We start from the raw sequence: 1,153,433 nt of genomic DNA, 5'->3' as shown, positions 1-1,153,433 counted from the left end.
TTACCGCCGCCCATTGAGATGGCAGTACGGGCTCCTACAGTAACCCAGCAGTAGCCAGGTTATTACTGGGTTACCGCTAGGGGGAAAAAAATCCTGGAGCGCCGGAAATGGTGTCTGCTCCAACCGGAACTACCGCCGGTGGCCGTGTTGTGCAGTCAGTAGTTCCATTTTAGCGTGTGGTAAGCCCACATTGAGCTTACCGCCGCTTTGTAAAAGACCTCCTAAGTTAAATCTATCAAAAACCATAATATCTTGGTCTTATCAGCATTCAGACCAGTCTTTTATCCTTTTTTATACAACCACTGATTTTAGAGGGTGCAGAATCTACAACTTGACCAACAGGGAACAAAAAAAAATTGTCTGCATAGCAGGGGCGTAGCCAGACCTCGGCGGGAGGGGGGCCAGAGCCCGAGGTGGGGGGGCACTGTTTAGCTGCCTCCCCCCCCCGCCACTGCCCCCCCTCACTGCCGCTGCCCCCCCCCCCCCCCCCCCCCCCGCCACTTTGGACCCCCTGCTGCCATAACCGCAACCCCCCCGCCCGCCACTTTGGACCACAACCGCAACCCACCCCCCCACCCCCGCCGCCACATCAGGTACCTTGTTTGCTGGCAGGGGTCCCCAATCCCCGCCAGCTGAAGAGTCTTCTTCAGCGCCGGTCGACTCCGGTGCCTTTGTTGTGGGATCATCTGTTTCTGCCGCCTTACGTCCTGCACGGGGCTACATGCAAATCACATCTTACCTCAGATGTTAAAGACAGTAACAATATTTCTGCACTGTGAAATGATCAAAAACCATGCTGGGAACTGTGAAAAAGATTGTGTTTATCAATATAATTTGATAACTGAGAACCAACACAAACTCAATCAGCTTTGCAAGAAATGGAATATTTGCTATACGCCTAAAGTTAGAGACTGAAGTTAAATCCCCACCAGGCTGATTGACAATAGGAATAAGAGTTATATTTCAAATATCTCAAGAACTCCAACCATGCTTTTTAGTGCAGTGTTGACAAACACTGTAAACCACGTTAACAATTCATTTAATTAATTAATTATTTATTTATTTATTTTTGTTAAAAGCGGTCTTGTGCAAAGGCAAGCAGTGTTCCCCTCTAAGCTCTAAGCTGTGCTATACATCCGCTTAGTAAAATTCAGGGTAGCTGTAAACACAGTTAAACTACAGGTGAACAAGGAGGGAAACATTGTTTCATCTTCTCTTTCTCCTTCTCTTCATCTTCCTCGTCCCTTCAATGAGTTTAATACCTTACCTCCCTCCCCTCCTCCAGGGTGGCGATACTGCAACCAGTACAGCACCAAAAGCACTGAGGCTGACAGGTGCAGGGCCTTGAGCATAAAATAGAAAGTTTGGAGGGAGAGACAGCAGGCAGGCCTTGAGCATGCACAGATGCTCAAGCCCCACACCCGCTGGCCTCTATGCTTTTGGTGCTGTGCCGGTTGGAGTATAGCCACCCCAGGGAAGGGAGGTAAGGTAAAGCACTAAACATGTTGCAAGGGGGGGGGGGGAGTTGGAGAGAAGTGCTGGACTATGGGGGAGGGAAGGAGAGAAATGCTGCTGGGCACCATGGTGGAGGGTTCGAAGGTAAGGAAGGATGCTGGATGCCGTGGGAAGGGGGTGACTATGGGATGGTAGATAAGGTGAGATGCTGGAGCAGAGGGCGGAGCATAGGTGCAGCTGTGGGCAGAGAATACGTGGGGTTGGGGGCAGAGCTTGCCCCCCCTCCCCCCTCAAACAAAAAGGCATTCCGCTGCCCCTGTGTGAGAAGACACCATAATGATATTCTTTGGCCAAACTGTCAGCCACTAAGTATGTCCCTGATGGAGGTCATTTGAAAAGTGGTACTCTGTGGACAGCAAACAAGTGGTTCAGATAAGTAATTCTTTGCATTCTGGTTTACACAGCTATGCACAGCTAATGCCAAACTTGGCATTTTTTTTTTTTTTTTTTGCAAATGTGTGATTCTCAGTGATTATTATACATTTAGTAGACATTTTGTGAACACAAAGGGTAAACTGCATAGTTTTATTAAAAGCACTGTTCATGACTAAAAGGGATAGGACAAATGATGGATGAGAGCTGTTATGATTAGCCAGAAAGAGTGGTACTTTCATATTTCTTAGCTCTTGGCCACAGGTGTGCTCTTTAATACCAAATGCCATCCCCCTTCACAATTCAAATTTAAATATAATATCCACATCCCTTGTGATCAGTATTTTCTTTTTAGATATGGTTTTTGTAAATACTGCATACTTTTATTCATTTAAAACAATATTTCCCTTGTCTTCTCAACTTCTACATAACTGGTTTATTTGCAGTATTGTTATATTTCAGCCTTCCCTTCACTGTTTATTTATTTTAGTTATATTTGTACCCCATGCTTTCCCACTCATGGCAGGCTCAATGTGGCTTACATGGGGCAATGGAGGGTTAAGTGACTTGCCCAGAGTCACAAGGAGCTGCCTGTGGTGGGAATTGAACTCAGTTCCTCAGGATTAAAGTCCACCACCCTAACCAGTAGGCCACTCCTCCACTGTTGTTGATCTATTTAATTATTAAAGGTCAATATTCAAAGACAGTTAACTGGGAAGGAGAGACTCTTGCCCAGTTTAATCACCTGTGTGGGGCTATCCACTGATACTTTAACTGGAGAGTGCTGCTGCTATCAACACTAACAACCCAAGCTGAAGCTATTTAGTGGGTGGTCTGAGGGGCAGAGTAGGCGCTTAACTGGTCAAGTTAGCTGGCCAAATAGGACCTCATAAATAGCACTGCTATCTTTAGCTGGTTTACTTTACCATTTAAGACTGATTTTCGGCAGTTAACTGTTTAAGTGCTGGCCTCTGCATACACCTGGATATTCAATGCCACTGCCTGGGCATGGCCAGGCATTAAATATCTGGCCATAAAGCCAGGGGGTGGTGAAAAAATTACTGACCGCTGTCAGCTGAATATTACCTCTAAATTTTATAAACCATGCAATTTCTGTGGATCAGGGTGGGTTAATCAAACGTGTGCAATAAAACTCAGAATACAAGAGTGCATAATGTATACATTATTCCGTTAATATGATTGCCATGGTATTCTTATGCATATTATCTGTAGCAATATTCTGAAATTCTTATTCCATTAATGTGATTGTCGTTGTAATATAATGTAAGCCACATTGAGCCTGCAAATAGGTGGAAAATGTGGGATACAAATGCAGTAAATAAATAAAAAAATACAACAGAAACAAAGCATATGCAAAATAATATCAAAAAGAGCAGATTGTCAAAGCCTAATAGAAATATACTTCTATAAATAAATGTCTTCAGTGACATACAAAATTCTTGACTATCTCATCCACTACACAACATATATGACAACGAATTCCACAAAAAACAGTGTATAACATGAAAAGCTTGCGCATGAGTCAAAGATAATCTGCCATTTAATAATAAGGATAACGCAAAGGTAAACTGAAAGCACAGACGTGCTAGATGAATATCCATGTCTGGTAACAGAAGTGAGTGCACTCATTACACAGAGTTTGGTGAGACTTAAATATCAACATAAGAATTTTATACAACATATGTTGATGTACAGGCAGCCAATGTACATGAATCAATGCAGGGGTAACGTGGTCTGATCTACCAATGCCTGATATGAGTCATGTAAGACTAGCTGCAGGGATCAAAGGATAGAACCAGGCAGAGCATAGAGGATTATATTGCCAAAATCAACAGAAGGCATAATAAGCGCCTGTACTACGGAACAAAATTCTGAAGCATCCAAAACAGGATGCAGACACCAGAGCAATTTAAATTTATAAAAAGTACTCTGAATTATAGCAGCGACATGGGAATGAAAATTTAGACAAGTATCCAAAAGTACCCCATGGTACCGGATTTTAATGTACTCAGTAATATTTTCTGGATCACGGGGGGGGGGGGGGGGGGGGGGTAAAAGTCCTATCCTGAGTAACTTGATAGCCATCAGGCACTAGCCAGCCTTCAACTATGACTTTCAGAATGGATGGAATCTGCCCTCCAGGAAGAAATATTCTACCTCTTGAGGGGTTTGTTAGCCAGCCCATGCCTAGCTGTGTCTTGTATTTCTGGTTATCTGATTTCCTGTTTCCTGATTGGCTCCTTGCGTTCAGAAGTACTTGTGTACTCTTTTGTGCTGGATGCACTACTTGCAGGTGCACTGATATTAAGACTTATCATAAGCAATCCTAGTTCTTGTCTTGTTCTAGTCTAGTATTCAATCTTCTAGGGAGTCTGGCCACTGTTTTGACAATCGCAGCAAAATATGGCATCCCCTGGAACTGGCATTTACTTATTTCAAGGTCTGAAGAGTCAGGGAGTGAGATTAAGGTACCCAGGGAAAGTGAGAGCATAGAAAAGTTATAGTGTTTGGCAAAATGTATTAAAAAGGAAAATTCCAAATAAAAATAAAGATTTTTAAAATGGGGCCTGATATTCAAAATGATTTAAACAACCAGGAGAAGTTCCTAGCTGTTTAAATTATCTGTCTGGGACTAACTGGGAATTCCAGCGGCACTTAACCAGAGAGTGCCACTGAAAATGCCTGGTTAGTGCCAAGCCAAAACTGGCCATTTTGTGGGCATTCTGGAGGACAGCATAAAATGCAGTCTTATCTTTATGCAGTTCACCATAGCCAGTTAAGTCATGAGTATCACAGTTAACCAGCTATATTTTCACCGCCTCTGTATACCTGTAAATTCAGTGGCAGACCCAGACATAGCCAGGCTTTGATTTTCCAGGAATAATGCAGGTGGTGGTGGTCAGCAAAATGGTGATCACCACTGGCTGAATATCGGGCCCATGGTTTCTCTCTCTTCCTTCTGCAAGTAGCAATCACAAGGAAGGATCTCGGAAATGGTTGCACTTCTCATTTTGTTTCTTCTTTCTGCTTGAACCCCTTGTCCAGTTGTAACCTCTTTCCTTTGAGTCCCTAACCGCAGCTATCTTTCTTCCTTTTGACAGGGCCTTGGTTTATTTTGTTATTTTTTATTCTCCAGCTTAAGTTATAAGGAAAGGAAGGGACATAAACTGCTGGGGGGAGGGGGGGGGGGAGAGAGAGAAAGAGTGAGAGAGACTTATGGGAAGAGGTGGAGAGATAGCTACAAATGAGCTGGAACACGTTAAGAGACTGCTACAGAATGAAAGGTGCTGTGGCAGACTGATGACAAAGGCAATAGTCAATTATTTTGACTTTGTACAAATTTAAGGTGTTTTATTTGCATTTTACAATAAATTTGAATGTTTTAGGTACAATAACTTACCCACTTTATCAAAAATTACCATATATAAACCCATCCGCATATAAACCAAGATAATATTTTTCCCCTAAAAAGGAGGGGGGGGGGGGTGAGGTGTCTTTAACTGATGGTTTATATTCAAGTACTGGTAATCTTCTTTCTCCTTCCTTCCTTCCCTCTCTCTTATGTGGCATCCGGCATTCTGCTGTAGCCGGCTCTGCCCCCAGCCCCGCCCCCCAACTGGAAACTCCCACTTGCTCACTCCCTCCGTTCTAAAGAGCACACCCCCCCTTCCCAGGGCCTACCTTACAGCCCTGGTGGTCCAGTGGTGAGCTGGGGCAGGAGCGATCCTCCTATGCTCCTGCCCATGCAGTTTCCATAGTGAAAATGCTGCCGCAAGTTTCAGCCTTCAGATTTTGTCTACCTGGTTAGGTTTCGCTGATCTGGCCATGCCTGGATTTTCAGTGGCACTATGGGGTGAAATTCTATAACTGGGAACCTCCAGTTAGGTGCATTCATGCTGTGGTGCTGAGCACCAATACAATAATGGCATCTCTGTGTCAAGATATCATTATAAAATGCTAGAAGGTCTATAGCAGGTGTAAATGTTAGCACCTAAACATGGCAGGTACACCCGTAATATACAGTATTCTGTAAGTTATGCACAGAAGTCTGAGCTCTGCCTGTGGCCCACCCATACCTTGTCCATGTGACCTCTCCTCCAACAAGTACGCTCTTTAGCACATATTTACAGAATTGAAGCTAAGCATACACACATGCCATCTATGTGCATGTGTGTACACTTGTCCATGTAAATGCTACCATTCTATACATTTAAGCACATGACACACATGTAAGCTTAGGTGCCTTGTTATAGAATGAGCGGGTGTCCGCTTAAGGTCAGGGTGATCTGGGGGCAGAGTTGGGGCAGACCAGGAAGTTATCCGGACTTTGCTGATAGTCAATGCCAGTACATAGATCAGGGGTATCCAATCTCGGCCCTCACCAGGTCAGGTTTTCAGGATTTCCACAATGAATATGTATGAGATCTGTTTGCATACATTGGAGGCAGCGCAAGCAAAAGGATCTCATGTATTTTTAAAGATGTAAACCGTTCTGATTTGCTATGCAAGAAGTAACGGTATAGTAAATAAATAAACAATAAATGATGAACGATTCATTTGGGAAATCCTGAAAACTCAACCTGGTGAGGGCGAGGGCTGAAGTTTGACACCCCTGGCCTACATAATGAACCGGGCAAGTAGAACCACATATAATGCTGTCTCAGTTATGCCCAGTTAGTTATCCAGTGTGGCACCGAATATTGGCCATATCCAGATAACTTCTAGGTGCCACCAAAGATCCAGATTCAGTGCCAATACCTGAATATGGGCCAGCACTGACTATTCAAATCTAAGTCAGCCCACAGCAGCCAGCATTAAAAAAAAAAAAAAAAACGCTGACAGTCTTGGGCTCAATATTGACCCTGTAGTTCTTTTATCTTACTTTAAAACAAAGGATACTTTGCTCTGTAGGCAGAAGGCACTGCTGTTCCCAGATGTGCTTTGCTCCACACATTTAGATCATAAAGTATTTCTTCAGTTAAAGGCTCAGAGTGTTAGTGATTGGGGTTACCTTTTCCTGAAGTTTCCCTGGAAATGCCTGATGACTTTAGCAGGAAATAGGTATGTCTGTCTGGAACCCTCATATTTGACATTTTTCTTTTTGGAAAAGGGAACTTTGAGGCAATGGGTGGTGAAAGGCAGGGTTTCCTTATGAACCTCACTGAAGCTGGAACTGAGCTGCCAAGGCAGGGAATAGCTTAGTTAACCTGCTGAGTCAGGAGGGTGTTATGATTGGGGTCTGAACCCCTCTCAAACTTACCTCTTTCCTGGGGGTCAGCTTCTTAGCTGGTTTCTGTTTCTTTTCTCTGTCCTTTCTGAGCTGGCTCTGTCTCTCTGTGCTGGCAGCTTCCAGCAGCATGGCTCTAATTGTTTCACTATACTGCACCTGTGTGTGTGTTGCCTGAGTTGCTCTACCTCTCTTTGGGTGTACTGGCTTCAAGTGCTTCACAGTGTTGCATTGGTGTGGGTTGGGCCTCTCTGGGTCAGTGTGCTTTTGCCTAGGTCTAGGGAGTGTGACATCATCAGGGAGAGCCTTGATAAGGAAGTGGTGTTGTTTCCTTCAGAGCCTTTTGCAACAGTGGTGTTTGCTTTAGGTAGGGTGGTGCAGTGTGCACTTCTGACTTTGTGTCTAGTTTCCCTGCTTGCTTTTGTTAAGGGCCAGGTTAGTGTTAGTGCAGTGTGCACTGGTGACTGTGTGTTTAGCTTTCTTGCTTTTCCCTCTTGGTTTTGGAAGCATTGCTGTGTGTAGGGCTTTGGAAGCTCTGTTGCTGATAGAAGTACTTCAGGGTTTGGTGTTGTTAGGAACACTGCAGAGTTTGCTGTTAGAAGTACTTCTGGTGTTTGTGCTATTGGGAGCATTGCAGTCTTTGCTGTTGGTGTTTGGTGCTTTAGAAGCACTTTTGGCTTATGTGTTAGCTTCCCTCCTTGTGGCTCCCCTGTCTTCCCTTTTAGTGCTAGGAGCTCTTCTGGTTGCTTGCCAGAGTAGTGCTTAGGAAGCACCTTGTTAGTTGTATCTAGCTTGCTGGAGCAGTGCTTAGGTAGCTTGTTAGTTTTGTGTTTAGCTTATTAGGGTAGAGCTCTGCTTGTAGCTTGGTGCTTAGTAGCACCTGTGTTAGCTTTGTGTTTAGTTCCCTGCTCTGTTAGTTTAGGGCTTAGGAAGTCCCTTTCTTGAGCAGGGCTTAGGAGCTCCTGTTTAGTATAGGGCTTAGGAAGTCCTTTTGTCAGTTTACTGTTAGGAACACTCCTGCTGGTTTAGGGCTTGGGAGCACGTAGATCAGTTTAGGTTTAGGAGCACTTCTGTTTCCAGTCCTGGTCCCTGTGTCATCCGGTATCCAGTAAGTCCTGCCGGCTACTCGAACCCAGGAGCTCAACTTCTGGGGGGCTTAGTAGCTAAGCGCAGGTGAAGCTGTGCGGACCAGTCCAATGTGCTTCAGTCCGGTGTGTCCTCCAGTCCGGGGGATTCCAGTCCAGTGTTCCAGTCTGGGGAATTCCAGTCCAGTGTTCCAGTCCATGTGTTCCGGCTCGCTGGGCGGTGCCTGCAGTCCCTGCCGGTGTCGGTGTGCTTGCCCAGCGTTGGTTGGTGGGTTTTGCCTGCTGCTGTCGCTCCTCGTCAGCAGCCCAAGGGCTCGCGTTTGATCCAGAGCCCAGCCCCGCGGGCTCTGAACCTGAGAACCTGACAGAGGGTGGGGCTCAAGCAGAAAGGAAGTTGAAAGACCTTGGGCCCCATGTTCAAAGCAAACTGGACTTGCAACATCTCATTTAGACTGGTTTCAGTGAGTCTAAATGGTACGTTTTTCTGCGTCTAATGCACAGGGGCTTTTGGCTAGGGTTACCATATGGCTCCAGAAAAAGGAGGACGGATTGAGCCAGCCGGGTTTTACTTCCATTGCTTTCAGCAAATGGAAGTAAAACCCGGCTGGCTCAATTGCTTATTGCTTTCCATTGAAAGCAATGGAAGTAAAACCCGGCTGGCTCAATCCGTCCTCCTTTTTCTGGAGCCATATGGTAACCCTACTTTTGGCCACTGCTTTAACATGCACAGAAGCAGTGACCAAAAGTCCCATGTTAATGAGCTTGCTAGTATTAAAACAAGCTCATTAGCAATTCCATGAAATGTACAGAGAAACAGCACACGGAATATCTCTGCCCTAACTGCTAAAAACTACCAACAGCTCTTTCCTGTCCTTGCTTTCCACCCAAATCCACCAAACAGGAATATGCTCATTTTCCCTATTTCTCCCTCCCCCCTCCTCTTCCTATCTCCTACCCTCTCACCCTTCCTATTCCTATTTCTCCCTGCCAAGGCCCTCCATCCTTCCCTATCCCTCCTACCAATGTCCTTTTCCTCCTTCTCTACCCCCCCCCCCCCCCATAATCCATCTCCACTGGGAAACCATCTTCCTCCTTTCAGCATCACGTCCTGAGAATACAGCGAGACAGTACAGTCCCAACCTCCCTTCTGAATTATCATTCCTCCCTCCCACATTCCTGTTTTCTCCCCTTTCTTCACCCGCCCACTCTCTCATCATTTAATGTTTGTCCCTCCACCCACGTCTCTCCTTTCACTTATAAAATTCTAAAATTATATAACTGGGAAACCATAGAACAATACAATTCTTCACATTAAACCATTCCATAGCATTTGCTGCACAAACTCCCCTCCCAACCATACACCACCCCTCCAGAGTCCCACTTAGGTGTCCACAGTCCCCTCCTTGCTCTGCTTCTCGCCTGCCAAGCATGTGGACTGTCCATGCCCTCCTCCACCTCTTGCCACTGACATTTCAGTGAAACCTATGATGGTATGCTCTTGGGCCTGCAGGTGACTTGTCTCTCCTGCAACACACTCTACAGTTCCTGAATCACTGTTACCTTCATGTGAACCACACCAATGGTGATTAGGAGGCCAAATGGGAACAACTGTACACCGCCTCAGGTGAATCGCTTCATAAAGACGGTTAATAAATCCCAATAAATAAATAAACTACTTATAGCATATAGCGCCTCCTTAAACTGTCAATGCATTTGCAGGGTAATTGCAGAAAGGTCATTAAATATTTCCATTTGTGGCTGTCCCACAGAATGGCTCCCTTTCCTTTTGCTTTTTGCAGCAATGTTTCTTTGTCCCGCAAAATATACAGGCACACCACTAGCTCCTTTGGGGTATCACTTTTCTCTGGGCCCAGGTCCCTAAGTGCTCTGTCCACCTTTCCCACCTCAGTCTGATCTCCCAGGTTCACCAGCTCATGACAGATCTTTTACACCACCACCACCACATCTCAATACATCTCTGTATCAGAGACCTCTCTGATTCTAACATTGTTTCGTCTTGATCTATTCTCCAGGTCCTCCACTCAGCTAACTCCTGAGTCACCATTTGCAAAGCCATATTACGCTCCTCCTACTCTTCTCTCCACTTTGTCCATGCAGCCTGTCATCTTCACTGCTGCTCACTTACTTGCGCAGCCTGCAGTGTGCAGTTCCTTCACTCTCTTCCTGTGTGCCATTTTCCATCCCGGGCAGCCCCAAACAACTCAGCACTGTTGATGCAAGTGTGTGGGCAGGCTTCGTACTCCTTGTTCGGGGAAAATTTGCATGTTTTGCTCTGGAGCTCCTGTCTGATGCAGCCACGTGTCTACTGACATCATAGGATGTCCTTTCTTTCTTTGTGTATTGCTTATACATTGTGCCAGAATGTACATTTTTGAAATCCTTAATTAAAAAAAAAAAAAATCAAAACTGATACTACAAGAGACACATTGCTTTACTTATGCTTTTACCATAGTCTGCTGCATTTGGGAAATACTGGAATAAACGTATACGGCTGAAGTAAGCAGGTAGGTGATTATTTTATAACTTATATGCACACTTCATGACTTCACCCATGCTATGTTCAAACTCTTCCCCCTGAACACACCTGCCTTAGGTGTCATGTAAAAGTGTGTGCCTTCTTGTCAGTGGGCACATTTCCACACAAAGGGTCATTTTAAGTAAATACAACAGGGCTTACATGTGAAAAATCCTTTATAAAATTACCCTATTATCTCAACGTATTCACTTAGTGCCAGATATTCTTGTTCTCCAGTTGTATTTTTAAACTTCTGGCATTTAAAGTATGGTGACCCCAGCAGAGGTAATATTACCTCCTTTTTTTCTTGCTAATACTATCTCCGGTTGTGCAGGCAAGCATAGTGTTGGTTTTCTCAGTTTTCGTACTACATTGACTGGCTTCTTTGAGGTCATCTGAGATGATTACTCCCAGATCCCTTCCTGGTTGGACGTTTGCCAATTCTTGTCCTAAATGATGCATGGCTAATGAATTTTTGTGTCCCAAATGCATGAGTGTACATTTTCTCATACAGAAGCTCTTTTTCAAAACGCTTGGACAATTCTCAGTCTTTTCAAGTTCCCTCTCAGTTTTCCCAGCCTTTCTGATGTGCCTGAAGATTTTAAGTACCATCTTCAGGCAAGCATGTTTTGCCCCAGCAATATTACTAATAAAGATATTGAAAAGAATTGATCCCAGTACCAAAGCCTGGGGGATAACCATCACTCTCTGAAACCTGCTGCTCAATTAGGTCTTCACCCAATTTATAGTCCTTTGGCCTGTACTCATATGTTCGAGCTTGCATGTTGAACAGTGACAAAAACCTTGAGGAAGTCCAGATGGGCAGTATCTACAGTACAGCCCTGAAGTACCACTTTTGTCACCCCATTAAAGAACTCAATCTTGTCTGAAAAGGTAAAGTCTGTGTCACACCTTTTAGTCCAGAGCGGAGGAATGGCCTAGTGGTTAGAGCAGTAGTCTTGATATCCTGAGATGGCTGGTTCATTTTCCACTGCTGCTCCTTGTGATCTTGGGCAAGTCACTTAGACCTCCATTGGCTTGGCTACAAACTTAAATTATGAACCCTCCTGGGACAGGGAAACACCCAGTGTACCTGAATGTAACTCACCTTGAGCTACTACTGAAAAAGGTGTGAACAAAATCCAAATAAATAAAAATGAGGTAACTAAATGCCTTTTGTGGTAAAGTATGGCAAGTATGAAATCCTTTATAAACACTTATCTCCCAAATTCACCTGTACAGCTTCCACTCCAACTTTGAATAGCAATAATTTTTATTTGCCAGAATTCCTGTGTAACTATTTGCCAAAACCTTCTTTCTTTCCCCAAATGGTTTGAATTGAACCACAATGAAATGTTGGGCCTCATCCATCACGGTCTTTATAATGAACACGGAATGACAGAAAAGCCTTAACTGGGCCCAGTAAGTTCAGATATATGCAACAATCCACATTATTTTATATCAGGACAATCAGGGCTTTGATTTCATATAAGCCGTTTCCGATTATCTTGATACATTTACCCATAATTCTTATATAATCAAAGAAAATGTGTGTAACTATAGAATACAAGTATGCACAATTTCAACAGAGACTAAAGGTGGCATAAATGCTGTCCACCATAAGCTGAATAATGGGGGAGAATTCAAAAGTAGTTGTGGACTTTCAATGCATTTCAGCAATAATATTCTAATTCAAGAGTTATGAATTTAGAAAATATCTTTGCAGTCATAAGAATGGTCATCAATTCCCCAAATCCTTTTTTAATCTAATTTCAAAAATGCACTCTTTGGTAGGGTGCTTTACTATGTAGATACAATGTTTTTACATAGCAAGCCTAGGGTGAAGCCTTCATTTGCATGGTCGGGAACCAATAAAATACAGTAAATAGAGTAAATGTACATGGGTTACATTTTCTGAGGCTAGACCAAATTAGGATTTCCGGAAAGGAGACATCTCTCTCCCTCCCAAACCACTACCATCCAAGTTTTCCTAAACCCCATTGAACTGAAGCATATAGTACATATGAAATGGTAATATCTTTCAGTAATAATATTCCAGTTTAGAGTGTATAGAGGGATGAAAGGGAGAAGATTATGGCTAATAAAACTTTTCAGGGTGAAAAACTGTCTTCAGTTCCTGAAGCCCTCCCTAAGGAGGTTTATAGAACACTGCCCCTCACCCTTACGAATAGTCCCTCAGATAGCCTGAGCCACCTTAAGATCACTGGTCCCACCCTGGGAGGAAGTGAGCCGAGAGGGGTGGAGTCATAACCAGGAAGTATAAAAGGCAGGGCTAGACTGAGGTTAAGAAAGCCCAGGGAAGGAAGAATGGGAGCACCAGCATATGATGATACAGCTTATGTCTAATGATCATGACCTGGCTGAGGTAAGACACTTTTGTTTCCTGATTTGAGAATAGAGAAAGCCTTGCTCTGAGGTCTGGCTGGAGCCAGATCTGGAACTTGGAGAAGAACTGAGAAGAACTTACAGGCTGTGTTTGGGGCGTGGCAGCCCCCACCAGTCACACTGTGTTTTGGGCCTGCCAGCCAGAAGCCTAAAGACTGTATTTACTGAACTTTAGAGGTGTTTCACCTTGAGAGGCATAATCGAATGGGGCACCCAAGTATTCATGAGGGCGTCCTCGCAGGATGGCCCCGTAAAGGGGTGGGGCAACCTGTATTATGAAACAAGATGGGCGTCCATCTTTCGTTTCGATAATACGGTCGGGGATGCCCAAATCATGAAATTTAGGTCGACCTTAGAGATGGTTGTCCTTAGGTCGTTTTTGAGTTGGTTGTCCCCGGTTTTCGGCAATAATGGAAACTAAGGACGCCCATCTCAAAAGTGACCAAATCCAGGCCATTTGGTCATGGGAGGATGCAGCATTCGTAGTGCACTGGCCCCCCTCACATGCCAGGACACCAACCGGGCACCCTAGGGGGCACTGCATTGGACTTCAGAAAAAGGTCCCAGGTGCATAGCTCCCTTACCTTCGGTGCTGAGCCCCCCAACCCCCCCCCCCCCCAAACCCAAAACCCACAACTGTACACTACCATAGCCCTTAGGGATGAAGGGGGGCACCTACATGTGGGTACAGTGAGTTTGTAGTGGGTTTTGGAGGGCTCACATTTACCACCACAAGTGTAACAGGTGGGGGGGGGGGCTGGGTCCACCTGCCTGAAGTACACAGCACCCACTACAATTGCTCCAGGTACCTGCATACTGCTGCGATGGACCTGAGTATGGCATTTGAGGCTAGCATAGAGGCTGGCAAAAAAGTATTTTAAAACTTTTTTTCTTATGGTGGGAGGGGGTTAGTGATCACTGGAGGAGTAAGGGGAGGTGATCCCCGATTCCCTCCGGTGGTCATCTGGTCAGTTTGGGCACCTTTTTGATGCTTGGTCGTGAAAAAAAATGGACCAAGTAAAGTCACCCAAGTGTTCGTCAGGGGCACCCTTCTTTTTTCCATTATCGGCCAAGGACGCCCATCTCCTAAGCACGCCTCAGTCCTGCCTTCGCTACACTGCTGACACGCCCCTGTTATCTTTGGTCATCCCCGCGACGGAAAGCAGTTGAGGGCACCCAAAATTGGCTTTCGATTATGCCGATTTGGGTGACCTTGCGAGAAAGACGCCCATCTCCCGATTTGTGTCGGAAGATGGGCGCCCTTCTCTTTCGAAAATTCACCTGCTTGTGTCCCTGGCCCTGTGATGTAACAGGCCTTAGGATTTTGTTAATAAAAACACTTGTTTTTGTTTGTATACCTTTGTCCAGTTGTGTTATTTCACAGGCCCACCCCCAACTCTCGAGGTATCAAATCCTCATTTTGACTAGCTTCAAGAAATCTAACATAGCAGAATGCCTAATGCAGACACTGTTTCCATGAAGAATAAAATGGCTAGGTCTTCAGCCATTTCTAAGTGATTGTGAGAGGCCACTGCTCATGACCTACCCTGGATATCTTCCAGATTGCCAAAAACAGCTGCACAGTCAAACACTCTTCAGCTTCCCTATAACAGCTGCATAGTTTTATTCCCACTAATGCCAGGGCCTCCCATACAGTTCAATTGGGTGTCTCATATGTGAGCTGGCTTAAGCCCTACACAGCAACCAAACACCTTGCTATTGGGCTCTGTCTAGCCTGCTAAACTCAGGAGCAGAGTCGCTCAGCCTGTTTCCATTCACATCCCAGCTTTTTGCTTAACTGTGTCCTGTGCAATTTGGATATTGCCTCTTCTATAAGCTTCCTGGTTCCCTGGTATCAGTTGTCATCTCCAGCTTTCCTGCAGTATTTTACTTTCTCTTTAAACCATGTTCTAGTTGGCTACATAGTTTATTAAAACTTGCTATACTGCCTAACCTAACTGGCAGATCTAAGCAGTTTAACAAAATACAAACAAAATTTCAAGGTAGGAAAAGAACTACGATAACCACCCCCCCCCCCCCCCCCCCCCCCCAGGAATGAATAGTGCACACATACTACAAAACTCATACTTATCTGAGCTACACCAAGCAGAAAAAAAAAGTGGGGGGGAGGGGAGGAAAGGGAAGAGGGAGAGAAAGGGTCACTATAGAAAAGGTAGAAGAAAGGCAGCAGACTCAGCTGTAATGCTACCTTGTTTATGCTTATGTGAGGGTGAATACCTGGGCAAAAAGCCAGGCTTTTATGGCAGACTTGAAGTTTTTCAACAAGAACTCGGCACGGATATTAAGAGGAAGGGAATTCCAAAAGAAGGGAGTGTTAAAGAAGAAGGCATGGCATCTGGTAGATTCAAGCTGAGCAGGGCTGGTGCTAGGATTTCTGCCCCCCCCTCGGGGTCCAGCCCTCGCGTCAAACATTATGACGTTGAGGGCGGAGGCGGAGCAATTCACTCAAATCGACGACGGCCAGGGCGCCGCAATGGGCCACCCACTGACGACGAAGGTGCGTTGGGTGGGGGGGGGGGCACAGTCACACATCGACGGCAGCCACGGCGGTGCAATGCCCTCACTAACAACCAAGGTGTGTTCGGTGGGGGGGGGGGGGGCCACAGGAAAGCCTTGTTAGCGCCTGTTTCATTGGCTCCAGAAATGGGCCTTTTTTTACTAGTGTAGATATATTTATCATGAAATAAAAATGAATATCATTAAAACTGCTTAAAAAATTATTGTAGCTGGTGGAAACAGCACTAATAAAGGCTGTATTTTTTGCTCCTTTTTCTATACTGTTTATACAATACAGTAATATATGGCCAAATTTCAGTGAGGATATCCTGTTTACTGATGGGTTCATCTTAACTGTTGTTGTAATCTGCCTTGGGAAGCCTGGTGCTATAAAGATTGGAAAAAAAAATAAATTATCCTTTCATTGGAGCACGTGGAATCACATCTTCACCTCATCTCTTTTGTACAAATGGATTATTCTGTTTTGAGCATGTTTCAGGGACAAGTAGTTTTCACAAACTTACCTAAATCTCCACTATCCAAGCTGCAAAGGACTCAAATACAAATCAACTTATGGATCCAATTTCTCCTACATAAGCACACAACTGTGGAACGCACTACCAAAAGCCATGAAAACAACGTACGACCACCTAAATTCTGGAAATCACTAAAAACCAACCTGCTCAAAAAGGCATACCCCATCAACCCAACTTAAGTGCCTAAACTCCGCAACACAACGAAACCAAAGCTTGTAATAGACCCTACATAACTCTTCCTCTCTACAATTCCCCACTGTGTCTATAACACATGAACCTTATCCGACCACATCAACTCCTTGTATTTGTTTCTCTACCGGAGACGGCAAACGCCTCTACGGTAAAATGTCAGCCACATTGAGCCTGCAAATAGGTGGGAAAATGTGGGATACAAATGTAAAAAATAAAATAAATAAAAATAGAGACAAATTAAGTCTGAATGGGCATGTACATTAAGAGGCAGAACTTCAGTTTTGGCTTGATTTATTTTTTGAATCCTGAAAATTGTGAGAAGGATTAAATCAGAGAGAAGAGAGTCGGCATTGAGATGTGTGGATTAGACACATAAAGTAAAATATCATCCACATATGTCGATATATAGTCAATATGTTTGTATTTAATTCCAGTGACTTGCATATGAGACTGAATTGCTAATATTAGTGGCTCAAGAGCTATATTGAAAAAGTAAGGAGAGCGAGAGGACATCCTTGTCGAATGCCTCTCTTTAAGGAAAAAGAATCAGACAAGTGATTGTTCGCTAAAATTTGAGCTGAGGGATTGGTGTAGAGCAGTTTAACTTTATCAATAAAAGAAGGGTGAATACCAAATGAATGCACGGAATGAAAAAGATAGGCCCATTTTACCCTGTCAAAGGTTTTCTATGCATCAGAGAAAGCGCAATGACAGGGTCTGAATATTGTTTCACGATATCTGATAGATGAAAGAAAAATCTAGAATTATCTGTTATCAATCTTTGTGGCAATTTTGTTTAATGTCTTTTTACGATCTTTAAGTTTATTATTAACTAGACATGATTTTCTTCATTATATTTACGCAGATGATATTACCGCCTTGATTCCTTTTCAATCTATTTTTGATTTAAATACTGTTAAGAGTTCAAAGCTGAATAAAACTATTAGAAACTTCATTCAGAGAAAACAAAATTTTTATGCTTTTATTCAAGATCTGAACAAATTCTCACTTATGTTTCACATCTCTTAACAGAGTTCAGAGGCATTCGGCTGACAATTTTTTTTTTTAATACTTCCATATGTTTATTTATTTAGACTTTGCTCACACCTTTTCAGTAGTAGCTCAAGGTGAGTTAAATTTAGGTACACTGAGTGTTTCCCTGTCCCTGGAGGGCTCGCAATCTAAGTTTGTACTTGAGGTAGTGGAGGGTTAAGGACCTCTTTTACAAAGTGGTGGTAATCCCAATGCAGGCTCGCTAAAAAGGAAGTACCACTGGGATACCACAGCAGCCCTGTGGTACTTCCCACCCCCAGTGTGACGTCATATCTGGCGCTACAAACATATATTTATTTTGTAGTGCCGGTGTGTACCTGACTGTAATCGGGCAGTGCCACTATTGTGGGTCTGTAGATCAAAAGTAATTGTGGATACTAGAGGCAATTAGCACTGTACTAGTGCCCGCATTTACCAGCGCAGAATGATCAGAGGGGTCTAGCACAGAAAACAGTGAGCGCGTCAGGCCTTAGCTCAGATAGCATGCAAATGTAGTCAAGCTCATTTAAATGAGGTCATTTTGTATTTCTCCCCAATGATCAGAAAAGAGCAACTGAAACAAAGGTGCCTTACTGATGTAAAAAAACTTAACGCCAGATTCAAACAGGCATTAGAGGGTTTGAAGAGAGGATTTCCCATGATTCCCATGCTTCTCTCATGATTCTTTCTGCAAAATCTACCAGCTTTGACTGCTTTTGGAAGCAGGAGGAAGCCTGTGGAAGCCCCTGAGTGCTGGTTGTGAGAAACAGCAGACCCAAATATAAAACGCACATTGGTGTTCTTGTCCTGCGTCTAAATTTAAAGGGGCCATGCTTAAAAAAAAAAAAAACTCCAAAGCACACTTTGGCTCTGTTACTTGCATCTAAATATAAGCATCCAGAAAAACATTTTTAATGCCTATATTTGGCTGCAGAAAATAGATGCCAGTGTGTACTTCATGTTTGGGTTTTACCAGGCACATTCGCACAGGATCTGAGCTTACTGCTGAACTCTTTTGTGCATTCGCCAAGCACAGTCCTCCCATTGAACTCCCTTATGTTCAAAGCTATGAGCACATCTATATTTGCATCTCATTAGCTTTGAGCATTAGGGCATAGCTCTTCTGCACTGTTCTCAGAGCTGGCGTTTGGGGGGGGGGGGGGGGCAAACAGGGCAGCTGCCCTGGGCCTCACAGCTCCAGGAGGCCCCCTTGGGACAGCATGTCCTACCCTTCTCTCTACCCATGTCCGGCATTTCCCTCACCCTCCCGGTCTAACTTAAAAATGTTTTTATCTAAGCAGAGGGTTTCCAGCGTGGGAGCGATTGAAACATGCTGCCTTCAGCGAAATTCGGCCTCCTCAGCACTCTTCCTCTGCCGCCGTAGTCTGCCCAAGCGGAAACAGGAAGTTCTGTCAGAGGTGGGATGGACTGCAGTGGCAGGCAGAGGAAGAGTGCCAAGAAGTCCATATTTTGGAAAAGGCGGCATGTTTCAATTGCTCTCGCGCCGGAAACCCTCTGCTTGGAAAAAACCAGTAAGAGGAGTGTTTCTCCATCAGTGTTTAAGAGATTCACTGGAGGTTTAAGGGGGAAAGGGAAATGGGACTTGATATACCGCCTTTCTCAGGTTTTTGCAACTACATTTATAGCGGTATACATATATTCAGGTACTTATTTTGTACCGGGGCAATGGAGGGTTAAGTAACTTGCCCAGAGTCACAAGGAGCTGCAGTGGGAATTGAACTCAATTCCCCAGGATCAAAGTCCATTGCACTAACCACTAGGCTACTCTCAAGATCTATTTCTCAAGATCTTTTTAAAGACCATCCAACATCGATTATTTGAAGTTGTTGTTTTTTTTGAGGGGGACATATTTTTGAAAGACTCTTGAGGCAGGCCTTTCTGGGCCAAAACCCGGCGCTATGTTGAGTCATTTTATGCAACAGCAGAGTGTTTTATGTTACAATTTTAGGGGTCCTTACTAAGGTGTGCTGAAAAATGGCCTGCAGTAGTGTAGACGCGTGTTTTGGGCGCGCACAGAATTATTTTTTAGCACACCTACAAAAAATGCCTTTTTACAATTATTGCCGAAAATGGACGTGTGGCAAAATGAAAATTGCCGCCCGTCCATTTTGGGTCTGAGACCTTACTGCAAGCCATTGACCTAGTGGTAAGGTCTCATGCGGTAACCGGGTGGTAATGGTCTACTCATGTCAAATTCCACTTGATGTGCGTAGCTGCTGCACGTCAGAAAATAAAAAATATTTTTCAGACGTGTGTAGCGGATGCGCGCCAAAATTGAAATTACCGCAAGGGTAACCGGGCAGTAACTCCAATTTGGCACGCATTGGGCACGCTTAGGCGCCTACGCGGCTTAGTAAAAGGCCCCTTTAAGTGGACCTTTTTATGTGCTATATGCATTAAAATTTAAGACATTTTTATTACCTTTGTCTGATTTGAGCCTTTTTCTATTTCACACTTTTTATTTTCTTGTTGCTTCTTTAGTGGGATTTGAATGTTCAGTCATTACATGGTCCCAGGGTGTAGCTGATGGGTGTTACTGTACCAAGCAGAAGAGACTATAGAATGTCTGGGTCCAAACAATAGAGCTTAATTTAATTTAAACATTTATAGTCCACTTAACCATCAAGCTCTAAGTGGAATACAGTCAAATAAAAAATTTTGATTATCTATAAAATCCAAGTACACTAAATTCAAAATATAAAACACAGAATCCAATAATATAATGTAATTAAAAACCTCATAGTACAAAACTCATTATCCAAAATATTTTTGAAAAAGTCAGGTTTTTACTAGGCATCAAAACCTCATATAATCCATTGTCAGTCTGATTTTGAGAGGTAGAGAATTCCAAAGTTCTACTCCTAAGCATAATTGTATTAAAAGTTTTAATCCAACGATATACCACGTGGGCAGGAATCGCCACTCTAATATCATTTAACGATCTAACCCCCTGTTTACTAAAGCTTAGCTCCAGTTATCTGCAGCAGGGCCCAGGGACATGTAGTCCATGACTGACACACATGTGGCAGCACATGGGGGGTTTTGGGTGATGTTGACAGCTGCATGACAGACTCCCCTCAAGCAAGCTGTTATCACCTCTCATAACACTGTCACTGGTTGGGTCGGGGAGGATGAATATGGAAGTGTAGCTAGGTGGCCTGTATAGCGGGGGTAGGCTGGCCAGAGATGGATAGTACACATGGCAGCTGCACAGTGTTACATGTGTGCATTGTGAATGTGTACTGGTCACTCTGCCACTGTGCTGTGACCTCATAGGTCTGCAGCTGTGTACATTTGTTGTCAGCATCTTGCTAGCAGTTTGGCTTGGCACAGTATCACAAAGGTGGGAGGGATGTGGGGGCTTGTTGGCAGTGTAGTTCCTTAGCTTGCCAGCAACATCTAGATCTTCTCCCAGATCCTTCTTGCTGCCGTTTGAGGGACTCTGCACCTAACCTCTCTGAAAAGATCCTCATTCTGGATGACAAGGAGTGCCAGGAGGTCACGTTTCTTGTCACAGAAATTGTGCTCCCTTTTGGTCTTCATCTTGCACATGCATGTGGCAGATCCTAATAGTAGGTGTTGTATATATTGTGAGGCCTGGACTTCATGCTCATATGGCTGCCTTAGGCATTGCCAGGAATAGCCATGTACTTGCTGCCCACTTTGATGGGGGATCTCTATTGCTTATCTCTGCTACTGGAGGCTGGATGGAAGGTGCTGTATGGTTAGTAGTGCGTGTGTATGGCCGCCAGCGAACCCAGATACATATTTTCCCTTGCAAGTGCTATAAGGCCATCTTCTACAGCCAGGTGGCATCATGGCTGCTTGTATAGGCAGATCATGCACGTGTTTCCGTTTTTGGACCTACCTTCGATGTGTTTTCACTAACGTTTTCACTAACTTGTCGAGATTCATACATCCACGACTTATCTAAATAGTACTGTAAATGTACAGGTGATATTTTTGTATGGAAAACCGAGGGTAGATCCCATATCATGTTATATTTACATATGCATTGTGCAAGTGAAAACAGGAACTGAACAATGAAAGAAATTATAACAAGTTATATTTTCTGAAGCTAGATGAAATGGCATAGAAAGAGATGTAGGGCACAAAGCTTTGCATCTGAAACAAATGTATTATTTGTATGCTCCCTTAAGTTCTCCTTCAATGTCATGGCCTCACAATCTTGCTACTTTGGCATCAGCTACTCTGAATCCCCATCAGTCATGCCATAATACAGGAGGCTCTATTTCATAAATCCCATTCCTCTAAACATGCCACAGTCTACAATACAGTGATCATTGATATTGGCAAGTAGAGTTCCCAGATGCCCTGCTATCACTGCTCTGAAAATATTGATGGCTGTCATGGAGGTAACCATGCCACATGCACACATTTGATGCCAAACAGTGACTTTTGTCAGTCAATCCACTTGCTTTTCTCTGAAAGCTGCCGTGCATAATTAGGAGAGATCACAAGATGCCTGTCAGCTTTGCCTAGGGGGCAGGTATTTACCTTTATGTTCTACCCTAGTGGTGGCACTGGACACATTATGAATGTGCAGCCTTCACATGCTTGTTTTAATTCCCTGAGAGCCAAACACAGCAGTCAGCACTTCCACTAATCCCAGCTGCTATACACTGGCCTCTGTTCAACTGGTCATCTGGGACCAGTACTGGAACTAGGAAATTATATCTGCCGGGTCCTCCTGTTGAATCTGGTACTTAAGAACTTAAGACCATAAGTTGTAGTGCCGGGTCAAACCAAGTGTCCATGCCCAGTATCCTGATTCCAACAGTGAGTACTCCAGGTCACAAGCATCTGGAAGGATCCCCAAAAGTAGCAAGACTGCATGTTACTTAATCTCAGGGATAAGCAGTGGTTTTATTCCAGATCTAACTTAATAACATTTTATAGACTTTTCCTTTTTTAATTTGTATTTATCATTTAAATATATTACATCAAGCATGATTACACAACACACTTCAAGAATAAACCACTCAGCAATTTAAACTAAACATAATCAGTTATGCTAGATCGCACTTAAGGAGGAGAATCCAACCCAAGAAATACAAGAGGAAGTTGGTCAAAAGAAAAAGATAAGAAGCAAAAAAAGAAACATGCACTGTGTCCATTCCATATTAACTATACCTTTGGTTCTTTAGTAGGTGAAAGAAGAAATTAAAAGGCTGGCAACAAAACTCCTCTACCTTTCAAGAAAAATTGCAACTGAGAAGTTTCATAAAACACATAAGTATGTTGATCCAGGAAAAGTAAACACTTAGACGGAAACCTAAGTTGAAATCTAGCTCCTCAAAAAAATAACATGTGGCTTAAGTGCTAGAAACTTCTTCCTATGTGATTGAGTCCATTTAAATATGTCAGGAAATATAGACATTTTTCCTCCAATAAATGTGGAATCCAAGAGTCTAAAAAAAAAAAAAAAAAAGACGCAAAAGAGACCCTTTATCTTGAAAGAAAACAAGTCACCAAAAGTGTAGATGTAGAGACCACTTTTTTGATGCAAGTTTCTAAACTTTGAGTAATATTTAAACTATCAGATGATACATCTACAACAGAGTTAACATCAGGAGAACTTGAACGTTGTCTAGGAGCTAGAAGATAATATATCCTATGAAGAGGTGGACAAGCTGAATCCAAATATTTAAATTTATCCTTCAAGAATCTGTAAAACAGATCCTTTGGGGATATTGTCATAAGTCTAGGAAAATTAAGCACACACAACTTTAAATGTCTCACATAATTATCAAAGTTTTCCAATCTTCGGTGAACTAACATTTTGCCCTGAGTCATACTAGCTTGTGTGGCATTAAACTGCTGAAACTGAGACTCTAAAGCAAAAATATTTTCAGAATTAGATTTCAAGACTTCCTCACATTTGTCAATCCTGGCTAGATGTTGAATAAATAAGGTTGACGTTCTAGCACATACCATGTATAGAGATTCCAATGCTGTCCATATAGTCTCCAGTGTCACCTCCGCAGGATTTGAAAGGGGGGGAGAATAGATGGAACAGAGAGAAATACTCCTCCAACCCCACTCCCTTGCAAAGACTCTCCAAAAGATGGTCTCCGAGTCATATCTTCCAAACCTGGCTCTGCCTGCGATGAATTTGGCAGCAGAGGCATGCCCATGAGTCCTCCCTACGACGCTACTTCCATTGATGAGAGTCTGTCACTACCTCCATGCCTGATGTTCCAGGTACGAGGCTAGCATACACTTCTCTCTTCAGTTTCGGTTTGACGCGCCTACACTTTGGACGCGCCTACTCTGACATCAGACGCCTTCACTTTAAAACTAGGAGTTTCCCTCCTCTCTTTGTATCACTACTTCTTCCTGGTATCTGGTGCATTCCTGATGTGATTATTCCTGTTTTGCCTGGTTTTGACTCTGTGCTTAAACTGGACCTTTGCTGAATTGCTGCCTGCCCTGACTCTGTGCCTGGACCTGACCTCTGCTGATTATTGTCTGTCTCTGTCATCTCCTGAGTCCTGCTATTGTCCCACTTTCCAAGTCCTGCTGGCCATCTGAACCCAGGGGCTCAACCGCTGGGGAGCGGTGGTCGCCATAGGTAAAGCATGGGGATTTCTGACTGCTGGTCTTAGGGATAATCAGCTATATGCCAAGCTGGAAAAGTGTTGTTTTCATCAGACATCTATTCCCTTTTTGGGGTACATCATTTCCACTACAGGTCTGCAGATGGATCCTGACAAGCTACAGGCTATCCAGAAGTGGCCATAGCCACAAACTCTGTGGACCCTATAATGCTTTTTGGGCTTCACCAACTATTATAGACAGTTTATCAACCAGTATTCCCTCATCGCTGCACCCCTTACTGTGCATACCATGAAGGGGGCAGATGTTAAAAATTGGTCCTCCGAAGCCCTTCAAGCTTTTGATCAACTGAAACAGGCATGTCTCATCTCTAAGGGCTAGAGCCATCTTGTCTCAAGCATCTGCAACCAGAAAACTCTATCTGTGCTTCTTTTTCTCCAAGAAATTTACTCCAACTGAATGTAATTATACTATTGGAGATCGGGAGCTTCTAGCCTTAAAACTCGCCTTTCAGGAATGGTGTTACTTCCTTGAAGGAGCCAAACACCCATTCATAATCATCACAGAACATAAGAATCTGCTATATCTCTAAGATGCTAAGCGCCTAAATCCTAGGCAAGCCCGCTGGTCCTTATTCTTTGCCCATTTTAATTTCTGCTTGACCTTCCAGCCAGCAGAGAAGAACACTCGGGCGGATGTCTTATCTAGAGCCTTTGAACCTCCGGAGGATGCTGAGGAACCCTGGCCTATATTAGATCCTGCATGTATCGTCGCCTCTGCTAGCCTCCCCATTCCTCCCGGACTCACTCCAGTTCCTGCCAGGCTTCGCTGTGCTGTTATGCAATGGTGGCATTCGTCACGGTTGGCTGGGCATCATGGATTCATAAGACTCTACATCTTATTCAACACTATTATTGATGGCCACGGATGATTCAGGACATCCGACTTTTGTCACTACCTGCCCCATATGTGCTGAAAACAAGATATCTCAGACCAAACCTTGGGGTCTGCTGTAGCCCTTGTCCATTCCTGATGCTCCTTGGCAGGAAATCGCCATGGATTTCATCACAGACTTGCCTGTTTCCGATAGTAACACTATGATTTGGGTTGTGGTAGATCGTCTCTCCAAAATGGCTCATTTTGTGCCCATGTCCTCCTCTCTTCCTTCTGCGACCAGATTGGCTCAAGCCTTTATTCTTCACATCTTCCATTCCTATGGTTTTCCTAAACAGATCATAAGCAACCTAGGGGTCCCAATTTACTTCCCGATTCTGGAGGGCCTTTGCTCCACCTTTTGAATCACCACACATTACTCTTCTGTATATCATCTCCAGACCAATGGACTTGTTGAACGAACTAATCAAACCCTTAAACGTTTCCTGCTTATGCATGTTAACAGTAAACAAGACAATTGGTCCACCCTTCTTCCCTGGGCTGAATTTGCATATAATAGCCTACACGAGTCTTCTAGAATGTCTCCTTTCCATGTGGTCTATGGACGCCATCCAGCTTTTAATTGAAAAAGAAAAATGCCTATATTACGACCCAAATCGGGAGATAGACGTTTATCTCACAAAAACAAATAAAGCGGTATAATCGAAAGCCGAATTTGGACGTTTTCAACTGCACTCCGTCGCGGATGCGGACAAAGTTGATGGGGGCGTGTCAAAGGCGTGGTGAAGGCGGAACTGGGGCGTGGTTATTGGCCGATCAGAGATAGGCGCCTTTCGCCGATAATGGAAAAAAAATATGCGTTTTTAGCGAGAATTTAGGGCACTTTTCCTGGACCCTGTTTTTCCACGAATAGGGCCCCAAAAAGTGCCCTAAATGACCAGATGACCACTGGAGGGAGTCGGGGATGACCTCCCCTGACTCCCCCAGTGGTCACAAACCCCCTCCCACCACAAAAATATGCCGTTTCACAACTTTTTATGTTCACCCTCAAATGTCATACCCACCTCCCTGGCAGCAGTATGCAGGTCACTGGAGCAGTTATTAGGGGGTGCAGTGGACGTCAGGCAGGTAGACCCAGGCCCATCCCCCCCCCACCTGTTACACTTGTGCTAGTAAATGGGAGCCCTCCACACCGCCCCCCAAACCCACTGTACCCACATGTAGGTGCCCCCCTTCACTCCTTAGGGCTATAGTAATGGTGTAGACTTGTGGGTGGTGGGTTTTGAGGGTGATTTGGGGGGCTCAACACCCAACGGAAGGGTGCTATGCACCTGGAAGCTCTTTTTGTTTTTTTTTGTAAAAGTGCCCCCTAGGGTGCCCGGTTGGTGTCCTGGCATGTGAGGGGGATCAGTGCACTACGACTCCTGGCCCCTCTCACGAACAAATGCCTTGGATTTATTCGTTTTTGAGCTGGGCGCTTTCATTTTCCATTATCACTGAAAAACAAAAACGCCCAGCTCACAAATTGTCGAATAAAACATGGACGTCTATTTTTTCCCAAAATACGGTTCGGTCCGCCCCTTCACGGACCCGTTCTCGGAGATAAACGCCCATGGAGATAGACGTTTTCGTTCGATTATGCCCCTCCATATGTACATGCCTATGCTCATTTCTGGAACCCCGCAGCTTCCTGCCATCCATCAAACCATTCAAGAAATCAAGAATACCTGGAGACAAGTTCAGACGCATCTTTGTCAATTGTCAGCTCGTCATAAGAAATTTGCTGACCAACACCATGACCAGCTCCCATCATCCAACCTGGACAAAAGGTTTGGTTGAATACCAAATACCTTTGCCTTCAGCTTCCCTTCTATAAATTTGTCCCTAAATTTATTGGACCTTTCACTGTCCATTCTCAGATCAGCACCCTTACTTATCGCTTGCATCTGCCTCGCAGATCCAGGATACATAATGCATTCCATGTATCACTCTTAAAACCCTTTCTACCTTCTAAATGGCATCCTGAACCTGTAAGACCTGCTACCCTTGAGTCCAATCCTGACCCTGAATTTGAAGTAGCAGAAATCCTGGATTCCAAGCGTTGGGCTGGCAGATTGTATTATCTGATATCCTGGAAACATTATGGACCTGAGGACAATTCCTGGGAACCAGATGCCAATGTTAATGCCCCTGATTTGCTCCAGGACTCCCATTCTCAGTACCCTGCTAAGCCTGGCCCGGGCCGGAGAGGGACCCATGAAGGGGGGTCTACTGTCACATACCTGGATCATCAGGCGTGGAGGCAGAGGTTAGCATACACTTCTCTCTTCAGGTCCGGTTTGATGCACTTACACTTTGGGCGCGCCTACTCTGACATCAGGCGCCTTCACTTTAAAACTAGGAGTTTCCCTCCTCTCTTTGCCTCAGCTACTTCTTCCTGGTATCTGGTGCATTCCTGCTGTGATTATTCCTGTTTTACATGGTTTTGACTCTGTGCTTAAACTGGACCTTTGCTGGATTGCTGCCTGCCCTGACTCTGTGCCTGGACCTGACTTCGCTGGATTGCTGCCTGCCCTGACCCTGTGCCTGAACCTGACCTCTGCTGATTATTGTCTGTCTCTGTCATCTCCTGAGTCCTGCTCTTGTCCCACTTTCCAAGTCCTGCTGGCCATCTGAACCCAGGGGCTCAACCGCTGGGGAACGGTGGTCGCCACAGGTGAAGCGTGGGGATTTCTGACTGCTGGTCTTTGGATCGGCACAAGGGCTCACTCCATTCCTGGACATTGTGATACCCATCCGCTCACTATCACCTCATTCCTGTTCCACAGAGGATTAGGCCACTGAGTTTGTCACTCTTCTTCCCTGCTGGTAGACTTCTGCGATTGAAAAAGTGGATAGAACTTGAATTTTGCCTCAATTTTTTCTGTAGGGTCGAGGATGCTGTTATATTGTTAGCTGCTGCAATTGTAGCCATAGGTGTGGAGGAGGAGACGCCAAATGTCAGGGCATCTATGTACATCCTACTAGTGTTCTAAATTGTGGCCCACCCAAGTCCTTAAAATGCATGGTCTGGGGGGCTAATTAAATATTCTTAATAAATACACTAGAATCCAAGAACTAAGTCAGACTTTTTCACCACAATCCAGTGGGTTACTAGCTCAATGCCCCAAGCTTTGGCAATTTATAGTATATAATGAAAAGCATTAATAGCTGTCAGTGAAATGGATAGTTTTCTTCATCACTCTGTCCTCTGATGCCATCTTTCCTTTATCTGTTCAAACCCACTTGTTTCTTGTTATCTTCTTCCTTCAGATTTTCATATTTTCTATTTCATGTCTTATTCAGATTTCATTTCATTTTTTTTCTGTCTCCAGTAAAAGCCCCATTATCTGGCATGCATGGGGGATGGAGTGACGATTAATCAAATATGCCAGATACCTGAGATCCCTCTGTTTCATGCTCCAGCATGAATGCAGGTAAGAAGACAGATAATGCTGGAGCACAGAGCGAAGCAGGGAGAGCGACTCTACTCCCTAATCCGGCCTTTCTTTTCCCACTATTTTCCCTTTCCTCCCCTCCTGTATTTCCAGAGCAGTGCTACTCAAAGTGGTGGCCTGCAGACCGGTGCTGGGCTATAGCACATATTTCTTAGTTAAGACATCCCTACTGCACTTACTCAGGTTATACACCTTGAGCAATGAAATTTATAGACCCAATATTCATAAGGGTTAAGCATAAGGAGAGGCCCCTGTCTGATTAAACCCTGCTGAGTTGGCTTTCCAGCAATATTCAGCAGCAGTTAAGCGGTTAGTGCCGCTGAATATTGCGTGTGACTGCCCAGGTGGTGGAGTCTGGCCAGAACTGGAACTTAAGCGGCAGTATTCAGTCCGCTAACCGGCTAAGTAAGTGAACAGCAAAATCTGCTGATCTAACTGAGAACTGGTCTGAATGTCGGCCAGTGCCTGGTTAACTTCCATGTGACTGTACTTACTCAGATATTCAGTCCTGGAGCCCAGACTTAGCCCAGCATTGAATATCTGGGGTTAATTTAGCCCGCAATTGTATGCGGCTTAAAAACCCCTGACCCCCTACGAGCTGAATATCTACCCCACTGGTGTGCTGTCAGAGCCTTCAAAAGATTGTCAGAACCCAATCTCCCCCTCCTTTTTTATTTTTTGAACAGCATAGTAGACTGAATAATGGGGTAGCTGCCAGTAGGAGGAGCTATTTCACCCCTTCCACACCTCTTCTCATGCTCTGCACTGAGCTGCTGCAGTGTGCTATGATCAAACCAGCAGGAGTTCAGAACTGACCGCAATGCTGCTTTCTTCCTCGCCTCTGCCTAACTGGCAAGTCAGGGGATGCCCAAAGCAATGCAATGCTGTGTATGCTGTGATCCACCACTATTTCTCCCCTACTCTACCTCAAACCTAAAGTGCCAGAGCCACTGCCTGCTAGAATCCTGCATCAGTCCTTGGAGCAGGCTGGAGACTCATACATAGTAACATAGTAAATGACGGCAGATAAAGACCTGAACGGTCCATCCAGTCTGCCCAACAAGATAAACTCATTTTACATGGTATGTAATACTTTATATGTATACCCGAGTTTGATTTGTCCCTGCCTTTCTCAGGGCACAGACCATAAAAGTCTGCCCAGCACTGTTCCTGTACTAAAAGTTCTGAAGCTAATGTCAAAGCCCCTTAAAATTTCCAGTCCAGCCCATCCATATCTATTCAGTCACGATCAGGGCACAGACCGTAGAGGTCCGCCCTGCACCGGTTTTACTCCAAATACCAGTGTCGCCCCCAATCTCCACTAAGATTCCCTAGATCCATTCCTTCTAAACAGGATTCCTTTGTGTTAATCCCACGCACGTTTGAATTCCATTACTGTTTTCATCTCCACCACCTCCCGCAGGAGAGCATTCCACATATCGATCACCCTCTCTGTGAAAAAATACTTCCTGACATTACTCCTGAGTTTGCCCCCCTTCAACCTCAATTCATGTACTCTAGTTCTACCAACTTCCCGTCTCCGGAAAGTGTTCATTTGTGGATTAATACCTTTCAAATATTTCAAAGTCCAGCCTCTGGAGCCCTGGACTTACCAGAGCTCCTCCCCTATCTCCTTGCTACTGCCTGCCAGAATAAAGAGACAAAGGCTCGTCACAGATGGTGGGAAGAAAAGGAATTAAGATGATGAAATTGTTTTTTGATTTGTTCTTGTTGTTGCATTGCAGAAGGCAGAGAGACAGGCATTTAGGGAGCACAAGGGGAAAGACTGAGAGAAGGGATGCGGCAGAGGTGGCTGAGAATGAAGTATGAGGTGGTTGGGTTAGTGAGAGAGAATGGAGTAGATGGCAAAATGGTGGAGGGAGAGGAAATGTGGGTCAGAAAAGGGAGTACAGAGAGGAGCAAGAGGGGAAGAAAGCAGGTGTTGGGACATGAAAGCAAAAGAGAGGAGTGGGGGTAAAAGGAAGGAAAAGGGAGGATGATGGGCAGAAGGAGGGAGTGGGGAAAAACATATCCACTGAATCCAAGTTATTCCACCTTGGGCAGACAGGATGGGCCGTACAGGTCTTTATCTGCTATCATCTACTATGTTACAATGTTTAAATTTAAATAAGTTGCAGGGATCCTCAGGAGTTAGATTTTATCCATTTATAATGTGAGAGGTACTCCACCTGTAAAGTAGTAAAGAGGCAGCTGTGTCCGGCAGATAACAAAAGAGGAAAAAGTAGCTCCAATAAATGGATCCAGAAATTCTCCAGATTTCCACAGGATCTTCTGGATCCAGTTTATATCATCTTCTGCAGCAAGATTCTCCACCTGTAATGGAGGGAAGAGAGGCAGTTGTGCCCAGCAGAAGGAAAAAAGAAAGAGTGAAGGCAGAGTAATGGAAGTTTGGGACACAAGAAAGGCAGATAGAAGGAACAGGGACAGAGAGAGAGGGGAGTGTGGAGTAGGGGCTCAGGCTAGGAAGAGAAAAGGTGGAGCAAAATAGGGGAAGAGAAGGGATGAGAGGGTGGGGGAAAGAGAGAGGTAATGACAGAATAAGGGAGAGAGTAGTATGGGGAGAAGCAAAAGGGGGGAGAGGAGAAACTTGTTGGGTATACTATGCAAGGAAAAAGAAGATTGAGAAGGGATATTGATGGTGTTATATTGGGACTCCTCCAAATCTGTGATGTCAGAGTTAATTTTCTTCTCTAGTAATTATTCCTAAAAATCCTAAACATATCTTGTGAAGGAGGAAAAGACTTCAGATGCTAAAAATTACTGCAGATTACTTGCAGGATCACTAGTCAGTAAAGGGAAGGGAAATGGGACTTGATATATCGCCTTTCTGAGGTTTTTGCAACTACATTCAAAGTGGTTTACATATATTCAGGTACTTATTTTGTACCAGGGGCAATGGAGGGTTAAGTTACTTGCCCAGAGTCACAAGGGAATTGAGCTCAGTTCCCCAGGATCAAAGTCCACTGCACTAACCACTAGGCTACTCCTCCACCCTTTTATACTATCTCTATATTTTTAATATTTAAATTTTTCTTGTGATATAATTAAAATAATTTTTAAATGCCAGCACCCACATAGCTAAGTGGGCGAATTTAGGACAGCTCAAAAGTATCCTAATTCAGCCCACTTAGCTCTGTGGGTGCTGGCACTGAATATCAGCCACCACTTGCAAAACTTGTTTTCAACTTCTAAGAACTCCGATTCCCATCCCAGCCTCCCAAAAATTTCCCCTCAGCATGCCAGAATAAAAGCCCTCCTACCCCCCCAAATGAGTCCCCCCTCAACCCTCCCCCCCCCCCCCCCCGAGATCTAGTTAGACTCTCCTGGCCTACCTGTATCCCTGGTGGTCCCACTGGGAACAGAAGTAAAGCTCCCTCACTCCTGTCTGTTGTGGCTGCTGTCTGCAAATGTCTGATGCAACCTCTCGGAAGGGGAAGGAGCGAAGGAGCTTCAGTCCTGCCCCAACGCCCACACTAGGACCACCAAGAATACAGGTAAGCCTAAGGGGCCCACCTAGGCCTCAAGGGAGTTGCGGGTGGGGGGACTGGTTTGAGGAGGGAGGAAGTCTGAGTCTGACGGGCTGGGGAGAGGGTGTAGGAGGGGGCTTTTTTAGGGGGCTATGAAGGGGAATCAGAATACTTGCAAGTTAAAATCTAGCTATGTGGGTGAATGTCTGTCGGGACCCACATAGCCTCCAGTGGCATCCCTACCAAATTTAGCCCCCAATATTCAGTGCTGGTGGCCGGACATGGCTCGGCACTGAATAGGTGGGGCTAATCTAGCCCGCAGCATCAGGGTTTAAAAAAATACTGACCGCTGCCGGCTGAATATTGGCTAGCATGCTTTATTCATGGTGCTATGTTAACTAATGATACAATGAAAACATCAAAACTCAAAAGGCATTGAAATACAAAACACAAAATAATTAGTTCAAAACAAAAAGATTTTTTTGAAAGAAAGAATGTTGATTTAAATGGCCATCAAAAACATATCTTTGAATTTTCACATATAAATACTTGTGCTTTGTGAGCTTCTAAAAGAGTAGTGCTTTGAGTTCCCAAGGCTAAAAATCCATATACAGTTGGTGAAACACTAGTAGCTTGGTGGCTGAATTAAAGATGCCTACATGGAAATGCTGGGAGAACTGGCAGTAAAGAAGGTGGCTCGGGTCACTTTCAAATTACACTATAGCTCAAGGAGAGGAGTGTGGTAGCCGTGTTAGTCCACTCTTAAGGTTATCAATAGAAATCAAACAAAATAAAACATGGAAAAGAAAATAAGATGATACCTTTTTTATTGGACATAACTTAATACATTTCTTGATTAGCTTTCGAAGGTTGCCCTTCTTCGTCAGATCGGAAATAAGCAAATGTGCTAGCTGACAGTGTACATAAGTGAAAACATTCAAGCATTACTATGACAGTCTGACAGGGTGGGAGGATGGGGGTGGGTAGCAGGTATGCATGGGGACATCAAAGCATATCATTGATATTCTAACAGGATGGGTGTGGATAGGTGAGGGGTGGGGTGATCAACAGAGAAATACAGCTTTATGGTTTACTAGTAAAAGAAGCCCATTTCAGAGCAAATGAAACGGGCGCTAGCAAGGTTTTCGTCGCCAACACCCCCCTCCCTCTCTGGCCAAACCCTTCTCGAACCATCAATTATCACAGCATGAGGTCTCTGTGCTATCCAAAGGGCTCTCATTTTGCCCACCCAGTAAACTAGATGAAATCCAACTATATTCAGACCTAGAAGAATTCTTTAGAAAAATGTGCCTTAAAACACATTTCTATAATAAAGGGACACCAAACAGACCGGAATACAGTCTTAAACAAAAGAACACTTATTTCACCCCACAGGAGGGACAAAACTACAAGCTGGATAATTACATAGAAAGTTTCAGACAAAGGGTGAAATCCCAACTTTCCAACAAACAAAAGAGAATCCTGTACAATCTTACCCCACCAGAAAGAGCGGCCATAAGAACCCTACAAACTAATGAACGCATTATCATCAAACCCGCAGACAAAGGAGGCACAGTGGTAATTATGGACATACAAAAATACATTGAAGAGGGGCACAGACAGCTCTCAGACAATAAATACTACAGGAAACTAACTGAGGACCCCACACAGGATTACACAAAACAGCTGAAAGACCTTATCAAAACATTTCCTACACAAGCGCAACCTCACCTGAAGAAACTCATACCAAACCAGCCTTCTGTGGGCACATTCTATATGCTACCCAAGATCCACAAACAGGGAAACCCTGGCAGACCAATCATATCAGATATTGGCACACTCACGGAAGAAATATCTGGATTCATAGAGGGAATTCTGAAACCTCTTGTACACAAAACTAACAGCTTCATACAAGATACCACAGACTTTCTGAATAAATTGAAAAATATCAAGCAACTACCACCTAACACCCTTCTGGTCACGATGGATGTAGAACCACTATACAGCAACATTCCACATGCAGATGGCATAGCTGCATGTGGAAGACTCCTAAAAAAAAATCCACACTGGACCATCAATACTCACCAGAAACTATTACAAAATTAATCAAATTCATTTTAACTCACAACTACTTCTGCTTTAACAATGATATCTATCTACAAATAATGGGCACTGCGATGGGCACCAGGACAGCACCCCAATATGCCAACCTTTTTATGGCTGAGCTGGAAGAGACATTTCTGAATACACACCAGACCAAACCTCTAAAATACTACCGGTACATCAATGACATTTTTATGATTTGGACGGAGGGTGAAGAAACTCTGAAACAATTTTATTCTGCCTTCAATACATACCATCCTACAATCAGATTCAAAATTGACTACTCCCCAGAAAAAGTCAATTTTTTGGACACTAAGGTCTCAATCAGTGATGGCTGTATACAAACATCTATATACAAGAAACCCACAGACAGATGCAGCTACCTCCACAACTCCAGCTTCCATCCTTCACATATAAAAAGATCCATCATTTACAGCCAAGCCACAAGATACCACCGTATCTGCTCTGACCCAGGGGACAGAGACAGACACCTTAAAAGCCTGACTGAATCCTTCAAACAGAAAGGCTACAACCCCAAAATAATCTCCAAGAATATTGCCTCCACCCTCAAAACACCCAGGGAGAATCTGCTACAGTACAAGGAGAAAAAATCCACAGACAAAATCCCTCTTGTAGTGACATACAATCCAGAGCTGGAAAAACTGAGGAAAATCATAAGAGATCTACAACCTATACTCCAGGAGGATGAATTACTGAAAGAGATATTCCAATCCTCACCAGTACTGGCCTTCTGACAGCCACCCAACTTAAAACACAAGCTAATCAGAAGTAAACTTCCATCACAGACTGAAAAGGAACAGAAGGGCACACTTCCCTGTAATTTATCCAGTTGCAAACTATGCCAAAATATTTCACAGGACCCCACAGTCATCCACAAAGGAAAGATATTCAACATAAAGGAATCTTTCACGTGCTCATCTTCCAATGTGGTATATATCATTCAGTGTAAAAAATGTAACGAAGGATGTTATATTGGAGAAACAGGCCAGATGCTTAAGACAAGATTCAATTTACATAGACATCACATGAACAATACTGGTGCCAGTAGGGTTCCCACCCCTGTTGGTCAGCATTTTACAGGACCAGGACACTGTACCAGTGACTTCACAGTGAGAATCCTGAAAGGTAACTTTAAAGCCATACAAGAACGTAAGACCTTTGAAATCAGAATGATTGAATATTTTAACACCCAACAGAAAGGACTTAACAAGGATCTGTGGTTCCTAGCCCATTATAAACCATAAAGCTGTATTTCTCTGTTGATCACCCCACCCCTCACCTATCCACACCCATCCTGTTAGAATATCAATGATATGCTTTGATGTCCCCATGCATACCTCCTACCCACCCCCATCCTCCCACCCTGTCAGACTGTCATAGTAATGCTTGAATGTTTTCACTTATATACACTGTCAGCTAGCACATTTGCTTATTTCCGATCTGACGAAGAAGGGCAACCTTCGAAAGCTAATCAAGAAATGTATTAAGTTATGTCCAATAAAAAAGGTATCATCTTATTTTCTTTTCCATGTTTTATTTTGTTTGATTTCTATTGATAACCTTTTTGTGATACACAAATCCTTTCCTTTTTGCCATATCATTATCTTATTTATATAGGCTTCATTCCTTTATGAATAAGATAATAGTATCAATGCTGTTTCTCCCACTAAGATTTAACCGAAACACTGAAAAAAAATCTGTGGTGCACCTTGCCAATGATTTTACACTGTTGCAAGGATTTCTTGCACCCACCTCGTCAGTGGTTCTCAAGTGTTTTAATACGAAGTGAATATAAACTTCCCACCACTTTCCTGCTGTTTATACAGCTATCTTTTATGTTCTATGTTTGAATTCTTAGATTAGCTATAGATCGATTAAACTTATCTTCAAGCAGAAAATTGACAGATGGGGGCATGATGTCTGGCACGGTCATGTTTCCCCCCTCCCCCAGGACTGTCTCAAGGACCGTCCCCTCAAATTATCAGTAGCGCCAGCTCAGCTCATATATTTGAAGTATCCCTACTGGTGCTACTGTGGTGTAACCTAAAACCAGATTGTTTCGGATGAAGGGCCAGTGATTTTGCCGAGAACTGAGACAACTGAGAAAAAAACTATGCGCTCCAAAATTTTAGAAAGATAACGTAAGTTGGAGACTGGTCGATAGTTAGCAAGAGTTTGAGGGCCAAGAAAAGGTTTTTTGAGTATAGGTTTCACAAGAACATTTTTCCATAATTGAGGTATGAACCAGAAGAAAGGCAAGTTAATTAGAGGTAAGATTCACAGTAATAAATTAAGCTCTGGAATCTGCAGCCAGGCAGACGGAAAGGATCCAAGGTACATTATGTAGATTTCGTTTGTGTCATGGCAATTCAAAGAGAATGAAGAATCTGGGGCTGAAATGAATACCATATAGATAAGACACTCATAGAAGATGATGGCTGTGAAAGTGGAGAGAATGAAGAAAATGTCAGTAGAGAATCGACCAAATTTTGTACTCAGGTGAAGAAAAACTGGGATAAAGAATTTGCACTAGGCTTGATAGAAGGTCCTCTGTTAGCAGCTGAGGAAGTAGTCAGATTGTAGAAAATAGGTAATACTTATCTAGTTAAGTTTGGGGCCTTTTTATTTGATCTGCAAAATACTGAAATTTAGACTTAAGTAGCTGGTAATTGTAGTCTCAGTTTCACTCTGTACGCCAGAAGATCTGCTGCTGACTTTGATTTTCTTCAGTTAAGGGGCCCTTTTACTGAGCCGCGGCAGGGCTATCGCATGGGTAGAGCAGGAGCCCAGCGGTAGTTCCAAAGTTGGCACATTCAGTTTTCTGTGGTAGAAAATAATTGTCTTATTTTCCATGACAGAGGGCGTTCCCGTCAGCAGTCGGCACTGTGGTCACATTGCTGCACGGTGGCCGATTACCACATGAGTAGCGTGTGATCCCTTACTGCTACTAAACAGGTGGCGGTAAGGGCTCAGGTGGTAAATAGCTGAGCACTAAGTTTAATATTAGCGCACGGCCATTTATTGCCCCATTTTTAAAAAGGCCTTTATCCCACCGCAGTAAAACATAGCCCAGTGCACACCAATTTCACACACCAAAACTAGCACAGGCCGCTTCTTACCATGGCTTAGTAAAAGGGCCCCTAAGTCCTGAATACCGGCACTTAGGTCGTCTTTTACAAAACCGTGCTCCCAATTCCCAGTGTGGCAAATGAGAGGAAGCCCATTCAATTCCTAAGGGCTTCCTCTCATTTGCAGCACGGGAATCAGTAGCGTAGCTTTGTAAAAGCCAAATGCCAAAGGCCAACTCCACCCCCAGAATGCCTACAAAATAGCCAGTTTTGGCTTAAAGGCACTAACTGGGCATTTTCTATGGCACTATCTGATTAAGTGTCACTGAATATGTGCAGTTAAATCCAAATGAGCGATTTAAATGACCAGCTGAATATCAACCCCATAAAATGTAAAAAGAAAAGAATGCCACTTTATCAGAATAGAATAGGATAGGACAGGGCAGTGGTGTGGAGGAGTGGCCTAGTGGTTAGAGCACCACTCTTGCAATCCAGAGGTGGCTGGTTCAAATCTCATTGCTGCTCCTTGTGATCTTGGGCAAGTCACTTAACCCTCCATTGTCTCAAGTACAAACTTAGATTGTGAGCCCTCCTGGGACAGAGAAATATCCAGAGTACCTACATGTAACTCACCTTGAGCTACTACTGAAAAAGGTGTGAGCAAAATCTAAATAAATAAAGCATCATTAATATTTCTGCAGTCAAAAGCACCACAATCCAGGCACTGCTGCCACCTCACAAATTAATATAGTATAAGGCCTTAATTGCCAAATGGTTTTACAATAAAATAGGTTTTGAATCCTGCTTTAAATTTTTGATAGGAAGCCTCATGTTTTGTTTTGGGGTTTTTTGTTATTGTTACGATTTATTTGGCTTTTCTGTAGAAGTGTTTTTGCTTGATTTGTTATTTTTTTTAAATAACTGCATAAATATTTTTTAAAGGGAAACTTAAAGCACAAATGATGGGGTAAATTGTTCCAAAGCATACTACTGCTACTAATAGCATTTATATAGCGCTACCAGACGCACGCAGCGCTGAACACTTGACATAGAGAGACAGTCCCTGCTCAAAGACCTTACAATCTAGGTAAAACGGACAGACAAGACATTATGGGCAAGGGAAATTACAGGGTAAAGAGGAACAGGGAGGAGGAGGTCTAATAATTCTAAATATTGAGGAATGAATATCAGCAAATTGAATTTGATGAAATGATGGAATCACTAATAGATTGCAGCATAGCGTGGCCCAATGTTGAGGGAAATGTACTGCACTGTTACCATATCTTTTGTAGAATCTTCTCTATTGTGGAGGATGGTAAATGGAGGATGGCAAAAAGTATGATTTCAACACTTCTACAAAATAACATTATTAATGTCAGAATCAATGAATTCCTCCACCCCCAAAACCAGACATAAATCCCAAAATAGGTGAGTATCCACTGGACACATTTGGCAGCTTTTCAACCTTGGAAGTTTGGGCACTCTGCCAGTAATGAAGATGTATTAATGCTTAATGCAGCTGTATGTAATAGCTGTCATATTCCTAATTTACAGAAGCTCTTTCTAAAGCATTAAATTCATTAGTATTTCTTAAAAGCTACTCAATCCCAGAGAAGTTAGTTCTGTAGAGTTTCTTTTTTTAGGATTAAATGATATATAAATTGTTAGCATATCTAAACTGATCCATTAGTGCATGTGAAAGCAATAAATGTGCCAAAGTAGCAATAACATAATCGAGGAAAGTCATTGTGGTCATTAGGGTTGAATGGGTTTCATTTAAGGCCCAAGCAGAAAGAGTGAAGGCTATAAAATAAATCTCTGCGAGTCCATAAAACTTGCCTTATTATATTAAAATAAAACATTTTTTTTTTTAGTTTTAGAAATGATTGTAGATCACATTCTCCATTTTACTGTGGTTGTTGTGGTCTAGGTCTAGGAGTGGCCTAGTGGTTAGGGTGGTGGACTTTGGTCCTGAGGAACTGAGTTTGATTCCTGGCACAGGTAGCTCCTTGTGACTCTGGGCAAGTCACTTAACCCTCCATTGCCTGCCACATTGAACCTGCAATGAGTGGGAAAGCACAGGGTACAAATGTAACAAAAATAAATAAAAAATTATTGCCACAAATATATTTCAGAGATTATACAGGGAAGGAAAGATAAATTAAATAATTTTGAGGGTAATTTTCCAGAAGGAACCTAGGGGCTCCTAAGCCACGTAGGCACCTACGCGTGTCCTATGCACTTCAATTTTGAACTACCGCATGGTCTGGGTGGTAATTTCATTTTTGATGCATGGCGCTAACCAGGCGGTAATTGGCATTGTATGCGCACTGGTGATTACTGCCCAGTTAATGCATGAGACCTTACCACTAAGTCAATGGGTGGTGGTAAGGTCTCAGGCCCAAAAATGGCCGTGCGCCAATTTTTATTTTGCCGCACGTGGTAAAGACGGTTAGCTTAACGGGGTTTAAAAAAGGTTTAGACAGCTTCCTAAAGGAAAAGTCCATAGACCATTATTAAAATGCACTTGGGGGAACTCCACTGCTTATTTCTGTGATAAGCAGCATAAAATGTTTTGTACCTTTTTGGGATCTTGCCAGGTATTTGTGACCTGGACTGGCCACTGTTGGAAACAGGATGCTAGGCTTGATGGACCTTTGGTCTGTCCCAGTATGGCAATACTTACTGTATGTACTTAGGTACATTTTCGGTCCCTCCAAAAAGGCCTTTTTTGCAGGTACACTGAAAAATGGACCTGCGTGCGCCCAATACACACGTCTACACCAGTGCAGGCTATTTTTCAGTGCACCTTAGTAAAAGGACCCCCTAGTCACCTATGAGTAGTTATTTAATGGGGTGTAAGCAAGAAGGAGAGGTTCTGGCCCATTTAGACCCACCATCGCTGAATTTTTAGCAGCACTTAATTGCACAGTGCCACTGAATATCCCTTCTGACAGTCCATGGCCTGCAGTTATATGGACACCAATCATATTCAAAGCAGGTGCCCACATAACTAACTGGGCAGATAGAAGTCCGCAAAAGGCAGTCCTAACTTTGCCCGCTTAGCTAGGTGGCTAACTGGCGTCTGCATAATTTCCACATCAGCATCTGACCTGGATATTCAATGTTAGTGATCAGACATGGCTTCAGTGATGAATAACCAGTTTAGATTGAGCAGGGTCTGTCTCTTTATGTCCAGTGTACAGCGCTACGTACGTCTAGTAGCGCTATAGAAATGAGAAGTAGTAGCAGTAGTAGCATAAGCACACACTAAGGCCACATTTTACAACAGTTTTCTAAAAGGGACCCTTAATGGGGAAACATCTTAGGGTAGCTTGTTTCAGGACAGATAATTTAAAAGAAAAATTATTCCATCCCTTCTGCCTCTTAGAAATAAAAGCAGAGATGTAGATCTTGTAGGGAATTGAGTGACAGCTCACTTTAAATGTGGCCACTGCTCTATTTATAAATTCACAATGGAAGTAAAAGAAAGTACTAAGCCAGTGGATGGATGTTTATATCATCTGTGTTGGTTTTCTACATGCATTAGTACGTTTGTGGTATAAGTGATTAAGGGGCCATTTTACTAAAGTACATCAGATTTTGTAGTTGCTCTGGCATAGCACTGATAAGAGAGGGTAAAACATCATACAATAACAAGAAAAAGCACAGCTGGGCCTTCAGGATTGAGATAAGTAGAGTCCTTTAATTCTGAAAAAAGACCCGACTGTTTTTATTAATTATTTGCTATTATTTTTATATGTTTTGTTGCTAGACCCCTGAGGCAGGCAATTTTACACCGAAACACGGCCTGTGTCGGGTCTTTCTTTCAGAATGAAAGGACTCTACTTATCTGAATCTCGAAGGCCCGACTGTGCTTTTTCTTCTTATTGTGGCATAACACTGGAAATTGATGTGCAGTGGATGAAAAACTAATGGGACAAGTACTGGGGGCATTCCCGGCATTTTCCTATATACAGGGTGAGGCAACAAAAAATAACCCCCTAGAGTTTGTTGCTGTTTTCTCAGCAAACATTTGGAATTTCAATATGAAATTTTACAGCTTTATTTGTTGTTACTATCTACATTTATGTGCTAAATGGAATGAGATTATCTTTAAACATGGCAAAATTACAGACTTTTAAGCTTGACCACCTAGCAATTTTCGTGTGTTCACAATCGTTTGCACTGTAAAACTACCATTATTTCAAAAAATAAATAAATAAATGGGATACCAGCTTACTGTTGAGATGTCACAATGATGTAGACTTTTGTAAACAATAATTCAAATTTGAATAATTTGTATTTGATATGACAATTTACAGATAATTTCTTTACAAGCAAATAATCATCAAACTCAAGGAAGCGCTGCAGATTATCTGGGACAGCCTGCCACAGGGGACGATTGACAAGGCTGTTAAGAACTTTCCAAAATGACTGAAGGCCTGTGTTAAAGCTGGGGGTGGACACTTGGAGCACTGACTGCAAACTTTTGATATTTGTTAATTGTATCGTTTGAATGATGTTACTTTACTGTGTTTTAGCTTGGTAATAACGCTAAAAAGTCAGTAACATCAACATAGATAATTAAATGTTGTTTAATAGTAATGCATAAGTATGATGACTAAATAAGCACATAAAATTTCATGGTACAAAATACTGTAAAGTGCCTCCTATTTAGGAAGAGATAAGGGATCCCAGGTTAACAGCACGTTAGTCAGTTAATATGCGGTAAGTACAACGGCACTACACTCTCCACACCCTTTCTCCATCCATGTCCTGACTAGTATGCCCATTAACACAAAATGCCAGTAACATGAAACTTAGTATGTAGTAATCACAAAATTACCACAAAAGCAGATGTTAACACAAAGCCATGTGCTAACAGCTTTATACACTTTGGTAAAAGAACACCTAAATGTTCTTACTCTGAATTCTAAGTTAATACTACTATACCCCCCCTTCAGGACTAGAATGTTAGAAAATACTGTCACGCCCAAGGGAGTATGCAAGAAGGTCAGGCAAGATGCACAAGAGACAGCAGAAAGTAGCGGAGAAACTCAGACAAAACACAGGAAGGAACTCAGCAGGTAGGTTAACACTGCAAGGTCCAAGAAGAAATAACTTTAATCCTTCAAGTCATTTGGCTTAGCCCAGGACAAATAACAGGAGCCTTTAGTTCATAACATTCACCCTTATTCAAAGGGTGGCAGAAGAAGAAATAACTTTAATCCTTCAAGCATTTGGCCTAACCCAGAACAAATAACAGGAGCCTTAAGTTCATAATATTCACCCTTATTCAAAGAGTCACAGGCTTCTCAAAATAAGCACAATCCATAAAAGAAAAAACCCCCCATTTATGTCTATAACAGGCCAGAGCTTAAGCTAGGTGTAAAACAAGCAGAGGCCCAAAGTGAGAAGCACAGTGTTTCCAAAACAATCAGCTTATATTTTGGTTCAGCAGGGTCCCCAAGAATAAGGTTCACAAAACAAATAAACAAAAAATAAACCCAGGAGCAATTGTCCAGACAGGAGTGAAGGAGGCCTGTCAGTCAGTGCTTTTGGGCAATAGCTAAAGAAAAGAAGCCCAGTCCAGCCAAGAGGCAAAACAATTACAAATGTTCAAACCCTCTGTTTTTAGATGTTTCACAGCTTTAGTAAGCTTCAGTATCAGACAAATAGTCAGAGCAATACAAGTCTTCGCCCTGCCCTCATGGAGTTTAGCAAACAGACCCCATCGGGATAGTTTAGGGTTACCATATGTCCTCTTTTTGGACTTCTTCAGATATGTCCTCCAGGATTTTTAATTGTTAGAGAAATGTCCTCTTTTTCTTTTATGTGCCTATGACCAACACATCTACCAACATGATGAGAGAAACCGTCTCTGGCCTATTAGTCAATGCGGGTGGTAAAGAGAGAGAAAGTCATTGCTGATCCCCTCTCTGTTCCCCTGCTGGTTGAATCTGTCAAAGGAATTTTGATCGTGCAGGCATAACTTTAAGCATATGTCAAGCAAAGACATTCACAGGTATCTCAGAAGCCAACCAGAATTGTTGAGAGATATGCGTTCTTCTGATAAGTAGGCTTGGATGCTCATTTTCAAAACACTTAGACTTACAACCTTCCATAGGTTCCTATCCGCCTTATTTTCGAAAGAGAAAGACACCCATATTTCAACCCAAATCGGGACATGGGCGTCTTTCTACCGTGGGCGCCCAAAATCGGTATAATGGAAAGCCGATTTTGGGCGTCTTCAACTGCAATCTGTTGCGGAAACGGACAAAGTTGACGGGGTCGTGTCGGAGGCGTGGTGAAGGCGGGACTGGGGCGTGTTTATCGGCCGAGGAGAGATGGGCACCCTCGGCCGATAATCGAAAAAAGAAAGGCGTTTGTAGCACAAATTTGGGTCACTTTTTTTGTACCCTTTTTTTTCCACGAACAAATCCCCAAAAAGTACCCTAAATGACCAGATGACCACCAGAGGGAATCGGGGATGACCACCCCTGACTCCCCCAGTGGTCACTAACCCCCTCCCACCCAAAAAAAACAACTTTAACAACTTTTTTTTCCAGCCTGTATGCCAGCCTCAAATGCCATACCCAGCTCCATCATAGCAGTATTCAGGTCCCTGGAGCAGTTGTTAGTGGGTGCAGTGGACGTCAGCCAGGTGGACCCAGGCCCATCCCCCCCTACCTGTTACACTTGTGGTGGTAAATGGGAGTGCTCCAAACCGCCCCCAAAACCCACTGTACCCACATCTAGGTGCCCCCCTTCAGCCATAAGCGCTATGGTAATGGTGTAGAGTTGTGGGCAGTGGATTTTGGGGGGGGGGGATTTGGGGGGGCTCAGCAACCAAGGGAAGGGAGCTATGGACTTGGGAGGTATTTTAATTATTTTTTTTAATTGTTACAAGTGCCCCCTAGGGTGCCCGGTTGGTGTCCTGGCATGTGAGGGGGACCAGTGCACTATGAATCCTGGCCCCTCCCATGACCCAATGCCTTGGATTTGTTCGTTTTTGAGCTGGGCACCTTTGGTTTCCATTATCGCTGAAAAACGAAACCGCCCAGCTCAAATCTGCACAAATCCAATGCATTTGCCCGGCACAAACCGTATTATCGGGAAAAAAGATGGACGCCCATTTTTTTCGAAAATACGGTCTGTCCTGCCCCTTCACATACCCGTTCTCGGAGATAGACGCCCATGGAGATGGGCGTTCGCGTTCGATTATGCCCCTCCACTTAACCTTGTAAGTCTACGTGCTTTGAAAATATACCTCTTGGGCTCAGACTTGGTCAGACTCAATCTGGAAGTTCTTGAAAAGTTGGTTGTCTACTGCTGTACGTCACTGTTTGATGTGTGTTCATTAACTAAAGGCTACGATTTAGCATAGGAAGCAACTATTTTTATTTTTTCTGTCGTCTTTTTTGTCGCCGCAAATATGGTAACCCTAGGATAGTTGTACTCCACACCACCCACCTCTGGATCTCTTTCTCTTAGGTACAAACAGAAGTCCAGAAATCTGCCCCACCCGAGTGCATAAAGTCCAATAGTTCCAGACTCAATTTAAAACGCAATAGCAGGAAGGAAAATACCTTCTCAAGAGGTGTCTGTCCATTTACTCTATAGTGTTCTCTCCTGGATCAGCAACTGGCTGGGCCTCCAGGCCCCCATGTCTCCTCCTCTGTCAAGGGCTCTGCCATTATACAGGATTCCAGCTCACTGCTGGGTGGAACCCGGAAGCAGTCAGAAGCTCTGAGGTAGAGTGTATATTGGTTGAGCCCCCAGGGAAACTGACTGGGACTTCCTCTTCCCAGCAGATCCTGGAAGTTCAATCCAGACTTTTGGTGGCCTGAATTTCCTCCTTCCCCTCCCCCTGGGTAAGCAAAGTTCTTGCCTTGTTCATAGAAATAATAGGGAACTTTTTTTCGGAGGGTGTTTTCTACTGTAAGTAAAGCAAATACAAGGGGTGGCCCGAGATTTCCCAGGGTCCTCCCCCCCCCCCCCCCCCCCCCCACCTTCCTGGTAACAATTCGAGCTTATTATGAATTAGCTATAAAGAAACACCTGTATTCTCTCATTGCTTTTTATATCATCACACTTATGATGAATTATTTAGTTATTGATCAATTATTTTGTTTTCATTTTGTGCCTAAAAACATAAGGGGAGATGATCAGGCTACACTTATTTTACAAGTGAAACAGCAATGGATTTTCTGGTTAAATTCTTTGGAACCTAGCAATTAAATGCTATCATTGAGTGGAAAGGCAGCAATTGAAACAGGCTGCCTCTACCAGGTCTCTCCTGGGCCTTTGCTGTGCCACATCCCTGCCTCCATGATGTAACTTCCGGTCGGCGGGATGCAGCACAGGAAAAACCCAGGTGGGGCCTGGCAGAGCCAGCCTATTTCAATCGCTGCATCTGCCGGCAACCTGTGTACGTTTTGAGGACTTTGAGAGATGCCAGCCCAGTGTGGGGAGGAAGGTAGACAGATGCCAGACCTGCGTAGGGAGAGAGGGAGGGGGTTAGAAAGATACCAGACCTGCAGTAGGAGATGGTGGGGAGATGCGGGACCTACGGGGGGGGGGGGGAGCAGAGTTAAGGGAGAATAAGAAAGACCTGGAGCAAAGGGCAGAGAGAGAGAGAGAGAGAGAGAGAGAGAGAGAGACCTGGAGCAAAGGAGAGGGGAAGAAATGCTAGTCTTAGGAGGATGGTGAAGGGAAGAGAGAGGCTGAACCAGGGGTGGAGATGCAGGAGGAAGGAAAGAGAGAGAGAGAGGGGAGAGATGATGGACAGGATGGATAGGGACATAGAAGAAAAATGGATAGTGGACATAGAGAAGAAATGTCAAACGGACAGAAGACCCTGGAAAGTGAGTTAAGGAAAAAGAAAAGAAAAGAAAAGTGGAAAAGAGACACTGAGACTAAAGCAATGATCAGACAACAAAGGTAGAAAAAATATGTTTTTTTTCTCTGATTTTAATTGTAAATATGCAAGCTTTGGAACATGTGCATCTCTGATACCTTGCATTTCAGTTTGTATAGTATTTCTATTAGTGTGACAGGTTTTCTATATATAAGTCTGGAACGTGTTTGCTTTTTGCAGGATTTGCTTACTGGAACTCTTAAGGGGTTCTTCCTCCTTCTCCTCTCCCTCTCTACCCTTAGCACATAAGCACCGCCATACTGGGAAAAGACCAAGGGAGAGATGGCATTATAGGAGGGCCCATCTGAATTTTTCTACACGGGGCCCATTCAGTCCTGGCTATGTTACTGGTAATAACTGAACTCTAGATAAGCATTTTTTTTTTAGACACTCTAGAATCATAAGGAAAATTTGGATGAGGTATTGAAGGACATACCTGTGAGCACAGGTGGGCATGGAATGGATCTTAGCAGGTGCAGGTAGGTTTAGGTTAGATTCCAGCACGGATGAGTGAAATTTCTGTCTCCATGCAACTTCCTACTATGAAGAAATCTTTCTTTACTGAAAAGACAGAGGACTGATATTGAATCTGATGGATTGAGAGTATACATCTTGATGAAATCAGTGTAAAGATAAGTATACATTGCTTGAACGTGTTTACCCATGGAAGAGCTTTTTTGAGCATGGCGATAAAGTGAAAACTGTTACAGTTTGAAAAGATTGGGACTCTTGATAATTGTTACATTGATGAACCTTGATGTTTTTCAGCTTGATCCATATTTTCTGTAGGAATGTAAAATTGCCGGAAATGCACCAGAAATGGGAGCAGTACACACCAGCACGATCGCTGGGCTCCTGTGGTAGCCCAGTGGTAGGACTGATTTGCTGCACCCCATTGCTGTGGTACCCCTACCGCATCTTTGTAAAAGGGCCCCTAAATCTGTTATTTAGGAGTTTTGCTTGATTCTACCTTATCTCTCAGAGCTCATTTGAAATATATAATGACTAGTAAAAAAGGCCCGTTTCGTACAGAAATGAAACGAGCGCTAGCAAAGTTTTCCTCGGAGTGTGTATGTTTGAGAGAGTGAGTGTGTGAGAGAGAGTGAATGTGCGCGCGTGTGTGTGTGTGTGACAGAGGGAGAGTGAGACTGGGTGCGAGTGTGTGTGTGAGAATGAGAGTATGTGCCAGGGTCTCCCCCCCCCCCCCCCCGGTCTGTCTCCCAGTTGCAGTTGCAGGGGGGATTCCCCCCTCCCTCCCAGTTCCAGGGGGGTTCCCCCCATCCCTTTTTCCCAGTTGCAGGGTCCCCCCTCCCAGTTGCAGGGTCTGTCTGTGTCCCCTCTCCTTTTGTCCTCAATTTAAAAACGACAATGTGAAGCAGCAGCTCCTAGGTTTGCTTGTTTGTGAGTGTATAGCAATGACGGCTGCGTGGGGGAGTTGAAACAGAGATTAACCAATGGGCTTCCTTGCTGACCCCGAGCCCTCACCCGCCTCCTCCACATTGGACACTCGCCGCAGCCATTTGCTCGCCGTTGCCGCCCTCCCTCTTCGTCCTGTGCGAGAGTGTGAACCTGGCCTCTCTCCTGCTTTCGGCTACTGATTGGCTCCTTGAATGTGCTCCGCCCTCAACATCATTACGTTTGACGCGAGGGCGGGGCCCACATCTGCTGCTACAGAGCTTCGAACAAACGAACTGGCTTCATTGACGTCAGTGGTCAATGGAACGTTGAGAGTGCTTTTTATGTCCAGATGGGGCGTGGCCTAGGGCGCAGATGGGCGTGGCTGAGTGCGGGAGTCCAAATAGCCTAGGTCAGGAGCCACAGTTGGAGAGAGGTGAGCTTCAGAACGTCTGAGGGGGATTCAGAATGTCTGAGGGGGATTTTATTTATATAGATGAGTTGTTTTTTTTAATTATGATTATTACAAGATTTGTTAACATCAGAAAATTTGGGGTTAGTTCTTCAAAGTTCTGTTTTTCTCCACTTTGACTACTGTAATGCTTTGTTTATTGGTTTACTGTCTTATGTCCTTTATGCCTTACAGGTTGCACAAAATTCAGTGACATGTTTGGTTATTTATCTTTCTAAATTTGAGCACATAATACCAGTTTTGTCCTCTTTACATTGGCTTCCCATCCACTGGAGGATTCAGTTTAATGTTTTGACACTAATTTTCAATGCCTTACAAAACGAAGCTCCTTCTATGATAGTATCTACCCTTAAAATCAATAGAGCAGCTTGAAGACAGATGACAGAAACCTTCAAGTACCATCCTATAGTATGATTAGTCTCCATGGACTCACTCTACAACCTTTCAAATGATAGGTTCAATCTTATGGAATGCATTGCCTTTGGAGTTAGTAAAGTTGAATCAAGACATTTAGCAACCAATTAAAATCTTGTTTGTTTAAAAAACGTTCTTATGAAATTCTTGTTTATATGATAGCTCCATATGGGAGGAGTAGCTCTATATGTGAAAAACAATATTAAAGCAACTGAAATGCAGGGGGCCTGGAAAAGGAAGAAGCGATGTGGATCACCTTGAAAAGAGAAGATGGAATCTCCAATCACATGGGTGTTGTCTACCGACCTCCAGATGAAAGCACTGAAGAACAGACACTTGCAAGTCTTGAAGAGAACAAGAACACAGCAAAGTTAGCAAACCCACAACAGACGACACTGTGTGTCTTAATGTGTTGTATAGGTAAAATAAAAATCACACCTCCTAATCGCCAGCAAAAACACTTATCTAGCAGTAATGAATTGGTAGCAGCATCAAATACTTTGCATACAACTAACTGCATAAATCCTCGCCTTAGCAAGAGTTACGCAGGAGTTACACAGTTAGCTGTATATGAGAGAGTGTTATCGATGGTGACATCCAGGAGTTTTGCAGATGTGGAATAATGAATAATGTATAGGGTTCCCTTTACTACTACTACTACTACTACTACTTAACATTTCTAGAGCGCTACTAGGGTTACGCAGCGCTGTACAGTTTAACAAAGAAGGACAGTCCCTGCTCGAAGGAGCTTACAATCTAAAGGATGAAATGTCAAGTTGGGGCAGTCAAGATTTCCTGAATAGAGGTGTAGTGGTTAGGTGCCGAAGGCGACATTGAAGAGGTGGCCTTTGAGCAAGGATTTGAAGATGGGCAGGGAGGGGGCCTGGCGTATGGGCTCAGGGAGTTTATTCCAAGCATGTGAATTTGGGAAAAACATCCCAACCTTCTGGGCACTGAAAATCATGACAACAGTTTTAGTTAGATTTGAGCCTTAAACGAATCTGCAACTGGTATCCAGTTTATGAGAAATCAAAGGATAGCTGGAAAAAGAGTGAGAGTCAAATGGGAGAAGTAGCTGAGTATCATCAGCATAAATAAAAATGGTGAAGTCTAATGTTGGAGAGTTACCAGGAATACATTAAAGAGTATTGGACCCAAAATTGATTCCTGCTGTACCTCAGATGTTAGAGGAGAGCAGGAGAAGTTGGAGTAATGAACTATGTAAGAGTGTTTAGACAGGAATGAAACCACTGTAAAGCTGGATCAGTAATGTGTAGATCTTGAAGATGGCTAAGAAGAATGGAATGATCCACCAGGTCGAAGGCAGCTGACATAGCCAAGGAAACTAGGACAACATCCTTCCCATCATCTAAGATCACCTTGATATAGTTAATGAGCCAAAAATCTTATAAAAGGAGCAAAAATGTATTAAACATAAACCTTATCTAGAGCAATATGTATATACAATCACACACATGATCTAGGGATCAACAAACAATTCTTTTTACTATTCAAACATTTTTAATTTTCATCATATTATTTATTTATTTATTTGTTTGTTAGTTTGTAGCATTTGTATTCCACATTTTCCCACTAATTTGCAGGCTCAAAGTGGCTTACATTTGCCGTAATGGCAGTTGCCATTTCCGGGTAACAGAATTACAAATGGTATTGCGTTAAGGTGCATACATACATGGTAACATATATGGAACATAATATATATGGAATAGATCATGGTATATATATATATATACCATGTGCATACATACATGGTAAAGAAGAATACATTATGGTAATGCATGAAGGTTCCTGATTAATAAATTGGATTATAACATACATTAGGTCATTGACTATAGAAAGACCCTGTTCAACATAGGATAAAAGTGGTAATGCTTGATCATTGATAGTAGAGTGTTTAAGCAGTCCTGCGATAAAGTTCGGTTTTGTACAGATCTTGTATAATGTTATTATTTAGTATTTAAGATGGGTGTTTATGGTATGCCTTCTTGAAAAGATCTGTTTTCAGTAGCCTTCGGAAGATGGTTAGGTCTTGCGTTGTTTTTATGGCCTTCGGTAGTGCGTTCCATAGTTGCGTGCAGATGTATGAGAAGCTGGTCGCGTACATGGATTTATATTTTAGCCCCTTACAGTTAGGATAGTGGAGATTGAGGAATGTGCGTGGTGATCCTTTTGCGTTTCTAATAGGCAAGTCTATAAGGTCTGACATGTAGGTCGGGGTTTCCCCGTAGAAGATTTTGTGGACCAGGGTGCATAAAATAAATCTTAATAAATTCTGTGCTCAGAAATCAAACTTGTTCAATGTGCCTAAACAAAGACTAAGGGCACCCCGTTTTCCATCATGGCACACCAATGTCATCAGTGACAGCACTTTCTTTGCTATTGATATATTAATAGTTCACTTATCTGAGCTGTTATCTTTTCCAAAACTCCAGAACAAAAGTTTTTTCTCCTTCAATACTGCAAAATATCACTGAAAGCTGGGCTAACATAGGATTGGATTACGTGCTTTATTTATGTGATTTAAATAGATCTATGGGGTGCAGAGCTCCAGATGAAAAAGAGGCTGAGCGTCTTATTTATTTATTTATTAGGATTTATTTACCACCTTTTTGAAGGAGTTCACTGAAGGCGGTGTACAGTGAGAATAGATCAAACATGAGCAATAGACAATTACAGTAGTAAAAATATTAAAAAATAATACAAAGTATGGCATGGTATACTATTTACAATGTCAACACAATACGTAATAGAACATTATAGGTGATAGCGAAGGGTGAAGCAAAGATGTAACATACAGAAGGGTAAGAAAGTAGGAAGAGTTAGAAAGTAAGGTGATTGATTTAAAGAAAGTTGCACATGAGGTCAGAGAAATGGTTAAATGTTATCTCAGCTAGAGTAGGAATGGTGATGAAAGAATGTAGAAGTCCAGACCAGTGAGTCATGAAAGTATATTTTGATAATATCATAAGAGCATAATTGTGATACAGTGTGATATTAATATATTTTTTGTTTATGTGCAGAATTATGGATAGATTTCCCTGATGAAGCTGGGCACAGCAAAACTGGGACCCCAGCTGGAACAGAAGATGGATGTGTATATTTTGGCTATATCCGCAATCCATTGAAGAGAGATTAACACACAAATTGGTTACAGCTTTCAGGGACATTTTGCAGTACTGAAGCAGAACAAATTTTTGTTCTGGAATTTTGGACCCGCCCCAAATGTGCGCCATTTCTGGGGGGAAAAGAAAGCCCCTGGAAATAGCTAGCACAGCGGTAACGTGGCAGTAATTGACCATCACCGTGTGCTGCCTGGTTACTGCTGGGTTACTGCCAGAGTCTTTATCGCCACCTCAGTGGGTGGCAGTAAGGGCTCCCCACCCAGGGTTACCATTCATCCAGATTTCCCCAGATATGTCCTCTTTTTGAGGGCATGTCTGGGGCGTCCGGCGGATTTTGCCCGCACGCACGTTTGTCCGGATTTCTGGACAAATGTGCGTGCGGTTGCGCGATCCATCGGCGCCATGGCTCTCCCCTCCCCTTCCTTACCATCTTCCCTGGTGGTCTAGTGATGTCTTCGGGGTAGGAAAGAGCACCCTCTTTCCTGCCCGGAGCGCTGCCTTGCCCATCCTCCTTCTCGGTCTCGGCTGGGGATTCAAAATGGCCACCGAGAGTTGAAGTCTCGCGAGGCCGCTTCAACTCTCGGTGGCCATTTTGAATCCCCAGCCGAGACCGAGAAGGATGTAGGCAAGGGCAGGCAGCACTCTGGGCAGGAAAGAGGGGGCTCTTTCCTGCCCTGAAGACGTCACTAGACCACCAGGGAAGATGGTAAGGAAGGGGAGAGGAGAGCCATGGCGCCGATGGATCGCGCAACCGCACGCACTCCTGCACGCACGTTTGTCCAGAAATCCGGACAAACGTGCGTGCGGGCAAAACCTGCCGGACGCCCCAGACATGCCCTCAAAAAGAAGACATATCTGGGGAAATCTGGATGAATGGTAACCCTGGGTGGGGAGCCCTTACTGCCACCCACTGAGGTGGCGATAAAGACTCTGGCAGTAACCCAGCAGTAACCAGGCAGCACACGGTGATGGTCAATTACTGCCACGTTACCGCTGTGCTAGCTATTTCCAGGGGCTTTCTTTTCCCCCCAGAAATGGCGCACATTCGGGGTGGGTCCAAAATTCCAGAACAAAAATTTGTTCTGCTTCAGTACTGCAAAATGTCCCTGAAAGCTGTAACCAATTTGTGTGTTAATCTCTCTTCAATGGATTGCGGATATGGCCGAAATATACACATCCATCTTCTGTTCCAGCTGGGGTCCCAGTTTTTCTGTGCCCAGCTTCATCAGGGAAATCTATCCATAATTCTGCACATAAACAAAAAATATATTAATATCACACTGTATCACAATTATGCTCTTATGATATTATCAAAATATACTTTCATGACTCACTGGTCTGGACTTCTACATTCTTTCATCACCATTCCTACTCTAGCTGAGATAACATTTAACCATTTCTCTGACCTCATGTGCAACTTTCTTTAAATCAATCACCTTACTTTCTAACTCTTCCTACTTTCTTACCCTTCTGTATGTTACATCTTTGCTTCACCCTTTGCTATCACCTATGAGCATGTGATGGGGGCGCGGGGGAGGGGACTATGTGACGAGGGAGGGGAAAGGGGGCGGAATGAGGATCTGAAAGGGGCGTGACAGTGGGCGTGGTGGGGCGGACGGGGGCGTGACATGTGCCCTCTCTTTCAGAGGACACAAAATGGTAGCCCTATCCCCACCGCATGGCCATGCAGTAAGAGCTTTCTCACAGCATGACCATTTTTTTTTTAGGTTTTACTTCCTATGGGAAAAGGGCCCCCGCTGCCTGCACTGGGCCCTTTTTCCCACAGCTTATTAAAAGGACCCCATAGTGAGGTTAGTCCTCTCCTGAATCATTTGCATTGGTTGAAAGTGGAATCTCATAACCATTTTAAAGTTGCCTGTTTAACTTACAAATCTTTTTCTGGGTTAAATTCAGAAATGATGTTGGATGGGAAGCCCCGGGGAAATACTTATTTGTTAGGGTGTTAACTCAAAGCTGTTATATTGACAAGAGTTCGCTACTGTGTATGCATTTATGTGTTATTAATTGAGTTGTATCCTGACAATATTTCTAATAAAAATGATTTTCAAAAAAACAATTTCAGAAATGATAGGTGATTTAATTTTATTTCCAAATAATAGGGCTCACTTGAGAAACTCAAAGACTTTATCGCTTGACTTTCCCTCAGTTAAGGGAAAGAATTTGGAAGTAATATGGGAATGTTCTTTTTCATTCCATGGAGCATGAATCTGGAATAACTTACCAGCTGAGATTCGCTTAATTACACCTTATATTTTATATCAGAAAGCTCTTAAAACATACTTATTTTAATAAGTAATACCTTAATAGTGACTTTAAGTAATTTTTATATGATAGCATGTACTGAATGAAGCCTGTTGGCCTACTTTTTTTGATTTGTAACTCCTTCCGATTGGGATTGTCTTTCCATTCTGTAATCCGCTTTGCATTGCCTTGATAAAAGCGGAATATAAATCATGAAACATAATCGATTTTATACTCATGGGAGGTTAAAGATGGATTTGAAATATTTTAATGCAGAAATGTAATGTGATGCCAATCTTTATCTAAACAACGACTGTGTTAAAAGGACAAAAAGTTCAGAACAACAAAAAAACTACCGTATAACAAATTGTCGAACAGCAAGGTCAGGTTAGTATAGGTCAGGTGTGTATGTGCCTGGGTATAACTATCACAGCTGTAGCAGAAATCCAGCTCTTACACCATGAGATCAGAGACCAAGTGTGTCTAACAACCTGTAATTAAGTCATGTCATGTAGCCAGATTCGACTTTGGAGAAAGAAATGCCTGCAGTAATTGCATTTAGTTCATCTTGTAGCATGCTCCCAATCATAACCGCTAATTCAATTGTACAGTCATTCTGCCAGCTCGTTCCCATTAAGCGCACATTTAATTACTTCCATAAAGGATTAATATGCAGCACACAAAGAGAAAGGCCATTGCACCATGCCAAAGCACACAGCTGCCCCACCGTTTAGTGCCCAGATAAAGGAAGAATATCGCCAGGCAGCATAATCCTGTTACAAATATATCAGTATTAGATGAACATTTCAGGCTTTTATATTCATGCTTGTTAGTCGCCATTCAGCGGGTGTATATTTCCTGGGCAGCAGAAAGAGCTGTAATGTGCCTCTGACAGCTCAGCCATTGTTCTGTCTCCCTTATTGCTCCCTTCCATGCTTGTAAGGCTCTTCTTATCTCATCTCCAAGCCAGGGCTCAGAGCAGCCACATTACAACATCCTGAGATAAGGGCCCTGGCTGCTCATCATTCCTGCCTGTGCTGTGAACCACTGACAAGCACGGCAGCTATAAAACCGGTAACAATAAAGCAAAGGGCCCCCTCCCCTGCCTCCCCCCCCCCCTGCCTCTGTAGACAGCCCATCAATTCTCCAGGATGTGCACAATCATTATTGTTGGGGAAACAAAGGCCAGTGTCAATTGTGCAGTGTTATAAAGCAGTCTCTCAAATTAAAACCATGTAGCTAACTGCATCTGATGGCAGAAGCTATTTAGCCCTGATATTTTACGGAAAGGCAATGAAAAGCAATAACTGCTTTATTTAATGTATCTGTTCCATGCAGCTGCCCTGGATGGGCCTTAATAGAAGCTGTCGATCAATGTCAGGCACTCTGAAATAACTACAGCAGACTGCAATAAACATGAAGGAAAGATAACTAAAACTACTGATCAGCCTCTTCTTACCTTCCTGTGCCTGGAGATTTGTCATGCTGTTTGTACAGCTCATAATAGCTGGGGAAGATGATTATCATGTGAGTAGGACATGGCAGGAGTGAGCCAGACAAAGTGAACAAGAAGCCCAAGAGAGGGATGTATTGAAGAAAGTTCAATCACTGCAAGGAATCTCACAAATCATATCTCTATGCAATGTGTATCTTTTTATTCTCGTATTAGATAGATAATGCAGCTATGCTGTATCGTTTGCCTAAAGAAGAAAGAATTATTACTTTAATCATTGAGATTAGTCTCATAGACCTATGTGTAGCAAACGTAGAAAGACATTTGAAATAACTTGTTTTTCCCTCCTTGTGGTTTCCTTGTCATCTCTAATAGGAGCCTACTGTGTTTATGTAAAACTTCCTAATTAGCTTTAAACCCCAATCTGGATGGCCTAGTGGCTGCTTCTGCACCACAAGTGTGTGGTTAGATTTATTTGTAAAGAATCCAGATGTGGGATGAAGCTGTGTTCCATAGTTAAAATTCTCCCTGAGCCTGCACTCAAGACAAAACCTTCTCTTGAGAGATCTCTGTGTCAATGGTTGTGGATTATACCAGGGCTCGACAAACCTCAGGCTCCTAAAAAATCAGACCTGGTACTTAGGATTTGCATCCTGAAGGTCTCTGTCCACAGAGACCTTCTCTTCCACATACACCCCCTCCCCGGCCTGGGTCCAGCCAGAGTTTATCTTCCTTTCTCACCACCCATGCTCCCTTCTCCCAGATCCTCTAACTAACCTGTCTTGGTGGCTGGCAGCAGTGGCAGCCATTAAGGCACGCTGCTTTGGCCAGCATCAGGACCTTCCCTTTGCTAAGTCCCGCCCTCGGTGAGGTAACTTCCTGCTTCTGTGAAAGTAGGACCCGCTGCTGCCGGCCATTGAGACAGGTTAGTTAGAGGACCTGGGAGGAGGAGACATGAGTGCTGAGGGAGAGTCACTGCACTTGAAGGGGTGGGAATGAGGGAGATGGATATGTGCTGGACCCAGGTAGAGAAAGGGAAAGAGGGGCTGGAGGGAGATGTGCTAGACCATGGGGAGGGGAAGGGAGCTGGAAGGAGATGTGCTAGATCCTAAGGCAGGGGGGGCTGGAAGGAGATGTGCTGGACCCTGGAGAGAGGAAGGGAGGACTAGAGGGAGATGGGCTAGACCCTGCAGAGGAGAAGGGGAATGGGACTTTGGAGAGGGGAATGGGAGCTGGAAGGAGATAGGCTGGATCCTTGGGAGGAAAGGGAGAAGAGGGGGCTGAAGGGAGATGAGCTGGACCCTGGGGATAGGAAGGGAGGCTGAAGGGAGATGGGCTGGGCTGAAGGGTTATGCGCTAGACCCTGGGGAGGAAGGGGAGGGGGCTGCAGGAAATGTGTTGGACCCTGGGGTGGGGGGGGGGCTGGAGGGAGTTATACCAAACTATGAGTGGGAGCAGGGGAGGGACAGGGCACAGACAAGAGATGTTGGGCATGGAGTAAAAATAGAGACAGGGACACAGAGCTATGTTGGAAAAGGAGTGGGATAGGAACACAGAGGGGCTTGTTGATCATAGTGGGAAGGATAGGGACACAGAGGCAATGTTGAATATAAGGGGAGGTAGACAGGAATGGGGATACAGAAGAGAGGTGCTGGACAGGACAAATAGGGACACAGAGAAGATGGAGAAAGAAAAAATGCTAAATAGACAGGAGACCTAGGAAAGGCAGGAAAATATGGAGAAAAGCAGAAGATATGGAAAAAATTAGATGGAAAAATAAAATGCTCAGACTACAAAGTTTGATTCCCACTTCAGGCACAGCTCCTTGTGACTCTGGGCAAGTCACTTAACCCTCCATTACCCCATGTAAGCCGCATTGAGCCTGCCATGAGTGGGAAAGCGCGGGGTACAAATGTAACTAAAAATAAATAAATAAATAAATAAAATATTTATCAATTGGACCATGTCAGCTTTGGAAAATGTGCATCTCTCACATCTTTCATTTCCATTTCTGTTTCTACTAGTATTGCTGAGGGTGGAGGGAGCACAAACTGGGTATCTGTGCTACTGGCGAGAGGGGGAGGGGGAGCGTGAACTGGGTGTCAGTGTGCTGGGGTGCAGGAGCTGGGGAGGTATGTGCAGGTACAGAAGATAAAAAGCTGGAGTGTAGTAGTAAGAATTCAGTTGGGGGGGGGGGGGGGGAGTTATCATTGGGAGACACCTACCAGTGGGTGGAAGTATGTATGCCACAGTAGGGTATATGGGGTGGTGACTGATAGATTTATGGGTGTGTACGTGCTGGGAGAAGGCAGAGATAGAGCTATGGATGTATGTATGTACACACGTGTGTGTGTGCTGGTTCATTACAAGCCTGGCTCCTTGATTTTTGGACTGGCTCCTAGAGCCTTTGTCATGCCCTGGATTTGATGGACCTTTGATATTGTATCCACAGTATTCAGCTATAAGTCTAGCAATTAATCTAGAGAGCTACATGCAAATAGGAAATATGTATTTCTTCAGAACAGCACCAGAGTTTTGAGCATCTGCCTATCAGTGCCAAAGCCCGGACATGGCCCGCAATGAATTTATAACCCATTCCATCCACAGTACTGGGTGGGGAACAACCAAATCCAGATAAATAAAATTACATATGTAATGCTAAAAACATAAATCACATATCATAAACAGAAACTGAACAATGCATTTCTTATACTACCCAAAAAGAAAAATAAACAACTTTCTAGTCTGGGCTCACTCTCCTGCACAACTGCTCGCTCTCAGTACAGCCTGCTGTAAAAAGTCATGCTTTCAGTTTTTTCCTAAAATTCACAACATTCTCAATATTCCTCAATTTCTGTGGCAATCAGTGGTGTAGGCACAGGTGGGCCGAGGCCCACCTAGTTAGGGCTCAGGCCCACCCAACAGTAGCACATGTTCGGTAGCTGTTGGGGATCTCAAGCTCCGCAAGCTGAAAACTTCCCCAATGGTAACAAAAACGCTGCTGTCCACAATACTGGCACCTGCACATGCTCCGTTTTCAGTGCATTCCTGCTGCAGACTGCTAAGGTGGAGGGAAGCATTTTCCTGCCAGCTGAGATATTTGTTTTGGTGTGTGTGGGGGAGGGAGAACACTTGGTGCCCACCCACTTCTTGCCTAGGCCCACCCAAAATCTGCTGTCTGGCTACGCCCCTGGTGGCAATAAGTTCCATTTGGCTTGGCCCACCACGAAAAAGGCACAGGCATGTGGCTCAGCCAGATGATGTTTGTTGGATAGAAGGATGTACGGTTAGCGAGAACCCTTCTATAAATTTGCAGTACTGTATTTGTATACTGCAAGGCATCGCCATGAATTAGGGTTAAAATCTTTTATTTCACACTTCAGACAACTGGATGCTAATGTAATGCAGCCAAATGAGGGAAATATATTGAAAAAGGTATATTCCCAATTCTATCTACCAAAACATATGCCTGACTACTGCAACTAAAGAGACATCACAAACCTCATATTCTTCAGGACAACAGAAGGGAAAACTCCTAGGAAAAGCACACTGAAACATACAATATCAGACCTTCAACTGATTATCAGTCCATGAGCAGAAACAGGAAACTGAAAACTCCCAGCACAATACAACAACCTACTCACTTGAGAAAACAGAGAATTTAGCAAACAGCAAAAGCAACTTGCCACAAATATTGTCTACACCCTTCCCAAGGTTTTGTAGTCTCAGTAGATTGGTAGGTCTAACTGATCTTTTATTTGGATGGAATATTTACTCGTTCTATGTATACTAGTTGTCAAATATGTTTTTATCATACTATATTGTTCATTTTATTGATGTTGGGTGTATGTTATATGCTTTTGTAATCCACCTCAGGGATTTTGTGAAGTCTAGGGACCTAGTGTAAAAATATTATAAATAAACAGATGTTTAAGATATTCTAAAGCGTCCTCCAGAATCATTACCTCCAATTACCACAGCCCAGTATATTCCGGAAGGCAGGAGATCCGATACTCCTGAGGCATGGACCCAGGATGGAGGTGATATGAATTTAACATCTTTTTTAGACTGTCTTTGGAAGTCATAACATAGAGAACTATGTTGGTAGTAACCTTTGCCTTGGAACCTGACCGCAACAATGTTTTGAGATTTTCCTTTAGATAGTTGGAGTCATTGTTTATGGAATCTAAAATAAGAACCTTTCCTGACCTGATTAGAGAAACACACATGAGGCACAAGATTTTCATGGCCTTGCGGCCTAGACTGCTGGCCACTTTTGTGCTATATTTTCCTTGTTCCTGTAATATAGTTTTTGAAGATAAGCTATTTCAATGTTTTGATTCAAAACAATTAATTGGAGGATTTTCTAAAATCCAAAGAGGATATTAATGTTGTTGTGTGATTCCATATGCTCACTGCTTTGGGTGGCTGAAGAAATGGTGTTGGGTGGTATATCTTTCTAAGGGGTTTTAATTTTTATTTAATTTTATTTAGATTTCCTTATTGTTGAATCTATATTCCTTTTATTGTGGACAATAAAGTTCAATGCTTTTGTGTTGCTGATTATGATAGTGTGTAATGTTTGTTTCTTGATTTCTATTTACATAACATAGTAATACTTTATATGTATACCCGAGTTTGAGTATTTATGTTTATCAACAAACCAAAAGAGTACAAGGAGCCTTCAAGGGTGGGGGTGTCAACTCAGTACTTATGTTTATACAAGTGAAAAGTAAAAGTTGCTTACCCATTATGCCAATAGGTGTTTACTTGACTTATGTAATTCATAAAATTATACATAAATAATGAGGAAAAAGGTAGAGCCCCCATGTTAGCTCTGTTACAGTCCCCAAACCTGTGCTGCTGGACCTCCTCCTCACACTAGATGCCATGTATCTAGAACATTCTTGGGATAGCAACAGCTGCATCAGCGGCAGCCCCACCAGCATTAAGAGACAGGGCTCATGGGTCTTTGAACAATGGCTGCTGATGGCTCTATCTGCTTTTCTGTAGTGAGGAGAGCAGGGCTGGTGATGGCTGCCATAGAAACATATCTGGAGAATGCCTCTAAAGGCAGCAAGGGAGAGATGCCAGGGGAATAGCGAACTTAAAAAAAGAAGGTAAGAAACTGTTTGATAAATTTCTCCTGTAACACTGTATACAAGAAATTAAAAGAAAAGCAACCAAGTACAGAATGGGTGCAATTCTATAAAGGGGCGCCTAGAGGTAGATGCCATTAAATTGAGAATGAGGTGCCCATGGGGCTCATTTTCAAAGCATTTAGGCTTAAGTTACCGAGTTCGATAGGAACTTTGGAAGGCTAAGTGCTTTGAAAATATGCCTCTATGGGTCTCATTTTTAAAAGAGAAAAACGTCCAAAAAGTGGCATAAATCTGCATTTGGATGTTTTTCTCACAAAAAATGTTTAGATGTTTTTCTATGAAGTCCATCAGAAGCGCATTCAAATCACAAAACTGTCCAGGACTAAAAGTAAAACATTTTGAGCTAGACCTGTTTTTATAAGGAATAAGGCACAAAAAAGTGCCTTAAATGACCAGATGTCCACTGGAGGGAATCAGGGATGACCTCCGCTTACTTCCTCAATGGTCACTAACCCCCTCCCCCCCTTCCCGAAATGTGATTAAAAACATTACTTCCCAACCTCTGTGCCAGCTTCAGATGTTATACTCAGGTCCATTAGAACAGCATGCAGGTCCTTTGAGAAATCTAGTGGTAGGTGCAGTGCACTGCAGACAGGTGGACCCAGGCCCATAACTCCCCCCTATCTGTTATACTTGTGGTGGAAACTGTGAGCCCTCCAAAACTTACCAGAAACCCACTGTACCCACATATAAGTGCCCCCTTCACCCATAAGGGCTATTGTAGTGGTGTACAGTTGGGGATAGTGCATTTTTGGGGGCTCAGCAGACACGATAAGGGAGCAACGGTGAGATGTGTACCTGAGAGCATTTATATGAAGTCTACAGCTGTGCCCCTAGGGTGCCCCATTGCTCTCCTGGGATGTCTGTGTGGCCAGTCTACTAAGAATGCTGGCCCCTCCTACATCTCAATGATTTTGTGCATTTTTCACTTGGACGTGTTTTTTGTTTTTCAAAAATGGACCAAAGTGATCAACACACAGAGTACAAAAACATCATATCTTGACAAAGACGTGATGCTGGAGTACAGGTCAGCATATGAGTACATAGTACAATGAGCCAAAAGGAGGAAAACAGCTCTGAGTATGGAAATAAAAAGCAAAAAGGTGCCAAATTTGGAGAGGATGGACTGGGTGTACATATAGAAAACGTGAGGATGAGGGCTGCAGGGAAATGAAAAAAAAAGATCACCCATTAAGTGACAGGGAAGGTGAGGACAGACTAATGATGAGGAAAAAATAGGGATCAACCAAGGAGAAGTCAAAACAAAAAGTTATATATAAATAAAAAAGAAAAATATAAAAAATCAAAAAAAATATATGAGAGCCCTAGGGGAAAACTATGAGGAAGTCAAGTGTATGTATGTGAAGGAAGAAAAAAACGAAAACAAAAAGCATAAGAAGTGCCATGGAATATGTGCGTACAACGTGCTGCGACATCAGACTCCGAACTGGATTCAATGAATCAGCACTGCAGCGTTACTTCCTTGCAGCATGGCCACGGAGGAGTCGGAGGAAGACGAAATATGAAGACTTCGGGTCGGACCTCGGCTGGCGGGGGTTGGGGCCCCCCGCCAGCAAAGGTAAGCAGCGGGGAGGGTTGACGGTGGGGGGGGGGGGTGTGGAGAGAGGCGGCGGGGCAGGGAGGCAAAAATGTGCCCCCTCTCTCTGGCTCTGGCCCCCCCTACCACCGGATTCCAGATACGCCCCTGCGAGACATAAAATGATCTGACCAAGTCCTATAATGGGGTGCCGGTGTATTAAAATGTGACTAATGGAAGGATGTATGTGCATCAAATAGATAAAAAATGACAGGTATATATATTTAAAAAAAGGGGGATGAAAAAAGGGAAATATATAAAAAATGGACATAAAAAATTAAGAAGAAAGGAATGGAAAAGAAGGAATTAATGAAAAGGATGGGGAAAGAACAAAGGGTGTATATAAATGGATAAGGGAGAGATAAGAAAAAGCGTGGATTATGTGGGGAGTAAGGAATACAGCAGAACAACTCAAATCCTTATATCGTTGTATATAACAGGAAAAGTAGAGGTAATTATTGAAGCAATGCTAAAAAAAAAAAAAGGCCTATTTCTGAGCGAATGAACTCAAAACATGATTGTGTATCATGCTTCATAAAAAGGAGGTATAGTCAATTTCCAGGTTTAGACCCAGAGGAGATACAGTTTGAAAATTGAATATCAAGCGTTGTTCTTCCTGAAGTAGAACTTTATCTATATCAGTTCTTCTCCAATTTGTCTTGACTGTTTTGAAGACAAGAAACGAGATCCTCAGATGTATGACCTGCTTCGAGCCAATGTGATACAAGTGGGGCTGACTCACGGTTGCAGTTGATGTTGCTGCAATGTTCTATTATCCTAGTTTTAATTTTCCTTTGAGTCTTTCCAATATACAATAATTTGCATGGACAAATAACAATGTAAATAATATGAGTGCTATCACAGTTGGAGGTATGCGAGTGCCAGAAAGTCTGGTTGGTTCGTGGATGTGTGAAGGAAGTGATTTCCATTGCATGTTTACATACACTACACTTGCTGAAAGAATTCATATTGGATTCTGAATCTTGTAAAGCAGGGAGAGTTGAAGGAACTAATTTCTCGCATAGATTTTTATTTCTTGAATAGGCCACAATAAGCTTTTTCCCTTTGAAGCTTTCGTGATTTTCGAGAATATGCCAGTGTCGTCAGATGCTCTTCTGGATGTAAATGGATAAATGTGAAAACCTCAAAGTGCAGGCAAAATCTGGTGCCAGTTTGTCTTCTTTGTGGTTTAAAAGGTCCACTCAGTCTTGGGAGCTGGCTACATTGTATCCTGATAGAATTTGTTTGGCTGGGTAACCTCTCCTTGTGAATCTCGATCCCATGAGTCTAGCTTGCCGGTTGAATTCTTTTTCTTCTGTACAAATTCTTCTAATCCTCAGAGATTGGCATAAAGGAAGGTTTGATTTAAGAGCTTTCTGGTGATAACTACTGTAATGTAGAAGAGAATTGCGGCTTCCTGTATAAAGTGGTGTTGAAGGTATTAGAATCTCTGATGATCATTAAATCCAGGAAAAGAATCTGTTCATTATAGTAGTTCATCTTGAATCTAAGATTTGCATCTCTCTGGTTCAACCATTCAAAGAATTTTTCTAATGTGGAAGCTTCTCCTTTCCATATGCTGACCAGGTCACACCTGACTTGGTTTCACCCACCTGCTCACCATCTCTGTGTTGCAAGACAGGAAGTATCTGATCCTTTCCCATGGGGAGAAAGGGGAGGCAGGGACATTTATACATCAAGACACTACAGGTAAGAAATGGGAAATGGCACTTCAATTGTCCTTGAATCATTCACAGTGACACAAGTTGATTCCCTCCCACCCCCAAACTGTTCACATTCATCCATTAGAACTGTTGAATAATGAGTAGAATAGTTTTACAGCCTCATTATACTCCATCCAATGAGATAGCAGATGGGTAATTGAAGTTCATTATCCCAAGTCTTGTTACAGTTGCCCCCCACCCCACCAGAATAATTATAAGCAAAGCCTGCTTCAGTCACTGACATCTTCACACTCCACGAAACTGAAGCCTTTTCCTAGACAATGAGCAGCTATTGCTGTGCTCCTTTCCATTCAGGTGAGTCTGTGAGATAATTGTTATCCATCTAGAGATCTCACTAGAACTTTTTCTCCTGTAATTGCTGTAAGTGTATATTTCACATCCCTATACTAACCCGAAGAAGGCAGCCTTTGATTTAGCTTTAGCTTTCATAAGCCCAAAAGTCATTACTTGTTTTTACATCACAGTATTACAATATCAAGTTGTCTTTTACTTGATAGTCTCTTTTGTTGTAATGTTTAGTTTTTTAAAATTTACCTCAGCATATTTTACATTCTATTTTAGCCTTCTTTATTTCAAAATCATTTCCATTGTGCTCACATGCCTTTGCTTAAAAAATATTTTCCTACCCCATATGCATTTATCAGCTGTTTTGATGACAGTATGGGGTTCTGATGATCATCATCAGACAGCTTTCCAAAATGAATAGCTCCTGAGCAATGAAATGCAAATCAGAAGTGAAAGGAGGAAGTTGAGGATTTTGTTTCCGAGTTGCCTGAGCTGTTCTGCTAGTAATGCTGCTTTCAAAAGAAAATGGGATGCCACAGGATGCCAGGACAAAAGTACCACAAAATGATGCTGTACGAAATATTGAAGAGTACTTAACATCTATTTTGCAGGTAATGGCTTTGCCTCCCAGATAGAAATTGAAATGCTCTTTGTAGGTGCCGAGCTTCAGCTGCACTTCTAGCCCTGGGCCATTGAGTGCCTCCGGCCAGTGCACTAAAGTATCTGTGCCATTAGTGAAAGAGAAGGCAAGGTCGTCCTCCTGTGCCTCCCATCCTCTGGTTTCCTAAGAAGGGCAGCCCGCTGCTCCTCCACTTTTACCCTCATTAAAGAAAATAAAAATCAAATTGAAAAGGGCAGAAAATGATCAGTTTAACAAAGCTCCAGCCACTTTTCCAGTCAGGGTAGCTCTTTACTCACAGGATCTAATGAAGCACTTGGGAGATACACAAATAAAACCTCTGAAAAGAACAAATTGCTGGTGGGTTTAAAGAAAAAAGGAAGAGAAACACTAGTTCATGGATCAGAGAGCCTGGAAACCATAAAACAGACAGATTATAGTTTAGGAAAACTTTCAGAAGGGCAGGCCGTATTAGTCTGGAGTAGCAAAGGCTGGTGGTTCTTTATAGACTAACCAATTTATTGAGGCACCAGCTATCAAGGACAAAATTCTGGTTCATCAGTTGCATCTGATGAAGTAGACAATTGCCCTCTAGAGCTCATGTTTGAATAAACTGATTTCGATATAAGGTGCCACCAAATTCTGTCATCAGGCTCATTTATGGAAAAACAAGATTTGAAAGCGCAAAACCCCTTTGCGAAACACTGCACTGGCTACCTGCCTTCAAGATTTGTACCTTGGTTCACAAAATAATCCGTGGCTTAGCTCAGGGCTACATGACTGAACTAATCGACTTTCCAATTAGAAATGCAATTGAATCAGCAAGAACGTACCTAAACCTTCACTTCCCAAGGTGCAAGGGTTCGAAGTATAAATCAATATATGCGTCCAGCTTTTCCTACATATGCACACAGCTCTGGAATACATTACCAAAAGACCTGAAAACCACGAATAACCATCTAAACTTCTGAAAAAAAAAACCTAAAGACACACTTTTTCAAAAAGACATACCCCACAGAACAGACATAAACACCGAAGAAAGAAAAACAAAAATTAAACTAGGAAACGGACAATACTTAATCCCTTGCCGCAGATCCCACCCTTGCAGTCTGCATGGGACGAACCACCCCAGATCTAATTAATTGTATTAACCACTCTGTATTGTTCACACCGGAGTCTGTAACCACCTCTCCGAACTATGTAAGCCACATTGAGCCTACAAATAGATGGGGAAAATGTGGGATACAAATAAATAAATAAAATCTTTACTGTAGCTTAGGCGAATGGACCATTTAAAATTGACTCCGTTTTGAACAGCACTTCAGCTTCACACGTCTTCTACTTTCCTGTTTCCTTTTGAACTTAACACGTTTTTTTTCAGCTTCAAAATGAAATTCTACATGTCTCCTCTAACAGTCATAGTTATCTGGCATCCATCATCTTGTAATGGGAAAGAGTAAAATAGCTTATTGTCAGTATCATTTCCAGAAGAAATGCTTAAGTGAAGTAGTGGCCCACATAAATATGCAGAATGGCTATGAGGTTTCAAAGATCTGTTTATTTAGTATTATGTCTGCTATGGAGTGTCTGCTTCCTGGTGTGTCCTTCATCTACAGATTATCTGGTCTCAACATGCAAGTCAATCATTCATTGGATTACAACAGCAGTATTTGTTTGAAAACTTGTGAACAGAACCAGGGCTCAATTTATTCAAAATCAATTTGGCCTCTAGAGGAAGAATGCTGGCAAATAACCGGCAAAGGTGTTCAGAATACCAAATATCACAGAAGCAAATCTTCACCAGACATTTGGACAAAATGGGTTATTTATTTATTTATTACACTTGTATCCCGCACTTTCCCACTAAAAGCAGGTTCAATGCGGCTTACACAGTAGTAGGTAATACAGAATTTTTAGATATGGTAAGAAACTAAGTATAGCATAGTGATAGTATGAATGGGTAGGTAGAGATAGATGATGGAGAGGGGGTTAGGTGGGAGATAAGCATGGTCAGTTATTCCAAAAGGCTTGAAAAAAAGATATTCAGAACATGTTAGGGGAAGAGCCACCTCAGACACTCCATTAATGTCCTCCCCTGCTCCCCTAGATCTGCCCAAAAACTCCTATCGAGATAAATACTGTATGTATGTGGTTTTTATTTGCAGACTCAGATCGATTTGTTCCTGCTGAGAGCTGCTGTAAGTCTGGGCTGAAGTATTAGTTGCAGGTGTGCAGCTCCCACTACTGATACTTTTTAAAGTTTTCTGTACTATGGGAAAAACAGAAAAGCAAGATTGAACATACCCTCTATCTGATCTCTAGCAGATAACACGAAACAAGTTCAAGAATCTCTTCCTAGACTTCATGGAAATTTGCTGTGCAGCCCGGCAGGAATCTGAGATGGGCCTGAGAGATTTTTCCATGAAGAAGAAGGACGTTTTTCAAGACCCTGCTTATGAACAATGTCGCAGTCTGGACCTATGCTGTGTAAAAATCAGTCCTTGCGCATCCTTCGGCTTCCCACATCCAAATTAAAACAAAGGTTCATGACTTCAGACAGAGAACAAAGAGTCTCACCACGTCCATCTTGCTCACCGAACAAATAAAGTTAAATGCTGGTGCAGTCACTTAACGATGGGGTAAATTTATAAAGGCTTTTCCATACACATAAACTGCCGGATTCTATATATTGCGCCTAGCGTTCTGTGCCGAAATCCAATACACGTAACGTAATTGGCTTAACAAACCAATCAGCACTGTTAACAGCACTTAAGCAATAATGAGCACTAATTAGCGATAATTAGAAATCTTGTTCATATCTCGCTAAGCATATTTTGTAATGCACAGCGCCTAAATTCTAATACACGGAGCCAAAAAGGGGTGTGGTTATAGGTGGAGAAATGGGGGTTTTGTAGGTGTTCCAAAATTTACACACACTGTTATGGAATATGCCCCTCTGCACCTAAATCTATACACCGGTATTTACACCAAGTTTCCGTTGGCGTAAATGGATGCGCATAGTTGTAGGCACTGGGATAGCAACTAAGCGTATTCTATATAGCGCACCTAAATCTAGACACCACTTCTAGAATACATTTAGGCAGAAATTTATTCCACACGGATTTTTCAGGCGCCATACATGGAATCTAACCCAAAATGACTTTTATAAAATTACCTCACACCCACAAGTACATGCAATGACAAGAACACATTCAGACATGTTCAAGGGGCAGATTTTAGATGAGACAATTCGCACATGTTCTGGTTGTGCATGTTGTATGTGCATACATTTACACAGATTCATTATAGCCGTGATTTCTGATGGATTTTGTGCTAGTACTTTATAAAGACACACAGGTGCCTTTACAAAGTAGGATCAAAATAGATGCCCACTTGGCTTCTCCTCCTAGATGGCGTGCTATTAAATTATTGCACTTGTGTGTATATATTCAGTGGCACTGACCATTAAAATGGCACTGCTGAATATACATATGAGCAGTGAATGTATTAGCACTCATATGTATAAGTCAAACCATAAGTTATGCATTAACACTCATATGCATAACTTTTATGCCAGACTCCAGCCTGCTCAATCATTTATCCTTATAACAGCTGCAGGTCAGGGTCATGTGGTGACCTACTAGTGAGTGTAGTCAGGGGTGGCCCAAGAGGCAAGATGTCGCTTGAGGCAGAGCTGAGATGCTGCTGCCCCCCCCCCCCCCCCCTCCAGACTGTGGTCTGGCATCTCCCCCCTTCCTTCCTCCACCCCCTTCCCCGAGTTTACCTTCTTTTCCCATTTTCCAAAAGGTGGCAGCGGCAGCGATTCCCATGCGCTGCCCTGCTGCCAACACCGGCCTTTTCTCTGTTGCGGCCCACCTCTGAGGAAACAGGAAATGACATCAGAGAGGTGGGCCACAGTAAAGAGCAGAGGCCGGTGCCAGCGACAGGGCAGCGTATGGGAATCGCTGCTGCCCCGCCCCCATGTTTTGGAAAATGGACAAAGAAGGTAAACTCGGGGAAGGGGGTGGAAGAAGGAAGAGGGAGATGCCACTCCTGGATGCGTGCCACCTGGTAGGGCTACCACTGAGAATAGCTCTATTGGAAATCCCTCATGTTATCATGGAACTCTTTTCAAGTATACCTTATACCTTTGTTAACATGCCTTCTTGCCCTGTAGAGACCCCTAAGGTTCTGCCTTGCTTAGACAGCAGAGAACTCTAGCGACTCTACCAGAGCATTAAATTGTGATCTTTTTGTATCACTTATAATTTCCAGAACAGGAGAGGGCACTCTGTGCCAGTGAAGAATGGTGGGATGTAACCTCATTTGGAGAGAAATTTGAACTGGTATAAATAGTTGGGCCCCGATGCACAAAAGTCGCCATTAAACACCGCGCATTTTTCTAACCCCCGGTGAACGTAGCGGTTTTGAAACAGCGACCGATGCACAAAGAAAACTTCATGCAAATGAGATGCACAGAAAATCTGTAAGCGGGCTAGTAGGGAAAGCACCTAGCACATGCGCAGAACAGTCTCTCAGTAAGTGTTGATGTTCTGCGTATGTGTTAGGTGCTTTCCCTGCTCAGCTTTCCACTCCTATGGTGCACCTGTGTTTGTGTGTTTAAGCTTATTTCATTTGAAAAGGCTACAACAAAACAGCTGCAGTAACGTAAGAATTTGTGAGAAGGGTGTGGGAGGTAAGTTTACAGAGAAATGCTTTGCTCAGTTGAAGTGGGAGGAAGGGGGTTGCTTTATCTACATTTGCCAGGCCTTGTCTGCCCAGGGCTGACCAATTTAATACAAGTACTCTGCATCCAGCAAACTGTAGTGCAAGCAGACTGCTCCACCAGCTCATCCCCATACACCAGGGGCGTAGTTACGGGTGGGCCTCTGCCACGCTGATATAACTTCCTGTTTACGGAAGCGGGACGCGGAAGGCCCTGGAGCAGGACGTCGGCACCGCATCTGTAGAGTTGCTGTCAGGCAGCGCCATAGCAAAATGTAAGCGCTGCCATGGGGGGTGGGAGATTGTGAGGTGCAACAGCAGCGCCGACAGCATTAAATGCAAGCGCTGCGGCAGGGGTGGGAGAGGGCAAGGAAGTCAGTGGGGTGCTGGCCCTGCAAGGGGAGGGGGCTGAAGGGAAGGAAGAGGTGCTGGACTTGGGGAGGGTAAGGAAGACAGTGGGGTGCTGGCCCTTCAAGGGGAGTGGGCTGAAGGGAGAGGTGCTAGGTGCTGGACTTGTTGGGGAGGGTAAGGAAGATTTGAAGGTGCTGGCCCTGGGAGGGGAGGGGCCTGAAGGGAACAGAAAGGTGCTGGGCTTGCCAGGGGCAGAGGGTTGGAGGACAGGGAGAGAGGTATTGGACTTGCAGAGGGGAGGTTGGAGGGAAGGGGAGAGGTTTTGGATTTGCAGGGGGAGGTGGAGGGAAAGGGGAGATATGCTGGATATGCAGAGGGTTGAAGTGCAGGGGAGAGGTGCTGGACATGTAGGGGGGCTGGATGAAAGGGAAAGAGGTGCTGAACATGTAGGGGGGGCTGGATAAAAGGGAGAGAGGTGCTGAACATCTAGTGGGGGCTGGATGAAAGGGAGAGAGATGCTGGACATGTTGGGGGGGGGGGGGCTGAAGGAGAGGTGCTGGATATGCAGATGATGGCTGAAGAGAAAGGAGACAGATGTGGACCTGCAAGGAGGGCTGGAGCAAAGGGAGAAAGGTGCTGGACCTATGGGAGGGGTTAGAGAGAAGGAAGAGAGATGCTGGGAGAAAGAGCCAGATGCATAAGGGGAAGGAAAGAGAGGAAGAGAAGCTGGATGGTGGGTGGGATCAGAGAGGAGAGGGACACATTGGTGTGGAGGACGGAGAAAGGGGACATAGGGAAGTATACAGATACAGAAGGGAGATGATGGGCATTAGGTGGGAGCATGGGGACAGGGACACAAATGTGAGATGCTATATGGGCACAAAGGGTAATGCCTGACAAGGGGGGGGGGGGGATATGGAATAGAGATAAAATGCTGGACACTGGATAGGGGGTATATGAACACAGAGGGGGGGAGATACCAGACAAGGGGGAGAATAGGACCACAGAAGGGATGTGCTGGGCATGGGGTGCATAGGTGCACAGAAGAATGATGATGGATGAGGGGATATGAACATAGGGGAGATACTTGACAAGGAAATATAGGAAAACAGAGATGGGAGATGGATGATGGACATGGAGAAAGAAGAAATGACAGGAGACCCTGGCAAGTGAGTTAAGAGAAAACAGAGGGAAGCAGAAACCAGAGACTGGGACCAATATGATTTGAGAAATAAAATGACCAGACAACAAAAAGGTATAAAAAATTATTTTATTTTCAATGTTGTGAATATAATGTGTTGGATTTGGAATGTGGGGTTTCCATTTAATTTATATTTCTAGAGTTTGTGGTCACTTATTCTGTATTTGGCATTTGTCTTGTGTGTGTGACTGAGGTATTCTGTTAGCATTAAGTTTCCATGTAGCATTCTGTAGTAATTTGGCTTGTTCAGCTTTCCTGATAAATGTATTTGTATTTTAGGGCCCTACTATAATATTTAAGGCACTTCTTTTTCATAGTTAGGATCTTTGTTTTTGGAAGTTAGTGTTGGCATGGTAGATTTGCTCTAGGTTCTGAGTGATTTTTGTTTTATAGATTTTTTAAAATTAATTTATAATATGTCTGTAATTGAGATTACACTAGAAACCAAAATTTCTTTGTTTGATGAGTTTTATGGAGAACTGTCCTTGCTGTGCTCTGAATCCATTGTTGGTGGAGGGCCAGGAGGTTCTCTGGATGCAGAATGTGTTTGGCTTCAATACCATATATGTGTTGGAGGACCATGGCTCAATGGGGCTGAATAGTGCAGTTTATTGTACTTCCCTTAGCTCTCAATTGGCCTGCAACCACTGAAGCCTGCGCTGCAACCCTCATTGAAGTTATGGGGAGTGGGGTAGGGACAGAGCATGGGTGCATCAGGTTGCTGTTTTTTCTCTTTCAAAAAAGTTGGCAACTCTAGTGCCCATCCATCCAACCTGTTGGCCCACCCAAAAATTGCCTTCTGGCTACGTCACTGGTGCATTTATATAGGGTCCTTCCCTGAGAGAACAGAATCTTCTGATAGGCCTCGGACCTCTCAGTCTAACACAACCAGTTAGAGGTGGTTTCCAAAAGCTGAAATAACTTTATTGTTAATTTAAAAAAACAGGAGTAGTAACTATAGTCCAGAAACGTAAAGTCACATTAGATGAACAAAGTAGAACAGATATAGTTTCATATATACCCTCTTCCATTCCTTAAAAAATAATTATCTGATATGAGCATAGAGATGTAAGTGGTATAGATAACAGTGGTCAGTATCCTCTTCTTGAGGAAACCAGATAATTCATGACTTAAGTTTATTTGGAGAGTGGTTGAATTTCACTGTTCACTGCATAACATTTTGGATAGCTACCAGTCTACCACTAAACCCTCCCAAGCATACTGATTATTTTTAGTCATATAACTCACTGCAACGTAAATGGATAAAAATTATCTATTTAAACTGTGGACACTTACAAAATAAATACTTAAGTGGTCAGTATCTGTACTGATCACATAAATCTTAGTGCACGGGGACCTTTGTTTGTATTCAGCCGAAACTCTGACTAAATTATTTTTCATTGGGGTGAGTGAAGACTGATTGTTTGAGGCGAGAGTGTCCATAGAAAAAGTGGGGCCTCCTGTCCCACACAAACCCTGAAGAACAGGAGAAAGTCTCCTGTGGCCTCTGAATACAGGTATCAGAGAAGCTTACAAGCTACTCAAACAAATGTAAATCCTTAAGATTAGGTCTCCCACATCCCCTTAAACAGGAGATGTGGGAGACCTAATCTGCCAGCCTTTACTTTCCCTTCCACATTCGAGAGACTCTGCAGTCCCCTTTTATATGTATGGTGCACTGCCATCTGCAGGCAGAACAAAAGTATTACTCCTCATATATTGCTTGTAACAAATCAACAATATGCCTTTTGAGCAGGGACACAAATGAGGGGCATAATTGAACAGGGCGCCCAAGTTTTCAGGAGGGTGTCCTCGCAGGACGGCCCTGCGAAGGGGCGGGGAAACCCGTATTATCGAAACAAGATGGGCATCCATCTTTTGTTTCGATAATACATAGTAACATAGTAGCATAGTAGATGACGGCAGAAAAAGACCTGCATGGTCCATCCAGTCTGCCCAACAAGATAAACTCATATGTGCTACTTTTTGTGTAAACCTTACCTTGCTTTGTATCTGTCATTTTCAGGGCACAGACCGTATAAGTCTGCCCAGCACTATCCCTGCCTACCAACCACCGGCTCTGGGACAGACCGTATAAGTCTGCCCAGCAATATCCTCGCCTCCCACCACCGGCTCTGCCACCTAATCTCAGCTATGGTCGGGGACGCCTAAATCTCAACATTTAGGTCGACCTTAGAGATGGTCGACCTAAATGTTGAGATGGTCGACCTTAGAGATGGTCGTCCCCGTTTTCAGCCATAATGGAAACCGAGGACGCCCATCTCAAAAACAACCAAATGCAAGTCATTTGGTCGTGGAAGGAGCCAGAATTTGTAGTGCACTGGTCCCCCTCACATGCCAGGACACCAACCTGGCACCCTAGGGGTCACTGCAGTGGACTTCACAAATTGCTCCTAGGTGCATAGCTCCCTTACCTTGTGTGCTGAGCACCCCAAAACCCACTCCCCACAACTGTACACCATTACCATAGCCCTAAGGGGTGAAGGGGGCACCTACATGTGGGTACAGTGGGTTTCGGGTGGGTTTTGGAGGGCTCACACTTACCACCACAAGTGTAACAGGTAGGGGGGGATGGGCCTGGGTCCGCCTGCCTGAAGTGCACTGCACCCACTAAAACTGCTCCAGGGACCTGCATACTGCTGTGATGGAGCTGGGTATGACATCTGAGGCTGGCATAGAGGCTGGCAAAATTTTTTAAGTTTTTATTTAGGGTGGGAGGTGGTTGGTGACCACTGGAGTAGGGGGAGGTCATCCCCGATACCCTCTGGTGGTCATCTGGTCAATTCGGGTACCTTTTCACGGCTTGGTCGCAAGAAAAAATGGACTAGGTAAAGTCGGCCAAGTGCTCATCAGGGACACCCTTCTTTTTTCCATTATCGGCCGAGGACGCCCATCTCTTAATCACGCCCCAGTCCCGCCTTCGCTACGGTGCCGACACGCCCCTGTGAACTTTGGTCGTCCCCACTATGGGAAGCAGTTGAGGACGCCCAAATCGGCTTTCGATTATGCCAATTTGGGCAAACCTGAAAGAAGGACGCCCATCTCCCGATTTGTGTCGAAAGATGGGTGCCCTTCTCTTTCGAAAATAAGCCTGAATTGTCCTACATATCCTTAAGGCAGGGACACAAACCTCTGTCACCACAGTTGCATTCCAAGTATATTTGGCACATTTCCTACTTGTATAACACATAAAATGAGATGTATACTTTTCCTGTGTAGGATTTGGCAAATGTTCAACTAGAAACCTCATGGAATTTAGAGGTTCACATTCGCACCTTAGGATGCTGAAATTTTCTTGGTTATTTTACCCACATACAAACATATTTTCAAAAGTCTGCACATAAAAGCAAGCCCTTCCCCCACCCCACCCCTGGAAATGCCTCCACTCAATCTGAGTAAAAGTTAAATGTGTACATACGCAACTTCACCTGCATATTGAGCAGACACATTTATAAAAGCCTATTTCTATACGTCATGCACTCCTCTGCTCGCAGAATCGCTTTTAAAAAATGATCCTCCCTATGTGTTGGCTTTGAATAAAATGCTAATCGAGAGAACCCTAGAAATATCCTTGTAGTAAAAGCAGTACATTTCAGAACTATCCATATCGGGGGAAGTTTTAAATAGTCTGTGGCATTGTCAGTATACACAGGCACTTTCAGCATGTGCACGTTATAGGCAACCCTTGAAGAGAAACTTCCTAAGCAAGTCTCCCTTTGAGAATTGCTCCCAATGTGTGCATGCAAAAATTAATCTCATACACATGCACATTGTATTTGTGTGAGCAGCTGATCAGAGTCAAACAGCCTTGCACATTTGAACATTAAGGGCCCTGTTTATAAAGGAGCGCTAGTGTTTTTAGCATGTGCTAAAAATTAGCAACCGTGTAGACGCCCATAGGAATATTATGGGTATCTACACAGTTAGCGTGTGCTAATTTTTAACACACACTAAAAACACTAGCGCTCCTTTGTAAACAGGACCCTTTATTAAATTACTAGTAAAAAAGGCCCGTTTCTGACACAAATGAAACGGGCGCTAGCAAGGTTTTCCTCGGAGTGTGCATGTTTGAGAGAGTGTATGTGAGAGTGACTGTGTGAGAGAGAGAGAGAGTGAATGTGCAAGTGTGTGTGTTTGTGAGAGAGAGAGAGAGAGAGTGAGTCTGGGTGCGAGTGTGTCTGTGAGAGAGAGAGTGTGAATGTGCAAGTGTGTGTGTGTGTGTGTGTGTGTGTGTGTGTTTGTGTGTGAGAGAGAGAGAGAGAGTGAGTCTGGGTGCGAGTGTGTCTGTGAGAGAGAGAGTGTGTGTGTGAGAAAGAGTGTGTGCAAGTGCGTATGTGAGACAGTGTGAGAGAGAGTGTGTGTTTTACACAGATACAGTGTGTGAGAGAGAGAGAGAGTGTGTGTGAGACACAGACTGTCTGTGAGACTGAGTGTATGAGTGTGTGAGTGACAGAGATACCTCCCCCCTCCCTCCCTCCCTCCCTCTCTCTGGTGTCAGGCCCCCCTCTCTCTCTCTCTGGTGTCTGAGCGTTACTGTGCAGGACGCTGAGCTCTGGCTGTGCTTCAAGGAACTGACCAATCCTATTTAATAGATTGCGCCTCCAACATTCTGAAGCCGAGAAACCTTGTGTGGTTGGTCACTTCTGCTTGTGACGAACCTGGAAGTATGTGATGTCAATTCAGGAGATGGATACAGAGAGCAGGAATGCCTCAGCCATGCAGTCAGCTTCAGAATGTTGGAGGTGCGTTTTATTATATAGGATATTTTGGATACTTATTATCTGCTTTACCTAATTAGTTCAAGAAGGAGAGCAAAAAATAACATAGTAAGAAAGAAAATAAGATACATGCAAGTAATAAAATGTTCCACCTCAAAATAAGCAAAATGCACTACATAGGAATAATTAAACATATGAACACACTAACAATGAATTCCTAATTATTCTACCCTTAACATATCAGAAAGCAACCGCACATCCCTCAAAATTAACAAGTAACCCTGCTAAAGGTCATGTAACTATAATAGTATATACAGTGGTGGAAATAAGTATTTGATCCCTTGCTGATTTTGTAAGTTTGCCCACTGACAAAGACATGAGCAGCCCATAATTGAAGGGTAGGTTATTGGTAACAGTGAGAGATAGCACATCACAAATTAAATCCGGAAAATCACATTGTGGAAAGTATATGAATTTATTTGCATTCTGCAGAGGGAAATAAGTATTTGATCCCCCACCAACCAGTAAGAGATCTGGCCCCTACAGACCAGGTAGATGCTCCAAATCAACTCGTTACCTGCATGACAGACAGCTGTCGGCAATGGTCACCTGTATGAAAGACACCTGTCCACAGACTCAGTGAATCAGTCAGACTCTAACCTCTACAAAATGGCCAAGAGCAAGGAGCTGTCTAAGGATGTCAGGGACAAGATCATACACCTGCACAAGGCTGGAATGGGCTACAAAACCATCAGTAAGACGCTGGGCGAGAAGGAGACAACTGTTGGTGCCATAGTAAGAAAATGGAAGAAGTACAAAATGACTGTCAATCGACAAAGATCTGGGGCTCCACGCAAAATCTCACCTCGTGGGGTATCCTTGATCATGAGGAAGGTTAGAAATCAGCCTACAACTACAAGGGGGGAACTTGTCAATGATCTCAAGGCAGCTGGGACCACTGTCACCACGAAAACCATTGGTAACACATTACGACATAACGGATTGCAATCCTGCAGTGCCCGCAAGGTCCCCCTGCTCCGGAAGGCACATGTGACGGCCCGTCTGAAGTTTGCCAGTGAACACCTGGATGATGCCGAGAGTGATTGGGAGAAGGTGCTGTGGTCAGATGAGACAAAATTGAGCTCTTTGGCATGAACTCAACTCGCCGTGTTTGGAGGAAGAGAAATGCTGCCTATGACCCAAAGAACACCGTCCCCACTGTCAAGCATGGAGGTGGAAATGTTATGTTTTGGGGGTGTTTCTCTGCTAAGGGCACAGGACTACTTCACCGCATCAATGGGAGAATGGATGGGGCCATGTACCGTACAATTCTGAGTGACAACCTCCTTCCCTCCGCCAGGGCCTTAAAAATGGGTCGTGGCTGGGTCTTCCAGCACGACAATGACCCAAAACATACAGCCAAGGCAACAAAGGAGTGGCTCAGGAAGAAGCACATTAGGGTCATGGAGTGGCCTAGCCAGTCACCAGACCTTAATCCCATTGAAAACTTATGGAGGGAGCTGAAGCTGCGAGTTGCCAAGCGACAGCCCAGAACTCTTAATGATTTAGAGATGATCTGCAAAGAGGAGTGGACCAAAATTCCTCCTGACATGTGTGCAAACCTCATCATCAACTACAGAAGACGTCTGACCGCTGTGCTTGCCAACAAGGGTTTTGCCACCAAGTATTAGGTCTTGTTTGCCAGAGGGATTAAATACTTATTTCCCTCTGCAGAATGCAAATAAATTCATATACTTTCCACAATGTGATTTTCCGGATTTAATTTGTGATGTGCTATCTCTCACTGTTACCAATAACCTACCCTTCAATTATGGGCTGCTCATGTCTTTGTCAGTGGGCAAACTTACAAAATCAGCAAGGGATCAAATACTTATTTCCACCACTGTATCTTCTGGAAGTTCATTCCAGTAATACAGTGCTCTACAATTAAAAATGTTATAACTGTTTTTACAATGAGTGTCTTTAGGGGAAGGAGGCTTTGACCCATTTTAGCCTGGTGAATGCAAAGATCTTGAAGTTATATTAATATCCAACACAGCTGCCATATAAGAAGGAGCTCACTGGTGTACAATTTTTAAATCAAAGCCAAGTATCTTGAATAGAACCCCTATTTGTTGTTCTTTTTAAAATGGGGCTCTTCTAGCCCATATATGACTCCCCTAATATCAACTTTGCAGCCAAATTTTGAAGAATTTGATACCTAGATATCAATCTACCTATGATTATAATAATCCAGCTGGTATAAAACCATAGCTTGAAATATGAGTGTACTGTCTTACTCCTCTGACCTAAATACACCTCTAGAAACGTTTTACCAGTTTTGTCTAAAGTACTAGGTCAAAGTACTTAAGTAAAAGTAAAAATAAAAGTATATTTTAATTCTTAAGTAATGCCTAGGTTTACTAAGGTGTGCTATGGGTGCGTTAACATTTTTAACGTGCATAAATGGTTTACATGCGTTAAATGCTAACGCACCCATAGAAATTTAAATTTAAAGGTGCATTAGAAGCATAAGGCACCTTAAACATACCCCTAATAGTACAGTGAAGACCACATTTAAAAAATGTACATAAGTGAAAGTAAAAAAAGTTATTGTCTAATATAATACTTTTTGAGTAAAAAGTAAAAGTACTGCAACCACGATGAATGCTACTATTGTTAACATTTTTATCCCAACAACTTTATTGCTCTACAATTCAATCAACTTTGCTTTTCATAAAACTCAATTTTGAAAATGACTGTCACTCATGCAAGTGTGCTTGTGAGTTATTAATCCATAGGGATCTATAAAAAATATCAAGACTCGACATAGTCCAGCATTTTGGCAACAAAAACCAAAAAACCACAGAACTGTCCACAGTTTTGTTGGCAAAACAAATTGTATCAACAATAATAAAGAATAGATTATTACTAATCAAAATATTTACTACAAAAATACCACACAAGTTTATATAAAAAATGTCTATTCCACACCCCTCTCTCAGATCTTATCAAAACTGAATCTAAACCCAATCTTCTCAACTTAATATTATCAGTCTACTTGATTTTTCTCCATTAGTAAACAACAGTCTATAATAGGCTACTGCAGCACTTGTAGAGTGAGTTGTAATCTGAAGAGTGGTGGATAAATCTCAAATGTTCTGTATTGGATAATCAGCAAAAGTCACCCACGGAAAACCATGGGTATTTAAAGGTCCTTTAATTAATCAAAGTCCATGCAGTTGTAGTCCAAATAATTCTTATATAGTCCATCAATGTCATTGGAATAAAAAATCCACATATATCCCAAGGTTGATCTTTTTTATTCAAGTAAACTCATTTCACTTTCACTGTTCTTTGACAAATTAACAGATCTACATAAGACTGTGTTCGCAAAGAAGGCGTCTTCAGGAGCCGTTCATAAGCCACTTTAAACGTATGGCCTCACTGTAAACCACAATACATGAACATAAATTAAATTAATATATTACAATTCACTATATCTTCAGTTTAAATTTCACAAAAGTATACATTTCACTTGCATTTGCTCTCAACATCACATTTCCAGCGCATCTGTATGGACGGGAACCTTGGGATACACCTTGGGACATATTTGGATTTTTTTATGATGGCCACCTTATGTAAATTTGGGGTCTTTGGGAACTTTTTACAGCGGCTTTCCGTGATTTATGATAATCTGGTTGCCTGTTTAAATGTCAGTGGGAGCTCTACAGACCTTTTTCCCCTGTAGCAGGGTACCAAGCAGTTTGTGAGTCACGGAATATCTGCGGGATTCGGGTGGGGGATCAGGATTATAAGATTCTTTTGTATGCTGATGATATTATTTTTACTGATTCTACAGATTCGCTGGCTCATATTTTGTCATTGTTGGTAGAGTACGGTTGGGTATTGAGCTTACTTACCTGGCCATCCATATCCCCTCGTGAGTTGAGCACCTGTTTGTTGTCAACTACCCTGACTTGTTGACTTTAGTTTTCCATGATTTAGATTGCTGGGAGAAGCAATCTCAGCTTTGGTTGAGTCAATGCGGTGAAAATGGTTATCCTCCCACAGTTTCTTCATTTGTTTGCTTGCCTGCCTCTTCCTACCCCTCGCTCATTTCTTCTTTGGTTGCAGCAATGAGTCTTTTCTTATATCTTGCAGCCGTAGGAAGCATATGTATTTGGATCATGTTCATGGGGATATGGGAGTTCCGAATTTTAGTGTGTATTATCAGGCAGCACAGCTGCAGGCAGTTTTTGAGTGGGCCACCTTCCAGACTAAGTGATGGGTACAATTAAAGCAGACAACGATGGGTTTGCATTCTCTCTGTGCGTTGTCTTGGCTTTCTCTGAAAGATCTTAAGCTTTTGGCTTGCTCCACTCCACACAGGGTGGTTTGTACTTTGTTGATTTCACAGAAGCTGCACTCTAAGTACTTTCCTGGTCAGCAATGTTTTAAAAACATGCCTAATCAGCAGGATCCAGGTTTTTCCCTGTGCCTCACGACTCTAGTCTTCCGTCATTGGGAGTTCCAGGGCCTCCGGGTACTAGGGTAGCTGGTGCTTCGGGGAACTATTGTTCCTTTTAAGGCTTTGAGAGATGAATATGGGTTGACTATTTCTGACTGCTTTTCTACTGCCAAGTTCAGGATATTTTATATCATAGGGTCCTTCAGGAGTGGGCACTGGAGGACTTTGCGTCTTTGCGAGTGTTTCAGATGGGGGTGGGGACGGGCTTGTTTCTCGTCTTTTCAAGGCCTTGCTTTATAATATGTCTATTCTTATGAATGTAAATGGGAATTGCTGCTGGGATGTAAGTTGGATAATAAGCAGTGGGGTGTAGTGTATTCTAATCTTTTGCATATTTCTATTTGCAGTAAATCTTATTGAACATGGTTATAAAATGCTTTTCATGTGGTATTATACACTGGCCCATCTTCAGCGTATCTATGGGACGGATTCTGGGGCATGTTGGAGGATATTGTGGGCAACCAGGGACCTCTCTGCATATATGGTGGGAGTACCCTCGTTCCCACACCTATTAGACTGCTATTGCTCTGCTACTGAGAGATATCCTGCACTGCACTGCAACGGTGGACATTGGACCTTTTCTCAACAGGGGTCTCTCATGGATGGACTTGGATGCCCAATGCTTGGTAGCCCTTGTGGCCACTGCAGCGAAGCTATGTCTCCCCTCTTTTTGGAAGTGAACTTTAATGCCCCCTATGGACCTGGTACAAGATGCTGCCCCTACAGTCACTGGCGGTGGAGGGCTCTTTAGTTTGCTCCTGGTAGCTTTGTTTGAGCTTTGCGTTGGGCTTCCAGTACCTCCTTTTCTGGCCTGTTTATGCAGGGGAAGGAGGGGGTTGGGGGGAGGGGGTAGTTTCTTGTCTACTATTTTTTGTGGGGTGGGACTTTGCTTTACTTTGTTTTGTTGGAATGTAATTGTATTTTACATGCATTGCCTGTCACCTATTATTTCTCTGTGATTACTCTGTGACCTCTGATGTGAATTACTTAGAGAGGTCACATAGCTATGCAACTTCCTGTGGGGGTTAGACACAGTAGATGCAGCACATGCAGCACATGGAGCACATGGAGCTCATGATCTCTCCTAACCTGAGAGGATCTATGGTGGTGTGAGCATCCATTACCATCTAAGCACATGGAAGGAGCTGATAATACAAATGTATAGTAATATGTATATATAAGCCTGTCTGATTATAATCTAACTACAAACTGTGAGTAAACAGATGTTTTGTTACTTCAACTTTAAAGTGACTCAGCAGTGAATTATTCAGGGGTGAATGAGAGAGAGATGAAGAAAGAAATTAACATTTCTAAAGCTGAAGCTGTGTGTACTAAAATCTGCTAATTATTTACTACAAATAATCCAACAAAAGGGTTATGGGCCCAGGGGCCAGGAATTGAAAAAGAAGAGAAATATTACCAGGCAGAAAAAAAGGCCACATTTTTCTCTTAAGTTTTAAAGGAAAGATTCAGTCTGTCTCTCTCTCCCCCCACACAGCAGACAGAAGGCTAAGAAAATGGCTGAGGGAGGAAATTCACCATTTTTCTATTCTCTCAAGGTGCCAAAATTAACTGAGTTTAATTATCAGCAGTGGGAATTAAGATTCATATGTCTCCTTCGAGCAAAAGGATTAAATATATGCTTAGACCAAGACAGAACAGCTGAAAATATGGCTGAATGGGACAATGCAAACTATTATGTGAAGTGCATGCTTTTGGAAGCTCTCTCAGAGAAACAAGCCATATTAGTGGAGGGAAAAGATACACCAAAGGACATTTTATATAAACTGAGAACTATGTATGCAACTACATATGCAAAGCAGCAACCAATTTGGCTGGCAGAGTTGAATGAAACCAAATTAAGGGATAAAAGTAAATGTAATGATCACATTATGCATCTTATGTCTTCATTTCAAAAGCTAGAACTTTCTGGAATTCCCATGTGTGATGCATTGAAAAGAGCATTTCTTTTTACCTCACTATCAAAGAAGTTTGATGTTTTTAGGTCTGTAAATGAGGCCATTGAAGGGCAATCTTTTGAACAGGCAACATCAAAACTAAGGCAGGAATGCATAATAAATGATTCTGAGGAGATGTGTTCTCAAAGTCAGTCAGAGAGAAATGAAACAAATTTCTTGGCAAAGAACAGAGGAAGGCGGAGCTATGGGAAAACTCCACCCAAGGGCAAGCTGATTTGCTACTCATGTGGAAAGGAGGGACATGTATCTAAATGGTGTAAGGAAACACAAAACACTCCCTCTAGCTCACCTAAGCCAATGGAACTAAAGAATTTTCAAACCAGGAAATGTATGAAGGACAAAGATAAACACCAGGGCTTTCTAATGGCAGAAAAATCTTTGACTATGGTAAATAATAATTCAAATGAAAGTACTTGGATTTTGGATTCAGGGAGCACATGCCATTTAACCAATTGTAAGAATTTCTTTCAGGAAATGTGTCCAGAAGAAGGTATTCTTAAAACTGCAAACGCAGGGACTGCTAAGATCCAAGCAAAAGGTATTGGATTCTTAAAATGCAAAGTGTCTAATGAAGTTAAAGAAATTCCTGTAAGTGATGTCTTGTATATTCCCCAAGCAGTTTGCAATATGCTTAGTGTATCTACATTAGATAAGAAGGGATTTGTGATTCATTTTGAAAACAGTAAGTGCACAATCTCTAAAAATGATGAAGTGTATGCTGAAGCTTTTATGCATAATGATGTTTATAAGCTGAACATTTCAGGTGAAGCCTCACATATGGCGCAAGTAAGGAAGAATGATGGTAAATGTAGTCTGGAAATCTGGCACAGCCGCCTGGGACATCGTGATTCTAAGGTGATCCAGGATCTTTACAGTAAGCAACTGGCCACCGGCATTCAGATAAGTGCAGATGCTGGTAAAATGGAGAAATGCATAGACTGTGTTACTCAAAAAGGTGTGAGACCCTCATTTCCTGCATACACAGGAAATAGGAGTAATAAAGTACTGGACTTAATACACAGTGACTTATGTGGACCGTTTAATATCCCATCATTGGGAAATAACAGATTTGTGCTAATATTCTTGGATGATTTTTCTAGATATTGTGTGGCCTATTTGCTGAAAGAAAAAAAGTCAAGTCACAGACATGCTGAAGAAATACGTAGCCATGGTGAGCAATAAATTTGAAAGAAAACCAAAGGTTCTTCAGACCGACAATGGTGGTGAGTTCACTTCACAAAGCATGCGCACATTTCTAGAACAAGAAGGCATTCAGCATATCACAACAGTAGCTTATACACCAGAGCAAAATTCTGTTGCAGAGAGAAAATTTAGGTCACTTGTGGAAATGACCAGATGTATGCTGTCAGATAGCAATCTCCCTAAAAGACTATGGGGGGAAGCCATTCTCACAGCAGTGTACCTACAAAACAGAATGCCAACTAAAGGCGCTGAGCGCACACCACATGAGACATGGCATGGTAGGAAGCCAAACCTGTCACACATAAGAACATTTGGAAGTACAGCATATGCTCATGAACCAAAGCAAAGAAGGCATAAGCTGGATTCCACAACAGAAAGGGGCATTTTAGTTGGCTATGCTCCAGGACACAAAGGATATAGAATTTTGAATCTGAAAACTGGCATTGTTGGCATAAGACATGTTACATATTTTGATGAAAACAAAAGGGTTGATAAAGGCTGGATTATCCCAGATGAGCCTTATCATCCAGAATATGAAACTAGAACCATAATAGACATGCCAGTGTATATAAATGCCATACCAAGGCAGATGTCTGAAAGCAACTCACCTGTATCTAACGAGGAACAGGCAGAGGAAACAGACACAGAAAGGATCATTGAAGAAGACAGTACAGTTGGAGAAGGGGAATCAATTGGAGAAGAACTCTCAGATTTAGAGGATGCAGAAAGGTCAGACCAACCTGTTGTCAGACGCTCATCCAGGGAAAACAAAGGTGTTCCACCCCCAAGACTGTCTTACCTAACAAAGTCAGCAGAAGCTCAAGAGCCCTTAACATGGGATGAGATTGAGAAAATGCCAGCAGAAGAAGCTGCTGAATGGCATAAAGCTGCACAAGAAGAAATTGATGCATTGGATAAAAATAATACTTGGATTCTTACAAAATTACCTCCTGGCAAGAAAGCTATAGGATGCAAATGGGTATTCAAGTTAAAAAGGAATGCACAAGGAAAAGTGGAAAGGTATAAAGCCAGATTAGTGGCAAAGGGATATCTTCAAAAATATGGAGAAGATTTTGATGAAGTGTTTGCACCTGTAGTGAAACACACGACAATTAGAACACTTCTGAGCATTGCAGTCTCAAAAGGCATGCAAGTCAACCACATTGATGTGAAAACAGCGTTTCTTCACGGAGATATAACTGAAGACTTGTACATGGAACAACCAACAGGTTTCATAAATACAAAACAAAGACAGCTAGTGTGTAAATTAAACAAAGGTCTTTATGGATTAAAGCAAAGTGCAAAATGTTGGAATGATAAATTGCATGAAATATTGACAAATTTAGGATTTAAGCAAGGTGAAGCAGATAAATGCTTGTACACTAGGTGCACAAATGGACAATATGCATACATTTTAGCTTTTGTTGATGATCTGCTCATTGCAAGCAAAAGTGAGCAAGAGTACAAGGACATTGTAAAGTGTTTAAACCACAATGTTGAGATAAAAGAACTTGGAAATGTGTCATACTATCTTGGTATAGAAATTGAGAAACAAAATGATGGTTCTTATCTTCTAAGCCAGAAGCAGAAAATAAATGAGCTTATTGAAAGTTTAGGTATGCAAGATGCCCAAGTTGTAAGCACTCCCATGATCACTGATTTTCTGAAGGATGAAACAGTAAGAGAACCTTTACCAGATAACATCCAATATAGATCAGCCATAGGTAAGCTTTTATATCTAGCTACCACATACAGGGCTGATATAGCAAATGCAGTAGGAATTTTGAGCAGAAGGGTCAGCTCACCTACCAAATCAGATTGGACTGCAGTTAAAAGGATGGTAAGGTATTTAAAGGGTACCATTGATTGTAAATTAAAGATTTCAGCCAATAGTAATCCAAAACTAATATGTTACTGTGATTCAGATTGGGCAGGGGATCATTCTGATTATAAATCCACAAGTGGATATGTGTTTATGTATGGAAATGTACAAATTTCATGGGCCAGTCATAAACAAAGTATTGTGAGTCTGTCTTCTACAGAAGCTGAATACGTGGCCGTATCGGAAGCGTGCAGAGAACTGATGTGGATTGAAAAACTTTTGCTGGATTTCGGAATAGCTGAACAGAGACCAATCCAGATAATGGAAGATAATCAGAGCTGCATCCGACTGTCACAGAATGACAAGGTTCAGTCACGCACCAAGCACATCGCAACGAAATACCACAACGTGCAAGAGTTGGTGAAAGAAGGGGTCATCAGTCTACACTATTGTCACACCAGTGAGATGACAGCTGACATCATGACCAAACCGTTACCCAGAGAACATTTTGTGAATCTGCGTATAAAGCTTGGACTTTGTATGAATAAATAATTGCATGACAGTTATGCATGAGAAGGGGTTTGTTGGAATGTAATTGTATTTTACATGCATTGCCTGTCACCTATTATTTCTCTGTGATTACTCTGTGACCTCTGATGTGAATTACTTAGAGAGGTCACATAGCTATGCAACTTCCTGTGGGGGTTAGACACAGTAGATGCAGCACATGCAGCACATGGAGCACATGGAGCTCATGATCTCTCCTAACCTGAGAGGATCTATGGTGGTGTGAGCATCCATTACCATCTAAGCACATGGAAGGAGCTGATAATACAAATGTATAGTAATATGTATATATAAGCCTGTCTGATTATAATCTAACTACAAACTGTGAGTAAACAGATGTTTTGTTACTTCAACTTTAAAGTGACTCAGCAGTGAATTATTCAGGGGTGAATGAGAGAGAGATGAAGAAAGAAATTAACATTTCTAAAGCTGAAGCTGTGTGTACTAAAATCTGCTAATTATTTACTACAAATAATCCAACATGTTTGGGGGTGTTTGTGATGTGCTTTGTACTCTGTTTTTGCAGTGCATTATTAATAAAGAAAGCTTTAATTTAAAAATGTTCCTTCAAAACAAACCTGGCTGCAATATTACTGATGCTTTTCGACTGGGTCTGCAGGAATTGATCAAGTAAATCTCTGTCTGAATCATTTGACTTTGTTATAGCAAAGAATGCTTTATCATCATCATTGTCATTATTATCTGCATTAGAAGTCGTGCAGTCTAATTCATCACTTGCATCTTCATCTTTGTTATCACTGTCATGCTGTCCAGTTACGGAGAAAGCTTTCACAAAGTTGGAATCATTGTCTGCTGCTGTTCTAACATTTTTCGTCTGATGGCAAACTGTGTTTGAATATATTTGAGAACTGATGCAAGAACGTCAAGTGTGTGGGAACCCTTCAGTCTTCAAAGCCAGACAAGCAGACTTCCTCTCTAAAGACTCCATCAATCCAGTGGACAGTCACACCAATGTAAAATTTTACATGGGATGTCCAGCAGTCTGTTGGGGAAAAGACATATATCTGTTCACCAGGAATTGCAAGCACCTTCAGCTTCATCTCCGCTTCAAAGTGACTGAACTCATCACAGTTAGTGTTTGGCTGGAGACTAGTAACCAGTTCAACAAGCACAGGCAACTCCACTGTTCTCATAGGCTGTATTCCCTGAACACCAAAATTTAAGATGAGATGATCCACTGTTTGTGTGACGAGGTTTGCAATAGCAAAATTCTGTTCCAGGTTTTGCTGTTTCATTTGGTTTACTGAGGAATCATCATTTAGGTCTCTCTGCCAATTTTATTTTTTTTCTTTTAACTGCAAGCATCAGAAGTAACTAGGTAAAAGTAGTAAAACTTGGTAAAAATTATTACTTCAGTAAAAGTAACAAATTTTTCCTGTACTTCTTTAGTACTGAAGTTATTTATTTATTTGTAACATTTATACCCTGTACTTTCCCCACTCATTAGCAGGTTCAATGTGGCTTACATAGTAAGTACTTAAGTTACATTTACTTACCCTCCATTGCCTCAGGTACAAACTTAGATTGTGAGCCCTCCTGGGACAGAGAAATATCCAGAGTACCTGAATGTAACTCACCTTGAGCTACTACTGAAAAAAGGTGTGAGAAAAATCTAAATAAATAAATAAATACAACACTGCCTGTCTCACTCTTTTCCTGGCCTCCTATTCCCTACTCTTTAATCCACTCCCCATTACTACACTTCTGCCCTATGTAATTACCATCCTTCTCTCACTCATCTGCTTGAGAACCTCCATGGTCTCTCCATGATTCCACCACGCCAAGTTTCTCCCCTCCCTCTCCCTTATTACACACTTGTAGCCCAGCATCTCCCTGTCCTTCTCCCACCCCTCTCTCTCCTCCACCACTATGGCCCAGCATTTCCCTGACCCCTCTCCCTTTTGTTCTACCTCTATAGCCCAGCAACTCTTTGTCCTTTCTCTCCCCCATTTCCCCTTATGGTCCAGCAACTCCCTGTCCCCTCCCCCCTTCCCCCTTATGGTCCAGCAACTCCTTGTCTCCTCCCCTTTACCTTCCATCCCCATGGTCCAGTTGCTCCCTGTCCCTACTCTCCCCTCCCACTCCCACAAAATTGCAGCTTCAATGTTCAGCTGGGCAGCGGCTTGGAGAGGAAAGGCTTCTCAGGAAATCCAGCCTGGTGCCAGGAGACATAGCTACAGAAATCCCAATTCTGTATGCCTTCCCAGGTTGTGTAGGCTGCAAATTGCACACCAGAAGTGTAAGCCTCCTAAGTGTGGTTTACTGTCTAGACAACCTGGGAAGGAGCACAGCATCAAGGAGGGTGTATCTACATCTCCTGTGGGTCCAGCATCTCTCCCCTTCTTTTACTTACTCCCCCAGCTCCTCCATGGACCATGATCTCCCCCTCTGCCCAGCACCCTCACCCAATGATCTGCCTTCTTCCTCCTCTCTCCCCAAACCCCTCACCCATAGTCCCCCTCCCACTGCAGGTCTAGCATCTCTTCCCCTGTGGGTCCAGCATATCCTCCTCTCCCTCCCATGAGTCCAGGACCTCTCCTTCTTTCCTAAGCCCCTATCCAGTCCAAAAACTATTTCTCTTCTTCCCTCAGCCCCCCTGTGAGTCCAGCAACACTCTTCTTCCCTCAGCCTTCCCATGTATCCATTACCACTCCCTTTTTTTCTCTCAGCCCGTCCGTGAGTCTAGCATCACTCCCTCTTCTTCCCTCAAACCCCCATCCAATGCTGCTCCCTCTCCTTCCCTCAACCCCCTCCCCACAACACTGCTCCTTTTTCTTCCCTCAAATCCCCCCCTACTCAGACATACACACAAGTTCAACACTTCTCCCTTTCCTTCCTTCACCCCTCCCCCCAGTCCAGCACTGCTTTCTTTTCTCCCTCCCCCTCCTTTCTTTGGTCCATTAAACCTACGTTGAACACCGGCCCCTGCAGCATTAACAGGCTGCCTGTGCCAGCACCAGATCCTTCCCTTTGTCATGTGATGACCTTCTGACACAACTTCCTGTTTATGCATGGTTGGGATTCGGCAGAGGGAAAGATCTGGCGCCTGCCCAGGCTGCCTGTTAATGCTGCAGGGGCTGGCAGAAAAAGCAGGTTTGATGGACTGGGGGAGTTTGAAAGAGGGAGAAAAGGAAATGGGTAGTGGTGTTGGACTCCAGGGATTTGAGGGAAGAAGAGAGAGCAGTGCTGTGCAGCAGGAAAGGAGGGGAGAAAGAGACACGCCATACACTTAAAAATAAAAAATCCCAGATACTGTGTGCTGGCCCTGCGACACACCTCCCGGGTGCTCACAACACACTAGTGTGTCGCAACACACTGGTTGAGAACCGCTGCAGTAGATGAACATATGATTTCAAGTGAAAACGATATTCAGTCTAGTGCTTTATCAATAGCCAGGACCCTCTCATGTGTCCCTATGATTATACTATAGTATCTATCCCACTTACATCATCTTGGACTTCAAATCTCTTCTGTCTTTGAATTTCTTTATTAAGATTGAAAAGGAGTAAAACAAACACCAGATAATCCACATAGCAAGTTATATTTTCACCGTTAATCATAGAAGAACTGGAAGAAATACACAAAGAGTGATATCAAACTGAACATTTCTAATAATTTAGATTAGCACACTGTCAAAACCTCTATCCCTCCCTCTCCCTACCTAGCCCCATTTCCACCCTTACTCAGTTCCAAGGGCAAAAAAAGAAACAGAACACAATTGATCATCTCTCCCAAGCTCATATAGTAAGGCTTTTACTAAATGCCATATATGTTAAGGTTCTCTCAAGTGAATTTGTCACCCAGTCCCCAGTCCTTCAATCGCTAATAAGGAAAGCAACCATGATCCCCACAGAATGATGGAAAGGGCTTCTGCTGATACCCAGTTTAATAGCACTTCTATTACAGTCCACTTCTATGCACTGTCAGCGTATTATGCTCTGGTGCATAACCTTCCAGCATCACAATTGCATATCAATGTTCATTTCATGAAAAGTCTGCTTCATGTAAAGCATCCTTTATGAAAACACCCTGTTCTGTGGAACCTAAATTTGATGTTCACTTTGCTTATGAAATTAGCTTTTGAACATCTAAAAACTGTATCTCTGAAATTCCTAACTTGGAAAGGACTAGTAGTACTAGTATCCCTAGTAGAAATTACTTCAGCTAGGAGAGCAGGTGAATTTCACATGTTGTGATCATTTGTTCTTAAAATATTTCCCAAGTGATGGCATCTTTTCACCTAAATGAGGAAACAGTGCTTCCTACCTTCTTTTAAAAACCCCATTCTAATCCTTGTAAGAAAGCACTCCATACCCTGGACTGGTACTTGAAAAGAACTGATGCCTATTGATCAGAAGCCCCATGCTTTTCCACTATGCAAATTTAAGCACGCTATTATCTCTGATCATAGGGGTACTGTGCAGGAGGATTGTGCCTGAGCACAATCCTCCTATACTTGTTTGACAGGTCTGGGCTGTCAAACACAAGACCCTGGTGGCCTAGTGCCCCCCCAACAGCCAAAAAACATCCCTGGTGGCGCAAGTGGGCTGCCAACCTAACCCCCCACCCACCCTGGTGGTCTGACAGCCAACCCACCCCCCCATATACCTCCATGTTGGAGGAAGGAATAGCACCCTTATATGGCAGGGAAGCCCCGCCCTGTACATCGTCATTTTGAAGGTGGCGCTGAAGAGGAGGGAGTGTGCTACTCACTTGAAACCCTTGAAAGAACACAAAGAACTGTTGAAAAAGTACAGAATTTGCTAGTAATGTTGCTTTTCATACAGTCAAATGGCTAAAGATTGCATGGCAACCATCAAGTGTGACAGTGACCAACATGTCAGTACTGTACACCCTGACAAGGTTAAATCTACTTCTCTAGAAACCTTAGCCTCTGAGTCAAGCTATGGTGGGGAGAAAAAGGCACAGCAAACACAATCATCTAATATCACTCCAAAATCTACACAGGTGTGTGGAGAGGGCAGCAGTGGGAGGTCCTATGCTTAGACCAAGTATATCCTAAAGAGCAACCTGAGGGGCTGATGAACAGAAGCATACACAGGTGCTAGAGGCTATTAGCGCCATACTAGTGCCTGTGTTTGCTTCCGCCCTATGATCAGAGCTCATGAGCACATGAAACAACACGCTCACGGGCTCTAGCCGCAAGTAGCATACAAATGCATGCTAAATGGGACATTTACTGTTCCTCCTCAATGCTCAGCAAGCAGTGTGCTAAATATTGGTGCTGCTCCTGTGGCAAACCCTACGCCAGCTCGGAGCTGACATTAGGTTTTGCACAGCCTTGTGGAGGAATGGGGATCCCTATCTTGCATGCTTGCAGGTCGATGGCTCAATGGGTAACTCTCCACCTCCTCCTTCCAGCACCGCCTCCAAAATGGCGGCACCCTGTCCTGCCCAGTGCATCCTGGGATGTACTGAGCAGGGCTTCCCAACCATATAAGGGAGAATCTCCACTGGGCCACAAGGGAGTTTTTTTGGTGTCAGGGATTATGGGGGGCCAGAGGTCCACCAGATCTCCAGCCCCCTGTGCCCCCGCGTCTGGGGTTGTGGAGGGGAGACCATTGGGCAACCAGGGAAACTTGTTCAGGGTGTAGGGGGACTGGAGGTCCTTGCATGCAGGGAGGGAGGAACTTCCTGTTTGTCAAGTTTGGGGAAAGAGGAACTTCCTGTTTGTCAAGTTTGGGGAAGGAGGAACCTCCTGTTTGTCAAGTTTGGGCCTTTTTTTTTTTGACAGTCCAGACCTATCAAACAACATCTGTGGGAGGATTGTGCACTAGGTGCATGCCCAAGCACAATCCTCCCACAGAGGTCCCCTGATGATCAAAACTAATAGCACACATAAATTTGCATGCTATTAGTTTTGATCATGAGGGCTTTAATCTCCTGTGCTGTTACGGCACTAATTTTCCAGCGCTCTTCAGAACAGAACGGGGGATTTGATCATCCAGGCCTGAGAAAGCAGTCAACATGTATATCATCATAGATGAGCAAAGTAACCAGTCTCTGGCAAGGTCAGAATTCTTTGACTTGTTCGACATTTAGGGAGATCACTATGGTAAAGGTGATGGGGAGAAGAGCAATTGGATATGATATAGAATCACTGGATGGCAGTAATAAGATACATCTACTTACTCTCATTGAATACAATCAGATACCTGATAACAGGGATGAAATTCCCACACCAGAGGTTGCACAGCACCATGCTCACCTGAGGCCTATACCAAAGCACCTGCAGTCTTTGGCCACAAATGCTGAAGTCTTTTGTTGGGAAGAGATGTGCCAGCAGTTATTAGAGTTTCTGAGTCACATGCTGGTCCACCTGATGCTCCATGTGTCTACCGACTTGCCTTCGGATGGGTGATGGTAGGTGACATCTGCCTTGAGAAGTCCAAGTATCAATGTATATGTCAAGAACATCTTAGAAAATGGGCACACTGCATTCTTTAAGCCATGTTCCAACTCTCCACCAGAACTGGGAGAACAAAACTATTCTCTCCATAGAAAATAGAGAGTTCTTGAGAATCATGGATAAAGAATTCTCTAAAGATGGGTCAAGCAGCTGGGTGGCTCCTTTACCATTCAGAATGCCCAAACCTCAACTCTTTAACAACAGAGAGCAAGCTCTTTCTTGACTTGTTTCGCTGCAGAGGACTTTAAGGAAAAAAAAAACAGAGACAAAACAGCTATTTATAATTTGCATATAAGAAATGTTGCTAATGGCCATGCAGAGCCAGCTCCATCCTGAAAGGAACTTGAATAGTGCTGGTACATATCTATATTTGGTGTGTATCGCCCACAGGACCCAGGCCAGATCAGAGCTGTGATTGATTCCAGTGCTGTTCCAAGGAATCTCACTCAATAATGTATTTCTCACTGGGCCTGACGTGATCAACAGCTTATTGAGGGTTTTGATCCACTTCAGAAAAGAAGCAATCAGCATAAGAGCTGATTATTTGAGATGGCGATCAACAAAGAAATTGTGGATTATAGAATAAGAGTCCATGTCTTTGGTATCAGTCCATCACCTGCAGTGGCTACATATGGACTCAGAAGGCGAGCCCAAGAAGGAGAAAATGAGTATGGCACAAATACCAGACGTTTCGTAGGAAAAGACTTTTTCGTGGATGATGGTTTGAGGTCCTTACCTACTGCTGAAGAGGCCATTGACTTGTTAAAGAGAACACAAGCAATGCTAGCAGAAGCCAACCTGAGACTTCACAAGATTGCCTCTAACACTACAGAGTTAATGAGAGCTTTTCCCACAGAGGATCATGCCAAAGATATGAAGGATCTATTTATTTTATTTATTGGGATTTATTGGCCGCCTTTATGAAGGGATTCACCCCAAGTGGATTTAAGAGTCGATACACCTCCACTTCAGCTTAAGTTGGGACCTAAAGAGAGATGAAGTCTGTCAAGTCTCAACCCAAGAGAAACTATATACCCATCGAAGTGTCTTGTCCACAGTCAACAGTTTGTAAGATCCACTGGGGTTTGTGGCTACTGTCACCATCCAAAGAAGATCTTTGTTAAGTGAACTTTCCCAAAGTACTAATAGGTGGGACGCCCCACTACCATAAGAGAAGAGACAAGAGTGAGGAAAAATGGAAGGATTCTTCAAAGATTCTTGACCGGCTCCATATTCCACACACATACATTCCTGTGCCACTCAGTATTGCTAGCTGCAAGGAGAATTGCTTCTTCTCAGATGCATCTGTAAAGGCCATAGCTGTAGTGGCCTACTTGAAAGTTACAGATGCAGAAGGAATGTTTCAGGTAGGCTTCATCTTCGGCAAGGCCAACTTAGCACCACAGCTCAACCACACCATTCCACACCTAGAATTGTGTGGAGCAGTATTGGCAGTAGAGATAGCAGAGATGTTAATAAGTGAAATGAGCATTCAAGGAGATCCAGTCAACTTCTACACTGACAGTAAAGTAGTCCTGGGCAACATCTGCAACCAAACCAGGAGATTATGTGTGTGTGTCTCATCCATTTTGTGTCTTCATGTCATCAACCAGCTGATGAAAATGTAGACACCTGTCATCAAAGTGCCATCAACGATTCAGAACTGCAGATCATGAATAACAACTTGGCACCACCTGGGAACTTTGACACCAGAGCCCTATAGAAGGAAACAAGCTTCAACAGAGTCATCTTTGTACTCTATGAAGAGAAGGGAACTCCATGAACTGCTGTCCACCTCAGAGATTCTCTCTCTCTCTCTCTCTCTCTCTCTTTATGTTGTCTTGTTTTGTTTTGTCTGTCTCTCAATTCATCTCCTGCAAGACAGCTAGGAAGATGTTGTCTGGACAACAGAGAGCCTGAGACAAACAAGAAGTTCTTCAAACAACAAAGATCCAGCATATACATGGGCTTTGCATGCTTATTATGTTTATTTAGAAAGTTAGAATAGTGATATCTACTGATACCAGGCAGGGAGTGTCCTACCCCCATTTGAAATGTGTGCAGAGTATATTGTCTGTATATATAGTAAATGCTGCTGGTGCAGTGGACTACATGTTTTTCTGTCATTGGCCCTTTTTGAGCACAAGTACTCTGCTCCCAGTGTCTCATGAGCCTTCCCTATTGGTTTTCCCTGCTTCCATGCATGCTGGGTAAGAAGCCTGTTCCTCTCTCTCTCTCCTCGTGTCTGAAATAAGCAGCATGTTTTTCTGAGCACAAGCTGCTTATTCTGTGATCTGACTGCTCAGTGTTTCCAAGTCCTTGTGAAGTTATTGAGTTTCACCACTACATAAATATGAAAACATTAGCAGTTAGCATGTAGCCGATTCCCTAACCCTCTCTTGCCTGGAGAGAGCTGATTAAGAATAGACTCTTAGTTTGCAGAAGATAGAAACTCTTATTCCAGTACATCTCAATAATAAATCTTGTTTTTCCTTGTTTTGATTAACTGTATTAAAGAAAATTTAGATCAAGGGTTTGAGTCTGAGTCTATCTGATGATGTTAAATTCAAGGTTTAGCTGTATGTCAGAATATTATAAGAAACTCTGTTGGTTGACAGAATATGGCTGATTTGGTTGTCAGCAGTGTAGAATAAAATTTAAGGACCCTGTTTAATAAGGTGCACTAGCGTTTTTAGTACATGCTAAAAATTAGTGTGTGCTAACCATATAGATGCCCATAGGAATATATATTATTATTGTCTTTTAACAAAGACTTAAATTTCACTAAGCTGGCTTCTACACAAAGATAAAGAGAAAGTTGGTTCTAAAGACAGAGCGCTAAAGAAAAAAGAAAGCTGATTCCTGTGTATTTTATTTATTTAGATTTTGATCACACCTTTTTCAGTAGCAACTCAAGGTGAGTTACATTCAGATACACTGGATATTTCTCTGTCCCAGGAGGGCTCATAGCTGAGGCAACTGAGAGTTAAGTGACTTGCCCAAGATCACAAGGAGCAGCAGTGGGATTTGAACTGGTCACCTCTGGATTACAAGACCGGTGTTCTAACCACTAGGCCACTCCTCAAAAGCCTGTAGCAGCCCACCAGGCTTTGGAGGCATGGGGAATCACCATTCGGAAATCCGATAGGGACCTATGTGATCTATTAGGGACATAGAGTAATGCCAAAGAAGTTAAATAGCTTGGAGCATGCTCAACGTAAACTCTGTGAGCCAAAACAAAACTTTAAAAGATATACAAGATTTAATAGGCAACCAATGAAAACAAATAAAAAAGGGGTAATACGATCATGGTGGCGCACACTCCCAAGCAGCTGAATTGCAGTATTATGAAGTGTTTGTAATCATTTTAAGGACTTATTGGAAAACCCAGGTAAACAATGTTACCATAGTCAATTCTAGAAATAAGCAGAGCATGAATTAATTAAAAAATGCAGTGCATTTTCTTCCAGCAAGTCTCTTAGAGAGCGTATTTGATGTAAAGTAAAAAAAAAACCTTTATTAATTACAGTAGAAATTTGCTACAGAAAAGACACACAATAATCAATAATTGCCCCCAAATATTTGAACAAGTCTACCACCATACATGAGGTCCCCAGTAAAACTGGTACTAAAACAGGGTACTTGACTCTCCCCATAATCCAATAAATCAAGGTTTTAACAATATTTAAAAACAACAACTAGAAATCAAATAAAAGCAATGTTGTAAAGGATTAAGGTCTAACGTAATCAGATACACTTTGCTAGTGAGAGAATGTTGTCTGCATATGTGGAAGCACTAAGGCCTAGGTCCTGTATTAAAGTAGCTAGAGGGCTTAACACTACATTAAAAAGGACAGGTGATAAGGCTGATCCTTGAGGAACTCTGCAATCCGAGAGAACTTCTTAGAGACAGAGCTTCCCTTTAAGACTGCAAAAGTATGACCTTATAAGAACAACTGGAACCATTTCAGAACCTGAAATGCCTATATCGTCTAGATGTGTGAGACACACACTATATGATCTATTAGATCATGGTCAAAGCCAAATCTAATGAAATGGAAAGAATTATATGACCATTGTCTAACACCAACCAGCTCATTTTCGAAAGTGATCGCCGGCGATCTTCCGACACAAATCGGGAGATCGCCGGCGATCTCCTGATCCCGGCCAAATCGGTATTATCGAAAGCCGATTTTGGCCGGCCCCAACTGCTTTTTCATCACAGCACCAGTCAACCTTCAAGGGGACGTGTTGATAGGGTAGTGAAGGCGGAACAGGGGGCAGGGCGGGGGCATGGGTACGAGATGGCCGGCTTTGCCTTATAATGGAAAAAAAGTGGCCAGTTTAAACGAGCATTTCGTCGGCTGGACTTGGTCCATTTATTTTTAGGACCAAGACTCAAAAAAGTGCCCCAATTGACCAGATGACCACCGGAGGGAAGCAGGGATCACCTCCCCTTACTCCCCCCAGTGGTCGCCAACCCCCTCCCACCCAAAACAAATAAAATAAAACATTTTTTTGCCAGCCTGTATGCCAGCCTGAAATGTCATACCCAGCTCCTTGACAGTAGTATGCAGGTCCCTGGAGCAGTATTTAGTGGGTGCAGTGCACTTCAGGCAGGTGGACCCAGGCCCATCCCCCCCTACCTGTTACAGTTATGGTGATAAATATTGAGCCCTCCAAAAAAAACCCAAAACCCACTGTACTCACATCTAGGTGCCCCCTTTCACCCCTTAGGGCTATGGTAATGGTGTAGAGTTGTGGCAAGTGGGTTTTGGGGGGGAATTGGGGGGCTCAGCACACAAGGTAAGGGAGCTATATTACTGGCACCTATTTTTTTTTTAATATTTAGAAGTGCCCCCTAGGGTGCCGGTTGGTGTCCTGGCATGTCAGGGGGACCAGTGCACTAGAAATGCTGGCTCCTCCCACGACCAAATGGCTTGCATTTTGCCGGGTTTGAGATGGCCAGGCCTGGTTTCCATTATGGCTGGAAAACGAAGCACATTTGTTTTATTCAAAAAAGTATTGAGTTGGTTCAGGACTACATGTTTCCAGATGGGATAGTTCCTAATTCTAAACTATTACTGACCATAACCAACAATAATTGCATAAGTCCATGGGAAGAAATGGAAATCCACTGAGAAGGAACTGGGTCTAATTGAGAAAAAGTCTTAGACATAGAAGAAAAAGTTTTAAATACATAAATTAAAGAAATTGTTTGAAAAGAACTCGAAGACTTGTTGAGTATTTGCAACAATGCCAGCCTGATAATGGTTAAGTCTGCAATAAGCTGAGAAAGGTAGCCAAAGGTTTGTAATTCTCCTATAAAAGAAATCAGCTAACAAGTCAGCTGAAAGAGAAAAGTTAAGACTTACAGAAGAAAACCTATAAAGAAGTTCAGAAATAATGGAATATAACTTACGAGCAGAATTGTCAGCATTTTCAAGAGCAGAAGAGACTCCTGAGAAAATAAAACAGTCGTAGGTTATGAGGCAATGTTCTGTTGTGGATTAGGTATTGGTTATTGGACAGAAAGCAGAAGGTAGGGTTTAAATGGTCATTTTTCTTAATGGAGGAGGGTGAATAGTGGAGTACCACTGGGACTGATACTATTTAACGTATTTATAAATGATCTGGAAATCGGAACAAGTGAGATGATTAAATCTGTAGATGACACAAAACTAATCAATGTTATTAAAACACATGCGGACTGTGAAAAATTTCAGGAAGACCTTAGAAAATTGGAAGACCGGGCATTAATATGGCAGATGAAATTTAATGTAGACAAATGCAAGGTGATGCACTCTGGGAAGAATAATCCGAATCATAGTTACTTGATACTAGGGTCCACCTTAGGAGTCAGCACCCAAGTGTCAGTGATTGAAGCACCTACTGCCCACCGGCTCCTTGTCTTCTCTCCACCAAGTCCTACCTGGGTGGGAACAGGAAATTGCATCATAGGAGGTAGGATGCGGTAGAGAGAAGACTTGAGCCAGCTGGAAGTGGGTGCCTCAATCACTGACATTGCCAGCAACATATCCGAGGATTGGAGGACTGCCAGAGGAGGAGGAAGGGACCAGAGAGGAGGTTCCAGTCTGTCAGGAGGGGAGGAGAGGAAGAAGAGGAGAGCGACACACATGCCAGGCTTCGGGGCGTGAGGGGAAGGCTGGTTGGATTATTTATCCTGACTCTGAGCCCAAAAGGACTGGGCCTGTCTGTGGCTATGCCACTGTTGGAAACAACAGGTTTTTAAAACACGGACAGTCACAAACCTTCTCCCCCCAATTTAGGAAAACCACCCAGGCACCTGGACAGTCACCTAAAAAGAGGACATGTCTGGGAAAACTCGGACATACGGTAACCCTATCCCTCCCGCCTCCTACTTGAAGTTGTGGTGATCATTTTGCAAAAGAAGCCAGACAAGCAGGAGCAAGTGGGCATTGCTTCTGCCTGTAGGACCCCCCACCCCCACCCCCAACATCACTAGTGATAGAAAAGATAGGCCTAAGGAGTCTACATGGGGAGTGGGCAGATGGACTCAGTTGGGTCTTCATATTGTCAGGGGTGGAAGGGAGGAGGATTGGGGAAATCAAAGGTTATGAGGGCATCTGCATCCCTTACTCAGGTCCTGGCTAAATATCAGCTGGGACACCATAAGCTCCAGCAGCTAGAACATCTGGAATAAGGTCTGTATATTCAATGCTGGTGCCCAGACATGGCCTATCATCGAATATCTAGGGCTAATTCTGACCACCACAGACTGAATAGTGACCAGAGTTATTTCAAACACTTATCAACACTAAACCACATACACATCTATAGATACAATTCAATTGTATTGTAAAGATCCCCCAAGAAGCAGTGTCTCATAATTTAATCCTAATCAGACACAAGTCATCAGATCTGGAAAATGTCCTCTCTGTGTCCCTATCTCATCCCTTTTTCAGCACTGCCCCTCTGTGTCCCTATCTCACCCTTTTCCAGCATTCTCCTCTGAGTCCCTATCTCACTTTTCCAGCAGTGCCCCTCTGCGACCTTATCCCATCACCATCCAGCACTACCCCTCTATGTCCTACTGTCCTTATGCTCCCTCCCTGCCCAGGATCTCTTCTCTGTGTCCCTGCCCCTTCCCTTCCTCCTGATCACCACCCCAGAGCCAGCATCTCTTCCTTCTCTCTTCTGCCCCCTCCTTCATGGTCTGGCATATCTCCCTTCTTCCCTCAATGTTTCTATTGGCTCTTCCTCTCTCTTCCTCACCCCCCCCCCCTCCCAATCCAGTCTCTCTCTCTCTCTCTCTCTCTCTCGCTCTCTCTCTCTCTCTCTCTGTTCTCCATGGGTCTGGACACCACTCCAGCAACATCTCTCCCTTCCCTCCAGCTGTAAAAATCAATTTATGTTTACACTCCCCTTCAACCTCCCCCCTTCCTATGGTCTTCTAAATTTGCATTTGGTCAGTAGCTGACAGCAATTAAGGCAGTCAGCCTCCAACCAACCATGGGGCCTTCCTTCTGCCACATCCTGCCTATGTGGAAACAGGAAGTTGCAACACAGGAGGTGGGATACAGCAAAGGGAAGGCGGCTGGAGGCAGCCTATCTTAATCTCTGCTGGCCACAAGAAGGGTAGGGAGACACACTGGACCTGTGTGGGAGGGAGGGGTCTCACCTTGACCAACTGGCTGGCTGTTGTGGGCTGGTGTCTTTTTAATCACCTGGACTTCTGGGCTGGGTCACATCATCAGTGACAAAAGAAAAAAAATGGTTTTTCTATTGCCAGTTTTAAGGGTCTGTCCACAGCTAGCCTGGCAACTGAAAAATTGGCCAGGCTGACTGAAAATTGGCCAGTTGGCAACCCTAAGTGAAAAATAGCCCATGTTTACCTGCATTTTGCCCTGTTTTTCATGCAAAGTGTACTTTGCCTAAGATACTGTGGACTTTAGTATATAAGGCCCTTAGCTATTTGTGTGATCCTACTACATATATATCTTTTGTCTCTGCTTCCTCTGGCAAAAAATTTTGTGTTGGCGTCCTCTACATTTTAAAAAAAATATATGTAATTAATTCTTATGTTGATCAAATAAATCTGTTTGAATATTGACCTCTACAGTTTGATCTGATACCCAGCCACAAAATTATTTGGGTGATTAAGAGTGCCAAATCATATTTTCCTCCATTTAACAAATGCAATAGAACAGTTCAAGGCCCTGCTTTCCGATAAGAGGAATGCTGATTAAATTATCTCTGGAAACAATTCTCATTGAGGCTTTTTGCAAACTCAGTTGATAGGTTTATGGCCTTGGTGTTTTTAGTATTAGTGTCTTAGGAGCCTTTGTACTAAAGTGTGGTACGTTTTTGCCCTTACTACACTTTAACAGCTAAAATTAATACAGGGTAACTAAGGAGCATGAAAAGTTCTTAACCACGTGTTAATGATTATTTGCAATTAGCACAGATGCACGAACTGCACAGTATGTGAGCTTTTGGCATTGCAGTTTTGGCGCTAGCATTTCTGCATTGGCATGGTGCAGAACTTTAGACTGCAATAATTTTGACTGTGCTGGAATTTTGGGCATGGCTAAAATTATTGCTTCTCTCACCGTGAGATCCCAGTGCCACCCACTGCCTCTCACCACTGATCTCTGGTTTTCAGGAGCAGGGCCCATGCCAGCTGGGGCAGTTCTCAGGAGCTGCCGGGGGTCTTTGGGCAGAAAGGAAATATGGGCTGCGCCAGGCAGTGCCTGTGAGGGAGGACGGTTCTTCAGGAAGCCTGTTATGCCCTCCCTCACGGGCGCCGCCTGGGGCAGCCCACATTTCATTTCTGTTCAAGGACCCCAGCTGCTCCTGAGAATTGCCCCAGCTGCTCAACAGAGAGCAGGCATGGGCCTTGCTCCTAAGAACCGGATGTCAGTGGTGAGAGGCATCGGAGGGGAAGGGAGGGGAGTGTAGGGGAAGACAGCCAGGGGCACACTGACCCTAAGAGAACACAAATCAGGAGCATGTAAGAGGTGCGAGAGAACAGGTGCACATGCGGTGGGCGGGGGGAAGGGTAACACCCCTGCTGGCAGTAGTATAGGGGCATGCTGTGTGAGATGAACAATCATTTTGGCCAAGTCCAAAATTCCAGTATAGCCAAAATTATTGCGGCCAACAGTTCTGTGCCGTGACAGTGGCACAGAAATACTGTTGCCAAAACAGCAAAAGCCAAAAGTCCTGCTTCATGAACTGCGACAATAAGTGTGCTAACTTCAATATGCAGCCCACTCCCACTGTCCACCTATAACCCACCCAGTTAACCCATGAATTAGCACATGCTGTCATGCCTTCATGGTAGCAGTTACTGTGCTCATGCACTGACAGTGCGAGCTAATTCTTGCATTAAGTTAACATACTTTAATAATAGAAAAGAAGAGAATATTTTTTGTGTTGAAAAAAGATGGAGAAAAGAGAATCATTTCTTTAGCACCATACATACTTCTCAAAAGCTTGTCACAAATATATTAAGATAGTCCAAATGGAAAGATGTCACCTACATCTTGTTTGGTGACCCAGCACTGCAGACGAGATCTTGTTCCAACTGCACTAGACTACCTCTAATATACACGATAAAAATGTTGGAGAAGGGTACTAGGACTTACTCCAAGTGATGGCGCAATTTTCCACTTACTTCCAATCCAAACCATAAAACTGCATCATCTCTTTCAATACAGAAATGGCAATGCTGTTAAATTAAGTATGTCTCAGGGAAAGACTTATTAAATTAGCTGACTACAGTATTGCATGATCAATAACAATGTATTTATTTCCTACTATAGCTGGAGTGACTTTTCATTATGAATTTAAATGACCTTAAATGTCTACTGTGTATTAATTTAAAGTACTTTCAAGAGATAACTTTGTAACTGAAGACAAATGAAAATGTTTCTCCGCTTCAAAGAGAGAGAGAGAGAACACTGTGCCCAGGCATATTTGAAGTGATTATATTAAGGCATTAAGCAATGTACTTTAAACCAAAGAATAGCTGAAAACAGTATATATTTCGATTTATATTTGCAAATTTTTGGCAAACTATCTTTATTTTTCTTTTACTTTTGTATGGCAGTAATACCTCAATTGAGTAGCACATGTAAATTGGCTGTGTGCGCTATTTAGCACGCAGTAATCGCTGTACGCTTATATACAATCCCGCCCAAAATGCTTCAATTTTTACTGAATTAATAATTTGACATAGAAAGTTCTGGTAAATGTGTGAATAGTAGATAAACTAGGAACTTCATTAGGATGAAAGAAATGGAATGGATGTTCCATAGGTATTAGGATAAACCAAGTCATTGTTAAAATGCTATCAGCAGTCCTGTACTAAATTTTCCATAGAAAACTATGAGTGGTCTTTAACATTTAGGGAAGTATATTGTATTTTTTTTGTGTTATGTAATAGTGTTAAACAATAGGTTAGGTTCCAGATATCTCCTATTTTCTCCAAATGAAGACGAGTACTAAGATTGCTCCCCTAAGACGTATTGGGAGCTTTCGGCAACAAACACAGAAGAAAACAAACCTTCACGCTGGTAAAGCCAAAGCACAAAGTAACAGTGAAGGAGACAAGATGGATGATGTGAAGAAACTTCCACCGGACTTGAAAAAGTTCCCAACAAAATGTTATTAATAAAACCTGGACTCGACATGAGTCGTGTTTCGGCCACTCTGGCCTGCCTCAGGAGTCCCTAAAAAACAGTACATAACACATATAGAGTAAAACAATTAAAATGTTAGCAAAAGATTAAAATTAAACAAATGACATTAAAAATTAAACTTGTTGCAATCAAAAAACTCACTTAATGCAAAGCCAAGACACAGACTGGTTGCTTTTAGGTGAATAGAAAGAATAAGTGTATATATAAATGATCTGATCTGATCTTATGAAGAAGGGCAAACTTTGAAAGCTAATCAAGAAATGTATTAAGTTATGTCCAATAAAAAAGGTATCATCTTATTTTCTTTTCCATGTTTTAATTTTGTTTGATTTCTATTGATTATATAAATGATAAAACAGTAATAAAGTAAAATAATAATAATAATATAAATATAATTATAATAATATAAATATAATATTTCAGAATGTAGAAACTATAGAAACTACAAAACCGAAAAAGAGTTTTCATAATTTGATCAAGCTTGAGCACGAGGAAATGCTAGCCCTCTCTAGGAACACCGATATTGTGATAAAACCAGCTGACAAAGGAGGAGGAGTTGTCATACAAAATAAAAGTGACTATCAGGCTTATTTTCGAAAGAGAAGGGCACCCATCTTTTGACACAAATTGAGAGATCTATTTATTTATTTATTTGCAGCATTTGTATCCCCCATTTTCCCACACATTAGCAGGCTCGATGTGGCTTACAAGTCTCCGTATTTGGGAGCTCCAATACGGTCAATGTTAAAAAATACAAATAGAATCAGGGTAAGGGAAGGTAGGGGTAAATGGGAACAATAAATGGCAAAGATATAAGAAATAACATTGTCTTTTAAATCAGTGCAGTGTTGAGGCTGCTAATCAGAAACAGCAGGGTAGGCCTTACAAAACAGATAGGTCTTCAAAGTTCGCCTGAATTGTAGATGGTCAAGATTATACTCACCTATCCAGGTCACATTCCTTGCAGTCCCGTATAGATTATCTATTAATATCTCGTGACCTATTTGGGAAAGTGGAGATAGGACCGTATGAAATATCGGATCATGTAATGATCTGGATGAAGTTACATGCGGGAGAGGGGGAGGACATGGTTCGGTCTGGAACGCTGTGGAAATCCCTGTTGGAACTGTACCATGACACTTTGTTCCAGGAATTTTTGTTAACCAAGTGGAGTGACTATCAGACCTGTAATCAAATTCATGTATTGGGAGGCTGCCAAGGCAGTACCGCGGGGGTTGGGGAGGTTGGGGGGAGGTTATTAGCTACTGTAACCACAAGTGTAAGACCAGGGATAGGGAGATTTTAAGACAGGTACATTCTGAGAGGAGGCGTTTTGGATCCCATCCTACACAAGAAAATAAGATCCAGTTAATTAGATGGGCGTTCTTCTCCCAGGGTCGCCCAAATTGGCATAATCGAAAGCCGATTTTGGGCGTCCCCAACTGCTTTCCATCACGGGGACGACCAAAGTTCCCAGGGACATGTCGGAGGTGTCATGAAGGTGGAACTTGGGCGTGCCTAATAATACATGGGCGTCCTCGACCCATAATCGAAAAAAAAGGGCATCCCTGATGAGCACTTCGACAACTTTACTTGGTCCTTTTTTGTTACAACCAAGTCATGAAAAGGTGCCCGAACTGACCAGATGACCACCAGAGGGAATTGGGGATGACCTCCCCTTACTCTCCCAGTGGTCACTACCCCCCTGCCACCCTCAAAAAATAGTTAAAAAAAAATTTTGTGCCCAGCCTCTATGCTAGCCTCAAATGTCATACTCAGGTCCATCACAGCAGTATGCAGGTCCCTGGAGCAGTTTTAGTGGGTGCAGTGCACTTCAGGCAGGTGGACCCAGGCCCATCCCCCCCACCTGTTACACTTGTGGTGGTAAATGTGAGCCCTCCAAAACCCACCAAAAACCCACTGTACCCACATCTAGGTGCCCCCCCTTCACCCGTAAGGGCTATGGTAGTGGTGTAAAGTTGTGGGTAGTGGGTTTGGGGGGGCTCAGCATACAAGGTAAGGGAGCTATGTACCTGGGAGCAATTTGTGAAGTCCACTGCAGTGCCCCCTAGGGTGCCCGGTTGGTGTCCTGGCATGTGAGGGTGACCAGTGCACTACGAATGCTGGCTCCTCCCATGACCAAAGGGCTTGGATTTGGTCGTTTCTGAGATGGGCGTCCTTAGTTTCCATTATCGATGAAAATCAGAAACGACCAAGTCTAGGGACGACCTAAATGTCAAGATTTGGGCGTCCCCGACCGTATTATCGAAACAAAAGATGGATGCCCATCTTGTTTCGATAATTCGGGGTTTCCCGCCCCTTCACCGGGACGTCCTGCAAGGACGCCCTCAGGAAAACTTGGGCGCCCCTTTTGATTATGCCCCTTTATATATAATATGCTTTGTCAGCCACAGGCCTATGTAAAAGATTGCCTCTGAATCTCAAAAGACTTTATTCCTCATTTTCTGTGCCTATGAAATAATAGGCATCCACCTTTGTGTTAATAAAGAGTTTTGTTTTAACTTTGTAACCTTGTCTAGCTGTATAATCCAAAGGCCCAAGGTGGGGGGGGGGGGCACAGTTTAGCCCACCACTGACCCCCCCCCCCCGCCACTTTCAACCCCCCCTCCTGCCGCCGACCCTCCCCCTTCACCACCGCCGCCAGGTACCATTGCTGGTGGGGGTCTCCATCCCCTGCCAGCTGGAGTAAAGGGCTGAGGACGAGGTTGCCTTCTACTCTACCTCTTCTTTCTCTCCTTGCTTCCCACCTACACATAGTGGCTCTCAGTTCCCTTGGAGTAACCTATGAATAGGCAATACATATTATACTAAGCCCTAAAACACCAACATATCTACTTAATGAATAACAGAACGTTATTGATGCCACATGCTATTGTAAGATAGCTTACATTTAAGAGGCCAAGATCTCCATGTGCTTGTGGCATCTGTATAATAGTCATGGCTTAATTAATAGACAAAAAAGGAAGTGGAACTGGGGGTGGGGTGGGATGGGGTCAGGACCAGAAGTGAACTTACTCCTACACATACAATACTTCATTTGTGGATAAAAAGGAAGCTGGTATGTACATATACTTGGAAGATTCATATATTTAATTTTTAAAATGTTGTTAAAGAATATCACCTATAGTCAGGGCTTTTATTGAGGGGGTACTTGGGGGTACTGAGTACCAGCACCCCATTGTCTCCTAAAATTGTCCCATGGTCTCCAAGTTTTAATGAAAGAGCTCAGGCTCTACACACCAGTTCTACATTGTCATAGATTCTGTGACTGTTTGCAGGGGGCCTGGCTATTGTGGGGTGGGTCCCTCAGTGATCACCCCACCCCTGAAATGAGTACTGGCACCTTTTTCACTAGAAAAAATGCACTGCCTATAGTAGTACATTATCAACAAAATCAGTGTTTTTCTCAACATGTACACATTTGATAGCATAGTGTTCTCGTCAGAAACGTTTGGCAGCCAGGTGGCATGAAGGAGTACTGCCCTACAATGGCAAAAGAAACCAGTGTCTATTTATACTGAAGCACTTACTTCCTTTTGCTATTGCAAGGCAGAGTAGCTGGGCTGAGGCAGAGGAATGCTTAAATTTTCAAAGACCTTTGGTCTGACACAGTATAACAGTTCTTATGAATTAAATGTAGACATGCTCTGTAGCCACAAAAATCCAACCTCCTTCCAACAACAGGTAGGACATTCTCCTTGGAAGTTACCATACAAAAAAATATTGAATTCTCATGTCATCTGAGCAACAGCAGCATAATTCTCTTCACTACCAGGCACACTATGAAATACAAAAGCTGAAAAAATTCCATATGTGTAGCAAAACTGACATACAAAAGTAGCGCTAATTTCTAAGATTCAAATAACAAGAACTCTACTTATGAATAGGTAATACTACAAATATTACACTAGGTCATAGATCATCAATACACCTATTACTCTGGAATTCATTGCCAGAGAATGTGGTAAAGGCGGTTAGCAGAGTTTAAAAAAGATTTGGACAGCTTCCTAAAGGAAAAGTCCATAGACCATTATTAAATTGGACTTGGGGAAAATCCACTATTTCTGGGACAAGCAGTATAAAATGTTTTGTACTTTTTGGGGATCTTGCCAGGTATTTGTGACCTGGATTGGCCACTGTTGAAAACAGGATGCTGGGCTTGATGGACCTTTGGTCTGTCCCAGTATGGCAATACTTATGTACTTGTCAAACAGAACAAGTGGGATTTCTATAGATATTTATACAAACTACAAGCAAATAACATACCGCACCTTGGTCACAGGCAAAACACTGACAGACAGACCCTCATCAAACAGAGATTACAAATTAGAAATAGAAATATGAAACCAAAAATTGAACCGGTAACCCCAAGAAGTAAAAACTCAGCACTCAAAACTGGAAAAATTAAAAACAAATTAATTTCCACTTCTATTGAACATAATACAAAGATATTCACAATGCATATTTCCCAAAACTAACATATTCCAGTTCATAAATTCAGAATAAAAACACTTTTTTTCCTACCTTTGTAGTTTGGACATTTTATTTTTCCAATCATGTTGGTCCCAGTGAGTTTCTCTTTTCTGTTTTCCTGTCTGTCTTCTGACAATTTTCTCTATTTGTCCTTTTGCCTCACTCCATCTGTCTTCTTCTATTCCCTCACATATTCTCTGACATATTATCTTTCCATTTTAGTACTTTCATCCCTTTCTTTTCTGCCTTTCTATCCACTCAAATGTCATCCTCTCTCTCACCCTCCAGTTCTCCAACTCTTTCTTTTTACTTTTCACATACCTATCAACTTTCCCTTTCCTTCTCTCAGTCCCTAGGTCTTCCATTTCCAATCTCACTTCTTCCCCATTCTCCTATTCCCTTCTGTCACTGCCCCCCTTTTACACATTTTTACCCTCTGTGCTCACACCACTCTCCTCTCACTCATCTCCTTGACACCACCTCATGGCCTCTCCCACATGTTGTTCAGCATTTCCTGCCCTCCACCTTTGTAGCTCAACATCTTGTCTCTCTCTCTCTCTCTCCTTCTTTTCACCCCTATACTGTTGTAGCCCAACATCTTCCTTCTCTCACCCCCCCCCCATGTATATCATCTCCGTGCCCCTCTTCATTCCCTACCCCAACACTACAGCTTCTCTCCTTTCTTGCCAGCAATGTAGCTTCTCCTTTTTTCTTCCTCTTTCCTCCCATAGCATCCCCTGCTCTATCCCTTTCTTCTCCTTTCTCATAGTCAGCATCTCCCCCTCTCTCTCCACTCCATCTCCTCCCCCCTCTCTCCCATTCTTCTCCTCTCCCCAATAGTCAGCATCCCCCCCACTCTTTCCCATTTCATATCTAGAATTCCACTGTTTCTTCCCTCCCCTTGTCCCCATTATACTCTCTCCTCCCTGTCCAGCATTTCTCATTCACAGGCTCAGTTACAGATGGAGTCTTAGGGCCTGCAGCCCAGAGGTGGAGGATTTACAAGAAAGGAGCTCAAAGAAGCTCCTGAAAGGATCTTTGCATAGATGATAACATTTGAACACCAGACATACCTGATAAAGCCTGAAGGTCATAGGCGGTCGGTGGCCCAACTGTTTGGGGAGGCTAAGGGGGTGGGGTTAGGGGTGGGGCCAGGGGTGGGGCCAGGGGTGGAGCTTAAATCCATAATTGTCTGATAACACACAGAAAAAAATAAATAAATAAAAATAAAAGTCACAATTAATACCTTTTATTAAATTTAGATATTAGATATGTATCATATGTCAAAGAATAAAGTGGTTGCTCAAAGCATATTCTAAGCACAATCGCTCAACTGCAAAACACTATGCACAACTTTGTGCAAAAACACACTCAGAACCTTACTGTACCATAAATATTACACTGGGCAGAACTTAATACACCAATATACCACCCATACGGAAAATGCAGACCGTCAACAATATGAAACAAGGGATCATATCATCACAATTCTCATGTAGAGCCACAAAACACCCTAATTCATGTTTAATGTGGGATAAAATGCCATAAATAAGTAAATAAATATAAACTTTTAATGTTGAGCACCTGATTTTCAAAGTGGACATATTCCAAACACTATAATGAAAATAAAATGATCTTTTCTACCTTTGTTGTCTGGTTGTCCGATTCTGCTGCTATCTGTTCTCAGTGCAGGTCAGGAAGTCATCCTCGTTAAATATCTCCCTGGCAACCCAGCCAACCCCCCCCCCCCCCCCCCCCTGCTCTCCCAGCAGTAAGGTAAACAAACCATAAACCAATTTCTACAATTGGTTACACAAGGCTAGAGGGCTTTCACTGCAGCTCCTGCTGTGAGGATGGAGGTAAATCAACAATTTAAACCTCTCAGAGCACAGCAGAGGAGGCTTAGCCTGTCCAAGCCTCTTATACCGGGCGCCTATGCTGAAGGTGTCTATCTATTGGTCTGGAAACTGCCATAGGAACCTCACTCTTGGGTTTGATTTTCCTTGTACCTATCTTGAATCATCATAACTCAAAAAATAATCTGAAAAGCACCTCGGCATTGAAGGGGCACTAAATAGGCCTGCCTCTTTGGTTACACCTTCTTCAGCCATATGCCATGAAGGATCATAGCTCTTATTCTAATTGCTGAGGCACCTAATGGTTTCACCAAAAATGAACTCCTCAATACCAAGGACCTAGATCTTCATTTTCCGTTGATCCTCTGGGCAACCTGGGCACACCAGGGCCTGTAGTCCTCTCAAGTGTTCTCTTCTCCCTCTCAGCATGCTATGGAGGATTAGTTCTTACTGTATACTAAATGCTGAAGCGCCTAATGATATCACCAAAGAGTGACTTCAATCCCAAAAACCCGAAATACTCAACTCCTCCTTCGTTGGTCTCAGGGCAGGCTGGTCATATACAGTGGTGGAAATAAGTATTTGATCCCTTGCTGATTTTGTAAGTTTGCCCACTGACAAAGACATGAGCAGCCCATAATTGAAGGGTAGGTTATTGGTAACAGTGAGAGATAGCACATCACAAATTAAATCCGGAAAATCACATTGTGGAAAGTATATGAATTTATTTGCATTCTGCAGAGGGAAATAAGTATTTGATCCCCCACCAACCAGTAAGAGATCTGGCCCCTACAGACCAGGTAGATGCTCCAAATCAACTCGTTACCTGCATGACAGACAGCTGTCGGCAATGGTCACCTGTATGAAAGACACCTGTCCACAGACTCAGTGAATCAGTCAGACTCTAACCTCTACAAAATGGCCGAGAGCAAGGAGCTGTCTAAGGATGTCAGGGACAAGATCATACACCTGCACAAGGCTGGAATGGGCTACAAAACCATCAGTAAGACGCTGGGCGAGAAGGAGACAACTGTTGGTGCCATAGTAAGAAAATGGAAGAAGTACAAAATGACTGTCAATCGACAAAGATCTGGGGCTCCACGCAAAATCTCACCTCGTGGGGTATCCTTGATCATGAGGAAGGTTAGAAATCAGCCTACAACTACAAGGGGGGAACTTGTCAATGATCTCAAGGCAGCTGGGACCACTGTCACCACGAAAACCATTGGTAACACATTACGACATAACGGATTGCAATCCTGCAGTGCCCGCAAGGTCCCCCTGCTCCGGAAGGCACATGTGACGGCCCGTCTGAAGTTTGCCAGTGAACACCTGGATGATGCCGAGAGTGATTGGGAGAAGGTGCTGTGGTCAGATGAGACAAAAATTGAGCTCTTTGGCATGAACTCAACTCGCCGTGTTTGGAGGAAGAGAAATGCTGCCTATGACCCAAAGAACACTGTCCCCACTGTCAAGCATGGAGGTGGAAATGTTATGTTTTGGGGGTGTTTCTCTGCTAAGGGCACAGGACTACTTCACCGCATCAATGGGAGAATGGATGGGGCCATGTACCGTACAATTCTGAGTGACAACCTCCTTCCCTCCGCCAGGGCCTTAAAAATGGGTCGTGGCTGGGTCTTCCAGCACGACAATGACCCAAAACATACAGCCAAGGCAACAAAGGAGTGGCTCAGGAAGAAGCACATTAGGGTCATGGAGTGGCCTAGCCAGTCACCAGACCTTAATCCCATTGAAAACTTATGGAGGGAGCTGAAGCTGCGAGTTGCCAAGCGACAGCCCAGAACTCTTAATGATTTAGAGATGATCTGCAAAGAGGAGTGGACCAAAATTCCTCCTGACATGTGTGCAAACCTCATCATCAACTACAGAAGACGTCTGACCGCTGTGCTTGCCAACAAGGGTTTTGCCACCAAGTATTAGGTCTTGTTTGCCAGAGGGATTAAATACTTATTTCCCTCTGCAGAATGCAAATAAATTCATATACTTTCCACAATGTGATTTTCCGGATTTAATTTGTGATGTGCTATCTCTCACTGTTACCAATAACCTACCCTTCAATTATGGGCTGCTCATGTCTTTGTCAGTGGGCAAACTTACAAAATCAGCAAGGGATCAAATACTTATTTCCACCACTGTAAATACATACAGTCCTCTCAGGTATGCTTTCTTCTCTCTCTCTCTCTCTCTCTCTCTCTCTCTCTCTCTCTCTGTCTCCGATACCTCTTTATCTCCTTGATTGTGGGATTGTTCAGTGAAGAAAGTGGTGACATACTACAGCTGTTCCACCACCACCATATTTCTGCCATCATTCTTATTTGTTTGGTTTACTCAGAGAAAGTGGATCTGGTGTACTGTCCTGATGCCTAAAATTGCAAAAGCAATCTAAATTTTGTTAGTTGCATGATACATGAAGATTTAAGGAGGTACTCTGCACTAGAGGTGGTTGAAAATGTTAAAATGTCTAGCATGCCTCAGAGCTCCTCTCCAAAACACTCCCCGATGAATATAAATGTTTAAGATAGTTGCTATTTGGCAAAAGCAAAACATTTCTCACTCTTCCCCCTACAGAGAGACCAAAATGATCTTAGTGGATGAAGCCAATGAACTAGTAATTTTGAGTTATAATTGACTAAAGATTATGATTAAAATATATTTTCTCTCTTTTTCTATTAGGTTTGGCTGGAATTATTCTGTCACCTTTAACATAGGGATAATGGTGTTGAATTGATCATCAGCTAAGCTTTCTTCTTTGTAGGTAACATCTGGGAGTATATCTTTCATACAGTTTTGCTTTATTCAACAGTTTTCACTATGACCTTATCCTGCAAACGCTAAGCGGAATTAATTAAAACAGATATTTTTTTCCTTACAGCAGTACATTTTTCTTAACAAAATAATCTATTGCTGTGCATAATTTTTCATGACTAAAATTATTATCTTTTTGGGGGCTGTCATTGTTTCATATATTTTTTATGAGACACTACTTTTTCGTAAATATAAATTTTAACTTGCTTCCCAGCTGTTGTCCTGTTAGATTATGCACTGAGCCTTTAACCAAATTGTCATGACTGTAATTATAAATGCATTTTGTGTTGTCTACTGCAGTCAAATCAAATTTCACAAGAACTGGATCCAGACTAAAGGGTTAAACCTATCAACAATCAAGTACCTCAGGCTAGCCTAGTGGCTCAGGGCCACTGCTGTGCAGGAGACATGGGTTCAGCTCCTGAATGTGCCCTACACTTCCTGGACCAGGCAGGATTCAAGATGCTGCAGAAACAGTATCCATGGGCTCTAGGAGAAGGAGTCTCAGGTGTCCTTTTACTAAGCCGCGTAAGCGTCTACGCTTGCCCAACGTGAGCCAAAATGGAGTTACCGCTCGGCTACCGCGTGGCTCTTGCAGTCAGCGCCGTAGCGAGGGCTAATGACACCCGGGGCGGGTCGCCGCTGCGCACCCCCCCCCCGGGTGCAGCATGGCGCGACCCCCCCCCCCCCTCTGCAGCGCACCCCCCCTCCGGAGCAACCCCCCGGAGTGCAACCCCCCCCCCCGGACCGCATTCTTACCTGCGAGAGGGCCGATCCGCCCCGAGTGCACATCACTCGGAGCTGCGTTGGCCCTGCTGGTTCCCTGCTCTCTCTGCCCCGGAACAGGAAGTAACCTGTTCCAGGGCAGAGGGAGCAGGGAACCAGCGGGGCCGGCACCCCCCGAGCGCGTGCACCCGGGGCGGACCACCCCTCCCGCCCCCCTTCCTACGCCACTGCTTGCAGTAATTTCATTTTTTGTGTGCGTTCGATACATACATCAAAAAAATAATTTTTATTTTCGGATGAGCATATTGGGTGCGCGCCAAGTGGCATTTGATGTGCAGTCATTACCGCCCGGTTACCGCATGAGACTTTACCACTGGGTCAATGGCTGGCGGTAAGGTCTCAGACCCAAAATGGACACACGGCAATTTTCATTTTGCCACACATCCATTTTCAGCAAAAATTTTTAAAAAGCATTTTTTACAGGTGAACTGAAAAATTGTTTTGCCCATGCCCAAAACATGCATCTACACTACCGCAGGCCATTTTTCAGCGCACCTTTGTAAAAGGGCCCCTCAGTTATCACACCACAGTGACACCTAGTGGCCTGATTCATGTTCCATTTCTGTCAGGTTCTGAAAGGGAGGCTGGAAAATGAGGAAAAGCAGTAGGTTGTTTTGAAGGCTCATCACATCATAGCTCACCAGAGGCTAATTCTGAAAGAATTGAAAGATCAAAGGAAACTGCTGACCTCTCCCCCCAAAAATGTCTAAGTCAAATGACGGAAAACTCTGGAATGAGGGGGCATACAATGAAGTTAAGAGGAAATAGGCTTAGAAGGATTCATGGCAAGGATGGTGGGAGCATGGAATGGCCTCCTGGTGGAAGTCGTGGAGACAAGGATTGTGCCAGAATTTAAGAAAGTATGGGACAAGCACGTGAGGAAAAGGAAGAGTTAGTGGTTACGGAGGATGGGCAGACTGGATGGGCCATTTGGCCTGTATCTGCCATCATGTTTCTCTGTTTCTAAGTCCAATCTTTGTGCCATTCCCCAGTTTGTTTCACAATCCAATACAACTATCTCAATGTACTTTCAGAAAATGTTGTTGTATCTGTGTCTAAGTTGATTATTTTAAAATGTTTTTCTTTACGTGTGTTTTAAGGAATTGAGCATTAAGCTTTCTCACATGGTCCTAATTCAAGGTTTACTGCATTGGCCCCAGAGCACATCTGTGTTCTTTTAGATTATGGGCAACAGAGGTCTGAACTTCTTCCCTGCCCTCTGGGAAACTGGAGCATTGTTTTACAAACCAGGTATAGTATAAATCCCCTGGCCTGATATTTCCCATACTTCCCTGAGATTCTGCAGCAGGTAACTGAAAGAAAAATAGGGATGTGAACAGAAAAAAAAAATCATTTGCAGATTTCTGAATTGTATTTGATTCTAGGGTAGTTTGGGTTTTTTTTTTAAGGTAATTTCACATATTCATTTTTAATGCTCACATTGTATTTGTGCTAGAAGTTTTTTACATGCACATATTGTTTGTACATAAATGCATGCAATGGATTTGCATGCACTAAAATATTCGTGGTGCCAAAATGAACTGACTAGATTCCTAAAGAAAATTGTCTCCGCTTCTTCCACCTGCAACACTTTCCTTTCTATCTCGAGTATGGCAAGAGTTAGCAAAACCTCACAGGTCAATTTATAGCAGCATTCTACAGTGTGCCCCTCCTAAACATATGTATCCTGATATTTATTTATTTATTTGCTGCATTTGTATCCCACATTTTCCCACCTCTTTGCAGACTCAATGTGGCTTACATTATGCCACAATGGCGATCACCGTTAACGGAATGAGAAGTACAGAGTGTTAATACAATTAAGGTACATAAAATAGCAAGTAAATTAGAAGAAAATAAATAAATGATTCATATCAGGTATATGAGATCAAGGATATGACAGAGACACGCAAATGCCTCCTAGACCCAGGTATCAATCATGCACAAGAACTAAGCTTTTCAATATAAAGAAAGGTCACGGCAGGAAGGTTGTGGTAGGAGAATGAGAAGTAAACTTAGGAGTTATTTGTTCGCTGAAAGCATGAGGTGGCTGTGCAGTGGCTGCCAAGTGAAAATAGTGGAACAAAAATGTTAATAGAATTTAAGAAAGTCTAGATTAAGCAGAAAGGATCCTTAGCTGCAGGGAAGTGGTGATCGAGTTAGATCTCAAATGGGTCCATGGTATTATCTTCCTTACCTGGCCTCATATTCTTTGTCAAGTTTTTCTGAGTGAACTGAGAAGCTGCTGTGCTAATCCTTATTAAAACCTTATGCAGATGCAAGTAAAGTATGAGAATAACATGAATCAGAAAGCAGTGGCCTCAGAAAAAAAAAAAGAAAACAGGAGAATGAGCCATGATAAAATAATAAGAATGTACTGTGGTAGGATGAAAAAGGAAAGAGACCTTGGGATAAGACCAAAAGAGGAACCATAAGATCCAAGGAAAAAACAAACAAAAATCCAGGCAAGATGGGAATGGAAGTGCTAATATATATGATTAAAAATAAGCATCTAGCTCTTTATTTAATATTTAGTAAACATTCAAAACAATTTCTAAAATCATATAAGACTTACAATGGTTTGTTCCCAGGAAAGAGGAATAATGATCCAAATATAAAGATCAAAGAAAATGTATCAAGAATATAAAAACAAATGCCACTTCCAATTAAAAGAACATCATTCCCGGAGGTCATGCATAATCTAGCTCTTTTAAAATATCATCACAGTTCATAGACAATTAGTGGATTTTGTTCCATGTACCAAAAAAGAAAAAAACCCAACAATAAAACTGTTGTATTTTTACCATCTCTGCCCCTGCCTATTGTCTGAACTCTATAAGCTGGAAATAGACCATTTCATGGATGCAAGGGGAATAAACAGGTTTTGTGAAACTCTAGAAAAATAATGATTTTTTTTGAGGAGGGGGCTGGAAAATAATTGCATTATTTGCTTACATATTTTTTCTAGTTGTGACCTTCAGGAACTTTTTCCTCCTATCCTCGCCAGCTGTCATTCTGTGTGCTTGAAGCCTGATCTGTCTCTCTGTGCAGGTGTAGGTGTTGTGTTTATTTCGAGAATATAAGCTTTGCAGGCAGAAAAGAAGCAGTTAAAGCAGCAAAAGGCATGTTTACTAAAGCCATTTTAAACTGATAGCCCACAGCCCCCCCCCCCCCCGCGCTTTTTCTCTACCTCCGTAAACCACAGTGAATTGATGGAATGACCTGGTCTTGATCTTCAGGGCACCGTGTCTGATGGCACCGCTGAATTGATAAATTGATTCTAAACTATTACCATGGTGGGGAGGGGGAAAAAAAAAAAGCAATAAGGTCATAAAAATTGCATCAGCCCTAGCTAAGTAAATCCTGGCATTTCATGACAAGTAACGCAGAAGAATCGCAAGAGGATCTGGGCATGAGGTTGAATGAGTGAGCGAGAAATGACTTTGAAGAGCTCATCCTCTCCGATCTATTCTTCCTGCCAGGGCTTCATGCCTTCGCATAGTGCCACTTCATTACGGGGAAATAACTGTATACTTCTAGCATATTCCTGGCGGCCCCTGGAGGACCCTTAGCTGCTTAATACCTCATCATGGGCTTCATTGAACACTTTAATCTGCACTCCTGTGATCAATAGAATCCTGGTGTAAATTAAAAGGGCAATTTCATGTAATCAAGCCGGTTAATGCTCATTTCAAAAACCATTATTTGTGGAAAGCATTTAAGAGAAAATCACAAAGTCACAAGCTGATGCACTCAAAGATTGTTTGAAATGGGGGGGGGGTGTTCCTCTTTTTTGGGGCCATTTATGCTGCTTTGGAGGGAGAGGTCCATTTGTAAAAGAATTGTGAGGGGGGGGGGGAGGAAGGGAGGAGAGGAAGATGATGATGATGAAGGACAGTCCAGCAGGAATATATGTCTGCCCCGGCTGTCTCTTTGCTTTCATGTAGAGAAGAAAATGAAATTTTCCAGTGTTCTATTTCTGTGGCAAATTCAATTACTGTGGGGACTTGTTCAAAGCGATGTAACTTCCAAGAGGCAGAAATTGAAAACCTGGCAGCTAATGAAACAGCAGATGACTAGTAAGTCCAGACAGGGGCCGTGAGGGAGGCAGATCCCACACCTGAAGGAAAACAGCAGCTTTCCCCATGCCATTCAGAAATCACTCCCCATTCTGCCTCCTTCTCCTCTGCTGGCTATTCATTTACATATAGTCCTTGTCGCCATTCCAAAGTGGATTAGAAAAGTACAGTAGGGCACTTTTTATCTGGCGAACAATTACGCAAGGATTATATCTGAGAAAATAATCCACAATACTTGGGCTGTATTCCATGAACTAGAAAGCCATCTAAATGATCTGGAATTTGGCACTGCCTAAATGTTATTGCCCATCACCCCAGCCTTATTCTGCCTTGCTCACAAGCCATGGCAGGCCAGCATCCTTGTGCCTCTCATGTTCCCTGTGTTTTTGACAGTGGTGGCAATTGCGAACCCAGCCAAAAAGGAGCCAAGAGACCTTTAAGGTGATGCCAATCTGGCAGTAAGTGTTGAAAAGTGGAAAATATTAGAAAACCTAGTCGAGGAGTGACTCCACTATCTAAGAATCAGCTTTTTTTTTTTCAGAGAAAGGTGTTGGAGTGAAAAAGAAGAGGGTTATGTCTGCTCATTCAGCAAAAAGCTGAGCTACTTAAAAAAAACTGGATCATGGGGTCAGTGTTGTTAAACACCAGTAAGGTTATGATGTTGGGTAAATAGCAATCTCTGGTATGGAGGAAATTCAAATTATCTGGAAACATCTATCTGTTATGGATGTATTTTCCAAAGAAGTTTCTGCGCCAGCAAGTTGGTGTTTAAATAAAGGGGGGGGGGGGGAAACTTTGAAAATTGCAACTTAATTCTTTTGCAAGCACAGAGGGTGGCCGCAAGGGGTAGGGTTAGAATGGGCCTGCTAAATTTTGCCTGGAGGAGGAGGAGGGTTAATGAAAATTTTAAAAAAACATTCACACTGTACCCTATGTACGTAACATCATGTGGCACCAGCCATCCACCAGGTTGTCAAAAGGAAACTTCTGAGTAGAGTTTCTCTTTGAAACAATGGTTTGCGAGCAGCATGTGGGGTTCCAAAGTTGCTGTCCCATTGGTACAGCCTTAGTCCCAATCACTTTAGATAGAATGTCCTTTACTGTAGTGCAAATAAATGCATAGGGGGTAATATTAAACCTTGGTAGTCAGTATTTTTGTAAATGCTTGTCACCATGGGTTTTTCTATTCCAGATATTCATTGCTGGGCAGTACCTAGATGCCAATGCTGAATCTGGGTATTGCAAAGTTTCAGCACCAGTATCCAGATATCTATTCAGACAAGTTAGAACAGCTACTGGCACCAAATATCGCTGGGACCCAAGTAACATAGTAACATAGTAGATGACGGCAGAAAAAGACCTGCACGGTCCATCCAGTCTGCCCAACAAGATAAACTCACATGTGCTACTTTTTGTGTATACCTTACCTTGATTTGTACCTGTCCTTTTCAGGGCACAGACCGTATAAGTCTGCCCAGCACTATCCCCGTCCCCCAACCACCCGTCCCGCCTCCCACCACCTGCTCTGGCACAAACCGTATAAGTCTGCCTAGCACTATCCCCGCCTCCCAACCACCAGCCCCGCCTCCCACCACCGGTTCTGGCACAGACCGTATAAGTATCTTCTGACTCTGCATTAGCTCTGTCCCTGGACCGCCCCAGAAGTACCCAGCTAGTGCTATGTCAGTCAGGGACCATATTTTCAGCATCCCCAGGAGTCCTTTTACTAAAGTGCAATGAAAAGTGGCCTGCACTGGTGTAGACACGTGTATTGGACGCACACAGGTTCAGTTTTCAGTGCATTCTGCAAACTTGCACTACAGGACCCTGTTCACAACAAAGATATGCTATTGACACATACAGATCTTTTCTACACGTTAAGCTGCATATTATCATTTCTAGCCAGAGCTTTGATTAGGGGCATTTTCTGGTCAGGCCTTGACTCTGCATTGAAATGCATTGGACTAGATTAACTTTTCACCTGATTGCTCTGCAAATATTTCAATCATTTTTATTCAAAATGTTTTCCAACCTGCCTCCTCCATCCCCACAAGGAGCCAGCTGGGGTCTTTGCGTATGCTGTGTGCACCATGCAAACGAGCAGCCAATGTGTTGGGCATACTCTGTGTATATGCTTAGAAAAGTGTTACAATGTAAGGAGTGAGAAATGGTGATACCCATCAGCATTTTGTATGGTAGCTGGTTTTGATAATCACCACGATTTATGCCTAGAGTTTTCAGTTTTATACTCTAGTCTTCATGCTTTTCCAGCTGTGTTTTCCAGATTTATTTATTTATTAGGATTTATTTACTGCCTTTTTGCAGGAATTCACTTCAGGCACAGGCAGCTCCTTGTGACTCTGGGCAAGTCACTTAACCCTCCATTGCCCCAGGTACAAATAAGTACCTGTATATGTAAGCATTGAGCCTGCCATGAGTGGGAAAAGCGCGGGGTACAAATGTAACAACAACAACAACAAAATTCTAATTAATGCTCTGTTGCTCAGGTAGTCTGGCTCTGGTTGGGGATCTGTTGTTTGCTGAATCTCTTGATCCACCATGTCCTGTCCTTGGAAGAGAGGTGCTGGAGCAGAACATACCTGTTGCTCTGGTGTCTGAAAAAAATGGTGGAACTGCATCCAGGCTATTCCCCCAGAAATTAAGCCCTGCATTTACATGTGGTTTTCTCACCTAAATCTAGGCAACTCCTTCTACATTTAATCCTGAGTGGTTAAAATGGCAGTTAACATGTACTGTTAATGTGGCATCTTTTGAGCTCTGTATTAACAATTAACACACATTAAACCCACATTAAAAGCCTAGCATGGTTTAGTTAATAGGCCACATATTTTAAACAATGCAATAGTATGCAGTATGCACATAGTTCCAAAAGCCACCCCAAGCAACACCTCCCCCAACAGCTGAACCTTTGGAAAATGTTTTTATAATGAACACCAAAAATGCTTTTATAATGAACACCAAAAATACCATTCCTTGTTGTTTGACTGCACCATTATAATGTAACCCAATGGAGGAGAGGCTGAAGACATTGAAGAGGGAAGGTGTGTGTGTGTGTGTGTGTGTGTGTGTGTGTGTGTGTGTGTGTGTGTGTGTGTGTGTGTGTGTGTGTGTGTGTGTGTGTGTGTGTGTGTGTGTGTGTGTGTGTGTGTGTGTGTGACCAAGTGCATGATTGTGTAAAATGTTTTGTGCAAGTGGATTAATCCAAGTTAAGCCACTAGGAAACTGGTCTCTAAAGCCTTAGGTTGGGCTGACAGCATGTGTGTTCTGCATGGTAACTGGTCTCTAAAGCCTTAGGTTGGGCTGACAGCATGTGTGTTCTGCATGGTAACTGGTCTCTAAAGCCTTAGGTTGGGCTGACAGCATGTGTGTTCTGCATGGTCTGATGTTGTGCTAGTGTGGAAGATTGCATGATTTTTGGAGAGACCAAGTTGCTGTGGGTTGTGTGATTACAGGATCCAATGAAGAGTGCCCTTCCTTAGTTAGGGAACTCAGTAAAAGAATATAAAAACTATTTAAGGTTACATAATTATTATTTATTTTGTTAGTTAGAAAGCCACAGTTGTCCCTCAATCCCAGCTAGGGCTGTTCCTGCTGTTAATCTGGAAGGAAGTCTCTTTTGTTGATTTTATTTCAAGTGTGAGGCAGTTGGTTCCTGTACTGGAAGAAAAGAACCTGAGCGCCAACGTACAAGCAAGGAGAAGAAAGAAGCTCCAAGAAAGACCAAAGATAAATCTTCACTCCCATGCACAGCTAAAGAAAGGACACTGAAAGGTCACTGAGTTCAATCTGACTTACCTGTTCTAGAGACTGAATTTGGGTGTTCACACCTGAAAGACATAAATTAGTTCAAAAAGAATCAATTTCTGAGACATACACTATAAAGGAAAGTCATAACTATAGAGTAGGAGAAATACTTATCTGATGGTTTCACTGTTGTTCTTAAGCTATACTATTGCACCTGTTCAAGAAATTTCTATTGTTTATGTTTAAATGTATGTTTATGCAACAAAAGAACCTAATGTGTTAACAATACCACATTTTCTATACCCCAAACTGGGTTTAAATAAACAACCAGTAATTTGTACTTACCATCTGTCTGGTTACTGGGTCTTAAAATGCTTTTAGTTTTCTTTACTCTCCATAGTCTAGGACTTTGGAGGCGAGGTTAGTTTAGTCTAGGACTTTGGAGGCGAGGTTAGTTTAACTGTCTCTGAGCTCAGAGGTGAACTGCAAGCTTGAGGTATTCGGCCATGGGTAATAGGAGAGCTTTAGGGCCTTCTGAGACTTGGAAGCTACAATAAAACACAGTAACACAGTACATGATGGCAGATAAAGACCCACACAGTCCATCCAGTCTGCCCAGCAAAGCAGCCAGAGCCATGCCTGCCACTCTGTATAGGCCCCTGTCACCCATGCTTAAACACTGGTTGTCAAGTGTCCAGCATGCCAAACATATAGGCAGTCAAACATGATGGGAGTCTTGGTTATAACCACACATTATCCCCCAAGTATTGCTAACAGTATTCAACTTACCAGTCAAAATGTCTTCCCCTCCTGAGCTGCACATCACTCTCTCTCGCAGCACGTCACACCAGTCAAAATGTCTTCCCCTCCTGAGCTGCACATCACCCTCACTCGCAGCATGTCACAATAAAGTGATCTACAACACTGGAGTTCCCGAAGCATCACCTGTCTTTTGTCATTTGCGGGACACAGACCGTAGAAATCTGTCCAGCTTCTGCATTATTTCCCTCTAATCTAATAGAAAACAGAGAATAGGGTTAAATGGTCAGTATTCTCATTGGAGAAGGGTAGATAGCGGGGTTCCCCAGGATTCTGTGCTGGGACTGCTGCTTTTTAACATATTTATAAATGATCTAGAGATGAGAGTAACTAGTGAGGTAATTACATTTGCTGACAACACAACTGTCTCATTAGTACCAAGGAAGTGCCCAGGTGGAGCTTGGCAGAGCTGTCACTTAATGGTTAGCAATGATTTTCAGTCCATTAACCGGTTAAGTAAGTAAATAACGTTCAGACAGCAAAACGGCTGTCCTAACTTTATCCACTGAACTAACTAAGCACCAGTCTGAATATTGGCCAGTGATCAGTTAACGTCTATGACCCCATTGACTCAGCACCGGTGCCTAATCACTACATCTCTTCTCAGGAAATCTCATCTACCCCAACTTGACATTTCGTCCTTTAGATTGTAAGCTCTTCTGAGCAGGGACCGTCCTTATTCGTTAATTTGTACAGCGCTGCGTAACCCTAGTAGCGCTCTAGAAATGTTAAGTAGTAGTAGTAGTAATAGTGTTATCCATTTACCTATAGTGGAATTAGAAAAGGTACAGAGAAGGGCAATGAAAATGATAAAGGGGCTGGGACGACTTCTCTATGAGGAAAGGCTGAAGCGGCTAGGGCTTTTCAGCTTGGAGAAGAAACAGATGAGGGGAGATATCATTGAGGTTTATAAAATAATGAGTGGAATGGAATGGGTGTATAAGTCATTGGTGAGGCCCCACCTGGAGTATTGTGTTCAGTTTTGGAGGCCGTATCTTGTTAAGGATGTAAAGAATTGAAGCGGTGCAAAGAAAAGCTACGAGAATGGTATGGGATTTGCGTTACAAGACATATGAGGAGAGACTTGCTGAACTAAACATGTATACTCTGGAGGAAAGGAGAAACAGGGATGATATGATACAGACGTTCAAATATTTGAAAGGTATTAATCCGCAAATGAACCTTTTCCGGAGATGGGAAGGCGGTAGAACGAGAGGACATGAAATGAGATTGAAGGGGGGCAGACTCAAGAAAAATGTCAGGAAGTATTTTTTCACGGAGAGAGTAGTGGATGCTTGGAATGCCCTCCCGCGGGAAGTGGTGGAAATGAAAATGGTAACGGAATTCAAACATGCGCGGGATAAGCATAAAGGAATCCTGTGCAGAAGAAATGGATCCTCAGGAGCTTAGTCAAGATCGGGAGGTGGGGATAGTGCTGGGCAGACTTATGCGGTCTGTGCCAGAGCCGGTGGTGGGAAGCGGGACTGGTGGTTGGGAGGCAGGGATAGTGCTGGGCAGACTTATACGGTCTGTGCCAGAGCCGGTGGTGGGAGGCAGGGATAGTGCTGGGCAGACTTATATGGTCTGTGCTAGAGCCGGTGGTTGGGAGGCGGGGCTGGTGGTTGGGAGGCGGGGATAGTGCTGGGCAGACTTATACGGTCTGTGCCCTGAAGAGCACAGGTACAAATCAAAGTAGGGTATACACAAAAAGTAGCACATATGAGTTATCTTGTTGGGCAGACTGGATGGACCGTGCAGGTCTTTTTCTGCCGTCATCTACTATGTTACTATGTTACTATATGGATGTGAATTGCTTGTTTACGCTTAACAAAAATACTAGGAATAGGGGCACGCAATGAAGCTATTAAGTAGTAAATTTAAAACAAATTGGAGAAAATATTTCTTCACTCAATGTGTAATTAAACTCTGGAGTTCATTGTCAGAGAATGTGGTAAAAGCAGCCAGCTCAGCAGGGTTTAAAAAACATTTGGCTAACTTCCTAAAAGAAAGTCCATAAGCCATTATTAAGATGGACTTGGAGAAAATCCACTGCTTATTTCTAGGATAAGCAACATAAAATCTATTTTACTGTTTTGAGATCTTGCCATGTACTTGCCGCTTCTCAAAATATTCTAGGCCCCACCTCTTCTACATTATTTTCAGCCATGTAATCCATCCAGGTCTGGTGGAGATACACCCAAAAATCTTTATTCTGGTATAGTGGAGGGTTCGTGCACCACTGAGGCAACCTCGAAGTGCTCCCCCATCTGAATACTACCTCTACTGGTGAGTGATCCAATAAATCCAGCTCCCCTAAACTGGTGGTGTCCACAGTTCGGAACAATGAGTGGGATAGTAGGATATAATCTAATCATGCATAGTCCCCATATGAATGTGAGAAAAAAAGTGTAATCCTGTTCCTCTATGTGAAACAATCACCAAACATCCACAAGGTCCAATTCCCGCATTAGCAAAATAACTCCCTTCCCCTCATGATTCCTCGCCAGCTTCTTAGGCGGCCAGCAGTCTATTATGGGCTCACTGGTAATATTGATATCTCTTGCCAACATTAAGGGGTAGGAACGTGCAAGACGTCAGGACGACTCAGAACAGAATCCTTCCAGATCAGCTGCAGCAACGCGCTGGCCCAGAGACCGGCACTGAAGAGGACTTTGGCTGGCGGGGGTTGGGGACCCGTGCCAGCACAGGTACCTGACGGCGGCGGGGGAGGGTTGTCAATCTACCAGCTTCTTTTAGCTTTTCCAGATATTGTTACCTGTCTTCCTCTTTCTGTGATCTTTTGTCATTTATAAAGGCTAACCTCTTTTTTCCTTGGGATAATCCCCCATCCAGTGGTGTGCTGGAGCCAGTTGTAAATTTTTCTTGAATTTTATTTTATAGACCTCTATCATATTTCCCCTCAGCCGTCTCTTCTCCAAGCATATAGATGGCAAGGACAATATCCAGGTGGACTTTCTCTGCCACTCTCAGGTGGATCCTAGGGAGTGGGAGCAGGGGCAGAAGGTCAGTACTGAATGAATGTTTGACAAAGTGTAAACAGACAGTCCCATCCAAATAAGGAAAATTATTTTCACCCATCTTTCAGACCCTGATTTTGAGCATGCGGTGCTATAAGCTGCTGGCATTGTCAGTCAGCCAACTAGTTGCAGGTCCACTAACATCTGTAGAATGGAAAACCGAGGAAGGGAGAAGGAATGACTGTACAGTTCTACCGAGGCCTCAAGCTCAGGGGATGGCCCAAAATAACAAAAATGTACTTTATAAAAAGGGCTAAAATAATAATTGCAAAAAATGTCTGAGACAGTAAATGAGGCTATTAGATTATCTCCAAAAATTGATTTCATATTTTAATTAACATGAGTAATGAATACAAGTCTAATAAATGTCAACTAAATATTAACCAAGAGAACACTTTTGGACTGTGACAAAAATTCAGAACTGATGAAACTAGGAAATGAAAAATGAGTATTCATATGATTTGCATGAAGATTTAAAACTGAAGAGGCAGCAACATTAGATTTATCCCCAAGTTTTATAAAAATGCTAAGGCCAGAATCGTAATCATAGCATAATGAGGTCCATTTGTTTAAATTATTTTGAACAGGATTGAGGCCCCAGCAGACACAGGAGCTCTTTTACTATAAACCATGTTAAGCACTTAGTATGCAGTTTACCATACAATAACTACTGTACAGAACTGCAATAAGGGGCCCTTTTAGAAAGGTGCGGCAAGCCTACCGCAGGCTTGTTGTGTGCCAATTTCGGCACTACCAGCGGGCAACTTCAGGAACCCGGCAGTAGTTCCTGCCTCCACCGCCCTCCATTTCCGGAGCTTGAAAAATATTTTTAGAACAGGGGGCTTACCAGGTGGTAATCGGGCAGCACGGTTAGCACGGGAGCCCTGTTCTGTCCTCTGACAGCTTCACACTAGTTTATAACGTGATCCTAAAATGTGTGTACTGCTTTTACTGTTGTTCTCAGTTCTAAGGACTATCATTGCTGCAGTTTCTCACTCTGCAAAGGTACGTGAGCAAGGCATTGTGTCTAATGTAGTTCACAAGCAATGCAACCACACTTGCTTGGCTGTGTAAGAACTGTTACCACTGGTTGTGAGGCTGCCCAGACCTCCTCTCTCTCTCTCTCTCTCTCTCTCTCTCTCTCTCTCTCTCTCTCTCTCTCTCTGCCAAGCTTGGCTCTTTTGTCTTCCTGCTATCATTTCCTGGTCATTCTCACTATCTCTGTCCTGGGAGGTCAGCCAGGCATGACCTTTCCCTCCAATCGAGGGCTGTCCTCTAGCACCTCCCTGTCCCCATTGGTCTCTATCTGCTCCTTCCTGAGCCTGTGTGAAGCCTCAACACCCCTTTGTCCCTTCAGTCATGAAGCATTCACCATCTTGGCCCAGACAGTCCTGCTGGAACTCCCTGCAACAAACTTGGGTTTTTACCTAGAAAATATCTCCTCCTTTAAGAGATATCGCACATTCCAGTCACCCAGCTTTGAACCACTTCTATCTACTCAACTATTTCTCAACTGCAATAAGCTACCTCTCTTCAGATCTCACCTCCAACCACTGAAACAGCTCCCAGAACTGCGGAGTCTCTGTGCCCTGGGGCAGCACTTCTAAACATCTGACTGTGAGTAAATTATCTGTGATTTATTCAATAAAAGAGACTTCATAAAAATAATAGAGACTTCAGGCGATTGGTGTGTCAAGGTTATACTCCAAGATATTGAGGCCTCAAGTTAACAAGCCTTAAGAGTCTTGATAAGCCCTTACCACCTCCTAAATATATGGCAGTAAAGGCTCCCCCAGGAAATGGTCGCGCAGCAAGTGTTTACCTTACTGCACGGCCATTTCCCTTTAAAAAAAAAGCCATTTACCCACTGCACTAAAAGGGGGCCTCAGCACGCTGCAAATCCACATGCTGACACCACCGCAGCAGGACCCCTTTTGCCGCAGCTTGGTAAAAGGGGCCCCAAGAGGCTTTGTGGTATTTTTGCAAATACTTTTTTCAAATACCTTTTGGTGATGTCAGAGCTTTGGGATGGAGGCAGCGGTAGCATTGCAATGAATGTCATCTTGTGTGCTGTGGATAGACTAGATTCTTTTTCTTAGTGTGATTGTGTCTTTCCTGTTTTTACTGGCATTCTTAGTCCAAATTTTAATTTTAACTATGTACATCGCCCCGATATGGTCTGGGCCAAGAGTGGTGACCCATTAAGTTTTAAATAAATTTAAACATATACAGGTGAAGAGAATGAGGGGTGTGCTGAGGGCTTTCAAAAGAATTATATGCAGAGCAGCAAAATTCAGATGCTCTCTAAATAATCTCTACTTGTTAGTTAGGCCACAGAAACAGCAATCTTAAGTTATGCATATTTGTGATTGCAGTAGGAATGGTCTGTTGTTTACAATGACATTGGAAATGTCAATGTCAAAAGAAAGCCCCAAGAGCCTTCAAAATCAGGACAAAAGTTCCTTTAATTACACAGCTTAGACAACAATCTTCCAACAGAGACCCGACATATAACATATAAAAAGATATACATTATAAAATGGGCAAGCATGTATAGTGTCAATTAGGTAATAAAACAAACCGTGAGTGTTTTATCTTTACATATATAATCTTTCTTATTATATTTTATTATTGGTTCCTGAATTAATACTTTATTTGTTATGATTATGTGTTGTTTGTGTTTGATGCGGACCCCTGATGCAGGCGCTGTGTGCCGAAACATGGACCGTGTCAGGTCTCTTTTGGAAAATTGTTGTCTAAGCTATGTGATTAAAGGAACTTTTGTCCTGATTTTGAAAGTTCTTGGTACCTTTGGATGCCCCAAAAATAATGTAGTTAAAGTTCTGTATATACAGTTTATGTGGTTTTAGCTTTTGTTTTTCTGAACTTATGAGCATAATGATTGAACTAGTGTTACTTTGCAAAATTTATGGATACTATCCACCTTATAATCGAAAGAGAAAAACGCCTAGATTTCGACCCAAATTGGGAGATAGACGTTTATCTCACAAAAACGAATAAATCGGTATAATCGAAAGCCGATTTTGGACGTTTTCAACTGCACTCCGTCGCGGATGCGGACAAAGTTGATGGAGCGTGTCAGAGGTGTGGCAAAGGTGGAACTGGGGCGTGGTTATCGGCCAAGGAGAGATGTACGCGTTAGGGCGATAATCGAAAAAATAAAGGCGTTTTTAGCGAACATTTAGGACACTTTTGTTGGACCCATTTTTTACACGAACAGGTCCCAAAAAAGTGCTCTAAATGACCAGATGACCATCGGAGGGAATCGGGGATGACCTCCCCTGACTCCCCCAGTGGTCACTAACCCCCTCCCACCACAAAAAAAATGATGTTTCACAACTTTTTATTTTCACCATCAAATGTCATACCCACCTCCCTGGCAGCAGTATGCAGGTCCCTGGAGCAGTTGTTAGGGGTTGCAGTGGACTTCAGGCAGGTGGACCCAGGCCCATCCCCCCCTACCTGTTACAATTGTGCTGCTTAATGCTTATTAGTCGTCCAATCCCCCCAAACCCACTGTACCCACATGTAGGTGCCCCCCTTCACCCCTTAGGGCTATAATAATGGTGTAGACTTGTGGGCAGTGGGTTTTGAGGGGGATTTGGGGGGCTCAACACACAAGGGAAGGGTGCTATGCACCTGGGAGCTCTTTTACCTTTTTTTTTTTGTTTTTGTAAAAGTGCCCCCTAGGGTACCCGGTTGATGTCCTGGCATGTGAGGGGGACCAGTGCACTACGAATCCTGGCCCCTCCCACGAACAAATGCCTTGGATTTATTCGTTTTTGAGCTGGGCGCTTTCATTTTCCATTATCGCTGAAAAACAAAAACGCCCAGCTCACAAATTGTCAAATAAAACATGGACGTCTATTTTTTGCGAAAATACGGTTCGGTCCACCCCTTCACGGACCCGTTCTTGGAGATAAACGCCCATGGAGATAGACGTTTTCGTTCGATTATGCCCCTCCACGTTCCTTATCTCTTGTCCTTCTTCATGTGTTTCTCGCCTATTATTTATAGAGAGGGTTTTTTTTAATAATCTTTATTTGGACTTTGATGATTTATATATAAGCTAAATCTTTAGTCTCTTTTATCCTAAGAGCATGAATGTTTCTTATTGGATAGTTCCTCGCATGTGCTTAATGGCTACATTTGTTTGTTTCCATTTTTATAATTTTATTGATATTGTCTAATATCTTTTTTACTCTTTTTTATGTTTTTGAGATATAGTTTTATATATTTATAATTTTTGATGTTTTTGTATGTGTTAGTCTATTATATCGTGCATTGTGCTTTTAATTCATTATGTATGTGTATTTCCTAGACTCCTGAGGCACATGCTTATGTGCCAAACCACAGTGCTGGGTCAAGTTTGTTGGTATTATTTCAATAAACTCTACACATTAAGATCTTCTTGTCTTCCATGTGGTTTTTGGAAGTGTCACTCCCCTACCCTACTCCTTTGTTCTGTTTGGCTGTTTTTGCAAACATGTTCTGGGGTTTTATTCTGCCTGGTAGAAATGGGGAGTTGGACGGGGAGTTGGCAGTTGGAGAGGTACTTTGTGGTGTAAGTGATGAGAGAATGGATCATGTGCCTTTGGGAGTTTGTATGGTGGTTTTGTTGAATGCCTAAGAAGCTGGCGAGGGATCATGAGGGGAAGGGAGTTATTTTGCTTATGTGGGAATTGGACCTTGTGGATGTTTGGTGATTGTTTCACATAGAGGAGCAGGATTACTTTTATTTTCTCACATTCACATGGGGTCTATGCATGATTAGATTATATCCTACTATCCCACTCATTGCTCCGAACTGTGGACACCACCAGTTTAAGGGAGCTGGATTTATCGGATCACTCACCAGTAGAGGTAGTGTTCAAGGTTGCCTCAGTGGTGCACGAAACCTCCAATATACCAGAATAAAGATTTCCGGGTGTATCTCCATCAGGCCTGGCTGGATTACATGGCTGAAAATAATGTAGAAGAGGTGGGGCCTAGAATATTTTGAGAAGCAGCAAGTACATGGCAAGATCTCAAAACAGTAAAATAGATTTTATGTTGCTTATCCTAGAAATAAGCAGTGGATTTTCTCCAAGTCCATCTTAATAATGGCTTATGGACTTCCTTTTAAGAAGTTAGCCAAATGTTTTTTAAACCCTGCTGAGCTAACTGCTTTTACCACATTCTCTGGCAAGGAACTCCAGAGTTTAATTATACATTGAGTGAAGAAATGTTTTCTCCAATTTGTTTTACATTTACTACTTAATAGCTTCATTGCGTGCCCCTAGTCTTAGTATTTTTGTTAAGAGTAAACAAGCGATTCACGTCCACCCATTCCATTCCACAATTTTGTTTTGCAAAGACAATTATACAATCAGCACTATTACTGTCCTTTGTGTTAGTAATTCTTATCTCAGTTCTGAGGAGAGACCCAATGAGATAGATTTGAATTCAGTACCTCTATCATATAGGTTGGTCCCGTGTTGAGAACCCTGTAGGGCAAACTCACTATTGCTTTGTAACCTATAGTATAATGATGGTGATTTTTTTTAATTTTTCATATGTAAAACTGTAAGTGCTATATGTGTCAATCATTTTGCTTGATGTACCTGGGAGTCATTTGTGACTTGCCAAGAACTTAGAGTGTCCTTTTTTGTAATAGCTGAGTATGCGTATTCATTTAATATGCAAATAAAGACTTTATTTATTGACTTCTATTGAACCCATGTACATGCTATATGGTATTACGAGCAAAAATGATATCCAGTGCAATTTATTTTTAATGTGACTACTCTACTGCACTGGAGAAGGTAGAAGTAGAATAATTCAACATTCTGGACATCTATCATGCTGTGAAAATGTTGCACTTCATGTACCTCCCACGGCACTAGATAAAACTAAAGACCTTAGTGACCCTAGAGGTAGAATTAACCCAGCATGGTAACACACAGAAGAGATAGAGTGTCCCATTGCCATTCTAAAATGACCATAATAATGTTCTCTTAAAAGGCCAAAGGCATTCTATTTTATGTGGATTAATGTAGCTTTCTTCCAAATAATTTATTATAAAAATTTGGGCTTTTTTAATTTTATTTTCATGCTACAATCATTTCATTTCTTTTCAGATAAAATCTCGTTGTTTAGTTGATTCCTAGAAGTCAGCCTCTAAAACTTTTAAAGGCTAAAGGGTGCTTTGTCATGAATGCATTTTTTTTTTTATTTATTAGGATTTATTTACTGCCTTTTGAAACAAAATCACCAAAGTCGGTTTTCTTTGCTCCTGTGCAATTGAAGTCTCGTTTTTGGACATGAAAAAGGTCACAATTGCTACCATTTGACTTAGATATTGCATATTAATATTAGTTGGAATGTTAGATCATGCTAAACCTTTGCCTTATTTTGAATGTCTTTGTTTTTCTCCATGTTAATTGTTTCTCCGTCTCCACTGTTTATTGTGGTCTGATTTAAGAGAATAGAAATTGTTTTACCTTTTGGAAGATTTATTCAATTTTTAGATCATGTTGTCTGCTCTGTGTTACTTTAAACAAGTGATGTCTTGTGTAACTTCGGTTTCTAAAATTATGAATAAAAATTTGAAAAATAAAACAACAACAGTAGACACTAGCCCCCTCCCCCCTCCCGGTTTACAAAGCTACGTTAGCGGCTGCCAATGCAGTAAAGTTGACACAGCCCATTCACTTTCAGTGGGCTATGTCAGCATTGCTGCGCGACTTTGTAAACAGGAGGGTATAATATTATCCATTGCTTTCAATATGGAGGAGTGGCCTAGTGGTTAGAGCATGGTCTTGTAATCCAAAGGTGGCTGGTTCAAATCCCACTGCTGCTCCTTGTGGTCTTGGGCAAGTCACTTAACCCTCCATTGCCTCAGGTACAAACTTAGATTGTGAGCCCTCCTGGGACAGAGAAATATCCAGTGTACCTGAATGTAACTCACCTTGAGCTACTACTGAAAAAGGTGTGAGCAAAATAAACATCAACACACATTGAAAAATCTTTTTAATGGACAGCACAGGGGATAAGTAAAGGTGGAACATATAGAGATAAGACAAAGTAATAGGAGTTTGATAAGCATGGCTATCTTAAGGAAAAAAGAATTGCACATGGAGTCATAAAAGGTTCATGAGTCACAAGCAAGTTCTGCTGTAATAAGTGCAGGCCAATATTAGTACTTAACCCCCCTCTCCCATTGTTTACAAAGACATGCAGCAATGCCAACACAGCCCATTCATTTTGAATGGGCTGTGTCGGCATTACTGCACAGCTTTGTAAGAGTGGGAATTAATTAGTTGCTTCTTCCATCAAAAGCTTGGGAGAAAAGCCAGGCTTTAATCTGCTTCCTGAAGTACAGTCTTACATTAGGCAAATTCTTTCTGGAAGTGCATTTTAGAGTATGGGGGCTACTCCGGAGAAGGCTCATTGGCAGGTGTAACATTGTGTGATTTCCTTTGGAGAGGGCATGAATACTCCTTGGCAGGACTTTAGCAACCTTGGAGTTCAATTGCAGACAGAACATTCTGGCCCCTGCTCCATAAAATAGAAGACAGTCAGAGGTAGAGCCTGGTCGTCAAGTACTCAAGAGATAGAGTTTTAAATTTAGCCCTGAATTATACTGGTAGCCACTGGAGGAGTGGCCTAGTGGTTAGGGTGGGGGACTTTGGATCTGAGGAACTGAGTTCAATTCCCACTTCAGGCCCAGGCAGCTCCTTTTGATTCTGGGCAAGTCACTTAACCCTCCATTGCCCCATGTAAGCCGCATTGAGCCTACCATGAGTGGGAAAGCATGGGGTACAAATGTAACAAAAAAAAGTGATATCACATCACTTACATGCTGCAGGATTCTGAATCAGTTGGAGCTGGTGCAAGCCCTTTGAAGTCACACCAATGTAGGGTGCATTATAGTAATCTAGCCTTGACGTTATCATGACACAAACCACTGAGACCAAGATTTTTCTTCTTGATGTATGGCAATAGAGACCATAGTTGTCACTGATAACAGAGGCAGCTCCTAAAGGTTGCTTGGGTTTGGGGGATCACTGTAATTGCTAAGTCCAGGTGTACACCAAGGTTCCTGACTTGTGATCTAAGGAGAAGTCTGTGGCTCCAAAAAAGGATTTTGATATTGGGTACATGTCCCATTGTTAAATTGCTTTGAGAAAAGCAGTCACAGGTAATCAGTTTACAAAGGGCTGCAGGTAAGTCTGGTTCAAGGGATATAAGAAGCTGCACATCATCTGCATAGATGTAGAACTAGTGTCTGTCGACCAAATCAGCTCAGCTAGTTGCTTAAGGTAGATATTAAAACAAATAAGTGATAGTATAGAGCCATGCCCTGCAGGTAAGTAGCTAAGGTGGCAATGAGGTGCTGCCGAACATTATGAACCATTGTCTAGCTGATAGATAGGATCTAAATCAGGCAAGTACTGTATCACTGATATGTGTTTCTGTCAGTTGAGCTAGTGTGATATTGTGGTCCACAGTGTCAAAAGCTGCTCAGATATCCAGCAATACTAACATCGAGGTTAATACCCTGTCATGGTTTCTATGACGATCACCTAACAGGAATCAGAGAACCATGTCCATTCCATAACCGGGCCTGAATCCAGATTGACACAGATATAGCAAGTTTCTCTCTTCTAGCCAATCACTGAGCTGAATGCAGACTGGGCAGAATGGGCTGTTAGATACTGGCCAGTAACTTTTGAGCTTGTCCTATTCAAGGTTGCTGTTCTTCAGCAGAAAACACAGTAGTACCCATTTTAATGCTGTTGGTAGTTGCCCATTAGAAAGGGAAGCGTTTGTGACTTTTGTGGCCCTTCTATGAAACCCCTGCTTACTTGCTCCACTATCTTTGATGGGCAGAAGTCGAAGGAACAGGTGTTAGTCGAAGGTCTCTCTGGATTTTAAGCCCTACCTCTGTTATCAGGTTTAAAAAGTCCCATATGCTTATGTAAGGAGAGGGCAACATTTACTGGCTTACCAATAGGGGACTGGGTGAGATGACTTAGGTCCTGTGAAGACTTTAAATTTTGTTGGCAAAGTATGCATCAAAATCATTGCAGTTCATTTTTAGTTGGGCAGGCTGGTTTTGTTGTGGGAGTTGCAGTAGTCCTTTTACTGTGCTGATTAGGTGCAGCCTGAGAAAAATAGTTGTTTTTTTTGGCTGCTGTCAAAGCTTAACTAAATCAAAGCAATGGGTTGACGAAGTACTCTAATCATCAACTACAAATATTACTTTCCCCATAGAAGTCAAACAGCATATAATGGAACAATTCTTGAGGTGGGAGGAAAAGAGCTCCAGGCAAAAATGCCCTCTATTCTGCCCAGAGACATAGCTAGGTTTTAAGGTCAGGGGAAGCAGACATTTATACAATAGGCACCAACAGCGATCACACAAGTGCATTAGTGGAAGTCAAGTTGGAAACCACAGGAAACAGTACGAGCAAGTGTATACTTCCTGGTAGTGGAGAAAGGCATTACACATTAGAAAAATGTATATGTTATTTTTTTTTCACTGTTAGTTAGCTAATAATCACAGTGGTAGATTCCATCTAAGTATATAGGCTCAGTAACACAATGTTATGAATTGCCATAACATTTTTCACTAAATCTTTCCTGGACTATGAAGCACATTATTTGCAGTCAATTACCATTCACACTCTTTAGCTTAGAGCCTCCTCACCCCACGTTAGCTCTTTAGCACATAGCTGCAATTCATACTCTTTCAATTCATACTGTGCTTCTGCTTCTAGTCTTGTCAGGATCATGACTAAAGAGTGCAGCACTGATACCACTGGAGCTGGCCCTTCTGCTGTGCTTCAGCAGTTCCAGCACTCCAGCCACAATTCTGGCGAAACCAGTAGCAGGACCTAAGAATAACTACTGGGTCAGACCAATGGTCCATCTAGCCCAGTATCCTGCTTCCAACAGTGGCCAATCCAGGTCACTAGTGCCTGGCAGAAATCCAATTAGTAGCCACATTCCAGGAATGCTCCTGTACTCCGCCAAGGCACAGAGAACAAGGTATGTAGTTCCAAGCATATTGTGAAGTACAGTAGAGTCTCAATTATCCAATGTAAACAGACCAACCCATTGTCAGATAAGTGAAAAGTCAGATTACATGGACTATATTGGAAATGCATAGAAAATATGCATTTCAAATACTGCAGTGAAAGCAGAGTCTCAGTAGCAAAGCCAAACAGAAATAGGTGCTACATTTCCATAGAAAGAGACACCGGGAAAGTGGGGGGAAAAGCACAATGACATCATCGTGGTTCTGTTGGATAAGCCAGATGGTCAGATTATTGAGACTCCACTGTAACCTGTAATACAAAGCTTACAAAAGTCTACATTACCATAGCTCCATTAATTTACAGAAGTAACACAACAAAGGCCTTATCTAGAAAATGCAACACAGGAAATACTGCAGTGGGAACTAGAACATCAATATGCCTATTGGGAAGCCCTCCCCTAGCACAACTCTTCATTTATAGTCAGTTGTTCTAATTAGGAGAACAAGGGAGGAGTGCTCTTATAGAGTTTTAATTACATTTCATTACTTTTTAAGAAGAAAACACTAAATAAATCACACAATATACCATATAAGCTAAAGATTTTTATTCATATTGCACTAATATCCTTAATACCTTAGCAAGTTTTAAATTATTGAAAAGCTCAAATAAAAAGATGGAGACAGCAGTCCAGCAGTGAGGGGGTACTATCCAGTGCTTTGCATTAAGTGTCACATATATGATTATATGTGTGTGCCTGATGCAAAGAGCTCCTAGCTCTCAGAGAACGGGTCCGTTCTCTTGAGGCTAGAGTAACAAACTTGAAGGAGCTGAGGGAAACAGAGGGGTACATACCTACAGGAATATTGTAGAGAAGTCCCACCTCCAGTCTGGCAGTCCTGTGCTGCCTTGGAGGAGGGAGGTCTCCTAGAAGGAGAGCATCACCCTGCTGAAATAGGAAGTCCTCCTGTAGCTAGGACCTGCTCACCATGGGATGCACAATCCTCTCACAGTGAGGATATGTCTCCAAGAACTTCTGCGCAGGCGGGAAGGGTTAGAACAGCTGTTGTAGTTGGTGATTCGGTCATTAGGCCTGTACATAGCTAGGTGGCTGGTGGATGTAAGGATCACCTGGTCACTTGCCTGCCTGGTGCAACGGTGATGAACCTCACGTGTTACCTAGACAGGATCTTAGATAGTGCTTGGGAGAAGGATGGAGGTTCTGGAAGCCAAATTTAGGCTCTTAGGTAGAAAAGTTAAGTCCAGGTCCTCCAGGGTAGCATTTTCAGAAATGCTACCCATTCCATGTACAGGACCCAAAAGGCAGGCAGAGCTCCAAAGTCACAATACGTGATTGAAACAATGATACAAGGATGAGGGATTTAGATTTGTTAGGAACTGGGCATCATTCTGGGAAAGGGGGCGATTGTTCTGAAAGGATGGGCTCCACCTTAACCGGGATGGAACCAGACTGCTGGTGCTAACATTTAAAAAGGAGAAAGAGCAGCTTTTAAACTAGAATGGGGGGGGGGGGGGGGGGGAGCTAACAGTCACCCAGAAGTGCATGGTTCAGTATGGAGTATAGTAATGAAAGAGGACATTTAAGAAATCCCAGTAGAGAGGTTTCAACATTGCTGAAAGTAAGCAAGAAGTGCTTAATGAGAGAGCAGGATAAAGGATGCACTTTATGCTCTTCACCTTCTAAGCATCTTGTAGATCCAAGGGAAAAACACAATTTGAAGCGCCTGTATACAAATGCTAATAGCCTAACAAGTAAGATGGGAGAGTTAAAGTACATAGCACTAAATGATGAGGTAGATATAATAGGTATCTTAGAGACTTAGTGGAAAGAGGAAAATTAATAGGACACTATCAGGCTTATTTTTGAAAGAGAAGGTCGCCCATCTTCGGACACAAATCGGGAGATGGGTGTCCTTCTCTCAGGGTCGCCCAAATCGGCATAATCGAAAGCCGATTTTGGGCGTCCTCAACTGCTTCCCGTCGTGGGGATGACCAAAGTTCACGGGGGGGGGGGTGTCGGCACCGTAGCAAAGGCGGAACTGGGGCGTGTTTAAGGGATGGGCGTCCTCGGCTGATAATGGAAAAAAGAAGGGCGTCCCTGACGAGCACTTGGCCGATGTTACTTGGTCCATATTTTCTTGCGACCAAGCCTCAAAAAGGTGCCCGAACTGACCAGATGACCAAAGGAGGGCATCGGGGATGACCTCCCCTTACTCCCCCAGTGGCCACCAACCCCCTCCCACCCTAAAAAAATACTTAAAATTTTTTTTTTGCCAGCCTCTATGCTAGCCGCAAATGTCATACCCAGCTCCATCACAGCAGTATGCAGGTCCCTGGAGCAGTTTTAGTGGGTGCAGTGCACTTCAGGCAGGCGGACCCAGGCCCATCCCCCCTACCTGTTACACTTGTGGTGGTAAATGTGAGCCCTCCAAAACCCACCAGAAACCCACTGTACTGACATCTAGGTGCCCCCTTCACCCCTTAGGGCTATGGCAGTGGTGTACAATTGTGGGGAATGGGTTTGGGGGGGGGTGGGGGGCTCAGCACCCAAGGTAAGGGAGCTATGCACCTGGGAGCAATTTCTGAAGTCCATTGCAGTGCCCCCTAGGGTGCCCGGTTGGTGTCCTGGCATGTGAGGGGGACCAGTGCACTACGAAATCTGGCTCCTCCCATGACCAAAGAGCTTGGATTTGGTCGTTTTTGAAATGGGCGTCCTCGGTTTCCATTATGGCCGAAAACCGGGGACGACCATCTCTAAGGTAGACCATCTCAACATTTAGGTCGACCATCTCTAAGGGCGACCTAAATTTCGCGATTTGGGTTTCCCCGACTGTATTATCGAAACGAAAGATGAATGCCCATCTTGTTTCGATAATACGGGTTTCCCTGCCCCTTCGCAGGGCCGTCCTACGAGGACGCCCTCATGAAAACTTGGGCGCCCCGTTCGATTATGCCTCTCCACGTTAACAGGGTACAAATTGATAGAAATGATCAAATTGGAGGAGGGGGTTGCGCTATATGTTAAAGAGGGAATTGAGTCAAAGAAAATAAACGTTCCACATGAAACAGATAGCAGCATGGAATCGTTATGGATAGAGTGGCCTAGTGGTTAGGGTGGTGGACTTTGGTCCTGGGGAACTGAGGAACTGAGTTCAATTCCCACTTCAGGCACAGGCAGCTCCTTGTGACTCTGGGCAAGTCACTTAACCCTCCATTGCCCCATGTAAGCCGCATTGAGCCTGCCATGAGTGGGAAAGCGCGAGGTACAAATGTAACAAAAACAATGCCATGAGTGAAGAGAAGGAGTATTCTTGTAGAGCTGTACTATCGTCCGCTGGGACAGAACGAACAGATAGATGAAGAAATGTTTACAGAGATTAGGAAAGCTGGCAAATTCGGCAACACTAAAATAATGGGTGATTTCAATTACCGATTATTCCCACAGGGATAGTAGAATAATATCAATATTTAACCAAAAAATTCCACTACAATGTACCTGGGTATTGGAGGTGTATAATCGCTAGCATATATGAAATGTGGAGAAAAAAAGACTTCAGAAATCCTAGAGAATACTCCTTGTGTGGAAACCACCATATACATATGGAGCACCCCGCTTCTTCAATCACTAGTCTTCACAAAAAAAACTCCACTCTTCTTATTCATATAATACATGCACGTACACCTATCACAATACTCAAAGGTGAAGGCAACTAATCAAAACATTCGGTGAATGAAAAACTACTTAACTTAAATGTTCTTAGAACTGTCCATTCTTCAACTGTATACAATGTTCACAAAGCCCAACAGGAGACCCTGTTTCGCCCCAAATAGGCTGTTTCAAGGGCCAGAACTTTAATCCAGACAGCTGATTTCCATCTTTCAACTTCACCGCATTCAACTGCCTCTGGTCGGCGTCTTAAACACGAATCCCACTTCCTTCTTCTATATATACGTCATTTCCTTACTTTCAAACGTAATGAATTCACAGCAACAACTTTATTGGCAGAAACCCCATTCACAAAAAGGCTTTCCATTCAATTGAAATATTCAATCCTTTAGGGATTACGGTCTGCAGCATATATATCCATCTCTGTTCTTTCTGTCTTAACTTCTTTCTTATGTCCCCTCTGCGTTCTGAAACCTGAATTTGCTCCAGAACCACACATTGTAAATCGCCAAACTCATGTTGTTTCAAAAGGCAATGAGAAACCAGAGGTTCATATGTCTTCTTAGCCTGTATACAGTGTCTATGTTCAATCAATCGCGTTTTTAACATTCTAGAGGTTTGTCCCACATAATACAAATTGCAAGTGCATTTTAATAAATAAATCACATTCATGGATTGACAATCCGTGCAGGACTTTAAATGATACGATTTGCCCGTGCGAGGATCCACAAATTCATCCACATCCAACATAATGTGACACACAGAACACTGCCCACATGCTTTATGATGTCCTATTCTGGCAGCCAAGTTTGTCTCACGATTCCATGTGTCCGCCACACATAGCAAGTCGTTCAAATTGCTCTGTCTTTGATAAGCAAACAAAATCCTTAAGTCCCGGAAACAAGGGTAAATATGCAACATTGCCATATGTTTTTTAATAATCTTCACCATCCTATTTGTGTGAGTGTTGTATTTTGTTACAAAAGTCACCACCTCTTGTTGTTCCACTATATTAGTATCAGGATTGAGCAACCACTCTCTATGATTGTAATAAGCCCGTTTCCTCGCTCGAGATACCAAGGACTTCGGATAACCTCTATCTTGTAATTTCTGTTGTAAATGAGATGTCTGTTGAAAATATCTCTCAGTAGAGGAACAAATTTTGCGATATCGTAAAAATTGTGCAAAGGGAATATTTGTCTTGCAATGATTTCAATTACCCCAATATTGACTGGATAAATGTTACCTCATGGAGTGCCAGGGAGATACATTTTCTAGATGCAATAAATGACTGCTTCTTGGAGCAACTGGTCCAGGCACTGATGAGAGGGTGAGCCATTTTGGATCTGGTCCTTGGTGCTGTGCAGGGCATAGTGTGAAAGGTGGCAGTGTTAGGTACCCTGGAAAACAGTAATCATAACAATTCCAGGAATAACATGTATAGAATGTTTGTACGTTTGGGAAGCTCGTCAGGTGCCCTTGGCCTGGATTGGCCGCTGTCGTGGACAGGATGCTGGGCTCGATGGTCCCTTGGTCTTTTCCCAGTGTGGCATTACTTATGTACTTATGTACTTATGAGCTACTATCTAGGATGAACCAGCAAAGGAAATCTACTGTAGCTGCATTTAATTTTCAAAAGGGCGACTATAATAAAATGAGGAAAATGGCTAAAAAGAAGCTAAAAGGATCAGCTGCTAGGATTAGGACACTAATTCAGGCATGGTCGTTATTCAAAAATGCCATCTTGGAAGTCCAGACCAGATGCATTCCACGTATTTGCAAAGGTAGAAAGAAGAGAAAACAACAGCCAGTATGGTTAAATAGTGAAGTATAAGAGGCTATTATAGCCAAAAGATTGTCCTTCAAGGACTGGGAAAAGGACCCAAATGAAGAAAATAAGAAGCAACATAAGCTCTGGCAAGTCAGATGCAACCAATAATGAAGGCTAAAAGAGAATATGAAGATAAACTTGCCATAGAGGCTAAAACTCATAGTAAAAACTTTTTCAGATACATCAGAATCAAAAAGCCCGTGAGGGAATCCGTGGGACCGTTAGATCATGATGGAGCAAAAGGGGTGCTCTGGGAGGACAAAGTCATAGCAGAGGAACTGAATTAATTCTTTGCTTTGGTCTTTACGGAAGAAGATGTAAAAGATCTGCCTGTACCGGAAACAGTTTTCAAGGGTGATGATGTGGAGGAACTGAAAGAAATCTTGGTGAACCTGGAAGATGTCCTGAGCCAAACTGACAAATTAAAAAGTAGTAAATCACCTGGACCGAATGGCATACATCCATGGCTACTCAAAGAGCTCAAGCATGAAATTGTGAAATTGCTGATCTGCTGTTAGCAAATGTAACCTATCGTTAAAATCGTCCATAGTACCTGAAGATTGGATGGTGGCCGATGTGACACCGATTTTTAAAAAGAGATCCAGGGGTGATCCGGGAAATTACAAATCAGTAAGCCTGATGTCAATGCCAGGCAAAATAGTGGAAACTGTTATAAAGAATAAAATTATGAAACACATAGACAAACATGGCTTAATGGGACAGAGTCGGCATGTTTTCAGCCAAGGGAAATCTTGCCTCACCAATTTGCTTCATTTCTTTGAAGACGTGAATAATCATGTGAATAAAGGTGAGCTGGTTGATGTAGTGTATCTAGATTTTCAGAAAGCTTTTGATAAAGTTCCTCATGAGAGACTCCTTAGAAAATTAAAGAGTCATGGGATAGGAGGCAGAGTTTTGGCTTTGCGAGGTGCCTGAGGTCTTTTCCTCCTTTGATAGAAAGTAAACAGCTTTGTTTGCGCCTGGCTTTCTATGTGTCTGAGTAGGAGAAATCCTCAGTCCTTCCTGCTCCTGCAGTTGCCTAATCAAAAATGGTTCCTTTCAGGCCCTAGCAATAATCTTACATTGCAAGGGGAGGTTTAGAATTACTGCTAGAGATTAGCAGACAAAGAAGGGAATGCCTTATATTCTCATCTGAAGCAATACAAACATAATTTAACCATAAGATTCACCAAATCATGGTACCAAGGCAATGTGGGTTAATGTGGCAGTACATTGTGTTGTCGTATAGTAGCACATAAACATGCTATTTTACTACAGGTTACTAAATATACAACTTAGATGTGTAATTACTAACATGTACTAAAGGAATAACATGTGTCGGCTAAATCATGCATTTTGCTCTTAATTCACATTTTTTTAGCGTACTGCAAGTAAAATAAAAAAGAGATGCAAAAGATGCAAATGCATGCAAAGCACCCCGTTAATAAACCAAATGAATAATAGAGCTTATGTTTGACTTTGCAGGCTGTGTTATTTATGGAAACATAATGCCAGCTTTGAGTTGACAATATTTTGCCTTTCTAGCATGGCCTAATGCTCCTAAGGAGCCTTATAAAGGGACTGGGGCTGCTAAATGTGCACCACCCAAAATCAAAGCTCCAACCTGACCCCAATCAAAGCACTCTACCCATCAAGCCAACCTTCCCACCCCCTGGATCTAATCTCCCCACCTCAGGATTTGAGCCCCCCACCCCTGAATCCAAGTCCCATCATGGTCCCCAACATATACCTTCCCACCACTTGATCCACACCCCTGACACATATCAGGAGTTTCCCCAGTGGCTAGTAGGAGGAGGGTAGGAGCAATCCCAGGATGCTCCTGCCCCATTAGCACCTGGATTCAAAATGGCACTGCTCAGCTTCTAGTGGTAATCTTATTGCAGTACTACCACTAAGTGTCAAACTCACCTTGAGCTCAGATTTGGAAAGGCAAGTAAATCAGATCCAAATATCATTTTATTTTGTCTCTCCCTTTATTTTTATTGTGTTTATTTTATTGTGAATGCTGTCATTTACTTGTATCTCTGCCACCATTTAGGCATCTGTACTTATGCCAGTTCTACGATTGGTGTAACTTTTTTAAGCACGCCAATCCCAGGTTATAGTAATACTAGCCGTTAAGCCCATTAAAACGGGCGAGATTTCCAGCTACCCTCCTCGCCGCTGCTCCCTCCCCCCTCCGTTCCGGGCCCCCTGCACTGACCTGACAGCGCCCCTCACCTCCGTGTGAAAGCGGTGCAGGCAGCAGCAGATCGCTCTGCTGCTGCCTGCAGCACTTCCACACGGAGGTGAGAGGTGCTGTCAGGTCAGTGCAGGGGGCCCGATACGGAGGGGGGCGGGAGTGGCGTCGGGGATGGGGGGAGGGTGGAGGTTGGTGCGCGCAATGTTCGTTTCCAGGGTCCAGCGGCAGCGTCCGACAGTCCAACTCCATTTCCCTCTCTGTTCCGCCCTCTGATGTCATCATGTCTTGGCGTGAGGGCGGGACAGAGAGGGAAGTCTCTACTGCGCATTTGCAGGTGAGTCGGTCACTTGCCATTTATATGTTTGATTCTGTAATTGAACCTGGGAGCTCAGGTTCCATTCTAGAATTAGCTCCTACTGCGCATCCTTGGGGCTGACTAAGTGGAGGCACTTGAGGTTCAATTGTCCCCACTGCTAAAATCTAAGAGTGACGCATCTGAATGAGAGAGGGAAGCATCCTTTTCTTTATCATTCTACTCTTCTTTTACTACATTGTTCTGTATAGTGCAGTTCTAATATGTCAGGGAATCCTACACAAGGAGAGGTTTACTGGAGATTAAAGTTTCAATCTATTAAAAGGAAATATGCTATTCATATTTATTCATGTACATTGATGAAATACAGTGAGTGCAAGGCAATCTATGCAAAGGGAGTTACAATAGTTTATTAAACTTTCCTTCAATATTCAGCCAGCAGCAGTCAGCGTTTTTTTAAACGCTGACTCTTGTCAGCTGAATTTGACCCTGATAGTCCATGCTGGGCCATGTCCAGGGGTGTGCTGGTAAATTTTTAACAACAGGCTCTTTCTCTGGAGGTAGCCAGCTCTGCAGTTGGAAGGGCCGGGGGGGGGGGGGGAGCAACACTTGCCTCTCTCTCCTCCCTCCCTTCGTGCGGGCACGCTAGGCATACCTTTGCTGGCAGCCAATAAATGGACTGCCACCACTCCCGTCTTGCTCTGAGCAACATGCTGGAACTTCTTTCACATGCTCGAGAAGTCCCAGCCTGCTGCCCAGAGCTGGAAACAAGGAGCGGGGAGCAGCAGTAGTCTATTTACTTGGCTGGCAGGACTCAGCATCCCCACCAGCAAAGTAAAAGAGAATTCAGCAGGGGGCCCAAGCCCACATTTTGGGAGCCAGTTGTTAAAGTAGCCATGGAGGGCCCTACTTTAACAACCAGCTCCCAAAATTCTTGAAAACTTAACAACCGGCTCTTGTGAGCCTGTGAGAGCCTGCTCCAGCACACCACTGGCCATGTCCCAGTACATACATTGAATATCTGGGGCTAAACAGGCATGTGCTGGCTGCCAGATCTTATGCAGGTTCCAGCCGATATGTTGACTGGGATTTGCATAAGGGGACTCCCTTTCCGATCCAGATCCTCTCCCCTATTCCAATCCCCCCACCCCCACCCCAGACAATGGCGTCTCTTAATTCCCCTCCAATACCAGCAGCACCCTGACAAGTGTCCATCCGCCCTCCCACCCACAAGAGCTGCCCTACTCACCCCTAGGACTCCCAAGTCTACCTTTGTATTCCACAGTGGCGTAGCCACAGGTGGGCTGGGGTGGGCTGGGGCCCACCCACTTAGGGTTCAGGCCCACCCAACAGTAGCACACGTTCAGCAGTAGCTGGTGGGGATCCCAAGCTCTGCCAGCTGAAGACTTCCTCCTGATGGTAACGAAAACGCTACTCTCCACAATACTGGCACCTGCACATGCTCAGTTTTCAGCACACGCCTGCTGCAGACTGCCAAGGTGGAAAGAAGCGTTTTCCCACTAGCTGAGATTTTTTTTTGGTGCTGGCGGGGGGAGAAGTAGGATCTTTTGCTAAGGTGCGCTCACATTTTTGGTGCACGCTAAAATTGTGGGCGCACTAAACGTTACAGACGCCAATACACTCCTATGGATGTCTCTAACATTTAGCATGCCCACAATTTTAACGTAGTAAAAGATGCCCTTGGTGCCCACCCACTTCTTGCCTAGCCCACCCAAAATCTGTTGTCTGGCTACGCCCCTGATTCCATATGATCTAAAGGGGTTGTTGTGGCAGGAACACACCCCACTCACTTCTGCCCATGCCGGTTCCAGTCACAAAATGAGGAATGTCAGACACCACGGGGGAGGGAGGAAGAGGAGGGATGCTGGATACCATGGGGGAAGGCTCGAGTATAAACAGAGATTTAATTTTTGGTCTTTTTTCAGCCAAAAAAATCTTGGTTTATATTTGAGTATATACTGCTGCTTCTGTGATACTGTTGTATAAAGATACATAGATGCCATGTTGTTTTATAACCTCAAAATAGGTGCATACTTGAAGGCTTATTTTCGAAAGAGAAGGACACCCATCTTTTGACACAAATCGGAAGATGGGCGTCCTTCTCACAGGGTCGCCCAAAACAGCATAATCGAAAGCCGATTTTGGGAATCCCCAACTGCTTTTCGTCGGGGGCATAGGCGCCCCGTATAAGAGGCTTGGGGAGGCTAAGCCTCCCCAGCCCAATCGTCGACTTCCGCTTGTGGTGCAGCCCACCCTCCCGCCCCGTGTATTTTCATCTTTTATTTCCGTGGCAGCGACGTCAATGAAGAAAAAGACTACAGGCTCGCCGCCAGCTTCTCCCTTCTCTCTGCTCTCGCGGAAACAGGAAATGCATCACGGGACACTGTGTGCAGAGAGAAGGGAGAAGCTGGCGGCGAGCCTGTAGTCTTTTTCTTCATTGACGTTGCTGCCACGGAGCGTATGGAGGTAAGCTCCGCCCCCTTTAGCCTCCCCAAACAGTTGGGCTACCGACCGTCTATGGTCGGGGGGATGACCAAAGTTCACAGGGGCGTGTCAGAGGCATAGCGAAGGCGGGACTTGGGCGGGCCTAACACATGGGCATCCTCGACCCATAATGGGAAAAAAAAGGGTGTCCCTGATGAGCACTTGGACAACTTTACCTGGTCCTGTTTTTCTTATGACCAAGGCACAAAAAGGTGCCCGAACTGACCAGATGACCACCGGAGAGAATCGGGGATCACCTCCCCTTACTCCCCCAGTGGTCACTAACCCCCTCCCACCCTCAAAAAAACATCTTTAAAAATCTTTTGTGCCAGCCTCAAATGTCATACTCAGGTCCATCACAGCAGTATGCAGGTCCCTGGAGCAGTTTTAGTGGGTGCAGTGCACTTCAGGCAGGCGGACCCAGGCCCATCCCCCCCTACCTGTTACACTTGTGGTGGTAAATGTGAGCCCTCCAAAACCCACCACAAACCCACTGTACCCACATCTAGGTGCCCCCCTTCACCCGTAAGGGCTATGGTAGTGGTGTACAGTGGTGGGTAGTGGTGGGTAGTGGGTTTTGGGGGGCTCAGCACCCAAGGTAAGGGAGCTATGTACCTGGGAGCAATTTGTGAAGTCCACTGCAGTGCCCCCTAGGGTGCCCAGATGGTGTCCTGGCATGTCAAGGGGACCAATGCACTATGAATGCTGGCTCCTCCCACGACCAAAGGGCTTGCATTTGGTCATTTCTAAGATGGGCGTCCTTAGTTGCCATTATCGCCAAAAATCAGAAATGACCAAGTCTAGGGAAGATCATCTCTAAGGATGACCTAAATGTCAAGATTTGGGAGTCCCCAACCGTATTATCGAAACGAGGACGTCCATCTTGTTTCGATAATACAGGTTTCCCCGTCCTCCACCAGGACGTTTTGCGAGGAGGTCCTCAGCAAAATTTGGGCGTCCCCATCCTAGGTGACCTGTTATAAAATTACCTTTTTTTTTCTGTGTTGAATGTATATTGTAATGGTTAACTCAGTTACTCGGTTTTGCAGGGGGGGAGGGTTCTCTTCTTGTTTGTTTTTCTATAATATCCTCTTTCTTTTTGCATTTAAAATTAAATTAAAAAAAAAAGCTGAACTCGGAATTTTTATACCTACCTAAGGTACAGTAACAAAGCTTTAAGGAACTCACCTAGCTGTGTAAGAGCTCTTGGGTCCTTTTACTAAGGTGCGCCAAAAAAATGGCCTGCGCTGTTGTAGACACATGCATTGGACGCACGCAGGTCCATTTTTTAGCGCTCCTGCAAAAAAGGCCTTTTTGGGGGGCTGAAAATGGATGTGTGGCAAAATGAAAATTGGCACCTGTACATTTTGGGTCTGAGACCTTACCGCCACCCATTCACTTAGCGGTAAGGTCTCATGCATTAACCAGGTGCTAATCATCAGCGCACGTACAATGTCGATTACCACCTGGTTAGCGCTGCACACCGGAAAGTAAAATATATTTTCCAGAGCGCCTATTGGACGAGCATTAAAAAAATTACTGCCCGGGCCACGCGGTAGCTGGGTGGTAGTTCCGAACTGGCGCACATTGAGCGTGCGTAGACACCTACGTAGCTTAGTAAAAGGGCCCCTCTATACCACAGATCAGCTATGGCTTTCTTGTAGCTAATTTTTCTGGGGACCAAAGTCAGTAGGGATAAGCATTCATTGAAACAACAAGGGAAATGGAAACAAATGTGCTTTGATATCATTTGTAACCTAAAACAACAGGACACCCCCCCCCCCCCCTCCAAAAAATCGGCTTTTTCAAGTGTTGTTAAATTTCTGTTTTCCCCCCTAATGTTAATAACTGTCAGGCATGAACCAGCCTTGAATCAATGACTGTTGGGTGGGAGAGCACCTGTATCCAGAAGGAGCTATTCGGCACCTTGGGACACTAGCTGTAGCAGCCCATTCCTAGCTATGTCTTGTACTTCTGATAGTCTTAGTTCCTGTTTCCGGAATGGCGCAGCAGGAACCAGACTTCAGTATTTCTGCCCTGTCTCAGGACTTGTCCTTGCTGTTTCAGTCTTATTTTCTTATTCAGTCTGTCAATTGGTTCCTGTTTTGTCTTGCTTCCTGATGCCTCAGGATTCCATCTTCTTGCCAAATATTTTCCCCTCGATATTCAGCACTATTTAACTGGCCAGGAGCAGCTCCTGGCCAGTTAGCGCTTAACAGGCTATTGACAAATATTCAGTGGGAGATAGCCAGTTATTTGCTGCTGAATATTCCTGGTCAGCGCTTAGTGGCTAACCGGTTATATTGTGTGATATAACCAGCTATCTGCTAAAATTCAGCGCATCGCTTCTAAATTTGGCAGCAGGCCTATCTTTGACCAGTTTAAACTTAACCGGCCAGCGCTAAATATTGGCTTCCTGGTTAAGTTTAAACTGGCCATAAATAAACCGGATATTCAATGTCAGTCACTGGAAATGGCCCAGCATTGGTCTTGCTGCCAACCGCAGGAGTTAGCCGGGCTGCCTCTTGTGGTCTGAATGTCAGCCCCTTTGTTTCTAGTAATCCTTGTTTGCCCTTTTGTATTGGATGCACTTTTTGAGGTTCAGTAACATTAAGACTTTTCTTGAGCAATCCTAGATCTCACCTTGACCTCATCTAGAATATAAACCTTAAGAATTCCTGTCTAGTAGCTGTTCATACCCTAGCTAGGGACTCTGTGACAGAACGAACCTGCCCAAAATGAAAAATACCTGAAAACATCACAAGAATCTAAACAAAATGAACTTTCTTGCCCCTAATATTTAGTAGGCTGGCAACTTTAGTTGGATATTAAGCAAATTTAACTAGATATGTCCAATTACTTAACATAACTTTATGACTGCAATTTGTTTGGTCAGAATTGTCCAGTGAAGTTCAACCAACAGTAATGTCAGTTAAAACTGCTACCCTGAAATTATGCTGCAAGAATACTTCATGCACAACCTTCTGATAACTTCATAAATTTTGTCCAGTCAAATTCTGAAGGAGGAGGGGGAGTTCAAAATCAAAGCTTTTACAGGTGACTTTTGAAGTTAACCAAATAAAATCTTCTGAGTGCTGACCTCTCTGTATCCTCAGGATTAGTATACATCTAGAATTTTAATCCTTGAAACCCCATCAATATTATATTGTACACCTTCTGAAGTTTACCTATTTTCATGCTTAGGATAAAATAAGTGTAGAGCCTGTGGGATTTGCATCGTATTTCTACTGAGAGCTTCTTTCACAAAATGGCGCTACTGATTAGTGGTGCACTGAATGGCAAGAAGCCCATTCAATTCCAAGGGCTTCATCGCGTACAGCGCACGTTAATCGGTCACACTGCTGTGTGTCAGAAAATTCCCACAGCTTCAACCAATAGGAATCTGAATTGTGAATTCAATGACATCACTGGTCACTGGGTAAAGCAGTGCTCTGATGATCTCTTTGGTCTCTGTTTTTCCCCATGAAGTAGGAGTGCCCAGTTTTTACCAGTGTTTAAATTACGAAAGGAGTTTTTCTTAGAGGGAATTTTGCAGGGCTATAAAGGCTGGAACAAAATTCAAACCTTTTTTCTGTTGGTTTTCCCTCCTGCCAGGACCCTTGCAGTTAGGGAGGTCCTCAGATCTAATGACAAGAGCCAGCAGCAGCACAACAGCGGGTTCTACTTCACAGTGAATCCTTGCTGACAATTAAAATAAGGCTGTCAGGTTTCAGTCACCACACAGATACTGTCCTACAGTCTGGATAAACCAGGGGCATCAAGGAGCCCCTTACACACATAATAGAATTAGAGAAAAGGAAAGCTGCTTTATTTTTACCATTTTTACTGCTAGGCACCCAGCTGAATATTCCAAGAGACTGAGGAAAGGAATCCTCAGACACTACCTAGCATACCCTGGGAGATACCAGAGGACATCAGCTTATCTCCAGCCATGAGGTGACTCACCAGCTACAGAGTCCCATGTACAAGAGAGATCATCAAAATTACACGAGTGTGGTTCCCATATTATAAATAGTACTGCTACTAGATGTAAAGATCACCGTGGAAGTAAACTATGGAGAACGGTAAAGGAGGTTCTTGTGCTTGACAAGCTGGAGCTTTTGCATTTTTGTAAATATCTTTGATGTCTGTTTGTTTGTTTATTTATTTATGTATGTATTTATTTATTTATTTATGTATTTATTTATTTGTTGCATTTGTATCGCACATTTTCCCACCTATTTGCAGGCTCAATGTGGCTTACATTATGCCGTAATGGCGATCGCCATTTCCGGAATGAGAAATACAAAGTGGTACTGCGTTAAAGTTCATTAGTGACAAAGTAAATGAAGCAGTCAAGTATAGAGAGTTTGGTTTTGTCCAGTTCTGGTATAAGTTTCGTTGTCTGGTATTTAGGATGGATCATTGTGGTATGCCTTTTTGAACAGGTTGGTTTTTAGTGTTCAAGAGCAGGTGTAAATATCAGTGCCTGCTAAGTAAGCACAAATGCTGCTGCTTAGGCTAGCATTTTATAAAGATACATGGGTGCCTATTGTCCTTATTTTAGAAGCTCTGTTCATGTTTTAGATGTCTGAAAATTGGCATTTAGACATCCATATTGCATGGACATCCAAATCTCGATTTTATAAAGCCAGGACATCTAAAATTGCAGTATGTCTTTATGGCAATGGGGTGTGGTCTAAGCATGTTTTGGGAGGGTCCAAGTATAGCTATTGAAATCTGATTTCAGAAGGGGGGAAGGAACATTTAGGTTCCAAAGGATCGTGGACAGGTTGCTAGGCTCGATGGACCCTTGGTCCTTTCCCAGTGTGGCATTACTTATGTACTTACTTATGGAATTTAGACCTGGTACCCAGCAGGTCCAGCTTACAGAAAGGTGCTCCGATTGAGCAACTCTCTGCTGAAGGAATTAAAGCAAGTCACATCCCAAATGTGTGAAACTGGCAAGGGATACCTGACTCTGTGACAGTTTCAGGAGCTATGGACTTTCATGTTACTAAAATGGTTGTTTGTTTTTTTTAATTAACTTTTTAATAGACCTTCATGTGGAGTGCAGGCATAACCTAATGTTTAGAACAGCAGCCTGAGAACCAGTGGACTCTGGTTGAAATCCCAATGCAGCTCTGAGACAGAAAAATACCTACTGTACCTCAATGCATACAGTTTCAATAGTCTATGGGCTTACAGGTTCCTTATATACCACTTCCAAGCCAGAAAGCTATTGAAGCAGAGTACATTCAGGTGCTGTATTTTTCTGTCTCTAGAAGGCGCACAATTTAAAATAAATATGTATCTCAAAGATATGCAGTCTATAGCTTAGGGAGGAATTTCTCCAAGGGAAGGCAAAGTAATTTTTTGCATTACCCAAGAGAGCTTTCTGTGGAGCTGGTAGTAATGGGAAGGGTGGTAGCCACCCAGTGGCTAACAAGCTGTGTGGGGGGGGGGGGGGGGGGGGGGGGGGGGGGGGGGGGGGGGGGAGGGGGGGAGGGGGGAGTCCCCATCTTGCTTCCCCTCCCCCACCACCACACCAGTGGGATTTCAACTGGGGTTCCTTGGTTCTCAGCCCACTGCTCTAACTATCGGGCTACTCCCTCACTCCACATGGACATCTCTGTGGTCATTTTATAAAATGGAGGTTCCTCTGCTACCACAATGTTGTTCATGTCCCTTGTTTTGCCTATAATTTAGACTTTTCAGTTTGTATAATAGATGTTCATGCTGGACATTACCTTCACAGGGACATCCATTTTGCATGTTTTTTTAGAATATGCTGTACGTTGGCAGATCCTGTTCTAAAATACTAGGATTAGCAGCGATGTACCGACCTGGACATATTTATTCTGAGATGGACATCCTTTCTAAAATTCCATTCCACGTGTCTTTATAGAATAGTATCTAAGAAAGCACCTACTTGCCCTCTTAAAACAGGCACCCTGTTAAAAATGTACTGTCTACACAATTAGCTTAGATAGCTGTATGTTGCTGGCCCTTCTACAATAATAAAAATACACAAAAATAGATTTTTTTTTTTTTTAATTGGAAATGCAGCCCCACCTGTGCGCAATCATTCTTTCAGTTGTTGTGTACTGGAACTTTCTTGCTCTAGGGACATTATTATTGCACTAGTGCTTTGTGCAGGGAGCCAGAAGCTCTCAACTGATTAAGTCTAATGAGAAACCTGCAGAGCCTTCGGGTTCCACATTTTTTTTATTTGACAGAAATAGAAATAGCATTTTGCTTATCTAATAGAAGAAACACATTATATTAAAACAAAGTATTTATCATTGAAAAGATACTTTTTAAATTAAGAACAGACAAAGTATGTTGAAGGGGAACAGTTGCATAATTAGGACACTTCTTTAACGCATCTACCATGTAGATGGTCCCCAGGTCAACTGAGCTAGGTATGTTATGTGAGCACAATTTAAGGCTCCATGATCTTGCTTAAGAGTGACCCCTAGTGGCAGGATTCATAATCCTTGCAGGGTTCTGGAAGGAGCCCTGCTTTATGGCTGTGGCCTAGTGCCATCAATGTAAAGGAGGGCTGGGAAGGAGAAGAATATTGGTATTAAAAAGAAATAAAGTAAAAAATAATACAGAGGCATGTTTTCTCACAAATATTTTAGGAATTCAGGCAAAAATATTAAGAGTTTTGGAAATGTAAAAAAAGGTAAATAGAAAAAGGAAGCATATTATTTGTGTGCAATGGTTTTAGTCAACGTTCTTCAAAATGCCATTACTCCGAAGGTTCATAATATCCTAAAAGTTTATGACTTTTGACTGTTTTAATCCAGATGACTGTGCCTGGGCTAAACGCTTTTTGGCACTTATATACTTGACTGGCAGGCCTGGATCTTCCCTGTCAAAACAGCCAAGTAACTAAATAATGACTGGAACTACCTGAGTGAAAAATTCAGGGAACTGTCAACACCGTGGGTGTCAGAAGCACATTGTTACTCATCCTAATCAGAGTAATTGTTCGCTGGGGCAGCAGGGGGAAGAAAAGGAAATGAATGCCTATCTGCTGGCAACAATGCAACTTCATTTAACCTCAACAGGCCAGGCACTGATATCATTTCTCCCTGGCACTCTCACGCATTCAGGTGTCAAAACAGCTTCTCATTTGCAATGTATGACAATTTCCTCACATCGAAAAAGACACTGCCACAAGTCAATAGACTATAAATTGCACTTGGAAATAGCATCGTCTTAACTAAAGCCTGCCTGTGCCTCCCGGGAGGCCAATGGCTAGCAGCTACCACCCCATCCTCCACCCCGCTTCCTTTTAATAATTGGTATGTTTAGGTGTTCAGTCAATTTACTCCATAGTTGTAATGTCTTACAGCCCAGGACCATCAATCATATTCGGTGTGACAAAAATATCCTGCTACAATATTACAGGTTATTAAAAAGGGTGATGGGAAATCGCTGCATGCATTTACTGGGCCTCTTTTCTCATTTCAAGCGAGCTGCCGTGGACCTAATCTGATGATTCATCTTCTCCTTTCTATCAACAGGTGGAGACTTAGAGAAGACTCTGATGAGCTGCTCTCATGCATTTCATTTTTCTGCTCTTTCATCTTGTTTGCAAACTGCACTACCAAACTCATTGGAAAGAGAGAAGGGGTAATAGGATTATTAGCGAAGATGCACAATAAGCTCCTATAGTTTCCCTGGAGAGGGAGAGTAACAGATTTCACATTTCATTAAAGCCACCTTCACCTTAATGAATGGCACAAGAGAGAAGTAGGTTCAGACTATCCAGTCTTTGCCACAGGATTATGACAAAATACAGGTGACACTGGCTCACCGACGCTACGGAAGACTCCATGGGCCATAAAACAGAATGTTTTAACTTTCCTGAGCATTTTGCTTGCCCCTCCTTCCACCACTTATGGGACATCAAATTTTAGGAATGCTAAACAAAGCAGTGATAGTGGTTGGATTGTTCCATTATGCTCAGATGGGGACAATTTCCCTGTTGTCAGATTTTAAGATTAAAAGATCATGAATATCTCTACAATGGAAGCTGGAAGCTACTTTATAATAGAATGGGATGGGAAGGAGAGATACTATATGGGTTGGGGGAGGCAGAGAATTGTTGGAGGTGGGGTAGGAGGAAGAGAAGCTGCACAGGCAAGAATGGGGTGAGAGAGGGAGAAATGTTGGATATGGGGAGAGAGGGGAGGGAGAGATGCATGGGGAAAGAAAGGGAAAAATGTTGTGTGTAGAGGTGGTAGAGAGGGAGAGATGCAGAGAGAGAGAGAGAAAAATGTTGGGCATGGAAGTGAGAGGGAGGGAGAGATGCTGTATGGGGAAAGCTCCGCTCATTCTGCCTTGCCTCACCCTATGCCTGGAACAATCTTCATCAACCCCTACGCCAAGCCCCCTCCCTACCCATCTTCAAATCTCTGCTTAAAACTCACCTCTTCAATGCTGCATTCGGCACCTAACCTTTCAAGAAATATAGTATGCCCACCAATCTATCTGCCCTATCAGATTGACTCTACACTTGTCTCTTAGATTGTACACTTGTCTTTAGAATGTACACCTGTCTTTTAAATTATAAGCTCCTTGAGCAGGGACTGTCCTTCCATGTTAAATTGTACAGCGCTGCGTAACCCTAGTAGCGCTTTAGAAATGTTAAGTAGTAGTAGTAAAGCAGAGGAAGAAAGACAGAGAGAGAGATGTTAGACACAGGGCACAAGGAAGGGAAAGAGGGAGAGAGAGAGAGAGAGAGAAAGAAAGAAAGAAAGAAAGAAAGAAAGAAAGAAAGAAAGAAAGAAAGAAAGAAAGAAAGAAAGAAAGAAAGAAAGAAAGAAAGAAAGAAAGAAAGAAAGAAAGAAAGAAAGAAAGAAAGAAAGAAAGGGAGTGATGTGGACAATGGGAGAGAGGAGGAGGGAAGAGAGGAGAGGGAGAAATATGCAAAGAAGGGGTAAGGGAAAAAAAGGGATATGTTGGGTTCAGGGACAGAAGGGAGTGAGGAAGAGATGCTGGACAACTGGAGGAAGGGAAGAAGAATGCTGGGCCACAGGGAAGGGGGTCAGGAAGATGCTGGGTGGGAAGGGAAGAAAGAGGAAGCAGATGCTGGGCTAGAAGGTTAGAGGGAAGAAGACACTGCAAATGGTGAATTATTTAAGAGAGGGCGAAGAAGGGTGGCAAGGAAACAAATGAGTGAGATGAGAAATGGGACAGCTAGTGAGTGAGAAAAAGAGATGGAGTTTGATGGTGGCTGAAAGTAAAAAGAAGATGAATGAGAAAGAGGATGAAATTTGAGTGAGCAGAGAGGCAGTAAAGAAAAAAAAAAGAGAGGAAAGAGCTAAAAAGTAAATATCAATATGTCAAAGGTAGGTGTAGTGAGAGAATGGAACAAGACAGAAGAGAGGAGGAAAGACAAATGGACAGTAGTCACTTAAAGGAGAATTAGCAGAGGACAGACAGGAAAGCAGAAAAGAGAAACTGGAACTAACATGATGGAAAAGTAAAATGTACAGACAACAAAGGTAGAAAAAAGGCATTTCATTTTGAATGTATTAAATGAAATATGTTCGTTTTGAGAAATGTGCATAGCAGATGTATTTGTATTGTGTTCAGTAGTAAGGGAAATGCATATCTGTTTTTATTTCTCCATTGCTGTAGTACATGCCAAGTTTAACTTTTGAGGTTCCCAGTTCAATTCTTATGGTCCCCTGTTCTGTATTTGGTGAGGGTCTGTTGGTATGATAGTAATGGCAGGTGGGGAGATTGAAGGGGAGGCAGGGATTTGGAGGGCCCTCTCCTTTATTATTTGACCTGGGCCCCAGCATGTCTAACACCAGCTCTTACCCTTGCTGCAGCTAGTGGGGATATTCAAGTATGGCCAGCTGAGTACCTCCTCCAAAGGCAGCCAGAACTCCCTTCTACCAAGTTCTGCAGTGTACAGCACCATCCTTGAGTCACTGACAACTACACATGTGTAGGGCACTGACATCGTCGGCTCAGGGATGTTGCTGCTGCCCGCTAAACTTGGTAAAATGGAGTTCTGGCTACCTCCAGAGGAAGTTTTCCACTGACAGAGCTTGAGATCATCATGAGCTCAAATATTTATGTTTTGAGTTGTGAGGTGCTTGGGGAGGGGTGAAGAGTGGGAGTAGGGCAGTGACAAAAGATATGTTGTGCCCACCTAAGTTGGGCTCAGGCCTACCCAAAATTGGCTGTCTGGCTATGTCACTGTCCTATGCCCTCTCATTCTGAAGTTTTCTTTCAATTGAAATAAACTTGACTCCTGTACATTAATGCTATGGAGATATTTATATTTCTCTATCATATCCCCTTTTTCCCACCTTTCTTCTGGAAAGTCAGAGGGGGCAGCACTTGGCAGAGGGAAGGCTTTGGGCTGCCTGCAGGCAGTCTGTTAGTTGCTGCGGTTGCTGTCAAAACCAGGTTTGAAGGACTGCAGGCAGGGGGAGGGGAAAGGAGGAAGGAAAAGGGAGAAAGGCTGACGAGAGAAACAGTGGACCTGTGGGAGAGGGGGGTGGTGGAGGAGGAGAAGAGACACTGAAGGGAGAAGTGCTGGACCCACAGGGGAAGGAGGGAGAAACAAGAGAGCTGTCAGACCATTAGGGGAGTACCAGGGATAGAGGAGGGTGATTCCAGAACATGGGGGAGAGTAAGAAGAGATGATGGACTGCAAAGGATGAAGGGAAGAAATACTGAACACATAGAGGGAGGGAAAGATGCTGGATAGGGTGGTGGAGAATAGAGAGCTGGAGAGATGCTGAGCCATTTGTGGGAGGATAAGAAATATACTGTCCACAGAGAAATAATGCTGGACACAAAGGATGGGGATATGGACCCAGGGAAGATGCTGAACATGGGGGGAATCATAGGATCAGCATCACAGAGGAGTGATGCTGGACATTTAGGGGTATGGGGACAAGGGGGATGATGCTGGACACCAGGGGTGGATAGGGGCACAGAGGAGCAATGCTGAACACGGGTGAAGGATAGGGACACAGAGGGGTAATACTTGACAAAGGAGGATAGGTAACCAGAGGAAAACCTGGACAAGGGAGGGATAGGAGATAGATTATGCTGGACACATGAGGAAGGCTATCAACACAAAAGGAAGATGTTAAATAGGGGAAGATAGGGACATAGAAAGGGGAAATGCTGAACATGTGAAAACAAATCTAAAGCACCATAAAGAGCAGACAGGGATATGCAAAAAATATAAAATGAAACTTCAGCTATATTCAATATCCACAAATAATTTATGTATGTATTTTTAATTAGAGGAAAAGCCTCAAAATCTAGAGGAACAGTCTATCGTTGATAATATCAACATAAGGAGGTCCTCTAAATCATCATAGGCAAAAACCTCTTTTAAATATGGCTGATATGCTCAAAATACTTTTCAAAAAAAAATATATATACCGTGTGAAATTCACTAATCGGTTACTTATCTTTTTATGACAGTCAACAGACACCATCCACGGCCCAACTCTGGCCACAGTTTCGAAATACTGCCTCAGGGTCCGTGGTGTTAGACTGAAAAGATCTGAAAAGAAAAAAACATACATCAGTGTAGTCCTCCCGAACTTACAGAGCTCAAAAGCACTTTTTCAGCTCTTACAAGGTGCAACCTCTATCTGAACTTGTTTGCCAAATGATCACAAAATGGCTGCAGTCATTTATAAGCTGATGTCAGACGCCTTCGCTAAAAACTCCATCCCTAAAAAACATTCAGATGTAAAATATTCTTTATAGAGAATGAATAAACTTGTTTGTTAATAAGGGTAAATAATCAGAAAAATTGATTCCACTCTATCTTAGAATTTAAACCAAATGGGTGCAAAGTATGTAAACGGAAGATCCAACGTTGTTCCAGTCTAAGTAGGAGGAGCTTCTTATCTCCTCCTCCTGGATACCATTTCAATTGTTGGAGTGCAATGCATTTCAAGCTTTCAAAAGCGTGTCCTTCTTTACTACAATGCACAGCAAGAGGGGCTGTAGTTTTTCTTGTAGTAATATTGCTTTTATGTTCACCCAATCTGGTAGATAATTTGCGGGATGTCTGACCAACATATAATTTATTGCAGCTACATTGGATACAGTAAACCACCCAATCAGATATAAAAAGAAGTATTCTGATGTAAAATATATTTTCTTCTTGTTTGGGGGTCAATAAATTCTGTAGCTTCCAGCATAATGGAACACATTGCACACTGTCCACATTTTGTATGACCCATAGCATTGCTCTGTAATGATATAGATTGTCGTAAAGCAGACGGTGCCAAAATTTCTTTCAAATTGCGTCCTCTGCTGAATGCCAGTCTCAGCTTACTGTTTTCAAAACCTGGTAATGTTTGTATCACATGCCAATTCGATCTAATAATATTGGCAAACCTTTGAGCTGTACTTGAGTACCGTAACACACAGGTTAGAATATCTTCATGTTCATTAACATTGATTTGTTTGGGTAAAAAAAGGTAATCCCGATTGTTATATTTAGCACGTTTATAAGCTTGCTGTATAATTTCTTTGGGATAACCTCTGTCCTTTAATCGAGAACTTAAGTCTTTAGCTTTCTTCTTATATTCAGATAAATCAGAACAGATACATCTAAATCGTAGAAATTGAGAAAATGGTAAGCTGTTCTTTAATTTTTTAGGATGACAGCTGTCATAATACAAAAGAGTATTTCTATCTGTTTCTTTTCGATGAACAGTAGTATTAAACCTTCTATCCTGCTTCGTAATAGAGACATCCAGAAAAGAGATGATGTGTGTACTATAGTGCATGGTAAATTTTAAAGATGCATGGCAGCTATTCAAAAACAAAGCCAAAGAGAACTGAGATGCTGAACTTGGGGGGGGGGGGGGGGGGGGGGGGGCAAGATAGGGATGCAAAGGGGAGATGGACAGGAGACACTGGCAAGAAAGTTAAGAGAAGACAGAGGAAAACAGAAACCAGAGACTGGGACCAACACAACAAGTAAAACAAAATGACCAGACAACAAATATAGAAAAAGTAATTTTATTTTCTGTTTAGGTGCCTTTTTACAAAGCTGTGTTAAAAAGTGGACTGTGCTATTTTTAGCACGTGGGTTTCCCGCACTCTGAGACCACTTTTAGCGTGGCTGTAAAATAGCCACAATTTCTTTTTTTTCATTAATGGCCACTCGCCAATTTCTGAATTAGTGCGTGGCCATTACCACGTGAGCCTGTACTACCACCTATTTTCTAGGCAGTAAGGGCTCTTTCGCTAAGTGATAATGGGGCATCACGTGGTGATTTACCAGTGCTACCTGATTAGCGCAGGGCATGCCTACTCTCTACCTCCAAATGCCCCCTGTATTATATTTTTAGTGCAGGACTGAGCGTGTCCCATGGTAGTGCATTTTTAGCGTGCAGTAAGTACACGTTAGTGCTTACCACCACTTTGTAAAAGGGTCCCTTAGCGACTAAAACTTGTCAGTGATGGCCCAAGGCAAGATGTCGCCCCTCCTGCAGGCTGAGATGCCTTCCACCCGGGCCAAGATGCCAATCCCCACCCCATGCCGAGATGCCTCCCCCTCCCGAGCCGAGATGCTGCCCCCCTTCCTACCTCCAGCCCATTTGCGGTGTTTACCTGTTTCATCACGTTCCAAACCAGCAGCAGCGATTCCCATATGCTTCCCTGCCGCTGGCAGCCATCTCTTCCCTTTACTGCAGCTGCCTGAGCCTCTGATGAAACAGGAAGTTACATTAGAGAGGCAGACGCAGTAAAGAGCGGGTGCTGGTGGCAGGGAAGCATATGGGAATCGCTGCTGCTGCCAGGTTTGGAACGTGATGAAACAGGTAAACACTACGAGCGGGGTGGAGGACGGAAGGAGGAGATGCTGCTCCCCAAAGAGTGGGGAGATTCTGTTTCCTGAAGAGTGCTGCCCAAGGCCCCTGCCTCAGGTGGTCTATTGGTCGGGCCTCCCCTGCTACCACTGCTAGTGTTAGATACTACTACTACTAATCATTTCTAAAGCGCTACTAGATGTATGCAGCGCTGAACACATTATATGCAGGTACTTTCTCTGTCCCTAGAGGCTCACAATCTTTTTTTTTTTTTGTGGCTGGGGCCCAGGGCAGAAATTTGGGAGGGAATCTTAAAGCCCACAACTAGGCTTCAGTTGTGGACTAACAGGGGAGGCGGGAGAGTGTGTTGGGGGTAGAGATTTCCTGTGTAAAGATGTACTTACAGTTCTCCTAAATTGTACAAGAGGTGTTCTTGGTACTGTATATGTGAAATGTATAAATAAAGAAATTAAAAAAAAAAAAGCCCACAACTAGGCTATGCCTTCTTCAGATTCAGGCAGGTATGGAGCCTTCTCTGGCCTGGAGGTCAAGGTCAAATTCTGTGTCTGCACCCCCGATACCATCCCTGACATTTGCTATCTTTGGGGTCCTTTTACTAAGCTGTGGTAAACACTAATGTGTACTTACCATAGCAAAAAAAGGCTTACTGCGAGGCACACTGAGGCATCCCGTGGTAATTTGTGGATGAACACACTACCCACATGCTAAAAAAATAACATTTATTTTTTAGTGCCGGGATGGGTCTGGGGGTGGAGGGTGGGCATGTTCTGTGCTAATCGACTAGCACGGCTACATTGCTGCAAACTATTAGAACATGCTTAGCATGTGAGCCCTTGCCGCCTACAAAATGAATGGCACTAGGGGCTCACGTACTAATGGAAAAATTAGCATGTGGCCATTAATACAGAAAATACAAAAATTAGCCATTTTACCCCAAAGGTAAAAGTACAAAGTACAAGGAGAAACGCTTCTAGGGGTTTCAGTTTACTTTATGTCTGCATATTTCTATTTCTAGTTTGCAGTCACTTATTTTGTACTTAGATCTGTGTTCTGTGTATGTGGCTGATATTCAGCCCACGGGAGAGGTAGGTCAGCTAAGTGCAATATCCGGGAGGGGGGAGGGGGGGGGGTTGGCCGGCTTAAATGTAACCAGCCAAGTCAATATTCAGTGCTGGCTGGTTAAGTTTATAGCAGCCTAAGATATAGTAGGCCAGCTTTTTAGGTGGCCCGATGTTGCCGCCAAACAGCCGACCAAGCACTGAAGATTTGCTGCTAGCCGGTTACATCGCACGATATAGCCAGTTAACTGCATGCACTGCCTCCACTGCATGCAAATCTGTCTCATGAATATTCATTGTAGATATCCTGAAAACCTGACTGGCTGGGTTGCCTCCAGGACCAGATTTGGGAACCACTGCACTAAGCTCTAATATTCAGCGGAGATAACCGGCTATCTCACACTGAATATTAGCGCTTAATCGGTTTGGCAATATTTAACCAGCCAGGAACCATTCCTGGCCACTTAAATAGCTCTATATCAGCCAGATTGTGTTTGTTTTATGAATATGAATGTTTTTATTGCACTCCACTTAGGTTGCAAGTGAATAATAAATAAATAAGTCAAATAGAAATTCAAGAACTTTGCTTCCTTTTAATTGAACCTGTAATATTTACGAGGGGGAAAGCAATGTGCATACAGGTAGGGGGAAGACAGGGACTCTGGACATGAAATCACAAGAGACAGCAACTGCACAGAAAGTCCTCTTCAGTATTATCCCCCTTAAGGGGAGATGGGACAGCCAGGCTTTAATGCTCTCACATGGCCATGGAAGACTTGAAAAGCTCTTCAACCAGAACCTGAGCAATTTTAATGCCATCTGCCACCTGAGGCACAGAAATCGCACACAAATTTCTAGTCATGAGAGGAAGTTTGGTGTCTGAGGAACTACAGGTGAAGAAGAGTACATCTTCTGGTGAAGTGCCTTGTCTCCTGGTGTCTTGCTGCTCTCATCTGCGTAAACGGCTTGCTTTGTCTGCTTGCCGGCCTCCATTTTTCAATCAGCTGTTTTTGTCGACGATGTTGTACATGTGAGCTGGAGTGGTCGGTTAAAGGAGCGGATTTCAACTCCATTTTCACCATGCACGGTCAACGGATTGTTCAGCCGGTTTTCATCTCTTCCAGCCAAGCGATCCAGCCTACTTCAAGGATCCCATATACAACCTGAAACCCTTCCCAACAACATTTCCTGAGACCATTTTGGGCTCTCTTACCCTCTCCCTATTTCTTCTTCCCTGTTTCTTCTATTCTTTCTTATCTAACTTAATTGTAATTGTTTCACCACTGGTCTAGCGATAGCCTAATCGGTACATTGTAAGCTACTTTGAGCCTGCTCACACGTGGGAAAAATGTGCTTAAATAAATAAATAAAGTATGCTGTAGAAATAGAAAAGATTTTACAGTTTAATCACAAGGTGTGACTGCCCCACAGCCAGAACCAGACACTCGTCCAATATTTAAACTCTGAGGTTGGTGTTTCTTTTAGTAGCTGTGACACAGGAGTGGAGGAGTGGCCTAGTGGTTAGAGCACTGGTCTTGCAATCCAGAGGTGGCTGGTTCAAATCCTGCTGCTGCTCCTTGTGATCTTGGGCAAATCACTTAACCCTCCATTGCCTCAGGTACAAACTTAGATTGTGAGCCCTCCAGGGACAGAGGCATACCCAGTGTACCTGACTGTAACTCACCTTGAGCTACTACTGAAAAAGGTGTGAGCAAAATCTAAATAAAATAAATTTAAAGATAGACCTGGATTTTCAGCACCAGCTACTATCAAGTTAGATGACACTAAAACAATTCAATTAGTTTATACATCACAAAAAGTAATTCAAGCAGGGGAGGGGGGCAGAGGAGAGAAGGGTGTCGCTGGGCATGGGTGGCTGGAGGAGAGGGACAGGGGAGAGAGGACAGTCACTGGGTATGGGTGGCTGGAGGGGGGCAGGGGAGCAAAGAGAATTGCTGGGTATGGGTGGCTGGAGGGAAGGGGAGGGTTGCTGGACATGGATAGATGGAAGGGAGGGTTGCTGGACATGGATGGATGGAGGAGAGGGAAGGGAGAGAAGAAATGCAGGACATGAATGGAGGGGAGGGAAGAGTGAGGAAGGAGATGAGATGAGGGAAAAGGAAGAGAGGAGAAAAACTGCACATGGATGAAGAAAATAGGCAGAAGCTGGATCCACTGGACAGTCAAGTCTGCGGAGGACCCAGCTTTTACTTACGGATATAGAGCAAGAAATGAAGAAGAAAGGCAGAAAATAAAGAAATAAATGGAAAGGAAGCCCTGAAACGGAGTTAAGAGGACAGATAGCAGCAGAATCAGATACTGGGCCAGCATGATCAGAAAAACAAAGTCACCAGACAACAAAGGTAGAAAAAATCATTTTATTTTCATTATAGTGTTTGGAATATGTCCACTTTGAGAATCAGGTGCTCAACATTAAAAGTTTATATTTATTTACTTATTTATGGCATTTTATCCCACATTAAACATGAATTAGATTGGAACTTGGGATCATTTAATTTTTTTTTTTTCCTGGAGAGAGTAAAGCATTGCCTCCCCCCCCCCCCCCCCCCCCAGGCTCTCTCCTCGGCTATAGCCAGCTCTGCAATTTTGAGGGGAGGTGCACAGGTGGACAGGGGGGGGGGGGCGCAGAGGTGGACCGGGGAGACAGCCTGTTGTTAAACATTTACCAGCACACCAATGTCTAGTGCCCACCCATCCAACCTGTTGGCCCACCCAAAAATTGACTTCTGGCTATGCCACTGAATTCAAGGATCTTGCATCCTTTTAATTCAACTTGGAATGCCTTTCTCATAAAGAAGCTTCACTTGTACATGACAGGGTCCTTCATCTGGCTCACCCCCTTCCTTCTTGTGACCAGAGCTGGATCTTACCTACAATCTACTGCTAGCGACACTGGAAACAGGCTCACTCATGTGGGGTAGAAGGAGGATTGGAAAGGTACAGGTAGAGGTTTTAACTCTGAAAAATGGCCAGGTGTTAATACAAAAATCCATAAAGTCCTGAAAGAAGCTCACAATTGGTAATCCTAACCTTCTGAGTCCCAAGCAGTGGCGTATCTGCATGGGGCCACAGGGGCCTGGGCCCCCGCAGATTTTGCCCTGGACCCCCCTACCGCCGTCAACCCTCCCCCATGCTGCGACGTCAGACTCCGTCCGAAACTGGAAGGGAAGGGATGCAGCTTTTAACAGCACAGCACGAGGAAGAAAACTTAAACAAGACCTCGGCTGGGCTGGCGGGGGTTGGGTCCCCCGCCAGCTGAAGTAAAAGGCACTGGCAGGCAGGAGGAAGTAGACCTCGGCGGGGATAGGTGACGGCGGGGGAGGGTTGGCGGCGGGGGGGGGGGGTCATTGTCATCGGCCGGGGGGGGCTATAATGTGCCCCCTCACTCTAGCCCCTGCCCCCCTACCGCTAAACCTCAGATACGCCCCTGGTCCCAAGTACATTGAACTGGGCTTCCATAAATATTTGGGACCTAGGCAAGTGCCTATTTTGCCTATGATTTTCCCTGGCACTGCCCAGAGTTGGTTGCCCTGCAGAACCATAGATCAGTTAGCACTGGGCTGGAGCTGAAGAAGCTGCATTAGATAAGGACTGGGAAGATGTGCTGTGGGACATAGGCTGTAGCCCTGCCTAAGACGCACTGCCCCTTAAAAGATGGAAAGAAGCACTGGACTCCTCTTTGCCTCTGCTGCTGCAGGAAAAGCAGTACAACATAGAGCCCCAGGAGTGCTTGGGGCTAAAGTGATAGGTACTCCCTTGGTGGCCATCTTCAGGTTTCAGCCCAGGGCAGAATAGATTCCATGTGAGCCTGCAACACAGAGTAATTATTCATTTGGAGTATTTGTTATTCTCCTGTCTAAGTGGACTTAATTTGTACCTGAGCCAATGGAAGGTGAAATGGTTTGGCAAAGGTCACAGGTAGGGCTGTACCAAATATTTGTATTTGATTTGATTCGCCCCGAATACATTAGTCATATTCAGCCAAATAGTGATTTAAATTTGAATGTGAATAGTCCACTAGAGAATGACACAGGGATGGGGAACCGCAGTAACCACGGGGATGGGGACAGGGACAGAGCTCATGGGGACGTGGTGGGGACGGGGACAGATCCTACGGGGATGGGGCGGGGATGAGGACAGAGCCCACAGGGATGGGGACAGGGGACAAACTTTGTCCCCGTGTCATTTTCTACCTTGAAGCCTGTTAATGAACTGGACTGTTATTTATGTTTAAGTGATGCCTGCAAAGATATTTTGATTTTTTGGAAAAACAATCAAACATACTGGCCACAACTAGCAAAATTTGCATGGGAGATCCTGTACATCCTGCTACCAGCACATCTTCTAAGAAGACAACTTCTATTCCAGGAAGGACTGTGGAAGACAGGAGAGCTAGATTGAATCCTGATTGTTGATGATTTCTTATTTATCCACAGATTAAAAAAACATAACAGTGCTTTATAAGGCAGATTTTTCCCCTCTAGGGCATATAGAACGGGTTGTATTGTATACCCCTGGATATTTTAACAGTGTGAATTAGGATTCCTTGGTGTAGTAGAAATCACCTGTTGTTGGGGTTGGAAGGGTAGAGGGTGGTGGTGGGAAGGAGGGTTGTTATAGCTGCTCATTGTTATTATTGTTCTCTATTTGTAATTTATACACAACAGTTGCACAGCATATTGTTCCTTTCTATATTTTAATAAAAAGATTTAAACATAAAATCATAAGTGTTCGAGGCTTCTGCTGGTGAGGACAGAGCCCATGGGGACGGGGCGGGGATGGGGACAGAACCTGCAGGGACGGGGCGGGGACGGAGACAGGGCCTGCGGGGACGGAGACAGAACCTGCGGGGATGGGGCGGGGATGGAGACAAACTTTGTCCCCATGTCATTCTCTAGTGCTAATGCCTACTGAAATAAACACTCGATCTCTGATTTCACATTGCTTCTTTTATTATAGGTTATGTTAAAGCTCAATGCCCATTATTCGTTTTCGGTATTCATATTCAGGCGAATAGTAAAATATGCTATTCTGTACAGCTAGTCACTGGGACATCAGTAGGAGAAATGGTGAACCCTGGTTTTCCTGGCTCTCGGTCCACCACTCCAAGCACTAGGCTACTCTACTCTGCTTCTCCACATTTGTCATTCCATTAGAACTAGAGATGGCTCTGCAAAAAACACCTGTTAATTTTCAGAATTAATGGAATTTCACTTGAATTTTGAGGGTTTTTTTGTTTGTTTCAAGTTGACGTTAATGTGAGTTAGTTCATAGGGTTGATGTGCATTAAATCAATTTTGTGCACACTAAGGGAGTCTTCTTCTAGGCAGCATTAAGCAGGAATTTGCATGCTCTGTTAGTGCACACCCATGTCAACAGTTAATGGTTTGACACTTTAATGGCAGTTCTATAATCGAAGTGCCCACATTTACATGCTGCTTATATGCATAAACATCTAGAATACAACACTTGTGCCTGAAAGGCCAGGCAGGGCACCTAAATGCTATTCAGCAAATACCCACTTAACTTACATCAGGGCCCTTTTACTAAGCTGCGTAAGCGCTACTTGCGCCCAACGAGCACCAAAATGGGGTTACCACCTAGCTACCGTGTGGCTCTTGCGGTAATTTCATTTTTTGGCATGCGTCCAATACGCGCATCTGAAAAATAATTTTTATTTTTGGACACATGAATTGGGCGCGCCAAGTGGCATTTGACGCCTAGGTCATTACCGCCCGGTTACCACATGAGTCTTCACCACTAGGTCAATGGCTGGCGATAAGGACTCAGACCCAAAATGGACGCGCAGCGATTTTCATTTTGCTGCACGTCCATTTTCTGCAAAGATTTTAAAAAGGCATTTTTTACAGGTGCACTAAAAAATTATTCTGCGCATACCCAAAACACGTGTCCACACTACCGCAGGCCATTTTTCAGCATGCCTTTGTAAAAGAGCCCCATTGTGCATATCTGTAAGGGGACACCCACATGGCCAGAATTACCTGTGTCACTCACACTTACACCAGCTCTATAACCGATATAAGTACGGGTGACTAAATGTTACTATCATAACCTGACATAAGAACATAATAGCTATACTGGATCAGACCAATGGTCCATCCAGTCTAGTATCCTTTTTTCCATGCTACCAATTCCAGGGCAAGCAGTTGCTTCTCCCATGTCTATCGCAATAGCAGACTATGGACTTTTCCTCTAGGAACTTGTCCAAACCTTTATAAACCCAGATACGCTAACTGCCATTACCACATCCTCCGGCAGCAAGTTCCAGAGCTTAACTAGTTATTGAATGATAAAATATTTCCTCCTATTTTGTTTTTAAAGTATTTCCATGTAACTTCATTGAGTGTCCCCTAGTCTTTGTACTTTTTGAAAGAGTAAAAAATCGATTCACTTTTACCCGTTCTACATCACTCAGGATTTTGTAGACCTCAATCATATCCCCCCTCAGCCATCTCTATTCCAAGCTGAAGAAACCTAACCTCTTTAGCCTTTCCTCATATGACAGGACTTCCATCCCCTTTATCATTTTGGTTGCTCTTCTTTGGACCTTTTCTAATTCCGCTATATCTTTTTTTGAGATACGGTAACCAGACCTAAACACACACTCATCCAACACCACCACAGTACAAAGCGCAGACTAATCCAGCACCAGCACATAACCAGTCAGCATCTGGACACTTGCACTCTTACACACAGGGCTGCACAAACACACAGGAGAGACAAATACAACAGCCAGAACTCAATATGTGGGGTTCAAACGGTTCATACTGGGGCACACAGAGAAAGCAAGCAAACCACAATCCACCTTTCCACTCTGCTATCACAGAACTTGGGCACCCAAGTTCCATTATAGAATAGGTTTCTTCCTGCACAGCCTCAGAGAATGTAAATGGAGGTGCCCATTTGTAGAATTGCCTCCTTTGAAGGTAATTTTATAACAGAGAATCTTATTAAAGAAAGCAACTGGGCACCTGGTTAAGCACTATATTTTATAAAGATGGGTAAGTGGCTATGGCACTCATTTCAAAGCGTACAGACGTCTCAAAAAGCCGAAATGGACAGCTATATGCTTGGAATGTCCAAATTCCAATTTTTCAACACCCACAGAGGGAACGTCCAAGTGAGCTCCCAAAATGGACATTCCCAAAATGGGTGTTCTAGGGAATGTTGAGGGCAGCGTCAGGATCTGGATGTCTGAATCCAATAACATATAGCAGGCCAACATCCAGGGCCAGAAATGAGAACATCCATCCCTAGACCTGATATAAAAATGAACAAGTGAATCCGCGACTTGTCTTTTGTGACTCATCTGTGTTATTGCTGAGTAAAGGAGAGTGGAGAGGTGGATTGTGGTTTGCTTGTTGTCTCTATATGCCCCAATATGAACCATTTGAAATCTATATATTGGGTTCTAGATGAGTTCCCAACTGGACAGCTCCCACCGGACAGTTCCCACCCACCAATTCCCATCTGGACAATTCCCACCTAGGACAATTCCCACTGAACCAATTCCCACCACACCAGGGAGGACAATTCCCACCCATAACCCCAAAAATACAAAACACACAAGGCAAGTAATCTCCCTCCCTTCCAGATTATTTTTTTTTTGGGGGGGGCAGTATCTCCTCATTCCCTGCCCACAACATTATCTTTTACACATCCCTTTCCCCTTCCAAACATGCTGTTCATGTGTGGGGGCAATGCCCCCCCACCTCCCAAACTAGGTTTCAACCTAATTCATATTTAATCCGGGATCTAAATGTCATAAATAAGTAAATAAATAAAAACTGCAGTTCATTTGGGGGGGGAGCAATGCCCCCACACACCCCCAAACTAGGTTTGAACCTAATTCAGTCCCTCAAAATGATGCATTGATTATGATTTATAACAAATTAGTACTCTACCTATGGAAAGTTATTTTGTTATTATACATCCTCTGTATACATCCGTACGCTGCTCTAACCTTGTTCCAGATGCTGTTTAAAAAAACACAAATATTTCCTCAAATTATTACTTTAAAAGGAGTGAAGCCTGTGAAAACTGGGATTCGAATTAGAGACTTAAGTATATGTATTGTTAAATAACTTCTGGTTTTTAAAAGAGAAAGAATGTAATCAGATGTATTATTTCTAACTAATAATGGACAATAAGTATGTTTTTCAATGAAATGATTTGACTATACACCGTATTGGCCTTGAAGAAGCCAACCAGATGATCAATGTGGAATAATGAATTAGACGAGTAATATCTGGGGATAATCAGGTTAATACCACTTTTTTTCCTGTTTACTGTTTAATTGATCTCCTTGTCTTGTTTCACTCTCCCTATTTAGTGGTCTAAGGAAGAGAATAGAATTACCTGACTGAAATAATTCCTATATATTACTTTCTCTTTATTTCCGGCAAGTTGTTTTATCGCTTGTAAAAATTTAAATGGTTATAAATAAAAAAAAATTTTTAAAAACACACACACAGCCAGGACTTATGAGACCTGATACAAGAAAGAAGCTATGGTTGGTCAAAAAATAAAAAAAGGCTAGGGAGGGTGGGAAATGACTGGTGGGAGTCCTTGGCGGGATTGTCCCCCTTAAATGGGAATTGTCCTGGGGGGAATTGTCCTAGGTGGGAATTGTCTCTGGGGGAATTGGTGGGTGGGAACTGTCCAGGTGGGAACTCGCCTGATATCATATATTGAATCCTGCCTGTTGTATTTGTCTCTCCTTGAACCTGCTTTCTCCCCCATTCACACTTATCTCCTGCTGTATAATAGGCCCTATCCTCCTTTGGTGTGTCCTTACCCTACCAGCCCCTCATTGACCCAGCACACCTCTCATTGTGGCTCCTGACCTGCTTGTATTTGTGTGCAGTTCCTGTGTTTTTATGCAGCCCTGTGTGTTAGTGTGGAAGTGTGCTGGTGCTGAGTGAGTCTGTGCTTTGTACTGTGTTGGTGTTAACTTGGGTAAGTGTGTGCTGCTGCAGGGTATTTCACTAAGTGATGTTTGGTCCTGCAGTGGGTGATGGTGCACACAGTGCTGACAGTATTTTGTATCTGTGGTGGTGGGACAACTGCACTATGGGCATGAATGAGTTGAATATGTCATACATGCATTGGTGGATGTGGCTGAGAAAGCAATGTTTTAATCGCATGATTAATCACGATTAACATTTTTAATCTACATGCAGCCCTACATGCAATAAAACTGGAGAATTTGACAATACTTTAGCAAAAGAGCTCCTAAATTTCTAAGGAATGCTCACTAAGAAATGTGCATCTCTGAAAGTTAAATGGGATTTTAAACTGAAATACTCTCATGACGCATTTTCAGAAATGTGCATTCCTATTTCTAGTGGGAAGAATGTTAGCACAACATCTGACTCAAGCAGATACAGTAACCACTTCAGACTGAGTTCAACCAACTTGTCATTTTTCTCAGAATATATAAATAACAGCCTTATTTCTACGTATAGTTACCAAAAATACAGACATTCTTCAGGGACCATGAAAGATGTGTGATTTTACTTTACTTTTCTAAACAGGGCCGTCAGAGATAAGTGTGCCAAGAGATGTGTAACCTGTAAGGGATTCCTGGAGATTTTCACAATCAGTCCCACATAAAGGGGACATAGAATTATTTTCCCAAACATTCATTCTCTCCCTTTCTTCCTTTGAAAATTATTTTAAATGGCATATGGCTTCCCTACATGACACGATTAAAATCTGGATCTTGAATTGCAGAAGCAGAAAAAAAGGAAGAGATGGACAATGTGCAAAGTGAGAGGAAGGGAAACACTGTAAACTTAGAAAGTATCCCAAGTAGGGTAAATTCTGCCAGCTATGCCTCTTGTATCACCACAATATAAAATAAATGGGGGTCAATATTCAACCAATGGTGCTCAGTGTTTTGCTGACTGCAGCAGGTGTTATGCCTGGAAATCCAATGCTGTGCTACGTTCAAGCTCCTTACAATTACAAAAGGGAATCAATCCACCCAAACCAGACTATAAATCTAAACCGATGTGGATCTCTAATACACCATACAAATATTAATTCACTCTAATAAGAAAGGAAAAAGGCCTCAGAAGTCTGCGGTTCGCAATAAGCATACAGTACCCTGCAGACAGTCTTCTGTCATTGGCCAAAAAACCTCTTCCTCCCTACCTATATTATTAATACATGTTTTATTATTATTTTTTTCTTTTTCCTTTATTCAAAGCACACATCTTAAAATTGTCATTTCCCTGCATTTCAGTTTAGATCTATGTTCAAACTCCAGCGTTGAATTTCCAGATTTCCGGAGCCGAAACTATAGCCAGTTAAGTGCACTATTCAGCACTTAACCAGCTATGGGGCACTGCATAAAGATAGGGCTGACTTTTATGTGGTCCTGCTTATGCAGTGACCTTGGCTTTTAACTGGCCATATGCCAACTCTGCCAGTGGAATGTCCCCAAAATAGCCAACTTTGCTTTGGACCCTAACCAGTCTTTTTCACGGACACTTACTGGTTAACAAGTGATTCAACTGACCAGAAATGGCTCCTGGCCAGTTGAATCACTGAATATCGACCCCAATATATTTATTTTACACTTTAGCCATTGTGGCCTTGACTATTATGCAGGGGCGTAGCCAGATCTTTCATTTGGGGGGGGGGGGGCAAAATTCTTCTCCTTTGTCCTGTATCTTTCTTGCTCTACTCTGCCCCCAGATCCAGCATTCCCCCTCACCAAAGCCCAGCATCTCCCCCCTCTCTGAAAGTACCCCCATGCCTCAGTACTTTTGACAGCATCGATGTACAGTATACCAACTGCCTGGCCAGCCCCTCAGGCTCCATGATAGGCGCCTGGGCCTGGCTAGAGAGGCATCGAAAGGCATTATAATGAAGGAGATTTTATGCAACTGATTTAAATGCCATTCTGCAGTGACCTCTTGACATTGATCCAACCTCCAGCACCCATTATTCTCGTTATGATCATGTGACTCCTATCTTGAAGTCTCTTTATTGGCTTTCTGTAAAATTTTGAATTGAGTTTAAAGTTCTGTTGTTATTTTTTTAAATATTGAATGGTTGTATTTCCCTGACACTTAACGCCACTCTAAGACACGCGTGCTGAGTTTTTCTCAAAAACAATTACTTGAGGTTCCTTCTTTGAAGCAGATTCATTTAGAAGAATATAGGTTTTCCATATTTTATGTCATAGGCCCTAAATTGTGGATTGTGTTGCCCATGGAGCTTCGTTCTGTGCAGGAAATCACTCAGTTTAAGAGAGACCTAAAGACTTACTTGTTTACTCATGCTTATGAACCATTAAATGAATGATAGTGTTTTGTTTTATAGTACTGTATAAGTCTGTATTAGTTTGTAGTTATGTATGACTCTGTTTTATTATTATTCATTGTTTGTTGAACTGGATTTTATTATGTATGTTCTTTTGTTCCCCGCTCAGATTGTTGTAGATATAGTGGGTTAGAAATAAAGTTTTATTATTATTTTTATTATTATTACTGTAAAGATTTGCTTTGCCCCTTAAAGGGCAAGTCTATAATGCAGGTGCTCACATTTATATGCAGGTTAGACATGTACAGGTCGATATTCAAAATGATTTAACCGGCCAGAAACTGCCAGCACCTGCCTCTTCCCTTTACTGCGGCCACCTCTCTGATGTAACTTCCTGTTTTGTTAGAGGCTCAGACAGCCGCAGTAAAGGGAAGAGGCAGGTGCCGGCGGCAGGGCAGTGTATGGGAATCACTGCTGCTGTCGGGTTTGGAACATGATGAGTTAAACACCATGAACGGGCTGAAGGTAGGAAGGGGAGCAGCATCTCGGCACAAGGGGGTGTCATCTCAGCTTGGGGAGGTGGCATCTTAGCTCCGACTCAGGCGGCATCTTGCCTTGGGCCGGCTCCGTAACCAGTTATCACCACTAAAATTTAGCAGTTTGCGACCAAGTTGAAACCATTCTGGGGCAGAGTCAGCAGTTGCCCGGTTAAGTGCCAGAGTAACTGTACAAATGGGACTCCATAAAACACAGTCCTATCTTTTTGCAGCAACCCATCGCTAGTTAAGTTCTGAATATCGATTTAACCAACTATGTGTTCGCTAGCTCCGCATAAACCAGATATTCAATGCTGAAGCCTGGATACAGCCTGGCACTGAATATCCAGGAATAATAGCAAAGTGCTCACTGCAGCTGACTGAATACTGACCCCGTAAATCTTTAGAAAATGGCTTATACAAACATATATGTCCACATATACACTTAACCCTAGAAAGCATGACGTTAAAAATATACATATTAACGTCATGGGGGCCTTTTAGGCCCCCATGCACATAATGTAGAAAAACACACTTAAATAACTTTCACAAGTTTATTTCAAAATTGCTCAATAAAATATGAATAGTGGACAACATTTTAATTATAATTTTTCACAGAAAACACCAAAAAATCTTTTTTTTCCTAAATTTCACGCAAAGACATGAAAACACACAAAAATGCATAGAAATCTATAGCAAACTAGCTGCAGCTACATTTTTATTCTAACTTTCTTTTCTATTATATTAGTCTTCCAAACAATTCTGACATGTTATTTTTTCAGAAGAGTGTTCTTTGCAAACAGTTTCCTTACAAGTGGAACAATATCGCTCAGTTTTCCTCTCTATGTTTCTTGGACACATGAAACAACGCTTTCGTTTTCTTTCTCCTGGCTCTGGAGTAATCTGAAACTGTACGCCACACCGTTTCATTGCTTCTTTAGTTTTCTTTGGCAAGCATTTCAAGTCGCTTCGCTCTATCATGTAAGGTATTACAAGTTCATGACAAAGGTCCTTCAAGAATAAGCGTCTCCTGTCCTTCCTCTGTGCATGAAATTCAGGATGAGTTTCTGTATAAATAATGAATGAATTTAGGGCTGCTACATCAAGCATATTTGAAAATAGTACTACAGGCCATTGTTTTGTTTGCCTCTTACACGAATATTCTCCCACCATCTCATCCATTTTATCTACACCTCCTTTTGTTGCATTGTAATGCAGGATGATTTCTGGTTTCAATTTTTGGTTATTGCTGTCAACACTGCAATCGTGATGCATGGTACTGAGTAAAATTACAGATTTCTCCTTCTTTGCCTTGTAAGATACCAAAGTCGCTTTGTTATTGAATCCAAAGACACTCTCATAAAGTGCTCGCTGACGATTGTGTTTGAGTGCTGCTGGAATTTCTCGTCTGTTTTGCTTTATAGTACCAACAAGTATAATAGCTTTTGCAAGCAGAAAATTGCCTAGTTCAACATTGGTGAAATAATTGTCCATGGTGATGTTTCTACCTGAATTGAATATTGGAACAGCAAGAGTTTTGACTATTTCAGACCCCAGATCCTTCTGTACTGGTGCACCAACCTCTTTGCCACAGTAGATTACGCCATTTATGCCATAATAATTTGCAGAATCACACATCCAGAAGATTTTTATACCGTACTTGGCTGGCTTGCTGGGCATGTATTGTATGAATTTGCAGCGTCCTCTGAACGGTACAAGTTGCTCATCTACAGTAGCATTAGTACTAGGATTGTAAAGTTTTGTGCAATTTTTGATAAATATGTTCCAGATATAACTGATAGGGGCTAATTTGTCTGTTTCAAACCTCGCTGCATGAGTTCGCTTATCATCAAAGCGAATGATCCTTCTAATTTCCTCATATCTGCCCACTGACATTGTCGCCTTATAGTGTGGATCAGAAAGTGGGTCCAGAAATAATTCTCGTATTGGGACATCATACGATTTTTGACTCCCTGCCAGCAGGAAAAGTCCAATATATGCATAAAGTTCCTCTTTTGAGATATTTTTCCAGGACTTATTTTTTGCTGAAGCGATACGTCTTCCTTCTAGGTTTGAACATAATAGGACCTCTTCTGCAATATTGTCAGAAAAATAAGTACAGAATACATCTTTAGGGGTAAAGTAACTGGGACTTCCCACAGCTCCTTGAGCCTGTCTCACAATATTGTGTATTGGAGTACGTCCGACTAATGTAGGATTACTGTCCCAAAAAACATTCGTTTTGGATGTTCTACTTATCACTTCTTGAGGATCCACTAGATTCACTTCTTCATCATCAGAAGAATCACTGGATGAGGATGTTTGATTAGCTGGTGGCAGATATTCTTCATCAGACAAAGATAGTTCACTTTCATCATCGCTTTGAAACATAATCGCTTCAATCTCTTGGTCAGTCAGACACTTGGAGGAAGACTGTGCCATTGCTGACTAGATGTTAGAAAATGAAACAGATTTCCTCTCAACAGCTTATCTTATCACAGGTCCTTCAGCAATTAGCTCACAGTGTATACTGTCCTCAGTGTTCAGAGGACCTGAGGTGATGTCATGGCCTTATCACTCCCTCCAAAAATCACATGACATCCTCACATGTTATTATCCACACCCTGGCCCCTCCACCAGCATTACTGAGTACGAATAAAGTAACTTGAGACACAAACACTTCTGAGAACATGATAAAAACAGTGGGGGCCTAAAAGGCCCCCAATTCGTACAGATGTAGTTTTCACCAAACAAGCATTGTTACACCATAATGCCTATGAAAAAAAATTATATGAACAACTGGATATTATCAACAATGACATACTTGAGTAATACCTTGAGTTTCAAAATTCTAACTAAAGTAATTTTGCAGATAATAGCAAAAATGTAAGCATGGGGGCCTAAAAGGCCCCCAATATGCGTTCTAGGGTTAAATGAAAATATTTTGCCTAAATGCTACTCTGCAAATACCGGCTGAACTTACGTAGCATATATTTGCAAGGGTTTGTGCACAGGGCTGGATCATAGGTGGGGTTCGTATTACTATATTCTATAAGCCAGAGATATCACTGCCCTCCAGTGGGGGAGCCTAGGGGTGGACTGGGGGGCAATGCATGCCCTCCTCCCCCCTCACACATTAAAAATACCCAAGCTGGCAAGGATGCCAAAACCCTGCCAGACAAAGAAATTTGGTGCCCAAGTCGCTCCCTTCCACCTTGTTCTGCTGCTATAATGTGGAAGCACTGCCAAGCCCGGGACTCCCTAAGCATGCTCAGTTCTTGCGCAAACTAAGCATGTGCGAGGAGAAATCCCGGCATCGGTACCTGGAGGCATACCATTGACTTCCAAATTCCAGCAGCAGCACAAGGTGGAGGGGAGCAGATTGAGCACTGAATTTATTTGGCTGGTGGGGCTTCGGTATCCCTGGCAGCCATTTAATGGAGTGCTGCAGGTTTGGAGGGGGTTTGAGTCCGAAGTGAGGGGACCCAGGCTCTCAAGCCCCCCCATGGCTACACTACTGCTGTAAGCTACACGTATAAGTGATGCACGTCCCTGCCGCACTTAGACTGTATGGCTGGCGTAAGGGTGGATGTCTTAATATTAGGCACATCAGTACCTGGTGACACTTGTATTCTATAATGAAACCTAGGCACCTTGGTTCCATTATAGGCTTCTACTGTGCGGCCTTGGGGCACCTAAATGGAAGCGTCCAGTTATGGAATTGCTCCTTTACTATGCAGGGTTTCTAAATTGTTTCCATCCTGTCTGTAAAAGCATGGAAAGAAATTCTACAGTGCTATCAAGTGTCCATGACTAATGTGATCACCTTCAACCCCAGCAGCTTCCTTCCAGAGATGTTTAATCCTACAAGTAAATACCTCTTCCCTATTCTGTGCCAGAAGAATACAGGTTGGGAACTGTCTGCTTTGGAGTAGATGCCAACTAAATCAATTGCATTGTTCAGGATTTACAGCAGGGGTCACCTGTTCTTCTTTCTTATTTCTTTTCAATATCGAATGAAGGACCGGCCAGCAAGGTCAAACTTTCCTTATTAATGAGGCAGCGCGGGAGCTTTGTCTCATTAGGGCACTCCAGAACTGTGCATTTACTGCGATTTGCAGCACTTACTAGAGAAAGGTCAGAGCGGGTCACTTTCAATTTCCACTTGGCAGGGGGAGGAAAAATGGAAGCAATTCATTTGCACAAATTTGAATAATTCTTCCCAGTCTCTTTTTCTTTATACATGTATCTATAATTCTGCATCTTCCCTCACTCGCAATCATTCCAGACTGCCAACAGTAGCTTTCTATGAAGGCTGTAATGGAGCTGACAGATTCTATGAATCCAGGTGTCAAAATAAAGCCTCCTCACCCCTCCTCCCTCACAACAGGGAATAGAAGCTGCCTCTAGTGCGCTCTTAAACTTATCATAAATGTATCAAGATTGCTGTGGGCCATGAAACAGCTGTAGACAATTAATCTCTCCACAATTCTTAGGCATAAGAATTGCTTTCCTCCCCGGTAACATCTGCCGCATGTAGGTGATTATTCATGGTCAATGGGCACCATCATAGTCTTGTGCACAGAAGCCATCAGCAGCAATGAAGCAAAATTTATAGTTTTTCCTGGTTCAGTAAAAATAACATTTCGGCTGCATTAAAACATCATCCATCAGTATTGTCCCAGAGCTCTCGGCCCATCTCATCCGAAGAAATTAAAAAAGTATTCATTTTGATGTTAACCTGTGAAGCTTGCAGTGGCAGCTTTTTGTGTTGGTTTTTTAACTTTTTATTTTTGGGGCAATGTTGGGGGTGGACGGTGGAGGGAATAAGGAAAAGGTTATGTAATGCACTGAAGCTAAGGAATAAATGTGCTCTGGTGGCAGTGATGATATCCCAATTATATTTCTGTAGGTATTTATTTATCATTACCCTCCACACACATACACACAAATGCATGCACGCATCACTGCCACTGAATGCTTCATAAAAGCATTATTGAATCAAGCTGAACAACTAAAGAGGGAACTTTATTTCAGTTGTAAGTCTTCCGATTCAAATACCCTTCTTTGCAAAAATGATGCTGGAGTCATCTCTGGCTATATCTGTGTTTTCTGTAATATCCCTTAAAATGTAGTACCCCGTGCATCTCCAGAACAAAACTGTGCCACAACTCTGACTCATTTCCACTTTAAACTTTTTTTTTTATTATTATTATTAGTCTGGGATTTTCACCAAGCAGTTGAAATAAAAGGCGACTCTGAATGGCTTGCATTCTTTGCAGTGGTTGCAGGCTCTTTTAACCTGCTTAAGGTTGTGCAGCTCAATTTTCACAGAGAACGCATTCAAATTGTTTCCAATTGATAATTAGCCGTCACAAACTGGACAAATTGAAATGCACCTGCTTGTTTTGCACTTGCCATTTCTACTAGCAGCTGAAGGGGTGCTAAATTCAACATACACTATCTTCCCAAGACACAGTAAAGGAATTTGTTTAATGTTGGGGGTGCTGAGTTTCCCATTGCACCCACAGACTTTTCAGACTGTGAAATGACATCTGAGGTGATTCAGGGAACTCTCTCACAAGTCGTTCCTTCTTTGGAGGTGGTAGATAAAAGGCATGCACTAATGAAGGATAAGATTTTGCCAGATTTGTAAAATCTCCCTAAAATATTTTTAAAACATCTCCTTAGCAAATGTTTTATCCAATTCTCAGTTTTTCAATTGTCTATGAAGAAGAATGTTATCTTTAACCAGCAGTTTCATCTCAAATCACCTCTTTTGTCTCACCTTCATTCTAATTTGCAGAAATTCTGCATCATAAACCATGATAGAAGCAGAAATACTTCCTATTTACTGCTCATGGCTTGCAATTACATGTGCTGAAAGTGTTCGCTCTATACCTAGGAGAAATACAATTTACATAAGGTTGATTGTGGTCTTGGAAATACCTTTTGCAATTGCACAACCCAGGGGTCCAGAGCCCAAAGTGGGGGTGGGGGCACATTTTAGTCCGCTTCCCCAAGCCACTGTCCCTCCCCCGCCACTTCCAACCCCCCCACCGCCGCTGGTGCCGCCACAAGGTACCTTTGCTGGTGGGGGTCTCCAACCCCTGCCACCCAAAACCTTCTTCAGCGCTGATCTCCAGCGCGCCACTTTCGCTGATCTGTGCTTTCTTGAGTCGACGTCCTGCACGTTCCTTTAAGTGAAACTGCTCAGTTTCACTTAAAGGAATGTACAGGACGTCAGGACTCAAGAAAGCACAGATCAGCGAAAGTGGCGCGCTGGAGATCAGCGCTGAAGAAGGTTTTGGGTGGCAGGGGTTGGGGACCCCCACCGGCAAAACCAGGGGCCCGGACTATATCTGTGGGGGCCCAGGCCCCCGTGGCCCCACCTAGCTACGCCCCTGGCATAACCTATACCATAAGACTCCTGAGGCAGGCGCCTTTGCGCCAAAACACTGCAGCTGTGTTGAGTCGTTTGATGATTTTCAAATAAAGATTCTTTTGAGCAAGCGTCTCCTTTGGTGTTTTTTGGAAGAGCCAATCAACCCTACTCTTTGGACTTCTTCTGCCGACGCTCGTAGGGACTGAGTGTTCCTCCACTTTGAGTGGTTGTTTTCTGTTTTTGGTACCATGTAAGCTTGCAACATGCAATAATTATTTATTTGTTTTACTTATACTTGCTGTGCTCCCTTTAAGAGCCAGGCTACAGAAGAGAGGTAACACTAGCAGAGCTTGTGGCCATGCTTTGAGATGTTGAAAGTTTCTCCCACCACTACAAGAGAGTGGGGAGTCTAAGCCAGGCCAAAGCATTAGGTAGCACTTGGCAGGGCAGCAGAGGTAGGATGAGGGCCTCAGGACCTTAACAACAGCTTGGTCAGAAGGCAGTTTTTGGCAGCAGTTTCAGGACATATTTCTCATATATCTCTACTATTCATGATGTATTGTAAGCCACATTGAGCCTGCAAGAGGTGGGAAAATGTGGGATACAAATGCAATAAATAAATAAATAAATCAGCCCTGCTGCCACAAGCAGAGCACAGCACTATGGGAATAATACTTGGGACTGAATAGTTAAGCTCTGCCTCATTGACAGTCTCTAGTCTTCACTGATAATGGCTGACCAGGCTGCTACTACTTATGTTTTCAGTTTGTGTACCCACTCTGATAGTCCCTCCACTTGTAATATGACGTCAGAGATGACTGATGGACAAACCAAAACTATAAATGCATTTTCATTCATAAAACATTTTTTAAAACCCTGCTGACCAGGAAAGCCAGATTAGGATACACTGACCTATCTCCACAGGGCCATTTTAAAAGAAATAAATGAAATGACTGGCTTTTCTATCTTTGATACTCAGAATTTTGTACATGGGTTTCTTTAGGCTCCAGATCATACTGTCAGCTAAAAAGAGGCCTGAGCACCAGAGCTGGTCAGATTTTGCCAGTTAAATTAAACATATTTACTGCTAAATCTAGGAACCCTAAATCTTCATCTGTAAATGACCTTTAAAGATTTAGACCTTTCAATCTCAGGCATGTATACTTAGCTGATAATGCTGAAAATCAGTGCTAATCACCTAAATCCTGTCAAAGAACCCTATCCAAATTGATGGTCTCTCTCCCACCTGCTTCATGTAAAAATAAATAAATAAATAAACAAACACATAAAGAAAAACCCTGTGAACAGCAGCTTTAAGCCCCCTCCCTCCCACCCATCTATCAAATCCTTAAATCAAATAGTCAGTCCCCACTTCTGATATCCCTTAGCTTCTGCCTGACCAAAAAATAGACATGCCCCCAACCCCTAATCTTTATCCCCTCTAGAAACCGTCCCCCACCCCTCTCCTCATCCCAAAAGCTTGCAGTGCTAAGTTTGTTTACATAACATAAGAACATACCTCCACCCGTATTCAAAGAATATTTACTGCTAAATATTTACCCCTCTCCCCTGTTTACTAAGTGAATGAGCTGTGTCAGCATTAGGACACCCTCAGCCACTAGCGCAACTTAGTAAATGGTGGAGGGAGGTAATGTATTCCTAGTCAACCTAGGATGCCCTCTATTTCCCCAGCTTTACATATGAACCATAACATGTACAGATTTTGTGCAAGATCAGCACTTCAGCCTTACAAGCATACCCTTTCATGTACTTTTCTCTAGTTCCCCCAATTAATATTTGTTCCCTAATTTGTATTTGATCCAATTATGTAACTAGTTATTGTTTATATTTATATATCTGTTCTATGTAAGCAAACCATTTTAAAGCTGTATAAGTTAACTGTACTCCACCTTGAACTTAATAGTTAAGCGGACTATAAATACTCAAATTAAATTAAACATAAGAATAACCACACTGGGTCAGACCAATGGTCCGTCTAGCCCAGTATCCTGTTTTCAACATTGGCCAATCCAGATCACAAGTACCTGGCAGAAACCTAAATAGTAGCAACATTCCTTGCTACCAATCCTGGGGCAAGCAGTTGCTTCCCTATATTTGTCTTAATAACAGGCTATGACTTTTCTTCCAGAAACTTGTCAAAACCTTTTTTTAAACCCAGATACGCTAACCACTGTTACCACATCCTCTGCCAACGAGTTCCAGAGATTAACTGTTTGATGAGTGAAAAAATATTTCCCCCTATTTGTTTTAAAAATAATTTCTTTTTTTTTAATTTGTTTATTTCTCATTATTACAATAATTAAACAAGCATATCACTTGCAAAGGAAGGTACACTATACAAATAAATCCTGAAACCAATTCAGTTGTCGAAATTAAATAAACCACCATTATATTCATATTACAGTCCACTAAGGGAGTCCAATATCCGAATATATGGAGAAATAAAATACAGAAGGAAAGAAAATAAATTTTCAAATTATCTCAATTAAGCTACAGACATGTTTGAAGTTGAATCATTCTTAAACAGGTACTCTTTTTTTTGTTAAAAATAAGGACAATTGGTCAGGATCAAAATATACATATTTCACAGCTTGATATGTGATTAAACATTTACAAGGAAATTTGAGATAAAACATTGCACCTAATTGCAAAACATCTTTTTTCATTTGCAAAAACTTTTGTTGTCTTTTTTGAGTTTCCCTTGATAGGTCCGGAAAGATACATGTTTGTAAACCACAAAAAACTTTTTCTTTCCTCTGAAAAAATTTCTTTAAAATCCAGACCTGTCGCTATTAAGGTGGTAGCTGTAGTTTGATCTATATCAGGCATTTCCAATAAAGCAGATACATCAAGTGGTTGATCTTGTAGATTATTATTTCTTTGTTGGGTATCTAGTCCTTTCACAGGAATATAGAAGACTTGTGCAAAAGGTGGAAAATCTTTCTCTTCTATCCCAAGAATTTCTTTAAAATAAGCCTTCAGCATTTCTCTCGGGGAGACAAACGGTTGTTTTGGGAAGTTAATAAAGCGTAAATTATTATTTCTTAAACCATTTTCCAACATTTCTGATTTTCTCCTCAAGTTAATCAGGTCTTTAAGCATTGTGGTTTGTAATGTTTGTGTTTGTAGGAGATCTTTTTCTTGTTTGGCCAAATCTACTTTAAGTAATTTCACTTCTGTATCAATTGCTTTAACCTTCCCATCTAATAACGCTACCTCTTTAGTCACTTTTTGCATTTGAGGGCACAAAGTCTTTCCCATTTCAGCAATTAGTTGCCATATGTTATCCAAAGTAACTTCCTTTGGCTTCTGAAAGATCTTTGCAAAATCAGTATTCTCAACTGACTCTTGTGAAATACGTTTCTCACCTTCCAATGTTCCTGATATCCCCTCTATTCCAGCTGTAGCACCCTGGGAGAAAGTTATAAGTTCTCCTCGTTCCTCCGCCATCATTGGTAATGCTTCCCGTCGTAGACCGTCCCGTAGCATTTCCGCATTAAGGGTGTCTGACGCTGCTAGTGGGGAACTGCTTCTTACTGGCTGGGGAGGAGGAGCCCTTGCATCGGGGCTCAGAGAAACTTCCAGTTCAGGGATCGGTACTGGGTCTCCACTCCCATGCCAATCCAGCAAACCGCTCACCGACGCCGAGTTCGAACCCTGTGCCCTCCGCGAATATGTTTCAATCAAAGCTGAAGCAGGAGGTCTCGGCTGTTGGGATGCGGCAGCAGCAGCTTTCCCCCGCCGTTTCGGCATATTAAGGTAATTTCAAGCTGAAAATCGGAGGAGCAGTGGAACACATCTGGCTTAGTCGGCGGCCATCTTGGACCTTTAAAAAATAATTTCATGTAACTTCATTGAGTGTCCCCTAGTCTTTGTACTTTTTGAAAGAGTAAAAAAATTGATTCACTTCTATTTGTTGTACACCACTTAAGATTTTGTAGACCTCAATCATACCTGCACTTAGCCATCTTTTTCCCCAAGCTGAAGCGCCCTAAACTCTTTATCTTTCCTCATATGAGAGGAGTTCCTTCCGCTTTATTATTCTGGTCGCTCTTCTTTGATATTATTTATTAGACATACTTAATATGCCACAGTTTCTGACAAGCAGATCAAAGTGATTTACATACTAAATTTCAGAACATATCAAGAAAAGAACTCCATTTTAAAAATAGGACAGCATACATTCATACCAAATAGTAGAGATCAACAATCCAGAGACTTATTCAGACAGGATAATAAAAAGAGATAGAAAAAGAAACGGAGACTATTCTGTCGACCAAGCAGTTGGGCACCTCCTTCACTGATGTTTTAAGGTAGGTTTTTAATTTGAAGAATGACCCCTCTAACTGAATATAGGCCGGAAGGGCATTCCATAGCTTTGGGGCCAAAAAGAAGAACACAGAACGTCTAGTATATTTGTATTGGGCCCTTCTAGGTGGTGGCAAAACTAAACAATGAGCGTCAAGAGATCGTAGTGTTTGATTAGGAGTACACAGAATAACCAAATTTGCTAAACTTGCAGGGATACCCAAATGATATGTCTTGAATGTAAGACAGATAATTGTAAATTTGAACTGGTAACCAATGTAGGGTATGCAGCAGATCTGATGTGATCAGGCCTCCTTGTTCAGCAAAGCAGGCGAGTGGCAGTGTTTTGAAGGGTTTGGAGACAACGCAATTGAGCTTTAGTGATACCAGCATATATGGGATTACAGTAGTCTAATCTTGAAATAAGGAGAGCCTGTACAAGAATACAGAGTGTTTGATGCAGACAGTAAGTTATGAAGCGTTCAAAGTTTACTAAGAGTGAAAAAGCCTAACTTTAACAGATGAGATCTTTGGTTTTGAAAAGATAGATCCGAGTCAAAAATAATTCCCAGGTAGCGGAATGAATCTGTACTACTACTAAATACTACTACTACTACTAATAATAATTTCTAGAGAGCTACTAGATGTTCACAGCACTGTATACATTATATACAGGTACTTTTTCTGTCCCTAGGGGGCTCACAATCTAAGTTTTTTTGTACCTGGGGTAATGGAGGGTTAAATGACTTGCCCAAAGTCACAAGGAGGCTAAATGGGGAGATCAAAAAGAGTTGGAACTAAGCTGGGTTTAGGTTACTTTTTTTTCAGAATTCAGAAATAGCTTGTGGGATAATAGCCAAGGTTAAGGACAAGCCAAAGGCCGAGATGTGGGAAGTCCTTCACTATGGTACACAGGTTTTTTCTCTTCACACCACTCACAAGTTTCAGATGCCCAACCCCTCCTCTGCAGCATCCCTCAAGATTCAATCTTATTTCCACTTTTATTCAATATTTTTCTTAATCCCCTGGCAACTGTGGTTCAGGATTATAATATTAGACCATTCTACTATGCAGATGATATTCTGTTAGTATACCCCACGATATCTATTCCTCTTGAACTTCAACTGTTGCAATCATGTCTATCTGGTCCTAGGAGCCTGGTGCATCAGTACCATGGAGAGGGAGCCGACACTTCTCATGTACTAGCGATGCCAGTGTCCTGGAACTCCTGGCACCATGCTTCGAAGTGGTTCGATGTTGGTGCTTCTTCACCTCCACTCAGTGCATGTCAACAGGATCCCTGGGTGCCATTGAGGATGACATTGAATCCTTATATATCCTTGTTGTCACATCCAAAAGTGCCCGGCCCAGTGGGTCCCTATTGATGCCTGATGCCAAAGCAGGTGGAGACCCAATGCCAATGTTGATGAACCAGACTTAGACTCACCAAAAAGTATCTTGTGTGTGACCTCTCAACTCTTTAGGGCCCTTTTCTGCATTTTAAGACAGAGTTTACAATTAGAAGTATTATGGTCTGGTCCAAGGCATGGCAAGCACCAATTGTGAGGGCCACTCACAGGCATGACCTTGTCACTGAGAACATTTCTTAAAACCACTGACAATTTTAAGAGACATCAGAGCAAAAATAGCCACGCCGTGGCAAAATCAAACAGCTCAATTTTGTTTTCTACACAAAAGCAAAGTCCTGACCAGGAGCTCAGGCCTAAGAGGGCTGGTGGAGCTGTGCCAACAAGAAATAAAACATAAAAGGGCCTACAAAATAGGAAACAACTAAAAAAAAAAAGGTAGGAGAAGAAGAAAATAGGTCCCACATACCTATGAGAAAACCCACAAAAACACAAGGGAAGGCACAAGAGAAAAAGTAGGCCGCACTGCCATAAAAAAGCATGACTGCTCTGCTCCACAGAAAACAAAGGACTGCTGGTTCCATGGAGTGAGTCAGGCAAGAAGGCACATGTGAATGCATGGTACGGAGCTGCCAAAAGCTTCTGTTTTTTCTAGAACGCTAGATAGCATCTGTGCTGGGCTCTGTCGGGGGACGTCACCCACATATGGTAAGTGATGAGTCCTGCTTGTCCTCATTGAATAAAGAGTTACAATAATCTATTTATCAAAAATGCGTGTAGCAGTATCTTAGTGGTTTTTAGGTTTAAAAACCTCTTCATAGAAATAATTTTCTTCAGATTAAAAAAGAAAAATTACCACCTTTGAGGTATACAGGGACAAGCTAGCTTAGTATCACAAATCACTCATAAAGAGGTAATCGAATTCCTTAGCAAAGTTTTTTAAAGGTTTGAATAATTTCCTTAAAAAGTCCATAAGCCATTATTCACATGGACTTGGGAAAATCAACTGCCTATTTCTAGGATGAACAGCATAAAATCTGTTTTACTTGTTTGGGATCTTGCCAGGTATTTGTGACCTGGATTGGCCACTGTTAGAAACAGGATACTAGGCTTGATGGACCTTCGGTCTGTCCCAGTATGGCAATGCTTATGTTCTGATGATGTTGAATCGTAGAGACAAATGAAGGGGCCTGTGAATCAGAGACCCACATAGCCTCACATTTGGATGGTTTTAAAATTTAATTATAATCTTCTAACCACTTTTTGGTACAATCAGCTTCTGAGTTAAATATTCTTGATATAACGGGTCCCAGGATTCATGCGCTATCAACAGCTGAATATCATCAGAATAAAAGTGCAAATGAATGCTGAGATTTTGACTCAATAGTGTCAAAGGTGATAGAAAGATATGAAGCAAAATTAGCACCAAAACTGACCCCTGAGGCACCCCAAAGAAAAGTGAAAATACAGTTGAAAGTTGCTCATTAATAGAAACCTGAAAATTATGTCTTGAGAAGTATGATCGAAACCGTTCAAAAATCACATCATATAAACCTGTTTGTTCAGGCCTTCTCAGTAGCAATGAATGATCTATCACATGAAATACAGATGTTAGATTGAATAATTAGTACATTTTTATGATTTTTCCTGTGTATTATAATTTCATCCAGTATCTTCAACAGTAAGGTTTTAGTACTGTGGCCTTCGTGAAATCCTGACTGTAGATGATGAAAAACATTGGTAGCTTCCCAGAACTGAACAATCTGTTGAACCGTTGCTTTCGCCAAACTTTTTTTGACAAACAAGATTTGAGACAGGCCTGTAATTTGCTGGGCTTGTTTTAGGCAAGCTACCTGAAAGGCCATACCATAGGAGTAGAGGAGTGGCCTAGTGGTTAGAGCACTGGCCTTGCAATCCAGAGGTGGCTCGTTCAAATACCACTGCTGCTCCTTGTGATCTTGGGCAAGTCACTTAACCCTCCATTGCCTCAGGTACAAACTTAGATTGTGAGCCCTTCTGGGACAGAGAAATACCCAGTGTACCTGAATGTAACTCACCTTGAGCTACTACTGAAAAAGGTGTGAGCAAAATCTAAATAAATAAAGTAGAGTGTTTCTAAAAGGAAATTGACCTACATTCAGGCTTGAATTCAATATATCCAGAAAAATAAGGCCAGTAATTCTTCAAGGTCTTTTGATTCACATGGTTAATATTTCTTATATAGTGTTAGAATATTTTCTGTCCCATTGCAGTGGTACATTTTAATCATGATCCCATTACCATCTCCTTTATAACTAAAATGGTCAGTTCAACTAGGTGAAAATAATATTTTCCATTTGTAATGTTTTGTCTCAGTTAACACACAATATGACACAAGACTAGTGTAACTCATTTCTAACTATATGCTTCCAGGTCAGCTCACTAGGGCTTTAAGCTGATGCACACAATTATTTTTCTCTTATAAGCTATGCAAGTGAAGCAAGATGCATTTACAGCACAACTCAGAAGGGGATTTAACCTAATAGCAAAGAGAAGCATATTGTATGGGGGAGGGGGGTTGCCAGGTAGTGGAGGAATTAGTAAGATGACCATATAGCACTGTATTAAAAAGGGCAAGTAATATTTCATCACCTCAATGAACTTTCAGCTACATTTTATTTTAAGAGTTATATGGAGAGATGTGGTCATTCCATTACCCTGGCATGCAAGAAATTGTCCTACACAAGAATATTCATACCAAACTTTTAGCTTTCAACATTTTTATTGATGGCATTTCAAATTAACACCAACAACTATAAGAGTGTACAAAAAGTTCCATTATAATATCTCAACAATAAGACTCAAAAAATAAGAAAGAATTCTGTCATCAAGCTTTTAACAAATTTAACTTTCCCTTAACCCAACCCCTAACCCTATTCATCCAAAACTCCTCAACCACAATCCCCCCCCCCCCCATAATATATCCCCCTCATCCATCCCTCCTTACTAGTTCCTCAGTGGCCTTCTGGACGTAGGCTCTGATAGCCTCCTGTGCCAATATTATGCCTATAATAGGAAGTTCAATGTCCTTTTTCAAAAAAAAATCTTATTGTGATATATATCAAAATTCTGCACAAAACACTTTAAAGAAAGAAGATGAAGAAAATGATCTGATCCTTGCTTGATTCTCGCATTTGCATTTGTGAAGATGGGAAGAGTTTTTCACGTTCTATCTAATTTATAACTAAATCGTCAATCTTGCATTTTTTCCTTGCTAGCTTTGTACGTTATCAGCACATTCATAGCCATTAGTTTAAACAGCAGATGAGCATCTTTTAGGCTAACCAAGGCAGATAAGTAAAGTATACTGCATATTGGAGAAAATGTATATAATAGATTCATAATTATAAAGGAAGAGACAGATATTGGCCCAGAAGAGCCCAGTTAACAGAGAGCTAAATCGAAAGCTATTTCTCTCTTTGATTCTCAACACAGCTGCATCATCCACTTGCTTCTGTCTGGAGTAATACAGTGAGATTTGTCAATAAATCTAAAAAGAATTATTGTACAAGCAAAGCATTTAGAGAAATGGGAAGACTTTCCATGTTATCAAAATCAATAGCATCAAAGAGTTCTGGCTTTGGTTTCTAGGAGGGTAATTTTAAAACAAGCCACCTATGTGTGAAGGAAAAGTAAGCATCTATTTTATAAAGACATGCAGGCACCTTTGTATCTTTATAAAATGCAGCATAAGTAGAGAGGTGTGGTAGCCGTGTTAGTCCACTCTTAAAGGTTATCAATAGAAATCAAACAAAATAAAACACGGAAAAGAAAATAAGATGATACCTTTTTTATTGGACATAACTTAATACATTTCTTGATTAGCTTTCGAAGGTTGCCCTTCTTCGTCAGATCGGAAATAAGCAAATGTGGTAGCAGATAGTATATATGGGAAACATCAAAGCATTACTTTGACAGTCTGACAGAGTGGGAGGGTGGGGGTATGCATGGGGACATCAAAGCATTTCATTGATATTCTAACAGGATGGGTGTTGGTAGGTGAGAGGAGGGTCTAACAAGATGTTTATTTCTCTGTTTATTACCCTCCTCTCACCTACCAACACCCATCCTGTTAGAATATCGATTTAAAGCTTCGATGTCCCAATGCATACCCCCACCTTCCCACTCAGTCAGACTGTCAAAGTAATGCTTTGATGTTTCTCTTATATATACTATCTGCTACCACATTTGCTTATTTCCGATCTGACGAAGAAGAGCAACCTTCGAAAGCTAATCAAGAAATGTATTAAGTTATGTCCAATAATAAAGGTATCATCTTATTTTCTTTTCCATGTTTTATTTTGTTTTATTTCTATTGATAACCTAAAATGCAGCAGAAATCTATCTAACACTCCCCCCCCCCCCCCCAAAAACAAAAACCCCAAACAGGTATTTTTTCTCAAGATCATTAATATTCACTCTAAAAAGTGTTATAGCAGCGATTGCACAATGTGAGCACCCATGTAATACAAAGGGAAGGAAAAAGCCTCAGAACCACACCTCGGCACAGCAAATAAAAGGAAGCCCAGTCAATTCCTATCAGCTTACTTTCATTTGACGCACAGGAATCGCTAGTGCAGTTTAGTAAAAGAGGCCCATAGTTTAATAATAATGTATAATAGATTACTTTTTAGGAATTGTAATTGATATTCTGTAGCTGATTAATTTAGTGAAGAAGTAATCCTTAGCTGATTTTTACTTTCATCAATTTTTATTGACGACTCAATCATAACCAATACAAATACAATTGTTTCATAACAGAGAATATTTGACCATTCAATATATAGTACAGAAACATGAAACCATTAAAACAGGCCGCCAACAATATTTCTCGTTTATCTCCCTTCACCCATGTCCCACCCCTATGCTGTATAGTTACAAACCAGCAATATGCATAGTAACAAACCCCTCCTCCCTTAACACCCCCTAACCCTCCCTTCCGCACCTATCCCCAAATGCTAAAACAATACAAAGCCCCCATCCAGGTCCCAAAAGGTCTGGTTTCTTATGTCCCCTCGAGACACTGGAACAGGGAAAGAAATAACTTCACACTTCCTTACCCTCTACCCTCCCAGGTACCTACGATTAATTAAAGGTCCCATATGAAGTCTAAGCACAGGTAGCAATCCAATCAGCCAGCCAACCCCTTCACATCACATTAATCACCAAACTTCTACCTCTGGGAGACAGAGAAGACAGATAGGGTCCCCAAAGCTTCAGAAAGCAAATTTTACATTTATGTGAACCTCTTGTCTCCCTCGCCTCCCATGTTACCAATTGATGCAGCTGATTGTGCCAGTGCCAATACTCAGGGGGTGCATCTGAAACCCAAGTTTGCAAAATACATTTATGTGCCAGCAAGTAGGCTTTCCTAAGCATCATCCTCAAGTCTCGAAAGCTCCCTCCCCTGACCCAGAGCAGTCCAGCAGCAAAAGGGACGGGGACTGCGTCACCCGACGCCGAATGATCGACGATAGGTACACAGTAACCCAATCCCAAAAGCGGCAGACTTTTTCACAAGTCCAAAAGGCATGGCAAAAAATTATTATCTGACTTCTTGCATTTGGGACACACTAAAGAGAACAAACCCCCCACATGGACCACCTGAACCCTAGTGAAATAGGCCCTCAGAAGGACCTGAAAATAACACTCTCTATATGAAGCACTCCCTGTGAGCCTAGGAATACTCCATATAGCAGAGAGTATATCCCACGATCTCAAATTCAATCCCATGTCAGAATCCCAGCGATGTCTGATATCTTCCAGCTCCTTATAAGTACCCAAGTTCCACAAGGCTTTATGGATTCCCAAAATTGAAGTAGAAGACTCAGAGATCTGGTCAAAAAAATTATGCACTTGAGCTCCAGTACCTTTGCCCAAGGACTCCACCCGCAATGCTCAAATGTAATGCTTTAACTGACAGTGTGCATAGACATCCCCCCCATTGTATATTCCCATGTCCTTTCAATAGCTCTAATGACTTGAGCCCACCCGCGATATCCCAGACATGTTCCAGTCTTCTAATTCCCAACTTTTAAAAGCTTTATTATCAGACCTGGGGGTAAACTATGGGTTACCCCGTATAAAGAGGAGCTTGGTAATCTGCGGGTCCCCACCGATACTCTTTACCAAATATCTCCAAGCCAATATAGTAATGTTTTGATGGTCACATTGGACGTGTGTTCATTATACACGTCCATACCTCAAGATGAGGCTCTAGACACGATTCAATCAGTTCTTAACAAGAGACCCAGGCCACACACAATACCTACAGAATTTTTGTTAACGTTAGCAAGGATAGCCATGAAAGAAAACCATTTCAAGTTTCTTGACAAACTTTACTTGCAAACAAGTGGGGTGGCGATGGGAGCAACTTTCGCTCCATCGATAGCAAATCTCTATATGTCAAGTTTTGAATCTTCTTGGATTACAAAGTCCCCCTTCCAAGAAGTTATTTTACATTGGTGGAGATTCATTGACGACATTTTCATGCTTTGGGGGGGGTTCATTAACTAATCTCCAACAATTCATGACATGGCTTAACAGTTGTAATCATGATATACAATTCACTGAACAACATTCATCAGATTGTATACATTTTCTTGATGTTGAGGTTAGCATCATTTCAAAGAAATTTATCACCAAAGTATACAAGAAAAATACTGATAGAAATACATTTTTACACAGTTCCAGTTGCCATCCTATGCATCTTAAAAACAGTCTTCCTTTCTCTCAGTTGCTGAGACTTAGACGAATTTGCACAGATACTTCTACATTCAAAATTCAAGCCAAACAATTGATGAGTGATTTATCAAAGAGAGGCTATACCGTCTGTTTTAAAAAAAGCATATCGCAGAGCCAAATTCAATGATAGGAGTCTACTTATGTCCAGCAAGTCAGTACACCAAACGGATTATAATGTATTCACGATGGTTATGCAGTACAATGAACATAGTCCCCTTCTTACAAATTTGATTAAAAATAGATGGGACATTATGAAATCTACCACAGCATTTGAAAAAGTTGATTTACGTATCGCGTATGCAAGGACAAATAACATCAAAGAAATTATTAGTCCAGCTGATGTGAGATCCCTTACCACCAGTGGAAGGAAAACACAGGGGCATTACAGATGTGGACATTGCCAAATATGCAAAATCACCAAACAGACTAAACAAGTCATCAATCCTAAAACGAAAAGAATTCACAAATTATCATACTTCACGAATTGTTCATCTGATCATGTGGTATACATCTTGTGCTGCCCTTGCAAAAAATTCTATATAGGTATGACAACAAGACCTCTACGAGTCAGAATTTTAGAACACAGATCCAACATCCGTAGATGTGTCGTTAAAGAACCGATTGTGGAACATTGCATTTCCCATCAGCATAAGTTCGAAGAGCTTCAATGTTTTGCAATAGACCATGTTGAGGCTCACCACAGAGGAGGGAATCGCAAACTTACTGTACCTTGTTGAGAAGGGAAACCAAATGGATTTTTGACTTTGACACTTTGGAGCCAAATGGACTTAACAGTTCCATTGATTGGCACAACTTTTACTGACGTTATCACGCGACGCATGCGCATAACAGTTCTATTGATTAGCATAACTTCCACTGATGTCATCACGTAACGTATGCGCAAGTATTTCAGACAATTGAATGTACGAGAACGCTGAGGCGCCATTTTTTGAAATGCTGCACGCTTTCATTAAAGTATGTTTGACCGTGAGGTGAGATTTAATGTGCTAATGTTATATTCTTTTCTGTGATAACAACTTTCTGTATCATTTTGTTTTCAGCACATTCAAAGCACTCCGTTCCCGATGAAGCCAGGTTTTGGGCGAAACGGGTTCCCGTAGAACAGATATTGGAGAGTGCCCGGCTTAAAAGCTAAGTGCATTAGTTCACGTTGGATTGTTGAATAATAGTTGAAAAAAGGAAAAGAAGCGAAAAAATATATTTATAAAAAGAATTAAAAAGATATATTTCATAAGCCGCATTAAAGGCTATTAATTGCAAACTTACCCGAAATGAAGTTTTTTTCCCAATGATAGAACTGTGGCGTGTGTTATAAGAACGATATAACCACGCACTAAACCCTGGGTATTTTACCCACGGTTTCTGAGGGCTTTTTCTTCATTTTCGTAAGCACGTATTTTGTTATTAGGGCTGTAGTTTTTGTATTAGGTTACTTTTTTTGCTCTAAAGTTACTGCTTTCATTCTGCTGCTTGGTCCTGTAAACTATGGGTTACCCCGTATAAAGAGGAGCTTGGTAATCTGCGGGTCCCCACCGATACTCTTTACCAAATATCTCCAAGCCACCCGCAAATGGATTAAAAGCACCGAAACCTTCAAACGACCAGGTAGCAAATGGCAATCTGTATGTAGCAGGGAGATCAAGTCATAAGAAGCAAAGTAACCTTGTTCAAAAGAGAGTGACCATAGGCGCCCGGTATAAGAGGATTGGAGAGGCTAAGCCTCCCCCCTGCTGCAGCAGAATGGATCAGCTGTGGAGTCCAGCTGCTCTGTGGGGATTAAATTGTTGATTTACCTCCATCCTCACAGCAGGAGCTGCAGTGAAAGCCCTCTAGCAGTTGTAGAAATTGGTTTATGGTTTGTTTACCTTACTGCTGGGAAAGCAGGGGGGGTTGGCTGGAGGTGTCCTGGGTTGCCAGGGAGATATTTAAGGAGGATGACTTCCTGACCTGCACTGAGGACAGATAGCAGCAGAAGGGATACTGGGCCAGCATGATCAGAAAAAGTCACCAGACAACAAAGGTAGAAAAGATCGTTTTATTTTCATTATAATGTTTGGAATATGTCCACTTTGAGAATCAGGTGCTCAGTATTAAAAGTTTATATTTATTTACTTATTTATTGCATTTTATCCCACATTAAACATGAATTAGGGTGTTTTGTGGCTCTACATGAGAATTGTGATGATATGATCCCTTGTTTCATATTGTTGACGTCTGCATTTTCCGTATGGATGGTGTATTAGGTCTGCCCAGTGTAATATTTATGGTACAGTAAGGTTCTGAGTGTGTTTTTGGATAAAGTTGTGCATAGTGTTTTGCAGTTGAGCGATTGTGGTTAGAATATGGCGTGGAGTGGAGGAGTGGCCTAGTGGTTAGGGTGGTGGACTTTGGTCCTGAGGAACTGAATTCAATTCCCACTTCAGGCACAGGCAACTCCTTGTGACTCTGGGCAAGTCACTTAACCCTCCATTGCCCCATGTAAGCTGCATTGAGCCTGCCATGAGTGGGAAAGCACAGGGTACAAATGTAACAAAAAAAAAAATATGCTTTGAGCAACCACTTTATTCTTTGACATATGATACATATCTAATATCTAAATTTAATAAAAGGTATTAATTGTGACTTTTATTTTTATTTATTTATTTTTTCTGCGTGTTATCAGACAATTATGGATTTAAGTTCCACCCCTGGCCCCACCCCTAACCCCGCCCCCTTTAGCCTCCCCAAACAGTTGGGCCACCAACCGCCTATGAGAGTGACGTAAAACAACTTTCTGAGTAAAGCCAGTCCCGTACAATGCGCAAAAGGCACGCATAGTTATATAACTGTAAATTGGGCAACCCCATCCTCCCTTGCGCCCATTACCCAATAACAACTGGTAACGCGCTTTGGACTTCTGCCTGGCCCAACAAAATCTACTAACCAGCCGATTAAAAGGTTTACATCTTTTTTTAACATCCGTAGGGGCAAGATTTGAAAAAGATACAGCCACCGGGGCAGTAACACTATGTGGATAAGGCTAATCCTCCCCGCAAGGGAGAGAGGCAGACCCTGCCACTTATCCAACTGCTCTTCCATCCCACGAAACATCCAATGCATATTGAGATTATAAAGATTGTTTACCTGAGGTGAAAGAAGGACTCCCAAATATATAAAGGAACCATGAGCCCATTTCAGCGGGAAGGTACCCCTCCATAACAGTGGTATATCTGCTGAGGTCGCCAAGGCCACCGACTTATCAAAATTGAGACGAAAGCCTGCAAAATCTCCATATTCCGAAAAGGACTCCAGTAATGCATTCAATGAAATTTGAGAATCTGTCAAGAGCACCAAAAGATCATCAACAAAGGCTGCTAATTTGAATTGTTCATCCCCAATTACCACTCCCCTTATATCAAGATTAGAATGGATATCTCGAATCAGTGGATCTAGGGATAATGCAAATAAAAGAGGTGACATTGGGCATCCCTGCCGGGTCCCCTGACAGATCTCAAACTCAGTAGATATCATCCCATTCACCATAACCCGCGCCCTGGGGTGGGTATAGAGCGTTCTAATTGCAGACACAAACCAGCCATCGAACCCATAGCAGCCAAGATTGAAAAGAGAAAGTCCCAAGACACACGATTGAATGCTTTTTCAGCATCAAAGCTAATCAGTATCGCTGGCAGTGCAAACTCAGCCACAACCTCCAAGGATGTCAAAATTCGTCTAATATTTTTAGTCACCGATCGTCCTTGCACAAACCCTACCTATGACTCATGGATGAGCGAGGGTAATATCCTTCCCAGTCGATTGGCTAAAATTTTGGCGAATATCTTCACTTCATGGTTCATAAGTGATATGGGCAGTGCTTTTTTTGTGCCGGTACGCAACGGTACGGCGTACCGGCACCTTTTTCTCCTCCTCCCCTCCCCTCCAATTATTTCCAGCGATTCTCTGCCTCTCCCCTGCCCTCCCATCGACGTGCAGCGATTTTTCCGTCCCTCCCCTGCCCTCACCTCTCCCATATCCAGCGATTCTTCGTCCCCCAGCGTCCTCCTTCACTGCCTGCCAGCCAGCGTCGGAGTCAGAAGCGAACGGTGCAGGCAGCGATTGGCTGGCAGCGTCGTAGCTTCCCTCTGCAAGTCCCGCCTATGCGTAAACAGAAAGTTGTAGGCGGGACTTGCAGAGGGAAGCTACGACGCTGCCAGCCAATCGCTGCCTGCACCGTTCGCTTCTGACTCCGACGCTGGCTGGCAGGCAGTGAAGGAGGACGCTGGGGGACGAAGAATCGCTGGATATGAGAGAGGTGAGGGCAGGGGAGGGACGGAAAAATCGCATGTCGATGGGAGGGCAGGGGAGAGGCAGAGAATCGCTGGAAATAATGGGAGGGAAGGGCAGGGGAGAGAGAATTGCTGGACATGGGATGAGAGGGAAGGGCAAGGGAGAGAGAATTGCTGGACATGGGAAGGGCAGGGGAGAGAGAATTGCTGGACATGGGATGGGAGGGAAGGGCAAGGGAGAGAGAATTGCTGGACATGGGATGGGAGGGAAGGGCAGGGGAGAGAGAATTGCTGGACATGGGATGGGATGGGAGGGAAGGGCAAGGGAGAGAGAATTGCTGGACATGGGAAGGGCAGGGGAGAGAGAATTGCTGGACATGGGAGGGAAGGGCAGGGGAGAGAGAATTGCTGGACATGGGAAGGGCAGGGGAGAGAGAATTGCTGGACATGGGATGAGAGGGAAGGGCAAGGGAGAGAGAATTGCTGGACATGGGAAGGGCAGGGGAGAGAGAATTGCTGGACATGGGAGGGAAGGGCAGGGGAGAGAGAATTGCTGGACATGGGAAGGGCAGGGGAGAGAGAATTGCTGGACATGGGATGGGAGGGAAGGGCAAGGGAGAGAGAATTGCTGGACATGGGATGGGAGGGAAGGGCAGGGGAGAGAGAATTGCTGGACATGGGATGGGATGGGAGGGAAGGGCAAGGGAGAGAGAATTGCTGGACATGGGAAGGGCAGGGGAGAGAGAATTGCTGGACATGGGAGGGAAGGGCAGGGGAGAGAGAATTGCTGGACATGGGAAGGGCAGGGGAGATTGCTGGACATGGGATGAGAGGGAAGGGCAAGGGAGAGAGAATTGCTGGACATGGGAGGGAAGGGCAGGGGAGAGAGAATTGCTGGACATGGGAAGGACAGGGGAGAGAGAATTGCTGGACATGGGAGGGAAGGGCAGGGGAGAGAGAATTGCTGGACATGGGAAGGACAGGGGAGAGAGAATTGCTGGACATGGGAGGGAAGGGCAGGGGAGAGAGAATTGCTGGACATGGGAAGGGCAGGGGAGAGAGAATTGCTGGACATGGGATGAGAGGGAAGGGCAAGAGAGAGAATTGCTGGACATGGGAAGGGCAGGGGAGAGAGAATTGCTGGACATGGGAGGGAAGGGCAGGGGAGAGAGAATTGCTGGACATGGGAAGGGCAGGGGAGAGAGAATTGCTGGACATGGGATGAGAGGGAAGGGCAAGGGAGAGAGAATTGCTGGACATGGGAAGGGCAGGGGAGAGAGAATTGCTGGACATGGGATGGGAGGGAAGGGCAGGGGAGAGAGAATTGATGGGAGGGAAGGGCAAGAGAGAGAGAATTGCTGGACATGGGAGGGAAGGGCAGGGGAGAGAGAATTGCTGGACATGGGAAGGGCAGGGGAGAGAGAATTGCTGGACATGGGATGGGAGGGAAGGGCAAGGGAGAGAGAATTGCTGGACATGGGATGGGAGGGAAGGGCAGGGGAGAGAGAATTGCTGGACATGGGATAGGATGGGAGGGAAGGGCAAGGGAGAGAGAATTGCTGGACATGGGAAGGGCAGGGGAGAGAGAATTGCTGGACATGGGAGGGAAGGGCAGGGGAGAGAGAATTGCTGGACATGGGAAGGGCAGGGGAGAGAGAATTGCTGGACATGGGATGAGAGGGAAGGGCAAGGGAGAGAGAATTGCTGGACATGGGAAGGGCAGGGGAGAGAGAATTGCTGGACATGGGAAGGGCAGGGGAGAGAGAATTGCTGGACATGGGATGGGAGGGAAGGGCAAGGGAGAGAGAATTGCTGGACATGGGATGGGAGGGAAGGGCAGGGGAGAGAGAATTGCTGGACATGGGATGGGATGGGAGGAAAGGGCAAGGGAGAGAGAATTGCTGGACATGGGAAGGGCAGGGGAGAGAGAATTGCTGGACATGGGATGGGAGGGAAGGGCAGGGGAGAGAGAATTGATGGGAGGGAAGGGCAAGAGAGAGAGAATTGCTGGACATGGGAGGGAAGGGCAGGGGAGAGAGAATTGCTGGACATGGGAAGGGCAGGGGAGAGAGAATTGCTGGACATGGGAGGGAAGGTCAAGGGAGAGAGAATTGCTGGACATGGGATGGGAGGGAAGGGCAGGGGAGAAAGAATTGCTGGACATGGGATGGGAGGGCAGGGAAGAGAGAATTGCTGGACATGGAGGGGAGAGAGGAGAATCGCTGGATGGGGAGGGGAGGACAGGGAAGAGAGAATTGCTGGACATGGAGGGGAGAGAGGAGAATCGCTGGACAGGGAGGGGAGGACAGGGAAGAGAGATTTGCTGGACATGGATGAGAGGGGAGAGAGGAGAAATGCTAGAAATGGATGGAGAGGAGAGCAGGAGATAGAGGAGAATTGCTGGACATGGATGGATGGAGGAGTTGGCTAGGAGAGAGGAGAAATGCTGACTTGGATGGAGGAGAGGGGAGAGAGAATTATTGCTTTATATGGATACAGAGGAGGGAAGAGAGATGAGAAATGCTGGACATGGATAGAGGGGAGGAGAGAGGAGAAGTGCTGGACATGAATGGAGGGGAGGAAAGAAAAAAGAAGATGCACATGGATGGAGATGAGGGAAAGGGAAGAGGAGAAAAACTGCACATGGATGGAGAAAATAGGCAAAAGCTGGATCCATGTTATACCTCCTCCAGTCAATTCCATGGAGGAGGACCCAGCTTTTACTTATGGATGCAGGGCAACAAAAGAAGAAGAAAGGAAGAAAGTAAAGAAATAAATGGAAAGGAAGCCCTGGAAATGGAGTTAAGAGAACAGATAGCAGCAGAATCAGAGACTGGGACCAATATGGATAGAAAAACAAAGTCACCAGACAACAAAGGTAGAAAAAATCATTTTATGTTCATGTTAGTGTTTGGAATTTGTCTTATTTTGCATTGGGTATACTGGAGCTGTAACAGCTTACAGAAATTATTTATAATGAAAAGAAATCACATTATTTTTTCTCCTATACTAGTTTAATATTTTCAATGATGTCTGTTTATATGCGCCATGGCTGGTATAAGGGGTGTGACTAATGTGGGTGTGGCTATAATAGGGGCGGTGCCATGTGTGGTGACCCCGCCCACAATGAGTACCGGCACCTTTTTTTCTACAAAAAAAGCACTGGATATGGGTCTATAGGATCCAGGCAACGTAGGGTCCCTGTCCGGTTTCGGCAAGACAACAATTTATGCCACATTTAAATGTTCAAACATTTTACCCGCCTCTACCCATGAATTAAATAAGGCAGTCAGCAGGGCAACAATAGCCTTCCCTAGCAATTTGTAGAACTCGGCCCATAGATCATTCGGGCCGGGAGACTTGCCCAACATACTCTTAATAATCACCCACGAAACTTCATCCGCTTGAATAGGAGCATTTAGGAATGCACGGTCAGACTGTGACAGGCATGGGAGATCCAAACCTTCCAAGTAGAGGTGACCTGGCAAATCAACAGACTCTGGGGGGGTATATAAAGTTCAATAAAAGGTTCGAAAGACTTCACAAATGGCTTTATCAGTATGGATCGCCCTTCCTTGAGCATTTTTGATAGTAATTATAGACTTTGAGGCCTGCTTTTGAGCGATTAGCTTCACTAACAGCTTTCCACACTTATTCCCATGTCTATACAATTGAAATTTATAGTAAATTTATGATTTAACTGAACGTTCATGAAGGAGCAAATTAATCGCCGTTTGCACCAACAAAAGCTCTTGTTTCAATGCAGCAGTGGGCAATATGCCATGTTTACGGCACAGGACCACAGCAGCCTCCGCTCCAGACGGAGAAGCTCCCTATCCCTCTCTTTTTTAAAATGACTTACATAACTAATAATTTCACCCCTCAAGACAGCTTTTGCAGCCTCCCAAAATGTGGTCATATTGTGAACACTATCTCGATTAAACTGTGTGTATTCAATCCAGCCGTGCAGTAAACGCTCCCTAAATTCCACATTATGATACAAGTAAGCCGGGAAGGTCCAGGATCGGGGGCTGGCTGTTCAGCCCCAACAGTCAGCCACTCCAACCAAACAATCACATGATCCGAAATAACACATGGTCCTATCTGGGAGTCTTTTACAGAATTCAAAAGGGAACGGGAGATCAGCAAATAATCGATCCGTGATTGTGTACCATGTGCCAGCAGGCATGTGTAATCTTTATCAAGCGGATGCAAAACACGCCAAATGTCTAAAAGATCCAGCAGCTCACACGGACCAGGCAACCCCCTCGTTGACCAGGCCTTTGGATTTGGAGACGGGCGAGATTTGTCCAATTCAGGGTCCCAGGCCATATTAAAGTCACCCCCCAATATCATGGGCATAGAGGAAGTTTCAAAAAGTGTGTTTGTAAGGTGTTTTGACAGTCCACCTTCTATACTATCCTTCCTAAAACCTTCCTTATCTTTTCACTTACTTAACCCTGACTTACCTATAATGAATATGCCATAACAAAACTCTGTACACTACCAATCTGACATCTTGTAATGACTATGACATAACAAAACTCTGTAAGCCACATTGAGCCTGCAAATAGGTGGGAAAATGTGGGATACAAATGCAATAAATAAATAAAAATAAAGGTACTGTCCCATTGGTTGGGGGCATAAATACTGCCCAGCACAACCAGTTGTCGGGCTATCAGGGCCTGGCAAAAACAAAGCGCCCCCCAGAGTCTTTAACAACCTTTTGGACCTGAGCGCCCAATCCTGCCCTAAAGAGAATGGCAACACCCCTCTTTCTTCCCATCAGCTGGTGACGACACACAATCACTCACCCACCAGAGAGCCAATTTAGCATGTTCCTTTTCAGATAAATGAGTTTCCTGAAGAAAAACCACATCAGCCTTGATACGCTTCAGATATTGCAACATTTTTGAACGCTTAATAAGAGAGTAAATGCCCCCAACATTCCAAGTTACCACTTTAACCATAATAGCAGAAAAAGTAAAGATAAGTTCACAGATAAGCATTTTAGTATGAAGTAGAGAGACCGCCCCAGCATATGACCTCCCTCCACATAGAATGCACCATGTTCATTAAAGAAGACTACAGTATTATAGTTGGTAAAGATAAAATTTGGAACCACCCGAGCTCCAACTCCACTGCAAGACAAAAGTGGTATCTATCTGTTCCCCCCCTCCCCAACCCATATACCCCACCCTCCTTACCCCACTGTCACGGTTGTGCCCATGTTCCTTGCTCTCAGTCACCTCGCCCCCCCCCCCCCCCCCCCCCGGTAGTTAGACCTGGTGGCTGCTATGGACTGATTGCTTGCTGTTTCCCATGTTCCAGAAGATATTCTGGTCCAGTCCGGATCTTCCAGCCTTCCAGATTGTTTTGGGAGTTTTTTGGAACTAAGCAGTATCCATACTTGGTGAACTCTCTTGTATGTTGCCTTTATTAATCACCTGGGAAGCTTTCTAGTTTGCCTTGCAACAGAGGTCCTCAGAGGAGTTTCCTTTGGTGAGAGTTAGTTGCAGTGCTTCTGTGCTATTCCCGGTTGCGGCTTTGACCCTGCTTGTTTCCTGGGTTATTCTACTGTCTGCTGCCTGCCTAGACCCGGCTTGTCTCCTGGTTTTTTCTACTGTGTGCTGCCTGCCTAGACCCGGCTTGTCTCCTGGTTTATTCTATGGCTTGCTGCCTGCCTTTGACCCTGTCTCATTCCTGGAATCTTTCTCTGTTTGCTGCTGTCTGGGACCCCGGGGTGGTTTCTGAAGTGATCTGCTCTTTGCTGGCCGGCTGCTGATCCCTGTAGTTCTGACTTCCTGCCCTGTCTGGTAAGTCCTGCCGGCCACCTGCACCCAGGGGCTCAACTCCTGAGGAACGGCAGTCAAGTGCAGGTGAAGTTTGGCTGATTTCCGGTCCTGCTTGCTCCGGCTTGCGTTGCCTCGGCTGCAGTTTCCATCTGGTAGTTCCAGTCCTGGGTTTGCCAGTAAGTCTTTTCTGCCTTGTCTTGTGTTTGGGTGATTCTCCTGCCGCTGCCGCTCCTCAGCAGTGGCCCAAGGGCTCACTAACCCAGTGGTTCCACGAAAAACCTGACACCCACTACCCCCTTCCATACTGTTCCCTTAGGAACTGGTCACTGTTAAATGCCCCTCCCCATTCAACCCCCTTAACAGTCAGATAGTCCTAAACCGAACCTTATAGCTTACATTCATAGTGATCAGTTTGTGTTCTTTCACTGCATCAACTTGTAAAAAAATAAAAAGACATTCATACTCCATCCACGCACTCCCCAATCCATCCCCTTAGCCATGAATTTATCCATTCTTATGCTCAACTAATCCCACGCTCCAAATCACGTTCTTATCAGCATCACATACCGTGATATACAGTTGAAATAAGTGCAATAAGCACTATGCTAATAGATACAACAGTAAAAAAAAAAAAACCCTTGATACAATGCATAATACCCAAGCCTTTGCAGTTTGTCCTACCTGTGCAGGGCATAAAATAACTGGAAAGCATAATAGGCTAATGAAAACAATAAACCATTCAAACCTCCTCTACCCAAACTCCCGCCCTAGGCACGTTAACCGTTGCACATATAACCATTTGACATGTCAACAAATAAAAATAAAAAAATAAAAAGTAAAAACGAAGTTAGAAATTATATTCCACTAGTAAAAAAGGCCCGTTTCTTTATGAAAGGAAATGGGCGCTAGCAAGGTTTTCCTCCCCCCCCCCTCGCTCTCTCCCTCTGTCTCCTCCAAGTCCCATGGCCCCCTTTCCTCCCCTCCGATTTCCATGGCTTCCTTCCTCTCTGTCCCTGTCCTTCACTCTGTCCTCCCTACGAGTTCCAGTCCCCCCTCCCTCCCTCCCTCTGTCCTCCCTCTGAGTTCCAGTTCCCCCTCCCTCCCCCATCCCCCAACGTGCACGTCGCCCCCCTCCAAAATCGCCAACCCCCCTCTCTCCCTCTTTCTTACCGAAACATTGAAGAGTGAGCAGGCTCAGCGAGTCTGCTGCCTTCCCTTCTCTTCTCTCTGAGCTCTGACTCTGGTCCCGCCCTCATTTCCTGTTTCCGCAAGGGCAGGACCAGAGTCAGAGCTCGGAGCGAAAAGAAGGGAAGGCAGCAGACTTGCTGAGCCTGCTCGCTCTTCAATGCTTCTGGGACCCCGGTAAGAGGAGGAGGGGGTAGGGAGCCTCCTGCACGCAGGGGCGCCGCTTCCAACAGTCTTTTTTTCGCTTCTGTTTCAGCTGTTCCTGTGGTCCCGCCCTGAACAGCTGAAACAGAAGCGGAAGAAAAGGCTGTCGGTAGCAGCGTCCCTGCGTGCAGGATTTAAGAACTTTTAAGCAGGTGGCTGTTACGAAGGGGAGGGTGAGAGAAGGGTGGAGTGGGAGTAGGGTCTTGAAATGTCAGAAGGGGGTTTGGGGGGGGGGGCTGTTTGCGGCGCCATTACCATTGTCGGAGCTCCAGCAGCACTACAAGTAGTTTTCACCTCTAACGTTCTGTTTTGCCTGTGTCCGTAGTTGGTCTGCTGGGATCACATCATAATGCGGCCAGTGATGTCAGTCTGTTCTAATGTGCCTAGCAGACCAACTCCGAGGGAGCCACGGTCCCAGGCAGGTTAGAACGTTGGAGGTGAGAATTATTATATAGGATGAGTCAGAAGACAAACTCTGATTCCAATTACACCACCAGTCTTATTGGAAATGTTCAAAGTATCCTAAGGCCCAGCACTGGATCTATAGCGCCATGATAGATGGTAACCAGGCCCAAATCAGCAGTGTAACAGTCAGCGACAGCAGTCCTCAGCTCCATGGTCGGACAGGTTAACTGCTTAAAACTGGCAGACAGCTATAAGCCCTAGCTACAACAACACAAGCATTAAGATTCCAAAAGTCTGGTTTTCCCAGCAAAGCCCCGGCCAGCACATCCTCAGTAGATATATCACCATTTTAGGACTTCCACCATTCTGCTCTGGGGAGTCCAGCAGTTGGAGAAAACTCTGTGCCTCTGCCACCGAAAGACAAAGTTTTGTTTCACCTTGATATGAGATACGTAGTTTGGCAGGATATAAGACAGCGAATTTGATGTTCTGATGATATAACTGCGAGCAGATTGGCGAAAAATTCAGCTGAGCAATAATCTTGAAAACACAATATTTTTTGGCTCTCATAGCGTAACTCTTTACCACTTTGCATCGCTTGTAAAATTGCAGTTTTATGAGCAAAATTAAGAAGACGGCATATCACTACTCTGGGCCTGGAGGACCCCTCTTGTCTTAGGCCTATCCGATGGTCTTGTTCTACCACCAGTGGGCCCGCCAAATCTGATAGAGATAATTGCTGCGGTAGCCAGTGTTCCAAAAAGCCCCTAAGATCTCTCTCATCCACTGATTCTGCCAATCCCACAAACCACAAGTTATTTCTGCGAGATCTATTTTCCAAGTCCTCCAGCTTATCTTCGTAAGCATCCAACACCTTTTGCATATGAGTCTGGGCTTCCTCCACCTTCATCATCTTGTCTTCCAGCTCCGCAGTGCGTTGTCGGTAGGTTGCTAATTATGCAGCAATACGATCAAGATTACTTTGAAGTTGTCCAGCCAAGTGTCCAAAACATGCTCCATTGCTCCAATTACTTCTGTTGTTACTTCTGCTACCCATGCGGAGCTGACAGTAGAGTTGGTGGGCTAGCAGGCGCCGCCATCTTGTCCCCATGTAATTTCTGTTTGTCTTTCTCTTTCTGGAGATTTTTAGTCGCCATTAGTTGTTAATCACCAATTCCTTAGATCTCGCCCCTCAGAGACTCTTATAGAGCAGGGACAGCCTAAAATCCGAGGTTTGCTATGTGAAAATTAGAGATTTTATGGAGAGGTGGCAGGAGCAGAAAAACTAGCTGCTGCTCCTGAGCATAGCGTCACATGACCCCCTCCTTAGCTGATTTTTAAAGGAATCTTCCCTAACTACTGTATGCTATCCTTTAATTTCCTTCTAAAAGTAGCAGCATTTATCATTTCTATTTTTTCTTCTTCTTTTGTATCCATTTATTTCTATGAGTTGGGTTCCATAAGTATTTTTAATATTCTTAAAGAAAGCAGTGTGGTTATTGAAATATGAGCAAGAGCAATTGACTACTTGCCCTTGGTCAAACTGACATCATAGTTGAAGCATGCTCAGTATGCTTCTTTCACCCAGTTTGGGGTTGTGACGTTAAGAGAGCGACTCTGTACATCAGGAATGGAATGATGAGCGTCAAGGATTTTGTAATGAAGCCAATAATGTGGAGAGGAATTTTATAATAGGTGGCCTACATTAGGAGACACAGTAGGTGCTTATTTTAAATCTATTTTAGAAACAAAGTTTAGCACATAGGTGTTTTTATAAAATTCTCCGCTAAAACTGTAGAAATTGTGGTTATAATGAAGCCACATACATTTATACCAGCTTGGGAGGTGAGGTAAATGTAGGCATGTATAGTATACATAAACATGAATATCTTATAAAGACCACATATAAATAGTGACTCTGCCCATGCTCTGCCCATTTTATATTTTTATATGATATGTTGTTTTATATTTTATGTCTTTTTATGTTTTTGAGTTAATTTGTATTTTTATTATAGATGTTAACGTGTTCGCCACCAAGTACTATGGGATTGTACAGCTAATAAATATTTTAAATAAATAAGTACACCTGCATAGTGTACATGTACACATGTTCTTGTCACTGTGGGTGCTTGTACACAGGAACTAACTTTACAACTGGTATTTTATTCATGTAAACCGGCACATATATATATGAAAAAGCCTTATGCACGATTCCAAGTGAAGGTTGACCTAAAATGACCAGCAAAGGGAATTTGTTCACTTTTCCTGAGATAACTAACGCAGAATGGGATTATTTGTATTACCTGAAACCAACCCAGTCAAGATTTAGCCCATGGCAGTCAGCACCAGCACTGAATTTCCAGGGCTAATTCAAACTGAGCTGGCCACCAGAGCTTAGGAGGGCTGCAATTGAATATCAACCAGGACCAGCATAACAGGAAATAAATGCCTCGGCCCCTCTGATACCTTCCCTCCTTCTGCCCCAGCCCCTACCCTATCAGAAGCTATGCCCACTTGTTCTTGTCTGTTGTGAATCTGGCCTAAAAATGACCACCATGATGACCCCAACAGCAGTCTCACTGCTGCCATTCTGAGGCCAGATCCATGAAGGACAGGAGTGAGTGAGAATCACTTCTGCCCATATGACCCCCTAGACTGCCAGGGAGATTCCAGGTAGCCTGAGAAAACTTATGGGAGTGGGGGTGGTGGAAGCTCAGGCCAGGCTTATTGTTTGCTTCTAGAGGGAGGGAGGTTCAGGATGGGTGGCAGAAGTTAAACAGGCACCTGCCAATATTCAGAACGGTGCCCAGTTAGCTCCACGGCTAAAATAAGGACAGCCTTTTATGCTCCTTTCAGGCTCCACCCAAGCTCTGTCCACAGAACAGGTTTGGTTAGTGGTGATTTTCAGCAGCACTCTCTGGTTAAGTTCTGCTGAATATCAGCACTTAGGCAGCCAAAAGCAATTTAACTGGGTTAAATTGCTTTGAATATCGGGCAAAATATCTTTTATCAGAAATGCTTCTAATTCTCAAATATGGGTGTGTCAATCTCGAATCGCAAAATTAATGTGAAATTTAAATCTCTATTGTCCCCATTTCCCCCCGTTTACTTACCTTTTTTTATTCAGCTGGACTTCTTACTTGGAAGACAGATCTTCCAATTGTCAACTAATTAATTATAAAAATATATTTTTAAAACAGTGGTATTCTCAGTGGCATTCACAGTCATTCTGGGGCCGATTCTCAAAGCCACGTGCAGATGGGCCAACATTAACACACAGGAAAAAAATAGCAAATCGATGCTCAAAGCAAATGATATGCAAATTTTATGCACAGTTAAATCATGCTATTACCCGAAAGTGGGGAGAGGAATGGGCCTTGTGCTAGCGCACAGAGGTCTTGCGGTAAATGTGGCTTTTGTGTCAGCACATGTTGGCTCTTTTTCTTCAGCGTCTAAATATGAGCCTCACAAATGTTACTAGCACATGGAAGTTTTGTAAGGCTCATAGTTAGGTGCAGAGAAATAAGTGCAGATATGTGTTTTTACTTTCAGTTTTGCTCGACATGCGCACCTTTGCTTCTTCCCATCTGCCTTTAAAAATGGCAGGAGCCTCCTTCCGCTTGTGAAAGAAAAGAAAACTGGCAGCTCAATCTGAAAAACTGACAAGAAATCCTCTCCTGAAAAACTTTAACACTATCCCTGATCTGGTAAAAACTTTTTTGGCATTGTAGGCCATTCATTTCCTTCTGTGCATTCCAGTGCTTCTATCTACGCACTGCGAAGGAATACTTATTGACCTCATTAACATCCATTTAAATAAATTTCAATGCAATTTAAAACCTTCTTTACCACGCACATTAACACCCACACTTGAGCCCACTGGGCATTTGGCGCACAAAAACACGCACGCAAACCTGATGTTAACTGCATGTTTACGCTTGCAGTAGTTTTGATCATCAGCCTCTCTGTGTCTTCATCACCTGCTAATTCATTTTCTAACTACAAAAATTATGTCAAGTATACACAGATTAGAGAAAGTTCTAATTAAATATTCTCCCATACACTAGCAATTAACAAGGACACATTTTAATAAAATTATTTATTGTAACTTTAATTCATTAGTACAAAGGACATTTTGTATTTCATTTTAAATGAAGCAGTCCATTAAACAAGCGGATTAGAGGAGAAAATTGCATGACCGCATTTTCAGATACATAACATCTTTATTTAATATTTTAAAAACTGAAAAGCACAAATTATCCAGGTTTTCACCCTCTGAGTCTGTTCCCAGGTCTGTAAAATCAACAGTTATAGTGCTAAAATTTAATCAGCCCCATAAAATGTTACTCAGAAAGTGACCCTAGTGTTGCAGTTGAAGTACATCTCCTGTATTAAAAAGCACTTTCAATGCAGTCAAGATACTGTTATTGGAAGAGAAAACTAACTGGTACCTGGCCGAGGATGGGATGAGAGAAAAGGAGTCAAATAAAAGGGAAAAAAAATCCCATTTTAAAAGAGGTTCCCCAAGGAGCTCTCTTTTGGCATAGATGAATGCTCAGATCTAATAGAAAGGTCTTCTCAAAGATTTCAAGCTAAAGGTTCCATGTTTTTCAAAGTGAAGTCATCACAATCCTTCCTTATTGCTCCCTAACCCTGGTTTATTCTATACAATAAAGTCATGATTGCATCAAGCATAATGTGAAGGCCACAAAACAGGGCCGAAGGTAATAAATGTAAAATTAAAAGCACTGCCCATCATTTCTAATGAGTAAGAACAGCAGTCTCTCATAAGTTTAATTCAAACTTGATATACAGTGGGGGAAATAAGTATTTGATCCCTTGCTGATTTTGTAAGTTTGCCCACTGACAAAGACATGAGCAGCCCATAATTGAAGGGTAGGTTATTGGTAACAGTGAGAGATAGCACATCACAAATTAAATCCGGAAAATCACATTGTGGAAAGTATATGAATTTATTTGCATTCTGCAGAGGGAAATAAGTATTTAATCCCTCTGGCAAACAAGACCTAATACTTGGTGGCAAAACCCTTGTTGGCAAGCACAGCGGTCAGACGTCTTCTGTAGTTGATGATGAGGTTTGCACACATGTCAGGAGGAATTTTGGTCCACTCCTCTTTGCAGATCATCTCTAAATCATTAAGAGTTCTGGGCTGTCGCTTGGCAACTCGCAGCTTCAGCTCCCTCCATAAGTTTTCAATGGGATTAAGGTCTGGTGACTGGCTAGGCCACTCCATGACCCTAATGTGCTTCTTCCTGAGCCACTCCTTTGTTGCCTTGGCTGTATGTTTTGGGTCATTGTCGTGCTGGAAGACCCAGCCACGACCCATTTTTAAGGCCCTGGCGGAGGGAAGGAGGTTGTCACTCAGAATTGTACGGTACATGGCCCCATCCATTCTCCCATTGATGCGGTGAAGTAGTCCTGTGCCCTTAGCAGAGAAACACCCCCAAAACATAACATTTCCACCTCCATGCTTGACAGTGGGGACGGTGTTCTTTGGGTCATAGGCAGCATTTCTCTTCCTCCAAACACGGCGAGTTGAGTTCATGCCAAAGAGCTCAATTTTTGTCTCATCTGACCACAGCACCTTCTCCCAATCACTCTCGGCATCATCCAGGTGTTCACTGGCAAACTTCAGACGGGCCGTCACATGTGCCTTCCGGAGCAGGGGGACCTTGCGGGCACTGCAGGATTGCAATCCGTTATGTCGTAATGTGTTACCAATGGTTTTCGTGGTGACAGTGGTCCCAGCTGCCTTGAGATCATTGACAAGTTCCCCCCTTGTAGTTGTAGGCTGATTTCTAACCTTTCTCATGATCAAGGATACCCCACGAGGTGAGATTTTGCGTGGAGCCCCAGATCTTTGTCGATTGACAGTCATTTTGTACTTCTTCCATTTTCTTACTATGGCACCAACAGTTGTCTCCTTCTCGCCCAGCGTCTTACTGATGGTTTTGTAGCCCATTTCAGCCTTGTGCAGGTGTATGATCTTGTCCCTGACATCCTTAGACAGCTCCTTGCTCTTGGCCATTTTGTAGAGGTTAGAGTCTGACTGATTCACTGAGTCTGTGGACAGGTGTCTTTCATACAGGTGACCATTGCCGACAGCTGTCTGTCATGCAGGTAACGAGTTGATTTGGAGCATCTACCTGGTCTGTAGGGGCCAGATCTCTTACTGGTTGGTGGGGGATCAAATACTTATTTCCCTCTGCAGAATGCAAATAAATTCATATACTTTCCACAATGTGATTTTCCGGATTTAATTTGTGATGTGCTATCTCTCACTGTTACCAATAACCTACCCTTCAATTATGGGCTGCTCATGTCTTTGTCAGTGGGCAAACTTACAAAATCAGCAAGGGATCAAATACTTATTTCCCCCACTGTACCACCTTTTCTTTGTTGAAGGTCAAGGCTTAGTACAAATCTAAAATAAAAAAAATAACATGGATAAAAACTAGAATGGAATTTCATGTGGATAAGAAAGAACACATTCACACACAAAGATACTTTTCCTAACTAGTAGACAACAGACTAAGAGGGGTATTTTCAATATGACATCTAAAGCCGACTTTGGACATTTTGCACATGCTCAATTTCACAAAAACCAAGCATGCGCACCGGGGTGGGAAAGTAGGGCAGGCAGCATGATTCTGAGTATCACCACAGGAAAGCTTCTGCTGGCAGGGCTTGAGGACCCCACCGGCCCAGGCATATGTGGTGTGGCAGGGGTGGAGAACGATGGGTAGGCAGGGCAAAATGTGCCCCCCACTTTGGGTCACCCCCCCCCCCCCCCCCCCCAATATCGAGGTCTGGCTATGCCTCTGGTGATGACTAGCAGAACATCCCTCTTACTCTCTTCTTTTACCAAATATCCCCTTCTTTCTCCTCTATTCTCTGCCCAGGACCATTATCCCCCCTCTATCCCTGGCTCACATGATGTGGAAGGATATGGGGTGGCACATCACTATAGCAGCACTCCCTTATTCATGGTGTCCTGCACAGTCACACAGATCACAAACCCCAAAAGTTAGCCTGTAACAGAGCTGTGTTGGGTGTGAGAATAGAAAGCCAGGGCTTACTAAAACCAAACCAAGAACCCTTTATCCCCTCTCAAACTCCAACCATCTCTCTTATTACCTCTTCCTGCTGCTGCCGTGCTATTTCTTTGGGATGATACAGCATGATGAGCCCACTTAGTCCAACACCAGTGTCTCCCATAAGATGTAACAAGGGAATGACTTTTATTTTTGTGAAAAAAGGGGAGGTGGTGTTACTCTCTCTCTCTCTTCCCCTTTCAATTTGAGTTCTAGGTGAAGAAAGAGTTGGAATTCTGCTTGTGAACAGAGCCTTACAAGTTCCAGGTATTGGAGCACGCCAAGGAGATATTACCAAACGAGGATGGCAATCTGCTTAAACAGAAATGCAACTGTTTCAGCCAGAGTCAGGAAGTCTAGAACTTCAAACAAGAAGAGAAGACAAAAGCTTCAAGAGAGAAAGTGACACTGAGGTTCTAGAGGAATTCTTCAACATGTGTTACTTTGAATCATGTGAAGTGAACAATACTTTTGTCCATTTTTGAGTTATTGATTAGTAAACATTTTACTTTTTAATTCAGTCAAAACCTTTTGTTCCCCCATCCTACATGGGCTTAATGATAAGAAGAGAGTCTCTCCATCTATAGATTTTGGGCTTGCAGGGGATATATACGAAATCAATTAAATACATAAATCAACAGCCTTCTGAGTACAAAAGTAAAGGAAGGTACCAGGGAGGCCTAACACTTATTAAAAAAAAAAAAAAAACATCTCAAGCATCTTACCTACCGCGTCCACAGTAAAAAATTGAAAACTAATAATTTTGAGAGGACAAAACTGAAATGAATACAAACATATCATATATTCCAAGTGATCACAAAGTCCCTATGCAGCAATGCAAAGCCAAAATATATTGTAGAAAGCAGCCCCATTCTTGGGGACATGGATTATGTGATTTTGGACATGCACAATCAATGACCGTTTCAGTTTAACCTCCCCCCCCCCTCCCCACAACACACTATTTTAATTTGATGCATGCCAATAATTCTTTAGAAGAGAGTGAATTAGGGTGCCCTAAGAGCACATAGACTTTTCTATTCTTCTGTATATGGAAAGTCAAAATACCTTTCTTTCTATCCCCAGTCACCTTTATGAGACTAGTATTCATTTTTTTTCCCAGGTGCTTGTCTGTATGAAATATTTTCATAGATTCCTTCCATTTGCTTTATGGAGGAGATTTTGTTTGGATGATGTAGGGATAGGCAGTGGATTGAGATTTCACAAAACAAAAGAGCAGATCTCTTGAACAGATCTATCTGACACAAAGCATTACATTAAAGAACCCGAGACTGTGCTTAAAACCAGACATGTATTGTTAAATGTGACATGCTCAATTTATCATTAGTTATGAAGTGAAAACGGATGAATACACATTCAATTTAGTTTTAGGTGCTTTCTTCATTTATCACACTCTTTCATCATCCATCATTCTCTCTCCACCCTTTAGGTTTGAACAAATAACACCCACTCATAAGTTTAATCTAATGAATCATAATTGTAAGGTAATGTTCCCTTAATGAACCATGCATTGGGATTTATAAAGTTTTGTTGTAATTTTAATAAAAATTGGCTCTAGATAGAATCTACAAACGTGTTGTCAGCTGAGCCCACCCAGTATCCCATTTTTACCCCATCATTAAGGTTCATATATCAATATAATTGCAAGAATATATTGTTCATCTTTATCTAACAACTGTTCCCAGGAATTGGAAGGCATCCATCATTTTATCAGACAAGATCAGTAGTTAAGGAAAATTTTAATGAAATAGAACAAAACTGTAGAAAACACAGATGTTTTTACACTGTTTTTTGATTATGAGTATTGTGTAGTCCAGTCCAGGGATTCTCCACCCAGTCCTCAGGACACACTTAGCCACTCAGATTTTTATGATGCCCACAATGAATATGCACGAGATAACTTTGCATGTATGCAAAGTTATCTAATGCATATTTATTCTGGGTATCCTAAAAAACCTGAGTGGCATGTTTGTCTCAAGGACTGTGCTGAAAATCCCTTGTGTAATCTAATGATCACGCCTGATGATTTAGTACCAAGAACTTCTAAGTGTACTCAAATGTAACAGTATTATTACTACAGAGAGTGTATCTAAGGCCCTTTCACCTTAACACAAATGAAATCATTACTCTAACATAGGGAATGGACCGACCTTTTCCACCACTTGTTGCGATGAGAAATGTTCTGATCCAATAGGAGGTTTCCAGTTCAATAGTCTAGGTTTTTCTTTTGAGTGAGCCTAAGAGATAGAAAAAAAATGACAGTTTGTGACATTCCAGGGATCTATGTGCTACTAAGCCCCAGAATGCCAGAGATGCAAGGAGAGAGTTTTAGGTTCTAGAAGCTGCCTTCAGAAGCAGGACCAGCACTGTTTTACCTAATACCTGCACTACCAAATTGCATGGGAACGGTGAGTAGAAATAACACAGGATTAGGCACTCCTGAAGCTCCCTTAGCTGCATCACTTTGGGAGGAGTTCAGTAGCTGTACAGTACTGACATGGTGGCCATCCAGTAAAACACTGATTTATTTATTTGTTACATTTGTATCCCACATTTTCCCACGATTTAAATATGAAGTTAGCACCCACAAGTGAAATTCTGTGAACTGGCATTTATTAATCATTAATAAGTATATTCAGCACTGCAGTATGAATAGAGTAATTTTATAACTCCATGCCCATGTAAGAAGGCCATAAGGATACAACAATGGGATCGATACTCAAAGCGATTTAACCAGCCAGAAAAAGCTCCTGGCAGGATAAATTGCTTGGTCAGGGCTAACCAATCATATTCAGTGGCATTTAACTGGATAGTGCTGCTGAAAATGCCCAGTTAGCGCCAGGGCCACCGAGAGACTGAGCCGGGCCCACTCCCCCAGGATTGCCGCTGCCCCCTGGATCACCATCGCTGCCAGCTCTCCCCCTCCCCAAGATCGCTGCCACCCCCTCCCCAGGATCGCTGCCGCCCAGCACACCTGGAAATACCTTGGCTGGAGGGCGGGCCCAGGAAGAAAGAAGGGACGTCTGAGGAGGCCTTCTGACTCGCCGATCAGCTGTTCTTGCCCGTCCAGCATCCTGTCCACGACAGCGGCCAATCCAGGCTAAGGGCACGCTTCATATCCACCTGTTCCACTCCACTCATTATTTTATATACCTCTATCATGTCTCCCCTCAGCCGTCTCTTCTCCAAGCTGAAAAGCCCTAGCCTCCTTAGCCTTTCTTCATAGGGAAGTCGTCTCATCCCCGCTATCATTTTAGTCGCCCTTCGCGGCACCTTTTCCAATTCCACTATATCTTTCTTGAGATGCGGCAACCAGAATTGAACACAATACTCAAGGTGTGGTCGCACCATGGAGCGATATAACGGCATTATAACATCCTCACACCTGTTTTCCATACCTTTCCTAATAATGCCCAACATTCTATTCGCTTTCCGAGCCACAGCAGCACACTGAGCAGAAGGTTTCAGCGTATTATCGACGATGACACCCAGATCCCTTTTTTGGTCCGTAACTCCTAAAGTGGAACCTAGCATGACGTAGCTATAATTTGGGTTCTTTTTTCCCACATGCATCACCTTGCATTTGCTCACATTAAACGTCATCTGCCATTTAGCTGCCCAGTCTCCCAGTCTCGTAAGGTCCTTCTATAATTGTTCACAATCCTGTCGCGAGTTAACGACTTTGAATAACTTTGTGTCATCAGCAAATTTAATTACCTCGCTAGTTACTCCCATCTCTAAATCATTTATAAATATATTAAAAAGCAGAGGTCCTAGCACAGACCCCTGAGGAACTCCACTAACCACCCTTCTCCATTGTGAATACTGCCCATTTAACCCCACTCGCTGTTTCCTATCCTTCAACCAGTTTTTAATCCACAATAGGACTTTTCCTCCTATCCCATGACCCTCCAATTTCCTCTGTAGCCCCCCTTCAACCGTAAGGGCTATGGTAGTGGTGTACAGTTTTGGGTAGTGGGTTTTGGGGTGGGGGGGTTGGGGGTTTGGGGGTTTGGGGGACTCAGCATACAAGGTAAGGGAGCTATGTTCCTGGGAGCATTTTATGAAGTCCACTGCAGTGCCCCCTAGGGTGCCCGGTTGGTGTCCTGGCATGTCAGGGGGACCAGTGCACTACAAATGCTGGCTCCTCGCATCCCCAAATGGCTTGCATTTGGACATTTTTAACATGGACATCTTTGGTTTTGAAAATCGCCAAAATACTTATTACGGCATTACCTTTAGTACTTTGAATGAACTGACTACAGAGTTCCTCAATTAGGGTTTGTAGGGACTTCCTTTAAAGTTTTCCACACTCTTTCTGATTTATTTTGATATTTACATATTTTATTGCTAATTTTTTCATAATAAAATTGGAAGGGCTTCTGAAATAAGGAGTACTGATGATGTATAGAGCATGATAGTGAGCTGTTGTTACAGCTAGACTCACTAATAAACAGGCTTGGCTGAAAGATCAGCCTATACTGAATTCTCCTTGTGTTTTCCTTCTTTAATATATTTAGTTTTTGAAAACACATTGGGGAATGTGGAATCCTTTATTGGCTACCCTATAGTTCCACATCAGGATTGACTTAGAAAAGCAGTCCTGGTGGGATGAAACATTGATGCCCCTATTTGCTCATTCTAATGATAAGGCTGCTCCAGGAAAATTAAATACAAGAACCACATCATTCTCAGTTGTTTCGCCCACCCTATGGAACGATATCCCGATCCACTTATTTATTTATTGGGATTTATTAACCGCCTTTATGAACAGATTCACCCAAGGAAATGTACAGCAGGTCAAATTTAATATAAAACCTACAATTTTGTTAACATCGTAACAATAGTAAAATGACCAATGAGAAACATAAATACAATAAATGAGGTAATCTTGGAAATATCATGTCAGTACAATACAAACAATACCATAATAGACAGCATGTGTTATAGAATATTCAAATAACATTAAAGGCCTCAATTCCAATTACTAATAAATATCCATAGTTTCATAATGGGCATTTTCTCTTATGGTGGCAAGTTCACAGAGCCGAGCATCATTGGTGAAAGATCTGTGATCCTGAATCCCTGCATGCTTTTAGAACTTCTTCCAAATATTATAACTCTGAACTAAAAGGATTATTACCTCAAATTAATTAAAGACTGAAGATGTCGGCATAATACCAATAGAACGCCTAGGGGGTCACGTGATGGCAGCGCTTTGATCCGACGTCTTAAAGCTCGGCTCTGTCCCCCGTGTATGAAAAGCCTCGAATATTAACGCTCCGTGGGGCAAAAAGATATGGACAGTTAGATCTCACTGGTAGTACGGCAGACGGAGGCAAAATTGGTGAACAGGAAGCACGCTGGGAGAGTTGGGCATGCCGATTCAGTCGACGTGTGTGGGTAAAGAGCAGGTCGTGAGCAGTGCGCGCAAGATAGCGGCCTCACAACGAGACTTCCCAGTGGCACATGTGTTGGCGGAAGACACTATTCATATATCAATGCGGCATATATCTAACCTGCTGGATGAGAAGCTTGCTAAAGTGCATGCCGCTTTAGATGAGTTAAAAGATTCGGTGGCGGGACAGGCGGCTCGCTTACAACAGACGGAGGATCGCATATCCGCACAGGAGGATCGAGTTCAGTCAATAGAGAGCAGGCTGGGAGCACTCGAAGCGGAGTGCCGGCAATTATCAGAGAGAGTTGAAGACCACGAAAACAGGGGGAGAAGGAATAACATCCGCATGATTGGCTTGCTGGAAAATATCAAAGACACAGACTTACTGGAAATTGCAGAGAGATGGCTGCCGGATGCAGTTGGCCTGCCCAAAGATGCGGGTCTAATACACGTGGAGCAAGTGCATCATGTGGGGAGCAGGATGGAGCATGGCTGCGCCCTGTCATTGCTCGTTTTCTTAACTATACAGTTAAAGCTAAGATCTTGGAACTGTCTAAAAAGAAACACGATCTGGATTACAAGGGCTCCAGGTTATTATTGTTCCAGGATTACTCCCTCAAAGTATCCAAGCAGCGGAGGGTGTTGGCGCCCTTTTGCTCCCAGCTTTTTGATAAGGGAGTAAAATTTGCTTTTCAGTATCCGGCAAAAGTACGAGTAGTGCATAATAACCGCACATTGGTCTTTATGACTGCTGAGGGATTGCGGGCCTTCGTGGACCAGCTGCCATCAACCTGAAAACTGGGACTATGCCGGTGGTATTGGGGCAATGGGCGCGCTGCTGAAAATTGCCTGCCACGTGCCTGTTGCGCATTCTAATTTTTGCAAAGAGATGGACAGAGTTTGACTTAAGATCTCAGTTTCATGATCAGGGCCTCAGATATCGGCGTTCACCTTGCAGTTCCAACTTGCGTAGGCCATGATCCAATATATCTGAATGTCCTGGTAATCATGCCACTGTGTATTACATGTTACTATTTGATTGATGAGACGAGAAGGGGTTTACAATTTATTATGTGAATACTTGTCTGCTAAGGGTTAAGGGGGAGCGGAAGGGAGTTAGAGAGAGATATTAAATGATTGGGCTTAGGGGAAGGGGGAGAGGAGGGTTAGCGGAGGGAGAGGTGGATTCGCATGTGTGTGGTTGGTGTGCCTGGTGTGGGGTTGGGGTATAAACTCATGAGAAGGACCTACGGAGAGGAAGGTGTGTGAGACGTGTAAATGGGGGGTGAATGGGACTGCATGGTTAGTATCTCAGATTTGGGGTTTAATGGGGAGGGAGGGAAACTTTCCATGCTCCTGGGGAGACAAGTACACAATGTTTGCAAGATGAGCTGGTTTAATCGTGACAGCTTGGCTGGGAGGCCGTCCTCGACTGGATATTGTTTGGATATTTTGTGTGCTAGTAGTGCCCTGTCTGAATGGGATAATGGGTGATTTGCGTATTGCCACCTTAAATGTAGACGGGATTAATTCCCCTGAGAAACGCACAAAGATATTAAACTATACCAAACGCCAAAGGGTAGATATTTTACTCCTTCAGGAGACTCACCTAACTAATGCTCAGCATGGCAAGCTGAAGAGGGACTGGGTTGGGGAGCTTGCGTTTGCATCCTATAATGGAAGACAGAGGGGAGTGGCAGTTCTCATGCAGAAAAAGCTAGACTGTACTTGCCATAAGACCATAACAGACCCGGAGGGCAGATATGTGGTGGATGGAAGACATTCAAGGGACAGAACTGGCTATTTGCTCTGTATATGCCCCAAATGTTTATTCCCATAAATTATTTTCCAGCCTTTTGGCAACCTTAGTGGCTTTGATTGGGTACCAGTTAGTGGTGGGGGGGAGGGAATGAATCCTTCCCTCTACCTGGATGCTGAATTCAGGCAGTTCCTGGTGAGGGAATGGGAGCTGTAGCTTGGGGACAACGACCCAATGGGGATGGACCCGGTAACATACTGGGAAGCAGGGAAGGCAGTGATATGCAGGAAAATAATTGAATATAGTGCCAGAGTGAGGAAAAAGCAAGACCAGGAGCTGGTTGGCTTGGCCCACCAGCTTCACTCTACAAGAGCACAACTGGGGAGGGGGGGGGGCATGAGGAGATTAGACAGGAACATTCCCTCAAACAAAAGATTAACTCCATTTTAAACCAAAGAGCACTGAGAGACATTCAGCTATATAAATATCAATTACATAAATGGGGCAATAAGGCTGGAAATCTTTTAGCAAATTTGGTTTGAAATAGATCCTCAAAGCAAGTGATCATTAGGATAAGGGATAAGCTGGGAGTTCTGCACTCTAAAGAAGAATCTATCCAGAGAGCCTTTGTTGATTTTTATAAAGCTCTCTACGACAAAAGCCAGTGCAATGCAGAGATTAGAGAAAACTTCTTTAAGGGTCTGAATCTCCCTACTGTGACCCAAGACCAGCTGGACGGTCTCAATGCCCCGGTTACTGGCCCAGAGATTCAGCTGGCGCTGAAGCACCTTAAACTGGCAAAAGCCCCAGGACCGGATGGCTTAGGCCCAGAATGTTATAAGAGTTTGGGACATCACGTGGTGGGCCCCTTACAAGCATTGTGCTAGGCCTTGCTGGTACAAAGGCAGGGAGTCGGCAGACTTGCTCATGCCAGGATTGTGGTGCTACCCAAACCGGGCAGAGATCAAGGGTTTCTAGGCTCATATCACCCAATATCCCTGCTTAACTAAGATTTAAAGCTCTTTGCAAGTATTTTGGCGGCCAGGCTGGGGAAAGTGCTCCCTACATTAGTACATCCAGACCAAACTGGGTTTATGCTGGGAAGGTTCGCATCCACCAACTTTCTCAGGGTGATGAGTGCGATATCAGCTAGACAGGGAAAGCCTGGAGACGCTATCATAACTAGCCTGGACACTGAAAAAGCATTCAATAAAATCTTGTGGGACTATTTATTTTGGGTTCTACCCCAATATGGGATCTTGGGGGAATTTCTCACGGGGGTCCGGGCACTCTATTCTTATCCAACTGCACAGATCTTGGCTAATGGTCAAATCACTGCTTCTTTTGGTCTGGAGAAGGGAACGATACAGGGTTGTCCACTGTCCCCCATGTTATTTGTTTTATTCCTTGAGCCTCTAGTGTGTAAAATTCGCCAGTCTGCGGCATTAAGCGGCATTCCAGTGGGTCCCCTGGAATTTAAAATAAATCTGTTCGCTGACGATATGCTGGTCTTTTTGGAGCATGCCTCTCATGATATAGGGGTTCTGGTGGATCTTATACAGCAGTTTGGTGCTTTTTCGGACTGCAAATTAACTTCGATAAGTTGGAAGCGATAGCTCTGTCCTCTGAGTGTCCCTGTAAAAATGTACCAAATTTTCAACTAACTTGGTCCTCAGGGCCATTAAAGTATTTGGGGGTGTATTTACATGTCGATTTTGGGATTGTGTACACAAAAAACGTGCAAGACCGGATAGCTCACATCCGAATGTTGTACAATAGATGGAGGGACCTCCCTCTTTCTCTTTTGGGTAGGGTAGCCCTGGTAAAAGTGGTGTTATTACCTAAAATACTTTATCCGCTGCAGATGATGCCCCTTTGGATCACTAGGAAAAAGGAGGCATTATATAAAGGGGTGGTGACCTCTTTCATATGGTCATACCGTAGGGCACAGATAGGACACACTAAACTTGTTGGCTCCAGGGAACGGGGGGGACTAAATCTACCGGACCTACGCCTCTATAATGTAGCAGCACTGCTACAATGGTTACATGAGTTGCACACGGGGGAGAATCGGTATACCCCACCACATTTCTGGTCACATGAGGCTTACCCTTATACAGTCTTTAACACTCTTCAGGCCAGGGGTGCAGGGGCACCATATCACCACTGCTACAACCTTTGCGAAAAGCGTGGGAATGGTGGCGGTCAAGGGTGGAGAGTGCTGTGGGGATATCGCCATTCATAGAGCTTGTGAAAAACCCAAACTTTCCCACGGGGATAGGTTCCAGCATCTGGGAATTTTGGAAGAGAGAGGGCTGCAGATATGTGGGGCAGCTTGTGGAGTTGGGGGAAGGCAATATACCATCTTTTCAAGTATGTCAGAATAGGTGGCGCCTACCCCCTAATTTTATTTTCTCATATTTCCAACTAAGATACTATGTTATGTTCTCTTTGAAGAGTGGAGGAGGTCAATACCCAGCCTTCGCCAAATTAGATGTTATGTTCATGCAGATGCCACCCTCCTTAAATAAACTCTCGGTGTGGTACAGAATGGTAAGGGAATTCCAGGTTTCAGGGCTAATGAAGCAATATGCACTGAGGTGGAGCTCTAAACTGGGGGAACCACTGTCTGATAAAGATCTATCTTGTTTCGAGCTGGCCTTTCAAATCACTCCTAACGCAGGCCTGCATGAAATGCTATTTAAGATTTTACATGATGTTTATATTTCTAAATGTAAGAGGAAATATATGAAACTCTGGGACACAGAGATGTGTGATAAATGTGAAATGAGTAAGGGCACTATGGTACATCATTTCTTGGAGTGCACTAAACTGCAGCCTTTTTGGTTTGGAGTATTGAATACCATGGAGGTTGTACTGGGTATATCATGTGAATGGACATATGCAATCCTCCTCCTGGGATTGGGATCTACACTTGGTGCAATGGGCCTATCAGACTACCAGCAAAGATTTATTCTACTGGCACTAATGATAGCCCGCAAGGCAGTGCTACATCATTGGGTGGGGAAGGATCCCCCCACATTCGCGGAATGGAGGGCCAGAATGTTGCAGATGGCCTCCTGGTGTGGGTAAGCCCTCAGGAGCACCTCTTAAACGGTATTTGGACATTTGGAAAGCACCTCAAGACTGCTTAATGAAGCAATCTATGCTGGACTCAGAGAGCAAGGACTGAGGGGTGCAGGAAGGGGCAGGGAGGGATAAAATGAAAAAAAGTGAGTGGCATACGAAGGTGTTCAGTTTTTTGTATTGTGTTTACTCTGTTGTTGTATTTACCAGCTGTTGGGTGTGTCATTCTTCAATAAAGATACATAAAAAAAACAATAGAACACCTACTAAGCATGCAATGGAACATTCAAATAATATATTTATTTATTTGGATTTATTTACCGCCTTTTTGAAGGAATTCACTCAAGGCAGTGTACAGTAAGAATAGATCAAACATGAACAATAGACAATTACAACAGTAAAAATATTCAAAAAAATACAAAGTATGGCAAGTATACTACTTACAATGTCAACACAATACGTAATAGAACATTTTAATTGATAGTGAAGGGTAAAGCAAAGATGTAACATATAGATAGGGAAGAGAGTAAGAAGAGTTTGAAAGTATGGTGACTGATTTAAAGAAAATTGCACAAGAGGTCAAAGAGATGGTTAAATGTTATCTCAGCTAGGGTAGGAGTGGATAAACATATCCTGCTGCAGTATGTGCAACTCGAGTCACTCCTTTTGTGTGAGTGAGATTAACAAATTAGTTACTTCTTCCATTAATGGCCTGGTTGAAGAGCCAAGCTTTCACCTGCTTCCTGAAGTAGAAATAGTCTTGTGTTAAGTGCAGTCTTTCAGACAGTGCATTCCAGAGTGTGAGGGCTACTCAGAGAAGGCTCGCTTGCGGGTATCACATCGTGTAATGCCTTTGGAGAGGGTGTGGTTAGTGATAGTCCTTGAGAGGACCTTAGTGTCCTTGGCGGTGTGTAGAGGATCATCCTAATTTCCAGGTGCTCGGGGCCATTTCCTTTAAGGGCCTTGAAGATCAGACATAAATTTAGAACCTGTACTGTACTGGTAGCCAATTAAGTTTTTGCAAAAATGGTGTGATGTGGTCACGTTGCATGTGGGTAAAGAGCAGGCCGTGAGCAGTGCGCGCAAGATGGCGGCCTCACAATGAGACTCCCCAGTGGCGCATGTGCTGGTGGAAGACACTATTCATATATCAATGTGGCATATGTCTAACCTGCTGAATGAGAAGCTTGCTAAACTACATGCCGCTTTAGATGAGTTAAAAGATTCGGTGGCGAAACAGGTCTAGATAAAAACATCTTTCTTTTTTGACTTAGACATTTCTTCCCATTCCAGTATCACTGAAAGATGTCCTAATTTTAGGCCCACTCTAGTCCTGCCCAAAACATACCTCCAACATGCCCTCTTGCCATTTAGACAAACTGCAGTGTAAAACATCCAAATTCTGCCTTTTGAAAATTAGAATTTAGATGTTTTGGGCAGATGAATGTCTCAAAATGGCCACAAAAAGTCCATCTGCTTCAAAAATTTAGCCATGGGCACTTACATGTCTTCATAAAACAGGCTGCAAATAGGTGCCTTTTGTCTTCTCAATTTAAATGAAGAGTTGTAAAATTACCCCATGATATGATGGTTGCTGTTCTTACTCCTCAATTTTCAGATTACCTACTGCCCTGGAAGCCAAGATGGGAAAGTAGATGAACTTTCCTGAAAAGGGAAATATAACAGTGCTGTGTAGATGAAAAGCAGTCTTCCAAGGGCATTGTAAGTCTGAACAGGATTCATTGAGCGTTACCTTCCCTCTCAACCTGCTATCAGTGATCAATGCTATCAGAATGCAAGATCCCTCCATACAACTTAAGTTAGAAAAGTACAAGATTTTCAATGACTCATTCCAACTTCAAGAAAATAGGGCTGGTTCTATATTGTCTGGGACTGCCAGATTGGAAAAATTTCACATCTGTCATGCTTCAATGTTGCCACACCACTTTGGGTATCCCAAAGCCCTTTCTCTATTATTCCAGTGCTTCTAGTGACCCAAAATGAGTACTGATGTACACAAGTGCCTTTGCTCTTACAATATCTGCACACATACTAAAGTTCCATGAATAAAAAACGTATGTCTTCCATATGTAGTCCAGTTAGCAGAAACCTCATTTAGACCATGGACCATTATAAATATGGATTACATCACAACCTTCCACAGTCAGATGCATCACCATTATGCTGGTCGCAGTCAAAGAGGTTCACCAAAACCACTCACTTTATAGCCTGCCCAAAAGCCTTCTCTAGACAGTTAATCCAGCTTCATGGACTCTCAGATCATATCTTATCATTTGTTTTGCAAAAAGATGCTCCAGTCATTGGATATCATGCCTTGTTTTTCAAGTGCTTAAAGTAAAAGGTAAGCAGGCCTCAGGCTGCAATGTATAGGTTGCTTGCCTACTGCACCCATGACCTGAGTTTGAATCCCACATTAGGATTTCTGTCAGGTAACCAGCCTCTGGCCAACTCATCCATCCATCAGTTGGTAATGAGTACCTGGCCTCAGTCAGGAGGTAAAGATGACTGGGGAAGACAATGGAAAACAATCCTACTAATAGTTTGCCAAGAACCATCATGCAAGTGGCAGCCCCCATAAGTCTTTTATAACTTGCATACAGGGGACTACCCTCCAGAAACTCCAGGTGATTCATACCCCATTGCTGAAATCCCATTCCCGGACACCCACCTCCATCACTGTCCAGATCCAGGATCATAAAGAATACTAGAAAAAAACTATTTTGGATTTCATCACAATTAGAGAAGGTATTTCTGCTTGTAAAATGAAACAGATATTTTGCTGTCCTTTGCCTTTAACTCATTCTTAATGCCTAGACAAATGGCTCCTTATTAATGTAAGGATCTTACCATGTTTAGTGCAGAGAAGAGGTGTATACCATGCTGATGCTGAATCCTCCTCTGGGATGACTAAAATGGTTCTCACCTAGCCATGTATAAGTCAGAGACCACTAATGAGTGTGTGGTAGGCAAAGAGGTTGTTTGTGGTTTGCGGTGGTGGAGTTATCACGATTGTGTTTGTGGCTCAGCCTTTGGGCTTAGTGAATATCCAGTGTGGTGTCTCCCTTAAGTCTTGAGTTAGCTGTCCTCATGTGAAATCTGTGTATACGTAGATCAGAAGTTTTACTGCCCCTCTTCCTGACTGCAGAAATCCAAAGAACAAACTGAAAAGCTTGAATCACAAGCTGAGAGAGAAAAGTGAGAATAGTACCAACCTGGAGTTTAACTATGAGCAGTGCTTTTTTTGTAGGAAAAAAGGTGCCGGTACTCATTATGGGCGGGGCCACAACCCCTCATCTCCATCCATGTGCATCTTCTTCTTTTTTCTTTCCTACCCTCCATCCATGTCCAGCACTTCTCTTCTCTCCTCCCCTCCATCTAAGTCCAGCATTTCTCCTCTCTCCCTGCCAACCCCTCCATCCATCCATGTCCAGCAATTCTCCTCTATCTCCTGCTCTCCCTTTCCATCCATTTCCAGCATTTCTCCTCTCTTCCATGCCCTCCCATCCATGTGCAACTCCTTCCTCTTTTCCCTCCCCTCCATCCATGTCCAGCATGTCTCCTCTCTCCCCTGCCCTCCCATGTCCAGCGATTCTCCTCTGTCCCATCCTCCCCTGCCATCCATGTCCAGCGATTCTTCTCTTCCTCCTGCCATCCATGTCCAGCGATTCTCTCATCCCTGCCCTCCCCTCCCATCCATGTCCAGAAAGTCTCTCTTCTTAGCCCTGCCCTTCCTTCCCATCGATATCCAGCAGTTCTCTCTTCTCTTCCCTGCCCTCCCCTCCCATGTCCAGCAATTCTCTTATCCCTTCCCTCCCATGTCCAGCAATTCTCTGTTCCCTTCCCTGCCCTCCCCTCCCATGTCCAGCAATTCTGTTCCCATCCCTGCCCTCCCATGCCCGGCAATTCTCTGTTCCCTGCCCTCCCCTCCCAGCAATGTCCAGCAATTCTCTGTTCCCTCTCCTCCCAGCGATGTCCAGCAATTCTCCATTCCCTGCCCTCCCCTGTCCTCCCCTGCCCTCCCCTCCCAGTGATGTCCAGCAATTCTCTGTTCCCTCCCCTCCCAGCGATGTCCAGCAATTTTAGAAAATATGTGTGTTATTATGTATCTGAGAGGCTACATTTTTCCACAATTTTTAATTAGAAAAAGTGTGCTGTATAATAGGAAAGTAGTGTTCTTCAAAAAAGTTCATGCATTCAATGGAAACAGTATTCCAACTTTCTTGTAAATTCAATAAAATTACAGGAACTCACAAACACACAAAAAAGCACATTGCATTCATCTCATAAAAGACATTTAAAGCTAGGAACTATGAGGTCTTGAAAGCTTATATGCTCCAAACTCTTTCAGTGTTACTCAGCAGAAAATTGCTGATGCCAGTGTCTTCTTGAGAACTAGCACATCCAAATATGTCTGCATGTGTAGACTGGCAGACATATTTGTATCGCAGCAGTATTCAGCTCATTTTTTAATGTAATCCACTTTTTGATGAATGATTGTGGAATATTAAAACATTTCGGGCTTTTTTTACAAAGCTGCGCTAGCAATTCCCGCAAGGAAAATGAGAGGAAGCCCATAGGAATTGAACGGGCTTCCTCTTTACTGTGCAGGAATCGCTAGCACGGCTTTGTAAAAGAAGCCCTTAATGAACAACTATTTTTTGTTGACTACTGATCTTCTAGACTCCTGATGCAAGCCATATAGGCCGAAACACGATTTGTGTCAAGTTGTCACGGCTGTGGCCGTGACCACCCTCAGACTTACCCTGTTTCTGGGAGTCAGTGGCTGTGCTGGCTTCTGCTTGTCTCTGTCTTAGTTTCTCTCTGGCTCTATGTACTGATTGCCCTACTGAACCTCACCTGTGTGGGCTATGCCTCTTCCAAGATGGCTGCCGCCGACTCCTCTATGCCAGTATCCAAGATGGCTCCCGCTGGGCTGACTTCTCTGTGTGTCAAGCCTCTGTTTGGATGCAAGGTGATTGCTGCAGCTGTGCCTCTGGTGTGGAAGGGCTTTATTAATCACTTAGAGACTACAGCCCTTGCCTTTGCATTTCGTCTAAGGGCCCTGGTATGTGGAGTGCTCTGTTCACTGTTACATTGTTTGCTCTGTGTGAGTTTCTATGTTGGTCTAGCTAGCTTGGGCACAGCTTTGCTTGTTAGCCTGTGTGTAGCTTTGCTAGTTCTCTGTGTTTGTTCATAGTGTATGACTAGCTAGCTTGGGCACAGCTTTGCTTGTTAGCCTGTGTGTAGCTTTGCTAGTTCTCTGTGTTTGTTCCTAGTGTATGACTAGCTAACTTGGGCACAGCTTTGTTTGTTAGCTTGGGTATAGCTTACTAGTTCTCCTGAGTTTGCTCTGTGTATGTTTTCAGTGTATGACTTGTTAGCTTGGGCACAGCTTTGGTTGTTAGCTGGTGTATAGCTTTACTAAGTCTCCTGAGTTTGCTCTGTGTATGTTTCCAGGGTATGACTTGTTAGCTTGGGCATAGCTTTAGTTGTTAGCTGGTGTATAGCTTTACTAAGTCTCCTGAGTTTGCTCTGTGTATGTTTCCAGTGTATGACTTGTTAGCTTGGGCACAGCTTTGTTTGTTAGCTGGTGTATAGCTTCACTAAGTCTCCTGAGTTTGCTCTGTGTATGTCTCCAGTGTATGACTTGTTAGCTTGGGCACAGCTTTGTTTGTTAGCTTGTGTATAGCTTTACTAGTTCTCCTGAGTTGCTTAGAGTATGTTTCTTGTGTATGACTGGTTTGCTTGGGCATAGCTTTCCTATTAGCTTGGGTACAGTTTACTAGTCATTGTGTTTAGCCTGCTGGTTACCCGTGTGTGTTTCTTTTGCTTCTGGAGCTTCAGCCCTTGTTCAGTCTGTTGCCAGTACTCCGTTATACTGAAGCTCCAGCCTTAGTCTTGTTCCTTGACCTGACCATTGCTTTAAACCTGCCTACTGCCGGAACCCGGACATTCCCAGCCTGTCTGCCTTGCCTTCGCCTAGGTGCCAGGGGGCACTCCTGGATCCTCATTCCTGCTGTTCCTGCTTGCAAGTTCCAGTGCCGGTTTTTCCTGTAAGCCCTGCCGGCCGCCCGAACCTGAGGGCTCAACCCTCGGGGAAAGGTGGTTAAGCTTAGGTGAAGCCTAGGTCCAGTGTGCTCCAGTTCACCGGGTTCCGGTCCCGTGGGTTCCGCTCCAGTGTGTTCCAGTCCAGCGGGTTTCACTCCTTTATGTTCCAGTCCAGTGGGGCCACTCCAGTGTGTTCCAGTCCAGCGGCTCCACTCCAGTGCGCACCCGTCCGGTGCGTTCCAGTTCCGTGTATTCCTGTGTAGAACTCCAGTCCGGGGTTCCGGTCCAGTCTTGTCTCATCTCTACCTTGAAGGTGATCTTGCCTGCCACTGCCGCTCCACGGTAGTGGCCCAAGGACTCACGAACCCAGTGCTCCCAGGGAAGAAGCCTGACCGTCTGCCAAGGTCCTCGAGCACGCGACAGGATGCAAAGGCCATGAGTCCGGCAAGATCATCCATCCAGCGGGGATTACCGTCCATGTCTGAGTTCCTCAAGAACCATCCGGAGGTAGTTCTTAATTTGTGGTCAGATCCCTATATCAACCCAATTTTTTCTGTGAATCGTTTTTTGACCCTCCTCGACTACCGGAAGAAACTTTTGTCTGATCCAACCCTGAGAGATACTTTGGAAGCGGCAGCTGAGAGAAAGCCGCTCCACGGTAGTGGCCCAAGGACTCACGAACCCAGTGCTCCCGGGGAAGAAGCCTGACCGTCTGCCAAGGTCCTCGAGCACGCGACACAAGTCTTGGTGAAGATCCAATAAATTGTTTGTTGACACCCTTGACGTTAGACTTCTGTTTTTTGGTCACCTGTTCGTTCTGTGAGACATATTTGTATTCAACGTAAATAAAGTTGGTCAGTATTTCAGTCTTTGAACAAATTGGCTCCCCCTTTCTCTGCACCCCTTCTTATATTATCCCTTTCGTATATTATTCCTTTCAAGTCATTGCCCATAAAAAAAATCTTTAAGGTGATGGATAAGCAAAACTGCAGCTAGTGTTTTGTTGGTTTATTGCTTGTGTGCATTGCCCTTGTCGCATCAGAGAAGACTGCTGTCTCAACTCTTACAATAGAAAAACTCAGTTCACCATACTATGCTGAGCATTGGAAATAAGCTTGGACTGATGATTACTAAATAAGAACATAATTAATTATTTCTTCAACTGAATAGTTCTGAATCACACTGCAAATCAATCAGCGTTCCCAGCCTAAGAAGTTCTGACTCTATTTTAGCTCAATGAAAACACAATCAATGAAGGCCAATTATAGCCCATCTCATTAAAGTATGCAAATAGTGCACCATACCAGTGAGCAGTTACCGCCCTGGGGACTGCAGAAGAAAGCACTCGTGATTCAGATGAGCAGCATAAACCTGCGCTTCTGCAGACCTCTAGCTGTATGCTCGGTCCAGATTCATTAGCCTCTTTGCCCATGATTAGGTGACCTCCTTATTGTGAGGACTGACATTATTATTATTGTTCTTATTGTTGTTAATAAGCCCCAGAAATTTATTAATGGGAAAAAATCTCCTAAAACTACTGGCTGGGCTGCAGTTATTAAATTATAATTGTATTTGAGGAAAAAGAATACATCATAAATCTTTGAGCTAGATTGTAAAATGGCGAAAAAGTGGCATATCATTTGGCATCAGTTCTATTGCAAAGCACAGCCAATACTCAAACAGCAGTAATAGTTCATAAGTAGGGTTTCTATTGTTAGGTGTTTATAAAGATAAATTTAGGTGTTTATTTTCAGCTAATTAGGTGCTCTCTGATAGTACATTGGTGTTTTGCATCACAGGTACTACTGCTGCATACCTTCTCCAATGGCATAAAATACGTATGTTTGAGTCATTTAGGAATTGCCAGTGCTGAAAAGATATAAAAACTATTTGAAGGATACAAGACAAGCCAGGGGAGGGAGTGGCATAATACTAGAAGTGGTGTTATTCCACTGTTTATCCCAATAAGCACATATTTTAGGGCCAGGGACTTAGCTACCAATGAGCAAGCCCAGAAAAATGCCCAGGTCCACCCAATGATAGGGGCCACCTGCTGCTGTTGCTCCACCCCCCCCCCCCCCCACCACACATTTTGGAATTTCTCCCCCTTTCTCTCTCCCCCTCCCCTTGCAGATCTGATATCCATTTGCTACCCTCAAAACCCATGGTGGGTAGCTGGCAGATGCAGCGAGATAGCACCGCTAGCGTGTTCCCACCTCTCTGATGTCACTTCCTGTGGCTTCTGCTAGCCTTTAGTAGAAGGGCCCATTTAAGAGTTATAAAGTGAAAAATCCAATTCCTAACTTATTTTCGGAAAAATAAATAGCTCTGCCACTTGAAATAATCCCAATTTTTTTATTTTCAATGAATGAGAGTTTTGCAGTAGCAATTAGCCTATTAGAGGTCGATATTCAAAGCAATTTAACCAGCCATAAACATCGCCTGGCCAGTTAACTTGGCTGTTCGGGGCTAACCGCTAATTTTCTGTGGCACTTAACCAGTTAATGATGCTGAAAATGACCAGTTAATGCCAGACTGAAAACCAGCTATCAAAATTTGCTCCTTTGAGCAGGGACTGTCCTTCCTTGTTAAACTGTACAGCGCTGCGTAACCCTAGTAGCGCTCTAGAAATGTTTAAGTAGTAGTAGTAATATATGCCATCTGGGAGGCTTACAGTCTAAAAGCTGAGGAAGACAAGACAATCAAAGACTCGACAATGCACAATAGGGAAAGAGGGTGGAACTACAATTTTATATAGAAGGGGGGCACAGAGGGCTAGCGTTCCCGCATTCCAAAACTCTGCAGCCAGCTCTGTCCTGTCATCAGCGAGTGAAGTTAATGGTAGTGCATGGACATGGCCTGGCATTGAATTTCTGGGTTTAATATCGGTGATGGTCAGCAAAACGCTGATCACTGCTGGCTGAATATTGGGCCCTCAATTTTTAGCAATTTCGGGCCAGTCATTTAACCAATGACAATTTTCTATTCAACAAAAGTACCAGTTTGGGGAGAGTGAGTACAGTGGCCAGCTGGCCATACAAGATGTGGACTATAGAGATGATATCTGAAGAATTATGGACTTTTCTTCTTAAAAACAATGTCAGAGAGCTAACTGAAATGCATTTCAGTCACAGGCAGAAACCAGGACTGTGGAGAAGGGTAAATCCAGCACCCCTTAGAGACAAGAAAAGATCTGTTGACAGTAGAATTGATCAGGCACTCTGGTGGGTGACAGTGGCGTAGCCAGAAGGCAATTTTGGAGTGGGCTAGCAGGTTGGATGGGTGGGCACTAGGGTTGCCAACTTTTTGAAAGAGAAAAACCCTCCACCTGATGCACCCATGCCCTGCCTCACCCCTTGCTCCACTCCTACCCTGATCCCAATAACTTCATTGAGGGTAGAAGTGCAGGCCACACTGAGTCTAGGGGAAGACCAAGAGACTGCAGTCTTTAGTCCCCATTGAGCCATGGTCCCCCAACACACATATGCTTCCCCTATATCAGGGCTTGTCAATTCTTTTGTGGCCACAATCCCATAATAGTGGCCAAGTAAAATTGTGTGACCCCCCAGAGGTACAGAATAATTATGCAAATAGGTGGGAAAATATGGGATACAAATGCAATAAATAAATAATAAATAAAATAATAAATAATGTGCCTATGGAGAGCCCACTTAAGTCGTGACCCCAAATGTGGGCTTTGTGACCCCCATTCGGTGTCCTGACACACAGTTTGGGAAACTCTGTCTTACATAGTATTGAAGCCAAATACATTCTGCATCCACAGAACACTCTGGCCCTTTCCCAACAGTGGATGCAGAGCAGAGTTAGGACACTTCCCCATAAAACTCACCAAACAAATAAATAAATATTTGTCTTTACTGTAATCTCAATAACAGACATATTGTAAAGTAATACAAGTTACTCAGAACCTAGATCAAATCTATCATTCCAAAACTAACGCCCAAAACAAGGATTCTACCTATGATATTTTAGGGCCTTAAATATTATAGTGATGCCCTAAAATATCGATACATCTATTAGGAAAACTGAACAAGGCAAATTACTACAGAATGCTACACAGAAAATTCATACTAACAGAATACCTTGTTCACACACATAGAACACAAATGCCAAATACAGAATAGGTGACCACAAATATAAGCACAAATTAAACCAAAATCCCAAGAAACCAGACCTTTCATATAGTACAACACCACAGAAATAGAAAGAGATGCACTTCCTCCTATACTGTGCAAAAAAGAAAGATGGCACATGCCAAGGATGGTGTCAGAGGAGTGCAGCTAGGGCAGCTGCCCTTGGACCCCTGGCCAGAGAGAGCCCCAAGCATGCTGGAACCTGAAGAAGGTGTAGCCTGATAATGGGCTGTGGGGTCCCTCCTAGATTTCTGCCCTGGGCCCCAGTCATCTCTAAAACCACTTCTGGCAGGGTGTACATTTCAAATCTGACATATTCTAATCACAAGATAGAAAAAAAAATTTAACTTTTGTTGTTTGGTCATTTTTTTTTTTTCAAATAATGTTCATCCCAGGCTCTGGTTTCTGCTTTCCTCTGTCTTCTCTTAACTTTCTCGCTATGGTCTTCTGTCCATTTGACATTTCTTCTCTCTCCATGCTCACCATCCATCTTCCATCTCTGTGCCCCTATCTTTACCCATTCTCTCACCTCCCTCTTTCCCCCTGCCCGCCCATATCTGGCTTGCCTGCCCTCCCTCCTTTTCACACTTGTGCTCTAGGTTTTGTATTTGAATCCCTGTTCTTTCATCCCTTGGTTTTAGAAACTCTTTCCTTTCCCTTCCCTTCCCTCCCCTCCTTCCTTACCCCTCCCCTTCCACAGGTTAAGCACCTTTCTCCCTTCTAGCCAGCAACTGCCGCCTTCCATGAGTCCAATACCTCTCTCCCTTTCCTCTAGCCCCCCCCCAAAAGGGTCCAGCACCTTTCTCCCTTCCCATCAGCCTCCACCCCCCCCCCCCCCCCACGGGTCCAATGCCTCTCTCCCCTCCAGCCCCCCCCCCTCCTGAGTCCAGCACCTCTCTCTCTTCTCTCCAGCCTACCCTCAAGGGCCCAGCACCTCTTTCCCTTCCCCCCAGCCCCTTCCCCCCCAGCTCCAGTACCTCTCTCCCTCCAGTCTCGCCATGGGTCAACACTCAGCCCACCCCCCATAGGGCAGCACAGATCACTAATAGAGATATGAAAGCAAAAAATTGAAATGAAAACCTGAAGAAGTTAGACTCTGCAAGTACAGCAATACTACAAATACAGAAGTTGAAATACAAGATATCAGAGATGCGCACCTCCCACAGCTGATATATTCCAAATTAATAAATTGTGAATAAAATACTTTCCTACCTTTGTGGTCGGAGCATTTTGTCTTTCACATTAAGCTCAGTGTCTCTTTTCTGCTTTTCTCTGTTTTTTCACTCTTTCTAGGGTCGCCTGTCCATTTGACTTTTCTTCTCTCTTCTTGTCCACCGTCCATCTTCCCTCTGCTTCCCTATCTATCCTGTTCAGCCTCTCCTCTCTGTGTCCCTGTCCCTATATCTCCACCACTCATGTCTAGCATCTCTCCTCTGTGTCCCTGTCCCTTTCCTTCCCCTATATTCAGCATCTTCCATCTGTGTCCCTATCCTGCCCTGTCCAGCATCTGCTCCTCTATCCCTATTCCTCTCCCTGATATCAGCATTGCCACTTTGTGCCCCATTTCACCCCAATGTCCAGCATTGTTCCTCTGTTCCTATCCCTCTTTGTCCAGCACTGCCCCTTTCTGTCCCTAAGCTCCCTTTGTGCCAAGCCTCTCTTCTCTGTCTCCTTTATCACTCCCCTCTTCATTCCATCTCACACCCTGCACCCCCAACCCTGGAGCCAGTATCTCTTCCTGCAACCCCCCTTATAGCCCAGCATCTTCTCCCCTGATCCAGTCTCTCTCCCCCTCCTCCCCATTCATCCAGTATCTCTCTCTCCCCTGTGGCTTTTCTCCATCTCCCTCGCCCTGGGTTCAACACTTCTCCTTGTGCATTCGTTCCTCCTCCTCCCCCACTGAGTCCAGAAGCACCTCTCCCTGTTTGTCCCATCACTCCCCCTCCTTTGGGACAAAAAACACCTCTTCCTGTCCAACCCTTCCTCCTCCCCCCCTTAACATCAGTATCCAGCAGCACCTCTCTCTGTCTATCCCTTCCACCTCTTTCCCCCCTCCCTAAATCCAGAGTACCTTTTCCTTTCCTTCCCTTCCACCTCCTTCCCCCCTCCCTGAGTCCAGCAGCACCTCTCCCTTTCTGAGCCTTCCATCCTCCCTCTCCACAGGTACAGCAGCACCTCTCCATGACCGTGCCTTCCTCTTCCCTCCCCTCCCAACTGGGTCAACCAGCACATCTCATTCACCCCCACCCCTGGATCTGACTGTCTATCCCTCTTCATTCCCCCTCCCCATGGTCCATGCCTCGATTGCCACTGGTAGCAATACCAGAAACAATTAAAACAGGCTGCTTTGGGGCCAGATAGCAAAACTTTTCCCAGCCCAATCCACACCCAAAAGAAGCCCAAAATAGCCCAAGCTGTCTGAAGAACTGGGGGGGTTTGGGGGTTCCCTTTGGTCACTGCTGCTACAAGCTGTGTGGCATGTCCCATGTGCTCACTGCTCACCGGACTAATGATGACCTCATCACTCACCTCACCCCCCCCCCCCCCCCCACACTGATCAAATTTGGAGCCAGAATGAGGCTTGAGATGCACCAAGCCTCATTCCAGCAGCAAATTTAACCAATAGGACACAGAACCAGAAACAGCCCAAAATGTCACAACCCACAACCGTTCAAAAGTGTCCGCAGGCAACTTATTAAAGCCACCCAATTCCACAGGAAAACCACAAAGTTGGCAATCCTACTTCCCTATGATGTCACTTCCTGTTTCCGCACAGGTGGGACACACCAGAGGGAATGCCCTGAAGTTCTGGAGCAGCCTGTTTGAATCGCTGCCGGTATTGCTACCAGAAGCAATTGAAGCATGGATCTCAGGGAGGAAGAATGAAGGGGAGAGGGAAAAATGCCAGCACCTGGACCGGCCTGTGTGCTATCGTTTTTAATTTGAGATTGGACTTGGGGCTAAGCATCTTATATGGGGCATTTATGCCAACCCCTCAGTTGAAGTAATACTAGAAGGGGGGTGGGGAAGAGATAAAGGAGTTGGTGTTAAGTTTCCCAAGTAAATTCCTAAGCGTTAGGAATTCTGGGACTGGGAAAAGTGACCTCAAGGGGCAGAGCCCATATGAAAGAAGGTTACAAGTAGGGAAAGGTCTGGACTCATGTTAAAGAAATGGCAGGGAAAAATAAAGCCCATGGCAAGAGGAGTTTGGGGGAACTGCTACTAAAGAGGCACAAAGAACTCAGAAAAGGTCAGAAGCCAGAAGGTGCCAGCAGCAGGGAGAGGCACAGGGTGTCCACTGTGGGAGGAGCATCAGGGGTCCCAGTTGATGGTATCACAGTTACAGGAATCCCAAGACAGGGAAATGGCCCTAGAAAGGAAGTGCCAGGAAGCTAAAGAATCCTTGGGCTGGGAGTTAGATGTAAAACAGGCCAAGGCAAGCAAAGAGCACTCCAGGCCAGTTTGGCAGAGGGACAAAAGCTTCAGATGGAGAAAGAAGTGGAAGTTACCCAGCTGTAGGAGGTCTTTAAAATAGAAAGGCAGCAGTGGGAGAAACAGGCCCAACAAGAGAAGGCACTAGTAGTGGCAAAGCTAGCAGAGTAGCTGAACATGCCAAGGGTTTAGCAGAGAGCTTGAGGCAGGCTAACCATAGGCTAGAAGCTCAAGGACAGGAAGCAATCCTAAGCTTAAAAAATTGTCTCAAGAAAAGAAAAAGAAAGGTTTGAAACTTGAGCTGGAAAGGTCTGAGAGAGCTTGGAGAGCCCTGTGTCAGTAGATAGCTCAGGAGCAGGATCTCTGCAAGAGCCTAGAGGAGGCTCATGCAGTTTTGGAAGGTCACTGTAGTAAGTTGACCCATAAGGTTAAAGATTTCTCTCAGAATAAAGCAGCTCTGGAATGTGAGTTGGAAATAGCCAAGGAAGCATTAGAACCTGGGAGGTATGAATTGGCCCATGAGCAGGAGCTCAGGCAGCACCAAGAGAGGGAATTAAGCCAGGTGATGGAGGTGTTGGAGAAGACCAGGAATGGGCATGAAACGCAACTCCAAGAATTAGAGTATGCCCAAGTAAGGAAGGTGCTTGAAGCTCAGTTGAATCAAAGCAGATTTGTAGAAAAAGTTCTGGGTGAGGACAAACTAGCCCTAGAAAGAATGTAAAGTTTTAATTCAGAAAATAGAGGTGCTCTCACAAGAGAGAGAAAGTCTAGAGAAAGCAGAGGCTGAGGCTAGTAACACAGAGCACCAGTGCAGAATTAGGAAGGCAGAGAGTCTATAGACTGAGCTGTTGGGGCAAATAAAAGTTTACAACTCAAACTGGAGCACCCAAGTGGGGCATAATCAAATGGGGCCGCCCATCTATAAGGGCAGCCATCTGTAATGACGGCCCCGTAAAGCGGCGTACCTGACCATATTGTGGAAACAAGATGGGCGACCATCTTTCATTTCGATAATACGGTCGGGGGCCGGCCAAATCTCAACATTTGGGCTGCCCTTAGAGATCGCCGCCCTTAGAGATAGCCACCATTGGTTTTTGCCGATAATGGAAACTAATGGCGGCCATCTCAAACCCGGCCAAATCCAAGCCATTTGGTCATGGGAGGAGCCAACATTTGTAGTGCACTGGTCCCCCTCACATGCCAGGACACCAATCGGGCACCCTAGGGGTCACTGCAGTTGATTTCACAAATTGATCGCAGGTGCATAGCACCCTTACCTTGTGTGCTGAGCCCCCCCCCAAAACCACAACTGTACAACACTACCATAGCCTTTAAAGGGTAACGGGGGGCACCTACATGTGGGTACAGTGGGTTTCAGGTGGGTTTTGGAGGGCTCCCATTTACCACCACAAGTGTAACAGGTAGAGGGGGATGGACCTGGGTCCGGCTGCCTGAAGTGCACTGCAGTACCCACTAAAAACTGCTCAAGGGACCTGCATAGTGCTGTGATGGAGCTGAGTATGACATTTGAGGCTGGCATAGAAGCTGGCAAAAAAGTTTTTTTTTTTTTTTTTTTGGGTGGGAGGGGGTTGGTGACCACTGGGGGAGTAAGGGGAAGTGATCCCCGATTCCCTCCGGTGGTCATCTGGTCAGTTCTGGCACCTTTTCAAGGCTTGATCATGAACAAAAAGGGACCAAGTAAAGTCGGCCAAATGCTCATCAGGGCCGGCCTTCTTTTTTCCATTATCGGCTGAGGACGGCCATCTCTTAACCACGCCCCCATCCTGCCTTCAGTACACTGCCGACAAGCCCCCTTGAGGTTTGGCTGGCCCTGCAATGGAAAGCAGTTGAGGCCGGCCAAAATCGGCTTTCGATTATGCCGATTTGGTCGCCATTAGGAGAAGGGCGCCCATCTCCCAATTTGTGTCGGAAGATGGCCACCCTTCTCCTTCGAAAATAAGCAGGCAAGTGGCCCAAGTTGAAGGGCAGGTTAAGGAGTTAAGGCTTTAGCTACTTCAGATACAGGCACACCTGTAGGAAGAAACACAGTTGAAGAATGCCCTGTACAAAACCCTCAGGGAGGTCAAGGAGGAGATGGTCCTACTGAGAAAGCAGCTTTGAAAGGTCAAAGAACAGCTTCAGGAAACCTCTGAACTTAATGTTAGGCTGAGGAATGACATAAAAGCCCTGAAAAGGGGGAACATAGCCCTAGGGCAGCAGCTAAATGAGGCTCAGAGCAAGGTAAAAGAATTGGGACTCAAAAGTGGAGAAAAAGAGATGTCTGCAGTCCCCACAATATGCCCTAATGGGAGAAAACTCCCTGGTTAAAAAAAAAAGAACTGGTTGGAGTGAAAAGTATACCCTTAAAGAAGGTGACCAAGAAGGGATAGGATCCAAATGGTTTCAAGGGATCCTGCATCAGATAAGGCATGAAAAGAGAGAACCACAAAGCGGGAGATGCAGGAATAGCACCACGGAAGAGAGCCTCAAGTGAAAAAAGAACTATAAGAAGATGATCCTGAGAGGTAGGAACAGGGTACCGTGAGCCAAGGTTGTAAAGAGGATGGTTACAGGGAAAACCTTAGAAAGGAAAGGGTGCAATGGACTCCCCAAACTAGGGAAAGAGGCTAAATGCTATAGGGACAAAAGGTACAAGTATGGTCTACCCTAAGATACAAGTCCCATGTGAATAAGGGCGGGAATCCCCAAAAGGTGAAACCCAGAGAGGAAATTAGGAGAAGGGGTTTGGGAAAGGTTAAAAAGAAACCAACCCCAGGGTTTTATAGGAAATTCCAAGTCCGAAAGCCCAGGGAGGATATTAAAAGACTATGCCTGGGAAAGGTCAAGATCTCTGGTTATGGAAGGATAGGCCTGGAGTTTAGAACTGTGGCCATAAGAAAGGCGGTGACTATGGACCTGAGCCCTAAACCTTAGAAGCCGGGTGATCAAATTAAGCTAAGAGGTCTTGGTAAGGTTAAAAAAAAAAAAAGAAAGGAAATATGATGTTGTTAGGATGAATTGCTAGCGCTCTAAAGTAAAGAATAGCAAGATTTTAAAAGAGGGAGGGGCGGTATGTGATGCTTAAGTTGCAGTCTGGGCATATTAAGGGCCTTCTTCCCTTTTGAAGTAGCATAAAGCCTCAGGAGGGAATTAGAGCTCAGACAGTGAAGAATGGAATCCCAAGGGCTGGAAGAAGTTGTAGTGTCTCCTAGGAACAGGGAAGACACCAAAAAGGGAGAAGATTCCAATTACTCATCAAAGAAGGGAGTGGCCCAGGGGAGGGAGAAGGAACATGAAGGGTAGGGACAAGAAGAGAAAGAGGTAAAGCCCCAGCCCATGGAGAGCTGAGCTACAAAGAGAGGAGAAGGAGGAAAAAGGAGCTCCCTCACAGAGAGAAACAGCCAGCAGGAGTAAACGGGCTACCCAACCTGGAGGCAAGGAGGACCCCAAAGTAAACGCTGAGCCAGGAAACTGTGGAAAGATTTAAAACCCGTAGAAGTCAGAGAGGCCTAAGGACATGGATGTAGCCAAAGTTGGTGAATCGAGAGTGGAGAGCTAATGAAGAAGAGGACATGGAAATAGAGCTAAGCTCTTGAATACTAATGATTATTTTTTGTTGCAAAGCTCAGGACAGTGTGCTGTATTTTCCTGAGACAACTGTGTGTGGGTCAGTGTGCAAGTAACACTATGAGGCTGGAGGCTATGGATTAAAAGCCCAGGGCTGTATTTTTCTATTGTTAGTTGGCTGGAAAAATGTTGGGAGAAAAATATGGACATTATAGATTACTAAAGAGAATGACAACTTAAAGGAGAGAACGGGAAAAACCCCACAATCCATTGGGTCCCAGTGAAGGAGGAGACCCAAAGACAGTGATTGTATGACCAACGTGAGGAGAGTCATGGCTGGAGTACTGCAAGAATAATCTGTCTCCTGAAAAGACTGTGTTTTCAAGTGGGGGAGAATATTACTGAACTTTGGTATTTGTGGAAAGAGGCTGTCTCTCCAGAACTGTCTTGTTGGAATTTACAGCCAAGAAGAAAGGATGCTGATTCATGCCAGAGGTAACACACATACAAACACATCAGGACTGGAAATATTCTCAATCAAGAAAATTAGGCATGATCAAACTAGCCAGGAGAACCATATTGACACCTGTTGATGGAGGACAGATGTTCATTTTATAAAGAAGTCTTAGAAACTGAACCACCTACTTTATCACACACAGTTTTGCTCCTTTGAGATCATCAGACAATATCACCCTCCTAGTCAGTGCACATTGCTCTTCACCTCCCAAGATGGTGCACTCCCAAGATGGTGCACATTTCTGCATTGAATTTTAATATCCAGGCATTTAACTGCTCCTCAATCTTCTTGAATCCCTTCTCATTCCCTCTGCTGTCTATCACTCTCAACCATTGTTTAATTCATTTCACAACACTGGAACCAACTCCCAGCCTGCTCAGTATGAGCTTCCTATGCAAGACAGTGTCAAAACTGTACTGAAATACAAGTAAATGGTATCTAGCACATACCCTTGGTTTAATCCTTTGGTCACCCTGATAAAAAGAATCAATCAGATTCATTTGACAGATCTTCTGGTAAAAATCATACTACCTTGGAACCTGGAACCCACAGGCTTGTAAGTATTTTACTGTGTTTTCCTTCAACAGTCTCCACTAATTTTAGTGACAATTATGCAATAATAAGTATCTATTCCCAGCACCCTACCAAAGGCTGTGTGAGCTGTGGTGTTGCAAAGGGCTCAAATATGGAGGGAGTGCAAAAAATTGCCCCCAGCACATCATGTCTTCTCATTGGCAGTAGTAAAGCAGGTGAGGTGTGGGGCACTGGTGGAGCACAGTACAATTGTGATAATAATTATGCTACTATAAGGGGGGAAGTTATCAAGCTGCATTAGGGCACTAACCCATGTTATTTTCCCCTTAAAGTGAGTACCGTGAGGCTGCTATGAGAGGTCATGGCAGCCATTTTGTGGAAGCCTCTGCTAGGGGCAGGAACAAGTGGGGTTATCTCCTGCCATCATCGCCCTCCACTACATCACCAAGGATTGAAGACAGGCTCAGCCTGCCTACTGAAATGGGGGGGTTGTGGGGTCAAAGCCAGGGGTTGAGAGGGGGTACTTAAAGTCATAGGCTGGGGGACAGGGGAAGGAAGGAGGAACCATTCTGTGGGGCCAGAGGGGGCTCAAAGAGCTGCTGAAAGACTTTTAAAAGTTATGCCCGTCTCAGCTGATATTCAGTGCAGGGCCCGCCTGCCTGTGACCAATATTAGAACAACTTTTGAGCTGTCCTATTTTCAACCACTTAACTATGCAGGTTCTGAAACTGAATATTGCCAGCACCAGTGGTGTGCTGGTAAATTTTTAACAACAGGCTCTCTCCCCGGTCCACCTCGGCGCCCCCCCATCCACCTCTGCGACCCCCCAAAATTGCAGAGCTGGCTATAGCCGGGGGGGGGGGGGGGGGGGGCAATGCATTACTCTCTTCAGGAAAAAAATATTAAATGATCCCAGGTTCCAATCTAATTCATGTTTAATATGGGATAAAATGGCATAAATAAGTAAATAAATATAAACTTTTTAACGTTCAGCACCTGATTCTCAAAGTGGACATATTCCAAACACTATAATGAAAATAAAATTATTTTTTTCTACCTTTGTTGTCTGGTGACTTTGTTTCTCTGATCATGCTGGTCCAGTATCTGATTCTGCTGCTCTCTACCTGTTCCCTTGACTCCGTTTCCAGGGCTTCCTTTCCATTTATTTCTTTTCTTTCCTCCTTTCTTCTTCATTTCTGGTCCTCCGCAGACTTGACTGTACAGTGGATCCAGCTTGTCTATTTTCTCCATCCATGTGCAGTTTCTCTCCTCACTTCCTTTTCCCTCATCTAATCTCCTTCCTCTATCTTCCCTCCATGTCTAGCATTTCTTCTCTCTCTCTTCCCTTCCCTCCATCCATGTCCAGAATTTCTCTTGCCCTCCCCTCCATCCATGTCCTGAAACTCTCTTCTCTCCCCTGCCCTCCTCTGCCCATCCATGCCCAGCAATTCTCTCCCCTGCCTCCCTCTGCCCATCCATGCCCAACAATTCTCTCCCCTGCCCCCCTCTGCCAATCCATGCCCAGCAATTCTCACCCCTGCCCTCCTCTGCCCATCCATGCCCAACACTTCTCTCCCCTGCCCATCCATGCCCAACAATTCTCTCCCCTGCCCCCCTCTGCCCATCCATGTCCAGCAATTCTCTCCCCTGCCTCCCTCTGCCCATCCATGCCCAGCAGTTTTCTCCCCTGCCTCCCTCTGCCCATCCATGCCCAGCAATTCTCTCCCTTGCCCTCCTCTGCCCATCCATGCCCAGCACTTCTCTCCCCTGCCACCCTCTGCCCATTCATGTCCAGCAATTCTCGCCCCTGCCTCCCTCTGCCCATCCATGCCCAGCAATTCTCTTCCCTGCCTCCCTCTGCCCATCCATGCCCAGCAATTCTTCTCCCTCCCCTCCCCTCCCGCTCCCATCCATGTCTAGCGATGTCCTTCGCCCCCACCCTCCCCTGCCACTCCCATCGTCAGTTTCAATTACCTCCCTCGAAGCTCTGCATTATTTAAGGCCCTGCTGCCCGTCTCCAGCTGCCTTCCCTGCCTGCTTCTGAAGCGTTCGCGCCCTTAGTCCTGCCACGGAAAAAGGAAATGACATCAGAATGACATCAGAAGGCGGGACTAAGGGTGCGAACGCCTCAGAAGCAGGCAGGGAAGGCAGCTGGAGACGGGCAGCAGGGCTTTAAATAAGGCTGCACTTCGAGGAAGGTAATTGAAAGTGACAGATGGGAGCGGCAGGGGAGGGTGGGGGCGAAGGACATCGCTAGACATGGATGGGAGCGGGAGGGGAGGTAAGCATGGCGCCCTCCTGCCATGCTTACCTCATGCAATGGAGCCGGCTCACCCCGAACAACAACCGGCTCGCAAGAGCTGTCAAAATTTAACAAGTGGCTCTTGCGAGCCGGTGCGAGCCGGCTCCAGCACACCACTGGCCAGCACCCTCATAACTGTCAGCTCCTCCCCAATTCTGCCCCCTGTACCACCCCTGACCTGCCTACTTTTTGAGGGGGGGGGGTGCTAGTCAGAGTCAATATTCAGCAGCACTGCTTCATTAAGTGCCGCTGAATATCAGTGGTTGTGCAACCCCAGGCGATTTAAGCTCAAAAAAACTGCTTGGCATTACCTGCAAATCTTAGTTTCAATGGCAGAAACTTTGGAGTTAGTTCCTTGGGCCAGAATGCACATGAGATCTTTACAGAACTCCCTTCTCTCTCACTGGTCTCCCCAAATTTTCAGGAGCTAGATATGATGCTTCCTTTCCCTCATCAAGTGCAAAAGAGTCTGGAATGGTGGTTGCAAATGGACAGCCTGCTCAAAGGAAAAAGCTTGGATCCTTCAGACTGGATTGTGGTAACAATGGATGCAAGTATGACTGACTGGGGTACTCACTGCTTAGGCAGTTGGACATGGGGCCAGTGGACATCACTGGAAGCCCGGTTGTCACTCATTTGATTGGAGGCATAAGCTTTCATTGTTTTGATCTAGTCTAAACTTACCTTGATTGCACACTGGATATTAGAAAGATTTACCATTTATTTGGGGATCTTGTAAAGGTGAAACTGCCTCCAAAGTGACCATAGCTCATTGGATTAAAGAGGCAATTGTGTCTGCCTACATTCTGAAAGGACATCTGGCTCCAGAGGTTTTGAAGGCTCATTCTAAAAAGTCAGTCTTCATCTTGGGCAGAGAAACTTCCACCTGAGGAAATTTGTAAAGTGGCGATTTGGGTGGCATATCATTCCTGTGCTAAACATTATTGCCTGGATGTTCAAGTTAAGGAGGATGAGGACTTGGAAGCCAGTGTGTTGGCAGTGGGACTCCCATTGCTGCACCCTACTTAGTTACTGCTAAAACCTTTATTAAATCATGAGTAAGGTTTAGCACGCAAAAATGTGTGCTAAAACCAAAGTGAAAAGGTATGTTATGCTTGGTGCATCTTACTGCACTGAACCTAAGAAAGTTGTAAAGTCAGATAAAATAATGTTCAATGATGAAACAGTGGCTACTCTGGGAGTCAACAATTTGTAAAAATCACAGAATACTTCCTTGTAGGACTGGGCAATTTTGACCCTTATTTGCTAGACCGTTAAGTCACCGTATCCATTCCTAATCCATTTATCAGTTGTCTGTGGAGAAATCATGCCATCATGTGGCCTATACATATTTCATTTCTCTCTTTCCTATGGATTCAGTATTCTTGAGATTAAATAAAACAGGCCAGTACAGAAAGGTCCAAAATGACCTGTCCTGTCTACCTCATATTCACAGAAAGAGACATGCAGACCGGTAAGAAGACCCTTCTAGATAGGAAAATAAGGGAAGGAACAATGGATAATGACTGAAACTTATCTGCAGCTACTAAAACTCCATATCCATCCAGCTACTGTTTGCTCCAGTTCATTGTTCATTGTGGGTGGAATATTTGTATTATAATTGGGGTCAATATTCAAAACCAGCTGCCTGGGTATGAGAGCCTCTTACTTGATTAACAGCTGCTGAGCGGGTTCTGATGGAATATTCAGGGGCACTTATCCTGATAATGCTGCTGAGTATCCCCTCTAATAACTAAGAGGCCCTTTTACTAACCCGCGGTAGGCACTAGCGTGTGCTTACCGTGTGCTAAAGTGCACTGTTGCAGGTCGTGCTGAGACGTCCCACTGTAGTGTGCCCATCAGCGCATGCTAATCCCGTGCTAAAAAAAATAGATTTTATTCTTTGCCGTGGGAGGTGTGTCTATGGGCAGACAGTATACATGCCCTGCGCTAATCAGATAACATAAGTACATTACCACTTGCTGCCCAGTTAGCACAGGAGCCTTTAGCACCTCCTAAATAAGTAGAGGTAAGGGCTCCTGCAGTAATGGCCACACACTAATTGGGAAATGAGCACGTGGCCCTTAATGGACCACATTGAAAAGCAGCCATTTTACCACCATGCTAAAAGATGCCTCAGAACGTGGCTTAGTGAAAGGACTCCTAAAGTTAAAACCAACTATTTTATGAACAGTCCAGGGGTGAAACTGGCAATATTCAACCCTTAACTGGTTAACAGGCTCTTTTACAAAGTTGCGCTAGCGTCTTTAGCTCGTGGTAAAAATCACTTTTTACCGTGAGCTAAAAGTGCTAGCGTGGCTTCAAAAAAGCTATATCTCCATTCACCCCTCCCCCATCCCAGCCAGGTCCAGCATATTTCCATCTCCTCCTCCTTCCCACTCCCCCCAAACCAGGTCCAGCACATCAAGTTACAATCCCCCATCCAGCATAGCTGCCTCTCCCTCTCTCCCCCTGCCCTCACCAGATCAGCAAATCTCCAGTTCCCTCTCTCTCTCCTGCCCCTCACGATCCAGAATTTCTCCCTCATTCCCCACTGGATCCTCCAAACTTGCATGCATCAGTGGCAGTGATTAAGACACTCTGCTTCTGGCCAGGCTCGGGCCTCTTCCTGTTCCTCTATAATGTTCTGCCCTCGCAGAAACAGAAAACTGCATCAGAGGAGGCAGGACATTGTAGAGGAAGGGGCCTGAGCCCTGATGGAGGCAGAGTGACTTAATCACTGCCACTGATGCACGCGGAGCGGATGGGAATGGAGGTCAATGATTTTTTTTTTAACCCTGACTTTTCTAGTGCTGGTTTTGGGGATCTGCCGGCAGCTGGCCTGGCCATTGAAAAATCGGCCAGGCTGGCTCATAACTGGCCAGTTGGCAACCCTAGCTGTTATATACATCCACCATTTTTTCTCTGAGGTATTTACATGATTCATATCATAACCCCTTCCTTCAACTGTAAGTGACGATTAACTGATTATATGGAAAGTATGTAAATTCTGAGAAATAAAATACATTGTACTACAAGAGATCAGTAAAACTGGTCTTTTATTAGAGCTGCATAAGGTATCTTATTCACAAGGAGGGAAGACTAGGAGAGAAATCTCTCTGCTTCTCCCTGAAGTTCGGCAGTCCAAATGCCCACATTTATACCCTCAACCACATATGAGATAATTGATCCATCTACACAGAATCCCATAGCATCAGCAAGACATCTTTTTTAGAATGCTGAACTTAATCTAAACATATACACTAAAAATCTAAAGTATAAGGTCATAGTAAAATGGAAAAAGCCTATTACATAGCAGTTCTTAATTATATTTATTTATTTGTTTGTTGCATTTGTATCCCACATTTTCCCACCTATTTGCAGGCGCAATGTGGCTTACATTATGCCGTAGTGGCGATTGCCATTATTGGAATGAGAAATACAGAGTGGTATTGCATTAAAGTTCATAAGTGACAGAGTATGTTAAGCAGTCAGGTATAGAGAGTTCATTTCCGGACTGAGAAATAAAGTGGTATTGCGTTAAAGTTCAATGGTGACAGAGTAAATTAAGCAATCAAGTATTGAGGGTTCAGTTTTGTCCATTTTTGCTATAAGTTTCGTTATCTGGAATTCAGGATCGGTCATTGTGGTATGCCTTTTTGAACAGGTTGGTTTTAGTGATCAGATGGTTATGACTGTTGGAAGGGCTTGGGGGAACGGGCAGGGGATAGGGAAGCCTTGTGGGGCCCTTCTCCAGGTATGGGCAGCTCCTTGAAGTCACCTAGGTGCGCCAAAATTCAGCGGCAGTATCCAAATAAGTAAGCATAGTTATAACCACATTTTATGTGGTCCTTCTTGGCCAGCTGGTTATCTGGGTACCAGCATTAAAAATTGGCAGCACCCAGAAGCAAAGGTCATGAAAGACTTTGAATATACTTGCTATAGCTTGAAGTTCTGTTTGCTACATAATAAATGTTGTTGCCACTTTCGAAAATTATGAGTGACTTTAAAATATATTAAGTAAATCCTGGTTCAGAACATCTTCTTTGGAATCGATTGAGTTATTGAGTGTGAAGTTATAAAAGTCTAAACTACTTATTTGACCTTCTGGCATAAGGTAGCCTCATCCACGGTCCCACTCAATCAATAAAAGTGTTTATATATCTGGTTCTCAATCCACAGGGGAAGCATTAGGCAGCTGCCTATGCCGGACACTTGAACCCGGGATTACATAATAAAGCAAGTAGTTGAGACAGTTTATCTGGCCTGAGAGTGTCTAATGATGTTATGTGCTACTACTACTACTATTTAGCACTTCTATAGCGCTACAAGGCGTACGCAGCGCTGCACAAACATAGAAGAAAGACAGTCCCTGCTCAAAGAGCTTACAATCTAATAGACAAAAAATAAATAAAGTAAGCAAATCAAATCAATTAATGTGAACGGGAAGGAAGAGAGGAGGGTAGGTGGAGGCGAGTGGTTACAAGTGGTTACGAGTCAAAAGCAATGTTAAAGAGGTGGGCTTTCAGTCTAGATTTAAAGGTGGCCAAGGATGGAGCAAGACGTAGGGGCTCAGGAAGTTTATTCCAGGCATAGGGTGCAGCGAGACAGAAGGCGCGAAGTCTGGAGTTGGCAGTAGTGGAGAAGGGAACAGATAAGAAGGATTTATCCATGGAGCAGAGTGCACGGGAAGGGGTGTAGGGAAGGACGAGTGTGGAGAGATACTGGGGAGCAGCAGAGTGAATACATTTATAGGTTAGTAGAAGAAGTTTGAACAGGGCTGTTTTGTTTGTGGGGGGGGGGGGGGGTAGGGGGGGGGGTACTTAGGGGTACTGAGTACCGGCACCTTTTCCATTGTCTGCTAAAATTGATCCATGGACCCCAAGTTTTAATGAAAGAGCTCAGGCTCTACACACCAATTCTGCCTTGTCATAGATTCTGTGACTGGTTACAGGGGGCCTGGCTATTATGGGGTGGGTCCCTCAGTGATTACCCCACTCCTGAAGGGTGGCCTAGCATTTGAGTACCAGCACCTTTTTTGCTAGAAAAGAATGCTCTGGTGGTATCAGAAGTAAATTAGCCATGGAAAGTCACACATCAGTTCTGCTTCCGATACCACTGAGTTTGGCAGGGGACTGTGCTACAAACTTTAAGCACGTCAAAAACCAGTGGCATAATTATGAAATTGCAACTGACCTGAAGGAACATCAATGAACATGTTGCCATCCTTTTGGCAAACAGAGGCACAGAAGCCTATGAGCTGTGTGAGACCCAGACCTTCTAGGGCAAGGCAATTACAACTGATATAAATAAAAGCCTGGATGCTTTTAAAAATTACTGCATCAGAAGATCAAATGCGACTTATGAAAGATTTGTCCTGAATAACAATCTGCAGGAAACCAATGAATCTTTTGACGCATATCTTGGAGAAATTAAGTATCTAATAAAGTCATGCAAGTATGGAGATTTAGAGGACTCGGTCATACATGATAGTATTGTTATCAGCATCAGGGATGACACTACACAGCAGAAACTCCTCCAGATAAAAAAGGCTAACCCTGAATGATGCCATTACGATGTGCCATGTGAATAAGGTTGCCTCAAAGTCAGGGTTTCCCAACCCAGTCCTTGGGACACACCTAGCCAATCAGGTTTTCAGGATATCCACTATAAATATGCATAATATAAATTTGAATGCAATACCTCCTTCATATGCAAATCTATTTCATGCATATTCATTGTGGATAAACTACACATCTGACCTGTTAGGGGTGTCCTGAGGACTAGGCTGAGAACCCCTGCTCTAGACACATGAAAGACAAGATTGGTGAGGAAAATGTTCAGTGGCTGTCCCAGCACAAGTCAGAGCACAGACAGCTGCAAACACACTGGGATCTCAGGTGGCTAGAAGGCAGCCAGAATGTTCATAAAATCATCTACTGCGAAGCCCCGGGATACATGACAGACCTCATAGACCTAACAACCAGAAACACATCAAGATCAACACAAACATACCTAAATCTCCACCACACAAGCTTCTTTCTGGTTCTGCCATTAAGCCATTTCAAGACCTTCAGAGAGAATATAAGCTGCCTGGGACACAGTATTTTCACTGACTCCAATTAATCTCTGCAGTATGTCATTTGGCTATCCCAACACTTATGCCAATAGACCTTGTTACAAAGTGAAAGAAAACTAATATGCATCTTTGTGAACAGTTTAAAACTTCAATTCATCTACAAAATGTCTAGAATGGTATAATGCAGGGGTGAGCAACCTGCAGCTCACCACTGAATTTTATGCGGCCTCCGAGATCATGGGACGTATACACAGAAAATGTCATTAGCCAGAATATTGGCAATTTTAGATACTATATTTCACAAATATTTTCAGAATAGCCACTCCAGCAGTTTGTTGCCATCATTTTTAGTTACATTTTTACCTATTTATTTATCCATCACAAAAGGCCTATAGAGCTCTGTGCATTTCCGGTTCTGACATTATCTAATCTTATGGCCTGCAATGGATAGTATTGACATTCTTGCAGCCCTCTGTGTATAAAGGTTGCCCTCCTCTGGTACAATGTGTAAACTAAGAGTATGTTTCCATAAGTGCTGTTAAATACTTAAGGGGTAGCCATGAAAGGAAGAATGAAGAGCCAACATTCTGACTGATCAAATTCTTCCATCCGCACTTTGAAATCAATCCATTATCCTGCTAGCAGGGACTGGAAAGGTTAGGAGCCAGATGAGCTAGAGTTAAAGATTTCAAAGGTGCAACCCATGCATATTCACTCCATTGTGAGAAATACTTTATTGCCGTAGGCTTATAAATGGTAAGTTAATTATTTTCAAAAAATGATAGGATTTTGGGTCACAAAACGCATAATCGATCCTCGGCAGATTGTATTTGCCTTCTTTTGTTAGGCACATAATTTCATGCTTTCACTGTTGTGACAGAATAAAAAAGAGGGTCAGTCCTAGGTCTTTCATACTTCAGATCCATGAGAAGGGATCAGCACTGGGTGTCTCATACTGTTAAAATTGACTGAAGCAATGTTAATGAAATATAATCCAATAGTGTGAATTTAACAGAAAATGACACCTGAAGAGTGACACTCCCCTTCACCTCATCCCCTCAGCAGCAGTTCGTACTTCATTCCTTCCCCAAGTAAATTCAGCTGCTTGTTCAGAAATTAAATCTCTCCAAATGATCCAGCAATGGTCAAACACCCCTTGTGCAGGTACACCTAATGCTGAATACTATGTGCAATTCTGGTTACTGCATATGAAAAAAAGATATAGCAGAATTAGAAAAGGTACAGAGAAGGGAGACAAAAATGATAAAGGGGATGGGACAACTTCTCTATGAGGAAAGGCTAAAGAGGCTAGGACTCTTCAGCTTGGAGAAAAGATGGCTGAGGGAAGATAAAGGTTTATAAAATACTGAATAGAGTGGAACAGGTAGACATGAATCGCATGCTTACTCTCTTCAAAAACACTAGGACTAGGGGGTATGCAATGAAGCTACTAAGTAGTAAATTCAATACAAGCCAGATAAAATATTTTTTATTCAATGTGTAATTAAACTCTGAAATTCGTTGCCAGAGAATAGCAGGGTTTAAAAAAGGTTTGAATAATTTCCTAAAAGAAAGATCCATAAGCCATTATTAAAATGGATTTGGGAAAATCCACTGCTTATTTCTAGGATACTCAATACATAACTAGTAGAGATAAACTAGGGAGTTAAATGCAACATGCGTTGTTGGGGAAAGTCTCATACAGTCACAGGGATGATTCTTAACACCAATGCAGGTGAACCCTCGTTGAGTGACACTTATAATCATAGATTGACCCCCTCCTTCCAGTGTTTGTGAGTGTTTAAGAGTTAATCTGATTTTGCTTAATTTGCTTGTTTTCTGCACATTAATAAACTGGAGGCGTGATCTAATTGTTCTTAATGTTTGCACGTTTATAAATACTCCCAGTTGAGTCTAGGTATTAAATTGCTGAACCACACTTATCTATAATGACGCTGGTCTCCAATTCACAAGACTTCCAATGTAGTCTGTAGTCCCGCAGGGGTAATCCCGACAGGTGCCTGTTTCGCTCCACATCGCTTTTTCAAGGGATACTAGTGCTCAGGATCATATGTCGGCTTCTCTCCGGACAGTCTAACAACTTCGGTGTGAACAATAGCAGACTTGTGAGGTTTATATTGTTTTATTAAACCTCCTAGGTTTTGCATTCTTTCTGTTAGGAGGGGATTGGGGGCGGTGTAAGGGGGGGAGTTTTCGAGGGGTCTGTGAAGGGGGGAGGGTTATATTCAAAATATATTTGTCAGTGCTCCAGAGCTTGCTATGTTATTTGCAATGCTGTATTGTGGATTTTAGTGCTGCACTATAAGCCTTTATTTTTGTTTATGATGACAATATATTTCTATATAAAAACAATAGCAAATGCTTATGACTGCCTATTGGGCTCATTTTTGAAAGAGAAGGACGCCCATCTTTCAACATAAATCGGAAGATGGGCGTCCTTCTCACAGGGTCGTCCTAATCGGTATAATCGAAAGTCGATTTTGGACGTCCCCAACTGCTTTCCATCGCGGGGACGGCCAAACAAGGGGGCATATCGGAGGCGTAGCGAAGGCAGGACTTGGTCATGCCTAACACTAGGATGTCCTCGACCCATAATCGAAAGAAACAAGGATGTCCCTGATGAACACTTGGACGACTTTACCTGGTCGTGTTTTTCTTATGACCAAGGCACAAAAAGATGCCCAAAATGACCAGATGACCACCGGACAGAATCGGGGATGACCTCCCGTTACTCCCCCAGTGGTCACTAACCCCCACTCACTGTCAAAAACCATCTTTAAAAATATGTCGTGCCAGCCTCTATGCCAGCCTCAGATGTCATACTCAGGTCCATGACAGCGCATGCAGGTCCCAGGAGCAGTTTTAGTGGGTACTGCAGTGCAGACAGGCGGACCCAGGTCCATACCCTCCCTACCTGTTACATTTGTGGAGGAAACAGCGAGCCCTCCAAAACCCACCACAAACCCACTGTACCCACATCTAGGTGCCCCCCTTCACCCATAAGCTATGGTAGTGGTATACAGTTGTGGGGAGTGGGTTTTGGGGGGATTTGGAGGGGCTCAGCACACAAGGTAAGGGAGCTATGTACCTGGAAGCAATTTATGAAGTCCACTGCAGTGCCCCCTAGGGTGCCCGGTTGGTGTCCTGGCATGTGAGGGAAACCAGTGCACTACAAATGCTGGCTCCTCCCATGACCAAATGGCTTGCATTAGGACGTTTTGACATGGATGTTTTTGGTTTCGAAAATCGCCGAATGTCAGAAACGTCCATGTCTAGGGACGTCCAAATCTAGGGATGTCTAAATTTAAGGATTTGGACATCCCTGACGGTATTTTTGAAACAAAAGATGGACGTCCATCTTGTTTCAAAAATATGGGTTTCCCCACCCCTGGATTTCGCCATTTTGCAAGGACGTGCAAATCGCAACTTGGACGTCCCTTTCGAAAATGCCCCTCCACGTTTCTTTCTGTGCATCCCTCACCCTTCTGCCTCATGTAGCTACTACTATTCCTTCTTCCACTTTCAGTCTCATTCCTTTGCAACTCTGTTGGCTATGCATGGAAGCTCTGCTGGGGCTTTCTAGGGGATAAGCAAGCAAAAACATAATAATAAAAACACATACATAAAAACTAAAATACATTAACATAAAAATATTCAAAACAACTCACATCTGTTTTTTTTTTTCCTGGGGTGAAGAGAGGGACATTTAATCTACCAGCACCCTACTTCCCCAGGTGGAGGTACCAGGCACCACTATTCAGGGACTGACCTAGCCTGTTTAAGGGGACCTCCTGCCAGGTTGGTCCCGGGCCCAGGGACACCCCAGATAGGTGATTTGACACAGGAGAAATACATCTTCTTTTAGAAAACCCAAATATTTCCTGCTATTTGACCTACAAAAGCACAAAGTGAGCCCAAACTTCTAGGGGTCAATATTCAAAGGAGTTTAACCAGGCAGGAGAGGCTCCCATCCAGTTAAAACTTGCTGAGCTGGCTTGCCCTAGATATGGGTTCTAACTGGCCATTGTGAAACCGTCGGGACAGTCCAGGATATGGAATTTGGGCACAGCCACTACTTAAACAAACAAATTATGAGAAACCTGCTAAACAAATACAAATATTCTTTTTAATCAACCCTCTTTATAATAAATACATACCAAAATTCAAGACTACAAATCATATTATAACCCTTCAGCCCCTTCAGGAGATCTCTTTTCCACCTTAAATAGTCTTTATAATGTTCATGTCTCAAATATTCTCTAAATATACTTATTCCTTGCCAAAAGAGTCAAAATATAGCTTTGAAGTTGTGAGATGAGATAAGTCTGTTAATCTCTGGATAATAAAGTGGAAATAAATCCAACATCAAACAGCTCTCAATAAGCTGCCTGAAGGACCTCCTCACAATCCCAATTTGCGCTGAAGAATAAAATCAGCAATCTCTTCTTAGACTAGAGCCTCAATGGCTTCATCGCTGCCAACAATTGTAGCTTCATAATTCTCAAACCAGCTGAAAACCAGTTTAGCAGTTCAACAGTCCGGCAATTCAAAATCCATTTCAAACAGCTTGACACAGTTCTGGTTTCGTCTGATGATTTCTTCAGGAGCCGTTAACCTGCACAAGATAAAATTACAATTACATACCCCAGTAAAACAATACCCAAACATTTAAAAACATAATATATAATACATTCATAATTACCTAAATGCCATGGGCCCTGTTTACTATCGTTTTTAGCGCTTGCTAAAAATTAGTGTGCACTAACCATGTAGATGCCCATAGGCATCTTATAGGCATCTACACGCTAGCACACGCTAAAAATGCTGACATGCCTCTAGCACAGCTTAGTAAACGGGGGCCCCATTCAGTGGTGTGCTGGAGCAGGCTCTCACAGGCTCGCAAGAGCCGGTTGTTAAGTTTTTAAGAATTTTGGGAGCCGGTTGTTAAAGTAGGGCCCTCCATGGCTACTTTAACAACTGGCTCCCAAAATGTGGGCTTGGGCCCCCTGCTGAATTATCTTTTACTTTGCTGGTGGGGATGCTGAGCCCTGCCAGCCAAGTAAATAGACTACTGCTGCTCCCCGCTCCATGTTTCCAGCTCTGGGCAGCAGGCTGGGACTTCTGGAGCATGTGAGAGAAGTTCCAGCATGCTGCTCAGAGCAAGACGTTGGGAGTGGTGGCAGTCCATTTATTGGCTGCCAGCAAAGGTATGCCTAGTGTGCCCACACGAAGGGAGGGAGGAGAGAGAGGCAAGTGTTGCTCCCCCCCCACCCCCTGGCCCTTCCAACTGCAGAGCTGGCTATGTCCGGAGAAAGAGCCTGTTGTTAAAAATTTACCAGCACACCCCTGGCCCCATCTATTAAATCCTAGTAATATCAGAACATGGCAGAACCATCACCAAGAACTGTCTCTGCTCGTTGACAGAAAAATGCCCGCATATGCATTGTTTAAATACACTTTACAGACACATGTGCAGCCACTACCTAGCCAGTTAACAGCAATATTCAGTCCACTAACCATATAAGTAAATGCAGTAGCGTACCAAGGGGGGGGGGGGGTGGAGGCAGTCCGCCCCGGATGCAGGCAGCAAGGGGGTGTGTGGAGCACGTGCAGAGCTGTCAGCTTTGCTGGTCCCCTGCCTCCTTTAAAGTTACTTCCTGTTCCAGGGCAGGGGACCGGCAGAGCTGACAGCTCTGCGCCTGCTCCACACACCTTCCTGTTAGGAGGAAAGGTCTGGTGATGTTCTTCTGGGGGGGGGGGGGGGGATGCGCTTTGTGGGGGCACAGTGGTGACCCACCCCAGGTGGCGAAAATGCTAGGAATGCCACTGAGTAAACGGATAAAGTTAGAACAGGAAAAAGGCTGCCCTAACTTTATCCACTGAGTTAACTAGGCACTGGTCTGAACATCCAGAGTTAATTCAGCCTTTGGCTGTGACAGCTTACAAGCTGCCGGCTGTATTTTGGGTCCCTAGCTTTTAGCAATTTCTTTTAGTCATAATCCACCTGCAAAGCAGCCAGGTTCTAAGAGGGAGGTCTTTTGACAAGTCAATGCATGGTCATATTTGTAGTCCCTGATTCTGCCCATTGAAATCAGCAGTGTAGCAACCAGATAATACACCATGATGGGGTTGTCAGAAATGGTTATGTTTATTATATCCTTGATATACCACTACTTCAAACGTAGTATATATCATTCAATGCAAAAAGTGTGAAGAGGGATGCTATATTAGAGAAACAAGCCAGATTCTAAAGATGAGGCTCAATTTACATAGACACAATATTAAGCATTCCAGTGTGGGACAGCACTTTACAAAACCAGAACACTGCATCAATGACCTTATGGTAAGAATACTAAAAGGAAATTTTAAGGCAATCCAGGAACGTAAGACCTTTGAAGTCAAAATGATGAAATATTTTGACACGCACCAGACAGGACTCCACAAAGATCTGGGTTTTATATCCCACTACAAACCATAACATTCTACTTCTTTGTCACTCTCTTATCAGCCATCCGTCTCTCCCGGTCTCTCACCCATCCAGCTCTCCCTGTTGCTCACATAACCCACCCCACCTTCTTCCGGTGAAACTGTCATTGGTACGCTTTTGTGCTCCACTTATATATACTGACATTTATCAACATTTGCTTATTTCTGATCTGAAGAAGAAAGGTTCCCTAAAATGTGTATTAAGTTAGTCCAATAAAAAAAGGTATCACCTTTTTTTCTTGTCTATGTTTTGATTTATTTCTATTTATTACCTTTACGGTTAGGTCTGAAATTTCTTTCCTGGAACTGGGTAACTTGGCAGCTCTGCACCTGTAGTTGCAGCATTTAGCATTCTTTGCTAACACCTTGTTCTATAAGATCTTGTTCTGAAAGTACCTGACTGCTTAAATAGGGCTTCAAGTTGACTCAGTATTTCATACTAGGTAGAAAGCATTTCCCTGCACTAAGCAGATTTTTAACCCTTTGGGCTTTCAGCTTTCAGTTTGGAGAAGAGACGGCTGAGGGGAGACGTGATAGAGGTATATAAAATAATGAGTGGAGTGGAACAGGTGGATGTGAAGCGTCTGTTCACGCTTTCCAAAAATACTAGGACTATGGGGGCATGCGATGAAGCTATAGTGTAGTAAATTTAGAACAAATCGGAGAACATTTTTGTTCACCCAACGCATAATTAAACTCTGGAATTCGTTGCCGGAGAACGTGGTGAAGGCGGTTAGCTTGGCAGAGTTTAAAAGGGGGTTCGACGGTTTCCTAAATGACAAGTCCATAAACCGCTACTAAATGGACTTGGGAAAAATCCACAATTCCGGGAATAACATGTATAGAATGTTTGTACGTTTGGGAAGCTTGCCAGGTGCCCTTGGCCTGGATTGGCCGCTGTCGTGGACAGGATGCTGGGCTCGATGGACCCTTGGTCTTTTCCCAGTGTGGCATTACTTATGTACTTACCGTTTTTTTCGGACTAAGACCCACTTTTTTCCCCCCAAATTTGGGAGGAAAATGGGGGGTGCGTCTTATAGTCCGAAGGTAGAGGTTTGGCTGGCTGGCTGGCTGGCAGGCCGACCGCCCTCCCTCCCTCCCTCCGAGTTCGGGATCGCCCTCCCCCCAGGCCCTGTCACCACTTCTCCCCTTACTCACGCGATCTTCCCTGGTGGTCTAGTGACGTCGGAGCAGGAAAGAGCCCCCTCTTTCCTGCCCAGCGCGCTGCTCTCCATCCTCCTGTATGCAGCCTGACGGTCTCGGCGAGATTCAAAATGGCTGCCGAGACTTCAATTCTCGGCAGCCATTTTGAATCTCGCCGAGACCGTCAGGCAGCAATGCATACAGGAGGATGGAGAGCAGTGCGCTGGGCAGGAAAGAGGGGGCTCTTTCCTGCCCCGACGTCACTAGACCACCAGGGAAGATTGCATGAGTAAGGGGAGAGGTGATGACAGGGCCAGGAGGGCGATCCCGAACTTGGAGGGAGGGATTCGGACAAGACGCACCGGAGCACCTAGGTTTTAGAGGAGGGAAAAAGCAAAAATTTTTTTTTCCTATTTCCCTCCTCTAAAACCTAGGTGCGTCTTATGGTCCGGTGCGTCTTATAGTCCGAAAAATACGGTATGTACATTTAATGTGTGGGGTCCATGCACCCTATCAATCACTTCAATCAGGAAAAAAAATGTATTTCCCCCCTTTGTTATTCTAAGATTGACCATCTTAAGAAAAGGTCAACTGCATAGCATAATACTTTATAAAAGCACTGGGTTAAATAGCCTGATTAGTTTTGGGAGACTGTAAAAGCCATGTGATCATCTCCAGAAAAACCATACTAGACAATATCTCATATTGCTCTAGCTTCTCCATAAAAATTAATTTACTTTTTCATTATTATTTACTGCATGCTGCTCTATTGCATTTGTATGGATTTTATCCAGCAAAGAGGCAAGAGGGAAAAAAAAGGAATAAATGAAAATCTAATAAAAAGATGGAGACAGTGAGCAATGATTGGAGTCTCTATTCTACTATTTGGGGGTCACATTCTGCCTTTTTTATGATGTTCTTTTTGAAAACATTTAAAAAAAAGTCTAAATGGCATGAAATCCAATTTTGTGATGTGTAGACACATATCTCAGAAATGACAGTGCAGAAGAGCAAAGGACAGTGGGGGAGGGAGGGAAATGTTTCCAGTCCAACAATCAGGTTATCAAAATCAGTTTACCATTTGATTAATAATTCACAATCCCGTTAGACTGGTACAAACATTTTGTTCAAACAATTTAAGGCTGAGAGCAGATGTGCTGTGTAACGAGGAGAGGGTGTGTGTGTATGTATGTGCACGTGACATCTGGTGCCGATCCCAGTGAAAGGCGTTAATCCATTGGAGTAATGATGGGCATTTTTAAATTCGGCTTGGGCCTGAAACTAAAGGAGGAGCTGGCTGCATCTTTTTCAAGATGGTTTCAAAAGCTTGCTGTCATGAGCACAGTTTTTACTGTAGACCTCCTGCGAGAATGGGTGCTATCCAAATTCCAGCATTTGTTATTTTTTGGCTTGCATTAACATTTGTTTTCATGTACTATAAAATCAATAGCTCTAAAATCAAACTGTGTAGAAGTTGGAGCCCTAAAGATAAATATCATCTATATATATAAAAGGCAACCCCAACGTTCTGAAGCCTCCACGGAAGTTGAGGCGCCCGAGATATCCGGTGTGCCCTGGAGTGTCTGCACCGCCCTCGCGTCAAAACGTCATGACGCGTCAAAACGTCATGACGTCGAGGGCGGAGCTATTGACACTCGAGGGCCGAAACGGCCCACAGCGAACAAGGCAAGTAGCTTCGAGGGACGGAGGGAGGGGGCCCCTTGCTAGCGCCCGTTTCATTCCGCTCAGAAACGGGCATTTTTTCCTAGTAGAATTATAAGCACCCAAGAAAAAAAAATAATAAAACCAAGAACGGAAAAGACTTGAGAGGAGCTCTGATCTGGTTCAGATTGGTAGTGGCTAAAAGCCCCTGAGTAAGCTGCTAGTTCAGTTTACATTTTTTCAGCATGTATAGACTGCTCTATTAAAGAGCACCTCACTGTAGGGGCTGACTCACCATTGAGACAATAGGGCAGTGCCTGAGGTGGCACAACAGGAGGGAGCCCACTCTCCCCTATCTTCCATCTATTTTGATCATTTTTGATAGGTAGTTAGGGGCACATGATCCTTAGTGCCCGAGAGCCCAGATCATTGTCAGTCCACCCCCGCCTCACTGTACAGGTATTGTAATTATTATGACCATTTGTATAGCACAGCGTTTCCCAAACTATGCGCCGTGGCACAGCAGCAAACTCACAGGGGTGCTGCGGCGGGAGAGAGAGATGCATAATAATCACACGCTAATTGGTCTCCTGCTCCTGTGTGCTGGAACCTGGGTTATCGTGTGTTAACGCGTTATCTCTGCTCCGTCACCAGCCATGGGTTGGGTCCTTCTTCCTGTGACTAGCGGCAGAGCAGAGTTAACGCGTTAACACACGATAACCCGGGTGCCGGCACACAGGAGAAGGAGCACTCCTGGAGTCCATGAAACTGCCGGCGTATTTCTGCTATACCTGCCGATCTTCCTAAAGGCACTTTGACCATCTGCTCACTCTCTGCTTGCCTCCAGGGGTACAACTTCATGACCATCTCTGTCCCCCCCCTCAGTAACATCACTAAGGTGCATGGTTTGAAGATCAGGGGGCTTACACTGAAGGATTTCTGCTGTGCCTGCTGTTCTTTCTAAATACAGCAGGACTATCTTCAAGGCATCCGACCATCTGCACACCATCTGCTTGCCTCTAGGAAACATCTCAACAGGGCCTGCTCTGGACCATCTCTAGCTCAGCCCCCAGTGACATCTTCTGGGGTGCGGGGATTGAAGTTGAGGGGGGCTGTGCTGGAGGCATGAGCACCAAAAAAAGGAACACGACTAAAGGGTAGCAGCAGCTGAACAAGCTGGCAACAGACAGCAGTAAGTACAAGGCAACTATTTCTATGCACAGGGGCTTAAAGACGCACCCTCCCCCCCCCCTCCCCATGAAAACATAAATTCATTTTCCTATAATGAACAGTCAGTGTCTTTGAATCTTTGTTCCCTCCCCCACCCCCTAGCATTGGAGCCGACTCCGTGGGTGCTGTGGGTGCTGTGGGTGCTTGAGCACCCCCAATATTGAGAAAATTCCTTGTATGTGTCCAGGGAGGGGTAATTTCCATTGGGTTTAGCACCCCCAATAATTTTGAAAAGTTGGCTCCTATGTTAATTTTGAAAAGTTGGCTCCTATGCCCCCTAGTATATGGACAGTTGGTTGTAGAGGAGCAGAGTTGGGGAAGGGTCCGGCTTTGTCTCTTGGCAACCCAAGGGTGAGGAAGCAGTCCAAGTACAGGCAGAATAAATATACTGTCCCAGGACCTAGACAAGCTGTGTAGAAGGTGACTATTAAGTAATGCCGAAAAGAAGCCATATTGCTACTTGTAAATTATGAGAGAATTTGGTCTTATTTAATAAGCAGAACTTTAGGTGTTTCTTTTGACTTAGGGGTATGTGAAAAAAATTACTGATACTCTAAGGGTGCCTTGAACCGAGAAAGTTTGGGAACCACTGGTATAGCACATATCTGATATACAGTAAAAGTCCAAAAATCCAGATGCTGGAAATCCAGACCACCCAAGAACGTGGACTTCCAACAATTGTGAGTTCCAGACTACATGAGAATCCAGACTTCCTCCTGCCCCACCCCCCCAGGGCCACCGAGAGACTGAGCCGGGCCAGGGGCAAGGCTGCCCCTGAGGCCGTCACCACCCCCCCCCCAATCGCTACTCAGGCCGCCAGCGCTGCAGTCCCCAGTCTCCACCTGCCCACCCCCAGCCCTGTCAACAGCCCCCCTCAGTCCGCCACCGGGCCCCCTGCATTCAAATCAGCAGCGCCTCACCTCCGTGTGAAAGCGCAGCGGCAGATCACCTCCCTTCGGGCCTTCCCTCCCTGTGTCCGCCATCAGACGAGGGTGGGAAGGCCCGAAGGCTCTACGCGTGTGCAGTGTGTGCCCAAATGAGACTAGTGCCAGGCCAGCACGCCCTCATAATGCGTGGATAAATTATTTATTTATTTCCTCCTATGTGCGGTAATCGGCACTTGGTGCACGCCGACCAGTCACTGCGCATGTAGCACGTGAGCCTTTACTGCTAGATCAATGGGTGGCGTTAAGGGCTCAGGCCGGTCTTGGCCGTGCGCTGGTTTCATTTGTACCGGAAACCCTTTTCCCGTCCCATTATAAAAAACCCATTTTTTGTAGATGCGGTAAAAACTGGCCTGGCGTATGTCCCCTACCGCAGGCCACTTTTTACCATGGCTTAGTAAAAGGACCCCAATATTTGTTGATGCCTTTTGGCACTTGAAGAATGATCCACCCATGTGCTCTTCCAGACATACCTTGAGAGTTCGATAAGAACTCATTCTTTCTTGTTTTAAAAAACTGACTGAAAGGAACTTTAGCTGTGTAAAAACAAAAAGGACGAGTCAATCACATCTGTTGTGCTGTACTTCTATTGATTTGTGGATTTACCTAGCCTTTAGTGACACAGAATTTTAACTCTGTGAATAGTCTGCATTGATGCAAACGTGTATGATCCTTTAGGTCTGTAAATAATGTAACTAGTATTTAGTGAAAAGGACTTCTTGGTTTTATTGTGTCACTGGAAAGCACAGAGATAACTTGTTAATAGACTTCTATGAGTTAAGTTTTGCTGCTTTTACCTTGCTGACAATTCTACCCTAGGAGTTTGGATGATAACTTTATCGAGTACACTCAAACTGATTTCTGAGAATAATACCATTGCAAAGGGTGTGTGTCTGTGTGTGTCTGTGTCCCCATTCTTTAGTGTTGCCGAGTAGATGCTGTTTCCAGATGCCTTGCTTCCCTTAGTTGAATTGTTAGGCATATTTTTCTGTTTTTGAAAATAGATTTTTATCATCCACATGTTATAGATTAGTATATTGTTTAGTGCACTATTGGGCTCATTTTCAAAAGAGAAAAACATCCAAAAAGTGGCACAAAACTGCATTTGGACGTTTTTCTTACAAAAATGTGCAAATTGGTATTTTCAAAACCAATTTTTAGATGTTTTTCTATGAAGTCGTCAGAAGTGAGTTCAAATCACAAGGGGGTGTGTCGGGCATGTGAAGGGTGGGATTTGGGCGTTCCTAATGCTTAGACGTTCTTCAGCCATAATGGAACAGAACAAAACCATCCAAGACTAACACTAAGACGTTTTGAGCTAGTCCTGTTTTTATAACGAATAAGGCACAAAAAGATGCCCTAAATGACCAGGTGACCACTGGAAGGAATCAGGTGTGATTTCTCCTTACTCCCCCAGTGGTCACTAACTCCTTTCCACCCCCAAAAAATGTGGTTAAAAACATTACTTGCCAGCCTCTATGCTGACCTCAGATGTTATACTTGGGTCCATTAGAACAGCATGCAGGTCCCTGGAATAGTCTAGTGGTGGGTGCAGTGCACTGCAGACAGGTGGACCCAGGCCCATACCTCTCCCTACCTTTTACACTTGTGGAGGAAACTGTGAGCCCTCAAAAACTCACCAGGAACCCACTGTGCCCACATATAGGTGCCCCCTTCACCCGTAAAGGCTATGGTAGTGGTGTACAGTTGGGGGTAGTGAGTTTTGGGGGGGCTCAGCAGACAAAATAAGGGAGCAATGGTGAAATGTGTACCTGGGTGCATTTTATGAAGTCCACTGCAGTGCCCCCTAGGGTGACCTATTGCTTTCCTGGGATGTCATTGGGACTAGGCTACTAAAAATGCTGGCTCCTCCTACACCCCAATGGCTTGATTTTGTGCATTTTGCACTTGGGCATTTTTTGTTTGAAAATGGGCCAAAAAGCAAAACGTCCAAAACACAAAACCTTGTATTTCCGAAAACAAAAGATAGGCTTTTTTCTTTTTTGAAAATGACCTTCTTTCCTATTCATATTTTGGACGTTTTTTGCAAAACGTCCAAAGTCGGACTTAGACGTCATATTGAAAATGCCCCTCTATATCTCTTCGTGGGGAGTCATAATAGAGCTCTCAAATGATAAGGGCATTCCTTTTTATAGTTAAAAAAGTAGTGACAATTTTTGGTATAAAGCATCAGTTTCATGTCTTGTATTTATCTGTTAGATTCAGAGAAATTAGAAATAACAAATAGAACACTAACGATTGACAGATTACATGAAACTACATTAAAATCATAGGCGGTTGGTGGCCTGTTTGGGGAGGCTAAAGGGGCAGGGTTAGGGGTGGTGCCAGGGGTGGGGCTTACATCCATAATTGCCTGACAACACACAGAAAAAAAAATAAGTAAAAGTAAAATAGTCACAATTAATACCTTTTATTAAATTTAGATATTAGATATGTATCATATGTCAAAGAAAAAAAGTGGTTGCTCAAAGCATATATTAACCAATGTATACTATTCAAAAATGTTATCAATTATTAAACACTGCTATTTCCATCCATGGAAAATCCCAAAATGAAATGGTCACATTAGTGAAGTAACATCCGGCGACTAGACTTCGCATCATAGGTGTCAATGATCTGCTCAGGGTTAATATCTCCAACAAGATCACTTTCAATGTTCAGTAAACATAAAGCTGTCAGTCTTTCTTGACCCACTGTGGATCTCAGCCAGTTTCATACACATCTCATATGAAGGCAAAATACTGAACTGGAAAGTTGCCTCAAGAAGTCAGACTTAGCATGCAGCAATACTAGAAAAATTGAAACTTACATGCAAAATATCACAGATGCACATTTCCAAAAGCTGACAAATTCTGAATAAAATACTTTTTTCTACCTTTGTTGTCTGAGCGTTTAGTTTTTCTATTCACTTTGGTCCCAGTGTCTTCTGTTTTATGCAGTGTCTTCTTTCCATTTGATATTTTTTTCTCTCACCATGTCCACCATCCTCCTGTGTCCTTATGCATTCTGTCTACCATCTGTAGCCCTTTCCCTATCCTTCAGTATTCCGATCCAGCTCTTAAATTCAGCAGTTTCCCCTTCATCCATATCCAGCACTTCTCCTAACTCCATGTGCATCTACTTCCCTCCTCTCTATCCATGTCCAGCATTTCTCCTCTCTCCCTTCCCCTCCATCCGTGTGCATCTCCTTCCTTTGTCTTTCCTTCCCTCCATCCCTGTCCAACATTTCTCCTCTCTCCCTTCTCCTCCATCTGTGTGCATCTCCTTCCTTTGTCTTTCCTTCCCGCCATCCCTGTCCAACCTTTCTCCTCTCTTCCCTCCCCTCCACGCCATCCATGTCCAGATTTCTCCTCACTTCCCTCCCCTCCATCCATGTGCATCTCCTTCCAGTCTTCCCTCCCCTCCATCCATCCATGTCCAGCAACTCTCCTATCTCCCCTGCCCCCTCCAGCCATCCATAACCAGCAATTCTCCTCTCCCCTGCCCTCCCCTCCATGTCCAGCTATTTCTCTTCTCTCCCCTGTCCTCCCCTCCATGTCCAGTGATTTCTTCCCTGCCCCTGTCCTCCCCTTCATGTCCAGTGATGTCTTCTCTCTCCTCTGCCCTCCCCTCCCATCCATGTCCAGCAATTCTCCTCTGCCCTCCGCTCCCATCCTGTTGTCCTCCCCTCTCATCCATGTCCAATGACTTGCCCCAGCCCCCAAGTCTGAGGTGCTACCCAGCCCCACCTGCCCGCCCTCAGCTCCCCGACAGTCCTCCTCTCCATTCCTGCAGTGGCCGCCCAGCATTTAAACCTTTTTATTTTAAGTCGCAGCGATGGCTCACCTCCAGCCTTTCCCTTCTCGCGGAGTGTCCCGCCCTTGCGGAAACAGGAAATACTTCATCAGAGGAAGGTGTTTCCACAGTGAGGGAAGAGAACCAAGGGTGAGAATGGAATGCAGAAGGAGAAGAAGAAGTTGTTAAAGGGAAGGAAAGACTTCCCATGTACTAAAAAAATGATTTTATTTTTTAGCGTGGGAGGGCGTGTTTGGAGGTGGACAGTAGGTGTGCCCTGCACTAATTGGTTAGCGTGTGGACATTTGAAAGTGCAGCTTGATTAGCACAGGATTAGCATGGGATCCCCTACTGCCTACAAAATAGGTGCTGGTAAGGGCTCCCACGCTGATGGAAAAAAGAAATTGAGGCCATTTTACAGCTATGCTAAAAGTGGCCTCAGCATGTGGGAAACCCATGCTCTTAAAATAATGCAGGCCACTTTTAGCATAGCTTAACAAAACGGCTCTTAAGAAACTTCTAAAATCATCAATTTCTCACACTGTTATAATCAGTCAAGACAAAGAAAAACAGCTTGAGAAAAATGTTTTTGAAGGTCTTAAAACTCCTGTTAGTTATAGAACCTCATCAGATTGTTAAAAATATGACCACCATAACCCTGACTGTGAACTAAACCCAGCTTCTGTAGCTTGTCTTTGCTAAAAACACTGAAACAAACAGAGATCAGGAGGGAAAATCAAATTAACTAAGGAAACAAAGAATAACTTTCTCCTCTGGTTTTAAAAGCTTAATTTAGTACAGCAAATGTTGGAAGGGTACTGGAAGGAGAATAAAGTTGCCCAGTTAAAGACTGTGGTAACTGACAGTTAAAATAGAAAAGTATATCTCTGAATTCTGGTCTAAAGATTTAAAAGGTATCAGTGTAAGTAGTTAAAGCAGTCTCTGTGAGCATGATACCTAACAAATTAATATTCCTAGACAGCACAGAAGTAAAAACTCTTTAGAAAGATACCATACAACAGGTGTTTCAGAAAAAGAGAAACTGCTTTGAAATGGATGTGTATATTTTAGTGGGCCACTTTGGGTCTAATAGGGCTGAAGGAGAGTTGACAAATATCTTCCCATATGGGGCCACAACACCGACCAATACTTGCAAACATCCATCTGTACAGAACACCTAGTGTTGGTCATACATACAGAACAATTCAGGATAAGTGACCACAAACTAACTGTACCAATGCAGACAAAAATTAAGCTGAAACTCTAAGATGCCAAACTCTGTGTACAGTGCAACAGTAAAGAAATAGAAAGAGATTAATTTAGCGAAGATACTCAGAGGACAGCAGGCTGATTATTCTCACATGTGGGTTGACGTCCGCATCGGCCTGAGAATCGGCATTTTGCAACTAGCAAAAATAAAAACCTTTTGCCAGTCTTCTGGCACGCATGTTCGAACTGACTTCCCACCCGCCCCGCGAGCACGTACCTCAGTTAAATCAAACAGTATAAGAAATAACAAATGACAACTCCAAAGGGGAGGTGGGAGGGTTTGTGAGAATAATCAGCCTGCTGTCCTTGGAGAATACCTGCTACAGGTAAGTATCTTCGCTTTCTCTGAAGACAAGCAGGCTGCTTATTCTCACGTGTGGGGTATCCCTAGCATTCAGGCTCACTCAAAACAATAAACATTGGTCAATTGGGCCTTGCAACGGCGAGGACATAATGAAGATTTACCTGAAACTATATACAGCTAGCTGAGAGTGCAGCCTGGAACAGAACAAAAATGGGCGTAGGTAGGTGGAGCTGGTTTCTAAACCCCAAACAAATTCTGCAGCACTGACTGCCCAAACCGACTGTCGCATCAGGTATCCTGCTGAAGGCAGTAGTGAGATGTGAATGTGTGGACTGATGACCACGTTGCAGCCTTGCAAATCTCTTCAATGGAGGCTGACTTTAAGCGAGCCACCGACGCAGCCATGGCTCTAACATTATGAGCCATGACATGACCCTCCAGAGTCAGCCCAGCTTGGGCATAAGTGAAGGATATGCAAAATGCTAGCCAATTGGAGATTGTGCGTTTTCCGATGGCAACTCCCCTCCTGTTGGGATCAAAAGAAACAAACAACTGGGCGGACTGTCTGAAGGGTTTCGTCCACTCCACGTATAAGGCCAATGCTCTCTTGCAGTCCAAGGTGTGCAGGCTGCTCTTGCCAGGGTGGGCACGAGATCAGGGAAAAATTGTTGGCAAGACAACTGACTGGTTTAGATAGAACTCCGACACCACCTTCGGCAGGAACTTAGGGTGCGTGCGAAGGTCTACTCTGTTGTGATGAAACTTAGTATAAGGTGCATCCACTACTAAGGCCAGGTCAAGTACTTAAGATGGCAGGAATTCAGTTGCTCAAAAGGAGCTTTCATCAGCTAGGTGAGAAAGATATTGAGATCCCATGACACTGGTGGAGGTTTGACAGGGGGCTTTGACAAAAGCAAACCTTTCATGAAGTGAACAACTAAAGGCTATCCAGAGATAGGCTTACCTTCTACCGGTTGATGATAAGAACTAATTGCACTAAGATGAACTCTTACGGAGTTGGTCTTTAGACCAGACTCTGACAAGTGTAGAAGGTATTCAAGCAGGGTCTGTGTAGGACAAGAGAGAGGATCTAGGGCCTTGCTATCACCCCAGATGGCAAACCTGCTCCATTTGAAAGAGTAACACCTCTTTGTGGAATCTTTCCTGGAAGCAAGCAAGACTCGGGAGACACCCTCTGAAAGACCCAAGGAGGCAAATTCTAAGCTCTCAACATCCAGGCCGTGAGAGCCAGAGACTGGAGGTTGGGATGTAGAAGCGACCCTTCGTTCTGAGTGATGAGAGTTGGAAAACACTCCAATCTCCACGGTTCTTTGGAGGACAACTCAGAAGAAGAGGGAATCAAATCTGACACAGCCAGAAGGGTGCAATCAGGATCATGGTTCCGCAGTCTTGCTTGAGTTTCAGCAGTCTTCCCTACTAGAGGTATGGGAAGATACGCATACAGAAGGCCTGTTCCCCAATGTAGGAGAAAGGCATCTGACACTAGTCTGTCGTGGGCCTGTTGCCTGGAGCAGAACTGAGGGACCTTGTGATTGATCTAAGTGGCAAAAAGATCCACCGAGGGGGTGCCCCACACTCGGAAGATCTTGTGGCTACACCTATGATCAGTGACCACTCGTGAGGTTGCATTACCCTGCTCAGCCTGTTGGCCAGACTGTTGTTTACACCTGCCAGTTAAGAGTCCTGAAGAAACATGCCATGACAGTGTGCCCAAAGCCACATCTGAACAGCTTCCTGACACAGAGGGCAAGATCCGGTGCTCCCCCCCGCCTTGTTGGTGTAATACATCGCAACCTGATTGTCTGTTGAATCAAGATGGTTTGGTTGGATAGCCAATCTCTGAAAGCCTTTAGAGCATTCCAGATCGCTCGTAATTCCAGGAGGTTGATCTGAAGACCTGTTTCTCAGAAGGACCAGGTTCCTTGAATGTGAAGTCCATCTACATGAGCTCCCCACCCTAGGAGGGATGCATCTGTTGTCAGCACTTTTTGTGGCTGAGGAATTTGGAATGATTTTCACATGGTCAAATTGGACCAGATTGTCCACCGCAAGAGAATTTCAAAATTCGGTGAACAGTTGGATCACATCCTCTAGATGTCCCGCAGCTTGATACCACTGGGAAGCTAGGGTCCACTGATCTGATCTCATATGTAGATGTGCCACGGGAGTGACGTGAACTGTAGAGGCCATGTGGCCCAGAAGCCTCAACATCTGCCCAGCTGTTATCTGCTGAGATGCTCAAACTGTGGACACCAGGGACAGGAGGTTTTCTGCTCTTGTCTCTGGAAGATACGCCCGAGCTGTCTTCATGTCTAGCAGTGCTCCAATGAATTCCAATTTTTGGACAGGAGTGAGATGGAACTTGGAGTAATTTATTACAAACCCCAGTAGCTCTAGCACCTGAATAGTCATTCGCATGGATTTCAGAGCACCTTCCTCCGAGGTGCTCTTCACCAGCCAATCGTCGAGATAAGGAAATACATGCACTCCCAGTCTGTGTAGTGACGCTGCAACTACATCTAGACACTTTGTAAACACTCTAGGTGCAGACACCAGGCCAAAGGGCAGTACACAATACTGAAAGTGCTGTGTTCCCAGCCAAAACCGGATACTTTCTGTGAGCTGGAAGTATCGGGATGTGAGTGTAAGCATCCTTTAAGTCCAGAGAGCATAGCCAATCGTTCTCTTGAATCATGGGAAGAAGGGTGCCCAGGGAAACCATCCTGAGCTTTTCTCAAACTAGGAATTTGTTCAGGGCCCTTAGGTTTAGGATGGGACGCATCCCCCTGTTTTCTTTTGTACAAGGAGTACCTAGAATAGAATCCCAGCCCTTCTTCCCCTGGTGGAACGGGTTTGACCGAATGGGCCTTTAGAAGGGCGGAGAGTTCCTCTACAAGTATCTGCTTGTGCTGGGAGCTGTACGAATGAGCTTCCAGTGGGCAATTTGGAGGTTTGGATTCCACACTGAGGGTGTATCCTAACCGGACTATTTGAAGAACCCACTGGTCGGAGGTTATAAGAGGCCACCTTTGGTGAAAAAACATTAACCTCCCCCCAACTGGTAAGTCGCCCGGTACAGACACTTTTACAGTGGCTATGCTGAACTGGAGTCAGTCAAAAGTCCGTCCCTTGCTTTTGCTGGGGAGCAGCAGGGGCCTTAGGCGCACACTGTTGACAAGAACGAGCTGGTTGGGGCTGAGCCTGACTAGGCTGCCGAGAAGCCAGAGTGTATCTACGCCTAGCATAGGAATAGGGAGCACTCCTCTTCCCCCAAAATACCTCCTAGATGAGGAGGTTGTAGCAGAAGGCACCTGGTGGGAGAGAGAGTCCATAGCATCATTATGCTTCTTGATCTGGTCAACAAGATCCTCTACTTTTTCATCAAAAAGGCTGTCCCCCCGGAAGGTACATCTGCCATCCGCTGCTAGACCGAATGATCCAGGTCAGAGACACGCAGCCATGAGAGTCTATGCATCACTATACCTTGAGCAGCAATTCTGGATGCCACATCAAAAGAGTTGTAAGCGCCCCTCGCCAGGAATTTACGACACGCCTTCTGCTGCCTGACCACCTGGCGAAAAGGCTTGGCCTGTTCCGGAGGGAGAGCATCGACCAAGCTAGACAGCTGCCTCACCAAGTTCCGCAAATGGATGCTCGTGAAGAGTTGGTAAGACTGGATTCGGGCGGCGAGTATAGCGGCCTGATACGTCTTCCTCCCAAAAGAATCCAAGATTCTAGCTTCTCTGCCTGGTGGTGCCGAGGCATAGTCTCTAGTATTCTTGGCTCTTTTGAGGGCGGAGTCCACCACCATGGAATTGTGGGGTAACTGAGACCTCATCAATCCAGGTTCACCGTGAATGACCAGTTCCGCATAAGGACTTCCTTCAGTACCTTATGTAGAGGAGCTGTCACAGCCTCCTTAGGTGGAGAAGGATAGTCCAGGACCTTGAGCATCTCAGCCCTGGCTCATCCTCAACCTCCATAGGGAATGGAATAGCCGTAGCCATTTCCCGGACAAAAGTTGTAAAGGAAAGACTCTCAGGAGGAGACAATTCTCCTCAGATGGAGGGAAAGTTCAGAGGGAATCCCATACGACTCATCAGAAGAAAAGTATCTGGGATCTCCCTCTGACTCCCACAAACCAGGGGCAAAGCCAGACAACAGATTTTAGATGGGCCTGGGCAAGAAGTGGGTGGGTACCAAGTGTTCTCCCTCCCCCACCATCATGAAAAAAATATCTCAGCTGGTGGGAAAACACTTCTTTCCACCTTGGCCATCTGCAGCAGGCATACACTGAAAACTGAGCATGTGCAGGTGCCAGTAAAAACTGAGCATGTGCAGGTGCCAATATCATGGAGAGTAGCGTTTTCACTACCATCAGGGGGAAGTCTTCAGCTGGCGGAGCTTGGGATCCCCACCAGCTACTACTAAACATGTGCTACTGATGGGTGGGCCTGAGCCCTAAATGGGTGGGCCCCGGCCCATCCAGGCCCACCTGTGGCTACGCCACTGCCACGAACGCTCCTCTTCAGTATTGGATAATACCTCAGGGAACTCCGAGACTCAGCCTGCCTCGACGCCGAGGATCGATGTCCTCGATGGCGATGTTGAGAGGCCGACGCCCGCATGGACTGCGGCGAAGCTTAATCCACCGATGTCGAAGGGGAGTCGATCTGGGTGGCAGCCGACACCGGTGCCACAAGCAGCACCGAGGACGGGGACCTCACCGAAGCAGACAGTACGGAAGGCGCAAGCACCTCCGACACCACAGCAGACCGGTGCAGCAGTCCTTCCAGAAGCTCTGGAAGCAGGGCACGGATATGCTCATCGAGAGCCGCCATCAGAGAAGGCTGTGGGGTCGGTGGTACAGCCAGTGGCAGAATCTGCTGAGGTTCAGGAGCAGGTACCAAGCTGCTAGGAGACTGGCTCATCGGCACCTCCTGTATAGAGGGGGAGCAGTCCTCTCAGCGCCGACACTTCTCGGGTGCCGAATCCTTCAACGCCCTGGAGCTCCCGGCACCGCATGTAGGAGATCAATGACGGTGGTTCTTCACCTTCGCTCGATGCCCGTCATCGAGACTTCTCGGTACCAATGAGGACGACGTGGAATCCTCACGTATCCTCGGGGACGGATCTGATGATGGTCGGTCCTGGGGGGCCTGCATAGCAGGAGGCCTCGAGTCAGGTGGAGACCCACTCGATGCCTCACTGCTCCCAGCGTGACTTGGTCTCTCAGCAGCCATTATCTCTGCTCCTGATGTCGATGCCTCCCTCGATGTCGACACCGCCGCCACCCTCAGTACCGATGTTGATGCCAACGTCGAAGGACCGGACTGAGGCCCAAAAAGTTTCTTTCGCTGGACTTCTTGAGCCACTTGGGTCCGTTTCTTCATATGAAGATGCAGACTACAAGCAGCTGGGTTGTGGTTGGGCCCAAAGCACTGGATACACCAGGAATGGGTTTCGGTACCTGAGATGGTCCGGTTGCACCGAGTACAACTGAAGCCGCTGGGTGTCTTCGATGACATGGAAGGAAAAAAGGCCTCAGCGAAATCAAAAGACGCAATTATGCCAAAAAGGAAGGGCCCACAAAAAAGGGGAAAAAACCCGACCACGTCGAAAGAACAAAGAAAACTTAAAATCAGGAAGAAAAGGGAACTAAGAATAAAACTAAGGTTAAAACTTATTTTTTTTTTAACAAAGCAAGGAAAAAAGCAAAAAAAACTCGCGAAAAAAAGAAGGCTCTTTTTCTGGGCCTCAACGAGGAGCACAGGAGGAACCTGCCGCACCTCGTCACGGAGAAAGAAAAACTGAGGTATGCGCATGCGTGGTGCACGCTGCACGCACGCCAGAAGACTCTGGATGCTTCGGGGCAGGCAGAAAAGATCCCCAGTCTTGCCTGCCCGCTGCTGGCGATGACCCTCCCCCGCTGCCGGATCACTCTTTAAAAATGGCCGCCGAGACGACTTCCGGTGACGTCACTGTCCTCGATGGAAGCCTGATTTTGTGGCTCCCGAGTAATCCAGCTAAAATAGCGAACTATAGCAGTAAATACGACGCATTTTGACTCATTCCCGCTGATCGAACCTCGTTTGAAAGGTTGGAAGGTAGAATGGCACAAAAGTTAAAGAACTCAGAGGCGAAAAGCGCGATGCGCAGTAGCCAGCGTACATCTAAAACGCCCTCGCGCCATGTCTCACCACACCTCGAAGAGGCCTCAGATTTTGAGTCGGAAAGATCGGAAGAAGACACAGGCAGTGTGAGGAACTCACATTCTGCTCGTTTGCTTATGGATTTGAAAAAAGATTTAGCGCATATGAAAGCGGACATAGTAGAGCGCATTGATAATTTACGAGGTGAACTTAAAGAAGTAGGTACCCGTATAGAAGATCTAGAAGTGCGGATGGATGAGCACGTGGAAGTAGTACAACAAATGCACCTACGTGAGGAAGGAACTACAACGCAGATATCTGACCTACAATATAAGATAGATGACATTGAAAATCGCAGTAGACGTAAAAATCTGCGATTTCGTGGGGTGCCAGAAGGAGGGAGCCAGGAAGAGGTCTTGAAAATAGTGCAAGAGGTTTGTGGACAGCTTCTAGCGGCACAGCCAGATACGCCTTTACCAGAGGTCGAGAGGGCCCATAGAGTGCTGGGTAATTCGCAAAATAACAGACCAAGAGACATTATTGTTCGGTTTTGGAAATTCACTGAAAAAGAGCAATTACTTGCTTTGGCACGCCAGAAGAAAGAACTGATGTATAATGAGACTTTGATAACAGTATATCAAGACCTGTCAGCAAATACATTGCAATGGCGTAGAGAGATGAAACCAATACTGGACACTTTGAATAAACATAATATCAAATATCGATGGGCCTTCCCATTTGCCCTCTGCTTTGTTATAGCAGGCAAATCATATCGAGCACGCACTGTAGCAGATGCGAAACAACTTCTTCAAGTAGCAGGCCTAATGGAACTGGAAGCGGAGGAGACAACAGCGGCCAGCAAGGCGCGGGATAAAGTTCATCAATGGAAACAAGTCTTCAATAAAGCAAAGAAGCTGCGTAAGACGACAACACGATCTGTGACTTGAACTGGGACAACACTAAGATTTTGTTATTCATGATAAGAGAGCACCCAGAGAAGTGAAAAGAAAGGTGCACTTGTATTGAACTGAAGAGTCGTATTTCAGGGATGAAGGGAGGTTAGGGAATCGGGCGGTGTGAGAGGCTGTTGACCTTGTTGGGAGCTTCATGTGGGTGAGTGTGGGAAGAGTTTTTTCTGTTTTCTACACTTCACACATGGAATACATTGTTGGGGCTGGGGTTGGGGAGGGTGGGTGGGAGGGGTTCTTAATCTTCTTCTATGTCTGTAAATGGGAAAGATTCTACTATAGGTGCTGGTATATGCAGTCTCTAATTAAGGAAGTTAGATGCTACCAGATCTAAAAGTAATAACCTGGAATGTTAAGGGTTTAAACTCTCCGAGAAAAAGACAGTTGATATATCAAGAATTAGCCAGATTGCATCCACAGGTGGTAATGTTACAAGAAACACATTTGAAACGAGCACATGAACATTTGTTTCACCCTACCTCATATTCAAAAATCTATTTTGCCTCTGATATTACCAATAGTAAGAAGCGAGGAGTGGCTTTACTTTTTCATGATAGTATACCAATACAAGTTCAGCAAATTAAGAGAGACCCAGCAGGGCGGTACCTTCTTATTAGGGGAATGCTGGAAGCTAAGGAATATACTTGGGGATCTATATATGGGCCGAATGCAAACCAAACCTCCTTTTTAAAAACGTTAAAGAGGAATATTAGACCTATGGTAGGAGGCCAACTCATATTGGGAGGTGATTTTAATGTTACCATGGACCCGAACTTAGATCGATCGGGACCTGTCTCCCGAACGGATAGAACACTGGCGGGTCAGATGGTTACATGGGTGGAAGAAATGGGTCTCTTTGATACATGGAGGGATGGGCATCCATTGGATAGGGATTACTCATTCTACTCTTCAGTACATGCCTCATATTCCCGTATAGATTTTCTTTTTCTAGATAAATTACTGGGGGGACAAGTGAAAGATACACAGATTGGAAATATTACTATTTCAGATCATGCACCCTGTGAGGTATTATTGTCCCTCTCTGGGATAGCTGATGGACATAAAAGGTGGACCTTTAACAACACTATGCTAAAAGATGAACACATCTGTGCAGATTATGTGAAGATGCTTAAAGAATATTTACATTTTAATCTGGATTCAGGCCCTTCCATTGCTATTGTCTGGGACGCTTTGAAAGCGGTATCCCGTGGCCACTTTATGAAAGTGGCGGGTCGCCTTAAGAGGCAACGGGAATCGCTAAAGAGATACTGGAGGGGTAAGATTGAAGAATTTGAGATTATTCATAAGCAAACAGGTTCACCTAGGATATATAGATCTCTTCAGGAAGCGAGGCTCCAATTAGATGAGCTGCTTTTTAGAGACCTTGAGTTTATTAATGAGAAGCTCCGTCTCCATGCGTACAATGGAAGAAATAAAATTAACCGTCAACTGGCCCTACGTTTACGTAAACTTAGGATGGACAGGAACATATTCCGAGTTAAAGATAAAAGGGGCACAACTCTTTCCACATCTCAGGCTATTGGAGAGCGATTTAGGGAATTTTATGCTGAATTATATACTAAAGATTCCTCTATACAAAATACTGCTATCCAAGCATATCTAGAGGAATTAAATCTTCCAGTCCTGCTCCCGGAGCACTGGAGCACATTGGAAGCTCCGATAGAGGTTAAGGAGGTCCTTAAAGCTATCAAGACACTGCAGACAGGCAAATCTCCGGGGGTGGATGGATATACTGGAGAATATTACAAGACATTTGCCCCATATCTTGCGCCTATATTGACAGAGGTTTTGAATTTTGTTAGGGAAGGAGGGAATTTGCCTCCAACCATGAAGGATGCTTGGATAGCAGTTATTCCCAAACCCAATAAGGAGATAACTGAATGTGCTTCGTACCGCCCGATTTCTATACTAAATGTTGATGTACGAATCCTGGCCAAAGTAATGGCCACTAGGTTGGTGGGTATTTTACCGACCCTAATACACTCTGATCAGGTAGGCTTTATAATGGGCAGACAAGCATCTGATAATATTAGAAGGACGATGGACGTCATGTACTTGGCGCAGCAGCAAAAGTCCCCGTGCTGTTTGCTAAGTATAGACGCTGAGAAGGCCTTTGACCGGGTGCATTGGTCCTTTCTGCACTCGGTCTTACAAAAGTTTGGGTTTGGACCTATGTTTAGAGGGTTGGTGCAAGAATTATACACTGCACCTAGGGCCTGTGTTAAGATTAATGGTAACTCTTCCCCTTTTTTTGAGTTATCTCGAGGTACTCGTCAGGGTTGCCCACTCTCCCCCTTATTATTTGCTCTAGTACTGGAACCTTTAGCTCATAATATCAGATCCAACCCGGGTGTCCAAGGGCTGAAGGCGGGGAGATGGGAGTCAAAAATTGCTCTTTTTGCAGATGACATTTTGTTGACCTTAATCTCACCCTTAACATCTCTACCAGCAGTATTTACGGAGATTGAGGCATATAGTCAAGTATCAGGATTTAAAATTAATTATACAAAGACTGAAGCCATGGCAGTGGGGATGGAGGAGAGAGACTATCAGACCTGCTGTCAGACATATCCGTTGACTTGGGTCAAGCAGGGATTACGGTATTTGGGGGTGATACTTACCAGTAAATTGAATGACATGAGTACAGCCAACTATTTGCCCTTAATTAAGGAAATTAGGAGAGATCTAGATAGATGGGATCCCTTGCATCTCTCGTGGTTTGGGAGAGTGGCAACTGTGAAGATGAATATTCTCCCACGTCTGCTATATCTATTTCAGTCTATACCGCTTCCAATTAATAATCGTATGCTTCATTTGCTCCAAACCAGAATAGAACACTTTATATGGCAGGGTCATAGGGCTCGTCTCCCTAGGTCCCGTTTATATGCAGCTAGGAAAAGTAAGGGTGGACTGGGGGTACCACATTTGGGGCTATATCACAGAGCTGCCCAAGCGAAAGCTGCAATAGAATGGTTCCATGAATCAGAACATAAGCTTTGGATTCAGATAGAGCAGTATATGATACAGAGCCCACTAAGGTTGGGACAATTGCTTTGGCTGGCACCTAGATATCGATATTTACCTCAACCCTTAAATCCAATCATTCAATACACCTTTTCTTGTTGGGACAAATTAGAGAGAATGAAAGGATTCTATGAATCACGACTAACACCTATAGCTTACAATGCAGCATTCCCTCCTGGATGCACACTGTCTCCTTTTATTAAATGGCGGAAAACTAGATTGATTTGGTGGGGGCAGTTAATGAAAGATGAGCGCTTCATTACATTTGGGGAGTTGGCTAGTGAATATGACTTACCTCAGCAAGACCAATATGCATATAATCAGATTATTCATTTCCTTCAGACAGCAGGTTTGAAGCGTAAGTTATGTGGGGAAGTTACTTTTTTAGAGCAACTATGTGTGGAAACTGAAAAATCCAAGGGTTTGATCTCTAAGTTATACAGCCATTTGAGGGACTCCCTAGGGGTTAGTTGTAGACACCGGGATAAGTGGGAAAGCGAATTGGGAGTGACATATACCCCTGAAATGTGGCAACAGATGGAGCGGGCCTCAGTTCACAGCTCTCGAGCAGTCAATATCCAAGAAAATTGTACAAAAGTAATATATCGCTGGTATCTCACCCCGGCAAGGCTACATCATATGTACCCTGGGGCATCGAAATTATGCTGGAGAGGCTGTGGACAGATTGGCACAATGGGACACATTTGGTGGTCCTGTAGAAAAGTACAAGCATTTTGGAAATCGGTACGAGGCAGGTTGAATAGATGGGTGGAGGGTAACATACCATGGGACCCTGCAGTGTTTTTATTTAATAGACCAATCATGGGGCTCACTAGCCAGGGGAGCCAGCTGGCAAAACACTGCATCAATGCAGCTAGATTGCTGATAGCACGGATGTGGAAACAGAATGGATGTCCCTCAATACGGCGATGGTACAATTTGGTGTGGTATATAAGTAATATGGAAAAACTAATGGCTAAGGAGCGTAAAACCCTAGCAAAATGGGAACAGATTTGGGCACCAGTAAACACATCGTTATCATAGATATGGATCTTGGAGTCATCTCTTGGGATGAGACATGGAGAAGTGAAGGGAGGGGGGGGGGGGTTCTTTGGGGTTACTGGGGGGTTATAAAAGGTTTAAATGTGACAAGAAATGTTTTTGCTTTTTATGGAAATTACACTAGGAGTCTTTATGTATTATGGAAATTAATGTGAGAGGAACCTGTATGATAAGTGACTGTACAGTTTTGAATTGTACTTTGTGGTTTCACCCAATAAAGCTTCTTGTTAAAAATTAAAAAAAAAAAAAAAAAATGGCCGCCGAGACTTCCAGCGGCGGCCTCGTGAGACTTCTGCTGAAGTCTTGGAGGCCGCCCTTGTAAGTCTCGGTGGCCATTTTGAAGAGCGATACGGCAGCAGTAGAAAAACATTATAGTGTTTGGAATATGTCTACTTTGAGAATCAGGTGCTCAACATTAAAAGTTTATATTTATTTATTTACTTATTTATGGCATTTTATCCCACATTACACATGAATTAGATTGGAACCTGGGATCATTTAATTTTTTTTCCTGGAATAATGCATTGCCCCCCCCCCCCCCCCAGGCTCTCTCCCCAGCTATAGCCAGCTCTGCAATTGGAGGGGGGGGGGGGGGCGCAGAGGTGGACGGGGGCGCAGAGATGGACCGGGGAGTGAGCCTGTTGTTAAACATTTACCAGCACATCACTGGATACAAATGTAATAAATGAATAAAATAAATAAATAAATAAATAAATATTAACCCCATTGTGACCATCCAGATATGATCACTGTCTTCAGCTACTAGAAAAACAGCCCTGCACTGAGATCTGCTCTGAATTATTGCAGCCTACGGAAGAAAAACTTCACAAAGTAAAATAATTCTACCTTTTTATGAAGGGTTGCCTTTGAAAGCTAAAATGTATTTAGTCCAATAAAAAAGGTATCATCTTATTTTCTTTTCTATGTTTTGCTTTATTTCTATTTATTACCTTTTTATGTTTAAACAATTTTTATTGAACAAACAATAAAATAACAATCCAAATATCACTCGTGAGTTGTTCATCATTTTCAATGCATATCATCTCCCCCCCCCCCCATCTACCCCCCTATGAATAGTCATAATCGTGTATGTTCCAATGGAAACATTAAAGAAAAAACAGTCACTAGGACAACAATATAGCAATTACATAGAAGAAGGGGAGGACTGGACTCTGATGGCCTTCCCCCATCTAGCCCTAATGTTCAATTATTATGTGTTTCAACAATTGTAATGATGACAAAACATAAGAAACAACCAGTCAGCTGCAAAAACCACAGCTTTGATTTCCCATAAGGAAATACAAACAAATTATTGGGTAGTCATCAAAGACATTTACAGAAGTTCTTCCCACCCACCTCCAACTCTCCCCCTCCCCTCCCTTCCCTCCCACAATAAAACAACACTCATAAATCATTCTAAGAGAAGAAAAAAAAGGGGGGGGGGAAGAAGTGTGTGCTGATCACCCTACTCACTACATACAACCCGAGTCCTCGAAATCAGCCCACCTTTTCTGAAAAGAGTCTCCTCGCACCACCACCAAGGCCCAAAAATCAATCTGGGTTAAGAATCAGACTTCTGGCTCTTTGTGGCAAAGACCAAATGTACACATCCCACACTGCAAGAAACACCCTCAGGTGTTTAGGAGAGCACCTGGCGTACTGACGCTCCAAAAGTATTAATGCGTGCATACGATTCCTCCAAGCCCAGAAAGAAGGAGCCTCCTCCCCCACTCAGACCCCCAGGATTATTCTTTTACCTATAGCTCCTGCCTTGTGAACAAACAAAACCTGAGAGCGATTTGAAATATGGAGAGCTTCATATTTATCCAACAAGAATCCCTTTTTAATAAACACTGCTTAGGAATACTCTCAGTGCAATGTACTACCCAGTTGCTGAATACAAGAGTGAAGTAAGAACAAAACAATTATATTTAATTTTAAAGGGCTTTAATGTTAGCTTCAGAACTTAGTACAAGAAGAGTACTTTGCAGACTTCTACCGTCTGTGCCCTGAGAAAGGCAAGGACAAATCAAACTTACTCGGGTATACATATAAAGTATCGCATACTATGTAAAATGAGTTTATCTTGTTGGGCAGACTGGATGGACCGTACAGGTCTTTATCTGCCGTCATTTACTATGTCATTTACTATATATATTTATTATTTTTGGAGTTAATTATCTTGATTTAGTAGCGTCTCATTCTTTTAGGGGCCCTTTTACAAAGGCACATTAGTGTTTTTAGCGCACTAAAGCTAAACACTAGATATGCCCATATATATCTATGGGTGTCTCTAGTGTTTAGCATATGCTAATCATTAGCATGCGCTAAAAACGCTATCGTGCCTTTGTAAAAGACCCCCTTATTTTTTTCTTTTTTGGAGACGGATATTATAGATATTTTTCCCTATTTAGTGGTTTATCAGATGAGAAGGTCAGTTTGAGGTTTTTTTTGTTTTCACAATTATTTCTGTCTGTGTGAGAGATGTCAGTTTCCTTTAATTATGTGTATATTTGTCCTTCCTGTTACTCTGTCATTTTGTGGTTAATGGTTCTTAATTCTAATTCAACACTGCCATCTAGTGGCTACATTGAAAACTTGCAATCAGATTAACATTTTATATAGACCTTTTGGTTTAAGCTATTGTATTGTATTGTATTGGTTTAGATATTGTAAGAACTGCTGATGATAGTAATAAAAGAAAAAAGATCCAGAGGTGGAATAAATACAATCTTTGTTATCAAAAAGTTTTGAGATAAACAAGTCCTAAAAAAATTATTGATTGGGAATGTGTTAATTGAACCTTGACAGTGAATGCTCAGATTGCTTAGGGCAAGAGAAGTCCAGGCATGCCTAGATGATGTTCTAGACCTATCTAGAGAGAATCTAGACTACTGGTGGAGAGGATCTGACAGAGTTAGCAAAAAGAGGCTCATTCTGAGTGATTCGGGAGGGGGGGGGGGGTAAGAATCAGATTGAACCCCAAGAGAAGGGGTCAAGAACATTTCCCTTGGAGAAGGAAACAAGGTGCACAAGCTGTCTAGACTTTTCCAATGACAGGATCAAATATGGGGAGTCAGAAAAGTAATCCTGAGACTCCACTCCTGGGACCCACAGCTTACATGACTGCAAATTATAGTTTCAAGAATTGCAAATATTTTGCAGTATGGTATTATTATATTCTTACCTGACAAATCACCCAAGATTGATGTAAAAACACATTTAAGGGAAGAATTCATGCCAGTGTCTAGATGCAGGAAGCTTTTAAAGTTAGTGTAAGGGCTTAGAAAATTAAGGTATAAGTGATCAATACTGAGACTGATGAGAGAGTACAGTTCTAGTAAAAGACATCACCAACTAGTTACTAACAACAGAAAAAGAAAATCTAATATAATAAAACACACCGTGAACGTTCTGAAGACAACGTTCTGAAGTCACTCAAACACTCCCTGAAGGGTTCGTGGATTCATGGTGTAAAGCCAGCCAGCCGTCTCTGCCCCGCCCTCGCGTCAAACGTCATGACGTCGAAGGCGGAAAAAAAACCAAACAAACGGATTTACCTCCGTGGTGGCGGTTCCGGCAGCGCAGCGTCAGGGAAGGAGGCGGCGCTCCCGACGTCTCTAGCCTTCCCTTCGCTGTGTTCCGCCTTCTTCTGACGTCAAGGATGACGTCAGAAGAAGGCGGAACACAGCGAAGGGAAGGCTAGACGTCGGGAGCGCCACCTCCTTCCCTGACGCTGCGCTGCCGGAACCGCCACAGAGGTAAATTTAAAAAGAAAAAAAAAAGAAAAGGGATGTTGGGGGGAGAGAAGAGGGTGGGCAGTAAAGTTGAACAATGGGAGCGGGAGGGCAGGGGAGAAACGACAGCATGGATGCGAAGGGGGGGGCATGGATGCGAAGGGGGGGGAGAAGAGGGCGGGCCAGGCTGGGACATGGGAGAGAGAGGAGCATGGATGCGAGGGGGGGGGTCATGGAAGGGAGAGAGGGGAATTGCTGGAAAAGGATGAATGGAGGGGGCAGGGGACAGAGGAGCATGGATGGGCATGGATTGGGAGGGCAGGGCTCAGGGAGAGAGGGAAATTGCTGGAAAGGGATGAATGGAGGGGGCAGGGGACAGAGGAGCATGGATGGGCATGGATTGGGAGGGCAGGGCTCAGGGAGAGAGGGGAATTGCTGGATAGGGATGAATGGAGGGGACAGATGGGCATGGATGGATATGGATTGCAGGGCAGGGCTCAGGGAGAGAGGGGAATTGCTGGATAGGGATGAATGGAGGGGGCAGGTGACAGAGGAGCATGGATGGGCATGGATTGGGAGGGCAGGGCTCAGGGAGAGAGGGGAATTGCTGGAAAAGGATGAATGGAGGGGGCAGGGGACAGATGGGCATGGATTGGGAGGGCACGGCTCACACTCTCTCTCTCATATACAATGTCTTTCTGACTCTCACTCTCACACACTCTGTCTCACACTGTATCACATTCACTCTCTATGTGCCACACAGTCACTCACACACTCGCTTGGTCTCATACACTCACTCTCACAAAGAATCTGTGTCTCACACACACTCTCTCTCTCGCACACACACACACACTCTCTCTCACACTGTGTCTCACATACACACTTGCACACACTCTCATTCTCACACACACACACTCTCTCACAAACACACTCACACCCAGACTCACTCTCTCTCACACACACACATACACTCACACTTTCACTCTGTCTCTCACACAGTCACTCTCACATACACTCTCCCAAACATACACACTCCGAGGAAAACCTTGCTAGCGCCCGTTTCATTTGTGTCAGAAACGGGCCTTTTTTACTAGTATAAAGATAATTGTACACAAGATTTTATTTTACAGAACAAAAGAAAGTTTCCTGTCAATATTCAAAATGATTTGAACAGGCAGGACAGGTGCCCACTTAAGTTGTCTGTGGCTAACCACCAATATTTAGTGGCATTTAACCAGTTAGCGCAGCTGAATATTTGCAGTTAGTGCTTACACCAAAAGTGGCTAACTTGTGGCCGTTCCAGGGGCAAATTTTTACTCATGCGCTTAAATGCCAATATTCACCCTTTGGCCGCATAAGATACCGGCTTAAATTGGACCACATAAACAGCAGCCCTATCTTTTAAGCGGTTCAGCTTGCACAGGCAAGGGCTGAATATTGCACTTAATCGCATATGTTTTAGCGGCCAACCGAAGGGGTCCTTTTACTAAGTCACAGTAAGTTACTGCGGTAGTGTAGGCATGTGTGCTGGGCCAGTTTTTACCGTGACTGCAAGAAAGGGCTTTTTTTTTAATGGGACAGGAAAAGGGCATGTGGTAAAACTGAAACCAGCGCACCCAAAACCGGCCTGAGCCCTTAATGCCACCCACTGATCTAGTGATAACGACACGAACGGTGACTGGTCGGCGCATGCCAAGTGCCAATTACCGCTGGAAACACCACACATTGAAGGAAATAAATAAATCAAGGTGGTATGGGTGTGCATCAAATCTGAAATTACCACCGGGGGGGGGGGGGGGGGGCATATTAGCCTGGCGGTAGTCTCATTTGGCATGCGCTGCACGCATGTAGTGCTTTTATAAAAGGGCCCCTAAAACTGGATATTCAATGCTGGTACCCGGACATGGCCGACATTGAATATCCGGGATTATAGCCGGTGGTAGACATGAATATGCTGGCTACCACTGGCTGAATAACAGCCAGTTTATTTCTAGGAACAGATTTTTGTATATTAAAAGTTTAACTTCTGAGTTCGTCCTTACTCTTTATGTATGGGAGGAATGACTAGTTAATTTAACTGGGGAGGGAAGAGTCATTTCCCTTTTTCTTTAGAGCCATTTTTAAAGAAATTTCCATAATTTATTAGGAGATTCCAGCCAGGTAATGGGGAAAGGTGAATTGGTTATAGTAATTGACAGCTGCCCTAAATAATGTGAAAAAGAACAGAATAATGAAAATGACCCCACTAGTACAGGTAAATACAGTTCTAAGAAAAGTCCATGGAGCAGTTACTGAAGCATTCCTTTGAGGCCTATTCACAGTTATAAGACGTAGATAAAACAGCTGAATCACTATGGGCCCTATTTACTAAGGTGTGTTAGTGTTTTTAGCGCTTACAATTAGCATGTGCGCTAACCATGTAGGCGCCTATAGGGATATTGTAGGCATGTACATGGTTAATGTGCATTAAAAATGTTAATACGTCAATAACACAGCTTAGTAAACAGGGCCCTACATGTGAAATTGCTTGTAAATGGACTATAAGCTGAACTTCAAAACTTACTGAAAGAAAAAAAAAAGGGTAGATATTCAGCCTGCAATGATGGGCTTTTTTAAAGTTGGCGGTGGGATTATTCCAAGATATTCAATGCTGGGCCATGTCCGGGCACTGGCACTGAATATCCAGGATTATACAGCAGGCTATCTCTTATGCTGTTAAGTGTAATATCTGGAATTGGTTCAGTATTAGAACCATTATCGGACATTTCCGAACAATGTTTGAAATCACGTGTCTCTAATGCTTGATCTTATGTGAAGGACACTACAGATAAGATTAACGTTTTGGATTTACAGAATAATATATGGGCGGAGCTTTGTTATCAGCACTGGATATCTCATCATTGTACGCAAATGTACCACAAACACAGGCTATCAATTTAATTTGTCATCATCTGAACCTTCAATCTATTTCACATGCTCGTGTAGAATTTCTTCTCACTTTAGCTCAGATCACTTATGTCACAATTACTTTACTTTTTTTTGCTTTTTTACAATAAACTTTATTAAGATTATAATTGGCATTACAACAAAATTAACCAGAAATAACCATTGATTAAGTAAAGAGAAAGATAAAACAAAAGGAGCCATGCCTAATGATTCTCAATTAATATGAGGCAACAGTACAGTATTGTCACAGTTGTGACTGTATCCCATGCCTGCACTCACCTCGCCTCCTGGTGACCAGGCCCTATGGCTGCTGTTGACTGTCTTCTTTCTGTTTCCCAAATATGTTCCAGAGTTCATTCCAGTCCTGTTCTGATGTTCCAGTACTCCAGACTTGCTTTGGGGTTCCTGCAGCCAAGCCTCACTTATGACCTCATCTGTAATTGCCTTTATTAAGCACCTGGGAACTTTCAGGCTTGCCTTTGCAACAGAGGTCTTCAGATGAGTTTTCGTCTGTGTGCGTGTGTTGCTGTTCCAGCCCTGCAAGCCTTCAGCTTCAGTTCTAATCCTGCTTGTGTCTGCCCTGTTTGTCTTCAGATCCAGTTCTAATTCTGCTTGTGTCTGCCCTGTTTGTCTTCAGCTTCAGTTCTAATCCTGCTTGTGTCTGCCCTGTTTGTCTTCAGATCCAGTTCTAATTCTGCTTGTGTCTGCCCTGTTTGTCTTCAGCTTCAGTTCTAATCATGCTTGTGTCTGCCCTGTTTGCCTTCAGCTTCAGTTCCTCCAGTTTGTTCCAACCCCGTCTGCTTTCAGCTTCCATTCCAGCTAAGCCTGTTTGAGAATCCTGAATCCTGTTCCAGAATCCTGAATCCTGTTCCAGCCAAGCCTGTTTGAGAATCCTGAACCCTGTTCCAGGATCCTGAATATGGTTCCAGTCAAGCCAAGCCAAGCCCGTTCCAGAATCCGGTTGTTCCAGTCCTGCAGTCTACAGCTTCAGTTCCCATCCTGCTAGTTCCGGTCCTGCTTGTACCAGCCTGTCTGTGTTCAGCCTCGCTTCCTGTTGGGTGGTTCACCTGCTGCTGCCGGTCACTGGCAGTGGCCCAAGGGCTCACTACTCCAGACTCCGTGACAGACTGTGACAAGTATATAATGAATAATTCTATAAAAATAAAAAAAAATGAGTTATAACATCAAAATGGAACAATAATATTGAGATTAAGAAACATTAAGAATGAAGTATTTATAACTCTCTGAACAGGAAAGTATAATAATAAGAAGAAGATATGTCATTAAGATAGAAATTCAAAGCTAAAAGAAAATGAAAGAAAAAAAAAGGCAACAAAGCAACATTAGTCCTCTGAACAGGGACATACATAAAAAATAGTTAAGAAGATCATCCGACAGGTAATCATTAAAATATAAATACAACTTAAGATTTAAGAGGAGGAGTGACACCATAGATCTCAAATCTGACTATATTTCCTCAGTCTGTGTTTCATAAGCCAGGTAAGCTGTTCCATGCCAGCGATATATTTTCTCTTAACCATAAATTTCTGTTTCCATTTTTGAACCACACAAACCTATGCTGTTAAGAATAACAATTGGGTCAACTCTAAATGATATATAGGGGGAATAGAGGAGGGAGGGTATGACGAATATAATAAATTAAATATCTAATGAGATTTTCTGTTCCAATAAGACTTTAATATGGTTGATTATCATAAGCCAAAATGAGTATATATAGAGACAATCCCACCACATCTATAAAAATGTACCAGTAGAATTGTAGCCTCTCCAGCAAAGTGGCAAAATCTAAAGAAAGGAAAATGCAATATTTAAAGGAGAGCCAAAAATGTTCTATGAGTCTTTTCCCTAAAAACTGTTCCCATTTAATCATATAATTTAAGTGATGTTTAGGAAGGGTATATTAAAGCTGCAAAAAGGGCATGAGATTAAACCTTTAAGAAAAAGTCTTAAATAGGACTAAAAGGTGTATAACACAGTCCATGGATACAGATGTAGAAATATGTTGACAGATTTGAAAGTATTGATAAAGGGATAGCTTTAACTGGAAACAGTAGCATAAATCCTCCATTGTACATAAATAACCGGAAAAGTCAATAGGGAAATTAGTAAGGTGGGAGAGCTAAATTTCTTAAAAGTTGATTAGATAGATGTGGCATGATAGGGGCATTACAACAAAATTAACCAGAAATAACCATTGATTAAGCAAAGAGAAAAAGAAAACAAAAGGAGCCATGCTTAATGATTCTCAATTAATATAAGAGGGAACATATATAATGAATAATTCTGTAAAGATAAAAAGAACGAGTTATAACATCAAAGTGGAACAATAACATTGAGATTAAGAAACATTAAGAAAGTATAGTCAATAAACCTAGTGATATCTGTAGGTTTTCTGAAAACATTTGTTGAGATCTTACCTTTGTCACAAATTACATATATACAGTGCAATCCGCTTAAGTGCAAGGGTCTGGGACCAAAGAAATACATGCAGTTAATCGGAGCATGCACTTAACCGTTGTGACCCAAAGAAGCTTGACATCTGTGTACAGTACTGTTTATTATACGTACAGTATATAGTCTCCGTTAACTGACGTTATACAGTTTCCATTAACTGACGTTATACAGTTTCCATTAACTGACGTTAGGCTTTCTTGATGTAATCAGTCATAGTCCTCTGTACGCTCTTGTGTCTGTGAGTTCCATAGACTACGTCTGCCAGACAGTAAAAACTGTCATAGCACTGGCATCCAGTGGCCTGAAGATAGGCCCGTACGGTGTTGAGACTCTCCAGCGCTCTTGCAAAAGTGACAGGAGGTTGTTGAATTTCGTCAGCATGTGCCTCGCTGCTCATTTCATCATCTTTCATCATCAGCCGTTGCCTGCGTGTAGGCGCATATCTCGACATCAGTGCTGTCATCAGCTGATGACCAGAATCATCAATTCTGGTCGCCGCATCTCAAGAAAGATATAGCAGAATTGGAAAAGGTGCAGCGAAGGGCGACTAAAATGATAGCAGGGATGGGAAGACTTCCCTATGAAGAAAGACTAAGGAGGCTAGGGCTTTTCAGCTTGGAGAAGAGACGGCTGAGGAGAGACAAGATAGAGATATATAAAATAATGAGTGGAGTGGAACAGGTGGATGTGAAGCTTTCCAAAAATACTAGGACTAGGGGGCATGCGATAAAACTACAGTGTAGTAAATTTAAAACAAATTGGAGAAAATATTTCTTCACCCAATGCATAATTAAACTCTGGAATTCGTTTCCGGAGAACGTGGTGAAGGCGGTTAGCTTGACAGAGTTTAAAAAGGGGTTAGACGGTTTCCTAAAGGACAAGTCCATAAACCACTACTAAATGGAGTTGGGAAAAATCCACAATTCTAGGAATAACATGTATAGAATGTTTGTACGTTTGGGAAGCTTGCCAGGTGCCCTTTGCCTGGATTGGCCGCTGTCGTGGACAGGATGCTGGGCTCAATGGACCCTTGGACTTTTCCCAGTGTGGCATTACTTATATACTTATGTACTTAGATCGTAATCAACAGCTATGTAGTGATGAAACTCCTCTTCAGTAACACCGGCTGGGATGTCAATAACCTGTTCATCTGACGCGTTTGCAACAGCTGTATCTGTTTCGTCCCTCTCCACATCCTTAACAAAGCTTGTCCGCTTGTAGCAGTTCACAATGGTTGCCTTTATAACATGATTCCAGGCTTCTTTCTGCATATGTAGGGAATCCAACAGTGATAGATTACGAGCCAGTTCAACAGCACGTTTATCCTTGCCAGTCTGGTCATCCATAATGCTCATCAGACGACGTAGCACAACCCAAAAATGTTGTTTGAAATTGGCTATTATGCCCTGATCCATAGGTTGGATCAGATAGGTAGTGTTTGGTGGCAGGAAGACCACCTTGACGTTAGACAGCCTGACATAACTCACTGTGTGCAGCACAATTATCACAAAGCAACACAATCTGACACTTTTGTGCCCGCATTCTAGTGTCTAACTTCTTTAACTACTGCTTCCAAATTTCCCCAGTCATCCATGAATTTGCATTAGCCTCGTAAGACATAGGAAGTCGCTTAACATTCTTGAAGCAACGGGGCTCTTTGCTCTTTCCATTGACGAGGGGTTCCAACTTCTCACTCTCATCCATATTGCAGCAAAGGAGGATCGTCAGTCGGTCCTTTGACATTTTACTTCCTGTAGTTTCGGCTTGTTTGAATGCAAGTGTTCCATCAGGAATCGCTCATCAGTAAAGGCTGTTTTCATCAGCATTGAAAATGTGACAATGTGCAAACTCATTCAAGATGGTAGGAAGAACTGAAACAACCCAATTTTCAGCACCAAAGTCATCAGCGTCTTGTTTTTCACCATGCTGTTTCTTGAATTTTATGTTGTTCCTCTCCTTCCATCTTTCCAACCATCCAACAGTGGCTTTGAATTCAGTTGGTTCAAGACTTTCAACTAGCTGATTAGCTTTCTCCATAAGCAGTGGACCACTGACAGGAAACTGTCTGCTCCTGACTTGAGAAAACCACCGAAGATGAGCATCTTCTACATCCTCAGCTTTTCCCGCACGTTTTTGTTTCCTGTGTGGATTTGTATTGTTTTGCCAGTCTTCCAGAAGCTGATCTTTCTGCTTCAAGATACGTGAAATTTGACTGGGATTGACACCATATTCTTTAACAATAGATGCTTGACTGTTTGTTTTCTAATTTTTTAAGAACTTCTATTCGTTCAGCCAGTGTTAAAGTCTTTCAGTTGCGCGATGACGGCAACTCCAGTGTACACTCTAACATCATTCTTTCACTTATTTTGCCTGTGGCAGTTAACCAATGAGATTTCAAATTTACTGCCCCTTTATCACATGCCAATCGGCTTCATTATTCCATGCTTGCGCTTATGTGGAGTCTTTTCTGCAGAGGAGCGGTCTTAAACCATGCATATAAGCGAATCTTGCACTTATCAGTGGTGCGCTAAACCAAAGTTTGTCCCTATAGAAACTGATGGTGCCAAAAATGGGACTGAAGTACGGAATGCAGTTAAACAGAGCATGCGCTTATCCGACGTGCACTTAAATGGAGTGCACTGTATATCCAAAAAAGGTATACAGCTCTTATCAAATTGTATCTTAAAATTTAGATTGCTATCTAAAGTATTGAGCCATGTATAAAAACAACATAAATCATTTTCAGTATATTGCCAAATCATTAAAATATCATCAATATACTGTTTCCATAGAACAACCTGTTCCTTAAGAGCATGTTCTGTGAGAAATTGTTTCTCAAATTTTGCCACATACAGTTAGCAATAGAGGGTGCCATGGTGGCACCCATAGGTATCCCTTTTATCTGTTGATAATATGTGTGTAATAGTGGGAGCTCTATCACAAAGTGTGTTGGAATTCTCAGTAAAAATGTGTCCAAATGACCAGATGACCACTGGAGGAAAAATGGAATTACCCCCCTTTTACTCCCCCAGTGGTCAGTGATCCTTTCCCCCCCCCCCAAAGATGTGAAAGAGACTATAAATACCAGCCTCTATGACTGCCTCAGATGTTATGGCCAGTCCTATTAGAGCAGCAAACAGGTCCCTGGAGTCACCTAATGGTCGGTGCAGTGCATTATGGAGAAGGAGACCCAGGCCTATAGTCTACTCTATTACACTTGTGGTGGAATGTATCAGCCCTCCCCCCCAAAAAACTCTACTGTACCCACAAATAAGTGATACTTGCAGGCATAAGGGCTACTGTAGTGGTGTATAGTTGGGTACACTAGGTATTTGGTGGGCACTGGAAGGCTCACCATACTATATAAGGGAGAAGGGTGAGATGTGTTCCTGGGAGGTTTTATGTGACGTCCACAGCAGTGCTCTATAGGGTGCCCCACTGCTCTGCTGGGATGTCTGTGTGGCCAGTCTACTAAGAATATTGACTCCTCCTACATCTCAATGGCTTGATTTTGTGAGTTTTTCACTTGGATGTTTTTTTCTGAAAATGGACCAAAAAGATAAACACGCAGAACACAAGAGGCCATTTTCGGAAAAAAAAGTTAGTTATTTTGCTGTTTCGAAAATCACTATATGCCCTACTTGGATTCTAGACATTTTGAGCAAAACATCCAAAGTCGAACTTAGAAGTAAATATTGAAAATGCCCCTCCAGGTTCAGATTCTACAACCTTTAAAATGAAATCATTAGAGATGCGCAATCATTTTCTTTACAAAGGATACCCAGGAGACAAAGGATACTTGACTATGCGGTACCATTAGCTATGGTCAGAAAGGAAGATTCTAGACTGCCACGAGGACATTTCAAATATGGAACTTGCTCTGTATGGTCAGTAAACTTACAATGTAAGGAGTTTGCAGACAGTAACTACAGAATAAGGTTGCCAGAGAATGTGGTAAAAGCATTTAGCTTACTGGGGTTTAAAAAAGGTTTGGATAGCTTACTAAAAGAAAAGTCCATAAACATTTATTAAGATGGATTTGGGTTAAATCCACTGCTTATTTGTAGGATAAATAGCATAAAATGTATTGCACTGTTTTGGGATCTTGCCAGGTACTTGTAACCTGGATTGGCCACTGTTGGAAATAGAATGCTGGGCTTGATGGACCTTTGATCTGTCCCAGTATGGCAACACTTATGTACTAACTGTAAAAGTAAAGGTCTGGTTTATGTTGGCATTTGCCCTACAATTTGGTATATTGGTAAAATAGAAAGCGCATTTAACAAAAGACTTATTGAGCAGAGCATGATCAATATGATTACTACAAACTTTGGTATCACATTCCATTGAAAAAGGATACCCTTTTGAAAATTACAATTTTCCGGTGTTAACAAAACCTGAAAAGACTTGAAGAGGTGATGGCCTCTGTTTTCTTATGAGTAAGTTTTTAGTGATCAATATTGTTCACTAAATGGTCAGCTATTTTTTTGGTTATTTATTTATTTAGTTATTTAATACGTGGTTTGGGTCCCCCCCCCCCCCCCCCACACACACACACACAAGGGATTTGAGTGTTTTTATGCAGGTAGCCATCTTGTTTTTGGTGTTTATTACATTTTTCTAAATGTGTGGGGTTGTTTTGTTTTTGGTTTTTTTTTGCTATGTGCAAGTCGGGAATGTTTTGCCCTTCATGACTGTGCCCTTCTTTTTTCAAAACTATGCATTTATTTTAGGATTTTATTAACTTTTATTGTGACGGCAACAATTTGGCTGTATTTCAACACCATTGTAAAATCATCACTTTTAGGAGAGAGGTGAGAACTGAGATTTTCGTTGCTAGTAATAACATTCATCCAGAAGACATGATCCTGAGGTTAAGTTATCTATTGTCTTTGGCCCTGCAATTCAAATGAGAGCACAAAAGGGAATCTCCAGTTATATTTAATGCCCTTACTTCTCAGGAGTTATGTGAGAGATTGAAAGTTCTTACGGAGTTGTAAAGTATACCGCAACAAATCTGAAAAAAATTTGATATCTGCAGCTTGAAAGAGAATAGATTCATGGTTGCAAAACTGTTCCATTAAAATATCTTAGTAATAACGAAGCAATGATTGCATTAGGATGTATAGATTTCTTGCTAACAGGCGCAGGGAAACAGTGTACTCTTTTAATCTTCAGTGAGGTATCTTTAGCCCCAGGGACATAATATCCCCGAAATTCTATAAATGACGCTTAAAATAGTGGGCAAAAATGTTTAGGCACACACAATTTAATTGATGAGCCAATTAACTTCAATAATTGGGTGCTAATAATCAATTACTGGCACTACTTGGCTTAACTGAAATTTGCGCAGACATTTTTAGTTGTGTGGCTCCAAAGAGGGGGTATGGACCTGGGAAGGTCATGAGCGGATCAGGGGCGTTCTTACAATTTATGCATGCTATTATGGAATAAAGGGGATCTATCCCTAATTTAGGCGAGGATTTACACCAGGGTTTACTTGGTGTAAATCCTTGACCTAAAGTTAGGTGCTAAGCGTATTCTATAAACAGTGCCAAATTTTCAGCACCGTTTATAGAACAGTGCTTAGCACATTATTTTTTCAGCACCAATTCTTCAGCACTATTTATAGAATTTGGTCCTATATATATAGATCTTGAATAATCCAAAAAAATCTTCATTGTCTTGTTCAGAGATACCTAATAGACGTATGTTACAGCGTCTCTGATGGTTTTCCATGTCATCCTGTTTCTTAAGAGATGAGTTTGTTTATTTATTTATTTATTTACAAAACATATACCACCTATAACTAGGTGGTTTCCATAAAAACATTCATATTCAACCACAAATACAAAAACATTACTCAGCATCAAACAGCAGACTCATGTATAATTACCAAAATGCAGAAAGTTTTGTTTTCAAAATTTTTTAAAACTGCTTAAGGTGAGAGCATTGGCAAAGCTGGCCAGATAGTTCATTCCACAGGAAATTCCAGCTGATACAAAAGCCGAAGATCTTGTATCAGCATATCGCAATTGCATTACTGCATCAACAGAAATATGCAGTCGATTATGATCTTAACATACGTCTGGGATGGTACACCTGCAGTGCTTGCTTCAGGTTAAGATGAGGCAGAAGCAAACAAGCACCTTAAAGTGAATCCTTTGTGCCACTGGAAGCCAGTGTAGTTGCTAAAGAACAGGTGTCATGTGAAAAACAAGATAAACCCGCAATTGTTCTCATAGCAGCATTCTGGACTGTCTTCAATGCCTTAACTCCTGAAGCAGCCATACCAACGTACAAGGCATTGCAGTAGTCCAGTCACATCAAAATCATACTTTGAATCACACAACGGCAATCATACAAAGTAAGCATAGATTTTAATCTAAAAATCATATGTAATTGTTTAAAGGCACAAAACAACAAGGACAGCGGAAGAGAACCAAGATAGACCAGGCAACAACCACAAAGGGTAAGAGCACCAGAAAAGTTTTATTAGGACCCAACATTGTTTAAAGGCAGTCAGAACAACATTAGCAAACTGGGATTTCATTGTGAGCCTATGATCCAGCATCAACCCCAACAGTTTCATCTCTTTCTTAACCAAAACACTCATATCTCCCAAGCAAACAGTCTTAGCACACTCCTTCAATTCTTCCCATCCCACAATCATTACCTCTGTTTTCTGCCATATTTAAAACTAAACCATTCTCTTCCATCCACTGTTTCACTCCTACATTATATCTACTCAGCTGCAAATTTAAACTTTCTCCCGACTTCAATATCGGAAAACAAATTGCAGATCATTTGCATACACTCGATAATTAACCCCTAGTAACCGAACCATTTTACCCAAAGGAGCTAAATATATATTGAATAACAGTGCTGACAGGGCTGACCCCTATGGAACTCCACATTCAACATGTACAGATGTTGAAACCTGCAGTCCACTCCTCACTATCATTGACCTTCCCATCAAATATGAAGCAAACCACTGCAATACTCATCCTGCAACCTCTAAACCTTGAATCAAACGCATCAGAAACATCCAGGGATACTAGACAATAACATATATTATTATCATCCATATTTCACTTTAAATAATCTACAGTGGAAATCAACAATGTCTCAACACTATGAGTGCGCCTAAATCCATACTGAAAACATGGATGGGAGGGGAGGGCATGGAAGAGAGAATTGCTGAACATCCGTGGGAGGGCAGGGCGGGGGGACAGAGAATCGCTGGACATGGATGGGAAGGGAGGGCAGGGAAGAGAGAATTGCTGGACATGGATGGCAGGGGAGGACAGGGGGCAAAGAAGAATCGCTGGACATGGATGGGAGGGCAGGGGAAGGAGGAGACATACTAGACATGGATGGGAGGGGAGGTCAGGGAAGAGAGATTTGCTGGACATGGATGGGAGGGGAGGGCAGGGGAGAGAGGATAATCACTGGACATGGATGGCAGGGAAGGACAGGGGGCAGAGAAGAATTGCTGGTCATGGATGGCAGGGGAAGACAGGGGGCAGAGAAGAATCGCTGGACATGGATTGGAGGGGAGGGCAGGGCAGGGGAAGGAGGAGACATACTGGACATGGATGGGAGGTCAGGGAAGAGAGATTTGCTGGACATGGATGGAAGGGGAGGGCAGGGGAGGGAGGAGAATCAGACATGGATGAGAGGGGAGGGCAGGGGAGAGAGAATTGCTGGACATGGATGGCAGGGGAGGACAGGGGACAGAGAAGAATCGCTGGACATGGGAGGGGAGGGCAGGGGAGAGAAGAGACATGCTGGACATGGATGGAGGGGAGGGAAGACAGGAAGGAGATGCACATGGATGGGAGGGCAGGGAAGAGAGGAGAAATGCTGGAATTGGATGGAGAGGAGAGCAGGAGATAGAGGAGAACTGCTGGACATGGATAGATGGAGGAGTTGGCAGGGCGAGAGGAGAAATGCTGGACTTGGATGGAGGAGAGGGGAGAGAGAATTATTGTTTTATATAGATACAGAGGAGGGAAGAGAGGAGAAATGCTGGGCATGGATGGAGGGGAAGAGAGAGGAGAAGTGCTGGACATGGATGGAGGGAAGGAAAGAAAAAAAAAAAAGAAGATGCCCATGGATGGAGATGAGGGAAAGGGAAGAGAGGAGAAAAACTGCACATGGATGGAGAAAATAGGTAAAAGGTGGATCCATGTTATACCTCCTCCGGTCAATTCCACGGAGGAGGACCCAGCTTTTACTTATGGATGTATGGCAAGAAATGAAGAAGAAAGGAGGAAAGTAAAGAAATAAATGGAAAGGAAGCCCTGGAAACGGAGTTAAGGGAACAGATAGAGAGCAGCAGAATCAGAGACTGGGACCAATATGGATAGAAAAACAAAGTCACCAGACAACAAAGGTAGAAAAAAATCATTTTATTTTCATTTTAGTGCTTGGAATATGTCTAATTTGAGAATTTACATCAGCTGTGTTATTTTGCACTGAGTATACTGGAGCTGTAACAGCTTACATAAATTATTTATAATGAAAAAAAATCACATTTTTTTCTCCTATACTAGTATAATATTTTCAATGATGATGTCTGTTTATATGCGCCATGGCTGGTATAAGAGGTGTGGCTAACATAAGGGTGGAGCTATATGTGGTGACCCCAGCACCTTTTTTTCTACAAAAAAAAAAAGCACTGTTAATAGCTCTTCTCTATTCTGCACACTCCACTCCATCCTTCAGTTGCCGTTCACCAAGAGTGGAGGGAATGAAGGAGAAGGCTGTTATCTACTAAGTGAAAGCAGGGAGATCGTGCCCAACCGTGCCTAGCAATGTCTCACGCACGCACACCGAGGGGCTCTCGGGTCGGACCCGGTCCCTCTTCGATGGGGTTAGGGTTACCATTCGTCCGGATTTCCCCGGACATGTCCTCTTTTTGAGGGCATGTCCGGCGGATTTTGCCCGCACGCACGTTTGTCCGGATTTCTGGACAAACGTGGGCACGGGCGTGCGTGTGTGCATGCGTGCGGGCGTTCGGCGCTGTGGGTCTGATCTCGTATCCCCTCCCCTTCCCTACCATTTTCCCTGGTGGTCATGTTCCCTGCCTCCCTTGTCTATCATCCTTCTCGGTCGGCTGGGGATTCAAAATGGCTGCCGAGAGTTGTAGTCTCACGAGGTCGTTTCAACTCTCGGTGGCCATTTTGAATCCCCAGCCAAGAGCGAGGAGGATGCAGGCAAGGGCAGGCAGCGCTCCGGGCAGGAAAGAGGGGGCTCTTTCCTGCCCCGAAGACATCACTAGACCATCAGGGCTAGATAGTAAGTGAGGGGGGAGGAGGGTATGTGACGGGGGGGGGGGGGGGGGGGGGGGGGGGGGGGAATAGGGGGTGGCACGAGGACCTGAAAGGGGCGTGGCGGGGGCGGGGTATGGGAGTGATGGGGGCGGGGGGCGTGACGTGTCCTCTTTTTCAGAGGACACAAAATGGTAACCCTAAATGGGGTGAAACTGGCAAGGCAACTCATGCTCAAATCATAACAAGTACGGTCATTAGTCGCAAAGCGGACGCCGACGCTCGCTCTTCTGTCTTATTTTCTTTTTTGAAACATCTGGTCAGCACAGCAGTGGTCAGCGATTGGTGAAAAGAGGGAAGGGGCGGGGCTTTCAGTAGTTTTCTGGCTTCCTCGTGCCTCGCTCCTCCTCCTTCCCCAACCTCGGTTGCTAGGAACGCGGCGCGGCGGGTTCCTCATAACAACCCAAGATGGAGGAGGAAGAGGCCGGGTCAGCCGTGGACAGCCTCATCAGCCAGTTCAACACGTACGAGGATTTCCTGGACTCGCAAATCACCTCCTTGGATCTCTATTACTTGGAGGTACGCGCGAGAGCGCCTCCGTGGTAGTAGGCCACGCTTCCTTCTCTTTCCAGTTGCAGATTGCCAGGGAGGGGGTGGGGCTGGCAGTGATGACATCCGAGCACGAGGGCTGCGCTGCGTGTGCTGTGGGGTACGTAACGTACGTTGTTGTGTGTGCGCACGGATGCCTGGGAGTGGTTTAAACGGAGGTTGTGTGTCCATAGCGAGAAAATACATAGATTATATTTAAGTAAATGGAAAATTCCGAAGAAATCTGTGGTACATTGCTGAAAAGAGACCCAAATGGACTTCGAAACAGTTCGTGTTTGAGCAATGGCTTTCCTTATGCCAAGAACTTTTTGAGAAATATTTCAAGTAATGTGCTCTGTGTACCACATGAATCCCTCTTTCCCGCCGAATAACAAAACCGCATTAAGGGGGCCTTTTGCTAAAGATTTACTCGAGTTATCTGCAGGAGGGCTCATAGGAATAAAATGGTTCTTGCTGCCGATAACTCAAGCTAATGTTTAGTAAAAGACCCCTTTAAAAAACTTGAATGAAATCGAGTTGGCTTTGCTGGCTAACAGTTGATTTGGCTGCTGTAATTCAAGGTTTAAAATTTAGTTGTAAGAAAAATTATTTTTAAAGTCTTTTAAAACCTAAGGGCTGAAGTCGAGCACACATGGCCTATTAGAGCAGTAGGCTGGAAATGGGTGCAAGTCGAACTTCCCCCACTGACCCTCCAGTCACTCATATTCTCGATGCCTAGGTGCCTGTATATATCGATCTGCTATCTCTCCCAACTTTTGTTTTTGTGCCTCCATGCCTCGCCACCCTCTTCCCCGCCTGTCCCATTAGGCTGTTGACTTAAACCCTTAAAATCTTAGAAAGGTATTTGAAGGCAACAGTGTATGCCACAATAGTAGAATATTGAAGAAATTCAAGCAATTCAAAAGGACCTAACCACAAAATTTGGTCTTTTCTCAATTCAATTTAAGCTGGTAAGTCACAGTCCAATCTTCAATCAACTGCACACAATTTAAAATTTCATTGAAAGTAGTAGGCCTTTCAACAGCCTGCCCCAAGCCCAGCTCTTTCTAAAAACCTTCCCATTCAACAATAACTTCTGCAATTCCACATTCTGTTCCATCCCTTCTTCCTCCCCCAGGGACTGATAAGACTAGACCCCTTACCTGCTCCGGAAAACTGTTCTTCAGGGCGGCAGTGGGCCAGCAGGCAGCAGAGTTGGTCGGACGTCTAGCACAGGCATGCAGATAGTCAATTCTTTCAGGAGTCAGCGGGCAGGCCCAAAAAAGAATGTGGTAAACTTTGGTCATCCAGTCCCATCATGCCTTGCTAGTTGCAACTAGCCATGTCTTCCAGGAGGGGTGAGGGGTTTGGAGAGGGCTCTTCCAAGGTGCTATCGGCTGCTGCAAGGGGAGAGGGAGCTTCAGTGTCCAGCTGTGGGAGGAGGAAGGAACAGACAAGAAAAGCACTGAGGCAAGCCACCCAGCGCCAGCACCTCTTCTGTTAATGCAGGACCAATGCTAGTAAGAAGTGAAGCTTAACTGTAATGTTCTGTGGGCCGGGTGGTGTAATGGGCTCGGGCATTTGGCATCCTTTAGCACTGGCGCCCTGGACCAGAGTCTCACCTGGTCCATACGCTGAGCCAGCTGTGTTGGTAACCTTAAAAGTACAAAATGTGCACTATTGATGTTACAGTACCAAACGTTTAGGGGTGTAGCCAGCCCTCAAATTGTGGGGGTGGACTGGGGGGGGCAACACATTCATCCCTCCTCCTGCCCTTCCACACATTAAACATACCTTTGCTGGTGGGGATGTTGAGGCCCCACCAGCCAAATAAATACAGGTGCCTGAGCTTCTTAATGTAGAGATTGACTGCGTGCCTTCAGCCAGCTGATGCCGGGACTTCATGCACAAGAAGTCCCAGCATCAGCAGCTGAAGGCCGCTGACTTCTGCGTTAAGGAAGAAGCGCGAGGAGGAGGGGAGCAACTCAGGCACCTGTATTTGGCTGGAGGGGCTTCGGCATCCCTGCCTGCAAAGGTAAAGGGGTGCTGCAGTTCTGGAGGAGGCCTGAGCCCAAAGTGGGAAGGACAACCCCCCCCCCAGGGCCCCCTGTGGTTACTGCTGAACATCAACTCGGAATGCGGGGTTGTGCAGAGAGACTTATTGCAGGGCTTCATTTGCATAAGTTAGTAGTAGCTGAAAGGAGGGCTTAAAGTAGGACCGTGTGCAAAACAAAACTCAGTTTAACTACTAATGCAATAGATGCAACTGGGCGGTAGTTGGCAAGTTCGGATGTTTTTTTTCTTGGTATCTTTTGGGATTGGGGTGAGCAGGATATTGCCATATTCCTCAGGGAAGAGGCCTTATTGGAGCATGTAATTTATATGGGATGTGAGGTCTGTAATGAAGCGATCAGGGGCGGAGTTTAGTAGGTAGCTGGGGCAGGTATCCAGTTTGCAGTGGGTGCTGGAGAACCTTTTAATCGCCTGGGTGACTGTTTCGATGTTGAGGAGCGTGAAGTTTGACCAAGTTCGGTCTGCTGGGTATTCTCCCGGGTTAGAATCCAAGCTATTAATGAAGTTTTCGGTATCAGTGTTGTTCTGAGGTAGAGTTTTGCGTAAATTTGTGATCTTTTCATAGAAGTAATTAGCGAGTTTGTCGGCAGAAATATGGTACCGGAAGATTGGAGGGTGGCCAATGTAACGCGGATTTCCTTAGCGTATGCAGCAGATGAATCCAGGAACTGTTGGGTTGTGTTCATCTACCAGCAGGTGGAGATGGAGATTACTCTTCTCTCTCCTTCTCTGCTCATATCCAGCAGATCGCCAAGACCTGTCGTTTCTTTCTTTACAACATCCGTAAAATCCGCCCCTTTCTTTCCGAGCACTCTACCAAAACCTTCATCCACACCCTTGTCACCTCTCGTTTAGACTACTGCAATCTGCTTCTTGCTGGCCTCCCACTTAGTCACCTCTCCCCTCTCCAATTGGTTCAAAACTCTGCTGCCCGTCTCGTCTTCCGCCAGGGTCACTTTACTCATACTACCCCTCTCCTCAAGTTGCTTCACTGGCTCCCTATCCGTTTTCGCATCCTGTTCAAACTTCTTCTACTAACCTATAAATGTACTCACTCTGCTGCTCCCCAGTATCTCTCCACACTCGTCCTTCCCTACACCCCTTCCCGTGCACTCCGCTCCATGGATAAATCCTTCTTATCTGTTCCTTTCTCTACTACTGCCAACTCCAAACTTCGTGCCTTCTGTCTCGCTGCACCCTACGCCTGGAATAAACTTCCTGAGCCCCTACGTCTTGCCCCATCCTTGGCCACCTTTAAATCTAGACTGAAAGCCCACCTCTTTAACATTGCTTTTGACTCTAACCACTTGTAACCACTCGCCTCCACCTACCCTCCTCTCCTCCTTCCTGTACACATTAATTGATTTGATTTGCTTACTTTATTTTTTGTCTATTAGATTGTAAGCTCTTTGAGCAGGGACTGTCTTCTATGTTTGTGCAGCGCTGTGTACGCCTTGTAGCAGAAATGCTAAATAGTATTAGTAGTAGTAGTGAAGGCAGTGATACCAGACGGTCAGCTCCTCCTTCACTTCATTATATCTCTATCTCTAGCAGGTGGTAGACGGTGTCTCTGCAACTCCCGGATTCGTCTCTTGGGCTTTCTCCTGGGCCTTTTGGCCAGTTGAGCTTAGGGGGTATTTGGGCTGTGTTCCAACTTTAGGGGCATACCTGGTGGACTGGATCCCTGCCTCACCCTGTGGTCCTTTTCTTCCCAGAGTTTGGACTGTTGTTTGGACTGTAACCATCCTCACTAAATAAAACAAAACAAAAAAACCTCTAGTCCACAACAGACCTCTGTTTGCTGCTGTTATCAGCTGTTTAAAATAAAAAAAAGAGCAGTTTGGGACACAGGCTCTGTAACTGCAACAGGGAAGCAGGTTGCTAAGGGGACCTTGGGGGCAGTGTCTTTAGAGTCGCTGTGTGTGTGTGTAGCCTGCTGAGCAGGTTTGGTGGCAGTCTTGCCTGGGAGGTCCCGCTGTCGGCGGGAAGTCTGGCTGCGCGTCTCCAGTGAGTGCATTTTTTTCTGGCATTGGGGGACACGCGGTATTGGCAGCGGAGGCCACCATAGGAGGTCCGTATTCTGAGCAAGCATTGGCAGCAGTGGGGAAGTGTGTTATCGGGTGCACAGAGGCACAGGCAGGCACCAGGGATTTCTTTCTCTCAAAACGGAATTCCCGCTCTGAGGTGTCTGGTGCACGCGCCATTTTCTTTTGGCGCCAACTGATGTGGCTCCTGCTTTTCGGCTGTTGGCTGCGATGGCGGCTTCGCCTCTGCTATGGGGGACCCCTTCAGGCTTTGTACCATCCTCTCCTGATTTGGAGGAATTGTTTTGTGCTCAGATTTCTTCCTCCTTTTTCTCTACGTACACTGGTTGAAGTGGCTTTTGCTCCTTCGGCATTTGTCTGTAGCTCCCCCCTTTTGAGGGTTTCTTCAGGTACAGTAATAGTTGCGGCATTCTTGCGGGCCAGGTGGGTGCAAGCACACCCATATCTCGAAGACTGGCTTATCCGTGCTCCTTCACAGCTAAGAGTGTTCCCGAGCTACGGATACGGTCCTTGGTCTACTGCGTTCTTTAGGTTGGGTGGTCAACCTTCAGAAGTGTCATCTGGTGCCAACCCAGACTCTGGTGTACCTGGGAGTGCTGTTCGATACCCGGAAGGGCAGAGTCTTTCTTCCATAGGCGCGCCGGCTGAAGCTTCACCGGCAGCTTTCCTCTCTCCTCCAGGTCCCGGCGCTAAAGGCCTGGGATTATGTTCAAGTCCTGGGGTCTATGGCAGCGACATTGGATGTGGTACCGTGAGCCAGAGGTCATATGAGGCCGTTACAGTGGTCCCTGCTCGGCTGTTGGTCTCCCCTGTTGGAGGACTATGCGATTCGGATTCCTTGGATGGCACGCGCTCGCTTTGCCATGTGCTGGTGGCTCATGTCAGAGAATCTTGAACGTGGTATGCCTCTCGCAATTCCGGATTGGCGAGTAGTGATGATGGATGCCAGCCTTTCAGGCTGGGGGGGGGGGGGCTCACTGCCTCGGCCGCACGGCACAGGGCGTCTGGTCTCCGCTGGAATCCCATTTGCCAATCAATCTCTTGGAGTTACGGCCGATTCGCCTTGCACTACAAGCTTTTGAGGGGTTGGTTCGGAACCAGGCGATACGAGTGGTGGCATATGTCAATCGTTGGGGGGGGGGGGGGGGGGGACCAGAAGTGCTCATTTCACAACGGAAGCCTCTGTCCTCTGCCTTTGAATGTACAGGCAGATTTCCTCAGCCGGAATCGGCTGGATGTGGGGGAGTGGGAACTCTCCCAAGCAACTTTAAAGGACATCACGTCCCTTTGGGGAGTTCCGGTGATCGATCTGATGGTACGCTTCTTGAATGCCAAAGTGCCCTGTTTTTTCAGCAGGGGCAGGGAGTTCAGGTCCGAGGGCATAGACGCTCTACTTCAGACGTGGCCGCAGGAACTTCTTTACATGTTTCCTCCGTGGCCCATGATTGGCTGGGTGGTCAGCAGGATTGCGCGGCATTCGAGAGCAGTGATTCTAGTAGCCCCGGATTGGCCCAGACAGCCTTGGTACACGGATCTCATTCGTCTGCTGATAGACGATCCGTTGCCCTTGTCGAAACACCCCGATCTCTTGGTTCAGGGTCCGATTGTCATGGAAGATCCTGCTCCCTTTGGGCTTACGGCTTGGCTATTGAAAGGGTGCGCCTCAGACGTAAAGACTATCCCGAGTCTGTGATTGGTACCATGTTGCAGGCGTGCAAATGTTCCACTTCTTCCGCCTATGCGAGAGTCTGGCGAACATTTGTCTCTTGGTGTTCGTTGTCAGGGATATCAGCGGAATCAGCTCCGCTCATGTCTGTCTTGGCCTTCTTGCAAGAGGGTCTCGATAAGGCGCTGTCCTTGAGCTCTCTGATGGTCCAGGTTGCGGCCTTGGTAGTTTTCGAAGCCGTCTCGGCGGTTGCTCGTTAGCTTCTCATCCAGATGTGGTTCGTTTTCTTTACGGCGTCAACCATATTAGACTGCCTCAGGCTCCCGTGTTGCTGGAATGGAACTTGAACTTGGTCCTGCGGGCAATGCAGCGTCCTCCTTTTGAACCTCTGAGTAGTGTGCTTGAAGGATCTTAGTCTGAAGGCAGTCTTTCTGGTGGCGATGGCTTCCTCTAGAAGAGTGTCGGAGCTCCAGGCTCTGTCGTGCAGGGATCCATTTCTTCGTTTTTCGGAAGCAGGGGTGTCTATTCGGATGGTTCCTTCCTTCCTACCAAAGGTGGTGACTCTCTTTCATGTTAACAAGGAGGTGGTTTTACCAGCTTTCACGCAAATGGACTATCCTAGTGATTATCAGGTGTTACGGTGTTTGGATGTGAGGCGAGTTCTGATTCACTATTTGGAAGCGACTAATTCCTTTCGTCAGTCGGACCATCTTTTTGTGCTGTTTGCTGGTCATTAGAAGGGTGAAATGGCCTCCAAGGCCACGATCGCCAGGTGGCTTCGGGAGGCGATTGTGTCGGCTTATCTGTCCATGGGGAAGTCTCCTCCTCTGCAGGTATGTGCGCATTCTACGAGGGCTCAAGCCACTTCCTTTGCAGAGTATAGGCTGGTTCCATTGGAAGACATTTATAGAGCAGCTACTTGGGCGTCTGTACACATGTTTTCCAAGCATTACCGTCTAGATGTTGCGGTGTGTCAGGACGTGGCCTTTGGTTCTTCTATGTTAGAGTCCAGAGGAGTTTGGTCCCGCCCTACTTGAGGACATCCCACAAGTCTCTGGATTGACCTGGAAGGTCAATGGAAGGTAAAATCAGTTCCATATCATCATGCTGATCAATCCATAGACTGGTGGGTTGTGTCCATCTACCAGCAGGTGGAGATAGAGAGCAATCCTTTTGCCTCCCTATATGTGGTCATGTGCTGCCGGAAACTCCTCAGTATGTTCTCTATCTCAGCAGGTGGTGGTCACACACAGCAGCAGCTCTGGCTAGGCCTCCAAGCCTAATTTTTAGGTTTTGTTGAGTGCCTGGGGTTGAGGGCTCTTCCTGAGCAAGTGCAAACCTGGTGGTGCCAGGTCCCTCCTTTTCTCCCCCCTCCCGCTGGCTCCGTTTAAAAAAAAAAAAATTTTTTTTGACGTCCTTAAGGGCGTTTATTTCGACGTTTATTGCAGCTACTCACTGGGACACCAGGTCGTTACAGCTCGGAGCGGAAAGCAGGTAATTTTTACCTTTTTGTAGCGGGCAGGGGGTTCCCCGATTGATCTCCACGTGGCTGATGGCGTCGGAGGGCGAGGGCACAAAGAATCACTCCCCGGACCGCGTGTGCGCGTCTAGCGGGGATGCGGGGGTTTTAAAGTCGTCTTCGCCCTTGTTGGGTGTCAGTTTGGAGGCCGGTCAGTGTCCCGGTTCTTCCTCGGGTGCGGCGGTTTTTCCCGCCATAAACGCCCATCCCCCGCTGCTCGCCTCCGCCATCTTGGCCGGCCACGCTGCTCGGACGGCTTCTTCTTGGGCCGCCCTTGAGGTGGGAGACGTTAATGCCATGGCCGCCCTTCATTTGGGCGACGGCAGAAAAGCGGCTAAAGTTAAGCGCCGTTCTTCCCGCGCGGCTCCTTCACGGAGTGTCGCGCCGGACGCCATCTTGGATGCGCAGCATGTTTCTCCCCCGCTCTTGCGAGCGCCGGTTGAGGGTGCGTCCAGGGCTGTGGCCCAGGCTGCTGAAGTGCACAGTCTGGGGGGTTTCTCCCCCGAGTTTATTTTGCTGCTGCATCAGGCCTTTCTTATGCAAAACGCTGCCCCTTCTCCCTTGTCCGATAAAGGGGTTGAGGCCCCCGGAAGTAAACACCCTCGGGTGGATTCCCAGGCCTTAGAGGACTCTGTTTCCTCTGATGTAGATGAGGGCAGCGTATCTGAGTTCTCCCAACGGTCCTTTGGGGATTCCTTGGAGGAGACGGATTCCCGCTCGGATGGAGCGGATGACCCCTCTGCAGCACGGATCTTTCGCTCAGAGGATTTGCCCAACCTGTTAGTGCAGGCCATGAGCAATTTGAAGATTTCCTCGCCAGAGGACGTCTCTCCCTCAGCCCCTGTTGGCTCTGCCATTATGCTGGGGACGAAGCGCCCGCCTAGAACCTTCCACGTGCATGATGCCATGCACACCTTAGTTTCGGCTCAATGGGATGTCCCGGAAGCGAGCCTCAAAGTGGCTAGGGCTATGTCCCGCCTCTATCCTTTGCCTGAAAGTGAACGTGAGGCCTTTATTTGGCCTACCGTGGATTCTTTAATCACTGCGGTGACTAAGAAAACGGCGTTGCCGGTGGAAGGTGGCACGGCCCTAAAGGACGCCCAAGACAGAAGATTGGAAGCGGCTTTAAGGTCGTCCTTCGAGGCGGCTGCCTTAAGTTTGCAGGCCTGAGTTTGCGGCTCCTATGTGGCCAGGGTGTGCCTGACGATGGTGCAGCGGGCTTCCCCCTCGGATCCTTCCTTGAGGGCTGATTGGCCGGCCCTGGAATCGGGCTTGGCTTATTTGGCAGACTTACTGTATGATGTCTTGAGAGCCTCGGCTAAAGGTATGGCTCAGACAGTCTCTGCGCGGCGCTGGCTTTGGCTGAAACATTGGTCTGCGGACCACGCCTCTAAGTCCCGCCTGGCTAAGTTGCCTTTTAAAGGCAAGCTGCTCTTTGGGGTCGAGCTGGACAAAATCGTGACCGATCTCGGCACGTCTAAGGGCAAGAGGTTACCAGAGGTCAGGGCTCGGGCCAGTGCTCGCCCCGGTATCTCCAGAGGACGGTTTCAGGAAGCCCGTCGGTACCGCCCGGGCAAGTCGGGCTCCTCTGCCCCCTCTTCCTTCAAAAGGAACTTCTCCCCCAAGCAGCATTCCTTTCGCAGAGACCGCCGTCCCGGAGGTGCGCCCTCTGGCCCTCCCCCAGGGTCTCGTACCCAATGACGGGGCCCTGGTCCATGGCCCAGTGCAGATTGGAGGACGCCTGTCCTCGTTTCTGGGCGAGTGGACCAGGGTAACTTCAGACGCTTGGGTGCTGGAAGTCATCAGAGACGGCTACAAGTTAGAGTTCTGCCGACCCTTAAGAGACGGGTTTGTACTCTCTCCCTACAAGTCTCCGGTCAAAGCTGTGGCAGTGCAGCAGACCTTGGACAACCTGATACGCCTGGGTGCGGTCGTTCCGGTGCCAGAAAATCAAATTGGCAAGGGACGTTACTCCATTTACTTTGTGGTACCAAAGAAAGGAGATTCTGTCCGGCCTATCCTCGACCTCAAGGGGTCAATCGGGCCTTGAAAGTGCGGCACTTTCGCATGGAGACTCTCCGCTCTGTTATAGCGGCAGTGAAGGCAGGGGAGTTCTTGGCTTCCTTGGACTTCAAGGAAGCGTACCTGCGTATTCCCATCTGGCCTCCTCATCAACGCTTTCTGCGTTTTGCAGTCCTGGGCCGACACTTCCAGTTCAGAGCCCTCCCTTTCGGGTTGGCTACTGCTCCGCGGACCTTCTCCAAAGTAATGGTGGTCATCACAGCCTTCCTGCGAAAGGAAGGAGTACAAGTCCATCCTTATCTGGACGACTGGTTGATCCGAGCCCCCTCTTATGCAGAGTGCGGCAAAGCTGTGGACCGGGTGATTGCTCTTTTGAGCTCCCTGGGGTGGATCATCAACTGGGAGAAGAGCCAGTTGCGCCCGACTCAGTCCCTGGAGTATCTGGGAGTTCGATTCGACACCCAAGTGGGCAGAGTGTTCCTGCCGGACAATCGGATTGTCAAACTTCAGGTTCAGGTGGACCAGTTCCTAGTAGCCTCTCCTCTTCGGGCTTGGGACTATATGCAGCTGTTGGGCTCTATGACGGCCACGATGGAAGTAGTGCCCTGGGCCAGGGCTCGTATGAGACCACTACAACACTCTCTGCTGCAGCGCTGGACTCCGGTGTCGGAGGATTATGCTGTGCGCCTTCCCTTGGACCCAGCAGTGCGCAAGGCGCTGAGCTGGTGGCTGCAGACAGACAAGTTGTCTGCAGGAATGCCTCTGGTGACCCCGGAGTGGATTGTCGTCACGACGGACGCCTCTTTGTCGGGCTGGGGAGCCCTCTGCTTGGGAAGGACAGCGCAGGGGCTCTGGTCTCCTGCAGAGGCAAAGTGGTCTATCAACCTCCTGGAACTCAGAGCCATTCGGTTGGCGCTTTTGGAGTTCATCCCGGTACTGGCGTTGAAGCCAGTACGGGTCCTGTCGGACAATGCCATGGCTGTGGCCTATGTCAACCACCAGGGAGGTACCAAGAGCGCCCCTCTAGCCAAGGAGGCCATGAATCTATGCCAGTGGGCGGAAGCTCCCGGAGAGTGGCAGCTATCTGCTAAGGCGTTCTTGGACATCACGAAGCGCTGGGGCCAGCCGAGCCTAGATCTGATGGCGTCATCGGCCAATTGCCAAGTGCCGCGCTTTTTCAGCAGAGGACGGGACCCTCGATCCCTGGGAGTAGATGCTCTTCTCCAACAGTGGTCGACACAGGAGCTTCTCTATGTGTTCCCGCCCTGGCCCATGTTGGGCAGGGTGCTAGACCGGGTGGCAAAGCATCCGGGCCGGATAATCCTGGTGGGTCCGGACTGGCCCAGACGTCCCTGGTATGCGGACTTGATCAGGCTCTCAGTGGACGATCCTCTGCGGCTGCCAGTGGAGCAGGGCCTGTTGCATCAGGGTCCCGTGGTGATGGAGGATCCCTCCCCCTTTGGTCTTACGGCCTGGCTATTGAGCGGCAGCGTCTGAGAAAGAAGGGCTTCTCAGACAAGGTCATCGCCACTATGCTGAGAGCGAGGAAGCGCTCTACTTCTACTGCTTACGCCAGGGTTTGGCGTACCTTTCCAGCGTGGTGTGAAGCAGGCTCACTTTCTCCCTTCACTGCTCCAATTTCTTCAGTGTTGGCGTTCCTGCAAGAAGGTCTGGAGAAAGTCCTGTCGCTCAGTTCCCTTAAAGTCCAGGTAGCGGCTCTGGCTTGCTTCAGGGGCCGCCTGAAGGGTGCTTCCCTGGCTTCGCAGCCAGATGTGGTGTGCTTTCTCAAGGGAGTTAATCACCTGCGCCCTCCTCTGCACTCAGTAGTGCCTGCGTGGAATCTCAACCTGGTGCTAAGAGCCTTGCAGAAGCCGCCTTTTGAACCCTTGTCAAGGGCATCTCTGAAAGACCTGACGTTGAAAGCAGTCTTTTTGGTGGCTATCACTTCAGCCAGAAGAGTTTCCGAGCTCCAGGCACTCTCATGTCGAGAGCCCTTTCTGCAGTTCACTGAGGCAGGAGTGCCTATTCGCACAGTGCCTTCTTTCCTGCCCAAGATTGTTTCTCGCTTCCATGTGAATCAGCAGCTCTGTCTCTCTTCCTTTCGTAGGGAGGACTACCCAGAGGAATACTCTGCTCTCAAATATCTGGATGTGAGACGAGTCATCATCGGATACTTGGAAGTGACCAATGATTTCCGGAAGTCGGATCATCTGTTTGTCCTGTTTGCAGGTCCTCGTAAGGGTCTGCAGGCTGCTAAGCCTACAGTGGCAAGATGGGTCAAGGAAGCCATCGCAGCAGCTTATGTGGCCGCAGGGAAGGTGCCGCCTATCCAGCTGAAGGCTCACTCCACTAGAGCTCAGGCGGCCTCGACGGCAGAGGCCGGGTCCGTCTCCTTGGAAGAGATTTGCAAGGCGGCAACTTGGGCATCGGCCCATACCTTCTCCAGGCATTAGCGCTTGACTGTGGCTGCTCGGGCGGAGGCCCGGTTTGGAGCTTCAGTGTTGCGGTCAGGGATTTCTATGTCCCGCCCTGGGTGAGTACTGCTTCGGTACATCCCACCAGTCTATGGATTGATCAGCATGATGATATGGAAGGTAAAATTATGTATCATACCTGATAATTTTCTTTCCATTAATCATAGCTGATCAATCCATAGCCCCTCCCAGATATCTGTATTGTTTATATTCTGGTTGCATTTCAGGTTCAAGTTTAGTCTTCAGTTCCTGTTCAGGAGGACTTCGTGTTCAAGTTTTTCAATGGATTCTTCAAGAGTTGAGACGAATTTGTGTTACAGTGAGCTGCTGCATTCCTCTTCCCTCCGTTTTACGGGGCTGGATTGAGACTTAAATTCTGCCGGCGCTCCCTCCCGCTTCGTGCGGCAGTAGGGCAGCTTTGTACCCCTCCCGCTTCGGCGGTGTTAGGGTCAGTCAGCTCCTCCCGCGGTTGCAGGATAAGCCAGATCCCCCCGCATCGGCGGGTGTGGTGTCCCTCCCCCGCTCTGCGGGGATGAGCTGGACGGATTCCCCTCCCCCACTTGTGTGGGGATGAGCTGGGTTAATTCCCCTCCCCCGTTTCGGCGGTGGTGAGCTGGGCAGAGTGTCCCTTTGTGGGTGTAATTCTCTAAGTGCTGAGTCCTGCGGATGGAGCTTGGATATCGACATACTGAGGAGTTTCCGGCAGCACATGACCACATATAGGGAGGCAAAAGGATTGCTCTCTATCTCCACCTGCTGGTAGATGGACACAACCCACCAGTCTATGGATTGATCAGCTATGATTAATGGAAAGAAAATTATCAGGTATGATACATAATTTTACCTTCTTACCTGATAATTTTCTTTCCATTAGTCCATCAGATCAATGCAGAGGCCCTCTCTGGGGTCCGTACGCTTTTCTGTGGTCGTTTCGTGTTTGGTTAATTGGTTCTGTTCACGTTCCTCTGTTAGTCTGGGAGATTTGGGGGGGGGGGGGGGGGGAGATCTTTCTTAAATCAGCAGCTTTGGAGGGTTTTCCCTCAGACACAGGTTTTCTGTCTTGGTCTCGTCAGGTTGCTCTCAGAGAGGCAGGAGAGTTTAGTGTTTTTCCAGGATGCGTTTCTGTTACTGCTTTGGTATCATTCATACTGAAGTTAAGCTGGCTGCACATGCCCAGATATAGCAAACTGCTCTTTGAGCAGGGACTGTCTTTCTTCTATGTTTGTACAGCGCTGCGTATGCCTTGTAGCGCTATAGAAATGCTAAATAGTAGTAGTAGTAGTAGTCGTTCTCTCTATCTCCACCTGCTGGTTGAGGGACATAACCCACAAGTCTCTGGATTGATCTGATCGGACTAATGAAAAGAAAATTATCAGGTAAGAACTAATTTTACCATACCCATCCTAAGTTCCTTCCTAAGGTGTTGTTTTGTATTTCCACCTTAACCAATCAATTGTTCTGCCAACATTTTTCCGAAAACCTCTTACACTGGTATCGTCATGTGGGATCATCAATGATTGTCTCTTTATACACAGTGTCTGAGTATATGTTTTTCCTTGCTTAAAATTGAACTTTTCACATCAGGATCACCTTGGTTTCATCCTTTTTTTCATCTTAGAAAAGGCCATAGCTTTTTTTGTTATCTTTTTCTATTTTCTTAATTTTTTGGCTTGGCCATAGTCTTCACTAGCACTAGAGATTGACACGGGACCCACAGTAACTGTGGGGATGGGGACAGAGCCCGTGAGGACATCCCCGTGTCACTTTCTACTTTGATGCCTGTTAATAAACTGGACTGTTATTTATGTTTGATGCACATGGCAATATTTTTATTTTTTGGAAAAACAAGCAAGCATGCTGGCCACAGCTAGAAAAATTTGCATGGTGGATCGTGTACACCATAAGAAGACATCTTCTATTGCAGGAGGGACTGTGGAAGACAGGAGAGCTAGATTGAATCCTGAGATTGTTGATGACTTCTTATTTATCCACAGATTAAAAAATCATAACAGTGCTTCATAGAGCTTATTTCTTCTCTCTGGGGCATACAGAACAGGATGTATTTTGTACCCCTGGACATTTTGACATGGTGGATTAGGATTCCTTGGGGTAATAGAATCAGCTATTGTTGGGGTTGGAAGGGTAGAGGGTAATGGTGGTGAGAAGGTTTATTATAGCTTCTCGTTGTTTTTCTATTTGTAATTTATATACAACAGTTGCACAGCATATTGTTCCTTTTTATACTTTAATAAAAAGATTTAAATATAAAATCATAAGTGTTCGAGGCTTCTGCAGATGAGGACAAAGCCCACAGGACGGGGATGGAGATAGGGCCTGCAGGGACGGGATGGGGGACAGAAACAGAACCCATGGGGACGGGGACACTTTTTATCCTTGTGTCATTCTCTAACTAGCACTATTAGGTGCATTTTTAAATGTGAGTTGTTCAGTTTTTGCTGCAGCTATTTTTTCAAACAGTGTCCCAGAAATTGAAGAAACCCCAGTGCCTTTGGAAAATAAGGGAAGAGTGGCAAGACACTATCGCCTATTTTTACTAAGTGGCGCTATGGGTTCGTTAGTGTTTTTAACACACGTAACTCGTTTACACACGTTAAACGCTAATGCGCCATAGAAATGTATACTTAATACCAAACACAGGGTAAATTCACAATAATTAGTCACATATGTTAAATATCACTACCACTTGACCAATACATTATTTTTTTTCTTTTAAACACACTACAAACACATTATTGTGTGCATTAAATTTTACAGTCTTTATTATGAAAACTTCACTATCTAACAATAAAACATTCCCTGCCAGACAGTATCTTCTCCATATAGTACATTCTACAAAATTCTCATCCTCAGTACCAATAATAAAAAAAACAGCTGTAACTCTTTTCCCAGTGTTCCAAATGTTCCAAGCTGGTGACCTGTTTCACCTTACAATTCTCGCTCTTCTCCTAAATCGGAGACATCACATGTTGTAAAATGTAATGCACACAATGTGTTTGTAGTGTGTTTAAAGTAATGTATTAGTCAAGTGGTAGTGATAATTAACATAGAAATTTATAGGCGTGTTAGCGTTTAACGCGCCTTAAATTTAGAGGCACGTTAAAAATGCTATCGCACCTTAGTAAACATACCCCTATGAGTTATCTTTGTGTGTCAGGACTGATCACAACATCCCTGGCTGTGCCACATAACAAAAGATGATGCCTAGGGGTCTTCATGGATGTCCAAAAGCAGAAGGAGAAGCTTTTTGATTCAGTCAACTTTGGCTCAATGGCCTCGGCATTGGAAACATTGTTTTCCAAAGAACATAGAGGATGCTTAGTCATCAGTACCTCTGGAGATCAAAAATCAGTAGAAATAATCAAGACCGACTATCACCGGTCCCATCCAAAGAAAGTGAAAGATTCCTTTGGTTTGGCTGTGGCATTCAAGGATTCTGATGCTGAGAATTCAGCAAAGGTGAAGAAACAGAAAAGAAATAGATTTTGGTATCTGCCATTCCATTTCCCAATCATCCCCACAGAGAAGACCACTTATTCTTGACATTTGGGTGACTCCAGCAATTTCCAAGGATCAGGGTTCAAGTCATCAGTGTTGCTCAAAGTACTAGGTCAAAGTGCTTAAGTAAAAGTAAAAATAAATGTATATATTAATACTTAAGTAAAAGTAAAAAGTACAGTGAAGAATGCATTAAAACATGTACTTAAGTGAATGTAAAAAAAGTATTGCCTAATATTATACTTTTTGAGTAAAAAGTAAAAGTACCGCAACTACAATGAATGCAACTATTGGTAATGTTTTTATGCCAATGACTTTATTGCTCTACAACTCAATCCACTTTGCTTTTAGTAAAACTAGGGGCCCTATTTACAAAAGCATGCTAGCATTTTGAGCATGCATTAACAATGTAGACACCCATAGGAATATGATAGGCATTCACATGGTTAGTGCGTGTGATGGGCATCTACATGGTTAGTGCATATTAAAAATGCTAGCACGCCTTTGTAAACAGGGCCTTAAATTTCTGTCACTCATGCGAGTGTGCTTCTGAATCATTATTAAAAACAGCACAGCTAAAAAGTGTTCAACAACTGTACTATCAGGAAGTGGATTGCTCAGTCTGATAAAAAGTTCCTTCAAATCAGACCAGACTGCAGTAATACTGATGACTTATGACTGGGTGTGTAAGTCAAGGGAAACTCTGTCTGAAATATTTGACATCCGTATAGCAAAGAATACTTTATCTTCATCATTCCTACCAATATATGAGATTCCCCATAAATATATTGAAGGGTTTTTTTGGATCATCAGAAGGTGGGTAAATTCCAATTGTGTTTCATAAAGAACACCATATTCCATCAGCAGTAATACTCATCAGTCCTTTTATCAATTTTATAAGTTTTTTTTCCTAAATTTATTCACACAGTCCGGTTTAACTAGCATCTCTTCACTTTTAAATAGTCAAATTATTTCCTTCACTTTAGACAGTTCAACATTAACTTTTATGTAAGCAACCACTTATATTCAGATATGCAGATTCTTTATTTGGGGAAAATCCACTATTTTCTTGACAAAGGATACCCAGGAGGCAAGGATACTTGACTATGGGGCTCATTTTCAAAGCACTTAGCCTTCCAAAGTTCCATAGGTTTCTATGGAACTTTGGAAGGCTAAGTGCTTTGAAAATATGCCTCTATGAGGCATATTTTCAAAGCACTTAGCCTTCCAATGTTCCATAGGTTTCTATGGAACTTTGGAAGGCTAAGTGCTTTGAAAATATACCTCTATGCGGTACCATTAGCTGTGGTCAGAAAGGAAGATTCTAGACTGCCACGAGGGCATTTCAAATATGGAACTTGCTCTGTATGGTCAGTAAACTTACAATGTAAGGAGTTTGCAGACAGTAACTATAGAATAAGGTTGCCAGAGAATATGGTAAAAGCATTTAGCTTAGTGGGGTTTAAAAAAGGTTTGGATAGCTTACTAAAAGAAAAGTCAATAAGCTTTTATTAAGATGGATTTGGGTTAAATCCACTGCTTATTTGTAGGATAAATAGCATAAAATGTATTGCACTGTTTTGGGATCTTGCCGGGTATTTGTGACCTGGATTGACCACTGTTGGAACAGGATGCTGGGCTCGATGGACCTTTGGTCTTTCCCAGTATGGCAATACTTATGTACTTATGTAAGAAAACAAGTTCAAGTGACCAGCCAAAACACAAGAGTAAGACCTCCAAACAAAGTTTTATTGGGACCCTACGCGGTTCATGTTTCGGCAGAAAAGCCGCCTTCAGGGGTCGATAAATCATCTGTTGAACATCAAACTAACTTTGAGTGCTAGGAAAGCATGAGTATAAGGATGCTGAGTCCGCGAAAAGGAGACGCAGCTAAACCAAACAAGTAAAAAAAAAGTGGCTGGTCACTTGGACTTATTTTCTTCCACCCTGTGTTTGGTTTGCTTGCTTTACTGTGGAAGGAGTGGACTCCCTACTACTACTATTACTATTTAGCATTTCTATAGCGCTACAAGGCGTATGCAGTGCTGCACAAACATAGAAGAAAGTCAGTCCCTGCTCAAAGAGCTTACAATCTAATAGACAAAAAATAAAGTAATCAAATCAATTAATGTGTACAGGAAGGAGGAGAGGAGGGTAGGTGGAGACGAGTGGTTACAAGTGGTTACGAGTCAAAAGAAATGTTAAAGAGGTGGGCTTTCAGTCTAGATTTAAAGGTGGCCAAGGATGGGGCAAGACATGGGGGCTCAGGAAGTTTATTCCAGGCGTAGGGTGCAGCAAGACAGAAGGCGTGAAGTCTGGAGTTGGCAGTAGTGGAGAAGGGAACAGATAAGAAGGATTTATCCATGGAGCGGAGTGCACGGGAAGGGGTGTAGGGAAGGACGAGTGTGAAGAGATACTGGGGAGCAGCAGAGTGAGTACATTTATAGGTTAGTAGAAGAAGTTTGAACAGGATGCGAAAACGGATAGGGAGCCAGTGAAGCGACTTGAGGAGAAGGGGTAGTATGAGTAAAGCGACCCTGGCAGAAGACGAGACGGGCAGCATAGTTTTGAACCGATTGGAGAGGGGAGAGGTGACTAAGTGGGAGGCCAGCAAGAAGCAGATTGCAGTAGTCTAAACGAGAGGTGACAAGGGTGTGGATGAGGGTTTTGGTAGAGTGCTTGGAAAGAAAGGGGCGGATTTTATGGATGTTGTAAAGAAAGAAACGACAGGTCTTAGCGATCTACTGGATATGAGCAGAGAAGGAGAGAGAAGAGTCAAAGATGACCCCAAGGTTTCGAGCTGAGGAGACAGGGAGAATGAGAAAGCCATCAACAGAAATAGAAAACAGGGGGAGTGGGGAGGTGGGTTTGGGGGGGAAAATGAGAAGCTCGGTTTTGGTCATGTTTAATTTCAGGTGGCGTTGAGACATCCAGACAGCAATGTCAGACAAGCACGCTGAAACTTTGGTTTGGATGCAAGGTGAGATATCGGGGGTAGAAAGGTAGATTTGGGAGTCATCAGCATAGAGATGGTAGGAAAAGCCATGGGATGAGATTAATGAACCAAGGGAAGAAGTGTAGATAGAAAAGAGGAGGGGACCAAGAACAGAACCCTGAGGTACGCCGACAGGCAGAGGGATAGAAGTAGAAGAGGATCCACCAGAGTGAACACTAAAGGTGTGGAGGGAGAGGTAGGAAGAGAACCAGGAAAGAACAGAGCCCTGGAATCCAAGTGAGGACAGGGTATCGAGAAGTATGTTGTGATCGACAGTGTCAAAAGCAGCGGAAAGATCAAGAAGAATGAGGATGGAATATTGACCTCTGGATTTAGCCAGTAATAGGTCATTGGAGACTTTAGTAAGCGCAGTTTCGGTTGAGTGGAGAGGGCGAAAACCAGATTGTAGTGGGTCAAGAATAGCATGTGAGGAGAGAAAACCACCCTCGTCTCCTTATGTTAGTCCGTGCCAGGCGCAGTGCTTTCTCGGTGTCGTTGCTCAGTTATGAGTTTCTCCGATTGATTGGATTGGACAGTCTTGTTTATTTGGTCCCTTGTCACTTCCTCCATGGTGTCGCAGGCTGGTTGATTGTCTCAGCCGCTGCTTTTTGCACTGGGTATTGTCGGGTCTCAAAGCAGCAACTAGGTTTGTGAGCCCTTGGGCCGCTGCCAAGGAGCGGCAGTGGAAGGCAAAACCACCCCAACCAGCACTGGGCTAACACACACACACAAAACAGGGACTGCAGACAGGGATAAGCAAAGCAGGAACACACTGGACAAGAACACTTGGACTGGAACACAGGACTGGAGAAAGGCTTCACCTGCACTTGCCCACCCTTCCCCAGGAGTTGAGCCCCCAGGTGCAGGCGGCCGGCAGGACTTAACGGACTGGGCAGGATCTGGATACCAGCAGGAAACACACAACAGAGTCAAGACTACAAGCTGCCAGGCAGCCACTAAGACAGAAACACAGACAGGAGGGAGTCAGGACTAAAAGCTGCCAAGCAGCCACTAATAAAGAACACAGACACAAGACAAGGAAATGCAGACCAGAAACAAGACTAGGAACTAAACAATAAAACCAAAGCTAACTACACACAAACAAGCAAGAACTCAGAATAAAACTGGAGTAGGCAGAAGTGCACAGAGCACACCCACATACCAGGGACCTTAGACGATGCAAAGGCAAACACAGAAGTTTCTAGGTGATTAATAAAGCCCATCAGCTGCTAAAGCTCAGCTGCAGCAATCACAAGGCAACTACGGATGCTGTTCAGGTACAAACAAGGAAAGCAATTCTGGCAGCCCGGAAGATCTGGACTGAACTGGGCTGAAGTCTGGAACGGGTGACAGTAAACAGACAGTCCATTGCAGCCACCAGGTCTGGCCACCAGAGGGCGAGGTGAGCACAGACAAGGAAATGGTCACAAACGCGACAGGTATTTAGCTCGATTCAGCGTTTGTTTGACTCCTTTTTATTATTAGTTTTTAAATCAATTTTCAAAGTATACATTTACACATAATGTAGGAAATTCAGGAAATATATAGGACAAATCCTTATCCATTGAGGAAAAAAAAAAACCCCAATAAGAAATAGCATTGTTACTTAGTCCACATTATATTGATCAAGATACAAGGAAAATTTATAAAGCAAATTTAAGAGTTTACTCTTTCTAAACAAAGATTTTGTGAGGGTAGATCCCATTCCCTGCCAGTGGTTTCAGCTCCCTACTTGGGCAACCACAGCCAATTCGCCTCCACTTTCTTTAGCAATTATAAATTGCCTCAATTTTTCTGGTTCAAAAAATACATAGTATGCATTATTCAAGGAGATTATACATCTACAGGCAAATTTCAACTTGTAAGTACCACCCAGGGAGAGAACCCGGGACCCGAAGTCCCAGAAATTCTCTTTTCCTCCTTTGAGTAGATTACTGAGATCGGGAAAAAATTTGTATCTTTGATCCCAGAAATTGAGTTGAAATAAATCTGAAGTATAGTCTGAAAACAAGATTTCTATCGGATTCAAATGCAAAGGAAGCAAGAAGAGTCGTGCGTTCCGTGATTGTTTGTTTCTAGAGATAATTCCAAAATTGTGTCAAGTTCAACTCTGGAGCTTCCACTCGAGCAGTGTTAGCTCCTGTAATATAGTAAGTTTTTGTAATTGGAGGCAAAGCTTCTTAGGAATTTGAAGTACGTCAAGGAATATTTTTCAGCATCTTCATAGGTGATATCAAGGGAGTCTTAGAAAAAATTAAAATCTCAGGTTGTTATGCCTGAGTTGATTATCAAAAAATTCAATTTCCTTTGTGTCAATTCTTTCTCCATTACTACAGTGGTGGAAATAAGTATTTGATCCCTTGCTGATTTTGTAAGTTTGCCCACTGACAAAGACATGAGCAGCCCATAATTGAAGGGTAGGTTATTGGTAACAGTGAGAGATAGCACATCACAAATTAAATCCGGAAAATCACATTGTGGAAAGTATATGAATTTATTTGCATTCTGCAGAGGGAAATAAGTATTTGATCCCCCACCAACCAGTAAGAGATCTGGCCCCTACAGACCAGGTAGATGCTCCAAATCAACTCGTTACCTGCATGACAGACAGCTGTCGGCAATGGTCACCTGTATGAAAGACACCTGTCTACAGACTCAGTGAATCAGTCAGACTCTAACCTCTACAAAATGGCCAAGAGCAAGGAGCTGTCTAAGGATGTCAGGGACAAGATCATACACCTGCACAAGGCTGGAATGGGCTACAAAACCATCAGTAAGACGCTGGGCGAGAAGGAGACAACTGTTGGTGCCATAGTAAGAAAATGGAAGAAGTACAAATGACTGCAATCGACAAAGATCTGGGGCTCCACGCAAAAATCTCACCTCGTGGGGTATCCTTGATCATGAGGAAGGTTAGAAATCAGCTACAACTACAAGGGGGGAACTTGTCAATGATCTCAAGGCAGCTGGGACCACTGTCACCACGAAAACCATTGGTAACACATTACGACATAACGGATTGCAATCCTGCAGTGCCCGCAAGGTCCCCCTGCTCCGGAAGGCACATGTGACGGCCCGTCTGAAGTTTGCCAGTGAACACCTGGATGATGCCGAGAGTGATTGGGAGAAGGTGCTGTGGTCAGATGAGACAAAAATTGAGCTCTTTGGCATGAACTCAACTCGCCGTGTTTGGAGGAAGAGAAATGCTGCCTATGACCCAAAGAACACCGTCCCCCACTGTCAAGCATGGAGGTGGAAATGTTATGTTTTGGGGGTGTTTCTCTGCTAAGGGCACAGGACTACTTCACCGCATCAATGGGAGAATGGATGGGGCCATGTACCATACAATTCTGAGTGACAACCTCCTTCCCTCCGCCAGGGCCTTAAAAATGGGTCGTGGCTGGGTCTTCCAGTACGACAATGACCCAAACATACAGCCAAGGCAACAAAGGAGTGGCTCAGGAAGAAGCACATTAGGGTCATGGAGTGGCCTAGCCAGTCACCAGACCTTAATCCCATTGAAAACTTATGGAGGGAGCTGAAGCTGCGAGTTGCCAAGCGACAGCCCAGAACTCTTAATGATTTAGAGATGATCTGCAAAGAGGAGTGGACCAAAATTCCTCCTGACATGTGTGCAAAACCTCATCATCAACTACAGAAGAACGTCTGACCGCTGTGCTTGCCAACAAGGGTTTTGCCACCAAGTATTAGGTCTTGTTTGCCAGAGGGATTAAATACTTATTTCCCTCTGCAGAATGCAAATAAATTCATATACTTTCCACAATGTGATTTTCCGGATTTAATTTGTGATGTGCTATCTCTCACTGTTACCAATAACCTACCCTTCAATTATGGGCTGCTCATGTCTTTGTCAGTGGGCAAACTTACAAAATCAGCAAGGGATCAAATACTTATTTCCACCACTGTATATTACCAGCAGCAGACTGTACTTTTAATTTCAAGCAAGTTTAACTCACATTTTCCTTCCTGATCCTTGACTTTCGATTCCATAGTTTGATAAGATAGTTTTAAGTCCTTTACTTCAGTGTTAAAGGAATTAGTTATTTGAAGTGCGACGAGTTGAGAATCTGGATTGCATCCCAGAGGGCCTCAAGGGTAACGACTGCCGGTCTAGGCCTCACGTCGAGTCCAATATGCGGAGCCTTCTGGATGGGGGGAGGGCGAGGGATTGATAAGTCCTGCCCTACAACCTGATGTCATTCCTTCCGGGGTCGAGTACCCGACAGGGCCGCCGCTAACCTCCAAGATCTCCGCTTGAGGTTCTCCCATCGCTCCCGCTTCTCCGCTCGGTCTCGGCGGGGCAGTCTGGTATGGTGGGCTCAAAGACGCCGCCTCCGTGCTAAGATCCCCTTGCTGGTCCCGGGATCCAACCAAGGCAGGGACCTGGGATCCTAGTGCTTGGAGATCCGAAGGTTTCCATGGTCGGCTGCCGAAGCATCGAAACAGCGCCAAGGCTAGCAGCGGCTTTTGCCCTGACTTTGCCCTTTCTTTTCACCATATTTCAGGTGCAAGAAAGCAAATCGCTACTGGAGCAGAGCCTGGGGTTCGGGAGCCTGCAAGCAACACTCCCTCACACGGACGCCATCTTGATCAAATGTCTTGACTGTATCTGTTTGACCCCTAACTTGTGGGGGGGGGGGGGGGGGACTCAGTTTTTCCTGCTTCCTGGGATCTTCCTTTGCGAGGCATTGGGCGCTGTTCTACACAGCCGTTCCGGCTGGAGTTCTGCGAGCCTTTGCTGGTTTTCTTTTTGGGTTGCTTCTACTTCTTGGTGTGTCTCTATATTAGGGTTCAGCCCACTCTCCTCTGTTGGTATGGAACGTGGGCAGTTCGGCATACGGGACATTAGCGGTCTGCTAGGTGACCCTTGGTTTAGTGGGACTCCTTGGCTTTCGGATCAGGTTTTTGGCACCAGGGTGCCAGAGAGGGTTCATCTGGGAGGGGTAGTTACGCTATGTTCCTTCACGGGTTTGTGCCCCGGATGCGTTGTCTTGGCGGTGCCACTAGTTGGCAGGGGATTCCAGCCCTTCTGGGACTTCTCTACCCCTATTAAGCACGGTTGCCCTTAGAGCTCATCCCTTTCTGGGGGGGGGGGGTCTCTTCCTTTGTGTGGTCGGGGCTTCATGTCTGCCCTCTGCATTGCCTTTGTCTGGCTCAGGCCATCCTGGGTTGGTGGCCAGCGCCCAGCCTTCTCAAGATGCGGGTGGTAGATTTTGGTGTGCTCGTTTGGTGGGCTACCTGTTCTCCCTGTGGTTGGACTTTGCGCCTCTCCAGAGCCTCTCTTACTTAGAGTTCAGCTGTGGTTTGGGCCTCCTTTGGTTCAATGCCACCTTCAGTTTACAATATGCTAGCCAGGGAGATACGACATCATCCTCCTGGGAGGTCAGGCAGTGGCTGGTCTCTGCTTTCTGGGTTGGCTAGTTGTCGAGACTAGTTTTGGCTCTGGCGGGCGAGCTGGGCTCCTTTCAGGGTGCTTGGCTTTCTACTGGTGCTGACTGGTCAGTTCAGCAGCTTTAGTCACGATGCCTGGCCTTGGGGTGTAGTTACTCAGTTTTTTTTTTTGTTTTTTTTTCAATTTCATTTGCCTATACCTCTTGGGCCTTGACGGAATTCGCTTGTCGCTGGTGAGGGAAAGTTCCTTCTGGTGGACTGGGGCAGTTTTGTCAGCCACCGGATACCAGGCTTCTTCCACCAGTGGCATACCTAGGGTATTTGACACCCGGGGCCGGTCATTTTAACGCCCCCCCCCCCTTCCAAACTCCTGTACTAGGCATACCGAGAATACAAAACACTCGGGACCTGTGGAGCAATTCTACCATACCATAAGCAGTAATTTCTAAGAGTCACACAAGGAAAAGGAAAGCACCGTAAACACTACTGTGAGCGCTATAACATCAAGTCACCTATTGTAAAATGAAACCAGACAGAATAGTACAGATCGTCAATCCTGCACAGTCAATACAAACTAAAGCCCTGTCTTTTTCCACAGACACACCCTAATCCACTATAGAATAAGTAATCATAAACTTACTATTTAATCAAAAATTAAACTGAACCCCCAAGATGCCAGATTCTGCATACAATGCAACACAGAAACAGAAAATGTCCCCTAGTACTGTGGCAAAATATAAAGATAGCAAATGTAGATTTGGAAAAAACTAACAAATACCAATCACTACTTTACAAATTAACAAATTAGAAATAAAACAAATATAGAAAATAATACCATTTTATTGGATTAATACATTTAGCTTTCAGAGGCCAAACATCCTTCCTCAGGTCAATACAGTATACTGCTGTTACAGTATCCTATCCTGACCTGAGAAAGGGGGTTTTGTTCTCACAAAAGTTAGTCAAAATATATTAAATTAGTCCAATAAAAAGATTACCTTATTTGCATGTTCTGTTTATAAACATTTATTAACAAAGCTACAATACTACTTTATCTTAAAGAAAAAAAGTATATTTTATTTGCAGTTTGTTGTCTCTGGTTTCTGCTTTCCTCATCTTCTTTTCGCTGTCTCCATACCATTCAGTCTGGTCTTCTCTCTCTCCCTGCCTCTGCCATCCACAGTCTGCCCTCTCTCTCCCTCGGCCCCTTCCAACCATGGTCTTGGTTCTTTTCTTCACAGAACCTAATTCCCCAATGCAGTTGTACTAGCAAACCTAGCGATATGGCGGGCTGGGTTCCTGTGGAGTTCATAAATTTCAAATAGAAAATATTCATATATGAAGGTAAGTGTTTGCTTACATGAAAGTTAATGTTGAATTATGTAAAGTGAAGGAAATATTGGACTGTTTATAGTGAAGAGATGCAAGTTAAACTGGACTTTGTGAATAATACTTCATTTAGTAAAACTTATAAAACTCTTTGAAAAAATTGAATAAAGAACAGATGATTATTGGTGATGGTATATAGTGTTCTTTATGAAACAATTGGAATTTACCCACCTTCTGATGGTACAAAAGAATCCTTCAAAATATTTATAGGGAATCTTATATATTGATGTGTTTATTTATATTGTATTTGTTATCAACCGACTTGGCGAACGCCTTTTGACGGTACTATCCAACTTATTTTCGAAAAAGAAAGACGTCCATATTCGACCCAAATCGGGGAGATGGGCGCCTTTCTCTCATGGGCGCCCAAATCGGTATAATCGAAAGATGATTTTGGGCGCCTCCAACTGCAGTCTGTCATGGGAACGAACAAAGTTGACGGGGCGTGTTGGAGGCGTGGTGAAGGCGGGACTGGGGCGTGTTTATCGGCCGAGGAGAGATGGGTGCGCTCGGCCAATATGGAAAAAAAGAAGGGCGGCAGAAGCAAGAATTTGGGCCGCTTTTTTTGGAACCCTTTTTCAATGAACAAGTCCCCCAAAAAGTGCCCAAACTGCCCAGATGACCACCGGAGGGAATCGGGGATGACCTCCCCTGACTCCCCCAGTGGTCACTAATTCCCTCCCACCAAAAAAAAAGAACTTTAAAAACTTTTTTTTCCAGTCTGTATGCCAGTCTCAAATGTCACACCCAGCTCCATCACAGCAGTATGCAGGTCCCTGGAGCAGTTGTTAGTGGGTGCAGTGGACTTCAGGCAGGTGGACCCAGGCCCATCCCCCCTACCTGTTACACTTGTGGTGGTAAATGGGAACCCTCCAAACCGCCCCACAAAAATCACTGCACCCCCATCTAGGTGCCCCCCTTCACCCATAATTGCTATGGTAGTGGTGTAGAGTTGTGGGGAGTGGGGTTTGGGGGGCTCAGCACCCAAGGTAAGGGAGCTATGGACTTGGGAGATATTTTAATTTTTTATTTTACTTTTTACAAGTGCCCCCAAGGGTGCCCGGTTGGTAGCCTGGCATGTGAGGGGGACCACTGCACTACGAATCCTGGCCCTCCCACGACCAAATGCCTTGGATGTGTTCGTTTTTGAGCTGGGCGCCTTCGGTTTCCATTATCGCTGAAAACCGATTCCGCCCAGCTCAAATCCGCCCAAATCTGATGCATTTGCCCGGCACTAACTGTATTATCGAAACAAAAGATGGACGCCCATCTTTTTTGAAAATACGGTCTGTCCCGCCACTTCGCGGACCCGTCCTCGGGAGATAGGTGCCCATGGAGATGGGCGTTCGATTATGCCCCTCCACGTAAGCCACATTGAGCCTGCAAATAGGTGGGAAAATGTAGGGTACAAATGTAACAAATAAATATATTGAGTTTCCTGAGTAAAATTTATTGACCACTTTTTAAAACTGATGGAAGACCATTAAATTTGTGGGAACCTCTCAGTCTTCAGGCCAGATAAGCAGACTTTCTCTGTAAAGACTCGTTCAATCCATTGGACAGTCAGCCCAATGTAAAATTTTCCATGGGATCACCAGCAGTCATTTTTTGGTAGCGACATGTCTGTTCATCAAGAATTGCAACCAACTACAGCTTCATCTCCGCTGCAAAGTGACCAAACTTATCACTGTTCAGTTTGGCTGGAGACCAGTAACCAATTAAACAAACAGAGGCAACACCACTTTTCGCATAGGCTGTATTCACTGAATAGCAAAATTTAAGGTGAGATGATCCACTGTTTGCATAATGAAGTTTGCAATAGAATTGGTTTATGAAGGAATTATATTTTACATCTTGCTTGCTTCCACTTTTACTTTTTACTTTTAACTGCAAGCATTAGATGTAACTGAGTAAAGGTAGTAAAAATTGCTGAAATTATTAGTTTAGTAAAAGTAACAAATGTTCCCTATACGTCTTTACAAATAAAAGTGACACTTTTATTTAAGTACAATAACTAATTACATTTATTTAGTTACTGTACAACACTGCTGACCATCAATTCATCTGTAGAGACCAAGAAGGATATTACTTCTCCTACACCTCATCCAGTAATGGCATTGGCAGTCTTAACGGAGGAGTTGGACAGGAGGGTCCAGAAGATTCTAAACTGCAATTTTGTAAGGTCACTAAGCACTACCAACAGCATTAATACCAATGCTGAGGGAGGTTCAGCCAGCCCTGAAAACAGAATAGCTATTCTAAAGGTAGTGCTGGTAACAAGTTGCAAAAATTAAATAAAGAATGTATATTGGGGGAGGAGAATGGGAGAGCTACACCTAGAGTTGATGGAAGCTGCTATTGGCTCCCTTCCCTGCATTGAAGAGTGCAGGTATATTATACCCTGAATGTATGAAAGTGTACACAGTTTAATTTCATTCCAGTGGGTGGCAGCATTAGTTCATAAATTGAATTATAAAGTAACTAAATAAGTGAATTTGTAATAGCTCTCAAAAGAAAGATTTGTTTTTTCTCTCATTCAGTAAGAGTATTCATTCAGAATGTTCTAGAGTGAAAATATGTGCCTGTGTTCAATTTTACTATGGGAATTAGATAATATATATTGTTGTAGAGTGATTTCCTCACATAGCTAAGGTTTTTATGTCTCTGTAAAATCTAACAAAAATGTTTGCAGGTATTTTCATGCATTATAGAAAGCATTTATCATCATTCTGCTAGGCCATCCTACTAGCAAATGGAGGCAGAGAACGGAACTTTCCAGTCACATCCCCAGTATAAGAACTAGTGCAGCCTGGAACATTACAGTATTTCTCTGCCTCTAGCGGATGGTGCTGGTGAGCCAGTGAAACAGGATCCTTTTCCTGGGGCACAGTTCTTGGCTGAGGGAGGCTTTCAGGGATTGACCTATGGACCTTTGACCTGATGGGTCCCTGGGAGGAACTGCCAGTGGGGGATAAGTACTCTCTTCCCTCTCCACCTACCCTCTCTTCAGCAGCTGTCCTTCCCTTACCATGTTTCCCTCTTTAGGAGCATTTGGGGATTAAAATTTACTGAGAAAAAAGAGATGCTGACAATGTCAGGGAAGTCCAGTTCCCATGAAGGATGTGCAGAGAAAGGAAATCCCCAGGTAAGCCGCTGTCAGAAAGCCAGGGGCAGGGTGGAGGCAACAGCTGTTGTCTAACGCTGGAGATAGGCTGGTGGTGTCGAATCTGCAGGAGCCAGTGCGTCGGTAGTGCAACCGGCTTCTTATGCCCTGAATGTGACGGTGAGCTGTCAGGTTTGTGTGTATGGGGTGGGAGGGCACCAGTATTAGTGGCTTTGGTTCAGGATTCTGAGGCAGCCAGGGTGCCTGAGATGTCACAAGCTCTCATGGCTGAGGAACTGCCATCAGAACCAATGGCCATTTTGGGATTCTGGCTGCATTGCTCCTCAGATGGAAAGTTTGGCACCACAACCCCAGATGAGCTGCAGAAAGCCTCCTTCTGAGCTGTTTATGCAAAGCACCTTGGTGATTTTAGGCAATCAGTTTTTCCAAGCCCTTACCACTTGTGTCCAGAGTGCACTGGAAAAATTCCTATAGAAGGCCCATGGCACCCTTCTCTTTGTAATGTTCAGGCCTCCAAAGGTCTCTGGTGGCTGGAAACAGTTGGAAGAGAATTGGGTTCCAGTCCCAGCTGCATACCTATTGGAGGATTAGGGTGTTGAGGAAGAGGAAGAGATACTACTACTACTATTTGACATTTCTAAAGCGCTACTAGGGTTACACAGCGCTGTACAATTTAACATAAAAGGACAGTCCCTGCTCAAAGAGCTTACAATCTAAAGGATAAAATTACAGTCAGACAAGTAGGGGTCATCAAAATGAGCAGTCTAGATTTCCTGAAAGGTATAAAGATTAGGTGCTGAAAGCAATATTGAAGAGGTGGGCTTGATGTAAGGATTTGAAAATGGGTGAGGGAGGGGGCTTGGTGTAAGGGCTCAGGAGGTTTATTCCAAGCATGGGTGAGGCGAGGCAGAATGGGCTAACCTGTCTCCAGAGCTGGGAGAATTTTTCCTGGAGGAGGGGGAAGACTTCTCAGTCAGTTGTCTGTTTAGGTGTGGTGAGTCGCCTAACTTGATTGCTCAGGTTACCACTTTAGCAGAGGCAGCCCTGGAGAAGCCAACAGAGGATGGAGATCAATCTTCAGGTGATTCAAGTAGTGCACAAAACTTGAACAGAGAATGTGAAAACAGATTTTTGTCATCCGGAATGTGGACCTGCTGGAAGTCTAGAAATCTACTTCACTGGCATATGTTGGAGTTGGGCAGACCTTTGAGTCCTTCTGTAGAGCCTGGGGTTTCTCAGTCTGGTGAGTAGATGTTCAGCCATGTTAGCCTTCCCACAGGCAGAGTGTTACTAAGGGTGGACCATGAGCTCCCTCAGTGCGGCAACCTTGTCCTGTGTTAGGGGGTATATGAGGGGCATTGCCATTGGCAGCACATTTGGATATTTCCCATTTTTTGCATGGCGTGTGGTATCTCCGACTGCCTGTTTTGGTCCGGTTGTGCCCCAGAAAGATGTAAACTTAAGTGTTTTGGTACTTGGCAAGGCCCCTTGTGAACCTTTTAGGAGGGCAATACAGAAAGATTTGACCTTGAAGGTGGTCTTTCTGGTAGCAGACTGCTCCGCCAGGTGCTCATCTGAGTTTTATGCGTAGAGATCCACATCTCTCATTTGCAGTAGATTCCTTGTCTCTTCCTTCTTGCTTAAGATCATTTCACCCTTTCACGTTAATCAAACCATCTCTCTGTCAGCCTTCGGCAGGGATAAAGATGATAGCCATCTATAGAACTTTGCATAAGTTAGATGTTTGCCATGTTCTAATCTGGTACCTGGAGGTTATAATTGTTTTTTTTTTTCTGTTATTCAGCAGTCAACATAAGGGAGAGACAATGGTGATAACTTCCTTGGCACAATGACTTAAGTAGACAAATCCACCTATATCCTGAATCATAGAGTGATTTGGAGGGCCTTTGAGCTCATTCTGACATCTCAGTTAACTTCTTGAGCAAAGGTGCAGGCAGTCACCCTTTGTGTGGCGACTTAGTCTCAATCCGTTCCTTCATGAGGCATTACAGAGTTGATTTTGAGCCAGGGTATATGCTGTCTTTGTTGTGGGAGCGTGGGAAGGAGCCTTGTCGTCCTCCCACCTGGGGAATTGAAGCTTGTGTACATCCCATTCACTCTGGCACTGGTCTAGAAGAATAAGAAGGTGAAATTTACTACTACTTACTACTTATCATTCTGTAGTGCTACTAGACGTACGCAATGCTGCACACTTGAACATGAAGAGACAGTCCCAGCTCAAACAGAGCTTACAGTCTAATTAGGACAGACAAACAGGACAAACAAGAGATAAGGAAATATTAAAGTAAGGATGATAAAATAAGGGTTCTGAACAAGTGAATAAGGGTTAGGAGTTAAAAGCAGCATCAAAAGGTAAAATTTGTACTTATCTACTAACTTTCTTTCCTTGATCCCTGCTAGGCCAGTCCGTGTCCCATCCAGCAAGACTGCAGCATATGGAGGTTCTTCTTTCTTGGCCATCGCCTCATCTGAGTCATCTTGATTGTTGCTTAGGTTGCAGAGGGATCTTGTTGGTTACAGTTGCATTTTTTCCAATTTTTATCTGTTTGTTGCACATTAGTTTTCTCAGTAGAATACTGGACTGTTCTAAGCTGCACCCATATTTATACTGGTGATGTCACTGTAAAGTTCAGTTTTCTTCCTCCATCTGCAGGTAAGATGGTGTAATCTGTCAGTCTGGACTTGACTGGCAGGAATCAAGTAATGAAATCAGCAGGTAAGAACAAATTTCACATTTTATGATCACCCTAATATACAGTTTATTTCTAAGGGGCTATTGCTAAAATGGCTGAGCTAAGCAAGTTGAAGTAAAAAATAAGTCCTAGATTTCTGAGTTGAGTGAACAATGATAGCCCAGAGAAATGGAAGCTAATGTACCTCTTGAAACATCTTTTGGAGTCTTCTGATTTTAAGGGTCATGATATGGACTTTTGTTCTCTTAGGAGTTAACTCTTGTAAATCAGTGTTATTTAGGCTACTTGAATACACTAAGATGCATTTCGACAAAATGTGGCACATGGATTGTATACAATACAATAATACCTCTATATTATGACAAAGCTAGCACTCGGGGCCCCACAGAGAAGCAGCTAATCCTTGAACTACGGTTCCCAGAAGCCCTTGGAAGCAGGAAAGAGGAGGGTAGCCCCAAAAGGATGGAATGGATTTCCAACACCAGCAGGGGGAGCAGTGGCTCAGTGCTAGGGGAGCCAGTTACTCCCTTCCCCACTAGAGGGAGAAGGGGAGGTGAAGCTCAGTCCCTTAGCTGCATCGCTGGTATATGATTCCCTCTAGCTGTGAGAGGGGGAGATTTCTGGGTGGCTCCCAGTCACCAGGAGAGAGAGGAAACTGATTGAGAGAGAAGCTTGCCATGGAGTAGGTGGAGGAAGAAAGGGCCTGCCACTGGAGCTTCCCTGGGGGGGAAGAGTAAGCTTCCATGGAGTGTGAGAATGTAAATGTAGCCCTGTCCAGCACATGAAGGCAGTGTGAGAGGCCATAGGGGTGTGGTGCTGTGAGGTAAGAGGAAAGCTGCCAGCCCTGTTTGGTACAGGGTCCTCCTGGGTGCTGTGAAGAGGACAGGGGCATTAAGTAGTGGTTTCCTTTGAAGAGACTGTTGTGAAAGGGTTGAATTATTGGGATGTATAGAACAGCAGGCTGAATTTTGACTGAGCCATTCTGAGGGGAGATGGGAAGGTAGTGCAAAGGAAGTGGGCCTGAACTGTTAAGGAACTGAATGTTGGCTGGGAGTTTGGAACCTGGCTTGAACCATGTTTGTGAACTGCATTTCAATTTTGAGAGTGGAACTGATTGAGAATAAAGCACTTTGGTCTTAAGAACGTATGGCAGTCTGGTTCTTGCTGGAAACCTGTGAGCCTAACAGGGCTGCCGGCCCCAACCCAGAGTGGAGGAAGCGTACCCCTTTACAATATTCCATAAATACCTGGACAGTTCAATGTGGAGCACAAGCTAGGTGACGCTATCTTTTGAGGTGACCGCTCTCCTCCAACACAGCAAAGAGGCTGCCAGACTGGAGGTGGGACCTTCTCTACTATGTCCCTGTTGGTCTCCTTTATATACCGATTAGAGGCTGACTGAAACTGAGTTGTTTTTTTTTTCAGTTTTGGCCAAAACCGAAACAGAATACATGCTTTTGACTGAAACTCATCACCTGTTTCGGCCAAAGCTGAAACTGAAAACTCGAATTTGGTTTTGTGAATATAAACCAGTGAGGGCTACTGGTGATGTGCTTGCAGTCTGCATCCCTCTGCTAAACCCACAGTATCCAAGACAATATAATTTGGATAATGAAAGACCGTATTTTACCTCCAAGCAAAATAGCCTCCACACATGGACCGCTGCTAATGAAAACTGAAGCTAAAAGCCATTATGCTTTTACAGTGGCTGACTTTGCGACACACTTGAGTAACAACTAATGTTATAACTCCACAGAGAGGCTAATTTCCTATCATCCTAAATTTGCAGACTTAAATTACTGCTAAAATTTTGAATCAAATGCATTTATTTGGAAACATTGTTTACCATATAACTATTGTACAAGATCTAACTGCAGTACTTGCAATCACAGTACAAAAAACCACAAAAAACAAAGATTAGCTCTTCCTCCCATGACTATCTTACAGTTCCTGGTGATACAATGATGTATGTAGTCAGGGTAGGAGTGATGCCTCGGTCACGGTAGCCATTTTTGAGAGCAGAGCTGGAATGGGCAGGAATAACTGAGGATTGCTACTAACAGGGATTACAAGCTAGGCCCAGAAAGTGGGGGAAGGGAAATAAATGAGACAAAGCACAAAAATTCAGTGTCCAATGAAAACGCATGGTCATTTTCATCTGAAACTGAAAAACATGACTGAAAATTAAAATAACCTTTTTATGCCGAAAAAGGATTGGAGCTGGTTTCGGTGCCATAACTGAAACTAAAATTTGATCAGCCTCTATATACTATATTTTTATACATATACCATGCAAAATTGCGTGCCTCTATTTAAAAAAAAATTTTAAACTTGCGTACATATTACACATGTGAAATACAGATACTGCCAGCACTGGGGCACTCGCTGCACTCCTCTGGGATGTCTTGCATCTCTCCCTTTCCCTTCCTCTCCTTGCTTTCCCCCTGCATTCCTCTGCAAATCTGGTATCTTTCCCTTTCCTTCCTCTCCCACTCCCCCAGTCCTCCTTACTTTGCTTACAAATCAGATCCTTCAGCGATTCTTGCAGGTAGCCTTGAGCAGCATCGGGGGGGGGGGGGGGGGGGGGGGGGGGGTGACCTTTCCCCTTGTGTGTCTTGCCTCCTCTGACATAAATTACTATGTCTAAGCCAGAGGAAAGGCTTCTAATGCTGCTCAAGGCTGCCTGTGTGAATCTCTGCTGAATTCAGATTAAAAGGGTGAAGTAAAGGACTGCCAGGGAGGTGGGGTATAGGAGAGGAAGGAAAAGGGAGAGATACTGGATTTGTGTTGGGAGATGTGGGGAGGAGAGGAAGAGAAAAGGAGAGATGCCTGTTTTGTGGAGGGCTGTGGCAAGGGGGAAGGAGAGGAAGGGAAAGAGAGATGCTGAATTTGTGGAGGACGACCCGCCGCGGGAATTTTGCCCGCGGCGGGTTGCGGTTTTTTGGGCTGGTTTTTGTGCTTCGGGCGGTTTTTTTCGGCCGCGGGGGGCGGGGTTAGTGACGTTTTTGGGTGGGTTAATGACGTTTGGGCGGGGTTAGTGACGTGGGAGGCGGGGCCGATGACGTGGGAGCGGGGCCGATGACGGGGAGGCGGGGCCGAGACGGGGAGGCGGGGCCGATGACGGGGAGCGGGGCCGGTGACGTGGGAGGCGGGCCGGTGACGGCGGGGCGGGGTTTATGACGGCGGGGGCGGGGGTGATGACGCGGGGGTGGGGTGTCAGGGGCGGGGTTTGTGTTGGGCGGTTTTTGGGCTGTTTTTTGGGCTCCAGTGGGCTGGAAAAAAAATTTCCACCTGGCAACCCTGTGGAGGACTGAGAGGAGAGTAGGAAGGAGAAGAAGCAAAAGGGAGAGATACTAGATTCGGTCAGATGTATATAAAAAAAAATAATTGGTATAGCATGCTCATGCATATAGTGTGCAGGGGGGCCTCCCAGTTTGCAAAATGCAATATAGCTTTGCGTCATGCATGAAAATATGATCAGTTTGTCATTTGTTTTAGTTTCAATATTGATGTGTATATTTTATGTATGTTAGAGTGTAACCTGCCTAGAATTTGTCAGGACAAAGCAGGATAGAACATTTTTTTTAATAAATAAAATTAAAATACAGTACTTTTGTGTCTGCCCCAGCTTCTCTCTCAAGCTGTTTCTCAAAACCTACTGCCAGTGGTAAGGCCAATTAGTGTAGTAATTGCATGCATAGAAATCTGTGTGGAATGCTTATAGAGCTTTAGCATGGAACAATGGGGCTGATATTGAAACTCCTGTGGTCATCGCGTAAACCCAGATATTCAATGCCGGGCAGTTTCCAGTGACCATCATTGCATCATCCAGTTTATTTTGAATGGTTAGAAGATAATCTGACTGTTAATATTCAGACGTAGCTAGTTATCTTCTAACCGGCCAAAGATATCCCACATATTCACACAGCCAAATATATTATTATTAGTAGTATTTGTATAGCGCTACCCAGACGTACGCAGCGCTGAACACCTGACACAAAGAGACAGTCCCTGCTCAAAAGAGCTTACAATCTAAATAATACAGATAGCTAAAGTGGGGCTGAAACTCAGCAGATAGCCAGTTCTATCGACAGACATAACCGGATATCTGCTAGTCACTAACGGGCTCGTTTTCAAAGAGAAGGACGTCCATCTTTCAACACAAATTGGGAAGATGGTTGTCCTTCTCCCAGAGACGTCCAAATCGGTATAATTGAAACCCGGTTTTGGACGTCTCCAACTGCAGTCTGTCACAAGGACGTGCAAATTTCAAGGGGGCGTGTCGGAGGCGTAGTGAAGGCGGGACTTGGGCGTGCCTAACACTTGGACGTTTTTGACCCATAATCGAAAAAGCAAGGATGTCCCTGACGAACACTTTGTCCTTTGCGGTACATTTCATCTAGGTAAAAATTTTTTGATTGTTCCTGTGTGGCCCGGAGGCTGTGGTACATGGACCTCATACGTCTCCTCTTAGAACCAACCCCTACGCTTTTACTTCACAAAGGTCTTCTCTCGCAGGGTCCAGTACTGATGCGAGATCCATCTCCTTTTGGTTTTATGGCCTGGGCTTTTAAGGAGTCAAAGCTGAGAAATAAAGTTACACTGATGATGTTATTTCAGCATGTTGCTATGATACTGGTTTAAAAACAATATATGCTTTGCATAGACCATTGCCCTGGTTTATCTTGCTAGCGTTCAAATTACTGTATATAAGCCAAGATTTGGGGGCCTCCTCAAAAGCCCAAAATCTAGTTGTTGAGGACGAGGGGGCAGGGAAGAGAGAAATAGAGGAAGAATATTTGAATATAAACCCTCGACTTGTATTTGAATTTACATTTCCTCCCCTCATTGTTCTCCTCAACACATGGTGCCGGGAGCTCCGGGGCGTCAAAGGAATCGGCACCCAAGAAGTGTCTGCGCCGAGAGGATCACTCCCCCTTTATACAAGAGGTGTTCGATGGTGTCAGTCTCTGGCAGCCGGTGCCTGCTCCCCGAGCCTCGACAGATTCTGCAACCAGCTCCTTTACCGACCCCGCAGCTTGTTCCGACCGGCGGCGGCTCTCGACTGAGCGCATCAGGGCCCTGCTTCCAGAGCTTCTGGAAGGATTGCTGCACCATCTGCTTCAGTGTGGGGATGCTTGCGCCTTCCGTACCATCTGCTGCAGCAGCATTTGGGCCCTTTGCCTATGGTGAGGTCAACGACCTTGGTGCTGCCTGCGGCATCGGCGTCGGCTTCCACCCAGGACAATCTCCCCTTCGACATCGGTGGAGGAAGCTTCACCGCAGTCCAGGCGGGCGTCGACTTCTCGGAACTGGCCAGCGGAGGACGTCATTCTTCAGCTCAAGGCAGGCTCAGTTTCGGAGTACTCTGAGGGATGTCTTGTTCGATACTGAAGATAAGCCTTCGTGGAGGAAGAGAAGATCCCAGGTACTTTTCTTCTGACGTGTCCTATGGATTCCCTCGAACCTTCCCCTCCACCAGAAAGGAGACTTTCTCCACCGGAGAGTCTATCCTTTACCTCCTTTGTCAGGGAAATGGCTGCGGCTATTCCCTTCCCTATGGAGGTTGAGGATGTAGCCCAGGGCTGAGATGCTCGAGGTCCTGGATTATCCTTCTCCGCCTAGAGAAGCTGCAACGGCTCCTTTGCATAACGTACTGAAGGAAGTCCTTATGCGAACTGGTCATTCCCTCTGTCTAATCCCGTTATCCCAAAAAAAGCTGAATCCCAATATCGGATCCATGGTGAACCTGGATTGATGAAGTCTCAGCTACCTCACAATTCCATGGTGGTGGACTCACCCTCAAAAAGAGCCAAGAGCACTAGGGACTATGCCTCGGTGCCTCCAGGCATAGAATCTAGAACCTTGGACTCTTTTGGGAGGAAGATGTATCAGGGCCGCTATGCTTGCCGCCAAGATCCAGACATACCAGCTCTTCACGAGCATCCACTTGCGGAACTCGGTGAGTCAACTGTCTAGCTTGGTTGATGCACTCCCTCCGGAGCAGGCCGAGCCTTTTCGCCAGGTGGTCAGGCAGCAGAAGGCGTGTCGGAAATTCCTGGCCAGGGGTACATACGACACTTTTGATGTAGCATCCAGGATCGCTGCTTAAGGTGTAGTGATGCACAGACTCTCATGGTTGTGTGTCTCTGACCTGGATCATTCGGTCCAGCAGCGAATGGCGGATGTTCTTGCTAGGGGGATAAACTTTTTGGTGAGAAAGTAGAGGATGTAGTTGGCCAGATCAAGAGCAAAATGAGCTATGGATTCTCTCTCCCGAGGGTGTCTTCTGCTACTACCTCCTCATCTAGGATGGTTTTTGGGGGAAGAGGAGTGCTCCCTATTCCTATGCTAGGCGTCGGTACACTCCGGTTTCTCGGCAGCCTGCCCAGGCTCAGCCCCAGCACGCTCGTTCTCGTCAACAGCGTGCGCCTAAGGCCCTGTTGCTCCCCAGCAAAGCAAGGGATGGGCTTTTGACTGGCTTCAGTTCAGCATAGCCTCAGTAAAAGTGTCCGTACCGGACGACTTGCCAGTAGGGGGGAGGTTGATGTTTTTCACCAAAGGTGGCCTCTCATAACCTCCGACCGGTGGGTTCTTCAAATAGTGCTGTTAGGATACACCCTCAATCTGGAATCCAAACCTCCAAACTGCCCACCGGGAGCTCATTCTTACAGCTCCCAGCACAAGCAGATACTTGCAGAGGAACTCTCCGCCCTTCTAAAGGCCAGTGTGGTCAAACCCGTTCCACCAGGGGAAGAAGGGCTGGGATTCTATTCCAGGTACTTCCTTGTGCAAAATAAAACAGGGGGGATGCGTCCCATCCTAGACCTAAGGCCCTGAACATATTTCTAGTCTGAGAAATATTCAGAATGGTTTCCCTGGGCGCCCTTCTTCCCATGATTCAAGAGAACAATTGGCTATGATCTCTGGACTTGAAGAGATGCTTACACATACTGCCCTTTGGTCTGGCGTCTGCGCCCAGAGTGTTGACAAAGTGCCTGGCGGTAGTCGCAGCATCGCTACGCAGACTGGGAGTGCATGTGTTCCCTTATCGCGACGATTGGCTGATAAAGAGCACCTCGGAGGCAGGTGCTCTACAGTCCATGCTTGCTTCCAGAAAAGATTCCACAAAGAGGTGTTACTCTTTTAAATGGAGGAGGTTTGCCGTCTAGTATGACAGCAAGGCCCTAGATTTATTTATTATTTATTTGCTGCATTTACATCCCACATTTTCCCACCTATTTGCAGGCTCAATGTGGCTTACAATATAATACAACAATAATCACATTGATGGAATAAGAAAATCAGCATATAGATAACAGATAAGGTGCATAAGAATATCATGGCAATCATATTAACGGAGTAAGAATTTCAGAATTGTTGCAATTCAGTTGCATAAGAAAATTAAGATCCTCTTTCTTGTCCAACACAGACCCTGCTGGAATACCTTCTACACTTATCAGAGTCTGGCCTCAAAACCAACTCAGTAAGGGTTCATCTTAGTGCGATTAGTGCCTATCATCGCCGTGTAGCGGGTAAGCCTATCTCTGGATAGCCTTTAGTTGTTCGCTTCATGAGAGGTTTGCTTTTGCCAAAGTCCCCTGTCAAACCTCCACCAGTGTCATGGTATCTCAATGTCGTTCTCACCCAGTTGATGAAAGCTCCTTTTGAGCCACTGAATTCCTGCCATCTGAAGTACTTGACCTGGAAGGTCACTTTCTTGGTGGCTGTTACTTCAGCCCGTAGGGTCAGTGAGCTTCAGGCCTTGGTAGTACATGCACCTTATATCAAGTTTCATCACAACAGAGTAGTCCTCCGCATGCACCCTAAGTTTCTGCCGAAGGTGGTGTCGGAGTTCCATCTGAACCAGTCAGTTGTCTTGCTAACATTCTTTCCCCGTCCTCATACCCGCCCTGGCGAAAGCAGTTTGCATACCTTGGAATGCAAGAGAGCATTGGCCTTTTACGTTGAACGGACAAAGCCCTTCAGACAGTCTGCCCAGTTGTTTGTTTCTTTCGATCCCAACAGGATGGGAGTTGCCATCGGAAAACGCACAATCTCCAATTGGCTGGCAGATTGCATTTCCTTCACTTATGCCCAAGCTGGGCTGACTGTAGAGGGCTATGTCACGGCTCATTATGTTAGAGCCATGGCTGCGTCAGTGGCACACTTAAAGTCAGCCTCTATTGAAGAGATTTGCAAGGCTGCAACGTGGTCATCAGTCCACACATTCACATCTCACTAGTGCCTTCAGCAGGATACCCAACGCAACAGTCGGTTTGGGCAGTCAGTGCTGCAGAATCTGTTCAGGGTTTAGAATCCAACTCCACCCCCCCCCCAGACCCATTTTTCTTCTGTTCCAGACTGCACTCTCAGTTAGTTGTTTATGGTTTCAGGTCAAGCTAAGTTATGTCCTCGCCATTGTAAGGCCCAATTGACCAATGCTCATTGTTTTGAGTCAGCCTGGTTGCTAGGGATACCCCACATGTGAGAACAAGCAGCCTGCTTGTCCTCTGAGAAAGCGAGGATACTTACCTGTAGCAGGTATTCTCCGAGGAGAGCAGGCTGATTGTTCTCACAAACCCGCCCACCTCCCGTTTGGAGTTGTTATTTATTCTTTATATACTTTTTGATTTAACTAAGGAGACGTGCTCATGCGACGGGCGGGAAATCAGTCCACGAATGCGCGGTGCACGTGATCCAGAAGACTCTGGCAAAACTTTGTTTATATTTTGCTTGCAAAATACCGATTCCTGGGCCGACGCGGACGTCGACTCACATGTGAGAACAATCAGCCTGCTGTCCTTGGAGAATACCTGCTACAAGTAAGTATCTTCGCTTCACTGACAGGAGCCAGTAATCAATTCTAGATTGAGTTCCATGTGCTTGAGACAAATGCGTATAGTCTTGTTCCGTGGGATGCAGCTTTCTCCAAACATCTAAAAGGTCTAAACTCAAGCAAAGTAACGGGATGCCTTTGGAAGAATTCTCCTCCTGTACAAGTCCTCGAGATTTATCTAAAGCTGGGTTGTGTACCATATTAAGATCACCCCCCCATCAAAATGGGTAAATCAATCATCCCCGCCACTTTCTGAATAATGGCTCTTATCCACCCATGGTCATACACATTAGTTCCTTATTAACAAGACCTTTAATCAATAGAAACCTCCCCTTGGGATCCCTCCGGGACTGCGGAATCACTACATATAACCCCCTACGCACAAGGACCAGAAGCCCTTACGGTGAACTGCCGGAGAATCAATTACTTGCCTCACCCACCATTGCCCGAACTTCAAATGTTCTGTCACTAATAAGTGGGTCTCTTGTAAAAAGGCAATATCTGCCTTCTGACGATGCAGAATATGTAAAATTTTTTGTCGTTTAATAGGTGAAGTTACATTAACATTCCAGGAAACTAGTTTTACCCTCCGGTCTTGTTATAAGAATTATGATCTCTTATGCAGATATATAGTATAACCGACTAAAAGGCTGTCCAAGCCAGCAGCCCTCTGATCCCAACCTTCCAAAAAATCGGTATTGCATACACCCTGCCCCAGGAGAAAAAAAAATCCCATACTAAAACCCGTACACAAAAATAAACAAAACGAGCTTCAAAACCTCCCTCCCCTTCCTCCCCACCCCAGACCCCCATCCCTGAAACCAACTTCTTTTAAACCCCTCTCCGTCCAACAACATGTGGACTGAGGTCAGTTTGGAAATCCTCCCTCCTCCCACTCCCCCAACTTCTCCATAATGAAATGCAAAAATGTTTTCAACCCTCACTTTTGAACTAACTTGTTTCCACTTAATGAAAATGAGAAAAAAAAGTGTGTCTCCCGCTGCAGCTATGTAAACATAGCTAACATAAACACTGGTGCATCTTCATTAGCATATGCCATATATATCCCCTCCATCTACCTCTCCCCCTTTAAATCCTCCCACAGACCCATTCTTCTGAAAAACAATATACCCCCTCCAACATATCAGTGTTAATGTTGTGCCAAACACAAGGGGAAATCATGAGGAGATTGCAACTTCTGTAGCATTAAACCCCCCCTTTTGGAAAGAAAAAAAACGCAACCCCCCCCAACAATACCCAAGATCTATATGTCTCACTTACTTACATCTTAATCCCTGTGCTTAATCCCGGTTCTCCTGTGGTTTGTGTGTGTTGGCTTCGGTTCTCTTGTGGTGAGATAACCTTCTGTTGGTGTCAGCTTATTCAGCACAAACACACAACCAACACACACTCCTGCATTAACACATTTATCCAACACCCCCCCCTAACCTGCACACTGTGACTGCAGTGGCCACAGTACCCCACCAATCTCACATGTTACAGTACCTTATCAATACCATCCCAATCTCAAACAAACTAAATGGCTCCCACATCGGTGAAGAGCAAGTAACCAAAAAAATAACAGCTTCATACTTTCTGGAGACATCCGTCCCTACCCCACAGCCAACTCCCTGCCCCCCCCCCCCCCCCGCAATGCCCCCTCCCCAAAATAAAATAAAATAGTTGAATTTTCTATTATGTTCAATGTTTTTCAAGCGACTTTAAAAGAAAACCAGGAGTCCTGTAGACAAGCAACATATCCCAACTCTTCAGCAGCAAACCACCACAAGTGCATGGATAACAACAATTCTCCTCTTGTCGCCTCGGCTGCCGTTCTCACGATCCAGCCTCCGCTCTACGTTTCAGCTCACCCCCCAGCTAAAATGCTTGCATCTTCTGGTGAATCAAAAAGTTGTGATGTACCATTTGTAAAAACTTTTAACCTCGCCGGTTACAACAAAGCAAACTGGACCTTGTGCTTATGTAGCTCTGCACAAACAGGAGCAAAAGCACATCTCATGTTCGAGACTCTAGCAGAGAAGTCATGGAAGCACAGGATTGACTTGTTCTCGTATTTTAGTGGGCTCATAGCTCTGTTGGCCTTCAGAATCTCTGCTTTATGTGCGTAATTCAGAATTTTAAGAATGACTACACGAGGCCTGAGCTCTGCTGACCTCCTGGTTTCCAGTCTATGGGCCCGTTCCACCCGCAAAGGCCCCGCTGCTGATTGCAAGTGCAGCTCAGATTCCAGCCAGGATTCCAGAAATTTTCTCAAATCTGATTCAGGGATAGATTCTGGTAAGCCGACCAACCGCAAATTCCCTCGCCTCGATTGGTTCTCAATATCATCAATCTTTTCTTCCAGCAATTTGAGTTTAGACTGAAAGTTTAGATTTGATGCAGTGAGCTGCTGAACTTGATCTTCCAGATCCAATACGCGCTGACAATATGCTGAGAACTCCCCACGCATCACCTCCAACTTCCCGTCCACACTGTCTAGTTTGTCGGTAATCACCTGTAGATTTTTATCCAGCGACACCTCAATGGCTTGTTTCACTTCAGACACGATCTCCGCCACCCATGCGGAGCTAACGCTAGAAGTTCCAGAGTCTCCTCCGGCCGCCATCTTGGATTCGCCTTACTGCATTTTGTCCCTCTCTTGGCGTTGCGCTTTAGCTGCCATTACCTTCTCCAAATACCTTGCTGCAGATCGAACTTTGACTCTCTGCTTCTTTACCTTCACTGTCACATTCAAGGGTTTAGTGAAAAAATCTTTTGGAGGTCAGTTTTAGGGGCGAGTCTTGGGAGCTCTTTCCACCGGCATCCGCTCTCTCAGTATGGCATCACTTGACCTCTCATTTATTTCACTTTTTGCAAGTGGGTCACTATCTTTTTTTTTTTTCCACTAACTGTGATTTACTTCAATAGATCAGATCTTTTTGTCACAGTGGATATCAGTTGGCTAGAGATAGCAGAAATCTCAACTATTTGGATCCACTGGCACAGTGGTGGGAGTCGGATCTCGTTGAAGATTTTTCAAGTAAACAATTACAGTTTGTTCTACAGGAGCTTTCTAGTGTCACCCCAAATGCTGCCCTGCAGGACATGCAATATAAAATTCTGCATAGAGTGTACATAACACGGCGGAGGGGGAGGGGGATGGGTCTTTGGGAGAATGACATATGCACTAAGTGTAAAGCATTTCAGGGTACCTATTTACATTCTTTCATGGAGTGTCCAGCTTTATCCCAATTGCGGTCCCACGCCTTGCATACAATTGAGCAGACATTGCAATGTTCTTTTAATTGGACATATCGAGGGCTGCTCCTGGGAGATGGGTTTCCTCTAAGACTGGGGGGTTTCAATGATGCACAATGTAGATTTGTGTTACTGTTCTCGTTAGTTAAAAAAATGTATTTTGCAATCCTGGGCAGATGAAATGGGACCATCTATTAAGGTCTGGCATACCGCTATGAGTGGCGGATTGGGCCCTTCGTCAGATTAAGACAGTGAGATCCTTACAAAAACAACAGTATTGTGACCTTTGGCAACGATATGTCAATCTACCTGCCCCTGGGGGGAGAACAGGAGAAGAGGGGATGTCCACTCTAATTTAGGACAGAAAAAAAGGGTTAGGTATAATCTGCTGGTTGTATAAAATTTTCTTTGTTTTTTGGCTTTATTTTATTTTATCATATCTTTGTTTTGTTTTATATAATTTTATTTTATTTTTCTGATTTGGGGAATATTGTAAAATCACTCAGGATGGAGTAGGTATATTACTGCCTGCCAGAACGCTTTGGGTATAGTTGAACTTGTATTTTTATGACTATGTTACTGATATGGTGTTGTATTTGGATGCCATATGTCCAGCTGTTTCTTTTTCTTCAGTTATTTCCTCTGTTCTGAGTTAAGAAAGATATATTTAAAAAAAAAAAAAGAAGCATGAACTACCTGATTTTTTGTAAATATCTTAAAACATGTTTCTTCAAAAAACTTTTCTACGAAGACCCAAACAGTAACTCCAAATCACTCATATAAATCTGAAAGTACTTATCAAATTACGCTTCACACTAGCCTTCAACCAATCCTTCTTATCACAGACAAGTGACTAGTCACCAATGGAACTAACCCACCTCACTGTAAATCTCAAGAAACACCCTACTCGCATCATTAGGAGCATGCAAAGAACTATCAACCCTCCTACACCCACAACAATAAATTTATTACAGATAGGGGCTCATTTTTAAAGCACTTACACTTACAAAGTTACATAGAGGCATATTTCAAAGCACTTTGGGAGGCTAAGTTCCATAGGTTTCTATGGAACTTTGGGAGGCTAAGTGCTTTGAAAATGAGCCTGAGAGGCTACTATCAGGCTCATTTTAAAGAGATAAACGTCCCAAAAGTGACATAAGTCTGCATTTAGACATTTATCTCACAAAAACGTCCAAATCAGTATTTTCAAAACCTCTTTTTAGACGTTTTTCTCTGACCTTTCTTGTTCTGATTTTGGATGTTTGACAAAAAATTTCCAAATTCAGACTTAGATATATCCAAAAATGCCCCTTGTGCATTTGACTTGCCCAAAGTCTCAAGGAGCAGCAGTGGGAATTGAACCCATGTTGCCAGGATCAAAGCCCGCTGCACTAACCATTAAGCCACTCCTCCTCTGTTTTGGATGTCTTGCATTTGGATGTCTTTTGTTCAAAAGTAGATCAGAAAAAAGGATGTCCAAATCACAAGACGTCCATAGCATTTTGGAACACAAAAGATAGACGTCTATCTTTTTCAAAAATGACCTTCTTTCCTGTTCAGAATTAAATTCTGATTTAGACGTTCTATCGAAAATGCCCCTCTATGTAACTTTGTAAGCCTAAGTGCTTTGAAAATACACCTCCACATGTAACAAATCTAATCAATGTAACTAATCATACATATTGTAAGCCACATTTAAACAATGTATATTGGAAAATGTGGGATATAAATGCCAAAATAAATAAAATAAAACATTTGGCCAGCCAATGTTCCTTTCCTCTCTATCTGGTGCCCAGGGGCTTTGGCCCCGTCTCACTCCCCCCTCAGTATACCACTAACTATAATGTTTTCCATCTTGTTTCTTTTATTTTGCTTTTGAAATAATCTGCTCAAGGTTATGTATTTGGCATAGCTATGCATCACTGGAGAAAAGAAGAAAATACTTCTTATTTTTGATTTGTAATCTAAAGTCTTTAATAAATGGCAGTATTTGTTTTGCTAAAAGTTCTTTCCTACAAACGGATTAAATGCAGTTGAGTAGACCCTCTCATTGTTCCTTTAGGATGAAGAACTTGCCCGCCAGCTGGTAGAGCTAGGCTACAGGGGAACTGGAGAGGTGCTTAAAAGAGAGGAATTTGAAGCAAGAAAAGCTGCTGCAGAGGCTTCAAGACTGTCACAGGGAACTCAACAAAAGTAGGTCCTGCTTCCTGTAGGGAACTGAATGGGTTGAGTAGATGTAATACTTCCTCACACATCACTGAGTTGAAGGATCTGTAATAAATGTGCTGTATTATATGTCCTGCAGCAGAAATATAACTTGCATACCAGTATTTTTTAACAAGGCTAGCCTAGCAAGATGTTGTTGACTTTTTGTCTATTCTGGATACACACTCATTAACAATTTGTGAATTGCACACCACTCACAAGAAATGTCATGTTTTACATTGGTTGTCAGTTTTCACTGGACCACTCAGAAGAGAAATTGATTGGACTCACATTCCTTGGTTGGATCATTTCTTCACTGAATTTACCCTTTCTGTGTCTTTGTCCACTCCCTCTTCTGTGTTAACTACTACACTTACTAGACCTAAAGTAAAACCAACTAATTTTTGTAATAAGGTTCTCTCCCAATTAGATCTTACCAATGTGTCAGATCATTTAGAAATTTGGAATAATGTCCTTTCCTTTGACAGTTGATACTCTTGAGGGACATTTTTGATCGTGCATCTAAGTTGGACTTTGGACATTTTGCACTAAACTTACCAAATCTGAATAGGAAATTATACCCATTTTCAAAAAGTAAAAAGTGCCTATTTTTCAAAAATAACGTTTCAAACAAGATTTGTGCTTTGTGCGTTTTTGTTTTTAGGCCATTTTTGGAAAAAACAAAAAACCCCACACATGTTAAAAACGCACAAAATCAAGCAATTGGGATGTAGGAGGGTCCAGCATTTTTAGTAGACTGGGCCCCCAGACATCCCTGGAGAGCAGTGGGACACCCTAGTGGCCATTGCTGTGGACTTCATATAAATGATCCCAGGTACACATCTCACCATTGTTCCCTTATCTTGTCTACTGAATCCTCCAAAACCCACTACCCCCAACTGTACACTATTTTAGTAGCCCTCATGGATGAAGAGGGCACCTATTTGTGGGTATAGTGGGTTTCTGGTGAGTTTTGGAGGGCTCATAGTTTCCACCACAAGTGTAATAGGTAGAGGGAGGTCCACCTATCTACAGTGCACTGCACCCACCACTACACTACTCCAGGGACGTGCATGCTACCCTAGTGGACCTGGCTACAACATCTGAGGTTGTCATAGAGTCTGCGGAGTACAATTTTTATTCACATTTTTTGGTGATTGGGGGGGGGGGGGGTCCACTGACCATTGGATGAGTAAGGAGGGGTCATTCCTGAATCTCTCCAGTGACCATTCTGGTTACTTAGAGCACCTTCTTGTGTTCTTATTCATTAGAAAAACAGATCTAGACCAAACGTTGAAGTTTTCAGCCTAGATGTTTTGGTTTTGTTCCATTTTGGCTGTAAAACGTTCAAGTGTTAGGCACGCCCTAATCCTGCCTTCAAAACATGCCTGACATTCCCCCTTGTGATTTGGATGCACTGCAGATGAAATACATAGATAGATGCCTGCAAAACAGGTTTTGAAAACTCCGATTTGGATGAGATGAAATCCATCCAAATGGTGCGTTATGACACTGTTTAGACGCTTTTCTCTTTTGAAATGAGCCCCTCTGTCTTCTTTAATTTTTAGGACGTCCAGTTAAGCATCAGGTCCCTTGGTATACTTAAATCTGTCGGAATTCAAGAAGTCATGGACGATTGGAACATCTATGGAGAAGAACCAAGAATTGTAGCTCTGAAACAGAATTGGGAAGGGTCTTTTAAGCGGTATAAGACCGCATTACAATTGGTGAAAAGTGTACATTATACTGCCCAGATAGAAGGCAGTATTTTAGATCAAAAGAAGCGGTTTTAGACGTTCCATCAGTTGTTAGGCACCAGTGTGAATAACGATAGTTTCCTTAGCGTCCCTCCGGACTGGCCCAGAATGTGACTGATGGGTTGTGCACGCTTTCCAGCAGGTGGAGACTGAGAAAAAAACTGTAACTCTAGCGAGCCAATAAGAGCCCTTGCCAGCTAGAAAGAGATCCAGTAATCTCAGGGTGGTGAGCCCTTCAGTCTCTGTATTTTTCTCTTCTGTACTTTATTTCTCTTTCTTGTAAAGGATTCTTCCTATAGCTGAATTAGTTCTGTGATCTTTAAAATAAACATAAAAAAAACTTTTTGAGTGAGGCAGAGGCCTGTGGGGGTCTCTTGGTGCTTGGGGGTGTTACACTCATTCCCTCCCCCCATATCCTCCCTGTTTTATTTGGTGCTGGGCTTTTTAATTATCTTACAGCTCACATTAAAAAAAAAGAGCAGTTTCCTCCAGCTCTTCAGGGGAAGAGCTTTGGAGGCAGGGAAAGGGAAATGGGACTTGATGTACCGCCTTTCTGAGGTTTTTGCAACTACATTCAAAGTGGTTTTACATATATTCAGGTATTTATTTTGTACCAGGGCAATGGAAGGTTAAGTGACTTGCCCAGAGGCACAAGGAGCTGCAGCGGGAGAGGCAGCTACTTGAAGAAAAAAAAAAAGGAAACGGAGCCGAGTTTTGTTTCGTTTAAAGAGCAGGGCAGCTCCTACGTTGTGTTTCCCGAGTTCTTTTGGCCTTTCATCGGGGTTTGAACAGCTGACAGCTATGTCAGAAAAGCTTCGCTGTTGCACCGTCTGTCAGCGGCGGGGGCTTGGCACGAGCGGGGATTGTAAATTCTGCATGACTGCAGAGGTTTTTGTAGAGCAGGGTGCAGGGGCAGTGAAATCATCTGCGCCATTGGCGGGGGAGGGGGCGAGTTCTGATTCGGCGTTTTACCTGCGGTTGCCTCTCCCTCACTCCCGGTTCCAGTTTTGGTGGAAGCGCCACCATTTTGAATGCCTCGCTGAGTGCTGTGCCCCGGGCTTCGCTGAGTACTGCGCCTCTGCTCCTTCTCAGACTCCGTTTCTTCAGAGGATGCGTCTGATTTCCGCCTGAATTTGTGGTACAGATGTGCCAAGCATTCCTGCTACATAAAGCTGCTCCTGTGGACCCTCCATGGAAAAGAGCTCTGGAGGGCTCTTCTTGGCTGTTAAGCGGGTCAGGCACTCTGTGGAGGCAGATGAGGATTTTTCTCTTGCCCATGATCAGGAAATGCCATCTTTGGAAGAGGAGGCATGAATTCCTGAGGAGCAATTTTCTGAGGACCTTGAGCAGCCAGAAGATGGAGCACAGTCTCTTCCTGTGGGGGAGGATTCTTCAGTGGTAAGGATTTTTCATAAAGATGACCTTCAGGAGCTTATTTCTCAGGTTTCTTCTACTTTGCGTTTTGATGATCAGGATGTCCTAGTGGCGGAGCCCAGAAAGGTAGATTTGCTGGTTAAAGGTATTTGCAAGGCAGGTAGATCTTTCCCTATGCATCAGGATATAGGGATATTATTCAGGCTCAGTGGGAGGTTCTTGATCTGCTTTTCGACTCGCTAGATCTATGGTCAGGCTTTATCCGGTCCCTGACTCGGGTAAAGAGCTTTTGCGTCTCCCAGTAGTAGATGCGGTAGTGTCCGCGGTTACCAAGCGGAACGCTGTGCCCGTGGACGGTGGAACGGTTTTGCAAGATACCCAGGATCGCCGGTATTGAATCCTTGCTGAAGAATTCTTTTATGTTTCTGCTCTGGCAGTACAAGCTGCGATTTGTGGGTCCTTATTAGCAGGGCTTGTTTTCGCTGGTCAGAAGAGTTTTGGACTGTGCTTCGGATGATCTTTCAGCCATGGATGCTGAAGTGGCAAAGATAGAAATGGGCTTGGCTTTTCTGGCAGATGTTCTTTATGATTTCCGTCATGGCCCGTTGGTCTCTTTGGCTGCGTGGCTGGTCGGCGGATGCGGCTTCTAAGTCCAAGCTTAGTAAATTTCCCTTTAAAGGTTCCTTTCTGTTTGGTGAGGAATTAGACAAGCTGGTGCATAGCCTGGGTGAGGCTAAGGTTCCTAGATTGCCTGAGGATCGTCCCAGAGGGTCTGGGCATGCAATGTTTCCGGTCATGGTAGAAGCCATGATTTTTGTCGTTATAGGCCGGGCAGAGTTTTTACAATTCAACGCTCCAGGTTTTTCCAAAGGACTCAGTCCTTTCGGGGAGGTTGTAGAGGAAGTCGAGAGGCAGGGAATTCCTTTCCGTCCTCCTCCCCGTCCTCAACAATGAAGGTTTGCGGGCCCAGCCTCTAGTCCAGATAGGTGCTCGGTTGGCACAATTTCAGGGGAGGTGGGCCCAGCTTACTTCAGACCGGTGGGTACTAGAGGTTATTCGAGACGGGTACTTAGAATTTGCTCATCCTTTATCAGACATTTTCCTACATCAAGATCGGAGCCATCAGGGATACTCTTCGCAGACTTCTGGATCTGCGAGCAATTTGTTAGTACTATTTAAGTTATCTTTAAAATCCAGCATGGTGCTGAAAGATTGGAGGGTGGCCAATGTAACGCCAGTTTTTAAAAAGGGTTCCAGAGGTGATCTGGAAAATTATAGACCGGTGAGCCTGACGTCTGTGCCGGGCAAAATAGTGAGGACTATTATTTATAAAGAACAAAATTATAGATCACATACATAAGCATGAATTAATAAGACAAAGCCAACATGGATTTAGTCAAGAGAAATCTTGCTTCACCAATCTACTATATTTCTTGATAAGGTGAATAAACACATGGATAAAGGTGAGCCGGCTGACGTATATCTGGATTTTCAAAAGGCATTTGAGAAAGTACCTCATGAAAGAGTTCAGAGGAAATAAAGTCATGGGATAGGAGGTAATGTCCTATTATGGAATAAGAACTGGTTAAAAGATAGAAAACAAAGAGTGGGATTAAATGGTTAATATTCTCAATGGAGACGGGTAGATAGTGGGGTTCCCCAGAGGTGTGTTGGGACCGCTGCTTTTTTACATATTTATAAATGATCTAGAGATGGGAATAACTAGTGAGGTAATTAAATTTGCTGATGACACAAATTATTCAAAGTTGTTAAATTGCAAGAGTATTACAAAAACTTGCAAGAGGACCTTATGAAACTGGGCAAGTGCAAAGTGGGAAAGAGGAACCCAAACTATAGCTATGTGATGCAAGGTTCCACATTAGGAGTCACCGCCCAAGAAAAGGATCTAGGTGTCCTCATTGATGGTACGTTGAAACCCTCTGCTCAGTGTGCAGCGGTGGCTAAGAAAGCAAATAGAATATTAGGAATTATTAGGAATGGAAAAAATTGTAACAGTCTCCCCCCCTTGCTCAACCTTGGACTGATCACTCTTTTATTAGTTTTCATCTTACTCTCCCTAGAGTTGCTTCCCCCACCCCCCACCAAGATATACTCATGATCTCAGTAATCACACCAAAGATAAATTCAGTGATAATTTTTCTTATGATTCTGAACTTTTCTGCCCTGCCCTTACACTAACATACCTCTGCATGGGATACTGAATTAAAATTTCTATATAATAACTAGTTCCTTTAAGGCCTATCTTTGCATATACATTTAGAAAATAAAAGTTGTATGGTTCAATTTTGATCTTTTATTAAAAAGACAAGTACATCACTGTGAAAGATTCTGGTGTAGATCTCTTTCAACCTTACATAAGGTACATAAGTATTACCATACTGGAAAGACCAAAGGGGTCCATCAAGCCCAGCATCCTGTTTCCAGCAGTGGCCAATCCAGGTCACAAATACCTGGCAATATCCCAAAAAGTACAAAACATTCTATACTGCTTATCTGAGGAACAGTGGATTTTCCCCAAGTCCATTTAATAATGGTCTACGGACTTTTTCTTTAGGAAGCCATCCAAACCTGTTTAAACTAAACTAAGCTAACCGCATTTACCACATTCTCTGGCAACGAATTCCAGAGTTTAATTACACGTTGAGTGAAGAAAAAGTTTCTTTAATTCGTTTTAAATTTACTACACTGTAGCTTCATCGCATGCCCCCTAGTTGTAGTATTTTTGGAAAAGCGTAAACGACGCTTCACATCTACCCGTTCCACTCCACCATTATTTATAGACCTCTATCATATCTCCCCTCAGCCACCTTTTCTCCAAGCTGAAGAGCCCTAGCCGCTTTAGCCTTTCCTCATAGGGAAGTCGTCCCATCCCCTTTATCATTTTCGTCGCCCTTCTCTGCACCTTTTCTATTCCACTATATCTTTTTTTTGAGACATGGCGACCAGAATTGAACACAATATTCGAGGTGGTGGTCGCACATGGTGCGATACAAAGACATTATAATATCCTCAGTTTTGTTTTCCATTCCTTCCTAATAATACCTACATTCTATTTGCTTTCTTAGCCGCAGCAGCACACTGAGCAGAAGGTTTGAAACGTATCACCAACGACGACACCTCTTTCCCACATGCATCACTTGCACTTGCTCACATTAAATGTCATCTGCCATTTAGACTTCCCATTTTCCCAGTCTCGTAAGGTCCACTTGTAATTTTTCAGAATCCTCCTGTGATTTAACGATTTTGAATAACTGTGTGTTCAGCAAATTTAATTACCTCACTAGTTCTCCCATCTCTAGGTCATTTATAAATATGGTAAAAAGCAGCGGTCCCAGCAGACCCCTGGGGAACCCACTAACTAACCTTCTCCATTGAGAATACTGACTATTTAACCCTACTCTCTGTTTTTTAACTTTTAACCAGTTTTTATCCACAATTGAACACTACTTCCTATCCCATGACTCTCCAATTTCCTCTGGAGTCTTTCATGGAGTACTTTGTCAAACGCCTTCTAAAAATCCAGATACACAATCAAGCTCATTTTCCAAAGCACTTAGCCTCCCAAAGTTCCATAGAAACCTATGGAACTTAGCCTCCCAAAGTGCTTTGAAAAATATGCCTCAATATCAACTGGCTCACCTTTATCCACATGTTTGTTCAATCCCTTCAAAGAAATGTAGTAGATTGGTGAGGCAAGATTTCTCTCTTCACTAAATCCATGTTGATTTTGTCAAATTAATCCATGCTTTTGAATATGCTCTGTAATTTTGTTCTTTATAATAGCTCTACCATTTTGCCCGACATCAACGTCAGACTCACTGGTCTATAATTCCCGGATCTTCTCTGGAACCTTTAAAAAAATCGGTGTTACATTGGCCACCCTCCGATCTTCCGGTACCACGCTCGATTTTAAGGATAAATTACATATTACTAACAATAACCCCACAGTTCATTTTCAGTTCTATCAGTACTCTGGGATGAATACCATCTGGTCCAGGAGATTTGCTACTCTTCAGTTTGTAGAACTGCCCCATTACATCCTTCGGGTTTACAGAGAATTCATTAAGTTTCTCCGACTTGTCAGCTTCGATACCATTTCTGGCACCGGTATCCCACCCAAATCTTCCTCGGTGAAGACCGAAGCAAAGAATTCATTTAATCTCTCCGCTACGACTTTGTCTTCCCTGATCACCCCATTTTACTCCTTGGTCATGTAGTTATCCAACCGATTCTTTTGCCGGCTTCCTGCTTTAATATACCTAAAAAAAATTTTACTGTGTGTTTTTGCCTCCAATGCAATCTTTTTTTTTAAGTCCCTCTTAGCCTTCCTTATCAGTGCTTTGCATTGATTTGACATTCCTTATGCTGTGTCTTATTATTTTCAGTCAGTTCCTTCTTCCATTTTCTGAAGGATTTTTCTTTTAGCTCTAATAACTTCCTTCACCTCACTATTTAACCACGCCGGCTGTCGTTTGGTCTTCCGTCCTCCTTTTTTAATACGCGGAATATATTTGGCCTGGGCTTCCAGGATGGTGTTTTTGAACAGCATCCACGCCTGATGTAAATTTTTGGACCCTCGCAGCCACTCCTCTAATTTGTTTTTTTTCCCCCCACCGTTCTTCTGATTTATCATAGTCTCCTTTTTTAAAGTTAAACGCTAACGTATTTGATTTCCTATATATACTTCAAAGCTAACATAAAACCCAATGATATTATAATCACTGTTATCAAGCGGCGCCCCAGCACCATTACCTCCCGCACCAGATCATGCGCTCCACTAAGGACTAGGTCTAGAATTTTTCCTTCTCTCGTCGGCTCCTCTACCTTCTACAGCTGATATCAGATCAACACTTACTGCCATCTTAACAACTGACGCTTCACCACTTGACCATTTCCATTCACAGTATGTGAAAAAATTTGACATACTCATCACCTCCTCTACACTCTGTTCTTTCCAGTAGTTTAAAGCTTGGTTTAGTTCCCGTGGAATGGAAATCAGCTTGCATTTTACCCAAACAGAAAAAACAAAGACTTCATCCTTCTGTTATTTATAATTATGGAACTATCTCACAACTGCCTTTTGTCTTGAAAATTGCAGAAAATCTAGTCCTACAGCAATTATTGAACTTCTTAAAGAAATCTAATTCATTACACCCTCACCAGACCAGTATCAGGAAGGCACATAGCACCGAAACACCTCTGCTAGGTCTCACCACTACAGTACATCATTACTTAGACAAAGATAAAACAATTCTTCTTCTCACTCTAGGTTTATCTGTGGTGTTTGATTTCGTTGATCATTCTATCTTACTATACTGTCTTTTGGACTTGGGCATCTCTGGTATAGTCCTTTTTTAATTTAATAATTTAAAAAGTAAAGTACAATAATAACTTATAAGAAACCAAAATAGCCGTCGTCAAGGGAGAAGGAGTGAAAAGGAAAGTATAATAAGAAACGTATATCACCAATTATACATTATTCTTGGAATATTCTACAAGACGATCTAACAAACATCATTCACCTATGATAACATAATTTAGCTTCCTTATCTGTCAAGAGCTTCTCTAGCTGATTTGGTTCATAAAAACGTAACTAATATTAAAAAAGGTAATTAAACACTTTAAAGGAAATTCTTTTAAAAGTAGCTCCTAGGGCCACACCCTACCATTAATTTGCAAAAACTGCCTACATGTAAGTTTTGTAGTCCTAGAAACATCTGGAAATACTTGCAACTTCCTTCCACAAAATACGTAATCTTCTTCTTGAAGTAGTTTTTCAAAACTAAAATTGTTTCAAGCTCAGAGGTAAATGATACAAGTAGAGTAAAACACTCACAAAAGTTGTTGAGTTGTTTCTAAAAAAGCTGTTAAATCTGAAATCACATTTCAATTAACAGACAACTCCTGCACCCCTTCAACTTGATTTACCTTAAGAACCTTCTTTGGCAGGTGAAAAAGATAACTTATTATCAATCAATGCACCCAGATATTTGAACTATTCCACCACTGGCAAAGATCATCCAAACAGCATCACAGAAGAACTCGGTTCTCCATGACCACCATATATCCAACAAACCATAGTCTTCTCCACACTTAAGACCAACTTATTCATAACCAACCACATTTCTACTGCTTCTAAACCATTCTGCAAGCCCACTAAATTAGGGCTCAATTTCTTAACCCCCCATATCAACAGGAGGTCATCCACATACCATCCACACCTAACCTACTTAACCGTTGTAATAATAACTCATGATCCACCATTCGAAGGAGGAGGCAAGAGCCAAAGAGGTCATTAAAGCCTGATCACCCAAGTCCAATCTACCTCTCAATTCATTGATCAATTCCACCAATGTAATCTTTGTACTGTACCCCACACAGTACACAGTTTGCCTCGGATTCAAGTCAAAAACAGAAATAAAATCAGCCGAATGTTCTAGCCACCACCCGCTCTGTTATTTTCACCGATCAAGTAAAGTTGGATATCAGCCCGTAATGCTCAGGTTTTAATAGATCCAATTGTATTACTTTCAATACTGGTCAAACAGTAGCATGCTTCCAGTCTCTGTGCATGATACCCATTGATGAACTCTGATTCACCATTGCTAATACTAATGGCAAAAGACCATAAATCGGCAATAATAACCACTTAGGAGGGATAACATCCAGTGCTGACATTGATTTCCTCACCTTCCTCATAACCTTCTCCAACTTCTTCATTGGCACCAACTGAAATTCCTGCCAGGGAGTATGAGTACTCTCATCTCACCACTCTCTATCATCAAAACCATTTAAAATCATTTACTAATCCACCTCCATCCAAGGTCAGGAGTCGCAAATTTTCCACCTTGGAGCTAAAATTCTCTGCCACACATTCCACCACATTTGGCAATATCACTTGACCCACAGACTGAGTATCCGTCAGAGTAGCCATAACTGAAAGCATCCACCTTGATGGACAATCATCCTCCTTAATCAACTTTGAAAAATACTGTTGCTTAGCCTGACAAACCACCTTTCTATAATACCACTGTGCCTGACGACACTGCTTTTTTAACTCTGGTGTTCTATGCTTTACCCAAAGCTGTTCGAATTTCCCCATCTGTCTCTTCAAAAGACTCAAACCCACATGGTACAGAGAAGGGTGACCATAATGATTTAGGAGATGAAATGTCCCAAGTGAGAAAAGGCAAAGAGGTTAGGGCTGTTTAGCTTGGAGAATTAAACCAAGACAAGGCTGAGGGGTGATATGATAGAGATCAATAAAATCCCGTGTGGAGTGGAATTGGGTAGGCATGAATTGATCTATTTACACTTTCAGAATTACATAGTAGTACATATAAAACAAATTAGAGAAAATAGTTTTTCATTCAACGCATAGCTAAGCCTGGAACTCATTGCCAAAGGATGCGGTAAAAGCAGTTAGTGTAGCTGGATTTAAAAATGGTTTGAACAAATTTCTTGAATCGAAATCTATAAACTATTATTAAAATAGACCTGGGGAAAGCCTTCTTATCCCTGAAGGTACATAGCATGCAATGTTGCTAAATTTTAGGATTCTGCCAAGTACTTGTGACCTAGATTGGCCACAGTTGCTAGAAGGGCACTTGGTCTGATGCAGTATAGCAAGTTTTATATTGTTATGTAATTTTGAGTTAGATGTTTTATTTAGTGCCAGTGTTTGACAGAAGGGAGAGGCCATATTTGTTGTTTCTTAAGACCAGTTTCTGGTACAATAAAGATAAATGACAGCCTTTAGTTCAATATATATATAAAAAAAAACATGCTAAGGAGTCAATGTACTACTGCGAATGGATGGGCCATTCATCTCTTTATCTGCCGTCATCTATTGTGTTACTACATTAGCCTTTAATGTCAGCCATGGCATTTAAATCATTCATGGTGGCAGCTGAGCAGGGCAATAAAATGAGAGAGCAAGGGGGTGTAGAGATATGCAGCTGCTCTCTGCATAGCTAAATGGTTTAATTTCTGGCCTAGAGACCTAGATTAAATTGCTTAGCTGTACAGATAATAGCTGACTATCACTGGCTATATATATAGTTGGGTGGAATGCCCATGCTTTGCCCTCTGCACTATGTAGATAGTGCTGGGGCAGTAATTTCAGTGAAATATAAAGGGCAATTCTATAACATGGTGCCTGGTAGGATCCTATTCTATAAAGGAAAATAGCGCCTACTCTTCTTTATAGAATACTGCACTGACTGGATATATACACACCTAGAAGTTATGCATGAGTACTTATGCTAGCCATAAAGCTGGTGTAACTGCAGCTGCCTAAATAGTGAAGATAAGCATATATTTTATAGTATTCTATATTATATAAGTTTGTATATACAGAATAGTTTGTAGGTGAAATATAGACGTGTATGCTTATGTGTGTATATTCTAAACATTTATATATGTAATGCACGCATAAATGATAATGCCTATTTTATAGAAATGTCCCCTATTCTCCTCATTCTGTAACACGTTAAATGTGTGTGCCATTTGTGTGCACAGATTATAGAATACTAGCACTTATGCATGAATCTGTAACATTCAATCACATAAGTGCTAGTTGGGCATTAAGGGTATCCTATGATCTTAACACACAACTTGCATAGCACACAAATGCAAAGGGGCATTCATGTGGGAGAGGCATGGGTATGGCGTCCCCCACAATTATGTACATATGTTAGATAATAGTGCCATTTATGCACATGGTACAACTGAGTATGCCTAAATATTGGCACATAAATGCCAACTTAACAATGTCGCTAGTATTCTATAATGAGATCTGGGTGCCCAGATCTCATTATAGAATTCATGCTCAGTACTGAAGATTCATAGAGTAATTATACATATGTTATTTTAAATATTGGCATGTGCATTTCTTCATTGATATCTGTGAAAAAAACTTTCATTCCTGTTCACATAACAGTACATGAAGTTCCTTTATGTAATATGAATTAAAAATCCCACTCAAATACTATCATTACTTTCCTTAATATGTTTGTATTTAATATTTTCTTTTGTTGTAAATGGTTTACATTTTTAAAAAATCTGAAAGAACAAAGCCTACTAGTTTCTAAGAGAGCCTTTTCAGAAAGAGAATAGTATGAAGTTTCCAATTACTAATAGAGCCAGCTTGATTCTAAGGTCTACATTTATTTTCTAATATGTTACTAGCATTTTTCGTTTTCAAGCCGTATAAATGATTTTGGCCAGTGAGCTACTTAAAATATTTCATGCTTAAGTGCACAGATATGAAATGTTGATAGAGTGAAATTAGGTTAACATTTATTTGCATGATCAAATTTTGTGCCAATTATTAAACAAGTGAAACTTCTACAAATGAACCATGCGTACTGTATCAAAGGTACCATCATGCAGGACAAATAGGATTCCGTTGTTGCTTTGGAAGTGATTTCATTATATATCATCAAAATAGTTTGTTTTTCAATAAAGTTAAGTTGCTTCATAAAGCATACTCAGCTTTTCTGCTTGCCCCCCCCTCCAGTGCCAGGAAATCTGTTCTGTACTGCATAAAGAGGTAGGAATAATGTTTAGAATCAAATGTTAAGCCACCCTTTTATTGCACTACAAAAAAAATACAGGCTTTTATTTCCTTTTTTCTATATGATATGCTTGGAAAATTGTAATCTGGTGGCAATATTGAAAACCCAGCTTACTCCTTTTTTTTCTCATATGCAGGTTTTTTTTTTCTTTATACAGTTTATAATCCTGGGGAAATGCTTTGTCAAAAAAGATTTAAATTCTGCACAAAAATTTGGAAGTTCTGCAAAATTAAATATGTTTTCAGAATTGTTTTGTTCAGAATTCCAATATCACAAGGCTTGGCTCCTCCTTACCCCAGACTTAACACCCCTCAACTTTCTCTTCTATCAGACTTGACCTTTCCCAGTGATCTCACGCTTCAGGTTTCAACCACCCCAACTGTCTCCCTGATTTGAACTGCATGGTACATTCTTAATTCTGGGCAACAGAGGAGGTGCTGCTCTCCTCCTCCTCTTTGGGAAAGAAAGCCAGCAAATCAATATCACAACAAAAAGATTTTATTGAAGATACCGTGTATGAACAAATTGCCCGACACAGGTCGTGTTTCGCCCACCTAGGGCTGCGTCAGGGGCTAATTTGAAACCTTCGTAAAGGGGCAAATATGGTGCATAAAAGTCAAGAAAAAAACCAGCTCAAACGGGAATCCTGTGGTCTCTAGCGTACACAAATGGACACACCATTATTGAAGCTGGTTTTTCCAGCTTAACCCCTGACGCAGCCCTAGGTGGGCGAAACACGGCCTGTGTTGGGCGATTTGTTCATACACGGTATCTTCAATAAAATCTTTTTGTTGTGATATTGATCTGCTGGCTTTCTTTCCCATATTGGATTTTGCAGATCGTTTGCCTTGTTGTTTTTTGGGCTCCTCCTCCTCTTGCCATTTGATTGGGAGGGCACAGTGAGTACAGAAACATACAAGCTACCACTGATTCTGATTCATTGCCACTGATTCTGATTCATTGTCCAAAGAAGATACCCCTAATTGGTGCTTCCCCGGGCCCAGTCATGACCCTTCTTGATAAAAGAGGAGGCTTTGTAGCTGTGAAGGACAACAAAACATTCTTTGTTATTTTTAATCACATCCTGTCCGTATCTGTATTGGTAGCATCAGGAGCTGTATGCTGATGGTGTTCCCTGTGTGGGAGTTCTCACCCATATTCCTGCCAGTGGGAATGCTGTTTCAATATCACATTTTTCAGTAGCAAGAGACAGGCAAATTCTGCAGGACTCCAGAGGACCTGCCTGTCCCTGGCAAATAAAACATAATATTGGAGCACTACTTCCACTGGCAGCAACGCGATTGAAGGACTCTCACACAGCTGAGAGGGAACATTGGATGCTGGGAATATATTGGCACTGAGATTGTATAACTCTTGATATTGAGCATCCTTCATTGCACATACCAATTCCGGCCCAAAGAAGAGGTAACATTTGTCCTTTTTCAATCAACGCCAAGGGCCAAGCATTGTGCCTCATTGGAGTGCAGTGTCAAGAGCACTGAGGTGCCATATTTTCTAGTACTTTTGAAGTGATTTCTTATCAAGGACTACTCACCAGTGACTTGGAGTAGCAACAGCCTCCAAGGCCCCAAGGTCAGGCCACCAAAACTCCACAGATGATATAGAAGAGTATGACCACCCCTACTTTTCTTCCCATGCCTTTATTGTTGTCAGTCTTTGAGGAAGGGTTCAATAAGAAATCAATGAGTGCCTGGAATGTCTCCTTGCTTGATGTGATACCTTGGCTTTGGTAACATCAATGTCAATGGAAAGACTGGTCCAGATGGTACTCGAGATTCATACACTGCTTGAAGAAAATTCATCAATGTTGAGACATTGAAAGCCATAGATTCAATGTTTGCTGTACTGGTATGGATCTCAGTGTGTCAGAGAAGGAAACTAGCATCGAAGATCATTGATGTATGGATATTCTCAATTGAGGCTTGCTTTCACTAAAGTTCGGAAGTCTAACCTGGTACAGATCCAGACTCCTCTACAGGAGTTCCTCTGAGTTTGATTTTCAGCATTCCTTGGAAGCTCTTCTACTGAGGAATTCTTCCTTCATTGATTTTTTTGGGGGGAAATGGCAGAATCCATTCCATTTAAGTTAGAGATGGAAAAGGAATTCGGAGCAGAAACGTTGGATAGCCTCCAATTCCTTGACCCTCCCAAGGAAGCTGTGATAGTGCTTCTTCACAGAATCCTCAAAGATGTTTAGACTTCACTGTGGGAGTGTCGCGTTCTCGAGGGCCCTTTGCATTCTGTCAGGTCCTTGAGGCAGAACCGGGAATCGTGAGCCCTTGGACCCCTGCCGAGGAGCGGCAGAGGCAGGCAAGACCACCCTGGAACTGGACATACGGAAGGACAGGACTGGAACTCTGGATTGGAAGCAGGCAACAGGAACCGCTTCACCTGCACTTAGCCACCATTCCGCTGAGCTCCAGCGTGCGGGTGGCGGCAGGGCTTGCAGGACAAGGCCGGAACTGGAGATCCAGAGGACCCACCCTGGGTCTAGGAAACACGAGGAAGCAATACTAAATACTAGACTGCACTGAGTGCTGCACACAGCCGCTAAGCCAGAAACACAAGACAGACTATGAAGACAAGACGTACAAAGGCTTAGCAGGAGCAAGGACTAGGGCATACATGCAAGCTAGGCAGAACGGGGATCAGGGAATACTCACAGGGTAAACCCACTAGCTAGGTAGAGGCAGGATTCAGGATAAACACCCAGGAAATACACACTAGCTAGACAGAGACAGGATTCAGGATATACAAGCAGGATTCAGGATATACACTCAGGATATACGTTAGCTAGGCAGAGCGGGAAACCGGGTAAACACTAGCTAAGCAGAAACAGGATTCAGGATAGACACTCAGGACATACTCTAGCTAGGCAGAGCGGGAAACCAGATAACACTAGCTAGGCAGAAACAGGATTCAGGATAGACACTCAGGATATACGCTAGCTAGGCAGAGCGGGAAATCGGATAACACTAGCTAAGCAGCAACAGGCTTAAGGGCATAGGCATAGTTTGTTTCATTTGGGGGGGCAAAGGATGGGGCGGAGCATATTAGCATATTCATTTGCATATATGCAAATGAATATGCTAATATGGAGGAAGGAAGGGAAAAAGAGCTGGCTTTTTTGGGGAATAACCATAATGAATATGTATGAGATATCAAGCCAGCTCTTTCTCCCTTCCTTCCTTCCTTCTTTCCTCCTTACCCAGCACTCCCTCTTCATCTCCAGTAGTATTTCCCCACCCCCTTTCCCATACCATACCAGTGTTGACCTTAGAAATGCATAGGCTCTATATGTAGATCCTTCAAGAGGTAGTGTGTCATGATTTAGGCTCTACACCCTTTCTGATGTTTTGGTGCCACCTCAGTAAGGCCAACACACAATCTCTCCACTGCAAAACGCTATACACAAACTTGTGCAAAAACACACTCATATCCTTACTAAACCATAACAGCACTAATTCCAAGGACAGGACGAGCTACAACCTTATGCGTGAAAAGGCAGAACTGTAATTACACCAGGCTCTAAAACACCAATACACTACCTCGTGAAAAAAAGCAAAACAAAAAGGGCTGCAAATACTACACGCTAGCAGAATACTGCACCTTGATCACACATGAAAAGCACATGACACAACAGACATGACACAAGGAACTAGAAATCAAAAAATATGAAGGCAAAATACTGAACTGGAAAGTTAACTCAAGAAGTCAGACTCAGCATGCAGCAATACCAGAAAAATTGAAACTTACATGCTGTAAGTTTGCTCCTCCTTCTCTCGTCTGGTACAGCTCCAAAAACCAAAAAAAAACCCCAACCTCAGGGGCCGGTCACTTTAACAAAAGAAAATCCACAGGACAGCTTTTTATTGCATAGGAGGTTAATCCCTCCGCCTTTCAGCCTTTATTTCCTCTTACGGCATACCCTACCCTTCCCCTCTTTTCAAGCCGATCAGTTACACAGTCCATGCTTCAGCAGCTACTTCCCCTCTCCCTCTTTGCAAGCCGATCAGTTACACAGTCCAGGCTTCAGCAGCTACTTCCCCTCTCCCTCTTTTTCTCCTGGAGCATTGCCAAAACAAAAAAAAAAAACCACAGCAACCAACTTCTTGCTTTTTTCAGCTTCCCAAAGGTAAGTAGCTCTGGGATCACCCAAAACAAAAAAAAGTCCGAGGTTCGGAACAACAAAAAAAAACAATGAGAGTCATGGCCTGCTCCTGGCTCCCTGGTTAGTTCCCGACCCGTGACGCCCTACGAGTTATAGTCACTCCCCTGGGCTCCTCTTAGTCCCAGTAGTTGGTGCAAAAAAAAAACACAGTATAAATGTCCACAGTGCAGTCTTTTCTTTAGCTTGAGAAAAATAAGCAACAGTCTTTTTTCTCTTTCTAACTCTCTCGCTCTCTACGAACAATGGCTCTGCGCGGGCTCAAAGCCTAGGGTCCCACCCTCTTGGTCAGTCACAGTCTCTCCTGACCTCCTCCCGCTGACCCGGTTTGGCCCTGCGGTTACTCTGGCCTTCGCTGAGCCAGAGCTGCACAGTCCATCGGCTCTTCCAAGGCGTTCTCAGGTTCAGTCAGCTCCATCGGGCAAGGCTCCTCTCTGTCTCCTCCCTCCTCAGGAGCCCAATCCATATTCTCTGCACCCCGCCCTCTCTCCAGCTGCTGCCCCTTTTCCTCATTAAGATTCTTTGGTGTCTTTTCTTTCTCCAGCCACTTGTTCCACCATCCCCCCCCCCAGGTTGGAGAATTGGCTTTACTCACTCCCCTGCGGCCCTCTTCTGGTGACTCCCCGGAATGCACGTACTCTCTCCTATCCCCGGGTTCCCTTTGGGCCTGCTGGGAGTCGTAGTTTCTCATGTCGAGGTCTTTCTTGGGAAAAGCCTGCCGGTAACGGGGGTACTCTTGCCTATGCCAGGGTTCCTTTGGGGCATGTTGGGAGTTGTAGTTCCTTCCTCTCCTTTTCCCTTTTAGTTCCCTAGCCCTTTCTACATACTCTTTACATACCCCCCCCCCTTAAGCTTCCCTCTCCCCATTCTTCCTCCTTCTCCCCCTTCTCCTCCTCCACCCGGGACAGGGCATCCACATTTTCTAAACATCGACCCGGGCGATGCTCCACAGAATATTGGAACGGCTGCAAAGCTAAGTACCATCGCATTAATCTCCCATTATTATTCTTAATCATATTTAGCCATTTCAATGGAGCATGATCAGTAACCAGCTTAAATTTCCTCCCTTCTAAATAGACATTACACTCTTGCACTGCCCATCGTATGGCCAAACACTCCTTCTCTATGGTGGAGTAATGCTCCTCATGAGGCAGGAGCTTCCGGCTTAAATAGAGCACCGGATGTTCTTCCCCTTCATGCTCTTGGGACAGAACTGCCCCTAACCCCCTCCCCGAAGCATCTGTTTGAAGGACAAAGGGTTTCTCGAAATCTACTGCCTTCAACACCGTTCCTGCACAGGGCCCTCTGCATCCGTTCAAATGCCCTCAACTCCTCCCCTCCCCACCTCAATCGGTCCGGTTTTTTCCCTTTCAACATGTCAGTAAGGGCCGTGGCCATTGAGGAAAACTGCGGGATGAACCTGCGGTAATACCCTACCATACCCAGGAATCTACGTAATTGTTTCTTTGTGTTTGGTCGGGGAAACTCCTGGATGCCCTTGACCTTATTTAATAATGGTCGCACCTCTCCCCGGCCCACATTATATCCCAATACTTCACCCGGTACTGAGCAAAATAACACTTTTTGGGGTTCAAGGTAAGTCCTGCATCCCTAAAAGCCTGCAGAACCGCCTCCACCTGTTTTAAATGGGTATTCCAATCCCCACTATGTATTACAACATCATCCATATACGCTGCGGCGTATGTCTGATGAGGTCGGAGAACCCTGTCTAGCAACCTCTGACAGCTCGCAGCCGCTGAATTAAGGCCAAAGGGTAATCTTTTAAACTGGTACAAGCCCATGGGCGTACTAAAAGCCGTCTTAGCTTGAGCCCCTGGGGTAAGTGGAATCTGCCAGTACCCTTTTGTCAAGTCCAGGGTAGTAAGATATTGTGCGGATCCTAGCCTATCCACCAGCTCCTCAATGTAGGACATGGGATAGGCATCTGCTTGAGAAATGGTATTGAGCTGGCGGAAATCTATGCAGAATCTCCACTCCCCCTCGGGCTTTGGCACTAATACCACGGGGCTTGACCAGGGGCTATTTGACTCCTCAATCACCCCGAAATCTAACATTTCCTGCACCTGTTTAATAACCTCTCTCTTTTTCAAGGGGGATAGCCTATATGGCCTTTGCCGAACTACTTTACCCCTTTCTGTTCTAATGTCATGCTCCACCAGGTGAGTATTCCCCGGACACGCCGTTAACACATCGTCAAACCCTTTTAGGAGCCTTTCGATCTCCTTTTTTGTGCCTGGGGCAACTAGGGATTAATCCCTGGCTCCCCGGGCTTGAAAATATCTCTTATTTGCGGTCCCAACTCCTCTCCCTCCTTTTCTTCCACCCGGGTCTGAAGTCTACCCTTGCTACCCAGGGTTTCATAAGGTTCACATGGAAGGTTTGGACACGACCCTTCTCGTTCGCCACTTCATACGTAAGCGGCCCTAGTCTCTTCTTCACAACCCATGGACCCTTCCACCTAGAGGCAAACTTATGAGGATCTTCAGAGACCAGGATAAGGACCCTATCTCCTGCTACAAACTCCCGTTCCCGCGTACCTTTATCATAATATTCCTTTTGATGAGACTGGCTCTGTTCCAGCCTCTCCTGGGAATATTCCTGTAACTTATCCAATCGGGCTCTCAGATCCTGTAGATATTCTACCACTGACTGATCTGACGTTTCCGGAGGTACCCAATGTTCCTGTATGATATCTAAAATTCCCCTGGGCCTCTGGCCAAACATTAGCTCGAAAGGGGAAACTCCCAAGGAGTCCTGCACCTTCTCCCTATATGCATATAGCACGAAGGGTAACAGTTGGTCCCAACCCGTCCTATCTTCGCCTAGCGCTTTTTTTAACATCCCCTTTTACCATGAACCCCGAGCCTCAATGCCCCCCCCTGGTGTGCCCTCTCCCAGGCATATTCTAAAGTGGGGTCAGCGGCCTGCTCCCTATGAAACTGGGGAAACTGTTCCTTCAATTCTTTCGGGGCTACCGGCAGGTAACTTTCTCTTTGTACCTGCTCCCATGCCTCCCGTCTACCCCTCTGCTCCTTTTTCCTTAAAGCTTTCCCCTTTCTCCCTTTTCCCGGCTCCCCTAAGACCTCTCCCTGAAAAGGGAAAATACCTCCTATTCCCTCTTCCTCCGCCTCCTCAGGGTCCTGTCGTGCCTGTGCGCGGGTAGTTACCAACCCTTCTTTTTTACTAATACAGTCTGTAAACGGCAGCCAATCCCTTCCTAAAATCATCTCCTGTGGCAACCTGGGTAGAACAGCCATGGCTATCTCTATCTCTCCTGTGGGCCCCTTCAAATTAACTCTATGGAGGGTATACCGCGTACTGGCGCCATGTATACACTGAATGGCCACTGCTCCTTCATAGGTATCCTTGCCCCGTGTCCTCCTCTTTCTTAGTTGCTCCCATAACCGCCTAGAGATCATGGACTGGTCGGCCCCCGAGTCTAACATGGCTAGAATAGGCAAACCCTCCACCTTGGTTGTATAACGTGGCCTGAACCCCTGAGCAACCTGCGAGATCCACCCCTCCCGACCTAGGCAATCCCTCTTGAAGTGCCCGGGTTTTCCACACTGATAACATAGTTTTCTCTCATAAGAGGTAGCCTTCCTACCATGGCCTTCAGGCCCTACTGGCTTTTTACCCACCCCACTTGAACCGGTCTGCCCTCCCTGGGGATCATTCTTGCGGAAGGAAACTTTGGGACCCCAGCCTTCCTGAGGCCGGGACTTTCCGCCCTCCAGGTCGTGTCCCCCCCAATGTTGGGCTTCCAGGTACCATTCCAACCCCGCTACCACGCCCTCTACCGTCCTACAGCCCCTTTGGACCAGCCCTGCCCTAATCTCCCTGGGTAGGCCCTGCAGGAATTGCTCCACTACCAGTTCTTGCAGAATCTCGGCAGTGGTGTGGTGATCGGGTTCCAACCATTTTTTTACTAAGTCCATCAGTCTATTGGCCACCGCTTTAGGTGTTTCCCCCTTTTCCCATTTCGTGGACCTAAACTTTCGCCTATAAGCCTGGGTACTTAGTCCATATCGGTCCTTGATGGCCTCTCTTAACCTCCCATAGTTGGCAGCGTCCCCAGGGGGCAAGTCTCTAAAGGCGGCCAGAGCCTCCCCTGATAGTGAAGGCACTAATCGCATGGCCCACTGCTCTTGTGGCCATCCGGCGGCCGCCGCCACCCTCTCAAATGCGGTCAGGAAATCATCCACATTATCCTGCTCAGATAACTTCCCCCAGTTAAGTGAATTCATGGATATAGGTCCTACCGCACCGTTTCCTCCGGTCCCCTGTCCGGCCGTTCCAGATCCAAACTCCCTAGGGGTACTGCTCCCCCTCTGAAAAAAGTCCTGGAGCAGATTCAACACTGGTTGTTGTTGATCTCGGGCGGCAGTCAAGGACTCCTCCACCATCTTCGCAGCCAGTTCTTGCTGCTTCTGGAACTGCATCGTCATCCAGGCGAAGATCTCCTTGGGATCCATACTTGCGCCGGAACCGCTACTCCTGAGGAAAGAAAAGCAGAGGACAAACTCCAAGTGCGATTTCACCACTTAGGTTTTCCCTCTATTCTCCCCCCCCCCCCCCCCCCCCCCAATCTTGGCCCTGCTTACCAGAACCCAAGACGGGTCTGCGCTGTGGCTCCGCGTTGGTCCCTCCGTCGGGATTTTCTTTCTTGCTTGTCTTGGCCCCCTCGAGCGACAGGTCCGCACCTCGAATCCCACTCCTGACACCAATTGTAAGTTTGCTCCTCCTTCTCTCGTCTGGTACAGCTCCAAAAACCAAAAAAAAACCCCAACCTCAGGGGCCGGTCACTTTAACAAAAGAAAATCCACAGGACAGCTTTTTATTGCATAGGAGGTTAATCCCTCCGCCTTTCAGCCTTTATTTCCTCTTACGGCATACCCTACCCTTCCCCTCTTTTCAAGCCGATCAGTTACACAGTCCATGCTTCAGCAGCTACTTCCCCTCTCCCTCTTTGCAAGCCGATCAGTTACACAGTCCAGGCTTCAGCAGCTACTTCCCCTCTCCCTCTTTGCAAGCTGATCAGTTACACAGTCCAGGCTTCAGCAGCTACTTCCCCTCTCCCTCTTTATCTCCTGGAGCATTGCCAAAACAAAAAAAAAAAAAAACACAGCAACCAACTTCTTGCCTTTTTCAGCTTCCCAAAGGTAAGTAGCTCTGGGATCACCCAAAACAAAAAAAAGTCCGAGGTTCGGAACAACAAAAAAAAACAATGAGAGTCATGGCCTGCTCCTGGCTCCCTGGTTAGTTCCCGACCCGTGACGCCCTACGAGTTATAGTAACTCCCCTGGGCTCCTCTTAGTCCCAGTAGTTGGTGCAAAAAAAAAAACACAGTATAAATGTCCACAGTGCAGTCTTTTCTTTAGCTTGAGAAAAATAAGCAACAGTCTTTTCTCTCTTTCTAACTCTCTCGCTCTCTACGAACAATGGCTCAGCGCGGGCTCAAAGCCTAGGGTCCCACCCTCTTGGTCAGTCACAGTCTCTCCTGACCTCCTCCCGCTGACCCGGTTTGGCCCCGCGGTTACTCTGGCCTTCGCTGAGCCAGAGCTGCACAGTCCATCGGCTCTTCCAAGGCGTTCTCAGGTTCAGTCAGCTCCATCGGGCAAGGCTCCTCTCTGTCTCCTCCCTCCTCAGGAGCCCAATCCATATTCTCTGCACCCCGCCCTCTCTCCAGCTGCTGCCCCTTTTCCTCATTAAGATTCTTTGGTGTCTTTTCTTTCTCCAGCCACTTGTTCCACCATCCCCCCCCCCCCGGTTGGAGAATTGGCTTTACTCACTCCCCTGCGGCCCTCTTCTGGTGACTCCCCGGAATGCACGTACTCTCTCCTATCCCCGGGTTCCCTTTGGGCCTGCTGGGAGTCGTAGTTTCTCATGTCGAGGTCTTTCTTGGGAAAAGCCTGCCGGTAACGGGGGTACTCTTGCCTATGCCAGGGTTCCTTTGGGGCATGTTGGGAGTTGTAGTTCCTTCCTCTCCTTTTCCCTTTTAGTTCCCTAGCCCTTTCTACATACTCTTTACAATGCAAAATATCACAGATGCACATTTCCAAAAGCTGACATATTCCAATTAATAAATTCTGAATAAAATACTTTTTTCTACCTTGTTGTCTGATCATTTAGTTTTTCTATTCGCTTTGGTCCCAGTGTCTTCTTTCCATTTGATATTTTTTCTCTCACCATGTCCACCATCCTCCTGTGTCCTTATGCGTCCTGTCTACCATCTATAGCCCTGTCCCTATCCTTCCTCGAGTTTCAATATCTGCCCTCAACGTGTTCCAAACCAGCCCTTAAACTCAGCAGTTTCTCCTCCATCCATATCCAGCATTTCTCCTCACTCCCCTCCATCCATGTGCATCTACTTCCTCTGTCTTCCCTCCCCTCCATCCATGTCCAGCATTTCTCCTCTCTCCCTTCCCCTCCATCCATGTGCATCTCCTTCCTTTGTCTTTCCTTCCCTCCATCCTTGTCCAACATTTCTCCTCTCTTCCCTGCCCTCCACTCCATCCATGTCCAGCATTTCTCCTCTCTTCCCTCCATCCATGTGCATCTCCTTCCTGACTTCTATCCCCGCCCTCCATCCATCCGTCCAGCAACTCTCCATTCTCTCCTGCCCTCTCCTCCATCCATCCATATCCAGCAAATTTCCTCTCTCCCCTTCCCCTCCATCCATCCATGCCCAGCAATTCTCCTCCTTCCCCTGCCCTCCGCTCCATGTCCAGCGATATCTATTCTCTCCCCTGTCCTCCTCTCCATCCATCCATCCATGTCCAGCAACTTTCCATTCTCCCCTTCCTTCTCCTCCATCCATCTCCAGCAAATTTCCTCTCTCCCCTGTCCCCTCCATCAATCCCTGTTGTCCAGCAATTCTCCTCTTTCCCCTGCCCATCCTGTTTCTGCTTCCTTAACTTTCTTTACAAGATCTCCAGTCCATCTCCTATTTTTTCTCTTCCTTCCTGTCTTCTTCACCCATTTCCAGCATCTCCCCTGTCTTCTTACTCACCCTATGGCCAGCATCTTCCAATATCCCTTTTTCCCTTCCAGCATTGTCCCTATGTGTCCTTATCCCCTCTCTGTCTAGCATTGTCCCTTTGTGTCCCTGTCTCTATGCTCCCTCGCTGACCAGAATCTCGCTTCTCTGTCTCCCTGACACTCTCTTTTCTCTTCCCTTCCTCTTACCATCCATTCACGGTCCAGTGTCTCCTCCTTTCCTCAAGTCCAGTCTCCCTTCTTTCCTCCTACCAGCTAATCCACATCCACAGCAGTGACTCTTGGGATTTGCTCACACCGACCGGCTCCGTTCTATCCAGGCTCAGCCTCCTTCCTGCACAACAGCCGAACACCCCGCGACTTTTCTGCCTGCCTTGTTTGTATTTCGGTGGTGACACGTGGCCAGGTGAACTGCAGTGCAACTTTCCTAGAGAACGCAGGGGACTTCGCACTATGTCTGAGAGTTTGCTGGTGGATGAGGGTCCTTCGCTTCTACCAGGGGCCTCTACCAGTGCAAGCAGTGAGGGCAATGTTGTTGGCGGTAGTGGCGCCTCCGGGAACCCGCTCTCCCGGAAGCTGCACAAGATCCAGCAGCAGGCTCGCTCAGGCAGGCTGCTCGTGACGTCACTCACGTCGTCAAACGACTTCTCTCTCCCAGTTTCCGGCGGGGGCGGGGTGCGGCTGCTGCAGGCATTTAAGAGAAGCCTGCAGCCCGCCTCTGCGGGGATTCCATTGGTCCAAATTGCCAGCAAATTGCAAATTGGCAGCAAATTGGACCAATAGAAGCCCCGCGGAGGCGGGCTGCAGGCTGAAGAGAGGAGGGGAATGCTGGGCTTGTCGTCGGACCTGCTTAGTGCTTGCTGCTTTTACTATTGGAGTGGCGCCCCGCCCGCCAGTTTGCCACTGCGGATCGTCGTCGTTTGCTTAAGGGTTGACACACAAGCTGGGCAAAGCAGGGCTCAGGGTAAACATAGAAGCTGGGCAAAGAGGGCTCAGGGTTAACATAAAAGCTGGGCAAAGCAGGGCTCAGGGTTAACACAGAAGCTGGGCAAAGCAGGGCTCAGGGTAAAGAGAGAAAACCAGGAATAACAGGCCAAGGGTCTTAGGCTGAAGCTACAGCAGCTCCACACACAGCCAGAGAAATAAACCCAGGCAGTAGCTGAGTATCTCCAAATCCAGGCTGAGAACAAACAAAGACTGAGGCTACAAACACAGAGGAAAGCACTAGAAAGACTAGCAGTCCCCAGACACTCAGAGAGGCAGAGCCCACCCGGAAGGACTAGCAGTCCACAGGTACAGAAAGCAGATGGGTAGGAACCCAGAGACAGGCTTAGTAGCAGCGCAACAGTACACTCACTAAGCTGCTGACCTTTAGGCATGACACCATGCAAAGGCCCTGAATGCAAGCACAGCACTTCCTTATGAAGGCTCTCACTGATGAGTCACCAGCAGCAGGACAGAAGCAGGAAGTACACTGACCCCAAAAAGAGGCTTGACATGCATAGGAAGCGAGCCCACAGGAAAGAAAAGCAGGAGCCATCTTGGAAGCTGGCATAGAGCTGGTGGCAGCCATCTTAGATGCTGGCTCCCTAGAGCGGCAGAGCCCACACAAGTGAGGTCTAGTGGAGTAATCAGCACACAAAGCCAAAGCCAAAACTAACACAAAGACAGACAGAAGCCAGCAGAGCTGCTTACCCCCAGAAAGAAGGTAAGACTGAGGGTGGTCATGGCCACAGACATGACAGGGAGACTTCTGTATATCCTATAAATAAGAAAGGCTGCTGGATTTCAGAAGCAGCGGCCTCCTCACTATTATTTAATGGTTGAATGAGCACAAAAGAGGCAGAGGCTCAGTCTCAGTTTTTGGTGTCCCCAAAGGCTGGGCGTTGGACACTTGTGGAAATTTTTTTCAGAAAGCTGTGCTCACTTCCCACATAGCTTCTTACCAGCTCTTTATGAGGCAATATGTATAACCCACTGGGAGCAGTTCTATAACTTGGCAACTGGTAGGACCCTACTCTATAAAAGAAGGTAGATTTGCAGAATACTAGTGTAACAGTGAAAATATTCCTTTAGAGCTGGTGTAAATGTGTGTGCCCAAGTGCCAGTGTAACTTTATGCTCTGTCCATGTTCTGCCTACACTCTGCCTATACATATGTTTGTCTGTAAAATAAAAGTAAGAGGTGAAGAACGCTGCTAGGGTTCCCTAGTGAGAACTTCCTCCCTTTTGAGACAGATGGATTGGTTTGTACCTTCTGAGCTTCATAAAACAGTTCTGCTACTCTGGTGGCCTCTTCCACTGAGCAAGCCCCTTGTTTAATCAGCCATTCACAAATAGGATCAGGGACAGCAAATAAAAATTGCTCTGATATTATATCCTCAATTACTTGTTCTGCAGTTTTCCCTTCGGGCTTTAGCCATTTGTAGGCTAGATCCTTAAGTCTCTGGGCCAAAGTCCGACGTCTTTATTCTAGTCCTGTAACAGTTTCCCGGAAGAGTCTCCTATAATAGTCTTTATTCAAGCAGAGTCTGTCCTTAATAGCACTTTTAACCATGTCATATTTCATGGCTTTGGCTGGGGACAAAGCCCTATAGGTAGCTAAGGCTTCCCCATCAAACATCCTGCCAATCTCACTGCCCATTGCTCCCTGGGCCACGCTACCGTAGTGTCAGTGCATTCAAATGTTAATAAAAAAAATCTTCAACATCGTCTTTCCCCCCATTTTCCCCAATGAAAAGGGTCCAAAATTAGTAGAGGTCCTACCAACATGGAGGATAGCTCTGGGTTGGAGGGAACAGCAACCCTCCACAGTTCACTCCCTGAAAAAATTGCAGCAGCAGCCCCTGCTGCTCCTTCGAGGTCTCCACGATCTCCTGCAGTGCCTTCTGGGAGCCCTCTTGCTGTTTTTGAAATTAAGAAGCCATCCAATGAATCACTTCTTTTGGCTCCATCTTCCTTCTCGAACCTGCAATCACAAACAAACAAAAAAAAGTGTGGCTTGCGTTAATGCTCCGCCCTGGGTTCTAACTACAGTCTGGGTCCTGGAAGGCCCTTCTCCTGTCCTCCCTTTAGCTTCTTCTCATGTCCAGGCGTGCCCACACTTGGTATGCATTACCGTCTGTGACCACTGGCCATCGCTGTGCTAGGGGTGGTAAGGATCCTCTTTACTACAGCTCTTCCTCATGGTTGTTCAGCAGTGCCATATGGGTTGCCAAATCTGTAATAATCCAAGGTTTGGAGCTCCTCACAGCCCTCTGGGCAGCCACTTCACACCCTCCTGCTTGTATTGTAGCACAGTTCAGGTCAAGGTAGTAAAACAAGCAGATCCGGGTGTTTTTTTTTTTTTTCACCACAAGATTCCATTTCATTTTTAGTATTTATAGGGGATGGGATGACTTCCCTATGAGGAAAGGCTAAAGGTTCACGCTTTCCAAAAATACTAGGACTAGGGGGCATGCGATGAAACTACAGTGTAGTAAATTTAAAACAAATCTGAGAAATGTTTTCTTCACCCAATGCATAATTAAACTCTGGAATTCGTTGCTGGAGAACGTGGTGAAGGCGGTTAGCTTAGCAGAGTTTAAAAAGGGGTTAGACGGTTTCCTAAAGGACAAGTCCATAAACCACTACTAAATGGACTTGGGAAAAATCCACAATTCCAGGAATAACATGTATAGAATGTTTGTACTTTTGGGAAGCTCGCCAGGTGCCCTTGGCCTGGATTGGCCACTGTCGTGGACAGGATGCTGGGCTCGATGGACCCCTTGGTCTTGGTCTTTTTCCAGTGTGGCATTACTTATGTACTTATGTAGTATGAGAAAAGTTCAGGATGGTTTTCCTGGGCACCCTTCTTCCCATGATTCAGGAAAATGATTGGCTATGCTCTATGGACTTAAAGGATACCTACACGCACATTCCGATACTCCCAACTCACAGGAAGTATCTTCGGTTTTAGCTGGGAATGCAGCACTTTCAGTACCGCTACTGCGTACTGCCCTTTGGCCTGGTGTCTGCGCCCAGAATATTTACAAAATGCGTAGCGGTAGTCGCAATGTCGCAACGCAGGCTGGGAGTGCATGTGTCCCCTTATCTCGACGATTAGTTGATGAAGAGCACCTTGGAGGACGGTGCTTGGGAGTCCATGCGGATGACTATTCAGGTGCTGGAACTGCTAGGGTTTGTAATAAATTACACCGTCCCATCTCACTCCTATTCAGAAATTGGAGTTCATAGGAGCATTGCTGGACATGAAGACAACTCAGTCTTAACTCCCCGAGACACGTGGAATCCCTGGAATCCACAGTACGAGTGTCTCAGCAAGTCACAGCTTGGCAGATGTTGAGACTCTTGGGGCACATGGCCTCTACAGTTCATGTAACACCCATGGCACGTCTACATATGAGATCCGCTCAATGGACACTAGCTTCCCAGTGGTATCAAGCTGCGGGGAATCTAGAAGAGGTCATTCTATCGACTTTCAGAACTCCCTTCGTGGTGGACAATTCGAACCAATTTGATCATGGGACGCCCATTCCAAATTCCTCAGCCGCAGAAAGTGCTGACAACGGATGCATCTCTCCTGGGGTGGGGAGCTCATGTATATGGATTTCACACTCAAGGAGCTAGGTCCACCTAGGAAACAGTTCAGATCAACCTCCTGGAGCTTCGAGCGATCTGGAACGCGCTAAAGGCCTTCAGAGATCGGCTGTCCAACCAAATCATCTTAATTCAAACAGACAATCAGGTTGCAATGTACTATACCAACAAGCAGGGGGGGCACCGGATATCACCCTCTGTGTCAGGAAACCATCCAGATGTGGCTTTGAGTGTCCTGTCATGGCATGTTTCTCCAAGCCACTTATCTGGCAGGCGTAACAACAGTCTGGATGACAGGCTGAGCAGGGTAATGCAATCTCACGAGTGGTCGTTAAATGTGGGGTGTAGCCCGCAAGATCTTCCGAGTGTGGGCACCCCCTCGGTGGATCTTTATGCAACTCAAACCATAACAAGGTCCCTCAGTTCTGTTCCAGGCTTCAGGCCCATGACAGGCCAGCATCAGAGTCCTTTCTCCTCCATTGGGGAATAGGCCTTCTGTATGCATATTCTCCCATACTTAAAGTAGGGAAGACTTTGCTGAAACTCAAGCAGACCGCGGGAACTTATCAAATACCAGTGAATGACACTGATGAAGACATAGAAGAGAACTGGGTTCAAATATTACACAGGATTTGCCATGAAAATTCTTTCTATGTAACAATGAAGATTTTATCTAACCCCAATTAACTACTGAGAATTGGTTTTGATTTCTCATGTATTCAGGAGGGTGTGTGATGGACTCTTGTACTAAGGAATGTTGCCACGATTTGGGTTTCTGCCAGATACTTGTGACTGGCTTGGCCACTGTTTGGAAAACAGGATACTGGGCTAGATGGACCATTGGTCTGACCCAGTATGGCTACTCTTATGTTCTTAACCATGATCCTGATTGTGCCCTACTGGCTGCGTCATATTTGGTTCCCTCTTCTTCTGGAGTTGTCCTCCAAGAAACCGTGGATTGGATTGGAGTGTTTTCCAACGCTCATCACTCAGAACGAGGGGTCATGTCTACATCCCATCCTCCAGTCTCTGGCTCTCACAGCCTGGATGTTGAGAGCTTAGAATTTGCCTCCTTGGGTCTTCCGAAGGGTGTCTCCCGGGTCTTGCTTGCTTCCAGGAAAGATTCCACTAAGAGGTGTTACTCTTTTAAATGGAGGAGGTATGCTGTCTGGTGTGACATCATGCCCTAGATCCTCTTTCTTGTCCTACACAGACCCTGCTTGAATACCTTCTACACTTGTCAGAGTCTGGTCTAATCCTTTCCAGAATACATCCCTAGGAAGATCTCAAATTAGCTAAAAGTATGCACAGTATGAAATTCTGTGCATACTTTTAGCCAGACTGAATAAGGACAATTTTCAGACAGCTCTCTACTCAGATTGTCTTGAAAATTGTCCTCTAAAAATTAAATTAAATTGAAAAATTCTCATTGATCTGAAGGGCTTTGGATAAAGGCACTGTTTATATACAGGGGAAATGGGACTGGTTTCAGTTGAATAGCGAATCAAGTTTAAAATATTGTTACTGGTTTTCAAAGTTTTAACTAATTGTGTGTCTGTTGCAGTTTCTTTTAATCTTAAACTTCACCAGCTGTTGAGATTATTGTGGTCAGCACAAAAACGCTTGTTAGATGTTCGTTTTTTTCAGATGCTCAGATTGGAGGAGTATAGATCATCAGTTTTTGATATGATTGGTCTTAGACTATGGAATTCTCTGCCCATGGACATTAGAGAGAGAGACTGTGGGACAATTTAAAAGAGATTTGAAAACTCTTTTGTTTCATCATGTAGTAAGATGAAGCATATTAATGAAATTGTGGAGCTGGACCTGATTTTGAAGATCTGTAGAGATTAATATAGTATTGTGACCTTGGTATGTCTTTGCTGCATTAGCTGTTGTGAATGTGTTTATTGTGTATATGTATTGTTTTCTGCTTAGAATGTAATGATTATGCGGAATACAAATATTTTAATAAAACAATGTTCTCAGTTTAAAAAAAAAAACTTGTTATAAAGTACTAGAATACTTGAAAGTGGCTTCACGGTTTTATTACTCTTTGTAGAATGCACTCATTTTGGATTGCGAAGGCAAAGTATTTGAAAAGGATTTGGAAATCTATAGGAAGATAATGCAACAGTCTATATTTTAGAGAAGGCCGTTGCCAATTTCGCCTCCCTTGATATGCATATGGTAGTCTGGACACTAGTAAAACCTCCTTAACATAGCATACAGGAAGACAATAAGGATATAATTTAAAATAAGCTACACAGTATTTGCACATGTAAACGGCTGCTTTATATGAGTAAATGGTCCAACATGTGTAAGTAATGATTTTAGAAATATGTTTGTGGCATGAACAATTTTCAAAGTGGTGGTGTGTCTGAGAAGTATGTACTAAATGTATGTATTATTTTACAAAGGAAATGGATACCTGCTTCATAAATGTAGACCTGGGCATTTACACATGCTCAAAGGCATGGTAAATGTCAGATCTAAGTATTTCAACCTGGTAATAAAGAAGTGATTGGGGAGAATTGTACTAACATCTTTATCTTTGCCATTAAAAAACCATCTCATAATCCTAAAATAGAATTTTGTTTGGCTCTCCTTAATTGGCTCACCTTGCATGTCTAGCTTTGTAAACTCTGCACTTTACATGGATAAGTTGCAAATCAACACTTACAGGTGTAAGTGCCATTATTTATCTATCAAAGTCCAAAGTGGTGGTGTGTCTTTTGTAAAATAACTGTTTCCTCTATACATACTGTCAAACTTCACATGTATTCCTGTGGCCCTTATGAATCAAACATATAAACGGCGAGTGACTGTACTCACTCGCAAATGCGCAGTAGAGACTTCCATCTCTGCCCGCCACCCACGTCCAATACGTGATGACGGAGGCGGGACAGAGAGGGAAGTCTGTACTGGCATGCTGCAGACGCGGAAATGCTCCCCCTCCCCCTTCCCCCGGAGTCGCCGCAACCGCATCCCTCCATCTGGCCGAGCACTGTGAACTTACATCACCACGCAGCAGCAGGCACATCAGCAAAGCTGCCCGTCGGGCTTCCTCTCCTGCCTTTGTCCCGCCCTCGCGGACGTTACGTCACACGAGGGCGGGACACAGGCCAGAGAAGGAGCCCGCCCTGACGGCCAGCTTTGCTGATGTGCCTGCTGCTGTGTGCTGATGTAGTTTCCAGGCTGCTCAGGCCGGGTGGCTGGAGGGCGATGGCGGCGACTCCGGGGGAGGCGGGGCGGCGCCGACCTGTGGGGGGGGGGCTCGGAACACCCCCCCCATTTCCAAAAGTAGCTCGTTTTCACGGGCTCAAACGGCTAGTATTTATAAAAGGCTCTGTGTTCTGCAAGCCTTTGTAGAATAGCTTTCTAATTTTGAATGTCTTGCCTTGGATGTCTCTTGTTTTTATATAGAAAACCTGTGCTAAAATCAGCCTTCATAACTAGATTTTTGTAACTTTTAAAGACAAATTGACAAAGGTATGGAAAATGATTATGGAGACTGTTCTGCCCCATTGCATGGGGGCAGCTTGTGCTGTCTTTGTGTGACAGATTATGTGCTCATTTTCAAAATGGAAGAACATCCAAAAAATGGCACAAAGCCACAGATGGATGTTTTTTTTCACAAAAAATGACCAATCACTATGTTCAAAACTCATTTTAAAGCATGTTTTTCTATGCAGTTCATCTAAATCTCAAGGGGGCATGTTAGAGGCATGCTTTGGCAAGACTAGGATAGCCTCCTACGATTTTGGACGATTTTCTGCAATAATGGAACATTGCAACATCCATGGCAAAAAATAGAATATTTTTAGCTACCACCTGTTTCAACAATGACCTAAGTACCAAAAAGGTGCCCAAACTGACCAGATAAACACTGGAGAAACAAAAGCTGATCTCCTCCCTTAATCTTCCCTGTGGTCACTAACCCCCTCCCCCCCCCCCCCCCCCCCCCCAATAGGTGAAAGTAACTGTACATACCAGGCTGTATGACAGCTTGCAGTTCCTTGTCACTTGCAGCAGATGAATCCAGGAACAGTGGGTTAAGTCCGCCTACCAGCAGGTGGAGATAGAGATAAACAACTAAAGGCAGTGACATTAAGGGCCGTTATTGCTGTTGTTCAACCAGGCTAGTTTTTGACGGCTCTCGATTTCAGGGAAGCTTACCTGCACATTCCCATTTGGCAGCCCCATCAGAGATTTCTCAGATTTATCAGTGCTGGGTTAGCACTTCCAGTTTCGGGCCCTTCCTTTCGGAATGGCCACTGCCCCACGCATTTTTTCTAAGGTCATGGTGGTGGTGGTGGTGGTGGCAGTGGCATTCCTGCGGAAGGAGGGGAATTCGAGTGCTTCCATATCTCGACAACTGGCTGATTCGGGCGACCACAGCAAGAGGAGAGTCGAGTGGTCACCGACTGATTGCGGTGTTTGCAATCCTTAGGTTGGGTGGTCAATATGGACAAGAGTCATCTGGTTCCTACTCAGAGTCTGGAGTATCTTGGAGTGCAGTTCGATACAAAGTGGGTGAAGGTGTTTCTCCCCGAGGGGCAAAAGGATCAAATTGCCTTTCTCAGGTACGGACCTTTTGAAGTCGTCGCGCTCCCCGAGTGTGGGACTGTTGTTCAGCTCCTCGGTTCCATGACGGCGACCTGGAGGGTTATTCCATGGGCAAGGGCTCACATGCGGCCTCTTCAGAATTTCCTTTTGAGCAGATGGTCCGCCGACGTTGCTGGATTATCAACGACGCCTTCCTTGGTCGAGGCCGGCCAGGGACCGTCTTGCGTGGTGCCTCTGGTCGCCCAATTTGCAGAAGGGTGTTTCTCTGGCGTCTCCCAATTGGGTGGTAGTTGTGATGGAGTGCCAGCCTTGCGGGCTGGGGAGCCCATTGTCTTCATCAGTAGCCCAGGGATCATGGACCCCTCTCGAAGCGACTTGGCAGGGGGGCACTCGCAGTCTTCTCTTGGCAGTGGAAGTGTCTCGTCTTCTAGTATGGGCGGAAGCGCATGTTCAGAGTCTGTCGGCAGTGGATATTGTGGGTCAAGACAATGTTCAAGTGGATTTTCTCAGCCGGACTCTTTTGGATGCAGCGGGCATGGATGCTGTCGGATTCGGGCTTTTTGGCTGATCTGTCAACGTTGGGGAAGATTAGTAATGGATCTCATGGCCATGGCTTGCAATGCCAAAGTTCCGCAGTTCTTCAGCCGCAAATGGCAGCCAGGATCCGCCAGGATTGGACGTTCTTCTCCAGACATGGCCTGTGATAGGGAGAATTCTTGCCGCATAGGGCTGGCATTGGGGGCCGTCGTTCTAGTGGCCCCAGACTGGTCCCGACGGCTGTGGTATGCGGATCTCATTCGAGCACTCTCAGAGCTACCATTGTGACTTGCGTGACTCCCGATCTGCTGCATCAAGGGCCAGTTTCAGATGGAAAATCCCTCCCGCCTTTGTCTTACAGCCTGGCTATTGAGAAGTTGCAGCTGAGGAAGAAGGGATTTTCAGGACCAGTCATTGCCACTCTTTTGGGGACACAGAAGCAGTCTACTTCAGCAGTGTATGTGTGAGTGTGGAAAGCTTTCTCGGCGTGGTGTGCTTTACGTGCTGAATCGCCTTTGCGGGCGGACATTCCAGTTATTCTGGAGTTCCTTCAGGATGGTCTTCAAAAGGGATTGGCATATAATTCCCTTCAAGTGCAGGTGGCTGCGCTAGCTTGTTTTAGGGGCAAACTGGACGGTTCCTCTTTAGCAGCTCACTCTGATGTGGTCCGTTTACTACGCGGGGCTCTTCGGCTTCGGCCTCCTCTGTGGCAGCTGTGCCCGGCGTGGCATTTGAATGTGGTACTGCAAGCCCTCCAGACCCCACCGTTTGAGCCGTTGAATAAGGTTTCTGAGAAGGATCTAACACTTAAAACAGTGTTTTTGGGTGGCATTGCTTCAGTTAGGAGGATTTCTGAAATTCAGGCTTTGTCTTCCAGAGATCCTTTTTTTGCAGTTTTCTGAAGCACGGGTGTCGATCCGGATGGTGCCGTCATTTCTACCTAAAGTGATTTCGGCTTTCCATGTCAATCAGGCGGTTTATCTTCCGTCTTTTCGAAGAGAGGATTATCCAGGGGAGTTAGCCTCGCTACGTTTCCTGGACGTGCGGAGAGCCTTGTTTCGGTACTTGCAGATCTCTAACGAGTTTCGACGCTCGGATCATCTCTTTGTGCTCTTGTTGGGATCGAAAAGAGGTGAGGCGGCTTCTAAGGCTTCCATTGCTCGCTGGATTAGGGAAGCCATTGGAGCGGCGTATCTGCTACAAGGGTGGGCGTCTCCAGTGGCCCTGAAGGCACATTCTACTCGGGCACAGGCGGCTTCTTGGGCAGAGGCGTTGGCCTTATCTCTGGAAGAGATTTGTCGGGCGGCTACTTGGGCGTCCCGTCATACTTTTGCGAAGCATTACAGGCAAGACGTGTCTGCTCGGGAGGATGCGAGTTTTGGGGCAGGAGTGTTGGCGCAGGGAGCGTCGGCTTCCTACCCTACTTAAGGAATGCTTTGGTACATCCCACTAATTCCTGGATTCATCTGCTGCAAGTGACAAGGAAGGTAAAATTATGCATGGGATATGCATAAAGGAATCCTGTGCAGAAGAAATGGATCCTCAGAAGCTTAGCCGAAATTGGGTGGCGGAGCAGGTGGGGGGAAGAGGGGTTGGTGGTTGGGAGGCAAGGATAGTGGAGGGCAGACATACGGTCTGTGCCAGAGCCGGTGATGGGAGGCGGGACTGGTGGTTTGGAGGTGGGAAGCACTGCTGCGCAGACTTGTACGGTCTGTGCCCTGAATAAGGCAGGTACAAATCAAGGTAAGGTTTACACATATGTTTGTCTTGTTGGGCAGACTGGATGGACCATGCAGGTCTTTTTCTGCCATAATCTACTATGTTACTATGTCTTACCTGATAATTTTCTTTCCTTTAACGCAGCAGATGAATCCAGGATCCCTCCCTAGTTCAGCCGACGTTTTTTTCATTTTCCGTGCAGTGTGGCTATTTTTTCCTTCCAGGTTCTCTTTTGCAGAGTTCAGACAGATATGGGAACACAGAAAGGATTCCGATTTCTCGGTCAAGTTGTAGTTATTTCGAAGTTCTTATTTGGTTCTCTGTTTTTCATAGTGAGGATGGTTTCTGGTTGTTATTGGTTTCATATTTTTGGCCTTGGCAAATGCTTATGAATGACATACTAACTGAGGAAGGAGCTGGCCGTCTGGCATCACTGCCTTTAGTTTGTTTATCTCTATCGCCACCTGCTGGTAGGGACTTAACCCACTAGTTCCTAGGTCTCTAGAGTAGCTTAGTGGTTTGTGCAATTGATTGTGGAGAAGAGAACCCTGGCCCATATCTCACTCTAACTGGTATATTTGTGGTGGAAGGTGTGAGCACTCCAAAAACTACAAAATATGAACTCACATATAAGTGATATTGCAGGCATAAGGACTACTGCAACTATTGCAGTTAGAGACCTCAAATTTTGGAAAACTTCGTTTAACACCTGACTCGCGCAACAGATAAAATTTGAACAAAATTGGAGACATGATGGTGGGAAGGTTTAGACCACTTGGCATGGAATGACCCGGATGTGATTTGATATACTGCCTTTCTGTGGTTACAATTAAAGTGGTTTACGTATTATATAAAGGTATTTTGTACCTGGGGCAATGGAGGGTTAAGTGAGTTACCCAGAGTCACAAGGAGCTGCAATGTGAATCAAACCCAGTTCCCTTGGTTCTCAGTCCACTGCATTAACCATTAGGCTACTCCTCCACGCCTCCTTGGACGTTTTTTGTTTGAAAATGGCCCTTAAAGATAGATGCACTGAGCACATCTAAAATAGGGTGAATTTTGAAACAAAAATATAGATGTTTTGTGGTTCAAAAATGACCATGTTTTGGCATTGAATTTTTGGACATTTTTTGCAAGACAACCAAAATCAGATTTGGACATCATATCGAAAATGCCCCTTCACATGTTTGTATATTTATTAAGTTATGTATATGAATCAGACTTCTGCATTTCTGTGGTCCTCTGTGATTAACCCTTATGAGCACCTACGTTTTGCTCTCAATGCCTTTTGGAGCTTTGTAGTTACTGATTGCCTCAGGGTATGCTGGGAGGAGCAGAATTCCTCCATCCCTCCAATTGGTCTCTGAAGAAAATATTGAGAGAGATGGAAGCTGTGCCCAGGTCATAGATCCAGCATGTAGAGGGCATGAACTCTCCATGCTGAGGCGGTAAACTGCTGCTTGCTTTTTCATCTCAGGATAGAAAGCTATAGTGATTTTTTACCTTTGTGGCTGCTGCTGCTGCTGTACTGCCATGGCTGTTCGCTATTGCTGTGGTCACTGTTAGTGCTGTGTTCCAGTGTTTCAGTTTTTCTAGCCACTGACAGTTCTTCCTTCTCTCTGGGAGAGGAGCTAATCACAGACATGGGCTTACTCTGTATGTTCAGAATCCCTAATCCGGCTCAGCATAACTGTAAGTGAATTATTTATTCCATATTGTCATGAACTGGATTAAATAAAGAATTGGATTAAGAATTGTCATTTCCTCTTGTCAGTAGCAGCTCCAGGTTTAAGTCTATGAATTGATTCAGTATTTAACAATGAGTTGAGGTTATAAGAGAGATCTTTTACTAAGGTGTGTTAAAGGTGTGTTAATAAATTGGCTTAGCACACCTTAATGCAGGTCTTTCCCAAACGCTAAGCCCATTTCTAATGCATCCACAAAATAGGTTATTTTCTGTTATTTGAATATCTGGTTATGTGTTAATGTTAGCATTTGCGCGTGACCATTTAAGAACAATTAATGTGGGAGTACTTACGGTCTCCTGTTTATGGACATGCTAGCCAGTTAGTGCACACTAATGTCACCATGCTAGCTGAACAGCATGTCCACACCCATTCTCTGCCCCGACACGTGCCCCCCAACCCCCAATTTAAATAAATACCGCACGCTTAGTGTGTGCAAATGGTAAAACTTACACAGAATGTTTTAATGCTACCTGGGTTAAGCCATTTTTCCTGCATTAAGCATGCATTAGCACTTAACGCGGCTTAGTAAAAGATCTCGCCTTAAGCATTTGCAGGCCATAAATAAGTTCATCTTGGTGGCGAATAAACATTCCGCTTCTAAGAGTGAATTCAGTTCCTTAGACTCTACACCTTCTGCTCCGGAACTACCTATTCCTGAGCCACCACCACTCTACTTCACGCCTGAAGGCCCTGCTGCCCTTACCATTATGGCTTGTGAAACTGCTGTAGGATACACTCCTTTGCCTAATCCCATCACCATCGACCTTCCAGTCGACACTCCTGCTATACCAAGCCCGCCTGTTGCTTCTGTGCAACCTGTTACTACCCTGACTCACCCTACTGCTGTGCAGATTTCTGGCAATGTTAATCTCATTCCTCTTTCGCCTACTACCTTACCCGTTGTCACTGGCCCTTGTCACCCTGCTTTACCATGGTGACAAGACTACTAATGCTTCATGTAAGTCTTTGGCACTAATGTTTCCTGAAATACCAAAGAACCAGATACAAACCAGATACGAGTGCCTCCTGTTTTTCACCTACCCGATAAGAAGATGAAATTTGAACTGTGTATATGAAGAAAGAATGTGACTATTTCTGGACAGTTGATTTCCTGCAACACCAGTTTAACTGCTAGTGGTGACTTGAACTTTTCTGATTTCACTACTGCACGTGCTGATGTTTGGTGGTATTGTGGTACCAAAACTTTGTACTCTATTTTACCCCGCAATTGGGATGGACAATGTGCTCCTGCTCAACTTGTGATACCTTTTACTGTTGCAGCGTTACAATCTCACCAACAACTATCAAGAGCCAAGAGAGACATTCCACATGGCTCTTTTGATCACCATGTTTACCTTGATGCTATTGGTGTCCCAAGGGGGGTACCTGATGAATTTAAAGCTCGAAATCAAATTGCAGCTGGTTTTGAATCACTGTTTCCTCAAATTGGCATTAATAAAAACGTAGACTGGATCAACTATATTTACTACAACCAGCAAAGGTTCATTAACTACACTAGAGATGCAGTTAAAGGTATTGCTGAACAGCTTGACGCCACCAGCCGGATGGCTTGGGAAAATCGGTTAGCCTTGGACATGATTTTGGCTAAAGAAGGCGGAGTTTGTGTTATGATTGGACAAGGAGACTGTTGTACATATATTCCCAACAACACAGCCCCTGATGGAAGCATCACTAAAGCCTTACAAAGACTTACTTCTCTTGCTGATGAATTAGCTACTAATTCTCGTATTGATACTTCATGGACTGGGTGGTTTGAATCTACTTTTGGGAAATGGAAAAGTGTTGTTATGTCCATTTTAGCCGCAATTATGGTTATGATTTGTATCTTTATACTCTGTGGTTGTTGTATTATACCTTGTGCTAGAAGATTAGTTGAACGTGTTGTTGAATCAGCCATAAGTAAGAGAGACCCTCAAGGACAATATGTAATGTATAACGAATGGTTGCTATTAAGTCTCCTATTTCTTCTGAATCTGATAAACCACAGGGTTCGGAGACACCACCAAATGAGGCGACTGAACTGTGTTCCACTAATGTTGTCACAGAAAACACAGCCTCCATTGAGGTCAATGCTCTCCTTGACCCCAATAACAATGTTATCACTCAGGAAAGTACAGTGTAATATCCAGTACTCTCCTTCAACATATATCTAACCTTTACGCTTTATATAACCATTACACTTTAACTTTATTAACCTAATAAATATGTTGAACTATTTTTAATGACACTTGCTATGCTATAGATATATTGATCATGCCTAACTTTTACCATTTATTCCTCCGGCTTTGTAAGTTGCCTTGGCTGGTTCTTATAGCGACATGCACACCCCTGTGCTCAGGAACAGACGCAATGCACCTCATTGTAGTCTCACCTGATTCTTTACATGTGAAGGCCCGGCTCTCGCCTGCCTTCAAGGGGGGACTGTTAATATAAGGGCTCCAGGTTTAATGCTGGCCATGACCTGAAACCTTATATGAAAGATGAAACAGCTTGCATGTCTGTGTAACTAGGCCTTAGCACTGCAAAATATAAGGGAATAATGCTTGCACGGTGCTCAGCATTGTGTAATACATAAAAGCAGAAGTTTGAAATTAGACTCTGCTTAACAACAGCAAAATGCTGGGTACTTTCATTAGACAAGAGCATGATTGATGTAGCTACTGAGCATGCTTGGTAAAATCCAAGATAGGTAACTAGGGTACAATAGAATATTTCATGAAGAATAAATGGACATTTAATCAGATAGCAGTAAAAAGAATGCAGAAGTGGCATGGTAAACGAAACGTGGTTAAGTCATGTAAATGTTACTGATCTTGATTACACAGAAAAGTGATGATTTATAGCAAATACTCATAAATCAGCACTAATGAAAGGAAGCCAGATGATAAAAGAGAGAACCTGAAAGACAGGCCGAAACAAAGAAAACAGGAACCTTAAAGAGGTGGTCTTAGTGAGGTAAAATGATGCGGCCTTCATAGACTTCAATAGGATGGAAAACATATATAAGATCCTGTCAGATTGATTAGATTTAGAGATGTTCTACTGTGTGTTCATTGTTAGAAGACCTGTGTCATCTCTCTGAGAAAAAGACTGCGGCCTACACTGATTGACTTGCCTTGATTAGCTGTATTACACATATTGGTAATCTTATAATAAAATATACTTTTTCTCATAATTAGAAAATAGCCTTCTGTCTCTGTCCTTCTTTGTGGGATGTAAGGGGAATTCTACATACTAATGTGGTGGACACTTAGATGTAATGAATTTGTTTTCATTCTGATATATGAAGGAGGGCAGACAGCTTGGAGTCCAGGGTTCGTAGAGGTCGCCCCGTTATTCAGCCTCTAAGGATATATGGAGCAATAATCAATGTTGCGCAGGTCTTGTCAATCCCTCGGAAAACAGCCCTGGCTATGTATATGAAAGCTTATAGAACAGATGCCAGCCCTGGTTCTGAATGACCGGAAAGCCCACAGAGTAGGAGGATACTTCTGGGTTTAAAAAATAAGCTGACATATTCAGACTGTCATATTCACATAATAGCATTAAATCACTATATATAGAACTACTTTGCAGCCTAGTCCCATGTTGATGAATGTTTCATTCTCTTACATTAACCACTTTTGACAAGCAGTCTCAAAAATGTGAACAAAACCAGCTGTTTCCTTCAGGTGTCTGATGATTTTATCCCTACATATTTCTGGCACAAAGTGCAGAATTTCTAGGATGCTCCCTAAGATATCATTGTAGCAACAGGTCAGCTCCAAGCCACAGGGGCTTTAAAAATACTTAAACAGAAACCTGTTCCTTCACCTTTATAATACTGTGTGCTAATGATAGTTGGAAAGCAGCACGGAGCATATAAAGTGGTTGAGTCCTAAACCAGAGAGATTGTGAGATATGCTTTAAGTAGTAGACTGGTAAGTAAATGCAGGTTTGATATTTAAAGAATGTATAAATATCTAATTTGTGAAAACATACTTGCTCTGAATACATGTGGACCCATTTTAAAGAAAATTAAACTTACCAATTACCAAGATGTCCTATATATCTACATTTTCTTTTTCACTTTTTCAACTGGCAGATTATAAGATACCTGCTTCCCATAAGTAAAGCTGGAAGGGAAAAAGTTTCTAATCCAAGCTGCTGTCTAATATGCTTCTCTCCATTTCTTAGTCCCATTGTAAACATGTAAGATTGACCATAGTAACTGATACCAACACTCATTTCACCTAATATTTATAACTAATGGGGGAGTTGAGGTAGGTGCCCATTTACTGAGAGCTCATGGGCCAGTGCTGAGAGCAGGGAGAGTATTTGGGGTCATTCCAAAGCAGACGGAGAAAGAGAGACACAGATCTTCCAAGCAGTGAGCCTTTCTGTTGATGTCGTCAATGCGCTGATACTAGAATTTAAAAGCTTCTCTCCATGTGGCAGAAATGGGAAGTGGAGGCTACCTGTTGATTGAGAGCCTGATAAAGTTGGTGCTGAGATCAGGAAGCCCATTTAGGGCAATTCCAGGGCCAATGGAGATACTGGACCTTCTTTCTATTGAGATCCAATGTGCCAGTGCTAGAATTTAAAACCAGTATGCGGCCATGGGCATGTGATCGAAGGGGCATGATCAAAGGGGTGTTTATTGGTACCTCTTGGATGCCATTTCACTGCTTTGACATTGTTTGTTCTTTACTATACAGAAGAGAAATTTTCAAGTTAAGTTAGGCCCTCCTGGACAAGTTGCTGTGATCAGTGGGCCTATAGATACGGATGTTCAGAAACTGTTGTTCAGGAGTTTATTGTTTTTGAACATTAACAGGTCTTTCCAGCTAACAGGGGCCTCTGAACCCCATTAGACGAATCTCTTCATCTCCTCTTGGAGATAAGGATGGTCCTCTTGTCCTTGATTCTTTTCTAGAGCACAAACTGTATCACCTGTGAGTTCCTCTAATGATCTTCATTTGTGGAAATATTCCTCTCTTAAAGCTGATTTTTCTGTCATGAGGGATTGGAATTTAAAGATGTCATTGTTTGGATTTGAGTAACTACAAGGGATGCACATGTGAGAGAGGCATGGGCTTGTCTCTAACTTACGCACACACCAATTTATATTCAAAGTAATTTAACAGAGCAGGAGAGCCTCCTGCCCAGTTAAATCACTTGTGCCTGCCTAACCACTGATATTCAGTGGCACTTAACCAGACAGTGTCACTGAATATCAGTACTAATCTCCCCTGCACTGTCCTCCTAGTTCCAGGGTGGTCCGTGAGCAGAGCCTTGAAGGAGCTAGTACTTAACCAGTTAGAGGCGATATTCAGGCTGCTAATTGGCTAGGCAACTTGCTAAAGTTAGAGCAGTGAAAAGGCTGCCCTAACGTTAGTTGCTGAGCTAACTGGGCATCAGTCTGATTATTGGCTGGTCTCTGGCTAACTTCTGGGTACAGACATCTGGGGTTTTTGGTGCCTATCCCTGTCCCCCCTGTAGGCCCCCCTAGGCCTACCTTTTCCATCTGTGGTGGTCTTGGGGGCCCTACGAATAGGAATGAGTATGGTGAGACTGTTGCTATGGGTCGCTGTGTCCATTTTGAGACTGGAGCCATGACAGGCAAGAGTAAGTGGGCATCGCTTCTGCCCATTGGACACCCTAGACCACCACAAATGGAAAAGGTATGCTGGGGTGGGGGCTTTCATTGTCTGAGGGAGGAGGGGATTGGAGGGCACCTACTTCAACTTATGCAGGTCCTAGCCAATATTAAGCTAGGGCCTGCATAACTGTCACATGGGTCCTGGCCAAATATTGGCCGGGACCCGAATAAGCTCTGGCAGCCAGCAAATGTCAGCATGGCACCTGATATTTAATACTGGTGTCTGCACATGGTCCAGCATTGAATATCTGCCAGTGGCAGTCAACGTTGCCCACTGACCACCATGAGCTGAAATTGACCAGACAATATATAGAATACTATAAGTTATGCATTGCATGGTGCACTCATTTATGCCTGCCATAGACTTTGCATAAAGGGTTGTGCCTAAATTTAGGCATGCCAATGCAGGTTTATGATAGTATTCTATGACAGAATCATGGGGACCCAGATGCTGTCATAGAGTAGGTGCTCCCCATACACATTGGAGTGCCTAAATGGACGTGCCCTGTTATAGAATTGCCACTTAACTTTGTACCTGATTTAATGGAGGGTTAAGTGACTTGTACAAGATCACAAGGAGCAAGTAGCAGGATTTGAATTGGACTTCCCTGGTTGTGAGGCCAGTGCTTTAGAACACAGCAACAAAAATGAGAAGAAGGGGGCAGACCAGTGTGGTTCCAAAACAGGTTACTGAAGAAAAACAACAAAGTGCCTTGACACAGTCCTGCGTTTCAGCACCACATGCGCCTGCTTCAGGAGTCAAATAAATTATTCCAGCCGCAAATGACAAAATTCAAACGTGAGAGCAAAAACCTCCAAAGATACAGCATCTGAATTACTAACAAATGAAGTGCCAAAGTAGAGAAGCACTCTAACCACTAAACAAATCCTCCACCCCTCTTCTGTTCAATTCTGGTCGCCGCACCTCAAAAAAGATATAATGGAAAAGGTGCAGAGATGGGCTACAAAGATGATACAGGGGATGGGATGACTTCCCTATGAAGAAAGGCTGAAGAGGCTGGGGCTCTTCAGCTTCGAGAAAAGGCAGCTGAGGGAGGGATATGATAGAGGTCTATAAGATAATGAGTGGAATGGAACGAGTCGATGTGGAGCTTCTGTTTACGCTTTCCAAAAATACTAGGACAAGGGGGCATGCGATGAAGCTGCAATGTAGTAAATTTAAAACAAATCGGAGGAAATTTTTCTTCACTCAACGCGTAGTTAGACTCTGGAATTCGTTGCCGGAAAAAGTGGTTAAGGCGGTTGACTAGCAGGCTTATTTTCAAAGCACTTTGGGAGGCTAAGTTCCATAGGTTTCTATGGAACTTTGGGAGGCTAAGTGCTTTGAAAATATGCCTCTTAGCGGACTTTAAAAAAGGTTTGGATGGCTTCCTGGAGGAAAAGGCCATAGAATGTTATTGAATGGAAGTGGGAATAATCCACTATTTCTGGGATGGGCGGGACAAATTATTTGTTCTTTTGGCCGCTGTTGGAGACAGGGTGCTGGGCTCGATGGACCCTTGGTCTGTCTCAGCATGGCGATGCTTATGTACTTACGTACTTATAACATTTGGAAGACGGTGTCATATATTGGTTTCATTACTAAAAAGCTTTGTGGAGCAGATTACTTCATTTTCTAAGAAGACAGTTTCTAAGCTCCAAGAGCATGATAAATGATTGAAATGAGCAGAAGCTCAGCTACGCAATGAAGTAGTACATTTAAATCAAATAGAAGAAATTGTTTTTTCCCCCAAATGCATAATTAAGCTCTTCATTGCTAGAGGATGCAGTTAAAGCTTCTAAAAATGGTTTGAAAAAGTTTCTGGAGGAGAAATCCATAATCCATTGTTAATCTATCTATCTTTTGAGATCATGCCAGGTATTTGTGACCTGGATTAGTCATTGTTGGAAACAGTTGAACTTAATGGATCTTTAGTCTGACTCAGTATGACAAATCTTATGTTCTGATGTCCTTATGGCTAAACGATAGTTGTACTTCGTCAGGTGAGTGCATTGAAGAAAAACATTTCAAATTTACGATTCAAACATCCTGTCACTCCAGTTTCTTTATATGTTTTCCATCCATCATCTGCTTTCTTTTCCCCTTCCATCCAGCATGTGCCCTTTCTCTTGTCCCCTTCCATCCAGCATCTCCCCCCTCTCTCCCCCTCTTCCATCCAACATCTGACCCCTTCTCTCCCTTCTCTTCCATCCAGTGTCTGTCCTCTCTCTGCCCCCCTTTCATCCAGCATCTATCCTCTCTCTGTCTTCCCCCTTGCGACACCCTCACTGTTGCTGCTGCCATTTTTCCAGACCATCAGCAGCATTGGCAAAACAAGTTAAAGCCATTGTGGGCCTGACTCTACGTATGCATAGCTGCCGGCTCTTCCTTGGAACAGGAAGGTTACATCGGAGGGGGCAAGACTGGCAACCACACATATGCAAAGTCGGCCCCACAATGGCTTTAACTTGCTTTTCTGCTGCTGCTGCTTGTTTTTACCTAAGCCTGATAGGGACCCCTTAAATCCTTCGTCATATCGACCTATTTCTCTAAATTATGAAACCAAATTATTGGTCAAAATCTTGGCAAATTGCCTTGCTAGGGTCCTGCCAATGCTGGCTAATGATTACCAGATTGGCTTTGTGCGAGGCCACACTGCAGCTAAAAATATTAGAGTAATCCGAGCTTCATTGGAACAGGTTCAGAAACAGAGAATGCCTTCTCTTCTTATCAGTTTTGATTTAGAGAAGGCATTTGATTGAGTCTCCTGGGATTTTTATTTACAGTTTTGGATACTTATGGTTTCCACTTTCTTTTTCTGGGTACGATAAATGTCTTATACTCTAATCCTCAAGCTACTCTCAGTGTTAATGGTATTTGCTCCCCTGCCTTTTTAATTTGTAGGGGTCCTAGTCAGGGTTTGTCCCCTAGCTTCTCTTTTATTTGTGCTCAACTCTTTAATTAGAGATATAAAAACACACCTGGAGATACGAGGGGTTCCAATTGATGGTGTTCACTTTAAGATTTCAGTTTTCTCTGATGATTTATTGGTACATATAATCCCTACCAATCTCTGCCTGCCTTAATGGGGACTACTCGGGTTTCAAGATGAACTTTACCAAGTCACAGGTGTTGGACTGTCAGGATCAACTCAGAACCTTGTGGCCTGGTTCTTTTCCACTGAAATGGGCTAATGGAGCTTTCTGATATCTTGGCATACAATTGACTGTTCAGACTTCACAGATTTATCGTTTAAATGTGGATAAACTACTTCAGACCATATCTGACTTGCTGTTAGGCTGGAGTCACCTTCCTCTTAGTCTTCATGGCAGGATCCAGTTATTCTGAATAACGGCATTTCCGAACATGTGGGGCATGAGGGGAAAAGCAGCCACTTAGCAGACAATGGGCAGAGTGAAGAGCAGCACTGGAGGAAGACCTCTTCTGCTGGCGGAGCCTCGGAATTCCTGCCAGCCAAGGTATTTTGTGCATTGCAGTTGCAACGGCGGCAGCAATGTGATTTGGGGGGGGCAGGCAGCAGTACCGATCCCGGGGGTATAGGGGGGCGGCGGCCCTGCCCTGGGCCCAGCTCAGTCTCTCAGTGGCCCTGGGTGAGAAGTCCTGGCATGCTGCTCAGAGCCAGAAACAAACAGCAGGGAGCAGCGGCAGTCCATTTATTTGGCTGATGGGGCTCAGTTTCCCTGCCAGCAAAGATAAAGGAGTTCATAGATGCCAAGTGTGGCCATCTCAAAGCTGGAGATTTACCACTGCTATTCTGGAGATTGAAGGCCAATGAGTGAGGTTTTTCTTGTGGGCTCCAACCATGTCTAAAACCAGTTCAGTCAGATGCACATTCAAAAACTAACATACATAATACATCCAAAACTTAATTATCTTCTTCTCATTTCCATCTTCCAAATTCCTGACAGCAGCTGTACAAAACAGCAGGACCCAAAGCAGTCCAATACAGTAAAGTCAGAAACACAATTTACACCTAATTATTCAACCACCCTTAGGATTCACCTTTGGGTTTAAAAAGTAAAACTATGTGCATTTAAGGACTAGATAAACGAATTAAAACAAAGTTTAAAGCAAATGCCCTTAATATGTAATTATGGGTAGTAATAATGAAACAGTGATAGAATATTCACATAGCAAGCAGCCTGAGCCAACAGATTTATTTCGCATTGAACATAATTAACTTTGTATGAACCTGGCGTGTGCTGAACTGGACAATGTTGGCACATTTAGACTGACTGGACTTCTGCATGAAGGTAGCTCTGCCCTCATTGTTCAGTATCTTACTTATAATAGTACAGTACACTCCATTTAAGTGCATATCGGATAAGCATATGCTCTGTTTAATTGCATGCCGTACTTCGGTCCCTTTTTTGGCACCATCAATTTCTATAGGGACAAACTTTGGTTTAGCGCACCACTGATAAGTGCAAGATTTACTTATATGCATGGTTTATTTATTTATTTATTTATTATTACATTTGTATCACGCGCTTTCCCACTCAAAGCAGGTTCAATGCGGCTTACATAGTAATAGGGAATACAGAACATTGTTAGAGAAAGTAAAAATTAAGTATAACAGAATAGTAGAATAGATAAGTAGGTAGAGATAGGCAATGGAGAAGGGGGTAAGGTGGGAGATATAGTCTGGGTCAATGTCGTTGTCTCCTGGGTATGTGTTGGGTAGATGGGTTCATAAGATTAGTCTGGGTCATTTGGATAGGCTTGCTTGACTAAATGGGTTTTTAGTGCTTTCCGGAAGGGTAGATGGTCACAGATTGATTGGATAGGTCTGTGGAGGGCATTCCAGAGTTGGCTGCCTAGGAAGGAGAAGTTGGATCCATAATAAGTTTTGTACTTGAGTCCTTTACAGTTGGGGTAATGCAGGTTGAGGTAATTTCGCGAAGATTCAGGCATGTTTCTTGTTGGAAGGTCAATCAGGTCTAGCATATAGTCTGGAGATTCACCGTGGATAATCTTATGGATTAATGTGTGGCCCTTGAAGTTGATTCACTCTTTGATAGGGAGCCAGTGAAGTTTTACACGGAGAGGAGTTGTGCACTCAAAAACGTGATTTGCCAAAGATGAGTCTCGCTGCTGTATTTTGGGCACACTGAAATTTTTTCAGAATATGGGCCTTGCAGCCTAAGAAAATACTATTACAGTAATCGACATGGGTAATTACCGTGCTCACCAAATTCTGGAATGTTTTCAGGAGGAGATATGGTTTTACGCGTTTCTGTATCCACATCATATTGAACATTTTCTTTGTGGTGGATTTAGCGTGATTCTCGAGCAAAAGGTGGTTGTCTAGTGTCACTCCAAGGATTTTCAGGTTGTCGGAAATGGGGATTGTGATGTTGGAGGTGTTAAGAGTAGATGGGAGGAGCGCGGAGTGTTGAGATGAGAGGATTAGGCATTGTGTTTTATCTTTATTCAATTTCATCATAAAGGCGTTGGCCCAAGAGGTTAAGATGTTCATGCCCATGGATATTTTGTCGGAGATTTCTGTTAGATTTGAAGGGAATGAATATGGTGACGTCATCAGCGTAAATGAAAGGGTTGAGACCATGTCTGAATAGAGCTTTGGCTAGTGGGATCATCATAAGATTGAAGAGTATCGGTGATAAAGGGGATCCTTGAAATACACCGCAATTTGGTGACCGGGGAGTTGAGATAGTTGAGGATGATTTAATTTAGTAAGATCTTGAGGTGATGAAGCCTTTTATCCATTAATGATATTTCCCACCGATTCCAAGTTTGTCCAGTAGTTTGGTTAGAATGTTTATGATTTACCATGTCAAATGCATTGGATAAATCGAATTGTAGAAGGAGGATGATGTTTCCAAATGAGATTTCTTGTTTGTATTTGGATATTAGGATGAGTAGGACGGTTTCTGTACTGTGAGCTGGGCGGAAACCCGATTGCGACTCATGTAGAATGGAGAATTTTAGTATATAATCGTTGATTTGAGAGGTCACCCTGTTTTCCATCAATTTAATTAGTAGAGGAATGGAGGCGACAGGGCGGTAGTTGGTGACATCACTCGCAGGCTTCTTGGGATTTTAGGTATTGGTGTAAGTAGTATGTTGCCATGTTCAGTAGGGAATGAACCTTGATGTAGTAGGAAGTTTAGGTGGGAGGTAAGATCTGTGATAAAGCGTTCTGGGGCATCTTTCATTAGGTAGCTGGGACATGGGTCAAGATGGCAGTGAGATTTGGAAGGTTTGGTGATTGCCATAGAGACTTCTTTGGTGGTGAGGAGGGTGAAATTTATCCATGAACGGTCGGCTAGAATTTCGTCTCTGCAGGGGTCCAGTTCATCAAGAAAGGAATCGATATTTGTACAGTCCTGGAGAATCGTACTGCAAAGATTGGTAATTTTGTCATTGAAGTGTTTGGCCAGCTGGTTAGCAGATGGGCAGTTTGAGAATGATGATGTGACTGGGTTGGTGTTAAGAATATTCTTTATGAATTGATATTGTTTTTTTAAGTCTGTGCCGCTGGTTACAATTGTTTGTGTGTAGTAGGATCTTTTGGCTCGTTTAATGGCATTTTTGTAGTTCCTGTGTGAATGTTTCCATGCGTTGTAGGTGAGGTTATCTTTTGATTTATTCCATGCCTTTTCTAGTTTCCTGGTTTGTGATATTAGGGTTTTTAGTAGGTCGTTAAACCATGGTGATGGGTTGCGTCTGCATAGAGTTTTTGTGCGTAATGGGGCTATATCGTCTAGTATAATTTTCGTCTAGTATAAAGTTTAAGACCGCTCCTCTGCAGGAAAGACTCTGCAAAAGCGCACGCACGGAATATGGAAGCCAATTGGCGTGTGACAAAGGGACGGTAAATTTTAAATCTCGGTTAACTGCCACAGGCAGAAGAAGCGAAAGAGAGTTGTTAGAGAGTACACTGGAGTCGTCGTCATCGCGCAACTGTAAGACTTTAACACTGGCTGAACGAATAGAAGTTCTTAAAAAATTAGAAAACAAAGTCAAGCATCTATTGCTAAAGAATATGGTGTCAATCCCAGTTAAATTTCACATATCTTGAAGCAGAAAGACCAGCTTCTGGAAGACTGGCAAAACAATACAAATCCATACCAGAAACGTAAACAGGCAGGAAAAGCTGAGGATGTAGAAGATGCTCTTTTCGGTGGTTTTCTCATGTCAGGAGCAGACAGTTTCCTGTCAGTGGTCCACTTCTTATGGAGAAAGCTAATCAGCTAGCTGAAAGTCTTGGACTAACTGAATTCAAAGCCACTGTTGGATGGTTGGAAAGATGGAAGGAGAAGAACAACATAAAATTCAAGAAACAGCATGGTGAAAAACAAGACGCTGATGACTTTGGTGCTGAACATTGGGTTGTTTCAGTTCTTCCTACCATCTTGAACGAGTTTGCACCTTGTGACATTTTCAATGGTGACGAAAACGGTCTCTACTGGTGAGCGATTCCTGATGGAACACTTGCATTCAAACAAGCCGAAACTACTAAGTAGAGCGTCGAAGGACCGACTGACGATCCTTCTTTGTGCAATATGGATGGGAGTGAGAAGTTGGAACCACTCGTCACTGGAAAGAGCAAACAGCCCCGTTGCTTCAAGAATGTTAAGCAACTTCCTGTTTCATACGAGGCTAACCCAAATTCATGGATGACTGGGGAAATTTGGAAGCAGTGGCTAAAGAAGTTAGACACTAGAATGCGGGCACAAAAGCATCAGATTTTGTTGCTTTGTGATAATTGTGCTGCACACAGTGATGTCAGGCTTACTTATGTCAAGGTGGTCTTCCTGCCACCAAACACTACTGCTCTGATCCAACCTATGGATCAGGGCATAATAGCCAATTTCAAACAACATTATCGAGCTCTTGTGCTATGTCGTCTGATGACCAGACTGGCAAGGATAAACGTGCTGTTGAACTGGCTCGTAATCTATCACTGTTGGATTGCCTACATATGCAGAAAGAAGCCTGGAATCATGTTACACAGGCAACCATTGTGAACTGCTACAAGCGGGAATGCTTTGTTAGGGATGTGGAGAGGGACGAAACAGATGCAGCTGTTGCAAACACGTCAGATGATCAGGCTATTGACATCCCAGCCAGTGTTACTGAAGAGGAGTTTCATCACTACGTAGTTGTTGATTACGATCTACAAACAGCTGACGACAGCACTAATGTCGAGATATGCACCTACACGCAGGCAACGGCTGAAGATGAAACAGATGATGAAATGAGCAGCGAGGCACATGCTGAGGAAATTCAACAACTTCCTGTCACTTTTGCAAGAGTGCTGGAGAGTCTCAACACTGTGCGGACCTATCTGGAGGCCACTGGATGTCAGTGCTATGACAGTTTTTACTGTCTGGCAGACGTATTCTATGGAACTCACAGACACAAGAGTGTACAGAGGACTATGACTGATTACTTCAAGTAAGCCTAACGTCAGTTAACGGAGACTGTATACTGTACATATAATAAACAGTACTGTACATATGTTTATCAGATGTGAAACTTCTTTGGGTCACAACGGTTAAGTGCACGCTCTGGTTAACTGAATGTATTTCTTTGGTCCCTGACCCTTGCACTTAAGCGGATTGCACTGTAGTAATAAACAATATTAAGTGCATTTTAACATTATACCACTGCATTCCACAAAACAAAAGAAGCAAGTTCCCACAATCCATCTTTCTCTTTTGATCTAAGCACAGGAAAAGATTTTAAATGTTGCCAGGTTTCAATCTAATTCATATTTAATGTGGGATATAAATGTCATAAGTAATATACATAAATAGATAGAAACTCTGAGTGTTGAGCAGCTGATTATCATGTCTGTTTTAGTGGCCCTTTACCAGGAGAAAAAAAAATCTCTGCACAAATACAACACGTGCTAGGGTATCCCTATAACCAGTCCCTCCAAATGATACACTGATTACAATTGATAGCAAATTACTACTCTACCTATGAAAAGTTATTCTGTTATTATACTTCCTCTGTGTGTATATCCGTATGCTGCACAAGTCGGCAAGTTTGAAAATACAAGTGGGATCAAATAAAAATGGTACCAACATAAAGAACGAGAATGTGTAAGAAGTAGTTCACAGGTTTGGTTGCTTTGTTTTGAGGCTCCCTGCTCCCTATCCCTGCAATCAGATATCTGAGCTCTCCCTCCTTTCCTTCGGGTCTGGTCAGCTATCTCTCCTGTTTCCAGCAGTGAGCCACTGTGCGGGCAGCGCTGAAGACAGCTGTTTCCAGCTGCCCTGGTCCGTCTCGCTGTTTCTCAACTGCCTGACTGCGGAGACAGGGAGTAGGGAGCACAGGGAGCCTGAGGAAGCAAAAAATGCCTGACTGGGCACTATTGATGGGGGGGGCCTGGGCTCCTGAGGCCCCCCTGTAGCTACGCCACTGGAACAAGCCACAGTGGAGGAGGAGGACAACGATGCCAAGAAGGGACCCTAGCCTAAATTTTGGAAGCTAGTTGTTAAAGTTTAACAACCGGCTCCCTAAATTCTTTAAAAATTAACAAACGACTCATGCAAGCCAGCTCCAGCACACCACTGCCAATATGTTTCTTGAGTAATTAGCATGGTAATTAGCATGGCAGCATCTATAACTTATAGAAGATTTTGGGTGTGAAGGAGTGAGTGATATACCCTCACTGAGGTTGAAGTTTATTTATTTATATTTATTTATAGCATTTACATCCCACAATATTCCCACCCATGGGCAGGCCCAATGTGGCGTACAACAGTCTACAAAAGCATGCAACAATTCAGCAAAGAATCATACAATGTCATAAGAGCATGAGGGTAATAGCTAAGGAGGGAAAAGGGGAAAGAGTAGCGATGAGCAGTATGTCACTACGACAGTTGTAATTCAGAAGTAAGAGATGCCAGGCGGGTTTGGAGCGTAAGCTTTCCCAAAAAGAAAGGTCTTGAGGCGCTTCTTGAAGGTCAGGTGATCAGGAGTAAGTTTGACCAAGTGAGGCAGCCCATTCCACAATTGAGCGCTAATATAGGAGAAGGTGGATGCGTAGATGGTCTTATACTTGAGGCCACAAAATACTGGATAATGGAGATTTAAGTACGAACGAGCTGATTTGTGGGAGTTCCTAGGCGGCAGGTTGATTAGGGTGTCCATATAAGCAGGGGCGTCACCGTAGATGATTTTGTGCACCAGAGTGCAAATTTTAAAAGTGATTCGGTCCTTTACAGGGAGCCAGTGCAGCTTCTTACGCAGTGGTCTTGAACTGTTGAATTTCGATTTACCAAGAATGAGCCAAGTTGCAGTATTCTGGGCAGTTTGCAGTTTTTTTTAGGAGCATATCTGTGCACCCTGCATAAATTCTATTGCAGTAATCAAGGCGGCTTATGACTAGTGATTGAACCAAGTTGCGGAATACTGCTCTAGGGAAATAAGGTTGTATACGTTTTAGTTTCCAAAGAGAGAAGAAGATTTGTCGGGTTGTAGAGTTCGCTTGTTTCTATCAACAATGACGCCTAATATTTTTAGGGACTCCGAGATTGGCAAGACAATCTCAGGAGTGATTAATGTTGGGGGCATGAATTTGTTACAGGGAGAGGAGAGAATTAGACAATGAGTTTTCTCAGTATTGAGTTTGAATTTAAATGAGTTGGCCCAGTCAAGCATGGTTTGTAATCTTAGCCGTATTTCATTGGTAATTTCGCTTAGGTCTTGTTTAAAAGGAATAAAGATTGTGATGTCATCGGCATAAATAAACGGGTTGAGTCCAAGTTTGGAAAGGGCTGTGGCCAATGGAATCAACATTATGTTGAAGAGAGTTGGCGAAAGTGGGGAACCCTGCGGCACACCACAGTCTGCTTTCCAAAGAGGTGATAAGCTAGAGCTGGAGTTAACTTGGTAGGTTCTTGAAGTTAAAAAGCCTTTCAATCAGGCTAATACATTTCCACTGGCTCCAAAGTAATCGATGAGCCGCAGCAAGATGTTATGGTTCACCATATCAAAGGCACTAGACATGTCGAACTGTAAAAGCAAAATACTCTTTCCAACAGCTATTTCCCTCTTAAAGTTGGTCAGGAGAGTGACGAGCACGGACTCAGTACTATGGAGCGGACGGAAACCAGACTGTGAGTCATGCAAAATATTGACCTTGTCCAAATACTCATTGAGTTGTTTATTCACCATGCTCTCCATTAGTTTCACAAAAAGTGGAATAGATGCAATAGGCTGATAGTTGGACAGGTCATTGCTTGTTTTCCTTGGCATCCTTGAGTACTGGGGGTAAGTAAGATGTTTCCATGGCTGACAGGGAACTTAAAATTACCAAGCATGAAGTTTAAATGTAGCGTCAGGTCAGTTAGAAAGCAGGAAGGGGCACATTGGAGTAAGTAGTTTGGGCAAACATCCAGGTTGCAAAATTTCCTGGAAAATCTGTGGAACTCCCGCTTAACAGAATCTACAGAAAGAGGTGAGAAGGTTGAAAACGAACGGTCAGCCGGATGCTCACTTGATCCCAGGTCTAGGCCACTAATAAAATCAGTAAGACTGGAATTGTTCTGAGGAAGGGAACTCTGTAATTTTATGAGTTTTTCTTGGAAAAACGTGGCCAGATCTGCAGCAGCTGGGATTTCATTGCTTGTAGATGTAAGCACAGTAATATCCATTAAGTTGTTAACAAAGAAGTAGAGCTTTTTCGTATCATTATAATTCGGGCCTATCTTGGCTCTAAAGTAGCGTTTTTTAGTCTGTCCAATTGCTTATTTGTATGTTCTCTGAGATTGCTTCCATGCATTAAGATGCTGAGTGTCCTGGTGCTTTCTCCAGGCCCTTTCGAGTCTTTTGCAATTGGTTTTGAGTTTTCTGAGGTCATCATTAAACCATGGGGCAACCACTTTCCTTTTTGTTGACCGTGTTCTGAGGGGCACTAAGGTATCCAAAATTCTTCTGCATTGATTGTCCCAGATGAAGAAGAAGCTATCTGAATCCACCGGGTCAGGCCAATCTGTCTCATAGATGGACTGCCAGAATACCTTTGGGTCAATATGACCTCTTGTATTGTATGACGTTTGGGCTTAGGCGCGCTGAGGATCTTTAACCTGCCATAAAATGGAACAGTTGAGCTTTAAATGATCTGACCAAGGGATAGCTGACCACTGGACTTTGGTTATTTGCAAATTATGCTGATCGGCCGATTTGAGGGAGAGGAGGTCAAGAGTGTGACCTTTTGAGTGGGTAGCTTGAGAATTCCAGCAGGAGAAATTCCAGGAACGAAGTAAGTCTAAGCAGTCATGAGTGTTGGTAGAGGAATAGTTTTCAAGATGCAAATTGACGTCTCCCAGGACGAGTACATTTGGACTTGACAAACACGTATTAGAAATAAAATCTGCAAAAATAGGCTGTGCTTCGTTCCAGTTGCTAGGCAGTCAGTATAACAAGATACAGGTCAAGTGACCTAATAAGGTATTGTTAAGGATTCTCACAGAAGCGATTTCAAGATGCGGTGCAATGGACTCTGCAATGGGTTCTATAATGAAGTTGGAGCGATAAATAAGTGCAATACCTCCACCTCTCTTTCCAGACCGTGGCCAGTGGACTATTTTATAACCTAAGGGGCATAAATCAAGCAAAATAGGATCTGTTTGATTTTGGACCCAAGTTTCTGTGATAAAGACCAGGTCAAGGTTATCTAACGTGATCCAATCAGTAAAAATTGAAGCTTTATTGACCACAGATCTGGCATTAGCATAGCCCACAAGGATAGTACAATAGGAGGGCTCCAGGGTCTGCGATGAAGAAATGCGTACAAGTTGACGGTCAATGGCTGTTGTATTCTTAAAATGGCAATACTCACCATGCAACAGACGTTTGACATAAGGACTGGATGGTCTGCTTGGTAATCTATATGGATTATGTAGGATGGGGATGTAATTGTTTTCAATGGGAGAAACGGAAAGAGAGAAGGAAAATAACGAAAGAAAATAACAGGCAAAGAAAGACGTAAACATGTCCATATTGAAGGCAGTTAGTGAAAGTTGACTCTTGAAACGGCACCGGCCGCTGCAGAGGTTGAAGAGTTGGATGCAACTTGCAAGTGCAGACAGTAGGCAACCATTCAGTGTATCCGTGGAGGGGCAGCAATCGCAGTTAGCAGGCTCAATCCAGAAGCCGAGCACCAATCAGAGGATGAGGTGAACAGAAGCTAGATTTAATTCCAAAAACTGTTGTGAAATATAATTCAAGGCAATACTGCTAGATGGAGGTAAGAATTAAATAAGTTGAAAAACAGCAGGGAGAAGAAGCACAAATGTAGAAATTCAAACTGGCACTGGCCGTTGCAAATAAATAAATGGCTGATGAACTTGCAGGCACGGAGCACAGATATCCAACTTGTGTAACTGCGGAGGGGTGACCATATGATCTGACACCAATATCAGCTGAATTCCCAAAAGTTGCAAGGAGAGTACAATGATGCTTTTCCTTAAGCATCTAAGCCAATAGTTTGCTCAAGCCAGAATAGTTCAAGCCGATCAGGTGATCAAACGGCTAGGTAGAAACGAGAATGGGTGATAATACTGGGAACACCGGAGCTGACGGTTAGCGCTTCCTTCTACTGGGCGGCCATCTTGTTATCTAACCATGTAAGGGCTGAGTCAGAAGGGTGGGGCTCAGGTTCATTGGTGGTTAAATCCATTGGTGGATCAGAAAGAATCCTCTCAGAGTTCTGGCTTGGTTGCAGTACCTGAAAGGAGTTTTAGGGAAGAGGAGTGCCCTAGCTCAGACCCTTGTATTCCTTTGTGATAAGAAGTCTTAAGTCTATGCCTCCAGGGATTCCAGGGTTGTTTGATTATAAGTGAGGTAACTGAAGACCGCCAAGGAAGGGTGATAATCCCTTGGCTATTGTAGTTATGATAAAAGAAGATATTGCATATTGAAGTGTAGCCAAGCCAGGAGCAGGCTACTGGAATTGGGACTATGTTTGAGAAACTTTAATTGGAAGTACCAATCCTGTGAGGAAACAGGGCTGAGATTCTTCTCCATGTATGTGCATAAAAGTATTTTGACTTTCTAATTGCAACCTGTGTGTGTGTGTGTGCCACATTTGTGTGAGGTCTTGCAGCAACACTGCTACATTAGGTTCTGGCAGTATGATAAATGCTTCTCTATACAAGAGGACAATCCACATTTCTAGAGCTTGGGGCCTCAGCACACTTAGTGGAGGGTTTTTGTATGAGGCTAAGGATATTAGCCTCGCCCTGAGAGAGGGACCTGAAGAAGTTTATTTAGTGCTGGACAAGGAGGAGGTTTTTTTTCTGTTTGGCAGTTGCAGGTCAAGAAGTGCTGCCAGAGCAACAGAGAAAATCTGGCCTGGAGTTGTCACAGGAAAAGAAGAGTGTGTACTTTGGGCTTTAGGGCAGTGATTCCCAAACGTTTTTGGTTCACAACACCCTTAGTGTCTGAGCAATTTTATGTCCAACATTTCTCCCTCTCCATGCAGCATCGCCTTCTCCTCTTGACCCCTTTGTACAAGATTTCACCCCTTTGATTTATCTCTCCCTTCCCCCCCTCCAACCCATGCCCCTCATTCCTCCTGCAGCATCTCTCCTTCCCTCCCCCACCACAACTACAATTCTCTCTCTGCTTCAATGGGTCCATATGCTTTAACTTTTAATTTAATTTTAACTTTTTAATTGTGCTTTCCTTGGCTTACTATCTCTTTCTCTCTGTCAGCTGCTATGTACAAAATCTCACTTTCCGACAGAGGACCTCTGTTTTCTTGCCACACATGGCTGGGGCAAGTTACTGACAGCTCAGCTGTGATTGGGAAGCAGGGAGTGAGGCTTTTTGCTTCCCAATCAGGATCACCCTCTTGGGAGCCAGACAAGCTCCGTGACCAATCACAGCTGAGCTGTAATTGGTAGCTTGCCCCAGCAAGGTTGCCAGGTCTGCGGGTTTCCCGCCCAATTGGGCGGCTTTCCGTGACCTGTTGCGGGCAATTTTTGCGGGCTGCGGGAAATTGGCCGGCTTTTAAAAAGCCGCGTTGCGGTGATTGGGCGGTTTTCTGGGGCTTCTATTGGTCCAATTTGGTCCAATAGAAGCCCCGCAGGGTCTGGGTTAACGATGTCAGGGGCGGGGTTAGTGACAGCAGCTACGTTGGGGGCGGGGTTAGTGACGTCGGCGGCTACGTCGGGGGCGGGGTTGATGACGGGGGTACGTCAGGGGCGGGGTTTAACTTTGTGTGGGTTTTGGGCAGGTTTTGGTCTCGTTTGGGTGGGGAAAATTTTTTCAACCCGGCAACCCTGTGCCCCAGCCATGTGTAGCTCACATTAGCAATATAAACTCGTAGACGGATTGTTGCGGGGGGTGTGCGCCCCTGCTTCTTGAAACTTGTTTGGTGCTTGGTGTGTGAACTCCCATCTGTCTCGCGGCACCCCTGTGAGTTTGTCATGGTGCACACTTTGGGAAATGTTGCTTTAGGGTAAGCCACAAGCAGCCAGAGGAGCTGGTAAAGTTAAAAGTGAGAAAAACAGTTAAACCCCAGAGGCTGTTCCTTAATTGAAGGCAGAAGAGTGTGAGTTTGGGGTTTCAGAGTAAGCTATAGACTGCAGAGTGCTGACAAGCTGAGAGCTTGATTAAAACAGTGCACTGTGGTTAAGACAGAGCAGTGCCTGTGGAAGCAGTGTAATTAACTGAGAGCTTCTAAAGCAGGAGGTGCTCCCTAAGAGTGAAAGGTGAAACTACAAACTATTGGCACTGAGCTAGTTGAACAGAAAGAGAAAAAAAGCTGGTCTGTACAGTACCAAGTGGAGCTGGAGCTGCTGTTTGTGGAGATTTGCAGAGCAGAGAGAGTACAAGACTCCAAGCTGGAGCCAGAGATAGAAACTGCTGCACTTCCAAGCTGCAACAGGAGATGAGGACAACCTGGAGCAGAGTAGCTGTTTGTGCCAAGTCTCTGCATACACAGCTGGGAGGTCAGTGCTGTGCTTACAAAGGACTGGAGTAAGGAAACAAGACTCCAGGACAGAAGTTTGAGACCAGGAGTGACAGCAGGCTTTAATAGTCCTACAGCAGTGCTCTGGGGACAGGACTAATTATTGTTCCTGGGAAAAGCCAGGCTAAAAAGGAAAGTTAAAAGAATCCACAAAGGTGGTTGGCAAAGAGACTAACGGGGTAGCCAAGGAGGCCCCAGGAGAAAGTCTGCCAGCTGAGCTGCATAAGCTGAAAAGGATTCAGAAGAGGGAGTATATGGTTAAGTTGCAGTCCATCCACACTGCTGTGGAAGCAGAACAGAAGGGATTATGGAAAGCCATTGAACAGAAGCCTGAGGATGTGAGGCAACTGAGTGACAAGTCCTAGAAGCTTGACCCTGCAGAGGCAGAACTAGAGTCTTAAGTTAGAGGAGCTACAGTTCTGGGAAATCTTGCTGGTCTACCGGGAGGAGCAGTTGGACCAAGATAGAAGACTGGTCACAGGCCCAGAATGCCTGGTTAAGTGCCTAGTTGAAAGTTGAAATGCAGGAACTCTGGTACCTGGCAAGGGAAAAGGAACAGGAGGTCACAGCATTTTAAAGGAGCCTGGAGAGCAGGACAACAGAGGTCAGCTGCATGAGGAGTAAATGACCCTGATGGAATCTTCCATGGAGAGGCTGCAGAGACAGGCAGATAACCTACTCTGTGACTTACAAGAGGCAAGAGAGCATGCATGGATTGCAGAGGGGCAGCGTGAGAGTGATTTGGCTGAGTTTGGTCAGTCATGTGACCAGCTCAAGCAGCAGTACTTCCTCAAAAAGAGCTGCAGATGGAAAAGGGACTGCTCATAAGGAGCTATGAGGCACTCACTGAGGAGAAAACAGGTTGGAAAAGAGAGATAAGAGAATTGACTCGGCGACTAGAGTGCCAGACGGAAGAGATGGCTCAAGTTTCTGAACAAGTAAGTGTTCTGAAGGCTTCAAATGAAACTCTTCATGAACAGGCAGCCAAGCTCCATGAGGTATGGAGAGAGGCAACCTTGTTAGTAGAGAAGCTGTCTGAGGAAAAGGCAGAAGCAACTCACACGCTTCAGAAACTGCTGAAAGAGAGCAACCCAGCAGAGCAGGTTGAGCACATGTATGCTACTGCTTTCTTTGTGGATCTACATGTTAAGTTTAAGTTGTGCTGTCTGGCTTTTGAGACTTTGCATAGGGATGTACCTGACAATTTACCTAAGTGGGGCGAGTGAGTGAGGCTTGGGGCAAGAGCGTGAAAGAATGACAGCGCACCGTGGAGCACCTGAGTGCTGTGTGTTTGAAAGCTAAGTATCTCTTTCAAACCTTATACACATATTCACAGTGTTTTTGCTGTGGAATGTTTTCATAAGTTTTTGATCAGTTTTGACCAGTGTGTGAAGAACGTTATAGTTATCGCAATACACTTTAGGTTTTTGGCCAATGATGAACAGAGGATCTTTTTCAAGACCCGTTTTAGCTCTGTTAGATGTGTATCATCTAGGAGCTCTGTGAGGCCTTTTTTCCTATGAAAAAATTATTATTACACTCACAGCTGTAACACTACTGGATACTTGTTTTATTTTCATTCAGTGAAGATATCTCTTAGTTTTTTAGCTACAATCAAACACTACACGTCAGAATTTTTTTCCCCTAAAACCTGGAAAGATAAGCTAAATCACTGAATATCCTAATAATAGGCAAGGAAGTACACTGAACTACACCACAGAGAATTCTAAACAGGTTCTTGGATATCACAATAAAACTACCTGCTTCCTGTAACTCACAGAAGACATGAAGAAAACAAATAGAGTTGGTAGTCCTTTTTCAGCTCCTTTTATCCACAGGTACAAAAAGCTCCTACACTTGAAGTATGGCAAAGAAAAATTGTGCTCCTAAAGCTGCAGCTCTCATTACAACTTCTGCCTCTGTCCAGACTGAATGCTTGGACCAAAACAAGATTCCTGTTTCATGTGATAAATGCATGCACATTGAATCCCCCATGAAAGAAGTACAAGAGCTAAGAAAGGAGGATGCAAGATTAAGAAGCATCTGTGACAACCAGAAATTCATGTTGGGGACCTCCAGCAAAGGGAGAGAAGATCTTGTGCAGAAAGAGAACAGCTGAACACAGGTCACCAGATCCTGTAAAATCAACCCCCCAATTCCATCTTGTTGAACTAAAAAATTGATTCGCAGTCCTGGAGGCAGAAGAGCGGAAAACTGATCAAAGTCCCAAAGCCACTGGAGCGATGGCCATTAAGAAGCACAAGGTAGTTGTGGTTGGTGATTCTTTTCTGAGGAGAACCAAGGCGCCCATCTGCTGACTGGACATAATGTCCAGGGAGGTGTGTTGTCTGCCTGCTGCAAAGATTTGAGATGTAGTGGAAAGACTGCCTAGACTCATCAAGCCTACTGACAACTATCCTATGCTGCTCATCTATGTTGGCACAAATGATGCTGCTAGGTATCCTACTGAACATATCAAATGTGACTTCAAGGCTCTAGGTCAGAGGGTGAAGCAACTAGGTGTGTAGGCAGTGTTCTCATTGATCCTTCCTGTTGAACGTAAAGTCCGAATGAGGGAAGCTAATGTACTGGAGCTAAATGTGTGGCTGAATGATGGGTGCCAATGAGAGCACTGTGGATTCCTAGACCATGGGATGATTTTCCAAGAACTACTTTCTTTGACGAAGTGTCTTCAGTAACAGACTATCGAAAGCACTAAAGAGGGCTGTAAACTAAATTTGCTAGGGATGGGAGAGAAAAGCCCCAAATTCATTAATAATCGTCAGGAAGGTAAGACATTAAATATAGAAAGCGGAAAAAAGAGTAACATCTGGAGAGCCTTGTATACCATTGCCTGTAGTATGGGAAATAAAGTTCTAGGTCTAGAGGCTGCAATGATAGAAGCCAACTTGGATTCAGTGGTGGTAATGGAGATGTGGTTCACAGAGAACAATGCTTGGGATATAGTTATACCTGGCTATTATCTATTCGGGAAGGACCGGTGTAAACAAGGCTCCTACTGGCTAAGTCCGTGAAGCCCCCTCACCACCAGCACCGAGCTCTCTGTTTTCCTCTTTATGTGTTTCTTCTTCTTTCTTGGGCCTGTTTTTGGGATTTGCAACCCAGCCCTCTTTTCTTCACCAGCTCCTCGGCTGTTTTAAACCCAGTCCAATTACAGCCAGGCTTCTCTCAGCACAGTTCAATGGAGCTAGGCTGTTTCAAACACAGTCCAAGTACAGCCAGGCTTCTCTCAGCACAGCTCAATAAAGTCAGGCTGTTTTTAACACAGTCCAATTACAGCCAGGCTTCTCTTAGCACAGTTCAATGGAGCTAGGCTGTTTCAAACACAGTCCAAGTACAGCCAGGCTTCTCTCAGCACAGCTCAATAAAGTCAGGCTGTTTTTAACACAGTCCAATTACAGCCAGGCTTCTCTCAGCACAGTTCAATGGAGCTAGGCTGTTTCAAACACAGTCCAAGTACAGCCAGGCTTCTCTCAGCACAGCTCAATAAAGTCAGGCTGTTTTTAACACAGTCCAATTACAGCCAGGCTTCTCTCAGCCAAGTTCAATGGAGCTAGGCTGTTTCAAACACAGTCCAAGTACAGCCAGGCTTCTCTCAGCCCAGTTCAATGGAGCTAGGCTGTTTCAAACACAGTCCAAGTACAGCCAGGCTTCTCTCAGCACAGCTCAATAAAGTCAGGCTGTTTTTAACACAGTCCAATTACAGCCAGGCTTCTCTCAGCACAGTTCAATGGAGCTAGGCCGTTTCAAACACAGTCCAAGTACAGCCAGGCTTCTCTCAGCACAGCTCAATACAGTCAGGCTGTTTTTAACACAGTCCAATTACAGCCAGGCTTCTCTCAGCACAGTTCAATGGAGCTAGGCCGTTTCAAACACAGTCCAAGTACAGCCAGGCTTCTCTCAGCACAGCTCAATAAAGTCAGGCTGTTTTTAACACAGTCCAATTACAGCCTGGCTTCTCTCAGCACAGTTCAATAGAGCTAGGCTTTGCGCGGGCTCAAAGCCTTGGGTCCCACCCTCTGGGTCAGTCTCTATTCTCCTGACCTCCTCCCGCTTTGACCCAGGCCTCTCCCCTATACCTCCAGTGCTGGCTGAGCCATAGCCAAGAGCTCCATGGGTTCGTCTAAGACCAGCTCAGCCTCCTCTTGCTCCATCGCCTCTGGTTCATTCTCTCCCCCTCCTTCAGTAGCCCAGTCCATTTTCTCCTCCCCCCACCCCTTTTCCAGCTGATTACACTTTTCTTCATTAACTCTGCTAGGCTGCTTTTCCTTCTCCTGCCACCGGTTCCACCACCTCCTCCACCAGGTGGGAGAATCAGCTTTTCCTTTTCCCTGGCGGCCCTCTTCTGGAGCTCCTTGGTTCTGCACCCTACTTCCCCTCCCCCGGAGCTCTCCTGTGGCCTTCTGGGAGTTGTAGTTTCCCATCTTTATGTCCCTTTTGGGCAAAACCTGAGCATCCCTAGGGTCTTCCCTCCTACCCTCCGGCTCTCTTTTCTCCGGTGGGTAGCTGGGGTCCCTCTTCCTTTCGGCATATTCCTTACATACCCCCTCCCTTAAGCTTTTACTCCCCAATTCTTCCCCCTTTTCTTCCTTATCCTCGCCTACCCTGGATAGGGCATCCACATTTTCCAAACATCTCCCCGGACGATGCTCCACTGTGTATTGGAAGGGTTGTAGTGCTAAATACCACCGCATTAGCCTCCCATTGTTATTTTTCATTAAATTTAGCCACTTCAGTGGGGCATGGTCCGTTACTAGCTTAAATTGCCTCCCTTCAAGATAGACCGTACACTCTTGTATTGCCCACCTAATAGCTAAACACTCCTTCTCTATGGTGGAGTAATGGTTCTCATGAGGTAGGAGTTTACGGCTTAGATATAGCACGGGATGTTCTGCCCCTTCATGTTCCTGAGACAGCACTGCCCCTAGCCCCCTCCCCGACGCATCCATTTGTAGGATAAAGGGTTTTTCGAAATCTACGGCCTTCAACACCGGTTCATGGCACAGGGCCTGCTGCATCTGCTCTAACGCTCGCAACTCCGCCTCCCCCCACCTCAGCTGGTCCGGGCTCTTACCCCTCAACATGTCCGTTAAGGGAGTAGCCATTACAGAAAAGTGCGGGATGAATCTCCTGTAATACCCCACCATACCCAGGAACCTACGCAATTGTTTTTTTCGATTGGGTCGGGGAAAGTCTTGGATGCTTTTAACTTTATTCAGTAAGGGTCGCACCTCCCCCCGGCCTACATTGTACCCCAAATACTTCACCCTATACTGGGCAAAGTAACATTTCTTCGGGTTAAGGGTAAGTCCAGCCTCCCTAAACGATTGCAACACTGCCCCTACCTGTTTCAAATGATTGTTCCAGTCCTCACTGTGTACTACCACATCATCCATATAGGCCGCGGCATATGTCTGATGTGGTCTGAGGACTTGGTCCAGCAATCGTTGGCAGCTCGCCGCCGCCGAATTTAGGCCAAAGGGCAGCCTTTTGAATTGGTACAAGCCTATAGGGGTACTAAAAGCTGTCTTTGCTTGGGCTCCGGGGGAAAGGGGAATCTGCCAGTACCCTTTTGTTAAATCTAAAGTGGTAAGATACTGGGCTGACCCCAACCTGTCTACCAACTCTTCAATATAAGGCATAGGATAGGCATCAGCTTGAGAGATAGTATTAAGCTGCCGGAAATCAATACAAAATCTCCACTCCCCTTCAGGTTTTGGTACTAACACCACTGGGCTGGACCAGGGACTATGGGATTCCTCAATTACCCCAAAGTCCAACATTTCCTGCACTTGTTTAATGACTTCCCTCCTTTTCATTGGTGAGAGTCTATAGGGCCTTTGCCTTACTATCTTACCCTGTTCAGTTACAATGTCATGCTCTACTAGGTGGGTACTCCCCGGGCATGCTGTCAAAACATCTTTAAAGCGCTCTAAGAGCCTTCCTATCTCTTTTTGCTGCCCCTGGGGTAACCGGGGGTTAACTCCGGGCTCGCAGGGTTTGAAAATCTCTCTTATTTGAGGCCCTAACTCCTCTCCTTCCTTTTCGTCCCCCCGCGTTTGAAACCCTACCCTCGCTACCCAAGGTTTCATAAGATTAACGTGAAACGTCTGGACCCGACCCCTCTCATTCGCCACCTCATACGTGAGGGGACCGAGTCTCCTCTTCACCACCCAGGGTCCTTTCCATCTAGAGGCGAACCTATGGGGATCTTCCGAGATTAAGATGAGGACCCTATCCCCGGCGGCAAACTCCCTGTTCCGAGTCCCTCTATCGTAATATCCCTTTTGTTGTTCTTGGCTCTGTTCTAGCCGGTCCTGGGCATACTCCTGCATCCTACCCAATCGGCCCCTTAGATCCTGCAAATATTCGCCCACGGACTGCTCGCTGGTTTCCGGAGGTACCCAGTGTTCCTGTACGATATCTAATATACCCCTGGGTCTTCTGCCAAACATTAACTCATACGGTGAAACTCCTAAGGAGTCTTGCACCTTCTCCCGGTATGCATAGAGCACAAAGGGTAAAAGTTGGTCCCACCCGGTCCTATCCTCCCCCAAGGCTTTTTTTAGCATCCCCTTTAAGGTCCTGTTAAAGCGTTCCACCATCCCATTGGTTTGGGGATGGTAAGCCGCCGTACGTACATGTTTTATCCCAAAGGCCTCCCATACTTGTGTTAAGGTATGGGACATAAAGTTGGAACCCCGATCTGTCAAAACTTCTTGGGGAAAACCTACCTCACAAAAAATTTTTATGAGTTCCCAGGCAATCCCCTTGGCCGAAATGTTCCTTAAGGGTAGGGCCCATGGATACCTGGTGGCCATGTCCATAACTACTAACACATAGAGATACCCTCTCTGTGACCTTGTTACTGGCCCCACAATATCCATGGCTATTCTCCTCACTGGTTGCTCTACCCGTGGCAGCGGCTTTAATGGGGCTTTAGGAGGGAATCTGTCTGATACCTTCTGACATCTGGGGCAGGACTTGCAGTATTTTTCCACCTCCCCATATATGCCCGGCCAATAAAACCTCGCCAATATTTGGGTCAGGGTGGCCTGGGAGCCCTTATGTCCGCTCAGAGGATGGTCGTGGGCCAGCCTTACCACCAGCGGACGAAAAGCTCGGGGTACCACCAGCTGTTTCCCTCCGCCCGAGTGCTCCCAATTTGGCACCCTTCTATATAGGATGTTCCCTTCTATCAGGAACCCCGGAGCTACCTGGCCTTCTCCCTGGCGCGCCCTTTCCCAGGCATACTCTAAGGTAGGGTCCGTGGCCTGCTCCCTATGAAATTGGGGAAACTGCTCCCTCAATTCTTCCGGGGCCACTGGCAGGTAACTCTCCCTCTGTGCCCGCTGAAGAGCTTCCCTTCTACCCTTCTTCTCCTTTTTTTTCACGGCTTTCCTTTTTTTTTTCCCGGCCCGGTTCGCCCAATACCTCCCCCTGAAAAGGAAAAACCCCCCCTATTCCCTCTGTTTCTTCGTCTACCTCGCGGTGAGCCTGGGCCCTGGTAGTGACTAACACTTTTCTCTCCCCCATACACTCTATAAATGGAGGCCAATCCCTCCCTAAAATCATCTCATGCGGCAATCTAGGTAGAACGGCCATGGCCAGCTCTAGCTCTCCGGTGGGCCCCTGTAAGTTGACCCGCTGGAGTGCATAACGGGTCCTGGCCCCATGAATACATTGGATAGACACCCCTCCATCATAGGTCTCCCTGCCCGGGGCCCTCCTCTTTCTTACCTGTTGCCACAGCCTCCGGGAGATCATGGATTGGTCGGCCCCAGAGTCTAACATGGCGGTGATGGGTACTCCCTCCACCTTAACTTGAGTTAGGTACCTGGGCCTAACTCCTTTTTCTACCTGAGAGATCCACCCCTCCCGCCACTGGCAATCCTTTTTGAAATGGCCTACCTTACCACACTTAAAACACCCCTTGCTCCCAAAAGGAATAGCCTTTCTACTCGGGCCGGCGTCTAACTCGGTCCTTTTACTCCCTGCGGGGGTCTCCGGCTTAATTAGGGAAACTTTCGGGCCCCCTTTTTCTAACGCCCGAGTCCTGCCTCCCTCCCGCTCTGGTCCCCCCCACTGCTGGGCTTCCAGGTAACATTCCAAACCCGATGTCACCCCCTCTACCGTCTTACATCCCCTCTTTATTAATTCAGCCCTAATTTCGTCGGGCAGACCCTGGAGGAATTGCTCCACTACTAATTCTTGCAGTACCTCGTGCAGGTTGTGTCGCTCGGGCTCCAACCATTTTTTCACTAAATCCATTAGCTTATTTGCTACCGCTTTAGGGGGGGTCCCCTTTGCCCATTTGGTGGCTCTAAACTTACGTCTGTAAGCTTGTGTACTGAGTCCATATCTGTCCTTGATAGCTTCTTTCAACCTTCCATAGTTGGCAGCCTCTTCCGGAGACAAATCCCTAAAGGCTGCCAAAGCCTCCCCGGATAGAGAAGGCACCAATCTCATGGCCCACTGCTCTTGTGGCCACCCAGCCGCCCCAGCCACCCTCTCAAATGCTGTCAAAAAATCGTCCACATTATCCTGCTCGGACAACTTCCCCCAGTTAAGTGCATTCATGGAGACATGTCCTACCGCACCGCTTCCTCCGGGCCCGTGTCCATTTGCTCCGGTTTCCCCCTCACGGGGAACATTAGCCCCTCTCTGGAAAAAGTCTTGTAGCATGTTGAGTACTGGTTGCTGCTGATCCCGGGCCGCCATCAGAGAGTCCTCGACTATCTTGGCCGTCAGCTCCTGCTGTTTTTGGAACTGGAGAGTCATCCACCCGAAGATCTCCTTGGGGTCCATCACGGCACTGGCACTGCCACCTGGGGGAGGGACAAAACAACAGAGAACCACCTCCAAGTGCGATTACCTCACTTAAGTTGGACTCTTTCTCTAATCCCTCTAACACCTCCCCCCCTCCCCCAGTTAGGCCCGCTTACCGGAACCCAAGATGGGTCTGCGCCTTTCTCAGCGTTGGCCCTCTCGTGGGGCTTCTCGTCCAGTCGGGTCACGGCCTCCTCTAGCGACAGGTCCCGCAGTCAGATCCCACTCCTGACACCACTTGTAAACAAGGCTCCTACTGGCTAAGTCCGTGAAGCCCCCTCACCACCAGCACCGAGCTCTCTGTTTTCCTCTTTATGTGTTTCTTCTTCTTTCTTGGGCCTGTTTTTGGGATTTGCAACCCAGCCCTCTTTTCTTCACCAGCTCCTCGGCTGTTTTAAACCCAGTCCAATTACAGCCAGGGTTCTCTCAGCACAGCTCAATAAAGTCAGGCTGTTTCTAACACAGCTGTGTTTCGGCCCAACTGGCCTGCGTCAGGAGTCTGTTATACCATGCAAGTGTTATCTGTTGATCTCCGTTTTTTGGACGGTATTATGTTGGACACACCTTTCTTTAGAAACACTCTGCCTTTAAAAAGGCTGTGTGTACGGTTTGTAATTGATCGTTATCGGGAAACTGTGGTCCAAGTAATATATATTTCGCTCGAATAGCTGTATAGCAGCGTTAGCCTTCTCTAGGACGCTAGGCTGTTTCAAACACAGTCCAAGTACAGCCAGGCTTCTCTCAGCTCAGCTCAATAAAGTCAGGCTGTTTTTAACACAGTCCAATTACAGCCAGGCTTCTCTCAGCACAGTTCAATGGAGCTAGGCTGTTTCAAACACAGTCCAAGTACAGCCAGGCTTCTCTCAGCACAGCTCAATAAAGTCAGGCTGTTTTTAACACAGTCCAATTACAGCCAGGCTTCTCTCAGCACAGTTCAATGGAGCTAGGCTGTTTCAAACACAGTCCAAGTACAGCCAGGCTTCTCTCAGCACAGCTCAATACAGTCAGGCTGTTTTTAACACAGTCCAATTACAGCCAGGCTTCTCTCAGCACAGTTCAATGGAGCTAGGCCGTTTCAAACACAGTCCAAGTACAGCCAGGCTTCTCTCAGCACAGCTCAATAAAGTCAGGTTGTTTTTAACACAGTCCAATTACAGCCTGGCTTCTCTCAGCACAGTTCAATAGAGCTAGGCTTTGCGCGGGCTCAAAGCCTTGGGTCCCACCCTCTGGGTCAGTCTCTATTCTCCTGACCTCCTCCCGCTTTGACCCAGGCCTCTCCCCTATACCTCCAGTGCTGGCTGAGCCATAGCCAAGAGCTCCATGGGTTCGTCTAAGACCAGCTCAGCCTCCTCTTGCTCTATCGCCTCTGGTTCATTCTCTCCCCCTCCTTCAGTAGCCCAGTCCATTTTCTCCTCCCCCCACCCCTTTTCCAACTGATTACACTTTTCTTCATTAACTCTGCTAGGCTGCTTTTCCTTCTCCTGCCACCGGTTCCACCACCTCCTCCACCAGGTGGGAGAATCAGCTTTTCCTTTTCCCTGGCGGCCCTCTTCTGGAGCTCCTTGGTTCTGCACCCTACTTCCCCTCCCCCGGAGCTCTCCTGTGGCCTTCTGGGAGTTGTAGTTTCCCATCTTTATGTCCCTTTTGAGCAAAACCTGAGCATCCCTAGGGTCTTCCCTCCTACCCTCCGGCTCTCTTTTCTCCGGTGGGTAGCTGGGGTCCCTCTTCCTTTCGGCATATTCCTTACACCGGGTAGGAAAAAAGAATGGAGTTGTGGCATTATATATTAAGAATAATATTAAAGTGACAGAACTGCAGGACATATGGGGGAAGGAAGAAGTGCAGTTGGTCAAACTGGTAAGAGGAAAAGGAAAATGTATTTATATTGGTGTAATATACAGGTCATCTTCACAATCAGAAGAAATGGACAGAGACTTAATTGAAGACATCCACAAGATGGCTAGGTGATTCTAATATGCCGGACATCGATTAGGGTGTCTCTGCTGTGGATTTTCTACAGGAAGAATTGTTTCCACAGCAGCTAACGGAATCAACGAGGGATGAAGCTATTCTAGATCTGGTTCTTACAAATGGGGAAAATGTTTCTGATGTTATGGTGGGAGATCATTTGGCATCTAGTGATCACCGAATGGTGTGGTTCAATATTAAAACAAAGGAGGAGAGGCTTATTCAAGATTGAAGGCCCTAGATTTTTTTTAAAAACTAACTTTGCCGAGATGGGGGAATTTCTCAAGGAAGAGTTGGTTGGATGGGAGTAGCTGAAGGAAGTAGAACAGCAGTGGGCAAAACTGAAAGGAGCTATTATAAAGGTGACAAACCTTTATGTTAGAAAATTACATAAAAGAGAAAAAGAAGGCCGCTCTTGTTCTCAAACATAGTAGCTGAAAAGGTAAGGGAAATAAAGGTTAGCCTTCTCACATTACAAGATGACTGAGAAAGAGGGAGACAGGCAAATGTACCTGGAAAAGCTAAGGGAAGCTGGAAAAGTTGTTAGGAAAGTATGGAGGCAAATGGAAGAAAAGATAGCCGATACTGTAAAATTGGGGGACAAGACTTAAGATATGTAAGTGACAGGAGGAAGTACCATAATAATATTATGAGACTCAAAGCTGAGGGGGAAAATATGTAGAAGCTGATAAGGATAAAGCTGAACTGCTCAACAATTATTTATATTCTGTGTTTACGGATGTAAGGCCATGGGAAATACAACAGAAAACAAATGCAAATGGGATGGATGTATGGTAGACCTGGACTGATTCACAGAAGAATGTGTTCATGAGGAACTAGCTAAACTAAAAGAAAACAAAGTGATGGGGACTGATGGGATACATCCGAGGGTATGACCTTTTCAATGCTTCCTCAGAGGCTGGAGTGGTCCCGGAGAAAGGTGGCTGTGGTCCTCCTGCACAAGAGTGGAAGTAAAGAGGAGGTTGAGAATTATAGACCTGTCAATCTGAACTTCATGGTGAGTAAACTAATGGAAACGCTTGTAAAGCAGAGGATTGTGAGGTTTCTCAACTCAAATAGACTGCAGGATCCGAGGCAGCATGGCTTCACTACAAGCAGGTTGTGTCAGACAAATCTGATTGATTTCTTTGACTGGGTGACCAGACAGTTGAATGTGGGAGGTGTGCTAGATGTGGTGTAGTTCGATTTTAGCAAAACCTTTGATGTGGTCCCGTACAGGCGACTGTTAAATAAATTGAGTGTCCTTGGTATGGGACCTAAAGTGACTGAGTCAAAAGTTGGTTAAGTGGGAGGAGACAGAGGGTAATGGTAAATGGAGCTTACTCTGAGGAAAGGGATATTATCAGTGGTGTTCCGCAGGGGTCGGTCCTCGGGCCGGCTCTCTTTAACCTCTTTGTGAGCGATATTGCGGAAGGGCTGTCTGGTAAGGTCTGTCTGTTTGCGAATGATAAACTCTGTAATAGGGTTGACACCCTGGAGGCTGGATGACATGAGAAAGGAACTGGCGAAGCTTGAAGAATGGTCCAAAAATTGGCAACTAAGATTTAATGCTAAGAAATTCAGGGTCCATACACTTGGGTTACAAGAATCCAAGAAAACAGTGCAGTATAGGGGGTGAAGAGCTTCTGTGTACAGAAGAAGAACGAGACTTGGGGGTGATTGTGTCTGACAATCTTAAAGTGGCCAAACAGGTAGAAAAGGAGATGGTCAAAGCCAGAAGGATGCTTGGGTGCATAAGGAGAGTGTTGCTCAGTAGGAAAAAGGAGGTGATAATGCCCTTGTATAAGTCTCTGGTAAGGCCCCATTTGGAGTACTACGTGCAATTCTGGAGACCGCACCTACAGAAAGATATAAACAGATGGAGTTGGTCCAGAGTGCAGCTACTAAATTGGTAAGCAGTCTTCATCATAAAACGTAAGAACAGGCTTATGAACCTCAACATGTGTATGCTGGAACAGAGGCGGGAGAGAAGAGATATGATAGACACATTTAAATACTTAAGTGACATTAATATACAGGAGGAGAGCCTTTTTCAAATGAAGGAAAACTCTGGAATGAAAGGGCATAGGATGAAGTTGAGAGGAATTAGGCTTAGTAGGAATCTAAGAAAATACTCTTTCACGGAAAGGGTGGTAGATGCATGGAATGGCTTCCCAATGGAGGTCGTGGAGATGAAGACTGTGTCAGAATTTTAAAAGTGTGTGACAGGCACGTGGGATCCCTTAGAAAAAGGAGAAGATAGTGGTTACTGAGAATAGGCAGACTGGATGGGCCATTTGGCCTTTATCTGCTGTCATGTTTCTATGTTTCTATGGCCAGTGGTGGGTTGGGTTCTCAGGAGGTTTGCCTGGTATGCCGGTCGAGTCATTCTAGTACACCCAGATTTGCTGAGAAGACCGTTGTTCGCAGACTTGATTCGTCTTTTGGACAGCCAGCCACTTTGGCTTCCTCAGGGTCAGGGGTACCACGGCAAGGTCCATTGTTGGTGGAATAGCCATCCCCCTTTGGTCTTATAGCGTAGCTATTGAAAGGGCATGCCTAAGGAGAAAGGGCTTTTCTAATTCGATTAGTGTGACCTAACTGGTGAGGAAATGTTTTATATTTTTGGCTTATGCCAGAGTCTGAAGAATATTTGAAAGCTGGTGTGAGCAGTCCGGAATTTCTCCCTTCTCATATCTTGGCATTCCTCCAGCCGAGCTTGGGAAAAGCTTAGCCCTGGCAACTTTTAGAATGCAAGTGGCAGCTCTGATTTGTTTCAGGAACCATTTGAAATGTTCTTTCCTAGCCACACGTCTGGATGTCATTCGGTTCTTGAAAGGTGTAGGTTGTCTGCAACCTACCCTTTATCCTGTTTGTCTGGAAGGGAATTGTTCTGTACTCCCTATAGAAGTTGCCATTTGAGCTTCTAAAGAAGGCCTCTGTGAAGGATCTCACTTTGAAAGCTGTCTTCTTGGTAGCAGTGGCTTCGGCACACCATGTGTCTGAACTTCAAACCCTTTCATGTCTGGATCTCTTCTTTGCTTTACAAAGCAGGGGTCTCTCTGATGGCAGTTCCATCCTTTTTTCCAAAAGTGGTTTCATCATTCCATGTTAACCAGTCAGTGGAGCTCCCTTCATTTCGTAAGGAGGATTGTGCATCTCGGCATTCTGTTTTGAAACTTTTGTATATGCAGCATGTTCTCATCAGATATCTGGAAGTCACAAATGAATTTTGTAGATCGGACAAACTCTTGTCTTCTTCAGCACACAGTAGCAGGGATTGGCTGCTTCTAAACCCATGATTGCAAGATGGTTGAGAGTTTTATTTCTTCAGCCTACGTTCTTGCAGGCAAACATCTGCCCTCTTCCTTATGAGCTTACTCCCGCTTCCCTTTCCTATCCATGCTACTTGAATGTGCTATTCACTACCATTGTCTTGACTCTATTTTATCGCAAGCTATTCTTGATCCACTTCAATCTGGCTTTCGCCCCCTTCATTCAACTGAAACAGCCTTTGCTAAAGTCTCCAATGACCTGTTCCTGGCAAGATCCAAAGGTCTTTATTCTATCCTCATCCTTCTCGATCTATCTACTGCTTTTGACACTGTTGATCCCCGCCTAGTTCTAGATACGTGGATTTCAGGACTCTTTTCTTTCCTGGTTTCCTTCTTATCTCTTCCATTGCACTTTTAGTGTATACTCTGGTGGATTCTTCTCCACTTCTATCCCACTATCAGTTGGTGTACCTCAGGGCTCTGTCTTGGGACCTCTTCTTTTCTACATATGTACTTCTTCTGTTGGTGCTCTGATCTTATCCCATGGTTTTCAATATCATCTTTATTCTGATGACTCCCAGATCTACCTCTTCATACTAGAAATCCAGGCCCAAGTCTCAGCTTTCCTGTCTGACATTGCTGCCTGGATGTCTCACCGCCATTTTTTTTTTGTTACATTTGTACCCTGCGCTTTCCCACTCATGGCAGGCTCAATGCGGCTTACATGGGGCAATGGAGGGTTAAGTGACTTGCCCAGAGTCACAAGGAACTGCCTGTGCCTGAAGTGGGAATCAAACTCAGTTCCTCAGTTCCCCAGGACCAAAGTCCACCACCCTAACCACTAGGCCACTCCTCCACTGAAATTAAACATGGCCAAGACTGAGCTTCTTATCTTTCCCCTGTTCCTCCATTCTCTCTCTCTGTGGATTACACTGTCATCCTCCCTGACTCATTAGCTCATAGCCTTTCATCATCTTTGGGTCACATAAGCACATAAGTACTGCCATACTGGGAAAAGACCAAGGGTCCATCAAGCCCAGCATCCTGTCTCTAACAGCAGCCAATCCAGGCTTCAAGAACCTGGCACCCTCCCCCCCCAAAAAAAAAATTAATAATGTTCAATGGACTTTTCCTTAAGGAATCTGTCCAAACCCCCCCTTAAACTCCGTAACGCCAGCCGCTGCCACCACATTCTCCGGCAATGAGTTCCAGAGTCCAACTACACACTGAGTAAAGAAAAACTTTCTCCTATTTGTTTTAAATCTACCATATTCTAGCTTCATCTTGTGTCCCCTGGTTCTAGTATTGTTTGAAAGTGTAAACAAATGCTTCACATCTGTCCGCTCTACTCCGCTCATTATTTTGTAGACTTCTATCATATCACCCCTCAGCAGCCTTTTCTCCAAGCTGAAGAGCCCTAACCTTCTCAGCCTTTCCTCATAGGGAAGTCATTCCATCCCTTTTATCATTTTCATTGCCCTTCTCTGCACGTTCTCCAATTCCTTTATATCTTTTTTGAGATGCGGCGACAAGACTTCACAATATTCAAGGTGCGGTCGCACCATGAAGCGATACAATGGCATTATAATATCCTCGTGTTTGTTTTCCAACCCTTTCCTAATTATACTCAACATTCTGTGCGCTTTCTTGGCCACCGCAGCACACTGAGCAGAAGGTTTCAACGTCTTGTCAACAATGACTCCCAGATCCCTTTCTAGGTCTATGACTCCTAACGCGGAACCTTGCATGACATAGCTGTAATTTGGGTTCCTCTTACCCACATGCATCACTTTGCACTTGCCAACATTGAACTTCATCTGCCACTTGGACGCCCAATCCCCCAGTCTCATGAGGTCCTCCTGTAATCTTTCACACTCCTCCTGCAACTTGACAACCCTGAATAACTTTGTGTTATCTGCAAATTTAATTACCTCACTAGTTACTCCCATCTCTAGGTCATTTATAAATATGTTAAAAAGCAGCGGTCCCAGCACAGACCCCTGAGGGACCCCACTAACTACCATTATCCATTGAGAATACTGACCATTCAATCCTACTCTCTGCTTCCTATCTGCTTCTATCTTTCTCTGCATATATCCAACAGACTGATAAAACCTGTCATTTCTTTCTTTATAATATCAACAAAGTTTGTCCCTTCCTTTCTGAGCACACTACCAAAGTCCTTATCCACACTCTTATCACCTTTCGCTTAGAGTATTTCAACTTGCTACTCACAGGTCTCCCACTATGCCATCTTTCTTCCCTTCAATCTGTTCAAAATTCTGCACGACTTAAGCGCGGGGTACAAATGTAACAAAAATAAAAAATTATATTCCTCCAGTGTCACGATGCTCTTCTCAAGTCACTTCATTGGCTCCCTATCCGTTTCCACACACAGTTCAAACTCGTCTTATTGACATACAAGTGCATTCATTGCAGCTCCTCTGTACCTCTGCACTCTTATTTCTCCCTGCACTTCTCCCCAGGAACCTCATTCATTTGGTAAATCTCTCTTATCTGTACCTTCTCCACTGCAGACTCTGTTACTTTTATCTTGCCGCACCATATGCCTGGAATACAGTTCCTGAGTCAGTACGTCAAGCTCCATCTCTGGCCATCTTCAAATCTAGGCTAAAAGCCCACCTTTTTGAAGCTGCTTTTAACTCCTAACCCCTACTCACTTGTTCAGTACCCTTGTCTGTTTTATCATTCCCATCTTAAGTTATCCCCTTATCCCTTATTTGTCCTGTTTGTCTGTCCTGATTAGATTGTAAGCTCTGTCAAGCAGGGACTGTCTCTTACATGTTCAAGTGTATAGTGCTTTGTACATCTAGTAGCATTATAGAAATGATACGTTGTAGTAGTCGTAGTATTGTGGCATCTTGTGTGGAAGGGAAGTGCGTTTCACCTGTTAAGATTTGTAGGGCTACTACTTGGTCGACCCTGCATGTCTTTACCATGTATTATCGAGTGGATGTGGTGGCACACGCTGAAGCAGTTTTGGAACTGAAGTTCTGTGGGCAGTGGTGCCGAGAATCCACTCTCTTTAGGAATTGTTTTTGAACATCCCACAAGTTCTGGAATAGTGTGAAGTGACACCATTGAAGGACACATGTCTTACCTGATAATTTTCTTTCCATTAGTAAATTCACACTATTCCAGAAGCCCGTCCATGCTTTCAGCTTTGATATGTGATAAGAAGGGGAAAGTGGCAGTAGACCTGCTCTAAGTTGCTCATCTCCTTCACCTCTAGTGATGAAGAATTTACAGGGGACTTCAACCCTCTTGAAGTTTGGCATGACATTCTTTGACCTTTCCCACTAGCTCTGGAATTTAACTTATATTTTTAGCAATGACTTTCTAGATGCTTTCCGGAGTCAGTCATTCTGTTACCCATCTGTACTCTCCCTTCGGATACTTACTATAGTTTGAAATTGTAATCTTTCCTACCCTTGTTTGCCTTATGTTTATTATGTTGCATTGATTTTATTTTATATTTGTTATTCCCCCCTCCCCTACCAATAGTTTCAACAACATGCACACCTCCACCACACCTACCCAATTCGACCTAGCCTTACACTATAAAGTTAAATGTGGCAAAACAAAAACATTTGCAGTCTCTCCACTTCTGATTGAGAAAACTGAAACAGTGAGTAGAAAGAATAAACCGATGGGGAAGAAGGGCATAATAAGGAGTGACCGGATTGGCCTCGAAGTCGCCCCTGGAATATGCACAGGAATTGGGTAGGAGTCCAGCGGCATTGAGATGCCGATTGAGAAAGCGGAAACAGTGAGTAGAAAGAGTAAACCGATAGGGAAGAAGGGCATAATGAGGAGAGACTGGATTGACCTTGAAGTCGCCCCTGGAATAGCCTCAAGAAGCACGATGTGTTTGGGAAATGAGTATGAGACGAAGAAAAGAAAGAGACTATTGTGGAGAATAAATGAGGGAAGAAATATGTGCAACTCAATGCTGGAGAATCGGAGAAAATAGTGAGTGGGTAAGAGTGGGGTGGAAGAGAAACAATGATTGGGAAGTAGGTATAAAATGTCATTTATAGAATCTATGCCCACATTTGTATGGTATGTCCTCTATTTGGGGAAGTAGGCAGTATAAAAGTCTAAAACAGAAAAAGAAATATCATACTCTTGTCACAATCAGAGTGATACCCATAATGTGCTATTGCCTGTTTATGAAGAGATTTTTTTGGACTCCTGATAGATTTTCTGAATAATAAATGATATGAAAAGTTTAAGAGGCTAGTTACTAAGCCACAGCAAAATATCACATTTTATGCAGTTTAGTTTATTGCGGGAGTCACTAACCAGTACCATAGGTTAGTAACTGTCAATTAATGGTGCCTTTGACACATATAAGTGGTGCACACCTCTAAGTTCCAGTTTATAGAATTGCCCCAATACTGATTTGCTGTGCTACAGCCTGATCCACTGCATTTATCCATGCCCAAGTTTTTTTTATCTTAACTACTTTATCTGCCAAGTATTATTCAGAAGTTATAAATTAGTTGAGAAGTCTATACATATAAGAATAATTAATCTGTTAGGTTAGTGGAATTAAGTTTGTGTTGGAATTTGTAGTTAAAATAGTTAAACAATACATCTATGGGGAACATGATCAAATCTAAAACCACACTTGTTTTTCTGCCATGTAGGGTAAGCGGAATCTTTAGCTGTTATTATTGTTGATTGCTTCTTTGTTCTCTAATCTTTAATTTCCTTCCTAAATGGATTGCTTGGAGGGAAGGTTTGGAGAAGGATGTGATGGGAGTGAAACAGCTTGAGATGCATCTGATGTCCAAAGGAAAGGAAGTGTGAATGGACTGTCATGTGTGTGCACCATATGTATCTGAGGGTCACTAGGGCATGTGGGCTTTGATGGATAAGAAGAAATGTCTTTGAAGATAAGCATCTTTTTTGCATTTCATGGTTGCATCAAAGAAAAAGTGATTATAAGTTCTATTTAGAGCAACCACAGCACGGGATGAGAGGTTGCAGGATTTCAAGCTTATCATAGATGTGGGAACAATTATGTTCCTAAAACCCAGCACTCACCATTTAATGTTAGAATAATGTTTTTATAACCCACATATTCCTTTTTATTTTTAAAATATGCATGTTTATTAAAATACATAGACAAGTACAACTCATAAAGAATTTTCTTTAGTCTGGCATAGTTCAGTTTTTAGTTTCTGCTTCTGCTTTCTGTAATTCATATAAGGCTACACTGCTGTCTGGCATTGTAAATGAAAAATGCTGACCAGGCAAAAAGCTCTGTTTCAAAGTAAGTGTTTCTGACTGTTCGTTACTAGTAATCATAGCAGGGATAATTTTATGAAAGAGTTTTTCCATGTATCCTTTTCACACATGTAAAAGGCCTGTTATAAAATTGTCCTATGGGATGGAGACAGTTCAATAACATACGTGCTAGTGTTTATATTTATAAATGTTTAAAATAATGGCATTTCTGTATGTATGTGTGCACTTAACATGCATAGCTGACAGAAGTCTGCCTAAGCGCTATTCTGCAAATATCCACTTAATTTATGTAGCTCGTATTTGCAAGATGATGTTCATGTAGGCAGAGCTCAAACTTACACGTGTAACTTACAGAATACTGTAAGTTATGCACATCTCAATGACATGGGTGTGGGGGGGGGGGGGAACATGGGCTACTGTTAAGACAGGTTATTTTACCACAAACCCATGCTATTTTAGAACATCCCGTTGTATGCCGTGAGACCTAGTTACTAATTACCCAGGTTAACAGTGAAATAGCCCATTAAGCTCACATTGATAACTTCCCTTCTTAGGCATGAGCAATTATTTCTTTTTAACATTGCTCAACAATTTGAGAACCAATCATTGCCGTCTGAGTTAAACTACCCTTTGGTTCATGATGATCAATGGTCCTTTTTTCAGTCTATATTGACCAAATGTTACAGGCTTTCTTGAGAGTGAAGTTGTCTTACCGCCCTTTAGATGTATGTCATCCTTCAATTCTTAAGTCTTTGAAGTATTAGGAATGAAGTTTATATGAAAAACTTCTTTGCATAACATGTGAAACTTAGGCTAAGACAGGATTTAAAAATGGAAGACAGGGGAACTATTTTCTCTGAGATGATAGTACAGCAACAGGCCCAGGGTGATGCAAGGTTCTCTGCAATGGCTGGTTCTCTGCAATTCACCTTTGGATGTTATTCTCAACTCATAATGTTTGAATTGGACCCAAAATGAGCCCACCTGTACATTAAGAACCAGGACATGTTTGCATACGTTTTGGGCCAGGCTGACCTCAATCCTTATTCAGCCTTGGGTGCCCTTGATAAGCTAATAATATTGGTAAACTGGACCAATGAAAGGTTCTGAAAAGGGGGTAGAGAAGTGAGGATACTGAAAGTACCAATGGCAGAATGGCAAGATGTTTGAATAACCTCCCAATCTTGGACTTTTCCTTCCACCTCAGCAAGGGTTCTAGGACCTATGGAACATGGGTGGAGCTGCGTTTGGGGTGCATATATGGATTTGTTATAAAAAAAACCTTGAACCTGAAGCAATGGAGTAGGAAGGTTGGGGGAAGGAAGTCTAATTTAATGAATTCCCCTGTAATCAGGACAAGCAGGGAGGCCTGTACTTGTTTCATGAGGGCCTGAGCTGAACCTTATCTCAGAGAATAACTATGGTGAGTGTAACTATTGTCAGCTAAGCAAACATGTTTGAGGGACCTTTGTGCTCTCTAGCTCTATTAAAATCTACCCTGCTAGAAAGAAAACTGTAATCATGTGTTTTATTGACCTGGAATGTCTTCTCTTAGCCTTCCAAAGTTCAATGCCTGTATCACTAATTTTGTTTTGTGATTCTCTCAATTTGATGCTCAGAAATAAAGCTTTTAATTATTTTTTCAGAGTGAGATTCTCTTTACTGTCATGACCTCTGGGTTAAAAGCATAGACTTGGGGAAGGGTTAAAACATAACTTTGCACACAGTACCCTTAACAGAAGCATCAGATTAGTGAGGTAATTAGGGATATTATCAATTTGTCATTTTCTGAGGGTTTTATGCCTGATGCTTTGAAGAGGTCTGTTGTTAGGCTTTTGTTAAAATATGTCATAGTGATGTGGTCCTTAATTATCGGCCTGTCTCATTGCTTCCTTTCCTGGGGAAACTTATTGAAAAGCTGGTTTATAACCAACTCCTTGACTTTGTGGAGAGGTACAATGTTTTGGATATGAACCAGTTCGGTTTTAGGCTGTTGCACGATACTGAAACATTGCTACTTTCTATTTTAGATACTGTCAAAGAGGGTTTTGATAAAGATAAATGCTATCTGTTGGTAAGCTTGGACATATTGGCAGCCTTCAATACAGTTGATCATACCCTTTTGATCAACAGACTTCAATCTATTGGGCTGAATGGCTTAGTCTTAGTTTAAATCTATTTTAGCTGGCAGGAAATATCATGTTTCTGTCAATTCTAAATGCTCAACCAAGCTAGATTCAGCTCTTTCTGCTATGCTGTTTAACATATTTTTGTTACCTCTGTGTCGACTCTTGAATAGTTTTCAACTTACTTATAAACTGTATGCAGAAAGTGGAGGTTAGCAGTTCCTTTGATGATACTCTAAGTTACTTACTTACTATATGAATGCTGTTAATCAATGGTTGCAGGGTAATTATCTTCAACTGACTATGACAAAAACTCAGATTTTGATTCTTTCTGGGTCTTCAATCGATAGATTTTCTTCTGATTTTATCATTGGCAATGTGTCTGTTCCAATTGTTAATTCTATGAGAAATCTAGGTGCCATGTTAGATTCTAACCTAACAATGAAATTGCATGTTAAGAAAGTGATTAAGCAAATATTTTACAGGCTATGGTTGACTAGGCAGCTGCATGATCTTCTTACCTTCTTGAACTTCCATTTAATTGTTCAGGGTATAGCTATTCCATACTTTGATTACTGTAATGGTCTATTTCTGGGCTTGCGCGGGAATATTTTAAGAACCTTGCAGGTTACTCAAAATGCTGCAGCCAGAGTCCTTTTTGGATATTCCCGATATATACATGTAACTCCAATTTTTAAAACTTTGCATTGACTCTCTATTAAACAAAGGATTGCTTTTAAAACTTTATTATTAGTTTTCAAAGTGAGAAATAATCTGGTTTCTCTAGTTATTTCTTCTACTTTGCGTATGTACCAATCTACAAGAGCTTTGTGATCTTCCAGCTCAGACCTTTTAGAGGTGCCATCTTTTCAGGTTACTAAGCTTGATGAATATCGCAAGTCATCTTTTAAAGTTTGGGGGCCTAAATTATGGAATGAATTTCCTACATATATAAGGTCTTTGAAGGCCTTTGATCAATTTAGGCGGGAGCTAAAAGCATTATTCCTAGAGGCATTTGGTGACCTATCGGCTCAGGTAAATGTGTGTGTGTTTAATATGCAGTTAATGTTAGTTTGCTTCTGTGTGAGGATTCCTTGATGTGGTGTTTTATGTGATGGTCTCTGTTTTTATAATGTCATATCATTTCATCTGTGAATGTACTTATTGTAAACCACCTAGAGCTCTACGGATTGAGTGGGTTATAAATGTTCTGAATAATTACATTTTTATTTTAAAAAATTCTTATCCTGCACTATCATACCATTCTGGCAGGTAACTCCGACTGGTCCCAGGGCTGGACCTGGGGAGCTTTTGGCTGAGAAACCCAGTCTGCTCCAACCCCCCCTGACCCAGCCTGTCCCAGTTTATCCATCCTGTCTGCTCCAACTTCTTCAGTCCAGCATAGCCCTGTCCGCCTGACCCAGCTCGCTCCAGCCTGCCCGCTACTCTGCTCCAGTCCATCTGTTCCAGCTTATCCCGGTCCTGCCGTTCGGCTCTTCTCTGCTCCAGCTTATTCCACTCCATCCAGCGTGTCCAGTCCGCCTGATCCTACTTGTTCCAGTATGTTCCAGTCCACCTGATCCAGCTTGTGCCACTGTGTTCCAGTCCGCCTGATCCAGCTTGTTCCACCTGGAGGAAAGCGGCCATCGGGGGAGCTGTCGGGCGAGATCTGCGGCGGTTTCCTTGGTCCCTGACGCGGGCGTGTGGCCTGGGGTTGACTGCGGCTATCTGCAGCCTATCTGCGGCCTTTCCCCACTGTCGTCCAGCTCCCGCGGCCTCTCTGCCTTGCCCCGTGCACCCCGGGGAGCCCGGGCTCGGGGTCTCTGCGCGGAGGAGCCGGGCGGCCCATAGTCTGCCGCACTGGTCGCACCCGTGGTCCTGTGCGCTGCCGCCGCACTCCCCGGCTTTAACGGCCTGGGCGCGAATCGCAGTTGCTGACCACGCGGTGGCTTCGGGACGCGACCGGGAACAGAGGGCGGCAGAGTCCATCAGCCCCGGCCTGCAACAGAGGCAGTGTCCACCGGCCCCAGCTTGTTCCAGTCTGCAGACCCAGCTTGTCCTATCGGCCCCAGCTTGTTCCAGCCTGCAGACCCAGCATTCCCTGCCTGCTCTGATCCATCGGCCTGTTCCAGCCCGCCTGCTACCTGCTCCAGCTTGCCACAGTCCGTCGGATCCAGCTTCTCCCTGCTTGTTCCAGCTGCAGTCTGTCGGATCCAGCTTCTCCCTGTTTATTCCAGCCATCTACTCCAGCTTGTTCCAGCCCGCCTACTACCTGCGCCACCTTGCCGCAGTCCGTCGGATCCAGCTTCTCCCTGCTTGTTCCTGCCGCAGTCCGTCAGAACCAGCTTCTCCCTGTTTGTTCCAGCCATCTGCTCCAACTTGTTCCAGCCCGCCTAATCCAGCTCATCCCAGTCCATCTGCACCAGCTTGTTCCAGTCCGCCTGACCCAGCTTCTCCCTGTTTGTGCCAGACATCTGCTCCAGCTTCTTCCAGCCTGCCTGATCCAGCTTATTCCAACCCACCTGCTCAGCTTCTCCCTGTTTGCTCCAGTCCTTCTGCTTCAGCGGTGCCAGCCAACCTGATCCAGCTTGTTCCTGTCCACCTGATCCAGCCTCTCCCTGCTTGTTCCAGCTACCTGCTCCAGCTTGTCCCAGTCCGTCGGATCCAGCTTGTTCCAGCTACCTGCTCCAGCTTGTCCCAGTCCGTCTGATCCAGCTTATCCCTGCCTGTCCCAGTCATCTGCTCCAGCTTGTTCCAGCCCACCTGATCCAGCTCGTTCAGCCTCTCCCTGCCTGTTCCAGCCACCTGCTCCAGTTGTTACCTCGACTTCTGATGCATATTGAAAACCTACCTTAACTGTTGACTGAATTCCTTTACTCTATCTTAACTGCTGATTGAATTCCTCTAGACACTATCATTCCCTATGCCTTAGCTGTTGCCTGCTGTCCCAGTCCTAGCCTTCCCACCTTCCTCCTCTACTCCTATCACCTTAGCCACTTCACATCTATCCGCATCCAACTTAGCCCTATATATGGCCCCTATACACATTCTCTTCATCGCCCTGTCCCTTCCTAACCTCTTCCCCCTCCCCTTCCACTGTCTACCTCAGGAACTCATTGCCCACCCTTGTCCCCTCCCGTCCTGCTCATTACTCCCCTACCCTACCTCCCCCCACCCCCCACCACCTCCCCAGCTCTCCTGCCCCCCTCATCATCCCTAGCTCTCAACCTTCTACACTTCCTGCCCACCATTAACCCATCCCCTTTCCTCCTTAACACATCCCGTCTTCATCATCTTCGTCGACCCTCCTCCGCACTCTCTTATTCCTTCTCCTACTTTCCGCAGGTGATGTCAATCCCAATCCAGGTCCCCCTCACCTCTCCTCTCCATATCCACGTAACCGATCCCAGAATGCCTCCAATCTCATCTCTATTCCCCTTCCCCCCCCCCCCCCCCCCCGCTTCCCTTCCCTTCTCGTGTGCCCTATGGAATGCCCACTCAGTATGCAACAAACTCTCCTTCACCCACGATTTATTCATCTCCTGTTCCCTTCAACTGCTTGCTTTAACTGAAACTTGGATAACCCCTAATGACACTGCCTCAATCGCAGCCCTATGCCATGGAGGATATCTTTTCTCCCACACTCCCCGCCCAGATGCACGCGGTGGAGGCATTGGGTTTCTTCTCTCACCCTCTTGTAGTTTCCAGCCCCTCCTCCTGCCACAGTCTCACTGCTTCTCATCCTTCGAAACTCATGCCATCCGGCTATTCTACCCGATACCACTCAGAGTTGCAGTCATCTACCGCCCCCCTGATAAGCCCCTCTCTTCATTCCTTACTGACTTCGACACTTGGCTCACCGTCTTTCTTGATCCCTCATCTCCATCCCTCATTCTTGGTGATTTTAATATTCACGTTGACAACCCATCCAACTCCTACGCTTCTAAATTCCTCACTCTGACATCCTCCTTTAACCTCCGACTATGCTCTACCACCCCTACTCACCGTAACGGCCATTGTCTCGACCTCATTCTCTTCTCTTCCTGCTCACCTTCCAATTTCTGCACCTCAGTCCTTCCTATCTCAGATCATCACCTAATCACCCTCACACTTCATCACCCTCCCCCTCAACCTCGCCCAACTATAACCACTGCCTTCAGGAATCTCCAAGCCGTCGACCCCCCTACCCTATCCTCTCACATCTCCAATCTCTTCCCTTCCATCTCGTCTTCTGAATCTGTTGACACGGCTGTCTATACCTACAGTGAAATTCTCTCCACTGCTCTGGATACCCTAGCACCATCTGTCTCTCGCCCCACTAAGCGCATTAATCCTCAGCCCTGGTTAACCCCTTGCATCCGTTACCTTCGCTCCTGCACCCGATCTGCTGAACGACTCTGGAGGAAATCTCGCACCCTGTCAGACTTCTCCCATTACAAATTCATGCTGTCCTCCTTCCAGTCCTTCCTATTCCTTGCCAAACAGGAATATTATTCTCAATTAACCAATTCTCTTGGCTCCAACCCTCGTCGCCTCTTCGCCACCCTACTTAAAGTGCCCTCCGCTCCCACCCACCCCTCACTCTCTCCTCAAACACTAGCTGACTACTTCCGCGATAAAGTGCAGAAGATAAACCTTGAATTCACTTCCAAGCCTTCTCCTCCCTGTGACTTCTTAACCCACTCCCTCAACCAACCTAACCTGGCCTCCTTCTCCTCCTTCCCTGAGATCACCGAAGAGGAAACTGCTCGCCTTCTTTCTTCCTCTAAGTGCACCACCTGTTCCTCTGATCCCATTCCCACCAATCTGCTTAACAACATCTCTCCTACATCTCTCCTCAATCTGTCACATCCTCAACCTCTCTCTCTCCACTGCTACTGTCCCTGACACCTTCAAGCACGCTGTAGTCACACCACTTCTCAAAAAACCATCACTTGACCCCACCTGTCCCTCCAACTACCGCCCCATCTCTCTTCTACCCTTCCTCTCCAAATTACTTGAACGCGCTGTCCACAGCTGCTGCCTTGATTTCCTCTCCTCTCAGGCCGTCCTCGATCCACTTCAATCCGGCTTTCGCCCACTACACTCGACAGAAACAGCACTCTCTAAAGTCTGCAATGACCTGTTCCTTGCCAAATCCAAAGGTCACTATTCCATCCTCATCCTCCTCGACCTATCTGCCGCCTTTGACACCGTCAATCATAATTTACTTCTTGACACACTGTCCTCATTCGGGTTCCAGGGCTCCGTCCTCTCCTGGTTCTCTTCGTATCTTTCCCAACGCACCTTCAGAGTATTTTCTAATGGCTCTTCTTCCACCCCCGTCCCGCTCTCTGTTGGGGTTCCTCAAGGATCTGTCCTTGGACCGCTTCTTTTCTCGATCTACACCTCTTCCCTGGGCTCGCTGATCTCATCACATGGTTTCCAGTACCATCTCTATGCTGATGACACCCAGCTTTACCTCTCCACTCCCGACATCACAGTCGAAAACCAGGTCAAAGTTTCGGCCTGCCTTTCAGACATCGCTGCCTGGATGTCCAACCGGCATCTGAAACTGAACATGGCAAAGACTGAGCTCCTTGTCTTTCCACCCAAACCCTCTTCTCTTCCCCCACTTTCCGTCTCTGTTGACAACGCCCTCATCCTCCCCGTCTCTTCAGCCCGCAATCTCGGAGTCATTTTCGACTCCTCCCTCTCCTTCTCTGCCCATATCCAGCAGACAGCTAAGACCTGTCGCTTCTTCCTCTATAATATTAGCAAAATTCGCCCATTCCTCTCTGAACAGACCACCCGAACCCTCGTCCACTCGCTTGTTACCTCTCGTCTTGACTATTGCAACCTTCTTCTCGCTGGCCTCCCGCTTAGCCATCTATCCCCCCTTCAATCTGTCCAAAATTCCACCGCACGTCTTATCTACCGCGTGAACCGATACTCTCATATCACCCCTCTCCTCAAGTCGCTTCACTGGCTCCCGATCCGTTACCGTATACAGTTCAAGCTTCTCCTATTGACCTTCAAGTGCACTCAATCTGCAGCCCCCCATTACCTCTCTACCCTCCTCTCCCCGTATGTTCCCACCCGTAACCTCCGCTCTCAGGACAAATCACTCCTATCTGTACCCTTCTCCACCACCGCTAACTCCAGACTCCGTCCCTTCTGCCTTGCATCACCTTATGCCTGGAACAGACTTCCCGAGCCCATACGCCATGCGCCTTCCCTGCCCATTTTCAAGTCCTTACTCAAAGGCCATCTCTTCTCCCTTGCTTTTGGCGCCTAACCACCTTCCCCATTCATGATACCTACACTGACTACATAGTTTGTAACCTTTAGATTGTAAGCTCTCTTGAGCAGGAACTGTCCTTCCCCATGTTTAAACTTGTACAGCGCTGCATAACCCAGGCAGCGCTATAGAAATGCTAAGTAGTAGTAATAGTAACAATAGAAACATACATAATAAAATCACACCTCTAGCTTGCTTAAATGCTTGTGCCTAACTATTAAGTACATGGTTAACCTAGTACTCTATAATGAAACGTAGGCAAGGCTCCTACCAAGCACCCTGTTATCAAGTTGCTGTTTATGTCCACGGTGATAAGGCATGTACTGTTACATGAACCATGTCTAGGAAGTTACTGGGAACAGAGTTTGGACATAGTTTGAGTAGGTGTGCAAAATATGTGCGTTTATAAAATACATGTATACATAAGTATGTGACATATACAGTCAATCCGCTTAAGTGCAAGGGACTGGGATCAAAGAAATACATGCAGTTAACCGGCGCGTGCACTTAACCATTGTGACCCAAAGAAGTTTGACATCTGATAAACATGTGTACAGTACTGTTTATTATACATACAGTACACAGTCTCCATTAACTGACGTTAGGCTTACTTGAAGTAATCAGTCATAGTCCTCTGTACAATCTTGTGTCTGTGAGTTCCCTAGACAGCGTCTGCCAGTCGGTAAACACTGTCATAGCACTGACATCCAGTGGCCTCCAGATAGGGCCCGCACAGTGTTGAGACTCTCCAGCACTCTTGCAAAAGTGACAGGAGGTTGTTGAATTTCCTCAGCATGTGCCTTGCTGCTCATTTCATCATCTGTTTCATTATCAGCCGTTGCCTGCATGTAGGCACATATCTGGACATCAGTGCTGTCGTCAGCTGTTTGTAGATCGTAATCAACAGCTACGTAGTGATGAAACTCCTCTTCAGTAACACCGGCTGGGATGTCAATAGCCTGTTCATCTGACGCATTTGCAACAGCTGCATCTGTTTTGTCCCTCTCCACATCCCTAACAAAGCATTCCCGCTTGTAGTAGTTCACAATGGTTGCCTGTGTAACATGATTCCAGGCTTCTTTCTGCATATGTAGGGAATCCAACAGTGATAGATTACGAGCCAGTTCAACAGCACGTTTATCCTTGCCAGTCTGGTCATCAGATGACGTAGCACAAGAGCTTGTTAATGTTGTTTGAAATTGGCTGTTATGCCCTGATCCATAGGTTGGATCTGAGAGGTAGTGTTTGGTGGCAGGAAGACCACCTTGACATAAGTAAGCCTGACATCACTGTGTGCAGCACAATTATCACAAAGCAACAAAATCTGACGCTTTTGTGCCCGATTTCTAGTGTCTAACTTCTTTAGCCACTGCTTCCAAATTTCCCCAGTCATCCATGAATTTGGGTTAGCCTCGTATGAAACAGGAAGTCGCTTAACATTCTTGAAGCAATGGGGCTGTTTGCAGTTTCCAATGACAAGTGGTTCCAACTTCTCACTCCCATCCATATTGCAGCAAAGGAGGATCGTCAGTCGGTCCTTCAACGTTTTACTTCCTGTTGTTTCGGCTTGTTTGAATGCAAGTGTTCCATCAGGAATCATTCACCAGTAGAGACCGTTTTCGTCAGCATTGAAAATGTCACAAGGTGCAAACTCGTTCAAGATGGTAGGAAGAACTAAAACAACCTAATGTTCAGCACCACAGTCATCAGCGTTTTGTTTTTCACCATGCTGTTTCTTGAATTTTATGTTGTTCCTCTCCTTCCATCTTTCCAACCATCCAACAGTGGCTTTGAATTCAGTTAGTCCAAGACTTTCAGCTAGCTGATTAGCTTTCTCCATAAGCAGTGGACCACTGACAGGAAACTGCTCCTGACGTGAGAAAACCACTGAAGAAGAGCATCTTCTACCTCCTCAGCTTTTCCCTCCCGTTTTCGTTTCTGTTGTGGATTTGTATTGTTTTTCCAGTCTTCCAGAAGCTGGTCTTTCTGCTTCAAGATACATGAAATTTGATTGGGATTGACACCATATACTTTAGCAATAGAAGCTTGACTTTGTTTTCTAATTTTTTAAGAACTTCTATTCGTTCAGCCAGTGTTAAAGTCTTACAGTTGTGTGATGACGACGACCCCAGTGTACACTCTAACATTCTTTCGCTTATTCTGCCTGTGGCAGTTAAAGGGGCGGTAAATTTGAAATCTCATTGTTTGTCACGCACCAATCGGCTTCCATATTCCATGCGTGCGTTTATGCGGAGTCTTTCCTGCAGAGGAGCGGTCTTAAACCATGCATATAAGCGAATCTTGCACTTATCAGTGGTGCGCTAAACCGAAGTTTGTCCCCATAGAAGTTGATGGCGCCAAAAACGGAGTTAAACAGAACATGCGCTTATCCGATGTGCACTTAAATGGAGTGTACTGTATACATTTACACACAAGTTTATTTTAGTTGTGGTTTTTCTAGGTTTCATGAGGCTATTTTTTAAAGAAGAAACGGATCATGTTTTAAAGACCCATAGGTGCCTATCAGGCTTATTTTCGAAAGTGATCGCCGGCGATCTTCCAACATAAATCGGGAGATGGCCGGTGATCTCTCAAAAGCGGCAAAATCGGTATAATCGAAAGCGACATTTTTGACAGCATTGCCGCTTTCCTGTCACCTCGCTGGTGAAAGTTCAAGGGGGCATGTCGACGGTGTAGCGAAAGCGGGATATGGGCGTGGCTACCAGATGGCTGGCTTTCGCAGATAATGGAAAAAAAAAGCGGCGTTAAGTAGTATTTCGCTGGGTTTACTTGGTCCTTTTATTTTCACGACCAAGCCTCAAAAAGATTTCCCAACTGACCAGATGACCACCGGAGGGAATGGGGGATGACCTTCCCGTACTCCCCCAGTGGTCACCAACCCCCTCCCACACTAAAAAAATAAAAACCCTTTTTTGCCAGCCTGTATGCCTGCCTCAAATGTCATATCCAGCTCCCTGACAGCAGTATGCAAGTCCATGGAGCAGTTTTTAATGGGTGCAGTGCACTTCAGGCAGGCAGACCCAGGTCCGTCCCCCCCTAACTGTTACACTTGTGGTGCTAAGTGTTGAACCCTCCAAACCCCCCCAAAAAACCCACTGTACCCACATGTAGGTGCCCCCTTCACCCATAAGGGCTATGGTAATGGTGTAGAGTTGTGGGGAGTGGGTTTGGGGGGGATTTGGGGGGCTCAGCACCCAGGGTAAGGGAGCTATGCACCTGGGAGCTATTTGTATATTTTTTAAACATTTGAAGTGCCCCCTAGGGTGCCCGGTTGCTGTCCTGGCATGTCAGGGGGACCAGTGCACTACAAATGCTGGCTCCTCCCATGACCAAATGCCTTGGGTTTGAGATGGCCAGCATTTTTTCCCATTATCGCTGAAAAACAAAACCGGCGATCTCAAACCCGGCAAACTCTGGCATTTGGCCGGGCTAAACTATATTATCGAAAAAAAGATGGCTGGCCATAAGTACATAAGTAATGCCAGACTGGGTCCATCGAGCCCAGCATCCTGTCCACGACAGCGGCCAATCCAGACCAAGGGCACCTGGCAAGCTTCCCAAAAGTACAAACATTCTATACATGTTATTCCCGGAATTGTGGATTTTTTCCCAAGTCCATTTAGTAGCGGTTTATGGACTTGTCCTTTAGGAAACCGTCTAACCCTTTTTTAAACTCTGCCAAGCTAACCGCCTTCACCACGTTCTCCGGGAACGAATTCCAGAGTTTAATTACGCGTTGGGTGAAGAAACATTTTCTCCGATTTGTTTTAAATTTACTACACTGTAGTTTCATCGCATGCCCCCTAGTCCTAGTATTTTTGGAAAGCGTGAACAGACGCTTCACATCCACCTGTTCCACTCCACTCATTATTTTATATACCTCTATCATGTCTCCCCTCAGCCGTCTCTTCTCCAAGCTGAAAAGCCCTAGCCTCCTTAGTCTTTCTTCATAGGGAAGTCATCCCATCCCCGCTATCATTTTAGTCGCCCTTCGCTGCACCTTTTCCAGTTCCACTATATCTTTCTTGAGATGCGGCGACCAGAACTGACTGAACACAATACTCAAGGTGCGGTCGCACCATGGAGCGATATAATGGCATTATAACATCCTCACACCTGTTTTCCATACCTTTCCTAATAATACCCAACATTCTATTCGCTTTCCGAGCCGCAGCAGTACACTGGGCAGAAGGTTTCAGTGTATTATCGACGACGATACCCAGATTCCTTTCTTGGTCCGTAACTCCTAACGTGGAGCCTTGCATGACGTAGCTATAATTCGGGTTCTTTTTTCCCACATGCATCACCTTGCACTTGCTCACATTAAACGTCATCTGCCATTTAGCCACCCAATCTCCCAATCTCCCAGTCTCGTAAGGCCATCTTTTTAGATAATACGGTTCCGGCTAGCTGTTGTGCTGCCGCCAAAATAGATCGCCGGCGATCTATTTCACCGGCGATGTTCGATTATGCCCCTCCACATTATCCAAGTCTGTTTCTTCAAACTCTCAGCCATGGCTAGCTATATTCTTGTGGTTACTTTGCTAAGTGCCTTTGGCTGAAACTCCACGCCCATGCTCACTTGATACATTTCAAATTCCTGCTGACTCCCTTCCAGTCTGCTCTTATACTTTCCAAGCAAGTCTACTGCATCCATTTGACAAACTCTCTTGCTCCAACCCTCACCGTTTCTTTTCAACACTGAACTCCCTCTTCAAAGTGCCTTTACCTCCAACCCCCCTCCCCATTCACTTTTTATGGCTGATACAGCAAAAAGCACCAAAAGCCTTCAAAAATGGGACACAGTTCCTTTAATGGTCAAAATAATTCCAGTAGAGACCCGGCATGGGCCGTGTTTCGGCACTCAGCGCCTGAGTCAGGGGTCAAGTAGTGATCTATTAGAAAGTGAATATTTTGATCAAACTTCTTCTTTATGATATAGAAAGAGTTCAATATGCAGTACAAAACAAAGTCACAAAAAAAGTCACTCTGTGTATTAGGAACCGTGGTTCCCATTGTTTCTTAATCAAGGAATACACTGAGTGACTTTTTAGTAGAGCATATTGAGCTCCTTCTATATCATAAAGAAGTTTGATCAAAATATTCACTTTATAATAGATCACTACTTGACCCCTGACGCAGGCACTGTGCACTGAAACAAGGCCTGTGTCGGGTCTATAATGGAATACTGATTTTGACCATTAAAGGAACTGTGTCCTGTTTTTGAAGGCTCTTGGTGTTTTTGCTGTATTTTGGACTCTGTTTTATACTTTGTACCCTCTCTGTACTGTTGCAATGAATACTTCCATGACAAGATTCACAACATAAACCTTGATTCCTTCACTGGGTCACCTCCATCTCCCCTTCCCTCACTTCATTCTCAACAACCTTCCATTAACCCTGCCACCCTTTCATCCTTTTCTAAAATCACTGAAGAGGAAACTGCACATCTTCTTTCCTCCTCCAAACTCACTACCTATTCATCTGATCCCATTCCCACCTATCTATTCAGCTCTATCTCCCCTACTGATGTCTCTTCTATCTGTCATATCCTCAATCACTTTCTACTGCAGCTGTTTCTGATGCTATAGTTACACCACTCTTCAAGAAACCTTCACTGGATGATACCTGCCCTTCTAACTATTGGCCCATCTCCCTACTTCCTTTCTTATCCAAACTACTACTACTACTACTACTATTTAGCATTTCTATAGCGCTACAAGGCGTACGCAGCACTGCACAAACATAGAAGAAAGACAGTCCCTGCTCAAAGAGCTTACAATCTAATAGACAAGAAATAAAGTAAGCAAATCAAATCAATTAATGTGTAAAGGAAGGAGGAGAGGAGGGTAGGTGGAGGCGAGTGGTTACAAGTGATTATGAGTCAAAAGCTATGTTAAAGAGGTGGGCTTTCAGTCTAGATTTAAAGGTGGCCAAGGATGGGGCAAGACGTAGGGGCTCAGGAAGTTTATTCCAGGCATAGGGTGCGAGACAGAAGGCGCGAAGTCTGGAGTTGGCAGTAGTGGAGAAGGGAACAGATAAGAAGGATTTATCCATGGAGCGGAGTACATGGGAAGGGGTGTAGGGAAGAACGAATGTGGAGAGATACTGGGGAGCAGCAGAGTGAGTACATTTATAGGTTAGTAGAAGAAGTTTGAACAGGATGCGAAAACGGATATGGAGCCAGTGAAGCGACTTGAGGAGAGGGGTAGTATGAGTAAAGCGACCCTGGTGGAAGATGAGACGGGCAGCATAGTTTTGAACCGATTGGAGAGGGGAGAGGTGACTAAGTGGGAGGCCAGCAAGAAGCAGATTGCAGTAGTCTAAACGAGAGGTGACAAGGGTGTGGATGAGGGTTTTGGTAGAGTGCTTGGAAAGAAAGGGGTGGATTTTACGGATGTTGTAAAGAAAGAAACGACAGGTATTGGCGATCTGCTGGATATGAGCAGAGAAGGAGAGAGAAGAGTCAAAGATGACCCCAAGGTTTCGAGCTGAGGAGACAGGGAGAATGAGAGAGCCATCAACAGAAATAGAAAACGGGGGGAGTGGGGAGGTGGGTTTTGGGGGAAAAATGAGAAGCTCGGTTTTGGTCATGTTTAATTTCAGGTGGCGTTGAGACATCCAGATAGCAATGTCAGAAAAGCACGCTGAAACTTTGGTTTGGATGCAAGGTGAGATATCAGGGGTAGAAAGGTAGATTTGGGAGTCATCAGCATAGAGATGGTAGGAAAAGCCATGGGATGAGATTAATGAACCAAGGGAAGAAGTGTAGATAGAAAAGAGGAGGGGACCAAGAACAGAATCCTGAGGTACGCCGACAGGCAGAGGGATAGAAGTAGAAGAGGATCCACCAGAGTGAACACTAAAGGTGCGGAGGGAGAGGTAGGAAGAAAACCAGGAAAGGACAGAGCCCTGGAATCCAAGTGAGGACAGGGTATCAAGAAGTATGCTGTGACTGACAGTGTCAAAAGCAGCGGAAAGATCAAGAAGAATGAGGATGGAATATTGACCTCTGGATTTAGCCAGTAATAGGTCATTGGAGACTTTAGTAAGCGCAGTTTCGGTTGAGTGGAGAGGGCGAAAACCAGATTGTAGTGGGTCAAGAATAGCATGTGAGGAGAGAAAATCAAGGCAGCGGTGGTGAACAGCACGCTCAAGTAATTTGGAGAGAAAATGGAGGAGGGAGATGGTTCGGTAATTAGAGGGACAAGTAGGGTCGAGTGAAGGCTTCTTAAGGAGAGGTGTGACCACAGCATGTTTAAAGGCAGTAGGGACAGTTGCAGTGGAAAGTGAGAGGTTGAGAATGTGACAGATAAAAGGAATAAGAGCAGGTGAGATGGCATTAAGAAGGTGGATGGGAATGGGATCAGAGGAACAGGTGGTACATTTTGAGGAAGAAAGGAGAAGTGTAGTTTCCTCTATAGTAACTTCAGGAAAGGAGGAAAAGGAATGAGGGAAAGGAGAGAGAGGGGAACGGACTAGTGGAGGGAAAGGTGGCGAGGTAGAGAATTCAAGGTTTAACTTTTGAACCTTGTCGTGAAAGAATTCAGCAAGGGTCTGAGGAGATAATGAAGGGGGAGTTGGGGAGGGGGCACCTTGAGGAGAGAGTTCAATGTGGTGAAGAGAAGTCGAGGGTTAGAGCCAAGAGAGTTGGTCACTTGGATATAATAATCCTGTTTGGCGCGTAAAAGAGCAGATTGGAAGGAGGTCAGCATGAACTTAAAGTGTAAGAAATCAGCAAGGGCCTGAGATTTCCGCCAGAGGCGTTCGGCGGAGCAGGTACAGGAACGTAGGTAGCGGATATTAGAAGTCAGCCAAGGTTGGGGTTTTGTACGCCTTATAGGGTGGGTCATCAAAGGTGCAAGTGTGTCTAAGGCAGAGGATAGAGTATTGTTGTAAGAAGAAACAGCCTCGTTGACAGACGTGGATGGTGCCACAGTAGAGAGGAGGTTTGAAACATGGGAGGATAGAGATGAAGGGTCAATATCGTGAAGATTCCTAGATAAATTAGATAAGATAGGACGGGACTGGAAGGGAGGAGATTTAAGTGTGAAAGTTATAAGATGGTGATCACAGAGGGGAAGATCAGAGGCAAGGAAACTAGAGGGTGAACAGTTGGAGGAGAAGATGAGATCAAGACAGTGACCATTTTGATGAGTGGGGGAGGTGGAGCATAGTTGGAGATTAAAGGAGGATGTTAAAGCGAGTAACTTGGAAATATAAGAGTTGGAAGGATAATTAGCAGGAATATTAAAGTCACCAAGGATGAGAGAGGGGGAGGAAGGATCATGGAAGAAGACAAGACAGGCATCAAAGTCACTGAGAAAGGATTAAAGGGACTTATCAGGGGGACAATAAATTACCGCTATTCGAAGAGGCAGAGGAGAGAAAAGGCGGATAGAGTGGACTTCAAAGGAGGAAAAACAGTGAGATTGAGGTGAAAGAAGGGGTTGAAATCTTGAGGAGAGAGAGAGAAGTAGTCCAACACCGCCCCCGTGACCTGCAGGGCGAGGAGTATGTGAGAAAAGATAACCGCCATGGCAGAGGGCTGCGACTGAAGCAGAGTCATCAGGGCAGAGCCAGGTTTTTTGTTATGGCGAGCAGATGGAGGTGACGCGAGATAAAGAGGTCCTGGATATAGGGGAGTTTGTTACAGATAGAGCGGGCATTCCATAGGGCGCAAGAGAAGGGCAGAGAAGAGGAGGGGAGTAGAGGAATAGAGATGAGGTTAGAGAGGTCGCGGTGAGATCTGTAGAGTTGGGATAATAGTTGGTGAGGAGGGCCAGGATTGGGATTGTTGTCACCGGCTGAGAGTAAGAGAAGGAGTAAAAGAGAGTGGAGGAGAGTAGGAGAGGTGTGGCCATGAAGGCAATGAAGGCGAGAGGTATTTAGGTGGAATGGGGAAGGCAAAATGGAGGGAAGAAAGAGACGGAGATTAAAAGCCAAGAGGGAGGAAGAGGGTAGGAAAGAAGGTGAGGTGATGAAGTTGATGGATGGGCAGTGAGTTCCTGTAGCGGAGAGAGGTAGGGGGTGAGGGAAAAGATTAGGAAGGGACAGGGCTAGGAATAGAATGTGAATACAGGCCATAAACGACTGAGGTACTTTAGCAACTGGGAAGAAGATTAGATGCAAAGAGAAAAAACGGCACGCGGCACCTAGAGCGGAGGCCCTGAGTGGATCGGAGTGGACCTGGGTGTCACCCCGGAGAAGGCTGTAAGGATATGCAGATGAGCTGCAAGTCCTCCACAGCACCTGAAAGGCAGCCGGTGGTAGAGCTGGGCACCTCTCAGCTGAGGAAAGGCTTACCAGGGGTTAGGCCGAAGCCAGCATTCCTCCCTGTGCTGTTCATTGCCATTGTCTTGACTTCCTTTCATCTCAAGTTATTTTCGATCCACTACAATCTGCTTTTTGCCCTCTACATTCAATAGAAAAAGCCCATGCCAAAGTTTCCAGTGACGTATTCCTAGCCATATCTAAGGGCTTTCATGCGATCCTCATCCTTCCTGACCTATCTGCTGATTTTGACACTGTTGATCATCAACTACTTCTTGATACTTTGCCCTCACTTGGATTTCAAAGCTCTGTTCTGTCTTGGTTTTTTTAATCTCTCCCATCCCATTAGTGTTTGGTCCTCCTTCAATGATATCCCTCTGTCAGTTGTTGTACCTCAGGGCTCTGTCTTGGGACCTCTTTTCTTCTCCTTCTATACTTTATTCTTTTGGTGCTCTGATCTCCTTCCATGATTTTCAGTATCATCTTTATGCTGATAACTACCAGATCTACCCCTTCCACACCAGAAATTTCACCAGGAATCCAGGCCTAGGGGCCAGCCTGCTTGTGTGACATTGCTGCCTGGATGTCTCACTGCCATCTGAAACTGAGCTTCTTATCTTTCTCCCTAAACCCACCTCTCCTTCTCTATTTGATGTTTCTGTGGATAACACTTATCCTCCCTGTCTCATCAGCTTGTAACCTTGGGGTTATCTTTGACTCTGTCTCTGAACATATCCAACAGAATGCTGAAACCTGTTTTTTATTTCTTTTTAACATCACCAAAATTTGTTCCTTCCTTTCTGACCATACTACCAAAACCCACGCCACCTCACAGATTACTGCAGCTTGCTTTTCACAGGTCTCCCATTAAACCATCTCTCTCCTTCATTCTGTTCAGAATTTTGCTGCACAATTTGTCTTCCACCAGTGTTGCTATGCTCACATAATCCTTCTCTTCAAATCACTTCATTGATTCCCTATCCATTTCTTTATACCGTTCAAATTCCTCTTACTGACTGACTTACAATTGCATCCATTCTGCAGCTCCTCAGTATCTCTCTTCTTTTATCTCTTCCTTACTTTGTCCCCAGGAACTTCATTCATCTGTTTGTACCTTCTCTTACACCACCACCTCCAGACTCGCCTTTTATCTTGCTGCACCGTATGCCTGGAATAGACTTCCTCAGATGGTACATCATGCTCTGTCTGTGGCCCTATTCAAATCTAGGCTAAAAGCCCATCTTTTTGAGGCTGCTTTTAACTTTTAATCCATTATTCACTTGTTCAGTACCTGTTTGTTTTAATTATTCCTGTAATAAATAACTCTGTAAGTCCTTATTCGTCCTGTTTGTCTTGAATGGATTGTAAGTTCTATCGAGCAGGGACTATCTCTTATGTGTTTATATCTAGTAGCGCTATAGAAATGATTAGTAGTAGTAGTATTCAGCTTTTTCTTTGACTCCAGTAGGATGAAGGCTGCCACTGGTAAACACGCTCTTTTGAATTGGCTTCAAGACTGCATCTCCTTCACTTATGCCCAAACTGGGCTTACTGTAGTGGATCATGCCATGGCTCACATTGTCAGCTATGGCTGTGTTGATAGCTCACTTGAGGTAAACCTCTCTACAGGAGATTTGCAATACTGCAATGTGGTCTATCCACACATTCATATCTCACTACAGATGCAACAGCTGGTTTGGTCATAGTGTCCTTCAGAATTTATTTGGGGTCTAGAACCCAATTCGACCCCTCTTAGGCACATTTGTTTCAGTTACAGGCTGATCCTTAAAAAAAAAAAGTTATAATTGCACAGGAGGGGAGTCTCTTTCAATTCAAAGGAAGCCCTAGAATGAGGAGCCTTAGGATGAAGGTGAAAGGGGATAGACTCAGAAGTAACCTGAAGAAATACTTCTTCACGGAAATGGTGGCGAATTCATGGAATGGCCTCCAGGTGGAAATGATAGAGACAAAAACAGTATCAGAATTAAAGAGTTTGGAGATCTTGGGGACAAGTACATAGGATCTCTAAGGGAGTAATAGAGAGAATAGATGGCATTCTCCCTGGGGGAGTGGTGGGGTTTTTTTTAATTATTATTATTATTTTTTTTACATGTGTGATTATTGGTGTCTCTAAGGTAAAGATGTGATCAGTTGTTCTGTGCTTTGGATAGAACCCAATCTTAATTCTAAGAAGACTTTTGCTAATCATTAGAAATTTTAGTATTCATTTGTTGAACATATTACAGAGCAGTTTGCCAATGTTACTGTTGACACATATGGAATGGAATGGATCCTCAGGAGCTTAGTCAAGATCTGGAGGCGGGGCTGGTGGTTGGGAGGCGGGGATAGTGCTGGGCAGACTTATACGGTCTGTGCCAGAGCCGGTGGTGGGAAGCGGGACTGGTGGTTGGGAGGCGGGGATAGTGCTGGGCAGACTTGTACGGTCCTTGCCAGAGCCGGTGGTTGGGAGGCAGGGCTGGTGGTTGGGAGACGAGGATAGTGCTGGGCAAACTTATACGGTCTGTGCCAGAGCCGGTGGTTGGGAGGTGGGGCTGGTGGTTGGGAGGCGGGGATAGTGCTGGGCAGACTTATACAGTCTGTGCCCTGAAGAGCACAGGTACAAATCAAAGTAGGGTATACACAAAAAGTAGCAAATATGAGTTATCTTGTTGGGCAGACTGGATGGACCATGCAGGTCTTTTTCTGCCGTCATCTACTATGTTACATATCACTCTGTAATTGTTTGGGGTATTGGTATTCTCTGTTTATAGATTTGTGTAATTGGTCCCTCTGACCATGTCTTTGTGATCAGAGAATAAACTCAGGTTAAACAGTTTTATTAGTGCTTCATGGATTTGTAAATTACTCTTTTTGAGTCTATTAGGGCCACATGCTTTTCTGGGTTTGTGTCTGTAGGTGTATTATTTGCATGCTGTATATTTGTTTTTATTTTACTTTGCTGAGAATATGTAGACTGGTGGAATATAACTGATTTTAAATAAAATAAATTTATTGGTGGCTGCCATATCTTGAAAGTATCCTTGAAGAGACAACTGTTTCAAATGGTAGGGACCAGGCCACCATATATACCTCATGCGATCTAATAGGATTCCTACTGAGCTCCCTTCTGTTTAGATGCATTGGTAGATTGGGCAGACTGACCCTATTGCACTATGTGCAGGGTCAGGAGCTGCAATTTAAAGATGGCAGCACAGAGGCAACAGTGACTAGGAATTGCTGCTGCCTCGTCTTGAAAGTATATCAGAGGGAGGTTCTGGGGGGGGGGGGGGGGGGGGAGTCCAAGGAGGTTTTGGGTGCCACTAGTATTCTATACTGCACCTAACGTTTAAGCTTGGCTTATAGAATAGTGTTTTTTTTCAGTGCCAATTTTTTCAGTAATATACAGAATTTAGTCCTAAATTAGTTGTTACACCAGCACACTCTCAATACTTTACAGAGGGGGCACCATCATTTTTTCCCAATATGGTAACAAAATGGGGACTTGTTTGGCTACTTTAGTGTACAAGTTCTCAAGCCCTTGCTTTGTTCCCATCTTGTGAGTGCACAGGGCGGTTTTCTTGAACATAATATTGACATCTGTCATATGTTCCATAATTATTATAAAACATTGCATACAGATTCTACCTTGGAAATGGCAGACTATTCTTCCTTTTTTGTGGGACTTGGGTTGCCCACCTTGAAGAAGATAGACTTGGAGGTTCTTAAAGCTCCTCTCACTCTAGGAGATTTACAATATGCTATGAAAACCTTGGCATAAAATAAGACTTTTGGCCCTGTGGGCTACCCTTGGCGTTCTGCACGATCTTAGGACCCAATGTGCTCCCCACTCTGTTGGCAGTGTTTGAAGTGCAAGGTGATGCATGTGGGAAAAAAGAACCCGAATTATAGCTACGTCATGCAAGGTTCCACGTTAGGAGTTACGGACCAAGAAAGGGATCTGGGTGTCGTCATCGATAACACACTGAAACCTTCTGCTCAGTGTGCTGCTGTGGCTAGGAAAGCGAATAGAATGTTGGGTATTATTAGGAAAGGTATGGAAAACAGGTGTGAGGATGTTATAATGCCGTTGTATCGCTCCATGGTGTGACCGCACCTTGAGTATTGTGTTCAATTCTGGTCGCCGCATCTCAAGAAAGATATAGTAGAATTGGAAAAGGTACAGCGAAGGGCGACTAAAATGATAGCGAGGATGGGACGACTTCCCTATGAAGAAAGACTAAGGACGCTAGGGCTATTCAGCTTGGAGAAGAGACGGCTGAGGGAAGACATGATAGAGGTATATAAAATAATGAGTGGAGTGGAACAGGTGGATGTGAAGCGTCTGTTCACGCTTTCCAAAAATACTAGGACTAGGGGGCATGCGATTAAACTACAGTGTAGTAAATTTAAAATAAATTGGAGAAAATGTTTCTTCACCCAACGTGTAATTAAACTCTGGAATTCATTGCCGGAAAATGTGGTGAAGGCGGTTAGCTTAGCAGAGTTTTAAAAGGGGTTGGACGGTTTCCTAAAGGACAAGTCCATAAACCGCTACTAAACGGACTTGGAAAAATCCAAAATCCCAGGAATAACATGTATAGAATGTTTGTACGTTTGGGAAGCTTGCCAGGTGCCCTTGGCCTGGATTGGCCGCTGTCGTGGATAAGATGCTGGGCTCGATGGACCCTTGGCCTTTTCCCAGTATGGCATTACTTATGTACTTATGTACTTATGAAGAAGCTTTTCAAAAGAGCTGATTCCCTTCTACTGTGCATACATCAACTATTGTCCCTATCTCTAAGCCAGAATGAGACCCCCAGCATACTAGCTCTTATAGGCCAATTTCACCGCTACCTGATTTGATAAATTTTTGTGAGGTTGGGTTTGTAAAAGGACGTAATGCTGTTGCTAATTTGCATTGTTTGTTATCTGTAATTGAAACTAAGATCTTAGAGGCTGTGTTGGTGAGCTTTGAAATTGAAAAGGCTTTCAACACAGTTTCTTGGCCTTTGGGAGGTTTTGCAGCGCTTTGATTTGGTGGAGATATATTTAATAGAATACAATTACTATATAGACAGCCTTTAGCATGGGTTCTGGTTAATGGGAGTCTATCTTCTTCTTTCCCAGTGGATCAGAGATGTCCCCTATCCCCTTTACTCTGTGTATTATGTATTGAGCCTTTGTTTCAGAAGATACTGCAAAATGCTGCTATCTCTGACATTTCAGTGGGTAAACATGAATTGATATTAGCTTTGTTTGCGGATGACTTGTTGGCTGTGTACATGGACCCTCAGAGATCTCTGCCATTGGCTTTGGATTTATTAGATGAATTTGGCTATCTCTCAGGTCTGTGGATTAATGTTGACAAGCCGGAGACCCAGAGTGAGAATAACACAGGGACAAAGTTTGTCCACATCGCTGAGGGCTCTGTCCTCATCTGCACAAGCCTCGAACACTTATAAAAAGGAACAATATTCTGTACAACTGTTGCTTATAAATTGCAAATAAAAAAACAATAATAATGAGCAATTGAAATGACCCCACTCCCTGCCACCCTCTACCTTTTCAGCCCCAACAATGTGTGGCTTCTAGTACCCCAAGGAACCCTAATTCACCCTGTTATAGTGTCCAGGGGGACAAAATACAACCACTCTGTATGTCCTAGCGGGGGGAAATATGTCCTATGAAGCACCATTCTTCTGTCTTCCACAATTCTTCCTGCAATAGAAAATGTCCTCTGGAAAGACATTTTTTTTAATTGCAGAGTTAACTGCTATTAAAGTGTAGCCCTAATCAGAATATATGAATGAAACATAAAATCATTACAATGACAGTCTCACAGGGAAAGGTAGGGGTGGGGGATAAGAAACAGGGAGAAATGGGTGATAAGAGGGTGACAAAGCAGTGTGATTTTATGGTTTTTAATGTGTTAGGAAACCCAGATCTTTGTTAAATCCTGGTGGTTGTCAAAATATTTCATCATTTTAACTTCAAAGGTTTTATGTTCCTAAAAGAAAAGTCCACAAGCTATTATTTAGATGGACTTGGGAAAATCCACTGCTTATTTCTAGGATAACTCAAAAAATAGTTAAGACCGTCACTCTGTCTCATATGTTAAAATAACAAACAAAATACACAGAGTGTATAAATGACAATGCGGTAGTCTTAAATCCTGTTTGGACTAAGGTGAAAGGGAGTCTCATACAGAATTTATCTGTTGATAGTAATAATGTTTTCACTCAATAGGTGAATATATTACATATATTCATGTCATAATCATTGACTCCACCTCCACCAACCCTTTGATAATAACAAAAAGTAACTTGCTCTGTTCTCTTTGTAGCTCTGTTCTCTTTGTATTAAATCTCAGTGGATATGTATTTGTCAAAAAGCAACACACTGCACTTATCTTAGGCGAAAAGGTGCCCTCTTGAATCCCCGACAGGTCTTTACCAAGAGTACTGACCGCAATACATTTTTGGAATTTGGCAGTTGTCATCCCAGAGCATTGAGGCAAAGTCTCCCCTTCTCTCAGTTTTTGAGATTTAAGCGTATCTGCACGATGGAGGATGATTATAAAGCACAATCCGAGGAATTTGGCACCAATTTGCTACAAAGAAATTATCCACGTAAAGTCATCAAACGCGCATACACCAGAGCAAAATTTAACAACCGAGATTTATTACTACGGGGATCACAACGATACCAGCAAGACGACCGTGTCATGACATTTGTCACCAGATATACCCCTGGCGGGGAATCTACAGCAGGGATAATCAGGAAGCATTGGGACATTATTAGATCTCATCCAGTATTTGCAGATTATAACATTAGAACTGCATTCTCACGATCCAAAAATCTCAAAGAGATCCTAAGTCCAGCTGCTTTGCCGATTTTACCAAAGGACAAAGAACAGTTGCGACCCACAGGACATTACAAATGTATGAAACCACGATGCAAAACATGTCCGGCTACTATTGAAGGGACCCATTTTACCTTCAAAGACAGAACAATTACATTGAAAAGCCATACTTCTTGCCGTTCAACAGGCATCATTTACTATATAGTTTGTCCGTGTGGCAAATACTATATCGGCAAATCAACCAGATCTCTTCATGAAAGATTGATAGAACATCGCTCACGCATTAATGCTCAAAATTTTGGAGCGCCTCTTGTTCAACATTGGGTGTCTCTTAAACACACTTTAGAAGACTTAAAATGTATGGTAATAGAGCAGATACTCCCCTCTAGAAGAGGAGGCGATCTCAATAGAAGAATTCTTCAACGTGAGACTTACTGGATTTTCACTCTTGATACAATAGAACCAGCAGGATTAAACACATACATCCAATGGGGAAGTTTTTTCTAAATCTAAAATGACTTTTCACAGACGGTTTGAATGGTTATTTAGCCCCAATACTACCCATTGGTTCTTTTGTTTTGTTTTATTACAGTTCCTTTAAAGTACTCTTTGACTCAATTTCCTAACATATTATATAAAATATGTATATGTTTCCTCATATAAGCCATAAACACTGGATTTAAACTTTTTTGAGAGCATCCGACGATCCTCACGTATGTACGTTCGACGTAACGTCATCAGCTGTTCAGTTCAGATTAGATAAAACGCTATCGCCATTTTGTTCATTTTAAAGGATTGTAACCAGCACATACTGAAGCCTGGGGCATGAATCGGGTAAGCCTTGAACCGCTTTTAAGAAAGACCTTGCGATCACACAGTTTAGTTTAATAGTAGGTCAATATACAAATATAAGAGACTTGACGTCTGTTTTCTTTATTTTTTCTTTTTCTTCGACAGAATTATAGTCACTCCCCCTTGACAAAGTTTGTACGAAACGGGTACCTGTCGGGGATTCAAGAGGGCACCTTTTCGCCTAAGATAAGTGCAGTGTGTTGCTTTTTGACAAGTACATATCCACTGAGATTTAATACAAAGAGAACAGAGCTACAAAGAGAACAGAGCAAGTTACTTTTTGTTATTATCAAAGGGTTGGTGGAGGTGGAGTCAATGATTATGACATGAATATATGTAATATATTCACCTATTGAGTGAAAACATTATTACTATCAACAGATAAATTCTGTATGAGACTCCCTTTCACCTTAGTCCAAACAGGATTTAAGACTACCGCATTGTCATTTATACACTCTGTGTATTTTGTTTGTTATTTCTAGGATAAGCAGCATAAAATGTTTTACTCTTTTGGAATCTTGACAGGTGCCTATGATTTGATGATGCCTAGTGACGGATTGTCCACTATTGGAAACATGATACTAGGTTTGATGAACCTTCAGTCTGTACCAGTATGGCAACACATGTTATGTTCCTGGATTTTTAATTACAGTTAACACTGCAATTAATCTATTAAATCACTAATCGTGTTTAAAAAAAAATTGTCACATTGTAGTGTCTCCTGTCTTCTCCAAACATCTCTTCTGCTCTTTTCCATTCCTAACCCCTGTCCTCAGTGCAATCTGACATCTTTCCTCCCATCCGCGATTAAACATCACCCCCCTCCCAATACCATTTTATCTTGAAGGTGGTCTTCTATTGATCCTTGCCAGCAGTGGCATTGCACATATGCTGCCTGCTACCTGGTCAAGGCTTTTCCTCTGACCTGTCCTGCCTAGGCAGAAACAGGAAGTGATGTCAGAGGACGTGGGAATGGCCAGAGGAAGTGGTTTGGAGTAGGGCACAGGCAGGATGTGTACAATGGTGCCATTCCCAGGGCCAGCAGAGGACCACCTTTAAGGTATACCAGCGGGGGTGTTGAGAAGTGGGGGAGGGGGGTAGCTGCTGAACTCTGGGGGAAGAAGTGTGAACTGCTGACCCGCAAGCAGAACTGGAGGGGTCAGCGATGGAAGTTATGACCAGGCAATGAGCTCTAGAAGCCATGAGAAGTTGTGTTGCTGCTCTTGGGGGTGGAGGGGAAGGAGGGAAAGGTGCTGGACAATGGGAAGGAGGAAAGGGAGAGAGAGAGAAAGAGAGATAATGGACCTGGGGGAAGAGAAAAGGGAGGGAAAGTTGAGAAAGAAACCAATGTTGGATGTGGGGGTGAGAAAGAGGAAGATTATCAGTCTGTTAGAGAAAGGAGGAGGGATAGGATTTGATATACTGCCTTTTGGTGGTTACAGTCATATAGTAACTTAGTAATATACATAGTAAATGATGGCAGATAAAGTCCTGAATGGTCCATCCAGTCTGCCCAACAAGATAAACTTATTTGTCCTAGCCTTTCTCAGGGCACAGACCTTGAAAGACTGCCCAGCACTGTTCCTGTACTAAAAGTTCTGAAGCTAATGTCGAAGCCCCTTAAAATTTACAATCCAGCCCATCCATATCTATTCGGCCACGATCAGGGTGCAGACCGTGGAAGGCCACCCAGCATTAGTTTTATTCTCCAGTTACCAGCGTCACCACCCAATCTCCACTAAGATTCCGTAGATATTCCTTCTAAATAGGATTCCTTTGTGTTTATCCCACGCATGTTTGAATTCCATTACCGTTTTCATCACCACCGCCCACGGGAGGGCATCCCACGTACAGTATCTACCACCCTTTTCGTGAAAAAATACTTCCTGACATTACTCCTGAGTCTGCCTCCCTTCAACCTCAATTCATGTCCTCTAGTTCTACCACCTTACCATTTCTGGAAAAGGTTCTTTTGGGGATTAATACCTTTGAAATATTTGAACGTCTGTATCAAGTCACCCCTGTTTCTCCTTTCCTCCATGGTATACATATTCAGGTCTGCAAGTCTCTCCTCGTACAGTTTGCAACGCAAATCTCAAACCATTTTTGTAGCTTTTCTTTGCACTGCTTCCAGTCTTTTTACATTTTTAGCAAGATACGGCCTCCAAAACTGAACACAATACTCCAAGTGGGGTCTCACCAACGACTTGTAGAGGGGCATCAACACCTCCTTTCTTCTGCTGGTTATACCCCTCTCTGTACAGCCTAGCATCTTTCTATCCACGGCCATCGCCTTGTCACATTGTTTCTTCACCTTCAGATCCTTGGACACCAGCACCCCAAGGTCTCTCTCCTGAGTCGAGCTTACTAATCTCTCCCCTCCTAAAATGCATCTCTGTACTTCTTGGCATTCAATTTTAACTACTATACTCTTGGGAATTAATGCCTTTCCCGGTTTCCCAATTAATAACCTTAACTATATGGAAACCTGATCAACTTAATATAATCAAAAAATCTATTTTTATAGTTGTGAAAGTGCTCAGTACTGGGTGCAAATTATCGAGCTAGAAAATAACTCTTTTAACAGCACCAACGTCCACCATCATAGCACTCTATATCCCTACCTCCCTACCAATGTTTTTTTAATGGCAGATCTTTTGGACTTAACTGCATATATCTATCCGCTCTCCTATGCAGGGTTATTATGTCCAGCAGTGCTGTTCTCCAGTTGTCATACTTTATCAGCAGAAGATTATAAACAGTCCACTTATCTTATCTTATGGAGGTGTGATATCTCATTACAGTGCCATGAACCGGTTTGCAGTTCCAATCTCGTAATTCTTTTTTCTTTTGCTTGTGACGTGCTACCCATTTTCCCTCTGTGATGTGCAACGTGTTCCCTGTCTCAGTAGCTCACTCCTGTTCCCAACATGCTCACATGTTTCGCATTACGCGTCATCAGGGGAACAACAAACTAAAAAATTTTAAAGTTAATTTAGACCTCACTTTCTGTTACACAATGTATGTCATTTAGCTTCTTAATCAAAAAACTTTCCACTTACATTTTTCGGCAGTTCTGTGGTGTGGACCGTGTGGCAGTCCGCTCCAGGTTGGAAAAATGCCGGTACATACGCAGTCTCGCTATGTCTTCCCGCCCACTGTTTAAATACCCTAGAGATGTGTTACCGCCCACCAGTCAGTCTCTTTATTTAACCCTTTAGGGACTGTGGTCTGCCAGCGAAAAATGAACTCTGCTTCTTTGCGTAAGAGAGTTGTAGATATATTGCCTCCCCGTGGTAGATAACACTGCGCTAAGACTATGAATAAAAGGTCTTTTTCTTGGTGTCTCAGTTGTTCCCAATGGCTAACCAAAGGCGCTTCCTTTTTACGTGTCCGTAGGTTACTGAGGTGTTCCCCTATTCGCTGCTTTATCTTTCGTCTAGTCTAGTCTGGCCAATATACCATTTGTCACAAGGGCATTTTATACCGTAAATCACTTGTGTGGATTCACAGTCGGTCTTCCCCTTCCACTCAAATCTGCGTCCTGTGACTGGGTGTGTAATAGCTGAAGTAACCCATGCATATTGGCAGTATGAACATGTCTTGTGCTCCCCCCTTTTTCCCTTGGTTTAATACCTCATCATGTCTGGCAAGTGCTTCTCCTAAATTCTGAGACCTAGTGTATACTGTAGCTGGGTCGCCCTTCCAGGACCCATCCAGGCTCAACCCTGCTTAGCTGCCTTCTCCTTCACACGGCTGCTGCCTCGCTCCACAGCAATCTGGCTGCTCTGAGCCTCAGCTCCAGGCCCTGAGAACTTCCAGGACTCCTTCCTCCCTCCGTTCCTTTCACAGAGGCACATTCAAAGCACAACGTTTATAAGTAAGAGCTTTTATTTTCTTGCTTCAGGTCAACATAAACGCCCAGGCACACCTTAACTCCAGGTTGTTTAGGGCTGGCTGCCCAAGGCACAAGTCAGGTTCAAAACAGTCCATATAACTTCACTTCACTTGACCTAAGATTACTTCTCTTAGGGAACAGTACATTATCAGAAAGAAAACACAGTAGCTTGGTAGGTTGCAGGTCAGACCTTTTCAGTATGAAACAGTTTACACAGTTTTTCTTGCACCTCCTTACAGCACAGTTACACAGCTTCATTCCCACCTGGTTCAGGCTGGGGTTTCAATTGTGCCCAGCCCTCTTTCTCTCCCAGGGCCGCACCTGTTTCCTCTTTAGTAGAGATCTCCCCCAGCGCTTCAGCCTCTCTCCTCCGGTCTTCCACCAGTCTCTCCAAGGCACAGCTAGCTACCCTCTTACAGCAGCTTTTTGGGTTTGAGCCAGAGCTCCAATCTCCTTCTGTGCCTCCCCTAGCCCTTCAGTAATCTCTATTTTATCCTCCTCTTCAACTTCCCCCACCCCCAACCTCTCCAGCTGGCCCTCATCACCTTCCTCAGAGACCATTTCCCAATCTTCTATCTCCTCCCCTACCTCTTGCACAGCCGGGTGGGGAAGAGAAGGATTCTGGGACTGGTAGTTCCTCCCCTTCTTCCTTAACCCGGCCAACCTCTCTGCCTCCGGTAGCCCAGCTTTCTGAATGTGGGTGTTGTGCACATGAAATCTGCCCATTGGGATTTCCCGGCTCCCTGCACCCCTTTCTTCATGCCTTCCCGGATCCCCTTTCACCTGCACTCTCATAATGCAAATCGGGGCTCTGTTTTTATCTCATGCAATTGCAGCATTGCCCGATGTTTCAGTATGAATTGCTTAATTTGGGTTACTTGTGAGGAGAAAGGTAGTACACAGGTAACTAATGTGTCCTGTATAGATGTTGATCGCAGGGGTTGCAAAAGCCATTGCCTATGGGAATTGGCTGCTCTTTTGAGTACTCTTTTGATGATTTTCTTGGGGTATCCCCTTTGTAAAAACCTACTCCATAAGTCATTAGCATGTTGATAGAAGTTTCCTTTTGAATGACATAACTTCCTCACTCTTAGGAATTGTCCAATGGGGATGCCTTCTTTCTGTGTTCGTGGATGAAAGCTATTGTAGTGTAAAATTGAGTTTGTATCCGTAGGTTTATGGTACAATTAGGTTTGAAAGGTTCCTTGATGTATGGCAACCTGTATATCGAGAAAATTGACCTGGTGTATGCCCATGTTGACCTCAAACTTAATGCCTGGATCACAGGTGTTGAGATGTTGGAAAAATTGGTTTAAGGATTTGACATCGCCGTCCCATACCAGAAAAATGTCATCAATAAATCTTTTCCAGCATATTATACGGGCATTATGCGAAGAGCTATATACATGGTTCCTCTCAAACTGCGCCATATACAAACATGCCACGGTGGATGCTACCGTGGCACCCATCACTACACCCCATATCTGTAGATAATAAGACTCTTTGTATTGGAAATAATTCTGCTGGATTACCATTCGGGCCATCTGGTTCAATAGTGCTATTTTGTGGTGGGAAATCTCCATTTCTTGTAGATGTTCATCAATTAATTCTAAAGCTTTCTGCTGGGGTATCATAGTATATAATGATACCACATCCATAGTAGCTAGAATTACAGGGGTGTCCCCAATTGGTAACTCCTCCAGCATTGTGATCAGATGCGCCGAATCCCTAACATATGACGGAATGTTTTTGACTATGGGTTGTAGATGAAAATCTAAAAATTGGGATAAAGGTTCATTCAGCGAACCATTACTCGCCACTATAGGTCTTCCTGGCGGGTTTTGTAACGTTTTATGGATCTTGGGCACAAACCTAATGCATGGTGTTATCGGGTGTTGAATCATTAAATACTGGGATTCCCTCACTGAGATGGTGCCCTCCGTTGTAGCCTGTTGTAAAAATTTTTATGTCTTCCTGATACTGGTGCACTGGGTTCATGTCTAATTTAATGTAGAAATTCGTGTCCCCCAGTTGTCTGTATGCTGCTTCTTTGTAGGCAGTGGTGTCTTGAACCACTACCGCTCCTCCCTTGTCTGCCCTCTGGATAATTATAGAGGTATCCTGTTGTAATTCCTTTATTGCTTGTACCTGTTTTTTAGTTAGATTATTGTATGTGTATTTGGAGACAATTTCCATATTTTCAATATCCTTTAGCACCAGACGTTGAAAGGTCTCTATCACTACATCAGGAGGGCAGGGGGGCATCCATGTGGAGGGGATCCGGTATTTCATTAGAAATGATGGTGTAGTTGATTCTATGATGGGTGTATCCAATGGTTCTTCCCTGAAGTATGCTTTCAATTTAAGCCTTCTGAAAAACTGATTTAGAAATTGACGATTAGTGAATTGATCATATGTGGTGAATGGGATGTATGATAGTCCTAACTGTAAGACCTCCATCTGGGGGGCGGTCATATCTTTTGATGATAGATTATATATCAGTCTTTCAGCGTCTGCTGCTGTCAGTGGTATTTGCCCGATCTGGTTTGAGCCTGCATTGATTCTTCCTGTGTCGTCGATGCCTCTAAAAAAGGTGGTGCTGTTGTAGGGGTTATATCGGTCATTCCACTCTGTTTAGACTTGGCTTTGCCCTGTTCTCTTGTACCCTCTTCTGATGATTCACTCGAGTTATTGGTGAATACCACACGTTTCATACGTTTATATCTTTTGGATCGTCTATTTGTATCCATCCATGGATATATATAGCCCTTTGTGTAGTCCATCTCGTCTCTCTTGTACTTGGCTATTTTTTGTGCTGTAATTTCCTATTGGTATTTTTCTTTGATGTTATTGTGCTGTTGAAATTGAGCTTCAAATACAGTTTGTTCCAAAGAAGCTCTCATTTTTTCTATTTGATCTTGTAATTCTTTTTTCTGTTCAATCAGTTTTTCTAATTTATCTGTTAGAAGCATCAAGTCCAACGAGCAGTGTGATATTATACCATTCCATTGCATGACAAACTCTTTATCATCAAGGAACCGTGGTTCTTTATTCCATCTTAGCCCCCGAGGTACTCGCTGCTTATGAAAGTACTCAATTAGCGTTCTAATGTGGAATTCTGTCCGTATGATTAGTTTATTCAACCGTAGAATGTCATTCCAGTCTATTCCCATCTCTGTTTCGGTAGAAAATAATCATTCCCCCATCATAAATTCCTGAATCCTTTCTACAGGAAGTCCCGATTTGCTGTCCCACCCAGTCACTGGTGACGCCTTCTCATTGTTTCTACTCCCTCCAGGGTATCCACTCTATTGGCTATTTTCGTGTCATCCGCAAAAAGGCAAACTTTTCCTTCCAACCCTTCGGCAATATCTCTCACAAATATATTATTTATTTATTTATTTATTGCATTTGTATCCCACATTTTCCCAGCACCGACCCCTGAGGAACTCTACTGCTCACCTTCCTATCCTCCGAGCGGATTCCATTTACCACCACCCTCTGCTACCTGTCGGTCAACCAGTTTCTTATCCAGTTCACCACTTTCGGACCTAAGTTCAGCCCTTTCAGCTTATTTACGAGTCTTCTGTGGGGGACCGTATCAAAGGCTTTGCCGAAATCCAAGTAGATTACATCTAGTGCACGTCCTTCATCCAGTTCTTTGGTCACCCAGTCAAAGAAGTCAATGAGATTCGTTTAGCAGGATTTTTCTTTGGTAAAGTCATGTTGCCTTGTGTTCTGTAACCTGTTGGCTTCTAGAAAGTTAACTATCCTTTCTTTCAGCAGCAACTCCATTATTTTTCCTACCACTGATGTGAGACTTACCAGTTTATAGTTTCCCACGTCTTCCCTGTCTCCACTTTTGTGAAGAGGGACCACATCCGCTCATCTCCAATCTCGCGGAACCTCTCCCGTCTCTAAAGGTCTATTAAATAAATCTTTAGGAGGTCCTGCCAGGACCTCCCTGAGCTCCCTCAGTATCCTGGGATGTATCCCATCCGACCCCATACCTTTGTCCACCTTCAGATTCGGCATCTGTTTATAAATTCTTTCTTCTGTAAACAGTGCAGTATCCACTCCATTCCCAGATATTCTCTCGGCAGCCAACCGCAGTCCTTCTCCAGGATTTTCCTCCATGAATACTGAAGAGAAGTAATTGGTTAGCACGTTTGCTTTATCCTTCTCACTCTCCACATAACCATTCTCATTATCTTTCAGTCTTGCAATTCTATTCCTATCTTTTCTCCTTTCTCCATTATATCTGAAAGAGGTTTTGTCACCTCTCTTTACATCTTTAGCTATTTTTTCTTCCGCTCGTGCTTTAGCTAGCCATTTCCCTTGAGTTTAATCCGATAATCTTTTCCGTGATCCTCTCGTTGCGTTCTTTTGTATTTCTTGAACAAAGCCTCTTTTGCTCTTATTTTTTCAGCTACTTGTTTGGAGAACCATATAGGCTTCCTGTTTTGTTTACTTTCCTTGCATAAAGATCAGTTGCCATATTTATAGCAGCCTTTAGCTTTGACCACTGATTTTCCACTTCTCCTACGCCTTTCCACTCCAACAGCTCCTTCTTCAGGTATTCCCCCATTTTATCAAAATAAGTACATCTGAAATCCAGTACTGAGTTTTGTGTGTCCACACTCCGCCTTTGACCTTATATCAAACCATATGGTATGATGATCACTATTAGATAGGTGGGCACCCACCCAGATATTGGAAACACTTCCTCCATTTTTGAGCACTAGATCCAGCATCGACCCTTCCCTCGTGGGTTCTGTCACCATTTGTCTGAGCAAGGCACTTTGACAGGCATCCACAATATCCCTACTTCTTTCCGATTCCGCATACGGGACATTCCAATCCACATCAGACAAGTTGAAATCTCCCAACGGTTTCACCTCCCCTTTTATTCCAATCTTTTATCAGATCCTTGTCTGGATTCTCCGTTTGTGCCGGAGGTCTGTAGATAACCCCCTTGTGGATACAGGTTCCATCTTCTCTTTCTAGGTCGATCTATAAAGCATCTTCCTCTCCCCAGGTCCCCCCCATTTCAGCCGCTCTGATATTGTTTCTCACATATAGCACCACTTCTCCACCCCTTCGACCCTCTCTATCCTTCCTAAAAAGATTATAGCCCGGTATAGTCACATCCCATTCATGGGAATCATTGAACCACGTCTCTGTAATAGCAACAATATCCAAGTTTTTTTCAAGCATCAGAGTCCATAAACCACTACTAAATGGACTTGGGAAAAATCCACAATTCCAGGAATAACATGTATAGAATATTTGTATGTTTGGGAAGCTTGCCAGGTGCCCTTGGCCTGGATTGGCCGCTGTCGTGGACAGGATGCTGGGCTCGATGGACCCTTGGTCTTTTCCCAGTATGGCATCACTTATATACTTACAGTGGGGGAAATAAGTATTTGATCCCTTGCTGATTTTGTAAGTTTGCCCACTGACAAAGACATGAGCAGCCCATAATTGAAGGGTAGGTTATTGGTAACAGTGAGAGATAGCACATCACAAATTAAATCCGGAAAATCACATTGTGGAAAGTATATGAATTTATTTGCATTCTGCAGAGGGAAATAAGTATTTGATCCCCCACCAACCAGTAAGAGATCTGGCCCCTACAGACCAGGTAGATGCTCCAAATCAACTCGTTACCTGCATGACAGACAGCTGTCGGCAATGGTCACCTGTATGAAAGACACCTGTCCACAGACTCAGTGAATCAGTCAGACTCTAACCTCTACAAAATGGCCAAGAGCAAGGAGCTGTCTAAGGATGTCAGGGACAAGATCATACACCTGCACAAGGCTGGAATGGGCTACAAAACCATCAGTAAGACGCTGGGCGAGAAGGAGACAACTGTTGGTGCCATAGTAAGAAAATGGAAGAAGTACAAAATGACTGTCAATCGACAAAGATCTGGGGCTCCACGCAAAATCTCACCTCGTGGGGTATCCTTGATCATGAGGAAGGTTAGAAATCAGCCTACAACTACAAGGGGGGAACTTGTCAATGATCTCAAGGCAGCTGGGACCACTGTCACCACGAAAACCATTGGTAACACATTACGACATAACGGATTGCAATCCTGCAGTGCCCGCAAGGTCCCCCTGCTCCGGAAGGCACATGTGACGGCCCGTCTGAAGTTTGCCAGTGAACACCTGGATGATGCCGAGAGTGATTGGGAGAAGGTGCTGTGGTCAGATGAGACAAAAATTGAGCTCTTTGGCATGAACTCAACTCGCCGTGTTTGGAGGAAGAGAAATGCTGCCTATGACCCAAAGAACACCGTCCCCACTGTCAAGCATGGAGGTGGAAATGTTATGTTTTGGGGGTGTTTCTCTGCTAAGGGCACAGGACTACTTCACCGCATCAATGGGAGAATGGATGGGGCCATGTACCGTACAATTCTGAGTGACAACCTCCTTCCCTCCGCCAGGGCCTTAAAAATGGGTCGTGGCTGGGTCTTCCAGCACGACAATGACCCAAAACATACAGCCAAGGCAACAAAGGAGTGGCTCAGGAAGAAGCACATTAGGGTCATGGAGTGGCCTAGCCAGTCACCAGACCTTAATCCCATTGAAAACTTATGGAGGGAGCTGAAGCTGCGAGTTGCCAAGCGACAGCCCAGAACTCTTAATGATTTAGAGATGATCTGCAAAGAGGAGTGGACCAAAATTCCTCCTGACATGTGTGCAAACCTCATCATCAACTACAGAAGACATCTGACCGCTGTGCTTGCCAACAAGGGTTTTGCCACCAAGTATTAGGTCTTGTTTGCCAGAGGGATTAAATACTTATTTCCCTCTGCAGAATGCAAATAAATTCATATACTTTCCACAATGTGATTTTCCGGATTTAATTTGTGATGTGCTATCTCTCACTGTTACCAATAACCTACCCTTCAATTATGGGCTGCTCATGTCTTTGTCAGTGGGCAAACTTACAAAATCAGCAAGGGATCAAATACTTATTTCCCCCACTGTATATTCATTTTATTATTCAAAATTTCTGGTCTATTATCATTTTCAAAATCATAACCACTTCTTGCTCATGTAGAATCATTTGTTATATCAATTTTTTACTCTCAAAGGGTTCAGTTGAATTGTCCATGTAACTCTCTAATAAAATTATATCTGAAACAAAATTATTTACTGCCACCGTTAGGTCCCAAAGCGCCTTCCAGATGGTATTCAATGTAACCTCCATGGGAGCCAAAAACTCCAAGTTGATTTCTCATAGGTGTTTAGGAGTGGTTCCGCCGATTCGGGTTCTGCTGTCAACGTCCTCTGTTTCAGCATATACCTCTAACTCACTCCTCCACTCCTTTGGGCATGGTGGTTGAATAATTGAGGAGCGATGGAGTTGTTTTTTCCAGGTCCAAGAGCGTCGACGCTCCTTCACCGATGCTAATCAAAGGACTCGCCAACCCTTTCATCTGTGGGCAGTTCGTCGCGCAGCGGTCCCGCACTTGCTGCTCAGGGGATAAAACGCTGGCCATCGGCGGCTGACCGCCGGTTGTCCCCTTCCTCTCAGTTAAGGTAACTGCAATTGCAGAGAGGAAATTTACGTAAAGAAGACGAAACTTCAGAGGGCAGCTGGGCCGTTGGGCATACGAACTTCAGGTCACCATCTTACCACTCTCCCAGTTTGGGACACTCTTTGTGTGGTTTCTCCTCAGAGGCCTGTCTGATATGGGTAACCCTTCAGCATAGCCCTCTAAGTCATTGAAACACACAAGCCCCTCCACCCCTACAAGGTGGTGTCCCTTCGGAGAGGAGGATTATGTTCTTTTAAGGAAACTGGAATCAAAGTTATTGGTTTAGGATCAATAAAAAATGTAAACAACTATGTGTACATGCTACATTTATTTCAACTCTTTCACACTTGGATCATGTGATTAATCACGCTTTAAAACATTTTTATCACACTTATTTGTGTGATTAAAACATTTTATTAATGAACAGCCCTAGTCATTTTATCTTTCAAATCATATTGGGCCCAGTCTCTGGTTTCTGCTTCCCTCTTTCCTCCCTTAACTCATGCACCAGGGTCTAAAGTCCAGTTGGCATTTCTTCTCTCTCTATGTCAACCATCCATCTTCCATCTATGTCCCTATATTTCCTTGTCCAACATCTCCCTTGTTCATATCCTCACATCTATCATCACCCCTGTGTGTCCCTACACCCTCCCCCACGTCCATCATCTCTCTTCTGTGTTCCTGTTCTTCTCCATGTCTAGTATCTCCTCTCTGTAGCCATATAACCCCCCCCCCCCCCCCAGTGTTCAGCATTGTCTCTCTTTTCCAATATCCCCCCTCATATCAGGTATTGTCCCTCTGCGTCCATATGCCATACCCATGCAGCATCTCCCCTTTGTGTCTCAGTCCCTATTCTCCCACCCAGTGCCCATCATCTCCTCTGTATCTGATTCTGTATACCATCCTCTGTCCAGCATCTCCCCTATCTCTTTCCCCCACAACAGTGTGTCCCTCTCTTCTCACACCATCCTAGCTTCTCTCCCTTTCTATTCCCTCTCCCTTCTAGCATCTGGTTCTTTCTCCCACTGTGAGTTCAGCATTTGACCCCCTCTTCCTTCATCCTCTTAGTCTGGCACCTCTCTCCCTTCAGCCCACCACTTCTGCAGGTCCAGCACCACTCCAACCTTTACCCCCCCCCCTACAGGTCCAGCACCTCTCCCCTTTCCCTCCAGTGCCCCCCTTTGCAGGTCCAGCACCTCTCACCCCTTCCCCCCCACCCCACAGGTCCAGCACTTCTCCAGTTCCTACTGGAAGTCCAGCTTCTCTCTCCAACCACCACCCCCCCTGCAGATCCAGTACCTGTCTTCTCCCCGCAGGACCTGCATCTCAAATCTCTCTCCTCCCCATCCCCTGTAGGTTTAGCACCTCTCTCTAACCTCTTGTCCCCTCCCCTGCAGATCCAGCAGTGGTGCTCTTGCTCTTCCTTTCCCCCACCACAACGCTTTCAATTTTACAATACCGGTGCTACTCGGCACTAATTCAGACAGGCCTGCTCTGGGGCCTTCCCTCTGCCACATCCCGCCCACTGTGATATAACTTCCTGTTTATAGAGGATGGGACGCAGCAGAAGGAAGGCCCTGGAGCAGGCGTGTTTGAACCGCTGCCAGGCATCACTGGTATTGTAAAATTGTAAGGCCATGGTGGGAGTTGAGGGAGGGAAATAAAGAGCACTGCTGCTGGACCTGTAGGGAGGATGGGACAGGAGCAATCGAGAGATGCTGGATCATGCATCACTGGGTGGGTCTTGAGTGAAAGTGGGTGGGCCTGGGCCCACCCGTGGCTACGCCCCTAGCGAGTTACCTATCTAAATCTTTTTGAAACCATACTCTGCTTAAACCAATGCATTGGGCCTGGTATGTGCTGAGAAAATGATTTGAATTGCATTCTCATTATTCTAAATACTTACCAATTGTGGGCAATGGAGATTTTCCACAAGGTATGTCCAGTAGTGTTTATAAACGATAAAGCAAACATGGCTTGTCCCTTGTGTCCCATTTACTGGAGGAAGCAACTCTTCTGCCCAATGATACAATATATGCAACTTATAATTTGCACAATCAGGATTGGTTTTCTTATTTATAGTTGTGTCATTATGTTCATGCTGTAATAACTGCACATAGTGTGGATTTCTGGGAATCTGCCTTTGATGAGCATTGGCCTCTCCTAGCAATCACTAAAGGTTTGATGGGCAGATAGTACAAAGGCCTAAAAAAAGTTGAGTGATCCCCCAGCCCTTTCAAGAGATTGTGACTAAGTGGATACAAGATCTTGGTGACTACTCTAGACCGGTTAAAGGTTGGCTTGCGGGCTGGTCCCATACTTATTTATTTATTTGGTTCACTTGTATCCTACATTTTCCCACCATGTGCGAGCTCAATGTGGCTAAAAAAGATACAATAAAATTACATAGTACAACAGGATATAATAGTAAAATAGAAAGTAGCAAATACAAAACTTAAGCAGCTAAATAAGAGAATACGGATGGGAAAGCGGGAGCAACGAAAGGAAAGCAGACAAAGGCAAAAAAGCAGGAAATCTGATGTTATGTCTGGGAATGTGAGCCCTTGTGCCCCGACTGAGCACGGCGAAGATGGAGTGACACCGCACTTGGTCAGGCAGCCAGACAACCCCTAGCTTCACTTGGGAAGCGACCGCCGTTCCCCGGAAGTTGAGCCCCCAGGTGCAGGCGGCAACCAGGACTTCCGGGCTGATGTATGAAAAGGATGAAGCATAGATTGACTTGTACTTTAGATTCCTGCAGGAAGGATAGTGCAGAATAAGATAAGTACGAGATGACACCGATGAATTTCTGGGAGGTAAATCTATCAAATCACACATGTAAACTGGTGCTTCTCCGTAAATAATTTTATGTGTTAAGGCGCAGATTTTGAATTCAATATGGTCTTTAATGGACAGCCAGTGAAGACTCTCACAGAGAGGCTGCGCACTGTTGAAGCGAGTTTTTCCAAAAATTAGCCTGGCCACGGTGTTTTGAACCATCTGGAGCTTCCTCAGAATACAGAGTGTACAGCCAGCGAATAATCCACTACAGTAATCGATGTGGCTTAGGACCAATGAATGTATCAGGGTTCGAAAAATATCTCTTGGCAGGAGTTGTTTGATGCGTTTAAGCTTCCACAATGATAAGAACATTTTTTCGTAATCAGCTTAACATGACTATCAAGTGACAGATGGCTGTCCAACGTGACCCCAAGAATTTTCAAACTGCTCGAGATTGGGAGGGTATAAGCAGGAGTAACCAATGCCTTGGGAATTGATTTGTTATGTTGTGAAAAAAAAACCCAATACATTGTGTTTTATCCTTGTTGAGTTTAAATTGAAATGCATTAGCCCAGGATTCCATAATTGAAAAACTGGTTTGGATTATGCCAGAAATTTCAGTCAATGAGGTCTTAAAAGGGATTGATATGGATACTTCTGAATAGTGCATAATTGTGAGAAATTCATTACAAATTTTTGATGCATATGTATATTTATCTGGTTTGTGCTTGGAAAATGGACATTCCAAAGGATGGTAAATGTCCTAAGTGTGCTTCTCCAAATGTTACATATATAAACATTGTTTCCATATCATCAAGCTGATCAATCCATAGACTGGTGGGTTGTGTCCATCTACCAGCAGGTGGAGATAGAGAGCAAACTTTTGCCTCCCTATATGTGGTCATGTGCTGCCGGAAACTCCCCAGTATGTTCTCTATCTCAGCAGGTGGTGGTCACACACAGCAGCAGCTCTGGCTAGGCCTCCAAGCCTAATCCTTAGGTTTTGTTGAGGCCTGGGGTTGAGGGCTCTTTTGAGCAAGTGCAAACCTGGTGGTGCCAGGTCCCTCCTTTTCTCCCCCCCTCCCGCTGGCTCCGTTTAAAAAAAAAAAAAAAAATTTTTTAAACGTCTTTAAAGGCGTTTAATTCGACGTTTCTTTAAACGTTCATTGCAGCTACTCACTGGGACACCAGTTCGTTACAGCTCGGAGCGGCAAGCAGGTAATTTTACCTTTTTATAGCGGGCAGGGGGTTCCCCGATTCTTCTCCTCGTGGCAATGGCGTCGGAGGGCGAGGGCGCAAAGGGTCGCTCCCCGGATCGCTGGAGCGCTTCTAGAGGGGATGCGGGGGTTTTACAACCTGATTCGCCCTTGATGGGTGACAGTTTAGTGACCGATGAATGTCCCGGTCGTTCCTCCGGCGTGGCGGTTTTTCCCGCCATAAACGCCCATCCCCTGCTCCTCGCCTCCGCCATCTTGGCCGGCCACGCGGCTCGGACGGCTTCTTCGTGGGCCGCCCTTGAGGTTGGAGACATTAATGCCATGAACGCCCTTAATTTGGGCGACGGCACAAAAGCGGCTAAAGTTAAGCGCCGTTCTTCCCGCGCGGCTCCTTCGCGGAGTTTCGCGCCGGACGCCATTTTGGATGCGCAGCATGTCTCTCCCCCGCTATTGCGAGCGCCGGTTGAGAGTGCGTCTAGGGCTGTTGCCCAGGCTGCGGAAGTGCACAGTCTGGGGGGTTTCTCCCCCGAGTTTGTTTTGCTGCTGCATCAGGCTTTCCTCATGCAAAACGCTGCCCCTGCTCCCTCTTCTGATAAGAGGTTGAGGTTCCCAGAGGTAAACGCCCTCGGGTTGATTTCCAGGCCTTGGAGGACTTTGTCTCCTCCGATGTAGATGAGGGCAGCGTGTCTGAGGTCTCCCAACGATCCTTTGCGGATTCCTTGGAGGAGATAGATCCCCGCTCGGATGGAGCGGATGACCCCTCTGCAGCGCGGCTTTTTAGCCCAGAGGATTTGCCCAACCTGTTGTTACAGGCCATGGACACTTTGAAGATTTCCTCTCCGGAGGACGTCTCTCCCTCAGCCCCTGTTGGCTCTGCCATTATGCTGGGGACGAAGCGCCCGCCTAGAACCTTCCACGTGCATGATGCCATGCACACCTTAATTGCGGCTCAATGGGATGTCCCGGAAACAAGCCTTAAAGTGGCTAGGGCTATGTCCCGCCTCTATCCTTTGGCTGTGAGTGAACGTGAGGCCTTTCTGTGGCCTACCGTGGATTCTTTAATCACTGCGGTGACTAAGAAAACGGCGTTGCCGGTGGAAGGTGGCACGGCCCTAAAGGACGCCCAAGACAGAAGATTGGAGGCGGCCTTAAGGTCGTCCTTTGAGGCAGCTGCTTTAAGTTTGCAGGCCTCAGTTTGCGGCTCCTATGTGGCCAGGGCGTGCCGGTCTATGGTGCAGCGGGCTTCCCCCTCAGATCATGCCTTGAGGGCTGATTGGCCGGCCCTGGAATCGGGCTTAGCCTATTTGGCAGACTTGCTGTATGATGTCTGGAGAGCCTCAGCTAAAGGCATGGCTCAGACAGTCTCTGCGCGGCGGTGGCTTTGGCTGAAACATTGGTCTGCTGACCACGCCTCTAAATCCCGCCTGGCTAGATTGCCTTTTAAAGGCAAGCTGCTCTTTGGGGTCGAGCTGGACAAAATCGTGACCGATCTCGGCACGTCTAAGGGCAAGAAATTACCAGAGGTCAGGGCTCGGGTTAGTACTCGTCCCGGTACCTCCAGAGGACGGTTGCAGGAAGCCCGTCGGTACCGCCCGGGCAAGTCGGGTTCCTCTGCCCCCTCTTCCTTCAAGAGGAATTTCTCCCCCAAGCAGCATTCCTTTCGCAGAGACCGCCGTCCCGGAGGTGCTCCCTCCGGTCCTCCCCCAGGGTCTCGTACCCAATGACGGGGCCTTGGTCCACGCCCCAGTGCAGATTGGAGGACGGCTGTCCTCGTTTCTGGGCGAGTGGACCACTATAACTTCAGACGCGTGGGTGCTGGAAGTCATCAGAGACGGCTACAAGCTAGAGTTCTGCCAACCCTTAAGAGACGGGTTTGTACTCTCTCCCTGCAAGTCTCCGGTCAAGCTGTGGTAGTGCAGCAGACCTTGGACAACCTGATCCGCCTGGGTGCGGTCGTTCCGGTGCCAAAAAAAAAAAAAAAAAAAATCAGATTGGCAAGGGACGTTACTCCATTTACTTTGTGGTTCCAAAGAAAGGAGGTTCTGTCCGGCCTATCCTCGACCTCAAAGGGGTCAATCGGGCCTGGAAAGTGAGGCACTTTCGCATGGAGACTCTCCGCTCTGTTATAGCGGCAGTGAAGGCAGGAGAGTTCTTGGCTTCCTTGGACATCAAGGAAGCGTACCTGCATATTCCCATCTGGCCTCCTCTCCAACGCTTTCTGCGTTTTACAGTCCTGAGACGACACTTCCAGTTCAGAGCCCTCCCTTTCGGGTTGGCTACTGCTCCGCGGACCTTTTCCAAAGTAATGGGGGTCATAGCGGCCTTCCTGCTAAAGGAAGGAGTACAAGTCCATCCTTATCTGGACGACTGGTTGATCCGAGCCCCCTCTTATGCAGAGTGCGGCAAAGCTATGGACCGGGTAGTTGCTCTTTTGAGCTCCCTGGGATGGATCATCAACTGGAAGAAGAGCCAGCTGCGCCCGACTCAGTCCCTGGAGTATCTGGGAGTTCGATTCGACACCCAAGTGGGCAGAGTGTTCCTGCCAGACAATCGGATTGTCAAGCTTCAGGCTCAGGTGGACTAGTTCCTAGTAGCCTCTCCTATTCGGGCTTGGGACTGACAAGTGCAAAGTAATGCATGTGGGTAAGAGGAACCCGAATTATAGCTACGTCTTGCAAGGTTCCGCGTTAGGAGTTACGGATCAAGAAAGGGATCTGGGTGTCGTCATCGATGATACGCTGAAACCTTCTGCTCAGTGTGCTGCTGCGGCTAGGAAAGCGAATAGAATGTTGGGTGTTATTAAGAAGGGTATGGAGTCCAGGTGTGCGGATGTTATAATGCCGTTGTATCGCTCCATGGTGCGACCGCACCTGGAGTATTGTGTTCAGTACTGGTCTCCGTATCTCAAAAAAGATATAGTAGAATTGGAAAAGGTACAGCGAAGGGCGACGAAAATGATAGTGGGGATGGGACGACTTTCCTATGAAGAGAGGCTGAGAAGGCTAGGGCTTTTCAGCTTGGAGAAGAGACGGCTGAGGGGAGATATGATAGAAGTGTATAAAATAATGAGTGGAATGGATCGGGTGGATGTGAAGCGACTGTTCACGCTATCCAAAAATACTAGGACTAGAGGGCATGAGTTGAAGCTACAGTGTGGTAAATTTAAAACGAATCGGAGAAAATTTTTCTTCACCCAACGTGTAATTAGACTCTGGAATTCATTGCCGGAGAACGTGGTACGGGCGGTTAGCTTGATGGAGTTTAAAAAGGGGTTAGATAGATTCCTAAAGGACAAGTCCATAGACCGCTATTAAATGGACTGGAAAAATTCCTCATTTTTAGGTATAACTTGTCTGGAATGTTTTTACGTTTGGGGAGCGTGCCAGGTGCCCTTGACCTGGATTGGCCACTGTCGGTGACAGGATGCTGGGCTAGATGGACCTTTGGTCTTTCCCAGTATGGCACTACTTATGTACTTATGTACTTATGATTGCCTCTGGTGACCCCGGAGTGGATTGTCGTCACGACAGACGCCTCTTTGATGGGCTGGGGAGCCCACTGCTTGGGAAGGACAGCGCAGGGGCTCTAGTCTCCTGCAGAGGCAAGTGGTCTATCAACCTCCTGGAACTCAGAGCCATTCGGTTGGTGTTATTGGAGTTCATCCCGGTACTGGTGTTGAAGCCTGTACGGGTCCTGTCGGACAATGCCACGGCTGTGGCCTATATCAACCGCCAGGGAGGTACCAAGAGTGCCCCTCTAGCCAAGGAGGCTATGAGTCTTTGCCAGTGGGCGGAAGCGAACCTGGAGCAGCTTTCAGCGGCCCACATTGCCGGAGTCATGAATGTCAAGGCGGACTTTCTCAGTCGCCATACCTTGGAGCCCGGAGAGTGGCAACTATCTGCTCAGGCGTTCTTGGACATCACGAAGCGCTGGGGCCAGCCGAGCCTAGATCTGATGGCGTCATCGCCCAATTGCCAAGTGCCGCGCTTTTTCAGCAGAGGACGGGACCCTCGATCCCTGGGAGTAGATGCTCTTCTCCAACAGTGGCCGACACAAGAGCTCCTCTATGTGTTCCCGCCCTGGCCCATGTTGGGCAGGGTGCTAGACCGGGTGGCAAAGCATCCCGGCAGGGTAATCCTGGTGGGTCCGGATTGGCCCAGACGTCCCTGGTATGCGGACTTGATCAGGCTCTCAGTCGACGATCCTCTGCGGCTGTCAGTGGAGCAGGGCCTGTTACATCAGGGTCCCGTGGTGATGGAGGATCCCTCTCCCTTTGGTCTTACGGCCTGGCTATTGAGCGGCAGCGTCTGAGGAAGAAGGGCTTCTCAGACAAGGTCATCGCCACTATGCTGAGAGCGAGGAAGCGCTCTACTTCTACTGATTACGCCAGGGTTTGGCGTATCTTTGCAGCATGGTGTGAAGCAGGCTCACTTTCTCCCTTCACTGCTCCAATTTCTTCAGTGTTGGCGTTCCTGCAAGAAGGTCTGGAGAAAGGCCTGTCGCTCAGTTCCCTTAAAGTCCAGGTAGCGGCTCTGGCTTGCTTCAGGGGCCGCCTGAAGGGTGCTTCCCTGGCTTCGCAGCCAGATGTGGTGCGCTTTCTCAAGGGAGTTAATCACCTGCGCCCTCCTCTGCACTCAGTGGTGCCTGCGTGGAATCTCAACCTGGTGCTAAGAGCATTGCAGAAGCCGCCTTTGGAACCCTTGTTGAGGGCATCTCTGAAAGACCTGACGTTGAAAGCAGTCTTTTTGGTGGCTATCACTTCAGCCAGAAGAGTTTCCGAGCTCCAGGCGCTCTCATGTCGAGAGCCTTTTCTGCAGTTCACTGAGGCAGGAGTGACTATTCGCACAGTGCCTTCCTTCCTGCCCAAGATTGTTTCTCGCTTCCATGTGAATCAGCAGCTCTGTCTCCCTTCCTTTCGTAGGGAGGACTACCCAGAGGAGTACTCCGCTCTTGAATATCTGGATGTGAGACGAGTCATCATCAGATACTTGGAAGTGACCAATGATTTCCGGAAATCAGATCATCTGTTTGTCCTGTTTGCAGGTCCTCGTAAGGGTCTGCAGGCTGCTAAGCCTACAGTGGCAAGATGGGTCAAGGAAGCCATTGCAGCGGCTTATGTGGCCGCGGGGAAGGTGCCGCCTATCCAGCTGAAGGCTCACTCCACGAGAGCTCAGGCGGCCTCGATGGCAGAGGCCGGATCCGTCTCCTTGGAAGAGATATGCAAGGCGGCAACGTGGGCTTCGGCTCATACATTCTCCAAGCATTACCGTTTGACTGTGGCTGCACGGGCGGAGGCCCGGTTTGGAGCTTCAGTGTTGAGGTCAGGGATTTCTATGTCCCGCCCTGGGTGAGTACTGCTTCGGTACATCCCACCAGTCTATGGATTGATCAGCTTGATGATATGGAAGGTAAAATTATGTATAATCATACCTGATAATTTTCTTTCCATTAATCATAGCTGATCAATCCATAGCCCCTCCCAGATATCTGTACTGTTTATATTCTGGTTGAATTTTAGGTTCAAGTTTAGCCTTCAGTTACTTCAGGAGGACTTCGTGTTCAAGTTCTTCTTTCACTTGGATTCTTCAAGAGTTGAGACGAGTTTGTGTTACAGTGAGCTGCTGCATTCCTCTCCCCTCCGTTTTACGGGGCTGGATTGAGACATAAATTCTGCCGGCACTCCCTCCCGCTTTGTGCGGCTGTAGGGCAGCTTTGTACCCCTCCCGCTTCGGCGGTGTTAGGGTCAGTCAGCTCCTCCCGCGGTTGCGGTTGCAGGATAAGCCAGATCCCCCCGCATCGGCGGGTGTGGTGTCCCTCCCCCGCTCCGCGGGGATGAGCTGGACGGATTCCCCTCCCCCACTTGTGTGGGGATGAGCTGGGTTAATTCCCCTCCCCCGTTTCGGCGGTGGTGAGCTGGGCAGAGTGTCCCTTCGTGGGTGTAATTCTCTAAGTGCTGAGTCCTGCGGATGGAGCTTTGATATCGACATACTGAGGAGTTTCCGGCAGCACATGACCACATATAGGGAGGCAAAAGTTTGCTCTCTATCTCCACCTGCTGGTAGATGGACACAACCCACCAGTCTATGGATTGATCAGCTATGATTAATGGAAAGAAAATTATCAGGTATGATTATACATAATTTTACCATTTGGGACTGCCCACTGATCTTACATTTTTAGGCCACTTTACAGAATCATCTGATCTCTATATACAGTGGGGGAAATAAGTATTTGATCCCTTGCTGATTTTGTAAGTTTGCCCACTGACAAAGACATGAGCAGCCCATAATTGAAGGGTAGGTTATTGGTAACAGTGAGAGATAGCACATCACAAATTAAATCCGGAAAATCACATTGTGGAAAGTATATGAATTTATTTGCATTCTGCAGAGGGAAATAAGTATTTAATCCCTCTGGCAAACAAGACCTAATACTTGGTGGCAAAACCCTTGTTGGCAAGCACAGCGGTCAGATGTCTTCTGTAGTTGATGATGAGGTTTGCACACATGTCAGGAGGAATTTTGGTCCACTCCTCTTTGCAGATCATCTCTAAATCATTAAGAGTTCTGGGCTGTCGCTTGGCAACTCGCAGCTTCAGCTCCCTCCATAAGTTTTCAATGGGATTAAGGTCTGGTGACTGGCTAGGCCACTCCATGACCCTAATGTGCTTCTTCCTGAGCCACTCCTTTGTTGCCTTGGCTGTATGTTTTGGGTCATTGTCGTGCTGGCAGACCCAGCCACGACCCATTTTTAAGGCCCTGGCGGAGGGAAGGAGGTTGTCACTCAGAATTGTACGGTACATGGCCCCATCCATTCTCCCATTGATGCGGTGAAGTAGTCCTGTGCCCTTAGCAGAGAAACACCCCCAAAACATAACATTTCCACCTCCATGCTTGACAGTGGGGACGGTGTTCTTTGGGTCATAGGCAGCATTTCTCTTCCTCCAAACACGGCGAGTTGAGTTCATGCCAAAGAGCTCAATTTTTGTCTCATCTGACCACAGCACCTTCTCCCAATCACTCTCGGCATCATCCAGGTGTTCACTGGCAAACTTCAGACGGGCCGTCACATGTGCCTTCCGGAGCAGGGGGACCTTGCGGGCACTGCAGGATTGCAATCCGTTATGTCGTAATGTGTTACCAATGGTTTTCGTGGTGACAGTGGTCCCAGCTGCCTTGAGATCATTGACAAGTTCCCCCCTTGTAGTTGTAGGCTGATTTCTAACCTTCCTCATGATCAAGGATACCCCACGAGGTGAGATTTTGCGTGGAGCCCCAGATCTTTGTCGATTGACAGTCATTTTGTACTTCTTCCATTTTCTTACTATGGCACCAACAGTTGTCTCCTTCTCGCCCAGCGTCTTACTGATGGTTTTGTAGCCCATTCCAGCCTTGTGCAGGTGTATGATCTTGTCCCTGACATCCTTAGACAGCTCCTTGCTCTTGGCCATTTTGTAGAGGTTAGAGTCTGACTGATTCACTGAGTCTGTGGACAGGTGTCTTTCATACAGGTGACCATTGCCGACAGCTGTCTGTCATGCAGGTAACGAGTTGATTTGGAGCATCTACCTGGTCTGTAGGGGCCAGATCTCTTACTGGTTGGTGGGGGATCAAATACTTATTTCCCTCTGCAGAATGCAAATAAATTCATATACTTTCCACAATGTGATTTTCCGGATTTAATTTGTGATGTGCTATCTCTCACTGTTACCAATAACCTACCCTTCAATTATGGGCTGCTCATGTCTTTGTCAGTGGGCAAACTTACAAAATCAGCAAGGGATCAAATACTTATTTCCCCCACTGTACAGTCAAATTTGAGTAGCACAGCCTCACAGATGTCTTTTAGACTTCCTAGACTACATTGTGGAAGGAACCCCAGTATTCACTCTTTTCTAACAGAAAGCATGTTTGATAGCAAAGTGTTGCAATAGATAGCTTCCACCCTGCCTACTCTTATTCTTTGGTGTAATGATATGCATGAACTGCTATGAATGGAAAAGATGATTGCTGTAATGTGTGGTCCCAAATCAAAAAAGTGATGTTTGAAAGTATGGGACTCTTTTTTGACTACTCTGATGAGAGTACGATCTGCCTTACTAAATGATTTGAAGATATAGAGGGGCATTTTCTATATGATTTTGTACGTTTGTGAAAAATGAAAATGGTCTATCTCTAATGCAAATCAATGATGTTCTTTGTGTCAATATCTCTAAAAAAGATTCTAAAAATCCTGTAAGGTGAAAGCCAGCTGACTCATCTGTTGATTAACTTCTGCAGTCTCTGTTCCCTTCAACATTAAATAATAAGCTCGTAAAATTGATGGTAGGGATTCTGATGGAATTTTAAGAATCTCCATGCAGTATTTCTTGACCATATCTACAGGCATCACCAACAGTGATGTAGGAAAATTCAAAAAGCACAGATTGTTTCGTCTAACCAAGTTTTCCATATATTCAACTTTCCTATGTAAGTAAAGATGGTCTCTGACTAGAGCTTGTGTTGTCTGATGTAATTCTTCAAATCTTCCTTCCATGGAGTCAACCTGAGTACTGAAAGTAGATAGCTCTTGAGAATATTCTACCACAGTTTGAGAAAATACTTCTGCATCCTCATGCTCTTTAACTAACATTTTTTTTAATGGAAGAGTTCAAATCATGCATAATATCCCACAGTACCTCTCTTCCAATCTATCCTCCAGTGTTTCAAACTTCTTCTCAACCATTCTGTTATCCAAGTCAGTCAAATTAGGCTGTCTCTTCCTATAATACTATTCTCTCCTCTGCTCTGGATACTCTTGCTCCTCCCATTCCCTGTTCTATAAGGCGTATTGAATCCCAGCCTCGGCTGACCTCTAGAATCCGCTACCTGCATTCCTGTACGTAGTCTGCCGAGCACCTTTGGCTGAAATCCCTTGCCCATGCTGATTTCATACTTTTCAAATTCTTGCTGACCTCCTTACAGTCTTCTCTTTTATTTGCAAAACAGGACTACTATATCCAGTTGATAAACTCTCTTGGCTCAATCCCTTGATGTCTGTTTGCCACACTGAACTCTCTCCTCAAAGTGTCTTCACCTCCAACCTCCACTTCAGTTCCCAGACCCTGGCTGAGTACTTTCATGATAAGGTTCACAAGATTAACCTTCAGTTCTCAACCAAGTCTCCTCCACCTCACCTTCCACCAGTCCATTCTCTCAACCCTCCTTTAACCCCTGCCTTCTTTTCTTCTTTTTCTGAAACTGCACATTTTCTTTCCTCTCCAAACTGACTACCTGTTCCTCTGATCCTATTCCCACCCATCTACTTAGCATTATTTCTCTTACTGTCAACCCTTCTATCTGTCATATCCTCAATTTTTCACTTTCCACTGCAACTGTTCCTGATGTCTTCAGACATGCCGTAGTTGCACCATTCCTCAAAAAGAACTTTCATTAGACCCTACCTGTCCTTCTAACTATCGCCCCATCTCCCTCCTCTCTTTCCTGTCCAAGATACTTCAACGTGCTGTTCATCGCCATTGTCTTGACTTTCTTTCATCTCAAGCTGTTCTTGATCAGCTTCAATCTGGCTTTCACCCACTTCGTTCAACTGAAACAGCTCTTGCTAAAGTCTCCAATGACCTGTTCCTGGCCATATCCAAAGGTCTTTATTCTATCCTCATCCTTCTCAATCTATCTGCTGCTTTTACCACTGTTGATTACCGCTTACTCCTTGATTCGCTGTCCTTACTTGGATTTCAGGGCTTTGTTTTTTCCTGGTTTTCTTATTATCTCTCCCATCACACTTTTAGTGTATACTCTGGTGGATCTTCCTCCACTTCTATCCCACTATTAATTGGTGTACCTCAGGGATCTGTCTTGGGGCCTCTTGTTTTCTCCATCTATACTTCTTCCCTTGATCTCATCCCATGGTTTTCAGTATCACCTTTATGCTGATGACTCCCAGATCTATCTCACCTCAGCAGGAATCCAGGCACAAGTATCAGCTTGCCTGTCTGACATTGCTGCCTGGATGTTTCATCGCCACCTGAAACTAACATGACCAAGAAAAAAAACAGGCTCATTTTCGAAAGAGAAGGACGCCCATCTTTCGACACAAATCGGAAGATGGGCGTCCTTCTCACAGGGTCGTCCAAATCGGTATAATTGAAAGCTGATTTTGGACATCACCAACTGCTTTCCGTCACGGGGACAGCCAAACAAGGGGGCATATCGGAGGCGTAGCGAAGGCAGGACTTGGGCATGCCTAACACTAGGATCTCCTCGACCCATAATCGAAAGAAACAAGGACGACCCTGATGAACACATGGACAACTTTACCTGGCCGTGTTTTTCTTAAGACTAAGGCGCAAAAAGGTGCCCGAAGTGACCCCCTTACTCCCCCAGTGGTCACTAACCTCTCTCCCACCCTCAAAAAATATCTTTCAAAATATTGTTTGCCAGCCTCAGATGTCATGCTCAGGTCCATGACAGTAGTATGCAGGTCCTTGGAGCAGTTTTAGTGGGTGCAGTGCACTTCAGACTGGCGGACCCAGGCCCATCCCCCCCTACCTGTTACGTTTGTGCAGGAAACAGCGAGCTCTCCAAAACCCACCACAAACCCACTGTACCCACAACTAGGTGCCCCCCTTCACCTGTAAGGGTTATGGTAGTGGTGTACAGTTGTGGGTAGTGGGGTTTGGGGGGGGTGTTTGGGGGGCTCAGCACACAAGGTAAGGGAGCTATGTACCTAGGAGCAATTTATGAAGTCCACTGCAGTGCTCCCTAGGGTGCCCAGTTGGTGTCCTGGCATGTCAGGGGGACCAGTGCACTACAAATGCTGGCTCCTCCCATGACCAAAGGGCTTGCATTCAGTTGTTTCTGATATGGACATCCTTGGTTTCCATTATCGCCGAAAATCAGAAACAACCAAGTCTAGGGATGACCTAAATTTCAAGATTTGGACGTCCCTTCTGCACTGGTACATCAATTGCACCCACATGAAGAATCTGAGGCCAACATTCATCCTCCATTTTCCCTATCACAAGAATTTCAGTTTTATCCACATTTAAGTTAAGTTTATTAGTTGTCATTCACTTACAAATTACATTCATACAAGATGTCAAACATGAGGACAGCTGTTCTCCCCATGATACTGTTGGAAAAAAAATTGTATATCATTGGCGTAAAGCCGGTACTCAACATCTGATGTTTCAAAAACTTCATACAAAGGGGCCATATAAATGTTAAACAAAAGCAAAGATAAAACAGACCCCTGTGGGACCCCTCTCAAAATGGGAATAGATTTAGAAACCCCTCCTCCGCTCTGAACTAACAAAACACAGTCAGACAAATAGGATGCAAACCAATCATACACTTTACCCACTATACCAAGCTTCTGTAGCATAGCTATTTAAATTGCCACTTAACTAGACAGTGCCATTGCATATTGATTCTGACCACCACAACATCACTGGTTAGTACTGAAGCATTTTGGGGCTGGAGCTAGGAGTTATATGGACATTGGTGATATTCAGTAGCGGTCTGTGCCCTGAAAAAGACAGGTACAAATCAAGGTAAGGTATACACAAAAAATGGCACATGTGAGTTTATCTTGTTGGGCAGACTGGGTGGATCGTGCAGGTCTTTTTCTGCCGTCATCTACTATGTTACTATGTTATTTATAAATATGTTAAAAAGCAGCTGTCCCAGCATAGACCCCTGGCAAACCCCACTAACTACCCTTCTCCATTGAATAATGACCATTCTCCGAGGACAAGCAGGCTGCTTGTTCTCACTGATGGGTGACGTCCACGACAGCCCCTCCAATCGGAATCTTCACTAGCAAAGTCCTTTGCTAGTCCTCGCGCGCCCGCGCGCACCGCGCATGCGCGGCCGTCTTCCCGCTCGAAACCGGCTCGAGCCGGCCAGTCTTCTTTTGTCCGCACTCGGTACGGTCGTGTTTTCGCCGTGTCGAGCCCCGGAAAGTCGACCTCGCGCGTCCTTTTTTTCGTTGACATGTGTTTTCTTCGGAAAATCTTTTAAAAATTGTTGGGAAGTGCTCCGGAAGCCCCCCGGGCTTCGTTTGTCCCTTCCCGTATTTTTCAGTCTTTGTCCCGGTAAGTTTTCTTTCGTCGTCGGGGTAGGCCTCTTTCGGCCTCGGTCGAGATTTTCTCCCTAAAACTTTTTGGTGCTTCAATTCGCCATTTCGGATTTTGATTTCGCCGGCGTGATTTTTCCGCCCATGACATCGAAGCCTTCCAGCGGCTTCAAGAAGTGCACCCAGTGCGCCCGGGTAATCTCGCTCACTGATAGGCACTCGTCGTGTCTTCAGTGTCTGGGGGCCGAGCACCGTCCTCAGAACTGTAGTCTGTGTTCCCTGTTACAAAGGCGGACTCAGGTAGCGAGATTGGCCCAGTGGAACGTTTTGTTCTCGGGCTCTTCGTCGGCATCGACACCAAGGCCATCGAGTGCATCGACGTCGTCAGCGTCCAGACCTTCATCCTCGGCCGCCAGTGCATCGAGTGCATCGAGGCATCGGCCCTCTGCATCGGCGCCGAGACATCGGATAGCTGCATCGACGTCGGTGGTACCGGGGACCTCGTCTGCTGATGTCGTCGGACGGTGGTGCATCGTCAGGAGTGCAGGTGAGGGCTGTCCATTCCCCTGCTGGTGGCGGTGAGCCTTCGGGTGGGTCTCCCCCTACCCTGAGGGCTCCTGCGGTACAGTCCCCCCGAGATCGACCTCCTTCGACCTCGGCCCCGAGGAAGCGACGGCTGGATTCTACGTCCTCCTCGTCGGTGCCGGGGAGCTCCGGTCACATGCTTCGGAAGAAGTCGAAGAAGCATCGACACCGGTCTCCTCCCCGCGTCGGCACCGAGAGCTCTGGGTCGCCGAGGGAGTCGGCACCCAGCAGGCATCGGCACCGAGAGGACCGCTCACCCTCTGTTCAGGAGGTGTCGATGCGCTCCATTCTGGACAGCCCGGAACAGCCTCCACGCCCGGAACAGGTTCTGACGTCGACGCCTGCATCGACCTCCATGCCTTTCTCTGCAGCCGCTCTGAACGAGAGCCTCCGGGCCGTTCTCCCAGAGATTCTGGGAGAGCTGTTGCGCCCTACCCCTCCGGTACCGGCGGTGCTTGCGCCTCCGGTACCGTCGAGCGTGGCGCCGGCTGGCCCATCGCCCGGGGTGAGGTCCCCGACGTCGGTACCGCGTGCGGTGCCGACTGCGGCCACCTCCCAGGAAGGCTCCCCGACTACGTCGGCGGAGGGAGCTTCGCCGATGCGGGCGAGGGGAGTCTACCTCTCGACGCCCCCATCGTGGACGTGGCTCCACTGAGTCGAGCCGGGCGAGGTTGCAGACACAGGTTCGTGAACTTGTGTCTGACACCGAGGGTGAGGCCTCGTGGGAAGAGGAAGAAGACCCCAGATATTTCTCTGACGAGGAGTCTGAGGGTCTTCCTTCCGATTCCACTCCCTCTCCTGAAAGACAGCTTTCTCCTCCTGAGAGTCTGTCTTTCGCTTCCTTTGTCCGGGAGATGTCTACGGCCATCCCCTTCCCGGTGGTTGTGGAGGACGAGCCCAGGGCTGAAATGTTTGAGCTCCTGGACTATCCTTCTCCACCTAAGGAAGCGTCCACTGTTCCCTTGCACCATGTCCTGAAAAAGACATTGCTTGCGAACTGGACCAAGCCATTAAGTAATCCCCACATTCCCAAGAAGATCGAGTCCCAGTACCGGATCCATGGGGACCCAGAGCTGATGCGCACCCAGTTGCCTCACGACTCTGGAGTTGTGGATCTGGCCCTAAAGAAGGCTAAGAGTTCTAGGGAGCATGCTTCGGCGCCCCCGGGCAAAGACTCTAGAACCTTAGACTCCTTTGGGAGGAAGGCCTACCATTCCTCTATGCTCGTGGCCAAAATCCAGTCTTACCAGCTCTACACGAGCATACACATGCGGAACAATGTGCGGCAGTTGGCGGGCTTGGTTGATGCTCTCCCCCCCGAGCAAGCCAAGCCTTTTCAGGAGGTGGTCAGGCAGCTGAAGGCGTGCAGAAAATTCCTGGCCAGAGGGGTGTATGACACCTTTGATGTTGCGTCCAGGGCCGCTGCTCAAGGTGTGGTGATGCGCAGGCTCTCATGGCTGCGTGCCTCCGACCTGGAGAATAGACTCCAGCAGCGGATTGCGGACTCGCCTTGCTGTGCGGACAATATTTTTGGAGAGAAGGTCGAGCAGGTGGTAGAGCATCTCCACCAGCAGGACACCGCATTCAACAAGTTCTCCCGCCGGCAGCCTTCAGCCTCTACCTCTACAGGTAGAAGATTTTTTGGGGGAAGGAGGACTGTTCCCTACTCTTCTGGCAAGCGTAGGTACAATCCCCCTTCTCGACAGCCTGTGGCCCAGGCTAAGCCCCAGCACGCTCGCTCTCATCAGCAGCGTGCGCCTCAGCAAGGCCCCGCGGCTCCCCAGCAAAAGCAAGGGGCGAGCTTTTGACTGGCTCCAGCAGAGCATAGCCGACATCCAAGTGTCCGTGCCGGGCGACCTGCCGGTCGGGGGGAGGTTGAAAGCTTTTCACCAAAGGTGGCCTCTCATAACCTCCGATCAGTGGGTTCTGCAAATAGTCCGGCAAGGATACACCCTCAATTTGGCCTCAAAACCTCCAAATTGTCCACCGGGAGCTCAGTCTTACAGCTTCCAGCACAAGCAGGTACTTGCAGAGGAACTCTCCGCCCTTCTCAGCGCCAATGCGGTCGAGCCCGTGCCATCCGGGCAAGAAGGGCTGGGATTCTATTCCAGGTACTTCCTTGTAGAAAAGAAAACAGGGGGGATGCGTCCCATCCTAGACCTAAGGGCCCTGAACAAATATCTCGTAAAAGAAAAGTTCAGGTTGCTTTCCCTGGGCACCCTACTTCCCATGATTCAGGAAAACGATTGGCTATGCTCTCTGGACTTGAAGGATGCCTACACACACATCCCGATACTGCCAGCTCACAGACAGTATCTGCGATTTCAGCTGGGCACACGTCACTTCCAGTACTGTGTGCTACCCTTTGGGCTCGCCTCTGCGCCCAGGGTGTTCACAAAGTGCTTGGCTGTAGTAGCAGCAGCACTTCGCAGGCTGGGGGTGCACGTCTTCCCATATCTCGACGATTGGCTGGTGAAGAACACGTCCGAGGCAGGAGCCCTGCAGTCCATGCAGATGACTATTCGCCTCCTGGAGCTACTGGGTTTTGTGATAAATTACCCAAAGTCCCATCTTCTCCCAGCACAGAGACTCGAATTCATAGGAGCTCTGCTGGATTCTCGGACGGCTCGCGCCTATCTCCCAGAGACGAGGGCCAACAACTTGTTGTCCCTCGTCTCGCGGGTGCGAACGTCCCAGCAGATCACAGCTCGGCAGATGTTGAGATTGCTGGGCCACATGGAGGCATATTTTCAAAGCACTTTGGGAGGCTAAGTTCCATAGGTTTCTATGGAACTTTGGGAGGCTAAGTGCTTTGAAAATATGCCTCATGGCCTCCACAGTTCATGTGACTCCCATGGCCCGCCTTCACATGAGATCTGCTCAATGGACCCTAGCTTCTCAGTGGTTTCAGGCTGCTGGGGATCTAGAAGACGTGATCCACCTGTCCACGAGTTTTCTCGAATCCCTGTATTGGTGGACGATTTGGTCCAATTTGACTCTGGGACGTCCTTTCCAAATTCCTCAGCCACAAAAAGTGCTGACCACGGATGCGTCTCTCCTGGGATGGGGAGCTCATGTCGATGGGCTTCACACCCAAGGAAGCTGGTCCCTCCAGGAACGCGGTCTACAGATCAATCTCCTGGAGTTGCGAGCGATCTGGAACGCTCTGAAGGCTTTCAGAGATCGGCTGTCCCACCAAATTATCCAAATTCAGACAGACAACCAGGTTGCCATGTACTATGTCAACAAGCAGGGGGGCACCGGATCTCGCCCCCTGTGTCAGGAAGCCGTCAGCATGTGGCTCTGGGCTCGCCGTCACGGCATGGTGCTCCAAGCCACATATCTGGCAGGCGTAAACAACAGTCTGGCCGACAGACTGAGCAGGATTATGCAACCTCACGAGTGGTCGCTCAATTCCCGAGTGGTGCGCCAGATCTTCCAAGCGTGGGGCACCCCCTTGGTGGATCTCTTCGCATCTCGAGCGAACCACAAAGTCCCTCAGTTCTGTTCCAGGCTTCAGGCCCCCGGCAGACTGGCATCGGATGCCTTCCTCCTGGATTGGGGGGAGGGCCTGCTGTATGCTTATCCTCCCATTCCTCTGGTAGGGAAGACTTTGTTGAAACTCAAGCAAGACCGAGGCACCATGATTCTGATTGCTCCTTTTTGGCCGCGTCAGATCTGGTTCCCTCTTCTTCTGGAGTTATCCTCCGAAGAACCGTGGAGATTGGAGTGTTTTCCGACCCTCATCACGCAGGACGAAGGGGCTCTTCTGCATCCCAGCCTCCGGTCCCTGGCTCTCACGGCCTGGATGTTGAGAGCGTAGACTTTGCCTCTTTGGGTCTGTCAGAGGGTGTCTCCCGCATCTTGCTTGCTTCCAGGAAAGAGTCCACTAAGAGGAGTTACTTCTTTTTATGGAGGAGGTTTGCCGTCTGGTGTGACAGCAAGGCCCTAGATCCTCGCTCTTGTCCTACACAGACCCTGCTTGAATACCTTCTGCACTTGTCTGAGTCTGGTCTCAAGACCAACTCTGTAAGGGTTCACCTTAGTGCAATCAGTGCATACCATTACCGTGTGGAAGGTAAGCCGATCTCAGGACAGCCTTTAGTTGTTCGCTTCATGAGAGGTTTGCTTTTGTCAAAGCCCCCTGTCAAGCCTCCTACAGTGTCATGGGATCTCAATGTCGTTCTCACCCAGCTGATGAAACCTCCTTTTGAGCCACTGAATTCCTGCCATCTGAAGTACTTGACCTGGAAGGTCATTTTCTTGGTGGCAGTTACTTCAGCTCGTAGAGTCAGTGAGCTTCAGGCCCTGGTAGCCCAGGCCCCTTACACCAAATTTCATCATAACAGAGTAGTCCTCCGCACTCACCCTAAGTTCTTGCCAAAGGTCGTGTCGGAGTTCCATCTGAACCAGTCAATTGTCTTGCCAACATTCTTTCCCCGTCCTCATTCCTGCCCTGCTGAACGTCAGCTGCACACATTGGACTGCAAGAGAGCATTGGCCTTCTATTTGGAGCGGACACAGCCCAACAGACAGTCCGCCCAATTGTTTGTTTCTTTTGATCCCAATAGGAGGGGAGTGGCTGTGGGGAAACGCACCATATCCAATTGGCTAGCAGATTGCATTTCCTTCACTTACGCCCAGGCGGGGATGGCTCTTGAGGGTCATGTCACGGCTCATAATGTTAGAGCCATGGCTGCGTCGGTAGCCCACTTGAAGTCAGCCTCTATTGAAGAAATTTGCAAAGCTGCGACGTGGTCATCTGTCCACACATTCACATCTCATTACTGCCTGCAGCAGGATACCCGACGCGACAGTCGGTTCGGGCAGTCAGTTCTTCAGAACCTGTTTGGGCTTTAGGATCCAACTCCACCCCCCGAGGGCCCTGTTTGTTCTGTTCCAGGCTACACTCTCAGTTAGTTGGTAAATTTTTTAGGTCAATCTCAGTTATGTCCTCGCCGTTGCGAGGCCCAATTGACCATGGTTGTTGTTTTGAGTGAGCCTGGGGGCTAGGGATACCCCATCAGTGAGAACAAGCAGCCTGCTTGTCCTCGGAGAAAGCGAATGCTACATACCTGTAGAAGGTATTCTCCGAGGACAGCAGGCTGATTGTTCTCACAAACCCGCCCGCCTCCCCTTTGGAGTTGTGTCTTCCCTTGTATTGTCTTGCTACATACTGGACTGGCCGGCTCGAGCCGGTTTCGGGCGGGAAGACGGCCGCGCATGCGCGGTGCGCGCGGGCGCGCGAGGACTAGCAAAGGACTTTGCTAGTGAAGATTCCGATTGGAGGGGCTGCCGTGGACGTCACCCATCAGTGAGAACAATCAGCCTGCTGTCCTCGGAGAATACCTTCTACAGGTATGTAGCATTCGCTTTTAACCCTACTCTCTGTTTTCTATCTTTTAGCCAGTTTTTAATCCACAATAGAACCCTACCTCCTACTATCCCATGACTCTCCAATTTCCTCTGGAGTCTTTCATGGGGTACTTTGTCAAACGCCTTCTGAAAATCCAGATACACAATATCAACCAGCTCACCTTTGTCCACATGTTTGTTCACCCCTTCAAAGAAATGTATTAGATTGGTGAGGCAAGATTTCCCTTCACTAAATCCATGTTGGCTTTGTCTCATTAATCCATGCTTTTGAATATGCTCTGTAATGTTATTCTTTATAATAGTCTGTACTATTTTTTCCGGCACCGACGTCAGACTCACCGGTCTATAATTTCCTGGATCTCCCCTGGAACCTTTTTAAAAAATCAGCGTTATATTGGCCACCATCCAATCTTCCAGTACCACACTCAATTTTAAGGATAAATTTCATATTACTAACAATAGATCCACAAGTTCATTTTTCACTTCTAGCAGTACTCTGGGATGAATACCATCCGGTCCAGGAGATTTGCTGCTCTTCAGTTTGTAGAACTGCCCCATTACATCCTCCAAGTTTATAGAGAATTCATTCAGTTTCTCTGACTCGTCAGCTTCAAACCATTTCTGGCATTGGTATCTCACCCAAATCTTCCTCTGTGAAGACCGAAGCAAAGAATTCATTTAATCTCTCCTCTACGGCTTTGTCTTCCCTGATCGCCCCTTTTACTCCTCGGTCATCTAGCGGTCCAACCGATTCTTTTGCCGGCTTCCTGCTTTTAATATGCCTAAAAAAAATTTTACCATGTGTTTTTACCTCCAACGCAATCTTTTTTCGAAGTCCCTCTTAGCCTTCCTTATCAGCGCTTTGCATTTGACTTGACATTCCTTATGCTGTTTCTTATTATTTTCAGTTGGTTCATTCCTCCATTTTCTGAAGGATTTTCTTTTAGCTCTAATAGCTTCCTTCACCTCACTTTTTAACCATGCCAGCTGTTGTTTGGTATTCCGTCCTCCTTTTTTAATACGCGAAATATATTTGGCCTGGGCTTCCAGGATGGTGTTTTTGAACAGCATCCACGCCTGATGTAAATTTTTGACCCTCGCAGCTGCGCCTCTTTTTTTCACCAGCTGACTATAAATCGGAAATTTCTTACTTTTAACAGTAGTTCTCTGAGAATAGGAGGATGGTAGTCCTCAGAAACCCATCTGCCTCACTAAGGAGTTGGCTTCTTTTTATATCTTTGTGTCACATTTTCAAAGCAGTAACTAGGTTAGTGAGCCCTTGGGCCACTGCCGAGGAGCGGCAGTGGCAGGCAAAACCACCCCACACCAGGAACCAGACAGAACTCAGATAGGAACAGCAAGACTTCACCTGCACTAGCCGCCCTTCCCGAGGAGTTGAGCCCCTGGCTGCAGGCGGCCGATAGGACTTACAGGACAGGGTAGGAACTGGAAGCTGCAAGCAGCCACTAAAACAGGGAACAAACACTGACAAACACGAGACAGCACTGAAAGCTGCCTGAACAAGAAACACAGACAAACAGAAACTAAACACAAAAAGACAAACAAGGAACAAGTCTAGGAAACAAGCAATAACCCTAAGCTAAACTACACACAGATTAACTAGCATCAGACAAGGACCTAGAATAAAAACCAAGCTAGGCAGAAGTGCAACAAGCACCAACAAACCAGGGCCTTAGGCGATGCAAAGGGAAAGCAGAGAGTTTCCAAATGGCTAATAAGCCCAGCAGCTGCTGAGATTCAGCTGCAGCAATCACCAGGCAGCTACGGGTGCTGTGCAGGCTCAAACAATACAAGCAAGTTTGGCAGGCCGGAAGATCCGGACTGGACTTGGCTGAAGTCTGGAACGGGAAACAGCACACAGACAATCCAATGCAGCCACCAGGCCTGGCCACCAGGGGGCGAGATGACTGAGAGCCTGAAACCAGGGCACGACCATGACACTTTGCACTAAATTAAGGTGCATTCAGTAGAACATTCTGGAAATCCCTTGAGCTTTGTTTATACTACTTCAGCATCAAGCTTCTGAAGATGAAATCTCCCACTTGTAAGGACTGGTTTTGCACTCTCTTAGAGAGTTTTGCTTTCTCACTTTGTGTTATGCATGTTTTTCAATTATCTGTTTACACAGCTGAAGAGAATAAATGATAGCTGAATGTAATCTTGTTTTCATGGAATTTAGCCTTGCATATAGATCACAGTTGTTAGCTCCTGCTTAGAGGGATCTGTTTATTTTGAAACTCAACCAAACCCTTCAGAATTCCAAAAAGCTATTTCCACACTTAGCCACAGAACATTACTCAGCTATTTGAGCTGCCACAGTAGTTTTTTTTTAAATGGTATTTCAGTTGTCTGTGGAATTTCACACAATTTTGATGCAACATCAGAGAACTGCTCATTGTTCCAGTTATCTATATACTAGTAAAAAAAGGCCCGTTTCTGACACAAATGAAACGGGCGCTAGCAAGGTGTTCCTCGGAGTGTGTATGTTTGAGAGAGAGTGTGTGTGAGAGATGGAGTGTGTGTGTCAGAGAGAAAATGAGAGAGAGACAGAGACTGTGTGTGTGTGTGTTTGTGTGAGAGTGAGAGTGTGTGAGAGACAGTGTCTGTGTGTGTGATAGAGAGATGAGTGTGATAGGGAGTGTGTCAGAGTGTATGTGAGTGAGTATGAGCCCCACCCCCCTCTCGTAGGGCCCCCCTCCCCACCCCCACCTCTCTGGTCTCAGGACTCCCTCCCCACCTCCCTCTCCCCTGACCCCCTCCAGCCATCCATGTCCAGCGACCCTCCTCTCCCCCTGCCCCCCTGCAGCCACCCATGTCCATTGACCCTCCCCTCCCCCTGGCGCATCAAACCCCCTCGCCACCCGCAGCTGCCAATGATCTTACTCCAGGGGCAGTGACGTGGAGGCGAGAGGAGAAGCGGCTGCAGAGACTGCGTTTTAAGACTCGGGCATTTGCAAATGATTTGGGCTGGGTTTAAAAACATTTATGTTTTTTTTTCTTTTTGTAGCGGCCGCTGCTGCTCAACAGGAGAAGCAGCAGGGCCGGACAGCGTTACCAGTGGCAGCTGCGGGTGGCGAGGGGGTTGATGTGCCCGAGGGGGGGGGGGTGTTGATGTGCTTCAGGTGGGGGAGGGGGTGTTTGATGTGCCGGGGGGGGGGGGGCTTGGGTGATGCGCCGAGGGGGGTTAATGTGGTGCCGCACTTGTAGTTTTTTGATGCACCGCTCCCTCCCACTTGCTCCGAAGTGGCAGGGAGCGGCGCACTGACAGCTGATTCCCAGGCAGGGGGAGGAGTAGGGAAGCACGTTCCGCTTGTTTCCCTACTCCTCCCCCTGCCTGGGAATCAGTTGGAGTGATGTCATCCTTGCTACGGAGCCTAGCTCAGCAACTCCAGGAGCCACGGACACAGGCAGTCCCACATTAGAACATTGGTGGTGAGAATTATTATATAGGAAGAGAGCCTTTTGGAATATAGCCAATATTTGAGACTATCAGGTTTAGTTTCAAAAGAGAAGGGCACCCATATTTCAACACAAATCGGAAGATGGGCGTCCTTCTCACAGGGTCGCCCAAATTGGCATAATCGAAAGCTGATTTTGGGTGTTCTCACCTGCTTTCCATTGGACACAAGGTAAGGGAGCTATGCACCTGGGAGCTTTTTCTGAAGTCCACTGCAGTGCCCCCCTAGGGTGCCCGGTTGGTATTCTGGCATGTCAGGGGGCCAGTGCACTACGAATGCTGGCTCCTCCCACGACCAAATGGCTTGGATTTGGTCGTTTCTGAGATGGGTGTCCTCGGTTTCCATCGTCGCCGAAAATCGGGGATGACCATCTCTAAGGTCGACCTAAATGTTGAGATTTGGACGTCCCCGACCGTATTATCGAAACGAAAGATGGACGCCCATCTTGTTTTGATATTACGGGTTTTCCCCACCCCTTCGCTGGGACGTCCTGTGAGGACATCCTCAGGAAAACTTGGGCGCCCCGTTCGATTATGCCCCTCCACGTTTTTTAACGTATTTATTCATTTACATAGCATTTTTATTTCACAGATCTGGCACTGCTAATCTGTGTGGATTCTGCATTTATGACAAATACTTAGGCACAAAACAGACAAAAACGCTAATTAGGTTCCAGTGATGAGCTGAGCAGAAAAGATGTGTGAGCAGTTTCAGCAGCTTTCGGATTACTATCCTGATTTTTTTAAAACCCATGCCATCTCTATTGCTATTACTACTGTTTCTTATTTCTATAGTGCCACTAGACATATGCAGTGCTGTTCACTGAACACATATGAGACAGTCCCTACATAACAGAGCTTACAATCTATTCAAGACAGACAAACAGGACAAATAAGGGATTAGGGAATTACTTATTGTGGGAATGATAAAAACAGACATGGGTACTGAACAGTGTATAGGAATTAGGACTTTAAAACAGCCTTAAAAAGGTGGGCTTTTAGCCTAGATTTGAATACAACCCAAGTTGGAGCATGATGTACTAACTCAGCAAGTCTATTCCAGGCATACCGTATAGCAAGATAAAAGGAACAGAGGGCCAGATGCATCAACCAAACGTAAAAAAATCTAAAACGTAAAAGTCCCTAACGAATTTGAAAAAAAACAAAGAATGCACCCAAAAAAACAAGTCGCACATGTTCGGTGCGGTATTGTAAAGTACAATGCATTAAACTGGTGTAATCCCCGTCGGTAATCGGCCCCTAAAGCATGCGCAGAGCAGCCAAGCGTTATGCTGGCTGCTCTGCGCATGCCACAAACGTCAAAACAACAACAAAAAAACACAAAACACAAACACGTGTGTTTCGGGAGGGGGCAAAGGCGCTCGTCAGGAGCGTCCTGTATGGACGGCCTTGCCCCCCCCCCCGCCCGAGGTCAAAGCTGCTCCCCGCTTCCCCCTGCAGCATAGAAATCCAAACTTTAGCAGCCCCGGCCCCCCTCCCTTCCTCTCTTCCTTTCTTTCGCCCACAGCTCCGCCTCCTGCCATCCTCTGCCCCTGCCGCCCCCCCTGAGGTCGGCGCCGCCGCTCCCGCCCTCCACCGGGCCCCCCCTCCGCCTTACCGGGCCCGCGCAGCGCCTCTCACCTCTGTGTGAAGGCGCTGCACAGGCAAGAAGAACATCTGATAACCGCGAGTCTTCAGGACGTCTCTCCTTCCCTGAGCTGGGCCCGCCCCCATCTGACATAAGTTTTTGCCCCCTCCCTCCCGATTTTTTTTTTACATTACAGTTTGGAAGCTGGGCAGCCCTAACGAGAGGTACAGACCTCTCGTTAGCTTTCCGGTGGTTTTCCTGCGTTAGGGCAAGCGGTAAACTTTGATGCATCTCATTCTAATAGGGTTTCTAAACAATTTGCTCATCTGCGTTCCATTTTCGTTAGCTGCTGTCGTCTTCGGAAAAAGGCCTTTAATGCATGTCACGGTTTAAAACTTGTTCGTTAAAGAGTTGTAAAAGGGTCGTTAAAGTTTAGTGCATCTGGCCCAGAGTCTGAAGTTGACAGTAGAAGAGAAGGATACAGATAAGAGAGACTTGTTTTATGAATGGAGTTCCCGGGGAGGGGTGGAGAGATAAGAGTGGAGAAATACTGAGGAGATGCATAATGAATGTACTTGTAGGAGAGGCATTTGAATTGTATGTGGAGATGGATAGGGAGCTAATGAAGTGACGAGGAGAGGGCTAATGTGAGCATAGCGACACGGGTAGAAAATGCAGCAGAATTTTGAACAGCCTGAAGGGGAGAGATGATTTAATGGGAGACCTGTGAGAAGCAAGTTGCAGTAAACTAAAGCGTGAGGTGATGATTATGGATAAGGGTTTTGGTAGCATGGTCAGAAAGGAAGGGGCAAATTTTGGTGATGTTATACAGATGGAAACAAAAACAGGTTTTAGCAGTCTGTTGGATATGCGCAAAGAAAGAGAGAGAGGAGTCAAAGATGACCCTTAAGATTATGAGCTGACAAGACAGCAACTTGATCAAGCCATGGGCAAACAGCATAGCAAATGTGGGGAGACCAGTCCTCAAACTCCCAATGACACTGGTAAGAAGGCAATGGATGCGAAGGTGGCTTTGGTTGAGGAAGTAGTGTAGGGAGATGAGGAATGGGTGAGGGCACTAGTGTCACTCTGCACCACCGAGACCATTCATGCTGAAATGGTAGGATTGGCCACCAAGATTTCTAACAGTTTGGATTCTAAACTGAAAACTTCGGTTGAAAAGGTCACTCGACTGGTGTTGACCATCACAGTGAGCAGCTAGATGAGGCTGAATCCCCTGTTGGCATGCTGGGGCACTTAGCAGTATTTGATTGTGGAAAGCTGGAGGGGCTTAAAAGAAGACTCAAAAAGCTGAAGGAGCACTATGATGATTCGGAAAACAGGAGCTGGTGTATAATTTACTTTTGAACCTGGAGGGTTGAACCAGGCCAACCTCTTGCCATTACTGCCTTCACGTTTGGGCTTGGATTACAAAAATGGCAGCCTGAAGATTGATCAAGAGAATAGGGCTCTGGCACCCACTCCACATCAGGGAGGTTGACTGTGGGCTTTGCTTCTCTGACTGCACAACTTTGGTGACAATGCATAAATTCTGAGGGCAGCTTGGGAGAAACAGAGAAACATGAAGGCAGATAAGGACCAAGTGGCCCATCCAGTCTGCCCATCCTCAGTAACCACTAACTCTTCCTTTCCTAAGGGATCCCACATGCCTGTCCCACGCTTTCTTAAATTCTGACACTGTTCTTGATTCTACAACCTCCACTGGGAGGCCATCCCACGCATCCACCTCCCCTTCTGTGAAAGAGTTTTTTCTTAGATTTCCTCTAAGCCTGTTTCCTCTTAACTCCATCGTATTCCCCCTCATTCCAGAGTTTTCTTTCATTTGAAAAAAGCTCATCTCCTATGTATTAACACTACTGAGATATTTAAACGTCTCTATCATATCCCCTCTCTTCCCGCCTCTCTTCCAGCATATACATGTTGAGGTTCCTAAGCCTGTCCTTATATGTTTTATGTCCGAGACCACTTACCAATTTTGTAGCCACCCTCTGGACCAACTTCATGCTGTTTATATCCTTCTGTAGATGCAGTCTCCAGAATTACACACAGTACTCTAAATGGGGCCTTACCAGAGACTTACATAAGGGCACTATCACCTCTTTTTTCCTGCTGGTCATCTTTCTCCTTATGCAGCCAAGCATCCTTCTGGCTTTGACCGTCGCTTTTTCTACCTGTTTGGAGACATTAAGGTCATCAGACACAATCACCCCCAAGTTCTGCTCTTCTTTCATACACAGAAGCACTTCACCCCCTCTATTGTACCGGTCCCCTGGATTCTTGTAACCCAAGTGCATGACCCTGCATTTCTTAGCATTCAATCTTAGTTGCCAATTGTTGAACCATTCTTCAAACTTTGCTAGATCCTTCCTCGTGCTATCCACACCCTCTGGGATGTCCATCCTATTACAGAGGTTGGTATCATCCACAAAGAGACAAACCTTACCAGATAGCCCTTCTGCAATATCACTCACAAAGATATTAAAAAGAGCCGGTCCGAGGACTGACCCATGCGGTACACTACTGATAATATCCCTTTCCTCAGAGCAAGCTTCATTTACCACTACCCTCTGTTTCGTTCCATTTAACCAGTTTTTAACCCAGTTAGTCACTTTAGTGCCCATACCAAGGGCATTCAGTTTATTTATCAGTCGCTGTGCGGAACTGTGTCAAAGGCTTTGCTAAAATCCAAGTACACCACATCTAGCGCACCTCCCAAGTCCAAGTGTTTGGTCACCCAGTCAAAGAAATCAGGTTTGTCTGACATGACCTGCCTGTAGTGAAGCCATGCTGCTTCGAATCCTGCAGTCCATTCAATTCGAGAAACCTCACAATCTTCCGCTTTAAAAGCATTTCCATTAGTTTGCTCACAACCGAGGTCCGAATGACAGGTCTGTAATTTCTAACCTCCTCCTTACTTCCACTCTTGTGCAGAGGGACCACATCTGCCCTTATTCAGTCTTCCAGCACCACTCCAGACTCTAAGAAAGCATTGAAGATATCAGACAACGGAGCCGCCAGAACCTTTCTCAGTTCCTTAAGCATCCTCAGATGTATTTATTTATTTGAAAAACTTATATACCACCTATAACTAGGTGGTTTCCATAAAAACATTCATAATCAATTACAAAAGCATTATTCAGCATCAAACAGCAGACTTACACTGCCTTGAGTGAATTCCTTCAAAAAGGTGGTAAATAAAAATTTACAACTATCAAAACACAGAAACAAACAGTTTTGTGTACAAAAGTTTTTTAAACTGCCTAAGGTCAGAGCATCACCACAGCTGGCCAGATAGTTTATTCCACAAGGAGATTCCAGCTGACACAAAAGCCGAAGCTCTTGTATCAGCATATTACAATTGTATTACTGCATCAACAGAAATACGTATAGTAGATTCTGATCTTAACATACATGTGGGATGGTATACCTGCACTGCTTGCTTCAGATAAAATGGAGGAGAAGCAAACAATTCCTGATGAACAATTGTCAGCACCTTAAAATGAATCCTTTGTGCCACTGGAAGCCAGTGTAGATGCTTAAGAGCAGGTGTCACATGTGAAAATCTAGATAAACCCACAATTGTTCTCACGGCAGCATTCTGGACTATCTGCAATGCCTTAACTCCTGAAGCAGCCATACCAGAGTACAAGGCAGTACAGTAGTCCAGTCATATCAAAATCATACTTTGAACCACACAATGGTAATCATACAAAGTTATTATAGATTTTCATCTGAAAATCATATGTAATTGGGTAAAGGCTGCCTGAGCATAATTAGCAACTTATCCAGCATCACCCCCAACAATTTCATCTCTTTCTTAACCAAAACACTTATATCTCCTAAGCAAATAGTCTCAGGCCACTCCTTCAATTCTTCCTGTCCCACAATCATTACCTCTGTTTTCACCGTATTTAAAACTATACCATTCTCTTCCATCCACTGTTTCTTTCCTACCATATATCAACTCAACCGCAAATTTAAACTTTCTTCTCATTTCAATATCGGGAAACAAATTACACATCATCTGCATGCACTCGATAATTAATCCCTAGTGACTGAAACATGTTACCGAAAGGTGCTAAATATATATTGAATAACAGTTCTGACAAGGTTGATCTCTGTGGAACTCCACATTCAACCTGTACAGATGTTGAAACCTGCAATCCATTCCTCACTATCATTGACCTTCCCATCAAATACGAAGACAAACCACTGCAATACTCATCCTGTAACCCCTAAACTTTGTAACTTATCAAGCATCAATTTCAAATTAACAGATTCAAATTCACTAGAAACATCCAGGGATACTAGACAATAACACATTATTATCCATGTTTCGCTTTAAATAATCTACTATCGAAATCAACAATGTCTCAACACTATGAGCACATTTAAATCCATATTGGAAAGGATCTAATCCATCAACTATCTCCACAAATTCATCCAATTGTTTCAAACCTGTTTTCCCAGAAATGGTATAGTTGAAATTGGGCCTCATCAGGCTCCATCACTTTGTCTACTTTTAGTTTAGCTAGCTCCTCACGAACACAGTCTTCTGAGAATCAGTCCCGGTCTATCATCCATCCACCCCCATTTGCATTTGTTTTCTACCGTCCTACCCCTGGCCTTTCATCCGTGAACACAGAGCAGAAATAATTGTTAAGTAGTTCAGCTTTATCCTTATCAGCTTCTATATATTCCTCCCCCTCAGCTTTGAGCCTCATGATGCTATTATAGCACTTTCTCTTGTCATTTATATATATGAAAAATATCTTGTTCCCCAATTTTACCGTATTGGTTATCTTGTCTTCCATTTGCCTGTTCGCATTCCTGACAGCTTTTCCAGCTTCTGTTAGCTTTTCCTGGTATTTTTGCCTGTCCTCCTCTGTTTGAGTCATCATGTAATGTATGATGGCTAACCTTCTTTTCCTTACCTTTTCAGCTACTATGTTTAAGAACTAGAGCAGGCTTCTTTTCCTCTTTTATGTAATTTTCTGTATTACCAAGTGCATCTGTTACCGATTTCCCGCTGGACTGCAGCAGAATGTCAGAGCTATTTGGAGGTGAAGCAATATTAGACATGAATTATTAATGCAGTCTGTGTTAGCAACAACAGTTCTCAGTGCTGTGTAGAATCTGTATGTCAGGGTAATGCAAGTCACAGTTCACAGAGAGGGGCATAATTGAACAAAAACGTCTATCTCCATGGGCGTTTATCTCCGAGAACGGGTCCGTTAAGGGGCGGACAGAACCGTATTTTCGAAAAAAATAGACGTCCATGTTTTATTCGACAATTTGTGAGCTGGGCGTTTTTGTTTTTCAGTGATAATGGAAAATGAAAGCGCCCAGGTCAAAAACGAATAAATCCAAGGCATTTGTTCGTGGGAGGGGCCAGGAGTCATAGTGCACTGGTCCCCCTCACATGCCAGGACACCAACCGGGCACCCTAGGGGGCACTTTTACAAAAACAAAAAAAAAAGGTAAAAGAGCTCCCAGGTGCATAGCACCCTTCCCTTGGGTGTTGAGCCCCCCAAATCCCCCTCAAAACCCACCGCCCACAAGTCTACACCATTACTATAGCCCTAAGGGGTGAAGGGGGGCACCTACATGTGGGTACAGTGGGTTTGGGGGGCAGAATATGGCAGCCATGGACAATGCTTCAGAACAGTTCAAAGTACCACATCTCACATACCCAGTGCTTTTTTTGTAGAAAAAAAGGTGCCGGTACTCATTGTGGGCGGGGTCACCACATATGGCTCCACCCCTATGATAGCCACACACCCTATACCAGCCATGGCGCATATAAACAGACATCATTGAAAATATTACAGTTACTGTAGGAGAAAAAAATAATGTGATTTTTTTTCATTATAAATAATCTCTGTAAGCTCTTACAGCTCCAGTATACCCAGTGCAAAATAAGACAGCCAATGTAAATTCTCAAATTGGACATATTACAAACACTAAAATGAAAATAAAATGATTTTTTTTCTACCTTTGTTGTCTGGTGACTGTTTTTCTTTCCATATTGGTCCCAGTCTGTGATTCTGCTTTCCTTTGTTTTCGCTTAACTCTTCTGTGCCATTTGTCATTTTTGCCTCCTTTTTCTTTGCTTTCTTCAATATTTTCAGACTCGCTCTCTGTCCAGATTTAATTCATTCTTACTATCCATTCTTTAATTTCCTTCATCTACCTGTGGCTTTTCATCTTTTCCTCACCCTTGTTCTCCCCATGCCCCTTCCTCTTATTCTCCAGTCTTTCTCTATCCCCCTTGTCCATCCAGCAGCTCTGCTTTCTCTCCCAATCCTTCCATCTGTGTTTTTCCCTCTCTCTCCCCATCCTTCCATCTGTTTTTCCCCTCTCTCCCCAATCCTTCCCTCTGTTGTTTTCCCTCTCTCTCCCCATCCTTCCATCTGTTTTTTCCCTCTCTCTCCCCATCCTTCCATCTGTTTTCCCCTCTCTCTCCCCAATCCTTCCCTCTGTTGTTTTCCCTTTCTCTCTCTCCCCAATCCTTCCCTGTTGTTTTCCCTCTCTCTCTCCAAGCTTTCCATTTGTTTTTCCCTCTCTCTCCCCATCCTTCCATCTGTTTTACCCTCTCTCTCCCCAATCCTTCCCTCTGTTGTTTTCCCTCTTTCTCTCTCTCCCCAATCCTTCCCTCTGTTGTTTACCCTCTTTCTCTCTCCCCAATCCTTCCCTCTGTTGTTTTCCCTCTTTCTCTCTCTCCCCAATCCTTCCCTCTGTTATTTTCCCTCTTTCTCTCTCCCCAATCCTTCCCTCTGTTGTTTTCCCTTTCTCTCTCTCCCCAATCCTTCCCTCTGTTGGTTTCCCTCTTTCTCTCTCTCCCCAATACTTCCCTCTGTTGTTTTCCCTCTCTCTCTCCCCAATCCTTCCCTCTGTTGTTTTCCCTCTTTCTCTCTCTCCCCCATCCTTCCATCTGTTGTTTTCCCTCTCTCTTTCCGCATCCTTCCATCTGTTTTTCCCTCTCTCCCCAATCCTTCCATCTGTGTTTTTCCCTCTGTCTCTCCCCATCCTTCCATCTGTTTTTCCCCTCTCTCCCCAATCCTTCCCATCTGTTTTTCCCTCTCTCTCCCCATCCTTCCATCTGTTTTCCCCTCTCTCCCCAATCCTTCCCTCTGTTGTTTTCCCCTCTTTCTCTCTCCCTATCCTTCCCTCTGTTGTTTTCCCTCTTTCTCTCTCCCCAATCCTTCCCTCTGTTGTTTTCCCTCTTTCTCTCTCTCCCCAATACTTCCCTCTGTTGTTTTCCCTCTCTCTCTCCCCAATCCTTCCCTCTGTTGTTTTCCCTCTTTCTCTCTCTCCCCATCCTTCCATCTGTTGTTTTCCCTCTTTCTCTCTCCCCAATCCTTCCCTCTGTTGTTTTCCCTCTTTCTCTCTCTCCCCAATCCTTCCCTCTGTTGTTTTCCCTCTCTCTCCCCCATCCTTCCATCTGTTTTTCCCTCTCTCTCCCCATCCTTCCATCTGTTTTCCCCTCTCTCCCCAATCCTTCCCTCTGTTGTTTTCCCTCTTTCTCCCTCCCCAATCCTTCCCTCTGTTTTCCCTCTTTCTCTCTCTCCCCATCCTTCCATCTGTTTTTCCCCTCTCTCCCCAATCCTTCCATCTGTTTTTCCCCTCTCTCCCCAAGCTTTCCATTTGTTTTTCCCTCTCTCTCCCCATCCTTCCATCTGTTTTACCCTCTCTCTCCCCAATCCTTCCCTCTGTTGTTTTCCCTCTCTCTCTCTCTCTCCCCAATCCTTCCCTCTGTTGTTTTCCCTCTCTCCCTCCCAATCCTTCCCTCTGTTGTTTTCCCTCTCTCTCTCTCTCCCCAATCCTTCCCTCTGTTGTTTTCCCTCTCTCTCTCCCCAATCCTTCCCTCTGTTGTTTTCCCTCTTTCTTTCTCTCTCTCCCCATCCTTCCATCTGTTTTTCCCCTCTCTCCCCAATCCTTCCATCTGTTTTTTCCCTCTCTTTCCCCATCCTTCCATCTGTTTTTCCCTCTCTCCCCAATCCTTCCATCTGTGTTTTTCCCTCTCTCTTTCCCATCCTTCCATCTGTTTTTCCCTCTCTCCCCAATCCTTCCATCTGTGTTTTTTCCCTCTCTCTCCCCATCCTTCCATCTGTTTTTCCCCTCTCTCCCCAATCCTTCCATCTGTTTTTCCTTCTCTCTCCCCATCCTTCCATCTGTTTTTTCCCTCTCTCTCCCCATCCTTCCATCTGTTTTCCCCTCTCTCCCCAATCCTTCCCTCTGTTGTTTTCCCTCTTTCTCTCTCTCCCCAATCCTTCCCTCTGTTGTTTTCCCTCTTTCTTTCTCTCTCTCCCATCCTTCCATCTGTTTTTCCCCTCTCTTTCCCCATCCTTCCATCTGTTTTTCCCTCTCTCTTTCCCCATCCTTCCATCTGTTTTTCCCTCTCTCCCCAATCCTTCCATCTGTGTTTTTCCCTCTCTCTTTCCCCATCCTTCCATCTGTTTTTCCCTCTCTCCCCAATCCTTCCATCTGTGTTTTTTCCCTCTCTCTCCCCATCCTTCCATCTGTTTTTCCCCTCTCTCCCCAATCCTTCCATCTGTTTTTCCTTCTCTCTCCCCATCCTTCCATCTGTTTTTCCCTCTCTCTCCCCATCCTTCCATCTGTTTTCCCCTCTCTCTCCCCAATCCTTCCCTCTGTTGTTTTCCCTCTTTCTCTCTCTCCCCAATCCTTCCCTCTGTTGTTTTCCCTCTCTTCCCAATCCTTCCCTCTGTTGGTTTCCCTCTCTCCCCAATCCTTCCCTCTGTTGGTTTCCCTCTCCCTGCCAAGTTTCCCCGCGAACGGCGCGAAGTCGCGACGCACGCGGCACCAGCCCCCATTTCCGGCCGCTGCTGTCTCCTGTTGAGCAGCAGCGGCCGCTACACACAAAGAAAAAGAAGATTTAAAAAAAAAAACTTCAAACCTGGCTGAAACGCGGCACCCCGGCACTGTAGACAGCCATTAGTCATTGGCTGTTGCCCCGCAGCCGCTCCTCCTCTTGCCTCTACGTCACTGCCCCTGGAGGAAGACCCCGGAGGAGCGTAGTGACGTAAGGCAAGAGGAGGAGCGGCTGCGGGGCAACAGCCAATGCCTAATGGCTGTCTACAGTGCCGGGGTGCCGCGTTTCAGCCAGGTTTGAAGTTTTTTTTTTTTTTTTAAATCTTTTTCTTTGTGTAGCGGCCGCTGCTGCTCAACAGGAGAAGCAGCAGCCGCTACACAAAGAAAAAGATTTAAAAAAAAAAAAAAACTTCAAACCTGGCTGAAACGCGGCCGCTGCTGCTCAACAGGAGAAGCAGCAGCGGCCGGAAATGGGGGCTGGCACTGCGTGCGGGACATAGACTCACGGGGCGGGGGGGAGCCAAAAAAAAAGGTGCCGGTACGCCGTACCGTTGCGTACCGGCACAAAAAAAGCACTGCACATACCAGAATTATCAGATAACCATTACACAGCAACTATGCCATATACAAAACTTTATTATGTAAACTCAATTTTTACAAACTCTTACTAAAATATATCTTCACAATCACAACCTTTGTTCACCTCATGCAATCCCATTTCATTCCTTCATACATACACAACCCCCTTACATTCCCCTACATCCAGTCCATTATTAAATGATTACTCATCATCAAATCAATGATGGACTGTATGTGCCCAAGCTTCAAGGTAATCTGCTATCCGTGAGAAAACTCACTAACCAGGGACATGTAGTGACATTTCAAACTGATAAATGTCTTATCACAAATGGACATCATACAGTGGCAGACGGTAAACTTGCAGGTGAGCTTTATCAATTGAATTGTACTGAATCTGTGAATATTGCTACACCATGTTAGATCATGTTAATTGCATTCACGCATGACATTGCCGACTAGGGCACAGGAATCCAGACTCTATTAAGAAATTATCCCTAAATCAACAGGCCTGAGGTATCAATATTGAACCATGCAGTGAAGAAATAAATTGTATTGTGCAACCTGTTTGAAAGCTAAAATTACAAGGAAACCTTTTCCAAAGGCTAGTAACAGCAGAGCTGACAAATGTTTGGACTTCATTCACACGAATGCATATGGGCCTATAAGACGTGAGACCCCAGTAAAGAAAAAAAGTATTTTCTTACATTCATAGATGATTGCTCAAGATATACAATGGTGTACCTTCTGCACACTAAGGATGAAGTTTCTGAAAAACTAGAGGAATATTTTGCCGATGTAAGCAACAAATTTTGCACATTTCCCAAAGAATTACATGCAGATAATGGCACAGAATATGCAGGTACCAAGACACAAGCTATTTTGAAAAAAAAAAAACCATGGGATTGCATTCCGGACTACAGTTCCTTATAACTCAAAGCAAAATGGTGCAGCTGAAAGGATGAACAGGACACTTTGAAAGCGGACAGAGCATGCTGTTTGATTTAGACATGCCAGCCACTTACTGGGGAGAAGCCATCATAACAGTGTGCTATATGCAGAATTGTTTATGTGGAAAGGAGACTGAAAGAACTCCATATGAATTATGTCATGGAAAGAAATCTGACCTGTGGCATGTTAAAATCTTTGGATTCAGAGTGTTTGTACATATTCCAAAGGAAAAATGCACGAAGTGTGAACCATGTGCAGAAGAAGGAGAGCTTGTAGGCTACAGTGAATCTCAAAAAGGGTACAGGATTCTGCACACAGACACCAACAGGGTAACAATGAGCAGGAGAATGGTGATTGATGAAACTTCAGTATCTCTAAAGGGTCAAGAGACAACTTGAAACAACTCAGCCTAAGCAAGAGGTTCAGGTAAAGGCCTCTGAAGATGAGCAAAATGAAACTGAGGTCACAAGTTCTCTCATTAGTGCTGAAGAGGAAGTGGAGCAGCAGCTTTTACCTTCAGACAGGAGTTCTGCAAGATGTAACAAGGGTATTCCACCCAAGCGCTGATCTTACATTGCTTGTGTATAACCAGAGCCTGAGCCAGAGTCTTGGAAAAACATGCAGAAATTGCCTGCCTATGAAAGACAAAAAAGCTTCATACCTGAGAGCTTACAGAGCTGCCGCCAGGAAAATATACTATTGGATGTAAGTGGAGTTTTAAGACCAAGTGTGACGCTGAAGGAAAAATACACAGGCATAAAGCAAGATTGGTAGCAAAGGATTTTTCTCAAAAATATGGAGAAAATTATGATGCCACGTTTGCACCAGTTGCTAAGCAAAGCACCTTCAGAACTGTCCTTGCTCTACCTGCTTTAAGAAACATGGAAGTAAGACATTTTGACATTAAAACTGCTTTTCTCAATGGTAGTATTGAAGAGGAGCTGTACATGGGACAACCTGAAGGTTACATTACAAAAGGCAAGGGGCATCTTGTCTGCAAACTGCAGAAATCTCTCTCAAGCATTTGGCCAGAGTTTGGAAATGCAAATAAATAAAATCTTGCTGGAGCAAGAGTTCACGCCAAGCAAGGCTGACCCATGCCTGTATTTCAAGTTTAAGAATGGAAAGTGGATATATCTGTTAATATATGTGGATGATGTGATCATTATCCATGAAGAAAGTGCAGAAATTTCAAGGCTATGTGAAATTTTTAATCGGCACTTTACTACTAAGGACTATCTAGGAAACCACATTCAGTAGCAAGAAGGTGGGAGCTTTCTCCGGAATCAATCTGCAAAGATCAGTGCAATACTCAGACAATTTGTTATATCAGAGACGAAAGGTGCTTCAACACCAATAGATATATCATATCTGAAATTGGAAGGAGAGAATGATGAACAATACAGACGAGCAGTGGGGGCACTTTTATATGTGAAAACCACTACTTAGACAGATATTACAGTGGCAATGTCTTAACTTTGTAAACGTGTCAGTAAACTTTGTCAAAGAGATTGGAATACCATTTAAAACAGTCATGCAGGAGATCCAAGATGGCCGCCTGAATCGGTTGTGAGTTCCTACGCTCTGCCAGATTTCCGCAGTGGCGAAGCGTCAAGGGAAAGCGGCGGCCATAGCTTCCACAGACCGGCGTACCTCAACGATAAGTGGTCCCATTGATACTTTTTTGCGGGGACTCCAGGTTCCAATTGGGTCGGTGAGCGGCGGATTGGTGGCGCCCGGGACGATTGAAGCGCCTGAGATGCTGCCCCTGCTCGATGTGACACTCAGCCCCGACCGACGAACTCCGCCCCCGCAACCCCAGAGCGATCCCTCCCCAGTGATGGCGTCGTCCCCGCAGCTTCTAGACAGTGCTACGAGTGAGTCGACGGGAGCTGGTAATCTGATCCTGGAGAGTGGAGGAGCACAGGGTGGAAGTTCCTCTCTGCTCGCTCTGGAGCGTCCAACTCAGTTTGCGGGAGGAACAATGGCTGTTGTGAACTTGGGAGTGGAGGAAATCCAACCCGACCGCACACGAGGTCAAGGTACTTTGAATTTTCTTGAAGAGAAACCCACAGATATTACCTTAGAAAGCCTTTGGGCATTAATTGTGAATTTGGGAAAAGTGTTGTGTCCACAGATACAGTCTATTGAAACTCGGGTTAAACAACTAGAAGAAACTGTTGTGGTAGCAGAGTCAGAAAGGAAGGATATGACTCTTAAGACTAAATCTTTATCTGAGAAATTTGAGAAAGTTCAAGACTTGCAAAGAGTTACTATTAAAGATGTAACTAATATGAGGAGAAAAATTGAAAACTTGGAGAATACTCAAAGATCAAATAATTTTAGATTTTTAAACTTCCCGAGAACAGTAACAACTGCTCCAAGAGAAATGTTAAACAGATATTTAAAAGAAATATTAGGATTCTTAGATAATACTCTTCCTCCTATTGTACAATCCTATTACCTACCAATTAAAATATTGGATACTGCAGCACAGCAACCTGACCAATCCCTTGATGTCTCTGCACTATTAGAAACCCCAACAGAGGACTTAGTGACTGCTTCAACCATGTTAGTTACTTTAGCTTTATCTTTGGATAAAGTCTTAATTATGAAAAATTTTTTTAGAAACAGAGATAATGATTTCCTGGGTTTCAAACTATGTATATTTTCGGATGTGTCTAAAGATACCCAAAAAAGACGCAGACAGTTTCTTCTGTTAAAACCAGGGGTTCTCCAAATGGGAGCTACTTTTCTTTTACGTTATCCTTGCAAGTGTATTGTTTGTTATCAGTCGGTTAAGTATGCCTTTTTTGATTCTGTGCAGCTCTCTGAATTTATATCAGCCAGAAGTTCTCATCGGTAATAGCCTTGAATGTAAATAAGAACCATGAAAACCGGTTTATATTTCCTTTGAGGAATTTCTTAGTTAATTCTCCATAAATGTTAATCTTGGATCTTAAATGTGGACTGGAAGTACTAGTCAAGTAACATTAATATTAATATGTTTATATTTCCTTATTAGTAATTTCTGATGAATGTACTTTTTCTGTTTCAAGTGTAATACTTGTTGATATTTGAAACAAATAAATATATAAATGATAAAACAGTCATGCAGTACCTTAAACGCACATAGGACTTGAGTCTAAAAATGTCAGCAAAAGGGGATTTTGAGCTTGAAGGATATGTCGACTCTGATTGGGCCGACAATGCCATTGATCGTAAATCAACAAGTGTCTACTCGTTTAACCTTGGTGACAGTCTGATCTCATGGTCCAGTAAAAGGCAATTGACAGTTGTACTGTCAGCAACAGAAGTGGAATACATTTCAGTGGCTTACACAAGCCAAGAAGTTGTTTGTCTGCATCAGCTACTTCAGGATCTTGGGGAGTCAATTGCTCAGCCAACTATTTTATTTGAGGACAATCAAAGATGTATAAAACTGGCAAACAGTGAAAAAATAAATTCCAGAACCAAGCATATTGATGTCAAGCATCACTATCTCCATGACCTAGTGGAACAATGCCAGAACCATACATATTGATGCCAAGCATCACTATCTCCGTGTCCTAGTGGAACAAGAGGTGATTGTGTTTGAATATTGTGAGACTGATAATATTTTGGCAGATGTTATGACTAAGCCAATAGCCAAAAACAGTGAAGATGACACAAAAAAACGATAAGTAATAAAAATATAAAAATAAAAAAAATGTAAAATAAAAACCCAAAATACCAAAATTAAAAATAGGAAAATTAAAAAATAAAATTCAAAAAATAAGAATCTAAAAAAGTGCAAAACAAATCAAGACGACACAAAAATTATATATATTGAAACTCAAGATTTTATTGAAAGGTGATATGACTCGACACAGCCATGTTTCGGCCAAACTGGCCTGCATCAGGAGTCTTTACACCATATGTGTATTCTCTTGTCGTTTGAATATTTATATTGAGAATGTTCTGTCAATCGGAACCTTGTTAGAGAAGCAAAACCTTTATAGAAAGACTGTATAAATAGTCTTTCAATGGTCGCTATAAAAATCTTCAAAACTCAAAACATTGAACGCTGTCTGTGTCGGCTGGAGAAGCTGAAATAAACGTCTCGCTCACTGGAAATGGATAATGACTAAGCCAATACCAAGGTCAAGGTTTGAAAGTATTAAGATTCATGTTGGGACTTATTTGAGAAGATGTTGAGTAGGGGTGTTAGGTATGTATTGTTAATGCAGTCTGTGTTAGCAACAATAGCTCTCAGTGCTGTGTTGAATCTACTGGGCCGCAGGGTAGGGCTGCTGTTGCTTGGCCCCCCCTGGACCGTTGCTGCCACCCCTGCCCCCCCTGCCCCTCCAACCGCCGCGTAGCAAGACTTAAATAATTAGGGGGTGGGCGGAGCCCAAAGTGTGTGTGTGTGTGGGGGGGGGGGCATGTTTTGCCCCACCTCCCTGCCCTTCACTGCAACTCCACATACCTTGGTTGGTGGGGGTCCCCACGCCCTGCCAGCAGAAGCCTTTCTCCAGTGATCTTCTCCACCGTATTGCCTGACCTGTGGCTGCTTTTCCCCTCACGTCAAACATGCACACCGTGAGGGGAAAAGCAGCCTCAGGGCAGGCAATGCGGCAGAGAACAGCGCTGGAGGAATGCTTCTGCTGGCGGGGCTTGGGGACTCCTGCTAGCCAAACCAGAGGCCTCGAAGCCCTGTGTCTACTCCTCCCCAGCCTCTATGGGGGGAGGGCTGGTGCTGGAGTTTTCTCTCTCCTGCACCTGTCGGGACTTGATCACCAAGGTCCTATCAGGAGCAGGAGAGAGACAGATCCCAGTGCTGGCCACCCCCTTGGAGGCTGGACCCGGATGGAATTTCCCCCCTCCCCCCATCAGCAGCCCTGAGAATCTGTGTATGTCAGTGTAATGCTAGTCACAGTTCACAGGATGTGCTTCTTGTCTTTGGATAGCATGAAAATGCAGGAAGTGCTCCCTCTCAGTTATGAATGAGTCTGTTAGAGAGAGCAGCCTGGAAGGAAAACATGTGCTCTGAAATCTCCATTTTGTTATGTTCACTTGTTTTGCATTAAAACTGTCTGTCTTGTTGATAACGCTGCAAAAGTGATTCTGATAACAAGCAAGAGCATAGGACTCGTTCATTCTTCTACTCACTGTATACCTAGCCAGGCTGAGAGTTGTTTATGTGAGCCAGTGGCGTACCAAGGCGGGGGGGGCGGTCCGCCCGGGTGCACGCAGCTGGGGGGGGGGGGGGGTGCCGCGCGCCTGTTGGCTGAGTCAGCTCGGTCCCTCCCTGCTGCTCCCTCTGCGCGGAACAGGTTACTTCCTGTTCCGGGGCAGAGGGAGCAGCAGGGAGGGAAGGAGCGGACTCGGCCAACAGGCGTGCGGCACCCCCCCCCTCCCCAGCAGGTAAAAATGCGCCCGGGGAGGGGGAGGGTGTAATTTTGCCAGTGATGGGGGGATGTAATTTCGCCGGGGGGGGGGGGGGCACATTGGCGATCCGCCCTGGGTGTCAGGCAGCCTAGGAACGCCACTGATGTGACCAAATCTATCTTCTTTGAAACTACTTCAGCTGCTGTTAAAGATTTCCTGTGGATCCTTCAGAAGGTGTAGTCTCAGACTGGGTTAGCTTGCAGCTGAAGGAGCCAGGGACATAGGAACTACTAGATGTTTAGATACAAGTGCATGGCTCTGGAAGCTGTGGAAAGCACAGCCCTGTAAAATTGTGTGTGTGTGTAGTCTCAGACTGGGTTAGCTTGCAGCTGAAGGAGCCAGGGACATAGGAACTACTAGATGTTTAGATACAAGTGCATGGCTCTGGAAGCTGTGGAAAGCACAGCCCTGTAAAATTGTGTGTGTGTGTGTGTGTGTGTGTGTGTGTGTGTGTGTGTGTGTGTGTGTGTGTGTGTGTGTGTGTGTGTGTGTGTGTGTGTGTGTGTGTGTGTGTGTAAGTGTGTGTGTGTAAGTGTGTGTGTGTAAGTGTGTGTAATAAATGCTGTGGGATGGATAAAGCTGCTTTGTTTATGGGGTGTGCTTTTGGCCATAGTTGATAGGTTGTTGGGTTCCTTGTTCTTGCTTGGTTGTGGGTACTGTGTGTATGTACGGGTGGGGATAGAAAGGGAGTTTTGGAATTTAGGGGTAGATGTTGATATGTAGTTGTAACATCCCAGGACTACGTTTGGTAGACCATTCTGGAGTAGTTGCAGTGGACTGAAGGGTAAATGGGCTAAATATTTGTTGGGATTAGTATGGAATAGATGTGCATCAAGGGACATGATGGTTGTAGGGAGTTTGCTTGGTGGGTAGATGTATTAGTTGTAATGTTTGTGTATGGTCTTTGTGAGGGGGAGGGGATGTGTTTGGTGAAGGTGAGGTTTAGGGTAGGAAGGAGTCCAGTCGGATGTGTTCCTCCAGGACTGTGATTGTTTGCTTTTCTTAGAGAGCTTGTATGGTATGGAGGGTTGTTAAGCATTGGTATGATTGGGGCTGGAGGTGGGGTGGGGTACAGGCATCGGGGGTGTTTCTTCCTGTCAATGAGTTATTCTTCAGCAGTGTTTCTAGCATTCCTGTGCTTTGGAGGGGGCTGTTTGGTAGCAGAGGCCACCTGCATGGGGTTTGTTAGTTGGGTTGGTTTTAAATTCTTCCAATTCATTGAAAACTGGTTTCAAAGTTTTTAAAAAATGGTTCTGGCAATAAAACTGCTAAGGCCAGGGATATGATCTCATAGATCATGTATAGAAAGGGTACTTGACTTCACATAGAAACATGCCAGCTGATATTCAGCTGCGGGAGGCAGACTGCAAAGTCCTATGATCAGCACTGAACCCGAATATTAAATGCTGGGCCATTTCTGGTGACCATCATTGAATAGCCAGGGTTTTTTTGGGCTGGCTTAAACTTAACTGGCCAAGTTAATATTCAGCACTGGCCGGTTAAGTTTATAGCGGCCAAAGATAGAACTTCTATTTAGGCGGTCCTATTTGGCCGCTAAACTTAGTTGGTGAAATGCTGAATATTCACAGCTAGCAGGTTGTATCGCATGATATAGCCGGTTAGCCACTTAAGTTCTAATATTCAGCGGAGATAACTGGCTATCCCGTGCTGAATATTAGTGTTAGCTGGTTAAATACTATTTAACCGGCCAGGAGCCATTCCTGGCGCGTTAAATAGCACTGAATATCGTCTGGATAGAAAAACATAGGCCGATAAAGACTATCCGCCTTATTTTTGAAAGAGAAAGACGCCCATATTTCGACCCAAATCGGGAGAGGGGCGTCTTTCTCCCGTGGGCGGCCAAATCGGTATAATCGAAAGTCGATTTTGGGCGTCTTCAAGTGCAATCTGTCGCGAAAACGGCCAAAGTTGACGGGGGGTGTCGGAGGCGTGGTGAAGGCGGGGCTGGGGCGTGTTTATCGGCCGAGGAGAGATGGGCGTCCTCGGCCGATAATCAAAAAAAGAAAGGCATTTTTAGCGTGAATTTGGGTCACTTTTTTAAAATCCTTTTTTTAACGAACTAGTCCCAAAAAAGTGCCCTAAATGACCAGATGACCACCGGAGGGAATCGGGGATGACCAGCCCTGACTCCCCCAGTGGTCACTAACCCCCTCCCACCCAAAAAAAAAACAACTTTAAAAACGTTTTTTTTCCAGCCTGTATGCTAGCCTCAAATGTCATACCCAGCTCCATCACAGCAGTATGCAGGTCCCTGGAGCAGTTGTTAGTGGGTGCAATGGACATCAGCCAGGTGGACCCAGGCCCATCCCCCCCTACCTGTTACACTTGTGGTGGTAAATGGGATCCTTCCAAACCTCCCCCAAAACCCACTGTACCCACATCTAGGTGCCCCCCTTCAGCCATACTATGGTAATGGTGTAGAGTTGTGGGGAGTGGGTTTTGGGGGATTTGGGGGGCTCAGCACCCAAGGGAAGGGAGCTATGGACTTCAGAGGTAGTTTGCTTTGTTTTTTTAATTGTTACAAGTGCCCCCTAGGGTGCCCGGTTGGTGTCCTGGCATGTCAGGGGGACCAGTGCACTATGAATCCTGGCCCCTCCCACAACCCAATGCCTTGGATTTGGTCGTTTTGGAGCTGGGCGCCTTTGGTTTCCATTATCGCTGAAAAACAATACCGCCCAGCTCAAATCCGCACAAATCCGATGCATTTGCCAGGCACAAACAGTATTATCGGAAAAAAGATGGCCGCCCATTTTTTTCGAAAATACGGTTTGTCCCACCCCTTCACATACCCGTTCTCGGACATAGACGCCCATGGAGATAGGCGTTCACGTTTGATTATGCCCCTCCACATGGCCTATCCAGTCTACCCATCCATGCCATCTACTCTCCCTATCACTCCCTTAGAGATCCTATGTACTTGTCCCAATCTCAGATACTGTTTTCATCTTCATCACTTTCACCGGGAGGCTGTTCCACGAATTCGCCACCCCTGAAGAAGTATTTCCTCCAGTTACTTCTGAGTCTATCCCTTTCGCCTTCATCCTATGCCCTCTTGTTCCAGAGCTTCCTTTCAATTGAAAAAGGTTCGCCTCCTGTGCATTTATGTTTACGTAATAAAATGTCTCTATCATATCTCCGTTTCCCACCTTTCTTCTATGGTATACATATTGAGATATTTAAGTCTGTCCCCATACACTTTATGACAAAGACCACTGACCATTTTAGTAGCCATCCTCTGGAATGACTCCATCCTGTTTATGTCTTTTTGAAGGTGTGGTCTCCAGAATTGTACACAATATTCTAAATGAGGTCTCACCAGAGTCTTATAGAGGGGCATCATCACCTCTCTTTTCCTACTGGCTATTCCTCTCTCTGTGAACCTAATCATCCTTCTACCTTTCGCCATTGCCTTTTCTACTTGTTTGACCACCTTAAGATCATCACATACAATCACATCCAAGTCTCGCTCCTCATTAGTACACAAATGTTCTTCACCCCCTAAACTATACCATCCCCTTGGGTTTTTTCAGCCTAGATGCATGACCCTGCATTTTTTAGCATTAAATCTTAGCTGCCAAATTTCAGACTGTTGCTCTAGCTTTGCTAAGTCCTTCTTTGTGTTATCCACACCATCAGAGATGTCTACCCTATTGCAGATGTTGGTATTATCCGTAAAGAGGCAAACTTTACCAGACTGCTCTTCAGCAATATTGCTTCTAAAAATGTAAAAAATAACTGGCCCAAGAATTGAACCTTGTGGCACTCCACTGGTAACATCTTTTTCCTCAGAATGAACTCCATTTACCACTACCCTCTGTCATTTTCAACCAGTTTCTAACCCATTCAGTCACTTAGGGCACATACCGAGGGCACTCAGTTTATTTATTAGTCTATGTGGAATTGTGTCAAAGGCTTTGCTAAAATCTAAATACACTACATCTAGTGCTCTCCCTTGATCCAACTCTCCAGTCACCCAGTCAAACAAATTAATCAGATTTGTCTGACAACACCTGCCTCTAGTGAAACCACATAGCCTTGCACTAACCATTAGTCTACTCCTCACATATGTGGGGGAATGTATAAGAGCAACTACTGTGGGTATGTTTTTGATTGTTATCTTGAAGATAGTGTCTCTGAATGTGAGGGGTGTGTCTTCTCCTGTTAAGTAATCTCAAATCTTGAAAAGGCCCAGGCTGTGTTCCTGTAGGAAATCCACTTAATGAAAACTGAGTACTCTGAGTTGGGAAAGCGATTTCATTTGATTTATTAACTTTTATACCACTTAACACAGCCAAGGTTCTAAAGCAGTTTACAATAATAAAGGTATACAATACTGCATAAAAAAGCAGCAATTCATGTTCATGCAATTCCAGTTCTGATGCTATGATTCTGCTAAGATTGGCAGGGGAATGACTGGGACTTGCTTCTGATTGGCCTGTTAAGGATTGAGCTGATGTCTGAGGCAGCAGACGTCAAATCTATTTAAACCTACCTCTCCGTACAGCCTATGCATTAACGTTGATTCCTGTCAGCTGAGCCTCTTTCCCACTCTCTGTCTGTGCTAATTGTCTAATAGATATAGGTGATGTAGTCCACATTTTTGTTGCCTGGTAAAAAAATGACAGAACATTCTCTTTTATTTTATACCCTTACATGTCGGAAATACTAATTTTGGTTGATCACGTGTCTCGTACCTTTTGATAGAATTAGAGAAATTGATTAATCTATACATATAAGGCGGAACAATTCCCTGAACAATTTTAAATATTAGACCGTACAGTTTACAATAAATTCTGGCTTCTATAGGTAACCAGTGTAGTTGAATATACCATGCTGTCACTCAATCAAATTTGTTCAGGGAACAGATCAAATGAATAGAGGTATTTTGTAGACTTTCAGGCTCGTTTTCAAAAGAGATGGATGTCCATCTTCTGACATAACTCGGCACTTGGACGTCCATCTCTCAGAGACGTCCAAATCGGTATAATCAAAACCCGATTTTGGACGTCTCTAGTGAGAGTCCGTCGCAACGATGTCCAAATCTGAGGGAGGCGTACTGGAGGCGTGGTTAAGGCGGGACTTGGGCGTTCCTAAGATTTGGACGTTTTTGAACCATAATGGAAAAAAGCAGAGATGTCCAAGACTAAATCTTGGATGTTTTCACCTGGACCTGTTTTTATTGCGAATAATGCACAAAAAGGTGCCTGAAATGACCAGATGACCACCGGAGGGAATTGGGGATGACCTCCCCTTACTCCCCCAGTGGTCACTAACACCCTCCCATCCTAAAAAAACATCATTAAAAATATTGATTGCCAGCCTTGTTGCCATCCTCAGATGTCAAACTCGGGTCCGTAACAGTGCATGCAGGTCCCTGAAGCAGATTTAGTGGGTGCAGTGCACTTCAGACAGGTGGACCCAGGTCCATACCCCCCTACCTGTTACATTTGTGGAGGAAACAGTGAGCCCTCCAAAACCCATCAGAAACCTTCTGTACCCACATATAGGTGCTCCCTTCACCCGTAAGAGGGTAGTGGTGTACAGTTGGGGTAGTGGGTTTGGGGGGTTTGGGAGGCTCAGCACACAAGGTAAGGGAGCTATATGCCTGGGAGCATTTTATGAAGTCCACTGCAGTGCCCCCTAGGGTGCCCCATTGCTGTCCTGGCATGTCAGGGGGACCAGTGCACTACAAATGCTGGCTCCTCCCACGTCCAAATGACTTGCATTTGGACGTTTTAGACTTGGACGTCTTTGGTTTCGAAAATCGACGAAAATCAAACACATCCAAATCTAAGGATGCCCAAATCTTAAGGACATCATTGGTATTTTTGAAACGAAAGATGGACATCCAAATTACTTTCTCCCTGCCTCTGAATTTGGATGTCTTTGTAAAACGTCCAAATTCCGACTTAGATGTTCCTTTTGAAAATGCCCCTCTTTGTCATCTCCGTAGTAGATATTTTGAGTGACCCAAATAAACCACATTAGAATAATCTAATTTGGATAGCAACAAGGCCTGTACAACCAATCCAAACTTTTCCCGGTGTAGATATTTCTGAATCTTTCTTAAATTTAGTAAAATTCAAGAACAACTCTTGACTAGAGAATTCACTTGACGTTCCATTGTTACATTTTGATCCTAGGTATCTACTTGAGCTTTTCAAAGAAGTACCAGGAGTTACTGACCTCTATGCTAGTGGCAAAAACAACCATTCCTTGTCATCTACACCAGACCAGTCTAGACTAATGGGTTATGTCCATCTACCAGCGGAAGGAGACAGAGAAAATAGTTCCAAGTAAACCACCCCTTAAGGGTATCGTCCAGCTTGGAATGTTCAGTATTTTCTCTGTCTCCCAGCGGATGGTGGATGGATCGTGCAGCTGCTCTGGATTGCTGGCTGGTAGCTCCTGTCCCGGATTCTTCTGGTGGCAGTGGAGCCAGGGGTGTGCTGGTAGCCGTGTTGAGACTAGTTTTAGATGATACTCAGTGGTGCTGAGTTCCTCATCTGCCAGCTAGGGTGATATCCAGTGACCCTGGTTCCCTCCCCTTCCCTACCTCCCCTGGCTGTCTTTCTAGCAGGGTGATGGTTGATTGTAGCAGGGTGATGGTTGATTGTGGCATGGAGTAACTTGTGGGGTTCTTCTCTTCTGTGGTGGTAGGTATATCTGAATTTCTGCCTCTGAGGTAAGCCTTTATTTATTCCTGTCACTAGTGAAGAAGATTGTTTATAAAAAAAAAAAAAAGGAAACTGTTTTTCCGTCCTTTTCTGCCTCTGAGGTAAACCTTTTTTAATTCCTGTCACTAGTAAGGAAGGTTGTTTTAAAAAAAAAAAAAAAAAGAAGAAGCTTTGTTTTTCCTTCTTTCTCTTGCCTGTTACCTGATTTATTTCCCCGCCTTTGGCAATATATTCAAGGGGGCCGCTTGCGAAGTTTCTTTGAATTTCGTTGGCTGGCATCTGATTCTGATCTTGGACCCTTCTGAGCTGGTACCAGTTGCTTTGATTTTTTTTGTGGGACACGGCTTGTGTCTGGATCACAAAACTCAGTTGTTTTTTTCCTCTTCACGGTCCTAGATGGCGGCTGGTTCAGAGGGCGGCCCAGTTTATGGAACTTGTACCTTTGCGGTTCGGAGGTCTTAGTCTGCCATTTCCAAAGAGTGGGAAGTCTCTCGCTGGCTACGTTTGGCTGCAGGCTCAGTCTTTTTAGTCCAGGGCTATTTTTTCATTTCTGTCAGCCTTATGCGGCTATTGGTCAGTTCTTTTTCAGACCGTCTGGTCTCTGCTGCTTCTGGCATCTTTCTTGAGACACCCCTGCTATTTGATTCTTGTTTTGGCAGCAGTTTTTCCTCCCTTCCGTAGGGAGGTTCTGGTTCTCTCTGCCCTGTGGATCCCTCCTGTCTGCTCTGGTTTGTCTGCAGGGTACTTTCCTTCTGGTAGGGGTCTGAGTTGCCCTTGGTGTGCAACTGCTAGCTCAAATCCCTCTTCTGAGTACCCTCGGGAGTGCCATTCTTGCCAGTCTTTTGCTTGGACTTAGTTCAATGTCTCTTTATGGGTATGTGCCTTTTTAGGACTAGTTTGCCACAGCTTTTCCTTGCTTCCCTTGCTTTTGAGCGGGAGTTTTAGCCTGGCACAGGCGGATTTTGCCTTTTCTAGTTTCAGGTGCCTCTCTCTTGGCACATTTGGCTCTCCTTCCATTTTCTGTAAGGGACACAGTCCTTTCCTGCTTAGTAGATCTATTGCTGTGCATCTGGATTATCGCCTCTTAGCTGTGCGCTTTTCTCTACTTTTCTGCAGGGAAGTGGATCTGTTCTAGGTCTGGAGTTTGACTCTCCCTTATCTGGTTTTTCCTCAGTTTGGTGTTAGTGGCCAGCTTCCTCTTTGTTCCTGACCTGGCAAGAGTTGTTTCTTCCTCACTGCCTTATGGCTGCATTTTGCTCCCTATGGTCTGAGGATTCCAGCTCCGTGATGCTTACCTCCCTCTTGGCGGGAGTTTTTTCTCTACGTTGGCTGCTGCTCCATATCGGTTGCCTAGGAGGGTGGTCATTGTGGTTCAGAGACCACTTCAGGGCCGAGGGTGTCTCTTTGGTCATGGGGCTTTCTCTTCATGTAGTTTTAGTCCCTCTGGGCCAGGGGAGTGCAGCACCAGGTCTGCATTTCCACAAGTTGTGCTCCTTTCCTGTTGGCCTCCTTGCAGTACCTTCTCTGGCTGTTCCCTGGGACTCCATCTATGCATTTTGCTTGTTGAGCACAGCTCCATCGCTGCATGTTGAGCACAGCTCTATCACTACATTTGAGCACAGCTCCATCGCTGCATGTTGAGCGCGGTTCCATCGCTGCATTTGAGCACAGCTCCATCGCTGCATGTTGAGCACAGCTTCATCGCTGCATGTTGAGCACAGCTTCATTGCTGCATGTTGAACACTGCTCCATCGCTGCATGTTGAACGCTGCTTCATTATTCCATGCAGTTCCACCATTCCATGTTAGGCATGGCTCCATCGCTGCACTCTGGGCACAGTTCCAGGTTGGCTTTAGCTCCATCACTGTATGTTGAGGACAGCTCTATCATGGCATGTTGAGTGAAGTTCCTTTGCTGCTTATTCTGCAACCTTTCATCTCTGCATGTTGAACGCAGCTCCATTGTCACATGTTGAGTGTAGTTCTTTCTCTGCAGGTCTCAGCGTGGGGCACAGTCCTGTGTCTGCATGTAGAACACAGCTCTGTGTCTGCCTGTGGAACGCAGCTCCTTGACTGTGTGTGGCATGCAGCTCTCTCTTTGCATATGGAACGCAGCTCCCTGTCTGCGTGCAGAGCGCAGCTCCACCACCTGGAGTGTAGCTCCATCTCTGTGTTTAGCACAACTCTTATCTGCAAATTGGGTAAAGTGGAGCACAGCTCTGTGACTGGTGCTACACAGCTTCATGTCTGTGTAGGAAGCATAGCTCCTTGTCAGCGTGTGGAGCACTGCTCCTTGCTGACGTCTGGAGCGCAGTTCCTTGCCGGTGTCAGGAGCGCAGCTCCGTGCTGGCATCCGGATCGCAGCTCCTTGTTTGCTTGTGGAAAGCAGCTCCTTGTCTGCGTTATATACACAGTTCCATCGCTACCGCAGCTTCAGTTCTGCAGGTACCTCTAACATCCAGCTCTCAGTGGGGCACTGCTCATCCTCTGTCTGTTACTCTGCTTGTTCAGTGCATTTCTATATTTCTCAGAGGTGTGCAACTCTTTCTCTGCCCGTGGTGTGTGGCTCAGTTTGTGTGCTTTGAGGGCAAATCCGTTTGTTCTCGTTGAGCACGGATCCTACTCTGCCTGATGAGTGCAGCTTCTTTTCTGTCCCTTGAGCACAGTTCAGTCTCTGACTGTGGAGCATATTTTCACCTTTGCCTGTTGGGCACTGTTTCACCTTGTTGGTCAACCCCAGATTTTTTCTGCGGGTTGGATACAGTAACTTCTCAGAAGCTGTGGCATACCGCAGTTTAGACTGCTAGACAAGGCTGTCTTGTCTCCTGTTAGCTACCATTCCTGTGGCACCTTTTCTTGCCGTAGCCTCTTGGTGGCTGGTGAGAAGCTTCTCCATTGCTGGAGTTTGAATTAGGCTCTGCTCCTTTTGTGACCTCTTGGCACTTTGGGGGTCTTTTCTCCACAGTGTGGCTCTCGACGTTCTTTTTTTGTCTCCTTTTGTTCTCTTGGCTCTGTTCTTTCATCCCTAGTCCAGAGCGAGCTGGTTGAGGAGTACTCTTCCCACGGTTGTACCCTGGTGTGCTGCTGCCCGTTTTCTTCATGGTTCTGGAAAGACTAGCGCTGCAGTTAGTTGGTTCTCTCGACTCTGGAGTCTCTTCTTGTTCTGTGGAGTTTGATTCTCTCACTAGGTGAGGGTCTAGTGCGGGGCAGACTTATACGGTCTGTGCCAGAGCCAGTGGTGGGAGGCGGGACTGGAGGTTGGGAGGCAGGGATAGTGCTGGGCAGACTTATACTGTCTGTGCCAGAGCCGGTGGTGGGAGGCGGGGATAGTGCTGGGCAGACTTATACGGTCTGTGTCAGAGCCGGTGGTGGGAGACAGGGATAGTGCTGGGCAGACTTATACGGTCTGTGCCAGAGCCGGTGGTGGGAGGCGGGGATAGTGCTGGGCAGACTTACACGGTCTGTGCCAGAGCTGGTGGTTGGGAGGCGGGGCTGGTGGTTGGGAGGTGGGGATAGTGCTGGGCAGACTTATATGGTCTGTGCCCTGAAGTGTCCTGAAGAGCATAGGTACAAATCAAAGTAGGGTATACACAAAAAGTAGCACACATGAGTTGTCTTGTTGGGCAGACTGGATGGACCGTGCAGGTCTTTTTCTGCCGTCATCTACTATGTTACTATGGGAGGGCCAGTGTTCTTAGTAGACTGGCCACACAGACAACCCAGCAGATCAGTGGGGCACCCTAGAGGGCACTGCAGTGGACTTCACATAAAAGGTTACTGGTACACATTTCACCGTTATTCCCTTATATTGTATGGGGAGCCTCCAAAACTCAGCAAAAACCTTCTGTACCCAACTATACACCACTACAATAGCCCTTATGCTTCAAGTGTCACCTATTTGTAGGCACAGTAGGTTTTTGGTGGGTTTTGGCAGACTCACACATTCCACCTCAAGTGTACCAGTTAGAATGGGATGTGGGCCTGAGTCCCCTTCTCTTCAGTCTACTGCACCAACCACTAGGCTACTCCAGGGACCTTCTTGCTGCTCTAACAGGACTGGCCATAACATCCGAAGCTCTCATAGAGGCTGGTATTTATTGTTTCTTTCACATCTTTGGGGGTGGGAGTGGGTCAGTGACCACTGGGTGAGTAAGGAGGAAGTCATGCCTTAATCCGTCCAGGGTCATTTAGGGTACCTTTTTGTGCTTATTTGTTATTGAAATAGGTCTAGACCAAAATGTATAACTTTTAGCCCGTTCAAGTTTTGAGAATGCCCAAATCCCGCCCCTACACAACCCTTGTGATTTGCATGCGCTAGAGAAAAAAAAACATCTGAAATCCAAGTTTCAAAAATTGAGATATGGAGGTTTTTCAGAGAAAAATGTCCAAATGCCTCTTTATGGCATTTTGAGATGTTTTTCTCTTTTGAAAATGATCCCCATAATTTCAATGAATAAAAATCTTATAAAGAATAAATGTATTGGTGCAAACAATAACATTATTAACAGGTAATAATAATTTCTAAGCAATTCATAGTTTTGATAATATAACAATATGACAAAATCAAAAATGTTCCTATTCTCCAATCTTGAAAAGCAATGCTTATATATTCTGTGAACTGGTGCCCTCCTGTGAATGTGCCCAATTCTTTCCGTATGTCTCCCAGACTTTGGTCTGGACAACTTCTCTGACTGAGAGGGAGAATGCTTTGAGGGTTTTGGCTACAGGCTGTGGGTTCCTAATTCTTTGCAAGCTTTTCTTCCCAGTCTATCTAGTCCCTGGGACCCCACTCTTTATGCCTCCAAAGACTGCCAGGCTCTAGAGTGTTCCATAAAATGCTCTTTATTCAATATCTAATCTAATATGGAACTTATTTACCATGCATATCCCAAGTGATTTCTGGGTTACTGGTGCAACATTCCCAGTGGTCCCACAGTTCCCAGAAAGCACTCACAGACCCAACACACAAACCACCAGCATTCTTTATCAGTCCAGGCAGAGTCAACAGACTAAACAGGTTTATTGTCACACTTGAACAATGAACAAAAATAAATGTGCAATCAGCAAACAATAACAGGTAACTGAAATATGGATCAATTATAACACTAACTAAACATTTGGTTACTTCCTAAAAAGTACTTGGGGAGATCAGTACCTGGGGAGATAGCTGTTCACCTGTTATCAAATATAACTGTTTTTACAGGGCTTCAGCAAAGATCTCTCTCTCTCTCTCTCTCTCTCTCTCTCTCTCTCTCTCTTTTCTCCTGGGCCAATCAGAGCCCAGTCAACAACAACATTTGAAAAAGGCTGCACTCATGCATTTTCTTATCTGTGTTAACTATTGGCCAAACTAGAGAAATGCACTTTAAGATTTAATAAAGGCAATTTTACAGGCTTAAAGCACACTGTTCTGTCACATTAATTTTTATTTTCTAATTTCCATCTTCCAAAATTTCAGACAACAGATGTTCAGATCAGCAGGACCCAAAGCACTCCAAAACAAGTAAAACCAGAAACAACACAATTTATACCTAATTGTTCAACCACCCTTATAATTCACCAATGGGTTTAAAAAACAAAACCATGTGCATATAAGCCTGGATAAACAACACAATCGAAGTTTAACGCAAATACCCAAAATATGTAATACATGGTGTAGCAATAATGAAACAGTGATGCAATATTCATATAGCAGATAGCCTGAGATGATTTATTTTATACTAAACATAATTAACTTTGTGCTTGGCGGGTAATAGTGTGCTGAACTGGAGAATGTTGGCACATGTAGACTCACATTGTTCAGAACTTCTGCATGATGGAATCCCTTCCCTCATTATTCAGTACCTCTCTGAAATAGTAGTAATAAAAAAAGAGAAAGTGCATTGTTATAATTTACCACTGCAATCCACAAAACAAAAGGAGTAAGTTCCCACATGCCACCTTTTTCTTTTGATATAGGCACAGGAAAAACAAGATTTTAAATGCTCCCAGGTTTCAACCTAATTCATTTTTAATGTGGGATATAAAAATGTCATAAATAAGTAAATAAATAGGTAGAAACTCTGAATGTTGAGCACCTGATTTTCATAACTTGATGTCTATTTTAGTGGCCCTTTTACCAGGAGAAAAAAAAATATCTGCACAAATATAACAGTGCTAGGCCTTCCTAATGGCACACTGATTACGATTTATAACAAATTACTACTCTACTTATAAAAAGTTATTCCATTATTATACCTCCTCTGTACATCTGTATGCTCCACAAGTTGGCATGTTTGAAAATATAAGTAAGATTAAAGAAAAATGGCACCAACAATAAAGAACGACAACATGGGTGCAGCAGCTCATAGGTTCTTTGCTTTGAGTGTACCAGAACGATGGCTACGTGGGGAAGGGGAAACAGAGACTTACCTAATTGGTTTTAACATTTTAACAGCACTCCGTCTTCCTGTTTTTATCCAACATCTGTAGTGGCAAAAATTAAAGTTTGTGACCACCCTTCCTCTCTCCCCCCGCACCCAACACACCAATTTCAGAGTGACCAAAACTCAAAACATTCCAGTAATCATTGTAAAAATAAGATTTGCAGTGTTACTAGTGATTTTTCAATATGTACTTTATGCAGTGCATTTGAATTTTGTGTATAGATAAAAATCTGGCACACGCATGTAATAATTTCAGTAAGCACACTTCTTAAAGCCATTATGCCATTTGAAAAAAACTGTGTGGGTCCAATAAAAATCTGGAACTTCATCTGCTGCTGTAATTTGGATATATGTCTGTGCAATACTTGTTACATCTTTAAGAAATCAGAAAAAACAGCTATAATGGTTCTTTTCTCTTTGCGAAATTACCCTCGGCCATGGACACTTAGTATAGAGATGTCAAGGGTGGCCCATCCCAAAGCTGGAGATTTACCACTGCTATGGTGGAGATTGAAGGCCAATGCGTGAGGTTTTTCTTGTGGGCCCCAGCTGTGTCTATAACTAGTTCTGGCAGAAGTACATTCCAAAAACTGACATATTCTAATCAATACCTTTGTCATCTGGTCATTATTATTCTAATGGAATTGGTTTCGGTCTCTGGTTTCTGCTTTCCTCTGTCTTCTCTTAACTATCTTGCCAGAGTCTCCTTGTCCATTTGGCACTTCTGTTCTCTCCAAGTCCACCATCTGTCTTCTTTCTGCGTCTCAATCTATCCAAACCAGCATCAACCCTGTGTCCTTGGCCCTATCTTCCCACTATATTGAGCATCTCCCATCTCTGTTTCCCTATTCTTACCCTATCCAATATAACTCTTCTGTGCCCCTACGCCCCCCCCCCCATGTGCTGACATCTCTCTTCCTTCCCCCTCCCAAGTCAGCATCTCTCCCTGTCTCTTTCCTCCTTCTACCCAGGGGTCCAGCAAGGGCTCCTGTCTCTTTCCTCGCTCCTGTTCTGTCTCCACTTTGCAGGTCCAGCATCTCTCCTTCTTTCCCCACACATCCTGGCATCTCTTCCTCCTCCTCACCCCCCCCCCCCCCATCTTGGCATCTCTTCTTCTTTCTCTCCCACTATCTTGGCATCTCTTCTTTTCTCCCTTCCTCTCCCCACCAACTTGGGATCCTTTCCTTTCTTCTTATCCCTCTCCATCCATGTGCAGCATCCATCCTCCCTTCCCATCATGTACATTTTCCCCACTCCCTACACCTTTCATCCATGTGCAGCATTTCCCCCTCTCCCTTCCCTTCCAGTGCAGCATTCCACCAATTCCCACCTCTTCCATTCAAATATAGCATTTTCACCCCCTTCCTCCTGTGTGTCTGGCATCTTCCCTCTCCCTAGTCCCCGCCCCTATGCTTCCTCTACAAACTTGCAGGTTCACCAGGACTGTTTATATCAAGCTTGCTCCAGCCGCTCTGAGGCTTCTTTATCTCTGCCACATCCTACCAACGTAGCTGCAGGAAGCTGCAACAGAGGGAAGGACCCCAGCGCTGGCAAGAGATGGCCTGATGTAAGAGTGCCAGAAAACAGGCACGTTTGTAGGACCCATATGGTGTGTGTGTGTGTGGGGGACATAGGAAAGGGAAGAAGAGATGCCAGACCTGCCGGAGAGAATGGGGGAGGGGAAAGAGAGGTGATGCAATGCCAGAGTCGCATGGGAGACCGCAAGGCAGTAGGGAGGAAGCCAGTGTGTGAGATCGGGCCCCTTAAGCATGTGAACTGGATCAGGAAACCGAATGTGTGTGACTTGGCATGACTGGTTAATAGAATTTATTGATAAGAGGTGAGAAATGAATATCAGGTTTTAATTATGATTTTAGGATAATCCTGGTCGTTAGGGGTCTCTTTACTAAGCTGCAGATAAAAGGGCCCTGCGGTAGCAGTGGGGGCTGTTTTTCCCATGCACAAGGGCCCTTTTTACTGCAGTGGGTAAAATGCTCCCCAATAAATGACCAATGTGGCAAGATAAATGCGGCAGGGAGCATTTACCACCACCCACTGAGGTGGCGGTAAGGGCTCCCTCGCCCTCGGTAACCTAGGAGCCTGACGCTTACCGAGGCTTACCGACACTTTGTAAAAGGGCCCATTAGTGAGTTAAGGCCACTCAACAAATGCAAAGTATTGAAATCAGCTTCCACAGAGGTCCTCAGAGTTCAGACGTTCCCAAGAAAAATGAAACTAGGAGGGAGCACAGGAAAGCCAAATGGCTATGGTATTTAGCTTTAAATTAATCATTTTTGATTAAGAGATTTAGGCTTGATAAATTTCTGAAGAACATAAGTGTTTACAAACTTGTTTTTTTTTTAAGTGCAGCATTCAGATTCAAAACACTGAGTGCCTCTTGTTTCTTTAGTTGCTAGATGGGATAGCCCTTTACATTGCTTTGTGCAACACCTGTGTTTACATTTAGGCCTTGGCAGTGCATGACCTTATAGTAATCTGTCAAACACAGTCTTCAGTTTGCTTTCAGCTGTGACAAGAAACGCTGTCCCTGAACTTTCACTGTCATGCACTGTTAGGTTGTTGATTTAGGAGTCCTGAACTTGGAATTTAATATAAATCAGTTTGTTGGAACCTCATCCCCATTTTACAAGGTTGCATAAACATCTCTTGAAGTTAGAAACTGATTACGTCTTCTTTTGAAGTGATTTTTTTTCTATAAAAGTAATTGTTTCTTTGCAGTCTCCATTGACAGGTGTAGTGATTTAGATTAATAAGTGCTAATCATTTAGTAAGATCCTTCTGAAACATTAAATGTTTATTTTCTAATATTTCCACCATTCATGTATTGTAAGCCACATTGACCTGCAAAGAGGTGGGAAAATGTGGGATACAAATGCAATAAATAAATAAATAAATAAAGCTGTGACAAACTCATAATGAAATAAATACAAGTAACAATATAAAGAACAGAAGCAATACTAAAACTACAGGTATTTCAAAATTAGAAAATTATTATGAGCTATTTAAGTTGTTTTTTTCTGTCATTAACCAAGATTAATCAGCCACACAAGTGAGTGATGTCATCTGATGGCAAGAAAGCAGACTAGCTTTTTCAAAGCTAGTGAACCTAGGCTTTTCGGAATATGTATGGGAGTCTCTGCCAGCTGCTTCATTGTAAATCCCCTCAGTTTTTCTCTTTCTACACTACTGCCCAAAGCATTAGCACTTTCTTCTGTCTTTATTGAAGTGAAGATTATCTGCCAAGAGAATTGTGTCCCTTCGGTACTCCACTCCCTCACCAATTTAAACTTAAAAACGTTTAAAGAGTTTGATGGGATTCAATGGCATTGCATGCAGGTATGTGAGAGGTGTCTTGTTAAGATTCTTAGCATGCTTACTTGTATTGCTTCAGAGATGGGGAAATGGAAGGTTAAATGCTTTCAGCTTCTTGTGTACCCTTGCTGACAGCGTGAGGACTGATGGATCAACATTTGATCCACAGCACACCTGCCATTGGGAGCAGGAAATTTAGCTGAGCTCTGGTGACAGCTCTATCCCGCCCCAACCTGGAGAGTCCCTGGATGTTGACGTTAGAAGAGAGGAAGAGACACCAAGTGCAGGCCAGGCTTGCCGAGAGATTGGGGGGGGCAAGATTCCCTGAGCTCAAGCCTTGAAGGGGGGGCCTGACTAACCAGTGGCAATGGGGGGGGCCTTGGCCCCTTCACTTTGGGCTTGGGCCTGCCCAACTGCAGTACCTTGAATGACTGGCGGGGATAAACCCAAGCCCTGCCGGCCAAATAGCTCTGAAGCCCGAACCTTCCAGCAGCATGTTTTCTAGCCGCCATTGCCAGCACTCCGAGCTTGCTTAGTTTGCACACATGAAACTGAGCATGTGCAAGGGGTGCTGGTGTTGATGGTTAGAAAGCATCCTTACACCAGAGGAGGTTCGAGCCACAGAGCTTTTGGCTGTGGCAGGGCTTGGGCATCCCTGCTAGAAAAGGTAACAATTTTAATGGGGGAATGGAGTTGGGGAGAAAGCAAAAAGGAATGGGTGGCCCTAGAGTCCCCCCCCCCCCATGGTTGCTGGCTACGCCCCTGCGTTTGGTGGGGTGGGAGGCTCCCTAAGAATGTTTGCCCTGGGCCTGCTTTTGTTTCTTAGTGGTCCTTGTACAGGCAGCTGAGGTGGAGTTGCCGGAGCTTGTGGATTCTCTTGTTGGTCTTCCAATTGAGTTGGAGTTTTTTTCCTTGTGTTGATTTTAATTTTATTGTACACCGCTGTGATCCTTTTGGAAAGTGGTATATCAGATCTCAAATAAACTAAACTGCAAGTGAACAAGGTGACCCTAAATCAAGCAGGCAGGTAAGTGGGGGATCTTTGATTGGTACTACTTCTTCTAAAAGGGCTTCAGTTTCCACCTGAATGTGGTTTGGGGTCTGGGTCACCAGAAACTTGAGCTCCTTAGAGGAAGGAAAGTGACTCTGGAAAACAATTACTATTAGTACTATTTATCACATCTATAACACTACTAGACATACGCAGTGCTGTACTGAATCATGTAAGAGACAGTCACTGCTGAACAGAGCTTACAGTCAATCAACAACAGATTGAAATTGGTGCAAAAAAAACCATTTAAAGTTAGGCACTGTAGCACTGGGAACTGCGACTATATTTAGGTGTGACCAATTAAAATAATGAAACATTGGTGTAAATTCCAGTGCCTAAATTAGGCGCAGATCCCCTTTATTCTATAACAACGTGCATAAATTAAAGGAACACCCCTGATCCGCCCATGACCCTCCCATGGCTGTGCCCCCTTTTTTGGGCCTGCATGTAAATATTAATTCCAATTAGCACCGATAATTGCTTGTTAAGATCTCAATTATTGGCGCTAATTGGCTCATTCAATTAAATATGTGCAAATTGGGCGCCCGCCCATATTTGTACACACATTTTTTAGCGCTTTGTATAGAATTCAGGAGTAAATGTTTATATGTCTGATGGTGTATCATATTAGTCCTATTACCAGGCTTCAATTTGCCATCTACAAGTTTACCGCATTGTTTGTATTTATGCTTATATTCAGTCATTTTACTGGCCGCTGTGTCGAGGCATACTGGTGTGTTCCTTTGGTGGACTTCACAAATGGGAATCTCTGCATTTTTTGGATGAGGCTGCCTACTCTGCTCTTTGTGTTGCCTGTTCTGCCTTATTGTGCCACATGATATATACAGCACATGCTTTACAGGGTGATGATTTCACTACTGAGACAAAACAGTTTGTTATAGTGGATGTTTCCTGGCCTGCTTAAGCTTGTTCCACCGAGGTGTCCCACCACACAGATATAATGACCACTTTGTTGCCTAGTTCTGTTTGAGAGATGGAGCCTGCTCATTCCATTTGCATATAAGAGAGAACCCTTACCTTTGACATATACAGATGGCCTAGTTAACCATCCCCAGGTGATCAGCACTAAGTATCATCAAGTATTGAAATGCTCCCTAGCCAACTGCTCCCTGGATCAATGCCCAAAACACCTACTCAAATCCATCACTATGGAAGCAGTAAACTGGTTACTCGATGATCTCAATGAGCTGGTAAAAACTGTCTCTCTTCCTCCTGATATGGGCAAAATTGTTCTCGCTCCACTACTGAAGGGATCTGGGCTAGGCGTAACATCACCTGCAAACTACCATCTAGTGGCAAGCATACTCCTTTGTACTAAAGCATTAGAAACCTACATTAGTAAACAACTCTCTTTTTATCTGGAAAATGTTTCTATTTTACACTGGTCACAATTTGGCTTCAGATCATCACATAGTACAGAAACATTACTGTTTGTTCTAACTATATATGTCAAACAACACCTATGAAAAGGCGACCAAGTAATTCTCCAATTCGATATATTGACGGCGTTTGATGCGGTTGATCACACATTGCTATTTGAATGCCTGGATCAGATAGGAATAACAGGGACTGTGCTCAAATGGTTCTGTGAATTCATTTCAAAACAAAGCTGTTCTGTAAAGCAAAACAACCAACTTTCCAATTAGTCTACTAACTATGGGGTCCGTCAGGGCTCTCCCCTCTTACCGATCCTTTTCAACTTCTTTATGTTATTCCTTGCTTGAATACACCTGCGACCTAATGCACTACTATTATCCTGTGCAGACGGCATCCTGCTTCTTTTACCAGTAAGAGCATCAAACAAAGGTCCAACTCAGTCTGTAGCGAATGGTATGACTGCTGTTAGCTCCAGGGCCCTAAGCAATAAACTGAAACTGAATGCACAAAAAAACAAGGTCCTGTGGTTCCGAAATCAGGTAGTTGAGGTCCCATCATCAATATCTTTGTCCAGTGGTCAAAGCTTTACAGTCGAATTTGAAACCAGAGTATTAGAGGTCTTGCTTGATTCTTCACTCACCTTCTCTTCCCATATTTATCAGCTATTGAAGAAAACACTATTCAAAACGAGACAGCTGTGTCTAGTCAGACCATTCTTTGACCAAAAAGCCTTCACACTATTAGTCCAAATGTTAGTCCTACCTCACTTGGATTACTGTAACATTCTATTTCTTTGTATTAAGTGCCAATATCAGAAAAAAACTACAAATCATACAGAATACAGCTGCAAGACTAATATACAGATTGACTAGATATACCAGTGTTTCAGCTCATCTAAACAAACTGCACTGACTTTCCATAGCACAAAGACTCAGGTTCAAAGTTGCTTGTTTAGTTTTTCAAATCTTACAGGGCTTCACCTCTGAACTGCTGACTAAGACCGCTTCCTTCCTGCCTGAAGGAAGCTCACAGATAAGACTTGTTATCAGGGCCGGTCAAACCCGGTAAGCAGGATAAGCACTGCAGGAGGGCGCCTGCCTTCAAGGGCGTCACTTTGCAAGCAATCAAGCTCTGCTGAGTATCTAATGTCTGCTGCTCATCTCAGTCTGGTTCCAAAGCTGTCAGCTCTCTGTCCCGTCCCCTCCCCCCTCCCAAGCAGAGAAATATCCTCCTTGTGTTTGTCAGAGGACGTCACTGCTCCAACTGAATCTGGCTCTGAAATAACTTATGGGAGCTCAGCTAACCTCTGTCCTCTGCCCAGAGAGGGCTCAGACAGAGACAGCACAGCAGAGCCTGAACCCTTGTTTTGTCAGAGACTGCTGTTTAGTGCTGCACCTGACCCACCCTTTTCCACTGCAGCGTTACTTCCTTGAAGCACATGGCCACGGAGGAAGACGAAATATGGAGATTGCGGGTCGGACCTCGGCTGGCGGGGGTTGGGGCCCCCCGCCAGCAAAAGTAAGCAACGGGGGAGGGTTGACGGCGGGGAGGGGTGCCAGGGTGAAATCTGCGGGGGCCCAGGCCCCTGTGGCCCCAAGCAGATACGCCCCTGGTGCTAAGTTATTTTTCTTCTATACTGGTGTAATATTTTCAATGATGCCATGGCTGGTAAAAGGGGTGTGTCTTCTGTGGGGGCGGAGCCATAGTGATCCCGCCTCTGGATGGGTAGGGGTGCCAACTAATAGACTGCAGGAGGGCGCTAGAAACCTTAGGGCCGGCCCTGCTTGTTATAGCATTATTTCTGGTTATCCCTACCTTAGAGCTGTGGTTTTGGGCATCTCTCCCCGCAATCCATGTCTGTCCTTGTCACTGCATTTATATCTATCCAAAAAAACAAACAAACCTGTTTTTATCTGCTCTGCTAATATTATGATCTGCTTGCTGTGTTTTCTAATTTGCTTATTGATATCTGTTAATCTGAGTACTAGATTTAAAAACTCCTATAACTCTGAATGAGATCTCTTTTCTTTTTCCTTAAAGTGTGCTGAGCCCTCCCTCTCTCCCACCTGTTTTTATGTAGACAATTTGTAAAGCTTAGGTGTGGCTAAAGCTTCTGCTTTGAGAGAGCTGAAGGCAACCACGAGGTCCCTTTCTGACTCCTGCCTGAAGGAAGCTCACAGATAAGACTTGTTCCGGTATTATTTCTGGTTATCCCTACCTTAGAGCTGTGGTTATGGGCATTTCTGGTGCATTTCTTAACCTTGTCTTCCCCTAATCCCAACCAGCTGTGTAGATAAGTGGCTTAATACAGTTCTAGAGAGAAGTTTTACAGCAAACACATTCCACAGGTTTTAAGTTTAAGCCCACCCACCCTGCCCCTCAAGCCACCCACCCCAAGACTGACACTTCCTAAATAGCTTTCCTAAATACACTACTTATCACAAATTAACTCCACCCAAATTACAACTGTTTCTGAAAAGTAAGCCATTCATTATCACAGTATATCCCCAACCTTCTGCTCAGTATCAAGGGCTTCCTGCTCTAGATAAGAAGGACAAATCCTGCTGCTGCTCCTCCTTGTGATCTTGGGCAAGTCACTTAACCCTCCATTGCCTCAGGTACAAGCTTAGATTGTGAGCCTTCCTGGGGCAGAGAAATAACCAGTGTACCTGAGTGTAACTCACCTTGAGCTACTACTGAAAAGGTGTGAGCAAAATCTAAAAAAAAAATATATATATATATATATATATATATATCCCCATTGGTTGCTATTCTCATTATATATCACATAGGATACCAATCTTCCTTCTCTTCCTTAAACTTGTTCATCAAGCTTCTCTCACTGTTGGCAGTACCGTATTGGCAGTATAATCAAAAAATCATTGTTAATCAGTTATACCCATAGATCAGGATCAGATTTATTCTAGGTCTTACTTTGCAAGATTAATCTATTGAATTAGGTCTACAACCAACCGGTCCATCAGGGAACAAAAAAAACAAATACCCAATCACTGAATTTCAATAGTCATATACATACATTGAATTCCACCCACTCAGTAAATCTTAACAGGTTCTCAGTTCTTACCCTAAAGCTACACATTAACTACCTACCCCCTATATCCCATAGAACAGGAGTAGGAGAAATAACAGGTAGTTGTGTGACAGGCTACATATTTTATTATTCTCCGAGGACAAGCAGGCTGCTTGTTCTCACTGATGGGGTGACGTCCACGGCAGCCCCTCCAATCGGAAACTTCTCTAGCAAAGTCCTTTGCTAGTCCTCGCGCGCCCGCACGCACCGCGCATGCGCGGCCGTCTTCCCGCCCGAAACCGGCTCGAGCCGGCCAGTCTTCTTTTGTCCGCACTCGGTACGGTCGTGTTTCGCCGGGTCGAGCCCCGGAAAGTCGACCTCGCGCGTCCAAATTTATTTTTGACGTGTTTTTTTCTTCGGAAAAAGTCTTTAAAGTGTCGGGAAGTGCTTCGAAAACCCACTCCGGGTTTCAGACCACCCCTTCCCGTACTTCCAGCTTTTTGCCCCCGTTAAGTTTTCTTTCGTCGTCGGGGTAGGCCTCTTTTCGGCCTCGGTCGAGATTTTCTCCCTTCTAAATTTTTTGGTGCTCTTTTTCCGTCATTTCGGATTTTGATTTCGCCGGCGTGATTTTTCCGCCCATGACATCGAAGCCTTCCAGCGGCTTCAAGAAGTGCACCCAGTGCGCCCGGGTAATCTCGCTCACTGATAGACACTCGTCATGTCTTCAGTGTCTGGGGGCCGAGCACCACCCTCAGAACTGTAGTCTGTGTTCCCTGCTTCAAAGGCGGACTCAGGTAGCGAGATTAGCCCAGTGGAACGTGTTGTTCTCGGGCTCTTCGTCGGCATCGGCACCGGGATCTTCGAGTGCATCGACGTCGTCAGCGTCCAGACCATCTTCCTCGGCCGCCACTGTATCGAGTGCATCGAGGCATCGGGCCTCTGCATCGGCGCCAAGGTATCGGGCGACTGCATCGACGTCGGTGGTACCGGGACCTCGTCTGCTGATGTCGTCGGACGGTGGTGCATCGTCAGGAGTGCAGGTGAGGGCTGTCCATTCCCCTGCTGGTGGCGGTGAGCCTTCGGGTGGGTCTCCTCCTACCCTGAGGGCTCCTGCGGTACAGCCCCCCCGAGACCGACCTCCTTCGGCCTCGGCCCCGAGGAAGCGACGGCTGGATTCTACGTCCTCCTCGTCGGTGCCGGGGAGCTCCGGTGACATGCTTCGGAAGAAGTCGAAGAAGCATCGACACCGGTCGCCTCCCCGCGTCGGCACCGAGAGCTCTGGGTCGCCGAGGGAGTCGGCACCCAGCAGGCATCGGCACCGAGAGGATCGCTCACCCTCTGTTCAGGAGGTGTCGATGCGCTCCACTCTGGACAGCCCGGAACAGCCTCCTCGCCCGGAACAGGTTCTGACGTCGACGCCTGCATCGACCTCTTTGCCTTTCTCTGCAGCCGCTCTGAACGAGAGCCTCCGGGCCGTTCTCCCAGAGATTCTGGGAGAGCTGTTGCGCCCTTCCCCTCCGGTACCGGCGGTGCTTGCGCCTCCGGTACCGTCGAGCGTGGCGCCGGCTGGCCCATCGCCCGGGGTGAGGTCCCCGACGTCGGTACCGCGTGCGGTGCTGACTGCGGCCACCTCCCAGGAGGGCTCCCCGACTACGTCGGCGGAGGGAGCTTCGCCGATGCGGGCGAGGGAGTCTACCTCTCGACGCCCCCATCGTGACGTGGCTCCACGGAGTCGAGCCGGGCGAGGTTGCAGACACAGGTTCGTGAACTTGTGTCTGACACCGAGGGTGAGGCCTCGTGGGAGGAAGAGGAAGACCCCAGATATTTCTCGGACGAGGAGTCTGAGAGTCTTCCTTCTGATCCTACTCCCTCTCCTGAAAGGCAGCTTTCTCCTCCTGAGAGTCTGTCTTTCGCTTCCTTTGTCCGGGAGATGTCTACGGCCATCCCCTTCCCGGTGGTTGTGGAGGACGAGCCCAGGGCTGAAATGTTTGAGCTCCTGGACTATCCTTCTCCACCTAAGGAAGCGTCCACTGTTCCCTTGCACCATGTCCTAAAGAAGACATTGCTTGCGAACTGGACCAAGCCACTAAGTAATCCCCACATTCCCAAGAAGATCGAGTCCCAGTACCGGATCCATGGGGACCCAGAGCTGATGCGCACCCAGTTGCCTCATGACTCTGGAGTTGTGGATTTGGCCCTAAAGAAGGCTAAGAGTTCTAGGGAGCATGCTTCGGCGCCCCCGGGCAAAGACCCTAGAACCTTAGACTCCTTTGGGAGGAAGGCCTACCATTCTTCTATGCTCGTGGCCAAAATTCAGTCGTACCAGCTCTACACGAGCATACATATGCGGAACAATGTGCGGCAGTTGGCGGGCTTGGTTGATGCTCTTCCCCCTGAGCAGGCCAAGCCTTTTCAGGAGGTGGTCAGGCAGCTGAAGGCGTGCAGAAAATTCCTGGCCAGAGGGGTGTATGACACCTTTGATGTTGCGTCCAGGGCCGCTGCTCAAGGTGTGGTGATGCGCAGGCTCTCATGGCTGCGTGCCGCCGACCTGGAGAATAGACTCCAGCAGCGGATTGCGGACTCGCCTTGCCGTGCGGATAACATTTTTGGAGAGAAGGTCGAACAGGTGGTAGAGCATCTCCACCAGCGGGACACCGCATTCGACAAATTCTCCCGCCGGCAGCCTTCAGCATCTACCTCTACAGGTAGAAGATTTTTTGGGGGAAGGAAGACTGTTCCCTATGCTTCTAGTAAGCGTAGGTACAATCCTCCTTCTCGACAGCCTGCGGCCCAGGCTAAGCCCCAGCGCGCTCGCTCTCGTCAGCAGCGTGCGCCTCAGCAAGGCCCCGCGGCTCCCCAGCAAAAGCAAGGGACGAGCTTTTGACTGGCTCCAGCAGAGCATAGCCGACATCCAAGTGTCAGTGCCGGGCGACCTGCCGGTCGGGGGGAGGTTGAAGCTTTTCACCAAAGGTGGCCTCTCATTACCTCCGACCAGTGGGTTCTTCAAATAGTCCGGCAAGGATACACCCTCAATTTGGCCTCAAAACCTCCAAATTGTCCACCGGGAGCTCAGTCTTACAGCTTCCAGCACAAGCAGGTACTTGCAGAAGAACTCTCCGCCCTTCTCAGCGCCAATGCGGTCGAGCCCGTGCCATCCGGGCAAGAAGGGCTGGGATTCTATTCCAGGTACTTCCTTGTGGAAAAGAAAACAGGGGGGATGCGTCCCATCCTAGACCTAAGGGCCCTGAACAAATATCTCATAAAAGAAAAGTTCAGGATGCTTTCCCTGGGCACCCTTCTCCCCATGATTCAGCAAAAAGATTGGCTATGCTCTCTGGACTTGAAGGATGCCTACACACACATCCCGATACTGCCAGCTCACAGACAGTATCTGCGATTTCAGTTGGGCACACGCCACTTCCAGTACTGTGTGCTACCCTTTGGGCTCGCCTCTGCGCCCAGGGTGTTCACAAAGTGCCTAGCTGTGGTAGCAGCGGCACTTCGCAGGCTGGGGGTGCACGTGTTCCCATATCTCGACGATTGGCTGGTGAAGAACACATCCGAGGCAGGAGCCCTGCAGTCCATGCAGATGACTATTCGCCTCCTGGAGCTACTCGGGTTTGTGATAAATTATCCAAAGTCCCCCCATCTCCCAGTGCAGAAACTCGAATTCATAGGAGCTCTGCTGGATTCTCGGACGGCTCGCGCCTATCTCCCAGAGACGAGGGCCAACAACTTGTTGTCCCTCGTCTCGCGGGTGCGAGCGTCCCAGCAGATCACAGCTCGGCAGATGTTGAGATTGCTGGGCCACATGGCCTCCACAGTTCATGTGACTCCCATGGCCCGTCTTCACATGAGATCTGCTCAATGGACCCTAGCCTCCCAGTGGTATCAGGCTGCTGGGGGTCTAGAAGACGTGATCCACCTGTCCACGAGTTTTCTCGAATCCCTGTATTGGTGGACAATCTGGTCCAATTTGACTCTGGGACGTCCTTTCCAAATTCCTCAGCCACAAAAAGTGCTGACAACGGATGCGTCTCTCCTGGGATGGGGAGCTCATGTCGATGGGCTTCACACCCAAGGAAGCTGGTCCCTCCAGGAACGTGGTCTACAGATCAATCTCCTGGAGTTGCGAGCGATCTGGAACGCTCTGAAGGCTTTCAGAGATCGGCTGTCCCATCAAATTATCCAAATTCAGACAGACAACCAGGTTGCCATGTACTATGTCAACAAGCAGGGGGGGCACCGGATCTCGCCCCCTGTGTCAGGAAGCCGTCAGCATGTGGCTCTGGGCTCGCCGACTCGGCATGGTGCTCCAAGCCACATATCTGGCAGGCGTAAACAACAGTCTGGCCGACAGACTGAGCAGGATTATGCAACCTCACGAGTGGTCGCTCAACTCGAGTGGTGCGCCAGATCTTCCAAGCGTGGGGCACCCCCTTGGTGGATCTCTTCGCATCTCGAGTGAACCACAAAGTCCCTCAGTTCTGTTCCAGGCTTCAGGCCCCCGGCAGACTGGCATCGGATGCCTTCCTCCTGCATTGGGGGGAGGGCCTGCTGTATGCTTATCCTCCCATTCCTCTGGTGGGGAAGACTTTGTTGAAACTCAAGCAAGACCGAGGCACCATGATTCTGATTGCTCCTTTTTGGCCGCGTCAGATCTGGTTCCCTCTTCTTCTGGAGTTATCCTCCGAAGAACCGTGGAGATTGGAGTGTTTTCCGACCCTCATCACGCAGGACGAAGGGGCTCTTCTGCATCCCAGCCTCCGGTCCCTGGCTCTCACGGCCTGGATGTTGAGAGCGTAGACTTTGCCTCTTTCGGTCTGTCAGAGGGTGTCTCCCGCGTCTTGCTTGCTTCCAGGAAAGATTCCACTAAGAGGAGTTACTTCTTTCTGTGGAGGAGGTTTGCCGTCTGGTGTGACAGCAAGGCCCTAGCTCCTCGCTCTTGTCCTACACAGACCCTGCTTGAATACCTTCTGCACTTGTCTGAGTCTGGTCTCAAGACCAACTCTGTAAGAGTTCACCTTAGCGCAATCAGTGCATACCATTACCATGTGGAAGGTAAGCCGATCTCAGGACAGCCTTTAGTTGTTCGCTTCATGAGAGGTTTGCTTTTGTCAAAGCCCCCTGTCAAGCCTCCTACAGTGTCATGGGATCTCAATGTCGTTCTCACCCAGCTGATGAAACCTCCTTTGAGCCACTGAATTCCTGCCATCTGAAGTACTTGACCTGGAAGGTCATTTTCTTGGTGGCAGTTACTTCAGCTCGTAGAGTCAGTGAGCTTCAGGCCCTGGTAGCCCAGGCCCCTTACACCAAATTTCATCATAACAGAGTAGTCCTCCGCACTCACCCTAAGTTCTTGCCAAAGGTCGTGTCGGAGTTCCATCTGAACCAGTCAATTGTCTTGCCAACATTCTTTCCCCGTCCTCATTCCTGCCCTGCTGAACGTCAGCTGCACACATTGGACTGCAAGAGAGCATTGGCCTTCTACCTGGAGCGGACACAGCCCCACAGACAGTCCGCCCAATTGTTTGTTTCTTTGATCCCAATAGGAGGGGAGTGGCTGTAGGGAAACGCACCATATCCAATTGGCTAGCAGATTGCATTTCCTTCACTTACGCCCAGGCAGGGCTGGCTCTTGAGGGTCATGTCACGGCTCATAATGTTAGAGCCATGGCTGCGTCGGTAGCCCACTTGAAGTCAGCCTCCATTGAAGAAATTTGCAAAGCTGCGACGTGGTCATCTGTCCACACATTCACATCTCATTACTGCCTGCAGCAGGATACCCGACGCGACAGTCGGTTCGGGCAGTCAGTTCTTCAGAACCTGTTTGGGCTTTAGGATCCAACTCCACCCCCCGAGGGCCCTGTTTGTTCTGTTCCAGGCTGCACTCTCAGTTAGTTGGTAAATTTTTTTAGGTCAATCTCAGTATGTCCTCGCCGTTGCGAGGCCCAATTGACCATGGTTGTTGTTTTGAGTGAGCCTGGGGGCTAGGGATACCCCATCAGTGAGAACAAGCAGCCTGCTTGTCCTCGGAGAAAGCGAATGCTACATACCTGTAGAAGGTATTCTCCGAGGACAGCAGGCTGATTGTTCTCACAACCCCGCCCGCCTCCCCGTTGGAGTTGTGTCTTCCCTTGAAGTGTATTGTCTTGCTACATACTGGACTGGCCGGCTCGAGCCGGTTTCGGGCGGGAAGACGGCCGCGCATGCGCGGTGCGCGTGGGCGCGCGAGGACTAGCAAAGGACTTTGCTAGAGAAGTTTCCGATTGGAGGGGCTGCCGTGGACGTCACCCCATCAGTGAGAACAATCAGCCTGCTGTCCTCGGAGAATACCTTCTACAGGTATGTAGCATTCGCTTTACAACAGCCCCTACATTTGGAACTATGGTTTAGAAACAAAGAACCCCTAAAGCTACTACTTTCAGTACAGCTTCTACCACTGTCAAGACCAAACCCTTGGACCAAGACAAGATTCTGGTTTCATGTGATAAATGTACAGTATATACATTGAGTCCCTTGTGAAAGAAGTACAAGAACTAAGAGAAGAAGTGGTAAGACTAAGAAACATCTGGGACAACCTGAAATTTGACCCAGAGACGCAGGTCAAAACATTGAGAACTTCCAGCAAAGAGAGAGAAGATCTTGGGCAGACAGAGCACAGCTGGAAGCAGGTCACCAAGTCCCACAAGATCAATCCTCCAACTCCACCTTCTATTCAGCTAAAGAATCGGTTTATAGCCATGGAGGTAGAAGAGCTAGAAACATCTAAAATACAGGAGGAAACAATGACCAAAAATGCCATCACAGCCAGACAATTGGCCCAAAGAAAGTGAAAGGTAGTGGTGGTTGGAGATTCACTTCTCAGGGGTACCGAAGCGCCCATCTGCCAGCCAGATATGTTGTCCAGAGAGGTGTGCTGTCTGCCTGGTGCCCAGATTCACGATATTGTGGAAAGATTGCCTAGACTCATCAAGCCTACAGACCACGCTCCTATGCTACTCATCCATGTTGGCACAAATGATACAGCTAAATATAGTACTGAACGTATCATACAAGACTTTGTGGCTTTGGGTCAGAGGGTGAATTATCTAGGTGCAAGGCCGCCGAGAGCCAGAGCCGGGCCCGGAACAAGGCCACCCCCGGGCCCCCACCACCACCCTAGGTCGTCGTCGTCGCCGCCGGGCCCCCCTCCCGAGGTCGCCGGCCCCCCCTCCACCAGCTACCGGGCCGGGCCCTGCACTAACCTTAAACGCCTCATTTCAGCACGTTTGCAGCAGGCAGCAGCAGGGCAGACCTCTCCTTCCTTCCGTGCCCCATCCTCGCGGACGTTACGTCGGACGAGGGCAGGACACGGAAGGAAGGAGTGGCCTGCCCTGCTGCTGCTTGCTGCGAACGTGGTGAAAGGAGGCATTTAAGGTTAGTGCTGGGAGCGACGGAGGGAGGACAGGTCGGACTGCGGTGTCGCCGGGCCCCCTCCGGAGGCCCGGGCCTGGGGACTTTTGTCCCCCCTGTCCCCCCCTCTTGGCAGCCCTGTCTAGGTGTACAGATGGTGTTCTCATTGATCCTCCCTGTCGACGGTAAAGGTCGAATGAGAGAAGCTCGCATCTTGGAGATAAATACGTGGTTGGTGCCGACAAGAGCGCTTTGGTTTTGTAGACCATGGGATGATTTTCCAAGAGGTACTGAGTGGTGATGGTGTCCATCTGTCAAGGAAGGGAAGGAGTGTCTTCAGCAACAGGCTGGCTAAAGAGGGCTTTAAACTAAAATTGATGGGGATGGGTATAAAAGGCCACAAAACCATAATTAACCCCAAGGAAGGTAGGACATCAAATGCCTCTATAGAAGTGAATAAAAAGAGTAAAATCTGGAGAACCTTGTATACCAATGCCTGTAGTATGGGAAACAAACTTCTAGATCTTGAGGCTACAATGATAGAAGCGGATTTGGATTTAGTGGCGGTCATGACAACGTGGTTCACGGAGAACCATGACTGGGATGTTGCTATACTTGGCTATAGTCTATTCAGGAAGTACAGAGTAGGAAAAAAGGGTGGAGGTGTGGCATTATATGCTAAGAATGATATCCAAGTGACAGAACTGCAGGACACGTGGGGTATGGAAGAGGTGCTGTGGGTTAAACTGGAAAGAGGGAAAGGAAAATGTATCTATATCGGAGTGATATACAGACCTCCCTCACAGTCGGAGGAAATGGACAGGGACTTAATTTAAGACATCCGCAAGATAGCTAGGAAAGGGGAAGTACTACTGATAGGTGACTTCAGTATGCCGAATGATGATTGGGGTGTCCCGGCTGCGGGGTCGTCTAGAAGCAAAGAGATCTTAGATTCTCTACAGGAAGAATTGTTCCAGCAGTGGGTGATGGAACCGACACGGGATGGAGCTGTTCTGGACCTGGTGCTTACAAATGGAGAGTACGTTTCTGATGTTAAGGTGGCGGGCCATTTGGCATCTAGTGATCATCGTATGGTATGGTTCAATATTAAAACAGAAGAGAGGGCTCACTCAAGATTGAAGGTCCTGGATTTCAAAGGTACTAACTTGCTGAGATGGGGGAATTTCTCAAGGAACAGTTAGCGGGATGGGAACAGCTGAAGGATGTAGAACAGCAATGGACAAGACTGAAAGGAGGCAACTAACCTTTATGTTAGAAAATTACATAAAAGTAAGAAGAAAAGAAGGCCTCTCTGGTACTCAAATGTAGCAGCTGAAAAGATAAGGGAAAGGAGGCTAGCCTTTGTACATTATAAGATGACTCAGAAAGATGAAGACAGGAGAGAATACCTAAATAAGCGAAGAGAAGCTGGAAAAGCTATCAGGAAAGCGAAGCGGCAAATGGAGGAAAAGATGGCTAATTCTGTAAAATTGGGGGACAAGACCTTTTTCAGATATGTAAGTGACAAGAGGAAGTGCCATAATAGCATTGTGAGGCTCAAAGCTGAGGGAGAGAAATATGTGGAAGATGATAAGGATAAAGCTGAACTGCTTAATAATTATTTTAGCTCTGTGTTCATGAATGAAAAACTGGGGAGGTAGGGCTGCAGAAAACAAAGGCTAAAGGGGATGGCTGTATGGTAGACCGTTTACGGAGGACTGTGTTTGTGAGGAGCTTGCCAAACTAAAAGTAGACAGAGCGATGGGGCCTGATGGGATACACCCGAGGGTGCTTAAGGAACTCGGAGAAGTTCTGTCAGCTCCACTGACGTACCTCTCTTCAATGCTTCCTTAGAAACTGGAGTGGTCCTGGTGGACTGGAGAATGGTGGATGTGGTTCCTTTGCACAAGAGTGGAAGTAAGGAGGAGGGTAGGGAATTACAGACCTGTCAGTCTGACCTCGGTGGTGAGTAAGCTAATGGAAATGCTTCTAAAGAGGAGGATTGTGACATTTCTTGAACTACATCGAATGCGGGACCCGAGGCAGCATGGCTTCACTAGTGGCAGGTCGTGTCAGACGAATCTGACTGTCTTCTTCGACTGGGTGACCAAACAGTTGGATGTGGGAGGGGCGCTTGATGTGGTATACTTGGATTTCAGTAAAGCTTTTGACACAGTTCCGCACAGGCGACTGATAAATAAATTGAGTGCCCTCGGTGTGGGACCTAGAGTAGCTGATTGGGTAAAAAAGTGGTTGAATGGTAGGAGACAGAGGGTGATGGTAAATGGAGCTTGCTCTGAAGAAAAGGATGTCGTCAGTGGAGTACCGCAGGGATCGGTCCTAGGGCCAGCTCTTTTTAAACGTCTTTGTGAACGATATTGCGGAAGGTTTGTCTAGTAAGGTTTGTCTCTTTGCAGATGATACTAAACTCTGCACAGGGTGGACACCCTGGAGGTGTGAATGACATGAGGAAGGACCTAGCGAAGCTAGAGGAATGGACCGATATTTGGCAACTAAGGTTTAATCCCCAAAAATGCATGGTCATGCACTTGGGTCGCAAAAATCTGAGGGAACAGTACAATATAGGGGGTGTGGTGCTTCAGTGTGCGAAGGAAGAGTGGGACTTGGGGGTGATTGTGTCTGACGGCCTTAAAGCTTTCAAACAGGTAGAAAAAGCGACGGCCAAAGCCAGAAGGATGCTTGGGTGCATAAAGAGAGGCATGACCAGCAGGAAAAAGGAGATGATAGTGCCATTGTATAAGTCTCTGGTGAGGCCCCATTGGAGTACTGCGTGCAGTTCTGGAGACCGCACCTACGGAAAGATATAAACAGGATGGAGTCGGTCCAGAGGGCGGCTACGAAATTAGTAAGCGGTCTTGAATGCAAAAATTATAGGGACAGGCTTATGAACCTTAACATGTATACGCTGGGAGAGAGGAGACAGGATAGAAATGTTTAAATATCCCAAGGGCATTTATGTACAGGAAGAGAGCCTTTTCAAATGAAGGAGAGCTGTGGAATGAGGGGGAATACGACCAAGTTAAGAGGGAATAGGCTTAGGAGTAACCTAAGGAAGTATTATTTCACAGAAAGGGTGGTGGAGGTGTGGAATGGCCTTCCCTTGGAGGTGGTGGAGTCGAGGACTGTTCCAGAATTTAAAAGGCATGGGATAAGCATGTGGGATCACTTAGGAACAGGAAGAATTAGGGGTTACAGAGGATGGGCAGACTGGATGGGTCATGTTTCTTTCTATATCTGGTCCAGTCTAACAGACTGAAACAACAACGAATGCTAGCATCACCATTTCAGAAGACAATTCAAAATCAGAAGATTTTCAGCTCTCTATTCCCCGTACTTAGAGTCAAAATATGGAACTCTCTACCTATTCCCACCAGAACAGAAAACAGCTACCTCAACTTCAGGAAGAGGCTACAAACCTTTCTCTTCCCAAAGACTGCTTCATAATAGGCCATCATGAATTCTACTTCCCAGTATCATCCATTATCCTTTCCTTTAATGATTTTAGTCTCATGCATTACACCAGTGGTCTCTAATGTTTCTCATACCTTACGCTAACACTATCTGCTTTTGTCTCACCTAGAGTATAAACCGCACTGAACCCTGGAAAGGGGATATTAGCAGTATACAAGAATTGAATTGACTTCTTATGCTATTAACATTATTATAAATTTTATGTCAAGCTATACCTGCTCTACACCGCCATGGGTGAAACTTTTAACAAAGGTGGTTAATAAATCTCAATAATTAAGTAAGTAAATAAATAAATAGGACAGATAAGAAATTATGGAATTTTGTTTATTATGGAAATGATTAAAACAACATTGGTATTTAAAATGTGAATAAATGGTTAGGAGTTAAAAGCAGCCTCAAAAAGGTGGGCTTTTAGCTTGGATTTGAATAGGGCCAGAGAAGAAGCATGATGTACTGGCTCAGGAAGTCTATTCCAGGATTAAGACACAGCAAAATGGAAGGAACTGAGACTGGGTTTGGCAGTGGAGAAGGGTACAAATAAAGAGTTAACTTATCTGATGAATGGAGTTCCTGGGAGAAGTATAGCTGACACAGAGGGAGAGATAAGAAAGGAGAGATACATATTTGAGATACAATAAATACATTTGCAAGTCATAAGTACATAGGTATTGCCATACTGGGACAGACCAAACGTCCATCAAGCCCAGCATCCTGCTTCCAACAGTGGCCAATCCAGGTCAGAAATACCTGGCAAGATCCCAAAAAAGTACAAAACATTTTATACTGCTTATCCCAGAAATAGTGGATTTTCCCCAATCTATGTACTTTTCCTTTAGGAGACCATCCAAACCTTTTTTAAACTCTGCTAAGCTAACCGCCTTTACCACATTCTTTGGCAACGAATTCCAGAGTTGAATTACACGTTGAGTGAAGAAACATTTTCTCTGATTCATGTTAAATTTACTACTTTGTAGCTTCATCGCATGCCCCCTAGTCCTAGTATTTTTGGAAAGCGTACACAGATGTTTCACATCTACCCGTTCAACTCCACTGATTATTTTATAGACCTCAGCCGCCTTTTCTCCAAACTGAAGAGTCCTAGCCGCTTTAGCCTTTCCTCATAGGGAAGTCATCCCATCCCCTTTATCATTATCGTCGCCCTTCTCTTCACCTTTTCTAATTCCACTATATCTTTTTTGAGATGCAGCGACCTAAAAACGTATTCAACAACTGCACTATCAGGAAGTTGATTGTTCAGTCTGATAAAAAGTTCCTTCAAATCAGGCCAGGCCACGATATTACTGATGCCTTTTAACTGGGTCTGCAGGTATTGATCAAAGGAATCTCTGTCTGAAACCCTTGATGTACTTATAGCAAAGAATGCTTTATCATCATCATTATCATTATCATCTGTATTAGTAGTAGTGCTAATTCATCACTTGCATTTTCATCTTTTTTATCATTGTCATGCTGTCCAATTACAGAGAAGGCTTTCACAAAGTTGAAATCATTGTTTGTTGTTGTTCTAACTATTTTTCACCTGATGGCACACTCTGAATATCTTCAAGAACTGATGCAAGAATGTCAAATGTATGGAAGCTCTTTAGTCTTAAGGCCAGACAAGCAATCTATCAATCTAGTTGACAGTCACGCCAATGTAAAATTTTTCATGGGATGTCCAGCAGTCTGTTGTGATAGAGCAGGGCCGCCGAGAGACTGAGCCGGGCCTGAGGCAGGGCCACCACCACTAATCCGCCCCCCCCCCCCCCCCGGATTGTTGCACCACCACCCTCCCAGGGATCGTCGCTGCCGCTAACGCCCCCCCCCCCCAGGATCACTCCCCCCCCCTCGCAACTGTAAATACCTTGGCTGGTGGGTTCCCAAGGCCCCGCCAGCAGAACAGTCTTCCTTAAGAGAAGTTTGAACTGTTTACAGAAATGGATAGGGAGCCATGGAGTAACTTGAGAATAGGAGTTATGTAAGTTTAGTGATATTGTTGAAAGGTCTGTCATGGAGCAAAATTTTGAACAGATAGAGGGAGGAGAGATGGTTTAGTAGGAGACCTATAATTGATGAGGTTATAGTAGTCTAAATGGGAGGTGATTGGAGCATGGCTTATTTTCCAGATAGACACACTAGAAATATAGAATATATTTAAATACCATAGCTAGTGTTTAATGGAGGAACAGGACATTCTTTTTAGATATGTTAGTGATAGGAAAAAGTGCAAAAGTGGTATTGAGAGAATCAAGGGTGAAGGGGAGGAATATGTAGAAGCTGATAAGGAGAAGGCAGAATTTCTGAACAGATATTTATGTTCTGTGTTCACAGATGAAGGGCCAGGGAGCAGAATGACAAACATAAATGGGAATGTGAATGTGATAGACCTTGAATAATTTTCAGAGGACTGTGTATATGAGGAGCTAGCTAAACTAAAGGTGGACAATTAAGAGAATTGTTGTATTTTGTACACATTGTATTTTGCAGTCTTATGTTGCTCTTATACCTTTTGCCTCTTTCTAATAAACTAAACTAAAGATGGACAAAGCGATGGGGCCAGATGGCCTACATCCAAGGGTACTGAAGGAACTTGAAGAAGTTTTGGAGTCTCTGCTTGGCTTCACTGTCTGACCCTTTCAATGGGTCAATAGAGTTGGGAATGAACCTAGAGGACTGGAGAAGGGCAGATGTTATGTTATGCATTGCTTCTAGCCTGCATATACCTGAATAGTTCAATGTGGGTTATAATACCAAGACGCTGACAAAGATAGGTCATGAATTACATATTGCACAATAATTAAAATTACTTAATTAGGTCAAATGCTTTTTTCAAATAACCAAGTTTTTAGAATTTTTCTAAATATCAAATGGTTAGAATTTGTGCAAATTCCCAAGGATAGAGAATTCCAAGATACCACTGATTGATAGTAAAGGGAAGAATTAAATATGGACCTATATTTTAATTGTCTAACAGATGGAAAATACCAAAGCATTAATTTACAAATACTATAAAAGGAATTAATATGAAGTACACTAGCCCAATCACAAGGATAAAAGGGTGCTAAGCCATTTAGAATCTTATGAATAAGAGTACACAGCTTAAACTGGGCTCTGGCCTCCATAGGAAGCCAGTGCAACTTCATCAAGAGCGGAACAGTGGGTGGCTGCTAAAATTGTTGGTGGTCTTTGTCATAAAGTGTATGGGGACAGACAAAGATCTCAATATGTACTTTGGAAGAAAGGCAGGAGAAGGGAGATATGTGAGACATTTAAATACCTTCGTGGCATAAATGCACAGGAGGTAAGCCTCAATAGAAAGGAAGCTGTGGAATAAGGACCCATAGGCAGGGAAGAGAGGTGAAAAGCTGGACATGGATGGATGGGAGGGGAGAGATGAGAAATGCTGGACATGGATGGAAAGGAGAGGAGAAGTAGGAAGGAGATGCACATGGATGAAAGGGAGGAGAGAGAGAGAGAGAGAGGGGAGAAATGATGGACATGGATGGAGGGCGAAGAGAAGAAATGCCAGACATGGATGGAAGGGAGGGAAGAGAGAGGAAGGAGATGCACATGGATGGGGGGAGGGGTAAAATGCTGGACATGGATGCAAGGCATGAGAGATAGAGGAGAAATGCTGGACATGGATGGAGGGAAGGGAAGAGAATAGAAGATGCACATGGATGAAGATGAGGGAAAGGGAAGAGAGTAAAAAATCTGCAAATGGATGGAGAAAGTAAGTAAATGCTGGATCCACTCTATACCTCCTCTTCTCCGAGGACAAGCAGGCTGCTTGTTCTCACTGATGGGTGACGTCCACGGCAGCCCCTCCAATCGGAATCTTCACTAGCAAAAGCCTTTGCTAGCCCTCGCGCGCCGATGCGCACCGCGCATGCGCGGCCGTCTTCCCGCCCGAAACCGGCTTGTGCCGGCCAGTCTTCTTTGAACGCACTCGGTACGGTCGTGTTTACGCCGTTCGCACCCCGAAAGTCGACCTCGCGCGTCTTTTTTTGGACTTCACTACGAAAAAAAAAAAACATTAGGAAGGAGACCTTTTTGGTCTGTTCCCCTTCCTATATTTCTAGTTTTGCCCCGTTAAGTTTTCTTTCGTCGTCGGGGTAGGCCCCTTGGAGGCCTCGGTTCGAAGTTTTTCTTCCCCTTTTTTGTGGTGCCATCTTCGCCATTACGAGTTTTGACCTCGCTGGCGCGATTTTTCCGCCCATGACATCGAAGTTTCCCACCGGCTTCAAGAAGTGCACCCAGTGCGCCCGGGTAATCTCACTCACTGATAGGCACGCGTCGTGTCTTCAGTGTCTGGGGGCTGGGCACCGCCCGCAGGCCTTTAGTCTGTGCTCTCTTTTACAAAAGCGGACTCAGGTAGCGAGATTGGCCCAGTGGAACGTTTTGTTCTCGAGCTCTTCGTCGGCATCGGCACCGGGAGAATCGAGTGCATCGACATCGCCAGCGTCCAGACCTTCATCCTCGGCCGCGATTGCATCGAGTGCATCGAGGCATCGACCCTCTGCATCGGGGCTGAGACATCGGAAGGCTGCGTCGGCGTCGGTGGTACCGGGACCTCCTCGTCTGCTGATGTCGTCGGACGGTGGTGCTTCGTCTGGAGTGCAGGTGAGGGCTGTCCATTCCCCTGCTGGTGGCGGTGAGCCTTCGAGTGGGTCTCCCCCTACCCTGAGGGCTCCTGCGGTACAGCCCCCCCGAGACCGACCTTCTTCGGCCTCGGCCCCGAGGAAGCGACGGTTGGATTCTACGTCCTCCTCGTCGGTGCCAGGAAGCTCCGGTGACATGCTTCGTCCCAAGAAGTCGAAGAAGCATCGACACTGGTCCCCTTCCCGTGTCGGCACCGAGAGATCTGGGTCGACGAGGGAGTCGGCACCCAGTAGGCATCGGCACCGAGAGGACCGCTCACCCTCTGTTCAAGAGGTGTCGATGCGCTCCACTATGGACAGCCCGGAACAGCCTCCACGCCCGGAACAGACTCTGACATCGACGCCTGCATCGGCTTCCATGTCTTTCTCCACAGCCGCTCTGCACGAGAGTCTCCGGGCCGTTCTCCCAGAGATCCTGGGAGAGCTGTTGCGCCCTTCCCCTCCGGTACCGGGGGTGCTTGCGCCACCGGTACCGTCGAGTGAGGCGCCGGCTGGCCCCTTGCCCGGGGTGAGGTCTCCGACATCGATACCGCTTGCGGTACCGACTGCGGTAGCCTCCCAGGAAGGCTCTCTGACGACGTCGGCGGAGGGAGCTTCGCAGGTGCGGGCGAGGGAGTCTACCTCTCGACGCTCCCACCGTGGCTGTGGTTCCACGGAGTCGAGCTGGGCACGGCTTCAGACACAGGTCCGCGAACTTGTGTCTGATACCGACGGTGAGGCCTCGTGGGAGGAGGAGGAGGACATCAGATATTTCTCTGACAAGGAGTCTGATGGCCTACCTTCTGATCCCACTCCCTCTCCTGAAAGGCAGCTTTCTCCTCCCGAGAGTCTGTCTTTCGCTTCCTTTGTCCGGGAGATGTCTACGGCCATCCCCTTCCCGGTGGTTGTGGAGGACGAGCCCAGGGCTGAAATGTTTGAGCTCCTGGACTATCCTTCTCCACCTAAGGAAGCGTCCACAGTACCTATGCATCATGTCCTAAAAAAGACATTGCTGGCGAACTGGACCAAGCCACTAAGTAATCCCCACATTCCCAAGAAGATCGAGTCCCAGTACTGGATCCATGGCGACCCAGAGCTGATGCGCACTCAATTGCCTCACGACTCTGGAGTTGTGGATTTGGCCCTAAAGAAGGCTAAGAGTTCTAGGGAGCATGCTTCAGCGCCCCTGGGCAAGGACTCTAGAACCTTAGACTCCTTTGGGAGGAAGGCCTACCATTCCTCTATGCTCGTGGCCAAAATTCAGTCTTACCAGCTCTACACGAGCATACACATGCGGAACAATGTGCGGCAGTTGGCGGGCTTGGTGGACAAGCTCCCCCTGAGCAAGCCAAGCCATTTCAGGAGGTGGTCAGGCAGCTGGAGGCGTGCAGAAAATTCCTGGCCAGAGGGGTGTATGACACCTTTGATGTTGCGTCCAGGGCCGCTGCTCAACGTGTGGTGATGCGCAGACTCTCATGGCTGCGTGCCTCCGACCTGGAGAATAGACTCCAGCAGCGGATTGCGGACTCGCCTTGCCTTGCGGATAACATTTTTGGAGAAAAAGTCGAGCAGGTGGTAGAGCAGCTCCACCAGCGGGATACCGCTTTCGACAAGTTCTCCCGCCGGCAGCCTTCAGCTTCTACCTCTACAGGTAGACGATTTTGGTGGGGAAGGAGGACTGTTCCCTACTCTTCTGGTAAGCGTAGGTACACCCTCCTTCTCGACAGCCTGCGGCCCAGGCTAAGCCCCAGCGCGCTCGCTCTCGTCAGCAGCCTGCGCCTCAGCAAGGCCCCTCGGCTCCCCAGCAAAAGCAAGGGACGAGCTTTTGACTGGCTCCAGCAGAGCATAGCCGACATCCAAGTGTCAGTGCCGGGCGACCTGCCAGTCGGAGGGAGGTTGAAAGTTTTTCACCAAAGGTGGCCTCTCATAACCTCCGATCAGTGGGTTCTCCAAATAGTCCGGCAAGGATACACCCTCAATTTGGCCTCAAAACCTCCAAATTGTCCACCGGGAGCTCAGTCTTACAGCTTCCAGCACAAGCAGGTACTTGCAGAGGAACTCTCCGCCCTTCTCAGCGCCAATGCGGTCGAGCCCATGCCATCCGGGCAAGAATGGCTGGGATTCTATTCCAGGTACTTCCTTGTGGAAAAGGAAACAGGGGGGATGCGTCCCATCCTAGACCTAAGGGCCCTGAACAAATATCTGGTCAAAGAAAAGTTCAGGATGCTTTCCCTGGGCACCCTTCTCCCCATGATTCAGGAAAACGATTGGCTATGCTCTCTGGACTTGAAGGACGCCTACACACACATCCCGATACTGCCAGCTCACAGACAGTATCTGCGATTTCATAAGTAATGCCATACTGGGAAAAGACCAAGGGTCCATCGAGCCCAGCATCCTGTCCACGACAGCGGCCAATCCAGGCCAAGGGCACCTGGCAAGCTTCCCAAACGTACAAACATTCTATACATGTTATTCCTGGAATTTTGGATTTTTCCAAGTCCGTTTAGTAGCGGTTTATGGACTTGTCCTTTAGGAAACCGTCCAACCCCTTTTTAAACTCTGCTAAGCTAACCGCCTTCACCACTTTCTCCGGCAACGAATTCCAGAGTTTAATTACACGTTGGGTGAAGAAAAATTTTCTCCGATTTGTTTTAAATTTACTACACTGTAGTTTCATCGCATGCCCCCTAGTCCTAGTATTTTTGGAAAGCGTGAACAGAAGCTTCACATCCACCTGTTCCACTCCACTCATTATTTTATATACCTCTATCATGTCTCCCCTCAGCCGTCTCTTCTCCAAGCTGTATAGCCCTAGCCTCCTTAGTCTTTCTTCATAGGGAAGTCGTCCCATCCCCGCTATCATTTTAGTCGCCCTTCGCTGCACCTTTTCCAATTCTACTATATCTTTCTTGAGATGCGGCGACCAGAATTGAACACAATACTCAAGGTGCGGTCGCACCATGGAGCGATACAACGGCATTATAACATCCTCACACCTATTTTCCATACCTTTCCTAATAATACCCAACATTCTATTCGCTTTCTTAGCCGCAGCAGCACACTGAGCAGAAGGTTTCAGTGTGTTATCGACGACGACACCCAGATCCCTTTCTTGGTCCGTAACTCCTAACGTGGAACCTTGCATGATGTAGCTATAATTCGGGTTCTTTTTTCCCACATGCATCACCTTGCACTTGCTCACATTAAACATCATCTGCCATTTAGCCGCCCAGTCTCCCAGTCTCGTAAGGTCCTCTTGTAATTTTTCACAATCCTGTCACGATTTAATGACTTTGAATAACTTTGTGTCATCAGCAAATTTAATTACCTTGCTAGTTACTCCCATCTCTAAATCATTTATAAATATATTAAAAAGCAGCGGTCCTAGCATGGACCCCTGAGGAACCCCACTAACTACCCTTCTCCATTGTGAGTACTGCCCATTTAACCCCACTCTCTGTTTCCTATCCTTCAACCAGTTTTTAATCCACAATAGGACATTTCCTCCTATCCCATGACCCTCCAATTTCCTCTGTAGCCTTTCATGAGGTACCTTGTCAAACGCCTTTTGAAAATCCAGATACACAATATCAACCGACTCCCCTTTGTCCACATGTTTGTTCACTCCTTCAAAGAATTGAAGTAAATTGGTCAGGCAAGATTTCCCCACACAAAAGCCATGCTGACTTGGTCTCAGTAATCCATGTCCTCGGATGTGCTCTGTAATTTTGTTTTTAATAATAGCCTCTACCATTTTCCCAGGCACCGACGTCAGACTCACCGGTCTATAATTTCCCGGATCTCCCCTGGAGCCTTTTTAAAAAATGGGCGTTACATTGGCCACCCTCCAATCTTCCGGTACCACGCTCGATTTTAAGGATAAGTTGCATATCACTAGCAGTAGCTCCGCAAGCTCGTTTTTCAGTTCTATCAGTACTCTAGGATGAATACCATCCGGTCCAGGAGATTTGCTACTCTTCAGTTTGCCGAACTGCCCCATTACGTCCTCCAGGTTTACCGTGAAGTCAGTAAGTTTCTCCGACTCGTCCGCTTGAAATACCATTTCCGACACCGGTATCCCACCCAAATCTTCCTCGGTGAAGACCGAAGCAAAGAATTCATTCAGTCTCTCCGCTACGTCTTTGTCTTCCTTGATCGCCCCTTTTACCCCTCGGTCATCCAGCGGCCCAACCGATTCTTTTGCCGGCTTCCTGCTTTTAATATACCGAAAAAATTTTTTACTATGTGTTTTTGCCTCTAATGCTATCTTTTTTTCATACTCCCTCTTGGCCTTCTTAATCTGCGCCTTGCATTTGCTTTGACACTCCTTATGCTGTTTCTTGTTATTTTCAGACGGTTCCTTCTTCCATTTCAGCTGGGCACACGTCACTCCCAGTACTGTGTGCTACCCTTTGGGCTCGCCTCTGCGCCCAGAGTGTTCACGAAGTGCTTGGCTGTAGTAGCAGCGGCACTTCGCAGACTGGGGGTACACGTGTTCCCATATCTCGACGATTGGCTGGTGAAGAACACATCCGAGGCAGGAGCTCTACAGTCCATGCAGATGACTATTCGCCTCCTGGAGCTACTGGGGTTTGTGATAAATTATCCAAAGTCCCACCTTCTTCCAGTGCAGAAACTCGAATTCATAGGAGCTCTGCTGGACTCTCGGACGGCTCGCGCCTATCTCCTAGAGACGAGAGCCAACAACTTGTTGTCCCTCGTCTCGCGGGTGCGAGCGTCCCAGCAGATCACAGCTCGGCAGATGTTGAGATTGCTGGGCCACATGGCCTCCACAGTTCATGTGACTCTCATGGCCCGCCGTCACATGAGATCTGCTCAATGGACCCTAGCTTCCCAGTGGTTTCAGGCTGCTGGGGATCTAGAAGACGTGATCCACCTGTCCACGAGTTTTCTGAAATCCCTGTATTGGTGGACGATTTGGTCCAATTTGACTCTGGGACGTCCTTTCCAAATTCCTCAGCCACAAAAAGTGCTGACCACGGATGCGTCTCTCCTGGGGTGGGGAGCTCATGTCGATGGGCTTCACACCCAAGGAAGCTGGTCCCTCCAGGAACGCAATCTGCAGATCAATCTCCTGGAGTTACGAGCGGTCTGGAACACTCTGAAGGCTTTCAGAGATCGGCTGTCCCACCAAATTATCCAAATTCAGACAGACAACCAGGTTGCCATGTATTACATCAACAAGCAGGGGGGGGGGGACCGGATCTCGCCCCCTGTGTCAGGAAGCCGTCAGCATGTGGCTCTGGGCTCGCCGTCACGGCATGGTGCTCCAGCCACATATCTGGCAGGCGTAAACAACAGTCTGGCCGACAGGTTGAGCAGGATTATGCAACCTCACGAGTGGTCGCTCAATTCCCGTGTAGTGCGACAGATCTTCCAGGTGTGGGGCACCACCTTGGTAGATCTCTTCGCATCTCGAGCCAACCACAAAGTCCCTCAGTTCTGTTCCAGGCTTCAGGCCCCCGGCAGACTGGCATCGGATGCCTTCCTCCTGGACTGGGGGGAGGGTCTGCTGTATGCTTATCCTCCCATACCTCTGGTGGGGAAGACTTTGTTGAAACTCAAGCAAGACCGAGGCACCATGATTCTGATTACTCCTTTTTGGCCGCGTCAGATCTGGTTTCCTCTTATTCTGGAGTTGTCCTCCGAAGACCCGTGGAGATTGGAGTGTTTTCTGACCCTCATCACACAGGATGAGGGGGCGCTTCTGCATCCCAACCTCCAGTCTCTGGCTCTCACGGCCTGGATGTTGAGAGCGTAGACTTTGCCTCTTTGGGTCTGTCAGAGGGTGTCTCCCGCATCTTGCTTGCTTCCAGGAAAGATTCCACTAAGAGGAGTTACTTCTTTCTATGGAGGAGGTTTGCCGTCTGGTGTGACAGCAAGGCCCTAGATCCTCGCTCTTGTCCTACACAGACCCTGCTTGAATACTTTCTGCACTTGTCTGAGTCTGGTCTCAAGACCAACTCTGTAAGGGTTCACCTTAGTGCAATCAGTGCATACCATTACCGTGTGGAAGGTAAGCCGATCTCAGGACAGCCTTTAGTTGTTCGCTTCATGAGAGGTTTGCTTTTGTCAAAGCCCCCTGTCAAGCCTCCTACAGTGTCATGGGATCTCAATGTCGTTCTCACCCAGCTGATGAAACCTCCTTTTGAGCCACTGAACTCCTGCCATCTGAAGTACTTGACCTGGAAGGTCATTTTCTTGGTGGCAGTTACTTCAGCTCGTAGAGTCAGTGAGCTTCAGGCCCTGGTAGCCCAGGCTCCTTACACCAAATTTCATCATAACAGAGTAGTCCTCCACACTCACCCTAAGTTCTTGCCAAAGGTTGTGTCGGAGTTCCATCTGAACCAGTCAGTTGTCTTGCCAACATTCTTTCCCCGTCCTCATTCCTGCCCTGCTGAACGTCAGCTGCACACGTTGGACTGCAAGAGAGCATTGGCCTTCTATCTGGAGCGGACACAGCCCAACAGACAGTCCGCCCAATTGTTTGTTTCTTTTGATCCCAACAGGAGGGGAGTGGCTGTGTGGAAACGCACCATATCCAATTGGCTAGCAGATTGCATTTCCTTCACTTACGCCCAAGCTGGGCTGGCTCTTGAGGGTCATGTCACGGCTCATAATGTTAGAGCCATGGCAGCGTCGGTAGCCCACTTGAAGTCAGCCACTATTGAAGAGATTTACAAAGCTGCGACGTGGTCATCTGTCCACACATTCACATCTCATTACTGCCTGCAGCAGGATACCCGACGCGACAGTCGGTTCGGGCAGTCAGTGCTTCAGAATCTGTTTGGGGTTTAGGATCCAACTCCACCCCCCTAGGCCCATGTTTTATTCTGTTCCAGGCTACACTCTCAGTTAGTTGGAAAAATTGTTAGGTCAATCTCAGTTATGTCCTCGCCGTTGTGAGGCTCAATTGACCATGTTTGTTGTTTTGAGTGAGCCTGGGAGCTAGGGATACCCCATCAGTGAGAACAAGCAGCCTGCTTGCCCTCGGAGAAAGCGAATGCTACATACCTGTAGAAGGTATTCTCCGAGGACAGCAGGCTGATTGTTCTCACAAACCCGCCCGCCTCCCCTTTGGAGTTGTGTCTTCTCTTCTCTTTGTCTTGCTACATATGAGACTGGCCGGCACGAGCCGGTTTAGGGCGGGAAGATGGCCGCGCATGCGCATCGGCGCGCGAGGGCTAGCAAAGGCTTTTGCTAGTGAAGATTCCGATTGGAGGGGCTGCCGTGGACGTCACCCATCAGTGAGAACAATCAGCCTGCTGTCCTCGGAGAATACCTTCTACAGGTATGTAGCATTTGCTTTGTCAAGCCTGTGGAGGACCCAGCTTTTACTTATGGATGTAGGGCAAGAAGTGAAGAAGAAAGGAGGAAAGTAAATAAATAAATGGACAGGGAGCCCTGGAAATAGAGTTAAGAGAACAGATAGCAGCAGAATCAAAACCTGATACCAACATGATCAGAAAAACAAAGTCACCAGACAATAAAGGTAGAAAAATAGTTTTATTTTCATTTTAGTGTTCGGAATATGTCCAATTTGAGAATTTGCATCTGTTGTCTTAGTTTGCACTGTATAGGAGGAAACATGTTTCTTTCTGTTTTCCTCTTATTGTGCTGCATGCAGAGTCTAGCTTCTTAGGATTTCAGGTTAAAGAGGGGCTATCTTTGCTCTGCATGTGTGACTGCAAGGTCAGATGTCTAAACAGAGATCTGTTTGTTAGGTTCTGAGATTTTGATGTCATATTGTGTTTCAGATTTGGTGAAACTTCTAATTCCTGGTCTGTGTGCTTATTTGGTTTCTGTCATTTAGGTATATCGGAGCTGTAACAGCTTACAGAAATTATATATAATGAAAAAAAATCACAAGTTATTTTTCTTTTCCTATACCGGTGTAATATTTTCAGTGATACCTGTTTTTCTCCGAGGACAAGCAGGCTGAATATTATCACTGATGGGTCGTCGTCCGCGATGGCCCAGGAGACCGGAACTTTTTTTTTAAAAGAAGAACTTTTGAGAACACGGCGTCGCGTGGGACAAGACGCACCGCTCATGCGCGAGCAGGTTCCAGCCTGCGACGCGAGCGTGTCACCTTTAGTTTCTCTTCTTCCGCAATTCTGGGCAGTCAGGATTTTCGCCGCTGCAATGTTTTTTCTAGCTCAGGAGATGACTTCTAGCGTTTACCGCTATTTTCTTCTTTACTTTTAATAGTTATTGGTCTTAGTATAAAAAAAAAAATTCTGTTTTCCTCTATTTCTTAGTTTTCCTCACCCTTTCAAGTTTCTTTTATTTTTCATCGCAGCCGGCCTTTAGGCCGCTCGGCCGGGTCTTTTTCCCTTTTTTTGTGCCCTTTTTTATTGGCACCATCGAGCCTTTTAATTTCACTGCCACTATTTTCCCCCCCATGTCATCGAAGACTCCCAGCGGCTTCAAGCATTGTACTCGCAACCGAACCATTGGGAGCACCTACCCCCACGCGTGGTGTCTTCAGTGTCTTGGACCTGACCATCTCCCAGCTGCCTGTAAGCTGTGTAAATTGATGAAGAAGCGGACCCAAGTGGCTCGAGAGGCTCAGCGTGACAAACTTTTTCCTGACCGGTCCGGTCCTATGACGTCGGCATCGACATTGGTACCGAGGGCATCTGAATCAGCGTCGACATCGAGGGAAGCAGAGACACCAAGATCACAGGTAATGGCTGCCGAAAGACTGTATCGAGCTGGGAGCAGCGAGGCATTGAGTGGGTCTCCACCCATCTCGAGGCCTACTGCTATGCAGACCCCCCGGGACTGACCTTCGTCGGACCCGGTCCTGAGGAGATGTGAGGATTCCACGTCCTCCTCTTCGGTACCGAAGAGTCTTGATGACGGGCGTCGAGCAAAGGCTAAGAAGCACCATCATCAATCTCCTTCCAAGCACGGTACCGGGAGCTCCGGGGAGCTGAGAGAGTCGGCACCCGTGAAGCGTCGGCGCCGGAAGGACCGCTCACCCTCCATACAGGAGGTGCCGATGCGTCGGTCTGGCAGCCTGGTACCGGCTCTCAAACCTTCTCAGATTAAGCAACCGACCCCTGCACCGGCCTCCCAGCCTTTTCCGATGGAAGCTCTCGATGAGTGCATCAGGGCCCTTCTTCCAGAGCTTCTGAAAGGGTGCTTCGCTGGTCTGCCTCGGTGTCGGGGGTGCTTGCGCCTTCCGTATCGACTGTAGAGGCAGGATCTGAGCCATCACCTGTGAGGAGGTCCTCGCTGCCACTCGGGTTGATTCCCCCTCGATGTAGGTGGAGGAAGCTTTGCTGGAGTCCAGGCAGGAGTCAACTTCTCAACACCCCCCACGAGGTCGTTGATCCTCGACGTCGAGACAGGCTCGGGTTCGGGCTGCCCTTGGGAGCTTTTGTCCAATACCGATGAGGAGCGCTCATGGGAAGAGGAGGAAGACCCCAGATACTTTTCAGAGGAAGAATCTTGTGGGGTTCCCTCTGATCCTACTCCGCCAGTTGAGAGTAGAATGTCTCCACCTGAGAGTCTCTCTTTTTCATCTTTTGTTCGGGAAATGTCTAAGGACATTCCATTCCTTATGGACGTTGTGGATGAGCCCAGGGCCGAGATGCTCGAGGTCTTGGATTATCCTTCTCCGCCTGCTGAGGTTGCTACGGCCCACTTGCATAATACACTGAGGGAAGTACTTATGTGAAATTGGTCGTGCCCGCTTTCTAACCCAGTGGTCCCCAAAATATCAGAGTCCCAGTACAGAGTCCATGGAGAACCTGTAATGGTGAAGGCCCAACTTCCTCACGATTCCATGGTGGTGGACTCTGCTATTAGAAGAGCCAAGAGTACTAGAGACTATGCCTCGGCGCCCCCAGGCAGAGAGTCTAGGACCTTGGATTCTTTAGGGAGAAAAACGTATCAGGCCGCTATGCTTGCCGCCAAGATCCAGACTTACCAGCTCTACACGAGCATCCACTTGCGGAACTCAATGAGGCAACTGTCCAGTTTAGTTGAAGCACTTCCTCCAGAGCTCGCTGAGCCTTTTCACCAGGTGGTCAGGCAGCAGAAGGCATGTCGCAAATTCCTGGCTAGGGGGTCTTACAACACTTTTGATGTGGCATCCCGAGTAGCTGCTCAAGGTATAGTGATGCACAGACTTTCATGGCTGCGTGTCTCTGACCTGGATCAGAAGACCCAGCAGCGAATGGCGGATGCTCCTTGCCAAGGGGATAATCTTTTTGGAGAAAAAGTAGAGGACATGGTTGATCAGATCAAAAAGCACCATGATGCCATGGATTCTCTCTCCCGCCAGACGTCTTCTGCTACTGCCTCCTCTTCTAGGAGGTTTTTTGGAGGGAAGAGGAGTGCTCCCTATTCCTATAACAGGCATAGGTACAATCCTGGTTCTCGGCAGCCGGTTCAGGCTCACCCCCACCATGCGCATTCCCGTCACCGCCATGTGCCTAAGGCCCCTAGGGCTCCCCAGCAAAAGCAAGGGATGGACTTTTGACTGGCTCCATTTAAGCATAGCCTCGGAAAACGTGTCCGTGCCGGACGACCTGTCTGTCGGGGGGAGGTTGATATTTTTTCACCAAAGGTGGCCTCTTATAACCTCCGACAGGTGGGTTCTTCAAATAGTCCGGTTAGGATACACTCTCAATCTGGTATCCAAGCCTCCAAATTGCCCACCGGGAGCTCAGTCCTTCATACTCCCAGCACAAGCAGGTACTTGCAGAGGAACTCTCCGCCCTTCTAAAGGCCAATGCGGTCGAACTCGTTCCACCAGGGGAAGAAGGGCTGGGATTCTATTCCAGGTACTTCCTTGTGCAAAAGAAAACAGGGGGATGCGTCCCATCCTAAACCTAAGGGCCCTGAACAAATTCCTTCTCCAAGAAAAGATCAGGATGGTTTCCCTTGACACCCTTCTTCCCATGATTCAGGAAAACGATTGGCTATGCTCTCTGGACTAAAAGGATGCCTATACTCACATTTTGATACTCCATTTCACAGGAAGTATCTTCGATTTCAGTTGGGAACTCAGCACTTTCAGTACTGTGTACTTGTCACGTTTGTGGTCGTGACCACCCTCAGACTTACCCTATTTCTGGGAATCAGTGTCTGTGCTGGTTTCTGACTGCTTCTGAGTTGGCTCTGTTTCTGTCTCTGGGTGCTGGCCACTTTCAGCATGGCGCTGATTGCCTCAGTGTACTGCACCTGTGTGGGTTTAACCTCTCTGTGCTTCAGTATACTGTTCCTGAGTTAGCTCTATCTCTGTCTCTGTGGGCTGGCTGCTCTAATTGCTTCACTACTCTACACTTGTGTGTATTGGGCCTCTCTGTACTTCAGTGGGCTGTTCCTGAGGTAGCTCTGTCTCAGGCTGGGTGGGCTGGCTGCTTCCAGCCTGACACTAATTACCTCACTAGACTACACCTGTGTGGGTTAGGTGTCTCTGGGCTTCTGTATGCTCCATGCCTGTGGCCTGAAGGGGTGACCTCATCTGTCAGGGCCTTCTAAAGGAACTGGTGCTCTAGTCTTCAGTGCCTTTGCATTGCCAATGCCTACACAGTGCCTTAGGTCCCAGGGTTAGTGTGCTGTTTGCACAGTTAGCTTTCCTTGTCTTTTCTTGTGGGCTTCCAGTCCTTCTGCTTTGCTAGTTACTATCACCTGTGGGCCTTGCCTTCTGGCTCAGGGTATTATTGCTCTGTGGGCTTTCAGCCCTTTTGTGTTTATTGCTCTGTGGGCTTCCATCTCTTCTGTGTTTATTGCTCAGTGGACTTCCAGCTCTTCTGTGTCTATTGCTCTGTGGGCTACCAGTCCTTCTGTGTCTGTTGCTCTGTGGGCTTCCAGCTCTTCTGTGTCCATTGCTCTGAGGGCCTCCAGTCTATCTGCGTATATCCCTTTATCTGTGGGCTTCCAGGCCTTCTGGGTGTATTACTGCGGCCTGGGGGTTTCCAGCCTTTCTGTGGGCTTCTAGCCTTTCTGGGTGTATCTCTCTGACCTGTAGGCTTTCAGCCTTTCTGTGTATATTATTCTCTGTGGGCTTCTTGCCTTTCTGTTATCCCTGTGCAGTGGCTCTGCTCCCTGTCTGAGGTTGGTTAGCGGCTGATGCTGCAGCCATTTCTCTCCTTTCTATCTGTTAGCTACTGTAGCTCCAGTCTTACCCTTCCTCTGGCAAGCGTATCTGTCATTCCCATTCCCTTGAGCTTAGCTTGTATGTAGCTACTGTGTCCTCTTTCCTGCCAAGCTAAGCTTCCATGGACACCCTGCCTGCCTAGTGTTTGGGTGAACCCGGATCTAGTCAAGCTGTGCCAGTTTCCCGAATCCTGTGGGAGAAGCCTGTATTGAGTATCCTGTATCCTGCTTCTCAAGCCTGAACCCTGCTGTAGGACGTTGTTCCTGGATTCCTTGTTGCTTTCCTCTTCAGCTCCAGCCAGCCACTCCAGTCCTGTCTACTTCAGCCCGTCTTAGGGTTGCCTGTCTCCTGCTGGGTGGTTTTGCCTGCTGCTGCCACCTCCGTGACAGCAGCCCAAGGGCTCACATTTCCCCGAGAGACCTGACAGTACTGCCCTTTGGTCTTGCATCTGCGCCCAGGGTCTTCACAAAGTGCTTGGCAGTTGTCGCAGCATCGCTACGCAGACTGGGAGTGCATGTCTTCCCTTATCTCGACGATTGGCTGGTGAAGAGCACCTCGGAGGCAGGAGCTCTACAGTCCATTCGGATGACTATTCGACTGCTGGAGCTACTCTGGTTTGTAATCAATTATCCCATGTCCCATCTTGTCCCCGTGCAGAGATTGGAGTTCATTGGAGCTCTGTTGGACACACAGACGTCTTGAGCTTATCTTTTCCAGGCAAGGGCAGACAATCTCCTGACCCTAGTGTCTTTGGCTTGAGCGTCTCAACAGATCACATCTCGGCAGATGTTGAGACTTTTAGGGCACATGGCCTCCACGGTTCATGTGACTCCCATGGCACGCCTGCATATGAGATCAGCTCAATGGATCCTAGCTTCCCAGTGGTGCCAGGCCACAGGGGATCTAGAGCATGTAATCCATCTCTCCACTATGTTTTGCAGATCTCTTCAGTGGTGGACCATTCAATCCAATCTGACCTTGGGACATCCATTCCAAATTCCTCAACCACAAAAAGTGCTGACGACGGATGCATCCCTCCTAGGGTGGGGAGCTCACGTAGATCGGCTTCACACTCAGGGAGCTTGGTCCTCTCAGGAAAAAGATCTTCAGATCCCACCTCCTAGAACTACGAGCGATCTGGAATGCTCTCAAGGCTTTCAGAGATCGGCTCTCCAACCAGATCATCCTAATCCAGATAGACAATCAGGTTGTTATGTATTACACCAACAAGCAGGGGGGCACCGGATCTCGCCCTCTATGTCAGGAAGCCGTCAGGATGTGGCTTTGGGCACACCATCACGGCATGTTTCTCCAATCCACTTATCTGGCAGGCGTAAAAACAGTCTGGCCGACAAGTTGAGCAGGATTATACAACCTCATGAGTGGTCGCTAAATATGGGCGTTGTCCACAAGATCTTCCGAGCGTGGGGCACCCCCTCGGTGGATCTTTTTGCCACTCAGACCAATCACAAAGTCCCTCAATTCTGTTCTAGGCTTCAGGCCCATGACAGACTAGCGTCAGGTGCCTTTCTCTTTCATTCGGAGACAGGCCTTCTGTACGCTTATCCTCCCATACCACTAGTAGGGAAGACTTTGCTGAAACTCAAGCAAGACCGTGGAACCATGATTCTGATTGCACCTTTTTGGCCCTGTCAGATCTGGTTCCCTTTTCTTCTGGAGTTGTCCTCTGAACCATGGAGATTGGAGTGTTTTCCGACCCTCATCACCCAGAACGAGGGGTCACTTCTACATACCAACCTCCAGTCTCTGGCTCTCACGGCTTGGATGTCGAGAGCTTAGAAATTGCCTCCTTGGGTCTTTCGAAGGGTGTCTCCCGAGTCTTGCTTGCTTCCAGGAAAGATTCCACGAAAAGGTGTTATTCTTTCAAATGGAGGAGGTTTGCCGTCTGTTGTGACAGCAAGGCCCTAGATCCTTTTTTCTTGTCCTACACGGACCCTGCTTGAACACCTTCTACATTTATCAGAGTCTGGTCTCAACACCAACTCTGTAAGGGTTCACCTTAGCGCAATCGGTGCTTACCATCAGCATGTAGAAGGTCAGCCTATCTCTGGACAGCCTTTAGTAGTTCGCTTCATGAGAGGTATGCTTATGTCAAAGCCCCCTATCAAACCTCCACCAGTGTCATGGGATCTCAATGTCGTTCTCACCCAGCTGATGAAAGCTCCTTTTGAACCATTGAATTCCTGCCATCTGAAGTACTTGACCTGGAAGATCATTTTCTTGGTGGCTGTTAGTTCAGCTCGCAGAGTCAGTGAGCTCCAAGCCCTGGTAGTGCATGCACCTTATATCAAATTTCACCATAACAGAGTTGTCCTCCGCACTCACCCTAAGTTCTTGCCGAAGGTGGTGTCGGAGTTCCTTCTGAACCAGTCAATTGTCTTGCCAACATTTTTCCCCCTCCACATACCTGCCCTGGTGAGGACAAGTTGCACACCTTGGACTGTAAGAGAGCGTTGGCCTTTTACGTGGAGCGGACTAAGCCCTACAGACAGTCCGCCCAATTGTTTGTTTCTTTCGACCCCAACAGGAGGGGAGTTGCCATCGTAAAACGCACAATCTCCAATTGGCTAGCAGATTGCATTTCCTTCACTTATGCCCAAGCTGGGTTGACTCTAGAGGGCTATGTCACGGCTCACAATGTCAGAGCCATGGCTGCGTCAGTGGCTCATTTGAAGTCAGCTTCTATTGAAGAGATTTGCAAGGCTGCAACGTGGTGATCTGTCCACACATTCACATCTCACTACTGCCTTCAGCAGGATACCCGACGCAACAGTCAGTTTGGGCAGTCGGTGCTGCAGAATCTGTTTGGGGTTTAGAATCCAACTCCACCCTCCTAGGCCTATTTATGTTCTGTTCCAGGCTGCACTCTCAATTAGTTGTGTTTCTTTTTAGGTCAATCTAAGTTATGTCCTCGCCGTTGCAGGTCCCAATTGACCAATGTTCATTGTTTTGAGTGAGCCTGGGGGCTAGGGATACCCCATCAGTGATAATATTCAGCCTGCTTGTCCTCGGAGAAAATGAAGATACATACCTGTAGCAGGTATTCTCCAAGGACAGCAGGCTGAATATTATCACAACCCACTCTCCTCCCCTTTTGGAGTTGTTCCTGTTCTATATTTTGCTCTTTATTTAACTGAAAGTGACACGCTTGCGTCGCGGGCGGTAACCTGCTTGCATATGCGCAGTGTGTCCTTTCCCACACGACGCCGCATTCTCAAAAGTTCTTTTTTTTAAAAAAGTTCCGGTCTCCTGGGCCGTTGCGGACAACGACCCATCAGTGATAATATTCAGCCTGCTGTTCTCAGAGAATACCTGCTACAGGTATGTATCTTCATTATATGAACCATGGCTGGTAAAGGATTGTGTCTACTGTGGGTGTGACTGTTGTGGGAGTGGAGCCATAGATAATGACTCCACTCCTAAGGTTACCCATAATGAGTACCGATACCTTTTTTTCCTATAAAAAAAAGCACTGTGTATAGTCAAGAAAATAACTGGTCCTCTTTACATGGACCATGTTTAGCTTTGACTGCTTCGGAGAGACCAACAAAAGTCTATTGGAAACTCTGTAGAAAACTATAAAAAAACAATTAGTGAACGGGATCATTCACAGCAAAGCTTCACAAAAGATATACAAAAGCATTTGACATACCTTACACAGCTACTGATATTGAAACAAGGTGAACAAACAACCCCCTAAATGAGGAACTTAAAAGAAAGTGATCAGCCAATCGTTTTAAACTGAAAAGAGGGTGTATGATTGGTGAAAAGGTAAATGCCAACTGAAAAATAATTAATTGTGGAATGGCAGGCAATTTTGTGATTCCTTTTCTCTATTCAGTCCAAGTGGTTCAATTGTTTGCTGGGAGTGGATCCAACCTTGCTCCCACCTCCACAGGTGAAGGGAAATATCACCGCTTCTCAGTGCCATCAAAACCTTGAGGACAGTAAACTGGAAATCCTGTATGGCATGTTTATGTTGTATCCAATGGTGCACCAAAGAAGCTTCAGTTACAGCATTTCGGTTGTGACCAAGGTGTTCAGAAATTCATATTTTGATGGCTCATTTTGTTTGTCCGATACAATACAAATCACACGGACATCTAATCAAGTAAATAACTTGCTGCGTGGTACAAGTCTATTGATGATGAAATTTATATACCAAACCAAGCCTAGAATGATGTATTTGGTCAGTAACAATAGTAAACTCACAAACATAAAGGAATCCTGTTTAGAAGGAATGGATCCAAAGAAGCATAGCAGTGATTAGACGGCAACACCAGTAATTGGGAAGCAAAGCCAGTGCTGGGCAGACTTTCTATGATCTCTGCCCTGATCATGGTTGGACAGATTTGAATGGGCTAGAGTGGGCTTCAATAGGAACTTCAGAAGTTGAAGAACAAGGGCAGGGCCACGCAGACGTCTATGGTCTACGCTCTGAAAATGGCAAGGACAAATCCAAGATCAAGTATACATATGTGCTCCACGTTGGCATCACTGTGGGGCTGATCCCGTTTCCCTCCCTCTGCCTGCGTCTGAGAGTCAGACTCCTGGCAGGAATCAGACAGTACAAGACCCGGCACCAGTGCTAACTTCAGCACTAAGGAGCCTTCGAGCCTATTCGCTCGGGGAGGCCCTGTTAGTAGCATCCCTCTGACGCATACATGAAAGAGAGGGCAGAACCAACAGGGCCTTTCTGAGTGCATGAGCATGAAGGCTCCTCAGCGCTTGAGTTAGTACTGGTGCTGCTGGGCCTTGTACTGTATGATTACTGCTGTGGCCAGACTCTCAGGTGCCAGCAATGGGAGAAGGAGGAAGTTCGAAGGGGGGGGGGGGGGGGGAGAGAAGGGGAAAGAGAAGTGATGATGTTGATTGGACGGCCAAGGGAGGTGAGGAAATAGAGAGGAGTGGGTGAGGCTGGATGGGAGAAGAGAGAGGAAAAATGCTGGACATAGATGGAGAGGAGTGGGCAGAGGAGAAATGCTGTACATGGATGGAGGGGAAGGAGGAGATGCACATGGATGAGGGGAGGGGAGAGGAGAAATGTTAGACATAGATGGAAGAGAGGGAAGAGAGAGGAAGGACAGGGCCGTGCCTAGGGTCTCTGGCGCCCCCCTGCAAGCTATCAGTTGGCCCCTGCCCCCCCCCCCCCCGTGTGGTACAAGATGCAAAGGAAATAGGAGCTGAAAGATGGAGTGCATCTTTGTGGGATTGCTCAACAAATAGATTACAAATCATTTTTTATGATTTTTAACCGTGAAAATGATCGCTCACCACTTGCCACACTGACAGGAATTGTCAGCAATATTCTTAGAAACAAATTGCTATACAATGCAAAATAAGATAGCGGATGTAAATTCTCAAAGTGGACATATTTCAAACGCTAAAATGAAAATAAAATGATTTTTTTCTACCTTTGTTGTCTGGTGACTTTCTTTTTCTGATCATGCTGGCCCAGTATCTGATTCTGCTGCTATCTGTCCTCTTAACTCCGTTTCCAGGGCTTCCTTTCCATTTTTCTTTACTTTCCTCCTTTCTTCTTCATTTCTTGCTCTATATCCATTTCCAGCAATTTATCCTCTCTCCCTGGGTCCTATCCTCCCATCCATGTCCATCCTTGTCCCTCTCTGCCCTTTCCTCCTCCATCCATAGCCAGCAATTCTCCTCTCTCCCCTCCCCTCCATTTCCAGCAATTTCTCCTCTCCCTGGGCCCTGGCCTCCCATCCATGTCCATCCATGTCCCTCTCTGCCCTTCCATCCTCCATCCATAGCCAGCAATTTTCCTCTCTCCCCTCCCCTCCATTCCAGCAATTTCTCCTCCCCTGGGCCCTGCCCGTCCATCCTTGTCCCTCTCTGCCCTTCCCTCCTCCATCCATAGCCAGCAATTCTTCTCTCTCCCCTCCCCTCCATTTCCAGAAATTTCTCCTCTCCCTGGGCCATGTCCTCCCACCCATGTCCATCCTTGTCCCTCTCTGCCCTACCCTCCTCCATCCATAGCCACCAATTCTCCTCTCTCCCCTCCCCTCCATTTCCAGCAATTTCTCCTCTCCCTGGGCCCTGCCCTCCCATCCATGTCCATCCTTGTCCCTCTCTGCCCTACCCTCCTCCATCCATAGCCAGCAATTCTCCTCTCTCCCCTCCCCTCCATTTCCAGCAATTTGTCCTCTCCCTGGGCCCTGCCCTCCCATCCATGCCTCTCTGTCCTTCCCTTACCTCAGCTCCGCGCCCTGGGGCCTTTAAATCTTTTACCTCCGGTCGCAGCAGCGTCAGTGAAAGCACTGCCGATGTCTCCCTTCCCTTCGCACTCGTTGGTTCCCTCAGTGTTCCGCCTTCTTCTGACGTCAGAAGAAGGCGGGACACTGAGGAAACCAACGAGCGCGAAGGGAAGGGAGACGTTGGCAGCGCTTTCACTGATGCTGCTGCGACTGTCGGAGCCTCGGAGGTAAAAGGTTTAAAGGCCTCGGCAGCACGGAGCTCAGGTAAGCGGCGAGGATAAGCACCGCGGCGGCGCCCTCCAGAGGTCGGCGCCCCCCTGCGGTGCTTACCCCGCTTACCATATTGGCAAGGCCCTGAGGAAGGAGATGCCCATAGATGGATGGAAGAGAGGGGAGGGGAGAAAGAAGAAATGCTGGACATGAATAGAAGAGAGAGGAAGTGAGGTGAACATGGATGGAGGGGAGGGGAGGGGAGTAGAGAGGAGATATGCTGAATGGAAGGAGGGGAGGGAAGAGAGAGGAAGAAGATGCACATGGATGGAGGTGAGGTGAGAGGAGAAATGCTGGACCTGTAAGGGGAGGGGAAAGAGGAGAAATGCTGGATACAGATTGAGGAGAGGGAAGAGAGAGGAAGAAGATGCACATGGATGGAGAGGAGGGAAAGGGAAGAGAGGAGAAAAAGTACACATGGATGGAGAAAATAGGCAAAAGCTGGATCCATTCTATACCTCCTCCAGTCAAGTCTGCAGAGGGACCCATCTTCTACTTATCAATGTAGGGCAAGAAGTGAACAAAAAAGGAGGAGATTAAAAAAATTAATGGACAGGAGTCTCTGGAAATAGAGTTAAGAGAACAGATAGAAGCAGAATCAAATACTGGGACCAACACAAAGTCACCAGACAACAAAGGTAGAAAAATCATTTTATTTTCATTTTAGTGTTTGGAATACGTCCAATTTGGGAATTTACGTCTGCTGTATTGTTTTTCACTCTACAGGAGGAAATGTGTTTCTTTCTGTTTTCCTGGTATTGTGCTGCATGCAGAGTCTGGCTTATTGGGATTTCATGTTAATTTTTGTCGACTGAGGAGAGACATGATAGAGGTATATAAAATAACGAGTGGAGTGGAACAGGTGGATGTGAAGCGTCTGTTCACGCTTTCCAAAAATACTAGGACTAGGGGGCATGCGATGAAACTACAGTGTAGTAAATTTAAAACAAATAGGAGAAAAGTTTTCTTCACCCAACGCGTAATTAAACTCTGGAATTCGTTGCCGGAGAACGTAGTGAAGGCGGTTAGCTTGGCAGAGTTTAAAAAGGGGTTGGACAGTTTCCTAAAGGACAAGTCCATAGACCGCTACTAAATGGACTTGGGAAAAATCCACAATTTCGGGAATAACTTGAATAAAATGTTTGTACATTTGGGAAGCTTGCCAGGTGCCCTTGACCTGGATTGGCCGCTGTTGGGGACAGGATGCTGGGCTCGATGGACCTTTGGTCTTTTCCCAGTATGGCATTACTTATATGTACTTACGTACTTATGTATTTGAAGAGGGACTATCTACTACTACTACTACTACTTAGCATTTCTATAGCGCTACTAGGGTTACGCAGCGCTGTACAAGTTAAAACATGGGGAAGGACAGTCCCTGCTCAAGAGAGCTTACAATCTAAAGGTAACAAACTATGTAGTCAGTGTAGTCAGTGTATCATGAATGGGGAAGGTGGTTAGGCGCCAAAAGCAAGGGAGAAGAGATGGATCTTGAGTAAGGACTTGAAGATGGGCAGGGAGGGCGCATGGCGTATGGGTTCGGGGAGTCTGTTCCAGGCATAAGGTGATGCGAGGCAGAAGGGACGGAGTCTGGAGTTAGCGGTGGTGGAGAAGGGTACAGATAGGAGTGATTTGTCCTGAGAGCGAAGGTTACGGGTGGGGACATAGGGGGAGAGGAGGGTAGAGAGGTAATGGGGAGCTGCAGATTGAGTGCATTTGAAGGTCATTAGGAGAAGCTTGAACTGAATATGGTAGCGAATCGGGAGCCAGTGAAGCGACTTGAGGAGAGGGGTGATATGAGAGTATCGGTTCACGCGGTAGATAAGACATGCAGCGGAATTTTGGACAGATTGAAGGGGGGATAGGTGGCTAAGCGGGAGACCAGCAAGGAGAAGGTTGCAATAGTCAAGACGAGAGGTAACGAGTGAGTGGACGAGGGTTCGGGTGGTCTGTTCATAGAGGAATGGGCGGAATTTGCTAATGTTATAGAGGAAGAAGCGACAGGTCTTAGCTGTCTGCTGGATATGGGCAGAGAAGGAGAGGGAGGAGTCGAAAATGACTCCGAGATTGCGGGCTGACGAGACGGGGAGGATGAGGGCGTTGTCAACAGAGACAGAGAGTGGGGGAAGAGGAGAGAAGGGTTTGGGTGGGAAGACAAGGAGCTCAGTCTTTGCCATGTTCAGTTTCAGATGACGGTTGGACATCCAGGCGGCGATATCTGAGAGGCAGGCCGAGACTTTGGCCTGGGTTTCGACTGTGATGTCGGGGACTATCTCTGTTCTGCGACTGCAAAGCCAAATGTCTGATAGGGATCTGTTTGTTAGGTTCTGAGTTTTTGATAACATATTGTGTTTCAGATTTGGCAAGAGCGTTCTCCTAATTCCTGGTCTGTGCTCTAATTTGGTTTGTGCCATTTTGGGTGTACTTGAGCTGTAACAGCTTACAGAAATTATTTATAATGAAAAAATCACAAGTTATTTTTCTTCTATACTGGTGTAATATTTTAAGTGATGCCTTTTTATATGCTCCATGGTTGTTAAAAGGGATGTGACTACTGTGGGTGTGGCTACCATAGGGGTGGAGCCATAGATGGTGACCCCGTCCCTATGGTTCCCCATAATGAGTACCGGTACCTTTTTTTCCTACAAAAAAAGCACTGTATCACATCATCCTATTCAAAAAGGTTTATTCTAAAGATGCAACTTAATCAGATTATTTTCTCTGGTTTCAAATAATTCTAAATCACTTAAATCTATTATTTTCCTTACTATTCCGAACGTTGACTATAATGTCAACATTTGTTTAACATTTTACTGTTTGTACTGTTTAAAAATACTATTTGTACTGTACTGCTTAATATGCTAGCCTACAACTAGTGGGAAAATGTGGGATATACATGCATTAAATAAATAAATAAATAAATAAATAAATAAATAAATATCTTCTGCTAGGAGTTTATCTTGTTGGGCAGACTGGATTGACCATACAGGTCTTTATCTTCCATCATCTACTATGTTACTATGTAAATAGCACAATGGTTGCAGCATCAGTGTCCCACAGAAATAACCTCAACTTCCTGAGGCCAGTTATTTTCTTGACTACATACAAAGAGAGAAAGAACAGACAAAAAAATAAAAGAAAAAGTGGGAGCTGTTTCTTTATTCACCACCACCACACAAGATAAGTACTCCAAAAAATAATATTAGCAAACTGGTATTGCTCACAGTTTTTTGAAGTATCTTTATAGTCTAAGTCGCTTTATTTGTTTTTTGTGCAGTGATTAAACTGAAGCAGTTGGCTCAAATGTTTGGGTTGGTGCCACTGCATGATATAAGCACAATATAATAATATTTGGAAAAACGATTTTGAAGATTTTTTGTATGACTTTACAGTGGAGGTTTTTCTTATGTTAATTTTCATTAGCATGCAAAATCCTCCAGTGCTCATGTTATAAACCAGTAACAAAATGTTCCGTCTTACTATAGATTAAATTGTACATAAAATTTTATGTTGTAATCAAGATTGTTTATTATGACAGAAAGATCATATGTTGTGAGGGAGTCTAAAGGGCTCTTCAGCTTGGAGAAAAGATGGCTGAGGGGAGATATCATAGAGGTCTATAAAATGAGTGGAGTGGAAGGGGTAGACATGAATCCCTTTTTTCTCTTTCCAAAAATACTAGGACTAGGTGGCACGCAATGAAGCTACAAAGTAGTAAATTTGAAATGAATCAGAGAAAATATTTCTTCACTCGACATGTAATTAAACACTGAAATTCATTGCCAGAGAATGTAGTAAAAGCGGTTAGCTTAGTGGGGTTTAAAAAGATTTGGATGGCTTCCTAAAGGAAAAGTCCATAGACCATTATTAAAATGGACTTGGGGACAATTCAGTGCTTATTTCTAGAATAAGGAGCAGAAAACGTATTGTTCTGTTGGCTTGATGGACCTTCGGTCTGTCCCAGTATGGCAATACTTACGTACTTATAGACACCGACTTCTCCCTAAGGACACCCCCTCACAGAGTTAACCACCTTAAAATTCATAATCTCGCTCTTGGGGGAAGTGTCATGGGAGGGGTGGGGTACCAGGAGGGCATGATCCAGGAAGTATAAAAGCTCAGTGCACAGCTAGGTTAAGGAGGCCAAGAGGGAAGCGTATGCCTCCATTCCGTGACTTTGAACTGCAACCGTGACAGCCAGGTAGGCGAAGTTTAACTTGGGATTTTGACCCAGGCAGAGGCAGGCTGGTGAATATTGATGACAAGAGACTGTAATACATGTCATGGTCTTTAGCACTTGCTGGAAAAAGCTATCCCCTGAAGCAGCCAGAAGGTCAGCTGAAACAAAGATCTTTTGTCAGGACTATGTTTCTTTCTGCATAATTTAAGATAAGTAACAATCAGTTTTATATTTTGATGTCTTGATTAAGAAGAGAATTGAATTGCAGTGCACATTTTGGATTTTGATTGTTCCAGAGGCTATTCCTGGTGCATGATGAGCTAAAAAATGTACTGAATTGATGGAGTTTTTTTATGCCGTTGATAGGATTTATGGCAGCTTTGTGCTGTACTTTGCTTAACTTTGAGGCTCTTTTCTCCATCTGACTTTTTGTAAGCGACTGAGTTGGGTTTGCAGTAAGTCATTTACAAAGTTGGCTATATTGGCGATTTTTATGGTTGTTGCTATGCAATTGTATGTTATTGCCTTTCACTGTTAATTGTGTGTGCTGCAGGAGCAGGATCATGGGAGGACTTTGCTGTATAGGACTACTTTATATTATTTTCTTCCATGCCTGTGACACTAACAGGATCCCTAATACCTTGCACTTTTAATAAAGTATTGTTTTCTGTTCTGCTAAACCTGCTGTGTGGGCCCTGCTTTGTCCAGGCTCTGGACACGCCCTCGCTCGCATTACCACACATGTATGGCATTAGTTGCTATATTTTTTCTTATGATATTGGTCACTAGTGTAAGATTTTTAATTTTTGTTAAACATTGCATAGAATCTGAAGTATGAAGTGGTTGGCCACTCTAATAGCTGTATTGCCTAAGTATTTTGATGCCTGTTAATTTTGTTTATAAAGATTGGCTGATGGTTCTTCCTGACTGTACTTGAACCTCAGTCTGGCTGGGTAGCATTGACTCATCCCTTTCCCTCATACATAGAGAAGACCTTTATTAAATTTTGTGGCTAATGCCAAGTTGGGAGGATTTGCAAGCACTTGGGAAGACAGAATTAGAATGGAACATCATCTTGACAAAATAGAAATTTGACTGTAAGTAAATAGCATGAAATATAATTAGAACAAATACAAAATGTTTCAGGTAAGATGTTAAAATAAAATCTATGAACACAAAGGGTCTTATTCAGTAAAATTTATATATGTTTGTTAAGTCTGTTTAATATGAGCATCCAATAAAATTAAGCAACCCAACCCATCTTAAAATCCCCTGTGCTAACTAACCCAAAATAAAATAACTGGTTACCTATTCAAAGCTTTACTTACTCAGACACTGCAAGCTTACTTTCAGGTTGTAAATTTTATTTTATTTTTTTATTACATTTGTACCCCACGCTTTCCCACTCATAGCAGGCTCAATGTGGCTTACTTATTATATACAGGTACTTATTTGTACCTGGGACAATGGAGGGTTAAGTGACTTGCCCAGAGTCACAAGGAGCTGCCTGTGCCTGCAGTGGGAATCGAACCCAGTTCCCCAGGACCAAAGTCTACCACTCTAACCACTAGGCCACTCTTCCACTGGAGTATGCAATGTTAATCATTGAAACAAACTCCTGCTTTAATGCATTTTTAATTTTCTAAATAACAGAATGTAAAAGACGTACACCTATTGAGCATCTACCACATCCCAGGAAGACATTTCACCACAAGGCAGTCAGCCTCTCCGGTACCATGTAAGCCACATTGAGCCTGCAATTAGGTGGGAGAATGTGGGGTACAAATGTAACAAATAAATAATAAATAAACTAGAAACCCTATCCATACTATGCTTCTACTTTATGCCATTAAGAAGGCCATGCCAGGGGAAGGCAACTGCATTTCTCTCTCCCCCACCCCAATCAAACAGCTCACTTGGCTGAATTCCAGACTTTTAGCCCCACTGTTCTACTTCTGTATTCCACCACAGGTATGGAAAATGTAACTACTCCTTCCATGACTACTCAGCAAACAGCCTGAAATTTCTTGATCAAAACATCCTCTAAGACCTCCTAAAATGCATGATTCAGAAAATATTACCTAATATTTGAATGATATACCTCGTCAGCTCTGAAGAGCCTACTTAGATGTTGTGTGGCTTAAAACCTGCCATAATAATCATATACCAATCTGCTTATTCATCTTCTCTTGACCATTCTCCCACATTACTGTGTCTTTTAGTGTAGGGTTTGGAGTGATGTTGGATCAGCAAAGAACTACCTTCAAATTATGTACCTTTATCTTTCAAATACTAAATTGCACAGCTCCAGACTATATGGTACCATTAATAAACTTACCTAAAAGAAACACTAAATATGAGGCAAGAAATTATCTCAGACAACACCTCCCAAATTGCAAAAAAGTGAAATACAAAACTATCCACTCTGCAGACTTCACTTACCTAGGAACCAAATGGTGGAACTCCTTACCACCCAAAATAAGAAATATACAGGAATATACTAGATTCCACAAAATCCTCAAATTGTTCCTATTTAAACAAACCCTCACAAAGAACAACCATATATCAAGCAATTAATTATTACCTGAATTGGTTATTACTCTATTTCCCATTAACTTTCTCTTTGCTTCATGTACAATTTCTTATTCATAATAGATTTTCTAAATGTTAAACATCCATAGCTATCCCAGTATATTTATGATATTGTATTGTAAAATTGGATTCTTACAACAAATTACTTTTTTATGCATTATTCTTTGTTATGTATCCTATACTGTTTATTGTTAGCCACATTGAACTCAAACTTGTTTGGGATAACATGGGATATAAATGTCACAAATAAATAAATAAGTGATGGTTTTGGGCACGCGCCTGTAAAAAAGGCCTTTTTAAAATTTTTGCTGAAAATGGACCTGCGGCAAAATCAAAATTGCCGCACGTCCATTTTGGGTCTGCGACCTTACTGCCCCATTGACCTAGTGGTAAAGTCTCACGCGGTAACCAGGTGGTAATGACCTATGTGTGTCAAATGCTACTTGGCGCGTGTCCGATACGCACATCTGAAAATAAAAATTATTTTTCGGCCATGCATATTGGACGCGTGCCAAAAATGAAATTCTCCGAGGACAAGCAGGCTGCTTGTTCTCACTGATGGGTGACGTCCGACGGCAGCCCCAGGATCAGAGGTCTTCCTAGCAACAAAGTTTGCTAGCCCTTGCGCGCACATGCGTGCACCGTGCATGCGCGACCGTCTTCCCACCCGTAGTGCGAGCGTGCTCCTCAGTCTCTTTTTTTCCGCGGCTCAGGATGGCTGTTTTCGGTTGTTCTGCGCCTCAGGAGAGCCCTCGCAGCGTTTTTCGCTGTTTTTCGCCGCTCTTCGGAGTGTTTTCTGAGTAACTTCGCTCGTCTTTTTGTTTACAAAAAAAAGTTTTACTTTCCTGTATTTTCCTTAGTTTTGTTCCATGTAAGTTTCCTTTCATCATCATGTGCGGCCATTTTGGCCGCCCGTACGGATTTTTCCCAGTTTTGGTGCCTTTTTTCGGCATCATCGCGAATTTTGATTTCGCCGGCGCGATTTTTCCACCCATGTCCTCGAAGCCTGCCAGCGGCTTCAAGAAGTGCACGCGGTGCAGCCGGATGATCTCGCTCACTGATAGGCACGTTTCGTGTCTTCAGTGTCTGGGGGCTGGTCATCGCCCCAATGCCTGCACTTTGTATCTTCAGCTGAAGAAGAGGACCCAGGCGGTGAGATTGGCTCATTGGAACCTTTTGTTCGGAGCCTCGTCCGGTACTTCGACGTTGACGGCGCCAGCGGTACCGAGGTCATCCTCTGTATCCATGTCGGCATCGGAGACTGCATCGACGTCAGGAGCGCAGGTAATGGCTGTCCACAGACCCTCCCACGCTGGTAGCAGTGAGCCATCAAGTGGGTCTCCACCTGCCTCGAGGGCTCCAGCGGTATAGGCCCCCGGGACCGACCCCTTTCGGACCTGGCCCCGAGGAGACATGTGGATTCCGCGTCCTCGTCGGTACCGGGAGGTACCGGTGACGTTCTTCGAGCGAAGGCGAAGAAGTACCGTCATCGGTCACCTTCCCGTCACGGTACCGAGAGCTCCGGGACACCGAAGGATTCGGCACCCGTAAAGCGTCGACGCCGGGAGGACCGCTCACCCTCCATACAGGAGGTGTCGATACACTCTTCTTCGGACAGCCCGGTACCGCCTCCTCGCCCCAGGCAGATTCTGAGTTCGTCGCCTGTACCGGCCCCACTGCCTTGCTCGACAGACACTCTAGACGAGCGCCTCTGAGTCATTTTTCCAGGGATTCTGGAAGGGCTGCTGCGACCATCTGTTCCGGTACCGCCGGTGCTTGCGCCGTTGGTACTGTCGAGGGATGCGGCGGTTGGCTCCCCGCCCGTGGTGAGGACTGCGATGCCGGTACCGCTTGCGGCATCAGCCTCCGCTGCCACCCAAGTTGACTCCCTGTCGTCATCGCTGGAGGGAGCTTCATCGCCGGTGGCAAGGGAGTCTTCTTCTCCGCATCGTCATAGAGGACTTAGTTCCTTGTCGTCGAGACGGGCTCGGCTTCGGACTGAAGTCAGAGAACTTGTGCCTGATACCGAAGATGAGGCCTCGTGGGAGGCAGAGGAAGACCCCAGATATTTCTCTGATGAGGAGTCTTGTGGTCTTCCTTCTGATCCTACTCCTTCGCCAGAGAGAAAGCTTTCTCCCCCTGAGAGTCTGTCTTTCTCTTCATTTGTCCGGTAAATGTCTACGGCCATTCCCTTCCCAGTGGTTACTGAGGATGAGCCCAGGGCTGAAATGTTCGAGGTCCTGGACTATCCTTCGCCACCTAAGAAGTCGTCCACTGTTCCTCTGCATAATGTCCTGAAGCAGACATTGATGGCGAACTGGATAAAACCATTAAGTAATCCCACTATTCCCAAAAAGATTGTGTCCCAGTATCGGATCCACGGGGACCCAGAGTTGATGAAGACCCAGTTGCCTCATGACTCTGGAGTGGTGGATTCGGCTCTCAAGAGAGCCAAGAGTACTATGGGCTTTGTTCCGAGGAAGTGTGGCTCCATGAATATTGTACAGGCCCTGATGGCTGTTCAGGAATGTAAAGGGGAAGGAGGACTGGAGGCCTTGGTGGGGATAGACATGGAAAAAGCCTTTGATAGTATTTCATGGGAGTACCTGTTTGCGGTCCTGGGGTGGTTTGGGATTTTTGGTGCGTTTGTGTCCTGGATTGAGAAGCTGTATGCGTGCCCAATGGCACGGCTCCTAGTAAATGGCAGGCTTATGGATCGTTTTGCATTGCAAAGGGGCACACGGCAGGAGTGTCCCCTGTCCCCTCTCCTTTTTTTGTTAGCAATTGAGCCGTTAGCAGCAAAAATACGTGGTAGTGGAGAGATTAGAGGAATAAGAGTGGGAAGCAGAAAGTTTCGTGTAAATCTTTTTGCAGACGATATACTGCTGTATGTAGTTCGAGATTTACCAAGAGTACTCTACCTCCTAGAGGAATTTGGGGACATATCAGGGCTAAAGGTCAACTGCTCTAAATCGGAGGTCCTGCCGCTCTCAGGTATAGTGGGAGACCCAGGGCTTATGGGGCTTCCCCTGCAGATGGCCAAGGGATCAGTGAAATATTTGGGAATTTTCCTTAGTACTAGTAACTCTAAATTTTATAAGCAAAATGTGATTGACCCTCTGGATAGAGTTAAAAAGCTTTGTGAGAAATGGAAAGATCTGCCGTTGTCGCTCATGGGCAGGATAGCTTTGGTAAAAATGATTCTCCGAGGACAAGCAGGCTGCTTGTTCTCACTGATGGGTGACGTCCACGGCAGCCCCTCCAATCGGAATCTTCACTAGCAAAAGCCTTTGCTAGCCCTCGCGCGCCGTTGCGCACCGCACATGCGCGGCCGTCTTCCCGTCCGAAACCGGCTCGTGCCGGCCAGTCTTCTTTTGTCCGCGCTCGGTACGGTCGTGTTTCGCCGTTCGTGCCCCGGAAAGTTGACCTCGCACGTCGTTTTCGACTCGTTTCTTCAGAGAAAGTTTGAGAAGTGTTTCGGGAAGATACTTTTTGGTTTTTCCCTTCCTGTATTTCGAGCTTTTCGCCCCGGTAAGTTTTCTTTCGTCGTCGGGGTAGGCCTTAGTTAGGCCTCGGTCGAAATTTTCTTCTCCCTATTTTTGTGGTGCCAATTTTCGCCATTTCGAGTTTTGATCTCGCCGGCGTGATTTTTCCGCCCATGACATCGAAGCCTTCCAGCGGCTTCAAGAAGTGCACCCAGTGCGCCCGGGTAATCTCGCTCACTGACAGGCACGCGTCGTGTCTTCAGTGTCTGGGGGCTGGGCACCGCCCTCAGGCCTGTAGTCTGTGTTCCCTTTTACAAAAGCGGACTCAGGTAGCGAGGTTAGCCCAGTGGAACATTTTGTTCTCGGGCTCTTCGTCGGCATCGGCACCGGGGGTATCGAGTGCATCGACGTCTCCAGCGTCCAGACCTTCATCCTCGGCTGCCAGTGCATCGAGTGTATCGAGGCATCGACCCTCTTCATCGGCGCTGAGACATCGGATGACTGTATCGACGTCGGTGGTACCGGGACCTCGTCTGCTGATGTCGTCGGACGGTGGTGCTTCGTCTGGAGTGCAGGTGAGGGCTGTCCATTCCCCTGCTGGTGGCGGTGAGCCTTCGGGTGGGTCTCCCCCTACCCTGAGGGCTCCTGCGGTACAGCCCCCCCGAGACCGACCCTCTTCGGTCTCGGCCCCGAGGAAGAGACGGTTGGATTCTACGTCCTCCTCGTCGGTGCCGGGAAGCGCCGGTGAAGTGCTTCGCTCCAAAAAATCGAAGAAGCATCGACACCGGTCCCCTTCCCGTGTCGGCACCGAGAGCTCTGGGTCGCCGAGGGAGTCGGCACCCAGCAGGCATCGGCACTGAGAGGACCGCTCACCCTCTGTCCAAGAGGTGTCGATGCGCTCCACTCTGGACAGCCCGGAACAGCCTCCACGCCCGGAACAGACTCTGACATCGACGCCTGCATCGACCTCCATGCCTTTTTCTGCAGCCGCTCTGAACGAGAGGCTCCGGGCCATTCTCCCTGAGATCCTGGGAGAGCTGTTGCGCCCTACCCCTCCGGTACCGGGGGTGCTCGCGCCACCGGTACCGTCGAGCGAGGCGCCGGCTGGTCCATCGCCCGGGGTGCCGCGTGCGGTACCGACTGCGGTCGCCTCCCAGGAAGGCTCCCCGACTACGTCGGCGGAGGGAGCTTCGCCGGTGCGGGCGAGGGAGTCTACCTCTCGACGCTCCCACCGTGGCTGTGGTTCCACGGAGTCGAGCCGGGCACGGTTGCAGACACATGTTCGTGAACTTGTGTCTGACACTGAGGGTGAGGCCTCGTGGGAAGAAGAGGAAGACATCAGATATTTCTCTGACGAGGAGTCTGAGGGTCTTCCTTCTGATCCCACTCCCTCTCCTGAAAGACAGCTTTCTCCTCCCGAGAGTCTGTCTTTCGCTTCCTTTGTCCGGGAGATGTCTACGGCCATCCCCTTCCCGGTGGTTGTGGAGGACGAGCCCAGGGCTGAAATGTTTGAGCTCCTGGACTATCCTTCTCCACCTAAGGAAGCGTCCACAGTACCCATGCACCATGTCCTAAAAAAGACATTGCTGGCGAACTGGACCAAGCCATTAACTAACCCCCACATTCCCAAGAAGATTGAGTCCCAGTACCGGATCCATGGGGACCCAGAGCTGATGCGCACTCAGTTGCCTCACAACTCTGGAGTTGTGGATTTGGCCCTAAAGAAGGCCAAGAGTTCTAGGGAGCATGCTTCGGCGCCCCCGGGCAAGGACTCTAGAACCTTGGACTCCTTTGGGAGGAAGGCCTACCATTCTTCTATGCTCGTGGCCAAAATTCAGTCCTACCAGCTCTACACGAGCATACACATGCGGAACAATGTGAGGCAGTTGGCGGGCTTGGTGGATGCGCTCCCCCCTGAGCAAGCCAAGCCTTTTCAGGAGGTGGTCAGGCAGCTGAAGGCGTGCAGAAAATTCCTGGCCAGAGGGGTGTATGTCACCTTTGATGTTGTGTCCAGGGCCGCTGCTCAAGGTGTGGTGATGCGCAGACTTTCATGGCTGCGTGCCTCCGACTGGGAGAATAGAATCCAGCAGCGGATTGCGGACTTGCCTTGCCGTGCGGATAATATTTTTGGAGAGAAAGTCGAACAGGTGGTAGAGCAGCTCCACCAGCGGGACACCGCATTCGACAAGTTCTCCAGCCGGCAGCCTTCAGCCTCTACCTCTACAGGTAGAAGATTTTTTGGGGGAAGGAGGACTGTTCCCTACTCTTCTGGTAAGCGTAGGTACAATCCTCCTTCTCGACAGCCTGCGGCCCAGGCTAAGCCCCAGCGCGCTCGCTCTCGTCAGCAGCGTGCGCCTCAGCAAGGCCCCTCGGCTCCCCAGCAAAAGCAAGGGACGAGCTTTTGACTGGCTCTAGCAGAGCATAGCCGACATCCAAGTGTCAGTGCCGGGCGACCTGCCAGTCGGAGGGAGGTTGAAATCTTTTCACCAAAGGTGGCCTCTCATAACCTCCGATCAGTGGGTTCTTCAAATAGTCCGGCAAGGATACACCCTCAATTTGGCCTCAAAACCTCCAAATTGTCCACCGGGAGCTCAGTCTTACAGCTTCCAGCACAAGCAGGTACTTGCAGAGGAACTCTCCGCCCTTCTCAGCGCCAATGCGGTCGAGCCCGTGCCATCCGGGCAAGAAGGGCTGGGATTCTATTCCAGGTACTTCCTTGTGGAAAAGAAAACAGGGGGGATGCGTCCCATCCTAGACCTAAGGGCCCTGAACAAATATCTGGTCAAAGAAAAGTTCAGGATGCTTTCCCTGGGCACCCTTCTTCCCATGATTCAGGAAAACGATTGGCTATGCTCTCTGGACTTGAAGGATGCCTACACACACATCCCGATACTGCCAGCTCACAGGCAGTATCTGCGATTTCAGCTGGGCACACGTCACTTCCAGTACTGTGTGCTACCCTTTGGGCTCGCCTCTGCGCCCAGGGTGTTCACAGAGTGCTTGGCTGTAGTAGCAGCGGCACTTCGCAGGCTGGGGGTGCACGTGTTCCCATATCTCGACGATTGGCTGGTGAAGAACACATCCGAGGCAGGAGCCCTGCAGTCCATGCAGATGACTATTCGCCTCCTGGAGCTACTGGGGTTTGTGATAAATTATCCAAAGTCCCATCTTCTCCCAGTGCAGAAACTCGAATTCATAGGAGCTCTGCTGGATTCTCGGACGGCTCGCGCCTATCTCCCAGAGGCGAGAGCCAACAACTTGTTGTCCCTCGTCTCGCGGGTGCGAGCGTCACAGCAGGTCACAGCTCGGCAGATGTTGAGATTGCTGGGCCACATGGCCTCCACAGTTCATGTGACTCCCATGGCCCACCTTCACATGAGATCTGCCCAATGGACCCTAGCTTCCCAGTGGTTTCAGGCTGCTGGGGATCTAGAAGACGTGATCCACCTGTCCATGAGTTTTCTCAAATCCCTGTATTGGTGGACGATTTGGTCCAATTTGACTCTGGGACGTCCTTTCCAAATTCCTGAGCCACAAAAAGTGCTGACCACGGATGCGTCTCTCCTGGGATGGGGAGCTCATGTCGATGGGCTTCACACCCAAGGAAGCTGGTCCCTCCAGGAACGCGATCTGCAGATCAATCTTCTGGAGTTGCGAGCGATCTGTAACGCTCTGAAGGCTTTCAGAGATCGGCTGTCCCACCAAATTATCCAAATTCAGACAGACAACCAGGTTGCCATGTACTACGTCAACAAGCAGGGGGGCACCGGATCTCGCCCCCTGTGTCAGGAAGCCGTCAGCATGTGGCTCTGGGCTCGCCGTCACAACATGGTGCTCCAAGCCACATATCTGGCAGGCGTAAACAACAGTCTGGCCGACAGGTTGAGCAGGATTATGCAACCTCACGAGTGGTCGCTCAATTCCCGCGTAGTGCGACAGATCTTCCAGGTGTGGGGCACCCCCTTGGTAGACCTCTTCGCATCTCGAGCCAACCAAAAAGTCCCTCAGTTCTGTTCCAGGCTTCAGGCCCACGGCAGACTGGCATCGGATGCCTTCCTCCTGGATTGGGGGAGGGTCTGCTGTATGCTTATCCTCCCATACCTCTGGTGGGGAAGACTTTGTTGAAACTCAAGCAAGACCGAGGCACCATGATTCTGATTGCTCCTTTTTGGCCGCGTCAGATCTGGTTCCCTCTTCTTCTGGAGTTGTCCTCCGAAGAACCGTGGAGATTGGAGTGTTTTCCGACCCTCATCACGCAGGACGAAGGGGCGCTCCTGCATCCCAACCTCCGGTCCCTGGCTCTCACGGCCTGGATGTTGAGAGCGTAGACTTTGCCTCTTTGGGTCTGTCAGAGGGTGTCTCCCGCATCTTGCTTGCTTCCAGGAAAGATTCCACTAAGAGGAGTTACTTCTTTCTGTGGAGGAGGTTTGCCGTCTGGTGTGACAGCAAGGCCCTAGATCCTCGCTCTTGTCCTACACAGACCCTGCTTGAATACCTTCTGCACTTGTCTGAATCTGGTATCAAGACCAACTCTGTAAGGGTTCACCTTAGTGCAATCAGTGCATACCATTACCGTGTGGAAGGTAAGCCGATCTCAGGACAGCCTTTAGTTGTTCGCTTCATGAGAGGTTTGCTTTTGTCAAAGCCCCCTGTCAAGCCTCCTACAGTGTCATGGGATCTCAATGTCGTTCTCACCCAGCTGATGAAACCTCCTTTTGAGCCTCTGAATTCCTGCCATCTGAAGTACTTGACCTGGAAGGTCATTTTCTTGGTGGCAGTTACTTCAGCTCATAGAGTCAGTGAGCTTCAGGCCCTGGTAGCCCAGGCCCCTTACACCAAATTTCATCATAACAGAGTAGTCCTCCGCACTCACCCTAAGTTTCTGCCAAAGGTGGTGTCGGAGTTCCATCTGAACCAGTCAATTGTCTTGCCAACATTCTTTTCCCGTCCTCATTCCTGCCCTGCTGAACGTCAGCTGCACACATTGGACTGCAAGAGAGCATTGGCCTTCTATCTGGAGCGGACACAGCCCAACAGACAGTCCGCCCAATTGTTTGTTTCTTTTGATCCCAACAGGAGGGGAGTGGCTTTGGGAAAACGCACCATATCCAATTGGCTAGCAGATTGCATTTCCTTCACTTACGCCCAAGCTGGGCTGGCTCTTGAGGGTCATGTCACGGCTCATAATGTTAGAGCCATGGCAGCGTCGGTAGCCCACTTGAAGTCAGCCACTATTGAAGAGATTTGCAAAGTTGCGACATGGTCATCTGTCCACACATTCACATCTCATTACTGCCTGCAGCAGGATACCCGACGCGACAGTCGGTTCGGGCAGTCAGTGCTTCAGAATCTGTTCGGGGTTTAGAATCCAACTCCACCCCCCTAGGCCCATGTTTGTTCTGTTCCAGGCTGCACTCTCAGTTAGTTGGTAAATTTTTTAGGTCAATCTCAGTTATGTCCTCGCCGTTGCGAGGCCCAATTGACCATGGTTGTTGTTTTGAGTGAGCCTGGGGGCTAGGGATACCCCATCAGTGAGAACAAGTAGCCTGCTTGTCCTCGGAGAAAGTGAATGCTACATACCTGTAGAAGGTATTCTCCGAGGACAGCAGGCTGATTGTTCTCACAAACCCGCCCGCCTCCCCTTTGGAGTTGTGTCTTCCCTAGTCTTTGTCTTGCTACATATGAGACTGGCCAGCATGAGCCGGTTCTGGCCGGGAAGACGGCCGCGCATGCGCGGTGCGCATCGGCGCGCGAGGGCTAGCAAAGGCTTTTGCTAGTGAAGATTCCGATTGGAGGGGCTGCCGTGGACGTCACCCATCAGTGAGAACAATCAGCCTGCTGTCCTCGGAGAATACCTTCTACAGGTATGTAGCATTCGCTTTATGTTGCCCAAGATCTTATATCATTTGCAGGCTGCTCCCATATGGGTGTTAAGGAGGGAGTAGCAGCTCTTTCGTTCTATTATGCATACCTTTATCTGGCGAGGGAAGGGGGCGAGGATTGGATGTCATAAATTATCCCTTAATAAAAAGACAGGGGGATTGGGCCTCCCGGACCTCCGTCTAAACAATGTGGCCGCTTTGATGCGCTTTGTGTACGAAGGGGTGGGAGGCTGTTGTCGCTTTCTGCCCAGGACGGGGTTGGTAGATTGGTGTGCCCCATGGACTTTTTTGAACTTATTGCATATGAGGTCCAGTAGCAACCCTCGTATCGCTAGTAAATTGGGTTTCTTAAAGCCTTTGAGGAGGGCATGGGTGTGGTGGAGAGAGTTTCAAGGGTGGACCCCGGATGCCTCCCCGTATTTGAGTATGGTGGGGAATGAAGCGTTCCAGGCGGGGATGGGACACTCTGTCTTTTCTAGATGGGAGGACGAGGAATGCAGGACCTTGGGGCAGCTGTGTCATGAGGGACAGGACTCCTTTTTTACCTTTAGCGAGGTGAAGGATCAATGGGATATCCCAAATACCAATTTATTGCAATACTTGCAGGTTAGGCATTATTGGTCTTTCTTAAGAACAAGATACGGGGATGCGTGGTCATGGGGTCTTCTCGATCAGGTCCTTCTTAACATTCCCAACCAGCTGAATAGCTTGTCTACTTGGTATAAACTCCTGGTTAAGACTAGGCCTTTGAATGACATGGAGACATTGGCAGGCTGGTGGAATGAGGAGCTGGGAACTGGGTATACAGGGCAAACGATAGGGGCTTTGTTCGATACACTGTTTAGGATGGTGCACTCAGCTGAATTACAAGAAAGACAATATAAGATATTGCACAGAGCATACATCTCTAAGGTCAGAGGGGCCCGCATGGGATTATGGGCAGGTGATCAATGTAATAAATGTAAGACTCAGAGGGGTATGTTTTTACATTCCTTTCTGGAGTGTTCGGCCCTTCTGTTGTGGACTGAAGCCTTTCAAGTGTTTACAGCTGTCCTGAAGAGGACCCTGGAATGGGATTATGCCACCTTTCTTTTGGGGGATCAGTCCCTGCTATTGACCCAGGGGCTGACACTACCATGCAGACGATTCCTTTATGTCTCTTTGCTCCTGGTTCGGAAGGCTATACTGCATTCCTGGGTCTCTCCTGATGAGGTATTGGGGGAGGTGTGGAGGGCAAAAATGAAGGAAGTGGGCAAATATGAAAGTCGGATCTACTCTAATTCTCCTAGGCTCAATAACCGACACTACGCTCAGTTGTGGGACACGTATATACAGTAGGTATACTCGCCTAATGAGGTTACCTTAAATGACTGAAGTGAGGGGAGATGGGATGGGGAGGAGATGTGTGGGTTGGATGGAGTGTGAGAGTTGAATATTGGTGTGTTATAAGTGGATGGGTGCATGAGCGAGAGGTAGAGAGGGAAGGGTAAGACAAAACTCAGTACAGAAAATACTAACACTGCTTTGAAGGTAGCTGCAAATTTTGTATGTTCAGGTTGTATATTGAAAGTTTGTCGTTGTGGCCTACACTGTTTACCTTTGTGTATTGAGAACATAAAATATAAAGGAAAAAAAAAGAAATCTTAAGAAAACAAGTGGAAGCCGCCATGGTTAACAATACACTTGGGTCAAATGAGGATTTCTAAAAATGAAATTGTAGAAGTCAATATTCAAAAACACTTGTGCCATCAGCTTTCAGTGCTAACCATATAAATGTTTTTTTTTTTTTTTAGTAAACTCGTGGAGCCATATTTTCAAAGCACTTAAACTTACAAAGTTCCATAACCTATGGAACTTTGTACATCTAAGTGCTTTGAAAATGAGCCCCCTACTTAGCCAACTAATGGGTAAATTTTGGCTGGACAAGTTGATGTTCAACCAAAATTTATCCATTTAAAATTAGTAATGGGGCAAAGCCAAGAAATTTATGAGAATAGGAGTATTTATAGGAGAAGCACACAAACAGAACTCCTAACTTTAATGGATAAACTATCCATTTAAGTTTAGGTGTGCATATTCAGTGGTGAAATGGGCCACTGAATATTGGGCATATGGATAAATCTTCCACTGAACTGTGCGTGACAACCATGGTTCTGAATATTGCTCCCATGGCGATATACCTAGGTCAGTTTCTTGCAGATTTTCTCAGGAATATATTTCAAATCGCTGTTATCTCTTTTCAGCTGAAGTTCTTGCTCGATTTTTTTTATTCAGGGTCATTGAACATATGTAGGGAGACAATTATTTAAAAGCAGTTTCAGGATTTTAGAAAGCAAACATCTCTAAAACACATATGCTTTGGATCTGCCAAAGAAAATGGCTAAAGGATAATAAAAAATCAAATTGGCAAGAAAATATAGGGAAAAAGTCTGCAAACTGCATAGAAATCTAAAAGTTACAGAATTTGTAATGTTATTGCACCTGGATTTTTCTCTGAAGACAGCAGTTCATGAAGTCAAACAAGTGGGTCATATAACCATGCTTATCGCCAAATGCACATGAATCTTTAAGAGTTTTCTGGAATGTCAAAAGCCTTTCATGGCTTATGCAATAGTTCCCATGTTGCAGGGACACTGAGGCTCTCTCCCCTGTTAGTTTTTCCCAGCTGAGACTGTTGGATGCATTTTCTTCTTGTGGCCTAATAGATCACTGAAAAGTGCTTCTTTTTCTCCCCCCCCCCCCCCCCCCCCCCCCCCCCGGCTTTTATTCTGAATCTAGTATTTCCTTTCTCTTTTGTTATTCTTGCTAAACCAGCTTGTACTTTTTTTTTTACAGTGGGGTTGTGCCAATAGGCTACCCTGTCAAACTTTTTCTTGACATGGGTTTATTATTTTTAAAAGCAAATATTTCTTTGATTTCACCTGATCAATCATCCTCACTTTATTGGAGAAGCAGGCCATGCATCAAGTTTTATTCTAAATGGAAACATAAACCCCCAAATTCTATAAATGGCGCTTAAAATTGCGGGTTATAATTTGGGCACACACTCAATTGTTGTGCATAATTTAATTGAATAATGAAACAATTAATGCCGATAATTGGTGCTAACAATCAATTATGCAAGTAATAGATGTCCCAAACAGTTATATCTAAAGCAGGAATTCACAGCATATCATCTAATGCGTCTAATGCATGGGGATAATCAGATTAGAATGCTTCCCACAACCATATGAACAATGTTGTTCCCTCGCACAGGCGAATTGGTGTGGAGCAAATCCTCATATAAATCCCCTTACTTCTTTTTTCTTTTTATCGATATACATCCATCTTTTATATATCAAAACTGTGCAAATTCACATCAATAAATATATACATCCTTTTTAAACACTTATCTGTAAAAGGCAGCGATTTAACAGTAACAGGGAACCCCCGCCGACATGGCCAAGTTTCGCATAAAGCTTTATCAAGGAAGAGGCTCACTGCAACACAAACCAAATGCATATTACTGCTCACAATAAAGCAAAAACAACCATCATTTATTCTACTTTAAAGTAAACTTCTTACCGTTTCATCCTGCATCTATCCCTGTATTTCAAAAAATGGCCGCGGCGTTTCTACGCGAACCTTCGTATTATAAAGAACTACAGCTGATCAAGAAAGGAGCAATACGATTGGAGCAACCATCCACACTAAACAACCAATAAAATCACAGCCCTTACGATTACATCATCGACCACCAATCAATTTCCGAGTTAAGCCCGTCAGGAACTAAAGTATGTAACCTGAATATCCATTGCTGCTCCCTAAAGTTTAAAGTTTGAGCAATGTTACCACCCTCCCATCCCACGCTCACCTGATCAATTATCCTCCATTTAAGATCAGAAAATAAATGCTCCTTTTCCACCCAATGTTGTACCAAGGGTGCTGACAGAATAGAGTTTTTGATGCGAGATTTGTGTTCATTCAATTATGAGCACTCAGCCTTAACTGAAATTGATATGCGCATTTTGTCGTCTGGATCCGCACATAAATTTTACACACAGTTTCAAAAAGTGTGCGCAGCCATGAGGGTCATGGGCAGATCAGGGCATTCCAAGAATTTATGCGTATTTTTATCACCAGGGGTTTACTTGGTATAAATCTTTGCATTTAAAGTTAGGTGCTAACTGCCGGATTCTAGAATTCTGTGCTTAAATCTAAGTGTATTCCTTACAATGCGCATTACTTAATTGGCTTAATAAGCCAATCAGTGTGTTAGCACTTAACAAGCAATAATGATCACTAATTGCCAATAATTAGAATTTACGCGCCTAACTGGCTAAGCGTATGCTGTAATGAACTGCGCCTAAATTCTAATGTGCACAGTTCAAAAGGGGACGTGGCTATGGATGGAGAAATGGGTGTTTTGTGTGCGTTCCCAGATTTAGGTACATTGTTATAGAATATGGCCCAGTCTGCATACTCTACACAGGGATTTATGCCATATTTTCTTTGGTGTAAATGGATGCATGCAGTTTTAGGCACTGGGATAGTAACTAAGCATATTCTATATACTGCACCTAAATCTTATAGAATACGCTTAGGCAAAAATAATTTTTTTGCGGATTTTCCAGGCGCCATATATTTATTTGTTACATTTGTATCCCACATTTTCCCACCTATTTGCAGGCTCAATGTGGCTTACATAGTACCGTAAAGGCAATCATCAAGTCCGGTAGGGAACAAATACAATTAGATGTTAGGATGGAATAGGGTAGATAAGATTCAGGTAACTTAGGGGGGTAGAGGATAGGAGGGGGGTAAGATAATGTCCAATACAATCTTTGGTGTTAATATGTTGCAGGGTTGAGGCATTTATGTTGGGTCGTTAGGGTACACTTTTCTGAACAGGTGGTTCTTTAGATTCTCCCTCTAAAAATATTCTATAAATGGTGCCTAACTTTCAAAGCCATTATAGAATAGCACTTACCGTGTTTTTTTCTGGCACTATATGTAGAATTTGTTCCAAAATGTCCATTACTGAGCATCTCTAAATTTGCTGTAAGTGCTTGGGAGAAGACTACAATAACTTTAGTTGTGATATCTGCACAAATATGTCTCCTGGAGTAGTTGAGACCAAGAAAAATAGGCTCCGAGTCTTCCATGCTGATGAACTAAAGTCCAGTTGTTGAAGCTGGTGTTGAAGGCTTCGTGTGCAGATCAGGAAATCATACTGATTGCCAGCGGCTATCCCCTACCAAAAAGGGGCTCAACCTATTCTTCTCATTTTTACTGAACACTACTAACTCTACTTATTTGAGATAAGACCGGTCTTTAAGCACTCAAATAGCTATTGAGAATCTGTGCAAAGTCTCAAGTGATGGTTTTAGAGCATTGGCATGGATCTTTGAGGCACAGCAGAGAAGTCCAGAGATTTTTTTGCTATCCAAAAATGGAACATCTAGAGGTAAGCTCTATATATCACATACAGGTCATGATTTTCAAAACTTAGTTGTGAGGCTTCAACAGTCACTTTTAGAGAGCTATAGAGGCTATATATTGCTCTACCAGGCTTATTCTGGTGTTCCGTTAACACTCTTCAAGGTAAAATTGTACAGAAAGTTTTCCAAAGTAGTCTCTAGAAACGAAAGCTTATTGAACTCCATAAACCATTAACACCTTAATTCTCTTGTGTATTGGACAGTTCTCTTGGAGCCTCCTCAAACCAGTTTCAGTGCCATGTACACTGTGAAAATGTCTACTTCTTACAGCATTTGATGCTTTTGAGATGACATTAGGAGGCTCTATCATGGATATTTTATGCCTACACTCTTCGTAGTTATGAGCTTCAGACCTTCTTGATGATATCCAGGAAAATCTTACAAGTATAACTGGCTTGTTATAGCTTCAGACAGCTGAGACCTTTGGATAGTAAAGGAAAGATACAGTTTACATTTATTTGGCGTCCTGCAAAACTGTCCGCCCTAAAGAATGCTAAATTTGGCTCTGTACCAATTGCAAATCTCTTCCATTTTGTAGTCTATAGCAGCTAAACCTGGCCCACCACAGTAGAGAGGGTTAGGATTTTACTCCAAATGTTTACTGCTTTACAAAAATAGAAGATGATTCTATGTAATTCTAAATCTTGTGTTCTTTAACAAATTACTGCAATTTTCTAGATGCTGATCTTAGGACCATAGAGATGTTTTAGAGATGTTTGCATTCTAAAATCTTGAAACTGCTTTTAAATAATTGCCTCCCTACATCAGGACCATAATTCTTCTCGTAAATAAAAAGACTTGAGGCGACATCCCTATCACATGAAGTATCTCAAATCTGTTATAGGAATACAGCACTCCAGTAATTATTATTATTTATTAGGACTTATGATACCACCTTTGCTAACTCGCAGATCAAAATGATTTACAATAAAAATATGCACAACAGATTTGGTGAAAAGGAAAGGAACTACAAATGTTGACAGTAAAAAATAGTGAAATACACAAGGCTATTCCACACAGACAAGACAGGAAGAGAGTGAGGAAGGAGACAAATCAAGGGAGAGATATGGAACCAACACAAAGCAGACTGCTACTGACTAGTACATGACCTATTTAAATTGGGTCAAATGCTGAGCAAAACAGCCAAGTTTTCAGAAAAATTTTAAAGTTCTTCAATGAGGTTTCTGCGTGAATTGGGAGGGAGTTCCATAAGGCAGGGGCAGCAAAATGAAAAGCACTGTGTCGTATGGTTTCTAACTCAGCTTCCTTGAGATTTGGAAGCACCAGCCATTGATCATTAAGGGCTCCTTTTACTAAGCATCGGTAAGTCCAACACGGGCTTACCGCTCACTATAATGGAAGTACTGCCTGGCTACCGCAGTAGCCCAGTGGTACTTCCCACCCCTACTGCGCCATAATTTCCGGCACTACAAAAATGTATTTATTTTTGTAGTGCCAGACTGTACCCGGTGGTAATCAAGCAGTGCCACGTGCTGTCCGGTTAACGCCAGGTTAGCACAGGAGCCCTTACCGCCACCTCAATGGGTGGCAATAAGGGCTCCCTTCTGAAACGGCCATACTACTACTAGTACTTATCATTTCTAAAGCGCTACTAGATGTACGCGGCGCTGTACACTTGAACATGAAGAGACAGTCTCTGCTCGACAGAGCTTACAATCTAATTAGGACAAACAGGACAAACAAGAGATAAGGGAATATTAAAGTGAGGATGATAAAATGAGGGTTCTGAACAAGTGAATAAGGGTTAGGAGTTAAAAGCAGCATCAAAAAGGTGGGCTTTTAGCTTACATTTGAAGACGGCCAGAGATAGAGCTTGACGTACCGGCTCAGGAAGTCTATTCCAGGCATATGGTGCAGCAAAATAAAAGGAACAAAGTCTGGAGTTAGCAGTGGAGGAGAAGGGTGCAGATAAGAGAGATTTACCCAGTGAACGGAGTTCCCGGAGAGGAATGTAGGGAGAGATGAGAGTGGAGAGGTACTGAGGAGCTGCAGAATGAATGCACTTATAAGTCAATAAGAGGAGTTTGAACTGTATGCGGAAACAGATAGGAAGTCAGTGAAGTGACTTAAGGAGAGGGCTAATATGAGCATAATGACACTGGCGGAATATTAGTCGTGCAACAGAATTTTGAACAGATTGAAGAGGAGAGAGATGGCTAAGTGGGAGATCTGTGAGAAGCAAGTTGCAATAGTCTAAGTGAGAGGTGATAAGAGTGTGGGTGAGGGTTCTGGTAGTGTGTTCAGAAAGGAAAGGACAAATTTTGGTGCTATTATAGAGAAAGAAACGACAGGTTTTAGCAGTCTGCTGAATATGTTCAGAGAAGGAGAGGGACGAGTCGAAGATGACCCCAAGGTTACAACTGATGAGACAGGGAGGATGACAGTGTTATCCACAGAAATAGAGAATGGGGGAGGAGGAGAGGTTGGTTTAGGGGGAAAGATAAGAAGCTCAGTCTTGGTCATGTTTAGTTTCAGATGGCGCTGAGACATCCAGGCAGCAATGTCAGACAGGCAAGCTGATACTTTGGCCTGGATTTCGGCTGAGATTTCTGGTGTGGAGCGGTAGATCTGGGAGTCATCAGCGTAAAGATGATACTGAAAACCATGGGATGAGATCAGAGTACCAAGGGAAGAAGTATAAATGGAGAAAAGAAGAGGTCCCAGAACAGATCCCTGAGGTACACCAACTGACAGTGGGATAGAAGTAGAGGAGGATCCACTAGAGTATACACTAAAGGTATGCTGGGAGAGATAAGAAGAAAACCAGGAAAGAACAGAGCCCTGAAATCCAAGTGAGGACAGCGTATCAAGGAGTAGGCTGTGATCAACAGTGTCAAAAGCAGCAGATAGATCGAGAAGGATGAGGATAGATTACAGACCTTTGGATCTGGCCAGAAACAGATCATTGGAGACTTTAGCAAGCGCTGTTTCAGTTGAATGAAGGGGGCGAAAGCGAGATTGAAGTGGATCAAGAATAGCTTGAGATGAAAGAAAGTCAAGACAACGGCGGTGAACAGCATGTTCAAGTATCTTGGATAGGAAAGGGAGGACGGAGATGGGGCAATAGTTGGAAGGACAGGTAAGGTCCAATGAAGGTTTTTTAAGGAGTGATGTGACTACAGCATGTTTGAAGGCATCAGGAACAGTCACAGTGGACAGTGAAAGATTGAGGATATGACAGATAAAAGGGATGACAGTAGGAGAGATAGAGGCATATTTTCAAAGCACTTAGCCTTCCAAAGTTCCATAGGTTTCTATAGAACTTTGGAAGGCTAAGTGCTTTGAAAATATGCCTCCTAGTGTTAAGTAGATGGGTGGGAATAGGATCAAAGGAACAGGTAGTTAGTTTTGAGGAGGAAATAAGATGTGTAGTTTCCTCTTCAGTGTTTTCAGAAAAGGAAGAAAAGGAGGCAGGGGTTGGAGGGTTGAGAGAATGGACTAAAGGAAGGAGAGGAGGAGGTGACCTGGATGCGAATTCAAGTTTAATCTTATGAACCTTATCATGAACGTACTCAGCCAGAGTCTGGGAGGAAAGTTAAGGGGGGGTTGGAGGTGAAGGCGCTTTGAGGAGAGAGTTTAGTGTGGCAAAGAGATGTCGAGGATTTGAGCCAAGAGAATTTGTCAACTGGATGTAATAGTCCTGTTTAGCAAGTAAAAGAGCAGACTGGAAGGAGGTCAGTAAGAATTTGAAATGTATGAAGTCAGCATGGGCACGGGATTTCAGCCAAAGACCATGCGGCAAGTTCTTTACTTGCTGCTCGGCCATTTCCTGTAGGAAAGCAAGACCTTCCCTTTTACCAGCTGCGGTAAAAGGGGGCCTCGGTGTGCGTGTAAAACTCATTCTCCTAGGACAAGCAGGCTGCTTGTTCTCACGACTGGGTGACGTCCACGGCAGCCCCCTCCAACCGGAAGAGTTTCACAGCAAACTCAAAAAGTGTCGCGGGAGGTCCCGCGCACGGTGCACGCCCACCGCGCATGCACGGCCGTCTTCCCGCCCGTGCACGACCACTCCCACTCAGTTTTTCATTTTCCGTGGTGGAGAGAGACAGCGTTGCGTCCCTCTCCTCTGAGCCCTCGGAAACCGTCTGGTGATTTGTTAGCTTTTTCTCTTGTTTAGTGGCGCTTTCTTTTTCTCTTCTTTTCGTTTTGAAAAAATTACAAAAAAAACCCCAAACTTGTTTTCCTTAAGTTTTGCATTTGCATTCTTCCCCTTTTGTGGCCCTTTTTGCCACCACCAACGACAATTTTGACCTCGCCGCCGCAATTTTTCCATCAATGACATCGAGGATTCCCAGCGGCTTCAAGAAGTGTGGTCGGTGCGGCCGGGCAACCTTGCTTTCCGACACCCAAGCTTGGTGCCTTCAGTGCCTCGGGCCTGAGCATAATCCTAAAGCGTGCAAATTGTGTCTTAGCTTAAAAAAGCGGACACAGGTGGCGAGACAAGCTCAGCGGGGATCGTCTTTTTGGAGCTTGGTCCGGCTCTTCGGCGTTGACTTTGGCACCAGATATGGCATCGACCTCAGGAGAGCAGGTACCACAGACCCGACGACCACCTCTCGCTGGGAGCAGTGAGCAGTCGAGTGGGCTTCCACCTGCCTCGACAGTTCCTGCTGTGCAGGCCCATCGGGACCGACCCTTTTCGGACCCGACCCCGAGGAGGCGTGTGGATTCCACGTCCTCCTCATCGGTACCACAGAACGCCGATGACGTGCATCAAAAGAAACAAGCTAAGAAGCACTGTCATCGGTCGCCCCCTTCTCACGGTACCGGGAGCTCCGGGGCATTGAGGGATTCGGCCCCCGAGAAGCGTCGATGCCAGGAGGACCGCTCCCCCTCCATCCAGGAGGTGTCTCTGCGTCGGTCGTCGGGCAATCCGGTACCGCCTCCTGGCCCCGTGCAGATACTATTTCCGATTCCTGCACCAGCCCCTCAGCCTTTCCCGACAGAGACTCTGGACAAGCGCCTCTGGGCCATTCTTCCAGGTATCCTGGAAGGGCTGCTGCGCCAGTCTCTCCCGGTGCTGGGGGTGCTTGCGCCCTTGGCACCGTTGATGGAAGCACTGGCTGGCTCTGGCCCTGTGATGCGGTCGCCAACACCGGTACCGCTTGCGGCATCGGTCTCGGCCACCACTCAGGTGGAATCTCCGTCGACGTCGATGGAGGGAACTTCGTCCCCGCTGGGAGCGGGAGTCCACCTCTCGACGTCATCATCGAGGACTTGGTTCCTCTGAGTCGAGACAGGCCCGGTTTCGGACTGAAGTCAGGGAGCTCATGTCCGACACCGAGGAGGAGGACCCCAGGTATTTCTCTTCCGAGGAGTCCTGTGGTCTTCCCTCTGACCCTTCACCGGAAAGGAAGCTCTCGCCACCGGAGAGCCTTTCCTTTGCCTCCTTTGTTAGGGATATGTCTGTGAGCATTCCCTTCCCCGTGGTTACTGTGGATGAGCCGAGGACTGAGATGCTCGAGGTCCTCAACTATCCATCACCACCTAGAGAGTCTTCCACGGTACCGTTGCACAAAAAGAGACACTGCTTCGGAACTGGCTGAAGCCCTTATTTAACCCCACCATCCCGAAGAAAGCCGAGTCCCAGTATAGGATCCATAGGGACCCGGAGTTGATGAGGACTGAGTTGCCATATGTCTCGCACTCTGGACTCTTTTGGGAGGAAGGCCTATCATTCCTCCATGCTCGTGACCAAGATCCAGTCTTACCAGCTCTACACGAGCATCCACGTGCGGAATAATGTGAAGCAACTGGCAGACCTGGTTGACAAGCTTCCTCCGGAGCAGTCCAGGCCTTTTCATGAGGTGGTCAGGCAGCTGAAGGCGTGTCGCAAATTCCTGTCCAGGTGCAGGTTTATGTCGCCTAGTATTAATGTGTCGGTGCTGTTTACACAAGTGTTTGAGATGAAGTCCGTGAAAGTAGGCTGCCTTTCGTTCCAGTTATCGGGCTGGAAAATTTGGTCTTCACCAATTCACCACCAAAACCATCGCCAAATCCATAACACCACAACTAGAAATTGCATCATTCAGAATCCATAACAAATCCCTGATCGATCTTCTGAATTGCGTCCTATTTTACAGACTGCCCGATAACTGGAACGAAAGGCAGCCTACTTTCACGGACTTCATCTCAAACACTTGTGTAAACAGCACCAACACATTAATACTAGGCGACATAAACCTGCACCTAGAAGACCCCAACTCCACCAACGCACGTGAATGCAAAGACTTCCTACAGTCTTGGGACCTCAAGTGGCCTCACATGCAAGCTACCCACATCAAGGGACACACACTAGACCTCCTATCACACGAACTGTTGTGAGAGTGCAGGTGAAAGGGGATCCGGGAAGGCATGAAGAAAGGGGGTACAGGGAGCCGTGGAATCCCAACGGGGCAGATTTCATGTGTACAACACCCACATTCAGAAAGCTGGGCTACCGGAGGCAGAGAATTTGGCTGGGTTAAGGAAGAAGGGGAGGAACTACCAGTCCCAGAATCCTTCTCTTCCCCACCCGGCTGTGCAAGAGTTAGGGGAGGAGATAGAAGATTGGGAAATGGTCTCTGAGGAAGGTGATGAGGGCCAGCTGGAGAGATTGGGGGCGGGGGAAGTTGAAGAGGAGGATAAAATGGAGATTACTGAAGGACTGGGAGAGGAACAGATGGAGATTGGAGCCCTGGCTCAAACCCAAAAAGCTGCTGTAAGAGGGTGGCTAGCTGTGCCTTGGAGAGACTGGTGGAAGACCGGAGGAGAGAGGCTGAGGCACTGGGGGAAATCTCTACTAAAGAGGAAACAGGTGCAGCCTGTGGGAGAGAAAGAGAGCTGGGCACAATTGAATCCCCAGCCTGAACCAGGTGGGAATAAAGCTGTGTAACCGCGCTATAAGAAGGTGCAAGAAAGACTGTGTAAACTGTTTCATACTAAAAAGGTCTGGGCTGCAACCTACCAAGCTATTTGGTTTTTCCCTCTGATAATGTACTGTTCCCTAAGTGAAGTAATCTGAGCTAAAGTGAAGTGAAGTTATATGGACTGTTTTTGAACCTGAGTTTGAAGTTATATGGACTGTTTTTGAACCTGAATTTGACTGTGTTGAACCTGAATTGTGCTCTGGGCTGCTAGCCTAAACAACCTGGAGTGAAGGGTGTTTTGTTGATTTGAAGCAAGAAAATAAAAGCTCTTACTTATAAACATTGGGCTTTGAATGTGCCTCTGTGAAAGGAACGGAGGGAGGAGGAAGTCCTGGGAGTTCACAGGGCCTGGAGCCAAGGCTCAGAGGAGCCAGATTGCTGTGGAGTGAAGGCAACAGTCGTGTGGAGGAAGAGGCAGCTAAGCAGGGTCGAGCCTGGCTGGGTCCTGGATGGGCGACCCAGCTACACTGTCCACAGATTATAACCTATTAATAACAGACATCAAATGGACAGAAATACCTTGGACCACCCACTACAAACTGAACCTATCCCTAGACTGGCGGAAGAAGGGACTAAACCATACACCAGCACACACAACCTACACCATGAGAGGGCAGATAGACCCACAAGTATTCTGGCAACTGATATATGAGAACGAATGGAAAATACGTACGGACTCCATACACTACTTCAACCATTGGGAGGACAGATGCAAAAGCGTACTAAATGAAATAACGCCCTTAAAGACAAGAATATCAAGAAGACAGAACTCAATACCATGGTTCAATGACGAATTAATAAAACTCAAAACACAATCCAGGAAACTTGAACGAGCATGGGAAAAAACAAAAGATGAACATACACTCAATGCATGGAAACAAGGACACAGAAAATACAAATACGCAATAAGACAAACCAAAAGGTCCTATTACAAAACTAAAATAGGACCGCACTGCAAAGATATGAAGAAACTATTCCAACTCGTAAATAAGTTACTAGACACCACCCCTATCACCACAACCAACACAGACATCCCAGCTGCAGACAAACTTGCTAACTACTTTAACGAAAAAATAATAAAACTACGCAGCACACTTCCTCAGCACAACACTGACATCAAAAACTTCTTCAACGACCTGGACCAAATCCCTGGTGGATGCCCAGCTGACCGTTTCTGATCAACATTTACTCTCACCACTGAATCAGTTACAAAAACAACTCATAGGTTTGCCAACACCCACTGCAAACTGGACATATGTCCCAGTCATCTACTCAAATCCACTCCTGACCATTTCATTGCAGACCTCACATCCCACCTAAACTTCATGCTACAACAAGGTCTCTTTCCTGAGGAATATGGCAACATCCTACTCACCCCAATTCCAAAAGACGCCAAGAAAAACACAAGCGATCTAACCAATTACCGCCCAGTTGCGTCTATACCACTAGTAGTCAAACTGATGGAGAGCTTGTTGACCAAACAGCTTACGGAATGCATGGACAAGTTCTCAATACTACACGACTCACAGTCAGAGTTCCGCCCCCACCACAGTACTGAAACTGTCCTAGTCACACTCCTGGCCAAATTCAAGCAAGAAATAGCTACAGGTAAAAGCATACTTTTTCTCCAATTCGACATGTCGAGCGCATTTGACATGGTAAACCACAATATACTACTAAGACTCCTTGGCCACTTCGGGATTGATGGGAATGTACTTAATTGGATAAAGGGTTTTCTAACCACCAGAACTTACCAAGTAAAATCAAACTCAAACATACCACCACTGTGGAAAGCTACCTGTGGAGTACCTCAAGGATCACCATTATCACCAATACTCTTTAACATGATGATGATCCCACTGGCAAAGTCCCTATCCAACCGAGGCCTCAACCCATTCATCTATGCAGATGACGTTACAATCTACATTCCCTTCAGTCATGACTTGACAGAAATAACCAATGAAATCAATGACGGCCTGAACATCATGAACTGGGCAAATTCATTCATAAGTACATAAGTAATGCCATACTGGGAAAAGACCAAGGGTCCATCGAGCCCAGCATCCTGTCCATGACAGCGGCCAATCCAGGCCAAGGGCACCTGGCAAGCTTCCCAAACGTACAAACATTCTATACATGTTATTCCTGGAATTGTGGATGTTTCCCAAAAAACACACTGCCTCATCCTCTCATCTCAACATAACAAGTACAAACCCACAACCATAAACACCCTAGAGCAACCCTCCTTACCTCAGACAGCCTAAAAATACTCGGCGTCACAATTGACTGCAACCTTATCCTTGAGAGCCAAGTAAACTCTGTAATAAAGAAAATGTTCTATTCAATGTGGAAACTTAAACGAATAAAACCTTTCTTCCCTAGGGAAATCTTTCAAAACCTAATACAATCAATGGTCCTAAGCCATGCAGATTACTGCAACGCAATCTATGCGGGATGTAAAGCACAACTGGCAAAAAAACTCCAGACCGCCCAAAACACAGCTGCCAGGCTGATATTTGGTAAATCACATTTCGAAAGTGCTAAACCCCTCCGAGAAAAAGCTGCACTGGCTCCCAATCAAAGAACGTATCATCTTCAAAATCTGCACCTTTGTCCACAAAATTATCTATGGCGTAGTCCCAGGATACATGACAGACCTCATAGATCTACGAACCAGAAGCAGAATCGGACCATCATGATCATACCTAAACTTACACTACCCAAATTGCAAAGGACTTAAATACAAAACAACTTACGCATCTAGCTTCTCCTACGTAAGTGCACAACTATGGAATGGACTCCCAAAAACTGTAAAAATAATTCATGACCATCTAAACTTCAGAAAATCACTAAAAACCAACCTCTTCAAAAGGCGTACCCCACCGATCCAGCGTAAATCCCAACACCCAGCAACACAGCACAACCAATGATCATAATGGACAATATACAATCTTCATCCCCTTCGACCTTCAAGGTGCCTGACACACACCTACCTCATTCGACCACAATACAACCTTGTATTTGTTATCAACTGACTGGTGAACGCCTTTATGGTATTATGTAAGCCACATTGAGCCTGCAAATAGGTGGGAAAATGTGGGGTACAAATGTAACAAATAAATAAAAAATTAGGATTCCCCCAATAATCGCCCACCCGATCCCCTCAGCATTGCTCTCCTAACCCCTCCACCCCCACAACAATGACTGGATCTCTCTTCTTACCTCGTGTCGAGGTTATGGAGATGGGCCAGTGCAGGGCCTTAAGCATCCACTCATTCTCCAGGCCTGAGCATGCGCATACTTAGTACTTTAAGCATGTGGAAATGCTCAAGGCCCTGCACTGGCCCAGCACCATAACTTTGAGATGAGGTAAGAAGAGAAATTATGGGAGTGGATGGCAGCCATGCCAGTTACCACAGGTAGAAGAGAGGTTATCGCTGGGGACAGGGTAGAGGAGAAAAATAGTCATTGTAGGGAGGCAAGAAATGGTGATTATCACAGGGAGGAGGGTTGGAGGAGAGAAATCTCATCCCAGGAAGAAGGGTTGGAGGAGAAAAATGGTGCCTCCATTAATAGGCCACCCTAGACTTCAGAAAACCCAGTGTTTCTAATAATAGCCAGGGTGATTCTTAGAGAGAATATGGTATCTCTCTTTCCTGATGTATCCCCTTGGACACAAACTAGGAGGATGAACTTTCTCCTTACTTTAGGAGCTATGTAATTTCTTTAGATTAATCCTCATATATTTTCTATAAACTTTCACAGTTACAATTCTTTTTGGAGAGTAAGTGGGTAGTGAGAATTTAATGAATATTTTGTCTCTCTGTAATTTATTTAGGCCTATTATTACTGTTTCCTTAACCTATTCCTGATAGTATCATAGTCCTTTAATGTTTAGGCCTTGCCTCTCCTGTCATGTGGACTTTTAGTTGAATTATCCTTTTTTGATTTCTGTTCTTTTTTTTAATGATTATATTATTGTTTAATTTGTCCTTTGGTCACTTCACTGGCTGCATTTTCCTGCAAAAAAAAAAAAAAAAAGCAAAAAAAAAACCCCAACAACAAAACACACACACATACTTCAGGGGAAAATATCTGCAGGAAAATCTTCAGAGAAATGTTTTTGGGTACTTTTCCCCTAGGTAATTTTCAAAGGGAAAGCATACACACACTGTTGCAGTCTCTTCAGGATTTTCTTATTCCAAGTGCATAAATGAGCAACAAGCTGCAGTAGACCTTGATTAAATCCTCATAGAGTAATATCCGAACCTAACTAGAATGTCTACACAGCTCACAAATAGTGATCCTTTACACAGGCTCATGGAGTTCCAGGCATTATATTATTTATGAGTTAGTTTTTATTTTCAGCAGCTTAAGCACCACTCCCACAAGAAGGCTCCTGGCTTTAATGCAGAAAATTCTAGCAGTATTCAACAATGGCCACAACCCAGAAGGGCTTTAGTAACCTTTATTTAGATATCCTTACTTTTTATTACAGTTTTCACCCTTCAGTTCAAAAGCAAAGTTCAAAATACTCTTTTAGCAGTTAAGAAAAAATGTTTGGCTTTTGCCAGCCAACCTTAATGGCACAACAGAGAATAACTGCTACCAGCTATCAAATTTTAGAAAAGGTCTGGTGTCTGATGGCTCAGGTAACCACCAGTTATTAAGAATATTTCTAGCTTAGTGTAGGTCTTTGTCAATTACTCTACTCGGGAAACTGTGGCTCTAGGTGTTTCCCTTTCAGCTTCCAGGCAGGGCTACTGAGAGACACAGTTGGGCCCGGGGCAGAACTGGACCGCTGCATGCCGCCCTCCCTTTTGCTGCCCCCCCCCCCTTTGCACCACCTCTCCCTCCTACCCATCTGCCCCCTACCTTTCTGTCTCTACCTCCAAAGGGGGGGGCGGTGCTGGAAATCCTCATCCTGTCTTCCTGCCCGCTCCCACGGTCTGTCCTCTCCCGCTTCTGTCCGTGCGGGTAGTCGGGACCCAGATGATTGCATTAACTGACATTTTTTAATCGCTAAACAGAAAATAAAATAGTTTTCCTACCTTTGTTGTCTGGTGATTTTATTTTTCAAATAATCTGTTCCCAGTCTCTGGTTCTGCTTCTCTGTGTCTGTGTTCTGAATGTTTCCATGGCCTCCTCTCCATTTGCTATTTCTTATCTCTCCTGTCTTTGTCCTTTCCTGCCCTACATGTACCTTTGGCACTGATCTTTCACATTCAGCTTTCTTCCATTTCTCTGTCTCCTCAGATATATGTAGTCTTCCATCTCTTCCTTTCTCCTGCATCCATTTATAGCATCTCCTCCCTTTCTCCTTTCACCTCCCTTCATCCGTGTACAGCATCTCCATCTATGTACAGCATCTACTCCCTCTCTCTCTTCCCCTCCCCTCCATCCATGCACAGCATCTCCTCTCTCTCTCTTTCTTCCCCTCCCCTCCAACCTTGTACAGCACCTCCTTCCTCTCTTCCTTCTCCTCCCCTCCATCCATGTACAGCTTCTCCTCCCTCTCTCGTTTCCCCTTCCCTCCATCCATGTATAGCATTTCTTTCCTCACCCTTCCCCTCACCTCCCCTCCATCCATGTATAGTGTATCCTCCCTCTCTCCTGTCCCCTCAATATCCATTCTGATTCTGAAACTTTAATTAGCATTTATAGAGCGTGTGTCACTAATAACTCAAGCCATTGTTTTTTTTTTTCACCAACAGGGCCAGTGATATAGAAGGTAATTTTATAAGTGGCTTGAGAGTATAGAACAGTGTTTTTACATGCTCAGATGTGTACTTAGAAGATAGCCCCGGGGTATATGTACAAGTGCTCAGAAAAATATATGGGCCATTATTCAGTATGGTGTAAGTAGGCAGGAAAGACTTCTGCCCGCTTAAACCATGCTGAGCTGGCGGACCACCTATGTTCAATGGCATTTAACCAGGGATGAGGTCATTACTTCTTAAAAGTACTTAAGTAAAAAGTAAAAGTACTGGCTTCAAAAGTGGGGAACTAAAAGTAGAAAGTCTTAGCCAAAAAAAAAAAAGAAAAAACCCTCAAGTAACAAAGTACAGCCTCTTAAAACTATTTTTTTTATTACAAAGTAAAAAGTATTCTTAACAAGTTGGACACAATTATTTTAGTCCTTCTTATTTAGATTTGAAGCATGCTCTCCAGTGCAAGGTTTCCTGGTACCAGCCTGTGAGAGTAGGAGCTTGACCTCACTGCTATCAATACTAGCATTTCAAAAAGTTCTCTTAAGATTCTCACTATTCTGAAGAGATAGGGGGCAGATGCTAAACTAAACTAAAAACCTCAACACAAAACACACATACTCCTTCCCTCCTCCTCTGTGAGTCCTCTGGTGAAGAAAACACATACTCCTTCCCTCATCCACCCTCTCACTCAAACACACACTTCTTCCCTCATCTACCCTTGAAGCCCTCTAATACAGAATATACAAATACTCGTTCCCTCCTCCACTCTCTCAGTCTCCTGATACAGCTTGCACATACATACTCTATCTGTTATGGAAATTTTCCCTTTACCGAAGAAATTCGCAGACCTCTGGGCTCAATTACATAAAGATCTTTATTTGTAAATCAAACCTGCATGCAGGGAGACTACCAAACATAAGGAAACTCAGTCAGCAGTCTGTCAGTATTGATTCAATGTAACCTTAAATAGCCAGGAATACTGTTATCCCACAATCAACAGGTGCTATAGTTCTGGTTAACAAATAATAATAAGAAAGAAAATATAATGATTCCCTTCCATCTCTTCCTTTCTCCTCCATCCATTTATAGCATCTCCTCCCTCTCTCCTTTCACCTCCCTTCATCCATGTACAGCATCTCCTCCATCTATGTATAGCATCTACTCCCTCTCTCTCTTCCCCTCCCCTCCATATATAATGATCTTGATTTCCATTACATTTCTTCCCTTTTCATTCTATATGATGTTCTTGTATGTTAGAAGTAAAAAATACAATCTGAACATTGATATGGAGTGGAATTCAAACAAACGAATAGCTTACATGGGTGTTTTTGGAGAAGTGAGCCTTTTAATGGTGGATATTTGAACCTTGGAATCTATCACTAAATAGGAATTGTGACTCTTATAAACAAAGAACTCATCACTTTAAATGTGTTTGCGCCTGCTCATGTCTTGCATATAGTTGCTAGATATTCACTCTTTCATCAAGTTTCTGTGGTCATTGGGCATCTGTTCCATTAGGCTTCTGGTGGCTTTGGGCAGAGTCTGGCTTTGCTCTAGTTAGACTTGTAGTCACACTCATATGCCTTCAATCACGCAAGCATGATATGCACCACCCCTAGAGACCAGCTCCATCTCCAACTGCTCAGGGGCATAGGTTGTTCCCAAGTTAATGCCATATGGTCATTTAGAGTAAAACACTATAGCCTCTTCTGGATATTGGTGAAATTTTCTCTTAATCCAGCATATTAGCCAAATAATTAGTATCATAGTGAGCAACTGACCAATCAATACCACCACAATGGGCTAGAATAATCTATTCAGCACATTATTCCCAGTATCTGACTTTCCAAGGAAAATACTCCACCTTTTCCAAAGGCTAACTTTCCTTCTAACATTGGTTTGCAGTCAAAAATGTGATGTTCCTGCATATAATCATGACACACTATGTCCTGGAGTCGTTTATCTTCTGTTAAACCCTTTGGTTTCAGTTCAACAGATTCATGGAGACTCCTGGATCTTCTCAAGTTTTAATTTAGTGCGAATCTTATTTATCATTTGACATTTATCATTGAAAGGTTCAGGAACATCTTCGATCTGTTGATACATGGCCTTTGTCATTGATGTATCAATCCATCTTTGAACCAATATTTGGAGGCAGGGAATGCAGCAACATCCACAAGTAACCAAGATGGCTGCAACTACAGCGATTGATACTAATGTTGAAGATATGAGTCCACTCCATTTTCCAAACCAGTTCTCCATCCATGTGGTAAAGGGATCAGTGATTCCAGAATTTTCTGCCAGTTCTTCGGATAAGGCAGTCAATCCATCAAGGGTCTTGGTGATGCTGCCATCTGGTGAGATGTTGTTGGGTATGTATGTGCAACAGAAGTCCAAACATTTTGCAGACTCCACCTTTATCTGCCAACAACATATCCAGTGCCATTCTGTTCTGCCAGGCCATAAGTGATGTGGGGCCCAACTGTTCTGCAATGCCTTTTATAGCATCTCGAGTGGAGAACCACATCAGCTTCCTGTTTCTCTTGGTTTTGTTTACTTTCCTCGCGTAAAGATCAGTCGTCATATTTATAGCAGGCTTTAGCTTTGACCACTGGGTTTCCACTTCTCCTACGTCTTCTCACACCAACAGCTCCTTCTTCAGGTATTCCCCCATTTTATCAAAATCAGTACATTTGAAATCCAGTATTTTGAGTTTAGTTGTCCACTCTCCGCCTTCACCCTTATATCAAACCATATCATATGATGATCACTATTACATAGGTGGGCATCCACCCGGATATTAGAAACACTTCCTCCATTTGTGAGCACTGAATCCAGCTTTGACCCCTTCCCTCATGGATTCTGTCACTATTTGTCTGAACAAGGCACTTTGACAGGCGTCCACAATCTCCCTACTTCTTTCCGATTTCACAGAGGGGAAGTTCCAATCCATATCAGACAAGTTGAAATCTCTCAACAGTAGCACCTCCCCTTTCATACCAATCTTTAGAATATCTTCTATCAGATGCTTGTCTAGCTTCTCCGTTTGTGCTGGAGATCTGTAGATAACACTCTTGTGGATACAGGTTCCATCTTCTCTTTTCAGGTCAATCCATAAAGCTTCTTCTTTTTACCAGGTTCCCCGCATTTCAGCCGCCCTGATATTGTCTCTCACATACAGCGTCACTCCTCCACCTCTTCGGCCCTCTCTATCCTTCCTAAAAAGATTATAGCCCGGTATAGTCACATCCCATTCAAGGAATCATTGAACCACGTCACGTCTCTGTAATAGCAACAATATCCAAGTTTTCTTCAATCATCAGGGTTTCCAAGTCTTGAACCTTTTTACCTAGACTATGAGCATTTGTGCTCATTGCTTTCCATATGCTTAGTGAGTTTAGGTGGTTTTCTATATTTATATGACCTTGCCCTCTGCCATCATGTTTATTCTGGGGGTGTCTTTCTTAATTCCCTTGTTTCGTTTTGTCACCTCCGCCTTCTAGTTTAAATGTCTAGAAACATACTGTCTGAATTTTTCCCTAAGGATCCTTTTTCCCATCACAGAAAGATGTAGCCCATCATTACAGTACAGCCTGTTATTTCTCCACATATTATCACATGCTTCTATGTATCTAAAACCTTCTTCTTTACACCAAGACTCAAGCCACTTATTGAAATCCACTGTTTTGCGTAGTCTTTCCTCTCCTTTTCCCCATGTGGGATTTTTTTCAGAGACAACCACAGTCTGAACCAAAGATTTCAGTCCCTTCCCAAACGTCTGGAATGCTCTCTCTGCTGTAAACTTGCTGTTGTTGGCCATGTCATTTGTACCCAGGTGAATTACAAACTAATTATTTGATGCCTTGCTCTCTTCTTGCCTTTTGCTTCTCTACTTGCTCTCTTGCGCCTAAATCCCACCCACTTTCATGTTAGGCTGATAACGCTGGGTTTTTAATTCAAGGGCTCCTAATTTAATGCAGTAGATAGTAGCATAGACCTACGCTACTGTGTACCAAAGTAAAAACCAGCGTTAGCTGCTTATAATAAATGTAAACTGCTTTGGTTGTATCACAGAAAGGCAGTATGTCAAATTCATGACCCTTTACCCTTTAACACAGCTTAGTAAAAGGGCCTCAAATTGCCTTGTTTTTGCCTTTCTGTAGTGTAATGACATCCTATATAATAATTCTCACCTCCAACGTTCTAATGTGCTTGGTACTGTGGCTCCCTCGAAGGTGGTCTGCTAGGCAGTTTAGAATGCACTGACATCAGTGATGTCACTGACAGCTGATTCCAAGGCAAGGGGAGGAGTAGGGAAACACGCGGAGCGTGTTTCCCTACTCCTCCCTTTGCCTGAGAAACAGCTTTCAGTGCCCCCCCTCGCCGCAACACCCAAGCCCCTGCCCTGCAAAACCGTGAGCCAGGCAGGGGGAGGAGTGTTTCCCTACTCCTCCCCCTGCCTACCAATCAGCTCTCAGTGCCCACCCCCTCGGCGCAACACCCAAGTCCCTCCGCCCCGGCGCAGCACCCAAGCCCCTACCCCCTCCTCGACGCATCACCCAAGACCCTCCCCCGGTGCATCACCAAAGCCTCTACCCCCCCCCCCCCTCAGGCACATCAACTCCCTCACCACCCGCAGCTGCCAATACTAACGCTGTCCGGCCGCTGCTGCTTCTCCTGTGGAGCAGCAGCGGCCGGTACAAAAAGAAAAAAGCCAAAAAAAGATTTTTAACCTGAAACGCGGCTCCGTAGACAGCCATTTGGCATTGGCTGTTGTCACTGCAGCTGCTCCTCCTCTCCCCTCCATGTCACTGCCCCTGCAGGAAGACCCCGGAGGAGCGCAGCGATGTCAGAGGGGAGAGGAGGAGCGGCTGCAGAGATGACAGCCAATGCCAGATGGCTGTCTACGGAGCCGTGTTTCAGGTTTAAATTTTTTGGGGGGCTTTTTTCTTTTTGTACCGGCCGCTGCTGCTCAACAGGAGACGCAGCAGCGGCCGGACAGCGTTAGTATTGGCAGCTGCGGGTGGCGAGGGGGTTGATTTGCCCGAGGGGCAGGTAGGGGCGTGGGTGATGCGCTGGGGGGGGTAGGGGTTTGGGTGATGCGCCGAGGGGGGAGGGGAGGGGAGGGTCGCTGGACATGGGTGGCTGAAGGTGGATAGAGGGAAGGGGAAAGGAGGGCCACTGGGTATGGGGACAGGGGAGAGGAGGGTCACTGCTGGACTGGGTGGATGGAGGGCAGGGGAAAGGAGGGCCACTGGGCATGGGGACAGGGGAGAGGAGGGTCACTGGTGGACTGGGTGGATGGAGGGCAGGGGAAAGGAGGGCCACTGGGTATGGGGACAGGGGAGAGGAGGGTCACTGCTGGACTGAGTGGATGGAGGGCAGGGGAAAGGAGGGCCACTGGGCATGGGGACAGGGGAGAGGAGGGTCACTGCTGGACTGAGTGGATGGAGGGCAGGGAAAGGAGGGCCACTGGGTATGGGGACAGGGGAGGGGAGGGTCACTGCTGGACTGAGTGGATGGAGGGCAGGGGAGAGGAGGGTCACTGCTGGACATGGGTGGATGGAGGGCAGGGGAAAGGAGGGCCACTGGGCATGGGGGAAGGGAAAGGAGGGTCGCTGGGTATGGGTGCTTGCAGGGCAAAGGGAGAGAAGGGTCGCTGGACATGGGTGGATGGAGGGCAGGGGAGAGAAAAGAAATGCTGGACATGGATGGAGGGGAGGAAAGAGTGAGGAAGGAGATGAGATGAGGGAAAAGGAAGAGAGGAGAAAAACTGCACATGGATGAAGAAAATAGGCAGAAGCTGAGGACCAGAAATGAAGAAGAAAGGAGGAAAGGAAAGAAATAAATGGAAAGGAAGCACTGGAAACTGAGTTAAGAGGACAGATAGCAGCAGAATCAGATACTGGACCAGCATGATCAGAAAAACAGTCACCAGACAACAAAGGTAGAAAAAAATTATTTTATTTTCATTATAGTGTTTGGAATATGTTCACTTTGAGAATCAGGTGCTCAACATTAAAAGTTTATATTTACTTATTTATACCCCTCCCCCCAGGCTCTCTCCCCGGCTAAAGCCAGCTCTGCAATTTGGGGGGGGGGGGGGGGCGCAGAGGGGGACTGGGGGGGAGAGTCTGTTGTTAAACATTTACCAGCACACCACTGCCTGCCGCCAAACCCGCTGCCTCTCCGATTCAGTGGCTATCCATCGTCAAACGAACACTGGTTATTCCCAAAAAAGCCAGCTCTTGCTCCCTTCCTTCCTCCATATTAGCATAATTTGCATATACATATATGAAATGAATATGCTAATATGCCCCGCCCCTTCCTTTGCCCCCCCAAATGAACAGTCAAACTACGCCTATGGTCCTGAGACCAGATGGGTGGCTGCAGGGGGGCAGGGGAGACAGGAAGGACGCTGCAGGGGGGGGATTACCTTGCTAGCGCCCGTTTCATTGCCTACCGAAATGGGCCTTTTATACTAGTAATATAGATTTCAGTTCTATCTAGTAGCTTCTTAGTGGTACAAGTGATGAATCTTAAAATATGTTTTTTTTTTTCAAATTTTCCTTCTGATTACATGGGTTATATAAATCTGTTCAGTTTATTGTGTTTAGGAAATGCCATTTGAATACATGTGGTATACAAATTTTTTTATTACGGAACAGATAGATATCTTAAATGTCAATAAAATAATACTAGGAGGTGTATTTTCAAAGCACTTGGACTTACAAAGTTCCATAGTAACCTATGTAACTTTGTAAGTCTTGATGCTTTGAAAATGGGCCCCAAAATATCCTAACTGGAGGTTACTGGTGGTATCATTGATATCATTCAGATATCTTTCAGAACACATTTTTTAATCAATCCAATTTAAATGAATGCTTTAAGCTCAAGAAAGCATGATTACTAAATATTGAAGTTTCTGATTGACAATATATGGGTCTACAGACTAAGGGGGGAAGTATCAAGTTGTGTTAGGGCCTCAAGTTCCATTATTTGCCTCTTAATATGTCTTAAAGGGCTCTAACACATCTTATTTAGGTCACCGCGAGTTATATATTAATGAGATACAAAACACCAAGATCCATGTAAAGCAGCTCATTATTATGTAAAAACGATAATGTGACTTGTAGTGTGCCTCAAATGCACATTGCAAGTCATGTTATGGATATAAAATCACAGTAGAAAAACCCCAGCCAAAAGCTGGTTATTTTATCATGCTGGAAGCATTGGACCTTAAAGTGTGGCCCATTGCTCTCAGTCTGTAGCATGGAGGGGCTGGTGTCATTCTTCCCCCCTCCAGATCACATCTCCACCAATCATCACCCTTCCCTGATCAAGCTCCCCCTTCGCCAAAATGGTTCCTACCGTTTATTGGACCTACCAGCCCTGTACCTGCTGGTCCAGTGTTGGTTGGGCAGGAGTGATTCCCTAGGAGTAAGATGGGTTATTATACCACAACTTGTGCTATTTCAGCACAGGTTCCATTTAGGGCTGTTTCGAATATTCATATTCGATTTGGCCCAGAATACATTATTCATATTCAGCCGAATAATGATTTAAATTTGAATACGAATAATCCGGGGCTCTACTGTGCTAAATCCTACTGAAATAAACACTTGATCTCTGATTTCACATTTTTTGTTATGTTAATGCTCAGTGCCCATTATTCATATTTGGCTGAATAATATATTTCATTATTTGTATTCGTCCAAATAGTAAAATATGCTTTTCAGTACAGCTCTAGTCCTATTTTATGCAATGAGACCTAGTTACTAATAAACCGAGTTAACAGTACAATAACCCATTTAACAAGTAGCCATATTGGTATCCCCCCCCCCCCCCCCCCCCCCCCCCCCCCAATTGATTTACATGATGTTACAGCAGATTTTTAGCTCTTTATTTAGTATGCAGAACTGTGTAAAAGTGGAATGTTAGTAATATGTGTCCTTTTTTATTTATAGGACATTATCAAGTGCAGGGAAAGAACTTAAGGATAATTTTCTTAAAGCATTAGCACAAAGAGAAGAAGCCAATCGCAATGGAAAAATGACCGTAAGTATATTGGAAAAAGCACATGGTTTGAAAATTTTTTTTAATGCCATAGTTTTTGAGCTGACCAGTTGAAGTAAATATCTCAACATTGCAATACTGATAGATTAGGGGCTATTTCATTAAGGGCCTCTTTTATCAAGCCACGCTAACAGTTCCTGGTGCAGTAATGCCGATAAAGCCCATTCACTTTGAATGGGCCCCGTTGGCATTGCTGCATGGGACCTACTAGTGTGGCTTTATAAAGAGATCTTTAGTAACCAGGGTTGCAGTATATAAAATAACTTTAAAAAATGAAAGAACAATAATAAAAACATATATAAACCAATTTCCAAAGCAACAGTTTGTCCATTTTATTTCTGAAAATTGCCATGGGTACAGAGCGTGGGTGGTCATTTGCACTTGTGTTTTATGCAGGTATAATATTGCTGGTGATGTACACATGAATATTTAAAAATGCAGTCTGCATATATACTTTTCATGCCTTGAACTAAACACATCACTGGGATATTTAAGTAGCTCCAAGTTATAAATACGCAAAAAGGCGGGCCGTTTACAATACAAAGGAAGCTCTGGACTCAAGATTAATCTAATGAAATATTTCTTTAAACAAAGGTGATTGATGCATGGATCAGCCTCCCAGTGGATGTGATAGATTTAAGGACAGTGTCTGAATTCAAGAATGCATGGGGGAATCTCAGAGGATGTATGAAGAGAGGAAGGAGTTGGGGAGCTGAGCAGTTGGTGTGGATGGACAGATAGAATAGGCATTATGGGCTCATTTGCCATTCCTATGATCTTATAATGGCTGTGTTAAATTTCTTGGAAGAATGAGTGACTTTCACCAGCTCTTTGATGCATATTTTAATCCTTTTGAGCTTTTGTTGTGTTGTACTCTTGACAGTGATTTGGTTCTCCTTTGTGATATGTGACATCCTGTCTGCTTAGTTATCCATTTTGGCATTTTCTGTTTACTTTGATTCCATAGTTTCTGCTCTTTACACCAGCTATAGGGTTTGTAGTCATGGATACTTTCAGATCATGAGCATCTTGAAAAAATCAGGACAGTTAGAGCTGAATCAGACCTTTTGGGCAAAGGTGTTATAGCTGTTTACCAGAAGCAACCTTTTTATTTGGGTGGGGGGGGGGGGGGGCAAGCTCCACCTTAACCCCACCTAACTTCTGCCCTCAGTTCCAGCATCTCCCCTTCTCTTACCTGCCATCCCATAGTCCCCCTCCCCCACGGCATTCAGTATCCTTCCCTACCTCTGAAACTTCCACCATGGTGTCCAGAATGTCTCTCCTCCTCTTCCTTTCAGTCTCCCCTTCCCATGGTGTCCAACATTCCCTTTTTTTTTCCCTGTTTGTCAAACTGTCCCCCCCCCCCCCCCCCCCCCCCCCCCACACCACCATGGTGCTTAGCATTTCTCCCCTCTCCCTTTGTTCTCCAGCATTTCTGTCCTTCCCTGACCCTCCCCTTATGTGGTCTCAAGTATTTCTCTCCTTTTCTAAATCCACCCCCCCCCTCCCCCGTGGTCTCCAGCACTTTTCTCACCTCTCCTGCCCCCTGTGTATTTTCCCTGGTTCAATGATTACTGCAACCAGCTGAGCACCAAAACTGTTGAGACCAGTGGTGCAGGGCCTTGAGCATCTGTGCATGCTCAAGGCTGGCTGGCTTTTGCCCCCTCTGAAACAGGAAGTTCAGAGAAGAGAGGGAGCTAGAATTCTGTTTACATAAACCTTGATTTTTTTTCTTTAAACAATTATGATTGTATTAAACTTTCATAGTTTGCTATAGAGTTGCCAGTGATCTAGTACAGTGCTTTTCTCAATCTATTCAAGCCCAATACTCCCTAAGTGGAACCAACTGAGTACCCTGAGCTCCGATCAACAGAGATTTTGAAATGGGCATTTTATTATTAAAGTGTTAACTAACTTGGGAACATGCCATAACAAATACAAATCATTACAACTGGCATACAAACAAGACAAAATTGGCATGATCTGTTATATTTCACTCTCCTATAAACTATCTGGCCCCTTGACAGGTGGTATGCTGTCTGACTAAGTAAAAATGAACAATGAAACTTACAGGTGGGACCTATTTATAAAAACAGGAAAGAAAAGAATGTTCTTTACAAAAGTGGAGAAGTTGCCCATAGGGACCAATCGTCTTTTATTCTGTAGGAAAATAAAACAAGAATCTGATTGGTAACTATTAGCAAGCTTGTTACATTTGTGAATAAATTTTTTTTTTAATATATAAATAGGCCCCAATCAGCCAAGGCACCTTTCTGTGCAAATACAAAATGAAAACTCTCTCTCTCACACACACATCCCACTTGCTCTTATCCAGTCTGTTTGTCTCTCTCTCATATCCCACTATCCTCCGCCAGTCTGTCTCTGTTTCTCATATCCACCTGCTCTCAGCCAGTCTGCCCTTCTCTTTCTCTGTCACATATGCCACTTGCTCTCAGTCTGCCTCTCTCTTTCTCTCTCTCACACATTCCACTTGCTCTCAGCCAGTATGCTCACAGATTTTTTTGTCCTCTCTCTCTCTCACCCCCCCCCCCCCCCCCCCCCACACACACATGCATGGATATCTTCCTTCCTCCCCTCTCACCCTCAGAGAGCTTGTTGAGTTTGCTATCTCATGAGATGGGGAACACAAAATCAACAGGCGCTACCTGCACCTCATCACACTTCAGATCTTGCAACATTTTCTAAAAGTCTGTCTGATGACCAGTGGCGTAGCCAGACTGCCAATTTTGGATGGGCCTGAACCTAAAGTGGGTGGGCACAAAATTTTCTCTCTATCCCCCTTCCCCAGCAAAATTTAGTCACACTAATTAGATGCATTTGTCACCTAGGGGTAAAGTGCTGCTTTTCAGTGCATCAGGTTTCAGGAAAATTTATTTAAAAGCCTAACACCTTTTCAATGAGCTTTCAGAGGCCAAAACCTCCTGCCTCAGGTCAGCATAACGCTGTTATGGTATCCTCTCCTGACCTAAGGAAGGAAGTATTGGTCTCTGAAACTTTATTAACACAAGGTACCATTACTTTATCCTAAATTAAAATAAAATTATTTTCTTTACCTTTGTTGTATGGCCATTTACTTTTTCTCATTGTGTTGCTCCCAGTCTCTAGATTATACTTTCCTTCATCTTTCTTTGCCAGGGTTTCCTGTCCATTCACCACCTATGGCTTTTCATCTTTCCTCACCCTTGTTCCCCTCACACATGTCCTTCCTCTTATTCTCCAGTCTTTCCCTACTCTGTCCTCTCCTCTTTCCATCCAGCAGCTCCCCTCTTCTTTTGCTTCCAGCGTCTCCTTTTTCTCCCTACCCTTCCATCCAGTGTCTTCCCTCCTCATCCTTCCACCCATCTACCCTCTCTCCTGATCCTTCCATCTAGTGTCTCTATCTCTCTACCCTTTTCTGTTCAGTTCCTCCCCTCTCTCTCTCTCCACATCCTTCCAGTCTCTCCCTTTCTCTCTGCATCCTTCCATCCATCTCCCCTCCTTCTCTCCCTATCCTCCGCCATGTCCAGCAGCTCTCCCTTCCCTCCAGTCCCTTCTTCCTCTCCCTCCCATGTCTCAGTGGCTCTCTCCCTTCCCTCCAGTCCCTCTTCCGCTCCCTCCCATGTCCAGTAGCTCTCTCCCTTCCCTCCAGTCCCTTCTTCCTCTCCATCCCATGTCCCAGCGGCTCTCTCCTTCCCTCCAGTCCCTTCCTCTCCCTCCCATGTCCCAGCGGCTCTCTCTTCCCTCCCGTCCCTTCTTCCTCTCCCTCCCATGTCCCAGCGGCTCTCCTCCCTTCCCTCCAGTCCTTCTTCCTCTCCCTCCCATATCCAGTAGCTCTCTCCCTTCCTTCCAGTCCCTTCTTCCTCTCCCTCCCATGTCCAGTAGCTCTCTCCCTCCCCTCCAGCCCCTTTCTCCTCTCCCTCCCATGTCCCAGCAGCTCAGCATTTTTCCTCCAGGTCCGCCCATCCGCATCCTTCGCACGCTGTCTCTATCCCTTTTGTCCCACGGAGGCAGCGCTTCCTTCCTGCTCTGTCTTCTCCCCAAGCTCCGCTGCATCGGTCCCTCCCTGCAAGTGGAATCCTCCTTCGCCGGTCGCGCTGCGCTGCGCTGCCATGCACACGCAGCTTCGCTCCTCCCCTGCCGCATTCATACAGCCCTAAAGGAAGTGCATCACAGAGGGCCAGAGAGACGCAGCAATGGGGGACGAGGAGCGTAGCCTGCGGGTGTGCATGGCAGCGCAGTCCGCGATCCGGCGAAGGGGAGGATCTCCACTTGGGCAGGGAGGACCGAATGCAGCGGAGCTTGGGGAGAAGACAGGGCAGGAAGGAAGCGCTGCCTCCGTGGGACAAATGGGATAGAGACAGCGCGCGAAAGATGCAGATGGGTGGGCCTGGAGGGAAAATGGGTGGGCCCTGCTGATGACAATCTAAAAATTATATTAAAATTTTGATGTTAAGATCAGCCACCAAGGTGAAGGAACAGAAAGCACTATGAACATAGCAAGAGACAGTCAAAGCAGTAGCGCCGAAAGATGACACATGCATGACTATTTTGGTTCCCTTGTGTCTTTGGGAGTGTCATCTTTCTGCGCTCCTTTGACTCTCTCCATTAAAATTTTTGGTGCCATTTTAGTAAGGCCACCATACAGTCCCTCCTCTGCAAGACACTAAGCACAAAAGTGTGCAAAACACAGTTGGAACTTTACCATACCATAACAGCACTACGTCACAGGGCTTAAGGGCAGCATTGTAAATAATTACACCAGATCCTAAAACTCTAATACACCACCTAGTTAGAAAAAAAGAATAAACGACTGCTACAAGATCTCCACACAGAAGTATTGTTTATTGATTTAATATACCGCTTTGTTTGAATAAACAAACCAAAGTGGTGTACAGTAAAAATAGAAAAGAAAATAGAAAAGAAAAACAATCATTAAACCCCCCCCCCAAAAAAAACAAAACTAGAGAATCAGTTCAAACTCAAAGACTCACTGCTGTGTACTAAAGTACACTTCTCCTCTTCAAAAAGACAACAAAAAAAACAAAATAGAAAGCTTTACTCTATTGTAAATGCAATTCACCGAGGACAAGCAGGCTGCTTGTTCTCACATGTGAGTGACGTCCACGGCAGCCCCTCTGATCGGAGATCTTCACTAGCAAAAGCATTTGCTAGCCCTCGCGTGTGCATGCACAGTGCGCATACGCGACCGTCTTCCCGCCCGAACGCGAGCGTGCTCGCCAGTCTTCTTTTTTCCGTGACTCAGTACGGCTGTGCCCTGAGGAGACCCTCGCGTCTTTCGCCGCGTTCTTCCGTTCGGAAGTCTTTCCGATTTCTCCGTCGTGTTGTATCTTTTTTTAAAAAAAAAAACCTTATTTTCGAGTTTTTTCCCCGTTAAGTTTCCTTTCGCTTTCGAAAGCGGCCTTTTGGCCGCCCGTACGGGTTTTTCTCCTTCTTTTTTGGTGCCCATTGCCATCATCGCGAATTTTGACTTCGTCGGCGTGATTTTTCCGCCCATGTCATCGAAGCCTCCCAGCAGCTTCAAAAAGTGCACCCAATGCAGCCAGGCTATCTCACTCACTGATAGACACGTTTCGTGTCTTCAGTGTCTGAGGGCCGGGCATCGTCCCCAGGCCTGCTCTCTCTGTCTTCTGTTGAAGAAGAGAACTCAGGTAGCGAGATTGGCACAGTGGAACATTTTGTTCGGGGCCTTGCCTGGTGCATCGACGTCTACGGTACCGAGGTCATCGGCCGGTACATCGACGTCTGCGGTACCGAGGTCATCGACTGGTGCTTCAACGTCTTCGGTACCAGGGTCATCGCTAGTACTGATGTCGTCGGAGGGTGCATCTTCTTCAGGAGCGCAGGTGAGGGCTGTCCATTCCCCTGCTGGTGGCAGTGAGCCTTTGAGTAGGTCTCCGCCTGCCTCGAGGTCTCCTGCGGTACAGGCCCCCCGGGATCGACCTTCTTCGGACCCGGCCCTGAGGAGGCGTTTGGATTCGACATCCTCCTCTTCAGTACCGGGAGGTACCGGTGACCTGCTTCGTGTGAGGGCAAAGAAGCATCGGCACCAGTCACCTTCCAGGCGTGGTACCGAGAGCTCTGGGTCGCCGAGGGAACCGGCACCCACTAAGCGTCGACGCCTGGAAGACTGCTCGCCCTCCATACAGGAGGTGTCGATGCGCTCTACTGTGGACAGCCCGGTACCTTCTCCACGCCCTGGACAGATTCTGAGCTCGTCACCGGTACCGGACTCCTTGCCTTCCTCGACAGCCGCTCTGAACGAGAGCCTCCGGGCCATCCTTCCAGGGATCCTGGAAGAGCTGTTGCGCCCTTCTCCTCCGGTACCGGGGGTGCTTGCGCCGCCGGTGCTGTCGAGTGAGGCGACGGCTGGCCCCTTGCCCGTGGTGAGGTCTCCTGCATCGGCTGCCTCCCAGGTGGACTCCCCGACGACATCGATGGAGGGAGCTTCATCGCCCCCGGCACGGGAGTCTTCCTCTCGACGTACCCACCGTAGCCATGTTCCCACGGAGTCGAGGCGGGCACGGCTTCAGACAGAAGTTCATGAACTGGTGTCCGATACCGATGGTGAGGCCTCGTGGGAGGCAGAGGAAGACACCAGATATTTCTCTGACGAGGAGTCTGATGGTCTTCCCTCTGATCCTACTCCCTCTCCTGAAAGGCAGCTTTCTCCTCCTGAGAGCTTATCATTTGCGGCCTTTGTCCGGGAAATGTCTACGGCCATTCCCTTCCCTGTGGTTACGGAGGACGAGCCAAGGCTGAGATGTTTGAGCTTTTGGACTATCCTTCGCCACCTAAGGAATCATCCATAGTACCCATGCATCATGTCCTCAAAAAGACATTGCTGGAGAAATGGACGAAGCTGTTAACTAATCCCCACATTCCTAAGAAGATCGAATCCCAGTATCGGATCCATAGGGACCCGGAGTTGATGCAGACTCAGTTGCCTCTGGTGTGGTGGATCTGGCCCTTAAGAAGGTCAAGAGTTCTAGGGAGTATGCTTCGGCACCCCCGGCAGAGACCCTAGAACCTTGGATTCTTTTGGGAGGAAGGCCTATCATTCTTCAATGCTCATTTCCAAAATCCAATCATACCAGCTCTACACGAGCATTCATATGCGGAACAATGTGCGGCAGTTGGCATACTTGGTGGACAAGCTCCCTTCTGAGCAAGCCAAGCAGGTGGTCAGGCAGCTGAAGGCGTGTCGTAAATTCCTGGCTAGGGGTGTTTACGATACTTTTGATGTCACGTCCAGGGCCGCTGCTCAAGGTGTGGTGATGCGCAGACTCTCATGGATAGCGGACTCTCCTTGCCGGGGGGATAATATTTTTGGAGAAAAGGTCGAACAGGTGGTAGAGCAACTCCACCAGCGGGACACCGCTTTCGACAAATTCTCCCGCCGGACACCTTCAGCTTCTACCTCAACTGGTAGACGTTTTTATGGGGGAAGGAGGACTGTTCCCTATTCGAGTAAGCGTAGGTACAATCCTCCCTCTCGCCAGCCTGCTGTCCAGGCCAAGCCCCAGCACGCTCGTTCCCATCAACAGCGTGCGCCTCAACAGGCCCGTGCAGCTCCCCAGCAAAAGCAAGGGACGGGCTTTTGATTGGCTCCAGCAGAGCATAGCCGAAATCAAAGTGTCCGTGCCGGACGATCTACCAGTTGGGGGGAGGTTAACATTTTTCAACAAAGGTGGCCTCTCAGAACCTCCAACCAGTGGGTTCTTCAAATAGTCCGGCTAGGATACTCCCTCAATTTGGTCTCAAAGCCTCCAAATTGCCCACCGGTAGCTCAGTCCTTCAGCTTCCAGCACAAGCAGGTACTTGCAGAGGAACTCTCCGCCCTTTTCAGCGCCAATACGCCCGTGCCATCCTAGACCTAAGGGCCCTGAACAATATCTGGTCCGAGAAAAGTTCAGGATGCTTTCCCTGGGCTCCCTTCTTCCAATGATTCAGGCAAACGATTGGCTATGCTCTCTGGACTTAAAGGATGCTTACACTCACATCCCGATACTGCCAGCTCACAGATAGTATCTTCGATTCCGTCTGGGATCATGGCACTTTCAGTATTGTATGCTACCCTTTGGTCTTGCCTCCGCGCCCAGGGTGTTCACAAAATGCCTGGCTGTCGTAGCGGTGTCTCTACGCAGACTGGGAGTGCATGTGTTCTCTTATCGCGACGATTGGCTGGTGAAGAACACATCCAAGGCAGGCGCTCTACAGTCCATGCAGATGACTATTCGACTCCTGGAGCTGCTAGGGTTTGTGATAAATTATCCAAAGTCCCATCTTCTTCCAGTCCAGAAACTCGAATTCATAGGAGCTCTGCTGAACTCTCAGATGGCTCGTGCCTACCTTCCGGAAGCAAGGGCCAACAATCTTTTGCCCCTCGTTTCCTGGGTGCGGGGCGTCTCAGCAGATCACAGCTCGGCAGATGTTGAGATTGCTCGGGCCACATGGCTTCCACACTGCACGTGACTCCCATGGTGTCACATATACACAGCAGGAACCTAGATTTGTGAGCCCTTGGGCCACTGCCGAGGAGCAGCAGCGGCAGGAGAATCACCCCAACACAAGGCAGACACAGTGGACTGGAGCCAGGCTTCACCTGCACCTGGCCGCTTTTCACCAGAAGTTGAGCTTCTGGCTTCAGGTGGCCGGCAGGACTTACCGGACAGGACAGGGAGGCAGGACTGCAGGACACAGCAGCAGGCTGACAAAAAACAGGTAACACTAGAAACACACTGGGTTCCAGGAAAACCGCAGGCAAACGAACAATCCAGAAACAAGCCGGGACAGGGCAGACTGTAGGCAGAAGAATAGTCCAATAACAATCCGGGTCTGGGCAGGCGGCAGGCAGAAGAATAGTCTAAAAACAAGCAGAGTAAAAGTCACCAAAATGAAAAGTACAAAGGCACTGCAACAACTCACACCAAAGGAACGCCTCTGAAGAACACTGTTGCAAGGCAACTAGGAACCTTACCATGAGGTTAATAAAGGCAGGTCACAAGGGAGTTCACCAGATATGGGTGCTGCTTGGTTCCAAAAAACTCCCAAAACAATCTGGAGAGCTGGAAGATCCGGACCGGACCAGCATATCTTCCGGAACATGGGAAACGGTAAACCATCACCTCGCAGCATTCCCAAGGTCTAAACCCCGGGGACCGAGGTGACTGCGAGCCAGGGACCTGGGCACAACCGTGACAGTATCTCTCCCTTAAGGCCTCCCCGGGCTTCTCGGGAGGTCTGGGTTTCCCTGGATCTTCTGGGTGAAATCGGCTGGCACGATTAGGTAGTCTTCCAATGTCCATATCCTTAGGCGCTGGCCAGGAGCTGGCCGGTTGAGGGCGAGACTGGGCTTTGTTTACCAAGCGGTGTTGAGTGCCTGGCACTGGAGTGGAAGTACGGGCCATGGTTTGCTGCGAACTAGTCTTTTGATTCTTAGATCTCCGGCGCTCCAGATTGTCCTGAAGCTTAGGTCCTGGGGTCGACTTCTTACATAAAGTGCGGGTTCCCTGGCCCCAAGGAGGCGTCTCAGAAGTCCTGTTGGCCAGATCTTGAGACCTGGGGCCAGTTACCGAATTCCACTTGGCACCGGCTGATCGGGGGTAAGGCACATGCACAGGTCATCCCCCTTGTAAAAGTCTTAGAGTCCTGAGAGTCACTAATATCCGTCCATTCATCTGAATCCTGGTCCAACTGTTCGCCGACCACACTATCGGTGTCAGGGATGAAACAAAGTTTTCGGCACGACTCACCCCAGTCCACGATCTCACCTTTACCCCAGTCTAGGACCGGGTTGTGTCTCTGTAGCCAGGGAAGACCTAAAACGATGGTTGTACTGCTGAAGGAAGGACATATAGAAGATTTCCTCCCTGTGATCGCCAATCTGTAGACTCACAGGCACCGTTTGAGTATTTACATAGCCTTGGATACTACCATACACCGAAAAAGGCGGGATGGTCATAGGTAGTTCTTGTGTAGGAATGTTCAGTTGCTGGACTAGAGATGCGGTTATAAAGCTTCCACCTGCCCCAGAATCCAAAAAGACCTCAGTATGCTCCTGTTTATGACCTAGGTCAAGTACCGCTGGCATGAGAAACTGAGTGCGCAGAAGGTTAGAGGATTGGCTTACTACAGTTCCTGCAGTTAATCCTGGCCCTAAAGAGCCGGGTTTCTGTGGATAGTTGACCGCGTAGTGTCCCGTCTCACCACAATACAAGCAGAGGTTGAGGGTCCGACGTCGCTGTCTTTCTTGACTCCTGAGAGGGGTATGACCTAATTGCATGGTTCTGCCGGTGGTTGCGGGGGAATCTCCCATGTATGAGGAGCCGGTGGTAACCCTTGTTGACTCGGCGTCTTCATACCTATCCTTTGAATGGAACGCCGTTCTTTGCCCCCGCTCCTGAAATCGAATATCAATCATAGTACACAGTTTAATCAGGTCATCCAGCCTGGTGGGAAGTTCGCGTCCGGCCAGCTCATCCTTAATCTGCGGTGCCAGCCCCTGCCAAAAGGTTGCGAGCAGACTTTCATTATTCCAGTCCAATTCAGAGGCTAAGGTGCGGAACCTAATCGCATAGTCCCCTAAGGTCTGGGCTCCCTGTTTGAGTCTCAGGAGTGCAGAAGTAGCTGAAGTAGCCTTCTCTGGTTCTTCAAAACTCTCGTTGAAGTGCTCCACGAAGCCCCGGAAATTCTGAAGCACCGGATTGTTCTTTTCCCAAAGTGGGGACGCCCAATCTAAGGCTTGGCCGGACAGCAGGGACATCATATAAGCTATCCGGGTTCTCTCCGTAGGAAAATCTTGGGCCTGGAGCACAAAAATTATTTCGCACTGGTTAAGAAACCCTCTACAGCCCTTGGGATTACCATCATATCTAGGAGGTGACTTCAGACGGATTCCTGATGTGGCCGGAGCTCTTGCTGGTGCTGGACCTGAACCTGAGGCGTCCGCTGCAGCCCCCATAGAGGCCGCCATCAGTCGCTCTAGCTGCTCCATACGTGCTCCCAACCCTTGAAGTATCCTGGCATGCTCCTGCAGCGCCTGCATGAGGGATGATACCTCCGAGCTCATGGCCTTGCAAACTGTCACGTATACACAGCAGGAAACTGGGTTTGTGAGTCCTTGGGCCACTGCCAAGGAGCGGCAGCAGCAGGAGAATCACCCCAACACAAGACAAGGCAGACCGGAACTGGAACACAGTGGACCGGAGCCAGGCTTCACCTGCACCTGCCGCTTTTCACCAGAAGTTGAGCTTCTGGCTTCAGGTGGCCGGCAGGATTTACCGGACAGGACAGGGAGGCAGGACTGCAGGACACAGCAGCAAGCTGACAGAAAACAGGTAACACTAGAAACACACTGGGGTTCCAGGAAAACCGCAGGCAAACGAACAATCCAGAAACAAGCCAGGTCAGGGCAGGCTGTAGGCAGAAGAATAGTCCAATAACAATCCAGGTCTGGGCAGGCGGCAGGCAGAAGAATAGTCCAATAAACAATCCGGGTCTGGGCAGGCGGCAGGCAGAAGAATAGTCCAAAAACAAGCAGAGTAAAAGTCACCAAAATGAAAAGTACAAAGGCACTGCAACAACTCACACCAAAGGAACGCCTCTGAAGAACACTGTTGCAAGGCAACTAGGAACCTTACCATGAGGTTAATAAAGGCAGGTCACAAGGGAGTTCACCAGATATGGGTGCTGCTTGGGTTCCAAAAAACTCCCAAAACAATCTGGAGAGCTGGAAGATCCGGACCGCACCAGCATATCTTCCGGAACATGGGAAACGGTAAACCATCACCTCGCAGCATTCCCCAGGTCTAAACCCCGGGGACAGAGGTGACTGCGAGCCAGGAACCTGTGCACAACCGTGACACATGGCCCGTCTTCACATGAGATCAGCTCAATGGACCCTAGCTTCCCAGTGGTACCAAGCTGCTGGGGATCTAGAGGACGTAGTCCTGCTGTCCACGAGTTTTCTCCAATCCCTGCGTTGGTGGACAATTCGGTCCAATCTGACTCTGGGACGTCCCTTCCAAATTCCTCAGCCACAAAAAGTGCTGACGACGGATGCGTCTCTTCTGGGGTGGGGAGCTCATGTCGATGGGCTTCACACCCAAGGGAGTTGGTCCCTCCAGGAACAAGGTCTACAGATCAACCTCCTGGAGTTGCGAGCGGTCTGGAACGCTCTAAAGGCTTTCCGGGATAGGCTGTCCCAGCAAATTATTCAAATTCAGACAGACAATCAGGTTGCCACGTATTACATCAACAAGCAGGGGGGCACCGGATCTCGCCTACTGTGTCAGGAGGTCGTCAGAATGTGGCTTTGGGCTCGCCGATATGGCATGTTTCTACAAGTCACGTATCTGGCAGGCGTAAACAACAGTCTGGCTGACAGGTTGAGCAGGATCATGCAACCTCACGAGTGGTCGCTCAATTCCAGAGTGGTACGCGAGATCTTCCAAGTGTGGGGCACCCCCTTGTTGGATCTTTTTGCTACTCGAGCCAAACACAAGCTCACTCAGTTCTGTTCCAGGCTTCAGACCCACGGCAGACTAGCATCGGATGCCTTTCTCCTGGATTGGGGGAGGGGCCTCCTATATGCTTATCCTCCCATACCTTTGTTGGGGAAGACTTTGTTGAAACTCAAGCAAGATCGAGGCACCATGATTCTGATCGCATCCTTTTGGCCGTGTCAGATCTGGTTCCCTCTTCTTCTGGAGTTGTCCTCCGAAGAACCGTGGAGATTGGAGTGTTTTCCGACCCTCATTACTCAGAACAAGGGGACGCTTCTGCATCCCAACCTCCGGACCCTGGCTCTCACGGCCTGGATGTTGAGAGCGTAGATTTTGCCTCTTTGGGTCTGTCCGAGGGTGTCTCCCGAGTCTTTCTTGCTTCCAGGAAGATTCCACTAAGAAGAGTTACTTCTTTCTATGGTGGAGGTTTGCCGTCTGGTGTGACAGCAAGGCCCTAGATCCTCGATCATGTCCTACACAGACCCTGCTTGAATACCTTCTGCACTTGTCCGAGTCTGGCCTTAAGACCAACTCTGTAAGAGTTCATCTTAGTGCATTTAGTGGAGTGGAGGAGTGGCCTAGTGGTTAGGGTGGTGGACTTTGGTCCTGGGGAACTGAGGAACTGAGTTCGATTCCCGGCACAGGCAGCTCCTTGTGACTCTGGGCAAGTCACTTAACCCTCCATTGCCCACCGCATAGAGCCTGCCATGAGTGGGAAAGCGCGGGGTACAAATTTAACAAAAAAAAAAAATACCATTACCGTGCGGAAGGTAAGCCGATCTCAGCTCAGCCTTTAGTTGTTTGCTTCATGAGAGGTTTGCTTTTGTTGAAGCCCCCCATCAAACCTTCTACAGTGTCATGGGATCTCAACGTCGTTCTCACCCAGCTGATGAAAGCTCCTTTGAGCCACTGAATTCTTGCCATCTGAAGTACTTGACCTGGAAGGTCATTTTCTTGGTGGCAGTTACTTCAGCTCGCAGAGTCAGTGAGCTTGAAGCCTTGGTAGCTCATGCTCCTTATACTAAATTTCATCATAACAAAGTAGTCCTCCGCACTCACCCTAAGTTCTTGCCGAAGGTGGTGTTGGACTTCCATCTGAACCAGTCAATTGTCTTGCCAACATTTTTTCCCTGTCCACACACCCCGCCCTGCTGAACGTCAGCTGCACACTTTGGACTGCAAGCGAGCATTGGCCTTTTACTTGGAGCGGACACAGCCCCACAGACAGTCCGCCCAAATGTTGTTTCTTTTGATCCCAACAGAAGGGGAGTGACTGTCGGGAAACGCACCATCTCAATTGGCTAGCAGATTGCATCTCCTTCGCTTACACCCAGGCTGGGCTGACTCTTGAGGGTCATGTCACGGCTCATAGTGTTAGAGCTATGGCAGCGTCAGTGGCCCACTTTGAAGTCAGCCACTATCGAAGAGATTTGCAAGGCTGCGACGTGGTCATCTGTCCACACATTCACATCGCATTTCTGCCTTCAGCAGGATACCCGACGCAACAGTTGGTTCAGGCAGTCGGTGCTACAGAATCTGTTCAGGGTTTAGAATCCAACTCCACCCCCCTAGGCCCATTTTTATTCTGTTCCAGCCTGCACTCTCAGTTAGTTGGATAAGTTTAGGTCAATCTCAGTTACAGTGGTGGAAATAAGTATTTGATCCCTTGCTGATTTTGTAAGTTTGCCCACTGACAAAGACATGAGCAGCCCATAATTGAAGGGTAGGTTATTGGTAACAGTGAGAGATAGCACATCACAAATTAAATCCGGAAAATCACATTGTGGAAAGTATATGAATTTATTTGCATTCTGCAGAGGGAAATAAGTATTTAATCCCTCTGGCAAACAAGACCTAATACTTGGTGGCAAAACCCTTGTTGGCAAGCACAGCGGTCAGACGTCTTCTGTAGTTGATGATGAGGTTTGCACACATGTCAGGAGGATTTTGGTCCACTCCTCTTTGCAGATCATCTCTAAATCATTAAGAGTTCTGGGCTGTCGCTTGGCAACTCGCATCTTCAGCTCCCTCCATAAGTTTTCAATGGGATTAAGGTCTGGTGACTGGCTAGGCCACTCCATGACCCTAATGTGCTTCTTCCTGAGCCACTCCTTTGTTGCCTTGGCTGTATGTTTTGGGTCATTGTCGTGCTGGAAGACCCAGCCACGACCCATTTTTAAGGCCCTGGCGGAGGGAAGGAGGTTGTCACTCAGAATTGTACGGTACATGGCCCCATCCATTCTCCCATTGATGCGGTGAAGTAGTCCTGTGCCCTTAGCAGAGAAACACCCCCAAAACATAACATTTCCACCTCCATGCTTGACAGTGGGGACGGTGTTCTTTGGGTCATAGGCAGCATTTCTCTTCCTCCAAACACGGCGAGTTGAGTTCATGCCAAAGAGCTCAATTTTTGTCTCATCTGACCACAGCACCTTCTCCCAATCACTCTCGGCATCATCCAGGTGTTCACTGGCAAACTTCAGACGGGCCGTCACATGTGCCTTCCGGAGCAGGGGGGACCTTGCGGGCACTGCAGGATTGCAATCCGTTATGTCGTAATGTGTTACCAATGGTTTTCGTGGTGACAGTGGTCCCAGCTGCCTTGAGATCATTGACAAGTTCCCCCCTTGTAGTTGTAGGCTGATTTCTAACCTTCCTCATGATAAAGGATACCCCACGAGGTGAGATTTTGCGTGGAGCCCCAGATCTTTGTCGATTGACAGTCATTTTGTACTTCTTCCATTTTCTTACTATGGCACCAACAGTTGTCTCCTTCTCGCCCAGCGTCTTACTGATGGTTTTGTAGCCCATTCCAGCCTTGTGCAGGTGTATGATCTTGTCCCTGACATCCTTAGACAGCTCCTTGCTCTTGGCCATTTTGTAGAGGTTAGAGTCTGACTGATTCACTGAGTCCTGTGGACAGGTGTCTTTCATACAGGTGACCATTGCCGACAGCTGTCTGTCATGCAGGTAACGAGTTGATTTGGAGCATCTACCTGGTCTGTAGGGGCCAGATCTCTTACTGGTTGGTGGGGGATCAAATACTTATTTCCCTCTGCAGAATGCAAATAAATTCATATACTTTCCACAATGTGATTTTCCGGATTTAATTTGTGATGTGCTATCTCTCACTGTTACCAATAACCTACCCTTCAATTATGGGCTGCTCATGTCTTTGTCAGTGGGCAAACTTACAAAATCAGCAAGGGATCAAATACTTATTTCCACCACTGTATGTCCTCACCGTTGCGAGGCCCAATTGACCAATGTTTGTTGTTTTGAGTGAGCCTGGGGGCTAGGGATACCCCACATGTGAGAACAAGCAGCCTGCTTGTCCTCGGAGAAAGCGAAAGCTACATACCTGTAGAAGGTATTCTCCGAGGACAGCAGGCTGATTGTTCTCACCAACCCGCCCGCCTCCTCTTTGGAGTTGTGTCTTCCCTTGTCTTTGTTTTTGCTATTTACTGGACTGGCGAGCACGCTCGCATTCGGGTGGGAAGACGGTCGCGCATTACGCACGTGAGGGCTAGCAAACGCTTTTGCTAGTGAAGATCTCCAATCAGAGGGCTGCCGTGGATGTCACCCACATGTGAGAACAATCAGCCTGCTGTCCCTCAGAGAATACCTTCTACAGGTATGTAGCTTTCACTTTTCAAACAAATATGTGTTTAGTAGTCAACAATTTTTTATTAATGACATCACCAATAATACAGATGAACCAAATATCAGCATTGATATTCATACAAAGCCAAAAGTCCACATCAGAACCTTCTGAAAAAGCTTTTCGTCATTAAGTTTATAACATTTTTCTCCCTCCCTCCCCACAGAGTATACATTGCCAAGAGTTTATTTTCATTAAACAAATTTGTCATCGCCACCCGTAAATGTAACAGAATCAAACATGAACGTTAGCCATCAAGGCCCAACAGTATAAACCGTCATCCTACTATATTATATATACCCACCACCCCTTCTTGGGGTGTTAATGGTACCTTACCCGTACATCATAAACCCATGAAATCCATATAAGTCAGGTCCCATCAAATCCCATAAGACCCATATTCCTTATATTAACATTAGACTATGAGCATGTATAACCCCTTTCCCCCCTTCCCTATCCCACCCTCCCTCCACCCCCATAGTCCCCTCCCACTTACCCTACCTCCCCTCTACGAATGGTCAGGTATATAAATGTGTGTGTGCTTAAGTGTGGGCAACATTATGGACTTCCATATGGCATGTGTTACCAGCCTATGGTCACAGCGTATTAAGAATATGGCTTCTACTTCTCTGTGTTAATGTCCCCAAAAATGGTCCACAGATATTTAGAAAGCTCTTTTTTGCGTCTGCACGAGCCTCTTGCTTCTCGCGCTTCCCAGGTCATCAATTGGTGTACTTGATTGCGCCAATGCCAATACTCTGGTGGGGTTTCGAGACCCAGGCCTGCAAAATGCACTTCTGGGCCACCAAGCTCAATTTGCGGCACAAAAGTATATTATCCGCTAACAAACCTCTAAATGCCCCCCCGGCAATCCAAAACTAATTGATGTGGTGTGCCTCTTATCTGTGTTGGCAATATAGAAGATAGAAACTCCACTATGCGTTGCCAAAATCTCTTTATCTTTACACATTCCCAAAATGCATGGTAAAACGTGTTTCCTGCTGACCACATTTCAAGCACAATGGTGATTGAATCCCTTCTGCTCTAAACAATTGGGTCTGTGTGAAATATGCTCTATGGAGTGTTCTAAACGCGCACATCCCTATACCGAGCGCCCGTAACGAGTTTAGGAATCCCCCTAATGTGCCTTTCAATGTCCCAACTAGTTAAATCTGTCCCCAAGTCTGCTTCCCACCTCTGCCTAAGCTGACCGGGCCCCTCTCGTGAGATCAAACTCCATAACTTCTTATAATGCCCGAGATAGACGGGTTCTCTGTTGAGACTTCATCATAAAGAGCCTGTACTTTCTCCCCCAGTCTAAATCCAAGCTTTGCCCCATCCAGGGAATGAACATAATGTTGAATCTGATGAAATGCATAACTATCCCCCCATCTCTGCTCGGCAGGTGGCAGTAATTGGTCTAAAGATTTTAATTTCCCTGCATCATCAAGTATAGTATTTAAATTAAAATAGCCTCTGTCCTCCCACTGTTTAAACACAGGATTTTCCAGGCCCGTGAAAATTCTGGGTTCCCTTTAATTGTGATTAATTCAGATGTACCCGGGTCGCCCCCCAGTCTACCCCCCAAAAACTGCCAGGTTTCCCAAAAGGGTTTAATAAGATACTTTTATTAACAGCTTTGGGTATCAAATGTCTTTTGACGTGTAACAAAGTGATTAAGTTAAAAGGGTGAAAAAACGCCTCTTCCAACGCTCTCGGTGTATGTATACTAGTTCCAAAGATCCAGTCTCTCAGGGACCTCAACAGACAGGCTAAGTTATAAAATCTGAGGTTAGGTAGACCCAGGCCCCCCTGACTCCAGTTTCCCATCAGAAGCTGCAACTTAAGTTTCGCCTTCTTTTTTGCCCAACAAAATCTCATCACAACCTTGTAAAATTGCTGAATGTCTTTTTTAAGGAGCCGTAGAGGTAGTATTTGCATTACATACAACCATCTTGGCAGGATTACCATCCTGATCAGACTGATATGACCCACCAAGGGTATCGTCAATACATTCCAGGCGTCCAATTGCCTTTCTGTTTGCGCTAATAATCTGTTGACATTTAACTTATATATATCCTCAGTTTTGGTTGTCAGGAGCACCCCCAGATATCGGAAGGAGACATCTGCCCACCTTAATGGAAAGCCCTCAGCCCACAAACACCTAGTATCCGTGGTAACTGCTAAAGCCTCTGACTTATCCAGGTTTAATTTGAAGCCTGAGTAGTCTCCAAATTCGCTAAAGGTTTCTAATAAAGCCCCCAAAGACTGTTGGGGGTCCGTAACTATCACCAATAGATCATCAGCAAATGCCGCAATCTTGCACTCCTGCCTGCCAATTCTCACACCCCTAATAGCTGGGCATGCTTGAATGTCTCTGACCATAGGGTCTAAGTATAGAGCAAACAGGAGCGGCGATAGCGGGCAACCTTGCCTGGTCCCTCTGCTAATCTCAAATTCCTCAGAACGACCTCCATTCACTAATATCCATGCCCGGGGATAAGAATATAATGCCTGTATCGCTTTGACGAACCAACCCGCTGAAGCCATAGGACTCTAGAGTAGAGAACAGAAAAGGCCATTCCACACGGTCAAAGGCTTTTTCGGCATCAAAGCTGATCAAAATAGCCGGTTCCGGGTGTCTCCTAAGCCTTTCTAATGCCGTTATATACTCCGTAAGTTTTTAGTTACGGATCGATCTTGAATAAACCCTACCTGTGCCTCATGAACTAACCTGGGCAGTACCTTGCTTAGCCTATTAGCTATTATTTTTGCATACATTTTGACTTCATGATTTAGCAATGAAATAGGCCTATAAGATGATACCAGCAATGGATCCCGGTTGGGTTTGGGAAGCATTATAATTTGAGCTAAGTTTAATCGCTCTGGCAGGTTTCCGTCGACCACCCAGTCATTAAACGCTGCGGTTAGCGGCGGGACTATAGATTTCCCCATCAATTTATAGAACTCGGCCTTAAATCCATCAGGGCCAGGTGCTTTCCCTAATTTGCTCTGGCCGATGGCCCAGAAAACTTCATCTGTATTAATAGGAGAATTCAATGTTGTACATTCTCCTTGTGTCAGTCTGGGGATGGTCACATTTTGCAAATATAACTCCCCCTGTATACCCTGAGACTCTCCTGCTCTATAAAGAGTCTGAAAATACCTGTGGAATTTTTCCCTTATTTGTTTGTCAGTGTGCACTATTTTCCCGTCCCTACCTTTAATACCGGTGATATACTTTGATACATAGTGTGGTGCTACTAGCTTGGCTAAGAGTTTGCCCCCCCTTATCTCCATGCTTATATAACTGATATTTGTAATAAGCCTGAGATTTTGCCGCTCGTTCATGGAGTAGGGAATTCAAAGCAATTTGTTCAGAAATCATTTCTTTCCTCACTCTAGCACATGGGGACCTCCCATATCATTTCCGCAAGCTGGCCAACTGTTTCTCCAATCATAAGATTTCCCTGTCTCGTGCCTTTTTATACTGACTAGCAAAACTAATGATCTCCCCTCTTAATACAGCTTTAGCTGCTTCCCAGTATGTTGCTGTCCCCTGCACTGTTCCCTCATTAAAATACTTATACTCCTCCCATTTGTTTGATAAGAATTCTCGAAATTTGTCATTACCATAAAGATAACTTGGGAAGGACCACTCCCGGGTCTCCAGTTCTAAATCCCCTATAAGCCACGTCATCCATACCGCTGCATGGTCTGATATTATACAGAGTCCTATGATAGCTTCACCAATGTGTGTAAAAAGTGAGCGTGATATCAGCAGGTAATCAATTCTGGAGTGGGTGTTATGTGCTCGCGATTGATGGGTGTATTCCCTGTCCCCAGGGTGCAATGTGCGCCATACATCTATAAGATCTAAAGTATTACAAATATCCGGCAGACCCCTTGTTCTGGAAACGCCCCTGTCAGCAGGTGGGTGTGATCTCTCACCTGCGGGTCCCAGGCCGTGTTAAAATCACCACCTAATATCACAGGGAGTGAATCATTTTTACTGAGAATCATGGTCAGTTTATTATAAAATTTCAGATCTAACGTGTTTGGTGCATAGATGTTCCCAACATGAGTTGTCGTCTTGCGATGGTGACATTACAAAAAATGTATCTCCCTCCTGGGTCCTTATTCAACTGGTGAATCTGTGAGGCTACCCCTTTTCTAAATAGAATAAACACCCCTCCTTTACGCCCCACCGCCGCTGATGCTATACAATCCCCTACCCACCATTTTACCAATTTTGCATGTTCTGAGTCTGATAGGTGTGTTTTCTTGCAAGAGAACCACATCCGCCCTGATTCTCTGTAGATAATGGAGAATTTTTGATCGTTTTAATGGGTGAGTGGATACCACCCACATTCCAAGTAACTATTTTAATCCCACCTATCCCCTATTCCACTGGTTAACCACTGTTGATCCCGCATATGTATCCAGAGGAGCCATCCCAGCCCATAGCCCCCCTTTATCCTATAATGCCTTTTGTATTTCTGAGCTGATCCCACATGCTGCATCACACATCCGTCCCTTCCATTGCCTCAACCACACGTATACTGCCTCCACCATTAATTCCTTTACCCCTCTGACCATCCCTTACCTTAATAGACCCCCTATTTCCTCCCTGTCCCCTTCCTCCCCTCCCGTCTTCCCCCCATGGTCCCCTTCCCTGAATGCTTCCCTATAGAAAGCCATCACGTTTAACGCTTACCCCACCGCTCCCGTAAAGTCAAGCCCCATCACTTCATGTTCCCTTGTAGCCTCTTAAGCCCTTTTATTTGCAAAACCTCCCCTTCCAGCCCCCCTCCTATTGTAATACACGTCTTATATTATTAACTTCCCCTCTTCCCCATTAATATAATAAGAGATTTAACCACATCGTTATACAGTCACCTTACTGTCTTGCAGCATCCAAAAGCGTTACCTATAGTAAAGCAGACAGCTGTAATACATTAATGTCCTTGAATGTCTCTGATTACTTTACCCCTGTAGTGCTGTTCTGATTCTAGGTACATCCTAAAGCAGCCCCAAGGCCGTTGCCTCCTGTACCAACAGATACTCCTCTAAATGGAGTATTATTCCGTCCCTCATCCTTATGCTTCAGTTGTACATTGTGTCCACCTCTCTCAAGCAGAGGGCACTTCGGCAGTAGGATGCAAACTGCTATCTCTTAATCCAAGGGAAAAGATTTGATGTTGTCTGATGATGCGAGGTTCACCCCGAAGCGAACACCCCGATTAAGCAGTCCCTCCTCCCCCTTATAGTCTCTCGGTGACACAATGTAAGTTCCATATTCTGCCAGTCCATAAACGTGAACCATAAACGACTAAGTTTAACTTTCAAAGTTAATACAAAACAACTCTTTGTCCTTCGTGCCATATTTTAATATGTTAGCGGCAACTGGTCTCTCTGACCATCTTCATTTTCGCTTACCGCTAACCACCGGGCCTCTGCTCATATGCCGCTGCATACCTTCATGTCTGCCCGCCATCTTCGTTTGCCGCTTGATCCGATTTTGTCAGATGTTCAACATACCCTTTAGCTTCTTTGTCGGACAAAAAGATCTTGTCGTCCCCTTGTAGGTAATTTTCAGAGTGGCTGGATATTGAAGCGTGAATCGGATCTTCATTGCAAATAGTTGTGAGCACACTGATGAAAAAGCGCGCCGTTTCGCCACTATAGCGGCCCGAATAATCTTTGAAAACAGAGAATCCGAGATTCCTCAAATGTCAGAGGCTTATCAGATCGCGCCGCTTGGAGTATGAGTTGTTTATGTGCAAAGTTTAAAACTCTGCAAATCACCACTCGTGGTTTATTCCGCTCCGTCTGTCGTACTCCCAATCTGTGGCTCGTTCTATGCGGAGCGGGCCCAATTCGGCAGGAAAATCGATTGTCTTTGTAAGCCATTGTTCCAACACTCGTTCCAACGACCGGCCACCGAGAGCCTCCGGCAGCCCCACCAAACGGATATTATTCCGCCTGGAGCGGTTCTCCAAGTCTTCTAATTTTGCTTCCATTACCTTGCACTGTTTCATTAAATCTGCTTGGCAACCTTCCATTACGGACATTTTTTCTTCCACTTCGCTTGTCCTGTTCTGATATGCCACGCATTCTCTAGTTAGCTCTTCCAGCTTCGAGCTCAGCTGTTCTAATTTATTGTCCAGCTTTTTGTCAAGGGGAGCAAGACGGCATTCCAATAGCTCCTCCATCACCACCGTCATCTCAGATGTGATTTCCCCCTATCCATGCTGAAGACACCGACGGCCCAGACTCAGGAGGTGAGGCCACCATTTTATATTCTAGCCCCTTCCCCCGAAGCTTATCTTTCTGTGCAGATTTCGCTGCCATGCTGGCTCTCCTTCGTTTCTTTTTTGTGATATCTTATTCACCTTTCACGTTCTTTATCAAGGAACACTTCGTTTCGGGTTCCGATTCTATTTTAGAGTCTAATAGAGCAGTCAGGTCACGGAGACAAGCTCACACACGTCTTCTCTCCACCATAGCGTCACGTGACCCCCCAACAAATATGTGTTTAATGCAGCATGAAAGAGAGTGTAAGAGGCTTCTAAATGCAAATGCCATGGGAGGGAATTCCAAAGAATGGGGGTCAAGTAAAAAAAGCTGATATTCTAGTGGAAGCCCAATGGGCTATCGAGGGGTGAAGGAGAACAAGTACATGCTAGCAGAATACCGTACCCTGATCAAACATGCAATATACAGACAGAATCTCAACAAATATAAAATTAGAGGCCACAGATCAGTAATAGATATATGAAGGCAAAAACTGAACTGAAAACCTCAAAAAATCAGACTTGTGCATATACAGCAAGACAAGAGAAATACAAACTGAAATACAAGATTCCAGAGATGTGCATTTCCTAAAGCTCAATTAATACATTCAGAATAAAATACTTTATTGTCTGAGCATTTTATTTTTTCATTCACTTTAGTCCCAGTGTCTCTTTTTTGCTTTCCTCTTTTTTTCCCTCTCTTTGTCCATTTGACATTTCTTCTCTCTCCATGTCCACAATCCATCTTCCCTCTGCATCACTGTCCCTATCTTCCCCCAAAATAGCGAGCTGCATGGGAGCAGGGTTAGTGGGGATCTTGCGGTTACTATGGGAATCCCGTGGGAATTCCCCAGGTCCACAGGAATCCCCTCCAGATCAGTGGGAATTCCATGAGTATGGACATCGTTTCTTGCAGGGTTCCCACAGATGTACACCAGGCCAGCCTCCCTTTAATACTTCCAAGTCCCAGGACTCCTTGTGCCATGGCCACCTTTTCTGATCAGCACACATGCACAGGCCAACCCATCAGGTCATCTGATGTACATGCACATTGTGTAGTGGCTCAACCTCCCAGTCCCACCTCCTGACCCAGTGCCATCTACCTTTTCCTCTTCCATGTGCACAAGAGAGAAGCTAGAGCTGCACAGCATGGTAGAGGAGAGCTGATGGCACACTGTTCAGCGAGGAGGAGGTGTCCCAGTGGAGAGCTGCACAATAACGAAGTCAAGAGGACTCAGAGGAGAACACAGTCACAGTGAGCTGCATGTATGGTAGAGAGAGTTTGTAGGTTGGTACCGAGGTTTGCAATGCAGACTGCAGAGGAGGTGGGGAGGGGATGGGGGTTGGGGGCATAGCTGTGCTCATGTGCTGCAGTGAGCCTTTACAATGCAGATTGTTCTGGAGGATGGGGAGGGGTTGGGGGATCGGAGTGCAGAACAAGAGCTGCTCCACTATCAACACCTACTTCCTTAACCAGCTGTTGTTGTAAATACTGTAATTACGTGCAACAGAGTGTGCTCTGTATGGTTCCGCTACTCCGCTTCTCTAAAATCAGATTACTGTATGCTGTGGTCTGGTGCAGGACAGAATTACTATAAATCAATTGACGACATTGCATGCTTTAACAGGTTTATTCAATAATTGAAAATAATTTGCCAGATTGGATTTTTGCAGGTCTTTTAGCTGAGTGAAAGCAGCCAAACAGTGAAAAAGTCTGTTAAAGCAGTAGATACCGCCTTTTTCTTTTTTTAATGGAGATAGTCAGATATGGAGATACCTGTAGGGACGGGCGGGGACGGAGGAGGATTCCAGCGGGGAATGTGTGGACGGCTTAGATTCCAGCAGGGATGGTGTGAATTTCTGTCCCCATGTAACTCTTTACCCCAAATTCTCAGCTTGTCCTGTGCAGCTTCTCGCCTTCTGTATTCCTATCCCTCCGCATGTTATCAGCATCAGCCCTCTGTGTCACTATCCCAGCCTTTTTCTAGCATTGTCCCCTCTGTGTCCTTATCCCCGTTCTGTCCAGCATTGCCCCTCTGTGTCCCTATTCCTATGTTCCCTCCATACCCATAATCTCTCTTCTGCTATCCCTGTCCTTTCTCTTCCCTTCCTCCGCACCTTCTGCTCAGTGTGCTGCTGCGGCTAGGGAAAGCGAATAGAATGTTGGGTGTTATTAGGAAGGGTATGGAGTCCAGGTATGCGGATGTTATAATGCCGTTGTATCGCTCCATGGTGCGACCGCAACTGGAGTATTGTGTTCAGTACTGGTCTCCGTATCTCAAAAAAGATATAGTAGAATTGGAAAGGTACAGCGAAGGGCGACGAAAATGATAGTGGGATTGGGACGACTTTCCTACGAAGAGAGGCTGAGAAGGCTAGGGCTTTTCAGCTTGGAGAAGAGACGGCTGAGGGGAGATATGATAGAAGTGTATAAAATAATGAGTGGAATGGATCGGGTGGATGTGAAGCGGACTGTTCACGCTATCCAAAATACTAGGACTAGAGGGCATGAGTTGAAGCTACAGTGTGGTAAATTTAAAACGAATCGGAGAAAATTTTTCTTCACCCAAAGTGTAATTAGACTCTGGAATTCGTTGCCGGAGAACGTGGTACGGGCGGTTAGCTTGACGGAGTTTAAAAAGGGGTTAGATAGATTCCTAAAGGACAAGTCCATAGACCGCTATTAAATGGACTTGGAAAAATTCCGCATTTTAGGTATAACTTGTCTGGAATGTTTTTACGTTTGGGGAGCGTGCCAGGTGCCCTTGACCTGGATTGGCCACTGTCGGTGACAGGATGCTGGGCTAGTTGGACCTTTGGTCTTTCCCAGTATGGCACTACTTATGTACTTATGTACCTTCCACCCTGGGACCAGTATCTCCCCTTCTCTCTCCCTTGCCTCCCCCCTTTTGCAATCTAGCATCTCTCCATCCCTGAATCCAATGCCTCTCTTCCCGCCTGATCTCTCTCTCTCTCTCTCTCTCTCTCTCTTTCTTTCTCTCCCATTCCTATCCAGCATCTCTCCCCCATGTCCCCTGTCCCAGTCTAGTCTCTTTCTCTCTCTCTCTCTCTCTTTCTCTCCACCCCCCTCACTGGTCCAGCATCTCTCACTCCCCTCCCTTCTTCCTCTCCCTCCCCCAGGTCCAGCAGTAGCTTTCCTTTTCCTTCATCCTTCCTGTGTTCCATCATCCTAACTTGCCTTGATCACTGCTGATATTGATAGGATGATGCAGCACTAAAACAGGCTGCCTCAGGGCCTTCCTTGTGCTGTGTCTTGCCCATATAGAAACAGTAAGTTGTATCAAAGGAGGTGGAATGTGACACAGAAATGATTTAGTACTAGCATATTCATTGTGGATATCCTGCATTGGTGAGGAATTCTCAAGGACTAGATAAGGACCACTTATTTAGGTGCTGATTGGTTTCATGGCAGCTGTTGCAGTATCATATCTGAATGTCAAGTAGAATCTGTTAGGCATTATGAATTTCTGCAAGTTGTTTAATGTGGGGCTAACATCTACTGATTTAGCCAGGTATGGATCTTCCACTTGTATAAATGGAAGAAAACATAAAAATGAATTTTGCCTTCCTGTTCCCATACTCCAGAGATCTGTAATTTAGAGATCAGGTGGGGTTTGATTTGGAAGCGGCAGACACTTATTTTTGCACTGTTAACAGTTATAAGGTTATTCCATTTTGGCTTTGAAATCTGCATTATTGAAACTGGTATAAAGAACCAGTTACAGCTTGTTTGCTCAGAGTCATAAAAAAACCAGACTTAGAGCTGACTCAGAAAAAATTGTGAATGAGGCAGATTTTTTATATACTCATTTCCTATGTTGAAGTCTCTGTGAAACATAATATTGTGTTGTATGTGATCAACGGTATTGTGCTGACATGATCATTTCCTTTTTGGTATTTTTCGAAGTCTCTCCATCATTAAAAGTGAATATTGTATAAACATTTATTTCCTTTTCAATTTAAGTTGTATTTGTCCAGTTAATTAACCACTAGGGAAATTACGTTTTACACAAATAATCTTAAGTACATTACAAATACATCATCTTTATACTTAGAATATAAAATTTATAGCAGATTCAATAAGTGAAAATGGTATATATAGTACAGAGCAACTAATACATTAATATCTACTGTTACTGCTAGCTGCATGGTTCCTATAAATGAAAACAAAATGGGTTTTTTTTTCTATAATCCTTCTGCTTTGGTGAGTCAGAACTTAAGCCTTACTAAACCATTCTTCTTTTATGCAAACCTGTTGGGTCTTAAGTCTCTCTGCTTTTAGTGCTTAAAATATTATGAGAAACATTCATAAAGAATAGCAACCTTTTGGTTTAAATGTATCATTCACTGAAACATTTTTATACTGGAAGAAGTATAGTTCTGATTCACTAGGGATTATTATATAAATAATGTGCATTTTATAAAGATGATTTCTTCTAAATAAAGGTTTTTATTACACTTCACAATTAAAAAAAAAAGATTTGTCTGTTTTTTAAGACTATTGGTGGTCATATTGAGCCAGCTAAGTCTTTAACTAAGGCTATGGCAGCGTTTTTTAGCTCACGGTAGAAATCAGCTGGCGTAAACACCGAGACACCCCATTCTCCGAGGACAAGCAGGCTGCTTGTTCTCACTGATGGGAACGTCCACGGCAGCCCCTCCAATCGGAAACTTCACTATCAAAGGCCTTTGCTAGCTCTCGCACGCCCATGCGCACTGCGCTATTGCGCGGCCGTCTTCCCGCCTGAACCGGCTCGTGTTCGTCAGTCTTTTTGTCCGCGCTCGGGATGGTCATGTTTGCCGCCATTTCGTTGCCCCTCAAGTTGACCCTCGCTAAAAAAAAAAAAAGAGAGACCTTTCGGTCTTGTCCCTTCCCGTGGTGTCCAGTTTTTCCCCCAGCGTAAAGTTTACTTCGCTTTCGGGATCGGCCTTTTTTTTGGCCTCGGTAAGGGTTTTCTCTCCCTTATTTTTGGTGCCTTTCATCATCATCGCAAATTTTGATTTCGCCGGCGTGATTTTTCCGCCCATGTCATCGAAGTCTCCCAGCAGCTTCAAAAAGTTGCACCCAGTGCGCCCGGGTAATCTCGCTCACTGATAGGCATGCTTCGTGTCTTCAGTGTCTGGGGGCTGGGCACCGCCCGCAGGCCTGCAGTCTTTGTGCTCTTTTACAAAAGAGGACTCAGGTAGCGATATGGCCCAGTGGAACGTGTTGTTCTCGGGCTCTTCGCGACAACAGCACGGGACGTGTCGAGTGCATCGACGTCGACAGCATCAAAGTCTTCGGACATCGGCATCGGACTGCATCAACGGCATCGAGGCTTCGACCCTCTGCATCATCGGTACCGAGACATCAGAAGCTGCGTCGACGTCGGTGGTACTAGGACCTCCACTGTTGCTGATGTCGTCGGATGGTGGTGCTTCGACTGGAGTGCAGGTGAGGGCTGTCCATTCCCCTGCTGGTGGCGGTGTTGAGCCTTCGGGTGGGTCTCCTCCCGCCCTGAGGGCTCCTGCGGTACAGCCTCCCCGAGACAGACCTTCTTCGGCCTCGGCCCCGAGGAGAGATGGTTGGATTCTACGTCCTCCTCGTCGGTACCGGGAAGCTCTGGTGACATGCTTCGTTTGAAGAAATCAAAGAAGCATCGACACCGGTCTCCTTCCCGCCTCGGTATCGAGAGCTCTGGGTGCCGAGGGAATCGGCACCCAGTAGGCATCGGCACCAGGAGGACCCGCTCACCCTCTGTTCAGGAGGTGGTCGATGCGCTCCCCCTTGGACAGCCGGAACCGCCTCCACGCCCGGAACAGACTCTGACCTTGACGCCTGCATCGGCCTTCCCAGTCTTTCTCCACAGCCGCTCTGCACGAGAGTCTCCGGGCCGTTCTTCCAGAGATTCTGGGAGAGCTGTTGCGCCCTTCTCCTCCAGTACCGGGGGTGCTTGCGCCACCCAGTACCGTCGAGCGAGGCGCCGGCTGGCCCTTTGCCCGGGGTGAGGTCTCCGACATCGGTACCGCTTGCGGTACCGGCTGCGGCCGCCTCCCAGGAAGACTCCCCGACAACGTCGGCGGAAGGAACTTTGCCGGTGCTGGTGAGGGAGTCTACCTCTCGACGCTCTCACCGTGGCCGTGTTTCCACGGAGTCGAGTCGGGCACGGCTTCAGACACAGGTTCATGAACTTGTGTCTGACACCGATGGTGAGCCTCGTGGGAGGAGGAGGAGGACATCAGATATTTCTCTGACGAGGAGTCTGATGGCCTTTCCTTATGATCCCACTCCCTCCCCTGAAAGGCAGCTTTCTCCTCTCGAGAGTCTGTCTTTAGCGGCCTTTGTTCGGGAGATGTCTACGGCCATCCCCTTCCCGGTGGTTGTGGAGGATGAGCCCAGGGCTGAAATGTTTGAGCTCTTGGACTATCCTTCTCCACCTAAGGAAGCGTCCACAGTACCTATGCATCATGTCCCTAAAAAAGACATTGCTGGCGAACTGGACCAAGCTCTAACTAATCCCCACATTCCCAAGAAGATCGAATCCCAGTACCGATCCATGGGGACCCAGAGCTGATGCGCACTCAGTTGCCCTCACGACTCTGGTTGGGTGGATCTGGCCCTTAAGAAGGCTAAGAGTCTAGGGAGCATGCTTCGGCACCCCCGGGCAAGGACTCTAGAACCTTAGACTCCTTTGGGAGGAAGGCCTACCATTCTTCTATGCTCGTGGCCCAGATTCAGTCCTACCAGCTCTACACGAGCATTCCACATGCGGAACAATGTGCGGCAGTTGGCGGGCTTGGTGGACAAGCTCCCTTCTGAGCAAGCCAAGCCGTTTCAGGAGGTGGTTGGCAGCTGAAGGCGTGCAGAAAATTCCTGGCCAGAGGGGTATATGATACCTTTGATGTTGCGTCCAGGGCCGCTGCTCAAGGTGTGGTGATGCGCAGACTCTCATGGCTGCGTGCCTCCGACCTGGAGAATAGAATCCAGCAGCGGATTGCGGACTCCCCTTGCCGAGCGGACAACATTTTTGGAGAGAAAGTCAAACAGGTGGTAGAACAGCTCCACCAGCGGGATAACGCTTTCGACAAATTCTCCCGCCGGGAGCCTTCAGCATCTACCTCTTCAGGTAGACGTTTTTATGGGGGAAGGAGGACTGTTTCCCTACTCTTCTGGTAAGCGTAGGTGCAATCCTCCCTCTCGACAGCCTGCGGCCCAGGCTAAGCCCCAGCGCGCTCGCTCTCGTCAGCAGCGTGTGCCTCAGCAAGGCCCCGCAGCTCCCCAGCAAAGCAGGGGGCGAGCTTTTGACTGGCTCCAGCAGAACATAGCCGATGTCAAAGTGTCGTGCCGGAAGATCTGCCGGTCGGGGGGAGGTTGAAAGTTTTTCACCAAAGGTGGCCTCTCATAACCTCCGACCAGTGGGTTCTCCAAATAGTCCGGCAAGGATACACCCTCAATTTGGCCGCCATGCCTCCAAATTGTCCACCGGGAGCTCAGTCCTTCAGCTTCCAGCACAAGCAGGTACTTGCAGAGGAACTCTCCGCTCTTCTCAGCGCCAATGCGGTCAAGCCCGTGCCACCGGTGCAAGAAGGGCTGGGATTCTATTCCAGGTACTTCCTTGTGGAAAAGAAAACAGGGGGGATGCGTCCCATCCTAGACCTAAGGGCCCTGAACAAATATCGGTCAAGGAAAAGTTCAGGATGCTTTCCCTGGGCACCCTTCTTCCCATGATTCAGAAAAACGATTGGCTATGCTCTCTGGACTTAAAGGACGCTTATACACACATCCCGATACTGCCAGCTCACAGACAGTATCTTCGATTTCGTCTGGGATCACGTCACTTCCAGTACTGTGTGCTACTTGTTGGGCTCGCCTCTGCGCCCAGAGTGTTCACGAAGTGCCTAGCTGTGGTAGCAGCAGCGCTTCGCAGGCTCGGAGTGCACGTGTTCCCTTATCTCGACGATTGGCTGGTGAAGAACACTTCCGAGGCAGGAGCTCTACAGTCCATGCAGATGACTATTCGACTCCTGGAGCTACTAGGGTTTGTGATAAATTACCCAAAGTCCCATCTTCTCCCAGTACAGAGACTCGAATTCATAGGAGCTCTGCTGGATTCTCGGACGGCTCGTGCCTATCTCCCAGAGACAAGGGCCAACAATCTGCTGTCCCTCGTCTCCTGGGTACAAGCGTCCCAGCAGATCACAGCTCGGCAGATGTTGAGATTGCTTGGCCACATGGCCTCCACAGTCCATGTGACTCCCATGGCTCGTCTTCACATGCGATCTGCTCAATGGACCCTAGCTTCCCAGTGGTTTCAGGCTGCTGGGGGTCTAGAGGACGTGATCCACCTGTCCACGAGTTTTCTCAAATCCCTTTGCTGGTGGACGATTTGGGCCAATTTGACTCTGGGATGCCCCTTCCAAATTCCTCAGCCACAAAAGGTGCTGACTACGGATGCGTCTCTCCTGGGTGGGGAGCTCATGTCGATGGACTACACACCCAAGGAAGCTGGTCCCTCCAGGAACGCGATCTACAGATCAATCTCCTGGAGTTACGAGCGGTCTGGAACGCTCTGAAGGCTTTCAGAGATCGGCTGTCCCACCAAATTATCCAAATTCAGACAGACAACCAGGTTGCCATGTATTACATCAACAAGCAGGGGGGCAACGGATCTCGCCCCCTGTGTCAGGAAGCCGTCAGCATGTGGCTCTGGGCTCGCCGTTACGGCATGTGGCTCCAAGCCACATATCTGGCAGCCGTAAACACAGTCTGGCCGACAGGTTGAGCAGGATTATGCAACCTCACGAGTGGTCGCTCAATTCCGGAGTAGTGCGCCAGATCTTCCAAGTTTGGGGCACCACCTTGGTAGATCTCTTCGCATCTCAAGCCAACCACAAGGTCCCTCAGTTCTGTTCCAGACTTCAGGCCCACGATCGACTGGCATCGGATGCCTTCCTCCTGGATTGGGGGGAAGGTCTACTGTATGCTTATCCTCCCATACCTCTGGTGGGGAAGACTTTGTTGAAACTCAAACAAGACCGGGGCACCATGATTCTGATTGCTCCCTTTTGGCCGCGTCAGATCTGGTTCCCTCTTCTTCTGGAGTTGTCCTCCGAAGAACCGTGGAGATTGGAGTGTTTTCCGACCCTCATCACACAGGACGAAGAGGCGCTTCTGCATCCCAACCTCCAGTCTCTGGTTCTCACGGCCTGGATGTTGAGAGCGTAGACTTTGCCTCTTTGGGTCTGTCAGAGGGTGTCTCCCGCATCTTGCTTGCTTCCAGGAAAGATTCCACTAAGAGGAGTTACTTTTTTCTATGGAGGAGGTTTGCCGTCTGGTGTGACAGCAAGGCCCTAGATCCTCGCTCTTGTCCTACACAGACCCTGCTTGAGTACCTTCTGCACTTGTCTGAGTCTGGTCTTAAGACCAACTCTGTAAGGGTCACCTTAGCGCAATTAGTGCATACAATTACCGTGTGGAAGGTAAGCCGATCTCAGGACAGCCTTTAGTTGTTCGCTTCATGAGAGGTTTGCTTTTGTCAAAGCCCCCGTCAGACCTCCTACAGTGTCATGGGATCTCAATGTCGTTCTCACCCAGCTGATGAAACCTCCTTTTGAGCCACTGAACTCCTGCCATCTGAAGTACTTGACCTGGAAGGTCATTTTCTTGGTGGCAGTTACTTCAGCTCGTAGAGTCAGTGAGCTTCAGGCCCTGGTAGCCCAGGCCCCTTACACCAAATTTCATCATAACAGAGTAGTCCTCGCACTCACCCTAAGTTCTTGCCGAAGGTAGTGTCGGAGTTCCATCTGAACCAGTCAATTGCCTTGCCAACATTCTTTCCCCGTCCTCATTCCTGCCCTGCTGAACGTCAGCTGCACACATTGGACTGCAAAAGAGCATTGGCCTTCTATCTGGAGTGACACAGCCAAAGACAGTCCGCCCAATTGTTTCTTTTGATCCCAACAGGAGGGGAGTGGCTGTGGGGAAACGCACCATATCCAATTGGCTAGCAGATTGCATTTCCTTCACTACGCCCAGGCTGGGCTGGCTCTGAGGGTCATGTCACGGGCTATAATGTTAGAGCATGGCAGCGTCAGTGGCCCACTGGAGTCAGCCACTATTGAAGAGATTTTGCAAAGCTGTGACGTGGTCATCTGTCCACACATTCACATCTCATTACTGCCTGCAGCAGGATACCGATGCGACAGTCGGTTCGGGCAGTCAGTGCTTCAGAATCTGTTCAGGGTTAGAATCCAACTCCACCCCCCTAGGCCCATGTTTATTCTGTTCCAGGCTACACTCTCAGTTAGTTGGATAAATTGTTAGGTCAATCTCAGTTACGTCCTCGCCGTTGCGAGGTCCAATTGACCATGTTTGTTGTTTGAGTAAGCCTGGGGCTAGGGATACCCCATCAGTGAGAACAAGCAGCCTGCTTGTCCTCGAAGAAAGCGATTGCTACATACCTGTAGAAGGTATTCTCCGAGGACAGCAGGCTGATTGTTCTCACAAACCCGCCCGCCTCCCCTTGGAGTTGTGTCTTCCCTTGTTTGTCTTGCTACATATGGGACTGACGAACACGAGCCGGTTCGGGCGGGAAGACGGCCGTGCATGTGTTCCGATTGGAGGGGCTGCCGTGGACGTCACCCATCAGTGAGAACAATCAGCCTGCTGTCCTCGGAGAATACCTTCTACAGGTATGTAGCATTCGCTTTATCCTTCTTTGCTTATAAGATGAGTATCCCATTCCAAATTCATATATACATATTCATTCCTTCAGAAAAAACTATAAATATATATATGTTCATGGTATCCTTAAAGAGTACAACAAAATAGAAAACTTCATGACAAAATCCTTTTGTTCAATTGAGATAGTAATTGTTATTTCTCTGAGTATTTCCCTTCCCATTGCTTATTTTAACACTTTAATCATAAAATCATGACTTTTCAAGGCGAGGTGACTGAAATTAACACCCGTCATCTATAAATATCATCCTTATTGTAAAGGGCTATGTCTTCCCACAGAGAATAATAAGCAATTACTCTTTGTGTAGCTAAAATATCTTTCTGCTGGACATCTCTAAGGCAAGTGAAAGTAAAAAAAAAAATGTCATCTCCACCAGAAAAGCAAGTGAGGAAAGAGAATAAATACCTTTTTAAAAAGTTGTAAAGTAATAGCTACTCAAGGTTTTCTGTATCTCAGTATTCCTCCTTGGAAGCTCAACAAAATGTGCTTTAGAAAATTAGAACTGGTTTCTTATATGCCTTAATGTCAGTAGTCTAAATTGTGCCCTTGAGCATATTTTTTATTATGGACGCATAATTTATTTTATAGCTTTTCTGTTGCCAGTGCCACCGCATAAACAGGTGCCTATGAACACCTTTTACTTTGTTTATGTGTGTAGCAAAGTTAATGTGTCACCAAATCCAAGCTACACCTGCCACTGGGACTTTTGTTGATGTTTTTGTCTCAGTGTTCGGAATGCTCGGTTTCCATTCCTTGTAAAGGTTTAGAAGGTATAGTAAACATAGTAAATGATGGCAGATATAAGTCCTGTACGGTTCATCCAGTTGCCCGAGAAGATAAACCTCATTACATAAGGTATGAGGTGGTAAAACTATATATATTATAATATATATATATATATATTATATATTGGGCTGTCGCTTGGCAACTCGCAGCTTCAGCTCCCTCCATAAGTTTTCAATGGGATTAAGGTCTGGTGACTGGCTAGGCCACTCCATGACCCTAATGTGCTTCTTCCTGAGCCACTCCTTTGTTGCCTTGGCTGTATGTTTTGGGTCATTGTCGTGCTGGAAGACCCCCACGACCCATTTTTAAGGCCCTGGCGGAGGGAAGGAGGTTGTCACTCAGAATTGTACGGTACATGGCCCCATCCATTCTCCCATTGATGCGGTGAAGTAGTCCTGTGCCCTTAGCAGAGAAACACCCCCAAAACATAACATTTCCACCTCCATGCTTGACAGTGGGGACGGTGTTCTTTGGGTCATAGGCAGCATTTCTCTTCCTCCAAACACGGCGAGTTGAGTTCATGCCAAAGAGCTCAATTTTTGTCTCATCTGACCACAGCACCTTCTCCCAATCACTCTCGGCATCATCCAGGTGTTCACTGGCAAACTTCAGACGGGCCGTCACATGTGCCTTCCGGAGCAGGGGGACCTTGCGGGCACTGCAGGATTGCAATCGTTATGTCGTAATGTGTTACCAATGGTTTTCGTGGTGACAGTGTTCCCAGCTGCCTTGAGATCATTGACAAGTTCCCCCTTGTAGTTGTAGGCTGATTTCTAACCTTCCTCATGATCAAGGATACCCCACGAGGTGAGATTTTGCGTGGAGCCCCAGATCTTTGTCGATTGACAGTCATTTTGTACTTCTTCCATTTTCTTACTATGGCACCAACAGTTGTCTCCTTCTCGCCCAGCGTCTTACTGATGGTTTTGTAGCCCATTCCAGCCTTGTGCAGGTGTATGATCTTGTCCCTGACATCCTTAGACAGCTCCTTGCTCTTGGCCATTTTGTAGAGGTTAGAGTCTGACTGATTCACTGAGTCTGTGGACAGGTGTCTTTCATACAGGTGACCATTGCCGACAGCTGTCTGTCATGCAGGTAACGAGTTGATTTGGAGCATCTACCTGATATAATATATATTATATATATACACACACACCACACACACACACACACACCTGATCTTGATTTGGCCGTGTCATTTTCAGGGCATAGACCATAGAAGTGTGTCCGGCACTGTCCTTGTGGCTTCATTCCAGCCTATCCAGATCTATCCAGCCACGATCTGGGCACAGAAAGTAGAAGTCAGCCCATTACTGGCTTTGCCTCTCAATTACCAGTGTTGCCACCTATTCTTTGCTAATCTTCTTTGGATCGATTCCTTCTAAACAGGATTTCTATGTGTTTATCCCACACATTTTTTGAATTCTGTTATGGTTTTCATCTCCACCACCTGTTACGGGAGGGCATTCCAAATATCCACCACTCTCTTGGTAAAAAAATACTGCTGACATTATTCCTGAGTCGGCCTCCCTTCAATCTCAATTCATGTCCTTTAGTTCTACCACCTTCCTGTTTCTGGAAAAGGTTTGTCTGTGGATTAATGCCTTTCAAATATTTGAATATCTGTATCATATCACCCCTAGTTTTCCATTCCTCCAGGACATACATGTTCAGGTCATCAGCCTCCCTTGTATGTCTTACTACACAAATCCCATACCATTTTCGTAGCTTTTCTTTGAAACTGCTTCCAGTCTTTTTACATATTTAGTAAGATACAGCCTCCTAGGACTGAATACAGTAATTCAAGTTGGACCTTACCAATGACATGTATAGGGGCATCAACACCTTTCTTCTACTGGCCACATTCTTCTATCACATTATAGAAATTATTGGGTCCTAATATAATACATACATTATATTTAGGATTGGAAATGTAATGTGTTTGAGAGAATTATCCACTTTAATGGGGTTGCATTATTGTATCCATGTTAGAATTGTAGCCATTACTATTTTCAGTGTTTGTTTCCTTGTCAGGTTAGATTCATCATTATCCAGTATAGGTAGAAAAGCAGAACGTAATTTCACTGTAGTATTCCCAGAAACAGAAAAAAAGCAACAATGGGCCTTCAGGATAGAGATAACGGTCATCCTTTAATCTGAAAATGACCAACACGGGCCATGTTTCGGCGTACAAATGCCTGTCTCAGGGTCAGAATGGTTCTTATGTGTATAATATGGAATAATGGAATGAACCACGAAGTTAGGGCATATTGCCCACTACGTTGTGATTGTCTGTTTAATCAAACAGAATGCCGTCTGTGAAAAAAACCCTTTGCTCTTTCGCATTAACAATTTTTGCCGGTTTCCATGTGAAGTTCAATTAGCTGGAAATCAAAACCCCTACAATGTGATTAAACTGGTGGTTCCTGATGAAGCCTTGAAGTGGGTGAAACGTTTTGGGCCCTGTTGAAAGAAAATGAACAGTTGATTTGTGGGGTTACCAAGCCATCAAAGATACAAGCTAAGTTAATTAAGCTATGTTGCGACTTGGATAAGTCTGTTTACTCAGCATTGATTTAACATTCAGTCCTTACTTTGGGCAGTTTTGTTTAAAAGGAGGTGGTAAGGTTTACCCTATGAAAGAGATGAGATCACGGGCACAAAATCTTATATAGATACTGATGCCTTGCTGGTCAGACCTTGGTGGATACCTGGTTTCTGAGGGTATTCCCCCCCCCCCCTTTTTTTTATTGTTGTATGTCCACTCTACACAACCTTTTAGGAGTGTGTTGGCTGTTTATCAGTATCTGCAGTATTAGATTACATGATTAGGATTAACAGCCCATACTGTTTCTTTATATATTAGAATAATGGAAATGAACCACGAAGTTAGGGCATATTGCCCACTACGTTGTGATTGTCCGTTTAATCAACAGAACGCCGTCTGTGAAAAAAACCCCTTTGCTCTTTTGCATTAACATATGTCTTTTTACAGGATCAAAGGAAAAAGAGAAGTAGGAGAGGACCAGTCCAAACCAACACAAAGAACACTGTATTACAAATCATTATTAAACAGACTTGATGCAGATCTGCGTTTCAGGGCAGTGGCACCTGTCTCAGGAGTCGACAAATCAGTATAGACGAGAATGCAAACAGTGTTCACAATTTCATATATACAAAATACAAAATCAATAAAATACAGTGTTCTTGGAAAAAGCAGCTAAAGCACCAAACGGAAGCTGTAAACTTGCAAGTAATCAAAGGAACAGCATACTGCCAGAAAATCAGCAAAATAATTGTCTAGAACAGCAGCGCAGAAATATATTTGGTGCCGACAAGACTGTCCATCAAAATTGGCATTGATGGCATCAGTCCCTATGGCTCCCAGAACTGCATTAGACACTGGGGTATGGCATTGAGGAGGTCTTCACCATCTCAACATCAAGCATTGATAGGACCCATTGGCCTCAGGCTTCCTCTGATATTATATGGAGGACTCATACGGCATAGTCCCCTATGTTGGAAACACGAGCTTGTAAGGCCGCTTCTTAAAAAAATAATAAATCTTGACCCCCTCTCTCCCCTCCAGCTTTCACCCAATTTCTAACCTTCCTTTCTTCTCCTAGATCTTGGAGAATTTGTTCTTTCCCAACTCAACTCCTTCATTGAAAAGACTAATAGCCTGCATCCTCTTCGGATTGACCTCTGCTGTGGACACAGCACTGAGTCACTCCTTCTTGCATTCCATGACATATTCATTCCTCTTTGGAGCAACATCAGTCTGTTTTGTTAGTCTCTCTTGACTTATCCTCTGCATTTGATTTAGTTGACCATTCCCTCCTTCTTCATCGTTTGCGTTCACTGAACATAACTAGGAACAGTCTTATACTAGTTTACCAGCTGCTCTCAGATTGTACATTTCAACTAGCTCATGACAACACCTTTCCTCAGTTTTTGACGTTGAATCTGGTGTTCCCCAAGTTTTTTATTCATTGTCCCACTCTCTAACATTTTTCTTGCTCTGCTGATGATATTCAGATCCTTTACCGTATATCTGACCCCCTCCATTTCCACTCCATTCTCTGAATACTTGTCTCTCATGTCTCTAGTTGGCTGAATGACAAATATCTGTATCTCAAAACTTCTAAATGCTAGACCAACCTTTTTTTTCAAATTTCTATGCCCCTCTTCCCTCACCCCACACTCTTGATGGCTGTCCACTTCATTTTAGAAAAAAAAAACACATAGAAAAATGTAGGCAGATAAAGACCATATGGCTTAGCCAGTCTGCCATCATGCCATCTACTCTCCTTATCACTCACTTAGAGATCCTAGTACTTGTCCCAACCTTTCGTGAATTCAGATACTGTTTTCATCTCCACCACTTCCACTAGGAGGCCATTCCATAAATTCACCACTCTTTCCATGAAGCATTTCCTCAGGTTACTTCTGAGTCTATCCCCTTTCACCTTCATCCTATACTCCCTGGTTCCAGAGTTTCCTTTGAGTTGAAAGAGACTCACCTACTGCTGTGCATTTATGTCGCAGAAGTATTAAGTATCATATCTCCCCTCTCCCAACTTTCTTCAAAGTATATATAATTAGATCTTTAAGTCTGTCCCCGTACACTTTATGATGAAGACCACTGACAATTTTAGTAGTTGCCCTCTGGACCGACTCCATCCTGTTTATATCATTTTGAAGGTGTGGTCTCCAGATTCAATGATGATTTGGGATATATTTTATGACATCAAACTCTCATTCAGGCAACAAATCAACACTCATATATTCATTTTTTGCAGTGCATCATATTCATTCTGTGCACTCTTTTCTCTCTCCTTTGTTAATTCATACACTTCTTCTTGCCTTGTCATGTCTCACCTAGATTTATCATAACTCTCTATAAGCAGGACTTTCACTCTATTTAATGCAGTGCTGCCCAGTTACCGCCAGGTTTGCACAGGAACCCTTACCATCACTTGTAAAAGAAGCCCTTATTTGTTAAATTAGGCACCAGTTGACCTTAAATACCAATAATAGTCCTTAAGTGGCATTTGTTGGCGCAAATTGGCACTAATTTGAAGTTATGTGCACTTAAGAGTAATTCTATAAACCTAGTGCCTAAATTCTGTAGCACACAACTACAAAGGGGGCATGCATGTAGGTGGGTCAGGGGCACATGTCTTGAAATGATAGAGTACTATTACTTATGCATGCAGCTTCCTAACTGAGGCATGGCTATTTACACCAGCCGCTGACATAGCATTAGTGCTCACATCTAAAGTGCGCATGCTGACTTAGAAATGACACTTAGTGCCCATGTTTTTCATGCTAATTTTTGGTGCTGTTGTTTTAATTTACCCTATACAGGGGTTACGTTTGGGTGCAGTGTGGAAGGAGTTCACAGGTACATGCTTAGATTACATAGAGGCATATTTTCAAAGCACGTAGCGTTCCAAAGTTCCATAGAAACCTATGGAACTTTGGAAGGCTAAGTGCTTTGAAAATATGCCTCATAATATGCTAATCTGGAAGCATATGTGAATAATCTGCTGCTTACACTAGTATTTTATAAAGATACATAGGTGCCTATGTATCTTTAGGTGCCTACTTGTCCTCTTTAACCAGGTGCCTTGTTATAAAATTACCCAGTATAAGGATTGTAGTTTTGAAGGAGAGCGGGACTTGGGGAGTGATTGTATCTGATGATCTTAAGGGGGCTAAACAGGTAGAAAATGCTATAGCAAAAGCCAGAAGTATGCTCAGGTGCATAGGGAGAGGAAGGGCCAGCAGGAAAAAAAGAAGTGATAGTGCCTCTTTATAAGTTTTTGGTGAGACCCCATTTAGAATACAGTGTACAGTTATGGAGACTGCTGCTTCAAAAAGATAAAACAGGATGGAGTCAGTCCAGACGGTGGCTACTAAAATGATCAGTGGTCTTTGACTTGAAGCACATGGGGACAGACTTAAAGATCTCAATATGTATACTTTGGAAGAAAGATGGGAAAGGGGGGATATGCCTGTCCCCACGACTATATTTAGTCGCGGGCATTTATGTCAAGTAAAACTTGGTGTAAATTCCTATTCCTATATTAGGCACTGAGCAGGTGTATTCTGTAACAGTGCGTATAGCTTTTAGAAATACCCACGACCCTCCCATGGCCACGCCCCTTTTCCAAACTGCAGCTTAGAATTTACACGCATCACTTTACAGAATACGATTAGAAAGTTGTGCGTGTAAATTCTAATTAACATAAGAACATAAGCGTTGCCATACTGGAACAGACCGAAGGTCCATCAAATCTAGCATCCTGTTTCCAGCAGTGGCCAATCCAGGTTACAAGAACCTGGCAAGATCCCAGAACAGTACAATACATTTTATGCTGCTTATCCTAGAAATAAGCAGTGGATTTTTCCCAAGTCCATCTTAATAATGGATTGTGTACTTTTCTTTTAGGAAATTATTCAAACCTTTTCTAAACTCCACTAAGCTAACTGCTTTTATTCATATTCTCAGGGAACGAATTCCAGAGCTCAACTACACATCAATTAGTGTCAATAATTGCTTGTTAAATGGCAATTATTGGCGCTGATTGGCTTAAGATAATTAAGTCGCACGCGTTTAATTAGAATACAACCTAATTTGCACATGCAACTCACATCACACCATATAGAATCTGAGGGATAGCGGCTAACCGGCTATATACGAATGTTCAAGAAGTGGCCGGCAAAGTTTAGCAGGCCAATCAGACTGCTTAAATAGCAGTCCTATTTTTGCCCCGCTATTAATTTAAATGGCTAGTGCTAAATATTCACATAGCCGGCTAAGTTAAAGCCAGCCAGAAAACCCCGGATATTCAGTGCTGGTCACCAGAAATAGCCCGGCATTGAATATCCGGGGTCAGCACCAGTGGCAGCAGCTAACTGTGCTGCCACCGGCTGAATATCAGGGGGAAAGACTGTATCTGACTTTAAGAAATCATGGAACAAGCACAGAGGCTTTCTAAGGGAGAAGAAGGGATAGTAGATGGTATGGATGGGCTGACTAGATGGGCCATATGGTCTTTATTGGCTGTTGATTTTCTGTGCCTCTATGTAAATAAGGATTTAGTAATTGCACCATAAGGTGATGGAGATGTAGACTTTAAAACAGAAAATATGTTTTGCAGAGGATCAAAACTTCACTGAGCAACACAGCAATCAAAGGATCCCATTTCCTTATTAGTAACACAAACAAAAATGATAAAATGGATAGGAAAAATAAGGAAAGACGTACTTAGATGAAACTGAATTCTGCCCTTGTTCAGCTGGTTGTTTCACTAGTACAGCAGTTCAAGATCAATGTAGACTACAATATCAATTTTCACTCACAGATGAGTAAGATAAGAAAATAGCCCTTCTAAAGTACAGTACGGTATTTAACAACACCGAGCATGAAATTGTTCTTTGTTTTGTAAGAAGTGTAAAGAGAAGAGAATAGCTAAAATGGATGTTGAAGTTTTATTTTTTTCTCATTTTGCCAAAGTTTGATAAAAATGAAATAGATGGGTTTTAATGGAATAAAGTAATGTACAGTTGAAAAAAGGGGCAGTACTAATAGAAACCCTTTTTCTCCAGTGGAACTTCTTAACTTTAGAAAGTAATGGCTGTGAAATGCCTGTTCATTTTTTGACAGGATGGTGCACATAAAACAAAGGCAGTGTTTGTCTTTGGTCTCTGGACCTAGAACATGCAGTATTGATGGGGACCTTGTTCAGTTCAGGTAATAAGGTGGTCAGTCATTCAGCTGAAAGATCAAATTTAAAGTTAAAATTAAAGAGGAATTCCCAGCACTATTGTATTTCAGCTTATGTAAAGACTTCCACTGACCAAACTTTTATCTTTGACATGGGCACTAAAAAAAAGATAGTAAGGCGATTTGAAAAGCACAGAACCTGTAAAAGAGGAGAGAATAAGGCAAGCCTATCAGGTAACTTAGTAGAATATTAAATAGAGAATAATTAGGGTAAGGATATGGCCCTACCATTTCCTCTTTTTTTTCAGTTGCATTTGGTTATAAAATCTTTTTTAATGGGATTGTACATTAACTTTACTTTTTGATGAGGGCATGGTTGTGCTGAAGTGAACTTAGGTGTATCGCAAAAATGAGATTTTTTTTAAAATCTGCTTTTTCTTTCATGAATCTAGGGGATTGTTGGATCAACTGACTCAAATTTTTCAGAAATAAGTAATGCTCTGCGGCAGTGTTTTTAAAACTGTGTTGGGTGTTTATGTTTTTTTAGTGTGTACTAAAAGTGTAGTGTGTTAACTGTTAGTATGCATTAATTGCTTTATTATTTAAAAGGCAATTCTGTAACTGCATGTGTAAATGCACTATGTGTTAGTCTATAAGGGCATGTATAAGTGCTATAGGACGTTACTGCAAGGAAGCATACAAGTAGATGGAGCATTTGCGGGTGATATTTACATGCACTGTATATTACACACATTTCATACCACACTTAGATGTGCCCATTTATACCTGCCATGACCTAGCATAAATGGGTGCACCTGCATTTAGGCGTAATAGTGTGGGTTTATGCTAGTATACTTTAATGGAATCTGGGTGCCTGTTATGCACTGGTACATCTGAAAGGAGGTACCCATTTATAGAATTACCATCTTCATGTAGAAAATGCTATTGTGAAGTGGGGAATGGGTGGGACTGCACGTTACAGTTACAGCAGAGGTAATTATTGTGCACTAACAATTAACATGGAATATTTTGCTGTGCAGTTGGTACCACTTTGAGCAGTATAGAGAGCAATACTATAATTGGGCACCTCCGTTTAGGTGCTCTGGTGCAGCATGAGGAGCATCTATTCTATAAGACATCTGATCACTTTCAATTCTGTTACAGAATATTAGCGTAAACCCACATTGGTGTGCCCATTGGTGGCCCTACCATTAGACTGAGGCAGGGGCCACAGGCGGCACTCTTCCTGAGGTGCCATCACCCCTGCCCTTCCCCGACCCCCTTCCCTGAATTTACCTTTTATTTTCTTGTTTTTTAAAAGGTGGCGGTGCCAGCAATTCCCATAGGTTGCCCTGTCACCGGTCCTGACCCCTTCTCTACTACAGCCTGCCTCCGAGGAAACAGAAAATTACGTCAGAGAGACGAGTTGCAGTAGAGAGAAGGGGCCAGGGCTGGCGACAGGGTTAGCCTATGGGAATCACTGCCGCTGCCTTTTGAAAAACAAGAAATAAAAGGTAAATTCAGGAAGGGGGGTGAGAAAGGAAGGGGGAGATGTTAGACCATTGCGGAGTGTGGAGTGCGGTGGCGGTGGAGGATTCGGGGCGGCAGCTCAATGCTTGCCTCAGATGGCAGATTGTCTTGGGCCACCCTTGAGTGTGCCTAAATGTAGGTGTGACCATTTATGCTGGGGTAATATACATTCTCCGGGGACAAGCAGGCTGCTTGTTCTCACATGTGGGTTGGCGTCCACGGCAGCCCAGGAAACGCAACTTTTTCTACAGTAAAATTTAAAAAGTTTTGCCAGAGCCTTCTAGTGCATGAACCGCGCACACCGCGCATGCGCGGTACGACTTCCTGCCCGTCACGTGAACGTTCCGCTCAGTTTTTTCTTGTCCACGGTGAGGTGAAGAGGTTTTTCCCTGTTCGCTTCGCTGGCCCAGGAAAGAGAGTCTTCACAATTCTTTTTATATTTTCTTTTCTTTATATCGTTACTAGTAAATAAGGCCCATTTCTGGACACAAATGAAACGGGCGCTAGCAAGGTTTTCCTCGGAGTGTGTATGTTTGAGAGAGTATGTATGCGATACACAGACTCTCTGTGAGACCAAGAGTGTGTGTGAGACTGAGAGTGTGTGAGTGACTGGGTGACACAAAGAGCATGAATGTGATACAGTGTGAGACATAGTGTGAGGAGACTGTGTGAGAGTGAGAGAGAGAAAGACACTGACTGTGAGAGAGTGTGTGTGAGAGAGAGGAGAGTGTGTGTGTGTGACAGAGATACCTCCCCCCTCCCCCTCTGATATGAGGACCCCCCTCCACTCTGGTCTCAGGATCCCCTCCCCCTTCCCCCTCTCAGGTCTCAGGACCCCCTCCTCCCCTCTATGTTCCCCTCCCCTCCCCTGTAGTCTCAGGACCCCCTGCCTCTCCCCCTTTTGGCTAGCACTGTGTGTGTGTGTGTGACAGAGAGAGAGTGAGACTGGGTGCCAGTGTGTCTGTGAGAGAGAGAGTGTGTGTGATTGTCCTCTGTCCCCCTGCAGCCACCCAGCGATTCTCCTCTGCCCTCTAGCCCCCCCTCCAGCCACCCAGCGATTCTCCTCTATCCCTTGCCCCCCTCCAGCCACCAGCGATTCTCCTCTATCCCCTGCCCCATCTCCAGCCACCCAGCGATTCTCCTCTCTCACCTGCCCCCCCCTCCAGCCCATCCAGCGATTCTCTTCTCTCACCTGCCCCCCTTCCAGCCACCCAGCAATTATCCTGTCTCCCCTGCCCCCCCTTCAGCAACCCAGCGATTCTGCTCTCTCCCCTGCCCCCCCTCCAGCCACCCTGCAATTCTCCTGTCCCCTGCCCCCCCTCCTCCAGCCACCCAGCGATTGTCCTCTGTCCCCTGATCTCCGTCGAAGCGGCGGCGTTATTGAAAGCCCTGACCATCTGTAGTCTGCTCGTCTCCAGCCTTCAAGTTCGTTCCCTCAGTCCTACCTTCTGATTACCCGCCCTCGACGTCATCATGTTTTCATGTGAGGGCGGGGCAGAGAGAGATGTGACAGACTTACGAATGTAACAAACCCTTCACTGAAGCCACGGAGTCAGCTTCAGAACGTTGGAAGTGAGTTCGCTCCCTCAGTCCTGCCTTCTGATTACCCGCCCTCGATGTCATCACGTTTTGACGCGAGGGCAGGGCAGAGAGAGATGTGACACACTTACGAACCTTACGAACCCTTCACTGAAGCCACGGAGTCAGCTTCAGAACGTTGGAGGTGCTTTATATTATACTTAAAAAAAAAACATTGCACGCACTGCTACCAGCTTTCGTCCTCCTCTCGATCTGATACTGCGGTGGCCTGAAGGAACCATGAGCTGCGCTCACTCCTCTGTGACCCTCACGATTATGGTGGGCAAAACAAAAAAACAGCATGAAAACCTGCGCGTGCCGCTTCTGACTTCTGTCCTCCTCCCTCCCGTCAGGGGAGGAAGGAGGAAGTGAGCAGGCAGTGGCACATGCATGGCTATGGCCCCGCGCACAGTTTCATGCTGTTTTTTGTTTTGCCGCTGCAAGGGTCAGAGAGGAGGAAAGCAAGTGAGATGCCCAAGCCACAGGGCAGTTGGATGCCGCCGTCGACAGGAGGGAACCTGAGTCACTTCAGCCCACATTTTGGGAGCTGGTTGCCAAAAAATTTAACAACCAGCTCCCAACGTCTTTAAACATAACAAATGGCTCTGGCGAACTGGTGCGAGTCGGCTCCAGCACGCCCTGCTTCAACCCAATTGTGAGAGTTTTTCTGTAATTGGTCCAACATTATAGAATCAACTGCTGTTGGAAATTATTTTTATTTCGTTAACTATTTATTTAGAATTTTTAAGGAGAGACTGATTATTTTTAGAAAAAAGTGAAGACTTACATACCTTTTCAAGGATTTGTATTGCACTATAACATTTTCTGCTGTTGTTTTATTTTGTGTGTACTGTATGTGAGTGTGATAACGTGTGCAAGGGTTGAAGGTGGGCCTTCAGATCATATAGCTATGAAGGTTACAAAAGTAAAGCAAAACTCTTTACTAACTCAAAGGCTGAGGCCTGTTACTTCACAGGGGTAAAGTGTCAGAGAAAATCTTTATCTTTAAAATCAAGCATGGTACCGGAAGATTGGCAGGAGGCAGTGTAACACCAATTTTTTAAAAGGGTTCCAGAGGTGATCCGGGCAATTATAGACCAGTGAGCCTGATGTTGGTGCTGGGCAAAATGGTAGAGACTATTATAAAGAACAAAATTACAGAGCATATTCAAAAGCATGGATTAATGAGACAAAGAAGGGCATTTTCGATATGACGTCTAAGTCCGACTTTGGACGTTTTGCAAAAAACATCCAAATCTGGATAGGAAAGAAGGTCATTTTCAAAAAAGAAAAACATTTATCTTTTGTTTTCGAAAATACTATTTCAAACAACGTTTTGCGATTTGGATGTTTTATTTTTGGGGCTATTTTTGCAAAAAAAAAAAAAAAAAGTCAGTGCAAAATGCACAAAATCAAGCCATTGGGATTTAGCAGGTGTCAGCATTTTGGTACACTGGTCCCCCTGACATTCCAGGAAAGCAATAGGGCACCCTAGGGGGCACTGCAGTGGACTTCATAAAATGCTTCCAGGTACGCATCTGACCATTGCTCCCTTACCTGTCTGCTGAGCCACCCAAAACCCACTACCCCCAACTGTACACCACTTACGGGTGAAGGGGGCACCTATATGTGGGTACAGTGGGTTTCTGGTGAGTTTTGGAGGTCTCAACAGTTTCTTCCACAAGTGTAACAGGTAGGGGAGGTAGAAGCCTGGGTCCACCTGTCTGTAGTGCACTGCACCCACCACTAGGACTACTCTAGGGACCTGCATGCTACTACTACTACTACTACTATTTAGCATTTCTATAGCGCTACAAGGCATACGCAGCGCTGCACAAACAGGTTCTAATGGACCTGAGTATAACATCTGAGGTTGCCACAGAGGCTGGCAAGTAATGTTTTCATCACATTTTGGGGGGGTGGGAGAAGGTTAGTGACCACTGGGGGAATAAGGGGAGGTCATCCCTGATTCCCTCCAGTGGTCATCTGGTTATTTAGGGCACCTTTTGTGCCTTATTCGTTATAAAAACAGGTCTGGCTCAAAACGTCTTAGTTTTAGTCCTGGACATTTTGTTTTCTATCCATTATGGCTGAAAAACGTCTAAGTCTCAGGAATGCCCAAGTCCCACCCTGAACACACCCCTGATACGCCCCCTTGAGGTTTGGACGCATTTCTGACAGACTTCAAAGAAAAACGTCTAAAATAGGTTTTGAAAATACTGATTTGGATGTTTTTGTGAGAAAATGTCCAGATGCTGCTTTATGCCACTTTTTAGATGTTTTTCCTCTTTTGAAAATGAGCCCAAAAGCCAACATAGATTTAGTCAAGGGAAATCTTGCCTCACCAATCTACATTTCTTTGAAGGGGTGAATAGACATGCGGATAAAGCTGAGCCAGTCAACAGTTTTGTTCAAAGTAAAAGTAAAAATAAATGTATACTTTAATACTTAAGAACAATGAAGAACACATTACAAAATTTACTTAAGTGAAAGTAAAAAAGTTACTGCCTAATATGTTCATTCTTAGTTCACTTTAATATCTTCACTGGTTCCTCTTGATATATATTCTACATGCTTTTATCACTTTATAGTATTTAATATTTTCAAGTACTCTCACATTTTGACCACCCTGTAATATTTTACACATTTTCAAATTATGTCATTCTTTTTATTTATATTTTTGCACTCTCACTTTATATAAATATTGGTATCTACACACCATATTTTTATGTTATTACTACTACTACTACTATTTAGCATTTCTATAGCGCTACAAGGCATACGCAGCGCTGCACAAACATAGAAGAAAGACAGTCCCTGCTCAAAGAGCTTACAATCTAATGTTATTGTAAGGACCCCTGAGGAAGGCTATAATTTTGCTGAAACTTCAGTATTGGGTCATTTGTATCATTTGGAGTACCTTTGTACGCTACCTTTTATGTGATGAAGATTAACCATTTGAGAATAAAGTAAACCTGTTTTTACATCCTATCTTGTGGCTATTGGCTCCTCCATTCCCTTTTTTCTTGTTTGACAGGCCCCCAAAACATATTTTGTACAGTCTCCAGCCAGGCCTCCAGAACAGGATTTTCATAGTTATTCAAATTATGGTTTAGTCTACCTGAGCCAAGTTATGGTAGCTACATGTAGGTAGTGAAAGCTGTGGGCCCGCTTTTCCCTTTCCTGTGCATCTTTAACTCAACCCTTGCCCTTCCTTTCATACTTCCTGGTAGCTGTCTGACTCTGTGAGGGAGTATTCTGAAGGGAAAGGGGCAGTGTCCTATAGAGTCGAAATGAGATTGTATTGTTTATGTTGATTTTTTTTGTTTGCCTAGAAGTGTACAGGATAGGCAAGGCATAAACTTTAATAATAATAACAACACATTCAATAACCTTCAGGCACCGTGTTTCACAATACTGCATACCCCAAGAAACAGTATAAAAAGGCCATAAACATAGTTTGAGGTGAACAAAGGGGGCAGTATCCCTCCAAATATTGTGGGTACTAATGCTGAATGAGTCCCTATTCCCCACTACTGTCAATCCCCCTGATTCTATATAGGTCACTCAAAGCTGAGCATGTGAATATGGGCACAAATCTCAGATCTGTGCATAAACTAATTAGGGAATGAGCCATTAACAATCAATAATTGGTGTTAGGTAGCAGTCATTTGGGTTTATGCACAGATCTGCCCTGTACCCTTTTCTATAAAATGTGTGCCTAAATTTCATCTCCCAGTGCCTAACTTTGGGTGCCATTTATAGAATTTCCCCCCAATATGATTTTTTTTTTACCTTTCAATAGTACAATTCCAAACTCTGGATGCCAGAAATCCAGACCGCCTGAGAATCCGGCCCCTTTAAAATTGTAACATCCAGAACTGCTGATCCAAGATGGCGCTCCTGAGTGGACGTGCGCTACGCTAGCTCTGACCTTCGTGCAGTCTTTCAGGGCCGTGGAGAGTCCTAGAACCCAGCTATCATGGGGAAAAGGAAGGGGAAATCCGGGATACTCACCTCCACAAGTGCGGTGAAAACCCCAGCCATGCGCCAGTTGACTCTCGAAGAGATGCGAACGCAGACGCCGGGAGAAACAATCATGCCCTTCGGGAAGCCCCGTAGAGGAGCTCGCGCATAGCGTTGAAGGAGTGACGCTTTCTCCTCCTTCATTGACAGGTGCCTCCAAGACCGGGAGAGAGTTTGGAGACTGGAGTGCTGCAGCCTATGGGAACTCCCACGGAAGGTATTGTCCCGGCGGCTACAGGTGGAGGCCCAACAGCCACTTCTACCCTGTCGGAATATCGAAGCAGGCAGAATTTACAACACCTTTGCCACCAAAATCAACAGGAGGACTCTCCCCAGAATATTGGAGGTATTGTAAGACCATCTGTTATAAACCCTGGAAACGTTATGGGACGCTATCCAAGTGTTAAATAAGAACATTCAACAAGGTTCTAACTTTTGGGCTGGAGAAGTGGCGGAGATTAAAAAATCACAACAACAAATCACTGAAAATGTTTTAGAACAGAATACTAAAGTGGAACTTTTGGAGACTGAAATTAAACACCATTAAACAATTTCCTCAGATATGGTTAAAACAATAACATTCAGTCACGGAAACTTGAGTACTTAGAAAATCAAACCAGGAGGAAAAACTTGCGTTTTTTGAATTTTCCTAAATCCCTGCTTATTTCCAGCAGGGACATGTTGAACAAATATTTAAAGAGGTTTTGGGCTTATCCCCTGAAGCCTTGCACCTATTACTATGCTCAATATATTACCACCTTAAGAACATTGCCAGAAAAAATGCAACCTGATTTGAATATAACTGCTTTTTGGAGAATTCAATTGAAACTATTACTGATAGGACCACATTGATTGTTTCATTTGCACTCGAACATGATCGGAACAGTATATTTCGCTTGATTTCCGCCACTTAAACACTGAATTCCTGGGTGCCAAAATACAGATCTTTCCAGATATTTCCAAAGATACTCAGAGAAGGAGAAAGGAATTCTTAATGTTAAGGAGAAAGTTGCCCGATTAGGAGCAACTTTTCTCCTTAAATTTCCATGTAAGTGCTTGATCTCCATGAACTCAGCTACCTATATTTTTTTGGACCCAAAGAATTTAGCTCAATTTATTTCTATAAGAACAAGGTTGATCCACTTGGTAGTAAACGCTATGTCGAATTGTGCATGATTTGTTTTCTCCTTCCACTCGATTTTTTTTTTTTTCTTCTTTATATATATTCTTTGTTCTTGGATCAGACATTTTGTGGACAAACAGTTTAAATTTAAAGTTGAACATGATATTATATATCCTCAAGTTGTTATTTTCTAATTGCATAAATTTATGTGTATTCATAATGTATTTTGAAAATTTATAATAAACAAAAAAAAAAAAAAAATTTGCAACATCCAGACCGTCCAAGAATCCAGACTACAAGTGCTGCACACCTTTTCCCTCCTTCCACATGGTCTAGGGTCTCTACTACCACTCCCAACCCTGCCCACTGCTCTTTCTCACTCCCTTACCCAATCCCTGATGTACTTTTCAGAGTAAATAAGTCTTCTGTGCTGCTGCACCAGTGGCAGCCTTACTCACAGGCTAGTTTAAAACAAATCAGAGAAAGTTTTTCTTTACTCAGCGTGTAGTTAGACTCCTGAACTCATTGCCGGAGAAGGTAGTGACGACAGCTGGCCTTGCTGAATTTAAAGGGGGTCTGGACAGATTTCTGAAGGAAAAGTCATTGATCGTTATTAAATTTGGGGGTTTTTGCCAAGTTCTTGGGGCCTGGATTGGCCGCTGTAGGAGACAGAGTGCTGGGCTTGATGGACCTTTGGTCTTTTCCCAGCGTGGCAGTGCTTATGTGCTTATGTGCCTCTGGCAAGCATCGGCCTTTCCCTCTTACCCATTCTGCCTTCCATATACAGGAAGTTGCATCAGAATGGGCAGGATGGGTCAGAGAGGAAAGACCTGGTGCAGGCCAGTGGCAGCCTATGAGTAAGTCTGCCACTGGCGGTGTGTGTTCTGCCCTGGTTTTACAGCCTGCTTACTGACACAGACTACTCAGTAATTACTGTGGATTCTTTTGGATTCATATTAGGTAAATGAGGACTTTTATTAGAGATTCTAAAATCTAAGATGCACAATGATTTATATATATACAATGATTAGCTATATAACTGAAAAGAAACAATACCTATCACAATCATTACATCACCGGTCCCTACATCCAAGCAATGCTAGGAGTTTTTAGACCAGGAAAAGAAGCAATAATACAATATAATATACATACGGCCATCACCGGTCCTTACATCATCCAGGCTTTTTACATCAGCTGAGCGAAGCCCCTTTTTCAGCGAAGCCGGAGTTTGACCAGGAGTCTGGTTCTATGCAGTGCATCCACCCATAGATTGAGCTTCCAGCTTCACTGTAAAAGGCCCCCCTTTTTTATTAGGCTTAGAACTCATGTTCAGAGCTAAGGAAAATTACAGAATGCTTGAGAATTTCTCTGTTTTGGTAAACAAGCCATACTGTTGGGAATGTGTTTCACATGTTTCTCAGTCCAGCTGGCCAGTCTGAAACTCGAAACCAGGCTCTACCTCTCCCTTCACATACCAAATTATTAGAGCGGTGTCTTATCTTCTACATTCCAACTTATTTTCACACCAAAGTTAAAACAATTATTTTGAACAGAATTACTTCTAATCAAAACTACAGACACCGAGTGCACTTGTCGGTCAAGGCAAAGTTGAAAAACAATCTTTAAAATTCACTTCACTACACGTGGCAGCACGGAAGACTTGCTTACTTCTGAAAAGCTATACCGAGGGCAGGGAAGTGAGAGAGGGCCCCCTCCTTGGGCTCTGGCATTTTCTTAAGCTTGCAGAGGCAGTGATGGGGGTGATGCTGAATAGAGGGAGATACATTGGATGGGTAACAGAGAGAGAGAGAGATGCAGGATGAGGAAGGAGAGAGAGAAGAGACGCTTGATGGGTCAAATGAGAATGTAAAGATGCTAGCTGGATGGAAGAGACAGAGATGGGGTGATGCTGGATGGGGAGGGGTGAAAGAGAGAGAGGGAGACACTGATGGGGAAGAGAAATATGCAGAAGAGAGAGAGACACTGGACGAAGCATTCTGCATTTGTTAATGAATAAAGCAACAAAAATTTACCTGTTCATTTCTTCATTCTCCTTAAATTTGAATTTTAAAAGTACTGCCTGAGAATCCAGAAAACCTGAAAATCCAGACTAACCGAATCCCCAAGAAGGACTTGTACTGTACTTCTTGTCACACCAAAGTAGGAAAGCAAACTACCCCTATGAGAATTGCTCTACACTTCCTAATTATTCCCTAAGTAGCTTTCCAGCTGAAGGTGTCCCACCTCTACTATGGTTCTTTGTTTGGTGACATGGTGCTAGTACAGGGGTTTAATTGGCTGAGGCTATCAAACATATAAACGGCAAGTGACCGACTCACCTGCAAATGCGCAGTAGAGACTTCCCTCTCTGGTCCTGCCCTCGCATCAAGACGTGATGACATCAGAGGGCGGACACAGAGGGAAACAGAGTCGAAGTCACTGTCGACGCGCCGCCTGGAATGAACATCGTGTGCACCAACCTCCATCCTCCCCCCATCCCCCGCTGCTGCTCCCGCCCTCCTCCTGCCTGCAGCGCTTTCACACGGAGGTGGAGAGGCGCTGTCAGGTCAGTGCAGGGGGCACGGCACGGAGGGGGGGGGAGCGGCGGCAAGGAGGGTAGCTGGAAATCTCGCCCGTTTTTACAGGCTTAACAGCTAGTATTGAAAATAAAATGAGTGCTTTGATGGCAGTCTGTAATCCTGTATCATCACTAAGATACTATGGGCGTCTTTTACTAAGGTACGCTCATGTTTTTAGTGCACGCTAAATTGTGGCACACTAAACATTAGAGACGCCCATGGCGTCTCTAACGTTTAGCACGCCCACAATTTAACATGTGCCAAAAATGTGAGCGTCCTTAGTAAAAGACCCTCTAAGACATATATAGTGAAATTATGCAGTTCTTCTACTACATTGAATATTAGATATCCTATATAATAAAACGCACCTCCAACATTCTGAAGCTGACTGCATGGCTGAGGCACTCCTGCTCTCTGTATCCATCTCCTGAATTGACATCACGTACTTCCGGGTTTGTCACAAGCAGAAATGACCAACCACACGAGGTTTCTTGGCTTCAGAATGTTGGAGGTGCATTCTATTAAATAGGATTGGTCAGTTCCTTGAAGCACAGCCAGAGCTCAGCGGCCTGCACAGTAATGCTCAGACACCAGAGAGAGAGAGAGGGGGCCTGACACCAGAGAGAGGGGGAGTATCTCTGTCACACACACACTCTCTCTCTCACAGTCAATGTCTTTCTCTCTCTCACTCTCACACACTGTCACACATTCTATGTCTCACATTGTATCACATTCACTCTCTATGTGTCACACAGTCACTCACACATTTTCTTGGTCTCATACACTCAGTCTCACAGAGTCTGTGTCTCACACACACACCCTCTCTTTCTCACACACTGTGTCTCACATACGAACTCACTCTCATTCTCACACTCTCTCTCTCACAGACCCACTCGCACCCAGACTCACTCTCTCTCTCTCTCTCACACACAGTCACTCTCACATAAACTCTCTCAAACATACACACTCCTAGGAAAACCTTGCTAGCACCCGTTTCATTTGTGTCAGAAACGGGCCTTTTTTACTAGTTTATACTAATAGTAGTTAAGAATACGTATATGCAAATGTCTGAAGGTACTTTTCCCCGGGATAATTTTCAAAGTGAACATACACCTGTACTTTTACTTTGAATATCCCGCAAAGACCTTGAAATACAGACTACACGCATATTTTTCTCTCCAATGAAGCGAAAAATATGCGTGTAGATTTGCTAAAATCTAAATGCACCACATCTAGCACTTTCCCTTGAACCAACTCTCTGGTCACCCAGTCAAAGAAATTAATCAGATTGTCTGAGGAGGAGAATTTTGAAAGCTATTTATCCAGTTGTTGAGTTGCTTAAGTAAAGAGTCATTTGACTCTTAAATCTACTTTACTGTGTCTCACTGAAAGTGTATGCAGGCTTTCATTCTTTATGTATTTTTAGCCAAGCTGAAAAGAAGTGTTCTGGGTGGGGGAGGGGGAAGGATTTTAGAAAACAGAGGAAAACAGCATGCACATATTGGATTTTCAAAAGAATGTGTACCTTCGTCCCACTTTTCTATGGCCCATAGCAAACAATAATAGGCATATACTTTTAAGATGCATATTTTATGTTAGCTAATTTTCAAAGTACCCAGTAATTTTTTTAAAGGTCTGTAACATACATGTGAATAACAGTACTTTAGTACTTTGTAATTGCATGGGCTACTCAAGGTTGGCCTCTTAATATTTGGTCACTATTAAAAGCATGTTGTCAATTATTTTTGAGTAGCTGCTAGTAAATCAATCAAAATGATCCCATCTTTATACAGATGTAGTAATGCCTATTCAGCTCCTAAAGTGATTTAAATGACTGGTTTCAGCTGCCAAATTCACAACAGCAGTTTCCACTATCTGTAATTTTGCCTTGAGCTAGTGCAAATGCATATGCTGTACATGTGTACTGGAGAATTCAAACTTGCATCCCATATAGTATTTGTGAAAAAAATGACCAAGAAAATGCTTACAGATGCTTCATACAGATATATAATGCTGCCAGTTTGGAAATTCTTTCATAATGGCTTCAATTTTCTGTAAATATTCCTGACCACCTGCCTCTAATTTTCAGTTGAATGATCATAACTTTTCTGAATTTATTGTTCTAATCAGTTAATTAGGTCTACTGTGCAGAACAAGACTAATACACCCCATTTAGTCCAGTCAAAGGGATACTCTTTATGGCATTTTCAGACATATATTAATGACTCACAGTCTCTGGCTGAACAATTTCATTTTAAGGGTTTGGAATAAAATATGGAACAGTTCTGCATGGAAATTGTTTCTTAATGTTTTACTGAAGACAATACAGCCATGAATTGATTCCTATTTGAAACTTTTTAGTGCATGAAATTGTTCTTAATGTTTTACTGAAGGGACAATACAGCTTGAATTGATTCCTATTTGAACCTTTTAGTTATGCATAGACTATATTACAAGAGAAGGACTGGAGAAAGATGTTGGATAAAATACATTCTGTAAACTTTTATTAGAACCCATTGTTTCTACTGTACATTAAGCAACATTTGCAAGGTGATAGAAAGAAGGGTACACATAACTTGACCTTTTTAAAAATATTTTTCTATTTTGCACTAGAGTGATTGAATTGATTCAAGGAAATAGAACTCTTTAGCAAAGAGACGGATAAGGGAAAAGCATGTTGCTCACTTGGAATATTGCTCACTTGGACCAAGTGTTCTCCGAGAACAAGCAGGCTGCTTATTCTCACATGTGGGTCGGCGTCCACAGCGGCCCAGGAACAGAGGATTTTTCCAGAAAAAATCGAATAAAGCTTTGAGACAGCTTCCGGAGCGGGAGGGACTCGCACCGCACATGCGCGGGCCATCTTCCCATCTCAGATTTTCTTTTTTCCGCGGAGGAGAGTGGCTGCGTGTCTCTCTCAGGCCCAGAGAAAGACTTCGGCGTCTTCGCGCTCTTTATTTGCCCTTTCTTTTTGTGTTAAGTTGCCTCTTTGTCTTTTTCTTTTTCAGTTTAAAAAAAACAAACCTTATTTTCTTAATTTTTCCCCTTTTTTAAGTTTTCTTTCACTTTCGTCGCAGCCTTCTTAGGCGCGCGTACGCGGCTCTCATTTTGTGCCCTCTGTTGGCACAATGAGCCTTTGATTTCGCCACCGTCATTTTTCCGCCCATGTCCTCGAAGAACTTCAGCGGCTTCAAAAAGTCTGCTCGGTGCCATCGGTTCGATCTCGGGTATGACCCGGCACGCGTGGTGCATCCAGTGCCTTGGGCCCGACCATCGCCCAGACGCTTGTAACGTTGTGTTTCAGCTTGAAAAGGCGGCACAAGTGTTGAGAAGAGCTCTTCGGGACCATCTTTTCAGAGCTCCAACTGATTCCTCAACGTCAACATTGGTACCGAGGTCGGCAGTGTTAATATTGGCAATGGGGATGGCATCGACATCGGGAAGCACAGGTAATGGCTGTCCGGACATCACCACTAGCTGGAGTAGCGAGCCGTCGAGTGGGTCTCCACCTGTCTCGAAGACTCCTGCTGTGCAGGCCCACCGGGACCGACCGCTGTTGGACCTGACCCCGAGGAGGCATGTGGATTCCACATCCTCATCGTCGGTACCGAGGAGTACCAGTGATGTGCTTCGAGCGAAGGCGAAGAAGCATCGTCATCGGTCTCCTTCGAGCACGGTACCGAGAGCTCCGGGGCGTCGAGGGATTCAGCACCCGAGAAGCGTCAACGCCAGGAGGAGTGCTCACCCTCCATACAAGAGGTGTCGGTGCGTCGATCCTTGGACAGCCTGGTACCGCCTCCAAGGCCTCCACAGATTCTGATGCTGGCTTCTGCACCGACCCCACAGCCTTCCTCGACAGCGACTCTAGACGAGCGCATCCGAAGCCATTCTTCCAGGCCTTCTGGAGGGGCGCTGCTGCGTCCAGTCTGCTTCGGCACCGGGGTGCTTGCGCCCTCAGTGCCGTCGATTGGAAGCGGCAGCTGGCTCGAGGCCTGTGGTGCGGTCCCCGATGCCGGTACCGCCTGCGGCATCGACCTCGGCTGCCACCCAGTCGACTCCCCATCGACGTCACTGGAGGGAGCTTCATCGCCGCCGGCACGGGAGTCGATTTCTCTGCATCGCCATCGAGGACGGGTTCCTCGGCGTCGAGATGGGCCCGGTTTCGGACTGCAGTTAGAGAACTCTTGTCCGATACCGAGGAGGATGCCTCGTGGGATGAAGAGGAAGATCCCAGGTATTTCTCTTCCGAGGAGTCTTGTGGTCTTCCTTCTGATCCTACTCCTTTACCAGAAAGAAAGCTTTCTCCCACGGAGAGCCTTTCTTTCTCTTCATTTGTCCGGGAAATATCTGTGGCTGTTCCCTTCCCTGTGGTATCTGAGGATGAGCCCAGGACTGAGATGCTCGAGGTACTTGACTATCCTTCGCCACCCTTTGCATAATGTCCTAAAGGAGACATTGCTTAGGAACTGGATGAAACCACTAAGTAATCCCACCATTCCCAAAAAAGCTGAGTCCCAATATCGGATTCATGAGAACCTTAGTTGATGAAGTCGCAGTTACCTCACGACTCTATGGTTGTGGATTCCACTCTCAAGAGAGCCAGGAGTTCTAGAGATTTGCCTCGGCGCCCCCGGGACGAGAATCTAGAACCCTGGACTCTTTTGGGAGGAAGGCCTATCAGTCCTCCATGCTTGAGTCCAAGATTCAGTCATACCAGCTCACACGAGCATCCATATGCGGAACAATGTGAAGCAACTGGCGGACTTGGAGGACAAGCTCCCTCCGGAGCACGCCAGGCCTTTCAGGAGGTGGTCAGGCAGCTGAAGGCGTGTTGTAAATTCCTGTCCAGGGGTGCTTACGACTCTTTTGATGTTGCATCCAGATCCGCTGCTCAAGGTACAGTGATGCGCAGACTCTCATGGCTGCATGCCTCTGACCTGGACAATAGAGTCCAGCAGCAGCTTGTGGATGTTCCTTGCCGGGGGGATAATATTTTGGCGAGAAAGTCGAGCAGGTGGTCGAGCAGCTCCACCAGCGGGAAAACGCCCTCGACAAACTCTCCCACTGGGCGCCTTCAGCATCTACCTCATCAGGTAGACGTTTTTTCAGGGGAAGGAGGAATGCTCCCTATGCTTACAATAAGTGTAGGTACAATCCACCTTCTCAACAGCCTTCTCAGGCTCAGCCCCAGCGCGCTCGTTCTCATCAACAGCGTGCGCCTAGACAGGCCCCTGCAGCTCCCCAGCAAAAGCAAGGGACGGGCTTTTGACTGGCTCCAGTTGAGCATAGCCTCTATAAAAGTGTCTGTGCCGGATGATCTACCGGTCGGAGGGAGGCTAAAAGTTTTTCACCAAAGGTGGCCTCTCATAACCTCCGATCGGTGGGTTCTTCAAATAGTCCGGCTAGGATCCTCAATTTGATTTCCACACCTCCAAATTGCCCACCGGGAGCTCAGTCCTTCAGGTTCCAGCACAGGCAGGTATTTGCAGAGGAACTCTCCGTCCTTCTCAGCGCCAGTGCGGTCGAGCCCGTTCCACCGGGGCAAGAAGGGCTGGGATTCTATTCCAGGTACTTCCTTGTGCAAAAGAAAACAGGGGGGATGCGTCCCATCCTAGACCTAAGGGCCCTGAACAAATACCTGGTCCAAGAAAAGTACAGGATGGTTTCCCTGGGCACCCTTCTTCCCATGATTCAGAAAAAAGATTGGCTATACTCTCTGCTTATACACACATCCCGATACTTCCAGCTCACAGGAAGTATCTTCGATTTCATCTGGGAACACAGCACTTCCAGTATTGTGTGATACCCTTTGGTCTCATGTCTGCGCCAAGGGTCTTTACAAAATGCCTGGCAGTAGTTGCCGCGTCGCTTCGCAGACTGGGAGTGCATGTGTTCCCTTATCTTGACGGCTGGTGTAAAGAACACCTCAGAAGCAGGAGCTCTACAATCCATGCAGATGACTATTCAACTACTGCAGCTACTCAGGTTTGTTATAAATTACCCCAAGTCCCATCTTTTCCCTGTTCAAAGACTGGAATTTATTGGGGCTCTGCTGGATTCATGGACGGCTCGCGCCTATCGTCCCAAGGCGAGGGCAGACAATCTTCGGTCCCTAGTTTCCAAGGCCAGAGCATCTCAGCAGATCACAGCTCGGCAGATGTTGAGACTTCTCGGCCTCCACAGTCCATGTGACGCCCATGGCCCGCCTTCACATGAGATCTGCTCAATGGACCCTAGCTTCTCTGTGGCATCAAGCTGCAGGGAATCTAGAGGATGCGATCCAGCTGTCTACCGCTTTTCACAATTCCCTTCGGTGGTGGACAATTCGATCCAGTTTGACTTTGGGACGTCCTTTCAAATTCCTCAGCCTTTAAAAGTGCTGACAACAGATGCATCTCTTCTGGGGTGGGGAGCGCATGTAGATGGGCTCCACACTCAAGGAGCTTGTCCCTCCAGGAATCAGTCTTCAGATCAATCTCCTGGAGTTGCGAGTGATCTGGAACGCTCTAAAGGCTTTCAGAGATCGGCTGTCCAATCAAATTATTCAAATTCAGACAATCAGTTGCTATGTACTACATCAACAAGCAGGGGGGCACCGGTTCTCGCCCCCTGTGCCAGGAAGCCGTCCAGATGTGGCTTTGGGCTCGCTGTTTCGGAATGTATCTCCAAGCCACGTATCTGGCAGGTGTAAACAACAGTCTGGCCGACAGGTTGAGGAGGATCATGCAACCTCACGAGTGGTCGTTCAACTTGCGCATAGTGCGCAAGATCTTCCAAGATTGGGGCACCCCCCTTGGTGGACCTTTTCGCCACTCAGATCAATCACAAGGTCCCTCAGTTCTGTTCCAGACTTCAGGCCCAGGACAGACTAGCGTCAGATGCTTTTCTCCTTCATTGGGGGAATGGCCTTTTGTATGCATATCCTCCCATACCTCTGGTGGGGTAGACTGTGCTGAAACTCAAGCAAGATCGCGGAACCATGATTCTGATTGCTCCCTTTTGCCCACAGTCAGATTTGGTTCCCTCTTCTTCTGTTTTCTTGCACAAGTATTATAGCTTGTAAATTTGATTAAAAAGATAAATAAAGAATAAAAAAAAAAAAAAAAAAGGATGTTTTCCAGTCCTCATCACTCAGAACGAGGGGTCGCTTCTAGATCCCAACCTCCAGTCCCTGGCTCTCACGACCTGAATGTTGAGAGCTTAGAATTCGCCTCCTTGGGTCTTTCAGAGGGTGTCTCTCGAGTCTTGCTTGCTTCCAGAAAAGATTCACCAAGAGGTGTTACTTCAAATGGAGGAGGTTTGGCTGTCTGGTGTGACAGCAAGGCCCTAGATCCTCGCTCGTTGTCCTACACAGACCCTGCTTGAATACGTTCTACACTTATCAGAGTCTGGTCTCAAGACCAACTCCGTAAGAGTTCATCTTAGTGCAATTAGTGTTTTTCATTATCGTGTAGAAGGTAAGCCTATCTCTGGACAGCCTTTAGTTGTTTGCTTCATGAGAGGTTTGCTTTTGTCAAAGCCCCCTGTCAAACCTCCACCAGTGTCATGGGATCTCAACGTCGTTCTCACCCAGCTGATGAAAGCTCCTTTTGAGCCACTGAATTCCTGCCATCTGAAGTATTTGACCGGGAAGGTCATTTTCTTGGTGGCTGTTACTTCAGCTTGTAGAGTCAGTGAGTTTCAAGCCTGGTAGTGCATGCTCCTTGCCTCAAGTTTCATCACAACAGAGTAGTCCTCCGCACTCACCCTAAGTTCTTGCAAACATTCTTTCCCCATCCTCATACCCTCCCTGCTGAATGTCAGTTGCATACATTGGACTGTAAGAGAGCATTGGCCTTCTATGTGGAGCGGACAAGGCCCCTTCAGACAGTCCGCCCAAATGTTTGTTTCTTTTGATCCCAACAGAAGGGGAGTTGCTGTTGGGAAAACGCACCATTTCCAATGGCTAGCAGATTGCATTTCCTTCACTTATGCCCAAGCTGGGCTGACTCTTGAGGGTCACGTCACGGCTCATAATGTTAGAGCCATGGCAGCGTCAGTGGCTCATTTGAAGTCAGCCACTATAGAAGAGATTTGCAAGGCTGTGACGTGGTCATCAGTCCACACTTTCACATCTCATTACTCCTTCAGCAGGATTCCCGACGCAACAGTTGGTTTAGGCAGTCAGTGCTGCAGAATCTGTTTGGGGTTTATAATCCAATTCCACCCCCCCTAGTCCCACATTTTGTTCTGTTCCAGGCTACACTCTCAGATGTTTCTTTGTAGGTCAATCTTTGTTATGTCCTCGCCGTTGCCAGGCCCAATTGACCTTCTTTGTTGTTTTGAGTGAGCCTTGGGGCTAGGGATACCCCACATGTGAGAACAAGCAGCCTGCTTGTCCTTGGAGAAAGCGAAGATACTTACCTGTAGCAGGTATTCTCTGAGGACAGCAGGCTGATTGTTCTCATCAACCCCGCCCACCTCCCCTTTTGGAGTTGTTGTTGTTGTTGTTCTTTATTTGCTTTTTGATATATCTGAGGCGGGAACGGACGCGCGCGGGTGGGAAGATGGCCGTGCATGCATGGTGCGAGTCACTCGCGCTCCGGAAGCTGTCTCAAAGCTTTATCGATTTTTGCTGGAAAAATCCTCCGTTCCTGGGCCGCCGTGGACGCCGACCCACATGTGAGAACAATCAACTTGCTGTCCTCGGAGAATACCTGCTACAGGTAAGTATCTTCGTTTTTTCAACAGACGGCAGGATTGATAAAGCAAACAAGTAGGTGGCATCATCCAATGGCATCAGGACAGAACTGCTTTTCAGAACTCAGAATTGTAGTACAAAGTTCTGAGCATGCACTTTCTAAGTTAGTTCCCAGGTTCAACACAGACAACTTCAGGGAGATCAGAGGGGTTGTGTGCATTTTTAAATTCTGCTGTCTATAGAAACACCTTTTACAGATGAGCAACATTGTTTTTTCCATCAACAAGCAGAATTGATTCAGGCACACAAGTGAATTACTCCCAAGCTTCGGGCTTCTCATCTATATATTGTATTAGGACTTAATTTGTGCCGGAATGGGCTGGAATGCCGTTCTGGTACTTTGACAGCTCCTGCAGTGACATAATCATCACCCCCCTCCCCAGTTCTCCCCACCAGCTGACCTCTCCCCATGGTCCGGCTTCTCTCTCCTTCCTTTCCCCTCTCCAGCCAGCAATCTGACATTGGTTTTGATATAACAACTAAAGTGGAGAGCAGCCACTCAAAACCCAAAGTCCTGGATTCAAGCGTGCTGACTTTAGTAAAATGGGGGAATACCTGAGGAAGGAGATGATGGGCTGGGAGGAAATACGAGAAGTGGAAGGACAGTGGTCCAGGCTGAAAGAAGCTATAAATAGGGCCACGAACCCTTTATGTAAGGAAAGTAATAAAAGCAAGGAGAAAAGGAAACCGATATGGTTCTCCAAGCAAGTAGTTGAGAAAATTAGCCTTTATTTTCTCAACCACTTGCTTGGAGAACCATATCGGTTCTTTAGAGTTGGCGTTCCAGAAATACAGAAAAACTCAAGAAAAGGAACACATGGAGGAATACCGGATGAAATGAAAGAAGCCAAGAGAGAGATACGACTGGCAAAAGCGCAAGCGGAAGAATATATGGCTAGAAATGTAAGGAGTGGTGACAAAATTTCTTCAGGTATATAGTGAAAGGAGAATGACTAAAAAGGGAATTGTGAGACTAAAAGACACTGCGAACCGCTATGTGGAAAATGATGAAGAAAAAGCAAATTTGCTAAATAGATACTTTTGTTCTGTTTTCACAGAGGAAAATCCTGGAGAAGGACCGCGATGGACTGGAAATAATACAATTGAGAATGAAGTGGATAGAGCACCGTTCACAGAAGAAAGCATGTATCAACAACTTGAAAAGCTAAAGGTGGACAAAGCATGGGACCGGACGGGATCCACCCCAGGATATTGAGGGAGCTCAGAGAGGTTTTGGTGGGTCCTCTTAAAGATTTGTTTAATATATCCTTGCAGACGGGAAAGCTTCTGAGGGATTGGAGAACGGCGGAGGTGGTCCCTCTTCACAAAAGTGGTGATAGGGAAGAAGCTGGAAACTACAGGCCGGTAAGCCTCACTTCGGTTATTGGAAAAGTAATGGAAGCAATGCTGAAGGAAAGGATAGTGAATTTCCTGGAAGCCAATAAGTTGCAAGATCCGAGACAACATGGTTTTACGAAAGGGAAATCGTGCCAAATGAATCTCATTGAGTTCTTTGATTGGGTGACAGGAGAATTGAATCAGGGACGAGCTATGGACGTAATCTACTTAGATTTCAGCAAAGCTTTTGACACGGTTCCCCACAGGAGGCTCTTAAATAAACTGGAGGGGCTGAAGATAGGACCTGAAGTGGTGAACTGGATTAGGAACTGGTTGACAGACAGACGCCAGAGGGTGGTGGTGAATGGAATTCGCTCAGAGGAAGGAAAGGTGAGTAGTGGAGTGCCTCAGGGATCCGTGCTGGGGCCGATTTTGTTCAATATATTTGTGAGTGACATTGCCGAAGGGTTAGAAGGTAAAGTTTGCCTATTTGCGGATGATACTAAGATCTGTAACAGAGTGGACACCCGGGAGGGAGTGGAAAACATGAAAAAGGATCTGAGGAAGCTAGAAGAATGGTCTAAGGTTTGGCAATTAAAATTCAATGCCAAGAAATGCAAAGTGAAGCACTTAGGGATTAGAAATCCACGGGAGACGTATGAGTTAGGCGGGGAGAGTCTGATAGGTACGGGCGGAGAGAGGGATCTTGGGATGATAGTATCTGAGGATTTGAAGGTGACGAAACAGTGTGACAAGGCGGTGGCCGTAGCTAGAAGGTTGTTAGGCTGTATAGAGAGAGGTGTGACCAGCAGAAGAAAGGGGGTGTTGATGCCCCTGTATAAGTCGTTGGTGAGGCCCCACCTGGAGTATTGTGTTCAGTTTTGGAGGCCGTATCTTGTTAAGGATGTAAAGAGAATTGAAGCGGTGCAAAGAAAAGCTACGAGAATGGTATGGGATTTGCGTTACAAGACGTATGAGGAGAGACTTGCTGAACTAAACATGTATACTCTGGAGGAAAGGAGAAACAGGGGTGATATGATACAGACGTTCAAATATTTGAAAGGTATTAATCCGCAAACGAACCTTTTCCGGAGATGGGAAGGTGGTAGAATGAGAGGACATGAAATGAGATTGAAGGGGGGCAGACTCAAGAAAAATGTCAGGAATTATTTTTTCACGGAGAGAGTAGTGGATGCTTGGAATGCCCTCCCGCGGGAGGTGGTGGAAATGAAAACGGTAACGGAATTCAAACATGCGTGGGATAAGCATAAAGGAATCCTGTGCCGAAGGAATGGATCCTCAGGAGCTTAGTCAAGATCGGGAGGCGGGGCTGGTGGTTGGGAGGCGGGGATATTGCTGGGCAGACTTATACAGTCTGTGCCAGAGCCGGTGGTGGGAAGTGGGACTGGTGGTTGGGAGGCAGGGATAGTGCTGGACAGACTTGTACGGTCTGTGCCAGAGCCGGTGGTTGGGAGGCAGGGCTGGTGGTTGGGAGGTGAGGATAGTGCTGGGCAGACTTATACGGTCTGTGCCAGAGCCGGTGGTTGGGAGGAGGGGCTGGTGGTTGGGAGGCGGGGATAGTGCTGGGCAGACTTATATGGTCTGTGCCCTGAAGAGCACAGGTACAAATCAAAGTAGGGTATACACAAAAAGCAGCAAATATGAGTTATCTTGTTGGGCAGACTGGATGGACCGTGGAGGTCTTTTTCTGCCGTCATCTACTATGTTACTATGTTACTATGTTATTTCTCCTGGCCTGTAACCCCTCACTTGTACCTTTAAACATTGTCTTTGCTTGTGGAAGGCTGCCAGTAGCGAGCAGTGATTCATAGGCACTGTTCCCACCTTCCCCACATCCATCACTCTCATGGTTCCTGCCTAAGTGGGAACAGGTTGTGAGGAAGGCACAAACAGTGCTTCCTTATCCTCTGCAGCAGATGAATCCAGGAAATGGTGGGTTGTATCCGCCTACCAACAGGTGGATATAGAGACACACTGAACTGAAGATATTGACTCTGGACGTCCAGCTCCTCAGTCCTTCAATATATCTCTGTCACCAGCAGGTGGTGGACAGATTCTTCCAGCTTCTGAATTCTGCTTACTGGGGGGCTCCTGGGCTTGGGCCAGTTGAGCCAGGATGTGTGTGTCTGAAGGTGCCAACTTTGAGGGCATACCTGTGCTCTGGGCCCCTGCCTTACCCCGCTTCCCCACTCTCCCAGTGATCCGGCACAGGGATTTCTGGAGGGTTGCCTGCCCTTCCTCACAACTCTGTTTAAAGCAGCCTTTGCAGCATTGAAAAAAAAAGAAGAAGAAGAACTCTGTATCTGGAAAAGCCTGGTAGGACCAGAGAGCACTGTTCAGCTCCGTCTGGGACTTGCTGCTGTACGGGAGGCTCTCTTTTCTCTGAGGTGTTTTGCCCTTTTTGGTGTGTTTTGTCGGCCTGTGGGTGCGCACTGTGGGGGGGCTCCATGATGGCAGAAGCTGTTAAAAGGTGTTCCCGCTGCAGGAAGAGATGTTCTGCAGCGGGACTGTGTTTGGCTGGTTGTTCAGATGTCCCGGGAGTGGAGCTGTCGGCAGCGACTTCAGACGTAGGTTTTTCCCATGCTCAGGTCTTGGGCATACACGCCATTTCTTGTGTGAGGCTGATTTTCCGCCGCTGCAGGCGGAGGATCTTGGGCGGACGTTGAGAATGCTGGGCGCAGGTGCTATTGGCTCAGGGGCTTCTCCGGCGGCCTTGGTGGGGCGGGGGGGTTAGAGGCGGCAGTGGGTTTGGGGAATTTTTTCTCCCCAGAGTTTATTTTGATTATGCATACCTCTCGCAATCTCACCCTCTACCCCAGTCAGGTCCCGTTGATGGGAAACGGGGAGCTCTTGTAACATAGTAACATATATATACAGTCAGGTCCTGTTGATGGGAAATGGGGAGCTCCTGTAGATGAGGACTTCGGGGCATTGTCCCCTGTGGAGGACCCTGTGCTTGTGCAGACGTTTTCCACTATGTCCAACGCGGGTTTTCTTGCTTGTAACGGGCACAGGGGAGTTAGCTAGACCCTCGCGGTTATAGAATGTTGACGATGGCATGCTCCTTCAACCTGAGCAGGATGATCCTACCACCATTTAGATCTTTCATCGAGATGATCTCTCATCCAGGGGCGTAGCTGCGTGGGGCCACGGGGGCATGGCCCTTGCCACCCCCCACCACCAACCCCTTTGACCCGCCCTCCCGCCGCCAACCCTCCCCTGCCGCCGCCGCCACCGTTGGATACCTTTGTTGGTGGGGGTCTTCTTCTCTGGCACAGCCGTTGCTGATCTGCAAGGGCAGGCTTCTGTTTTTGTGAGTCTGACGTTAGAGTTGTAATTTGGGTGGGAGGGCTGCTTGGAAATAAAGTTGCACTCCGTGGTGTATATGTACCCAATGTTTACTCATATGTATTTTTTCGCAGTTAGTAGCAGTGTTAGCCACATTCTCAGAATACAAGTTGATAATAGGGGATAACTTCAACATCACATTGGACCCACTGCCAACCACCAAAAAAAGTATCCAAAAACTGATTTGAAAGGGGTGGATTTTGACATGTCTAAATTGGGGCTAACAGATGCCTGGAGGGCCTTACATCATGATGAAAAAGATGTTACTTTTTACTCCAACTTTCACAGAACATATGCCTGGTTAGATTATATTCTAGTTGCAAACACCTTATTTTCAGCAATTTGCCAGACTCCGATAGATGGAGCAGTTTCAGATCATAGCATGGTGTGGACCCATCTTAGTTTTCAACAAGGGGTGACTCCCAATAACTTGGAAGATGAACTCTGGATCTAGACTTTCAAGAATGCATTATAAAACTGATAATAAACCTGAAGATGTGTCTGCTACAGTATATTGGGAGCCAGTGAAAGCTGTCCTGAGGGGCAAGATGATTGTGTACACAGTGGTTTCCCGCCAGAAGAGGGATACAGAATTGTTAGCTTTGGGAGAGAAATAACAAAAGTTTTGCAGGAAACATATAGCACATATGAAGTAAACAATCACCAGCAATATCTAACACTTAGAAACAGATTTGTTCAATAAACTATCAAAGAGCAGCCTTAGATATACAGATAGATATAGTCTTCTCCATTGGAGTAATAAAGCTGGCAAGCTCTTGGTGATATAAACAGAGAGCTGCCAAACAAATTGTTACCCATATAATGAACCCTGCAGAGCATATAGTAACAACAAAGCAAAATGTCCATTTTAAAATGGGAATTTTTTCACATTATTTGGGAGAAATTATGTTGAACCCTTTACTGAAAATTCATTAGGTGGCCATCAATTCTCTTCTAACTATCATCCGGTGGCAAATATTCCAATTTTTGTTAAACTTACAGAGAGTTTAGTAGAACAGCAATTAATGAATTATTTGGATTGGCACAATATCTTATATAATAATTTGCACCTCTGGCTGCCTGGGTTCCTAACATTTTTAAGAGGCTGACATCAGCCAGCCTCAGAGTCCAGGGTTAAAGGAAAGGGGAGGGGAAGTAGGTTTCCGTTTCTGAAGTTGAACAAGCAAAGGGGAGGAGGGGAAGATACCAGGTTTAACAGAGCTGTTCCCACAATAGAGATACTACTACAATACTGAGAGCAAAGCTTTGATGGTGCCTCCAGGGTTAAAGGAAAGGGGAGGGGAAGTAGGAGTTGAACAAGCAAAGGAGAGGGGAAGATAATAGGTTTAACAGAGCTGTTCTGATAATAGAGATACCAGGGGCGTAGCTACCGGTGGGCCCAGGCCCACCCAATTTCAGCTCTGGCCCGCCCACCCACTTTTCCTTCAGGCCCGCGCCAGCCCCAGCTCCCATTGCCGGCCACTGCTGCTTTTCCTGATGAGCAGCAGGGCCGGCGCTACAAAAAGAAGAAGTGCTCAGCTGACTGAGTTGAGCGCCAACACAAACAACGACTCGATGAGAAAAAATGTTTTTTAAAAAATGCGGCACCGCAGGCAGCCTCGAAGCATTGGCTGCTGGCTCTGCAGGCTCCGCCCGTCTCTTACGTCACTGCCCCTCGGAGAGTCGTCATTTGCGTTGGCGCTCAGTCAGCTGAGCGCTTCTTTTTGTAGCGCCGGCCCTGCTGCTCATCAGGAAAAGCAGCAGTGGCCGGCAATGGGAGCTGGGGCTGGTGGGCCTGAATCGGGAGAGGGAAAATGGATGGCAGGATGGGGAGAAAGAGGGAAAATGGAAGGATGGGGAGAGAAAGAGGGAAAACAGATGGGAGGATGGCAGAGAAAGAGGGAAAATGGAAGGATGGGGAGAGAAAGAGAGAAAACAGATGGGAGGATGGCAGAGAAAGAGGGAAAACGGAGGATGGGGAGAGAAAGAGGGAAAATGGAAGGATGGGGAGAGAAAGAGGGAAAACAGATGGGAGGATGGCAGAGAAAGAGGGAAAATGGAAGGATGGGGAGAGAAAGAGGGAAAACAGATGGGAGGATGGCAGAGAAAGAGGGAAAACGGAAGGATGGGGATAGAAAGAGGGAAAACAGATGGGAGGATGGCAGAGAAAGAGGGAAAACAGATGGAAGGATGGCAGAGAAAGAGGGGAGATGGATGAAAGGATGCAGAGAAAAAGGGGAGAGACTGGAAGGATGTGGAGAGAGAAGGGACACTGAATAGAGAAGGGTAGAGAGATAGACACTGGTTAGAAGGAGGGAGAGAGACAATAGATGGAAGGATCAGGAGAGAAGGTAGATGGGTAGAAGGATGGGGAGAGAAAGAGGGAAGACGCTGGATGGAAGGGTAGGGAGAAAGAGGTGACACGATGGAAGGATGCAGAAAGAAAGAGGGGAGACTATTGGAAGGATGGGGAGAGAGAGGGGAGACACTGGAAGGATGGGGAGAGAAAGAGGAGAGCTGCTGCATGGAAAGGGGGAGTAGTGAAAGATTGGAGAATAAGAGGAAGGGGCATGGGGAGAACAAGGGTGAGAAAAAGATGAAAATCCATAAGTAGATGAAGGAAATTAAAGAATGGATAGTAAGAATGAATTAAATCTGGACACAGAGAGAGGCAGAAAAATATTGAAGAAAGCAAAGAAAAAGGAGAGAAAAATGACAAATGACCAGGAAACCCTGGCAGAAGAGTTAAGCGAAAACGAAGGAAAGCAGAATCTAGAGACTGGGAGCAACACAATGAGAAAAAGTAAATGGCCATACAACAAAGGTAAAGAAAATAATTTTATTTTTAATTTAGGATAAAGTAATATGGTGTTAATAAAGTTTCAGAGACCAATACTTCCTTCCTTAGGTCAGGAGAGGATACCGTAACAGCATTATACTGACCTGAGGCAGGAGGTTTTGGCCTCTGAAAGCTCACTGAAAAGGATTAGGTTATTAAATAAATTGTCTGAAATCGGATGCACTGAAAAGCAGCACTTTACCCTGTGTGACAAATGCATCTGAGTGTGACTAAATTTTGCTGGGGGGGGGGGGGGGGGGGTGGGTAGAGAGAAAATTTTGTGCCCACCCACTTTGGGTTCAGGTCTACCCAAAATTGGCAGTCTGGCTACACCACTGAGAGATACTGAGAGCAAAGCTTTGATGGTGTCAGCATGGTCTGTTCCTGCTCTCAGCTACTGTATGAGGCTCCAAACCATTGCTGGGATCTCTCTCTCTCTCTCTCTCTCTCTCTCTCACACACACACACACACACACTCTCTCGCACACAGTCTCTTTCTCACACACTCTCTCTCTCTCTCTGTCTCACACACTCTCTCTCTTAATTCCCTTAAAAACATAATCGCCATTACATGATAACCTTGCTAGCACCCATTTCATTTGTTTAAGAAACGGGTATTTTTTTTACTAGTATTACATAGTTTCCAGTCAGGTTTTAGGAAAGGATTCAGCACAGAGAGTCTTCTCAGTTCTTTAATGGCTGAAATGAAAAAGTTTTCTAGACTTTATTATGCTGTGGTGCTCCAGTTTGACTTGTTGGCAGTGTTTGATTTAATTGATTGTGAAATAGTTCTGAAATTATTAAGTGAAATTGGGATAACAGGATGTGAACTTCATTGGTTTAAAAGATTTTTGAAATCTAGATTCTATAAAGTGTATAGACAGGGCCACGAATCAAAGAGATGGTGCCATTCCTGTGGAGTATCACAGAGTTCTCCTCTGTCTCCCATACTTGTCAATGTAATAATGAATACATTAGGACAAGTGCATGGTTTAACAGGTTCTAAAAGTTTTACATATGCAAATGACATAATGATATTGTTAGAGGTTCCAATGGGTCTGGACAAATCTTGTCTAGTGTGAGATTGCATAATGCAGGATTGAAAATTGGGTAATTACATATAAAAAAGCTGAATATTTATAAAACCAAGTTTCTTTGGGTTGGCTCTTCCCCACCCATTACCAAATTAAAAATTGAAACTATGGAACTTAATCTAGAATCTTCTTTAAAAATTCTAGATATTATTCTAAATTCATATTTAAGTCTGACAAAGCAGTTTACAACAATGGCAAAGAAGGTTTTTTCAAAATGTTCTTACTATGCCAAATTCAGATATATTTGGGTAATCAATTTAAAATTCTTATGCAGGCTTTAGAGTTGACTCAAGTAGACTATTGTAATATTTTTTATGTAGATTGCTTTGCCAAAGAAAAATGTTAGTCATTACATAATACAGATGCTCATATGATCTGTAGAGCAACAAAGCATAATAGAGTTTCACTGCTCTTAATTAAGTTACACTGCTTACAGAGACCAAAGTCATATTTAAGGCCCCGGTTTACAAAGCTGCACTAGCGGCTGGTGGTGTGGTACTGCTGACACAGCCCATTCGCTTCGAATGGGTTGTATCGGCAATGCTGCGTGGTAGCTGCTAGCGCGGCTTTGTAAACAGGAGGGTAAATTATGTATGCTCGTTTTTAGGGCCTATCGTGATTTTGGCCCAGGATATCTAGTGGAACTTTTAGAATTTGCACCTTCTAGTAATCTTACTTGTCACTGCAGATCTTTGCAATTACATTATCCTTCTGTGAAGGGAATTAAATGTAAGGGAATATTGTCCTCGTCAATGCCTCACCATGCTGCTTATTGGTGGAATTCCCTTCCATTAGACAGTAAGTATGAGACTAACTGTATGACGTTTGGTCTCTCGGTGGCCCTGCCAGGACTCCCAGAGAAAATTTAGCCACATAGCCCTAGCTATGGCTAAGAAAGTCATTCTCTAACAAGGGACCATCTCAGGTACAGACCATCTCAGGTACAGATACCCACGCTTGGTGTATCCAATGCCTTGGGCCTGACCATAGCCCAGCCGCATGTAGTCTGTGTCTTCGTATGAAGAAATGGACCCAAGTGTCTCTAGAGGCCCAATGAGAGAAGCTTTTTGGGGCTCAGTCCGGTCCTTCGACATCGCTACCGAGGTTCGCGTCATCGACAGGAGCATCGACATTGAGGAGAGAGGTAATTGCTGCTGAGAGGCCAACTCGCACTGGGAGCAGTCAGGTGTCGAGTGGGTCTCCACCTGTCTCGAGACCACCTGTTATGCAGGCCCCTTGGGACTGACCTTCGTCGGACCTGGCCCCGAGGAGACGTGAGGATTCTGCGTTCTCTTCGGTACCGAGGAGTTTCGATGATGGGCAATGAGCGAAGGCTAAGAAGCATCACCATCGTTCTCCTTCGATGCATGGTACCAGGAGCTCCGGGGCGTCGAGAAAGTCGGCACCCGAGAAGCGTCAGCGCCGAGAGGACCGCTCCCCCTCGGTACAGGAGGTGCTGATGCGTCGGTCTCTTGGCAGCCTGGTACCTTCTCCCGAGCCTCCACGAATTCCAACATCTCCTGTTCCAATGGCCCCGTAGTCTTCTCCGATGGCGGCGCTTGACGAGCGTATCCGGGCCTTGTTTCCAGAGCTTCTGTAAGGCTTACTGCGACAATCAGCTTCGGTGTCGGGGGTGCTTGCGCCTTCTGTGCCATCTGCTGTAGCGGTGTCTGGCCCTTCTCCTGTGGTGAGGTCTCCGACTGTGGAGCCGCCTGCAGCATCGGCATCGGCTGTCAGTGGAGGGAGCTTTGCCGCAGTCAGATCAGGCGTCGACTTCTCGACATCGCCACAGAGGACATCGTTCCTCAGCGTCGAGGCAGGTCCAGTGTCAGAGTACCTTGACACAGGTTGTGTCTGTTACTGAGCAGGAGTGCTCATGGGAATCAGAGGAAGATCCCAGGTACTTCTCTTCTGATGAGTCCTTTGGGATTCCCTCTGACCCTTCTCCTCCGCTGGAAAGAAGACTATCTCCACCCGAAAGTCTGTCTTTTTCCTCCTTTGTCCAGGAAATGGCTACGGCTATTCCCTTCCCTGTGGAGGTTGAGGATGAGCCCAGGACTGATATACTCGAGGTCCTGGATTATTCTCTCCACATAAAGAGGCTGTGACAGTACCTCTGCATAAGGTACTGAAGGAAGTCCTTATGCGAAACTGGTCAGCCCCTCTGTCTGGCCCTGTGGTTCCCAAGAAAGCTGAGTCCCAATACCGGATCCACGGTGCACCTGGACTGATGAGGTCCCACTTACCCCACAATTCCATGGTGGTGGATTCTACTCTCAAGAGAGCTAGGAGTACTAGTGACTATGCTTTGGTGCCCCCAGGCAGAGAAGCTAGGACTCTTGACTCTTTTGGGAGAAAGACGTATCAGGCCGCTATGCTCGCTGCCAAGATCCAGTTATACCAGCTCTTCACGAGCATACACTTGCAGGACTCAATAAGTCAACTGTCCAGATTGGTTGAGACACTCCTTATGGAGCTGGCTGAACCTTTTCGCCAGGTGGTCAGGCAGCAGAAGGCGTGTCGTAAGTTCTTGGCCAGGGGTACTTTTGACGTGACATCCATTGCTGTCCAAGGTATAGTGATGCGCAGACTCTCATGGCTGCGTGTCTCTGACCTGGATCATTCTGTCCAGCAGCGGATGGTGGATGTTCCTTGCCGGGGGGCCAATCTTTTTGGAGAGAAAGTAGAGGATCTCGTTAATCAGATTAAGAAGCATAATGATGCTATGGATTCTCTCTCCCACTGGGCACCTTCTGCTACAGCCTCCTTATCTAGGAGGTTTTTTGGAGGGAAGATAAGTGCTCCCTATTCCTACTCTAGGCGTAGGTACACTCCTGCTTCTCGGCAGCCTGCCCAAGCTCAGCCCCAGCATGCTTGTTCTCGTGAACAGCGTGCGTCTAAGGCCCATTCTGCTCCCCAGCAAAAGCAAGGGACGGGCTTTTGACTGGCTCCAGTTCAGCATAGCCTCTGTAAAAGTGACAGTACCGGACGACTTGCCAGTAGAGGGGAGGTTGAGGCTTTTTCACCAAAGGTGGCCTCTCATAACCTCCGACCGGTGGGTTCTTCAAATAGTGCAGTTAGGATACACCCTCAATCTGGAATCCAAATCTCCAAATTGCCCACCAGGAGCTCATTCTTACAGGTCCCAGCAGAAGCAGATACTTGCAGAGGAACTCTCCACCCTTCTAAAGGCCAATGCGGTCAAACCCGTTCCACCAGGGGAAGAAGGGCTGGGATTCTATTCCAGGTACTTTCTTGTGCAAAAGAAAACAGGGGGGATGCGTCCCATCCTAGACCTAAGGGGCCTAAACAAATATCTGGTTCGAGAAAAGTTCAGGATGGTTTCCCTGGGCACCCTTTTTCCCATGATTCAAGAGAACGAACGGCTATGCTCTCTGGACTTAAAGAATGCTTACTACCACATCTCGACACTCCCAGCTCACAGGAAGTATCTTTGATTTCGGCTGGGAACACAGCACTTTCAGTACTGTGTATTGCCTTTTGGTCTGGCGTCTGCGCCCAGAGTGTTTATCAAGTGCCTGGCTGTATTCACAGACTGGGAGTGCATGTGTTCCCTTATCTCGACGATTGGCTGGTGAAGAGCACCTCGGAGGCAGGCGCTCAGCAGTCCATGCGAATGACTATTCAGGTGCTAGAACTACTGGGGTTCATGAACAATTATCACCCCAGTTCAAAAATTGGAATTCATTGGAGCTCTATTGAACACAAAGACAGCTCGTGGTTATCTTCCCGAGGTGAGGACAGACAACCTCCTGTCCCTAGTGTCCTTGGTTTGAGCGTCTCAACAGATCACAACTCGGCAGATGTTGAGACTTCTGGGGCACATGGCCTCCACAGTTCACGTGACTCCCATGACACACCTACACATGAGATCAGCTCAATGGACCCTAGCTTCCCAGTAGTATCAAGCTGCAGGGAGTTTAGAGGATGTGATCCAACTGTCCACTGACTTTCAAAATTCCTTGCAGTGGTGGACGATTTGATCCAATTTGATCTTGGGCAGTGGAGTAGCCAGACCTGACATTTTAGGTGGGCTCAGAGCTAATATGGGTGGACACTATATAAAAGTCTGCCCAGCACTATCCCCGCCTCCCAACCACCAGCTCTGGCACAGACCGTATAAGTCTGCCCAACACTATCCCTGCCTCCCATACACTGCCCTATTGAAGATCGCTGTGGTCAAGGGAAATTAATCAATCCCCTAAAGCAGCAGATGTGAAATGAGGATTCCTTGGGATGTGTAACAGCTACGCATTGGAAGGATCTGGATAAGTAGTGTTTGAAAAAATATAATTTGAAAATATTGAGAAACTGAAGTCATCTGCATAGCTGACATTACTGTTCTGTTCTGAATTGTTATTGGCATTTCTTCTTCCCATACAGTTGCACCATTTGTGGAGTTTTTTTCTGACCTCCCATGGCTGGTATGTCTGCACTGCTAGTTAAGAAGCAGTTATTGACTTGCTGAGGTCTTTTTTTTTTCTCCACTGTTTTGAGTGATTGCGTATCCACTGAAGGAAAGCTACATGACAGTCTCTAGAAACACTGTTTGAAAGTTTCTGTAATTGAGTTTCTAGCTCCAGTGGTAAATAATCAATACATCAGACTACCAGTAGGGCAGATGCACATACTACTATCAGCACTCATGACAGCTAGCAATATTTTTACTACGATGGCTGCCTTTTTAGTGCAGGAGATATTAGCATAGATCCACACTGTCTACCACGAAATAAACCCTGCACTAGCTGCTTACTATAGCTTAGTAAAAGAGCTCCAAGATTGATATACAGCCTCAGACATAGCCCTTTACCCACAGCATAGCAATCATTTCAACTACATGCAAAGCTATAATGTGGTAATGGGCAATCTGATGTACGTGTGTGTTTCCTGGTGCATCATGTTGTCGCTGTTTCTATTATATCACCGTGCAGCGTTCAACACAAACACAATCACCTACTGTCCCAGCACATACCTCTGTTACAATGGTGGAGTGATACACGTCCGTGCTGTACGTCCATCCGTCCAGGCATTTCTCCGTCTCTATCTCGGACATGTTCACGTCCAGCCCTGGCAGCAGCCCCTGGGCAGAGAAATTGAACACCCGGTCTAGCCGGTACCGCCAGCACATGCTGTCCACCGCTACCCCGTCCACCATCTTCTTAGGGATGCTGACCTTCCTCCACGCCTCGCTCAGGTTAGCAGTGTCCGGCACCAGGCAACAGTGTTCGGGAGATGCGGCCAGGAACACCACCACGAAGCCATTGGGGATGATGCTGATGCTGAGCAGGAAGAAAATGAGCTGCTGGAAGGGTCCCCACTGGCCCAGGAAGCCAGTCACCTCGTCGTAGTCCCGCATGACCCAAGGACTGCGTGTCTCTGGAGAGGTCAAGCGCCCTAGCGGAAGGGGAGGGGTGTGTGTGTAACGGACAAATGCGGCGAACAGCCAACGGACTCCGCGCTACTGAAGGCGGTACGGCCGCTCCCTCATGGGCTTCTGTTCTGAGAGGCAGTGAAAAGGCCACGGGACGGGAGGCACCGGTGGGCGGGCCTCAGAACTTGGAGAGAGCTTAGCCAGAGTGCGAGCGGGTGCCGTCTCCGTGGTATGCGCTGCTGCAGTGTGTGTGCACTTGGGTGGGCGGGCCTGGGCCCACCCAGGCCCACCCGTAGCTACGCCCCTGATCTTGGGACGTCCATTCCAAATTCCTCAGCCACAAAAAGTGCTGAGGATGGATGCATCCGTCCTGGAGTGGGGAGCTCATGTAGATGGACTTCACACTCAAGGAGCTTGGTCCTTTCAGGAAAAAGGTCTTCAGATCAATCTCCTGGAATGTGAGCGATCTGGAACGCTCTAAAGGCTTTCAGAGACCGGCTGTCCAACGAAGTCATATTGATTCAGACAGACAATCAGGTTGCCATGTATTATACCAACAAGCAGGGAGGCACCGGATCTCGCCCTCCGTGTCAGGAAGCCATCCAGATGTGGCTTTGGGCACGCCATTTCGGAATGTTTCTCCAAGCCACTTATCTGGCAGGCGTAAACAACAGTCTGGCTGACAGACTGAGCAGGGTAATGCAACCTCACAAGTGGTCACTGAATATGGGAGTAGTCTGCAAGATCTTCCGAGCGAGGGGCACCCCCTCGGTGGATCTTTTTGCCACTCAGGTCAATCAGGTCCCTCAGTTCTGTTCCAGGCTTCAGGCCCACGACAGGCCAGCGTCAGATGCCTTTCTCCTGCATTGGGGAACAGGCCTTCTGTATGCATATCCTCCCATATCTCTAATAGGGAAGTCATTGCTGAAACTCAAACAAGACTGCGGAACCATGATTCTGATAGCTCCCTTCTGGCCACATCAGATATGGTTCCCTCTTGTTCTGGAGTTGTCCTCCAAGGAACCGTGGAGATTGGAATGTTTTCCAGTCCTCATCACTCAGAACGAGGGGCCGCTTCTACATCCCAACCTCCAGTCCCTGGCTCTCACGGCCTGAATGTTGAGAGCTTAGAATTTGCCTCCTTGGGTCTTTCAGAGTGTGTCTCTCGAATCTTGCTTGCTTCCAGAAAAGATTCCACCAAAAGGTGTTACTCTTTCAAATGGAGGAGGTTTGCCGTCAGGTATGACAGCAAGGCCCTAGATCCTCTTTCTTGTCCTACACAGACCCTGCTTGAATACCTTCTACACTTGTCAGAGTCTGGTCTCAAGACCAACTTCGTAAGAGTTCACCTTAGTACGATTAGTGCTTATCATCGCCATGTAGAAGGTAAGCCTATCTCTGGACAGCCTTTAGTTGTTTGCTTCATGAGAGGTTTGCTTTTGTCAAAGCCCTCGGTCAAACCTCCACCAGTGTCATGGGATAGTTGATGAGAGCTCCTTTTGAGCCACTGAATTCCTGCCATCTGAAATACTTGACCTGGAAGGTCATTTTCTTGGTGGCTGTTACTTCAGCTCGTAGGGTCAGTGAGCTTCAGGCCTTGGTAGTACATGCACGCACCCTAAGTTTCTGCCAAAGGTGGTGTCGGGAGTTCCATCTGAACCAGTCAATTGTCTTGCCAACATTGTTTTCCCGTCCTCATACCCGCCCTGGTGAAAGCAGTTTACATACCTTGGACTGCAAGAGAGCATTGGCCTTTTACGTGGACACAGCCCTTCAGACAGTCCACCCAGTTTCTTTCGATCCCAACAGGAGGGGAATCACCATCGGAAAACGCACAATCTCCAATTGGCTAGCAGTTTGCATTTCTTCCACTTATGCCCAAGCTAGGCTGACTCTAGAAGCCCATGTCAAGGCTCATAATGTTAGAGACATGGCTGCGTCAGTGGCCCACTTAAAGTCGGCCTCCATTGATGAGATTTGCAAGGCTGCAACATGGTCATCAGTCCACACATTCACATCTCACTACTGCCTTCACCAGGATACCTGATGTGACAGTCACTTTGGGCAGGCAGTGCTGCAGAATCTGTTTGGGGTTTAGAATCCAACACCACCCCCCTAGACCCATTTTTGTTTTGTTCCAGGCTGCACTCTCAGTTAGTTGATTTTGGTTTCAGGTCAATCTTTATGTCTTCGCCATTGCGAGGCCCAATTGACCAATGTTCATTGTTTTGAGTGAGCCTGGTTGCTAGGGATACCCCACATGTGAGAACAAGCAGCCTGCTTGTCCTCGGAGAAAGCAAAGATACTTACCTGTAGCAGGTATTCTCCAAGGACAGCAGGCTGATTGTTCTCACAAACCCGCCCTCCTCCCCTTTGGAGTTATTGTTGTTTCTTGTTTATATGCTTTTTGATTTAACTAAAGAGGCCCACTCGTTTACGATTCCTGGGCCGCCGTGGATGACGACCCACATGTGAGAACAATCAGCCTGCTGTCCTCGGTGAATACCTGATACAGGTAAGCTATCTTCGCTATATGCACAGTGGGGATCATAGTACTATTATCCCTCTCCTGGATAAGAGACATCCAGAAGGGAATCACACTTCAGTTGAAAACCATTTGTTTTACTGAGGTCTGACATCTTGCTCGTGTTCAGCTGTACAGTGTATAACTGGGATGTTACAATGTTAGGGAGAATTTACAGTTTGTGCTTTGTTGTGCACTATAAATAATTTAGGGGGGGAGGAGGTTTGTGTATAGGGGGCCTTTCATTTCAGAGGAGGGTTTGTACAGGGGGGGCTTCAGATTGGGGGGAGGGGGTTGTGCTTGGGGGTTGCGGTGATCTTTGGGGATGTCATGCACAGCACCATGGCCTCTATAGGATGTGTCACAAGAGCATCAGACCATGCTTTGATGATGGGCTAATGCTGCATGTGAGATATTACAGATGGTGAGTCCTATAGTAAATCAAGGTGGAGGTAAAAGGTTGCTTTTACTGCCACCTTGATAACTTTGGGGGGGGGGGGGGGGGCTATTTACCAATGTGGGCTACCCTTGAGATGTGTTATTTTAAGGTTGACCCCAGTTATTAGTAACTAGGTCATAAAATGGGACCTGTGCTACAGTAAGCACAAGTTAGTGGTAAAATAACACATCTTAACGGTAGCCCACATTGATAGCTAGACCCCTGAGGTCCTTATTTATAATATAGACCTCTAGAGGTATGTTTTGAGGAATTGTGCTTCTGGTGAAACTTAATTTTAGCAGGTGTTTGGAGGATTTGAAGAGCAAAGAAACATTGCAAGATAGGTTTATTACATTTGAGAACTATAGCAGAAAAAGTAGACATATATGTTTTTTTGTATTTTGTTTGATGTTTGTTTAGTAAAAATATTTTTAACTGGACATGGTTTAAGGAGCATTATGGAGGAGTGGAATTATGAGTATTAATGAAGGTTTTTGATGTGAGGGCTGTGGGTATTTCTGTCCTAATATTGCATCAGTCAGTTGACCCTTTAAGGACCAATTTTTAACTGGTGCCAAGTTGGGTTGCCTAGATGCAGTTTGCTGAGTGCAAATTCTGTAATGGTATCTGGGCGCCAAGATTTCTTTATAGAATAATAGCACCATCGTCCTCTATGGGCTTACAATTGGGCATGCCCACTTATGCCATGTGGGAGCCCATGCCTATGTTATGCTTATGCTCTACCCATGTGTACTGGTGATAAACACAGGACGTGCCCTACCCTGAGGAGGCCACCAGAGGGTGCTATCCATAGTGAAAAGCTTGTAAATACCAGGAACTGATCAATAGAGGGAGCTCCAATGGGACACCAGGGTAATGACCTGAAGGGTCACTAGAGGGAGCTTCAGCAAAGGCCAGGCATATAGGGGTTGGGGAGGACCCATAGCAGCAGATTCCCTTTAGAGAAGGAAGCACCTGGAGAAGATACTGGACCCTTCCGGAACCAGGAGGTGGGGCCCAGAAGGGGTGTGGTGAGCTACTAGCAGCTATATAAAGAGCACCTTCCAAGAGAAGCTGGGGGGAAAGAAAGGGGACCTCCAGGAAATAAGAATGGTGAGTTACTCAGGAGCAGACTCCCAGGAGATGGACAAAGGCTGGCTGAAAACCATGGGGATCTGACCCCAATGAGAAGGTCCATAAAGAAGGAGAAGGAAGGACACCTGAGAGAAAGGATAAAGGTGGGCTGGAAACCCCAGGGCCCAGTTACCGAAGGAAAAGGATCTCTAAAGGATAAATAAGGTTCTTACCTAGATAATGTAGCCTGTGGTGGCAACACTGTATCCTCAGCAATATTTGAACTAACAGCAAGGGATGGAGGACAGGACTGTAAAGTGAGAGTGAAAATAAAAGCCCTGTCCAAGGGGTGGTGACTGTTCTAAACTGAGACCCATGTCCCCCATAAAGTGGGCTCAGTTGAAGAGTGATTTGATGAACTGTTTGCTGAAAGAAAAATTCCCTGCTTGCCTGAATAAGAAATGCTAAGAGAAATATAATTTGCCTAAGAAGTGGCTAATTTGCATATTTGGTGGTCTGCTAGTACAATGTTGTGTTCCCCAGAAAAGGTGCCATGAGGCGTGCCACAAGCATACCAAGACTGCAACCTGTTTCTACAGGAAATGTCAAAAGGAGGAGGTCAGGACAGGATGACTGATAACTGAGGAACAGTCACCTGAGTGGAAGGAGGACCCCTATACCTAAGAATGAAGGTATGAGCAGCTATAGTTATAAGTTGTTTCTGGAATGTCTCTCAGAAGCAAAGCTTTTGTGATGCTTCTGTGAACATCCTGAGTTTGGAGGCTTTGACTGAAGAGTATAAATCCCCAGTTGACTGAGATATTTGTAGAAGTTGTTTCAGGAGCACTTCCATAGATCTGCACTAGATGGAGGAGGTATTGCAAGTGCACCTTCAGTTGGAGAGAGTCTACACAAGGTTCTCATCACACAGGCTATAGTCAAGATTATGGTGATCCATGGAACTCCCACCAAGGCCCTTGACTGTCTGAGGTGGTAGGTGTTCAATTGTAACCTCTAGAGTACAGGAGATTATATGGAGTGGGCCCTTGGCTACAAGGGGCTCATCACAGTACACACCTTTGCATTTACACACTAATCCTCAGATTCTATATATGATGTATGAAATAATTTGCTCATAAAGATAAAAATATCTAATTTCTTCAGGGGTCAAAATGACTCCCTCCAGACATTAGAGATCTATTCACTTGACATTAAACAGCCCAAATTTTCACATAGTGAACAAATTAGCATGTGCAAGTTATGGAATAAGGTCAGCTGTGCACATGAGCTAATTGGTGTTAATGAGCAATAATAGATCATAAATGGCCTTAATTTTTACTTATTGGCACCGATTGGCAGCTATATGTGCAACAGCTCTTAACATTCTAGAAGATGTGCATGCAGAATCTGTTGGGTACTGTGGAAGTGTATAATTGCTGTTATAGAACTCAGGCTTATGGGGCACCTATCTTTTAGTGCCTTTTCTTGAATTTACCTCTAAATTTCAGCATGACAGTAATTGCTTAGTGCTCTTTGATTTCTGTCTACAGTGGTGTCAGACTTGTATGTTCATTTTTCTTGTAGCACTTTTCTTTTACCTTTACACACATAAGGGAGAAACTGTAAGGCCAACATTCCAAAGAATTTATGTTCCTAACTTTGAGAGTTAGGCACTTAAAATTTGCTAGGGCTGATTGCCTAAACTTATGCTCAAAATATTACTACACTCCTAAATTTTGGAGCCTAAAAGTAGGTGGCAACAGGGGTAGATATAGGGCAGGGAACAAAGTTAGGTAGCTATCTTTGAAAATAGAGAACACATTTAGACACCTAACATAGGAGCTCAGCTGTTTTTGAATACCAGACTCCACTGGGTCAATATTTAGCCACCACAGACTAAATTAGACCTTGATATTCAGTGCTGGGTCATAACTTGGAAGTTATGCGAGTATGGCTGATATCCAGAGCTGTAAAGTTAGTAATGCTATTTAAGCAGTCCTACTTGCCTGGTTATCTATGCTGGCACCAGCACTGAATATTTCTGGTGCCCACATAATTCCCAGCCCCACCTTGGCATTAATCGAGGAGTGCTGCAGCAGGCAGAGGGGATATACAGTGGCACTGCTGGGTAATCATTTCTATAGTGCTACTAGATGTACACAGTGCTGTACATATTATATGCAGGTACTTTCTCTTTCCCTAGAGGGTTCACAATCTTAAGTTTTTGTGCCTGGGGCAATGGAAGGTTCGGTGACTTGCCCAAGGTCACAAGGAGTCCCTCTTGCAGTGCCATAGCGAGGGTGGCTGACAACCGGGGCGGGTTGCCGCTGTGCGCCCCCCCCTTCGCCACGCACCCTCCCCCCTCCGGAGCGCACCCTCCCCCCAACGGAGCGCATTCTTACATTGAATTAGGAAGCGAGGGGCAGGCGAGAGGGCCGATCCGCCCCCGAGTGCACGTTGCTGGGAGCTGCGTCGGCTCCGCTGGTTCACTTCTCTCTCTGCCCCGGAAGTAACCTGTTCCGGGGCAGAGGGCAGGGAACCAGCGGACCTGACACCCCCCCAGCGATGTGCACCCGGGGCAGACCGCCCCCCCCCCCCCTTCCTATGCCACTGCCCTCTTGATCCACTCAGCACCATTTAAGTGGTCAGAAGCCTCTCCTGCCTGCTTAAATCGTTTTGAATATTGGGTCCTTTATTTGTAACACTCAGTTGATACAGAGGTGTTTACTTCTTTCTGGAGTGAAGATAAGAGAATGACAACTGATGGAAAAGCTAAGTTCAGTTTCACAGGCTATTTGTTTCTCACCATTAGTAATAACAAGCAAACAGGAGCAAGAAAGGCACCTGCATATATAAGAGGATCTAAATGGAGGTAGAAGGTCTTATTGAATATCATGCAGACATGCTTTTAGTAGTTGAATGAGCTGGGTGTAAAGCTTATGTGTTTGTACTGTAGTTTTGTTGCATTACACTGTTTTGTAAGTATATTCTATTTTTAAAATTCTTCCACTGATTTTTCATGTTTCTTGATGGCTCGGTGGTAACCCTCCATTGCCTCAGGTACAAAACTTAGATTGTGAGCCAACTCAGGACAGAAAAAGTACCTTCAAGTAGTATATGTAAACCACTTTGATAGTACCCACAGAAAGGCGGTATATCAAATCCATGACCCTTTACCCTTTAATATCAAAGCTTTACAAAGTTCACCTATACTTTTGTTTTGAAATCATCAAAGCTGCAATTTATTTGGGGAAAATACAACATTTCTATTTGTCACATCCGTCGCTCCCTCCGGCTGCTCCTCCGCGGGAAGCAGGAGCCGGCGTCCACCACGACGTAGGCCGGCTTTCTTGAGGCCACGGAGGGGAGCCGGGGCTCGCCGTGGTGATGGCCACCCAGTCCGGGGCCGAGGCCGGAGGCCGGCGATCGCGGCTGCCGGACTCTCGATCGCCGGCTACGGGGGCTGTGTTTGCGCCAGTAAGGGAAATGGCGCCGAGGCGCGATGGCCGGCGTCTTCTTCATTCTTGGGCGCGGGAACCCCAAGCTCCGCCTCAGAGGAGTTAGACTGGAAGGCCAGCACGATAGATCCGCCTGGGAGATCGGTCAGAGCCAATCAGAAGGGTTCTGTCGATAACCAAGTTCTGATTGGCCGGCTATGTCTACGGGGGCTGGGTGGCTGACTGCCGAACAGTATTTAAGGAATGAGCCTGAGATAGGATGTTGCTTCGGGTTCTGTTACCCGAGGCCAGTCTCCGTGGTTCCGTTGGTTTCCTGGTGTTGCTGATTTTGGACTTTTGGACTGTTTCCTGGTTTTCTCTGCTAGCTGCCTGCCTTGACCTCTCGCCTGACTCGGACTACTCTGCTTGCCGCCTACCTTGACCTCTTGCCTGACTCTGACTACGCTGTTAGCTGCCTGCCCAGATCTGTTGCCTGTTTGTGGACTCTCTATTCCACCTGCCCGCTTCTCTCCTGGTTCCAGTCCAGGTCAGTCCGTCAACCCCGCGGCTCCTGAAGTCCCGTTGACCGCCTGCAGCTGGGGGCTCAACCCTTGGTGAACGGCGGTCGCCGCGGGTGAAGACTTGGGGTTGCACGGCTGTCCTTTGAGGTCCTTCGGGGCCTTACGGGGACCTAAGGGCTCACCTTCCTTGCGGACAAGACACTATTTGACTAGGAGATTTAAATTCATTCTCTCATATTGGTTTAAAATTACAAGAACATATTAGAATCTATACTGGCTGGCAGTAATGACATAGTTGCCAGACTGAACTCTCATTCCTTAAAGGAGAGTTCTAAGGCTGCACCATGGAGTTTAGTCCATACATTCACTAAACAAGGCAGTAGAGGCCAACTGAATTTCAACTTCAGCACCGAAGCTGGCCAGAAATCTTGTTTCACCTGAAAATCCCCTCTCCCCCACAACCACTTTCTGCCCCCCCCACCCCCCACAACCACATGCTCCACCCTCCCATCTTCCTCCCCAGGCCTACCTTAAGAAGTCCTTATGCTCTAGTGGCTTCTTCAGGGCAGGAGTGGTCCCCACTCGCTCCCTGCCTGTACCAACTGCACAGTCAAAATGGCCGCTGCAACTTCCCGCAGCAGCCGTTTTGAGATTGGAACTGGCATAGGTAAAAGCAATCTCCAGTTACTCTTGTCTGTGCTTGTTCCAATCTCAAAATGGCTGCCGCAAACTCCCATGGAGTCTCAGCAGCCATTTTGACTATGCAGCTAGGATGAGCAAGACTGAGTGGGGATTATTCCAGCCTCAAAGAGGCCACTAGACCACCAGTAGTCCTTAAGATAGGCCGAGAGAGGACCTATGGGTGGTCAGAGGGACAGGCCTATGCTGGGAGGGGGGCAGACTACTGTCTTGGATCGCTGTTTATAGAATAGCACTCTGTGCGGATGTTTTTCAGCACCGTTTTTTGGGCGCCATTTTTATTGGTAATTTTGCTTGCTTTGCCAATGTTATAAAATGTGAATGAATCAAGATATAAATAAACATTTATTTATTTATTTATTTGTATCCCACATTTTCCCACATATTTGCAGGCTCAATGTGGCTTACATTTTAACGTGAAGGCATTTACTATTCCGGTACGGGATAAGTGCAAAATGTTGTATTGGGATATGGAAGATAAGATTCAATCAAGTTGGGGTGAGGTAAAAGGGTTTGTCAATGTCCAATACGATCTATGATAGTGAAGTGTTGCAGGGTTGAGTCACTTAGGTTGAGTCATTCGGATAAGCCTTTCCGAATAGGTGAATCTTTAATAATTTTCTGAATTTTAGGTGATCGTAAGTTGTTTTCACCACTTGTGGCAATGCGTTCCACAGGCGCGTGCTTACTGTATGTAAGAGAAGTTGGACGCATGGGTTGTCTTGTATTTTAGTCCTTTGCAATTTGGGTAGTGGAGATCCAGGTAAGACCGTGATGAACTGGTACTATTTCTGATTGGGATATTGATTAGGTCGATCATGTAACCTGGGACTTCACCATAGATAATCTTATGGACTAAGGTGCAGATTTTGAAAGACATGTGTTCTTTGATTGGAAGCCAATGCAATTTTTCACGGAGTGGTGTGGTGCTATGGAATCGTGTCTTACCAAATATCAATCTGGCTACTGTGTTTTGTGCCGTCTGGAGTTTCCTTGTTCCTTACATCCTGCATAGATTCCATTGCAGTAGTGCTATTTCTTTCAGTTAATTAGTAATATAAATCAAAATGATTTTGTGCATGAACGTTTACAAAGAAATCTGCAAATTTTTGCAGTTAAACTTAGTAGATTTTGGACTGTTTTAGCCTTTTCAGCTGAGCTTTCTAAATCATGGGATAGAAAAAAAAATGAAACTAAATAGAAAAAAGCTCACTCATTAAATTCTATTGGGTAGGAAGCTTTCCAACATAATATCAAATTTACCAAAATGAAACTTCAAGAATCCAGGTGACCTACAGAGATGATCTAACCCTAATTGGACTCATCATTATGGGTTTCCTACCTACCTCTGAAAACAGCCTCAGTATGATAAACTCCACTCTGGAGTTTTACCACAGTGTCTTTTCTCCAGAGTGGAGTTTTTCCACACTGAGGCTGTTTGCAGAGGTAGGTAGGAAACCCATGATGATGAGTCCAATTAGGTTTAGACCATCTCTTTAGGTCACCTGGATTCTTGAGGTTTCATTTTGGTAAATTTGATATTATGTTGGAAAGCTTCCTACCCAATAGAATGTAATGAGTGAGCTTTTTTTCTATGTAGTTTCATTTTTTTTCTATTTAGTTTCATTTATTTGTGCTCTCTAGCTCTTTGTGTGTATATGTATGTGTATGTATATATATATATATATATATATATATAACCCAGAAAAAGTAATTAACACAAGGTATGTGCATTCTTTGGGCAGTGTTTCTGAAACATTGACCATAAGGCAAATGTTTAACATTATTACAGTAGATACATTTCATGGACTTTTAAAGCTTATATCTATAAAAGCTAGAAAAGAAACTGGATAGACAGCCCTAGTTTGCTAAATGGGTCTTGCATCTGTTGATCTCACAAATGTTGTGCATATGCAGTTCTTGAAGAGCAAACAAATGAAAAAATTGCCCCATTCTGCAGAGCCATGAGAATCTTTTTCCATGTGATACTGGCATTAAATGTGGTTTGAATTTGTCCTTAAATGCTTGAGAAAAAAAATAAGCAGAGGTTTCAACTTGAAGAGGCAGCTGTTCACAAAAGCAGACAATGAAAACAGTTCAGCTATATTTTCAAAGTAAAAATGTAATTATGTAGATTCCAGCTACTGGAGTTATAAACATTGGACCCTAAGAGAGGCAAACTGGAAACCTGTCAACTGTATTATATTGAAACTCTTGCACTGAAGGAAATTGGCTTGGCCAAACCCTTGCTGGCATGCATAACTCCCAGATCTGTACCACTTGTTTCCTCTGTTTTGGTATGGAAGGCAAGTGATTTGAAGCTTCTTTCTAAATTATTTCCTTTCAACCCACCTCATAATACACAGCTGGTAGAGCTTCTGCCACACCATTTTGAGCATACACTGGCTAGCGTTCAGCAAAGATGAAAAGAAATAAACTGAATCTAATCTTGGCTGCCTTAATGTTTGCATTTGAAAGGACTGCTTTCAAAGACATTCCTGGAATAAATATTGAACGTGTTATCGTTATGAATTGACGCTGACCAGACAAACATCATCTGGGCTATTATTACTATGTGGTATCTCACTTTTTTCCCAATGCAATGGGAGTTTTAAAATATAATTATCATAACACTTAAAGGCTCATTTTAAGTACATAAGTAATGCCACACTGGGAAAAGACCAAGGGTCCATCGAGCCCAGCATCCTGTCCACGACAGTGGCCAATCCAGGCAAAGGGCAGCTGGCAAGCATCCCATACGTACAAACATTCTATACATGTTATTCCTGGAATTGTGGATTTTTGCCAAGTCCATTTAGTAGTGGTTTATGGACTTGTCCTTTAGGAAACCGTCTAACCCCTTTTTAAACTCTGCCAAGCTAACCGCCTTCACCACGTTCTCCGGCAACGAATTCCAGAGTTTAATTATGCGTTGGGTGAACATTCTATTCACTTTCCTAGCCGTAGCAGCACATTGAGCAGAAGGTTTCAGTGTATTATCGACGACGACACCCAGATCCCTTTCTTGGTCTGTAACTCCTAACGTGGAACCTTGCATGACGTAGCTATAATTTGGGTACTTTTTTCCCACATACATCACCTTTCACTTGCTCACATTAAACATCATTTGCCATTTAGCCGCCCAGTCTCGTAAGGTCCTTCTGTAATTTTTCACAATCCTGTCACAAGTTAACGACTTTGAATAACTTTGTGTCATCAGCAAATTTAATTACCTTGCTAGTTACTCCCATCTCTAAATCATTTATAAATATATTAAAAAGCAGCGGTCCTAGCACAGACCCCTGAGGAACCCCACTAACTACCCTTCTCCATTGTGAATACTGCCCATTTAACCCCACTGTCTGTTTCCTATCCTTCAACCAGTTTTTAATCCACAATAGGACATTTCCTCCTATCCCATGACCCTCCAATTTCCTCTGTAGCCTTTCATGAGGCACCTTGTCAAACGCCTTTTGAAAATCCAGATACACAATATCAATAGGCTCCCCTTTGTCCACATGTTTGTTTACTCCTTCAAAGAATTGAAGTAAATTGGTCAGGCAAGATTTTCCCACACAAAAGCCGTGCTGACTTGGTCTCAATAATCCATGTCCTTGGATGTGCTCTGTAATTTTGTTTTTGATAGGTCTTGGAGAGGGAAAGTGAGATGTTCAGGGCAGCATGCTCTCAGTTTCCCCTGTATTTTACAAAAGGTTCTGCTGAATGCAGAACTTTTGTAAAATATCTAGAAGTATGCCCGCAAATACACAGGTATCTTTTTGAATAGTTACTCATCTCATGGCTGGTTGAGAAGTGCTGATAGTGGAACAAATTATACAGAAAAGCACGACAAGGTGGCGTGTCTCATTCACTAGAAACTCTGTAAGCAATACAACATCTGTGTACTAGAAAAACATTGGGCTCATGACCCTAAGACAATTGTGGAAAACAAAGAGGTTATGATCACCTGGGAAATCCTCATTGTGACTGAGAAAACGCTGGATGCCAGAAAAATATATGTAATAGTAAAAGAGAAAAACATCAGAACGGCATTGATTATAGAGGTGTCAGTCCCAAGCGATTACTCAGTGAATCGCGTGGAGGGGGAAGATCGTCAAGTATCAAGAAATGCAGTCCAACACTAAGAAAGCCACATTGAACTTACCACTAGGTAATCATGAAAAAAAAGCAAACCGCCCAAAATACAGCAGCCAGACACATTTTTGGCAAATCACGATTTGAAAGTTCAACACTACTATGTGAAAAACTCCACTGGCTCCCTATCAAGGAATGCATAAACTTCAAAGCCCACACAATGATCCATAAGATCCTCCATGGCGAATCTCCACGCTACATGACCGAATTGATCGACCTACCAGCCAGGAATGGGTCCAAATCTTCTCGATCATATCTCAACCTTCATCTCCCCAATTGCAAAGGCCTCAAATACAAAACCTACTACGCATCCAACTTCTCCGTTATAGACAGCAAACTCTGGAATGCAATACCTCGACACATCCGAACAACCAATGAACATGTACCCTTCCGAAAGCTGCTGGAAACGTACCACTTCAAACAAGCCTACCCTAACAACCCAACTTAATTCTTAAACCTAATCCACATCCACATCACTAGCACCGCCCAAATTCCAACCCTCTCCCCCACGAATCGTATCGTCCTATTGTCCTACTCTCTATAACTGGGTTATCTCTGTGATACTTTGTACCATACTTTGTATTATCTCTGTGATACTCTGTAACATACCTTGTAAGCCGCACTGAACCTGCTATCGAGCGGGAAAGAGCGGGGTATAAATGCTATAAATGAATAAAAATGTGGGATATAAATGCATACATGCATGCATAAACAAATAAATAAATAACATGTGGCAGAATAATACAGAAATAATTCTCTTTGTTCTGGGTGCCACAGGCTTGATTAATAAGAACTTCCAAGCGCATGTTGATAAGTTACCTATACAAGTTACTTCATATGAACTCCAGAAAAAAGCTCCCTCTGGCACAATGCAAGTATTACGGCGAGCGTTAGCAGTAAATTTGAGAGACTGAGATCATTCTCCACATGTCCTGGCTTAGGAATGAGGTTCATTCCTGTCATGGTCCCCGGGATTCTATATATTGCGCCTTAATTTCCATGTGGAAATCAAAGCATATTCTATAACAGTGCACATAATTTAATTGGTTAACTAGCTAATCAGCACTGTCAACTGGATGTTATCAGTTATCAGTACTAATTGGCATTAAGATTTACACACACAACTCGCTAAGTGTATTCTGAAATGTAGTAAGCTTAAATTCTAAGTCGCATAGTTGAAAAGAGGGCATAGGCAGGGCGTGGGCGTTTCTAAATTTTATGTGTGTGGTTATAGAATACACCCACTCTGTGCCTAATTTACTAATTTAGGTGTTGGGATTTACACCAAATAAAACATGGCGTAAATGGCCGTGACTAAATTTGGTTGCATGGAGAGGCGCTTGGCTTATTCTATATACTCGTCAAATGACCATTAATTCTCTCAAGCTTTAATTTATTTAAACTGAAAATTCAAACACAGCTTCACACTGGCTGTGTAAAACCTCCTGTGAGACACCACACACTGTATACTTTCTGGTCAATCTTACAGATGGAGAAAAAAGCTTCAGTTTCGCCACCCAGCCAGCCCACGTATCAGGCTATAAGGCTTAAGTACAGCGTGTCATCATCTAGCTTCAGAAAAACTCCATCAGACTGACTGACCACTTCCTAACTGGCATTTGTGTGTGTCTCTACCAACTAATAAAACAGTTTCTTGTGCACTCCTAATTCCAAATTCCCACTAGTGCTTATGGTGCTTATATGAGATATAGCCAGGGACCCCGCAAGGAATCACTTAGCTTTTTCCAACTGCTGTCGTGTTCCGCTCATTTCGGTGGTCTCCGCTCTTCAACCTGCCTGGAAATACTACCTGGAAATTCAAGCCTATTCTATAAAATATAGGCATGCTTTATTTATTTATAGCATTTGTATCCCACATTTTCCCACCAATTTGCAGGCTCAATGTGGCTTACATTTGCCGTAATGGCGATTGCCATTTCCGGTTAACAGAATTACAAATGGTATTGCATTAAGGTGCGTACATACATGGTAAAGAATAATACATTATGGTATTGCATATAGGTTCCTGAGTGGTAGATTGGATTGTAACATATGTTAGGTCATCAATTATAGAAAGATCGTTTTCGACATAAGGATTAAAGTGGTATTGCATAAGGTGCATACATACATGGTAAAGTAGAATACATTATGGTATTGCATATAAGTTCCTGAGTAATAGATTGGATTGTAACATATGTTGAGTCATCAATTATAGAAAAAACATTTTAGACATTAGGATTAAAGTGGTTGTGCTTGTTCATTAATAGCAGTGAGGTTAGTCAGTCAAGTGATAAGAGTTCTGTTCTGTCTAGAGAATACACCTAGGCGTATTTGTTTTCTGCACAGAATTTTCAGGTGCCATATATAGAATCTAGATCTGTATGTGCAAAACTAACCCATTTGGAGAAATTGTCCCCGAGAGAAGAGCCAGCTCTGTAGGTCCCAGAGATGGCTGAGCACCCCCCAATATTGAGCAAGCTCCTTCAATGTCCACGGGGAGAGGTAATTTGTATTGTGTTTGGCACCGCCAATCATTTTGAAATATTGGCACCTATGTCAGCTGGCACATCCAGGGGGAGCAACAATTTTAGAAAAACCACTGGTGAAAAAGATCATCTTAAGTTTGTTTGTTTTCATTTGCTCTTCAAGGAAAGTTTTTGCAGCCAGGAAGATTGTGTGTTTCTTGCTGCAGCAACCCAGATAGTGGGCCCCAGGTCAGGTCCACTGTCGTTAAAGGGGACCGCCCTCAAAATCACACAATCGCCCCTGAATCCCCTGTCTTGATTGGCACTTAATCATCTGTTCTTTCCACTACATACATGCGCACAATTATACCTGCATCAAACAAGATATTTATGTATTTATTTATTGCATTTGTATCCCACATTTTCCCACCTCTTTGCAGGCTCAATGTGGCTTACAATACATCATGAATGGTGGAAATATATTAGAAAATAGACATTTAGAGGCATATTTTCAAAGCACTTTGGGAGGCTAAGTTCCATAGGTTTCTATGGAACTTTGGGAGGCTAAGTGCTTTGAAAATATGCCTCTTAGTATCATAGAAGAAGCTATGTACTGGGAAGATAGACTTGTCTCCACACTTCACAGCTGCTTTGACTGTGGTCACTGAGAACATTGCAGCTCACTAGAATTTTGCCTTTTGCCACCTTGTCCTTCTTCAGTTCGGAGGCCAGATACTGGACATATTGCAGATATTCTATATATGGTTTTCATCTGTCTTGGCTGAGGCAACTAAGGATGCTATGGCCCACCCAGGATTTAGTTCTAATATTCTGTGCTCGTTTGAGGAGGAGGCAAGGAGATGTGCACCATAGGACTTCATTAACCCTACAAGACAGCTTGACTGTGTCAGGCCAGTTCTATTTCTTCCCTTTGCTGCCAATGACTCTGTTATGTTTCCTCTTTTTGAAGCCAAGAATTGTGACTGGTGTTTTACTTCACTCAGATATATGGAAATAAGGGTTAACAAACAAATTGTAGATGATATCTTTTTACTGAATGAACTTAATGTTTCTTTGACAAGCTTTCATGAGTTATCCTCTTTTCATCAGGCCAGTGAAGAAACAGCAGTGTTTCTCACTTAACAGTCAGATGTTTTCTGTGCAGCAGGTTTGATAAGGCACACAGCTGGGTGACATGAACTGCTGGTTCTGGGATGGATTTGCCACCCCCCCCCCCCCCCCAGCTCATAACTTTAGCACAAAGTTCTGAACATGTAAAGCTCTTCCTGTTTCCTCAGATCCTGAGTTAGTTTCAAAGCTCACCACAGTTAGACAACTGTCAGTGAGGTGGGAAAGATTGTATGCCTTATCAATCTTGCAGTCTATGGAAAACATCTGTTACAAATGAGCAACATTGCTTTCCCTGTCGACAAGCTGGATTCAGCTTGGCACACAAGTGGATGACTCCCAAACTTAGGCTGCTCATCTAAATATTGTCATAGTCCTAACAGAAGCCCACACAGTAAAGTGTGAGAGCTGTTGGGTGACGAGGACAGGTTGCCCAGCACAACTTGACCAAAGGCACTGTCCAGTGCTGAAGCCTGGTCTAAACAGTAGTGTGCAGTGAAAGTTTGAATACAGGCTATAAGTGTTCCTCTTATATCTATTCCTTCTGTGGTTAAATTTCACTATACACCTTTTGTGAAGAGAATGGAGGAGGTAATCAATCAGAAGATTTACAATCCCTTGATTTTTCTGCCTTGCTGGAAAAATCTTAATTTGAACTAATTGAGTTGGCCACAATGGTGGCAATTTTGGCTTTGGTTTTGAATAAGGGATTGCTTCTATGTATGCTTTTTAAATATTGGGACAAAAAGTTTATAAACTTTAAAGTTGGGATCTTCCCAGATGTGTCTAAGGAAACTCAAAAGAAGAGGAAGTAGTTCTTATTGTTGCAGCTAGTGGTTCCACAAATAGGAGCTTTGTTTTTTTTTCTAAACTTTTCCCTGTAAATATATTGAAAAATATTGAGTCATCCCCAGCATACCCTTCCTAGAGATAAAAGCAGAAAAATGGTCAATATAAAGTTGACTCATATATTGACCACATTCTTTGTGAATATTGGCTGTCTATGTTAGCTCCCCATCCTCTAGTCAAGCTATCTGTAATGAGGACAAACTGGCACTGCTATACTGCAAAAGGCACACTAAGGGCTAGATTCAGTAAATGGTGCCAAAAAAAAATCTTGCTTAATGTTATAATGGGCACTTAAAGATGAATGTCCATTATAGAATAGCATTGAGTGCTGATTTTGGTGCCCGCCTCCTGCTTTGTTTTGCACATCTCTAGCTGCAGCTAAAGTAGCATTTTGACATACATCTTAGACACCTATCGGTGTTAACTATTTAATCTCCTTACTTTGGATTCTCCTTAGTATGAATTGAACATCTATAGTTTAGTGTTTTATTTCACACCCCTCTCTTGTTATAATCACTACACTTTCCTACAGGTCTCTCACTGCAGCTTTTTTCTAATAGGTTTTTCACTAAAGATTTTCTAGTTCCCTGTTATCCTGGGTCCACTTTTACTTATGTTTGTGCATCCTTTCATTTCACTTTGTCATGCTTGGTGTTTGTTTTTTGTTTCTTAAAATTTTCTTATCATGCTTATTATACATAATGAAGATATGAATGTAGTCTTTGTTTTAATGCATATATGTTTTATTTAGAGTGGCAGACTGTGGACTCCTGAGGCAGGCATTATCACTGAAACACAATCCATGTCGAGTCCATACTGCGGTTATGTACACTCTCTTTCATATGGTTTTATGTGAATTTATTTATTAAAGTTTAAGAGACTATTTGGTCACACTCTGGTCCTTAATTATCTCTGCTGTCTGTTTGCTACCTTTAAAGGATCTATGGATCTCTGTGCCCTCATGGAGACATTGTGGGGTGGCAGGTGGTGGTGGTACTTGAAAATTTCTCTTCTGTGCCTCAGGCACAGGAGAACCAGGAGCTCTGTCTCTGGCACTGAAAAATTAGGTTCTCTGCACAGAGACATGACCAGGCACACTAAGGAACATTCCTCCACATGTATATATGCATGTTTGCCATATGGAGGGAACGTTTTCTCAATGCAGGGTCCAGTACCGGCGCTGCACATTTTGTGTTGTGCATTTCTGATTGGCAGAGATGTTTAGTTCAAAACATCTTGATGTTTGCAGTGCATTCTCTTTCTAAACATTTTTCTTGTGTATTTTCAAATATCGGGCCATGTTTATTTCTTTCTTTCATTATGGACTAAAGAGAATCCACAGACGTGGAGAACTCAATAGATCCCACGAGATAGAAAATAAATACAAATAAGAGTGGGAATGTAAACCAGGCTTATCCAAAGAACAGGAACCAGACAAAAATTAAAATAAAAACCAACAAACTGTATTTATTTAAATATACTTTCAAAAGACTAATGACTCGACACAACGTTGTGTTTCAGCCTGGTGGCCTACGTCAGGAGTCTTATGAATGTAGTAAGAACAATACTCATGAAATGATGTTATAAAATATCTCAAACTTAAATGGATAAACAAATCTTTAAATAAAACTTGAAATAAAACCGTAAGATGGGTCTTGAAAAAGACCGTTGTAAGCAAATCATCTACTGCTCGTGTTTACCTGGACGCTGGCAAAATGTAAAAACTTTCTTCCTTGGCCAAAACGAGGACAACAAGAAAAATCCTGTCACCTCGTCGTGGACAAAAGAGAACTGAGGGGACATGCTCGCGTGATGGGCGGGAAGTCCGCGCATGCGTGCCAGAAGACTCTGGCACCTCCCTCCCTCCCAGTTTCAGGGTCCGCCCCCACTACCTCCAAGTTTCAGGATCTAGGCACCCCCCTTCTGGCTCCCTTCAGGCTCCCTACAGTGTATGTCTGAGTGTGTGTGTGTGTGTTTCCTTGGATTGTGTAAGTTTGAGTCAGTGTGTGTATGTGAGAGAGTGTTTTTGTGTGTGATAGAGGAAGTGTCTGAGAGATGTAATGTGTGTGACAGTGAGTTACAGTGTGACACAGTATATGTGTGTGTGTGGCTACAACTACCATGACCCGTTCCTTCCCTACCTCTCTTTCCATCCGAGGTGCAGGCTGACCACTCCTTCCTTTTCGTCCGAAGTGCAGGGCCTCCCCCGTTCTGTCCAAGGGGCTGTCCCCCACCCATTCCGTGCATGGTGCATGTCCCCCCTTCCTTGCAGTTTCTGACACCTGCGCGTTTTCCACAGGGGCGGGCAGTGCCTTGGGGATGTTTGAAGAACGGTTTTGTAAGGGAACAGACATTAAAGTGAGCGTGCGTCCCCTCCCTCATTAGCGTTATGGGTCCGCGTTAGTAGTTTTTCGGACAGCCTCTGCCATCTCCGCACTTGGCTTCTCTGCGTGTTGCAGCTCCTTCACCTGCAGAGGTTGATTCAAACTTTCCTGTACCAGCAATGTGAATCAGGGCATCCCTGAGCTGCTCAAGTAGGTCAGAAATGAATCAGAACCTGTACCAGATGAAGAGTCCAGAGACCGAAAATGAGCATAAAAATTTCCGCAATCTCATCTACCTCAATAGTAAGCACACCCTGCCATTTCTCCAGAATGCAAATTGTCCGTGAACCACCCCATGTTCGCACCACGCAAGCCAAAAGGCACCCTGTCTTATTCCCATATTTATGAAAACGACGTTTTCTATTAAAAAAAAAAAAGGAAGCGGGCAGCCTGCTTGTGAAGCAGAGTGTTAAGGGCCACCTCTGTAGAAAGCCAAGTTTCAAGGGCATCTGAATATGGAGTTGTTTAGCTTGTTTAAGCTGTGCTTCCAAAGCCACAATTCCTGCAGCCAGCCTGTGATTTGTAGCACTAGTGAACAATGTTATGGCCCTCCCATAAAACTGCTTTTGCCACATCCCAGAATAATATAGGCTGGTCTATGTGTGCTTGGTTATTACGTAAATAATCTTCCCACTGCTTCTCTAGGTAGGTGAGCAAATCCTGATCCTGTACCAGATAGGCTGGAACACGCAATTCGTAGGAGCCAAAAATGACAGAGGACTCTCCAATTCCATCCACACGAGGGAGTGGTCCGAGACCCCCACAGCCTCGACCCCTGTTGCTCGTATCAGAGAAAAATAGTCATGGCATACAAAAATATAATCTATCCACGATAATGTTCCATGGGCCAGGAAGAGATGGGTGTAGTCTCTCTCCATCGGATGAAAGAGCCTCCAGGGATCCACAAGATCCAGGAAGTGCACAAATGTTGAAAGTGCGCAATCACCACCCCTCCCAATGTCTTTTCTCTGCACACAGAATGATCTAAATCCTGATCTAGAACTGCGTTCATGTCTCCTACCACCAGCAGATTCTGTGATGCATGGGGCACACAGACCCATAGTAAATCTCTGTAAAATTTGGACTCAGCCGGCATGGGCCCATACACCACCACCAATAGAATCTCCCAACCCTGAAGCCACAACCGCACCACCAAGTACCACCCCTGGCCATCTTTCAACAAAACCTCTGCCTTGTAGGCCAGAGATTTGTGCACAACTACTGCTACCCCTGGGCTAGTTTCTCAAGCTCCTCATTAGTTAGTTTTGCTTCCTGTAAGCAAGCAATATCTGTGCCGTGACACTATAGAGCAGCTAGGATTTTGCTGTGTTTCACTGGCGTGGTAATTCCACAAATGTTCCATGAAATCACTCTAACCACTCAACTCAACACTCAGTGCAGGCATCCTTCACACTGATCTTCCCTCTCCAACCCTGACCATAAGCTCCCTCCACACCCACACTCCCCCAAGCCCCAGCCCCCCAGCTCTCCCCCTCCCAACCCCCTCTCCCAGGAACCTCATATCACAGCCAGCATAGGTCTAACCCACTGCAGTGAAGAGATCATCCCAATGCGAAGGTGCCCTGTACCTTATCAGCCACAACTCTGTGTAGAAGCATCCCCTCAACCGAAACAAATCTGCCAGAAACCCTCCTCATAGACCAAAACAAGTACATATGCAGCCCAGAAAGTAACACCCCCTGGAGCAGAAAAAGCATGGATCTAGCTGAGAAGCAGATACAAAAGGTTACCGTTAAAGGCATCCCACAGAACATAGCAGTCTGAACAAACAAGTCGGCATACAAATATGTCCTAAAATATTAGGCTGTGCTCTCTTGATCCAGAAGTGTGTTGAGGCCCTCCTGGGTGGTTGAGATTGTATCAAAGGTTACCCTGTCACGTTTTCAAAAGCAGGAACTAGGTTTGTGAGCCCTTGGGCCACTGCCGAGGAGCGGCAGTGGCAGGCAAAACCACCCCACACAGGGATAAGGCAGAACTCTGACAGGGCCAGCTAGACTTCACCTGCACTTGACCACCGTTCCTCAGGAGTTGAGCCCCTGGGTGCAGGTGGCTGGCAGGACTTGCCGGACAGGGCTGGAACTGGATACCAGCAGTATACACTCAGGGACTAGAGCACACAGGGAGGCTAGGCAGAATACTAGACTAGGACTCTCAGACAGCCAAGGGGCAGAACTGAAACCTGCAAGCAGCCACTGAAACAGGGAACAAACACTGGTAGACAAGAAACAGAATTGAAAGCTGCCAGGCAGCCACTGAACAAGAAACACAGACAACCTAGAACTAGACAAAGACATACAAACAAGAAACAAGACTGGGAAACAAGCAATAAAATACAAGAAGCTACACAAAGACTAAACTAGAATCAGGCAAGAATATAGACTATAAACTGGACTAGGCAGAAGTGCAGCAAGCACCAACAAACCAGGGCCTTAGGCGATGCAAAGGCAAAGCAGAGAGTTTCCAAATGGCTAACAAACCCAGCAGCAGCTGAGATTCAGCTGCAGCAATCACCAGGCAGCTACGGGTGCTGTGCAGGCTCAAACAAGACAAGCAAGTCTGGCAGGCCGGAAGATCCGCACTGGACTGGGCTGAAGTCTAGAACGCGAAACAGCACACAGACAGTCCAATACAGCCACCAGGTCTGGCCACCAGAGGGCAAGAGGAACACAAACCAAAACACAGGCAGAAAGCATACTGAAGCACAGAGAGGCTTAACACACACAGGTGCAGTATAGTGGAGTAATCAGAGCCATGCTGGAAGCAGCCAGCACACAGAGACAGAACACTCAGAAAGACCAGATAGAAGCCAGCTTAGAAGCTGACCGCCAGAAATAAGGTAAGCCTGAGAGGGGTCACGACCACAGACGAGACATACCCATTTATCCTGAAGTTTATCTTTAAGAATCGCAAGATAGAGAAGCATGAAACGAACATTATCCTATATAATAATTCTCACCTCCAACATTCTGTGCCTGGCTTGAAGCAACATTCTGAGGTGGTTGCCTAGACTGTGTAGATTAGTGACATCACCAACCGCATTGTGACATCACTCACAGCAGATTCACAGACAAGGAGAAGGTGTAGGGAAACACGCTCCACGTGTTTCCCTACTCCTTCCCCTGCCTGGGAATCAGCTGTGCGTATGCCACACAGCTCCCCAACCCCGAAGCACATCAACCCCCCCCACCCCCTCGCCACCCGCAACTGCCAATGGAAATGACGACAGGCTGACGTCACAGTTGATTCACAGCCAAGGAGAAGGAGTAGGGAAACACGCGGAGCCTGCCTGGGAATCAGCTGTGCATGTGCCACTCCCTGCCACTTGCAGACACTTGCTGCAAGTGGCAGGGAGCAGCGCATCAAAAAAAACCCTCCCCAACACCGAAGCACATCAACCCCTCCCCCCAACCACATCACCCCCCCTCGCCACCCGCACCTGCCAATGGAAACGATGTCCGGCCGCTGCTGGTTCTGTTGACCAGCAGCGACCACTACAAAAAGAAAAAACCCTAAAGTTTTGCATTCCTCAAGTGCGGCACCACAGACAGCCATCAGGCATTGGCTGTCGCCTCTGCAGCCGCTCCTCCTCTCGCCTCCATGTCACTGCCCCTGGAGGAAGACCCCGGAGGAGCGCAGCGACATGAGAGGGGAGAGGAGGAGCAGCTGCAGAACCGACAGACAATGCCTGATGGCTGTCGGCGGTGCCGCAAGTGAGTTTTAAAAACATTTATGCTTTTCCCTTTTTGTAGCGTCCGCTACTGCTCAACAAGAGAAGCACCAGCGGACGGACAGCGTTACCAGTGCCAGCTGCGGGTGGCGAGGGGGTTTGATGCACCGGGGGGAGGATCGCTGGACATGGGTGGCTAAAGGGGGAGGGGGGAGGAGGGTAAGATCCCTGCACAAGGGTGGCTGGGGGGGGAGGGGAGGGTCGCTGGACTTGGGTGGCTTCAGGGGGGGCAGGAGGAGATTATTGTCGCTGGACATGGATGGCTGGAGGGGAGGCAGGGGAGAGGGAGGTGGGGAGGGGGTCCTGAGACCAGAGAGGTGGGGGTGGGGTGGGGAGGGGAGGGGGGCCCCGCATGGGGCGGTGCGGGGAGGGGGGCCCACACTCACTCACTGTCTCTCACATACACTCTCTCTGACACACTCTGTGTCTATCACACTCTATCTCTCTGTCACACACACATAGACACTCTGTCTCTCAAACACTCTGTCTCTCTCTCTCATTCTCTCTCTGACACACACACTCCATCTCTCACACACACTCTCTCTCAAACATACACACTCCCAGGCAAACCTTGCTAGCGCCCGTTTCATTTGTGTCAGAAACGGGCTTTTTTTTTTACTAGTTTTCATATAAAGCTGAGGAAATGGGAGTAAAGCGCCACCACTTCTCTTGAACAGCCATGGAGTAATCCTGGAATATGTTGATAGGAGCCTCCTCATACGTAAGAGAGTCTCTTTTTTGCTTGTATCCCCTGAGGATTTCAGTCTTATGGATGTGGTTGTGTATTTTAATAATAACCACACGAGGCTTCTAGCAGTCCTCCTGTGGGTGGCCTATCCTGTGCGCCCGCTCCATGCAAAATGGCCCCATGCTGTCAGATAGGGCAAATTCTTTAGACATCCGAAGTTCCAGCAGGGCTCCCAAGTTGTGCTCAGGCAAATGTTCAAGCAGCCCTACTAGATGCAAATTACCCCTGCTGAGAGCAGTTCTCAATATCATCAAGTTTTTCCACTTGTTCTCTAATTTTCTGCTCCAGGTCCTGCAGCGCTGGGCCATGCCATAGTGCTGCATCTTCCAAATCAGAGATGCACTTTTCCAATTCGGAGGTGCACTTCATGGTTTCAGCAAGCTGCAACTGTAGCTTTTCCATTTAACCATACAATGAAACCGGGGTTCCAGCGCATTGCCTATCGCAGTCGTAATCTGGGAGAGCTGCACATCCATGAAGGGGAGAACTGTATGTCCTCCATCTTTATCTCTGCCCCACATTGCTTGCCTTTCTCTGATTTGGCTCCTTTACTGGATATTCCGCAAATCAGAAACACCATAAATCTGTCCATGCAAGATTCCAAAATCTTGGGGTTACTTTCAGTCCAAAGAAAGCGTAAGTTGAAGGGTATTTTATGGCTGTTGGAGCAAGGGAGCTCCAGAGCAGAACAGAACCGTGTCCTCCGCTTTCAGCACATCATGAGTCCCCCAATGCAAGTCCTTTTGAAAACTGACTTGAGTGTATACAGGCTAAATTCAATTTACAGAATCCTCTTTTTCTCATAGTTCAGTCATCTGGCCACAAATCTGTGTAGCAGTATGTTTGGCAAATGGGTCTGGTGGACAGACTTCGGAGAATACCCTGGCACCCTGAAGAAAAAGTAGTAAAAGGAAATGAGAGTCTGCCAAGAGAAGTAAATCCAGACCACAATTATATGCCTCAGATGACTGCCAAGGAGAAGAACTGGCATGAGACTGAGGCTCAATCAGTTCCACCATATCTAGTGAAGCCAGGGAGGGAAATCTCAGGAAGAGACTGGCATCTGATTATTCCCTCTCTACAATCACAACATATTGTTGGGTTACCAACAGCATGCTGATAGTACTTGCTAAAACCTTGGAATCAAGCAGACCAGAGGGAAGTAGCAACACATGCAGAATATCACCAAAGAAAGTGCAGTGGCCCTCCAATGGAACAAAAAGGCAGAGGCCAGGATCAGAAGAAGTGACCTTTATTGAAGGACCCGACATAACTTGTGTTTTGGCGTACTGCATGTGTCAGGGGTCAAATGATGGTCTCAAGGATATACAGCTTCCTATAATGGTTACACAAAGAAGATATAGTTGTTGAATACAGCAAACTCAGTGGGATCAGTTTCCATAGGACTACACCTTGCTCATATCCTTCCGGTCCTACCTAATGTCTTACCAAAATACAAGCACAAGATGGAATAAGATGAATTCATACACTAATAAAAGAGAAGAGAAAACCATATATAATATTCTGTGCTGTCAAGACAGATAGAGGCAGTCAAACCTACAGTAGTCTATAAACCCCTCTCAAGCTCTGCTCACATGTATACAACCCTTGCAATTATAAAAAGTTATATAGGTACTTAAAGAATAGCGCTTAGTTGAAATTTTGGCAGTTATGATCTATATGCACACATACAAGCATAAAAGCCATTAGTACATAAGTACGTATAAGTACGTAAGTAATGCCACACTGGGAAAAGACCAAGGGTCCATCGAGCCCAGCATCGTTCATCCTCCCAGCCCATCAGCTCCTTCCTTAGGTATTCCCCCATTTTACTAAAGTCAGCATGCTTGAAATCCAGGACTTTGAGTTTTGAGTGGCCGCCCTCCACTTCAGCTGTCATATCAAACCAAAGTGTTTGATGGTCTCTGCTGCCCAGGTTGGCACCCACTCGGACATTTGACACACTATCCCCTTTTGTGAGCACCAGATCCAGCGTCGCTCGCTCCCTCGTGGGTTCCGTAACCATTTGTCTGAGCAGAGCATTTTGAAAAGCATGCACGATCTCTCTACTTCTTTCCGATTCCGTAGATGGAACCTTCCAATCTACATCCGGCAGATTGAAATCTCCCAGCAACAGCACCTCTCTCTTCTTTCCCAACTTTTGAATATCTGCGATCAGATCTTTATCTAGTTCCTCCAATTGTGTCAGGGGTCTGTAGACAACACCCACGTGGACAGAGGTTCTATCATCTCTTTTTAAGGTGATCCATATTGCTTCTTCCTTTCCCAAGGTCCCTGTCATTTCAGTCACTGCGATATCATTTCTCACATACAAAACTACTCCTCCACCTTTACAACCATCTCTATCCTTCCTAAATAGATTATAGGCTGGTATGTTTGCATCCCATTCATGGGGGAACCATTGAGCCACGTCTCCGTGATTGCAATAACGTCTAAGTCTGCCTCCAACATCAGGGCTTGAAGGTCATGACCTTTATTGCGTAGACTGTGAGCATTTGTGGTCATCGCTTTCCATCTACATTTCCTGGTATGTGTTTCAACATTAGTGATTTGGGGGTGTCTATTCTCTTTGGGTACCTTCATATCTTTTTGTTCCACCTTAATTGCTTTTTCTTTTTCTTCCGCCTCAGTTCTATTTTCAGGAACATCACAGTGCTGTAATGGAGCAAAAGAATTCTGTAGGGGCAACACTTATGAGGGCGGATGCTTCTGTGTCACATAACGAAGTCTGCCTGAGCCTACGTGAACCATCTATTCTTAGGTGGTTTTATCCTTTGAGGCAGTGGTGAGAATTTGGTATGATTCTGTGCAGTATGATTTTGTGCAGTCCTAGAAGCTGCTTTAAGTGCATCCAATTGCTGCTTTACTTTACTGAGCTCCTGTTTTAAACTAGCGAGCTGATGACAGATAGGACAAGCCTTAAGTCTCCAGATGATTGGTCTTGAAACTAAAGCACCACAATTATTACAGAGAAAAAGAGTCATCCTGATTGGTTGAAATGGGTATGAACAGGTGTACTATGATGGGGTTAACAGTCTGCAAGATTGCCTGTGTGTGACTGAGGAGTAAAGTTAATGAGTTTTCGCTTGTCTATATATGACTGGAAAACCCTGGGGTGGGTGAGACTATGTCCATGTGGCAGAAAGCATTGATTCTCCACAGAGAAGCAGGGTAAATGCAGACACACTTGTAGGTGAAGTCTCATGACTGAGCCTGTGTGTCAGTGCTCTATCTAGCTCATTAACCTTTAAGGCTTGACTGAACATGCACAGGTATTACCACACATAGAGCAGCTCCATCCGAATGTTCAGTTTTTAAAGTTCCCGCTCCTGAGCAGTCACATCTCTCCCCTTTCGGTGTGTTTTATTGAGCAGCTCCCTCATCAAAAGAAGAGACTTTCTTAACCCATTAGTGCCCAATGTTCCCATAATAAAATCCCATATGGGAACATTGGGCACTAATGGGTTAAAGCCATGAAAACTGGCACCTTTAAATTAATCAGGAACTACCAAATAGTGCTGATTCGGCCAAAAGGTTTTTGATTCAGTTCAATTCGATTCACTCATATGAATCAATTTTTCGATTTGATTAAATTCTTTAAGGCTACTATCAATAAATAGAAAATGAAATTAATTTTTCAACCATTTTTGTCTGGTCTTTTAATTTTTGTAATTGTGTCTCTGGTTTCCACTTTAACCTGTCCTCCTAACTCTTTTGTCAGGTCTCCTGGTCCATTTGTCATTTCTTCTCTGTCCATGTCCATTGTTCAGCTCCCCTCTGTGTCCCTGTCCCTATCTTACTACCATGTTGAGCATCTCCCCCCCTCTGTATCTTTATTCTTGCCCTTTCCAGCAAGACCCCTCTATGTCCCTATCCCCCTTCCCCATGTCCAGCATTGCATCTCTATATCCCTATCCCTCCTCATGTTCAGCTTCTCCCTTTATTCCTCCTTCCTCCAGTCTTCGGTCCCTTCATATCTTTCCTCCCCCAGGACCAGCCTCTTCCCTCCCTTCTCTCTTGTCCTCCCCTCCCCTTTCCATCCAGTGTCTGCCCTCTTTATCTCTCCCTTCTGTCTATTGTCTGCTCTCCTCCTTCATCCATGGTCTGCTTCGTCTTAGAGGGATTTAAAACTAAGTGATTGGTTGTTGCTGTTGTCTGCCAGAATTCAAATGTGTGACCAATGAATTCTTCCACCAAAATTCAAATTGATGAACAATGGATTTTTCTGCCAAAATTCAAATTTATGACCAATAGACTTTTCCTCCTCAATTTCCTGCAGAAATCACCTGAAACCCCAGCCAGTCAGGTTAGAGAACCCATTATATATAAAGACAAACTGCAGACCTCACAGCATACCCTGAAGAAAGTCACAGCACAATGACCAAACTGTTGGTTCCACCTATTCAGATGCGGCAAGACCTGGCAACTGCACCAATCATGACACCAGCTGCGGAAGCCTAAGGGGTCCTGTTACTTAGGTGCGCTAATGGATTTAGCACATGCTAATGATTAGCGCACGCTAAATGATAAGAACACCCATTATATTCCTATGGTGTCTTGTCTTTTAGCGTGCGCTAAATCTGTAGCAAACCTTAGTAAAAGGACCCATAAGAAAAACATAAGTGATTGATGAATAACCATTCTGCAATATCATTTAAACAGAGGTGACAGTTCGTGGTAAATACCATGTACTAATAGCAATAAGGAGTCCGCATTCGTAACCTTCCTCATAACACAGCATGCAGTTAGCACCCGCTTACTGTCATGCCAGTACAGTAACAGTAAAATCACATTTGTAAACTAACAGTACATTCTAATTCATGTGCTGACTGCTTACTGTGCTTTAGTAAATAGGCCTTTTAAACAGACAAAACCTGAACTTGTGCACATCAAAAATTTACGTATATAAATAAATGAAACAAAACACAAATCTTCAATTAATAATGTACCAAAAGCAAACTTATTTTAAAGGGAAGGATGTCTACTCCAAAGGGGTAGACTGGGTAGCAACATTTATAAATAATTTTTCATAGGAAGGGGGGCGGTGTCTTAAACAGTAAAATAATTTAATAGGATATAGCATAAGCACAGAGGATCGATAGATGCTAAAGATGGAGTGAAGAGAAAGCACAATTTAGTAGTGTGTATTGTATGTTATTTAACTCGAGAGAAGAACAGACCTGTACCCCTTTTATCATATCTGTTTAGCCCTTGGGGAAGCTAGAGGGATTTTGGTGGAGGGTCCTGGAATTGCTCCAACACCATTGTTCCCTTCTTTCTTGTTTTTCATGCATTGTAATTTCTTCTCTCCTTTTTAACTAGTTTTATAACTGTAAACCACTTTGGTATGTCTTGATGGACATGGAAAGGCAGTATATCAAAACAGCTGTAATAAACTGAACTAAGTTAAACCGTAGGGAAGGTTGGGGAATCCCCCCCCCCCCCAAAAAAAAAAAGGTTGTAATTGATGGACCAGCTGTAATTTGACATATGCCCCCCTTAGGGCAGATGTTATTTGAAATTCCATTGAGTAACTGGAGTCTAATTCAATAATGAGTTTTGAGCTGTTAGAAACTATGGCAAAATGGTTAATATGAAATATTAGAAATCTAAGCTGTAACATAGACACCCACATAGCAAAGTATGTCTGACTAGTTCTGATGAGAGAATCTACTAGCAGTAGGATCTGTCTGGCAAGCTGAAAATTCTGTAATAACTAAGGGGTCCTTTTCTAAGCTGTGGTAAGCACTAACACATGCTTACAGCTGCGAAAAAGGCCTTACTGCGGAATGCACTCAGGTGTCCTGCGGTAATTTTGTGATTGGCACAACCTTCACACGCGTTTAAAACAAAGATTTTATTTTTTAGTGCTGTGGGTGTGTTGGGGCAGAGAGTAGGTGTGTTCTGTGCTAATCGGTTAGCGCAGCTACATTGCCGCGCAATAACTGATTAGCACATGAGCCCTTACCGCCTACAAAATATGTGGCAGTAGGGGCTCACAAGCTAATGGCCATTCACTAATGGGAAAATTAGCGCATAGCCATTAATTAAGAAATAGAAAAAGCGACCATTTTCTCTTACAAAAAAATGACCTTAGCATGCAGGAATGACCCGAGTAAGGACGCGCTGAGGACACTTTTTACAGCAGTTTGGTGAAAAGGCGCCTAAGTCCTAGTGGAAACACAGGCACTCTATGCCTGGCAGGCTACACAGGGGACCTAGAAAGCTCACTATAGTATACTACCAGTCTTCATAAGCAGGATGGAGGCAGCATCCACCTCTACCCTTGTTAGGCTTGCATCTTGTTCAAGCAAGTTGAAGTGAGGGTAGAGTGTAAGATCCGTAACTTTCATTTTGAATTGACTTTGGGTCAGCAGAAACCAGTTCTCTCCTGCTGGTGAAGATGGGTGACTTCCTAGAGTCATTATGCTTGTGGACCAGTTGTGGTGACAGAAACCTAAAGGGGGGTTGAGGTGTAGGCAAGCATATTTTTTTAACTTCTTTACAATATTCTGCCCTGTCACACTATGAACATGCTCTATGCACTTCCTCCACCCTATTCCAGATGTTTCTGATGTCAGTGGAGCAACTTTGTATATGTGAAAAGAAATAATGATGCACATGTATATTGTAATGAAGTTGATAATTTATTACACACTAGAGGTTGATGGCCAGCCTAAAATACTTTTTTTTTTGCCTAACACATGCTTGAATCAAGCACAGCTAAACTTCACTAAATATAGTTTTCAAAAGAGGAGGAATCATTCCTGATGAGATGAACTCTTCTAACATTTCTTACCCTCTTAAGCTAGACTGAGAATTTTCATCTAATTGTGAAAAGGAAGGAGTTCTAATGTTAGAATAATATATTTTGGTATACTGATAACTTTTAGATTGCATACAATAACAATTTTTTACAAGAGCATCTGTCAAATTATAAATCAGGAGGGAGGGTGAATACATAAGTCTACTTTAGATGACAAGTTTCTTCTACCTGTACAAAAAGAAAGCACAACTTGAGCTATTTGAAGGGAGGGAGTTACAATAACTTCCCCTGCGTTAATCATCCTACTGTCTTTGCCTCATAAACTTTCACCTCTTTTGTAAAGCTACTAATGATTATAGCTTTGACAGCTCACAAGAATAATCATTTTATTGCTAGGTGTCATTTGATATTGCAAATATGCTTGTTGCTGATAATAGGAGCCTGTAAGTAACACATGGAGTACATTCCTTGGAATCTTCTTTGTTTTATCACTGCAGAACAGCTTACAAAGATTTGTATTATTGCACCTGAATAAATAGTGCTCTACATTTCACCCATTGAGGTCAATGCATATGTCTTGCTGGTGGGGAGGGTGTTGGAGAAGCATTCTTTAGCTTTTCTCGTACAGCTTCTACTGAATAACAGAATTTCAACTCTCGTGCCATCTGAGCGGATGTCAAGGAGTGCGTGTATTTGATTTTATCTTGAAAGGCCAGCTGCTGGCCACCAGTAGTTTCATCGTAGCAATATTTATATAGCAAACAGGAACAGTGTCCATCTAGCCAGCTCACAGTTACAACTACCAGCATAGTTTCAAAGGGAAAGACGCCAGATTCTCAAAATATTTTAATCTTATCGTAATGCATAATAACAGGTGTACAGTATAGCTGCCAACTTCAAAAAGCTGACTGGGAAGGGGAAATATATACCAAAACAGAATGGTATTTAATTGATACTTAAGTACATAACATGATAATATTCATTGTCTTAAGCCTCTGCTTTTTAAAGAAAGATTGTTGAGTGTTTGTAGTATGCATGTGTTTTATTTTCACCAACATAAAATATTGGGGTACTGGCTAATTACAATGTGATTGTTAATCTGTAATTTTGCCAAATGCTTACATGCTTTTTCAAATATATCATATTTTTTTAAATCTGTCTTGGCATAACATACTGTAGTTGAACTATTTCAAAAAGGCACTGCCATTATGAGAAACTGTTCTAACTTCCAATTCATCATTCAGGCATGGTGAGTTGGAACATATTCCCCATTTAAGGTTCAGTTCAGAAAAGTTTGAATTCTGCTTTAATTAATGATTCACTGTTGGACTTGCATAAACTGATTTCTTTGGAGCCCCAACTTACAGAGTCAACATTGTTTTCCATGCTACTGGCAAAGAAATGTAGACTTAGAACCTATGTACCCTGAAATTCATTGTTTTTATCAGAGCAAACTTCCTTTCACGTTAATAGAAGGAAGCAGACACGGTTTTAGACATGCATGGGCCCATGGCAGAAATTATTGAGAGGGCCCCTGATTCCTTCTCCTCTGTGCCCCACCTCGAATCTCCCCACCTGCCATTACTTCCACACATAAAACAAATTTAAATTACTTCTTCACACACACAACATAGACAGATCTTCCCCAAATATAGAACAAAGGATCACAAATTAGAAATAGAAATATGAAGGCCAAACTGAACTGGAAACCCCAAGAACTCAGCACCTACTTCAACACTGGAGAAATAAAATTCCTTAGCTTCAGCAGCACATGAATACAGGAACTGGTGAGTTGTATCTGTCTACCAGCAGGTGGAGATAGAGAACACTAAAGAAACAGGTAGTGACCCTCTGTGTACTGGTCCTTCTCCCTTTAGCTCTATCTCCAGCAGGTGGTGGGCGGAGCTTGCCAGCTCCTGGATTGTCTGCACGGTTGCCAGATGGGTGGTTTTCCGCAACCCGCCGCAGGAAACTTTTGCCCGCGGCGGGTTGTGTTTTTTCTGTGCAGGTTTTGGGGCGGTTTTTCGGCCGACGGGGGGTGGGGCTAATGATGTCAGAGGCGGGGTTTGTGACATTTTGGGCGGGGTTTGCTGACGATGACGGTGGGGGCGGGGCTGATGACGGAAGGGGTGGGGCTGATGACGGCGGGGCGGGGTTGATGACAGCGGGAGTGGGGTGATGACGGAAGGGGCGGGGTTGATGACGGGTGTGTGTGGTTTTTGGGCGGGTTTTTGACGGTTTTGTGTGGGAATTTTTTTTTTTTTTTTGGCAACCCTGATTGTCTGTTTGAGGGGGCTCCTGGGGTGCCAGTTGAGCTGGGGTGTGTGGCTGATGGTGCCCACTTTAAAGGCATACTTGTGTTTCAGGTCCCTGCCTTACCCTTGATTCCCCTGCTCCCAGTCGTTTGCTTGTGCTGTGGCTTCTGTGTCTGGCTGATGTTTGGCTCACAGTAAAAGAAAAAAAAAAGGAAAATCAGCACTCAGACAGCATGTTCCCACACCCGAAGCTCTGTTGGACCGGGTGCTGGAGGATTGGGACGCCGTTTTGCAGCTCCTCCGGGGATGAGCTTTGCTGCCCTCGTTGGTAGGGTGAGTGCTGTTTTTTTTTGTGCCAGTCTCCGCGTTCGCCCGAGCCGTTAGCGCTTACGGTAATGGCAGCTGAGACTGCCAAGCGCTGTTCGCGCTGTGGAAAGAGGCGCAGCATAGCCGGACTCTGCAGCACTGGCTGCATAGAGGAATCGTGGGCAGCGGCGATCTCCGATGGGGTTTCCCGCGCTCTGCAGCTTGTGGCAGGCGCCATTTTGGATTCCCCAGGGGACGCTTCCAGCATGGTCCTGGAGGCAGAGGAGCGCACGGTTTTGGTAAAGAGGCTAGCAGAGGGCAGCCAGTTGCCATGGGAGTCTCGGGGGTCGGCAGCATCGGAGATGGTGGCAACTCAGGGGCAGGGGGATCCGTTTTCCCCTGAGTTTATTTTACTTATGCACCAGGCTTTTTTATTTAAAAAAAGGCTTCGCCGGGTGTTTTGGCGGTCCCCCTGCAGTCTTTGCTCCCATCAGGCCAGGTGGGGTCAGGTTTGGGAGTCGGAGCATCGCCATCATTTCCTTAGGCCCCGCCGTCGCTGAAACGCCGGAGGCTAGGGTCAGGGTCCGAGATGGGCTCGGTGGCTTCGCTGGGGCCACAGTCTTCGCTGTTGGAGGGGGCCGGAGGGTCCAACCGAGGGTCGCAGAGCTCAGGACTCGGAGACCTTGAAGAAGGTGAACTTGTTCAGGAGGAGCAGGATGACACTAAGGCGGTGTGAATTTTTCATAGAGACGATTTGCCTTCCCTCATTTCAGAGTCCTTGCAGGCGCTGAATATTCAAGATGCTGAAGCAGTGGCTGTGGCAGCCGTGATTGTTAAGATGGCTAGCACTAGGAAACCGACTCGAGCTTTTCCTGTCCATGAAGCTATTCAGGAGCTCATTTCGGATCAGTGGTTAGAACCTGAGGAGAACCTAAAGGTAGCTTGCACTATGGCTCGCCTTTATCCGGTGGGGGAGTCTTATTTGAGTCTCTTCTCCTTTCCGAAGGTAGATGCCCTGGTTACGGCGGTCACCAAGAAAATCACTCTTCCAGTTGAGGGGGCGTTGCCCTCAAGGACATGCAGGACCGCCATTTGGAAGCCTCCTTAAAGTGCGCCTTCGAGGTGTCAGCCTTGACTCTGCAGGCCTCAATTTGTAGTTTGTATGCAGCTTGAACCTGTCTATCTCAGCTCCATTGGTGGAGGTTGCCCGTCTTATGGAGTCGGGGCTTGCGTATTTGGCTGATGCTCTTTACATTTTGGTCTGGGCCTCGGCTAAGCAGATGGCACTGGCGGTCTCTGCTCGGCAGCTGCTATGGCTGCGCCACTGGGCGACTGATATGGCTTCAAAGCAGCGGCTCACAAAGTTGCCCTTTAGAGGTAAGCTGCTGTTCGTTGAGGATTTGGAAAAGATTGTTAAAGATTTGGGAGATTCCAAGTCTCAGCGTCTGCTGGAGAACAGACCCAGATCCGGGCCTCGAACTTCTTCAACGAGACCGAGGTTTTGAGAGGCACGGCGTTATCGCCCTGGTCAGGCTTCTGCTCCTTTTCAACGTTCCAGATATCAGCAGCATTCCTTTCGTTCGGACAAAAAGGCCGCTAGTTCTGCTCAGCGACAGGGAGGCACTAACAGAACTTCCCAATGACGGGGTTCCAGTCCACTCTTCCATTCCTTGTATTGGAGGTCTTTTGACCCTCCCAGAGGGCCAAGTTCACGTCAGATCCTTGGGTTCTCCCAGAGGGCCAAGTTCACGTCAGATCCTTGGGTTCTCGATCTGATTGAGCACGGATACGTTGGAATTGCTGGCACCCGTCAAGGACGCCTTTTTGGAGTCCCACTGCGCTACAGTCGGAAAGCAGTGGCAGAAACATTGTACTCTCTGTTGGAGTTAGGAGCGGTGGTTCCTGTACCTCAGTCCAAGCTTCGGGAAGGTCGCTATTGCATTTAGTTTGTTGTACCCCGGAAAGGGGGGGGTCCTTTCGGCCGGTGCTCGATTTACGGAAGGTGAAGAGTCTCTGACAGTTTGGCACTTCCGCATGGAGACTCTGTGGTCGGTGATAGCGGCCATGCAGCCGGGGGAGTTCCTCACCTTGTTAGATCTCAAGGAGGCGTATTTGCATATTCCAATTTTGCCTCCTCATCAGAGATTTCTGCAATTTGCGATCTTGGGACAACATTTTCAGTTCCGCGCCTTGCCGCTGATAGCGGCGTTTTTCGGAAAGAAGGACTCAAGAGTCCATCCTTATCTGGACAATTGGCTGATCTGGGCGGACTTGGAGGTGGAGAGTCGGGCGGCCACCTCTCGGGTGTTAGAAGTGCTACAATCCCTGGGTTAGGTCATCAATTTCCCGAAGAGCCATCTAACTCCCTCTCAGTCTCTCGATTATTTGGGAGTTTCTTTCAACACAAACCTGGGGTACGTTTTCCTTCCCGACGGCAGACGTCTAAAGTTAGTCGCAGATCCGGAGGTTGTTGGGACTTCCTCGGCCTCGGGCATGGGATTACGTACAGGTGCTGGGGCTCATGGCAGCTATGTTGTACGTGATTCCGTGGGCAAGAGCTCACATGAGACCGCTGCAGCAAGCCTTACTCAGTCATTGGTCTCTGACGTCTCTGGAGTATCAGTGCCGGTTGCCTTGGATTCTGTCGGCCAAGGCCAACTTGGTTTGGTGGCTTTCCGATGTTCATCTCAGGCAGGGGTTGCCCCTCGCTTTTCTACAATGGGTGCTAGTGGCAATGGATGCCAGTCTTTCGAGATGGGGAGCTCACTGGCTACACCATTGTGCGCAGAGTCGATGGAGGAGGAGTCCACGTGGTCCATCAAACGTTTGGAGCTGAGGGCGGTACAGCTAGCCTTTCTAGCGTTTCACGAGACTCTGGAAGGCCGAGTGGTGTGGGTTCTGTCGGACAATACGACAGCTGTGGCTTATATCAGTCGACAGGGCGGCACACGGAGCAGGGCCTTGTCGGTCGAGGCCGCCGTCATTCTTGGGCAGAGATTCATCTTCAGCTGTTATCTGCGGCCCACATCGCAGGCCTGGACAATCTACGCACGGATTTTCTCAGTCGCCACGCTTTAGATCCCACGGAATGGGAGTTGGTTGCGGAAGCATTTCAACAGATTTGCAGCAAGTGGGGCACTCCAGGGATAGATCTCATGGCGTCCAGTTCCAACTCCAAAGTACTGCGATTCTTCAGCAGAAGGCGAGAGCACGGATCAGAGGGGCTGGATACCCACGCTCAACCGTGGCCACCTTCACGCTTCTCTATGGAGTGGGCAAAGTTAACGAAGAAAGGTTATTCGGACGAAGTGATAGCTACTTTGTTGAGAGCTCGCAAGCGGTCTACGACTACAGCTTATACTCGGGTTTGGCGTGTGTTTGAAGTGTGGTGTAGCGCACATGCATGGTCGCCTATGCGGGCTTCGGTTTCCCAGATGTTGGCTTTATTGCAGGAAGGTTTAAAGAAAGGGCTGGCGTACAATTCCGTGCGTGTACAGGTGGCAGCGCTAGCGTGTTTCAGAGGCCGGGTGGCGGGTGCGTCGATTGCGGCTCACCCGGATGTAGTGCGATTCTTGCGGGGAGTCTTAAAACTTCGGCCGCCTTTGCATTGTCCGTGTCCTACATGGAGTTTGAAGCTGGTTTTGCATGCGTTGCAGTCGGCGCCCTTTGAACCTCTTCGGCAGGCGTCAGAAAAAGATCTTAGGCTTAAAGCGGTGTTTTTGGTGGCTTTGGCGTCGACTCGGAGGGTGTCTGAGATTCAGTGTCGAGATTCTTTCTTACAGTTTTTGGAATCCGGGATTATGGTTTGTACGGTACCTTCGTTTCTTCCTAAGGTGGTGTCAGCGTTTCATTTGAATCAGCCGCTTTTTCTACCCTCTTTCTGGAAAGAGAATTGTCCGGATTCTTTTCAGTGACTGCGCCTTTTGGACGTCCGGCACGTTCTTTGGCCGTACTTGCAGATGTCGAATGAGTTTCGGTGTTCTGATCAGTTGTTCGTCCTTTTTGCTGGGCCACGACGGGGGTTTGCTGCGTCTAAGGCCACGGTGGCGTGGTGGCTTAAAGAGGCGATTGTTTCAGCTTATCTTCTGTCAGGGAAATCTCCTCCAGAGGCTCTGAGAGCGCATTCTACTCGGGCTCAGGCTTCTTCTTGGGCAGAGACGAGCCTGTTTACGGTTCTTGAGATCTGTCGGGCGGTGACGTGGGCATCGCATCTTTCTTTTGCTAAACATTATCGTTTGGATGTGGCGGCAAGGGAAGACGTGCACTTTGGGGCGGCGGTTCTCTCTCGGGGAGCTGCAACTTCCCGCTCAGTTTAGGGAGTGCTTGGGTACATCCCACCAGTTCCTGGATTCATCTGCTACGGAAGCTAAGGAAGGAAAAATTGAGACATACCTGATAATTTTCTTTCCTTTAGTCGCAGCAGATGAATCCAGGAACTGGTGGGTTGTATCCGTCTACCAGCAGGTGGAGATAGAGAACACTAAAAAAACAGGCAGTGACCCTCTGTGTACTGGTCCTTCTCCCTTTAGTATAGCACAAATCCCAAAGCAGAGAAAAGAACAGAAACATGACGAAACTTACAATAAAAGAAAACACACTCAACCGGAGAGAACAATACTCAAACTGAGTAACTAATGGCATTGCCTAACACATATTCTGCTGGTGTTACTGAAGAGGAGTTCCATCGCTATGTAGCTGTTGATCACAATCTACAAACAGCTGAAGACAGCACTGATGTTGAGTTATGCGCCTACACGCAGGCAACAACGGCTGATGATGGAATAGATGAAGAAATTAACAGCAAGGCACATGCTGAGGAAATTCAACAACCTCCTCCTGTCACTTTTTCAAGAGCGCTGGAGAGTCTCAACACTGTGCGGGCCTATCTGGAGGCCACTGGATGTCAGTGCTATGACAGTTTTTACCGTCTGGCAGACGTAGTCTATGGAACTCACAGACCCAAGATTGTACAGAGGACTATAACTGATTACTTCAAGTAAGCCTAATGTCAGTTAATGGAGACTGTATACTGTACATATAATAATAAACAGTACTGTACATATGTTTATCAAATGTCAAGCTTCTTTGGGTCACAAAGGTTAAGTGCACGCTGTGGTTAACTGCATGCATTTCTTTGGTCCCAGACCCTTGCACTTAAGCGGATTGCACTATATATATATATATATATATATATATATATATATATATATATATATATATATATATATATATATATATATATATATATATATATATTTGCATTCTTTATTTGTATAATTTTTATAACATTTATATATGATATTTATTTATTTATTTATTTATTTATTTACCTTTATATATAGACTCCTGAGGAATGCCTTTTGAGCCAAAGTACGGCCTGTGTCGAGTCATTGATGTTCCTTGAAGACATTGATTAAAGGCAACTAGATCTCTCTAAGCTCTGCAGCCGGCAGCAGTATACCCAAGCTGCTCTGCTCCCCCCTCCCCCCCAACCAAGCATGCTTGGCTTTGACACATGTAAAAAAACAAGCATGCTTGGGGGGTGCAGCAGGAGCTCAGGGACACTGCTGCCAGCTGCAGAGCTTGGTCGGTGGACCAGAAAAAGAGGAGGTAGTCTTCAGCTGGGGAATCTTAGGGATTCCCGCCACATCAATTATTTATATTTTGCATTCAGGTGGGGAGTGGGAGGCACCTGGGGGAGGGCGGAGGTTGGGGAGAAAATTTGGTGCCCACCCTCTTTGAGCTTAAGTCCTCCTCCCACAACAAAGAATCAGCCCTCTGGCTATGCCACGGAACACATTATAAAAACACCTGTAATGCGCATATCCCACAAATTCTAATTAATAAATCCAAAATGAAACACTTTTTTATACCTTTGTTGCCTGGACATTTTATTTTTCCATCATGTTGGTCCCAGTTTCTCTTTTCTGTTTTCTTGTCTATGTTCTGCTGATTCTTTGTTTTCAGAAATTAAGGAGGCTAACAAACTAGGGAACTCAATAATAATGGGTGATTTAAATTACCCTAATATTGACTGGGTAAATGTAACATCAGGGTATGCTAGGGAGGTAAAGTTCCTAGATGAAATCAAGAACTGCTTTATGGAGCAGCTGGTTCAGGAACCAATAAGAGGGGGGACAATTCTTGACCTAGTCCTTAGTGGAGCACATGATGTGGTGCAGAAGGTAATAGTGCTGGGGCCACTTGATAACAGTGATCATAATATGATCAGATTTGATATAACCTCTGGATTAAGTACACACAGGAAATCCAATACATTAAATTCAACCTTCAAAAATGAAGGCTATGATAAAATGAGGAGAACGGTAAATATAAAATTAAAAAATAATTACTTTTAGAGCAGCAGCTGCATAGATGCTATTCAAAAATACCATCCTGGAAGCCCAGACCAGATATATTTCATGTATTAAAAAAAGAAGAAGGAAGGCTATGACAACAGGTATGGTTAAAATGTGTGGTGAAGGAAGCTATTAGGGCTAGAAGAAAATCCTTCAGAAAATGGAAGAAGGATCTGAGTGAAAAATAATAAGAAACAGCATAAGGAATGGCAAGTCAAAAGCAAAACGCTGCTAAGGAAGGCAAAGAGAGTTTGAAGAGAAGATTGCATTGGAGGCAAAAACACATGGAGGGGCATTTTCGATATGACATCTAAGTCTGACTTTGGATGTTTTGCGCTAAATGGCCCAAATCCAAATAGGAAGTATGGCCATTTTCGAAAAAGCAAATTGTTTATCTTTTTTTTCAAAAATGACCACATGCAAGATGTTTTCATGCTCTGTATGTTTATCTTTTTGGTCCAAAAAAAAAAAAAAAAAGTTCAAGTGAAAAACAGAGAAAATCAAACCATAGGGATATAGGAGGAGCCAGCATTCTTTTATTATTATTATTATTTGTTACATTTGTATCCCACATTTTCCCACCTTTTTGCAGGCTCAATGTGTCTTACATATAATGGCATTAGCCGATTCCGGTCTGAACAAATACATGGTATGAATGAATACAAAGTGATATTGTGGTAGAATGAGGTACATGTATGGTAGGTACAATTGGGGGGAACTTAGAGAGGGAAAGGGGGAAGAAGAGTCAGGTAATGTCCGTTACGGTCTTTGGTTACATTGAGCCCCATTTTCAAAGCACTTAGCCTTCCAAAGTTCCATAGGTTTCTATGGAGCTTTGGAAGGCTAAGTGCTTTGAAAATATGCATGATTGTGTCGCAAGTGTCCGGGTATTTTTATGTTGGGTCGGTGGGGTATGCTGTTCTGAACAGGACTGTCTTTAGTGCTTTCCGAAAATTTAGGTGGTCGAGCGTAGTTTTTACTGCTTTTGGCAATGCATTCCATAGGAAAAGCTGGATGCATAGGTGGATTTGTATTTGAGTCCTTTGCTGTGTGGTTAGTGGAGGTTTAGGTATGATCGTGCAGATTTTGTGGTGTTTCTGGTTGGCAGGTCGATGAGGTCTGTCATGTATCCCGGTGACTCACCGTAAATAATTTTATGAACAGTCATGCAGATTTTGAAAGTGATACGTTCTTTGGTAGCCAATGCAATTTTTCTCAGAGTGGTTTGGCGCTGTCAAAACACGTTTTTCCAAATATAAGCCTGGCTGCTGTGTTTTGGGCGGTCTGTAGTTTCTTTATGATTTGATCCTTGCATCCCACATAGATTCCATTACAGTAATCTGCGTGGCTTAGTACCATTGACTGTACCAGGTTACGAAATATTTCCCTTGGGAAGAATGGTTTCACGCGTTTGAGTTTCCACATTGAGAAAAACATTTTCTTTATGATGGATTTCACTTGGGTCTCCAGTGATAAGGTTATGGTCGATTGTTAGTCCGAGAATTTTCAGGCTGTCTGAGATAGGGAGTGTGTATCCTGGGGTGTTAATGTTTGTGGGTTTGTATGTATTGTATTGGGATGAGATGATGAGACTGTGTGTTTTTTCTGTATTGAGTTTTAGTTGGAATGCATTTGCCCGTGAGTTCATGATGTTTAAGCTTAGCTTGATTTCATTGGTGATTTCCACCAGATCATGTTTGTAGGGGATGTATAATGTAACGTCATCAGCATAGATAAATGGGTTAAGGCCTTGAGTGGATAAGGTCTTGGCTAGTGGAGTCATCGTGAGGTTGAAAAGGATCGGTGATAGTGGTGATCCTTGCGGTACTCCGCAGCCTGGTTTCCACAGTGACAATATGTTTGTTTTTGATTTCACATGATATGTTCTTATGGTTAGAAAACCCTTAATCCAATTGAGAGTGCCACCTCTGATTCCGAAGTATTCTAGGAGTCTTAGCAATATGTTATGGTTAACCATGTTGAACGCACTTGACATGTCAAATTGGAGGAGCAGAATGCTCTTACCTATTGCTATTTCCTGCTTGAATTTGGTTAGGAGAGTGAGTAGTACTGTTTCGGTGCTGTGTAGGGGTCAAAATCCTGATTGTGACTCATGTAGTACAGTGAATTTGTTTATGTAGTCATTGAGTTGTTTGGTCACCAGTCCTTCCATTAGTTTGACTACTAATGGGATAGATGCTACTGGGCAGTAGTTGATAACGTTGTTTGTTTTTTTCTTGGTGTCTTTTGGTATTGGGGTGAGCAGGATGTTGCCTTTTTCTTTAGGGTAGATACCCTGTTGAAGCATGAAGTTTAAGTGGGATGTGAGATCTGTTATGAAGCGGTGGGGGGCAGACTGTATTAGGTAGCTGGGGCATGTGTCCAGTTGACAGTGGCTGTTGGAGTATTGTTTAATTGCCTGGGTAACTGTCGGCGCTGAGGAGAGCAAAATTTGACCGTATTCGGTCAGCAGGGTATTCACCAGGGGTTGGGTCTAGACCATTAACAAAGTTTTCTATGTCCATGTTGTTCTGAGTTAGGGTTTTGCGTAGGTTTACGATTTTTTTCTTTGAAATATTTAGCAAGGTTGTCTGCAGATGGGATGTCAGTGTTGGTTATGGTGACTGGCGTTGTGTCTAGTAGTTTGTTCACGAGAAGGTATAGTTTCTTCGTATTTTTGTAGTCCGACCCAGTTTTAGTTTTGTAGTACGACCTTTTGGTCTATCTTATTGCGTATTTGTATTTCCTTTGTAGTTGTTTCCATGCATTGAGTGTGTGTTCGTCTTTTATTTTTTTCCATCCGTGTTCCAGTTTCCTAGATTGTGTTTTTAGTTTTTTCAGTTCGTCGTTGAACCACGGTATCGAGTTGTGTCTACGTGAAGTTCTTATTTGTAAGGATGCTATTTCGTCTAGTATGTGTCTGCATCTTTTGTCCCATTCTGAGAGGTATTATATGGATTCCGTTTGTGCTGCCCAATCGTTGTTGTATATCTGTTGCCAGAAAGTAATCGGGTCTATTTGGCCTCTCGTGGTATGAGTTGTGTGTTCTCGTGTGTGGAGAGAACCTCTTTTTCGCCATTTTAGGGATAGGTTTAGTTTGTAATGGTCGGTCCATGGTGTTTCTGTCCATCTAGTTTGTGTTATGGTTAGGTTCTGATCAGTGGACAGTTTGTATGAGATAAAGTCGAGTGTGTGACCCTTCGCGTGGGTTGTTTGTATGTGTGGCCATGTAAGATCACATAGATAGTAGACATGCCATATAGACATCCCAGGAGAGCAATGGGGCACACTAGGAGGCACTTCAGTGAACTTCATATAAAAGCTCCCAGGTACACATTTCACTGTTATCCCCTTATATTATGAGATCTCCAAAACCTACTGTACACTACTACAATAGCACTCATGGGTGAAGGAGTCACCTATATGTGGGTACAGTTGGTTTTGGGATGTGTGGGAGGGCTCACACTTTCCACCACAAGTATAACAGGTAGAGTTGGATATGGGCCTGCGTCCTCCTCTCTGTAGTGCACTACACTTTTCCAGAGACCTGCTTGCTGCTCTAATAAGCCTGGCAATAACATCTGAAGCTCTCATAGAGCCTGGTAAGTAATATTTTTAATCACATCTTTGGGGGTGGGAGAGGGTCAGTGACCACTGGGGGAGTAAGGGGGGGGGCATCTCTGATTCTCTCCAGTGGTCATCTGATCATTTAGGGCACCTTTTTGTGCATTATTCGTTGTAAATACAGGTCTAGAGCGGGACACGGCTGGGAGAGGGCCTCCAGGGCTGCCAAAGCAGCCGACTTGCATTGCTGCCCCTGCCTTTGTCACGACCCAAAGGAGACTTTGACAGCTGGCAGGAGAGAAGAGAGGGGAGAGACAGAGAAAGGTTCAGGGGGGCAGGGAAAGAGGGTTAGGTGATAACGTTGGGGGGGCAAGGAGAGACGGGTAGGTGCTAGCATCAAGGGGGGGTGAGGAGAGAGGGCTGAGTGTTGGCCTTGAAGGGGCCGGGGGGGCAGGGCAAGGAGAGGGATAGGTGTTGGCATCGAGGGTGGAGATGTTGCATACATATAGGGTGGGCACCAATTTATAGGTTTCAGGGGGCGCCAGAAACCCTAGCGCCAGCGTGCCTTAATAGCAGCTGGGCAAGCTGGCGCCAGGCTTGAAGTAACTTTAGAGGATCCAGGAGGGAGAGAAGGAGAGATGCTTCATTTGCAGTGGGGAGAAGAGAGAAATATGTTGGACCTGTCGGGGGGAGGGAGGGAGGAAGGAACATGGAGATAGATATAAGCTGCCCTATTGGTGGGGGGTACTCCCAGTGGGGAACTAGAGAGAGATGGACATGAGGTAGGCCTGGGGTGGGGAGGCTGGAGGAAAATGGACATGTGCTGGGCCATGGAGGGAGATGGACAAGGGGGCCGGAGGGAGATGGACATGTCCTGAGCCAGGGGGGTGGTTAGAAGGAGATGGAGATGGATACGTTCTGGACCTTCCAAGATGGGGAGCACAAGAAGAGAGAGATAGAGACCAGACTGGGGGAGGGAAGAGATAAGAACTAGATTGGGAGAGTTGAGGAGTGGAACAGATGAGGAGAGATGCTCAGACTACAAAGGTAGAAAAATTGAATTTATCAGTTGGAACATGTCTGCTTTGGGAAATATGCATCTCCTATCTTGCATTTCCATTTCTTTTTCTCTAGTATTGCTGTATATGCAGATTCTGACTCCTGCAGTTTTCCAGTTCAGATTTTTGCATTGTATCTCATTAGTCTGTGATTCCTTGTTTCATATTTGCTGATGGTCTGTGTTTTGTGCATGTGAGCAACGCGCATTATTCTGCTGGCATGTAGTTTCGGTGTAAAGATCTGTAGCAGTCCAATTTGTTCTGTTTTCTTACTAGATAGTGTATTAGGGTTTTAGGGTCAGGTGTAATATTTACAGTGCTGCCTTTTCATAGATGAGGTTGCGTTCCTATCTGCTGAGGTCTCCCTAGATACTCTTTGGCTTGCTATAGCCGATTTAGGGAATATTTGCTATCTACAAATATGTTCTGATTTTGTCTTTAGTGAAATATGTCTTTTTGGGAACCTTTGAACGTGACATTTTTTTTGGCTACTAGGGGATCTCTGATAAGTTCTGAAAGAAGAAGACATTTCTCAGGTAAGTGAACATTATTTTGCTTTGTGCGTTGGGAAAGATTGGGGTTTAAAGGAGGAATTCTAAGTTAGTGATAGGCAGAATAAAAATATTAAAAAAGCAAACTTTGGGGCTCATTTTCAAATCACTTACAAAGTGCCATAGTAATGTATGGAACTTTGTTTGTCTAAGTGGTTTGAAAATACGCCTCTTTATCAACTAATCTCCACACTCTTTTCCACCTAGTTTTAAAACTTGAACTTTGTACCACAGCATTAACAGATAGACCTCTAGCACGCACTGCAGGACCTAGTTTAGTCTTAGTGGGGGAACAAAAAAGAGAGAGAGAAAAGCAAGCATTATTAACTAGTTTCCATAGTGTACAACCCTTTCCTCATAGTTTTAAACTGAAATTTTCTGTAGAAGTAGACACTTTCCCCATAGTTTTAAACAAACGTTTTCTAGAGGTAGAAACTTAACAGCCAAAGAACTTCAAAAGCTAGTAGGAAGGCTCAAATCTTGTTCTAAAAGACAGTTATTTTCTGTTCTTTGGTTTCTGGAGAGGTAGCACTGCTACTGACCTCAATTAGGTGTCAATTAAGGTGTGAGGAAGTAGAATATTTGCACAGGTTATTAAGGGCAACCTGATTACTGAGTTAGCTTGAAAAGCTCTGTTTGAAGCAGTCACCTTAGATTTAAAACTTTATAAAGAGGAAAGGTCCTACTTAACTTTCTTTCTTAGAAGTTCTGAGAGAAGAGGACATTTCTCTGGTAAGTGAACATTATTTTGCTTTGTGCTTTGGGAACTTAAAGATTGGGATTTAACGGAGGAATTGCAGGTTAGTGATAAGCAGAATAAAAATATAAACAGCAAATTTTATCAACTAATCTCCATAGTCTTTTCCACTTAGTTTTAAAACTTGAACTTTGTACCACAGCATTAACAGATAGATAGCCTCTAGCAGGCACTGCAGGACCTAGTTTACTCTTCATCCCACCCACCCTCCCCAACAACCACCCACCCCTAGCACAACTCTTCATTTATAGTCAGTTATTGTAATTAGGATAACAAGCAAGGAGTGCGCTTACAGAGTTTTAAATCCATTTCATTACCTTCTAAGAAGAAAACACTAAATAAAACACACAATATACCATATAAACTAAAGACATCTTTATATTAGGCTAATATCCTTAATACTGTAGCAAGTTTTAAATTATTGAAAACCTCAAAAATACTAAGATGGAGTTAGCAGTCCAGCAGTGAGAGGGGTGCTATCCAGTCTTTTGAATTGAGTGTCACATGTATGATTATCACCCAGTTGGTGAGTGGTTATATGTGTGTGCCCGAAGCAAAGAGCTCCTAGCTCTCAGAGAACAGGTCCATTCTCTTGAGGCTAGAGTAGCAGACTTGGTGGAGCTGAGGGAGACAGAGAGGTACATAGAGGAGACCTACGGGGATGTTGTACAGAAGTCCCACCTCCAGTCTGGTAGCCCCTGTGCTACCTTGGAGGAGGGAAGTCAGCTAGAAGGAAAGCATCACCCTGGTGAAGTAGAAAGTACTCCTGTAGCCAGGACCTGCCCACCAGGGGATGTACTATCCTCTCGCATCGAGGATATGTCTCCAAGTTCTGCCCAGGAGGGAAGGGTTAGGACAGCTGTTGTAGTTGGTGATTCGATCATTAGGCATATAGATAGCTGGGTGGCTGGTGGACATGAAGATCGCCTGGTAACTTGCCTGCCTGGTGCGAAGGTGGCGTACCTCATTCATCACCTAGACAGGATCTTAGATAGTGCTGGGGAGGAGTCATCTATCTTGGTACATGTGGGTACCAATGACATAGGAAAATGTGGAAGGGAGGTTCTGGAAACCAAATTTAGGCACTTAGGTAGAAAGCTGAAGTCCAGATCCTCCAGGGTCGCATTTTCAGAGATGCTTCCCATTCCATGTGCAGGACCCAAAAGGCAGGCAGAGATCCAAAGTCTTAATGCGTGGTTGAGATGATGGTGAAGGGATGAGGGATTTAGATTTGTTAGGAACTGGGTGACATTCTGGGAAAGGGGGAGACTGTTCTGAAAGGATGGACTCCACCTTAACCGGGATGGAACCAGGCTGCTGGCGCTAATTTTTAAAAAGGAGATAGAGCAGCTTTTAAACTAGAATGTGAGGAAAAGCCATTGCCCAGGATTGCATGGTTCGGTGTGGAGTATCCTTGAAGGATACTGTTGAAACAGGACATTTAGGGAATCCCAAGAGAGAGAGGTTTCAACAATGCTTAAAGTAAGCCAGGTGTGCTTAATGAGAGGGAAAAATAAAGGATGCACATTATCCCCTTCAACTTCTAAGCAGATTGTAGATCAAAGGAAAAAACACAATTTGAAGTGCCCGTATACAAATGCTAGAAGCCTAAAAATTAAGATGGGAGAGTTAGAATATATAGCACTAATGGATGAGGTAGATATAATAGGCATGTCAGAGACTTGGTGGAAAGAGGACAATCAATGGGACACTGTGTTAACAGGGTACAAATACAAATTGTATCGCAATGATAGGATCAAATTGGAGGTGGGGGGTTGCGCTATATGTTAAAGAGGAAATTGAGTCAAATAAAATAAACATTCCACATGACACAGATAGCAGAGTGGAATCCCAAATATGAAAGTGCAAAACCCTTGAGAGAGAAACTTCACTGGCTCCCACTTAGAGAACGCATTACATTCAAGATCTGCATGATAGTACACAAAATCATTCACACAGACGCCCCAATCTACATGCTAAACCTCGTAGACTTGCCTCCAAGAAATGCCACAAGATCATCCCGCAAATTTCTTGACCTGCACTTCCTCAGTTGTAAAGGACTAAAGTACAAGCAGATGCATGCGACCACATTCTCGTACCTCGGCATGCAGGTGTGGAATGCACTACCTATGGACCTGAGAACAATCAGCGAAACAACTATCTTCCGCAAATCTCTTAAGACATATCTCTTCAGTAAGGCATACAATGAGAACTAATAGCCACGATAATCCACCCGACAATCCACTCAATTAAGATAACTCATCTACTATAACTACCTAAACCACTCCCCTCCTTCTTCTTCTACCCTAATTTAACCTCTACACAACATTAAATGTATATGTCACCTTGCAATGACAATGTTAACAAAACTCTGTAAGTCACATTGAGCCTTCAAATAGGTGGGATAATGTGGGATACAAATGAAATAAAATAAATAAATGGATAGAAATTCCATGTTTGAAGAGAAGGAGTATTCTTGTAGGGCTGTACTACCATCCGCTGGGATAGAACGAACAGACGGATGAAGAAATGTTTGTAGAGATTAGGAAAGATGACAAATTGGGCAATGTTATAATAATGGATGATTTCAATTACCACGATATTGACTGCATAAATGTAACATCAGGGAGTGCCAGGGAGATAAAATTTCTAGATGTAATAAATGACTGCATCTTGGAGCAGCTGGTCCAGGAACCGACGAGAGGGAGGATCCATTTTGGATCTGGTCCTTGGTGGCATGCAGGGCAGAGTGCGAGAGGTGGCGGTGTTGGGTCCCCTGGGAAACAGTGAACCCGCAAAAGAAATCTACTGTAGCTGCATTTAATTTTTGAAAGGGCGACTATAATAAAATGAGGAAAATGGTTAAAAAGAAACTAAAAGGATCAGCTGCAAAGGTTAGGACACTCAATCAGGCTTGGATGTTATTCAAAAATACCATCTTGGAAGCCCAGTCCAGATGTATTCCACATATTTGCAAAGATGGAAAGAAGAGAAAACATCAGCCGGCATGGTTAAAAGGTGAAGTAAAAGAGGCCATTACAGCCAAAAGATTGTCCTTCAAAAAATGGAAAAAGGACCCAAATTAAGAAAATAAGAAGCAACATAAGCACTGGCAAGTCAAATGCAAAGCATTAATAAAGAAGGCTAAAATAGAATATGAAGAGAAACTTGCCACAGAGGCTAAAACTCACAGTACAACATTTTCAGGTACATCAGAAGCAGAAAGCCTGCGAGAGAATCTGTGGGACCATTAGATCATGAAGGAGCAAAAGGGGCACTCAGGGAGGACAAGGTCATAGCGGAGAAACTGAATGAATTCTTTGCTTCTGTCTTTACGGAAGAAGATGTAAGGGATCTGCCTGTACCGGAAATGGTTTTCAAGGGTGATGATGTGGAGGAATTGAAAGAAATATCGGTGAACCTGGAAGATGTACTGAGCCAAATGAAATTGCTGATCTGCTGTTAGTAATATGTAACCTGTCGTTAAAATCGTCTGTAGTACCTGAAGATTGGAGGGTAGCCAATGTGGCGCCAATTTTTAAAAAGGGATCCGGGAAATTATAGATCAGTATGCCTGATGTCAGTGCCAGGCAAAATAGTGGAAACTATTATCCTATATAATAATTCTCACCTCCAACTTTCTATGCGTCTGGCTGCCTGTGTCCGTGACTCTTCAGAGTTGGTCTGCTAGGCTCTGAAGCCCTGGCTGATGTCACACGCAACACTGACCAACCACACGATAGCAGCACAAGGCCCCGCCCTCGCCACCACGCCCCCCCCCAAGGTCGCCACCACTCACCCCTCCACTCCCCCCCATGGTCGCCACCGCTTCTCCCCTCCACCCCCCCGAGGTCGCCCCTCCACCCCCCCCAGGGTTGCCACCATTCCCCCCTCCATCCCCCTCCTGAGATCGCTGCAGCCACTGCTCCCCCCTCCCCCCCGAGGTCGCCACCACTCCACCCCTCCATCTGCCACCCGGACAGGCCCCCTGCATTGAAATCCCCTCCAGCCACCCATGTCCAGCGACCCTCCTCTCCCCCCCTCCAGCCACCCATGTCAGTAGAAGTTTCGGCGTCCATTTTGAAGAGCGATCCGGCAATGGGAGAGGGACCGTGTTGGCAGCGGGCAGGCAACACTGGGGATCTTTCCTGCCTGCCCCGAAGAATTCGCTGGACAACCTGGGTGGCTGGAGGGGGGGCAGGGGAGAGAGGAGAGCCGCTGGACATGGGTGGCTGGAGGGGGGCAGGGGAGAGAGGAGAGTCGCTGGACATGGGTGGCTGGAGGGGGCAGGGGGAGAGGAGGGTCGCTGGACATGGGTTGCTGGAGGGGAGCATGGGAGAGAGGAGAGTCGCTAGACATGGGTGGCTGGAGGGGGGCAGGGGAGAGAGGAGGGTCGCAGGACATGGGTGACTGTAGGGGGGCAGGGGAGAGAGGAGGGTGGCTAGCGGGGGACAGGGCAGAGAGGAGGGTCGCTGGACATGGGTGGCTGGAGGGGGGCAGGGGAGAGAGGAGGGTGGCTAGAGGGGGGACAGGGCAGAGAGGAGGGTCGCTGGACATGGGTGGCTGGAGGGGGGGCAGGGAGAGAGGAGGGTCGCTGGACATGGGTGGCTGCTCACAGAGAGTCTGTGTATCGCACACATACTCTCTCACACTCTCTCTGTCTCTCACACACACACTCTCTCTCACACACACTGTGACTCAGATACGCAGTCGCACACACTCTCATTCTCACACACACAATCTCTCTCACACAGACACACTCACACCCAGTCTCACTTTCTCTGTCACACACACACACTCGTACATTCACTCTCTCTCACACAGTCACTCTTACACACACTCTCTCAAACATACACACTCCGAGGAAAACCTTGCTAGCGCCCATTTCATTTGTGTCAGAAACGGGCCTTTTTTACTAGTAAAGAATAAAATTATAGAACACGTAGACAAACATAGTTTAATGGGACAGAGTCAGCTTGGGTTCCGCCGAAGGATATCTTGCCTCACCATCTTCCTTCATTTTTTTGAAGGCATGAATAAACATGTGGGTAAAGGTGAGCTGGTTGATGTAGTGTATCTAGATTTTCAGAAAGCTTTTGATAAAAGTTTCTCATGAGAGATGCCTGAGAAAAATAAATGGTCATGGGATAAGAGGCAAGGTTCTGGTGTGGATTTGGAATTGGTTATTGGACAGAAAACAGAGGGTACAGTTAAGTAGTTAAGTAGTAGTAGTAGTAGACTATGGACGTTCCTCCAGGAATTTGTCCAAATCTTTTTTAAACCCAGATACGCTAACCGCTGTTATCACCTCCTCCGGCAATGAGTTCCCGAACTTAACTATTCATTTAGTGAAAACATATTTCCTCCTATTTGGTTTAAAAGTATTTCCATGTAACTTCTTCGAGTGTCCCCTAATCTTGTACTTTTGAAATGAGAAAAAAATCAATTTACTTCTACTCATTCTACACCACTCAGGATTTTGTAGACCTCAATCTTATCTCCACTCATACGTCTCTTTTCCAAGCTGAGGAACCCTAACCTCTTTAGCCTTTCCTCATACGAGAGAAGTTCCATCCCCTTTATCATTTTAGTCGCTATTCTTTGAAACTTTTCTAATTCCACTATATCTTTTTTGAGATATGGTGACCAGAACTGAACGCAATACTCAAGGTGCAGATGCACCACTGAGCAATACAAGGGCATTATAGGATTTTCAGTCTTATTCACCATCCCTTTCCTAATAATTCCTAGCATCCTGTTTGCTTTTTTGGCCACTGCTGCACACTGAACAGAAGATTTCAGCGTATTATCTACAATGACACCCAGATCTTTTTCTTGAGTGCTGACCCCCAAGGTGGACCCTAGCATCCGGTAACTGTGATTCAGATTCTTTTTTCCAATGTGCATCACCTTATAGAGTGAACAGTGGAGTGCCACAGGGATCTGTACTGGGACCAGTACTGTTTGACATATTTATAAATGATATGGAAATTGGAACGACGAGTGAGGTGATTAGATTTGCAGATGATACAAAACTATTCAAGGTTGTTAAAACACGTGCAGACTGTGAAATATTGCAGGAAGACCTTAGGAAATTGGAAGACTGGAAGTCCAAATGACAGATGAAATTATTATGGACAAATATAAGGTGATGCACATTGGAAAGAATAATCCGAATCACAGTTACCGGATGCTAGGTTCCACCTTGGGGGTCAGCACTCAAGAAAAAGATCTGGGTGTCATTGTAGATAATACGCTGAAATCTTCTGTTCAGTGTGCAGCAGTGGCCAAAAAAGCAAACAGGATGCTAGGAATTATTTAACTATTTTTCTCATTTACAAAATTTTAATAGAGACCACATTTTATGAGCTCCATTGTTTGTCAGTATATCTTCTGTGCAACTACTGATTGGTATGTTTAATTTTAATTTAATTTTATTTTATTCGATATCTAATCACATCCTTATTTATATGTATGGATTAAGAAATTGTCTGTTAACCATTTAAAACACTACCTGCCTTTCTATTTAGAGTCATTTGTTATGCTATATATCATACACAATTATGTATTGATTTACTGGGTTTTATTGTAGATAAGTTCTTATAATGTCAATTAAATTATATAGAGTCTATTTACTTTTTACCCACTTGGCTGTTTGTCTGATGGTACAATAATAATATCTTGTTAATATATCAGATTCTATGTGAGAATATTTGATTTATATTAGGAATGATCAATATTTTTAATTTTTAAATTTTTAATATTATTATGGGTTTTTTAAAATTGATTGTAATACATTTGATTTAATTTGTTTCTATCTTTCTTTCATTTTATCATATATGTGTTTTGTTGTTTTGTTATTATTATATATTTTTATTTATCTTTTGTTGTTATGTTATAGACCCCTGATGAAGGTTTTTTCAAAAACCGAAACACGGACCGTGTTGGGTCCTCAATAAAGTTTTTTTTGGAGCATCTTATCTCTTGTCTTGGATTGATCCCTTGAAGTTGTTTTTCCACTTGTTTCTTTTTTGTGTTCTCTATAGAGGAAGAAGTGACAGGTCTTGGCTATCTGCTGGATATGCGCAGAGAAGGAGAGGGAGGAGTCGAAGATGACACCGAGGTTGCGGGCAAATGAGACGGGGACGATGAGGGTGTTATCAACTGAGATAGAGAGTGGAGGGAGAGGAGAAGTGGGTTTGGGTGGGAAGACAATAAGTTTGGTCTTGGCCATGTTCAGTTTCAGGTGGCGGTTGGACATCCAGGCAGCAATGTCGGATAAGCAGGCCGATATTTTGCCTGGGTTTCCGCAGTGATGTCTGGTGTGTCTGCTATTGAGATAGACACGGAAAGCAATTGCTTGCCCTGGGATTTGTAGTATGGAGTGTTGCCACATTTTGGGTTTCTGCCTGGCTTGACCACTGTTTGGAAAACAGGATACTGGGCTAGATGGACCATTAGTCTGAGCCAGTATGGTTACTCTTATGCTCATGTTCATATATGTTGCATCTCTATATTGGTGAGTTACAGTAATGGGGGAATTTTAAAGTACTTTGCCTACATACCTGAATCTTTTCTTAATTAATATTTTTCCTTTATTCTCTTCTATGTTATGAGAATTAGAACTCCTAATTGTAGTGGACTTAACCAGAAATTATTCAGTTCATTTTCATTGCTTAATACTAGGTTTCCTATGATTGCAAACTCTGCATTGCCCCATGTACAAATAAGTATCTGTATATACTATGTAAACCGCTTTGAATGTAGTTACAAAAAAACACAGAAAGGCTGTTTATCAAGTCCCATTCCCTCCCCACCCCTTATTTGAATTACTTTTTCTGTATAAGTTTTGCTTGATTTGTCCTTATTTGAAATTTCATGAATAAAATTTGAAAACACATCTTGTCAACAAGTGGTGGGTCTAAGTGGGGCAGGGCTAGGCGGGGGCAAATAGCCCCACCAAACTGGTCTCTACAGGGTCCTGCAATTGCTAAGACTGGCCCTGATGATGGAGGAAAAAGGAAAGGGCGAAGTTAGACCATGAGGATGGGGTGGAATGGGGAGGAGGTGAAGAAGAGGATATTCTGGGTTACAAGAGTGGAGAGAGGACGGGGAGAGCCAGCCCAAGGACATATCCCTGCGGCACACCACTAATAACATCCTTTTCCTCAGAGTGAACTCCATTTACCACTATCCTGTCTCCTTTCATTTAACTATTTTTTAACCCAGTCAGTCACTTTAGGGCCCATATTGAGAGCACTCAGTATGTTTTATCAGTCACCTATGCAGAACCGTGTCAAAGGCTTTGCTAAAATCCAAGTACATCACATATAGCACCCCTCCCATATCCAACTGTTTGGTCACCCAGTCAAAGAATTCAGTCAAATTTGTCTGAGAAGACCTGCCTCTAGTAAAACCATGCTGCCTCTGGTCCTGCAGTTCATTCGATTCTAGAAACCTCACAATCCTGTGCTTTAGAAATGTTTCCTTTAGCTTACTCACCATTGATATTAGTCTATCAGGCCTGTAATTTCCAGACTCATGAGATTACTGCTTGGGATTGACAGCTGCCATTTTGAACCCAGTGCCAGAATGGGCAACACTGACTGGAGATTGCTTCTGTAGCCCACTAGACACCAGGGAGACTCCCTGGTAAGGCTCAGAGGAGAGTTGAGGGCTGGGCTGTTCATTGTGGAGCTGTTCTTGTCAGGGGTTATTGTGAGGGTTTTAGAGGATGTGGGAATGCACATTTATGATGTTGGGGGATCAGGGGAGGAGGATGACAACTTATACAATGGGAAGGGTTCAGGTGGTCTCAATTTGGTAGGGGGCTGCAAGGATGGAGAGAATCAATGCTGTAGTGAGCAGCAGTTTTAGAGCAGGCTGCTCTTTTTCTCCACATGCAGCTTTTTAAAAGTGATGCTCCTATTAGACATGCCAGCAGATGCACGTGCGCTCCTACACATCATATAGTATTTGCACAATGCTCTGCTCTTTGCAGAGCTTTTATAAGATATCAGGGGACCTATGAACGTCCTGACCTGGATATCTCAATTCCCATCTCAATATTTTATGTAAAATGGGCCTTCATGAGAGGCTGAATTAGCACAGGTTTGAAACGTGAGCAATAGCAGAAATTGTCAGATTTTCCACCTTGGCTGCTCTCCATTCATGTGTATCTCATATCCATTCAGTCAGGTTAAGAAAGCATTTATCTAAAGTGGAGATCATAAAGGCAATTTATAAAAGTCATTTACTGCTTACTGGGGTTAAAGGGCTTTTTGAAAATTGTTCATTCTACAGTTAGATATAAGTATGTATACTGTGATACAGTGGTCATATTTTTCTCCAAGGACAAGCAGTCCAGTGTATTCTTACACGTGGTTGTCAACTGACAGAGCCTGGTTCGTTGTATCCCTTTAAAAGGCTTTTGAGAACATCCCCATCTTGCATTCCCACGTGCCTTCCTGCCTGATGCTCGAGCGTGGACCTCCAGTTTTTGTTTTTCCATAGAGCAGGAAGGTTACGTTCACATGAGCTCCCCTCAGCGCTTGTACAGGTTTTTCACTTCTGTGTCTTCCTTTGCGGATACCTTCATTATTTTTCTTTTTTTCCTTCATATTTTTAATTTTTTTGCCCCTTTTTAGTTTTTAGTTTATTTTTGGTCATTAAGTTTTTCTTTCATTTTTGCAGCTCCAAGGCCTGCTTAGGCTGGAGCAGTGGCCTCAGTTTGAAATAAGCCCTTTTTTAGTCTCACAGTTGAGCCTTTTATTTAGCTATAGTTCTTTTTCTGATGGCCCAGAATACCCCCAGTGGCTTCAGAAAGTGCATCCAGTATAATCGGGTGATTTCTGTCATGGTTCCTCACAATTGGTGTATAGGGTGCTTTGGGCCTGACCATGGCCCTTCTACCTGTGCTGTCTGTTTAAAAATGCAGAAAAGAGCACAGAAAGTATATTAGGACCAATAGGAGAAACTTTTTGGATCCTCTTTTTTTTTTTTTTTTTTTTTTTTTATTGGTATTAATCATTATTTAACAACAAATTATGTATATGCATTAGGCATTGAAAAGGAAACAACAAAACTAAGAATAAAATTTAAGGCCTGTTCGTCCACAATTAAAGAAATTGGTTCCAAGATACAGGAAATTATATTACGAACTGCAATAAAAAAAAAAAAAAAAACCACCTTTTGCATATCTCGGGGTTACTGATCCCAGCCTGCTATTTACGGGGGGCACATAGGATTCGTATCTACTCTAGCATCAAGAAATTCCTTTAACTGTTTAGGGTCTACAAATTGAAACTGATTGCCCTCAAGCATCAAATTACAAATACAAGGAAAACGTAATACAAAGTTAAACCCCAAGGCCAGCGCTTTAGGACGCAGTTCTAAAAAAGCCCTGCGTCTAACCTGAGTAGGCCTTGAAAGGTCAGGAAAAACACGAACCTTTGAACCCATAAACAAGTTTTCTAAGTGTCTTAAAGAAAGTCTCAGTATAGCATTGCGATCAGGCTCCAACACAAAGGTAACAAGCAAAGTAGACCTCTGCGTAATTATCTCCAGTGAGCTCTCAAGGAATGAAGTTAAATTCATTTCGTCCCCCACCCTTGGGAGATTTCGACCGTCTCCCTGTGGGTTCCAGATATAATAGGCCCTTGTTATGGGGGGCAATGAGTCTTTGTCCATTCCAAGAATGTCCACGATATATTTCTTGACCATTTCAAGAGGTGAAATTAGAGGAGACTTAGGGAAGTTTAGGAACCTAAGGTTAAACCTACGAATCTGGTTTTCAAGGTATTCAGTTCGTTTATGAAGGAAAATATTATCTTTAACCAAGGCATTCTCTAAACTTCCCATCTCTTGTAATTTAATATTCAAATTTTCCATTTTAGTGGCCTGTTGTGCAGCTACCTGTGCTTGGAGTAGCGCAGCTTCAGAAAGAGTTCTTATATTTTCAGTATTCTTTTTTAAAGTAGGTTGCATGGAGATTTGAATATCATGTACCATGTCCCATAGTGACTCTAAGGTCACAATTGCTGGTCTTACCACGCCAGAAGTTCCAGGGAGGGATTGAGCCTGTTCACCAACCTGAGAAAGCTTTGAAACGGTGTCCAGTGGAAGTACCTGTATGGCTGCTTGAAAAAGTACTTCTCTAGGCTGGGAAACATGTTCTATCACCGCAGACCCTTCCTCGAGGAGGTTAGGCTGAGCGTCGCCGTTCGCCGTTCCTGCTTGGGCTGTCAGTAATTCCCTTCCGGGTTGAGGCGGAGCAATGCGCTCTACGGGGCTCAGGGAAGCCCCGTTAGCGCTCTCAATCGACGCCGACGCGTCGAGAGCGGCAGAAGGGGTCGAGGTTCCCCGAGGTCCCGGCTGCTGACTAGGAAACTGCAGGGTCGTCTGTCGCAACGCTATGGACGCCCCGGGAGCCGAGGAATGCTCCCTGACTTTCCCCCTTCGTTTCCCCATCTAGGAGACCTCAAAGGCAGCGAAATCAGCAGAGAACACCAGAGTCTCTTCGGCAGCAAGCTCAGGTGCGTCCGGTCACAGCGCCATCTTGGGTCCGATCAACTTTTTGGATCCTCTTAAGTCCAGTACATCGATATTGGAATCAGAAGCATTGGCCTCAATGGCTGCCAGGACTGCATCAGACTCTGAAAGTGCACTGGCATCGGATGCTGGTAGCAGGCCCTGGGATCAATCTGCATTGGATTCGACATGGTCCTCTTCAGCACTGAGGCACAGTGGTCTTGAGCATTGGACAAATGCCAAGAAGCACCAGTATTGGTCCCCTTCGAAGTATGGTGCTGATAGCTCTAGGGCATTGGTGTCACCGGCACCCGAGAAACATCAACGTGGGGAAGACTGCAGCAGCTCTATTATTGTGGTGCCAATGCCTCAGTCCCCATGCAGCCAGGACCCTGCTTTTGGTTTGGCATCACAGCCTACACCAGCCCCAGCATTACTGATGCCTGCCCTCAATGAATGGATCCAGGCCATACTTCAAGAGCACCTGGTGAGCATGTTGCTGCTGTAGAGTGCTCAGGCATCGAGGGCACTTGTGCCAGCTGCAGAACCACCTCAGACTGGCTTGGAGGCCCATCATTCGTCTGTGGAATGGTCCTCGATGCTGGTACCTCAAAGGGCATTGGCTTTGGCACCAGCCCATACATTGCAGCTCTCGACATTGTGGGAGGAAGCTACCCCAGAGTCATGGAGTGGACATGTACCTCAGTGCACAGCATGCAAGCCTGGATGTTCTTCAAGTAGACTGAGGCAGGCGCAGATTCAGACTTCTTATGAGGAGTATTTTGCTTAGTCTGATTTAGACCATTCATGACTTTCTGAGGAGGCGCCAAAATACTTATCAGAGGAGAGGTCTTATGGCATTCTTCAGGCGCCTCTCCACCACAGGAGGAAGTCTCCTCCAGAGAACCTCTCTTTCACTGATTTTGTGAAGGAAATGGCACAAGTCATTCCATTTAAGTTGGAGTTGGAGCCCAGGGCAGAATTGTTGACTGCCTGGGCTATGATTCTCCACTTTGAGATGCTGTGATGGTGCCTCTTCACAACATTCTGAGGGATGCGCAGATGAAGAATTGAGAGACTCCTCTCTGTGTGCAGGTTGTGCCAAAGAACATAGATACTCTGTATAGAATCCAGAAGACTCTCAGATTTGAAAAGGCCCAGTTGCCACATCATTCCATGGTGGTTGAATCTGCCCTCAAATAGGCCAGGGATTCCAGGACTCATGCCTCAGTGCCCCCAGACAGAGAGGCCTGAACCCTGGATTATTTTAGAAGGAAAGTTTATCAGGCCTTGATGCTTATTTCCTGCATCCTGTCCTACCAGCTTTATACGAGCATCTACTTGAAGTCCTTGGTGCAAAGTATACTTGACTACGCAGACACTCTCCCACAGGAGCAAGCTACAGAACTTCATCAGCTGGCCAACAAGTAGAACTTCTTGTTCAAAATCAATATATAGACTTTTATTTCAGTAAAACTCCAGTGTCAATGACACAACAATGAGCTGAAAAACAACCTAATGTTCGTATCTCTGCCTCTCAATATCAAAAACAATGTTATTCACTTCTAATTTAATGGAGGAAAAGACCTCAAATGTCCTGGCTGGACAGCAAGTGTAAAATCTTAATGCCAGCTCATACTGGACTCCGTTCATGTCAATGGTAAAAAAATCTTCCGGATTGCCTATATTTTAATTCTTCTGATTATTAATTATTATTTTTTAATTTTTTTAATTGTCTCTCAATCCTTTTTTCATTTTGTATTTAGTTGTATAAAATGCACCATGGTTGTAGAGCTCCTCACTTAATACAAGTCCAACAGGGCTCCTCATTTAATGTAAATCAAATGCAAGACTTTTGACAATTAAAAAATGGCACTTAGCTTAATTCTCGACTCATACACCCAATGGGGCTTTCCGTTTCACTCTTCCAACGAGCTTCTTCAGGGGACTAAGTGCTCTCAAGACTATTATCACATAAACGCCAGTCTACCAATATGGTGTTTCACCGGCTGTGTGACGCCGACCTTACCCAGCTGATAAAAGCTCCTTTTGAGCCACTATATTTCTGTCATATAAAGTTTTTGACCTGGAAGATATTATTTCAGGTGGTGGTCATTTTAGCTCGCAGGGTCAATGAGCTTCAAGCCTTAATAGCTGATCCACCGTACAGAAGTTTCTCCATAACAGAGTTGTTCTCTGCACACATCCTAAGTTTCTTCCTAAGGTGATATCTGAGTTCCAGCTTAATCAGTCAATTGTCCTGCCAACATTTTTCCCAAACCTCATGCCCATCCTATGAAAGTGCACTACACACCTTGGACTGCAAGTGAGTCTTATCCTTCTATCTGGAATGGACTAACACCCATAGAGAGTCTGCTCAGCTTTATGTTTCTTTTGACCCAAACAGGCTGGGGGCAGCCATCAGTAAGCACATGCTATCCAGTTGGCTCATAGACTGCATCTCCTTCACTTGTACCCAGGCAGGGCTGACTCTGGAGGGTCATGTCATGACTCACAATGTCAGAGCCATGGCTGCATCAGTAGCCCGCTTGATATTAGCCTCCATTGAGGAGCTTTGCAAAGGTGCAACATGGTCTTCAATCCACATATTTACATCTCATAACTGCCTTGAGCAGAATACCCGATGTAACGGTCGGTTTTGTTCAGACATTCCTGCAGAATTTGTTTGGTGTCTTTAATCCAACTCCACCCTCCTAGGCCCATTTTATTCTGTTCTAGGCTGCACCTCCACAACCAGTTTGTATATAAGCTAAGGTTAATAGGTTTTCAACAAAATCTTGCCATTGCAAGATTCTATTGACCTAGCATTGTTGTTTTTGGTGAGCCTGAAAGCTAGGAATTCTCATGTGCAGAGGTGGACTGACAGTGAACTGGGCCCTTGGGCAATAAGGGTCAGGGGCCCCTATCCACCTATTAAAAGTGATTAAATTACATGGAAGTTAGGGGACAGTGGTCCCCCTACTGCTGTGGGCTCTCAGGCACTGCCCTATTGTTCCATTGGTCAGTCCGCCCCTGCGCATGTGTAAGGATACACTGGGCTGCTTGTTCTGAAAGAAAATGAAGTTACTTGCCTGTTCCATGTGTTCTTCAAGGACAGCAGTACATGTATCCTTACACTCCTCCTCCCCTAGGAGTTGTATTCTTTTAACTTTTTCATAATACTGGAGGTCCTGTGCTTGAGAGTCGGGTGTAATGCCAAAGTATCAGCAGAAGGGCATGACACTGAAAGAAGTGAATTGGAAGTAGGGCAAGATGAACGACTCAAGACAGCCTGAAATAACTTTCTAGAAGGACATTGAGAATTAGAAATAACCCTAGAAAGGTAAGATTTCTTTACCTTATCAAGCTGTTGATGATGTTCTCCGAGGACAAGCAGGCTGCTTGTTCTCACGACTGGGTTGACGTCCACGGCAGCCCCCACCAACCGAAACAAAACTTCGCGGGCGGTCCTGCACGCAGGGCACGCCCACCGCGCATGCGTGGCCGTCTTCCCGCCCGTGCGCGACCGTTCCCGCTCAGTTTTTTTCTATTCCGCGCTGGAGAGAGACGTGTTACCGTCTCTCTCTCTGTCAGCCCCGGAAACTGGATTGCGGCCTAGCCGCGAGTTTTTTTCTCTTTACGAACGCGTTCGCGTATTTTTTCTTTCTTCTCTAAAAAAAAAAAAAAAAAAAAAGAAAAAGTTTGTCCCCTTGTCATCTTTTAGCCGTGGGGGCGCCTCGTTGCGGCCTTGTGGCCGCGCGGTCGTTTTCTTTTTTCGGGTGCACTTTTCACTGCCACCATCGACGACTTTGACTTCGCCGACGCAATTTTTCCGTCGATGTCCTCGAAGGTCCCGAGCGGATTCAAGAAGTGTGGTCGGTGCGGCCAGCAGATCTCGCAAACCGATACCCACGCTTGGTGCCTCCAGTGCCTTGGGCCGTAGCATAATATCAAGACGTGCACCTTGTGTCTCGGCTTGCGGAAGCGGACATACAGTGGTGGAAATAAGTATTTGATCCCTTGCTGATTTTGTAAGTTTGCCCACTGACAAAGACATGAGCAGCCCATAATTGAAGGGTAGGTTATTGGTAACAGTGAGAGATAGCACATCACAAATTAAATCCGGAAAATCACATTGTGGAAAGTATATGAATTTATTTGCATTCTGCAGAGGGAAATAAGTATTTAATCCCTCTGGCAAACAAGACCTAATACTTGGTGGCAAAACCCTTGTTGGCAAGCACAGCGGTCAGACGTCTTCTGTAGTTGATGATGAGGTTTGCACACATGTCAGGAGGAATTTTGGTCCACTCCTCTTTGCAGATCATCTCTAAATCATTAAGAGTTCTGGGCTGTCGCTTGGCAACTCGCAGCTTCAGCTCCCTCCATAAGTTTTCAATGGGATTAAGGTCTGGTGACTGGCTAGGCCACTCCATGACCCTAATGTGCTTCTTCCTGAGCCACTCCTTTGTTGCCTTGGCTGTATGTTTTGGGTCATTGTCGTGCTGGAAGACCCAGCCACGACCCATTTTTAAGGCCCTGGCGGAGGGAAGGAGGTTGTCACTCAGAATTGTACGGTACATGGCCCCATCCATTCTCCCATTGATGCGGTGAAGTAGTCCTGTGCCCTTAGCAGAGAAACACCCCCAAAACATAACATTTCCACCTCCATGCTTGACAGTGGGGACGGTGTTCTTTGGGTCATAGGCAGCATTTCTCTTCCTCCAAACACGGCGAGTTGAGTTCATGCCAAAGAGCTCAATTTTTGTCTCATCTGACCACAGCACCTTCTCCCAATCACTCTCGGCATCATCCAGGTGTTCACTGGCAAACTTCAGACGGGCCGTCACATGTGCCTTCCGGAGCAGGGGGACCTTGCGGGCACTGCAGGATTGCAATCCGTTATGTCGTAATGTGTTACCAATGGTTTTCGTGGTGACAGTGGTCCCAGCTGCCTTGAGATCATTGACAAGTTCCCCCCTTGTAGTTGTAGGCTGATTTCTAACCTTCCTCATGATCAAGGATACCCCACGAGGTGAGATTTTGCGTGGAGCCCCAGATCTTTGTCGATTGACAGTCATTTTGTACTTCTTCCATTTTCTTACTATGGCACCAACAGTTGTCTCCTTCTCGCCCAGCGTCTTACTGATGGTTTTGTAGCCCATTCCAGCCTTGTGCAGGTGTATGATCTTGTCCCTGACATCCTTAGACAGCTCCTTGCTCTTGGCCATTTTGTAGAGGTTAGAGTCTGACTGATTCACTGAGTCTGTGGACAGGTGTCTTTCATACAGGTGACCATTGCCGACAGCTGTCTGTCATGCAGGTAACGAGTTGATTTGGAGCATCTACCTGGTCTGTAGGGGCCAGATCTCTTACTGGTTGGTGGGGGATCAAATACTTATTTCCCTCTGCAGAATGCAAATAAATTCATATACTTTCCACAATGTGATTTTCTGGATTTAATTTGTGATGTGCTATCTCTCACTGTTACCAATAACCTACCCTTCAATTATGGGCTGCTCATGTCTTTGTCAGTGGGCAAACTTACAAAATCAGCAAGGGATCAAATACTTATTTCCACCACTGTAGGTGGCGAGGCAAGTTCTTCGGGACCGTCTTTTTGGAACTTGCGCCGGCCCCTCGACGTCCGGATCTTCGGTACCGATGTCGACGAAATCGGCACCGACGATGGCACCGACCCCAGAAGTACAGGTACCGTTGGCCCGCCGGTCTGCCGGCGACGGCGGGGGTGAGCGGCCGCGTGGGCAATCGGCCCCGGCCACTCCCTCTACCCAGGGCCATCGGGACCGAACCCTGTCAGACCCGATCCCTCGAGGCCGGGGGGGTTCTACCTCCTCTTCGTCTCTACCGCCAAGCGCTGATGACGGGCACCGAAAGAAAACCAGAGGAGTCTGAGGGCCTTCCCTCCGACCCCACTCCTTCACTGGAGAGGAAGCTCTCGCCTCCTGAGAGCCTCTCCTTTGCCTCCTTCGTCAGGGACATGTCTATTTGCATTCCCTTCCCCGTGGTCTCTGTGGATGAGCCGAGGGCTGAGATGCTCGAGGTCCTCAACTATCCATTACCACCTAGAGAGTCTTCCACGGTGCCGTTGCACAATGTCCTCAAAGAGACACTGCTTCAGAACTGGCTGAAGCCCTTATCTAACCCCACCATCCCCAAGAAAGCGGAGTCCCAATACAGGATCCACTCTGACCCAGAGTTGATGCGGCCCCAATTGCCTCATGACTCGGTGGTCGTGGACTCTGCTCTCAAGAGAGCACGGAGTTCGAGGGATACCTCCTCGGCGCCCCCGGGGCGGGAGTCTCGCACTCTGGACTCGTTTGGGAGGAAGGCCTACCAGTCTTCCATGCTCGTGACCCGCATCCAGTCATACCAGCTCTACACGAGCATTCACATGCGGAACAATGTGAATCAACTGGCGGACCTGGTCGACAAGCTCCCTCCGGAGCAGTCCAGGCCCTTTCAGGAGGTGGTCAGGCAGCTGAAGGCGTGCAGAAAGTTCCTGTCCAGGGGTATCTATCACACCTGTGATGTGGCATCTCGAGCTGCGGCCCAAGGTGTAGTGATGCGCAGACTCTCCTGGATGCGTGCCTCTGACCTGAACAACCGCACCCAGCAACGACTGTCAGATGTCCCTTGCCGGGGGGATAACATCTTTGGCGAGAAGATCGAGCAGTTGGTGGACCAACTACACCAGCGGGAAACCGCTCTCGACAAGCTCTCCCACCGGGCGCCTTCAGCATCCACCTCAGCAGGTGGACGTTTTTCCCGGGCCAGGCAGGCTGCGCCCTACGCCTACAACAAGCGTAGGTACACCCAGCCGGCCCGAAGGCCTCCTCAGGCACAGGGACAGTCCCAGCGCGCTCATTCCCATCAACAGCGTGTGCCCAAGCAGCCCCCTGCGCCTCCACAGCAAAAGCCGGGGACGAGCTTTTGACTGTATCCATGGGAACATAGCCGCCATCAAAGTGTCCGTACCGGACGACCTGCCGGTCGGGGGGAGGTTGAAAGTTTTTCACCAAAGGTGGCCTTTGATAACCTCCAACCAGTGGGTTCTCCAAATAGTGCGGTGCAGATACACCCTGAATTTGGCCTCCACTCCACCAAGTTGCCCACCGGGAGCCCAATCCTTCAGCTCCCATCACAAGCAGGTACTTGCAGAGGAACTCTCCGCCCTTCTCAGCGCTAATGCGGTCGAGCCAGTACCACCCGGGCAAGAAGGGCAGGGATTCTATTCCAGGTACTTCCTTGTGGAAAAGAAAACAGGGGAGATGCGCCCCATCCTAGACCTGAGAGGCCTGAACAAATACCTGGTCAAAGAGAAGTTCAGGATGCTTTCCTTGGGCACCCTTCTACCAATGATTCAGAAAGACGATTGGCTATGTTCCCTGGATTTAAAGGACGCTTACACTCACATCCCGATACTGCCAGCTCACAGACAGTATCTCAGATTCCGTCTGGGGACACGGCACTTTCAGTATTGTGTGCTGCCGTTTGGGCTCGCCTCTGCCCCACGGGTGTTCATGAAGTGCCTCGTGGTGGTCGCGGCATATCTACGCAAGCTGGGAGTGCACGTGTTCCCGTATCTCGACGATTGGCTGGTCAAGAACACCTCGGAGGCAGGGGCTCTCCGGTCCATGCAGTGCACTATTCACTTCCTCGAGCTGCTGGGGTTTGTGATAAATTACCCAAAGTCCCATCTCCAGCCAGCCCAATCTCTGGAATTCATAGGAGCTCTGCTGAATTCACAGACGGCTCAGGCCTTTCTTCCCGAAGCGAGGGCCCACAACCTCCTGTCCCTCGCTTCCCAGACCAGAGCGTCCCAGCAAGTCACAGCTCGGCAGATGTTGAGACTCCTGGGTCATATGGCCTCCACGGTTCATGTGACTCCCATGGCTCGCCTTCACATGAGACCTGCTCAATGGACCCTAGCATCCCAGTGGTGTCAAGATACCGGGAATCTAGAAGATGTCATCCGCCTGTCCCTCAGTTGCCGCAATTCGCTGCACTGGTGGACCATTCAGACCAATTCGACTCTGGGACGTCCATTCCAAATTCCGCAGCCCACGAAGGTGCTGACGACGGATGCATCTCGCCTGGGGTGGGGAGCTCATGTCGATGGGCTCCACACCCAGGGGCTGTGGTCCCTCCAGGAACAAGATCTTCAGATCAACCTCCTGGAGCTCCGAGCGGTCTGGAACGCACTGAAGGCCTTCAGAGATCGGCTGTCCTGCCAAATCATCCAAATTCGGACAGACAATCAGGTTACAATGTATTACATCAACAAGCAAGGGGGCACCGGATCTCGCCCCCTGTGTCAGGAAGCTGGCAGGATGTGTCATTGGGCCTGCCAGTTCGGCATGCTTCTCCAAGCCACATACCTGGCAGGCATAAACAACAGTCTGGCCGACAGACTGAGCAGAGTCATGCAACCGCACGAGTGGTCGCTCCATTCTAGAGTGGTACGCAAGATCTTCCAAGAGTGGGGCACGCCCTCGGTAGACCTTTTTGCCTCTCAGACCAACCACAAGCTGCCTCTGTTCTGTTCCAGACTACAGGCACACGGCAGACTAGCGTCGGATGCCTTTCTCCTCCATTGGGGGACCGGCCTCCTGTATGCTTATCCTCCCATACCTTTGGTGGGGAAGACCTTACTGAAGCTCAAGCAAGACCATGGCACCATGATTCTGATAGTGCCTTTTTGGCCCCGTCAGATCTGGTTCCCTCTACTTCTGGAGTTGTTTTCCGAAGAACCGTGGAGATTGGAGTGTTTTCCGACTCTCATTTCGCAGAACGACGGAGCGCTTCTGCATCCCAACCTTCAGTCTCTGGCTCTCACGGCCTGGATGTTGAGGGCGTAGATTTTGCTTCATTGGGTTTGTCTGAGGGTGTCTCCCGTGTCTTGCTTGCCTCTAGAAAGGATTCCACTAAAAAGAGTTACTTTTTCAAATGGAGGAGGTTTGTCGTTTGGTGTGAGAGCAAGGCCCTAGAACCTCGTTCTTGTCCTGCACAGAACCTGCTTGAATACCTTCTGCACTTATCAGAGTCTGGCCTCAAGACCAACTCAGTAAGGAATCACCTTAGTGCGATTAGTGCTTACCATCATCGTGTAGAGGGTAAAGCCATCTCTGGAGAGCCTTTAGTCGTTCGATTCATGAGAGGCTTGCTTTTGTCAAGGCCCCCAGTCAAGCCTCCTGCAGTGTCATGGGATCTCAACGTCATCCTCACCCAGCTGATGAAACCTCCTTTTGAGCCACTGAATTCATGCCATCTGAAGTACTTGACCTGGAAGGTCATTTTCTTGGTGGCAGTTACTTCAGCTCGTAGAGTCAGTGAGCTTCAAGCCCTGGTAGCTCATGCTCCTTATACAAAATTTCATCATAACAGAGTAGTCCTCCGCACTCACCCTAAGTTCCTGCCAAAGGTGGTGTCGGAGTTCCATCTTAACCAGTCAATTGTCTTGCCAACATTCTTTCCCAGACCACATACCCGCCCTGCTGAACGTCAGTTGCACACATTGGACTGCAAGCGAGTGTTGGCCTTCTATCTGGAGCGGACACAGCCCCATAGACAGTCCGCCCAATTGTTTATTTCTTTCGACCCCAATAGGAAAGGGGTCGCTGTCGGGAAACGCACCATCTCCAATTGGCTAGCAGATTGCATTTCCTTCACTTACGCCCAGGCTGGGCTGGCTCTTGAGGGTCATGTCACGGCTCATAGTGTTAGAGCCATGGCAGCGTCAGTGGCCCACTTGAAGTCAGCCACTATTGAAGAGATTTGCAAGGCTGCGACGTGGTCATCTGTCCACACATTCACATCACATTACTGCCTCCAGCAGGATACCCGACGCGACAGTCGGTTCGGGCAGTCAGTGCTGCAGAATCTGTTTGGGGTTTGAATCCAACTCCACCCTCCAGGGCCCGATTTTATTCTGTTCAGGCTGCACTCTCAGTTAGTTGTTCTTCGTAGGTCAATTTCTGTTATGCCCTCGCCGTTGCGAGGTTCAATTGACCTGGGTTCTTGTTTTGAGTGAGCCTGAGAGCTAGGGATACCCCAGTCGTGAGAACAAGCAGCCTGCTTGTCCTCGGAGAAAGTGAATGATACATACCTGTAGCAGGTGTTCTCCGATGACAGCAGGCTGATTGTTCTCACCTACCCTCCCTCCTCCCCTTTGGAGTTGCGTTTTACTCATTCCTTTGCTTGTCATTCAACTGAGCGGGAACGGTTGCACACGGGTGGGAAGACGGCCGAGCATGCGCGGTGGACGTGCCCTGCGTGCGGGACCGCCCGCGAAGTTTTTTCCGGTTGGTGGGGGCTGCCGTGGACGTCAACCCAGTCGTGAGAACAATCAGCCTGCTGTCCTCGGAGAACACCTGCTACAGGTATGTATCATTCGCTGTATTTGCTAATAGATCAAAAGCTATGGAGAAGAGTAGTAGATCGTGTCTTCCTCCAGTTACATTCCACACTACAGTCTTGACGGCATAGTAAATGAAGTCCATGGTGAAACCAAGGATTAGCAGTCCTATGAGAAATGTGGGGAACACGGGGAAATTGAACCAAGAGAACAGAATTCCAAGTAGCCACCGAATCTTCAAGAAGAAGAGTGAAAAAATCTGCTGGGAACTGTAAGAAATGAGGGGAAGCAGAATTAACATCTTTAAAGGTAAAGTAAGGTTTCAAATGGGACAATACTGGAGAAGAGGTTGAATGAAATCGTTTTACAGAAGAAGGAGAATCAGGAGAGTGTGAAAGCATAAAAGAAAGTAAGAATTGATCTGACCAGCACAAAGGAGAAGATGCTAGAGATGAAACAGAAGAAACTGCAACATCACGAATCAAAACTAGATCAAGAGTGTGACCGTGAGAGTGCGTAGGAAAAGTAATTAATTGTGTAAGAGAAAAGTCATGAAGAACTAGGCAATCAACATTTATGCACACATTGAATGCATAAATGTTTGGAATACTATAAATCCAGTTAAGGTGGTCAAACTTAAAGGTTTTCTTCTTCAGGTGTGGGCTAGAATAAACAATCAGCCTCAGCAAAACAAACCCAGCGCCTAAAAACTTTCAACTAAACTTTAAATGCAGCAATTTTCAATGAGGCAATTTTCAGTGAAACAATTTGCTCTAAATTGTAGACATTTTATATATATATATTTTTTTGTAAAAGGTTTTTATAGAGTGGACCTCAGCGGCACTTAGCGTGCAGTTGCAATTCATTTAAGAGGTAAAAATAACTCTTAACTCGCCATTGCCTCTTCATATGTCCAGATTTCTCATCATATTAACTCTCCCACAGTTTATTTGTATTTCTTTATGAATATATCTTAAAACTTAAAAAGGGAACTTAGCTTTTAAGTGCTGTTATGAACAACGGGACCACTGGCCGACCTGTGGCATGTTTCGCAATAGCTGCGTCAGGGTCGGGTCTACTAAAAGAACAAAATAAACACAAAAAATTAGCTCAAAACAAAATATTCGAAAACATATTGCCTAAGCATTCTATTTACCAACTATATGAAAAAGACCCCAGGACAGGAAGGAAGACTGATTGGGAAAGATGAAAACGAGAAACAACTTTAGGCAGGAAAGTACCGGATGCAGAACCACTCGCTCCTTGGAAAACTCCAAAAACAGAGGTCTGCAGGAAAAAGCTTGCAACTCCGTTACTCTCCTAGGTGAAGCAATGGCCACCAAAAACACTGCTTTAAGGAGTCAAATCCTTAAGGGAACAGGAAGATAATGGTTCAAAAGAAGGACCCATCAGTGCGGAAAGCACGAGGTTAAGATCCCAAGACGGAAAAACCGCTCTGGCTGGTGGACGAAGGAGACTAACTCCCTTCAAGAAACGGGAGACATCTGGAAGACTAGCCAACGACTTACCTCGTATCCGACCTCGGAAACAGGAAAGATCCGCAACCTGCACCTTAAGGGAAGAGAAAGACAATCCTTTATCAAAGCCCCGCTGCAGAAAATCTCCACCACTGAAGCCCGCCACTGAAGCCCGGAAGGGAGAAATACCACTTTCTGAACACCAGGCCTCAAAAATCCTCCAGGTGCGAATATAATTCAGAGACGTAGACCAATGACACGACCGAAGCATGGTAGAAATAACTGGAGCGGAATAGCCTCTCTTAGTTAAGCGAGCCCATTCAAGAGCAAAGCCATAAGACAAAATCGAGCTGGGTCTGGATGAGGTATCGGTCCTTGCAAAAGAAGGTCCTTGTGAACTGGGAGACACTGAAGATCCGCGTACCAATAGACGTCGGGGCCAATCTGGAGCCACCAGAACTACCGGACCTCCGTGAGCCTCGATCCTTTGCAAGAGTCGACCCAAGACAGGCCATGGAGGAAACGCGTGCAGAAGACCGGGAGGCCACTGCTGTAATAGGGTATCTATCCCTGCTGCTCTTAAGTCTCTTCGACGACTGAAGAAGCGAGGGACCTTTGAGTTGAGACTGGAGGCAAACAGATCTAGAACTGGAGTGCCCCACTGCGCCACTATCAACTGAAACGCCCAAGAGCTGAGAGACCATTCCCCTGGATCGAGGGTGTGATGACTGAGAAAATCCACCTGAATGTTTTCGACTCCCACCACATAAGAAGCCGAGATGGCGGTCAGGTGAAGTTCTGCCCACACCATGAGGCTTGCTGCCTCCCTCTGTAAGAGCCGACTCCTTGTTCCCCCCTGGCGGTTGACATAGGCTACTGCCGTGGCATTGTCTGACAGAACTCGCACCGCCTTGCCTATCACCAGGGAATGAAACTCCTCCAGCGCTCAGCGAATTGCCCTGGTCTCCAACAAATTGATGGATTGTGACGCTTCCAAGGGAGACCAGAGACCCTCCGCCAAACTTCCTAAGCAAAGGGCTTCCCAGCCCTGGAGGATGGCATCGGTCGTTAACACTATCCACTGGGGAGACTCCAGCGGCATTCCTCTGGTGAGATTCTCCACCCGCAGCCACCAGAAGAGACTGCTGCACTCCTGGGAATGCAGGGGCAACCTCACCAGAAGGGAGTCTGTCTGAGAAGATCATCTGGACAGGAGAGACAATTGGAGAGACCTCATATGTGCCCTGGCCCAGGGGACAACCTCTATAGTCGCCGCCATGGAGCCCAGAACCTGAAGATAATCTCAAGCACAGAGGACGCGACTGCCAAGTAACCCTTGAATCTGAGATCGCAGTTTGAGGACTCTGCTCTGGGGAAGAAAAACACTACCCTGTGCCATGTCGAAGGAAACCCCTAAATACTCCAGAGACTGAGAAGGAACCAGACGGCTCTTGGCAGAGTTCACCACCCAACCTAGGGACTGCAAGAAACACACTATTTGGTTTGTGACCTGCAGACTCTCCTGATAAGACTTCGCTCTGATAAGCCAGTCGTCCAAGTATGGGTGGACCAGGATCCCCTCTTTCCGGAGGGCTGCTGCCAGCACTACCATGACTTTGGTGAACGTGCGAGGAGCTGTAGCTAGCCCAAAGCTGAAAGTGGTGTCCCAGAATCGCAAACCACAGGAACATTTGATGAACAGTTAGGATAGGAATATGCAGATAAGCTTCCATTAGATCTAAAGCCATTAGAAACTCGCCGGCACGAACGGCCACTATCACTTGTGACTTTGAGAGCCCGATTGACGGCCTTGAGATCCAAAATAGGATGAAAGGAGACCTCCTTCTTGGGAATCACAAAGTAAATGGAATAACGACCCTGTCTGTACTCTGAAGGAGGAACTGGGCAAATAGCTTGAAGGTCCAAGAGCCGCTGTAGAGTGTCCCGTACCATGCCCACTTTGCGGCGAGAGCGGCAGGGAGACTCCAGAAAGGCGTCAGAAAGAGGCTTTGCGAATTCTAAGGCATAGCCATCTCAAATAACTTCCAAGTCACACTGGTTGGAGGTAATGTGGGCCCACCTATGAAACAACTGCGACAGCCGAGTTCCTACAGGAATCAGAGGAGAAGCCCACGCACCTTCATTGGGAAGATCGAGAGGGTGACCGGGAAAGAGCTCCTGAGTCTCAACCTCCCCTATGGAAACCTCGAAAGGACTGAGTTCTGTTGAAAAACCTGGACCTCTGAGACTGAGCTCGACCATGGCCAAACAAAGCAGCCCGACTAGACAGGCAAGGCCTTTCCTCTGGAAGACGAGGAACCTTTGTGTCTCCCAAAGAACATACTAATTTATCTAACTCCTCTCCAAACAACAGAGAACCCCGGAAGGGAAACTTAATCAGCTTAGACTTGGAGGCAGCATCCGCTGACCATCCTCGTAACCAAAGGGAGCGGCGTGCTGCGACCCCCAATGCCAAGGACTTGAAAGATGCTCTCAACAGATCATACAAGGCATCCGCCAAAAAGGCAGAGCCCATCTCAGTCTTGGCTACCTCCGTATCAATAGCAGATAGATCATCCGAGGGTCTATCCAGGACCCTCTCCCCCCAGCGGAAGCAGGCTCGGGCCACCAGGGAACCACAGATAGTCGCCTGCACAGCCAACGAGGAGACATCAAAACTATTCTTGAGCAAAGCATCCAACCTCCTGTCCTGGACATCCTGGAGGGCTGTTCCACTATCCACCGGAACCGTATTACGCTTGGTAACCGCTGAGACCACCGCGTCGACCACTGGGACCTTAAGAAGAGTCTTGTCCACTTCTGGCACCGGGTAAAGACGGGTCATTGACCTGGCTGGATGAAAAGAGGAATCAGGAACATCCCACTGTGCCTGAATAACATCCCAAAGGTCTTGATGCATGGGAAAGGTTCTTCCTGAAGATCTGGTGCCCTTGACCAACAGGTCCACCTTCCGGACCTCGGAGATCGGGGTCGGTTGTTCTTCAAAATGTAGAGTGGAGGAGACCAAGAAGATGAGTTCTTGTAGGTCATCCCTATGAAAGATGCGGGCCACAGTAGGATCTTCTCCCTGAGGCAAGGGATCTGCAGCAGACTCCGCAGGAACCTGGTCCTCCCCAAAACTCCTCCGGTAAACCTTCCTCTTCCAGGAAGGACAAATTCTTGTCCTGGTCAGAAGCTGGGTCCACTTCTGGATCATCCCAGCATCTAGCCCTTTTTGCAGAAAGTAACGGTCTGAAGGAGGACTCCCCTGCCACTGCAACCCCAAGGCCTGACTTCTTCATTAAGAAAGCCTGGTACATCTGGAGGCCAAACTCATGGGGAAAACCCCCCTCCTAAGTCCCTCCAGAATGCACCAGGGAACCTGCCTCCTGTATCCCTGAAGCCTGTGCTTCAGAAGAGGGCTTGCGTGCTGCAGAACCTGCAGCTGGCGGCAAAATGGCGGACTTCCCCGCCAAAAGAGCTGATCCAGCCACTTCGGCAGCCAAATGGGAGGGTGCTGAAACAGAAGCGGCTGCCGATGCAGACGGAGGGAGAGGTGCTGCTGACACTTCACCCACTGTACAAAACTTGCAGGAGTTAAGTGCTCCCACTCCCCTACGCTGACAAACTTAGCAGCGCTTTAATTTCTCCGCCATAGCACGCCTTTTTTTTAAAAAATCACAAACAAAAAACACCGGTGGACCACGAGGGAACTTTTTTTTTTAAAGAAAACAAAACAAGAAGAGCAGAACGGAGCTGCCTGCTTGTTAGTGCTTAGGGGAGAGAAAGGCTTTTTTTTTTAAGTGGCTGCCTCTCCCAAAGGCTAAACACCTTTCCACCGAAAGGGTAGCCCTTCCCTGGACAGCAAAGGGAGATGGGGGGAGGAGGGACCCAGGGACACCCGAGTTTAACACCCCAGAGGCTGGAGCAGAAAAATATTTCTATCTGCTTAGACCCTACACTAGATTCCCTAGGCACAGAAGGATTTCTTTTTTTTTTTTAATTAGAGAAAAAGAAAGAGAGACTAATGGGCTCACCTCCTACCTGCTGGAGACTGAGAAAATACTGACGCTAAGGTCAAATGGCCAGGGCTCTTATTGGATCTCTAGAATCAGAACTTTCTCAGTCTCCATCTGCTGGAAGGCGTGCACAACCCATCAGTCCAATCCTGGGCCGGTCCGGAGGGACGCTAAGGAAACACATTTTGGGGGAGATCCCATTTTAGAGAAAAACCATGCAAAAAAATGCACATGCAAGGGGTACTTAGAAATAGCAACCCACGGGTGCAAGTGGCAGGCCATACTCATGTTGGCTTTCCATTTTCCAAACCTACACATGTATTGCTGGCATTTTGAATCACACAGGGGTGTAGCCAGTAAGGTGTTGTAAGAGCTATCCTCTTACAGCACCTTACTGGCTATCCAGTAAGAGTGGAGGAGTGGCCTAGTGGTTAGGGTGGTGGACTTTGGTCCTGGGGAACTGAGTTCAATTCCCACTTCAGGCACAGGCAGCTCCTTGTGACTCTGGGGCAAGTCACTTAACCTCCATTGCCCCATATAAGCCGCATTGAGCCTGCCATGAGTGGGAAAGCGCGGAGTACAAATGTAACAAAAAAAAATCCTCTGAGCTCATCTCCCTCTCCCCCCACCAGGTCACTATTACAATCAGCACACCCATTGTGTACAACTCCTGATCATCACAACCTCTGAGTTTACACCCCTCCAGATCACACCCCATGATCCAAACATCCCATCAAGAACACCATGCCCATCCCCTGATGTAAACATCCATTCAAGAACATTATGTTCCCCCCAATTAGAAATGTTTCAACCCACCCCCCACCGGAGTCACCAACCACCCTGGAGCCTATTCCCCAAACCTGTCTCCAAGCCTCTCCATCTTAATCAAAACCTACCTTCCCATGATTCCCCAGATCCCCAGCCCTCCCAGGACCTACCCAGATATGGTCTAGTGTCCAGGGGCAGGAGTGGACCCATTCTCCTATCTTGTGCTGAGCTTGCTCCTAAATGGTGGCAGTGATCCTGGAGATAGTACCATGAGATTACTGCTAGGGGCAATTGCTGCCGTTTTGGAGCCAGCACAGCATGGGACAGAAGCACAATGGGTTTGTTCTTCTCCCTGGATCATATATCAGCTTGGACCACCTCTGAGTTAGTTCCAGGGGAAGGGACTGGAGGTTTGGGGAATAAACTCCAGGGTGAGAGAGTTTGAAGCAATTCTGATTGGGGAGATACATTGTGTTTCTGAAGGGTCTTTGGATTGGGGAAAGGATATGATGGGATGTGTAGATTAGAGGGAGGGTGTTGACTGGGTGTGCTGATCTGGAGGGGTATATGCTTAGGGGGGGGGGTGATGATAAGGAGAGGTTTATACATGGAGGGTGATGATTGTATGGGGCTTTTTGATCAAGGGTGTACTTAGCGGAAAGGGATTGTAATCATGGGGGCAGGGTATGGTGTGCATTAATGTTGATAGTGACCTCAAAGGAGAGGGTGGAGATGTGATTAAGAGCTTGCCAGTAAGTTGCTGTAAGAAGGTAGCTGTTATAGCACCTTAATGATATTTGGCCTGTACTTGTTCAGGTGAAAGTGAAGATCTAACTTCCAACATACATCTTTGCTGTTATAGACGTGTATTCCATGAAAGAAATAGGGAATGGGACAGTCAAAAAAGATATAGTGGAATTAGAAAAGGTGCAGAGAAGGGCGACGAAAATAATAAAGGGGATGGGACAACTTCCCTATGAGGAAAGGCTAAAGCGGCTAGGGCTCTTCAGCTTGGAGAAAAGGCAGCTGAGGGGAGATATGATAGAGGTCTATAAAATAATGGGTGAAGTTCAACGGGTAGATGTGAAGTGTCTGTTCACATTTTCAAAAAATATTAGGACTAGGGGGCATGCGATGAAGCTACAATGTAATAAATTTAAAACGAATCGGAGAAAATTTTTCTTCACTCAACATGTAATTAAACTCTGGAATTCATTGCCAGAGAATGTGGTAAAGGTGGTTAGTTTAACGGAGTTTAAAAAAGGTTTGGACGGCTTCCTAAATTAAAAGTCCATAGACCGTTATTAAATGAACTTGGGGAAAATCCACTATTTCTGGGATAAGCAGTATAAAATGTTTTGTACATTTTGGGGATCTTGCCGGGTATTTATGACCTGGATTGGCCACTATTGGAAACAGGATGATGGGCTCGATGGACCTTTGGTCTTTCCCAGTATGGCAATACTTATGTACTTATGTACTTATATATTAACCTGAGTTGTGCTCGCAGCATATTAGCACACTAATCTTTATTATGGGTAAATGCCATAGGAAGACCCGGACTTACCCTCCAAGCCCGGAACACTACCCATGATGGGTCCAATTAATTCTTTTGTACGACAAATACACTGCCGAAACAAGCCAAATGAAGAGAACAAAACTGAGATAATCAGTGTGTTGGACCCCAATCTAGAACCAATGGTAAATCCATTACTCTTTCCATATGGAGATCAGAGCTGATACATATTCCTTTGTCTAAACAACCAAAATGCAAAATGCACCTACGTTGCAAAGCAAAGAACACAAGAGTAAGAGTTACGCAAATGCAGTACTATGGGTACCGTTTGGCATTAAGAGATGAATTCAATCCTTTTCTTAGTGCAGGAAAACTAACGCAACAATATTATGTTGATGCATATATTAAAACTGAGGCAAACAGACTAAATTATATTTACAAAATCAAAAACTGTTAAGAGTTGAAAATACTCCGGGTAATGGACCACCTTGCAAGTGAAGCTGCAAATGGAGGAATTACACCTGGCCAGGCATTTATTTTACCATCATCATTTTCCGGCAGCTTAAGAAATATGCATCAAAATTATCAGGATGCAATGGCAATAGTTTGCAAATATGGCAAGCCAGATCTGTTCATTACTATGACCTGCAACCCAAGATGGGAAGAAATTACTCAAAATCTAAAAAAAAAGGTCAGGCACCAGAGTTTCAACCTGACTTATTGGCAAGGGTGTTTCATTTAAAACTACAAGAGTTACTACACGATATATGCAAAAAACACATACTTGGTGTGCCTCTTGCAAAAATTCATGTCAATGAATTTCAAAAGCATGGCTTACCGCACACTCATATATTATCTTGAAAGAGGAACATAAGCCAAAAAGAAAGGAAATAATTGACCAAATTGTATGCGCTGAAATTCCTGAAATAAACAATTTTCCACGTCTGCATGCATAGTTGCTAAAACCTATGATACATGGCCAATCACCAATCACATACTATCCATAGATTGGAAGTACACTACCAGATCAATAAAACATTGTTTTCATTCTCGCGAAGTTGAGGCTGCAGTACAAAGAGCCAAAACAAGGGACACCACTTTAACAGCGTGGTTTAAACTTATGCAGAAGAGATCCTTCAAAGACTGTTTTGTACGTAGATATCCTATGTACTATACTTTTGACAAAACAGAATGAAAGTGGAAACGTAGAAAAACAGGACATGACAAAACAATTGGGAGAATGTATGCAGTTAATTTTGCAGCAGACCCTGAGCGTTACTGTTTAAGGCTAATTCTACTACACCAACCAGGGGCTAAGTCATTTGAAGACTTAAAAACAGTTGAACGTATTCTTTATAATACATTTCAAGATGCAGCCAAGAAAATGGGGCTCATTGACGATGAAGCTCTCTGGGAGAACACCTTAGACAATGCAGTCATATGCAACATGCCTCAGGAAATCAGACACCTTTTTGCATACATTTGTGTTTTTTCTGTAACATCAAATGCGTTACAAATTTTCCAAAAATACAAACTTACTATGATACAAGATTTTCAACACATCCATGGTTGCCAAGGTGATTGCTCTGTTTGTGAACAATTGTGCCTTCAGAAAATCCAGGACATTCTGACTACACATGGCAAAAAACTTGAACACTTTGGTTTACCAACAATCATCCAGAGAATAGAAGATCCTAAACTTGCCTTCAACGTTGCAGATGAAAACCGTAAAGCTCAACAAATGCTTGAAAACCTAAATAATGAGCAAAGGGAAGCATTTCATACTATACTCTCTGCCTGCAATACAATTACTCTGCTTGTTTTTTGGACTATTCTTCTGCCTGCTGCCTGCCCAGACCCGGATTGTTTATTGGACTATTCTTCTGCCTGCCGCCTGCCCAGACCCGGATTGTTTATTGGACTATTCTTCTGTCTACAGCCTGCCCTGACCCGGCTTGTTTCTGGATTGTTCGTTTGCCTGCTGTTTTTCCTGGAACCCAGCGTGTTTCTAGTGTTCCTGTTATTTGTCAGCCTGCTGCTGTGTCCTGCCTTGTCCTGCAAGTCCTACCGGCCGCCTGAAGCCCACAGCTCAACTCTTGGTGAAAGGTGGCCAAGTGTAGGTGAAGCCTTACTCCAGTCCACTATGTTCCAGTTCCGGTCTGCCTTATCTGGTGTTGGGGTGATTCTCCTGCCGCCGCTGCTGCTGCTCCTCAGCAGTGGCCCAAGGGCTCACAAACCCAGGTTCCTGCTGTGTATACGTGACAGTTTGCAAGGCCATGAGCTCGGAGGTATCATCCCTCACGCAGGAGCTGCAGGAGCATGCCAGAATACTTCATAAGTTGGGAGCACGTATGGAGCAGCTAGAGCGACTGATGGCGGCCTCTATGGGGGCCACAGCGGACGCCTCCAGTTCAGCACCAGCGAGAGCTCCGGCCACATCAGGAATCCGTCTAAAGTCACCTCCTAGATATGACGGTAATCCCAAGGGCTGTAGAGGGTTTCTTAACCAGTGCGAAATAATTTTTGAGCTCCGGCCCAAGATTTTCCTACGGAGAGAACCCGGATAGCTTATATAATGTCCCTACTGTCCGGCAACGCTTAGATTGGGCGTCCCCGCTTTGGGAAAAGAACGATCCGGTGCTTCAGGATTTCCGGGGCTTCATGGAGCACTTCAAACGAGTGTTTGAAGAACCAAGGAAGGTTACTTCAGCTACTTCTGCACTCCTGAGACTCAAACAGGGAACCCAGACCTTAGGGGACTATGCGATTAGGTTCCGCACCTTGGCCTCTGAATTGGACTGGAATAATGAAAGTCTGCTCGCAACCTTCTGGCAGAGTCTGGCACCGCAGATTAAGGATGAGCTGGTCGGACGCGAACTTCCCACCAGGCTGGATGACCTGATTAAACTGTGTACTATGATTGATATTCGATTTCAGGAGCGGGGCAAAGAATGGCGTTCCATTGAAAGGATAGGTATGAAGACGCCGAGTCAACAAGGGCTACCACCGGCTCCTCGTACATGGGAGATTCCCCCGCAACCACCGGCAGAACCCATGCAATTAGGTCATACCCCTCTCACAAGTCAAGAAAGACAGCGATGTCGGACCCTCAACCTCTGCTTGTACTGTGGTGAGACGGGACACTACGCGGTCAACTGCCCACAGAAACCCGGCTCTTTAGGGCCAGGATTAACTGCAGGAACTGTAGTAAGCCAATCCTCTAACCTTCTGTGCACTCAGTTTCTCATGCCAGCGGTTCTTGACCTAGGTCATAAACAGGAGCATACTGAGGTCTTTTTGGATTCTGGGGCAGGTGGAAGCTTTATAACCGCATCTCTAGTCCAGCAACTGAACATTCTTACACAAGAACTACCTAAGACCCATTCTGCTTTTTTCGGTGTATGGTAGTATCCAAGGCTATGTAAATACTCAAACGGTGCCTGTGGGCCTACAGATTGGCGATCACCGGGAGGATATCTCTCTATATGTCCTTCCTTCAGCAGTACAACCCATCGTTTTAGGTCTTCCCTGGCTACAGGGACACAACCCGGTCCTAGACTGGGGTAAAGGTGAGATCGTGGACTGGGGCGAGTCGTGCCGAAAACTTTGTTTCATCCCTGACACCGATAGTGTGGTCGGCGAACAGTTGGACCAGGATTCAGATGCATGGACGGATATTAGTGACTCTCAGGACTCTAAGACTTTTAAAAGGGGGATGACCTGTGCATGTGCCTTACCCCCGATCAGCCAGTGCCAAGTGGAATCCGGTAACGGGCCCAGGTCGCCAGATCTGGCCAACAGGACTGCTGAGACGCCTCCTTGGGGCCAGGGATCCCGCACTTTACGTAAGAAGTCGACCCCAGGACCTAAGCTTCAGGACAATCCGGAGCGCCGGATATCTAAGAATCAAAAGACTAGTTCGCCGCAGGAGGGGAGGAGTCAAGATGGCGGTTCGGGCTTGAGGCTCTGTGGAAGCCAACGCTGAGCTCTGTTCAATATTACCTTTTTCCAATATGCCGCATACAAAGCGAAAAGGTGCAGTGAAGGGTGTCTTACCGTCAGCCCAATCACTCCCTCCGGGCCAGCGAACGCTCCTGCAGTTTGCCACGAGCACCCCTGTGGATACTGGCATGAGGAAACCTGCTGTTGGATCCGCCGAAGGAGCAGCATTTCCACTAGGGTCGGAGACATCATTATCCCCGCCAGAGCTTAATCCGCCGCTTTGCCCTGCAGCCCTTCGGATGAGCGATGAGGACTCGATGGGACCGGAAGTCGGTAACCAGGGGCCCTCAGACGGCAGAACTCTTCCCCAGGACACAGATGGTTCGATCATAGAGCTTCAAGCTCCCCAAGCGGTGACTCTACACTCTATTTGGGCAGCAATTCAACAACTAACAACTACGGTCACAAAAACTTCTCGAGATACAGCATTGCTGGTAATAGCTTGATTTTTTAACATTAACCTTAGAAACTGTTAAGACTGAACAATTTGCTCAAAAAACGAAATAACAATCGTTAAAATCTGTTACGGATGCTTTGATAAAAGACAAAATGAAAACTTCTTTAAATTGGAACATTTAGAGAATTATAATAGAAGACTAAATTTGAGGTTACTGAACTTTCCTTTTCAAATTGGAGTTACTCCAGTGGATTTCCTTAAAAAATACTTAATGGAAGTTTTGGCTTACCCTCAATCAGCAATACCACCTATTAATAGAGTTTTCTATTTGCCAGATAAAATCTCCAAAGCGAATCCATGTGATAATAATCAAGGTCCAGAAATAAACTTGAAAGACTTATCAGCATTTCTGGAAGAATCTATTTCAGAGATAACTTGTCGAAGGACTCTATTGATATCGTTCGTTTTCGAGCAAGATCTAAATGCATTATTAAGACTTTACTTCAAGAATTACTAAACCTTTTCATGGTCAAAAAATCTGGATTTTTCCAGACATGATAAAAACTACTCAGGATCGTAGGAGAGCGTTTCTAGCTTACAGAGAAGAGGTTAAAACTATGGGTGCTACCTTTTTGCTGGCTTATCCCTGCAAATGCTGTATCAAGTTTTTAGGGAATAAATATATATTTTTTGAACCAGACCAGCTAAAAAAGTTTATAGATGCTAAAAAGCTATCCATGTAAATGTGTAGAAGATATTAAGGAAATGGAAATTTGACGGGGGAATATGAACCAGGCTATTTACTTTTTGAATGTCTTGTTTTATCTCCTTAATTGCTTTATCTCCTCTCCCTCCTTCTGATTGTTGTGGTCTAAGAAAGTAGACTATATTTCATAGTTAATATCTGTTAGGTATACTGAAATACTTATTAGTTTGAGATTATGTTGAATTGTTTCATGGTAATACTAAACCTATGACAATTTTACTGCTGTATTCCATTTATAAGTCTATCTTGTAAAAATGAAAAATTCAATAAAGAAAAATTAAAAAAAAAAAAAAAAGACTAGTTCGCCGCTCCACTCCAGTGCCAGGCACTCAACACCGCTTGGTAAACAAAGCCCAGTCTCGCCCTCAACTGGCCGGCTCCCGGCCGGCGCCTAAGGATCTGGACATTGGAAGACTACCTTATCGTGCCAGCCGATTTCACCCAGAAGATCCAGGGAGACCCAGACCTCCCGAGAAGCCCGGGGAGGCCTTAAGGGAGGGATACTGTCACGGTTGTACCCAGGTCACTGGCTCGCAGTCACCTCAGTCCCCGGGGTTTAGACCTGGGGAATGCTGCGAAGTGATGGTTTACCATTTCCCGTGTTCCAGAAGATATGCTGGTCCGGTCCGGTCCGGATCTTCCAGCTCTCCAGATTGTTTTGGGAGTTTTTTGGAACCAAGCAGCAACCATACCTGGTGAACTCCCTTGTGACCTGCCTTTATTATCCACCTGGTAAGGTTCCTAGTTGCCTTGCAACAGTGTTCTTCAGAGGCGTTCCTTTGGTGTGAAGTGTTGCAGTGCCTTTGTGCTTTTCGTGTTGGTGAATTTTACTCTGCTTGTTTTTTGGACTATTCTTCTGCCTGCCGCCTGCCCAGACCCGGATTGTTTATTGGACTATTCTTCTGCCTGCCACCTGCCCAGACCCGGCTTGTTTATTGGACTATTCTTCTGTCTACAGCCTGCCCTGACCCGGCTTGTTTCTGGATTGTTCGTTTGCCTGCTGTTTTTCCTGGAACCCAGCGTGTTTCTAGTGTTCCTGTTATTTGTCAGCCTGCTGCTGTGTCCTGCCTTGTCCTGCAAGTCCTACCGGCCGCCTGAAAGCCCAGAGCTCAACTCTTGGTGAAAGGTGGCCAAGTGTAGGTGAAGCCTTACTCCAGTCCACTGTGTTCCAGTTCCGGTCTGCCTTATCTGGTGTTGGGGTGATTCTCCTGCCGCTGCTGCTTCTCGGCAGTGGCCCAAGGGCTCACAAACCCAGGTTCCTGCTGTGTATACGTGACACCTCCCCTCCATGTCCAGCGATTCTGCCCTCCCCCCTTCCCTCCCTTCATCCATGCCCAGCAATTCTCCTCCCTCCCCTGCCCATGTCCAGCATGTCTCCTCTCCCCCCTGCCCTCCCCTCCATGTCCAGCACTTCTCTCTCCCCTCCCCTGCCCTCCATGCCCAGCATGTCGTCTCCTACTACTACTACTACTATTTAGCATTTCTATAGCGCTACAAGGCGTATGCAGCGCTGCACAAACATAGAAGAAAGACAGTCCCTGCTCAAGGAGCTTACAATCTAATAGACAAAAAATAAATAAAGTAAGCAAATCAAATCAATTAATGTGAACGGGAAGGAAGAGAGGAGGGTAGGTGGAGGCGAGTGGTTACAAGTGGTTACGAGTCAAAAGCAATGTTAAAGAGATGGGCTTTCAGTCGCCTCCCTCCCCTGCCCTGCCCCTCCCTCCCCTGCCCATGTCCAGCATGTCTCCTCTCCCCCCTGCCCTCCCCTCCATGTCCAGCGATCCTGCCCTCCCTTCATCCATGCCCAGCAATTCTCCTCCCTCCCCTGCCCATGTCCAGCATGTCTCCTCTCCCCCTGCCCTCCCCTCCATGCCAGCAATTCTCTCTCCCCTCCCCTGCCCTCTCCAAGTTGCGATGAACCAGCCGGCAGTGAAGACAGCGGTACTCACTGAGGCAGGCATGCAGATGCAGGGCGCAAGCAGGTTCGTCTCCTCTGATCTCGTGTTGCTTCCCTCTCAGCACGTCCCGCCTTTGAGGGCGAGATGCGCTGAGAGGGAAGCAATGCGAGATCAGAGGAGATGAACCTGCTTGTGCCCTGCATGCCTGCCTCAGTGAGTACCACTGTCTTCACTGCCGGCCGGTTCGTCGTGACTTGGAGAGGGGAAGGGAGGGCAGGGGAGAGAGGGGACATGGAGGGCAGGGGAGGGGAGAGAGAATTGCTGGCATGGAGGGGAGGGGAGGGCAGGGGAGAGAGGAGAATCGCGACCGGCAATATTTAAACGGAGCAGGAATGGACTGGAGTGGGACCTCAAAAGAAAAAGGTGCCGGTACGCTGTACCGGCACATACTGGCACAAAAAAAGCACTGTATAACACTATCCTGAGCAACATCTGAGGAGATGGAGGAATTGCACTACCTGTTGCTTCTACAGGAATTGCTGCAAACCTCCTTCCAGTAGGACGAACTTATCATTCACAGTTTAAGTTACCTGTTCCTCTACTGGAAACATCAACATCAAGTATCAGATTAACATCAATGCTTCCATCATCAGAGATGCTAAAATCCTTATTTGGGATGAATCAACTATGGCACCCAGTATAGCTTTTACTGCTGTAGATAGACTCCTCAAAGACATCATGAATAATCAGAAACCATTTGGCGGGAAAGTTATTCTCCTTGGTGGAGATTTTAGACAAACTCTACCAGTGGTACCACACGGTGATCAAGCTCAAATTATTGAAGCAACCATTAAGTTAAATCAACAATGGAAAAAATTTGAAATATTAAAATTAAACAACAATGTCCGCTCCATAGACCCAGATTTCAATGACTGGCTTATTACTTTAGCTTATGGAAATCTTCCATGTCCAGACGGTTTCAAAGATATTATCGAAATCCCACAGAAGCACATTTGTGACAGCGATATAGTTAATGCCATTTTTGGTTTTAAAAAAAAATTACCGCAGATACTGTTTTTAACTTTGCTAAAAAGGCTATTCTTTGCCCCAAAGATGCACATGTAGACAAGATAAATGAGGCCGTTCTAAATAGTGAGACAGTTACTTAATTAAGTTCGGACTCCATTCATGACTCCAATGATGAGGAACATCAGTTAAACCCTATAGAATTCCTTCATGAACAAACTCCAACTGGCATGCCTTGCCATAAACTGCATTTTAAAAATTGGAGCCATAATTATCCTACTCAGGAATTTAAATACCAGGAGAGGTTTATGTAACGGAAATCGCTTAATAGTCAAAGACTTGAAACCTAACCTCATTATTAGTCAAGTAATCACTGGGTCAACTGCAGGAGTACTGTTTTTATACCACGTATTGAACTAGCACCATCTAACACTGACCTCCCATTTACATTACGTAGAAAACAATTTCCTGTGAAATTGGCTTTTGCAATGACAATTAACAAGTCACAAGGACAAACATTTGAAAAAGTTGGCATTTTCCTACTAGAACCAGTGTTTACACATGGCCAACTGTATGTAGCATTTTCACGAGTTTGAAAGTCTTCTGATGCAATTGTAAAAGTCATAGATGATCCTGAACAAGGAAAGCTTTTCCCTCATTGTAACAAAGTTTTCACTAAAAATATTGTTTATAAAAAAATCTTGCAAATGTATACAACAATTATAATCGCCATTACATGATAACCTTGTTAGCGCCCGATTCATTAAACGGGCCTTTTTTACTAGTGTAAATATATATATATATATATATATATATATATATATATATATATATATATATATATATATATAGACACACACATACACAGACAAAATTAAGTTTATTATTTAAAAGCTTCTGTCTTTGGGAGGGTCAGATTATGGACTTGAAGTTAGGGAGGGTGAGAGGCAGAAGACTGAAGATTTGCTTAGGGTGCCTAGTACCCTTGTACCGGTCCTGTAAGTAGTTTTGGAGAACTGAGATAATATGGACTCCTCTTCACAAAAGTGGAAGTACGAAGGAGGCTGGGAGTGATGGACTGACCAAGACCCATCAGCCAAGAGGTCCACTGCTCGAGCTCTTGCATGTGCTGCCTGAGCAGCATGAAAGTCGGCAGTGTGCTTGAGCTGCCAATGTTGGCACCCCTGCCAGCAAAGATATGATTTAAATGTTACAACAGCGGTGGGGCAGGGCGAGGGGAAGAACTGAAAGGAAGTATATGCTCTCCCATTCCACTCCTGGGCCCCCCCAAATGGACCTCTGGCTATGCTACTGGTTCAAAATAGAATAACAGATGCACATGTCCGAAAGCTGATATTTTCCCAATCTTTACAAATGTAATACATGTTTACTTATTTTCTACCTTTGATGTCTGGATATGTTATTTTTCTAATTGGATTGGTCACATTCACTTTTTTCCACTTTTCTTGTGTCGATCTTCTAAATTCTTTTCCAGAGTGTACATTTAATTTCTTCTCTCCTCTGTCTTCTCTTCCTTCTCAAAAAAACCCAAAACAGTGGAGACAACACAAAACACACACACAAAGTGGCATGTAATAAAAAATTTTTAATAGTTCTTTATTATAACAATGAATGACCTGACATGGGCTATGTTTTGGCCTGGTGGCCTGCTTCAAGAATCCAAGCTATTTGTGCACTTTATGAGATATATAAAATTCTGATGGTAAATCAAGTGACAGGGACCTCTGTAAGATTGCAATGTCGTGATCCAGGGAACACCACATGATATCTCATTTGGGAACCTCTGGCATTGCAGTCTTACAAAGGTCCCTGTCACTTGATTCACCATTAGAATTTTGTGTATCTCATAAAGTGCACAGATAGTTTAGATTCTTGAAGCAGGCCACCAGGCCGAAACTGTTGGGTCCTTCATTGTTACAATAAAGAACTGTTTTAAATTTTTGATTGCACACTACTTTGTGTGTATGCTTTGTATTATCACCACTGTTTTTTTTTGGGGGGGGGGGAGGGGGGATATTCTGTGGAGCTTTGGACTTCCTGGTTTTTTTTTTTTTTGCTGCTGGTTTCTCTTCCTTCTTTACATCTGTCCAATGATGAGCTTCCTTTTCGTCTTTCTTTTTTTCAGTTTTCTCTTTTCTGTCTCTCCACCCATTTGGATTTTTTTCCCCGCATTCTCCTCTTCTCTTATATTCCAGTCTTCGGTCCTCTACTCTTACCTTCTCCCCAACCAACTCTCCACCTAATCTCACCCTGGCTTGTATTTCCCAAGCTGTTTTCTTTTACCTGTCCTTTCTTCCCTCAGTTATCCTCTTTCTACCTCCTCCTTAGATAAGCAGAGCATGCAGTCACCTACAGGTTGAACCCCTCCATACCACATAACCTTACATGCTGACAGTAGGAACTCATTTAACCTGTCATCTATTACTATAGAGAAAAGCTTGCAGTTCTTATCACAAGATTTGTTCCATGGCAACAGGGAGATGGACATCAGATTAAACATGTCTCCTTTACTGGCTACCTGGGATATGCACAATGGAGTGGGGGGTTGGAGCAGCTGCTAAACCACTGGCAGGGTTGTGATTGTGGAAGTGGCCCACCCTGATGTCCCATTCTGTGTGATGCCTGGGGCAGATGTCCCATTTGTTGCCCTCCCTTTTGTCTCAACTCTGTCTGGCCCCAGTAGCTCTTGAGGAGAAGCAGCACTGCAGTTCAGTAATCCTCCCCCTCACAGTTTAAGCAAGCTCAAATTTATAAAGCAGGACAGAGGGTGTAATTCTTAGTATCTGCCTTAGGTGCTGCTCTACACTTACTTGTGTGGCTGATTGTTCTACTGTCTATGGAGAACACTAATTACAGGTAATCAAGTAGTTAGTTTTATGTTTTTATTTCTTATTCAAAGAGTGCTTCCCTTCTCCCCCCCCCCCCCCCCCCCCCCCCACACAACACACACACACATCATCTATGGAAAACAGTTTATTGAAAAAAATCCAGACAATTCCCACAAGAAGTTATTAGTCAGCTGAGAAGATGGGAATCCTCATAAATTTTATAAAAAATGATAAAATACTGTAGTATAGTACTAATGCTGAGTCTATTTAATAAAGCATTGCATTATACCAGAAACTGCCTTAAGATATCTCTTTCTTCAGAAAGAAAGTAATGTCAAGTTGGTGAATAATTGTTTGCTGAAACCTTTTTTTCTATTTATCAGTGTAGATAGTCTCACTTTTGCAAAATTCAGAGGTGTGCAAAAAATTATGGACACAAACATCAGTCCTACTTGACCTGTGGTGGTTGCATTACAGGAAAAAAATGTTAGAGGTTGAATAATTAGCAGGTCAGCAATTTGTGTTCTGTTGTCATTCAGCATGGACATAATCTCCCAAATCCGAGTACCTTTTGCACTGTTTTATAATCAGAAGATCAGGAAATCCTTATTCAAGCTACAGTTAGGTTTCTATGCAGCACTTGTAAAGAAAGAATGATCAACAGTAAACGTCCCAACACGATACCTTGTTCAAACAAAGCAAAAATGTGCAAGATACCTGACATCTTGTAAAGGAATACTTTTCCAGTTTTTACTGTAGCTAGCCAACGTTTTATTCCCTGAAGATTTACTGTAGGTGGTTGGAATGGAATGTGATTTACTATAGGCCTCCTGAATGTCCTGCCAAATATAACATTATAAACAGGTGGGGAAAGAGGAATGAAGGGAGTAGAATGTGCTACTTGGACTAATACCAGAACCATGTTTTGTTTAAATGTATTTGTGATATATATCATCAATTTTTCAGTCCTATTAGTTCACACTTGCCCTATTACTCTTCTGACTTCATGCATATTTAAATACAAACATATGTAAAATTATATTTATCAGTATCAAGGGTTTCAAATGGTTTATAGAAAAAAGAACTGTCTTTAAGCTCAGGGTATAATCAAACGTGTATTTGAGAGTGGATAAACAGTGGGAATGGCAAATTGGTTGGTTGGGCAGGGCAGAAGGTAGAGTAGGGTGGAGGGAAGAAACGTTCAATGTATAAAGGATGATGGTTGTGTTTGTTGTATTTGTAAATCACATTATTCATAGATAGGTTTTTTAAACACTAGCTGCAGCATTAAAACACACACACACACACACACACACACACATATTCAGTACCACTATATGTATAGTCAGCAATGCTTTACATACATATACACTGCTGACCACTAGTAGCTATATGAATGCTGCCGATAGCCACTATTCTGTAGCTAAGAGGTTTGATTTAGCACAGCCTTTTTGCTGTCCTAAATTAAACTGCACAGTTATACATATAGGGCTATATTCTGTCTATGGCGCTGAAACAAATGAGCAGTAAGCGCTATTCTATAAACAGTGCTCCGAGTTGGGCACCATTTATTGAAAAGCGCTTAACACTGGAATCTGCAACTACTTTTAGGCATGACCATGTACTGTAACTGAACCCTGGTGTTCCTCATGGCTAAATTAGGCGCAGCTATCCCTTATTCTATAACAACATGCATAAATTGCAGGAGCACTTCCTGATCCGCACATGATTTTCCCATGGCTGCTCATAAATTTTACACACAGATACAGGCATGTAAACTTATGCATATAGTTCTTAATTAATACCAATTAGCATCAATAATTGATTGCTAGAGAATAACAATCGGTGCTAATTGGCTTGTTCAATTCAGTTGTGCATACAAATTGGGTGCACGCCCAGGGGTGTGCTGGTAAATTTTTAACAACAGGCTCTTTCTCCGGACGTAACCAGCTCTGCAGTTGGAAGGGCTAGGGGTGGCCGGGGGGGGGTGGGGTGGTGGAGAGCAAAACTTGCCTCTCTTTCCTCCCTCCCTTCGTGCGGGCGCGCTAGGCATACCTTTGCTGGCAGCCAATAAATGGACCGCCACCACTCCCAACATCTTGCTCTGAGCAGCATGCTGGAACTTCTTTCACATGCTCGAGAAGTCCCAGCCTGCTGCTCAGAGCTGGAAACAAAGAGTGGGGAGCAGCAGCAGCCTATTTACTTGGCTGGCAGGGCTCAGCATCCCCACCAGTAAAGTAAAAGAGAATTCAGCAGGGGGCCCAAGCCCACATTTTGGGAGCCCGTTGTTAAAGTAGCTATGGAGGGCCCTATTTTAACAACCGGCTCCCAAAATTCTTAAAAACTTAACAACCGGCTCTCGCGAGCCTGTGAGAGCCTGCTCCAGCACACCACTGTGCACGCCCAAATTTTTGCATGCAGTGTAAAGAGTCATTTGTAGAATCCAGGGAATAGGGCCAGATTCTATAAAGTTGCCCACCCAAATTTCCAATTAGTGCGTAGATTTGTGCATTCAAGTTATAGAATCAGGCCAGTTGCATACCTAACTTAATTGTTAAATTAGGCCCAATTTGCCTTAAGTACCAATAATAGCTCTTAAGTGGTAATTGGTGCTTATTGACACTAATTTGTAGTTACATGTAACTACACTTAGGTGTTAATTCTATAAACTTAGCACTTAAACGTTGTAGCACACAACTACAAAGCGGATGTGAACATGGGCGGATCAGGGGTGTGTCTAGCAGATGCATAAGGAAGTTATAGAAAAATATCACCCATGCAAGTACCAACTTTAGGCGTGACCATTTATACCAACCTTTGACATGGCATAAGTGCTTGTGCCTAAATTTAGGTGCACACATGCCAACTTACGCTCAGTTCTACAGAGGCAATTTTGTGCACAATTGCAATTATAGAATTGGTGCTTAGCACCCATAGTTTTTGCTCCTACGTTTTGGTGCATTTTCTTGAAGCTACCCCCATGGTTTGCCTAAAATGAAGTGCCAGGATGTTGCGTGCTACAGCTGTGCACTAAACTAGAACTCTATATCAACAATTATGCTCATACCCCCTGATATTCAGCCGGTGGAGGGCAGCGCTTTTACTGTCTGTTGCGAGCATTAAGCCCAGATATTCAATGCCGGGTCTGGCAACTGGCATTGAATATCTGGTTTCATTTTTTTACTGCTGCACTTAACCGATTAAGCCACTATTCAGTGCTAACTGGTTAAGTGCTTAGTGGTTAAAGATAGGCTTGCTATTTATGTGGCCTATTTTAACCCCTTAGCATAGCTGGTTAGGTGCTGAATATCTTTTCTTCTATTGAGCAATTTACATAGAATTTGTAAATATTTTGATATTGCTTATTTCAGACTGTTGGTTCAGTCACTCCTTTTGTCTTAAATTGACTATTGCAATGTGATTTAACTAAATTGTTCTAAAGGTATTCTTTAAAAAACAACAACAAACAATACAGAATACAGCAGTCAGGTTGATTGTTTTTTCATTATCAAAATTTGTTCATGTTTCTATGTTTATATTATGCCTTCAATGGCTTCCACTAGAGGCTAGGGTGATTTTTACGTTTTATTGTATTCTGTATAATATTTTATATGGTCTAGTGCCATTATATATGTTCTCTTTCTTTGAATTTGCTTCTTCAGTAAGGACCGGTCACTGAGGGGTCCTTTTACTAAGGTGTGCCGAAAAATGGCCTGCGCTGGTGTAGACCGGCCAAAAATGGATGTGTGGCAAGATAAAAATTGACATCAGACAAAAGATTGCAAATTAATACTGTCTTACTAAGCATGATGTAAATAGGAACAAAAAACATAGTTTGAAATGTCTATATGCGAATGCCAGGAGCCTAAGAAATAAGATGGAAGAGTTAGAATATATTGCACTAAATAAAAAATTAGATATAATAGGCATCTCTGAGACCTGGTGGAAGGAGGATAACCAGTGGGACATTGTCACACTGGCGTACAAATTATATCATAGTGATAGGGTGGATCGAATTGGTGGAGGGGTAGCATTGTATATTAACGAGAGCCTTGAATCAAATAGATTGAAAATTCTGCAGGAAACAAAACACTTCTTGGAATCACTGTGGATTGAAATTCCATGTGTAAAGGGGAAAAGGATAGTGATAGGAGTGTACTACCGTCCGCCTGGCCAGGATGAACAGACGGATGCAGAAATGTTAAAGGAAATTAGGGATGCAAACAAACTAGGCAACACAATAATAATGGGTGATTTCAATTACCCCAATATTGACTGGGTAAACGTAACATCGGGTCACGCTAGGGAGGTAAAATTCCTTGATGAAATCAAGGACAGCTTTATGGAGCAGCTGGTACAGGAGCCGACGAGAGAAGGAAAAATTTTAGACCTAGTCCTTAGTGGAGCACATGATCTGGTGCGGGAGGTAATGGTGCTGGGGCTGCTTGATAACAGTGATTATAATATGATTGGATTTGATATTAGCTTTGAAGTAAGTATACATAGGATATCAAATACGTTAGCGTTTAACTTTAAAAAAGGAGACTATGAGAAAATGAGAAGAACAGTGAAAAAAAAACTTAGAGGAGCGGCTGTGAGGGTCAAAAATTTACATCAGGCGTGGATGCTGTTCAAAAACGCCATCCTGGAAACCCAGGCCAAATATATTCCGTGTATTAAAAAAGGAGGAGGGAAGACCAAACGACAGCCGACGTGGTTAAAAAGTGAGGTGAAGGAAGCTATTACAGCTAAAAGAAAATCCTTCAGAAAATGGAAGAAGGAACCAACTGAAAATAACAGGAAACAGCATAAGGAATGTCAATTCAAATGCAAAGTGCTGATACGGAAGGCTAAGAGGGAAACACATATTACGTATATTAAAAGCAGGAAGCCGGCAAAAGAATCGGTTGGACTGCTAGATGACCGAGGAGTAAAAGAGGCGATCAGGGAATACAAAGCCATAGCGGAGAGATTAAATGAATTCTTTGCTTCGGTCTTCACAGAGGAAGATTTGGGTGGGATACCGGTGCCGGAAATGGTATTCGAAGCTGACGAATCGGAGAAACTTAATGAATTCTCTGTAAACCTGGAGGATGTAATGGGGCAGTTCTTCCAACTGAAGAGTAGCAAATCTTCTGGACCGGATGGTATTCATCCCAGAGTACTGATAGAACTGAAAAATGAGCTTGCAGAGCTATTGTTAGTAATATTATTATTTTGTTTTTATTTATTGCACTTGTATCCCACATTTTCCCACCTATTTGCAGGCTCAATGTGGCTACAAAAACCTGTAATGGCATCGCCATTTCAGGGAGCATAAATATATTTGGTAGTACAAAGATATAGTAATAACAAGGCTAGCATTCAATCTATTCAATCAGTTACAGAAAGAAGACGGTCTAAGTGAGGGAAAAGTGTTGATGGGTTGTAGTCAGTTATGGATTCTCATGGTAAGCCTGGGTGAATAGATAGGTTTTCAGCGATTTGCGAAAGTTTGTTATTTCGTTAATAGCTTTTAAAATTGGAGGGTGGCCAATGCAACACCGATTTTTAAAAAAGGTTCCAGAGGAGATCCGGGAAATTATAGACCGGTGAGTCTGACGTCCGTGCCAGGCAAAATGGTAGAGACTATTATTAAGAACAAAATTACAGAGCATATTCAAAAGCATTGATTAATGAGACAAAGTCAACATGCATTTAGTGAAGGGAAATCTTGCCTCACCAATCTACTACATTTCTTTGAAGGGGTGAACAAGCATATGGATAAAGGTGAGCCTAACTAGTGAGGTAATTAAATTTGCTGATGACACAAAGTTATTCAAAGTCGTTAAATCGCGGGAGGATTGTGAAAAATTACAAGAGGACCTTACAAGACTGGGAGACTGGGCGTCTAAATGGCAGATAATGTTTAATGTGAGCAAGTGCAAAGTGATGCATGTGGGAAAGAGGAACACGAATTATAGCTACGTCATGCAAGGTTCCACGTTAGGAGTCACAGACCAAGAAAGGGATATAGGTGTCGTTGTTGATGATACGTTGAAACTTTCTGCTCAGTGTGCTGCTGCGGCTAAGAAAGCAAATGGAATGTTAGGTACTATTAGGAAAGGAATGGAAAACAAAAATGAGGATGTTATAATGCCTTTGTATCGCTCGAATATTGTGCTCAATTCTGGTTGCCACATCTCAAAAAAGATATAGAGGGGCATAATCGAACAGGGCACCCAGGACCTCACAGGACATCCCCCCAAAGGAGCGGGGAAACCTGTATTATCGAAACAAGATGGGCGTCCATCTTTCGTATCGATAATACGATCGGGGATTCCCAAATCTCAACATTTAGGTCGACCTTAGAGATGGTCGTCCCTAGAGATGTTTGTCCCCAGTTTTTGGCGATAATGGAAACCGAGGATGCCCATCTCAAAAACGACCAAATTCAAGTCATTTGTTCATGGGTAGGAGTCAGCATTCGTAGTGCACTGGTCCCCCTGACATGCCAGGAGACCAACCGGGCACCCTAGGGGGCACTGCAGTGGACTAACTGATGCACTAACTGAATGGAAAAAGGCATGCAGTGGTCACTAACCACCTCCGACCCCAAAGAAAAGAACTTTAAAAACTTTTTAAGTTGTTTTTTTATTTTGGGTGGGAGGTGGTTAGTGACTACTGGGGGAGTCATGGGAGGTCATCCCCGATTCCCTCCGGTGGTCATCTGGTCATTTAGGGCACATTTTTGTTGCTTGGTCGTAAAAAAAAAAAAAGGACCAAGTAAAGTCGGCCAAGTGTTCGTCAGGGACGCCCTTCTTTTTTCCATTATCGCTTGAGAACGCCCATCTGTTAGGCACACCCCAGTCCCGCCTTCGCTATGCATCCGACACGCCCCCGGGAACTTTAGTTGTCCCTGCGACGAGAAGCATTTGGGGATGCCCAAAATCAGCTTTTGATTATGCCGATTTGGGCGACCCTGAGAGAAGGACGCCCATCTCCCGATTTGTGTCGAAAGATGGGTGCCCTTCTGTTTGGAAAAAAAGCCTGATAATGGAATTAGAAAAGGTGCAGAGAAGGGCGACGAAAATGATAAAGGGGATGGGACGACTTCCCTATGAGGAAAGGCTAAAGCGGCTAGGGCTCTTCAACTTGGAGAAAAGGTGGCTGAGGGGAGATTTGATAGAGGTCTATAAAATAATGAGTGGAGTGGAACGGGTAGATGTGAAGCGTCTGTTTACGCTTTCCAAAATTACTAGGACTAGGGGGCATGCGATGAAGCTACAATGTAGTAAATTTAAAATGAATCCGAGAAAATCTTTCTTCACTCAACATGTAATTAAACTCGAATTCATTGCCAGAGAATGTGGTAAAGGCAGTTAGCTTAGTGGAGTTTAAAAAAGGTTTGGACGGCTTCCTAAAGGAAAAGTCCATAGACCATTATTAAATGGACTTGGGGAAAATCCACTATTTTTGGGATAAGCAGTATAAAATGTTTTGTACTTTTTGGGGATTTTGCCAGGTATTTGTGACCTGGATTGGCCACTGTTGGAAAATGATACTGGGCTTGATGGACCTTTGGTCTTTCCCAGTATGGCAATACTTATTTACTTAAGTAATATCATCAGTTGCTGCTTCCAACAGCACCATCCCCCTGTCTCCTCCCAACAGTGTCAAACAACTCTTACCCCCGCTCCTACCCTATGGATGCTAGGATTCAAAGGGATGCAAGGTGACGCTGAGTGGTAATTTCTTGGTACTTCTGTTAGGTATCTGGCTAGAACATCAACACATTCTGAACTGAAGCCATAACCTTTCCTCACTAACACTTTCAGTTTAGGGCAATACTTAAGTTAGAATCATTGTGATAAGCTTAGAACCAATAGAAGTTAGAACACTTTCTTTCAGATTAGGTCTAGCAACCAATGCTGCACTGGCAAGTCTGGTTCTGATAGTCATCAGCATTCACATCTTATTTTAGGAGTACAACCGATCATGAATAGTCATGCATTCTTTTTGATTCTATTTCAATCTTGCCTCCATAGACGCAAGATCGTCGGGACCATCAGACATTCTGTTGTCTTTTGGGCAAGAAAACAAGAAAAGTCATAACCAGATGACCTGGACAGGACCTTTTTAATCTTACAGTTCAGGGGGCACAGAAATACTATGTCTTGGTCAGCCCATAGTTTGAATTTGGAAAAACTAGGGCATGTCCTTAAACTACAGAAAGGTAGTATATCAAATATATTAACCTTACCCTTACCGTTACCGTTACTTCAGGCCTGTGATGTGTGGACCCATACCTTGGTGTGATAAAGTAAGGACAATACCTTTTGTTAGGGTGATAGGAAGTCACCCATATCTCATTGAGACAGGGGGCACTCTCTCAACTAAGGAAAACATGTATTGGGGTTTTTGTCACACAACTTATCAGGCAGGGAGCTAGATGTGGAACAGGTGGGCTGCAGAGTACTATATGCCATGTGTACAAGCTGTATTGGTTTGGGAAAGGATTCGTAGCTTGGAATACAGCATGGGCTGGTAAAACCAGCTAAGCTTTGTACACAGCAGGCTAAGTAGGTTATCTAGGCCATCTCCATTAGTTAGCCAGTAACAAACATATGGGCCATATAATTGGTGCTTGACTTGGGTTAATCAGCTGTGTAGTGGCTGAAGAATGGTAGGGAATAGGTTATAACCACCTATGTTAACTCCTTTTGAAAGAAAATAGAGCATACATTCACTACTGAAGTAACTATATTGACCCTAACAGCAGAGTAGAGGCTTTCAACTTTTCACCTTGTCATTAAGTTTAGGAAATTTAACCCTTTTGTTCTTCCGGGGAAATTAATCTCTCTACTAGAATTAAAAATGGGAAGAAACAGATAGCAAAACAATAGCTAGTATGCAAATACGAGTTTCCTATTCTTGTTTCAGCAGCTGTTATGCATATGAAATGGAATGGCCTCCATTTATTAGGCTAAGGCTTTAAACCACAACTGGCTACAGTATACAGTGGCTTTCATGATTGATATAACCACTAATGAGTATGATTATAACTGAATGTTAGTGCTGGCAATAGATCAAACATTCCTGAAATTGCAAAAACAACATGCCTCTTCCCTAGCCTTTAATTATTAGGGAAACAAAAAAGGTAATCCTTGGTTACCAAAGCATTCTAAAGCATCACTAACTAAAGTGCATAGTGCTTTCCAAAGACAGCAAGTGCTATGGAAGTTGTTCATTCAACTTGATTTATTATTGCAATTATTAAGACATTAGTGTAAAGACAGTTTTCTTTAGATTTACAATGGTACTCCTTTCATGTTTTGGAAGTTGTAATAAAGTTAGCTATATCGGTAGTCAGAGGTACTTGTTCTGAAATATGTGCAGACAACCTTGTCTTCCATAAACAAGAAAAGGAACCCCAAGAATTTAACTTTATCTGTCACTTTGAAAAAAAGGATTATACACTCTCAGAGTGCAATTCAAAGCAATTTAACCAGCCAGAATCGACTCCTGGCCAGTTAAATCGCCTGTTTGGGGCTAATCAGTGATTTTCAGCAGCACATAACCAGTTAGTGGCATTGAAAATGTCTGGTTAGCTGCTATCTCAAAACCAATTATTTTGGAGGTATTTCAGGGACGGAGTTGGCACTTGGCCAGTTAAGTGCCGATATTCAGCACTTAACTGGCCAAAGTAACTAGTCCTATCTTTATGCGGAGCCCCATAGCTGGTTAAGTGCTGAATATCACACTTAACTGTCTATGCATTAGCTGGCTCTGCAAACCCAGAAATTCGCAAACCCAGAAATTCAAATCCGAAGCTCAGACATAGCCTGGCATTGAATTTCCAGGCATAATGCCGGCAGCAGCAAAACACTGAGCACAGCTGGCTGAATATCAACCCCTGTATTAATATATAGATAGATGTAATTTTTAGAAAATATTAAAGTAATTTTGATGCATGTATGCATCCACAATAGAAGCAGTTGTAGGCCTTGTTGAAGAAGTATGTCTTCAGAGATTTGCGAAAGTTATTTGTATCGACAATTGATTTCAGGTCTGTGGGTAGAGCATTCCATATTTGCGTGCTCGTGTAGGAGAAGATTTAACAACTTTGAATAACTTTGTGTCTTCAGCAAATTTAATTACCTCACTAGTTACTCGTATCTCTAAATCATTTATAAATATGTTAAAAAGCAGCGGTCCCAGCACAGACCCCTGAAGAACCCCACTATCTACCCTTCTCCATTGAGAATACTGAACATTTAACCCTACTCTCTGTTTTCTATCCTTTAACCAGGTTTTAATCCACAATAGGACACTACCTCCTATCCTATAATTTCCTCTGGAGTCTTTAATGAGGTACTTTTTCAAACGTCTTTTGAAAATCCAGATACATATTGGGGCTCATTTTCAAAGCACTTAGCCTTACAAAGTTCCATAGTAACCTATGGAACTTTGTAAGGCTAAGTGCTTTGAAAATACGCCTCAATATCAACCAGCTCGCCTTTATCCACATGTTTGTTCATCCCTTCAAAGAAATGTAATAGATTGGTGAGGCAAGATTTCCCTTCACTAAATCCATGTTGGCTTTGTCTGATTAATCCATGCTTTTGAATATGCTCTGTAATTTTGTTCTTTATTCTGTACCATTTTGCCCGGTACCAATGTCAGGCTCCCTGATCTATAATTTCCCGGATCCCCTCTGGAACCTTTTTTTAAATATAGGCGTTACATGGGCTACCCTCCAATTTTCAGGTACCATGCTCGATTTTAAAGATAAATTACATATTACTAACAATAGTTCCGCCAGTTTATTTTTCAATTCTATCAGTACTCTGGGATGAATGCCATCCAGTCCAAGAGATTTGCTACTCTTCAATTTATTTATTTATTTTATTACATTTCTACCCCACATTTACCCACATGAGCAGGCGCAATGTGGCTTACAATAAATCAGGATACAAAACAGGACAATGATGGCCCAGAAACAGAAAGTGACAGGAGGGGTTGGAACAGGGGATAACACAGGGTAGATGACAGGGGTGAAGCGACGGCAAGTGGGAGAAGCTAAGCATTGGAGTTGCCAGTGGAGTAAGCCTTGATGAATAAGGACGTCTTTTTCTTGAACAGTTGGTGGTCGGCGAGCTCCTTAAGTTTTTTCGGTAGGACATTCCAATATTTCGGACTGATGTAAGGGAAGGCTGATGCAATTGTCAAATTGCCCTATTACATCCTCTAGGTTTATGGAGATTTCATTCAGTTCAATTCATAAGAGGTTTGCTGTTGACAAGGCCCCATGTCAAACCTCCACCTGTGTCATGAGACCTCAATGTTGTCCTCACCCAGCTGATGAAAGCCTAATAACCTCAACATGATCTAGAGATGGGAGTAACTAGTGAGGTAATTAAATTTGCTGATGACACAAAGTTATTTAAAGTTGTTAAATCTCAAGAGGATTGTGAATAATTACAAGCGGACCTTACAAGACTTGGAGACTGAGCATCCAAATGGCAGATGACATTTAATGTGAGCAAGTGCAAAAAGTAATGCATGTGGGAAAGAGGAACCCAAACTATTCTATGTGATGCAAGGTTCCACATTAGGAATCACCGACCAGGAAATGGATCTAGGTATCATCGTTAATGATACATTGAAACCCTCTGCTCAGTGTGCAGTGGCAGCTAAGAAAGCAAATAGAATGTTAGGTATTATTAGGAAAGGAATGTAAAACAAAAATGAGGACGTTATAAGGCCTCTGTATCGCTCCTTGGTGCAACTGCACCTTGAAAGCTGTGTGCAATTCTGGTCACCGCATCTCAAATAAAATAAAGTGGAATTAGAAAAGGTACAGAGAAGGGTGACAAAAATGATAAAGCGAATGGGACACCTTCCTTATGAGGAAAGGCTAAAGTTGCTAGGGCTCTTCAGCTTGGAGAATAGACGGGTGAGGGGAGATATGATAGAGGTCTATAAAATAATGAGTGGAATGGGTAGATTGGCCACTGCTCCGAACCAGGCGACGCGGGACACATCACCCACATGTGAGCCTTGCTGTCCTTTGAAGAATACCTGCTATAAGTAAGTATCTTCGCTTTTTATACAAACTCCTTGCCGAGACTTGAGATTTATTTAAAATGTGCTTAGGGTTTTTTAATCTGTTTTTCGAGATACAAATTGACTGTCATGATACGAGAAACATTGAACATTGAGTGATGTCAGCATAAGAGCCTTCACAATATTCCTAGCCTTGATTGACCCTAGGAAAAGATGCCAAGCTTTGGGACTACACCTAGATAGGTCTGTTAACTAGCTCCATATTTTTCAGACCTGACTGATTCAGGCCTAACTTTATCCTACCACCTCCAAAACTTGTAGTTCTGGTGTCCTCATTGATTTCTTTAAGAAAGGCAAGGCTATAGATTCTTTCATGCAGTGGAGTAAAACAAGGAATGAAACAACCTGTTCAGAAAAAAAGGAAACCAGTTGGTAATCTATACCTATGTGTCCTGCATGGCAATACAAAGATAGTCACTGAGCTATCATCAGGCCAGCTGCTGTACTTTATTTTATGCAAATAACATCTTCACTGTTACATTGTTTTTATTCAAACCATAAGTAACTTGTTTATCACATTGGGAAACTAGATTTTAGAAATTGGAATCTTTTAAATTAAATACAGTCAGGAAGATTGTATTGCTTAGTAGATTGGCACAGGATTACAGAACTTTACATCTCTAGGTCACCAGGTTGAAATCATGCTAAGCACCATCTGAAATGCATTTGGTGGCTTATGCAAAATGAGCTATTGGCTTCAGTTCAGTTCCCAGTGGACAGGTGTCCACATCACTATAAAATTGCCATCCAGATCTGATGTGGACATCCTGGGGGGTCTCAAAAGAAAAAGATGTGGATTGAACAGGCATGGAAACAAAATTTCCTTTTCACCATTACAAGTGGATCTGCTAAGTGGCAGTGTTTAATTCCTGGATCAGATCTCCGTCACCCCAATTTGACTTGGCCTGGGAATTCTTCAAAGGCAGTGCTCACAGCCCTGGGGGGAAGGAAAGAAGTGTCATGGTCATCAATAAGGATGATAGCTAGTGACTAGGTTAGTGGCCCACAATGAAGAATTTGGGAAAGAGTCCTCGGACATGGCTTCTGACCCCAGGCCCGTTACTACATGAGTAGCCTAGAAATAGTAGGAGGGAGGAGCCTTATTAATTAATGGCAACATTCTGTGGAGTTATGCATGAAGACCTATGACATCAGAATCCCAGGGGCGTAGCCACGGGTGGGCCTGGGTAGGCACAGGCCCACCCACTTAAGCCCAAGGCCCACCCAGGAATGGTGCACCCCGACCACCCATGATCCTTCCCTCCACTCCCACCTTGTCGTCCCACAGATCCAACACCTTTTTTTTCCTCCCTGTTTCTGCCGGTGCTTCCAGCTTGCAGGATTGGTGCTACCCGGCAGTGATTCATAGATACACAGACAGGCTCCGGCGTTCGCTATGCCGCATCACGCGGCGCCCTCACTGATGCAACAGCGCAACTTCCTATTTAGGACGGGGCGTGGAAGAGGGAACGCTGGAACTACAGTGCGAAGAGGTGCCAGACCTGAGACTGGAGGCGGGGAAGGGAGAAAAGTGCTGGACCGGTTGAGGGGGCACAAGAGGGACGGGAGAAAAGTGTTGGATGAACTGAGAGGGGTGCGAGAAATAGAAATGTTGCACATAAGGGTGAAGGAGAGGGAGAGGTGGTGCATGGGGAAATGGGGAGAAACGTTGGACATGACAGTGGAAGGGAGGAAGGGAGAGATGCTGCATGGGGGGGGGGGGGGGACGAGAGAAATGTTGGACCTGGGGCACAAAGGAGGGGGAGAGAGAGAAATGGACATGGCAAAGGAAGGGCATGAATGCTGCATGGGAAGGAGGGAGGGGAAGAGAGAAGTTGGCTCTGGGGTACAAGGGAGGGGGATAGAGAGATGTAGGACATGATGAGAGGCAGGAAGAGATGCATAGGTGGAGAGGGGGAGAGAAGTAGATGGATCCAGGAGCAGATGAAAATGATGGAGAGATGCCAGACAATGGGATTGAGGGAAGAGAGAAGGAGATATGCTGGACCATGGGGAACAGGACAGGAGGGAAGAGAGAATGGACAGGATATATCAGGCTACAAAGGTGGGGATGGAAGAAAGAGAGAGCAGATGCTGGGCTAGAAAGGTGGAGGAAGGAAGGCGCTGGGAATGGTGGAACCATGTGGGAGAGGTCAGGAAGGGGAGGAGAAGGGTGGCAAGAAAATGGATGACAGCATAGTGATTACAGAGGGTAGAAATATGGTCATGGAGAATAGATTAAAGATGGAAGGGAATGGAAGCCTGGGGAAGGAGTGAGATGGGGAATGAGAGAGCTAGTGGGTGAAAGAAGAAGAAATCTGATAGGTAGCTGAAAAGTAAAAAGGAGGAGAAGGAGGAGAAAGAGGGTGAAATTTGAGTTGACAGAGGCAGAAAAGAAAAAAATGAGAGGACAGAACTAAAAAGGAATGACCATTATATCAGAGGTAGTTGTAGTGAGGGAATAGACAGCAGAGAGAAGACAAATGTACAGCAGCCGCTTGAAGGAGAATTAGTAGATGACAGACAGGAAATTGGAACCAACATAATGGAAAAATAAAACATCCAGACAACAAAGGTAGAAAAAAGCATTTTATTTTGAATGTTTTAAATGGAATATATTAGCTTTCGGAAATGTGCATAGCAATTGTCTTTGCATTGTGTTCAATAGAAAGGAAATGCATTTCTGTTGTTATTTCTCCAGTGTTGTAGTATATGTTAAGTTTAACTTCTTGGGGTTCTCAATTCAATTTTTGTGTAAATATTTTAATTTCTAATTTGTGATCCCTTGGTCTGTATTTGGTGACGGTCTGTCGGTGTGATTAGTATTGGCAGGTGGGGAAATTGGAGGGGAGGCAGGGAGGAGAGGGGATCAGAGAAAGTGCCCTCCTTTATTTTCTGACCTGGGCCATAGCATGTCTAACACTGGCCCTGACCCTTGCTTTATAACTGGTGGGGAACCCCAAGCATCCCCAGCTGGGAACCTCCTCCCAGGGCAGCCAGAATTCCCTTCTGCCAGACTCTCCAGTCAGTGACAGCATCCTTGAGCCACCGACTACTAAGTTCGCATGTGGTGCTGGCATTAGTGGCTTAGGGACATTGCTGCTGCCTGCCGAGCTTGGTGGAGGGGAGTTCTGGCTGCCTTCGGAAAAAGTCTTCAGCTAACAGAGCTTGAGGATCCTCATTAGCTAAAGTATTTATATTTTGAGGTGGAGGTATGGCAGGGCAGAGATAATTTTGTGCCCACCCACTTTAGGCTCAGGCCCACCCAAAACTGGCTGTCTGGCTACGCCACTGCAGAATCCCAATACTGATTCTAGCTGAGCTACAAGAAAGAGAAAGGGAGAATTGCTAGATAAAAACAAAACAAATGTTCCCACCAAAAGGGGTTGTTGTGCACTAGCAAATATGTGGAGAAGTTATACTCTCACCCTCCACTATATCTGTTATCTAGATAGATGGAAAGTCATCATTTTGTGTACTTTAATCCAGCATCTTTCATCATTACTAAATTCATTAGAAAGAAATCAATACAATCAAATTAGTGATTAAAAATCTGACTGCAGTTCTCAGTCCCAGCTCTGAATTGCAACAAGTTGTGAAACACCGTAAGCAAAAGGCACATTAGAATGTTTAATTTCCCAGGTAGACTCCTCTCTTAATCATCTCCATCCAAAAAAGAAAAAAACATCTAGGCAGCCCCCCCAAGTTGTGCAGATGTTCTGTAGATTTCCCGATAAAAATGATTTAGGAAATATGTGTTTAAGCATTGCTGTATAAGTATGCAGTTCTTTACAGTTGACTGTATGCATGTGTGGGATGCATAATCAGCAGAGGAAAGCACAAAACATTGTATCATAATGAGCAACCCTAGTTTCAACCCTGTCAGTTACAGGAAAAATAATATAGTCCTTTTAGAGCAAAGGAAATACAATGTGCAGTCCTGCCAGGTGCTTTGATCCCTTGTAAGGCATATGCATGTGTACTGCTGATAATCACACACATGGTAATATCTGCTGTGAAAAGCAACTATTTTGTGTCTTTTAGGATGATGAATTATAGAGGAAAAGTCTTTCTGCCATGTTGGAGGTGACATGTTTTCATTACCTCACCCAAGTGTGGAAATGTTAATTTCCTGAAGACTGTCAAACCCTGTTGCCCTTCTGGAAGTGTTGACTCACTGTTGAGAGGACCTGGAGTATGTGGAGCTGTGTGAATTTGTTTATAAAGGGCTGTCAGAGAAGTATGGTCAAGAAGGACAGCGTTTTGTATTGTTTTTGTAAGGATTTCTATTCCTGTTCTACCGTGCCAACTGCTGTCCAAATGAAATTCTGTACTTCTAGTAGGTATAGCGCTTGGTATCTGAGGCGAAGCAGGCCTAATGGTTAGAGCAATGGACAAAGAATCAGAGGAAGACAGGGTTCAAATTCCGTGTACCCTGCTGATGCCTGATCTTGGGAAAGTCACTATCTTGATACAATATGTCTGATACGGAGTTAGACCCTGCTATTGTAGGCCTTTATGCTTTTGGAAGATTAAGATAAATGGAAATATTTAGAGCTGTTTTGAAAATTAGTTGGATATATATTTTTTTGCTACATTTGTACCCCGCGCTTTCCCACTCATGGCAGGCTCAATGCGGATTGATTTCATAAGTTCATTTCATTACATATGACATGCTAATAAGAATTAAGGGGCAATTCTGTAATGGCATGATCACGTGTGTTAGGTCAATGGCTGGTGTAAGTGGGCATACCTAGGTGCGCCAATCTTAGTATTCTGAATTGTGCATGCTATTTGGTGACACATCCATGGCCCGCCCATTCTCCTTGCAGAAAAAACATGGAAATATTTTTAAAACAAATAGGAGGAAACATTTTGTCACTCAAAGAATAGTTAAACTCTGAAACTCATTGCCAGAGGATGTAGTAACAGTGGTTAGTGTATCTGGGTTTAAAAAAAAGGTTTGGACGGGTTCCTGGAGGAAAAGTCCATAGTCTGTTATTGAGATGGACATGGGGGAAGCCACTGCTTGCCCTGGAATTGATAGCATGGAATGTTGCTGCTGTTTGAGTTTCTGCTAGGTACTTGTGACCTGGATTGGCCACTGTTGGAAGCATGATACTGGGCTAGATGGACAATTGGACTAACCCAGTATGACTATTCTTATATTCTGCTTGCAGTTACATTCTATAGTACTTAAGTACTACCATACCGAATAGCACCTAGTGCATATATGTGCGTCACTGCTGATTATTGGCACCAGTGATATGTGCAAGTGGCACGTACTTCTAAACGCCTGTTTATAGAATTGTCTGTAAGCTCTTAGGTGCCATTAGGAGCTGTGTTTGCCCCCTCTCACTTTCAGGCTCTTCTCCTTCCTCCTCCATCTTCTACTTTCAGAAGGTTCTTCTTGTGGACAGCAGGCCAGCAGTGAGGAGCACAGCACATGCAGCTAGTCTTGGTGGTTGTTGCTACTTTTTTCTGACATGCGACCCTTGGGTGAGGGGAAGCAAGAGCAGGCATGGGTATTGGGATCACGTTCTCACTGTGTCTCACACTTCTCATCTGAGCTGAAAGGAGGATGAGGGTAGCAGTGGAACAAGTTGAGCTCTTGCTTAGACCAAAGCATGCTGCTCAGTCAGATCTGATTATTTGCATTGCAGGTTTATCTATTTTATAGGCTAATATGCTTAGAATTATAATTTTTTGGACAGTAATAAAATTAAAAATGTGCAGCTATAGTGTAAACTGGATATGAAAGTTGACAGTTGCAGGAGTTTCTGTTTGGATGGTATGATGGATTCCTCTTTTTCGATGTATCCTTGCCCTTTGGAAATTGTAATTTTTGTTCTTATTTGTAATAAATAGAGAGAAAACAAAGAAAAAGAAAATAAGATGATACTTTCTTATTAGATTAAATTAACACATTTGTTGATTAGCTTTTGAAGGCAGTATCTTCTACTTCAGATCAGAAATGAGCAATGACATATCAGAATATATGTAAAACATAAAAACATTCCAATGACAGTCTCATGGGGAAAGGTAGGGTTGGGTGGGGGTTGAGAGATAGGGAGAGATGAATGGGTGATCAGAGGATAACAAAGCAGTATAATTGTATGGGTTATAATGTGATAGGAAACCCAGATCTTTGTTAAGTCCTAACTGGTGGGTATCAAAATATTTTATCATTTTAACTTTAAATGTTTTATGTTCCTAAATATTTTTTTCAGTTCAATATTTTTATTCAATGTTTGTGAGGTATAAAAGCAATTAACAAGTGAACAGATATAACATAAAACAAATGCACATGGGAATGTGAGGTGTAACCAGTATAAAACTCACAATGCACAGACAATATAAATAAGCATCAAGAAACTAATACAGTCTAAAAATTATGAAGTAGAAAAAAGTTAAAGTAATGTTAAGGGTAATGTGAGAATTCAGCTAAAGGAGCCCAGTCCTTTTCATAAGATTGTAATGCTCTTGAGCGGTCCGCCACCACTCTTTCATGTTTATCCCCCTGTTTACTAAGCCACGTGGCAATGCCAACACAACCCATTCAAAGTGAATGGGCTGTGTCAGCATTAGCACATGGCAGCTGCTATCGTGGCTTAGTAAACAGGGAGGTTAGCTGTTAAGCATAAGGAGTTCCACCAATAAGATAATCAATCTTGGACAAGTCTCTCCAACAGTGGCACACTGTCTTAATAACAACATATAGAAGGATGCTAACCAGTTTGGCTTTGTCTCTCTTGATAGGATGAGAGAAGCCATCAAGGCCTAGAATTAAAATTTTAAATGAGAAAGGTTCATGCCAATCCAGAAGTTGGGATATAATTTTCAATGTAGATATCCAGCAGCAGGAAGTTTATTAATGAAACACAATACTAATTCTCTATAAAGCAGCAAAATACAATTTCAGTAACAATTTAACTTTTAGGAGGACCCTGTTATCTTGTGCACAATTTCCCTTGGCCACGTTCTTCCACCATCTATAAATGTATAATAATATATTTCTATTCTCCACCAATTACCTAGAAGGTAATGTGATAAGCATAAGAATATGTAAGAAAAAGGGGGAATTAAATATTAAATATTATATTTGTTGAATTACATTAACCTACACTGCAGGTTTATTGAATATCAATCTGGCAGCAGTGTTCTGGGCTGTCTGGAGTTTTTTCAGAAGCTGAACTTTACAACCCGCATATAATCCATTGCAATAGTCTAAATGGCTTAATGCCAATGATTGCGTCAAGCTGCAGAATATACCCCTTGGAAAACAGGGTCTTATACGTTTTAGTTTCTACATCAAATAAAATATCTTCTTTATAACGGCCGTAACTTGACTCTCTAATGTAAGGTGTCTACCAATAATAACTCCTAAAATTTTAAGGTTATCAGAGATAGGGAGAGAATAAGCTGAAGTAACAAGGGTAGCAGGCTTATAAGTATTATATGAGGATGAGACAATAAGACAATGAATTTTTTCAGTGTTCAATTTCAGCCGAAATGTGTTAGCCCATAAATCCATGATGTTCAAGCAATGATCAATGTCTCTGGAGATATCTGAGAAGTCACGCCTGAAGGGGATATAAATTGTGACATCAGCATAAATAAACAAGTGATAACCCTCTTTGGATAAGATGTTTGTCAGAGGGGACATCATTATGTTGAAGAGAATCGGTGATAATGGAGAACCTTGGGGTACTCCACAATGAGCTTTCCACGGTGATGAAATATTTGTTTTTGAAGTAACTTGGTACGATCTTGAAGTGAGAAAACCCTTGATCCACTTAAGGATAGCACCTCCAATCCCGTAATGGTCCAGTAAACGTAAGAGTATGCTATGATTGATCATATCAAAAGCACTTGACATGTCAAATTGGAGGAGGAAAACATTTTTACCAACGGCAACTTCATGTTTGAATTTAGATAAGAGAGTGACTAGTACAGTTTCCGTGCTGTGAAAGCTTTCATTATATCCGGATACTGTTTCTTCCTTTTTCCCTAATATGGTTTCTCCTTTCCACTTGAACCTGCCTTTATTTCTTCCCGCCTTCAAAGAGGAGGACTATGGGAAAGATTTAGATGCATTGCAGTTGCTTGATGTCTACTGAGTGCTTCTTCAGTACCTTCATGTCATCAGTGAGTTTTGACATTCTGACCACTTTTTTGTGCTCTTAGCTGGGCAGACTCAAGGGAATACAGCCTCAAAACTGACTGTTGTTCATTTGAGTAAAGAGTCCATTATTTCACCTTATATCCTTTCGGGGAAATCAGCCTCTGACTTCCCTCAGAGCTCTTTCTACTAGGGCTCTTTCAAGATCTTGGGCAGAATCTCTTATTCTTTCAAAGAAATCTGTAGATCAGCTACTTGGTTCTCATTGCAAATCTTTTCCAAACATTATTGCTTCGGCATTTCAGCTCGGTCTGTGGCATCCTTTGGAATATCAGTATTCTCTGAAGGTGTTTCTGATTCCTACCCTGTTTGAGGACTGCTTTGCTATATCCCACAACTCTCTGGATTCATTTGCTGCTGATGACAAGGAAGGAAAAATTATGTATTCCTTAGCGTCCCTCCGGACCGGCCCAGAATGTGACTGATGGGTTGTGCACGCCTTCCAGCAGGTGGAGACTGAGAAAAAAAAAAACTGTGACTCTAGCCAGCCAATAAGAGCCCTTGCCAGCTAGAGAAAGATCCAGTAATCTCAGTCTCCAGCAGGTGGAAGGTGGTGAGCCCTTCAGTCTCAGACTTTTCTATACTTTTCTTTTCTCTCTTTTGTTGAGTGTTGGTATAATTTTCGTCTGTGTCCCTGTGCATTTTTGAAGAGATATAACAAAAATCTGCTGTTTGAAGCCTGAAACCCGTGGGGGTCCCTCAGAGCCTCGGGGGTGTCACACTCGGTAGGCCGAGTCCCTCCCCCCCCATTCCTCCCTGAAGTAAAAGCATTCTGTCCTAATTTCTGATGCTTTGGAAAGCAGACTGTTGTCAGGAGCAGTCTGACTGATGTGAGTTTCCTCCAGCTCTTCGTTGTAAGAACTGTAGAGGTAGGGAGAGGCAGCTACTTAAAAAAAAAAAAAAAGCTTTTCTCCCTCTTGCTGGCTAATTTGACTTTGCTAGCTTGTTTTTGCTTTTTCTAAGCAATATAAAGATTTCCTCAAGCGCTGTACAACATATACAACTTGGCAGTCCCTGCTCATTGAGCTTACATCCTTGATATAACAGTAGGGGGAACTTATTAGCAGGCAGACTTACTAAAAACAAGAGGAATAGAATATAAGTGGGTTCTGTATGTGTTTTTATTTTTGCTACTTTCATGCAGCTCTGCAGGTGGCCACTTTGGTTGTGGTCTTATGCTCCCTTCTGGACAGCGGTATATATAAGTATATAATCAGGCATTTTTTGCCTATATCTCTCCTCCTTTCCCCTCCTCCCCTCCTCTCCCTCTCCTTTATCCACTTTTTAGTGGGGTGACATATTCTGGCATTCGCTGCTCTTGATACAGTTTTCCAGCCTCAGTATATAATTGTCCTTATGATTTTTCTCCAGTGCTGAGCCATGTCCAGTCAGTGGCATTTGGGGATGGATGCGCAGCTGGCACCTACCTCTTACTACTACTACTGCTACTATTTTTCTGGTTCAGTGCCTGCTCTCGGCCCTAATTAGCCAAGTCGAACCAGCTACAGCTTCTAGTTCCTTTTTTTTGGCTGATCAAATTCCTATAATCAAGCCTAATTGAGTTTTTCAGAGCATAAGCATTCTCACACTGGGGGCACTATTAAGACTACTACTATTTAGCATTTACACTCTGTAGGTCCTTCAGGTGTGTCCGGTCTCCAGCAATACCCACATCTGCATCCAGACTACCCACTAAATGTCTGGTTTTACTTTAGGTGGTGGGTACTAATTTTCTGCAGCGTTTTCCAGTTGCATCTCTTGGAATTCCGATCTGTATGGGAGTTCTTTGTAACAGGTCACTGGGAGTTTACGTGCTAGTTTGAGGCAATTCTCATGAGTTATACTTTTTATAGCACTCTAGTATTAGTCTGCTATTATGGGTCTTCTTGCTGTCAGATTTTTATCCATTGCTTCTCCTGCTCTTGGCAATGCAGGGGTGCAGGTACTGCCTCTGCTCCCTGTAGGTGCTTGCTTGGCGCCAGTTCAAGAGAGGCGAGTCTACCTTTCTTTGGATTGCTGAGTATTGCAGATTATGCGAGTAGGGTACGCATTTCAGTTTACTCCAGTATCTCTTTCCAGGGCTCGCATCAAACTTGTGGCCATCAGAGCGGTTCTCTGTGGGCGTCTGGACCTTTGTCCAATTTCTTTCCCTCGGACAGTTCAGTGACAAGGTCTTTCCCCCATTTTCTCTTCGATTTTAGATTTCTTGCCGGTCGCTCAAGACCTCTAGTGGCCCTCTTTCGAAGGGGGACTTTGCGGCCTGTCTTTGTCGCAGTGTGGTCAGGGGAGTTTCTGACTTCTCTTGTTTCATTCAGAAGCCTACTTTCACATTTCTATTTCTCCTGCAGATTTTTGTTTCCTTTGTTTACTAAAGTTATGGTAGCTGTAGTGGCGGCTCTCAGAACAAAGGGGCATTTTGTTGCATCTTCAGTTGGATAATTGGTTATTCTGGGCAAACTCTTGTCACGAGAGTCTTCTGGTGACAGCTCGGGGGGCAGAATTCTTGCAGTTCCTATCTTGGATGCTAGTTAGGCACAGGAGCCGTCTTCTACCCTCTTAGTCGATAGAGCCTCTGAGAGTTAGGTTTCCCATAAGCCAGAGTCGAGTGTTTACTGTTGCCTCGAGTCATCACGCTCCAGGCTCAACTTCGTCACTCCTGGCAGATTTTCAGTCCATCGGAAAGAGATTGTTTCTACAGGTTTTGGGGAACCATGGCAGTACCGATGGAGGCAGTGCCTTGCACTAGGATTTTCTTGGAGTCTCTTCAGAGGTTGCAACTGCCCAGATGGTTATCTCAGAAGGTTTCCTTTCATCAGTCTTTGCTTCTTTCTTTCCAGGTCAGGACCAGTCTACATTGGTGGCTTTGGCACTTTCATTTGTCCAAAGATATGCATTTGAATCATCTCTGTTAGTCTGGAGTGTCGGCGGATGCCAGTCTCCTCGGCCGGGGAGTTCATTTTCTGAAGCAGTTTGGTCAGGGTCTCTGTCTTTTCAGAAGACATTATTATCATTTAGACCGGTTGGGGACCAGAGCGATTCGTCTGGCGCTCCTCAGGGTTCTTCTGCTACTGACAGGCTGAGTAGTTCATGTAATCTTGGGCAATGTCGCAGCGGTTATATTTTTATCATTCCGCAAAGAGGAATGAGGACTCTACCGTTGGAGTGAATCCCATTGCTATTGTTTCAAGGGCCGCACGTTCATCGGGTGGCTCTTTCAGTGGCTCATGTAGCATGGGTCCTAAATGTTCAAGCACCTTTTCTCTGTCGTTACAGGCTCATTTTGACAGAGTGGTCGCCAATCTAAGTGGTGTTGCGGTTGTTACTAGATCGTTGGGGGTATCCCAGGTTGGATCTGTGGTCCTCTGATAGTAATGCAGATTTCCTCTATTTTTGCCGTCGTCATGAGATTTCCAAAGCGCAGAGTGTGGACGTTCTTCTACTATGCTTCTCAGCTGGTTTAAGGTATGCCTTTCTTCCTTGTCCTCTGATAGGGTGTCTTCTTTTGGAAGGTCGACACACACAGGGAACGTCTGATTTTGGTAGCACTGGTGTGGTCTCAAAGTCCATGGTGTGCCGGTTTTCCACGTCCTTTGGTGAACTTTTCTTTCAAACTTCTGGTGCAGCGAGGTCCTGTCATTCATCCGAATCCGGTTCTCTGCTGTATTACGGCCTGGCTCTTGAATGGCCTCAATTGTTTAGCAGGGGTTATTTTTCTTAGCTCATTACTTTGATTGATGAGCGCTCTTGGAGGATCTTGAGGATAGGCTAAAGCTCATGCACAAATCTCCTTTCGTGCTTCGGTTATGTAAGGTTACATTTGTGTAGAGGGACTTGATCTAAGCTCTTCCTTTCGCTTCTCTTAAGGTGCAGATTGCGATTTTCTCGTCCTTTTGGGATGGTATCTGGAGGAGGTCTTTAGCTAGTTTTCTAGCTGTGGTGCGTTTTTTGAGCGCGGTTAATCTCCTTCCTTTTCCCTAGCGATGTACTTTTCCTCGTTGGGGTCTGAATTTCGTTCTGGCAGTTCTTACTAAGCCTCTCTTTGACCCTTTGTCGTCCTGTACTCTGAAAGGCTTGGCTTTGAAGGCAGTATTTTTGCTGGCCATTGTTTCCGCTAGGCAAGTTTCGGAGTTGCAGGTGTTGTGTATATCGCTTTTCTTGGACTTCTGTGCCGATCGCGTAGTATTCCGGCCAGTTCCTTCCTATCTCTCCAAGTGGTATTTTGCTTTTATGCTTCTCAGCTGATGGCCTTGCCTGATTAAGTTCCTTTTTTGGCTCAGAGAAACAGCGGTATTTGAAGTGTTTGGATGTCAAATGGGGGTTCATCCACTATTTTGATTTTTTTCTGGTTACATCTGTTGATCTTCTTCTTTGTTGTATTTTGAGATAGGCGTAAGGGGTTCATGGCCTCTAAACCTATTTATTCCTCGATGATTTTAAGTACACTTAGGCTTATCTTCTTTCGGGGAAACTTGTTCTACAGCATTTTGGAGCTCGTTCTGCAACAGGTCATATAGTCTTGTAGACAGAGTGTGGTCTGGGGCCTCCACAAGACAGTGATACGGTGGTCATTTTGTCATCTCTGCATTCTTTTTCTAAGCTCTGACGTTTCGACGTCCTCAGTCGTCGGCAGGTTTCGTTTTGAAGCAAGCGTTTTTGTCGGCGGGGCTGCTAGGGTCCCTCCCATATTTTCACTGCTTTGTTACTTCCCATCAGTCACATTCTGGGCCGGTCCGGAGGGACGCTAAGGAAGGGTAAATTAGGCCTTACCTGCTAATTTTCTTTCCTTTAGTCCCTCCGGACCGGCCCAGATCCCTCCCTTCAGATATCTGTGTTTGTTCGGAGCCGTGTTGTTAGTTTCTTGGTCTATATTAAATAAAATAAATAAATAAATAAATAAATAAAAATACATAAATAAAATAACAAACAAAGAAGCTTACTGAAATGTCCTGTATGAAGGGCCATGATGTGTTTGAAGGCACTCACCCATTGTTGGCAATGTGCCGGTAGCTGCTCAGGTTTTTGGATGCACAGGTTTTCTATTTCTTCTATGCCTTTCCTTCTGCTTTGGTACCTTATTACTGGATCTTTCTCTAGCTGGCAAGGGCTCTTATTGGCTGGCTAGAGTCACAGTTTTTTTTTTCTCAGTCTCCACCTGCTGGAAGGCGTGCACAACCCATCAGTCACATTCTGGGCCGGTCCGGAGGGACTAAAGGAAAGAAAATTAGCAGGTAAGGCCTAATTTACCCTTACCTGATAATTTTCTTTCCTTTAGTCACAGCAGATGAATTCAGAGTCCCACCCTTACTCTGTGTTTTTTAGCCTGTTTCTCTGTATAGGTTTGTTGCTACAATTTCCTGTGTTTTATGATTACAGTTGTTCTCTTGTTCATACCTTGTTTCTGTGAGGAAAGAGATATGGTTATATGTTAAATGTTTCCTTCTGCTTTGTTATGAGAAATACTAACTGAAACGGAAGCATACAGGCCTGTATGACAGAATTCAGTTCAGTGCTCTCTATCTCTACTTACTGGTAGATGGTCATAACCACAAGTCTCTAGATTCATTTGCTGTAACTAAAGAAAGAAAATTATCAGCTAAGACATAATTTTTCCTTAATGCTTATCTTGTATTGCAGTGAGCAGTTGTATTTCAGAGAATAGTTGTGAGCATAAGCAGCTGCAGGTGCTCAGCAATGACAGTAAACTGCTGAGAGGAAGGAGGGTGCTTACACAGCCTTGGAGGAGCCCTTTCAGGGAGCTATCCAATTGTAAAATGTGGAGAGGCATATAGGTTTGCTTGCTGTGATTGTGGAAAGGTTTTTCTTTTTGTTGTTGTTGTTGAATTAAGATTGTATCTAACAGCCTCAGTTGAAAGGAAAGGTCCCTTAGTATAGGAGAGCTGTGCTGTAACCATTTGGGAGGAACTGTCTGCATATAACTGTTTTGGAAGCATTAAACGTCTAAGAAAAGGAGAATTGACTCTTAAGGTAAAATTTTCTATGCTATGTATCAGAAACAAAGGCAACAAGCCCTGCCTAAACCCTACTACTACTACTATGCCAAGGAACTTGCACTTGGAAAAAAAGAATACTTTGAACATTTGCATAGTTTCTGAGATTAGTGTTTCCTGTGTTTAAATGGAAAAAGGTGGTGTGGATTAATTTCCCAGGGTGGAACAGACTCTGAGAGAAAAGCTTTTCCCAAGACTATGGATTTACCTGAGGCTCGGTGTGGTGACCCTCACTGGCCACTACAACCTGTAAAAATAATTTCAGAAAGCTGCCATTTACTTGTGGATATTCACACTACATAGAAATTTCAAGGGTGCATGCTTTGATCAGGGCTTGGGCAGAATTAAAATCTACACATGTATTCCCCATTTCATAAAGTGAATACATTTGTATGGGGGGAGGGGTGGGGGAAATACACATCTGGTCTTACACCTACTCATGTGTAGGTTTAAAAAAGGCCCTTTTTGGCTAGGACTGCACAGAGGTTTAAGGGAATCATTCTTCATAATTCCATACTTCTACCTCTGAATTGAAGGTAGCAAATGTACCCCATTTTTTTTACCTTGAACTACTTGTACTGCCCTGTCTCTGTGTACCTTACCTCTGAAATAAAATCAAGTTAAAATTGTGGCCTCACTACTTAATTGGCAGCATTTTCAGGTATAGGTTTGTTAAAAGGGGCAGCTACATGTGGAAGTTTCAAAATTGCCACTCCCATGTGTTAGTGCCAACCCCACCAAGAGGAAACTGTTGAGACTGTGCCATTCATTTTTTTTCATTTTGTATAGTAACATAGTAGATGACGGCAGAAAAAGTCCTGCACGGTCCATCCAGTCTGCCCAACAAGATAAACTCATATGTGCTAGTTTTTTATGTATACCTTACCTTGATTTGTACCTGTCTTTTTCAGGGCACAGACCGTATAAGTCCGCCCAGTACTATCCCCGCCTCCCAACCACCAGCCCCGCCTCCCACCACCGGCTCTGGCACAGACCGTATAAGTCTACCCAGCACTATCCCCGCCTCCCAACCACCAGCCCTGGCACAGACCATATAAGTCTGCCCAGCACTAGCCCCGCCTCCCAACCGTCTCTGCCACCCATTCAAGGCTAAGCTCCTGAGGATCCCTTCCTTCTGAACAGGATTCCTTTATGTTTATCCCATGCATGTTTGAATTCCGTTACCGTTTTCCTCTCCACCACCTCCCGCGGGAGGGCATTCCAAGCATCCACCACCCTCTCCGTGAAAAAATACTTCCTGACATTTTTCTTAAGTCTGCCCCCTTCAATCTCATTTCATGCCCTCTCGTTTTACCGCCTTCTCATCTCCGGAAAAGGTTCGTTTGCGGATTAATACCTTTCAAATATTTGAACGTCTGTATCATATCACCCCTGTTTCTCCTTTCCTCCAGGGTATACATGTCCAGGTCAGCAAGTCTCTCCTCATACGTCTTGTAACGTAAATCCCATACCATCCTCGTAGCTTTTCTTTGCACCGCTTCAATTCTTTTTACATCCTTAGCAAGATACGGCCTCCAAAACTGAACACAATACTCCAGGTGGGGCCTCACCAACGACTTGTACAGGGGCATCAACACCTCTTTTCTTCTGCTGGTCACGTCTCTCCCTATACAGCCTAGCAACCTTCTAGCTACGGCCACCGCCTTGTCACACTGTTTCGTCGCCTTCAGATCCTCAGATACTATCACCCCAAAATCCCTCTCCCCGTCCGTACCTAGCAGACTCTTCCCGCCTAACACATATGCCTCCCGTGGATTTCTACTCCCTAAGTGCATCACTTTGCATTTCTTCGCATTGAATTTTAATTGCCAAACCTTAGACCATTCTTCTAGCTTTTTCAGATCCTTTTTCATGTTTTCCACTCCCTCCGGGGTGTCCACTGTGTTACAAATCTTAGTATCATCCGCAAATAGGCAAACTTTACCTTCTAACCCTTCGGCAATGTCACTCACAAATATATTGAACAGAATCGGCCCCAGCACCGATCCCTGAGGCACTCCACTACTCACCTTTCCCTCCTCCGAGCGAACTCCATTCACCACCACCCTCTGGCTCCGGTCCGTCAACCAGTTCCTAATCCAGTTCACCACTTTGGGTCCCATCTTCAGCCCATCCAGTTTATTTAAGAGCCTCCTGTGGGGAACTGTGTCAAAAGCCTTACTGAAATCTAAGTAGATTACGTCTATAGCACGTCCACGATTCAATTCTCCGGTCACCCAATCAAAGAATTCAATGAGATTCGTTTGGCACGATTTCCCTTCGGTAAAACCATGTTGCCTCGGATCTTGCAGCTCATTTTCTTTCAGGAAATTCACTATCCTTTCCTTCAGCATATTTGTAAAATGTCAGCTCCCACTGTACTTGCCAGCAAATCCATGTACACTTCTGCAGTTATTTTAGAAGAGGCTCTGTGTTGGCAGATCTTTTTCTAAAGACCCACCAGAACTGAGCACGTCCTGACCTGGAAGTCTCAGTTGTGATCTCTATGTTCTATGTAAAATGGACTTCCTGTGTGTAGAAGAGTACTTTTCTATGCATTAACATATGGTAACATGCTGGAAATGTCCCCATTTCTGCATAGACTTTGTACTTGATCGCACATTAAATATAAAAATTAACATGCAGTAAGTGCAAAACTTTACCACAATTTGGCAAAAGAGTCTCTAAGTTTCTATGCCAATTTGTTTTCTTTTTCCCAACAAAAATGGTGAGTCTAATATTCTGTCCTAATATCTTGGGACCATTTGCAAATTATTTTCTTACGCAAATGGTAAAAAAATTATACTAAATGCAGTTAGTGTTTTACTTATAAAAAGAATGCATATTTGTGGTTACAGCATTACATTCTTTTTTTTCTTGAAGTAATTGATGAATTATAAATAGGTATGAAATTTCATCAGCAATGAGCTGAAGTAAATTTGTCCAGTACTGTTAATATAGAGTTTACGATTTTGTTGCTGTTGGACTTCAGAAAAGGTCAGTAACATGATTTTAAAGCTGGTGTTTTTTCAGCATTTCTAGCAGGCATTATGAAAACAGCATAGCCATTGACTTTACTGTGGTTCAGAAAGTGGTGCAAATGCATCTCTATACAGGTGCAGTAAAGTCAGTGCCCATTTCTTCAATTTTGAAATGTGGTACAAAATCATTTCCTTCCACTCTCAAAATGTTTTCTTTAACTATTTGAATAGTAATGGGTGAAATATGTTTTCTTACCCTGCCATTTGTTGAGAAGTTATGGGCATTCACATAATCATGGTACATTATTGCCAAAACTCATGTTTTAAGCTGTTTGTACTGTGGTGACTGACCTATCAACATGATGCCTGAATGAAATTTTAAGGGCATACTCAGGAAAATTCTGATTTACTTATTTTCATAAGGATGAGGTTGACAAAGTAGCAGGCTGTTATACAAACATGCAATCTTTCAAATAAAATAGAAACCTGAACAAGTTAAAAGTGTATATTTCCACTGGGTGCCTGAAACCCCTTGCCTTCTTCTCTAACTAAATAGACGCCCAATTGCTTCTGTCATTCTGATACCAAAATTCAAGATGGTTCCAGCAGACACAGTGCTTGATTTTGTACTCACATGATAACTTGGTTTATATTGGAGATGGGAGAAGTCACGCCAGTGATTCAGATGGCATTGCACTGCAGATGTTTTGTCTTCAAATGGCGTCATTTGTGCAATATAAATGGTGATTCTGTAAGAAAAATATATATTTCTATTCTCCATCAATTACCTATAAGGTAATATGATAAGCATAAGAATATGTAAGAAAAAGGGAGGAATTTTAAATATTATATTTATTGAATTACATTAACCTGCACTGCAAGGTTTAAAGACATGTGCTCAGAACATAAAGACCATATATTTAACTTTAAAAGGTTTATTTACAATACAGGTAATGTAATAATGTCACAAGAGAGGGGAAGTTTTTAAGAATCTTTCACAAGTGGAAATGTGCTTTTCAAGATATCAAGTCTGAATTATAAATTATGCTAGATATGGTAACTCACTTTGATAGAGTCTTCTGGTAGCTGGTTGGAGTGCTGAAGCAGATCCTTGCTGAAATAGAAGTCTTTCTTGCAGAGTTGTACTGCCCTGTCTTGTCGGAGTGTGTTTGAAATCCAGCAGAGAGGCAGGAGGCAGATCCCCAAGAATAGAGAGAGAGACCGGTCAGGAATCGATGAGCCAAGTGTCCAGAGGGGAGAGGCCAGCAGCAAGATAATTCAAGCCCCTTTTGTAGTAACTGGTTTCATCTATGAGGCTTTATCTGACCATCTGCGGGGCATTGTTTGAGAGTAAGTGGGTTTAGATGGGCTTTTCAGTCTGAGTCTTTGTCTGAGAATAGGTGGAGTTTCACTGTCTTTTGTTAATTGTAGTTTCTGTGATTGCTGCCCATCTTCAGAGTTTTTGTTCTTTGGAGATGTGTTGATGGACTTAGGTAACCACCCAGCTAGTTTTTGTTGTTAGTAGTTTCCAGGGAGAAGGGGGAAGTGAAGTCTTTGGAGCTGTATATTTTTTTATATTTGTATCTGATCCAGCAAAATCAATAACTCTGATAATTAAACTCATATCTTGCTATATATTTCCCTCCCTTGATTCTTAGTGACAATATTTACACAATATTGGACTAGAGAATCACAAATAACTATAAAAAGTTACAATCTTAACACAGAAGCAGAATTCAAATAAAACAATAGCAAAGATATTGGACTGTTCACATGGGTATATTGGGAGAAGTGAGTCTTTGATTAGTGGATATTGAACCTTGGAACTTGTCACCTAATATGAATTGTGACTATTATCATCATTATTAATTTTGTTTGCTCGTGCGCATGTCTTACATTTAGGTTGCTAGGTATTCACCATTGATCAAGTTTTCTGTGGTCATCTAGCATCAGTTCCATTCGGCTTCTATTCAGTTATGCGGTTTTGGGCAGAGTCTGGCTTTGCTCTAGGTTTAGCAGGCTTGCAATCACACTCCCGTGCCTTTATTCACGCAAGTTTCATATGCACCACCCCCAGAGACCAGCTCCTTTTTGCAACTGCTCAGGGACATAGGTTGCTCCCAAGTTGATGCCACACGATATCTTCATGGTATGGCACTGTAGATCTGGTTGTAAGAGGTCATCTTCTGGATCTGGTGAAACTTTCTCAACCCAGCATGCTAGCCAAATCATTAGCATAAGAGTGAGCAACTGACCAATCAATACCACCACAGTGGGATGGAACAATCTATTCAGTACATTATTCCCAGTATTTGACTTTCCAAGGAAAATATCCCACCATGAATGTTTCCCTATGTTCTCTATTTCAGAGGCTAACTGATGTATTACATTAAAACCTAAGGGATAGGTAATAGTTCAGGAGTGGGCATGGATAGGTCATTGGAAACATTGGTCTGGAATAACTAAAATCACATCCTGTAATTTTAGTGACATCACATAGACATAGATTTAAACCTTCAATTACTATGAATAGCATACAATTAGCAATAATAAAAGGACAGATAGTTCTAATACATAAACAAGAATGGGAATATGGAACTACTACACTAGTGTTATCATTAGAAAGATAAAAGGCACAGGTACCATTAAGCATGCAATTATCATAACAACTTCCTAGGTTACTATCACATACAAAATAATTATTCCTATCTACGGGAATACATAAATCCTGTAAAATAATATCTAATTGATCATTGACTGAATAAGCGAAAACAGGGTCATGGTATGGTACCATGAGATATCTTTCAGAGAGATACTATGTATGTGTACTGAGTGTAGTAAAACGGGTACAGTATTCATCTACTGTATTTAATGTAGTAAATTAATAGGCAATACTCGTGTTTAGTGTACTTAATATAGAATTCATAAGAGATATATTAACTGTGCTTAGCACACAACTAATATTTCATTCAGGAGAGAGACCATCTGTATGTACTGATTGTAGTACAGAATAAACTAAAAAGTCAGAAACATTCACTATATTGATTGTATCTGGTATAAAGAGAAACCTTTTTTTTTTTTCAAAGTATTGAATATATATACTCATATAAATAAACCATAGCTTGACTAGTAGTGAACATGTTTATGAACATATATATATATATATATATATATATATATATATATATATATATATATATATATATATATATATATATACACACACACACACAAACACACATACATACACACACATCCTGCCTGCCAGTGAGAATGTTTTGGAAAAGGACATGGTACAATTTGGACTAATGAAAGGGCTGAGTGGAACGGTCTAGGAATGTCTGTTTATAGTTTCTTGGGTATCCCATAAGATAAAACAAACAGATAAAAATGGAGACCACATGACAGACAAAACATAGAGTTCTAATAGGCCTTATGTATATCACATCGATCGATTCAGGATTCAGGACTTGGCTTAAACTGCAATTAAACACACTATTATATTTTTAAAAAACAGCATATGTGGTATCCAATTGGATTACCCAAGTAGTTCCATTAAGCGAGAAGTACTTCTTATGTGCACAAATAAGTAAAAATTATACATGGCATAACTATCCCATAAATAGAAAAGGATTTGCTTATATTAAAAATGTTTCCGGGATAGCCATGTATGTATCAAATCCTGGCCCCATAAAAATCCTAAATTTAAAGCTTGAACTCTGAAAGAGAGAGGAAAAAAACACGTTCACATTAATTTACAAGGTCACATGGCTCCACTGTTCTTGCTCTTTTGTTAGGACACTCCCTCATTCCCAGTCCCTTCACACAATCTTATACCAGGGAATACAAGTAGGGTGTAGACAGGCTTTAGTTCACTCTCCAAAAATAAGCACAGCTTGTTAATTCAATCAAGATACAATAGTTTTAGTTTCAGCTCAAGTGGGAGTTACTCATTACAAAGAGACATTTTAAATCTTAAACAATATTATAATGGTACTTCAGTGCAAACCTTTTCTCTGTATTCCTGTCCAACCTATACCAAAAATCAGCCACCTGGATCCCACTGCCATCTGCAGAGTGGATCATGCTGTGGAGAAGTCCAGGCTGGACACGTCTCCTCATGCTCCATAGAAATACATTGCAGGAAGGGCTGAGAGAATGTCAGTTTCTGGTACAGTAGGACTAGTTATAAGTTCCTGCTTATCTGGTGGCAGATTTCTCTTTTTATAAGATTTCTGGGTAGCTGTCTGCAAGGCTCTTGCTGTAAGGACACTGGTGGGTTTGTTTTCCCAATATGAAATATTCTCACCATGAGATTTCAAAATGTTACATGTTTGCTTGCGGGTTTCAGTATCTACATATTGAGGAACTGATTTTTTTTCATTAAAGGTTTACTTTTATGGGAGCTTGGGTCGGAACGCAGAACAGGTTGTGCATATATGTGCTGGGGTTTTGGATGCTGTGTTGGGGCCTATTTCCTGGTATTGTGTTAAATCAGGGTATAAAACAGGTCCAGCTGCTGCCACTGGATGTGAACCATAAGGCTGATACTTTGGGACATTCATTGCCTTCACACACAAATCTCTAGCAGAAGCAGGCTCACCTGGTGCCCAAGAACATAAAGCTCTTGCAGTAGCAGGATGCATGCCCTGACAAATTTCCCCGAGATCCTCAGCTCAGTACCTATGTGCACATCTAAAAGATCTTTTGGTGGCTGCCCTCTCGAATCTTTCCCATCGGCTAGTCCAGTCATCACCAGTATTAGTATAGCTTTTCTAACATAATCTTCAGTACTCTCATTCTTATCCTGTTGGATAACTGCACTTTGAGTCTTAAACCTTCTCATGCCAAAAGAGACACAAGCAGCTGTTGCCAAATTGAGTAAGGAAAAGCCTATCTGCTTAGCCAAACTAATAGCTTTTTCCATTTGCTCTGCATATTCAGGTTTAATACAGAGGCAAACAATTTTAATCAATTCCTCTGTATTAAGCTTCTCTTCATGCTCTAATTTCCATAGCACAACACAAGCATGGGAAAAATTATTGGGGGTCTATCTTGCTTACCTGCTTAGCTATCACTTCTATATCTGTCTGTGATAAGGGTTGGGAGCAAATAGTGTGAGTAAAACCTCCTTATATAGGTTGAGACTGTGATACCTTTATCACAGCTGACACAGGCTTAGCTGTGGCTGTCTTTGGGTCCGGAGGGGTATATTGAAAGCCTGTAATCGCTGAGACCTGCAAGCGAGACTCCTGCAGCTTTTGTTTTAAGTTTTGTATCTCCCTGTGACAATGTGCATGATCAGCATCTTCACCTAGAGTGGGAGTCTGCAGTGTTAATTCTCTGACTAAGTGTTTCAAGCCTGGAACCTGGCTTGCTTGTATTTCCAAAGCTGAAATGTGGGTCTGCATTTGATTTTCTTGGGCTACCTGTTTTTGGACTTGCTGTTTAAGAGAATCTACTTGATAACTTAAGCAAGTAGTCATTGTGATTAAAAACTCCTTTTCTTTATCTGTCTCCATACATTCTTTCTCTTTGGCTTGTAAATTCTCTTTCAATTCTGCACGCTCTTTTAAAATTTTTTTACATGTGGCCCACAGTAACCAAAGACAAGCAACTTTTCTTTTATGCTCTGACTTAACTGAATATAAGGAACAGTACTTTTCAAATTTGGTTTCAATATCAGAGGTGGTGATGATATCATCGGCTAAGAGTCCAAGGGTTAGGTCCAGAGGATACTATACATTGCTTAAACAAAGTGGGGTTATCTGCACCTAGAATAGTGTGTATGTGTGGCACCCTCAGAATAAGCTGAAAAATCAGTTTTCTTTTTACGCCAAAACATGGTTATGCAGTAAAATTGAAGAATATATTTACCTTTCCACAAGTTGTTAAGGGGAGAAGCCGGGGTAGGCTTTGTGTATCAGAAATGCTCCCTTTTACGTAGAAGGGAGGCTAAGAATGATAACTGGAAAAGCATATATTTCATGGGTGTTCAGTGAGGGTTGCTGGCATGAAGACCGCCCTTGAAAATATGCCTGAACAACAAGTGGTTACCAACCTCAAAAAGGATGAAAGTTTAGGAGTGGATATATAATAGAGAAGAGGGTTAGAAGATAGTTGCTAGGTACCAGTTCCAACACATTAGTGTGTCTTCACCAAGGTACATGCTAGAATAAATTAAAAATAAAGCCACAGGTACAGTAAACTAGATTGATTTACCAAGGAAAGACATGTGGTGAGTGTTTTCACTTTTACCAACAGGAAGTTTATTAATGAAACACAATACTAATTCTCTATAAAGCAGCAAAATAGAATTTCAGTAACAATATAACTTTTAGGAGGACCCTGTTATCTTGTGCACAATTTCCCTTGGCCACATTATTCCACCATTTATAAATGTATAATAATATATTTCTATTCTCCACCAATTACCTATAAGGTAATATGATAAGCATAAGAATATGTAAGAAAAAGGGGGAATTAAATATTATATTTGTTGAATTACATTAACCTGCACTACAAGGTTTAAAGACATGTGCTCAGAACATAAAGACCATATATTTAACTTTAAAAGGTTTATTTACAATACAGGTAATGTAATAATGTTACAAGAGAGAGGCAGTTGTTAAGAATCTTTCACAAGTGGAAATGTACTTTTCAAGATATCAAGTCTGAATTATAAATTATGCTGGATATGGTAACTCACTTTGATAGAGTCTGCTGGTAGCTGGTTGGAGTGCTGAAGCAGATCCTTGCTGAAATAGAAGTCTTTCTTGCAGAGTTGTTGGAGCGTGGAGAAAGTTTTGTCAGAGTGTGTTTGAAATCCAGCAGAGAGGCAGGAGGCAGATCCCCAAGAAGAGAGAGAGAGAGACCGGTCAGGAATCAATGAGCCAAGTGTCCAGAGGGAGAGGCCAGCAGCAAGATAATTCAAGCCCCTTTTGTAGTAACTGGTCTCATCTATTTTTAGTAACTGGTTTCATCTATGAAGCTTTGTCTGACCATCTGCGGGTCCATTGTCTGTGAGTAAGTAGGCTTAGATGGGCTTTTCAGTCTGAGTCTTTGTCTGAGAATAGGTGAAGTTTCACTGTCTTTTGTTAATTATAGTCTCTTTGATTGCTGTCCATCTTCAGAGTTTTTGTTCTTTGGAGATGTGTTGATGGACTTAGGTAACCACCCAGCTAGTTTTTGTTGTCAGTAGTTTCCAGGGTGAAGGGAGAAGTGAAGTCTTTGGAGCTGTATATTTTTTTATAGTTGCATCTGATCCAGCAAAATCAATAACTCTGACAATTAAACTCATCATGCTACAACTCGAGTGGCCCTTATGGTAGAAACATCTCCACATGTAAATGACAACATTTAAATGTCTGGAGAAGCCCAGATGTTTAAATGCAGTTTCAGAACAGGAGCTGTTCACATGTGGAAGACATCTAAACATGCTTTTCTATATGTCAATGACCCCTATTCTGAAATTGCATTTAAACATCTGGGCTTCTCCAGACATTTAAATGTTCTTTACATGTGAAGATGTTCCTATAGTAAGGGCCACTTGATTAGCGGGTGGGTGTTGTAGGATAGGGAGAGGAAGTGATTTGGGTGAGCATACAATACAAATATGGATTCTCCATTTCATATAGGGAATCTGCATCTGTATTAAAAAAATATAGACATACAGCTGCCCTAAGGTATGTCTAAGTGCCTATTGTAAAGGCAACTGTAAATCCCAAGGTCTGGGGCCTCTTACAATAAACCTCCCCTGATATCTTATCCCCCCTGCCCACCACAAAGGCATCAATTGCCCCCGATGCCAGTCTGTCCCTGATCATGATCCCCCTCGATAGCATATCCCCAGATTGTGCCCCCTATAGGGCCTCTCAAATTGAAGGCTGCCAATGTCACTCACCCCTAATTGAGGCTCCCCACAGTAGTTCATGCACCCCTCCTTGATTGAGGCCTCTTGTATCAAAGGCCCCTATGTGTAGACAACAATCCAACACTTGGCATCCTTCCCCAAGGCTCAACCAAAGTAATTAGTATCCCTCCCCACCCCCGCATCCCTCCAACCCATTATTTTCTCTTTTCCATTCCACGGGCTTACCAGGGGTTCCTGGGATCTAGTGGGGCAGGAGCAGTGCCTACTTGCTCCAGCCTCAAAGCTTGAGTTATCCAAAATGGCCACCATTGTGGCATCCAAAATGGCCACTATTGTGGCATCTTCTTAGTTGCTTGAGTAACATTTTTTTTTAATTGTCTTCAAAATGTTTGCTAGCCAAGCAAAGAATTGAGACAATGTTTGCAGTTCAAAATCTTCTGGTCCTTTGGACTGCAGAGAGAATAGATTTTAGTCTAGATAGAGAGTACATTCTGTGTCTGTAAAAAATAATACACAAATAGCAGTCTCTTTTGTGATGATCACAGCAGAAAATGGACACAACCATGTCCAAATTTTCACCCGTTTACTAAGCTGCGCTAGCAGCTGCCATGCGCTATTTCTGACACAGCCCATTCACTTTGAGTTAATTCGTAGGTGTACATATAAGCGATTTGCATCCACGTTGAAATTTTAGGTGTCCAAATGAAACAAATTTGTGCTCATGATTGCACACTCTTAATTTAATAATAGGCCACCTAAAGTGTTACAGGTATGTACATAAATGACACCTTGCTTTTTATAATGCTTGCCACCCCTCAGGGAAGGGGGATTTAAAAATGAATCCTCAGCACATAATAATGTATAATTGAAAGTTGAAATTTACTGATTAACTTGAGGGTACTTAACTTGGTACAGCACCTTCTTAGAAGACCCTTCAGAAGATATTTACATATTCTCTTCCTCACATCAACTTCATTTCCCATCCATTCCAAGCACACCTGATCTCTCTTCCTCACCCAGGATACTCCTATGTAACTCCTATGGAGGACCACTCTCTTTCTAGCCCACAGCTTTGTTAGGTCCGCATGGATTCCACCCTCAAGCTTGGCCCTATTTCCATACCACTAGGTTCCCCACCAGGCAAGACTCTTGGGGTAATTCTTCTAGTCTCTCCAGTTCCTTCCCTGTATCCATGGATTCCAATCTTTCCGTCACTTGGGAGTTGTTCTTCTTCTGCCCTGGCAATTGCTCAAGGTATCCCCCTAATATTCCTTGACCTATGACATGTGTAATTCTAAGGGTACCAGTCTCACAGTATTTGCAGCTCTTTTCATTGTCCAGAGCTCAGTCTGCTTCTTGGGAGACAGGAATAAGGAAACAAAAGCCTCCTCTTCTGGGAGTGCCATCCTTTTACTGTTGCTCTGATATATGGGTGATTGATTCTTCATGTCTCCAACCTGATAAGGCTTTGGACCTCAGACTGCAGGTCTGCACTTGTTACTAGGCAGCAGAAAAGAAACAAGACACCTTCCCTCAAAACCAGTGCCTGAAATAATCTAAGAAACACATGTATCTCCTTCCCTAGGCATATCCCAGTTGGGTATCCAGGTAGAACAATCCAAGGTTTATTCTTCTATGCTGTTTCCAGGGCAGTACCATTGCTGCAAAAACACAGAAAGAGAATCTCCTCCTTTAAAAAGTGCTGTTTCCTGTACAGATCCCTGGGGCTGTCCGCTTTTTACCTTTCTCCACTGAAAAAAAAAATAACCATTTAGTCCTACTTTCCATGTTCTATATTATAAGCAGTTCTCAGTCCACAGTAGGACATTGCCTCCTATCCCATGATTCTTTAATTTCCTCAAGTCTTTCACGACAGACTTTGTCAAATGTCTTCTAAAATCCAAATACACTGTGGCCCTTATTTTAGAAGCTCTATTTGTGATTTGAACATCTGAAAACCAACATTTAGACATCCACATTGCATGGACGTCCAAATCCCGATTTTATAAAGCCTGTATATGGATGTCTAAAACTGCTGTACATCCATATGGCAAAGGGCCGTGGTCTGGGTGTAGTTTGGGTGGGACTAGGGAGGGACTAAAATATTTATTTATTGGGATTTATTAATCGCCGTTATGAAGAGATATTAACATCCAACTCCGATTGCAGAAGGAGAAGAGACAACCAAGTCAAAAAGAACTGATGTCCATATTTAGACCTGGTACTTAGCATGTCTAGGTAACAGAAAGATGTTCTGCTTGAGCAGTTCTTCACTGGATGGAATAAAGAAAGTCACAGAATGTATTTGTCTGCCCAAGTAGGGCTCAGAATGTGTACATTTTTTCTTTCTTTCTTTAAATCAGTCACAGTGGAACTTGAACCTGCAAACTCTGGTTCTTAGCTGGCTGCTCTAACCATTAAGCTACCCCTCCACCATGGACAACTGTGTGGCCATTTTATAATATGGATGTTCCAATGCTGCCACAAAGATGTCATAAATACAAAAGTAATGCCACACTGGGAAAAGACCAAGGGCCCATCGAGCCCAGCATCCTGTCCACGACAGCGGCCAATCCAGGCCAAGGGCACCTGGCAAGCTTCCCAAACGTACAAACATTCTATACATGTTATTCCCGGAATTGTGGATTTTTCCCAAGTCCATTTAGTAGCGGTTTATGGACTTGTCCTTTAGGAAACCGTCTAACCCCCTTTTAAACTCTGCCAAGCTAACTGCCTTCACCACGTTCTCCGGCAACGAATTCCAGAGTTTAATTATGCGTTCGGTGAAGAAAGATTTTCTCCGATTTGTTTTAAATTTACTACACTGTAGTTTCATCGCATGCCCCCTAGTCCTAGTATTTTTGGAAAGCGTGAACAGACGCTTCATATCCACCTGTTCCACTCCACTCATTATTTTATATACCTCTATCATGTCTCCCCTCAGCCGTCTCTTCTCCAAGCTGAAAAGCCCTAGCTTCCTTAGTCTTTCTTCATAGGGAAGTCGTCCCATCCCGGCTATCATTTTAGTTGCCCTTCGCTGCACCTTTTCCAATTCCACTATATCTTTCTTGAGATGCGGTGACCAGAATTGAACACAATACTCAAGGTGCGGTCGCACCATGGAGCGATATAACGACATTATAACATCCTCACACCTGTTTTCCATACCTTTCCTAATAATACCCAACATTCTCTTCGCTTTCCAAGCCACAGCAGCACACTGAGCAGAAGGTTTCAGTATATTATCGACGATGACACCCAGATCCCTTTCTTGGTCCGTAACTCCTAACGTGGAACCTTGCATGACGTAGCTATAATTCGGGTTCTTTTTTCCCACATGCATCACCTTGCACTTGCTCACATTAAACGTCATCTGCCATTTAGCCGCCCAGTCTCCCAGTCTCGTAAAGTCCTTCTGTAATTTTTCACAATCCTGTCACGAATTAACGACTTTGAATAACTTTGTGTCAACCCCACTAACTACCCTTCTCCATTGTGAATACTGCCCATTTAACCCCACTCTCTGTTTCCTATCCTTCAACCAGTTTTTAATCCACAATAGGACTTTTCCTCCTATCCCATGACCCTCCAATTTCCTCTGTAGCCTTTCATGAGGTACTTTGTCAAATGCCTTTTGAAAATCCAGATACACAATGTCAACCGGCTCCCCTTTTTCCACATGTTTGTTTACTCCTTCAGAGAATTGAAGTGAATTGGTCAGGCAAGTTTTCCCCACACAAAAGCTGTGCTGACTCGGTCTCAGTAATCCATGTCCTCGGATGTGCTCTGTAATTTTGTTTTTAATAATAGCCTCTACCATTTTGATCCTGCAGTGGCTGTTAGATTCTATCTGTTAATGCTGTGGTACAAAGCTTTTAAAACTAAGTGGAAAAGACTATGGAGATTAGTTGTTAAAATTTGCTTTTTATATTTTTATTTTTGCCTAACACTAACCTACAATTTCTCCTTTAAACCCCAATCTTTAAGTTCCCAAAGCACAAAGCAAAGTAGCGTTCACTTACCGGAGAAATGTCCTCTTCTCTCAGAACTTCTCATGTCACTTGTTTTGCCCCATTCATAGTTTAGATGTTTTGGTTTGTAAAATGGATGTTCTTGCTGGATGTAACCAGCACTTGCATGGAAAAAACAGCAGGTCAGACAAGGGTTTTTCTCTCCAAGGTTTATTACCTAAAACAGATAAAACATACAGCCATATTGGATCTTGTGGATTGTCTGCCCTGTTGTTTATTTTTCTCCGAGGACAAGCAGGCTGCTTGTTCTCACTGATGGGTGACGTCCACGGCAGCCCCTTCAATCGGAGATCTTCTCTAGCAACGACGTTTGCTAGCCCTCGCGCGCACACGCACACCGCGCATGCGCGACCATCTTCCCGCCAGAACTCGCTCGTGTTCGTCAGTCTTCTTTTTTCCCGCGCTCGGGACTGCTGTGTTTATCGTCGTTCTGTGCCCTGAGGAGACCCTCGCACTTTTCTCGCGTTCTTCCGCTTCTGAAGTCTTCTTTTATTTCTAGTTCGCGTCTTTCTTAAAAAAGAAAAGAAAAGAACTCCTTTATTTTCGAGTTTGTTTTTCCCGTCAAGTTTCCTTTCACTTTAGCGGCCCTGTTGGCCGCCCATATGGGTTTTCTCCCTTTTTATTTTTGGTGCCTTTGCCATCATCGCGAATTTTGACTTCGCTGGTGTGATTTTTCCGCCTATGTCATCAAAGCCTCCCAGCGGCTTCAAGAAGTGCACCCAGTGCAATCAGGCTATCTCGCTCACTGATAGGCACGCTTCGTGCCTTCAGTGTCTGGGGGCTGGGCACCGTCCTCCGTCCTGTACTCTCTGTTGTTTATTGAAAAAGAGAACTCAGGCAGCGAGATTGGCCCAGTGGAACGTTTTGTTCGGGGCCTCGCCTGGTGTTTCGACGGTCTCAGTATCGAGGTCATCAGCCAGTGCATCGACGTCTGCGGTACTGAGGTCATCGACCGGTGCTCCAGCGTCTACGGTACCGAGATCATCATTGGTACTGATGTCGTCGGAGGGTGCCTGTTCGTCAGGAGTGCAGGTGAGGGCTGTCCATTCCCCTGCTGGTGGTGGTGAGCCCTCGAGTAGGTCTCCCCCTGCCTCAAGGGCTCCTGCAGTACAGCCCCCCTGGGATCAACCTTCTTCGGACCCGGCCCCGAGGAAGAGGTGCTTGGATTCGACGTCCTCCTCGTCGGTACCGGGAGGTTCCAGTGACATGCTTCGTGTGAAGGCAAAGAAGCATCGGCACCGGTCACCTTCCCGACGTGGTACTGAGAGCTCTGGGTCGCTGAGGGAGTCGGCACCCACTAGGCATCGACGCCGGGAGGACCGCTCACCCTCCATTCAGGAGGTGTCGATGCGTTCTACCCTGGACAGCCCGGTACCGCCTCCGTGCCCCGAACAGATTCTGAGTTCATCTCCTGTACCGGACTCCCAGCCTTCCTCGACGAGAGCCTCCAGGCCATCCTTCCAGGGATCCTGGAGGAGCTGTTGCGGGTTTCTCCTCTGGTACCGGGGGTGCTTGCGCCGCCGGTGCCATCGAGTGAGGTGACGGCTGGCCCCTTGCCCGTCGTGAGGTCTCCAGTGCCGGTACTGCTTGTGGTGCCCGCGTCGGCTGCCTCCCAAGCAGACTCTCCGACGACGTCGATGGAGGGAGCTTCATCGCCGCTGATGCGGGAGTCTACTTTTCGACGTTCCCATCGTGGCCATGTGTCTACGGAGTCGAGGCGGGCATGGCTTCGGACAGAGGTTCATGAACTGGTGTCCGATACCGATGGTGAGGCCTTGTGGGAGGCAGAGGAAGACGTCAGACATTTCTCAGATGAGGAGTCTGACGGTCTTCCTTCTGATCCCACTCCCTCCCCTGAAAGACAGTTTTCTCCTCCCGAGAGTCTATCTTTCACGGCCTTTGGGAAATGTCTATGGCAATTCCCTTCCCTGTGGTTACGGAGGATGAGCCAAGGGCTGAAATGTTTGAGCTTTTGGACTATCCTTCGCCACCTAAGGAATCGTCCACAGTACCCATGCATAATGTCTTCAAAAAGACACTGCTGGAGAACTGGGCGAAGCCGCTAACTAATCCCCACATTCCTAAGAAGATCGAGTCCCAGTATCAGATCCATGGGGAACCTGAGTTGATGTGGACTCAGTTGCCTCACGACTGGGGTTGTGGATGTGGCCCTTAAGAAGGTCAAGAGTTCTAGAGAGTATGCTTCGGTGCCCCCGGGCAGAGACTCTAAAACCTTGGATTCTTTTGGAAGGAAGGCCTACCATTCCTCAGTGCTCGTGGCTAAAATCCAATCTTACCAGCTCTACACGAGCATTCATATGCGGAACAATGTGCGGCAGTTGGCGGACTTGGTGGATAAGCTCCCTTCTGAGTAAGCCAAGCCTTTTCAGCAGGTGGTCAGGCAGCTGAAGGCGTGTCGTAAATTCCTGGCCAGGGGTGTTTACGATACTTTTGATGTCGCGTCCAGGGCCGCTGCTCAAGGTGTGGTGATGTGCAGACTCTCATGGCTGTGTGCCTCCGACCTAGAGAGTAGGATTCAGCAGCAGATTGCAAATTCTCCTTGCCGGGGGGATAATATTTTTGGTGAAAATGTCGAACAGGTGGTAGAGCAGCTCCACCAGCGGGACACCGCATTCGACAAATTCTCCCGTCGGGCGCCTTCAGCATCTACCTCAACTGGTAGACGTTTTTATGGCGGACGAAGGACTGTTACCTATTCTTCTAATAGGCGTAGGTACAATCCTCCCTCTCGCCAGCCTGCTGCCCAGGCTAAGCCCCAGCGCGCTCGTTCTCGTCAACAGCGTGCGACTCAGCAGGCCCCTGCGGCTCCCCAGCAAAAGCAAGAGACAGGCTTTTGACTGGCTCCAGCAGAGCATAGCCGGAATCAAAGTGTCTGTGCCGGATGATCTGCCGGTTGGGGGGAGGTTGAAATTTTTTCACCAAAGGTGGCCTCTCATAACCTTTGACCAGTGGGTTCTTCAAATAGTCTGGCTAGGATACTCCCTCAATTTGATCACAAAACCTCCAAATTGTCCACCGGGAGCTCAGTCCTTCAGCTTCCAGCACAAGCAGGTACTTGCAGAGGAACTCTCCACCCTTCTCAGCACCAATGCGGTCGAGCCCGTGCCACCGGGGCAGGAAGGGCTGGGATTCTATTCCAAGTACTTTCTTGTGGAAATGAAAATGGGGGATGCGTCCCATCCTAGACCTAAGGGCCCTGAACAAATATCTGGTCCGAGAAAAGTTCAGGGTGCTTTCCTTGGGCACCCTTCTTCCCATGATTCAGGAAAACGATTGGCTATGCTCTCTGGACTTAAAGGATGCTTACACTCATATCCCGATACTGCCAGCCCACAGACAGTATCTTCGATTTCATCTGGGAACACGGCACTTTCAGTATTGTGTGCCACCCTTTGGTCTCGCCTCTGTGCCCAGGGTGTTCACAAAGTGCCTGGCTGTAGTAGCGGCGTCTCTACACAGACTGGGAGTGCACGTGTTCCCTTACCTCGACGATTGGCTGGTGAAGAACACCTCCGAGGCAGGAGCTCTACAGTCTATGCAGATGACTATTCGATTCCTGGAGCTACTAGGGTTTGTGATAAATTATCCAAAATCCCACCTTCTTCTTGTTCAGAAACTCGAATTCATAGGGGCTCTGCTGGATTCTCAGACAGCTCATGCCTACTTCCCGGAAGCGAGGGCCGACAATCTTCTGTCCCTTGTTTCTTGGGTACGAGCGTCTCAGCAGATCACAGCTCGGCAGATGTTGAGATTGCTCGGCCACATGGCCTCCACAGTGCATGTGACTCCCATGGCCCGCCTCCACATGAGATCAGCTCAATGGACCCTAGCGTCTCAGTGGTACCAAGCTGCTGGAGACCTAGAGGACGTAGTCCTGCTGTCCACGAGTTTTCTTCAGTCCCTCCATTGGTGGACAATTCGGTCCAATTTGACTCTGGGACGTCCTTTCCAAATTCCTCAGCCTCAAAAGGTGCTGACAACGGATGCGTCTCTCCTGGTGTGGGGAGCTCATTTCGATGGACTTCACACCCAAGGGAGTTGGTCCCTTCAGGAGAAAGGTTTACAGATCAACCTCCTGGAGTTACAAGCAGTCTGGAATGCTCTAAAGGCCTTCAGAGATTGGCTGTCCCATCAAATTATTCAAATTCAGACAGACAATCAGGTTGCCATGTATTACGTCAACAAGCAGGATCTCGCCCCCTGTGTCAGGAGGCCGTCAGAATGTGGCTTTGGGCTCCCCAGTACGGCATGTTTCTTCAAGCTACATATCTGGCAGGCAAAAAACAACAGTCTGGCCGACAGATTGAGCAGGATAATGCAACCTCACGAGTGGTTGCTCAATTCCAGAGTGGTACGCAAGATCTTCCAAGTATGGGGCACCCCCCTGGTGGATCTCTTTGCCAGTCAAGTCAATCACAAGGTCCCTCAGTTCTGTTCCTGACTTCAGGCCCACGGCAGACTAGAATCGGATGCCTTTCTCCTGGATTGGGGGGACGGCATCCTGTATGCTTATCCTCCCATACCTTTGGTGGGGAAGACTTTGCTGAAACTCAAGCAAGATCGAGGCACCATGATCCTGATCGCTCCCTTTTGGCCGCGTCAGATATGGTTCCCTCTTCTCTGGAATTGTCTTCCGAAGAACCGTGGAGATTGGAGTGTTTTCCGACCCTCATTACTCAGAACGAGGGGGCACTTCTGCACCCCAACCTCCAGTCTCTGGCTCTCACGGCCTGGATGTTGAGAGCGTAGATTTTGCCTCCTTGGGTCTCTCACAGAGTGTCTCCAGAGTCTTGCTTGCTTCCAGGAAAGATTACACTAAGAAGAGTTACTTCTTTCTATGGCGGAGGTTTGCCGTCTGGTGTGACAGCAAGGCCCTAGATCCTCGCTCTTGTCCTACACAGACCCTGCTTGAATACCTTCTGCACTTGTCCGAGTCTGGTCTTAAGACCAACTCTGTAAGAGTTCATCTTAGTGCGATTAGTGCATACCATTACCGTGTGGAAGGTAAGCCGATCTCGGGACAGCTTTCGGCACCTAACCACTACACCTCTACTCAGGAAATTTAGACTGTCCCAACTTGACATTTCGTCCTTTAGATTGTAAGCTCCTTTGAGCAGGGACCGTCCTTCTTTGTTAATTTGTACAGCGCTGCGTAACCCTAGTAGCACTCTAGAAATGTTAAGTAGTAGTAGTAGTTGTTCGATTCATGAGAGGTTTGCTTTTGTCAAAGACCCCCATAAATACTCCTACAGTGTCAGGGATCTCAATGTCATTCTCACCCAGCTGATGAAACCTCCTTTCGAGCCACTGGATTCCTGCCATCTGAAGTACTTGACTTGGAAGGTCATTTTCTTGGTGGCAGTCACTTCAGCTCATAGAGTCAGTGAGCTTCAAGCCCTAGTAGCTCATGCTCCTTATACCAAATTTCATCAAAATAGAGTAGTCCTCCGCACTCACCCTAAATTCTTGCCAAAGGTGGTGTCGGAGTTCCATCTGAACCAGTCAATTGTCTTGCCAACATTCTTACCCCGTCCACATACCCGCCCTGCAGAACGTCAACTGTACACATTGGACTGCAAGAGAGCATTGGCCTTCTATCTGGAGCGGACACAGCCCCACAGACAGTCCGCCCAAATGTTTGTTTCTTTTAATCCCAACAGGAGGGGAGAGGCTGTCGGGAAATGCACCATTTCTAATTGGCTAGCAGATTGCATCTCCTTCGCTTATGCCCAGGCTGGGCTGACTCTTGAGGGTCATGTCACGGCTCATAGTGTTAGAGCCATGGCAGCGTCAGTGGCCCACTTGAAGTCAGCAACTATCGAGGAGATTTGCAAGGCTGCGACGTGGTCATCTGTCCACACATTCACATCGCATTACTGCCTTCAGCAGGATAACTGACACGACAGTCGGTTTGGGCAGTCGGTGCTGCAGAATTTGTTCAGGGTTTAGAATCCAACTCCACCCCCCTAGGCCCATTTTATTCTGTTCTAGGCTGCACTCTCAGTTAGTTGAATAAGTTTAGGTCAATCTCAGTTATGTCCTCACCGTTGCGAGGTCCAATTGACCAATGTTTGTTGTTTTCAGTGAGCCTGGGGGCTAGGGATACCCCATCAGTGAGAACAAGCAGCCTGCTTGTCTTCGGAGAAAGCGAAAGCTACATACCTGTAGAAGGTATTCTCCGAGGACAGCAGGCTGATTGTTCTCACCAACCCGCCCGCCTCCCCTTTGAAGTTGTGTTTTCCCTTGTCTTTGTCTTTGCTATTTACTGGACTGACGAGCACGAGCGAGTTTGGGCGGGAAGACGGTTGCGCATGTGCGGTGTGAGTGCGCGTGCAAGGGCTAGCAAACATCTTTGCTAGAGAAGATCTCTGATTGAAGGGGCAGCCATGGACGTCACCCATCAGTGAGAACAATCAGCCTGCTGTCCTCGGAGAATACCTTCTACAGGTATGTAGCTTTCGCTTTACCAGCATTTGAATGTCCATTTGTCATGTATTTTAAAACAGGCTGTATATGTTAGCAGATCTTGTTCTAAAATGTATGAGAAATGGACATCCATATCTGATATACTGACTTGGACGTCCATATTCTCAGTTGGACATCTTTTCTAAAATTACGCACCACATCAGCCAGCTCGCTTTTATCCATATGTTTATGTAACTCCTTCAAAAAATGTAGAAGATTAGTGAGACAATATTTTCTTTGGCTAAATCTTTGTCTCATTAAACTATGTTTAGCAATTTTGTTTTTGTGAATAGATTCTACCATTTCATGTGGTACTGATATCAGGATTGACTACATTTTTCCCAACCACTCCTGGAAGCCTTTTTAAAAATATGCATTATGTTTTGGGTATCATAGATGAATTTGTTACAAATTGCTAATAATAGGTCCAATATATTTTTTTATTTCGTTCATATTGCTGGGATGTATACCATCCGATCCAGGTTTGCCTTAGTATTTCTTCCAGGTTCCCTGTGATTTATTTCAGCTCTTCAGAATCTTACCATTAAATACCCAATCTCACCAACATCTTCCAGCCTGAAACAGTCTTTTTGCTATGTTCTTGTCCTCCCTGAGTGCCCTTTTTATCCCTTCATTATCTAATAGGCCAAGTTGGACTGTCTAATTGACTTCCTCACGGGCTTCTTGTTTTGAATATACTTAAAAAGAGATTTATTATGAGTTTTGCCTCTATGGCAAGCTTCTTTTCAAATTCTCTTTTTGCCTGCCTTATCAGGGCTTTGCATCTAACTCGCCAGTGCTTATGCTTTTTTGATCTACTTTCTTTTTTTTTTTTGAAAGATGTTCTTTTGGCTATAATAATCTATTTCACATCACTTTTTAACCATGCCGACAGTTGTTTGGCTTTCTTTTCACCATTTTTAATCTGGTCTGGGTTTCCAGGATGATATTTTTAAACAATGTGTGACTTGATGTAAACTCTTAACCTTACAGCTGTTCCTATTAGTTTTTTTTTTATTATTATTTTATTGTAGTCTTTCTTTTCAAAGTTAGGGCAGTAGTTTGCCTTAGTGCCGTCCCTCCAGTTAAGTCACAGTTGATTGATAAATATTGCCAAATGCCCCACTGTTGTTACCTCTTGCACCAAGTCCTGCATTTCTCTAAGGACTAAGTTTAAAATAGCTCCTGTTCCTAAACCAGTTGTTCCATAAAGCAGTCATTTATTTCATCTAGATAGTTTACCTCGATCAAAATGTCCTGATGTGACATTTACCCAGTCACTAGTTGTGTAGCCAAATTTGTAAACTTTCCTAATTTCTTTTAGCTTTACATCATCTGTTCATTCTGGTCAGGTGGATGGTAATATACCACAAGTGCTATAATCTTACCCATCATACATGGAATTTCTATTCATATATATTCCACATTACATTTTATTTCCTGCAGAATTTTTATCATGTTAGACTCTATGTCATCATTAATATATAGCACCACCCCTTCACCAATATAATCCACCTTATCATTGCAGTGTAATTTTGTACCCTGGTATCAGAATATTCCATTTGTGGCCAATGAGTTTCTTTTGGCCAGACATTTCAACACTTTTTAGAGCAAGAGGAATTAAATGCACTATTGGAAAGGGGGTCAAAAGTTATGTATATAGCAACAGTATTCAGCCACTATCCAGATGCATTTCATAGGACAAAACAAATAACAATCCTAACTTATCTATCTACGTTTAGGACTGCACATCATTAAAGAAACTGGTTGGGCCACCCGTGCTCTCGCCCAGTCAACTTTCATGCATGTTCAGGTGTTCTTTGCGGTGTAGTCAATTTATTCAGTCTGTAGCTTCACAGTGAGGACAACAAATTCCACACAGCTTCAATAACAGCCCAGCACCAACATTAGCAGTGTTGCTTGATATGTAGTGAGTATAAATTTTCTTATTCACTTCTGAGTGGTGGGAACGCTGTCATTCTGAGTAGAGGAGTGCTGTTTGACCAGACCCTGAAGCAGGTTCTCGAAACATGGACCATGTCAGTGTGGGTCCATCAGCATTAAGTTGAAATGGCTGAGAAAGCTTTAGGGCCCCTTTTACAAAGCAGCGGTAAGCCCAACATGGGCTTACCACTCGCTGAAAAGGAAGTACCACCATTCTACCACAGCAGCCTGGCGGTAGTTCCCACCCTCAGCACGCGTCATATCCGGCACTACAAAAATATTTTAATTTTGTAGCGCCGGTGTGTAACTGGTGGTAATCGGGCAGTGCCGCATGCTGCCTGGTTACCGCTGTATCATGGGAGCCCTTACCGCCACCTCAGTGGGTGGCAGTAAGGGATCCTCCGTGAAATGGCCACGTGACAAGTGCTTCACTTGCCGCATGGCTATTTCCTGAAAAAAAGAAAGACCTACCTTTTAGCCACTGTGGTAAAAGGGGGCATCAACGTGCGTAAAAAACATGCACCGATGCCAGTGCAGGCCTCCTTTTGCTGCAGCTTGGTAAGTAACGATTTTAACTACATGAAATATATTTTTTTAAAGTATAAATAGTTTATCAAATAATAAAAGGTTTGGGTGGACCAATGATAATTACAGTGAACACCAATGAGTGGTCTCAGTGTGAAAAGAGTCTTTGCTGTGTAGTAACAGGAACAGCTCTCTGCAAGTTTGAGCAATGTGGATGACTGTGTTCTTCCAGTCTCAGTTGGCCCTTGTGCTGTAACCTGCAGAGCCATGTGATGCCAACAGCAGTTGTTCTTCTACCACACAGGAAGGAATGCATGAATCAGCATAAAAGTTGATTAAATCAGGGTGTAGGTTGCTTGGAGGGGCATAATCGAACGGGGCGCCCAAGTTTTCCTGAGGACGTCCTCGCAGGACGTCCCAGCCAAGGGGCGGGGAAACCCGTATTATTGAAACAAGATGGGTGGCCATCTTTCGTTTCAATAATACGGTCGGGAACGCCCAAATCGCAACATTTAGGTCGACCTTAGAGATGGTCATCCTTAGTGATGGTCGTTCCCGGTTTTCGCCGATATTGGAAACCGAGGACGCCCATCTCAGAAACGACCAAATCCAAGCCATTTGGTCATGGGAGGAGCCAGCATTCGTAGTGCACTGGTCCCCCTCACATGCCAGGACACCAACCGGGCACTCTAGGGGGCACTGCAGTGGACTTCATAAATTGCTCCTAGGTGCATAGCTCCCTTACCTTGGGTGCTGAGCCCCCCCCCAAAACCCACTACCCACAATTGTACAACACTACCATAGCTCTAAGGGGTGAAGGGGGCACCTACATGTGGGTACAGTGGGTTTCTGGTGGGTTTTGAAGGGCTCACATTTACCACCACAAGTGTAACAGGTGGGGGGGGGGGGGGGGGATGGGCCTGGGTCAGCCTTCCTGAAGTGCACTGCACCCACTAAAACTGCTCCAGGGACCTACATACTGCTGTCAGGGAGCTGGGTGTGACATTTGAGGCTGGCATAGAGGCTGGAAAAAATATTTTTAAAGTTTTTTTTTAAGGGTGGGAGGGGATTAGTGACCACTTTGGGGAGTAAGGGGAGGTGATCCCCGATTCCCTCCGGTGGTCATCTGGTCAGTTCGGGCACCTTTTTGAGGCTTGGTCACAAGAAAAAATGGACCAAGTAAAGTCGGCCAAGTGCTCGTCAGGGACACCCTTATTTTTTCCATTATCGGCCGAGGATGCCCACGTGTTAAGCACGCCCCAGTTCCGCCTTCGCTAGGCTTCCGATGCCCCTGGGAACTTTGGTCATCCCCGCGACGGAAAGCAGTTGAGGGCACCCAAAATTGGCTTTCGATTATGCTGATTTGGGCGACCCTGAGAGAAGGACACCCATCTCCCGATTTGTGTCGTTAAGATGGGTTCCCTTCTCTTTCGAAAATAAACCTGTTGGTCTTTTCTGACATTGATGAGACCATGCTACCTAAATTGATAAGACAGTAAAAATAAGTGGAAAAGGCATCTGCTTATTTTTATGGTGTCTGGGTTGCTGAATACTGGCCCCATAGCTTAAAGAGAAAATTAGGGAGATGTGGAGGAGGATTGGATTCTCAATTTGGCAGCTGCAACCTTGAAGTTATGTGAGTGCCAACTGATATTCAGTACTGGAATATGCATACCTAAGCGGACAAATATAGGAAGCCTTAGCTGTATAGGTATCAGCACCAAATATGGCCCATGGAGGAGTAGCCTAGTGGTTAGTGCAGCGGACTTTGATCCAGGGGAGCTCCTTGTGACTCTGGACAAGTCACTTAACCCTACATTGTCTCAGGTACAAATAAGTACCTGCACATACTATGTAAACCGCTTTAAATGCAGTTGCAAAAAACACAGAAAGGTGGTATAGCAAGTCCCATCCCCCCCCCCCCCCCCCCCCCCCCCCGTTGCCTGCATAAGTGCCAGCTCCTCCCCAACTCTGCCTCTGGATGGTTTCTGCACTGCCTGGTTTTGGAATAAGTGGTTAGACCCAGTGCACATCAGCACTGTCAAGTTAAGCGCTGCTGAATATCTGTGACCACCTGCTCAGTGTGGTTTAAAGGCCACCTTAAGCCATGCTGAATATTGATCCCTATATATTGTCTTGTGGTAGGTACAGCTTTTCATATATACTAGTAGTGAAGGCCCGTTTCTGGCAGCAATGAAACGGGTGCTAGCAAGGTTCTCCGATGCCCGGCATAGGCTCCGCCCATCCCGCGGACGTGCACGGCGGCCCCCCTCCAAAATCGGCAACCCTCCCCCCTCTACTACCCTCCCCTCCTCTTACCGGGGTCCCAACCGCAGTAGCAGAACTGAAGGGCAAGGTAGTTCGAAGATTCTGCTGCCTTCCGTTGTGTTCACTATGAGCTGTGTGTCCTGACTGTCTGGTCCCGCCTTCATTTCCTGTTGGACGGGACCAGAGAGTCAGGGCACAGAGTTCATAGTGAAGACAACGGAAGGCAGCAGAATTTGCGCCGGGACCCCGGTAAGAGGAAGGGAGGGTAGCAGATGGGGGCTAGCGATTTTGGAGGGGGGTGACCGTGCACATAGGGGGATGGGCGGGGCCTATGTCGGGGAGGGGAGTGCCATTGCGCAGGTGGAGGGATGGCTGAGAGACAGATGGGAGTGGTTTGTCATTTTTGGAGGGGGGGTGACGTGCAGGGGCATCTGTGAGAGTAAGACGGGGGGGATTGGATTTTGGAGGGGGGGGCGACGCGTAGGTACTATATGGGAATGACGGCTGCGTTGGGGAGTGGAAAGAGATGACAGAATGGGCTTCCTACCTTCGTGTACTTGTGTTCATTATGACCCGCCCTCAACGTCATAACGTTGTGATGTGAGGGCGGGGCACAGATAGATGGTTACTAAAAGTGGTTACAGAGCTTCGAACTTACGAACCCTGAAGCCACAAAGTGAGCCTTAGAACGTTGAGGTTGTTTTTTATGTGCAGATGGGGCGTGGCTGAGGGAGGGTCTATGAGTGAGGGTGATAGCCTAGCCTACAAACAGTACAGGAGTTCAGTGCTTCACTGTCAGGGAGTGAGGTTCAGAACGTTTGAGAGGGAATTTGAGCTTCAGAACGTTTGAGGGGGGATTTTATTTATATAGATCATGCATTCTTAATATACATAAATGTGGTTCTCCTGTGATGCACAGTTGAAGAAATTCTAGAAACCATGGGAAAAGCATAAGTAAAAACCACAAATCTTTTGTAGGCTATGACACCTCAAAAGGAATACCTCCCGTCATATTCTGTGATCTGATATAGTATAATTATACTTGAAAATATTTTTATCCATAAATTGATATTTTTCACGAGCCACATTTTTGTAAAGAATTGTACCAGTTTTGTATCTTATATAACTTTCATAGAAAATTAGCATAGCCTAGCTTTTCTAGATTCTAATGTAAATTAAACAAAGCTTGTCATTATCAACATGGATTAGTAAATGCAAAACAAGAAAATTGGCTAATACAGTAGATGAGTATACAGACCAAGAGCAGAATTGAAAGCACAATTGCGAACATGTAATTAAAATAAATCATGCATTGAATTGTAGATTTTTTTTATTGTAAAGACTGTTTTTCAGTTTGTCCCTTAAATCTACTGATCGGAACCCTACTTATATGGCCTTTCCTAAAGGCTAAGCAAAATCATTTAAACTGGGAAACAGAGGGAAAATAATCCAAATCAATAAACCACCCAAACTGTGTAAAAAAGAGGAAAACTCCACCTGCCCATTGTCAATGGAAAAAAGATCTCAGTGACAAATAAAGAGAAAACAGGGGGGGGGGGGGGGGGGCTTAGACCCTGGAAAAAAAGTCACCATTATCCCCCTAATTCTATAAAAGTCACCAAAAATTATGTGTACATTTTTGGGCGCATGTACAATTTGTGTACGCAATTTAATTGAACAACAAATTAATTAGAAGCAATAATTGGCTTTTTAACAAGCAATTATTGGCACTAATTAGATTTAATTGGAATGTACACAAGTAAATTTAGGTGCAGGATCCACACCTAAAATTTACACATGATCTAAAGGGAGAGTTCAAAAATGGGCAGTTCCTAAAGTTTAGGCACATTGTTATAGAATAACAGGGATCCGTGCTTAATTTAGGTGCATTCATTTGCACCACGTTTTAGTTAGTGCAAATGGCCATGCCAAAAGATAGGTGCGATTCACATTTACCTCCACAAGTGTAACAGGTAAAGGGAGGTAGGAGCCTGGGTCCCACCTGTCTGCAGAGCACTGCACCCAACACTAGACTACTCCCAACACTAGACTGCTCCAGGGACCTACATGATGTTCTAATGGACCTGAATATAACATCTGAGGCTAGAATAAAGGTTGGTAAGTAATGTTTTTCATCACATTTTTGAGGGGTGGGAGGGGATTAGTGACCACTGGGGGAATAAGGGGAGGTCATTCCTGATTCCCTTCAGTGGTCATCTGGTTATTTAGAGCACCTTTTTGTGCCTTATTCGTAATAAAAACAGGTCTAGCGCAAAATGTTTAAGTTTTAGTCCTGGATGGTTTTTTGTTCCATTATGGCTGAAAAACGTCTAAGTCTTAGGAACGCCCAAGTTCCACCTTGAACACGCCCCTGGCACTCCCCCTTGAGATTTAGATGCACTTCTTGCGGACTTCAGAGAAAAACATCTAAAAATAGGTTTCGAAAATACTGATTTGAACGTTTTTGTGAGAAAAGCGTCCAAATTCAGACTTATGCCACTTTTTGGACGTTTTTCTCTTTTGAAAATGAGCCCGATAAGGTGCCAGGGGCCAGACTGAGGAAAGCACCATCTGCTTTGGGAATTGGCACCTGAACTCTTTATTTGGATGCCCTGTTTTCAGCTATTCTCTCCTTCCTTGGAGAGCTTTGCACTTTCTCTTTGGGTGTGATGATTTCTGTTGTTCCTTACATGCTTGTAATACTGTATTTTTTTCTGATAACTTGAGGGCCTGTTGCCATGTTTTAATGTGTGTTGTGTTGTGTTAGGGGGCGAGGAATAGGTTGGGGGAATTGAATTTGGTTAATTATAAGGATTGTTATAGGTTTGGAGGGGGGGTTGAATTTACTAAAACGAGTGGGGGGACCTAAGGGGATTATACTCCGCTGGTGAGTAGCTTCCTCCATGTGTTTGGGCTAGCTGGCGCCCATACTGTCATTTCATTGAAATTTTGCCTTGGTTATGTGAGTAGAACTTGTGCTGGTTTTTTCTACTACGGTGCGGTTCACATATGTCTTTTAATACCTTATGTTGAAGTATAGCACGCACCTTTTAACAAGCTGTTGACAGTGAAGATCATAACATAGTCCCTGATGCAGCCCTGCTGAATGAAACACAACCTGTGTTGGGCAACATATTAGTTTGCAACTCTACTATTAAAGTTTGTGTATATCTACTACTGATCTGCTTTCTTGCTTTCCACTTTGGAGTCTCAGTTCATTTGCCTTGTTGTTTCTTGGTGGTAGGGATAGCCAGCATCTTGGGTTGGGTGCGAAGGGGGTGAGGAAGGAGCTGCGGAGGACATGAGAGTGGGAGGGGTCAGTGACCATTGGGGGAGTAATGGGGGTGTCATACCGTAATCCCTCCAGTGGTCATCTGGTCATTTAGGGTACCTTGTTGTGACTTAGGTGTGATTGAAACAGGTGTAGACTAAAACGTCTGACTTTTAGCCCTGGACGTTTTTACTTTTTCCATTATGGTAGAAAAATATCCAAGTTTTGGGAACGCCCAAATCCCACCCCAAACAATGCCACCTTATAATTTCCATGCACTTTAGAGAAAAATGTCTCAAATCCCAAGTTTTGAAAATCGTGATTTGGACATTGCCACTTTATGCTGTTTTTGAAAATTGTTTCTCTTTTGAAAATGAACCCCTTAAGCTCTGTACCCTGGTATTTAGTGCTATTCATGGCACAGCCTCTCTGCTTTTATTTTTTTTTTATCTATGATAAGATTTTTATTCAAGCAAAGATCTTTACATTCAAAAGGCCTGATAACTCTCATTCCCCACTGTGACAGAATTGCGATATAAGCAATTTCATAATCTCTTATTTTCCAACTAGGTAGCTTTAATGTAAAATACTCTGCCAGTAGTTATCATACTGGAGGCAAACTATACTTTTTTAGCAAATATTTTAATGACTAATTCTGGAATTCCAGTATATTCTCTGTTTTTTTTTCTTTTCCAGTTTAGCTGGTTAATCTTATTGTAATCCACACTAAACCGTTTCAGTAGTAATTGCAGAATTTAAAGAGTTGTATTGTATTGTACCTTTTAACCATGCTGGCTGTCATTTTGCCTTCTGTCCATCTTTTTATAATTCATGGAACACCTTTGGTCTTTCAAGATGGTATTTTTAAACAACATCAATGCCTAATTTGAAATCTTAACCTTTGCAACTGCTTCTTTAAGTCCTTGTAACCATTTTACTCGTTTTATCATAGTTGCCCTTTTGAAAGTTAAATCCTAGTGCAATCAATTTCCTTAGAGTCCTATACTAAGCCGCACTAGAGGTGCATTAGCATTTTTAGCTCGTGCTACCCATTAACGTGTGCTAATCATTTAGATGCCCATACGGTTAGCATGCACTAAAAATGCTGGCGCACCTTAGTAAACAAGGCCCTTAATGCCTTCACTGTATCATAGTTATTAGCTCAAAATTGATGATGTTATGGTTGCTAAGTTGCCCAAACACTGTTACCTCTCACACCTTGTAATCTACCTAGGAAGATAGGTAGAATATAAAATAAAGACCTGCATTCCCGAAAGGACTAGATTTAAAATAGCTCCTCCTTTTATTGATTCCTGAATCAGCTGGCTCCGTGAAGCAGTTATTTATTTCATCTAGGAACTTTGTCTTATGCATTTGCTGATGCGATATCCTGTCAACATTGGGGTAATTGAAATGACAAATCAAACCAAGGAAGACAGCAGAAAACAATATGGAAAACCAACAGTACATTTGCTGATGCAACATATAGTTTTCAGTGGTTTCTGCTAACACTATATAGAAAGATGTAAAAAAAAATGATCTCAGTCAATCAAGCCCATTGCACTTATCAAGCCTTCACTTATGCTATGGAAGTCTGGCATGGGTCAAAAAAAAATCCATCTGCCTAAAGAAATCTTAAAAAATATTCAAATAACATGTAACTTCCAATGTCTCAGACAGAGTATCCAAAATGTATAACAGGAATAACCACTGAGAATAGAAAATCAAAAGACAGAGTTTTCTGACCGATGATTAACACTTCCATAGCATAAAAGTGAAAGCTCCAAGAGTGCTAGAAACTTGGTTGACTGAGGTCTTTTTTGTTTCCCTTTTTTATTTATTTATTATATTTTTTTGTATAATGTTAGCAGGAACCACTGAGAATTGTAGGTTGCATCAGCATATTTATTGTGGGTTTTTTAGTAATAGAAATCAACTATTATTATTATTTTGCCACATTTGTTGCCTTCCCTAATTTCTGCTAACATTTCATCTATCTGTTCATTTTGGCCAGGTGGATGATAGTATACCCCAACATTATATTCTTTCTCGTCACACACACAATTTCTATACATGAAGATTCCATACTGAAATCTGTTTTCTGCAGAATATTTATTCTGTTTGACTCAATGCCCTTTTAAACAGGCACCATTATGATATAATTTGTACCTGATATCACAGTAGTGCAAATGTTAATGGCATTGAATAGAAAGCCTAGTATACTTCAATCTAAGATTAATCTGTGTGTTCAGATATTATCATTCTTTGCTCAGTTTGAAGGGACTATAACTCTAGAAAGCTAGCCTTAGAACTCCCATTGCATGCCTTCTCTGAAAAAACTGGGTAAAATGCATGCTTGGAGGTTCTCTCCCTCCCTCCTCCTTCACTATCCAGTTACCTCTATAAATATATTGCTCCTATTGAACTGTTTTAACAATTTTGAGAACATCTGTGCTTATATTAGTTTTGGCACATAAGATCTTTTCCTTGGTACAGAGCCTGTATTTTCTTCTTATTAACTGAGACATGCAGCTTGATTTTTAAAAGGTTAAGAGAAAATGTGGTTCCATGTTTCAATGAGGTAATTATACAGGCTAGCTTATAATGCAACCAGACTGATTGAATAGTCGTGGTTTAATAATCATCTCCCTAGTTATAACCATTACATTACAAAATCTTTTAAAGTTAGGCCTGTAAAAGAAAAATAAATTAAAAAAACAGCTATGAGTTAGCTAACACCTCTAGGCAAGGTACTTTCAGGCACAGCAGGTATTTCCCTGACCCCGAGAGCTTAGAAACTCATTTTGCATCTGAGGCAAAGGAGGGTTAGGTAACTTGACCAAGATCAAAAGGATCAGCATTGAGATTTGAATCCTGAGTTCCCTGGTCATCAGCCCAGTTCTCTAACCACTAAGCTGTTCCTCCACTGGGGACATAGATATGTAAAATTATGTAAAATGGCCCAAAATATGCAAAAGTGCCCGCATTTCAGGATTTTATTTATTTTTACAAAATATAGGACTGGTTTACAATTTGATCACTCCTAGTATTAAAAATTTACTTGTAGCCTGTTACTCATGCACATTTATGAAAATGTCTTAATGATTTGCTGCTGCAGTACAAAAGCATGTACAACAGTTAATTGCTTATATATTTTTGCAGGACACAAGACAACTTTGCATGCCAAAGCGTCATAATCAAAATATTTTATTTGCTCTTGTAAGTATTTATAAAGGCACTGGGAGCTGAGCATCTAGGTAAAATGCTATGGCTAGAAACTCATGGGGCTTCCAGGCACAATGAAGATGCAGGAAGGAGATCAATATAGTGTCATAGCTGAATCTATGCAAAAAGATCTCGCTGTCTTAATCCATATTCTGTACAAAGAGTGTCAAAAAACTTAATCTTCCCTTCCTCTGTCAGTACCTGATATAGATAAATAATTTCTTTAGAGAACCATTGTTTAAAGGATATTGTAGTATGTCCTGGAAAAAAGGATTCATTATCTTATTTAGCTAATAACTGAGATACCCATGGAGAATGTTTGCGGCCTTTACAAATCCAATGTCAGATGTAAGGGCCTATAAATTGGGTAATTTCTTATTTATTCCCCCAATTGACTAGCCTATGCATATAAAATGTAGCTGAAATGATATGGGGAGCATAGTTTCTACTGAGGTGTAGGAGAATTTTGTTGTATCCACTTGGAGCATGCATATTGCCAAGGCCTAAAGCGGAATGGGAAAATTCATCCATGGCCAATTATTGCCAAATTCCACAATTACTGTATGTTCAGAAAGCTGAAGTGCTTTGTTTATGTAAGCAGAAAAAGGATGAAGTAAGATATAAAGGCATTCCAATCTGGGTCTTTCAGTATTACTCAGTGTCTGTAACAGAATTTTCACACCAATTTGTGCTACGCTGAATGAAAAACGAATAAGGTTTATGCTATCTACCCAGCTATACTTAAAATACAGCATGAAATACATTGGTCTACTTTGATTCAGCAGAAAGGGCCACGGAATGGATTACTCTGTGCAACATTCCAGCAAGACTTGCAAATGCCACCTGACCCATTGCATGGCAAATGACATTAAACTAGATCACCGGTCCCATTATAAGACTACAAATGGTAGCGTAAATTTATATCTAGTTATATGAAAGCCAATTTATCTTGTTCCTGCATCTGAACATATCTAATCTCAGGCGTGGCAAAGCCTGAACAACTCCAGTTCTCTAGTGAGTTAATGTTTCACATGCAGGTCATAGCAACTCTCACCTCCCTAGGGGAGCAATAATAGGAACAACATACAGAACTGGCTTTCTACCCCTTTACACAAGTAAAGCTTCCCAGAGTGCCTTTAAGGCCAGATTAGGCCTGTAATACATAAAAAAATTGCTGGGAAGCACCTTCAGGTTTTGATTTGAGACCTTCCTGGCCCTAATATGTGCTCCGATGTGGAAAGAACCATATGCTGATTTTGGTAATGTATGCTGCTGCTGCTCACATTTTAAATGTGAGCAGATTATATTATCTATTATATATTAAATAAAATGTTGTAGTTTTTTTGTAATTGGCCCTTTCTGAGCACATGGTTCCTGTTCCCAGTGTTTCCTTGTTGGCTTGCTCCAAGTTTGCTGGGTAAGGAGCTTGTTCCCCCTCCCATTGTGCCTTAGAAAACAGCATGTTCACTTGATATGCGCTACTCCTGTGTAGTGCTACTTGTTCTTTTCAAGTCCTTGTGAGCTCGTGTTTTTTTAGAATACCTATTGCAGTTTCACCAGCTACAACATTTTATTTAATATATAATAGATAATATATAATAGATAATATAATCTGCTCACATTTAAAATGTGAGCAGCAGCAGCATACATTACCAAAATCAGGCTGATTTCCACAGCCTTTCCTGCCTGTTTGAGGGGCTGGATAAAGAAGTTCTGACCTGAAGTTGCAGTAACTCTGATTTCCCATACATCTAATAGTAAGTGCCTGTTTTCTTTTTCTTTGGATTTAACTGCATTAAAAATAATTGGATCAAGAGTTTTGAGTCTTCCTGGTGATGTTAGTACTGGTTTAGCTGTGTCAGACATTACGAGAGACTCTGTCAGGACAGAAGACAATGTTTTGTACAGCGCTGCGTAACCCTAGTAGCGCTTTAGAAATGTTAAGTAGTAGTAGTAGTAGTTTTGGGTTGCTAGAGCATTGCTCCAACTGGGGCAGCAGGAGGAGGAGTTAGCCAGTTCAGCAGACAGAACTAGATTTTCCTCCTCAGAAAGGGATAGTGATTCACTGGGGAAGTTGCTTGGAAGAGAGAAGTTGGTGACCCTTGTTTTCTAAGGCATCATCTCTGAGAAGTCTCGGATGGGCCAGGAGTCTGTAGAGGAATTCTATATTCCTGGGTGGTCATAGGCCTCCCCAACTCAAGTGCTTCCTGATGTATTTGACAGCTAGAGATGGCATCTCCTCAGGCTGTTATACCTGATTCTAGCCTTAAAGTTTATATTATTTTCCTGGTGAAGAGAAGAATAAGGTGGTGGATTGCTAGGTGAGTTGTCAGTCACCTCCATGGCAGAATGATTTGAGTATCTGTTTAAACAATCATTATTTTTTTAAAATAGTATCTGTCATTCCAGGCAGCTATATGCATTGGCTCCAGATTGAGTCCTCCCATGTTGGGTCCAACATCCCCTAGAAGGAGCTGTGGTGACCTTCCCATGGGTAACATTATGCAGAGGAGACAGGTTTTGAACCTCTCTCTCAAAATTCAGAGGTTTACTGGAAGTACTTATGGGAAGTCTTTCTTCACCTTCTCCTTCTCTCAATACTGATAATTGTTGGTCCAAATTCAAAGGCCAAGAGCAGTGTTATTCTGGCATCTCTTTCCATTCCTCAGGGAGGTAGTTCTAGACAGAACATTTGACTGGGGTGTCTTCTCCTTGTTGCAAAGGTCTGTATTCTGGCTGTGCTCCACAGAAATTTAGGGAGTCTTTTATGTGATTGGCGACTACTCAGGGGGACTTCCCTGCACCCTCACTGTAGGTTTCAGAAGCAATTATTAAAATTGATGGTTAACCACAGACTTTTGGGCGCAAAAAAGGGCTCTGAGTCTACATGTTCCTGATTCCCAATGCAAAATGAAGACCTCTTTTCATGTAGCTCCCCACATGGATACACAGGGACATTTCAAGGGGTTCTACTAGATATTCCCAGAGTCAGTATTCTGGATCCCTCATTGACAGCTTCAGACTCTCTCCCCTTGAGCTAACAGTAGCCCTAGTTTTGTTAACAAGAGAGTTCAACAGTAGCCCAAGTTGTGCAGGTGTGAAACCTCTGTGCTGATGATGATTATAAAAATTAGTTTTGACCTTCCTAGTTTCTGGAGCGTAGGGGAGCCCTCTTGTCTCCTAAGAGAAATGTGGTCTTATGGTCTTGGACTTCAAGGGCTCAAGACTGTACTCCAGTGCCCAGATCTCCTGTTACCATGTCCTCCTTGAGAATGGTCTTTCTGCAGATCCTAGGCGTCAGGACAGCAGACTTGTATGTTGTACCTTGGGCTAAGACCCATATGTCTCTCCTGGTTCAGACTCCTTTCAGAGTGACTTCCATTATCCCAGTGCCACAAAGCTTCTTTCTCTTCTCTAGGAACACTGGAAAAGGCCTGGGCAGGTGACTTTCACAGTAGACTCTTACAGAGAATGGATGTGGAGTCCCCCTCATGGTTATTTTATACTATAGAGGTGAACCTGATGGATTGGGTGGGGAGCTGTGGTCTGGGGCAGCTGGAGTGGTGACAGTGGTCCTGATGGAGTACCATTAGATCCAGGGCTGAGAGCTAGAGTCAGCTATCTAGCACTCCAGAAATCCTGGCCTCTAGATTGGGAGAAGGTAGTCCAGGTGGTTGCAGGCAAAACAGTACTGCTTGATGATAGGAACAAAGCTGAGAGAAAGTAGTAGTCCTTAAGTGCCCTGGCAAGTGTGTCAGATTTGGTCTGGAATGGAGTTCTCCTGCACATGACTGACACCATTATTGGTTAGATGAACTTTCTGATCCAACCAGATTTCTGATCGAACCAAATTTGATATCGGCTTTGGAGTAAATACACACAGGAAATCCAATACGTTAGCATTTAACTTTCAAAAAGGAGAATATGATAAAATGAGAAGAACAGTGAAATTAAAAACTTAGAGGAGCAGCTGGAAGGTCAAAAATTTACATCAAGCATGGATGCTGTTGAAAAATACCATCCTGGAAGCCCAGGCCAAATATATTCTGTGTATTAAAAAAAGAGAAAGTAAGGCTAAACGACAGCCAGCATGGTTAAAAAATGAGATGAAGGAAGCTATTAGAGCTAAAAGAAAATCCTTCAGAAAATGGAAGAAGGATCCGACTGAAAATAATAAGAAACAGCATAAGGAATGGCAAGTCAAATACAAAGCGCTGATAAGGAAGGTATATTAAAAGCAAGAAGCTGGCAAAAGAATCAGTTGGACCACTAGATGACCGAGGGGTAAAAGGGGCATTCAGAGAAGACAAAGCCATAGCAGAGAGATTAAATTAATTATTTTCTTCGGTCTTCACCAAGGAAGATTTGGGAGAGATACCGGTGCCAGAAAAGATATTAAAAGCTCACGAGTCAGAGAAACTGAATGAATAAACCTGGAAGATGTAATGACACAATTTGACAAATTGAAGAGAAGCAAATCGCCTGGACTGGATGGTATTCATCCCCAAGTACTGATAGAATTGAAAAATGAACTTGCGGAACTATTGTTAGTAATATCTTTAAACTCAAAAATGGTCCAAAGGAGTGGAGGAGTGAGTTAGAGGTATATGCTGAAACGGAGGACGTTTACAGCGGAACCCGAGATGGCGGAACCACTTCTAAACACCTATGAGAAATCAACTTGGAGTTTTTGGCTCCCGTGGAGGTTACATTGAATGTCATCTGGAAGGCGCTTCGGGACCTAACGGTGGCAGTGAATAATTTTGTTTCAGATATAATTTTATTGGAGAGTTACATGGACAATTCAACTGAACCCTTTGAGAGTAAAAAATTGATATAACAAATGATTCTACATGAGCAAGAAGTAGTTATGATTTTGAAAATGATAATAGACCAGAAATTTTGAATAATAAAATGAATATTATTATAGATGATTAATATCAAGATTATTGTTTTTCCCAGAGTTCCGGGTATGACTCCTAAAGTTTTCCTCAGAAATATTTCCTCAAATTATTACTTTAAAAGGAGTGAAGCCTGTGAAGACTGGGATTACTTTAATCAGTGGGATTTGAATTAGAGACTTAAGTATATATATTGTTAAATAACTTCTGTTTTTTTAAAAGAGAGAGAATGTAATCAGATGTATTATTTCTAACTAATATTGGACAATAAGTATGCTTTCAATGAAATGATTTGAGTATACACCGTATTGGCCTTGAAGAAGCCAACCAGATGATCAATGTGGAATAGTGAATTGGACGAGTAATGTCTGGGGATAATCAGGTTAATGCCACGTTTTTTTTTTGTTTACTGTTTAATTGATCTCCTTATCTTGCTTCACTCTCCCTATTTAGTGGTCTAAGCAAGAGAATAGAATTACCTGACTGAAATAATTCCTACATATTACTTTCTCTGTATTTCTAGCAAGTTGTTTTATCGCTTGTAAAAATTTAAATTGTTATAAATAAAAAAAACTTTAAACTCAAACATGGTACTGGAAGATTGGATGGTGGCCAATGTAACACCAATTTGTTAAAAAAGGTTCCAGAGGTGATCCCAGGGCCATGCCGACACGGTAAGCGAGGTAAACACAGCAGGGGGGCGCCATCGCACCGTGCTTACCTCGCCCTCCCACTCCCATGTCCCAACTGCCTGCCCTCTTCTCCCCCCCCCCCCTCCAAGATCCCTTTCCTTTTTTTTTCTTTTAAATTTACCTCCGTCCGGCAGCGCAGCGTCAGTGAAGGAGGCGGCGCTCCCGACGTCTCTAGCCAACCTTCCCTTCAGTGTTCCGCCTTCTTCTGACGTCAAGGAAATGACGTCAGAAGAAGGCGGGACACTGAGCGAAGGGAAGGCTGGTTAGAGACGTCGGGAGCACCGCCTCCTTCACTGACGCTGCGCTGCCGGACGGAGGTAAATTTAAAAGAAAAAAAAAAGGAAAGGGATCGGGGGGGGGGGGAGACGAGGGCACCGGCGGGCAGTTGGGACATGGAAGCGGGAGGGCAGGGGAGAGAGAGGGCATGGATGGATATGGATTGCAGGGCTCAGGGAGAGAGGGGAATTGCTGGATAGGGATGAATGGAGGGGGCATGGGACAGATGGGCATGGATGGATATGGATTGCAGGGCTCAGAGAGAGAGGGGAATTGCTGGATAGGGATGAATGGAGGGGGCAGGGGATATAGAGCAAGAAATGAAGAAGAAAGGAGGAAAGTAAAGAAATAAATGGAAAGGAAGCTCTGGAAACGGAGTTAAGAGGACAGATAGCAACAGAATCAGATACTGGGCCAGCATGATCAGAAAAAGAAAGTCACCAGACAACAAAGGTAGAAAAAAATCATTTTATTTTCATTTTAGTGTTTGGAATATGTCCACTTTGAGAATTTACATCTGCTATCTTATTTTGCAATGTATAGCAATTTGTTTCTAAGAATATTGCTGACAATTCCTGTCAGTGTGGCAAGTGGTGAGCGATCATTTTCACGGGGGGGGGGGGGGGGGGGGGGGGGCGCCAACTGATAGTCTGCAGGGGGGTGCCAGAGACCCTAGGCACGGCCCTGGGTGATCCGAGCAATTATAGACCGGTGAGCCTAACGTTGGTGCCGGGCAAAATAGTAGAGACTATTATAAAGAACAAAATTACAGAGCATATTCAAAAGCATGGATTATTGAGACAAAGCTAACATGGATTTCGTCAAGGGAAATCTTGCCTCACCAATCTATTACATTTCTTTGAAGGGGTGAACAAACGTGGATAAAGGTGAGCCAGTCAATATTTTGTATCTGGATTTTCAAAAGGCATTTGACAAAGTACCTCATGAAAGACTCCAGAGGAAATTGGAGAGTCATGGGATAGGAGGTAGTGTACTATTGTGAATTAAAAACTGGTTAAAAGATAGAAAACAGAGAATAGGATTAAATGGTCAGTATTCTCAATGGAGAAGAGTAAATAGTAGGGTTCCCCAGAGGTCTGTACTGGGACCATTGCTTTTTAACATATTTATAAATGATCTAGAGATGAGAGTAGCTAGTGAGGTAATCAAATTTGCTGCCAACACAAAGTTATTCAAAGTTGTTAAATCGCAAGAGAATTAAAAATTACAAGAGGATCTCACGAGACTGGGCCAGCGGTAGTGCTGAAATGACACACGACAAACCAGCAATATAGGTACCTCTGCTTTGTAAAAGGGGCCCTATATGTGCATTTGAAATAGGCGGGTCAGGTCTTAGCAAGTGCGGGGCCCTATGCAGACCAATTTGGTGGGGCCCCATCCTAGCCCCGCCCCACTGTAGTCCCGCCCCCACCGTAGCCCCGCCCCTACCCTAGCTCCACTCATTGATAAGATTATTCCATTTTTAGAACATTTATTTATGAAATTTCAAATAAAGACAAATGAAGCTAAACTTGTACAAAAAACTGATTGAAATAATAAGCACAATGCTATCATGAAACCTCCCCTCCCCAGAAATTATTCAGTTCAAATCCACTACAATTAGTAGTTCCAATTCTCATAACAAAGGAGAATAAAGGAAAAATATTAAGAAAAGATTCAGTACTTTCAAATTCCCCTATTACTCTGTAACCCATATATACAATAAAATAAAGTGATGTGTGAAATATAATGTACAATATAAAAACATATAGACCACCAAGGTATTAAAATTGTTTAAAAATATATACCACAGCTCTCTGACTCAAGAAGACTCCGACTCTGTCTGTCATCCATAATTGTCTAACAACACACAGAAAAAAATAAGTAAAAACAAATTGTCACAATTAATACCTTATACACCAATATACCAGCCATACGGAAAATGCAGACTGTCAACAATATGAAGCTAGCAAGGGATCATAATATCACAATTCTCATGTAGAGCCACAAAACACCCTTTTAGAGGTAGTGTGTCATGATTTAGGCTCTACACCCTTTCTGATGTTTGGTGCCACCTTAGTAAGGCCAACACACAATCTCTCCACTGCAAAACACTATACACAAACTTGTGCAAAAACACACTCATAACCTTAACAAACTATAAACAGCACTAATTCCAAGGACAGAATGAGCTACAACCTTATGCGTGGCGTGGAAAGGCAACTGTAATTACACCTGGCTCTAAAACACCAGTGCAAAACCTAGTGAAAAAAAAACAAACAAAAAGGGATTCAAACTATACGCTAGCAGAATACTGCACCTTCCTTGATCACACCTGAAAAACACATGAAGGCAAAATACTGAACTGGAAAGTTACCTCAAGAAGTCAGACTCAGCATGCAGCAATACTACAAAAATTGAAACGTACATGAAAAATATCACAGATGCACATTTCCAAAAACTGACATATTCCAATTAATAAATCCTGAATAAAATAGTTTTTTCTACCTTTGTTGTCTGGTGACTTTGCTTTTCTGATCATGCTGGCTCAGTACCGATTGTGCTGCTATCTGTCCTCTTAACTCCGTTTCCAGGGCTTCCTTTCCATTTATTTCTTTACTTTCCGCCTTTCTTCTTCATTTCTTGCCCTACATCCGTAAGTAAAAGCTGGGTCCTCCGCAGACTTGACTGTCCAGTGGATCCAGCTTCTGCCTATTTTCTATATTCATATGCACTTTTTCTCCTCTCTTCCTTTTCCCTCACCTCATCTCCTTCCTCACTCTTCCCTCGCCTCCATACATGTCCAGCATTTCTTCTCTCTCCTCTATCCACCCATGTCCAGCGACCCTCCTGTCCCCTCTGCCATCCATCTATGTCCAGCAACCCCCCTGTCCCCTCTGCCCTCCCCTGCCATCCACCTATGTCCAGAAACCCCCTTCCCATGCCATCCACCCATGTCCAGAAACCCCCCTCCCCTGCCATCCACCCATGTCCAGCGACCCTCCTGTGCCCCCTGCCCTCCACCTAGTTCAGAAACCAACTCCTCTGCCATCCACCCATGTCCAGCGACCCTCCTGTGCCCCCTGCCCTCCCCTGCCATCCACCTATGTCCAGAAGCCCCCTCCCCTGCCATCCACCCATGTCCAGCGACCCTCCTGTGCCCCTGCCCTCAACCTATGTCCAGAAACCCCCTCCCCTGCCATCCACCCATGTCCAGCGCCCCTCCTGTGCCCCCTGCCCTCAACCTATGTCCAGAAACCCCATCCCCTGCCATCCACCCATGTCCAGTGACCCTCCTGTGCCCCCTGCCCTCCCCTGCCATCCACCTATGTCCAGAAACCCCCTCCCCTGCCATCCACACATGTCCAGTGACCCTCCTGTGCCCCCTGCCCTCCCCTGCCATCCACATATGTCCAGAAACCCCCTCCCCTGCCATCCACCCATGTCCAGCGACCCTCCTGTGCCCCCTGCCCTCAACCTATGTCCAGAAACCCCCTCCCCTGCCATCCACCCATGTCCAGCGACCCTCCTGTGCACCCTGCCCTCAACCTATGTCCAGAAACCCCCTCCCCTGCTATCCCCCCATGTCCAGCGACCCTCCTGTGCCCCCTGCCCTCCCCCCATGTCCAACGACGTGACTCTCCTCGTTCCCCTGCTCCCTCTCCCTCCAGCCACCTGAGCCCCCCTCCCCTCCCCGCCAAATGACCCTCTTCTACCACCCGACCTGCCGGCACCTCACCTGACCCAGCATTTTAAAACAATCTACAAGCGGCGGTGCCTCGCGTCTGTAAAAGAAGAAAAATCACTTCGTCCATTGGCCGCCCTTCCCTCCTGTCCCGCCCTTGCGGAAGTTACATCAGAGGGCGGGACAGGAGGGAAGGCCAGCCAATGGATGAAGCGATTTTTCTTCTTTTACAGACGCGAGGCACCGCCGCTTGTAGATTGTTTTAAAATTCTGGGTCAGGTGAGGTGCCGACAGGTCGGGTGGTAGAAGAGGGTCGTTTGGTGGGTCGGGCAAGGGGGGCTCAGACGGGGGAGAGGCTCAGACGGCTGGAGGGAGGTGGAGCAGGGGAACACTGCAGAGTCGCATCGCTGGACATGGAGGGCAGGCTAGCAGTGGCGGTGGTCGGAGAGGCGAAGCAGACTTGAGGCGCGCCGCGCGGGGCCCCCTTAGGCGCGGGGCCCTATGCAGCCGCCTCGGTCGCCTCTGCCTAAGACCGGCCCTGGAAATAGGCATCAAGAACTGGTCTTAGTTACAGAATATGTGTCAAGTTACTCCAGATCCTGAGTAAATGGATAGTCAATTGCCACATGAAGAACCAGGCTTTCACCTGCTTCCTGAAGTAGAGAGGATTTTGAGTTACATGTAGCCATTTTAGGAATACATTCCAGAGCGTGGAGGCTACTCCTGAGAAGGCTAGCTGACAGGTATCATATCTAGCAATGTCATTTGAGGAAAGAGATAGTGATTCTCCTTGAGCGGATCTTAGAGGCCTTAAAGGCAAGTAGAGAGCTAACTCATTCTTTAGGTACTCTGACCAATTTTTTCTGAGGACCTTGTAAGTCAAGGAGAGTTTTAAATTTGGCCCTGTAAGGTATTGGTAGCCAGAACAAGTTTTCAAGGAAGAGTGTGAAGTGGTCATGCCACTTGCAGCCCTCTATCAGTCAAGCTGCAGCATTCTGGTACATAGAGCAACATAAGAGAGCTCTTTTAGCCGGGTGTCAAGTCATGCAAAATTGTAAATATAAAAAGTAAAATCTTAAATAAAATCCCATCTTCTTACAGCTTACAGTTATCAGGTTCACACAACTAATGTTCAGTGAAACCCTAACCCAAGAGTAGCCCAACCTTTTACAACAAGAGGCCACATAATCTTTTTTAAATCACCGAGAGGCCTCTGGGAGTCTGATGAGTGAGAAAAGGCTCCCCCCCCCCCCCCCCCCATATTACAGTGTTTGGTAGGGTGCTGAGCCAGGATACATGTCAAAAACAGAATGAATATATATATTTTAATATTTGAAGAATTAAATTGTCCTGTTGACGCTCACTCTTGCCCAGTATCTCCCTAATAGCACATATCCAGATCAACATTTAAACCCCAGAGTTAGCATGATTTTTAAAATGTGGTCCATGGTGTTCAAACCCTTTACATATACTCAATTCTGTTATCTGTTGACACAGCAGCACCAAATATATGCACAGATCGGTTCCTTTTTATAGATAAGCTGAGAGGAGGGCAGCAAAATAAGATAAAATGCCAGGCTTGGATGGAGAGGGCCAGAGACAATGGCCAAAAGCAGAAATAAATTCTTAAAATACAAAAAGGTCATGGGAACTCAGAGCATATGCTATGCTACCAACCTCTATAGCCTTCCTCCACCTTTGCTTCCAGTTTGAAATTGGATATATGGCATCAGTAGGAGGAGGAAGGGGACATGGGGACCAAATGTTCTGAACCTGTTGTGACTCTCCATGACCCTCATTGCAGTGAAAAATATAAAGTGTTACTCCAGGAGCCATTTGTTGATAACAGCTGGACACATGATTAGTTAAGGAGAGGTGAATTGAAACCTAAGGATGAGCAGAAAAAAACATACAGCACACATCTGTAGATTCTGTAAGAAAGAGCTGGCAATGGTTACTCATATCTGGCTGCAAAATTCTGTTGGCAGAAAATTTCTGGATAGAAATGCATAATAAGGTGGTACATCTCATTAAATTACACCATTGCTTTACTGAGAAAGCATTAGGATTGAAGAGAATTATGGAGAATTGTTTTGATCACCTGGGACATTCCCATTCCAACTGATAAAAAGCTGGATGCAAGAAAACCAGACATAGTGGTGAAGGAGATAAATACAAGAACTACATTGATAGTAGAGATGTCAGTGCCAGGTAATTATTCCGTGAATCATATATAGAGAGGAATCACTGAATACCAAAAAATGCAATTGTAGACCAAAAAAATGTGTCAGAAAGATAATACATATTTCCCATCATTTGAGGTGTCACAGGCTTGATTAAAAGGAATTTCCAAGCACTCGTTGATAGGTTGTCTCTACATGTTACATCTTATGAACTCCAGAAAAAAAAAAAGCTCTCTTTGGCACAAAGCCAGTACTACGGTGAGTGATAGTAGTAAATTTGAGAGATACTCCACATACTTTGGCTTAGGAATAAGACTCATTACTCTTGATGTATGTGCAAAGCTAACTCATTTGGAAACATTGTCCCCCAGAAAATTACTCTGTTGTCACTGCTCATGAGAACTGAAGAACAGACAGCAGAAAGCACCTCTGCTCCTACCTGTTGTGTTGTCCTCCCCACCCCATACACAAATACACACACATATGGGCTAAGAAGTTGGGGGTTACTGCAGAGAGAAAAACATCCAAGATAAGTGGGGAAGAGGAGAGATGGGAATGGTGAGGAAGATGTGGCAAGACTAGGAGTAAAAGAAGACTACTGGATAGGAGAGCAATAGGAAGGAGAAGAAGAGAGACATGTGAAGGAGGAGGAGTGAAGAAGTGGGAAGAAGGAGAGAGATGGAGAGGAAAGGATTGAAAGATTAGGTTGGAAATAAGAAGAAAGAGGAGGGATTGAAAGATGGAGAAGCCAAGAGATCCTTTTACTAAGGTGCGCCGAAAAGTGGCCGCTGGTGTAGACGTGTGTATTGGACACACGCAGGTCCATTTTTCAGTGCACCTGCAAAAAAGGCCTTTGGGGGGGAGGGGAGGGGAGGCGAAAATGGACGTGCAGCCAAATGAAACTTGGCACGCGTCCATTTTGGGCCTGAGACCCTACCGCCACCCATTCACTTAGCGTTAACTGAGTGGTAATCGTCAGCGTGCATAAAATGCAGATTACTGCCCAGTTAGCGCCGTGCACCGGAAAATAAAAGGGCACTTTTACTAAGGCACATAGGTCCTATGTGTGTCCAACGAGCCAATTTGGAACTACCGCCCGGCTACCTTGAGCCCCAGGCGGTAATTCCATTTTGTACGCATGTCTGAAAATATTTTTGATTTTCTACCATGTGGCACTATCTGGGCGGTAATCGGCAGTTTACGTGCTCTGATGATTACCGCCTGGTTAATGCGTGAGACCTTACTGCTAAGTCAATGGGTGGCGGTAAGGTCTCAGGCCCAAAATGGACACACGCCAATTTTCATTTTGCTGCACATCCATTTTTGCCCCCCCCCCCCAAATATCTTTTTTCCAGGTGCGCTGAAAAATGGACCTGCGTGCATCCAATACACGCATCTACAGCAACGCAGGCCACTTTTTGGTGCACCTTAGTAAAAGGTCCCCAAAATATATTTTCCAGCGCACGTAGTGGACACGCGTAAAAAATGAAATTACTGCCCGGGCCACACGGTAGCCGGGCGGTAGTTCCAAATTGGCGCACATTGGGCACGTGTAGGTGCCTACGCGGCTTAGTAAAAGGGCCCCCAAGTGTGGAAAGATGGGGAGAGGAAGCCGGCTGGATAGAATTTGAGAGGTACAGGAAAGAGACAGGAACAGTAATACTTGTTCTTCATAGGGTGGTGCTCCACCTGCATCCTAATTTTCTGCCTAAACTTGGATTTCTATTTTAGTCAGTAATTCATTCTTTGAATATTCTTCTGTAGGCCACTTGCCCATAAATGTGAATTGGCATTCCATTCATTTACATGAAAGATAGCTTTTACTTTCTATTTGGAATGAGCAGAGGCCATAGAAAATCCATCCAGGTTTTGTTTCTTTTGACCCTATTAGGCCAGGCCTTACAGTGACAAGATACTGAGTAGCAGATTACTTTTGCCATTACTGTGTCCTTGCAGTTCTGACCTTAGAAGAACAATTCTGTGATGCAATGGATAATCTAAAATCTGTCACTCTAGAGATCTCCACATTCTTACATCTCATTGTTACCTCGGTAAGGCCCCTTATGAGGATCCTAGGTTTGGACTGCCTATCCTTCAAGGCAGGGGCGTAGCCAGACCTCGGCGGGAGGGGGGTCCAGAGCCCGAGGTGGGGGGGGCACAGTTTAGCCCACCTCCCCCAGCCGCCGACACCCCCACCACTTTGGACCACCGCCAACCCACCGCCGCAAGGTACCTTGGCTGGCGGGGGTCCCTAACCCGCCAGTCGATGTCTTCTTCAGCGCCGGTCGACTCCGGCATCTTTGCTGATGATCTGCTTCTAACTCCTGACATCCTGCGTGCACATCCTGTATGTAGTCCCATTCAGGACATGCATGCAGGACGTCAGGAGTCAGAAACAGGTCATAAGTACATATAAGTACATAAATAATGCCATACTGGGAAAAGACCAAGGGTCCATCGAGCCCAGCATCTTGTCCACGACAGCGGCCAATCCAGGCCAAGGGCACCTGGCAAGCTTCCCAAACGTACAAACATTCTATACATGTTATTCCTGGAATTTTGGATTTTTCCAAGTCCGTTTAGTAGCGGTTTATGGACGTCCTTTAGGAAACCATCCAACCCCTTTTTAAACTCTGCTAAGCTAACCGCCTTCACCACATTTTCTGGCAATGAATTCCAGAGTTTAATTACGAAGGGGCCGGAGTCGACCAGCGCTGAAGAAGACCTCGGCTGGCGGAGGTTGGGGACCCCCGCCAGCAAAGGAACCTGGCGGCGATGGGGGAGGGTCAGCGGCGGAAGGGGTGTCCAAAGCAGCGGGGGGGGGGGGAGTGGAATCGGCGACTGGGCGGGTCAAAAGTAGAGGGGGCCAGGGCTTAATCTGTGGGGGCCCATGGCCCCACCTAGCTACGCCCCTGCTCCAAGGCCACATTAATGCAAGAGAAAAAAATCCACCTCTTTCCCTCCTAGAGACAATCCTTTTTCCATTAAAACAGAGGCTTATTGGATGGTTGCATGTTTTTTTGTGTGTGTCTCTCCCCATTCCCCTTCAGTTTCTAAATGGCTAGACTGAGATATTATTTATATACAAAATATACAAATATGTACTTTCTCATATGGCTTATATCATAATGTATACTTATTTAATATTTGGTTTGAGAATGGTCAGTAAGTTTACATAAGTACATAAGTATTGCCATACTGGGACAGACCAAAGGTCCATCAAGCGCAGCATCCTGTTTCCAACAGTGGCCAAACCAAGTCACAAATACCTGGCAAGATCCCAAAAAAGTACAAAACATTTTATACTGCTTATCCCAGAAATAGTGGATTTTCCCCAAGTCCAATTTAATAATAGTCTATGGACTTTTCCTTTAGGAAACCGTCCAAACCTTTTTTAAACTCTGCTAAGCTAACCGCCTTTACCACATTCTCTGGCAACAAATTCCAGAGTTTAATTACACGTTGAGTGAAGAAACATTTTCTCTGATTTGTTTTAAATTTACTACTTTGTAGCTTCATCGCATGCCCCCCAGTCCTAGTATTTTTGGAAAGCGTTAACAGATGCTTCACGTCTACCTGTTCAACTCCACTCATTATTTTATAGACCTCTATCATATCTCCCTCTCAGCCACATTTTCTCCAAGCTGAAGAGCCCTAGCCGCTGTAGCCTTTCCTCACAGGGAAGTCGTCCCATCCCCTTTCTCATTTTTGTCGCCCTTCTCTGCACCTTTTCTAATTCTACTATATATTTTTTGAGATGCAGCAACCAGAATTGAACACAATATTCGAGATGCGGTCGCACCATGGAGCGATACAAAAGCATTATAACGTCCTCATTTTTGTTTTCCATTCCTTTCCTAATAATACCTAACATTCTATTTGCTTTCTTAGCCGCAGCAGCACACTGAGCAGAAGGTTTCAACTTATCATCAATGACAACACCTAGATCCCTTTCTTGGTCTGTGACTCCTAACGTGGAACCTTGCATGATGTAGCTATAATTCAGGTTCCTCTTTCCCACATGCATCACTTTGCACATGCTCACATTAAACATCATCTGCCATTTAGACTCCCAGTCTCGTAATTTTTCACAATCCTCTTGCAATTTAACAACTTTGAATTAACTTTGTGTCGTCAGCAAATTTAATTACCTCACTAGTTACTCCCATCTCTAGGTCATTTATAAATATGTTAAAAAGCAGCTGTCCCAGCACAGACCCCTGGGAAACCCCACTAACTACCCTTCTCCATTGAGAAAACTGACCATTTAACCCTACTCTCTGTTTTCTATCTTTTAACCAGTTTTTAATCCACAATAGAACACTACCTCCTATCCCATGACTCTCCAATTTCCTCTGCAGTCTTTCATGAGGTACTTTGACAAACGCCTTCTGAAAAACCAGATACACAATATCAACCGGCTCACCTTTATCCACATGTTTGTTCACCCCTTCTGTTCAATTATTCTCTGTTCAATTATTCCTTTTTAAAAAAACAAACATTTTCGTATATTTCTATTCCCCCTCATGTGATTGTTTTTAATTATCCTTTTTACAATGAGTGGCAAGGAACAGAATTTATACATTTTGTTTATCATAACATATGCATATTTATTTCCCACAAAAATTTATATATATATATATATATATATATATATATATATATATTTTTTTTTTTTTTTTCTTTGCACAATCAACCTTACATTGTACATTTAACATTGGTGTCGGTATTTTTATCCCCATACAACATATTTATATACTTTTTTTCTTCCTTTGTAGTTTTTTTGGCACCCCCACTGGTGCCTTTGACTATCACTGTAGTTAGGTTTCTCCCTTTTTCTTAGAGCTGCTACAGTATTCCTTTTGTAGTTGACACTAAGTCAGCATTTTGGATTTCTGTGCATGCTTAAGTTTTCTCCTTCTACTTTGTCTTTTAGTGCCAATTTGTACTTTTAAAACTGCAATAGTGACATTTCAGATTTTTATTTGGAGCCCCGACAGCTTACCACACTCAGGGGCCCTTTTATTAAGCCACATAGGCGCCTACGTGCACCCAATGCGCACCAATTCAGAACTACCGCCTGGCTACCGTGTGGCCCATGCGGTAATTTCATTTCTTACATGCGTCCAGTACATGTGCCAGTAAATATATTTTCTTTTCTGGCATGCGGTGCTGACCGGGTGGTAATTGGCATCAGGCCCAAAATGGACACGTGACAATTTTCATTTTACCACACTTCCATTTTTGGCTCAAAAAAGGCCTTTTTTGCAGTCACACTGAAACATGGACCTGCACACGTCCAATACACATGTCTACAACAGAGTAGGCCATTTTTTGGTGCACCTTGGCAAAAGGACCCCTCGGGATCCACGTATTGTTTTTCAACAGAAAGGTCTTTTTAAAGGTATGCCTCACTGATTACTCTGTTGCTTTTACTGTCTCCAAACAATGCATTGTGCAGCCTAGCTTAATCTTATTATTGTAAGCTTCTTTCAGCTCACTTAATCTTATTTCTGGAAAAATTTTTTGTAAAAATTGTTTATTCCAATACAGTCACTTTTGGAGAACAAAAGTATCATGATAACTACTAATATGGCAGCTGTCAGAGTATAAAATCATTTCTTCATTCCACACTGGTATACTTCTGCCGCCGATACTGCCACTTTATTGAGCAAAGCACTTCACTTTTGCCCCTGGTACACTTAAGCTGCCGATACTTCAACCATTAGTGAGCAAAACACTGTTCCATGGAGTCCCACAGATCAATCCAGAGACTTGTGGGTTGTGTCCCTCTACCAGCAGGTGCAGATAGAGAGAACCTCCAAGGTTTGCTATATGCGGACCTGTGCAGCCAACTGAACCTCAGTATTCTCTCTATCTAGCAGGTGGAGGGACATCTCTGTGCAGCTCTGGTTTGATCTGGCTACTGGTGTCCTTTGGGCCTAGTTTAGCACAGACAGGGGTTGAGTGGCTGTTTGCAGCTTGTGGTGTACACCTGGTGGTGCCATGTCCCTCCCGGTCTCCCCCTACCTTTCCTCCATCGACCAGGGCTGTTGGCCTGATAGGGTGTTTCCTTTCTCTCATGACTTAAAAAAAAAAAGGTAAGAGACTTTGATTTTGTTTAATCATATGGAGGAAATAGACATTCTGCCTAGTCAGTTTTGGGTCAGGTGTTTGTGGAGCATGTCAGTGCCTTCTGAGGCGGCTAAGCGCTGCTCCCGGTGTGGGGGCCGGAGAACAGCATCGGGGGAGTGTGAGTCCTGCCGCCGTCAGCCCACAGCAGGTGTTCAGCGCGATGGGATTTCTTTGGGGCAGTTAGTGCAGCGCACTTTGGGGGGGGCGCCATTTTTTCCTCTCAGGTGTGACCCACTCCGCACGTGGCAGTTGATAGACAAGAGGCGCAGCGCGCTTCTGTGGCACAGGCTCCGATGGAGGAAAGCAATGTACAGGGAGCAGGGGAATCCCTTGCAGTTCCTTTTTCCCCGGATTTTGTTTTATTAATGCACAATGCCTTTCTTTTGAAGAAGTCAGGAACTTCTCTTCAGGCAGCCCCGTCTCTTCCTCAGCAAACTTAGCTTGCTGCAGCCTCTCAGTCTTTCCTGCCAAAACGTCCCCGGGTGACACAGATGGTCCAGTTTTGTCTACGGGCTCTCCATCAGAATCTTTGGATTTGGCAGATGAGGTCACCCTACCCTCTGAGGAGGGGGATGATCCGACGTCTGCCCGCCTTTTTCGCAGGGAAGAGCTTCCCTCCCTGATTGTTAGGGCTTTTGAGGTTTTGGCCTTTTCCCCCCTGAATTGTCAGGGGGAACAGGTCCAGTGCCCTCTATTATGTCTGGAACCAAATGCCCACCTCGTTCCTTTCATGTGCATGAGGCCATGAAGATCCTTATTTCGGCGCAGTGGAATACGCCGGACATTGGGCTTAAGGTTGCTTAGAGCTATGTAGCGTCTTTACGCGCTACCTGCTCCTGACTTAGACTTGCTGAAGGTTCCTTTAGATGACCAGACTAACCCATGGGAAGCCACTATATCGGGAAGTTCAAGGGTAGAACTTCAGTTTTTTGTTTGTTAATTTTATAGCCAGAGAAAGCGGCATATTTAGGGGGTCTTTTACAAAGGCACACTTAGCGTTTTTAGTGCACGCTAAATTCTAGAAACGCACATATTTTGTTAGCACGCTTCCATTTTCAGCCTGAAACTTTACCACCACCCATTGACCTAGCAGTAAAGTCTCACCTGCTACCCGCACGGTAAGCATTCAGCTTGTGCCAACTGCTGTTTACCACTGGGTAAGCGGCCTGTGGTAGAAAATAGAAATTTATTTTCTACCGTGGGATTCAGCGTGCACCGAATTCGGAATTATCGCCTTGTTCAAGCTAAACAGTTAGTAATACTGATTTGTCACACGTTGGACGCACGTAGGCCCTTACGCGCCTTTGTAAAAGGGCCCCCAAGTTACCAACTGAGATTCCTTTCATGTCTGGGTCAGACCTAATTGCAATAAACAGGGGCTTGAGTGTGATGTTAAAGAGAAGTGGTGATAGTGGACATCCCTGATGAGTGCCCGTCTCTAATAAAATATAATTAGAAAGGGTGTTATTAGCTATTATATGAGCAGTAGGTCTACTATAGAGGACTAACTTAATTTATGAAACCAGCTTAAAGCCTTACACAGAAAATCCCACTCAACCTTGTCAAAAGCCTTCTCCACATCTACGGACAAGGCAATGAAAGGACCTGAGCACAACTGGCTTGTAATGATAGTTAATGAAAGAGTTGAGAGTTATCAGTGATTAGTTGATGTGGCATGAAACCGCTGTCATGACTGTGGTCATGACCCCACTTTCAGTCTCACCTTATTTTCCGGTGGTCAGCTTCAGAGGTGGCTCCAGTCTGATTTTTCCTTTCCTCTGCTACCACTTCTGTGTTTCAAGCCTCACTCTGGTATTCTGTGTGCTTCAAGCCTTACTCTGGTGTTCAGTGTTTTTCAAGCCTTTTTTCTGAATTCATGACATCATCAGTGAAGACCTTCATGAGGAAGGTGAGGACATTCAATCAGGGTATTTGCATTGCCAAAGGTCTCCAGGTTTTCCTGTGCGCTTGTGTAGTATTTCTGCCTTGTTTCCTAACCAGTGTGCCTGTGTGGCATTTCTGCCTTGGTTCTTATTTGTTTGCCTGTGTGCTAAGGTTAGCACTTCTGTCTTGTTTATTGACTGTTTGCCTGTGTGCTAGGGTTAGCACTTCTGCCTTGATTGCTTGTTGTCTGTGTGCCTGGTTAGCACTTCTGTTGTGTCCTGTGTGGCCCAGCCTTGAGTTGCTTCTCTGTGTGGCCTCCCTTTTCCCTTTGAGTGGCCGTGTAGCCCAGCCTTATGTTCTGCCTAGTCTGCCTTGAGTTCTGCCTAATCTGCTTCTGCCTGTGTGTACGTGCCTTCTCTTTTGCCTTCTGCTGTTATGCTTGGTTTCCAGTTCGGCCTTGCGGCCTATATGAGAGGGCTCTGTTGTGCACGGGTTCCAGTTCGGCCTTGCGGGCTGATTTGAGCGCCTTTCTTCTAGCTTTACTTGGCTCTGCTGCTGTGTACTGTATTTCTGCCTAACCAAGCTCTGCTCCTATGTACTCTTTTCCTGCCTAATCAAGCTCTGTTCCTGTGTACTCTGATCCTGCCTAGCCAAGCTCAGTTCCTGTGCACCCCTTTCCTGCCTGTGTGCTTATTGCACTTCTAGTCTGTTCCAGTCCTGCCTGTTTAGTCCAGTCCTGTTTGGAAGGTTCGCCTGCTGCTGCCATTCATTGGCAGTGGCCCATGAGCTCACATTTTCCTTGAATTTGCTACAGTTTGCAAAGGCCCCTGAGGTCATGACAGTTCGCAAAGGTCCCCGAGGCCATGACAACCAACTTGATTTGAATGTATTATTTTGCTTATAATTTTGATGAGTCTGTTGGAAAAGATTTTGGTATAAATCTTAGAATCTAAATTAAGGAGAGATATAGGCCTATAATTAGATAATAAGAAGGGGTCTTGGGTTTTGGAAACACCATGATGATAGTTTCTATACATTTATGTGTATTTGAGGGGTTCAGCACAAGATTGTGAAAACAAGAACTGAGGTGGGGGGAAAGGTCTTTAAAGATATGATAAAACTCATTTGGCAGGCCATCAGGGCCTGGTGCTTTTTTTACATTTGAGTTGTTTGATTGCTTTGAGAATTTCTTGTGTAGATATTTGTTTTTGGAGGTTGTGTCAGACCACATAGTAAGGGGGAGATTTTGAAAAAAGTCTTCTAAATCATGAGGATTGTAAGAAGCTTCTGAATGATGAAAGTTAGAGTAAAAGGAGTAGAAAGCATTCAGAATATCAGCATTGGAAGTTAACAGTTTATCCTTATGCTTAATGAGTGGGATTTGGGCCTTGTATTTTTTCTTTTTCGAATAATTAGTTAACAGACTGCCAGCTATATTGGACTCAGAGTATAATGTGCATTTTTGTAAAAATAGTTTGTGCTCATCTCTGGTACTGCAGATATTATAGTACTCATTTATATTTATAAATATTATTCAAGGTGGTTGAATCTGGAGAAAGTGCATATGCTCTTGATAGTGTTTTCCAAATTAGTCAATTGTTTATTTCGTTCTTTGTTTTGGTGGACAGACAGAGAAATTAATTCTCCCCTAACATTAGCCTTAAAGTCTTCCCATGTTGTGACCAGATTGATGTCTGATACTCTGTTATGTTCAAAAAAGTCTGAAGTTAATTTTTAAAATTCTTTTGTTATATTCTTCTACAGCAAGAAATTGAGTTTTGAGTCACCAGAGCGGGTTTCTTACTGGATTAATGGAGTGAATCTGAAAATATAAAGATATGGCTGTGTGGTCTGATAGTGTAATTGGTTCAATTGTTGTAGATTGTAAGGCCTGAAGTATATTAGAGGATGTTAAAAAATAGTCAATTCTGGTACAACTTTGATGTGGAGAGGAAAAAAAGTATAGTCTGTAACATATGGATTCATTTGTCTTCAGGGATCTATCAGGTTATATTGATCAATTATGGATTGAAGAGCAATTTGTGATTTTTGTGTGAGACAGCTTTGGAGTGTCTATCCAGCCATTTATCTAGAGGCATGTTGAAATCTCTTAACGTTATTAAAGGAGCAGGGTCACATCCTGTGATTTCTTTTTCAGCTAAATCTTTGAAAAATTCTGGAGAGTCTTGATTGGGGGCTTATATTTAACAGCTCTTGATTATGAATGAATGTTTTTAAGAGGACCCATCTTCCTTCTGAATCCCTTCTAAATCTGAGAAAGTTTGTTTGATTTGTACACTAAGGTTTTTACAGAAGAGAATGACCACTCCATTTTTTTCTCCCAGTGATGGAGAATCCAGAGCTGTTTGTATCCAATTATTACACTTGGCAAAGGAATTAATGTCAGAACTACAGGTTTCTTGGAGAAAAACTATTTGTGCATTCATTCTTTTAAGGGAGAGAGCAATTTTTTTTTTCCTTTTGATGGAGTGCCTTAATCCATGGACATTCTAGGACACTAGCTTAATGTTCATTAATTGGGACATTCAGTAAAGAATGGAATAAGAGTGTTGAAGTAAATAAGTGTTTAGGTATTTCATTATATATAAGTTGAACATCAGCTGGAATCAAGTCAATAATATGAGAATGTGTCTGACAAATGCTTTGTAGTATACATCAGTGTTTCCCAAGTCCGGTCCTGGAGTACCCCTTGCTAGTCAGATTTTCAGGATATCCACAATGAATATGCATGAAAGAGATTTGCATGTAATGGAGGCAGTATATGCAAATCAAGTTCATGTATATTCATTGTGGATATCCTGAAAACCTGACTGGCAAGGGTTACTCCAGGACTGAACTTGGGAAACACTGGTGTACATAGAATAGTAGCATAGAAAAAGTACAAAGAGAACAAACAGCAAAAAGAGCCCTAATGGCTCAGCCTAAAGCTAAGTAGCTGAGAGTAGGAAGAGACAAGAAAAGGGCTTTCAGCAGAGAGGAAACAAGAGTCCATATAATTCTACCATAGCTGCTGATATATTTAGCATTTAAACATATTGTAGATATTTAACCTGTATTCTAACAGTGTTACAAAACATTAAATATTTATATGTAAATAAGTTGTGAATCATGCTAATTATATTAAATAACTAGAATGTGTTTATGCAAGGCGGTAAAAATACAATCTATATAAGGAAAACATAGCATTCCATATCTTGGTATAACAAATTATAACATAACAATTGAATAGAAGATTGAGAATATGATAGCAGAGATTATCTTTTAAACCAGGTGAACCTAGTAATAGTTGAAGAACAAGGATCTAAAGCAAAGCTTATCCAAGTTAATTCTTGTGGGGCGTGTGTTGATCATGCACGGCATGCAACATGCTGCAGTGAAACAAGGTAAGGTCAAATCAACCTGCCATACCAGTTGAGACCCTTTGATCCACATATTCTCTGAAGACAAGAGGCTTATATTTTCACAAGTGGGTAGATGATCCTTCGTCGCTCCGGTCAGCAGCACACCAAAAAAAAAAATTGAGAGCTTTCTAGAGCGCGAGCAGCGCTTCACCATGCATGCACGAAGTGTCTTCCCGCCCGCAGTGAGACCGCGTCTCTCAGTTTTAATTTTTCTGCATGAGAAATGACGGCTCATCTCGTTACTCCTTATATGCCCGGGAAAAGAGCTTTTTTTGTGTCTTCGCTGTATTTCTTACTGTTCTGCTTTTTTTCTTCTTTTCTTTTCCATTATGTAAAAATAAATAAATAAATCCTTTACTTCTTAGTTTATTTTTGGCCCACATTTAAGTTTTCTTTGTCTTTTGTCGCGGGCCGCTTTCAGGCCTGCTCGGATGGGTCTATTGGTTTTCTGTGCCTTCTTCCCTCATTTTCAGGCACAGTTACGACCTTTGATTTTGCCGAAGCCATTTTTCCTCCCATGTCATCGAAGACTCCCAGTGGCTTCAAGTGTTGTATTCGGTGCAACCGGACCATCTCGGGTACTGATTCACATTCTTCGTGTATTCAGTGTCTTGGGCCCGACCATAGCCCAGCAAATTGTGTCCTTTGTCTTCATATGAAGAAAAGGACCTAAATTTCCCTAGAAGCTCAATGCTAGAAACTTTTTGGAGCTTATTCCGGTTCTTCGGCGTTGGCATCAACATCGAGGTCATCGACGTCGATGGAGGCATCAACATTGTCAGTCGATGTAGGAATGGTTGCTGTGAGACACTGGGACATCGCAGCAGGTCACAGCTCGGCAGATGTTGAGATTGTTGGGCCACATGGCTTCCACAGTGTATGTTACACCCATGGCACATCTTCACATGAGATCTGCTCAATGGACCCTGGCTTCTCAGTGGTATCAAGCCACGGGAAGTCTGGAGGATGTTATCCGAGTGTCCCCGGAGCTTGTTCGCTGTCTTCAGTGGTGGACAATTCGGTCCAAACTGACCTTGGGACTACCATTCCAAATTTCTCAGCCGCAAAAAGTGCTGACGACGGACGCATCTCTCCTGGAGTGAGGAGCTTATGTAGATGGGCTTCAAACCCAGGGAGCTTGGTCCCTCTAGGAAACAAATCTTCAAATCAATCTACTGGAGCTCTGAGCGATCTAGAACACTCTAAAGGCTTTCAGAGATCGGCTGTCCCATCAAACTATTCTAATTCAAACAGATAATCAGGTTGCGATGTATTACATCAACAAGCAGGGGAGCACCAGATCTCACCCTCTGTGTCAGGAAGCTAGCCATATGTGACTCTGAGCATGCCGTCACGGCATGTTTCTCCAAGCCACTTATCTGGTGGGCATAAACTACGGCCTGGCCGACAGACTGAGCAGGATAATGGAGTGGTCTCTGAATATGGGCGTAGCCCACAAGATCTTCCATGCATGGGGCACCCCCTCTGTGAATCTTTTTGTCACTCAACTTAACCAGGCTTCTGGCCTATGACAGACTAGCGTTGGATGCCTTCCTTCTTCATTGGGGAACAGGCCTTCTGTGTGCATATCCTCCCATACTTCTAGTGGGAAAAACTTTGTTGAAACTCAAGCAAGACCATGGAACCATGATTCTGATTGTGCCCTATTGGCCATGTCAGATTTGGTTCCCTCTTCTTCTGAAACTGTCCTCCGAAGAACCATGGCATTTTCTGACCCTCATTACACAGAACGATGGGTTGCTTCTACATCCCAACCTTCAGTCTCTGGCTCTCACGGCCTGGATGTTGAGAGCCTAGACTTTTTTGGGTCTTTCAGAGGGTATCTCCCAAATGTTGCTGGCTTCCAGGAAAGATTCCACTAACAGGTGTTACTCTTTCAAATGGAGGAGGTTTGACATCTTGTGTGACAGCAAGGCCTTAGATCCCCTTTCTTGTCCTACACAGACCCTGTTTGAGTACATTCTACACTTATCAGAGTCTGGCCTTAAGACCAACTCCATAAGGGTTCACCTTAGTGCAATTAGTGCTTATCAGCATGTAGAAGGTAAACCTATCACTGGACAGCCTTTAGTAGTTCGCTTCATGAGAGGTTTACTTTTGTCAAAGTCCCCTATCAAACCTCCTCCATTGTCATGGGATCTCAACGTCATTCTCACCCAGCTGATGAAACCTCCTTTTGAGCCACAGAATTCATGCCATCTGAAGTACTTGACCTGGAAGGTCGTTTTCTTGGTGGCTGTTACTTCAGCTCGTAGGGTCAGTAAACTTCAAGCCTTAGTAGTGGATGCACTTTATACTAAGTTTCATCACAACAGAGTAGTCCTCCGCACGCACCTTAAGTTCCTACCCAAGGTGGTGTCTGAGTTCCATCTGAATCAGTTGATTATCTTGCCAACATTCTTTCCCCGTCCTCATACCCATCTTGGCGAAAGCAGCTTGCAAATCTTGGACTGCAAGAGAGCATTAGCCTTTTACATGGAGCAGACAAAGCCCTTCAGACAGTCCACCCAGTTGTTTGTTTCTTTTGATCCCAACTGGAGGAGAGTCGCCATTGGTAAACGCACCATTTCCAGTTGACTTGCAGATTGCATTTCCTTCGCTTTTGCCCAAGCTGACTGGGGGGGGGGGGGGGGGGGGTCATGTCACGGTTCATAATGTTAGGGCAATGGCTGCATCAGTGGCCCAGTGAAGTCAGCCTCCATTAAAGAGATTTGCAAGGCTGTGATGTGGTCTTCAGTCCACACATTCACATCACACTATTGCCTTGAGCAGGATACCTGACGCGACAGTTGGTTTGGGCAGTCAATGTTGCTGAATCTGTTTGGTGTCTTGAATCCAACTCCACACTCCTAGGCCTGTTTTGTTCTGTTCCAGGTTGCACCCTCATTTAGTTGTATATAGTTTCAGGTTAATCTGCATCGTTGCGAAGCCCAATTTACCATTGTTTGTTGTTTTGGGTGAGCCTGGATGCTAGGGATTCCCCAGTTATGAAAATGTAAGCCTGCTTGTCCTTGGAGAAAGCAAAGATACCTTTAGCAGGTATTCTCTGAAGACAGCAGGTTTCACATTCTCACAATTCCGCCCACCTCCCCTTGTAGTTGTTTCTTTTCACTTTTTATTTCATTTGTTTGTTTTTGTATTAAACTGAGAGACGTGGTCTCGCTGCGGGCAGGAAGGTACTTCGTGCATGCGCGGTGGAGTGCTGCTTGCGCTCCACAAAGCTCTTGAACTTTTTTCTTTTGGTATGCTGCCAACCTGGGGATCATCGACCCACTTGTAGGAATGTGAAGCCTGCTGTCCTCAGACAATACCTGCTACAGATAAGTATCTTCAATTTTCTGCAAAACCTCAGGGGATTGAAAAGAGCGGGTAATGTTGTTCAAAATTATAGTCATCCTCACGGGGTATTGTAATCTGTACCCCACTCCCAGATCTTTCAGTCGCGGTCTCATCTGCAAAAACCAGGCAGATAAAAATTTAACCATCTCATATCCTTCAGCTCCTTCTAGAAGGCCAAGGATACGTATGTTATTTTGATAGCTCCTGTTTGCAAGATCCTCCATGTTGAATTCCAACTGCTGAATCCAGCCTCTCATTGAATTCAGAAACTGATATGGAAGGCTGCCAGGTCTTTCCTGAAATCACAGATAGTGAAAAAATGTTTTGTGATTACCTCACATAGCACTTTCAATTCATTCATTAGTAGGTCATTCGATGAGCTCACTGATGGTTTTGCTGCTTCTATTTTCTCCGGCGTCAGTGGATCACACTTGGATCTTTTATATCCTGCGGGCATTAGTGCAGAGATTTCAGATTTTTGCTGTTTAGAGGAGGACATTGCTTGTCTAAGCAAGTTGTTGGGTTGCTAATATGATGAAAAAAATCAGTTTAAATTTGATGTTCTGAAGTTGATAGGGAGAGAGATCTCTGCTTATATGGCCATCTTCTCCATGTTCCCTAGCATCCCCCTGTATAGCAGTAGTTCTTTAACTATTGATTGTTTACATGACAAGACAGCAGTAGCAGTTTTGTTTTTTTTCTCATATTATTTTAAAGCATTTGGGGAGCCACTTTGGTCCTACACCACAGTTGGGATTATTTTTGTTAAAGACAAGAACCGAGCTTGTCGAAGCTAAGTTATTAGTAGATGAAAATTGTGTTTCGCATTGGCTGTGAATGAGTTTGCATGAATTTCTACATTAATATTTTAGAAACAGCTAGAGGACTATTTTAATGCAATAGTCCTTTTCATCAAAATTTGGAAAGATAGTGGGAACTAATTAAAAGGAGGTTTTTTGACCAATGAAAAATAACTTGTTCTTGACGCTGGCAATAAATCTTTTTGATTGAATGGCATAATCTCAAAAAGTGGAATGTATCAGTTTCTGGGGTCTATTTCCTTCTTTTGTAGGAGCAGATTTTGCATTGCTCTTTTTGTATATGATGGCAATTATTTCAGAAGCTCTATTCCTGATTTACATGTGCAAATACTAGCATTTACATATGTATCTCGAATGCATGTAGAAAACCTGATTTTAGAAAGCTGGGAATTACACATGTAAATCACGCATACATGTATATAGCAATGGAGCAAGGTTTCGGCATCTGTTGGACGGGACTAGGGTGGGGTCAAAAATATGTGCATATTCCCCTTTTTAGAAGGGGAATACGTGTCTGCTTGCTGAGATCAGTGTTGGGATCAACAGCTGCCTCTGGGCATGCTTAGGTTTTGGAAAAGTGCTTGTTTTGGGCAGTGCTCTACTGGCAGGTTTAGGGGAGGCCACCCCCTTAATTCACCAGTATTTTTGTTTTGTCTTTTTTTTTGGGGGGGGGGGGGGGTTGCCTCCCAAAATTGTGCTGAATGGAAATATAGACATGTAAACTTCCAAAACTGCCAACGTATGTCTGTTTGTTAGGACACAGATGTCTATGTTCTAAAATACCTACATAGATTTGTAAGTGTCAACACATAGATGTGTATGTTTTTGCCACACTGTCCCCAATGATATTTTAGATGACAGTTATAAAATGGCTGCTCCCACTGCTCAAAGCTGACACATCCATGTTCATTCCCTCATGTATTTTAGAAAAGGCTCTACATCGACAGATCCTTTTCTAAAATATTACCAGACTTAGATATAATTTGTTTGTTCTATCTAAAATCTGTCTTAAAGTTAATTTAAATGTTTGCTGTTGATCTGTATTCATTCAAGTGATTTCTAAGATGTTTTGCATATGAAATTATTAAAAAAATTCTTAGGGGGAATGGTTACTTTGGTTAGTGTGTGTTCCATTATCCTTATTTTGTTATTGCTAGCCTAAGTCTGGTTAATGCTGACTCTTGCAAGTTCGGCACCATTTGAGTAAAAATGAAGAGAAGTATGAAGGGATATGTTATTTTCCAGAATGGTCAACTACATTGGTCTCTATTCCAGAATATATTTTAAAACAGTGCCTTGAATATGTGTTGATAGGTATATCAGCTGTTATGTTCATGTATTTCTTATGGATTGGAAACAAGCTATCTAGAGTGTTACACATTGTAATGCTTATGGTTTCAAGTTTTCTTGTTACATATTTTGAAAGCAAGGGCCGGCAGTCATTCTACAAAAAACACTCATTACCCATGTGGTGCTTGTTCTTGATATCTTTTTTTTTATTTTTAAAACCCTTTTTTCTTGAAAATAACCGTTAGGTAGAGAATGCCACTTGTAAGTTATTGATCTGCTTGTCTCCTGAAATGTGACATTTATATATGCAACAGGTTTTTTTTGTGAGGAAAGCATGTAAATCAATCATAGAGATCCACCCAGCTCCCCTTTGAGTGTTGCTCTTGATTTCTGTCTGAGCTAGGCAGGACAGGAGGCAAAGAGCTGAGTAAGTGTCCAGATCAAACAATAGCAGTGGTCAGACTGTTCAGGTATTCCCAGAAAGTCTGGTACACATTCAACTCAGTGCATGCAATGATCACTTGACCCATTTGTGTGACTGTTGAACTTCTGCCTTCTAAGAACCAGAGCCAGATTAAGGCATAAGCAAACTAGGCACTTGTCTTGGGCCCAAAGGTTTTGGTGGGGGGGGCTATCAGATGTGCTGAGGACTCAGGAGCCTTGGATTGCCAACTGTCTGGATATTTTTTTTTAGGAGTTTACATATTTTTAAGGTTTAATGGTTTTTATTCAGGATCAAAAGAACCATACATAAAACAACTGAACAAGTCCAAGCAATGACAAAATTTGTGACATAATAATAGACAAAAAAATAGTGATTGAAAACAATCAACGAAACAACTATCTTTCACAAATCTCTGAAGACATACTTCTTTAACAAAGCCTACAATGAGAACCGATAACCGACAGCCTCACTAATATACCCCACCAACCCAATTAGTTATGAAAGCCCACCCTCTATAACTACCCTAATCACTCCCTTCCTTCTTCTATCCTTCCTCACTCAAACTATGCACAATTCTACTGTATCTGATATCCTGGTATGACAATGTTAACATAATCATGTAAGCCACATTGAGTCTGCAAATAGGTGGGAAAATGTGGGATACAAATGCAATAAAATAAAATAAATTACAAAATAGAACAAAAAAAAAACTTAAGATCCCAAGTTTATGAACCGCCTCCCCCTCTTTTTCCACCCTACCCCTAATCCATTACCTTGAAACTACAACTGAGATGACCTGTTGTCTGGACTCTTATGACCCCAAGTCATCTTTGAAATGATAATGTCCATTAGTCCTAATCCCCCCTCCTTCACGCAGGCAGAGAACCCCAGGACAGCCCCTTATGTAACAATAACCAACTTATGATACACTCTGGAACTTATTCATAGCAGCACTTCTTGCTTTATGTGATATATTTTGCAAGTAACAATTTGGATTTTACATGTTTTTTAAAGTACTGGGCTCAAAGTCAGAATGATGGCTAAATTGTCTGCATATTTTTCACAGTTTAGCCCTCTGTAGCTCTCCAATCCTTCCCCTCTCCCAATGCAGAGACTGTGATAGGATCCAGCCAATGGGGAGGCTTCTGTTCACAGGAAGGAGGGGCTGAGCTGCAAAGGCTGGAGTAGGTGGAGGCTGAGCACTGAATGGGGTTTTGGAGAGAGGTGTGGAACCAGGGGCGTAGCCAAACCTTGTGGTGGGAGAAGGCCAGAGCCAAAGGTGGGGGGGGCACATTTTAATCTGCTGCCCAGCCGTCTCGCCCCACTGCCTCGCCGCTCCCCCCACCGCCCTTCCACATCCCACAGCAGCAAAAGCAAATACATTTGCTGGTGGGGGTCCCTAATCCCTGGCAGCTGAAGCCTTCTTCAGCGCCAGTCTCCGGGCTGCCACGTTCTCTTCCCTGCTGTTTCTTTCTCCTGACGTCCTGCATGCTCCTTTAAGTGGAACTGAGCTTAAAGGAGCATGCAGGACATCAGGAAGAAGAAAGAGCAGGGCAGCGAACGTGGTGACGCCAGAGGCCGGTGCTGAAGAAGGCTTCAGCTGGCGGGGGTTGGGGACCCTGCCAGCAAAACCAGGGGCCGGGACGAAATTTGGGGGGGCCCTGGCCCCTGTAGCCCCAACTAGCTACGCCACTGTGTGGAACCAGTGAGTATTATTGGGGAATGGGTTTGTTGAAAGGGAGCAGGAATTTAAGAAGAATGGGAGAAAGTGTAAAGAGTCTGCTGCAGGCTGAGGAAAAGAACTGGCAGCAATTGCAAGAATTTTGCATGATGGTGTGGAGGTAGGGACACTGCCTAAGGAATGTTGAACAATCCGCTAACAATCTGTAGAAAACCAGGCGATTGCAGCCTCCTACCCACTTCAACAGTATCAATCATTGCTTCTTGTTACCATTTGAGAATGACAAGTCTCAAGATGGTGTAAATCTTTATGAGCAAAATCCCTTCTCTAGTGAATCACATGCCAATTTGCACAGAGCACAGAATTCACTAAGGGTTTTTTTTCTCCATTTTGTGCCTATCATAAAAAAGCTTAGAAAATTAGGCACTGAATAGCAGAGCTTTACAAAGGCATAAATGTCCATTACCACTTATATGAGAGCCTTCCAAGTTCAGTAAACTGACCCCTTATTGTAAATCAGCATATTTGTCTTACCCTATAATGTGTCCAATCTTTTTTAATAGCCAATGTTGGCTTGAATGACATCGACAAACATCTGTGGTTTTATTGCTCATGGGATTCAACTTTAAAAAGTGCATTGGTTAAATGAGTAGCATACTTCTGTTGGCTACTGTTTAATACAATTGTATGCACCAATCCAGTATTTAATAGCTGAAGTTTAATTTCACTAGCTATTAACACAGTTGTATATGTCAGATTTAAGAAATTCAACCCTTGTTGAAATTAGGTGATGTGCGCATTGATTATCTTGTATAATTCTCCAGTTACCACACACAGTTTTTCATTTAGGGTGAGCATCTGTCTGCTGTGTGGGCTTGAGAAGCTACTTCTCTATCTTATTTTCCACTCCTACCACATTTTTGTCATTCACTTGGGCAATTTTCTTTCTGATTGCTCTTGTTGGATTAGATTCTCAAGTAGGAACATTAATAATGCAGTGAGCTGGGATCTCCTCTTAAGGAAGTGCGTTTCTTACCATATTGCTGAGGGTTCTTCACTCTGGGGCCAATGCAGAAAGCCACTGACCATATGGCTTCTAACGTAAGATTCCTGCAAAAAATTACCAAGGGATGCACTAATCAATGAGCATGTAAATTACTGCCTTGTTAAAATCCTGGCATTAATCCACAGCTGTCATGCTGTCAGGAAGGGTGATATTTAAAAATATAAAAAAAAGTCACAGGTCTGCAGTGATCCCATTCTTAGAAACCCCCAACCCCAACTTGACCCGACCTGCTATGACCACTGACCACTTTTCTCTCCCCCTCCCCCATTAAAGGTAACTGACCCAGAATCTGCAGACAAGGTCGCTGACCCCATCCTCATGACATTCCCTGGTAGTCTAGCGGCCTCAGACTCCCCCACCCCATCCTGGCCCTAACATTAAAAAAATAGTATCCCTGGTATTGTAGTTTACCACCTCCCTTCTATGAACCTTCTCAGTCCCTTCCCACCCACTTCAAGACTGGAGAGGCAGGAGTGGTGCCCTCTCCCTCCTGCATCTGGTGCTGCCATGATCCAAAATGCCAACACCTTGCTCCTAGCAGTGCGTTGTAATACACCGCTAGGGGTTAACTTTCCAAATAAGGCATTGTATTGATTGCAGTGCCTTATTTAGTAGACCGACCTCTAGTGGTTATGTGGTTAATCTGGCCATATAAGTGCTGAATATTGATGCTTAATTGGTGAAGTGCCAACTCCACCACTGGAATACTCCCAAAATAGCTGATTTTGGCTTGGGTGCTAACCAGGCATTTTAAGGGGCTCTATCTGGTTAAGTTCCACTAAAAATTAGTGGTTACCACTAAACAGGTGATTTAACCTGCCAGGAGCCATTTCTGGTCAGTTAAATCACATTGAATATGGACCCCTTAGTTCTTTACATATTCTATTTTGGGGGAGCAGCAGCAGTTTACTTTTGTTTCTTTGAACTGCCAGCAAAATTGGAAGTGGTAGTAAGAGCTGGCACTATGAACTAGAGAGTTGCTCAGAGGCAGATATTTCACCTGACCCCGCTAGAATTAACCCATCTCCATAAGTAATATCCTCCATCCTCACCCATCCCCTGTGCTAAAATAACTTGACTTGTGGTAAAATAACTCAACAGTAGCCCATGTTGATAACTTCCCCTCTCAGTGCTTATGGGCATTTCAATGCTATCAAACAGATCCATTAATTTTTTTAATGCTATTATAGTTGCCATGATAGAAGGAAAGGATAGTTAGGCTGGCCTGGCACTACACCTCCACAGGAACCCCGCAGGACAAGCATCCATACTCGTGGGAGTCCTGTAGACCTGGAGGGGATTCCTGCTAGCTCCTTTCCCGTGGAGCTTTCTACTATGAACCTATTGCCTGATATGTGCAAAACAGTAAACAGATTCCTAAGTGGTCTTTTGTACTAAAGGTTTTCTTCTATTATGAAGCTTAAGAACATAAGAATAGCCATACTGGGTCAGCCCAATGGTCCATCTAGCCCAGTATCCAGCTTCCAACAGTGGCCAATCCTGGTCACAAGTACCTTGTAGGAATCCAATTAGTAGCAACATTCCATGCTCCCATTCCCGGGGCAAGTAGTGGCTTCCCCCATTTCCATCTCAATAACTATGGACTTTTCCTCCAGGAACTTGTCCAAACGTTTTTTAAACCGAGATACGCTAACCTGTTACCACATCCTCTGGCAGCGAGTTCCACAGCTTAGCTATTCTTTGAATGAAACAATATTTCCGCCCATTTGTTTTAAACGTATTTCTATGTAATTTCATGGAGTGTTCCCTGGTCTTTGTACTTTTTGAAAGAGTGAAAAATCGATTCACTTCTACCCATTCTACATCACTCAGGATTTTATAGACCTGAACCATATCCCCCCTCAGTCATCTGTTTTCTAAGCAGAAGAGCTCTAACCTCTTTAGCCTTTCCTTATACGAGAGGAGTTCCATCCCCTTTCCAAACAATCCAAGTGGGCTACATCAACACCAGATCCGCAGTAAACAAAACAGCAATACTAACAGACTGGATTGGCAGAAGACCTTGACCTACTCTTCATCAATGAAACCTGGATCCACGATCAAAAGGACCCCATAATCCTAGACCTGTGCCCCCCAGGATACAAAATCACACACTGGACCAGAAAGGAAAAGAGAGGTGGAGGCATAGCACTAATATACCGATCTCACTTTACCACCAAAACCACTGCCGAATCCATGACACCCCAGCTTGAAATTGCCTCAATCAGAATCCACAACAAAACCCTACGCGATTATTTGAATTGTGTCTTGCTGTACAGACCTCCAGGTAATTGGAACGAAGGCCAGACTAACTTTATGGACTTCATTTCAAACACATGTGTAACCAACTCCAATGTACTAGTACTAGAAGATATCAACCTTCACTTAGAAGACCCAAACGCAATCAACGCACGAGAATGTAAGGAATTCCTCCACCTATGGGATCTCAAATGGCCACGACTGCAAGCAACCCACGTGAAAGGGCACACACTTGATCTCATCTCACACAAACTTTCAACAGACCAGAACTTAATAATAACAGATATTAAATGGACAGAAACACCCTGGACTGATCACTACAAACTAAACCTATCCCTACACTGGCAGAAGAAGGGAGTACACCAAATCCAAGAACACACATCATACAGAACAAGAGGTCATGTAGACACGAAAACATTCTGGCAACTGATATACAACAATGAATGGACAGCACAAACAGTCTCCATATATTACCTCTTGGAATGGAATAAAAGATGTAAATGCATACTAGATGAAATAGCACCCTTATGAACAAGAACTTCACGCAAGCATAGCTTGATACCATGGTTCAACGATGAACTGAAAAAACTAAAAATGCAATCCAGGAAACTCGAACGAACATGGAAAAAACCCAAAAATGAACACACACTCAACACATGGAAACAATCACAAAGAAAATACAAATATGCAATAAGACAGACCAAAAGATCATACTATAAAACTAAAATAGGGACAGACTACAAAGACATGAAGAAAGTATATCAACTCGTGAACAAACTCCTAGATTCCAACTTGGTCACTACATCGAATACAGACATCCCATCTGCAAACAAACTTGCTAAGTATTTCAACGAAAAAAATTGTAAACCTACGCAACACGCTACCACAGGACAACACTGACATCGAAAACTTCCTTAATGAGTTGGACCCAACCAATGGAGAACACCCGGCTGACCACACTTGGTTAAACTTCGCCCTCCTTACAGTCGATACAGTTGCACAGGCGATCAGTAGGTTCTCCAACACTCACTGCAAACTAGATACCTGCCCCGATTACCTAATGAAATCCGCCCCTGATCACTTCATAGCAGATCTCACAGCCCACTTAAACTACATGCTTCAGCAAGGTCTCTTCTGTAAGGAAAATGGAAATATCCTACTCACCTCGATACCAAAAGACACCATGAAGAAAGCAAATAAAATCACTAACTACCGTCCAGTAGCATCAATCCCGTTGTCAGTCAAACTGATGGAAAGCATGGTAGCCAAACAACTTACAGACTATATAAACAAATTCTCAATACTACACAAATCACAGTCAGGTTTTCACCCTCTAAGCAACACAGAAACAGTACTACTCACTCTCCTAGCCAAATTCAAACAGGAAATAGCAATAGGCAACAACCTCCTCCTCCTCCAATTCGACATGTCTGGTGCATTCAACATGGTAAACCATAATATATTAATAAGATTACTCGACAAGTTCAGCTTTGGTGGCAACATACTTAGCTGGATCAAGGGTTTCCTAACCACAAGAACATATCAAGTAAAATCAAACTCAAACATATCATCACCGTGGAAAGCAGACTGCGGAGTACCACAAGGATCACCGCTATCACCGATCCTCTTCAACCTAATGATGACCCCACTAGCCAAGACCTTATCCAACTAAGGCCTTAACCCTTTCATAACATAAATGCCTGATCTCCGCTACACAACAACACTAAAGTTTGTAATGGATATTACACAACTCTTCCGTTGTACGATTCCTTTATGTGGTCCTACCACATGAACCTTATCTTACCACAACATCACTTTGTATTTGTTTACTCCGGAGTCTGCAAACACCTCTCCAGTACTATGTAAGCCACATTGAGCCTACAAATAGTTGGGAAAATGTGGGATACAAATGTAACAAATAAGAATAATATGCAGATGATGTCACCATATACATTCCCTACAAAACTACACTGACTGAAATCGCTAACGAATCAAGACCAGCTTGAACATCATGGACTCTTGGGCAAATGCATTTCAACTAAAACGCAACAAAGAAAAAACACAGTGTCTCATCCTTTCATTCCAACACAGCACGGACAACCCCACAACTATCAACATCCCAGACTACACCCTCCCTATCTCAGACAGCCTGAAAATCTTCGGCATTACAATGGATCGCAACTTAACACTTGAGAGCCAAGTGAAATCCACAACAAAGAAAATGTTCCACTCAATGTGGAAACTCAAACATATGAAACAATTCTTCCCAAGGGAAACATTTTGCAACCTGATACAATCAATGGTACTAAGCTATGTAGACTACTGCAATGGAATTTATGCAGGATGCAAAGAACAAACCTTAAAGAAACTTCAGACTGCTCAAAACACGGCAGCAAGACTCATTTTAGGAAAAACGCGATTTGAAGCACAAAACCCCTCCGCGAAAAACTACACTGGCTCCCAATCAAAGAACGCATTGCTTTCAAAATCTGCACTGTGGTTCACAAAATTATATACTGTGAAGCACCGGGATACATGACAGACTTGATCGACCTTCAGGTATATTAGTGAAAGGAGAAAGACTATAAAGGGAATTGTGAGACTAAAAGATACAACGAAACGCTATGTAGAAAATGATGAAGAAAAAGCCAATTTGCTAAATAGATACTTTTGTTCTGTTTTCACTGAAGAAAACCCTGGGGAAGGACCGAGAGGGACTGGCAAAAGTACACCTGAAAATGAGGTGGATAGAGCGCCGTTCATGGAAGAGAGTGTGTATCAACAACTTGGAAAGCTAAAGGTGGACAAAGCCATGGGGCCGGACGGGATCCACCCCAGAATACTGAGGGAGCTCAGAGAGGTTCTGGCGGGTCCTCTTAAAGACTTGTTTAATAAATCCTTGGAGACGGGAGAGGTTCCGAGGGATTGGAGAACGGCGGAGGTGGTCCCTTTTCACAAAAGTGGGGATAGGGAAGAAGCTGGAAACTACAGGCCGGTAAGCCTCACTTCGGTTATTGGAAAAGTAATGGAAGCCATGCTGAAGGAAAGGATAGTGAATTTCCTGGAAGCCAATAAGTTGCAGGATTCGAGACAACATGGTTTCACCAAAGGGAAATCGTACCAAACGAATCTCATTGAATTCTTTGACTGGGTGACGGGAGAATTAAATCAAGGACGTGCTATGGACGTCATCTACTTAGATTTCAGCAAGGCTTTCGACACGGTTCCCCACAGGAGGCTCTTAAATAAACTAGACGGCCTGAAGATAGGACCCGAAGTGGTGAACTGGATTAGGAACTGGTTGACGGACAGACGCCAGAGGGTGGTGGTGAATGGAGTTCGCTCGGAGGAAGGAAAGGTGAGTAGTGGAGTGCCTCAGGGATCGGTGCTGGGGCCGATTCTGTTCAATATATTTGTGAGTGACATTGCCGAAGGGTTACAAGGTAAAGTTTGCCTTTTTGCGGATGACACCAAGATTTGCAACAGAGTGGACACCCCGGAGGGAGTGGAAAACATGAAAAAAGATCTGAAGAAGCTAGAAAAATGGTCTAACATTTGGCAATTAAAATTCAATGCGAAGAAATGCAAAGTGATGCACATAGGGAGTAGAAATCCAAGGGAGACGTATGTGTTAGGCGGGGAGAGTCTGATAGGCACGGACGGGGAGAGTGATCTTGGGGTAATAATATCTGAGGACCTGAAGGCGACGAAACAGTGCGACAAGGCGGTGGCAGTAGCTAGAAGATTGCTAGGCTGTATAGAGAGAGGAGTGACCAGCAGAAGAAAGGAGGTTTTAATGCCCCTGTATAAGACGTTGGTGAGGCCCCACCTGGAGTATTGTGTTCAGTTTTGGAGGCTGTATCTTGCGAAGGATGTTAAAAAAATGGAAGCGGTGCAAAGAAAAGCTACGAGGATGGTATGGGATTTACGTTCCAAGACGTATGAAGAGAGGCTTTGCTGACCTGAACATGTACACCCTGGAGGAAAGGAGGAACAGGGGTGATATGATACAGACGTTCAAATATTTGAAAGGTATTAATCCGCAAACAAATCTTTTCCGGAGATGGGAAGGCGGTAGAACGAGAGGACATGAAATGAGATTGAAGGGGGGCAGACTCAGGAAAGATGTCAGGAAGTATTTTTTCACGGAGAGGGTGGTGGACGCTTGGAATGCCCTCCCGCGGGAGGTGGTGGAGATGAAAACAGTAACGGAGTTCAAACATGCGTGGGATATGCATAGAGGAATCCTGTGCAGAAGGAATGGATCCTCAGAAGCTTAGCTGAAATTGGGTGGCGGAGCAGTTGGGGGGAAGAGGGGGTGGTGGTTGGGAGGCGAGGATAGGGGAGGGTAGACTTATACGGTCTGTACCAGAGCCGGTGATGGGAGGCGGGACTGGTGGTTGGGAGGCGGGAAATACTGCTGGGCAGACTTATAATGGTCTGTGCCCTGAAAAGGACAGGTACAAATTCAAGGTAAGGTATACACATATGAGTTTGTCTTGGGCAGACTGGATGGACCATGCAGGTCTTTTTCTGCCGTCATCTACTATGTTACTATGTATGACCTACCAACCAGAAACACATCTGAATCAACACGAACGTACCTAAATCTGCACTGCCCAAGCTGCAAAGGACTCAAAAACAAATCAACTTACTCATCCAGTTTTTCCTACATCAGCACACAACTATGGAACGCACTACCAAAAGCCTTGAAAACTACGTACGACCATTTACACTTCAGGAAATCACTAAAAACTCACCTGTTTAGAAAGGCATACCGTACCAGTCCAACATAAATGCCTGATCTCCGCTACACAACAACACTAAAGTTCGTAATGGATATTACACAACTCTTCCGTTGTACGATTCCTTTATGTGGTCCTACCATATGAACCTTATCTTACTACAACATCACTTTGTATTTGTTTACTCCGGAGTCTGCAAACACCTCTCCGATACTATGTAAGCCACATTGAGCCTACAAATAGGTGGGAAAATGTGGGATACAAATGTAACAACAAATAATCATTTTGGTTGTTCTTCTTTGAACCTTTTCAAGTTCCACTATATCTTTTTTGAGATATGGCAATCAGAATTGAATGTATTACTCATGGTGAGGCTGCACCATGAAGCGATACAGAAACATTATAATATTCTTGGCCTTATTTTGCATCTTTTTTCTAATAATTCCTAGCATCCTGTTTGCTTTTATGGCTGCTGCCTTACACTTGGCAGAAGATTTCAGTGTATTGTCTACAATGACACCTAGATCTTTTTCTTGAGTGCTGACTCCTAAGGTGGACCTTAGTTTAGGGGTCCTTGTACTAAAGGGTTAGCATGCAGCAATAGGCTTTCCATGTTCCAATCCAGAACTACCACCAGCTACTGCAGCAACCTGGAAGTAATTCTGCCCTCAGCACACGCCATTTCTAGTGCTACAAAAGCTTGTTGCCTGATGTGCCGAGATGCACAAAAGAAACTAAGAAAAAGAAGGTGTGTCTACTTATATAGGTAAGCTGCTTACAACTATAATGAATTTGGTGAAAACCCTAGGAGTAGAGAAAAGAGTGAAGGGTGGGACTTTGCACTGGTAATTGTCAGTGTACTGAAAGAATCATAGATATTTTCTGCAGTTAGGATAAGCCATCTAGAAAGGTATCTAAAGTGTGTGTCAAAGTTCTAGATATTTCTAGCACACTGAAGGCAATGTCAGATTCCTGACTTCAACTGCAACATTTTCTAAAGAAAAAAAATTAAAATAACTAGCAAATGAGACTAATTTTCATCTTAAATATATAGTAGCACTGTGTACTTCTAGTAGCGCTATAGAAATGATAAGTAGTAGTAGTAGTAATAATTTTTTTTTTTTGGGGGGGGGGGGGTAGTTATCAATGTGGTCTACCATTAAGGCATTTTATTTTACCGTTTACCCTCGTTTGTGCTAGGTCTCACTGCATAAAATGGGACCTGCGCTAAAATAGTATGAACTAATGTTAAAATAATACATCTTAACAATAGCCCATGTTGATAAGTGTTATTCCAACACTTTAAATTCTTTTATTTAATAAACCATGAGTAGAACCATTGGTAGCTACATGGCTTGCCTTATTTCATCATCGGTTCTATATGTAAACATCCATTTGGCAGAGCAGAAAAATGGAGAGATGGACGACATCACTAAGTGTGGGAAAGGCCTTATTTCCTCAGAATCTTACACTTATTTCTGAGCTCTGAGAGAACTGTCGCCCTTCACTGATGTTATCTATTTGTGTATATGCCTCAATCCTCCTTGTCAATGGAAAATGAACTATCCCATACGTACACTATGGGATTACCATGAGAAGTCTTTATTAGATATTTAACTGAGATTGGGTGGCAACTTGTGCTCTCACAGCCTTCTGTGGTCAGTATAATGTCCTCTTTGAACACTTTTGTCAGGTACATGTGTGTCACTATGAAACTGCTGTGTGTGTGTATGTAGGAACAAAAATAAAATATAAACCATGGCTGGAAGTACAGGCACAGTCCTATCTTTGCAATTCTATACAATAAGAATGTAACTATAGGCCTATCAAATGTTACATTGTATAGTAGCATATGTCTAATTATAGCAAGGATGACCATAGGCATTCTGATGCCAAAGTAATCACTTTTGACAGTAACTCTATGCAGAGAAATAACTTTGCACGTGCATTTGATAGGTCTGATGTTAATTTTGATATTGTTGTATTGCAGGGATCAGAAGTACTGTGTCTGTTGCTTCCAGCTGGAATAATTTATATTTATCATTCCAGAAATATAAAAATATTTGGTGGTAAAATGAACCTGTTGAATGTTTTTACTGGCAACCTCCTTCTAATGGCAACAGCTCTGCTCATTGTGAAAGAGTAACAGCTGAGTATGTGAGTATTTAAGTTTCTTTAGCAGTAACAAAAAGGCCATCCAGTACTCTGTGATTAATTGGCTTTCCATTTCTTAACAAGATGAATTGGCACTTCAGTTATTCACAGAGATGAACTGAATACTAAGAACTTCAATAATATGCCTTTGCCAAACATTTAATCTATAATACCTAATCCCATGCCTATAGTCTTATCTTAGGGGTCCTTGTACTAAGCTGCTACGCACTAATGTGGGCCTAACACAGCAAAAATGGACTAGTGTGGGACACGCTAATGCGTCATGTGTTAGTTTATGCATGTTCGCATGCTAACCACACACTAAATATTTTTTTGTAGTTTTTATGAGGAGCATGTCAGGGGCAGAGGGTGGGCGTTGGTTAGCGCATCTACATTACTGTGTGCTAACTTGTTAGTGCACGGATAATTGGGAACCCTTACCAACTACAAAATAGATGGCAGTAAGTACTCCTGTGGTAATTTTAATAAATGGCCGCACGCTAATGCCACCTTAGCACATGGCCATTAATGAAATAAACACAATATCAGGGTTTTTTACTGCCACAGTAAAAGTGGCCTTAGTGTGTGGGAAAGACCCGCTTAAGGGCACGCTAAGGCCAGTTTTTATCATAGCATTTTAAAACATTCTACATCCAGACTATTACAATTAATGAAAAGCAAGTCAATAATAATATACTCTAGAAGCAAATTCAAGCACAGTTAGATAAGCATGTTATGAAAAAATAGGCAAGGTTAATATAGTACATTTAACCCAGAGTTTACATAGGCAAAAAAAAAAAAAGAAAATCATCTGGCATACTTATCACAAGATCAGAAATAAGTGGCCTTTTATACAAGTGTTTTTACATGTTTGAGAATGTTTTCAAAGAAAATATTTTTCAAAACACTTTCATCAGAGTTCAGTAGTTAATCCAGTCATCACCAAACTGAAAAGTGGAGAAGGACAGGAGTGGGAGCAGTAATCTTTAGAAGGCTATAAATAATTGGTTAAGGAGCTTCATAAACTATATATAGCTTCCAGGAGGCCTCATTTCTTGACGTTTAAGTTGTCCTACCTCATCTATAGCCCACCTGGCTAAATTCTTCCCATTTTCCTTTTAAACTTTTATTCTATTATTATTTGTTTTTAACTGTATTCCTTGTCAGCAATGCTGCTATTAAAATAGTAATAAAATGCTGTACCTAATCATTCTCTTTCCACTCTATTAACTGTTTCTTAGATAGATTCCAAATAGGTTGTTCCTTCCTCAATCCCACCTCTAACCCATTTGATTTATTATTATCATTTATAATAATTAAAAAATATTTTATAAACCACTCAAGAGCTAGTTAAAATTATCCAAGCAGTGAACAATAAAACCAACTCTCCCCTCTTTTCCACCCTCCCAAACCCCTCCTAACCCTATATACTACTCATTACAATAAAATTAAAATCCCCATGAAACCAATTACTAAAAACACAATCAGCCGGATCTCCTTCAATATCTACCATCACAACATCTGAGATTCCACTTAATCCCCCTCCCTATTTGCAGGAACAATTATATTTTTAAGGCTTTCCAAATTTTGTGTATTGTCTAATATAAATCTAATAATAATTTTAGGTGGATAGAGCCAAGATGGCGACAGTTTGAGTGCACTGCTCCGTATCTCTTTCCTTACTGAGTATTACCTTTATGGGTAAAAGGAAAGGGAAATCAAGGGTATATCCTTCAGATCCCTCGGGATTTCTTCTTTCTGGACCAATGGTCAAATTTTTCACTTATGGAGAACTTGAAGGAAAAAGGGTTGTGGACACTGTACCACTTGGCGTTGTAATGGTGGAGGAGCCTTTGCTGCTGAAATCTTCCTTTGCCCAGCCAAGCAAACACCGCCGCAGCAACCAGGTACCTCCCCCAAAGAAAGTGTGAGACCCGATTAATTGTGGTCCAAAGAATCTTCAACTGCTTGGGGCCAAGAAAGAGGGGCAAAGCAAGGCCCTGCTGTGTGGGAGAATATTTTGACTATGCCAACAATGGTAGAGGCAGTACCAGAAATTCCTTTGGCTTTGTCTTCGCCAATTCAGGAGGATCCCTCATTGTTACATTGTGGTGTCGAACAGGTCAGTTAGCCACTGTTCCTCAATCTGTGTTTCACCCTCAGCATCCTGACGTTTTCTTAGAGGTGATATGGAATGTGTTTACACAGCTGGAACAGGCCCCCTCAGCACCAATGAATGCATTGAATTCTAAACTTCAGGAACAAGAAAAATATATGTATAAGTTGAAAGAAAAGTTTCTGCTTTGCAAACAGAAATGGAAGACTCTAACATACCTCTATTAATGCTCTGATTAAAGATAATACCAATCTGAGATTTAAGGTTGAAGCTTTAGAAAACCAAACCCAGGCATTGAATTTATGAATAACTAATTTTCCTAAGGTTCCTCTAAGATTACCATGAGAAGTCTTTATTAGATATTTAACTGAGATTGGGTGGTAACTTGTGCGCTCACAGCCCTCTGTGGTCAGTATAATGTCCTCCTTGAACACTCTTGTCAGGTACGTGTGTGTCATAGGGGTTAGGGCTTTGGACCTTCAGTGCAGGGGATGTGGGTTTGGTTCCCATTGTGGCTGTTTATGTGTACTGTTTTATTTCCCCTGCCATAGCTGCAGCAATGTGTTAGGTAGCTGTGTGTGACATGCCTGCCAGTTTTCTATTGGTCACAGGAGGGTGCTGTCCAACATCCCTTCACCTTCCCCCCCTTCCTTTCCCTGTCATCTCATAGGTTTGGGTTTGGATGCAACACATTCTAGTGGATATGGGGGTTGTGGGACCCAGTGTAATGAGGGTAGCTGCTGTTTTAGGGGTGCAATGTCAGTGGTACTTACATTGGGCCCTGAGGTGCTCCCTCATGGCGCTGGATTTGGCCTGGGTCTTCCCACCGTATGCGCCTGAGCACCTCAAGGTCACGGTGGATGCCAAATTGTCTGTAAAACACAAGTTGGTGGAGACAAGATTCAGGTGATGAGGTTTCCTGGCTTGACATACATATTTTTTAATGACATGTTGTGCAATTCTCCTCCCATAGCCTGTGACAGATGGCAACAGCCAGATTTTGGGGGTGGGGAAGGCTGATAGGGTGGTTATGCAGTACACAGGCACAGGTGTTGTTTGAGATGAAGTGCCCGTGGGGACAGATGATGACATGGTGTCTTTTCTGTGGAGCATGTGCACTGCTGCTGGGAGGTGGAGTGGGGATGGGCAGTGGCTGCATGTATTTTTGTGAGCTGCTGCCAACATTCCCGTCGGTATGTTGATGGGAGGCAACATGTTGGAGCTAAGGGAGGGGGAGTGTTAGGGGGTCCAGATATGTGCAGCCCCTCATTTCTGCATTTAATAGTTGGAGGAAGGGCTCCATGGGAGCAGGGGGACATGTTCTGGATTGTTCTGCAGATATGAGCCATGGGTAGAGGAGAGGGAGCCTGATGGTCTTCCTTCAGAGCTCACTGTATCTGACCCTGCCTATGCAGGGTGCTTGCACATGCCTGATGATGTGATCCTAGAGGGGCACTGCTTCACACTACTTTTCCAGACTGCTCCTGATAGATCTCCTTGCCCTCATGGAGACACTGTGGGGTGGCAGGTGGCCTCAGGCACAGGAGGACCAGGAGCTCAGACTCCTCCAAAGAGAAATTGGGCTCTCTGTGCAGTGATATTGCTATCTACAATGAGGAACGTTCTTCCATGTGCAGAGGTTTATATGCACATTTTGCATGTGGAGGGAATGTCCTGATGTTGCCAAGGATGATTTTTCGATGCGAGGAACAATACTACCATTGCATGTTTTCCATAGTGTATTTCTGATTGTTGGAGACATTTATCTTAAAATGTATATAACATTTGCAGTGCTTCTTTTTATTAAACATTTTGTTAATATATTTTCAAATATCAGAAAACAAGTATTAGAGAATGACATGGGGATAAAATTTGTCCCTGTCCCTTTGGGTTCTGTCTCCATCCCTACCCCATCCCTGCAGGTCCCGTCTCTGTCCCCGCCCTGTCCCAGTGGGCTCTGTTCTCATCTGCAAAAGCCTCGAACAATTATGATTTTATATTTAAATCTTTTTATTAAAGTATAAAAAGGAACAATATGCTGTGTAACTGTTGTGTGTAAATTACAAATAGAAAACAATAATAACAATGAGCAACTATAATAAACCTTCCCATCACCACCACCCTTTACACTTCCAACCCTAACAATTGCTGATTTCTAGTACCCCAAGGAATCCTACTCTGTTAAAATGTCCAGGGATACAAAATACAGCCTGTTCTTTATGCCCTAGAGGGGAGAAATATACCCTATAAAGCACTGTTATGATGTTTGTCACCAGGTTCCCGTTCCGGTGATAGGCCTGGGCTACTCCTGCTTAGCTTTCCTGGCTTCACCATTGGCTAGAAGGTTCCAACCACTGTCCAGTCCTTGCTCTGTACTCACTGGCTCTGGCGCCCTTTCTGAATGGTAGTCACCCTTCAGTATTTTACGTCAAGCTCCAACAAAATGCACAGCAACTGCAAGGATTCTTATAATTTGAAGGTTTATTAGGTTTAATCATTGGTCACATAGGGCACATCCTTATAGGTTCCCCTTTCTCAATATAGTCCAGCTCACTTCCTTAGGAAGTCTTAATAAGTGTCCAGCTACTTCTGGCGCTGCTTAACACCTCAGCAGAGTGTCAATTCCACCATATTTGCACCCTCCATGCATTCCCTCTCACAGTCTCAAATCATTCAACAAGACAGTTTTTAATTTCACTTCTCCCCACCTCCCCTTCTTCCATAATGCTCCTTTTTCTCATAGGCAATACATCAGGCTAACAGCCTCCACAGGCTTCTCCCCCACTGCATCAACCCCCACTGCATCAAACCTTCTTTCCCCAGTCCTAAACAGTTTTGGTATAGTAGGAGATAGGAAACCTTTTACTTCCCCTTGGGTCCATGCTATAGCTGAAATCTCCAAACACTCCTCCTCCAGCCCCTCCACTGCCTCCATCTTATCATACTCCATAGCCTCCTCCCCACAGCTGCTCCTCATCACCCTGATCAGAGACCATTTCCGAATCATCCTCCCCACCCTCCAGCTCCTGCAGGTTTTGCCTAGGGTGTGATGCATCCTGGGAATGGTAGTTCCTTCCCCTACTCAATATTCTGACCGGTTTCTTAGCCACTAGGGGGCGAATCTCATGTGTACTAGGAACCTGAGAGTGAACCTTTCTCTTCCTTAAGACTACCTTCTCCTCGAGCCCCTGACTCAGCACTCTTTCAGTCGGATCTTTCCCAGACCCCTTACATGTTTTAATCTGTGGATGAATAAGAAGTCATCAACAATCTCAGGATTCAGTCTAGCTCTCCTGTCTTCCACAGCCCCTCCTGGAATAGAAGATGTCTTCTTAGAAGATGTGTTGGCAGCAGGATGTACAGGATCCCCCTTGCAAATTTTGCTAGCTGTGGCCAGCATGTTTGCTTGTTTTTCCAAAAAAAATAAAGTTATTGTTGTCTGCATCAATTAAACATAAGTAACAATCTAGTTCATTAACAGGCTTCAAAGTAGAAAGTGACACAGGGAAAAGGTTTGTCCCTGTCCTCACGGGTTCTGTCCCCACCCCGTCCCCATGGGATCTGTCCTTGCTCTGTCCCCGTCCCCATCCTCACGGTTAACGCAGGTCCCTGTCCCTGTGTCATTCTCTAACAAGTATTTATATATTGAAAATGCCCCTCTTAATGTGCTGATCTCCTTTTTACTATTAATACTTTTCCTTAAATGTATGACAGACTTCATTCCCGTTATGGTGGACTAGTGATTAGATAGTAGATGTTTTATATTTCCTAATTTATAGATTTCCCTTATGTTTGTATATTCTACTAACTATTTTTCTATATAAGCGGATTGTGCTTGGTTATTTATAGGGGGTCTTTACTAAAGCGTAGCTTGAGTTATCTGAAGCAGGGCCCATAGGAATAAAATGGGCCCTGCTGCAGATAACTCAAGCTACGCTTTAGTAAAAGACCCCCTATGTTTGTAATCACAATTATATACCAAATTTTTAAAAATTCACCAAAACAGCCCTATCTCTCAACGGAAGGCCCTAATATGTCTAACTGCTGGAACGTCTAGTACTAATCTCCTCCTAGAGCACAAGTGACCTGTCCTATATTTAGTTACCCTTTGAGCCAAATACAAAGGATCTAACTCCTGTATTACATGAAATATCATTGATAGCACTTGAAACGTCTATTTTTCTATAAGTAACCAATGTAAAGAGCCCAGTAATAGACAAACTGACAAACACCTAGGCACTGTTAATATGTGGCCTGGCTTCAGACCTACCACTGGAATAGTGGTGGGCTAAGCTACACAGCCTAAGGCAACTGAAAAAGTACTGACTAGGCCAAATAACAAGCTAATGATGTCATATTTGAGAATCTGCAAAAAGCAGGTCTGAACAATGAGTCTTAACACAACCAGGTACAACTTTCTAATTGGAAATAGCACCTATAATGAAAAAAATAATGGGTAAAAGGAATAAAATGATGTTCTTAAAATGGGACTTATTTTCCATAAGATGGCACACAGATCATAAGATGTTATGAAAGGTATTACAAAAGGAAGATGTGAAACGGATATCTTAATATAAAGATATTTTAGTAAACGAGAAAAACAACTTGTTCCAAAAACATGTTGACATTGACGGAAGTGTGGCAATCTCTAGAAATAGATAGAACGGAAAAGAAATGGGTACAGATGAACATCTGGCCGGATACGAAAGTATGATCTCAGAAATTGAGAAATATTAGAAAAAAAGGTACCTCACAATTGACTTGTATTGGGACCTGGGGCTATAAAAGAGATAAGATTTTGACAGAGAGTTGGAGTCTTCCCCAACACTTCTCAGACGGCAGAGCTCTATGCAATTGAACCCAGAATCTGTTTGATGTCTGTACTTAATTGAAAACTTGGTAAGAATAAAGCCTTCTTTCTGAAATCTATCTCTGTCTTCATTTTCAAGTATTCTTCACCTGTCATTGATACTACAAACTAAGTTACACACACAACTGACACTCAGTGTGTATATAGATTACTGTTGCATTTTAATAGAATACATGTGGGTACATGGATGACCAAGGACTCACTTAGATTCTGATAGACAGAAGGCCATGGTCATGGGCATTATCCTAGAGTTATGCCTTCTGGTGCTTCCACAACAGAAATATCACTGGGATGGAATATCAAAAGAATTTAGGCAGTCGGCCCAACAGATAGTGGAAGCGCAGACCTTTTGTCCCCGGAGAAGGGTATCCCTGGGGCGCAAAGAGGACCTTTAAAATTTACATTTGGTGACTCCCGATCGCTGACCGGTACCGCTTACCTTCCCGCCCGCCATTTGAACGCAAGAGGGGATACCTTAATCTGTGCGTTCAATGCTTTATTTCTGTCACTCAATATTCCTTTCTCTTTTCTCTCATATTCGCCCCCCCCTTTATCTCCCTGACCCCCCCCCCCCCTTCTACCTATAACTGGGACCACGTCCCTGTCGCTTTTTATATCTCTATGATGTCCTTTCTCTGCCTTTCCTTATTTTTCTTTTCCTGCCTCTCACGGACATTGCCCATTTGAGGGGTACTGGGCACTGGTATTCTGTCCGTTCTTTTTCTTACCCCTCCCTCAAATACTCTTCTATCCTTCTGCCTTCTTCCTCTGTTCCCTGCACGCCTTATTCTCCTGCGCTGGACTGGCACACTTGTTTCTCTGTTCCTGTCCTTTTGTGATTCTGTCCATCTGATAACTGTCCTTATATCTCTTCTTTTATTCATTACCTATATACTGTCCCTTTTGAGTATTTGGTGTGCGTAAGGGTACGAGTGGCATCTAGATTCTAGGCTGGGAGACCACGCCTAGCAGATGCTGGCTGTTTTTTTTCCTTATTTCACCACGATTGTCATTAGCGGTCTTATGCTGGCTATTCTTAGCCTAACGCCTTGACATTTCGTGTCTTAAGTCTCTGTCCTCCTTTTGTCTTTCTAGGCTATCCGGTATATGTTTAAGTTTATGTTCCTTTAATTCTTTGCCATCCCTATCTGTTGCTCATGTGTTGTTTCTTTTCCCTGAAATCTTATATCTCTCCTTACAATTCATTCTGGTTTGTGTGTTTTCTGAACTATGCTTTCAAACTAACAGCCCCCCCCCCCCCCCCCTTCCTGCTTACACACTTCAGTTTGTCTATTTTTCTCTGGCCCTTCCCTGCCGTCTAAAAATACTTCGGCTCATTTTCTTTTATAGTTTCAATCTTATGATTCTTTGCAATCTTTTCAGCTGTTACGCACATTTCCTGGTCTTTAATAAAAAACTGCGTAGTAACTCTTATTTCCCCTTTTAACTACTGTTACGGTATGTGGCCATCTTGTTGTTCGTGGGCGTCTCCGCTCCCTTTTGCATCTTGTTATATGTCTCTTAACTCCGTCTGATTTGTACTTCTTTCCCCTCTTCAGTAAGACTACTGTTCCACCTCTGCCTTTCTTATTTCTCATCTCAGTACGCCATAGCTGTAGGAAGCACCTGTTTCCTCTCAACAGCTATTTAGAAGTTGCCAGTGTTTTATTACTGTGATTTCTCATTTTTCTATATTCTATGCTGGGACAAAATAACACCCCATTTGCCTTGCCGTATCAATGCTTTCTCAATTTATAAGGGCGTAATTTTTTCTCCTCTCCTGTGCCATGCTATTAGGACGTTGTCTCCCACTTCCCCAATTTTCTGCTCGTTCTGCTTTGACTTGTGGGCGTTGCCCTCTATTTCATTTCATTTTCCCTAAAACAATAGACCGTCTGATACTTTAATGCTTTCTCACTCTGTTTCTGAGGCAAGATTTATACCCCGAGACAGGTTTTTCTTTCTTTTTACGCTGCAAGTGACAGCTTGATAGACCTTATCGTGTTCCACAACAGAAATATCACTGGGATGGAATATCAAAAGAATTTAGGCAGTCGGCCCAACAGATAGTGGAAGCGCAGACCTTTTGTCCCCGGAGAAGGGTATCCCTGGGGCGCAAAGAGGACCTTTAAAATTTACAGCACCCAATAAATTAATTGAGCCACACAACATTCTGATCCACCTTGTATAATCTAGTGATTCCTGATTGTAGATTGTACTGTTTTCAATGTGTTTAATAAAAACTTTACAAATAAAAAAAAGACATATTGGGAGACCTACATATAAAGAATTACAATAGTTCAGAATTAGAAGAACTGAAAACTGAACCACCAATCTAAATAGGTCCAAAGTCAAAAAGAGGTCATAATCTACATAAAATTTTCAGGTTACCAGAAAGAGATCTCACTGTCCAGGAAACTTGATTTTCTCCTGAAAATGATTAATCCCAATACCAGTCTAAGGGGGAGGAAATTAAAGCTGCATTATGGCCCTAAGGGCTCTAATGCAGCTTGTCTTGCTCTACCACAGTGATTTATAGGTCACTGGGAGGGTTGTGTAGTTGCCGAGTTTGGTGGTGGGCCTTGTATCGTTTCTCTCCTTCTGTCCGGATTGCCAACTCCTTTGTGAATAACCTCTATTAACTGTATGGGAGTGGTAACATGTAATGAAAGGTAGGCTAAAGCAGAGGTGGGGAACTTTTTTTTTAATCGGAAGACCACATCCCGTTTTATAGGGATCTCATAAGGCCACAGTGTTGTGTTGCAGATTGCATAAATGTGTACATGTGTGTACATTCAGCCTGTATTCAGAAAAAATTTTACATATGTATTTAGACAGATGTCTTTATTGAAAAAAGAATAGAAAACATACTTTTATAACTGAAAAATTAAACTTTGAGAGAAAGAGAATAAAGTCATTAAGTGGGGGGAAGTTAGCAACGTGTGGTAAAAGGCAAGCTTTTATTTTACCGCACCTTGATTCACTATATATTTCAGCAACCTTCAGTATTTCAGTACCACAGGTAGTTGAATCCTATGATAAAAGAATAATGCTGCTCATGAGCCACCTCATATGCAGCGTTATTCTGTGTGCCTGGGAATCATTGAACCTCAAAGCCGTGGCCCGATGCTCCCAGGCCTGATTCTTTAAAGGGGTCGCAGGACTGCTGTAAATGTTTTCCATCAGGTCCCCCTGAACCAAACCCCTCGAGGCCCACACCAGAACCAAGAACCCCTCAGAGCCCATCACCCCAATAAAGCCCCCGATCTCCCAAGGTCTCACTCCACTTCCTGTGAGTGACAGGCAATGGTGTGCTGGGAAATTTTAAACAACGGGCTCTCTCTCTGGGTGGAGCCAGCCCTGGAATTTGGGGGGGGACCCAAGCTGGTTTAGGGGGCAACACGTTCCTCTTCCTCCCCCTCCCCACATGGGCACGCTAGGCATACTTTTGGTGGCAGCAAGAACAGGCTGTCTCAGCCAATCCCAGGGGCCTTCAGCTTGTCTGACCCCCGAGGGCTGAAGGAAGCCCCCCCCCCCCCCGGGATTGGCTGAAGCAGCCTGTTTCTGCCAATGTGTGCTTGGCACAGCTTTAAAAAAAATTAATCGTGGCAGAACAAGAGGCAAAAAGGTGCCGGGTTGGGGGGGGGGGGGGAAGACAAAGAGAGCGAGCACAGAGAGGTGCTGCATGGAGAGGGCAGTGGAGAGAGAAGATGCCTGTTATGATTGTGGTCAGAACCCCTCTCAAACTTACCTTTTTCCTGGGGGTCAGCTTCTTGGCTGGCTTCTGTTTCTTTTGTCTGTCCTTTCTGAGCTAGCTCTCTCTCTCTCTCTATGCTGGCAGCTTCCAGCAGCATGACTCTAATTGTTTCACTTTACTACAGCTGTGTGTGTGGACTGAGTTAGCTCTACCTCTCTTTGGGTGTACTGGCTTCAAGTGCTTCACTGTGCTGCATTGGTGTTGGTTGGGCCTCTCTGGGTTTCAGTGTGCGGTCTGCCTGGGTCTAGGGAGTGTGACATCATCAGGGAGGGCCTTGATAAGAAAGTGGTGTTCTTCCCTTCAGGGCCTTTGCAACGTTTGCTTAGTCGTTTGCTTTAGGTCCAGGTTGGTGGTAGTGCAGTGTGCACTTTTGATCTGTGTTAGCTTCCCTGCTTTTCCCTTGTGGCTCCCCTGTCTTCCCTTTTAGTGCTAGGAGCTCTGCTGGTAGTTTGGTGCTTAGGAGCACCATAGTTAGTTTAGGGTTGTAGAGCTGTTGTGCATGGTGCTTAGGAGCACCTGTGCTAGTTTATGTGTTTAGGTTCCCTGCTTTTCCTAGTGGTGCTAGTGGTAGCACTTCTGTTAGTATAGGGCTTAGGAAGTCCTTTTGTTGGTTTATTGTTAGGAACACGTTTGTTGGTTTCTGTTTGGAGTTCATCTGTTGGTTAGGGGGGGGGGGAGGTATCATTTCGCGGGGGGGGGGGGGGGGCATCGGCGATCCGCCCCAGGTGTCATCGAGGGTAGGAACGCCACTGACTAAGGAGATCTATAAGGATATTAAAAGGCAGTATCAAGATAGTGCCTCTGAATATCTCGGTCAGCAGCACTTATATGCATAGCATAGTAACATAGTAACATAGTAGATGATGGCAGAAAAAGACCTGCACGGTCCATCCAGTCTGCCCAACAAGATTAAACTCATATGTGCTACTTTTTGTGTATATCTTACCTTGATTTGTACCTGTCCTTTTTAGTGCCCAGACCGTATAAGTCTGCCCAGCACTATCCCCGCCTCCCAACCACCAGCCCCGCCTCCCACCACCGGTTCTGGCACAGACCATATAAGTCTGCCCAGCACTATCCCCGCCTCCCAACCACCAGCCCCGCCTCCCACCACCGGTTCTGGCACAGACCGTATAACAGGGGCGTAGCCAGACACCCAATTTTGGGTGGGCCTGGGCCCAAGATGGGTGGGCAGAAGAACTCCACCCCATCCCATAGATGATTTGGTCTCTCTTCTCACCTGCATGCCATATGGTCTCTCAAATATCCCCCCTCTCCTGCACACCTTTTAAATTTCAGATTTTCACTGGCAGTGAGGAGCAACTAATACACACTACTCATGTAGGCCCCACATCCTTCCCACTGATGCAGCTTCCTGTTTCCGTATAGGCGGGAATACGGCTGTGGGACCGGTGTGAAGATCTGCTATTTATAAGGTATGCAGGAGGGACAGTTGCTGGGAGTTTTCAGCTTGGGAATCTCTGCCGGCCACATCATAGGTGTGCTGCTACTGGTGGGCCTGAGCTGAAAGTCCACCCAAGCCCACCCTTGGCTATGCCACTGCCGTATAAGTCTGCCCAGCACCATCCCCGCCTCCCGCCACTGGCTCTGCCACCCAATCTCGGCTAAGCTTCTTAGGATCCATTCTACCTTCTTATTTAGAGTCTACCTTCTTATTTAATGGATGCATACAGAGGAGGGACTTTGATAATCCCATCTGTACATTCAGGGATTTTTTTCACGTAGTATGCGCCAGTACACATTACTGGCACCTTTATCACTTGTCTTCCCTAATTGCCCTGCACTCCCCACAATGGCCTCAGTCACATCACCAGGTTGAGACTTCAGTGCAGGCACAGACTCAAGGCCCTGCATGTTCTCTCTGGGCTATTGCTGCTTGCTGCTGCAGGTCTGGGTATGATACAGCTGAGGTAGACCTGGAGTCCCGAGAGTTAGGAATGGAGGGAGAGTGCTGGGGAGCTGCCTGGAGACCAGAGAGGGTGAGAGAGAGTATGGTGACTGGATGCGGACCAGAAAACTGAGAGAGAATGCTGGGGCATTAGGGTGATGGTGAGAGTAGTGAAACAGAGAAGGAAGGAGGCAAGAAAAGAAGTAGATAGAAAGCTGATAGATGCATCTAGGTGAAAGGTGAGCAGATTAATACAAAAAAGAGGAAAAGAAGGGTGTGCAAAAACATTCATATACAAAAAGATCTACTGAATTTTTTTTTGTATATGAATCGAGGCGGAAGGTGAAGACAGAGACTAAGGACTGGAGGTGAAAAGGAGTGAAATGTGAGTGGCTAGAAAAGAAAGAAATGGAAGTAAGAGCTACAATTGCATGATCTGAGACAGATATAGGGGAGATAACAGAAGAAAACAGGGAGAAAAAGAGAAAAATAGCAAATAAGACAGCAGATCCTGGAATGAGAGTTAGGAGAAGACAGACGGAAGAAACTAAAAAGTTAATATGATGATATTTTGACATCTATTATCGTATGTGATTATTACAGTATGTGATTGTATTTGTTTTGCATGTATTATAATTATGTATATTTAATTGTAATCTGCTGTGAAATTTTGATATGGCTTCTTAGAAGTGTTTTAAATAAATGCATAAACAAAAATCAAAATCGAACTCCATACCATATAAAATTAGAACAGGTGACTCCACAGTCTGTTGGTTTTCTGAGTTATCTACAATTAATACGAATGAGATACTTTTCCAAATACTGTGGTGCCGATATTCAGCCACGGTCAATACTGACCCTGGATATTCAATGCTGGGCTGTTTCCGGTGACCAGCATTGAAGATCCAGGATTTTTTGGGATGGTGCTACCTTACCCAAGCAAAGGTGCTGTTATCTGGATAAGTGCTATTGAATATTCCTCATTATCATTAATTGGTTTTATTTTAGTTCAAGCTATTAAGGGGCCCTAATATGCACTATTGCAAGAAAAATGACCTAACACAGGGTGCGGTAAAGCATCCCCATAACAGAGCATAGGGGTGTAAATGGAATGAATGCTTGCTTGTTGAAACCTTGACACAGAGCAGTTACTGGCTTGAAACAGTGGGTTTTGGAGGGGGGGATTTGGAGGGCTCCTATTTACCACCACAAGTGTAACAGGTGGGGGGGGGGGGGGGGATCGGCCTGGGTCCACCTGCCTGAAGTGCACTGCACCCAGTAAAAACTGATCCAGGGACTTGCATACTGCTGTCAGGGAGCTGGGTATGACATTTCAGGCTGGCATAGAGGCTGGAAAAAAAGGGTTGGGTTTTTTTTGGGTGGGAGGGGGTTGGTGACCACTGGGGGAGTAAGGGGAGGTCATCCCCGATTCCCTCTGGTTGGTCATCTGGTCAATTGGGACACTTTTTTGACACTTGGTCCTAAAAATAAATGGACCAAGTGAAGCCGGCGAAATGCTCATCAGAGCCGGCCATCTTTTTTCCATTATTGGGCAAAGCCAGCCATCTCATACCCCGTTCCGACCCCGTCCCGCCTTCGCTACTCTACCGACACGCCCTCTTGAAGTTTGGCCAGCTCCGCGACGGAAAGCAGTTGGCGCCGGCCAAAATCGGCTTTCGATTATACCGATTTGGCCGGGTTCAGGAGATCACCGGCCATCTCCCGATTTGTGTCGGAAGATGGCCGGCGATCTCCTTCGAAAATAAGCTGGATAGTAACATAGTAAATGACAGCAGATAAAGACCTTTACAGTCCATCCAGTCTGCTCAACAAGATAAACTCATTTTACATGGTATGTGATACTTTATATGTATGCCTGAGTTTGATTTGTCCTTGGCTTTCTCAGGGCACAGACCGTAAAAGTCTGCCGAGCACTGTTCTTGAAATTTCCATATCTATTCAGTTACGATCAGGGCGTAGACCGTAGAAGTCTGCCCAGCACCGGTTTTGCTTCCCAATTACCGGCGTTGCCACCCAATCTCTGCTAAGATTCCATAGATCCATTCCTTCTAAATTGGATTCCTTTGTGTTTATCCCATGCATGTTTGAATTCCATTACCATTTCTTGGAAAAGTTCAGGCCAACATTTAGCTTGTGACAAAGGGGCTGGGCCTATCCAGGTCTTAAGCCACCAGTTACCTGAGTGCCAGCTGATATACAGACCAGTGTCTGAATAACAGCTTGGATAAAGTTAGGATAATCTTCTTGTTGTTCTAACATTATTCAGGCAGTTACTTGGTTAGTCAACTGAAAATTGCCCTTAACCAGTTAAGTCCCAGCTCTGCCCCAGACCGACCCAGCACTAACCGGGTAGTGCTGCGGCACACTGTGCTGATATTCGGCGGCACCCGTCAGTTAAGTGCTGCCGAATACGAGCAGCAGAAGTGGCCAGTGGGATTTAACCGGGTAGGAGCCTTCATACTCAGTTAAATCCTGCTAAATATCTACCCTATTGTGTAATATCCATTATTAGATCTTCTGAAAATTCAGGGGGTTTCCATCCAAATGTAGTGGGGTTTTAATGAAAGGCCAGAGTTCTGAGACTAAATTCTGTGGTAAGTAGGGTTTCTTTGGTTGTTGACAGGGCTAGAGACTTTGATAAAGTAAACCATTTCTTTCTGTGAATCAATTTAAATCTATAGATATGTGTGGTATTGTCTGGCATTGGTTTTATTCTTTTTTGGATAGCTGGTCTCAGTCTGTTATGTGGAGTGCTAATCAATTGCATCCTAAGAGGATAAGTATGTAGAATTCCTAAAGATTCTCTATATCACCACTGGTTTTTGTGTTTTTAGGGGTTTTAAAACATTTATTTGAACCCTTTGGTGCACCTTTTTTCTGGGTTTAGCATTGATTCTTTATGTAAATGCAGTCTGTTAAGAATGATGTCTGGGAATGAGGAGGCTGTATTGGACTTTAACCTGAATAGGTATTTGACAAATGTGGCATCTTGGTTAAGGGACAATGGTTTAAAACTTAATCTAGATAAATCTGAATTCCTCTGGTTTTATAGATTAGATAAGCTATTTGAAATGTCATTAGGGAGGGAAATGGGACTTGATATAACACCATTCTGTGGTATTTTGCAACTACATTCAAAGCAGTTTACATAGTATATACACGTACTTATTTATACCTGAGGCAATGGAGGGTTAAGTGACTTGCCCACAGTCACAAGGAGCTGCAGAGGGAATCAAACCCAGTTCCCCGGGATCAAAGTCCGCTGCACTAACCACTAGGCAGCTCCTCCACCATTAGACCATTAAGTTGTGTTCCTAGAAATGTAGGAGTCAGCTAGCACCCTTTTGAAGCTGGCAGCCTATAGGACAGTAGTGTGTGTGGAAATCCTTTCTGCTCCCATCAGCCACCAAACCTCTTAAGGTGAGTCAAGATGCTGGGAGGGGAGGAAGGGAGGTTTGGAGGGAGTGGGCAGGACTCACCCTTAGGATTACATTGTAAAGGAGTAAAGTAATATAGCTTTGTTAGTCCACTTAAGTAATAAATAGAAGTCCTTTGATCTGAAGAAGAAAGGCTACCTTCGAAAGCTAATAAAAAAATGTATTGTTAGTCCAATAAAAAAGGTATCATCTTATTTTCTTTTCTATGTTTTGTTTTAGTTCTATTTATTACATAGTAAAGGAGCAAACCATCAGGGAGATAAGGTGATTTAAATGTTCTAGCCATACATCAAGGCTGGAAGGGAGAGCATCAGGCCCACTTGTCCACTAGGGTGCTGAGATTCCCCAGAGGGGAGGGATCTAGGAGGCCCCCCATTTGGGCCGATGGGCCTTTTTATTGTTACTGCCACTATGCAAAAAAAGGACTTCTTTTTCTTCCAGAATTGTAAAAAAATAACAAAATCAGTTCCATAAATCCATTTTCATGTGTTTGTTTCAATTAAATGAGCTGCATACAGGAGGGCCAACTCCCTCATCACAACAAGGCAGTGAGCCAGCAGTGCTACTAATGCACTGGCTCCCACATGCCCCATGTCAAGAACACTGCCTTAGCTGCCTATCAAAGAACCCCCACTGAGAGAAAATAATAGCAACCAGGAGCCTTGCATAGGCCTTCCCTAGTCAGTTCCCTTCTAACCTGTTCAAATTAATTAACAAACAATATCCAAATACCAGTACCCTGCTTTTTTTTTTTTTTTTAACTTGAATCAGGTAGGCAAAGCCGACAGTACACTATCAGGCTTATTTTCGAAAGAGAAGGGCTCCCATCTTTCGACACAAATCGGGAGATGAGCGTCCTTCTCTCAGGGTCGCCCAAATCGGCATAATCGAAAGCCAATTTTGGGCGTCCCCAACTGCTTCCCATCGCGGGGATGACCAAAGTTCCTGGGGGCGTGTCAGAGGCATAGCGAAGGCGGGACTGGGGCGTGCCTAACAGATGGGCGTCCTCTAGCGATAATGGAAAAAAAGAAGGGCATCCCTGACGAGCACTTGGCCGACTTTACTTGGTCCATTTTTTCTTACAACCAAGCCTCAAAAAGGTGCCCGAACTGACCAGATGACCACCGGAGGGAATCGGAGATGACCTCTCCTGACTCCCCCAGTGGTGACTAACCCCCTCCCACCCTGAAAAAACAACTTTAAAAACATTTTTTGCCAGCCTCAAATATCATACTAAGGTCCATCGCTGCAGTATGCAGGTCCCTGGGGGGGGGGGGGTGTGAAAGGCGTGGACATCCTTCTTTCAAACATTTTGGACGTCCTGAACTGCCCCCCCCCCCCCCACAGGGATGGCCAGATTTCAAGGGAGTAGAGTGGAGGAGTGGCCTAGTGGTTAGAGTACTGGTTTTGCAATCCAGAGGTGGCTGGTTCAAATCCCACTGCTGCTACTTGTGATCCAAAATCCAAATAAATAAATAAAGGGGGTGTCGGAGGCATAGCAAAGGCATGGATGTCCTTCTCACAGAAACATCCACATTTTGGACATCCTCAACTGCTGTCACAGGGACGGAGGCTTAGTGAAGGCGCCCAACACTTGGACGTCCTTCACCTATACTCAAAAAAAAAAAAAAAAAAGACATCCTTGACGAGCACTTGGACGTTTTTACCTGGACGTGTTTTTTTAAGGTTGTAGACGGCTATTATACACGCAGCTTGTCTACGTGTATGAAGCCGTCTTTGGCATGCGCAGAGCAGCCATGCATAATGCTTGGCTGCTCTGCACTGGCTTCCCCTCCTTAGGAAGGAAATCGTTTGCAAATGAGCTAACAGCGATCAGCTCATTTGCATGCGATTTCCTTCATGCATGCCCATTCCTTTCCAAATCGCTAAGGGATCGGTAAGGGAAGGGCTTTTTCTGTTCAGTTAGTGCATCAGTTACTCCACTGCAGTGCTCCCTAGGATGCCCGGTTGGTGTCCTGGCACGTCAGGGGGACCAGTGCACTACTAATGCTGGATCCTCCCATGACCAAATGAGTTGGATTTGGTCATTTTTGAGATGGGCGTCCTCTGTTTCCATTATCGTCGAAAACCGGGAATGACCATCTCTAAGGTCGACCATCTCTAAGGTTGACCTAAATTTTGAGCTTTGAGCATCCCCGACTGTATTATCGAAACGAAAGATGGCCGCCCATCTTGTTTTGATAATACGGGTTTCCCCGCCCCTTCGCAGGGATGTCCTGCGAGGACGCCCTCAGGAAAATTTGGGCGCCTCGTTCGATTATGCCCCTCCACGCCTCAACTCCTTTTTTTTTAAGCCTGAAAGGGGGGAGGTATCTAGGGGATAAAGTATGGTGACAGCGAGGGGAATATTACTAATGCCCATTAGATGAGCCACTTAGGGTCACCACTGACTGGCCTGATGAGCAAAGCCTATGGGCTACAGCTTGGGGCTTTGGAGTGAAAGACAGCTCTGTTCTTAACCGAAGTAAGGTCTATGGACCAGTTCCTTGGAGCAAAAGCGAGGCCAGGGCTGAACCTCAAGGCTGCAGGTGGTGGACTGTACTCTTGGGACACAAGCTTGGTCACAAGAAATCCTGCTACACCAGTCAACCTGCACCATCTGCTTGAGGCAGAGAAATGCTGGAATGTTCCTAGCTGCACCACCTGTTATACTGAAGATGTCAGTGGAATTTTCAGGTCTTTATCTCACATCTGTAGATAGGGGGACTAGTTTGGACTGGTCTAACAGAATGATAAGGAAGAGAGGTTTGTTAAGAAATAAGTCCACAGCACACTCATTGATGGAACCAGATGTCCAAATTTACTGAACACTTTGGGGCCAAATAAACATTGTAGAGTACATTCAGTAAAGGTAATCCAAAAATATTTACAGTCATTGAAAGGCATTTTGGATACACAGTTCCCCTCTGAATTTTCTGTATGATCCTCCCTTCATTCCAGTCCCACTTTCTATTCCTCTAATTACAGGTTATTTTAGAGGACTCCTCTTTTCCCTACTTCCAGTTGGGTTAGCCCCACATGGGTTCTGCAGCTTGGCTCTGATCCCATATCTCCGGGCTTCTCGCTGTACTTGGCAACAGGACTCCAATCTTGGGGCAAAAACCTCCTGCATCACACTATTGTTTGTTTATTACAATTGGTTCCTACACCTTTATGTACAGGCCAGCATCAATGGACTTGCATCAAGGAGATCTTATTCTGCCTTAGTGACTGGCCCCTTAACTGAGTTCTTAAGAGGGCCCATCCTCTGTCGGGCCTGAAGCTCTCCATCTTCCAGAGCTCAGCCTGTTTGTTAGGAGGTAGAAAACAGGAGTAAAAAGACCAAAGATTGCTCTTGTGGTGCTCCCTTTTTCTTTTTTTCCTGAAACCTCTCTGACATTGCTGCCTGGATGTCTCAACACCATCTAAAACTAAACATGACCAAGACCGAGCTTATCTTTCTCCTTAAACCCACCTCTTCTCTTCTCCTATTCTCTTTCTCTGTGGATAACACTCTCATTTTCCCTGTCTCAGCAGCTCATAACCTTGGGGTCATCTTTAACTCTTCTCTCTGTTTCTGCAGATATTCAACAGACTGCTAAAACCTGTTGTTTCTTTCTCTATAATATCACCAAAATTTGGGCCTTCCTTTCTGAGCACACTACCAAAACCCTTATCCACACTCTTATCAACTCTTGCTTAGACTATTGCAACTTGCTTCTCACATGTCTCCCACTAAGCCACCTCTCTCTCCTTCAATCTGTTTAAAATTCTGCTGCACGACTTGTATTCCACCAGTGTCACTATGCTCATATTAGCCCTCTCCTCAAGTCACTTCATTGGCTCCCTATCTGTTTCCGCATACAGTTCAAACTTCTCTTACTGACTTACACGTGCATTCATTCTGCAGGACCTCAGTACCTCTCCACTCTCATCTCTCCCTACATTCCTCCCCGGGAACTCCATTCATTAGGTAAATCTCTCTTATCTATACCCTTCTCTTCCACCGCTAACTCCAGACTCCATTCCTTTTATCTTGCTGAACCTTACGCCTGGAATAGACTTCCTGAGCCAGTATGCCAAGCTCCATCTCTGGCCGTCTTCAGATCTAGGCTAAAAGCCCACCTTTTTGATGCTGCTTTTAACTTCTAACCCCTATTCAATTGTTCAGTACCCATGTATGTTTTATCATTCCCACCTTAGTAATTCCCTTACTCCTTATTTGTCCTGTTTGTCTGTCCTGATTAGATTGTAAGCTCTGCTAAGCATGTTCAAGTGTGCAGCGCTGCGTACGTCTATAGAAATGATAAGTAGTAGTAGTATTCAGGGCCCATCCCTTACAGGGCCTGAGCCTGCCAGCCTTTCAACAATCAGGGGCCAATGGAAGTCACTTGCATTGATGGCTTAGCACACAGCTTCTAACAGAAGTTGACTGCACAATTTTTGTTACTCATTACAGTGAACTAATGGCATGCAAATTACCATTGCATTAAAGTGTGCTGTTAGAAATAACAGCACATACTGTGGTGGTAGTATTCAGCCATTTGCTGCTGAAGAGAAAAAAATGTCTCCCTTCCTATCAGTGCATGAGCAGTGGTTGGCTCATACATTGACAAGAAGACAGACATTTAAGAAAAAAGCCTGCTGTCTCGGCAGTGGCGTAGCCAGACAGCCAATTTTGGGTGGGCCTGAGCACAATGTGGGTGGGCACAAAATTTTCTCTCTCCCCCCCCCCCCCCTCCCAGCCAAGCATCTGTTCCCTCTTTCTACCCTCCTCGCCCTCATAGCCTATTTCCCTATACCTTTTACCTCCCACCACCAGCATCTCCCTGTTCCCTCTCCCTTCCCCCATTGTCCAGCATTTTCCCTTTCTCTTCCCTACCATCCATTGTCTATCTTCTCTTCCTGGATCCATCTTCCCTCTTTCTCCCCTCCCCCACTTGTGCATCTCTCCTTTCCTCTCCTCTTCTCCACCTTCTTAATGTCCAACTTTTCTCCCGCTCCCTGCCTTGAGCCCCTGGTTTAACATCTCTCTCCCCCTCCCACCATCTCTCCATCCTTCCTTTCTCTCACCTCAATGCTATGTTCAACATTTCCCCTCTCATCTCTCCCTCCCTTCCACTTTCATGTCCAACACGTTTTTTTTCTCTCATGCCCTTTCCCTCCCTCTCCCCATCCCACCCATATCCAACCATTCTCCCTCTCTTTTCCCTTGCAGCATCTCTCCGTCCCTCCCCCTATCTGTCTCACTCCCTCATCCCAACAGTGCTCCTGTCTCTCCCTGACCCCCCCCCCCCCCCCCCCACCAGCACACACACACAACAAACCTACCACCCACCAGCATGCTGCAGGTTTATTTTTCCCTCCCTTTCCCCAGACACCACTCACTGACATGCATGCTGCAGGCCTTCTTTCCCTCGGGCCCTCCCTCCCCTTCGGGCAGCGCCGCAGTCTACCTGTACAGGAAAGCTGCACGGCACCGGGTCGTCCTGCCGCTACGCTGCTGCCCTCCGCTCCAGTCATCATCTTTCTGGCACAGAGTTCTTCTGCTGCTTATCTGCAGCGGATCCGCGCGCTGCCAGGGCTGTATGCTGCTGCGACTGCTTCCTCTGCGCTGGCCCCGCCTTCCGCCTCTTCAAGAAGCTACACGTTTATAGTTCCTTTTGTAACTTACTTTACTCTTGAGTGCTTTTTATATAGATCATGAATTTCCTCTTCCCCAATTACATTGCCATGGCCCACTTAAGTTCATTTCTCACCTTAATTCTGTAGGCAATCTGGAAGTCCATCTTCTTACAGCTCAACTTTCCTTTTGTTTTTATATTGAGTCACACTATCCACCGACCACTCTACTCTTATGTAATCAGCTACTGCAATATTAAAAACACTGTGCTCATAAGTGAAACTTTTCCTGCTTCTCTCCATTTTACAACTATATGTCTGCTACAAATAAACTCAGCAGTGTGTTTTAATTAGGATGATTGTAGTATTCCACACAGATGTGCTAGTTTGCAACACTGACATCAACAATAGTTTATACAAAACACTCAATTTACATGTTATTGCTCAGGAATGATATAAACAAGAACATATGTGCATCTAAATGCTAATTTTCCTGATAACTTCCTGGAACTTTAGTCCTTTACTTCTGGGTGGTCATGGAAGGGCAGGCTATTTTTATCCTGTAGGACCCTCACATAGCCAACATACTGAAGCACAGTTGTGTTTGATTTACAATAAAGATGTTTCATGCATATCCTCCTTTTTCTTCTTAGGGGTGTACATTTCTTAGCGCACATTAAGTTTGTTATGGTGCCTTGAAATTTAGTATGCACTCAAATGATTTAACTTTTGTTAAATTACATATTAACATGTTAAGTTGCTAAGCATGTTTCAAATAGTTTTAACACGTTAAAAAAACTGGAAAAAGTTTCAAAATAGTGGTAAAAGTCGAAATAGATTGAAAATTTTTCCATTATGCACCTCTCTACTACATATTAATATTTCAGTAAAGCACATAGGGGAAAGCATTGAGGGGAAAAACTCTAAAAATTCTTGGGTAAATGATAATTTAATGCACCAGAACCAATATTATTTTACTATAAGCAAGGAAAGCCTAATAGGATAGTTCCATTCCCTGTTGCTCATTTCTGGGAGTGAGAAACAGGGAATGGAACTCTGTATTAGGATCTTGTAAAGACAAAAGAGCTTTGGCTGGTCTTGAACCGTGGTGATATTGTAGGGCCGCTGAGAGGGGGAAGCAAGATTCCCTGGGCCAGCCTCCAAGGAGGGCCTAGCGCCAGTCATAGAAAAGCTTTTCAGTGATGCTGTAGCCCTTCATGGCTGCCCTCCTTGGAGTCACTGGCTGGAGGGCAGCCATGATCAAGAGAGACTGCTCTGCTGTCAATGGGTCCTTCTTCCTGCCCCATTCTGCCTATGCGGAAACAGGAAGTTACTTCACAGGAGGCATGACGCAGCAAGAAGAAGAAACTGTGGCTGGCAGAGCAGTCTCTCTTGATCGCTGCTGCCTGCCAGCCAATAAATTTACTTTTGACTGGTAGTGCGACAGCGGTGGGGGGGGGGGGGGCAGCTGCAGAGCCCTTAAGATTGTTTCCCCTAGACCGTGCTTTGTCTTTCAGCAGCTCTGTAATATTGATATAGGTGCAGAAGGTTTGCTTTTAAGACACTGGGCAGCTGTAGTGAGCAAACAGAAAGGGCTGGCTTGCTTTATAAAATCCAGAATTGCAACCTCACCGCTGTTGATTTGGAGTGGTCTTCAGGGGTTCAAAAGGAATTGCTGTGAGTAGCCCAGCATTCCTGGCAATTTAGGGGCTGAAGGACACACCATAAAACCTGGATATGAAGATCAGTGGCTCCATGGAAGTGCTTAAGCAGGATAATAAGCCAGTTACCTCTATCTTGCCATAGTGACTTTTTGCTTGGATATATGTTTGCTAAATATATCTTAGATGTTTTCTTATTTATTTATTTATTATTTTTCATTATGTTTTTATATGTATATTTTCATATGTAAAGTTACTCTAGTGTTTGGTTTGCTCTTTAGACTCCTAATGTAGGCCTAACAGCCGAAACATAGCCCATGTAAAGTCTGATGTGATCTACAATAAAGAATTTTGTGGCACCTTCGGCATATACAGTGTGCTTTGTGTCATCTTCTGTTTTTCATTGTCCTGACCTGAAAGGTGTGGTGGTTTGTTCTTCTGTGGCTTCTGAATGTATACATCCTTTTGGGTATTGACTCATTTAAGAACAGGTATAAGTGATGTAAAAAACTTTCATGTGCAAAACCATATTTGAATAATGCTAATGTTTATCCAATAAAAGGTAACTGAACTGGCCTCAAGCAGATATAAAAGCTAGGGGCTGATATTCAGTGCTATTTAATCAGGTAGGAGAGGCTCCTACCCAGTTAAATAATATCGACTGGCTCAGGCACTGATATTTAGTGGCACTATCTGAGTAGTGCCGAGGCGGAAACAAAAGTTATCTGGGCACTGTCAATATTCAGAATAAACCAGAAAAAGCAGATGGTATAAAAATATTGTTAATGAAATCTTCATTAAAAGTTCACCCTTTAAAATCCAACATCACTGTGTTTTGGCTCCTTTAGGGGTTAGTAGTGATGCACACAATGTCAAACTTTTTTCTTCAACACAGCTATTGGAATAAACACCATTACTATGGCAAAAAAAAGGATTGTTCTTTGTGCATTAACAAACTTGCAACCATAGGTACCTGGTATAAGAGGCTTAGGGAGGCTAAGCTTTCCCAGCTTCAACTCTAACCTCAACCATGTTCTTCTCCACCTCCCTCTCACTTCCACCTTCACTGTTGTTGGTGCTTCTCAAGACCAGCAGCAGCAGTAGTAAAACCACACAAAACAGATGCAGGGCCATAGCCTCTATTCATGTGGCTGCTGGTTCTGCCAGATCCTCTATCATTAATTTCCTCTTTCTGGATTGAACCTGGGGAGAGATCTGGCTGCAGGGGTGGAGGGAGAGAGAAGATATGCAAGATGGAAAGGAGGTAGAGAGGGGAGAGGCTGCATGGAAGACAGAAGAGAGGGGAAATGCTGGCTGGGAAGTGGGAGACAGAGAAGGGAGATGCTGGCTGAAAGAGGGGAGAGAGAGGGAGAGACACTGGTTAGAAATGGTGGATAGAAGAGAAGGATACTAGCTGGAAAGGAAAGAGGGAGAGGGGAGATGCTAGATGAAAAGGGGGTAGAAAGGGGAGATGAAAGAGAGGGGAGATGTTGAGTGGAAGAGTGAAGAGAAATGCTGGCTGGAAGGGGAGGGGGAGATGTTGGTTTGAAAGAATAGAGAGGGGGGAACTTGATAGGGTGGAGAGATAGAGAGGAGATGCTGAATGGAAAGGGGCTAGAGAAGGAGGATATTACATGGAAAGGGTGAGCGTGAGAAGATGCTGAATGGATGCGGTAAGAGAAGAGAAATGCTGGATGGAAGGGGGAGACAGAGGGCAGATGCTGGATGGCAAAGGGAAGAGAGGAGAAATGTTGAATGAGAAGGGGGAGAGAGAAGGTAGATGCTGGATGAAAGAGGAAGATAGAGAAGAGATGCTGTATGGAAGAGAGAAAAAGAGGAAATGCTAGATGGAAGGGAGAGGAGGATGTTAGAAGGGGGGAGAGAGAGGAGGGAGATACTGGATGGAAGCGGGAGAGAGGGGAAATGCTGGATGGAAGTGGGAGAGAGAGGAGAAATGCTATATGGAAGGGGCAGAGGATAAAGTTAGTGAAAAACTGGGGAATAAGAGAAAGGGGAATAGCCAGAGTGTGGTAAAGAGATGGAAAACTGTAGGTAGAAACTGTTATTGGTTCTCTTCTGGATAACATTTGTAAACTATCATGTGAAGGTAAAAAGGCTTTGATACTTCAATTTGACCTATCCAGTGCCTTAGATTTGGTGGCTCATGATATTTTACTTGGAATTTTGGAGAGTTTGGGAGTTACTGGTCAACTCTAGAATTCGTTCTCTGTTTTTCTAAAACATTGATCATATAGAGTTAAGATAGATGATAAATTTTCAGAGATGTGGACCAACCCATGTGGTGTTCCACAGGGTTTTCCACTATCTCCACTACGTTTTAATGTTTATGTACACTCATTGCGCTATGTATTGGAGAGGCTTGGTGTCCATCTTTACAGTTATGCTGATCACATAACTGTGCTGATTCCAATTGCTTCTCTAACTTCATTGCAGTCTACTCTAATCTATAACATTGTTAATACCTTGAATTTGTGGATGAAAATGCATAAACAAAATTGTTATTAAGCAGTAATTCTCCTGGTGAGTTAAAAAAAGGTGTAACAATAAATCAAATTAATTAATTTTCATCTACTTTAAGAGTTTTAGGTATCCATCTAGATGCCAGGTTACCCTTAGAGTCACAGGCTAATATGTTAACTCAAAGATCCTTCTTTATTATACACAATCTTCATCATGTACGTAAATATTTTGAACTGGAACATTTTCTTTTAATAGTACAATCATTGGTTCTGAGTCTTTTGGACTATTATAATATTGTTTACTTGTGCTGTTCTAAGCAGTTGTTAAAACAGCTTCAACCTATGGCACTAAGTTTGACTTATTCTTGAAGAAGAATGATAGTATATTGGTTTTCTTTATGAAAAGTCACTGGCTTCCCGTATACCCTAGGGTTCTTTTTAAATATTGTTGCTTTATTTATGAGGTTCTTTATGGTTTGGCTCCATCATACCTTTTAGATGATTTTGTATTTCAAGGGAAGTCCAGAATAACTAGAATTGTGACTATGTTTATGTTTCTATCATTAAGGAATATGAAGAGATCTAAATTATTAGACAGTCTTTTCTCATATCAAGCCACTAGATTGGATACTGAATACCTAAATAAACACTCAATTCTACATGAGTCTCAATCAGGATTTCGGTCAAATCACAGCACTGAAACTGTACTAGTGTCCGCAATGAACTCATTCAAACAAGCAATTGCAACTGGTAATTAATACTCCTCCCACAATTTGACATGTCCAGCGCCTTCGACATGATGGTTAGTCATGAAATACTATTACATATACTAGAATACTTCGGAATAGGAGGCACAGTTCTCAAATGGCTCAAAAGATTCCTGACCACAAGATCATACCAAGTTACAATGAATGCTGACATATCACCCCCATGGATACCTGAATGTGGAGTTCCCCAAGGATCCCCTCTCTCACCAACTCTCTTCAACCTAATGATGATACCTTTAGCCAAACTCCTAGCCAATCAAAACCTCAACCCCTACATATACGCAGATGATGTCACGATTTGCATACCGTTCAAACAAGATCTAAATGAAATAACCAATGAAATCAACTATAGCCTGCAAATCATACACTCCTGGGTGGATGCATTCCAGCTAAAACTCAATGCAGAAAAAACACAATGTCTTGTACTCACCTCACAACATAACACAAACAAATACTCCACCATAACCACACCATACTGCTCTCTTCCCGTTTCACAAAATCTAAAAATTCTTGGAGTTACCATTGACCGAAACCTCACACTCGATACCCATGTGAAGAATACAATGAAAAAGATGTTCTACTCCATGTGGAAACTCAAAAGAGTAAAACCTTTCTTCCCGAGACACATCTTCCGTACCCTGGTACAATCAATGGTAATAAGTCACCTGGACTATTGCAACGCACTATACGCTGCAAAGAACAGACTATCAAAAAGCTCCAAACAGCCCAGAACACCGTCGCCAGACTTATATTTGGAAAAACTAAATATGAAAGTGCAAAACCCCTAAGAGAGAAACTTCACTGGTTCCCACTCACGGAACGTATTGCTTTCAAGATCTGCACATTGGTACACAAAATCATTCACGCAGATGCCCCAATCTACATGCTAAATCTTGTGGACCTACCTCCCAGAAACACCATAAGATCATCCTGCAAATTTCTCAATCTGCACTTCCCCAGCTGTAAAGGACTAAAATACAAGCTGATACACTCTACCACTTTCTCTTACATGAGCACACAGTTGTGGAATGCACTACCCACAACCTTGAAAACTACCGACGAAATAACTGACTTTCGCAAATCTTTAAAGACACATCTCTTCAACAAAGCCTGCAAAGAGAACCCATAGCCTTACAAAACTACCCTATCAATCTACCCAGCTATGCCAATTCCCTTTATATACTATCCTCCCTAACACCTCCTTCACTCTTCCATTACTTAATCTCTGTACATTACCAATTGTATCCCCTGTAATATCCAAGTCATAACAAAACTCTGTAAGCCACTGTTTTATTGACCCTCTTTAGACCCCCGTCTGATCTTTCCACACGGAGGTGTACAGAGGGTCTGTTCTTCTATGATCTGGTAGACCGCCTCCCTGAATTCCAGTGACACCCCTTCCCATGGATGGCGCCGCTGGGGAGGCATCAGAAGGCTCAGTTCAAATCTAATTCCCATGACCACAGCTTTCTGTCTACTAGGATCTAAGTGGATCTTTGGCCATTTGTGTTCCCACATATATTCTATTCTCCGAGGACAAGCAGGCTGCTTGTTCTCACTGATGGGTGACGTCCACGGCAGCCCCTCCAATCGGAAACTTCACTAGCAAAGTCCTTTGCTAGCCCTCGCGCGCCCGCGCGCACCGCGCATGCGCGGCCGTCTTCCCGCCCGAAACCGGCTCGAGCCGGCCAGTCTTCTTTTGTCCGCACTCGGTACGGTCGTGTTTTCGCCGTGTCGAGCCCCGGAAAGTCGACCTCGCGCGTCCAATTTGTTTGAACGTGTTTTTTTCCTTCGGGAAAGCTTTATTCTAGTCGGGAAGTGCTCCGGAAACCCCCCGCCGGGTTTCGTGTAAATCCTCCCCGTACTTCCAGCTTTTTTGCCCCGGTAAGTTTTCTTTCGTCGTCGGGGTAGGCCTTTTTTTCGGCCTCGGTCGAGATTTTTTCTCCCTCTAAATTTGGTGCTTCGAATTTCGCCATTTCGGCTTTTGATTTCGCCGGCGTGATTTTTCCGCCCATGACATCGAAGCCTTCCAGCGGCTTCAAGAAGTGCACCCAGTGCGCCCGGGTTATCTCGCTCACTGATCGACACTCGTCGTGTCTTCAGTGTCTGGGGGCCGAGCACCGCCCTCAGAACTGCAGTCTGTGTTCCCTGCTTCAAAGGCGGACTCAGGTAGCGAGACTAGCCCAGTGGAACGTGTTGTTCTCGGGCTCTTCGTCGGCATCGGCACCGGGATCTTCGAGTGCATCGACGTCGTCAGCGTCCAGACCATCTTCCTCGGCCGCCCCTGCATCGAGTGCATCGAGGCATCGGGCCTCTGCATCGGCGCCGAGACATCGGATAGCTGCATCGACGTCGGTGGTACCAGGACCTCGTCTGCTGATGTCGTCGGACGGTGGTGCATCGGGTGGAGTGCAGGTGAGGGCTGTCCATTCCCCTGCTGGTGGCGGTGAGCCCTCGGGTGGGTCTCCGCCTACCCTGAGGGCTCCTGCGGTACAGCCCCCCCGAGATCGACCTTCTTCAGTCTCGGCCCCGAGGAAGCGACGGGTGGATTCGACGTCCTCCTCGTCGGTGCCGGGGAGCTCCGGTGACATGCTTCGGAAGAAATCGAAGAAGCATCGACACCGGTCTCCTCCCCGTGTCGGCACCGAGAGCTCTGGGTCGCCGAGGGATTCGGCACCCAGCAGGCATCGGCACCGAGAGGACCGCTCACCCTCTGTTCAGGAGGTGTCGATGCGCTCCGCTCTGGACAGCCCGGAACAGCCTCCACGCCCGGAACAGGTACTGACGTCGACGCCTGCATCGACCTCTCAGCCTTTCTCTGCAGCCGCTCTAAACGAGAGCCTCCGGGCCGTTCTCCCAGAGATTCTGGGAGAGCTGTTGCGCCCTACCCCTCCGGTACCGGCGGTGCTTGCGCCACCGGTACCGTCGAGCGTGGCGCCGGCTGGCCCATCGCCCAGGTTGAGGTCCCCGACGTCGGTACCGCGTGCGGTACCGACCGCGGCCACCTCCCAGGAAGGCTCCCCGACTACGTCGGCGGAGGGAGCTTCGCCGATGCGGGCGAGGGAGTCTACCTCTCGACGCCCCCATCGTGGACAGGGTTCCACGGAGTCGAGCAGGGCGAGGTTGCAGACACAGGTCCGTGAACTTGTGTCTGACACCGAGGGTGAGGCCTCGTGGGAGGAAGAGGAAGATCCCAGATATTTCTCTGACGAGGAGTCTGGGGGTCTTCCGTCTGATCCCACTCCCTCTCCTGAGAGACAGCTTTCTCCTCCCGAGAGTCTGTCTTTTGCCTCCTTTGTCCGGGAGATGTCTACGGCCATCCCCTTCCCGGTGGTTGTGGAGGACGAGCCCAGGGCTGAAATGTTTGAGCTCCTGGACTATCCTTCTCCACCTAAGGAAGCGTCCACTGTTCCCTTGCACCATGTCCTGAAGAAGACATTGCTTGCGAACTGGACCAAACCATTAACTAATCCCCACATTCCCAAGAAGATCGAGTCCCAGTACCGGATCCATGGGGACCCAGAGCTGATGCGCACTCAGTTGCCTCATGACTCTGGAGTTGTGGATTTGGCCCTAAAGAAGGCTAAGAGTTCTAGGGAACATGCTTCGGCGCCCCCGGGCAAGGACGCTAGAACCTTAGACTCCTTTGGGAGGAAGGCCTACCATTCCTCTATGCTCGTGTCCAAGATCCAGTCTTACCAGCTCTACACGAGCATACACATGCGGAATAATGTGCGGCAGTTGGCGGGCTTGGTTGATGCTCTTCCCCCTGAGCAAGCCAAGCCTTTTCAGGAGGTGGTCAGGCAGCTGAAGGCGTGCAGAAAATTCCTGGCCAGAGGAGTTTATGACACTTTTGATGTTGCGTCCAGGGCCGCTGCTCAAGGTGTGGTGATGCGCAGGCTCTCATGGCTGCGTGCCGCCGACCTGGAGAATAGAGTCCAGCAGCGGATTACGGACTTGCCTTGCCGTGCGGATAACATTTTTGGCGAAAAAGTCGAGCAGGTGGTAGAGTCTCTCCACCAGCGGGACACCGCATTCGACAAGTTCGCCCGCCGGCAGCCTTCAGCTTCTACCTCTACAGGTAGACGATTTTTTCGGGGGAAGGAAGACTGTTCCCTATACTTCTGGCAAGCGTAGGTACAATCCTCCTTCCCGACAGCCTGCGGCCCAGGCTAAGCCCCAGCGCGCTCGCTCTCGTCAGCAGCGTGCGAATCAGCAAGGCCCCGCGGCTCCCCAGCAAAAGCAAGGGGCGAGCTTTTGACTGGCTCCAGCAGAGCATAGCCGACATCCAAGTGTCAGTGCCGGGCGACCTGCCTGTCGGAGGGAGGTTGAAAGCTTTTCACCAAAGGTGGCCTCTCATAACCTCCGATCAGTGGGTTCTCCAAATAGTCCGGCAAGGATACACCCTCAATTTGGCCTCTCAACCTCCAAATTGTCCACCGGGAGCTCAGTCCTACAGCTTCCAGCACAAGCAGGTACTTGCAGAGGAACTCTCCGCCCTTCTCAGCGCCAATGCGGTCGAGCCCGTGCCATCCGGGCAAGAAGGGCTGGGGTTCTATTCCAGGTACTTCCTTGTGGAAAAGAAAACAGGGGGGATGCGTCCCATCCTAGACCTAAGGGCCCTGAACAAATATCTCGTAAAAGAAAAGTTCAGGATGCTTTCCCTGGGCACCCTTCTCCCCATGATTCAGCAAAACGATTGGCTATGCTCTCTGGACTTGAAGGATGCCTACACACACATCCCGATACTGCCAGCTCACAGACAGTATCTGCGATTTCAGCTGGGCGCACGCCACTTCCAGTACTGTGTGCTACCCTTTGGGCTCGCCTCTGCGCCCAGGGTGTTCACAAAGTGCCTAGCTGTGGTAGCAGCGGCGCTTCGCAGGCTGGGGGTGCACGTGTTCCCATATCTCGACGATTGGCTGGTGAAGAACACATCCGAGGCAGGAGCCCTGCAGTCCATGCAGATGACTATTCGCCTCCTGGAGCTACTGGGGTTTGTGATAAATTACCCAAAGTCCCATCTTCTCCCAGTGCAGAAACTCGAATTCATCGGAGCCCTGCTGGATTCTCGGACGGCTCGCGCCTATCTCCCAGAGGCGAGGGCCAACAACTTGTTGTCCCTCGTCTCGCGGGTGCGAGCGTCCCAGCAGATCACAGCTCGGCAGATGTTGAGATTGCTGGGCCACATGGCCTCCACAGTTCATGTGACTCCCATGGCCCGCCTTCACATGAGATCTGCTCAATGGACCCTAGCCTCCCAGTGGTATCAGGCCGCCGGGGGTCTAGAGGACGTGATCCACCTGTCCACGAGTTTTCTCGAATCCCTGTATTGGTGGACGATTTGCTCCAATTTGACTCTGGGACGTCCCTTCCAAATTCCTCAGCCTCAAAAAGTGCTGACCACGGATGCGTCTCTCCTGGGATGGGGAGCTCATGTCGATGGGCTTCACACCCAAGGAAGGTGGTCCCTCCAAGAAAGCGATCTACAGATCAATCTTCTGGAGTTGCGAGCGATCTGGAACGCTCTGAAGGCTTTCAGAGATCGGCTGTCCCACCAAATTATCCAAATTCAGACAGACAATCAGGTTGCCATGTACTATGTCAACAAGCAGGGGGGCACCGGATCTCGCCCCCTGTGTCAGGAAGCCGTCAGCATGTGGCTCTGGGCTCGCCGTCAAGGCATGGTGCTCCAAGCCACATATCTGGCAGGCGTAAACAACAGTCTGGCCGACAGGTTGAGCAGGATTATGCAACCTCACGAGTGGTCGCTCAATTCCCGTGTGGTGCGACAGATCTTCCGGGCGTGGGGCACCCCCCTGGTAGATCTCTTCGCATCTCAAGTGAACCACAAGGTCCCTCAGTTCTGTTCCAGGCTTCAGGCCCACGGCAGACTGGCGTCGGATGCCTTCCTCCTGGATTGGGGGGAAGGTCTGCTGTATGCTTATCCTCCCATTCCTCTGGTGGGGAAGACTTTGTTGAAACTCAAGCAAGACCGAGGCACCATGATTCTGATTGCTCCCTTTTGGCCGCGTCAGATCTGGTTCCCTCTTCTTCTGGAGTTATCCTCCGAAGAACCGTGGAGATTGGAGTGTTTTTCCGACCCTCATCACGCAGGACGAAGGGGCTCTGCTGCATCCCAACCTCCAGTCCCTGGCTCTCACGGCCTGGATGTTGAGGGCGTAGACTTTGCCTCTTTGGGTCTGCCAGAGGGTGTCTCCCGCATCTTGCTTGCTTCCAGGAAAGACTCCACTAAGAGAAGTTACTTCTTTCATTGGAGGAGGTTTGCCGTCTGGTGTGACAGCAAGGCCCTAGATCCTCGCTCTTGTCCTACACAGACCCTGCTTGAATACCTTCTCCACTTGTCGGAGTCGGGTCTGAAGACCAACTCCGTAAGGGTTCACCTTAGTGCAATCAGTGCATACCATTACCAAGTGGAAGGTAAGCCGATCTCAGGACAGCCTTTAGTTGTTCGCTTCATGAGAGGTTTGCTTTTGTCAAAGCCCCCTGTCAAGCCTCCTACAGTGTCATGGGATCTCAATGTCGTTCTCACCCAGCTGATGAAACCTCCTTTCGAGCCACTGAATTCCTGCCATCCGAAGTACTTGACCTGGAAGGTCATTTTCTTGGTGGCAGTTACCTCGGCTCGTAGAGTCAGTGAGCTTCAGGCCCTGGTAGCCCAGGCCCCTTACACCAAATTTCATCACAACAGAGTAGTCCTCCGCACTCACCCTAAGTTTCTGCCAAAGGTTGTGTCGGAGTTCCATCTGAACCAGTCAATTGTCTTGCCAACATTCTTTCCCCGTCCTCATTCCTGCCCTGCTGAACGTCAGCTGCACACATTGGACTGCAAGAGAGCATTGGCCTTCTATCTGGAGCGGACACAGCCCCACAGACAGTCCGCCCAATTGTTTGTTTCTTTTGATCCCAACAAGAGGGGAGTGGCTGTAGGGAAACGCACCATATCCAATTGGCTAGCAGATTGCATTTCCTTCACTTACGCCCAGGCTGGGCTGGCTCTTGAGGGTCATGTCACGGCTCATAATGTTAGAGCCATGGCAGCGTCGGTAGCCCACTTGAAGTCAGCCACCATGGAGGAAATTTGCAAAGCTGCGACGTGGTCATCTGTCCACACATTCACATCTCATTACTGTCTGCAGCAGGATACCCGACGTGACAGTCGGTTCGGGCAGTCAGTTCTTCAGAACCTGTTTGGGCTTTAGGATCCAACTCCACCCCCCGAGGGCCCTGTTTGTTCTGTTCCAGGCTACACTCTCAGTTAGTTGGTAAATTTTTTAGGTCAATCTCAGTTATGTCCTCGCCGTTGCGAGGCCCAATTGACCAATGTTGTTGTTTTGAGTGAGCCTGGGGGCTAGGGATACCCCATCAGTGAGAACAAGCAGCCTGCTTGTCCTCGGAGAAAGCGAATGCTACATACCTGTAGAAGGTATTCTCCGAGGACAGCAGGCTGATTGTTCTCACAAACCCGCCCGCCTCCCCTTTGGAGTTGTGTCTTCCCTTGAAGTGTATTGTCTTGCTACATACTGGACTGGCCGGCTCGAGCCGGTTTCGGGCGGGAAGACGGCCGCGCATGCGCGGTGCGCGCGGGCGCGCGAGGGCTAGCAAAGGACTTTGCTAGTGAAGTTTCCGATTGGAGGGGCTGCCGTGGACGTCACCCATCAGTGAGAACAATCAGCCTGCTGTCCTCGGAGAATACCTTCTACAGGTATGTAGCATTCGCTTTAAAGGCCAACCCAAATTAGTTCAGGGACTGACTATAATTTGTGTGTGGGTTACCTTGTAGAACACATGACAGATAAAGAATGAATTAGAAATAAAGACAGAAATAGTTTCCAGAAATAAAGTGTTTATTCTTACCAAAATCAAGTCTTCAATTTGGTACAATCATCAGACATATTCTAGGTTCAACTGCACAGAGCTCTTTTCCCTTGGAGAAGAGTTGGGGAATGATCCAACGATCTGCCAAAATCTCATTTCTTTTATAGGCGCAGGTCTCTATACAAGTCAATGGCAAGACCCTTTTTTTTCTTAATATTGCACAACCTCTGAATCATACTTTCCTTTCCGGCAGGTGCCCATTTGTACCCACCTCTCCTTTCCGTTTTAGCTATTGCAAGAGATTTTGCAATTTCCGTTATTGTCAATAACTTGTTTTTCTTGTTACAAAAATATCTGCTTTAGCTATTGCACATGATTGTGACATTTCCGTTTTTGTCAACAACTTGTTTTTCTCTCTCTTGATACAAAAATATCTTAATATTAACATATCAGTTTCATATCATCTTTCATATCATCTTATGATCTGTGTGCCATCTTATTGAAAGACAAACTCCATTTTAGACCAAACTTTATCCATTTTTTTTTTGTCCATTATTTCTACATCTTAGGTGCTATGTTCAATTTGACAGTTGTACCAGATTTGTTAAGACCCATCATGCAGGCCTGCTTTTGCAGGTTCCCATCTATAAGGCCATTGGTGGGCTTTCAGGCCTAGTCAGGGCTGCTCAGCTGGCCAAAGCCCGGTAACTTGGCCCACCACCATTCCAGTGGATAGGCCTCAAGCTACAACACATATTAACATTCCCCTCTTCACCCTATCCCATAGGGTGACACCAGGGTTAACGTACCATGGTACCATCCATTCCAGAAGGTATCCTATTAAATTATAGAATCGAATGAGTCTAATTGAAAGCTGGTATAGTCTGATTTGTTTGAATCAAAGTGATGACATAGGCACTACTTCGGTAACATACTATAACTACAACAATAATATTTCTATACCTATTAATATGCAGGTTCAATCTTACTCTTACATATATGGAGATATATATATTAATAACAATCAATAATTCTTTGGTTATATACTGATTATATCTTGAGTATACATTTGCATGGATTACATAGTCATACCGATTATTGATTACATTCTTTCATCAGTCTTAACACTATTATATTGCATCCCTGTGTGCTTTTACATGATTATACTGTTGCAGACATTTCTATAGTGTCTCTAGCATTCGCATAGCGATTGGTCCATCTCATAGGGAGATAGTCCAATGTGTTATCTCCTGTGGTGTTGGGAAGGAGATTTTCGTACAGGGCATACTGTCCTGCTGTTGTCTTTTTTGTTATTGCAGTTTCAATTAAGCGTTCTACTAAGCCTCTAGCACAAGGGATTATGCAGCATCCTACTAACACAAAAATTGCTACCACTATGATTATGGTGGTGGCTGCAGAAATGATAAATGTCTTCCATTTACCAAATGCTTTATCCATCCAACCGGTCCAAGATGTATCGACACCAGAGTTCTCTGCCAATTCTTGCGACAGTGAGGTTAGACCTTTCAAAGCTCTGGTAATTGATCCATCTGGAGCAGTATTGTTGGGGATAAAGGTGCAACACTGTGTACCTATCTTGCGGCACACTCCGCCGTCTGCTGCCAGAATCTGGTCAAGCACTAATCTATTTTCTAACGTCATTCTGCTGGTGGCATCTAATTGTGTTGCAATTCCTTGAACCGCGTCTCTAGTGTAATTCACAAATCTCTGCTGGTTGTAATATATATAGTTGATCCAGTCTAAATTTTTATTTATAGTCGCCCACCAAAAGAAAGCTGATTCGAACCCTGCTGCAATCTGGTTTCTGGCTTTGAACTCATCAGGAACCCCTCTTGGAACTCCAATTGCATCTATATAGACTCGATCATCAAAGGATCCAGGCATAGCATCTCTCTTCACTCGTGAGGAAGAGCTGCTATGAGGAGGGATCAAGGATGCTATAATGATTGGAATTACCAATTTGACTAAGGCACATCTGCCTGTCCAACTTCTGTAGAGTGTATGGTAGATAGTGTGGGTTCCACAATACCACCATATATCTGCTCTAGCCTGTGAGAAGTCCGTAAGGTTCAGACCCCTCAGGGCTCCCTTTGCTAGGGAACTATTGCAATTGGTCAAATTTCCCAAAAACCGTGAATTTTTCACTCCATATCGTTCCAGACATGTATGATATCTGGTAGCAGGATCTGGAATCCTGAATGTAGGTGGAACCCTCATCCGAGGGGGTAAGTAAGGGTGATGTTTGTCAAGGTGTTGACAAGACTGATTAGTTTCAGTTGTTACCTGTAGTAGCTCTAACATACACCAAAACCCATCTGGATCATTGTGGAGATCTAAAGGAAAGGGGATTACTGTTGGTTCTGCTCTTGCGTGGGCGCAAAAATAACAATTAGACACATTCAAACTCTTAGTAGTATAATGCGCCCATTCGAGCCACAAGTTTGTCTCTCCAAACCCTGTTTCTAGTGCCATTAAATCTTTGGAATTATTAATTGGCACAATCTGGTAAGGAATCTTTACTTCTGGGATCTTTGTTGGCATCAAAGGATTCTTTTCTGGTTGGGCTGGGGGTGGAACAATCTTAAATTTTCCAATGGGGTCCCTACCTGTGGCATCAATTCCTAAGGAATAAGTTCTGTATGTAACAGCCGTTACTCCTCTGAAAGTGATGGCCACTTGATTACATTTGGTCATTGAACAAAGACCAGTCACTCGCAATTTCATAATGGAAATGCTCTTTTTGAGATCTGGAATTTCGCTACCTGAGTAGGGAACCCATGAACCTGTGTACCACCATACTTGCGCCCAACTTCCGCAATTGGAGAAGGGACACAGGTATATTTCAAAAGCTGACAAATATTGCTGCACAGGATGTTCTCCGCACATTGTGTAAGCACACACATCAAGGGTTATTGTGGTTGTGTACTTAGTAGTGGGTAATGTTATTTCGTAAGTGGTTATGAATTGTTGCAGAAAACTTTCTAGTTTCTATGCTCCTTGTACCATGGGCATGGTGAGCACACACAACAGGAGGGCTAGGCACTTCATATTGGTAGTTTTCATGATTAGATGTTGGACCTAGACTGTACAAAAGGCAATTGGCGGTTAATGAAAATGAGTAACAAAATTATCCCTAAGGTCTTAGCAAGTACTGCAATCACTATAATTAGTATTCCATAGTATACCAAGGCTTGATATATCATTAGGGGTAACTTGGGTATGGGGGGTAAATTCTAGTAGCTCCTTGTTCGGTGGGATTGGGGACTTCGAAAAGACTGTATACTTCCAAAGGTCCCAATCCAACCTCTCTAATGAATAGGAAAGGTATCCAGTCTGTGCCAAGTACGGTGTATGTGATTAACCAAAAATCCACTACGTCACCAGTTTCTGGTCTTATTAGGAGCTCTTCAGTCTGTTCAACTTGTAAACCCAAGCTTCCTCCGAACAATGCTAGGGTATGAGTAACTACTCGACTGGGACCTAGTGTCCAACTCTCAAGTAAGGGTTCACACAGTATCTGATATCGTGTGAGGGGATCCCAAATGGGATTGTCTTCAGGGGCTGGATCCCAATGGGGATATCTTAATTCTCGTGGATCTAAAAGGTACTCTGGGGGTTCAGGGATTACTTGATCACCTAAATTAAAAGGCGACAGTGATGGAGATTCAAGGGAAGGAACAGATTGTGGCGGAGAAGGCTGGTTACCAGGTCTGCTATGGGACATATATTGATAGTTAATAAGAATATAACTATCGGGGAGGACGAGTAGCTGGGACTCTGATACTTGGGGTGGCTAAGGTAGTATTCGTGGGAGGAGGAACGTCACTATTAGGCACCAGAGGATAAGGAGAAGGGGTGGTTCGCAATTCAGGCAAGGTAATATTATCCTCAAAAGTAGTTGTAGGATTGGGGACAATATGGACCGAGCTACCGATATTATTGGGAACACTTGTAGAATGCAAAATAGGAGAATTAGTGAGGACAGAAGCAGTCACAGAGTTTTCAATAGGCACTGTAGGATTGCCAGTTGAAAAGTCTGTTGTGGCAGATATGTCTGCCCAGGGGGTGGCAATGGGACTGGTCTTTTTGATCGTTTGGAGGGATGTGTGTCCAAACAAGCGCGTGAATGTGGTATACTGTTGGGGCTCTGTGTAGGCTGCTGTAGTAGTCGTTGGAACAGGAGTAGTTGCAAATACAGAAGTAGTTGCAAGTACTGCTGGGGTAGCTGCAAGTACAGAAGTAGTTGCAAGTACCGTGGCGTTTCCAACGGGCAAGGTAACGTTGCCAGTGGGAAAGGCACTAAGTGTGATCCAAAGATCTGCGAGGTTTCTATCAGCAGTATAGGTAAACAGGGTAGTGAAAAACAAAACCAAACCTATACAAAGTAGGATAAAACACAAGAGTCCAACAGCAAACAATCGAGCAGATGGAAAGCAGAAGAAGAGGGTGTACTGATGTAGCACCGTAACTACTGCTGAAACAACACTTGCAACGGTGCTGTTGGCGTCCGTGTCGTCTGGAATGGTGTCGTCTTCCAGATAGGTTCCGTCGAAGTCGTTGGACCAATGGGTATTGGTTTCAGATAACTGCTCAGAGTCACACTTGTCAACAGGATAAAGGTCAGTTTTTTGTGGATCTGGTTCCTTGATGTCGTCAAGGGCAGTAAGGTTCTCTGAGGTTGGTTCCCTGCGGAGGGTTGATTCCCTGCGGAGGAGTATACCAACTGGAGTGGCTGAAGGAGGTGGTAAAGGGATTGGAACTTTCTGTAAAGGAATAGTCTGTAAGGGAATATTTTCTTCTGCAGTGGACTGTGGCTGGACTTGGCGTGGCATTTATCTGGCTTGGTTCGGGAAATACAAATGTAGAATGTCGAGCAGCTCACTGATGTTGCTGTACAAATTCTGCACTGTTGAAAACTCAACAGACTCTGGTTCGCCCAGATCCAATTCTCCTGCTAAGTTGCGGATTCGGATGAGACGGATACGAAGGTCAACGTAGGGAAGTGGGAATTCTGGAACACTGGAAGGTGGAGGTGAGGATGGCCACTCAAATGCAGGTTCGAGTACTGGTGGTTGTTCAGGTGGTGACTCTGGTGATTCAGTGATCGTTTGGATGGTGATATCGGCCAGATCAAGTAGGTGCGATTCGGGAGATGGTTGGTCTAGGTTAATTAAGTGATTAAGTCTCTGGTCGAGTTGGTCAAGATGGTTAAACAGTGTTGGGTGCGGGGTCGGTGGTCTTGGGCTCAGTGGCCTCAAGCTACAACACATATTAACACCACATTGAGCCTGCAAATAGGTGGGATAATGTGGGATACAAATGCAATAAAATAAATAAATAAAATAAAGGTGTTCAGACTGTTTTGCTTTCAGCTACAAGTTATAGTCATTTCAGAAGTCAAACTAAAACATATTTATTTAGAAGATACATTTTGAATGTTCATAAGTAATTTTGTGCACTAATGTGACTGTTATTATTTGATGTATGTTCTTGGTTATGTCCAGTCTCTTAGGGGCCCTTTTACAAAGTGGTGGAAAGCCCACTGCAGTTACCGCACGCCAATCTGGAGCTACTGCCAGCCCACCGCGGGCAGCAGCCGTAGTTCCACGACCAGCATGTGGCATATCCGGCACTAGCAGAAATACTCAAAAAATATTTCTGCAGGTGCTAACCTGGCAGTAATCGGGCACTGCCACATTCCACCCAGTAACTGCTGGATTAGTGTGGGAGCCCTTACCACCACCTCAATGGGTGTAAGTACTTCCCCCACCCACCCACCCTCTGGCATGACCACATGGTAAGTGAAATCTTACTGCATGGCCATTACTTTTTTCGGGTTTTTTATCTGCTGCGGTAAAAAGGTCCTCAGTGCCCGGCAAAAACAGCCCCCACCACTAGTGCAGCTTTGTAAAAGGACCCCTTACTGATGTGATCCGCATAGAACTACAAGGCAAATGGTGGAATATAAGATGTATTGTTATGTTAATAGAGTGAAATTAAATTAAATTGTTATGTTTGGAGACAATTATCTGTTGCAACTATGGGATTATGATCCTGAAAATGTTTTCTAAAAATTTGGGACTCCTACTTGAATACTTTAGCAATGTGGGTTTGATCAGTTCTGTTGAATGATTTGGATGTGTGAAATTACAATAGTTTAATGAAAGTTGTGAGAGGATATTTGGGGTTATTAGGTTTCTGGGAAAGTTGAGACATGGTTCATTGATTCCCATGAATGGGATGTGACTATACCGGGCTATAATCTTTTTAGGAAGGAGACAGAGGGCCAAAGAGGTGGAAGAGTGGCGCTGTATGTGAGAGACAATATCAGAGCAGCTGAAATGCGGGGAACCTGAGGAAAGGAAGAAGCTTTATGGATCATCCTGGAAAGAGAAGATGGAACCTGTATCCATACGGGGGTTATCTATAGACCTCCAGCACTAACGGAGAAGCTAGACAAGGATCTGATAGAAGATATTCAAAAGATTGATATGAAAGGGGAGGTGCTACTGTTGGGAGATTTCAACTTGTCTGATGTGGATTGGAATGTCCAGTCTGCAGAATTGGAAAGAAGTAAGAAGATTAGTTGCCTGTCAAAGTGCCTTGCTCAGACAAATGATGACGGAACCCATGAAGGAAGGGCAATGCTGGATCTCTTGCTCACGAATGGAGGAAGTGTTTCCAATATCCGGGTGGGTGCCCACCTATGTAATAGTGATCATCACACCATATGTAAGGGCAAAGGTGGAGTGCGGATGTACAAAACTCCAAAGTACTGGATTTCAGACACACTGATTCTGATAAAATGGGGGAATACCTAAAGAAGGAGCTGTTGGCATGGAAAAGCATAGAGAAGTGGAAAATCAGTGGTCAAAGCTAAAGGCTGCTATAAATATGGCAAACTGATCTTTATGCATGGAAAGTAAAAAAAACAAGAGAAACAGGAAGCCTATATGGTTCTCCAAACAAGTAGCTGAAAAAAATAAGATCAAAAGAGGCTTTGTTCAAGAAATACAAAAGAACACAATGAGAGGATCATGGAAAAGATTATCGGATTAAACTCAAAGAAACGGAGAGAAATATGGCTAGCAAAAGCACAATTGGAAGAAAGAATGGCTAAAGATTTGAACAGAGGTGACAAGACCCTTTTCACATATATTGGAAAAAGGAGAAAAGATAAGAATGGAATTGCAAGACTGAAAGATAATGAGAATGGCTATGTGGAGAGTGATGAGGATAAAGCAAACGTGCTAAACAATTACTTCTCTTTGGTGTTATTTTATTATTTATTTGTTACATTTGTACCCCGCACTTTTTCCCACTCATGGCAGGCTCAATGCGGCGGGCAATGGAGGGTTAAGTGACTTGCCCAGAGTCACAAGGAGCTGCATGTGCCGGGAATTGAACTCAGTTCCTCAGGACCAAAGTCCACCACCCTAACCACTAGGCCACTCCTCCACTCCACTCCTGTTCACAGAGGAAAATGCTGGAGATGGACCACGATCAGCTGCTGAGGGAACGTCTGGGAATGGAGTAGATACTGCGCCGTTTACGGAAGAAAGAGTTTATAAACAGCTTGAGAATCTGAAGGTGGACAAAGCTATGGGGCCGGATGGGATACATCCCAGGATACTGAGGGTGATCAGAGAGGTCCTGGTGAGACCTCTTAAAGATTTAATAGATCTTTAGAGATGGGAGAGGTTCCACAAGATTGGAGACAAGCAGATGATGTCCATCTTCACAAAAGTGGAGATAGGGAAGAAGTGGGAAACTATAGACCGGTAAGTCTCACGTTGGTGGTAGGAAAAATAATGGAGTCACTGCTGAAAGAAAGGATAGTTAACTTTCTAGAAACCAACGGGTTACAGGACCCGAGGCAACATGGCTTTACCAAAGGAAAATCCTGCCAAACAAATCTTACTGACTTCTTTGATTGGCTGACCAAGTAACTGGATGAAAGACGTGTGCTAGATGGTAATCTACTTGGATTTTAGCAAAGCCTTTGTTATGGTCCCCCACAGAAGACTTGTGAATAAGCTGAAAGGGCTGAACTTAGGACCAAAAGTGGTGAACTGGATAGAAACCTGGTTGACCAACAGGTGGCAGAGGGTGGTGGTAAGTGGAATCCGCTCAGAGGAAAGGAAGGTGAGCATTGGAGTTCCTCATGGGTCGGTGCTGGGGCCAGATGATGGTGCGCTGGGCCCACGCCTTATAGTCCGAAGTCTTGGGCTGGCTGGGTGGCGTTATTGAGGCTTTTTTTCTCCACCGTTGAATGTGTTGTGTGTGGTTGGTTGGGTGACAGCGGGAATAGTGAGCATTTCTGTACACAGTGTGTGTGAAGCTGTGTTTGGAGCTTCAGTTAAAATTTAATGCCAAGAAGTGCAGAGTGATACACTTGTGGTGCAGAAACTCAAAACAGAGATACCGAATAGGAGGGGAGAGATTTGTAAGCTCGACTCAGGAGAGAGACCTTGGGGTGTTGGTGTCGAAGGATATGAAGGTGAAGAAACAATGTGACAAGGCAACGGCTATGGCCAGAAGGATGCTAGGCTGCATAGAGAGGGGTATAACCAGCAGAAGAAAGGAGGTGTTGATGCCCCTCTACAAGTCGTTCGTGAGGCCCCACTTGGAGTATTGTGTTCAGTTTTGGAGGCCGTATCTTGTTAAAGATGTAAAAAGACTGGAAGCAGTGCAAAGAAAAGCTACAAAAATGGTATTGGATTTGCGTTGCAAACCGTACGAGGAGAGACTTGCCGACCTGAACATGTATACCGTGGAGGAAAGGAGAAACAGGGGTGACATGATACAGACGTTCAAATATTTGAAAGGTATTAATCCACAAACAAACCTTTTCTGGAGACGGTAAGGCGATAGAACTAGAGGACATGAATTGAGGTTGAAGGGGGGCAGACTCGGGAGTAATGTCAGGAATTATTTTTTCACGAAAAAGGTAGTAGATACATGGAATGCCCTCCCGCAGGAGGTGGTGGAGATGAAAATGGTAATGGAATTCAAGCATGTGTGGGATAAACACAAAGAAATCCTGTTTAGAAGGAATGGATCCACGGGATCTTAGCAGAAATTGGGTGGCAACACCGGTAATTGGGAAACAAAACCTGTCCTGGGAAGACTGGGCAGACTTCTACGGTCTATGCCTAGATCATGACTGAATAGATAGAGATGGGCTAGAGTGTGTTGACGTTAGCTTCAGAACTTTTAGTACATGAACATTGCTGGACAGACTTCTACAGTCTGTGCCCTGAGAATGGCAAGGACAGATAAAACCTGGGTATACATATAAAGTATCGCATACCATGTAAAATGAGTTTATCTTATTGGGCAGACTGGATGGACCATACAGGTCTTTATCTGCCATCATTTACTATGAAATCACAGGAGTTGAGGAATGCGGATGGGGAGGAGGAATTTTGGGAAAAAGGGTTTATGTCCGATAATAGATACCTCTTGGTTATCTTTTGTTACATTTTATAATTATTGTGCTATGTTATTTATTTTTAGCAGCACTCTGTTGATACATAATTGTGTAATATAATAAAGATTTTTACTTTAAAATTAAAGACTGGATAGTAAGAATGAATGAAATCTCGACAGAGAGGCAGAAAAATAAATGGAAAAAAGCTGAAAGGAAAAGATCAATGCTGGAGATGGATGTAGTGGAGGAAAGAAGACTGGAGGAGAGACAAATGGACTGGAAATCCTTACAAGAGGGTTAAAAAAAGAAAAGACAGACGAAAGCAGAAACCAAACGTAAATTATTGTGGTAGCTGTGTTAGTCTACCCCAGGGGCTTTCAACCCAGTCTTCGGGACACACCTAGTCATTCAGTTTTTCAGGCTACCAACAATGAATATATATGAGATAAATTTGTATGCAATGGAGACAGTGCATACAAATCTATTTCATTCATATGACTTGTTAGTACCCTGAAAACCTGACTGGCTAGGACAGATCTACTCTAAAATGTAATATATAAAAAAATAATAAAACAAAAAATACCTTTTTGTTGTATTAATACATTTTTTACTAGCTTTCAGGGGCCAAAACCTTCTTCCTTAGCTCAGGGTATACATTTTATGTGACTCCTGGATGGTGGTGCTATTATGGTGTGGTAGAATTGCTCTATAGGTCCTGAATGACATTTGTATTACTTTACAATATGCTTGGTACTGAATTTTGAATTTGAAGTTATATCACAACTTTCTCAGTAGTAGCTCAAAGTGAGTTACATTCAGCTACAGTAGGTATTTTCCTGTTTCTGGAGGGCTTACAGTGTAGGTTTCTATTTGAAGTGGCGAAGAGTTAAATGACTTGCCCAAGATCTCAAGGAACAGCAGTGGGATTTGAACTCTGGCTTCCCATATTGTCATTGCACTGCTCTAACCATTAGGTACAGCTAATTCAGTTTAATACCTATTCCAAACATGGTTGCCAGTAACCACAGGATTTCTGTTACAGAGCTGCTAAACATCACAGTTCACATGACCAACAAGAAGATGCTAGTCTGGGGAGCTAGAGCTGACTGTGAGCCAAGTGTTAAAGCGCCTGCACAATAATACTGCAAATAATATTCTGTTTAATATGTTGTATTATTTTGATTTTGTGGTGCATAATTCCTTGTAGTTTATTCAGGATGTGTGATATCTATGTAACAGAGGTACTAGGGGGAGACAGCTGGTTTGGGTCCTTCCTGCTGTGTTCAAAACTGCCCTTACTGTCCCTTTATTGCTTCCATATGCGTTGCCCCTTCTTCCACCCTAAGGATTTTAACTTGCTTTTCATACTTCATCCCACCCTGCCTGACCTCACCCAACTTAGCTCCTCCCACCATAGCTTCCCAAATAGTTGAGTCATTGACTGCATGTGGTTGCCACTCAAATTAGCACTTTGGAATCATTGTTTTTGGAGATCTGTAAGATTCAGAAGTACCCAATATTTTTATACTCTCACTTTTTCTGGCTCAGTTTGGTGTGTGTGTTTGTTGCCTCTTTTTTCAAGTTTTACGTTTTATTCATACTTGATATACCGCAGCAATGGAAAAACGTCTTGCAGTTTACAACATTTAAAGTTCGAGTGAATTAGAAAGAAAATACAATATCAAATAGGACAGGGTAGGAAGAAGAGAAAGAGGGGAAATGGGTAATTGCGATTGCAGATTCGTCAAACAATACTGAATTGAGTGATCTCAACGGGGAATACAAACTCTAATTTGGAAAAGCCTCCATAAATAAAAAGGTTTTCAGTTCTAATTTAAACTTGCAGGTGAAAGCGCTAAATAGAGATGTACAGGAAGATTGTTCCATAGATTAAGGCTGGACACCCTAAAGGTTTTATTTCAGATAGTATCAAGATGCACCTGATGGAAGGAGGAAACAGTAAGACAATTATGTTTCAATGAGTGGAGAGACCTTGAACGTATATAGATAGCAAATAATGTGAAAAATATGTGGGGACTCTGGTGCAGCATACCTTAAATGTCAAAAAGAGTATTTGGGAAGTGATATAATAAGACAGGGGTACTCAACCTGTCCTGAGGTGGGTTTTCACAGTTTCCCTAATGAATATGCATGGGAGAGATTGGCATGCCTGTTACCTCCATTGTATGCCAATCTCTCTCATGCATATTCATTATTATTTCTACTGGAGTAAAAACAATTTCAATCTAGTTACGAATATTAATGCTTAATTTTCCCTTGATAATCTTTATTTGAATGCAAAACGTCACATAAATGATTTATTAAGCGATAGCATATATAAATGCCTACTACTATTACTAATCATTTCTATAGCACTACTAGACGTAGTAGTGCTATAGAAATGATTCAAGTGATATGATTTTGCATTTGGTCAGGATCAGTCAAGGAGAGTGGATTTCCCATATGAATAATGCATAGACTGGTGAAAAAGAATTGTAATAATTGTAGGAACTACGTATTTGTGGAATGATCCCAGTATTGTTGTAACTTCATTACTTAGGTCAGAGAGTGGGAAGTTATTTTAATATTGGTAATGTGTGTGTATAGTATTAAAGTTGTTAGTGTGATTTTGTATGAGTGTGAATGATGAAAATATGAGTGAGCAAAGATAATAAGGGGAGGCATTTATATATGCTATCGCTTATTAAATGATGATGACCAAGGGGTAAAAGGGGCGATCAGGGAAGACAAAGCCATAGCAGAGAGATTAAATGTATTCTTTGCTTCGGTCTTCACCGAGGAAGATTTGGGAGAGACACCAGTGCCAGAAATGGTATTCAAAGCTGACGAGTCGGAGAAACAATGAGATCTCTATAAACCTGGAGGATGTAATGGGGCAGTTCTACAAATTGAAGAGTAGCAAATCTCCTGGACTGGATGGTATTCATCCCAGAGTACTGATAAAATTGAAAAATGAACTTGCGAAACTATTGTTAGTAATATGTAATTTATCCTTAAAATTGAGAATGGTACCGGAGGATTGGAGGGTGGCCAATGTAACTCCGATTTTTAAAAAAGGTTCCAGAGGAGATTCAGGAAATTATAGACTGGTGAGTCTGATGTCGGTGCTGGGCAAAATGGTAGACACTAATATAAAGAACAAAATTACAGAGCATATTCAAAAGCATGGATTAATGAGACAAAGAGGGGCATTTTCGAAAGAAACGTCCAAGTTGGGATTTGGACATCTTTGTAAAATGTCCAAATCCAGGTGCGGGGAAAAGCTTATTTTCAAAAAAGAGATGGATGTCCATCTTTCATTTCGAAAATACCAAGGACGTCCTTAGACATGGACATCTTTGACTTTCAGTGATTTTCAAAACCAAAGACGTCCATGTCTAAAATGTTCAAATGCAAGCCATTTGGAAGTGGGAGGAGCCAATTAGTAGTGCACTGGTCCCCTCTGACATGCCAGGACACGAACCAGGCACCCTAGGGGGCACCGCAGTGGACTTCATAAATTGCTCCCAGGTACATAGCTCCTTTACCGTGTGTGCTGAACCCCAACAAACCCACTACCCCCAACTGTACACCACTACCATAGCCCTTACGGGTGAAGGGGGGCACCTAGATGTGGGTACAGTGGGTTTGTGGTGGGTTTTGGAGGGCTTGCTGTTTCCACCACAAATGTAACAGATAGGGGGGTATGGGCCTGGGTCCGCCTGTCTGAAGTGCACTGCACCCACTAAAACTGCTCCAGGGACCTGCATGCGCTGTCATGGACCTGAGTATGATATCTGAGGCTGGCACAAAATATTTGTAAAGATGTTTTTGAGGGTGGGAGGGGGGTTAGTGACCACTGGGGGAGTAATTGGAGGTCATCTCCGATTCCCTTCAGTGGTCATCTGGTCATTTCGGGTACATTTTTTGCCTTATTTGTAAAAAAAAACCACGTCCGGGTGAAAATGTCCAAGTTTTACTTTAGCATGTCCTTGCTTTTTTCGATTATGGCTCAAAGACATCCAAGTCTTAGGCATGCTCAAGTCCCACGTTCACCACGCCTCTGATATGCCCCCCTGAGATTTGGACGTCCTTGCGATGGACTGCAGTTGGAGACGTCCAAAATCGGGTTTCGATTATACCAATTTGGACGTCTCTGGGAAATGAATGTCCCTGTTCTGATTTATGTCGAAAGATGGGCTTCCATCTCTTTCGAAAATGTGCCTAACACCCAACATGGATTTAGCGAAGGGAAATCTTACCTCACCAATTTATTACATTTCTTTGAAGGGGTGAACAAACATGTGACTAAAGGTGAGCCAGTTGATATTGTGTATCTGGATTGTCAAAAGACGTTTGACAAAGTACCTCATGAAAGACTCCAGAGGAAATTGAAGAGTCATGGGATAGGAGATAGTGTCCTATTGTGGATTCAAAACTGGTTAAAAGATAAAAAAAACAGAGAGTAGGATTAAATGGTCAGTATTCTCAATGGAGAAAAGGTAGTTAGTGGGGTTCCCCAGGGGTCTGTGCTGGGACCGTTGCTTTTTAACATGTTTATAAATGACCTAGAGATGGGAGTAACTAGTAAGGTAATTAAATTTGCTGATGATACAAGTTAGTCAAAGTCGTTAAATCGTGGGAAGATTGTGAAAAATTAGATGAGAACCTTACAAGACTGGGAGACTGGGCATCTAAATGGTAGATGATGTTTAATGTGAGCAAGTGCAAAGTGATGCATGTGGGAAAGAGGAACCCAAATTATAGCTACGTCATATAAGGTTCCATGTTAGGAATCACCGACCAAGAAAGGGATCTAGGTGTCGTCGTCGTCGATGATACGTTGAAACCTTCTGCTCAGTGTGCTGCTGTGGCTAAGAAAGCAAATAGAATGTTAGGTATTATTAGGAAAGGAATGGAAAACAAAAATGAGGACGTTATAATGCCTTTGTATCGCTCCATGGTGAGACCACACCTCGAATATTGTGTTCAATTTTGGTTGTTGCATCTCAAAAAAGATATAGTGGAATTAGAAAAGGTGCAGAGAAGTGCGGCGAAAATGATAAAGGGGATGGGATGACTTCCCTGTGAGGAAAGGCTGAAGCGTCTAGGGCTCTTCAGCTTGGAGAAAAGACGCCTGAAGAGAGATATGATAGAGGTCTATAAAATAATGCGTGGAGTGGAATGGGTAGACATGAAGTGTCTGTTTACGCTTTCCAAAAATACTAGGACTAGGGGGCATGCGATGAAGCTACAAAGTAGTAAATTTAATACAAATCGGAGAAACGTTTTCTTCACTCAATGTGTAATTAAACTCTGGAATTTGTTGCCAGAGAATGTAGTAAAGGCGGTTAGCTTAACAGAGTTTAAAAAAGGTTTGAATGGCTTCCTAAAGAGAAAGTCCATAGACCATTATTAAATTGGACTTCGGGAAAATCCATTATTTCTGGGATAAGCAGCATAAAATGTTTTGTACTCTTTTGGGATCTTGCCAGGTATTTGTGACCTGGATAGGTCACTGTTGGAAACAGGATGCTGGGCTTGATGGACCTTTGGTCTGTCCCAGTATAGCAATACTTATGTACTTATGATGTGCCTGAATAATTAACTGGGAAAGTAGGACCACATAAAAAGCGGTGCTAACTATGATCGGTTAGTTATCCAATCACCCAAGCCAGTCAGGTTTTCAGGATATCCACAATGAATATTTATGAGAGAAATTTGCATACAGTGGAAGCATTGCATGCACATCTCTCTCATGAATATTTATTGTGGATATCCTGAAAACTTGACTGGCTTGGGTGCCTCCAGGACCAGGTTTGGGAACCACTGGTTGAAACATTTTCGTGTTAGAATCATGTCTATCTGCCCCTTGTGCCACTTTTTGCACAATCTTTTCTTTTGAAAATGAGCCCCCTACTTTTCTGATCTGTGTTGTAACCAGAGGTGTTGTAACCAGTAAACACCTACAGATATTGGTTCCATAAAAATAATTAAACCAAACAAGAACTGAACACCCTACACCAATAGCACTCAATCTAGCATCACCATGTAAGATGTAAGCCACATTGAACCTAAACTTGTTTTGGATAATGCAGTGTATAAAGGCCATAAATAAATAAATAAATAAGCTGCATAAGCGTCTACGCGCGCCCAACATGCACAAAAATGGAGTTACCACCCGGCTACAGTGTGGCTCTTACGGTAATTTCATTTTTGGCGCACATCCGATAAGTATGTCTGAAAAATAATTTTTATTTTCGGACACACTTATTGGACGCGCGCCAAGTGGCATTTGACACGCATAGGTCATTACCGCCCAGTGAGACTCTACTACTAGATCAATTGCTGGTCTCAGACCCAAAATGGACGCGCGACAATTTTCATTTTGACACATGTCCATTTTCAGCAAAAATGTTAAAAAGTCAATGTTTACAGGTGCACTGAAAAATGATTCTGTGTGCGCCCAAAACACGTGTCTACACTACCGCAGGCCATTTTTCAGCGTTCCTTTGTAAAAGGGCCCATAAATATTTAAAGCTGATGAGACATCTAAAAACAAAAGAAGGAATGCTTTGTTCCCACCATCAGTGCTTCTAAGAAATTGATCTATAACAGATAACAGAAATGTTTCAGGGCTGTGGCCTGGATGGAAGGCAATTTAGTGCTGTTCAACACCTCTAAGGTGCTGCTGAAAGCTCAGTCAGCTTTCAAAAACTTGTTCATTGTTGGAAGAAATGTGTGATGAATGGTGGCAACTATGTAGCAAAGAAAATACATGTAATAAAAGGCAAGTCTGAAGTATTATTATTTTTTAAATTCATTACAATATCTTCATTTAAATAAACATTATGGAGATGGAGGCATTACTTTTCCTTTAATTCTTATGTGTGCACTTACATGTGTGAACACCAAAATTCCATGCTATTCTGTAAAAACATAGCAGCATAACCTCTGTTCTGTAAAAATGCTTGTATCTTACATAGCACATATTTTACAGATAGATATGCATGTAGGTGAAGTCTGGTCAGAGCATTCATAAGTTAGATTAGTTAAGCACGTATCAGTACATTTAGATGCACACAGTTATGCCAGCTCTATGGCATACATGAGCGTTTCACCACTCTCCATACAACTTTAAGCCCTGCCCATAGAGTGCCCTAATCCCACCCTGTTAATAAACTGATAACTTTGTCCACATAAATTGCTATACAACCAAAGGGGGTCTTTTACAAAGGCGCAGTAGCATTTTTAGTGCATGCTAATGATTAGCATGTGCTAAAAAGCGTTCGTTAAAAATGCTAGCACACCATTGTAAAAGGACCCCAAAGTTATCTGTGTAAGTGCATCAATTAAAAGAAAAAAAAAGCAAATATGCATTTGGCAGTACTGTCACCCACACACCTGATTTTCAGTATCTCTGTGCCTATTCTTCTAGCTACACTAAGAAACTGAATGGAACATATACAATGTCAAAGAGCTAAGAGCATCTGGCAAATAGTTTTCTTGAGTGCTTTGAATGGTTTTGAATTCTTTGTGACTGAACGGTGCAATTTCATCCTTTGCAAGTATAGTTATAATAAATACATGATCTTAGAAGGACTCCCATGTGTGTTGTGGTTTAAAGCTTTTTAAAATGTCAGAAACAAAATAAAACAAAGAATTTTATATTGGCAGCTGGTACACTTCTAATGTATGAAAGTGGCCAGAGGGTAACAGGTTTCAGCAAAAACTCTTTTGCCAGAGATAGCTATATTGCAGTTAAGCATTTAGAATTCAATCATTTGAACCATTCTGAAACATTTTTGAGAGGGTCTTCCAGGAAAAGCAGCTGTGAAAATGAACTGTAATGCTAACAATCTTTCTTCATAAGTACAATTTCTATTAAAGGTTATTTTTTCAAGAGGAAGATGTGGGTTTTTTTTTTTAATTTAACCCCTTTCCTCAAAATTTAAACTGGTATCTGAGAAACTGTGATTTTCATTGGAAAGCTGGATCTAATAGCCATATTGAAATATACATGGAATGTGTTAAGTAAGTATCTGGGCATCTGTAGGCAGTTCAGTTTTTTAATTCATATTTCTGATCCCCCTTTGACTTCCCATTCAGTTCTTATTCCCCACACACCAAACCCTGCCCTGCCTCAGAGCCCTTCCCTTTCCTACCACCCTCTTATATGGGTCCTAGCTGAATATTGACTGAGGTTTGCATAAGGTCTGGTGGCTAACTTCAGTCCAGCCAGGCCATGACCCGACATTGAATATATGGGGCTAATTTAGCTGGCAATGATCTGTGTTTAAAAAAATTGCTAACCACTGCCAGCTGAATATTGACCAGTATAAGTTTAGGGGTTAATATTCAGCCATCAGCTGTCAGTGCTTTTTCAACACTGACCGCCACTTTCAAAATTGTACCCAGATATTCAATGTTGGGGTCATGTCTTGGAACCAGCATTAAATATCCAGGTATGTGTGACTGGCTGGCACAACTGGATAAGTTCCCATATTTGGTCCTAACAGGTTACATTAAAGCAACCAAAGATAGGACTGCTATGTATGTGTGACCCATCATGTAATGAAAAAGTGGGGGAGGAGGACCAATCCAATTCCAACACGAGGATATATTTTTAAAAATTATTAAAACAGAATCTTAAAATGGGACTCAACGCGGATCTGCATTTTGGGGCTAGAACGCCTGCCTCAGAGTCAACAATGTCAGTATGGATGATTGGTGGATAACAATATTCACAATTCTAGTTAGTTGAACTATAGGGAATATACAGAGTCACCAACATGGAAGCAATACCTGCTAAAACAATGAGCTGAAACAATTTCTCACAAGTGCGCAAATGCATAGTGTGGCCCCAACTGAGTGGCAATTACTCCTCCTGTTTCCACCTCCTCTGATTGGCTGGGAATTTATTCCATCCCAACTCTTCCTGTTGAGACTTTAACTCTCCTGCTTCTTTGATTTGCTTGGAGCCTGCCCCACACAGCTCCCTCTGAGTGGTTCCTGCCGCCATCCTAACGTTTCCTCTGTCTTGTTCTCTGTGGGTTAAATTTACTGTAGGTTAGTATTTCCTCTCCTCTGGGTTTATCAGATCTATCTGACTGTATATTACACTCCATCACACTAGGGTGAGGGCATGGCAGGAGTGATCCCCAGTCATTCCTGCTTGTGCCAGCTCCAGGCTTCAAAATGGCAACTGCAATCTCTGGCAGTAGTCTGGTGAACACAAATTCTGCCTTAGATGTAATGCTTGGAGCTGCCAGATTACTGGTGGTATAGTAGAGTGTATATGAAGTTAGACTCTGATGCAAGCAAAATTCCAAAAACATGTTTTGGCTGAGCAAACACTGGTACATCGAGAACGAGACTGGATACTGGTCTGTGGTATTTGTTTTTAGCCTATTTATTTACTTATTGGGCTATAAAGATTTGCACATATAGACTGCTTTTTGTGCTTCTTTTGTTTTGGATTATATATAATGTGCAGACTATTTTGCCTCAGTTAACATGATTAATTCACAGCCCTAATTTATAACCTCTTCTTTATTCCTCAGACCACATACAAAAGATTTGGATATCATATGCATACATGTGGTAGGATAAGTCCAATATTTTTATTAGATTTGCTAATTCAATAGACATTAAACCACACTGTGCACACACAAGATGCTGTGGAATCCCATACTGCACCCCGTCTAGAAGGATAATACATGCTACCCCCATCTAACTTGCATTCATCCTAATAAAAAGGATCTAGACCAATCAAAGGAGTACTGTACTACACCTAAACTTCAAATTATTGTAATAAAATCCCCTGATCAATTGTATCAAATGCAGCCTGAAGAGCCAATGCCACAATCAAAACCGTCTTTACCTTGAATCAGTCCTCTGTGCATCCCATCTATAAGATCTACTAATGTATTCTCTATTCTATCTATACCCTGAAACAAAAACTCTGTCCTAGGGGCTATCCCATTTACATTTCCAATGATGTACGAAATCATGAGTGACTATACGGGGATATTCTATAAATGGCACCAAGATTTTCACGCCAGAAAAAAATTAGCATGGATTGCTATTCTATAAATGGCGCTTCAAGTTGAGCGCCATTTATAGCTTAGCACTTAAAGTGCATTTCCACACCAAACGTTGAGCACCAGTACGTACACAACTTTTAGAAACACCCTTGCCACTCCCCTGACCATGCCCCTTTTTGAATTGTGCATTAGGGGATTTAGGCACACAGGGAAATGCCTGCACTAATTTCAGTTTTTGCCAATTAACTGCAATAATTATTAACATCAATTAAGTGCAATTAAATGGCGCCTCATCTAATTCATTTGTTTGCAGATCAAAAATCTGCACACAAATTTTGGCACCAAAATCTTGCATCATATCCTAAAATCTGGAGCATCTACTGAGGACGATTCCCCACAAATGGGCGCTGACTGGGACTAAAAATTAGCCACCTTTAAATGGACAATAGAAATATCCTTAGGATTTGGGTAGCTATTGCTCTTTTCAGGGGATCTGGAAAACGCCTTCTACAATGAGGCTTTAGAGGCCAACCAAAAACTGCTTTTTAAAGTTTCAACTGAAACTGCCATTGAAGCTGTCTGAAAGCTTTCGACCAAAACTGAAACTGTAGTCGAAGCTCATCACTGGCTTTCAGCCGAAACCAAAACCGAAAACTCAAGTGTTGTGTGAAAGTGAACCAGTGAGGGTTGCTGGGGATTGTCAGAGCTGGCAGTATGTATCCCTCTGCTAAACCCACAGTATCCAAGCCAGAATATAATTGAAATAATGAAAGACTGTATTTGACTTCCAAATAAAAAAGTCTCCACACAATGGACTGCAGCTAATGAAAACTAAAATTAAAAGCCACGGTGCTTTTTTACAGGGCTGATTTGTGCCACACTTGGCATGACAGCTGATGTCATAAATATATAGAGAGGCTAATCCTAAGGAATTTATCATTCCAAATTTACAGACTTAAATTCCTGCTAAAATTTTGTATCAAAAGCATTTATTTTGAGTACTCTATTTACCATATAAACTATTGTGCAAGATCATAACTGCATTACTTGCAATCTCAGTACAAAAATAGACAAAAGAATATAGAGTATCCCCCCCCCCCCCCCACACACACACACCTTACAGTCCCTGGTGTCTAGTGCAGTGGTTTTAACCCAGTCCTCAGGCACCACCTGACCAGTCTGGTTTTCAGGATATCCACAATGAATATGCATGAGATATATTTGCATGCACTGCCTTCTTGGTATGCAAATTTCTCTTGTGCATATTCATTGTGGATAACCTGCAAACCCAACTGGCCAGGTAGGACCTTGTTACAAGAAAAAAGTCGCTTGGAACCAAGAGAAGGAATGTTATGGTATCAGTTTAATTGTCAGGATTATTGAAATATATGTAGCATAATTATTGATTATGCTAAATCAGATATACCAATATAAAAATACAACTTTAAAAACGTATTGAAACTGCAGCAATGAAACCGGCTTTCATGTCAAGCCCCTCTTTCCCCTCCCTTTTCCTGGGAACTTCTGATAGCAGGGCTAGTCAATTACAAACACTTAACAGAGACAAAAGGTACTGGGATATAGCTTCCTTCTCCTCCCAACTAACAAGGACTCATAACAAAAGCATGACTAGGTGGATACTTGAAGGATCACCAAGACATCTCCGAAAACCAAAGACCCAAGAGACAGAAAGTCTGGAGAAGCCATTGAAGACAAAGGCTTCAGAAGAAACCATAAACAAAACATTTGCCTGTCATCAGATGTATACCTGCCCCCTCCCATCAGCTATCAGACAGGAAGATGCCGGGACGTGCAGAAAGGAAAGACTTATAATGTGATCATGTGAACAGACTACATTAACTATAATGCCTTGCAAATTATCCAGTGCAAACCAGGAAGCAAGTGCTGGGATTCGTGTGATCATATCCTCCTGCAACTTGCAAGGTATAAAAGACAGAAGTTGGCCCACACACACAGATTCTTCTCTTCAGCTGTGACCCAGATCCATCTCTGCTGATGCCCTGCTACAGACTCTCCCTTCTCCTGCAACCACATGCTTACCTCATGCTGTGTAACAAGGACTTGTAAGTAACTTATAACTTCTGATTTAAAAACCGGCTACCTTACTTAAGCACAGATTCTCTGTAAGACTCGTACCTCTCACTACAATTGTATAAATAACCTCCTTTTGAAGCTAAATATATGGTCTGTTCTTTCTTAAACCTGGTAATGCAGGTTAATGTAATCCAATAAATATACTTAATTCCTTTCATTCAGTGTAATCGTGAGTCTTGTTGCCTTAAAGGGCAACTGGTGGAGAATTATTCAATATATATATTACAACTTATATAGATTAGCTAGTGCTCAAGCAATTCCCCCAAGTTTAAATAATTTCTTGTAACATTTTAAATACCATAACAACCTGACTAGGCTGAAAACCACTGGTCTAGTGGTGTAGTCAGGACAGGAGCGATGCCCCAGTCATGGCAGCCATTTTGAGAGCAGAATTGGAATGGGCAAGAGTAAAACTGGGACTCACTCCTGTCCCAGCAACACGCCTAGACCACCAAGGATTGTAAAATAGGCCCAGGGAGGCTTGTGGGTGGCAGAGAAGGCACTCAGGAGGGTCCATGGCAACTCCTATTCAGAAGGGAGACAAATGGGACAAAGCACTAATTTTTAGCTTCCACTGAAAACACATGGCCATTTTTGGCTGAAACCAACAACATGGCTAAAAATTAAAATAACTCTTTCGACAAAACCGAAACCAAGCAGAAAAGGGACTTGGGGCCAGTTTCAGCACCATAACTAAAACTAAAATTAGGTCATCCTTTAGAGGCTTTAATTACATCTGACAATAATAGTGCTAATTTAACGGTTTTCATCAAGTAAGGCTGGAAGCATATCCAAAGGTGAACCTGAAGATCGCATTTTTCTCCTGAATTCTATGAATGGCATTTTAAGTTGCATGCGAAAATTTGGGCATGCATCCAATTTATGCATGCAATTAAATTGAATAATGAGCCAATTAGTGCTAATAATTTAGCCCTAACAATTATTGGCACTAAATGGCATTAATTAAAATCTACACATGTAAATTTACTACTACTATTTAGCATTTCTATAGCGCTACAAGGCGTACGCAGCGCTGCACAAACATAGAAGAAAGACAGTCCCTGCTCAAAGAGCTTACAATCTAATAGACAAAAAATAAAGTAAGCAAATCAAATCAATTAATGTGTACAGGAAGGAGGAGAGGAGGGTAGGTGGAGGCGAGTGGTTACAGCACTGTTTCAGTTTAAAGTAAAGAGGTGTGGTAGCTAATCAAGAAATGTATTAAGTTATGTCCAATAAAAAAAGGGTATCATCTTATTTTCTTTTCCATGTTTTATTTTGTTTGATTTCTATTGATAAAGTTTAAAGTAAAAATGAGGTGGGGGGGGGGAGAGTGGTTGCAAATTTATTGTGAACCTGTTAGACAGCAGTGACACAGTGGTTATCACAAGACTACAATTTTTGAGGCAAGTCTGTGTCATCTGACTGAGCTGAATAAGGGGGGGAGAGGGGTTGCCAAATTTATTGTTGTTGAGGCAAGTCTGTGTCATCTGACTGAGCTGAACAACTGCCCTTCCTCAGGCTCTGAAGGTCAGAGCTATTTCTGAGCAACACGGCTGGATCCATGCATAAATTTTATGCGTGGATAAAAAAGGGGGCATGGCTACAGAAGAGTCATGGGTAGATCAGGGGTGTTCCTGCAATTTAGTTGTGTTGTTACAGAGTAAGGGGGATCTGTGCCTAGTTTAGGTGCAAGGATTTACACCAGGGTTCAATTGGTGTAAATGGTTGCACCTAAAAATAGTCGTGGTCCCGGCGCTAATCACTATATATGGCTCCGCACTAGCGTTTTTAGCACACACTAAAAATAAGCACGTGCTAAACATTAGAGATGCTCATATATTTCGATGTGCGTCCCTAGATCATTAGCACGCACTAAAAACGCTAGAGTGCCTCTGTGAAAGGACCCCATTGAGGGCTATTTTTTTCACTGCTATTTATAGAATTTACCTCTTTATTTACAAGATCCCCAAAAACCCAGGAAAAAGTAGCCCACTTTACTAAATTCTCTTGTCCAATTTCAGTTTCTTGTACCGTCTTCTTCTCAGCCCCATGTGTCATTGATCTATACATATCCTTTACTCAACAGTGTGTCTTTAAAAAGTACAGTAGCAGTCATTTCATTTGCATACAAAATGAGTGTAACATCTAAATCAGCAAAGCCAATTCCAAGGAACTCATAAAAATATTAAATTCCAAGATTGGAGCAAGTTGGGAGATGCTCCGCAATCTATCTGCAGATGTCTTATCATTTCTATATACCCTCAATGATCTTCTGTTACAGTAAACAACTTTATTTTCCATATAAAACAAACAATTTAAAAATATTGGGACACATTTTCCAATTGTTTCATCACCTACTTTTTTAGTAAAATATGTGTCAGATTACTGATTTAAAACCTATGAGTTAAGATTCCATGTGTATTATTCTATAGTGTTTATTATTTTTTTCCATTTGTTCATACTTTCTTTTAGTAAAATACCAGCCACTTTAAATGTATGTTACTTCACATGGCTAGGCACCACACGTTACTCATTTTAAAGAATCTAACTTTTAAGCCCTCTCTTGTGTGTGACAGATCTAGGACCAAATGTGTGTGATTCCACATGGACATGACTTGGGACAGAGAACCAAAATTACAGGTTATCTGTGCTCTCTTGGTTATTTACAGCAAATTTGTAGTGTGGTCAGAGTACATATTCACATGATTTTCAGACAAAATGATTACCCTCTAGCGTCTGGCTTACATCATTTTATAAAGCTTCATGCAAGTCATTTCAGATATAGCAAGATCCATAGGTCATGGTTCTTTATTCTGAAGAATATTTCTATTCGAAAATATTTTATTTATTTGTTGCATTTGTACCCCACATTTTCCCACCTATTTGCAGGCTCAATGTGGTTTACATAGTTGAAAAGTAGTATAAATTGCCCAACCTAGCAAAAGTACCTTTCAGAAGGCATAGCAATGTTTACCCAGATTTGTTGTACTTAGGGTATACTGCTTCTAACCACATTAGCAGCAGAATTTTTCTTGGGTTGATTGTGGGCTGTTTATGTCTTGTATGAAGACAGCTGCATCATGACACACCCTATAATTATATGGGAAGTGATGTCTGTCTTGTGATTTTGTTGAGTGCTAGATTTTATTGATAGTCATGCTTTGCAGCATTTATTATAGGGAGGTTTGCGGATATGTTACTTATAAAAGCTCGAGCCAGAAAAGAGAAGGCATGCATTAACTTAAGGGGTCTTTTACTAAAGCTTAGCTCGAGTTATCTGCAGTAGGGCCCAAAGGAATAGCATGGGCCCTGCTGCAGATAACTCAAGCTAAGCTTTAGTAAAAGACCCCATTAGTGATAGAGTAATATTTAAAATGGTTGAACTCCCCCTGCTTTATGACTTTATATAAGGTCTTGGATGTTTGTCATTTTAGCTAGGTTTTAAGAGTGCAATAGGTTTTTTCAGGGGCTAAGTAGAGGGAGAGAGTGGAGATAATTTCCTGTGAACTTTGCTGCTCTCAGCCACACTAGCACATTAGTATTAATAATTACCGAGAAAGGGACATGAGCATTTCTGTGTATATAAAGGGCCATTCAAACATGTAACTTTTTAAGACTGCTTATGGATCCATGACACAAAAAATCAGCCATTCTTAACATTTTGGATCTGCTACTTTAGCCACCTTTTCCAGACATGGCCACAAATATGTTTGTTTTCTGTTTTTGCTTTAGAACATATGTAAAGCCTGTGATTCATTAAGAAAACTGCTACTTTTTTACTTCAAGGTCTGCTCAAAAATTCCTGTTGTGGTTCCTAATCTGAAAGAAACTGATGTGCTTGTTTATGAGGTGAAACCCATAAGCAATGTATGACACCATTCAGCATCATATGAACTCAAAGTAGTTTGAGCTTGCCTGTCTGCGGAGAAATATTTCTCTTTCTTTGTATCCAAAATATAGAACAGGAAAAGTTCTCTACGATGACGAATCACAGAAGGCAAAAGTAGAGACTAATAGACGATTCATCACTGGAGACGTGAGTCCAACAGTCTTTATTATATCAGAGATAACGACCCGACACAGGCCGTGTTTCGACGCTAAAAAGCGTCTGCATCAGGGGTCAATAAATACACTACAAATCAAAACATATAACATATAAATAATGCCAATAAAAACATATATGCACATCCATATAGAGATATGAAAATTCAATAGACACTAATTTTCTGATCAGAGGTCAATATGCTCAAATATGCTTAATAACCATTAAAACAGCATACATATATTCAAAAGATTTAAAAAGTTTTTGGCTTCTGCTAATATAAATCAAAAAATATAAAAATATGAAAATATAAATATTATGTGTATTCCAGGTATATATATAATTTTGGACTTATATGCCAGCTAAAATATGATGTATAAATGGTTGTTAGAAAAAATGAAATAGGGTAATTAATATTAAATGCATGTGCACTTTTATATATTAGTATCATGCAATGACAATATACTAAAAACAAAACCTGGCATATAAGTCCAAAATTATATATATACCTGGAATACACATAATATTTATATTTTCATATTTTTATATTTTTTGATTTATATTAGCAGAAGCCAAAAACTTTTTAAATCTTTTGAATATATGTATGCTGTTTTAATGGTTATTAAGCATATTTGAGCATATTGACCTCTGATCAGAAAATTAGTGTGACCACCACCTGCTGAGATAGAGAACATACTGGGGAGTTTCCGGCAGCACATGACCACATATAGGGAGGCAAAAGGATTGCTCTCTATCTCCACCTGCTGGTAGATGGACACAACCCACCAGTCTATGGATTGATCAGCATGATGATATGGAAAAATCTGTTACCTCGTCGCGGACGAAAAAGAAGTATGGGGCACACTCACGTGACGGGTGGGAAGTACGGTGCACGTGATTCACATACCAGAAGACTCTGGGCAAAACTTTTTTGCTTCAAAAATGTGCTCTGTTTCCTGGGCCGACGCGGACGTCGACCCACATGTGAGAACAAGCAGCCTGCTTGTCCTTGGAGAAAGAAAGGTACACCTGGAAGGTTTAAGAGAGGGTAGGGAGTGGTTTGAGTAATTGGGCGAGGGAGTGTTATGGGTGGTGAAGATGTACTTGGAGATATTCTACTAATGATACTGGACACGTTCCATTCCAGGAGCGGTTTCCCCAGGTCTGCCTCCCATCTTGTTTTAACCACCTGAAAATCCTTTCCCTCCTCCAAGGGCTGAGCTAAAGAAGCTAGAAATAATCAACTTGTCAGCCACCACGGCCTCAAAAAAATCCCCTCAATTTATTCACGAGCTTAGATTTTAACCTATTGGGGTCTAAAGATCTGACATAGTGTTTGAGCTGTCAGAAGGCAAACTGGTCCCCCCACCGCATCTCCACCTGTTGGTGAAAAGACTCAAAAGACATCACTGTCCCCTCAGTGAGCAGTGGCGTACCAAGGGGGGGGGGGGGCGGTGGGGGCGGTCCGCCCCAGGTGCACACCACTGGGGGGGGTGCTGTGCGCCGGTCAGCGTCATTGGTTTCCATGCTCCCTCTGCCCCGGAACAGGAAGTAACCTGTTCCGGGGCAGAGGGAGCATGGAAACCAACGACGCTGACTGGCGCGTGGCACCCCCCCCCCCCCCCCAGTGGCATGAACCCGGGGGGGGGGGGGGTTCTTTCCCCGGGGTGGGGGGGTTGTGTCCCTTCGCTGGGGGGGGGGGGGGGCGCTGCACCCAGGGGGGCGGGGCACATCGGCGATCCGCCCTGGGTGTCAGCGCCCCTCAGAACGCCACTGTCAGTGAGCACACTTTCCATCAAGCTGTAACCTCGACTCTCCCAATGGACAAAAGTGACATTATCCCTCCCTAGCGGGAACTGTATATTACCTCTGATTGGTAATTGGTCCGTATCCGAAGGGGCACTACCGAGCCAGCAGGTCAACTTAAGCCAAGTTTCCTTCAAGGGGCTAAACAGCAAACAGGAAAGAGTGAGCAGCCCACTTCAGTGGGAAATCCACCCTCCAAGTCTGGTGCACCATGTCCTCTGTGGCCAAGGTCATAGGGTGAGTTTCATCATGGGTTGTTTTAGAGGTAAGGGGGTAGTATGTCTATGATTGAAAGGGATGAGCAGTGATCTCCTCGTTTTTTGGACCCGGGAACTAGAGTCTGATTACTTTTTTCTCATTTTCTTTAAAAAAAAAAAAAATTATTACCCGTAGTTTCTTTTAGTTTTTCACCTGTTTTTAAGTTTCCTTTCTTTTTTGACGCAGTCAGCCGCCACGTGGTCGGGTTTCTCCCTTTTTGTGCCCTTCGCTTTTTTGGCACGATCGCATCGTTTGATTTTGCCGAAGCCGTTTTTCCATCCATGTCATCGAGGACACCCAGTGGCTTCAAATGTTGTACTTGGACCATCTCAGGTACCGATACCCACGCCTGGTGTATCCAGTGCCTTGGGCCCGACCATAGCCCAGCCGCTTGTAGTCTGTGTCTTCGTATGAAGAAACAGACACAAGTGTCTCAAGAAGCCCAACGAGCAAAGTTTTTTGGGGCTCAGTCCAGTCCTTCGACATCGACAGCGGTTCTGAGGTTGGCGGCGTCGACATCGACAGGAGCATCGACGTCGGGAGGAGAGGTAATGGCTGCCCCGAGACCACCACATACTGGGAGCAGTGAGGCGTCGAGTGGGTCTCCACCTGCCTCGAGGCCTCTTATTATGCAGGCCCCCGGGACCAACCTTCGTTGGACCCGGCCCCAAGGAGACGTGAGGATTCCACGTCCTCCTCATCGGTACCGAGGAGTCTCGATGATGGGCGTCGAGCAAAGGCTAAGAAGCACCATCATTGTTCTCCTTCGACACATGGTGCCAGAAGCTCCAGGGCGTCGAGAGAGTCAGCACCCGAGAAGCGTCGTGTCGAGAGGACTGCTCCCCCTCTATACAGGAGGTGCCGATGTGTCGATCTTGTGGCAGCCCGATACCTCCTTCCGAGCCTCGACAGATTCTGCCACCGGCTGCTCCACCAACCCCGCAGCCTTTTCTGATGGCGGCTCTCAACGAACACATCCAGGCCCTGCTTCCAGAGCTTCTGGAGGGATTGCTGCGCCAGTCTGCTTCGGTGTCAGGGGTGCTTGTGCCTTCTGTGCTGTCGACTGCAACGGCATCTGGCCCTTCCCTTGCAGAGAAGTCCCCGGCATCGGTGCTGCCTGCGGCATCGACGTCAACTGCTACCCAGGCTGACTCCCCTTCGATGTCGGTGGAGGAAGATTCACTGCAGTCTTGGCGGGCATCGACTTCTCGACATCGCCATTGAGTTCATCGTTCCTCTGCGTTCAGGCAGGGTCAGTCTCGGAGTGCCCTGCGGAAGGTCTTATCTGATACTGAAGAAGAGCATTTGTGGGAATCAGAGGAAGGCCCCAGGTACCTTTCTTCTGATGAGTCCTTTGGGGTTTCCTCTGACCCTTCCCCTCCACCAGAAAGGAGACTATCTCCACCGGAGAGTCTGTCTTTACATCTTTTGTCCGGGAAATGGCTACGGCTATTCCTTTCCCTATGAAGGTTGAGGATGAGCCCAGGGCTGAGATGTTCGAGATCCTGGATTATCCTTCTCCACCTAGACAGGTTGTGACGGCTCCTCTACATAAGGTACTGAAGGAAGTCCTTATGCAGAACTGATCATTCCCTCTGTCTGGCCCTGTGATCCTGAAGAAAACTGAATCCCAGTATCGGCACGGTGAACCTGGATTGATGAGATCTCAGTTACCCCACAATTCCATGATGGTGGACTCCGCCCTCCATAGAGCCAAAAGTACTAGGGACTATGCCTCGGCGCCCCCAGGCAGAGAAGCTAGGACTCTTGATTCTTTTGGGAGGAAAACGTATCAGGCCACTATGCTCGCCACCAAAATTCATTCTTACCAGCTCTTCACGAGCATCCACTTGTGGAACTCGGTGAGGCAACTGTCCAGCTTGATTGATGCACCCCCTCCGGAGCAGGCCGAGCCTTTTCGCCAGGTGGTCAGGCAGCAGAAGGCATGTCGAAAGTTCCTGGCCAGGGGTACGTTCGACACTTTTGATGTAGCATCCAGGATCGCTGCCCAAGGTATAGTGATAGTGTAGACTCTCATGGCTGCGTGTCTCTGACCTGGATTATTCAGTCCAGCAGCAGATGGTGGATGTTCCTTGCCAGGGGGATAAACTTTTTGGTGAGAAAGTAGAGGATCTAGTTGACCAGATCAAGAAGCACAATGATGCTATGCATTCTCTCTCCCGCCGGGTGTCTTCTGCTACTACCTCCTCATCTAGGAGGTTTTTTAGAGGGAAGAGGAGTGCTCCCTATTCCTATGCTAGGCGTAGGTACACTCCTACTTCTCGGCAGCCTGCCCAGGCTCAGTCCCAGTGCGCTCGTTCTCATCAACAGCGTGCGCCTAAGGCCCCTGGTGCTCCCCAGCAAAAGCAAGGGACGAGCTTTTGCAGAGGAACTCTCCACCCTTCTACAGGCCCAAGCGGACGAACCCATTCCACCAGGGGAAGAAGGGCTGGGATTCTATTCCAGGTACTTCCTTGTGCAAAAGAAAACAGGGGGGATGCGTCCCATCCTAGACCTAAGGGGCCTGAACAAATTTCTAGTTCGAGAAAAGTTCAGGATGGTTTCCCTAGGCACCCTTCTTCCCATGATTCAGGAAAACGATTGGCTATGCTCTCTGGACTTAAAGGATGCTTACAAACACATCTCAATACTTCCAGCTCACAGAAAGTATCTTTGATTTCAGCTGGGAACACAGCATTTTCAGTACCGTGTACTGCCTTGTGGCCTGGCGTCTGTGCCCAGAGTGGTTACAAAATGCCTAGCTGTAGTTGCAGCGTCACTACGCAGACTGGGAGTACATGTGTTCTCTTATCTCGACGATTGGCTGGTGAAGAGCACCTAGAAAGAAGGTGCTCTGGAGTCCATGCGAATGACTGTTCAGGTGCTGGAGCTACTGGAGTTCGTCATAAGTTATCCCAAGTCCTATCTCACCCCAGTCCAAAAATTGGAATTCATTGGAGCTCTGCTGAACACTCAGCTCGAGCTTATCTCCCTTGGCAAGGGCGGACAACCTTCTGTCCCTGGTGTCCATGGCTTGAGCATCTCAGCAGGTCACGGCTCAACAGATGTTGAGACTTCTGGGGCAAATGGCCTACACAGTTCATGTAATGCCCATGGTACGTCTACATATGAGATCAGCTCAATGGACCCTAGCTTCCTAGTGGTTTCAAGCTGCGGGGGATCTAGAGGATGTAATCCAACTGTCCACCGACTTTTGGAATTCTTTCCACTGGTGGACGATTCAATCCAATTTGACCATGGGACGACCATTCCAAGTTCCTCAGCCACAAAAAGTGCTGACGACGGATGCATCCCTCTTGGGGTGGGGAGCTCATGTAGATGGGCTCCACACTCAGGGAGCCTGGTCCTTTCAGGAAAAAGGTCTGCAGATCAACCTCCTGGAATTAAGAGCGATCTGGAACACTCTAAAGGCTTCCGGAGATCGGCTGTCCAACCGAGTAATCTTAATTCAAACAGACAATCAGGTTGCCATGTTTTACACCAACAAGCAGGGGGGCACCAGATCTCGCCCTCTGTGTCAGGAAGCCGTCCAGATGTGGCTTTGGGCTCACCATCATGGCATGTTTCTCCAAGCCACTTATCTGGCAGGCGTAAACAACAGTCTGGCCAACAGGTTGAGCAGGATAATGCAACCTCACGAGTGGTCACTGAACATGGGCATAGTCCGCAAGATCTTCCGAGCGTGGGGCACCCCCTCGGTGGATCATTTTGCCACTCAGATCAATCACAAGGTCCCTCAGTTTCTGTTCCAGGCTTCAGGCCCACGACAGACTAGCGTCAGATGCCTTTCTCCTTTATTGGGGGAAGAGCCTTCTGTATGCATATCCTCCCATACCTCTGGTGGGGAACACTTTACTGAAACTCAAGCAAGACTGGGGAACCATGATTCTGATTGCTCCTTTTTGGCCGCATCAGATTTGGTTCCCTCTTCTTCTGGAGTTGTCCTCCGAAGAACCGTGGAGATTGGAGTGTTTTCCAACCCTCATCACTCAGAACGAGGGGTCGCTTCTACATCCCAACCTCCAGTCTCTGACTCTCACGGCCTGGATGTTGAGAGCTTAGAATTCGCCTCCTTGGGTCTTTCAGAGGATGTCTTTCATATTCCGCCAGAACCGATATACTCTTCTTCTCTTCTTGTAATATACATGATATCCCTCTTCTTCTGGAGTTGTCCTCCGAAGAACCGTGGAGATTGGAGTGTTTTCCAACCCTCATCACTCAGAACGAGGGGTCGCTTCTACATCCCAACCTCCAGTCTCTGACTCTCACGGCCTGGATGTTGAGAGCTTAGAATTCGCCTCCTTGGGTCTTTCAGAGGAGGTCTTTCATATTCCGCCAGAACCGATATACTCATATCACCCCTCTCCTCAGGTCACTTCACTGGCTTCCGATCAGATACCGCATTCAATTCAAGCTTCTCCTTCTTACCTACAAATGCACTCAGTCTGCTGCCCCTCACTACCTCTCTACCCTCATCTCCCCTTACGTTCCCGCCCGTATCCTCCGTTCACAGGATAAATCCCTCCTCTCAGTACCCTTCTCCACCACCGCCAACTCCAGGCTCCGCTCATTCTGCCTTGCCTCACCCTATGCTTGGAACAACCTTCCTGAACCCTTACGCCAAGCCCCCTCCCTGCCCGTCTTCAAGTCTTTGCTTAAAGCCCACCTCTTCAATGCTGCGTTCGGCACCTAACCCTTACCGTTCAGTGAATCCAGACTGCCCCAATTTGACTGCCCCTATCGGACCGACCGTTCACTTGTCTATTAGATTGTAAGCTCTTTGAGCAAGGACTGTCTCTCTTTGTTAAATTGTACAGCGCTGCGTAACCCTAGTAGCGCTCTAGAAATGTTAAGTAGTAGTAGTAGTATGTTTACCGAGTTTTGCTTGCTTCTAGAAGAGATTCCAATCTGTGTTATGTCCTCGCCATTGCGAGGCCCAATTGACCAATGTTCAGTGAGCCTGGGTACTAGGGATACCCCACATGTGAGAACAAGCAGCCTGCTTGTCCTTGGAGAAAGTGAAGATACTTACCTATAGGAGGTATTCTCCGAGGGCAGGGTTTGTTCTCACAAACCCGCCCAACTCCCCTTTGGAGTTGTTACTAGTTTGTTGTATGCTTTTTGATTTAACTAAGGGGCACGCTCACGCGATGGGCAGGAAGTCGTCCGTGCATGAGCACTGCGCGTGATTCATGCGCCAGAAGACTCTGGGCAAAACTTTTTATTTTTGCTTCAAAAATTTGCTCCGTTTCCTCTGCCGACACGGACATCAACCCACATGTGAGAACAATCAGCCTGCTGTCCTCGGAGAATACCTGCTACAGGTAAGTATCTTTGCTTAATCCCTGATGTCTAGTGAGATTGGGTCAGGAGCTATCGCCAGTCACTCTGCTCCTTATGGTGCCAGGTTCAAAATGGCACTGGGATGGTAAATAATGCTGTTTGAGAGGTTGATCACAAGAGTGACTAACTTGTGGTACTGAGCTACTGCAGGTTAGTCATTTCTGTTGTAAATTAAAATGTGGTAAAAGCTCAATTTTTGCTGTACCTTAATAACTTCCCTGTATATGTCTTTATAAAATCGAGTAAAAATAGGTGCTTTCTCGACCTCTAAACAGTCTATCTCTTATAAAATTAACCTCCGTTTGTACAGTACCAATATTCTGTGCTATATGCTTAATTGGTTAAGTCAGACCTGATAAATAGAAGCAGCTGCAGATTAGTTTACCATGGGAGTCACTAATCTGTGGTAACTTAACAACACAAGTTAGTGACCTCCTCAGGAAATGAATAATGCAATCCAGCTTGCAAGCTATGTTACTCTGGTCCCTTGGAGCACTGGGCTATTAAAACACAGCTCAATGTTCCCAGGGAGCCTTCTTTAAAGGGGCAGAGCTGTATAAATAGTGGCCTGTCTTCTTGTTTTGAACAGAACTCCCCTCCCTGCTAACACCTTTTCAAACAGTCCAAGCCCCCCCCCCCCCCCCCACCTCTGTAGAGTCCCTTTACCCACCTGAAGCAATCTCTGGTGGTTCACTGGAACAGGGTAGAATCAATCCCTAGCTGTTTCCACCCATTGTGACTCTGAGCTCAAAATAGTACCTGTGACCCCTAGTGGTAGTTCACCATTTTGAGCCCATATCAGTGGCATAGCTAAACCAGTTATTTTAGGTGGGCCCACAGCTATTTTGGGTGGACCTTCCAAACTCCCTCCTTCTTTGTCCTGCATCTCTTTCTCTCTCCTCCACCCCTGGATTTGGTATTTGTTTCCCGCCTTCGACTCAGCAACTCCCCTTCCCTAGTGTACCTCTCCATATTCACGAGTTGCAGTATCAAAAGTCCTTGGCAGAAACGCTCATCCGCTGCCTGTACTGGTCACTGCAGGCTTCCCTGTGCCGTGTCCTGCCAGAGAAAACAGGAAATGATGTCAGTGAGGGTGGGATGCAGCAGAGGGAAGCCTGCAGAGAGCAGTGCAGGCAGCGGACGTGCGTTGCTGCTGCTGCTGCTCGCGAACGTGGTGAGGAAGATAGCGAGGGAGTTGCCAGGTTGCGGACGGATCTGGGGAAGGAAGAGAAAAAACAATGGGAGCTAGGTGGCCACCCCAGAAGTATGTTGGGGGGCCAGACAGGGTGAGCCTGAGTCAAGAGTAGGTGGGCCTGTGCCCATCCACGCCCACCTGTAGCTATGCCACTAGCCCAGATCCACAAGGGGTAGGAGTGACTGGGGGCTACTCCTACCCTCTTCCACTGGACCACTGAGAATTGCTTCAGATAGGTTGGGGGGAGCCTACAGTAGAGGGAGTGCCTTGAACTGTTTAGAAAGGTGCCTGAGAGGGTGGGGAGATTATTGTGAGGAGAAGGAGGCCACTATTAATCCTGCTCCAGCCCCTTTAAGATGGTACCTGGAAGCTTTCCCCTGGGCAGAAAAAATAATGCCACTTCTGGTATTCAACACAAACTGCATTATTTGATTTTTATATTTGTAAGGTGCTTTGCATACATTCACATGCTTTGCATCTCATTACCATATACCCTGCAGTAATATACCCTGCACTAATGTAAACACATGTTACTATGTTACTATGATATTGCTGTTTAATGCACATTAAAAGGCAAGTATCGTGAGCTATTTCCTTTACGCACATTACTAACTATCCCCCCCCCCCTTAACTGGTTAGTCCTCTGATTAAAGTTAACCAGACATAGTATCTAATTAACTTTACCTAGATAAGGTACAATTGAATATCGACCCCATAATAATTAATTAGTACTCTGTAATGATAAACTATATCCAGAAACTTATCCTGATTCGTATCATGATTTATCACCAGAACCCTAAGATACTCGTATATTAATTTAAGAGGTGACCGTCAAGTTGTTCTGTGGTTCAACTTGAAAGAATCTCTTTTCAGTAGCATTTTTTTAACTCTTGAAGATTTGCATCCAAAACATCAGTTTCTGTACAAAACACTCCTTCTGCTGTTTTGTAAAGTCTATTTGAGCAGGTTTGACTGCATAATACTTGTCTTCCTTTGGAGAACTGAGCAAGCAATGTTCCTCAATTACCTTCCTTCTCATCTGTTTATTGAAGTACACATGGGTTGCTGGGCAACAGCAGAACCTGAAATGAGCACATGAACATAATAGCTGTATGTTTCTGGTACACATACGCTCTGCGTGTTGTAGAGACTAGAAAGTCATTTGCATGTTGCAAATTATTTTTCACCAGCTAAATTAAAGGTGTTCAAATGTTTTGTGAAAGTTGTAGGCTAGTTTATTACCTATTTTTAAACACAAGTCTTCCTGTTGACAATAACATACTTATGTGAAAATATAAAGCTAGATTTCTCACTTTGTTTTTTGTTTTAGGAAGTACTCCCGTACTTGCATTCCACAGGTTACAGTGCCTCGACAAGTTTCTTAGCTTGCATATACTGCATGTGCAATGTCTGAAGGTTAAGCACTGTAAGGACATGGGGATTTCATTTTGAACCTGAGGTGGCCTGGACAGGCCAATTCCCAGTTCAAATCCTTTATCATGCACTTTCTTTTCCCTACAGAGAGAGGACACCGCCTTTGTGAGTGAACTCTTGTGTACTCTCCTTACTAAACCAAAGAGCCCTAGCCAATCCATACCCTTTAAAATGCTTGTTGGCCTTCTGAGTATTTATTTTTGTTCTGCTACATCCTTTTTTTTTTTTTTTAAATAACGGTCCAAAAATGCCCACAATACTTAAGGGCTGGTCATACCATGAATCCACGCGGAGGTATTATGTTATTCACAGTTTGTTTTCTATTCCTTCCCAAAGAATTCCTAACATTCTGTTTGGGGTTTCTTTGACCACAGCTGCATGCTGAACTGCAGATTTTAATTTGTTGTCCAAAATTATATTCTTAAATTGTTATGTTCTAATTTAAAGTATAATAACAGATCTATATTTCACATTTTACAGACCATAGTCAGAACAAAGCAGCTTGCAATCAATTGAGAGCAAATATAATGAATTGAAAAGTACCCTAAATTCTACACACAAACATGCCTGAGTCTGTGCATAGACTAGAGGAAATCAAAATGCACCATTTTGTCACACTCTAAAGGGCTAACTTTATGAAGGCCTGTTAGTGTATGTGCGTAAAATGCTGCTTATAAATGTTTAGAAGTGTTCAAAGACAGGTTTTGTTTGGAGAATTGGCAGAATTGTAATTTACAAATGGTCTTTATAAAATATGCATGCACCTGGGTAGCACACATGGCAAAATTACCACAGGAAGCCTCAGCACGCCCCATGATACACCAATTTTTGCTGTGGTAAGCATGTGTTAGTGCTTACCACAGCTTTGTAAAATGGCCCCTATATGTCCTTGCAAGGCTGTTTTTATTTTCTTTACACTTGTATTTTTATTTCCTTTATCAAGCTCATTCAGTAACATCTTACTCTGGCATCTAAATCACATGCCACATTCATTCAAACCCACATCATAATAATGTCTCACCTCCTACTACACATTTGTGAATTTAAGAGACGTAAGTATCTTGAGGACTTTAACCAGGGCTTTTTTTGAGTGGGTACTTGGGGGTACTGAGTACCGGCACCTTTTCCATTGTCTGCTAAAATTGACCCAAGGACCCCAAGTTTTAATGAAAGAGCTCAGGCTCTGCACACCAATTCTGCCTTGTCATAGATTCTGTGACTGGTTGCAGGGGGCCTGGCTATTGTGGGGTGGGTCCCTCAGTGATTACCCCCACCCCTGAAGGGTGGCCTGGCATTTGAGTACCGGCACCTTTTTTTGCTAGAAAAAACACACTGACTTTAACACAAATGCCATTACTGATGTGTATAATATTGTAGTGTGATATAACAATCTTATGAAAGACTTTCTCATTCACAGATTACACTGGTGGCCTCAAGTTGTACTATCAAATTAAAGGTCAATATTTGATTGATTGCGGGGAACTACTAAACATACATCATAACCCAGCAAATATACTTTTAATGCAAATTATTAATGATCTCGACAGTCAGAATCAGACCTCACCAGTGACTCTTTTTATATGAGCATACAAGCCCATAAATTGTCTGCCTACTCATCGGTCCTTTTATCCACTTTTAGGTATATATTTTCAACTCCTTAATATATTTCAATATTTAAAGCTTCAAAAGCAACACTTATCTTAGTGCACAGGACACGGATGCTGAACCACCAACATGTAGCATGTTTCGTAACTTCTGCCTTAAGGTGTGGTCTGGTATTACTGAAAAACATTTAAGAACTTGTTTATTAAAAAATATTTCTTTAAAAAGAAGTCATACTAATACTGTCAAGATCCAACCATTAATATATATATATGTATTTTGTTTTATAGTACTATAGGCCCTTGATGCAGCCACTCTAGGGAGAAACTGGGCCAAGTTGGGCACGATTTTTAATCCTTTCACTGCTGCTGCTGTTGTTAGCAAATTATTTGGAACATAGTTTGGACTAAATGGACTTGGCCTCTCCTGCTCAGAGGGACAACTACATTTACAATTCATTTGTTAAATTTTCATATAATCATGTGGGTGAACATTTCTAGCTCCCAGAAGTCCTAGTAGTCATAACAATGGCCACACTTACAGCCTGCTTTTTATAACATAACACCGAGGTGAAAAGTCCAGGAAGGGGCTCATTTTAAGTACAATTCTATAAATGGCCACCCATATATAGGTACATAGAACTAGTATAAGTGCTCATGCCTAAATGTCAGAGATACACATGTAACTTATAGCTGGCATGTGAATGCACTCTACACGTATAATTATGGCATGCATGATCTTGCATATATTGCTGTACATTTTTATCCTCTCATTTCAACATAACAACTACAAACCTGCAACAATAAACACCCCAGGACACGCACTCCCTATTTCAGACAGCCTAAAAATACTCGGAGTCACAATTGACCGCAACCTCACTCTCGAGAGCCAAGTAAAAACCGTAATAAAGAAAATGTTCTACGCAATGTGGAAACTTAAACTAATAAAACCTTTCTTCCCGAGGGACACCTTCCATAAACTAATACAATCAATGGTCCTAAGCCATGTAGATTACTGCAACAGAATCTATGCGGGATGTAAAGAACAACTCACAAAAAATACTCCAGACCACCCAAAACACAGCAGCCAGACTGATACATGGTAAAACACGATTTGAAAGCGCTAAACCCCTTCAAGAAAAGTTGCACTGGCTCCCAATCAAAGAATGGATCATCTTCAAAATCTGCACATTGGTCCACAAAATCATCTACGGCGCAGTCCCAGGATACATGACAAACCTCTTAGATCTACCAACTAGAAACAAACGCGGATCAACCCGATCATACCTAAACTTACATTACCCAAACTGCAAAAGGCTAAAATACAAAACAACTTATGCATCTAGTTTGTCCTATATAAGCGCACAACTATGGAATGGTCTCCCATATGCAGTGAAAACAATACATGACCACCTAAACTTCAAGAAATCTTTAAAAACCCACCTCTTCAAAAAAGCCTATCCCACCGACCCAACATAAATCTCCACACCCAGCTACACAACATAATCAATGATTGTACTGGACAACATACTATCCTCTTCCCTTGACACCTGACGTCTGATTCACGTCTATCTCATTTGACCACAACACAATCTTATATTTGTTATCAACCGAAATGGCAAACGCCTTTACGGTACTTTGTAAGCCACATTGAGCCTGCAAATAGGTGGGGAAATGTGGGATATAAATGTAACAAATAATAATAATACTCAAAACTATGTCTATTACCTTAAGTAGCACTCAAGCATCACATAAAGCACCAAATCCTGCTTCATCCCTAGTGTTACGTGCTAGTGTAAGGCATGAATTATAATACATCCCATAGGGCTAATCTACCAATAAAATGCTTTCCTCACATAACCAATGACCAATCAAGTTCAAGGTTCAACCCCCTAGGAATCACAGTATCCAGAGAGTGAATTCACCATTGTTCTTTAAAATTCAATAAACTATCCACATCACCTCTCTCCCATCCCATCTCTATTTTATCTCCATTGAATATCTAGCCAAGTGTGCTGAAGGTCCACCCAATGACTCACAATGGGTGCTGACAAAGTTGTTGTATTGATGAGTGACTTATGTTCAGTGAGGTGTTATTTAACAGGTCTAGAAGATGTCCCCACGTACAATAGTCACAAGGGCACTTTATTAAATAGACGGCATAACTGCTGTTGCAAGTAGTATTATGGGAATGGGGAGCCTGTCAAAATGTTCTCTCCATAGTAACAGAACACCAGTGGCAACAGCCACACTTCATATGTCCATAAAATGGCCCCTCGTGATGACTATAGTCACTACGTTTATTTATTTATTTATGCATTTTTGTATCCCACTGTTATCCAAAAACAAGTTTTGGTTCAAAGTGGCTTACAATTTACATTTTGGTGAGATTATAATAGTTTATTTTTATAGTTACGAGGTATGGAAGGCATCAATAGTTTATGTAGTTGTCCATGGAGTTTGGAAGATGTAGTTTTGAAGAGGTGGCCATAGAGTTTAGAAGATGTAGATTTCAAGAGGTAGGATGATAGTTTATGTAGTTATGTTGGGAGTTTTAAAGAGGTCGGTGGACGTTCATGTATTATATTAGGAGTTTTAAAGAGGTTGGTTTGAAAGGTAGGCCGCCAATAGTTTGTATAGTCATCGGATTTTTAAGGAGGTAGATTTGAGGAGGTAGGACAATTGTAGCTTATGTAGAATTTTTTTCAAGAGATAGGTTTTCATTTCTTTTCTGAATTGAAGGTAGTTGGTGATGCTTGTTGTGGCTTTTGGTATTGAGTTCCACCATTGGGAACCCAGGTAGCTGAAAACTGCTATGTAGTTGGGTTTATAGTTTATGTTTCTGCAGTTGGGTAGGTGAAAAAGTAGGTAGTTTCTGGTTTCTGGGCTTGCATTTCTCGGGGATAATTCAATCAAGTCTAGTATGTACTCGGGTACCATTCCAAATAGTATCTTGAAAATGAGGATGTTCGTTTTGAAGAGTAGTCTTGCCTCGATTGGAGCAGTGGAGTTGCTCTTTCATATTTCTGTTTTTTAAATATCAGTCTTACTGCCATGTTTTGGATGGTTTGTAGCGACTTTAGAGTGTTTTCCTTGCATCCTACGTATGCTACATTACAGTTATCTAGTTGTGATAATATTGTTGATTGTACCATTAGCCAGAATGATTTTCTAGGAAAATAGTCTCTTATCTTTCTCAGTTTCCAGAGTGTTTTGAAACATTTAGATATTACTGCTGATATTTGGCTGTCCAGTGATAGATGTTTATCGAGAATGATACCTAGTATTTGTAGTTGTGTTTCGGTTTGGCATGTTTGATGGCTGATTGTGAAAATTTGGTAAAATGAAGGGTTGTGCAGGTTGGATAGGACTAGGAATTGGGTTTTGTCTTTGTTTAATTTGAGTTTGAAGGCTGTTGCCCAGTTTTCCACATCCAAAAGGTCAATAGCGTTGTAGTTAAAATCATGGTAAATTGTAATACAGGCAAAAGAAAATTCAACCACTGTAAAAACATCTGCAATTCTTCAACCGAGCCCTCCCACAAAAAGAAAAAAAAATCATCTAAAAACCTCTTCCAAAAGGTAATGTTGGTAAACCATGATGATGAATATAACATAAACAATGTGGCTACTGAATGCGCTAACAATGCCCCCATAGCCACCCTCTGAGTTTGTAAAAAATACTGTCCCTTAAAGCAAACATAATTTTTAGTAATAACCAAAGTGGCTAGTTGCATCAGGAACTCAGTTGTTAACCTCTGAGGAGATTTGCGTTTCTTTAAAATCTCCTATATCACTTCTGAAGCTCCTTATAGAAGGCTATGAGGATATAATGCCACCACATCTAAGGTAACTAAAATAGTGTAGTAATGATAGTTTGTTGAATACATCACAAAAAATGAGTAGTATCTTGTAAATCAGATAGTTTATTGAATTATAAAGAACAATGGTGGATTCACTCACTGGGTACTGTGATTTCTAGGGGGTTGAACCTTGAACTTGATTGATCATTGGTTATGTGAGGAAAGAGTTTCAATGGTAGATTAGCCCCATGAGACATATATAATTCACGCATTATGCTAGCACGTAACACTAGGGATAAAACAGGATTTGGCGCTTTGCATGATGTTTAAGTGCAACTTAAGGTAATAGTCATAATTTTGAGTATTAGTGGTTGGATCTTTGTATGACTTCTTTTTAAAAAAAATATTTTTTAATAAATAAGTTTTTTTATTCTTCCCCCCTGTTTACTAAGCTGCGTGTTCAAAGTGAACGGGCTGTGTCAGCAGCGTATCTTAGTAAACAGGAGGGGGTTAATGTTTTTCAGTAATAGCAGACCACACCTTGTGGCAGCAGTAGCGAAATATGCCGCATGTTGGTGGTTCAGCATCCGTGTCCTGTGCACTGTTAAAATAAGTGTTGCTTTTGAAGCTTTATATATTGAAGTTTATTAAGGAATTGAAAATCCTATATAATAATTCTCACCTCCAACGTTCGGTCTCTGCCTGGGACCGTGGCTCTGTGGTAGAGAGTTACACGGGGACAGAAATCCAACCCATCCTCACCCATCCCCACTGGAATCCAATCCGTCCCCATGGGGAATCTAACCCATCCCCTCGGGGAATCTTACCTGCCCCCGCCCGTCCCCGCAAGAATTTAACCTGTCCTCACCCACAAGAATTTAATGGTACATTACAAAAATTTCCTGTCAGCTCTCTCAGTCTCTGGGTTTGAGCCGCAGCACTGCAGGCAAGAAAGGAATGGAAGTTGGAACACTCTGGTGCGCACATATAAGACTTCTCTGATTCACTGGCACTGTGTTGCTAAGAGATCACCACATGCACGTGCCAGTAGGTCAAGTGACATCTGATGCTCATGCTTATGTCAGAGCTGAGGTCTGCGCATCAGCCCGGAAGCAGAGAGGATTAATAGTAATAGTAAATAACAGCAGATAAAAAACGGATCGGTCCATCCAGTCTGCCCAATAGTCACAATCATTATCAATTCATGATTAAATCAACAATGAATGTGATATTATATACTTGATTATGGTCTTTCTGTGGCGTTTCTGGGACATAGACCATAGAAGTCCGCCTGGCCCTATCCTTATGTCCCAACTGCTGGAGTTGCCCTCAAAGCCCACTCCAACCTATTCATCTTCTCATTTGCGGGACACAGACCTTAAAAGTCTGTCCAGAACTGTCCTCATGTTCCAGCCACTAAAATTGCTGTCTAAACCCTTTCCAGCCCATCCAAAACCAGATTGCCATGTATGAGACACAGACCGTACAGGTCTCCCAGTATCGGCCCTAGTTCATCACAGCCAGAGTCACCATGTAAGTGTCACGCGACACATCCACACACATGAGGCCATTTAAATTTAGGTTTTTTATAACTTCCATTTTCTAAATAGAGATCCTCTGTGTTCATCCCATGCCTTTTTGAATTTCATCACTATTTGTATTTCTACCACCTCCTTAGAGTGGAGGAGTGGCCTAGTGGTTAGGGTGGTGGACTTTGGTCCTGGGGAACTGAGGAACTGAGTTTGATTCCCGGCACAGGCAGCTCCTTGAGACTCTGTGCAAGTCACTTTACCCTCCATTGCCCGCCGCATTGAGCCTGCCATGAGTGGGAAAGTATGGGGTACAAATGTAACAAAAATAAAATAAAAAAAATTATGGAGGCTTTCCACATCTGTGCTGTTAAAGCAAGGAGGAGGAGACAGCACTCAAAGAGCTTGGTACTCGGTAGGTGAGAGGCTGGCGCAAGTGCAGCATACACTTCCACGGGAACCCCACAGGAACTGCTTCCGTCCCCACGGGAACCCCACAGGAACTGCTTCCGTCCCCGCAAGAATCCTGCGGGTTCCACGGGATTCCCGCAAACCCCATTCCTGTGCAAGTCTCTACTCTGTGGTCTGATTCCAGCAGTAGATCAGTGATGTCATCCGCATCACACAGCCTCTTCTATCGCTTCTGTTTCTGCTGTTCGTGTGGTCCCTCCCTTGAGGGCGGGACCACACGAATAGCTGAAACAGAAGAGAAAGAAGAGGCTGTGTGAAGCGGCGTCCCTACAGTGCAGGAGATAAAAACGTTAAGGAGGTGGGGAGGGAGGTCCTGAAACGACAGGGGAGGGAAGGGGGGGTCATGAACAACACGGAGGGGGGGAAGGGGGTCCTTCTTTTGCTTCTGTTTCAGCTGTTCGTGTGGTCCCGCTCTTGAGGGCGGGACCACAGGAACAGCTGAAACAGAAGCGAAAGAAGAGGCTGTGTGAAGCGTGCGGGAGGTAAAAACGTGCAGGAGGTGGGGAGGGGGGGTCATGAAATGACAGGGGAGGGAAGGGGGGGTCATGACTGGCACGGGGGGAAGGGGGTCATGAAACTACAGAGGGGGGTCCTGAAACGACACGGGGGAAGGGATTCCTGGAAATCAACTGGAAGGGGAGTGGGAGGGGGGTCCTGGAACTCGGAGAGGGGGGAGAGGCGGATGTTTGTGCAGCGCTGCGTACACCTTGTAGCGCTATAGAAATGCTAAATAGTAGTAGTAGTAGTAGTAGTGGGAAGGGGAGAGGGGGGATGGGAAGAAGTGGCAGGGGGGTCCTGGAATTCGCATGTGAAGAAGTGGGAGGAACTCAGACAGGGGTGGAAGGGGGGAGGGGAAGGGGGTTCAGCAAACTCTCGGTCTCGCTGTGTCTCACATATGCACTCGCACACACTGTCATTCTGACACACACACACTCTCTCACAGACACAATCGCACCCAATCTCACTCTCTCTCTGACACACACACACTCGCACAGTCACTCTCTCTCTCTCTCTTACACAGTCACTCTCACACACACACTCTCTACACACTACAAGGAAAACCTTGCTAGCACCCGTTTCCTTAAAAACTGAAACGGGCCTTTTTTACTAGTATATAAATAAAAGTGGGTAAAAGCACCAATGAGGAGACATGCAATTTATGGGCTTGTATGCTCATATGAAGAGTCACCACTGAGGTCTGAATCTGACTGTCGAGATCATGAATATTTTGTATTAAAAGTATATTTGCTGGGTTTTGATGTATCACAAGTTGTGCTATGGCATAAGTATTAAATTCAGCAACAACTTTACTTAAAACATACGTTTCTAGCAAGCCTCTTGAAAACTACCAAGTATCACATTGTAACACTCAAGGATTTGGTCATACATACATCATCACAGACTCTATAGAAGGAAACAGGAAACACCTGACAGAGGAATGTATAACAATGTTTTTATAATTTAGTAGCTCTGCAGGTGGGAAGTAAGAGCACTCTAGTATATTCCTGTCCACTTGTTTCCTGGTGGTATGGAAGATGTCTTCTCCATGACTTCCCTCCTCCTCACATAAGAAAGCCATTTTCCAGATCAGTGCTAGTATTCTTATTACACCTGGTGAAAACTGGAGTCTGAGCAGATAGCAATACCTTTTTAAATCATCAACCAAAAAAAGACGCATCTGAGTTTTGCAGTCATACTGATTCTTCTTCAGATGTGACTTTTTTCTGTGTTCTGTGTTTTTTTGGTATTTTTTTAATTAGTCTGGAAAGAAAATTTTTTGATTAATCAGGGGCATTGCTACTCTATTTGCACTGCCCATTTTTTAAGCATAATGCATCAAATAAAATGTCTTCCTGGAGTGCAGTATTATAGAAATTGTGTTGATCAGCAGGGTTACACTGAAAACTTTAACCTGAATATGAATGACTTTGTTCTTAAGCAGGCATAAGTTAGAAGCAGACTAACATAAATATGCAAAAGGATGTAGAAAGGAAATAAATGACCTTTCCAGCTTATGCTTGGAATTTATATATGAGTAGGTCTCTTCTTAAAGTAGTCTTTTCCTCTTAACTTGCACCTAAAATGTACCTAGTTCTGGTTTTCCAAAACCGTGGCCTTGCTGATTTTAACCAGAAGTGCCTCTTTTGCCTGTTGTACATTTTCTATATGATCTGACTAGATTGCAAGGTTCCTGTGGCTGAGACTTTCTCTTTCACTTGTATCTGTACAGCTCTGTGAATACCTATTAGCACAATGCAAATAATTAATGGTAATTGTAGCTCAACAACAAATTCAAATAGATTATGTTATATATCTCAAATCATGAAGAATGTTCATAACAGAAAGGGCTTTCTAGCAACAATGCCTCGACTTCGGGAGCGCAGGTAATGGCTGTCTGGACCCTACATGCTGGGAGCAGTGAGCCGTTGAGTGGGTCTCCACCTGCCTCGAAGACTCCTGCTGTGCAGGTCCACCGGGACCGACCCCGAGGAGGCGTGTGAATTCCACATCCTCCTCATCGGTACCGAGGAGTATCAATGACGTGCATCGAGCGAAGGCGAAGAAGCATCGTCATCGGTCTCCTTCTAAGCAGGGTACTGGGAGCTCCGGGGCATCGAAGGATTTGGCCCCCGTGAAGCGCCGACGATGGAAGGAGCGCTCACCCTCCATTCAGGAGATGTCGGTGCGTCGGTCTTCGGACAGCCCGGTACCTCCTCCTCAACCTCAACAGATTCTGGACCCGGTTCCTTCACCGACCCCACAGCCTTGCTTGACAGCGACTCTGGACAAGCGCATCCGAGCCATTCTCCCAGGTTTGCTGGAAGGGTTGCTGCATTAGCCTGTTCTGGTGCCGGGGGTGCTTGCGCCTTCGGCACTGTTGATGGAAGCGGCAGCTGGCTCTGGCCCTGTGGTGAGGTCTCCGACGCCGGAGCCGCTTGCGGCATCGACGTCGGCTGCCACCTAGGTCAACTCCCCGTCGACATCGATGGAGGGAGGGAGCTTCATCGCTGTCAGCATGGGGGTCAACTTCTCAGCATCGCCATCGGGGACATGGTTCCTCGGCGTCGAGGCGGGCCCGGTTTCAGACTGCAGTTCAAGAACTCTTGTCCAATATCGAGGAGGATGCCTCATGGGATGAGGGAGAAGATCCCAGATATTTCTCTTCCGAGGACTCTTGTGGTCTTCCCTCTGATCCTACTCCTTCACCAGAAAGAAAGCTTTCTCCTCCGGAGAGTCTTTCTTTTCATCCTTTGTCCGGGAGATGTCTGTGGCTATTCCCTTCCCTGTGGTAACTGAGGAGGAGCCCAGGACTGAGATGCTTGAGGTCCTTGACTATCCTTCGCCACCTACGGAGTCGTCCACTGTTCCCCTGCATAATGTCCTTAAAGAGACACTGCTGAGGAACTTGAGGAAACCATTAATTAACCCCACCATCCCTAAAAAAGCTGAGTCCCAATATCGGATTCATGGAGAACTTGAGTAGATGAGTTCGCAGTTACCTCACGACTCTATGGTTGTGGATTCCACTCTCAAGAGGGCCAGGAGTACTAGAGATTTCACCTAGGCGCCCGCGGGGCGGGAATCTAGGATTGACTCATTTGGGAGAAAGGCCTATCAGTCCTCTATGCTCGTGTCCAAGATTCAGTCATACCAGCTCTACACAAGCATCCACATGCGGAACAATGTAAAGCAACTAGCGGACTTGGTGGACAAGCTCCCTGTGGAGCACGCCAGTCCTTTTCAGGAGGTGGTCAGGCAGCTGAAGGCGTGTCGTAAATTCCTGTCCAGGGGTGCTTACAACTCTTTTGATGTTGCATCCAGAGCCGCTGCTCAGGGTATAGTGATGCACAGACTCTCATGGCTGCGTGCCTCTGACCTGGACAATCAAGTCCAGCAGCGGCTTGCGGATGTCCCTTGCCGGGGGGGATAATATTTTTGGCGAGAAAGTCGAGCAGGTGGTCGAACAGCTCCACCAACGGGAAACCGATATGGACAATCTCTCCCTCCAGGCGCCTTCAGCATCTACCTCATCAGGTAGACGTTTTTTCCGGGGAAGAAGGAGTGCTCCCTATGCCTACAATAGGCGTAGGTACAATCCTTCTTCCTGACAGCCTTCTCAGGCTCAGCCCAAGCATGCTCGTTCGTGTCAACAGCGTGCGCCCAGACCGGCCCCTGCAGCTCCCCAGCAAAAGCAAGGGACGAGCTTTTGACTGGCTCCAGCTGAGCATAGCCGCTATCAAAGTGTCCGTGCCAGACGATCTACTAGTCGGAGGGAGGTTCAAATTTTTTCACCAAAGGTGGCTTGTAACCTCCGATCGGTGGGTTCTTCAAATAGTCCAGTTAGGATACTCCCTCAATTTGATCTCCAAACCTCCAAATTGCCCACCGGGAGCTCAGTCCTTCAGCTTCCAGCACAGGCAGGTACTTGCAGAGGAACTCTCCGCCCTTCTCAGCGCCAATGCGGTCTAGCCCTTTCCACCAGGGCAGGAAGGGCTGGGATTCTATTCCAGGACCCTGAACAAATACCTGGTCCGAGAAAAGTTCAGGATGGATTCCCTGGGCACCCTTCTCCCCATGATTCAGCAAAATGATTGGCTATGCTCTCTGGACTTAAAGGATGCTTAAACACACATCCCGATACTTCCAGCTCACAGGAGGTATCTTCAATTCCATTTGGGAGCGCAGCACTTCCAGTATTCTGTGCTGCCCTTTGGTTTCGCGTCTGTGCCCAGGGTGTTTACAAAATGCATGGCGGTAGTTGCAGCGTCGCTTTGCAGACTGGGAGTGCATGTGTTCCCTTATCTCGATGATTGGCTGGTGAAGAACACCTCCGAGGCAGGAGCTCTACAGTCCATGCAGATGACTATTCAACTGCTGGAGCTACTCGGGTTTGTAATAAATTACCCCAAGTCCCATCTTCTCCCTGTTCAAAGACTGGAATTTATTGCAGCTCTGCTAGATTCACAGATGGCTTGCGCCCATCTTCCCGAGACAAGAGCAGAAAATCTTCTGTTTCTAGTTTCCCTGGCCAGAGCGTCTCAGCGGTTCACAGCTCGGCAGATGTTGAGATTCCTGGGCCATATAGCCTACACATTTCATGTGACGTCCCTGGTCCATCTTCATATGAGATCTGCTCAATGGACCCTAGCTTCCCAGTGGTATCAGGCTGCCAGGAATCTAGAGGATGTAATCCAGCTGTCCACCGAATTTCACAATTCCTTTCAGTCGTGGACAATTCAATCCAATTTGACCTTGAGACGTCCCTTTCAAATTCCTCAGCCTCAAAAAGTGCTGACAACGGATGCATCCCTTCTGGGGTGGGGAGCTTATGTCGATGGGCTTCACACTCAAGGAGCTTGGTCCCTCCAAGAATCAGGTCTTCAGATCAATCTCCTGGAGTTGCGGGCAGTCTAGAACGCTCTAAAGGCTTTCAGAGATCGGCTGTCCAATCAAATTATTCAAATTCAGACAGACAATCAGGTTTACATGTTTTACATCAACAAGCAGGAGGGCATTGGATCTCGTCCCCTGTGTCGGGAAGCCGTCCAGATGTGCCTTTGGGCGCACCGTCACGGCATGTTTCTTCAAGCCACGTATCTGTCAGGCGTAAACAACAGTCTGGCTGACAGACTGAGCAGGATCATGCAGCCTCATGAGTGGTCGCTCAACTTGGGCATAGTGCTCAAGATTTTCCGAGAGTGGGGCACCCCCTCGGTGGATCTTTTCACCACTCAGATTTTTTTTTGTTACATTTGTACCTCGTGCTTTCCCACTCATGGCAGGCTCAATGCGGCTTACATATTTTATACAGGTACTTATTTGTACCTGGGGCAATGGAGGGTTAAGTGACTTGCCCAGAGTCACAAGGAGCTGCCTGTGCCTGAAGTGGGAATCAAACTCAGTTCCTCAGTTCCCTAGGACCAAAGTCCACCACCCTAACCACTAGGCCACTCCTCCACAATCACAAAGTCCCTAAGTTCTGTTCCAGGCTTCAGGCCCACGACAGACTAGCGTCAGATGCCTTTCTCCTTTATTGGGGGAAGGGCCTTCTGTATGCATATCCTCCCATACCTCTGGTGGGGAACACTTTACTGAAACTCAGGCAAGACTGGGGAACCATGATTCTGATTGCTCCTTTTTGGCCGCATCAGATTTGGTTCCCTCTTCTTCTGGAGTTGTCCTCTGAAGAACCGTGGAGATTGGAGTGTTTTCCAACCCTCATCACTCAGAACGAGGGGGCGCTTCTACATCCCATCCTCCAGTCTCTGGCTCTCACGGCTTGGATGTTGAGAGCGTAGACTTCGCCTCCATGGGTCTCTCTGAGGGTGTCTCCCGAGTCTTGCTTGCTTCCAGAAAAGATTTCACGAAGAGGTGTTACTCTTTTAAATGGAGGAGGTTTGCCGTCTGGTGTGACAGCAAGGCCCTGGATCCTCGCTCTTGTCCTACATAGACCCTGCTTGAATACCTTCTACACTTGTCAGAGTCTGGTCTCAAGACCAACTCCATAAGAGTTCACCTTAGTGCAATTAGTGCTTTTCATTATCATATAGAGGGTAAGCCTATCTCTGGACAGCCTTTAGTTGTTCGCTTCATGAGAGGTTTGCTTTTGTTAAAGCCCCCTGTCAAACCTCCACCAGTGTCATGGGATCTCAACGTCGTTTCTTCTATGTTTGTACAGCGCTGCGTACGCCTTGTAGCGCTATAGAAGTGCTAAATAGTAGTAGTAGTAGTAGTAGTAGTAGTAGTTCTCACCCAGCTGATGAAAGCTCCTTTTGAGCCTCTAAATTCCTGCCATCTGAAGTACTTGACCTGGAAAGTCATTTTCTTGGTGGCTGTTACTTCAGCTCGTAGAGTCAGTGAGCTCCAAGCCCTGGTAGTGCATGCACCTTAAATCAAGTTTCATCATAACAAAGTAGTCCTCTGAACTCACCCTAAGTTCTTGCCGAAGGTGGTATCAGAGTTCCATCTGAACCAGTCAATTGTCTTGTCAACAATTTTTCCTTGTCTTCATACCCGCCCTGGTGAAGGCAAGTTACACACTGTGGACTGTAAGAGAGCATTGACCTTTTACGTGGAGCGGACAAAGCCCTACAGACAGTCCGCACAATTGTTTGTTTCTTTCGATCCCAACAGGAGGGGAGTCGCCATCGGAAAACGCACAATCTCCAACTGGCTAGCAGATTGCATTTCCTTCACTTATGCCCAAGCTGGGCTGACTCTAGAGGGCCATGTCACGGCTCACAATGTCAGAGCCAAGGCTGCGTCAGTGGCTCACTTAAAGGCAGCCTCCATTGAAGAGATTTGCAAGGCTGCAATGTGGTCATCGGTCCACCCATTAACATCTCACTACTGCCTTCAGCAGGATACCCGATGCGACAGTCGGTTTGGGCAGTCGGTGCTGCAGAATCTGTTCAGAGTTTAGAATCCAACTCCACCTTCCTAGGCCCATTTTTGTTCTGTTCCAGGCTGCACTCTCACTTAATTGTGTTTCTTTTCGGGTCAATCTCTATTATGTCCTCGCCGTTGCGAGGCCCAATTGACCAGTGTTCATTGTTTTGAGTGAGCCTGGGTGCTAGGGATACCCCAATCATGAGAACAAGCAGCCTGCTTGTCCTCGGAGAAAGTGAAGATACATACCTGTAGCAGGTATTCTCCGAGGACAGCAGGCTGATTGTTCTCACAAACCCACCCACCTCCCCTTTGGAGTTGTTCTAATTCTCTGGTTACTTTTTTATTAAACTGATGATCTCACGCTTGTGCCGCGGGCGGGAAGCCATTCGCGCATGCGCGGTGCGCTCTGCCCGCGCACCGGAGCGTTCTAGGGAGGTTTTTTTTTGCTTTGCTTTGGATATTTTGCTGATCTCCTGGGCTGTCGCAGGCAGCGACCCAATCGTGAGAACAATCAGTCTGCTGTCCTCGAGAATACCTGCTACAGGTATGTATCTTCACTGTATTGGGGGGGGGGGCTTGTGGACTTTTGGTTGTTTGGGCTTGGATCTCACTAAAGGAACAACAGTGCTTGTCTGCATATTTGTGGGTGTTCAGTAGGTATTGGGGACTGAGGGAGGTTGGGTGAAGGGGGATGTGATGGACTTATTTGGTTGTACAAGTTTATTAGAGCTTTTATGCTTAAGATTGTGCAACCAGAACATGAAACACCAAAAAGTCTGCTCAAATAGTGCGGGAACTGAATGGCAACTTATTGGAGAGGTGGAGTAATCCTAGTGGTGTCCCACAAGGTTCCCTACTGTCTCCACTTCTCTTTAATGTCCCGAGGCTTTTTGAGCAGACATTTTGGCATTTCATGTTCTTGTTGCAGAATCTTAAACCATAGTGACTTTGTGCCACCATTATCACTCTTGGAAGAGCAATGTTTTTGGTTTATACAGAGATTTTGACTTCTGAAGCAGGCATATCGCTGCCGAAACACAGGACCGTGTTGAGTCCATTGAACCTTTTTTTGGCAGTAAATAACTTTTACTTCATTAGCCTCTGGAGTCCTGTTTTGATTGGTTGCCTAATGTCCCTTTCCTACTTCTTGGATAGTATTCTATAACACTGAGCATACATTTTAGGAACACTCACATCCCGCACATACTCCTCCCATGGCCACACCCCCTTTTCAGAGCCATGCAGTACAGTTTACACGGACTACTTTATAAAATGTGCTTAGGGAGTAGTGCATGCAAATTCTACTTAGTGCCAATTAATGTCCGATAATTGCCTGTTAACATCCAATTATCGGCGCTGATTAACTTGTTAACCAATTGAGTTGCGTGGGCTAATGAGCATACACCCAGATTTGCGCATGCAACTCAAGTCACACTGTATAGAATTTGGGGATATGTGTTTAACTGTACACCTTGCCCATGCTTTGACCAGGCGTTCACTCACCTTCAAACTGCGCACCATCACATTCAGGTGCCATTTTATAGAATAGCTTGTAGCTGGAATATTGGTATTTACAAGTATCTGGGCACACATATGCCAATATTCTGGTCATTATGTGCATTCTTGGTGCTAAATGTTGGTGCTCTCTTTACAGAGTAATCCTCATAGCTGTGCTGAATATACACATTAACTTAAATGCCACAGCCAGTGATAACACACTGACCACAGCCACTGAGGGCCTGAAATTCAAAAAGAAAACAAAAAAAAGCTGAGCTCCTAAATTTATTCCCATAAGTTAGGCTCCTAAATGTGTGCCCTAATTTCAGCCAAACTTAGGAGCCTAAATTTTGAGGTGGAAATCCATGTTAAATTAGGAATATAAAAAGTTATGCTCATAAATATAAGCCTAACATTTGTTAGCCTAGATTTATGAGCCTAATTTCCGAGTCCTGAGCTGTAAATCAGTGCTAAACTCCTAACTTATTTTTCCCACCCTAAATCTGCCCCTGTTATCACCCACTTTTAATGCTTCTAAATTTTAGAGGTTAGTGAAATTTTGAGTAAAAAATTATGCACTAAGCCCTTGTAAAGTTTCAGAGGCCAATTTATGAGCATAGCTCTCGGTGTTAGAAGCATAAATCCTTTGAATATCAAACCCAAAGTTTTTAAAAACTTGAACAAAGCTTAAATATATTTTCTTGTTTTATGCTTTGCATCTGTCAGTATAAATATCTGCAAAAGAAATTTCTAGTTTAAAATGCCCTTCAGAATATCGTAACAACATGCAGATGTGCTGGCTTCAGTGTGCGTTTGGTGTAAGCTTGTGTTCTCAACACAATCATTACAGAACATGTTGACCTTTCCTGATTCATTTATAAAGTAGTAAGGCTCCTTCCAGAGCTTAACTATTTAATATCAGAAGGAGAAAAAGGAATTCAAAACTCTGAAGTATCCAAAAAGTACTCTGTTGCTGAAATGTTTGCTGGAAAACAGTAATGGTTTTCTACTTAACTCACTGTGTCCCAGCAGATTAACAAGAAGTGGGACTAAGAAATCAATTGTGCTGTAACAGATCTGCTCCTATAACATATGTGTTAGATATACAGAAAACTAATGTGTCTGCACAGGAACTATAAATTTCCAATCAGTGTGTTCTGGCATAAGAACTAGGAGTTTGGTTACAATGGTGAGAATTATAATAAAATTAGTCCATTGTATCAAGGTACTTGGGGGCCCTTTTACTAAGTGTGTAAGAGCCTACGCGCATACAGCGCATGCCAAATCGTCACTACTGCCCGGTTGGTTCGTGAGCCGGGCAGTAATTCCAAATTTGGCATGCACTGAATCCCATGGTAGAAAATAATTTTCTATTTTCTACCGTGGGCCACTTACCTGGCGGTGAAGAGCAGTTGGTGCATGGGTAGCGCGTGAAACTAGATCAATGGGTGGCAGTAAAGTCTCAGGCCAAAAATGGACACGTGCTGGTTTCAATTTTAGTGCAGGTCCATTTTCCAGCCCCTCATAAAAAAGGCCCTTTTTTCTAAATGTGGTAAAAAATGGCCCAGCACGTGCCCAAAAGACACGCTTGCACTACCGCAGGCCACTTTTTACCACAGCTTAGTAAAAGAACCCCATAAAGATGAGTTTAAGCGTGTGGGGTGCTAGTTTAAATGTATACTACTCAAAAACCAGTTGTTGATGGGGTACATATATAAAGGAGTTTTTGAGTATATACGAGTATCCATGTGTGTAAAATGCCTCTTAATTTATAAAATTATCTCACATCATAGGTGTCAGAATGGGGGGAGCGACAGGTGTCTTGCCTCACTCCCCAAATTTTCATTTCCTGTCTCTCTACTTGTAAGGTGTTTATCTTTTCACCTTGCTCCCCCAGGTGGTGACTCTGCCATTTGCATAACAGGCATTGCATGGCCATCCAGCGTGAGCTTCAATCCCCTCTGAAACAGGAAGTTTGTAGGGGGCGGTTGCTGGCCAACCTTGAGCATGCATAAATGCTCAAAGTTTTGTGCCAGATGGCTGCGCGATGCCTGTTACACAGATGGCAGATTCGCCACCTTGGAGGAACAAGGTAAAAAAATAAACACCTCACCGTGGCAGCAGGAAAGGAGAGAAATGCTAATGAGGGGGGAGAGAAGGAGAAACATGTTGAAAACTGTGTGGGATGGGGAAGGAGTGAAATGCTGGAGGCCATGGGGGTGAGAGGAGAGAGATTCTGAAGGGGTGAGCAAAGCAAGGAGAATGAGGCTGTAGGGGTGAGCAAAGCAAGAAGAATGAGGCTGAAGAGGGGAAGTGGGGAGGGAAGGAAAATTATGCTGAACAGTGGAGGGAGGAAGGAAGTCTAGGAGAGAGATGCTGGAGACCACGGATGAATATAAGGAATGTGGAGAAGGAAAGAAATGTTGGAGACCATGGGGGCTGGGGAGGAGAGAAATGCTGGATACCATGGGGGACAGGAAAGAGAGAGATGCTGAAGGGGGAGGTAAGGAAGAAAGGAGAGAGATACTGAAGACCTGGGGGGGGGGGGTGTAAGGAAGTAGGAAAGGAGTGAACTGCTAGACACCAGGAGGGGAAGAGATAGATACTGGATGCCGTGGGGGGGGGGGGGGGGGGGGAACAGTGGGATGGTAGGGAAGAAGCAGGACTGGGGTAAAGCTAGGGACAGAGCTTGGGCACCACCAAACAAAAAGGTGTTCTGCTGCCCCTGATTCACATGTACACATTTGCCTTAGGGCGGATGCACATGTGCTTGCATGCAACCCAGGAGTGGGAAGGATTTCGTGCAGAGCATGGGCAAAGTCAAAAGTATGATGTAGGTTATAAATTATACACCCTATGTGCATACTTTAGCTGGGAACATTTATACCTGTTTCTGAGCTGAAGTAAATGTGCATAGACTGATATGTTGCGATCCTCAGTAGTGAGCCCTTGTGCCCCAACTGAGCACGGTACAGAAGAGTTATGCCGCACTTGGTCGGGCAGCCGAACAACCCCACCTTCACCTGGGAGCAACCACCGTTCCCCAGGAGTTGAGCCCCCAGGTGCAGGTGGCCACCAGGACTTCCAATACCGAACAAGGTCAGACGGTCGCCGGCCGTGGCAGGCAGAGGAGACAGGAACAGACAAGCAGTGGCCGCTACACAAGACCAGGCAGTCAGCAAAGCAGGGCAGGGGCAGGTCCAATCCAAGATCAGGGCAGGCGGCTAGGCAAAGCAAGGTCAAGTCCAATCCAAGATCAGGGCAAACAATCAGGTAGAGAGAAACACAATCCAACATACCAGACTTCTAAACAGAAAGAAGCTGAAACAAAGATGATACACAGTCCTGCTATTAAGTAGGCCTCCCATCAGAGGATCCCGGTCCCAGCTGCGAGGCGAGGGATCTCATTGGGCACGCCCATGAGGAAGCTAATCAATATGGCTGCCTCCCTGATGAGCCTTCCAAGATGGCTGCCTCTCAGATGATCATCCCAAGATGGCTGCCGCCAGGAGTACAAGGTAGGGGTGTAACATGATATTAGCTGCAATTTTGCTAGCTTTTGTGCTGGTATTTTCTAAAGAACATAGACCCCTAATTATCTTTATGAAATAGGCACCTACTTGGCCTCCTGACCTAGGTAAGCAGTTATAAATTACCCTCCACAAGTTCAGTTAAACAAAGTTTCCTGTTCTACTATGATTCTGACAACAATCACCTCAGATAGTCCTTAGTCCATTACAATTACTTTCTCCCTTATTAAATGCATTCTCAAGGCACCTGAGGTCCAAGTAGGGATGAAATGGTGAGGAGGAAATAAAACCTACTGAATGTGATTATAAAAATCACAATTCTGCTCTATATGTTATCCAAAGTGAAATTTTTCTGCCAGCTAATTGTTTAAAAAGGTACATAGAGAAAGGCATTGCTATCTAATTTAAGCTCACATCTTTCCAAAAGTCATAAAAATGAGTGAACTGAAGCCACTTCCAAGTTCTTGCATTTGTTTCTGTCAGCTGAAAGTGAAATATGACATGCAGATATCATTTGTGACATTGAATGATCAAGTGCAGTTCTATAGTCTATATCAGTACTTCCCAGGATAGACATCAAACTGATCTGGTTTTCAGAATATGCATGAAATTGATTTGCAAGCATCTTGACCCAATGTATGCAAATCTGAATAATGCATACTGATTAGGGTTATCCTGAAACTCAGATAAGCTAGCTGGTCCTGTAGACAGGGCAGGGCATCTTTGGTCTATTTCAGTGGTGTGCAGGTTCAGTCCTTGAGGGACACAAAAGGGTTGGGGGGTTTAGGATACTCCTAATGATGAAAAATATCTGCATGCTTACTATCTCCATTGTATAGAAATCTATCTCATGCATATTCATTAGGGGCCCCTGGTCAATGTCATAGCATTTAAACATTTTATGGGTCAATATTCATCAGATCCAGGGATGAGCGGCTTTTATCCAGATAAGTCCCACACACTAAGGTCATACCTGGCTTTTCAGCAGCACTATTTGGATAATGCTGCTAAAATAAAACCCTTTCGGATTGCTTCAGCACTATCAGGGTAGTGCCAAAACAGACTGGGTAGAGTTTCAGGTTACCTGGTTAGAGGCGATATTCAGTCCACTAACAGCAAAAAGGCTTGTCAATCTTTATCTAGTTAGTTACTTGGTACTTGCCTGAATATCAGTGATACCCAAATAGCTGCCAGTGGTCAGGCTGTTCCTTGATATTTAGTGCTACCCACTATCCGGGTACCAATTCTGAATATCTGAGTATTATAAAAACACGGCTGAGGGAGTTAAATTATTATGGATTTATTATTGTGAGAAATTCCTGTTTTCGCGTTTGCCACCTTTTCACAGTTACTTCCAATTTTCTATTTTGGCATATTAGCACCAGAGTTCATTGTGTTAAGAAATAATAAAGATGGCCTACGCTACTGAAATTTACTGGAGGGGTATCAGACTAGTTGTTGATTATTTGTTTTCTTGGTTTTCTCCTTAAGTATCGATGTTTAAAACAACCAGGATTATTAGCCAAAGTGTTTATCATAATTGACATTAGGTGAGAGTTTCATGTACATAATAATCTCCAGATGAAACTCTGCAATGTATGTTATCTGGTGCTGGGTCTCCACAAGCATCAAATGGATATAAAAAAACTGTAAAATTTAGACAGGTGTGTGTTTTTCTTTATTTAATTAAAAATTGCTAAGTTCAAAATCATGCAAATGGAGGTTTTACTATTTTTACAGTAATCATTTCTTTCCCCTCTGGAAAGCAAATTATATAAACAGCCATCTGAAAACGAGAAACCCCTCAGAACTAGGCAGGGGAAATGTTCCTCCGGCAGAACTTAAAATAAAAAGGCTGCACACCTGCACACATCTGGTTTCCCTACTACACATATCTCACATAGGCCCCACTATGTGAAGTCTCTTCCAAGACAAACAAGTAGCAATTTTTAAGTAGCACCTAAAGAGGAACTTGGACAGCCTTTGCCAGCAAAACCTCAGCCCCTAAAAAGTTCCTGCTGTACAGGCTTTGTTTTCATTTCCCTGACCCGTTTGCATAGAGTTGTGACTGATGGCCTGGCCTCCCTCCCTGTACACAGAGCACCAATAATAAACAGAGGCCAGCTGACATCCTTAGACACCTGCAGAAAAATTCACAGTGCATGATTGTTCCTCTTGGAGAGAGTAGTTTATTGAAGTTTGATGGGCTCAGGCATTCACTAGTTAGCGATTAACCTGCACACATTTTTGATAAAATGCTACCAAGGTGAACTCTGGGCCTTTGAAAGCTACTGGTATGGTTGCAAAAAGAAAATATGTTTGATTCACATTTGAAAAGTCCTTTTTATATGCTCATTTTGATAGCTAAGACAGTCCTTTGAAGTATAGTGATGGTGGTCTTGTTTTCTGACATGCTTTTTTATGGGGAAAAAAGAGAGATTTTAGTAACTGGTGAACTTTTCTTGACATTCTGATTAGGCAGGAATTTTTCAGAAAACTGTCTAAAATGTCAAAGGCAAGTCTCATTCAGTTCTTTCATTTGACTTCTAGTAAAGAAAAGAGTGTACGGCATAATGGATCAGTGAAAGTGCGTGTTCTATCTTGTGACACACCTGAATGAAGCAAATTTAATAGTAGGCAACACTTTCACTCTTTTGGATTGTTATCAGATCTGAAGATTTAGGACAACCACAGTTTTCAGCTTTTACTGCATTTTCCTAAACATTGTTACAAAGCTTAATTCTGGATAGACATGTGGCGAACAAACCATGATGATCAGGCTCATCCGATCCTTGTTTCGCCTTACTGTATGCTGGGCACTGCAGTTCTGATTATCTAAGGAAAATCAATGGGAGAATCAGAACTACCCTTGCAAGCAAAGGGTCAAAAGCAGAAGCAGATTAGCCTGTTTGGTAGATCAGAGGTTAGTTGGCAACTGTATCCAACCAGGACTTTTCAGGGTCACAGAAACTGGATACTGAAAAAGAAACTGAAATGGAAATCTTTTGATCATGATCATGGAGGAGCTGTAATCCCTAAAGGTACTAAAGACAGCATTTTGACAGGCTCACTCAATGGTAGCTATGTCCCTGAAAGTCAGAACTGTGGCACAACTTAAGACATTGCTCGAAGAACCCAGGACATTGTAAAGAGCCTCAGTTTATGTGCTTCCATAACACTCTGATCTTGCTAACTTGCAGAGTTACACACACACACACACCACAATACACACATACATCAGCGTGATGTAATAAACTTCTTAGTTCTGCTGAACCAAGGATAGTCAAGAAGTGATTCCCCTTATCTTTGCAATGCAGTGTTTTTTTATTTCAAAAACAGAGTTGATGAATTAGAGAGAGCTTTTTTAGAAAATGCTATGACGCTGCTAGAGGTCAAAGTCTAAATCCTTGCTAAACTGCTAAATGGAAAAGGGGATTTTGAAGATGTAAATAACAGAACTCAGAGAAAACAATCTTAGAATATATTTTGAGGAGGGAGGGGGTTCAGAGGGCTTGAAATGAAATGTGAGGAGGAAGTAGGAAAGCTCTTAGTGGAGACATCACCCTGAGTTGAACTCAGACGAAAGTATAAAATTCCTGTAGCAAGGAATCCTCATGTCAGTAATGGTGGGGGGGGGGGGGGGGGGGAGGAGGGATTAAGTAGAAAAACCTCCTGCAATTCAGACTTCAGGCAGCAGGTGGTGGTGGTGGTGTCTGGTCAGGAGAAAGGGGTTGATAGGCAGCCAGGGGAGGGAGGAGGACAATCCCAAGAATTCCTGATTACATAGCAGTATGCAATGGGACCTCCCAGAAAGGGGAAGGGTTTTAAATCTGACCCTGCCTGGTAGTTGCCAGAGGAGGACGCAGCTCCTGGGAGAGATTGGTAAGCTTGGCTCAGGAGAGGGACCTTGAGGTAATGGTGTCTGAAGATCTCAAGGTGATGAAACAGTGTGACAAGGTGGTGGCTGTGGCCAGAAAGATGCTAGACTGCATAGAAAGGGGTATAACCAGCAGAAGAAAGGAGGTGTTGATGCCCCTCAAGTTGTTGGTGAGGCCCTACTTGGAGTATTGTGTTCAGTTTTGGAGGCCTTATCTCGCTACGGATGTAAAAAGCCTTGAAGCGGTTCAGAGGAAAGCGACTAAGATGGTAAAGGGTTTACGTAGCAAGACGCAGTTTACGTAGCAAGACGCAGGAAGGTTTGCTCAGATTTCTTCCTACTTGTTGGGCCAATTTGATTTACTTCTATAAAGCGTGCCTCTCATGAAAGCAGTGATAAAGATCAGTTCATTGGTACTAAAGCTCTGATGAGTGAGAATTAGGACTCAAAGAGTTTGAGAGTGAAAAAACTTTCAAATGAGTGTGACACACTTATGAGTGAGACGGCGTTTCTGAGGGCTGCATTTCAGATTGCTACATAGGCAGGCAGAAGAGCAGGGGCAGAGGATTTAATTTTCCACCCTTTTATGCCTGGAAATCAAAAATCAGTGGGGACAGTCCCAATTTTGTTGGCCTTTGAGTTTTGTGCCCTAGGCACCACCTGTTGGTGCTGTCTCTGCATAAATATGCCTTTTCAAAATGTCTGAAACAAAAATACCTGAAATCAAGGGTAAGTGACCTCTTGAGACACCCTCAATTATTAGAAATCCTGAAAAAGTCATCGTATCACTTGTGTTCTGAGAAGAAACGACAGGTCAAAATATTCTGGCAATGTGAGTGTTCTGCCCTGCTGTGAGGAAGACTTAAATCTGATGTTTCCCATATCTACCTCTCTACATAAGAAATTTTTGTCTGCTTGTCTGGCATCGCTGCTTGAATGGCCCACCACCATCTGAAATTTAACAGGGCAAAGACCCTAAACCTACCTTTATGCTTTCTCTTTCTGTAGATAACATTATGTATTTATTTCTACTTAGTTCACACCTTTTTCAGTAGTAGCCCAAGGTGAGTTACATTCAGCTACACTAGGTATTTCACGAAAGCCAGTTTTATAACTGGGCAAGTGCCTTGCACATGTAAGTGCACAGAAAAGCACCACTTATGCTCATATGTGCACTATATATAGCGTGTAAGTGCTGTAGCTCATAACTGCAAGGTGGTGTACACATGAGCAGAGCATGGGAGGAGTGTGAGTGTGACTCCTACATACACATGCAACTTAAAGAATACTATAAGTTCTGTGCTTTGCATGGTGCACTTAAGTGTGCCCACTTATACCTGCCATTGACCTGGAATAAAAGGCCAAACCAATTTGGATTTATGCTAGTGTTCTATAATGGCATCTTGACTCACAGATGCTGTTATAGAATTGGCACACCTAACTGAAGGCATCAAGTTAGACTTGCCCCCTAGGTTTGTACCTGAGGCAATGGAGGGTTAAGGACTTGCCCAAGATCACAAGGACCAGTAGCAGGATTTGAACCAGGCTTCTTTGGTTGTTGCCCACTGCTCTAACTGCTAAGGTACTCCTCCATTCTATTATTATCATTCGGGTCACCTCAGCTCCTAACTTTGTGGTCATCTTTGTCTCTTCTCTCTCTCTCTTTGGCCATATCCAACAGACTGCTTAAACCTGTTTCTTTCTCTATAACATCACCAAAATGTGTCCCTTCCTTTCTGAACACATCCACTCTCATACTGCTGCAACATGCTCTTCACAGGTCTCTCCCTAAATCATATGTCTCCCCTTCAATCTGTTCAAAATTCTATCGCATTATTTATCTTTTGCCAGTGTTGCTACAATAGCATTACCCCTCTCCTCAAGTCACTCCATTGGCTTCCTATCTATTTCTGCTTACAATTCAAACTTTTCTTACTGATCTATAGATGCACTCATTCTGCAGCTCCTCATTTCCTCTCCTCTCATCTCTCCTCACATCTCTCCCCAGGAACTCCACTCATCACGTAAATCACTCTTAGCTGTACATTTCTGTTCCACTACTAACTCCAGGCTGTCCCAAACACCTTGAACTGACTTTCTAAATCAGTACTTCCTTGTCACTTGCAGCAGATGAATCCAGGAACTAGTGGGTTAAGTCCGCCTACCAGCAGGTGGAGATAGACTAGAGATAAACAAACTAAAGGCAGTGATGCCAGACGGCCAGCTCCTTCTTCAGTTAGTATGTCACTATCATAGCAGGTGGCGGACGGCTTTTTCTCCAGCTCCTGGGCCCAAGGCCTCTGAGGGTGATCCTGGGCCGGTGGCCAGTTTGAGCCGGGGGTGGCGGACTGGTGATGTCCCCTTTGGCAGCATACGCAGTTGCTGGGTCCCTGCTGCACCTCAAATCCCCTGTGAACAGGCTTTTGCTTTTCCTTTCCTTCCCTGTTTGTTTCTGCCTCCTCACTAAAAAAAAAAAAAAAAGAGAGAGAGAGAACCATAGAATTTATTTAAAAAAGAAACACAGAAGCACAGGGAAGTGTGCTTTTGCTGAGAGCAGGTATGTGTTACTGCTGTCCGAGTCCTGTTTTCTGTTGCCTGCTTGTCTGAGCCCGCCTCGAAGTGGAATCGGAGAGTTTTTTTTCCTTCGGCTCAGCTGTCAGTTCCCACACTTTCCCGGTCCGGGGTAAGTCCTGCTGGGTTCCTGTTCGGAGACGGGCGATGGCAGCGGAGGCGGTAAAACGCTGTTCCCAATGCGGGAAACGGCGGTCGATGGCGGGCCTTTGTAGCGCGGGATGCGCTGATTTGGCGGGACTCGACGGAGTGGTAGCCCCCCCCCTCCCCCGAGCGTGCTTTCCCACCCAGAGCCTAGCGATTCTCGTGCCATTTTGTGATTGGTCGCGGAACCGGCTCCAGTAGTGGTTTTGGGCAAAGCTTCTTCTCCGCTGGTAGGGGAGTCGGAGGGACCGTCAGGCAATGTGGGCAGTGGTGCAGGTGCCCCCACAGCCACAGAGGCCACTACACGACCAGGGTGGCCTTCAAGGATCAAAGTAGGTCTTCTTGGGAGGGCTGTAGTGTAGCACAGGGTAAGCATGGCAGTTTTTGGCACCCCCCCCCCCCGGCCCTCAGGGTGCATGTGAACTACTCTGTTGTGATGAAACTTAGTTTATGGTGGATCAACTACTAGGCCTGAAGTTCACTGGCTCTGCAAATTGAAGTGACCGCCACCAAAAATACAACTTTCCAGGTCTGATAATTCAGATGATAGGAATCCAGTGACTCAAATAGAGCTTTCATCAGCTAGGTGAGAATGACGTTGAGATCCCGTGGTACAATAAGAGGTTTGACTGGGGGCTTTGTCAACAGCAAAGTTCTCATGAATTAAACAACTAGAGGCTGTACCGAGATGGGCTTATCCCCCCACCCACCCACCCCCTCACACACACACACACACACACACACACGTGGATGATAAGCACTGATTGCACTGAGGTGTAGCCTTACAGAGTTGTTTTTCAAACCAGACTCAGAGAGGTGCAGAAAGTATTTAAGCAGTTTTTGTGTAGGGCGAGTAAAAGAATCTAGGGTCTTGCCCTCACACTAGGCGGCAAACCTGCCATTTAAAAGAATAACATCTCCTAGTGGAATCTTTACTGGAAGCAAGCAAGATTCTGGCAACACCCTCAGGCAGGTTTAAGGATTGAAATTATATGCTCTCAAAAGCCAGGTCAACAGGGCTAGGGACTAGAGGTTGGGGTGCGTGATGAGGGTTGGAAAACACTCCGGTCTCTATGGTTCTTCAGAAGACAACTCCAAAAGGGGAACCAGATCTGTCTCAGTCAGAACGGAGTGATTAGGATCATTGTTCCCCGATCTTGCTTCAATTTCAGCTAAGTTTTCTCTATGAGAGTTATTGGAGGATGCTTATATCTTTATCTGTATCAATAATCTATCTACTTATCCATCTATATGTGTGTGTGTTTTTTGAACATATAGGGCTGGATTTAGTAAATCGGTGCTGAACAGTATTCTATAAAGGGCGATCCGGGATGGGGCCCTTTTGGAATCCACACCCAACTTTGGGTATGAGCATTTACACCAACTGTACCCAGGTGTAAATCCCAGCACACAAGTTGGACATAGATCCCCCAAATTCCATAACACTGACTCACCCATGTCCCTCCCATCATTATATCCTTTTTCAGATCCACACGGAAACACTTAAGAGCTATTCTATAACAGGGTGCACAAGTGTAGTTCTGCGCCAATCTGTAGGTTTTGGTCCATTTCCTCACCTTGCTTCCATTATAACCCTTTCCTGCAACAAAATATCGGCTTGGAAATAGCGCATAACACTAGGCACCATATGTAGAATTCCCTAGATAATTTTCATCCTACTTTGACCCATTCATGTTACCAGGATGTTATTTTTCAGAATTTCAGCAATATTTTTGGCAAGCATCATGTAAACTCAGCAAACCTCATCAGTGTGAATCCAATGAAAATATGTGTCTTTGGTGACAGGATATTTATTTACCTATAATTGTTCTCTGGAGCTTGTGTTTTTATGGATTTATACAACTCACCTTCCTTCCCTTTGGGCACTTTACGCTCACTTTCTTTTTCCAGTTCTAGTCTTACTTAAGTTAAAAGGGAAATGGCCTTTCTAGCAGTGCACTAAAGTTAGTAGAGTTCTCAGTTCCAATACTTTTAAGCTTTGGAAACTTGTTGTTGTTACATTACTCATGGTGTTAATTTTTCAGCTTTAATAAGTATTCTTCTCTGTGTTCTGTTTGAGATTCTTTGTACTTTGGACCTGGTGCCCCCTTTCTGTCCTGTGACTCTTTATGCTCTGCAGGAGAGAGACCCCAGAACACCTCAGGTTTTTAGAGTTTTAAAGTTTGGCTTTGTAGGAAAGAGCTGTCCTGTACTTGGAATTAGGGTTTTGGGCTTGTGGCAGCTAAAGTGTGAATGGCTCATATCAAAAGATAAAGTAGCTCCTGAAGCTCTGTGAATAACCCCTTTGCACCCCAGAATTTACCAGAGAACAGATTGTATTCAACAGCAAACACTTTTACTGGCATATCCTATGTAATAAAAAGCACCTCCAACATCCTGAAGCTGACTCTGTGGCACTGTGGCAGTGTAGGGTTCGTAAGTCTGTAGTTCAGCGTTTCATTGGCTCTCACTGTCCCCACCCTCACGTCGAGGAAACAGAACGCTGCATAGTTGCCAAGCAAACAAACGCGACATCACAGGAACAAAGACCCAATCAGACAGAACGGAACTTGGAGGAGGGAAGTGGAGTGGATTGAATCTCTAACAAACAATCATATACAGGGAGGTACGAACATCAGTGGAGGCAAGTGCACAGAACGGAAGGGAAGACAAACATTTAATCACTTTGTCACTCATACACATCACACACACACACACACATCACACAATCACTCTGTGTATCTCTCTCTTACACTGTCTGTAAAACACACTGTCACGCTCAGTCTCTCACAAGGGCAACTGTATGTTGCATTCTCACGAGTAAGGAGCTCTTCTGATGTGATTGTTAAACTGATTGAAGGGCCTGAAAAAGGAAAACTTTTACCACATTGTAACAGTTTACACAAAAACTATTGTATATAAAGAAATCTTACACATGTAAACAACAATTATATTCAGAATACAACCGTGGAAACATTAATGGCAGGAACTCATTACATTGCTAGCGCCCGTTTCATTGCGTTAAGAAACGGGCCTTTTTTTTACTAGTAATTAGAGATTTCATTATACAGAATAGCACAGAAAAGTATTTACAAAATATAAGCAATCAGATAATTAAAAATATTAACATAAAACATTAGGATTAATTTTGATATAGGGTTTTATGGGCTGAAACAACCTTTGCAGAGCCTTGCATTGGACAGTAGTCCCACTCCCTTCCTGGGCTGAATGGCTCCAAATGTAATTCATTTTTCTCCGAGGACAAGCAGGCTGCTTGTTCTCACTGATGGGTTGACGTCCTCGGCAGCCCCCTCCATCGGAAAGTTTACTAGCAAAGGCCTTTGCTAGTCCTCGCGCGCCCATGCGCACCGCGCATGCGCGGCCGTCTTCCCGCCCGAAACCGGCTCGAGCCGGCCAGTCTTCTTTCGTCCGCGCTCGGTACGGTCGTGTTACGCCGTTCGTGCCCCAGAGAGTCGACCTCGCGCGTCCTTTTCGACGTGTTTTTTCCTTGTTTTTCTTTACAAAAGTTCGGGAAGCGCTCCGGAAGTGTTCCGGAAGACACTTTCGGGTTTTCTGCCCTTCCCGTAATTTTCACAGCTTTTGCCTCGTAAGTTTTCTTTCGTTGTCGGGGTAGGCCTAGTTTGGCCTCGGTCGAGATTTTTCTCCCTTTAAATTTTGGTGCTTCAATTTTCGCCATTTCGGCCTTTGATTTCGCCGGCGTGATTTTTCCGCCCATGACATCGAAGCCTTCCAGCGGCTTCAAGAAGTGCACCCAGTGCGCCCGGGTAATCTCGCTCACTGATAGGCACTCTGCGTGTCTTCAGTGTCTAGGGGCCCAGCACCGCCCTCAGAACTGCAGTCTGTGTTCCCTGTTACAAAGGCGGACTCAGGTAGCGAGATTAGCCCAGTGGAACGTTTTGTTCTCGGGCTCTTCGTCGACATCGGCACCGGAGGCATCGAGTGCATCGACGTCGTCAGCGTCCGGACCATCTTCCTTGGCTGCCGCTCCATCGACTGCATCGAGGCATCGGACCTCTGCATCGGCGCCGAGGCATCGGGCGACTGCATCGACGTCGGTGGTACCGAGACTTCGTCTGCTGATGTCGTCGGACGGAGGTGCATCGTCAGGAGTGCAGGTGAGGGCTGTCCATTCCCCTGCTGGTGGCGGTGAGCCTTCGGGTGGGTCTCCTCCTACCCTGAGGGCTCCTGCGGTACAGCCCCCCCGGGATCGACCCTCTTCGGTCTCGGCCCCGAGGAAGCGACGGATGGATTCTACGTCCTCCTCGTCGGTGCCGGGGAGCTCCGGTGACATGCTTCGGAAGAAGTCAAAGAAGCATCGACACCGGTCTCCTCCCCGTGTCGGCACCGAGAGCTCTGGGTCGCCGAGGGATTCGGCACCCAGCAGGCATCGGCACCGAGAGGACCGCTCACCCTCTGTTCAGGAGGTGTCGATGCGCTCCACTCTGGACAGCCCGGAACAGCCTCCTCGCCCGGAACAGGTTCTGACGTCGACGCCTGCATCGACCTCTCAGCCTTTTTCTGCAGCCACTCTGAACGAGAGCCTCCGGGCCGTTCTCCCAGAGACTCTGGGAGAGCTGTTGCGCCCTACCCCTCCGGTACCGGCGGTGCTTGCGCCTCCGGTACCGTCAAGCGTGGCGCCGGCTGGTCCATCGCCCAGGTTGAGGTCCCCGACGTCGGTACCGCGTGCGGTGCCGACCGCGGCCACCTCCCAGGAAGGCTCCCCGACTACGTCGGCGGAGGGAGCTTCGCCGATGCGGGCGAGGGAGTCTACCTCTCGACGCCCCCATCGTGGACGTGGCTCCACGGAGTCGAGCCGGGCGAGGTTGCAGACACAGGTCCGTGAACTTGTGTCTGACACCGAGGGTGAGGCCTCGTGGGAGGACGAAGAAGACCCCAGATATTTCTCTGACGAGGAGTCTGAGGGTCTTCCTTCTGATCCCACTCCCTCTCCTGAAAGGCAGCTTTCTCCTCCTGAGAGTCTGTCTTTCACTTCCTTTGTCTGGGAGATGTCTACGGCCATCCCCTTCCCGGTGGTTGTGGAGGACGAGCCCAGGGCTGAAATGTTTGAGCTCCTGGACTATCCTTCTCCACCTAAGGAAGCGTCCACTGTTCCCTTGCATCATGTCCTGAAAAAGACATTGCTTGCGAACTGGACCAAGCCATTAAGTAATCCCCACATTCCCAAGAAGATCGAGTCCCAGTACCGGATCCATGGGGACCCAGAGCTGATGCGCACTCAGTTGCCTCATGACTCTGGAGTTGTGGATTTGGCCCTAAAGAAGGCTAAGAGTTCTAGGGAGCATGCTTCGGCGCCCCCGGGCAAAGACCCTAGAACCTTAGACTCCCGCCGGCAGCCTTCAGCATCTACCTCTACAGGTAGAAGATTTTTCGGGGGAAGGAAGACTGGTCCCTATGCTTCTGGTAAGCGTAGGTACAATCCTCCTTCCCGACAGCCTGCGGCCCAGGCTAAGCCCCAGCGCGCTCGCTCTCGTCAGCAGCGTGCGCCTCAGCAAGGCCCCGCGGCTCCCCAGCAAAAGCAAGGGGCGAGCTTTTGACTGGCTCCAGCAGGGCATAGCCGACATCCCAGTGTCAGTGCCGGGCGACCTGCCGGTCGGGGGGAGGTTGATAGCTTTTCACCAAAGGTGGCCTCTCATAACCTCCGATCAGTGGGTTCTGCAAATAGTCCGGCAAGGATACACCCTCAATTTGGCCTCAAAACCTCCAAATTGTCCACCGGGAGCTCAGTCTTACAGCTTCCAGCACAAGCAGGTACTTGCAGAGGAACTCTCCACCCTTCTCAGCGCCAATGCGGTCGAGCCCGTGCCATCCGGGCAGGAAGGGCTGGGATTCTATTCCAGGTACTTCCTTGTGGAAAAGAAGACAGGGGGGATGCGTCCCATCCTAGACCTAAGGGCCCTGAACAAATATCTCGTAAAAGAAAAGTTCAGGATGCTTTCCCTGGGCACCCTCCTCCCCATGATTCAGCAAAACGATTGGCTATGCTCTCTGGACTTGAAGGATGCCTACACTCACATCCCGATACTGCCAGCTCACAGACAGTATCTGCGATTTCAGCTGGGCACACGCCACTTCCAGTACTGTGTGCTACCCTTTGGGCTCGCCTCTGCGCCCAGGGTGTTCACAAAGTGCTTGGCTGTAGTAGCAGCGGCACTTCGCAGGCTGGGGGTGCACGTGTTCCCATATCTCGACGATTGGCTGGTGAAGAACACATCCGAGGCAGGAGCCCTGCAGTCCATGCAGATGACTATTCGCCTCCTGGAGCTACTGGGGTTTGTGATAAATTATCCAAAGTCCCATCTTCTCCCAGTGCAGAAACTCGAATTCATAGGAGCTCTGCTGGATTCTCGGACGGCTCGCGCCTATCTCCCAGAGACGAGAGCCAACAACTTGTTGTCCCTCGTCTCGCGGGTGCGAGCGTCCCAGCAGATCACAGCTCGGCAGATGTTGAGATTGCTGGGCCACATGGCCTCCACAGTTCATGTGACTCCCATGGCCCGCCTTCACATGAGATCTGCTCAATGGACCCTAGCCTCCCAGTGGTATCAGGCCGCCGGGGTTCTAGAGGACGTGATCCACCTGTCCACGAGTTTTCTCAAATCCCTATATTGGTGGACGATTTGCTCCAATTTGACTCTGGGACGTCCCTTCCAAATTCCTCAGCCACAAAAAGTGCTGACCACGGATGCGTCCCTCCTGGGATGGGGAGCTCATGTCGATGGGCTTCACACCCAAGGAAGCTGGTCCCTCCAGGAACGCGATCTGCAGATCAATCTTCTGGAGTTACGAGCGATCTGGAACGCTCTGAAGGCTTTCAGAGATCGGCTGTCCCACCAAATTATCCAAATTCAGACAGACAACCAGGTTGCCATGTACTATGTCAACAAGCAGGGGGGCACCGGATCTCGCCCCCTGTGTCAGGAAGCCGTCAGCATGTGGCTCTGGGCTCGCCGTCACGGCATGGGGCTCCAAGCCACATATCTGGCAGGCGTAAACAACAGTCTGGCCGACAGGTTGAGCAGGATTATGCAACCTCACGAGTGGTCGCTCAATTCCCGTGTGGTATGACAGATCTTCCAGGTGTGGGGCACCCCCTTGGTAGATCTCTTCGCATCTCGAGTGAACCACAAAGTCCCTCAGTTCTGTTCCAGGCTTCAGGCCCACGGCAGACTGGCATCGGATGCCTTCCTCCTGGACTGGGGGGAGGGTCTGCTGTATGCTTATCCTCCCATACCTCTGGTGGGGAAGACTTTGTTGAAACTCAAGCAAGACCGAGGCACCATGATTCTGATTGCTCCTTTTTGGCCGCGTCAGATCTGGTTCCCTCTTCTTCTGGAGTTGTCCTCCGAAGAACCGTGGAGATTGGAGTGTTTTCCGACCCTCATCACACAGGACGAAGGGGCACTTCTGCATCCCAGCCTCCAGTCGCTGGCTCTTACGGCCTGGATGTTGAGGGCGTAGACTTTGCCTCTTTGGGTCTGTCAGAGGGTGTCTCCCGCATCTTGCTTGCTTCCAGGAAAGATTCCACTAAGAGAAGTTACTTCTTCCATTGGAGAAGGTTTGCCGTCTGGTGTGACAGCAAGGCCCTAGATCCTCGCTCTTGTCCTACACAGACCCTGCTTGAATACCTTCTGCACTTGTCTGAGTCTGGTCTCAAGACCAACTCTGTAAGGGTTCACCTTAGTGCAATCAGTGCTTACCATTACCATGTGGAAGGTAAGCCGATCTCAGGACAGCCTTTAGTTGTTCGCTTCATGAGAGGCTTGCTGTTGTCAAAGCCCCCTGTCAAGCCTCCTACAGTGTCATGGGATCTCAATGTCGTTCTCACCCAGCTGATGAAACCTCCTTTCGAGCCACTGAATTCCTGCCATCTGAAGTACTTGACTTGGAAGGTCATTTTCTTGGTGGCAGTTACTTCAGCTCGTAGAGTCAGTGAGCTTCAGGCCCTGGTAGCCCAGGCCCCTTACACCAAATTTCATCATAACAGAGTAGTCCTCCGCACTCACCCTAAGTTCTTGCCAAAGGTCGTGTCGGAGTTCCATCTGAACCAGTCAATTGTCTTGCCAACATTCTTTCCCCGTCCTCATTCCTGCCCTGCTGAACGTCAGCTGCACACATTGGACTGCAAGAGAGCATTGGCCTTCTATCTGGAGCGGACACAGCCCCACAGACAGTCCGCCCAATTGTTTGTTTCTTTTGATCCCAATAGGAGGGGAGTGGCTGTAGGGAAACGCACCATATCCAATTGGCTAGCAGATTGCATTTCCTTCACTTACGCCCAGGCGGGGCTGGCTCTTGAGGGTCATGTCACGGCTCATAATGTTAGAGCCATGGCTGCGTCGGTAGCCCACTTGAAGTCAGCCTCCATTGAAGAAATTTGCAAAGCTGCGACGTGGTCATCTGTCCACACATTCACATCTCATTACTGCCTGCAGCAGGATACCCGACACGACAGTCGGTTCGGGCAGTCAGTTCTTCAGAACCTGTTTGGGCTTTAGGATCCAACTCCACCCCCCGAGGGCCCTGTTTGTTCTGTTCCAGGCTGCACTCTCAGTTAGTTGGTAAATTTTTTAGGTCAATCTCAGTTATGTCCTCGCCGTTGCGAGGTCCAATTGACCATGGTTGTTGTTTTGAGTGAGCCTGGGGGCTAGGGATACCCCATCAGTGAGAACAAGCAGCCTGCTTGTCCTCGGAGAAAGCGAATGCTACATACCTGTAGAAGGTATTCTCCGAGGACAGCAGGCTGATTGTTCTCACAAACCCGCCCGCCTCCCCTTTGGAGTTGTGTCTTCCCTTGAAGTGTATTGTCTTGCTACATACTGGACTGGCCGGCTCGAGCCGGTTTCGGGCGGGAAGACGGCCACGAATGCGCGGTGCGCATGGGCGCGCGAGGACTAGCAAAGGCCTTTGCTAGTAAACTTTCCGATGGAGGGGGCTGCCGAGGACGTCAACCCATCAGTGAGAACAATCAGCCTGCTGTCCTCGGAGAATACCTTCTACAGGTATGTAGCATTCGCTTTATTCCCAATTCTGGGTGAAATTTCTACAGTTTACGTACTATTACTGGTGAGAAGTCCCAGTGGAAGGCCCTCTGGGATTTCTGTGGCTGGGATGGGTTCATCTCTGGATTCAGAGGAGACTCTTTGCAGCAAACCAGGCAAATACCTTTCTATTTGAAAGTCAGTAGTAGTTAAACTCTGAGACCTGTCAAAGGAATCTACTCCAGGTTTTGAGCTTAGCTACCTCTGTTTTTGGATTCACTCTAACCAGGGAAGTAAAAACTCTAGATTTCCAGAAAGCTTAATACTCAGTTCTTTGTGAACTCAAAGGGATGAGAACTTCTTTTTGTATAGTGAGGCTGCTAATCTTTTTTTTTTTCTCACATACTTTAACAAGAAATTCAAAACCTGTTATGTCAATGTTGCTGAATTGCTGGTTACAATTAACTGGTCAAAGTTATTTGGTTATCTTTAGGGCAATAATTTTTCTGTCAGCAGATCAGAGGGAATCAGCAACACATAATACAGCAAACCAAGCAATTTCCATTGCATAGGGTGCATGCTAGGTGGCTGCCTAGGCAACTACTACAACCCAGGGTTACATCTTTTAACTGAATAAAGTCAACATTCAGCACCATCTGGTTCAAAATAACCTGTTAAGTCTAGTCAGAAAAATTATTGGTACAGCAAACCAATCAAACAGTGAAGTGGCCCCTTAGATGAAACAACAGCCAAAGGCAGAGAATGTGGAAGCCAAATTTTATTTATGGACCCAACATGGCCCATGTTTCAGCGCTCTCACCGGCATTGGGGTAAATAAAGATCTCACAATGTGACTTCCCTCGATTATCAAAACAGTTATAAATGAATGCAATCAAACTCAACATACTGCATGCTATGGAGAGTGCCAAAACACGGGTCATGTCAGGGGGCCGCTTCACTGAATAGAAGGGGTGCTGAGGGGCCTTCAACTAAAGCATCAAACACAGGATAGAACTTTGTAGGTTCTAGTTCCTGCAACTTCATCACCATCTGTATGCCTAATGATGTGCTGGTCTTGGTGACAGCACCAGGCTTAACGCATCTCTTGGATCTACATTGATAAGACTTGGCTTGAAGGAAATCCCTAGCTAGTAGAAGGTCAGAGGCCAGGAGATATAAAACATAAGACACTGCTCCTGTTTTCTAGTCTGTTTGATAGAGGAAGACTCTATTACCACTAGAGCCCCCTACTAATTATACTGGAGACTCCATTTGTTCTACCAAGTTCCAGAAACATCCAGCCTTCTCTGGAGAGAGTCAGGTCTTGCACCTATCACCCACCAGTCTGTCTGCCTACAGTTGAGGTCAGATCAAACTTGTTATTCTAGTGGTGATTTACAGCAGAAGCACTGAAAATCCAGGCAAGCACCCCTCACTGTTGAAGTCCTCAGGCTGCTGCAAAGAAAAGTGTGTCCCCAACACACCCCATATCCCTCCTTCTCTTACCAGTTATCTTTTGACTAGATCTCAAGTTGTTCACATATAAGACAACACTGGTCATTGGGGTAGAAAATTTAAACACGAAGATTAGTATGGTTAAATTCTGAGGTTATGCAGACAAATCTTTTGATTTTCAACCCCAATTTATATACAATATATAGGTGTCCTTTTACTAAGATGGCCTAATGGATTTAGCACACCCATTAGGCGGTTAGCTTAGCAGAGTTTAAAAAGGAGTTAGGCGGTTTCCTAAAGGACAAGTCCATAAACCACTACTAAATGGACTTGGGAAAAATCCACAATTCCAGAAATAACATGTATAGAATGTTTGTACGTTTGGGAAGCTCGCCAGGTGCCCTTGGCCTGGATTGGCCGCTGTCATGGACAGGATGCTGGGCTTGATGGACCCTTGGTCTTTTCCCAGTGTGGCATTACTTATGTACTTATATATTCCTATGGGCATCTTATCATTTAGTACATGCTAATTATTAGTGCATAATAAATGTTAGCACACCTTAGTAAAAGAACCCCATAGTATTCCTCAACTAGTATTGCTGACAAAAATAAAAATTTGTACTGTAACCCATAGACCCTCAGGTATAAAATGAGAAATGCTTGTGGCTGTCAACCATCTTTACTATTATTATCTTTTCATTTTCCTGTGGGGCCACACAGAAATACTCTGCATAGCTGTTTTCTATAACTGAACAAAATAATGTTCATCTTTGAGATGTGATAATGTTAGTAAAATGTGATATAATATAAAGCATATTGCAATACTGTCTCAACACATGCTAGAGGAGTATTTAGCCTTTTGATTTTGTTTATACAGTGTATCCCCACATGGGCAGGTGAAAATGTGACTGTGATGAATGTAATGTGAATTTTCTTCCTATAATGTGTCCCAAATCACAGTGCATTGAAATTTAAGCACATGAGCGCTCATTATCTTCAAACGCCTTATTTAATAAAGATATTTTTCCATATGCACAACATGGAAAACTTATGTGTATAAATAAAAAGCTTGTGTTTTCTGTTGACAAGCGAGATTGAGTCAGGCACACAAGTAGCTGGTGTCATCCAATGATGCTGGGATGGAACTGCTTTCCTAGAGCTTAAAACTTAAGAATAGTTCTGAAAATGCATGGTCTCCTCAGCTCCTCAGTTTTCATTCAGCCAAACAGATGCAAAACAAAGCTCTCCTTTTGTTTTGAAGCTGTTTTCATTGTATTTCCCTTTATTCTACATTTGAGACATGTCGCCAGAATATTCAGAACTTAACATGCATGCCAAGGCCCTCATTTTAAAAGCCCTATTTGTGATTTACACATATAAACACTGGCATATGGCATACGCATGTAAAACTCAATTCTAGATAGCTGGCATTTACACATGTAAATTCTCACCACATATAAATATCAAGGGGGCATGGTTTGGAGAAGTCAAAAATCTACACATGTAATTCCAATTTCATAAAGGAAATGCACATGTATGATCCAGTATTTCAATGAATAAAGAAAATGTTCTATACAATGTGGAAGCTCAAATGGCTAAAACCTTTCTTCCCAAGGGAAACCTTTCAAAACCTAATACAATCAACGGTCCTAAGTCATGCAGATTACTGTAACGGAATCTAGGCGGGATGCAAAGAACAACTAACAAAAAAACTCCAGACCGCCCAAAATACAGCAGCCAGGTTGAAATTCAGCAAAACATGCTTCGAAAGTGCCAAACCCCTTCGAGAAAAATTGCACTGGCTCCCAATCAAAGAAAGGATCATCTTCAAAATCTGCACTCTAGTCCGCAAAATCATATATATAGCATAGACCCAGGATACATGCCAGACCTCATAGATCTACCAACAAGAAACAGAGTCGAGTCTGCAAGATCATACCTAAACCTACACTACCCAAATTGCAAAGGACTGAAATACAAAACAACTTACGCATCCGGCTTCTCCTACATAAGCGCACAACTATGGAATGGCCTCCCAAAAGCTGTGAAAACAATCCATGATCACCTGAACTTCAGGAAATCACTAAAAAACAACCTCTTCAAAAAGGCCTACCCCAACGACCCTACGTAAACCTCTTCACCCAAAGCACAGCATGCCTAATGTTCGCACTGGACAACACATAACCTTCATGCCTTCCGACCCTCAACATATACCTCATTTGATCACTATACAACCTTGTATTTGTTATCAACCGACTGGGCAAATGCCTAACTGTACTATGTAAGCCACATTGAGCCTGCAAATAGATGGGAAAATGTGGGATACAAATGCAACAAATAAAAAATAAATGTTGAGATTAACAGCTACTCCCTTTACAAGATTAATGGAGAATAATGGAGAGAGAATGGGAATGTTGGTTCCACTGAAACTTGAGCTCCCATTGGGGATGCTGAATTTTCAGTGAGCTAGAGGGATTATCTAAACAGTGGTAGCCATGTGTCTGAGCATCAGTATGTAATTCTTGCAGTGAACTTGGGAGCTGATCATAAGGCATGAAAATGGGCCAGGAGTGTCTGGACCCTGGGAGAAATGATCTAGATAGGATGGTGTCCAATACAATTGTTGGATGATGCATTATCTTCTGAAAGTTAATAAGGAAGCCCAGAGATGGTAGAAAAGCAATTGTCTTTGCCAGGAGAATTGAGGCTTGCAACTCTGAGTGAGCCACTTGAAGCCAAGTCTCTAAGTAGCAAAATAGTAAAAGGTCCTGCTTATGAAGATGTGTAGCTGCCACCATAAGGCACTTTAAAAACACCCTGGGGCCAATGAAAGGCTGAAAGAAAGAACTTTGCACTGGAAATGACTGGATTGAAGTAAACCTGAAGTTCTTCTTGTTGAAAGAATGAATTGGAATAGTGTATATGCATCCTTCAGATCTAGGGTACACATCTAATCTCCTTTCATGTGCAGAGGAAGAACAGAAGGAATGGTGGTCATTTTGAGTTTCTGCTTGCAAAGGTAGTAGTTGAGGTCTCTGATATTGCGTATAGGGTGTAAATCAGTGTTTCCCAAGTCCAGTCCTGGAGTACCCCTTGTCAATCAGGTATTCAGAGTATTAACAATGAATATGCATGAAAGAGATTTGCTATAATGGAGGCAATATATGCAAATCAAGTCCATGTATATTCATTGTGGATATCCTGAAAACCTGACTGGCAAGAGGTACTCCAGAACTAGACTTGGGAAATACTGGTGTAAATCTCCTGTCTGTTTTGTAAAGAGAAAGTATCTCAAGTATAAACCTCAGTTCTTCTCTTCAGGTGCAATGGGTTCTATAACTGTGGCTTGGAGAAGTAAGTGAACTTCCTCCTGCCATATTCTGAGGTGGGTGGAAGGAGGTTTGTTGCTTGGTAGGGCAGTATGAATGTTTTATAAAGGCAGGGAGCATATTCAAAAGGAACACTGCAGCTACAGTTGAGCAGGGATCACTTGAGCCTTCACACTTTGTCTAGCTTTAGGGGCAACTGCACGTTGAGTTTGCGGAGGTTTGCTTCAGATAATAAAATTTCTTGTGGCAATAATAACCGCATCTGTACTGGTGAATAAAGTATGCATGACAGAGGTGAGTGATGTGGAAAGTTGAAGTGCTGAAGCACTGAACAGTGCTTTTTAATCATATCCACTGGTTCTTCAAAGAATGTGTTTCCTGTACAAGGAGCATCAACCAACTTGCAGTGGACATCTGCAGCCATGCCAGCCATATGGCTGTAATTGCATATGCAAAGACTTTAGCCAAGTTTTTGAAGGTATCATAATCTGTTCTGACAAGGTGAGTGCCACATTCATCAGCCTGACAGCCTCCACTAAAACGGAAGTTAGTTGCTCTTCAGCTTATGTAGAAAGAGCAGGTGAGAAAACGTGCACTTTGTGGAAGATTGTATGCAGTATGCTCGTGCTGCACCATATAGCATTTGTGAACAGCTGTTTTTGCAGATAGCATAGCTCCTTCAAAAGCTTTCTTGCCCAAATGATCCATCAATCACAGTTCTTTCCAAGGGGAATATTAGAAAATTTGCTGCATTTTATGGCTTTTTGGAGGCTTTTAATAGAAACAGCAAGAAGAATCTCACTACTTTGGAAGAAAAAGTGATTTCAAATTTACAATATGATCCCTCTGTGGTCATCCACTGTGCATCATCCATCGTGCAGATAAAGGTGGGGCCATGGTGGTGCAGGATGTGTGGGATTATGTACAGGAGGCAACTTGCCAGCTTTCTGATGTTTCTTTTTACAAAGAGTTATCTACCGATCCTATGCCAGAACTAAAGGATTATATACAGCAAACAGTATTGGAGGTGCTGGAATCTCATGTCATTCCTGATAAAGAATTCTTGTTACAGATACATCCAGTCATACCTGTCATCTTTTTTGTTCCCAAGATACACAAATCTCTTCAGTCCCTTCTGGTACACCTTATCATGTCGGGAATTGGCTCGGTGTTGGAGCTGTTGTCAGACTTTATAGATTTCACACTAAAGTCAGAAGTTCCAAAATGCAGATCATATGTAAAAGACACAGCAGATATGATTTTGTTTTTACAATCATGTGCCTCAGTACCCGATGGTGTATTACAGCTCTCTACACTGAACTCCTGAAGGAGACATGGTACAAACTATTCGTGAGCATTTACAACAACAAGCACTGACTGAAGTGAGGGTGAGGTTTTTTACAACCATTGCATATATAGGCTTGAGTAAAAACTATTTCAATTTTGGAGAGAGGTTCTTTATGCAAGTAAAGGACACGGCCATGGGGGCCACTATAGCCCCCATGTTGGCATGTCTATATGTTTCACGTTTTGAGGTGCAACACTTATATATGTCTGCACATTTTATGAAAATTTGGACATGGAAAACATTACATTGATGACTTTCTTTTAGTGTGGAACAGTACGGAAAATGAGTTCAAATGTTTTCATGAGTGATTTAATTCATGTAACGAGCATTTGCAGCATTCTCGGCAGCCACGAGCCATCACTCATTGCCATTTTTAGATATACTCATTCAATTACACAGTCTAAATTTAATTTAATATCAGTATTTTATTGTTTACCCCGTCTGAATCAATATTTAGGGATAAAGCGAGCTATAAGTATCCATCATCATCATTATCATCAACTACTAGAGGTGAAGTCTTTTTCATGCAAAAATGGACTGAAAAGCCTTCTTAGTACACTCATTTTTGTATTTTGCACTGCTAATGAACTATTTCGTGTAATTTTGTAACAAATCAGCTCATTATCAGCTAAGTTAGATTAACTTTTGTGCAAAGCATACTTTGCATGGTAGTTTACCACTGTGAAATAATTCCACGTTCATTTTATCTGAAGAATAGCATAAAATGCTATTTGTTTGTTCGATTAAGGAAGAAGCGAACTCCTTTGCCTTAACCCTCGTCCCTGAAGAAAGTAATTGAAACCTGCGGAGTCGGGCGGTTTCAGGGGAAGGCGTGTGTTGAATATTTTTCAGCAAGGCAAGATAAGTGCACAGTTTTTCACCAAGTATATATATTTTAAAGTTTAAGTGAATTTAATAGCACTGTGGTGTTGGGAAGCAAATTAAAATGAGCAAATGTTGCTCCCAAAAAAACCCATTTAGAGTAACCCAATGAAAGAAGTGCTATACCACTTTACAGCAGCATTATTGTCTGCATGAGTAGTGGAAAATATCTGAGGGTTCTCTATATATAAAAAAAATTATGAAATTATACTGGTGTGAGCTGTGACAAACACTTTGTTATAGATAGTGGTTTCCAGTCCTGGTTTGTGTATAAACCCTTGCATGTTTCTTGGCATTTGGTGTTACTTTTCACATACAGTGCACTTTTCTTGAAATCTGTTTGCAGTTTAATACATGAGGCCTTTTGTGCTCAACCATTATGTATACTGTATGAAATATTTACAAATTGTTTTACCCAACAACCTCTGGTACTTACAAATTTGGATTGTTGCAACATTAGGCGCAGCTCTCCGTTATTCTGTAAAACTGCATGCAAATTCCAGGAATGCCTCTGATCTGCCCATGCCCCTCCCATGTCCACACCCCCTTTTTGGATCCACACATAAAATTGACACACAGATCCCGTGCCTGAAGATTTACATGCAAATTTAAATTAATGCCAATTAGTGCTGATGATTATTAGCACCCAATTAATGGCACTTATTGGCTCATTTATCAGTTAAATTGCACATACCAATTGAGTGTGCACTCATATTTGCGTAATTTTGAGCATCGGATATAGAATTTGGGTGTTAGTACACACTAAGAGGCCGAATATCACAAAATGCTTCAATGCATTTTGCAGCTTTTGTTTTACACACTAACTCCCGGATTCTATATAGAGCGACTTAGTTGCGCATTCAAATCCAGTCATATTCTGGATTCAATTAGTTAACAAGCCAGTCAGCGCCAATAATTGCCACTTAAAAAGCAATTATTGACACTAATTGGCATTAATTAGAATTTATGTGCAGAACTAAGTATATTCTATAACTATATCTAAGCTGCTTAGTTGAAAAGGGGATATTGACATGGTGTGGAATTGGCGGGTCTTGGACGTTTCTAAAATCCATGAGTGTTATAGAATATACCTGGTCCATGTGTAATTTATGCATCGGCATTTATACCAAGTTTTACTTGGCATAACTGCCCACAACTGAATTTAGTCACGCAGTTGAGCGTTCAGCATATTCTATAAACCATGCAGAAATGTAGGCTTATTTAGGCATACTTTATAGAACATGCCTGGGCCAGTGGTTCCCAAACCTGGTCCTGGAGGCACCCCAGCCAGTCAAGTTTTAAGGATACCCATAATGAATATTCATGAGAGAGATTTGCATGCAAAGGAGGTAGTGCATGCAAATCTCTCTCATGAATATTCATTATGGGTATCCTGAAAACCTGACTGGGGTGTCTTCAGGACCAGGTTTAGGAACCACTGTCCTGGGCATATTTCATTTCGTTCTGATTTTTTAGGCATGATTTATAGAATCTAGACCTATGTGTATGTTAGGGTTTAATGCCCTTTAGTAAAAGGGCCCCTAAAATTTATGCCTTGTTAATGAGCAGGTGTAAATGTCCACATTCTCAGTCTAGGTGCAGTTTCTGTCGCTTTGCCCCTTGTATATTTTAATGGCACATGTGTTTTTATAAAATAAGTTGGAATTAGGCACCTTTTTGCCCTTCATGCCTAGGTGGCCTGTAATAAATTTACTCTGTGTTTACCATTTTTGCAAATTAGATAGTACCACCAGTACACGCAAATTGGGAATGCAGTTGGTTCATTGGATCTCCATGTGGGCATCACAGCAACAAATGTAAAGCATAAGTCTAGAATGAACTGAAGAGATTTTAAAGGAAGGAGATACAGAGTTGATCATAATAAGATATACATTTGCTGTTCAGAAAAGTGTTATGACATATAAAATGAGAGAAAAACCCAAAGGAGAAGTAATAGCACAAGGAAACTAGCTTCAATGTTAATGTTGTTTTTGATTTTTCTGTTGTCTGCAGTTCATTAAAGGTAAAGGATGAAAATGGAGATGTCTGATTACTGGTCAGACATCAGTACATCAAAATATTAAGAATAAAATAATTAACAAATGAGAAACCAAATAAACATCTTGAAATAAGCTTACTTTATACTACAGAACAGAAATCAATCAACATACAAATGCTGAAATCATCACTGGGATTATATGTTTGACATGTAGTTTTAGGGAAACAAAAATAGAGAACTAGGCCCAGGGGCTGCAAGGCTATGTGCCACAAACACTTTTTTGGACTGAAATAGCTGGATTGAGGCCTTTAAACTATTTGACATTTATTTTCTCGTAAATAAGTATTTTAACATCTGTGTGGTCTACACTCAGGTTAATCTGATTTCTGCTACTCAATAGGTCCCAGTGTGTGCTAAGAACCACATATGAGGGTTGTCATTTAGCACAAGTGAGATGATCTTTGTATTGATTTCAGAGTCTTTGCTTGCCTAATCCTATTAGCTAAATAAAGTGGAAAATCAAAGTACTTTTATGAATGCCTCTGTATGCTAAGATGGTGTCATTTGATAATGTTTAAGAGCAAGAATCCCACTTTTAAGACATAAAAGCTAAGGTTTGTAAGTAACTTTGATATAATTAAATTCACCAGGGTTAGATGTATTTTGCATGAGCAAAATCCAAAGAAATCACACATTTTCCATTTCTTATTTGCTAAGACCACAATTTCTTGCACCTGCTTGTAGACCACATCTTGCTTGTTTTGAGCTTCTTAAAGCTCAGTATTTTGGCTGCTCTGTTTGACTCAATGTGTTTTCTTATAATTCCTGTTTAATTGTTACTGTGCACGCTTCTTTTTTTTTTCATATGTTGTCCCCTCTCACCTCTGATTCTTATTTCCCTCCTGTTTTCTCAAACTAGTTTCTCTTGCTCTCTGACACATGGAAATATGTGTCAACAGGCCTACCCACAGTCCTCCAAATTCTATAAAAGTTACTAAACATTGCAAGCACAAATTTAATTGAATAACGAGCTAATTAGTGCCAATAATTGGTTTGTTAACCAATTATTGGTACTAATTAGATTTAATTGAAATGTACATGCATAAATTTACGTACAGATTTTACATGCGAGTTCAAAAAGGGGTTCTCCGAGGACAAGCAGGCTGCTTGTTCTCACGACTGGGTTGATGTCCACGGCAGCCCCCTCCAACCGGAAGAAAACTTTGCGGTTGGTCCCGCATGCAGGGCACGCCCACTGCGCATGCGCGGCCGTCTTCCCGCCCATGCGCGACCGTTCCCGCTCAGTTTTTTTCCTTTCCGCGCTGGAGAGAGATGTGTTCACGTCCCTCTCTTAGTCAGCCCCGGAAACCGGTTTGCAGTCTAGCCCGTGTTTTTTCTTTATTAGTGTACGCGTTCGTGTTATTTTTTCTTTAAAAGAAAAAAAAAGAGTTTCCTCGTCTTTCTTAGTCGCGAGGGCACGTCGTCACGGCCTTGTGGCCGCGCGGTCGTTTCTTTCTTTTTCGGGTTTGCTTTTCACCGCCACCATCGACGATTTTGACTTCGCCGATGCGATTTTTCCGAAGGTCCCGAGCGGATTCAAGAAGTGTGGTCAGTGCGGCCGGCAGATCTCGCAGACGGATACTCACGCTTGGTGTCTCCAGTGCCTCGGCCCGGAGCATAATTCCAGGACATGCACCTTGTGTCTCGGCTTACGGAAGCAGACGCAGGTGGCGAGGCAAGTTCTGCGGGACTGTCTTTTTGGAACTTGCGCCGGCCCTTCGACGTCGACCTCGACGGCATCGGTGTTGACGGCCGGGTCTTCGGTGCCGGTACCGATGTCGACGGCGTCGGTACCGACTATGGCATCGACCCCAGGAGCACAGGTACCTTTGGCCCGCTGGCCTGACGGCGACGGCGGTGGTGAGCAGCCGTGCGGGCAGTCTGCCCCGGCCACTTCCGCTGCTCAGGGCCATCGGGACAGAACCCTGTCGGATCCGATACCTCGAGGCCGGGGGGGCTCCACCTCCTCCTCGTCCCTTCCACGGAGCGCCGATGACGGGCATCGAAAGAAAGCCAAGAAGCACCGTCATCGGTCGCCCATGACGCACAGGACTGGCAGCTCCGGGACATCGAGGGACGACTCGACACCCAGGAAGCGGCAGTGCCAGGAGGAGCGTTCCCCCTTGGTCAAAGAGGTATCACTGCGCCGGTCCACGGGTATCTCGGTACCGTCTCCTGGACCCGAGCAGCTTCCAGCACCGGCGCCCACACCGGCCCCCCTGCCTTTCCCGACAGAGGGCCTAGACGAGTGCCTCCGAGCCATCCTTCCCGGGATCCTAGAAGGGCTGATGCGCCAGGCTCTACCGGCACCGGGGGTGCTTGCGCCCCCAGCGCCGTTGATGGAGGCGCCAGTGGGCTCTGGCCCGATGATGAGGCCTCCGACGCCGACGCCGCTTGCGGCACCGGTGTTGACTGCCACTCAGGTGGAGTTCCCGTCGACGTCGATGGAGGGAGCTTCATCCCCGCCGGTGCGGGAGTCCACCGCTCGACGCCATCATCGAGGACGTGGTTCCTCGCAGTCGAGACGGGCCCGGTTGCGGTCTGAGCTGAGAGAGCTCATGTCCGACACCGAGGAGGAGGCCTCGTGGGGGGAGGAGGAGGACCCCAGATATTTCTCCTCAGAGGAGTCTGTGGGCCTTCCCTCCGACCCCACTCCTTCACCGGAGAGGAAGCTCTCGCCTCCTGACAGCCTCTCCTTTGCCTCCTTTGTCAGGGATATGTCTATCAGCATTCCCTTCCCAGTGGTTACTGTGGATGAGCCGAGGGCGGAGATGCTCGAAGTCCTCGACTATCCATCGCCACCTAGAGAGTCTTCCACGGTACCGCTGCACAATGTCCTTAAAGAGACACTGCTTCGGAACTGGTTGAAGCCACTATCTAATCCCACCATCCCCAAGAAAGCGGAGTCCCAATACAGAATCCACTCAGACCCAGAGTTGATGCGGCCTCAATTGCCTCATGACTCGGCGGTCGTGGACTCTGCTCTCAAGAGGGCACGGAGTTCGAGGGATATTGCCTCGGCGCCCCCTGGGCGGGAGTCTCGCACTCTGGACTCGTTTGGGAGGAAGGCCTACCAATCTTCTATGCTCGTGACCTGCATCCAATCATACCAGCTCTACACGAGCATCCACATGCGGAATAATGTGCGGCAACTGGCGGACCTGGTCGACAAGCTCCCTCCGGAGCAGTCCAGGCCATTTCAGGAGGTGGTCAGGCAGCTGAAGGCATGCAGAAAGTTCCTGTCCAGGGGTATCTATGACACCTGTGATGTGGCATCTCGAGCTGCGGCCCAAGGTATAGTGATGCGCAGACTCTCCTGGCTGCGTGCCTCTGACCTGGACAACCGTACCCAGCAGTGGCTGGCAGATGTCCCTTGCCGGGGGGATAACATTTTCGGCGAGAATGTCGAGCAGTTGGTGGACCAACTACACCAGCGGGAAACCACTCTCGACAAGCTCTCCCACTGGGCGCCTTCAGCATCCACCTCAGCAGGTGGACGTTTTTCCCGGGCCCGGCAGGCTGCACCCTATGCCTACAGCAAGCGTAGGTACACCCAGCCGGCCCGAAGGCCTCCTCAGGCACAGGGACAGTCCCAGCACGCTTGTTCCCGTCAACAGCGTGCGCCTAATCAGCCCCCTGCGCCTCCACAGCAAAAGCAGGGGACGGGCTTTTGACTGGATCCATGGGAACATAGCCGCCATCAAAGTATCTGTGCCGGACGGCCTGCCGGTCGGGGGGGAGGTTGAAAGTGGCCTCTTATAACCTCCGACCAGTGGGTTCTTCAAATAGTGCGGTGCGGATACACCCTGAATTTGGCCTTCACTCCACCAAATTGCCCACCGGGAGCCCAATCCTTCAGCTCCCATCACAAGCAGGTACTTGCAGAAGAACTCTCCGCCCTTCTCAGCGCCAATGCGGTCGAGCCCGTGCCACCCGGGCAGGAAGGGCAGGGATTCTATTCCAGGTACTTCCTTGTGGAAAAGAAAACAGGGGGGATGCGCCCCATCCTAGACCTGAGAGGCCTGAACAAGTATCTGGTGCGAGAAAAGTTCAGGATGCTTTCCTTGGTCACCCTTCTCCCCATGATTCAGAAAGACGATTAGCTTTGTTCCCTGGATTTAAAGGATGCTTATACTCACATCCCGATACTGCCAGCCCACAGACAGTATCTCCGATTCTGTCTGGGGACCCGTCACTTTCAGTATTGTGTGCTACCCTTTGGGCTTGCCTCTGCCCCACGGGTGTTCACGAAGTGTCTCGTGGTGGTTGCGGCGTATCTACGCAAGCTGGGGGTGCACGTGTTCCCGTATCTCGACGTTTGGCTGGTGAAGAGCACCTCAGAGGCAAGAGCTCTTCGGTCCATGCAGTGTACTATTCACCTTCTGGAGCTGCTGGGGTTTGTGATAAATTACCCGAAGTCCCATCTCCAGCCAGTTCAATTTCTGGAATTCATAGGAGCTCTGCTGAATTCACAGATGGCTCAGGCCTATCTTCCCCAGGCGAGGGCTCAGAATCTCCTGTCCCTCGCTTCCCAGACCAGAGCGTCTCAACAGATCACAGCTCGGCAGATGTTGAGACTCCTGGGCCATTTGGCCTCTATGGTCCATGTGACTCCCATGGCTCGTCTTCACATGAGATCTGCTCAATTGACCCTAGCTTCCCAGTGGTGCCAAGCCACCAGGAATCTAGAAGATGTCATCCGCCTGTCCATCAGTTGCTGCGCTTCGCTGCACTGGTGGACAAATCGGACCAATTTGACCCTGGGTCGTCCATTCCAAATTCCGCAGCCCACGAAGGTGCTGACGACGGATGCATCTCGCCTGGGGTGGGGAGCTCATGTCGATGGGCTCCACACCCAGGGGGTGTGGTCCCACCAGGAACAAGATCTTCAGATCAACCTCCTGGAGCTCCGAGCGGTCTGGAACGCACTGAAGGCCTTCAGGGATCGGCTGTCCTACCAAATCATCCAAATTCGAACAGACAATCAGGTTGCAATGTATTACATCAACAAGCAGGGGGGCACCGGATCTCGGCCTCTGTGTCAGGAAGCCATCAGGATGTGGCGTTGGGCCTGCCAGTTTGGCATGCTTCTCCAAGCCACATACCTGGCAGGCGTAAACAACAGTCTGGCCGACAGGCTGAGCTGAGTCATGCAACCGCACGAGTGGTCGCTCCATTCCAGAGTGGTACGCAAGATCTTCCGAGAGTGGGGCACCGCCTCGGAGGACCTTTTCACCTCTCAGACCAATCACAAGCTGCCTCTTTTCTGTTCCAGACTACAGGCACACGGCAGACTGGCGTCGGATACCTTTCTCCTCCATTGGGGGAACGGCCTCCTGTATGCTTATCCTCCCATGGGGAAGACCTTGCTGAAGCTCAAGCAAGACCATGGCACCATGATTCTGATAGCACCTTTTTGGCCCCGTCAGATCTGGTTCCCTCTTCTTCTGGAGTTGTCCTCCGAAGAACCGTGGAGATTGGAGTGTTTTCCGACTCTCATTTCGCAGAACGAAGGAGCGCTTCTGCACCCCAACCTTCAGTCTCTAGCTCTCACGGCCTGGATGTTGAGGGCGTAGATTTTGCTTTGTTGGGTCTGTCTGAGGGAGTCTCCCGTGTCTTGCTTGCTTCACGAAAGGATTCCACTAAAAAGAGTTACCTTTTCAAATGGAGGAGGTTTGTCGTTTGGTGTGAGAGCAAGGCCCTAGAACCTCGTTCTTGTCCTGCACAGAACCTGCTTGAATACCTTCTGCACTTATCAGAGTCTGGTCTCAAGACCAACTCGGTAAGGAATCACCTTAGTGCAATTAGTGCTTACCATTATTGTGTAGAGGGTAAAGCCATCTCTGGAGAGCCTTTAGTCGTTCAGTTCATGAGAGGCTTGCTTTTGTCAAAGCCCCCTGTCAAGCCTCCTGCAGTGTCATGGGATCTCAACGTCATCCTCACCCAGCTGATGAAACCTCCTTTTGAACCACTGAATTCATGCCATCTGAAGTACTTGACCTGGAAGGTCATTTTCTTGGTGGCAGTTACTTCAGCTCGTAGAGTCAGTGAGCTTCAAGCCCTGGTAGCTCATGCTCCTTATACAAAATTTCATCACAACAGAGTAGTACTCCGCACTCACCCTAAGTTCCTGCCAAAGGTGGTGTCGGAGTTCCATCTTAACCAGTCAATTGTCTTGCCAACATTCTTTCCCAGACCGCATACCCGCCCTGCTGAACGTAAGTTGCACACATTGGACTGCAAGCGAGCGTTGGCCTTCTATCTGAAGCGGACACAGCCCCACAGACAGTCCGCCCAATTGTTTATTTCTTTCGACCCCAATAGGAAGGGGGTCGCTGTCGGGAAACGCACCATCTCCAATTGGCTAGCAGACTGTATTTCCTTTGCTTACGCCCAGGCTGGGCTGGCTCTTGAGGGTCATGTCACGGCTCATAGTGTTAGAGCCATGGCAGCGTCGGTGGCCCACTTGAAGTCAGCCACTATTGAAGAGATTTGCAAGGCTGCGACGTGGTCATCGGTCCACACATTCACATCACATTACTGCCTCCAGCAGGATACCCGACGCGATAGTCGGTTCGGGCAGTCGGTGCTGCAGAATCTGTTTGGGGTTTGAATCCAACTCCACCCTCCAGGACCCGATTTATTCTGTTCAGGCTGCACTCTCAGTTAGTTGTTCTTCGTAGGTCAATTTCTGTTATGCCCTCGCCGTTGTGAGGTTCAATTGACCTGGGTTCTTGTTTTGAGTGAGCCTGAGAGCTAGGGATACCCCAGTTGTGAGAACAAGCAGCCTGCTTGTCCTCGGAGAAAGCGAATGATACATACCTGTAGCAGGTGTTCTCCAAGGACAGCAGGCTGATTGTTCTCACCTACCCTCCCTCCTCCCCTTTGGAGTTGCGTTTTTCCTCATTCCTTTGCTTGTCATTCAACTGAGCGGGAACGGTCACGCACGGGCGGGAAGACGGCCACGCATGCGCGGTAGGCGTGCCCTGCGTGCGGGACCTCCCGCGAAGTTTTCTTCCGGTTGGAGGGGGCTGCTGTGGACGTCAACCCAGTCGTGAGAACAATCAGCCTGCTGTCCTTGGAGAACACCTGCTACAGGTATGTATCATTCGCTGTGTGGAAATGAGAGTCAAGGGCAAAATGGAGATGTTCTTAACATTTATGTGTGTTGTTACAGAATGAGGGGGATATGTGCCTAATTTAGATGTGTACATATGCACCATGTTTTAGTTAGCCACGATTCCTAGGTTTATAAATCGTGCCTAACTTTAAGCGTGACTATACAATTGTGCTGATTATTTTGGCACCATGTATAGAATTCACCTATATGGAGCAACAGTAAATTATGAACGTTTGAGAATTTGTAGCTTGTGGGCAGGAGGATCTTAATGGCATTAAATCATCTCACTATTTTTTTTTCAATAAACCCTTTTGGTAATAACTGCTCTTATGTTTCGAGTGTCGCAGCACTGTAACTAAATTATTTCTAACCAGTTCCATTTTGCTGTGAGGAGAACAATATTATCTATGCCAATGTTTTGTCAAGCTGGTGAACTTTACTTTAATATCATTTGTAGAGCCATATTATTATAGTACCTTTTTCTTTGTGAATTGTCCTTGCCATATTGTATGAAATTTTTTTTTTTAATAGGAAAACCAAATGTCATCAACAAACTACAGGACAGCTTTATTCCCTGTTTTACATTCTTTGCCATTACACTAGATAAGAGGTATCATTTTTAAAGACCAGTCTGCCATTCTCTGCTTAGAGCTAGCACGCCTTCATTTGACTGGCTATACATTCTGAGGTACCACTAGGATCAAGCTCTGCCATTTTCCAACATGTTAGTACTGAAGGCAGAAGTAAACAGACATTGCTCCTGCCTCCCAACTTGGGGTGAGTTAGCGATGGGAGCTTTGGCTGTTGGAGTAGGGAAGGCTTTAGGGCCCACTGAAGCCACTAGGAATTGTCTCTAGTAGCTGGGGGAAAAGAGAGACAGGGAGCTGTGGATCCCACTTAGAGCCACCAGGGACTTTTATTCGTCCAAGGTAAAGGATCATTGGAAGTGCTACACTTCACTCCCATGCTGGAATCTTTACTACATCTCAAGAGTTTTAGTAAAAGTCCATCACTAAGGGGTAAAAACCACAGTTAACATCTGCGGCATAACATTAGCTTATTACATTCCATAGTTAGCTGATTTTTTTTATTTCTGTGTTTAAAAAAATCCAAGCTAATTTTTTACTCATATTTTTATCACTATCTTATTACTTGGGCCCCAAAGTGAGGCCATGCCGGATGCATTATAAGTTTTAGAAAACTAATGTTCTCAGCTGAAAAAAATGAGACAAAAATATTCCCTGGTGAAGCTGTAAATACAGTTTTATGTGTTAATTGATTTTACAAACAAGATTACTGGTGTACAGATCTGAGTGGAATATTTTTAGTCTATTCTCCATACTGTTAAACTGGGGATTATTTAAACACATTTACTATCCTTTCTTTATATTTTCTCCCCATTGGTCTTTTCTTAAATCGTTTCTGTGCTAGTGTAGGGGGCATAGTCAAAACCTATCCAATTCTGTTAGAAACAGATAACATCTGTTTTAAAGATAAGGAGGAAGCATCCCTTTGACCACTGCTGTCCCCCAGATGTTTCTGTCACACCCACTGTAACGTGATCGATATTTTGCAAATGACACCAAGCTCTGTGCTGTTTCTTAATGTCTTTCTGTAATGCATTTTAAGTCTGTCCTGAATGAAGCTGTACTGCTGGCTCTAGTGGTAGCACCTCTGATATGGCCCATTTGGAAAGAGCTTCCTGGATAATCTGGTAGTTCATTACCAAACACTTGCTTTGCTCATTTTCTGGGTCTTTAATTTTGCCATGCTTTAAAACATTTCTGTTAAAAGCTCATTTTCACCAGATGATTTTATGTCACCTTTTGTTTTTCCCATGTCATTTTGTTTCAAGGCAATCTTTGTATTTTAGATTTTGGTTTAAATCCACTACATGAGGTCAGCCCCACAGGAGTATAAAAAAATGGTAAAACAGACAAAGATTCTGTACGAAAGAGCTGGAAACTGTTACTCATCTCGTTGCTACTACAACTTTCTGATAGGAGAAAAAATTACATGCAGAAAGACACAATAAGATGCACATTATAGCATAACTATCAGAAAAGCATTGGGATCAGGACTCTAAGGAGGAAACTGTATAAGCTTTATACATGCGTAAAACCCTATAAAATGACCCCCTTATCACCAAAAAAAAAATGACCACTAGCAAGGAAACTGAAACCAAAACCTCTCCTATCTTAATTATGAAAGTACAGCTATTTTAAAAAAGTGATTTTCAACCTTTTCTTTATAAAAAGGAATTCTGTTATAGTATATTACACAATTCTGCAGAACCAAATCCTTTCTCTCTCCTCCTCTTGTATATATATAAAATTTCACCGAACCTTGGGGGTCACATGTAATTCTTGTTTAAACAACACTGTCTTAAGGGGGGGGGGGGGGGGGTTACTAAGCCATGGTAAGATACAGCAGTTTTTCACAGCTTAGTTTACCACAAAGTCACCAACTTCTGGTAACCCCATACTGCATGTTAGTGGCTCCTATGGTAAATAAATAATGCAGCTTGCAATCAACATCACCAGTGGCTGGAGCTTTTAAAATATGATAGTCATCTCCCATCCCCCTCTCCAAAAGAACTCCTCCCCTGAAAAGTCACACCCTGAAGAGACCCCTCCCAAAGACCCAACCATCCATAGGCCTTCCTCTATAAATCCTTAGTGGTGTAGGAGGCCCAAGGACAGAAATGATCCAAAATCACTCCTGCTGTTACTGGTGCTGAGTTCAAAACCGTACCAGCAACCCTTAGCGGTAGTCTTATTATAATACCACTAGAGGTCAAGCTGCCATATAAGGGCAATTGTATTTTAACCGCACTGGCCCATTTAAGATGGCGATCATATTTTAACCACACCAGCCCCTTCAAGATGGACATCTGGAGGGTGGAGCCTGGCCAGTGATCCGTGCTGACATATAGGGTAAGTGCTCCTCTGCTTCAAGCCATTATCAAGCAAGAAAATCATTTCTTTTCCTGATTCGGCTTGCAGCAATCTTTTGTACTCTTCCTCTAACCACCCTGATGGCTTCAAACAAGGATCATAAGCAAGATACGCTTAATTCTCCTTCCCCAAGTGGGAAAAGGCCTAAGCTGGAGCCCAGCACACTGGAAAAGACGGCGCTGAAAAACTCAGAATCACAACTCAACCTCCTTATTGCTGAAATGTGGTCATTTAAAAACATTATGACTGAGCAAGTCAAAGCTACCAAGGTGGTCCGAAGCAAAACTGAGCTCTAAACTCTCAATTTACCAAAGTAAGATCTTGTTTAGACTCACTGGAACTTGAATCCCACACTTTTGCTAATAAACTCACATATACTGAAAAACACAATTGAGACATTCACATGCACCAAAGGGACCTTGAAGATCTCTCTAATCGCCACTGCAGATCTAATATAAGAATTTTGGGCTTGCCCAAATCATCAGAAGGTCCAGATACTGTTGCCTTCTTAACAGATTTCTTCCCCAAACTGCTCAATTTACAACTCTCTCAACCACTAGAAATTGAAAGGGCACACAGAGTCCCTTCAAGACCTATTCAAGCTGTCCGAGGCTAATAGTGGCAAAGATCCTTTGGTATCAGCATGCATTATTTATTTTGACCACTGCGAAGTTGCTACCACACCTTCTTTATCAGGGTAAGAGTGTGCTTATTGTCTCTGATCTGACAAAATCTACTGTCCTGAGACATAAGGAATTCCTCCTGCTCTCAATCCCTGAAAGATATAGGTGTTAAATTTGGGCTATTATACCCAGCCAAAATGAAGATAACGTATAACAACCATGCTCATACGTATACAGAGCCATCAGAACATAAACTCTTTCTGGATTCTCTTAAAATGCAATTACTCCAATCTTTAATATTCGCTACTTTTTTGTGAGCCTTCATCTTCCCTTTAAAAGAGCCACCGTATTAAGTTCCTGGCTCTACAAAAAACAATCACATGTCTCTTGCATTGCTGCACTTCATTGGAATTGTTATTCATTTTGCACCCTCAGGAACTCTTTTCTATTAAGTATTCATACTCCTGCCTGTTGTCAGAGTGAACACCCCCAGTGTGCTAACTTGGACTCTAGACCAATCTCACTCATGATTTATTTGCCTTTGTTGATGTTGTTATTAGCAATCTTGCTAGTTGCATTGGATTGCCTTTATATATTTATTAACATTTATTTTTCTTCTAGTATATGGACACCAGTATAAATCAACATTGCCCTTTCTCATGTCTGCTTCACATATTGCAACTTTTAATGTTAATAGGTTGAGCCACTCGATTAAGAGAGAGAAAATCTCTAACTATTTAAAAACATTACATCCTGATACAATTTTCCTACAGGAGACACATTTACTATCTAAGGAATGTAATAAACTTTTTTTTCTAGGATTTTCTACAGCTTTTCACTCCCCAGCTGTTAAAAAAAGAAGTGTTTCTACAGTATTTCATGCATCTTTGAATGCTACAATTACTAAAAATATATCTGACTCAGGTGGTAGATGGTCTTTAAGTATTTAATATGTGCTACTATTCAATCTATTGATTATACATTTGTCAAAATCTGTACTTCTGTTACTGACTCCCCTGAATGTATTAGATCTCTTTATTTAACCATCCTTCAACATTAGTCTGGCTCCCTAATAATTGCTGGACATTTTAATCAACCTCGTGATATTTTTCTAGGTATGGCCTCCTCTTGCAGGCCCTCCAAATCAAAAACACTGTAAGAGCTTCAGGATCTCATCAAATGCAGATTTAGTTGCTTCCTGGTGCATCCTACACCCCACAACTTAAGATTTTGCTCAGGTTTGAGCTCTGCACAGTACTTATGCCAGATTAGACATAAGAACATAAGAGTAGCCATACTGGGTCAGACCAGTGGTCCATCTAGCCCGTTATCCTGTTTTCCAAACAGTGGCTAAGCCAGGTCACAAGTACCTGGCAGAAACCCAAATCATGGCAACATTCCATTCTAGAAATCCCAGGGCAAGCAGTTGCTTCCCATGTCTGTCTCAATAGCAGACTATGGACTTTTCCTCCGGGAATTTGTCCAAACCTTTTTTAAACCCAGATATGCTAACCGCTGTTACCACATCCTCTGGCAAAGAGTTCCAGAGCTTAACTATTCATTGAGTGAAAAAATATTTCCTCCTATTTGTTTTAAAAGTATTTCCATATAACTCCCTTGAGTGACCCCCCCCCCCCCCCCACCCCTAGTCCTTGTACTTTTGGAACAAGTAAAAAATCGATTTACTTCTACTCGTTCTATACCACTCAGGATTTTATAGACTTCAGTCATATCTCCCCTCACCTATCTCTTTTCCATGCTGAAGAGCCCTAACCTCTTTAGCTTTTCCTCATACAAGAGGCGTTCCATCCCCTTTATCATTCGGTCGCTCTTTGAACCTTTTCTAATTCTGCTATATCTTTTTTTGAGATATGGCGACGAGAACTGAATGCAATACTCAAGGTGTGGATGCACCATGGAGTGATACAGAGGTATTATAGTATTTTTGGTCTTATTCACCATCCCTTTCCTAATAATTCCTAGCATCCTGTTTGCTTGTTTTGGCCACCGCCACACACTGAGCAGAAGATTTCAGGGTAATATTTACAACGACACCTGGATATTTTTCTTGAGTGCTGACCCCCAAGGTGGATCCTAGCATCAGGTAACTATGATTCGGATTATTCTTTCCAATGTGCATCACCTTACATTTGTCTACATTATTTTTTTTGTTACATTTGTACCCCGCGCTTTCCCACTCATGGCAGGCTCAATGCGGCTTACATGGGGCAATGGAGGGTTAAGTGACTTGCCCAGAGTCACAAGGAGCTGCCTGTGCCTGGAAATCGAACTCAGTTCCTCAGTTCCCCAGGACCAAAGTCCACCACCCTAACCACTATGCCACTCCTCCACTTTCCCTTCCCTACCCACCGAAGCTAGGTCTAGCATCTTCCCTTCAACTCCCTTTTCTCCCTATTGTCCAGCATCTTGTATCCCTTGCCCGTATCCAGTTCCTCAGCCAGTATGTTCTCCCCCCCCTTCTCTCTGTGTCCGCTGTCCTCCATGCCTCTTGCAGTGTTCCAAAGGCGATGTGTGCCGGTTTGGGGTCTTCCTGTACAGGTCTGCAGTAAGATGCGCTGCCACATCCTGGCCTCTCCCTGACAGGAAGTGCATCACTGGAGCTCTTTGAAAGGAAGGTTTGCTCTTTCAAATAGGCACTGCACTCTTTTGGGAGCTCCAGTGATGCATTTTCTTTTGGGGAAAGGATGGGATGTGGCAATGAGCTTGAATGCGGGGCTGTACAGGAAGGCCCCATGCCACAGCACATCTTTGAAGCAGTGAAAGAGGAGGCAGGGTAGGAAGTACTTTATATAATGTCAGGTTTGAAGTCAATCTCCATTATGCATTTAGTTAGTGATTACTGGTCCTGACTACTGTAGAAGGTAATAGAATAGGAATTGATGGTAAAGATAATCCCAATTGTTATGCCTCTGTATTTTCATATTTTTAATGATTTTTTTTTTTTTTTAGTCAATACTCTTCATTCGAGACCGAAATTCCCGTGGTCAGGAGTTGTCAGGCTATATCGACTATGCCCACAGACTGAAGTCAGAGGATTTTGAAATCTACTTTAGCGGGAAAAAAAAGCTTCTTCCAAGACCGACTGATCTCAGGTTTCTGGTTTGTTTTATTTTGTTCAGGTTGAGGAGTAAACAAAGTTCCTACATATCAAAATGGATTTTGTACAACTTCAGTTGAGAAATGCATATTGAACATTTTCTGAAACTTTCCAAAAGATTTACTACTTTTTATTATTAGTGGGTTACTGCTGTGGCTATAAGAACTTAGTTATCTATTAACACCTATAACAGAATTAGACTGCAGCAATGTATTTTACAGGTTGTAGGTCACACTAATGTGAAGCTCCATTTTGTATAGGACATCTAGGTAGGAATCGGGACGTCTAGATTGGGACTTTCCAAATTTTCCAGTTATTATACAAAACGTTCTGCTGAACACGTAGCCTTTATGTATAAGGATGCCAACAAATACACATGCATTTGCTAGTATGCCCAGTGGCAACAGTCATTCCACAAAAAGATACATTCAAAAAATGAGTGGCATCAATCAGGGTTTTATACGTGTAAGCACTGGTAACTACAAGTCCAAACAGCAATGTTACTTATATGTATAAGTGCCTCCTTTATCTATTGACCTTCTTTGTAACTATTTTAGACTAATATATTGTACACCGTTCTGATAGCTTCACTTATGGGCAGTATATCAAATATTTAATTAACCTGGAATCTGGCAATTGAGGAGCTGAGTGAAATGACTCATTTTTTGTATTTAGTGCTTTTAAAGTGATGTTAGATAACAGTAATGGAGACCCAAGGTCCAAAAGAGCAGGTAGCTTACACACCTGTCTTGAAGCGGATTAAAATGTCGGAAAAAAAATAACGTGTATCCCCACTGCATTTGCAAAGTTTCTTGGGCTGCCAAAACCCCAACCAGAACATACCACCTTTAAACCTTTGTCTCATGGCATCTATATGTGTAAATGGTGGCCCTGTAAAATTGGCATTTACAGATGTATACAATTTGAATATTAATGTTACTATGAATATAAATGTTACTATGTACATCTGTAGTTGTCATTCAACCCTTCTAAAATGACCTCCAGTCATGTATGGGTAAATTAAATTATCTATTTGAACTGAATTGATTATCCAGAAGAATATATTTCCCAGTTTATAATCTATTTCTAATGTGATATAAATGATGTACACTGTTGATTATAATTTTCAACATTTTTATATAGAGACTTTCTGCTATGCATTTTCCTAATAGAAATGATAGAAAAAAATCCTTTGGAACGAACATCCAATCCTCCTCTAGTCTTCTCAGGAGAAACATATCAGATAAATTTCCTGAAATCAACAGTATAGAATCCTTTAAAGGGTGCCAGAGATCAGTTAGCCAATCAAATTATTCTAGACCAGATGGAAAATCAAGTAGCTGTATACTAAATCAGAAAGCATAGAGAAGCAGGTTCTTACCTCCTGTGTTGGGAAACTATCTGAATGTGGAATTCAGTCATCTCTCATGGGATAATTCTCAGAACCACCTATCTCATAGGAAAGTTCTTGTCTTGACAGATAAGCTGAGCCATGCACATCAACTGCACAGGCGGTCCCTGAACTCAGAAGTGGCAAGTATGATTTTCAAAGAGTGGGTCACATACCTGATAGATTTCATTTCATGTCCTCAAAACAGGAAAGCCCCTCAGTTCTGTTTAGGAAAGGGACTCAGGGCAGGCTGGCCTTGGATGCATTCCTTCTAGATTGGGGAAGAGTCTTCTGTGTATGTATCTTCTGATTGCACTCTTAGGGGTCTTTTACGAAGCTGCAGCAAAAGAGGGCCTGTGCTGGCATTGGCGCTTGTTTTGAATGCACGCTCCGAGGTCCCCTTTTACTAAGCGAGTAAAAGGCAGGTCTTTCTTTTTTTTAAAGAAATGGCCATTCAGCAAGTGAAGCACTTGCTGTGCGCCCATTTCAGGGGGAAGCACTTACCGCCACCCATTGAGGTGGTGGTAAGGACTCACGCGCTAACCTGGCGGTAACCAGGCAGCCCGCGGCACTACCCGATTACCGCCGGGTACACACCGGTGCTACAAAAATATTTTTGTAGCACCGGATATGGCGTGTGCTGGGAGTGGGTAGCCCATCGGTACTTCCATTTTAGCGAGCGGTAAGCCCACATTGGGCTTGCTGTTGCTTTGTAAAAGACCCCCTTAGTTAAGGCTCTCCTGTGACTCAAGTAGAACTATTCAACTGTAATTTTCATAGTACCTGTGAGGGATTCTATAGGATGCTACCACTTCCCTTTAAGAACACTCCCTTACAGTGTCAGGGTCACCTTAAAACCCCTAGTCCTGCCCAAGGGGGAAGTGACACAGGAGGGTTGGAGCCAGGAGGGCATAACCCAGAAAGTATAAAAGACCGGGCCAGAGCTAGGTTAAAAAGGCCCAGAGGGAAGCAGCAATGCCTGCTGCAGATGCCTCCACCCCGAAGCTGAGAAACGGTAACTATGTTCAGGTAGGCCAAGTTCAATTTGTAACCTTGAAGAGTTTGTATTGTGACCTGGCTGGCTGCAGGCCAGCCTTCTATACCTGCCGAGACTGTGCTGGTAACTCTGGACGCAAGGACCAGGCCGAAGACCAGTAAAAAGTGCTGCTGGGCTGAGAGACATTCACATATACTGTGGCCCTGCAGGAACAGGCCACCCATGGATTTGTGTTTATAGAAATAGCTTTGAGTATTACTTCCTCCCATCCTGTGAAGTGAACAGGAGCTCTTACCTGACACCTTCAACAAATATTATTTGTTTTCAGTTTAGCTTGCTGAGTGTGTGTGGCTTGTCTTACATGACTCCATGGCCCTGTTAACACAACACGCTTTTGGTAAAGGCAAATTTGATTTTTCTCTACTTCAGAAGTTATTCATAGGGAGACCAATCAAACTAGGGAGTTTTCCGTTGTTAATTATGCAGGTGCATGGTACACTGTTGCATCCCAACATCGGGTCTTCCTTCCTCAAAACCTGAATGTTGAGAGGGTAACTATAACTGGTCTGCATCTGCGTGATAAGATATCACAGATCCTTCTGTCTTCTGTGAGAAACTGCATTAGGTGATCTTATAATTTGAAGTAGAAGAGGTTTGCTGTGTGGAGTGATGGAAAGACCCTCGATCCCTTTTTCTTTCTCACAGAAAAATTGCTTGAATGACTTTTTGCTTGTCATGCTTAAAAGTCTATTAGGATTCACTTTAGTGCAGGTCCGCTGGGGGGGGGGGGGGGGGGGGGGCGGGGAGACAGGACAAGATTCCCCGGGCCAGGCCTCAAAGGGAGGCCTGGCTGGGCCTGGGCCCCTCCACTTTGGGCTTACGCTCGCCCAACTGTAGCACTTTGAATGGCTGGCAGGAATGCCCAAGCCCCGCCAGCCAAATAACTCTGAAGCCTGAACATCCCCTGGAATAAGGAAGTCGGCAGCATGCTTTCTAGATGCCAACGCCGGCACTCCGTATGCATGAACTGAGTATTTGTGAGGAATGCCGGTGTCCTTGGTTAGAAAGCATGCTGCTGACTTCTTCACACAAGGGGAGGTTTGGGCTTCAGAGCTATTTGGCTGGCGGGGCTTGGGCATCCCCGCCAGCAAAGGTAACATTTTTAATAGGGTGGGGGATGGAGTTGGGGAGACAGCAGAAAGGAGTGAGTTGCCCCAGAGTCCCCCCCATGGGCTGCTGGCTGCACCCCTGTGTTTCCTGACCTCACACCTGCAGTACTATAAGTGAGAACAAAGCAATAGCAACTGGAAGATACCTACCAGCTTATTTTCGAAAGAGAAAAATGCCTATAGTGCGACCTAAATCGGGAGATAGACGTTTGTCTCGCAAAGGTGCCCAAATCAGTATAATCGAAAGCCGATTTTGGGCGTTTCCAACTGCACTCCATCGCGGAAACGAATAAAGTTGACGGGGGCGTGTCGGAGGCGTGGTGGAGGCGGAACTGGGGCGTGGTTATCAGCCGAGGAGAGATGGGCATCTTTAGCTGATAATCGGGAAAAAAAAAAGGCGTTTTTACCGTGATTTTGGGTCACTTTTTTTGGACCCTTTTTTTTCACGAACAAGTCCCAAAAAAGTGCCCCAACTGCCCAGATGACCACTGGAGGGAATCGGGGATGACCTCCCCAGACTCCCCCAGTGGTCACTAACCCCCTCCCACCAAAAAAAAACCCACTTTAAAAACTTTTTTCCCAGCCTGTATGCCAGCCTCAAATGCCGTACCCACCTCCATGACAGCAGAATGTGTTCGATCCTGTCACAGCCTTTCCCTGGGTCAGATTTGGCTCTCGGGTGCAGTACAGGGTCACATCAGCATTGCATTGTGGTGGGTGTAGGGTATTGGGCTCCGTGATTTCATTAGCTGGTGTTACAATCTCTCAATGTTGGTAGTTGGTAGGCTCTTCTCCCATGGTGCTTTTCCCCCTGCCTACTAGGTCAGATTGTGTTTCCTGTTGTAGTCCATGCGGTAGTGGCCATTTTTGTAAGCCAGTTTTAGTTCCCTTTCCTGTGTTAGCCACGTTAGACAACTTAGTTCTTCCCTTGAATGTGGCTGAATGAGGGCATTGTACAGCATTCTGCCAGTTCTGACCTACTGCTCATCTCAGTACCAGGGAGACTCGTTGCCAGTGGGGCACAACCTCTGATCTGCAGTTAACTGTGAGTAAAGGCGGTTATTCCAATAAAGGACGTTTTCGTAGAGATTAGTCTTCAGGTGTCAACTGGTGTGCCAAGGTTATATAGCAGCAACCAGTCCTAGAGGCCTGCGTGTATGCAGGTCCCTGGAGCACTTTTAGTGGGTACCGCAGTGCACTTCAGCCAGGTGGCCCCAGGCCAATCCCCCCCACCCACCCACCTGTAACACTTGTGCTGGTAAATGGGAGGCCTCCAAAACCCACTGTACCCACATGGAGGTGCCCCCTTCACCCCTAAGAGCTATGGTAGCGTTGTACATTTGTGGGTTTTGGGGGAGGGGGGTTGGGTGTCCTGGCATATCAGGGGGGCGAGTGTACTACGAATCGTGGCCCCTCCCACGACCAAATGGCTCGTATTAGGACGTTTTTGAGCTGGGCGTTTTTAGTTTCCATTATCGCTAAAAAAAACAAACGCCCAGCTCAAAAACGTCCATTTTTTCGAAAATACGGTTCGGCCCGCCCCTTCACTGACCCGTTCTCGGAGATAAACACCCATAGAGATAGGTGTTTCCGTTCGATTATGCCCCTCCTAGTATCCAGAAAATTCTGACGCTCTAATTGATCACAGAAAACATACCTCTTACCCTCAAATTTAACAAAACGCTTACAAGGAAACTGCAGGAAAAATGTTGTCCCTAGGGCCATTACTTCAGGCCACATGGCCAAAAAGGCCTTTCATCTAGCCTGAGTAGTCCTGGGCAAATATGGAAAAAACATTACATTAGAATCCATAAATTCTTATCTCTAAAGTGAAAATACAGTCCTAGAAACCAGTCCCTATCAGGCTTAAGGGTAAAGGTCAGTATCTGGGTTGTCTTTGATGACCACAGTAGTTTGGACCCTTCCAGAACCTGGTCACATCCAAACTGTCAGACTCCAGTCTTCCCCCATTTGTAAAGTGTACACAAATATGGTTCTAGTCAGAGAGGCAAAGAGACTCTAGGTATTTCTAAGTTCTCAATAAGATATTCCTTTTTTCTATTTTTAAATTTTTTTTATTATTTTTAGAAATGTAACAAAGAAGAAAACAGTACAGCAGAATATTGATACAGAGTATAAAACTTTGTAAATCAGGGTCAAGATTTTATTGGAGACAGGAAGCCAATGCACCTCTTGCAGAAGGGGGGGGGGGGTAACATGATTGAATTTCCTTGAATTAGTAAACAGTTTTATGACAGTGTGTAAATATAACCATAGAAATTGAATCAGACAGACTATGGTCCTTATTTTAGAAGCTCTATTTGTGTTTTAGACATCTGAAAACCAGCACTTAGACATTCATTTCCTAATTTTATAAGGCCAGGATATGGGTATGTACAACTGTGGTTACAATCAAAATGGTTTACATATTATATACAGGTACTTATTTTGTACCTGGGGCAATGGAGGGTTAAGTGACTTGCCCAGAGTCACAAGAAGCTGCAGTGGGAACTGAACCCAGTTCCCCAGGCTCTCAGACCACTGCACTAACTAGGCTACTTCTCATTGCAAGAGGGATACTGGGTCAAAATATCCTCGTCAAAATAGCCCCGACAAAAAAAAAAAAAAAAAACTAAACTAACAAAAACGCCCCTGACATATTAGCTCCTGACAAAATAGCCCACTTACCTATTTCTAATCTGTCCTTTCTACCACACTTCCTTATTTTACATGAGGATGTGTGCGTGAGAGGCTACAATGCATGTAAGTGTACACAGCAAACAGCGCCACCCCTCCCCACACGGTCCTGGTGCATTGGGCTCTTCTTGCCTTCATCGGTTTCTTGCCATGGGTCAGTACTTAGCACCTTCTGCCGATGCTTCCCGTCTCCCACCTGGACTTTTGGGCAGGGGCGTAGCTTCGCTCCAGGGACAGTGACATAAGAGACGGGAGGAGCCTGCAGAGCCAGCAGCCAATGCTTTGAGGCTGCCTGCGGTGCCGCGTTTTTTAAAAAACATTTTTTCTCATCGCGTTAGCGTTGGCTGAGCGCTTCTTCTTTTTGTAGTGCCGGCCCTGCTGCTCATCAGGAAAAGCAGCAGTGGCCGGCAATGGGAGCTGGGGCTGGTGGGCCTGAATCGGGAGAGGGAAAACGGATGGCAGGATGGGGAGAAAGAGGGAAAATGGAAGGATGGGGAGAGAAAGAGGGAAAACAGATGGGAGGATGGCAGAGAAAGAGGGAAAACGGAAGGATGGGGAGAGAAAGAGGGAAAACAGATGGGAGGATGGCAGAGAAAGAGGGAAAATGGAAGGATGGGGAGAAAAAGAGGGAAAACAGATGGGAGGATGGCAGAGAAAGAGGGAAAACGGAAGGATGGGGAGAGAAAGAGGGAAAACAGATGGAAGGATGGCAGAGAAAGAGGGAAAACAGATGGAAGGATGGGGAGAGAAAGAGGGAAAACAGATGGAAGGATAGGGAGAGAAAGAGGGAAAACAGATGGAAGGATGGCAGAGAAAGAGGGAAAACAGATGGAAGGATGGGGAGAGAAAGAGGGAAAACAGATGGAAGGATGGCAGAGAAAGAGGGGAAACAGACAGAAGGATGGGGAGACAAAGAGGGAAAATGGAAGGATAGGGAGAGAAAGAGGGAAACAGATGGAAGGATGGGGAGAGAAAGAGGGAAAACAGATGGAAGGATGGCAGAGAAAGAGGGAAAACAGATGGAAGGATGGGGAGATAAAGAGGGAAAACAGATGGAAGGATGGCAGAGAAAGAGGGGAAACAGACAGAAGGATGGGGAGACAAAGAGGGAAAATGGAAGGATGGGGAGAGAAAGAGGGAAAACAGATGGAAGAATGGCAGAGAAAGAGGGAAAATGGAAGGATGGGGAGAGAAAGAGGGGAGATGGATGAAAGGATGCAGAGAAAAAGGGGAGAGACTGGAAGGATGTGGAGAGAGAAGGGACACTGAACAGAAAAGGGTAGAGAGATAGACACTGGTTAGAAGGAGGGAGAGAGACATTAGATGGAAGGATCAGGAGAGAGGGTAGATGGGTGGAAGGATGGGGAGAGAAAGAGGGAAGACGCTGGATGGAAGGGTAGGGAGAAAGAGGTCACGATGGAAGGATGCAGAAAGAAAGAGGGGAGACTATTGGAAGGATGGGGTGAGAGGGGAGACACTGGAAGGATGGGGAGAGAAAGAGGAGAGCTGCTGCATGGAAAGGGGGAGTAGTGAAAGATTGGAGAATAAGAGGAAGGGGCATGGGGAGAACAAGGGTGAGAAAAAGATGAAAAGCCATAAGTAGATGAAGGAAATTAAAGAATGGATAGTAAGAATGAATTAAATCTGGACACATAGAGAGGCAGAAAAATATTGAAGAAAGCAAAGAAAAAGGAGAGAAAAATGACAAATGGCCAGGAAACCCTGGCAGAAGAGTTAAGCGAAAACGAAGGAAAGCAGAATCTAGAGACTGGGAGCAACACAATGAAAAAAAGTAAATGGCCATACAACAAAGGTAAAGAAAATAATTTTATTTTTAATTTAGGATAAAGTAATATGGTGTTAATAAAGTTTCAGAGACCAATACTTCCTTCCTTAGGTCAGGAGAGGATACCGTAATAGCATTATACTGACCTGAGGCAGGAGGTTTTGGCCTCTGAAAGCTCACTGAAAAGGATGTTAGGCTATTAAATAAATTCTCCGAGGACAAGCAGGCTGCTTGTTCTCACTGATGGGTGACGTCCACGGCAGCCCCTCCAATCGGAAACTTCACTAGCAAAGTCCTTTGCTAGCCCTCGCGCGCCCGCGCATGCGCGGCCGTCTTCCCGCCCGAAACCGGCTCGAGCCGGCCAGTCTTCTTTTGTCCGCACTCGGTACGGTCGTGTTTTCGCCGTGTCGAGCCCCGGAAAGTCGACCTCGCGCGTCCAATTTGTTTTGAACGTGTTTTTTTTCCTTCGGGAAAGCTTTGTCCTAGTCGGGAAGTGCTCCGGAAACCCCCCGCCGGGTTTCGTGTAAATCCTCCCCGTACTTCCAGCTTTTTTGCCCCGGTAAGTTTTCTTTCGTCGTCGGGGTAGGCCTCTTTTCGGCCTCGGTCGAGATTTTTTCTCCCTCTAAATTTGGTGCTTCAAATTTCGCCATTTCGGCTTTTGATTTCGCCGGCGTGATTTTTCCGCCCATGACATCGAAGCCTTCCAGCGGCTTCAAGAAGTGCACCCAGTGCGCCCGGGTTATCTCGCTCACTGATCGACACTCGTCGTGTCTTCAGTGTCTGGGGGCCGAGCACCGCCCTCAGAACTGCAGTCTGTGTTCCCTGCTTCAAAGGCGGACTCAGGTAGCGAGACTAGCCCAGTGGAACGTGTTGTTCTCGGGCTCTTCGTCGGCATCGGCACCGGGATCTTCGAGTGCATCGACGTCGTCAGCGTCCAGACCATCTTCCTCGGCCGCCCCTGCATCGAGTGCATCGAGGCATCGGGCCTCTGCATCGGCGCCGAGACATCGGATAGCTGCATCGACGTCGGTGGTACCAGGACCTCGTCTGCTGATGTCGTCGGACGGTGGTGCATCGGGTGGAGTGCAGGTGAGGGCTGTCCATTCCCCTGCTGGTGGCGGTGAGCCCTCGGGTGGGTCTCCGCCTACCCTGAGGGCTCCTGCGGTACAGCCCCCCCGAGATCGACCTTCTTCAGTCTCGGCCCCGAGGAAGCGACGGATGGATTCGACGTCCTCCTCGTCGGTGCCGGGGAGCTCCGGTGACATGCTTCGGAAGAAATCGAAGAAGCATCGACACCGGTCTCCTCCCCGTGTCGGCACCGAGAGCTCTGGGTCGCCGAGGGATTCGGCACCCAGCAGGCATCGGCACCGAGAGGACCGCTCACCCTCTGTTCAGGAGGTGTCGATGCGCTCCGCTCTGGACAGCCCGGACCAGCCTCCACGCCCGGAACAGGTACTGACGTCGACGCCTGCATCGACCTCTCAGCCTTTCTCTGCAGCCGCTCTAAACGAGAGCCTCCGGGCCGTTCTCCCAGAGATTCTGGGAGAGCTGTTGCGCCCTACCCCTCCGGTACCGGCGGTGCTTGCGCCACCGGTACCGTCGAGCGTGGCGCCGGCTGGCCCATCGCCCAGGTTGAGGTCCCCGACGTCGGTACCGCGTGCGGTACCGACCGCGGCCACCTCCCAGGAAGGCTCCCCGACTACGTCGGCGGAGGGAGCTTCGCCGATGCGGGCGAGGGAGTCTACCTCTCGACGCCCCCATCGTGGACGGGGTTCCACGGAGTCGAGCAGGGCGAGGTTGCAGACACAGGTCCGTGAACTTGTGTCTGACACCGAGGGTGAGGCCTCGTGGGAGGAAGAGGAAGATCCCAGATATTTCTCTGACGAGGAGTCTGAGGGTCTTCCGTCTGATCCCACTCCCTCTCCTGAGAGACAGCTTTCTCCTCCCGAGAGTCTGTCTTTTGCCTCCTTTGTCCGGGAGATGTCTACGGCCATCCCCTTCCCGGTGGTTGTGGAGGACGAGCCCAGGGCTGAAATGTTTGAGCTCCTGGACTATCCTTCTCCACCTAAGGAAGCGTCCACTGTTCCCTTGCACCATGTCCTGAAGAAGACATTGCTTGCGAACTGGACCAAGCCATTAACTAATCCCCACATTCCCAAGAAGATCGAGTCCCAGTACCGGATCCATGGGGACCCAGAGCTGATGCGCACTCAGTTGCCTCATGACTCTGGAGTTGTGGATTTGGCCCTAAAGAAGGCTAAGAGTTCTAGGGAACATGCTTCGGCGCCCCCGGGCAAGGACGCTAGAACCTTAGACTCCTTTGGGAGGAAGGCCTACCATTCCTCTATGCTCGTGTCCAAGATCCAGTCTTACCAGCTCTACACGAGCATACACATGCGGAATAATGTGCGGCAGTTGGCGGGCTTGGTTGATGCTCTTCCCCCTGAGCAAGCCAAGCCTTTTCAGGAGGTGGTCAGGCAGCTGAAGGCGTGCAGAAAATTCCTGGCCAGAGGAGTTTATGACACTTTTGATGTTGCGTCCAGGGCCGCTGCTCAAGGTGTGGTGATGCGCAGGCTCTCATGGCTGCGTGCCGCCGACCTGGAGAATAGAATCCAGCAGCGGATTGCGGACTTGCCTTGCCGTGCGGATAACATTTTTGGCGAAAAAGTCGAGCAGGTGGTAGAGTCTCTCCACCAGCGGGACACCGCATTCGACAAGTTCGCCCGCCGGCAGCCTTCAGCTTCTACCTCTACAGGTAGACGATTTTTCGGGGGAAGGAAGACTGTTCCCTATACTTCTGGCAAGCGTAGGTACAATCCTCCTTCCCGACAGCCTGCGGCCCAGGCTAAGCCCCAGCGCGCTCGCTCTCGTCAGCAGCGTGCGAATCAGCAAGGCCCCGCGGCTCCCCAGCAAAAGCAAGGGGCGAGCTTTTGACTGGCTCCAGCAGAGCATAGCCGACATCCAAGTGTCAGTGCCGGGCGACCTGCCTGTCGGAGGGAGGTTGAAAGCTTTTCACCAAAGGTGGCCTCTCATAACCTCCGATCAGTGGGTTCTCCAAATAGTCCGGCAAGGATACACCCTCAATTTGGCCTCTCAACCTCCAAATTGTCCACCGGGAGCTCAGTCCTACAGCTTCCAGCACAAGCAGGTACTTGCAGAGGAACTCTCCGCCCTTCTCAGCGCCAATGCGGTCGAGCCCGTGCCATCCGGGCAAGAAGGGCTGGGGTTCTATTCCAGGTACTTCCTTGTGGAAAAGTAAACAGGGGGGATGCGTCCCATCCTAGACCTAAGGGCCCTGAACAAATATCTCGTAAAAGAAAAGTTCAGGATGCTTTCCCTGGGCACCCTTCTCCCCATGATTCAGCAAAACGATTGGCTATGCTCTCTGGACTTGAAGGATGCCTACACACACATCCCGATACTGCCAGCTCACAGACAGTATCTGCGATTTCAGCTGGGCGCACGCCACTTCCAGTACTGTGTGCTACCCTTTGGGCTCGCCTCTGCGCCCAGGGTGTTCACAAAGTGCCTAGCTGTGGTAGCAGCGGCGCTTCGCAGGCTGGGAGTACACGTGTTCCCATATCTCGACGATTGGCTGGTGAAGAACACATCCGAGGCAGGAGCCCTGCAGTCCATGCAGATGACTATTCGCCTCCTGGAGCTACTGGGGTTTGTGATAAATTACCCAAAGTCCCATCTTCTCCCAGTGCAGAAACTCGAATTCATCGGAGCCCTGCTGGATTCTCGGACGGCTCGCGCCTATCTCCCAGAGGCGAGGGCCAACAACTTGTTGTCCCTCGTCTCGCGGGTGCGAGCGTCCCAGCAGATCACAGCTCGGCAGATGTTGAGATTGCTGGGCCACATGGCTTCCACAGTTCATGTGACTCCCATGGCCCGCCTTCACATGAGATCTGCTCAATGGACCCTAGCCTCCCAGTGGTATCAGGCCGCCGGGGGTCTAGAGGACGTGATCCACCTGTCCACGAGTTTTCTCGAATCCCTGTATTGGTGGACGATTTGCTCCAATTTGACTCTGGGACGCCCCTTCCAAATTCCTCAGCCTCAAAAAGTGCTGACCACGGATGCGTCTCTCCTGGGATGGGGAGCTCATGTCGATGGGCTTCACACCCAAGGAAGGTGGTCCCTCCAAGAAAGCGATCTACAGATCAATCTTCTGGAGTTGCGAGCGATCTGGAACGCTCTGAAGGCTTTCAGAGATCGGCTGTCCCACCAAATTATCCAAATTCAGACAGACAATCAGGTTGCCATGTACTATGTCAACAAGCAGGGGGGCACCGGATCTCGCCCCCTGTGTCAGGAAGCCGTCAGCATGTGGCTCTGGGCTCGCCGTCAAGGCATGGTGCTCCAAGCCACATATCTGGCAGGCGTAAACAACAGTCTGGCCGACAGGTTGAGCAGGATTATGCAACCTCACGAGTGGTCGCTCAATTCCCGTGTGGTGCGACAGATCTTCCAGGCGTGGGGCACCCCCCTGGTGGATCTCTTCGCATCTCAAGTGAACCACAAGGTCCCTCAGTTCTGTTCCAGGCTTCAGGCCCACGGCAGACTGGCGTCGGATGCCTTCCTCCTGGATTGGGGGGAAGGTCTGCTGTATGCTTATCCTCCCATTCCTCTGGTGGGGAAGACTTTGTTGAAACTCAAGCAAGACCGAGGCACCATGATTCTGATTGCTCCCTTTTGGCCGCGTCAGATCTGGTTCCCTCTTCTTCTGGAGTTATCCTCCGAAGAACCGTGGAGATTGGAGTGTTTTCCGACCCTCATCACGCAGGACGAAGGGGCTCTTCTGCATCCCAACCTCCAGTCCCTGGCTCTCACGGCCTGGATGTTGAGGGCGTAGACTTTGCCTCTTTGGGTCTGCCAGAGGGTGTCTCCCGCATCTTGCTTGCTTCCAGGAAAGACTCCACTAAGAGAAGTTACTTCTTTCATTGGAGGAGGTTTGCCGTCTGGTGTGACAGCAAGGCCCTAGATCCTCGCTCTTGTCCTACACAGACCCTGCTTGAATACCTTCTCCACTTGTCTGAGTCTGGTCTTAAGACCAACTCCGTAAGGGTTCACCTTAGTGCAATCAGTGCATACCATTACCAAGTGGAAGGTAAGCCGATCTCAGGACAGCCTTTAGTTGTTCGCTTCATGAGAGGTTTGCTTTTGTCAAAGCCCCCTGTCAAGCCTCCTACAGTGTCATGGGATCTCAATGTCGTTCTCACCCAGCTGATGAAACCTCCTTTCGAGCCACTGAATTCCTGCCATCCGAAGTACTTGACCTGGAAGGTCATTTTCTTGGTGGCAGTTACCTCGGCTCGTAGAGTCAGTGAGCTTCAGGCCCTGGTAGCCCAGGCCCCTTACACCAAATTTCATCACAACAGAGTAGTCCTCCGCACTCACCCTAAGTTTCTGCCAAGGTTGTGTCGGAGTTCCATCTGAACCAGTCAATTGTCTTGCCAACATTCTTTCCCCGTCCTCATTCCTGCCCTGCTGAACGTCAGCTGCACACATTGGACTGCAAGAGAGCATTGGCCTTCTATCTGGAGCGGACACAGCCCCACAGACAGTCCGCCCAATTGTTTGTTTCTTTTGATCCCAACAAGAGGGGAGTGGCTGTAGGGAAACGCACCATATCCAATTGGCTAGCAGATTGCATTTCCTTCACTTACGCCCAGGCTGGGCTGGCTCTTGAGGGTCATGTCACGGCTCATAATGTTAGAGCCATGGCAGCGTCGGTAGCCCACTTGAAGTCAGCCACCATGGAGGAAATTTGCAAAGCTGCGACGTGGTCATCTGTCCACACATTCACATCTCATTACTGCCTGCAGCAGGATACCCGACGTGACAGTCGGTTCGGGCAGTCAGTTCTTCAGAACCTGTTTGGGCTTTAGGATCCAACTCCACCCCCCGAGGGCCCTGTTTGTTCTGTTCCAGGCTACACTCTCAGTTAGTTGGTAAATTTTTTAGGTCAATCTCAGTTATGTCCTCGCCGTTGCGAGGCCCAATTGACCAATGTTGTTGTTTTGAGTGAGCCTGGGGGCTAGGGATACCCCATCAGTGAGAACAAGCAGCCTGCTTGTCCTCGGAGAAAGCGAATGCTACATACCTGTAGAAGGTATTCTCCGAGGACAGCAGGCTGATTGTTCTCACAAACCCGCCCGCCTCCCCTTTGGAGTTGTGTCTTCCCTTGAAGTGTATTGTCTTGCTACATACTGGACTGGCCGGCTCGAGCCGGTTTCGGGCGGGAAGACGGCCGCGCATGCGCGGTGCGCGCGGGCGCGCGAGGGCTAGCAAAGGACTTTGCTAGTGAAGTTTCCGATTGGAGGGGCTGCCGTGGACGTCACCCATCAGTGAGAACAATCAGCCTGCTGTCCTCGGAGAATACCTTCTACAGGTATGTAGCATTCGCTTTGTCTGAAATCTGATGCACTGAAAAGCAGCACTTTACCCTGTGTGACAAATGCATCTGAGTGTGACTAAATTTTGCTGGGGGGGGTGGGGTAGAGAGAAAATTTTGCGCCCACCCACTTTGGGTTCAGGCCCACCCAAAACTGGCAGTCTGGCTACGCCACTGCTTTTGGGACTGTTCCCCTTGACAGGGGATCTGCCGGATGCAGAGCTTCCTTGGCCGGTGAGGGGAGTCTGTGAGCGGCAGATGAGCTGCTGAGGAGCGACCACAAGAAATGCTTCCCCATGGGAGAGAGTGGGGGAAATCCTGGGGAAATTTGCTAGATACAACCTTAGCTAGGGTGAGGGAGGGGGGTTGGCGGTTGGGATGAAGCAAGAACAATTTTGTCCCAGGGAAGAAGAGTTGGGAGGAGATGTTGCAAGGGAAGGGGAAGTGGCCGCTTGGAGACAGGAGCGAGAAAGGTGTTTGGGAGTTTGGCAAGTAGTTTTTGATTCAGTGCTTTTAATAGCCTCCCCAAAGAGTATAATTAAAGGACTGGGGAAGCATATCTGTTGTCTATTATTATTATAGCTATGAGTTTTGGTTCAAGGTCTGACTTTGCTTCAGGATCTAAAATGAGATTACAGGCCTGTAACTTTAATTTGAACTCTGGAAGTTCCAGTAAAACTCCTGAGCTATTGGGACACAACCATGCAGCAAAATGAGGAAGGGGCTAGGGTGCAAAAACCTCAATAACAGGATGGTGCGGTCTACCAACAGGGCAGAGTCAGTTACACCCAGGAAGACATGGTCAAAAATGTAGAACTGAGTGGTCTTGCAAGAAGATGACCAAGCTTTCCGAGCAATGCTAAAAAAAACCCCAAGCACGTACGGTAAATGTTACCATATATTTATTTATATATGGTAACTAAGGTATTAACTATGACATTAACATATATCCAATAAGGTGTGAATATGTGTATCCTAAATGGACATATAAAAGTCCTACTTCAAAGAGAGAGAGACAGTCACAGCCAGTACCTTTGTGAAAGCAGGGCTGCTCTCTCTCATGAGAAACCAATCAATTGTATCTGAATTGTCAAATAATCCTATTGCTTTCTCATAAGTAGCCTTGAGTCTTTTATATCTACTAATTGGCTTTGGCTGGTAAATAAAACATTAGAGACTCAGACACAGCGATCACCTATGTGTAGCTGTGGTACTGTATTCCCATAAGCAATTGATTGTACATGTTGCTTGTATATTCTTTGAGTCTCAGATATAGAGGTAATTTTGTGTAGCAATGTTCTGTACTACCAGTGAGATATCACTGATCTGCTAATTGTACAAATACTTGATAAGAAATAAGGTATCTAAATATAAATTCCTAAAGAGATGCAGCCTTGGGTGATTTATTTCTTCCCATATTGGGAGGGATAAATATACCCTAAAAATTCGCTTTAGAGCTGTTCAAATAATTTGAATATTGTTCTTTAATAATATGCTAAAGTGCCCTAACTGACAGAATAGTCCTCTCTTTACCATGATTTATACTTGTGGCATCATGAGAGTTGCTGCTAGGAAATCTTCAGCTTGTACCTCTATGGCTGACCTGCAGCTTGCATTTCTAGCTTCAACTATAGTTATGGGGATCGAAGACAGCAAAGTGTCGGTCAGAGACATTTTCAGCATGCAGCCTCTGTACCCATACTTCTACAAACTTTTAATTCATATGAAATGTCATGTCTTTCAATAAATAATTTAGTATACTTTTTATTTTTTTTTTAGTACAGTTTTTATTTTTGTGATGCTCTTATTGAGCAGTTCTCCACTGGAAGAAGTAAGGGAAGTCACAGTAGCATTTTGTTTGTGTCCTTGGAGGGCTCACAAATAAAATAAAAAAGGAAAAGAAAATTACAAAGAGAGTGGGATTTGAATTGACATTCCATGGTTCTCGGCCAGCTGCTGTAACCATTAGGCTACTCTTCCACATGGACAGCTGTGTGGCTGTTTATAATATAGATATGTTTTGCCCTTTTCATAATTTGGACATTTCAGTTTGTAACATAGATGTTCTTGCTGAATATAGCCGACACTTGGATGTCCATTTCTCATGTATTTTAGAACAGGCTGTATGTTGCCAGATCCTGTTCTAAAATACATGAGAAATGGATGTCCATATATAGTAGCCGTTTTGTCAGTGGATCTGGCATGGGCAGGAGTGACTAGAGATTGCTCCTGCCCCAACTACTCCGTAGACCACCAATGATACAGTAGGAGGGAGCTCAAGGTGGAAGGGGAGAGGCTCCTTTTCAGAGGGGGGAGGAGGAATGGAGGGAGTGGGGGTTATGCCTGTTTGGGGACTAAGACAGTTTCAGTTTTGGCTAAAACTGAAAAAGCTTGTTTTGGTCGCATTCAATACCACAGAGCCTACTGAATATCTTAGAATGTTATTATATCCCAAGCATAACAGATAACTTGGTTTTGTCTGTCCCACAGTATGTCCAGATTCCATGAAATATTGCTAAATTCTATTAACAGGCATAAGTACATAAGTAGTGCCATACTGGGAAAGACCAAAGGTCCATCTAGCCCAGCATCCTGTCACCGACAGTGGCCAATCCAGGTCAAGGGCACCTGGCACGCTCCCCAAACGTAAAAACATTCCAGACAAGTTATACCTAAAAATGCGGAATTTTTCCAAGTCCATTTAATAGCGGTCTATGGACTTGTCCTTTAGGAATCTATCTAACCCCTTTTTAAACTCCGTCAAGCTAACCGCCCGTACCACGTTCTCCGGCAACGAATTCCAGAGTCTAATTACACGTTGGGTGAAGAAAAATTTTCTCCGATTCGTTTTAAATTTACCACACTGTAGCTTCAACTCATGCCCTCTAGTCCTAGTATTTTTGGATAGCGTGAACAGTCGCTTCACATCCACCCGATCCATTCCACTCATTATTTATACACTTCTATCATATCTCCCCTCAGCCGTCTCTTCTCCAAGCTGAAAAGCCCTAGTCTTCTCAGCCTCTCTTCATAGGAAAGTCGTCCCATCCCCACTATCATTTTCGTCGCCCTTCGCTGTACCTTTTCCAATTCTACTATATCTTTTTTGAGATACGGAGACCAGTACTGAACACAATACTCCAGGTGCGGTCGCACCATGGAGCGATACAACGGCATTATAACATCCGCACACCTGGACTCCATACCCTTCCTAATAACACCCAACATTCTATTCGCTTTCCTAGCCGCAGCAGCATACTGAGCAGAAGGTTTCAGCGTATCATCGACGACGACACCCAGATCCCTTTCTTGATCCGTAACTCCTAACGCGGAACCTTGCAAGACGTAGCTATAATTCGGGTTCCTCTTACCCACATGCATCACTTTGCACTTGTCAACATTGAACTTCATCTGCCACTTGCACGCCCATTCTCCCAGTCTCGCAAGGTCCTCCTGTAATCGTTCACATTCCTCCTGCGACTTGACGACCCTGAATAATTTTGTGTCATCGGCGAATTTAATTACCTCACTAGTTATTCCCATCTCTAGGTCATTTATAAATACATTAAAAAGCAACGGACCCAGCACAGACCCCTGCGGGACCCCACTAACTACCCTCCTCCACTGAGAATACTGGCCACGCAATCCTACTCTCTGCTTCCTATCTTTCAACCAGTTCTTAATCCATAATAATACCCTACCTCCGATTCCATGACTCTGCAATTTCTTCAGGAGTCTTTCGTGCGGCACTTTGTCAAACGTCTTCTGAAAATCCAGATATACAATATCAACCGGCTCCCCATTGTCCACATGTTTGCTTACCCCCTCAAAAAAATGCATTAGATTGGTGAGGCAAGACTTCCCTTCATGGTGTTTTAGTTATAAATGCTGAAAATAGTTAAATGCAGTTTTCTGAATCGATACTATTAACATTCAATTTCCTGCTGAACATTTTGTATTAAGGTCTACTTCTTGCAGTGTAGTTCCCATTAGAAGTTGAGGATATACTTGTACTTAAAAATGAGATTTTATTCATTTATGTTTCTTTATTTATTTTAGATTTTGCTCACACCTTCTTCAGTAGTAGCTCAAGGTGAGTTACATTCAGGTACACTGGGTATTTCTCTGTCCCAGGAGGGCTCACAATCTAAGTTTGTACCTGAGGCAATGGAGGGTTAAGTGACTTGCCCAAGATCACAAAGCGTAGCAATGGGATTTGCACTGGCCACATTGGGATTGCAAGACCGGTGTTCTAACCACTAGGCTACTCCTCCACTCCATTGTACTATGTGTATCCAGGTTTCCATTACAGACACATCTGATTTTCTTCATATCATGTAGTATTTCTGGAATTTGGCATCTTGTTGAGATTTTTTAAATAACTTTAAACCATCTTTATGTCTATGGTTCTGAATATGGTATTTCAGCTGTCCTGTGCCCACCCGTTACCACTTCCTTTCTTCATCACATTTGGCAGTAAACATAGCCCTTTGTACTTAACCAAACATTCATTTTCATTCACTTTGGCGATGAGTTACAGTGACCAGCAGCCTTTCATATGGAAGGATGTTATACAAAGTTAGCTTGGCATTTAATTGTGGGTGTAGTTTCAAAATGCCTAAGTGCAGGGTTGGCTTGCTTTGCTTAACCTCAGCTTTATGTTTCAGAACATTTTCATTCTTGTTCTCATAAAGGACAGTATTTTAGAATGTGAAGAACGTTTTTTTTAATGAAAACTCTGCTTTATTATCTCTTTTATCATCTAATATATGTAAATAATCTGTAGAAAATAGGACAGAAAGGGACCTCAAAAAGATTATCTAGTACATTCCAACTGCACCTGTGCCACCACAGAGAAATGTTTATCTAGGATGCTCTTAAAAGCTTTGGAATGTAGAGATTTTATTTTCATAGATGAAGCTGTTCCAGAGTTTGATTACACTTGTAATTGGACAAATTATTCCTAATGTTTTACATAAAATTCCTCTTTTACAATTAAGCCCATTATTTCTTTTCCCTTTTCTAATAGAGATGAAAAACAGTTCCTTTAAAAGAGAGCAGGCTGGACTTATGGCAGGGAGGAGACATGGAAAAACAATGGGCTAAACTAAAAGCTATAATAACAGGAACAAAGGAAAGTAAATAAAAGCAAGAGACAAAAGAATCCATTATAGTTCTCCAAGGAAATAGCTGTAAAGTAAAGGTAAAAAGGGTAGTGTTCTCCAAGTTAAAAGTATTTTAAAAAGAGGAACACAAAGGAATATCAGGAAAAGCTATAAGAAAGAAAGAAAGAAATCAGGTTAATAAAAGCAAGGGTGAAAGAAAAAATGACTGAAGACATAACCCCCCCCCCCCCCCCCTGTTTACTAAGCTACGCGGCAGTGCCAACACAGCCCATTCAAAGTGAACACAATAAAAATATTGGAACTAAAAATATGTTTTAGCGTGCACAGATTTGAAAATTACGGAAGGATGCCTGGGCGCATGTCATGGTAAGCCATTCTAAGCTGCAGTAAGCATGTGCTAGCATTTACTGCAGCATAGTAAAAGAGCTCCTAAGAGAACTAGGAAAGGTTCTGGTGTGTTGGCTAAAGGATGTGTTCAATAGGTCTTTGGAGACAGGCAGCTGAAGTCCCTCCTCACAAAAGTAATAACAGAAAAGAGATGGGGATCTACAGGCTGGTAAACCCTACCTGAGTGGTGGAGAAAGTAATGGAGACACTACTGTAGGAAAATGTAATTCTCTGAGGACAAGCAAGCTGCGTCCTTCTCACAAATGGGTCGACGATTGACGTGGATCGTTGACCCACTTGTGAGAATGATCAGTCTGCTGTCCTCGAAGAATACCTGCTACAGGTAAGTATCTTCGCTTTTAGTTTACTATATTTTAAGATTTGATATAGAAACTTTATCGAGTCCGCAAAGCATTTTGCAATTTGAAAAAAGAAAACTAAACGGGAGGGCAAGGGCAGACAAAAGCAAAAAAAGATGACAGTGAAAAAAGAAGATTTACAATACAAAAATTATAAAGAGCTGGAAAGAAGCCAACAAGGGATTCATTAATTTTTGTATGAAAGGGGTAAGGAAAGTTGAGCCAAGGGAAGACTGGACAATGCTATGGAAGGAGGAAAAGGTAAGGGATGGGAAACTTACATTCTAGCGCTGCAAGTTCCATATATGAGTGAAGGTGCTATGGACAGAAAGCTTGTGTGTATTGTGAACTAAAGGATAGAGAATTAATTACAATACAGTGGGTTGTAAGACTGAGGCAACATGGTTTTATTAGAAGCAGATCATGCCAAAGCTAGATTGAAGGTATGTGCTAGATGTGTTCTACTTGGATGTCAGTAAAGCCTTTGATACTCCCATAGGGAGCTCATGAATTATAACCTAGCAGCTTGGAAATCTATCCCAAGGTGCTGAACTGGATTATAAATTGGTTGACTAATGTATGATGAACTTCATTTTCATGTGTACATGCAACAAGTTATTTTTGGAGCATTTTAACATGTATGCAAGAGCTTTAAAGGACAATTCTATAAATGGATGCCTAGATTTAGGTGCCTAGACAGCGCCTAATTGGAGCCTATTTTCTTAAAGAAAGTAAGTACCTACTTTCCTTTAGAGAATACCAGTGTAACAGGAAAAATGTGCAGATTGGTAAAAAGCGCACATACGTTATAGTATTGAATAATTTACATATGTAATTGTGTCCCCCCACACTCCACCTAGACTTCACCCTTGTGTACACACATCTTGAAATTATGCATCCTCACATTTAGGTGCCATTTCATAGAATAGTGCATAACCAAAATATTGGCATTTACTTGCATATGTGCAAACATAAACACATATATGACAGTGTTCTGATCACTGCATTTTCTTCATAGAAGGGCAATTCTATAACAAGTCATGTACATGTATGCAGTCCCAAATGTGCACCTTAATATAAAGAATGCTGACATTTTGTGTACACTTACCTGTAAAAATGTCATTTAGCTGACTAATGGGCTCATTTTCGAATGAGAAGGACATTCATCTTTCGACATAAAAAGGAAGATGGACGTCCTTCTCCCAGGGACGTCCAAATTGGTATAATTGAAACCCGATTTAGGACGTCTCCAACTGCACTCCGTCGCAAGGACGGCCAAAGTTCAAGGGGGCGTGTCAGAGGCATAGCGAAGGCGGGACTTGGGCATACCTAACACTTGGACATCCTTGACCCATAATCCTAAAAATCAAGGACGTCCCTGACGAACACTTGGACGTTTTCACCCGGACCTGTTTTTCTTACGTCTAAGGCACAAAAAGGTACCCGAAATGATCACATGACCACCAGAGAGAATCGAGGATGACCTCCCATTACTTCCCCAGTGGTCACTAACTCCCTCCCACCCTCAAAAAACATCTTTAAAAATATGTTGTGCCAGCCTGTATGCCAGCCTCAGATGTCATACTCAGGTTCATGACAGCGCATGCAGGTCCCTGGAGCAGTTTTAGTGGGTACTGCAGTGCACTTCAGACAGGCGGACGCAGGCCCATACCCCCCTACCTTTTGTGGAGGGAACAGCGAGCTCTCCAAAAACCACCACAAACCCACTACCCATATATAGGTGCCCCCCTTCACCCGTAAGGGCTATGGTAGTGGTGTACAGTTGTGGGTAGTGGGTTTTGAGGGGCTCAGCACATAAGGTACCCTGTCCCAAAGAACACAAAGATAAGCAAGACAGAAGGAATAGTCGCAAAACAATTAATGGACTACTTAAACAAGTTCTTTATATTCCATAAGTCACAGTCCCGATTTAGACCACAGAATTGGTTGTAACAACAATGGTAACAAACTTTATGATCGAACTCAGCACGAGGAAGAAAATATTACTTCTTCAATTTGACATGTCCTCAGCATTTGATGTGGTGAGCCATCACATTTTACTAAATCTGTTAGATGCAATCAGCATCAGAGGACCTGTACTCAGTTGGTTTAAAGGGTTTCTGACCTCAAGAGCTTACCAAGTTAAGATGGAAGGAACCATATCATCAACCTGGAACCAATCTGTGGAGTCCCACAAGGCTTTCTCATCTTAATGCTTTTATTTAACATCATGATGCTTCCACCGGAAATAACGCTAGCAAAAAATGGGTTTCGACCATTTATATATGTAGGTGACGTGTCTGTCTACATCCCATTTAACAAAGATCCTAAAGAAATCATGGCAAGATCCTATCAGGAATTAATATCCTGGAATTGTGGGCAACAGCTTTTAAATTAAAACTAAACAGAGAAAAAACTCAGTTTCTCATGATCACCCACCCATACCACAAGGAGAATGTATCGAATGTCACGGTAGATGGGATCGACTACCCAATTCAAAACCAACTGGACAGATCCAAGATGGCGGCATAGCGTTTAATCGCACCAGATGCACCCAGTTACCTGATTGAAGCGCTTTTGGGAGAGGCTCTGGACCCCCGCAGACAATGGGGAAAAGGAGAGGGAAGGTATGGGAGAATCCCTCAACCTCCACCGGGACCCAACATCACCACCAGACAAACTTGGATCAGTTTGGGTTAGCGCCGGGACCCAGGCAAGCCTCTTCTCCTTCCGTCGGAGCCGGTGCATCAGTGCTGGCCAGTAGTGTCGACGGAGTTTCCTTGAGCCTCATCCTACGTGCGGCTCCCCCCCCCCCCCCCCAGCCAGGAAGGGACAGCGCAGAGTTAAGTCTGGCAGCTCAGGCTCCAAATGTAGGGGACCTGAATGTGCAGGGAGGGAACTTGCCTACGCTAGGAGAAACAGCTAGGAGCACCAGGCTGGAATAACAACTAGCAATACAAATATTGCCATCACAGATAGTGAGTACTCTGAAACAGTCTACTGATACTCCCCTTCCTGTTTTTTCTTCGGGGACTATAGCAAAACCAGCCGTAGTGACAATGGAGTCACTCTGGGACCTGACATTTAATATTCAATCGTCTTTACAACTATTGATAACAAAACACTAGTGAAATTAAGGTATTGTCTGAAGCAGCCATTATCCAGGCACAGGTAACTCCTCAACAATCCTCTGAAGTGAAACTTTTAGATGAGAAAATTCAAAAATTAGAATCTGTGAGACAAGTCTCAATTAAAGAAATAAACTTTACCTTTCGCCGTTTAGAATACTTAGAAAATCAATCCAGGAGGCTTAATTTGAGGCTGACAAAGTTTCCTAGATCACCTTTAATTACACCTATAGAGATGGTTAAAAAATACTTGGTTGAAATACTAGGTATGGCTGGGGATTCTCTGCCTCCTATAACTAGGGTGCAGTATTTACAAACTAACGTAAAATCTTTGCCTGGAACTTCTCAAACCCAAGTAGGAGATGTTATGAACCTCACATCTTTCTTGGAATCCTCATTAGAGGTAATTACTCAGAGAACTACTGTGGTGGTTTCCTTTGCTCTGGAGAGATGCAGTACTGAGACTTTCCTTTCGTCATTTGGATTCTCTATTCTTGGGGTCTAAAATAAGAATTTATCCAGATTTGTGTAGAGAAACACAGAAAAGGCGTAAAGCCTTTTTGGTTTTGCGCCCAAGGACTTTGGAATTAGGTGCAACTTTTGTACTTAAATTTCCTTGTATATTCTGTATATTATTTCAGTCTAAACAATTTCAATTCTTTGACCCCAAGCAGTTAGAAGACTTTTTGCCTGTCTAAAGAAGAGGTTAATGTTATTGTCTAGACACAGATGTACACTGTAGGACAGCTTGGAGTAGGCTACCTTGGTAGCATTAATTTACTAATTACTTTCTAGATACAATGTTAAGTATTATTTTTCCTTTTTTGGATCTAATTTACCGAATGTATAGTGGATGAAAGTGTTGAATATATTTCAATTAAGGATAACTTTGAATATTTCGTTATGTGGCATTTCTAATTTCTTGTATTATTGCTTTATGAGTTGTATAATAAATATAATTTAATAAAAATAATGACAAAAAAACTAACTGAAGATTCTAGGTATCATCCTAGATCAACAACTTACACTCAAAATTCAGGCCAACATGGTATCTTCCAGAATGTTTCAAACAATGACACAAAGAGGGGCATAATTGAACGGCGCCGGCCAACTTGATGGCCGCCCATCTTCGGGGCCGGCTCCACGAGGGGGCAGAGCCAAGCGTATTTTCAAAATACGCTTGGCGCCGGCCAAATCACTTGCCGGGTTTATAGCAGGATCGCTGGGTTTACATGAAATGGCCAGCTTCGTTTTCCAGCCATAATGGAAACCGGGCCCGGCCATCTCAAACCCAGCGAAATGCAAGGAACTTGGTCGTGGGAGGAGCCAGCATTTGTAGTGCACTGGCCCCCCTGACATGCCAGGACACCAACCGGGCACCCTAGGGGGCACTTTAAAAAATAGCTTCCAGAGTCGGGGGCAGAGCAAGATGGCGGCGGCACCAACTGCTCGCGTCAGTGAGTAGCCCATCGCTGCTGGAATTTAGAATTTCTCTTGCTAAAATTTCTTCGAAAGAATTTCTTCTTAAAATTTTTTGGCTGTTATGCCTCATAGCAAGAGAAAAGGGATCGTAAGGGTGAGGACCCAGCCCTCCCTAACTTCAACACCCGCCCAGCAGTCCATGGAGCTGTTCCTTACGCAGCAATCCACTTTAACAGCGTCAGGAGGTCCCGCTGATCTTTCGACGCAGGGAGGCGCCGAGATCCAGGGAATCGACACATCGTTGTCTCCCCCGACGCAACTCCCGCCTATGCAGCCGGTGGTACTCGAATTTGCGGGTGAATTGTCGACCTCGGAAGTCGGGGAAACGAATCTGCCACTGGGTCAGCAAATTGGAGTACTTCCTGGATCTCCCACGTCAACGGAGTTGAAGGGCCTTGAGCCCCTGCAAGGGAAGCCCCAAACATCTAAGGCTCCAACTGCAAAGGTTATGCTGGAGGCAATATGGGACGTGCTCCAGCGTTTGGACAACTCTGTGAAGACTTCAACAGGCAAGATTGACAATTTATCTGAAAAGTTACAGAATTTAAAAACTGCATTTGCAACTATGAGTAACGAGTTGATTGAGAAAGTAAATCTTTTAGAGGCTGATACTGTCAAAATGAAAGAGGTAACATCCAAATTGATTCAGGACAATACACAGATATATAATAGGTTGGAATACTTTGAAAACTACAACCGAAGATTAAATCTTCGATTGTTAGATTTTCCTTGTACTGAGGTGTATTCCCCCTTGGATATATTCAAGAGATATTTGATGGAAAATTTAAAATTTACCTCTGAGAATATTCCTCCTCTTAATAAAATATATTACCTACCCACAAAAAAAACCAAGTGGATCTTCACAAATTCCTCAACAGCCTCAAGGAGATCTCAATGTCTCAGACCTGTTGGAAACATCTTTGTCTTCAATAACAAATAGGCAAACATTGTTGGTCTCATTTGTATTCCAGCAGGATTTGGAACTGGTTAGGAAACTAGCTTTAAGGAATTTACAACTTCCATTTTATGGACAAAAGATCTGGGTCTTCCCAGACGTTACTAAATCTACACAAATCAAGAGAAAAGATTTTCTAGCATTGAGACCAGCTACCTTGGCGCTGGGGGCTACTTTTAATTTAAGTTTCCCATGTAAATGCAATATAAAATATTTGGGTGTAAAATATGTTTTCTTTAACCCTGTTCATTTGAAGCAATTTATAGAAGCCTGTTGGATAGTAGCAGTATTGACCTTATGGAGAAATGAATGATTATAAGTGGATAAAACTGTTAAGCATTTCTTTAGTTTTTGTTGCATACAGATCTCCCGTGTGAAAATGGCTCTTCTCCCCTCCAATTTGTGGTGTAATATAGGATGCATAATTATGTTTCTGGAACTAAAATATTTTCTGTAATTTTGTTTTATTTATATCTGATTTTCCTTTTCAAGCGTCATGAAAGCTTGTAATTTAAAATGATAAATAAAGAATTAAAAAAAAATAGCTTCCAGGTGCATAGCACCCTTACCTTGGATGCTGAGCCCCCCAAATCCCCCCCAAAACCCACTCCACACAACTCTACACCATTACCATAGCCCAAGGGGTGAAGGGGGGCACCTACATGTGGGTACAGTGGGTTTTGGGGGGGGGGGGTTGGAGGGCTCAACATTAACCACCACACGTGTAACAGGGGGGATGGGCCTGGGTCCACCTGCCTGAAGTGCACTGCACCCACTAAAAACTGCTCCAGGGACCTGCATACTGCTGTCAAAGAGCTGGGTATGACATGTCAGGCTGGCATACAGGCTGGCAAAAAAAGTTTTAGTTTTATTTTGGGTGGGAGGGGGTTGGTGACCACTGGGGGAGTAAGGGGAGGTGATCCCTGTTTCCCTTCGGTGGTCATCTGGTCAGTTGGGGCACTTTTTTCAGACTTGGTCCTAAAAATAAATGGACCAAGTCCAGCCGGCGAAATGCTTGTTCGGCCATTTTTTTTCATTATAAGGTGAAGCTGGCCATCCCGTAACCCCGCCCCACCCCGTCCCACCTTCGCTACCCTACCAACACGCCCCCTTGAAGGTTGGCCAGCGCCGCGATGAAAAAGCAGTTGGGGCCGGCCAAAATCGGCTTTCGATAATACCGATTTGGCCGGGATCAGGAGATCGCCAGCGATCTCCCGATTTGTATAGGAGGATCACTGGCGATCCCTTCGAAAATGAGCTGGAAATTTATTCAAAGTCATTAAATCACAGGAGGATTGTGAAAAATTACAAGAGGACCTTATGAGACTGGGAGACTGGGCGTCTAAATGGCAGATGACGTTTAATGTGAGCAAGTGCAAAGTGTTGCATGTGGGAAAGAGGAGCCCGAATTATAGCTACATCATGCAAGGTTCCACGTTAGGAGTCACAGACCAAGAAAGGGATCTAGGTGTTGTCGTTGATGATACGTTGAAACCGTCTGCTCAGTGTGCTGCTGCGGCTAAGAAAGCAAATAGAATGTTAGGTATTATTAGGAAAGGAGTGGAAAACAAAAATGAGGATGTTATAATGCCTTTGTATTGCTCCATGGTGCGACCGCACCTCGAATATTGTGTTCAATTCTGGTCGCCGCACCTCAAAAAAGATATACTGGAATTAGAAAAGGTGCAGAGAAGGGCGATGAAAATGATAAAAGCGATGGGACGACTTCCCTATGAGGAAAGGCTAAAGCGGCTAGGAGAAAAGGTGGCTGAGGGGAGATAAGATAGAGGTCTATAAAATAATGAGTGGACTTGAACGGGTAGATGTGAAGCGTCTGTTCACGCTTTCCAAAAATACTAGGACTAGGGGGCATGCGATGAAGCTACAATGTAGTAAATTTAAAATGAATCGGAGAAAATGTTTCTTCACTCAACGTGTAATTAAACTCTGGAATTCGTTGCCAGAGAATGTGGTAAAGGCAGTTAGCTTAGCGAAGTTTAAAAAAGGTTTGGACGGCTTCCTAAAGGAAAAGTCCAACGTTATTAAATGGACTTGGGGAAATCCACTATTTCTGGGATAAGCAGTATAAAATGTTTTGTACTTTTTGGGATCTTGCCAGGTATTTTTGATCTGGATTGGCCACTGTTGGAAACAGGATGCTGGGCTTGATGGACCTTTGGTCTTTCCCAGTATGGCAATACTTATGTACTACTGTAACGGAATTTCTGCAGGTTGCAAAGACCAAATATTTTTTTTAACTACAAACAGCACAAAACACGGCAGTGAGACTCATCTTAAGAAAATCACGCTTCAACAGAGCAGGCCTATCACTATAGGCCTTACACTGGCTGCCTATAAGGGCACGCATCGTTTTTAAAACAATGCCATCTACCAAATCATTTTTGGAATTGCACCAGAATACATAACAGATCTAATCAATCTCCCAGTGAAAAATGCAAAACCAGTGGTGCATGATTACATAACTCTCCATTACCCAAACTGCCAGAAAGTTGGTTCTGTCATTCGCATTCTCTCACCAGAGCTCAAAGATAGGTAACTCCCTACTGAAGAATCTAAAATGCATCACCCCATATTTGAACTTTAGAAAATATCTAAAAGCTTTCTTCTTCAACAAAGCCCATCATGAGAAACCCCTAAACCAATGCCAAACATTAAAGGAATCCATACAGAACAATTCTCACTTAATCAATGTTGATAGCCAAAAATCAGCCCCATAAGCTGCATCACAAATCACTACCCCGGGAATACTTTCTACACTATGTAAACTGGTGGTACCATAGTTCCTCTCCTCTCTTGACCCATACCCTATATGCAGTCACCTTTGTACAAATGATACGGTTATCACTATGATACGGTTCAGCTAACAAGCTGAACATTATGCATGAAACTATGTATCATCTTCTATGGTTTTAAATTACGCAAGACACATATTCAAAGTCACTGGTTCCAACTCATATAAACTACTACGTAACACTGTTTCTGATTGTAATCATATAAGCCACTTTGGGCCAATATGTTTTGGAAAAATTGTAATATATATATATATCCAGTAAAAAAAAAACCTCTCCAAAACAGACTAGATGGTTTTCATTCATACAACTTAAGAAGAATTTTATATGTAAAGGGTCAATATAAGGTTAAAACCGAAGTGATAAGAGAGACAACTAAACAGCCATCAGTTAGATACTAGAGCAACCATAACTTAAATGGTTTGGCTACCTACAAAGAATGGATGCACAATGCATACCAAAAGGCAAGCCAACTAGAAATCTGAAAGAAGTCCAGGAAAGCGAAGGACCTCATTGAGCTGGATATTAGCTGGCCAGAAGCAGTTGAGGAAACAAGACTGACAAGTGTGGAAGATGACTTTGTCTACCTTATGCACCAACTGGCTCAAGAAGACATTATTTTCATAATAATTTTTTTTATCATTTATTTATAATTTTTTCATTTTACAAGGATCACTTGCAAAACAGTAAAACAGAGATGATTGTACATTAAAACAATATTAGAAGAAAACAATCTCAACAAGATAAATGGATTTTATACAATCTTTCTCTTTCTTAGACCACAAAATAAATAGGGAGAGTGAAACAAGACAAGGAGATCAATTTAAGCAACAGCAAACAAAGAAAACGTGGTATTAACCCGATTATCCCCAGTTATTATTTATCTAAATCATTATTCCACATTGATCATCTGGTTGGTTTCTTCAAGACCATAATGGTGCATAGTCCATCAATTTCATTAGAAACATACTTATTGTCCAATATTAGTGAAAGTAATACACCTGATTTCATTTTTTTTCCCTTTTAAAACCAGAAATTGTTTAACAATACAAACCCTTGAATCTCCAATCCAATTCTCGCTGATTAAAGTAATCCCAGTTTCACAGGCTTCACTCCTTTTGAATTAATATATTAAGAGGAATCATTTCAGAGGAAAAAAAACATTAGGAGTCATACCCGGAACTCTGGGAAAACAACAATCTCGATATTAATCATCTACAACAATATTCATTTTGTTCAAATTTTTTCTGGTCTTTTATCATTTTCAAATCTTAACCGTTTTCTACTTCAGTAGAACTTCATTTGCTGTATATTCTCAAAGGATTCGATTAGATTATCCATGTGGCTCATTAACAAGACTATATCTGAAGCAAAGTCATTCTCTACCACCGTCAGGTCCTGGAGCACCCTCCAGATGACATTCATTGCAACCTCCACGGGAGCCAAAACCTCCAAGCTGATAACTCTTAAGGGTTTAGGAGTAGCACCGCCGACACGGGTTCAGCTGTAAACGACTTCCGTTTCAGCATACACTCCTGACTCACTCCTCCACTCCTTTGGGCATGGTGGTTAAATGATTTTTGAGCGATGAAGTTGTTTCCAGGTCCAAGAGCATCGACGCTCCTTCGTTGGCGCTAATCAAAGGACTCATCAACCCAGTCATCAATGGGCAGCTCGTCATACAGCGGTCCCACACTTGCTGCCCAGGGGACAAAACGCTGGTCATCGGCGGCTGAACCCCCATTGTCCCCTTCCTCTGTTAAGGCAACTACAATGCAGAGAGGAAATTTCAAGTGAACAAAAACTGAACTTCAGAGGACAGCTGGGCCGTTGAGTGTACGAGCTTCAGGTCACCATCTTTCCCCTCTCCCTAATTTGGGACAATCTTTGTCTGCTTTCTCCTCAGAGGCCTGTCTGATATGGGTAACCCTTTCAGCATAGCCCTCTGAGTCATTGAAACTCGGAAGCCCCTCCACCACTTACAAGGTGGTGTCCCTTCGGAGAGGTATTTTCATAATAATTATAATAATCTATAGAAGCTTCTATAAAAACTTTAAAATATGCTAGAAATATTATGTTTGTTAGAGGAATCATATACAAAGTTGTATTCATATATGATGCATAGTATTCCAAGTGAGTGAATTTTTCAGTTGTGTTGGAAGTTGTTGCACACACAGATGTGTTTCTCTGAGCCTGACCACAAATTATGAGTCAGGAAGCTACAGTGGTCAGATAGCTACTGGAACTAATCCAAAAAGTACCTTCTAAGTATTTCAGGCACTCAGTATCAATGAATCAAAATTTAGCATTGTTTATAGTTTAGCCAGTATTTCAACCTTCCCATCTCTTTAGAATGAGGGCACAGTTTAGCAAAGCAGAATGGATTTTAATGAGCACTGTATAAATTGTATACCACAGTACATACTATAGTCATTTGGTGAAACATAAAGCAAATTAAGTTGGACGTTTTGTTAAACAGTGAAGATGACTTGAATACCCCTACAATTTACACAGTTCAACCAAAAAATGTAGCTCCGTTTAAACACGTATTCTTAAAGTCCTTTGGATTAAAAAAAATTAAGCTGTTATGCTCAGCTGTGCAGCAGCTGTGCAGCAAATCATAAGGCACTAGTAACTAAAAGCCACTGTTAGGTAAACAAAGCAACAGAATGGTAGTGAGGAGACTGAAAAAAATAAGGGGAAATCAGAGCCCATTCAAACTTAGCATATTTAGTCAGAGTAGGAAAGAAGTCTGCTTGTGCCAGCTCAGTAAATGTTTAGTTTGGAGAAGTTTACTTCCACATCTGGCTCATGTATAATATTGTAAATATTACTTCTTTCATTTTCAGTTTCATTTTTTTTCAGTATAAATTTCAATTTATTAACACAAATACAAATCTCTGTAATGGAAAGGTTTAAAAAATAAAAACCTCCATAGTGGAAAGATTTAAACTTCCTCTGCTGTACAGAGCAAAACAGATCACTTCAAATACACGTTTGGAAATAGAGAGAAGGAAAATAGAACCAGATATAGTATGTGTTGCTCCTAAAATTTTTTTTTTTTTAAGTGGAAGTAGAATTTTTAGTAGGAAATATGAAAAGGTTTTTATTTAGAGGGAAGTTATCACTTAATTAAGAAATATGAAAAGGTTTTGATTTAGGGGGAAGTTATCACTAGGGTACTATTAAGAAATGTTATTTTACTGTAAATCTGGGTTATTAGTAACTAAGTCTCGTTGCATGAAATGGGGGTGTAAGTTCTTTTGGGCAAGAACAATATATATTGTATCTGATTGTAACTCACCTTGTGCTCAGATTTGGAAAGGCAAATAATTAAATCCAAATCTATCAAAGAGATTATGAGGGGGTTTATAAAACTCTGCCCCTCACCCTTAAGAGCAGTCCCTTAGACAGCCTGAGCCACCTTAAGAGCACTAGTCCTGCCTAGGAGGAAGTGAATCGGGAGGAGGGGTGGAGCCTAAACCAGGAATAATCTTGAAATTGTTAAACAAACAACATTTTCCTCAGCCTCTACCAAAAACATCTTTAGTTGTTTTAAAGTAATCTTAGACATCACAATGACCTTTCTTGCTGTTTCTTTAATTCATGGCTACTTAGAGCTTGATCAAAGGCAGTGTCTTAGTAGTACCAAACTGTTTTCACTCTAAAATGATTGACCTGACAGTACCCCCAAGAGGTATTCAAACACATTGACATTTTTTTTACTGTCTTCTCCCAATCATTCAATAATTTTATCCCAGATTTCTTTTGGCAGCTCAGTGTTTACTTCAGATTCTCTTCCTAGAACAGAAACAGTTTGATTCTTCATCTGGGAGTATTTGAGTCAGCAGCTCAGCTACTGTGGTTGGACACAGATGGGCTCTATTAACTTATTATGGATATTGTTTAGGCAATTTTTGTAGCTGGAGCTAATGACAAAAGGTGTAAATATTTATGAAACAAAGATTTTGGGTTTCCAATGTACTTTTTGAATATGAATTGAGAGGTCCTTCTACTAAACTACAACAGAGATGCTAAGGACCTGAAAAGAAAATGGAGGGAGCTTAGATGCAGTACCAAAAGGAAAGCAGATGGTAGGTCCTAACCTGGGCACCCATACAAAGCGGGAGATGCAGGTGCTATAGACTATCTCAGAGGAGGCCTTGTATGAGATCAGTCATCTGGGCACAAGTAAGTACCTCTATACTTCCATTGCCTCACAATTAGTTCTCTCACCTCATTCTTATGGGGGTGGTGGGGGGGGGGGGACATCTTCTAGAACAGCCTGATATTGTGCATATAGGTGTTGTTTCCCTTTGATAGGGGCTGGGGCATGTGCCTTATGTCTGGTTATACAACAAACCTCATGTAGTGTGGCCTGCCAGACATGTGCATCAATAGCATTCAGTGCATAGGCATTTCATTCTCATACAATTTGAAAATTCTAGGCATAACAATAGATTGTAACGTAACATTCAAAAACCAAGCTAAGATCACGACAAAGAAAATGTTCTACACAATGTGGAAATTCAAACGCATAAAACCCTACTTCCCCAGAGACATATTCCGCAACATGATCCAATCAATGGTGCTAGCCCAAGCAGACTACTGCAATGGAATCTATGCAGGATGCAAAGACCAAATCATAAGAAAATTACAGACCGCACAGAACACATCAACCAGACTTATATACGGAAAAACTTTCTTCGAAAGTGCGAAACCCCTCCTCCAAAGTCTCCACTGGCTACCAATAAGTGTGCGCATAACCTTCAAGATTTGCTCAGTTATATTTAGAATTATCTACAGCCTTGCACTGGACTACATGACCGAACTAATCGATCTACCTCTAAGAAACACGATGAAATCAGCGAGATCATACTTGACTCTTCACTACCCCAACTGCAAGGGACTGAAATACAAAACATCTCTCACGGTTGTGACCGTGCCCTTATGTTCAGACCTACTGTTTCTCTGTATCTAGCTCTGTGACCTCTCCAGTCTGCCTTTTTCCTATTGTTGTTCTTCCTGTAAACCAAGCCTCGTTTTGGTCTCCCTGCTTCTGCTTCATTTCCTGTTGTTGTTCTTCCTGTAAGCCAAGCCTCGCTTTGGTCTCCCTGCTTCTACTTCATTTCCTGTTGTTGTTCTTCCTGTTAGCCAAACCTTACTTTGATGTCCCTGAAGCCAAGCCTCGCTTTGGTCTCCCTGCTTCTGCTTCATTTCCTACTTATGACATCATCAGCCTACTCCTGTATAAGGACCCAGGGAGCTTTCCTATGTTGCCTTTGCAAGAGGTCACTTAATCTTGTGTTAACATGTTTAGATCATATCCATGCTTGGCTTGGTTCCTAAGGGTCTTGCTCCTGAAGATCTGTTCTGTGTTTCTCTGAGTCTTGTGTTTCAATGCTTTCCTTTGTTTCTGTGAGTTTACTTTTGAACCTTGTTCCTGAAAGCCTGGTGTCTGTATCTGTTTGACTCTACCCTTGGCTCCTGCTTTTAGTCTAGCCCTGCTTCTGACTCTTGTTATAGTTAAGCTCTGCGTTTAAACCACTCTCTGTGTTTAGCTAAGCCCTGTTCCTGTTTGCTGTATTCCCTGTTCTGTTTCCTGTGTGTGTGGTTCTTGTCTGTTAATTCTGAGAGTCTGTAGAAGCCAGCATCGTCCCTGATTACTTCACTGCTATGCCTCTCAGTCTGCCTGACCTTTCCCTTTCCAGCTGTAGGTGCTGGTAAGCACATTGCTTCTTTGTTTGTTTGTCTTCCCTTAGTCTGCGTAATCCTTTGCCTGCTGTGTTTGCTTCCTGGTTCTTGAGCTCTGTTTCTGCCAAGTTCTGCTCCTGTTCTATGTTTGAGCTAGTTCTGTCCCAGTTCCCTGCTAAGCCAAGTCCTTTTCAGTATCCTGTTCCAGTCAAGCCAAGTCTGTTCCAGAATCCTGTTTCAGTCAAGCCAAGCCAGGCTTGTTCCAGCCAAGCTAAGTCATTTTCAGTATCCTGTTCCAGCCAAGCCAAGCCCGTTCAGACAAGCCCTTTCCAGAATTCTGTTCCAGCCAAGCCAAGCCCGTTCCAGAATCCTGTTCCAGTCAAGCCAAGCCTGTTCCAGAATCCGGTTCCAGCCAAGCCTGTTTGAGAATCCTGAATCTTGTTTCAGCCAAACCTGCTCGAGAATCCTGAATCCTGTTTGAGAATCCTGAATCCTGATCCAGCCAAGCCTGTTCAAGAATCCTGAATCCTGTTTGAGAATCCTGAATCCTGGTCCAGCCAAGCTTGTTCGAGAATCCTGAATTCTGTTTGAAAATCCTGAATCTTGGTCCAGCCAAGCCTGTTCAAGAATCTTGAATCCTGTCCCTGCCTTGTTTATTGTCTTGCTTCTGTTGTTCTTGTTGCCTAGCTCCTACCCTGTCTTGCCTGTCTAGTTGTGCTTTGTCTTGTCTCTTTCAGTCTAGTCCTGTCCGAATCCAGTCCTTGCCTTTTCTGGACCCAGTTTTAATCTACTTCCGTGTTTTGCCTTGTCTTGTATTTCTGGGTCCCAGTTTTAATCCAGTTCCAAGTCTTGCCTTGTCCTGTCTGGGTTCCAGTTCTGGCCCTTTGCCTTCTTTTCCTTGCCTCGTCTGGATCCGGTTCTTAGGTTGACCATTGTTTTTAGTTACCTCTATCCTGCCTTGTTGAGTCTGTTAGTTTATCCTAGTCCTGTCTGTTCTGATTCCTGCCTGTGCCAGCCCAGGTGATTTGTCTGCCAAAGCTCTGGCTTTGGTCCAAGGGCTCACCATTCCCAACATCATACGCAGCCAGCTTCTCCTATATGGGCAACCAACTGTGGAACTCACTTCCCAAAAAACTCAAACTCACCGACAACTACCTCAAATTCCGTAAAAACCTAAAAACATATCTTTTCAAGAAATTACTTCCGCCAGCGTCTTCTCACCCCAAAACAACTTAAACATTGCCAAAATAAGCGCAGAAATGAAAACTATGATTCTAACTTCATCCATCAACTCTTTCTCACAGACTATTCGAACATAGTCCACGCCAGTTTTGATCATATTTATTAAGAACTATACTTCAACGAAACCGATCTCTGTAACCGTCTCTCTTCTAGTGTGTAAGCCACATTGAACCTACCGATGGGTGGGGAAATGTGGGTTACAAATGCAATAAATAAATAAATCAATTCACCAGTGCCTGCTGTCATGAACACCCACAACACAGCACCTGCACAGCATTGCTGGTCTGTTTGGTTGCTAGAGGGACGACCAGATGAATGTGTTTGCTGTAGCCTGGTACACCTATAGCTATCACTCAAGGAAGTGCTGGCTTCTTTCATGCCATGACAGAAAACCAAACAGATTTGGTTGGGTGGTGGTTCATTTTGCACAAGTTCATGAGTAGGTCTATTATGTTGCCCTTATGCCCAGAAGTACAGTACATCTATTGGTCAGTGAATAGGCTACATCACATGACAGGTAATAGTCATGTGGGGTAACTATTGTAGTATGTGTGCATTTGTTCAGTATAGCAAGAATATGCCAATATCTGAATCAGTTCCCTTGGGTGGATTGCATTTATGTGTAAAGCAGTGTAGGGCCCCCATGAACATGGATAGTGTAGTATAGTACATAGCCCTGTATGCAATGCTTTCAATTCCCCATTTAATTATGTGATCATCAGTTAATCTATTTACAATGCTCCCATCAATTATTGTACACCCCAGGAATTTTATATTAATATGTTCCTCCCATAGTTCAATCCAAATGCTATATGGAAAATCTGAGGACAGGGATTTAGATGCTCATGTATATGTTTCATTAACTGTAGATAAGGCCATGGCATCCGATCCCGAGAAGGGTCCAAGCGGGCAGGTGATGGGGCAGTTCATGTTGAATTCCAACAGCAAGCACCATAAGGCCAAGCAGAAGAGGAGCTAGCAGCATCAGCCTCCGTTAGTAGCAAAGTAGGTACAAGAGGTGCTGGTGTATGTGCCTCTCCAGTTACCTCTATTTAATGACACTTTGGCCACAGATGAAGGCACATGAGGTGAAGGTGATTTACAATGCCAGGGAGATTGCCAGAGTCAGCAGTGGATCACTTGTGCTGAGCACCTCCTAGAGCAGAAATGCCTCCTCCTTGACCATTGGGAACGTAAGCTTCAGCTCATGGAGAGAATGCTTGCCCAGGTGGATAGATGGGTGGAACAGAACAGCCAAATTATGGCTGTTCTCCAAAAGCTCAATAAGGAGATAACAGCCCTTCACAGGGACTTACAGATACAACAAATCACCTACTCCATCAACTTGGCATCTGTCCATAGAACAACAACTGTGACTGGCATTTCCTCATACTCTTTGCCCCCAGGGCCTGCAGAAATCTATCTGATACCTCTATCATCTCAGTCAATGACAATTCCCTCCAGCACAGCCCAAGGAACAATATTATTCCTGGACTTCCATGGTGCTGCACGATATGCTGGGCTGCTGGCTGAGGTGTCAACAAACTCCTCTGAGAGTAGTGTCACTCCAGTGAGCCTCCCTGAACATCACTGCAGCAAGTCTGGGCATATTGTGGAGGGTGGTATGGGTTCTTGGGATAGGGGATGTGGAAAGGAGAGAAGAAGATGTAAGGTGCACAAAGACACATGGGGGATGGAGGGATTACACACTGTGCTGAAGTCACTGCTGATGCTATAGGGAAAGGGAATTACATTCACTTTTGGTTAAAATATACACAATCAGCTTCACTGGATATGCCTATACATGCTTTTTTTGCTCATAGGCCCAGCTGTTCTGAATGAGATTGTTTGTTCTCTGCAGCATCTCCTCAATGTCCTGGTTTAGGACCTCTGCATCCTCTGAGTCTTTGTGCCAGATTATGTGGCATGTAGCGTGCAGAGTGCTATGAAGAATTTGTCCAACCTATAGAGCTGTTCACTCCCTGACTGGTCCAAGCAGTGGAAGCGACTTTTCAGCAGGCCAAAGGTCCTCTTGATAAGAGCCCTGGTGGGCCCTATTGTACTGCTCTTCTGCCTCATTGAGCCACCTGTCATCTGTGTGGGATGGAATGCAGATGACATCAGTCATGTGTGACATAGGCTGTGAGCTGTGGTGATTAATAAGTGCTAGGATGCCTCTGCATATGTTGTGTGAGGTTATGGATTATACATTGACCTCATACCATTTGCACGCAGAGGTGTGAGTATGGTAAGTGCATGGTTTACCAAGCAGCCAGCTGCCAGTGATCTGGTCACTTGAACCTCTAATTGATCCCCGTGAGAGGGTGTATAAGTCATGACAAGATCCTGGGAAGTGGGGGAAGACAGCTGTTATCTGTCCTGGAAGTTGCAGACCACCTGCTTATTTACAGAGTGATCGACCTTTCTGTTGTGGTAAGTGGGTTACCTCACTCTTGGGGCCCTGATGGGCACATCTGAGCAGTCTATGACCCTAGGACAGATGTGGAGTAGGCTGTCCCATAGAACTGGCTCATTACTGCTTCTGCTGCATAGTGTGAAGAAAGACTGAGGAAAGGACATCAACTCTTACAGTTCAGCCGCTTTATACATTAATAAAACCGATGTATTGCTTTTATAGATTAACAGCAAGGAAAGGGTGGAGTAAAGATGCATGAACTGATGTGCAATTCAACAAGTAGCCTTTAATAAAGGGACTTAACATGGTCACCATGTTTCGGCTCTACAGTCTGCGTCAGGAGTCCAAAATGCTCAGACTGATGTTACAATGAAAACAATTTCAAGCAGGAAAGGTAATTAACACCCCACCCCCAAAGCCAGTGCATAGCCAGCATTCTATGCAATAAATAATAAATATGTACAAATGATAGCCAGAAGCTTGGAGAAAAAAATATTACTCAGGTATGAGTTCAAGGATTAAATAGTAAATCTAATTAAAAATGCAGAGAAATATAGACACAGTGCCAGTTAAATGATAGGGAATAAAACATTGTATACAAGTTATAAATTATTTTCACTGCTTTTTAGAAAAGATCATACTGCTAGATTTTTAAAAAGGTTTGTCTTCTTTTTCTTAATACCTTGAGAATGTGAATTTGGTATGACATTCCAGCCTGATCAAGTAATATAGTTTGGATATGAAACACTAGGAAAGAGAACCAAGCTATAGTTATCTCTGTGCCAGAAATGCATTGTTCCTTTGCTTTGGTGATGCACCTGCACTTACAGATTATGGCTATTACAGAGAAAATATTTTCTTAAGTACTGACAGTAATACATTCCCAGAAATGTTCTTTGTAACTATGTAGTGCTCTCCCATCAGCACCAGTATCCTTAGAAACTGCTCAATACTGGTACGGACTGATGATCCAGATGAGGGTGGCTGCTTGCCACAGGAGTTGGATGACCCTAAAGCGGTTCGGATTTTCCACCGCGACGAGCTGCCAGCTCTCATTTCTGATGCCTTACAGGCCCTTTGTATTGAAGATCCTGACGAGTGCGCTGCCTATTCTATTAATCCTAGGTAGCTAGCACTAAGAAGCCTTCTTGGGCTTTTCCCGTGCATGCTTCCATCCAAGAGCTTTTTTCAGCTCAATGGTCTGACACTGAGGGTCCCTTGAAGGTGGCCAGGGCTATGTGTCACCTTTACCCCCTGAGGGAAAGTCAGTTCACCCTCTTTGGGATGCTTAAAGTGAATGCTTTAGTCACAGCTGTGACTAAAAAGACTACTCTCCCGGTGGAGGGAGGGGTCGCTTTGAAGGATATGCAGGACCGGTGGCTGGAATCCGCGCTGAAGCGGTCCTTTGATATCTCGGGCCTTTCCTTACGGGCGGCTATTTGCAGTTCCTATGCAGCCCAGGCCTGCCTTTCCTGGTTGCAGCAGGTGGTTGAGCAGCCTGGCGATGGAGCGGGTTCCCTTGCTGAGGTCGGCCCGCGTATGGAGTCTGCCCTGTCTCTTTTGACTGATGCCGTTTATGATCTGGTCAGAGCTTTGGCTAAGCAGATGTCTGTGTCGGTTGCTGCCCGCCGCCTTCTTTGGCTCCGGCATTGGGCGGCTGACATGGCCTCTAAACAAAGGCTGTTGAGGTTACCCTTTCGGGGCCTTCTTTTATTTGGGGAGGATTTGGAGAAAATTGTTAAGGACCTAGGGGACTCCAAGTCCCAATGGTTGCCGGAGGATAGGCCGAGGCCTTCTTCCAAAAGTCCTTCTTTTCCCTGCTCTTCCAGGCCACGTTTTTGTGAAGCTCGCATGTATCGCCCGGGGCGCACTGCGGGGTTTGGTCAACTTACCCATTTCCAGCAAAGGAACTCCTCGGACAAACACGCGGCGGTGGCGGCCGGGCGATGTCCAGGAGTTCAGGGGCGTCCTCCACAATGATGGGGCGCCGGTCCACTGGTCGGTTCCCGCAGTAGGGGCTCGTGTCTCCCTCTTTTCGAGGAGTGGACCTGACCAGAGAAGATTACCGGCTAAAATTTGCCGTCCCAGTAGGAGACGCGTTTTTGGAGTCCCGATGCGGCACTGCCGTCAAGCGGGTGTTGCTGAAGCTTGGAGCGGTGGTTCCGGTTCCTCCCACCGATGCAGCTGCAGTCACTACTCCATCTATTTTGTGGTGCCTCGAAAAGGCGGGTCGTTCAGACCTATTCTTGACTTACGTAGAGTCAACGAGGCCTTAGGAGTGCGACACTTCCGCATGGAAACCCTGAGCTCCGTCATTGCGGCGGTACAGCCAGGAGAGTTTCTCATGTCTCTGGACCTCAAGGAAGCGTACTTGTATATTCCCATCTGGCCGCCGCATCAGCAGTTTCTCCGGTTTGCGGTATTGAGCCAACATTTCCAGTTTCGTGCCTTGCCTTTCGGCCTGGCGACTGCCCCTCGGACTTTTTCCAAGGTCATGGTGGTAGTGGCTGCCTTTCTCAGGTGAGAGAGTATCAGAGTTCACCCTTATCTCGACAACTGGCTCATCAGAGTGGATTCGGCAGACGAGAGTCGCCTTGCCACAGCCAGAGTTGTTACAGTTCTTCAGACTCTGGGCTGGGTAGTCAATATGCCCAAAAGTCACCTGACCCCCTCTCAGTCTCTCGAGTATTTGAGGATCCGGTTCGACATGGCTTTGGGGTTTGTTTTTCTTCCCGACAGCAGGCGGCTCAAGCTTCAGAATCAGGTCCGTCTGCTCCTGTGGATGCCTCGCCCTCGAGCTTGGGACTTTGTTCAGCTCCTGGGATCGATGACGGCCACCATAGAGGTGGTTCCCTGGGCGAGAGCTCACATGAGACCGCTGCAGCTTGTTCTGCTTCAGCAGTGGTCTCCAATTTCCCAGGAATACCAACGCAGACTACGGTGGCTTCCTGTGACCCAGCGCAGTATGGATTGGTGGCTTTCCGACAGCAGGCTGCAGCAGGGGATGCCACTGGCTCTTTCTTTTTGGTGTCTGGTGATAACAGATGCCAGCCTTTCAGGCTGGGGAGCTCATTGCCAGGGACGCTATGGTCTGTGGTGCACCGCGGAAGCAGGATGGTCCATCGATCGCTTGGAACTGAGAGCGATATTTCAGGGTCTTCTGGCCTTCCACAGGACGCTGAAGGGTCTTCCTGTCCGAGTTCTGTCAGACAACACGACAGCAGTGGCCTACATCAATCGCCAGGGCGGCACTCAGTGCAGGGCCCTGGCTGCGGAGGCGTCTCAGATCTGCGACTGGGCCAAGCGCCACCTAGAGCTGCTGTCTGTGGCTCACATAGCCGGTCAGAGCAACGTGCAAGCCGATTTCCTCAGCAGACTTCAAATCAACCCGGCGGAATGGGAACTGGCAGACAAAGTTTTTCTTTAGATTTGTGCCAAATGGGGGACTCCATGCTTAGATCTCATGGCGTCAAGCATAAACGCCAAAGTCCCTCGCTTTTTCAGCGGAAGGAGAGATCCTTGCTCGGCAGGGTTGGATTATCTGGCTCAGCCTTGGCCCTTGGGCCTCCTGTATGTGTTCTCTCCTTGGCCCTTGATAGGGCAAGTTCTACTTCTGATTCGTCTGCACCGAGGATTGGTGATTCTCATCGCCCCGGATTGGCCAAGGCATCCGTGGTACGCGGATCTCCGGCGGATGCTGGTGGACGTGCCTCTTCCTTTGCCTCGGGTTCTGAACCTGTTAGTTCAGGGTCCCGTGACTATAGAAGATCCTTGCCGCTTTGGTCTTACGGCCTGGCAATTGAGGGACAAGGCCTATTCTAATAAGGTTATTGCCACACTCTTGCAGGCTCGCACGCGGTCTACCTCTGTGACTTATGCTTGGATCTGGGGCACTTTTGAGGCATGGTGTACACCAAAGTCTATCTCGCCGACTCTGGCGACAGTCTCGCTCTTGCTGGACTTCTTGCAGGACGGGCTCCAAAAGGGCCTGGCCTACAATTCCCTTCGAGTTCAAGTGGCAGCATTGGCCTGCTTCCTGGGGAAAGTCTCCGGATTGTCCCTTGCTGCTCATCCGGATATTCTCCATTTTCTCAGAGGGGCACTTCGTCTCCGTTCTCCTTTGCGGTCGCCTTGTCTGGCTTGGAACCTGGGGCTCATGTTGAAGGCACTCCAGCGATCTCCATTTGAGCTTCTTAAACGGGCTTCTGAGAAGGATGTGACTCTCAAGACAGTTTTTTTAGTGGCAATGATATCGGCTCGAAGAGTATCTGAGCTTCAGGCTCTTTCTTGTCGGGATCCTTTTCTGCAGTTCTCGGAATCTGGGGTAACTGTTCGTACAGTGCCTTCTTTTCTGCCTAAGGTGGTTTCAGCTTTTCACCTCAACCAGCCCATCTTTCTTCCTTCCTTCTCTAACGAGGAGTTTCCAGACTCCTTTGGGCAATTGCGCCTTTTGGATGTCTGCAGGGCTCTGTGGCAGTATCTGCAGATGTCAAATGAGTTTAGGAATTCTGATCATTTATTTGTTCTGTTGGCAGGTCCCCGACGGGGGTTTCCGGCGTCTAAGGCCACTATAGCCCGATGGCTTAAGGAACTCATTTTTTCGGCTTATTTGCTTTCAGGGCGGTCGCCACCTGAAGCATTTAAAGTGAACTCTACGAGGGCAATGTCCTCTTCATGGGCTGAAATGGGTATTTTTTCTCTTCAGGAGATCTTTCGTGCGGCATTACAGGCTGGATGTGGCTTCACGGCAGGATGCGCATTTTTGAGCACAAGTGCTTGCTCGCAGAGTTGCCTGTTCCCACCCTACTTAGGGAGTGTTTTGGTACATCCCATCAGTTAATGGATTCATCTGCTGTTGATGACAAGGAAGGGAAAATTAGGTTCTTATCTTGATAATTTTCTTTTTTAGTCACAGCAGATGAATCCATGATCCGTCCCTGACTGACTTTAGTTTTTGTACAGATGTTGCATACAGACATTGTGCCTCATCAGGAGTACTTGAAGACAAGCTATCAGAGTTTCTACATGCTGTTTTTATTGCAGGAGGTTGATAACGTCCCTCCTTTGTTTGGTTATTGCCACGGTTCTGGGGCGTTTGTTTTCTGTGAGGAAAGTTTATGTTAGGGGGAGGAGTGGCCTAGTGGTTAGGGTGGTGGACTTTGGTCCTGAGGAACTGAGTTCAATTCCTGGCACAGGCAGCTCCTTGTGACTCTGGGCAAGTCACTTAACCCTCCATTGCCCGCCACATTGAGCCTGCCAAGAGTGGGAAAGCACGGGGTACAAATGTAACAAAAAATAAAATATTGCCTTTTTTATTCACTGTGCTTTGGAAATTTCATATACTGAAAGCAGAGGGGATTGGGCATCCTGGAACACCATGTGCTTTCAGTGTTCTCTATCTCCACCTGCTGGTAGGCGGATACAACCCATCAGTTAATGGATTCATCTGCTGTGACTAAAGGAAAGAAAATTATCAAGGTAAGAACCTAATTTTCCTAAGATCATGGTGATGATATTTAGTGCCAGTGGAATGAGAACTGAAATGGGCCTCCTTACTCATTTAGATGGACTAGGATTAAGGGAGCAGATGGTAGGCTTGGAGGCATATTTTCAAAGCACTTTGGGAGGCTAAGTTCCATAGGTTTCTATGGAACTTTGGGAGGCTAAGTGCTTTGAAAATATGCCTCCTAATGAACTGGTTCCCAAACCTAGTCCTGGAGGCACCACAGTCAGTCAGGTTTTTAGGATATCCACAATGAATTTTCATGAGAGAGATCTGCATGTAGTTGAGCAGTGCATGCAAATCTCTCTCATTAATATTCATTGTAGATATCCTGAAAACCTGACTGGCTGGGGTGCCTCCAAGACCAGGTTTGGGAGCCACTGGCCTAATTGAAGTAATAGTACAGCATTTAGCACGGTAACAATCTGTACCATTAATATGTAAATGATTCAAGTTGTATTCTAATTTATTTATTTATCTTAATAACTGACCAGAAGAAAACTCAATGGTAAGAGAATTTAGGTACCTTTTTACTAAAATTGGCAAGATTTTGCACACTAGTTATAACAGTTTTTTTGCCCTACATCTTTTCCCATGGTGAAAATAAATAAGAAAAACTGAGATTAGTCCTATAATTATTCCTTGATTTTACTTGTTAGGTAACTATAAAGTACAAATATACCTTAAAAGTAAAATGCAGTATCAATGAAGCAAACTTACCTACCCAGAGACAAGGGAGGGTTGGGTGCCCTAAGTGTCAAATGGTTATCAGTGGCAGGATGCATGAGACATATAGCTGACTGGTTGAGAGGGACAGGGCATTTTACCTATCCAGAAGTGGAATGCAGGATGCTTGGTGATATACACTTCAGCTATTGGTTACACGCGGGACCGGGTAAAGTGAAAACACCAAAACACATCCAATTCCTGTTCACATCATTAAGGAGAACATGGAAGTGGATCTGCAAGTTGCATGGTCTTGATACCAGGGTCTCACCGTTCCTATCGGTGGCAATGTAGATTTCCCAGTGGGAAGTTCCTCACGCGCATTTATACAGTGGAGGGAGACGGGAATCTTCTTCCTGTACCAGGTCATACAGGGCGATGGAACATTGCAGCCCAGAGAAGACTTGCAGGGGCGCTGGGGGGGTGGAGATCAGGGATTTTGTAGCCTACACACAATTGCAGCACTATGTGCAATCGCTCCCCAGGCCAGCGCTGCAATCTGCAGTGCGGGTACAGTTGATGGAAATCTTTGACCTAGAAGCGCAGCGAGTTGTCCCCTTAAAATATTACCATACACAAATACGAGCCGCCATGCCTCTAGCACAGTACCAGAAGCTGACGTAGGTGTGGGCAGGCGAACTGGGACTCCAAATCGGGACAGATGCAATACAGACCTGCCTGCAGACATGCTATAAAGAGTACGGGAGTGCGGAAATACAAGAAACCCAATATAAATTTCTGATGCGGCTATTCATCTCCCCACATAGAGCGTATCGGGCGACTTTAAGGCCAACAGATGACTGCCCGAAGTGCACAGGGAGAGGAGCATACTTAGGCCACACGTTCTGGCATTGTCCGCCAATACTGGGTTTTTGGTGCTCAATCTGTAGACAAGTTTCTAAGATGTGGACGATACAGTGGGCCAGACACCCAGGACTTTTGTTTGAGGCTTTCACAAATCGCGGATCAACCAAGGCAGGACTACGCCAATTCCAGCGGCGGGCTGTGATGATGGGGAAAAAACAATACTAAAGCTGTGGCTCCAGGAGGAAAGACCTTCAACTCAACTTTGAAGGGCATATATGATAGCACTGAGTGCCTTAGAATGAAGGGACGTGCGAGACTTGGCTACCCCGAAGGGCGAGAAATACCTACAATGCTGGATGCCCTTTTTGGACACCTTAACGCCGCGGGCACGTAGTAGATTTCTCAGTGGTTAAGTAAAGAAACAGGAATCCAGAAGCCTGGTGAAGGGCACAAGGGGGGAGGGGAAGGGGTGGAGGTAGAGGAGGGGGGGGAATGAAAATGTAACGATGACAAATATAGAATCTGCTAAGATGTATACCAGTAAGTGATTAGGGTGATGTTACTCTTGTAATAACTTCAAGTTCTGTCATGTTATGTTCTGAATGTTATGTCATCAATAAAACATAATTTTATAGGGGAAAAAATGTAAAATGCAGAAGAAATATTTTTAGTACAAAAAATAGAATAAAAGGCCACATTAGGTGTAAAAATTGGCATATGGTAAGAGTAAAGCCAGTGTAATAACTGTTTGGGGTGTGGGTAGCATCTATTCTACATATACCACACAAGTCACTTATGCATTGGCAGATAGAGCATTAAGTGTATCTGTGGTATCTGCAATGCAGTACTGTGGTCCCATGTGTGAAAAGAATCCAGTCCCTGATCAATAACTCACCCACCAACGAACATCAAACCCATAGTCACAATAAACTCTGCCCACTGATGAATCTAACCCCACACCCCATAATCATCTTCCATTTCCTCAAAGAGGACCCTAATTCCCCCAGGGGGGTTCCTTGGTGCTTTACTGGCAGGGCAGGAGCAATCCACTAATGCTTCTGTCCCATTGCAAACTTGGATTCAAAATGGCAACTCTGATCCCTAGTGGTATTTTTGCAGTACTACAGTAAAAAGGTCAAGCTGCCAAATAAGGACAGGAGATTGCTCCTGCCCCACCACTCGACCATCAGCGAAATACCAGTAAGTGTTGGAGGGAGGAGTGATGAAGGAGGTTCAGGGTCCTTTTCAGAGGGGTGGGAGAGTTATGATGATCAGGAGCTTGGTGCTCTTCAAGGAGGCAAAATAATGGAGAGTGGAGGAGGGAGGGATGATGCTCCTTGGGGGAACTGAGAACGGTTCACGGCCTCTCAGAGGATGCTGATAGTGATGGGGGGAGGTGCTGGGAGAGGGGCTAGGATGCTGATTAGGAAGGAATTGTACTTACAGTAACTGGGTGCAGTAGTGCAGATACAGTTAATGCATTAATCCCCGAATTCTATAAAAAGCACTAAAAATTGCATGTGCAAATTTGGACATGCCCCCAGTTTGCGTGTGAAATTTAATTGAATAGTGAGCCAATTAATGCTGATATTTGAGATCTTAACAAGCAATTATTGGCGCTAATTGGAATTATTAAAATGTACATGTATAAATTTAGGTGCAAGTCCAAAAAGGGGGCATGGCAATTGGCAAGTCACGCTTTGTTATAGAATAAAGGGGATCTGCACCTAATTTAGGCCTGGGGATTTACACCAAGGCTTCATTGGCATAAATGGTCGCACCTAAATGTAGTAGTTGTTCCCTGTGCTAAGCGTTACTCTATAAATGGTGTCTAACTTTAAACACCTTGTATTGAATAGCGCTTAGTGCTCTTTTTTTCGGCGCCATTTATAGAATTCAGTCCTAAGTGCACTAGTGGTGTAGCCACAGGTGGGCCTGGGTAGGCCGGGGTCCACCCACTTAGGCCCACCCAACAACAGCACATATTTACTGGTAGCTGGTGAGGATCCCAAGCTCTGCCAGCTGAAGCTCTCCCCATGATGGTGCTGAAAACACTGCTGTCCACTTCAGCAGTCTGAGCTTCCTAATCTGCCGATACCTTCACCTGCGCATGCTCAGTTTTCAGCACATGCCTGCTGCAGACTGCCAAGGTGGACAGCAGTGTTTTCCTGCCAGCTGATATATTTTTTTTAAGTTGGGGGGGAGGGGGGTAGAACACTTGATACTAACACACTTCTTGTCTAGGCTCACCAAAAATCTTCTGTCTGGGTATCTGGGTATGCCCCGAAGTGCACCTGTGTTATCTGCAGCAGTGACAGCTCACAGTACATTAACGTTCATTAAGTGCTGTCCATGCCTATAAACTACCCATTCTTCATCCCCTTCCCATTCTGTGCCTGGGAAAACAGAGCACCTGCATTCTAAGTGTGAATTTTATATCAGCAATTACACACACAATTGCCATTATAGAATACAAGTGTAAGTTTGCATTTATATGCTCTTGGCTGGTGTAAATGTCCCTAACTAAATGTTGCCGTTGGTCATCTAACTGACATGATTCTAGAACCTTAGGGGTCCTTTTACTAAGGAGTGCTGAGAAATGGCTTTCGGTAGTGTAGGTGTGGGTTTTGGGTGCGCACTGATCCATTTTTCAGCGTGCCTATAAAAAAGGTTTTTTAAAATTTTTGTTGAAAATGGACATGCGGCAAAATCAAAATTGCTGCGTGTCCATTTTGGGTCTGCAACCTTACTGCCAGCCATTGACCTAGTGGTGAAGTCTCACGCGGTAACTGGGCGGTAATGATCTACGAGCATCAAATTAAACTTGGTGCATGTTCGATGCACACGTCTGAAAATTTAAAAACATTTTTGGCCGCACATATCGGCCGCGCACCAAAAATGAAATTACCACAAGAGCCACGCGGTAACCGGGCGGTAACTCCAATTTGGCGCGTGTAGACGCTTACGCAGGTTAGTAAAAGGACTCCTTAGAGCATAAATGCTTTCCATGCTTCTGTCCCACTCATTGCCCCCACCAAGATGCACACCCCCTTGCAGTTATGTGCTATAGATTTTGAGTGCTAAGTTTATAGAATAGCAACTAAGTGTAGCTACATCATAACTGCAAATTAGAGCCAAGTGGCACTAATTATTGCTGGTTATTGGTTGTTAGTACCACGTAGCACCTAATTTACCAATGAAGTTATATGTGCAACTGCCAGTATTCTATAAACTATGCATGAAATGTTGCATGCTAAATGCTGAAATGTGCACACAAGATTATAGAATTAGGATTACTGTGCAAATTGTATTGCAGGATATGCCTTGGCTATGCAGTAACTGTTACCTCAGTCGTGTAGTAACTGTTACCATGTGCTAATTCACATGGCAACTACAAAATGCGCCTTAGTAAAGAGGCCCCTTAGTGAGTTCATAATATAAACAAAAAATTTCCATTCACAAGTAAACTATAAATTAAGACTTCATACAAAAGTTTCAAATTCTGCACATAGTGGTTTTTCTAGGGTTACCATACATCTGTTTTTACCCGTTCATGGCCTCTTTTTGAGGACCCGGCCAGGCATCCAGGTGGGTTTTGCCAGCCTGCCTGTTTGTCCGGATTTGCGAATGAGCAGGCTGGCGGGTGGACGGGCAGGTGGGCGTCCTGTCCTCCCCTCCCCTCCTTTACCTTAGTATGGTGCCCTGGTGGTCTAGTGACCTCTTTGGGGAAGGAAAGAGCCCCCTCTTTCCTGCCCAGTGCGTCTGCAGACTATCATGCTCCTGGCACCGCTTCAAAATGGCTGCCGAGAGTTCAAGTGGTGGCTTTGTGAGAGTTCCACAGAAGTCTTGCAAGTTCACTGCTTGAACTCTCAGCAGCCATTTTGAAACGGTGCCAGGAGCAAGAGAGGTCTACAGCTGCGCTGTGCAGGAAGGAGGGGGCTCTTTCCTGTCCCAAAGAGGCCACCAGGGCACTACAATAAGGTACAGGAGGGGAGAGAGTGAATGAAATCATGTGGGTGAAGGGAGGCTGGAAAATTGGGGAGGGGATATACATGGGGGAGAAAGAGGGAATCTGGCTTTCTTTGGGGGGATCAAAGTGACAGGGGGCAGGGAGGCAGGGCCGTGCCTAGGGTCTCTGGCGCCCCCCTGCAGACTATCAGTTGGTCCCCCCCCCCCCCGGTGAAAATGATCGCTCACCACTTGCCACACTGACAGGAATTGTCAGCAATATTCTTAGAAACAAATTGCTATACATTGCAAAATAAGATAGTAGATGTAAATTCTCAAAGTGGACATATTCCAAACACTAAAATGAAAATAAAATGATTTTTTTCTACCTTTGTTTTTCTGGTTACTTTCTTTTTCTGATCATGCTGGCCCAGTATCTGATTCTGCTGCTATCTGTCCTCTTAACTCTGTTTCCAGGGCTTCCTTTCCATTTATTTCTTTTCTTTTCTCCTTTCTTCTTCATTTCTGATCCTCAGCTTCTGCCTATTTTATTCATCCATGTGCAGTTTTTCTCCTCTCTTCCTTTTCCCTCATTTCATCTCCTTCATCTCTCTTCCCTCCCCTTTATGTCCAGCAATTTCTCCTCTCTCCCTGAGCCCTGCCCTGCAATCCATATCCACCCATGCCTATCTGTCCCCTGCCCCCTCCATTCATCCCTATCCAGCAATTCCCTTCTCTCCCTGAGCCCTACCCTCCCATCCATCCATGCCCATCTGTCCCTTGCCCCCTCCATTCATCCCTGACCCTATCCAGCAATTCCCCTCTCTCCGTGAGCCCTACCCTGCAATCCATATCCATCCATGCCCATCTGTCCCCTGCCCCTCCATTCATCCCTATCTAGTAATTCCCCTCTCTCCCTGAGCCCTACCCTCCCATCCATCCATGCCCATCTGTCCCTTGCCCCCTCCATTCATCCCTGACCCTATCCAGCAATTCCCCTCTCTCCCTGAACCCTACCCTGCAATCCATATCCATCCATGCCCATCTGTCCCCTGCCCCCTCCATTCATCCCTATCCAGCAATTCCCCTCTCTCCCTGAGCCCTACCCTCCCATCCACCCATGCCCATCTGTCCCTTGCCCCCTCCATTCATCCCTGACCCTATCCAGCAATTCCCCTTTCTCCCTTCCATGAACCCTGCCCTCGCATGCTCCTCTCTCCCCTGCCCTCCCACTCCCATGTCCCAACTGCCTGCCCTCTTCTCCCCCCTTCCATCATCCCTTTCCTTTTTTTTTCTTTTAAATTTACCTCCGTCCGGCAGCACAGGCGCAGCGTCAGTGCAGAAGGCGGCGCTCCCGACGTGTCTAGCCTTCCCCTTCGCTCATGTTCCGCCTTCTTCTGACGTCAAGGAAATGATGTCAGAAGAAGGCGGAACATGAGCGAAGGGGAAGGCTAGACACGTCGGGAGCGCCGCCTCCTGCACTGACGCTGCGCTGCTGGACAGAGGTAAAATTAAAAGGATTATAAAAGGAAAGGGATCTTGCTGTGGGAGAGAAGAGGGCGTGGGCAGTTGGGCAATGGGAGCGGGAGGGCAAGGTAAGCATGGTGTGACGGTGCCCCCCAAAGGACAGCGCCCCCCTGCCATGCTTACCCCGCTTACCGTATTGGCACGGCCCTGCAGGGAGGGTTGCAACAGGGGGTGGGGCAGGGGTGCAACAGGGGGCGGCGCATGTGTCCTCTTTTCCATAGGGCAAATATGGTAACCCTAGGTTTTACTAACCTGTGATTGGTGTCTGAGTCAAGGCTATATATTGAGTTTGAGGCTTTTGTCTGAGGTCTTTTCCTCCTGCCTTTTCTGTCCAAAGTTATAGGAAAAGTTGATTTCTTACAGTTCTCAGATTATGTGAAGAGGAATAATATACTTTATCTATGCCTCCATGGAGGTTAAGAACATCAGTGATCTTTCTGCGAACACTTTCTCACAGGCCAGAAATTCTAACTTTCTTGCATCAGTGGCTATTGAGGTCGTATGGGCTAAGGTGTCAAATGTGTTGTATTCTAGTGTATCAGAATTTTGTGACATTCTTTAAATTTTTGCTACATGCTGCAAGAACTTATTTCTGTCAAATTATTTGTTGTAAATACTTTCTAGTTTCTTCTATCTCTTGTATTGGGATGTGAGCAATTTAGAATTGAATTTAAAGTACCATTCAGAATGCTTTCCATAAAAATGTTAATAATATCCATAATTTGAATAACCTGTAATAAATTATTTTTAAAAATTAGTATTTCAGTTTGGGGTTTAAATTGAGATTAAGTCAATTTTAACATTATTGAGTATACCTGACAATGCAAGCCATCTGCTTTCTAGATCTAAATATTTTTTTATTTAGAAAAGTGCAGGTTCTTCCAGACTAAAATGTCACTCTCTTTGTCTAAGTGAATATGAGCTTCCATCAAATGTTCTGCAGAAATAGCTTTTCAAGTAATTCATTTGGGCATGGTGAGTTAAATCCTAGCTGTTTAAACTGGTTCATGCTTTTGCCTAGCCCTCTCATTCATTTTTTATCTGAAGGTATTTCCCATAACCTTATGCGCCCTTTACATTCTAGCTTCCAAAAAAGGTTTGCACATAGTTCTTTCTTCCTTATGTATTGGCAGATCAGCTTATCTTCACAGTATTTAGAAACTGCCACCTGTGAGGGGCCTTCCTTATTCTTCCCCTCTTCTTCACAGACAAGTGGATACAGGGAACAGCCTCCCAATAATGGAGACAAAAAAGTCAATCAACCACAGTGAAAGGAAGAGACAAAAATGACAATGAAGCTAAGCTTCATTTATCTCTGTGCCATTTTGTCTTTTTGAGAGGACACATCTTCCCTTCACTGTGATTTGTTGGCTTTCTGCATCTTCATGGAGAGACTCCCTTTTGGTTAGAGGCAAAAAAGTAGCAGAGTTCAAACAGACATGGGTCAAGCAGAGATGACCTTTAATTGCAAAAAAAACAGGGGTTTAGAAATGAACAAGCAGAGTCTGTTGTACTGTAACAGAGCCGTGGCTTCAGTATAGGTTCACAGTGTGACCACATCTTGATTGTCCTAACTCAAATAGGATGTACAGACTCTGGAAAAGATAAGCTGTTACAGTTGGGCTTAGCAGCATCCAGGCTGACTCTGGTGAAACATTGGAAAATAACTACTGTACTGTGCTTTCTGTCCATAGAGTGAGGGAGAAGCTAAGGCATACTGCTGGATGTATAAACTGACCACCCTAAAGAATAATACAGGACTTATTTATGAACAAATGTGGAGTCAGTATAAGAATTGGAAATTAAGGTAGATGGAGGATGGATCTTGAAGGGGAGAGCCTGGAGAGGGGTACATGTGTGATGGTTGTGATAGTGGAGAGAGATGCCCAAATGGTGGGATGGAGGAAGGAGTATTCAGTGCTGGATATTATTGTGGACATTGGTTGGATGAAGCTTGATTGTTCTATGTTTAAAAAATGTACATAAAGAAAAAAAATAAAAGATACAGAGCAGGCCAAAAACTATGATAAAGGGGATTGAATAGCTCCCTTAGGAAGAAAGGCTGTACAGCTTAGGGGGCCCTCTTTACTAAGGTGCGCTATCATTTTTAGCACATACAAAACACTAGAGACACCAATATATTCCTATGGGTGTCTATAGCATTAGCGTGCGCTACAAACGCTAGCGCACCTATAGCGCAGCTTAGTAAACAGGGTCCTACGATTCTTGCAAAAGAGGTAACAGAAGGGATACGATAGAAGTTTATAAAATCATGACTGGGATGAAACAGGATGGCAAGAAATTGTTATTTATGCCTTCAGATTGTTCTAGAGGGCACTCAAAGAAACCCAAAACATATATATTTATAACAAATTAGAATAAAAAAATGTTTTTTTTCTCAGTGAACAATCAAACCATGAAAATTTTTGTCAAAGGATGTGGCCAAGGCATAAGATATAGCTGGGCTTAAAAAGAGTTTGGACAAATACCTAGAGGAAGGGTTCATCAACGATTATTAGTCAAAGTAGATCTCAAATTCTACCACTCATCTCTAGAAGGGAACTGTAAGATATGTACCTATTTCCTGTAATCTGCCTGGTACTTCCTGGTGACCTAGATAGGCAGAAAATTAAAGTTGAGAGACTGTGGTGGAAATCTAAATCTGAAAGTGTTTTATTGGCTTATAAGGATCAAATTAAGATTTACAGACTAGCAGTTTGTGAAGCCCCCTCCCCATTTATTTTTTAGCACAGTGTCAAGTGCATTGGGTAATCAAATGTGTAATTTTTTCAGTGCAGTTTCATCTTTGACTACCTTGAATGATTCTGCTTCAAAGGTAGATATGCCCTCTATTATTTTGTGTCAAAGATCCTGTGTTTTGGGGAAGGAGTTAAGATGGCATCATGATAGGACATGGGTCAACTAGCTCCAGGGCTGGTAAGCTTTATTTTCTCAACACTTTCACTGGCCTTTAATAATCTTATGGGAAGCCAGTGCCGCTACTGAGGCTTTTCCTGTCATTTTTGTGTCAAAGATTCAGTGTCTTGGGGGAGGAGTTAAGATGGCATCGCGATAGGACATGGGTGGTCGATTCAAATCCCAGTGCTGCTCCTTGTGATCTTGGGCAAGTCACTTAACCCTCCATTGCCTCAGGTATAAACTTAGATTGTGAGCCCTCCTGGGACAGGGAACTACCCAGTGTACTTGAATGAAACTCACCTTGAGCTACTACTGAAAAAGGTGTGAGCAAAAATCCACATTAAAAAAATAAAACTATCTCCAACGCTGACAACCTTTATTTCCTCAACAATTTCACTGGCCTTTTATTTTGACCCCAATATGGGTAAGTGGAAAGCTGGCAAATCTTCTGGGAAGCCAGTGTCTCAGAGACCCATGGATTTGCATGTGTCCTGTCTTCAAACTTGGTGGCCACAAATGAAGGTCAAAGAGCTATACCTACAGAGGAGCTGTATGCTTTACTGAGCTCTGGTGGCCGTTCTCCTCCCCCGAAGCTGATGCTCTTGGTGAACTCGGCAGGAAACACTGTGGGGACTGACCTGGCGGAGGTTACTCTGGTTCTGTCTGAGGAATATCATGTCATGGAATCCTGTATGTGGCAGATTTACGCTGTCTTTAAGCACTGCCCTTGGAAGTAAAACCTGGATGAAGTTCTACTCTTACTTCAGTTCCACTGCAAGTGTGCTGCTTTAGTTCAAGGGCTTTGTTTTAAACACTAAAAGCAGAAAGAAGATCTTTTTGTAGAATTTTGAAGACTCTCTACACAGAACAGAAATATTTCTTCAAGTTTTGTTCCATCTGTCTCTGACTTCTCAGAACAGACTGTTTCTTAACTAGCAGAGCAAGATATCAAGATGGAAAATCTGGAACAGCATTTGATCCTGTTGGAGAAACATTCTATTCAAAGTGCTAGTGTTGCATTTGTAAGAGACAGTTTATCTTTACACTTGAAGATGGAAGTATTGGAGAATGCATCTAGCAGTAAGACTCCTTAATTTTTCCCAAACTAGGTTGCTGTCAGCTGAGATTCTGTGGAATATGTATCTGAAGGATAGCTTAAAGATGGGACCAACCGAGAATGTGGATGTGACCCAGCTATATTATTTGTCATGAGGGAGAAAACATCAAGCAGGAGGAATGAATGGATTCTATTATTTCAATACATAGTTTGAGTAGAGTGATATGGTAGTCGTGTTAGTCCACTTTTAAAGTTAATCAATAGAAATAAAATTAAACATAGAAAATAAGATGATAACTTTTTTATTGGACTAACAATACATTTTTTGATTAGTTTTCAAAGGTAACCCTTCTTCATCAGACCAGAAATAAGCAAATGTTGATAAATAACAGTATATATAAGTGAAACATCAAAGCATTCCAATGACAGTCTCACAGGATGAAGATGGGGTGAGGGACAGGGAGATATGCATGGTGATGAGGGTAACGTGGAGATACATTTTATGGTTTATAATGAGCTAGAAAACCCAGATATTTTGTTAAGTCCTGTCTGGTGGGTATCAGAATATTTATAGTATAAACTAGACAGAATTTTCAGCGAAATTATTGTAAATACCCAACTAACAATCTGAAATTCCAAATAATAACTTTCACAGTGAGATGTTAATATTTGATTGAATTCTTAATTGTTTATTTTTATATTATATTAATGGAGGAAAAGTCCTCAACAGTCTACGCTTGGCAGCAGATCAAAATTTCTAAGTGCCAGCTTATTTAGACTCCGGTATTGTCACTGGTCAAAAACCTCCATGTTTACTATTAATTTTTTTTAATTGTTTGATATTTTATAGTGATTATAACAGTCCAAGGCACATTATAAAATATATTTAAAGCACTTAGCTTAGTACTCCGCCCAACGGGGCTCTCTGTTTCACTTCATCAGGGGACTAAGCACATTTTAACCTTTCGTTGTGCCAAAATCCTGAAAATAATATCAAAATATTAATAAAGTATTACTCACAGTGAAATCTCTAAAAGAATCTTTGATTCTTACCGAACCTTTCAAAATGGCATCCACTGGCTCTAAGATGCTGACACTAGGGTGTCAAACCAGAAGTAGGATCAGGCTATTTAAATAATTAGCATGGTTATGTAAATTAAGTTCACTGAGTCAATCCACATCAAGTTATCTTCATTCTGAATTACTTATTACATATTAACATCTCACCGTGAAAGTTTTATTTGGAATTTCAGCTTGTTAGTTGGGTATTTACAATAATTTCACTGAAAAATCTGTCTAGTTTATACTGTATTTTCAGCTGAGAGTCACAGAAATGGCTGCCAATACATGGCGATCAGGATTTAGTTTCGTCACAAATATAACGGCAACCTTACTGAACAGAACCACTGAATTAGGCAATGACAGAAACAAGGCTGCCGATTCTGATTGGGACTCATTATCAATCAGATTTAAAGATTACATTAAAATGGACTTAAACTGTGCAACATTGATAGAATACTGCAAGATTGAACAAATACCACGTGTTAGGAGGGTCTGCAATGCCCCACAAATTTTTTCAAGATGATCCAGATTTTGTATCTAAGTGGAACACAATTTTAAATAAATGTTCCCTGGATCTGATGCTGCTAATTATTGAAAAAAAGCACCATTAAATTAGAGCAGAATAAGGACATTTTGGATAAAGAACGTAATGGTATTAAATGGTATTAAAGAAAAATCCTCAATATAGGATTTTGATCAACAACATCAAAAATGTAAAGAGTCAATAGACAAATTTAAAGAAAACATTAAAAATATGAAGATTAAAAAATTATTTAGAGATAAGGAGGATTACCAAGACAACAAAATATACTCATGGATGTGGAAAGACTTGTAAGAAAGATCAGGAGATCAGAAAAAAACGTGTAGACCTTAAAGATTCGTCATCCAGTTCAAGTTCAAGCAGTAGCGCAGAAACAACTGATAGTTTTTTAGGGTACAATCGAGGCATCCAACCATCAAACAAGAAGTGGATCAGGAAGAGGCAATCCACAAACCAGACCACAGAGAAGACAACAGCGGAGGTGATCAACTTATCCTCCAAACAACTATCAAATACAGAAATTAAGTTACTTGCAAGAGGTCTATCGTTTGTTCCTGCCATCAATTATGACCCGTTCCAGTTTAGAGTAGATCTAGAGAAATTTTTGAGAACACTCCAATTAAAAATCTTTTTTTCAAATAAAGAGACTAGTTCTGATCCATGTATTATAGTTCCTAAATCCACTTGGATGCCCCCAATTCCATAAGATCCTTTATTTCAAGCATTTAGGACATTAGTACTATGTGATGTAGATGAGTAATTTGTTAAGGAACATTGGCGTTTTCATGATAATCTTACAAAAAACGAAAGGAGAGCCATGTATGATTTAAAGAAAAGAACTGATCTGGTGATTAAACGGGCCGACAAGGGGAGGAGCTATAGTGATACAAGATCGGGATTCTTATGTGAGCGAGATAAATAGGCAATTATCAGATGTTTCCACATATCGTAAATTAATAAAGGATCCCACAGCAGATCTACAACTACACATTAAAAGACTTACACAAGAAGGAATGCAAGAAGGTTTTCTAACAACTAAAGAGTTTAAATTTCTAAATAGAGAACACCCTACGATACCAGTCTTATGCGTTACCTAAAATACATAAATGTCTTCAATCCCACCCCCCACCCCCCAGGTCGCCCTATAATTTCTTCAAATGGATCAGTTCTAGAAGCTCTATCTTCATTCATAGATGTTATCTTGAAATCTTTTGTCAATACCTCTCCAGCATATATTAAAGACAGTACGCATTTTTTGAAGATTTTGGACACACACACTCATTTGATTAAAGATCATATGCTCCTTGTCACCTTAGATATCACTGCACTATATACGTCGATTCTGCAATCTGAAGCTTTGGAAGTACTTTTTGAAATTATAGAAACAAGAACCAGACCCCATAGACTTCCATCTGATTTTTTATTAGAACTTACAAAATTGGCTTTGACAGAAAATTACTTTATCATCCAAGGAGAACTTTATTTACAAACTTTGGGTATTGCTATGGGGGCGACATTTGCCCCATCCTTTGCAAATTTATTTATGGCACAATATGAGAAGAAATGGTTAGAAAATTCTCAATTTAAAGCTAATATCGCTTTATGCAAATGTTATATTGACGATGTGCTTATGTTGTGGTATGGTGATACAACAGAGTTAGGTCAATTTGTTGATTGGCTTAATTCATACCACCAGAATATTACATTTACACATTCCTATTCCAATATAACTATACATTTTTTGGATATAGAAGAATGTAAAATCAGAAATTTAACACGAAAGTTTTTTAGAAAAATACTGATAGAAATACATTCCTCCAATATCAAAGCTGCCATCCTACAAAACTAAAGAACAAGTGCAAGTGCAAAGTGATGCATGTGAGTAAGAGGAACCCGAATTATAGCTACGTCTTGCAAGGTTCCGCGTTAGGAGTTACGGATCAAGAAAGGGATCTGGGTGTCGTCGTCGATGATACGCTGAAACCTTCTGCTCAGTGTGCTGCTGCGGCTAGGAAAGCGAATAGAATGTTGGGTGTTATTAGGAAGGGTATGGAGTCCAGGTGTGCGGATGTTATAATGCCGTTGTATCGCTCCATGGTGCGACCGCACCTGGAGTATTGTGTACAGTACTGGTCTCCGTATCTCAAAAAAGATATAGTAGAATTGGAAAAGGTACAGCGAAGGGCGACGAAAATGATAGTGGGGATGGGACGACTTTCCTACGAAGAGAGGCTGAGAAGGCTAGGGCTTTTCAGCTTGGAGAAGAGACGGCTGAGGGGAGATATGATAGAAGTGTATAAAATAATGAGTGGAATGGATCGGGTGGATGTGAAGCGACTGTTCACGCTATCCAAAAATACTAGGACTAGAGGGCATGAGTTGAAGCTACAGTGTGGTAAATTTAAAACGAATCGGAGAAAATTTTTCTTCACCCAACGTGTAATTAGACTCTGGAATTCGTTGCCGGAGAATGTGGTACGGGCGGTTAGCTTGACGGAGTTTAAAAACGGGTTAGATAGATTCCTAAAGGACAAGTCCATAGACCGCTATTAAATGGACTTGGAAAAATTCCGCATTTTTAGGTATAACTTGTCTGGAATGTTTTTACGTTTGGGGAGCGTGCCAGGTGCCCTTGACCTGGATTGGCCACTGTCGGTGACAGGATGCTGGGCTAGATGGACCTTTGGTCTTTCCCAGTATGGCACTACTTATGTACTTATGTACCATTTTTGCAGTTCCTAAGATTCAAAAGAATTTATGAGAAGGAAGAAGATTTCAAAGTATGTGCCAAGAGCTTTAGCAAAGACCTGGACAAGAGAGGTTATCCGGAAAGAGTTGTGAGAATGGCATACAAGAGGGCTAAAAACAACAATAGAGACCTTCTATTACAGAAAGCATCACACATCTTGGAGGATACAAGCAATGTTAACACCTTTGTAGTTCAATTTTCAAAAGGCAGAGACCGTATTAGTAAAATCATTAAGCGAAACTGGACCATCATGCAGTCACATGACATATTCAGTGACCATCAAATAAGAATTGCTTTCTCCAGGTCACGTAATCTCATAGAGATAATTTGCCCTGCAAATTTACCACCTATGGAAAAAAATACTGTTACACAGACTATAGGTAGTCATAAGAAATGCCATCATTGCAAAACATGTATGATCACATTGGAGACAAGCGAGTTCAGAAATCCAGTAGATGGTAATAAGTTTCGGTTGAAATATGATACTAATTGTCAGACAACATATGTTGTATATATCCTCATCTGTGTATGCCAAAAAATATATGTAGGAAAAGCCATGAGATGGCTACATCATCGGATCACAGAACATTGCTCCTGTATAAAAACACAAAAAAAGAGGAGCACCATTAGTGGCACACTGTATGGACAAGTGCCATGATTTTGAATCGTTCAGATATTTGTAATTGATCTTGTTCCATCCAATGATACAGAGGGAGATAGAAACAAAATTTTGATTAAAAAAGAACAAAGATGGATTTTTACTCTTCAGTCTGTAGAACCACGGGGACTTAATGCACAGATTGAATGGGCAACTTTTCTTTAATGAAGTAATGCAGAATGAAGATAACTTGATGTGGATTGTCTCAATGAACTTAATTTACATAACCATGCTAATTATTTAAATAGCCTGATCCTACTTCCGGTTCGACACCTTAGTGTCTGCGTCTTAGAGCCAGTGGATGCCATTTTGAAAGGTTCGATAAGAATCTAAGATTCCTTTAGAGATTTCACTGTGAGTAATATTTTATTAATGCTTTGATATTATTTTCAGGATTTTGGCACAACAAAAGGTTGAAATGTGCTTAGTCCCCTGATGAAGCTCAATATTAGAGTGAAACAGAGAGCCTTGTTGGGCGGAGTACTAAGCTAAGTGCTTTAAATATATTTTATAATGTGCCTTGGACTGTTATAATCACTATAAAATATCAAAAAATTAGCAAACCTTAATAGTAAACATGGAGGTTTTTGACCAGTGATAATACCGGTGTCTGCTGCCAAGCGTAGACTGTTGAGGTCTTTTCCTCCATTAATATAATGTCAAAATATTTATACCTTTTTTGAACCAAATCAATTAGAGTTATTTCTTCAGAATAAAAGTTCCTTGTAAACATTTCTTGGTAGTTTGGAATTGATAGACTTTTTAGAATTGTCCAGTTATCTACTAGAGCAAAGCTAGTTGCTGTTGAGAATGGAAGGGAATACGTGTTTATTATTCAATAGTTATTTTAAATTTAAAGATGTTTCTGTGGTCAGAAGGTGAGTAGGTTCCCAGATGTAGCTAGGGCAACCCAAGCAAGGAAGAAAGCTGTATTTACAGCTTAAACCTAGGTCAGGTGCTATATTTTTTCTATACTTCCCTTGTAAATGCCTAGTTAAATATCAGGGTGCTAGTTATACCTTTTTTGAACTAAATCAGTTAGAGTTGTTTCTTCAGGATAAAAGTTCCTCATAGATTTTTCTTTGACTGATCTATGTTTTTGATTATGGAAGATTGATATATTTGGATAGCCATGCCTGATTATCCTTTTCTTGATTGTGTATTTTTCCTCTCTTGTCTCTTCCCTCCTTCCTTGTAACATGGGCTATAGGAAACAATTTCTATGATTATGATAAATCTGTTGGTTTCTTCTTGGTGGTGTTGAAATTCACTTTCCTTCTTGTACTTCCTATCACTGAATTGTGTGATTTTTGAAATTTCAATTAAAAAGAAGATTCAGAGTCTTAGGGAGAAATCTGTTTTGCTGGTAAGTTCATTTTCATCTTGCCACCCAGATTGATTTCATTTCTTCAACCTTCTGATTTTGAGGATGTGTCTGTATCATGGGGAGAAATTCTATAATATTGGGCTGTAGAAATGTATCCCTATTGTTCCCCAAGTTTTTGGTTTTGTATATGTGTGATATTTCAAATGCTTTTTGGCCCTATATTTGACCAGCCAATGAGAGCAGCTGCTTACAATTTCCTGCAGCAAATGTTTACTTCAGCTCTCTGAAGCCCTAGAACTCCTAGGCTGCCCTTAGGACCTGTTTGCTTCCTATACCTGATTTGTTTTTTGCTCAGTGCTCAGACAGTGTGGCACTAGAGCCTGCCAGAGATTTGGGGAAATTTCTGCTAGGCGGCTGGATGCAAGGAGGAGTTGATTCTCAACAGGGACTGTCACCTATGGAAGGAGTGTACACCCCTGAAGAGATTTAAACCCTGGTCTTGCTGCCAAATTTTTTGTCATTGTGTCATCTCACACACAGACCAGTCCTGCTTAGGGAGCTTCCCCTGTGCCTGTAGTAAGCCTTCTGAAGGAGAGAATCAGCCTGCTCCTACCCTAGCATTGGGACACTAAAGGCACTTACTTGTGCGAGGATTTTTGGATGTTCAGGGCAAGCATCAGAACCATAGAGGCTGCTGGCTTGTTTCCAGTGAGAAGGTGTAGGAACCCTTCTCACCCCATAAAGTCCAAGGAGGGGGAGAGAGGAAAACTCAGAGGAGTTGGCCATTACATTCAGACATCCCTTAACCACTCATGAGGGGACATTTTATCCAAAAGCAACAGGGAAGGGAAAGTACCATCAGTAACTGTAATTTAAACTGTAGCAGCTCCTTATATTGGCAATATCAAGAAATTGTAATAAGACTGTAATAACTTACATTGAGTGATGCAGAGTGAGGAGTTGTATATAGTTGGCCACTTTGGAGGTCTTTTACTAAAGTTTAGCTCGAGTTATCTGCAGCAGGGCCCATTTTATTCCTATGGGCCCTGCTGCAGATAACGCAAGCTTAGTAAAAGACCCCCTACATTTCTTCATTATTCCTGTACTTCATCAACTGGAGCTACAGTAAAGTTGTTTTGTTCAATGTATCCTCTGTGTGAACTATATTATTTCTAAGATAATAAATCTGGTGCTTTGCTTGCTCTGCCTGCCAATCTCAAGGCTGATTCCGGCCTTGGTCCCATAACAAAGAAATATTACCCTTTTAGCCACCTTCCAGGCAGTGACTAGGCAGCCACCAAGATCACCTTGAACAAGGTGTGTTATATATCCATCAGTGTGGGAGTTCAGAATCTCATAGAGGTTGATATGCAGCTTGGTTTAACCAGAAAGGAAAGGCTCTTGACCACTTTACCCACATTGACCAAGCTGAGAGCAAATATTCAGCAGCACTTAACCGGAGAGGGCCACTGAATATCTGCATACTCTGGTTAGTGCTGTCTGGTGGTGGAATCAGGGTGGAGTTATCCAGGAGCTATCGACAGTGACACCCATGTAATTCCAGGCAGCCGCTCCAGACCCAGATTTGTAGAGCTGGTACCCAGATAGGGGACAGCACTGAGTTTTAGGGTTTAATTCAGCCAGTAGTAGCCAGCATTTAAAAAAAACATTGATCACCACCGACTGAATATTTCCTCCGGAGGGGGTAATTCTATAATTGAGTTCCTCCATTTAGGTGTCCTGAGGCTACACAGTAGGAGCCTATTCTATAATGGAACCAAGGCATCTGTTATAGAATACAAGTGTAGCCAGTATCTAACATGTAGGTATTCACAGTTATGCCATCCAAGTGTGAGTGCCTAAATGTGACAGTGATGCTCATAACTTACACCTTTCTGTAAATTATATGCATAAATGGGAGCTCCACCTGTGTTTCGCCCATGCTCTGCCCACCTGTAGCCTCCCTTGAATATGTGCGCTAAGCAAGATAGGTGGGTATTTACAGAATAGTGCTTACATAGAATATTGGTGTATACATGCATATATACTAATATTCTAAACATTTACACATGTAATGTGCACACAAAAGTTAGATCCTAATTTATAGATTTGACCTTATAGGAGGCAGTTCTATAACAGGTTGCCTGTTCTATAACACATTAATGTTTATATGGAATATTAGTATAAACCAGTATCAATGTGTCTAAATTGAGGTACATTCCAAGTAGCAAAAGAGAGGGTACAAACGTACATAAAACAAGACAGCAAAGAAAGCACCAAAGAACCCTCAAGACTGGAACAATTTATGAAATGTAATGCAAAAGACCCGACACAGACCATGTTTTAGCACAGAAGAGCACTTGCCGCAGGGGTCAAAATTAATACAAAAGACTCGACACAGGCCGTGTTTGGGCTCAGAAGAGCGCCTGCCGCACGGGTCAAAATAGTGTACTCTTTGATAGGTGGGTTGCTGAAAGCCACCATTCTGTTTGGACATGGTATTACCTGCTGTTTAACTAGATGTGTTGTTAGAAGGACTGCTTTGGACTTCATTTTCTATCAAAGAGTATACTATTTTGACCCCTGAGGCAGGCGCTCTTCTACGCCATGCCAGGTCTTTTGCATTAAATTTCTACGTTCCAGTCTTGAGGGTTCTTTTATGCTTTCTTTGCTGTTAAATTTAGGTACACACATTTATGAACTTGCGGAGCTACTGTTAGAAATATGCAATCTGTCCCTAAAATCGAGTGTAATACCGGAAGACTGGAGGGTAGCCAATGTTACTCCGATTTTTAAGAAAGGTTCCAGAGGAGATCCGGGAAATTATAGACCGGTGAGTCTGACGTCGGTGCCGGGCAAGATGGTGGAGGCTATTATTAAGAATAAAATTGCAGAGCATATACAAAAACATGGACTGATGAGACAAAGTCAGCACGGATTTAGTGAAGGGAAGTCTTGCCTCACCAATCTAATGCATTTTTTTGAGGGGGTAAGCAAACATGTGGACAATGGGGAGCCGGTTGATATTGTATATCTGGATTTTCAGAAGGCGTTTGACAAAGTGCCGCACGAAAGACTCCTGAAGAAATTGCAGAGTCATGGAATCGGAGGTAGGGTATTATTATGGATTAAGAACTGGTTGAAAGATAGGAAGCAGAGAGTAGGATTGCGTGGCCAGTATTCTCAGTGGAGGAGGGTAGTTAGTGGGGTCCCGCAGGGGTCTGTGCTGGGTCCGTTGCTTTTTAATGTATTTATAAATGACCTAGAGATGGGAATAACTAGTGAGGTAATTAAATTCGCCGATGACACAAAATTATTCAGGGTCGTCAAGTCGCAGGAGGAATGTGAACGATTACAGGAGGACCTTGCGAGACTGGGAGAATGGGCGTGCAAGTGGCAGATGAAGTTCAATGTTGACAAGTGCAAAGTGATGCATGTGGGTAAGAGGAACCCGAATTATAGCTACGTCTTGCAAGGTTCCACGTTAGGAGTTACGGATCAAGAAAGGGATCTGGGTGTCGTCGTCGATGATACGCTGAAACCTTCTGCTCAGTGTGCTGCTGCGGCTAGGAAAGCGAATAGAATGTTGGGTGTTATTAGGAAGGGTATGGAGTCCAGGTGTGCGGATGTTATAATGCCGTTGTATCGCTCCATGGTGCGACCGCACCTGGAGTATTGTGTTCAGTACTGGTCTCCGTATCTCAAAAAAGATATAGTAGAATTGGAAAAGGTACAGCGAAGGGCGACGAAAATGATAGTGGGGATGGGACGACTTTCCTATGAAGAGAGGCTGAGAAGGCTAGGGCTTTTCAGCTTGGAGAAGAGACGGCTGAGGGGAGATATGATAGAAGTGTATAAAATAATGAGTGGAATGGATCGGGTGGATGTGAAGCGACTGTTCACGCTATCCAAAAATACTAGGACTAGAGGGCATGAGTTGAAGCTACAGTGTGGTAAATTTAAAACGAATCCGAGAAAATTTTTCTTCACCCAACGTGTAATTAGACTCTGGAATTCATTGCCGGAGAACGTGGTACGGGCGGTTAGCTTGACGGAGTTTAAAAAGGGGTTAGATAGATTCCTAAAGGACAAGTCCATAGACCGCTATTAAATGGACTTGGAAAAATTCCGCATTTTTAGGTATAACTTGTCTGGAATGTTTTTACGTTTGGGGAGCGTGCCAGGTGCCCTTGACCTGGATTGGCCACTGTCGGTGACAGGATGCTGGGCTAGATGGACCTTTGGTCTTTCCCAGTATGGCACTACTTATGTACTTATGTACTTATGTCTATGACTCACATAACTATTAGTGCATTAATGCGATATTTACGGGTGTAAATTACAGTATGCTGAAAATTATGCATGCAAATGTCAGCACTGCCTATGCTCCATCCATGTCTCTACACTGTAAATATACCCCTAACAATTGCTTGCTACGTCATTGTAGTACATAATTTAAGAATAGTGGTTAAGCACACTACTGCCATTTACACAATATTCTATGAATTTAAACATTCAACACTTGCTTAAATTATTAGTCTGTTATAGAATGAAGGGGATCGTGTTTAACTCTGTTTCCTTTCTATGAATAGAAAACATCTTGAACCTAATGATGCAACATGTCCAATGGGTCTAGTGCCAATTTAAGAAATTGTCAGCTACCTTAGCACTTGCTCTTCTCTCTTAGCCGAGTACTTCTCTAAGCTCCAGTCATATACCTAGAAACTAGAATACTGCTTGTGCTTGTCCATTGTTGAAGAAAGCTTCCACAGATCATGCAGATATTTCTAGCTACCATCGCTTTTCTAATCTGCCTATCCAGCTTATAATCGAAACTAATCGCTGGCTATTTCCCGACACAAATCGGGATATGGCCGGCGATTTCGCAAAAGCGGCGAAAAACGTATAATCGAAAGCTACATTTGTGATAGCTTCGCCGCTTTCCCTTCGCCTCGCCGGCGAAAGTTCAAAGGGGCGTGTTGGCGGCGAAGCGAAGGCGGGACATGGGCAGGCTTGGGCGTGGCTACCAGATGGCCGGCTTTCGCGGATAATGGAAAAATAAAACCCGGCGATAAGCAGTATTTCGCCGGGTTTACTTGGTCCTTTTATTTTCACGACCAAGCCTCAAAAAGGTGCCCCAACTGACCAGATGACCACCGGAGGGAATGGGGGATGACCTCCCCTTACTCTCCCAGTGGTCGCCAACCCCCTCCCACACTAAAATTATTAAAATACAAACCTTTTTTGCCAGCCTGTATGCCAGCCTCAAATGTCATACCCAGCACCCTGACAGCAGTATGCAGGTCCCTGGAACAGTTGTTGTTGGTTGCAGTGGACTGCAGAAAGGCAGAGCCAGGCCCATCCCCCCCCTACCTGTTCCACTTGTGGTGGGTAATGTTGAGCCCTCCCAAACCCCCCAAAACCCACTGTACCCACTTGTAGGTGCCCCCATTCAGCCCTTAGGGCTAGGGTAATGGTGCACACTTGTGGGCAGTGGGTTTTGGGGGGGATTTGGGGCACTCAGCACACAAGGGTGCTATGCACCTGGAAGCTAATTTGGTTGTTTATAAAAGATGTTTGAAGTGCCCCCTAGGGTGCTCGGTTGGTGTCCTGGCATGTGAGGGGGACCATTGCACTACAAATGCTGGCTCCTCCCACGGCCAAATGCCTTGGATTTCGCCGGGTTTGAGATCGCCGGCAGTTTTTTCCATTATCGTGGAAAAACAAAACTCGCGATCTCAAACCCGGCGAAATCCAAGGCATTTCGCCAGCCCACACCATATTATTGAAAAAAAAAGATGGCCGGCCATCTTTTTTGAAAATACGGTTCCGGCCAGCTGTTGCGCCGCCGCCAAAATAGATCGCCGGTGACCTATTTCGCCGGCGACGTTCGATTATTCCCCTCCACATGAGCTAAAATCACAGAAAAGACAATCTATGATCAACTTTGGGACTTTGTGGACAAATGTAATACATTGCAACCAAAATGGTCTACTTTCAGGAGAGAGTATATTAATGAAACACCATTGCTGGGTTTCATTCCAGATATCCATGAATAGCATGATGCAGGACAATTGGTTCTTCTAATTTCCATGGATTTAATGGTAATACATAGAAATTAAACAAAACATGGAAAAGAAAAAAGACGATACCTTTTTTATTGGACTAACAATACATTTTTTGATTAGCTTTTGAAGGAAACCTTTCTTCTTCAGATCAGAAATAAGCAAATGTTGGCAAACATCAGCACATATAAGTGAAACACAAAGGTGTTTCAATGACAGTATCACAGGAAGAGGGTGGGGTGGGTTAGGTGAGAAACGGGGAGCTGGGTGAATGAGAGATAGGGAGAGATGGATGGTAGATAAGATCAGTAGAATTTTATGGTTTGTAATGAGCTAGAAAACCCAGATCTTTGTTAAGTCCTATCTGGTGGGTGTCAAAATATTTAATGATTTTGACTTCAAAGGTCTTACATTCCTGGATTGTCTTAAAGATTCCTTTTAGTATTCTCACCATAAAATCATTGATGCAGTGTTCTGGTTTTGTAAAGTGCTGTCCCACAGAGGTGACATCCTGGTTGGCATTGGCATTTTTCTTATGATGTCTATGTACATTAAATCTCATCTTTAGCATCTGGCTTGTTTCTCCGGTATACCACCCTTCTTCACACTTTTAACATTGAATAATATATACCACATCTGAAGATGAGCATGTGAAGGATTCCTTTGTGTTGAATATTTTTCCTTTGTGAATGACTGTGGGATCCTGTGAAATGTGTTGGCACAGTTTATAGCTAGATATATTGCAAGGATGTGTGCCACTCTCTTCTTTTTGAGTTTCTGTCAGCTACCATATCAGTTTACTCATGGATTTAATGGATTCCTTTGATCTTTTGGACTACATTCTACTTTTGGAGAGGTTGTGGTCATTTGGGATCAGAGGGGTGACCTAGAATGGTTGTCATCATTTCTTTTGTATCAAGCTTTTCCACTCCAAGGGCTCAGTTATTTAACATTTTTATGGCACCTCTCATTACTTTGGTCTAGAGTCATAGGCTGAACATTTATATAAGTGATTCAGGGCTTGTGTTTCACCTAGGTGGTCAACTAGTGTGTCCCCAGAATCAGAGGAACCACTGTACATAAACAGTATTTATTTATTAGGACCAGGATCAGAATCCTCTGGGCGGCCAAACAAGCAGCTTGGCACACTCTTCCTATTCTTTCAAAATAATTCAAGTAACTCCAACTGTTTACTCAAATAAAGTTGCTGCAGGCAAAATATAAGATAGTAGAGACAGACTATAGGCAAACTGGGACAAATAAGAGGCAGGGATCTGTAACGCTATGACCAGCAATGACAGCAGACCACCAAATAAATACAAAGAAGTAGTAGAAGTAGAAGCTTTACTGTGATTTTATTTGTGCAGTAACGCTTCTAGTTCTACCGTTGCTTTGTGTTTATTTGGTGGTCTGCTGTTGTTGCTGCTGGTCATAGTATCGCAGATCCCTGCCTTTTATTTGTCCTAGTTTGCCTATTGCTAGATAACAGGCAAAGGAGCTCATTTTCAAAAGAGAAAAATGTCCAAAAAGTGTCAAAGTACCATTTGGACATTGTTCATCTAAAAACATCCAAATTGGTATTTTCAAAACCTATTTTTCAGATGTTTATCTATTCAATTCATCTACAATGTGTCCAAATCACAAGGGGTGTGTTGGGGTTGTTTTGAAGGTGGGATTAGGGTGTGCATAACGCTTGGATATTTTACAGTCATAATGGAACAAAACAGGTTTAAAACTATGACGTTTTGGTCTAGACCTCTTTTCAGAATGAAATGACTAGACGACCACTGGAGGGAATCAAGGATGACCACCCCAATAAGTGGTCACTGACCCACTCCCACCCCCAAAAAATGTGAAGAAAAATATGACTTACCAGCCTCTATGACAGCCTCAGATATTAAAGTCAGGTCTATCAGAGCAGCATAATGGTCCCTGCAGTAGTGTAGTGGTTGGTGCAGTGCACTATGGAGTGGAGGACTCAGGTCCTTATCTCCATCTACCTTCCACATTTGTGGTGGAAACTGTGACCCCTCCCAAAGTCACCAAAACACTACTGTACCCACATATGAGTGCCCCTTTACCCATAAGGGCTATTGTAGTGGTTTACAGTGGGGGACAGTATGGATTGGGTGAGTTTTGTATGGCTCAGGGGAAAAGGTAAGGGAGCAAAGGTGAGAGGTGTACCTGGGAGCTTTTTCATGAAGTGCACATCCCATTGCTGTCCTGGGATATCTGGTGGACCAGTCTACTAAAAATGCTGGCTCCTCCTATATCCCAATGGTATGAATTCTACGTTTCGCACCTATTGGGTTTTTGGTTTTTTGGGTTTTTTTAAAGGACCAAAAAACAAAAAGTTCAAAGCACAAAACCTTGTTCGAAACAGTATTTTTGAAAAAAAAAAAGATAGACGTTTTTCTTTTTCTAAAATGGCCTCCATTGGATGTTTTGTGCAAAATGTCCAAAGCTGAAATTAGATGACATTTCAAAAAATGCCTCTCAAAGGCAACAAATGGTTACCTGAATTATGTACATTGTTTCTGAGGCTCAATATTCCTAGCGTCTAAGCCAAGAGAAAGGTCCAAACTTTTTTATCTCCTTAATCTTACTATTGAGGGTAGCAGAGGATCAAGATAGTATTTCAGTATTTCTGATGCTAGTTTCAATGAAACACAGGAAGTCTGAGACTCAGAAGCAATTTTGTTTCAAAGCAGGTTCCTCTGGGATGTTATTTGCTCCTCAGGGACTCCGTAGTCTTAGACAGTAAAGTTTCTCCTTCAGTCCAGTGGAGGTTTTTGACCCATTTGTGGATGGGCTTCAGGATCCTAGTATTCTCAACATGATTAAGTTCTGTATACTTTTTCCAACATTTGCTCAAAAAGTCATCCAGAGTCTGGATCAATCAAAAACTGCCTGTTCATAGACCATCATTGTGTGGCTTTGTTCTAAAGCTAGTCCTTCCATCCTTAAAATTATTGGGGCATAGTCAAAGATAATCATATTTATGATTTATATCTGATATATATTAGTTAATAATTCATTGGGGGGGGGGGGGGGCTAGAAGTCAATTTTGGAATAAGAGCTGTGACCATTTGAATAGAACGAGTGGTCTCTATCCAATTCATGAAATTCCTTCCATAGATCGATTAATTTATACTCATGCAAAAATGTTAAAAGTCATCTAGAGCTAGAAGTGATTCACTTCATGGTATTTGATGTATCTAAGGTAGACAATGTACATTTAAAATCTCCTCCTAAATATGAAGATCTTTGCATATTCCGTGTGAGGGTTTCAAAAAAAAGTCTTTAAAAAATAAGCTGTTCTGGAAGGATCTAGACATTTGCCAGGGGCACTAAAATGTTACTAACCTTACCAATTATAATAATGAACCTACCTTCTTTATCATTAATCATATGATGAGAAAGGAAAGAAATGTCTTTATCTGTTAAAGTTGTAGTGCTTCTTTTTGTGCTGTCTACTTGTATTTTGAATGCTTATGGGCACATTGTATTATAGAATATTGGCTCAGCTTATTAAATAGATGCCCCCAACATCGAGATGGTGATCTTAGAAGATGTGTCATAATCTTGCTCAAAGAAATACATGGTGGTGATGTTTTTATATCTTCCTGGGTTTCAACCATTTATTGACACCTTTTTTGTTCGACACTTTAAGATAGTGGTGAAACAGTTTTGAATTGGGGAGAAGCTCCTTAAATGGATACAAAATCTAATACTCTGACATGATTGCTAAATTTTGCAGACCTTTTCAAGCATCTCATGAATTGTTTGTAAACGTAGCTGATGCTCTTAACATAAATGAATGTGTTTTGTAACTACTGCTCCTAACACTTTGGTGTTAAACTCTCCTGTAACTAAAGCCAATATTATGGAATTGCTAAGCCAAATAAAGTTGATCTGAGTTTACATTAACAAAGTGCTGAGTGACCTGAAACTCGAACTGAAATCCATGGATGACTGAATCTGACAGAATGAGGTCAGTATCGACAAGCAAATTGATGCTACTGCTCTACATCAATCCAAGATGCACAAACTTGAAATACTAAGAGACTCATCTGAAACAGGATGACTTAGAAAATCGAAGAAGGAAATCTAATGTGATAATTTTGAGAGTCACTAAAACACCTATTTAAGACTGTGGAAAAGATTTATTACCAGGTGATCCCAGAAAAAAGAGGGGCAAAAATATGTTTGGAGAGAGCACATAGTATTTCTCTGTGAGCTGATCCTAGGCAAAGAGCTAAACGTCTTACGTGTTTTCATTATTCTCTGAGGACAAGCAGGCATAATATTCTGGTTAAGAGCGTTTTGAGTGCCCTCTTTTTTCTTCTTTTATTTCAGTTTGTTTCGTTAAAAAAAAAAAGTACCCTTTATTTTCTTAGCTACTTTTGCCCGCGTTTAAGTTTTCTTTATTTTTGACGTCGGTTGCTTTTGGGCCCTGACTCCAGTCGGGAACTCCCTTTATTCATGCCTTCACCCTTTTTTCAGGCACCATCAAGCTGTTTGATTTGGCCGGTGAGGTCTTCCTGTCCATGTCCATGAAGACTTCAGTGGCTCCAAGTGTTGTACCCGGTGCAACTGGACCATCTCGGGAAAGGACACCCATTCTTGGTGTCTGCAGTGTCTTGGACCGACCATAGCCCTGCTAACTGTGTTCTATGTTTTCGTATGAAGAACAGGACCCAGGTTTCCTGGGAGGTTGAACATGAAAAGATTTTTGGAGCCAGGTCCAGTTCCTTGACGTTGGAATCGGCATCAAGGTCAGAGGTGTCGGCATCGATGTCGAGTGTCGCACCGGCATCGGGAACATCGGTAAGCATGGCTGCTTCGAGACCTCAAGACACTAGGAGCAGTGAGGCATCGTGTGGGTCTTCACCTGTCTTGAGGCCTCCTACTGTGCATGCCCCCCAGTACCATCCATCGTCGGACCCGACCCCAAGGTGATATGATGATTTGACATTGTCCTCGTCCGCACCAAGGAGTATGGGTGGGTGCTTGCGCCTGCCATACCTCCCGCTGTGGCCCCACCTGGCCCTCAGCTTGCGGTGCGGCCTCCGACACTGGCGCCGCTTGCAGCCCCGGTATCGACTGCTACCCCAGCTAGTACCCCCTCGACATCAGTGGAGGAAGCTGCACAGGAGGCGAGGCAGGAGCCGGTTTCTCGACGCCACTCTCAAGGACATGGTTCCTCGGTATCGAGGCAAACTCAATCTCAGTCATCTCTTAGAGAGATTTTTTTCTGACACCAAGGAGGAGCACTCATGGGAATCAGAGGAGGATCCCAGATACTATTCCTTGGACGAGTCTTATGGGATTCCTTCTGAGCCCTCCTCACCACCTGAGAGGAGACAGTGTCTGCCAGAGAGCCTCTCTTTCCCATCTTTTGTGAGGGAAATGGCTGATGCTATTCCATTCCCTGTAGAAGTGGAGGATGAGCTTAGGATGAGCTCGAGGTCCTGGACTATACCTCCCTTCCTAAGGAGGCTGTGATGGCTCCTCTCCATGAGGTACTCAAGGCAATCCTCTCTGTTGGTCCCTGGTGTCCCCAAGAAAATTGACACCCAGTATTGGATCCATAGTGAGCCTGGGTTTGTGCAGCCTCAGTTGCCTCACAACTCCATAGTTGTGGAATCCGCTCTCAAAAGAGCCAGGAGTATTAGGGACTATGCCTTGGTTCACCCAGGCAGAGAAGCTAGGACCCTGGATTCTTTTGAGAGAAAAATGCATCTCCCTTATTCAGTTATACTAGCTCTTCACGAGAGTTTACTTGCGGAACTCAGTGAGACAGCTGTCAGACTTGGTCAATACTCTCCCTCCAGAGCAGGCCAAGCCTTTTTGCCAGTTGTTCAAGCAGCAGAAGGCATGTCACAAGTTCTTGGCCGGGGCACTGATGTGGCATCCAGGTTCTCTGCTCAAAGTATAGCAATGCGCAGACTCTCACAGCTGCGTGTTTCTGACTTGGAACATTCTATTCAGCAGAGGTTGGCGAATGCCCCTTGCTGGGGGAATAATCTTTTCGGGGAGAAGGTTGAGGAGGTCGCTGACCAAATCAATAAACACACTGGTAACATCTCTTCTCTCTCCCGCTGGGTGCCTTCAGCATACACCTCCTCATCTAGGAGGTTTATTGGCACATCAAGGAGTGCCCCCTACTACTACTCTAGGTGTAGGTACACTCCTTAAGCTCATCAGCCTTCTCAGGCTCAGACCCAGCGCGCTTGTTCTCGCCAACAGCATTCGCCTAAGGCCCCTGCTGCTTCCCAGTCAAAGCATGGGACGAGTTTTTGACTGGCTCCAGCAGAGCATAGCCGCAGTACAAGTGTCTGTTCCAGATGACTTGCTGGTCGGGGGGGGGGGGGGGGGGGGGAGGTTGAAACTTTTTCACCAAAGGTGACCTCTCGTAACCTCCGACCGGTGGATTCTTCAAATAGTCCGTCTCAGATACACTCTCAACTGGTATTACAAACCTCCAAATTTCCCACCGAGAGCTCATTCATTCAGCTCTCAGCACAGGCAGGTACTTTCAAAGGAACTCTCCGCCCTTCTGAAGGCCCATGCAGTCAAACCCATTCCACCAGGGGAAGAAGGACAGGGATCCTATTCCAGGTACTTCCTTGTGCAAAGAAGACAGGGGGCATGCGTCCCATCCTAGACTTAACAAATTTCCTGAACAAATTTCTAGTCCAAGAGAAGTTCAGGATGGTTTCCCTGTGCACCCTTTTCCCAATGATTCAGAAAAATGATTGGCTGTGCTCTCTGGACTTAAAGGATGCATATAGTCATATCCCGATATTTCCAGCCCATCGGACATATCTTTGATTTTGACTGGGAACATATCACTTTCAGTACTGCGTGTTGCCCTTTGGCCTCATGTCAGCTCTCAGGGTTTTCACCAAGTGTTTAGCAGTAGTCGCTGCATCACAATGCAGACTGGGAGTCCATGTGTTCCCATATCTCGGTGATTGGCTGGTGAAGAGCACCTCAAAGGATGTTTAGAAGTCCATGCAGATGACTATTCGGGTGCTGGAACTACTAGGGTTCGTTTTAAACTACCCCAAATCCCATCTTCACCCTGTCCAGAAATTGGAGTTCATAGGAGCCCTGCTCGACACACAGAAGGTTCGAGTCTACCTCCCAGAAGCCAGAGCACACACTCTTGTCTTCTGGCATCCAAGGTTCGAGCCTCTCAGCAGGTCACAGCTCGGAAGATGTTGAGATTGCTGGGCTACATGGCTTCCACAGTGTACGTTACACCTATGACACGTCTTCACATGAGACCGGCTTAAGGGACCCTGGCTTATCAGTGGTATTAAACCACAGGGCGTCTAGAGGATGTTATCCAAGTATACCCAGAGCTTGTTCGCTATCTTCAGTGATGGACCATTCGATCTAATTTGAATCTAGGACTTCCTTTCCACATTCCTCAGCCACAAAAAGTGCTGATGATGGATGCATCTCTCCTGGGATGGGGAGCTCATGTAGATGGGCTTCACACTCAAAGAACTTGGTCCCTCCAGGAAACAAATCTTCAGATCAACCTCTTGGAGCTTCAAGTGATATGGAATGCTCTAAAGGCTTTCAGAGATTGGCTGTCCCATGAAATTATTCTCATTGAAACAGACAGTTAGGTTGCAATGTACAACATCAACAAGCAGGAGAGCACTGGATCATGCCCTCTGTGTCAGGAGACTGTCCGGATGTGGCATTGGGCTCATCACCACGGCATGTTCCTTCGAGCCACTTATCTGGCGGGTGCAAACAGTACCTTGGCTGGCAGACTGAGCAGGATAATGCAACCACATGAGTGGTCTCTCCACATGGGCATGGCCCATAAGATCTTCTGAGCGTGGGGCACCCCCTCGGTGGATCTTTTTGCCACTCGGGTCAACCACAAGGTCCCTCAGTTCTTCTCCAGGCTTTAGGCCCATGACAGACTAGCGTCAGATGCCTTCCTCCTCAATTGAGGGACAGGTCTCCTGTACACTTATCCTCCGATACCTCTAGTAGGAAAAACTTTTTTTGAAAATCAAGCAAGACCGTGGACTCATGCTTCTGATCGTGCCATACTGGCCGAGACAGATTTGATTCTCTCTTCTTCTGGAATTATTCTCCGAAGAACCATGGAGATTGGAGTGTTTTCCAACCCTCAGCACTCAGAATGAGGGGTCGCTTCCACATCCCAACCTCCAATCTCTGGCTTTCACTGCTTGGATGTTGAGAACTTGGAATTTGCTTCCTTAGGTCTTTCGGAGGGTGTCTCCCAAGTTTTGCTAGCTTCCAGGAAAGATTCCACTAAGAGGTGATACTCTTTTAAATGGAGGAGGTTTGCTGTCTGGTGTGAGAGCAGGGCCCTAGATCCTTTTACTTGTCCTACACATGCCCTGCTTGAATATCTTCTACACTTGTCAGTCTGGTCTCAAGACCAACTCCGTAAGGGTTCACCTTAGTGCAATTAGTGCTTATTATCAACGTGTAGAAGGTAAGCCTATCTCTGGACAGCCTGTAGTTGTTAGTTTCATGAGAGGTTTGCTTTTGTCAAAGCCGCCTGTCAAACCTCCACCAGTCAGAACAGTCAGAACATGGGTGACAAAGGAAAGGGCAGCAGACGATGTCCAAAATGACACGTTTAATTGGAGTATCCAAAGTCTTCACATGAGTTGTGTTTCGGCCCAAAAGCCTTCCTCAGGAGTCTTAAGTTGGATGTATGTTGATATAAAGCTATGTCTAAAATGATACTGGTGATATTCAATATCTTGCTGCTTTCTTCCAATAAACACTTTGTAGAGCGTTGGACTCTCAGGAGTTCAAATTTGAAAAAGGGGGAAACACGACTCATGTTGAGTCTTTGGATTCTCCAATTAAAAGTGTTATTTTGGACATCATCTGCTGCCCTTTCCTTTGTCACCCTTGTTCTGACTGTGTATTTACAAGGGTTACTGTTCTTCTGTTTTTCTGCCAAAACCTCCACCAGTGTCATGGGATCTCAACGTTGTTCTCAGCCAGCTGATTTGCTTTTTCATGCGGCTGTATGCAGTACCGCAGCCAGCTGATGAAAGCTCCTTTTGAGCCTCTGAATTCCTGCCATCTGAACTACTTGACTTGGAAGGTCGTTTTCTCAGTGGTTGTTAGTACAGCTCATAGGGTCAGTGAGCTTCAGGCCTTAGTAGTGGATGCACCTTATACTAAGTTTCATCACAACAGAGTTGTCCTCTGCACACACCATCATGATTTAATGGTACCACAAATTTCCTTGCAGGCTTTCTGCCTCTGATGTACCTGAAAAAGTTGTTACTATGAGTTTTAGCCTGTGTAGCAAGTTTCTCTTCATATTCTCTTTTAGCCTTCTTTATTAATGCTTTGCATCTGACTTTCCAGTGCTTATGTTGCTTTTTATTTTCTTCATTTGGGTCCTTTTTCCATTCTCACTGCTAATTCTCTATTTCAATGACAGGATTCTAACAGATCTGCCAAGTCTCCCACATTCAGTGGGAAACTCCCGCTTTGGTGGATCATCTCCCACACTCCCGCCAAAGCGGGAAAGTCTCCCATTGAGAAACCCAGTCAGGTGATTGCTTTTTCCCCATATTGCCACCACCACTGCTGCTTCTCCCAATGAGCAGCGGCGACGGCAAAACAGCTGAAAAAGCAAGCGCAGGGCCACAACAGCCTTTGGTCATGCGCTGTCAGCTCTGCCGGACCTCTCTCCTCTCTCTGTCCCTTTAGTGCTGATGTCACCTTCCCGTTCTGGGGGTAGAGGACCATCAGAAGCGACAGTGCATGCCTGAAGCTGTTGTGGCCTACACTCTTGCTTTTTTTGTTTGTTTGATTTTTGTCACGCCCACTGCTGTCTATCAGGTGAAATGAATACCGGGTAGAAGGAGGAATGAGAGTCAGGAAGTGTTGAATGGAGAGAGCAAAAGGGAGGAAATGATAGAGTGGAGATGCTGGATGGAAGAGGGGTACAGAGAGAGAGATGAGTGGAAAGATGAGGAAAGAAAGCGGGGACATCAAAAAGGGCTGAAGAGAGAGAAACTGCTGAGGAGAAGGATGGGAAGAAAGGGGGGACCCTGGCTGACAGATGGAAAGAGAAAGAGGGGCGATGCTGGATAAAAGGAGGGAGAGACAGATGGAAGACACTGGAAGAATAGGAGCATAAAAAGGGAAAAAGCTGGAAGGAGGGGTAGGGGGAGAAACAGGAGAGACACTGGAAGGATGGGAAGAGAGAGAGGGAACATGATGAATAGAAAAGGGTAGAGAGAGAGAGAGACATTGGATGGAAGGAAGGGAATAGAAAGAGACACTGGATGGAAGGATCAGGAGAGAGGTTGGATGGAAGGATGAGGAAAGAGGGAAGACATTGGATGGAAGGATGAGGAAAGAGGGAAGACGTTGGATGGAAGGATGAGGAGAGAAAGAGGGAAGATATTGAATGGAAGGTTGGGGAGAAAAAGAGGGAAGGCATTGGATGGAAGAATGGGGAAAGAAAGAGGGAAGACATTGGATGGAAGGATGGGGAGAGAAAGGTAAGATGGATAGAAGGATGAGAAGAGAAAGAGGGGAGGTGAATGGAAGGATGGGGAGACCAAGAGGAAAGACACTGAAGATGCTGGATAGAAGGATGGGCAGAGAAAGAGGGGACACGTTGGATTGAAGGATACAGAGAGAAAGGGGAGACACTGGAAGAATGGGGAAGAGAGAGGGGGCATGCTGAACGGAAAAGGTAGAGAGATAGAGAGACACTGGATAGAAGGAAGGGGAGGGAGAGAGAGGGAGACACTGGATGGAAGGATCAGGAGAGAGGGTAGACGGGTAAAAGGATGGGGAGATAAAGAGGGAAGGCATTGAATGGAAGGGTAGGAGAGAGAGGGAATACGCTGGATGGAAGGGTAGGGAGAAAGAGAGGAGAAGCTGGATGGAAGGATGTAGAGTGAAAGGGGAGACACTGGAAGGATGGGGAGAAAAAGAGGGGGGCTGCTGAATGGAAAGGGGGAGAGGATAGTGAAAGACTGGAGAATAAGAGGAAGAGGCATGGGGAGAACAAGGGTGAGGAAAGATGAAAAGCCATAGGTAGATGAAGTAAAAAGAGGGAAATTAAAGCCTGGATAGTAAAAATTAATTAAATCTGGACAGAGGCAGAAAAATAAATTGAAGAAAACAAAGAAAAAGGAGATAAAAAATGACAAATGGACAGGAAACACTGGCAAGGGAATTAAGAGAAGACAAAGGAAAGCAGAATCAAGAGACTGGGACCAACACAATTAGAAAAAGTAAATGGCCAGACAACAAAGGTACAGAAAATAAATTTATTTTTAATTTAGGATAAAGTAATGTGGTAGCTAGCTGTGTTAATAAAGGTTAATAAATGCAAATAAAGCACAAAATAGAAAATAAGGTGATACCTTTTTATTGGACTGATTTTAATACATTTTGATTAGCCTTTAGAGACCAACACTTCCTTTCTCAGGTCAGAGGAGGATACCATAACAGCAGTATACTGTACTGACCTGACCTAACCTGAAGCATGAGGTTTTGGCCTCTGAAAGCTAATTGAAAAAGGTATTAGGCTAGTTCAATAAAAAGGTATCATCTAATTTTCCATTTTCAAGTGCCTGAATTGAGCATATGCAGGAGGGCCAGCATCGGCGGCTAAAGCATGCTGCCAACTGCTGCACTGCTCAAATAGCACGATATGTTGCTCATGCAGTGGACCTCTTCAGCTAGTGGAGCTTGGGCAGCTCCGCCACCAATTCAACCAGTGCCACAATTTTGGGGTGGGTTTACGCTCAAAGTAGGGGGGCCAAGGCTCTCTCGTGGTTATGTCCCTGCAGGGAATAGATATTGGATAGGGGGTGTAATAGAGTAAATTGAAATACTCCTTCTTACCATCCCTGCTGTCACTGGTGTAAATATTTTCTGGAATGGCCATGGAATTGAGATGTGTGAAGGGGCAGAGCTATGAGGTAGAGTGGGATGGGGCTGGGGCGTGTTCTGAAATCTCCCTCTCAAAAATTGGGACCCCTTGGCAGCTGTGTTCTAAGCTTACTCCAGCCACAGATCAACTAGCTGGGCATCCAAATGGCAGATGAAATTTAATGTGGACAAATGCAAGATGATGTGCATTGGAAAGAATAATCCGATTCACAGTTATCTGATACTAGGGTCCACCTTGGCAGTCAGCACTCAAGAAAAAGATCTGTGTGTCATTCTAGGTAATATGCTGAAATCTTCTGCTTAGTGTGCAGTGGCAGCGAATAAAGTAAATGGGATGCTAGGAATTATTAGGAAAGGGATGATGAATAAGACCAAAAATACTATAAAGCCTTTGTTTCGCTCCATGGTGTGACCACATCTTCAGTACTGCATTTAGTTCTGGTCACTGTATCTCAAAAAAGATATAGCAGAATTAAAAAAGGTTCAAAGAAGAGCAACCAAAATGATAAAGGGGATGGAACTCCTCTTGAATGAGGAAAGGCTAACGAGGTTAGGGCTCTGTAGCTTGGAAAAGAGATGGATGAAGGGCGATATGACTGAGGTCTACAAAATCCTGAGTGGTGTAGAACAAGTAGAAGTAAATCAATGTTTTTACTCATTCTAAAAGTACAAAGACTAGGAGACACTCAAGGAAGTTACATGGAAATACTTTAAAAACAAATAGGAGGAAATATTTTTTCACTCAACAAATAGTTAAGCTCTGAAACTCTCCCGAAGGATGTGGTAACAGCGGTTAGCGTATCTGGGTTTTAAAAAGGTTTGGACAAATTCTTGGAGGAAAAGTCCATAGTCTGCTATTGAGACAGACATGGGGAAGCAACTGTTTGCCTTGGTATTTGTAGCATGGAATGTTGCTACGATTTGGGTTTCTGCCAGGTACTTGTGTGACCTGGCTTGGCCACTGTTGGAAACAGGATACTGGGCTAGATGGACCATTGGTCTGACCCAGTATGGCTACTCTTATGTTCTTATTTTCAGAGCAAATTTAGTAAGCTTAGAATTGTATTCTCTGATATGACTTCTGAGCTTCAAATTCTATTTAATAATGATGATATACCTGTTGACTGAATCTGGTTGAACTTTTCTACCCCTCTCTGGAATGATTTTATCTACTATAATAAAACGCACCTCCAACGTTCTGAAGCTGACTCCGTGGTTTCACTGAAGGGTTCGTAGCGGTATCATATCTCTCTCCTGCACCCTCGCGTCAAAACGCGATGACGTTGACGGCGGACCCCGCCCTCATGTCAAAACGTGATGTCGAGGGCGGGTACTCAGAAGGCTCAAGGCAGGACTAAGGGAATGAACGACACGGCCAGGGCTTTCAATAACGGGGGCAGAGGGGATACAGGACAATCGCTTGGTGGCTGGGGGGGGGCAGGGAACACAGGAGAACAGCTGGGTGGCTGGAGGGGGGCTCGCTGGATGGCTAGAGGGGGGGCAGGGGATACAGGACAATCGCTGGGTGGCTGGAGGGGGGCTCGCTGGATGGCTAGAGGGGGGGCAGGGGATACAGGACAATCGCTGGGTGGCTGGAGGGGGGCAGGGGACACAGGAGAATAGCTGGGTGGCTGGAGGGGGCAGGGGAGATGAGAATCGCTGGGTGGCTGGAGGGGGGGTGGGAGGGCCAGGGGACAGAGGAGAATCACAGGGTGCCTGGAGGGGGACAGGGGACAGAGGACAATCGCAGGGTGGCTGCAGGAGGGGGGCAGGGGACACAGGAGAATAGCTGGGTGGCTGGAGGGGGGCAGGGGAGACGAGAATCGCTGGGTGGCTGGAGGGAGGGCAGGGGACAGAGGACTATTGCTGGGTGGCTGGAGGGGGGCAGGGGACAGAGGACAATCGCTGGGTGCCTGGAGGGGGGGCAGGGGACAGAGGAGAATCGATGGCTGGCTGGAGGGGGAGGCAGGGGACACAGGAGAATCACTAGATGGCTCGAGGGGGGCAGGGGATAGAGGGAAATTGCTGGGTGGCTGGAGGGGGGCAAGGAAGACAGGAGAATCGCTGGGTGGCTGGAGGGGGGGCCAGGGCAGAGAGGAGAATCACTGGGTGGCCTTGAGGGGGCCAGGGGACAGAGGACAATCACACGCTCTCTCTCACAGACACACTCGCACCCAGTCTCACTCTCTCTGTCACAGACACACACTAGCACGGTCCTGCAAACCAAGCAGAGGGGGGGACAGGCAGGGGGTCCTGAGACCAGAGGGGATGGAAACACACAGGGGGGAGGGGATCCTGAGACCAGAGGGGAGGGGATCCTCAGACCAGGGGGGAGGGGGTCCTCAGATCAGAGGGGGGAGGTATCTCTGTGACACACACACTCTCTCTCTCACACACACAGTCAGTGTCTTTCTTTCTTTCTCTCTCTCACTCTCAGACTCTCACACTATGTCTCACACTGTATCACACTCTCTATCTGTCACACACTCTCGGTCTCACACTCTCTCTCGGTCTCACAGACTGTGTATCGCACACATACTCTCTCACACTCTCTGTCTCACACACTCTCTCTCTCACACACACACACTCTCTCACACACAGTGTATCTCTGTAAAACACACTCTCTCTCACACTCACTTTCTCACATACGCACTCGCACACACTCTCAAACGCACACACTCTCATTCTCACACACACACTCTCTCTCTCACAGACACACTCGCACCCAGACTCACTCTCTCTCTGTCACACACTCGCACATTCACTCTCTCTCACACAGTCACTCTCACACACACTCTCTCAAACATACAAACTCCCAGGAAAACCTTGCTAGCGCCCGTTTCATTTCTGTCAGAAATGGGCCTCATTTACTAGTATCTTTATAAAAGGTATAGTGTTTCCTATTGTGCATGGGATTCATGCCATCCGTTTTTCATGTAATCAGCTCCAGAAGTTTTTTTTTTAATGGTAATTTATTTGATTGGATCCAGTTACAGCTTTCTGAGGGCACTTTTCCAGCAGACCTTGAAGAAATAATAATCACTCCGGTAGTAAAGGATCTTAAACAATTGGCAACTTTACCTTCCAATTATAGACCAGTAGCTTCAATTCCTCTTTTTGCTAAGCTTTACAATTGGAACATTTTTTGGTTGATCATAATGTTTTGCCTGACTCACAATCCAGTTTTCGTTCAATGTATAATACGGAAACAGTAATTAGTTCTTTACTGGATCATATTAGAGTCTTGTTAAGTGAAGAGAAGGGTGTTTGTTGCTCCAATTTGATGTTTCAACAGCATTTGATTTGGTCAATCATGTTATTTTATCAGATATTGGTATAACAGGAAATGTTTTGAAGTGGATTTTAGGCTTTCTAACAAACAGGTCTTGTATGTTGAAGTTTAAAGATTCTTATTCGTCAACATGGTCGAACGCTTGTGGTGTTCCCCTATTTTATTTAACATCTTTTTACGATCATTGGGGTTTATGCTGGTGAACAATGGTTTTATAGTATACATCTATGCAGATGATATTTCTGTTATTATCCCATTTAATTCCATCTCTGAAATTGATATTTCACGGGTACAATACTGTATTGCCTTATTAAGTAACTGGATGTGTCAGCATAAATTTAAACTCAATGCTGATAAAACTAAGTTTTGATGTATTAATAATAAACCAGATTCTATTCCTGCTTCTATTCATGTTGGTCAAACTGAATATAAGCTGTCTACTGTAATAAAAATCTTGGGTGTACTTGTAGACAGCGCTGCCTCAATGGAAGCACAAGTTGCATCCTTAGTGAAAACAATTTTTTTTCTCATGAGAAAGCTACGTTATGTTTGTAGTTATTTTGAGATAGCTTCATTTCGTCTACTTTTCACAATTAGATTAATGTAACCTAGTATATTTGGAATGTATTATTATTTGTTACATTTGTATCCCACATTTTCCCACTTATTTGCAGGCTCAATGTGTCTTACATTGTTCCGTAATGGCGATCGCCATTTCCGGAGTGAGAAATACAAAGTGGTATTGCATTAAACTTCATAAGTGACATAATAGATTAAGAAATCAAGTATAGAGAATTCATTTTCGTAATGAGAAATAATGTGGTATTGTGTTGAAATTCATTCGTGACAGAGTAACTTAGGCATTCAAGTAAAGAGAGTTCGGTTTTGTCCAATTCTGGTATGGGTTTTGTTATCTGGTATTTAGGATGGATCATTGTGGTATGCCTTTTTGAGCAGGTTGGTTTTTAGTAATTTTCGGAAATGAGTTATGTCGTGTATTGTTTTTGTGGCTTTTGATAGTGCATTCCACAGTTGCTTGCTTATGTAGGAGAAGCTGGATGCATATGTTGATTTATATTTTAGTCCTTTGCAGTTGGGGTAGTGGAGATTCAGGAATGTACGTGCTGATCTTTTAGTGTTCCTGGTTGGTAAGTCTATGAGGTCTGACATGTAGACCGGGGCCTCACCGTGAATGATTTTATGAACCAGAGTACAGATTTTGAACATAATACATTCTTTCAGTGGGAGCCAATGTAGTTTTTCTCTTAGGGTTTTGGCACTTTCATATTTCGTTTTTCCAAATATGAGTCTGGCTGCTGTGTTTTGGGCAATTTGGAGTTTCTTGATGATTTGTTCTTTGCATCCGGCATAGATTGCATTGCAGTAATCTAGCTGACTTAGCACCATTGATTGTACTAGGCTGCGGAATATTTCCCTTGGGAAGAAAGGTCTTACTCTTTTGAGTTTCCACATTGAATGGAACATTTTCTTTGTTGTTTTTTTTGCATGGCTTTCTAGTGTGAGATGTACTAAATCTCATCTGAAAAGAATTCATACCGTTCAGAATACTACAGTACATTTGATATTTGGTCTAACCAAATATGATCACATTTCTTCTTATTAAATCAAACTTCACTGGCTGCCTTTTAAGGACAGAGTTCTGTTTAAATTAGCCTGTTTTCTTCATAAACTATTGCATGGCTTAATTCCCTATTATCTATACTTACACTTTAAGTTTGCAGCTTCTGCTTGATCCAGTAGGACTATTTGTAACTATTTGTTCTTGTTTCCTTCACCTAAGGGAAAAAAGAGATTAAGGATGTTAGAATTCACCTTAGCATTTCAAGCTGCTCAGCATTGGAAAGAGTTTGCTCAAACATTTTTCTCTTCTAATTCATATATGATATTTAGGAGAAAAGTTAATACTTTATTGTTTCAGAAATTTGTTTTAAAATAATTTGATTTCAATTTGATTTGTTTTTTTTAATATCTCAGAGGTTTACTCTGGTTTGCCTTGCTTTATTACCTGCTTTGAACTGTAAGGTATTAATGAGATACAAGCTTGTATGATATGGTATTGGTCTTACCCAGTATGACTATTCTAACGTTCTTATGACACCTACACGCTTCAATGTTTCCTTTTATTTAATATTTCACTGGTCTGAGTGACACAGCTAACAGGCTTTCTAGCCTAGGCACTATTCTGGTAAGGCAGGCTGGAAGGTTTTCTCTATCTCTGGTATGGTCAGAGGTGAGAGATTCAAACCAAATACATAGTTTCAAGGGGAAATTTCAGTTTTATAGTCAGAGGAGGATTCTGCTGTCTCCAAAGCCTCCCACTGATTATACTGGACACTCCTTTTGTTCCACGAGTTTCCTGCAACTTGTTTCCCTTTCTGGAAAGTCAGGAAGTTAGAAAGTTCACCTAAATAACAGAAGTCTGCCTGCCTGCCTACACATGAGGTCAGCCAGAGGGTTCTATTGGTGGATTGAAGTGAAGCACTGAAGATTCATGCAACACTTCTTACTGCATGAATTCCTCAGGCTGTGACACACGCATAGAAGTACATACACAAATTTACACCTTCAGAGCAGGTGTAAATTTGTGTGCCTGTATCTGTGAGGTACTGGAACTAGATCTGGGAGCCTGTGTTGTCTTTATATAGGCACATTTTGGACTTCTGGCATAGTCATCATGTCATAAAATTACCTCCATTTTACACAATTGTCCAAAAAAAAAAAAAAACTACAACAGAAGTCAAGGTCAAGAAGTAATAAAAGCAGAAATAAATTTCTCAAAAGTAATGAGTTTCACCAATTTATTTACTTTTTTTTATTTTATTTTATTCTTACAGAGGTCATATAGGCAAGAAATGTACCTTAGGAGTTACATTAATACCAAAGGTCCCCTGTAAAATGTTTTATTTAATATATATATATTTTTTCACAGCTTTTACAATTGGGAAACCCATGTCTCTAGTTCCAACCCCAGTCAAAACTATCAAGTGATTGCGGAAAATACATCTGGATTGCTCTTCAAGAACAAGAGAGATAGGAAAATACTAAACGTGGATCCTAAGGTATCAGTACATAAGTAGCCCTTTCCAACCTCTCGAGTACAGCAATGCTCCCATCATTTCATACAGTAGTAGTTAGATCAATTGCAATTACATGTGAACTTTTGGAAATATGTTCTTTAATCCATAGTTTCCCAAACTTGTCCTGGTAACCTCAAAACTGTTCTGTTCAGTGACTATATATGAGATAAATATGCATACTGTAAAGTGGATCCTCTTTTCTCCTGGGATGCAGCCCTTCCACCAAACCAAACTAAACAAAAACACACTCCTGTATGGCTCCCCTTTTTTCAAAAGAAACAAAAATAGGCTCTCTCCCGGTCCCCTGGAGAGTAGCAGTAAAAAGAAAAACAAACCCAGTTCAATTTTAGCCAAGCTTCAAAATACAGCTCAGGTTAGCCAGGCTTTCAAAACACAGTTCAGTTCTAGCCAAGCTTTCAAAACACAGTTATGGCTTTGCGCGGGCTCAAAGCCTAGGGTCCCACCCTCTTGGTCAGTCACACTGTCTACTGACCTCCTCCCGCTTGACCCGGCTTGGCCACGCTACTGCCTTGGCTTTCTCTGAGCCCAAGCTGAAAAGTCCATCGGCTCTTCCAGGGCGCTCTCTGGCTCAGTCAACTCCATAGGGCAAGGCTCACTCTCCTCCTCCTCTCTCTCCTCAGGAGCCCAATCCATATTCTCTTCACCCCGCCCTTCTCCCAGCTGCTCACTCTTTTCTTCATTAAAGTTCTTTGGAGTCCCTTCTTTCTCCACCCACTTGTTCCACCACCTCTTCCACCAGGTTGGAGAATCAGCCTTACTCCTTCCCCTACGGCCCTCCTCTGGTGACTCCTGGGAATGCACATAGTTTCTCTTATCCCCAGGCTCCCTTGGGGCATGCTGGGAGTTGTAGTTCTTTATTTCTAGTTTTTTCCTGGGGGATGCCTGCCTATAACGGGGGTATTCTGGCCTATCCCCGGGTTCCTTTGGGGCTTTTCCTACATACTCTTTACATACCCCCCCCCCCCTTAAATTTCCACCCCTGCATTCTTTTCTCGCCTGCTCCAATGCCTCCCGTCTACCCCTCTGCTCCTCTTTTTTCAAAGCTTTCCCCTTTTCCTCTTTCTCAGCGTCAGGGACTCGCCGAGCCTGAGAGCGGGTAGTGACCAACACTCTTTTTTCACTAATACACTCGGTAAAGGGGGGCCAGTCCCTTCCTAAAATCATCTCCTGGGGTAGTCTGGGCAGCACGGCCATGGCTATCTCTATGTCCCCTGTGGGCCCCTTCACGTGAACCCTATGGAGGGTATAACGAGTACTGGCCCCATGTATACATTGAATAGCCACTGCTTCCTCACAGGTATCCTTACCTCCTGTCCTCCTCTTTCTTATTTGTTCCCATAACCTCCTAGAGATCATGGACTGGTCTGCCCCAGAGTCTAACATGGCTACAATAGGTAAACCCTCCACCTCCACCTTGGCGGTATACCGAGGCCTAAACCCTTGGGCAACCTGCGAGGTCCATCCCTCTCGACCTGGGCAATCCCTCCTGAAGTGCCCCGCCTTCCCACACTTATAACAGAATCTTCCGTCATACGAGGGGGCCTTTTTTCCGGGGCCTGAGGGCACTACGGGCTTTCTACCACCCCAGCCGTGATCGGGTTTCCCTCCCTGGTGATCTGGCCTAAAGAAGGAACTTTTGGAACCCCAGCCTCCCACAGGTCGGGGCTTACCCCCCTCCAGGTTGGGTTCTCCCCAATGTTGGGCTTCCAAATACCACTCCACCCCGGCTGTCACGGCCTCCACCATCTTACAGCCCCTTTGGACCAATCCTGCCCTCATCTCCCTGGGAAGGCCCTGCAGGAACCGCTCCACTACCAATTCTTGAAGAATCTCTTCCATGGTGCGGCACTCAGGTTCCAACCATTTTTTTACCAAGTCCATCAGTCTAGTGGCCACCGCTTTAGGGGTTTCCCCCTTTTCCCATTTAGTGGACCTAAACTCACACCTATAAGCCTGGGTACTTAGTCCATATCTGTCCTTAATGGCCTCTCTCAACCTCCCATAATTGGCCGCGTCCGCAGGAGCCAAGTCTCTAAAGGCCCTTAGAGCCTCCCCAGATAATGAAGGCACTAACCGCATGGCCCACTGCTCTTGTGGCCATCCTGCGGCCACTGCCACCCTCTCGAAGGCGGTCAGGAAATCCTCTACATTATCCCGCTCAGACAACTTTCCCCAAGTAAGTGAGTTCAGGGATAAAGGTCCTACCACCCCGCTTCCTTCTGGTCCCTGTCCAGTTGCGATCCCCCGCTGAAAAAAGTCCTGGAGCATATTCAGCACCGGTTGTTGCTGCTCTCGTGCCGCCGTCAAGGAGTCTTCCACAATCTTCCTCATCAGTTCTTGCTGTTTCTGGAACTGCATCGTCATCCACGCGAAGATCTCCTTGGGGTCCATCCTTGCTCCGGAACAGCGACTCCTGGTGGAAAAAAAAAACACAGAGGACACCTCCAAGTGCGGTTTCACTACTTATGTTTCCCTTTTTACTAGGATCCCTTTATTTCCCCCAATCTAGGCCCCGCTTACCGGAACCCCAGACGGGTCTGCGCCTTTCTCAGCGTTGGCCCCTCCGTCGGGCTTTTCTGTCCTGCTGGTCTTGGCCTCCTCGAGCGACAGGTTCGCGAAGCGATCCCACTTCTGACACCAATTGTAAAGTGGATCCTCTTTTCTCCTGGGATGCAGCCCTTCCACCAAACCAAACTAAACAAAAACACACTCCTGTATGGCTCCCCTTTTTTCAAAAGAAACAAAAATAAGGCTCTCTCCCGGTCCCCTGGAGAGTAGCAGTAAAAAGAAAAACAAACCCAGTTCAATTTTAGCCAACCTTCAAAATACAGCTCAGGTTAGCCAGGCTTTCAAAACACAGTTCAGTTCTAGCCAAGCTTTCAAAACACAGTTATGGCTTTGCGCGGGCTCAAAGCCTAGGGTCCCACCCTCTTGGTCAGTCACACTGTCTACTGACCTCCTCCTGCTTGACCCGGCTTGGCCACGCTACTGCCTTGGCTTTCTCTGAGCCCAAGCTGAAAAGTCCATTGGCTCTTCCAGGGCGCTCTCTGGCTCAGTCAACTCCATAGGGCAAGGCTCACTCTCCTCCTCTCTCTCCTCAGGAGCCCAATCCATATTCTCTTCACCCCGCCCTTCTCCCAGCTGCTCACCCTTTTCTTCATTAAAGTTCTTTGGAGTCCCTTCTTTCTCCACCCACTTGTTCCACCACCTCTTCCACCAGGTTGGAGAATCAGCCTTACTCCTTCCCCTACGGCCCTCCTCTGGTGACTCCTGGGAATGCACATAGTTTCTCTTATCCCCAGGCTCCCTTAGGGCATGCTGGGAGTTGTAGTTCTTTATTTCTAGTTTTTTCCTGGGGGATGCCTGCCTATAACGGGGGTATTCTGGCCTATCCCCGGGTTCCTTTGGGGCTTTTCCTACATACTCTTTACAATACGTAAGCACACGTCCTTTGATATTCAGTTCTGTTTAACCAGCCAGGAATGTCTTTTGGCTGGTTAAATAGCATTTAGCTGGCTAACCTCTAATATTCAGCAGGAGATAGCTAGTTATCTCCACTGAAAATTTGCCGCTAACTGGCTATGTTGCGGATATTCACCACTAGCCATCTAAGGTAAGGAAGCAAATCGGACCGCATAAATAGTAGTCCTATCTTTGCCCACTGTTAACTTAACCGGCCAGCGCTGAATATTCGTTTTGCTTGGGTAAGGTAGCACCATCCCAAAAAAACCTGGATCTTCAATGCTGGTCACCGGAAACGGCCCAGCATTGAATATCCAGGGTCAGTGTCGACCGTGGCTGAATATCGGCCCCACAGAATTTGGAAAAGTATCTCATGCGTATTAATTGTAGATAACTCAGAAAACCAACAGACTGTGGAGTCACCTGTTCTAATTTTATATGGTATGGAGTTCGATTTTGATTTTTGTTTATGTATTTATTTAAAACACTTCTAAGAAGCCATATCAAAATTTCACAGCAGATTGCAATTAAATATACATAATTATAATACATGCAAAACAAATACAATCACATACTGTAATAATCACATACAATAATAGATGTCAAAATATCATCATATTAACTTTTTAGTTTCTTCCGTCTGTCTTCTCCTAACTCTCATTCCAGGATCTGCTGTCTTATTTGCTATTTTTCTCTTTTCTCCCTGTTTTCTTCTGTTATCTCCCCTATATCTGTCTCAGATCTTGCCCTTGTAGCTCTTCCATTTCTTTCTTTTCTAGCCATTCACATTTCACTCCTTTTCACCTCCAGTCCTTAGTCTCTGTCTTCACCTTCCGCCTCGATTCATATACAAAAAAAAAAAAATTCAATAGATCTTTTTGTATATGAATGTATTGCACACCCTTCTTTTCCTCTTTTTTATATTAATCTGCTCACCTTTCACCTAGATGCATCTATCAGCTTTCTATCTACTTCTTTTCTTGCCTCCTTCCTTCTCTGTTTCACTACTCTCACCATCACCCTAATGCCCCCCAGCATTCTCTCTCAGCTTTCTGGTCCGCAGCCAGTCACCATATTCTCTCTCACCCTCTCTGGTCTCCAGGCAGCTCCCCAGCACTCTCCCTCCATTCCTAACTCTTGGGACTCCAGGTCTACCTCAGCTGTATCATACCCAGACCTGCAGCAGCAAGCAGCAATAGCCCAGAGAGAACATGCAGAGCCTTGAGTTTGTGCCTGCACTGAAGTCTCAACCTGGTGATGTGACTGAGGCCATTGTGGGCAGTGCAGGGCAATTAGGGAAGACAAGTGAAAAAGGTGCCAGTAATGTGTACTGGTGCATACTACGTGAAAAAAAATCCCTGGATGTACAGATGGGACTATCAAAGTCCCTCCTTTTTATGCATCCATTAAATAAGAAAGTAGACTCTATGTACAGAATCCAAAAAGTTGCTGGTTTCAAGAAGTAGCAGCTTCCTCACTGTTCTTTGGTGGTTTGTCTATTTTCAAAAGAGACAAGAGCTTCTTGGTGTTCCCATGGAGAGAGGCCTGGACCTTGAGTACTGTTGGGTGAAAACTTTTTCGGACAGCTGTGCTCTCTTCCCACATAGGTTTTTCAGAGCAGCGGTAAGCCCAACGCAAGCTTACTGCTCGCTTTTCCGGGACTACTGCTGGCCCAGTGTGGCCACCGGCGGTAGTCCTGCCCCGAGCATGCGACATTTCTGGGGGAAAAAGAAAACCCTCGGAAATGGCTTGCGTGGCATCACCACGCACTGCCTGGTTACCTCTGGGTTAGTGCAGGAGCCCTTATAGCCACCTCAATGGGTTCTCTTACCAAATGACCATGTGTGCTGGGGACTTTTTTACCCGCTGTAGTAAAAAGAGCCCTGGTGCGTGGGAAAAATTTCCCCTGCCAGTAGCGCAGGACTCTTTTTCCTGCAGCTTGGTAAAAGGATCCCATAATTTCTTATCAGCTCTTTGAGAGCTAATATGTGTGGACCTGTATCAAAGGGGAGGAGGAAGAGAGGGGGCAGATAATGGACTGGGGTGGGGAGAAAGGGAGAGATGCTGGGCCATGGGAGAAGCATAGTGAAGATAGAGATAGTGTCATGCTTCTCGTGGACCTTGGGCCACTGCCGAGGGGCAGCATTGGCAGGAGGAATCACCCAAACACTGACAAGGCAGAACAGACGTCCTGGCAAACCCGGGCCGGAACACTCAGACGGAGGCTGCCACCGAGGCAGCTCAGGCTGGCATCAGCTGGACCGGAAATAGCCCAAACTTCACCTGCACTTAACCACCGTTCCTCAAGGGTTGAACCCAAGAGTGCGGGCGGTCGGCAGGCAGGACTTACTGGACAGGGCAGGAAAGCAGAACTGCAGGGACCAGCAGAAAAAGAACCAGGAACCCAGCCGGGTCAGGGCAGGCAGCCGACAGCAAAGCAAGCCAGGAATCAAGCCGGGTCTGGGCAGGTAGCAGACAGTAGATATTCAGCAAACAAGCAGGGACAAAACATAAAACAAGAAAAACTTCAGTAGCACTTCAAATGAACTCCACCAAAGGAAACTCCTCTGAGGACCTCTGTTGCAAGGCAACTAGGAACCTTATCAGGTGGTTAATAAAAGCAGGTCACAAGGGAGTTCACCAGGCATGGGTACTGCTTGGTGCCAAAAAACTCCCAAAACAATCTGGAGAGCTGGAAGATCCAGACCGGACCAGCATATCTTCTGGAACACGGAAGACGGTAAATCATCAATTCGCAGCATTCCCCAGGTCTAAACCCCAGGGACCAAGGTGACTGCGAGCCAGGAACCTGGGCACAACCGTGACAGATAGAGACTTGGACCAAAGGGGAAGAGAGGGGACAGATGCTGGACTGGGGGGAGCAGAGGGTAGTGATTTTTTCCATGTGGGAAGGGAGAGGGAATGGGGAGATGTCGGGCTGGGACCAGGAAGCACCAAATGATGATCATTAATGGAGCGAAGTGTGGAATCATAAGAGATAAGTAGAGAGGCAGTCCAATTCTAAATGCTTTAAAGGGCTTTAAAGATTATCCATTGCTCCACTGGGAGCCAGTGATGACTGCAAAGTAAGGGAGTAATGTTGTCATACTGCTGGACATGGCAAAGAAATCTGATGGCTATATTTTGGAGAGATTGTGATTTCTTCAGTTGAATGCGAGAACAGCCTAGATACACCATGTTACTATGGTCGAGTCTGGATGTCAATAGTGAGTGAATGAGAATGAAGCAAATCCTGGTCAAAATAATGCCTAACTGAACGCAACTGCTGAAGAATAAGAAAACCTGACTTACACACATTGGAAATCTGAGTAGAAAAAGAAAGTTGGGAGTACAAAGTGATACCTAAGTACTGAAAGGAATCCACAGGTTTAACAGTAGTATCAAAAGGGTCAAATTAGCAGTTGGACTTGGAAGATTACCAGTGAACCACAGGTAACTCTTTTTTGTTTATTGAGTACAAGCTTATGGTCAAGCAACCACTTAGAAACTAGAGTAAAACAATTCTTCAGGGAACTGATGATGGTGGGAAAAGGATTAATGGAGAAAATCAGCAAAATGTCATCTGCATAGTGATGACAAGAAATTCCAGTCAATTGAATGAGGGGTAAGAAACAGATTAAAAAGAAGGGGAGATAAAATAAAACCTTGGGGAACACCACAAGCTAGTGGGCAGGGGGAGAACTCAGGATAATGGGTGACATCCCTGTAGGAATGACCAGAAAGAAAAGAGCAAAACCGTGCCAATTATGCGTAGGGAAGAGAGGTAAGAAAAAAAGAGAATGTTCCACCAATTCAAGTGCCAGAGAGATCAAGTGAAACAGCCAGGATGATCTTATACTTATCAAGATGGGAATTGAGAGTGGCTAGAACTGTTTCTGTGCTGAAATGGGACCTAAAACTAGATTGTATTAGATGTAAAGCCAAGGTTTTCTCAATGAAAGATGACATCTGGTCAAAAACAACTTTTTCCAAGGTCTTTGACAGAAAGCACAGGTTGGATACTGGGTGATAATTGGCAGGAACTTGGAGATCTAAGGAAGGCTTCTTTAGGATCAGACAGACTATAGCAGATTTCCAAAGCATAGGAGCCTGGCGCGAGGTGAGGCTGGTGTTCATAACTGCCAAAATTAAAAAGCAAGAGGCCCAAGTCAATGGTCTTTATCCAAGGCGAAGGGAAGAGATCAAGCTGACATAAGGTAGTTCTCATAGATGAAAGTGTTTTCTTAATCGAAATTAAAGTCTGCGGCTGAAACGAGGAAGAGACTGTTCAGAGCTCAGGACCTGCTGATTTAGCTGAGGATCAACATGTGGAAGAGAGGCTATTGGGAAGGAGTTCAAAAGATGTGAGATTTTTGAAAAAAATAAGCAGAAAGAGTGTCTGCCAAAGAGCAGAATAAATTTCTATGGGGTCCTTTTACAAAGCCACGGTAAAATGTGGGTGCGTCTTTTCGGTACTCGCTGGGCCACTTTTTACCATTGCTGGGAAAAAGGCCATTTTTTAATGGGCCAGGAAATAGGCCTGCGCTAATATTAAAACTAGCGTATGCCTACTTATGGCCTGAGCCCTTACCGCCACCTGTTGACCTAGCGGTAAGGGCTCACGCTATCCACGTGGTAACCATGCAGTGCACACCAATGTGGGCACACTGCAGCTTACCACAAAGAGCGCCCCCATGGTAGAAAATAGAAAATTCTTTTCTACCATGGGATTCGGCGCGTGCCAAAACCAGAATTACTGCTGGGTGCACATGCTACCCTGGAGGTAGTGCCGATTGAGCGCATGCTACCCACACATTAGCCCTCCTGCACCTTTGTAAAAGGGTCCCTATGTGCATAGGGAGATGCTATTAAACTGTGAAATATCAAATATAGTTCCCTAGACGGGTTAGTAGCCTTTTTCATCTGATCAGAGAAAAGTAGCCTTTTGGCCTTCCTAAGCTGAAAATTATAATCTCTCAATTTTGTCCTATAAAGATCTATGTTAATTTTAGTCTGACTTCTTCCATTGGCATTCAGACTTGTGGAGCTGATGTTTCATCAAGTGAAGATCAGTATGATACCACGGCTTCCTTCTCTGCGACATGAAGAGACTGACTGACTTCAAGGGGGCAATTTTATCCAGGGCAGTAGAAAGAGAAGAATGGAGGCCACTGGTTTGCTCATCTAGGCTTAGGGAAGAGAAATTAGGGGGAAGGAAAATAGCAAAGCGGACAGTTTTTTGGGGGATCAACTTGAGTGAGGCATCTGGACCACCGTAAACAATACTCAGTAGGAACAGTTGGGACAGAGATGGCAAAAGTAAAGCAAATGACCCGATGATCTGACTATGGGTCTTGAAAATAAGAAACGTTTGAGGTTGAAAAGGGGGAAAGAAAAGGAGATAGGACAAGATCCAGGGTATGACCAGCCAAGTGAGTTGGAAAAGGAGTCTTTTGTATTAGCTCAAGGTCAGATAGAAGTGAGAGCAAAGCATCGGTGATAGATTATAGGCCAGAGTCCCACTGTGCCTAGTTCAAGAAAGGGGGAAATAAAAGAGGACTATAGTAAGTAGTGACAGGGAACACACTTGGATGCCAGAGCCTCCGCGCATGACAAAGAAGATGAAAATTCAACAACCTGGTTAGCAAAATAAAAGATAGCAAGGCCACCACCAGTCCTAGTTGACCTAGCCAGAGAAATAACATCAAAGCCTTCTGGGAGAGATTCATACAAAAAATGTTCCTCCCCATTCTTAATCCAAGTTTCTGTACAACAAAAAATATCACACCCAGAAGATTCAATAAGATCACGAAGAGCAGTAATTTTGGAACAGAGGGATCTGCAATTTAGAAGACCGACAATTAGAGGAGTGGAGGAGTAGCCTAATGGTAATTGCAGTGGCCTGAGAACCAGGGGAACTGGGTTTGATTCCCACTACAGCTCCTTACGACTCTGGGTAAGTCACTTAATGCTCCATTGCCCCAGGTACAGAATAAGTACGTGACCATAATATGTAAACTGCTTTGATTGTACCCACAGAAAGGTGGTATATCAAATCCCTTCTCCTTGCCCTTTCCCTAGAGATTTATCGATAAAAAGGACTTCTGAAGTAGATATAGTTGGGACAAGAAAATGCGCCTTTGGGAGGGAGCATTGTCTAAAGTCGAAGTCCCATTGAGCACCAATCAGCACAGGGATAGGAAATTCCTGGAGAGAAACCATGGGGTTACCAGATGATGATCGGCAGTTTAATATCAATCGAGACAAAAGTAAGAATAATCATGGAAGATCTCATGTGAGAAGCTCCATAACGGTAGTTCAACAATAATAGCGCGTGCTGCCCCCTAATGAGACACCGCAAAGGGTCAATAAAAATAGTATGAAAGAAGCTCATCTCCACTGGTCAATGAGGTTCGTCAATGCGGTTAATCAAGCTATCACGTGATCCAGGAGCAGGAACACACAGGGAATATCTGGGTAAGGTGAGTGATCCACTAATCAATGAGGTTCCTGAAAAACATAAAACAATACAGCAGCACTAAATATAGCACACATCCAAAGATAGCATATCAGAGAAAGTACACGAGGAGCCGCAAAAGTCAGTAAAAATAGTGTGAAAGAAGTGCATCCCCACTGGTCAATGAGGTTCATCAGGCTATCACATGATCTGGGAGCAGAAATTCACAGGGAATATCTGGGTAAGGTTAGTGATCCACTAACCAATGAGGTTCATTGGGCTATCTTGTGATCCAGGAGCAAGAGCGCACAGGGAATATCTGGGTAAGGTGAGTAATCCACTAGTCCATGAGGTTTGAGGAATATCTTAGTAAGGTGAGCAATCCACTAGTGAATGAGGTTCCTGAAAGCACAAAACAATACAGCAACACTAAATATAGGATACATCCAAAGATAGCATAGTAGAGAAAGTATACTACTGCTACTAGCAACACCCATTCAGAAAGTCCAAATCCTCCCAGTTTGTAGGCTTCCCTTTCAGAAGCTGCTCTAATCCTGTGGCAGGATCTGGTGCCAGGAAGGTCTGAGTACCTCGTGCACATGAACAGGTGCAAGAAGTAAACAGGAAAAAAAACAGCAGGTCAGAAGTGCAGCCTAGAGACTCTAGGTCTGTAGATTGCTTAAAAAAGGAAAAAAGACAAAGCCTCCAACCATTCACTCTTATGGGATGACAGAAAAAAGGCTACCAGCTAGATACAGACACTGATGCACTGTAAGGAACAGCAAGGGGAAACCACATACAAATTTTCCTTTACTGTTACAGAGAAAAGAAATGTCAAAAGTACAGAAGACCCTGGTGAAAGTTAAGAACCCCCCTCCCCCTTAGAAATGCAGAAAAGAGACACTGGGACCAAAGTAATGCTCAGACAACAAAGAGAGAAAAAAAAGGTGTTTTTTATCTTAATTTACTAAGAAAAGGTTTACATATGGCTCAACGGACCTTACGCTGTTGGTTGACTCAGGCCACTCTGGACCTAGGGGTTGTATCACCAGACCTGTACAGGATCATTCCAACCTATTGATACAAATCAACTTCCAAATTCCTCCAATACAAATTATCCTCATCACAGATGAATCCAGACTGGGCGTCACACTTTGTGCTTTAGTACATGAGGGCCAGTTGGATGGTTGCCTATAAATAGTAACAGTAGAAATTATTAAATTATACATAGTATTTGAAAATGCATTATATAGTGTAATATTAGAAGCTGAATTTTGCTAATCATTCAGTGCTGCATCCTTTAAATGTATATTTGGTGGCACTGAACTCAGTCTGTTAGTATAAGCTGATTCAATCATATAACATCTGTGTATAATAAAAATAGTTCTGATGAAATATCCTGAGAGTCAAAGAGTTGGCCCAAGTAAATCTTTTAAGCATATTGTCATTAAAGATATACAAAAAGAATGTGAAACATGCATAGTACATATTTAAGTACATAAGTACATAAGTAATGCCACACTGGGAAAAGACCAAGGGTTCATCGAGCCCAGCATCCTGTCCACGACAGCGGCCAATCCAGGCCAAGGGCAACTGGTGAGCTTCCCAAACGTACAAACATTCTATACATGTTATTCCCGGAATTGTGGATTTTTCCCAAGTCCATTTAGTAGCGGTTTATGGACTTGACCTTTAGGAAACCGTCTAACCCCTTTTTAAACTCTGCCAAGCTAACCGCCTTCACCACGTTCTCCGGCAACGAATTCCAGAGTTTAATTACGCATTGGGTGAAGAAAAATTTTCTCCAATTTGTTTTAAATTTACTACACTGTAGTTTCATCGCATGCCCCCTAGTCCTAGTATTTTTGGAAAGCGTGAACAGACGCTTCACATCCACCTGTTCTACTCCACTCATTATTTTATATACCTCTATCATGTCATACCTCAGCCGTCTCTTCTCCAAGCTGAAAAGCCCTAGCCTCCTTAGTCTTTCTTCATAGGGAAGTCATTCCATCCCCGCTATCATTTTAGTCGCCCTTCGCTGCACCTTTTCCAATTCCACTATATCTTTCTTGAGATGCGGCGACCAGAATTGAACACAATACTCAAGGTGCGGTCGCACTATGGAGTGATATAACGGCATTATAACATCCTTACACCTGTTTTACATACCTTTCCTAATAATACCCAACATTCTATTCGCTCTCCGAGCCGCAGCCGCACACTGAGCAGAAGGTTTCAGTGTATTATCGACAACGACACCCAGATCCCTTTCTTGGTCCGTAACTCCTAACGTGGAACCTTGCATGACATAGCTATAATTCGGGTTCTTTTTTCCCACATGCATCACCTTGCACTTGCTCACATTAAACGTGTTATACTTCATACCAATGGGATACAGTTAATTGAAAATATGTTACTTGTTTCCATAAGCCATTTGTGACCTGATAGTTTAGGTTTCTGCTTAGTTCATGCAACTCCAGTAATAACAAAGGGCCTGATATTCAAAGCAATTTAAGCGGGCAGGAGAGTCTCCTGCTTGCTTACATTGCACTCAGCAGGCTGGTGGTCAGTATTCAGTAGCACTTAACCAGGCAGTGCCACTGAATATCAGCACTAACCAGCCGTGCTGGAAGTGGGCAGGAGAGGGACATTACAGAAGCAGAAATAGGGAAGAGCCAGGAGTTATGTAGACACTGGCAATATTTAGTGCCGGTGCCTGCATAGCTTAACTGGGCATGTAGGTCCACATAAAGTCCTAACTTTGCCTAGTTAACTCTTTGGGTGCTGATATTGCATATCAGCCGGCAACCACATAACTTCCAGGTACAGGCCTGAAGTTACTTGTGCTATCTTCGTCCTCCCTCCCCCACAGTGATCAGTGTCCCCCTCTTGTAGCCCCCCCCCCCCACCCCCAGTAGGCCCTCCATGGGCTTACTTTTCCATTTTCTACTACTACTACTACTAACTAGTATTTCTAAAGCGCTACTAGGGTTACGCAGCGCTGTACAATTTAAACATAGAAGGACGGTCCCTGCTCAAAGAGCTTACAATCTAAAGACAAGAGAACAATCTAAAGACAAGTGAACAATCCAGAGGATTTTCTGGTGGTCAGGTGGTCTTTGGGGCAGGAGAAATGGCCAGTCACTCCTGCCTGTGCCAATTTCAGCATAAAAATGGTTGCCATGACCTCTAGCAGCAGTCTCACGGTGCTATCACACTGCTTCAAGACTGTGACTAGATGTTGCTGCAGCCATTTTGGTTACTGAACCTCAATGGGCAGGAGAGAGTGGGTATTGTTCCTCTCCCTAGGACACTCACTGGACCACCATGGCCTATGGGATAGGCCTGGAGGTGCCTATGAGGGTAAAGGGGGACTTGGTTTAGGATTTTTTTGTTTTGTGGGGAAGGGAGGGGGATTAGGAGAACTGATGCCGCTCCAACTAGTTAACCAAGCACTGGCCAGTATTCAGACTGGTGCCTGGATAGGCTGGCAGCTAAAGTTAGGACAGGTTTTTACTGTCCTAACTTTAGCCACATTCATAATCAGTTAACGATCTGAATATGGACACTGATCGGTTAATTGTTGGCTCCTCCCAGGCCCCACCCAAGCTCCACCCATTAGCTGCCCCAGCACTAACCAGACAGTGCAAGGATGGTCTGTGGTAATATTCCATGATACTCTCCAGTTAAGTGTTGCTGGTCATCAGTGTTTAGCAGCCTGAGTGGATTTAACCAGGAAAGAGCCTCTCCTACTCAATTAGATCATTTTGACTATCAGGTGGGCTGTTTCATGTGGAATTTTAGAAAACCAGCAACCATAGGAGCCAGCTTCTCAAAATTATTGGGGGTGCTAAACCCAATGGAAATAACCCCTCCCTGGACACATACAAGCAATTTTCTCAATATTAGGGGTGCTCAAGCACCCACAGTCGGCTCCTATGCCAGCAACTCCTTTCACTGTCTTCACCTCCTGCATTACATCCAAGACTTTGTCATTCTTTTCCTATCTGTTCCCTTTTCTTTTGAATTCTTTTTATTTGTGAACAGAACACATTAATGCTTCTTTTTGAAGATTTTTCATTATAGTCAGTTCTATCTGTTCCCTTTATCAAGCAGTTGGTTTATTTTCTCACCTGGAGTCATTGTATTGCTTCATTCTTATCCGCTGCCAGGCATCCACATTGTTTTCAGCTGTTCTCCCCCACCAAAATCAGGCTATCGTATTTTTATTTCTCCTGGCCACTACAATATGTAGAATTTGATTTGGATTTTAGATTTAATTATGCCAAATGTAAGTTTAAATTGAGTCATATTCAAAGACTTGAGTTATATGGTAGGCAACCATTGGGCAGGAGAAATAAGTCCATTTCTTTAAATGTTCCAGTCCCTGTAAAGCTGAATTGTTGGCCATAAAAATCACATTAAAACATTGTGTGTTTTGATCAGAAGGGCCAGAAACATTAAGGAGGTGGCATTTGTTTATAAATATGTAACATATGTGTTTAAGTTTGTCAAGCCAAGTAGCTCATTTAACTGAAAACTTATAACTTTTGCGTTTAAATTTATGAGAATAACTTGGTGTAGGTTATCTACATCTGAAATGAATGTTCCATGAATGAAAAACAACCCTATTATCTTAGAAAATACTCCCTGAATATAAAGTTTTTCCTAAAATACATATACCCCCAAATTCTATAAAAGTTGCTAAAAATTGCACTCACAAAGTTGGGCATGTACCCAATTTATGCACACGATTTAATCAAATAAAGACCAGTTAGCACAGATAATTGAGATTTTAACAAGCAATTAGTGCTAATTAGATTTAACATTTTCGTGTGGGTCAAAAAGGAGATGCGGCCATGGGAGGGTCATGGGTGGATCGGAGGTGTTCCTTAAAATTATGTGCGTTGTTCTGCCTCCATTTGCATGGAGACAGAATGTTTATTGTTTATATGTATATATGTGAAGCATTGTGATTACATTGCCTGTACCTTTAATTACGGTTATGCCCTTGAACTATAAATCCCTGTAATTTTGTAGTTCTCTGTAATAGGCTCTTCTAGAGCATAAGTCCAGTTCCTTGTGTCTTATGGGACTCTCTCTATTGGCTTGCCTTGTTCTCTGTGCATGCTGGGCTAGGTGCCCCCCCCCCCTCTTTTCTCTCCATCTGGCTGTGTTAGTCTATAGCATATCTCCTCTATGAGCTGAAACTGTATATGCTGTATTTTGTTGTATGACTCCCTTCAAGCTACTGTGATGCTATCAATATTTTATCAGTGTAAAAGTATAAATAGCATCTCTATTCAGTGTGTTGTTGAACTACTCCCAGAACATCTGAACGGTAAGTTATTTTTCCTTATTTGATTACCTCATTAAAGATGATTTTGGTTCAAGAGTTCTGAGTCTTCTCATAGTGATGTTCTATACTCTGGTTTAAGCTGCATGCCAATCGCACCCAGTGAAAGGGCAGAACAGTGAAATCTTGTAAGTTGCAGTGAAATGTTTTGGGCCTCAGTGAAAATCTTGGCATTCTTAGTGGACTGCAGTTTAATAAAGTCTCGGTGCATTTACTCAAAGCATCAAATATGTGGTGACAGAGGAATGCTATAATCAGTTTATGTGCAAACAAGACTTCAGGCAGAATAAAAGCATTTCTATTGCCTCAGGAAACCCTCAGTTGTGAAAGAAATTGTAGTGAACTACAGTGAATAGTTTGGAGCAATTGGTGGCTTAAAACACTATTAAGTGAAAACTAAACTGTGTAAAATCAGAATCCTGCAATAGCAAATGTTGTACAGGGCTGTACTCAGCTCCTACAAGGCAGGAAATCTCCAGAGCTGCACCTGGCTATTCCAGTATCAAAAGTTCAGCTCTTGTTAGCTCAATTTGCATATATAATTAAGTAGGCACTGTGTACTGTACTAGCAGAGGAAGGAGCTACTGAACATCCCCCATCTTTGCTCTAGCTACAAAGTAACCATTTGATTACAATCCCAAGGCACACACACTGCCTGCAAAGGATATTCAGAAAAAAAAAAGTATTTCCATATAAAGGCTTCCTGGCTGCCCTCAGTCTCAGTTTAGTTCTATCAGGTCTAAGCAAAAAAAAAAAAAAAGTAACAATTCTGAAACAGAGCCAAGGTTCACAGTCACTGCAGAGGGTATCTAAGAAAAGGAAAAAAAAGATGAAAAAGGGGTTTTATTTTTACCAGTGCAAGCAATGGCAGATTGTATTGTGTCAGTGAAATAACTGAGCAGATTGAACAAAATGTTCAAGCCAAGAGAGATGATGCTGGGAACATAGATGAGAATAGTCTGCCTACTACAGGCTTATAGAAAAGGCTAGAGAAAATTATGAAACAAAGTAGACAAATACTTCTTTCTTTTGGACAAGCTCTGGTTTAAAGTGGAGAAATAAGTTTTGAGGTTTAAAAAAAAAGGCAAAGCTGATAGCCTCTATATAGAGCAATTACATTCAGTCTATAAGCAGTACCAGCACAAGTCAGAAGAATATTGCCAGTCTCTAGGCAGAATAAATACAGAAGATTGGCAGTTTCTAGTTTAGCCCAGAGAGAGAGGCAGCAAGCTAGAGATCTCACATGCCAGTCCATGGTGACAGAGGCAATTAAAATTACAGAACCTCATACAGATCCTACAGGGGAAAATGAATCCCAATATTCTGGCACCTCTAGACATAGCTCTATAACTTATAGAATTTCAAAATCACAGAAGACAAGCCATTCTAGCAGTTCTGCAATGGGCTCTATTTCTATCAAATTGCAAATGGAAGCAGAGGCTGCCAAATCATGAGTTCTTTATAGTAAGCAAGGAGCAGCCATAAAAATTGAGAAACTTAGACTGGAAGAAGAGGAAAACTGCTGTCACTGCTGCTGCCTCTGAACGCAGCAAGGCAGAGTTAGACTTTGCCTTGGAGGTGCTCCAGCAGGAGAAAGAACTGGCTGCCATTGAGGCCCAAGTTAAGGTACTTGAAGAAGCCACAAGGCAGGATGGCAGGGAGAGCCAGCTTAGTCACATTACCTCAGCGAATTGCACCCTATGTGAAACCTCATACCCTAGCACATGCTAACTCAGTCACAGATTGACTCAGAAGAGTTATCAGATTTAGAGAAAGTATGTCCCTCCACACCAGAACCTAGCTCACCTGAAAAAAGCAAGCCTAAGGCAAAGTACACCACAGAAGTGAACTTCCACCATAGTGATCTACACACTTCACGCATACGGATGCACTACCCCTGTCTTCATCCACAAACTCTGGCACCACACAAGAATTAGGTTCAAATAAGGGTTGAAAAGCTGTGCCAAGGGAGGGTATTAGCTAAATACCCTCCCCCAAATATTCAGCCAGTGGCAGGCAGTGTGGTTAGCCGCCAACCCCAGATATTCAGTGCCTGATGACCAGCATTGAATATCTGATTTCAGTTTTGTCCACTGCAGCTTAACCGGTTAAGCTGATATTCAGTGTTAAATCAGTTAAGTGCTTAGTGGTTAAAGTTAAGCCTGCTATTTATGCAGCTTATTTTAACTGCTAAGCAGGTTAATGCTGAATATATTCGCTTAACTGGCTAAATTGTGTCATAGCTAGTTAGCTCCTAGCAGCTAAGTGCTAATATTCAGCAGAGATAACAAGCTATCTCACACTGAATATTAGTGGCTAGCCGGCTAAGCACTATTTAACTGCCCATAGAGCCAATCCTACCTGGTTAAATAGTGCTAAATATCGGGCCCCTTGTGATTAAGCAAGAGGCACCCAAACAGCCACACTCCACACCTAATTCCAGACAAATTGCAACAGTCAGCAAGCCACAGGCACCTACTGTCATCGTGTATATGGCTCACAAAAAGCAAAGGTGAGATTGTTAAGTAAAAAGTAAAAGTACTAGCTTCAAAAGTAGTGAAGTAAAAGTAGAAAGTTTTATCCCCCAAAATTACTCAAGTAAAGGTAATAGAGTACAGTTCTTAAAACTACTATTTTACTACAAAGTAAACAGCAAAAGCATTCTTAAGTTGGATCACAGAATCTAGTATGTTTACATGCTAACTTACAGGGGGGTCACACAAGGTCCTAGAATAAAAACAACACCCCGAACATTGAAGTGGGCAGAAGAACATTAATACACCAATTGAAAAACAAAACAAACTGAATTAGTAGAGATCAGTCCTACACAGACACTTGATGGCCTTTTTCACATATGTTCAGACATAGTCCCTTATGTGGTATAGAATAAGTAACAACTTCAAACAAACAAACTCCAGTAATGTATCAAAATCTTTCGGTTTTTATTATTAGATTACATAATTACAACTCTGATGACATACGTCACCTGGCTACCCATTCATTCATCTACATTCATTCGTCACTCCCCCGCAACTGCCTATTACAAAAAGATTTTTTCAAATATCAATGACCATTCTTGGCATGATTGAACATGAAATATCATGAAGTATCATATTGTGACATAATACATCAATGTGAAATTAAAGTCATTGGATATTGTCTTTTCCAACGCTATTAATGTTGGAGCCCTTTGATCTGTTCCAACTACAGCCCCAGTAACAATACTTGCGATACTGCTACTGCTCTTGTGTTAGCGCTCAGTCCCCACGAACGCTGTGTTTAACCTGGGCCATGCTTTTAATGTACATGCTCCAACAGATCTTCAACGTTGTTGTTTTTTCATATTCTTAAGACCAAAAGACAGTGGCAGGGTAGAGATCTGCTTGAATTAACGTCGCTGCAACAGCAATTGCTGTTCACACGCTTAAGCGGTTCCCCAATGCCGGACCGCATTTCAGCTCTTCCTCAGGAGGAACCAACACTTCATCTACAATAATATAATTATGATGTAATGCGTAATCGATCATTGAAACATCTCTATTTAACATAGTATAACTTAACTATCTCATTTCTTACTATATACTTATATGCGACTACTTGCCGGAAGGGTACTCTCCCCGGCAGGGGTCAGAGGTCACAACGCTGAACTACCGGAGCAAGACGAACCTTATATTGCCCATGCCAAGAGACCACACCCACTTATTTAAAGATACACCACATCAAACCCACTCAACCTCACGGTTGAGGCCAAGGGGGGTCACTGTTCTCCACATGAATATGTAACGCTGCTCCACCACCAGCAATCAAGCACTAATGTCTCCACCATGAACAGGGGGAGGCAATTGTACTAGTTACATTTTCCTGTTTGTTGTGGCGCATCAGTGAATATGTTTTGTGTTGATTGCAATATTTGATTATTTAGATTTTTCCAGTTTAGAAGATGGAAGCAGGCGTAAAGGTGTATTTGATCACCTTGCGGCTTCAAATGCCACCATAAAGGAGCCTGTGAGGGGTCTATAGTTGTTATCCATGCAGCGGATTGGTGTAGTATGAAAGCTGAGTGGTAGTCCTGAAAGCTAGGATAGTTTACACCCCCATGTGAGCGTGGGGCTTTTAATTTTTTCAAAGCTATGCGAGGGGTTCTGTTGGCCCACAAAAAGGATGTTAGAATTTTGTCAATGGCTTTGTATGTGGAGGGTTTTAGAGATACAGGAATCATAGTAACATAGTAGATGACGGCAGAAAAAGACCTGCACGGTCCATCCAGTCTGCCCAACAAGATAAACTCGTATGTGCTACTTTTTGTGTATACCTTACCTTGATTTGTATCTGTCATTTTCAGGGCACAGACCGTATAAGTCTGCCCAGCACTATCCCTGCCTCCCAACCACCGGCTCTGGCACAGACCGTATAAGTCTGCCCAGCACTAGCCCCGCCTCTCACCACCGGCTCTGCCACCCAATCTCAGCTAAGCTTCTGAGGATCCATTCCCTCGGAACAGGATTCCTTTATGTTTATCCCACGCATGTTTGAATTCCGTTACCGTTTTCCTCTCCACCACCTCCCGTGGGAGAGCATTCCAAGCATCCACCACTCTCTCCATGAAAAAATACTTCCTGACATTTTTCTTGAGTCTGCCCCCCTTCAATCTCATATCATGCCTTCTAGTTCTACCGCCTTCCCATCTCCGGAAAAGGTTCATTTGTGGATTAATACCTTTCAGATATTTGAACGTCTGTATCATATCACCCCTGTTTCTCCTTTCCTCCAGGGTATACATGTTCAGGTCCGCAAGTCTCTTCTCATCCGTCTTGTAACGTAAATCCCATACCATTCTCGTAGCTTTTCTTTGCACTGCTTCAATTCTTTTTACATCCTTAGCAAGATACGGCCTCCAGAACTGAACACAATACTCCAGGTGGGGCCTCACCAACGACTTATACAGGGGCATTAAAACCTCATTTCTTCTGCTGGTCACTCCCCTCTCTATAACAGCCTAGCAACCTTCTACTTACAGCCACCGCCTTGTCATACTGTTTTGTCGCCTTCAGATCCTCAGATACTATCACCCCAAGATCCCTCTCCCCGTCGGTACCTATCAGACTCTCACCACCTAACACATACGTCTCCTGTGGATTTCTACTCCCTAAGTACATCACTTTGCATTTCTTCGCATTGAATTTTAATTGCCAAACCTTAGACCATTCTTCTAGCTTCCGCAGATCCCTTTTCATGTTTTCCACTCCCTCCCGGGTGTCCACTCTGTTACAAATCTTAGTATCATCCGCAAAAAGGCAAAGTTTACCTTCTAACCCTTCAGCAATGTCACTCACAAATATATTGAAAGGAATCGGTCCCAGCACCAATCCCTGAGGCACTCCACTACTCACCTTTCCCTCCTCCGAGCGAATTCCATTTACCACCACCCTCTGGCGTCTGTCCGTCAACCAGTTCCTAATCCAGTTCACCACTTCGGGTCCTATCTTCAGCCCATACAGTTTGTTCAAGAGCCTTCTGTGGGGAACCGTGTCAAAAGCTTTGCTGAAATCTAGGTAGATTACGTCTATAGCACATCCCTGATTTAATTCTCCAGTCACCCAGTCAAAGAATTCAATGAGATTCATTTGGCACGATTTACCTTTGGTAAAGCCATGTTGTCTCGGATCTTGCAACTTATTGGCTTCCAGGAAATTCACTATCCTTTCCTTCAGCATCGCTTCCATTACTTTTCCAATAATTGAAGTGAGGCTTACCGGCCTGTAGTTTCCAGCTTCTTCCCTATCACCACTTTTGTGAAGAGGGACCACATCCGCCATTCTCCAATCCCATGGAACCTCTCCCGTTTCCAATGATTTATTAAACAAATCTTTCCTTGTCATCAATCAGATAAAGCCATTACATATGGGTTGTGTCCATCAACCAGCAGGGGGAGATAGAGAGCACTCAACTTTTCACAGTGCCTCATGGCCAGCTAGCTCCACTGCCTCTTCAGTATTTTCTATCTCCCCAAGCAGGGTGGCTGCAGCTTCTTCGAGCTCCATCAAAAATCTGCCTGGGGGTGGCTCCTGGCTTGCCAGTTGTTAGCCAGGGTGTTAGAGGCTATAGCAGCTTCACTTTGAAGGCACATAGGTCAGCCCTTTCCCTGCCTTACCCATGCCACCGTGGATGTGGACATATTAGCTTGCTTTTCCCTGTCCTTTCCCAATCAGTGGATGCAGACACATTGGTTCGCCTTTCCCTGCCTTTCCCACTTATCTGAGCCTCCGGAGTGTTTTTATTTACCTCTTTTGCCTCTGCTTTCCTCACAGCGTTAAAAAATAACACGTTAAAAAAGAGGTTTTTTTCTTGAGATTCTTCTGCAGAACCGGAGCTGTGATACTCGGTCTAGTGAGGTAAGAGTGTTTTCTGACTCCTCCGGGGTGGGCCCGCGATCGGGACGTTTTTGGCACGAACTGCCATTTTTGAATTTTACCGCCGTTTTCGGCGATGGCTGCGGAGACTGTAAAGCGCTGTTCTAAATGTGGCAAGCGCAAATCAGCAGTGGGGCTCTGTAATTCGTGCTGTACAGACGGTAGAGCCGGCCCGAGTATGGCGAGCGGCAATCTGTTGCGCTCTGTGCTGGCAGTGGACGCCATTTTGGATTTTCCACATGGCGCGGCCTCTGTTGCGACGGAGAGCCCTGAATCCGGGGGGGGGGGGGTCCCTCTGAGTGAGGCTAATAATAGAGCTGATAGCCCTGGGCAGGATCCGGGCGCTCAGGGAGCGATTTTCTCCCCTGATTTTGTTTTAATGCTGCGTACGGCATATATGCTTAAAAGAGCTCTTCCACAGGGATCTTCGGACCCTCTGCCTGCCCCCCCCCCCCCCCCCCGGTGGATCCTGGCCTTTTGGAGTTGGCTTTGCCTGTTTCTTATCCTCCTGATAAACGCAGAAGGGCTAATTCCCCTTCTGAGTGTGGCGCCCCCCCCCCCCCCCCCCCCCCGTGGTCGGGCTATGAGGATTCTGAGGGGTCTGGCAGAACTTCTTGGGCTGAGGAGCCAGTCAGGTGCAGAATTGCCACAGGAGCTTGATGATCCGTCTGCGGTGAGGATTTTCCACCGCGAGGAGCTGCCAGCGCTTATTTCAGATGCTTTACAAGCCCTCTCAATTGAAGATCCTGGGAGTGGCACAGCCTCCTCTGTTAATCCAAGGATGGCTAGTACCAGAAAGCCTGCTCGAGCCTTTCCTTTGCATGACTCCATCCAAGAGCTTATTTCGGCTCAATGGGCTGACCCCGAGGGACCTTTGAAGGTTGCCAGGGCTATGGGGCAATTATACCCTCTGAGTGAGGAACATTTGGCTCGCTTTGCAATGCCTAAAGTGGATGCCCTGGTCACGGCTGTGACAAAGAGAACTACCCTCCCTGTTGAAGGAGGTGTTGCCCTGAAGGTTATTCAAGACCGCAGGCTTGATTCAGCTCTGAAGCGGTCCTTTGATTTGGCAGGTCTCACTGTTCGGGCGTCTGCATGCAGGTGTTATGCTGCTAGAGCCTGCCTGGCTTGGTTACAGCAGGCAGTGGAACAGCCCGGTGATGGAGCTGAAGTGGCTCCGCGGATGGAGTTGGCCTTGTCCTTTTTGGCTGACGCCCTTTATGATATGGTCAGAGCTTTGGCTAAACAAATGGCTGTAGCAGTGGCGGCTCACCGCACTTTTTGGCTATGACATTGGGTGGCAGACATGGCCTCTAAGCAAAGGTTGGTGAAGTTGCCCTTTCAAGGCCTTCTGTTTGGTGAGGAGCTGGAAAACATTGTTAAAGGCCTGGGGGATTCCAAACCTCAGCGCTTGCCCGAAGATAGGCCGAAGCCTTCTTCTAAGGGTCAGGCGGTCCGCTCCTCTTACAGACCTCGCTTCCGTGAAGCTAGAAGGTACCACCCGGGGCGTGCTGCTGGGTTCACTTTGCGTGCCCGCGTTCAGCAGAGAAACTCCTTTCGCTCGGACAAACGTTCCGCACGTGCCGATTCAAGGCCTGGAGTTCATGGGCGACCCTCTCAATGATGGTGCGCCGGCCCCCTCCTCGTTTCCTGTCATCGGAGGAAGACTTTCCCTCTTTTTCGAGGAGTGGGCCAAAATCTCCGCAGATCAGTGGGTCTTGGACCTGATCAGAGACGGATACCGAATAGAATTCGATGCCCCGGTGAGAGACGTGTTTGTGGAGTCCCGATGCAGTTCTGCCGCCAAACGGGCGGCAGTAGAGGAGACTTTGCACAGTCTGTGCCAGATAGGGGCTGTGACCCCGGTGCCTCCCGCCGAACAAGGTCTAGGCTGCAACTCCATTTACTTTGTGGTGCCACGAAAAGGCGGGTCTTTTCGCCTGATCCTGGACTTAAAAGAGCTAAACAAGTCCTTAAGAGTGCGGCATTTTCACATGGAAACCCTGCACTCCGTCATTGCGGCGGTACAGCCAGGAGAGTTTCTCACGTCTCTGGACCTGAAAGAAGCTTACTTGCACATACCAATTTGGCCCCCGCACCAGAAGTTTCTGCGGTTTGCGGTGTTGGGAAAACATTTCCAGTTTCGGGCCTTGCCTTTTGACCTCGCCACAGCTCCCGAACCGTCTCCAAAGTAATGGTGGTAGTAGCTGCCTTTCTCAGGTGAGAGGGTATCCGGGTTCACCCGTACCTAGACGACTGGCTCATCAGAGCAGACTCAGAAAAAGAGAGTCATCTAGCTACAGCCAGAGAGTGGTTTCAGTCCTTCAATCTCTGGGCTAGGTCATCAATATGGCCAAAAGTTACCTGACCCCCTCGCAATCTCTAGAATATTTGGGGGCCAGGTTCGACACAGCCTCGGGCTATGTGTTTCTTCCCGAACAAAGGCGGTGCAAGCTTCAGAATCAGGTCCGTCTGCTCCTGAGGATGCCCTGCCCGTGAGCTTGGGACATTGTCCAGCTGTTGGGATCGATGACGGCCACCTTGGAAGTGGTGCCATGGGCGAGAGCGCACCTGAGACCTCTACAGTATTCTCTACTTCAACGATGGTCTCCAGTATCTCAGGATTATCAGTGCAGACTTTCTTGGCTCCCTGCGGCCCGCATCAGTATGGAGTGGTGGCTCTCGGACAGCATGTTGCGGCGGGGAATGCCGCTGGTGCTCCCCGATTGGTGCCTAGTGGTGACAGATGCCAGCCTGAAGGGCTGGGGCGCACATTGCCAGGGGAAGCATGCCCAGGGTCTGTGGACGCCCGACGAGTCGGAGTGGTCTATCAACCACCTGGAGTTGAAAGCGGTGTTTCTGGCTCTTCTGGCCTTTCAAGTGACCCTGGAAGGATTGGCTGTCCGGGTGATGTCGGACAACACGACAGCAGTGGCCTACATAAATCGACAAGGCGGCACTCAGTGCAGAGCTCTAGCCGCGCAGGCCGAACAAATTTGCCACTGGGCCGAGCTGCATCTACAGTCCCTGTCAGCAACTCACATTGCAGGTCAGAGCAACGTGCAAGCCGACTATCTAAGCAGGCATCAGATTGATCCAGCGGAGTGGGAACTAGCAGACGATGTATTCCTGCAGATATGTGCCAAATGGGGCAAGCCAGTGATGGATCTTATGGCAACCAGTTCCAATGCCAAAATCCCGTGCTTCTTCAGCAGACGGAGGGATTCTCGCTCTGCCAGGTTGGATGCCTTGGCTCAACCCTGGCCCCTGGGCTTGCTGTATGTCTTCCCTCCGTGGCCCTTGATAGTGCGAGTGCTCCTGTGGATTCGGCTGCATCCAGGAGAAGTGGTGCTCATCGCCCCGGATTGGCCCAGGAGGCCTTGGTATGCGGACCTCTGACAGATGCTGTTGGAGGCTCCCTTTCTGTTACCTCTGGTTCCGCACCTGTTGTCACAGGGTCCGGTGGCCATGGAGGACGCCTGCCGCTTTGGTCTTATGGCATGGCGATTGAGAGGGCGCAATTGAGAGATAAAGGCTACTCAAATAAGGTAATTTCCACTCTCCTGCAGGCCCGTAAGTGCTCCACTTCCGTGTGTTTCAAGAGCGCTTTCTCCGTTGCGGGCTCCTGTCTCGCCGATTCTGGACTTTTTGCAGGATGGTGTACACAAAGGCTTGGCCTATAATTCCCTGCGGGTGCAAGTGGCAGCATTGGCCTCCCTGCGTGGCAAGGTTGAAGGCATGTCCTTAGCTGCTCATCCAGATGTGGCACGGTTTCTTAGAGGGGTGATTCGGCTCCGTCCTCCCGTGCGGGCACCTTGTCCAGCTTGGAACCTGGGGTTAGTATTGAAGGCCCTTCAGGGGAGTCCCTTTGAACTGCTTCGGCGTGCTTCAGAGAAAGATTTGACACTGAAGGCCATCTTTTTAGTGGCCATTACCTCGGCAAGACGGGTGTCAGAGCTCCAGGCGCTGTCCTGTAGAGACCCTTTTCTGCAATTCTCAGAGTCAGGGGTCATGGTTTGGACCATGCCTTCCTTCATGCCTAAGGTGGTTTCAGCGTTTCACCTAAACCAGCCTGTTTTTCTTCCCTCCTTTGTTGAGGAGGAGTTTCCAGATTCATTTGGGCAGTTGCACCTTTTGGATGTGCGCAAGATATGCTTTGATGTCCCCATGCATACTTCCTACCCACCCCCCTCCTCCCACCCTGTCAGACTGTCATAGTAATGCTTGAATGTTTTCACTTATATACATTGTCAGCTAGCACATTTGCTTATTTCCAATCTGAGGAAGAAGGGCAACCTTCGAAAGCTAATCAAGAAATGTATTAAGTTATGTCCAATAAAAAAGGTATCATCTTATTTTCTTTTCCATGTTTTATTTTGTTTGATTTCTATTGATAACCATACTGCTTTGGAAGCTTCAAATACTGAAGAGGCAGTGGAGCTAGCTGGCCATGAGGCACTGTGAAAAGTTGAGTGCTCTCTATCTCCCCCTGCTGGTTGATGGACACAACCCATATGTAATGGCTTCATCTGCTATGACTAAAGGAAAGAAAATTATCATGGTAAGAACCTAATTTTCCCTTAAGAGGACCCGCCAGAACCTCTCTGAGCTCTTTTAATATCCTGGGGTGGATCCCGTCCGGTCCCACGGCTTTGTCCACCTTTAGCTTTTCAAGTTGTTTATACACACTGTCTTCCGTGAATGGTGCTCTATCTACTCCATTTTCATTTGTACTTTTGCCAGTCCATCGTGGTCCTTCTCCAGGATTTTCTTCTGTGAAAACAGAACAAATGTATCTATTTAGCAAATTTGCTTTTTCTTCATCATTATCTACATAGCGGTTCGCAGCGTCTTTCAGTCTCACAATTCCCTTATTTGTCTTCCCCCTTTCACTAATATACCTGAAGAAAATTTTGTCACCCCTCCTTACATTTCTAGCCATTTTTTCTTCTGCTTGCGCTTTCGCCAGACGTATCTCTCTCTTGGCTTCTTTCAGTTTCCTCCGGTATTCCTCTCCGTGTTCGGCTACTTGAGTTTTTGTGTATTTCAGGAACGCCAACTCTTTAGCCTTTATTTTCTCGGCCACTTGTTTGGAGAACCATATCGGTTTCCTTTTTCTCTTGCTTTTATTTACTCTCCTTACATGCTTGTGGCTCTATTTATAGCTTCTTTTAGCCTGGACCACTGTCCTTCCACTTCTTGTTCGTTCTCCCAGCCCATCAGCTCCTTCCTCAGGTATTCCCCCATTTTACTAAAATCAGCATGCTTGAAATCTAAGACTTTGAGTTTTGAGTGGCCGCCCTCCACTTCAGCCGTCATATCGAACCAAACCGTTTGATGGTCACTGCCGCCCAGATGGGCACCCACTCAGACATTTGATACACTATCCCCATTTGTGAGCACCAGATCCAGCGTCTCACCCTCCCTCGTGGGTTCCATCACCATTTGTCTGAGCAGAGCACTTTGAAAAGCATCCACTATCTGTCTACTTCTTTCCGATTCCACAGACGGAACCTTCCAATCTACATCCAGCAGATTGAAATCTCCCATCAACAGAACCTCTCTCTTGTTTCCCAATTTTTGAATATCTGCGATCAGATTTTTATCTAGTTCCTCTAATTGTGTCAGGGGTCTGTAGACAACACCCACAGAGGTTCTATCATCTCTTTTTAAGGTGATCCATATTGCTTCTTCCTTTCCCCAGGTCCCTGTCATTTCAGTCGCCGTGATATCATTCCTCACATACAGAGCTACTCCTCCACCTTTACAACCCTCTCTATCCTTCCTAAGTAGATTATAGCCTGGTATGTTTGCATCCCATTCATGGGAACCATTGAACCACTTCTCCGTGATTGCAACAACATCCAGGTCTGCCTCCAACATCAGGGCCTGAAGGTCATGAACTTTATTGCTTAGACTGCGAGCATTTGTGGTCATCGCTTTCCATCTACATTTCCTGTTATGCGTTTCAACATTAGTGATTTGGGGGTTACTTTTCTCTTTGGGTACCTTTATATCTTTTTGTTCCACTTTCATTGCTTTTTCTTAGGCTTCCGTTCTGTTTTCAAGAACATCACAGTGCTGTAATGGAGCAAAAGAATTTTGTAGGGGCAACACTTGTGAGGGCGGTTGCTTTCTTGTCACATAACGAAGTCTGCCTGAACCTACCGTGATCTATCTATTCTTAGGTGGTTTTATCCTTTGTGGTAGTGGTGATAATTTGGTTTGATTCTGTGCAGTACGATATTGTGCGGTCCTAGATGTTGCTTTAAGTGCATCTAGTTCCTGTTTTACTTTACTGAGCTCGTGTTTTAATCTAGTGAGCTGTAGACAGATAGGACAAGCCTTAAGTCTCCAGATGATTGGTCTTGAAACAAAAGCACCACAATTATTACAGAGAATAAGTCATCCTGATTGGTTGAAATGGGTATGAACAGGTGTACTATGATGGATTTACCAGTCTGGAAGACTGCCTGTGTGCGACCGAGGAGTAAAGCCAATGAGTTTTCGCTTTATATATGACTGGAAAACCCTGGGGTGGGTGGGATTATTACTCCCAGTGAGTCAGCCAAGTGCTGTGTTAAAAAGTTCTCTAGGTATGACCAGAACTGATACAGTCTGATCAAGAATTTTCAATTGATTTAACTTTCAAATTGCACTATAATATAACTAGGATTGGTAGAGCCTTTCCTTATAACATAGTAACATAGTAGATGACGGCAGAAAAAGACCTGCATGGTCCATCCAGTCTGCCCAAGACAAACTCATATGTGTATACCTTACCTTGAATTTGTACCTGTCCTTTTCAGGGCACAGACCATATAAGTCTGCCCAGCAGTATTTCCCGCCTCCCAACCACCAGTCCCGCCTCCCATCACCGGCTCTGGTACAGACCGTATAAGTCTTCCCTCCCCTATCCTCGCCTCCCAACCACCAACCCCTCTTCCCCCACCTGCTCCGCTACCCAATTTCAGCTAAGCTTCTGAGGATCCATTCCTTCTGCACAGGATTCCTCTATGCATATCCCACGCATGTGTGAACTCCGTTACCGTTTTCATCTCCACCACCTCCCGCGGGAGGGCATTCCAAGCGTCCACCACCCTCTCTGTGAAAAAATACTTCCTGACATCTTTCCTGAGTCTGCCCCCCTTCAATCTCATTTCATGTCTTCTCGTTCTACCGCCTTCCCATCTCCGGAAAAGATTCGTTTGCGGATTAATACCTTTCAAATATTTGAACGTCTGTATCATATCACCCCTGTTCCTCCTTTCCTCCAGGGTGTACATGTTCAGGTCAGCAAGCCTCTCTTTATACGTCTTGGAATGCAAATCCCATACCATCCTCGTAGCTTTTCTTTGCACCGCTTCCATTTTTTTAACATCCTTCGCAAGATACGGCCTCCAAAACTGAACACAATACTCCAGGTGGGGCCTCACCAACGTCTTATACAGGGGCATTAAAACCTCCTTTCTTCTGCTGGTCACTCCTCTCTCTATACAGCCTAGCAATCTTCTAGCTACGGCCACCGCCTTGTCACACTGTTTCGTCGCCTTCAGGTCCTCAGATACTATCACTCCAAGATCCCTCTCCCCGTCCATGCCTATCAGACTCTCCCAGCCTAACACATACGTCTCCCTTGGATTTCTACTCCCTAAGTGCATCACTTCGCATTTCTTTGCATTGAATTTTAATTGCCAAACGTTAGACCATTCTTCTAGCTTCTTCAGATCTTTTTTCATGTTTTCCACTCCCTCCGGGGTGTCCACTCTGTTGGAAATCTTGGTGTCATCCGCAAAAAGGCAAACTTTACCTTGTAACCCTTCGGCAATGTCACTCACAAATATATTGAACAGAATGGGCCCCAGCACCGATCCCTGAGGCACTCCACTACTCACCTTTTCCTCCTCCGAGCGAACTCCATTCACCACCACCCTCTGGCGTCTGTCCGTCAACCAGTTCCTAATCCAGTTCACCACTTCGGGTCCTATCTTCAGGCCGTCTAGTTTATTTAAGAGCCTCCTGTGGGGACCCTTATAGTTAGAATGCTACAGGACCAGAAGCAGTTATAAAGCCTATTCTCTATCAGAGCTAGGCAGGAAAGGAAAGATAGTAGATCTATGGGTATAGTTGATTTACAATGATTTTTTGATTATCTTGCCAATATGGTACTGCCAACAGTGAGAGAAGCTTGATGAGCAAGTGTAAGGAAGAGAAGGTAAAATGGTATCCTATGTGATATATAGTGAGAATAGCAGCCTATGGAAATGTTAACAGAGGTCCTTATTATCTAGAGCAGTAATCCCTAGTTGGTGAGTAGAAGACTGGGGATTCCTTTGATAATGAGGGGTTTTCTTTTCAGAGACAGTTGTAATTTGGGTGGAGTTAATTTGTGATAAGTAGTGTATTTGGGAAAGTTATTTATGAAGTGTCAGTCTTGGGGTGGGTGGGTTGAAGGGCAGGGTGGGTGGGCTTAAGCTTGAGACCTTTGGAATGTGTTTGCTGTAACCTATCTGTAGAGCTGCATTTAAATGTACCAGAAGAAATGTCCAGGTCCACAGCTCTAAGGATTGGGACAAGCAAATCACAATTTTAGCAGAGTAGATAAAAACAGGTTTGTTTGGAAAGATATAAATGCAGAATTCAAGCCAGAGCAATTCTTATTTGTGAGTGTCCTTTAGGCAGGAGTCAAGAAAAGACCATGTGGGTTAAAAGCACCTGCTAAGGGTATAATTTAACTTGGGTGTAATCATCATCTTTATAGTGTCAGGTCTCCCCCACCATGTTAATCGTAAGGGAGACCATTTATTAGTGAGTTCTTTAGCCGTTTATATAAACATCTTAGAATTTAGATTATGTGAAGGGGCATTTTCGATATGATGTCTAAGTCCGACTTTAGATGTTGTGCAAAAAACATCCAAAATCTGAATAGGAAAGAAGTTCATTTAAAAAAAAAAAAAAAAAGTCTATCTTTTGTTTTTGAAAATACTGTTTCTAACAAGGTTTGGTGCTTTGAACGTTTTGGGGTTTTTTGTCCATTTTCTAAAAAAAAAAAAAAAAATGTCCAAGTGAAAAACGTAGAAAATCAAGCCACTGGGATGTAGGAGGGGCCAGCATTTTTAGTGACTACTAAATGGGGTGCCCTAGGAGGCACTGCATTGGACTTCAAAAACATGCTCCCAGGTACATATCTCACCGTTGCTCCCTTATCTTGTCTTCTGAGCCCCACAAAACCCACTGCCCACAACTTTACATCACTACAATAGCCCTTGTGTGGGAAGGGGGCACCTATATGTGGGTACAATGGGTTTCTGGTGAGTTTTGGAGGGCTCATAGTTTCTCTCACAAATGTGACAGGTAGAGGAAGATAGGGACAAGAGTCCCCCACTCCATAGTGCACTGCACTGACCACTATACTACTTCAGGGACCTGCATGCTGCTCTAATAGACCTGGCTCTAACATCTGAGGCTGTCATAGAGGCTGCTAAATCCATATTTGTATTCACGTTTGTGGGGCGTGGGGGGGGGGGGGTCACCCATGATGCCATCCAGTGGTCATCTGGTCATTTATGCCACCTTTTTGTGCCTTATTCGTTATAAAAACAGGTGTAGCTCAAAACGTCTTAGTTTTAGTCCTGGACACTTTTGTTTTGTTCCATTATGGCTGAAAAACATCCAAGTATTAGGAATGCCCAGATACCACCCTTAACACACCCCTGACATGCCCCCTTGTAATTTGAATTCACTTCTGATGGCCTTCATAGGAAAACATCTAAACATTGCTTTTGAAAATACCAATTTGGATGTTTTTGTGAGAAAAACATCCAAATGCAGATTTATGCCACATTTTGGATGTTTTTCTCTTTTGAAAATGAGCTCCATAGAGAGTCCAAATAGCACTCCAAGATATTTTATGTGATCAGAGGACCACTGAAAACCAAATTTACTAATTTAAGATTTGGCCTCAGGGCAATTTATAAGTAAGATTTCTGATTAGATGTATCTAGTTTATAACCAGAAATAGTAAAATATTGGTTGATTATATCTATTAAAGCTGGAATGGAGGAGGGGGTATATAAAAGAATATTGGCAGCGTAAACAGAGAGTTTTGCTGTGACAGAACAGGTTGAGACACCTACTATATTGGGAGAGGATCTGATAGCATGAAGGGAGGATTCCAAAACCTCGATAAAACAGTAATGGGGATAGGGGACAAACTTGTCTAGTTCCTCCTGTTGGGTGGAAGGGTTCAGATATGATATTGATAATCTGAATTGTAGTGGTAGGTAAGGTATAAAATATTTTAACCATATGAATAAATTCTTGGGCAAATCAATACCACTTTAAAACCTGAAACAAGTAAAGCTATTCCACCAGATCAAATGCTTTTTCAGCATCTAGTCCTATAGATACAGTGGAATTGTGTGAAGTTTAGGTATGTAATAGTATATTTGAGATTAATCTGGTATTATCATATGAATAAGGTATACACAAGCTTCCAATTTTTATATGAAAATCCAATGCTGCAGCTCACCGGCTGCAGGTATACTTCTACTTATGCACCAGATGTAACTCAAACTCTCAAGCGTCACCCAGCCGACTGCTCGTGGAGAAAAAAGGCCTCAGTAGTACCACCTAGCCAGCCAATATATTCAGCTATAAGGCGTGGGTCCGGTAAACCAACATCTTGACTGAAAAAAAACTCCACAGTTTATTTGTGCTTGAGCGTGCGCTGAAAAGTCCAAGTGACAAACCGTGCACAGGAAAGGACACAGAATGCAGACAAACCTTACTGTGTACTGCATATAGCAGACCCGTGCACCTGTGCATGGTTTGTCACTTGGACTTTTCAGCGCATCATATTAGCACAACTATTGAATCTTCTTTTTTTGCACTGCAACAGATCCATTCGGTAAACCATACTTGTCTACCTCATGCATATGCACCCTTCTTCTCCCTGGTCATTACACACCTAGACTACTATAATGCTCTGTTCTCTGGTCTACCGTTAGCCTCACTAAAATGCCTACAACTTGTACAATCCACAACTGCTAAACTTCTTTACAATGTATGAAAAATTGACCACATCACACCCTTCTTAAAACGAGAGCATTGGCCCCCTATTTCCTATCGCATCACCTTTAAATTGCTCCTTCTTGTGTATAAAGGTTTACTACAATCGGCTCCTGACTACATTTCCAAGCTGCACATTCCTTACCCTCCTTCCCAATCCCTACGATCCTCCTAGCTGTCCCTTCTACATCTTCCTCCTGCTACTAATTGGGTTTCTGCCAGGTTCTTGTGACCTGGATTGACCACTGTTGGAAGCAGGATACTGGGATGGACGGACCATTGGTCTGACCCAGTATGGCTATTCTTATGTTCTATCATACGATAACACTCGTACCACTGCTTTTGCATATGCAGGCCCCGAACTTTGGAATATACTATTCCATCATATCAAATCTGAACCTTCTTACCCCGCCTTCAAGAAACTCCTCAAATCCTGGCTCTTTAACCAGGCTTTTCCATGTGGACCTCTAAACCATTCTACCTAATTACTTGTTTCCGAAATCTTTTCTTTTCCCTTTCTTACGTTTCTCTGAGCTTTTAATGTCAACCACCTAGCTGCCATATGGTGATTGGGAGTATATCAAACGTAATAATAAAATACAGTAACATTTCTAACTGCTCTTACTTTATCCATATGTTCCACCACCCTTTACACTCTGTGTTGTTTATCAAGCTGTTTTATTACGCATTGTGTTGATATTGCCATTTTCTGCTATAATTATCTATTGCTTATGTCTAGATTGTATTTCTTACTCAACCATGGGTGAATTTCTTCAAAAAGGCATTAAATAAATCCTAATAAATAAAGAAATAAATAAAATATAGTACGTACACATATTTACGTCTTTGAAGCATGTGCATTGGCTTTTGTCCTGTAGTAGGACTAGATCTTGGAATCTATTTTATAAGGGCACATAGGTGCCTACAATGATTTTATGGATTTATAACATAGGTGTCCTATAATAAAATCAAGCCCAATAAATATTTTAGTTATTATATAATGCAAATGTTTTTTCCTACGTAGATCACTGAAGATGTTTTTCTTTTATCACTTTATGCTGCTTAATATCAACAATCTTCTTAGTCATGCACCTTTGAGCTGTTTCAACATTTCACTATTGATATTGTTTACCTTAGCACAGCTGCTTTCCCTACATAAATATATTTCACATTGCTATGCAATAAATCCTTATGCCATATTTATAAAACCATGGTCAATATTTACATTAATAAGGCTTATACTTGTACAAACATCATGAATTCTTTAGATGTCAGCTGAAATCACAGCATCTAAAGATAATTAATTGTTCTTCAATTTCATAATAGATCATATATTGTTCTTGTACTAACTTGTTATATCATAGTGAAAAGTGAGAAAGGAAGCATAAACAGAGGGAGAATACTCTTAAAGTTTTAGGTTTAAAAGTATGCTATCACAATAACTCACAGTAATTCCTTTACCCCCGGATTCTATATAGTGCCCCAAAGATCGGTGCCAAAATCGACACAGATTCTGTAACATTGTGTGTAACTTAACAAGCTAAATGAGCATTGATAACAGTACTTAATAAGCAATAATGAGCAGTAATTGGCACTGATTAGAATTTAGGCACACAACTCACTAAGCGTATTCTTTAATGATATGCGCCAAATCTCTAATGCGTGCAGGCAAACAGGGGCGTGGTTATGGGCAGGGAAATGGGCGTTTCATGGGCATTCCGAAATTTAGGTGCCTAGTTATAGAATATGGCCCAGTGCACCTAAAATCTATGTGCTGGGATTTCTGCCATGTTTTAGTTGGTGTAAATGGATGCGTGCAGATTGAGGGGCTGAAATATCAACTACAGTAAGTGTATTCTATAATTAGGTGCCGATTATAGAATATGCTTAGGGGGTCTTTTTCTAAAGGTTAGCTCGAGTTATCTGCAGCAAGTCCTATTTTATTCCTATGGGCCCTGCTGCAGATAACTCGAGATAATCTTTAGTAAAAGACACCTTCAGTCGGCACTGATTTCAGCGCTGATTTTTTAGACGCTATATATAGAAGGTATCTTTTCAGAACTGATAAATAATTATAGTGAGGTGCACAGGACCAAGTTTTGGGTTTTATGTTTGACTGAAGTTCCTTATTTCACTTTACAGTCAGCAACGTAAAAAGTAACAGAGAGAGAGAGAGAGAAAGAAAAGGTGATTATAGATTTGATAGAGTTTTCCTGCTGCTATCCTGCCAAAATTCTAGTGTCTTGGTGGTGGAGGAAAGGTACATATTTGGGGTTTATGTGATAAAAGTATTTCCTCAGGTTTTTTTCCTGCTCATCCACATCTAATGAGGGGAATTAAGAGACATGCTGAGTGCACAGCAGTCCACCTTCCTCTTTCCAGTTTGTCATCTCCTAAAGCATGATTGTATTTGTAGCATGTAGAAATGCATCCATAAGATTTTGCTGAAATGGCTGGCCTTTTTAAACTAATGTTGATCCCCAGGATTTATATACATCTATCTATCTATCTATCTATCTCTATATTGATATCTATCTATCTATCTATCTATCTATCTATCTATCTATCTATCTATCTATCTATCTATCTATCTATCTATCTAAATAACCTTTGTTAGAAAACAATAATACAAATAGTACAAAAGGAAATTATAGTAATCAATAGTCACAATCTTTAGGGGGTGATGTTCCCTCTAAGCTGTGTGGGAGTCCTTCACCTACATTCCTGCCAGCAATGTCACATTTTCAATAGCAAGGGACATGCAAGTTTTGCAGAACTCCAGAGAACCTGGCTGTCCATAGTGACTGGAAACGTAATATGGAAGCATCATCCCCTACTATCAGGAATGCAGTTGGAGGACCAGCTTAGAGGGGACATTGTTAGGGGATCTAGAATTCACATTCATAGGAAACTGGAAAAAGAAAAAATATATAATAAGGAAACGGAACTAATACCTTTACCTATTACATTTAACCAGTGAAAAAAGAAACTCAAACTAGACAAAGGATCAAGAGCCAGTCCATGAATCCAAAAAGGTTTTCAGTTGTCCTGGTTCATAAAACATATTTCCTTGGATTCTATATAGTCCGCCTAGAGATCTGCACTGAAATCCAAGCGTATTTTATATCGCGCATAATTTAATTGGCTTTGCAAGCTAATCAGTGTTGATAACAGCTCTTAACAAGCAATAATGAGCACTAATTGGCAATAATTAGAATTTATGCACACAACTCGCTAAACGCATTCTGTAGTGCAGTGCACCTAACTTCTAATCTGCGCAGACAAATGGGGGCATGGTTATAGGTGGGGAAATGGGTGTTTCATAGCATTCTGAAATTTGCTCACATAGTTATAGAATATGGCCCAGTTCACCTAAATCTATGCACTGGGATTTACGCCATGTTTTCTTTGGTGTAAGTGGAGTTGTGTAGTTTTAGGCACTGAAATATCAACTAAGCATATTCTATATACCTTGCCTAAAGCTAGGTGCTGCTTATAGAATACGCTTAGTTGTCACTGATTTCTGCGCCAAGTCTTTAGGCACCATATATAGAATCTGCCCCATAATGCTTATTCTGGTATCTAAGACAACATTTAAAGGGAAAACACAACTAAAATATTGCTCCCAAAGAAATAACTTTGTGATGTAAGGCTAAACATTTCTTCCTTCTAAATTGTGTCCACTTCAAAACCTCCAGAAAAAATCTGAATCTTCATTACTAAAAAGGTAGACCCAGCAGACTTAAAATATAATCTTAAGACTACTTCCTTGTCTTGAAGAAACACAAAAGATAACAATGTTCCATAAATAGTAGACTCTGAAGCAGAAACTTCTAGAATTGCTGACACATCAAGTGCTGCAGAAGTATCCAGATCAGATTCGTTTTGTATAGCTTGTAACGAATAATACATTTTCTGTAATGGAGGAAGACTATTTTCAGGAAACTTAACAATCTCCTTAATAAAACCTATAAAATAAGTCTTTAGGTATCTCCATTCTAACATAGGGAAAATTAAGCAGTCTTAAATTTAAATTTCATCTAGTTCTCCAGGTTTTCAAGTTTGCTGTAAAGCAATAGTTTATCTTAAGAAAACGTTGCATGAGAGCTTTTCTATTCCTCTACTGTATATGTAAGATCTTCCAGCTTAGAACTTTGTACAGATATTTTAGTCCTTGAGGGTTTTGGGTTTTTTTTACTAAAGGTGGCACATATTTCTGTGAACTCAGCTGCAGATAACCTGCACTAATCTTTAGTAAAAGATCCTCTAAGTCTTGCAAAAACTCATTGTCTCATCCTCTCGTCCACGGACGCTCATGTATCTGACACAATGCTTCCAGTTCTGGGCTCTGCCCTCCCGATTGCCAACAGCCTGCGGCTTTTAGGAGTGCATCTGGACTCACATCTCCAGCTGGTTGATCATGTACACTTGGTCTCCAAAAAAATGTTCCAGGCCATGTGGAGGCTTCGGCGCATCAGATACCTCCTTCCCAGAGACTTTTTTCGTACCCTTGTCCACTGGCTTGTCCTATCCCATCTGGATTACTGTAGTGGAATTTATGTGGGTTGCCAGGCCTCCTTATTGAAATCGTTCCAAACGGCTCAGAACACTGCGGCGAGGCTCATCCTTAGAGAAAGGCGTTTTGCACACGCCGAACCCCTGCGCTTTAAACTACATTGGCTGCCTGTACAGGAGCGCATTGCTTTTAAGATCTGCTCCCTGACACATAAAATCATCTATGGGGCTGCCCCGGATTACATGCTCCCCTTGATCGACCTTCCGCCTAGAAATGCCAACCCTGCTGCTCGGTCCTATCTCCACCTCCATTTTCCGAATTGTAAGGGTGTCAAGTACAAGAAAATCTTCGCCTCGTCCTTCCGTTATTGGAGTCCCAAACACTGGAACACGTTACCTCGTCACCTTAAAACTCGAGTGGACCATGCCCTTTTTAAGAAGTTGTTAAAGACATTCCTCTTTGCTAAGACTTACCCCCCAACTTACCATGTTGATTGATGCATCCCTTGGACCTTACCCTGCCTAGTTCACGCTGTTAGTTTCTCCCCCCCCCCCCCCCCCCCATTTGCTTCTTTTATGCTTGCTTAAGCTTTTAACTTTGTACTCTTATTTAATTCTCTGTAAGCCACATTGCGCCTGCATGAGTGGGAAAATGTGGGATATAAGTAACCCATAAATAAATAAATAAATAAATAAATAAATAAATTTAGTTGAGGAAGATAAAAATTTGCAAATTTGAAGCCAAACTTTATGTAGTGACTCAAATCCTGTCCAGTGAGATTCTAAAGCAGGGGTGTCCAACCTCTGCCCTCGCCAGGTCGGGTTTTCAGGATTTCCACAATGAATATGCATTAACAACCTTATAATACTGGGCTATACCCTACTTGCTAACTGAACCAACAATACTACCAGTATAAATCTATCTGCCAGTTAATTCATTTTTAGAAAATACCTTTATTATTTATTTGCTTACAAAACCTAATACCTTAACATATCATTCCTTCATACACACTCATGCACACTCACTTACCAATGCACACTCATACACATTTCACAATAAAACCTTAATGGAGCAAACCCACTAATACATGTAATATCCTAACTGTTCAAAATGCCCAGTAACCTCAGCAGGATATTTGTTCAAAAGGTTCCTCTGATGCTAGTACTGCACTACCCCCACGGGGTGTGCCTGTTGCTTTAATCTTCCATACTGGTCACAGCACTGCACTGCAAGTTCAAAAAGTTCATCTAATTTTAGTGCTGCACTACCCCCTAGGGTGTGCTTGTTACTTTAAACTCCCATCATAGTCACAGCACTACACAAAATCCAATCCTTTTCATGTGTGCTGGGTCCCAGGAATTCCAAACAAAAATGCAAACATTTGCTTAGAGTTCTCCACTCCTGTGGTCAATCCACTTCCACTCATGCGATGTGCTTGAAACTCTTACAGTCATCCGATATACCCCAGATGCATGAGATCTATTTGCATATAATAGAGGCAGTGCATGTAAATAGATCTCATGCATATTCATTGGGGAAATCCTGAAGACCTGACTGGATTGTGGCCCTCGAGGACCGAGGTTGGACAGCCCTGTTCTAAAGTAATCACCTCTAACTTGAGTACTCAGATTCCATAGTTGGGAAACAAAATTGTGTACTTTGTGTATTTTGGAGTCTTTGTAGCATATTTTTAACTGTTGATTGTTTTACTGACTGTACATTTTACATGTGTTTTAGGTTTCTCCAGGTGACAATTCCATTCGGACTCCTATCCGATCAGATCTCTACCTACAAGTAGTCATCTACGACCATATCACTAGAAGAAAGACTTAGGCACTATTATGTCTGAAATTTTTCTGTACTGGTTGTATGCCTAACGTAAATGAGAATCGATGTAGCATTAACATAATTAAAGATAGCTATAGCTGAAGCAAATGTGTTTATGTTCAGATGACTTTTCCCCCAAATTAGTGTTGTCTTGAATAATTGATGAATAATTGGTGCAAACTGGCACAGCAGACTCATGATTGTGTGCTGTTCACTGAGGCCATTGGGGTTTGAGTACATCATGAATGTTCCAAGCTTAAGCCTAGGGAGGGAGGAAGGAAGTCAGCTATTATGTTTCCCTCCAAATAAAGAGGTAGTGATGGTTCCTGTACCACTCAGGCATTCCATCGAGGGTGAGGGATTTAATTCATGGCAAGGCAGCTAGTGCAAGCAAAATAGAAAACAGAAGAATTACCCTCCACAGGTACCAAAGACAGGGAGTGCTAACATTTAAAAGCTGAATGCAAAGATTTTGGAATGTTATCAATAAATGCTTGGGAATTAAAAGAATTCAATTATAGGTCAATGTCAGATTGACATATATATGTACCCAGTACACCTGAATGTTACACACCTTGAGCTACTACCGAAAAAAGTGTGAGCAAAATCCAAATAAATAAATATAGTTTCCCTGAAGACAAATGGTTTACCAAGTTGCACATATTTGTCATATGATTGTGCTGTGCGAAGACTTCCAGAGAAGGAGAGATCTTCATTGGTAAGAATTTGCTGGGAAATTGTTTTTAAACTTGGGGAAAGGTAGATATTAAATAGGTAATCTCAGGGACTTTATTTTAAATTAATCTGCTCATTTAGGAATAGTTTTTCTTAGCATATTAACCTGCTTATAATCGAACGAGAAAAACGCCCAAGTTCCGACCTAAATCGGGAGATGGACGTTTATCTCACAAATATGAATAAAGCGGTATAATCGAAAGCTGATTTTTGGATGTTTTCAACTGCACTCCGTCGCGGATGCGGACAAAGTTGATGGGGGCGTGTCAGAGGTGTGGCGAAGGCGGAACTGGGGCGTGGCTATCTGCCGAACAAAGATGGGCGCATTTCACCGATAATGGGAAAAAAGTATGCGTTTTTAGCTAGAATTTAGGACACTTTTCCTGGACCCTGTTTTTTCACGAATAGGGCCCCAAAAAGTGCCCTAAATGACCAGATGACCACTGGAGGGAATCGGGGATGACCTCCCCTGACTCCCCAAGTGGTCACTAACCCCCTCCCACCACAAAAAAATGATGTTTCACAACTTTTTATTTTCACCCTCAAATGTCATACCCAGCTCCCTGGCAGCAGTATGCAGGTCACTGGAGGAGTTGTTAGGGGGTGCAGTGGACTTCAGGCAGGTGGACCCAGGCCCATCCCCCCTACCTGTTACAATTGTGCTGCTTAATGCTTATTAGTCGTCCAACCCCCCCAAACCCACTGTACCCACATGTAGGTGCCCCCCTTCACCCCTTAGGGCTATAGTAATGGTGTAGACTTGTGGGCAGTGGGTTTTGAGGGGGATTTGGGGGGCTCAACACACAAGGGAAGGGTGCTATGCACCTGGGAGCTCTTTTACCTTTTTTTTTGGTTTTGTAAAAGTGCCCCCTAGGGTGCCCGGTTGGTGTCCTGGCATGTGAGGGGGACCAGTGCACTACGAATCCTGGCCCCTCCCACGAATAAATGTCTTGGATTTATTCGTTTTTGAGCTGGGCGCTTTCATTTTCCATTATCGCTGAAAAACAAAAACGCCCAGCTCACACATTGTTGAATAAAACATGGGCGTCTATTTTTTTCAAAAATATGGTTCGGTCCGCCCCTTCACGGACCCGTTCTCGGAGATAAACGCCCATGGAGATAGGCGTTTTCATTCAATTATGCCCCTCAAAGTCTCTGTAACAGTTCCATATGTAAGCATTTAAGGGGACTAGCTTACAGTTACTATAGTATCAGTATAAAGCACAGCTAATAGGCACAGAAAGCCTCAGTTTGGTATACCAACGGTTCAAGCTGGACCTAGAGATGGACTTAGTCAAGTAGTTGCCTGGAGAAATATTGTCTAGTTCTCTGGAATAGTTTGGCTAAATGAAAAATGGGTCATTTTCAAAACCAGAGTGATCTATCCTCTCATTCCTGGAGGTGATGCCCATGGTTGCTGCTCCTTCTCTACTGCATTTGTGCTTTTTGGCAAAATGACGGGCTTCTGTTTCCTTGAGTGTTATCAAACTGAAACATGTAATAAAAACTGAATTTTGCAGAAATAAATTCCTATGGCCAATATTTGTCATTAGGAATAAGAAGCAATCAGCTGTCACCTTTAGCAACACACACCGCTGTATTATGGCTTCAAAACAGCCCTATACCGACAAATTAAGTCATTGGATCAGTAAGTATTTTTGACATTGGTTGAAAACAGATAGAACTGAATAACAGATGCCTTTAAATGCAATCCCCCATTCAAGTGTTTCATTACACAATTCGTGCTATCAGCAAAGGTGACGAGACAGCATACATACAGTACTCAAAGAATGTGTCCTTGCTTCCTGCTTCCTATTTGAATATGTTCATCAGTGTTAATTTTCCTTCTTCTAAACCTGTTTTGCTGAGTCCTAGAAATTAGCACAAAATCAGGGTAACCTGCCATCACAGACTCCTGTTGTAAATATGGGCTGTTATTTCCCCTGTAAGACAAGCAGAGACTGAACCAGTTAATTGTTTTCATTTCTGTAGCTATAGCAAAAACACAAAAAGGGCAAGCATGTAAGCCACACTTAAAGTGTGCAAAAGAATATAGAAAGGTGGCACATATGTATGTCAGTGATTGGTGCCATTAATTGGTTGTTAAACGCTTAAGTGTTTGGCACTGTTCTATCATGCACTTTGCACAGTGGGCTGTACTGAGTGGAAGAGTGAGGGCGTGTCACCATGCAACATGCACAACTTATAGAATGCACCAGTTGTGTGTGCTGCATGGTGTACTTATGCCAGCCATTGACCTGGTGTAAATGGTTGCATCCAATTTTCGGCAAGACAAAGTGGCTTATGCTAGTATTCTGTAACAGGCTAGGTCAGAGATTTCCAAACCTGGTCCTGGAGACACCTCAGCCAGTCAGGTTTTCAGAATATCCACAATGAATATGCATGAGAAAGATTTGCATGCAGCGGAGGTATTAATTGTGGATATCCTGAAAACCTGACTAGAGGGGTGCCTCCAGGACCAGGTTTGGGAACCACTGAATTAGGTGCTTCTTAATGCTGTTATAGAATTGGCATTCAGGATGCCCCTTTGTGGCACCTCAGTTTAGGTGCCACTTTATAGAATTGCCCGCAAAGAGCCCAGGGGCCCTTTTACTAAGCCGCCTAGGTGCCTACGTGCACCTAACGTGCGTCAGTTTTGAGTTACTGCCCAGCTACCGCGTGGCCCTTGCAGTAATTTCAGTTTTGATGCACGTCCACTAGGCACGCCGGAAAATATTTTTATTTTCTGGCATGCGGGCGGTAATCAGGTGGTAATTGGCATTTTACGTGCACAGACCATTACCACCCAGTTGCTGCATGAGACCGCATCAATGGCTGATGGTAAAGTCTCAGACCCAAAATGGACGCGCACCAATTTTCATTTTGCCGCACGTCCATTTTTGGCAAAAATTTTTAAAAGGCATTTTTTTACAGGTACACTGAAAAATAATTCTGTGTGTGCCTAAAACACACATCTACACTACCGCAGGCCATTTTCAGCGCGCGTTTGTAAAAGGGCCCCCCAGTTTCCTGAACTTCTTTCCCCATAGACACAGAGAGGCCCTTTGACTAAGCCGTGTAGGCACCTACACGTGCCCAACGAATGTCAGTTTGAAGTTACCGCCCAGTTACCACATGGCCCGGGCAGTAATTTTGCTTTTTACATGCGTCCACTACGAGCACTGGAAAATCATTTTTATTTTCCTGTGTGCAGTGGAAACCAGGCGGTAATTGTCATTCTACACAATTACTGCACGGTTACTGCGTGAGACCTTACCGCTAAGTCAATGGGTGGCGGTAAGGTCTCAGACCCAAAATGGACGCACACCAGTTTTTATTTTGTGCACGTCCATTTTTGGCAAAAATAAAAAAAGGCCTTTTTTCAGGCACGCTGAAAAATGGATCTGAGTGCACCCAAAACATGCACCTACATTAGCACAACCCATTTTTTCAGCGCACCGTAGTAAAAGAACCCCAGAATGTGAAAAAAAGCCTTAACAGATCATGCCAAAAGAGTTGAGCATCCTAAGGTTTCATCCACTTGCTGGATCTGAATTCACAGGTCAAGAAAATAATTGAAAGAATAGATTATTTAATTTCCTGTATAAAATTATTTTTAATAGTTCTCTTTAAGAAAGGAAATTCTGCTATTCACCGTTTATTCACTTCCAGTCTCAGCTTTGTGTATTTACAACTTTTTCCATACAATGGCATCATGCTGCCGGGGGCTAACAAACAGTAAGACAGATGTGCTGAATGTGTGGGTATCAAGGAAATGTCTTTTCCAACAATAACCACATTAAAGCCCTCGGAATGCCCCCCCTCCCCCATGCTCTGTGACTTTTTAGCAGAACCTTTATTATCCATTTGGAAATTATTGCCTTTGATAAAAGCAGAATGTAAATGGAAAATTATCTGGACTGTTTTGAACAGAGAAGAAGAAAAAAAAATTCCTTTCTCGAGCAAACTCAAACCTTTACATTGTGACAGCTGTGTTATGGCAGATGCATGAAATAAGCAGTCCCACTGGAAAAAAAAAAAGGAATAACTATGTTGAATTTTTGTGGGAGCCTTTTGTTGGTAGTCTTTCTGTAGATTATTGCACAACTGATGTATACAGTTTTCCTCCTCAATCTAAACTGTCTCATTTAGGAGGCAATTTTGAAACCTGTCTTGAGAAAAAGGCTCTGCATCTTTGTCCCCCACCCTTCCAACCCTGGGATTTGCACTAGTTTTCAAAACAAAAATACTCACATACTTTCATTTTGAAAGTAACCACAGGTGCAAAGCCAATGTGCTTGCTTGCACCTGCTTTTCCTGTGGGTAGACCTTTTGCTGTCCCATCAACCTGTGTACTTTTCATCCCTAATTCTAAACACACTTTCATGCATCGCAGCCAAAGATACCTGCAATGTTCTGTATCTCATTTCATTTATTAGAACTAATACCTCCCATCAGGGAAAACACACATATTTCAGGGAGGGTATGTTATGTAAATACTGCTAAAATATGTTTTATTCATGTAATTCACTTTGAAACTGAAGTTTTGTCCTAGTAAGTAAAACTGATGTCCTGTGGGTCCCTAACGTAAGTGGTCATTCAGATACCTGGCATCAGAAAGCCTTTTGGGTACTACAGATTGCCCCTTAAAGCACAAGTCAGGAGCCTCAACACTTACACTGATTCCCCAAATCCAAGCAACTTTAAGCAGCTGCCTCTATCATCTGCAACAATTACGCTATCTTTCCGTGTATCAAGTCTGGATTACTGTAACACATTCTACATTGGTCTGACTACAAAGGTTTGCACTAGTTTCAATTGATACAGAATTCCGCAGCATGACTGAAAGTTGTAAGTGATGTGATCACATCAGACCATTTCAATAAATCTTTCACTGGCTACCAGTACAATTCAGGGCTAAATTTCAAACTTTATGTATGATCTTCAAGACCTTTAAAGAAAATGGTGCAGAAAAAGAGCTGGGCAACAAAAGAGATGCAGTATGGCGTAGACACCATTTTTATTGAGGATCAACAAACACGCAACATGGCTGTGTTTCAGCCTCCATCTGCATCAGGGGTACATAAATCTGTAAAGTATATGGACATACATACACTATTAAAACATAAGAATAATTAAAATATTGAAATTAAAAACTATTAAGATATATTATAAATCATGCATATACCTATAAATCACATTGGAGGGAATTCAAGTAACGGCACCAAAATGTAGGCACCTAAAAAATTTGGTGGTATGCACAATTCTATAAAGGGCATACACCTTATATAGAATAGCACATAGACGCAGATTCTGCATCTAATTATTGGGTGCTGATTTACAACTACTGAAACCAGGTGTAAATGCTGGTGCCCAAGTTAAGTGCCCTTAGGCCAAATTCTGTAATTCCACCTGCACCTTTTTGGAATGCCCCTGGAATGTTCCTGGCCATGCTCCCTTTTCAAATAGTGCTAGAAACACTGGGTGCCAATCCTTAGAGAATAGCGCGCAGCTAGATGCACATGCAAGTTCTAATCAAAGCCAATTAACTGCAGTAATTGATTGTAAGTACCAAATTCTTCCTAGTTAAAGGCTCATTCATTAAGTTGTGCACACATCTTGGGCATGTGCCCAAATTCTGGCACAAAAATTTGGGCACAATCCCCCAGACTCTATGTATGGTACTCATATATAGAATCTGGGTGCTGAACTTTGGGTGCCAATTCAAGAGGTGCACCCAACGAAATTGACTCACAATTTAATTAGTATTGATAATTGGCACTCATCAGCACTAATTTGGAATTGGGTGCACATCTTGCCACATGCTATTCTATAACTCATGTGTGCCCAAATACAATAGCGTGCAACCCAAAAGGGGGTGTGGCCATGGGAAGAGCATGCACAGGTCAGGGGCATTCCTAAAAATTGTGCGCAGTGTTATAGAATGCCAGGGATATGTGCCCAAATTGGGTGCCGAGAACTACATATGGTTTCATCAGGCCCAAGTCCTTCCATCCAAATTTGAGCACCAACATTGGTATTCAATGCTAATGGGTGCTCATCCGGGAGATTTTGTCTTCATTCAAAGATCAGTAATATCTTTTTAAAAATGAAGGTATACCTCAAAATACTCATTATAGGACTGATTTTTGAAACAGAAAAATGTCTAAAAAGTGGCAGATATACTTTTTTTTTGCCAAAACATCCAAGTCACTATTTTCATATCCGACAATTTTCTATGCAGTTTGTAGGCAGTGCATTCAAATCACAAGATGGCATGTCAGGGGCCTGTTGGGTGCAGGATTTGGGCATCCTCAAAACTTGGACGTTTTTCTGCCATAATGGGACAGAGCAAAAACATCCAGGGCTAAATGTTAGATGTTTAATCACGAGTAAGTCACAAAATGGTACCCTGAATGTCCAAATGACCACTGTAGAGATTAAGGAATGACCCTAGGTTCTCTCTCAATCCCCTCCTTCCCCTGCCCGCATGGTCTGGCATCTCTTCCTCCCCTCCCAGTCCACCGCCGGCGGCTCTCTCCCCTCCCCTTCCAACACGGTGTACCTTTTTAGTTTTCAGAAAGTCTTCAGCCCTGCTGAACCAGGAATCACTACTGTGGCTTAGTAAAAGGAGCCCTAAATGTTAATGTGAGCCAGTTCTCTTGCTAAAGAGCTAATGCCACTTAATAAAAAGGTCTCATAGTTTAAAAAATGTAAAGCTACCAAGTTGTTGTCTCCCCTCCTCTAACCTTGCCTTGGACCCTGTCTACTTTTTTCTGGGTAAAAAACATACATTGTTGATTTCACTTGTATTTTTACCCAGACAGCCATTTTAAGGGCATAGTTATTAACCATTAAGATGTGTTATTTTACCACTAACTCGTGCTATTATAGCACAGATCCCATTTCATACTATGAACCTAGTTACTAATAACTAGGGTTAACAGTAAAGTACCACATCTTAACAGCAGCTCACCTTGATAATGTTCCTCTGTACTTTGGTAAATAGCTTTTGAAAATTGTCCTTCCTGTTCTCATGGAGAGGCATTTTTGATAAAACGTCTAAGTCCGATTTTGTACATTTTGTTAAAAATGTTCAAAAATGGATTGGTGAACATAGCCATTTTCAAATCTGAAAAATGTCTATCTTTTTTGTTCAAAAATTGACTTTTTCTAAATGTTTTGTGCTCAGTGTGTTTTTGTTTTGGGACCCTTTTGGAAAATGAAATGCCCAAGAGAAAACACTAAAAAAACAGCCATTGGGATGTCTGGGGGTCATCATTGTCAGTAGACTGGCCACACAGATAATCCCAGCAGAGCATGTGGGGCAGCCTAGGGGGCCCTGCAGTGGACTTCACATAATAGGTCCTAGGTAATGCATCTCACCATAACCCCCTTATGTATGGTGAGCCCTGCAAGAGCAGAAATATACCTACTGTACCTCACCGTACACCACTCAATATCTCTCAAGCTTTGGAGGACTCATATGTTCTACCACAAGTGTACCAGTTAGACGGGGACATGGACCTGGGTCCCCTTCTCTACAGTCCACTGCACTGACTACCAGGCTACTCCTGGGACCTGCTTTCTGCTGTAATAGGAATAGCCATCATATAGAGTATAGTATGTACTGTCACTGACACATCTTAGGGTACTGAGAGGGGGTCAGTGACCTCTGAGGGAGTAAGGGGGTTATGCCTTAATCCCTCCAGTGGTCATTTAGGGCACCTTTTTGGTCACTTAGTTATGATTGAAACATGTCTTGCCAAAAAGTTTTAATTTTGGCCCTAGTCATTTAAATTTTGTGCTATAATTGCAGAAAAATGGTGCTGCCCATGACCTTCACAAAACATGTTCCCTTGAAATTTGGACAAACTGTTGAGCAAAACTTCTAAACTCGGGGTGTCAAAAATCACAACTTGGACGTTTTTGTCCTTCCACTTAATGATGTTTTTTTGGACTTTTTTTTAATTAACCCCCAAATGTGCCCTGTAATCGTCTATCAGGAGGAATGAGGCTTGTGATTTTGGAAATGGCATCTTTTCTAAATTCAAACTTGCTTTTTTTTTCCTAGATATTTTATTTTTTTAACATGACGCTTGTTATTTGTTCCGTGATTTTTATGCTTCCAGTGTGGAAGAGGTCTAGTAGGAGACCAAGGAAAAGTGGAGAATTTGTGTCAGTGGGGTCTAGTAGGAGACCAAGGAGAAATGGAGAGTTTGTGTCAGTCATATAAAGAAGAATTATTAAATTCTTCTTTTGATGAGAACTGTAAACTTGGAGGGAATGTGCTATGAATATTATCTGTTATCTGTAATTGTTGAACCAGAATGTACTATACAGGACCTTGAGAAACTAGGCATAAGGGAGGAAATGTGTGTGTAGTCTAGCCAAAGAAAACAAGGAGGGGCATTTTTGGTATGATGTCTAAATCTGACTGTGGATGTTCACGAAAAATGTCAAAAAATCCATTAGCAAACATGACCATTTTATAAATGTTTTCTAGACGTTTTGTGCTTAGTGCATCTGTCTTTCTGGATCATTTGAAAAAAAAAAAACATCTAAGTGAAAAATGCACAAAATTAAACCACTGGGATGTAGGAGGAGCCAGCATTCTTAGTAGCCTGGCCACACAGACATCCTAGCAGAGCAGTGGGGCACCCTAAGGGGCACTGCAGTGGACTTCACATAAAAGGTTATAGGTACACATATCACTGTTACTCTCTTATATGTTATGTTGAGCACTCCAAAACCCACCAAAAACTTACTGTACCCAACTATATACCACTACAATAGCCCATATGGCTGCAGGTGTCACCTATATGTGGTACAGTAGGTTTTTGGTGGGTTTTGGAGGGCTGATACATTCCACTACAAATGTAACAGAGTGGATTATGGGCCTGGGTCCCCTTCTCCACATTGCACTGCACTAGGCTACTTCAGGGACCTACTTGCTGCTCTAATAGGACTGACCATAACATCTGAAACTGTCATAGATGCTAGTATGTACTGTTTTGTTCACATCTTTGGGTGGTGGGAGGAGGTCAGTGACCATTAGGGGAGTAAGAAGGTGTCATTCCTTTATTCCTCCAGTGGTCATCTGGTCATTTAGGGCAATTTTTTAATGACTTAGTCATTATTAAAGCAGGTCTAGACCAAAATGTCCAACTTTTAGCTATGGATGTTTTTGTTTTGTTCCATTATGGCAGAAAAATGTCTAAATGTTAGGAACAACCAAATCCCACTCTTAACATGCCCCAACATGACCCCTTGTGATTTGGATGCACTACAGGTGAACAGCATAGAAAGACGTCTAAAAAATAGGTTTCATAAATAGCGATTTGGATGTTTTTGTGAGAAAAAATGTCCATCTGCTGGTTTATGCCACTTTTTGGATGTTTTTCTCTTTTGAAAATTAGCCCCAAGGTGTACTGTAAATGTTGCAAGCAATGTGTGAGAAAGAGAGAAGTACATTGTTAGCCAAATCTGTGATCATGTAGTGGAATGCACAGTCATGCTTGATTATTGCTAATAAAAAGCCAGAGCTTAGAAGGGAATTCAGAAGTCAGTCGAGCAAGGCTGCTAGGCTTTGCAGCTGTAACGCTGACCTCCCTAAAGCTTTAGCAAACTTGCAAGTACATTTGGTGTTGTTGTGTCTTATTCCCTCGTACAGACCTCAGGCTCTGAGACACAAGAGCCGAGGATACACATATTGGGTACCCAGACAAGAACTGGACCATAGAATTTTGTGCTGTGACTTGGATTTCGGAACCCAGTGTGTGTCCAATGGAACCAATGGTGGGGTAAGTAAAGACTATGGGGGATTCCTTGAGAAAATATATTAGCAGAGAGTGTCAGATGCAGTATGAAGAGTGGCAAAAGAGGAGCAAATAAGATGTTGTGCCGTCATGGCAAACAGGCACTGGAGCCACTTTCCAGGTGGCAGTCTTTACTGCCTTGCAGTTTCGGATAGGGGTCACTTTTGTCCCAGATAAGTTGAAACCAGATAGCATTGTCCAATTTAGGACAGTCACACACTAGTCATGAGAGGATCATATTCCCTTGGTGGAACAATACGGCCCCCTATTGAAGATGCAAAAATGGAGCAGAACAATATACAAGAATTAAGAGATACTGTTCATAAACTTGAAAAACAAATGTATCAAGTGTGTGCAGCTGCGCAGTCTGATTCAGAGGTGCCATTGCTCCGCCTGTTTATGAAGACGAGGTGTGTATTTTGGCAGCAGGACCCTCTGTTCATCCATCAGCCCAGGCTGTGCTGCCTCTCCCTCTATATTCAGGTAGGACCATGGATTCTTGTTGTTCAAAAGAACATAATGATAAGGAATTATTACAGGATAATAGGAGAAGCCACGGGTACAGGTGGCCGTCTGATCAGTATAATGATGAAGAGTCATGGCATCAGATTACTGAGGGTAATTTAGCAACTCAGTTACAATCAAGAGTGCCTTGCAAGGGATTGGAAAAGCTAGCAGATTTTGTGCTGGTGGCAAGAGACTGCACAGGAAAGGTATAGGATAATGTCTAAGTTCCAGTCTGGGGAAGGACCGAAAGTTAGAAAGTTGGAAGATAAAATCCAACTGCCTACTAAAAGGGAAATTCAGCCCAGGGGCAAACGTCACTCCCACCCTTGTCAGCACCGAGTGCTCTTCCCCACATATAAGGAGGAAATTCAGCTAGTCAGTGCTGTTCTGTCTGGTGCTACAATGATGGGAGTGAAACAAAAGAAGACAGAGAATTTGACTTAACGCTCAATCCCAAACATCAGTTATTGAATGTTTTGCTTTGCTTTTCTTTTCAGATAAATTCAGTTATGGTAAATAAGGGAAAAAATATGGTTTATGGGTGTTGTAAAATTCTGTCTGACAAAACCTGTTGTAGCACTGACTGCCGATGGAGATCTTTGGGAAAAAAAATTATTTAAAGATTTAAAGGCCCCTTTTACCAAGCTGTGGCAAAAGGGGGCCTGCGCTGGCATCAGCGCATGCTGTTGACACGCGCCAAGGCCCCCTTGTACCGCAGCTGGTAAAGGGTAGGTCTTTCTTTTTTTAAAGAAATAGCCATGCGGTAAGTGAAGCACTTGCCGCATGACTATTTCGGGGAGGAACCCTTACCACCACCCATTGAGGTGGCAATAAGGGCTCCAGCGCTAACCCGGCTGTAACTGGGCAGTGGCTTCCCCCATGTCCATCTCAATAATAGACTATGGACATTTCCTGCAGGAGCTTGTCCAAACCTTTTTTTAAACCTAGATACGCTAACCACTGTTACCACATCCTCTGGCAGCGAGTTCCAGAGTATTTTTTTGAGTGAAAAAATATTTCCTCCTAAGTATTTCCATATAATTTCATCGAGTGTCCCCTGGTCTTTGTACTTTTAGAAAGAGTAAAAAATCGATTCACTTTTACCTGTTCTACACCACTCAGGATTTTATAGACCTCAATCATATTTCCCCTCGTCTGTTATAACTGAATGTGAGAGTAATTTCATAAACCCTTTTTGCTCCTATGTGGCCAACATTAGTGTGCAATAGGTCACTTATAAAATACTTACAGGCTTAAAACTTCTGCAGCATGACTGACAGATGACATCACACCCTAACTGCAAAAACTACACTGGCTAACTGTATCTTAGAAGGCCAAATTTAAACCTCTATCTTTCATTTTCACGGTCTTTGGCAAATTCAGCCAGAGCCCTTTACACACTCTCAGGTCCTCTGAAGGGGAAGGGAAAGGGAAATGGGACTTGATCCACTGCCTTTCTGAGGTTTTTTTTTTTTGCAACTACATTCAAAGTGGTTTACATATATTCAGGTACTTATTTTCTACCAGGGGCAATGGAGGGTTAAGTGACTTGCCCAGAGTCACAAGGAGCTGCAGTGGGAATTGAACTCAGTTCCCCAGGATCAAAGTCTACTGCACTAACCACTAGGCTACTCCTCCACTAACAACAGTCCATGTAGAAGCCTGCCCTTGCAGATCAGCAATGCGGCCGCGCAGGCTTCTGTTTCTGTTTGTCTGACGTCCTGCAGGATGTCAGACTCACAGAAACAGAAGCCTGTGCAGTTGCGTTGCTGATCTGCAAGGGCAAGCTTCTACATGGAATATTGCTAGTGGAATAGCAACATTAACATTCCATGTAGAATCTCAAATAGTAGCAACAGAATCTCAACATTCCATGTAGAATCTCAAATAGTAGCAACATTCCATGTGGAATCTCAAATAGCAAAAGGGAAATGGGACTTGATATACTGCCTTTCTGAGGTTTTTGCAACTTCATTTGAAGTGGTTTACCTATATTCAGGTACTTATTTTGTACCATGGGCAATGGAGGGTTAAGTGACTTGCTCAGAGTCACAAGGAGCTGTAGTGGGAATTGAACTCAGTTCCCCAGGATCAAAGTCTACTGCACTAACCACTAGGCTACTCCTCCACTAACAACAGTCCATCTAGAAGCCTGCCCTTGCAGATCAGCAATGCGGCCGCGCAGGCTTCTGTTTCTGTTTGTCTGACGTCCTGCAGGACGTCAGACTCGCAGAAACAGAAGCCTGTGCAGTTGCGTTGCTGATCTGCAAGGGCAAGCTTCTACATGGAATATTGCTAGTGGAATAGCAACATTAATATTCCATGTAGAATCTCAAATAGTAGCAACAGAATCTCAACATTCCATGTAGAATCTCCAATAGTAGCAACATTCCATATGGAATCTCAAATAGCAAAAGGGAAATGGGACTTGATATACTGCCTTTCTGAGGTTTTTGCAACTTCATTTGAAGTGGTTTACCTATATTCAGGTACTTATTTTGTACCATGGGCAATGGAGGGTTAAGTGACTTGCCCAGATTCACAAGGAGCTGCAGTGGGAATTGAACTCTGTTCCCCAGGATCAAAGTCCACTGCACTAACCACTAGGCTACTCCGCCATCATTACAGGTACCTTCATCCCAGAGCACCCTCTATAGAGTAGTTCTGGGCACCATTTATTGCATCCAGTCCATAATGTCCTTTCAGTATGTCCTGTCTGTATGTCTCAACTGCCCTTGCCACCTCAGTTGCCTGTTAAAATGTTTCATTAGCATCATATCTATGTTATTTCAATGTTCTTCCATGCTGCCTATTATGGTTCTGATGACATTTATAATATTTATGTTATATGATTGTTTTACTGTACTGTTAAATATTTATATTTCTGATACTGTTTCGTGTTAATCCTATTACTAGAATTCAGGGGCCCTTTTACTAAGGCGCGTAGGCGCTTACACGCATCCAATGCGTGTCAATTTGGAACTACCGCGAGCCCAAGGCAGTAATTCCATTTTTATGTGTGTCCGATACGCGCATCCGAAAATATTTTTTATTTTTCTACTGCGTGGTGCTAACTGGATGGTAATCAGCAGTGTACGCATGCTGATGATTACTGCCCAGTTCATGCGTGAGACCGTACCACTAAGTCAATGGGTGGCAGTAAGGTCTCAGGCCCAAAATGGATGCGCACCAATTTTTATTTTGCTGAACATCAGCCAAAAAAAAAAGGCCTTTTTTGCAGGCTCGCTGAAAAATGGAACTGCGCGCGTCCAGTATACACACCTACAACAGCGCAGGCCATTTTTTTGGTGCACCTTAGTAAAAAGACCCCTCAATTTGCTGTCTCCAAGGTTAGCTCATTGATTGTATTTATGCTTATATTTGGTCATTTTACTATTGTTACACTGTTAACAAAATTGAAAGTTTTATGTCAAGCTGCACCGGCTGTACATCGTCTTGGGTGAATGTCTAGAAAACCCAATAAGATACATATATAACCCTCCATTGCCCCAGGTACAAATAAGTACCTGTATATGTAAGCCGCATTGAGCCTGCCATGAGTGGGAAAGCGTGGGGTACAAATGTAACAAAAATAAAATAAATAAAATATAGAATACATAACCTTAGAACCAGTTGTTTGGTCATCTGTTTTTAAACAGTCCTTTAAAACTGTTTATTCAAACATTGTAACTATAAAACAAATGAACAAGTGTTCCCTCTCACCTAGAATGTTGCCTCCTTTTTCATCTGGCTGAGGCTGCTCCAGATTTGTCCACACACTGGAACAGAGAGACCTGGGGCAGGGATGGGGAATCTCAGCATCTGTACCACTGAGAACAGTCCCAGCAGGCTCAGAACATCTCAAACACTGGAAAGCCTGGAACGGGTTAAGGAAATCGTACAGGGGAAGAAGGGATAAATGTGTGTTCTGTGTGCCTGTAGCACCTGCATTGCTTTGCGGTTTACAAGTGTCTAAACTCCAAACCTGTTATTTGTATGCAAACAACCATTTCAGTTGAAATGGAGATCAGAGTTTGGCAAATGCAAAGGTGCGTCTTTGTTCACATCTTAAGCTTTTGTGAGGCAGGGTTTCTTGTGCATTACTTTGGCATATTTTTTGACTCTGTGTAATAATATTAAAGAGAAGCCTAGCTTTTGCCCACTGTTCCAGCGCTAGGATTCTCAGAAGGCTTCATTCCTCGCAAATGGCCGCAGTTTAACTCACATAACCCCCTTCTGCATATGTTTTGTTTTGAGTTATTATCTGTTTGTCTTTACTAGATTGCAACCTCAAGAAGCAGGGACTCTGATCCAGGTCTGTAAAGTGCTGCATATACCTGGTAGCACTGTAAAGATATTAAGCTTAATCTTCATATTGATAATGATAACAATAATAATAGTGTGATTTTCATCCACATTATGGTAATGGGAAACACAAGAATTAGAGACAAAGAATTTGAAAGATTTATGAAGTACGGAGACCTGACAGTAGAAATGGCAAGACTCTGCAACAAGCGATGTAGGGCTATTCCTATTGCAGGAGCCTTGGCATAATGCTGGACAAATTTCTACAAAACCTTGAAATGTCAAATTTGACACCAGCAGACATATAAAAAAAACAATTTTGCTGGGTTCAAGCTACATTTTATGAAGATACCTGGATAATTCCTAAACTTCTGGATGAAGCTCGAATTTTCCAATGATATCAAACAAATTTTTGTTTGTGTTATACACCATGGCACTCATTTTCAAAACAGAAAAGCATCTCAAAAGTAGCACAAAGCGGCAGACGGATGCTTTTCTTTGCAAAAAGACTAAATCACAATTTTCGAAACTCAGAATTGGGACGTTTTACTCCGCAGTTCATTTAAGTCACAAGGGGTTGTGTTGGAGGCATCTTTTGGGCAGGACCTGGGTAGGCTTAAAATCTGAAGGCCCAATATTCAGACCATTGGAGGTAGCCGTGCTACTTCCCATGGTTGGCGCTGAGCCCATTTATTCAATATTGGGCCGTGTCAGGTGACCAGCATTGAATATAACTGGCCAAGTCGATATTCAGCAATGACCGGCTAAGTTTAAACAAGCCAAAGATATTCCAGCTATTTTGGTGGCCGAATTTGGCCACCAAATTTAGCCGGTGATGTGATGAATCTCGGCGGATAGCCGGTTATATCATGGAAACTAACCAGCTATCCACTAACCCTGGGATTCTATATATCGTGCCTTAATTTCATTGTGGAAATCAAAGCATATTCTATAACTATGTGCATAACTTAATTGGTTAATTTGCTAATCAGCGCTGTTAATTGGATGTTAACAAGCAATTATCAGCACTAATTGGCATTAATTAAGGTTTACACACACAAATCGTTAAGCATATTCTATAACGTGGTGCACATCAATTTTAAGTCGCATAATTGCAAATGGGATGTGGTCAGGGGGTGGGGCATTGGTGTTTCTACAATCTATGCGTGTTGTTATAGAATACACCCACTCTGCGTCTAATTTAGATATCAGGATTCACGCCAAGTAAAACATGGTGTAAATAGCCGCAACTAAATTTGGTCATGTGGAGAGGCATGTGGTGTAATTCTATATAGTGTGCAGAAATTTAAGCCTATTCTGTAAAATTTAGGCATACCTTAGAGAATATACCTAGGTGTATTTTATTTCCGTGTGGAATTTTCAGGCGCCATATATAGAATCTAGCTCTAAGCGCTAACCGGCAGTATTCAACAGAAGATAACTGGCTATCTCCCACAGAATACTGCTGGATAGCTAGTTAAGTGCCATTTAACTGACTAGAAGCTGTTCCTGGCTAGTTAAATGGTTTTACATATTGGGTGGTAGATGTTTTTCAGTGATAATGGAACAGAAAAAGGTCCAAGAAGTACATTTTTATCTAGACATGTTGGCAGTTATGGCTAAGTCACAAAAAGGTGCCCTAACTGACCAGTTCACCACTAGAGAAATTAAGACATGACCCCTCAATCCTCCAGTGGTCACAGGCCCCTTCCCACTCCCCAAAGCTGTGACAGTGACAATAGATACCAGGTTCTATGACAGCCCCAGATATTATGGCTGTTCCTATAAAAACAGCTAGCAAGTGGATGGCGTGGTCTACTGGTCAGTGCAGTGGACAGTGAACAATGAGACCCAGGTTCCCACCTTAATGCTTTAATTTCAGTACAGTATGTGAACCCTCCTGGAATAATTTTTTTTTAAGGGTTCCAGAGGTGATCTGGGAAATTATAGACCGGTGAACCTGTTGCTGGTGCCGGGCAAAATGGTAGAGACTATTATAAAGAACAAAATTACAGTTCATATACATAAGCACGGATTAAAGCCAACATGGATTTAGTCAAGGGAAATCTTGCCTCACCAATCTACTACATTTTTTGAAGCAGTGAATAAGCATGTGGATAAAAGTAAACCAGTCAATATTGTGTATCTGAAATTTCAAAAGGCATTTGACAGAGTACCTCATGAAAGCCTCCTGAGGAAATTAGAAATTTATTCAAAGTTGTTAAAGTGCAAGAGGACCTTACAGGACTGGGAGACTGGGCATCCAAATGGCAGATGACGTTTAATGTGAGTGAGTGCAAAGTGATGTATGTGGGAAAGAGGAATCCAAACTATAGCTACATGATGCACAGTTCCACATTAGGAATCACCACTCAGGAAAAGGATCTAGGTGTCATCGTTGATGATACATTGAAACCGTCTGCTAAGAAAGCAAATAGAATGTTAAGAATTATTAGGAAAGGAATGGAAAACAAAAATGACAATGTTATAATTAGGCCTGTACTGAATATTCGTATTTGATTCGATTTGGCCCCGAATACACTATTAGCTTTTGGCCGAATAGTGATTTAAATTCGAATACGATAATCCGGGACTCTACTGTGCCAAATCCTACTGAAATAAACACTTGATCTCTGATTTCACATTGTTTCTTTTATTATTTGTTATGTTAAAGCTTGATACCCATTATTCGTATTCGGCCGAATAATATTTTTCATTATTCATATTCGGCTGAATAGTAAAATATGATGTTCAGTTCAGCTCTAGTTATAATGCCTTTGTATCACTCCATGGTACAACTGCACCTCGAATACTATGTGCAATTCTGGTCACCGCATCTCAAAAACAGATATAGTAGAATTAGAAAAGGTACAGAGAAGGGCGATGAAAATGATATGGGGGTGGGACAATTTCCCTATGAGGAAAGGCTAAAGCGATTAGGGCTCTTCAACTTGGAGATGAGATGGCTAAGGGGAGTAATGATAGAGGTCAATAAATTACTGAGTAGAACCGGTAGATGTGAATTGCTTGTTTACTCTTTCCCAAAATGCTGTTCTGGGATCTTGCCAGGTACTTGTGACCTGGATTGTTGACAACAGGATATTAGGCTTGATAGAACTTTAGTCTGTCCCAATATGGCAACAGTTATGTTCTTATATTCTTAGCATAGAAATATCTCCTGTACCTAAATATATAAGTGACATGCAAGCCTGAGGGCCATTGTAGTGGTAGACTTTTAGGTACAGTAGGTATTCACTGTTCCTGGAGGGCTCACAGTACAATATGAAGGGGTTTAGGTAGGGTTTGTACCTAGGTCCCTTTAGGTGAAATCCACTGCACTGATCACTAGGCTGCCCTTATGCACTGCTCGGATGGCTATGTGGCCAGTTTACTAGGAATGCTGCAAATACAAATGTCTGTATAGCTTTCTTTTCTACATTTTTCACTGGGACCTTTTTTTTTTTTTTTCAAAAAATGGTGCTTACGGATGGACATGCTGAGCATAAAAACAGACAGCTCAAAGCCATAACTGAACCAGAAATGTAGACGTTTTCAGGTTTGATTATGGCTATGAGTTATGTTTCTTTGAGGTGTTTTCAGCAAAACTTCTCAATTCAGACTTAAATGTCATATCGAAGATGGCTCTCCTTGTATCCTTCAGTCTGAAGTGCGGAAAGGGAGCGCCTTGAAGCAGCTACTGGCAAAACACGTGTTGGCACTGTTTCCCCCTTTAAAAATAACTGTTCAAATAAGTGATGTTCATTGTTTTCACGGTAATTAAAGTTTTAAAAAGTTGAAAATATCAAAGATAATATAAAAACAAATTCTTAAAATGATGATAGTAAAATCATGGTACCAATGAAGAACTGGTTGCAAGAAAAATCTTTTGACAAGAATTACTGTGGTGACATATCTTAAAACTAATCTATTGCTTAAATGAGTGAGCTATATGGAATTCTTTCTTTGAAGTCTAAGATTATTTGATTCCTGCTCTTGCTTTTTTATGTTATTATTATTTTTGCCAATATTTGGATTGTTGTATAAAATACCTGACACGTGATAGTGTAGCCTTATTAGTCAAGTATAAACTATTTTTGCGCAGAATTTGTTTTCCTCAAAAGTGTGTGAAGATGTGAGTGGTCGGATATTGACCTCTTCAAGCTACCTCTTGACCGACTTTTGCAAGCTACACATGTATGGCCTGTATCATTTTGTGCACCTTCTGCTAAAATAGGTAATGCCAAATGGCATCACTCATTAGTGAAGGGTGGCTAACAAGATTAGCAAGTGTTATGTTAGTGATCAGTATTACGTGTATGCATTAACAAGCCATGTATGTATTATCCTGGTATTGTACTTATGGAAATCACAATATTGTAACATTATATAAGGTGCAATACAATGCTTTGCAATTCAGATAGAGAATCAGATTGCTGAATCCCTGTCTTTCAGCACTGATACAATAAACACTTTCTTTTAATGCTTTGGGAACTGGTTATTTAATTCTCTACCAGTGTTAGTGGATGAACATCTGGAGACTTTGAATTGGACTGTTTCTGATTGCCCAAGGATACCGGTTATCGCTTGGTGCCACCAGGTAAGAAAATGTCTTCTTTCTATAGTGCTGTGTATGGCTGGGTTTTCTCTGTGGTCCCTTCAATGCCTCTTGATCTCTCATTTTTCTTTCCTCCTGCTAGTACAAATCCAGTACAGAATTATAGAAACTTTGAAGATGGTTTATTTAATTGAATAATTTGGCCAAATATTTCTGCTTGCACTTTTGTTACTTCCATCTCACAGCTGGGAATTTTTCTTTCCTTATCTCAGTGTTTCACTCTCAGGGTTGGTTTCGGGGATACCTTTCTTTCCAGTTTGAAGGATTCTCGAGTCCTCTTTCGGTAATGCCCCTCTTTCCTGGTTGAGGGGCTCCCAGGTTTGTCCAATCAGAACCCACACTATCTGGCTGACATTCTCCCAACCGCTTCTAACCTGTTTCTGTTCTCTCTAAGAAATGGCCTCCAGTAGTGAACGCAGTATTCCATTTGAGACCTTGCGAATGATCTAGACAGAGACATTATCACCTCCTTCTTTTTGCTGACTATGCATCCTGCATCCTCTGCCACGCACACTATTTTGCTCTCTTGTGATCATCAGAGGTAGGGGTCAGCAGGAAGAAAATCTTTGCTTCCTTTTGTGCTTTGTTTCACATTTTTCTTTCATTTTCCTTCATTTTGTTTCAATATGCACTTTTTACTTTTAGTGCAAATTATTTCATTTTAGTGCACACTAAACATCTTGGTGCATGCTGTTTAAGTTTTAGTTCATGCTAAAAAAAACACTTAGGGGGCAATTCTATAACAGATGGTAACATATACCTGCCCTCTATGTATGCAAATACAAAATTCCACCTCAATGCTCTTCTGTAAATATGTGTATAATTTACACAGGGCATGTTTGTAGGGGGTGTACACGTGGGCAGAGCATGGGTGGGACTTTCACGTGCATAAGTAATAGAATACTATAAACTATACATGCATTTCCAACTTGCACTAGCTCTATGACTGGCATAAGTGCTTGTGCCTCACTGTTACATACGTTTTAGCTGTTATGCTGCTATTTTATACAGGAATGTAGAAATCTATGTTCCTTTATAGAATAGGCTCCTAACAGGCGCCCTCTGGTGTCTAATTAGGGGCTCACAGTTACAGAGTTGCCCTTCACATGCACTAATTGTATCCTGCATTACATTTTTCAGAGTACACTAAACTGAAAGGACGTGAAACAACAATGCACACTTCTATCCTGGCCAGTGCATCTCAGCTTTTCATCATATACCGTTCCTTTGGATTTCTGCACCCCAAAATTGACTGCACTTTTTGTTTTGCACTGAATCCTAACTTCCAAGCATTTGGCTACTCCTCAAGGGCCCCTTTTACTAAGCCACGTAGGCGCGTCTGCGCACCCTACGCACATCCATTTGGAGTTACCGCTCGGCTACCATGTGGCCCGGGCGGTAATTTCATTTTTTACGCGTGACCGCTATTCACGAAAGAAAATAATTTTTGTTTTCCTGCGTGTGGCGGAAACTGGGCGGTAATCATCATTCTACGCACATAGACGATTATTGCCCGGTTACCATGTGGGACCTTACCGCTAAGTCAATGGGTGGCGGTAAGGTCTCAGACCCAAAATGAACATGCAACAATTTTTAATTTGCCGCAAGTCCATTTTCAGCAAAAATGTTTAAAAAGGCCTTTTTTATAGGTGTGCTGAAAAATGGATCTGTGTGCGCCCAAAACATGCGCCTACACTAACGCAGCCCATTTTTCAGCACACGAGAACCCGCTTTCTAAATCACTTCTCATTCTGTTTGATCCCTCGTCGGTGTCTGTTGTGTTGCAGATCTTTATCTGCACAAAGACCTTTCCTTCAAACCTATCTGTAATTTTGTTCACGAAGATACTGAACAGAACGAGCACCAGGACCAAAGCATCGGTTTGGTTAAACTGATCATGCATTTCAGTACGCTTTTATTATACCTCACAGATTGCAGTTTTCAGAAATACAGAACTACGTGCATCCTATTTTATTTACTCAACTAGCTACTGAAAAGGACAGAAAGAGCTGATAGCCGCTACCATTTATTTAGGATTTGCAAACTGATCCTTAGTTATTACTGTCTTCTTTAGGCACATCACTTATCTTTTGTACTGCAGGCACTGCATGAAAACATGTGTTTTGCTTGTGGTCAACATTTTATTACTCTTTGTTATATTAAACATATCATCAGTCATACTTGTTAGAACTCATTAACTGCTTCCTTGTGTTCTTGCAAAGCTGGTGTCTGAAGAATTTCTGCGTTGTTTTGAGCAGTCTGGCTTTTTGTTTCTTTCGTTTTTTTTCTCAACGTCATGACTTTTTTCATTTGTGAAATGCTTGCTTCCCACTGCCCTAGCTGATATCAGGGAAGACAATTTTATAGCAAACTTTTCTAAACAGAAAGAAAATCTAATGTTTACAAAAAGAAAGAAAACACAGAGAGAGCTGGAATGAATCTGCCTCATTGTCATTAGCCTGCAGGGTGGCTGAGCAAGACAGGTGGGAGAGGAACGAGATAGACCGGGCAACAGTGTTCAGTGCAGAGGAAACAAAGGCACAGGTGCAGAATTTATTGAAAGCGTGCAGGTGCAGGGCTTTTATACCACATACAGTATTTACCAAAAGCAAAACATATGTGGAGGTTCTGTTTTCCTCACACCAGAGTAAGCACAATTGTTCATTCTCTGTGATTAAAAAGGGACTAGGATGACCCCGAAGACCTTGAAAGAACTAAACATCTTGATTTAGGGGCCTCTCTAAAGATCACTATACTTAGTAAGTCTCTCTTCTCTCTCTCTCTCCTCCCCTTCCCCACCCCTTGAATCACTGAAAGCTGCCTGTTCATTTCAACTGCTCCTCTAACCATTCTTGCTAAGAGTCCGGGAAGCTCTACTTTTGGTATTTGATCTTGGTCCTAGCTTTCTTTCCAGCAATCTGAACTGGTCCAACCGAGTGATTTTGTCCTTCTTCATCTTCATTTCTTATAAAGTTCCTCTGCTCTGTCTTGTCTGTGTGCCTTGACAAGATCTTATACTCCTTGTAGCAGGGACTGTTTCTTCAGCATGTCTGTTGGGGACGGGCTGTCATTCGTGACAAAAATGTTCACTTATAATAGTGCGCACTCTTCTTAAAACATGTGCACTCTTTCCAGATACTGCACACATGCATGATGGTTTGAGCAGAGATAGTACGCACCTTTTAATAAAAGCGTACCCTCTTTGCACATAGGCAACAATTCTGTAAGTTGATGCCTCCTTTTTGGTGCCTCTATGCAGCACGGGGAGCACCAATTCTATAATGGCATCAAAGTGCCCTGATGCCGTTACAGAATACTAATGCAAACTCACTCAAAAAGAAGGCACACCCACTTATGCCAAGCCAATGGCAATGCTTAGATCCATCAATCAACGCACACATCTGATAGCATTCTATAAGACGTGCATGATGATGCGTGACACTGTCACATCCTACACACACTGTAACTTAGATCAGTTCCTTATCTCTTGCTTAACTATACAAAGAACTTGCCTTGAGTTTAGCTAACCATCAAATTTTCCCAACTGACTCTGTACCACGCATCTTGGTCCCATCATATATCTGCTCTTGGTCCCTCAGCTATATGGTAAGCCGTATTGTAGAAATTCTTTAACATCATATCTATGTTAGTTGAGGGGCCCTTTTACTATGCCACGTAGGTACCTATGCATGTCCCACGCGTGTCAGTTTTGATTTACTGCCTGGCTACCGCGTGGCCCTTGCAATCATTTCATTTTTGATGCGCGTCCTCCAAGTGCACTGGAAAATATTTTTATTTTTTGGGCCGCGGGTGGTAATTGGCATTTTAAACGTGTAGACCATTACGGACCGGTTACCGCATGAGACCTTACCGCTAGGTCAATGGCTGGCAGTAGGGTCTCAGACCCAAAATGGACATGTGGCAAAAATTGAAAAAAGGCATTTTTTACAGGTGCGCTGAAAAATGATTCTGCACACGCTCAAAACACATAGACGCTTGGGCGCTAACTGGACATTTTCAGTGGTTAAGTGCCGCTGAAAATGCTGGTTAGCCCAGGACAGGCGATTTAAACAGCCAGGGGCCTCTTCTGGCCATTAAATCATGTTGAATACCGGACCCACAGAATTCAGAACATGAAGTCCATAGGTATGAAATAATGAAAGAAAATGTAGCTTCAGTGAATAATGTAACGTAAATGCAGAAAGGGAATGATCATGAAAGTAATATGCCTTTTCTTTGAAAGTTCAATAGTTGTAGAAATTATGTCATGTAGTTTTGTGGATAGGATGGTAATGTTTGTTGACAAGTGCCCACATAGCAGATCAGCAAGTAATGTTGGATGTAATGCACAATGCATGTCATAGAATGTCTTTATCATGTAGATAAAACTGTAGAATGCAGATCACATGTTGTAGTGATGCAATTCAAATGATGGCAATTCTTGTATTATAGCAGGTTATCCAATGTATATAAGTGTTATTCCCGTGTCCACTACATTGTCCGTGATTTCTTACAAGGTGGACAGGGTTAGTTCATTGTATGATAGGACTGAGATACTGCATCAGCAGTGGGATTATTTGAAAACAATATAGAAATTGAAAGTTTTGTATAACAGAAGTAACATAATAGAAAAGCATGGAATGTAGAAGAAAATATATCATGGTAACATTTGTAAGAGTGCACAAAATAAAATATAGAGGGTTCTCTTTTACAACGTAAGCAGGCACAGGGAATGTTACAGGAGGAAAAGCCTTGAGAAGCTCCTAGACTAACTTTACAGTCTTACAGGAGCAGGGCTTCATCATCATCAGCAAAACCCTCCTTTATTACCAAAACAGCACACAGATCAAATTATAGAACTTAGCTTTGGCTGCCAGATCTCTTTTCTTCCCTTCACACAGTCTCTTCAAACCGACCTTGATCAATGGTGGCCAGCGCTTCGAATAACTGCTTCAGGATTACAGGCCAGAAGAATCTGTAAGAAAGAGAAATATAAAAAAGTTATTTCGTAAATGGTGTTTCTTTTCTGCACCGACTTATGGTTACTTCTGTGCTTACTTCTATTTCGCTCAAACTCGCCGACGGAGGCTTCAGAGACAACTTCATGAAAATGGCGGCCTCTTATAAAGTTTTTGATGACATCACACGCTGTTACTGAACTAGCCAATCAAAGCTCTCAAAAAACAGCATAGCTGAATATTACCGTAAAGATGTTAACATTCGGTTAAACCCGAGCAATGTTATAGGAAATGGCTCCATTCTACTTTGGAGTTTAGACCATCGGGGATTAAAGTCCCTAGTCTAAAGATCCATTTCTGCTCCTTCTGTAAAAGGATTCAACGTCTATCCCCCCTCTTCTACCGGTGGCACTAATCTGCTGTAAAACAACACACCATAGGGTTCCAAATTCATGTTTAAGAGTGGCACAATGGAGAGCTAAAGGAGAAGTGTTCTTTTGAGTTTTTTAATCACACTCTTATGTTCCACCAGTCTAGTATAGCGTTCACGTGAGGTTTGTCCTATGTAAAGTTTCTCACAGGGGCAAATGATGCAATATACGACATAATCCGTTCTGCAGGACGTACTGACAAACAGTGTGAATTCTCCCCCCGCAGATGGATCTCTAAACACTTTCGTTTCCAATATGATGTCACACATCGTGCACCGGTTGCATCTCTTGTGTCCTTCAAACATTTGTGGGTTAGAATGTTTTTCCGGGAGAACAGAGGGACATAACCGTTCTTTCAAGTTATTGCCTCTGCTGTACGCAAAATGGATTCTTGAGTGGGAGAAAATCGGGAGTGTCTGTAAAATATTCCAATGGTTTTTTATAATCCGTGTTACCATCCGAGCCTGCATGGTGCGTTTCAACACATATGTATAAATCTGATCAGGTTTGTCTTCTGTTCTAGAGCTAGGTAGCAACAGTAACTCCCTGTTGTTGTACTTAGCTCTGTGATAAACCGATGTGACAGCCCTCTTTGGATATCCTCTAACAGCCGCTTGTTCAGAAATCTTGCTTGATCACGGAAGTCTTTGTCCTCAGAGCAAATTCTACGGTACCTTAAAAACTGTGAGAATGGGAGACTGTCCCTCAGTCTCTTCGGATGGCAGCTGGAGTAGTCGAGGAAAGTATTCTTATCGGTTTGTTTACGATGTACCATTGTCATGAGTCGGTCTAATTCTTTGTGGATTTTCATATCCAAGTATGTAATTCCCCTCTCATCGTAGTGGGCTGTAAACTTGATTTTAGAGTGACATGCATTAAGGTATGCCACAAACGGCAGTAAAGTGTCAACTTCGCCATTCCAGGGCAGAAAAATGTTGTTGATAAAACGTATCTGAGTATAATTGAATTTCATCAAGCTTGCTGGATGGGCAAAACAAGAGTCCTTTGGAAAATACAATGCTGTGATAATTGATAGTTAGAGAGGTTTACTATCCCCAATTGATTTACATTTCCAATAGGGAGATCAGAGGTGGTTTGCCTGCACGATATTTGCAGACTTTCTTGATCTCCTGGTTTGTTCAGATTTTGATTTCACATACCTCAGATGGATTGTAAAGTGTATTCAAGTTGTTTGGGCCTGTTAGGATTGCAGTACCATTTCTGCTCCAAGGTAAGTTGTTTTTCTCTCTGTGATTGTGCAGGAGAGAAGACAGCTTCATTTCTTTTCTGCGGATAGCAATGTATTGTTTCTCCACTTGGGTGTTATGCAGGTTCTCCTTAAGTTGGCTCATAAGGTGTGGATGTAGTTCCTCCATGTTCATTATGATTTCTTCCCTTTGGGTTTTAATCATTTTCTTCTTCTCGTAGAGTTGATGTATAAGTTTATTTCTTAGTTTCTGGCTAGTGCGTTTGCAGAGTTTGTCTCGCAGTCATTTACTTTCTGACAATCTGCAAGAAGAATAACATCATTCCAAAAGAACTGAGGATTAAAAATCCTTTGGCTACTACTTACAATTCTGACTATGCAGACAAACTCTGCAAACACACTAGCCAGAAAGAGCAGCTGTAAGCAACCTACAAAACAACCAACGCGTTATCATTAAACCCGCAGACAAAGGGGGCTCAGTGGTGATTATGGACACACAAAAATACATCGAAGAAGGGAAGAAGGGCACAGACAGCTCTCAGACAAAGCATACTACAGGAAACTAACTGATGACCCCACACAGGACTATACGAAACAACTGAAAGACCTTATCAGAACATTTCCTAAACAAGTACAGCCACATCTGAAGAAACTCATACCAAACCAGCCCTCTGTGGGCACATTCTACATTATTATTATTGTTACATTTGTACCCCGCACTTTCCCACTCATGGCAGGCTCAATGCGGCTTACATGGGGCAATGGAGGGTTAAGTGACTTGCCCAGAGTCACAAGGAGCTGCCTGTGCCGGGAATTGAACTCAGTTCCTCAGTCCCCCAGTTCCCCAGGACCAAAGTCCACCACCCTAACCACTAGGCCACTCCTCCACTCCACATACTACCCACAAGCTACCCAAAATCCACATACCTGGAAACCCTGGCAGCCCAATCATATTGGGTATTGACACACTTAAGGAGGAAATATCTGGACTTATAGAGGGGATTCTGAAACCTCTTTTGCACAAGACAAACAGCTTCATTCAAGACACTACAGACTTTCTGAATAAATACCCTTCTGACATGTCTGTGGTCGTGACCCCTCTCAGACTCACCTTATTTCCGGCAGACAGCTTCTGATCTGGCTTCTGTCTGTTCTTCCTGTGTTAGTTCTGTCTCTGTCTCTGTGTGCTGGCTGCTTCCAGCATGGCTCTGATTACTCCACTATACTGCACCTGTGTGTGTTAAGCCTCTCTGTGCTTCAGTATGCTTTCTGCCTGTGTTTTGGTTTGTGTTCCTCTTGCCCTCTGGTGTCCAGCCCTGGTGGCTGCATTGGATTGTCTGTGTGCTGTTTCCCATTCCAGACTTCAGCCCAGTCCAGTCCGGATCTTCCGGTCTGCCAGACTTGCTTGGCTTGTTTGAGCCTGCACAGCACCCGTAGCTGCCTTGTGATTGCTGCAGTGAATCTCAGGGCTTATTAGCCATTTAGAACCTCTCTACTTTGCCTTTGCATCACCTAAGGCTCTGGTATGTTGGAGTGCTGGTGCACTTCTGCCTAGTCCAGTTTATAGTCTGTAATTCTTGCCTGATTCTAGTTTAGTCTTTGTGTAGCTTCTTGTTCTGTGTTGCTTGTTTCCCAGTCTTGTTTCTTGTTTGTATGTCTTTGTCTAGATCTTGGTTGCCTGTATTTCTTGTTCAGTGGCTGCCTGGCAGCTTTTAGTTCTGTCTCTTATCTATCAGCGTTTGTTCCCTGTTTCAGTGGCTGCTTGCAGCTTTCAGTTCTGTCCTTTGTCTGTCTGAGAGTCCTAGTCTAGTATTCTGCCTAGCCTCCCTGTGTGTTCTAGTCCCTGTGTGTATCCTGCTGGTGTCCAGTTCCAGCCCTGTCCGGCAAGTGCTGCCGGCCACCTGCACCCAGGGGCTCAACTCCTGGGGAAGGGTGGCCAGATGCAGGTGAAGTCTAGCCGTCCCTGTCAGAGTTCTGCCTTATCCCTGTGTGGGGTGGTTTTGCCTGCCACTGCCGCTCCTCGGCAGTGGTCCAAGGGCTCACGATCCTAGTTCCTGCTTTTGGAAAGCCTGACACCCTTCTGGTCACGATGGATGTAGAATCACTATACAGCAACATTCTCCATGCGGATGTCATAGCTGCATGTGAGAAGCTCCTTAAAACATCCACACTGGACCATCAATACTCACCAGAAACTATTACAAAATTAATCAAATTTATTCTAACTCACAACTATTTCCACTTTAACAATGATATCTACCTGCAAATCATGGGCACTGTGATTGGCACCAAGGCAGCACCCCAATATGCCAACCTCTTTATGGCTGAGCTGGAAGAGACATTTCTGAATACATATCAGACCACACTCCTAAAGTACTACCGGTATATTGATGACATTTTTATGATTTGGACCGAGGGGAAGAAACTCTATAAAACAATTTTACTGTTCTTTCAATACATACCATCCTACAATCAGATTCAAAATTGACTACTCCCCAGAAAAAGTCAATTTTTTGGACACCACAGTTTCAATGGCTACATACAAACATCCATATATAGGAAACCCACAGACAAAGGCACCTCAAAATCCTGACTGCATCCTTTGAACACTACTACTACTACTACTTATCATTTCTCTAGCGCTACTGGACGTACGCAGCACTGTACACTTGAACACGAAGAGACAGTCCCTGCTCAACAGAGCTTACAATCTAATTAGGACAGACAAACAGGACAAACAAAAGATAAGGGAATGTTAAAGTGAGGATGATAAAATAAGGGTTCTGAACAAGTGAACAACCCCAAAATAATCTCCAAGAATATTGCCTCCTCCCTCAAAACACCCACGGAAAATCTGCTACAATACAAGGAAAAGAAAGCTACAGACAGAACTTTATATATGCTGTTACTTATCAAAATTTGCTTATTTCTGATCTGACAAAAAAGGGCTACCTTTGAAAGCTAATAAAAAAATGTATTAAGTTAGTCCAATAAAAAAGGTATCATCTTATTTTCTTTTCTCTGTTTTATTTTATTCTTTTTCTATTGACTGGCTTTAGAAGTGGACTAACACGGCTACCACATCTCTCTACTCAAAACCTTAGAGGATTTGTTTACACAACATCAGATAGCACAGGCAAATCGTTGTTAGGCAAAGAAGGCTGCTAATTTGTTGAACAAGAGAGGACAGAATTTAATTACAAGATTGTATGATTTAGATTACTGTGAACTGAGCCATGACAGGCAATTGGAATTAATCAGAGAGCATTTGACAGTTGCTACTGAATATTACAGAGTCCTAACTGCTTAGTAGAGAATGGTACAGGGACAATGTTTGTACCTGTCCCTGCCCCTCCCAGTGGGTTCTGTCTCCATCCCAACTCCATCCCTGCAGGTTCTGTCTCCATCCTCGTCCCATCCCCGCAGGGTCTGTCTCCATCCCTAACATGTCCCTACAGGCTTCGTCTCCATCCCTGTCCCATGCTCACCATGTTCCCGCAGGTTCTGTTCCCATCCCTGCCCATCCTCATGGGATCTGTCCTCATCTGCAGAAGCCTTGAACACTTATGATTTCATATTTAAATCTGTTTATTAAAGTATAAAAAGGAACAGTATGCTGTGCAACTGTTGTTTATAAATCACAAACAGAAAACAATAATAACAACAACGAGCAACTATAGTAACCCCCTCCCACCCTCTACCCTTCCAACCCCAACAATAGCTGACTTCTACTACCCCAAGGAATCCTAATCCACCCTGTTAAAATGTCCATAGGTATAATGCCCTATGAAGCACTGTTATGATTTTTAACCTGTGGATGAATAAGTCATCAACAACCTCAGGATTCTGTCTAGCTCTCCCATCTTCCACAGACCTTCCTACAATAGACGATGTCTTCTTAGAAGATGTGCTTGTTGTGGCCAGCATGTTTGCTTGTTTTTCCAAAAAAATCAAAATATCATTGTCTGCTTCACTCAAACATAAATAACAGTCCTGTTCATTAACAGTCTTCAAAGTAGAAAATGACATGGGGACAAAGTTTGTCCCCATCCCCACCCCGTCCCTGCGGAATCTGTCCCCATCACCGCCCCATCCCCTTAGGTTTTGTCCCCACCCCTTCCTCACGGGCTCTGTCCTCCCCCTGTTCCTATGTCTTCTCTACTGGATAGGTTCTCTATGGCAAATTCTCAGAACTAAGAGTATTTTACACTGTTCAGCAAGGGTTACCTGCATCAGTTAGCTGAATTCCTTTCTCTATCCTGGAGAGGAAGTGTCCTTAGGGTGTGTCCAGGGGAAGAATGGATGCTCAGGGGAAGGGTTCTTTAGAAGAGGAAAGGTTATTCAGGGTATGTCCAGGAGGGGAATGAATGTTCATGGGGGGGAGAGAGGTGTTCTTCAGAAAAGGAAATGCTCTTTGGTGTGTGTTTGAGAGGGGAATGGATACTCTGGTTTGCATGTGTTTGGTAGAGTGCATATAGATATTTTGAGCAGTATCACATCTCCCGCTTTTTATCAGCCAACCAAAGGTACTATGGGAATGTTCTTGGAAGGATCTTTGGGAAGAGAGGTTCCTTATGGGGGAGGGGGCTGCTGCTGTTCACTGTTCCCAACATCTATTTCTCCAGTGTCCTTTGCTGCGAGGATGTACTGTGTTCTTAGGGAGTAAAACGCCTCAATATATAATAACCCTACTAATAATCACATCTATTTCAAATTATATTTTCCATGTCTTGTCAACTGTAAATTCTATTGCTTTGGAAGTAAAAGTGATATGCATATGATTGTAAAACACCTTATGACGTACAGTGGTTGGGAGGTACGGACTCGACACAGGCTGTGTTTCAGCACAGTAACCTTCGTCAGGAGTCCAATAATCAACTAAGAAAAAACATATAAAACATCTAGAAAAATTAACACCATATGGGTTAAAATATAAACATTTTTGATGGATTAATATTTCTCCTAGGACAAGCAGGCTGCTTGTTCTCACATGTGGGTCGACGTCCGCTTCGGCCCGGGAATCGGCATTTTGCAAGCAAAATATTTAAAAAGTCTTGCTAGAGTCTTCTGGCGCACATGTCCGGATCGATTTGCCGCCCGTCGCGTGAACACGTTCCTCAGTTATTTTTTCTCCGCGTTGAAGTGCGGTCGAGTTATTTTCTCCGCTCGTCTCAGGCCCGGGAAAGAGTCTTATTCGTTTTGTGGCTTTTGCCTTATTTTATTTTACTTTTCTTAGAAATATTACAGTTTAGAAAAGAAAAAAAAATTTCCTGTAGTTTTCTTTTTTTTTTTTTTGCCCTTTTAAAGTTTCCTTTTTTCGTGCCCTTTTTTCTTTTAACAGGCACGATCGCGTCTTTTGATTTTGCCGAAGCCGTTTTTCCTTCCATGTCATCGAAAACACCCAGCGGCTTCAAACGTTGTACTCGGTGCAACCGGACCATCTCAGGTACCAATACCCACGCCTGGTATATCCAGTGTCTTGGGCCCGACCATAGCCCAGCCGCTTGTAGTCTGTGTCTTCGTATGAAGAAACAGACCCAAGCGTCTCAAGAAGCCCAACGAGAGAGAAGCTTTTTGGGGCTTGGTCCAGTCCTTCAACGTCGGTATCGACATCGGTACCAAGGTCGTCGGTGTCGACATCGAAAGGAGCATCAACGTCAGGGAGAGAGGTAATGGCTGCTGAGAGACCAACTTGCGCTGGGAGCAGCAAGGCATCGAGGGGTGTCCACCTGCCTCGAGGCCTCCTGTTATGCAGGGCTCCTGGGACTGACCTTTGTCGGACCTGGCCCCGAGGAGGCGTGAGGATTCCACGTCCTCCTCATCGGTACCAAGAAGTCTTGATGACGGGCGTCGAGCGAAGGCGAAGAAGCACCGTCGTCGTTCTCCTTCGACACATGGTGCCAGGAGCTCTGGGGCATCGAGGGATTCAGCACCCAAGAAGCGTCGGCGCCGAGAAGATCACTCCCCCTGTATTCAGGAGGTGCCGATGTGTCGGTCTCCTGGCAGCCCGGTACCTACTCCTGAGCATCAACAGATTCTGCAACTGGCTCCTTTACCAACCCTGCAGCCTTGTCCGACGGCAGCTCTTGATGAGCGCATCAGGGCCCTGCTTCCAGAACTTCTGGAAGGATTGCTGTGCCAGTCTGCTTCGGTGTCGGGGGTGCTTGCGCCTTCCGTACCGTCTGCTGCAGCGGCATCTGGCCCTACACCTGTGGTGAGGTCCCCGACCTCGGTGCCGCCTGCGGCATTGGTGTCGGCTGCCACCCAGGTTGACTCCCCTTCGATGTCGGTGGAGGAAGCTTCACCAGAGTCTAGGCGGGCGTCGACTTCTCGGCACCACCATCGAAGACGTCGTTCCTCGGCGTTGAGGCAGGCTCAATTTCGGACTGCTCTGAAGGATGTCTTGTCCAATACTGAGGATGAGCATTCTTGGGAGGAAGAGGAGGATCCCAGGTACTTTTCTTCTGATGAGTCCTATGGGATTCCCTCTGAACCTTTCCCTCCACTAGAAAGGAGACTTTCTCCACCGAAGAGTTTATCCTTTACCTCCTTTCTCCGGGAAATGGCTGCGGCTAGGCTCATAGGCAGAATTTGCCACAATTTTCAGTTCTCAAAATGAAAGTATGTTTATACTTTTGCTTTGAAACCCTCAGTGCAATTTGTAGACCTGTGGATATTTGCATCTGCTTTTCCTGTGTGTACTTTGGTGCACATGGAAAAATGTATGTAAAATTGAAAATACAATCTATGGACATTATTTTTCTTCCTTGTCCTAAACAGTCCTTTTGGAAACATCACCTAAAAATGCAGCTCAAAGTACATACACTGTGGAATAACACACATGCATTTAGTCATATTGAGAACAGGCAAGTATCACACCACCAATTTCAACACATACATCTCCATTGTGTGCTGGTGTTGGCTGCTTTGAATGTTGTTCTCCCTATTTTGAAGTCTTCGGAGGTAAAATAGGTTCCATGGAAACCATGAATAATTTTGAATTGAATGATTTTGTCTGATACCTCCATATACTTTTGGAGGAGGCGGGGTGGGGGGGGGGATTTTATAACTTGTCATTATGTGCCTTGTGTAGCCCATTTTATAAAATGTAAAAGTAGTAGGGAAGTGATGCAGACCAACCAATAAATCATCTGTCCATAGGTTGATTGCAGTCGGTTGTATCAAGTAGGCTCCCTTCTACTTTTACCTTTTCTGATCTTACTGTAGGGATTTTTCCTTGTTTGTGGTGGCCCATTTTATAGATGAATGTTATAAAGTGGCCACAGAGGTGTCCCTGTAAAGCAGAGGAATAGCCAAATGGCTAGAGCAGTGGACTGAGAACCAGGGTTCCAGGTTCAACTCACGCTTCAGTTGTTTTGTGATTTTTTTTCTTTTAAATTGTGAGACATCTAAAGTCAGAACCTGAATGTACACTGCTTCAATAACCTTCAGGCTTGCAAGTTTCTTATACATTCAAAAATAGTAGGTATTGTTCTGTCCCTGGAGGACTCACAATTTAAAATAAAACAAAAAACAAAGGAATCCTTTTACCAAGCTGCGGGAAAAAGGGCCCTGTGCTAGCAGTGGGGGGGCCGCTTTTCCCATGTGCCAGGGCCATTTGTTTCGCAGCCTGTAAAAGCCCCCCACCCCAAAAAATGGCCAAGCGGTGAGATAAGTCTTACTGCGTGGCCATGTGGTGGAGAGCCCTTACCGCTACCCACTGAGGTGGCGATAAGGGCTCCCATGCTAACCTGGTGGTAACCGGGCAGTGCTCAGCGATGCCTGATTATTGCTGGGTTATTGCCACGCAAGCCATTTCTGGGGGGGGTTTCTTTTTCCCCCGAAAGTGGCGCACGCTCGGGGCGGGACTACTACCAGTAGCTGTGTTGTTAGTCCCGGAAGAGTGAGCGGTAAGCCTGTGTTGGGCTTACAGCCACTCTGTAAAAGGGCCCCAAAGTGACAAAAAACCACAGTGGGAATGACCAAATATAAAAAGCAGAAAATCCAAGAATTTCCATGATAAAAACTTTTATTGTAAATCACCTTATGATGTACAATGATTGGGAGGTACAAACTTGACAGGGGCTGTGTTTCAGCACAGTAGCCTTCATCAGGAGTCTAATAATCAGCTAAGAAAAAACATGTAAAATGTCTAGAAAAATTAACATCATATGGATTGAAATATAAAAATATATAATACGGCGGAGATCACGCGATGAGCTGAGCGGAGCAGACGTGCAGTAGCTCCTCTCCTGGGCCCTACCCCCCCTCGGACACAACAACACTGCTTGCCGGGCGACAGTGAACCGCAAAATCCTATAAAACAGCAAGTTCGCTTATATGGACCCTTTTGTTATAAAAATTGAAGCGGGGATGCCAGCAAAAAACGTTAAAAAAGACGCGGAGAAGCCACGTGGGACGGATCCCAAAATGGCGCCGAGCCCCGGACCAAGCGCGAAAGAGGTAACTTTCACAGAACAACAACTAGTGCAATTAACCGAAGCGGTGAAGTCGGCACTAGAGCCCCAGTTACAACAACTTTCTAATCAGCTCACCTTGATGGAAACATGTTTGGATGACACTACCCGTCGTACGGGAGAGTTAGAGCACAGAGTGTCGGCCATAGAAGACGGTGAGATCGGACAAGTTAAACAGCTGGAAGAGCTTAAAAAGCTAGTGCAATTGCAATCCCAACAGATTGATGAGTTGGAGAATCGATCACGGCGTGATAATTTACGCATAGTGGGCATCCCAGAAACAATTCTGGAGCACATGTTACAATCGGTATTAGAAAAATGGCTGTCTGAAGAAATGGCGCTATCAGATAATACCGAATCCCTGTGCCTGGAAAGGGCCCACAGATTAGGACGAAAACCGGAACAAAACCAAAGACCGAGAGTGGTGATTGTAAAGGTGCACAATTTTATACACAAGATGGAGATTTTGAGAGGGGCTCGGTTGAAACGCGATAAGTTATTCTACAATGGCAGCCCCGTTAAGATATTTCAAGACTTTTCACTATGTTTACAGGAGAAGCGACGGGCATTCCAGCCGATTTGTAAAACCCTAGCAGAAAATCAAACAAAATTTGCCCTAATTTACCCAGCGATATTAAAACTCCAACATCAAGGACAATGGCATCAATTTAAAACACCACAAGAAGCCACAAAATTTATTGCTGGGATAGAGCTGACATGAGTGGCACAAGAAGGTGTTTAGAACCAGTGAACATTCATTAAGGGTTAAGTTCAATGTATGATTATGACAAGTTAAAGCGTTTGTATGTTGTATTTCATGTGCAGAGATGCTTATGAGAATTGCGGTGAAAGACAGGCAGGTAGCGGGATTGATATGATATGATACTAATGTGTGTTTCCGGGAGGGGGGGGGGCACAATCTCATCTGATCTCCGTTAGGTGAATAGAATGGGAGTTCAGTTGCTTTTGGAGGCAACAAGGGGAGTTAAGGGAGGGAGGGGGGTCAAGAGAGGGAGGGGGGAAGGGTCAATGACAATGTTGGGTAGGAAGGAAGAAGGGGATGAATATTTGTATAACACACAATGCAAAGGTGATCAGAAGGAAAAGCAGGTAGGAAGTGATAACAGAGACATTAGCTGGGGATTAGAATGGAGAATTTTGACATTTTGGATCTTCTGGGTGAGGCTGGGCACCTGGGAGATATATTTGGAAGTAGCTATGGAAGACAAAGTATTACGGAAAGGAAGATTAAAACTTTAAGATTTGCTACATGGAATGTGGGAGGGATAGCAACCCCAATTAAGAGAGCAAAAATTCTGGAGGCCCTAAAGAGGAATAAAGTAGATGTCGGGTGTTTACAAGAAACTAGACTTTCCCCGGAAGAGCATAAGAAATTAAGAACTAGATGGGTGGGGGAGGTTCATTATGCTTCAGCAGGAGGACGGAAAGGCGGAGTGGCTCTATTAATACGCAAGGGGTTAGCAGCCAAATCCGAAGTAGTGCAAGTTGGTCCACAAGGTGACTACGTAGTGATTAAGTTATGGATACAAAATAGAGAATTTTTGGTGCTGGGATTATATGGACCTAATGTCTATGATGCAAAATTTAATGCGAAGTTAATGGAAATATGTATGCCATATAAAGCTTCACAACTCATAGTTATGGGTGACTTTAATTTGGTCTCGGATTACCATGTAGACTGCTCTGATCCCAAGGAGTCATCACGGGGAGGGCCTAAAGCGTGGGCCATGAGGTCTTTCATGCGCTCATTAGATCTGGTAGATTCATGGAGGGCACTACACCCTGGAGAGCGTGATTATACTCATGTTTCTCGAGCACATGGCACACTTTCAAGATTAGATTACATATTGGTAAGTCGAACAGCATTCTCATGGGTAGCTAGAGCAGAAATAGGCCCGGGGGGGCTGTCTGACCATTCCATGGTATGGATAGATGTGGAGACCACGAGATTCTACCAGTCATCAGGGGGATGGAGGTTTCCAGCATATCTCTACCACAGTAAGGAATTCCAGGATTTCCTCCATCAGAAATGGGAAGATTATAAGGAAAATAATAGAAAGCACATGGCGCAACCAACATTGTTTTGGTCGGCTGCAAAAGCTGTACTGCGAGGGGAGGTGATAGCCTATGTCCATGCAAGGAACAAAAAACATTCTATAGCAATCTTGAGGCTGGAAGCCAAGTTGCAGAAGGCGAAAGCCAGTTATATACGTAGCCCCAATGCCATAACAAAAGAACAGTTGCAGGCCATGCAGGTTACACTTAATTCATTGTTGCACGAACGCACGTGTAGGTCCCTGGCATACCAAAAATTTAAAATACAGAGATTTGGGAATAGATCAGGATCTATGTTAATGAGGTTAGTGAGGACTTGGGGAAATAGGCAACCAATAACGATTTTGAAAGACGAGAAAGGAGTGCAATATAATAATAGCGAAGATATTGCAAGGATATTTACATGACACTTTAAGGCTCTTTATCAGGCAACCCCAAAACCAGATTGTCAGGTAATTAATAGCTTTTTAGACCGTGTGGGAGTACCCAAACTAACAGAAATAGAATTAAAAAGATTGGAAGGTCCAATACAGGGGAAAGAGATCCAGGAGGTGATCAAATCCTTACCCTTGGGTTCCGCACCAGGGCCGGATGGATATACAGGGGAATTCTATAAAATATTACTAACATCCATCGTGGGCCCCCTTTGTGATTATTATACTCAGGTCATAACAGAAGGTAAATTCCCCCAGCACGCTAATACGGCGTTGATCTCACTATTACCCAAGCCAGGACGGCCAGAAGATCAGGCCGCCTCTTACAGACCAATTTCACTTATAAATGTGGACATTAAAATCTTGTCCAAAATTCTTGCCAATAGGTTGGCCACAATATTGCCTAGGGTAATAGGACAGGAGCAGGTGGGCTTTGTCAGAGCTAGGCAGGCGGTTGGAAATGTGCGCCGACTGCTGTTGGCAATGGCATCCAGTCAGCAGCGGGGTATACCGACGTGCCTGTTTAGTTTGGACGCTGAGAAAGCCTTTGACCTAGTAGGTTGGGAATACTTGTTCACAACTCTTAAATATATGGGAATTCAAGGGTGGTTCTATCAAGCCATAATAGCCTTATATAAAGACCCAAAAGCGGAGATTCTGGTTAATGGAGTCAAGGCTTCACCCTTTGGAATAGAGAGGGGTACTAGACAAGGTTGCCCCCTCTCACCCTTACTTTTTGTGATAGCCTTGGAACCACTGTTGAGGGCTTTGAAATCTGAGCAGGACATCCCGGGAGTTATGGTGGGAGAGGGTCAAGTTAAAGTGCTAGCGTTTGCTGATGATCTGGCCGTGATCACGACCAGACCACGGGAGGCGCTGGAGGCCATGTTAGCTATAATTAAGGAATATGGGATTTTGTCCGGCTTCACACTAAATCTGCAGAAGTCCAAGGGATTGATGGTGTACCCCCAGGTGGGAAACATGAATGTGGGTGAGAGAAATTTGATATGGGAAAAAGAAAAAATTAAATACCTAGGCACCTACATACCACAGGATTTGACTACTCTGTATTCCAAAAATGTGCAACCACTATTAACTCAGACTTGTACACAGCTGAGACTATGGCATGATTATCCATTATCATTAACAGGGAGGATTGCATTATATAATATGGTCCTTGTGCCTAAGTGGTTATATGTCTTCCAAACACTGCCATTGTTCTTACGTGTGGAAGACGAACAGAGATTGAATAAACAATTGAACAAATTTTTATGGAAAGGGCGGAAGGCTCGGATACCACTTGCAACACTCCAGATGTTGGTGGAACATGGAGGCTTGGGACTTTTGAGTGTGAGACATCTTACTATAGCATGCGGAATGAGACACATTTCGGATTGGTTCCGTAACACAGCGGAGTTTTCTGCCACAGACTTGGAGACCCAGCTCACTGCTGGGATCCACTTCAGCAGCCTGCTACATACAGGTGGAGGACGGATCCCGCCAATATTGCAGGACTCTCATATAATGCCAACAGCGAAGGCAGTTTGGAGATGGATTTGTCGACTTCATCAATTTTCATCACGGACCACACCATACCTGAGCATTTGTGACAATCCTGGCTTCCCACCGGGACAGATATACGAAGTGTTCCGCCGTTGGAAAAGCAAAGGACTAAGCTACATAACACAAGTGGTGACTGAGGAGGGCCAAATTCAATCTTTTGAAGCATTGAAGACGAAATACTCCTGTCGTCCATCAGAGTACTTTCACTATGTACAATTGAAACATTACATAGCCACTTTGAAGTGGCAAGACCTGGCGGAGGACGTACAGGAGGAACTGTCTGATGCATTCTCATTACAAGCACAAAATAAAGTTCCGCTTCGGATGCACCACAGACACATCAGAGACACAATTCCAGAACCTGATTTCAGAGGTCTAGCACAGGCATGGACTGAAGACTTAGGAACTGAAGTTTCCTACCAAGTTCTCAAAACATATGTTTTGTCTCTGCGGAGATCCTGCAAGATGATGTCGTCTTGGGAATTACAATATAAGTTTGCTATGCGTGCACATATTCCACCAAGAAGGGCCTTCCATATGGGGGCCTCGTCGGATGGGGCCTGTTTGAAGTGTGGCGAGATGGGAGTACGGCTAGGCCATATGTTTTGGCATTGTGAAAAAATAGCAAAGTTCTGGAAGAGTCTCCTAAAGCATGTATCTCTAATATGGAGGACAACTTGGTGTTAAGAACCACACTTACTGTTTGACAACCCGAGATGGGAGTCTCCGGCTCCAGCTGGTTCCAGAGGTTTTGCAATTAGAGCAACAGTTGTAGCAAAGAAAGTAATATTGAGTGAGTGGATTACAAATAAAATCCCTACAGTCAATCAATGGAGAAGACAGATGGTTTGTCTCATGAGGTTTGAGAGAAGGCTGGTAGATCAGAAAGAAGCCTTTAAAGAAACAGTTTTTTGCAAGATATGGACTCCATTTTGGTTGACATTGCCACCAGCAGCGAAAGGTCCTATACTAAATCTGTGATGTACTTAATTACAAAATAATTGCCTGCGTGGGTAAGGAGTGTAACATAGATGTTTAGGCATCATAGGTAATGAGAAGAAGAATGGTTCCCTGTTGGGGGGGGGGGGGGGGGTGGAAATTAGTAGAATTAGAGAATGTACAAAATGATGATGTGACAGTATGCTGTTTGAAGTTTGATTTAAGACTTAGCTGCAATGGATACTGTATAACACTATTTGCCTATTGTTTGATACCATCATCAATAAAATTTATTTGAAATAAAGTAGAGGGATTAAGGACGGGGTTGGGGTGTTTGGGGATAAAAAGAAAAATTTCATTGACTGTGGAATGCTGAATGATTTTCTTGTACTTGAACAGTGTTCATGTTGAAGTTTTCTGCTTGTTTGTATTGATCTTTCAGTCAATAAAAAGATTTAAACATAAAAATATATAATACTACAAGCATAAAATAAAAACAAAGACTGATGAGCAAATAAATATGCTAATATAAACCAAATGTAAACTGAATTGCGGGTCAATTATGATTTAAAATATAAAACCTAAACACAAATATAAATAGAGATTTGAATACAAGCTGTGGGTGGAAGGGAAACCAATTCCCGCAGGTGCATAGCAGTATTCATATTAATGAGGTTGACCACTTTTGTTGAGTAAAGGTGTTATATAAAGGAATAGTAAACATAAACATGGCCGTGCACCATGTGTAAACAAAATACAGATTCAAAACTGTGAACATGACTGGATGAACAACGAAATAACATTGTCTAAAACCATGTTGTTTTTCAAAAGGGGTGTAATCATGAAGGGGCCTTTTTGCTAAGTTGCATTAAGCACTAACACTGCTTACTCAGGCATTCTGTGGTAATCTTTGCTTGCGCACACGCTTCCCACATGCTAAAAAATAAACTTTTCTTTTTAGCGCTTGGGGTGGGTTAGGGCAGAGAGTAAGTGTGTTCTGTGGATGATATGCAACAAGTGGACACCCCGAGGGAATGGACAACATGAAAGGGGATTTACGAAAGTCAAAAGAATGGTCTATTTAAAGTTATAATTTCATGCAAAGAAGTGCAGAGTGATGCACTTGGGAAGTAGAAACCCAAGGGTTATGTGCTAGGAGGAGAGAGGCTGATGTGCACAGACAGGGAGAGGTCCCTTGGGGGTGATAGTGCCTGAGGATTTCAAGGCAACGAAACAATGTGATAAGGTGGTGGCCAGAAAGATGTTAGGCTGCATAGAGAGAGGCATAACCAGCAGAAAAACGGAGTTATTGGTGCCCCTGTACAAGTCATTGGTGAAGCCCCTCCTGGAGTATTGTATTCAGCTTTGGAGGCCCTATCTTGCGAAGGATGTAAAAAGGCTGGTGCCAAAAGATGTAAGGGAAGAAACTGGAAAATCTGAATATGTATACCCTAAAGGAAAGGAGGGATATGGGCAATATGATACAGATGTTTAAATATTTGAAAGGTATTAACATAGAAAGACATTTTTCCCAGAAAATGGGAAACAGTAAAACTAGAGGAAATGAATTGAGGTTGCAGGATGGTAAACAAAGTACTAGGTCAAAGTATTTGAGTAAAAGTACAGTGAAAAATGCATTTAAAAAAAAACGTACGTAAGTGAAAGTAAAAAAGGTATTACCTATTATAATACTTTTAGAGTAAAAAGTAAAAGTATCGCAACTACAACAAATTGCAACTATTGTTAGCATTTTTATCCCAACAACTTTATTGCTCTACAATTCAATCCACTTTGCTTTAAGTATAACTAAATTTTGAAAATGGCTATCACTCAAGGGAATGTGCTTGTGAGTCATTAATTTAGAGCAGCTACAAAGGTATTCAACAATTGCACTACCAGGAAGTGCATTGTTCAGTCTAATAAAAAGTTCCTTTAAATCAGGCCAAGCTACTACTGATGCTTTTTGACTGGGTCTGCAGGTATTGATCAAAGGAATCTCTGCCTGAAACGACTTCCTTATAGCAAAGAATGCTTTATCATCATTGTTGTCATTATGAACTGTATTAGAGGCAGTGCTGTCTAATTCATCACTTGCATCCTCATCTTCATCTTTGTTATTTGTCATAGCCAAGGCTATGCTCGGACACCAACTCACCTCCCTGGGGCTCCAGCAGTTTCCCCACTGAATCGGGCCATGTGTGTGGCATGTCAGGGCACTCCCTTGGTCCAGCGTCCTGTCTACTGTGCTGTGCCAGCTGGAGCTGGCTCCCCTGGGCGTGCGCGCGCTGACGACACTCTCTTAAATAGCCAGAGGATGGCGGTAGTTCTGGTAGCTGAAGATAACATCATCAAGACGGGGCCATATGAGGTGTCCCAGGACTCCTCTTCCTTGCCTTTGCAACAGGTTGCCTGGTCTTTTCTGGTCTGAGTTGCAGTCCAACAGTGTTCCAGTCTTCTAGTCCTGCTGGGTTCCTGCATTCAAATCCTGCTTCTCTAGTCTCACCATAGTCTCCAAGTCCTGCCATGGTCCAGTCTCCAAGTCTTGCCGTGTTCCAGTCTCCAAGTCTTGCAGTGTTCCAATCTCCTGGTCTTCTGGTTCCTGCTTATTCTGGCCTCAACTGTGTCAGGGTGCCTCAAGGGCACCTTAAGGTCGCCTTCTCGCTCCCTATGTAGGTGACTCACCTGCCGCCAGACTGGATTCACTTAGTCTTTGTACTAGGTTGTCCATTCCTCCCATCTGCGGACCAAGGGCTCACCTTCAGTGGTGTGACAGATTGCAAAGACCATGAGCTCGGGCAAGTTACCCGCTTTGCAGCTACTTCAACAATTGGCACTTCAGCTCCAACAACTCTCTGGTTCTAACCAGGACATGACTACCCACATGGACCATCTCCAGATGTTGGCGGCACCACAGGCGGAGGCCTCTCCAGAGTTGCCCCCAGTTCTGCCATAGCACTTGCGTTCGCGGTACCTGGTATCAGATTCGTATCTCCTTCCAGATATGGTGGTAGTCCCAAAACCTGCAAAGGATTCATAAATCAATGCCAGATCATCTCTGAACTTCAAGTGAGGGACTTTGCTTCGGGCAGAGCACAAGTGGCATACATCATCTCTCTACTGTTGAGCCAAGCCCTTGCTTGGGCTTCTCCTCTCTGGGAGCAGAATGACCCTGTACTAAATAACCATGACAACTTCCTACAGCAATTCAGGAGAGTCTTTGAGGAGCCTGGGAAGGCTACCTCTGCTACCTCTGAGCTTTTCAGGCTGAAACAGGGTTTGCAAACCCTGGGGAGTTATGCCATCAAGTTTTGTACTTTAGCTGTGGAACTAAAGTGGAATAATGAGAGTGACAGTTTTTGGCAAGGGTTGTTGCCCCAAATCAAGGATGAGTTAGCAGGATGGGATCTTCCTACCACACTGGATGATCTCAT

The 1,153,433-nt window shown here is 44.7% G+C and overlaps 1 protein-coding gene and 1 long non-coding RNA gene across 2 annotated transcripts; both read left to right on the top strand.

Moving 5' to 3' along the window:
• The first annotated feature begins 293,579 nt into the window (after nt 1–293,579).
• Nucleotides 293,580–1,110,284, top strand: CFAP299 (cilia and flagella associated protein 299). Its single transcript, XM_030190588.1, has 6 exons — nt 293,580–293,728; nt 338,846–338,976; nt 595,230–595,320; nt 985,402–985,544; nt 1,070,668–1,070,797; nt 1,109,848–1,110,284. The coding sequence occupies exons 1-6, from the start codon at nt 293,618–293,620 to the stop codon at nt 1,109,941–1,109,943; spliced, it is 702 nt and encodes a 233-aa protein (XP_030046448.1). The 5' UTR covers nt 293,580–293,617; the 3' UTR covers nt 1,109,944–1,110,284.
• On the top strand, nt 382,298–400,964 carry LOC115461056. Its single transcript, XR_003940657.1, has 4 exons — nt 382,298–382,383; nt 383,371–383,374; nt 394,032–394,039; nt 400,952–400,964. It is a non-coding gene; the product is annotated as an uncharacterized LOC115461056 (long non-coding RNA).
• Nucleotides 1,110,285–1,153,433: the final 43,149 nt, after the last annotated feature.

Source organism: Microcaecilia unicolor, chromosome 2 (assembly GCF_901765095.1).
Source record: "Microcaecilia unicolor chromosome 2, aMicUni1.1, whole genome shotgun sequence".
NCBI lineage: Eukaryota > Metazoa > Chordata > Amphibia > Gymnophiona > Siphonopidae > Microcaecilia > Microcaecilia unicolor.
This window is presented reverse-complemented; position numbering and strand designations above follow the sequence as displayed.

Bases quoted from the DNA above. Each gene is read 5' to 3' on its own strand.
- CFAP299 (XM_030190588.1), top strand. From the start codon at position 293,618: ATGGAGGAGGAAGAGGCCGGGTCAGCCGTGGACAGCCTCATCAGCCAG. The intron at 595,321-985,401 runs GTAAGTATATTG...TTTTTTTTTTAG, and splicing joins ATCGCAATGGAAAAATGACC to TCAATACTCTTCATTCGAGA. The intron at 1,070,798-1,109,847 runs GTATCAGTACAT...CATGTGTTTTAG, and splicing joins TACTAAACGTGGATCCTAAG to GTTTCTCCAGGTGACAATTC.